Below are 1,150,783 nucleotides of genomic sequence, written 5' to 3' on the forward strand. Positions count from 1 at the left end.
GGGATGAAGTCCGCCACCTCCAAGAAGAGACCTGCATCTCCAGACATCCCGTCGTCGCAGTCCAAGACTCGGAGGTCGTCAACCACCCAACGCAGACTTCGCACCCCCAAGGCAGCGTCCACCACCAAGGGGAAGTCAGCGCAGACTACTAGAACTTTCTCGGCAGAGATTGTTCCCCTCGCAGAACAGGACCTGTATGATGATCATCCGATCATCATCCCAGAGGTTCATCACAAGAAACGACCTGTCTCAGCTACAGTGACTTCAGCGCAGATCCAATCTCAACCCGATGTATCAACGCTGACAACAGATGATCATCCCGTGGGCCCCGTCGCCATCAACGCAGAAAGGGCAGCGCTGGTACCACCGCAGACCTTCGTGGGCGACTTTATGCAGCAGTTCTCCCAGCAGATCATGGAGACAATGAAGGAGCGTTACGGCCTGGAAACGAAGGCTCCAATGCAGACATCATCTCTGAGGGGCCTGCCATCAACGTGACTTCTGCCAGCAGAACTACACTACTGGACCAGCCTGCGCGAAGGCCGACTCAGCCAGCCCCTGCTGAGGACTCGGACGATCAGCGTTCGCGAAGGCGTTCGCGAAGGGCTATACGATCTTCACCTGCTTCGGAATCAGATGATCAATGTTCTCAAAAGCGTTCGCGAAGGAGGAATTGCTCATCCCCGGACTCTGGCTCAGACAACCAGCCTTCGCGAAGGCCTTTGCGAAGGACTAGTCGCCACTCCCCAAGTGCGGACTCAGATGAACCTTCGCAAAGGACGTCAGCTACAGTATCCAAGACATCTTCGTCCCGTAGGTCCCCGCGCAGGTCACCCTACAGGCACAGTTCGGCGGGCCATTCACCACGTCGATCTCCTTGCAGATCTCCACGCAGATCCCCACGCAGGTCTCCACGAAGGTCTCCACGCAGGTCTCCACGCAGGTCACCATGACGTTCGCCCAACAAGTCTCCGCATAGATCGCCACCCAGATTACCACAGTCACGCAGGACTCCACCTCGTTCACCGTCGGAGGAGTATCAACGTCCCTTTCTCAGCACTCCAGTTACTGAGGATGATGGCGGCATCATATTTTCGGACTCTGAAATATGTTACTGGATGGCTAATGGATTGGACTTCACCATCTAAAGACGATAATCCGGCTCACACCTATCTTATGACAGATGATGATGTCGACCGCTCACTCTGCCCCCGATCGATCCCATCGCAGCTCAGGAAATAGACGAGAACTTTAAAGTAATCAGCAATGCCAAGGCCAAGTCCTACAAGATATTGGACCGCAAGCTGGCTCAAGTAGAAACTATGACCAGAAGAATGTTCTTCGGCCTCAACAGATCTCGCACAGTCAACGAAACGCTCATCGCCAAGTTTCAAGATTCCACTGCGGAAGAAGATAGAATGATCTATTCGGCCCTCCTTATGCAGAAGAAGGACCAACAGTTCATGACAGACCACCTTTCGTCCATCTCCTCAGCGCTAACTCTGGCTCGTCGTCAAGGTCTCCTCGCCTCCTGCAGTTGGAGTGAACAGTTTACGACGTCACTCTACACAGCCCCGTGGTCAACTCCTTCCATCTTCGGTGGAGAAATCGACAGGGTTGCTAAGAAAGTCACTAAAGATGCAAGAGAAGTCCTAATGATCAAGTCCATAGACACTCTGGCCAGCGTCATCAGGCAGACAACCCAGCGTTACTCAGGAAGATCCAAGTTTCCTGGAATACAGAGGGCACGCGACAGGAAAGTGGCTCCAGAGGCGGGAAGGACTCTTTTCGCCGCCCATTCGGCAACTACAGGGGAGGATCCGGACGAGGCAGGGCACCCAGACAGAGGCTCCCGGAGTTCTCGACAAATAAAGACGGGTTAAGAACAACTGGAGTCTTCCACACCCAGCCGTTCCTGTACAAACTTCCCAAGTGGGTGGACGTCTACAACTCCACTGGGAAAACTGGGGAATACTACAAGATCCATATGTATCCAACATCCTAAAACACGGATATCGCATCCAACTACAGGCCACGCCACCGCTTACAGTCAACCCTCACAAGTTCGACTTCAAGACACATCAGATAGAGAAGTTACGAGAGGCTGTCTCATCTCTTCTAACCAAGCAGGCCATAGAAATCGTGGATCAAGTCAACATCGAACCAGGTTTCTACTCCCCAGTTTTCCTGGTTCCAAAGAAAAATTCCAAAGAAAAGTTCCGACTCATCTACAATATGAGCACGTTCAACAGGGATTATCTACGCAGACCTCCCAGGTTCCACATGATACATCTACCTCAACTAATCCACCTCGTCCGTCCGATGGACTACATGGCCAGCATTGATCTACTGGATGCCTACCTGCATATCCCGATACATCCCGACTTGAGAAAATACCTCAGATTTACACTGGACGGGCTACATTACCAATGGAAGGTCCTGCCATTTGGAATATCATCGGCCCCCTGGTTGTTTACAAGAGTAACGAAACCCTTAGTCACATATCTACATCATCGAGGGCTACGCAGTGCATTCTACCTTGACGACGGGATTCAAGTAGATCAAGATCCAGTCTGTCTCAAACTACAATTGAATTTCACCATCAATCTACTCACTCAGCTAGGATGGTTAGTGAATCTACTCAAGTCGGACCAAGAACCTACGCAGGACCTACAGTTTCTAGGCATCAGATTTCTCACGACGCAGAATCGTATCGTCGTGCCAGAGGACCGATGGCTCAAGATTCAACAGACCATCCCTCAAGCCTTACTCTCTCCGTGGCTACTACGACAGTGGCAGAGTCTGTTGGGTCTCCTCACGTCCGCACAAGACATGACAGCCAGAGGCAGACTACAGCTACGCCCGTTACAGGTCCTCATCAACGCTCATCTCGACCTCATCTACTATGGTGGACCCGGAGGTCGAATGTTTTCGCGAAGGCATCTATTTAGTAGAGCCGGAGTTCAAGACCCAACTATACGTAGACGCGTCACTCCAAGGTTGGGGAGCACATCTCGACAACCATGTGGCAGCCGGGATATGGAACAAAGAAGAGAAACGTCTGCACATCAACATGCTGGAGATGAAAGCAGCCATCAATGCCATACTCCATTGGAGCACCATTCTACAGAATGCGCATCTCATGGTACACACAGACAACTCAACAGTGGCGTTTGACATAAACAAGCAAGGCTCAACAAGATCATTGAACCTACTAGATCTCTGCTTTCAACTGTTCGACCTAATCGACGATCTGAACATCCACGTAAGAGCATGTCACATTCCAGGAGCCAAGAATGTCCTAGCAGATGTACTACTATCCCGTCCAACTCAACCATCGCCGACGGAATGGATGCTCCATCCAGAGATCTTCACACAGATCATCAAGGAAATAGGAGCTCCGTTAATAGACCTATTTGCCACACGCTTCAACAATCAGCTAACAACATTCGTCTCTCCAGTCCCAGATCCACGAGCGTGGGCAACGGACGCTCTCAGCATATCCTGGGAAGGCCTCAACGCGTACGCGTTTCCTCCGCCAGCGCTATTACCGAGGGTGTTACAGAAAATCAGCCAGACAAGGAACCTCCAACTGATTTTGGTCGCGCCCTACTGGCCAGCGAGAATGTGGTTCCCCATTCTCATACAAGAACTCGGACCACCAATACTGCAACTACCAGAGTGGTCGAATCTACTAGTACATCCTCACACAAAACAAGCGCACGGCAACCCAGGGGCATTCCAACTACGCGTATTGACTGTATCAAGGCATGTTTAAACAAGAGAGGTTACTCAGCCAGAGTGGCGAAAGCAGTCACGCTTGCTTTACGCAATTCTACACGCGCACTTGCAATGCGGCGACAAAGTGAAGCAGTTTAAGAGACCTACGCTGCTAAAAAGGGATTTACAGCTAGAAATGCAACACATCCTCAAGTGGCAGACTATCTTTGTCACCTACGAGAAACCAAACGTCTGAAAGGGTCTACACTCTCAACATACCTAGCGGCATTGAGTTCAGTGATAACTATGAGGACGGGTGCAAAGCTAACCAAAGTACCAGAGTTACTGGCCTTGTTACGCTCTTATAAATTGGAGGACCAAAAACAGAGATTTCACGCTCCGGCATGGGACCTCAATATTGTTCTCAAACATCTCACAAGTGATGTTTACGAACCACTGGAGACGACATCCTTTGAATTCTTGACACAGAAAACGCTGTTCCTGCTAGCCTTAGCAACAGCAGCCAGGATGTCGGAAATTCATGCTCTAGATTACGAGAGAACGAGATTTGATGGAAATCAAAACACAGTGCACATGGGACTGCGATTGGATTTTATCGCTAAGAATCAACTGCCAGGTCAAACGGACAGACAATTCCACGTCCCAGAACTATCCTCCATACTCGGACCACATGATATGCTTGACTTATCCTTGTGCCCAGTAAGAGCATTGAAAGTTTATCTACCTCGATCCAGAATGAGGAGACGCAAGTTTAAACGACTTTCGTCCCGATATCAACAGCGACACAGACGGAAGTCTCCCGCACTACGATATCAATCTGGATAAGAACTGTCATACTACGAGCCTACAAGGCTGCAGGACTCGATCCTCCAAGAGCCTCTAACCCTCACAAAATTAGAGCACTGGCGTCAACACTCGCTCTTCATGGGAATTGCTCGCTTAACACGATCATGGAGGGCTGTTTCTGGAAATCGGACATGGTGTTTGCAAACCACTACTTGAGAGATATCGCCACCGAGGACGTCTCAGGCATTCACCATTTCGGCCCTCTGGTTGTCGCACAGCAGTTGACAGTTCCCCACAGAAGATGAGACGTAGTCTCGCTGTGTTATCAGATGACTTATCAAGCCTACACTCAGCAGAGTTTTGCTTCAATATCTATGCACGTCTCAAGACTAGCCTAAGTGATAAACCCAGTACTTGTAAGCTTACTCGTACAATTGGGTCGCTTCTCCACTTTGGAGTCGCTAAATCCACATTGAAATGTTAACAGAAGTAGGACCAAAGTTAACTATTGTGGTCCCCCCATTAAAAGGCAGCTGAAAGAACACATTTGCTTACAGCAGCAGAATTTAGCAAGTTCCCGTAAGTGGGGTTTATTTTGACGTAAAATTCACTAATTAAATCCTAAAGTGCTTTTTCCCACCACCTTTTCCGTCGGATTCTACAAGCAATTAAGCATGAGTCAGGATAAGGAAAAATATGTAATTTTCTGAATAAAATTGATATTTTATACTTATCCTGACTCATGAGGTAAGCCCTCCCAACCTCCCCACAAGACACTTTGGATTTCCCTGCAAATTCAAGTGTCGGGCTCATATTCAGTAGAGAGTGAAGCAACCTGTTCACTGGGCGAAGAAGGAGAGAGTGAAGCATGTGGGGGAACAGTGGCGCCAGTTCCCGCCAAAACGGAAGGAGGGACAACTCTTGGTGAGTAGTGATTAGTGATTTTACGTACGCTTTATTGAAGGGAGCTTCAATAAGGAGATACAAGTGTTCCACTATGTTCGCAAAAGGAAGAAGACAAGCAATTAAGCATGAGTCAGGATAAGTATAAAATATCAATTTTATTCAGAAAATTGCATTTCCCTTCTAAAAATGAAACGAATATGTGAAAGAAGTTTTTAGCGATAGAATTTGGTCTTTCTTTGCTGTGTACCGAGAATTGAAGCCAGTGAGCTACAACATGCCGACTTGAAACTTTAATACAAATCTACTGTACTAATACTGACACTATTAACAATTATTTGACTCAAAATGAAGTCACAGAATAGGTAACTTATCTTCTACATGTACACTTCTACACTCAACGAATGTAATCAGCTGTTGAAAATAAACCGGGCTCAATCTTAAAAACTAGGCTGTCGCCATATTGGCTACACTAGTCACGTGACGAGCCGAGGCATACGCTAAGGGGCTTTTCGAGGACTACTCCCAGTTATATAGTCTCCCTGATTGTAGTAAGTTTGTAATCAAAATAACTTCGTACGTATGTGTCAAAACACATTTAATTCAACCAAAAACTGGCTTAATTTTGAATTTGTGTTTGATTATCTAGTACGACATTGATATGATTTCGAATGTCTATAGGGATTAAAGGGAAAATGTAGACTTGTACGGCTGCATGAAGATCTAGTAGAAAATCATGGATGAATAATGATTATCGGCGTAACTCTTTCAATCATCATCTATTAATTTTTAAAGGTTATGGATTTACACCATTATCAAGAAACTGGCAAATGTTACAATATTGAAGTTGTTGACAAATGTAGAAATTGAGGCTTGATTTTGAAAAATCATATCCCCAAATAATCACCTGCATGTTATTGTAAATATTATTTAGTTTAATTTTTTAAAGAAAATAATATGAATAGTCTGATCTCTTTTGCAATCAATTATCATGTAAACATTATAATAATAAGTATTATCATTAATATAAAGAATAGTTAATCTGTTTTTTTGTTAGATGTGTACAATTTCAATTGTTTTAAATTGTACATGATTTATAAAGGTTTGATTTTGACAGGTTGATTTTTTTGTGCAGGTTGTTTGTGGAGACCATTTTGAACCAGACTGTTTCGAGTATGATCTCCAAGCAAGAGTTTTAGGGGTAGAGCCACATCTGAAACTGAAAGGAGATGCAGTCCCTACTCTCTTTGTTCATAGAAAGAGACAGGGAGAAGTGAAGAGAGATGAGAGAAGGGATCGCCTGATAGAAAGGAAAAGAAAGCAGGTAACTCAAATAGGCTTAAACACACAGACATTTTTCACTTTAAATTTAATTATTTATAATGATCTACCCCTAAGTTTTTTAAATATAGGTACATATGTGAGTTGACATAAGTATGACTAATATGTTGACCAGAATGTAAGTTTCAAAATATAGCAAGGGTGATTATATCAAGTTCAGTGGAATATATCACAACTTGCTGGGGTTGCATACTTACTTAATTATTTTCTTTTTGAGGTTATCAACAGTGTCATCAGCTCTCCAGCCACCACAAAAAGCAGGAAGTCAAAGGTACTTAAGTTTTTAATGGTTCATTAGTATCATGGAAACCATGCCTTCTTGTTTGCCTTGATAGCATCGTTTATATGGTAACCCCCCCCATTACCCCTACAGCTTATAACACCAAAGTTTACAGTCTGTTGCACTGTTAATCCACTGCCTGTTACCTATTCCACACAATGGACTAATCCACTTAAGAGACATAACAACACACAACTAAAAGGTCGAGAGAATGATTTTAATGAAAAGTGATCATCATTTGTCATCATCAAGATTTTAATAAGAATTAACAATAATTCGTCATCATGATTTTTTGATGGACATTAACAATTAATTGTTAACATTCAATGTTAACATAGTCATTTGTGTCAAGTGTTTCAGTCTATGAACATTCAGTGTTTCAATCTATCCCAGCTTAAGCAGATAGCCGACGGCGTCCAAGAACTGAAGAGGTGATTTCTGTCCAAGCTCAAGCTGCTCGTTGAATCTACACAGGCGATTGTCAATCTCCCTGAAGACTCGCTTTCTGCTTCTTGTCGCAGCACCAAAGTCTATTTGTGAAATCTTCACCCTCTCAGCATGTTCAATTCTCCTAATGACTTCTACAAATCTGTATATGTTCGGATGCCTGTGTGGAATTTCACGGTTCAGTCGGTTGTGAAAACCTTCTAGATTGTTGTTTGTCCTCGGCCTAGTTGTCAGGTTGTGGTTCCACAGGGGAAGTAGAAATCTGGATGTGTCGTCGACCCAGGTTGTCACGATGTAATCGTTGAAGTCGACTGCTCTTGGGACGTCTGGAGTGTCGCCCATGCATGTTGACTGAACACACTTCCAGTGTACACAAGACTGTCTCTCGACATTCTTAGTGTGAAGATAACCGTCAAATAGGACTTGGGGGCTACCTCTCCGTGACAATACAAACTCAACATTACGCAGACCATCCATGTTGATGCCATGTTAGTTTGTTGTCAACAGCTATATACTATACCGAACTATCTCAATTTACTTTCTCGTCTCACCTTCTCATTTCCCTCCACTTCTCAATAATACTGTGTATCTTTTATCATGGCACTAAAACAACTTAATTTCAACATTTAACAACCTACACATTATCCAATTTGTAAAATTGTTCTACTCACTAGAGGTTTAACCTTTTATCATGAAACTAAAACAACTTTTAGCTAATCCCAAATTTCCTTGACACAAAACACTAAAGAACAGTTTAATCCCTCCATTGATCTCATCTGTATACTTGATGCACTAATCTCTCTTTGGGTCAGTTCATTATGCCAGACAGGTAAATGCCGTGTGTTGTTTTAACTAATTGCAGGGGTACTGGGCTGTAGGGGCAGTGGCATGTAGGGGTTATGGGATACAACCGTTTATATATTTCTTTTCCACAAACAAACAGAAATTTGTCTCACTGATAAATATAACACACGTTTAGAGAAGTGCCTCTAAATAAGACCGAGAATGAATTCATTAGTGTCTTATGAGAATTTGTTGTATTTTTTTAATCATCGGAAGTCTTCATACAAAAAAACATATGTAACAAAATTGGAGGTTGAGATTGAAACATTTTTATGGATTTTATCCATACACTAATACTGGATTTTATTACAAGAGCATGAATCTTATTTGTTTTGATCACATTGATTTATATGTATTTTATAAATAACTATTGCATTGCTTCATTTACCAAAGTACAATTAACCCATGTAACAGCTAATCTAACATGCAAAACATACAAGTGTGGGAAGACTGCACACTTTCTGTAAATGCAGTTCCAAACCCTTTATTAGGGATAATCAAGGTAATCTATAATTATTTCCACTCTTATAACATTCATAAACACAGCCCAAACTTCTTACATTAAAAGCCAGTAGTGTATTCCTGTATATGAAAAACATTATGCATAGCAAATAGGTTCTTGACACATGTATTTCAGAAGAAATCATCAGATCATGGCCCCAAGAAGAGAGGCTTGAATTCCAACCATGGAAACATTGAAGTTTGCTCCATTGTAAGTATTTGAACTGGTTAAGCATCTTCTGAATTCAAGGGAAAATGTGAATTTTGTCTAAAATGGTTCATTTTCATTTCCAGTTTAATTTCTTGAATATATAGAGAATCTCGCCAAAGAGTCTTTTGATATGAAATAAATGAACACAATTTTATTAAAGGTACCAATATCCGAGGATATTTTTGCTGTAATCAACGAGTGTTGATATATTTAATATCAGAAGACATGATGGTGAGATTGTATTTACCATCCAAAATCATTCTTAATCAGTTATCATTAAAAAACTGAACATATCTGAACACAAAACTGTCATTAGGCTTCCTGAGCATTAAGGTCATAGCTTTGTCAACTGTGTTCTTAGTGATGTCAAAGTATTGTGAGGTCATTAACTGATGATGTAATAGCATTATGGCAATTGTGATATCTATCGTTGTGATATCTACAACAAAGATATCGCAGCGATATCTACTATGGGAGCCAGTTTTATAATAATAATGAGAATATTTATAACACACCTTTTCCAGGCTAGATATCTTGTTCAAAGCGTATAATCCGATCATTGTTACCCCGGATAACCCAAGCTGCCTGTTAGGCACTAGAAGGTTAATAGCCTCACGACTTATTTCACCAGGTACCCATTTTCTGCTAGGTGAATAGAGGCAAGTTTGAACAAACTCACTTGTCTAAGGTGAGACCACATGCATCACATGTACTTCGTATGTACTGAAGTCCTAGAAACTCTCAGGAGTCATGTTGCTGAACCCATCCAAGTTTTGGATGATAACTTCATATAGTCCCAATTACAACACACAAAATATCCTCTATATTTAACATAATATGGTATGTAATGAAAAGTATAATCATTTGGATTTTGAGAAATTCTAACATGCTTTTAACTATTTTTTTAGAGTATTGGCGTGCAGACCGAAGACTGGTGTGTTGGTTGCGGCCACACAAATCACCACCGCTGCAGTGGTCCTGAGGCATCTCCTTTCACCACCTCGCTGGATCATGCCTACTGTTCACTGTCAGAGCAAAAGGAAGAGGTTTGCCGATATATGTCAGGATTATGAATCATGTGACAGTGTTGTTGATGATTTGAATAAATCAACTGTTCTTAGCGACTCATTTTCTTCACATGTTTCAAGTGTTAGAAGTGAATCATCATTGTGCCAACCATCAAGTGATGCCGAATCGCAAAGTGAAAATGATTCTGAAGCAGACCCTATTTCAAATATCCTCTCTAAATATAAATATATTGTGTTTTCAGATGCATTTGTTCCTTGTAAATCCTGCTCATGTCCTGTTGATGAAATCAAACAAATGTTTTTTGGGTAGCATGATCACAGCAAAATATTTTGTACAGGGGGTCATGAGGTTTTGTATTGGAGGTCGTTGTTCCTTGTAAATCCTGCTCATGTCCTGTTGATGAGATCAAACAAATGTTTTTTGGGTAGCATGATCACAGCAAAATATTTTGTACAGGGGGTCATGAGGTTTTGTATTGGAGGTCGCAGCCACTTTTGAATGATCATGTGTCTGCTGGGAATGTGATGCTATCTGCCAGTATATTGTTCACTGGACAGACATACAAACATGTTGCTGATGTTGCTTCATTGATGAATCTCAAATTGTTGGTAAAAGTACCTTTTATGACACTCAGATTGATTATCTACTGCCAATTATTGAAGATTTTTGGAAGGCAGAACAAACATCCGTGCTGTCAACACTACAAGACTCGACAGTTCAAGTGTCAGGTGATGGGAGATGTGATTCACCGGGTTATAGCACTAGATACTGCAACTACACCATGATGGATCACAGCTCACTCAAAATTGGATTTGAAAGGGTGCTCGACAGGTTGATTGGATGCACAGAGTCTGAGTCAGGAATGCATGTTTCAATATCTGATGTGTCCACTGACCGGCATGTATCTGTAACAAAGCTTATGCGTGAAAAGTATGCTCCTATGCACATTAATCACCAATTTGATGCTTATCACATGGAAAATAGTTTGCGCAAGAAGTTGAAAGATAAATGTCATTACAAAAAGTATTCAGCCCTTGCTCCATGGGTACAGTCAATATGTAATCATCTTTTTTGGTGTGCGGCTTCATGTATGGGAGATGCTGGCCTACTTGTTGCCCGATAGGAATCCCTGCACTACCACATTGTCAATATTCATCAGTGGGGTGGGCCAGGATTGGTAACATCATGTTGTCATGATGTTCTTACAGAAGATCAAGTTGCAAGGAAGAAGTGGCTGACTCTGGACTCTCCTGCCCATCGAGTTCTAGAAGAAATTATGATGAACCGGAAATTTCTGGAGGACATCAGAAGACTAAGCAAATTTTTGCACACAGGTTGTTTAGAGGCGTACCACTCCCTTCTCAACAATTATTGTCCCAAGAGACAGGATTTCGATAAAAAACAGATGACAGGAAGAACCCAGCTGGCCGCCCTCGATCATAACAAACATACCATTGTTGAGGACACGGAGGAAATCTCTTCTGATGCTGTAACATTCATCAATCCAGATGGACTTAGAGTTGCTTACAGTAAGCATTGCAGTGACTGGGTAATCAAACCAATTTCAGAACTGAAGAGTTATTCCTACCTCCAGGACATGATAATAGAAGTTCTGAAGCTTCGCAAGAATCAAGAAAAGGGAGAAGTGAAGGCTAAAGCCAAGGCACATAACATTGCGAAGAAACCAAAGCCAAGTAAGGAAATACTCTTGAAGATACACATATCAAGATTGTGTAAATGCTAAACTATGCTGAATATTGTTGGAGTTGATGAGTGATATTATTGTACTCATTATGAATGAATATGGAAAGACATTTGTTGAAAGTTCGTCTGATATTATTATACCCCCGCTACGAAGTAACGGGGGTATATAGCGTTCATTCTGTCCGTCCGTCCGTCCATCCGTCCATCCGTCCCGAAACTTTGTCCGGAGCATATCTCTTAAAGTTTACATGCTAGGTTCACCAAACTTCACACACATAGTAATCATTACCCATTTATGTGCCTTTTGCTATTTTAATTTTTTTTCAGAATTTAGTTTTTTTGCTGTTTCCATGGAAACACGACTTAGGCTGTGACTATGAGGATGTCATCTTGTCCGGAGCAGATCTTCCAAACTATACATGCTAGCTTCATCAAACTTGGTACACATATCAAGCATGATCCCTAGATGTGCCTTTTGGGGGGTAGATCCAGATATGAATTGTATTTTTTGCTGTTTCCATGGAAACACGACTTAGTGCCAAATATGTTTGATTATTTTGTCCAGAGCATATCTCTTAAAGTTTACATGCTAGGTTCACCAAACTTCACACACATGTTAATCATTACCCATTGATGTGCCTTTTGCTATTTTAAAGTTTTTTCAGAATTTAGTTTTTTTGCTGTTTCCATGGAAACACGACTTAGGCTGTGACTATGAGGATGTCATCTTGTCCGGAGCAGATCTTCCAAACTATACTTCCTAGCTTCATCAAACTTGGTACACATATCAAGCATGATCCCTAGATGTGCCTTTTGGGGTTTACATCCAGATATGAATTGTATTTTTTGCTGTTTCCATGGAAACATGACTTAGTGCCAAATGTGTTTGATTATTTTGTCCAGAGCATATCTCTTAAAGTTTACATGCTAGGTTCATGCTAGGTACATGCAAAATGTATTTGATGGTGACCTGACCACGGCATATCATCGCAACTATACATGCTAGGTTCACCAAACTTAATACACAAGTTAATCATGACCCACAGATATGCCATGTGCTAAAAAATAGCAATCTTCATCTACGTCCATTGTGTGCAACATGACACACTCAAGTTCAATTACATGTCAGGTTTCCACGGAAAACACAAAAAAATCTAGTTTCCATAAATTATTACCGTAATCAGTACATGCCAAAACTATTATCTAACATTTATATAAAGTTTAGTAGAGTCAAAGAGAAAGTCTTGTGAGCTGCTGATCCTTGTCACATTATATATATCAATATCAGTCATTTCCATGTCCCAAAGTGGGAAGCGGGGGTATGTGAGCTTTGCTCACTTCTACACTTGTGGTTTTATGCAAAATGGTCCAAAGCACCAGAATCAGCTGTGCAAATGTGCTTCCTTTGGGAATACCAGAAACATATGTTCTTCAGCTAGAGTTCCTGTTTGCCTCTGTTATGTTCGAATGTGGGTTCAAATCCTGGTTCAACTGGATCTTCTTGGCCGGTCAGCACTATACCCATTGTCCATCTGTTTCAGATGGGTTAGAATGAACCTTCAGTAACCCATGCTTGTTGTACTCATTATGAATGGGTATGGAAAGACATCTGTTGGAAGTTCATCTGATATTATTGTACTCATTATGAATGGGTATGGAAAGACATTTGTTGGAAGTTCATCTGATATTATTGTACTCAGTGTGATGGGTATAGAAAGACATTTGTTGGAAGTTCATCTGATATTATTGTACTTATTATGAATGGGTATGGAAAGACATTTGTTTGAAGTTCATCTGATATTATTGTACTCATTATGAATGAATATGGAAAGACATTTGTTGGAAGTTCATCTGATATTATTGTACTCATTATGAATGAGTATGGAAAGGCATTTGTTGGAAATTCATCTGATATTTTTGTATTCATTATGAATGAGTATGGAAAGACATTTTCTGGAAGTTCATCTGATATTATTGTACTCATTATGAATGAGTATAGAAAGACATTTGTTGAGTGTTCATCTGATATTATTGTACTGATTATGAATGGGTATGGAAAGACATTTGTTGGAATTTCATCTGATATTATTGTACTCATTATGAATGAGTATGGAAAGACATTTGTTGGAAGTTCTTCTGATAATATTGTACTCATTATGAATGGGTATGGAAAGACATTTGTTGGAAGTTCATCTGATATTATTGTACTCATTATGACAGACAGACAGATAGTATATTTGCGTAATATCGGCCTAGTGGCCTATAATACAGTTATACAGTTGTATAAATCGATGTACAGTGGTCAAATGGATCCAGCTCTTGTTTGGAATACATTATGCAGAAATAAAGCAGTGAAATATAATACCTGACTGTTTCTTGATTTGAAAATCGATTCTAAAGTTAGTGGACCTTTATACACTTTTCGAAGTTGTACCAAATATTTTTCTCGCCAACATTCGTAATATTTACAATGAAAAAAGACATGATTCTCGTCTTCAACTTCCAATGCATTACATACAGTGCACAAATAGCCTGTTATGGGGATATCTTTTTTATGGGAAATTGAAATTTGCAGTACGCACGTATTAAGGATTTGTTTTTCAATTCAGTGATGTACGGTTCCAAGTGAAGGTCATATTTAAATTGTGAATAGTGGCTGAGAAACGTTGAGCTGCAAATATCATTATGCCAAGTCTGGTAGGCTACATCTTTTATGCGTTGTTCGAAGGTTAGGATGAATAGGTGCACATCGCCAACACCTTGGTTTAACCATACATGTGAAAATCCGTTTGTGAATAAAATAGATCTTACACTTGACACCCAATTAATTTTGCCCATATCGTCAAACGTTTTAAGCATTTTATAACACTGTATGGGATAACGTTGTTGGTTCATGTATAACAGCTTAAACCAAAACTTAATTACTTTGATCTGGCTGAAAACATACATTGGATAACGTCCAAGTTCACCGAGGATAGCCTTGTTAGAAGCAAATTTTCCAATTTTGAGAAATCTTTTAAAATACGCCATTTGAATCCTTTCAATTGAATCTGAATATTTGTGTCCCCAAATTTCAGCTCCGTAGAGTAGTATTGGTGCTATCTTCCTATCAAAAATAATCCGTGCCGTAGAGTATGTAATTTCCTGGTTTTTCTTAAAGATTCTAAACACAGAAAGACAGGCTTTGTTTGCTTGTTGTGCAAGAGTTTCACACGCCTTTGTCCATATTAATCTTGATGAAAACACGATACCAAGATATTTATAGTAAGTTACAACCTCCATAGGCTGATTACCGAAGAACCATTTCTCCGATTCCGACGGAATTCCACCATTTCGAAATACGATGATATTTGACTTTCTTAAATTCAACTCCAGTCCCCAATTTAAACAGAATGTCTCCAAGAACCTTAGTTGTCGTTGAATACCAATAACATTATAAGACATTTGTTTGAAGTTCATCTGATATTATTGTACTCATTATGAATGAGTATGGAAAGACATTTGTTTGAAGTTCATCTGATATTATTGTACTCCGTCTGATGAGTATGGAAAAACATTAGTTGAATGTTCATCTGATATTATTGTACTCAGGTCTGATAAGTATGGAAAGACATTTGTTGAGTGTTCATCTGATATTATTGTACTTATAATGAATGAGTATGGAAAGACATTTGTTGGAATTTCATCTGATATTATTGTACTCATTATGAATGAATATGGAAAGACATTTGTTGGAAGTTCATCTGATATTATTGTACTCATTATGAATGAGTATGGAAAGACATTTGTTGGAAGTTCATCTGATATTATTGTACTCATTATGAATGAATATGGAAAGACATTTGTTGGAAGTTCATCTGATATTATTGTACTCATTATGAATGAGTATGGGAAGACATTTGTTTGAAGTTCATCTGATGTTATTGGACTCATTATGAATGGGTATGGAAAGACATTTGTTTGAAGTTCATCTGATATTATTGTACTCAGTGTGATGAGTATGGAAAGACATTTGTTGGAAGTTCATCTGATATTATTGTACTCAGTGTGATGACTATGGAAAGACATTGGTTGAATGTTCATCTGATATTATTGTACTCAGGTATGATAAGTATGGAAATGCATTTGTTGGAAGTTCATCTGATACTATTGTACTCATTATGAATGAGTATGGAAAGGCATTTGTTGGAAGTTCATCTGATATTATTGTACTCATTATGATTGAGTATGGAAAGGCATTTGTTGGAAGTTCATCTGATATTATTGTACTCATTCTGATTGAGTATGGAAAGACATTTGTTGGAAGTTCATCTGATATCATTGTACTCCGTCTGATGAGTATGGAAAGACATTTGTTGAGTGTTTATCTGATATTATTGTACTCACTGTGATGAATATGGAAAGACAGTTTTTGAAAGTTCATCTGATATTATTGTACTCATTATGAATGAGTATGGAAAGACATTTGTTTGAATGTTCATCTGATATTATTGTACTCAATGTGATGAATATGGAAAGACATTTGTTTGAAGTTCATCTGATATTATTGTATTCATTATGAATGAGTATGGAAAGACATCTGTGGGAAGTTCATCTCATATTATTGTACTCCGTCTGATGAGTATGGAAAGACATTGGTTGAATGTTCATCTGATATTATTGTACTCATTATGAATGAGTATGGAAAGACATTTGTTTGAAGTTCATCTGATGTTATTGTACTCAGTGTGATGAGTATGGAAAGACAATTTATTTGAATGTTCATCTGATATTATTGTACTCAGGCCTGATAAGTATGGAAAGACATTTGTTTAGTGTTCATCTGATATTATTGTACTCATTATGAATGGGTATGGAAAGGCATTTGTTGAAAGTTCATCTGATATTATTATTGTACTCATTACGAATGAGTATGGAAAGACATTTATTGGAAGTTCATCTGATATTATTGTACTCATTATGAATGAATATGGAAAGACATTTGTTTGAAGTTCATCTGATGTTATTGTACTCAGTGTGATGAGTATGGAAAGACAATTTATTTGAATGTTCATCTGATATTATTATACTCGGTCTAATCAGTATGGAAAGACATTGGTTGAATGTTCATCTGATATTATTGTACTCAATGTGATGAATATGGAAAGACACTTGTTCAGTGTTCATCTGATATTATTGTATTCATTATGAATGAGTATGGAAAGGCATTTGTTGGAAGTTCATCTGATACTATTGTACTCATTATGAATGAATATGGAAAGACATTTGTTGGAAGTTCATCTGATGTTATTGTACTCAGTGTGATGAGTATGGAAAGGCATTTGTTGTAAGTTCATCTGATATTATTGTACTCCTTATGAATGAGTATGGAAATGCATTTGTTGGAAGTTCATCTGATATTATTGTACTCAGTGTGATGAGTATGGAAAGGCATTTGTTGGAAGTTCATCTGATATTATTGTACTCATTATGAATGAGTATGGAAAGGCATTTGTTGGAAGTTCATCTGATATTATTGTACTCATTATGAATGAGTATGGAAAGACATTTGTTGGAAGTTCATCTGATATTATTGTACTCATTATGAATGAGTATGGAAAGACATTTGTTGAGTGTTCATCTGATAGTATTGTACTCATTATGAATGAGTATGGAAAGACATTTGTTGAAAGTTCATCTGATATTATTATTGTACTCATTACGAATGAGTATGGACAGACATTTGTTTGAAGTTCATCTGATATTATTGTACTCAGTGTGATGAGTATGGACAGACTTTAGTTGGAAGTTCATCTGATGTTATTGTACTGAGTTCTGATAAGTATGGAAAGACATTTGTTGGAAGTTCATCTGATATTATTGTACTCATTATGAATGAATATGGAAAGACATTTGTTGGAAGTTCATCTGATATTATTGTACTCAGTGTGATGAGTATGGAAAGACATTTGTTGGAAGTTCATCTGATGTTATTGTACTGAGTTCTGATAAGTATGGAAAGACATTTGTTGGAAGTTCATCTGATATTATTGGACTCATTATGAATGGGTATGGAAGGACATTTGTTGGAAGTTCATCTGATATTATTGTACTCATTATATGAGTATGGAAAGACATTTGTTGGAAGTTCATCTGATATTATTATTGTACTCATTACGAATGAGTATGGAAAGACATTTGTTGGAAGTTCATCTGATATTATTGTACTCAGTGTGATGAGTATGGAAAGACATTTGTTGAAAGTTCATCTGATATTATTGTACTCAGTGTGATGAGTATGGGAAGACATTTGTTGGAAGTTCATCTGATATTATTGTACTCATTATGAATGAGTATGGAAAGACATTTGTTTGAAGTTCATCTGATGTTATTGTACTCAGTGTGATGAGTATGGAAAGACAATTTATTTGAATGTTCATCTGATATTATTGTACTCAGGCCTGATAAGTATGGAAAGACATTTGTTTAGTGTTCATCTGATATTATTGTACTCATTATGAATGGGTATGGAAAGGCATTTGTTGGAAGTTCATCTGATACTATTGTACTCATTATGAATGAGTATGGAAAGGCATTTGTTGAAAGTTCATCTGATATTATTGTACTCATTATGAATGAGTATGGAAAGACATTTGTTGAAAGTTCATCTGATATTATTATTGTACTCATTACGAATGAGTATGGAAAGACATTTATTGGAAATTCATCTGAGATTATTGTACTCATTATGAATGAATATGGAAAGACATTTGTTTGAAGTTCATCTGATGTTATTGTACTCAGTGTGATGAGTATGGAAAGACAATTTATTTGAATGTTCATCTGATATTATTGTACTCGGTCTAATGAGTATGAAAGACATTGGTTGAATGTTCATCTGATATTATTGTACTCAATGTGATGAATATGGAAAGACACTTGTTGAGTGTTCATCTGATATTATTGTATTCATTATGAATGAGTATGGAAAGACAATTTTTGGAAGTTCATCTGATATTATTGTACTCCGTCTGATGAGTATGGAAAGACATTAGTGGAATGTTCATCTGATATTATTGTACTCAGGTCTGATAAGTATGGAAAGGCATTTGTTGGAAGTTCATCTGATACTATTGTACTCATTATGAATGAGTATGGAAAGGCATTTGTTGGAAGTTCATCTGATATTATTGTACTCATTATGAATGAGTATGGAAAGACATTTGTTGAAAGTTCATCTGATATTATTATTGTACTCATTACGAATGAGTATGGAAAGACATTTATTGGAAATTCATCTGAGATTATTGTACTCATTATGAATGAATATGGAAAGACATTTGTTTGAAGTTCATCTGATGTTATTGTACTCAGTGTGATGAGTATGGAAAGACAATTTATTTGAATGTTCATCTGATATTATTGTACTCGGTCTAATGAGTATGGAAAGACATTGGTTGAATGTTCATCTGATATTATTGTACTCAATGTGATGAATATGGAAAGACACTTGTTGAGTGTTCATCTGATATTATTGTATTCATTATGAATGAGTATGGAAAGACATTTGTTGAAAGTTCATCTGATATTATTGTACTCCGTCTGATGAGTATGGAAAGACATTAGTGGAATGTTCATCTGATATTATTGTACTCAGGTCTGATAAGTATGGAAAGACATTTGTTGAGTGTTCATCTGATATTATTGTACTTATAATGAATGAGTATCGAAAGGCATCTGTTGGAAGTTCATCTGATATTATTGTACTCATTATGAATGAGTATGGAAAGACATTTGTTGAAAGTTCATCTGATATTATTATTGTACTCATTACGAATGAGTATGGACAGACATTTGTTGGAAGTTCATCTGATATTATTGTACTCAGTGTGATGAGTATGGACAGACTTTAGTTGGAAGTTCATCTGATGTTATTGTACTGAGTTCTGATAAGTATGGAAAGACATTTGTTGGAAGTTCATCTGATATTATTGTACTCATTATGAATGAATATGGAAAGACATTTGTTGGAAGTTCATCTGATATTATTGTACTCAGTGTGATGAGTATGGAAAGACATTTGTTGGAAGTTCATCTGATGTTATTGTACTGAGTTCTGATAAGTATGGAAAGACATTTGTTGGAAGTTCATCTGATATTATTGGACTCATTATGAATGGGTATGGAAGGACATTTGTTTGAAGTTCATCTGATATTATTGTACTCATTATGAATGAGTATGGAAAGACATTTGTTGAATGTTCATCTGATATTATTGTACTCAGGTCTGATAAGTATGGAAAGACATTTGTTTAGTGTTCATCTGATATTATTGTACTCATTATGAATGAGTATGGAAAGACATTTGTTGAATGTTCATCTGATATTATTGTACTGCGTCTGATGAGTATGGAAAGACATTGGTTGAATGTTCATCTGATATTATTGTACTCAATGTGATGAATATGGAAAGACACTTGTTGAGTGTTCATCTGATATTATTGTATTCATTATGAATGAGTATGGAAAGACATTTGTTTGAAGTTCATCTGATATTATTGTACTCCGTCTGATGAGTATGGAAAGACATTAGTTGAATGTTCATCTGATATTATTGTACTCAGGTCTGATAAGTATGGAAAGACATTTGTTGAGTGTTCATCTGATATTATGGTACTTATAATGAATGAGTATCGAAAGGCATCTGTTGGAAGTTCATCTGATATTATTGTACTCATTATGAATGAGTATGGAAAGACATTTGTTGAAAGTTCATCTGATATTATTATTGTACTCATTACGAATGAGTATGGACAGACATTTGTTGGAAGTTCATCTGATATTATTGTACTCAGTGTGATGAGTATGGACAGACTTTAGTTGGAAGTTCATCTGATGTTATTGTACTGAGTTCTGATAAGTATGGAAAGACATTTGTTGGAAGTTCATCTGATATTATTGTACTCATTATGAATGAATATGGAAAGACATTTGTTGGAAGTTCATCTGATATTATTGTACTCAGTGTGATGAGTATGGAAAGACATTTGTTGGAAGTTCATCTGATGTTATTGTACTGAGTTCTGATAAGTATGGAAAGACATTTGTTGGAAGTTCATCTGATATTATTGGACTCATTATGAATGGGTATGGAAGGACATTTGTTTGAAGTTCATCTGATATTATTGTACTCATTATGAATGAGTATGGAAAGACATTTGTTGAATGTTCATCTGATATTATTGTACTGCGTCTGATGAGTATGGAAAGACATTGGTTGAATGTTCATCTGATATTATTGTACTCAATGTGATGAATATGGAAAGACATTTGTTGAAAGTTCATCTGATATTATTGTTCTCATTATGAATGAATATGGAAAGACATTTGTTGGAAGTTCATCTGATATTATTGTACTCATTATATGAGTATGGAAAGACATTTGTTGAAAGTTCATCTGATATTATTATTGTACTCATTACGAATGAGTATGGAAAGACATTTGTTGGAAGTTCATCTGATATTATTGTACTCAGTGTGATGAGTATGGAAAGACATTTGTTGAAAGTTCATCTGATATTATTGTACTCAGTGTGATGAGTATGGGAAGACATTTGTTGGAAGTTCATCTGATATTATTGTACTCATTATGAATGAGTATGGAAAGACATTTGTTTGAAGTTCATCTGATGTTATTGTACTCAGTGTGATGAGTATGGAAAGACAATTTATTTGAATGTTCATCTGATATTATTGTACTCAGGCCTGATAAGTATGGAAAGACATTTGTTTAGTGTTCATCTGATATTATTGTACTCATTATGAATGGGTATGGAAAGGCATTTGTTGGAAGTTCATCTGATACTATTGTACTCATTATGAATGAATATGGAAAGACATTTGTTGGAAGTTCATCTGATATTATTGTACTCAGTGTGATGAGTATGGAAAGACATTTGTTGGAAGTTCATCTGATATTATTGTACTCATTATGAATGAATATGGAAAGACATTTGTTGGAAGTTCATCTGATATTATTGTACTCAGTGTGATGAGTATGGAAAGACATTTGTTGGAAGTTCATCTGATGTTATTGTACTGAGTTCTGATAAGTATGGAAAGACATTTGTTGGAAGTTCATCTGATATTATTGGACTCATTATGAATGGGTATGGAAGGACATTTGTTTGAAGTTCATCTGATATTATTGTACTCATTATGAATGAGTATGGAAAGACATTTGTTGAATGTTCATCTGATATTATTGTACTGCGTCTGATGAGTATGGAAAGACATTGGTTGAATGTTCATCTGATATTATTGTACTCAATGTGATGAATATGGAAAGACATTTGTTGAAAGTTCATCTGATATTATTGTTCTCATTATGAATGAATATGGAAAGACATTTGTTGGAAGTTCATCTGATATTATTGTACTCATTATATGAGTATGGAAAGACATTTGTTGAAAGTTCATCTGATATTATTATTGTACTCATTACGAATGAGTATGGAAAGACATTTGTTGGAAGTTCATCTGATATTATTGTACTCAGTGTGATGAGTATGGAAAGACATTTGTTGAAAGTTCATCTGATATTATTGTACTCAGTGTGATGAGTATGGGAAGACATTTGTTGGAAGTTCATCTGATATTATTGTACTCATTATGAATGAGTATGGAAAGACATTTGTTTGAAGTTCATCTGATGTTATTGTACTCAGTGTGATGAGTATGGAAAGACAATTTATTTGAATGTTCATCTGATATTATTGTACTCAGGCCTGATAAGTATGGAAAGACATTTGTTTAGTGTTCATCTGATATTATTGTACTCATTATGAATGGGTATGGAAAGGCATTTGTTGGAAGTTCATCTGATACTATTGTACTCATTATAAATGAGTATGGAAAGGCATTTGTTGGAAGTTCATCTGATATTATTGTACTCATTATGAATGAGTATGGAAAGGCATTTGTTGAAAGTTCATCAGATATTATTATTGTACTCATTACGAATGAGTATGGAAAGACATTTATTGGAAGTTCATCTGAGATTATTGTACTCATTATGAATGAATATGGAAAGACATTTGTTTGAAGTTCATCTGATGTTATTGTACTCAGTGTGATGAGTATGGAAAGACAATTTATTTGAATGTTCATCTGATATTATTGTACTCGGTCTAATGAGTATGGAAAGACATTGGTTGAATGTTCATCTGATATTATTGTACTCAATGTGATGAATATGGAAAGACACTTGTTGAGTGTTCATCTGATATTATTGTACTCATTATGAATGAGTATGGAAAGACATTTGTTGAAAGTTCATCTGATATTATTGTACTCCGTCTGATGAGTATGGAAAGACATTAGTTGAATGTTCATCTGATATTATTGTACTCAGGTCTGATAAGTATGGAAAGACATTTGTTGAGTGTTCATCTGATATTATTGTACTTATAATGAATGAGTATCGAAAGGCATCTGTTGGAAGTTCATCTGATATTATTGTAATCATTATGAATGAGTATGGAAAGACATTTGTTGAAAGTTCATCTGATATTATTATTGTACTCCTTACGAATGAGTATGGACAGACATTTGTTGGAAGTTCATCTGATATTATTGTACTCAGTGTGATGAGTATGGACAGACTTTAGTTGGAAGTTCATCTGATGTTATTGTACTGAGTTCTGATAAGTATGGAAAGACATTTGTTGGAAGTTCATCTGATATTATTGTACTCATTATGAATGAATATGGAAAGACATTTGTTGGAAGTTCATCTGATATTATTGTACTCAGTGTGATGACTATGGAAAGACATTTGTTGGAAGTTCATCTGATGTTATTGTACTGAGTTCTGATAAGTATGGAAAGACATTTGTTGGAAGTTCATCTGATATTATTGGACTCATTATGAATGGGTATGGAAGGACATTTGTTTGAAGTTCATCTGATATTATTGTACTCATTATGAATGAGTATGGAAAGACATTTGTTGAATGTTCATCTGATATTATTGTACTCAGGTCTGATAAGTATGGAAAGACATTTGTTGGAAGTTCATCTGATACTATTGTACTCATTATGAATGAGTATGGAAAGGCATCTGTTGGAAGTTCATCTGATATTATTGTACTCAGCGGGATGAGTATGGAAATACATTGGTTGAGTGTTCATCTGATATTATTGTACTCAGGTGTGATAAGTGTGGAAAGACACTTGTCAGTTATCCATTATTTAGTAAATACCATTCATTTACACACACAAAAACGCAACTATCTACTTCAATCAAACCACAATATATTTGGATAAAATCATTGCTCCTGAATGTCAAGAATCAGGAACTCAATATAACTTTCAGATCACTGTGAAGAAGCATGGCTTCATTAACTTCTTTAAAGCCTGTATATTGTTGTCCTGGGAAGTTCTCTCTAATTTTTCTGATGACACAAGCAGGTATCTCCTTCCTCATCCCTTTCCCATGTTTCTGCCCACTATGAGCCCATGACATAAAGTTCCTATATGCCATAAGCTTTGAATGTCTGAAGTAGGTAACAGGTGTGTCTCAGTATTGCTGAAAAGAATTTACTCATTCACCTAGAAATTTAGATTTAGGCCTCTCTCTCTCTTGAAAACATAAATACTTTCCAAAATCTTTCAGTTGTTTATACTTTATACATAATTATGTTCTTTACATTAGCCAAAACTGTTGATTTCCATGTTGTACACGTGTTTATCAGTGCAATTAGGGAATGATTATCATAAACGTTTGTTCCATGTTTTTATATTTAATAAAATGCTTCGCATAATTTTCACAGGAAATATATCATTAAATGACAGCAAATGTTGGTGAAAAGTGATGTTATGAAATGTCCATACTATAGATAGAGAAACATTTCAAATAGTTATGAAGGAGAATGAATTATTTGCATTTCATCAGTATGACTATGTAAGCATCAATAATATTTCAACAGAGAAATACAGATTATTGATGTTCAGTTTTGATTTTGTTTTTCAAACTTTCATTATTCAATTAATATTTGAATATAAATATGAATAATATTGCATGATGTTGATCTAAGGATCTATGTTTGATGTGCTCCATATTGTGAAAAGACAGCACCTTGGGCATGGATTTAGGGATAATTACCCATTAAAAAAAGTTAATATACAAGTACGATTAGGCCAGGGGGAAAACACTATTATTATAAAATTTACTGTCATTTGTGAAAATGTCTACAGAAATTAATAATTTATAAATTCACAATTGGAAAATATAGAAACTTACCAAAGCGTATGTAAGAATATTTGAAAGACAAAACTTTCTATTTCTTTTGAATATATGTTTATGACAAATTCTCAAAACTTCTTTTTAAAATCTCGCAGTGATGCGTGAGGGGATTATCACTGGAAAACATACCGGTTGGTGAGAACATCAGGAGCTCGTCCACCCATTCCCTTGTACATCATGAATTGGATATAGCACGGGTAGTGAAAGACATATGGTGGAAAAATCACAGTGATCGGTAATGCCAGAAATACCGATAATTCTATCATGGAGGTAAGGTATTTCCTGGCAACATCGACACTCCGTTGCCGTTGGCATTGCCTCGCACTTCTCACACTCACACCATGTCGTTTTTCTGGTACGATTATAATCAGCGGAATCGGTCTCAGAATCGCTTTCACTAGATCGATTATCAAGTGTTCTACTTTCTCCCTCCTCAAACTGTGGTTCAAACATATACTGTCGTAAGTTACACTCCATTGCTGCTAGTTCTAGTGCCAATTTAGAGCTGGGTTTCACTTTCAATAAGATAATGTTTTACGTTTAAAAGCGCGCAGCGCAAACATGCCATAAATTCAGTTGAATAATGACAACTCCATCTCACAATGATGTACGGAGATTATCAAACCGGAAGTTATGCAGTTACTTTTTTCCGTTAGTATATAAAATGTGTCAATTAAGTATTTTATCTGTGCAATTATATACTAGGCACAAGAAATAAGGGAACACCCAAGTGGAGTTTATAGTTGAAACAATGCTGCATAAAAGTTGCAAGCTGATTGCATTCGAACCCAGATCAGAAATCACTTACGGCTGACACCACAGTCAGCACCGTATTTATTACCTTCACATGATACACGTGTATCATGCACCACACATGCATTCTAGCCTATTAAACTGACAGTAAGCGTGTCCCACTATCTCTTGTGAAAATGCCACCGCGACAGTACCTGACAAACGTACAGAAATGGCAGGCCATTGGCATGATAGAGGGTGGACAATCTCAGAATAGTGTTGCCCGGTTCTTCAGGAAGTCCAAAAGCGTCATTTCCCGTCTCATCAACCTTTACCGTCAGACAGGGCGCGTTAAAATGAGGATCGGGCAAGGAAGACGCCGTAAAACCACCCCTAAACAAGACAACTTCCTGAGATCTATAGCTCTTAGGGAATAGATTTGTCACAGTCCCGGATTTGAAGATGGAATTCTTCAGAGCCACAGGAACACAGATTTCGAAAGCTACTGTACGAAACAGGCTCCGTAGCAGAGGTCTTAAGTCAAGACGTCCATTCAAAGGCGTGAGGATGACAGCTAACCACAGACGTCTTTGTTATTGATGGGCACCCGTGAAGAGCCACGTGAGCAAGCCAACCAATCAGCGTCAGTCATGCATTCCACAGGCTATAGACGCCATTTTGGAAGGTAGGTTCTTTTAATATTGCGGCATTCAGTGGACTATTTTGGTTAATTAAGTCAACCCCACCACCCAGTATAGATGTAGACAGCCCGGAGGGTAGCATTTCGGGTGAGATGCAGTTCAGATGGGGCTCAGAACAGCAGAAGGTTATTCAAGCCCATCGAGATTACCATTGCAACATGTTAATGTTCATTTAGGATCTTGATCAAAATGGCCCTGGGGGAAAGACCATCCCACAGAAACCGAATGTAGATCTAAAATCAATCCGTGAAATTAATATAAAGCAGTCAAAACCCCTACTAACTATGGTGGCTGATTAGGGCCATCGCTTTCTCGCCTTAAAATTCGGAGGCGAGAAAGCGATATCATGAGACGAGAAAGCGATAACGCGAGACGAGAAAGCGATAGCACGAGACGAGAAAGCGATAGCACGAGACGAGAAAGCGATAACGCGAGACGAGAAAGCGATAACACGAGACGAGAAAGCGATAGCACGAGACGAGAAAGCGATATCATTGCGCGAGAAAGCGATATTACCCACAATTCAGTGCTGTCTTCGCATGATCGACTACCAACGGGAGCTCAGTCGCCATCGTAATTTCTGGATAGTATTAAATGGTTTTCAATAATGTTCTTGCCCACGAATGGCGGTGTATGACTTGACGTTTAGAGAATATCTAATAGAGATGTAGACTTTCCTTTGACATGCAATTTGCACTTATGCAATAGTCATATCGTGAAATAACGGAAACGTTCATTTTGTGATGTGACTTAAGGAATTACATATTTTATGACATGACTGAATTCGAATTGTCTTAACCAACTTAATCACACCAACCAATTGAATTGTTTCTTTGATGGGCATTTTAGAAGTTGAGTTGATGAAATATAATGACAATTATATTGGATATACAACTAATGTCGTTGTCAAGCAAGTGATACATGAGTAACAAATTGAGAGAATATATACAGGAGTTGTTGTTACAGTAGATAGGGAATGAGCTGTTTATACAATAAATGAGGTTGATGTACAACGCTTGTAGAAGAGATTGGGTAAATTGATTGGAAGCCAGAAGGGTAATATACAATGGATGGGGTTGATGTACATAGTTGAATTGAAACAGATAATGTACACAAGAAACATTATTGATTACTTTATCAAGTGATGGTAGGCATTGGGAATGTACTATCCTTCATCTCTGTTGAGGGCGGATCCTATGTTCTTGATGTGTACTGCTTTCAAAAGTTTACGAATTTTGTAGTCTGACTGGTTCTTTTCTATGGTTTTCTTTGAATTATGATGTTGTGTGACAAATGTGTCGGAATTGCCAGATGAAAGGGAGGGACCTATGACAAATAAGGCATTGTGACGAGTATCTTTTCATGGTGATTTCCACCACGAGTGGCCACCACTAAGACAATCAACCACATCCAAACCATCATCCTAAAATTAAATCACTGAGTGAGTGTGTGGATTGAAATATATGTCGCCTAAGAGCACTATTTATATTTTAGGTTCATTGTTGATGGTTTTGTGACGCCATATTGTACGCCATCAGTTCAATTCCTACTTAATGGAATGGTGAGTTACACTTACATTTCAAACAAATTGAAACTTGCGTTTCTTTTGCAGCTCAGTTTATTACATATACATCCCATTCAGAGAGTTTTGAAGTATGTGGCACTATAAATGAGCCGTATGTAGACAATTCTATAATAATTATCAGTTCTCGCTGTTTGGTTATAGGTGAAGGAATTAGAAATGAGGCATGGGAACTTAACCATTTATGTTTATGTCACTTTATTGTATTTCAGGTTGATCCAAATACAGCTGTAGTTTCTTTAAATTAATAAAGACGATGAAATGTATTAACTGAAGATCTTCACCTACATGAACCTAAATCGCTCCTACCCAAAGACGAGGAGACGCATGTGACAGTAAAGCACCTTGGTACATCAATGTAGTAACAGAACCATTCCACAGTCGATGGTGTAATCTAAGCAAATAAAAGGATGCAGTCAAACGTTCGTCTAATCAAAGCTGAAAATAGTACGCAGTTAAACGCTGGTCTAGCCACATATAGTGAACTTCTTTGGGTGGCATTTAGAAGTTGCTGTGCTGAACAACTGGGAAAGTTATATGGATATACAACTTCTTTATTATAATGTAAGCGACATTTTGGTCCGCCAATTTCAAACCCGTTCTGCCATCACAATATCTATCAAAACCCATCTTTTACCCCAAGATTTCTTCTAACAAAAGTGAGATAATAGACATGTTATACCAAGAACTGATTTTCTACAATATATTGTTACACTCCGCCGCCATTTTGACTGTATGTAATAATTGATGTGTGTGATATGTACTCTTATACCACTATTGGTGGTCTATTGAGAATAAAAGTAAAGTAAAGGCTACAGCTGGACGTGGTCGCATAGGTTTTGAAAAGCTGATTAGTGTATCCAGTTAATCTTTCGTAACATTTTCGTTTCCAGAGGAGGACTTGAAACTCGTTCAATATATGGAACTATCTACCTGTATCATCTTGTTTATAACCTGGTCAACTCATGTCAAAACGATTCAAATCGAATGAGAGCAATAGGTGGCATTCACTGGGATGCAGACAAATAAACCCTCCTACACATCTACAAAACATTTATCTTGTACACACTGGAGTGAGTCGCTCCCGTCCTTCTCTATCCCCAACTAAACTCCTTACAATATATTAAAAAAGCCACAGGTGCAAAGACTAGTACCTACTACCTATTAGTTACTAGAAGAAACCAAATGACTCAATAACTACCAGACTGGGTCTTAAAATAAAATATCAGAATATATACAGAATAAACCCTTTAAAACATCCCTATCCAACCACACATTACAGTGTAAACTCGATTATCCAGACTAACTCACAATGTCAAGGCCACACACCACACGTTTCACAACCAAAACATAAACACCGTAGCCTGGCTCCCCAGCCCTACTTTTTAACATTTAACCCCAGTTCATCTATTTAGTAGACTCCTTATTAGCTTATCAGCAACAGTTTAACTGTTCTGCACAATAAGTCACAATATACTTTACACCACTTACTTAGTTGAACTTATACGCAATCAACTTCCCACCTTCTTACGTCCAATTTCTCAACTCCCCATCTTAACTAAATTATTTTCAATATACAGGTGTTTATGATATAGTGCTTTATTCCCCAAGCAATAATTTTATTACGTTTTGGTTAAACACACCTACCACGTCGGTCGATGAATTGTGGCACTGTCTCAAGTCGATAGTTGGGAGTTCGGGGACAGACAGACATATACGTATGTACACAAGCCATTCTTGTAGAAGTATGAGAGATTATAGCACATACATTTAGAACAATACATTTTCCACATAATAGTAGATATATATATGTGTGAAATATGCACACATAAAACGACCAGATGAAAGGCACATCGTGTTTAAAATTCCACCACTGATACAATACAACCCGACGGGGAGTTGGTTTGGTTGGTCTGTTGTTTAACACCGCATTAGGCAATATTACAGCTATATGGCGGCGATCTGTAAATATTCGAGTATGGACAAGACAATACAGTGATCAACATTATGAGCAAAAAACGCTACGGAGTTGGGTTACGATGACATTGTCAACCAACCAAGTCAGCGAGCCTGACCACCCGATTCCTTTAGTCACCTTTTACGACAAGCATGTGTTGCTGAAGACCAATCTAACCCGGATCTTCACGGGTAACATGGGGAGTAGGCAAATGTGTAACTTAGCCCAGTGAAAAACAGAGCTCATAAAACAGGACTCTTAAAATACCTAAAGGTATTTAAGAGAAGTTATGGGCGTAAACTTCTGTATTTGTATAACACGATGCAACGGAGTATTCTTATCCTCCATCGAGTGAATGAAGAGACTAGAAACTAGGAAACAGAAAGCTAAAGACGTACAGTGATAAACAAACAGTAATAAGATAACAAGGGAAGCCAGTACTTAATTAGCGCTAAATTGGTAGGGTGGATGGACAAATGGAAGCCAGGGATTGTTAATCCCGGCATGAATAATGAGATAACAATGGTGGCATTTAACAAGGGAAATGACAATAAAGAAATGCAAGCCAGGAATTAATCCAGACCTAATTAGTGATGTAACAATAAATTAAATGATTGTTATCCTTTTTACAGACTTTTTAAGAGTGCTCACGAAAACACACTCGGTTTCTGGTGTTATTGTTGGATTATTGTTTGGACAAGTCAAAGGATTAATTACAAAAATGCCTCAGAATTTGAAAGCATGTTCATTTTGTTTCTATACGATTAAACCAAATGACAATAAAGCCTCCTGTTGGATTAAATCATAGGCAGGTTAGACGTCATGTGCAGACAGGGCAGAATTATGTGAAATATCGCTTTCTCGCTCTATCGCTTTCTCGCCTTGGTATATCGCTTTCTCGCTCTATCGCTTTCTCGCTCTATCGCTTTCTCGCTCTATCGCTTTCTCGCTATATCGCTTTCTCGCCTTGGTATATCGCTTTCTCGCTTTCTCACCTCCGAATTTTAAGGCGAGAAAGCGATGGCCCTAATCAGCCACCATAACTAACCGGTCAAATCTGCACCTGTATTTGATCAAAAAATTAAGTACAGAGTCTAGTGGACTGCCCTACTGTGCCCCAGGTGGGCGTCTTCACAAGTTTACGTGACGTTTTAGAACGACTCAGATCAGGCTATAAGTTATTGAAAATATGTAATTCAATCTCTCTTGCCGCCTCACTCGATTATGGGGATTGGTTGAACATAGCTTTTGAGCTTTATAATATTAAAAAGCCAACCCGTACCTGGAAAGAATGGCTACATAAGGAAGTTGGGATTAATGATTCATATGCAAGAAAACTGCGTGAAATTTCGAAATTGTTAGGAAACTATACACGTTTTACTCTTTCTCAGAGGTTTATAGTCCTAGAAAACAAATAAAAGGCATGTTGATAACAGACAACAGAGTGGCTCAGTACTGGTGGTAATACCAGTGCTGCATAAAAGCCAGGCAGCAGAGTTATGAAAAACGAATATCACTCAACCATGAAGGCTGGGGTTTTATTTAATGAATTACAATGCTATTCGTAATTTGATATTTATACCCAGTCCACGTTTGGATTTGAGGGTTGAAGGTTTTTGCTCACTGCCTGTTGTTCTGTATCAACAAACTCAATAACCACTGAATGACCGCAAATTAAAAGAACTGTTGTTGACAAACAAGCTCTCCATGCAGGCTTATGTGTGGGGACATTGTCGTTCGTAGCCTGTGTCATAGGCTAACAACTAGTCTCTGAAATGAACATATTTTACTGAAAAAAGTTCATAGTAAAAACAAATATAATATAATGAAAAGGAGCCCTGAGACTTTCTTCATTTTCAGAGGCTGAGGAAATCTAGACTTGCCACATTTTCTAGACTTGCGTGGGCTTTCTTGGATATATTTGCTTCAGGGACTGTACGACAGACTACCTGTGTCAGTAACTGGGCTTCAGCCTCAGCGAAACTAACACTCACACAATTGAGCAGTGCTCCTGATAGGAGCGCTGGTGTGGTCTACAAAACCCCACTGCCTAAAGCAGTAGAGCGCTCATGATATGAGCGCTGGCGTGGCTTACAACATGGGGCTATCTAGACCAGTAGAACGCTCATATTATGAGCGCTGGCTTGACATGAAGTGGAGATTTAACTTGCCTCTCGGACTGTTAAATGAAGCTCATCGGTACATCGAACGATGTCTCACGCTCGGGTGCTGGGAGCGCTGGTGTGGTCTACAAAACCTCACTGCCTAAACCAGTAGAGTGCTCATATTATGAGCCCTGGCGTGGCTTACAACATGGGGCTATCTGGATCACAGTAGAGCGCTCATGACATGAGCGCTGGCGTGACATGAAGTGGAGATTTAACTTGCCTCTCGGACTGTTAAATGAAGCTCGTCGGTACATTGAGCGATGTCTCACGCTCGGGGGACACTGGGTGCTGGGAGCGGAATTAAACCAAAATAAACCCATAGGGTACCCTATAATAGAACCATCATTATAATACTACTCATTGCATCGTGTGTACATGCAGCGTGTGGAAAAGAATAGTAATCCCACCGACTCCTTCGCCTGGTTGAAGTCGTCTGGTCTTAAATGTGAAACTGAGGGCTTCGTTTTTGCTGCTCAGGCCCAGTCACTTCCCACTCGTAATCGCCAAAATGTGATTCTTAAAGAAAATATAAACATGAAATGCCGACTTTGCAATGAATTTACAGAGACTGTCCAACATCTTATCAGGGGATGCCCTTCCTTGGCACAAACAGCATATCTTAAAAGACATTATGGCATGGCTCGCTGCTTTTACTACCGTCTGCGCCATGCCTGTGGCTATGACTCTGAGGTCCATCCATGGTACGACCCTGAACATGTCCAGGGCGTCATGGAAAATGATGCTTTCAAACTTCTGTGGAATAGGCCCATATACAGACTCAGAAGAATTCCAGCTAACAAACCTGATCTTGTCCTTTTTTATAAAGCCAATGAATTTATTTATATCATTGAATTTTCTGTCCCTTTTGACAGCAATGTGACTGGCAAGATTCAGAAAAAGCATGCTAAATATGCGGACCTCGCATTTGAAATGCCTCGCTTGCATCCCAAGTACACTGTCGTCAGGCTCCCCATTGTTCTCGGTGCCCTTGGTTTGGTACCTCCTGAACTCTTGGCGCAGATCAGGAGTCTTCCCGGATCCTCCACCGGGAGCACAGCGCTTCTGACACTCTGGGTAATGCAGAAGGCTACAGTGTTGGGGAGCCTTCATATTCTCCGGAAAGTTCTTGGTGGGTTCGACTAGGCAGCGTTTGCTGAGAGAAGTCCCATTCGCTGTCTGGGCTGCGTTTAGAGGGGGCAAGGGCCCTGAGCTGATGATGAGCCTTACCAGCCTGACTGTGCCAGGATCACCCGAACCCTCCTTGCTGCATTTTGATCTTTAATCTGTAATTATAATATGTGTATTTATACCGCGCTGGATTCCATACAAAAATGTATGCTCAAAGCGCTACATATAAAGGTGATTGGAGTGCTAACAAGACATAAAACATTTGTACATAAAATAGTTTAAGCTTTTGAGGATATTTTTGTTAGTCAGCATAGTATTTTCTCAAGAGAAGGGTTTTTAAGGCACATATGAAGGAATCAAGGGATGTTGTTCGAACGGCAGCTGGTTCCATAGTGTTGATGCTCCATAACTAAAGGAGCGAAAACCAAAGGCTTTTAGTTTACGTCTTGGGATGACCAATAGATGTTGATCAGCTGATCGTAAGGCTCTCGATGGAACATGTTTGGTCACCAACTCATGGAGGTAGTCGGGAGCAGTTTCATGATAGCACTGGTGGGCTAGACTCATGATTTTATACTCCACTCTTGCTCTTATGGGCAACCAGTGTAAAGCTCGTAAATCTGGGGAGATATGTTCTCTTTTGGACACTTTTTTGACAATGCAAACTGCTGAGTTTTGTACTCTTTGTAGTTTTGAGATGAGTTTCCCTGGCAATCCGTAGTAGGCGCTGTTGTAATAATCTAATTTCGATAGCACTAAGGATCTAACAAGTGCATAACCAGCTGGCATTGTTAAGGAACTTCTGATGTTGCTGACATTTCTTAGCTGAAAATAGCAAAATTTGCAGACGGTGTCAATGTGTGACGTTAACGTTAGTTCCAAATCCAGGTGAAGCCCAAGGTCTTTAACACTGTTGGAGAATGGTATGATGGAGCTGCATATTGGGATTGCACTTTCTGTGACCTGAGATTGAAGTTTTGAGCTACCAACAAGCAATGCTTCAGTTTTGTCTTCATTCAATTTCAGCATATGTGAAATCATCCAGTTCTTTATATCCACGGAATATATAGAAATATTGCATTTCGACATCTTAAATTTTTAGGTGGCTAACAGGTTTTATCAAAAGAGCAATCCCCCAAGAGTAAGTGTGCCAATTTTCGTGCTTGCTTCCGGAAGTGAACGATTGTTACAGTTATCTGCTCCACTATTATGCATTTTTGTTACATAATGCCATTTAAACATGAATATATACCACAAATGCACCATACATTTATGAAAAAAATCATAAAAATTATATCTATGCACAAAAACTCTTACAACTTTAGCCCCGGTCGGCCGTCTGTGACTGTGACGTGATACCAGAGAGTTCACTTCGTGTGTTGACCGTTTTTCTATAGTCTATACAATATCAGGTTGAAAGTGATACGAAGCAGTATTTTAAATGAATCCTCTGTTGTTTTGATTACAGATTGGAAACTGACAACTGAGTTTTGATGATTATCCAGCCGTATTGTGTAGCATAGGGGTGTACATCCAATTCCGTTAACAACACGGATGTACATTTCCTGAAAAATTCTATTTGACAAGAAGAAGGGCATACATAGATGGTTTAGAATGCATTAACCCTATTGCATTGATAAATGTTTTCTAAATGTAAAATTCTTTTGTTACACAAGTTTCAAGCGCCTCATCATGTGTATTTCACTGTTTGATGGGTTAGGTCTACACATGCCTACAGGGGAAAATAGCTACAGGGAATAATAGCTACAACGTTTGTTGTGACAGCAATAGGCTTACCTGCACACAAGTAGTCTGTTCCAATTAGTGTGCACTAATGCCTACAATGAGATCAGGGGAGTAAAGAGTAATTGTCCAGTTATGTTTTGAAAACTTACATGCATTTAATTTTGGAAGAACCAGTGTACTTGTTTAAGGACTAGTGTGGTGTGTTCCTTTGGCTGGGTCGTGGCGATCACTCTCGCTGCTATGTTTTGGACTTTCTGCAGACGTTCGATGTTTCCAACTCCGTACAGTAGTGAGTTGCAATAATCCAGCTTGACAAGATTCATTCGAAAATGAACTGGTCGAGCTATATGCAGAGGATGAAGACAAACTCAACGAGGTGAGATACATTTTTTATGATATAGTCAGAGAGACATGTGATAATGTGCCTAATGGATATTTGATGAAGAGGGTGCAAAGAGAAAACTCAAGAAAACGTGTAGCAGAAAAATATGCTTCTGATGTTTTCTATCTTTACGGGTTCATAACAGGATCTGTACACCCAGATGTACTCCTTAAAGAAGTGTTAAACAAGTCAAAGTGGCGAAATCCAAATTATACTAGCTCTGATTCTGTCCCGAGCCAAAAAAAAAGAATCACAGAAAAATACTGACATCACATCACTTATGTTTGCAAAGGTTTTAGAAATGCATGATTGCTAAATGGAACATTCTCAGTCTGTTGACCGCAAAATTGAACATCTGAGTGAGAATTTTGATCTAAACATCAAAACCGTTAATCGATCATTAGAGGAGAAAATTAACGATCTGATAAATGCCAGCAGAGAAATAGAAAAACTTGCAACACTGAACTAAAACTACGCAGTGATATTATGATCTTAGTAAATCAAATGAAGGATAAAGACTCACAGATCAGCCTCCTAAAAGATGAACTAAAAACAACTATTGACACAGTCACTCGCAGAACAAAAGATATAGATGGGAAACTCAATTCAATGAATAACAGAGATAGACAAGTCATTAATATCATTAACAAGTCCCCGTATGCGCACGTCACCCAAAGCTAATGAAACCAGCAGTATGCAGCCTTACACACCCTTAAATCTGCAGACAGAAAATACTTCCGCCAGTGGGGATGGAGTATTTGCAGACGATAGCAGTGACTTAATTCTGAGCTCGTCTCGTGAACCTCAGACTCAGACAAGGGACAAGCAACATGAACATAGTGAACTCTACAAGAGCACAGACAGTGTCCTAACAAGGATAAGTATCGTTCACAAAGAACCATCAAGTTTGACAGTGAATGGGAGAGACCTTCAAGGGTGCTTCACCCAGATTAAACCGAAAAAGACTCGTACTATCAAATGTCAAAGTGGATAGTCCATATGAAGTAGTGCATGGTGCTATTGTGGCATACGCCAAAAGGCACGATGTCCATGTCGGCCTGGTCAGACTCCTGAAACACTGGACCGGTGCTCAACCGACGTATACACTTCGGATCAACATTGATACTCGATTCGCTCATAAAGTTCTTAAAAACGAGCTTTTATGGCCCCAAAATGTGAAGTGCTGTGAATGGGTACCCTACCCGCGGCCCGATGATGGTAGTAGACATAAATATGTTTAGATTGTACCGTTTACTGTTGATGAAAAGCATCGGCACTTGGAATATCAGAGGTGCGCTGTTCACATTGCTGACAAATGTGATGACTTAACTGTTTCTGAACACTGTTTGACGAATAGAACGCAGAGATTTTTCGAGACCCTTGGCTCGTCTTATGACACAGCGGTCAATATTAAAGAAGATCAAAAGGGTCACAGAGGCGAGGGCGGAGTTGCTATCTTAGTGAATAAAGACTCGTTCAGTGATATACGCACCTATGTCCCTGAATATGACTCAGTGATTGCTGTACGATTGTCTAGGCCCAACCTTGTAGACATATCTGTTGTATGTACACATCTCCCTTCTACCAATAGCACTGTGTCTAGCTATCAAGAGCGGCTAAGGGAAACATTTGACATTGTTGATGAACTCTCTGAAACTATCTACAGTACACTATCTTGTGCGGCGACTTTAACACAGACATTATCAATAATCAAACCTAGCATAGATCACATTTAATTACTTCAACAGTATCTATCTGTGCGGAATATGGTACCTTCCTATAGCAGCGGCAAAGTAGTGGGACAAATGATAACATGGAGAAACAAAAGTTACACACAATCCTCCATTATTGACTATATATTTGTGCCCGAACATCTGGAACTCTCGGTCATCAACCCCCTTTCCATGTATCTGATCATTTCCCTGTCCTTGCATCCCTTCATCTCGACAAGCTCACTAGTACTACATGTAAAGCTGGTATGCCATCTACTCCACACAAATGGTCAAAAGCTAGTCAGCTACAACTTGGTATGTTCGAAGCCGAGGTATACAGAATACTAGGTGACATAACGCCAGTCACTGGGGCTTTAGGAGCAAATATGATAGAGAGTTACTTTGACACCATTGTCGGTGCACTAAAGAATTCTGCTGATGAGCACATACCACGTGGACACTATAGGCCGTACCAGAAACCTTACTGGAAACGGTCCAATCTCGATCCCTATCTCTACAGGATGCGCCAAGCAAAGAGAAATTGGTCAGCTGAAGGCAGGCCCAGAGGTGCCGGGAACGACTCGTACACCCTATACAAACAGGCTAAATGTGACTTTCGGCGTTGTAAAAGACAAGCTGAGAGACAGTGGAATAAAGAAAAAGTATGTGGAAATAAACTCAGCATGTGAAGTTACTGTAGATATTGCTGAATTCTACTGGATTGTAAAGAAACAAAGGAAAACTAAGACTGTTAGCACACACCTGAAATATAAGGAACGTTCCTGCAATACACTAGCTGAAGTGTGCAACTTGTGGACTACTATGCATATGTAAGACTTGGGTAATTGCTGTGGTTGCGTAACAATTACGTCTCACGGGAAAAGGGATGGGCAAGTGTTTCTATTGCACGTAGCCCTACAGTCAAAGATGACACAACACAGAAAGACAGTAATAATATGTATTAAACAGAGTTGCAAGTTCCGACTGCACAGTCCAGGTGAAACCTAAAAAACAAGTTGGCTTGTTGTCCCCTCGACAGTGCAGGCAGAAAGAGCCATTGTACAGATACAATTATGAAAATCAACAATAATCCGACTGATATATAGGATGTGACGACAATACTTATTAGGGGAAACAATATTATTAAAGGACAAATAAATACAATATTGGTACAAAAGCATATGTGCATATATGAGCACACAATCCCAAAGAGTATTTACATAAATAACTTTAATTATATAACCCAAAAGAATCGTCACACCCCTCCTATCAGAGGATTTACATAGGACCCCACCTGAGGTGAGGTGAACGTCACATTAACTTTAAGGGCCAATGGGAAATATAAAAATACATATATACAAAGTGGGGCAAAATTTATACCCAACACATTTGGAATATATGAAAACCGGTTTGATTGATATAAACAATAGCCACGACAGGACACCTGGCCTGTACGACACATGTGGCTAAGGGAAATGGGGTATGACTGCCTGTTGGATGATCATACTAGTCAATATGAGGCTAGCTCCAAACAGAATGTCGATACACCCAGTAGGTAAACCATTTGGGGCTACCCAGAATGAACACCTAATTGTAGTAAGTAAATTGATAATATGTAATAAACGGATATTACATGATTTATATTACTACAATTTGTAGGTATATTATTGGCCATATAATATGATATATTATATTATTATTGAATAAACTGTGACTTCACTTTCACATCAAATGGGGAAACATACTAAAACATGATTGAGGTAACAACATGTAGAAATAGTACATTTGATTGCGTAACGCCAGACGCGAAGAGAACGAGAAAATAATCTTGTTCAGAAAATAAACAATATTCAAATGCTGAATATCCTGAAATATTACGTTTGATTGCGTAACGCCAGACCACAGGCCCCCACTGCGGGTCAGAAAATCGATAAACTAGGCCCCGGTTTAGTATCAACACCCCCTACTATATAATACATAAGGGTTCATCACAGAAATACGGTGACATGATCGAAAACCGGACAATTACGCACATGTCAATGAATATATCGTATTTTAAAGGTCTCACGAGTATCAAAAGCTTTTGTCGATATCTCCGATGTATGTAGGAGGCATATACATGCGCTTTCCGTGGGGATGCATTTGATGGGTTTTATTAAATCGCCAAAGACCGAGTTGCTGTGCCGGAAGTATACAAAACTAGCTCGTCAGCGCTTGACTTCACTACCTCCGGCGATCTGATTGGCTAACACATTACACTGAATGAATGTGTTTCTTTAAAAAAATATTTGTACTCGTTTTTAAAATTATTCTTACCAAGATAAAACATGAGATAGTGACATCTTGGATGATAGACGTTTGAGTTTCCCTCTCATTTTCGCACGTGCATTTGTTGTCATTTTATTAACCAATTTGACTGCGCTGACGACCTAGTTTTGTACACTTCCGTACACCTAAAAAACAACGACAGTGCAGGCAGAAAGAGGAAGATTTCAGGCTTGGGGGTCCCACGCTCCCTCTTGCCCCTGTCATGTGACAACATAGCCCCTGGGGATTGGCTAAAAATTGTTGCTATGGAAACCATGGCACCAGTGCCTTGAGCCCCAGAACCCTATCAGATAACTGGTAAAGGGCAGGATATTGGGTTACTTGTGCAAGAGACTAGGACAAAATATCCAGCCTTTACACTCTCCCCCCCTTTCAGGAAATTTTGTAACCCGGATTGATATTGGTAAATACAAATACATGATTAAACAATGCTTCAGCTGAACAATCATTCGTAACCCTCTTGTATCACACATGTATGACCTGACAATACTTCTTCGTAAATGGATCCCAGGAAAAGAACCTAGTGCTTCGTCGCTGGCGCTGGGATCTACGAGGAGCTTCCGGCAAGGTCATGATAACAGTCTCCTCACAGGGGAGAGACGGGAGTGGCCTGTCCGCAGCAACTGGATCACTTATAGCAGAGTCCACAGAGTTCTCAGATAGGTCTGGCTCACCACCAGATGATTCTACCGGATCACAAGGAGCGATGAGCGATGTATCCTCATTGTCCAGATCTTCAGGCAGCCCATCTTCTCTCCCATGTAGTTCTCCTGAGTCCCCACTCTCCATGGGTTCTGATGGAGCAGCTTCAGCTTCCACTGCAACCATTTCCCAGGTGAGGGGTCCTGCAGTGGTTGCCTCATTCTGCATACCGGGAACCACTTGGATAGCAGGGACTTCCTCTACAGTAGGTTGTGTGTATGGCAGCGCCTGCTCTTGTGGTTCAAAGGGTCGAGCCTCAGGGTTCAAGCTGCTAGTGGGTACAGCTTCAATGGTGTCAGGCTGTGGATACCATACATTGACAGTGTGTAGTTCATCTTCAGAGGATTCCAAGGTGTCCTCCGGTTGATGATTTAGGGCTCTGGATCTGGTGACAGGCTGCCTGTGACACTGGTTTCTTTCTGGTTCATCCATATCTAGGGGCAATGAACCAACAGGAAGTAAGAGGTTGCGATGGTAAGTCTTTGAGGGCCCGTCTCCATTTTCTGGTCGAACAACATAGACAGGCAGTTCACCTTGGTGACGTTCGACAATGTAGACTCCCGACTTCCATCTGTCAGCGATCTTATGTTTTCCTTTGACCCCAATGTTGCGGACAAGCACCCGGTCATCTGGTTCCAATGCTGCTGCATGAGCTTTTCGGTCATAGTAGCCCTTGTTGCGAATCGCTGACTTTTTGGCATTCTCCCTGGCCACTTGGAATGCAAACTGGAGTCGGTCCCGCAGATCTTTGACATACTGTTGAGGTCCTTTTGAAGTCCTGCTGTCAGGATCTGTTCCAAACACCATGTCTACTGGTAGGCGTGCATGACGGCCGAACATGAGGTAGTATGGTGAGTAGCCTGTGGTGTCATGTACAATGCAGTTGTACGCATGGGCTAGAGGTCCAACATATTTTCTCCAGTCTTTCTTTTGGCTGTGGTTGAGAGTGCCAAGCATATCCAAGAGTGTACGATTCATCCTTTCGGTTACACCATTGCACCTTGGGTTGTATGGTGACGTTCTTATTTTCTTGATGCCAGCCATATCGCGCAACTTCTAGATAACTTTTGATTCAAAGTCCCATCCTTGATCCGACAATAGGTGCTGAGGGTAACCATAGTGACAGATGAGGTTTTCCCATAAAGCTTTGGCTACAGTGGTAGCTTTCTGATCCTTTGTTGGAACTGCCATTGCGTACTTTGTGAAGTGGTCCGTGATCACCAGTACGTTTTCAAAGCCACCATTGTCTGGTTCGATGGACAGATAGTCAATGCAGACTAGTTCAAGTGGGACAGATGGTAAGATGGCTTCCAGTGGTGCAGTTTCTTTCCTGGCTTTCCTCCTGATGCATCTTTCACAGTTTGAACAATACGTTTGGATGGAGGTAGCCATGAATGGCCAGAAGAATCTCTGGCGGGCAAGGGATAAAGTGCTGTTGCTGCAGGGATGTCCAACTTGATCATGAACTCCATGAATTGCCTCCTTGCGATATTGTTTGGGGATGACCAGCTGTTGTCGTTCTATACCCTTGGCATCAGTGACCATTCTGTAGAGGATGTCATCTTTAATTACAAGCTTCTCCAGTTCTCGCAGGTAGACATGCATGTCAGGATGGATTTTGGATGTCTCTGCTTTGATCCATCCTTTGATTTGATTACTGACATGATTTGACAGATTTCCGAATCCAGGCCTTGCGCTGTTTTCCAATCCACTGACGATGCCCCTCGATCATGGACTGTAGGTGGCATGACCAAACTGTCAGGAACTGCTTTCTTGGAACAGGACAGAGCTTCCACCAAGGCAGTTTCTTCTGTGCTGGAGATTGCAGCATTTTGAGAGTATGCTATGCACTTCTTTTCTTGCCTGCTTGTTTCTTTGAGATTCCCTTGCTGCCTACCCTCTACCTAGGGCGTGGCTGTGAATGCCATGACATTGAAGAATAGCCCAGATTGAGCATGAGGAACACTCCACCACTCCAGATTCTGGAGCATCGAGGGGTGTGCTCCGAGCAATCACCCAGTCTATTCTTTCAGTGTCCTGTTTAAACTCTAGATCTTCTTCTTGAGCTTCCTGTGGCAAGCGGCTTAAAGCATCTGCATCAGTCATCTGCAGTCCTGGTCGATACTTGATGTTAACCATACAGGTAGTCATGGAACTTGTCAGTAACAGCCCACTTCAATGCTAGAAATTCGCGCTTGTGTGCTGGATAATTTGCCTCACTTTTAGAAAGACCTCGGCTTGCATATGCGATGACTTTCAGGCTACCGCATTGTTGTTGGTAAAGGACAGCTCCGAGTCCAGTGCCACTGGCGTCAGTGTGGAGTTCAAAAGGTGCAGACAGGTCAGCATAGCCTAACACAGGAGGAGTGGTTAGTTTTTCCTTGATCTTCTCAAAAGCTGTTTGGCATTCCTCTGTCCACTTATCCCCAAAAGGCGTCTTCAGGGTGAGGTTGTTCTTCCCAGGAGTTCTTCCGAGTTCTAGCATGGTCTTCCTTGGAATGTAGCCGGCTGTCAGTGCATTTAATGGTTTGCAGAGAGGACTGAACCTTCCACAAAGCGACGGTAGTACCCTGCAAACCCAAGGAAGCTTTTCAGTTCACCAATGTTGGTTGGGACAGACCATTCCTTTACAACGTTAATTTTGTTAGGGTCTGGTGATATTCCTTCTTTGGAACACACATGACCAAGGTGGGTCACAGTTGTTTGAAGGAACTTGCACTTCTCAGGGTCCAGCTTGAGGCCAAACTTGCGAAGTCGAGCAAGAGTCTGGAACAGGCGGTCTTCATGTGTGGGGATATCTTCAGCGAAGACAATGAGGTCATCCATGTAAACGACCAGCTCCTTAAGATTCATGTCCCCTACACACCGGTCCATCAGGCGTTGAAACGTCAGAGGGCTGTTCACAAGACCCATGCTCATTCTCTTGTATTCAAACTGTCCAAATGGGCACACAAAGGCAGTGTACTTTGCTGATTCCTCATCCATTGGGACAGCATAGAAGGCCGATTTAACGTCAAGCTGGGTGAACCATGCAGATCCATGTAGTGCTGCGAAGAGATCTTCAACCTTTGGAATAGGATATGAATCCCGAATTGTCCTAGAATTCAACTTACGGTAGTCCACACATAGTCTTAGCTTTCCTGACTTCTTGCGAATGAGGACTATTGGACTAGCAAAGGGACTTGATGAAGGCTGAATGATATCAGCATCTATCGACTGTTGTATGTGGCGGCGACAATCTTCAAAGTCCTGGGGTCGTATTGGGCGAGCTCTCTCCCTGAATGGTGAGTTGTCTGTCAGTTTAATGGCATGAGTGGCCTGCTCTGTCTTCCCAATGTCATAATCATGAGTAGAAAACACATCTAGCATAGCATGAAGCTTCCCGATGATCCTTTGCTTGTCTTCTTTTGGCAAGGTTTTTTCAATGGAATGTTCTTTAAACTCTCGACTGGCAAATGGGACAGATGTTTCTTGTAGAAAGACCAGCAAATGGTAGTCACTTGAGAACCGCTGTCCAGAAGTCCAGTACAAGGTTTTCGTTCGACCCTAAGTCTTGATTCACAAGCGGGGCAGACGAGTGAGCCTATGAGGTCACCAGGTGTTTCACTTTGAAGATCTGATTTGACCCGGGTGTAACACCTAGCCAGCACTTGATCTGATCAAATAGTTAAAGTTTTGTTTCCACAATTTTGTATTTTGACAATGATGCAGCCAGAATTGTCCACTCCTGTTGAAATGATGTCAAGTTTGGGAGGTACTTGATGGGGTTCATGTTTTCGAAGCTCAACTTCCTCCAGGTATGGGGAAATATTCTTGCCCCTGAGCTCCATGGTCCTCTCAGGTGGCAACTCGATCTTGCAATTCTGGCGCAGACATAGAGGTCCAATAGATCTCTTGTGGTCATTGGATGTCTTGGGACGAGTTGGTATCGTCTGGGCCTCTGGTCCCTTTACTGTTTCAGAGGCCCGGTGGAGTTTAAATCACTCTTTTTAGATGAGCGATTGTGTCTCTCTTCGTCTCTTGCCTTCATTCGTTCCCAGACCAAAGCTGGGTTCGCTGGACTTTGGCATCCCTGTCTCTGATGATTATAGATAGTCTCCACAATTGTGACAAAAGCGCCAGACTCTATTTCTCCTACCGCCCTTGGAACGTGTGTCCTTGGGATTTGAGGTTGGAGCATCTAAAGTCTTCGTGCCAGATGTTATGTGGGACTTAGACATCATGGATTGCAATGCCTTGAGTTCAACTTTGAGGCTTTCATATTCTGAGGAGCCCAGAGCAGGCGATGCATTCTGGACATGACTCCGAACCTTATTCGCTGTGAACATAGCATCATCCATTTCGACTTCTTTTACAGCATCAATGAGATCAGGGAGGTCTGGGGATGATCCTTTTGGGAACTTTAGATTCAGGAGTCCATAAACACTTTGGTTGCGGTTGGTAGACCGGAACTGATGAAGGCGTGTGCTGTTGGCATCCTCCCGGCTAACCCCTCCATGGGCCAAAACCTTCTGTAGCTCAAGCTCCAGGCGGATGAGGTATTCTGATGGTCTCTCTGCAGGCCTGGGTGTCATGGCAAAGAACTCTTTCAGTGTGGTCATTCCGTCATTGTATCCTAGATACAGCTTCCCTGAGTAGGTGACGAGGTCCACTACTGTCTTGTCCTCTCCGATTCCTAAAGCCATATCGAAGGCTGGAGACTGGAGGCTGCCAAGGAGTCTCTGTCGCTTCCCGGTCTCTGAGAGGGCCTGATCTTCCATTACAATCTTTGCTTGTTTGGCCCATTCTTCAAAGGCTACCTCTCCGGGTTTTGATGGGTCTTGTACCAGAGAAGGTCTTCAGTCTGAAGAAGCTGGATGAGGGACGATCCCAATTCACCAGCACCTGTTGTGGGTCTGGGCGTACAGTGCTACCGCTACCCACAACCCCAGCACCCGAGCTTGCAACATTAGAGTCGCTAGCGGCTGGGGATTCTGAGTGGGCAGCAGCAACATCGTTAGCCGCCAGAACAGGTGTGGGAGTTGTTGGATTTGGTTTTATGGATCCGGCGCTGGTCGTAGCTGATGGAAGCTGTCGTAATAGCAGTTGGAACTGTTCCAACATCTGCGACTTCATCGCCTCCGTCTTCCTGTCAAGGGCCTGTCAAGGGCCTGATCTACTGCCCTGGCCACGACGTCTGCTAGAGGGGATCCTTCCCGAACCAAGTTCACTTTCATAACTTGATACTCCTCCTCTCTGATGAGTACAGTGTACCCAAGCTTCAGAGGCACTTGAGGGCTCGTGAACTCCACGAGGTGCAGCTGATTAATAGAATCAAGCACCTGGAGAACCAGCACCTTCCCATAGCAAGGAGACAACTCCTCCTCAACCGACTCCGTTTTTGTTTCCTCCGGGAGCCCAATTATTCCAATTGATCGCTTGGGGTCAATTTTCATTGACAACATAGTGTCCAAGAGCTCAGAGTTCGTGAGCGAGGACATGTTGACAATAATCGGAGATGAGGTTGAGGTACTGAGAATTCTTAGTTGACTAAGGCAACTAAGGGTAGGAGTATAGATACAAAATTATGCCTTATGTGCCAATGAGTGTATATCTTTGACCGTTGAGGAGTACTATGAGCGCTTGCGACACTTTGCCCCACGTTGGGCGCCAATGTAAGACTTGGGTAATTGCTGTGGCTGCGTAACAATTACGTCTCACGGGAAAAGGGATGGGCAAGTGTGTCTATTGCGCGAAGTGCTCCAGTCAAAGATGACACAACACAGAAAGACAGTAATAATATGTATTAAAGTAAAAGGTCTTGGTAACAGAGTTGCAAGTTCCGACTGCACAGTCCAGGTGAAACCTAAAAAACAAGTTGGCTTGTTGTCCCCTCGACAGTGCAGGCAGAAAGAGCCATTGTACAGATACAATTATGAAAATCAACAATAATCCGACTGATATATAGGATGTGACGACAATACTTATTAGGGGAAACAATATTATTAAAGGACAAATAAATACAATATTGGTACAAAAGCATATGTGCATATATGAGCACACAATCCCAAAGAGTATTTACATAAATAACTTTAATTATATAACCCAAAAGAATCGTCACACCCCTCCTATCAGAGGATTTACATAGGACCCCACCTGAGGTGTGAGGTGAACGTCACATTAACTTTAAGGGCCAATGGGAAATATAAAAAAATACATATATACAAAGTGGGGCAAAATTTATACCCAACACATTTGGAATATATGAAAACCGGTTTGATTGATATAAACAATAGCCACGACAGGACACCTGGCCTGTACGACACATGTGGCTAAGGGAAATGGGGTATGACTGCCTGTTGGATGATCATACTAGTCAATATGAGGCTAGCTCCAAACAGAATGTCGATACACCCAGTAGGTAAACCATTTGGGGCTACCCAGAATGAACACCTAATTGTAGTAAGTAAATTGATAATATGTAATAAACGGATATTACATGATTTATATTACTACAATTTGTAGGTATATTATTGACCATATAATATAATATATTATATTATTATTGAATAAACTGTGACTTCACTTTCACATCAAATGGGGAACCATACTAAAACATGATTGAGGTAACAACATGTAGAAATAGTACGTTTGATTGCGTAACGCCAGACGCGAAGAGAACGAGAAAATAATCTTGTTCAGAAAATAAACAATATTCAAATGCTGAATATCCTATTAGCCATCAGTAGCACTTTACAGATATACTGGATAAAGTGACATGAGATGATGGTAGGCTTTTGCTATGTTAAGATAAACATGAAGCAGACGATGGACCCTAGTTTTGTTTACATCCGGTGCAGCCATTTTGTAATGAAGCCGGACGGGAGCCGAAGAAAGCCGAGGAGAGCCGAAGACAGCCAAGGTTGTGTGCTGCTCAGTGGAGAGGTCAGCACTGGTCAGTGAGCATGATCGCCACTAATTGCTTCCATATGATACCATGATACTCTAACTGAGCACATGGTTTGGAAACCGGGACAGTGATACAGCCACTTTTTAATTTAGATTAAAATGGCAAAAGATTTCTGTTGTTAACAGCAACAAGTTGTAAATAAATGGAATTTTGAATTTAGCAATGAGCTAGAGACAATTTTGACTGGCAGGTCAAATAAGCAAATTAATGCTAAACACACAAAGTACTTTACTAAAATGAATTTCTAGATGAAAATATATTACAATGAGTACATGTCATTTATTCTTGCCATCGAGTGCACGTTTGGACAGTCACAGATGAGTGACCTTTCGCCAGTTTGGCACAGCAAGAATAATTGATGACAGTGACCCCACACTTGTTTTAGTTGTGATTTATCAAATTAAATAATGCATTAATTTAAAAGCCGCAGATAATTACTAATCCTGCTAACAACATAACTATGCATTGGAATTTAATACAGAAGACCTAGTTGCAAATATGGAAGCAAACTGAGGTTCTTACCTTAAAAACAACGACAGTGCAGACAGAAAGAGGAAGATTTCAGGCTTGGGGGTCCCACGCTCCCTCTTGCCCCTGTCATGTGACAACATAGCCCCTGGGGATTGGCTAAAAACTGTTGCTATGGAAACCATGGCACCAGTGCCTTGAGCCCCAGAACCCTATCAGATAACTGGTAAAGGGCAGGATATTGGGTTACTTGTGCAAGAGACTAGGACAAAATATCCAGCCTTTACACATATCTATTATCACCTCCTGAACGGCCGGAGTTTGATAACGATTTGCGTAATGCAACAGACTCTAGGGTAGACCAGATCTCAAGAATACCACAAGATGATGAGCCTTTACTCAAAACGGACATTGAAATATGTGAACTAAAACGATTGAAACAATGTCTAGAAATGAGAAAATCACCTGGACCGGACCAAATCACAAATGAACACATTTATTTCACTGGCGACGTGTTCCTCAAACATTTAACGAAGTTGTTTAACATGATGACACATACCTGCTATACCCCTGCATTGTTAAGATCTGGAACAATTACACCAATATATAAAGGAAACAATAAGGACAGATCGGATCCTGCCGATTACAGAGGTAAAACCCTTCATCGGGAAACTGTTTGAGAAGATCCTGTCAGAAAGAATTGAGAGGTATGTTAAATATGTGGAACCTGACTTCCCACATAGATTACAGTGTGGATTCCGACCAGAGCATGGTGCAAACATAGCTACCTATATACTCTAAGAAGTGATATCATTTCATACGGAAAGATCCTCCAATGTATACACTGTGTTTCTCGACAATGAGAAAGCGTTCGATCGCATCTGGCACAACGGACTACTACTAAAACTATCTAACCTAGGTGTGCAAGGAAAAGCCTGGCATATAATACGACAGTCGTACCACGAATCAACCGGATGTGTCAGATATGTTGACGAGACAAGTCGGACGTTCAAAATCAGACAAGGTGTAGGACAAGGGCGTGTGTTATCCGCGTGGATGTTCCTTGTGTATATAAATGAGCTTATATGTCACCTTGATCAGTTAAGACAAGGCCTTATCCTTGGAGGTGATCACTATCCAGTAGTCCTACTCGCGGATGACACGACACTCGTAAGACCGACAAGTAGTGGCCTACGTATGTCCTTAGAAACTGTCCATCAATATGCTTGCCAATGGAGGCTGACATATAATGCAAGCAAAAGCTGTGTATTAGTACTTACGGGTGGAAATAAAATTTACCAGTCATCCCCTTTTAGCCTGGGCAATCACATACTGTCCATGAAGTCGAACACAATATATGCAGGTTCCTATTTAAGTTCTCATTTGGAATCCGAAAGGAGTACAAGAGCTTTTTGCTAAAACGAGAAAAACCTTGCACTCACTTAGAGATATTGGAACTTAGAGCTAGTGGTCTAAACCCAGTCTGTTGTGTTAACATTTGGCGTAGAGTAATAATTCCATGTGCCTTCTGCGCAAGTGAGCTGTGGTCAAATATGTGACGCACAGAAATAAATACCATTGAAAATACCCAGCACTACTTTGCACGAACTGTGCAAAATTTTCATCAGAGATCTCCGACCGCTGCAACTATTCAAACTCTACGACTGTGGACTATGACAGCTACTATCGACAAAATGAAGCTGATGTTCCTTGGAAGGTTGTGCTGAAGCAACCACAGATATGCCTTTAAAACGATATTCTATTTCAAGTGTGCTCAGTATATAGCAGTCGGTTACAAATGTGAGTGTGTAACACAAGATCTTCTCAATGTAGCCAAGAAATATGAGTTATGGAATGCAATTGATATATTTACGAAAACTAATAGATTCCATCCAAGGAGGCGTGGAACAAAACTATACGGGCCAAAATAACAGCGCATGAAACTGCTCATTGGCATACATGCCTGCACGATCGCCCTGAATTGGACAGATTCGATAGAATCCACAGTAAACTGGTCCCACATAGACTTTGGAATATGTGTATACTATACAATACCCCAACCAGACATGTGCATGCACTTGTGAAACTAGGAATGCTACCTATAACACCTGGTCAGTGTTTAATTACATTTAGTGATTGACACTAAATGCGGTTATCAAAACCATTCTCTTGCATCCTTCGCATTTGCTTCCGCGTTCTCGTGTTTACTTCCGCATTCTGTTATCTGCCGCCATAGTTACGTCACTTAGTTACCAGTGACGTCATGTATAACGCGTGCCGATTGCTTCACTTTCTGAATGTCATTCGCGCCGATCTTATCGTGCCATCAACACCATTCGGTAAAATCGATCTGTTCTTCATTTCGTCATGCCCGGGAAAAGGAAGGCAGCTATCAACCACTGGCTTTGGAAGGGCCCAAAGCAGCCAAAGAAGACGCCGGCTGTCGCAGTCGTTACAGGCGGTAACATTTCTGAGAATGGTGAGTCCTGCAATAATTATATTAATCCATCGCCCCCCATCTGCATCGGTTGAAATTTCCGATTTCACATCCCCGGCGCCAAGAGCAATTCCCAGTATTTCGGGACAGCTTGAAGCAATTCTAAAATTGCTTTCCAACCAAGGTAATCTTCAGAACCCGGTTGTCTCCCTCCCGTTGTGTCTGACATTTCAGTTCCCTCTTCCGCCCCATCGCCATTAACGTATGACGCTCAGGAAATTGGTGCTCACGTGAAGCAGGCCACCCGTGACAAAATCTACAACGGTGAGTACGTTGATCTTTCAACCTTACTGCCTAATGTGAATTCGGTATCGACAACCAAGCGAAAATGGAACTGATCGCTGATAGAGGCGGTAGTGTCTCTCGTCACCCGCCAGCAATCGCGGGGTAAGCCAATCACTCTTGGTGCATGGACATCGGCATTTCATATTTTTATGTCGATTTACATGTCAAAACATTTTCACCTAGTGTGTTACAGGGAATGTTGTCATACTCTGAATCCATACGCCAATGCTGCCTGGCGCCGGCGGAGATGGATGGAGGGTATATGATCAACAATTCCGTCACAGAATGGCAAGGGATCCCACTCGTCAGTGGGGACGTGTCGACGGTGAGCTCTGGTTGCAGCACATGCTGACACCCCAACAGATCAAGCCACGTACCAATACTGGGGTAAGTGTCTCAAAAAATAATCATCGCGAATTACCATTTAATATTTGTTGGGACTTCAACAAGGGGAACTGTCAACGTCAATCCTGTAAATACCCACACAAGTCGCGGAAACTGTGGAGAGTCTAGTCACAACATCCAGAGCTGTTTTCGTCCCCATGCGTCCGTCGGGCGTCAGCTGCCACCGGTGCAAATACACCCCAGCAGTATAGACGAAATGTCTCGAGCACCAACTCCGGTCAGCGTAAGTAACATGTTGGAGTCTCTTCACTCGTATTCACTGGTTAACCCTTCGGATGCACACTCATTGTATTATGGCTTTCTGTACGGTTTTAAGCTTAAGTTTCAGGGTACCCGCGTCTTCAGAATGTCAAAAAATCTGTCATCAGCGACAGATGCTGTGGGTGCGGAGGTTGTTGTTGAAAAGCTGAACAAAGAGGTCACCCTAGGTAGAATGGCAGGTCCTTTTGATGATCCACCGCTTCCTGCGTTACAAGTATCACCAATCGGACTTGTTCCGAAGAAAATAGACGGTGGGTCGGTCAGTAAGCTCTCTGATAATTTTCGTTTGATTCACCATTTATCATATCCGCAGGGTGACTCTATTAATGATAACATTAACCAACAAGACTGTTCTGTTTCATATTCACGCTTTGACGAAGCTGTGGAGATGATACAACAGTTGGGAGCAGGCGCCCTCCTTGCAAAGTTTGACATCAAATCAGTGTTCCGCATCATACCAGTCCATCCCATGACTTCGAGTTGCTCGGCATTCAGTTTAACGGCAAGTACTATTTCGATAAATGTTTACCATTCGGATGCTCTATTTCATGCGCTATTTTCGAAAGATTCAGCACGTTTTTGCAATGGTGCATTCTCCGCAATCTCCCAAATATGTAGTTAATGCATTACCTGGATGACTTCCTCACAGGGGGCGTTGCCGGTACCAGCGACTGTGATTATAATTTACAATCTTGTATGCATGTACTGAATCACTTCAATGTCCCAGTGGCACCTGAGAAAACTGTTCAACCTACAACAAAAATTACTTTCCTGGGCCTTGAGATAGACACAGTTGCCGGGCACGTTCGAATCCCACAAGACAAAATTGTTCAGACGACAGCGCAGATCAGAGGGTGGCTGAGTGCTGATCGTAGGAAGGTAACCAAACGCGAACTCCAGTCTCTTGTGGGTAAACTCAATTTCATATGTCGTGCCATTCCCATGGGACGGGCATTTTGTCGACGTCTCATCGACGAGATGTGCAAGTTAAAGTCTCCATTTCACAGATGTCGGCTCACAAAGGGCATCAAGGATGACTTGGTATTGTGGTTACAATTTCTAGGACATTTTAATGGCATATCAGTTTTTCAGAGTCCTGCGTGGACGTCAAACACAGTCATTCAGCTCTTTACTGACGCAGCAGGCGGTGCAGGTTTTGGTGCTTACAACCAGGGCAAATGGACATGTGGGCGTTGGCCACAGCAATGGGTGCGGGAGGGCGTGACGAGGGATATGACACTGTTGGAATTGTTCCCTATTGTATTGTCTGTCCAAATTTGGGGCGAGTCGTTGGCCAAGGGACGAATTCTGTTTAATTGCGACAATCAAGCGGTCGTTCATATCATCAATAAGCAGTCTTGTCGCGTCCCTCGTACTATGTCTCTTGTGAGACGCTTCGTTCTATATTGCTTGCAGTACAATATCACATTCAAAGCTGTATACATTAGTACCCATGACAATGTTATAGCTGACTCTCTGTCGAGATTTCAGTGGGACCAGTTCCGCAAATGTGCGCCAGCAGCGGACCGGACACCAACACCCCTACCGGACGGGATCTGGGACCTCTAGATCGGGAGGTCCAGCGACTGCTTCACAAGTCCATGTCGTCGAACGCCTGGTAGACATACCACACGAGCTTGCAGACGTTCCACACCTTCAGACGAGCCCATGAGCTGTCACCACTTTGGCCGGCCCCGATTGATCAGGTTGTGCGTTTCATTTCGTATCTGTCGGTTAACCATTACTCCAGCAGTACAGGTAAAACATACATCTCTGCACTATCATCCTTTCATAAGGACGTGACACATGTAAACCAATAACTGTTGATTTGTTAAAGTTAATAATCCGTAATCTTCCAGCGGTGTGCAGCAACGTATATGAGCAACGTATATGAGCAATGTCTTTTCAAAGCTGTTTTCTGTGCCGCATTCTTTGGATTTTTCAGGGTGGGGGAGCTCGTACAGACCTCGGTTGATCAGCCAGGCATTGCCACCAATGACGTGAAGCTGGACAAATCTGCCGGGCGAGTACAATTTACTTTGAGACGCTCCAAGACTGATAGGCTGAACAAAGGCGTGCTTGTTGCCATTTCCTCCATCCCCTCCAACCCCTTGTGTCCCGTGACAGCTGTCCATTCTTACCTTAACATTCGCCCAAGTGGTCCACAGCAAGCCTTTATCCACTTTGACCACTCCCCTCTCACAAAATACCAGTTCCAGGCCGTGCTTAAAAAAGCATTAGCGCACAGCGATGTAGACACCTCAGCGTTTTCTTCCCATTCTTTTAGGATTGGGGTTGCAACTACGGCTGCAGCAAACGGCGTTAGCCCACACATAATTAAAAAATATGGTAGATGGGGGTCCGATGCATATGAATCCTACATTCGTTTGCCAGTAATCATTTAGCACAATCTGACAGATATATTTCCTTTCACTTGTCTCACTCTTTTCAGTGTGGCTGATTGGGTCATCCTATATGGCCAGAGCTCAACGTTCGTCTGGGGCGCTTCGACGTGGTACGTGGTTCGTTCGAGGGGGGATGAGATGGAGGGAACTGGTCCCAATCATCGAGAGGGAATGCGTCGTTCGACCCCATCCCGTGGTGCTCGTAATCCACCTCGGATCTAATGATATGGTACAGACCAAGACCAGCCTGCTGTACTTCGACATCTTGGAGTCGCTGCTGCGGGTGCAGCTACTGCTGCCCAACACGAGGATCTTGTGGTCCAACATGCTACCCCGTCGCCACTGGAGCGGTGCCGCCTCGTTTTCGGCCATCGAGGGGGGCCCGCAAGACCCTCAACAGGCGGGTTGGGAACCGCGTGAGGGAGCTGGGGGGAGTGCAAATAAGGCATGACATTGAAAGTGCTGACAGTTCCATGTTTTCATGGGACGGCGTCCACCTTTCCCCGCGTGGGCTGCAAGTTTTTGTCGAAAACATTAATTGTGCTGTGCTGGCTGCTGTGAAATCCCCTTAAACACAGGTACCTTGTTAAGGCAAGCTATGGTGGGAAACAACCGGGTGAGTTAATGGTCATTTGTGTGGGCTCGGCACGTGCGTGCTTTGGCGGGATTCTTGGAGGCTTAAACATATTATAACAATGTTCTAAATTTAGGGGGTCCTACTTTTCAGTTGGATCTTATTTTCCCTCCACTTATCAGTGGCGGGGACTATTTTGGCATATAAATAAATTCCTGCTTCTCAGCGGACGTATATCATTACCTATCATTTTGCTGCTGCTGCAACTTCGTTTGCCAATGCTATATCCTGCTGCTGGTGTCTACTCCGTAGTCGCCCGTTTTAACTCCTCTTCCATAGTTATTAAGTTAGGGCCCCTCCAAGAACCGCCACGCTCATGACCATTAACCCACAACAATTTTTATTATTTGTGTTGTATGCGCGACGTCAACGCACATTGGGTTGACGCCGCCGGTCCAACAGAGAATGTGTTTTGATAATTACATTTAGTGATTGACACTAAATGCGGTTATCAAAACCATTCTCTTGCATCCTTCGCATTTGCTTCCGCGTTCTCGTGTTTACTTCCGCATTCTGTTATCTGCCGCCATAGTTACGTCACTTAGTTACCAGTGACGTCATGTATTAAACGCGTGCCGATTGCGTCACTTTCTGAATGTCATTCGCGCCGATCTTATCGTGCCATCAACACCATTCGGTAAAATCCCCGCCCTTCCCACCCTAGCTTGCCTTGTTATATATATTTTGCCATGTGAATTCTTATTTAAATCATTTCAGTCGCGCTGTAAATGCTCCTGAATAAAAATGTTATTGGTGTGGCGGGATTCTTGGAGGCTTAAACATATTATAACAATGTTCTAAATTTAGGGGTCCTACTTTTCAGTTGGATCTTATTTTCCCTCCACTTATCAGTGGTGGGGACTATTTTGGCATATAAATAAATTCCTGCTTCTCAGCGGACGTATATCATTACCTATCATTTTGCTGCTGCTGCAACTTCGTTTGCCAATGCTATATCCTGCTGCTGGTGTCTACTCCGTAGTCGCCCGTTTTAACTCCTCTTCCATAGTTATTAAGTTAGGGCCCCTCCAAGAACCGCCACGCTCATGACCATTAACCCACAACAATTTTTATTATTTGTGTTGTATGCGCGACGTCAACGCACATTGGGTTGACGCCGCCGGTCCAACAGAGAATGTGTTTTGATAATGTGTAATGATATAATAAAACACCAACTTGTATATTGTACAGCTTTAGCTGATGCAAGAAACATTCTTTATGGGCATCTGTGTGACACATTAAGCCTGGAACAGTACATGTGTATCCTTTTTTTCTCTTTATCATATTTCTGTAAGTATGTTGTGTTAACAGAATAACCAACGTTCGTCACTCTCCGAACCTACTGGGGGAAATAAAGATCATTCATTCATTCATTTTGTAAATTGTGTAAAACATTTGATGTTATGACAGTGTGAAAAATGTGTTAAAGTTAAACATTTTCACAATGGTGTGAAATAGACGACAACATTGGTGTACGAAAAATGAATGAAAACCAAAAAATGAACACTAATGAATGACGAATAAATGGTTCATCAACATAGAAAGTCTCACTCTCCTACCCAGAGTTCCATGCGGCAAGCCAGCATAGTACCTCTGCCACAGGCCAGAAAAATGTGACGATTCGTCACATCTTGCAATGTCCATTCAATATAATGTACAGATTTCTTTTACTCTTTTATTTTTGACGAGTCTACACAATCCAACTAAACATCTTTAATAGAATGGTTTAGTTTTACTGAGAAAATATCCAAAACATGTAACACTATTTCGATTTGCGTAGCGATCCTTTGTTTACATAGGTAGTACGGCTCCACGTGCTGTCATCGAAGCTGATGGAGAGCAAACGATGCAGCCAGTTTGATATCTAAATATGTACTGTCATAGACCTTACTGTCGCAGTTGTGGAAGAATATATATGTAACAATGTAAAACATTATGAAGAGAGCGCCGAAAAGCTTTCGTGAGTTCAGTCTCTTCTTATTATGAATATGCACGTTTGATTACAAACAAGAGAAAAGTCCGATCACGTAATATGCAAATTAGCCTGTGGCAGTGATGTTATGTTAAGTCATCGCTGTGCCGGAGTGTGAGAAAGTCTTAGTTCTGTAGGAAAAAGTGCACACTCAAATGGGACATACCACTTTTGTGAAAGGTTGAAAGCAGTAAAATTGAAAACCATTGGTGCGTAAAGTTGTTTATATAAGACTGTAGGCGTTATTCCCTGTACGCATTAGTAGCCTCGTCCAATAAAAGTTCTCGTGGTGACCACGTTGGAAAAAACATGAGTTTTTCTGATCCTGTATGATCCCTTGATGCATAAAAAACGACAAATGATTGGGATCCATGTTGATTTTATGATAATAATTTCTCGTTTAACAAAACACTGATTTTCATACAAAATCATGGCCGTACAAGTATGGCCCTGGAATGTTTAATGTTGAATTTATTGGTGAATGTGAACATTAAAAATGTGATTTGAGTGTTTTACACGATTCAAGGTCAATACCGAGTTTAACCTCCATGTGACTGTATGAAAGCCAGCACTCTCCTCCTCACGCCTCCTTTTGATGGTAACAAACAAGCCCATTTAAATTGAAAAGGAGCCCCATGGAACCCCGAGATTCAGAACCTGAGGAAATCTTGCTTTACTTAGGGCTTTAGCGCTGCTTGGCAGTAGGGAAAATAATGTGGTTCTGGGACTGTGAGACAGACTACCATCCCTTGTGTAAAGCAACTTCCAACTGGGCCAGGTTCTGTACAGGAGGATCCCTTTGTTGAACATGACGACCAATCATGTCCCAGATATGCTCCAAAGGGTTAAGATCGGGGCTCATTCAATGGTGAGATATGTCAGGAGGTGCTTAACCAGGGGGGTATCTGAGCCAATTATTATGTGTAGGCAGGCAAATAGTTTAGAATGGACGCATAGAGAGAGAGAGAGAAAAAAAAAATTGCAATATAATTATTCAGGAGTTTGTTCCCAGCATGTAGATGTAGGAATAAATTAACTGTGCCGTATTTAATGTTATGTCATTTGCGACGGACAGTGGAGGTGTCGATGTACTGTTTGGTGGTGGGAAGTTGTGCAGTGGTGGTGTTCATATATTACGTTCTGTGTGGTGGTGAGGTGTTGTGTAGAGCAGGTGTCGTGAACTGTGTGGTGGTAGGTATCATGCAGTGATGGTGTGGATGTACTGTGTGGTGGTGGGGCATCGTGTAGTGATGGTGTGGATGTACTGTGTGGTGGTGGGGCATCGTGTAGTGATGGTGTGGATGTACTGTGTGGTGGTGGGGCATCGTGTAGTGGTGGTGTTGATGTACTGTGTGGTGGTGGGGCATCGTGTAGTGGTGGTGTTGATGTACCGTGTTGTGGTCAGGCATCATGTAGTGATGGAGTGGATGTACTGTGTGGTGGTGGGGCATCGTGTAGTGGTGGTGTTGCATGTAGTGGTGGTGTTGATGTATGGTGTTGATGTGGTTGGTGGGGCATCGTGTAGTGGTGGTGTTGATGTACTGTGTGGTGGTCAGGCATCGTGTAGTGGTGGTGTTGATGTACTGTGTGGTGGTGGGGCATCGTGTAGTCATGGTGTTGATGTACCGTGTTGTGGTCGGGCATCGTGTAGTGATGATGTTGATGTACTGTGTGGTGGTGGGGCATCGTGTAGTGGTGGTGTTGATGTACTGTGTTGTGGTCGGGCATCGTGTAGTGGTGGTGTTGATGTACTGTTTGGTGGTGGGGCATCGTGTAGTGGTGGTGTTGATGTACTGTGTGGTGGGGGGCATCGTGTAGTGGTGGTGTTGATGTACCGTGTTGTGGTCGGGCATCGTTTAGTGATGGAGTGGATGTACTGTGTCGTGGTCGGGCATCATGTAGTGATGGAGTGGATGTACTGTGTGGTGGTGGGGCATCGTGTAGTGGTGGTGTTGATGTACTGTGTGGTGGTGGGGCATCGTGTAGTGGTGGTGTTGATGTACTGTGTGGTGGTGGGGCATCGTGTAGTGGTGGTGTTGATGTACTGTGTGGTGGTGGGGCATCGTGTAGTGGTGGTGTTGATGTACTGTGTGGTGGTGGGGCATCGTGTAGTGGTGGTGTTGATGTACTGTGTGGTGGTCAGGCATCGTGTAGTGGTGGTGTTGATGTACTGTGTGGTGGTGGGGCATCGTGTAGTGGTGGTGTTGATGTACTCTGTGGTGGTCGGGCATCGTGTAGTGGTGGTGTTGATGTACCGTGTTGTGGTCGGGCATCGTGTAGTCATGGAGTGGATGTATTTGTGGTGGTCGGGCATCATGTAGTGATGGAGTGGATGTACTGTGTGGTGGTCGGGCATCGTGTAGTAATGGTGTTGATGTACCGTGTTGTGGTCGGGCATCGTGTAGTCATGGAGTGGATGTACTGTGTGGTGGTCGGGCATCGTGTAGTGGTGGTGCCGATGCAGTGATGGTGTGGATGTACTGTGTGATGGTGGAGCATCGTGTAGTAATGGTGCCGATGCAGTGATGGTGTGGATGTACTGTGTGGTGGTCGGGCATCGTGTAGTGGTGGTGTTGATGTACTGTTTGGTGGTAGGGCATCGTGTAGTGGTGGTGTTGATGTACTGTGTGGTGGGGGTGCATCGTGTAGTGGTGGTGTTGATGTACCGTGTGGTGGTGGGGCATCGTTTAGTGATGGAGTGGATGTACTGTGTGGTGGTCGGGCATCATGTAGTGATGGAGTGGATGTACTGTGTGGTGGTGGGGCATCGTGTAGTGGTGGTGTTGATGTACTGTGTCGTGGTGGGGCATCGTGTAGTGATGGTGTTGATGTACTGTGTGGTGGTGGGGCATCGTGTAGTGGTGGTGTTGATGTACTGTGTTGTGGTCGGGCATCGTGTAGTGGTGGTGTTGATGTACTGTTTGGTGGTGGGGCATCGTGTAGTGGTGGTGTTGATGTACTGTGTGGTGGGGGCATCGTGTAGTGGTGGTGTTGATGTACCGTGTTGTGGTCGGGCATCGTTTAGTGATGGAGTGGATGTACTGTGTCGTGGTCGGGCATCATGTAGTGATGGAGTGGATGTACTGTGTGGTGGTCGGGAATCGTGTAGTGGTAGTGTTGATGTACTGTGTGGTGGTGGGGCATCGTGTAGTGGTGGTGTTGATGTACTGTGTGGTGGTGGGGCATCGTGTAGTGGTGGTGTTGATGTACTGTGTGGTGGTCAGGCATCGTGTAGTGGTGGTGTTGATGTACTGTGGTGGTGGGGGTGTAGTGGTGGTGTTGATGTACTGTGTCGTGTAGTGGTGGTGTTGATGTACTGTGTGGTGGTCGGGCATCGTGTAGTGGTGGTGTTGATGTACTGTGTGTGGTGGTGGGGCATCGTGTAGTGGTGGTGTTGATGTACTCTGTGGTGGTCGGGCATCGTGTAGTGGTGGTGTTGATGTACCGTGTTGTGGTCGGGCATCGTGTAGTCATGGAGTGGATGTACTGTGTGGTGGTCGGGCATCGTGATGGAGTGGATGTGGTGGTCGGGCATCGTGTAGTAATGGTGTTGATGTACCGTGTTGTGGTCGGGCATCGGATAGTACATGGAGTGGATGTACTGTGTGGTGGGGGCATCGTGTAGTGGTGGTGCCGATGCAGTGATGGTGTGGATGTACTGTGTGGTGAGTCGTGTAGTAATCGTGCAGTGATGGTGTGGATGTACTGTGTGGTGGTCGGGCATCGTGTAGTGGTGGTGTTGATGTACTGTTTGGTGGTGGGCATCGTGTAGTGGTGGTGTTGATGTACGTGGTAGTCGTGTGCAGGTGGTGTTGATGTACTGTGTGGTGGTCGGGCATCGTGTAGTGGTGGTGTTGATGTACCGTGTTGTGGTCGGGCATCATGTAGTCATGGAGTGGATGTACTGTGTGGTGGTCGGGCATCATGTAGTGATGGAGTGGATGTACTGTGTGGTGGTCGGGCATCGTGTAGTAATGGTGTTGATGTACCGTGTTGTGGTCGGGCATCGTGTAGTCATGGAGTGGATGTACTGTGTGGTGGTCGGGCATCGTGTAGTGGTGGTGCCGATGCAGTGATAGTGTGGATGTACTGTGTGGTGGTGGAGCATCGTGTAGTAATGGTGCCGATGCAGTGATGGTGTGGATATACTGTGTGGTGGTGGGGTGGTGTGCAGTGGTAGTGTGGATGTACTGTGTGGTGGTGAGGTGTTGTGCAGTGGTAGTGTTGATGTACTGTGTGGTGGTGAGGTGTCGTGCAGTGTTGGTGTGGATGTACTGTGTGGTGGTCGGGTGTTGTGCAGTGGCGGTCTTGATGTACTGTGTGGTGGTGGGGTGTCGTGGAGTGGTGGTGTTGATGTACTGTGTGGTGGTGGGGTGTCGTGCAGTGTTGGTGTTGATGTACTGTGTGGTGGTGGGGTGTAGTCCAGTGTTGGTGTGGATGTACTGTGTGGTGGGTGTGTGTGCTGTACAGTGGTGGTGTTGATGTACTGTGTGGAGGCGGGGTGTTGTGCAGTGGTAGTGTTGATGTACTGTGTGGTGGTGGGGAGTCGTCCAGTGTTCGTGTGGATGTACTGTGTGGTGGTGGGTCGTCGTGCAGTGTTGGTGTGGATGAACTGTGTGGTGGTGGGGTGTTGTGCAGTGTTGGTGTGGATGTACTGTGTGGTGGTGGGGTGTTGTGCAGTGGTAGTGTTGATGTACTGTGTAGTGGTGGGGTGTCGTGCAGTGGTGGTGTGGATTTACTGTGTGGTGGTGGGGTGTTGTGCAGTGGTGGTGTGGATGTACTGTGTGGTGGTGTGGTGTGGTGCAGTGGTGGTGTGGATGTACTGTGTGGTGGTGGGGTGTCGTCCAGTGTTGGTGTGGATGTACTGTGTGGTGGTGGGGTGTTGTGCAGTGGTAGTGTTGATGTACTGTGTGGTGGTGGGGTGTCGTGCAGTGTTGGTGTGGATGTATGTACTGATGTGGTGGTGGGGTGTTGTGCAGTGGTAGTGTTGATGTACTGTGTGGTGGTGGGGTGTCGATGCAGTGGTGGTGTGGATTACTGTGTGGTGGTGGGATGTTGTGCAGTGGTGGTGTGGATGTACTGTGTGGTGGTGTGGTGTGGTGCAGTGGTGGTGTGGATGTACTGTGTGGTGGTGGGGTGTCGTCCAGTGTTGGTGTGGATGTACTGTGTGGTGGCGGGGTGTCGTGCAGTGGTGGTGTGGATGTACTGTGTGGTGGTGGGGTGTCGTGCAGTGGTGGTGTTGATGTACTGTGTAGTGGTGGGGTGTTGTGCAGTGGTAGTGTAGATGGACTGTGTGGTGGTGGGGTGTTGTGCAGTGGTGGTGTGGATGTACTGTGTGGTGGTGGGGTGTCGTGCAGTCTTAATGTGGATGTACTGTGTGGTGGTGGGGTGTTGTGCAGTGGTAGTGTTGATGTACTGTGTGGTGGTGAGGTGTCGTGTAGTGGTGGTGCATCGTGCAGTGATGGTGTTGATGTACTGTGTGGTGCTGGGGCATTGTGTAGTGGTATTGCATCGTGCAGTGATGGTGTGGATGTACTGTGTGGTGGTGGGGTGTTGTGCAGTGGTAGTGTAGATGTACTGTGTGGTGGTGAGGTGTCGTGCAGTGATGGTGTGGATGTACTGTGTGGTGGCGGGGTGTTGTGCAGTGGCGGTGTTGATGTACTGTGTGGTGGTGGGGCATCGTGTAGTGGTGGCACCGATGCAGTGATGGTGTTGATGTACTGTGTGGTGGAGGGGCATCGTGTAGTGGTGGTGCCGATGCAGTGATGGTGTTGATGTACTGTGTGGTGGTGGGGCATCGTGTAGTGGTGATGCCGATGCAGTAATCGTGTGGATGTACTGTGTGGTGGTGGGGCATCGTGTAGTGGTGGTGTCGATGCAGTGATTGTGTGGATGTACTGTGTGGTGGTGGAGCATCGTGTAGTGGTGGTGCCGATACAGTGATGAATGGATGTAGATGTGTGTGGTGGTGGAGCATCGTGTAGTGGTGAGGTGCCGATGCAGTGATGGTGTGGATGTACTGTGTGGTGGTGGGGTGGTGTGCAGTGGTAGTGTGGATGTACTGTGTGGTGGTGAGGTGTTGTGCAGTGGTAGTGTTGATGTACTGTGTGGTGGTGAAGTGTCGTGCAGTGTTGGTGTTGATGTACTGTGTGGTGGTGGGGTGTTGTACAGTGGCGGTGTTGATGTACTGTGTGGTGGTGGGGTGTCGTACAGTGGTGGTGTTGATGTACTGTGTGGTGGTGGGGTGTTGTGCAGTGGTAGTGTGGATGTACTGTGTGGTGGTGGGGTGTAGTCCAGTGTTGGTGTGGATGTACTGTGTGGTAGTGGGGTGTTGTGCAGTGGTGGTGTTGATGTACTGTGTGACGGTGGGGTGTTGTGCAGTGGTAGTGTTGATGTACTGTGTGGTGGTGGGGTGTCGTCCAGTGTTGGTGTGGATGTACTGTGTGGTGGTGGGGTGTCGTGCTGTGGTGGTGTGGATGTACTGTGTGGTGGTGGGGTGTAGTCCAGTGTTGGTGTGGATGTACTGTGTGTGAAGGGTGGGGTGGGGGTGGGAGTGCTGTGTAGTGGTGGTGTTGATGTACTGTGTGGTGGTGGGGTGTTGTGCAGTGGTAGTGTTGATGTACTGTGTGATGGTGGGGTGTCGTCCAGTGTTCGTGTGGATGTACTGTGTGGTGGTTGGGTGTCGTGCAGTGGTGGTGTAAATATACTGTGTGGTGGTGGGGTGTAGTCCAGTGTTGGTGTGGATGTACTGTGTGGTGGTGGGGTGTCGTGCAGTGGTGGTGTGGATTTACTGTGTGGTGGTGGGGTGTTGTGCAGTGGTGGTGTTGATGTACTGTGTGGTGGTGGGGTGTTGTGCAGTGGTAGTGTTGATGTACTGTGTGGTGGTGGGGTGTCGTCCAGTGTTGGTGTGGATGTACTGTGTGGTGGTGGGGTGTCGTGCAGTGGTGGTGTTGATGTACTGTGTGGTGGTGGGGTGTCGTGCAGTGGTGGTGTTGATGTACTGTGTGGTGGTGGGGTGTCGTGCAGTCTTAATGTGGATGTACTGTGTGGTGGTGGGGCGTCATGTAGTGCATGTGTCGATGTACTGTGTGGTGTTGGGGCATCTTGCAGTGGTGGTGTCGATGTACTGTGTGGTGGTAGGGAGTCATGTAGTGCATGTGTCGATGTACTGTGTGATGGTGGGCTATCATGCAGTGGTGGTATCGATAATACTGTGTGGTGTTAGGGCATCTTACAGTGGTGGTGTGGATGTACTGTGTGGTGGTGGGGTGTCGTGCAGTGGTGGTGTTGATGTACTGTGTGGTGGTGGGGCGTCATGTAGTGCATGTGTGGATGTACTGTGTGGTGGTGGGGTATCTTGCAGTGGTGGTGTCGATGTACTGTGTGGTGTTGGGGCGTCATGTAGTGCATGTGTCGATGTACTGTGTGATGGTGGGCTATCATGCAGTGTTGGTGTCGATGTACTGTGTGGTGTTGAGGCATCTTGCAGTGGTGGTGTCGATGTACTGTGTGGTGGTGGGGTATCTTGCAGTGGTGTTGTCGATGTACTTTGTGGTGGTGGGGCGTCATGTGGTGCATGTGTGGATGTACTGTGTGGTGGTGGGGTATCTTGCAGTGGTGGTGTCGATGTACTGTGTGGTGGTGGGGCGTCATGTGGTGCAGGTGTCGATGTACTGTATGGTGGTGGGGTATCATGCAGTGGTACCCGTGAAGGTCCGGATTCGAATGAACCTTCAGTAACCCATGCTTGTCGTAAGAGGTGACTAACGGGATCGGGTGGTCAGGCTCACTGATTTGGTTGACACATGTCATCGGTTCTCAATTGCGCAGATAGATGCTCATGCTGTTGATCACTGCATTGTCTGGTCCAGACTCGATTATTTACAGACTGCCGCCATAGAGCGGGAAAATTGGTGAGTGCTGCATAAAACTAAACTCACTCACTCGACCACTCATGCAGGGATGGTTTGGATGTATTGTGTGGTGGTGGGGCATCGTGCAGTGATGGTGTCGATGTACTGTGTGGTGGTGGGGCATCGTGCAGTGATGGTGTCGATGTACTGTGTGGTGGTGGGGCATCGTGCAGTGGTGGTTTTGAGGTACTGTGTGGTGGTGGGATGTTGTGCAGTAGTAGTGTTGATGTACTGTGTGGTGGTGGGGTGTTGTGCAGTGGTAATGTGGATGTACTGTGTGGTGGTGGGTCGTCGTGAAGTGGTGGTGTGGATGTACTGTGTGGTGGTGGGTCGTCGTGAAGTGATGGTGTTGATGTACTGTGTGGTGGTTGGTTGTTGTGCAGTGGTGATGTGGATGTACTGTGTGGTGGTGGGTCGTCGTGCAGTGGTGGCTTTAAGGTACTGTGTGGTGGTGGGATGTTGTGCAGTGGTGGTGTGGATGTACTGTGTGGTGGTCGGGTGTTGTGCAGTGGTAGTGTTGATGTACTGTGTGGTGGTGGGGTGTTCTCCAGTGGTAGTGCTGATGTACTGTGTGGTGGTGGGGTGTCGTCCAGTGTTGGTGTGGATGTACTGTGTGGTGGCGGGGTGTCGTGCAGTGATGGTGTGGATGTACTGTGTGGTGGTCGGGTGTTGTGCAGTGGTAGTGTTGATGTACTGTGTGGTTGTGGGGTGTTGTGCAGTGGTAGTGTTGATGTACTGTGTGGTGGTGGGGTGTCGTCCAGTGTTGGTGTGGATGTACTGTGTGGTGGCGGGGTGTCGTGCAGTGATGGTGTGGATGTACTGTCTGGTGGTGGGGTGCCGTGCAGTGGTGGTGTTGATGTACTGTGTAGTGGTGGGGTGTTGTGCAGTGGTAGTTTGGATGAACTGTGTGGTGGTGGGGTGTTGTGCAGTGGTGGTGTGGATGTATTGTGTTGTGGTGGGGTGTTGTGCAGTCTTAATGTGGATGTACTGTGTGGTGGTGGGGTGTTGTGCAGTGGTAGTGTTGATGTACTGTGTGGTGCTGGGATATCATGCATTTGTCGTGTTGATGTACTGTGTGGTGGTGGGGCGTCATGTAGTGCATGTGTCGATGTACTGTGTGATGGTGGGCTAACATGCACTGGTGTAGTCTAGTGTTGGTGTGGATGTACTGTGTGTGGTGGAAGTGTGCAGTGCAGTGGTGGTGTTGATGTACTGTGTGGTGGTCGGGTGTTGTGCAGTGGTGGTGTGGATGTACTGTGTGGTGGTGGGGTGTCGTCCAGTGTTAGTGTGGATGTACTGTGGTGGTGTGGTGTGTCGTACAGTGGTGGTGTGGATGTACTGTGTGGTGGTGGGGTGTCGTGCAGTGTTGGTGTGGATGTACTGTGTGGTGGTGGGATGTTGTGCAGTGGTAGTGTTGATGTACTGTGTGGTGGTGGGGTGTCGTCCAGTGTTGGTGTGGATGCTGTGCAGTGTTGGTGTGGATGTACTGTGTGGTGGTGGGGTGTTGTGCAGTGGTAGTGTTGATGTACTGTGTGGTGGTGGGGTGTTCTGCAGTGGTAGTGCTGATGTACTGTGTGGTGGTGGGGTGTCGTCCAGTGTTGGTGTGGATGTACTGTGTGGTGGCGGGGTGTCGATGCAGTGATGGTGTGGATGTACTGTGTGGTGGTGGGGTGTTGTGCAGTGGTAGTGTTGGATGTACTGTGTGGTGGTGGGGTGTTGTGCAGTGGTAGTGTTGATGTACTGTGTGGTGGTGGGGTGTCGTGCAGTGGTGGTGTGGATGTACTGTGTGGTGGTCGGGGTGTCGTGCAGTGATGGTGTGGATGTACTGTGTGGTGGTGGGGTGTCGTGCAGTGGTGGTGTGGATGTACTGTGTAGTGGTGAGGTGTTGTGCAGTGGTAGTGTTGATGTACTGTGTGGTGGTGGGGTGTCGTGCAGTGGTGGTGTGGATGTACTGTGTGGTGGTGGGGTGTCGTGCAGTTTGTGGTGTGGATGTACTGTGTGGTGGTGGGGTGTTGTGCAGTGGTAGTGTGGATGTACTGTGTGGTGGTGGGGTGTCGTGCAGTGTTGGTGTGGATGTACTGTGTGGTGGTGGGGTGTCGTGCAGTGGTGGTGTGGATGTACTGTGTGGTGGTGGGGTGTCGTGCAGTGGTGGTGTTGATGTACTGTGTAGTGGTGGGGTGTTGTGCAGTGGTAGTGTTGATGTACTGTGTGGTGGTGGGGTGTCGTGCAGTGGTGGTGTGGATGTACTGTGTGGTGGTGGGGTGTCGTGCAGTGTTGGTGTCGATGTACTGTGTGGTGGTGGGGTGTTGTGCAGTGGTAGTGTTGATGTACTGTGTGGTGGTGAGTGTCAGTGTAGTGGTGGTGCATCGTGCAGTGTTGGTGTGGATGTACTGTGTGGTGGTGGGGCATTGTGCAGTAGTAGTGTACATCGTACTGTGTGGTGGTAGGGTGTGTGGTGGTAGAGTGTTGTGCAGTGGTAGTGTAGATATACTGTGTGGTAGTGGGGTGTCATTACAGTAGTGGTGTGATGATACTGTGTGGTGGTGGAAGTGTTGTGCAGTGGTAGTGTTGATGTATACTGTGGTGTGGTGGGGCATCGATAGTAGTGGTATGCAGTAGTAGTGTTGATATACTGTGTGGTGGTAGTAGTGTTATTACCGATGCAGTGATAGTGTTGATATACTGTGTGTGTGGTGGTGTCGTGTAGTGGGGTGATACCGTGCAGTGATAGATGTGGATGTACTGTGTGGTGTGTGGGGCATCGTGTAGTGGTAGGGCATCGATGCAGTGATGGTAATGGATGTACTGTGTGTGGTGTGTAGTGGAGCATCGATGCAGTGATATAGTACTGTGGTGGTGGAGGCATGCAGTGCAGTGATAGTGTCGATGTACTCTGTGGTGGTGGGGTGTTGTGCAGTGGTAGTGTTGATGTACTGTGGTGGTGAGGTGTCGTGTAGTGGTGGTGCATCGTGCAGTGATGGTGTGGATGTACTGTGTGGTGGTGGAGCATCGTGTAGTGGTGGTGCCGATGCAGTGATGAGGTGTGGATGTACTGTGTGGTGTTGGGGTGGTGTGCACTGGTAGTGTGGATGTACTGTGTGGTGGTGAGATGGTGTGCAGTCGTAGTGTTGATGTACTGTGTGGTGGTGAGGTGTCGTGCAGTGTTGGGGTGGATTTACTGTGTGGTGGTCGGGTGTCGTGCAGTGGTGGTGTTGATGAGCTGTGTGGTGGTGGGGTGTTGTGCAGTGGTAGTGTGGATGTACTGTGTGGTGGTGGGGTGTAGTCCAGTGTTGGTGTGGATGTACTGTGTGGTGGTGGGGTGTTGTGCAGTGGTGGTGTGGATGTACTGTGTGGTGGTGGGATGTTGTGCAGTGGTAGTGTTGATGTACTGTTGGTGGTAGGGTATCGTCCAGTGTTGTTGTGGATGTACTGAGTGGTGGTGGGGTGTCGTGCAGTGGTGGTGTGGATGTACTGTGTGGTGGTGGGTGTCGTGCAGTGGTGGTGTTGATGAACTTTGTGGTGGTAGGGTGTTGTGCAGTGGCGGTGTTGATGTACTGTGTGGTGGTGGGGGGTGTGTGGGGTGTGTGCTGTGCAGTGGTGGTGTTGATGTACTGTGTGGTGGTGGGGTGTTGTGCAGTGGTAGTGTTGATGTACTGTGTGGTGGTGGGGTGTCGCCCAGTGTTCGTGTGGATGTACTGTGTGGTGGTGGGGTGTGGTGCAGTGGTGGTGTGGATGTACTGTGTGGTGGTGGGGTGTCGTGCAGTGTTGGTGTGGATGTACTGTGTGGTGGTGGGGTGTTGTACAATGGTAGTGTTGATGTACTGTGTGGTGGTGGTGTGTCGTGCAGTGGTGGTGTGGATTTACTGTGTGGTGGTGGGGTGTTGTGCAGTGGTGGTGTTGATGTACTGTGTGGTGGTGGGGTGTTGTGCAGTGGTGGTGTTGATGTACTGTGTGGTGGTGGGGTGTCGTCCAGTATTGGTGTGGATGTACTGTGTGGTGGTGGGGTTTCGTGCAGTGTTGGTGTGGATGTACTGTGTGGTGGTGGGTTCGCGCAGTGGTGGTGTTGATGTACTGTGTAGTGGTGGGGTGTTGTGCAGTGGTAGTGTGGATGGACTGTGTGGTGGTGGGGTGTTGTGCAGTGGTGGTGTTGATGTACTGTGTGGTGGTGGGATATCATGCATTTGTGGTGTTGATGTACTGTGTGGTGGTGGGGCGTCATGTAGTGCATGTGTCGATGTACTGTGTGATGGTGGGCTATCATGCACTGGTGGTGTTGATGTACTGTGTGGTGGTGAGATATCATGCATTTGTGGTGTCGATGTACTGTGTGGTGGTGGGGCGTCATGTAGTGCATGTGTCGATGTACTACTAATGTGGTGGGAGTAACTTGAAGTGCATGTGTCGATGTACTGTGTGATGGTGGGCTATCATGCACTGGTGGTGTGGATGTACTGTGTGGTGGTGGGGCGTCATGTAGTGCATGTGTCGATGTACTGTGTGGTGTTGAGGCATCTTGCAGTGGAGGTGTCGATGTACTGTGTGGTAATTGGGCGTCATGTAGTGCATGTGTCGATGTACTGTGTGGTGGTGGGGTATCTTGCAGTGGTGGTGTCGATGTACTGTGTGGTGGTGGGGCGTCATGTGGTGCAGGTGTCGATGTACTGTATGGTGGTGGGGTATCATGCAGTGGTACCCGTGAAGGTCCGGGTTCGAATGAACCTTCAGTAACCCATGCTTGTCGTAAGAGGTGACTAACGGGATCGGGTGGTCAGGCTCACTGATTTGGTTGACACATGTCATCGGTTCTCAATTGCGCAGATAGATGCTCATGCTGTTGATCACTGCATTGTCTGGTCCAGACCCGATTATTTACAGACTGCCGCCATACAGCTGGAAAATTGGTGTGTGCGGCATAAAACTAAACTCACTCACTCACCCCTCATGCAGGGATGGTTTGGATGTACTGTGTGGTGGTGGGGGGGCATCGTGCAGTGATGGTGTCGATACTACTGTGTGGTGGTGGGGCATCGTGCAGTGGTGGCTTTAAGGTACTGTGTGGTGGTGGGATGTTGTGCAGTGGTGGTGTGGATGTACTGTGTGGTGGTGGGGTGTTGTGCAGTGGTAGTGTTGATGTACTGTGTAGTGGTGGAGCATCGTGTAGTGATGGTGTCGATGTACTGTGTGGTGGTGGGGCATCGTGCAGTGGTGGCTTTGAGGTACTGTGTGGTAGTGGGATGTTGTGCAGTGGTGGTGTTGATGTACTGTGTGGTGGTGGGGTGTTGTGCAGTGGTAATGTTGATGTACTGTGTGGTGGTGGGATGTTGAGCAGTGGTGGTGTGGATGTACTGTGTGGTGGTGGGTCGTCGTGCAGTGGTGGCTTTGAGGTACTGTGTGGTGGTGGGATGTTGTGCAGTGGTGGTGTGGATGTACTGTGTGGTGGTAGGGTGTTGTGCAGTGGTAGTGTTGATGTACTGTGTGGTGGTGGGTCGTCGTGCAGTGGTGACTTTGAGGTACTGTGTGGTGGTGGGATGTTGTGCAGTGGTAGTGTGGATGTACTGTGTGGTGGTGAGGTGTTGTGCAGTGGTAGTGTTGATGTACTGTGTGGTGGTGGGTCGTCTTGCAGTGGTGGTGTGGATGTACTCTGTGGTGGTGGGGCATCGTGCCGTGATGGTGTTGATGTACTGTGTGGTGGTGGGGTGTTGTTCAGTGGTAGTGTTGATGTAGTGTGTGGTGGTGGGGCATCTTGCAGTGGTGGTGTCGATGTACTGTGTGGTGGTGGGGCGTCATGTAGTGCATGTGTCGATGTACTGTGTGGTGGTGGGGTATCTTGCAGTGGTGGTGTCGATGTACTGTGTGGTGGTGGGGCGTCATGTGGTGCAGGTGTCGATGTACTGTATGGTGGTGGGGTATCATGCAGTGGTACCCGTGTGTTCGAATGAACAACCATGTGGTGGTAGGGTGACTGTACGGGATCGGTGGTGAAGGCTCACTGATGTGGTGGACACATGTCGTGCAGTGGTGGTGTGGATGATAGATGTGTGGTGGTGATCACTGCATTGTGCAGTGGTGGTGTTGATGTACTGTGTGGTGGTGGGGCATGTTGTGCAGTGGTGGTGTTGATGTACTGTGTGGTGGTCGGGGTGTCGTGCAGTGGATGGTGGATGTACTGTGTGGTGGTGGGGCATCGTGCAGTGTTGGTGTCTGATGTACTGTGTGGTGGTATTACCCGCAGTGGTGGTGGGGTGGTCGAGTGTGCAGTGGATGTGGTGTTGTTGATGTACTGTGTAGTGGTGGGGTGTTGTGCAGTGGTAGTGTGGATGGACTGTGTGGTGGTGGGGTGTTGTGCAGTGGTGGTGTTGATGTACTGTGTGGTGGTGGGATATCATGCATTTGTGGTGTTGATGTACTGTGTGGTGGTGGGGCGTCATGTAGTGCATGTGTCGATGTACTGTGTGATGGTGGGCTATCATGCACTGGTGGTGTTGATGTACTGTGTGGTGGTGAGATATCATGCATTTGTGGTGTCGATGTACTGTGTGGTGGTGGGGCGTCATGTAGTGCATGTGTCGATGTACTGTGTGGTGGTGGGGTAACTTGAAGTGCATGTGTCGATGTACTGTGTGATGGTGGGCTATCATGCACTGGTGGTGTGGATGTACTGTGTGGTGGTGGGGCGTCATGTAGTGCATGTGTCGATGTACTGTGTGGTGTTGAGGCATCTTGCAGTGGAGGTGTCGATGTACTGTGTGGTGGTGGGCGTCATGTAGTGCATGTGTCGATGTACTGTGTGGTGGTGGGGTATCTTGCAGTGGTGGTGTCGATGTACTGTGTGGTGGTGGGGCGTCATGTGGTGCAGGTGTCGATGTACTGTATGGTGGTGGGGTATCATGCAGTGGTACCCGTGAAGGTCCGGGTTCGAATGAACCTTCAGTAACCCATGCTTGTCGTAAGAGGTGACTAACGGGATCGGGTGGTCAGGCTCACTGATTTGGTTGACACATGTCATCGGTTCTCAATTGCGCAGATAGATGCTCATGCTGTTGATCACTGCATTGTCTGGTCCAGACCCGATTATTTACAGACTGCCGCCATACAGCTGGAAAATTGGTGTGTGCGGCATAAAACTAAACTCACTCACTCACCCACTCATGCAGGGATGGTTTGGATGTACTGTGTGGTGGTGGGGCATCGTGCAGTGATGGTGTCGATGTACTGTGTGGTGGTGGGGCATCGTGCAGTGGTGGCTTTAAGGTACTGTGTGGTGGTGGGATGTTGTGCAGTGGTGGTGTGGATGTACTGTGTGGTGGTGGGGTGTTGTGCAGTGGTAGTGTTGATGTACTGTGTAGTGGTGGAGCATCGTGCAGTGATGGTGTCGATGTACTGTGTGGTGGTGGGGCATCGTGCAGTGGTGGCTTTGAGGTACTGTGTGGTGGTGGGATGTTGTGCAGTGGTGGTGTTGATGTACTGTGTGGTGGTGGGGTGTTGTGCAGTGGTGGTGTTGATGTACTGTGTGGTGGTGGGATGTTGTGCAGTGGTGGTGTTGATGTACTGTGTGGTGGTGGGTCGTCGTGCAGTGGTGGTGTGGATGTACTGTGTGGTGGTGGTGGGATGTTGTGCAGTGGTGGTGTGGATGTACTGTGTGGTGGTGGGTGTTGTGCAGTGGTAGTGTTGATGTACTGTGTGGTGGTGGGGTCGTCGTGCAGTGGTGACTTTGCGATGTACTGTGTGGTGGTGGGATGTTGTGCAGTGGTAGTGTGGATGTACTGTGTGGTGGTGGGGTGTTGTGCAGTGGTAGTGTTGATGTACTGTGTGGTGGTGGGTCGTCTTGCAGTGGTGGTGTGGATGTACTCTGTGGTGGTGGGGCATCGTGCAGTGATGGTGTTGATGTACTGTGTGGTGGTGGGGTGTTGTTCGGTGGTAGTGTTGATGTAGTGTGTGGTGGTGGGGCATCTTGCAGTGGTGGTGTCGATGTACTGTGTGGTGGTGGGGCGTCATGTAGTGCATGTGTCGATGTACTGTGTGGTGGTGGGGTATCTTGCAGTGGTGGTGTCGATGTACTGTGTGGTGGTGGGGCGTCATGTGGTGCAGGTGTCGATGTACTGTATGGTGGTGGGGTATCATGCAGTGGTACCCGTGAAGGTCCGGGTTCGAATGAACCTTCAGTAACCCATGCTTGTCGTAAGAGGTGACTAACGGGATCGGGTGGTCAGGCTCACTGATTTGGTTGACACATGTCATCGGTTCTCAATTGCGCAGATAGATGCTCATGCTGTTGATCACTGCATCTGTCAGACCCGTCCAGACTGCCGATTATTTACAGACTGCCGCCATACAGCTGGAAATGTGTTGTGTGGTGGTGGTGTGAGTACGTACTGTGCATAAAACTAAACTGGTGTCGATGTACTGTGTGGTGGTGGGGACCACTGCAGTGGTGCAGGGATGGTTTGGATGTATTTGATGTGGTGGTGGGGCATCGTGCAGTGATGGTGTCGATGTACTGTGTGGTGGTGGTGGTGGGGCATCGTGCAGTGGTGGTACTGTGTTTGGGTCGTCGTGTAGTGGTACTGTGTGGTGGTGGTGGGATGTTGTGCAGTGGTAGTGTTGATGTACTCGTGTTTGGGGCATCGTGCAGTGGTGGTGTCGATGTACTGTGTGGTTGTGGTGCAGTGGTGGTGTTGATGTACTGTGTCGTGGTAGGGGCATCGTGCAGTGTGGTGTCGATGTACTGTGTGGTGGTGGGGCATCGTGCAGTGGTGGCTTTAGGTACTGTGGTGGTGGGTCGTCGTGCAGTGGTGGTGTGGATGTACTGGTGTGTGGTGGTGGGGCATCGTGCAGTGATGGTGTTGATGTACTGTGTGTGGTGGTGGGATGTTGTGCAATGGTGGTGTTGATGAAGTGTGTGGTGGTGGGGTGTTGTGCAGTGGTAGTGTTGATGTACTGTGTGGTGGTGGGGTGCCGTGCAGTGTTGGTGTGGATGTACTGTGTGGTGGTGGGGTGTTGTGCAGTGGCGGTGTTGATGTACTGTGTGGTGGTGGGGAGTCGTGCAGTGGTGGTGTCGATGTACTGTGTGGTGGTGGGTTGTCTTGCAGTGGTGCTGTCGATGTACTGTGTGGTGGTGTGGCGTCATGTGGTGCAGGTGTCGATGTACTGTAAAGGTGACACAATTCCAAAGATTCGTAAAAGAATTTATGTCAATTTAACCCCAAATTCACTACTGATGCTAAATGTTTTGATTGCTTATTCCTGTTGATGTGTTAAAAATGAGCATTGCTACTAATATTTTGTAAAATGCATGAACCAAACCTTTTTATGTCAATGCAATACTTCTTAAGCCATATATTTTGCTGATAAAACTAGGTTGTGAATGGCGGCCATAATATAAAATGTTGACTAGATCTGCATCAAGGAATTATTATAACACTAAAATACACAAAACGTGCTCAGTGGTATGTGTGAACTACACATATTAAAGCAATCATTGGTTATAATTTGTATGTACCATACCGTTTTCAGAATGACTCATTTGCCAAATGGCTGCCTTTTGCCTTACACAGTAATATTTCTACAGCTAGAAATCTTTATTGATCACTGAAGTAATTCTGTGCTATAATATCAGTTATTACAGATGTTGTATCTATCCCAACATGTAGATATATCTATAAAAATGAACATAGTTTTTACAATGGGTACCTTGCATTAGACTGCCTCTATTTTTTTATCTACCCTATATAATTTGGGATTACATAGTACTTAGAAAAGTTCAGTAGGCTCTCCTGGATCAAACTGGGTAGTCAGTTCTTTTATGTAGCAGGTGTTGAACAAAACTATTTTTTCCTGGCTTGGCTCCTGTACTATGGATTTAGGCAGACCCATAAAGACATAGCACAGCAAACATTATTTTCAAAGTCAAAGAAGAAGACTCAGTGAATCAAGGAATGACCCAAAACAGTTTGGGAAAGTGTTAAAATCATGTAAGGTTAATCTTTCGCCTACTCCTAGCCTATCTGGAGATAAATGGTTTAAGCATTTCAATGAACTTTTAAACTGTGCTTCCTTTGATGATAATATTGAGGATGTGTGGAGTGATGTGGATACTGACACTGGTATAGAGGATGAACATTTAGCTGTACTAAATTATCGTTTTTCCAAAAGAGGAGGTATTTTTAAGCCTGAAAAATGTAAAAAAGTAATAAAACACCAGGACTGGATGGATTAGTTGGGGATTTCTTTAAAGCTACTAAGAACTATATATCACCTATATTAACTAAGTTGTTTACTGACTGACTGACTGAGTTTGGTTTTACGCCGCTTTTAGCAATATTCCAGCAACATCACGGCCGGGGACACCAGAAATGGGCTTCACACATTGTACCCATGTGGGAATTCGAACCCGGGTCTTCGGCGTGACGAGCCAATGCTTTGACCACTAGGCTACCCCACCGACCCAACTAAGTTGTTTAACAAATTGTATGACAGTTCAGTTTTTCCAAAATGTTGGGGGGAAAAGCATCATTGCATAAATCTGGTGATAAAACAGATCCAGATAATTACACAGGAATTTCATTGATGAACTCCTTGTGCTAGATTCTAGCCTCAATAGTTGATAATAGGTTGAAACAATGCTGTCATGATAATAAAAAATTACAGAGACACAAGCTGGATTCAGACATGATTACGCACCAACGGACCATATTTTCACCCTGCAAGCTATGGTTACTAAATATCTGTCACAGAAAAATGGTAGGTTCTATTGCCTTTTTTATTGACTTTTCCCAAGACATTCGACTCTATCAACCACAAATTACCTTTCGAGAGTTCGACAGATAAGGGTGTTAAGGGAAAATATCTTAAATTTCTTAACAACTTGTATTCTACACTGTGTGCTGGTGTGAGAACTGATTTAGGCTTATCACCCTATTTCAAATGTAATATAGGTACCCGCCAAGGATGCACTCTCAGTTCGCAGATTTTTATTATTTTCATAAATAAACTTGCTCAAATGTTGGAGGAAGAAGGTGGAAGAGGTGTTTTCATATCAACTCATATTCCTGATGTATTCTCTCTATTATTCGCTGATGATGTATGAACTGTATCAGACACTGCTTTTACAGCTTCAAAAGAAAATTTATATTGTTGAAAAGTTTTGTGCAGAGACAGGAATGAAAGTCAATCTGAACAAAGCCAAATTATTGTTTTTAGAAATGGTGGTCCTCTCCATTCCTATGAAAAGTGTTTTGTAAACGGTGAACAAATAGAAGCTGTGAACAGGTACAGATATTTTGGGATTGTGTTCACTCATAAACTGTCATGGACTAAAGCCCAATCATATTTAGCAGTTCAAGCAAGTAAAATTGTATTCTCCATCTATAATAACCAAAAACATTTTGGATGTATTAATCACAAAGACATTATTATAAGATATTTGACTCCATGATTACACCTATTCTGTAATGGATTTGAGATTTGGGGAACCACATATTGCAAACAAATTGACACTGTGCATTTTAAGTTCTGTGAGACTTTTTGAAAGTCGGCAAGTATACCAACAATAACATGGTGCTTGGAGAGTGTGGCAGACTCTCACTACAATATCACTATACCTCTAGAGCAGTAAAGTAGTGGAGCAGACTGATGCAGCATCGACACCATAGACTTCCTTATCAAGCCTAACAAATGCTCAAATCTCTTGATGATGATAATAATAAATCTACCTGGACATCACGCATATAGAACACTAATTCTTTTTCAGTATGGTGTTGGTTTTGTATGCATCTTGCAAGAGATTGGCTGCATTAAAACATTTAGATTGCTTCTAACATTGATTTTATGACTGCTTACTCCAAACTGGTGCTCCTAACTTGACTCTTTATCCAAATGTAAATATTATTCACAATTTAAATCTTTGCTTAATGCTGAACACTATGTGACCAAGTGGGGTGTGTCTACCAACATATCACACAAGAGAGTATCCAGTTCATTTTGTATTCCGTAACTTTCTGTGTGATGAAGTACATGGAGCAGCCTCTCAGTTTAGCTTCTCTCTCTCTGCTCTCCAACCCACACTGTCTTTGTCTTAAACTCTCACGCTCTCTCCCTCTCTCTTATCAGTAGATCTTTCACTCTGGACCAATGCTGGAGCGACCCTAGACTAAGGCTTAGTCTCTGAATATATATAATTTTGATAGTAACAAACAAGCCCATTTATATTGATAAGGAGCCCAAGGGAGACCAGAGATTCAGAACCTGAGGAAATCTAGACTTGCTTTATTTAGGGCTTTAGCACTGCAGAGAGAGCTTGGCAGTAGTGAAATTAATGTGGTTCAGGGACTGTGAGACAGACTAGAGCGACCCTTGTGCCGAGGTGCCTTAAGCTAACCCCAGACGACAAGTATGTATAGCTTTATCCCCAAACACTAGCCCATGTGTCTTAAAGGAATCTCCCCATTACCTTAAAGGAGAATACGAGTGAATTGCAATAATTTGACGGGTGAAAGATAAAGTCATCAGAAACATATTCCCAAATTTTCAATTAAAACTTATGTATAATTATGTTTTAATCGCGAAAACAGTTTCTGTAAATCTCAGCTTCGGCCATTATGCATATTTCGCTGGAACCCACGTGACCTCAACCGACTGAGACAACAACTTGAAAGTGGAAGAAGATCACCTATTCAGCTCCTGGACGCAGCAGGTCACTTATTGAAGCTTCAATAAACTCAGACATCCATGAACTCAAGTACAGTGTACTAGCTAACAGCCAGTGTTATTTTGATTATTGTATTATATTGAACTATGATTTGCTGTGAATAAAAAAACATGAAACCAAAATAGGATTAGGACCCCATCGACTTATGCACGAAACATACCATTTTGACACTGATTTTAAGGGTCAAGTTTGGGGGTCGTCTTATCCATGGGGTCGTCTTATAGACGGTCATATATGGTACGTTGTCCTGACTAGTATTTTATAATTCACCAGTTTTCGGGGAATAACTTATCTGCGTCGCGAATATTATCTCTGCTCGACCAGGCTGGGATCTTGTATCGAGACTTGATAGGTTATTAATGAGAACTAGGATCCTAATTTTTTTCAACAAAATAATTCCAGTGTAATTTTTGAAGCAGATAATTTTTATTTTCCCTCGCCTGAAGCATAATTATTTTGTTTTTAAATCCCAGACACCCTACAGTCACCCATTTGACACAAAATGAACTGTAATCACATTTCTTTTTAAATAATTCTTAGTGACTGGTCATATATTTATAGGGGTGAGTTTGCTGGCTGGAACTGTATGACATTTTGCTGACAAATAGTAATCTTGTTAAATTATATGGTCTATTTTTAAATTTATTTTGACCTCAAGCGGTGCCTCCGTTTCGCTTGATTCTTCTTCTTCATCTTCAGTGGAAGATTGTCTTGCAAGATGTAAAATCGGATCGTATTGATACGGTCTAACATCCATTCAGAAATGACATCAGGAACATCTTTTACTGCTTCAGAATCCACGGACACTGTTAAGTTGTGAGGTAAAATAAAAGAGGAAGCCATCAGTAACAGGCACTTATGACGTCATGTCACGTCATACCCCCTCTGCTCATTAACTGTCGGGTGTTTCCGTAATAGGCGGAAATACAACTACGTTTTTGTGTTTTTTATTGCTATTTTACAAACTTCTTGTTCAATTTTAATCACGGAATGTGACTTTTAGAATATCCTTTACAATATATCAAAAGTTTTGTTTTCGTTCGTATTCTCCTTTAAATATTTAGGGAAAGATAAAACTTAAACACCCTGTCACAACTACTTATCCTGTGACCTCCTGCCATATCAACGGAAAGTTATAACCATGTTCCACTGCAACTAGCAGTGGCAACCGGCTGCCACACAAATACACCCTATGATCAACGTCTCTGCCTTTACTGCCACTCTGTCGGCCTAAACTATGTTGAAGACCAGCTCCGTGCCCTACTTATCTGTGGTAAATATTCTGAAACAAAAAAGAAGTGTTTCAGAACCCATCAGACTTAGCCTCCAATAACTGAAACCTCTTTGTTTTATTACCTGTAGCAACACTAATTAAATTTAAACATTCCCTACCCATCAAATCAAGTTTGACAAATTTGAAATCCTATCAACCAAGAATAAGGACTTCACAAAATAATAACTTTTGGAAGCCATCAAATCCCCCACCACAAACCTTTGATCAACAGAACCCAAGGATACTACATACCATCGGCCTATGAAGAATTAATCAAACTATAGACTCTATAAAAGCACCCAATCAGCTTGTTATTACAAACTTTTTTTATTGGCTTTGTAACCAGTCTCATTTGTTGTCTCTCACTGGCCTCTCCTAATTATGTACCAGTTGTTTTTCAATTACATGTTGTTGTTAATGTTAATCTAGTGTTTGTCGAAACATACTATGTATATATACCTCTCATCATCTGTTTGTATTCACCTTTAGCTTGATAATGATGTAAGAATCTACATCGAAACGTCGCTCAACAACTATGTTGTTGTAGAATATCTATATCTCATATGTCGAATATCTACATATTATATATATAAGGTGTCGAATAAATAAGAAGTTGTCATCCAAAAAGTTGTGTTTCATTTTTGTATATTTTTTTTTACATATTTTATTTCCTCCTTCCCTGTTACAAATGGGATAACTCACACCCAGGGTAATGTGAGTTCCAGCATGCAAAACATGTAATAGTGTATTTCGTGGGTGTTTATAGGATGTACAGAGGAAGAAGGTTTTTCTCCATTAGGACGAACACTCATTCACCTTCTTACACACCTACATTCACACACAACTCGATAGCAATCTCCTGGCCTTGTATCACATGTTGAATATATATTCAATGGTCTTGCTTATTGCTGCTCCAATGATGCAAGAAGTACATGATATAACATCCAAGCCTGATAGAACTTTTGTTTTTGGGGGTTTTTTGTTTTGTTTATTCCATTTCAAGTCTCACATAAAATACATATGGCAAAGAGGACAATAACCAAATATATATGTATATAGCTTCAGTGATGTTTTGCAAGATTCTATATGACATAAAAGACAGTATTGCAAACATATACACACACGCGCACACAAACATATATACATATACATACATATGCACATACATACACGCATGTATACATATATATAAATATAACATCATGAGATTACAACAATTATATAGATACATAAGATGTCATTAAAGTTTCTGTGGAGGGAATATGAAATTGGAGGGGTACGGTTGAATAGTATGGTTGTAGTGAGTAGGGTCTGGAGGTCTCAGCTGATATTATAAGTGGACTTTAATGTTTAGCACATAGTAAGGTATCTAAGTGTTTCCATTTCCTTATAAAGGGATCTAAGCAATTGTTTTTCCTAGCTATATATTTTTCAGTTGTATATATATCTTTTAATAACTTAAGAAATCCCTCAAGGGAAAGTGTTTGTTGTTTTATACTTGAAACATAAATGAATCTTTTGGCAAGAAGTATAATATGGTTTAGTATTTTATTGTTTGAGAACATTCCAAACATGATAGTGAATTTTGTAAATGTGACATCACACTGGAGGTGGGCATTTAGAAATTGTTCTACTTTTCGCCAAAAGTTTTTAAGTAAATCACAGTAAAAAAATACATGCAATATGTCTTCTGAGGTATTTTTACAAAAAGTACAAGTATCATTATCAACTAGCTTCATCTTCAATAGTTCTTTCTTTGTATAGATTATTCTGTAAATAAATCTGTACTGAAAATCTAACAGCTTACAATCATTTGTGCATTTCCTGTAATATCTGAATACATTACTCCACATTATATCCTGCTGAAAGACAGTTTTCCAATACTCTAGTACTTTAGGGTATTGTTGTTCTTAATCAATTTATCATAGAATATCCTTGAACCTTTAATATTTGAGATCATATCTAGGTAAACTCTATTAATGTTTAATTGATTTAAGCAGAGAGTTCTGTTTCCTACAAGTTGTCTCCAGTTCATTGGAATGTTATTAACAAATGATGATAGTCTAGGAAGGTCCCGCTTATTTTGTACCTCTGTTTTACATCTTCAAAACTGAGAAATCCAATTTCATTACAAATATCGCTGACATAATGTATACCGCACTTAAACCAATTTCTTATCATGTATGAAGATTTAAAGAAATGGTTTAACCAGAGTGGCTGAGCTAAGATTTGGTCTAAGTCATCGCTGTCAAAGGTGTGTTTTTTATAAAATATTCTCCATGTAGATAAAACATCTCTCCAATAGGGATTATCTTTGCCAGATAAGCAATCAACCGCATTAGAACCTAGAAAGTACAGTTGACTTAAGGGAAAAATGCAATTAAAATTTGAAGTTTTCTTTAAGTGACATTTCAGTGATGATAATTTCGAAGCATTAATGAAACATTCAATGTCAATCATTCTGAGGCCTCCATCTTCGTAAGTTCTACTGATATTAGACCTTTTAATCTTATCATTTTTATTATTCCATATGAATCTATAGATTATTTTATTGAGTTCATCGATGAATGTTTTTGGCGGGTTAGGAAGTGCTGAGAAAATATGTACTAGAGTAGAAATTGCTAGAGTTTTGATAACAGTGATTTTCCCAATTAGAGTCAGGTTTCTTCTTCGCCAACTAGCAAGTAATCTATTAATATGTTCTAGGTGTTTTCTGGTGTTAATTACCCAAAGGTCTTTAAGAGAAGGATAGAACTTATGTTGATCAGTTTCTAAAAGCTATGTCCTTTTCTATTTTGTATCTAATGTTTTTGATCTGATTGACCACAGCATATTGTTTGACCGACTACAGTTCAGCTATGGCATATCAGGAGGAGCTCCCTCATGGTTAAGATCATACATGTCAGGACGGACTCAGTGCATCACAGTAGGTTCTGGGGTGTCAGAGGAAAAGCTTCTCAGCTTTGGAGTTCCTCAGGGATCTGGTTTAGGCCCGGTCCTATATTGTCTGTCCTCCAAACCACTCAGTGAAATCTGTCTGTGGCATGGCTTACCATATCATGGATATGCAGATGACATGCAAGTCTACAAGGTCATACATCCTCGAGACAAACAGATTGTCACACACAACCTTGAGGAGTGCTTAGAGGACATCGATGCATGGACCTCTGCCAACATGCTGAAATTAAACCAGGACAAAACAGAATTGACTGTTTTCAAATCCAAAAACCAAATTCATGTTCACCGTGTTCTGGAACTCCATGTTGGTGCCCACAACATCCACACCACTGATGAAGTGAAGAACCTTGGTGTTTATTTAGACAAATTCCATACTATGGAAAGACAAGTAAATGCCGTCTCTAAATCATGTTTCTACCAGATCAGAAACATCAGCAAGATTAGAAAATACATTGATGAAGAAATTTGTAAGAAGCTGGTCCATTCTCTGGTTACATTACACCTGGACTATGGGAATGCACTACTTGCAGGAATACCCAAGCCTCTCATGCGCAGACTACAGAGAGTCCAGAATGCCTCTGTGAGACTAATCACCCGTTCCAGGAAATGGGAACACTGGCTACCAGAACACCTCCGTTGTCAGTATAAAATATTAACTTACACCTTCAAGGCCCTGCATGGAACTGCTCCAGCATACCTACAGGAACTCATCACACCATATAATCCGACTCGATCTCTACGGTCTGAGTCAACCTCTCTTCTCACAGTACCTAGAAAACACACAGCTAGGTATGGAGAGAGGTGCTTCCACAAGACAGCAAGTACCCTATGGAATAGTCTCCCAATCGGTCTCCGAACAGAAACATCAATCACCAACTTCAAAAAGAGCATTAAGACCTATCTGTTCAAGTGTGAATAAGCTCAATAGCCACCAATTTGACTGTTAAGCGCCTTCGAGTGATGTAGCTGCACATCAAATAGGGCGCTATATAAATTTTGTACATTATTATTATTATTAATGTTCATTTCCTTTACAAATCTGCTAAAAATAAGTTTTGAAGTTTTGTAATTTGCATTTATAAATAGAGAATTTTGCTAAAAGCAAAATGAAATAAAAAACCTTGTCTTTTATTATGTTTTCTTGAACTCCAAATAGTATAAATTTCGGCACTTAGCTTCATGTTGCATACATGACCACACTGATCTATCCATTTCAGAAATAAATTGATCCCAAAAGTTCTTATAGTAACATCACATTCCCAAAATAAGTGGACGATAGTTTTTTGTCTCTGACAAAAAGAACAAAGATCATTCTGAACATATTTTAGTTTTAATAAAAACGTTGTAAGTAAGTATATTGTGCACAAGCCTATATTGAAACCGGCGAAGTTTCACTTCTTGAGTTGTACTAAACACCTTAGCACAAATCTCATTCCAGGCAAGCTGACCAAATTTTAGTTCCCATTTTTCCTGACCTTTTGTTTTTATTTCTGCTGCTACAAGGGTAAAATAAACATGTTTAAAACCGCAACGCAAAGTAAAGCGATGTTCTTCGACACAGTCTGATGTACTTTTGGTTAACATAAGAGTTGCAAGATAATGTTTAATGCTGTTTATAACACCATAAAATTCCAGGAATGATGAACGAATAAGATATATTTCCCTGAATCCGACAGACTCGGGACAGACTGCCTTGACTGTCGGGTCAGGGTAGCGGGAACGAGTCAAGTAATAGACTGCGCATGCCATGTTTTGCTTAGTCATCGCTTTTGACATGCGAGACAGGGCCCAGCTAACACTGCGCCGGCGTGTGGATCACGACATATGTCGTTATCTAAAGAATTTATTTGTACACATAATCACTTTGTTTCGAGAAATGTTTTTATTAGATGTCAAATTATATCGTGTTCGGACAATCGATACGATCTTTTAATATAAAATATTTCGTTGTTGTCGTAACAATGACACAAGTGGTTAGAAGACATGCGTGGAAACCAGAGCCGCCATCATGTCCTATCTGATGTAGGAAACGTTGACGATGGCATTCATCTCAAGAAGTCGTTCACGGAATCGTCCGATGCTCATAAGGGGTCGGGGAAAGTTCTTCCGGGGACGAGGCAGTGTCGGAAACAGAGGTGAAGGTTTACGCATTACATTGAACAATCGCGCTGATGGTGGTGAGAGTGGAGTTCAACGATCATCGAGAGGCAGAGGTTCGATCCATAAACAAGATAGGCACAGCAGAGATCGTCGAGAAAATCCTGATTACGTTGGAAATGACAGTCGTGATATGCGTGAAAAATCAGCAGAGAGGAAAAGACATGACCACTATGAGTTCAGAAGGGGTGACGTTTCGCCATCGATGCGACGATCACATGACAAAGTATGCACGTAAATATACAATATACATATAAAGTTAAGCATGTATATAGTACACTCAAAGTGTATTGGAATCTGAGAAAACTTGTTAAACAGAACAGGCTGTTTAGTAAGCTGTTTAGTAAGCTGTCAGTGGAAGCACATATTTTTGTGAAGCAATTGCAGGAACATGCAACAAAGTATTTCGTACCTACGTAGAAAGATATTCACAGGGATCAAGAATTCGTAGACACAGTGAAATATATTTAGAAAATTTGATTTATTACATATGCAGATTGAATTACAAAAGAATGGCATGTGACAGACTTATGATCATTTTAGTGATATCAGTATATCATTGGGTCAGATTTTCTGTGGTCACATGTTTTCAGACGTTCTCATGTGTTTCATCACATAGATGTAAATATTTGGATGTTGGCATGTGTTTTTGATAAAGTTGTCAGTAATATACTGAACTGCAAAAGAAACACCACATAGATAAAGTTTTTTTAAGCACTCACTTTAATCCGCACTAATTAACAATCAAAACGGAGGATTGAGTTCAACCTTGACAATTATGGTTAAATTAAAACATTTTTGTGAATCACATTTAGATTTCACACAAACAAAATCACCAGGATACCGCAAAGTCAGTATCGTGTGTGACCTCCATGGGCATGGATGACGGAGTTGCATCGTCTGTAACATGGATTGAATTAACCGGTTGATGAAAGCCATAGGCACTTGGGTTCATACAATGTGAAATGCCTGATCGAGTCCAGCCACAGTTGTCTGCCTTGGTTGGAGATCATTCAGTCATCTTTGTATCTCATCCCAAAGTTGTTCTATTGGACTTAAATCTGGACGAGTGCAGGCCATAGTAGGGTTTGGATGCCATGTTGTCTTAGGAAGTCCAATGTTGCTCTGGCAGTGTGGGCATGAGCGTTGTCATGCTACAAGATGTGGTTTCTGTGACGTCCAAAATGCAGAGATGCGATCCCATACGATTTTATCGTATTTGTTACGAAAAAGCAGCACAAAATATGCGACTTCGATAGCAGTAAAATTATACGATTTTTAGAAAAATCAATTATCAAATAGCATACGTACCAGGCACAATAAATTTCAACCACATTTTATTTAGTATCAAGCTATATTTGGATACTTACTACTGATTTAGGTGAGTACAATGTTAATAACAAGTTCTTAGACTATCTCTCTATGTTTTTAATATGAAAATTCTTTGGAAAAGTTAATACTAATTTTGCCCCCAAAATACTAATGTTTGCATCAGTTTTGGGCCAAAGATACTAATTGGGCTAAATAAGGGTTGGCATCTCTGAAAATGTGATACAACTTGGGGTCTTATGACTTGGTCAATAAAGCTGTCACGCCATTTCCTCATCCTGGACTGAGATTCTGGAAACCACAGGGCCAACTCTCTGGTTCAGACTGATTGCACCCCACACCATGATGCTTGGATGCTCGGCTGTCGCCTTTCGGCTTTCATCAGAAAAAAGCACAGTTCTCCTTTGTCGATAACGCCAATTTCGATGCAGAGTAGCCCATTGCAGTCGGTTTGGGTGGTGAGGATAGGACAACCATATGGTCTGTGACAGGAGAGGTTTCTTCCACACAAACATCAATGGGTCTGTGGTGAGTCCCAATGGTCAAGTGTGCTGTTTCCGTTGCCCTGGTGAACCGATCCTGCAGATGGTTGTGCACAATCTGTCGGTCTTGACATTGTGATTAGGACTGGGACAATACACTATGTCACGATACGATACATATCGCAATATTTTACCTGAGATATTATACATATCACGATACATACACCTTGAAAGAAGGACACGGTATCAAGATTTAAAATGATTTATTTCAAGGTATTTGTGTATTACAATAACACTATTGTAATAAACAAACAAGTAACTCCATCATACTTGCATATTTTCCTCTAAATAAGTACTGTAACATGTTTAAGATAATACTTTTTATTAAAAAGTTGGGTATCGTTTTCTATCGATACACCAGTCCACGATACGATAGCTATATCAAACTTAAATGTATTGTGATGCATCGGTGAATCGTCCCAGCCCTAGTTGTGATGTTACTGAAGGTCATCCATTGCAAGTGTCCCAAGGCTTGGTTCTTCTGATCTCTCTCGTGACCGCCTCTGTGGTGTAGTGGTTAGAGCGGAAGGTCGCTGATTCGATCCCCGACCGCGTCATACCAAAAGACGTTAAAATATGGTACTTGTTGGTCCCTGCCTGGCGCTCGGCATTAATGGGTACAACAAGGACTGGTCGGCTCGGAGTTAGTATACTGTGTCTGAGTGGGGTATTCATGCTTCACTGCGGCATGGTATCTCAGTGAGCTAGCACTATAACTATAGCACCAGCTTCAGTCTGGGCTAGTACAAGCAGCTGCACATACACATACACACGCATGCATCGTCATAAGAGCGAAATATTCTCAAGCACGACATTAAACTCAATTTCACCTCACCTCACCTCTGATCTCTCTCGTAAGTCGTGGTTTGATGATTGTGTCAAAAGCAAGAATGATTTCAGGCGAGTTTGGGACTCTATCGTTGGTAGGGTGGTCAAGATATGCACATCCATTTTCGTTTTCATGAATGTCATATGGAACCTTTTACCACGTCTGCCTTTTTAGGTGCATTTGGTTAACTGTCAATTTGGATTGCAAAACATGTTAACAAACCAGAACAATCACAATAAATACGGCACCTTGTGAGAAAAAGAATTTGCATTAGGTTTTGAAAGGTTGCCTTTCTTTTGCAGTTCAGTATATGTTAGTGACATTACAATTATTTGTGTGATAATCGAGAAAACAAAGGATGTCGAAAACCCATAACACATTGATATGTTTATTAAAAGGAATCAAAATCATCTGAATTTTAGACTCGTCCTCACTGTTTGTGGACATCATCAGGCATGTCCTTGCTCTGTGAAATGAGGCTGGCTGTATTTACAAATGATCCTGGAACAGAATTGTAATGCTTGTTATAAGTTATAATTACCATGCTTTTTATTCAAATTTTTATTTATAAAAGAACCTGCAGATTTAATTGCCTTATATTGTCAATACAAAAAATGTGTTGATTTCACTCCCAGTTTTTCTGTGAATTAACTGTAAACTGTGGCTACGAGTTGGCAATGTCTGCAAATTTATTGGCTCATTATCTAATTATCCAGTACTGGCCTTTGATCATGTTAAATCATTGTGTGATCGGATATTTACAGCAAACTGCTCTTTTGGGTTAAAACCTGCTTGTTTCCATAGACTGGGAAAGGTGAAGGCAATTTAATCTCAATCTCTATCAAAAGTCCGCCAACTTTGTCCGCCTTACTGAAAGTGTAAGTTGAACATTTCCTTTATTAGGTTGAAGCAGATGGGAAAAATTGTTCTCCATAATAAGGCTGTTGCCTTGGATTGCCATGTCCAGAAAGCTCCCTTAAGACAAGTGCTTACTTTGAAGGCATTCAAAGCTCTCCATGTTTGTCCCTAAAAATGATTAGGGAATCTTCCACTGGCATTGGCAGTTACTGCCATTGTGATGGAATCCCTGGAAGTACTGGTTCTTCTCAATGCAGATTTACTCCCTCGATTGGTTACATGGGTTGTGCTCCATTATAATACCTCTTTCATCATAGATCCAGCTTATGCAATGATTGTTTCAAAATTTCAAAGTATTCTTCAATAATAATAATAATAATAATTCTCTTGGTTCTTGGTATGTTCGACTAGGCAGCTTTTCCTGGGGGAAGTCCCATTCGCTGTCTGGGATGCGTGTAGAGGGGCAAGGGCCCTGAGCTGATGATGAGCCTTACCAGCCTGACTGTGCCAGGATCACTCGAACCTTCTCGGCTGCATTTTTCATCATAATCTGTAAAGCATAATAATAATAATGAGCGACACAAACCTTGTGTCATCTTACTGCTCTTCTAATGATATAATTTGCAGAGAGGAGAAAGGGGCGAGAAAGTGATGTTGAGGGTGCAAGGATCAACGTCTTGTACAAAAATGATTTTGGAAGAGGCTAAAACATATCGCCGCAACCTCTCCATGTGCTGGATTGACTACAAACAAGCATCCGACTCTGTCCCTCATGAATAGATTCTGAAGTCTCTTCATTGTATTGACCACCTTGAATGACTACTTGATTTAATGAGTTGCTGGTCGACTCTACTTGAGATGTACCCGCAAGGGCAGGTGCAGACTTCAGAATCTATTCCAGTCAGAAGGGGTATATTTCAGAGGGGGACTCCTTCAGTCCTTTACTTTTTTTGTTTGTCTTTAGTTTTCTGCTCAACAGAGAGGAGTGTTATCATCCCGGACCTCCCCAGCACAGATCCTCAGCACCGCTTACTCATTTTCTTTACATGGATGGCATTGAGCTCATGGCCAAAGGAGATAACAGTTTGAAAGAGCAGGTTCTCCCTGTCGAGTCCGGGACAAATGTAATATTCTTCATTTGAAACGTGGCAAGGTAATTAATGATGGATCGGTCGGGTTACAAAGGGGAGGAAATATTGAGCATCTTGTGGAACATAGGCCTACACCTATCTTGGAATGCAAGTTCGAGACAAGCTCCAGAATGCCCAGATTCAAGACAAACTTCAGGCCGAGTATAAAGCTTGCTTAAAGAAAATCTGGAGCTCAGAACTTAATGCTCGGAACAAGGTCAAAGCCACCAATACTTTTGCTGTGCCAGTCCTTTCCTATTCCTCTGGAGTAGTGTTGGGAATTGGTTGAAATCTCACAATTGATGATTGATTCATTACCAACGAACAATCATCGAAAAAAATCGTGTTTTTTCAGATTTTCCTATCCAGGTTGTTATTGCAGATATGTATAACATGATGCAACTTGCTTCATTTCTTCAAGAAATATTTGGGGCGGTGGGGTAGCCTAGTGGTTAAAGCGTTGGATCGCCACGCCGAAGACCCGGGTTCGATTCCCCACATGGGCACAATGTGTTAAGCCCATTTCTGGTGTCCCCCGCCGTGATATTGCTGGAATATTGCTAAAAGCGGCGTAAAACTAAACTCAGTCAGTCAGTGAGTCAAGAAATATTTAGTCATGGCTTTTCAGTTAGTGAAGTGAGATTTCTAAGAATTAAACACGTTTTCAGGCCCTGACACTTCAACAATATGTTCCATTGTCAAGTATTTTAAAGGCTGAAACAGTAGTTCCAAAATTGTTTATGTTCGATTATTACAAAATATTATCGATTGCTTAGTCGTTTGGTCGCTGCGACCAATCTTCGATTATTTCAAATAATCGGAACACCACTACTCTGGAGTAGTTGATTGGACTAAACAAGACATCTAGAGTCTTGACCGCCTGACCAGAAGGATCATGTCTGATAACGGAGCTCACCACCCTCCTCCCTCTCTCAGTCATTTATATATGCCAATCAATTCTGGAGGTCGGGGTTTGACTAATGTGGAGGCTCTTCATGATAGAATTTTATTGTGTACTTTTGCACATATTTATTTGTCGGATGATCCTCTAGTGGTGCATGACAAGACTCACGATAAAAAGAAGGAATTCCACAGCTATTTTAAGTGTGCCAAGGTTGTTGGACAGAATCTGAAATTTGAGCTTGATTTTGTTGATGGCAATGTACTGCTGGATGGTACACTGATGAGAGTAAGCCAGGTGAGGTTAATCACCAAGACTGCCCAGAGTTGGTTATTCATTTGTGGAGAAGCTTTCTGAGAAACCATTGCATAGTGTGTGCATGCAGTGCGTGGAACAGAATAGCAATCCAACCGCCTCCTTCGCCTGGATGAAGTCGGCGGGTTTTAAGTGTGAAACTGATGGCTTCCTTTTTGCTGCTCAGGACCAGTCACTTCCCACTCGCAATCGCCTAAATGTGATTTTAAAAGAAATATCAATATGAAATGAATTACAATGAATTTACAGAGACTGTGCAACATCTTGTCAGGGGATGCCCTTCTTTGGCACAAACAGCATATCTTAAACGACATGATGGCATGGCTCACTGCTTTTACGTATAGGATAAAGCATGACCTGCAGGCATTACGAAGAAGTAAGGATGTTTTCCCGAGGGCATTCCTCAAGGGAAAACATCCTTACTTCTTCGTAATGCCCTTGGGTCATGCTTTATCCAACTTATAAACCGACTGAAGATATACTTTAGATATAATTTCAATATTTGGTATTTACTGTTGAAAGCAACTGGGATGAGACTGGCAGCCGACGCCTCGCCTTGCACACGCAATACACGTGCTCTGCACGCACTACCCGTCTTTTGAGGAACACACTACATGCCGACAAACAATCTCATTCTTCACAGTGATCCTTCGAAGTCTAGTGGATAAAACTGCCAAGCTTATAAGCGAAGGGTTGCGGGTTCGATACTGGGTGTCGGGACTACATGTTGGAAGATATCGGTAATGTCATATTTTACGATCGCATTCAATGATGGCAAGACAAAGTCGTATCAATCTTCAAAACAAGTAATAATTCAAAGTCAAGGGCTATTCCTCAGAAAATTCCACGAGCAGAGGGATGATATTGAAGTAATGCCCCCGAATCGACGGGGCATCGGGATACGACAAGAAATACTGCCTCGCAAGAACAATAGAGTGACGTCACTGGAGGTTTATAATATCGTCTCCGCCATGCCTGTGGCTGTGACTCCGGGGTCCATCCATGGTACATCCCTGAACATGTCCAGGGCGTCATGGAAAATGATGCTTTCAAACTTCTGTGGAATAGGCCCATATACAGCCTCAGAAGAATTCCTGCCAACAAACTTGATCTTGTCCTATTTGATAAAGCCAATGAATATTTATATCATTGAATTTGTCCCTTTTGACAGCAACGTGATTGGCAAGATTCAGGAAAAGCATGCTAAATATGCGGACCTCCCCTTTGAAATGTCTCGCTTGCATCCCAAGTACACTGTCGTCAGGCTCCCCATTGTTCTCGGTGCTCTTGGTTTGGTACCTGCTGATATCAGGAGAGTGCCCAGGTTCTCCACCGGAAGCACAGCCCTTCTGACACTCTGGGCAATGCAGAAGGCTGCAGTGTTGGGGAGCCTTCATATTCTCCGGAAAGTTCTTGGTGGGTTCGACTAGGCAGCGTTTGCTGAGAGAAGTCCCATTCGCTGTCTGGGCTGCGTGTAGAGGGTGCAAGGGCCCTGAGCTGATGATGAGCCTTACCAGCCTGACTGTGCCAGGATCACCCAAACCCTCTCTGCTGCATACTATCTTTAATCTGTAAATAATAATAATTCATGTATATAGCGCCTAGTATCTATCTGACTAGTTGCTCACTGGATGCTGTAATCAGAATCTGATTATTATTAACCAGGATAACCCAAGCTCTAGTTGGCGCTAGAAGGATATAGTCACATGACTTTATCCAACCGGGTACCCATTTACTGCTGGGTGAATAGAGGCAATTTTGAACAAACTCACTTGCCTAAGGTAAGACCACATATATCACATGTGCTTCGTTGTGGGGCAGGACTGCAGTCCTAGAAACTCTCCGGAATCAAGCTGCCAAACAGGGTCACCCATCCAAGGACTGCCCGATCTCGATGTTGCTTAACTTCAACTGATTCATGACCTGAGCTCTACGCACAGGACCACACACCACCACCAGAATATGACTGTTCTTCCTCCTGACCCAACTCTTGTCTTAGTTTTTTCAGGGCATCTGATACAGTGATAATAAGCTTTGGATGTCTTATTTTGGAAGCTGTTCTGCCAGTCTACACTGGGTGTCAACCAAATTACTGCAACTTAGGCAAATGCATTTATGGCCAAAACTGCAGCTAATTGTTCTAATTGCCATAAAAAAAACATCTCAATTTCCTTATGTTATCATCACAAATTGTTGGTGTTCATTAATTATTTTTGACTGTTTAATACTCTTATCAATTCACAAATGTGTAAGGCTCTTTCTGTAGAAAGTTCATGTTTCCATTGCATTTGATAAAATATCCTGCATAACAAGGGCAGAGTAATCAATCGTAATTTCCACCATATTGCTGACTGTTGCATTAAACAACAACTACAATATTCAATACACAACTTCAATCACTGACCACATGTAATTTGAACTTAACACCTATCAGGCTATAATTGATTTATTGCCCGAGTTCGGTCGCTGTCACATTATGTAATTACACAGACAGGCAGGTGTGATACTTGTACACATGACATGTTATTATGTCTGTTGATTGCAAAATGTTATACACAAAAAATGAGCATGTATTTACAAAACCCAACATCTCTATATATATACACACACAATGAGCCGTGAGGGCATCTGCAAATGAACCAGCCGTTACACTTGAGTGCACACCCACCCGCTCTGACTGGGTTTTGTATCCCGGCTGCGTCGTTTCATGGGAAGTAAACCCAAGTACAAAATATTGCGATTGTACGCTTATAATTTTGTTTATATGTTTTTTCATAACCAGCAATGTATCGAAAATCATGATCGAAAAACTATAAAAACGCTGTGTGCATTTATTTGGTGTTCTTTTTTTATGCCCCCGCCATATAGGGTTGCCCTCCGTCTGTACGTCCGTCCGTACGAAACAGGGAATGTACTCTATCCACTTCTCCACAAAAAACGTTCTGTGGAATTCGATGAAATTTTATACATAGGCTTTCTTGGGACTCTAATGGTGTGCATCTCATATTTTGTTTTTGTATTTTATTGTTTTTTTTGTAAGTTTAGAGACATTTGAACTTAGGTACATTTTGCTGAATTTCTCTATGATGATAGTGTAATAGGGGATGAAGTCTATCCACTTCTCCACAAAAACTGCTCAACAGAATTGAATGAACTTCTACATGTCTTTCGTAGGGACTCTAAAGGTGTGCATTTCGTAATTTTGTATGCAATTTCTTAAATTTGTCACTTTTACAGATGTTTGAACTTAGTTGAAGTTTGTTCTATTCAGCCTGTTCGTTCCATCCAACAGGGGGGTGTACGTTATCCACTTCTCCTCAAAAACTACTTTATGGAATTCATTTAGATTACACATGTGCTTTATAGGGACTCTAAAGGCATGCATCTCATGTTTTTATTTTGTATTTTATTTATTTTTCCAATTTTAATGCCGTTTGAACTTACATAAATTTTGTTGAATTTCTCTCTGAATATAGTGTTATAGGGGGTGAAGTCTATCCACTTCTCCACGAAAGCTCCTCAACAGAATTGATTGAGCTTCAACGTGTGTTTCCTTAGAACTCTAAAGGTGTGCGTCTCATACCTTGTTCATCCAATTTCTTAATTTTGTCACTTCTACAGATGTTTGAACTTAGTTGAATTTGGTTCTATTCATCCTGTTCGTCCCATACAACAGGGGGTGTACTTTATCCACTTCTCCTCAAAAACCACTGCACAAAACTCATTTAGCTTACATATGTCTTTTACAGAGACTCTAAAGGTGTGCATCTCATATTTTGTTTTTGTTTTTTATATATTTTTTGTATGTTTAGAGACATTGGAACTTAGATAAATTTTGTTGAATTTCTCTCTGATGATAGTGAAAAGGGGATTAAGTCTATCTACTTCTCCACAAAAACTGCTCAACAGAATTGATTAAGCTTATACATGTGTTTCATTGGGACTCGAAAGGTGTGCATCTCATAGTTGCAAATATTTTTATTGAACTTGTTCGTGAATTTTGTTCAATTATTGATCTTTATATGTCGTATGAATGTCAGCGGGGGCATCCGTGTCAATGGACACAAATTTTTCTTGTTTAACTTTGATTTAGGTTTGAAAACATCATCTACCTGATAGATTATCTGCATTGCTAACTTCTGTTTAATGCATTTGACCAAATTAAAAGGTGCTGTTAGCAATAAAAAGAAGTTTGTTTGTTTTACATACCTGTTGGCTAAGTAGAATTATTGGTTTTTAAAAAAACCCTCAACTACTACAGAAAATGTAAACAAAGGATTGTGTGTAAATGTTGCTATCAAGGAAAATATTCCCAAAATAAATTGTGTCCCATTACATATTTGAGGATTTTGACTACCGGTATATAAAAATGTGAAATCATGATTATTATTTTCATGTTATATTTAATATTATTTGTGTACAAGAAACAAATACATTCACAGAGAAAACAAACTGCTAAGTTATTATTTTAACATCAGTATTCATGGACTTTGCTTGTTCCCACTAGAAGATCTGGGGCGGTGGTGTAGCCAAGTGGTTAAAGTGTTCGCTCATCATGCAGAAGACCTGGGTTCGATTCCCCACATGTGTACAATGTGTGAATGATCGTTGAATACTTTTGGTCACAAACCTGGGATCGTGAAGGATATTTAATAAGATAGTGCCACAGTTGAGAACTTTCAATCTCATATTAGAAGAGACAAAATAAACTACATGCACAAACCTAGTCTGTCATACAGACATGGACAGATTATACCCAAAACTGCCCATGCAAGTCTGGACTATAGTTTGGCATGAAATGCATGTGGACCCGTTTTTTTGTAAATATCCCTTCATCCAATGATCCAATGGATCTCAAACTGTGCAAGTGGATGTTTTGTCAGACAACCTAATCACATTGTAAATCACCGATTTTATGCATTTGTATTAAAGAATCTGTCTATGTAACTGTCAACAAAATAAACAGCAGAACACAGACTGCTTGCAGAGGGAGGGAGCCAATGACCTGTAACAGCGGCAGTGTTGGGTCATAAAGGTCAACGTTCGTCAATGTAGGTCAGCTATGCACGTGACAGGTATGAAGAGGTGTCACAGGTCGTGAATAGGGTAAGGTGGGTGCCAACTGTTAACCATCATACAGAGTTTGTTTCTCTGAGTTGTTCAACATTAACCACAAAACCCATTAGTGAGAATTATTCTGTAGGTTAAAATATTTAAATTTGTAATGTTTATGTCATATTTTGTTTATGCAGTACCTAAGTGGAAATGCATTTAAAGAACACAGAAAGTGTCTTTACACTAAATCATTAATCGGACCACCTATGGTTAGAACTAACAACTATTAAAGCCCCGTTCCTTCGGACACAAGCACATACAATCATGCACACTCATTGAAGAAAAGATAGAATGAAGACAAAAGTGTTATGTTTTGATGTCGTTCACATTCCAAATTAAGCAATGCATTTCTAATAGCTTTAAGCATATAGATATTTAATATTTACATTTTCATGATAATTTTATGTGAAATGAGTGTTTCATGTTACACTATAAGTCGTTGGAATTAGTCAGTGCTGTCATTGATAAAAGCAGTTATATTTCTTTGAGCATATCTGGCTGGATACTATTATTATCTGTAAATATAATAACAGAATTAAACTTCATCAAGTTCACTCCATTCTTCCAGAGGAGTCATCAGTGTCCAGACGAATGACAACTGGATTAACTGTTTGCTCCTTCAAGCCATCTTTGAGCCAGTACTCTTTCTCCACCTTCTTGACATGTTCAACACATGCATGCCAGCGTGCAATGTCACATATAGCAGTGTTGACAATGTGCTTGACATCATTCAACTTGAATGATTGATTTTTCCGGGCCACTGTACTTTTAAGATCTCCCTAGATAAGTTTGATTTGGTTGAGATCACAGTGGTATGGTGGTAATCTCAAGACCTTATGGCCGTGTTGGCGTAGCATGTTGTCAGTGTTATATAAGGGTGGAGGTTTGTTAGGTTTAATCAAAGAGTACAACTGTGGTTTAGTGGCCTTAATTGAAAATTGTATATTGTTATTTGTATGCCATTGCTGCATATCTGACTTCTTTGTATTGGAAGTTGGGCACCTATTGTTTGGATCTCGAACACTGTGATAGGGAGCATTGTCCATGACAACAAGACTTTTGTAAGGCAGAGCTGGCAACAATTGTTCCTCAACATACTGTGTGAAAACCGTTGAGTTCATTTCTGTATGATAGTCCCTTCCATCTGTGCTCTTTGACCGAAATACCAGATCACACCCAGGTAGGAATCCACGGTGGGAACCAGCATGAAGAACGATTAAACGTTCACCTTTGCCTGTTGGTATTTTCCTACCATCACTGGGATCAGTGGGTAGCCACTGTCGGGCAGCAGTATGGTTTGCATTGACCCAGGTCTCATCCAGATATATAGGTTCGAACCCATCCTCTCTTGCCTGCTTAATTTCTCTCAGATAGTTACATCATATTTTCACAATATCAGATCTCTCACACATTACAAGTTTCTGGTTTGCTACCTTCTTGTACTTGTATCCAAATTTGAGCAGTAGTTTGCTTAGCATAAACCTAGAACCATTAATGTCGTGATCCTCTGCAAGGATGTGTTTTAACTTTCTTGTGGACAGGTGTTCATTTCTAGCAAATAGCCGGGCGAATGACATCTCTGATGACCCTGATGTCAAAAGAATCTAACTTTGGATGCCTACCTTTTTGTACAAGGTTTTTTTTCTTGGTTGTTGGTTTATTTTTCACAATTTTTAGCATGATGTTCTTTTTCATGCCAAGAGCAAAAGTTGTACGTTTCATGTAATCCGACACCTTATAAATCGGTTTGCTACGTTTGCTCTCTTTAAAAAAAAAATTAAACACATTTCTAATAAACGTTTAGCATCATCTGAATAAGCTTTCATGATGACAGCTAGAAGTGGTCAATGTGAATGATCCAAACGGTCTATCACTGTGCAGTGCACAGGTAACTATCATGAACTGCACGTGCATTTACCTTTATGACCCAACACTGCCGCTGTTACAGGTCATTGGCTCCCTCCCTCTGCAAGCAGTCTGCGTTCTGCTGTTTATTTTGTTGACAGTTACATAGACAGATTCTTTAATACAAATGCATAAAATCGGTGATTTACAATGTGATTAGGTTGTCTGACAAAACATCCACTTGCACAGTTTGAGATCCATTGGATCATTGGATGAAGGGATATTTACAAAAAAACGGGTCCACATGCATTTCATGCCAAACTATAGGTGGCTTGTCTAGATTTCCAAAGTTTATGGGTCTGTACAAATCTGCTGATATGTGTGATAAGAAACAAAAATATTACAAAGAAAACATAAGCAAAACCATTACTGAAGCAGCCATCAATAATGATTGTAAAGGGTTTTTGGAAAGTTGTAAAGAAATGTTCATCTTGGTGACCTGATAAGAATGATATTTTACCAGAAACATGGCATACGTGTTTTAAAGATTTATTAAATCCTGTATCACATGCTGACTGTGACCAGGAGTTTGATGCATATATTAGAAACTATATTACTGAACACAGTTATGAACGTTGTACTGATTGTGTAAATGATGAACTGTCTTATGGTATAACAATAGCAGAAATTATACCTGCAATAGACGATGCTAAACTGAATAAGTCACCAGGAGACGACTATTCCAACAGAAAAAAAAGAAAATTTAATTATAATATCATTGCACCCTATCTTGCTTTATTGTTTTCACAAATATTATGTAAAGGTCATTTCCCAGCTGCATGGACTACTGCTATTATGATACCTACATATAAGAAGGGAAGTTATAATGAACCTAGTAAATATTTGGACATATCGTTGTTTTACTTTTTGTGTAAATTATTCACAGTTGTCATAAACAAGAGAATTATTACCTTTGTTGAGAAAACATTCAACAGTTTATAACATATTCATTCTTCAATCTATTGTTCAAAAGCACATACATGTAACTCAAAGAAAAGGCAGGCTCGGCTGTGCTTTCGTGGATTTCAAGAATGCGTTCGATATGTTTAACCGAAATAAAGTATTTTATCTTTTTTAAGAAATGGTATCCATGGAAAAATATTTCGTTTTCTTCAATATCTATATGACAACATGAAGTTTGTTGTAGTTGTCAGCAAAAGGGAGAAAACTATCTGATTATTATCCCTCGCCACACGTTTAGCCTGAAGCGGGGGATATAGTATTAGGCACTGTGCGTCCGGACTTACGAATTAGAATATCTTCGAGATATCTCAAGAAATCTCAAGAACTGCTCACTAGATTTTCTTCATATTCAACACCAAGCTTTATCTAGGGAAGGTGCAGGGCCCAGTCAATTTGGTGATCTTCACTTAATTTTCAAGGTCACAGCAACACTTTGAAGATTTCAGTATGTTCGCCTGCATGTTAAGCTATCTTAAGAACCGTTAACTGGATTTTCTTCATGTTCAACACAAAGCTTTATCTAAGGAAGGCACAGGGCTCAGTCGATTTTAGTGACCTTCACTTAATTTTCAAGGTCACAGAGACACTTTGAAGATTTCAGAATGTTAAATTGCATGTTAAGATAGTCAGCAAGATATCGCAAAACAAGTTCACTGGATTTTTTTCATATTTGACACCAAGTTTCATCTAATGAAGGCGCAGGGCCCTGTCAATTTTGGTGACCTTGACGTAATTTTCAAGGTCACTGCGACACTTTGAAGATTTCAGCATGTTAACCTGAATTCACTGGAATTTCTTCATAGACTTTCAAGACTTCCCTTGAATGTTTTTCAATAAGCAATTTCTTTAGTACCATTTTTGCATATTTCATACACTATGACATTCATTTCAAGGTCAAAGTCAGTCTTTAAAATATTTGTGTGTCTGAACAACTAAAGAGAAGATATCAAGAGAGGTTGACTGGTCATGTTTTTGTTGACATTTAACTTCATCTTAAACTTTCATTACTTTTTATGTTTGATTTGATAATTTGCGGCGGGGGCTTATGTCACCTTAGTGACAATGCTTGTTTTGATTGTTCCACTGGTGTTAGACAAGGACGTACACTTAGTCTTTTGTTGTTCTCCATATTTACCAAAGAGCTTGTCGAATCCATGAGAGTAATTTTAGCAATGGCATCTTTATATCAGATACTATGTATAATATTTTATCTTTACTACCCTTTACTATTTGCAGATGATCTCATTCTACTTGCCGATACCCCAATTAAGTTGCAGAAACAGTTAGACTATCTTCATCAATATTGTCATAAATGGGGTATCGAAATGAATACTGATAAGACAAAAATAATTATTTTTCGAAACAGAGGACCCTTATCGACATTTGAGAAATGGACTTGAAATAAAATTGAAATTGAAGTAGTAGTTAATTTTTACAAATACCTTGGATTAATGACAACATATGTCCAAAAGATGCTTTTAAGATATTTGATTTAAGGACTGTACCTAAACCAATGTATGAAATAAGGTCTCAATTTACAGCTGGCAGCTGGCCAGCTCGATGGTCTGGTAAAATTTTTAGATGACATGTTCCATACATCTGAGTAAAAATTACCAGCACTAATGTCTGATGGGGATTTTGGCTTACTTCATACACTGCCTATACTGTAGTATGGCAGTGAAATATGGGCTTATAAAGAAATGCAACAAATTGAAATTGTACATCGACCATTTTGGAAATTTGTTTTAAATGTTGGTAAATCATTTCCAAATGTTGCAATATATGGAGAATGTGGTACATATCCACTTAATGTTAAACGTTTTACAAACTGTATAAAGTATTGGATAAGACTTATTACAAAGCCTTTATGTTGATATACAAAACAATGTTATTTTATGTTAAATGAAACTTGTATCAATGTCCATTATATAATTGTCTACATATGGAATTAACTATCTCTTTACAATGTAACATTCGTCTGGATAATTTTAAACATTTACTGAATTCAAGTGATACAAGTTCTTTGTTTATATCAGGAAAATACTTATATCATATCTTTAAGATCCATCTACAACAATTGTATGGTGCATATGCATGTCTTTCTGTATATATTTGTATGAATAATATGGCATTTGGCCTGGAAAACAATAAGGAGGATGATGGTAATTATACACCTGAGCTTGGCTTGTCTGTGTAAAACTTGTGATATTTTGACTTGAAAACAACTTCTCATTCTTCAATACTCACTTATTGTTTTTCATTGGGTATTTGTCTTTCTAAATTAGGAAGTGATTTCATATATCTTTAAGTGCATGTAACTTTGTTAATATATAAACTTATTCAATCTCATGTAATGGGTTTTCCCTTGTTCTAGCAACCATGGAGTGAAAACGAGCTAAAACAAAGTTTCCAGCCTCTTTTCATAGCTCACCTGAACACACCCCAGCTCTATCTTTTGTCGTTGGCAGTCACAGCGAGCACATGCAAACCATGCGTCTTGGTTGACCACGTGACACCCAACTAATATTATTATGTTTCTCATCTACACCTGACGACCAGTCATAGATAGAAAGATAATTCTTTTTTTTTACCAATACCATCATTATAAATCTCTACTGATGTTTTAGGATTTTTTTATGTACCTTTAATCACCTCATCGACTCATCAAGGAAGACTAAGGTCTGCTCAGCGTACAAGCAGTCTTTTTCTTCTCATGATCCTCCATCATCTTGCAATGAATGCATGGGAATATATAGCTTTGCCAAGCATTGTGAACCCTGCAGTCTACTGGATGATGACTGATTTGCAGTCAACAGGAAGGTTTGTTCTCATCAGACCAGAGACTACATGATTACAAGGACAAATTTGGCTGGTCTTCAAGCCACAAATCCATGTACAAGGGTCATGTTTGACACTTGACTGAGCAAGATATTCATCCCTCCAAACAGATGGATGCAGATACAGCAGCAAGTTCCAATGGCAAGGTGCCCTCTCGGTCAGTGGCAAGAGCTTCTGGGTCTTTTGACATCAGCTCAGGTGCTTACTTGCAGGGGACAACTGTTGTTCAACCAGTTCAAATAATTCAAGTGTTCCTGTGTCCATTTTTGTACAGATCCACGATCCAAGATTCGTCTACTGTCTTGTCTCTCCATCACCACCTTCAGTGGTGGCTGATAAAGTCCAGTGTTTGCAACAGTCTCTTTGACTCCGTTCCAAGCAAAACACCATATATTGTCGATACATCCCTGAAGGGTTGGTGTGCTCAGCTTCACAATCATATTTGAATAGTATTGTAAGGTGCATGGTGTAACTAAATGACTACTGCTTAGACACCGGACAGATTGTTCACCATTCCGCTGCTGTCTTCCATCCTTGGGCATGATGATGTTCAGGATCTCTCGCTCTGCAATGTCAGGGCTCTAAAGATCTATTTTAGTGTCTTGCAAGACTGTTGTAGACTTACAAATGAACTTTTTATTCTGCTATCCACAACTTCTCCAGAACTACCATTGCCTTTTGGACAAACTCAGTTAATCTCCATGCCTTCACCTTTGCACTATCACCTCTGGTTGCCTTCAGCATCGACACCAGTTCGGACCCTTGTCCTGGCTACCCGTCAATGCATATTGGTTGTATCTACCCACAGGCCACCACCTGTGAATCATTATCATATGTGAACGAACAAAACTATGTTAATCTTGACTGGCTTCTGTATTTTTCATGATGGGCTTACATGTAATCAACCTCTTCAAGTGTTCTACTGATGTGTTGAAGTACAGCCATGACAAAGGCACCTTCACAAGGCTTTGTTATGGCATTAAGATAAGCCATGTATACGGCCACCAGAGGCAAGTAAGGTGATGTATATATTTGCTAGCCTCTACTCTCATGAGCAATCACATGAGTATTGTATTCAAAAAACACTTTGTATGGGGATTTCTAAGCTTTCCTATTTCTAGAAAGATATTCTAGAAAGAAGATTCATTGATGGGAAAGGTTGAGAATGTAAAGAAGAGATTACCAAACTGTTCCTTCTGTTCTGCCATTCATCTGTATGTTTGAAGAACAGTCTGGGACCTGAGGACTGAAAGGTCTTTGGATTCTTTGGCCTGTTAAAATGATACAGCAAGAAACCAAGTTACTCGGGAGTTCATGTGAAGTATCACCAAGGGGTTTCTGAAGCAACCCATCACAGGTTCAAGCAAGAATCTTCAAAGAGAACACCAGGCCAGCCTTCTTGTAAACTTGACATCTCATGGTTGTTGTCTGCCTACAGATTGGTGTAATTGGGATAACTGCATAACATGAGGCAGGATAACTTAAAAAGATTTAACAATAATTTGTATGAAAAGTGAGGTACGAGGTAAGCAGTCAGAGTTACCGCTCTTGGCTGTAGAGGGGGCCCTGTTGGGCCCTGTAGGGGTGGTCTCACAAGACAGAAACGATTTATATGTACCACAAGAAGGACTTTCATCAAAGAGTATATATTTTTAACTATAATTTGTATGTTTATAAATTATTCTATCTCTTATGAATGTACCAGCCCCACTACACAGATTATACAAGTTGGATTTGGCTCCAAGCCAAAAGCTAATTTCAGTTGACTGTCTTGTGGTCAACCAGGGCAAGACGCACACTTTCTATGGGCTTCATTTGACTGCCTACAATAATGTTTGAGTGAGGTGTTGCTAAGCGGTTGGAAATTGTTTGAGATACTTTCCACTCTACAGAGGAAAGAACAAGGGAAAGTGCATAACACGAGATAGGATAAGTATTACTAATATACAGTTAATAGTTAAAATTATCAGTTATCAAAAGGCCAAATATGTTTTAACAACAGATAAAGAAATGGCTCTATCCATCTGTCTATTTTGCATTTGGAACATAATTTGTAAATATTTTTTCACGAATTTTTTATGCACTTCAAAGCTGCTCTTAACTTATGCCCTTTGCCATTTAGGAATTTTGGTATTGAACCAAAATATTTGACATTTTATATACACTCCAGGCATACACTGAATTCATGCCTTTTGCTTTTCAGGCATTCTTAGGATATATTTTTCAGAGCTCCAGATAAGATTTAGCTCATGTGGGTACTGTACCCACTATTTTTTTGGAGTGGGTATTTTGAATGTTGAGTGGGTATTTCATTTTCCGTTACCCACTGCATTGAAATATGTGCATATTTCAGTCATTTTACTTACCTAAGTATTACGTCATTGAGTAAGTATACTAAGCAGGTATGTTCTGCCTTATGTCATACCTAATCAAAACCAACTTAAATATAATGGAAATGATTTCATAAAAAATCACTCATCCTAAACTGACAGTACAGCACTTGTCATATACTAAGTTGTACAACTTGATAGCAATCGATGTCTTTTTCATTACGCAAGCGATTTTTATAAGTATATTCCATACGCATTTGTTTTAAACTTTTTGCGTATGTAACATTTTAAATGCGTAATTGGTACGCAACAATTATTTTTCAATGCGTACGGTAATTGGAAATTTTCTATGCGTATTTTACCCGGATACGCAGCTTATCTGGGCCTGGTTTTTTGTCATTCAAAAACATTTCTTATTGAATCATCAAGTCTGATTCAGAACCCCAAAAGCCAAGCTTATAATCTACATTTTAAAAAATTAGAGCTTATTTTATTGGACAAGTTTAGACAAATAAGATAAATATATTTTTCAATTTTACAGTATGTGCTATACACAGGGACTACTTGATCATGATCAGTGTCGACAATTCTTATATTTCTTGAATTTTTAAAAATATTTTAATATAGAAGTCCAGGATATGGACATTCTATTGTCCCTGACAGTGTTTTGATTGTTATCATTTTTCCATATTTACAAATTTGCATGAACCTGTTCAAGATTGTCACAATATACTAGCACTGTTTGTGGTTAATATGTACTAACATAATGTTTGATTGCCAACCAAAATCAACATAAAAGTAAAGGTATATCATCCACAATAAGATCCCTTTACATGCTTTCTGTAGTGAAGTTTTTCATATTTTTTATGTGATTATTCTTGAGGGTATATTAGAACTAAACCTTTGCAAGTTTTGAGGTAATTTGATAAAGACCTAGGAATGTTTTAGTTCACCTTGACTTCTGATTTGTATATAAGTAGATGTATGTTGGTGATTGAGCAGAAAATGTGCACGGGAGTTATATTCTCTTTCATCATAAGAACCAGGTGAGACAGTAATTTTTTCTGTATGTAATATCAATGTTTATTGTGAATGAACTTTTGAGTTTTGTTCTTGAGACCATTCATGATTAGATCAACTTGTTTTTTAAACATTTGAATTACTTTTACTGATTGAGGGCGTGTGAAAACAGACATGTTACATCTATGTTTTAGATTGATTTGGCAGCAGATGCAGAATCTTTGAGAATCACGGTTGGCAATGAAAAATTCTTCAAAGAAAGAGTTGATGAGTCTCCAAGGAGAGTTACCCCTTTGTCTGAACGCTTGGGACCACCTGTAGATATGACTGAACCATTGGATGGGCCTACCCGGCAAAGAGACTATGGACAAAGAGGAAGGTATTCTAATGACAGGTTTGATTGTGAGAAAGAGAAAACTTACTGGCTGCATGAGGAAACCCAAAGATCAGAAAAGTATAAGAGATGTGATGAGAGACAACTTAATAGATACAGTAAGAGAACCCCAGTTGATGATAGTCCATATGACAAAGCTAGAAAGACAGGCTCAAAGGATCATGATTGGAAAAATAGTCATGATGAATACAGTGACAGTTGCCAGGACCCCCAAAGGGCAAATGTTCGTCATTATCGTTTCGAACAAAGAAACATGGATAGTGATACAGTGCACAGAAGAAGTGGAGACAGATATGAAAAAGACGATTTCCGATGTGGTAAAAGGAAATATGATAGATATAAGGATTACGATGACTCAAGAAAGGTACCCTTTTCCCCAGAGATGAAGAGAGATGATTTCAACAAAAGTTATCAGAGTGATAGAAGACGAGAATCTGTCGATAGTTTTGAAAATTATGACCATGATGTCAATGTTAATGAGTATAAACATGATGTTGAAAGAAAGAAATTTCATATCCATGAAATGAGTAACAGAGTGGCTAGCCACAGGGAAATTGAATCCAGCATGCATTCACCAAATTCAGAGAAGAGATCCCCAAGGATAGAGAGGGAGAAACGAGGAGGCCTGGTAGAACAAATAGATAATGAATTATCATCATCTAGGATAGACAGTGTAATTCAACATCAGAGCGAAGCACCATCTGTTGCCACAAAACCCCTCAAGTCAATCCTCAAAAAAAGAAGTGATTCAGCAAGTGGGTATGACGCAGGCACCCAAGGTGGCGTTGCAGAGCAAGTGTCAGACTTTCTAAAACAGTTTCAAGCACCACTGCCCTCAGATGATCTTGTGAGTGTGGCTTCTGGCAGAGCAAGTTTGGAGATGCAGGTTAATGCCTCATTGCAAAGTAACACAAATGTGCCAGGATGTGTGCAGAATGAGATGAATGTAGATGATGAAGAAAGATTTTTGTATGGAGATGCTGAAATTAATGCTGCTATCACAAAGGCTCATCAATCACAGGCTCTGTTTCCTGTGTTAGACAAAGAGGTAACCAAATCACAGATCATTCAAGAGCACAATTCAGCAAATCCAAAGATGATGTTTGACCCATCTTCATGTATACCATCATGGATGAAGCCTCAACCTTCTATTGAACCAGGAAGTACTGAAGAAAACAAGGGGGAGGATATGGACAAAACTGTACAAAACATCCTTAAGTCGATAGGATTCAATTTTGATTTGTCAAAACGAATGCAGGAGCTTGCAAAACTGAAAAAGCAAAAAGAAGAAGAATCACATTTTTCTATAAATAAAAATGCTTCCTTCCTTGGCGGTGGAATATCCAGCGCTGACATCAGAGCAAAACTATTCAAGAAAGAAGATGCAGGTACTCCTGTTGAAAGTTTCGTGAAAGAGGCAAAAGAAACAGTTAAACATTCTGATAAAGGATATCAAGACTATCCTGTTGATCACCAAAGGAATGAACCACTGGTTGTGACTCATCAGGATCAAAATGAAAAATTTAGGGATATTGATTTGATCCATCAGCCTACTGCACCTGCCAGTCAACAAACAACTCCAGTTTCACATTTTCAGCCTCCTCCAATGCAGTACCCTTCATTTTACAGTGGTATGTATCATTCCGCCTATGGTCAGCAGGCGGGACACCCAAGTTTGGTACCACCAGGAAATCCACATGCACATCTTCCTCCAACATACAGCTATGCATCACCTTATACCTGTGCCCAGCATAGCTATTCAACCCCAGTTTCTCATCTTGCACAATCCTATTCTTCACATATGTCTCCATCTCCAGAAATTGGTTCTTTAAAACCAAGACGACCTGCAAGCAGTGCAAATTTGACAATTGTCCCCATAGCAGATGATGAAAAAAAACCCAAACTAACAGCACCAGAAGTGACCAAGAAAACCATGAAACGAGAACGAGAAAAGTCACCTGAGTATTCTCGAATTGTGATTGCACCAAAATCCAAATCGAAAGATGAAAGAAGTCCTGCTCAGAAAATTTTGAAGGTCAAAAGAGAAAGCACAAAGGATAAATCCAAAAAGCCTAATTCTGACAATAAATTGTCTGATACAATTTTGCATAAAGAAAAAGCTCAACTGAGCAAGCCAATGCTTCAGGAACAAAAGGACGAGGTCAAGCCATCAACACTGTCAACTTCAGAAAAGCAAAGTCTGTTGAAAGAGTGTGAAGACAGAAAAAAGAAGTTACAGGTATTGGAGAAAGAACTTGGTAAGCTAAAAAAGCATCAAAATGAAATCATGAGAAGACGACAGCGACAGAGAGATGGACATAAAGATCCCTTGTTGGTACAAAATAGCAAATTGCAAGAGGAAATAACCATACAAATTCGACATCTGAGAAAAGCTTCCGAGAAGTCTGCCTTTGTCCTCAAACAGGCAGACAAGGAGGACCAAAACAACTTAACTGCTGCAAGAAAAGATGTAGATGATCCCTTCCAAGTTGTGAGTGGCATTTTAGTTATTGTTTTTAACATTAGATGGTATAATGGTACAAAATCAGATTTGCATTGCTGATGTTGTTTTGCATTATTGACTTGAAAAGTATTTGTCTATAGACTCATTTAGAACATGTACCCTGGCCCAGTTGTCAAGCAATGTCAGTGGTGTTTATATAAGAAACTGTAATCTATCACAGCAGTGGAATATCAGATACCTGAAAACATAATTTTTCCATATACAATATTGAAAAAGTGGTTTGCCATATGCTGACTGCCATTTCTGCCTGTTTCATCTTTTGATGATACCATGATGTGTTCCACATAATCAGCTCTAGGCATTTTAGTGTAAAATTTTAGTACTCAGTATTCACGAGGATGATATGAGAATATCTATGCTGTCAACTGCTTTTGTTAATTTGCTGATCACATATCCATATCAGTAACAATGTGGGAACGCTACTCTTTCATGCTATTACTGTGTACATTTATCAAAATATGAATGAGTGAGTTTAGTTTTACGCTGCACTCAGCAATATTTCAGCTGTATGGTGGCGGTTTGTAAATAATCAGTCTGGATCAACATATGAGCATCATTGTAAGCAGTTGGGATGTGATGACATGTGTCAACAAAGTCAGCCTGACCACCCAATCCCGTTAGTCGCCTCTTCGACAAGCATGGGTTACTGAAGACCCAATTCAAACCCGAATCTTCACGGGTCTATGAATGATTGTAAGTGAATCAGATGGTCGTCAGATGAGCAAGATTAGGTATACATTTTGAAAAATTCATGAAATTTATTAAATAGTCTGGCTAAATAATTGTCAGTATCTGTCATCACTGTCAATGTTGTGTTGGGATTAATTCCATTTTCAAACATGAATTTGTCGTTATTTTAAATTCATCATTTAGGTTTTTAATCATTTGAGGTCATTGTGACAAAGTGAAAATTTCTCATATCTTGAAAGATAAGACACATTTAATCAAAGTGTTAAATGGTATGTTTTTATATATATAGTAGCTAGTTCAGGCCATTCTTTCATCTAACCGCAATAGAGCTGGAATATTGCTGAGTGCGGCGTAAAACTAAACTCACTCACTCTTTTATCTAAATTTCTATCCCTGTGTATAATCATTGCTTTGGACACAAAATATGCAGTACTTTTGTTTTGATACATACTTCCAGAAGAAAAGTGTATGTATACAATCATCATGGCAGTGGGAGACGTGCATCATCTGCATCTTCCTTGAACATTATATTGATACAATGTATTTTTGGTGACACACACATTTGTTTACTCCACACAACAGCTTAAGATATTCAGCTGCACTATTTCCCATGTTCACTTATATATTTCCCTAAGTATTATAATGATTATATCCTGTTTCTCTGTAATGTAGGACACAAAAACTGAAAAGAATGTGGGCATCAAATATGAGTTCTACGATCCAGGTGGTCACTGGTGTGGAGTTTGCCATCATGTATCAGCTTCTCTTTTTGACCACTTCACTCATCTGCAGGCAAAGAAACACAAACAGGTATGACAATTTTGTTGGATCTTTATGACATGTCTATTTAGAAATCCCTGATTCATGTCTATAGCTGTAGAACAAGACGTCCCTCCACCAAAGTGTTACACCTACCTCACGGGCAGTCCTTCTATTAAAATATGCTGCGTCCGTCCGTGCACATTCGTCTTTTCCGGAGCAGAACTGTAAAACTGTTCAATATTTCTTATGGTCTGGTCTGATTGGTCTGGTGGAGTACTGGTGCCTTTTGGTAGTTTGGGATTTCTGAATAAAATATGTTTTTTGCGTTTCAACTTTGACTGAATGTGGTGGTAGTGCTCTATTCCGAAGCAGAACTTCAAAACCGGTCATTATTTCTTCACTAAACTTTCCACATAGATAGGTCTTGTGGTGCCTCTTGGTATTTTTGGAATTCTAAATAAAATATTTTTTGTGTGTCCATGGCAACAAGTTCGACTTAGACTGAATTTGGTGGTTGTGCTCTTTTCCAGAGCAGAACTGTAAAACCGTTCAGTATTTCTTCACCAAACTTGGCACATAGGTCGGTCTGGTGGTGTACTGGAGCCTTTTGGTATTTTTGGAATTCTAAGTAAAATATTTTTGTGTGTTTCCATGCTAACAAGTTTGGCTCCAACTGAATTTGGTGGTAGTGCTCCTTTCCAGGGAAAAACTTAAAAACTAGGGCTGTGCAATATTATCGGTAAACCGGTACTGGTTCAGATTCTGCAATATATTGGGTCATCCAGAGTTAGCTCCCTTGAATTATCTGCCCTGGATTACAATAGCAAAAATAGGTGCTCTAAAAGTGCCAAATATACTTTTATATCTGTTGGATATGAAGTATCATTATAATATTCTACCAAATGCTTTGTTTTGTTGGTTTGAATGGTTTCATTTGGAGGAATTTTGTGGCCTCAAATGGACCAATTTTTTATTTGGACTTAATAGTAGAGCCTCTGGCTCTGAGTGACCATTTCACAATTCACAGTACATGTATTTTGTTTGTTTTGGTTGTTTCATAATTGGACATATGATATCAATTTATCATAAAGGTTTAAGTCTTATAAAGTTTGTAGGACTGTATATGCCATTCTTGTCAAGGATGTTAGTTATTAGAGGTCACGTGATTTTAAGCTCAAATAATTCAACTATATCATGTTTATGTTTCATTTTGCAATAGTTCATGTGAACACATGTTATGTTGGAGTTGAATCTGAATGAATCACTGACATACAGAAACAATAATTGCATACTGCATTCTGTTGAAGCAAACAACACTGACCATGAAAATCATGTTATACTATTACCTTTATCATTATGTTCGCAAAACTTTGTTGCAATACTTAAATCAAACATTCTATGTTAAGGCTCTATATCATTTTATTTATCTGTAAATGATTGGCATACAGCCTTACACAATGGGGACGGGGAGCCTGAAAGTATGGTGTAACAGCAACTGAGAAGATATCCCATACAGAGAGCTTTTATGAAATTATGATGTAAGCACATGGCCAGAAACCTTCCAGTCACTATATCACAATATGTATTGAGATATCTCTTAAATTATTAATATATCGCAATACGGAAATCAGGACAATATCCAGCCCTATTAAAAACCTTACAATACCCACCTTCCACTTTGCCATATACACACCAAAACATTTGACATAATCATAAGTGGACATGTTCTTGAAGAGTATTTTGCCATTTCGGGTGATATTGATGACTTTGTCTTCTTGTTTGTTGATAGTTTTAAGATGCTCTCCAGGATGCCTGACTTTAAGCAAAATGAAGGCAACACCTGACAGTAACTGTTCAATGGAAATTCTGTCTATAAATCTTTGAAGGGCATTTACAAGGCATCGAAGGCATAAGAAAGGCAAGATGAAGGAGCAAGCATACACTCCGAAACATCTTGTTACTCACAATAGAGATGCTGACATCCATATATCTTGCTTTTCTTTGTCTACAAGTCCATTCATGATTTTACTGACTTATTATCTGCCTGTCATCTCCTGAAAGGGATCTCACAATGTGTGAAGCCCATTTCTGGTGTCCCCCGCCATGATATTGCTGGAATATTGCTAAAAGAGGCGTAAAACTAAACTCAGTCAGTCAGTCAGCTGAAAGGGATCTGGATGATTACTCAGAGGAAAGAATTCGGCCAGCAGCATTAATTCTCCCACTTCCTCTCTTGATGCATTGGTTGGCTAGTCAACAATGCAAGGTCCTACTGAACTGAATCCCACCATCTGAAGTTGGGCGGTATTTGATACAGCCAAGACTGCATTCTTCTACCTCCAGACCAGTGCCTCCTGCTCGCCTTTTGTCATCACCACTTTTTATCCCACCGGCATGTAATGCGGTGGGATATAGTCGTCGCCTCGTCCGTCTGTCCGTCCGTGATCATTTTGTTTCCGGAGCATAACTCAAAGACCGTTCGATATTTTTCAACCAAAATTGGTAGATATGTCAAACATAACCTAAGGTGGTGCCTTTTGCTATTTACAGATTATTGTCATTTTTATTTTTCTCGGTTTCCATGGAAACGTTTTGGACTTAGTCTTAAAGAAGGGTGGGCTTCGTTTCCAGAGCATAACTCAAGAACCGTTCAGTATTTTTTCTGCAAAACTTGGTAGATAAATATAACAGATCCTAAAGTGGTGCCTTTTGCTATTCACAGATTTTTGGCATTTATATTTTTCCCGGTTTCCATGGAAACGATTCGGACTTAGTCCCAAAAGTGAGGGGTGGGCTTCGTTTCCGGAGCACAACTCAAAAACTTCTCTATATCTTTCAGCAAAACTTGGCAGATATGTGAGGCAGATCTTGAAGTGGTGCCTTTTGCTATTTGCAGATATTTGTGATTTATTATTTTCTCGGTTTCCATGGAAATGATTCGGACTTAGTCTCAAAAAGGAAGGGATGGGTTTCGTTTCCGGAACACAACGCGAAAACTTCTTAATATCTTTCAGCAAAACTTGGCAGATATGTGAGGCAGATGCCAAAGTGGTGCCTTTTTATTCCACCGGCATGTAATGCGGTGGGATATAGTCGTCGCCTCGTCCATCTGTCCGTCCGTCCGTCCGTCCGTAATCATTTTGTTTCCGGAGCATAACTCAAAGACCGTTCGATATTTTTCAACCAAAATTGGTAGATATGTCAAACATAACCTAAGGTGGTGCCTTTTGCTATTTACAGATTATTGTCATTTTTATTTTTCTCGGTTTCCATGGAAATGTTTTGGACTTAGTCTTAAAGAAGGGTGGGCTTTGTTTCCGGAGCATAACTCAAGAACCGTTCAGTATTTTTCAACAAAACTTGGTAGATATATCAAACAGATCCTAAAGTGGTTTACCACTTTTGGTACATTGAATAGCCTCATATTTGAGACTTTCATTCCAGCTATAACTCACTGCTGCAGCTTTTGGTCAGACCTCCCTTACGTAGCTGGCAATCCAGAGCTATGACCTGTGATGGTCATAGCAAAATCTAACCTTTCACCTTTATGTTAAAGGCGCGGTTGGGTAAGCTTGTGGTTAAAGTGTTCATTCATCACGCCGAAAACCTGAAACCCATTTCTGGTGTCCGGCACCGTGATATTGCTGAAATATTGCTGAAAGCAATGTAAAACTAACTCACCCTATGTTAAACAGTGTCATCCCACCCTAGACATTCAGTGCTTATGCTGAAATATCTGAGGTCTATGGCTTATTCAGCAGTTGTTCACCAGTTAGTAGCACTTTATCATAGATTATGTTCATGACAATCTTGTTATGATAAGTTGCCTTCATTCCAGAAATAATGTGCTAATCCCATCATCCCTCCATGGCCCACTTGCACAGAACTATCTTAGCATTACAATTATAGTAAATCCTGAACATCGCGATCTAAAGCTTCGGCTACAATCGCCATCCACTTACGCAAAGCGATTGTAGGCAAAGATCATTGTTAGCTGCAATCGATACTTAAAATTGGTTGAGACCAATCGTAAGTAGCTAAGATCGTTGCAGTCTGTGACAAAATGGCGTTCAAGTCAGGATCTGTTTCACTCAAGCTATCAGCTTTACGTTTGAAGATTGCTATTTTTATTTTGTTTAAACTGCATGACTCAACTCGTCACTTCAACAACACAGAGAATGCACCACTGATTTAATTCGACCTTTTCAATAACAAGCATTCATCAAACGGCCGAGTCTACTAATGTCTACAGGGAATAACGCCTATAGTCTTATATAAACAACTTTTTGCACAAATGGTTTTCAATTTTACTGCTTTCAACCTTTCATTAAAGTGGTATGTCCTAATTTTGCCTACAGTAAATAAAGAACAAAGCAGGGCTCCAGATAAGGGCCATATCAGTGTATGTACAGATAAAATATATGCACGATACGGTAGGAAATAATTTAGAAAACGTAGCAGATACGCACCACAGCAATGTTGTACGGTCTTAGAATCTTATCCCCAGCGCTGTGCGTGTCAAGATCACAATTAGTGTAATATGTTTTATTCTATGTCTGAGGTGTGAGAAATTGGGAGTGAAAAGAGGCTAGCTGGAGCAGTGATGTAAGCGGTGAGCGAGTGCAAATACCTGACCAAAATTGACATTAGCAAAGCTTACTGGCAAATTCCCATGGAGGAAAGGAGCAAAGAATACACTGCCTTTATTACCCCTGATGGGTTGTACCAATGGAAGGTTATGCCTTTTGGGGTTGTGAATGCTCCAGCAGTTTTTTCCCGGTTGATGAGGAAAGTCCTAAAATATATTTCGAATGTTGATAATTATATTGATGACATCTTGGAGGGTACAGAGGACTGGGAGAACCACAAAAGTAGTCTCAGAATGGTATTTGATCATCTTAGGCAGCATCATTTGACAGCACGCCCTTCCAAGGTAAAGAAGATAGGATATACACATTTGGAATTCCTAGGTCACACAGTTGGGGAAGGTCAGTTAGCTCCAAATCCACACAATTTAGACAAGATTCTGAATCTGGCCAGACCAGAGACGAAGAAACAGGTAAGAGCCTTGATAGGACTTACTGGTTATTACCGGAAGTTCATTCCTAACTTTGCGGCAATTGTGGCACCACTCACTGATTTGACATAAAAAGGTAAGTCGAACAAGGTGGGATGGACAAAATCCTTTCCGATTTTACGGCTTCCTGATTTACACAAACCATTCTTAGTTCGCACAGATGCTTCTGATGTAGGGATAGGTGGAATATTATTGCAGGAGCATGAAAATGAGAAATTTCCCATAATGTTTGTGAGTAGAAAGCTACTGAAAAGAGAGAAAGCATACTCCACTATTGAGAAAGAGTGTTTGGCAATAGTGTGAGGTACAGAAGTTGACGAGCTATCTATACGGGAGAGAGTTTGTGTTAGAAACTGATCACCAGCCTCTTGTATGGATGAGCAAAGCAAATTATGATAATGTTATGTTATGTTTCAGTCAGAATATGACTATGAATTGTATATATATTGTTATAACTGTTAAAATAATTGCATTAAAAATTGTAGGTCATCAGACTACCGCAGCCTGACGCTATTATATGATTAGTCGTCGCAAACATTATCGCATGCTGCACGTGCAATGTACAGGTCAGGGAATAAAGGGCGGCAGTCTTGTCGCAGTCGTCACCCAGTTGACGTGTTGTGTGATTTGTGTATGGAACAATCAATGATAATAATTAACGAACCTAACATTTGGCGACGAGGATGGGATATCATGGGGCTGAAGATTTACAGAGATGTTTAAGAAGAACGGTAATGTTCAAGTCTGTTGAATGAACATTTCTGTTGTGAATACGACACTATGGCGAGGTGTGTTGACCACTGCACGGACACTAGCGCACGCGGGTTTGAGTTTAGACATTTGAATTACGTAAGTAGTTTCGCCCGTCATGAAGTAGGAAGCGGCGGTCAAGGTATTGTGTTTCGCTCTTCTGGATTTATTAGTATTTACAGACAATATGGCAACTTCCAATGTGTTACTGGGATTGTCGGAATTTAACCCCGGAAGTCGACTTGGGAAGAGTGGTGCGAGATTCTGTCACATGTTTTCGCCAATCTAAATTGACGCATACACATCAAGAAAAGAAGTATTTTGTTAGTTTCATGTGGAACAGAGACTTATCAGTTAATAAGAGCTTTAGTTCAACGGGCTAAACCTGGTGACAAGTCGTACGATGACCTGGTACAGTTGTTGCAAGAACATTTCACGCCTCGACCTTCAGAAATAGTTCAGAGATTCAAATTTCATTCACGAAATAGGAAGCATGGTGAAAGTGTTTCTGCGTATGTGGCTGAATTGAGAAAACTAACTGATGGATGTAACTCCGGTATTACTCTGCAGTCTATGTTGAGAGACAGGATTGTGTGTGGAATAGGAGATGACAATATTCAGAAGAAACTGTTGTCGGAAACTTCATTAACTTTTGATAATGCATTGAAGATTGCAATGGCTATTGAGACAGCAAATAGGAACTTACAGGATATTCATGGAGATAAACCGGTGAGTCAAGTGAATGTTATGCATAAGACTGAAAGCAAATCTTGTGGATATGTTCAGAAGTCACGTAATGGTCATGGTGAGGGTCAGAAGCCTTGTTTCAGATGTGGTAAAACTAATCATAAGCCAAACTTGTGTTTTTACAAGAATGAGAAATGTCATTACTGTGGCAAGAGAGGACATGTTAAGCAAGTGTGTAGATCAGAGAAATCTTCAACTCAGAAATATACACGAAGTTCTAAACAGAAAGTGAATACTGTAAGGACTGAATCTGGAAACAGTGAGAATCCTGAGGATTTGTTTGAGAATTCTTTATTTCATGTTACCACACAGAACTTTCGGAGTAACTCCAAGTACCCTGAGCCATATTTCATCACTGTTGATGTTGTAAACATTCCAGTAACATTTGAGATTGATACAGGATGTCCAGTGACAATTGTAAATGAAGAAACTGCAAATAAACTTGGACTTATGACATCAGTGTTGCAGGATAACTGTGTACCACTTACAAGTTACACCGGACAGGAAGTATACTTGAAAGGTTTCACAGCTGTGGATGTTACATACCAAGGTCAATCTTACACACTACAAGTGGCCTTATCGCGAGGTACTGGGCCGAATCTGTTAGGCAGAACATGGATATCAGCAATGAACTTTGACTTGAGAGATTCTTCTGTGCGTTTTGTCCAAACTGCTACTTTGTCACTTCAAGATGTGTTAGATAAACATGCTGCTATTTTTGAAGAAGGTCTTGGGACATTGAAAGGGTTTAAAGCTCATATTTATGTGCATCCAGACGCTACCCCTAAGTTTTACAAAGCAAGATCAGTGCCGTGATGCCGTATCGCCAGAAGATAGACGTTGAACTAGATCGCTTACTCCAGGAAGGTATTATTGAGCCAGTGAAATACTCAGAATGGGCCTGTCCTATTGTTCCAGTGCTAAAGCCAGTTTCAACTGTCAGAATCTGTGGGGACTTCAAACTGACAGTGAACCGTGCCTCAAAATTGGAGCAGTACCCGATACCTACCTTGGAAGACTTGTGTACTAGACTATCAGGAGGGCAGAAGTTCTCAAAACTTGATATGAGTCATGCATATCAACAGCTTGTGTTGGATGAGGAGTCTAGGAAGTATGTTGTGGTCAATACACACAGAGGATTATTCAGATATACCAGACTACCCTTTGGATTTTCTTCTGCACCTGCTATATTCCAGCGAATGATTGAAAACCTACTGCAAGGAATAAAACGTTCTGCAGGATACCTTGATGACATTATCAATTCAGGGATGAATGACAATAAACATTTGCAAGTCTTGGATCAAGTGTTGCAGAGATTGTCGGATGCAGGACTGCGCTTGAGAAAGGACAAATGTGTGTTCTTAGCTGATGAGGTGGAATATCTGGGATACAGATTAGACAGTGAAGGCCTTCACCCAGTGGAGAAGAAGATTTCAGCAATTCAGAATGCCAAGAAACCAGAGAATGTGAAAGAACGCAGAGCTTATCTTGGGATACTGAACTATTATAGATTCCTGCCGAATCTACCAGACACACTCTCTCCCTTGTACAAGTTGCTCCAGAAGGATGTCAAGTGGAAATGGGGAAAGCCTGAATGCCAAGCATTTGAGAAGTCCAAGAGACTCCTACAATCATCAGATGTACTCATACACTTCGACAGCAGCAAGCCTCTACTACTACAGTGTGATGCATCGCCCTATGGTGTTGGAGTGGTGTTAGCACACAGATTACCTGATGGTACAGAAAGACCTATCAGTTTTGTTTCTAGGACACTGTCTAAAGCAGAACAGAATTATTCACAGTTGGATAGAGAAGGCTTGAGTGTGATATTTGGACTTCGCAAGTTTCACAAATATGTGTATGGTAGACATTTCCAGATTGTTACAGATCACAAGCCATTGATCTCATTATTCAGTGAACATAACCCTGTGCCTCAGATGGTTTCACCCAGAGTGCAGAGATGGTCTATACTACTGAGAGCGTATGACTACACAATTGTGCATAAGAAAGGTACAGCTCACACCAATGCGGATGCATTGAGTAGGTTACCAGCTCCAGATACAGGTGAACCTAAACCTGAAATGACAGTACTCATGCTTCATCAACTTGAAGAAACACTACCCGTGAGATCTGAAGATATTCGCAAAGAAACGGAAAAGACAAAACATTGTGTCTTGTTCGCGAATATGTGATCCGAGGTTGGCCTGGACGGAAGTAATCTTGAAACCTACTTAGAACAGTACTACAAAGTTAGAACTGAACTGAGCGCCATGGATGGATGCCTATTGAGAGGTTCAAGAGTAGTGATCCCTGCAACTCTCAGACCAGTGATACTGTCTGAACTTCACCAGTCACACCCGGGAATAACCAGAATGAAAGGCCTCGCCCGTAGCTATGTATGGTGGCCTCATCTTGATACGGATGTAGAAAACATTGTCAACAGTTGCGACAGTTGTCAAGAAAACAGAAACTCTCCAAGCAACGCGCCTCTACATCCTTGGGAGTATCCTTCGAAACCCTGGCAAAGAGTGCATATGGACTATGCTGGTCCATTCATGGGACATACGTTCCTGGTGATCATTGACGCATATTCCAAGTGGATTGAATGTGTTCCAGTAACGTCGACTGTTTGCTGCCTACGGATTACCTGAAACAGTTGTAACGGATAATGCTACAGCTTTTGTGGGGGAGGAATTTGCCATGTTCATGTCAAAGAATGGTGTAGAGCACATCACCACTTCGTCGAATCATCCAGCTGGAAACGGGTTAGCTGAGAGAGCAGTGCAGATAGTTAAAGAGGGATTGAAGAAAAGTGAAGGTGACTCAGTTGCTACCAAACTTCACAGAATGTTATTCGCATATAGAATAACACCACAATCTACAACAGGGATATCACAGTCGATGTTGTTCATGGGACGAAGGCTACGTTCTAGATTGGACTTAATGTTTCCAAATCTGGAGCAGAAGGTGAAAAAAAGCCAACGTAAATTGGTGGAACAGTCTTCAAAAGTGAAATGCAGAGAATTTCAAGTTTCTGACCATGTGTGGGTTAGGAATTTCACATCAGGGCCTAAGTGGATAAGTGGGCAGATTGATAGTGTAACCGGTCCATTGTCATACATCGTCAAGTTGACCGATGGTAGAGTGGTTAGGAGGCATGTGGATCATGTGAGAGCTAGAGTGCCACTATCAGATCCTGTTTGTGATGTGTATAGATCTGCAGAGGAGGCAACAATAAAACAAGATAATAATGTTGTTGTTGATGTGCCTAGTGTTGAAACTGCTACAAGTGAAGCACAAGATGTGTCTGTGCTACCAGAGGAGGGGACGGAAGTATCCTTACCTCTCACACCTGTGCTACGACGCTCAACCAGAGTGAGACAACCGCCAGCATATTTCAGAGACTTTGTGTCAAAATAACTTGTTTGTCAGTCAGTGTGACCTAGTGTAGGTCAAAGTGACATTGTCAGTGACATAGTTAAATGATGGACTTTAACTTTTATTTTACTACTTTCAGTATAAACAGAGGACATTTAATTTGAAGCAAGTCTTTATTCCTTTGCTGTTAAACTCATAAGATTTAAGTTTATTATAAGAAATTTTGTTTAAGGACTGCCTACATCCAAAGTAACTTAAATCTTAGAGGAGGCGGATGTTATAACTGTTAAAATAATTGCATTAAAAATTGTAGGTCATCAGACTACCGCAGCCTGACGCTATTATATGATTAGTCGTCACAAACATTATCGCATGCTGCACGTGCAATGTACAGGTCAGGGAATAAAGGGCGGCAGTCTTGTCGCAGTCGTCACCCAGTCGACATGTTGTGTGATTTGTGTATGGAACAATCAATGGTAATAATTAACGAACCTAACATATATATATAGTAAGATTTTTGGTATTTCACCTTAAAGCATGTAACTATAACTTAGGTGAAATATAGGTAATATTATTGCTGTGGTTAGTAATATGATGGAATTGTGATCAGTATGTGACATTTTGAGAATGTCTCTAAGTTAGTATACTGGGGTAATGATGATATTCATTCAGCAGGTCACATGTAATGTATAGTGGTAGTGTTGTGTATCAAGTGACTGTAAAACAGCCCTGTAAACATATCCTGTGTATGTGAAATATATATATGTACTACTGATGTTGAAAAATTATCTGGAGCCCTGAACAAAGACTTTCTATGTTGATGAACCATTTATTTGTGATTCATTAGTGTTCATATTTTTGTTTTCATTCATTTTTCGTACACCGATTTTGTACACCTATTTCACACTATTGTGTCTTTAATGTTTTACACATTTTTATAACATTAATGTTTTACACAATTTACATACATTTACGCTAATTTGATTAAGTGTCCGGCAGCTGACAGGAATTCCAGTGGTGTCTTCACCCCAGATATCATTTGATCCTTGATTCGTGTGAGCCTGTGGTCAAGTTATGTGTACTGCCTCTTGCGGGGTGGGGGGACCATGCGCCATCTGGACCATCTTGTTCCTCTCAGCCTTCTCCATCCTCTGTAACACTTTCACAAAAGAGAAAATGTTCAGGTGTGCTCATTGGACGATCTTGTTGAGGTGTGAATGCCATCACTGGAGATGATTATTCGTCCTCCGGCACGAAATTTGGCATGATCATCAACCCAGGTGCTGGTCATGTAGTCATGGAACTCATCTTTCTGTCGAATGGCAGGGGCATCGTCCATGATCTCAATCCAGACGTCTTTGACCATGGCTACTGGGAGGAGGGGAAGTGCTGCTGCTCTCCTTATCTATCTATGAATCTCCGGATCTTGCTGATAGTGGACATAGCATGCACGGACACCAGAGTTGGGGAAGACAGTCGCAACAGCGCTGATGGCGGTGATTTCAAAGTCTGTCTGGATGATGTCAAGCTGAAGGGGCGATCCTGTTGTCTGCTGCACCTTGCCGTTCAAGAGACATAGTAGACGTTCATAGGTGTGGTGTTTGGCAGTAGACAGAAGACCAGCTGGGTTATCTTCCGTCTCTGCTTGTAGAGTGTGCTCTTCATGGAATGGAAGGCCTTGACTGTTGTGTAGAGACTGATTCCGAACTAACTGCCCGACAGTAGTACACTTGCCGAGGTAGCCACTTCGGACACACTTCCAGTCTGCTGTCATCCTTTCTGTGATATGAAGTATTTAACTTTCTTTGGATTTGACATGATTTCCAACCAAAAGTTTGGTTACAAGCATTTTAACCCCCTGGCTGCCGAGATTTTTTTCAGGCGCACATTTTCATATGCTTTGAAAAGTGAACGTTGTGCGAGAATTGCGCTCGCGTGGTGCTGGATTTACGTACGGCTATAAAATTACACAGAAATGTAGAATATTAAATTTCCTATCCGTTGGTATAAATATAAGTGCAACAACCTCTGCGGTTTGAGAAATAGACCTTTCTAAATGTTGTTCAAATTTTTGTTATGCGTTAAAAAACAGTAAATTTCTCCGCTTTTTATCGCAAGACCGATAAAAGCACTGTGCTACTAATTTTTATTTTGGCATCTTTCCGAAAGAGTGAGCTAAGAAAATACAGCCTGATATCTGAACGACATAAGTGTATATGAATTGGATTTATGTGCTTATGCATAACATTATGCGCTCAACATTAAAAATGACTCGCAATAAATGTCAAAATGGATTTTCTTCTATGACGCCAGACAACGACAGAGAGGCCATACACGATATAAGGATAAGGGAGCATAACTCCGTTATGCTTAATACTAGGTCAATGTAACTCAGTTCACATGGAGAGAATTTGTTGTGGATACGGACGCTATATTTTCGTTATTTTTTGTTCTCGGTGAACCAAACTATTCCAATTCAAAGTTCCCCAATGTGAGCGGATACGCTTTGGTAGTTTCACAGTTTATAAGAAAAGATGACAACGTACTACATGTGAAAGCACGTAATAGCGATTTGAATGGCCCTATCCGATATATAAGTTAGTTCTTAGATTCCAATATTCTCCTGTTTGTGTAGATGTATGTTGACTAATTGTGCATCGTTATTACCAGAATACCAGCCATATCTTCGAATGTAATGAAATTGCTGAAAATAATACAACATTTTAGTTGACGTCATTGCTTGTTTTATGCATTTTGCGACGTCGGAAAAGGACGACATTGGTATGCTGATTAGTATATATCTCACCTAATTTCCATTTACTGTGTGAAAGGACTCGGCTTCTTTGTCAGAATTAACACTCTTTAGACATAACATAAAATGACTGGTTTTTCCAATGAAATAGTGTCCTGAATATATCAACAATTATCTTATCATGAGCAACACGCGCACCTGTTTGGCATCAATTTAACGAAAATGAAAAATAACATTTCACAACACCCGAATATTTTGTTTAGGATAAGAATTTTCTTTATTTATGACTATGTAGCTATTTCTCTTCATAAGTATGCAATGGAAGATGCAAAAAGATAGCTTTTTATATATGGAACTAGTACGTACTAAATATTAGAATATGGATGTAAGATTTGTCCAAATTAATTAAGACATGACATGGTATATATATTTTTAAACAATTTTCGTATAAATATAGTTAGAGTTTGATATCCTGTCATCACAATATTTTTAAATCGAATATGAATTGATTATATATATCGAAAACAATGATAGTGAATCATAAAACGTTTCCGACAAACGCGCACCTGGCCAATCAATATACATCATTGTTTTCTCTAAAAAGCGACACAAGAATGTGTAATGAACAACACAATTCCTTTAAATGTGTGTGCATATACATTTCATATACATACATAAATCATTTTCATTAATTATTATCAGTTTTACATATAAGGTTTAATCAAATCGCCGTTCATTAACCTGCTCATGTGAAACTGCAATAGTAGTTCAAATGCAATGAATATTGTACATCATAGGAACTAAGGTTGGAATTGCAGTTATGGCTACGTTTGATCTTCTAACACTTGAGTAAAGGTTTAGAATATGGTGTACTGCACTAAATGTGTCAATTTCTTATGTAAATATGATTCAATCAATCAAAAACTTTCAAAGAACAAAACACCGTAAATCCTATATGCACGTATGATATGATATTGGACAAGGCTAAATGTAGATACTGAGGTCAGTTTCATAAAAAAGTATCTGAACTATCCGCAAAATATACATCATAATACTGACAGTGTAATCGGAAGGATTGGGCGATTGTGTTTACTCTTGTTCAACCGACCTTCACCTCAAAGAAATTGCCTAATATGTACAACAATGTTGACGTATGACATCACTATCGTTGACCTATTTCTTACAAAATGGCGGCTTTGCTGTCAAGGATACACAGGATTTTGTGAGGACCCTTCCATTGATTCAGGGATCGTTTGTACATAAATGTGACATGTAAGTAATCAGAATGATTCTGACTATCTGTGCATTGTTATATGTTTTTATCGTTTTCACCGTAAGTAAGAGAAGAAGCCAGAAATGCTGATAATTACAGTTGTCGTTCTGCGTGATTTTGCGTCAGTCATGGCGTCACGCTGCACGGAAACTTAATTTAATTGTTATAATTTCAAAATTACCTATTAATCACTCATCACTACAAGGACAAGGTCATGCCGCACAGAAACTTTGACAATTTCTTATGAATTATCAAATCATTGCATTGTATCTATTTATAATTTCCTATTTCTTACTACGATACTCTTTCCATGTATATTCCAAACGTATTGAGCCATTGCAAGCTATGAATAGATGGATGAATGTTGAAAAATTTCAGAAAATGCTATGCAGTGTAAAATCGGAATTTGTCTTTGTTAACATTTCGAACCAGCGCAGTCTTTCGAGCACAGCGTTCGTTTTCACACCCAATATGTTTCGTCTCATTTTATCTGGACAGTTGGTTTTGGTGACAAAGACCAGTTGCAATTTGATTTTAAAATGTATGGGGAATTCAGTGATGCATTTTTCGAAGCTGAATATGAAATATACGTGATGTAATAGACGCCTCAACACCGCCTCGCTAAAACGGATTTTGTAAACACTATCCAATATGGCGGAAAGCTATAACGGCGCTAGTGCAAGTGCATTTTCGAAAATATCCCAACCGATTCTAGATTCATCGGCAACGTTTCAGAATTATAATTAGCGATTTCATGTAAAACTGATATCAGTGATCATGAATATGTTATTTTTGAAATTCAATACTCCCAGTAATTATCCTATTTTCACATTTCAAAATATACAGCAAATAACGCTGTGAATCGCGATTTCGTACTGTGTCAAAAATGGCGACATTTTCGATGAAGCCTATTTTGAAAGGTCATTTTCAGCACTTGAGCTTTGTCTAAAATAATAGTGGATGGTATCAAGAAACAGGAAATTTCCCGCAGAATTCGAAACTGTGAAGTGTATTTGTGTGCGTGGGATATTTTGATATTTATTGGACTTGAAATTGAGGGTTGAAGGGGAAGGACATATATGTCCCTGTGGCATCCAGAGGGTTAAAGCACTACATTTCCTTCTCACTTTGAATAATCTCACTCATTCTACTCTTTAGTCTCCTTCTCATGTGAAAAGGTTCTTCCAAAATTAAATGCATGTAAGTGTTCAAAACATAACTGGACAAGTTCTCTTTACTCCCCTAATCTCATTGTAGGCATTGTGTGCACACTAATTGGAAAAGTCTACAGGGTGTCCTCACTGTGTCCCCTACCTTTGTTTCAAGGTGGGAAGCAGTCACGTGTGGTTAACTAGCTAACAATGGGGGGATTACCAAGGGATTAAGTAAAGCCTGTTGTGAAATTTATTGTACCGATTCGATTCGATTCTTTATTCAGTAAAGACTTAATGTATTTACATAATTTTGCAATACTATCTTTGGATGGGTTTGTTAATAATCGTAGCAAATTGTAACAAATCTAGCAAAAGCAAGCATATTCCTGGGATTGTGCGGTAAGTTTTTTTCGCTGGGTTTGCAGTGGGATGGAGGAAAAACTGGGCTTTCCCAAAATAGGTATGCAGAGGAAAATAGGAACTTCCATATAGACATATGGGAAGTATGGAAAATATATATAGATAGGAAAAATTCAACATGCCTCCGAAAAAAGAGCTGTCAAGACCGAGTCCAAGAAATACGTGCACTTCGAGGTGTGCTGTCGGCAGCCGAGACCAAAAAGCGTTTCAGTATTGGATCGAAAAGACTCTGACATATTGCGAGATCCGATCGAGGAAACCACAACGATGCCGCCAGTCAAGAAGAAGTACCACCACCACCAGAAGTATTGTTGCCGGTCGTCGAACCATTGCCACAAAAGGTGACAAGAGATAGATCGAAAGTACCAATACCCGGTAGTACGTTGTCAACCATCCAGGACTTCTACAACCGCCTGGGGAATATCGAGACTCGTGCGAGGCAAACCACGAATATGTTGGTCGACGTCTTGTCTAGGCTGGACATCAACGACGAAGAACTTCAGAAGGAAAGCCGTCGAGGAGGAACAAGAAGAGACCCATTTCATTATCCAGAAGGTGGTGCAGATGGTGGAACCGACGCAAAGATGGGCCTATATTTCACTAGCTGCCAATTTTCTCTGGAAGGTCGTCCACAAGATCTGGAAGCACAGCACATCAGTCCACGAAGAGAAGAAGAGAGAAACGCCCCAAACATTTTTCACGGTCCACCCCTTCGTGCACCCCTTCCACATGCAGTAGAAAAAATATCTATTGTACATCTGTTCCGAAGAGCAACGTGTGTGTGTTCTCGATAGAAGCTATTCCCGCTTGGTCTCTGGGAGCAGCAACTCGACTTCTCGATCGTCTTTCCTGTTCGATATGGGCGAGTGGCAGATTTTGCCGAGCCTGCAACCATAGGTGTTCTATTCTGCCGGCATCTTTAATCGTTTCTCGTATCTTGTAGCTGTAGACCGGAATCGTTTCTCCGGTCGTTGGCGAATCGAGTAGCAGCAACAGTCGGTTCTTCCCTTCGTATTTCGCTACGGCAAAGTTTTTGTACGTGTACATTCCTTCCGGAACGTCTGCAGCTTTTCGGTTTCCGGTGCACGGAGGGGCTGCTGCCACTTCCATATCCTTGGACCCGCCGTAGTTGGGCAAGGGGGTATGCCGAATATTGCTCCGTCCCCGTGGTGGCTCTGCTTTTCCCGATAGCTGCCGGAAATTGCAAGATTCTTTCTCGCATGGACAATTGTCCGCCAACTTGTCGAGGAGGCGTTGGTATCGCACCACAAGAGGCAGTTGTCGTCGTACAGGTTCTCAATTTTTGAGAGACATTAGGGGATCGTGGTTTCTTCTGGAATCTCGAGTGGGAGTCACTCCTCCTGGGGTGTGTAGTCTATCGCTTTCTTTTTCCAGAGAACGCATTTCTTGCTGCCAACGCATTGGTCGATGGCGCCACACTTGCATGTAGAGTTGTCTCGTTCGAAGTGAGTGGTGAGTTCTGATATGGCAGCGAGGCAGTTGGTGCATCGGTTGTGTCCGTCCTTGGGTTCCGGGCAGCAGTCGACGGCAAGTAAGCTTCGGAGTTTGCCTGCCACGGGTCGAAATTGGTTGGATGGGTAGATGTAAAAGAAATCGACTATTTTGCAGTCTTCTAAGAAATGGCGAAAGCACAGCAAATAGAGTTCGAGAAACTGGCAATGGATCTGGTAGGTGTGTCCCGATTTCTCCAGGATTTGTTTCTCCCGTTCGGAAAGCAACACGTGGGGACACTTCTGCCGTGTCAGGGCCACCTTGGATTCGTGTATATCTGGCTTGCGATATGTGGTACTTCCTCTTCGCTTCCCGAAGGGACAAACGACCTGATCAGATCTCGGCATAGGCTTCGTGCGATAGCTTGGATCCTGGCATTTTGTTGTGTTCTATACCTATGTACCTGTGTATCTCTAATTTGAGTGCACCTTTGCTGGTGGTTTTCCGGGAAGCCCCTGTTTTTTGGAGGTGTAGAAACAACACATGTGGTCCAAACCCCGTCGACATACTGTTGTTGTTTTTCTGTGCTGTCTCTATATATAGTCAAATGCATAGTGCACCTCTCCTTTCCTTCTTATTTTATCATTATTTTTTCCTTTGCGAGCCCGTTCCACCATTCCCTATACTACTTTCAGGATACTGTCAAGGTGACGATGTTTCTGTTTTTTTTTGGTCCTTGAGAACCCACTCTTACCAATCGTTTAATTTACTTACATTATATCAACTCACTCATATACAGTCATCCCTTGCAATAATGCTCTTCGCGATACCGTGGATTCGGTTAAACCGCGGGGTAATCCATGGCTCCATATAAAAGTTGCCCAGTGATCACACATATTCATGTCATCGAAAATAGCACATCAACAAATCCGCTGTTGAGCTCTTGTTAATCACGTTGTAAATTGGTGAAATTCAGTGCAGATTGCAGATTAAAAGTGTTGATTGTACATATCCATGGTTTTTCAGATGCTTAAAAAACCTGCAGAGTTTTTTTCAATAATAATAGCTGAACAGCAAAACGTCGTAATAACTTTATCATAAGGACATGCCATCAGCCGAGTACTTACAACGTTTGCTGTGATGCAACACACCGCGTAATTGCGCGGGTAAACACTGCCATCCGAGAATATATGTTGTCAGAAAACACATGTTATTTGATTAAATTCAGTCCCATTTTCATTCATTAAAACTGTTTACAATAACAACGTAGAAACCATGAGTGAAATGGCATTACCTCATTCCATACAACGTCTGCTTACCACATTCGTGAGGGTCCGTTTTTCGCGCCTACCGCGATAGCACCAATTTCACATTTTTCTCAGTAATCACGAACAGATTACAGCCTTGTCATCCATAACCCCAAGACCCGCGTTAATGACTCATTGAAGTCATATTTGACAATTAATTGCCAACAATTTGTTTTTACAATCAAAGTGGCATGTACCGCGGAAAGTCAGTGGTGACTTGTCAAACTGTCTGCTACGTAAAACCCCACATGGGTACAATGTGTGAAGCCCATTTCTGGTGTCCCCCACCGTGATGTTGCTGTAATATTGCTAAAAGCGGCATAAAACCAAACTCAGTCAGTCAGTCCTACGTAAAATGTATCCAGCCAGGTAACCCAAAGTGCTTAGCAAAGCTAATTATTATGTTAAATATGTTCGTAGAAAACATGCATTATACTTACACGATAGCAATATTAGGTTACCGTGGCAGCTCGTAATATTTTTTCCAGTTGTCACCCTCCTTGGATGGGGACACGGAAACTCGTTTAAGTGTCACTGACCAATGAAGTTTAAGTATTTTCCATGCAGGTAAGATTAAAGGATTTGTAAATGTACATTCGCGTCAGGTGCATCTGTCAAATTATTTACATTCTCATCAAGGTATTACTAACGTTCGCATCAAGATATGTCAGAAAAATGATGTTCGCAAATTTGTTTCCATTTTAAAATGACGCTAGCAACACATTTATTTCAATTCAAGAAGAATCGACTTCGATTGTGGACATGACGGTTCAGAATGCACCATTTTCCAGCATTTAGCAATATCAAGAAACATTTCATAAATGAACATCACGATACATCGATCTTTTGAAAAAGTCGTGTTGTATTGTCAGTTGTTGCGAACGTAACATTTTTTGACAGAGACTATTTTCACAGTTCTCGTCCGATGCCATCGTGTTTGCAGACGATAAAGAGTGACATCTAGCGACAAATAGTGTTTTCGTCGGGAAGGAAAGGACCTCTGACAATCCCATGAATGTTGGTATGACATCGTATTGCTGACATTTGTTTGACGGAAATGACGATCGCTAAACTTACATCAACTTCCACTCTTAAACGACAACAGAGAGAACTTATTTATGATGAAAAATACGAGGGTATAAAAGTACATGTTAAATACAAACCAATCTAAATATTAATATATATCAAGGTTTTGTTTACGTATATATTATACTATATATATTCATGTCGTTGATAACGTCAACATGTTTGACAGAACATAACTCAAATATTTGCATACAAATTAACATTTAATTGTGATATCTCATAAGCATGTTTCGTTTGTTATAAACCTGTTATTTATATTTTTTAATCACATACCATGTAGACAAATAGCAATGGTAACAAGAATAAAATGTTAAAATTAATTACTTGATTCATAATACAAAGTCAGAGGTCAATGAAATATGGAGGATGAATTCCGTCAAACTGACATTAGCACCCACAATAAATCATGGCTACTTTCACAAATAAATGTTGTATTTTATTTTTTTGTGATTTTACAGTTGTTGTTTTTTACAATAACAATCATAAATGAAAAAATAGTTAAAATGTTTTTATTTCATTTTATTTGAAAACATTAAATCGGACAAACAGTATGCACTTTTCAGTGGAAGATGACTAATACTCTACCCCTCCGCTGCAAGTCTCTCAATGTCCAACCCCACCAGCACTGCCCTACACCCACCACGCACTAACCCTCTTTGTGTCACATCCAGTTTGAAAGCATTGCACAGAAAGATGCTACACATACAAAACCTCAAACACAACTGCGATATAAATTACCATACATTTTAGCAGAGTCAGATGTAATGTGAACCTTTTATTTTGCAAAATATTAGGATTTTTGGTTTAATATATGGTACAAGGAAGCCAGTGAATGAGTCCAAGGTTCAAAATTTGGATTCTACATATTAAGAAATGTATGATTTGACACCAAGAGCTTTCAAATATGACAGGTCTCTGCGATTTTATTGCGAAATGCAATATTTCTTTATATTCAATGGCAGCCATCTTGAATTTTTAGGTGGTTAACAGGTTTTATCAAAAGAGTAATCCCCAAGGAGTATGTGAGTCAGTTTTGGTGCTTGTTTCCTGGAAGTGAACGATTCTCTTGAAATTTTCAGTTATCTGCTCAACTATAATGTTTAGTGCGAAGCGGGGGATATAGTATTTGGCTCTGTCCGTACATACGAATCGGAATATCTTAAGAACTGTTCACTTGATTCTTTTGGTACCTAGGTTCATCACAGTATAAGAAAGGTCATTTCAAGGTCACAAGGGGACTTTAACGTTTCACCTTCATGTGAAGCTATCTCAAGAACTCTTCACTGGATTTTCTTCATATTCAATACAAAGCTTTATCTCGGGAAGATGCAGAGCCCAGTCAAATTTGGTGACCTTCACTTAATTTTCAAGGTCACAGGGACACTTTGAAGATTTCAGCATATTAACCTTCATGTTATGCTTGTCAGCAAGATACTTCAAGAACCATTCACTACATTTTCTTCATATTTGACACCAAGCTTCATCAAGGGAAGGCACTGGGCCCAGTCGATTTTGGTGACCTTCACTTAATTGTCCTGGTCACAGAGACACTTTGAAGATTTCAGCATGTTAAATTGCATGTTAAGATAGTCAGCAAGATATCGCAACAAATATTCACTGGATTTTCTTCATATTTGACACCAAGCTATATCTAGGGAAGGCCCAGGGCCCAGTCAATTTTTGTGACCTTGGCATAATTTTCAGGGTCACGACGACACTTTGAAGGTTTCAGCATGTCAACCTGAATTGTCAGCTAGATATTTCAAGAACAGTTCACTGGAGTTTCTTCATAGACTTTCAAGACTTCCTTTGAATGTTTTTCAATAAGCAATTTCTTTAGTACTATTTTTGCATATTTCATACGCTATGACATACATGTCAAGGTCAAAGTCAGTCTTGAATGTGTGTGTTTGAACAACTAAAGAGCAAGATATCAAGAGAGATTGACTGGTCATGTTTTTGTTGACATTTAACTTCATCTTAAACTTTCATTACTTTATAAGTTGGATTTGATAATTTGTAGTGGGGGGGTTATGTCACCTTAGTGACAATGCTTGTTAAAACTCCTTTAACTCATTAAGGCCGAGAGCCGCATATATGGGGCAAATTAATCAGCTCCTCACAGCAAAAGATGCGTTTATGGGGTAGGTAATTGGCAGTTTCTCACAGCGAGAGCCGCTTATATTCAATAGAAGGCACCTCTTGTTCAGCGAGTGATGCACATGTGTGTCATTACTTTATTTAATCGCAATATACCTATTATTTCAACCAATTTAGTAGTACTGAGCAAATACTAGCTTTTCTTACGAGATGCTACCTTTAGTGTCAATCAGAAGAAGTATTTAAAGTGTTTTGATAGCAATTGCTAATCATTATCATAGGCTTATACAGCATTTAGCAAATGAACACATGTCGGCGAGAAAGGGGATTATGATGTTTTTGAGTGTAGGACATTTCCCCATCAGGACAATTCCCCAGATGACATTTCCCCATCTTGACATTTCACCACACTTGTTTTGTAACCAGTAGGACAATTCTTCCTTAATTCGTTGTCAGTTGATCTCGCATATGGGACAGGTGTGGTCATGTTGACACTATTATATATATGTAATCCCACCTCTCTCTCTGATTATTTTAACCGCCTCCGTGGTGTAATGGTTAGAGCGACCACCCGGAGAGCGGAAGGTCGCGGGTTTCGATCGCCGACCGCGTCATACCAAATGACGTTAAAATAGGGTACTTGTTGGTCCCTGCCTGGCACTCAGCATTAATGGGTACAACAAGGACTGGTCGGCTCGGAGTCAGTAAAATCTGTCTGAGTGGGGTATTCATGCTTCACTGCAGCATGGTATCTCAGTGGGCTAGCACTATAAAACCAGCTTCAGTCTGGGCTAGTACAAGCAGCCGCACAGACGCATACACACACAGGCATGTCGTCATATGAGCGAAATATTCTCCAGCACGACATTAAACCCAATTTCACCTCACCTCACCTCACCTGATTCTTTTTGTAAACACGATTCAATTATGGCAGCTAGCTTTGATCATTGCATGTCTATCGGTTGTGAAAACGTTGTGATGGATACCATCACTCATGCGTATGAAATGCGCGAAAAAAACCTGCGCTAACAGGTCTTTTATAAACTTTCCGCGAAAATTGGCCCCCATGAAAATATATAAGATTACAGCATACTAATTGTGGTGACAGAAAAAGTAAACATTTGGTAACTTTACATTATTTTCAGTTATTTTCCTGTCTCAGAGCATAAACTGTCTTGGATGGGCTGTGTTTGGGAGAGATGTTTCTGGAAACATGCATGTACAAGTATAATTCAAATTGTGAATTTATATGTGATATGTATTAACTGTTTGCTGAATAATCAAGGATGATTGATATTTTCACATTCTTATATGTAGAAATGCGACCCATATGATCGTCCTTGGTTGACTGACATCACTCAAAATACTGACAAAAGGCAAGAGAAGGCTGCTACTGTGGAGGTGAAGGCAATGAAAGGTGAGTATTTCACATTCTATACATATGGAAGTTAATTAAGCAACACCTAAATCATAGACCTATAATTCTGTGAATTAAGAAAACAGGTGCCGTTCTTGGGACTAAAGCACATCACTGAAGCAACTTTGATTCCCAGGGCAGTGTTTGCCCCAGGCATAAAAATTTAGGAGGTGTAATGAGAGGGAGTCATGGACATGTTTTTGACAGTCAACTTCAGTTTGGAACTTTCATCGAGACATCAGCTGTGATTGATTAATAACAACAAAAAAACGAGGTAAGGCAGGTCAGGTATTTAATCAGCACTGATCAGTGGCAAACATTTAGTTTTAGAAGTTTAGATTATCTGAACAAAGAGCCCAGTAGCATTGCGTCAACAATGACGCAACCATCTAAGTTCACTGCGTATTTGAAATAATTTGGTGCGTCAAATATGCAGATTTTCTGCATCATGGCAAACACTGCAGGGAGAGCCATAGTCTGTCGTACAGACCCTGAAGCAAATATATCAAAGAAAGCCCACACAAGTCTAGAAAATGTGGCAAGTCTAGATTTCCTCAGCTTCAGGGTCTGTACCAATCTGCTGAATTCACAAGCCAGAATATGGCTTGTAATTATCAGTTAATCTCTAGCTGTCACTAGTGTTTAATATTAACTCTTGGGGAGCCTCACCAACCACTCCCCAAGACCCCACGCTGAGCCAAGACCTCCTGCTTCTGCCTGTCCTCTCACTCCAGACAAACAACGTGTGTGATTACACGAAAGACCTGATGACTTATAAAATCTGAGTATTTGCCTTAACTGTTTTATTTTACACTGGCGAGGAGAGGGGATCATTTCGAAAAGTTTTCCATCTCAGGGTAAACATGAATTGGAACTTTGATGAGGATGAAAGCAAATATACATAGCATTCGTCCAAATCAGAATACAATGATTGAAAAGTACTTAAGTGGTGAAGATGTGTTGTTTTGTTCTCCATCCAGGAGTGGAAAATCACTGACATTCGAAATTCTCCCTATTCAGACAAGTCAGTAGAAAATACAAGCCATGCTACTGTTATTGTTATGTCATCCTTGATTTGCATGATGAAGAGACAAACAGAGAAATATAAATCATTAGGCTCAAAGCAGTGTACCTCAACGATGTAGGCATTTTTGACTTTATCCGTAAACTTTGAAAAGACATTGACACGGGGGAGCTGACGGCATATTGTCATCCCCCGCAACAACGAAGTTGCGGGGAATATAGAAACGACTTCCGTCCGTCCGTCACGCTTTGTCCGAAGCATATCTCCTCAACTATTTGTGATAGCTTGGTACAAATGTCAAGCATGATCCCTAAATGTGCCTTTTGGGGGTTAGACCCAGATATGAATCTTATTTGTTGTTTCCATGGAAACATGACTTAGGCTGTGACTATGAGAATGTCATCTTGTTCGAAGCAAATCTCCTAAATTATACATGCAAGCTTCATCAAACTTGGAACATATGTCAAGTATGATCCATAGATGTGCCTTTCGGGGGTTTAGACCCAGATATGAATTTTATTTTTCCGGTTTCCATGGAAACGTAACTTTCCATGGAGGCTGTGGCTATGAGGATGTCATCTTGTCCAGAACAGAACTTTAAAACTGTTGAATATTTCTTCACCAACCATGGCACATAGATAGGTCTGGTGATATACTGGTGCCTTTTGGTAGTTTTAGATTTCTGAATAAAACATAGTTTGTGTTTCCATGGCAACAAGTTTGACTTTGACTGAAATTGGTGGTAGTGCTCTTTTCCGGAGCAGAACTTAAAAACCTTTCAATACTCTCCATCCACTTTGTAATATAGTCACAGACTTTGTTGACACATATCATTGCATCCCATTTGTGTAGATTGATGCTCATACTGTTGATCACTGGATTTTCTGATCCAGATTCTATTATTTACAGACAGCTGGAATATTGCTGAGTGTGGCATAAAACTAAACTCACTCACTCACTGCTATATACACACCAAAACATTCGACATAGTCATAACTAACTGACATATACATGACGAGTATTTTGCAATTGCGGGGGATATTGATGACTTTTTCTGCTTGTTACATTATATATATGCGACATCAATTAAACTTCCACATATAGTGCAGACACAACCTTTGGATTTTGGAGAATTTAAATAACTTTGGATTTTTTTTGGGTGCGATCCAGTTGTCCAGCCATAGGAATATCAAGAGATGCTACCCTTAACTGGTATCCCTGCTTGCTCTCAAAACAGATTTGGCGACACTTGATACTCATTACCTCAAATCCGGCCCACACCACTGGCAGTAGGACTGGGAGGCAGTGGGGGCAGTAAATATTCCTGTCACACAAAATTAAAGCAGTAGTGGGTGATAAGAATCTTTGCATGTGTTGTGAAATTCCAAGAAATTATCCCTCTGCAGATTTGTTTAGTCTCTGAAAATGAAGAAAGTCTCAGGGCTCCTTTTCATTATATTTTATATATTTTTACTATGAACTTTTTTTCAGTAAAATATGTTTATTTCAGAGACTAGTTGTTAGTCTAGGAGAGCCATTTCCTGCAGGACCATCAGGAATTGTCTGAAAGCAGCAGGATACAAGGGCCAGAAGACCCATCAACCATATAAAATGTCTCCAGCTCACAAAGCAGCACGACTTACCTGGTTTAATCAACAAATTCATTGGAACATTGCATCATGGAGGAGGGTTCACTTTTCTGATGAGAGTCGTTTCTTATTGCATATGTGTCTGGAGACTAAGGTTCTCCTGTCTATGGTTCTCCGCAATATCCAGGAGACGGTTTCCATTAAGGAAGGGTCAAATAGGGTGTGGAGATGCATTTCCTTGGGTTGCAAGATAGACCTCATAACCATTCGTGGTAGCGACAGGTATCGGTATCAACATGAGACCAAAGAGAGTTCTTATAGACTTGCTGACCAATCTTGGAAGTTCCGACCTCCAGCATGCGATCTATCTGTTGTTTTACGTCATCTGGTCTCAGAAGAGTATGAGCCTTTACAAGATAAAGACTTTGAACGCATATCAATCAAGACCTTCTTCATGGTTGCCTTGGCAACCGCCGCTTGTATATCAGAGCTCCATGTACTGGATGTTTGCACTGGGTAAAGTTCGAGCAGAAGGAGCTATACGATTCTTGAAGGCCAAATCTAATGATCCTGTCATGCGAGTGATGTCTCTTGGTGGTAAAGTAATGGATGACATACCCTGTCCCTTCATGCAATAAGATGAAATACCATCTTCTGCTGAAATGCTTCTTGGTGATTTTAATTTTTCCACAATCCATGAGACCGCCTCCGTGGTGTAGTGGTTAGAGCGTCCGCCCAGAGAGCGGAAGGTTGTGGGTTCGATCCCCGACCGCGTCATACCAAAAGACGTTAAAATAGGGTACTTGTTGGTCCCTGCCTGGCGCTCGGCATTAATGGGTACAACAAGGACTGCTCGGCTCGGAGTCAGCATAATGTGTCTGAGTGGGGTATTCATGCTTCACTGCAGCATGGTATCTCAGTGGGCTAGCACTATAAAACCAGCTTCAGTCTGGGCTAGTACAAGCAGCCGCACATACACGTATACACACGCATGCAGGTCGTCATATGAGCGAAATATTCTCAGGTACGACGTTAAACCCAATTTCACCTCACCTCTGGTTCGGTGATATCAAAGCTCCCATCGGATCCAGATATTTCATCTCACGTCGACGTTTTGGAGTAATAGTCGGTACAGCAGCTGTAGGTACTGGTATCTGGATAGGCATCGTAGGTACAAGAGGTACCGTAGTCGCCGGCTGCTGTAAGTCAACAACGCAGTAGTGAATGCTCGCAACATCAACTCAAAATTAGGTTGTTGATTGGAGATGACATTCCCCGTAGTTACCGATGACGTAGGCAAAGTATGTTGCTGAAGTGGTATCTCACTATGACTACCATATTCCTAGGCTAAGGTACAATATTCGCCGAATCCCTGTCAGGATTTAAACCCGCAATCTGAGGTGCTCTTGAAACTGTACGGGAAGATCGTTGGCTGTTCGTCACATGAGCGTTCGCATGGCGTGAGTCCAAATGATATGAATCCGACGAATGGTGATGGCTCGAATCTGAACAAATAGGAGACATTCAACAATCCTCCATAGATGAAAAACCCTTTGAATGCGACCTCGATGATGAGGAACGGTGAGAACTCCTGCCTGATGATAGCGATCGATCTCTCGATGAATGATGGCTAGTCGATTGTCAGTGTCCGCTGGCGGGAACCAACTGTCTTATATTCAGTGAAAGTTTCCTCAGTCAAAGGTTTACAATAGGAACAACGATTATCCCAGGAGCAAAAACCCACACATGATGTATAGGGATCAGCAACAGAAAAGATATATAGTTTTACATTCATCACAAAGTTTCCTCTTTCTAGAGGAAGATGTTTCTTTCTTTCCAATATTCTTGTTTGGAAAAATTTTAGTTCACAAATTAGCGTCTGCACTGATCGGCGACAAGAGGGAGAATAATCACTAAGGAATGGTCATGTGACTAGGTAGTGGAGCGTGACACATGCCTATCGCGAGAGATGTCCAGGAAGGAGGACAACATGGAGGGCCGGTGCTTGGACCGGAGGCCGAGATAAGTTCACAGGTTTTTTCGTTTCCACTCATTCGTCAAATTAAAGAGAGAGAGTACAATACGTGAGATAGGATAAGTATATGAATATACAATTTATGGTTAAAATTTTCAAAATGGCACATGATGATGAATACCCTTTACCCAACAGGATATGTTGTTAGATGTGTTATTCACACAACAGTAAAAAGTTGTTTAAGAAACGATCATGTTGTTCTCTGCACAAATCGACACTTTGAAAGGAGGGGGGCACAGCGGTACAGGTGACAGTGCTAGCACACACTGCACGTCCTTGGTATGCCAATGACTCACAAGATGCGCTACTCAGCTAATGTGAAATCCTTGATTGAAAGTGTATGATTTCTTTGAATATGAAGCACAGAGAGAAAAGCTATTCTATGCCATTAACCATTGGCCTGCTGACTTAATTTCAGCATAAGGCATTGTAAAGAGGGGCTTGATTTCAAGCAGTCGGTGTCATTAAATAAGGGACAACTAAAAAAATATTTGACACATTTATACTAGATAGAAACATGAAATTTGTAGCTAATCCTGCAATACTTACTTCCTGCACTTATTGCTCGAAACTCGAAACATGGTTGTGCCAGACGATTGATGTTGAAAACTTAGACGGTGATCACTTCCGTCTGTGCACGCATCACTGGAAAGTGATGTCAGCCACCTCAGATTATTGCTTTTCCCACACCTCGCAAGACGTGTGGTTTGCCAGCTTGACGTTTTGTATCCTATGAGTTTCTGTTTATTGATAATAAACTGACTTTTGTGTATTTTCATTTGTTCTTCAGAGAGTGTAGGTATTACTCTTCTCTTTCGTTTTTTTGTAGTACTGTTGCAGTGATGGTGTTTGTTATAAACGTGATAGTTTTTCATCACTTATCGGTCACTTCGCCATTCAGAACATGTGGCTTCGAGGTATTCGTTGTGGCTTGTTCTTGGTTCATGCTTATATGTTATGCTATAGTCGTATATTATTATTAAGACTTAATTCTGGTCTCCAGATTTTTGTCAGTATTTTGTGAGACGTTTGTTCTCAATTATGCTGTTATACCCCATTAATATTATAATTTTTCACCATGTGTTCCTCATTACTATTGTAATGTTTTTTCACTGTGTGTTTGCTTGGGGTTTCTGCTATATTGCAGTTTCTATACGGCACACAATGTATAGTTTGTAAAGCCGGGGAATCTCATATGTGTGCCCTCATTCACACTGTTTGCATTGCACTTTTTCGTGTTTTTTCCCTGTCTATGTATGACTGTGCTAGTTGCGCTTACTTAATAATATTCACACCTTCTTTTTCTGTCTATGAAGCACCAGGTCCAACACCGACGTCGCCTGTGACAAACATCCACATACTTGCCACACCACTGATGTCCACTAGCTCTAGAGCGTCTGGCGCTCCGTCTCCATTCTCCAGGTTGCCGTTTCCAGCGTTTCCCTGGCAGACGTCTTACTCCTGACACCTCAGATGCATGTGCTCATCAGTCAATGGATGTTTCGACACCCATTACACTCTTGACCTAGTTAGCAGGGCAGTTTGGTACAGCAGCTGTTCATCACTGCAGTGACTATAGATATGGCGCATGTACTACAATGACTACGACTTCAGACTTCAGCAGTCGGTGCCCTATACAGCTTCTTTACCAGATCCAGCGCCTGTACGGTGCCTGTACGACCATACTTATTCAAAGCGCATGTACAGCATTTCTACCAGATCCAGCGTCTGTATGGTGCTTATAAAACTATACTCATTCACTCCAGCGCTTGTCCGGTGTTTCTACCAGATCCAGATCCTATATGGCGCCTGTACAACCATACTTTATTACTCATTCAAGCACCTGTACAGCGTTTCTACCAGATCCAGCCCCTGTATGGCGCCTATAAAACTATATTCACTCACTCCAGCGTCTTTACGATGTTCTACCAGGTCCAGCATCTGTATGATGCCTCCACTATATTCAGTGCCTCCGGTGTTTAACATACTGTGTCAGCACCTCCTACATCTTAAGGGTTTCGGCAGCTGTTTGTTGCGCCTCTTTCTCCGATGGCCAATACGTCAGCAGACGGACACATCTTACCCAAAACTATTACAGCACCTAAGACCGGGCGTGATGTTTACCCAATCCTTTGTTTTGAATTCATCAATCGGCAGCCCAGGTGGATGAGGAAATTAAGCACGTGACAGTTTTCTTCATCCAGTGCGTCTTCATCCGGTGCGAGACTCAAGGGGTGACGTCCCTTTTGAAACTCGCATGAATGCTTCATCCTATCTCAAACTTGTCTTCGGCTATTAATACTGTCTCTCAAGACCTGACAGAGGTGAATCCGTACAGGATCGATCACCTCTCTTCTGTGATGGCTTGGTAGTGGATGGTCCTCACTTACCTTGGCGAACACTTACAGGCAGATCTCGCCAACGCATGTGTTACGCCAAATAAATAAAATGTTCTGATTACACCTCTTTTAAATTTAGGGTAGGTAGGTAAAGTTCGAACTCATAACACTTTTATCAATGTGTATTTGTTTATTCAATCAAGCTTGCAGCCATCATGCCAACTTTCTCTACCGGAATGACTGATGTCTGTCAGTGCTGGGGAAAAACAATGGTATCTGAAAGCTTATTTTATTCACCAGAATTCAAGGGTCGGTCGGGTAATCGGAACCATAACATTTATTTTTTTTAGGCCTTATTTGAGCTCAAGGATTTCTCTCCCCCTTTCCGGTTGGGATCCAAAGTTCTGAGGAATCTATCTCGTCAACCCTAGTCCTCGACTACCATATTTAATGACAAGATCAAGGACGTCTATTGAACAGTGTGTGACATTACTAAGAGAGAGATAGCGCTGAGGGCCTTCCAGCAAGTCCAACATCCCTCATCACATGAATCCAGTACCTACTAGCCTCGACGCCACACTGTTAGGCGGGCTTGGAATCAGGCTCTGGTCCATGGTAGGAGACGTGGTGACAAGTCTCACATCAACAATGGAGGATATGAACGAAGCTGCATCCCCTTCAAGGGTGACGGAAGCAGGGGCACAGGAAGCTCAAGATCTACACGACTGGACACTCCCTCCTCCAGTAGGCCCTTGTATTATCCAATCACCCGTGCAATGGTGAATAGTGGGTTTCGGATGGCATTGGTTATTCCTTAGGGGTCCATACGTCCCAACATATGGAACATGGGTTCCGGCTCTTCATAGATCTGCCTCTGTGACGTGCCGGGTTCCAAGGTTTACCATCGGCATGGAGTTCCTGCGCTTTTACTTCAACTGCCCCATGGTTATTCACTCATATCATAGCGCAGCAACAGTGATAATTTGGGGATTTCATGTGTGCTCTCCGCCATGTTGCGTAATTTGCATACGGACAGCATCCAGTTTTCACCAAACGTCTTTATACTAGCTGGACTGATTAGCTGGGTTGACTTGTCAACTGGGACATGTCGGCTCTTGTACCATAACACACTCTTGACGTACATTGGAAACCTCTTTCAAGCGGACAAGATCCTCATTCTGATTTCTTTCCACAGCTGGTACAGGTTTTAGACCTTTATCCCAAGTGTGCTGTCTGGACCATGTCCCTCCAGGATTGACAGGCGGACGTTCGTCAACGTGTCAGTGTCCCACCACATTTACCTAAGTTTTTCCGTTTAGTGGACTTGCCCATAGAAGTCAAAGGTGGAGTCACCTTGACTGAGCGAGTTCCGAACTACCTACATTTTCGTAATAATCTCATGGTTTCAGTCAAGAGATCAATAAGCTATTTGGAGCTCAAGGCAGTGTTCGTTGCCATCCGTCACTGGGTGCAATAGCTCTCGGGCAACATGATTGTTGTGTGTTTGACAGGGTTACAAGAGTTTGACTGGGTTACTGTTTTCAAACATTCCGTCTATTTCCAGTAATAGCCAACACCCACATCCATCTGAGAACTCAGCATATTCCTGGGTGCCGGTGTAGCAGGCTATTTCTTCCCAGGGGAAGTTTTGTCCTAGGATATTCTTACCCCGGGGGAAAGTTTGGGCTAGGCCAAAGTTTCCCCCTGTTTTAACTAGCATATTTTGTTCTGTTTCCTATGAAAAGGGGGGAGATTCTGGCGTAGCTAGGCTACTTCTTCCCCACCCTTGCTCTTATATCAAAAGGGGGAGATTCTGGCCTATAGTTTGGCATGAAATGCATGTGGACCCGGTTTTTTGTAAATATCTCTTCATCCAATGATCCAATGGATCTCAAACTGTGCAAGTGGATGTTTTGTCAGACAACCTAATCACATTGTAAATCACCGATTTTATGCATTTGTATTAAAGAATCTGTCTATGTAACTGTCAACAAAATAAACAGCAGAACGCAGACTGCTTGCAGAGGGAGGGAGCCAATGACCTGTAACAGCGGCAGTGTTGGGTCATAAAGGTCAACGTTCGTCAATGTAGGTCAGCTATGCACGTGACGGGTATGAAGAGGTGTCACAGGTCGTGAATAGGGTAAGGTGGGTGCCAACTGTTAACCATCATACGGAGTTTGTTTCTTTGAGTTGTTCAACATTAACCACAAAACCCATTAGTGAGAATTATTCTGTAGGTTAAAATCTTTAAATTTGTAATGTTAATGTCATATTTTGTTTATGCAGTACCTAAGTGGAAATGCATTTAAAGAACACAGAAAGTATATTTACACTAAATCATTAATCGGACCACCTATGGTTAGAACTAACAACTGTTAAAGCCCCGTTCCCTCGGGACACAAGCACACACAATCATGCACACTCATTGAAGAAAAGATAGAATGAAGACAAAAGTGTTATGTTTTGATGTCGTTCACATTCCAAATTAAGCAATGCATTTCTAATAGCTTTAAGCATATAGATATTTAATATTTATATTTTCATGATAACTTGATGTGAAATGAGTGTTTCATGTTACACTATAAGTCGTTGGAATTAGTCAGTGCTGTCATTGATAAAAGCAGTTATATTTCTTTGAGCATATCTGGCTGGATACTATTATTATCTGTAAATATAATAACAGAATTAAACTTCATCAAGTTCACTCCATTCTTCCACAGAGGAGTCATCAGTGTCCAGACGAATGACAACTGGATTAACTGTTTGCTCCTTCAAGCCATCTTTGAGCCAGTACTCTTTCTCCACCTTCTTGACATGTTCAACACATGCATGCCAGCGTGCAATGTCACATATAGCAGTGTTGACAATGTGCTTGACATCATTCAGCTTGAATGATTGATTTTTCCGGGCCACTGTACTTTTAAGGTCTCACCAGATAGGTTCGATTGGTTTGAAATCACAGTGGTATGGTGGTAATCTCAAGACCTTATGGCCGTGTTGGAGTAGCATGTTGTCAATGTTATATGTGGGTGGAGGTTTGTTAGGTTTAATCAAAGAGTACAACTGTGGTTTAGTGGCCTTAATTGAAAATTGTATATTGTTATTTGTTAGCCATTGCTGCATATCTGACTTCTTTGTATTGGAAGTTGGGCACCTATTGTTTGGATCTCGAACTCTGTGATAGGGAGCATTGTCCATGACAACAAGACTTTTGTAAGGCAGAGCTGGCAACAATTGCCCCTCAACATACTGTGTGAAAACCGTTGAGTTCATTTCTGTATGATAGTCCCTACCATCTGTGCTCTTTGACCGAAATACCAGATCACACCCAGGTAGGAATCCACGGTGGGAACCAGCATGAAGAACGATTAAACGTTCACCTTTGCCTGTTGGTATTTTCCTACCATCACTGGGATCAGTGGGTAGCCACTGTCTGGCAGCAGTATGGTTTGCATTGACCCAGGTCTCATCCAGATATATAGGTTCGAACCCATCCTCTCTTGCCTGCGTAATTTTTCTCAGATAGTTACACCTTATTTTCACAATATCAGATCTCTCACACATTACAAGTTTCTGGTTTGCTACCTTCTTGTACTTGTATCCAAATTTGAGCAGTAGTTTGCTTAGCATAAACCTAGAACCATTAATGTCGTGATCCTCTGCAAGGATGTGTTTTAACTTTCTTGTGGACAGGTGTTCATTTCTAGCAAATAGCCGGCGAATGACATCTCTGATGACCCTGATGTCAAAAGAATCTAACTTTGGATGCCTACCTTTTTGTACAAGTTTTTTTTTCTTGGTTGTTGGTTTATTTTTCACAATTTTTAGCACGATGTTCTTTTTCATGCCAAGAGCAAAAGTTGTACGTTTCATGTAATCCGACACCTTATAAATCGGTTTGCTACGTTTGCTCTCTTTAAAAAAAAAATTAAACACATTTCTAATAATTGTTTAGCATCATCTGAATAAGCTTTCATGATGACAGCTAGAAGAGGTCAATGTGAATGATCCAAACGGTCTATCACTGTGCAGTGCACAGGTAACTATCATGAACTGCACGTGCATTTACCTTTATGACCCAACACTGCCGCTGTTACAGGTCATTGGCTCCCTCCCTCTGCAAGCAGTCTGCGTTCTGCTGTTTATTTTGTTGACAGTTACATAGACAGATTCTTTAATACAAATGCATAAAATCGGTGATTTACAATGTGATTAGGTTGTCTGACAAAACATCCACTTGCACAGTTTGAGATCCATTGGATCATTGGATGAAGAGATATTTACAAAAAAACGGGTCCACATGCTTTTCATGCCAAACTATAGTTAGGCTACTTCTTCCCCACCCTTGCTCTTATATCAAAAGGGGGAGATTCTGGCCTAGCTAGGCTACTTCTTCCCCACCCTTGCTCTTATATCAAAAGGAGGAGATTCTGGCCTAGCTAGGCTACTTCTTCCCCACCCTTGTTTTTATATCAAAAGGGGGAGATTCTGGCCTAGCTAGGCTACTTCTTCCCCACCCTTGCTCTTATATCAAAAGGGGGAGATTCTGGCCTAGCTAGGCTACTTCTTCCCCACCCTTGCTCTTATATCAAAGGGGAGATTCTGGCCTAGCTAGGCTACTTCTTCCCCACCCTTGCTCTTATATCAAAAGGGGGAGATTCTGGCCTAGCTAGGCTACTTCTTCCCCACCCTTGCTCTTATATCAAAAGGGGGAGATTCTGGCCTAACTAGGCTACTTCTTCCCCATCCTTGCTGTATATCAAAAGGGGGAGATTCTGGCCTAGCTAGGCTACTTCTTCCCCACCCTTGCTCTTATATCAAAAGGGGGAGATTCTGGCCTAGCTAGGCTACTTCTTCCCCACCCTTGCTCTTATATCCTTAATCCATAATCACTTTTGGTAAATGAAATATGTTTCAGATATCCATGGGTCAAGTATTCCCCTTATCAAACCTTGTCTTTTGAATTTAGAATAAGGCACTTTAGTGGAATGATAGATGATACAGCATTTGATATAGATATTGTGTTGGGTTGTTGTCGTTGTGTAGATGTTTACATCTGCTTCCAACTGTTAAGTTGATGTCGCTGACGTGGATGCCATATTTAAAGCCATGAGTAATGGAATAAAATTTTGAATGGATATGGACATCCACGTAAAACTGGGTATTTAGTTAATGTTTTGAATATAGTAATGATTTTGAGATAAGCCAATTTGGAATAAGTTGGGATAAGTAAATCATTGAAATATAATGAGAGTAATTGAGTTATTATTTATCGTCACATCGGCAATATTTCAGCCATATTGTGACGAGAACAAGTAATGATTATATCATAGATCAAAAAAAATTAGAAATTAAAATACTGTTGAAGAAAAACAGTAAAAGTACTAGTGTATCACAGATATTAATTTAAAACTAGCAATTAAATCTGAAACATTTAAAGTAGAAATGACAAGACAATGTGAAAACAGGCTAAAGAACTGCCAACAACTAAAAGTAGATCACCATACTAGGGACCATGGGGACTTACAGTACATTTGCTTCCTGCATGGACCCTAGCTGCATTTACACCCTTCTTTCAGCTATTAGCAATTGTAGATAATCAAGCCATAATTTAAAAGAATATACTTAAAACTAATAGTAGGTGTAAATTTACCTTGAAAGCTTTGGGACTTGCATATCCTTTAAAAAGATATATAAAAATAGGTAAATGATAATATAAAACAATAGTAATGATATAATATATAATAAAGTAAAGATAAATATGTAATATTAATTATTTTTAATAATTTGGAATTAGGGAATTGTGTTGGGTCTCACGTGATTATTTTTACCAGTGGTTGTTTATATTTTAGTACTCATGTCACAGAGATACACATTGATGCAAAACTATTTTCTTTCAATTCCTGCTAAGCTAAAGGGTCTACTACATACATAACAATCAGGTTGATGTGTTACCCTTCATTGTTTGGTATTGAATTGAAAGAAATCATCCATTTTCCTCACTCTTATTCCTTAAATATATTTCCAGATTTAGTTTCCCATTAATACAGTATTGGCCGTCTCCAATGGCAGTTTTTATCTATTGTTGTGGTTGTTCAATCACTATAGCACTGGATTAAGGAATCACATCACAACTAGAACACAGCAAATGCTAATTGGTATGTTTTTACAGGGTGACAAGATCAAACTTCTCACTAATTATCTCTTTTGAATGGACAATTCTCCATTGCTAATTCTCATACTCAATGTAGTAGAGAAGTTTATTTTACTACTTTTCTTCATGGTAATATATACCCAAGCAAACTGTTGATGGTCCTCCTTGTTCACAATGGAAGACACCCGCTATAGTGAACTTGTTGGTTATCTCTCTACTGGTCAGTACCCATCATCATAAGCTGATGTAGAAAGTCTTGAAGATAGAAAGAAGATCAAGAGACAACTCCGATCTCAAACACTTGAATATCTATGTATTCTCACTTGAATAGCTATGTCTTGTTTTCATTTCTTACTTATTCAAGACGAACATAAACATGAAAAAAAGGTTGGGGAAGAAATAGCCTAGCTAGGCCAGAGTCTCCCCCTTTTGATATAAAAACAAGGGTGGGAAAGAAGTAGCCTTTAAAGTTGATTCAAGGGTGGGGAAAGTTTGGCCTAGACCAAAGTTTCCATGGGGAAGATTAAGCCCGGGGTGGGGGGGAGTTTGGCCTGTTACACCGGTACATCTTAGCTGACGCTTTATCAGGAACTGACAGTGTCACTTTCACAGAATGTATGCCACACAAAGAGATACTGGTTTTATGTGTCTGCGTCTCTGGATGGTCAGCATGGGCAGTGGTTGGCTTAAGCATTCCCTGGGGGAGCTACACGCACAATACGTTTCCTCCGGTCTTGCTTCCAAATATCTTAGACACAATCAAGAAATAACAACCTGACTTTGACTAAATTTAGTCGGGTCCAGATGACCAACCACAGGTTGGTTTCTGATTTTAAGCAGTCTAGTGTCAAGAGCTCCTTTTGAACTAGCCAGATGGGGAAACATCCTTGTGCATCCTGCGCCAGAAAGGTTCAATTAACACACTGCATTTGCAGGCGGCATTATACGCCAACTGATTTTCAGCCAGAGTATTGTTACTGCATTGCTACTGCACATTAGACTCCCATTAGGCACATGTACAACAAGGGGTAGTCGTTCGAGCAGTTGTGTTGCCAAGAAGCAGGGTCCACTGAATGTATCTCTCTCTCTCTCTCTCTCTCTCGGCTGGTCTGGTTTTCCCTACATCTACGTCATCCTCATGTACTTAGTACACTTGCCTCTACTATGGCACTTCACTGTAACTGTACAGTGCCACTGATAATGCAGGAATATTTCTAGCGGTCGGACACAGTCTACGCCAATCATTATCCACACCACACGATGTGGGCAACGCTTTGGACCATTGGTGCCAGGCTAGCAACTCACCAATCCTAGAAGGGTATCATCTCCTACATTGTTGCTCGCCACGAAGCATGCCGATGTCGCATGGGGAAAACAACTTGGATAGACTCAAGTCCATGCTTTTTGCTGCATTCCCTAAAGCCACTAACGCTTTAAAAATCATGTGGTCTTTTCCATTTAAGCCTACATGTATTATCTGCGAATTACCACTGAGAGATAGTCACTGTTTGTTGACTATTCTTCCAGGTGCAACGAAGATACCTTCCACCATGCTTTTTCTTCCCATGAAGCACACCAACGCCGTGTGGGAAGAGAGTTTTTCTGGAATAACTGGGTCTGTCAGTTAAGGAGTAACACTTAGGTTAACTCCAGTCACTGCTTTTTACTGCATTTCCCCTAAAACTAATAACGCTTTAAAAATCGTGTGGTATATTCCATTTAAGACTTCATGTCTTATATGGAATATTAGCCCTGACTGGTCGTCACTCGCTATCCGATCTAGGTGCAATGATGGTTTTCCCCGCGGCGCACTTGATGACATTGACCGAGCTGTCTTTGTTTACTTTGCAAGGCGATCCCCACAGATGACACGCCCTCCATCCTCCCTGTACGATAAATGTGCAGGAAGTAAGTAGTGCAGGATTAGTTAAAAAAATTGTAAAATCTAAATATTTTTTATATTTGTATACTTATCCTGTATTACTTAAGATAAGGGCCCACTCTGCGCTTTCAGCTACCTCCCCTCTTCATCTTCATCTTTGGGATTTTGGCAATAATCAGAGGTGGCTGACGTCACCTTCCGGTGATGCGTGCGCAGATGGATGTTTATCCGAGTCGTAAGCAATAAGTGCAGGAAGTAAGTACTAAAGTAGTGAAGGATAAGTATACAAATATAAAAAATATTTAGATTTTACTAACATTATCATCCCAAAATATCCTGATAATTTCAAACATACAGAAGTGTAACATATGTTTTGGGATTCCACTTTCTCAGTTAAGTACAGATTCCAGTACTTTTGGGGTTGAGTCCCATCCGGGATTCGAACCCACACCCTCAGAGTCAGGCACCTAGACCGCTCAGCCAGCACTTTGTGGAAGTCGTGGTGGCTGAGCGGGTTGGTGGCAATTCCCTTCGTTTTTAGCAGTCCCCACTGTCAGACGCCTAGACCCCTCAGCCAACGCAGCTTCCACAAAATGGAAGTCGGACAACTGGTAGTCTAGTTCATCGTAAACAAATCGTATTTTCGATGTCATCACATATTTTATTCAAATGGCACTATTATACATGCAGGTCCTGTAAACCTTGTTCCTATCAAAATAGCAATATTTTATGTAGGAGTTGGACTGAAGTGCACCATGTTTGTTTTTCGTACGTGTAACACGGTGCAACACTGGTTTTCTGTGGGCTTGTGTTGAAAATAATGAACCATAACACTTGAAATTAGAACTTGTGAATATTGATAAATCATCTATTTTATTCTGCAATTTTCATGACATGACATGATGGAATAAACGTAAGCCCTGGCGAAAGTTGAAGAATTTCTCATTCTACAAGTTTTTAATTTATGATTTTCAGTTTAATATGACCAAAAAAAACGAACGAGAATTAAGATTGCGAAATCTATGTTGTGTTCTGGTAAGTGCAAAGGTCACCGGATGTGATGTCACAGACAGGGGTTGTCTGGTAAAAATCTTTCGCTATTGAATACTAACTTTAAATTTGGAGATATTTCGTCTGGCAAACCCAAATTTAACACAAATCACTATGTAGAATGATTAATCATAGCTTATAAGAAAACAAACTTGTGTTTTTGACTATATAATTGGCATATCACAGAACCAGTTTGACCGTGTATGTAGGAAACAGTAGTCGATCAACACTCCATATGCAAGTATCTTTTATTTGAACATTTCTTGATATAAGACCACCACTTTATTCTACACTGAATATGCAGATAAGAAACATATAATTGTGAGGCTTGTTGATTTCTTTAACTTAGTCCGACGCTGCAGCGTTTACAAACATTGGCCTCAACAACAGGTGCGAGAAAATGGTCGTGACAAATTTGTGTTTCAAAATAACATTCATGCTTTTCTTATTGTGACAAAATATGATGCATGTATTATATTATATACTAGAATATAGTATCAATTATATGTTGCACCCCTGGAAGAGGATGTTGGTCGTTGCCATCAAAATGGCTGAAAACAGACAACAGTGTGATTTAGTTCCTGCGTCAATTAATTCTTCACCCCAATAAGATGGCGTCAATGTGCGACGCTGGTTACAGCAAGTTTAGAGTACAACAGAAATAGATGGATTGTCTCCCTTAGTTCAATAACCTGACATTCTACAGATTAACTACAGGTATACAACCCACACCAAGTTATCTCACTTACCTAGTAGCAAATCATTTACACATACCGGTACCATCCAACTCAGCATTAACCTTTGCATGGATGGTTATTAGTATAATTCTGTTCTTACTCAATAATTACTGAGTAACAATAACTCATATTGGATGAATATATATATGCTACACAGGTATTTCAACATGTACATATAATCTGCATGAAACTATATATTTTAAATGGAGTAATACAGTAACTTGAATTATCATAACTCAACAGTTAACTTCAGTTGAAGACCAATATTGACCGTACAATCTAATTATGATAACATGAATACTTGCATTCAACAAATATATTTCCCTGTTTCAACATATTTCATCCCAGGCGTGCTCGATAGGGGACAGGTCAGGAGAAACAGCTGGCCAGGGGAGTACCAGAATGTTCTGTTACAACATAAACGACATGCATGTGGATGGGCATTATCTTGCTGAAGTGTGAAGTTTCTCTCTGTCCGGCTACACCTGAGGCCCAATGATCTCATCCCTGTATCGCAGACCTGTCACATTGCCATTTACAATGACAAGTTGTGTCCGACCATGAGATGTGATGCCTCCCCATACCATAACGTCAGCATACAGTTTACCTCACCATCTGTACAACCTTGCCCTGCCATCTGAGCTGTGCAGATGAAATCTTGACTCATCAGCGAACAAAACACCATCCCAATCTTGTCTCATGTGCCGTAGATGCTGTCTGCACCAGGCAAGACGTACCTGTTGGTGACACTGGAGCAAAATTGGAAGTATTGCAGGCTGTTGGGGCCAGATGGTGTGCTCCCTCAGTCAGTTCCATACAGTCCTGGACCTGATTGAACGTAAGCCAGAAATGGTCGATTCCTTGGATGGGATAGCCAAATGTGGTTGTCTTGTAGGCGTGATGTCACGCACTGATGGCCGGTCCAAGGCAAATCTCTTGTGTTTCCGACCGCCTCCGTGGTGTAGTGGTTAGAGCGTCCGCCCGGAGAGCGGAAGGTTGCGGGTTCGATCCCCGACCGCGTCATACCAAAAATACGTATAAATATGGTACTTGTTGGTCCCTGCCTGGCGCTCGGCATTAATGGGTACAACAAGGACTGGTCGGCTTGGAGTCAGTATAATGTGTTTGAGTGGGGTATTCATGCTTCACTGCAGCATGGTATCTCAGTGGGCTAGCACTATAAAACCAGCTTAAGTCTGAGCTAGTACAAGCAGCCGCACCTACACATGCATGCACGTCGTCATATGAGCGAAATATTCTCAAGCACGACGTAAAACCCAATTTCACCTCACCTCACCTCTTGAGTTTCCATTTTGTTGAAAACGTCTCAATAGAAATGAGATTGTGTTTTGATGGACACCAGAATGTCTGGCCACTTCATTTTGCACCATTCTGGTCTTGGGACATCAAATTTCATGCAAAGTGCTTTGCCACCTGTTTATTTAGGGTTATTTTTATAACTTTTCAAATAACTTTTATTTTATACAATTTTATGTTTCTTATTCCGTTAGTTTTTTAGTCATCAGTTTAAAGTGGCAAGTTACATATTTTAAGTGAAATTTGCATTTTGTGCAGTTTCTAAATAAATTCAACGAAACAGAACCACATGTTGTTTCTTTGTTTATCTGCAATAATGTGAAAAATATGAAAAATGACACCAACCAATTGGTTTTCGATGATTGATTGGTAGTAATGAACCAATCATTAGTTATGGGATTTGAACCAATTCCCAACAGCAATTCTTTATTCAGGTGAGCTAAGTTGCATTGAGAGTATTTTTGTGTGTTAGTACATGAAAATGGGATACTGTAGAAACAGATCAAACTGACACAGTTTTGCTTAAACATTTTGCAGAGCAGTGTGAAATGCAACAACCTTACTATGATTCTTTAATTTGAAAAAACATGCTTTAAGAAGTTTGTAAAATGCATCATTTTTCTTTGGCTTCTATTTCAGGTGTAGAGTTCATGATGAGCACAGATGCCTTCTACTGCTCTCTGTGTCATATCTTCAGCGGAGATGTAACAAGTGCAGAGTTGCATATCAAAAGTGAAGAACATTTTGCCAAGTATGAGGTAAGAAGTATTGTTATTTATTAGATATCCAGTTCCAGATTTATGGTTTTTATTAGCTTTTAATTTGATGTTTGCCTTTTTTAAATCGATTGTACACATAATATGGCATCTGCAAGGAAATGATAGCATATGGATGAAAAGAATAGTTACTCATCTTGCAAGGCCTTACTCATTTCAAACTTGAATTATCTGTTCCTCATTCTCCTAAAAGCATCTGGGTGTTGTCTTAGTGCAAAGGTGACAGTTTTGTTCAATGGCAAGCAGGTTATTTCCTGAACGAATTGAATATAATGTTAGTTAAATTTCTTTGGAGTGTAAAATCAGGTGAGATTAAAAAAGTTCTTGTAAATGTGGCTGGATTTGGTATTATTTAAGTTTCTTACAGTGTAAATTTGTTAAGCTAACACATAGGAAAAAATTGTTTGATATGACAAATAATCCAAATTGAAATGTTTTGTTGTTTTCTTCTCTGTCACAATCAAGCAGTATTCGTCAATGTTGTCTACAGTCCGTTTGAGTCAGAAACGGACCGATGAATTGCAAATTTGATCATTGTACAAAATTGCCACATAAATATAAATAGTACACATGTTTATCATTTACTAATACCCAACAGCTTTCTTATATTTGAAAATTGTCCAGACTCCACCAAACAAGTTGTTTAAGAAACTATCATCATTGAAAACGCAAAAGTTGTTATCTGTCGCGGCGGGGTAAAACAGCAGAAACAGAACAGCCAGTCATGGCAGGGGACATCTCAAAATCTATTCCGGGAGACCTGTCGGTTCCTCGTCTGTCGTAGTGTCATAGTCACGACTTAAAGGGATGACAAGTGGTGCCACAGTTGCCTGTTGTAAGCCATCCCAAGACCAGTAACCTTGTTCAATGACGTTAGCTACCTTGTTGACACAGTTTTGCCAAGTTTCAGTCCTGATTTTGTTAAGGGATTCCTTAACCAAAACCTCTACGTCACGTAATCTAAAAGTTGTGTTTGATCTGGCAACATCTCCTTTGACAATACCCCATATCATGTCAATGGGGTTAAGGTCACAGTGATAGGGTGGAAGTCGCAGAATATCGTGACCCTTACTTTTTATGTAACTGTCAACTTTTTGTAGAAAGGTTCACCTTTGTGGGTTTTTATGATCTCATATAGCTGAGGCTTCGTTGCCTTTGAAGGCCGTGCGATCTGAAATGTCGAGCCATGATATCATAAACACCTTTTCGACTGTTCGATATCGGGGCTTTACTGTTGGGGTCCTGCACGCTGTGGTATGGGGCATTGTCCATTACGATAAAAGACTTCTCTGGTAGAGCTGGTACCAACTTGTTTTTAACCCAATCGAGGAAAACCGCACCATTCATCTCGGAATGGTAGTCTCTGTTATCTGTGGACTTTGCCCTGAATACCAAGTCGCAGCCTGGGAGAAAGCCTTTGCTGGAGCAACCAGCATGGAGAATGATTAGTCTCTCTCCTTTCCCTAGAGGCAGCTTTCTACGTGACCCCTTATCACCCCCATCGGGTACCCACTGACTGCTAGCAGTGTGCGAGGCATTGACCCAGGTCTCGTCCAAGTACACTGGCTCGAACCCTTCCTCGCGCTTCTTCTTTATAACCCTGAGAAAATTATTTCTCAAGCGAACGATATCAGAGTACTGACCTATTCTCCCCCCAAATTTTCTTATAACGATACCCGGAAGAGTGTAAGAGTCGCCAGAGTGTGTACTTTGAAACTCTGAGGTTGTGTTCTTGCTTCAAATGCTTTTTTAACATTTTCAGCGACTTGTATTTGTTTTCAGAATATAGCTACAGTGGACTCTGTCAATACCGGCCTCTCTTAACACCGGCACTCTGTCTACATCGGCACAAAGTTTCAGTCCCGGCAGAAATGCACGTTATTATCATTAAGAAACTTCTGTAAACATCGGCATCTGTCTATTCAGGATATCGGCATTGTTTTTCAGTCCCAACGAACAAGTTGTTATGAAAACGAATCTGTTAAAACCGGCACATGAAAGACGGCGTAACCCTTTGATGCAATTAGGTCCAAATGATGTAACAACACAATTCGCTGTGACTCCCGAGATTATTCAGAAACGGGAAGTGTTAATCAGTATCCCGTTAATCAGTGAGTGGTATGCGTAACACTTACCCAGAGTAATTAATACATGTAGTGGGCAGTTTGACTGTATAAACAAGCAAGTGTTTACATTTTGTTGATTCGCGGGTATTGACTCGAGATTATTCAGAAACGGAAGTATCAATCAGTTTCTTGTTAATTAGTGAGTGGCACGTGTCACTTACATGGAGGCTTAATCGTTTGATGGCGTGTATGTATCGCTCGAAAAGCTCTGAACATCAACAATATCACTGTACTCTTGCCGAGTATTTTCACATTTGTAAGAAGCGATTTTATTGGATAAAGATTGGTTTCTAACGACGCTTTTCACTACACTTTGCTTATAAGGGTCGTGATTGGTCAAAATCAGACACGTGACCTAGGCAGCCAATCATATTATGGAAATGGATACCGTCCTCGTGAAAGCGAAAAGTTTTAGATTAAGACGAAAGTTTTTGGGTAAAATAATGCTATTCTGAACATATTAAGAAAGACATCGCTACCTATCGTAAATCATGGAACGTATTGGACATATCGCGCTAGGTTATGGCCTATGACAAAATGCTTCACGCATATATTTTCACATTAAGCATCGTGGTGAAAGCCGAGATGTAACTTGTCAGTGACTTGACTTACATTGCATGATCGCCAAAAGAATGGAAATAGTAATTTTATATATACGTTTGACAACTTTTATGAATGTTATTGTTGATTTCAATTTATTTAATGATTTCCTCGATGTTTGAAACATCGTTACTTTGCTCTTTGACAATGCTATTGTGGACCCGCTGCGAAGCATAAACAAGAATCGTTGTTTGCAATAACATTGCAAAAAATAGTTTATAATTTTAATTCTGCCGATAATATATGATCAGTTGAAATTTAATAAGAGATTTCAGACATTTTTATTTGATTTAAACAACATGAATGTGCATTCAGGCACTGCCTTGTTTCTTATTCAAACATCTTGTTAATGCTAAAGTGACAGTACGACAGCGAACTTCCGTGTGCGCAGGCGTCATAAGCGAACCTAGCTAAACCGGCACTCTGTCAAAACCGGCATTTTTACTTGGTCCCGACTGATGCCGGTATTGACAGAGTACACTGTAGTTGATAGACTGCCTTACAAGGTTCTTTTGAAAGTTGTCCAAATGTTTTAATTTGTGTGATTTTGACATGACCCCTACCTAGCTTCGCATCACCCTCACAATGTTTGTGTTCCAGAACATTTGTCGGTACCCTTGCTGATACTCCTATAGCTTTTGCTGCCCACTTACGGAATTTATTAATGGCATAAAATGGTTTGCCCCTTTCGGCTTCAGCACGGAAAAAATCGTACACTTTAATCATCAACTGTTTCACGTCAGCATTCAACTTCATTTTTCATCAGGCAAGTGTATCACGTGCACGACAAGATAGTGGCTGTTCCGTTTCTGCGGTTTCACCCCGCCGCGACAGATAACAACTTTTGCTTTTTCAATGATGATAGTTTCTTAAACAACTTGTTTGGTGGAGTCCGGAAAATTTTCAAATATAAGAAAGCTGTTGGGTATTAGTACAGTCAGCTCTCGTTAATCCGACACTCATTAATCCGACAATCAAGTTAATCCGACAACAATTTAGGGAACCATTTAAAACAGTGATAATTACTCTCGTTAATCCGACATTCTCGCATTCCGACTCCGACACACCAATCTGGCAACTGATTATTGTAAATACATTGTAAAAACATTCGTTAATCCGACAATCAACACAGCCGGTCAGATAATACGACCGTATACAAACAATCACACGTGAGTGGTAATTAGCGTGTGCCTTACTGGCTGCTTGACACCGACATCGGTGAACATCACACTTGTTAATTAGGAAAACAGGATAATTAATCGAGATGATTTAATCAAGAAATAACGGTAGAGCGAGCTGTATAAAATGTTTACAACCGACATGAGTTTTCATCACAAGATGTCTGTCATGAGTACACCACCTGCTAAGTGAGCCCGAGTAGAAGTTACACCATTGATCAAGAAAGAAATCTCCTTTTGAAGAAAGACAAACCCCAGACAACACAACAACAAGTCATCACTTTTGCTGAGCAGAAGTTTGATGTGAAGATTCGACGATCAACCGTATCTGACATCCTGAAGCAGTCTGCTTAGTGGTTGAGCGTCTCTACGACTGATTCCAATGCTTCAAACTATCTGAGGCCAAAACATCGTTGAACACCTTGCAAACATTTCTGACACACCACTTAGACGTGTTTGATGTTAATGACCATCAAAGACTTTTTCAAGTTTTAAATTATAAATGTTATGATAAATGCCCGATTGTTCACTAGGCGTCCACATGTTAGTATGGAATTAGTTGTATGGAAACTGTAACATTTTCAACATCGGGGTCTTAATAGCTGCTGATATGCGGTAAAAACAAACGTGAGTTTTGTGGCAATGTGGTTATGAGATAGATATGAAACTGATTGATTATGTGATTATGTATGTTATGCCATATATGATGTTAATAAATGAGAACAAGGATGTATTGTTATTTTTTTTATTTCTGTGAATATTTTTACACACGATGAAGATAACTAGATATACCATTTCTGATATGCAAGAAACAGTATGACGATCATGACATTTAATAAACATTGATAATTTCACACAAATACATTAATCCGACATTTTCGTTAATCCGACATATTTCTCTGCAACCACAAGTGTCGGATTAATGAGAGTTGACTGTAAATGATAAACGTGTACTATTTATATTTATGTGGCAATTTTGTACAATGATCAAATTTGCAATTCATCGGTCCGTTTCTGACTCAAACAGACTGTAATAATGAACATATTTTTCAGAGAAACAGTCCTAACTTCAGTTGCATGGGCAAGATGAATGCATTATGAATGAGTTAGATAAAATATTAAAATATTTGTCTTTTATTGTCCAAAAGGAAATTTCTATTGAACAGTTTCAGCTCTCCATTCATGAAAAATAATGTAAATACATTTGAAATAACAAAATCAGCATATAACTAGTGTATAACATCATATTATTATCCCACCGGCATGTAATGCGGTGGGATATAGTCGTCGCCTCGTCCGTCTGTACGTCCGTCCGTCTGTCCGTAATCATTTTGTTTCCGGAGCATAACTCAAAGACCGTTCGATATTTTTTAACCAAAATTGGTAGATATGTCAAACATAACCTAAGGTGGTGCCTTTTGCTATTTACAGATTATTGTCATTTTTATTTTTCTCGGTTTCCATGGAAACGTTTTGGACTTAGTCTTAAAGAAGGGTGGGCTTCGTTTCCGGAGCATAACTCAAGAACCGTTCAGTATTTTTCAACAAAATTTGGTAGATATATCAAACAGATCCTAAAGTGGTGCCTTTTGCTATTTACAGATTTTTAGCATTTTTGTTTTTCCCGGTTTCCATGGAAACGATTCAGACTTAGTCCCAAAAGTGAGGGGTGGGCTTCGTTTCCGGAGCATAACTCAAGAACCGTTCAATATTTTTCAACAAAACTTGGTAGATATATGAAACAGAACCTTGAGTGGTGCCTTTTGCTATTTACAGATTTTTGTCATTTTTATTTTTCACGGTTTCCATGGAAACATTTTGGACTTAGTCTAAAAAAGTAAGGATTGCTTTCGTTTCCGGAGCATAACTCAAGAACCGTTCTATATTTTTCAACAAAACTTGGTAGATATATCAAACAGATCCTAAAGTTGTGCCTTTTGCCATTTGCAGATTTTTGGCATTTTTATTTTTCCCGGTTTCCATGGAAACGATTCAGACTTAGTCCCAAAAGTGAGGGGTGGGCTTCGTTTCCGGAGCACAACTCGAAAACTTCTCAATGTCTTTCAGCAAAACTTGGCAGATATGTGAGGCAGATCTTGAAGTGGTGCCTTTTGCTATTTGCAGATATTTGTGATTTATTATTTTTTTGGTTTCCATGGAAATGATTCAGACTTAGTCTCAAAAGGAAGGGGTGGGTTTCGTTTCCGGAGCATAACTCAAGAACCGTTCAATATTTTTCAACAAGACTTAGTAGATATATCAAACAGAACCTTAAGTGGTGCCTTTTGCTATTTACAGATTTTTAGCATTTTTACTTTTCACGGTTTCCATGGAAACGATTCGGACTTAGTTCCAAAAGTGAGAGGTGGGCTTCGTTTCCGGAGCATAACTCAAGAACCGTTCAATATTTTTCAACAAAACTTAGTAGATATATCAAACACATCCTATAGTGGTGCCTTTTGCTATTTACAGATTTTTAGCATTTTTACCTTTTCTGGTTTCCATGGAAACATTTTGGACTTAGTCCCAAAAGTGAGGGGTGGGCTTCATTTCCGGAGCACAACTCAAAAACTTCTCTATATCTTTCAGCAAAACTTGGCAGATATGTGAGGCAGATGCCAAAGTGGTGCCTTTTGCTATTTGCAGATATTTGTGATTTATTATTTTCTCGGTTTCCATGGAAATGATTCAGACTTAGTCTCAAAAAGGAAGGGGTGGGTTTCGTTTCCGGAGCACAAGTGGAAAACTTCTCTATATCTTTCAGCAAAACTTGGCAGATATGTGAGGCAGATGCCAAAGTGGTGCCTTTTGCTATTTGCAGATATTTGTGATTTATTATTTTCTCAGTTTCCATGGAAACAATTTGGACTTAGTCTCAAAAGGGAGGGGTAGGTTTTGTTTCCGGAGCACAACGCGAAAACTTCTTAATATCTTTCAGCAAAATTTGGCAGATATGTGAGGCAGATCCCAAAGTGGTGCCTTTTGCTATTTGCAGATTTTTGTCATTTATTTTTTTCATGATTTCCATGGAAACGATTTGCACTTAGTCTAAAATCAAGCTGGACTTTAAGTAACTGTCAGATGATTTGTTCTTTCAAAGATGTTGGGGCCGGGGGGATATGTCATCTTCTGATGACTCTTGTTATACACAGATACACACACATACATACATGCATGTGATCTGTTGAACAAGAGTGTAAAACATCTTCAGTCTGCTTTATGTACCCAAATGAGATGGTTTCAGTTGTCTGCAGGTTAATTAATATCAACTAGTTAACGCTTATGGGGGTTTTCCTATTTCGATGTTAAACAATTAACCAATTATTTTGGTAGGTTTCTTTCAATCAGTGTTATGCCTATTTAAGAAAAAGTGTCATTATTCCACAATATGCCCTCTGCATTTTCAGCATATTCTGTTTGTTTTAAAGAGCAGCATGTACACTGATGATGCATTTGACCTATAGTTGCCTTTGGCTTATTCCTTACTTACAAAAGTGAAGTTTTCACCACAATTACTATAGTTCTATACCATGTGGATGTTCTACAGTGAGCTAGCAAATGAAGATCTGTTGTACCCCTGATCCTCGTTGACATTGATTTAATAAGAACATTATGTTAAAGCCTTGTATGCATCAGTACAGAAAATAAGTGGGCCAGAGTGTAAATGAATGTTGATGTCGATGTCCAGTTTAAAAAAACATATATATGCCCTTATATCAACACCTCTTCTGTGTATTGCCAGTTCTATCAGTATGCTTAAAGGACAAATAAACTTTGTTGGTTTTTTTTACTCTTTTAACCATTACATATGAAAGATTTGTGGTTAGTCTTATGCGGAACACCAAATTCATTCTTAAAAGACTTGTGGTTCATTAATACAGAGTGATTAAAAGTTGCCAAAAAGTCGCCTGCTTCACTCTCACCCGCCAAAGAAACCACAGACAGGTTACGTAACTCTGTCGCCAGAGCACTGCAGTGATGCCATGTGAGGAAGGATTTTCAGTTAGTTGTATAGAAAGTGTGTAGCAAGCTTGTCATTTTGATGATTTCTCAACATCAACGAAGACATGCCGAATCGTTGCGTTGTCAATTGCTCCTAAGGATCGGGCGATGGTGTCACCATGCACAGATTTCCACAGGACCCCGCAGTTTGTGCTAAATGGGTTATGTTTGTGAGTGCGAAGCGAGTGTTGTGGAAGCCTGTAACGATATGTTATGTGTGTTCAGATCGCTTCACAGAAGTTAGAGAATCAAAACTACTTACTAGTTGTAGTAAAATATGTATATGATTGATAACCATAATTCCATGACACAACTTGTAACTTAACGATTTCTTCCTCGGAAGCGAGGTTGTGGTCGAAGTAACAATATTATTGTAAGTTGTATTATATTGACACCCACCCCGCTTCCACGAGAGAAATTGTTATTATAAGCTATGTCATGCAAAATCCTATTGGACATCAATCAAATACATATTTTACTACCAGTAGACAGTAGTTTTGATTTTGTAACTCGGTGAAAACAAACCTTAATAGCATTTATCCTCAGACTGGCGGATGTTCGCGACAAGGCGCCGCCATTTTTGAAAATCGTGAAGTCAAGGGCTAAAGTCTGTTAGAATTAATGAGATTATGGTTTATTTTCATCAAGTTAGAAAATCAAAACTACTTTCTACACGTAGTTAAATATGTATTTGAATCATGACCAAAAGGATTTTGCATGACACAACTTGTAACATAACGATTTCTTCCACGGAAGAAGCGAGGTGGGGGTCGAAGTGACAATACTGCGATAAATTTCTTGCTACATTCATGTGGTTAACGTCCACTCACCAGTATGTAGATACTAGTCAATGTACGTCTTTATATTTGGTCTTATAATCCTATTTAATTTATTATCATACTTGTATGCATTTTGAAACTGAATGAAAAGCAGGCGATCTGCTGATACTTATAGTGAATTTATAACAGGACTGTAATATCTAGACATTTTATAGTTTGCCAATGTGAATCATAATTCGCACACACGACCTAGTGTCTGTTGTCTGTCTCATTACACTTCACGGCAAAAACAATGATTCTGTTGAATGCTACGACAAATGAATAAAAAACAAAATGCAAATATTAAAATTAAAACAGATTAAATTTATAGGAACAATGTCAGGCTATTACCTTGTTTGAGGAATGTATCAATCAATATCCACAAAAACGAGTGATACTCCAGTATGCCATTCATCTGCAGCTGTTCCAAGAGATGTGTCTTTTAACAGTCTAATATATCTAAGTGGTGTTACCACTAATTATACATGTTATAAATTCATTAACTGACCATAAAGTGAATGATGACAAATAACACGTGTAGGTTTATACCACCTAACACGGGTTACAACAAGGGAGTATTAATTGCTGTGTTGCATGCAATTTTAATTGCATGTGAAAACTTATGGGCCGACACTGTTTTGAGAATACAAACAGAACTTCATTGTTGCATAAGAAATACATATAAGCATTTGCTGTGTGCTAAAACTGTATGTACCTATTTACCTCAGTAAATTTTCAGATTCTTCTAGCAATGGCAAAGTAGGGTTGTTTAGTTTACGGATTCAAATAAATCAAATGTCAATTTTTAATATCATACATAATAGAGGTCATATTTTTACATGACATGATTAAATATTGAGGTAAAGAAAACACAGAAATGGGATCAATTTGGATCAGTCTTACCATCCAAGCATTAGAAAACTTGAAAAAGCCCACACTGCTTTGATACTTTATTACAATGAGACAAGAACTACCTGGGATATTTTCAAATAACTGCATCTGATGGGCATCCACCCTTCTTAATGTCACACTTAATTAACCGTAACCGTGATGAGAGGCTGATCACCGTTTTCACTATCACTAGCGTCTGGCTCAAACAAATAAGGCCTAGCGACACCAAGCGATTTTGACAGAATCGTCTATGAAAACAAGTTGTAACTTGGAAACTAGGCAAAGCAGGTGACAAAATTAAATGACAGTAGATTGTGAGAACATATGGTGGCTTTCATTTTTCACAACGGTTGTCACGATTTCAGGTTTATACAAACCTGTAAACAAGATAATTTACCCTCTGAAATGGACATGAATTCTTCATCGGCCCTCATATCTATTCCTCACATAACGTCACAGGGACGCGTTGCTCTGATTGGTTGAAATTTCGTTCACAGGTGAGAATTGTGCACTGTTGTCAAAAAGGTCAATTTAAGTTAATTAAAGATCAAAATGAGTAGTTTTAATGACAAGGTTTCATTTATAACGATGCCAATTAGTGATTTATGTATTTGTACCCCCCTAGAGTATATGTGATCTTTAACAATAGGGGTGAAACGGTACGCTCTTACCAAGGTGCAGTACAAGGCCTTCGGTTCAGTCCATTTCGGTTTGGTATAGTATGACCAGAAATTATTGAGAATTTTAGGAATATGTTTTATTAGATTTCTAGTAGGGAGGTCAGGCTAATTTTGTACATGCATTTTATTACTCAGAAGTGTACACACACTTTTAGGTCATGCATAAGTGAGTAAAAAGCACTTTTCCTTTTTAATTTATGTCAAAAACTTTTTGAGATATGAATGTTTTATTAGTGTATATAGCCGCCATTTTGTTTTCCAAGATGGACGCCATTCAGTTTGGCCACAATGATGGGATTAAAAAGGGCCAGGGAAAAAAATTGAATAGGTGTTTTTCTATTTAATATGTATTATTCATCTGGAAAAAATGTGTTCAAACAAACCATTCATAATCAACTCCTTGTTTGTATTAAAACTCTTAATTTTATACTGTCAAAACATGGAAAAACAGGAATTTGTACGGCCAAGAATAGACAAAATTGCCCAACTTTGAATGGTCTTATACGTGTGCAATTAACTGACAATCAGTTCAAGATTGCTAATGTGATTAAAACCAACTATTTTATCCCAATAAATGAAGTTAAAAACAATTAATCCTTCATTATCTGTCTAAAATGATCATCCAAATTTTGCTATTTTATCATGTTTCATCTCATAATAGATGTGGCACCATGTTATGGTCCAATGACACGCACAAAAATTAACATAAAATTTCTAATAAAGAAGATATCCTGATGAAATTTAGAAGGCAGGTAGATCTTTCCATTTGCTACATTTGTAGCTACTGCAACACAATATTTACTGCAAGTAATAAGGCCTTATCTCTCATAATAAGAAACAACAAACCAGAAATGTGGTTTTGATATATTTTATTCAGTTTCATTGGCACATATCACCATCTGAAGACTAGTGTTCATTAATGATTTACCGAAGATGACAATGTTCATTGTAAATGCTCAAAACAAAGTACAATGACCATACAGTCATCACCAACACCTAGTTTTTATTCACTATTTGAATCCAAATATTCAAGTGTAAAATAGTGTGAATTAGTGAATAATTACCTTAGTAAACAATCTAAAGTCAATCCATGCTCATATTTCATTCATGATATAAGTCTAGATCATAACACAAGTGCATTTATCATGCTTATGTTTTAAAATAAAAAGAAATGATATATATCATTATATGATAAATAATTAATGTTGCCAAACAGAGATAAACCTTCATCCATAAATAGGATGCGAGATATTTAAATTTGACAGTAAGAACCAGTTGTTTGATGTAAGAGAAGAGCATACCATGTTTCCAGTTTAGATAATAAGATCAGGTTATATCTAAACTGAAAACACAGTAGACTCATCCCTTGTTACCGGTATGAAAGCGGGGAGGGCTCCAACAAAAGACAATGGTTCAGGATAAGGTCAGGATTGGGATACTGAAAGAAGAAATACATCATTTGAAAAATTAATTACTATAGTCTTCATACAATGAATCTAGTTTTTGGTGGTTATTTTCCCCCTCTCATGAAGTATAATTTTCCATTTAGTGAGTTGACATCAAGTCCAGAACAAAATGCATATGTATTTTCAACAATGTTCATAATCTACAGATATATGTGATGATAACTTGATAGTAAATACATGAGTAAAAGTTCCCCTAAAAACTGAAAATATTTGGTAAATATTGTTGTTTTGTAATGGTATATCTCACATATTTTTAGGGTTTAGTGGTTAAAGCCGGTGGGATAGTTCTAAGAACTGCTCAAGGTTTGGTTGCCAAAGAACACCAATCCATGTAAAAAAATTCAAATAAATAAATACATACACCAACCCTCATTTTTTCAAAGGTGTAAAAATACAAAGTAGGAAAGTTCAAATCTGTTATTCATGATATTTCGTTACAATTACGTAATTCATACTGTGAAATTTAATACCATGTTACCATGCTCATGTCAAGTCAAAGCAAACACATTTCACCAATAATTATTTCATTGTGATAATGGTACGAGGGTTAACGAAGCAAACCGGAAGTGAAACTGAGAAATAGTTTTCGGTAGTTTCCATGTGTGTATGATAGAAATTCGGTCGGCAATTTATTGGAAGTTAGTTGTATCTTGTTGACATAATCTCATTTCAAGGTGGGTGTGTTTAATGGGAGCAGACAATGAAAGCACACAAAAATGTCGTCCTCAATTAAGTGTGACGAGGTGTAGCAAAAAACAACAAGGATTAGTCCATAATGATACGAGGACATTCGTTGTCCTGAAAACATCAGTGTACATAAAAAATTAGTTTTAAATGTTGTTGTGGCACAGATAAAATGTTTGTTCCATTTATATTTGTCTACAAGAGGCACAGCCCTTACCTGTCAGGTCAGGGTGTGTCAGCAAGTGCTCCACTTTCTCCCTCGATTTTAGAAACTAGATAGCCTGGAAATGTACGGTGGCTATTCTTTTTCCCGCCATTTTAAATTTTTGAACATTTTGGTAAACTTACCTTTGAATGATTTTGTTGTTCAAATTTCCCGCCTCTAGCTTCAGAACGAAGTCAAAATCATGAAATAGACTCTTCCATCTGTCATGTGATGTAAATATTGTAGTCATGTGAATCCAGGCACACCTCCTATTTTTACCGTAAACCCTGAGGGTACGAATATTAGATGGTGCCATTTTGGCAAATGGGAGCATGCCCTTGTAAACCTAACAAGTTGCATAGGTGAAGAAACATTCAATTCATTATGAAATAAGAAGGAAAACAAAACAACAATAGACATAATGTTTTATTAAGACATTCTTCACAAGCATATATGTTATTTTTATTTGTTTATGAAACTGAAATGTGATGAATTTTGATTAATTTCATTTTCAAAACAATATGGCCGCCGTGCCTGACCTCCCTATTTCTAGTATAAACAACTTTGACCAGCTATCAAGTGCTTGGTTTTATTCAAGAGAGACAACTCCGTTAATCCTTTTTCATTAGTTTGTGAAGAGTTATCCCCCTTTGTTTACTTGCTAGCAGACGACATTTTCAGTGATCCTCAGTATGGAGAAGAGGAAGTTGATGTTAGAGAATTATAACAAGGACATCAGATCAGCTAAAGTGATTTCAAGTAGAACATCCCTTTGTCCACTGTGGCGCAGTTAGGCCCAGAAAATTGACTGTCGGTGACAGGAGCAGTGATAGAAATTAACGCTCGCCCCGAGGCCCGAGGCGAGTAGAAGTTTGTGTGGGCGGATTAAAACCATGCCACTGGTCGCCCGGTGGGCGACAAGGGTATGTGTCATGACTGATTATAAAGATGGAAAGACTTCCGTCCGTATCCCCCTTCTAGTCAAATCATATTACCTGAATAATCTAAAGTAATTTAAGTATAATCTTTGTCCTGATCGTATGTCAGTAAAATTGACAAGTTTCTCTTTTAATATGGCCTGCTACACACGCCCTCTTTACAGACTTGCGTTTCGTTTGTAAACACAGTTATCCGGAAGTTCATACTATAGGAAGTAAGCGACTGCGCATGACTTGTAATGGCGGAAGTATGTGGCGATTTATTGACAACGTTCAGCCACCTGTCAAAAAGTTAGATCGTAGGGCCAAACAGCATGCCTATGAAAGGAATAAACTAAAGGTGATCATCCATAAAGATTTTGTAGTTTCTATTACCTACAACTGATAAAAAACCTCACCATAGTCATTTAAATGTTTTGCCTCACTACAGTTGATTAATATAAAATGAGTTTTTTCTTCATCAGGTTTTTTTTTAACTGGGCCAGTAGAAAACAGCTTGGGCCAGTAAGTTTTTATGTCTACTGGCCCGAAGGGCAAGTCTGAAAATTAGGTTAATTTCTGTCACTGCAGGAGGCGGCTTGGTATTCTTGTTTCTAAAAACAAACGAAGGAGTTTAGAAAACTTAAGGCTGGATATGATTGATAGACGAACTGTGGCTGTCTGTAAGGAGACAATTAGAACTGAGCTGCATGCAATGGGTTGGCAGAAAAGTCGAGGAATTCCATCACCGATCATGAAACCTGAACAAAAGGAGCGAAGGTTGAACTGGTGCTTACAGCATAGAAATTTTAACTGGGACAATGTGATTTTTCTCAGATGAAAGTTCTGTGTGGCTGTTTCCTAATACACTGAAATTCTGGACCAAACAAACTGAAACACCTTTGTATCAGCGCCCAAAGTACAGTCTGAAATTTAACGTGTGGGGTGGCATCTGTGTTAGGGGCAACACCCCTCTGTGTATTTGAAGGGAATATGAACAGTGAGCGGTACAGAGATATTCTCGAGGGACATTTACTTCCATCTGCTGATGTGTTCTATGGAAATGTTTGGATTTTATAGCAGGACAACAACCCAAAACATCGTTCAAAGCATTCACAGGCTTGGTTTCAGACCCAAAATATGACATTATTAGATTGGACAAGCTATAGCCCTGACCTAAATCCAATAGAAAATGTTTGGGGACTTATGAAGGAACGTGTCAATAAGAAAAATCTGACAAATATTGCTAAAATGAAAGAAGAGGTGGTCCAATATTGGGACAGCATGGACCACGACTTTCTAACTTCTTTGATCAGTAGTATGCCCCGCCACATTGAAGCCTGCATTGCTGCCCATGGTGACTTGACAAAATATTAACTGTTCACCTGTCTTTGAATCTGGAGTTATGTTCTGCTAATATTCACATTTAATACGTGAGTAATGAGTGAAAATGTTTTTTAAAAAATTACAATCTTTAAATTCTCAATAATTTCTGGTTGTACTGTATATGAGATATGATCATAATGCAGAAAATTAACAACAAGAGCCTAACCTTACATTATTTGAATGAACCAAACTGTCATTTTATGACTAGATAGAAGAAGTAAAGTATCACTGGAACCTAGGAGCTCACAGCTGTGTGGCAAAATAGCAAGTAGCCAAGTATGATTAGAAGTCACTAACATCACATCAGCATTTACTGCAGTGAAATCACCATTATGTCCCAGAAATGTTCATGTTTTAAAAAAACAGTACACAAATCAGTTCTTGTCGAATGTGACTCAGTTGATGACATCATAAACAAATTCACATAACACAGTAGTCATAAGACAGGTATCTGCAGTTTCTGTCTTGCTGACTTGTAAGTAGAAGACTTGAGGCAATCTCGACCTTACTTCCATGAAAAAAGTGTCCGTCTACCAAAGAAATGCATTGATTTTGACAAAATGACTCGATTTCTAGACATTTTAGAAAAGGTTTAAAAAGGTTAATAAAATTACGGTATGAAAACCGAAAATGCTGAATTTTTGGATTGCATTACGATATACCGAACCAAAGGCAAAATTACTAATACCGCGGTATACCACTTAACAACAGCCTCTGAAACTTATGAAGTTACCAAGCTTTGATTTTCTAAACTTGTCTGTATACCTTTACTTGGTACAGACACGACACTGTGTGTGTTGCCTTCTCTGTTGAAAGGACTGAGAAATATAATATTAATTACCTGCAAAAAATGATAATGTCCACAAAGTTAGAGAAATTTGAATATTTTGTATACTTGAGCTGATGTGATAGAATGTTATTTGCTTCTAAGCTATGATACTGTGAAGACAGAGTGAACAACGAATGCACCTTAGACCATGTTTGTCAGTTCACAGTACAGTGTTCTGCCAAGGAATTTTCAAATTGTGGACAGTGTCCCCACTAATAAAACAAACTTGGGGTCAGTTAACAAACAATAAAGGTCAAGAAAAAAACACATTTAGGTCATGTCTATATAAATACTCAGAAAACATGTTACCATACAGTGTAAAATAAAACTTAAGCCTTCTTGAACATACTTTCTTTCAAATACACTTCCAAAATACTTGTGCTGTAACCATATTACCAGTTACAGATTGAGATAAAATGAATATTTGAAGCACACACTGCCTTCTTATGATCGTTCCCATCAGCATGCTGCTTCAACGTACCCTTGTGTCATGTAAGTTCGATCACTTAAGAACTGTCGCTGAATTTTCAAAGTTATATTCATATAATCTTATTTTCAAATCTCTTACCTCTAAACTTGTATATTTATGTCAAACATTTCCAAAATCCAGGTAATTTTACTGCTTTTCACAATCGCAGCATGGGCGCCCTCTCACTGTCAACACAGGTGACCCAGAAAGCTACGTCACATAAGTTCGATCATATGATTGGCTGGCTTGTCGCGTAAACAGGATGACTTGTAAGGACGATCTCTTGTGTCAAATTCAGAGCTAGAGCAGTCCCAAGTAATTTTATGGTATTTATGTCCATGAAACGTTCATTTTATGTTTCAATACTTCTAAAAACGATGAAAAGTCGTTCGAAAAAATATTCAGCTTATATAGAAGTATTATGCAGGGAATTATTCTTCAGGCTCATCGTGAGAGGCATCAAACCTCAGAATGTCGACAAACACCACGAACTGGCTTGCAGAAACGTAAATGTGTTTTGTGCTGATATGTAGGGTGGGTACATTGTGCCAAGGTTGTATTTATCAATGAGGCAATAGCTCGAACTTCATCAGATACAAATTCACGGAAATTCTCAAAAAGCATTAACTTTTCTATAAGAAATGGCCCTTACTTGTTTCCAAAGTTTTAAATTTTGACAAGGACATCACGTGTCTGGACATGTCACAATTAGACCAGCAACGTAAACAAACAGAAGACAGGGGGTGCTGTCAATTTACAACGTGTGAAATTTATACTGTTTACATTTTATTTGAGCTGATAAAGTTACATTATTGATCTAGGGTTAAAAAATAGTTGTTTGCTGAAAATGAGCTATAACTTACATTTGGTAACTTGACACGAAACATTTTCCAGTCCAAACGAATGAAAGTGGTGTCACCAGAAGATCAAAGCTGCAGATATCGTAAGTTATCGCTACGTATTGCGACAATTACTGTACAAAATGGGCGATCGAAGTTACATGCAATCGAACTTGTGTGACTTGACGATACTTGTTCTGAAAATTGTATTCGGTTCTGTCATCTTATTTCATTGTCCGTGTTTAATACACAAACTTCAAGTCATAGAGTTACTTTCAGAATTATATGAAAGCCATGTATCTCTCAGCCAAGCCTGGTGAAATTGTCTCTGTTTAGCGCTATTTTTCGCCACTTGAACTGTTATTTTCACCAACACGTGGTTTCTGAACTGCTTGCTTCAAGTACACTTTTCGGGCTTTCATTTTGTACATCCGTTTCAGATTTCTTCAGTTTATTTACGAGACTTGTGAGCAACAGAAGCAAATATTATGTTCGAGTCAGGGATAAAAGTATTTTTGTTTAACTTGCTTGGCACTATTTCAAATCACTATAAATTGATTTCGCCTGATGTCCCTTCCATTCTTTTAAAATATGCGAGAATGCTGCAAGGCCGCTGCCTTGGCAGAACACCTACAGTTATTATCACTTGATCTTCCTCTTGCTTCTTCACACCAATTAGATTTCTTGGTTTTTGAGCACCAGACTTGTGCTTGTTGGTTTCACCAAAGTGGTAAATCTTAGACCATCAGATGCAACTGTCTATTCCCGTTGCTGCCGGGTTGTAGAATATCAGAATCTACAATCTGAGTTTTCATTGTACATGATGTGCTACTGATTGCCATTGGTATAACTACTGTTGAAAAAGTGGATACATTTTCCAAACCAAAAGGTCTTTATGCTAGTACAGGTTGTAACTTCATTTTGTGATTCAATGTACTGATCCAGCCACATCCTTCCACATGCTGTTCTTGTACAGGTAGTGTACAACATAGCACATCCAAAAGTATAACTCATTCACTGGTTAATAATGTTAAATTGCAATGTACTTTTCTTTATTATCCCCCTCAACGCGTTTTGCGGGGGGTATTAAAATGGACTCCGTCCGTCCGTCCGTCTATCCGTGCACATTTGTCTTTTCCGGAGCAGAACTCTAAAACCGTTCAATATTTCTTCACCAAACTTGGCACATACATGGATCTGGTGGTGTACTGGTGCCTTTTGGTAGTTTTGGAATTCTGAATTAAATATTTTTGGCGTTTCCATTGCAACAAGTTCGACTTTGACTGAAATTATTGGTAGTGCTCTTTTCCGGAGCAGAACTCTAAAACCGTTCAATATTTCTTCACCAAACGTGGTCCATGGATAGATCTGGTGGTGTACTGGTGCCTTTTGGTAGTTTTGGAATTCTGAATAAAATATTTTTGGCGTTTCCATGGCAACAAGTTCGACTTAGACTGAAATTTGTGGTAGTGCTCCTTTCCGGACCATAACTCTAAAACTGTTCACTATTTCTTCACCAAACTTGGCACATAGATAGATAGATAGAAATTGGTGATAGTGCTGCTTTCTGGAGCAGAACTTTAAAAACCTTTCAATACTCTCCTTCCACTTTTCTATATACACACCTAAATATTTGACATAATCATAACTCGTAGACATAATCATGAAGAGTATTTTGCCATTGCGGGGGATATTGATGACTTTGTCTTCTTGTTTAATTCCACTTCCTCCTCCATTCCTCTAGCTTCCTGTTTATCCTTGTGAGGACAATCTCTTTCCTAATTACATGTTCACTGACAAATCACACAGTCCTGATGTCAAATTGGTTAAATGGATTTGTTCCTGATTCTCTTGTGACATTCCTGTTATTAGTGTAGCTAAAATCAAAAAAGTTTTGTAGTTTGGACTCTAATTACCCAACTACCACTATATTCATAGTTTCTTGTGTAATATGCAGATCCTTGTTATCCCCCGCAACGCGTTTTGTGGGGGTATTAAAATGGACGTCCGTGCGTGCATCCGTACGTCCGGGCACATTTGTATTTTCCGGAGCAGAACTTTAAAACCGTTCACCAAACTTGGCACATGGATAGATCTGGTGGTGTACTGTTGCCTTTTGGTAGTTTTGGTATTCTGAATTAAATATTTTTGGCGTTTCCATGGCAACAAGTTCGACTTAGACTGAAATTGGTGGTAGTGCTCTTTTCCGGAGCTGAACTTTGAAACCGTTCACTATTTCTTCACCAAACTTGGCGCATAGATTGGTCCGGTGGTGTACTGGTGCCTTTTGGTAGTTTTGTTATTATGAATAAAATATTTTGGCGTTTCCATGGCAACAAGTTTGACTTAGACTGAAATTGTGGTACTGCTCCTTTCTGGAGCAGAACTTTTAAAACCTTTCAATACTCTCCTTTCACTTTTCTATATACACACCAAAACATTTGATATAATCATAACCGTAGACATATTCATGAAGAGTATTTGGCCATTGCAGGGGATATTAATGACTTTGTCTTCTTGTTTGATAGTTGCTTAAGTCTGTCACATTTTTCTGTTTTGTTTTCATGTCTCAAAAAAAATATTTAAGGTTGTTGAAGGCAAAACTTTATTATCAGTCATTTTCCTCCCTATTTCCACCACTGTTTTCTAAGTTGCATACATAATTTCATTTGAAAGTATTTGGTTTCTTTACATCCATGTGCTATGTCTGTATGTGTTACAACTAAGCATGCTCTGCTGCCAATAGTAAAACAGCTCTCTCTACTCACAGGCTGCAGATCAACTTCATAGGAATGCCCTTTTCCCTCCACACATAACCACCCCCCAATTTAGAATGAGTGAGTTTCAGAAGCTTTTGGAGCTGTGGTTAAAAATGTAGCTTAATGAAGTATCCATTTGTTGTAACATAAGTATTTCATTTCACATCAGTGTAACTAGCTTAATTCTGACTTGCTCTTATTACTCTTTTAGAATCATCTACAACAGAATGAATTTTACGAGAAACGATACACACTTGAAAAGACTGCCTTTTTATCACAAGTGAAAGAGGAAGAGAAAAAGAATGGTGAAAAGGAAAAAGTTAGAAAATGTAAAAGTCTGCAAGGTGAAATTGATGAAGTACCTCATGTGGTTGAGAACTTACCATCATACAAAAGTAACCTGGATAGCCATGATGAAGAGAGAAAACAAGAGGTAAACGAAACTCCTATTTCTCAGAAACATAAAAGGATTTGTGAAGATAAAGCAAAGCCACAGAAAGAAGAAATCCCTGCAGATTCCAAACAAGAGGACACAACAAAAGGGAAAATAGCAATAAAACTTACTGGGAAAACTGGAATAAAACCTCAACCTCGGATCCTTCCTCCTTGGACACCAGTTACCAAGAAAGAGTTGTTTAGAACCAAGAATAAAGCAGAAGCTCTCCCAGTGAAGAAAGGCATTACAAAATCGGAAAGTGTTCAACCTGCCTCACTTGACATGTTTCTTACAATAGGAGGTCCCACAACTAAGAAGTTGCCTGTGTATAAACTGCGTTCAGGTACAGTAAAGAAGCCTTGCAACATCAGAGCTAAAAGTCCAGATGAAATAAAAAATCAAGAAGGGGAGAAACTGAGTGACATGAAGAGTGACATGAAGTTACTTGGAATAGAAGAAGATATGTCAACACCTATAGCTGCTAAGAAACCACCACCACCAAGATCACAGAATCTCTCACTGCCAAAAGATCCATCTTCTAATTCTTCGTCCTCTGCTGAAGAATTGTACAGTGTTTTCTATCATGATTCTGCTTGCACTGCCCGGGACTGTGCGTCAAATATCAACCTTGATGATATACCTATTCCTCCTCCCCCTCCTCAGCCAAGTATAATAACCCCTGACAGTGAGGAAACCAAAGCAAAAGATACGGAAAAGCCCATTGAAAACAAAGTCATGTCCAGTGACATGATTATCAGAAGCAAAGCTTTAGTGGTTGATACAGAGAATAACTGTACCAATACCGATTTGGTTGAAACTCCACTGGCTCTTACTCATGGGATTAATGTCGCAGAAGGTGGATGTGAACAAGATTGTAAAAATTTGAATACAGCTACCCTCAAAGATGCAGTGAAGATTGACAGCAGCATTGTAGTTGGTGATGATGATAAAGAGCGTCAGGAGAAGATCTTTCTGTCAGTTGAAGTAGAGGGAGTTGCAGGCTGTAAAAATGATATGGAAAAAAGTTCTGACATTTCAGATGAAACAAAAGAAAAACAACATCTAATGGTGAATGAAAACGAAAATGTTTCTGAACTGAGTGTGGCAAGAGGAAATGAAGATGAAAGCACACTTCCTCGAAAAGAAAGCACTCTCAATGAAAAAACAAAGGTTTCTGCAGATCTACAGACAGACTCTGGTATTACTGACAGCCAAGAAGAAACTTCTGGGCAAAGTTGTCATCTTGATGATGTGATCCCAGTTGTTGGACAGGATTTTGAAGAAGAAATGGAAATGGCAGCTGAGGTTCCTACAATTGATTTGATTGACAATTCACATATTTATCCAGTAGATCCTGCAGGGGTGTCGTCCAAAGCACCTGGAAGTAACACTGTTACAGACAATGAAGGTAAAAAGTTCACATTTCCTCTTGCAAATTAAGTACACTTCTTGTTTTGTTGTGATATGTTGTTTATTCTCACCTTGTCTGGCTCTTGATAGCACAGATTTATCCATGTCATTTTATAATGAGAAATCATGACGATCATCAGAAAACTGAGTCGTTAATAATTTCAGTGTGAAAAAATGTTCCGTTTTAATTAATCATTGTAGCACGACAATGTGTGATACTCGATTCTGATTGGCTGAAAGCTCATCAAAAAACATACTTAAATGACAGTTTAAGGACCGCTAATTAAAGTGACCGATTCGCCGCGTATGAATACAACGAACTCGTTGGTCTAGATCTACGTGTGTTGACGTTGACAACACATGTCGGCCCACACGTCCTAACCTGACTGCTTCCGTCCCGGCCGTAATGCCCTTTTCCAGGTCTTTTCCAAATTGGGAATAGTAGGGTGGTTATCAACAATTATTTCCATGAATAAAGTTAGCGGCGACTAAACTTAGCGAGTTCACGGCTTGAATTTGGGGCGAGTCGATTGTCATACAGTAGGGGAGATCAATACTTCGCTTGAGAAAAATCAAATAATTGTACTTGCTCACAGTATAAACTGTATTTTTATGTATTTATGTATGCTACTTGTTCATATACAAACATACTGGTTCCTGAAATATAGCATTTATGTTGTTGAAAATGTCTTATTTTGTTCATTACACAACCTGTCCCTCAACGGGACGATTACAAGTTATTTCCAGGAAAAAGGCCCCTTTGTGCCTTGTGTTCTTGCGCGCCAAACAGTTCGGTTTTAAAACGCTTATCAGTCGTGCTAGAAAGAAGATAAAGCTACTCTGTTTTCAATTTTGCGGACCTTTATCGTTGATTTAAGACCGCTAAACCGTGTGTGAGGCTTTAAATTAAACATTTAGCGGTCTTAAATCAACGATAAAGGACCCCGAAATTGAAAACAGAGTAGCTTTTTCTTCTAATTAGTTAATATGCAGATCAAGAAAAAAATTAAGAACCTCTCTGTCAGTCACCACATGGGAAGAAGCAACATTATGATTAAATCATTAATTTCTATGTTCCAATAATGGTTCCCAGCCTGTTTCATAAGAAAGTGGATGCCGGGGCATTTTTTGGTATACCAGTTACAATTAATCACTTGGAATCATTTGAAATGTGGTTGAATGAACATTTTATAGATATTTTTGAATTTCTGGAATGTAGATGTTTGGGAGTTTCATCATCATATAAACACTATAACTCTTATGAATACATCTCTCTATCACTTGACTGCCTTTACCCTGAAAATTTGAAAACATCTTTTAAGTTATGTTGTCCTTCCTCCTATTGGTCTTCCCAAGAGCTTTCTGAAGGAGTTGTCTCCCCGGAAAACTGCTTGGAAGTTCTTAAAATTTCCTGTGGTTGTCTGCTTGTTTTTCTGTTAAAGTTCTTCTCGATTTCCCAGGTTTAAGTTTCTAAATTTAATTTTAAATTAGGCCAATCTAAAGGATCTAAGTATATCTCTTCTTCACTTTCGGGCATTCAATATTGCTGTAATTGTGGCTAACTTATGTCTCATCATGATCCCCATAATCAATGTGTGTTGAAGCCCCCCTGATCCTTCAGCACTCAATGTGATGTCTGCTCGACCTTATCCACGTCAGCTTTCAGTAGAAGTGTGAGGATAAGAAGCTAGCGAAGAAGCAACCAACAACACCCAATCATTATAACCGCTGATGTCCTGGATAGATTTGTAGAGGCTCTGGCAGACTTGGGGAGCTTGGCAACCATCTTGTTTCGCTGGTTCCAATATCACCTTTATCGCTTACAGCTTACATGCAACGCAAAGCACAACTTTACAGATTCTGAAACCTTTCGGTATGAACCTACAGTAACAAATTATCAAAAATGCAAATTCAACTTATAAAATTGAAAACCCCCGCGATGAAAAAATTTGACAACAGCATTCTCTCATTCATCGTCTTCATCCAGCAGATCACTAAAATGATCTGAGCATAATCGTGAATGCTTGCGAGGTTGCCACCATGAGCGCTTCTCGAGAACAAACTGCATCCATTTTTCTCAGATGACTGGATCAGACAAAAAACCAGTGCAAACTCAAGATTGTCAGTTTCAAGTCCTGCTTTGTACTTGGATGAACGACAGTTTCCAGCCTCACAGTAGTTCAACATCTCAGTATTTGTTGATTGAATCGAACGCAAATGCAGAAAAAATGAGCATGTATTTACAAAACCCAACATCTCTATACACACACAAAGATCCCTGAGTGTATCGGCAAATGAACCAGCCATTAAAAGTCCTCGTTACACTTAAGTGCACGCCCACCCACCCTGACTGGGTTCTGTATCCCGGGTGCTTCGTTTCGAGGGTAGTAAACCCAAATACAAAATATTGCACTTTTGATTTGCGATTGTACGCTTATAATTTTGTTTATTTGATTTTTCATAATCAGCAATGTATATTATATGTCATGAATAAATGATAATTGTGTTTTAATTGTCCCCCCGCCGCAACGCGGAACAGGGGACTATGTATTCAGCGGTGTCCGCATGTACGTTACGTCCCGATTCTTGTTAGCACGATACCTCATGAACTGTTGTACCCAATGTCTTCAAATTTGATGACAGCCTACATTGGGGGATTACCCAGACATCAGTCGATTTGTGTGACCTTGACCTTATTTTCAAGGTCACCACGACACTTTGACCACTTTTCAAACTCTGTTATGGCGATATCTCATGAACTGTTGTACCCAATGTCTTCAAATTTGGCATCAGTCTTTACTGAGCAAAGCATACATATCTGAAAAGGCCCAGTTCTGATAGGTCGTTTGAACTCAGTGCTATTACACCATCCGTTTGAACCCATGGACAAAGCTTCCCTGTCTCACCTTGCTTGGAAAACTGCATTGCCTATGGCTCACAGCTATACCACTGGAATAAAGTAACTGTGTATTATTTGATACCATGCCAATTTTTAAGGGCAAAAAGATAATAACATGATTTGTGGTGTTTTCCTTAATCACTGTTTAACTGTTGACAGGATAATATCGAAATCTGTATGATTTGACACTAAGCATTGTGACACGCCCTTGAAGAAATGTGTGAAAAGTCAGTTCAGTTTCGTGTGTGTCCGCCATTGGTGTTGATGCAGGTTTGAAGACACTAAGCAATTGGAAATAGCTTTGGGAATATTGTACCATGTCATAACCAACTCTTGTCCCAATTCAGCTAATATCAGTGGCTTATTCTGATCTTGACATAGATGTCTCTTCATTTCATCCCATGCGTGCTCGACGGGACAGGTTCGGAGAAACAGCTAGTTAAAATCTGATTTTCAACATTAGCTGTCAGTTGTGAATAGAAACACCAGTTATGACACTTAAGGTCATCAATGTTAGTTGATGTAAGGAGGAAAGGAAAACATTTCTCCTCTATGGTGTGACAAAGTCATTCTATGCAAATACATGGTTGTATCCCAGTACCCCTACATCCCAGTACCCCTACAATTAGTTAAAACAACACACGGCATTTACCTGTCTGGCATAATGAACTTACCCATGGGAGCGATTAAAGTGTTGTGTATACAACTTAGAAAGGATTAAGGTGTTCTTGGTTAGAGAAAGTTTGTTAGGATGAAATGAAGTAAATGTTGAAATTGACACTGAGATGAGACAAGTAATTTGAGATGACTTAGCATAGTATATAAATGTTGGAAACAAACTAACATGACAGTCTTGTGTACACTGGAAGTGTGTCCAGTCAACTTGCAGAGGCAGAGTCACAACAGTCGGAAATGTTTTGAGGAATGCGACGGACCATAATCATCCACCAGAGGATAGCCAGAAGGTCCGGTTTGTCAGCAACCTGAGGAAGAGAGCGAGGGAGGAGTCAGCATCGATGCACACCCTCTACAACGAGATTACGAACTTGGACGATGATAAGATACCATTGATGCCATCCTTCCCGACCATGAGCAGTGCTATGTACCGCCATCGACAGAAGACAATTCCTGTTTTGCCGCAGACGAGATCGGAAGTGAACCTTCAAGATTCCTGGACGCAGACAGCAGATGGTCGACCCTTCCTCCTGTTTTCAGATGGTGATGACGATAAGATCCTGGCATTTGGCACCATGGATAGTCTTCAGGCCTTGCAGTCTTCTGAAATCATCTATATGGATGGAACCTTTACTGCCTGCCCTGGTCTGTGGAATCAAGTGTACATCCTACATGCAAGACGTGGAACCACAACCTATCCCCTCATCTTCACCTTACTCCCCGACCGTCAGACTGAGACCTACTCCAGACTCTTCAGACTCATCAAGAATGAAGTTCAGCAGAGACTTAACCGGCCGCTTGCCCCATCCTGTGTCCAGACAGACTTTGAGCTGGCGTCAATTCATGCTATAGAGAGAGAGTTTCCGACTGCTGAAGTGAAGGGTTGCTTCTTCCACTACTCTCAGTCGATTTGGAGGAAGGTCCAGGATCTGGTACTTGCTGTTGCTTACAGAGAGGATCTGGAAATATCCAGATGGGTAAGAAGAGCGGCTGGACTACCCCTTTTACCCCAGAACATTATCCAGGACACATGGGTAGACGCCATGGACGACGCTCCTGATGTACCAAGAGCGGCCACCTTCAACGATTACATGGTGACTACCTGGGTCGACGACGACGCAAGATTCCGTCTGCCACTGTGGAACAATCACTCAACAACAGGTCCAAGGACAAACAACAACCTAGAGGGATTCCACAACCGCCTGAACCGGGGACTCCCACTCGACACCCCAACATCTACCGATTTGTGGAGGTGATCAGGAAAGTTGAACACGCTGAGAGAGCGAAAATTTCCCAGATAGACTTTGGAGCAGCACAGAGAAGCAGAAAGAGAGTGTACAGAGAGATGGAGCATCGTTTGTGTCGCCTCAAGGAGCATCTCAATCTTGGGCTGAAAACACCAATGCTGTGGGCCATCTCCTCAATTGGGATAGAGACTTGTTTAAAAGACAAAACTTAACATTACAAAGTTACCATGACCTGCTGCTCATATTCATGTCACTACCAGGAAGATATCTGTGTATTATATTCATTTATTTGTGTAATTAAATCCATAAATTAAAACAATTAAATCTTGTGTTCATGTGTTTGGGCTAGTCCATTGTCCAGGTAACAGGTAACAGGAAGGGGATTAGCAGTGCATTGGACAGTGAACTTTGTTGCTATAAGCTGTAGGGGTAATGGGATGTAGGTGTAATGGGAGGATACCAAATACACTTGTATTCACTCTTATCACTAATCATTTAATTAGTTTAAATTGGATTGAAAAGCTAAATCTGCTTTTCTAATGCTGTTACGTAATAAAGATCAGGTTGATAACGAATGATTTGACACCACATTATAGTCCGTTTTGCTCAAAAGCAGACCGATGAATTGCAATCTAACTCGAAAACTAATGAACATAAAATACTCAATGAAATGTTGATCATAATCAAAACATCATACCCACTCTGTGAGGTTTTTGCAGAATTTTTGTCCTAAAAATAAAAAGTTGTTTAACAATCTATCATTAAAATATTGACACAGTTCACTATTTGTTACGAGGGAGGAGTGCAGAGAAAGGTACAGCCAGGTGTTTGAGAATGGATGGAGACAGCACAGCACAGGTTAATGAATAAATAACTTTGTCTGTGAACGTGCTTCTTGAACACCTGGCTGTCCCTTTCTCTGCACTCCTCCCTCGTAACAAACAGTGAACTGTGTCAATATTTTAATGATAGTTTGTTAAACAAAATTTATTATTTTTAGGACAAAAATACTGCAAAAACCTCACAGAGTGGGTATGATGTTTTGATTATGATCAGCGTTTCATTGAGTATGTTATGTTTATTAGTTTTCAAGTTAGACTGCAATTCATCGGTCCGCTTTTGAGCCAAACGGACTGTAGGTTTGTCATCATTAATAAGTAACATTTTTGTGATATATTTTATAATCATAAAATATATGAATAGTATACATGGAACTTTCACTCATAATCATTGACTTGAGTGTTATAATTAGTAATCTCATGCAATGCACTGTCTTTCAAAGGAAAAGAGCTTTCACAATAGCTTACATTTAATATTCTGATTCACAATCAGGTTGCCTTTTCTAATGATTGGTTTTCCATAAAGAAAGCAGATAAATAAGGGTAAATACATGCAAAAGAAATCGGAGACATCCATGTAAATTGAGGGGTGGTGGGGTAGCCCACTGGTTAAAGTGTTCACTCGTCACACCGAAGGCCCGGGTTTGATTCACCACATGGGTACAATGTGTGAAGCCCATTTCTGGTGTCCCCCCGCCGTGCAATTGCTGAACATTGCTAAAAGCGGAGTAAAACCATACTCACTTACTCAATGTAAATTGATGTGCGAATGGGAAAAGAAAAACATGTCTCCTCGCTGTATGGTGTAACATCACACCCTACGTATGTAGCACAAGATATTACTGGAAAGACAATTATGAGGAAGAGTGAGAGAAGAAAAACAGAAATTGAATTAACTCATGGAACAATAAATGTACTTACTTCCAGGGGCGGTGGGGTAGCCTAGTGGTTAAAGCGTTTGCTTGTCACACTGAAGACCCGGGTTCAATTCCCCACATGGGTACAATGTGTGAAGCCCATTTCTCGTGTCCCCCGCCGTGAGATTGCTGGAATATTGCTAAAAGCGGCATAAAACTAACTCTCTCCACTCCAATCCATAAAACTTAACCTCTTGGTGCCTTGTTTTTTTGGATATGTTTACTTTATCATCAAACATAATGTTGCATATTTATGTTCAAATTCAGATTCTGCTTCAGAATTTATTGCTTCTGTAATTTTCTTGCTTATTTCGAACATTGTGTCTTTGTAAATCACATCATGAAACTATATTGTGAGCATACTCCTCATGACAAAAATGCTAGCAATAAAATCTTAGTTTAATTAAATTGATTCATATGCAGATATGCACTAGATGAATCAAAAACTCAAAAAGTTGTAGGATCTAGAAATCTAGAAATGAATATGCATAGTTTAGTGTGAAAAATGATTACTAATAACACCTTAAGCTATCCTGGTTACATAGGTTAACGATAACATAATCATCGTTTTTCTTTGTTTCAGATATTGGAAGCAACGAAAGCTGTGAAAGCATGCACATGGATAGTGACTTTGAGGTACTTGATGAATATGAGGCTGACTAGTGTTGGTTGTCACTGCCCTCTTTTTTTATGAACTTTTCAACATGCTTAGCTTTAATTGTGTTTATCTCTTTATTGCGTAGATGTGGATAGATAGTTAGGTGTGTCAGGAAAATGATAGCATTCTGTTTTTGCAGTGATGGTGAGGGTCAATAAAGGTAAAGATGCTTAAACACCTGAATTATAATTTTTGCTTGTTATGTTTCTATTGGTAACTCAACAAACACAACATACATTGAAGACCCACTGTGTATACATTTCATCCTGTTGTCCATTTGACAGCATTGTTGTTGATGTTTTGTTTTCCAGGACCAAACATCCAAATGGGCTTATTCATCTTCCCATTTGTCATCAGACCATTAACTTTTAACTTGTTGCATTCTTTTTGGTAGAAATATAATAAAATCAGATTTATAAATGTGTTCAAGAATTTTATTTCAAGATAGTAGTTTGAAACATTTTTTTTCAGATGTGAAGAGTGATAATGGCATGGAGTTGTCCATAGAAAAGAAATTGGATTATTAGCTTTGTGTACCAATTTCCTTAAGTTATCACTATTTCAATGATGCACAATGACAAAAACTAGCTGTTTAGATATTGTTGGCAAAAACATTAAGTTGGGTTTCATCAACATAAGGGGATGCTGTTGACAAGAAGCTTCAGACAAAGTTTCACCATCATTGACTTTGTGGCTGAGGAGTGTATTGCAAAACAATTTTTTAGCAGGTCAAAATCATGGATGCTGGCTGACCAGCCAAAATATGGTTAATTTGATCAGTTTGTCAGTTACTCTGATTACATCAAAGACCAAACTCCCATTGCATCAAACATCCAAACAGGATGTACAGCCCACCAAAGAGAAGCCTCTTTGTTTAATAGCAGACAAGAGAAACAGTACATGTCAGAGTCTTGAAGGGAGACTAAAATATGTTCTATGTAATATTGACTAAATATATGGCACATCAGACTGTTTATCCCATGGCTTTGGAATTGTAAACCTTTACATTTCTTCATAGGTTTAATTACAGGGCAGAGTTGCATCCTTTGTGCATACCTGAAACCCAAGAATGTTAGTTTGCATCCTGAATTGCCTTGATAATGCGTCTAATTTTGTCAGCACTTTTCCCATTCTCATGGGTTTCACCATTCTCTTCCCACAGAGGTTACTTGTCATATCTTCCTACAAACCTGTTCTAATACGGCCATATTTCCCGGTTCTCGTAAAATCCCCAAGGGTAAAAAATTGCAACACAAATTATCTCTCTTTTTTCTATCCAATCAGAACACGAGTTACAACGATATCGACTTAGATCCAACTTGACTAATGCAAGCTGATATGGGGCCAAGAATATCCCTCCTCTGCCGGGGACTTGTGTTGGTGTACCACACAAGACATTTAATGGCTAGCTTGTCTGTTGTCAACGAGGGCGATGGAGACACCATTGATCCACCATTACATGGCTGAGTTCTGTCTAGAAGAAACGTTTGCGCATTGCACAGGGGAAGATGTTCTAGTTTTCCTGAAGCATATGGAAATTGGCGAGGCCTTGCCAAATGATCACTTTTGAAACAACGTCTCTGATTGCAGAACTAAATCTGATTGCAACCAATCACGAATCCTGAACACTCGCACCATGAAAGGGCCGTGTTAGAACAGAGGTTCGTTCGTTCGTTCGTAAATGTCATTAAATCTGAATCACTTCAGGCTTCATTCCCACGTCTGGCAGATAACACATGATATGACTTCAAGGTTGTCCCAAGCGGTGTTAGCGCATCTAACTCACTCTTGAATACAAAATTTAGCATTAAGAAATATACAGTTTCGAACTTGACCTCTGTTCAAATGACAAAAAATAATTCTTTCGAATATGTCCCTCTAACACTTGAATTCCATATTTCCTGAAACTTGTTTGTGATCCACAGGTTTAACTTCAAAACCAAATTTTAAGACCATTGTCTTGTGTTGTATTTCTTCCTTGTGGTCTTCCCAAGTACTATCCATAATGACTTTAAATAAATGTATGTGGTTACTTGTTCTCTGTTAAAATATGATAAATTTTCCCAGGTTTGGCTTTTGATATTGATATGGATACATCTAAAGGCATCAACATTATATATATATATTATATATATCCTACCCTTAGGGTACTAAAAAATTAATAAATTGTGGTAAATTGATGTCTCCACAAGATCCCCATGGTCAGTGCTGGGAATGTGTTATCGCACAAGTCACTGACCATGACTTAAGATCTGCAGAAAGAACTTCACCTTCTTCCCAACCTTATAACAGTAGGGAACTGCACTGAATGGTATTGATTGTACGATCAGAAATACCACAAGTTATTCATCATATGAAGCAGGTGGTCATGGACAAGATGCCGTCAAGGAACTGGAACTGATATTGTTGGGTTTATCTATGGAACTATGGAACATTTGGTGGGCTCAGCCAGACATGCCTTTGCCAATAAGTTAGCTGGCCTTGATCTGTTATTTACGTAATCCATGCCCTGACCAAGAAGATTTTACAGTAGAGGGACAAAGGCCAGAAGCTCCCCTTTTCAAGATCAGACAGAAAAAACACAAGCTTCCACAGTCATCTATCTATTTATCTATGGAAAAACGTATATAGTGCTATATCCAGAAATAAACTGCTCTGCAGTGCTTGAGACTGATGGAAAGTTAGTTGTTGTATGCTTCACAGAAGTAATGAGTCTTTAGCTGTGATTTGAATGAGTCCAGGTCGTGGTTAGATCTCAGGTGTTGTGGGAGTTGATTCCACAAGTTTGGTCCGGCAATTTGAAAACAACGGCTGGTGATGCGACTGTTTTTTAGTGCAGGTGGCTGAAGGAGAAACTGGTGAGAGGATCGAAGAGATTTGACAGGTTGATATCTGGTTATCATGCTGGAGAGATACTGAGGGGCTTGATTGTGGAGACACTTGAAGACAAGCAGGAAAACTTTGTATTTGTATTTGATCTGCTGTGGCGGTGTCAGTCCAGAATATTTGAAGACTTAAAGGCATATCAGTATATAAAAAAAGGCCTGTCCGACCACCTGAGATGGGCTAGATTTCTTACACACAGTCTAAATTTATAACTCTCCAGCCCAATTGTCTGGTAAAGAGTTTAGATGTTCCATACATCTGAATAAATTCACCATGTCTTGGTGTCTGGTCTGATTAAATCCATTTTTGGCTGGTAACATTTTGAAGTTACCTTCATGATGTCTGGCTAGGTTTTTGCCTCATTTCATACACTGGGCATAGCCTCTCTCTACTATCCAGCAGGGCAAAGACTCTTATGCATCTGACAACAAAGCTTTACCCTTCAATAAATCACCTTCCCCAAGTAAAGGTTTTGCAGGATTTGTGGTCAAGATATTCCTTCCTATCAAAGTGAAAAGGATCAGATATTTTGAGTCAGTACAGCTGATCAATAATATCCAAGGCCTCAACTAATGATTCATATCACTTGTACTACTGAGGTGGATGCAGCAGAAGATCCATCATGTGTAAAATTGGAGACTGCCAGGAATGCTTCGGAAAACCACTAGGAAGTAAGACAACATAACATATGGATGTTTTATGGCATTTTTTTCAAGGTAAACCTGTGGATCAGGTGTTAAGTAGTATTCGGAGTATTATTATCATTGTTGATACTACTTCTTTTGTGTTTGATGATCATTGATGTTTGTTGACTACACTTCTTGCTAAGTTGCAGGGCCATGGCAACTTGAAAAGTGTTCTAAGTAGCATTTAACCAATCTCACTCAAGCTTTGCCCTGTCTGCATCCATCATTTTGAAATTTGTTGTTTTGACCAAGTAATGGCCCCCTAACCAGTACATAACCCATATGTTCCATCTTGTTAACATAAAAGTTCACCCTGGTTTTTTATAACATTCCAATACCTTAAGGTTCAGGATGCTGAGACTGTATGCGTATGAAACCAGTACAGCATTTCTATGATTGACTTACAGAATTCCAGTCAGTTTTTGAAACATTGACATAATTACAGCTGTTAGTCACGATGGATGTGTAATTTTGCCCTCTTCATAACCATTTACATATGTATTGTGAAATTCAAGTAATATTCAGTGAGGATGTGTTTTGTTGACAGTTGTGTTACTTTAGCACATTGTATTCATTAATCTTGTAAGATGTTTTGGATCCATTAACTCCACTTCACATGGTGTAACTTAACTGAAATTAAGAAGTCTTAAGCTGTTTTGGTTTTGTTTACTTATGATGTCATGATCTGATGAAAACATATTCCAAATAAAAGTTCTTTATTGGATTAAGTTGTTAGATGTTTTTATTAACAAATGTATTGTGTCCTATTTAAAGTTAATTTTCAATTTGAGGAGTATCTGTTGATTTATGGAAGTTGGAAGGCTGCAAGTTTGTTTGACTTTGCTTAGCACATAACACATTGTTGCTATATGGCTGAATAATGCTGAAGTGGATGCATACGTTAAGATTATCTGAAATCAGCTACAATTCCCCACTGAATATTTGTTCACACTGTCGGCCAGGTCCTCTTGGATAGAGTTATTTGACAATGCTATCCCGGCGACATACCAGTGTAATGGCCACCATATTTGGTTGTATTCATGTTAAACAAATGAAAAGTCTACTTCGAAAGAGGTACAGAATTTGAAAGTTCATTTAATGTAAAGCTGTTGTACCTCATACTTCTTACAGACATATTTATTTGTATATGTGGCCCTGAGGCCAATAGTACATGTGTACAATAATAGCAGTGCATTTATGCGCAACCTGTAAATACGCGAGTTATACCAAAAGACGTGGTATATGGTACTTGTTGGTCCCTGCCTGGCGCTCGGCCTTAATGGGTACAACAAGGACTGGTGGGCTTGGAGTCAGTATAATGTGTCTGAGTGGGGTATTCATGCTTCACTGCGGCATGGTATCTCAGTGGGTCTAGCACTATAAAACCAGCTTAAGTCTGGGCTAGTACAAGCAGACGCATATACACATACACACACATGCACGTCGTCATACGAGCGAAATATTCTCAAGCACGATGTTAAACCCAATTTCACCTCACCTTTTAGCCCAGTCATTCATACAACAACATGGGCCTGGACTGACATCTCAACATGACAACACTTCGCCTGATCTGTTCTGATGAACAGCTTTTTACAAAAATTGAACCCGATTGAACACATTTGGAATGACATGGGAAGACAAGTGTGATAGTGTTATGATACACATCAGTATTAATAATGCACACAGTATTTCCTTTGTGGGATTCAGATCAACAGGTGTCAAGTTTTTAATTTGAGTTGAGTTTGATTTCTCCTGAAATTGGTTTTGCCCTATCATTTAGCCATTCTTATGCTTTTGATCATGACCGACACAAAACCCATTCAAGGGTAAGAAAGCAACAAAAGGCTGCTTGTTAGCCATGTCAGTTAATTAGTTATCTCTCTCGCTTATTATCCCCCGCCGCGCGTTTATCGCGAAGCGGGGGATATAGTATTAGGCTCCGTCCGTACATACGTACGTACGAATTGGAATATCTTAAGAACCATTGACTGGATTCTTTTCATATTTGGTACCTAGGTTCAGCACAGTAAAAGAAAGGTCCCAGTCAGGTTTGGTGACCTTGACCTTCATTTCAAGGCCACAAGGGGACTTTAACGTTTTACCCTTGTCAGCGAGATATCTCAAGAACCGTTCACTGGATTTTCTTCATATTCAACACCAAGCTTTATCTAGGGAAGGCGCAGGGCCCAGTCGATTTTGGTGACCTTCACATAATTCTCAAGGTCAGGGCGACACTGAAGATTTCAGCATGTTCAGCTTGTCAGCGAGATACCTCAAGAACCATTCACTGGATTTTCTTCATATTCAACACCAAGCTTTATCTAGGGAAGGCGCAGGGCCCAGTCGATTTTGGTGACCTTCACATAATTCTCAAGGTCATGGCGACACTTAGAAGATTTCAGCATGTTAAGCTGCATGTTAAACTTGTCAGCGAGATATCTCAAGAACAGTTCACTAGATTTTCTTCATAGACTTTCAAGACTTCCCTTGAATGTTTTTCATAAAGCAATTTCTTTATTACTATTTTTTGCATATTTCATACACTAAGACATTCATGTCTTGGTCAAAGTGAGTCTTGAAAAATTTGTGCGTTTGAACAGCTACAGAGCAAGATATCAAGAGAGGTTGACTGGTCATGTTTTTGTTGACATTTAACTTCATCTTAAATTACGACCTTCATTTTCATTACTTTTTAAGTTTGATTTGTTAATTTGCGGCGGGGGGTTATGTCACCTTAGTGACAATGCTTGTTGCATTTCTTCTGCCTGCTTTGATGCACAGTCGAAACGAAACAGACTGTATCCATCTTGCTGACATCATAATAGCCCACCAAAACAGTGAATGACTGAGAGCAACAATTTATGGCTGCAAAGTTACGAAACCTGACCACTAAAATTATTTGGTCAACTCTTAAGACTAGCATTGGTTTTCTAATGGGCTTGTTTGAATGCAAGAACCTCACAAAAGCGACAGTGTTGGTTGTTACCCATGGAAGGTGGGCGTTTGCTTTTTTGTAGGTAGGTAGGCTTATTACGTAGTCAATACTGGTTGATAGGTTTTCCTTCATCCTGCTTTTCGTTTATAATGGAGGTTAAACCGTTCCAAATGTCTGCCTTTTCGTAGATCTAGTCAGTCACTTATGCTGTTAACTTCTCTCAGGGCACCATCCTTTGGGTCAGATTGGATATGCATAAAGGCCTGCATTTCGATCAATTTCCTTTGTAAAAAGTATGATAAAAAAGTGTGAATGATTTGTTTTGTTTTTGCCTTCCAAGAAGGGTCTAAAAAGTGATCCTCCGTGTTGTTTTTGATGTCCTATTCATAAACAATGTTTCCAGTATAAACAAACCTTAACCAAACATAGTTCATTCATTGCTATGATCATCAGTGCAATCCCATGCGACCTGATCAGCTGACCGTCCTGCACAGATTGGAAGATGATTTTCTCTTCCCAAAAACCTGCATGCTGTCTGCTGTAATTGTCATTGCATTCTTCATGTTTCTGAATCAGAGTATTAGTTCTAACAGCATTATGTCAGATCTTCACTCCTTATTAGCCACTGGGAAGGAGCCATGAATTGAACAATTCCTGCCTCATAATTGGGCAGACAGTAGTAATCGAGAGCTCATCAACTACAGGTCTCCTGTCCTATAGACAGGCTTACATCATCATTCATCTTAACTTCATGGTACATGTTATCCTTTGGGGTATCATCGCATGAAAATTGGTTGGTTTTGTTGTTTAACGCTGCACTCGGCAATTTTAATTATATTGTGGCGGTCTGTAAAATATTCAAGTCTGGGACAGACAATCTAGCAATCAACGTCATGAGTAATTGAGATACGATGACATGTGTCAACCAAATCAGCGAGCCTGACCACCCGATCCTGTTGATTGTCTCTGAAGACCAATTCTAACCCGGATCTTCACGGGTCTATAAGGAAGATTCAGCCATAGGAGCCCTGTCAGTTTACATTTGTCAGAGGGGTACACACCGGTGATCTGGACTACCAGTCATCCAACTTCCATTTTTTGTAAAAGCCACGGTGGCTGAGCAGGTTAGATGTCAAACTTTGTGTGCTGGCGATTAAAGGGGCACTGACCCAGAGCGATTAATGTTTCTCGCCAACAGTCTAATTACGAAACCTATCTGCAAGCTGGTCTGTACCTGCTCCCTCGACCGTGACTGACACCGGGACTGGGCTACCCCTGTCCACCTGGGCAGAATTTCTTCAACCTAAACAGTGGGACATTAGGAAGGGTGCGTGCCCATCAGATGCCGTTATATTTGAAAATATCCCCGGTAGTTCTTGTGTGATTGTAATAAAGTATCCCAGCAGTGAGTGGGGCTCAGCCAAACAAATAAAAGGTACTAGAGTCAGTACTTTACTGAGAAAGTGTAATCCCAAATATATAGTTTGACACGTTAATTGATCCACAAACAGCCACATTGATTCTACAAATTGCCACATCAACAGATAAAGAGATGCGTCAATAGATGGAGAGGCTGCCACATCAGATCGACTGATTACTCATAAAACAACAGATCAATATTGTGACACTGAATATAGACAATTTGATAAATGAACTGGTCGATTCAACAGATCAACGCTTATTGAAAGGTAGACGCAAACATTGTTAAACGTACATGAAACAATTCGCATCAACAGATCCACGTGCATGGACTGAACAGCAGATTGAAGTGGTTTGACAGACTGATGCATCTACAATAGCATACTCTTCTCACAGACCGACTTTACACTCGTAATTGTCAAAGGAAACTTTCAGTCACCATTCTCAATCTACGCCTAAATATATGGTACATGCTTGTCGTAAGAGGCAGCTAACGGGATCGGGTGGTCAGGCTCGCTGACTTGGTTGACATGTCATCGGTTCCCAATTGCGCAGATCGATGCTCATGATGTTGATCACTGGATTGTCTGGTCCAGACTCGATTATTTACAGACCGCCGCGATATAGCTGGAATATTGCTGAATGCGGTGTAAAACTTAACTCACTCACTAAATATATGGTAAGAAGGCCCCACAGAGCTAAGAAACAAATAACAGGGCCCTTGTCTCGTCTTCTAAAATTTCCCATCTGTCTTCCATTACATTGCTCTCACTATCTCCCTGCCTCTACATGGACCGCAAGTTGTACACATGATCACGAGAATGCTGTAGCTTCAGTGTCCGCAGAACGCCACCTATTGCAATAGAAGGACCCTTCTCTCTCAGTCTTTTGGATGACCACCCCTCTACTTCCACCTGAAACCTCACAATCAAATATACAAGCATGCTCCTCAGTCGACAGATGGAAGTTGGGAGTGTGTGAATAAAAAATTCTTCCTTTGTAAGAGTGGGACATCGACAGAAGGTGAGAACCTTGAAGTACAGACCCCCCTCTCCCAACAATCATTCTGTGACAGTCTCAAAGGTCAGAAGTATACGGCGCCAAATAAATAAAACTGAAGCTTGTGTGAAGAATATGTATGAATTTCGAGAAAGTTGTCTCCTGTGCTTTACGGAGACATATGGTTGAACGAGACTGTGGACAACACGAGTTTAGAACTCAGTGTATTCGGATCGATAGACATGCGACAAGGACCGGGAAAAGTGTTGGAGGTGTGTGTGCATGTGTTGGAGGTGTGTGTGCATGTGTGTGTCTATGTAAACAGCGCTGGTGCAAGCAGCACGTGATTCGAGAAACGATCTGCAATAAGGACATTGGACTTTTGTCTATTTCACTCAGGCCCTATTATCTTCCTAGAGAATTCGGACAGGCTTTTGTGACCAGTATATATATTCCGCCGGATCACTTGATAACACATTGTATACACAGTATCATTTTAGCAAGATATTCGAGTTGAAATAACATAATAACTATTATTTCCGTGGAGGCCGAGTAGTGTTTGATCAGTACTGGGGATATTTATTGGCAACATTTATTTTATCGCTTTGTTAGTAAGTTACATCTACATTGTTGCCATTAAAACAAAATTAGACGTACAGTTTGCATGCATCACTGCAAACATTGCTTCTCTGCTTCATCATCTCCTTGTGTTATTTGTCTTCACACGTGCACCCCAAGGGTGTTACAATACATAGTTCAGGATACATCTGTGGGTTCAAAATATATATGCCTAGTGGCAGTTAAGATGATAAATATGAGGGTGGTAGAGGTGCCAGGTAAAAGTAACAGTAGGAGCCTATGGATGGAATGTCAAAGTTCATGTATAGTGAAGCGTCAGATTGAATGTCTTATGGAATCTGAATCTGAAATGATTCTGAATGTGAATGAATGTGAATATATTATTGAATCTGAATGTGAATGTGAATCTCTTATTGAATATGACTGTGAATGTGAATCTGAAAGTGAATGACCTAGGCCTAGTAGTAGAATTAGGTGCTTTTGAGGTCGCCTTCGCCTGCTGGCATTTCGGCAGACCTATTCCGCCTCTGGATGCGTGGGTGTGACTGTGGTGTCCCTCCTTGGGGCGCATGGGTGTGGCTGTGGTGTCCCTCCTTGGGGCGCATGGGGCTGGGCCGAGGTGTCCCTCCTTGGGACGCATGACGGACTGACCCTCTTTGGGTCACATGGTTGTATTTTTCTTCCCCGGGGGTAGACACGGCTACTCCCCTGCCTTCACCATGGGGAGTGGAAACGGCTTCACCATGGGGAGTGGACACGGCTACTCCCCTGCCTTTGCCATGGGGAGTGGAAACGGCTTCACCACGGGGAGTGGACACGGCTACTCCCCTGCCTTTGCCATGGGGAGTGGAAACGGCTTCACCATGGGGAGTGGACACGGCTACTCCCCTGCCTTTGCCATGGGGAGTGGACACGCCGCTCCCTCCTGCTCACCACCTTCGCCTTGGAGGGGGAACGGCCGTCCTGCTCACCATGGAGAGTAGACACGGCTGGTCCCCTACCTCCCCGTTGTCCCACTTTGGGATGCATGGTCGGTGACAAGTGGATTGGAGCAGCAACTCCAATAGTTCAGTGGTTTGAGTGGTAGCTCCCCGGTTTCCATTAGTAGGGCCTGGTAGGAGCTCCGGGTCGCCAGCTTATGAGCTTGACATTGTGATCGTATTTATAGACATCATCAGGAGGTCATGTGACCTTTCTCAGCCAATCAGAACACAGGTTTGATGGCGTGCATACAAGAAACACTGCATAGGTAATTGTTTGATCGGCACTTTATGTATGACAACTTCTAGATTATTGCGTTAAGCGACGTTTCGATGTAGATTCTTACATCGTTATCAAGCTAAAAGTGACTACAACCAAATGGTGAGAAACATATATACTTGGAATTTTGTGACAAGCAACGGGTTAACATTAACAACAGCAAGTAATAGAATAACAAGTGGTACATAAATGGGAGAGGCCAGTAGGGAACTAAAACAACAAATAGCACTGGTGATGAAGCCAATAAACAGGGGGATTAAGTAGTAAGAACCAAAGACGTATATACGTCTTTGTAACAACAAATAGACAGGATGCTTTGATAGTCTATTGTTTGATTAGTTCTTCATAGGCGGATGGTATGTAGTATCCTTGGTCTCTGTTGATCAATGGTTTGTGGCAGCGGATTTCGATGGCTTCCAACAGTTTTCAAACTTGATTTGATGGGTAGGGAATTTTTGCTGGTGATCTGAGAGGGCTGATTTGCTGTCTGCCCTGGCTGTAGAGGTTTTATGTTCTTTTATGCGGGTGTGTATAAAATAACATAAAACCTCAACAGCCAAGGCAGACAGCAAATCAGCCCTCTCAGATCACCAGCAAACATTGTTACCCTTGCTTTGGCTGTGACATAAATTCACCCAGCACTCCAATCAGGGCCAATCAGAGCAATCTCATGACCGCCGATGAACATATTTCACAAGATGAAGTGATAATCATACCACTTGCATATCATTTGCTGCAAACTGAATTATAATTGAGTGAACTGCTGGGGGATCTGGAACAGATATACAATAACTGGTGCCGCATCTGGTGCTTGCTGGTCTGATGGATGTGTCTCAGCTAGGTACCAAAATTACTGAAACTGATTCCACACCGTTTTGGATTAAATATTCTTCAAACTACACAAGGATTGATTTCAGGGAATATGTCTAAAATTCTAGTCTATTTTTCAGTGATTATGTATAATCACTGAGTGAATCAGACATTACACATAAACACTGAAAATTTCAGGGATTATGCATAATGCCTGGTTTTACATATTCACTGTAACATATACATATAATTAATAAATAAAGATAAACATTGAGTCAAAAGTAGTTGATATTGTCGTAACTGGCGCTTGGGTGTTAGTAAACCCTACTACCAGTTACCTATTAAGATGGCCGTTCCGCATTGTCAGGGGTGATGTAAGCTCAAGTTACACACTCGCGGATCGCTTGGTCCATGGGAATGTTAAGTCCAGGATTGAGAGGTCAGACGACTGTAACTCCTCAATAACCACATTTCATTCATGGACTGGCACTCTGGCATACAACAATGAATAACTCAACACCAGGTTCTATACTCACATAGGTTTACTCGATCTCTCTCGTCATTACAAGGTGACGCGGTCTGGACAGGATAGGGCAAGCTCTTCACTAGATATGGAACTGATCGATCGCGATGCGAAGGTTCTGCTGACTTTGTAACCCGCACTACTTTCTAGTGCTAACCCATCTTTTTAAGGTGTTCGAGCCTGCTCCACCCTTGTCACATGACCAGATACAATGGTTCTTATTCGTTTAAAGTTACATTATTCCATGGTCTCATGTCGTACCTCGTGATCAGAAATTACATGTGCTTTCAACTCTCATCGATGAATCACCGTTAATTGCTACTTTAAGAGTCTTTTCTGTTCTGTTACTGACATTTATCCTGTTCTTTATCCATTAGTTTATTACCAAGCACTCACAGCATTGATTCTATGACGAAATAACCGTAAGTCTCAATAATAGATTTGTGATACGTTTCTTGTATAACGGATGCAATTTTCACCTTATAACATCCTCAGCCTTTGGACAAGAGCTGCCCACAGCTCGGAATAAGTAAACATGAGAATATGGGGGCGATGTATAGAGATACGACTAAATCTACACAAGAAGCAATACAGGAGCACTTAAATCAATTTGAAAGGTCTTGTGCAAAACGCGAAATTGGCAAACGTGCCTAAGGTACACTAACTTACGTTCGAACAAGGGGAAGAAAATGGCTCCTATGTTACTTCGTAAGACCACAAAGCATGTACACAACACAACAAAATCCTAGTCCGTTAAAGTGCATAAAAATAATAAAGATGATTAAATGTCACTTCGTATGACCACATATGGTCTGATCATTCACAAAAGTTCACTTGTAATCGGTCCCCCAACGAATTCACTGGCACTATCTTGGTCAGGAAAAGTCACAGCATGAGCTGTCCGGTATTGGAACGATCTCCGCAACGAAATGTCAGTGACTAAACTCACAACGATGAGCCAGTGACGTAACACACAGTCTTGCAAGATCCCACAGTACGATATTGGGATGGAGCCTCGCGGTAAGATGAAAAGAGTCCGCTCATTGGTAGAATGTAATGGGCAAACATGTTGGTGCCCGAAGATCAACAGATTCTGTGAACGATGTTGTCAGACGTAGGTGGCGGCTCAACTTCATCTGTACTGCACCATACTGTCTTATGGTGGATGGCGTCTTCCACGGCTGTGCCCGGCGTATAGTGGTTGTCACCAACTGAAGTGTGGAGGCAGAAGGTTGATGGTGGCGGGGGTCCGACGACAGTGGAGGAAGCGCTTAACTTCTGTTCCAACACTTGAGAATAAATGTTAGACCAAAACCAATATATACTCTCCCCAAAAAGAAACGCATCATGAAAATAGCAATTTCATGTAGCAATGATTTAAAACGTGATTCATTTTACAAAAGGTTTTGCTCTGTTTATGAGTCCTATGGTGTTTATGTTTTGAAACATCACAACAAAACGCACCATCCGTAAAATACCCGTATTTAACAGCATGATTTTCAATTTCGGCGTGTAGTGTCACAGAATACACAATTCAAATGCAATGCACGTGAAAGTTGGGGATCAGATAAGGTTGATCGCTGTCTGTCGATTATTCACTGTATTTGGAATATTGTTGACGAACGCAAAATGCCACGTCTAAGTGAAGCCAACGTCATATCGCCATTGGTTTGCTTGAAGCTGGTCAGTCTCAACGTGCAGTTGCCCGACGCATGAATGTTCACCAAAGCACCATTTCACGGCTCTGGGAGAGATATCGCCGGCAGAATGTGGTAGCAGATGCCCCTCGTAGTGGGCGACCTCGAGCGACCACTGCGGCGCAGGATCGCTACATCCGGGCACATCACCTGCGTCATCGAACAGCTACGGCGAGCAGTACCGCTCGACAAATACCCGGATTGAGGAGGCTTTCTGCACAGACCATCAGGAACAGGTTGAGAGAGGCTGGTTTACGTGCCAGAAGACCTTATTTTGGCCCTGTGCTTCGACAACAACATCGTCGACATCGAGTTCAATGGTGCACCAACATTCAGGCCTGGAACCTACCGAATTGGCGTAGAATCTGGTTCAGTGATGAATCACGATGTTATATTCGAAAAGTGTTTGCGAAAGTTTTCCAAAGAATATATCTTAACTGGGAGAAGAGCGTCTTTTGTCCACTTTAAGAGTAATTTCATTGTTGGATTTCTTTATGTACTACCAGAAAGATCTCCACTTTATTTTGACCCAGATTCTAATGGCATTGATGAGCTTGATTAAAAAATCACTACTATTAGAGGAGATTACGGTGATGATATTCCTATAATACTTCTAGGTGATATCATTCTAGGGTGGGCTCAAACTATGATTATTTGTTGGAAGATGATAGTGATTTGAACTTCTTACCACTTGCCGATTTGTATCTGCCCGACAGTTTCAATTAGACTAGAGCAATACAAGACACATGTTTATTTTCTACGCATTTGTACATCGAAAGCATATTGTTTCCTGAATGTGTATAAACAAATTTATATAGTGTACTATAAGCCTGAGGCCTTTTGAATACCGGAATAAAGATTGAAATACAAGACACTTCAGTTAAAATGTATGGCTAATATGTATGGCTCTATGCAAGGCATGGAGTATACATATATTTAACGGTAGGAAAAAAGGGACGAGACTGGGTCTATTACATGTATTACACACAATGGTTCAAGCCTTGTTGATTTTATATTGGTGTTGACTGGTTGTTTTTACACACGAAACACTCCAGTACCCTGGCGGAACAAAGGAGAGACAATAAACTGGCGCTGTACTGCATCTGACGCGTGAAGAGATACATTTGTTTAAAGTCGGGATCATGTTTAAAGTAAGTGTTTTGTATTCGCCGTCCTATGCGATCAACTTCATTAATTCTATCACTGAGTTTTGTCATTCTTATACCCTCTGATCACAATATATGGACTCTCCCATACCCATTTCACCTAATCCTGAGTAATTAACCAGGCATGACACACCCACAGGTAATTAATTTTCCTTACCTAACGGGTAAAAAATAGGTGAAGGACACCGTCTCCCATGCTGCACGTGAAATTGACTTGTGAGTGACAGCTATCGACAATCCATTGTCTTCAGATCATGCACAATGATTTTCAATTTATAGCAATAAATTTTTCTTCGATCTGACAAATATTACTTCAGATATACTCATACTAGTATGGGAATACTATTCATCCCTCAGATTGATCACCTTTTTGTCAGCACGACGTAAAACCGTCCTACCACACCTGACGCATGCGGGTGGCAAGTGGGATTTAACCCCCTTGATGCCGAGTTGTTTTTTTCAGGCGCACATTTTCATAGGGATACGGTGATCCACCGGATTTCCACGTCTACGAATTCACCTACAGCCTTTTCATACCGTTTGAAAAGTGAACGTTGTGCGAGAATTGCGCTCGCGTGGTCCTGAATCTACGAACGGCTAAAAAATTTCCTATCCGTTGGTATAAATATAAGTGCAACTACCTTGGCGGTTTGAGAAATAGACACTGCTAAATGTTGTCCAAAATTTGTTATGCGTTAAAAACAGTAAATTTTTCCGCTATTTATCGCGCACCGATAAAAGCACTGTGCTACGAATGTTTTAATGTGGCATCTTTACGGAAAGTGTGAGCGAAGAAAATACAGCCTGATATCTGAACGACATAAGTGTATATGAATTGGGTTTATGTGATTGTGCATAACGTTATACACTCAACATTAAAAATGACTCGCAATAAATGTCAAAAGTGGATTTTCTTCTATGACGTCAAACGACGACAGAGAGGTCATACACGTATAATGATTAGGGGACATAACTCCGTTATGCTTAACACTAGGTCAATGTAACTCAGATCACACGGAGAGACTTTGTAGTGGATACGGACGCTATATTTTCGTTATTTTATGTTCATGGTGAACCGAACTATTCCAATTCAAAGTTCTCCAATGTGAGCGGATACGCTTTGGTAGTTTCACAATTTGTAAGAAAAGATGACAACGTACTACATGTGAAATCACGTAATAGCGATTTGGATGGCCCTATCCGATACATAAGTTAGTTCTTAGATTCCCATATTCTCCTGTTTGTGTAGATGCATTTTGACGAATTTTGCATCGTTATTACCAGAGTACTAGCCATATCTTGAAATGTTGGTATTGGTGACACAGACCAGTTGCAATTTGATTCTAAAATGTATGGGGAATTCAGTGATGCATTTTAGGGCAGGAAACAAACCCATTTTTGTGGGGGTGATTTGATCAAATTGAGAGGTATACATGATCTATATATCAAATTAAAGCTGATGACCTATAGAATATTATTAGACATGATGTGGAAATATTCGCGAGGACACTTTCTGGTAAAACCGGATTTTGGGTCAAAAACACTAAAAATCATAATTTTCCAAATATCTTTATTAATTTTCAAACTATTGACCCCATTCAAACAACTTGACCATCAAATGAAAGGTTATTTTCTGTACAACAGAAATATAATAGTGATTCCAATATTTAGACATAAAATTGTCATTGCATGCTTGAAAATTTGGGTAAAAAATGTAATTTTCGGTCCACCTCTTAGACAATATTTTCCAGGTATGATACAGTAGAAGAATAATAAATTTAATTGTTATAATTTCAAAATTACCTATTAATCACTCATTACTATCATCATTACAGATAAAGATACATTAATATCTCTAAAATAGAACATCATTAAAGATACTGAATTATAAGTGTAATGTGTTAGGAACCAACAATCCTTCAAACTAGATTCATTTGCTGTTCTTTTAGTAAAGCATTAGTATGTCTGGTGTTAAAGGTTATTGTAATAACAACTAGGAGAAGGAATAAGCTCAAATATGAATTTCAAACAATTACACTGATCAAGCATTCCATACTGGACTCATCCAATTTCAGGTTTAGTTACACATCAGATCAGGTTTAGTTACACATCAGATCAAAGTTTGTTGCTTTCTTCCGTAAGAATTCCTCCATCCCAAATAATATGTATAGTTAATATATCCTAAAATTATGAACAAAACCTAACACAACAATTACTAGAGAACTCACAAAAAAAACTAAAATCCCCAAAATTAATTACAATATATAGGGTCGAACCACGTTGTATGATAAGGGCCCCAGGCAATTGATGTTACAAACAAATATGGGGGGAAACGGAAGGAAGTCTTTTCCCTTTCTTCAGTTTCAAAGTTCTAATTTACAATCTTCATGTCATACATCAAATAGATTTATGATTATTACACAAGTCATTCTTCATTGTCACTGGTTATGTTCACCAAGATCATTCATTGGGTTAGTGCAATTTTGTCCACCTGTCCTTGCTTGCAAGGACACAGTTCAATACAAGGCAGATTGCTCTGTCTACAAATGCACCACACTGAGGAGCATGGGGACTTGCAGCAGGTGCAAACAAGGCAGTCAAGAACTTCCGAAGCAGTTTGATGTTCAAACAATGTGGGGTGAGCAATACATTCACCCTGGTCCAACCAAGATCTTCAAGGTTACCAAACTCTGGTTTACCACAATGAGAACTTGTCCAGATGCTGGTTTGCCACTTCACACCCTTAACGTGCTGTCGAAATCTATCTTTGCATGAAGGAAGTTTGGCAAGCTCAATGTCTCTTAGTCGACGGGGCGGTGGGGTAGCCTAGTGGTTAAAACGTTGGCTCGTCGAGCCGAGACCCGGGTTCGAATCCCCACATGGGTACAATGTGTGAAGCCCATTTCTGGTGTCCTCCGCCGTGATGTTGCTTGAATATTGCTAAAAGCGGCGTAAAACCAAACTCAGTCAGTCTTAGTCGACATAGTCATGTCATTCAAAGAGTGACGTGGTTTAACCTTCTTCCTGGGGTCATACAAGGCTGACGTTAGTTTGCCTGCAGACCTCCACTGCTGCATCAAGGTTTCCTGAAGTTAAAACTTGATCACTTGAAAACAGATCTTTGTCTTTCATCATAGCCTTGTTGACTGTCTTCATGCCAACATGAAAAAAATGCTGATGACATATCTCAGCCAGTAAAGGCATGAATTCCTGGCAAAGCAAATGACATTGATGATCCAAGAAGATGACAGATGTTATGGTCAGGAATGAACCGGTGCTTGTCCGTGACTGCAGAAGACACTCCAGTTTTCACGGACATGCTCCATTTGTGGACAATAGCAGATATATAGTATGAGAGCATCTGTATCAGGGGACTTGATGATGATACGTCCTTTGGTATCACTATCTTCAAACTCACCATTGCGTGGAAGAGCATGCGTGTATCAGCTTCTTCTTGAGAACATTCAAGTTTATCAATGCAAGCATCACCAGTGGGAGGGATCAACTTGGTCACAATTCCATCTTCATATCTTCCTGAGAGATACAATCTTCCTTGTGGTTCTGTTGACATTGTAGCAACTTGGACTTTGGTACACAAAACATTGTTAACTGTGACATGTTCTCAGATACACCAAGAAACTTGTTCCACTGTGGAATATGTCTGCCTGATGACACTTTATACTTCTTGCCGGTATTGAGGTCAGCTCTTCAGGAACGTTCTGCAGACTTAGTGGAGTTGGGATTGTCATACTGGTCGAACATATCTAGGACAGTATCAGCCCTTGTGAAACACTGCTTCATATATCGCATATAACTGTCAGCGACTCTATATAAGGTGGGGGTGATGGTAGGTTTCATACTTCTCAATATTGCCACTGCATCGCGAATGTGGACAGTGTCTTTCTTGTCAAAGACTGGTAAATTGTCAACACTCAACAATTTCTTCTAATTTGTCTGTCAAATTGGCATTGGATGTCTTCCTCCTTGATCCATCTTCATTGAAAAGTAATGTAGGAACTGATACTATGGGATGTGCGAGAACCTTGGCCATTGTGACATCATCCCGACAATCTGTCAGACATAATGGTCTTCTAAAGACGAAGTCGAACAGTCCCATCTTCACTAAGAAACATCTGTGATAAAGCAAATCCTGACCACAAAGATCATTTCCAAACAACTGCACAAGTCTGGTAAAAACATCGTCTTGGCACAATTGGGCAGTGATTGTGATTCTCCAGGTGATAAATTTGTTTGAGCACTAATTATTATGCATTACTCAGCAGATGAATGTTTACTCTTTTGGACTTGGTACCTTTGAGTCCATTTCTCTTTGAAGTTAAACTGAAATAAGAAAAGTTTCATCTAACAGTAAAAGATATTTCATAAAGAGAATAGGTGGTGGGGTAGTACAGTGGTTAAGGCGTTCGCTCATCACGCTGATTCCCCACATGGGTACAATGTGTGAAGCCCATTTCTGGTGTCCCCTGCCATGATATTGCTGAAATATGGCTAAAAGCGGCATAAAACTAAACTCATAAAGAGAATTCCTTTCTTAAACATAAAAGGTCATTATGATTTGGGCTAAGAGCAACATTTAAAGCAAATACTTCTTACAAATAAAGGTAGGATTTTATCAATAAATAAGTCAATGTATGTGTAACTTCCATGTGCACCTAAAATAAGACAATGTTTAAGCATTAAATCTGTTTACATTCGAAATGTATCAATAAAAACAAGAGAAAAGCTATTTCAAAAAGGGAAATGTTTTTTTTAAAAATACAAGCTTTCATTATGATGCTACATGAAAATGATAGCAATATAAAAAAAAAAAATGTACATTGTATTTGAAAAAAATCAAGATATTATTAATAAATAAAAGAATGTATGTGAAACTACTAAGGTAAAACTTTACCAAATAAATAAATCTAGTGCGTAGTTTTGAAAACAACAACTTTGCAATCAATTTTTTTGTTAAATTTTACCCAAAAAATCAAAATTAAAATTAAAAGGTATTTTAGTGAAAATAATTTTTGACAGCATGCACATATTGAATTATATCTATGTTTATAAAAATAATTAAATAATGTCAAATTATAAGTTTGAGTTTATATTTTGGTGAAAAAAAATTATATAAGAATTATGTTTGGGGAAATTATATACGTTAAGGAAGAAATTATAAATATTCATTTATACATTTTTATAATCAACATTTGTTCTTTCAAAATCACTGCAAAACATATTTATTGCTAAAATTAGTGTGTTTTGGTAGTTGAGGTTCACAATCGGGTAATATACTGCGTCAAAAAAGAAACTTCACAAAATGTAATTTGAAAAATAATGAATAATTTTTCTCTGATGATACATCTATGTATCCGAAATGGGATCCCTATCTTTCGACTCTTGAAAAACGTTAGCAAAACCCACTCAAACCCATCCATTCGTCGTGCAAATGACGTTAGTGCCAAATCAGGTTTTGCACGTGCAGTCGATCACGTGATCTTCGCATCGAAGTTTTCTTCATATGCACGTGTTTGCATTGGCCTCAAGAATTGAAAAAACACTTTTAAACCACAGTTCTAACGGTACTTGAAATGCCACGATTGTCAAATGTGCAACGTGAAAGTGCCGTTGGCATGTTGCAAGCGGGAAGATCAGTTATTGACGCCGCAAGAGCAATGGGATGCAGCCGTCGTACTGTGTATGACTTGGCGAGGTCGTCTACAACAAACTGGCACCACTTCTGATCGCCCAAAGGTCGGTCGTCCACGTGTGGCGCCACGAGCAGAAGACCGTCAAATCGTCCTACGCCACCTACATTGACAGATTTCTGCCGGCTACACGAACCAGGGCTGAGATGTTTAGAGGTCGACTGTCCTCACAGACCATTCGAAATCGGTTGCGGGCTGCCAATCTCCATTCTCGGCGTCCATATCGCGGGCCAATATTGACGCCGCGTTTCATCAACGTCAACGTCTGCTGTGGGCCCAACGTCACCTCCGATGGACCCAGAGAGACTGGAATCGAAGTCGTCTTTAGCGATGAATCCAGGTTTACCCTCAGATTCGCGGACGGCAGGCATAGGGTCTGGAGACGACGCCGTGAACGGTATGCCCAATGTTGTGTACAGGAAGTCGACAGATTCGAGGGCGGAAGTTGCATGGTGTGGGGTGCTTTCTGTGGGAACAACCGTTCCGACTTCTGGTCATCCGTGGAAACCTCACAGCTGCTGCTTACCGCGACCAGGTGCTCACCCCTGAACTCGTTCCTTTCATGGCGGCTCATGGCCCAGGTCTACAGTTCCAGCATGATAATGCTCGGCCGCATACCGCGATGTTGACACGAAATTTCCTTCAAAACGCTGGAATGAACGTCATGGACTGGCCATCGAGGTCCCCTGACCTTAATCCAATAGAGCACGTTTGGGATGCGCTTGGGAGAAGGCTTCGTGGTCTTAGGAACCAACCTCAGAATTTGCAGGAACTTGGCGCTGCCTTGCAAGAGCAATGGCGCAGAATCCCCAACCACGTGTTCACAAGCATCAGGCAGTCGATGAGGAGACGGTGTTTGGCAGTGGTGAATGCGTGGGGCAGCCATACACGATGAGAAATTTCGCATTTTTATTCTTGTGACTTGACATTCTGTATACCCATGTTTTGGAACGGCGGTGTAGCCTAATGGAACTGATTATGGCACTGTCAGTTTTTCAAGTACATCAGACAGATCTCAGCAATGACATAATAACAATTTAACCATCTTACCATCTCTTGTTCTTTTATAGTGCCCTGAAGAAAGAATGTGAAGTTTCTTTTTTTGACTCAGTATATTATGTTGTAGGGAAATATTGCTAACATGTTTAGGTCACTAAGCTGGGCCCCATCTCACATATCGCAATATACAAAAGAAAGATAAAGCATAAGATTCTCTGAATAGGATTTGATGAATATTTTCATCCTTAGTATGGCCTCTCAAGGAGTTTCATCAGTTAAAACTTTAGAGTTAGTTATCTTGAAATCTGTCAATGAAACAGTTGACTTTAAACATGTAAAATGCCATGAAAATACCTTAGAATATCAGGTACAATAACAAATTACCTATTTGAAATGCATTTCAAAATTTTATCATCAAACAAGATTAGTGCATAACTAACCAACAGGTAATCTTCTGTAATTTCTATCATTGAAACATAAGGTTCTGTGGAAACGTACACAATTAGAAAACAACTTACCTCAACAATGATATTGAAGAAATCTGAAGACTTGTCAATGCTTCGAATGAAAATCTTTGGAAAAAGATCTAACAAGCTGTCAAGTTCCAAATGTCAACACTGCTAGGACAGGAAGTGGTCTCAGCAGACTGCAGGAAGTACTAGTAGTACTGTTTTCTTCATGACTCATTTTATGGCAGAGTTTCTCTACAGACTTTATTGGTTTGATATAAAAATGTTTTTACAAGAAAATGTCCACATAAATTTCACCACATCATTTTTATCTTAATACTCAGATCACAAGCTTTCATTTTATGTATAGATTGTGTATACCTCTCTCAGATATAAAAAACAAATGGTTTTTGAAGGAATATCAGGTTTGTGTCCTGCCCTATTTTTCTAAGCTGAATATGAAATATACGTGATGTAATAGGCGTCTCAATACCGGCCTTCGCGAAACGTGATTTTGTAAAAATTATCCAATATGGCGGAAAGGGCTCTACGGCGTTCGTGTAAGTGTATTTTCGAAAACATCCCAACCGATTCTAGATTCATCGGCAACGTTTCAGAATTATCATTAGCGATTTCCTGTAAAACTGATATCAGTGATCATGAATATGTTATTTTTTAAATTCAATACTCCCAGTAATTATCCGATTTTCACATTTCGAAACATACAGTTAATAACGCTGTGAATCGCGATTTCGTACTGTGTAAAAAATGGCGACATTTTCGATGAAGCCAAGTTTGAAAGGTCATTTTCAGCTCTTGAGCTTTGTCTAAAATTATAGTGGATGGTATCAAGAAACAGGAAATTTCCCGCAGAATTCGAAACTGTGAAGTGTATTTGTGTGCGTGGGATATTTTGAGTTTTATTGGTCTTGAAATTGAGGGTTGAAGGGGAAGGACATACCCACATATATGTCCCTGTGACATCCAGGGGGTAAAGGGAAAGTTTACTTGCAGACTACCACAGAAACAACCTCTTGATTTGAATAACTATCAAAATCAACGCCCCATATAATTATGAGCGCCATACAATAGACTTGGCAGTACTTCTATCGCATTATTCTCAGTTTTGTATAAGGTTATGATCATTGTCTAAGTACAAACTAATTTAAAATAAGTTCGAAAATACTGTGTAAACCACCTGATCTTTATTTTTAGCATATTCCACAAATATAGTATGACCAGAAATTATTGAGAATTTTAGGAATATGTTTAATTGGATTTCTAGTATAAACAACCTTGACCAGCCATCAAGTGCTTGGTTTCATTCAAGAGAGACAACTCCGTTAATCCTTTTTCATTAGTTTGTGAAGAGTTATCCCCCTTTGTTTGGTCGCGGGTTCGATCCCCGACCGCGTCAACCAAAAGACGTTAAAATATGGTGCTTGTTGGTCCATACCTGGCGCTCGGCCTTACGGGTACAAGGACAGGTCGGCTCGGAGTCAGTATAATGTGTTTGAGTGGGGTATTCATGCTTCACTGCGGCATGGTATCTCAGTGGGCTAGCACTATAAAACCAGCTTAAGTCTGGGCTAGTACAAGCAGCCGCACATACACATACACACGCATGCACGTCGTAATATGAGCGAAATATTCTCAAGCACGACGTAAAACCCAAATTCACCTCACCTCACCTTTGTTTACTTGCTCGCAGAGGACATTTTCAGTAATCCTCAGTATGGATGATTTAGAGAAGAGGAAGTTGATTTTAGAGTATTATAACAAGGACATCAGATCAGCTAAAGTGATTTTAAGTGGAACAGGCATCCCTTTGTCCACTGTTTATCGGGTTTTCTGAAAAAATATTGCAAATGGATATGGCATTGAGCACCAAGGAGGCGCAGGTAGGCCCAGAAAATTGACTGTCTGTGACAGGAGGCGGCTTGGTATTCTTGTTTCTAAAAACAAACGAAGGAGTTTAGAAAACTTAAGGCTGGATATAATTGATAGCGGAACTGTAGCTGTCTGTAAGGAGACAATTAGAACTGAGCTGCATGCAATGGGTTGGCAAAAAGTCGAGAAATTCCATCACCGATCATGAAACCTGAACAAAAGGAGCGAAGGTTGAACTGGTGCTTACAGCATAGAAATCTTAACTGGGACAATGTGATTTTTCTCAGATGAAAGTTCTGTGTGGCTGTTTCCTAATACACTGAAATTCTGGACCAAACAAACTGAAACACCTTTGTATCAGCGCCCAAAGTACAGTCTGAAATTTAACGAGTGGGGTGGCATATCTGTGTTAGGGGCAACTCCCCTCTGTGTATTTGAAGGGAATATGAACAGTGAGCAGTACACAGATATTCTCGAGGGACATTTACTTCCATTTGCTCACGTGTTCTATGGAAATGTTTGGATTTTCCAGCAGGACAACGACCCAAAACATCGTTCAAAGCATTCACAGGCCTGGTTTCGGACCCAAAATATGACATTATTAGATTGGCCAAGCTATAGCCCTGACCTAAATCCAATAGAAAATGTTTGGGGACTTATGAAGGAAAGTGTCAATAAGAAAAATCTCACAAATATTGCTGAATTGAAAGAAGAGGTGGTCCGATATTGGGACAGCATGGACCACTACATTTCTAACTTTTTTTGATCAGTAGTATGACCCGCCCCACTGAAGCCTGCATTGCTGCCCATGATGACTTGACAAAATACTAACTGTTCACCTGTCTTTGAATCCGGAGTTATGTTCTGCTAATATTCACATTTAATACGTGAGTAATGAGTGAAATTTTTTTTTACAATCTTTAAATTCTCAATAATTTCTGGTTGTACTGTATAATGGTGTGTTACCTTTTACACTGGAATAGTAATAATAAATATGATCTGTTCGCCCTTTGTACCTGATAAAAGATCAACAGATAGATGGAAAAATATATTGAACATAGTTATATGAACTAAAAGAACACCCCTCTTATGTTAAAACACTTCAAAATTTTCATCAAACATGTTGCATAATTGGTCGAAATTAGACTTTTATATGGATGAGGTTGACTCCATATCGAACAAGAATATCTATAAAGATAATCATGACGGTCTTCACTGTCACTTTCTGATAACTATTCTATCGACACTTGACACGAACACCTTCTCACATTTTCCTATTTTGGATAGATTTCTGGTTGTATACCCAGATGTTATGATCAGCTTGATGTCAAGGTGAGGTCAAAAGGGACTCGTCCCTCAGCACAGTAGATTTTACTTATTCGTATCTGTAATGCAAAATTCTGATTAAAGCAAGTCTAGATTTGCCTCGGGTTCTGAACGTCCCATCTCACAGGGGTTCGTTTCAACTGAAGGGGAGTAATTTGTTTTCGTCAAAATTATATATTTTAAGAGACTGAGCGTTAAAGCACATATATAGACACCGACATATATTGTGTTTATGTGATGTCGAACGTCTTCCAGGAACAGGTCGGGTACGCGCAAACGCAACTTAGGGAAGGATATCGTACGTGGGAGTGGCGCGTTAACTTGAAAGCAGACCGAACAATGAGTCACTGCCACAGCGTCTGCTAGCTTTAATTGACGGTTGTGGGACACATGAGGTTCTCATGCATAGCCGGTACTTCCTTGAAATTTAGTTGCCGTCATGTCGGACAGGATGGCAGCGATACTTGATCGGTCTCAACCAAGAAGCCATGGTAAGTTGCGCTTCACGGTCAACACTTTAAGAAATCAAGTATCATCTAAAATGTCAGGCTTTTTGTTTTGTGACTAGACTAGTTTTTGTATTCTTTGTTTCTGAAGAGTTAATTTGTTGATATCAATGGTCTGATATATATTCATATTTAAGATTTCTCTCTCATTTTATAATCAGAAAGGCTAGATCTATGAGGAAGTATATAGATCTACTGTATGAATATAAAATTCTGTTAAAGCTTCCATAATTTCTCCAAGAATTATTCTAGGCCTGTGGCATAATATTTTCCAGACTATTTATTGTCATCACATGTGAAATCATCACAGTGTTGAATGGTAAAAGTACAAGCTAATACTCTTTTCAAAGGGCTATGTCATTTGTACATTTGACAGCCCAAAATGTGACTTTTGGAAACTCAAGTAATTTTTTTGGTTTCAAATTCATTGTTTTGAAGTCAGTTTTAGCACCAGTTTTGTGGCATTGAATCTCTGGGTAACATGATTCAGGACTGAAAACACTATGTTCATAGCCTTCACCTTTCGGACTTAAACTGTGTAAAGTGACATGGACAAGAGTTGAATATTTGATCAAAGGTTGCCGATTTATTTCATTGCCTTGCAACAAAAAAGGGAAATGTTACTTTTGTTAGGGTTCTTCTGATTGAAAGTATATGTAATATTTATAGAAAATATTGTGGTCAGGTTGGTCTTTATATTGATGTTTTTGTACATTGAGTTAAAGTTATGTGATAAATCATTTTTATTACCCATATGGTGAAACATAACCAGTGTCATATATATCATATATGTGCACATGGGCACATATCACTTTCGCCTAGCAACCATTTTTTCTGTATTTCGTCCGTGACGTCATTAAGAAATTGAACATGACATCAATAATGAGGGTGTCACACTTGCTTACCGTGTTTTACTGCACAAATGTACATGAATACAACGGATAATAAAGAAATTATTATACTTGAGTAAGTGTGTCATACGACTTGTACAAAACGAGTGTGAAAGTTTTTATTGCCTGAGTTATTTATTATTTAATTGATCACTTGGAGAGAATTTGTTTAGTATACGGACGCTATATTTTCGTTATTTTATGTTCATGGTGAACCAAACTATTCCAATTCAAAGTTCCCCAATGTGAGCGGATGCAGTTTGGTAGTTTCACAATTTGTAAGAAAAGATGACAACGTACTACATGTGAAATCTCGTAATAGCGATTTGGATGGCCCTATCCGATACATAAGTTAGTTCTTAGATTCCCATATTCTCCTGTTTGTGTAGATGCATTTTGACGAATTTTGCATCGTTATTACCAGAGTACTAGCCATATTTTGAAATGTTGGTATTGGTGACACAGACCAGTTGCAATTTGATTCTAAAATGTATGGGGGAATTCAGTGATGCATTTTAGGGCAGGAAACAAACCCATTTTTGGGGGGGTGATTTGATCAAATTGAGAGGTATACATGATCTATATATCAAATTAAAGCTGATGACCTATAGAATATTATTAGACATGATGTGGAAATATTCGTGAGGACACTTTCTGGTAAAACCGGATTTTGGGTCAAACACACTAAAAATCATAATTTTCCAAATATCTTTATTAATTTTCAAACTATTGACCCCATTCAAACAACTTGACCATCAAATGAAAGGTTATTTTCTGTACAACAGAAATATAATAGTGATTCCAATATTTAGACATAAAATTGTCATTGCATGCTTGAAAATTTGGGTAAAAAATGTAATTTTCGGTCCACCTCTTAGACAATATTTTCCAGGTATGATACAGTAGAAGAATAATAAATTTAATTGTTATAATTTCAAAATTACCTATTAATCACTCATCACTACAAGGACAAGGTCATGCCGCACAGAAACTTTGACAATTTCTTATGAATTATCAAATCATTGCATTGTATCTATTTATAATTTCCTATTGCTTGCTACGATACTCTTTCCATGCATATTCCAAAGGTATTGAGCCATTGCAAGCAATGAATAGACGGATGAATGTTGAAAAATTTCAGAAAATGCTACGCAGTGTAAAATCGGAATTTGTCTTTGTTTACATTTCAGACAAGCACAGTCTTTCAAGCACAGCGTTCATTTTCACACCCAATATGTTTCGTCTCATTTTATCTAGACAGTTGGTATTGGTGACACAGACCAGTTGCAGTTTGATTCTAAAATGTGTGGGGAATTCAGTGATGCATTTTTCGAAGCTGAATATGAAATATACGTGATGTAATAGGCGTCTCAATACCGGCCTTCGTGAAACGTGATTTTGTAAAAACTATCCAATATGGCGGAAAGCGCTCTACGGCGTTCGTGTAAGTGCATTTTCGAAAACATCCCAACCGATTCTAGATTCATCAGCAACGTTTCAGAATTATAATGAGCGATTTCCTGTAAAACTGATATCAGTGATCATGAATATGTTATTTTTTAAATTCAATACTCCCAGTAATTATCCGATTTTCACATTTCAAAACATACAGCAAATAACGCTGTGAATCGCGATTTCATACTGTGTCAAAAATGGCAACATTTTTTATGAAGCCTAGTTTGAAAGGTCATTTTCAGCACTTGAGCTTTGTCTAAAATAATAGTGGATGGTATCAAGAAACAGGAAATTTCCCGCAGAATTCGAAACTGTGAAGTGTATTTGTGTGCGTGGGATATTTTAATTTTTATTGGTCTTGAAATTGAGGGTTGAAGGGGAAGGACATATATGTCCCTGTGGCATCCAGGGGGTTAAAGGGAAAGTTTACACAAAAATTAACCATTTTGTCTTGCACTTTTTTGTCATAAAAGGTGTTTGTCAAGTAGTTTTATAGCCAAAACAGTACATGTATCAGAAGTAACTAATTTATTTTTTGTGTTATATCGATTCAAATTTTCCAAATTAACTGAGAGTTCTATGTCCATAATAAACACACCATGGCTTATGTCCCTTGGAAATGACGTCTTTGGTGCCCAACTGATAAACAAATGACGTTGTTAGAACTTATTAGACCCAGTTCATGTGGTGTAGGTATAGGTGTGGTCCTTGTCTCAATGGGCAGGCTACTGTTTTCATCCAGCTGTTGCCTGGTTGTCAGTTGGCTATGTGGCCCATTCCACACTGTGATGACGTAGTTTGAGAAAAGGTATACGTTGTGGAAAAATTGTTACTACGTTACCAAATTGTATAACAATTAAACTGCTTTCCAACAATATTTTTCTTCACAAAGATATAACACTAATATGCACTAAACCAGCTTGCCATCAGTGAATGTGCCGGCATTCTATAGTTTGCTACTTAATTCCTACATAAATCGTACGATATGTTTCCCTCCTCTTCCACCTTCACCTTGTTATCGATACCATATCCCAATACATCATGAAGATAAGTGCAATTTACAGTTTTGAATTGTTTGGAATTCGTTTTTCTATGATATCATCCGCTCATTGTTGATCAAATATACTGAACATTAATGCGTTGTAAATATCACCAGTTTTGACACATTATCTACTAAATCACCATTCACTGCGTTTTGCGTAATATATAGTATATGTCTAAATTCAAATGTTAAATTTTACTAGAAGAATTGAATTTAAAAGAAAAAGACGTATCATTGTGATCAGCGGTAGTTTTGTTCTTGTTGTTTGATCGAATCACTAATGCGCGTTCTGAAACATTGTTGATGAACTGAGAATCGCTGAGAATGTTTTGGAAAATACGCAAACACAATTAAACGTTGGCCATATTACAGAGTGTTTATAAAATCACATCATATGTATGTCGGTCATGTTTCGCCCATAAAATCAATTGTATCTTGTATATTGAATTGTAAAATCAATCTTCCTTACATGAATCCCTGAATTCCTCATACAGTTCAAAATAAACTGACAAGTGGACCTTGTCACCAATTTGAAGTGTTTCAGTGAAATCGAACGAATTATATCAGATGCCGCGCTGGGAAAGGACCACTTGTTTGAAATGTAAACAAAACCAATCTCAGATTTTACACTGTGTATCCGTTCGCCTACTTGTTGCATACACTTGCTCATTTTTTGAACATGAATGGGAAAGGTATAGTAACAAGCAATAGTTAAATATAATTGGTGTAGTCCAATGATTTTCTAGATTCATCACAACATATTATAGTTTCTGAAAGCGTGACGCCATGACTGACGCAAACTCACGCATGTGACGATGGTACTTCTCTTAATTTCTGACTATTTCCCTTGGTCACAATGAAAACAAAAATAAAATAACAACCAGCAGACTGACAGAATTTTCAAACTACTTACACGTCGCATTTACGCATATACGTTGCTTGAAACAACAAAAATTTCCTTCGAAAACTCTGGCGTACTCGTGTCAGCGAACACGCCATTTTGAAAAAGTTGCCTCCTGATAGTGATGTCATATGGACGTCAACATTGTTAAACATGTTTGGTATTTTCATTGGGGGCGGCGGGGTAGCCTAGTGGTTAAAGCGTTGGCTCATCACCCCGAAGACCCGGGTTCAATTCCCCACATGGGCCCAATGTGTGAAGTCCATTTCTGGTGTCCCCCGCCGTGATATTGCTGGAATATTGCTAAAAGCGGCGTAAAACTAAACTCAGTCGGTGGTATTTTCATTGAGGTGATGTTATGAATGAAAGTACAAACGATCAATCTATCCTGCTGCTTACATTTTCTGTTCTTATGCTTCTTTCGTATTTTCACAAACTTTTTTCACGTGATTAATTTCAGTATTATTATCTTTTGATTTGGGACTAGACAGGAGACCAGTTTAAAATCAAGTGGCACCAATTACGTCATAATCAAAGGGCGGTAACTCTGGTCTGTTGAGCTCGGCAAAAAAAGGCCTCATATTGGCATAACATTTCATACATTGGTATTAACTAATTAAAATAGTTCACTTTGATTCACATGAGAATAAATGTGATTGATTCGTGTACACTTCCCCTTTAAGAACCACTTCATAAAATATCTTGGACATCAATGTACAACTTCTAAATGCCACTGAAAGACATCACTTCTTAGAAGGTCGCAAAACCAAGCTACAGTTTCTTAATGCTGCAAGCCACCTCCTCAAGCTCAATACTTAATTAACTATATTTTGTGTAGAGATGATGGATATGAAAAGTGTCTTTAAATAATGCTATGTTTGATGCTATTATTATCATCTTAATAAATGAGCACTCTGAAGGTTGTTCTTTTTATCTGTTACTTAATTTGATCATGCTATGTGAGGTGAGGTGAAATTGGGTTTAACGTCATGCTGGAGAATATTTCGCTCATATGACGTGCATGCGTGGAAGACACATTATACTGACTCCGAGCCGACCAGTCCTTGTACCCATTAATGCCGAGAGCCAGGCAGGGACCAACAAGTACCATATTTTAACGTCTTTTTTTTTGGTGCGTTTCCATTGCAACAAGTTTGGCTTCGACTGAATTTGGTGGTAGTGCTCCTTTCTGGAGCAGAACTTAAAAACCTTTCAATACTCTACTTCCTCTTTGCAATATACTCACCCAAACATTTGACATAATCATAACTAGTATACTAGAAGAGTAGGGTGGTGGGGTAGTCTAGTGGTTAAAGCGTACGCATTACGCTCGTCACGCCGAAGATTCCAGGATTCGATTCCCCACATGGGCACAATGTGTGAAGCTCATTTCTGATTTCCCCCGCCATGATATTGCTGGAATAATGCTAAAAGTGGCGTAAAACTGAACTCACTCACTCACTCATGAAGAGTATTTTGCCATTGCGGGGGATATTGATGACTTTGTCTTCTTGTTGCCGTGTTTTTCCTTTGCATGATATCTCAGAAATCTTAACTGGATCTTGTTCTATGGTGCATCAACTGTAAACGCTTTTGAGAGTATAAGGCATATCTTATAGAGTATTGTTTAGGAGTTAATTGAGAAATGTAGTCATATTTTTGCCCCCTTAATGTTTCAACTGTTTTACAAACTGGCTGCAAAATGTGTAATGTTTAATTATGAAAACAATTCCGAACATTTTGAAGTTAGGGTTATATTGTGATAAATGCCACTTCAATGCTCATTGGAGAAAATATATAAAGAATATATAAACACAACCCCAGTGATATACGATCCCACCTGAAGTCTGAGATAAGGATAGGTCACTTAAATGGGCCAATCAAACACATATTCTATACTCCATAGAAGGTGACTTAGTGGGGAAACATACCAAAATATTGTTCATTTCAGAGTGTTTGAACATGTAGATATATTTCACATTTAGCAAGAAAAGAGTGATTGATGTTTCACAGAATGAATGAATCTATTTGAATGATGGTCATCATTTCATTGCCTTGTTCACATCAGGTACAGCCATTTTGTAATGCAACCGAAAGATGGTCCAAGAATAACTAAAGATATCCAAAACATACATGCTGGACATTGACTAACATCTAGTCTCTGTAATGAACATATGTTACACAGAAACAGGTCTTAAATTAACTTACAAAATATAATATAAACTAGCGAAGAGACTTCACACATTGACTACATGTACTGTACTAATAAATAAGTGAAGTTATGGTGCTATCTGATGGCATTTACAGACTTTTTTTCTATAGAAATATTATTGATTGTTTTGTATACCTTGTATATCAGCACCATTAAATGGGAAATAAAATAAAAAAATAATTAAAAAATACAACATTTCTGCAGTGAGTTAAAAAAAAGGTTCATCTTCCTTACTGTACAGTGCTTACTAGGGCTGCGTAATATAACCGGTTTACCAGTATTTACTGGTTCAGACATGAAAACGATACATATTGCGATACGCTGATCGAAAACGGGTATTTTGACTTGCCATCGGAAAACTTTGTTACACTCGGAAATCTTCGGATATTTCCTTGTTTCATTTCTGCCAAATACAGGGATTTACAGGACGCAAATTCCTGCGTCCTATACGCATAAAAATTGACAATGGACGCAACAAAATTATTAGCGCATCCCCAGGGACGCAGAATAAGTCCAAATACTTTTTGTAAAAATTCCAATCAAGTGACAATAAGTTATCACTGAGTTTGCTACTACCTGGGTTATGGTATTATTTTCAATTTAATTAGGCCTACTGTAACAATGTGATGATGATGATGATACACAATACAATAACAGTATTAATAATAATATTTAAGAGTCTGGGACCCCCATTTTGTTGTCCAGGACCCCTGAAAATTTAGAGTATGAGTCCCAGGAACCCTCAAATACAGGACTCCCATGTAAATCCCTGCAAATATTATTCACATTTTATCATGATTAAAAGTTGTTATTAAAGCTTAATCAAGCATAGTGATTTTGCTGTGTTTTTGCTCTATAAATCAAGCATTAACTCGATTATAATTATTTTTGGGTTGTTGTTTTTTCAAAACTTATTGCAATACATGCTTTCGCATCGCAACATATCGCAATATGAAAATCCTCTGCAATACCCATCCATTGTGCTTACGATGAATGTTTTGGTATATCACTGTAAAAAATGCCCATATCTGCTTCTTGGGAAAGAAAACTCAGAAGCTAACTATTTGTCAAGTAATTTCCCGTAATGTGTGACTTTCAATGACTTTCTAAGCACATTGGAGAGCTATTACTTTGAAACTGCTCATTTCATAAATTAACATAAGTGAATCAAACATATATTTTCTTTCATCCTTTTCTTTAAGATTGACAGATAGAAACTGCCTTAATCTTTCATTATCTGGTTTCTTCAGGTCGTAGAAGTTAAAGGAGATATACAGTAAAAATCTGAAATCAAATCATTCATAAAGCATGTAAAAAGAAATATGTTGATGGAGAATTGTTTTTCTAAAGTCAACATATGTAGCCAAAAACATTAGAATACTACTCATGTTCCGGGAAACTACCAGGAGTTAATGGGTTTGTCATCACGTGACCTGAAGTCATAGTAGGTACCGTATATGACCGTCTATAAGCCGAATTTTGAGGACCAAAAAAAGCAGTCTGTAGAAGGGGGTTTTCTTATCCATGAGTTACACTTTCGTCAAACTTTTTTCCAGGGGTAAGAAAACAACATCGTATCACTTCGTGTGAAAAAACAACAGAAGACAACTTTGCCAGTAGAGACGTCAAATTTGCAATTAAACATCACTAGACAAGATTAATTACCATTTAAGTTATAAGTTGTTTTTGCTGGGCATTGTTTTATTTGCAGGGATTAAGATTACCATGCGTATTTGTCTCGTACACAAAGCCGGAAATAGCAATCAGCTGTGCACACGTTTCCCGGCGAACAAGTTCAAACATGCACAATAATATAACGGGACGAATTCTGATGCAGTCATCAGTAAAATATAATACAGAATACCGTTATTTAACCCAAAGAAATATATCCTAGCATTGTGTAATTTCAGTTACAGTTTTTGCTCTATAAATTAATTAAGATTACCATGCGTATTTGTCTCGTACACAAAGCCGGAAATAGCAATCAGCTGTGCACACGTTTCCCCGCGAACAAGTTCAAACATGCACAATAATATAACGGGATGAATTCTATTGATTGAATACTATTATTTAACCCAAAGAAATATATCCTAGCATTGTGTAATAGTTTTTATGTAAAAAATATATAATCAACACTAAGGTTATAATGGACCATCATGAACGTGGTAAGCACGTGACATGGAACCAGGCGTAATCAGTTTGTGATTGTTGAATGGGGTAAAATAAGCAAGCCAGTTTGTTGCTACAATAAATATGATATTTAGAGAAGCAAAATATATTATGCATTTTCTGTCAACTACACTTCGTTTCGATCCGTGAGTTAACACAATATATATGACAGTGAATTCTTTGAATAATGTGGATCGAACTTACAGTATGAGGAGGACAGTGACACGGAATTTGATGGGTTTACTGACGATGACTTGTGAAAATCTCAGAACTCTCTTGCAGAAATGTCAGTGTTTATTGTTAGTGGACTATTTTTCTTATTGTCATATATATATAGATGAAATATGGACACTTAAATAATATATTTTGAAACAAAAGTTGACTTCAGTTTTATTTACCGATGGTACTTTTTCTCTCCATACTCACCGATTTCACAAAATGGCGCCTCGTTGTTGATGCAAGCAGTGATCGTCGGGATATAAAAAGGAACACAAACACATGTTGCCACAATACGCCGGTAATCTTTATTGTGTAATATTCTCACCAACACTTACGCTGTATATCCACTTTCCAAATGGCGTCTCGTTGTTGATGCAAGCAGTGATCGTTAAAAAAAGGTAAACAAACACCGGTAATCTTTATTATGTAATATTCTCGTAATGGTGTCTCGTCGTTGATGGAACATACTTACCGGGTACTCTGGTCTCTGTTGGCCGCGACCCATCGCGGGGGGTCGGCCTATCCATGAGAGATATGATTTTGACACTGATTTTGAGGGTCAAGTTTGGGGGTCGGCTTATCCATGGGGTCGGCTTATAGACGGTCATATACGGTAGTTAACTCACTGTTCAGTACAGTGTTTATGAGAAACAAGCATTCGCCATGGCACCACCGGACAATAACACCAACATAAATATTGAATTTTCGCACAATGACCTTACACATTCGCACATATTTATATTACCTGAATAGGTTTTATCAGCAGAACAGAAAGCAAAGTACATCTGTCAAGTGAAGACGATCAATCGGATATCACTACGAAAAGACAATAATTTATCCCCCACAACGCGTTTAGCAGGAGCTATTAAAATGCGTCTGTCCGACCATCCATGCATCCGTCTGTACACATTTGTCTTTTCCGGAGCAGATCAGAAAAATTGTTCAATATTTCTTCACCAAACTTGGCACATAGATAGGTCTGGTGGTATACTGGTGCCTTTTGGTAGTTTTAGATTTCTGAATAAAATATTTTTTTGCATTTCCATGGAAACAAATTTGACTTTTACTGAATTTGGTTACAACTTTTCAGTACTCTCCTGTTTTGCTATATATACGCCAAAACATTTGACTTAGTCATAACTAGTTGACATATTCATGAAGTGTATTTTCCCACTTGTTAATATCACTGCAGTGTTGCATCCAGGCTGCACAATTGTGGGATTCCCCTCGCTTGATGAAAAAATGAAAATCGATGCACGACTAATCACGCAATATAAATTACAACGTACCGATCATATTGTGTCAACTCACACACCTGCCTAACATGTGTGGGCCTTGTGGACACATTACATATCGCAAATCAAAATTGTGTTTGGTAAATATATAAATAAGACTGCGAATCGTGTTGATAAACTCTTCCGTTTGTTAAACCAAACCAGTTTCATCATTCTCTTTCTTTTCATGACAAATACCCAAAGCGGTTTCTTGACCTAAATCTGTTTTGCATACATTAATGTATGGTATAGTCTGTAGATTTACTTCAGCCAATCAGGTGCTGCATATTAAGCAGCTCGGCGATGTTTGTAATTTCTTTAGCTTGATGATGGGTCGAAAACATCACGACCTCTTGTCAAACTAAAATAGCCTGGCACACCAATGGTATACTTCAGAATGGGTAACAGCGTGAACAATACACCGAAGTGCTGTCACATAACCTTAGTTATGATTATATATATTTGATGTTGATAGAGCAAAACCTACAATTAGAATTTCACAATGCTAGAATGTATTTCTCTTGATAAAATAACAGTTTCCGATACTATATTTTTCTGATCACTGCATCAGAATTCATCTTGAAACTCAGTGGTAGATCATGAAGGACGTGTGCACAGCTGATTGCAATTTCCGGCTCTGTATACGAGAAAAATACTCTTGGTAATCTTAATCCCTGCATATAATACAATGCAAATCAAAAACAAATTAGAACTGTAAACAATCATGTCTAGTGTTGTTTAATTGCAAATTTACTGTCTTTAGTGATGAAGTCCTCTTCCCTTGTTTGTTTACGCAGAGCGATATGTAATGTTGGTTTCTTACCCCATTACAGCATTACAGTAAATACCTATCTTTAGTCAAAAAGTGATCCCCCCCCTGATTGGCATCAGGTCCCCCTCTTTTGTAACAGTTATGGGGGATGTCCCCCTTAATCTCAAATTCCTGGATGCAACACTGCACGGACTACCTTATATTACACACACAAACTGATCATAAACGAAGAAAGAATACAGAAAATATACAGAAAAACTGTTGAAATGATTGAAATAAAAGCGACAATATAAATCTTAAATATACCTATCACACTCTATTTTATCTAAAGAATGTACACTATATTCATATTGTCTATCCCTATAACAGCTTTGTCGCTTGAAAAACCCTAGATCCACCTTTGACTGATCATTTATGATCAATGATACACATATATCCAGCGAAACAATGTTTATTTAATAGCACTGACACGCACCTTTTCCCTTGTCATTTGTCTGTAAAAAGTAGTTACTGAGGCAAAAACTTACATAACAATATATATCCTCGTCTAACACATCTTTATTTACATGATTTCCTCCTTTTTTAAAGGTGTACAGTATATGTATTGTACCAGGTTGCCAATATTTACCATTATACTATTTATGCTATATCAGAAATTTCCTTTTTGCTAAATTGGTCTTTATGCTTGGGATTTTAAATGGACTGGAACACAGCCACAAAAAATATATACCGTCTCGCGTCTGTCACACACATGGAATAACGGAAAAATCCCTCCGTTATGTAGATGAATGCACTGTAAACAAAGGGAAATGGCAGGCAGCTCACCCCTGTGACGTCACAGCCCGAGCTTTCCCGAGGCTGAGGATTACAATATGCATACGTGCAGGTTGTGGAATTAGAGCTGTTTGGTGCTTTTTAGAAAATAATAAAATCACTTATGATTTTTTCTTGAGTGTAATAACTATACTTAGTCTGTTTAACATATATTAAGAAGTTTTTATTCAATATATCTCCTTTAAGCTGTAAGCCTCTGAAAGAGAACAAGTAACCAACAGAAAGCAATTGTCAGAGATATTCTGCTGCAAAGTACAATAGGATGGCAGGCAGCTTCACACACAGGAAAGGGCAACTTTAGAGATAACACTGTAAGACTTGAAGGCTCATTTGTCTGATTTACTTTCAAATGCAAAAATAAAAATCTTTCTGGCTTCTTTGTTCCTTGTTTTTATCTTGTGTGATGACTTCAGGGTTAGATGTTTGATAGGCATTTAGAAGTTGGTAGGGTAATACAAGACACTTGATATGGATGTGCAACTCCTTTATTATTTACACACGACATTATCTGGGCTAATACTTGCCCCTTCATCAGGTGAAATCATCACTTGGTTAAGGGGCAAGTATTAGCCCAGAAACGTCATGATTTCAGGGTTAACAAGTCAATTGTGAATACAATTGCTGTTGAAATCCCTCATCTCATCGGTTAGAATGAGCACATCTCGCCTGAATGTGCCGTTGTTCCACACAAGCATACTGGATAGGGAGTACTGAAATAAATCCAACTTGCATGTTTGGGCAAGAATACAGAGAGTGATGAGTCGACCAATTTGGTCACATGGTTGCAGTGCATTTAAGAATGACTTGGATACAATACAGTTTCCACGACATGTTGAGAGAATGAGGAGATAAGCAATTAGTATGAGTCAGGAGAAGTATGAATAATATTTTCACTCAGTGATTACATGCATCATCAACAAAAGCTTAACAACAGGCACATTTCCGGATCTGTGAAGAATGCTGTAATTAGACCTCTCATCAAAAACAAAACCATGGATAGTTCACTCTTAAAGAGCTATAGACCGGTCTCAAATCTTAGTTTCTTGTCTAAAGTCATAGAGCAAGCAGTGTCTAAGAGATTAATGGATCACATTTCATCCAACAATATCCTTGACCTAATCCAGTCAGAATACAGACCATTCCACTCTGCTAAGACCATTCTCCTTCGTTTAGTGAATGATCTCAGAATGATCCTGGACAGTGGCAATATGGCGGCGTTAGTTCTACTCGACCTAAGTGCCGCGTTTGACACGGTTGACCACAAGTGCCTGTTACACACATTGGAACATGAACTTGGTGTCAAAAGACTAGCACTCAGCTGGTTCTCCTCATATTTGGACCAGCGAACACAGGTGGTAAAAGTTCAGAATCATATATCTGACAAAGTAGAGTTAACATGTGGCGTGCCCCAGGGCTAGGTTCTTGGTCCAATTCAATTTTTGCTATATGTAAACTCTCTTCCCACGGCTATTGACTCTCATGACTGTGGGCACTACGCCTATGCTGATGACAATCAGGTTACCAGGATTCTTAATCTGCAATCTCCAGTCACTGATCTACAGATCATAGACAGTTGCGTTTCCGACATTAAGACCTGGATGAACACAAGGACACTCCAACTGAAATTCCAAACAGCTGCAGAAAACCTCCATCTGCAATGTGAAGATTTCAACATCCCACATTCAACCTTCCCCTGTCACTAAGGATCTTGGAGTATATCTTGATGCCAGTTTGTCTTTGGAATCACAAGTCAATCTTCTTTATAAGAACTGTCACTATTATCTGCGAACCATCAGCTCCATTAGAAATCTCATCACAACAGAATGTGCTCATTCTTTGGTTCAATCCATTATACTCTCTCGACTATTGCAACAGTCTGCACTTTGGCATCAGTTCAACTCAACTTCAGAAACTTCAAAAATTACAGAACTCAGCAGCTCGCATTGTCTGCCTCAAGTCCAAGAAAGATCATATCACACCTTCACTGATGTCTCTACACTGGTTGCCTGTCAAATTCCCGGATTGACTTCAAAATTCTATGTATCACTTTCAAAGCTCTACATGGACAAACACCTGAATACCTCTCCAGTCTTCTGTGTCAGTACATCCCAACCCGACCATTACGATCCCAGAATCACCAGCTACTAATCATTCCTAAAGCTCGACTCTCATCCTATGGGAAAAGATCATTCCAACATGCAGCCGCCAGTCTGTGGAACAACTTGCCCACTCACATCAAGAATGCTGAATCTTTGGACACTTTTAAATTGTCTTTAAAACCCCACTTTTTTCGTCTTGCCTATTACTAGACTTTCTATGTTCAATTGCCTCTCTGTAAATAGTTTTAACTATTTTTTTTCTCCTATAGTAGTGTAGCGCCATGAACGGGTATTAGTACCTGGATGTAGCGCTATATAAATGCCCACATTATTATTATTATTATTATTATTATTACACTGAAACTATATTAACCTGTGGAGTAGTGGCTGCCATTTATTCATGGAAATTGGTAGTATGGTAAACTTTAGTCACATTAAAGCAAACAAACAATACATGGATACCCTTCAAGAACACATTTTGTGAGGTTCAGTTCTAAACTGCACATGACTACATAGATGTAACAACATCCTTTGTGTGTAATTTCTGCCATAAATGTATTTTCACACATACTATTATCATTATTTGAGGTGCCATCTGACCATGACTGAGATGTAGCTGTCAAATTGATTATTGTCCCCTGCCGCAACACGGAACAGGGGACTATGTATTCAGCAGCGTCCGTACTAAAGTACTGTCTGAAATAGAAAAAAACCTTTTTTCGCATTGATATCTACAATTTATGTAGTTAATATGTGTAAGTGTGAAATATTTGTTAAACTTAGTTCGGCCTAACTAGAATCTCAGTGGTAGGGGGACTGGAAATGTAGAAAAAGGACTTTACTGAGGAGAGATTAGTGCAGAAATGAGAAAGCAACTTATTTGGAACAGACCATGGCTTTATGCAAATTAGTGTGCGACGATATTATATTACAAAGGACAATTTTTAAATGTCCGTTTTGAAATAAAACTTATCTTCATTATAAACGATAGCTGACGTAAAAAATAATATCTTTAATACTGAAACTATGAAGAATGTAGCTAGGGGACATTGCCATGTTAGAGGCAAAGACTTGCTGTGATTTCAAAGCTGACAATTCCTAATTCATGGTAAAATAAAAGTAATGAAAAAGACATTTGGATAATTATTGAACAAAGAAAGGTCCCAATTTTGAAATCAAACCTTGAATTTGAGAGTGAGAAACAAACTTGGTTAACTATCCTTCCAAAACTCATCAAGGACTATCAGACAGTACACTGCTCATGAAAGGCAATCACAATATTTTGAAAATTCAAGTTATTCAAGTTACAAATGTAAACATGACATATTTTGTTATGAAAGGTCATGATCTCCCTATAGATTAGTGTGTTTTCACTGAAGAGCTTCCTGTAAATTTGACAGCTCTAACAGAACTTGTAACTGAATGCAGAGATTGCACACTCTCTGCTGTCTCTTAATTTGAAAACTACACCCTCTTTTATAGAACAAGTATATATGGATGACAACTTCTTTTATTCTAGAGCACGACGTTTCGATACAGGTTCTTGTATCGTTTTCAAGTGAGAATTATTCTAGAGCACGACGTTTCGATACAGGTTCTTGTATCGTTTTCAAGTGAGAATTATTCTAGAGCACGAAGTTGTCATCCATATATACTTGTTCTATCTGACTTCCAACTTCTGAAAATGCCACTCAAAGAAGTACACCTTCTTTAAAAGTTTTTATTATGTTTTCTTCTCAAAAGTATTGCCACACATACCTTCCATATGGTAGTAATATTGTTAGAGAAAGGCCTCTCTTTCCTCAAATATCATTTTTTGAGATGATGCAGCTATTTAATCCAGAGGTGGCGTATCAGAACCAAAGATCTTACAAATTCTTGGATGAATGCAATTATTTTTTAACAATTCATTAATATTTTGTTTTGTGTAACTCTTCTGTACCCAGATTCTAGGGGGTCTCACCAGTGTCGTTTATTTTACAGCATGTGATCAGGATTTCATGGAGCAATCAACATCCTATTTATAACATCAGCTGGATTGTTGTGCCCCATGAAGTGGTCACTTCCTCATGGTAGAAATATAGCCATGTGTCATGATTTCATGAAGCAAATTGTTCATACATTCACCACACATGGAAGTGCGTCCTCATTAGTACCTAAATGCTTTTAGATTTCAACTTCATAGCAGTTGTTGTAAAACTGACTGAAGAATAAATGGTGAGTGAGTGCTTAGAACCAGAGACCCATATGGTGTCTGTTAGAACTTTTGGCTTGGCCTTTTGTGTGTCAACTTATCCAAATGGTGTGTTTCACTGGGCCTTAAAAAAATATGTTGTGGTTCCAATCACCTGACCGACCCTTGAAATCTGGCGCCGACCCTATTTTTTTTAAGCGGTACGAATAAAAATAAGCTTTCCGATACCATTGTTTTTTCCCAGCACCGACAGACATGAGTCATTCTGATAGAAGTCAACATGATGGCCGCAAGTTTGATTGAATATACCATTACACATTGATAAATGTATTATTAGTTTGTAGTTTACCTCTAAATTCAAATGTAAAAAAAAATAAATCCGGGTCCTAGTCAAAAGGGCCGCAAGAGAGCCAAGCGGGCCTCAAACCCCTAGTCAAAAGGGCCCCATATAAAAAAATAATAACATCTTTTTCAAAAGTATTATAGTAAAGGTTATACATCTATACAATTTATATTTTATGCATACTAGTTCTGTTTTTAATAGATATTTTTTTTCAATATTAGAAAGAAAATAATGACAAACAATAGATGAATGTAATGGTTATTTATTTCATTTCAGTATAAAAACACTTGTCATTTATGATTATGACAAATACTTTGGCAGAGAAATGCATTTAACAATAGTACCACAACATACCTGTAAGAAACTAAAATATTACACAAAAACACGTATACCCGGTACACAATATATTCCTTTCATGCCATATTTGTGTTTTGACAATCATGTAAGCTGTCACTAATCCCGAAGATGTCTTGTTTTCTCTGCTCTTCAATGAATACTGTCAGAATATTTTAGAGTATGTTTTCTTTGTTATTTAAATAAACAATCCTACCTACTTACCCAAAATTTTAAAGAGGTGTAATATGATATGATATGATGTTACACTGATAGGTAATTTTATGGCTTCGTAGAAAAAGACTGTACTTCACTGACATCAAGATGATAGGAAAAGGTAATGGGCAATCATGTTACATTGCATTATATTCATTATTGAAAAATGATAAATAGTCCTGCCTCTGAATTTTAAGAATAACAATAATAACTTTGAGAAAAAAGATAATAATTTAAAGGAACTCCCATTTTGCTTGCAGTACATTTACTTTAAAATCTTGGATAAATCGCTGTATTTTTTTTGCTAAAGGCACTTTATTTGGAATCCATGGTAAATGTCCACAGGATTACCTAGAGGTAACAATGTACTTGAAAACAATTTTAACAATGCAGTTGAAGTTAAGCAATGTTGGGTGCTGAGATTCCGTGGATGGGTGACTGTGTTTGGCAGCTTGACTACTGAGAGTTTCTAGGACTTCAGTTCTGCCCCACAACGAGGCACATGTGATACATGTGGTCTCACCTCAGGCAAGTGAGTTTGTTAAAAATTGCCCAACTTACAGGATCCGGTGGTCAGGCTCGCTGACTGGGTTGACACATGTCATCGTATTCCAATTGTGTAGATCAATGCTCATGATGTTGATCCCTGGATTGTCTGGTCCAGACTCTATTATTTACAGACCGCCGCCATATAGCTGGATTATTGCTGAGTGTGGTGTAAAACTCAATCACTCACTCAAAATTTCCTCTGGGTAAAATGGGTACCTGGCGGGATAAATCATTTGACTGTAACATTCTAGCGTCTAACAGGCAGCTTGGGTTATCCGTGGTGATAATGTGCTAGCATTTAGAGCATGCACAAGTGTGTGGAAACAGACGCTTTATAAATGGCCATTATTATTAGTAGTATTTTTTACAGATTAAAGATAGTATGCAGCAGAGAGGGTTCGGGTGATCCTGGCACAGTGAGGCTGGTAAGGTTCATCATCACCTCATTGCCCTTGCCCCCTCCACACGCAGCCCAGATAGCGAATGGGACTTCACCCAGGAAACGCTGCCTCGTCGAAGAATTTTCCGGAGAATATGTAGGCTCCCCAACACTGCAGCCTTCTGCATTACCCAGAGTGTCAGAAGGGCTGTGCTCCTGGTAGAAAACACGGGCACTCTCCTGATCTACACAAGCGAGACATTTCAAAGAGGAGGTCTACATATTTCTCAACTGTACTATAATCAGGAAAACTTAATCGATACAGTATCTGAATTACCCAGTGTATTCTGCTTGCCTTTCTCATCCTTGAAATATTATGCAAATTTTGGTGTTTCCATACTTGTCTGAAGTAGGATATATATATATCCCTTTTCTTGTTAATGCGTTATCTCATGAACTATGGAACCCAATGTCTTCAAATTTGGTGACATCCTACATTGGGGTGTTATGCAGACACCAGGCGATTTGGGTGACCTTGACCTTATCTTCAAGGTCATCACAACACTTTGACCACTTTTCAAACCTACCTAAACGCGATATCTCATAAAACGTTGCAGCCAATGTCAATAAAGTAATTTTTCTTTATTTGATGCGAAAAGAAAATAACATGATTTGTAGTGTTTTCCTTAATCACTGGTTAACTGTTGACAGGATAATACCGAAATCTGTATGTTTCGACACTAGGCATTGTGACACGCCCTTGAAGAGATGTGGTGTCAAAAGTCAGTTCACAAATTCAGTATCATGTGTGTCCACCATTTGCATTGATGCAAGCCTTGACAACGACTCATAGATGATACTAAGCGATTAAAGGAAGCTTGGGGAATGTTGTGCCACGTCTGAACCAATGCTTGTCTCACTTCAGCTAATGTCAGTGGCTGATTCTAGGATTGACGCAAACGTGGCTCCATTTCATCCCAAGCGTGCTTGATAGGGCATAGGTCCAGAAAACAGCCGGCCTGTGGAGTACTGGAATGTTCTGTTGTCTCAGGAAATCTGTCACAACCTGAGGGACACGTGGGCAGGCATTATCTTGCTGAAGTATGAAGTTAGTCTTTCTTTGAATGAACGGCTGCACATGAGGCCCAACGATCTCATCTCTGTATTGCAGACCTGTCAGATGTGTCCGACCATGAGATGTGATGTGATGTCTCCCCCACACCATAACGTCACCATCAAAAACTGTTGACGTTGGACAACACGTGCATCAGCATACTGTTCCCCTCGCTATCTGTACCCCATTCCCCTGCCATCTGAGCTGTCCTCGATGTTGTGCTCCCTCAGTCAGTTCCAAACAGTCCTGGAACTGATTGGACATAAGCCAGGAATGGTCCGAGCAGTCATACTGGCAGTCTGGAATCAATTCCTTAGATGGGTGAGCCAAATATGGTTGTCTTGCTGACGTGTGAGTGGACGGCCTGTCTGAAGCAAATCTCTCGTGTACACATTATGTTGACAATGTCTCCATAGAGATGAGATTGTTTTTCAATGGACCACGAAAATGTGTGGCCACTTCATTTTGGGCCATTCCAGTCTCAGCACACCCATGGCGCGGAGACACTGATTTTTTGTAAGCTGTAGCATGATGTACGTGCAGGTTAGGTTGAAATTAATGTATTTTCCACAACATTCAGAGGTGAAAGAATAATCAACCATTCTTTAATATTCAGTATGAGGTGTGTGAACTTCACGTGTTAGGCGGGATAGGTGACATCATTTAGGGTTATTTTTATAACTTTTCAGATAAGCTTTTTTTAAAACTTTTTTATATGCAATTTTATGTTATGCACAGTTATTTTTTTCTGTTAGTATATATCTTTATAATAATGCAAAACAATATATAAAGTGCACTGAAAGGCTTGCATTTCAGAATAAGTACATTTGTTTATAAACAAGAGAAAAGTCAAGTCACACAAGCCTAAACCTTCCATGTGGTCACTGGACCAGAAATATCTCTTGTGGAATAAGGCAAGCCCAGCTGTGTGAACTTTTGGGTTATAAGCTATTGTTTACAAATGCTGCTTCAGGATGGTTAATTTACCTTGCTAAAAGCAAGTAAGTTTAATCGTCATTTTAACAGAAATCAATTTTTTTCTGCAGACTTTTTAAGAGTCTTGTGCATATTGTGATTGACAGTCTTTTGAAATAAGGAATAGGTCATCTATTTTAACCCACTGAAATCATAATAGCACATTCCTGTCATATCAAGTTCATTTCCCAGGTCAAACTCAAGACGGACTTCCTGCAGGTCAATAAACTTACACATATTTTATCCTTGGCATGTTATGGGTTGACATTTATGAGTGGTCAATGTCACACTGATGGTAACTCATATAGAGTATGTTTCCATTTTCAAGGAAATGTCTCTGAAGCTTAAATTTATTTCTTACCATCAATGGATATTGCAAGTTACATTGTTTGAATACTTACGTATAAAAATTTATGACAATGCCATGATATCAGTGGTAGATACTGGGTCCTTTCAATGAGTAGCACATGTTCTTTCCTTGTGTTCGTATTTAACTTTCTTATTGTGGTAGCTTTTAGCACAGGCCTTTCTGTTTCAGTATTTTACAGCATTGAGCAAATGATTTCCCTAACCCTGGTGATGTCATTAAACTGAAAGTCCATGATAAATATTTATAAATGGATGTGAAATGAAGCATAAATAGCTCTAATGCATCTCATAAGGCCACTCGAGGTCAAATAAGTAAAAAGTGGCTTATGTCATGAAAATAATTATCGGTTCTGAAAAAGTCCAATCACTCGTAATTTACTCTCAATAATTAACTCCAAACATGTCATGTCTTGGTTGTCAAATGTCAGTGTCAATCCTGTGTCATTCTCTACATCTTAGTTTCCATTAAATAATGTTCTAGCAAGTGATTGGATGACATTGAAGGTGAAAGTGTGAAGTAGACATCCCAAAGAGCTATGTATAGTATTTGTTAAGCAGTGGAAGTCTTCAACAATAATTCAATTCCCCACATGGTTACAATCTCTGAAGCCCTTTTCTGGTGTACTTTTCCACTGTACATGACACAAGGGAATGACACTGCTAATTGTGTCATGAAATAATGAGAATTTCCACAAATTAAAAGGAAATTAACACAGTTTTATGCCGAGTTTCCTTGTATCTGACTGAATTATCAGCTCATTATTTGTCGAAATAGGGATATGGAAGATGAAACTGTTGCGATCAAAAGTGTTTCCTCAAACAAACATTTGATGCCTTGACATATATTTTAGCACTTATCTGAAAGTATTTCAATGTGATGGCTCCTGCAAAATATAATGTCAAATTGTTTTCATTGATTTATATGCTCAGGCTATTAATATATTTCAATATGGTATATGTTGAACACATTTTAAAAAACATAAACGTGTAATCATAAGGGGTAGAGCAATTGACTGAATAATTGGTTGCTTGATAAATTCTTTGGTTGTATCTGTTGAAGATCCTTCAGGCATTGTCTACCACATTCAGTGCAAATGTGGTGACTTGTAGGCGATAACCAGCACTAGTAAATAATGACTAAATAATTTGTCAAATATGATATCTGGAATGTCAATATGAAACCTGTGGAGACAAAACCTGGCCAAAGTTGAACTTTTCACACTTTTCACAATTCTTGTTAGTGTCCACACTGAACCTTTTCCACCCTCATGTTGCATAAATATATAATCTAGTTGGGGCCCACTCTGAACCTTTTCCACCCTCATGTTGCGTAAATATATAATCTAGTTGGGGCCCACTCTGAACCTTTTCCACCCTCATGTTGAGTAAATATATAATCTAGTTGGGGCCCACTCTGAACCTTTTCCACCCTCATGTTGCGTAAATATATAATCTAGTTGGGGCCCACTCTGAACCTTTTCCACCCTCATGTTGCGTAAATATATAATCTAGTTGGGGCCCACTCTGAACCTTTTCCACCCTCATGTTGAGTAAATATATAATCTAGTTTGGGCCCACTCTGAACCTTTTCAACACTCATGTTGCGTAAATATATAATCTAGTTGGGGCCCACTCTGAACCTTTTCCACCCTCATGTTGCATAAATATATAATCTAGTTGGGGCCCACTCTGAAACTTTTCCACCCTTATGTTGCGTAAATATATAATCTACAGTCCGTTTGAGTCAGAAACGGACCGATGAATTGCAAATTTGATCATTGTACAAAATTGCCACAGAAATATAAATAGTACGCATGTTTATCATTTACTAATACCCAACAACTTTCTTATATTTGAAAATTTTCCGGACTCCACCAAAAAAGTTGTTTAAGAAACTATCATCATTGAAAACGCAAAAGTTGTTATCTGTCGCAGCAGGGTGAAACCGCAGAAACGGAACAGCCACCATCTCATCGTGCACGGGATACACATGCCAGATGGAAAATGAAGTTGAATGCTGACGTGAAACAGTTGATGATTAAAGTGTACGATTTTGTCCGTGCTGAAGCCAAAAGGGGCAAACCATTTTATGCCATTAATAAATTCCGTAAGCGGGCAGCAAAAGCTTTAGGAGTATCAGCAAGGGTACCGACAAATGTTCTGGAACACAAACATTGTGAGGGTGATGCGAAGCAGGTAGGGGTCGTGTCAAAATCACACAAATTAAAACATTTGGACAACTTTCAAAAGAACCTTGTAAGGCAGTCTATCAACAAGCTCTATTCTGAAAACAAATGCATGTCGCTGAAATTTTTAAAAAGCATTTGAAGCAAGAACACATCCTCAGAGTATCAAATTACACACTCTGGCGACTCTTACACTCTTTCGGGTATCGTTATAAGAACATTTCGGGGGAGAATAGGTCAGTACTCTGTCAACGCCCTGATATCATTCGCTTGAGAAATAATTTTCTCAGGATTACAAAGAAGAAGCTCGAGGAAGGGTTCGAGCCAGTGTACTTGGACGAGACCTGGGTCAATGCCTCGCACACTGCCAGCAGTCAGTGGGTACCCGATGGGGGTGATAAGGGGTCACGTAGAAAGCTGCCTCTAGGGAAAGGAGAGAGACTAATCATTCTCCATGCTGGTTGCTCCAGCAAAGGCTTTCTCCCAGGCTGCGACTTGGTATTCAGGGCAAAGTCCACAGATAACAGAGACTACCATTCCGAGATGAATGGTGCGGTTTTCCTCGATTGGGTTAAAAACAAGTTGGTACCAGCTCTACCAGAGAAGTCTTTTATCATAATGGACAATGCCCCATACCACAGCGTGCAGGACCCAAACAGTAAAACCCCGACATCGAACAGTCGAAAAGGTGATATGATATCATGGCTCGACAAATTTCAGATCGCACGGCCTTCAAAGGCAATGAAGCCTCAGCTATATGAGATCATAAAAACCCACAAAGGTGAACCTTTCTACAAAGTTGACAGTTACATAAAAAGTAAGGGTCATGATATTCTGTGACTTCCACCCTATCACTGTGACCTTAACCCCATTGAAATGATATAGGGTATTGTCAAAGGAGATGTTGCCAGATCAAACACAACCTTTAGATTACGTGACGTAGAGGTTTTGGTTAAGGAATCCCTTAACAACATCACAACTGAAACTTGGCAAAACTGTGTCAACAAGGTAGCTAACGTCATTGAACAAGGTTACTGGTCTCGGGATGGCTTACAACAGGCAACTGTGGCACCACTTGTCATCCCTTTAAGTCGTGACTGACAGTACGACGGACGAGGAACCGACAGGTCTCCCGGAATAGATTTTGAGATGTCCCCCGCCATGACTGGCTGTTCCGTTTCTGCAGTTTCACCCCGCCGCGACAGATAACAACTTTTGCGTTTTCAATGATGATAATTTCTTAAGCAACTTTTTTGGTGGAGTCTGGAAAATTTTCAAATATAAAAAGCTGTTGGGTATTAGTAAATGATAAACGTGTACTATTTATATTTCTGTGGCAATTTTGTAGAATGATCAAATTTGCAATTCATCGGTCCGTTTCTGACTCAAACGGACTGTAGTTGGGGCCCACACTGAACCTTTTCCACCCTCATGTTGCGTAAATATATAATCTAGTTGGGGCCCACACTGAACCTTTTCCACCCTCATGTTGCGTAAATATATAATCTAGTTGGGGCCCACACTGAACCTTTTCCACCCTCATGTTGCGTAAATATATAATCTAGTTGGGGCCCACTCTGAACCTTTTCCACCCTCATGTTGCGTAAATATATAATCTAGTTGGGGCCCACACTGAACCTTTTCCACCCTCATGTTGAGTAAATCTGAAATCCATTTAGGGGAAGATCTGGCCAACACTGAAAGTAGTATAGGGAGTGGGGAGAAAAAAAGGCAGAGGTGCAGCCAATGTTAAAGCAATGGGGTAAAAAAGCCTGTAGTGAACTTATGTCCACGTTTCCGTGTATTTTGAACCACTTTCCGATGTAATTTTTCTCCTCCACACATAGAAGTCACGAAAAGTTTGTCTACTCCTAGAAAATACTGTAGAAAGCAATCTTGTGGCAGATATCGTCAATGTCTCAAGTTTCAGAATTTTTTTGCTATTTTAAAGTTTATCAGGATATCATTTTTTGCACTTCTCTCTCTTGCTTCGACGCTGAGTGGAACGAATGAGAACTTTCCCTGTAGGCCTCTCTTGTCCAAATGCCTGTGTTCCCCACGCTGCTCTCCTTATAGGACAGGTCCCTAGTTCATGCTAAGCGTGCAGCACGTTCCCCTGTCTACCCACGTGACTACCTCAGCGTGATCATTCTTCTTTTTGTCGCACCACTGTGTGGACGTATTGTGAGAGTTCTCAGCTTTCCTTACATGTTAACATGAGAAATATATCATGGGTAGTTGACCCTAAGTAGCGTAATTTTGCGCACACTGTAATAATATTTACTTCCTCGGATCCCACTCGTCATGTGTGGGTTGTATTGACCTGTGTTCCTGGAGCAAACGAGAATGTGCTCCCTTATCAAGGACGTTTTTAGAGCTTATAGACATGCTTGCTCCCGTTGGCTAGCAGACAGAGCTCGTTACACTTCAACAGTTGATCACCCGACAAACCCCCGCTTTGAACAACCAGTATTAACTGCTCGTCGTTCGGAGATTCCCATGTCGGACGGTGATGATTTAATTGGCGCATCATCAGATGTCTACTCGTCGTTCCGCCTCATCAAACCGCTCTGTGTTGCCAGCTGACTCACACAGCCGATGTACATCGTCAAATCGCCGAAACGATTCACCACACTGAATCGGTTCGCCATACCGAATGGATTCAACAGACTGAACTGTTTCGCCACAGCGTATGTGGATTACGACATCGACTCAATTCGCCATGATATTAATGGTTCACATCATTGATTCGATTCACAGCACCGAAATGGCTCGCCTTGCCGTAACGGCTCTCTTCACCGAAACGATTCACCTCGTTGAACCAATTCACCTCAGCCGGGAACATTTCACCTCGCCTCACCGGTTCATCTGATCGTTCTAGATCTCTCCATCAGCTGAGATCATTTAAACGTTTCGGATTACCGAACCGATCCAGATCAGTCACGATCCAGCTCACAACGCCGATCCAGATCACGGACTGATTCAGATCACATCAATGTTCCGGCTCACCACCCTGAACCGATTTACCAGCCCGAGTCGTACCGTTTCACCACGCCGAACCGCTTCCTATTGCCGAACCAGTTCACCTGGCCGTTCAAGATCACTGAATTGTCAGCATTCGTCAATAATCCATTCCTCGGACCTTGCCAGCAATTGAGCTTATTCACGAATTGGGTGATTCACCACTTGAGTTATTTCCAACACGGCTCATCTTACAAGCCTTTCAGAGCCTATAAGAAATGTGTCTGGGATGCCTTCCAAGACACTTAACCCACATCGAACCTCGTCTTTGTTTTCAAGGTTCGGGCTATGCCAGTTGCCTATAAGATGCAGGAATTGTTTGGGTTGATTTGACACACATAATCACATGGTTTGCCGACCACCTACAGCTACCTAGAGCAAGATACCAGATGTTCTATTGATTACATTCAACATGAAGGATCAGGACTTATCAACACTGGTTTTCGTGAACTTGCATCTAGATAGGGCCAAATTTGTCGAACTCTGCTAGTTTTCAACACGATCCTAGTTTTCAGAGCATCTGTGAGGCGTTGAATTCCTCATTGTGAAGTGGCAAGCTCTAAGCACGACAATTTGATTTGTTTATCTGGTTTACCTTACGGCTTGTGTTTTTAGTTACATAACTTATCCCACCTTTTATCCCTTTTTCGGCTGGTTGAACTAAGGTAGTAGCTATGTGCTTCACCATGCCGAATCGATTCACATGTGATGTCAGTAGCGCAGTCATCTAAACATCTCACGCTCAGCACTTGACGGTCTGACGATCCCAATTCGATACTTAATCTACCATCCGATCTTCACCTTTGATGAATGATTCGGATCAACGAATCTACCCTTCGGTGTAGATATCAGTTCTACAACCGCCCGATAGGGCATTACTAGATAAGCTTGCTAGCCAGGAATACTTTACCACGCTTCACTGAGTCTTGTTACTACAGACTACTGGTAACAGTGTGTTTGGGTATCGCTGAGTGCAATTATTGCAGATGGTTCGTCATCTTCAGCTCCCTTTGTTTTACATGATAAGCAAGTTTCTGGACAGTTAAAAGATGGGTTAAGTTTTTGCGCATGGTACCAGCAGTGATGTTTTGTCAAATAGCCAGCATAGCTCAGCCAGGAATTTATGGGTTGCGACTCGCCCGGTTAACCGAAAACCGTGTTGTCCGTTTTTTGTCGCTCGTGTTTAACGTTTGCAAATGGCGGACTACTGTTTATTTACCAGAATTTTGATGATTATAGTGACTATGAAGTGCCTTTGCAGACTTGTCTTGGTCCCCGAAAATCGGATATCAAGTCCAGCCTCTAAATGCTAGTAACAATGAACGATGCCATCCCGGTAAGAGTGATTGTGTCTGGATTTCGTCCGCCAGTCGAGAGAAACTGCTTATCGAGGGTGACAGACAGACTTTTGCTGGGGTTACTCGGTTACTACATTCAGCACTCCGTTAGAACTGACATAGTAGCTTGAGGCAAGAGTTGTTAGACCTCTCATTTCCCTCGACCTGCGCCTACCTTCACATCCCGATAGATCCAGATTATCGGAAGTATCTTCGATTTACTTTCAAGGGGCGTCATTGATACCAATGGAGGGTCCTGCTGTTTGGAATATGTACGGCCCCGTGGCTTTTTACTCAATCCGATAACAAGCTACCTGCATTGTCGAGGCGTGACATTCAAGAACTATATCTGATGACGCTCTGAAACTCCTACATTCTTTACACTGGCTGCCCATTCACTATAGGATTCAATTCAAGCTTCTGTGCCTCACTTTCCGCTGTCTGTCTGGATCTGCCCCTTCTTATCTGGCTCAGTCCCTCACACAGCACCGCCCATGCCGCTCTCTCCATTCACAGGATAAACGTTTCCTCGTTATCCCCACTGTTAGGACTACTACGTATGGTGAAAGGTCCTTTTCGTATGCAGCCTCTACAGCCTGGAATCAACTACCTCAATATCTATGTGACTGTACAGAACTTTCTAATTTTAAATCTTTACTAAAGACGCACTTTTTCAGATTAGCTTATGAGTGTAAACGATAATTCATTGCATTGTTTCCATGTATCTCTCTAAACTTTTATTCTCCCCTATAGTCTGTTTGTATGTACTTCTATGTCTTGCGCTTTGAGCATGTTGTACATGGAAAACAGCGCATTACAAGCATGCTATTATTATTATTATTATTATATCGACAACTGTGTTAAAGCCCAGCAGGATCCAGTCGTCCTTCCTCTGCACAGGCAGTTCATCATCAAGTTGCTCATGAAATTAAGATGGCTGCTGAATTCGGAGAAATCGGAGGTGATTTCTTTTTATTGGGATAATATTCAACACGACAGGTCATGATGTTTGTGCCCTAGGAGAGGTGGGACAAGATTCAGTGCAACGCACCACTAGTGCTGGTCCAACCCACAACTTTTCGCCAGTGGCAGAAGTTACTAGGGTGGTTGACGTTGGCACAAGCGCCTCTTCAGATGTTTCTGTGCCCATACATCCGGGATGACAACCCCAGGGAGTTGATTCGTCTCCCTGCACAACTACATTCAGTCTTTCGTTGGTGACTCAACAAGTGGAATGTTTGCGTTTGAGTCTCTATGGTGCCCTTCATACCGACTCAACACCTGTTCGTCAACGCATCTTTCAAGCTGGGGCGCTCACTTTCTTCATCAAGTGGCCTAGCAGAAAAATGGTCATCAGGAGAAAGGGTCCTTCATATCAACGAATTGGAATTCAGCACTGTCATCCTTGCCGTTCGGCATTAGGCAGTTGAACTACGGTTCACTCATATACTGATTCAGACATTTCGATAGTAAGTTTGTACATAAACCATCAGGGGTCGACAGGATCAGCAGCTCTGCTTCAGTTGATGTTTCGAATTTATCATCTGATCGGTTCACTCAACACAGTGGCCAGAGCCCGACACATTCCCAGGATGACGAATGTCATTGCCGATGCCCTGTCACGTCTCAAACGCCCGTCACTCACGGAATGGAAACAACTGCCTCTGATATTCCAATCAGAGATCTACCTGTTATCACGACCAGAGGTAGACCTGTTCGCCACTCGGGACAACCATCAGCTTCAGCGCAGATGATCATCAGTTGCGATCGTTTCTGCTTTGTGTACAATCTGAATAAAATTCTGAATTTTATTTCTGATTTGTGTCTTCGATTCTTCTGGGACTTCGATTTCTCCTCTCAATTTAATTTGAGACGGAGAGTCGCCACCTCACTTACTGTCGTCTGCTCTGTGGAGTAATTACATCAGTGAAGTGAGTCATTCCCGAAGTGTTACACTTCGTAGCGTTCATGCTCCTAAGTACCTATACACATCTATGTGATCTTACTGTGGTAAGTAGTGGAAGTCATAAGATGATGTTGTGGTACTGAACGTTAAAATTGTGATTTTTCGATTCAATTACCCTTTCCTCCTCCTCGGGACGGTGTCTGTGGGGGTTGTTTCGAAGCAGGGACTGGCCCGATACTAGTCATTAGACTTTTATTACGGGGGGTACCTTTGAAATCGTGGTAATGCAACTGATTACACTCGCTAAGCTGCGTCGTTTCACTTTCGTGAAGGTAGTGACTGAACACCACATTGCTCGGGAGTCCTGGTCCCTGGGAGCAATTGTGCTTAGTAAGTCAATGGGTTCGAACTAACCATCGCACGTAGTGACCTTGGTAGTTATGGGCCTACCTTGTCGTTGGATGTTTAAGTGTTCGACAATCTCACTTGCTGACCTCTACTCCACGGAGCAATCACGTCAGTGTAGTGAGACCTTCCCGATTTCCTTATGGATTTTGTAGCGTGCAAGCTCCTAAGTACCTTAGAAAACCGTTGTGACCTAACTGTGGTAAGTAGTGGAAGTCATGTGGTGTTGTTTTGGTACTGAACGTTAAACTTGTGATTTTTCCGATTCAGTTTCCTTTTCCCCTCTTCGTGATGGGATCTGGGGGCTGTCTTAAAACAGGTGCGGGCCCGATTACTAGTCGTAATTGCGGGGGTACTCTGATAAATAGTGGCGAAGCAAGGTGACTTGTCTAGTTGCGTTTTCTTGTGTATGCGAGGGTTGCTGAACACCACATTGCTCAGGAGCACCCACTCCATGGGAGCGATGGTGCCTAGTAAGCCAAGGGGTTCAGGAGAACCCATCACTAGTATACGTACTATGCTAGTCGGATCCTGCATCCGACAACCACATCGCTCAGGAGAGCCCATTACTAGTATAGGTACTATGCTAGTCTGATCCTGCGGCCCAACACCACATTGCTCAGGAGCACCCACTCCTTGGGAGCAATGATGCCATCACTAATAGAGGTACTATGCTAGTCAGGTCCGCCCTCCCTTGTTCATTGCTATCTACGGTTGTCATTAGCCTATACTGTATATAGTGTCAGTGCCTTTTGACTTAGGTTAATCTGTGACCCGCCATCCAACCGTGGGATATGTGCAAATTGTGAGATAGGATAAGTATATAAATATACAATTTATATTAAAAAAATTAAATTTTTAAACTTATCCTATCTCACGAGATGGATGCCCACCCAGCCTCCCCTCTACTCAGATTTTGACGGTTACCTATTATTGTCATTGGCTCCAAGAAGAGAATGATCACGCTGAGGTAGTCACGTGGGTAGACAGGGGAACGTGCTGCACGCTTAGCATGGGACTAGGGACCTGTCCTATAAGGAGAGCAGCCTGGGGAACACGGGCGTTTGGACAAGAGAGGCCTACAGGAAAAGTTCTCATTCGTTCCACTCAGCGTCGAAGCAAGAGAGAGAAGTGCAAATCGTGAGATAGGATAAGTATATAAATATACAATTTATATTTAAATTTTCAATATCATTCATTTTCGTGTCCCAAAGTGGAAAGTGGAGGTATGTGAGTTGTACTCACTTCTACACTTGCTCAGAATTGAAAGTGTAGGTGTAGGTGTGTAGATAAGCTGAATTTTGAAGACCAAAAAAAGCAGCCTTTAGAAGGAGGTCGGCTTATCTACGGGTAACACTTTTTCTGGTGACCAGTATCATATCGTTTCGTTTTGCGTGAATGAACAAGAGAAAATGACTTTGTCAGTGAAGACGTCAAATTTGAGGAAAAATATAATACCTAAAACTATTATTTTACCAAGAGAAATATAGCCTTGCACTGTGTAATTTTAATTACAGGTTTTGCTCTCCAAATGTAAAATATGTATAAACATTACAAGGGTTATGCAGATCCTCACAAAGATGTTAAACGGAAGTTGTACACTCATGGAATGAGGTGAAATAAGCATGCCATTTCACGCGTTTTCTCCAATGTTACTGTAAACTAGATGACGAGGCGGTAATCAGTTCGTGATTGTTGAGAATAATGTGAAATTGGTGCTATTACAGTTGGAGCAAAAAGCGGACCCTAACGAACATGGTAAGCGGAAGTTGTACGTGCTTGGAATGAGGTGAAATACACATGCCATTTCACACGTTTTCACCAATGTTACTGTAAACTAACATATAAACTAGATGACGAGGCGGTTCCGCTTATGTACGAAACATACCATTTTGATACTCAATTTGATGGTCAAGTTAGGGGACGGCTTATCTATGATGAGATCGGCTTATCTACGGTAATATACTATACCTCCAAAATGACATACTCTACATGCACAACCTCCAGTAGTTGGTTAATGTAGTCGTCAAAAGTTAGGGAATGTCCTACTGGAGTCCTTCAGGTTTCCACAGTAGTTGAATGTTTACACCTTTTAATCTGTATTTTAACATATGTTTTTTTTTATTCATTTCAGGTAGTGTTAACTGTGAGAACAAATAGACAGTAGTGAAATGAAACTGTTCATGATTTTGTGGGTTTTGTAAATAAAGGAAACTAGGAAACAGACTGAACTAATTCCTTCTTAGGCCAAGAGCTGTGTCCTTCCTTGTACTTGGTTTTGAGTTTTAAATAAGCAACACTTCTACAGAATGTCAGTATTTGTTTTGGTTTTGGTTTCATTTTTCAAATCCTTATCTGTTGATTCAAATCATATAAACTACTCCAATTCTGCTTAAGATCACTATTTAAAAAAAGTATGCATCTGGCCCCGGGGTCATGAAAGTGACTTAATTAAGTCTAAAAATTGCTTAAATCTGTCATTTTGATCTTAAGTAAAAAATTGTCTAAAAAGTTAAGACTGAGATCATTTTTGTCTTAAATCCGCAGACTGCTACCTACCAGTCTTGACGTTTTTGATGCGTTTCTTGATTGAGTTTTATTTCAGACGCACATTTTCATAAGGTTTGAAAAGTGAACGTTGTGCGAGATTTGCGCTCGAGTGGTGCTGGATCTGCGTACAGCTATAAAATTACAGAGAAATGTAGAATATTACATTTCCTATCCGTTGGTATAAATATAAATGCAAATACCTCAGCGATTTGAGAAATAGATACTGCTAAATGATGTCCAAAATTTTGTTATGCGTTAAAAAACAGTAAATTTCTCCGCTTTTGATAGTGCACGATAAAAACACTAGAAATGGGGGTATAGTGGCACATTCTGAAAAATGGTTATTCCGTGGCAAAAGTATTAATGTTGTTTCATATTATAAATATTTGGGTCTTCTATTTTCCAGCCGATTAAATTGGTCCATGGCATCTAAAACCCTTGCAGCACAAGCTAAGAAGGCATTATTTCCTATTTTTAAACTGTTTAAGGCTAATAAGTTTATTTCATTTGACTCAGCTTGCTTACTTTTTGACACTAAAATAGCACCAATATTGTTATATGGATCTGAAATTTGGGGAGTAAACTATTTCGAAGCTATAGAAAATGTGCATGCATCATATTTTAAAAGATTTCTTACTGTAGGTAAATTTGCTTCCAACAAAGCCGTACTTGGCGATACAGGCCGCTATAGCATGCATATTGAGAGTCAAATGAGAGCTATCAGATACTGGATTAAACTTATAAGAATGCCTGATTATCGCTACCCCTATCAAAGCTATCAATTATTATTATCCCTAGACAAACGTGGAAAGTATTCTTGGGCTTCTGGTGTCCGAAATGTGTTATTTTCAAGCGGGTTTTCTTATGTTTGGTTTAAGCAAGATGTTGGTGATATAAAAATGTTTTGTTAACTTTTAAGCAACGAATAAAAGATATATATATTCAGAATTGGCACGCGATCAGTAAATTCATCGAAGTTTTCTAAGTCATTATTCACAATGTAAATCGATGTTCGGACCTGAAAAATATATTAGGGTCCTTAATGATAAGTCCCTTTTAAGAAATTTTGTAAATTTAGAATCTCTCTACATGCCTTAAAAATACAGCGTTATAGAAAAGATAAAAATACATTGGAAGATTTATCATGTTCGCATTGCTCTTCTGGTAAAACTGAAGACGAACGTCACTTATTATTAGACTGTGAGGCATTCTCTGCTGGCCGAAAGAAGTATCTAAAATGCTTTAATGATGCCCCACAAACGATATATAAAATACTTAATTCTAATAACGATGACACTATTAAATCAGCTGCCATTTTCATAAAACATTTGATGTCCATCCTTAAATCACATGTAAAACCATAATTTCGTGTCACGTGACCAATATTTGTTAAAATGAAAATTCAACTGTACTATGGGCCACTGTGCCTACATTACTGAATAAAACCTGTCTGTCTGTCTGTCTGTCTGTCTGATAAAAACACTGTGCTACGATTTTTTTATGTTGGCATCTTTACGGAAAGTGTGAGCGAGGAAAATACAGCCTGATATCTGAACGATTTAAGTATATATGTAATGGGTTTATTTGCTTATGCATAACGTTATACGCTCAACATTAAAAATGACTCGCAATAAATGTTGAAAATGGATTTTCTTGTATGACGTCAAACGACAACAGAGATCACTTAGAGAGACTTTGTTGTGGATACGGACGCTATATTTCCGTTATGTTTTGTTCACCACGAACCAAACTATTCCAGTACAAAGTTCCCCAATGTGAGCGGATACGTTTTGGTAGTTTCACAGTTTATAAGAAAAGATGACAATGTACTACATGGGAAAGCACGTAATAGCGATTTGGATGGCCCTATCCCATATGTAAATTAGTTCTTAGATTCACATATTCTCCTGTTTGTGTAGATGTATTTTGACTAATTTTGCATCATTAATAACCGAGTAGTAGCCATATCTTGAAATGTAATGAAATTACTGAAAAGATAACAACATTGTAGTTGACGTCATTGCTTGTTTTATGTATTTTGCGACATCGGAAAAAGATGACATTGGTATGCTGATTAGTATATATCTCACCTAATTTCCATGAATTATTCAAAAGGTTTCTGTTTCTATGTCAGAATTTAACACCCTTTTGACAACTTAAAATGACTGATTTTACCATTTAAATAATGTCCTGAATAGATCCATAATTAGACGGTTTGACTGTGTATCTTAATATGAACAACACATGCACCTGTTTGGCATCAATTTTAACATAAATGAAAAAGAATATTTCACAACACATGAGTATATTTTTTAGGATAAGACTTTTCTTTGTTTATGACTATGTGGCTATTTCTCTTCATAAGTATACAATGAAAAATGCAAAAACAGCTCTTTTTCCAGAATATCATCCCTGAAGCACACATCTTTTATCGTGCCCAACTGTAGGACATGGAGACTGCTTTTTGCCAGCTTTACTTGTCCCACCCCAAATCATGAGTATGCTCCCTTTATATCTGTCATGTTATGCTATGATGGATTCATTACACCACACCCAGGCACATTGATCTGTGAACTCAAGACAGTATCTTGATTCACCAGTGGAAATTGCTGGATTCCAGTCCTGGCCCCGATTTCTCGAAACAAAGTTTTTACTCAAATTTCAAACTGAGTTTGACAAATCGAGACAGCTGAATTTTTTAACTTACCTGCATTTGTAAAATATAAAAGCCAAAACAACTTAAGTAATCTATCCACCAAACTCAAAAAGTTTCAACTATGTTTGAGTGTAGTATCGATTTCAGTTCATATGTGGGAAATCCATTTTCCTGCGCTTTCCTAAAAAAGTAAAAACTCGAACTTAAGTCAAATCTCAGACTTAAGTTTGTTTCGAGAAATCGGGGCCTGGTCTGTCCAGTCTTCAGTCCCATCAGAATGTGTCTGCCTATGATGTTGGGTAAGTGGTATGCATGCTCTGCATGACAGGGAAACCTGTCTCATGGAGATGATCAGGCACTGTCAGAGTTGACCTGTTAACGCCACTGGTGTTCCACAGATCATTTGTGAGTGTGGTGGCAGTCACCAAGTGATAACATCTTGCTACAATCATGAGAAACTTGTCTTGCTGTGGTGTGGAACTCACCTGCTTGCTGCTGAGTAGCTGATCCAAATGTCTGGTGTTGATTCCATCACATGCTGATCACATTGGCTGGCATCAAAGATATGTGCAATGTCATGTTATTTTACCAGTTTCAAGCATGCCATGTCATCAAAAATGCTTTCTTCAGTAAGTGTTGTTGTGCTCTCTGATAATGATGTGCAATAATTCTGTCACCATACATACAAATACAGTTATTCAAGCACTCCTCATTCTATCAAACTCTAAATGTGCTCGAGTTATTTATAATAACTATTTCACTTTCAAGTTAAATATTCCTTTAGTGTGATGCTGTAAGCAATTGGATGTTAGCAAAACAGGAGAAATGAACATATTATTAGTTATTAAGTCCTTACAGGATGATGGGATTACAAATCACGAGGGTATGATTTTTTTTGTCTAACTTACTTTGACCTTCATGATATCAAACAGATTAGTGAACACATGGGATTATCATTTAATTCTTTTACTCAAATGGCTTCCTTCAAGCACATAATATAGCTTATAAGACACAAGATGAACTGGGAGTTCAGTCATCCAAGATGGGGTTACTGACCACAAGTAAGGGACGTTTGAAAGTAGTCTATGAAGGCTACTTGTACACAAAGCATTCCTCAGCAAAGAAGAAAATCGGGTAGAAGTGCACCAAATGATCCAACACCAAATGCAGAGGCAGCTTGATGACCAATCTTGACAGATAGTGCCCCCCTGCTTGGTGTTGCACACAATCATGCACCAGACAAGAGCCAAGTAGCCCTAAACAAAATTCGCAATGCCAGGAGACACTTTCCAACAAAGACGGTGACTCAGACTCCCACACTGTATTGGATGGAACATTCGGCTACATAAAATATGCTCAGACAATTGATGTAGTGCCATTGCAGATGATAGTGTTGTGATCTGTTCATTTTGTAATGTCATGTATTATACTTGTATAAATACATCAAATTTTTACACTTATCCTATCTCACGGTATGCACCTCTCCTCTTCTTCTACGACCATGTGTGGAAACGTGCTGTAGGCTAAGTTGAATCAAATCTTACTGGCCTCTGACCCGCCCTGACCTCTGCCCCCACTCCGACATCAGCACCTGTCAATCATCTCCGTAAGCGTGGAGCTCGCTCAATTGATCATGTGACTAACTGTGCCTGTCATTCTCGTCTTGGAGCTTCCAGTAATCTGTGATGTGGGGCAGGTCGGGTGGGTCATATCGCGTGAGATAGGATAAGTATATAAATATACAATTTATAATAAAATTTTCAAATTTTTAAACTTATCCTATCTCACGGTATACATAATCCAACGGCTGGTAGGCGGGTCGCAGATTACCCCGTTACTACCACCAGGAAAAACGCATAACCCAAGGAGGCCAGGAGAAAGCACCAACTCCCGATATGCAAACTCCAACTTGAGATGGGTTTCTTCACGTAACCCCTTGGCTTACACAGCACAAAAACTCTAGGGAGTGGGCGCTCCTGAATTAATGTGGTTTTCGACCGCATCTTTTGACAAGCAAAAGGACGCAGTTTGGCAGGTGGTCCCACCGCCCCGCGATTTATCAGGTGACCCCAGTGAATTAAAGTCGAGGACCTTAATCTGGCTAGTCCCTGCTTCGAAACTACCTCCCACAGACACACGCTGGAAGGCGGTGAAAGAGGGAATAGTTCGGTTGCTCAACTAGTTTAACGTTCAGTACCAAAGGTGAGAAAGGACTCAGGAGCAGAACGCTTCGAAAACCATGTAGGTAATCGGAAAACAACACTTCACTGACGTAATTCTCAGAGAGTAGAGGTCAGTAAGCGGAGTGTGGAGCCAACCACATTCCGGGGGTGAAGAATGTCATCACATATTCTGTCCCGACCGAGTCGTCCCTCTCCAACGGAATGGAAATTACATCCTCAGGTGTTCCAGACCTTTTGCCTTCCGTTGACGACTCCGACAGTAGATCTGTTCGCTACCCGATTCAACCATCAGCTGCCTCGGTTTGTGTCACCGATTCCGGACCCTCCGACTTGGGACCTCGATGCTCTAAGTACAGCGAAGGGCTATTCTAAACGGGTGTCTACTGCCATTACTACAGCGCATCGTACTTCTACGAGGTCATTCTACGATGACAAATGGAAGAATGTTGAAGCGTGTTGCAGGAAGAAGGGCGTCTCATCCCCCACTACGGCCTCCCCGCAGATGGTGGAAGAGTACCTTCAGCATCTACGAACCTCCAGAAAACTCAAAGGTTCTACACTATCTACCTACCTGGCTGCTCTTAACACCGTTATTGCAGCGGCCTCGGGTGTGAAGGTGTCCACTGTCCCTGAACTCAAGTCTCTCCTCCGGTCTTACAAACTAACTGGCTGACCAGTCTCTGAAGTTCCGGCCTCCAGCTTGGGATCTTTCCGTTGTACTTGCTCATCTCTCGTCAGCTGATTACGAACCTTTGGAGGAGAAAGATTTCAAACATGTCTCCTTTAAGACCTTCTTTCTCTTGGCCTTTGCTACAGCTGCCCGTTTTGCCGAGTTGCATGCTCTTGATGTTTCTCGGGTGCAGTTTGAAAGGTCTAAACATGCGAGAGTTTTCCTTGGTTTGCGGTGGGATTTTCTCGCCAAGAATCAGTTACCAGGACAGCCGGATCGCACATTCACGATTCCGCCGTTGTCCACTATCTTGGGCCCAGATGACACTGAGGATCTGTCCTTATGCCCAGTGCATGTATTGAGGATTTACCTAGCTGCCTCACAGGATCGCCGCAGACTGCGTAAGAGATTGTTCATTCCATTGTCTACTGCCTCCACCTCGGAAGTCTTCTGACTACCTTGGCGTTTTGGATGCGAACTAGGATCCTGCGTGCTTATGCCTTTGCTGACCTACCTCCACCGTCGACGGCGAAGCCTCATGAGACTCGAGCTCTTGCCTCCACCATGGCTCTTCACAGAAATTGTTCCCTGTTGTCCATCATGGAGGGCTGTTTTTGGAGATCCGATACGGTGTTTGCTTCACACTACCTGAGGGACCTATCGGTTACAGATGTGGAAGGTCTACATCAATAGGGCCCGTAAGTCTCGCGAGGCGTTACTTCCGCTACTAGATTTCCGGTGACAAGCGAATACGCAAGAACCAGTTGTAGTGCCAAATTGCGCGACCGCCTAATATGACCTTACTAGACCGGACCAAGTGTACTACCATGCTTGGCTGTCACAGCTGGTGACAGTCGTAATAATTGGATCATTTGGGGACGATAAGATCGAAAAATTATTATTCCTTCAAGGATTATCGGTTCCTTACTGACAACCGACAACCATGAGTCAATTCGAAAACATATGAGTACCTTTCTTTAGCTATAATATATTTTTGACAACCAGTGCAGTTCTATCGCGATAGTATCGCTAAACGTGTTTGTCACAAAACATATTTTTGGAATCAATGACATGGTTAACGTAAAATGCATTTGAGTAATATGTATTTATATTGAATTAATATAACTATTCATTAATATACTGCAATTCATAAAACAGCCATGTGTTACCAACTTTTTCAAGTTAATGTTCTATTCATATTTGGCCACATTGACTGTCATTTCCCTTTTCAATAAAAGTATGTAATTCCAAATTATAATATTTTTGTTTGTTTAATTTGTTATTTATTTTCTAAATACATTTGTTCTGCTTCAGCAATATTTTGTAACTATTCCAAATTAAAAAACTATTTTGTACATATTCAGTATATTTATATTTGTTAGGAACTATTTGAGATCAAACAGTTTCTAACAAATATCAATATTGATATGTACAAAATAGTTTTAAATTTGGAATAGTTACAAAATATTCAACAGAGACAATTGGCTTTATGCAATGTAAAATGCATGTGTATAAATACTTGAGGTACTAATATAAATACTTTGTAAACTAGTTGGTAGGCTTAATAATTTTACTCTTTCCAAGTCCAAGGGATGACTTTATGCCAGTATAGGTGACAGAATGACTCAAAGATACATGAAATAAATTGTTTGTTGTTTTGCAAATGTGAAAGAAAATGCATTATAAATTTTACTTTGGATAGATGACAGGGATCTGCATGTGTCAAATTGTTTCTTTGCCATGCTGTAAATATACTGATAATGATATATTGAATACAGGGATTGGGATGGAGACCTTCGACATTTTCACGATTATTAGCCATTTTCTGAATTTAGAATGGGCCACTGCCCTTGTATCAATAGTAAACTTCAAAATTTTAATGGGGCATTTTTATTCTAATGTGTAAAATGGCCACTGTCTTTCCCAATGCCTGGAATAAATAGCAGTTCTTGTAACATTATAATTTTTTTAATAAATATATGAACTTTCCCATTTATGGTGACGTTTTTATTCACACAAGAAGTCATAGTGTCACAAATCAATCAACAGCTCGACAAAATAACCTTGATGGCATGGTTACAATTATTTCGGTTACTACTGTCAGATATTCAAAACAAAATGTGAAAACCCTCAGCCATATGAATATTCATCATGAAGCAATTATTTATCAAATTATGTAAACATTATTTTAGAGGTGATTTATAAAACTGGTTGTTGCACAATATTTATTACACTTTGTACTGGATGTCTTGGAGTGAGTGTACAATGTACTATGATCTAAAGTACATGAGTGTTACTTAGTTCTTGGTTATGCAGGGGTGAGGTTCTGCTATGCTGTAAGCAAAATATGAAGCAGCACACAGCACCTTCAAGTCACAATTGGCAAAATGCAAGACAAAAATACACTCAAAATTTGGAGTAATCACTCAAAGACATTTCCTGTATTGTAAAATATACTGATCAATACATGGGGAAACTAAATGTGCATATATACTATGTCATGACTGTAGATTCTGCAGACACTGGCTGATAGCAGCATGAGTATGATTACTTGTCATGTAATATAGTGTTTTTCACCCATATTTAGTAACTTACATATTCCAAATATTCTGCCAATGAGGCCAAGGTTGGTAACTGGCATTCCATATTTTCCACTATACAGTTAGACCAATATGTTTTAAAATAATGGAAAAGAATAATGTGTACTGGTTATTGTGCTATGAACCAGTGTTGTAATCTTACAGCAAATAAAAACAAAGAATTTCATATTTCAACAAAATTCCATGTCATGTAGAATCATATGCCTATGCCATTGATTAAGTTTAACTTTTCATTGGAAAGCATGTTTTTTCATGGAAACTGGAGTAGTAGGGTAACCTAGTGGTTAAACTGTTGACACTCGCCACACTGAAGGCCCGAGGTTTGATTCCCCACATGTGTGCAAAGTGTGAAGCCCATTGCTGCTCTCCCCAGCATTATGTTGCTGGAATATTGCTAAAAGCAGTGTAAAACCCAATTCTCTCACTTGGAAACCTTTGCTATCTACACTGAAAATCTAATCTCCTACATCCATCGTTGTATATTTACTGTCAAATCAATATCATGGCTAAAAGCAGAAATCTTCCAAACCATTCAATTTGTGCTTGCTTTATCCACACTTAAAAAACAATAAACAAGTTTTAGAACTATTCTGCAAGTTTATTCCAAAGACATAATTACTCATAACATATCAAACATTCTTTGCATTTTCCAGATGCTAAACCTGAAAAAATACTGTACCAGTATCATCTGGAATACAAATGTTCTTTCATGGTCACTCATCTAAATTCTCACTGAATTATCTGAGAGTCCCAAGATGTCACAAGACTTTCCAAAACACCTTGCTGGTTACAAGCATTTCCTGTTCCAGCAAGTTTCCAAAGGATGATGTGTAGGGCTTTAATATGTTTTATAACTGTACATACAACATTTCAATGACTTGTTGTTTCTTCATTGCAATGTATATTGCTTGACCACCAGATGTTAAAAGAAATCTGAAGATCTGTTTCAGTTTGTGTTGCTCTTGATGTCAATGGTACTTGTGGTGATAATGAAATCTATTCCTCCTTCTTTCTCCTCTTAAAGATGTGCATCTGTTCAAACTGAAAAAAATACATAACACACGTTAGACCAAGTATGATATACTTAATAAAATGTAAACACTAAAACAGTTCCTTACAATGTTGACATCAAGATATTATTGATAAATTAAGCATGTGGATGTTATGTTTAACTGAACATGCTGCACCATAACCAAATGCTAAATGGGGTTGTAATAATATATTAATCAAGCTGATATTACAGAATACATTTGTGAGAGACACCTATTCAGAGCTATTGGTATCAATCAAAGTGTGGGTATAATCATCATTGTTTACGCACTATTAAATTATTATTTAATTCATTACATTTATTTTTTTAGAATTACACCTGGATTTTCATTGCACATAAAGTTATCTTCTAGATAATTCCAACTGCAAGATACTTTATTTATTAACACAGTTTTTTGGGTACACATGCATTATACCGGATACCTGCCTGTCATATTTTATTAGGTCCCCCTCTCCGGGGGACAATAAAATCCCACTGTAAGATATCAAATGCAATCAAACGATTAACTAATCTGCACACATGTCAACTCCACCCTTATTGTGCGTGCCATGCTTAAACAATACCAGCCTTTAAATAAAAAACAAAGAAATCCATGTAACAAACTTACCTCGACTAATGAATGGGCCAGCCTGAAGACGACGCTGTAACAACTCTGCATCTGTTTTGTTTGGCAAATATTCACGTGCTGTTCATGCAACATTGCCTTAGTGCTTTAGCAGTCCATAGTCTGTTACATGGCATAGGTTTATGATTCACACAGCCAGTGTCGAGTATGATTATCCACGGCATACCCCATGTAACAGTGTTATCGCCATTGCCGAAAAACGTTGTTTGTCACCGGAAGTACTAAACAACGTAATCTCTCGCGAAGTGCCGTGACCTACTTACGGGCCCTATTCGGCCCCTTGGTCCTGGCGCAGCAATTGTCATCGGCCCGTGTTCGCAGATAAAGCAATCCTTCCTTGGTCAGTTTTGCTCTGTACCTAATATAAGATATCAATGTTATTCATATCTTGGTACTTTTTTCTCTTGGGCTTAGACCATTCTCACCTATGGGAATAGGGCGTGTCTGCACTGTCGTAAGTTATGACTTGATAGACTGTGAGGCCAGTCTTGTGCTACATGCAGAGATGATCGACACTCCGCTTACTGACCTCTACTCTCTGAGCAATTACATCAGTGAAGTGTTGATTTCTGACATGGTTTTCGAAGCGTTCTGCTCCTGAGTCCTTTCTCACCTTTGGTAAGTTAGGGGAGATTGGTACTGAACGTTAAACTAGTTGAGCAACCGAACTATTCCCTCTTTCACTGCCTTCCAGCGTGTGTCTGTGGGGGGTAGTTTCGAAGCAGGGACTAGCCAGATTAAGGTCCTCGACTTTAATTCACTGGGGTCACCTGATAATTCACGGGGCGGCGGGGCCACTTGCCAAAATGCGTCCTTTTGCTTGTCAAAAGTTGCGGCCGAAAACCACATTAATTCGGGAGCGCCCACTCCCTAGAGATTTTGTGCTGTGTAAGCCAAGGGGTTACGTGAAGAAACCCATCTCAAGTTTGCATATCGGAAGTTGGTGCTTTCTCCTGGCCTCCTTGGGTTATGCGTTTTTTCCTGGTGGTAGTAACGGGGTAATCTGCAACCCGCCTACCAGCCATGGGATTATGCATACCGTGAGATAGGTAAACTTATCCTATCTCCTGCGATATGACCCACCCGACCTGCCCCACATCACAGATTACTGGAAGCTCCAAGACGAGAATGACAGGCACAGTTAGTCACATGATCAATTGAGCGAGCTCCACGCTTACGGAGATGATTGACAGGTGCTGATGTCGGAGTGGGGGCAGAGGTCAGGGCGGGTCAGAGGCCAGTAAGATTTGATTCAACTTAGCCTACAGCACGTTTCCACACATGGTCGTAGAAGAAGAGGAGAGGTGCATACTGTGAGATAGGATAAGTATATAAATATACAATTTATAATAAAATTTTCAATTTTATAAGTTTTATAAGTTCAGATGTGGTTCAGAGAAATATATGTAGTGCTATTGATGATAATATTGTTATGGCTTGTTGAATAAATACATTATTAATACTGACTTTTTTCAGCATGTTAAATCTTTAAACCATAATCACCTTGTGCACAACATGCACATGACTGCATGCCTAAGTCTGTTCTTCAAGAAGTTAAGGTCCTGCGTTGGCTATCCAGCCATTGTGTGTGTATCAGGGGGGCGGTGGGGTAGCCTAATGGTTAAAGCGTTGGCTCGTCACGCCGAGGACCCGGGTTCGATTCCCCACATGGGCACAATGTGTGAAGCCCATTTCTGGTGTCCCCCGCCATGATATTGCTGGAATATTGCTAAAAGCGGCGTAAAACTCAACTCAGTCAGTCAGTCAGTGTGTATCAGGATATGTCATTCTGTACTGGATGATTTGGATGAGTGTCATCATAACTTGATCCTTCGCAAACCTCAGTGATATACCTCAAAGATACATTAATACCAACATCTACTCAAGATTTATTTCAGTGATTATTAATTTGTTCATTTAGGGACCGTTCATAATTTATGGCTAGGGGGTGGTGGTGATGATTTTAAGGGGGGTCACCCATTTTGTTCTGGAGCTGGGTGGTGGGGTGTGTCATCAATTTTGTACACATGCACAAGGGGGGTCAGCAATTTTGTACATAAAAATATTTTAAAATTATGCTTAGAAATTATGAGAAGGGGAGGGAGAGGGGCACTGATTTTGTACATGACATGTGGTGGGGGGTGGGGGGGCACTTATTTTGTACATAAATGTTAGGGCGTCATTCACATTATACATGCTTCTCCATAAAAAATCATCATCACCCCTCTAGCCATAAATTATGAACGGCCCCTTAGTTACAATGGTCAATATATTTGAGATTGGTTTACAGACAAAATGGATGAGTGGTCTTTTGGAAAAGACAGTTAAGGCAAGTTAAGTTCTATAATCAGACATGTGGATTGATGGCTGTGTTGTACTTTGTGGGCGTTTAAAATATTACAAAAACAACAATCTGAAAGTAATCTAAAAGCAGAATGTGAATTAAGTCATAAATCCATGTGCTAAAAAGCATGATAGAGTGAAACAATTCATGTACTGATCTTGAAAGTATTTTCCAACACAATTCCACTTTGCTGTAATTGTCATGTTGCAAAGATAGTTTCCATTGATAGGTGAGAGTTGTGTAATATTTCACTCCTTTTGTGCTGGAATATTCTGAAATAGAATAGATCCCACTGTAACTTTTTGTCAAGGTATAACATGTTCAGTATTATACTTTGATTATGGTATGAGTTGTACATGTATAGCAGCAATGCTTTTAGCAATATCAAGGCAGAGAACATCAGAAATTGTCTTCACAATTTTACCTACGTGGGAAATCATGCCTAAGTCTTCAGTGTGTAATCTTCAATTACATAACATCTACATCATTTTATATAAATGTTTACGTTTTTGTGTGTACTCTCCGTATGTTTGGCTCTGCGTGTTTAATATGACACATTTTGACATTCATATGTTACACACAAAACCACTGTTATCCCCTTCAATGTGTTTTGCGCATGGGGTATTATTTTGGACTCCATCTGTGCAAATTTGTATTTTCGGAGCAGAACAATAAATGTTAAATATTTCTTCACGGAACTAGGGACATAGATAGGTCTGGTGATGAACTGGTGCCTTTTTGTAGTTTTGGATTTCTGAATAAAATATTTTTTGTGTTTCAATGGCAACAGGTTTGACTTCGACTGAAATTGGTGGTAGTGCTCTTTTTCGGAGCAGAACTCTAAAACTGTTCCATGTTTCTTCACCAAACTTGATGACTTTGTCTTCTTGTTGAAATGTTATCAAATACTGACAGAGTGTCGGATGTAAACACTGGCAGACACTGACAGACTAGTGGTACATTCCTGAGAAACCCCCCATCTAATTTTCTGGTATAAACACAAACATAAGTTTTGTTAGTTTCACTGCACAACCAATCTGTTGACTCTACATGTGACCAAAATGATATGGACAGTCCACAGTAGTCTATATATTTGTCTATTAGTCTATTTGACACATTTCTTTTCTCTTATCAGGTGCAAGGCCAGAAGATGGAGTTCCCAACATGACTGTCATCAGTGATATTGATGAAAATGGAATCAATATAAATTTGAAAACAAGATATCAAAAAGACAAGATTTATGTATCCTTTTTAACCACAATGGATCATACTAACATGCAGTGGCAGCCAAATTGAAAATATAATTTTTGCCCCATACTCAGCAATTTCTGCAGATATCATAATGGTATTTGATAGTATAAGTAATGGATGATATGTTTTGATTTTTGATCCAGTTGGGGTTTTCACATTCATGGATCCAGAGGTTTAATTCACCGGATTGAAAGTCAACTAATTTTGGCGTGTTTGTCTGTCATTGTCTGTTGTAAACATTTTCTCAATAGGAAGCACTGGTTGAATGGACCCGAAGTTTCGCATGCTTGTTCCAGCTATCCCTGGATGGTGTGCTATGTTGCTGGAACAAACAAGCAAACAAACGTAGTCTCAGCATCATTTAGTTTTATTATTTTGACCCTCATTTTACCGTTACTCTTCTGACTCTGAAAGTTGAAACTTCACACGAACAAAAGGTCAAGTGAGCTTTTGCAGTAGTCTGTTTGTTGGCCGTCCTTCCTGCATTTGCAATCATCACAAGAACAAAAATGATTTATAAAAATTTACAGTTTGTAAAGTTCATATTTACACATTTTGTAAAGATGGTGTTTACTAAGCTTGTAATTATTTGTAAATGTAATAAGGATTTTACCACTACTTCTTTCAGTTTTTCCATTTCCCAAGGATCCCTTGTTCGAATGTCTCTCCGATGTCAATGTCAGGTGGAGTGTATAGACTTGACTAATTTATTCCCTGCCGTGCGTTAAGCACGAAGTGGGGGATATAGTATTAGGCTCCTTCCGTCCGCATGTATGAATTAGAATATCTTAAGAACCGTTGACTAGATTCTTTTTATATTTTGTACCTAGGTTCATCACAGTATAAGAAAGATCTCAGTCAGGTTTGGTGACCTTGACCTTAATTTCATGGTAACAATTGGACTTTAACGTTTTACTCTTGTCAGCGAGATATCTCAAGAACCGTTCACTAGATTTTCTTCATATTCAACACCAAGCTTTATCTAGGGAAGGTGCAGGGCCCAGTCAAATGGTGACCTTCACATAATTTTCAAGGTCATAAAGACACTTTCAAATTTCAGCATGTTAAATTGTATATTAAGATAGTCAGCAAGATATCGCAAAAATACGTTCACTGGATTTTTTAAATATTTGACACCAAGCTTCATCTAATGAAGGCGCAGGACCCAGTCAATTTTGGTGACCTTCACATAATTTTCAAGGTCACTGCAACACTTTGAAGATTTCAGCATGTTAACCTGAATTCACAGGATTTTCTTCATAGGCTTTCAAGACTTCCGCCCTGTGAAGATCCGGGGAAGAATAAGTCTTCAGCAACCCATGCTTGCCACAAAAGGCGACTATGCTTGTCGTAAGAGGCGACTAACGGGATTGGGTGGTCAGGCTCACTGACTTGGTTGTCACGTCATCGGTTCCCAATTGCGAATATCGATGCTCATGCTGTTGATCACTAGATTGCCTGGTCCAGACTCAATTATTTACAGACCGACGCCATATATCTGGAATATTGCTGGGTGCGGCGTAAAACTAAACTCACTCACTCACTTCAAGACTTCCCTTGAATGTTTTTCAATAAGCAATTTCTTCATGTCAAGGTCACTTTGAAGATTTCAGCATGTTAACCTAAATTCACTAGATTTTCTTCATAGACTTTCAAGACTTCCATTGAAGGTTTTTCAATAAGAAATTTCTTTAGTACCATTTTTGCATATTTCATATACTATGACATTTATGTCAAGGTCAAAGTCAGTCTTTAAAATATTTGTGTGTTTGAACAACCAAAGAGCAAGATATCAAGAGAGGTTGATTGGTCATGTTTTTGTTGACATTTAACTTCATTTTAAACTTTCATTACTTTTTAAGTTTGATGTGATAATTTGCGTCGGGGGATTATGTCACCTTAGTGACAATGCTTGTTATAACGTAAACATTCCCTCTGGATTATGGTAGCCTATATTCCTGTGGTTACATAGATACATATAGAAAATGAAATGAAAATTTAAACAGTAAGTCATAGCTATTCCTAGTGGTATGCGTCATCTGTCTACTGAATTATCTCCCCTGATCCTGACGTCACGGCATTGTTGTTTGAAATCCCTTCATATTGTACTGTATGATCTACACTACAGACGTATGGAAGTGAAGCGAGAATCTTTTCATCTACGACTCTACTTTCTTCATCAAATCTACAGAAAATTGGTCAGTCGCATTAGTCATTACGGCAATCGCATTCCTTTTGCATATCATTTATTGCTGAAAAAATTTACTTGTATAGAACTATAATTTTCCCGCCATTTTCCCTATCAGAGCAACATTCATTATGGATGAATCCCGATCATTATCAAGGAAATATAAATATTCATCGTCTTTGGAATGCTCTAAGCCAAAGAAAGGAAATTCGGCTTCTCCCTCTCCCTCCATTAAATCAGAAACTAAATCTCGATCCAGGTCGAAATCAAAATCTTCAAGTCAGCTTGATTTATCAGCTATATTGGAATTACTATCTTCCTTTAAATCTGACATCCAGGCGTCAATGGATAAGTCCATGCGAGACATGGAAATGTGTAACGAAATCAAAATTAACAAGCTGCACAAACAATTTGAGGAACATTACTCCGCGAAGACAGCAGACAATAGCCGCAATGATTTGACCGATGGCACGAGCCCGGGAGTCAAAGTCATTTCCTACCGATCTCAGGGGTGCTCTGACCAGGAGAGCCGGTCATCATGCCCTGACGTATGTAGGAGGCCGGTCCGCTCAAGGAGAGAAGCTCAGGGCTTCAGGCGACGGGGATGGTGTCGACACCGGGATTGGCTTGTCTGTGGCTAAGGCTACGCATGCCATGACCATGGTCCCCAGGAGCAAGTGGTGCGTGACGGCTCCCAGTCACCCACAGCCTGCCACCTTTCCCCACAGAGGTCTGGCCCGCAGGATAAGCAGGGGATTGATACATTAACCGTGCACGGGAATCCCAGCCTGGCTCGTGCCATACGTCTGTGTCAGGGGCTATAGATACCGATTTACCGGCTCAACAACCCAAGACCCACATGCCTAGCGGTTCTGAAGACATGCCTTCAGACACCCTGGCTTTTATTGACACAGAAAACCACCGATCATTCCGGTAGTATCAGGATTCCAGGGGATTACATGATCAGCCACTTCCATGGTCGGCCATGGACTTCAGGGAATTTGACATGGCAGCTCGTACTTCAATTGACACTCTCTGGTATACAAATTGGTTTGCTGCAGGCGTTACGTGCTCTCTTACCTCACTTGTTCCAGGACTACTCAGGTATTAAGGAAGACAAATTAGTATCAATGTCAGCTCAGGAAGTAGCCTTTGCACATTCCTTCCTAGATGTGGTGTATCAATCCTTAGCAGATACTATGCAATATCAAGTTGGCATTTTGGGCTGCCTCACGGCCTTGGAGACAATTTAGAAACTTCATTCCATCAGGAATCTTCCAGAATCACCACCATTTAGGGGAATCGTTCAGCGGTCATGGATGTTCAAGGACTATCAGTGGGATCCGATCCGTCTCTTCATAAAATCATCAGATCGTTCCAAATTTAGGACATTGTGTCACCCACTATTTTTCCCAAATGGGACCTGACTTTGGTATAGTCATATGAACCGATGCAGGATACATCACTAAAATTCATATCATTTAAAACGTCTTTCCTCCTTGCTTTTGCTACAGCCTCTAGGGTTTCAGAATTACATGCTATAGACTTTAAGTCCATAGTTTCGCAGAAGGATATAAACACATGACATGTAGGACAGTTCCCGAGTTTATCGCAAAGAACCAGGCTTCTACTCAGGGACCTTTTGGGACACAGGACTTGCAGGATTCCAGCACTCTCTACCTCTGCCCTCATGAAATCAGGGCTCTTGCTACATCGTTAGATGCTTGGTCATCAGTTTCTCTACAGTCCGTTTGAGTCAGAAACAGACCGATGAATTGCTAATTTTTTCATTGTACAAAATTGCCACATAAATGTAAATAGTACACATGTTTATCATTTACAAATACCCAACAGCTTTCTTATATCTGAAAATTTTCCGGACTCCACCAAAAAGGTTGTTTAGAACCAGGCTTCTACTCAGGGACCTTTTGGGACACAGGACTTGCAGGATTCCAGCACTCTCTACCTCTGCCCTCATGAAATCAGGGCTCTTGCTACATCGTTAGATGCTTGGTCATCAGTTTCTCTACAGTCCGTTTGAGTCAGAAACAGACCGATGAATTGCTAATTTTTTCATTGTACAAAATTGCCACATAAATATAAATAGTACACATGTTTATCATTTACAAATACCCAACAGCTTTCTTATATCTGAAAATTTTCCGGACTCCACCAAAAAGGTTGTTTAAGAAACTATCATCATTGAAAAAGCAAAAGTTGTTATCTGTCGCGGTTGGGTGAAACCACAGAAACAGAACAACCACTATCTCGTCGTGCACGGGATACACATGCCTGATGAAAAATGAAGTTGAATGCTGACGTGAAACAGTTGATGATTAAAGTGTACAATTTTGTCCGTGCTGAAGCCGAAAGGGGCAAACCATTTTATGCCATAAATATATATTCCGTAAGCGGGCAGCAAAAGCTTTAGGAGTATCAGCAAGGGTACTGACAAATGTTCTGGAACACAAACATTGTGAGGGTGATGCGAAGCAGGTAGGGGTCGTGTCAAAATCACACAAATTAAAACATTTGGACAACTTTCAAAAGAACCTTGAAAGGCAGTCTATCAACAAGCTCTATTCTGAAAACAAATGCATGTCGCTGAAAATTTTTAAAAAGCATTTAAAGCAAGAACACAACCTCAGAGTATCAAAGTACACACTCTGGCGACTCTTACACTCTTTCGGGTATCGTTATAAGAAAATTTCAGGGGAGAATAGGTCAATACTCTGAAGCGCGAGGAAGGGTTCGAGCCAATGTACTTGGACGAGACCTGGGTCAATGCCTCGCACACTGCCAGCAGTCAGTGGGTACCCGATGGGGGTGATAAGGGGTCACGTAGAAAGCTGCCTCTAGGGAAAGGAGAGAGACTAATCATTCTCCATGCTGGTTGCTCCAGCAAAGGCTTTCTCCCAGGCTGCGACTTGGTATTCAGGGCAAAGTCCACAGATAACAGTGACTACCATTCCGAGATGAATGGTGCGGTTTTCCTCGATTGGGTTAAAAACAAGTTGGTACCAGCTCGACCAGAGAAGTCTTTTATCATAATGGACAATGCCCCATACCACAGCGTGCAGGACCCCAACAGTAAAGCCCCGATATCGAACAGTCGAAAAGGTGTTTATGATATCATGGCTCGACAAATTTCAGATGGCACGGCCTTCAAAGGCAATGAAGCCTCAGCTATATGAGATCATAAAACCCCACAAAGGTGAACCTTTCTACAAAGTTGACAGTTACATAAAAAGTAAGGGTCATGATATTCTGTGACTTCCACCCTATCACTGTGACCTTAACCCCATTGAAATGATATAGGGTATTGTCAAAGGAGATGTTGCCAGATCAAACACAACTTTTAGATTACGTGACGTAGAGGTTTTGGTTAAGGAATCCCTTAACAAAATCAGGACTGAAAGGTAGCTAACGTCATTGAACAAGGTTACTGGTCTTGGGATGGCTTACAGCAGGCAACTGTGGCACCACTTGTCATCCCTTTAAGTCGTGACTATGACACGACGACAGACGAGGGACCAACAGGTCTTCGGAATAGATTTTGAGATGTCCCCCGCCATGACTGGCTGTTCCATTTCTGCAGTTTCGCCCTGCCGCGACAGATAACAACTTTTGCGTTTTCAATGATGATAGTTTCTTAAACAACTTTTTTTGGTGGAGTCTGGAAAATTTTCAAATATAAGAAAGCTGTTGGGTATTAGTAAGTGATAAACATGTGTACTATTTATATTTATGTGGCAATTTTCTACAATGATCAAATTTGCAATTCATAGGTCCGTTTCTGACTCAAACAGACTGTAGAGCAGGTGGTTTCCAGCTGTCAGTGGAAATCTCCGAATACGTTCATCAATTTCTGTCTCGGAGACGTTGCGGCTTCCATCGAAGGCCTCCTCTCCTTGGGACCTCTCGTAGCAGCACAACACCTTTCCTCCGCCTGACTGCCCAGTGTGTAAATACCAATTGTCAGCAGTAGTTTGGTTCAGAGTAGAGATTGGAAGCTACTGATCTGGACGTGGCAGATAACAGACAAAGAGGAGTCACTGTTTGAATTAAATCACAGATTGCCGAAGAAGATAAGGTAAGGATCTTATGTGTCCTTAAACCTAACATCTGAGCACCATTGGAAGGGTAAGGGAAGACACTAACTTCTCCCCCCTTAAGGTCGTCAGTATACTGGGCAAATTAAGATATAGGGATGGAATTTATCAAGAACAGGAAGTGAGGTCATAGAACCGGAAGTGATAGTCATAAACCAAGAATAAGTTGAATTAAGCCCAATATTGTCACCATAAATAAGGAAATAGAAGTTAGGGGTTGCTCGGGAACCCTTTGGGATTTTATCCCTCACTACGACTGACCAATATGGAGATAATCTAAGGATATCTCTAACTAAGTCATAGTTATTCGTAGTGGATTAAGGTTCATCTAGAGGTATGTACGGGAACATCTTCAAGGGGACCCTCCATCCTTATGTTGGATTCAGGCTACCATAATCTAGAGGGAATGTTTACGTTATAATTAGGAACAATTACATGTATTGTTAGTAATTGTTTGTAAACTTACCTCTGGATTATGGGATCTATCACCCTCCTGTTCCTCCCTGCGATTGTATCCTAGTAGATGTATAGTGTATCAGTTAGTTCAGAAATTTTTTGAAGGGTTTTCAAACAATAATGACGTCAGGAACAGGGGAGATAATTCAGTAGACAGATTACGCATACCACTAGGAATTATAGGCGTAAACATTCTCTCTGGGTTGTGATAGCCTTTTCCTCCGTCACTTGGTGATGTGTTACAGACTCCCTTAGAAAAAAATAAAAAATTAATAACAAAGGGAGGTAATCCTTACCTAGATAACCCTTGCTCCCTTCGGATTACTTCCCTTGAATGCTCTCCTGCCAGTGACTCTCTACCCATGTCATATTTTCTCTGTACTCACTGAGTGAGCACGTGTTTTCAAGACTTCCTTGGATGCAACTTTTTGTTCAACTTCAACGTTCTACAGTATATTTAGGTTAGTACTGTCGCATTGTGTTAAGGCAATTGTTTTTTTGCTATCTCACTGTATAATTGACTTTAATTTCCAGTGAAAACTTGTCTAAATTTTTGCCGCCATTTTTTTCCGCCACGTGCGTTCTTGAGTTATGTCTCAAAAGAAATGTTTGGGTTGTCAACGTTTGCAACCTGACAAAGATCCTCATTCCTTGTGTTTGGTGTGTTCTACTGATCCTCCATGTACATTAGCTACACGTTGTCTGTTGTGTAAGGACTTATCTGAAATAGACTGGAAATCTATGAACGACGCTAGACTTTGCGCCAAAAAGCGTAAATTGCCGCCATCTGAACCACCAAAGAAATCTAAATGTAGTAAGCCGGCCCAAGTATCAATGCATGAGGGCATCCTCACTGTTCCATCTATGGATTCGCAAGCTACTGATTTTATTCCGGGTTGGGCTTATTCAGTGCCACCACCGTCCACGGCTGTATCCACGGATATTCCAGACGAGCTCGGCTCTTCCGGTTTATTACCTCCTCAGAAAGTCCCTTAGCTTTCATTGCCTCATTCTACGGTAGTACGCTCAGCCTTAGCGTCCTTTAATGAATCTCTCTACAAGACATCTACTGTCTCGTCGTTACCTAAGACGCAACTTCGTCAGTCTTATGCTATTTATGATCGTGTCTTTCCGCCGGGCCTTCCTGAATTAGATAAGGACTTTGCGTCGTTGGACTCGCGCACCTCTCGTTTGTCTTTGTACAAGATTCCAGTCTCTCAGAGGAACTTGAAGGATATGGATCATGGGGCTCGAGCTTCAATAGACATTTTATCCTATATAAATTGGTTCGCCTTAGGAGTTCGCCAACTCCTCCCGCCAGTGTTTGACGACTATTCAGGCATCAAAGCTGATACCATGGTAGCTATGTCCGCGCAGAAAACGGCACTAGCCCACTCTTTCCTGGATGTAAGTTATCAGGCCGTTTCGGATGTATCTTCCACCCAAGTTAACATTATGGGTCGCCTAATGGCCCTAGAGCGTGCCTTCATGTTGTATGGAGTTAAAAACATTCCAGATACCGCCAAGGATGAACTGTTTCAACAACCTATACAAGCTACTTCTCTTTTCAATGGGAAATGTACTGCTGCAGCCTCCTCTCAGGATGCTCAGGTTACCAGGAGCTTAAATCAACAATTGGCATCTGCCTTATTGGCACAGAATCGTCCATCTAGGTCTCTTACCCGTGGTAGAAGAGCTTCATTGCTATCTTGTCCCCCCCCCCACCTCGCTATCAGCGTTCGGCATTCGATAGAGCGACCTCTCAATCTGATACACCTCGTTACATTCATCAACGTGGTACGCCTCAAACTCGGGTACGATCCTCCCGGGGGTTTCGAGCCTCTCGCTCATTCTCCCGTAGACGTTGACTCATTCACTCCCGTCAATCAATTATCAATTCCTGTCGACTCGGAAACGTCCCCGGACTTGAATATGATTATGCGTTTTCAACAAATGATTCCATCATCGCCTGTGGGCGGCCGCCTCTCTCTTGTCTATCAAAATTGGGCTCTGATCACAGACGATCCCTGGATTCTTTCAGTGATACGGAAAGGGTATTATCTACAGTTCGATCGTGTACCTCCACTAACGGTAATTCCCATAGGTCGGCGTTTTTACCTGAAAGGCCCGCGCCTATCAGCCGCTCTCTTGGCCATCCAACAATTGATTGTCAAACAAGCCATTGTGGAGTTACCTCCTCAGGATTGTTCTCCAGGGTTCTATTCTCCGGTTTTCCTGGTACCAAAGAAGGATACACCGGAAATGAGGATGATTATCGATCTCAAAATTCTCAACAAACAGTTCTTACGTCGTCCTCCCAAGTTCCCTTTGGAATCCCTTCGCAATCTTCGCAAGCTTCTTCTTCCAAATTCAAAGTTTACCAGTCTAGACCTAAAAGATGCTTATCGTCACGTGCCTATACATCCTCAGTCACAGAAATACCTCCGGTTTGTGGTCAACGGACGGCGGTTTCAGTTTCGAGTCCTTCCATTCGGTGTATCTATAGCTCCATGGCTTTTCACGATGATCATGAATCCGGTGCTCCACTTCCTTCATATACGGCATGTGGCTATTCACGGTTACCTGGACGACTTTCTGAATCATCACACGTGTACGAGCATACTCCTCAGTCATATCGATTTTGTGATCCATGTGTTTTCTCATCTGGGATTTCTAATCCATCCCGACAAGTCCGAACTTGTTCCAACACCACAAATCAAGTTCTTAGGAGCAATCCTCGATGCCTCGTCTTGCCATATTCTACCCAATCAGAATCGTTGGATTTCGGTCAGAGATCGTATTCTCCATCTCCTCAACAGTTCTGCAGTGTCTCTCAGAACTTGGATGTCACTAGTCGGTTCTCTAACGTCCATGCAGGAGTTCACATGTCGTGGCCGATTGAATCTTCGATTTACTCAGTGTTGGATCAATCAATGCAGGTCCGGACACCTGGATTTGGATGTGTTCCCTCCTGTCAAGCGCGAGTTACTTTGGTGGACAAGGGAACACAATGTTCTTCACGGAGCTCCCTTTCGCATCCCCGATCCAGAGGTAACTATTTATACGGATGCTTCGGCCATGGGTTGGGGTGCACACATGAACGATCTCCAGATACAAGGTTCTTGGAATCTGTTGGACCAGACATACCATATAAACGTGCTAGAACTACTTGCAGTTCTTCGAGTTTGGACAGCTTGGTGGCCTCACCTTCATCACAAGTCGGTAATGATCGCAACGGACAATTCCACTGTGGTAGCTTACATCAACAAGCAGGGAGGTACGCGCTCCTCCACTCCTCTTGAAATTCCTATCGGACGAACCTCTCATTCTTCCACTATGGGACAATCTCTTGACTCATCCGGGCTCGTCACTCCTTCATCCAAACGTGCCTGCTCTCAATCTTTGCATGTGGCGCTTATCCACTCTACCCTCCAGGAACAAGGTTTCGCCTTGGATACTATTAAAGCCATATCAAGCCATACGCCCATCCACATCTGCCCTCTATGATGCCAGGTTGAAATGTTTTACCCGATGGAGATCTGAGCGACAGCTCATCGGCCACACTATCCCCATGATAGTTGATTTTTTGCTCCTTTTACGCACACAAAAGAAACTTAAAGCGGGTATTTAGAAGGTTATCTTTCTGCAATTGCATCGGTTCGCAATCTTCAAGGTCTTCATGTCGGCTCTGCAATTTCCTTACATCGTTTGATTCACTCATTCCAACTTCAGGATATATCGTCTCCATCAATTTTTCCAAAATGGGATCTTTGCATTGTTTTGCGTGCTCTCCTTAAGACACCGTTTGAACCCCTGCAATCTGTGCCGCTCAAATACTTGGCCTTCAAGACAGCCTTCCTATTAGCCTTTGCTACATCAGCCCGTGTATCGGAACTACATGCCATTGACTTTCGATCGCTCCGTTTTACTGAACATTATGCCAGTCTCTCGTGTCGTATGTTCACAGAATTTGTTGCAAAAAAACAGACTACGGCACATGGCCCATTAGGCGCCAGATCCTATACCATTCCGGCTTTACCTATATCGGATCGTTCCAACAAATCTAGATTAGGGCTCTACGATGGTACCTTGATCGTACGGACTCATTTCGCCATAAGCGACGTCGTTTATTTATTCCCTGCAAGCAACATCTTACTACTGAATTGTCCAAGAATACTTTATCAGCCTGGCTTCGCAAAACTTTTGTCATTGCTTATCAGGATTGTGACCCAGATCATCTCCACGTGCGTTTTTCTCCTCATGAGATCAGAGCGCTGACTTCATCTCACTCTGCCTGGACATCTGTTTCCATCGAAAATGTTGTGGCCTCCTGCCAGTGGAAATCTTCCAATACCTTTATTAACACATATCTAAGGGATATTGCACCAGATTTGCATGGTTACATATTTTTGGCATTTCATTTTTCCTGATTTCCATGGAAACAATTTGGACTGGGTTTCAAAAGAATTATAACATAAACATTCCCTCTGGATTATGGTAGCCTTTATTCCTATGGTTCCACAGACACATACAGAAAATCAAATGAAATTTTAAACAGTAAGTCAAAGCTATTCCTAGTGGTATGCCTATCTAATCCTTGAGTTACCGCCCTTGATCCTGACGTCACTCTTTTTTATCTAAAACCCTTCATAATTTTCTGTATGGTCCACACTCAAGACGTGTAGAGAAATCTGAATTATTTTCCATTATTCAAGTCTTCAATTCATAATCATAACAGGTCAGCAAAACTACAATCGCATTACTTTTGAATTTCATTATTATAGTCCTCACAAAAAATTAAGCAACAAGTCTTTTCAGTGTAATATCTTTATAAATTTCGATAGCGATTTTTGCCGACATGTTACTGAAAGGTCAATATTCAAAGAATATATAACCTTTAGTGACTGTCAAATTGATTTATCTGATAACATTGGCAGTATCACCCGAACACAACAACCTCAGAAACAACATGCAAAATGTGTGACATGAATGTGCTCCACTCTTCACACATGCACCCTGATCGGTGTATACCTACATGTAATCATTCCTCTGGCACAACAAGCGGGTCCTAACTTCATTGTTATGGATGATAATGCCCGTCCATGGGTGATAATGCCTGAGAAAGAGTTGTTAACAATGTTCTTTAGATCAACAACATCACGCATATGGACTGGCCTGCAAGGTCACTTGATCTTAATCCCATTGAACATGCTTGTGACATTATTGGAAGTCGTGTTTATGGTCTCCATGTTCACCCCCAGACTCTGAATGACCTTGAACAGGCTTTACAGAGAGAATGGCAGAACATTCCACAACAGCATCTGTAAAGGCTCATTTGGTCAATGCAAAGACGTATAGAAGCTTGCATTTGTGCTCATGGTGGTCATACGCGTTACTGAACACTACTTCACTGTCCAAAACTGACTTGAACCTTAATGTTAACATTTTGCTCCATCCCTTTTTCAAGATCGACTATGGCTCAAAATAAATGTCTCCAATGCCAGAAGTTTATGGCGGACGTCGATCCCCACTCCCTATGTGCTTCTCCTTTTAGGAGCGATGTTTGCTTTGTCAGGAAATGTCTGAAGAATCTTGGCTTATGGAAAAACCCTGTTCTATGTCCAGGCAGTGTAAACACTCCTCATCATCATCACCCCGCCGTGATGTTGCTGGAATATTGCTAAAAGCGGCGTAAAACCAAACTCAGTCAGTCAGTCAGTCATCATCATCAGAATGTTCAAAAACTAAAAAAGTTAATCCTGGATCTCCCACTTCGTCGATTAAATCTGAACCTAAATCCAGGTCTAGATAAAAATCTAAATCTTCAAGCCATTTAGATCTGTCTGCTATCTCGGAGTTATTGGCGGGTTTCAAGTCTGATATTCAGGCGGCCATGGATAAGTCCGTGCAGGATCAGAAATGAGGGTAAGTTTAGTCGGATAACTAAGCATATGGAGGAGTCTTTAATTCCCTCCAAAAGACAGAAGTTAGCCACAATGGTTTGGTGGTCAATGGCATGAGCCGGGAGCCAAAGTCGTTTCCTGCGGAAATCAGGGGTGCTTTGTCCGAGAGAGCCTGTTATCATGCCCTGACGTACACAGGAGGCCGGTCCCCTCAGGGGGAAAAGCCTAGGGCTTCAGGCGACGGGGATGGTGTCGGCTTAGCCGGCACCGGGTCCTGTGTGTTCGTGGCTCAGGCTACACACACCGCAACCTTTGTCCCTGGGAACCAGCCATCCATGGTGGTTCCCTGTTGCTCACAGCCTGCTATCTTTTCCCACGGTGGGACTGGGCCGCAGGATTTTCACGGTTTTTTTATACTGTGCAGGCTGCACGTGATTCCCGTCCCGGTTTGTGCCATACTACCTGGTCAGCGGCTATTGACAATGGTGTCTCAGTCCAGCAACCCGACAATCACGGACCTAGCGGTTCAGAGGATATGGCCAGGCAGACCCATAGGCATATACTGACACAGACAATCCGCCCTTAATCCCGTGTCTAAGTCTGACTTAGCCGATCCAGATGCTTCATTGGTGTAACCCTTTTCACAACCAGAGTTTTCTATGAGAGAGGGTTTATTGACAGTACAACCTATGGATGTTTCGGGGGAAGATTTAAGGAAAAGTTAGAACATTTACATGGACTTTATCCGAATATCCTTCCACCTCCGTCCGAGGAGCAGGAAATTGACATACCTGTGGAGTTGGGTTTATCAGGCTGCTTACCGCTGGAACGGATGCCCAAGCTCTCCTTACCCCATGCGTCTTCACTTAAGAAAGTTTTGGAGAATTATAACTTAGGCCTCTCCAAGGCCACGACTTTGAATAACCTACCTAGGGTTAGTCATAAGCAAGTCTATACCATTCATGATTGACTTATCACGGCCAGCCAGCCTTAGACAAGGACTTTGCCCACTTACAGGAACAGGCTTCTCCGTGTTCCAATAGGGATTTCAAGGAATTGGACATGGCTGCTCGGACTTCCATTGACGTGTTATCCTATTCTAACTGGTTTGCCGCCGGAGTACAGGCCTTGCTTCCTCCAGTTTTCCAGGATTACTCCAGAATTATAAAGGACACATTAGTATCTATGTCAGCTCAGGAGGTGGCGTTGGTGCACTCTTTCCTTGACGTGGTTTATCAGTCTCTATCGGATGCTATGGCAAATCAAGTGAATATTTAAGGTCGTCTTACAGCCATTGAACGGATTCAGAGACTGGATTCAGTAAGGAACCTCCAAAGGAATTTCTTTTCCAACAACATTTGGAATCTGAGAGTACATTTAACGGCCAATGTCAACAAGCCATTGAGGCCTGGGATGCCATGACCTGTAGGAATCTTAATCAGAGATTGGCTTCGGCGCTATTGAACCAAGACAGAGGCAGACCTTCTTCCAGACCTAGACGGGTCCCACATTCATCTACTTCAGCATCTCGCAACACCTCATCTACACCGGCTCGTTCTCATCTGTTTCAGAGATCGGCCTTTGATTGGGCGTCGGAATCTAGATCTCGCTCTTCAGGCAATATGACTTCCAGAGGCTAAACCTCATCTAGATGTAGAGGAGCCCGGTCTTTTCGAGGATCAAGACCCACCTCCAGGAATTCTCGCTGTACAGCTTTCTCCTCCTTGCGAACTGGAGAAACGTCTCTCGATTTGGATTTGGACTTCTAACTCAGTCGCCAGTAGGGGGCAGGTTATCCCAATACGTGGACAATTGGAAGTTGATAACTTCAGACAAGTGGATCCTTTCAGTGGTACAGAGAGGTTTTTGTACTTCCCTGGGGCAATCTACCTCCTGTGACTTGTTTCCCAACGGGCTGTCAGTTTTTCCTACAAGGCCTGCGTCTAGTGGGCACAAACCTAGCGATAGATCAATTACTGGAGAAACGGGCAATTGTAGAACTGCCTCCATCGGACCTAACATGCAGATTTTATTCTCCAGTATTTCTCACCCCCAAGAAGGATCATAGATCTAAAGTTGTTGAACAAAACATTTTTAAGGAAGCCTCCAAAATTCAAGATGGAGTCCCTAGCCAATCTACGCCAGGACTCGAAAGTTCATCAGCATAGATCTCAAGGATGCATATCTTCATATCCCTATTCAACCGCGATTGCAGAAATACCTCATGTTCGCCATGAACGGCCGCAGATTTCAATTCCAAGTACTACCGTTCTGGATTTCACCAGCACCTTGGCTTGTAACGAGTCCAGAAGAAGGGGGAACATATCAACTGCCTAGAAATGTTGGCTCTTCTGAAGGCTTTCCGTGGTTGGGGGTGCCATTTACACAGGAAAAATCTCATGTTGGTGTCGGACAATTCCATGGTGGCTGCTTATGTCAACAAACAAGGCGGTACCAATTCAGCTACTGAGCATCACACAGGACTGCAGATGCTGTAAGATGTTCTATCAGGGCGCGTCACATTCCGGGACGGGTGAATTTGTTAGCAGACTCTCTATCCCGTCAGAACAGAGTGATTGCCATGGAATGGACACTGAATTGGGAAGCATTCAGGCTCATAGGGCAGACTTGGGAGACACCAGGGATAGATCTGTTTGCGACATCCAGGAACAATCGTCTTCAAACCTTAGTAAGTCCGGTTCCGGATCCGTCGCCTTGGGACGGAATGATAGCCTATGCCTTTCCTCCATTCAAGTTCATTCCAGATGTTCTACAAAAGATTCAGCAGCACAATTGTATAGTACCGTATACCTAGTTGCACCAGCGTGGCCAGCCAGACCATGGTAACCATGTCTTCTTCAACTGTTGACAGACAAACCTCTACGTCTCCCACTATGGCACAATCTAATCAGTCAACCCAGTTCAGACAGGTTTCACGAAAATGTCAGCCAACTTGCCTTACACAGAGGGCCGAAGATACCACGGTAGGGAACTTATTATTCATTGGTATCTCCTAACTGAACACATTAAGGACAGAAGCTAATAAACGTTACAACTAGTGGTTGACGACGTCAGAGTTTGATATTATATAATCATATCCTTTATTAGTATTACTTTATTAGTAATCACTCCGTAACCGGAAGTGACGTCATAGAACCGGAAGTGACAACATAGAACCGGGAGTGACGTCACTGGACTGGAAGTGACGTCGCTCAATCGGAACTGAAAGTCATTTTAGTACCGGAAGTGATGTCACGGACCGGAAGTGATTTCCATTGATATTATAATAAGTTATTATTCAGGGGGTAATATTTGGAAATCAGGTTGAATCCTCATCTTGTGTCTAGTGGTATAAGGAAATTTTATTATATTCTTAAGGGTGAAATGCTGTAAATATTGGTGAAAATAGAAATGGTATTTTCACTCAGTAGAATAACATGTTATTTCACTGAGTATAATATCACTTTTGCCCAGAACTCAAGGGCTAGACTGTAGTTGGGTTGCATAATAAAATGCAGTCTTACTCGATGTCTTGATCATTTATAAACAATGATAAAAATATAATAAATAGAATATTTTGTTAATGTTGTCAAATAACATGTATATTTCATCGAGTGGTCTGACAAAGTTGATATGTTCACGAGTGAAGGGTTTTAGATCTACAATACAGTGACTTCAGGATCAAGGGAGGTAACTCAGGGATTAGATAGGCATACCACCAGGAATAGCTATGACTTAGTGTTTTAAATTTCATTTGATTTGCTGTATGTGTCTGTGGAACCACAGGAATAAAGGCTACCATAATCCAGGGGGAATGTTTACTAACAATTACTAACAATATATGCAATTGTTCCTATTTTCCATCCCACCCTGCTACATGTGTTATTCAAGGGCCGACTTGTGACTTTTGTTATGTAGGAATTGTTTTTAAATGAATTTGTTTCGTGTTTCCATGACAGCTAGTTTGATCATGACTCTGTTCATAGTTTTACATTTGTCAGGACCATATCTTGAAATAGTACTATACATTCTTTCATGAAACTGTGCTCAAACAAAAAACCAGGTAGTCAACTTCTGCCTTTTGCTGTAGGGGATATTAAATTTATATTTTGTTTTTTAACTTTGATATTGGCGTGTACTTAACATCGAAGTTTAAAATTACGAATCTCAATTTCATGATATTGTTATAATAGCCCAATGACAACTCTTGTATAAGGACAGACAGATAAGGCAGAAATGTTCTCATCAAGTTTGACTAAGTAACTGTCAGATGATTGTTCTTTCAAATGGGGGGGGGGGGATTTGTCATCTTCTGATGGCTCTTGATTGTTGTAATTAAAATATTTGCATCATTTTTTTCATCCATTTGCTGTAGCACGAAGTCATGGTGTAACCCATTGAAACCCCAGTGCTCACGCAGTGCCAGTTCCATGGATACTGTATTATTATTCTTGATGTGTCACTGGTAGCCCATTACAGTCATCTGGTGTGCCAGAATTTGCTGTGCAGTGTTTGATCCTGTAGTTTTCACAGCACCTTACACTAATGTAAAAACAATAAACTTCTGAGAACTGCATCATTTTGTGTTTTCTTCCCATGCCAAGGGCTTTGACTCTAATGACTTGGAAAAAAAAAATTCACACTCTCACTTGTTTTTCACCTCATCTTCAGATGCTTGATGCTCTATTTATTGCTCTTTTTGACAACTTCCTTGACAAGGTAACAGACATTTACTGGATCTATTCTGGTGTCAGTCAACCCTTACAAAGAAATCAAGATATATGAACAGGTATGTTGTCTGTCACCCTCTTTACTCCTAGTCCACAACAAGTTTTTTAAATCATCAGCTCCCCAGACTGAAAGTCAGATGAGCTTATGTCATGGGGCTCTTGTGCAGCATCTGTCAGCGTCTGTAATTATGGGTTAAAAGTACATGCTATTCAAACCAGTTTTAGGAAAATATCACGTGTTTTAGGAAAAACATAAAGGTGTCAGCAAGACATCCAACAGACGAAAGGTTTCTACAGCTGTAGCACGGTGTTCAAAAATCAGGCTAGTGAATACGAGTACACAATGGCATTTAGAAAGTGGTCAAATGTAACTTAAAACTATTGGGCAAAAGAAAGTTATCGCTTTTAAAGTAATTGTAATTGCTGGTTCAGGTTTGAACCCAAGCAGAAAACATTTGCCAAGTGCAACATGCTCCTGAAAACAACGCAGCCGTCCGAAAAACTTTGTACAGACCTGGATTTTCAAAACGTGAAAAACGTAATTTTGGCAAATTGATAAACTGCTACCAGCAAACTGCCCACACCCAAGACCGCCCAAGAGTACAAGATCAAGAGTCACGACACTGGCCCAAGACTGCTATATCTGGCAGATCCATCTCTGAAACAGATTTGTGATGGTGATGTCAACGGAGGTAACAGTTTTAGGGTATGCCATCAGCAGACAAACAGTCCTATGACGACTTGGAATACTAGCCTACGAGCCTTGACCCATCTACACTGTCAACACAGACTGCAATGGGCGGAAACTGCATATGTCGGTGGCAGCGACGTGACTGGAAGAGAGTAGTGCTCTCTACAGATTAAAGTCGGTCAAAAACGATGGCAGAGTTTGAGGTTTTTTTACATAGAGGAGAGTGACTGGCTCTAAACTGTGTTCAAGAACATTTTCCGTTTAATGGAAGAGCCATCATGACATTTGTGGCCCCGAGAACAACAAGACTGGTTTTCACTCGATGGAAATCTGAATAACCAGCAATACAAGGATGAAGTGCCAAGACCTATTGTGTTTCTCTTTATTTGACGACAGCAAGAGGAGTCATTTTGCAGCACGACAACACAAGGCCTCACACTGCCAGAACGAGAATACTTGCACAACGTTAACGTCAACATATTGCCTTCGCCAGCTCGTTCTCCAGACATGAACTCCATTAAACATATCTGGGATCATCTTGATCGTCAGTTGAGACAGCATGTATAGCCTCCATCAAACCAACAGGAACTTGAACAGACGTTTTTGGAACAGGACTCCTGCTGACGTCATCCACTGACTGATGATTTCAATGAGGAGACGTGTGTTGGCATGTATGGGTGACCAGGATGGTCACATTTGCTATTGATGACATGTCCCCTCACTCCATTTTCATTTTGCACTTTTTGAATGAACTTGTGTAATTTGTAATTTTTGACCCCTTGACTCTTAATGAATTGTGGCACGTGCAAGCCTAGCATTACAATGAATATTCTGTCAAATCATTGGAAAATGATTTCTGTTTGTAAAATATACTGAAAGCCATTAAAAATGCAATTGGTATTTGTTGTCCTGGAACTTACAGAAGTTGTATTGAAGATTTGTTTTTCCTGCCATACAGAGGATGTAGGGATAAAGGGCTGTTATTCTGGCCCATTTTGAGTTAGAGTCCCCAAGCATTCCTCTCACATGAACTTCAATGCTTAAAACTGAACCTTTGACATTTCTCATAAACACAACCTCTTTCATGAAACACCTGCACATGCATTACCTGCACCCAGGCCCTTTAAAAGCACAAGGAATTGTGAAACTCAATCACTTTGAGAAAATGCCACACTTGACTCAAGACGAAAGGAATTAGGCTATCGGTCAGCCAAGGTGCTTCAGATGTGATGATTGCCAGGCACTTTAATGTGCATCCATCTACTGCTGGTAGACTCAGAAACGTTTTCGGGGGCCACCGGAAGTGTTGCTGATCGTCCGCGACCTAGTGCACCACCTGTGACGACAGCTCGTCAGGACTGCAATATCCGAGTTTCACATTTGCGAAATTGGTTCCAAACAGCTGCTGGAGGACGTCATGTCAGCACCCAAACGGTGCGAAGACGCCTTGCTGCCTTCAACACCTGGTGTCGTCGCCCGTACCGTGGTCCAACCTTATTGCATTGCCACAGACTTGCCAGACAGCAATGGGCAGCTAATAGGGCCAATCTTGGCAACAGGCCATGGTGAGATGTCATTTTTTCCGTTGAATCCAGGTTTAACTTATCCTTTGCAGATGGACGTCAATGGATTTATTGACGTCGAGGAGAAAGACTTGAGCCAAACTGTGTCCTTGAACATGATCGTTTTGGAGGGGTGGTGTCATGATCTGGTGTGCTATCAATGCCAACTTCCGATCCCAGATGGTAGTGGTTAGTGGCAATCTGAATGCTCAACATTATGTGGACAATATCTTTTGTCCGGCTGTACTCAAAATGATGGATCAACATGTCGGTCGTAACCATTTTGTGTTTCAGCACATCCCAATGCAGCCAGGGTAACAAGGGACTTTTTGAATAATGAGAATGTTTGTGTGATGGACTGGCCTTCATTGTCCCCAGACATGAACCCAATCGAGCCTCTGTGGGAAGAACTTGGATGGAGAGTTCGAAATCAATTTGTGCCACCAAGGACAGTTGCTCAATTGACACAGGCCCTTCAACATCACTGGCAGACCATCCCACAGCTGTTCTGAGAAATGTGTGTCTTTCAATGCCCTGGAGACTGCGAGCATGTCTTACAGCGCACGATGGACACACATGATATTGACTGCAAGTGACCCCTCTTTTGTTTGATGTTGTTGTTGCGTCACTGATGATGTTGTTGATTGAACATTTTCAGATGAAATTATCCACAGATGTTCACTTAAAACATATCTGCCAGTTACATTTATATATGTTGACATTTGTGTGAGTCAAGAAAGTATGAATGTCAAATTGCTTTTTTAATAGCTGATAAAATGAGTTAAATCTTGATTGAATTTGGTGTACCTGCATTGTCACACCATAACAAAATAAGATTCAAAAGTAATTTTTGTGTGTGTTTATGACAGAAACTACAGCTTTGAGATAAAAGTTGTGTGATTGACACATCAATCCTAGACTGTAACAAAATATAGTTGCCTCAGCAGAGGTAGCCATGAGTGACTCTTAAGTCAAGGTTTTACATAGTGGAGGACAAGACAAAATGTCAGACCTCAACACCAAGCCCCTTGCACATCAGATGATGTAGACATATTGATAGATCAACTAAATGCCACACTGTCAGGACTATTGGACAAACATGTGCGCTTGCCACCCCCCAAGACCAAATTCAAAAAGGTGAAATATGAGCCTCCATGGTACACTGAAGACATTCAGAAGGCCAGGATGTCAAGGCGTTCATCTGAGAGGGGCAGGAGAAAGTCCAGTGTGGACATACATCAGCAAATCTTCAACAAGGAAAGGTGTCATGTCAACTATCTTGTTTTCCAAGCCAAGTCCCAGTATTACAATGACCTCACACATACGCAGACAAACCACCCCAGAGCTTTGTATGCTACTATGTCATCCTTAATGGGTAAATCCACTGAAGTTGTTCTTCCAACCACTGAAGATGGGGACACAGCTCAAGCTGACACCTTTGTGAATTTCATTTTGGACACGATAAAGAACAGATGATTGCTAGGCATTTAGAAATTGGAACGTAACATAACAACGTATGGTATGGATTTACAACTTCTTTATCATTTACAACATGACATTTCTGGGCTACTTCTTGCCCCTTCATTCACCTGATGAAGGGGCAAGAAGTAGCCCAGAAACGTCATGTTGTAAATGATAAATAAAGAAGTTGAAAATCCATGCCATACGTTGTTTAGATCACGAACATCTCCCCTGTGGATAAGGAATTGGAATCTCAGCCAGAAATACAAGTTTCAAATCTTGAACCCTATACAGAAGAAGTACTGAGACTTATCCACAGGGTGGAAGCGCTGTCCATGCAAAACGTGGAGTTGCTCCAAAAGCAACTCTATTTCCTCGCTGGACAGTGAAAAAAGAACATGTGGCGTAAGAGTAATGGTAGGTTTTCCCTCGCATTTTCATTCTTTTGCAAGTATATCAGGTTTTGCCATTTGGCAGAGGGGTCTAGAAATTTACAGATCTTTCTGTAGTAGCTTGACACCCTCTCTATTTATTGCAATTGTGCGTTAAGCAAGGGCACCCTCCTGAGTGTCGAAACAAGATTGCAGAAAATGATCGTTTCAACATGAAATATGACAACCTCATCAGCAGACACGCCTTTTTTTCTTAGAAATAGTTATTTTAGGTCTTCATTCACAGTTTAGGCTTCAATGTGTCAGTATTTGTTCAGTTATCGTTGAAAAATCAAACTGTACATTTTATATGGAGTTGTGTTGAAACTGTCCATTGCGTTGAATGTTTACGTCGAAGTAACTGTCCATGAAGTTGCATGGATCTTAGAGCATGAACTGTTGAAATTCCACAGTTGTTGATACCCTTTTCCACAGACTTGGCAATGGAAACAGTAGTTGTGATGGATCCCCCAAATGCTATGTTCACACTATAACAATTCGCGCCACGATTGAAATCGTGGTCTTAATTGTGGACAAATCCTGGCAATCGATCAAATCTTATCAGATCTTGAGGTCAGTCGTGGCAATCGTGTTGATGATAGAAAAATTTTGGACGGTTCAAAATATTTCTACGATCAACACAATTTTATTATCAATCGTGATCATCGCATCAGATAGTATTGCATCATAACAAAGCACAACATATTGCATCTCATCGTGCTTATAAATTGTAGTGGTTGAAATCAATCGTGGACAAGGCAAACACCACGCTCTGTTGAGATGTTTTGCGATCTGCCATGATCTGTGACGCTCTGTCTGATCCCGCAGTGACTCACGAGTAGATACAAGTAAATGCGAGTAGATACGAGTATTTTTAACGGACGCTCACGATCTGTTCTTGTGCCCATATATGTACTGGAAATCAGAATAACTGCACCTTTAGGAGTTCCCTCTGATCCTTCGCATTTGCTCTGGCTGATGTGGCTGCGAGGTGCATGAGGTTCATCCACATCTAGCCAGTCCACTTGGTCCTCCATGCCCCTGGTATGACATGGTGATTTTCATCCTCATGGCCCACCTATTGTGCTGCAATGCCTGGATGCCTCAGCCTCAATAGGTTGTGCAGAGCCACTGTCGCCTCCACTATATCCTTCACAGTATTGGGCTTCTGCCCTAGAGTCATGAGGAGACACGTGAATCTATTGACCAGGATCCCAACGATTCTCCTCCCAACAATGTCCCTTCCTGGACATCCTTCTGCTGTATGGCTTCATGAGGTAGTTCCTGAGTGCGAAAGATGAAGAAGGGCATGTCTTGGTGGTCATCAGGGCTTGCAGTCAGAGGGCAGGGTGGGGGGACTCTTATAGGGCTTCCTTTTCCATGCCGTTGACCAGCCCCGAGTCTTAGCATCTGACATGCGAAGCTCAATGCACACAAAGTTGTAATCTGCATCCATCAGAGCTACGAGTGGTATCGAAAAGACGCCCTTGTAATTGACTGCATGCTTAAGGTGGCTTCTTGATAGTAATGTGTTTGCCATCCAGGGCCCCAATGGCGTGGGATATATCCGTCTCTGTTCAAACTGGTTAGCTGCGGCTGTCTAGGCTTCAGGGGTCACAGGTAGGCTAAACACAGTTGCCTGTCACACTTCTGGAACCATCTCTGAGATGGACACTCCACACCTGAAGGCATACGCAAGGGACCCATAGTTGTCTCCAGCCTCAAGGTGCCTAAAGTGTGACTGCCAGTTTCAGTCCAGGTGAAAGGGGTTGCCTGAAACTGGTGTCTTCCCTATCGATTGCTGGGGCCACCATCTGCACGACTTCATCGAAGACCTGTGGTGTTAACCTTCTGTAGTTTTGGAACGCTACTGGATCCTCCAGCCTCAAATGGGTGTCTAGGAGGCTGGATAACTGTCCAAACTGTTATCCCCTCTCCTCTATGAGCCATGGCCACACCCTGGAGTGCCTGACTGCAGCTCTCCTGGCCCTTTGTGGTTGGAGTTGTAGCTGGTCTGGATGCTGCTCATCTGTCTGGATTTCTGCTTTAATAACGGCCATTCTCTTGTCCATATCACTGGTGCCAGCGGTTGGAACAAACGAAGTCATTATTGTATTTGATTTCACACATTCAACATTGGTTAGATGTCCCTTGGTTTTCAGATGCTTAGTGATGTGCTTTACCCGAATGCGCAATGCTAATATCTGAATGATAGTATGAACAATGTACATACTTTGGAATAACCTTGGGCCCGTTTCACAAAGCTCTCGTAGCGCTACAACTATCGTAAGTCATTGTTACAGTATATAAGTACAAATGCTACGAGATAAGTTACAAGATTTTAGGCTTACGAGAGCTTTGTGACATGGGGCCCAGGACTTGGTTATTCCTGGGGTAGATATATATTTGTTCTGATCGTACGTGTTTTGTACATTAAATCCCTGCCGAACAAACTGCAATATGGGTGTACAATCGTACTTGATCATACAAAATCGTAATAAATACACCAGGTAGGCAGGTCTACAACAAAACATTCTTCTTCACAACAAATATCTCTAGAATAACGTTTGATGACATGACGGTTAAAACTAGAAACTGTCGACTCCTGGACAGTAAAATCACAACGCAATGGACAGTTTTTTTGCTAAATGTGAGCAACTCCATATGAAATGTACAGTTTGATTTTTCGACGATAACTGAAAAAATACTAACGCATTTAAGCCTATACTGTCAATGAACACCTAAAATAACTATATATATGAATTGACAACAAAAAAAGGCATGTCTGCTGATGAGGTCATTTTCTGCGATCTTGTTTCGACACTCAGGAGGGTGCCCTCGCTTGACGCACAATTGCAATAAATAGAGAGGGTGTCAAGCTACTACAGAAAGATCTGTAACTTTCTAGATCCTTCTGCCAAATGGCAAAACCTGATATACTTGCAAAATAATGAAAATGCGAGGGAAAACCTACCTTTACTCTTGCACCACATGTTCTTTTTTCACTGTCCAGCAAGGAAATGGAGTTGCTTTTGGAGCAACTCCACATTTCGCATGGACAGCGCTTCCCCCCTGTGTTATCAAGACCTCCAAACCCACTTCCTGTCCATTGGATCCTGTACCAACTTAGTTATTTTGAAGGTGATTAAATGTGTCCTTTCCATAGTGACCAAAATAATCCATCTCAGTCTTGAGAGTGCAACAATACCCAGGGCATGGAAACTAGCTGTCATCAAACCTCTCATAAACCTCAAGAACTATAGACCTGTATCAAATCTACTGTTTCTATCCAAGATCCTTGATAATACAGTCAAAGTGAGATTTCTTACTGGTCTTGAGAGACACAATCTCAATGACAAGTATCAGTCAGTGTTCAGGACGGCACTGAGATGACCTTAAACTGTGTTGTTGATCAGCTGCGTAGTAGGGTGGATGATGACCAAATTGCTATTCTGACACTATTGGACTCCTCATTGGAAACTCCAATTCTTCCACCCAGAAGTTGTTTTGTGGTGCTCCACACGGTTCACTCTTAGGACCAGTCTTATTCAGCTTGTTTACCACTCCATTTGGAGGTGTCATATCTCAACATGACACTGCATATCACCTCTATGCAGATGACACACAACTTCAAGATGGTTTCATGACAGATGGAACAGTCCAGCACAATGCCATTACAAAAGTGGAGACCTGCATTGAAGATGTCAAATCATTGATGTGTGAGAACTGTCTTAAGTTAAATGATAAGACCGATGCAATGGACCTCCAAGACAACTTCAGAAAGTGACTGTAGATCATTTACAAGCTGGCAACTCCACCATTTCATTTTCCCCAGCTGTGAAGAAATTGGGTTTTGACCTTAATTCTTCTGTCAACATGGACAGACTGGTCAGTGAAATCATCAAGAAATGTTACTTTCACATCAGATCTATCAGAAGTATCCATCACATGATCATACAGTCTGTAGCAGCATCACTTGTCAGGTCATTCATCTTGTCACGACTCGACTACTGCAACAGCATCCTCATTTGAACGTCAGCAGATAACATCCAGTGCTTGCAGAAGATTCAAAATTCTGCTGTCAGAATTGTAGTTCAAGCAAAGAGGGACTCCCACACATCACCAATACTCAGATAGCTCCACTGGTTACCTGTCAAACAGTGGATTGAGTTTAAAGTGCTAGTATTGACCCACCAGTGTGTGTATGGCAAAGCTCCACAGTACCTGCAAGACCTTGTCTCTGTGTATACCCCTGCAAGGTTGTTGCGGTCCAGCACCCAGCTTCAACTTCAAGTGCCCTCATATAAGCTGAAAACTTTTGGCAACAGATCATTTCACTTTGAAACAGCAATCTTTGGAACTCTCTCCCCACAGAACTCAAACCCAACCTTTTCCCTGACACCTGTTAGCACTTTGAGCATGCAATGCATGGAGTTTAAGTGCAAAACAAGCAGGCTATATCTTTATTATTATCAGTCCTGGGAGTTGTCAACAATCTTTGTTGTGTGTATTCTTCATGCAAATCAAAAAGTGGTTCAAAACAATCTTCTTCATTAAAAGACGGGACTGCGTATTTTTCGTAAACTGCAGGGCAGACCAAGAGAAATAGGGAGCAGAGGTTACAGTTACAGAGTTATCCATTTTTGATTGACTTGAAATCTTGAAGATTAAATCCCTTGCCCTTCAAATACAGTCATCGATCAACCAGTGGTGAAGAATGGCGACATTGTCAGAAAGGGTTACATGCTAGTCTCAATAGTCTCCAGAACAACTATCCAATTCTAGAGGAGAGCAGCTTATGAAGCAGCAAGGATAGATCATCCTCAAGCTTCTAATCCTCACTGAGCCTGAACATCTATGTAAGCTTTGTATGGCAACTGCTCTGTCACATTTATTATGGAAGGCTTTTTCTGACACTGTCTTTGCTAATAACTATCTCAGATATTGCTGGCATTCATCAATTTGGTCTAACAGTTGTAGCCAAACAACTGACAGCTCCAACAAGAAGAAAGTAACTAACCCAACATCATGTAGACATGTAGACATTAATGCTCCAAAACAGACTAAAAATCCATGCCCCCTGTTTTACGAAAACCATAAAATTTACTTCCTTTTTTTTTCTCAAAAAGGAAGGGTGGTACCCAGTACATCTGATAAAAAGAAGATTCACGTTCTCAATGGGGATACCTAAATGTATCATGAATTCAAATTTCAAGCAATGAGTACGAGTCAGGATAAGTATCTCTTGGAAAGAAGAGAGAAACATGATTCAGGACAAGTATAAAATAATATTCGTACCCATATACATTACAAGCATTGAAATGTTTGACCTTGTTTTGGGCATTCAAAATGCCAGAATGAGGATAGTGACCTTTGACATGTATGGTTCCTGGTTTGGTGAAAGCTTTGTTCAAAATCATTGGGAACAGTATATTTATTCTTTCTTATTTAGAAACGTGGAAGTTTAGTTACTTGTTTATTAGTTGTTGATACTTTAGCAAATATTTGAATGTCAGTACCTACAGCATCATTTTCATTACATGGACAGGTGAGCTACAGAGTTGTGACACCATATAGTGTTAGAAAAAATAACTCCTTGTTAATTTGAATATAGTTGCATCGGGTTGGTGTAAGAAATTTGAAGATGTGCCATTTTGTGAATGTTGTGATACTATTTGTTAACAGGAAAACGTCACTCAATACAGTAAGAAGAAGATAAGCCAGGTGGAGCCTCATATTTTTGCAATAGCAGAGGCAGCCATCCAAAACCTTCAAGAAACAGACATCAACCAGTCGTGTATTATCAGTGGGGAAAGTGGTGCTGGCAAGGTGAGTGTTTTGTTGTTATCCTTTTGTTTTGAAATGTACCTTTCCAATAGCAAGAGGCATGAGATTTTCTTTGCTTAGTGCAAAATTCAAATTCTAAACTAAAAATCTACTGAAAAAAAATAACTCAACAAACTACAAATCTACCAAGTCTAAAGATATTGACAGGGTGATAACCGAATTACAAACAGGTAACACAAAATTACATTCCCGTCTATATCAGGCCTCCCACACAAACGGTGAACAAATCCTCAAAACTGAACTCATATACACCAAAACAGAACAAAAATCACCAAAATAGGAAAATAAACTTCCAAAACTGCAACAATATCCTCTAAAACTGAAACAAACGCATCTGCAATGGAAAACTAACCCTTATCATGGAAACTAAACTCGCGTATCAGCTGCAAAAGCGCTCGCAAACGGTCGCCAAGCATACAAAATGGCAGTCATAGCATCCCAAAACAGCAGTCATAGCATCCCAAAATAGCATAAAAATCGTCAAAGATGGCGGCACATGGAGACGAACAGGCTTTGATAAATATTGTTTTTCATCTTTGTGAGTCTAATCTTGAAAATTTGATATCGGGGTGTAGCGCATCAACCCCCTATTGTAGTAACCTTCAAACGTATGTTCATACTTGTCAGTGTCAGGCTCACGATTCTGCACAATGCGGTCCCTAGTTCGACCGAAGAGGGTTTGTACTTTGTTGTCAACATGTCATGCTACTGTTTCTCTTCAGTTTTGTAAATAAAGTATTCATAGCGTCACGTTCAACGTAAATATATTTTGGTCATTTAAAACATTGATCAATCTCTGTGAATTGCATATCTAAGTGGTCATTTTGTCTTTCACCATAAAGTGAATGAGTGCAAACTCAATCCACTTTTTAGGGCAGGGATTTCTGTTTCAAGTCCACAGGAGGCGACTTCTTGAAACTTACAAGAACAAAGACGGACGGATGTTTGTACCTCACTTTAAGCTTTGTTTTCTTAAATGATGTAAAATGTTTGGGATTGCATGGAATAGTTTGAAATACATGGTAATAATACAACTGAAAAATGATACAATCTTCCTGATGTACAATTCACAGTTGAAATTATAAGCAAGTTCATGTTTCCTTCTCTGATAAGAACGCAATGTTGCCTGCTTTTTTAACTTCTTTTTACACAGCATTCACTCAAACGTTGGAATTTTCGGAAGGTATCACACAAATATCTGAAAGAAATATATTAATTTAATGACTTCATAAAAGTAAGATGAAACTAGAGGATCTTCGTCTGAGAACATGACCATACATATGGTGTGAAGGAGTGGCATACAAACATACAAACTAGGAAGAATATGTCTGAGGACACAGATGACGAGAGGACTGACACGTCTGTCTCAGGAATCTGTGAATACAAGTTTGAGACATTACAAAAAGGCAATTTGGAAAGACAAGGTGAAAATGACCACTTAGAGGTGCAATTCACGGAGAATGAACAAAGGTTTTGCCAACTTTTTAAATCACTCAAATATATTAACGTTGAATGTGACGCTTTGTGAATACTTATTTACAAAACTGAAGAGAAACAGTAGCACGACATGTTGACAACAAAGTACAAACCCTCTTTGGTCCAACTAGGGACCACATTGTGCAGAATCGTGAGCCTGACACTGAGAAGTATGAACATACGTTTGAAGCTTACTACAATAGGGGGTTGATGCGCTACATCCCGATATCAAAATGATAATTTATATTTTTGTTTGTGCAAACATAAGACGTCTTAATACCAATCTTCAATCTAGTACTTGTTTCTGGTAACCCCTTTTGGCCCATGATACATTTACCACTTTTATTATCCCCTGCCGCGCATTTAGCACGAAGCGGGGGATATAGTATTGGGCTCCGTCCGTCCGTCCTTCCGTACGAATTGGAATATCTTAAAAACCGTTGACTAGATTCTTTTCATATTTGGTATCTAGATTCATCACAGTATAAGAAAGGTCCAAGTCAGGTTTGGTGATCTTGATCTTCATTTCAAGGTCACAATTGGACTTTAACGTTTTACTCTTGTCAGCTAGATATCTCAAGAACCGCTCACTAGATTTTCTTCATATTCAACACCAAGCTTTATCTAGGGACGGCGCAGGGCCCAGACGACTTTGGTGAACTTCACGTAAATTCAAGGTCATGGCGGCACTTTGAAGATTTCAGCATGTTAACCTGCATTTTAAGCTATCGCAAAATCCATTCACTGGATTTTCTTCATAGACTTTGAAGATTTCTTTACTACCATTTTTGCATATTTCATACACTATGACATTCATGTCAAGGTCAAAGTCAGTCTTGAAAATATTTGTGTGTTTGAACAACTAAAGAGAAGATATCCAGAGAGGTTGACTGGCCATGTTTTTGTTGACATTTAACTTCATCTTAAACTTTCCTTACTATTTAAGTTTGATTTGATAATTTGCGGAGGGGGATTATGTCACCTTAGTGACAATGCTTGTTGCCTTGCTTGTCTGGCATTGTCATCTCCCCTGCTGGTACATTCTATTAAGCGCAACATTCCAATAAGTACATCCGGTCATGCGCACTCCTTGTTTACATCCCACAATTCCCTAACTTCTTTTTTCTCCAAACGTCTGTCGTAAGAACAGCTTTCTCAAAACGATATTCCAAACCCACCCTCCCACCCATTATATTGGTTCGGTGCTCTCTTATTACCCATATTTAACCTAAGATTTTGGGTCTGCAGACCCGCATAAGCCAGAATATCCAGGCAATATCCTTACATATCCTCTCATGTTTCCTATTGTTATCCCCCGCAACGCGTTTTGCAGGGGGTATTAAAATGGACTCCGTCTGTACGTGCACATTTGTCTTTTCCGGAGCAGAACTCTAAAACCGTTCACTATTTCTTCACCAAACTTGGCACATAGATTGGTCCGGTGGTGTACTGGTGCCTTTTGGTAGTTTTGGAATTCTGAATAAAATATTTTTGGCATAGTTTGACATAGACTGAAATTGGTGATAGTGCTCCTATCTGGAGCAGAACTTTAAAAACCTTTCAATACTCTCCTTCCACTTTTCTATATACACACCTAAATATTTGACATAATCATAACTCGTAGACATAATCATGAAGAGTATTTCCCATTGAGGGGGATATTGATGACTTTGTCTTCTTGTTACATTTTCATGTTTTTGTATATTTTATCCATGCCGTAATCTTCATAGTCAACTTAGTTTGTTGTACTTAGGGTCTTCCCACCCTTGGGACTTCCAAAGTCTGCAGACTCCATGGTATCCTAATTACATAACATAAGTACTTATATCTATTTTCCCTTTATGTATGTAATTCTTGTTCATTCACTATTAGCATTTCCCACCCTGAATCCACGGACTTCATGGGATCCTAGTAACCTAGCTTAATTACATTTTTATTCCCCGCAACATGTTTTGCAGGGGGTATTAAAATGGACTCCGTCCGTCCGTGCGTGCGTCCGTCCGTCCGTCCTTCCGTGCACATTTGTCTTTTCCGGAGCAGAACTCTAAAACCGTTCACTATTTCTTCACCAAACTTGGCACATAGATAGATCTGGGGGTGTACTGGTGCCTTTTGGTAGTTTTGGAATTCTGAATAAAATATTTTTGGCATTTCCATGGCAACAAGTTGGACTTAGCCTGAAATTGGTGGTAGTGCACTTTTTCGGAGCAGAACTCTAAAACCGTTTAATGTTTCTTCACCAAACTTGGCACATACATAGATCTGGTAGTGTACTGGTGCCTTTTGGTAGTTTTGGATTTCTGAATAAAATATTTTTGGCATTTCCATGGCAACAAGTTTGACATAGACTGAAAATGGTGATATAACTTTTTGGAGCAGAACTTTAAAAACCTTTCAATACTCTCCTTCCACTTTTCTATTTACACACCTAAATATTTGACATAATCATAACTCGAAGACATAATCATGAAGAGTATTTTGCCATTGAGGGGGATATTGATGACTTTATCTTGTCATCCATTATTTAGCATTGCCATTATGCGAAATTTCTCTTCGTGGAGATTATATGTGTCATTCATTTTATTTCATTATTTGTGTAGCAGCTTTATGGCTTCATCTTGAATGAAGATGACAACATGGCTACGGGTGTGATTCTCTTTATTCGACGACTGGGTATTATTTCATTATTTATTATCACACCCTGAAATACACAATAATCATAATAATAAAAATATAATCAGAGCATGATAATTCATTTGGCTTGCAAACAAAAGAATGGATAACACATACATCATATGCGTCATTAAATGAAGACGGTAGATATAGAATCATTACATGGTGTTATAATACTGGCCTTGCGACACAGTGAAGCATCTGACTACACGGTGCTGACAAGTAAGATACCACCTGAATCAGTTATCCAGATCTTACTGCGTGTAAAACGTCATCAATAGATAGTTCTATATTTTTACATGATGATAATATGCAAACATACCAGAAGTATTGCCTCTAGGTGTAGGTCACATTATGAACGACTACATGGAGAAGGCTACAGTGACTTGACTCCAACAGTACCTACAAATATGGAAATAGTTCAAAACTAACTTCCCTGCACAATGTCCTTACACATGTAGATATTATCATCAAATCAGAATTACTGTTCTGGCAAAGCACACAGTAAAATACCAAACATCCTAATACCATTATAATTACACATACATACACAACACATACATGATGAAAGCTTCATTAACTTATAAATAAAAATACTCATTCAAATACCTGCCTCTCAAGGAGATTTTTCCTTTTACTAAATCTCTCACAAATGTACACATTACCTTATTTAGCATACTTAATATAATGTTTATATAATTTATATATAATTTATTTATGAAATTATATACACATATATGTTTATGTATTTAATTAAACAAACATACCTTGGCAGTAGTGAATTAATTGAAAATACAGTAGAATACCTTTATAATGAACTCCAAGGGACCACGAAAATTAGTTCGTTATATCCGTAGTTCACTATTCACTTTTTCATATGATAATATAAGGTTTATTCGGGACTTTTAAAACAGTTCGTTATAAAAGTATTCTACTGTATTAAACTTGCTGCAGTCTGTTGGTGACTTGTCTGTCCAGTGACTGAGGTGCAAGTGAGGGCTATAGTCCGTTTAGTTCAAAATTGGACCGATGAATTGCAATCTAACTCGAAAACTATCAGAATCAAAACATCAGACCAACTCTGTGATTTTTTGTAGAATTTCTGTCCGAAAAATAAATAAGTTGTTTAACAAACACATTAACAAAGTATCATTAAAATGAGGGAGAAGTGCAAAGAGAGGAACAGCCTGGTGTACGTGAAGCACGCGCACAAGTGCCGACAAAGTAATTGATTCATTTACCTGTGCTGTGCCGGCTCCATCCTTTCTCTCACACCTGGCTGTTCCTCTCTTTGCACTCCTCCCTCGTAACAAATAGTGAACTGTGTCAAAATTTTAATGATGCTTAGTTAAACAACTTTGTTATTTTTATGCCCCCGCCATATATGGCAGGGGCATATAGGGTTACCCTCAGTGTCCGTCCGTCCGTCCATCCGTACGAAACAGGGAATGTATTCTATCCACTTCTCCACCATAACCGCTCTGTGGAATTCAATTAACTTATACATGGGCTTTCTTGGGACTCTAATGGTGTGCATCTCATATTTTGTTTTTTTATTTATTGGTTTTTTTTGTAAGTTTAGAGACATTTGAACTTAGGTACATTTTGCGGAATTCCTCTATGATGATAGTGTTATAGGGGATGTAGTCTATTAACTTCTCCACAAAAGCTGCTCAACAGAATTGGCCTTCTATGTGTCTTTCATTGGGACTCTAAAGGTATCCGTCTCATACCTTGTTCATCCAATTTCTTAATTTTGTCACTTCTACAGATGTTTGAACTTGAATTGGCTCTATTCATCCGGTTCGTCCCATACAACAGGGGGTGTACTTTATCCACTTCTCCTCAAAAACCACTGCACAAAACTCATTTAGCTTACATATGTCTTTTATAGAGACTCTAAAGGTGTGCATTTCATATTTTGTTTTCGTATTTTATAATTTTTTGTATGTATAGAGAATTTTGAACTTAGATAAATTTTCCTGAATTTCTCTCTGATGATAGTGAAATAGGGGATTAAGTCTATCCACTTCTCCACAAAAACTGCTCAACAGAATTGATTAAGCTTATCCATGTGTTTCATTGAGACTCGAAAGGTGTGCATGTCATAGTTGCATAGATGTTTATTGAACTTGTTCGTGAATTTTGTTCAATTATTGATCTTTATATGTCTTATGAATGTCAGCGGGGGCATCCGTGTCCCTGGACACAATTTTTTCTTGTTAGAACATAAATTCTGCCAAAACCTCATAGAGTTGGTCTGATATTTTAATCCTGATCAGTGTTTCATTTAGTATTATATGTATATTAGTTTTCGAGTTAGATTGCAATTCATCGGTCCAATTTTGAACCAAATGGACTATAAAGAGCATGCAAGCTAAGAACAATAGGGTCAGCCACCCACCAGAACATTTGCCCTGGTTTAAACAAAAGGAAGTGACATAACCAAGTTAAAATATGTAAGGTGTAGTATCACCTCTTAATTAAAATCCTTCACCCACATAATGCTAACTAATATCAATAGCTAATAACTAATGCTAATGCCCATACCAATGCTATATACACTATATACTAATAACTGGTACTAATACTAACACTAATACTAATGCCAATACCAATGCTATATATACTAATAACTGGTACTAATACTAACACTAATACTAATGCCAATACCAATATTATATACACTATATACTAATAACTGGTACTAATACTAACACTAATACTAATGCCAATACCAATACTATATACACTATATACTAATAACTGGTACTAATACTAACACTAATACTAATGCCCATACCAATGCTATATACACTATATACTAATAACTGGTACTAATACTAACACTAATGCTAATGCCCATACCAATGCTATATACACTATATACTAATAACTGGTACTAATACTAACACTAATGCTAATGCCCATACCAATGCTATATACACTATATACTAATAACTGGTACTAATACTAACACTAATGCTAATGCCAATACCAATACTATATACACTATATACTAATAACTGGTACTAATACTAACACTAATACTAATGCCCATACCAATGCTATATACACTATATACTAATAACTGGTACTAATACTAACACTAATACTAATGCCCATACCAATGCTATATACACTATATACTAATAACTGGTACTAATACTAACACTAATACTAATGCCCATACCAATGCTATATACACTATATACTAATAACTGGTACTAATACTAACACTAATACTAATGCCCATACCAATGCTATATACACTATATACTAATAACTGGTACTAATACTAACACTAATACTAATGCACTAATACCAATACCAATGCTATATACACTATATACTAATAACTGGTACTAATACTAACACTAATACTAATGCCCATACCAATGCTATATACACTATATACTAATAACTGGTACTAATACTAACACTAATACTAATGCCCATACCAATGCTATATACACTATATACTAATAACTGGTACTAATACTAATACTAATGCCAATGCCAATACTATATACACTCTATACTAATAACTGGTACTAATACTAATGCTAACTTTGAGCACAAGCTCTGCTGCAGATGTCACTTTGGATTGACAATAGTTATAAATTTAGTATGACATAATCTCAGATGTAGAAACTGGACTGCCTAACACCATGTGTATCTAGGCACAGGCAAACTGTAACGCTAATAGGATTGTGCAACAGAGAGAAAAATGATCAGTCTTCCTATATGCGAGCGAAGCGAGCAAAGGTTGGCAACGTACTTCCCTCTCTTCAGTTCGAAAAATATTTTTAATATCAAAATAAAATATCGCCACCATCAAAGGTAGACACCCATTTCCTCACAGGATTGTGCCCTCAGATTTCCAACCTCATATTTAATAATTACTCACGTAAAATATATTTCATTGAATATGTTAAGCCCCACTAGTTGCATATCAAATCGTTCTACGCCTCCATTACCCCTGTCAGCTTCCAATTCTCCAGTTCATATCAACATTTTGGAGATGAAGGCTGTTCTGGCTATTCATCACTGGACACTACACCTACAGAACTCATCCATACTTGTTGCCACAGACCCACCATATAGCTGGAATATTGCTGAGTGCGGCGTAAAACCAAACTCACTTACTGTTGCCACAGACAATTCTACAGTTTTAGCTTGCATCAACTGGCTCGGGGATAACCCCCTCTCAGGACCTCATGGCGATCTTTTGGACACTCTCAAGTGAACCATTACTGCCAGACACAATCAAACAAGTCCTAACCAAGATGAGGAATCATCAGATGACACTGACACTGTACTCTCCTCTCACTGCTGAAAAATCAACCTCTTTGTCTGTCCCTCTGGCCAGCTCTACTCGGACATCTGAAGATGCCATTTACAACCTGGAACAGTACCATGTAGAAATGTGGAAACTATCCAACAACATCTCGCATCAGCAGGTTTTTAACAAGATGTGTCCTCAATGCTCAGTCCAAGCTTCAACATCTGCCTTGTATGACTTAAAATGGAACCGACTCTAGCAGTGAATCTTTTTCACGGCACAAAAGAATGCCTTCTGTCCTCACCAAACACGTGAGTCATACATGACACTTACCAGCATGCTCCTTTCCTTTGAGATCAAGAGTATCCTGAGACAATGCTTATCTCAGAAATGAGGTTTTTGAGTGATCTTATCAGGTTATCATCGTTTTGAACCTTTTCCTATGACATTAGAACTATACATGTGTATGGCCGTGGTCGCCTTTATAATAGATCCATCTTCAGTCGTAAATGGAGCACTCCAAGGGTTCATCGCGAAGAATCCAAAGACATTGATGGGATTTTTGGGACTACGATCTTTCACTATCCCAGCTCTTTCCTCTACGTTGGATTGCGAATTACCGAACAGGGTGCTATGAAAAGTTAAAGTACTTGAATGGCATTTGCCACATTCAGACAATCATATTACCAAGAGCATAGTCACGACTTGGATCAGAAAACATTTACATTTTTCTACATGATTGAGGATCAGCCTTCAGCTGATGATCCTTACGTCAACACAAAATAAGATCCTATGCTCTGACACAAGCATCTCCACAGACTCTTTTGCCGGAACAGATCATGTCAACTTGACGATAAGCATCTTTTATACCTTTTATTTGTGGGAGGTTTATCAGGACCTTCAATGACTATTTAGTTTGGTTTCCCAAGTCCATCCTTTGCCAAGGAAAAAATATCAGTTTTTCCCATGCTTTTAATAGGGGAGTTGACTCCCATGATTAGTATTTGGACGGCCACTAGGAAGATACACATCACAAAACAATTGACTATAAAAATTGTATTCATACTAAACATGTGGAATCAGAAACAAGTTTCAGGATAAAATATTTTTTATGAACCTTTTACTGAACCGTGCCTATCACATTGCTGTCAAAAGGGGAAGAAAGTTCAATAACCTTAATAAATAAATTATTATTATTATTATGCTTTACAGATTAAAGATGAAAATGCAGCAGAGAGGGTTCGGGTGATCCTGGCACAGTCAGGCTGGTAAGGCTCATCATCAGCTCAGGGCCCTTGCCCTCTCTACACGCAGCCCAGACAGCGAATGGGACTCTCCCATGAAACGCTGCCAAGTCGAACCCAGCAAGAACTTTCCGGAGAATATGTAGACTCCCCAACACTGCAGCCTTCTGCATTACCCAAAGTGTCAGAAGGGCTGTGCTCCTGGTGGAAAACACGGGCACTCTTCTGATCTGCACCAAGAGATCAGGAGGTACCAAACCAAGGGCACCGAGGACAATGGGGAGCCTGACGACAGTGTACTTGGGATGCAAGCGAGACATTTCAAAGGCGAGGTCCGCATATTTATCATGCTTTTCCTGAATCTTGCCAATCACATTGCTGTCAAAAGGGACAGAAAATTCAATGATATAAATAAATTCATTGGCTTTATCAAAAAGAACAAGATCAGGTTTGTTGACAGGAATTCTTCTGAGGGTGTACATAGGCCTGTTCCACAGAAGTTTGAAAGCATCATTTTCCATGACGCCTTGGACATGTTCAGGGTCGTACCATGGATGGACCTCGGAGTCAAAGCCACAGACACGGCGGTGACGGAAGTAAAAGCAACGAGCCATGCCATCATGTCGTTTAAGATATGCTGTTTGTGCCAAAGAAGGGCATCCACTGACAAGATGTTGGACAGTCTCTGTAAATTCATTACATAGTCGACATTTCATATTGATATTTTCTTTAAGAATCACATTTTGGCGATTACGAGTGGGAAGTGACTGGTCCTGAGCAGCAAAAAGGAAGCCCTCAGTTTCACATTTAAGACCAGCCGACTTCATCCAGGCGAAGGAGTCGGTGGGATTACTATTCTGTTCCACAAACTGCATGTACACACGATGCAATGGCTTCTCAGAAAGCTTCTTCACAAAAGACCGACTCTGGGCAGACTTAGTGAATAACTTCACCTGGTTTACTCCCATCGCTGTACCATCCAGCAGTACAATGCCATCAGCAAAATCAACCTCAAATTTCAGATTCTGTCCAACAACCTTGGCATGCTTAAAATAGCTGTGGAATTCCTTGCTTTCATCATGAGTCTTGACATGCATCACCAGAGGATCATCCGATAAATAAATATGTGCAAAAGTACATAATAAAATTCTATCATGAAGAGCCTCCACATTAATCAAACCCCGACCTCCAGAATTGATTGGTATATATAAACGGTTAAGAGAGGAACAAGGGTGGTGGGCTCTGTTATCAGACATGATCCTTCTGGTCAGGCGGTCAAGACTCTGGATATCTTGTTTTGTCCAATCAACTACTCCAAAGGAAAGGACTGGCACAGCAAAAGTATTGGCGGCTTTGACTTAGTTCGAGCATTTAGCTCTGAGCCCCAGATTTTCTTTAAGCAAGATTTGTACTCGGCCCGAAGTTTGGCTTGAATTTGGGCACTCTGGAGCTTGTCTCGAACTTGCATTCCAAGATAGGTGTAGGCCTGATCTTCCACAAGATGCTCAATAACTCCTCCCCCCTGTAACTTGACAGATCCACCATTAACTGCCTTGCCACGTTTCAAATGAAGAGTATTACATTTGTCAAGTCCAAATGTCATGCCAATATTATTAGAAAAGGACTCGACAAGGAGAACCTGTTCTTTCAAATTGGTATCTCCTTTGGCAAGGACCTCGATGTCATCCATGTAAAGAAGATAAGTAAGCGGTGTTGGGGATCTGTGCTGAGGAGGTCCGGGATGGTAACCCTCCTCTCTGTTGAGCAGAAAGCTCAAAGGATTTAGAGACAAACAAAAAAAGCAAAGGACTGAAGGAGCCCCCCTGGAAAATTCCCCTTCTGATTGGAATAGATTCCGAAGTCTGCACCTGCCCTTGCGAGTACATCTCAAGTTGAGTCGACCAGCAACTCATTAAAGACTTGAGTAAATCAAGTAGTCGCTCCCGGGAGGTCAATACAATGAAGAGACTTCAGAATCAATTCATGAGGGACAGAGTCATATGCTTTCTTGTAGTCAATCCAGCACATGGAGAGGTTGCGGTGATATGTTTTAGCCTCTTCCAAAATCATTTCTGTACAAGAAGTTGATCCTTGCACCCCCAACATCCCTTTCTTGCTCCCTTCTGCTCTCTGTACATTATTATTATTATTATTATTATTATTATTATTATTATTATTATTATGTTTTACAGATAAAAGATAGTATGCAGCAGAGATGGTTCGGGTTATTATTATCATTATTATTATTATTATTATTATTATCATCATCATCATCATTGTTGTCGTATAAGGTAACAGAGGTAAAGGGAATATATCTGACAATTAGAATTCTTCAAGTGTTTCTGACAGGGTTGCAAGAAATTGTTATGCATTCCGGGGCCTTTTTCAACCATATGTATGCAACTTTTGTGTGTATATTTCTTTAAATGATTATATATACTGATTTCCTGTGTTGCAGACTGAGAGTACCAAGTTCATCCTTCAATATCTGTGTTCTGTGACTAACCACACATCATTCTGGACTGAGCAGCAAATTTTGGAAGCAAACACAGTTTTAGAGGCTTTTGGTAAGATGGTATTTGCTTAGACTGATGGCAATGTATTCAATATTACATTCTTCTAAGGGGTGGTGGGGTAGCCTTGTCGTAAAAGCGTTTGCTTGTCATGCCAAATACCTTGGTCAATCCCCAGATAGGTACAATGTGTAAAGTCCATTTCTGGTGTCCATCGCCATAATATTGCAGGAATATTAATAAAAGCAGCATGAAACTAAACTCGCTCATACACTCTACTGCATCAAAAAAGGTTTATTGAGAGCTTGTAATAAATCTTGGATTAGTAAGGAATAACAGAACGTTTTTTCACAGAAAAGGAACTTTTAGGAAAGTTTTTTAAAACTTATCCTATCTCACGTCTTGTACTCTCTCTCTCGCTCATGATCGATAGCTGAGTGGCATCAAACTGTAAACAAAGTTTCCATCCTCTCTTATACCATTCGCCAGAACACTCCCCATTGCTCCCATTCCTGCACAGCCTTGAAGCCTGTGAAGCATGCAGAATGCAGCATGCTCTCAGGTTGATCAAGTGACTCTTTTGTCTGATCATTCTCTTTCTTGTCACACACCAGTGGAGACATGCAGTTATTGAAGTTACAATTTTACTCAGTCTTATAACGCCATGGCCAAGCAAGATTCTTCATTTTGAAAACAAAAATATTAAAATATATTATTCAATGCAAGAAAAACCTTTCGATTGCGAATCCTCATTCTGCATGCATTGATTGCATCGGTCTTTGCGGCTGGGAGTCGTGAATTCAATTCTGCCACAATCTTTGTTGATTGTATTGGTTCCACGATATGCACCACTTCAGAGGGCCACGGTTCGCCAATACGAACCAGTTCGGAAGGCCACTTTGATTCGGTGAACCGCATCAGTAGGAGGGCCAGTATGGTTCGGTAAACTGCACCAGTTCGGAGGTTGAGTTTGGTTCGGCAACACGAACCAGTTTGGAAGACCACTTCAGTTTGGAGAACCGCACCAGTTTGGCGGGCCAGTTCGGTTCCGCAAATCACACCAGTTTGGCAGGCCAGGCCGGTTTGGTGAATATCACCAGTTCGGGCAACAGTCCAAACAACAATCAGAATACTGACATTCATCATTTTGTTCCAGGAATTCAAACAAATCATCAAAGGCTCTGCTAAGTTTTTCATCTGCAGGTCTACCCTTCCCTCGAATAGAACGTGGTCTGTTAAAGAATTTCGTATAACATGTATGGTGATACCTGGCTTCGGCAGCCACTAAATCTATGACCCTTGATATCTGTTCAATAACAGCTCGACCCCACACATCACCACGATATTCAGCCATGTCAAGAATGGAATCTTTGGAACTAATCGTTCGAACCTCTTGTCTTTAGGTTTTTTAGTCTCTGAAACTATATCACAATTTTCTCCACAGAACAAGCAATTCATTTTGAAACTGAAAGTTGACTGTGATGATCTTAAGGAAACCGTCTTTCGAAGTGAGGGATTTACAGCTGCTAAAGTAGAAGATTCACGAGTGTGATCTTTATGCAGTTTACATGAACTGAAACTGAAGATATTCCAGATAATTTTGCAGCAATTCCATCTTTGCGCCTTATACTACTTTGCAGTAAGGTAGTTAGACCTCTTGTGATGGTGACAATATCACCAGGAGGTAAACTTTTGCTGCATATGATAAAACACTCTGTTGGATCCATCGTGAAACAAAACTTGTCCGTGGAACTAGCAGGTTGAAATGTGGATATGCTTCAGTATGTCATTGCTAGAGACTCTCTCAAAATTATCTTGAAGAGAAAAGTTGGAAGCATGGATAGAAATGTTGTGAGAAGCACATGCAATTGATTTCTCACAAACCATCAAATCAAATTGGTCCATCAAACTAAGAACTTTTGGGATAAATGTTTGAAATGGATAGACCAGTGTGGTCATGTATGCAATATGAAGCTAAGTGCTGGACGTATACTATTTAGAGTTCAAGAAAACATAATAACAGACAAGGTTTTTGATTTCATTTTGCTTTTCGCAATTCTTTTTATTTACAAATGCAAATTTCAAAATTCAAAACTTATTTTTAGTAGATTTGTAAAGGAAATAAACATTAGGTACAAACAGAAAAGGACATAGCTTTTAGAAACATGATAAGTTCTACCAGGCTTGGATGTTGTATCATATACTTTTTGCATCATTGGAGCAGCAATAAGCAAGATCATAGAATTTATATTTAACATGTGATACGAGGCCAGCAGATTTTTATCCAGTTGTGTATGAATGAGGTGTGTGAGTGAGTGTTTGTCCTAATGGACAAAAACACTTCTTCCTCTGTACATCATCTAAAAACCCATGGAACACCAGCGCCTTGAGCATGCACTAGCGCGTGGATATGTGCGCTATATAAATATCCTATAATAAAAAAAAATAATAATAACTCATTATTTACATGTCCATCATGCTGTGGGACTCACATTGCCCTGTGTGTGAGCTATCTCATATGCAACAGGGAAGGAGGAAATAAAATATGTGAAACAAAAAACCCATAGATATCTGTTGTTTGTTTTTTATAAGAAGTCTGATGTGTTGATATGGTACAAGGATTACTGTTCTTCTTTTGCATGAAATTGAAACTCTTTTTAATCCAGTTGTTTGTTCTAACAAGATAACGGCAGATGATATCGTGACGACATTTCTTTCTGTTTCAGGGAATGCAAAAACTGTTAGAAATGACAACTCTAGTCGTTTCGGAAAATTCATGCAGGTGTGTTTTGATCAGCATTGTCAAATAAAAGGGTGCATAGTACAAGATTATCTTTTGGAACAGTCAAGGATCACATTCCAGTCTCTGAATGAGCGCAACTACCATGTCTTCTACCAGTTAGTTGCAGGAGCACAAGCAAGTTCTGAGGTAGCACAGCAGTTCCAGCTTTGCCCACCACAGTCTTATGCATATCTGAACCAGAGTGGATGCTTTACCCTGCCAGGAGTAGATGATTCCACCATGTTTGATAACTTGCGCCTTGCTATGAATGTTCTTAACATTCCAACAAAAATGGTAAATGGGATTTTTTCAGTACTGTCAGCCATTTTACTACTTGGAAATTTATCATTTGAGGATGATGAAGGTGAAAAAACTGTCTTGACTGAAACAGATAACAACATTTTGACCGCTGTTTGCAATCTGTTGGGATTTGAAATGGATGGTTTGAGAGATGCAGCATTATATCGGCAAATCCAAGTCCGTGGCACAGTTACAAGCATACCCTTCAAGTTTCAAGAGGTAATTAATACTGTCTATATTTTTTCAGACTAATTTTTATATAGTGGGTAAATAATTCATAATGTTGTTGCTGGTCAGTTCTACTTTGAATTGCTTCTCAATTTCAGTAAGTTAAAAGTGTCATTGAAGCTGCTCACTACCACTACACATTATTTTGCCTTCTAAGATGCCTAGTGGTTAGAACAATTGAAAAAAACAAACATTATCAGACAATAAAGGTATAGTTTTTTGATGACGTAACAATTGAATGACGTTATCCCGCCACTCGCGCCATTCTAGTGTGCCCCTCAGAATCGAAACCATTTTACATTACGTCACAATGTAAGCGGCGATGCCACGATGCATGTCAGTTGTCATCGCCGCATTGCAGCCTCCTACAGTAAACTACACCGTTGCATCCAGTTTCTTGGTTTGCTGTTGCTTCACGCAGCTAACATCACTGGTGGAAACATTACGTTTATGTTTTACGACGGTTTAAATGTGTCATTTCGACTCACAAGTTTTCAGCGACACGGTAACGTTCGTAATGTTTACATTCCCACAATGCAATTGTGGAATGTCGCTTGACTACTCAACTTCCTCTGGATGTACTGATCTAAACTTAAGCTGGTAGTAGAAATGCAACGTTCATATTGCCCCATATGGTTTACGTTAATGACAGATGTAATTAAAATAATTCAGAGAAGATATTTAAACCGAACGTAAACCGCCATCAAACTGTTATCACTCGTGCTTTAACTATAATAGTTCAGGACAAAAGTGTGTTTTATTACACTATGCATGGTGGTAGAGTTTTAAATGTATTTCTTAATTAAATCCTGATACATATAAAGTAACAAAATATACTTGCAAGTCAGTTTTAAGGAGGTAAACATTCATGGAAGGGAATGTCTTTTAAGAAACTTAATGATAACAACTTTGATAAATAATTATTAATCTGTGCAATTCTCATTTTATACATCTGTACAACAGGAAGATAGTTACAAGGGACAATGTTAGTTGAGCACAATATGGGTAGATTTCAGATCTTTCTTTTTATTTTCCAGGCAATTGAGAACAGACATGCAATGGCAAAAGCATTGTATTCGCGCACATTTGCATGGTTGGTTGATGCAATCAACAAGTGTACAAACCCTGGATCAAGTCAGACACACTTCATTGGGATTTTGGACATATTTGGTTTTGAAAACTTCCAGGTAATTCCACTTATATAGCATGACTTCAATGGAGGCTCCTGCTGATGCTTAGTTTATTCAGAGACCATATACCATATATCGGTATATGGTCTCTGGTTTATTGTTTCCAACCAAGTTCCTAGCTTATAAACTGGTTTCCATGAAACTGAAACTGTTGTGCCGGCCCCTTACCCGCTCCTTCAGAAAAGAGGTTGTGTTTCATGCAACACACATACCAAATCAGGTATTTTATACAATTGCACAATGGTAAAACCGTCAGGATGACAAATAACAGAATAAAATACAAAGTCATGATAGGTTTATTTACATTTAACAATTTACTGATAAACAAATGATATTTGGAATGTTCACATTAATAAAAACTGAATTTTCAAAATGCATAAATAATTAAAAGCAATAAGGGAATAAATAGCAGTGAGTATGGAATGTTTTCCTAAACTCATCAATGTAGATGAATCCATATCATTTGGTTTTCCAATTTGAGAAATGTTAACTCTTTCCCCAAGAGAGGAAGAACTTTCTGCTTCTTCTCCGGCCAGTCAATCGTTGTCAGGACCTTCTTCCTGCTTTCCAGCTTCTGAAAGTTAGAAAACAATAAACAATCAGTACAAACAAGCATCCGACAACAATATCGCTAGCTGGAGAAAGGAAAACTGTCCAATGTTCCTTAAGCTTGAGGAAAAATAAACTGTAACCACTGTCCAATAAGCACGAAGTTCAATAAATCAAAACTGATTATTTGACCTCAAAGTGATAAAAGTTTCAATCGCAGAAGAACTTAGTGAAATTTGTAAGAGTAGAGAGACAAGCGAAAGAAGGACATATTTCCTTAGCTTGGGTTGGACATTTGGTGACTGGCAAAAAAAGATTTTCTTTCACTAAATAACAGTTGTGACTTATAGAAAACATTGACATTGAATTAATAACATCTCTTAGGAATGCACACTAAATTCATACTATCATTGCCTATTTTTCCGAGAAATTCTCAGGTGAAAGCTATAACTCATTTTCTGAATGTTACATACATTATGCTTTGATATTATATGTATAAAACTACGAATTATCCATTATTTTGAAAATAATGTGATAAGAAATTTTTGGGTTTAAAAATAATGTGGGGTCATTCTGGCAGACAAGAAATTGAATGGGGTCATAGGTGGACCTCCATAACTATTATCACATACTGCTATTGACAATGTGTTTGCAGCTACCATTTAGTGGGGTGTTGTTAATAAATTGTTAATTGATGTGTGCAAGGTGAAATATGTCCAGACCAAAACATAATGTACATTGACGCTTTACTATGTACTATTTAAAACTCTTTTAGCTGCATATTTCTAATTATACATTGCACGTATTAAACAGTGTTTATTTTGAAAGTTCTTTGGAATATCAGTGTACATTTTCAAGAAATTACATTAACTTGATTTTTTTTCAAATTAGGTTTTCCTTAAATTTTAACCTGTGTAACATTAGAATTGAGAACGATTAGAATTTACTAACACATGGGAATCTTTTGTTCTTTGCGGACAAAGGCCTCTGCTTTCCCACTTCTAGGTGAACGAACCCTCTTGTTCGTCCAAAACCGCCAAACTGCTTCTGAAAGGAGATGTGTATAAGTGGACAATATTTCCAATTGGAAGTTACGAGAATAGTGGTTGTGTAATTTTTATGTATTTTTCTGATTCATAGGATTTACATTATTTGAATAATTTTATGTACATCATTTACTGAAGGGTTTGGATTACACATACCTGTTGCAGGTCAAGATCAGTTAGTCGTCTTCAGTTTTTCCAACACTGCCCCAATGGAATACTGGAAATGTACAAATTAAGGGGGAAATCAGGAACTTTCTAAGTGATATTGTACTTTTGATAACAATAAGGCATGAAAATAGAAGAATAAATATCGAATTTTTCCGTATCCTGACTCATGCTTATTGCTTGCTTGTCTCCCCTTTCCTTCCGAATGCTAGTGGAACACTTGAATCCCCTTTGAAGCTCCTTCAAAAAAGCGGTGGACGAAAATCACTTACCAGGAGTCACCTCCCTTGCCAGGTTTTGGCGGGAACAGCGCCACCCATCTGCCATGCTCTTCACTCTCTCCTGATTCGCCCGAGTGGGCGGTTGTGAGAGCACCTGGTCCCCTATACGGCTTTATATCCTTTTATTATTTAGGCTTTTCTTCTAAATTAGCTGTATAAGGCTTTAGCTAACATTTACCTACAATATTGTACGGAATTAATTCTCAAATTTCTCCGTTTTTGTCACGTTTTTACATGATTAATCACATTGTTTACAATTGATGTAATCTTGTTCTGATTGTAGGTATCGTTTGTCTGCTGTTGATCCGCATAACCTATGTCTTAATTGCAAGCTTATATATTTATCTGACACTCGTTGTCAGTTGTGTTTTCACCTGTCTGATATTGCATTTTACAAATATTCATATTATCTGTCTAGGCGTGCAAAGGACAGGTCCAGACGAGATTTACACCACTTTACATGTCTAAACCGCTAAGCTTGCAGAGGACCGGCAGTTGGTGTTCGCGCAGATACACCATTCCAGTGGTCTACCGGGTCGTCTACAGAGGAGGTTGCCGCCTTAGACAACGCTGGCTCGAGGAAGAGGTCATCTACATCTGAGACACCCTCTTCGCAGTCTAAGAAGACTAGGGCATCGTTTTCCCAGAGGAAGAAGGCAGCTACAGCTAAGACTTCGGCGAAGTCTCCACACTGGGCAACGCAGAAGACGAGATCTTTTTCAGCTGAGATCGTCCCTCTGGAAGAAATAGATGTCTACGATGAGCCACCCATCCTCATCCCAGAGATCACATCTAAGAAGAAGACGAAGACGTCTTCTACAGTGACCACGCAGGACACCCTATCAACGCAGACATTTGGCACGAAGGTTCTACACCCTTCGGAAGAAGCCTCATCCATCTCAGATGCATCGTCAGTACAACAGACAACGCAGACCTTCAACCCGGGCGCCTTTATGCAGCAATTTACCAAACAGATGTTGGATCTGATGGATCAACGGTTCGCACGGGAGAGAGCTGCAACGAAGACGACGTCTGCGACGAACCCGAGTGAAGGTCATCTGAGCAGCACACCACGTCCGTTGGGAACCAACGTCCTGCAGAGCATACAGGAAGATTCCAGCTCGCTACAGCTGCTCGTTACGCCGTAATACCTGGCAGCCATATCAACGCGGACTCGCACCAACCACGCTCGACGGAAGGACCAGACGTTCGCCGAACCCACGCAGATCTTCATCGACGTCAGATACGGACGTTCGTCACGAACCTGCATGCAACGGTTCGTTACCAAGGAGAAGAGAATCAACATCAGTATGAAGGCATAGAGATTCGTCACAAGACTCCAACCCTCGACAAAGCCGTTCACCAACATGCAGGTTCGCGCGAAGGCACGCACGGTCGTCCCTATCTCCACGCGGGTCCCCACGTAGGATATCACGAACGTATGGTTCGCCACGCAGGTCGCCACGCAGGTCACCACACAGATCTTCTTACAGATCACCTTACAGATCTCCTCGTTCAGACGACAATAGAAGACATCCATCCTCAGAACAGGAAGATGACGGCGGAATTATATTTTCCGACTCAGAAATCAAGTCATAGATGGCCAACGGTTTGGAACTCGCATCACCCTCTAAGGAGACCAACGAAACACTATCATACTTGATGGTGAATGATGATATAGACTCACTCACGATGCCACCTATCGTCCCAGTCTTAGACGTTCCAGACAACCTCAGCACAGCCTTCAAGAAGGCAACTAAATACCAGACTCAGAGTATTCCGTCGTTCAACGCTAAGAAGTTCTCTCTACACCACATGGAACCCTTCATGAAGGCCCCAGAGATAGATGAGAATTATAAGATCATCAACAACACTCGGACTAAAGCTTACAAGATAGAAGATAAAAAACTGGCACAGTTAGACACAGTAACCAGACGAACCTTCTTCGGCCTAGCCAGGTCAAGAGCTGTCAACGAGACTCTCATCTCGAAGTTTAAGAATTCAACTTCAGAGGAAGATAGAATGATTTATTCAGCTCTACTTACACAGAAAAAGGATCATCAGTTCATGTCTGAACACCTATCATCCATTTCTGCAGGCTTAACATTATCAAGAAGGCAAGGACTATTATCTTCCTGTACTTGGAGTGAGAAGTTTACCAAGACACTCTACATGTCCCTTGGTCAGCACCATCCATTTTTGCAGGAGAAATTGATGAAGTCGCCAAGGAAGTCGCTAAAGATTCCCGAGAAGTAATGATGATCAAGTCTATCGATACACTGGCCAGTGTAATACGTCAGACCTCCCAACGTTATTCCGGCAAATCGAAGTTTGCAGGCATCCAAAGAGCAAGGGATAAGAAATCAGGCAACGCTAAAGGAAATAAGGATTCTTTTCGTCACCCATCCGCAGCTCCAAGAGGTAGCTACGGAAGAGGTCGGCCCTTTCCAGACGATGAAAGTTCCATACGATGAAAAACAGGTTCGGAACGACTGGAGTCTTCCACCCCCAGCTGTTCCAGTACACCCCTCACAAGTGGGTGGACATCTGCAACTCAGATTCTACGCACAGGTTACAGGATACAGCTACAAGCAGTACCACCAGTAACAATCAACCCTATGGTTCACAACTACGCTGCAGACCAGAAGGGAAATCTACTAGCAGCCATCACATCTCTACTAGAGAAAGAGGCAATAGAAGAGATAAAACACTGCGTCACACCAGGTTTCTACTCCCCAAATTTTCTGGTACCAAAGAAAAATTCAAAAGAAAAGTTCCGACTCATTTACAACATGAGGAAATTCAACAAAGATTACCTCCTACCACCCGCAAAGTTCAAGATGATACATCTTTCACAGCTACGACAGCTCATACGTCCGCTAGACTATCTCGCCAGCATAGATTTACAGGATGCATACTTACACATCCCGATCCATCAGGAATCAAGGAAATATCTACGATTCCTGTTCAACGGAAGTCATTTCCAATGAAAGGTCCTGCCATTTGGAATATCATCGTGGCCCCCCTGGTTGTTTACCTCAGTGACAAAGCCCATCAATATATATCTACATCGCCGAGGGTCACGAGTGCGCTCTCTACCTAGACGACGGATTCAAGCTCAGCAAGATCCCAGTCAACTCAGACTGCAACTAAACTTCACCATCAGAATTCTCACTCAACTAGGATGGCTAGTAAATCTCCTCAAGTCGGAACTACAGCCTACTCAGGACTTGCAATTCCTAGGAATACGGCTTATAACAACGAAGAATCGCATTCTCGTTCCAGAGGATCGTTGGATCAAGATTCAACAAATGATCTCTCAAGTTCTACTCTCTCCATTACCACTACGAGAATGGCAGGGCCTATTAGGTCTCCTCACATCAGCTCAAGATATGACACGCAGAGGGAGACTACAACTGCATCTACTACAGAGATTTGTGAATGCCCACTTACACAGTCTGGATCCCTTCGAAATACCAGACAGGCTAAAACCATATCTGCTATGGTGGACTCAGAAGTCGAATGTTTGCGACGGAAACTACTCAATAGAGCCGGAGTGCAACGTCCACCTCTACACAGACGCATCACTGCACGGTTGGGGAGCACACCTCAACAACGAGGTGGTTGCCGGAAATTGGTCGAAACAAGAAATGAATCTGCATATCAACATGCTCGAGATGAAAGCAGTAGTAAATGCCCTACTACATTGGTCCAAAGTACTAAGGAACGATAAAATTGATGATCCATACGGACAACTCAACAGTGGCGTTCTACATAAACAAACAAGGATCAACAAGATCTTGCAATCTTCTAGACCTCAGCTTTCAACTATTCAACATAACAGACAATCTCAACATTTATGTGAAAGCATGTCACATTCCGGGAGCCAGGAATGTAATAGCAGATGCTTATCTCGACCACATCAACCATCCCCAACAGAATGGATGTTACATCCACAAGCGCTCAGATGCATCATACAGACGATAGGATCTCCACTCAGACCTATTCGCCACGTTAGATTCAACAATCAACTGGCAACATTCATCTCTCCAATTCCCCGTCCGCCAAGCATGGGCGACTGACGTTCCAAGCATCCGATGGGAAGGGCTAAACGCAGATATGCGTTCCTCCGCCAGCGTTAATACCACAGGTATTACAGAAAATCAGGCAGACAAACAATCTACAACTGATTTTGGTCGCTACTTACTTGGTTAAGAACGCGGCTTCCCGCTCTTTTACAAGAAATGGGAAAACCAACAATACAACTTCCAGTTTGGCCGAACCTACTAATTCATCCTCACACCAAGCAAGTTCACAAGTATCCCAGATTGTTCCACCTACACGTATGGAACGTATCACGAATTGCTTGTCGAAAAGAGGATACTCCGCCAGAGCAGCGAAAGCAGTTACACTAGCTTTACGCAGATCTACTCGTAACTTGTGTGACGACAAGTGGCAAAGCTTTGAGAAATATGCATCGAGGAAAGGTTTCACTGCAGTGAAAGCAACACATCCTCAGGTGGTGGAATATCTTTGTCATCTCAGACAAATTAGGAAATGAAAAGGTTCGACATTATCTACATACCTAGCGGCTCTCAGCTCAGTTATCACTATGAAGAAAGGCATGAAACTGACCAAGGTGCCAGAGTTACTGGCCTTGCTACGCTCATTTTAACTGGAAGACCAACAAATAAAATTTAAAGCGCCGGCTTGGGATCTCAACGTGGTATTACGACATCTCACCAGTGATGTGTACGAACCACTAGAAAGAACTTCTTACGAATTTCTTACACAGAAAACACTATTTCTGATCGCCTTGGCTACAGCGCACGTGATGTCAGAAATACATGCGCTGGACTTTGAACGGATACGCGTTTTGACACACGCCACAACACGGTTCATCTAGGATTGAGGTGGGATTTCATAGCTAAGAATCAACTGCCAGGTCAACCGGACAGACAATTCCACATCCCAGCATTATCTACAATCCTTGGTCCACAGGATATACAAGATTTATCCCTATGTCCAGTCAGAGCGTTGAAAATATATCTACAGAAGTCTAAAACCAGGAGACGAAAATTCAAAAGCCTTTTCATCCCCATATCATCGGAGACACCCACAGAGATCTCACGGACTACGATATCAGTTTGGATGAGAGCAATCATACTACGAGCCTACAAGGCAGCAGGACTTGAGCCTCCTCGAGCCTCCAATCCGCACGAAGTTAGAGCACTGGCATCTACACTCGCTCTACATGGAAACTGCTCAATATCCACGATCATGGAAGGGTGTTTTTTGAAATCAGAGACATTATTTGCTAACCACTACCTCAGAGACTTTGCTACCAAGGATGTCTCTGGTATCCACCAGTTTGGACCTCTGGTTGTAGCTCAACAGCTGAAGGTCCCTCAAAGGTGCTGAGATGTATCTCGCCCTTTTACCGCATGTCATGCAAAGCTCGTACTCCAAGGAATAGAGCTTATAGTCCATGTACACGTCTAGAACAGACTAGCATGAATATTGGACCCTGTACTAGTAAGGAATTACTTGTACATGGATAGGGTCACTACTCCACTTGATACGACCATCAAGAGTTGGAGTTATTTAAATCCACATGTACGGTTACAGAAGAGTTTGATATATTGTGGTCCCCCCAAATTACCAAATTATTTCGACATATGGATCAACAGCAGCAGTGCCATTTAAAGTTCCCATGGGGGTATATAGGACATAAATTCATCACTACGGAATCCAGAGGTGGCTTGACCCACCACCTATACCGTCGGATTCTACAAGCAATAAGCATGAGTCAGGATAAGGAAAAATATGTAATTTTCTGACTAAAATTGATATTTTATACTTATCCTGACTCATGAGGTAAGCCCTCCCAACCTCCCCTCAAGGCACTCTGGATTTCCCAGTAAATCAGTGTGTCGGGTTATAATACGGAGAGAGTGAAGAGCATGGCAGACAGGTGGCGCCGTTCCCGCCAAAACCTGGCAAGGGAGGTGACTCCTGGAAGGTGATTTTACGTCCACTTTTTTGAAGGGAGCTTCAAAAGGGGGTTCAAGTGTTCCACTAGCATTCGGAAGGAAAGGGAGACAAGCAAGCAATAAGCATGAGTCAGGATAAGTATAAAATATCAATTTTAGTTAGAAAATTACATTTTGCAAGGTGTAGATATGCTAATATCAAAAGAAGCAAAATTAACAAGTTCATATAATTTTAGGTTGGCAATGTACATCAATGTATCCCCAACATATCCTTTTAAACGTTCTATATATCCAACTAAGTGTAAAATTGTTTACATCAGATGATTAACTTAAATTACCTCATACATCAGTAATCTATCCTATACTGACTTGAAAACCTTTTATAAAAACAGTTTAAAAAAATATTGTGTTGACAATTTATCCACTCAACAGCATTATAGTATCATGATAAATATCGTCTTAAAAGTTAGCTGAAAAATATTGTCGATTTTTTTGGTCATAGGCCGTCTTGTAACTCTAATAACTAGACAAAGAATTTTGAAACTTCACTCTAACCATGCACCAAAATTAAATCTGGTCAGAGAATTCCTATAAATGCAAAATGACTCACTATCCCCCACTGTATTGTTTTCAGTGGTACAAATATCAAGAGCAATTTTCAATAACAAACTTTAAAATAGAACTTCCAATCATTGGATTTCTTGCAATAATATTCGAATACTTCTAAATACGTTTGGAAGTTATCTTGAGTCGGGACATTGCTGGATATATTTGTGGTTCATATTGTTCTTGCATTATGATAATGAACCTTTTAGTCGTATGTGACCTGATCCAAATCACAATCGAGTTCTTGAGTTGACTAAGTAAAGGAAGCCATATCTCTTGCCAACATTTCGACACGCAAGTCAAAAATTGTAATTTCATATTTATTGTCCTAGCTACTTATGTACATTAAACGTTATACATAGCATGAGCTATTGCTTAATTCAAGAAATTTACACTGTACCTGACATGGTCGTGGAATGTTCCCTTTCTCCCTCCGTGATCGAGGACTGCTCCTGTCTTCAAGTATTCACGTACCCGAGCCTCCAAAGCTTCTAGTGTAACTCGCATTGCCATTTTCTTGATTCAGATAACATGGACAAGCGAAGGAATAATTCATTGTGCTGGGTTCCTTGTTGTGTTAATAACGGGAGACACTTTGGCCCACTTTCAAAACAACTTCTCATGAGAGCAAGTGACAAAATGGCGGCAATTGTGTGTAGGGGCATTGTGGGTAATAACAAATACCTAATCCCTTTCGATTGGCAGGTATGAAAAACATTATCTGACCCAATTTGGTTGTGATTTCAAGACATAAAAGACGAAAATGACCACTTCAGTACATAAAACCATTGCTTTTATAACATGTCACGAGTTCGCGCGTGCCCACGTGCCCACGGATTACCGAATCATTACTTCTACAGCAATTTAATTTTGATAATAGGTGCTCGTTAAGACGAGACAACCCCAAGGAAGCCGACACACAGACCCCGACATACAAATGACATGACACTGATTGTTTGTCAAGTACTTGAACTCACTGTCAAAGCATACTAACTTTAAATGCTTTTAATGGTAAACATTACTCACAACCTCTATTCATAGTACAATTCCCAGATATTCTAGTTATTGAGAAATCCGTAATGTATGTACCGGATTGACAATTGTTTGAATTACATTATACCAAACTTCCTAAATGCTTATACTCTTTCACATTCTAAAGCAAACATAATTAAACCAATTTTCCCCTCAAATTTCACTTTTTGACGTTTAAGATTTTTCATTACTACAGTGAAACTTGTTACTCATCGTAGAATATCATCCATCTATTTAGATTTTCAAAATTTCCCATCATATGAAATGCCAGGATGGTCAACTTCATGCCAAATACTTGCAAATTTTAAGTTACTCAGTTCAAAACAGTGCACAGGAAACCAACATGAAACTACATATTCTGGTTTTATGTTGGTTTCCATTTAATGAAATTGCAAATTCTAGGAATGGAAACCAACAAGAAACCTCTAACCTTAGTTTCTTGTTGGTTTCCATTTACAGAAATGCAAAAATCAAAGAATTCAAAATGGAATCGAGTTGGAAACTCAGTTACTCAGTTTCAGTAAATGGAAACCGACTGGATTCCCAAATTACCCAGTATACGGATGGTTTCCAGGTTTCAGGAAACCAAGTCATTTTTGTAGTGAATGTATTCTATCCGCTTCTCCACCATAACCGCTCTGTGGAATCCAATTAACTTATACATTGGCTTTCTTGGGACTCTAATGGTGTGCATCTCATATTTTGTTTTTTTATTTTATTGTTTTTTTTGTAGGTTTAGAGACATTTGAACTTAGGTACATTTTGCTGAATTCCTCTATGATGATAGTGTAATAGGGGATGAAGTCTATCCACTTCTCCACAAAAACTGCTCAACAGAATTGAATGAACTTCTACATGTCTTTTTTAGGGACTCTAAAGGTGTGCATTTCATAATTTTGTATGCAATTTCTTAATTTTGTCACTTCTACAGATGTTTGAACTTGAATTTTGTTCTATTCAGTCTGTTCGTTCCATTCAACAGGGGGTGTACTTTATCCACTTCTCCTCAAAACCACTGCACAAAACTCATTTAGCTTACATATGTCTTTTATAGAGACTCTAAAGGTGTGCATCTCATATTTTGTTTTCGTATTTTATATAATTTTTGTATGTTTAGAGAATTTTGAACTTAGATAAATTTTCCTGAATTTCTCTCTGATGATAGTGAAATAGGGATTAAGTCTATCCACTTCTCCACAAAACTGCTCAACAGAATTGATTAAGCTTATCCATGTGTTTCATTGAGACTCTAAAGGTGTGCATGTCATAGTTGCATAGATGTTTATTGAACTTGTTCGTGAATTTTGTTCAATTATTGATCTTTATATGTCTTATGAATGTCAGGGGCATCCGTGTCCCTGGACACAATTTTTCTTGTTATATATTGACTTGCCTGTCCAGAATCATTTTGTTTCCAGAGCATAACTCAAAACCATTCAATACTTTCAACAAAATTGGTAGATATATTAAACAGATACTAAAGTGGTGCCTTTTGCTATTTGCAGATTTTTGCCATTTGTATTTGTCTTGGTTTCCATGGAAACGTTTCGGACTTAGTCTAAAAAAATCAAGTTGGACTATTAAGTAACTGTCAGATGATTTGTTCTTTCAAATTTGTGGGGGCTGGGGGGGGGATTTGTCATCTTCTGATGGCTCGTGTTTAGTGCCAGACATTACCTGTGTTGTCATTGTTACCAAAATGTTTGAAATTTCAATTCCAGTTAATGTTAGTGGAAAACACCCGACAATACACGAAACCAAAATAGGACCAAGTGTGAAGCTTTCAGCTGGGCATAACTCTTGCAAAACGATCTAATTATTTCTAATTAACAAACCTGAAACTCCCTTCCAAATAGATCAGGTTCTTGATTTAGGGTCATTAGCTTTGGGTCAGCAAAAAGCATTTTATTTGTCCCAGCATTTGTATTCTCTGGTGTTGCAGGTACATGTACCATGAAGGCATTGTGACATGTGCCTGGGAACATTTTTCTTGCACATGATTTCATTTGATTAACCAGTTCCCTTCATTTGGTAATTTAGAGGAAGAAGGTGTGAACTGATTATTATTACCCATACAGGCTAGGATACACAGGTGATTATTTTTGTGATAATCGCACATGTGCTTTTCAGTGATTCTCAACGTTGATTGGTCAGCTAAGCAGAGATGAAATATGATTAGTTGACGGAACTACTTTTCATGATCCAAGTTCATTGACAACTTTTACCATTTGATTGATGAGTAGAATGTGTTGTTCTCACACATTCAGAGATTTAAAAAAGAAAACATAAAAGTTAAAGAATATGAATACTCTTTGTATTAGACGTTATTATTTTGCAATAAAATTGCATTATAAATAGTTGTCTTTTTAAAATAAATAACCTTAAAAAAACAGCAACAATCGTTTGTAAACAAACATGGCCGCCATTAGGCTACCCCGATCAAGGTCAAGAAGCTAGTTAAAGTTGATGGTGACCTAATAGGAAGAGTGATAAGAATTTTACAGCCCTTGAATTCCAACAACCTGTTTGTTGTTAAAACTGAATTCAGGGAAATAAAAGCAGCAAGATACCGACTAAAGTGTTACCTGAAAGTGTTACTGCTGTACTCTACTGGGACCAATGACGTGACTGTAACACGTCTTCCACAAAACAATATGTTGTTTAATCTTCAAACTTGAGTTTCTTGCCAGAAAACGTTTTCTAGATGTATTCTTGGGATGGTTGTCTTTTAGATTTCCCAACTTTTAACCGTTGACTTTCCCAACAATTGACAGGTTTTTTTTCCAAAGTGTGTTTCAACACTACACTGTCACCCATCGCTAGACACACGTCAGTTGTGAATGAACGATGTTCCGGCTCACTGACTTAATCAAATAACGTTTTAGCTGTTATTAAGTTCAATGATATTGCATTTAAAAGATCATTTTTATCATATTAACAAGTGTTAATACGTTATTCCATATATAACAAATATGTGTTGTATTTTAAAGCGATTTTATGAGGTATTATTTTCCATAGCGTAGTTATGTTATTACCACTGGAGAAATTAGGTTTAATACGCTCATGAATACGAATCAGCTGTTTAAGGTCACAAGTTCTCTCTCCGGGTGGGTTGTATTTCGTGGTTCTTCTTTTTAAATTACATTATGGGTAATAAATAGAATAACCAACTCAGTATGAGTGATTACAGGAAATATGCCATTGTTAAAATAATGTTCAGTGCCGAGTCTTGGCGAGGCACTGTGAACATTTTTTCAACTCGGGCATATTTCCCGTAATCAGTCGTACCTTGTGGTTATTCTCTCTAAGCATTCTTGTTTTGTGATGTAACTTTTTCAAATGAGAAGTATATGTCTATTTTCAAACCCAATTCCTTTATGGGAATCTTTAATTGTATCAGTTTTCAATTTGTTTTATAGACAAATAGTTTTGAACAACTATGCATAAACTACACCAATGAGAAGCTCCACAGATTCTTCAATCACTACGTTTTTGCATTGGAACAAGAAAAGGTATGTATACATGAACAGATATTATGCTTCTATTCTATCTATTCTATTCTATCATTTCCACTGAATGCAGTTTTAAGAAGTTCAGAAGTCTCAAAAACACCTCTAGTCATCATTCTTAAAAACACCTCTATTCATCATTCTTTTTGTAACTCTACCAAGGAACACTACCATGAAAGCTTCCAGATGGCTATTTCCTTCTGCATTAGAGCAGCTGTACTCAGAGATAAGAATGCAGTTGGCATTGATCCTCCATCAACATCTTCATGTCAGAGCTGGAGCATCTACCTTGACTTCAGAAGAGTTAGGATATAATGATAAAATTATTTGATAGAGCATAATAATTGTTTCAGTGCAGATCCATCCATTCCTCGTTTTTTTTTATCGAAGTTCAAAAGTTTCAAGTATTTTTTGCTTGATTTAATAATTCATAATACTCCAGAAAGGAAGTCATCAGATCATACATATCAATGAACTTTTCTTCATGGTCTATAAGCTCTCCAAGTTCATTTACAAGATCACACATTTGTAACACACCTTAATTATGTTGTAAACGTTCCCTCTGCATTATGGTTGCTTTTTTTCCTGTGGGAACCACTGAGACATATGGAAATGGAAATGAAATTTTAACTAAGTCATAGCTATCCCTAGTGGTTGTTATGTTCTCTATGTCGTTGCTTATTACCAGCGAGAGACAACCAAAGGGCACGACCAGCCAACACGACTTTACTGACAGAACTGACTCGTACATCGATAGGCCAGTGCGCATGTCACTTGGCAATAGGGCTAACCGACAACTAATGATACAATCATTGCAACTCCCTTCGAGATAACTGCTTAGCAGTTACTTGATATAGGTAAACTTATACTTAAATTTGTGATCATAGTTAAAGTCTCTCCACAGTGATCACAAAAGCTGATTATTAATTACTTATTATTCCTAACCCTACTTATTGAATATAGGTATACTTTACACTTTAATAGTCCATAGAATAGCATGTCCATAGAAAATGATTATGAAACACACATGTATACACACTATATACACGAAACATCACAGTTCATCAGTTCCCACATAGTCATTGAATCTGCATGGTCTTCGAACAACCCTGCCACTGGACGATCGGATGGGAGATGGCTGACATGAGACAACTGCCTGATCACCACTAACATGGTCATTAGTGCTCTGATCAGTGGCAACTGCTTCCGTGTTGTCTGCTTCGGATATGTGTCTCTGACAATCTGCAATATTATCACCTGAAGTCTTCATGAGGTGACGTCGATTTCTCCTGTAGATTTTCCCATCAAATGTCTGTATCTGATAAGATCGAGGAGTATCTTCTTGTTTAACAACTACTGCTGGATTCCATCTGCTATTCTGTTGTACTCTCACTACATCTCCATCTTCCAATTTTGACAATTCTGAAGAGTTCTTATCAAAATATTTCTTCTGAGTTTTCTGTTTCTTACTGAGCTTATTTTGGATTTGTTCTGGATTAATGATGTGAGGTTTAAGTTGAGATGTACTTGTAGGCAGTGTTGATCTGAGTGTTCTACTCATGAGAATTTGAGCAGGTGAACCAATGTCATCAATAGGTGTATTTCTTAATTCCAATAAACTGAGGTAAGGATCCTTCTTGTCCACCTTCGCTTTCTCCAGCATTCTCTTCACAATCTGGACAGATTTCTCGGCTAGTCCATTGGACTGTGAATGATACGGACTAGTTGTTGCATGCTGAAATCCCCATTCTCTAGCGAATACTTGAAATTCCCTTGATGTAAATTGCGATCCATTGTCACTGCGTACTTCTACTGGTATTCCATGTCTTGAGAAGATTGACTTAATGTGAGTTATGACTGTCTTGCTGAGAGTGTTCTCCAATCGTGCAATTTCGATGTATCTGGAGTAATAATCTGTCACCAACAAGTAGTCTGACCCATTCCACATGAATAAATCTGTACACATCTTCTCCCATGGCCTAGTAGGAATAGTTGTTGGAATCATAGGTTCTTTTTGTTGAGAATTTCTGAGTTCCAAACAAGTAGTACATCTGGACATCATATCTGTTATCTGTGTGTTCATACCTGGTCAAAAGATAATATCTCTCACACGTTGTTTAGACTTCTCAATGCCCATGTGTCCAATGTGTATTTTCTGCAGCATTTCGTGCCTCATTGCTTTTGGGATGACTATTCTTTCACCTCTGAAAATCAGGTTGTCTATCTCTGACAGTTCATCTCTGTATTTCCAGTATTCATGCACTTGACTGGGTACCGATGATTTGTTGTCAGGCCATCCGTTCAAGATGATGGATCAACAGGAACATATGCTCTGGATAACGTGTCAGCCAATACCATTTCTTTGCCTGGTTTGTAGATTAATGAGTATGTATACTTTTGCAGCCTCAGCAACATCCGTTGTAATCTAGGCGGTGCAGATGAGAGTGGTTTCTTGAGAATGGATTCAAGTGGTTTGTGATCTGATTCTACACTTACATCTCTACCATAAGTATACTGATGAAATCTTTCTAGACTGAACACTACAGCCAAGAGTTCCTTCTCAATTTGAGCATATCTCTGTTCGGCTTGCGTCATGGACCTTGAAGCATACGCTATTGGTTGATCATCTTGCAGTAACACTGCTCAGAGCCCGGACTTTGATGCATCACAAGTAACAGTAACTGGTTTTGTGACATCGTAGAACCTGAGTACTGGACCTGGATCTGCAGTAAGATATTCAACAATATTTTCAAAGGCATTTTGTTGTTCATGTGACCAGATGAACTCTACATCCCTTCTGAGAAGTTGTCTCATTGGTTGAGATAGTTCCGAGAGATTTGGGATGAACTTCGCCAAATAGTTTATGAACCCTAACAGTCTTTCCACTCCTTTCTTGTCTTCAGGTGGTGGAATTTTCTTGACGTCTTCAATTTTGCTTGGATCTGGTTTAACACCATGAGTTGTAAGTTTGTGACCTATGGTAACTTCTTCAACAGCAAACTTTCATTTTTCTTTGTTGAGTGTCAAGTTGATCTCCTTGCATCTCTGTACTGCTCTTAGTCGTTCATCATGTTCTTCTGTACTTCTACCCCATATCAGCATGTCATCGATGTCGTTCTCCACGCCTGGAAGATCTTCAAACCTCTGATATATTCTCTTCTGGAACACCTCCTGTGCAGACTTGATCCCAAACGGCATCCTATTGAAGCAGTATCTTCCAAAAGGAGAGTTAAATGTAGTGAGCAGTTGTGATGACTCATCTAACAATACCTACCATTATCCTGCATTTGCATCAATCTTTCAATACAGTTGAGCCCCTGAGAGTTTGGTGGTTATTTCTTCTATTGTAGGAATTTGAAAGTGTTCCCGTTTAAATGCTGCATGCAGATGCGAAGTTTATCAGAGCCTGGCTTTTCTACTATCCCCAAGGAATTGACCCAGTCTGTTGGTTGGTCGACCTTTCTAATGACACCTTGCTTAACTATGCAGTTCAATGAGTCCTTGAGTTTATCTCTGAGTGCAGTAGGCACTTAACGTGGAGGATGTATTACAGGTGGAAATGTTGGATCTATCTCTATTTGGTAAGGTTCATCGAGACACCCAAGTCCTGAGAAGATTTCAGAAAATTCATCTACAATTTCTTCTGTCATGACAGACATCACCTTAATTATGTTAAGTTCTAGTGAAGTTGTACAGCTCAATAAAGGAATTTGTTCAGTGTCCACAATGTGAAACTCCAATTCATTGTCTCCACATGAAAGCTTGCACTTCCCAAACTGTGGTATTATGTCACCACTGTAACTCTTGAGTTTAACAGATGATTTTCGCAGGGGAATTTGTTGGTAATTTTTGATTTGCCTGAATCTGCTTACTGGAATGATGTTCGCTTGCGAGCCTGTGTCAACTTTAAACTTCAACTTTGTACCTTCAACTGGCAAGTTTATGAAAATGTCATTTTCATCCACCTCTGTTTCAGTTACAGTTGATATAAACAAAACATCTTCATTGGTTTCAACTTCTACTGAACCAAGAAAGCTTTCAGATAATTCTGGTGATTATACTGAAATTTCTTCCAGTTCGTGAACTAGTCTACTTCTACAACATTGTTGAAAATGGTGGAGTTTTCTACACGTGGCACAATTTTTCCATAAGCTGGGCATTCACGTTTACCATGAATATTTTCACAATTTCTACATTTAAATGTCATTTTCTGTTTTCCTGACTTCTGAGAGTTACTTTTATCGTAAGTCTTTGGTCTTGCTTCATTATTCTTTGAATATTTTTTCTTCACAAAAGAGACACTGTTTTCATGTTCAAACTGTTTCATCTGTTTCAAGGATTCCTCCTCTGCCTTACAAATAGATATTGCTTGTTCTAGAGTAAGATCATCAACTCTGAACAACCTTTCCTTCACACGTTCTGAATGTGTACCACAGACTATCCTATTTTGAAGTGATCCAAACTTGCAACCTTTAGCAATTTTTCTGAGTTCGTAACATATTCATCAATAGTTTCCTCCTTCCTTTGAGATCTTGTGTTGAATTTATGTCTTTCAATGGTCACGTTGTGTTTTGGAGTGCAATATTCATGAAACTTGGTTACTAAAGGATTAATCTTGTTAACTTCCGACTGTTCAAATGTGAATGTATTATAAATGTCTCTACCGTCTTGTCCTATGATATACAAGAACGCATTGCATTTTTACTCTTCATTTGCCTTTGGCATGCCTAACTTCAAATATAAGTCCATACTTTGTTTCCATATGTTCCAATTTTCTGCTAAATTAGCTGTGTGAAAATCCAGTTCTCATGGTGGCTTTAAATGTTCAATATTGCTATGTTCTACTTAGTAATTTGTGTTTATGTCCGAAATTATCCTTCCATACTCACTGACGAGGTTCGGTCACGCTCGGGTGAACTGGATGGAGGCGGCCATGTTTCCACGTGCGCTGTCGTGTACATCGAAATTCTCAGCTTCGTCGGCTGGTTGGTGAGTTCTGTCAAGTGGACGCTACTTGTATCTTCGTCTACTTCCAATTCTTCGGTGTAAACTTCATGTTGTTTTGTCCTGACACCATGTTATGTTCTCTATGTCGTTGCTTATTACCAGCGAGAGACAACCAATGGGCAGGACCAGCCAACACAACTTTACTGACAGAACTGACTCATACATCGATAGGCCAGTGCGCATGTCATTTGGCGATAGGGCTAACCAACAACTAATGATACAATCATTGGAGTGTTATGCCTATTGAGTACGCAGTTATCAACCTTGTCGGTGACGTCACAACTTTGTTGTTTGAAAACCTTCATAGTTTGTCTGTAAGGGCCACATACAAGATGTGCTCACAGAGTGGAAGTGTTTCGAATTCAAGTTTTCAACGATCTTAGAGACTCAAGGTCAGTAGTGTCGCATTGGTTGCTGTTCAGACAATCTCATTCTATATCTTTGTGTAATTTTTGTGTGTTTAAGCTGTTATAACTCAAACCCTAAATTTTCCTGCCAAATATCAAAATGTCGCAAAGCAAGTGCTTACAATGCCAGAAATTAATGGCTGATTTATGTGCCTTCTCGCTCATGGGACCTCCCTGTTCCCTCCAAAATCAGTGATTGTTATGTCAAGAACTTTCGAAAGAGGAGTGGCTAAAAATGGATGCCACTTGTTCCTTGTCGAAGAGAAGGAAACTTTCTTATCTTGGAACCTGTTTTATGTAAAAAAGACTCATCACATTCGCTTTCTACTTCTGTCAAGTCTGATTCTAAGGCAAAAACTAAGACTAAATCAAGATCCTCTTCCGATCAACTGGATCTCGCCGCCATTACAACCATAATTTTCTCTCTCAAAAAAGGATATTCATACCTCCATGAACCAGTCCTTTCGAGATTTTGAAATTTGCAACAAGACTTTCAAGTCTACAGAGACATATTGAACAATCTGAGTATCATAGCCAGTCGGCCGTGAGCCTTTCAGACTCTAAAGACAATGGCATAGGTCTAGGTCTCGAGTCAGTACCCTTTGGCTGCTGTGATGCAATGCTTGGGGAGAAAAGCCGAGTATCACCCATAGTCGGAAGCTGGTGGACGATCCCCATGGTGCAGTGTTCATTCTAGGCCCGTGCCCTTACGCCATTCGTGCATTGAAAGTTCATATGATGCACTTTAAATGTACTGGCGGGATGTGTTGGCACACTCAAGACATTAACCATAAGTCTGAAATGCATTACAGGTTTGTTTTCACGCATCCACTGAAGCAAAACTCAAAATGCAGGCCTAGTTTAACTGTAACAAAATGCGCTACCTTCCCTCACTGAAGTGAGCTGTTATTGTTTTGAGTACCAAGAACTATTACTTTCAAGCTGTTTAAACGACAGTGTGACGCCTACAAATGGGTGTTATGAGAAGATCTGATCTTTGAGTGATCAAATCTTATTGCATGTAGCTGTCAAATGCCGATGTCAATCGAAAATTCTTTCTTTCTTGGTGAAAAAGGAAAAACCTAGTCTGATGACAATACAGGGAGAACAACAAACCACGACAATGATAACCGAAAAGGGGATGGGTCTGATGAGAAATGCCAGGATGATGTATCGCGTCCACATGTTTTCCAAAATACGTGGTTGCAGCTTTATCATTCGACAAAGAGGCAAATCACGATGTATGGTGTGTATACCCATCACAAAAATAATGTGTTTACTGGAAATGGCACAGACATGTATCGGACCAGTACCCTCAAAAGACATGCCAAATCTTCAGATCACATATCATCAATCGAAGCAGAGAATTTAAGAGGCAGTTTTGAATCGGCAGTGAACAAGGCTTTATTTGAAAAGGAAGAAGCAGTAATTGTAGGCATGAAACCTCCTTTGTGATCTTGGTTGTCCTCATTTGGACAAATTGTAGAAAGGTACTGCAAGCTATACAAGTGAAACCACAGCTAATGACATGTTACAAACTTTAGCATCATCAATAAGAAAGAACCTTCATAACAAACTATTCTCATCCCCAATTGAAAGCCTTCTTACAGATGAAAGTACAGATATTTCTGTACACAAAAAGCTTGTGGTGTATGCAAGTGTAATTGATCCAGTAAAGTTTCAGGCAACAACACATATTGTGGCAAATATAAGGATAGAACATGCTTCTATGGCACTGCAATCATGATAAAACTTTCCAACATATGGCAAGTCAGTTTCATGGAGGTGATTACATGGCAGATTACTAAAATAGATGCTTGGAAATTGGATTTCCAAGTACAAAGAGCACCAATAAATCTTTACATGACACCCAAATACTTCAAGATAATGTCTGATGATGTGCCACAGTATTTGTCAGAAGAGTTGAAGTGATTCACTTCATCATGGGACATTAAATACATGACATCCAGCCTGCACTATCCTCAGAGTAACGATTTTACTTCTAATAGAGAAAGCAGTAGCCAACAAGCAACACAGTGGCTGCCCATTGCATTTCATGCGTACATGTTAATGGGACATTTTTTACATTTTGTGTTGCCAACAACATCTCAACTGAAACCAAGAACTGTTCAGCACAAACAACATATCTAGGGATGAATGAATGGAATGTATGTTATGACAATACAGCTAAACCATTAACAGAACTGTCAAGAAAATATCTAGGTCGAGTATGGCTTCGGCACAAGTCTTTCTGTAAACCAGCTACAGTTGTGTGTGAACCACTTGACAAATACAATAGATCATGTGGTGTGCAAACTGACAATGGTGCAAAATGTGTCAAAATAAGAAATATGTGATGAAGGAAATGAAAACGAAACAAGTGATACTGTCATCATTCCAGTGAAACCATACTCCTGGAACTTAATGAAGCACCCCTATTTTAGAACAGTGATATGAACAGAAAGGTGTCAGGACTTCCGGAAGGCCAGTAATGCCTGCTTATCCAATGGAAGATTGAATAATAGACTTCAGAATAACAAATTGTTTACAATATGTTAATTTGTATGCTCTGTAAGTCAGAAATGCCAACACTGATTTTGTGGAAAAGCAGTTCATGAAATAAGAATTGTCCTGGCATGACACCATGAGAGAGTGCTGGATCTCACTGTCTGTATAGACGCATATTAATAATGCTAATTTTGCGCCTAGAATCCAACGCGATGCTGTTCTCTGGCATTACATTATTACCCTGACAGAATTGTACTTTCAAGCTGCTACTAAGCGACCGTATAGGTCCGTACATCCGCTTTTCAGGTACCCACTTTACACAGCTGGGTGGACTGAGAGCAATGTGGACGAAGTGCCTTGCCCAGGGACACAACACAGTATGAGACCCAGGTCTTTGGCGTGAGAGGCCAGCATGCTAACCACTACACCACTGTGCATAGATGCGCTTGGGCGCATTGACTTCCTGCTTCATAATTTTCTTTATCCTAATGCGGCTATCAAGGATTGTTCAGATAAGAATTTGTATCTGTTAACCAACAGCCTCTGTCAGTATTGGATTGGCGGCAGAATCAACTTGTTCAAATATCAACTTACCTCCAGTGTTGTCTATTGCACATTGGTTTGGCTGGATCAGTGGTTATGGCATCCTTTCTATAAAACCCAGTTGATGTGCAAGCCCTGGTCCAGATTGACTTTTTTTTTTCATTAATCGAATCCCTCACATAGCAACTAAGCCAAGACTTTGGAGAAAAACCAACAGTTACCAACTGGTAACATGGACCATCTTCTTTCATTTGCAGTCTGTTAAAGGAAGTGTTATATCCTAGCCTTACTTAGAAAGGCTGCTCCTTTGCCCACTGCACCAGCCTCCTTGACAGACAATTGACCAAAGATGAAGAAGTATTAGCTGAAGTGACACTCTACAGACATCCAGCCACGAAAGACTTTGAGCTTATCAGCAGGCTTAACTGCCTTGTCGATCGGAATCACAGCTTCAGCCTACTATTCCTGACCATCCCCTGATGCCAGTGACTTTAATTTGTTCAACTATTTTGTTGTTCCAGTACTGTCTGTAAGGTTGAAGAAGGGAAACTTACAGCACTGTGTAACGTCATGAAAGGTCAAACAAATCAATGTTCTACCTTATCCTCTGCTGGACTCATATTCATTGTTTGAATCTGACAATAGATGATGGTGTAACAAATTTAGTGGATTTAACTAAACTGATGCTGTGTATTGTCTGGTAAGTATAATAATTATGCATTATGCCCAAATACTCGCTTGTAGAGTATTCTTATCCTGACTCGTACCCACCCAACCGTCTCAACATTCTCCTCTAAGAAGTGGTTCAGACGTAGGAAAATGGAGATAATAACTTTAGTCAAGCGGTTTGGTTGCATGCTTCAGGTGTATCTGCGCGCAGGGAAAGGTTGTGTTCCAGTAAAGTTTCCACTGCATGTTGGGAGAAATCAAGAGATAAGCAATTAAAGTATTGTCCGAAATAGAAAAAACCTGTTTTTTCGCATCTATACAGTTTAAGTAGTTACCATGTGAAAGTATGAAATATCTGTTAAACTAAATTCGGCCTAACTGCAGTCTCAATGGTAGGGAGATAGGAAATGTAGGAAAGGACTTTAGTGAAGAGAGATTAGTGCAGAAATGAGCAATGCGAGGCTTTTCTAAGTCCAAAGCGCCTTATTTGGAACAGACCATGGCTTTATGCAAATTAGTGTGGGGTGATATTGTATTACAAAGGACAATTTTTTAATTCCCATTTTGAAATTAAACTTAGCTTCATTATACATGATAGCTGACGTACAAAATAATAACTTTAATACTGAAACTATTAAGGATATAGCTACCATGGAGTCTCACTATCACTATAAAAAGAAACAGGTAGAAGCAAAAGCAAAACCAGGACGGGTGTCGCAGACGTTGGTTGTGGTCGGGCTGGGGGATGGAGGTAAGATAATCCATTAGAGGAATTAAACTGTGGAAGAAAACAGCATGTCATAATAATTTGCAAAAAATATCTAGTCCTGTCGATCTTCGGGTGGTCATGCCACCTATATATTTTGAGACATTTAATACGAAGGCTGATTTAAGCTTTTCTATGGGTATCATTCTCTTTTACATATCTCAACATGAACTTTATGAAAGAAAGACATGTAAGATGTTAATCAATAGACATGTTCAACACACATGAAACAGCATAAAATATCTTTGAGATGACCCCTTGTGCCTGTAGGCAGCACGTGCATTTCATGTCAGGTAAGTCGATGGCCCGTCGTAATACCTGGCTGAGCGCTCTAATTGCCATCTATAGTCTTATCTATTGTTTTCAGCAGCTATTTGTAATTTTCTATGTTTTGCCCGATTTTTACATGCTTTTCTGGATATCCTATTACGCATCCCACTGAACGCCCAGTTAGGCCGATGTGGGTTATTTCGATGTATGCTATTTGCAATAGTGTAAATTTTAGGGATGCAGAGTAACAGCCTAAAAACATTTTTTGTCTATTTCCGACAGTACTTTAGTATTAGTCAGGATAAATGCAAATATTTTTTTGCTCTAAAAGATTCTTGTCATTCGTCAGAAAGTAGATACCCACAACTGAGTACAAAAGCTACCCGTGAAGATCCGGGTTAGAATTCAACAACCCATGTTTGTTGTTAGCGTGGACTAACAGCATCAGGTCATTGTATCCCAATTGAGTAGATCCATGGATTGTCTGGTCCAGACTTGATTATTTACAGACTGTCAACCTATAGCTGGAATATTGCTGAGTGATGCTTAAAGCAACAAACAAAAAACAGGAGACGTTAGAAAGTAATAAATCTTTCTTGAGAATTTCACTGTCACTTAATATGTTTTCATTACTTCCAGTATAGAGAAGAAGACATAGAGTTTTCTCACATCACATTCACAGACAACAGCAAATGTGTTGAATTGATTGAAAAGGTTTGTATGGCTTTTCTTTTATTTACATGTAAACATTTAAGTGAATGATGTACTGTTCTGGATAATACAACATTCTCTTGAGTCAGTGGCCATTATTATCCCCTACCATTTATGTCCGCAAAAATAACTAAGAAGTTAGGCAATAAACTTTTATTAATATGGCAAAAAGGGGGGTGCAACGTCTATCATCTATACTGGACGGAAGCTGTAGCTGTTATACATGCTAGCCATTGCACCCCGATGCATGCTAGAGGTTTATAGCATAACATTGTTAACTACTTACATGTACAAAATGAAGTACACACATGAATATTGCGTACCATGGAGTGAGCGCAGTAAGACAGGCCGAGTAACCTGCCCATTACTGGCCCATCCACTAACCCCATAATAAATAAGCCAGGGGGCGATGCCCCCATTACTTATTATACCCCCGCTACGAAGTAACAGGGGTATATAGCGTTCATTCTGTCTGTCCGTCCCGAAACTTTGTCCGGAGCATATCTCTTAAAGTTTACATGCTAGGTTCACCAAACTTCACACACGTTAATCACTACCCATTGATGTGCCTTTTGCTATTGTAAATTTTTTCCAGAATTTTGTTTTATTGCTGTTTCCATGGAAACACGACTTAGTGCCAAATGTGTTTGATGGTTTTGTCCGGAGCATATCTCTTAAAGTTTACTTGCTAGGTTCACCAAACTTCACACACATGTTAATCATTACCCATAGATGTGCCTTTTGCTATGTTAATTATTTTTCAGAATTTTTTAATTTTTTTTGCTGTTTCCATGGAAACACGACTTAGTGCCAAATGTGTTCCCGAAACTTTGTCCGGAGCATATCTCTTAAAGTTTACATGCTAGGTTCACCAAACTTCACACACATGTTAATCACTTTCCATTCATGTGCCTTTTGCTATTTTAAATTATTTTCAGAATTATGTTTTATTAAGTTTAGTAGAGTCAAGGTGAAAGTCTTGTGAGCTGCTGATCCTTGTCACATTATATATATCAATATCAGTCATTTCCATGTCCCAAAGTGGGAAGCGGGGGTATGTGAGCTGAGCTCACTTCTACATATTAAGACCACTACTACAGCTCGTAGACACCAGCACTGATACATGCTATAAAAAACATACTAAAACTGGAGTGAGCGCAGTAAGCCAGGCCGATCTTGACTGCCCATTACTGGCCCCTCCACTAACATGAGAACAAGTAAGCCTGGGGCGATGCCCCCATTACTTGTTGTTAAAAGACTGAAGATTTACACTGCGTTACTGATAATACTAACACTAGTAATGCTGGAGTGAGCGCAGTAAGCCAGACCTACCATACAAATGGTAAACAAATAATCAACTCATATACACCAAAACAGAACAAAAATCACCAAAATAGGAAAATAAAAATCAATACATCTGAAACAGAAATCCCAGCCCTAATCAGTGGATTGAGTTTGCACTCTTAGTAGTATGACACTTAGGCTCTGGCCGCAATTGCCTTGGAAGGTTAATTAGAATGTAATTCCAGCCCAGCAGCTTATGAAAATAATGATGTTTAATGTTTTGTGCGCATGTTGGTTTTCCATCTGTAAGTCTTAATTTTTTGTGGAAAACTGAAGGCTTCTATGATGAACTGGTGTTTATCATGAATAAAAAAATCAGAGTCACGTGAGGGATTCGAACACCAAAACTCATATTCTGAAGTCCCTCATGTTTCCTCTACACCAGCAGACTAGCTCTAATGGTAACGGTGCATTAAGGCTATATATATTACCCAAGCTGATGCAATTGTAAACTACTGCATTGTGGCTTCTAAAACTGTGTACAGCGTCCACCGTCGCGTGAATTGTGTTCAGCGTGTTTCAAACTCTCTGGGAGGATCGTGTTTGTATTTTATTAGACCTTGATTTGAGGTAAAAAGCCTCCCAACGTTTTCGAAGCGAGAACCGGAAGTGGAATTTGTGATAAACTTGTTCCAGACTTCCTCTGCGCTAGACTCTCTTTGCGCTACTGTAGACGGAGCCCAGCTAAGGATGATGATGCAATTCTCAGGATAGACCGTTAAACCGAAATCTTAGCTCTCAGGTCATCTGTGGCTCAGTCGGATGACTGCTGGGTATGATCAAGATGCAGAGTTGTGCAGCTCTGTTACCGAGGTTCGAAGCCTACCATTCACCACTGAAACACTTTGGTACAGAAAAACACACAGGAGCTCTCAAAGGTCAAATAGAGAGCGCAGTCCACCACAACCCCATGGGAAAACACCAGCGCACCAACAAACAATATTTCTCCCTCCGTGGGTTGTGGCCACAGGGGGCCTTTTTGCTATTTTATTTATTTATTTATTTTTTAAATGTAGCCGTAATATCGAGTGATGACTTTATGGATGGGATCTGTCATAAATTCCTCGAAGTAGGCTAAGGAGTAGGTCGAGTACGGGGCGATGCGATCTCGGGTTTCGGGGCTATAATCGACTAAAGTATCCATGAGACGTAACCGTTCGGTACCCACGAGACCTAAACTATCGTACAGGGTGGTGAATTTCCCTCGACTTATTACTCGACGTAGGGCTGAGTAAATATCGAGTCCATTGACGTCCACCCCAACTCACCTGAACAACCATTTCTCGATCAATCTCCGCGTGATATATAAATATACGAAATATACAAATGTTTAATAAGGTGGTAATACCATGTCACGGGGAACAATTGGTAATTCCTCTCGGACGAATCCTCTTGGTGGTCCGTCGTTTAAGTAATAAAAATGTTTTTGATGTCCACTCAGTCGATATAGACCATATGGGGTCCGTGGCACGTTTTGTGCTGCCCATCTTGAGTTCACCCAGCTGATACAAATACCTCACGCTGATCCGACTCGATAGTGTGTTTTCAAGTTTTAACCCTTGGACAGTAGTGATTCAGCCGTGACGGATTTCATTTTAATTGCTTCAACGGGTCTCTTGTCGAGGAGTCTGATGACTTTGTTGTTGATGGCCGCCACCACTCGAGGCAAGCGTTCAATCCATTCGATCGTTCGTTTTTCGGGTGTCACCATTTCTTGGGCGTACTGGTGCCCGAACAAACGCTCGGCCAAGGTGCGGTTGAACCTCTCGACGATGGCTTGGCTACGGTGAGCTCCGGCCACGCCTCGTCGAACTTGGACGTCCTACTTGACCAGCAGCTGTGACACGGCGCCCATAAACTCGCGTCCGGGATCGACTTGTAATTCGGCAGGCTAGGTCAAGCAACTGCGTTTGTCGATAAGTTCCAGTGCCTTGGCCACGAATCTTTGGTCGTCAAGGGCTCGGCCTCCTTGTAGCGATTGGTGACATGTATCGTCTCGGGATGTATCGGGGCGCTGGCAAGTAGATTTGCCAGAGAGCTTGTTTTTCAAGCCAAGCTTTGGAGACTCTCACGGCTTTGGCGCCTTTCCAGTACCCGTGTGGGCAGTAATAGAGTTTTTCCATGATTTTATGTACTTAGGATATTTTTTTTACTTAATTATTACAGTGCCCGTACGAGTAAGTCGTCACCCCATTACGAGCAATCCATTTCGTATCCAGGGGTGACAAGAACATTTTATTCAGGGTGATCCCGTAGATTTTATGTTGGTGACTTCTGAGTATATGCATCTGGTGTTTGAACGTTCGTTTATCGAAGAAAGCCTGTTTAAAGAGGGTGTGTTGGATTTGCCCGTGGCACAACAAATTTTTTCACCCCTTTAGCCTTTCGGATTTCCCCGTCATCGGCTTTCAGGATTGAATACATTTTAGGTCTTGACCCAACGTATTTCGTTGTGGGTCTACCCATTCATCCTTCATTTTGCCTCGGACTTTTTTATTGCCCGTACTGTATAGGGCGTGGTCTGATGGATAATCGCTCGTATCGTACAAATCTATATTTTTTGCCATGTCCTCTAAATGCCCTCGGTACGAATTTGTAAGAGCAACGAGTAGGTGTCGGTATACAACACCTGGCATCGATCGCCGTATTGCGTCTTAAGTTTATTATAATAAAAGTCATGGAGGATGCTCATCCCCACATAAACCAGGCGATTGAGCCTGATGTGGCTTTTTGTTCATATGTAGAGCCGCCAAGTCGTTATCAAATAGCTTGCTTCTGTTGAAGTCCGGGCTGGCTATCAGTTTTCTCAGTTTTTCTTCTTCATTGGATCGCACTAATTTCACATGGATGTCACATCGCTTTGTCAAACACCTAATTATTCATCAATTTATAGAGATTTTTCTCAAATTCGCTCGTGGCTTGTTTTCTCAGCTCGGTGTTCAATGGAATGTAGAGTTCCATCCACGGACTTTGATTAAATTTGAGCACCCGGTGTATTTTTTCAGCTTCATGCCCAGCAATAAGTACAGTTGCAGATTCCTATTTATGGACGATGTACTTGGTTTTATTCATCAAGTTGGGCACAGGTTTTTCCACCTGAACTGGTTTTGTCGAAGTGTCCAACCAGTCCCGCTGATAGTCAGACATCCAGTCTTGGTCCACTTTTAACCGTTCGGGAGCCAGCGGAGAGATGTTGTGAGCAGCGTGGAGTTCCGCGGGATAGTCCAAATCCACTTCGAATCGTAGCCCATCTCAAAGTTTTCGGGATGGTCATAATGTTCTTCGGGTTAAAATAGTTGTTATCCACCCACTCGAACCCCGGTGGGTAGATACTGACACATCGCCCAGCCATACAGGTTGTTGGCCGAGATTGAGGAGATGATTGGTAGGTTTGTTCGAATCGTAGCCTTTCACATATTTATTACTGGCTTTGGCGACCATCACGACCCGGCACGCATCCGCCTTTCTCGATAAACAGATGCATGTCGTAATCCATTAACAATTCCAATTGAACTCCGTTTTTCTTCTAGAGCGCATCCCACCGACAGACCGGGGCTGGTGTAGTACCACGTGGGGTCGAGTTGATACTGTTTCAAACACGTTTTTCTGAAAGTCGCGAACACGTCGGCCAGCAGTAGGACGTCCGTTTTCAAGTAGAGGTCGTTATAATCGCCTAAATGTTGACAGCCCAGTTTCTCCCACACGTGAAGGGCGTGGTCGTAATCCTCCTGCAATATAGGGGACTTGGTCAATTGGCTGTAAAAGCAGTCGATGGGAGGTAATTTCGTTTCCGTGAATCGAGACCAATCGTTCATGTACTCATACTGGTACACACCCTTTCTCAGCAGCAGATGTCGAGTCGCCACGTCGGTGTATCGATCGGTGATGGGGAAGGTGTCGAAGGTATCGTTGTCGAGGGACGACAGGAGAAACTGTATACTATCGATGAATTTCAGACCGTTTAACGAGAAGTAGATGTATTTTTCCATGTTGTTAGGGATGCATTTGATATTGCTATCGATTTTCAAGATGGCCTGCATGATCAGGTGGGCATCGTACCCTCTTAAATTGTGGAAAACCACGGGGATGGGTGTCTTTTGGGGATCGATTTTGAGTTTTAAGTTGCTCACGTTGTAAGCAGCACCTCGGTACCGACCCATGATGTGGCAATGATCTCTCACGGAATCCCCGTTCAGAGGTTGGTTGCACACGTGGCAATGTGTCGACGTTTTGTGCCTGATTTTGTCATCCTCTGTCATTAGCATGGGTATAATGTTGGCTAACATGTCCCTCATTCTTTTCTCTTCGCATTGTAAGGGTGTAAGAAACGTTTCAGCTGCGTCGGGACCTCGGTAGATCACGGGAGCCTCCGTTTGTCCGTCGCATCAGATGACCACATACCCGAACCCACAAGCCTCGTGTTCCTGCGTTTTGTACATGAAACTGTTCGGGCAGGGCGTGGTCGATCTATTTGAGGGCTTCGAAGTAGGCATAGATCACATAAGGCATGGGCATTTGTTTTTTATAATGGTTAAATTGGATCATAGTTTTATTTTTTGGGGGCATGTCTATGCTGATCGAGGTCCGTCCACGCCTCCGCAGTCTTCCTTATGTGCTTCCAGCAGGTCAGCTTGCATCCAGCCGTGCAGACACCGTTCGCAGAAGTGTTTCTTTTCCTTGTGGTTGGATTGATCGTTCAACAGTCTGCTTAAGCTTTTAATCAACGTGTAGTGATACTTACTCTCTTTTTCGACGCGAAATATATTGATCCTGGGTATGTTTTCCGGGGCTGAGCTCAATCTGTGCACGATTGTACCCAGACGTTGATTGCTAAATGGTTTTGTTTTTTCACTCGAGCGATTTGGGGGATGGGTGTGGGTGCGTCTATAGCTTCGAAGTTAAGCCCATCGTCTGTTGGATAGCTGGAAGGTCTATTCGCCACTTTAGAATCAGCGGGGAATAAGGCAGATCTCAGCGCTCATCTTATGCAGTTATCATCATTGTTTTTAACGTTAATGATGGCTTGTTTTTCCTTGTAATACAGAGGCAAGTCTAGGTATGATCTACCTTTAAATGGCCTGTACTTCGCTATATCCAGGTAGATGGTATCGATGGTGTCCACCACCCATCCAGAACCTCTATGGGTAAATTTTTCCAACAATTCTTGTATTTGTTGCAACGAGGTATCGAGGGTCATAGGGATCGAGTCGGATTGATATGACTTCCTGTTTGCCTCGGAAATAAGGTTCGAGGTACTCAGTACTGCCGTCCGTCTGCTGTTTGCTGAGCGACATTTTAAGGGTTAGCTGGTATTTGATACTTTTTAAATCATCTACCTTTTATTGACCTGGGGAAGACATGTAATACTGAGATAGGGTAGGTTCCTCGCCGTGAGGTTCGAGCCGTTTGCCGGTGACGAGATAATACACGTGCATGGCTTCGCCCATGTCCTTAAACGTTCGAACGGTGTGACCTTCTCGCTTGAGTTGGTCGTGGATAAATTCGATTCTCTGCATGTGTTTTTTTGCAGAGTAGGCTTGTGTGGCTTGTAATTTCTCCACGGCTAAATCGGGATGTTTCCGTTCCTCTTCGATTTCGGCCGCGTTCGACGTTTGTAGGTAAGAAAAAAGGTAATTGCTCCCCGAAAAAGCCAGGGCGTTGACTAATGCCCCACTGACCATCATCGCGATTGTGGCCATCTTTAAGTATTACAAAAACATTTTTTATTTCAATATGTTTTCCGGAATGATGCCTTGCTTAACGAGCATCTCTTTGGTGGCCATCGCCAGTCCCAAGTCAAACACGAGCATGCCCATGTCTTGCAGGTTAAAATCGAGTTTGGGTGCTGGTTGTTTGGTGATAATTTTGCTCAATCTGGCGTAGCCTATGGCTAGTCCACTGATGACGGCGGCATGATACGCATCGTTAACGAACGTTTTTCCATCGGGGGTCGACATAAGATGAATAAAATAAAAAAAATTAAAAAATTGGTATGAGGATGTACTTCTAATTGCGGTGCTACCCATGTTGCTGGTGCTGCTGGTGCCAGTTTGAATTTGTACAGCAATGCGGTGACGATGGTGATGCATGCCGCTATGGCGTACGGGGCCCATTGACGACTTTTTTTTTTCTGCTGTTTAGCCAACCAGCCTTTGCGACCGGCGGCTACTTTTTGTGGATTCTTTTGTCTGGTGACGATATTAATCACCAGTTGTTCTGTCTCCTCCTGTGGAATAATCTCCTCCGACATCTTGTATATTATTATTGTTTATATTATTTTTTTCTTTAAATCGGCAATGCTTCGCCGTGATGATCCCCCTGGTCAGAGGAGCGAGTAGCATGTCGCAGTTGACGGAACTCAAGGCGTAGTTCGATGAACGGATCTTTCTCGAGGTCTTTGCACATGTACAGGCGACGTTCTGGTGGAATGGGAAGGAAATACGACGCAATGCCGACGTAGATTTGCGTCATGGCCGATCCTATGGTTTTCGTCATTTCGGCACCGAGTCTGGCTTCGTATCTCGTGTACAGCTTATCGATTTCTTTGACGGGCATTTTTTTTAATTTTGCAGGGCGTGAGGTTCCCACCGAAGTATTGTTTGGCTTTGCCACCAACGGCCAGCGCCACCAGTCTCTCCCGCTTGTCATCTTTTTTATTATTATCCATCATTTGCACTCCATCTTATAATATAGCAAACTATTTTTAAATCTTATAAAATAAAACCCAACACATGCGAAACACAGTGATAGGAAAGTCAAGTGGCACGCCATGAAAATTTTGAACATGCTTAAGCGTCAGCACCCAAGAAGGCCAGGTACGATAGAATGTCTCATTTTTTAACTATTTCCTTGTTGGCGCTGCAGTCGTCTAGGACGAACAGCGTTGACTCCCCTTTAAATTTGTCGTGATAAACTTTTAACCAGTCTTGCAGACGCGTTCCCAGATCCATCTTGTGCACGTCCGGGTCCGTCATCACACGCTCTCTCCATGTACGTCTTGTTCACCTGCAAAGTCGGGCAGAGAATGCGTCCTGATAGTATCCTTCCAGCATGTTCAGCACGAAAGCTGTTTTACCGCACCCCGTCTGACCGCACACAATGGCGCAATGCGGATCGCGAGGCAGATCAATATCAATCTTAATTAGAGTTGTGTATCGTGGCGAGACGATATATATCCTGATACCAGTTTAATGAGGAGAGACGATATATCATGAAAGTATTGGCAGGGAACCTGCGAGACGATTATCATCACGATACAATGGTGGCGATACGATACCTATCCCGATACTTTACAGTTTCTAATAACAGAACAGATATGATAGATAAAATGACTGAAACTGTATTTGTTATACAGCAGAACTTCTGTTCTATTCACACACACTTAAAAAGCTGTTCATCTAATAAAGTTTCAGCATTTAATGCTTAAAGGTCACATGCAACCAAAAAATCAAACATAATTAAAACACAATTATCACTTATTCATGACATATACTAGACATTGCTGGTTACGAAAAATATATAAACAAAATTATAAACGTACAATCGCAAATCGAAAGTGCAAAATTGTGTACTTCGGTTTACTTCCAAAAGAACCGAAGCAGCCGGGAAACCGAAACCCAGTCAGAGCGGGTGGGTGTGCACTCAAGTGTAACGGCTGGTTCATTAGCAGATGCCACCTTCACGGCTCATTGTGTGTGTATATATAGAGATGTTGGGTTTTGTAAATACATGCTCATTTTTTGTGTAAAACATTTTGCAATCAACAGACATCATAACATGTCATGTGCTCAAGTATCACACCTGCCTGTCTGTGTAATTACATAATGTGACAGAGACAGAACTCGGGCCATAAATCATTGCATTTTGTTTATGGTGTATAGCCTGATTGGTGTTAAGTTCAAATTGCATGTGGTCAGTGATAGCAGCTGTGTATTGAATATTGTCATTAGCAGACAGGCAGGCAGACAAACAGGTGTCAATAAAACAAGACATTGAGTTTTGTCTGTGACAACGACATATCTATATCACAGTTAGAAATTCTGTCAACGCTAAATAATGACATTGCTTTTAAGTATCGAACTGAGAAAGTGTCTCGGTAAGAAGAACGTGTGGTGAAATAGACAAATGAAATTATATAAACAGTTAATTTACTGTGATAACATATAAAGAGCTCGCGCCTGTGAGATATAAACAAAACGTTAGAAAAATAGCTCACACCAAAGCCTTCAACGGTATTCAGCGGACAACCCGCTTCCAAGCTGCGCGAACCTATTTACTTGCGCACGTGCTATGAGCGCAGCCCAGCTGTTGAAACCCGTTTTCCCCAGAAAAGTCTGGGGAAAATTAGTGAAACGTTTGAACTCCGATTTCGCGCGTTTTTTTTTCATCGTGTTATTTTTCAACTTTATAAGTTGAATTTGCATTTTTGACGATTTGTTTCCGGTATGTCCATACCGAAAGGTATCAGAATCTGCAAAGTTGTGTTTTACGTTGCATGTGACCTTTAAGAAAGTCCAACATATTCAGTATACCTTGATCTAATATATATAAATCTGAACGTGAAGTTTTCCTTGGGAAGTTGTTTTTCTTCATCAATGCTTTCACAAACAACTCAATGTAATTTATATCAGCATTCAGAATCACTTAAGTCTGCTTTCTAAATTTTATCTTCTCTTTGTTCTCTTCTCTTTGATATTCCACAAAGTATCACTTTTATTCACGACAATCTTCTGATGCCGCAGCATGCGATCGCATAGGGTGGCTGCGTTCCCTAATACTGGTTGCGAATTTGTCGAGCTAAATCCGGACTTTTGACCTTGTCGAACTCCAGCAAAATATTGTCAATGGTATACCTGCCCTCACCGTTCTCTACGAAAACAACCTGGCTATAATCGTTAAACATCAGTTCTTATTCCAGCCTATCGCCCAGCACGGCTTGGTAAAACGGCATGTGACCCTCCAGTAGTTCAAAGTCAAGTGGAATGCAAAATTGGTTCCCGAACGCCTTGGCTATAGCCTTATGTTTCCTCGGTATAGTGGCGAGATCGGCTTCTTCAAAAGTATACCCCACGCGCAACCGAGGCGACAGACAATCGGCTGGACAAATGCCTTGGTATTTCATGTTTTCCTGTTCGCTCGCAGTTCTCCCCTCGCTTTGTCCACGCTGGCCGGTCGCCACGGTGCCCACTTTATCCGCGACAAATTAAATATAGCCGGCTATTGACAGAATATGAGCGGGAAGGTCGACAAGGCTTTATGAGAAGCAGACGCCGAGCCTGATGTCTTGGCAAGTGCAGCCAGTCGAGATGATTTGAGAGACGTGCTGCAATGCACTCAAGAAGCCTCGAACGCCGTGATGTTGCTGGAATATTGCTTAAAGCGGCGTAAAACCAAAACTCAGTCAGTCAGTCAGTCGAACGAAATAGAAAAAATATTGGCCTCTTACTGGAATGAACCCTTGTCAGGTTTCGAATTTACCGTTCGGGAACTGCGAGGGCTAGACAAGGCCTTGAGAATCACTCGTGGAGAACTCGTGAACAACATAGCCAAACTGAAAGAAGTCGATGATCATATCGTTCACGATAAAAGAAAACTAGCCCAGGTACAGGACGACGAAATCCTAAAACACATCGTCGAGAAAAGATTGCGCAACCTGGAAGATGAAAGATTGAGCCGATTGGAAGTGGCGTCCTCCTTCCGAGAAAAGCTTTGAAACCAAATCAACCACATTCGCGAAACCATCGACCGAGTCCTCTACGAAGACACCACGCTTAAAACATTATTCAGAGAACAAGGGATCACCATCGCCAGCATTCTGACAGCTTTGGGCTTCATCATATCGACCCTGGTCGTCTCACTGACAGGCGGCGGTGGAGGTGGAAGCACACCACCACCAACCCTAACCCCAACAGGCGGCCACGTCAGAGACTGGATTTTAAAAAAATTGAAATCGCTCGGCCAAGCCTTGGCTAAACTTGCGGCAAAGCCGCCCAAGCGTAGCCAGGCATTTGGGCAGCATCGTTTCTTGGTTGCTAGGCTTCTTGTCGAAAACGGTCACGTGGTTAGGCCAAAACCTGTGGGCGTTCGTCATCGTCGTGGCCGGTCTGGTGACCATCGCCGCTAAAGAATATTTAACCAAATGAGGCACAGTCCGACTGTGATTCCCCCGACCACGAGCGCTGTTTTACGATCGATGTGTTGCTGATTTTCAGCCACCGCCCGTACAGATGGGTGTGGTGCGGGTTGAACGCTGGGCTCCAGCGATGGTGGTGGCATCATGATCCCCGTTAAACCAGTACTCGTGTATGGTGCGACGTGACTAGCGTTGATATCGGGGTTGACATCCAACTTTTGATCACTGGTCGCGATGAGGATTTCGTTGTTGTAGCCCACAACTTTGCGGATCCTCAGTTGCATGTCATTCGGAGCCATGTACAACCCCACGCCGAACACGTAGTCGATTTTCGACCGGGCATTTTGCAACATGTCTTGGTAACGCTTGATGGCCATCGGCAAATCCAGCGGGTCTGGCAATTGCATCTTCGACGTTGGCCACGAATTGTTTCTGCGTGTTGTAAGCTGTTTCCTTCCTGATGATACCGGAAAGGGTTTGTGCCTGCGCGCCTAGCACAGCCCACACGTATGTTCAAATCGAATCGTTTAACCATATGGTACCAGTGCGAGAAAACCCCCTTCGATGTTTTTGATATCATTTTCATCCAGGCAGTGGCTGCTCCAGGGTCGGTTTGTTTGATGTACAAAACATGAATTTGGTCGTTCGTCGTGGGGCTCGGGTAAACGTATGGTACCCGGGTATGTACTCACCACCCGTATAAGCAATTCTAAATGTTCTGGATTTATAGAAATAAGTGTAGAGTTTACCGAGACCATGGTTCACACCGGGAAGGCGAAAATCTTTATTCGTGGGAATCATAAATTCCCTTTAAATACGTTCATATGCACGCCAATCGTACGGGTTATCATACTCCACGCTGTTTCTTGGGGAAGAGGTGCACCTATTTCCTTCAAAATTCGTCTCGTCTGATAATTAACATGAAACAAGGTGACTGCCTGACTCAGTTTGTCGTGCCATAGGCAATGATCCCGTCGTCGCACACCACACAGCAAAATTGAGTTGGTTTTGCCAAAATTGCATCAGGTATTAATTCCAGTGTACCACCACCTGAGCGTTACTGACGTTCACGATATATTTTTTGAAAATATTGATAAAATTCGTTTTAAAACTCGTTCCATCTGCATCCTCCACAATTTCTATTTTCGTTAGCACATCACTCATATTGAAATTATTATTATTACATATTTATATTTTTTCATGACGCTCCCAGGAATCACGAATGGTGAATCTATTCAACTGCTGCACGCAATCGATAATACGTCAGGACGACTGGAAGTCGCTCTCTGAGATATCACCTATTACCCGCGATGGTCGAATATCACTAAAGATATAGGGAACAACAGGCTATTCATCGATGGAAATCGCCATGAATGATGAAATTTTCAAACCCATGGGAGCTTATCTCAAACTCAATGAGTCAAATGGCACGCTGACGTTAACGATGGTGGAAAATCCCATCCAACTCGGTAGGCCCTTGGCGAGAACTCTCGGATTGTCGTCGAATGACATATGACCCCCGAGACACAGGTTCGAAATTACCGAGCCTCATGGTCTATAATGAACTGTTCGTTTATCTCGATTGGGTAAGCACGACCTATAATATTCAAGGCGAACACCCTTCCATGCTGCTAAGAGCGGTGCCAGTGAAAATGGAAAAGTGCAAAGACGGGCGAACGGAATCGTTTTCGACCTTGGTGTACAAAATGTTAACGCAGGGCATGATCACAGAACTCAAACTATCAGTTTTAGATATAAAATATGATCCCGTACATATAGGATACCTCAGCGTCACACTGTACATAAAGCAATGACTCAAGCTTCTGGGCCAGGAACATCCATGCGTCTGAGAAAATGCACCATGACACACGCGGATTGGACGATCCCGGAATCGACGGTAAACTGTGTGCCTTGCAACTGAAAAACAACATTTATAAACACATCAAAGTGCCCTCCACTGGATCCGGGGGTAGCAGCGCCCTAGGCGATGTCATCGATACCGAAGGAGCGGTCAGCACCATTTGGTACGACCTCATCCGCAATGATGACAACGAATGGGCGATATCCACAGCCTTCGGCGGCAAGCTATTCGACCCGAACGACGTCGAGACAACAGTCGTTGCCCGAAACACACAGTACACTCTCGTCTTTACAGACGACAACAAATGGGTGTTCAAACCATCTCAAATCAACTGGAATCTCAACATCACGCTCGGTTCTCCCTATGTTTTTACGGAAAACAAAGACCACTATCTGACGAAAGTCGTGAATAACAGAATGCTGCTCGTGGCTTATGTCCCGACCGAACCACCGTAAGTGCAGAAAAGAAACGGGTTTTGGGTGGCAAGCTTATATGATTTAGCCTACCCACAAAAGGAGGCTTGCTACAAAATTTTAAAGGGAGAGGCCAGGAAAAAGTTTTGGGGAGCAGGGATAGAGGCTCTAAGCATCAGATATTGAGACATGGCGCGTACAGGTTGGAATTGTTGATTGTCAAATGGCTATCGTGACTCCCTCCTATATGGATCCGTCTTGGAGGATTGGAGGGTGAGCTCCATAAAGGAATTGTCCTCTGCTAATACAACATCATATCTACACAAATTGCTGTCACAGTCAAAACTGCCTCTAACTGTAAATTCCCCGCAGCGAAGGAACCCCAAAAAGGCCAAACAAACAACTGCTAGCATCAGGCCATCAACAAAAGGGGAAAACATCCTTGATGTAGGGATCTGCACATATGATCCAGAATGTCGACTGTGATGGGCAGTTGTTGTCTGGTGGGGTGTGCTTGCTGCCTTTTGATTCCTTTTGGAATGTACTCTAGTGTGGGAAGTGGGACCCCATCTGCTCACAACAGAGGATTGCCCCTACCTGCTCTAATATAGAAGAAGCGTTTCCCTGCTAGTTACATCTTGATTGATGTATAGGCTATACCCAGAACTGAATGGCAATACGTTACAAAGTCTACCAGCACTGTCTCTGTTAATAAAGGATACCGCCATTGCTCCCAGCACAAATTATACACCGCCAAAAACGCTTACAATCCGGATCGGTAGACTTGATATGTGGATTGAGATATGGCTTCTACCCGCAGAGTGTTTACTTGAGCTTGTAGTCCTGGAAGACCTTTGAATGCTGGAATCTTGGATGGGAGCCTGGCTGACCTGGGTGAAAAGTTGTCTGAAGAGCTGGAACTGGAAACGAGACAAGGCGTCAGCAATGCAGTTCTCTCTACCTGGTACAACTTTTGCTAAGATCACACAATTATTCTTCATAGCACAAAGGGTAAGGCATCTCGTGAGCTGATTAAGTAACTTTCAGTGACAGTTTGCCCTTCCGTTTCGAATGATGTGCACGGTAGCCAAGTTATCACAGTTGAACATAACACGCTTCCTATGCCACATATGACCCCACACAATCACACACACCACAATGGGATAGAGCTCAAGTCTGTCTGGTTGCCAAGAGGAACTAAACCACTGACCCTGGTAGTAACCTCAAAACCCCTTGGTGCTTGAGGCCTGTGTAAACAGGTCCATATCTGCTGTCAATGATTCCTCCCGTTCAAAAAAGAGAGACACCCCATTCCATTGGGTAAGAAAAAAAACCCCACATAGACAGGTCAGACCTAGTGTCCTGATTGATGTGCACAAATGGGAGAGCTGCTTGACTGAAGTTGAGAGCAGTATCAAGCGAGACACAAAGGATCGTCCCGGGAGCACCACTCCGAAGCAAACTGCATGTGCACAAGTAACAATAATAATTGCGGCACCCCTAACATGTCGAACACTGTTAACATTGTAGTCATTGTTTTGCTACCATCACAGTTCGGCCCATCAACCACCAGGAAGTCGTCCAGTAAGTGCAGGATGTGCTGCACGCCAAATATGTTATGTGGATAGATAGTTGAAACATTTTGGGCTAGATCGACCTCTGAAGACTAACCGGGTGAAGAAATACATCTTGTTTTCCCACTGCACGCCATGGAGATGCCACAGAGATGGATGTATGGGCACGTGCTTGAACGCATCCTCTATGTCGAATTTGCACATCCAAGAGTTGATACACAATTGCTGTATACAGTGAATGGCATGATCATAGAGAAATAGAGAAAGATTCTGTGTCAGTTAAACTATTTATACTAGTAGCTTCATCATTGTGTGGGGCAGACATATCAACTATGAGCCTTTTGTTTTGTGAGTATTTACTCTTTGCTACGCCTAGAGGGCTGATTCTAAAGGTTGGAAACGGCGATGTGGTGAAAGGCCCGATGACGTAATGTTTGGCGCACTCTGCTTCAAGCAATAGAGTGACACTCTCTGGATCATCTCTAGCTGTCTTGTTGTTACAAACCACGGTTTGAGAAGGAATATTGTTAATGCCTGTCATAAAGCCAAAAGTGAAGCCGTCCACAAGTTGATCAACAAAGTCCTGATCTGGGTGTTTTTGCAGCAACTGGGATAAAACTAAAATGTTTACAGGCGAAGTAACTGTAGTAATTCTCACTCCAGAGGGAGTCATTTTGCTTTGTTGGGATGCTTCATCTTGCAATCAGCCTGAACATGACTATTACGACACACCAAGCACACGTGTGCAAGCAGACACAGGGGACGGGAACAGCCATTGTCTGCATTGAAATTGTTGCAGACTGTTACGTGGTATACAACTTGTATTGTAGTAGGTGTCTGTAAGACACGTAACACAGACCTCCTGTCCACCATCCCGCCGACCTCCCACATCCCTGTCTGAACGTCGTCCTCGTCTGTCGGCCCCAGAGTGGCAACGTGGACAGCTGTCTGCACTATGCAGGGTACTAGAGCAGATGGTGCATACTGACGCCCGCCTACCCTGCAGTGATGAGACGTACAGAGGTATATCAGTGAGAGACCAATCCACCTTGGTACCATACACCCGCCACAGGGTAGCCGCTCTGGATGCGAAAGCCTGGTGGTAGTCATAGAAAACTGTGCCGCCACACAGTGGATGCCATTTCCGCAATGCTTGCTTGATAAGCCTGTTGCTCTGCTCGTCAGTCAGGGTCTGTCTCGCATGTACCGTCCAATGGCAACATGAAATTAATTGTCGGTGATTTCAGCAGCTTGGCAGACTGTGGCCCCACGTCTGCTACTGTCTGAAAATCGTTATATTGGTGAGGGTCGTTTAACAATAGGGCAAGATTAACACAAGTTCCTTCCTGAATCTGTTGCTGAATGGCATCAGAGACACAACTACTCGCGGAATGTCGTGAAATGCAATGCCGAATTGTCGAAGTCGCCTACCTGGACTTTCTCCGTAGCTGTAGGGATGACCACACACTGACGCAGATTCCGCCGTTCTGGCTGACCTTGCATCAACTGTGGGGCTGTTGCTGAGTTAGGTTCCTTGCGTGTCGAGCCTTTCCACTAACGAGGCTACTGTGGCAGCCAAAACTGTAACTTGCTCCTGTAGAGCATGGACACTGCCAGATGGCAACTGTGTATGGACAGCGCCATCTTTTAAACTCCCGGATGTAGGCATTCTCGCCGGATCACGTGTAGCAGACGATTCGGTGTGACTTGACGAAGCTCCGCACCCCGGGGATATCTCTGAGTCTTCCAGCGTTTGTTGCATCCCATCATGAGTGTGATCTTGTGCCTCCTGCGAAGTGACCGTTGCCGAGGGTCGTGACCTTTTATGGACGTGCTGAATCCGCACAAAATTAGCCTTGATAAGTCGCAGCATTTCCTTGCGGGCGAAAGTACCAGGAAGCTGAATGTTGATATCATTCAGCATACGCCTCATAAACTGAGATGTTCGGTCCTCAGGATGCAACGGTGAATTCCCTGACGAAGAAGCTGCCATTGTCTCTGTGGCCCGTGACCTCACTGGACTTCACGATTCGCCCATGCGGACGTGATGGGTATATACTCTCCCAAGAGAGTGAATTCAGCAAATGAGTACCACTGATTGCTGAACTTTATGCAAAAGCATATTTTGAATGTATGTGTCGTCTCATCAAAGCTTTGAAGATGTGATTATTATTGTGGCATACTCATGTCTGCAGGGCACTTTCCATATAAGCAGCCAAGAAGCCCCCATAAATCTGACTTTGACAATTACAATAATTACTGAAATCAGTAAACACATTTCACAGAGAAGAAAAACTGTCAATGTGTTCACTGATTTCAGTAATTGTCAAAGTCAGATTTATGGGGGGCTTCTTGGCTGCTTATATGGAAAGTGTCCTGCAGACATGAGTATGCCACAATAGCGTCTTGCGGACAATGCGGTGATTGATGTGTCCTGCAGACACGTGTGGAATAAAGTGTCCTGCGGACATGAGTATGAATGGTGTACTGATGACAAATGAATTATGGGTTAAGCTGGATACCCTGCGGATGGGATTGGATTACGCTGGAGGCTGCACCCACCAGTGAGATATGGAATTGTTTGGGGGGGGCTACAAACCATGCAATGCAGGAAAGCGATGTAATGGTTTGAATGCCCTGAATGTTACATGGTTTGAATGTCCCAGGAGCCGAGAAGCCCATGGTGGTGAATGTGGATGGATGGAGCGTCAGTTGAAGCTCAGCAGCACAAAAGTGAAGTGACGTGAAAACGAGATTTCCCGTTACTTGCATCAATACATAAACATGTGACGTCACACATATGAGAATAGTGCATCATGGGGGTACAAAAATACTTTGATAAAATTCATGCATGTATAGATGATGTGTGAAAGTTGTTGCAAGCAGTTATATATATATAGAAAGATAGTAGCCATGTGGGAAGGAAACATAAACAATGTTCGAGTTAAAGGCCGGGGTTCAAACCTATACACAGATGGGGTGTGGCCTCCTTGCCTTGTCAAAGCTGTCTTTTTCGATGCAAAGCAATGCAGTATTCAAGTATATTCCATGAAATATCACAAAATTGACCTACCACCGGCTCATGACGAAATTAAGCCATAGTGTAAAGAAGTATGTTGTGAAGGCTCACAGTATAATGTGTGGATGCAGACAGCCTATTTCCCACTGTATCAGTCAGGGGGCCTGAGGAGGGTGGGCAGATAACATCTAAACTGCTGAGGAATAGTCAGTCGGAGACGAATTGGAAACCCATGTTGTTTTTAAGGTTTGCACCCCGACGAGAGAATGACTGAGCTTGAAGAATGAATAATGCTTGAGTAAGAATCATGGAAGGTAATGAGGGAAAGTGAGGTTACTGGAAGTAACTACACTGTGTTATAAGGAAATTAAAAAAGGAAATTATGATAGGACTATCGTTAAACAGGTTATGAGTGCTAATTAATGGATTTAAGAAATGTTACGAGGTATAGTATAAATATGTACATAAATGAATATAAAGTTTGATATGGTGAAAGTGATACAAACCATATGTAAGGAAAAAAACAAGCATGAAAGCCATGAGTGATGTTCGAGATAATGTAATTTCTGCACTAACAAAAATAAATAAATTAACATATTGTCAAAGTCAGAAACCCTAATAAGATCCTGACTGCATGTTCACACCAGGTGATTGACATGATCAAAAATCTCTCCTGTGGCGTGGCAATGATCTCTTACAGAATCACTGTCCAGGGGTTTGTTACACACATGACAACTCTTAGACGTCTTATGAGCCCTCCAGTCATCCTTCATCATACGTATGGGTGTAATTTTCATCAATGTTTCCCTTATTATTTTCTCATCATGTTGTTAGACATGTGACCTCTGTATATCACGAGAGCATCCAATTTCCATCGTATCGGACAACCACGTAGTCAAAGCCGCAAGGTTTGTGTTCTTGTGTTTTGTATGTGAAACTTTGTTCGGTAGTGGAGGGCTTTTATGAGGGCTTCAAAGTCGGTGTAAATGACTTATGGTACAGGCATTTGTTTGAAATAATTATTAAATTTTAGCGTGTTTTTGTTCTCTTTAGGCATGTCAATCCTAACAGCAGTCTGTCCAACACCTTGGCAGCCCTCTTTGTACGGTTTATGATTTAAGAACATCTAGCCTACCGTAACCATGCAGACATCATTCACAGAAGTGGGTTTCTCCATTATGTTTTGATTGGTCTCTTAATAGTCTGCTCAAATTTTTGATCCACTTGTGTGTGCCATCCTCTTCAACCAGGAATAAATTCATGCTGGATATGTTTTCCGGAATAGGGCTTGCCGTATATTACCGTAGGTAAGCCGATCTCATAGATAAGGCAACCCCCAATCTTGACCCATAGAACCAGTATCAAAATGGTATGTTTCGTACATAAGCCAAACCCCTGCGATGGGGTCCTAATAGCATCCAATACAGAACACAGGCAACTGGCAGTTACCGATAATTATAACTTTGGTCCGCATTAATCACAGAATTCACAATCATATTGGGTCTACTCACGCCTCGAAATGAAGTGTAGTTGACGGAAAATGGATAATATATTTTGTTTCGCTAAATATCGTATTTATTGTAGATGGACAATCACATGTCAACAAACTGGCTTGCTTATTTTACCCTATTCTATGTGCGTACAACTTCCGCTTACCATGTTCGTGAGGGTACGTTTTTCACTCCAATAGCACCAATTTCACATCATATTCTCAACAGTCATGAACTGATTACCGCCTCGTTATCTATGGACAGCTTTTACAGTGAAAACATGTGAAATGGCATGCTTATTTCACCTCATTCCATGTGTGTACAACCATGTTCATGAGGGTCCGTATAACTTAATTGTTGATAGTACATATTTTATATTTATAGAGCAAAACCTGTAATTAACATAACACATGCCAGGATATATTTCTTTTGGTTAAATAATAGCTTTTGGTATTATATATTACTGATAACAGCATCAGAATTCATCCTGTTATATTATTGTGTATGTTTTAACTAAATCCACGGTAGATTGCCGGGAAACGTGTGCACAGTTGATTGTTATTTCCGGGTCTATATACCAGACAAATACACACAATAATCTTAATCCCTGCATATAATACAATGCCCAGCAAAAACATGGTAGAACTGAAAAGGTAAATAATCTTGTCTAGTGATGTTTAATTGCAAATTTGACGTCTTCACTAGAGCTATTATAATTTCATTATATACCTCTGATAACGCGTTGACAGGTGCATAAAATCAGGAGTACGCTTACAGGACTGGTTATGAGCATTTCATGATAAATTTAACCCTCAAACGTACACCCTTTTGAACATCATATTCCATACACCATGGGCCTCAAAGGCCCAGTCATACCATACTTCAGGAAAGTTAACATTCTAGTATTCAATATATAGTGTGATGCACTTGTACTTGCGTCTTGAACAAAAGGTTGTGTCAAAAGGGTATGTAACACTATGTTTAATTGTTATTTTGATGTGCAATTTGTCATTGTCATACTTAAAACGAGCGTGTGTGGTAGATGTGTGTGTCGTGAATGATTGTGTATTGTGTATGGTGTTGTGGGTGTGTGTGTCATGTGTGGTGGATGTGTATGTCATGTGTGGTGGATGTGGGTGTATTATGTAGTGGATGTGGATAGACTATATGGTTGTCCTGCCCTGGTATCCAGAGATTGATGTGTTGACACCTCTTCCTTTCTTTGTTCGAAACTCTGGAGGCAAGAAGCGCTTATTCTGACAGACTGTCCCAACACTCTGGCAGACTTGGTGAAGGACTTCACCTGGTTTACTCCCATCGTTGTACCGTCCAGCAGTACATCGCCATCAACAACATCAACCTCAAATTTCAGATTCTGTCCAACGACCTTGCAGTTAAAATAACTGCAAAATTCCTTACTTTCATCATGAGTTTTGACATGCATCACCATAGGATCATCCGACAAATAAATATGTGCATAAGGACGCAATAAAATTCTATCAAGAAGAGCCTCCACAATAATCAAACCCCGACCTCCAGAATTGATTGGCATAAATAAATGTTGAGAGAGGAACAAGGGTGGTGGGCTCTGTTATCAGACATGATCCTTCAGACTCTGGATATCTTGTTTTATTCAATCAACTACTCCAAAGGAATAGGAAAGGACTGGAACTGCAAAAGTGTTGGTGGCTTTGACCTTGTTTCGAGCATTTAGTTCTGAGCTCCTATTATTATTATTATGTATCTACTATACAATGGGGGATTTAAATTCGTTGCTGACCCTCTCACTAATAAAGATGAAAGGAAGTTTCTTTCTCTCCTCCTCAGGATCGATGCTTTAGGTGGATCCCTACACCTGATGGTCACACTGAGAGCAGCAATTCTTCCTCTTTGTGATATGGATCAGGGATAAATTTCAACCTTCCAAGAGATCTTCAGCATAGGATTAATCTACTTCCTTTAAATTGTTGGATCTTGATTTTTACTCCATCGACCTGACAGAGGGTTGCAGACTGCCAAGGGATTGGCACCTCTGACATACTCGGTACTTCGAACCGAATGGGTTTGTTGTTAAACAAGTTATCCCTACAAGGATGGGGAGTGCATCTGCTGAATCTACAAGTGGCTTGATGGCCAATCTCTTTACATCAAGGATTTAGACTTCAAGATTTAGATTTTCTTGATTCAGTCAGACAACGCCAAAGTAGCGTGGTACATCAATCACATGGAAGAGTCGCCAAGGCGATCACATCAGCTTATCACACCTATGCCTGTTCCCTTTATTATCACAAGTGGAAAAGCTTTGAGGCATACTGTATTGTGCAAGGCATTGTTTCTCAACAACTACCACTGAAATACCTTCAGCATCTCCGTATTTCGAGGAAATTGAAGGGTTCTACCTTGTCAACTTACCTTGCCCATTTACTCAGTTGTGGCTAAAGTGACGGGTTCCAGAAGTTCAGTCCCTCTTACTATTTTATAGACTGGCTAACCAATCTAAGAAGTTTCATCTGCTTGTGAAGGAGGGCGTGGAGTCATCCCACAGATGGCATCCTTACCTTGTCAGCCAGATCAGAAGGTCCGTGGTTCAATCCTAGCACGGGACTCGGAAATTTTATGGCCGCTACACTTGCATGGGACTTTTCTGAGGTCCTGAGACATTTGAAATTGGCTGACAATAATCTGCTTGGTGACATGCACTTTAAGTGCATCACAATTAATGGGATTTTATATGGGGTCTCATCACAATGAACCAGTTGCAAGGACAACTTAATAGAATGTTCATTACACTTGGCCTGATTATCTAGAACATCTTTGCTTCTGTCCAATCAGAACATTGAAGATTTATTTAGGGCCTGCAAGTCTTGCGAGGTGCTACTTCCAGTAATAAGCTGGTTCCCGGCTCCCTTTCCGTGCGCCAACTTGCGATATATGAGATGGGGCCCAGCTTACTTCTGGTACCAGATTTCCAGTGACAAGCGTATATTCAAGAACCAGTTCTGGTTCCAAATTGCGTGACTGCCAAATATGACTTCACTAGAACAGACCAAGTGTACAACCATGCTTGGCTGTCACAGCTGTTGACAGTGATAATAGTTGGCTAAGTTGGGGATGGTTATGTTGGAAATTTGTTATTCCTGCAAGGATTATCGGTTCTTTACTGTCAAATGACAACCAAGAGACCTTTCGAAAAGGTATGAAACGTTGTTTGTCTCCGGACATACTCAGGTCTTGCGCAGTGCAGTGACCTACTTACGGGCCCTTTTGCTGCCTTGCATACCTCAGTAGACTATGTAAGCATCCGGAACTGCAGCCTCCACAGAGGTAGTATCTCTATTGCCTTCTGGATGTGTTTGGGGATCCCAAAGGCATTCACCTTTACTGGTTTAGTTCTTCCAACTGCTACCAACCCTCATGCAACAAGGGCATTGGCCTAAACAATGGCGCTCCACAGCAACTGTTCTTTAGCATCAATCATTGAGGTATATTTTTAGAAAACCGAGATGATCTTTTCTTCCCACTTTCTCAGAAAATTGTCAAACTCCCCTGTCCAGGGACCTCGTCTGTTTGAACCCCTGTTTGGACAGCATCTGTCCATGCCCCAACAATGCGGATGGTGTCTCTCCTAAAGAGTTGCAGGATCCATTACTCTTATTTAATTTACAAAAAAAGACAATGTTGATTTTGAATTGACTTGTTTAAATCTTAAAGCAACATTCAAAGACTGACCACACTCGGTGTTCTACTGAAGTGTTGAAGAACAACCATCTGTTGGAAGTGGTTTATCAACTTGAGAGCAAGCCAGCTACAACACCACCAAGGATATCTGCACTTGCTAACCTCTGCTCTCAAGAGATATAATGTTGCTGGAGTATGAATTTCAAGTATTTACCAGCAACAATATGTCATTCAAATACTAAAAATTGCATAATGGTCATCAAGTGAGTTGTCATTGCTGTGGTCAAGAGTTCGACTTGCTCGTGTCTAGCTAGACATCCGCGACTACTGCAGCAAAGGCCGGCACAAGTAAGTAATAAGTAAGGTCAATTGAGGAATCAACTGTCTTCGTAGTTTCAAATATCATATATCTAGGATAATGCTCAAATCAATTTTCAAATCATTTATTATTCCAAACTTTGAATATTGTGCTCAATCTTGGAATAATTGCACTATTGAGCAAAGTAATTGCTTGAGAAATTGCACATTTAGGACCATCTGTGGTGCAGTCTGGGGGAACAAATCAAAAGGTATAGAATGAACCAATTTAAATCACTGTCTTAGAGAAGAAATATCTTCAAGTTAATTATGCATAACTTAACACCAAATTACTAACAAGAACTTATTCTTGAAACCATATTCCTATAATCTAAGAAATTGAGATAATTTGCAACTTATCAACTGCAAGACATTTTATTGTAAGACCTTGCATCCTGATACTTTCAAACTATGGAACTTGTTACTTCATAGAAGCTAGAAATTGCTCAATGTTTTCAGGCTTTAAAAAACTATGAACTCAAAAGTCTAACAAAGTATCTCCTATTTGATATGGAATACATATTTTTAAAGTCAAGCATGCTCACCTCAGGTAATATAAATTGGAAGAAGTTTACTTGACATTTTTACATCACTGTGTCTCTGTAGCCATCAGTTTGAAAATTCTGTCAACTACTTTTATAATTGCCCCCTATATGACAATATCGGACAGAACATGTATTATCTGAAGGGATATGATCTTCACTCCGTCAACATTTAGTACTATTGCTTCCTGCCAACACTGACTATATCTTTGTATTCCTTGACTCCCACAGCATGTAACATGTTAACCATATGATCAGGAGAGGCATTCCAATAAGCCCATAAACCTGGTTTGCCTATCCGGACTTGAGTCTTGAGATAAATGCATTTATACCAAATAGATGGAATATTGCTGATATGAGTGTGGTATTAAACAAGAAACAGACATTTGTTTGATTAGCAAGTAACTTCACAATCTCAACCCTGAATTCTTATGAATTCCTTTATTCCTTAAGAATTGTATTCTGTTTAAAATCAACATACTTATCAATGCTTCTATCATTAACACAAGCCACCGTGATGTTGCTGGAATATTGCTAAAATCGGCGTAAAACCAAACTCAGTCAGGCATTAACACAAGTCATCATGCTCTTCTTTTTCTCCAGAGCAACATTACAGTAACATGACTTTAGTAATTTTCTTTCAAAGTGGCAGGATATGGATGTGAATATTTCCTATACGAATTAAGTTTCAATGTACTCAAATTGTACCAAAATAACCATACATGCTTACTTGAGTCTGTGATTGGATTTCAATTGTTATTGTCTATAAACACCTTGACCAGCTGACATCTATTCAAAATAACAAGAGATTGAAATTCCAAACCTGTTACTCCCTTCTGTCACAACCGGTTTAAATGTATGCAACAACAAACTCTTTAAACTTGTAGTAAGACAAGTGTTCTAAAGAAACTTCTTTTTCCAAGAGAATCATTGACCACTATGTTGAAATAATCGTAGTCCAGAAGGCCTCATGAGTTTTTCTCTGATAACAGATGTAAGAATCAGCCTTACTACTCAATGACTTCAAATTTTTGGACATGCTATTGCTTCAACACAAATCAACATGTATAACCCTGATGCTGTTTTGCTAAAACAAGACATATTGAAAGAAATGACTTAAGTCAAATACAGGAAAAAGACATTCTCTTGTGTTCCTGTGATGATCCGAGCTAGAATTGGTCTTCAGCAATCCATGCTTGTCATATGAGGCGACCAATGGGATCAGGTGGTCAGGCTTGCTGACTTGGTTGACGCATGTCACCGTGTCCCAATTGTGTAGGTAGATGCTCATGATGTTGATCACTGGATTGTCTGTTCCAGACTCGATTATTTACAGACAGATGCCATATAGTTGGAATATTTCTGTGAGCGGTGTCAAACAAACTTACACTTGTGCTAATACTAACCATGAAAGGTGTCCACTAGTCGTTGGCATCACAACAGTTTCTTGTTATGCTGGAGTCCTGTCATCATGTGTTTGAATCACTGGTTTGCCCAAATAATGATTTCTGATTTGATTTGATTACCTGTATTTCCAGGTTCCAAGATATGATTTGACACATTTTCCATATCTGCTTATTTAGGAGTGTTTTCTAAGTGTCATTATCCCTTAAAATGTATGTTATACTTTTAGGCACCAAGATGTGTAATGAAGATTTTGGATGAAGAATGCAGGTTTCCAAAGGTAATGTGTGAAATTATTTAATTTGAACGGACACTGGTAATCATGCATTGGAACCCTGATTATCTGGATACCTCTTTTTGAAGGTTTAACTAAGTATCTATATTGTTTCGTTGGCATTCTAGAAGTTGGTGAGTCAATAATGAAGCATACAACTTCATGTATGACAGCTTATTGTTTATTGCATAGAGGAACGTTGCTGCGAAGATTCTTACACTGGTATCAAACTAAAACTGACTACAACCAAGTGATAAAAAGTATATATACATAGTTTGTTATGACAACAGCAGATTAACACTTAACAACAGCATGTAATTCAATAACAAGTGGCACATAATTGGATGTGCCCAGGTGGGGACATCGGAACCACAAATAGCTCAGGTAATTACTAAAGTAGTTAGTAAAAGCAAGCTTATAGAGTGCTATATGATCCACAGATTTAACTGAATAAAAAAATTAAACATCCATTGAGTTGTGTTGTCCTTCCTCCTTGCGGTCTTCCCAAGCGTTATCTGAAGGAGTTGTCTCCCCTGACTATCTGGTGGACACATGATCACACGTGCTTACTTGTTCTCTGAGGGCGGTGGGGTAGCCTAGTGGTTAAAGCGTTCGCTCGTCACGCCGAAGATCCGGGTTCGAATCCCGACATGGGCACAATGTGTGAATCCCATTTCTGGTGTCCCCCCCCGCCGTGATATTGCTGGAATATTGCTAAAAGCGGTGTAAAACCATACTCACTCACTCACTTGTTCTCTGTTAAGTTTTTTCAACATTTCCCAGGTTCCAGGTTTTCATCTTCCCGGATCCGGAAATACCGACTTAGATAGCGAAAGAGTTTACCCCATAACTGACACCAAGCTAGTTGTAAATGCAAGGGGGGTTTATTACTGTACTATCTATGGATGTGAATTCCCAGGATTATACACCAGGCTGATCTTATCTGGAAAAAAATGGAACTCTATCACCAGGTTAAGCTGTGTAAGGGAATCAAGCAAGATACCATCAGCCCACGTGGTAGCGCTTGCACACTACTTTTTTGGATGTCGTTTACCAGACTGTTTCCGACGCTACTCAGGCTCATGTGAATGTGTTAAGCCGTTTGACAGCTATAGAACAATCTCACCTTTTAAATAATAATAATGGCCCTTTATAAAGCGCCTGTTTCCACACACTTGTGCATGCTCAAAGAGCTAACACATAACTACCCTGGATAACCAAAGCTGCCTTAACAGTCAGTGACCCATTGTCTGCTATGTGAACAGAGGCAATTCTTGAACAAACTTACTTGCCTAAGACCACATGAATCACATGTGCTATGTTGTGGGGCAGGACTGAAGTACTAGAAACTCTCAGGAGTCAAGCTTTTTATAATCCAAGGAAGAATTGTCTCAACAATCCCAGGATACCTTCTATCTTCTAACTGGCAGTGTTAGCAGCCCGTCACTTCCCAGGAGGTTCAAACATCAGAGGCTCCTATCGCTAGGAGGTGCTGACTCCTCAGATCATGTGTCTCTTTTCTCTCATCCGTATGACTCAGACATGCCAAAGAGACAAGAGAATGGATTTTGATTTCAAGCAACCAGTCGTCTCCTCACCTGTGGGGTGCAGAATAAAACAGTTTGTCAGCAATTGGTACCAGGTAACAGACGACCCTTGGATTCTTTCAGTCATAAGTCCGGGGTACTTTCTACAGTTTGACCATGGAATCACTTGTGAACTTGAGCATGGATCTGAAAAACACTCAACTGCATATTGGGAAATATGGGCCCAAGGGCCCCTACATGTATGATTTTAAGGGACACCAGGAATTTAGAAGGTCCTGAAATTTTCAGTAGATGGAAATTTCAAGAGAAAACATAATAAATTCACTGCCATTTAACATATGTAATTATCAACCTTGAAAGGTTGAACCCCCATTTCCCCAAAAACATGTTAATCGCATCTGCTGTTTGGCCGACCTGCTTTCTACCATGCTTGACGACCATGTATAAGCTAAATATATAACAAATTGTTTCATTGGCTGATAAATAGTATGCAACAACATATCTGAGAGCTAATGCATTCAATATGGCGGCATAAACATTGTATTGCTCGTTTATGGAGTATTGCAGATGAAAAATAAGTTTAATCTCGACATGTTAAGTATAGGTTAATCACCCTTACAAGGTAGTTATTTAAATAAAGCCCTCACAGAGATTATTTGAATAACTACCTTAGTCGGGGTGATTAAACAGCTTACACCACGAGGGCATACTTATTTAATATGATTGAAATGTATTAGGCATGATGAAGATTATCAAAATAAGTACAATTTTATAGCTTTTAAATAGAAATAATTGCCCTAGGGCAGTTATTCAGTTATGCTAATAAAACACTTCCAAGAACAATGGACATAACATTCCCTAGTGGTTTAATAAATGATAACTTCCCATGTTGGTAGGTTTCCTGAATTTGTAGCCAAGAATCAGTTTTCCGTTAGTAGCCAGGATCAATGTCCTAAGAATTGGAATTCAATAGCTCTGTGGGTTTTTATGATAACAACTCCAGTTCTGGCATATTATTATCTACAGTGTGTCAGAATCCACAGATAACTCGATGAATTCCAGTCTCCAAAACGTTGATGTAGACAAGGCTTTAGATGACTTACTTTATCTGAAGGATTTCTTTGGAAAATTGGGGTTTCTGGTGCATCCAGAAAAATCTTGAGCTGTGACACAAGAAAGTACAGAAGTAGACCTTCATATATTATCTATCCACCGTTTGAATGCTTAACTAGAATATCCGAGTGCCAAGAATCTCAACACACTGAGGCAATAGATGTCGCTGTTGGGAATGCACACATCTGTGCAAAGTTTCCCATTCAGATTTTGACAACAGACTGGATGCTTCATACAGTCACCTTCAGGCAGATAATGATCAAATGGGAACAACATCACATTGAATTGGTCTCAACATCGCAACAACCAGTTGCCAACCAACGAAACTCTGGTCCAAGATCCTCAAGCTTATGCAGTTAATGCCATTTCAACATCTTGGGAAGGAATGATTGCCTATGAGTTTCCACCACGATATGAGTTTCCACCAAGATATTTCCAAGATCAGGAACCATCACATGACAATGTTCCTGGTGGCACCAGCCTGGCCGACATGATCATGGTTCCCAGACATACTGCCTCTCTCATAGACCTACTGTTTCATCTTCTTCCTCAGTGGCCTACACTTCTCAGACATGCTTTTATGGCCAGTAATAGCTCTAAAGTGGTATCTTGACAAGACAGTTGCTTTTCACCAAGGACTTCGCAATGATTATCTGAAGAGAAATTTCACTTTCATGATTGAGAGAACAGGCATGTGCAACAGGCCTAGCATATTTGTCTTTTGAGAATAAATACCAGGAAACAAAAGAGAACAACCATCAGCAAGGGGGAATCCACATTATGTTCGGACCTGTTGTGTACTTATCCGTAGACCCTTCGATCCTGAACTACTCAGCGATAACAAGAGACAAGATCGGTTGACATCGTTTACTGGTCGCCATCTCACAACAGACAAAAACGCACCGCTTCTGCTCTCCTACTTCCGTGATTAACATCCGGACAGAACTAACTTAACAGCCGGGAACAACCATTACAGACCAATATCCTACATCACCCCCTCTATTTATTTTTTTTACTATTTCCTCCGAGAGGTACAAAAACCAAAAACTAAAATTTTCCCTCTTAAGACCAATAAGTCCTCGGTCACCTTCTCAAATAATGTAATGTCCATGACATCAAAAAGAAATGTGCATCTGCACTTGAGAAATTAGAGTTCAATCTGTAGCACTCATATTTGAACTTAATGCTGTTCACTGGCACAATATCTTGCAGAATACAATGAATGAACACATTCACACTTTTAGCGTTCAATACACGCTTGCATTATTACTAGTCACTGAATCGGGCTGGTCTTCTCCGATCTCTGGGAGGGTTGCGACGGGGTTCTTCAACAGCAGCTGGTGTCGCAGCTGGCTTCCCACATGGTGCAGTCAAACTCTTTCCCTGAACAACTGTTAAAGGTGGTGCTAGGTTGCTCTCTGCCTGCTTTGGCTGGTTGCTAGATAACATGCTCTCTGACCTTCCTCGGGAAATATCTTGGTCCGGATGGTAGCCGGATGGGCAGGTGCAGTTGTGGTGTGTCGTATTTTGTTGCAACGCAAGAATGTTTGGAACTCCTGGCATGTGAATTGGGTTCCGTTGTCAGAAACAATATGGAGTGGCAGTCCAAATGTAGCAAACAATCGGCGAAGATGCTTGATCGTGATCGTAGCAGTGGTAGACCTCATCTGATATATTTCCAACCATTTGGAGTGAGCGTCCACAATTACGAGAAATGAGTGTCCAATGAAAGGACCTGCAAAGTCAATGTGCAGTCTAGTCCAAGGAGATGATGGCCACTTCCAAGGGGTAGGCACGACTGATACTGGATGATTGGCTTCCTCCTGACAATCTAAACATCCCCTGACCAGATTCTCAATATCACAGTCCAAGTAGGGCCACCAGATGATACCTCTTGCAACTGACTTCATACAAACCATTCCCGAATGTTCGTTGTGTAACTCATTCAATAGGGCTTCCCTATAAATAGTAGGAATCAACACTCTTGTTCCCCACATCACAACACCTTGTTCAACTGTCAGCTCCAATCGACGTTGATAGAATGGCTTTAATTCTTGTGATACATGATCAGGCTCCTCAGGCCAACCTTAAAGTGTGAGTTGTCGTACTTGACGAAGCGACTTGTCATTATCTGTTGCCCTGGCAACGGCTTGTGCAGTTATGGGCAAATCCTCATCAACTTGTGATAGGTGTAGAACTAGTTCTGTGTCAGATTCCGTGGAATCTTCCATCAATGGCAAAGGCAATTGTGAAAGCAGATCTGCATTGGCATTTTGTTTTGAAGTCCTATATTCAATATTGTACTGGAATTTAGCAAGTTTCAGAGACCATCTCTTGATCCGAGATGCAGCCATCACAGGAGTTTCTTTGGATGGAGAGAACAGGTGAATCAATGGCTTATGATCCGTAATCAGAGTGAATTGTCTTCCAAGAAGGTATTGTCGGAACTTAGTGACCACGAAGATAAGGGCCAATGCCTCTTTTTCCAGTTGAGAATAGTTTTTCTCTGCGGAATTGAGCTTGCGTGATGCAAAAGCGATAGGTTTTTCCCCTTCCTCCGTTCGGTGCTGAAGTACACATCCTATGCCATAAGGAGATGCATCACATGATACAACTATCTCCTTGTCACTGTCATAGTGTGTGAGAAGACTATCACTTGTGAGATCAGACTTGGAATCTTCAAATGCTTGCTGCTCAACCTGCGTCCATTTCCATGTGGCAGTCTTCTTCAACAGATCATACAATGGTGCACACTTAGTAGCCATGTTCGGCAAGAACTTGGAATAGTGATTTAACATTCCTAAATAGGAACGCAGCTCATTCACCTCTTTAGGTGCTGGAGCATCTTTGATCGCAGAAACCTTGCTAGGTGTAGGGTGAATACCATCCTTATCAACCGTGAAGCCAAGGAATTCAACCTTGCTGAAGAAAAACTTGCACTTGTCCAATCGAAGTTTAAGTCCTGCACTCCTGAGAGCTTTGAGAACTGCTTTCAAGTTCCTCTTGTGTTCAGTCGGTTTCTGCCTGTTATGCATATGTCATCCATGAAAATTACAAGTCCTATCAATCCTTTTAACACCATCTCTATTGTTAGTTGGAGCACTGCAGGTGCTGCACTTACACCATATGGCAATCTGTTGAATTGATACAAACCCTTTGTTGTATTTATGGTTGTCAGCTCTTTTGATGGTTCGTCAAGTTCCAACTGTAGGTACGCATGACGAAGATCTAGCTTCGTAAATTCTTCACCACCACTCAGATTTGCCAACAGTTCATCCACTTTAGGAATCGGGTGAATGTCCGTTTTCGAAAACAGATTCACAGTTGATTTATAATCTCCACAGAGACGAACCTCACCTGATGGTTTAACCACTGAAACCACAGGAGTAGCCAACTGTGAGAACCTAACCTTCCTTATGATGTCTTCGGACTCCATCCTATCAATTTCTGCATGTACCTTCTGGCGTAGAGCTAAAGGTACATTCCTGACCTTACAGAATACCGGAACAGCATTGTCTTGTACTGACAATCTGACTTTAAAGTCCTTCAAATGTCCAAGTCCTTCATCAAAGACTTCCTGATATTCATTCAATATCTCGGTGACATCTTCCTTCTGCGAGGAATTAGCAATACTGTTCGTGAACATGTGTTACCATGACATCATATGCTGTAGCCAGTCTCGACCCAGTAGTGCTGGACCTGTACCATCCACTACAATGAGAGATAACTCCAGTATCTTCCCATTCATGCGCAGTGATTAGGTTCACGCAGCTTGAACCGGGAAGGCGACTCGTAAAAACACAGCAAGTGATGCGTGCAAGGATTATCGCTCTGATCGAAGTTGGAGAACAAAAGATGTTTCTTGCGGTTACAAGCATCTTGGGTCTGCAGTAATAAAAATACACTGGTCCCATACTTTTTCTTATGTTTTCACATCTTGCTTTTGGGGGATTGGCAGATTTGCAAACTAAGTTTTCAAGAAAGTGTAGCTTTAGAAATACAAATTTCATTGTTAAAAATTGCTCAGCTTGAAAACTGAAATGTTTTAATACATGTACAGAAAAATATGTTGATTGTGATAAGCAGTCTCTGTCACAGACAAAACTCAATGTGTCTGCCTGCCTCTCTGCTAAATACAATATGCAATACACAACTTCGATCACTGACCACATGCAATTTGAACTTAGCACCTATCAGGCTATACACCATAAACAAAATACATTGATTTATGGCTAGTGCGCCTGAGTTCTGTCTCTGTCACATTATGTAATTACACAGACAGGCAGGTGTGATATCTGTACATATGACATGTTATTATGTCTGTGGGTTGCAAACAAACTGCATCCATTTTTCTCGGATGACTGGATCGGACGGAAACTGGTGCACACTCAGATTGTCAGTTTCAAGTCCTGCTTTGTACTTGGACGAACGACGTTTCCAGCAACGCAGTAGTTCACCATCTCAGTATTTGTTGATTGGATCTAATGCAAATGCAGAAAAAATGAGCATGTATTTACAAAACCCAACATCTCTATATACACACACAATGAGCCCTTAGCGTATTGGCAAAATGAACCAGCCAATGAAAGTCATCGTTACACTTGAGTGCACACCCAACTGTCTGACTGGGTTCGGTCTCACGGGTGCTTCGTTTCAAAGGAAGTAAACCCAAGTACAAAATATTGCACTTTTGATTTGCGATTGTACGCTTATAAATTTGTTTATTTATTTTTTCATAATCAGCGATGTATATTATATGTCATGAGTAAGTGATAATTGTGTTTTAAGTATGTTTGTTTTTTGGGTTGCATGTGACCTTTAAACCGTATGCATTAATATTACAGAAAGAATTTTTATGCAGTGATCAGAAAAAAAATAATACAGTCATCCTTCCCAATAAAGTGGGTCTTGGTGTCCATGGACGACCCTCCGCGTTATTGCTAATGTGGAACGTAGGTCGGGTGAAAGTCCAGTTAACAAGAACATGTATGTGAATGGTTACGAAACTAGATGGAAAATGGAAATGCGTGTGATGGAGAAAATAAAATAATAAAATTGAACCAATGCAAATCTTTAATGCAAATATGATAAGATATAGTAAGTATGTATACCTACTGCTTGTTTCAATACCACTGTTTATCAATATAGCCATTATTGCGTGTAATTTTGAAGAACATTGATAAAATGGACTCCTGACATGAGTCAAGCCATACAACACTGGCTTCTTGTACATTTAGTATATATACTCATTGATGTATCTCGCTGGTTACAATTCACCTGATGAAGGGGCAAGGAATAGCCCAGAAACGTTGTGATATACCATAAAGAAGAAGTTGTCATCCATAATATTGTGTTTTACTTGAACACCAACTTATAAATGCCTCTCAAGACCCTGAAGGATTTCTAGATATTTTTTGTGCATGGAAGGATCCTGATGAGAAGATGTTGGTGGGTTGATTGTCTGATTGCCTGTACTGGACATACCATTTCAAGGATCAGCTATTAAGCTATGAGATTAGCTTATCTGCAGTCAGATGTGGTTGTGAAAATATCATGCATGGATGCAAATACAACCCTTTTGTATAGTATTTTGTGACAGCATTTCACTCGAATAAGAATGTTTTTCCCTTCATTATCCCCGCAACGCGTTTTGCGGGGGGTATTAAAATGGACTCCGTCCGCGCATCCATCCTACCGTCTGTCCGTCCGTGCACATTTGTCTTTTCCGGAGCAAAACTCTAAAACCGTTCAATATTTCTTAACCAAACTTGGCACATAGATAGATCTGGTGGAGTACTGGTGTCTTTTGGTAGTTTGGAATTCTGAATAAAACATTTTTGGCATTTCCATGGCAACAAGTTCAACTTAGAATGAAATTAGTGGTAGTGCTCTTTTCCGGAGCTGAACTCGAAAACCATTCACTATTTCTTTACCAAACTTGGCACATAGATTGGTCTGGTGGTGTACTGGTGCCTTTTGGTAGTTTTGGAATTCTGAATAAAATATTTTTGGCATTTCCGTGGCAACAAGTTCGACTTAGACTGAAATTGGTGGTAGTGCTCTTTTCCGGAGCAGAACTCTAAAACCGTTCACTATTTCTTCACCAAACTTGGCACATAGATAGATCTGGTGGTGTACTGGTGCCTTTTGGTAGTTTTGGAATTCTGAATAAACTATTTTTCGGCTTTTCCATGGCAACAAGTTTGACTTAGCCTGAAATTGGTGGTAGTGCTCTTTTCCGGAGCAGAACTCTAAAACAGTTCACTATTTCTTCACCAAACTTGGCACATACATAGATCTGGTGGTATACTGGCGCCTTTTGGTAGTTTTGGAATTCTGAATAAACTATTTTTGGCTTTTCCGTGGCAACAAGTTTGACTTAGCCTGAAATTGGTGGTAGTGCTCTTTTCCGGAGCAGAACTTTAAAAACCTTTCAATACTCTCCTTCCACTTTTCTATATACACACCTAAATATTTGACATAATCATAACTCGAAGACATAATCATGAAGAGTATTTTGCCATTGCGGGGGATATTGATGACTTTGTCTTCTTGTAAATTTTACTTCGTTTGCTTATGTTGTGTTAAGCACTTTTTTAATGAATAGCAGGTGAGATAGATTGTCACCAACAAAGATTGTAAATGTCCCAGTTGTTGCACAACTTAGCACAATCCCTTGAAGCGTCATGAGCCCTGTTATGTATTCACCATGACTTTCGTTACACATGGGTGAACTGTGTTTTGCTTGTAATTACAAGACATGCTCTTTTATCTGTGGACAGTTTTACACAACCATACCATGGGCAACAAGGAGAGTTCTATGGATATACAACTTGTTTAATATAATATGAGCGACGTTTCGGTGTAGCTACTGACACCGTTATCAAGCAAGTGGTAACCATACGCAGCCATACCTTTGGCCATTAAGAGAAGAAACTTGTTCATTTAAATGTCTCACAGTGCACAGTCATGAAAATACAACAGAGTAGAATATTGTACACTGGCCAACTAACATGGCCTATGTGACACAAATTGAAACTTTATAAAGTACACATTAAAAGCACATGATGCTTAAATGTCAATGTAAGTTTTATTCTTGTACTAAAATTGAAAATATTTGAAATGTATAGGCCATACTTTAAATATATGCCAAAACTCATGTCAAATATAACTAACAAATGTTATATTTGGAATTACAGTTTCTCTTGCTGTTCTATGTGAAAGTCCCTTTGTGGAGCTACTGTATTGTTGTAAGGGATACTGCTTGTTTCAGAACATTGTGTGTTTTCAATGAATACAGGGCACTGACAAGACCTATCTCAACAAGCAACATCAGGAGCTCGATGACCATGAACACTACATGAAGGGTCAAGACAGGCGGGTTTGGGAACAGGAATTTGGGATCAGGCATTATGCTGGTATCGTCATCTATAATGCCACAGGTTTTCTTGACAAAAACAAAGACACTCAGCAAGACCAACTGTTTGAACTTATGCATAACTCAAACAGTGAATTTGTGAAGGACCTCACCAGATTTCAGGTAGAATATATAATTGAATACAAGTAGATGTACTCTCCATTTGTACAAAATGTGTTTTGACATTCATGTTTAATACATTTTCTCTCAACTGCTCATAGACTAGTAAAAAGCTATTGACGCTGATATACTTATGAACACACTGGTGATGGTTCCTTGTCAATCATTTTATGCTGTGGCCCTTTGAAGACAAGAAAATAAATCTCTTTTGTGACATTCTCAATTATTTGAACCAACATTGACTCCAATTGCCCTGAAATTCACTTTTTGGGCACTGGTAAAACAATGTGGTGAGGTGACCTAAAAATATATATATACATATATATGTACTATTAACCTACTGATACAAAGCAATATCTACATTTTCATCTTGTCACCAGAGTCAAATAAGCAGTTTATTTCAGTTATAACATTGTAAGCACTCAGACGCCAGTGTTCCCATGTTTTAACTACAATAGTTCAAGGTAAAACTATACTTTCCATATTACATGTAGTGGTAGAAAAAAACTTTATTTTCTTAAATGTCATGGGACAAAGATGGACATCCACCAGTATATGTGAGCTGTCATCTGAGTAGGTAGAGATCAAAATTCTATATTTATATTTTACGGAAGCATCTTCCATTTTTTTCTGATTTTGAGGCTACAACAAAAGGATGAGATTTTGTTTGACAGGACCTTCTTGGAGTGAGATTAGAAATTCTTGATGGAAGACAAACAATATCCCGCACTGCTCGTAATAAACCAACGGTTGGCGATACCTTCAAGCATCAGTTATCTGCCCTTGTTGATGTCTTAGCTCTCACTAATCCCTGGTGAGTAGAATATGGTTCATGCATTCATCTATTTTTATTAAGGGACCGTTCATAATTTATGGCTGGGGTGGGGTGTGGGGGTGATGATGATTTAGGGGGTTGTCACCCATTTTGTTCTGGGGAGGTAGGGGGTCATCAATTTTGTACATAAAAATATTTTAAAATTATGCTTTAAAAATATGGAAAGGGGAGTGGGGTTGGGGGTCATTGACTTTGTACATGACATGCAGGGGGGTCACTCACTTTGTACATAAATTTTAGGGGGGGTCATTCACATTGTACATGCTTCTCCATAAAAATCATCATCACCCCCCCTAGCCATAAATTATGAATGGTCCCTAAGATTATTATTATTTTCCTTGTTTGTCATCTTCTCAGTTGATGAATGAATAGGTGAGAGTCCAATACAATGTCATTTCCTTTGTTTGTCTTAGCTTATCTCTGTAGTCTTGCCAGGACTGATTTTCATGGTTCCCATGTCTGAAGGCTATGAATGCACAATGCCATTTACACTCGTCAAAGCAACCTATGTCAACCAAAGTACCTGACTTCCAGTTTTTAGACCTCTATTTTTGTGGAGTGAGTGATTGGGTTGGGTTTTACGCTGCTTTTAGCAATATTCCAGCAATATCACGGCCGGAGACACCAGAAATGGGCTTCACACATTGTATCCATGTGGGAATCGAACTCAGGCCTTCAGCTTGACGAGCGAACACTTTAACCACTAAGCTATCCAACCGCCCCCCCAATTTTGTGAAAAGCAATGGTGGCTGAGTGAGTTACATTCCTAAATTTATGTGCTGGTAGTTAGGTGCTTGAGGGACTCCACTCAACAGTTCTTGAATCTGTACCTTACTGAGAAAGTTTAATCCCAAATCGGCATATCTTGCAGTGTAGTGCATGTTTGGAGGATAAGAAAAAGGCTTTTAAAGCCATTGACTCTTTAAAACAAATTCATGAAGGTACTTTTTGTGCAGGAACTCGAGACTCTTCCCAGTTTAACTGGTAGGGGATATAATTTTGTCATGCATGTCTTTATAATTACATCTGTCATATTGCAGGTATGTGCGCTGCTTGAAACCAAATGCTATGAAAAAGGCAAATGAATTTGTTGATGATGACGTACTGACCCAGCTGCGTTACTCCGGGATGCTTGATATCATCAGAATAAAGAGAGAGGTAAGAAATGTTAAAAACTAAACAATATATCACCGATTATATGGGTGACAAGTTTCTTAATTTTTAAACTTATCCTGTCTCACGGTATGCACTTCTCTTCCTTACTTCGACCATGGCGTGGAAACATGCTGTAGGCAAAGTTGATTAAATCGTCTGGCCTCACTCCCACCCGATTGCTCCCACTGCTCCCATTCCTGGACACATCAGTCATCCCTGTAAAGCTTGCTAAGTGCTCAGGACGGTCACATGACATCACACTACTGTAATTCTCTTACTTGTCGCCGACAGGTGTGGACGTGTGTATAGGCCATGTCTGCCACTTCTTTGTTTCTCATTATGGGAAAAAATAGTCATTCTACTAGGAAGAGGAAATATTGTGACAGGTGTAGAAAGAACTTTTCTGCTGCAGCTCCCCATACATTATGCATGGATTGCATCGGTTGGTGCAATTGGTCTCGTTGTTGCTCGTACTGTTCTACCTTAGATGATGATGCTTTTACTGCTTATCGCAAGGTTGGTAGCAGGCAGGTGGCAGACAGGGATCGTAGGAGACCTTCTGAGGGTCCCTCAGCTTCTAAACAATCTAAGTGGGATCGTCCTTTTATGTCTGCTCTGTTCTTCACCGTCCCCGCAGGAGGATTTTTTAGACAATCTGTCGGATTCTTATCTTTTGGAAAATCTATTATGTTTATTCCGTCCTCATACCTTTAGTCCAGTTGCTAGACATGCTGATTCTCCCACTTGAGTGGTGCTGTTTCATACTTTGCCTTCCCAGTCACGTTCAATGGCTCTCGTGAGGATCTCTCAAGCTCAAGGAACGGCAGTACAGTCATCCCTCGCCATAACACGGATCTTGGGGTCCATGGATGACCCCCCCGCGTTATTAGACACCCGCGTTATAGTAACTATTACATAACGCGGAACAAAGGCCAAGTAAAATCGTATTTGCCATGGACATAACAACACTGCTATTTCGTGTTTTGTGCCCTGTCGAAACTATATCGTATTGTTGGAGGTGAAAAAAAACACTTTGTAAATGAAAATAGATGTATGTACAGGAACCTTGAAATCAAACATCACTAGACATGATAATTCAATTGTTGTTCCATCTATACTACCTGTTATTCAACTAAGCCGGAAATAAGCTGTGCACAGATGTTTTGGTCCAATGTACCGGTGATTCAGTTAAAAATGATCCGATAACATAACATCAAAGAATTTCTATTCCATTATCAGAATAATTTATATCTTAAGCAGTTATCAAAAGATATCAAAAATTGCTATCGTATAAGTATAATGCATGTTTTCTACAAACATTTTACATAATAATTAACATAGGCTAAGCCCTTTGGGTTACCTGGCTGGTAACCCAAAGACAGTTTGACAAGTCACCGCTGACTTCCCGCGGTACGTGCCACTTTGATTGTTAAAACGTGTAGAAATGTGCTGTAGGCTAAGTTGAATCAAAGCTTTCTGGCCTCACCCCCCTGACCTCTGCCCCCACACCAATAGCAGGACCTGTCATAAGCGTGCCGGTTGCTCAGATGATCACGTGATGCTCTGTGCCTGTCATTCTCTTTCTTGTCGCTACACTGAGTGGATGTGTGTTGTTCTCTCAGTTAGACATTATTTGATTGTCAACGTGGGTAATCGAATCGAAGTTCTTCTAAGAAACGCAAATATTGTGATCAATGCAACAGCAACTTTTCTGCTGCTGATCCACACACAAAGCGTGTGGATTGTATAGGCTGTTGTAGTTGGTCACATCAGTGTTCTGTTTCTTCACACTTACCGGTAAATGATGATGATTTTTCTGAATATCAATAGGTTGCATCTAGATGTAGATCGGACAGAGATCGGCGTACAACTGCTGATCCACACTTCAACTTCTAACCGTGTTAAATTGGAACGCCGTTCGAAGAGAGCAGTTCGTCGATCTAAATCACTGTCCCCGGACGAAGATTCTTTCTTTAAAGGTGGTCTCAGACTCCTACTTGAGCGAGTATCTCCACCGTTTCTTTCGTCCTAAAACGTCAAGTCCCATCTCCAGACAAGTTTTATCTCCTCCGCGAGTGGTAGTGCTATCAACCTCTGAAGCAAGTCTCGGCCTTCTACCTTGGTGACGATTTCACAAACTCCTAGTTTGCCTCAGGTGGTTGTTTCCAGTGCGCTGCTTTGGTTGAGTGCTCCATCCCCCTCTGCTATGGTGGGTGCGCTTGGTGAAAGCGTTCAATCTCATACAGCGAGTGCAGTCAGTTTGGCGCTTCAACCTATGCGCCGCTTGCTTCCAATGCGACGCTTTGTTCCAGTTCAGCGCTCTCATATCCTCCTGTGGTGACATCAGACATGACGGCAGTATCCAGTGCGGCGCTGGATCTCAGAATCGTTCCTGCACCATACCAGATCGCAAATCCGACAGTGTTCGCTGAACTGTCAGCATTCGCCGAATCATCTGGTTACCTCTATGCGCATGCTGTCATCATGACTTGTTTACTAGTTCGCACACTATGGTACCTACAGTGATTTTTTTCTACTGCAGTTCTACTTCAACACTTCTTCCAACTTCGGCGTTGATACCTCATTTCTACAGTTTTTACCGGTGCTCAGCTTGGCCTCGGGGTTACACTTCCTGCTTCTACAGTGTCTATGAACAGACAGAGCGTTCACTCCAGTGCATCGCTTTCATTCAGTTAGGCGCTGCAGAGCGCACCTTGGGTTTTGATTAGCTCATCTCTACACACTAACGCTTTGTCCCAATGCGCCGCTTTCATTCACTTCCTGGTTATCTACTAGTGCATCGTTTCGGCTGGTTGTACAGAGGTAGTAGTTATGTCAGTAGTGACGGTGATTGATGATCCCAGATTTTTAAGATTCCTCTGTCATCTACCATCCGATCTTCACCTTTGATGAATGATTCGATTCAACGAATCTACCCTTCGACGTAGATATCAGCTCTACAACCACCCGGTTTGACATATTTGTCGAGAAACTTGACGATGATGTGAATGGAAGGGTGCTTAGGTTGACGAAACAGACCATGATTACACCCAGCAATACACCACAAAGCTGCTACAAGTAGTCTGTATACAGTAACAAGACTCAGTGAAGCGTTGCACAATATTCCTGAATATCAAGCTGGTCTATTTATGCACAGTTTTTGCGTGTGGTATCAGCAGTGATGTTTGGTCAAGTAGCTAGCGTCACTTTACCCAGATTCTATGGGTTGGGACTCGCCTGGTTAATTGATGACTGTGTTGTCCGGTTTTTGTCACTATTGTGGGTGGCATTTGCAATGGCGGACTACTGTTTGTTTACCGGAGACTTTTGATGATACAGTGAGTATGAAGTGCCCTGACAGACTTGTCTTGGTCCCACGAAGTGGATACCTATCCCAGCCTTTAATTGCCAGTGATGATGAATGGTGCCATTCCCGGTAAGAATGATAATGTCGAGTTTCGTCAGTCATCCGAGAGGAACAGTTTACCGAGGGTGTCAGACAGAATCGCCCAAGAACGCTTTCACTTGGCTAGGGTAAGCCCTCAGTTCAGAGGTCACTGCAGCTATGTCCGGACTGTCCGCAAGCATCGATTTTACTGCCTTCGTTTCCTTTACGAACGTTCCTGGGGTCACTGTTCTTTTTACCTCAGCCATTCCATCAACTTTACGAATGTTCCGGTAGATTGACGATCCCATGCCTCACATCTACTAACTTTTCACTCCATCTGGCGGACCAACACTTCATTTGGCGAACCATACGTTCCTGCGATCACTGGTTATACGGCCTGCATCACTATGTGTACAATGTGAACGTACCTGTAGATTGACTGACCGTCTCCATGCCACGAACCTCCTACATTCAGCACTTCCTTCAGTACTGTCATGGTAGTTTGGCTAATCGAACGTATCCTATCTCAGGAGAGATCGCTTCTTCAGTGGCAGTAGTTTCTAGGTCTTCTGATATCAGCTCAAGCCAACATACAGAGGCCATCTCCTACATCGGCCGATACAGCGATTTCTACGCCCTTATCTCGAGGCCGTCAACTGAACCCGAAGGAATTGAGTCGCCTTCCAGAACCACTTCGTCCAGTCCTTCAGTGGTGGCTCGACGAACTGAATGTCTGCGCTGGAATTTCTATGGTACCCCTAGAGCTTTCACAACCCAAGATTCTTCGTCAGTTACAAGTCCTTTCTCTGTTGTGACTCTGAGGGGATAGCTTCAACTACAGCCTCTCCAATATTTTCTGAGTCCGCATATCAGGATTGGCGACCCTCATGCATTGATATCTCTTTCTCCAGTGCTCCATCCCCATCTCCAGTGGTGTTTGGACGTGTTGAATGTTTGCGGCGAAGTCTCTTTAAGGCCGTTTGCTCCAATACATCACCTGTACATAGACACCTCTCTACACGGGTGGGGAGCTCACTGGGCTGTGGTCTCCTGCAGACAGCGCATGTCACATCAACGTTTTGGAGCTCAGGGCAGTGATTCTGGCAATCACTCATTGGCAACACCTGTTACAATCAACCAAGCTATTAATTCGATCGGACTATGCTGCAGTCGTGTGGCACATCAATTGAATGGGATCCACAGGGTCTCCTCAGCTTCTTCAGTGGACACAAAAGTTTTTCCACTTAGTGGACTCTCTCAACATCACGGTCCAGGCCAATCACATCCCAGGGGTGAAGTATGTCATTGCAGATTCTTTGTCCCGTCCGGTTCAACCTTACCCGATGGAGTGGAAACTGCATCTGCAGGTGTCCAGACTTTGTGCCTCCCGATGTCTAACCCGATAGTGGATCTGTTTGCTACCCGCTTCCATCGCCAGCTTCCAATATTTGTGTCCCCAATCCCGGATCCTTTGGCCTGGGAACGTGACATTCTAGCCATCCCCTGGGATAACTTGAACCCGTATGCGTTTCCACCAGTGGCGCTACTTCCATGCATACTGCTCAAGTTACGCACGACGCAGCGGATGACACTGATTTTGGGTCGCACCTTTTTGGCCTGTCAGAAGTTTGTTCCTAGACCTGCAAGACTTGGCCGACCCATTCTAGTACCACTTCCCGATCACGCTGATCTTCTGGTTCATCTTCACTCCGACCAGCTGCATTGGTCTCCACAAACACTTTTAATCTTCATGCCTGGTGCATTTACATGAATCGCTAACTGCAAAGGGATGTTCCAAGCGAGTCTCTACGGTGATTACCAGGCCACTCTGTGATTACTATGGAAGAATTTTGAAGCATACTGCAAGACGATGGGTATTATATCTCCCACTACAGCATCGCTGCAGATGGTGACAGAGTACCTCCAGCATCCTAGAACTTCCAAGGAATTGAAGAGTTCTACCATGTCTACATACCTGGCCATGCGTAACACAGTTATTGCACCGGCTACGGTGGGAAGGTGTCAACTGTCCCTGAGCTCCAGTCTCTCCTCATATCTTACAAAGCTGCTGATCGATCCGGGAAGTTCTGGCCACCAGCCTGGGACCTTTCCGTGGTTCTTAATCATCTCACGCCAGAGTATGAACCTCTGGCAGAGAAGGATTTCAAGCATGTCATGTTTAAGACTTTCTTCCTCCTGGTTCTTGTGACTGCTGCCTGCATCTCCGAGCTTCACGCACTGGATGTCACCCGGTTGCGCTTCGAGACGACCAGACATGCCTTAAGTCCTCCCTGGTTTGAGGTGGGATCTCGTCGCTGAAACCAGTTGCCTGGACAGCCGGACAGACTATTCGCATTCCCGCCGCTGTCTACTATTCTGTGATTTATGTACTGTATATAACATGTAACTTCTCAGAAAAAATATATAATTCGATGAAGCTTCAATACTTTTTCCTGTCCAACATATCTATATGGCACAAGAATATAGAGATTTGCTGCACTGATAGAGCTGTAAGAGTTATATCATGTCAATTTCATCTAAGCTTTTCAAAATGCATTTCTGCATTAATAGAGAAAGTTTTCAAATCATACATATACCATGGGAGTTTACTCTTATTTCTCAAAAGAAGGGGTCATGGGTTAATTCCATGCATGACTGAGGCTGCCTAGAACATATCTACCCAAAATATATTTGAACGACAAAAAATCATGGAATTCAGGCCAGAAATTGGATAGGTTTCACATTAAGCAGCTTTAACATCCTGATATGTGTAAGGCTAGATGATGAACTTTACCAGAATGTATAAAGTGAGATTATGCCTAGCAGTCTGAAACCGACCACAGTACCCTGCCACCTGTTAGTCGATCAAGGCAAATGACCCCTTAAACAGATGAAATCACTTTTAGACCACAGCATGATAGGAACTTACAATTAAATGTACCATATTGATTCATCAAGCTAAGACTTTGAAATACTTCCAGGTAATCAAAATTATTTACTATGTATTGTTTTGAGGCTGTTAGACTTGCCAATTTCATGTATAAGCCAGTTTAGAGGGAACAAAGTGAAAAAATCCACATAACTTTGGAAATTTATTGGTTACTCTGCCCTAAACTGAATATTTCTAATAACAATTAACAGGGTTTGGCAATATCAGCTCAAAACAGTGTTTCTCTGCAATAATTTATGAGTTACTAGGTGACAGAAAGACATAGTGTATTTGGGTAAACAGGGGAGATAATTTAAAGAAATCCAACACTCATATGTCAATAAAATGTACATCTAATCAGCTTCTGGGGTTGATGTACAGCCCTTAATTCATGTCTGGGAAACTGAACTACTGCACAGTGAGGCATTAAGGGAACACTGTCAGAAATTTCTAATGGATGAGGATGACTGAGTGATGGAATTGGATAGTGAGACATTGTGGTGCCATAACTGGACTGGGGCACTTAAATGTACTATATGTACCTACATGTCCAAGAACCGCAACTTCTACTAGGCGTATCGAAGCATATCGAAGCAAACAGAGTATGCTTGATTAGACACTGCCAACAACAGACTTCAGAACGGCTTGTCAAAATACAACTGGACAAAAGGATTGTCCACACAAATGTATTCATTGTACTGATTTATTCACTACTGTTAACCAGACAGGTTATTAGGTTTCAGTTTGTGTACATACGAACAGTTCGCGAAAACACACCTGACAACAACGTACTTCGCGGAAAGCTCGAGCATGCAAAAAGCATGCGTTTTCGCCACGTGTGAAGTTCGAAGTGAAATTGTAGTTAGTTCGTTTCGATATGTTGATAAGGCAGCACGCGCCTTGAGATAGTTCGTTAGTGGTAACCATTTGGGTGTTAGATTGTTTGACAGAGGTTTAGTGTAATAGAAAGTTAGGAATGTAAGATATTGCAACGGTAATAAAAGGTAAATTAAAACAAATATTAGATTCTGGTTTAGTGGTTTTGTTTGATATCACAACTAGTACAGTTCCTGCTGATCAACAACGTTGGATGTGAAGGCTTCTGTTTCTGTTGTATGTGTGAAGATACACCTCCCCATTCACCAACAGGCATTCTACAAGCTGAAAATAGTGTTGTGAATATATAAAATGTCAAATCTTAAAATCCATAACAACAATGAGACAGTTGTTGATAAAACAAAATATAATTTTGAAAGTCATATGAGTGAAAAAAAAGGGTATATTTTTAAAGAAATAAAAGAAAATTAAGTAGATTCATATGCAAAAGTGGTCACACAGAAAGAATTGTTCATATGCTACACTGTTTACATTTAAAACAAGGGTTTGTGACATGTTATGCTGTCTGCAGTGAACATATTTCATGCTATTCTTATCATTTTACTTCAAATTGATCCTCAGGAGATTAACTCAGGCACTCGCATTGTTGTGGCAGTGGTGATTTTAACCTAATTTGTTGTCAAATTCATCAAACCCTACAACACCCACATGTTATCAGAAATGAGCAGGCCACTGTAACTTGATAATGCCCCCAAATTGTTTGACGAAGGGCCATTATCACGCCCATTGTTAGGTGACTTCATATGGAGTTCAGCAGTTAATGTTCAATCACCTATGGCTCGTTTGAACTTGGGGCTCAATATTGATGATATTTCTGGTTCACATTTGTCACATGTACCTTAACAATTGCCGGTGCCAACCTTAACAATTGTACCATAAATTACAACATGCAGCAATGAAAACATCGACTGGAACTTGAGGTTGTTGAGCACGGAAAGAAATGGCGGCTGGTAGTATGGGCAGAAGTCAAAGTCGAATGTCGTCATGCACAACAGTGACCTGAATAGTCATCTGTTTTGTTCTATAACGTTTCAGTATTTGTAAAAAGTGGGTCAGTGACCTCCGTCGTTTGTTGGTAGCAGTCAATGCACCAAAACCGATACCGTTGTTTGTTTTCATTTTATCAATAAATCTATCCCATTTTAGCTATTATAACGGTAACGCTATTTTTCAGGGCATTATCATTTGGAGAAGCCTTCGGTCTTTTCAACTGCACTCCTTTGTCCTCCTCCTCCTAATGTCAGCCCTAGTTTTCTCATCCAGAGTCATCCATCCGACTACGAACGATTCAGTGTTTTTTTTGGATGTTCCTAAGGATCGCCGATCACCAAGCGCTGATCCGTCGACCTTCATCGATTCTTCACCCTGCGTTGATGACTCGACCAAATGAAATGTCTACGAGTTTCCTTGACATATACTGTCTATTCGTAGACACATCATGTCATGGATGGAGATCTATTAGTAGCAGGACTGTGGTCAAGCCACGTACTGACCCTCCACATTAACGAGCTGGAGTTCAAGGCAGTTATCCCAGCTATAACACTTTGGCCTACTTTCGACCGGTCTTCTCATATGATCGGACAACTCGAGTACTTGGTGGTGGTGTGGTACATCTATCATCTGGGTTCTACATTTAGCTACTTCACCAGTTAGGATGGCTCGTCAATCTTAAGAAGTCGAAACTGATCCCGACTCTATGCCTACAGTTTATGGACATGATGTTTTGTTCCCGAGACTGGTTTGTCAAGATACAACGACTTGTTCCCCTTGCACTGACTCAATCCAGAGCTCTTCATCAGTGGCAAGAGCACCTGCTGACATCAGCCCAAGCTCTTACCCTCAGGGGACAACTGCAACTTCGGCCGTTACAACAGTTCCTCTGACCTTATACAGTCGTGCCCCGTTTATCCGAACCTCAGATATCCGGAAAACTCGCCTTCCGAATGAAAATTCATTGAAACGAATTCACAACGTTGTAAAACTACTCACTTAATCGGAAATCCGGTTTCCGTAACCGGATGGTCATTTTCACATACCAAATGCTAAATCATATGCATTTTTTTTCTCGTATATCCGGATGGCTGAGCACCTGTCAGTATGTTTACATACGCATTTTACCGAGTGGCCTTGCGTGCCCTAACATGAAACAAGGGTTACAAGCCGGCATTCTTTGAAGGGTGAGAGGATTAACTGCCCTTAATTAGCAAGGTGACACTGAGTTAATCTTGAGGCCTGTCAATTGTTTTTTGGCAAGGCTAGACGTCCCCGTTGTTTTGGCAGTGATTTCAATCCGGAGGTTTATGTTGGGTACAGGAACAATGCAAAAGCGTGGATGACATCAGTCTTATGTTCCGAATTCTGACGATCTGACGAATTAACTTCTACTGTATATGAAGCTCTTTGTGATTTCAAACAAGCCGGGACCGCCTCTGTGGTGTAGTGGTTAGAGCGTCCGCCCGGAGTGCGGAAGGTCGCGGGTTCGATCCCCGGCCGCGTCATACCAAAAGACGTTAAAATATGGTACTTGTTGGTCCCTGCCTGGCGCTCAGCATTAATGGGTACAACAAGGACTGGTTGGCTCAGAGTCAGTATACTGTGTCTGAGTGGGGTATTCATGCTTCACTGCGGCATGGTATCTCAGTGAGCTAGCACTATAAAACCAACTTAAGTCTGGGCTAGTACAAGCAACCGCACATACACATACACATGCATGCACGTCGTCATATGAGCGAAATATTCTCAAGCACGACGTTAAACCCAATTTCACCTCACCTCACCTCAAACAAGCCGGGTTGTTGTGAATGAGATGATTGAGTGTTAAGTGAATATTCGCTTCATGATGTACTGGTAAATAAAATCTTAATGAATAAATAAAATACTGCTGTATTATTTCTTTCCGAGTCGTTTCATGGTAATCTGTTTTGTATCAAACCATCTGTCATGTGACCAATTTCCATGGCGGGCCACAACACACATTGCTGTTTTCGCTAATTCGGCGATGGGATTTGGCTCATTATTTAATTATATTTTGGGTAATCCATTACAGTATGATTCTTTATGCTACTATCAGTCGTCATTTTAAGATTCCCGTAGATTTCTGTCTTCAAACTTGATGTGTTATGGTAACAACTCAGGGGCGAGCGTGGCTAGACTGAATGACAGTTTTTTTTGCGGTGTATTAATTTTCGCGCTAAAATGTTTTGCGCGAAAAGCGCAAAAATAAAACCTACGCGAAATATAATACGTTTACAGTATTTGTTATTTGTTGATCAATCAATCAATAAAGAATACGTCTGAGGCTTATTATGTTCATTTGTTTGTCTGTCTTTTTCCATATGGTCCTCGGTTCAGATATCCGAAAATCGTTTATCCGAACAATTTCAAGAAAAACACAAGTGTTCGGATAAACGGGGGCACGACTGTATCAGGATCGGCGATCCCCACATGCCGATCCTACTACCTTCAACGCTCCATCCCATCTATGGAGGTGGCTGGTAGAATCAAACGTTTGCGGAGGAGTCTCTTTGAGGCCGTTTGTTCCCTCTCATCACCTCTACGTGGATGCTTCTCTACAAGAGCGGGGAGCTCACCTTCAGGATCTTAAAGTGGCAGGGTTATGGTCTATTACAGACCAGTCCTGTCACATCAACGAACTTGAGTTCAGGGCGGTTATATTGGTAATAGCCCATTGGGCTCAACTTCTACAATCAACCAGTCTACTCGTACAATCGGACAATGCCACTGTGGTGTGGTACATCAACCAGATAGGGTTCACAGGATCACCGCAACTACTTCACTGGGTTCAGCAGTTCTTCCATCTCATCGACTCGCTGGAAATCACAGTCAGAGCTGATCACATACCAGGGGTTAAAAACGTCATTGCCGATTCACTGTCCTCATCAGCTCAGCCATGCCCGACAGAGTGGAAGCTACATCCTCAGATATTCAAGAGTCAATGCTTCCTGATTATGAGCTCAGCGGTGGATCTGTTTGCAACCAGATTCAACACTGAACTACCCAGGTTCGTGTTCCCAGATCCGTTAGCATAGGAACAGCATGCATTAGCAATACCATGGGTGGGCCTCAACACGTGTGTGTTCCTACCACCAGCATTTCTTCCACGAGTTTGACTCAAACTCCGATCGACAGGATTTCACACTGCCTTTTGTCGTGCCTTATTGTCCGTCCAGAAGTTGGTTTGTCGACCTACTAGAATATCAATAGTGTAATAGCTACAGCCTCGGGTGCTAAAGTCTCTACTCTCTCTGAACTCCCGTCTTTATTACGCTCATTTAAACTAGCCGACCAGTCTAAGAAATTCCGGCCACTGACTTGGGACCTCTCGGTCATCCTCAGACACCTTGCCTTAGATGAGTACAAGCCTCTGGAGGAGAAAGATTTCGAGTGGATTACTTTCAAGACCTTCTTCCTAGTGGCCCTTGTGACCGATGCATGCATCTTGGAACTTCTTGCCTTAGATGTCAACTGAGTGCGCTTTAAACGGAAGAGGCATGGCAAAGTTTTTCTTGACCTAAGATGGGACATAATTGCCAAGAATCGGTTACCTGGAACGCCAGACAGACTTTTCGTCATTCCAAGATACTGAGGCCAAACGACACTGAGGATCTCTCACTTTGCTTGGTTTGGGCATAGAGTGTACCTTGCTACATCTTAAGATTGATGTAGGCTACGCAAGAGACTTTTCATCCCATTGTCTCCAGCTTCATCAGCAGAAGTCTTGTGTTCAGCACTTGTGCTTTGGATGCGTTCAACCATCCTACGTGCCAATGCCAGTGATGACCTTTTGCGAACCCTCACGAACCCTGCTACTGCGAACCCTCACCTGAAATGAACTTTGGCTTCAATGATGGCACTACACAGCAACTGTTCTCTTACCGCCATCATGGTGGGTTGTTTCTGGAGGTCAGGAACGGTCTTCGCCTCGCACTTTCTATGAGATCTATCCGTCACTGATGTCGAGGGCTTACACCAGTTGGCCATTTGGCACTAGCGCAACAGCCTTCCTCACAATGGTCCTGCTACCTTGTAGTTCAACAGATGATATTGATGTTTTCATTTCGCCTTGTTCAACTTTTTCCTGGGCATAGATCACCATCACCTGGCGTAGCTGGGGCATTGCAGTACGGTCATACCTATGACTCTATAGATTGTGTGGCCAGTCTTGTACTTCATGCAGAGGGGATCGACATTTCACTTAGTTACCTCTACTGTCTGAGCAATTACGTCTTGTGAAGTGTTGATTTCCGAATACCTACAGGGTTTTCAAAGCGTTCCGTTCTTAAGGTCCTTACTCATCTTAGGATGATTGATGGGTACTGAACGTTAACTGAGTTGAGCACCAGGCTGTCTTCCCTTTCACTGCCTTCCACTGTGTTTCTGTGGGGGATGGTTTCGAAGCAGGGGCTGTCCAGATTAAGGTCATAGACTTTAATGCACTCGGGTCTTCTGAGAAATCGCGGGGATGCGGGGCTTACTTGCCAAACTGCGTCCTTTTGTCTTGAACAAAATTTACAGCTGAAAACCACATAGAAAAAAACCCACTCCCTTGAGGCTTTGTGCTGTGTAAGCCAAGGGATTTATCAATGAGAAGCAACCGATCAAAAGTATTGGAGTATAGCAAGTCGGGAGTTGGTGCTTTCTGTGGCCCACTGTCCAACCTTGAGATAAATGCATGTCATGTGATAGGACAAGTTAAAAAAAATTTGAAAATTTTAACTATAAATTGTATATTTATAATACTTATCCTATCTCACGCGATGGATTCCCACCCGACCTTCCCCACTTCACAGATTACTTCGGGCTCCAAGACGAGAATGACAGTAGTGGGGTGTCATGTGAGCGCTTAGCACGCTTTACAGGGATGATTGACGTGTCCAGGAATGGGAGCGAGGGGAGCAATCAGATGGCAGAGAGTCCAGAAGATTTTATTCAACTTTGTCTGCAGCACGTTTCCACGCCATGGTCTAAGTAAGGAAGAGAAGTGCTTTCACGTCCCAACTCTGAGACATTTCTATGACCTGTCAATGTCCTACAGGCAAGGGAGTTGTTCCCCATATCCAGATATCATATTTGGATTTTGAGAAGGTTGTCAATATTGATGATTGAGCAATAGGTAGTTCAGTTTATTAAGCGCGTCAGTACATCAGTTTTGTCCATACTGTTCAAGATTTGGTTATGATTATATGGAAAATCAACTTCTCGGTGCTTTGCTTTTTGGTTTCTGGGCATTTTCCTGTTTTTGCTAGGATAGGACTTGAACAAGTTTATCAGCTTTAAGACATTTTGGATGACAATCAGTATCATAGAAAAAGAACCAGTAAGAATCCCTGTTGTATGTATTTTCCATTGTTCCATTTGCTGTTTGCATTAGCTCAGTATCCTAGATTATCCATCAGAAGAGTATTGTAGCAAGAATAAATTTGGTAAATTCCAGCAGAAATTGTCAGATTACACCCTACGTGATGCCACAACTGATGGAAATCATGCTCAATGACGATGGTATTTATTAGCATGTGTGACTATTTGGTTACAACGAAAAGTATAATAGTAAATCACAATATGCAGATTGTTGAAATGTTGCTGATTACTTCTGTATAGAACAAACTTTATGGATAACAACTTCTTTTATTTGTGAGTCCGAAGTTTCGATACAGATTCCTGTACCGTTGTCAAGCATAAATGGAACATGAAGAGGAGGGTATATATATCATCATCATCATCATCATGATAACATTTATATAGCGCCAATTCCAGTCCAAATGTACTGCTCAGTAGCGCTCTCCGAACAACTCGAGAATGATATGTTAGACACTGTATATTTTCTTAAAAAGGTATGTCTTCAGTTAAGATTTGAAAATCTTCAGGTTGTTAATTGTCCTTAACTCCAGTGGAAAAAGTTGATTCTATGGAGTGGGTCCTGCCACCTGAAATGATCGATCCCCAAACCTAGTGCTGGACCTAAAGTGTGGGACATCTAGAAGACCAAGATTTTCAGATTGGAGACTTCGGTGGGGCTAATATCTGGTGATCAGGTCAGATAGATACTTTGGAGCTAGGTTATTGAGGCACTTGAAAACAAAAAAGATTGAGTTTGTATTGGATTCTGTCTGATATGGGAAGCCAGTGTAATCTCTGCAGAACAGGAGTTATGTGAGAGTATTTCTGTGATCTGGAGACCAGTCTAGCAGCAAAATTCTGTACGGGTTGGAGCTTTCCTATTGAGGATTGAGGCAGGCCATAGAGCAGACAGTTGCAGTAGTTCATCTGAGATGAAATATGGGCATGGATAAATGAACAGGTTGTCCTCTCATCAAGGTAGCGCCAGATTTGCAAGATGTTCCGTAAGTGGTAGAATGACTTGCTGCATACTGACTAAATATGAGGATCCAGAGATAAGTGAGAGTCAAAAATGACACCAAGGTTTCTAGGCTCAGGACTTGGGACAATGATATGACCATCTATGTGGAGTTCTAGTGGAGGAAGATGTTCAGCAACTCGCTTTGAGGTAATGATGAGAACTTCTGTTTTCTCTCCATTTACAGTACAACCAGAAATTATTGAGAATGTAAAGATTGTAAATTTGTTATTTTTTTCACTCATTACGCACTTATTAAATGTGAATATTAGCAGAACATAACTCCAGATTCACAGACAGGTGAACAGTTAGTATTTTGTCAAGTCACCATGGGCAGCAATACAGGCTTCAATGCGGCGGGGCATACTACTGATCAAAGAAGTTAGAAAGTCGTGGTCCATGCTGTCCCAATATCGGACCACCTCTTCTTTCATTTTATTTTAGTTTGTCAGATTTTTCTTATTGGCACTTTCCTTCATAAGTCCCCAAATATTTTCTATTGGATTTAGGGCAGAGCTATAGCTTTGCCAATCTAATAATGTCATATTTTGGGTCCAAAACCAGGCCTGTGAATGCTTTGAACGATGTTTTGGGTCGTTGTCCTGCTGGAAAATCCCAAAATTTCCATAGAACACGTGAGCAGATGGAAGAAAATGTCCCTCAAGAATATCTGTGTACCGCTCACTGTTCATATTCCCTTCAAATACACAGAGGGGCGTTGCCCCTAACACAGATGGCGTTGCCCCTAACACAGATATGCCACCCCTCACGTTAAATTTCGGACAGTCCTTTGGGCGCTGATACAAAGGTTTTTCAGTTTGTTTGGTCCAAAATTTCAGTGTATTAGGAAACAGCCACACAGAACTTTCATCTGAGAAAATCACATTGTCCCAGTTAAAATTTCTATGCTGTAAACACCAGTTCAACCTTCGCTCTTTTTGTTCAGGTTTCATGATCGGTGATGGAATTCCTCGACTTTTCTGCCAACCCATTGCATGCCGCTCAGTTCTAATTGTCTCCTTACAGACAGCCACAGTTCCTCTATCAATCATATCCAGCCTTAAGTTTTCTAAACTCCTTCGTTTGTTTTTAGAAACAAGAATACCAAGCCGCCTCCTGTCACCGACAGTCAATTTTCTTGGCCTACCTGCGCTTCCCTGGTGCTCAATGCCATATCCATTTGCAATATTTTTCAAAACACGATAAACAGTGGACAAAGGGATGCCTGTTCTACTTGAAATCACTTTAGCTGATCTGATGTCCTTGTTATAATACTCTAAAAGCAACTTCCTATACTCTAAATTATCCATACTGAGGATCACTGAAAATGTCGTCTGCTAGCAAGTAAACAAAGGGGGATAACTCTTCACAAACTAATGAAAAAGGATTGACGGAGTTGTCTCTCTTGAATGAAACCAAGCACTTGATAGCTGGTAAAGGTTGTTTATACTAAAAATCTAATTAAACATGTTCCTAAAATTCTCAATAATTTCTGGTCATACTATAGCTTCAGCCAGTGTGTTGTCATCCAATGTTTGATTGCCTGTCTCAATTTGCGCAAATGCTGTAGTGGATGACAGGCGACAAGTTGGCTTGAACGACAGCTACAACTGTGTGTCATCAGCGTAAAGGTGGAAGGAAAGACTGTAACACCTGGCTATGTCTCCTAAGGGACAGGTGTACACTGTGAATAATAAGGGGCCTAAGACAGATCCCTGCGGAACTTGACAAGCTCCTTGGAGTCAGATGAGTGGTCACAGATTACGACACGTTGGTATCTTTCTGATGGGTATGAACGAATCCACTGAAGCGCTGTCCCATTGATACCTACTCTTTCCTTGAGGGTGCTGATGAGGATGTCATGGTCGATTGTGTCAAACGCTGCCGACAAATCTAGAAGAATTAGAATTGCAGCACCATTCTTGTCAACTCCTTGAAGGAGGTCATTTAGGACTCTCACCAAGGCTGTTTCTGTACTATGGTGTGTACGGTATGCAGACTGCAAAGGCTCCAAACAGTCGTGGACAGTGATGTGCTCTTTCAGTCTGTGTGCTACCACATGCAGGGTTTCAGATTGTCATCGGCCTTCGGTCATAGTCCGATAACATTTTCAAATGACCGACTACTTTCTCACTAATTAGGACACTCGGGCCGATCGATAATTTCGATGTTATTTTCACATATTGGACCTAACAAATTACGAACATTATCATTTACAAATTCATCAAAAACTAGCCACGAAACCTTGATCATGTTTCCGCGGCGTGTTTGTATTTACGCATCCATTTTTATCACACTAAGCTACCAAATGTACAAGTAATGTATTGCGCGATTGGCTGCTATTTTAAGCATTGGACAATCAGAAACGGGCTTTCCCGACCCCACCCGCATGTAACAATGTTTCAAGGAAATCATTAAATAATTTGAATAAACTAATGAATAAAATCAACAATAGCATTCATAAAAGTTGTCAAACGTGTACATATAAAATTACTATTTCCATCTTTTGTGCGATCATGTAATGCAAGTCAAGTCACTGACAAGTGACATCTCGCTTCGCCACCTCAATCTTCACGCTTTGGACACGATGTTTAAAGTTTAAAAATATATGCATGAAGCATTTTGTCACAGGTCATAACCTAGCACGACACGTCCAATAAGTTCCATAATTTACGATACATAGCGATTTCGCGGCTTAATATGTTCAATAGCATTATTTTACCCAAAACTTTCGCCAAAATATAAACGTTTTTACGTTTACGAGGATGGTATCCATTGCCGTAATATGATTGGCTGTCTCATGTCACGTGTCTGATTTTGGCCAATCACGACCCTTATAGCAGACGGTGGCGAAAAAGCGTCATTAGAAACCAATCTTTATCCAATAAAATGGCTTCTTACAACTGTGAAAATACTCTCAGCAAGGGTATAGTGATATTGTTGATGTTCAGAGCTTTCGAACGATACCCGCCATCATACGATTCGCCTCGCATGTTATTCACACGAAGCTTCGAAAACGGAGGTATTTTCCGTTGTTGTGTCATGTTACCGAGCGGAAAGCCACTGATATCGGGAAATAGGCGACCATACATATTATTTAAGAAATCTTTATATAATAACAGAAACCATATAATATTATATGGTCTCTGATCATAATTTTCTGATCACGTAAAAAATGAAAATATAAAAGAAAAAGGTAGGGGATGTTATGACATGTTACAAATGGAAACAAATCGCCATAGTTTTTCCTTCTTTTGTGATATTTCTGGACATTATAAATGCTTGCATTTTAATTTAAAAAATCAATTTATTTAAGTTGTAGTTGTATTATTTGAAAAATATTAGAAAAATATATTTATTTATCAACAGTGGCATTAGATCTTTTAATTTTGCTGCATATCTAGAATCCAAGTTGCAACATTAAATGTCATTAACAATTTAGTTATATGATGGCATTGGGATTTTTAAAATGTCAAAAAGAGCTTTAGGTCAATGGCCTATCGCCAGACACCAACTCAGGACATTTGTCCTACTGATTTTTCTAGGCTTCAAAATCACTGACATGTTCTAAAGGTGGGAGACAAAAGGAAGATTTGACACTGGCCGATAATGTTTTAAAATTTCTGGATCAAGGTTCGGTTTCTTCAGCAGCGGGGGGGGATAACTGCCTCCTTAAGAGACACAGGAACATATCCCTCAGACAGAGATGAGTTGATGATGTGGGTCAGGATAGGGTACAACAGCATGCATACAGTTCTTCAGGAGCCATGTTGGCATCACGTCAAGTTTACAGGATTTGTTGGGAGACTGCTGTATGAATCTTTGAACCTCTTGTTCGATGGCGGGACGAAAAGAATTCAAACTACATTTACTGTCATTGTCGATTTATGATGGACTACAAACGTCATAAGATGCATTTGATTCGACAAAAATTGATCGTATATTGCATAGTGCAGCCCCGGAAAGAGGGGATGGTAACAGTTTCTTGTTCTGTCTGAACAGGAGCATATTGGTGACAGCATAAATCTCCTTTTCTCCCTTGACATTATGCAGAATGTCCTTGAAGTAGCCACGTTTTGTGGTCTCCACCAGTGCACTGACATGATTTCTCTGGGTGCAATGTAATTCCTCATGAATAGCAAGGCCACTGGACCGCATCTGCTTCTCAAGGCAGCGTCGCCTGCGTTTTGCTTGACGGATTTCATCGTTGTACCAGGGAGCCTCTGCATGGACTGTAATTGTACAACATTCCTCTGGTGCATGTTTATCTACAATACTTGTTGTGTTGCCATTGTACATATCATAAGCATCAGAAACAGATAAACCATCATATTCTGACAACTCTGGTATCAAATCAGAATTGAATGTGTCAATGGGAATATCTTTCCACTTTCTGTAGTGTATTGTCTTGCGTTCTCGCTTTGGTGATCTTATGTTTCCTTCGTACAACACAGCAAAGTGATCTGACTTTACAGATTGGTCTAGTCTGATGCTGTCCACAATCACTTCATCCTGGAGTGTGATGACAAGGACCAGGGTGTGGCCCTGGGTGTGTGTAGCCATTGTCACATGCTGAACCATATTATGTGATTGTAGCAGCCCCAGGAATGTCGCACCATCTTTGTCTTGCATTTCATCAACATGATAGTTAAAATCTCCACAGACAAGTATTTTGCCAGGGAGGTTGATTGTTGCATCCAGTAATTCTGAAAATTCATAAAAAAATAGAGGTGTTTTCTTTGGCGGTCTGTATGCTGTAAATATATTGAGAGCCTCTGTATTGGTTGTATACTTAGGAGCCAAAAGTTCATAAGTGGTCTGACTGTTTGGTACTTTTGCTTTAGTACATTTGATACTGTCTCTATGAATAACAGCAACCCCTCCACCTCTTTTACCTTGCCGTACAATCTGGGTAAAGTTAAAGCCACTTGGAGTCAATGTGATCCGTTGGGTCATCTTTTAACCATGTTTCTGTTAAGGCCAAAATATCAAGTTTATTATCCAGAATGAGCTCATTGATAGTTTGTGCCTTGTCATTAGTGTAGATCTATCGTCATATGAGCGAAATATTCTCAAGCATGACGTTAAACCCAATTTCACCTCACCCCAGTTTGGCAGATCTAGCATTCAACAAACACAATTTGAGGTTAGTGGTTTTGTATGTAACGTGCGGCTTAGTGTCCACAGGAGGGATTACTTTCCTGCGTTGGTCTCCTCTGGTTCCCCTTCTTCCTCCCCTTCGTGTTTTCTTGACTCTACATAGTCCAAGTTCTCGTAGCTCCTTGATAGTTGACAAAGGTACCCTGTGATATTTGTTGTTGTTAACATTAAGGAGAAACAGTGGAGACAGAGAAAATATAATGAGAAACAATGCTTGGATAATGGTTGTTAGGTAATCCATTCTCTCTAAAATATCCAATCAATCAGTGCTGTAAACCATCCTGGGTCAGAACAATAGACGTCCACATCAAAGATATATGGTGATAGGTCAGCTTGGGTGGTGAGCCCTTTCAATGCCCTCTTTAAAAATGAAATATATTGATAGCGCTCCAGAGTTGCCTCCCTTGGCTGGTTTAGCGTGTTGACTTCGTCATGTCATGGAGTATTCCACAGATTTCTGAGAGAATAATGATACAGCCTAACTATGCTAGAATGCTCGAGAACTGTGTAAGAGCTATATAAAGGCTGGTTGTTGCATTGTGCAACACGGGACTTGTCACATGACTATATTTATGTACATCTGTCTGCCATCGTCAACATCGTCAAGACCGATCGTTCTTGCCTATTCGTGTACAACAAGGACTGGTCGGCTCGGAGTCAGTATAATGTGTCTGAGTGGGGTATTCATGCTTCACTGCGGCATGGTATCTCAGTGAGCTAGCACTATAAAACCAGCTTAAGTCTGGGCTAGTACAAGCAGCCGCACATACACATACATTTTAGACTTGTCTGTGTTCTATTTTGTTGGTTCAAAGGGCACTCTTAAACCTTTTGTCACGGCAATTTATTAACTTTAACAGTACATAACCAAGAATAGACTACTCCTGCTCATGACCTTATAATCTGGCCATCCCGGTTCAAGACGCGCAAACCAATTCACTGCGCATGCGCTATGTGCGCAGCGCAGCACAGCTGTTGAACTCCGATTTTGTGGGATTTTTTTCACCGCGTTATTTTTCAAATTTATGAGTTGAATTTGCATTTTTGATAATTTGTTACTGTAAGTCCATACTGAAAGGTATCAGAATCTGTTGTGTTTTGCGTTGCATGTAAGCTTTAAGTATGGTTTTATAAGGCATCCCTGTATGTCAAGTGCCCAGTGTGCTTACAACAGCAAATGCAGTATGTTAAATCACACTTAACCAAGACCTGGTGTCCAAGTGTGAATGTGAATACGTCCCTCTAACACTTGATTTGCCTTTTCCCCTGAAACTTGTTTCTGATATCCAGAGGTGTAACTTGAATAAAAAAAATTTAAAACACTTATTGAGTTGTGTTTCTGTCTTATTAGTGGTCTTCCCAAGCACTATCCAAAGGTGTTGTCTCCCCTGATATACACGGGGAAACTTCATACGCCACTTAGCTAGAAACTGATCGTTTATGTATTGTACTTCTCACACCCACAGGACACCGAGTGACCGAGAGAGAGGCGGTCACTCGAGCAAGAGTGAACTAAGGGACGTAACTCTATATGTCTCGACAGATGGATAAAGGGATGTAACTCTGTACGTCTTAACTAACATAACACAATATAGTGCTAATGCACTGGCGTGACTTCCTTTTCTTTTCTTTTTTCTTTTTTTTTTTTTAAAAGAGGTGAAACATATCAAAGGGAACAAAACCTCAATTCATGCGAAAATCATTTAAGCAATCCTAACACAATCAATTTCAGGAACGATAAACTATAATCTTATAACTGTCATCTAGTCCAGATGGGATTATAAGGGCATATGATGATACCAACTGGTATAACTGTAAAGCCCATTGAAATGGGCAAATAAGAGTCATTAACAGAAACCTGAAATGTGAAACAACTTAATGGATTGAACCATCATCAGGTAGACTGCCCTCAGGTTCAAAAGCGATTATTCTGCCCCTGTTTTGCACATTTACACCTCAACACAACATGTTTTACAAGAGGAAATGACAGTCATGAATGACAGGATTATAAAACATGTGCACTAAATAGGTCAACTGGCAGTCAATAATATGAACTTGAACCATGATAAACAATTTGAGTGAATGAAACATCATCAGGAAGACTGCCCTCCGGTTCAAAAGGGATTGTTCTGCCCTTCACTTGCACATTTACACTTAAACACACTTGGTTTGTTGTAGAACTAGAAATCTGTGACATAGTCCGCGAGTCTCAGTGGAGGTCGTCGTTTCAGTTTTCGATGTTCATTAACCTCCGGGGGTATTAACTGGAGACTCATTCATTTTATCAGTCACAAGATCATCAGAAACTGTTCTCTGACTGTCGCTCTGTGGTGAGACAACATCTGGAGAGACCACAGGCGTATGTTTAGCAATTTCCTCAGGGAACTCGAGTGCACACAGTGGGTTGATGTATGCATCTCTTTGAACTGTACTGGAGGTTGGTGTTCCTGGCTCATAGTGTTCTTCGTCATTGCTTATGTCAGCACTCTGGTTGTCAGCAGGCACTAAGGATGAGGGTATTTTGTAACACTCTGATATTTTCATGTGATATGATGTGTTGCGAAACTGGGACCCAACAAACGTTGTCATCCTGATGCTTTGGAAATCTTGCTTGGACCATGGTTAGCGCTTCTACTGTCATGTTGGATGGTAAGTAGCTGGCGGTCTAGCAATGGGAGTTGTTTGTTGGTGAACTGGTCACGTTGCATCAACATTTCTCTTGCAGACATGCCACTGGACCGGATGCGGGTATTTAATCTAGCTATGGCTATAGCTAATGTAGTTGTAGAGACAGGGCCACGAACAGGGTTTTGACGCAGTATCTCACCTTCTAGTTTCTGGATGGCCTTTTCAGCAACCATATTTTTATTGATGTTCTTCACCCTCCCTATCTCAACCGAGATCCTGTTCTTGTGGAGGACTTTGTCATTCTGAATGGAGAGAAAGCCTGGAGCAGGGTCTGTTCGAACAAAAGCAGGGGGACCATCAAGAGGGCAAATCTCAAGGCATAGACTGATAAGTGTGTCTCTGAGGGTTGGACCCTTTTCATGTGTTATACTTGAAGCCATCGTGTAAGAGTTGGCATGTTCTCGTACGACAAGGATCATTTGATGCTCCCTGTGCATGACGTCAGCATAGAACGAATATCCTTCAGGGTGGTCAGAGGTGGTCTGTCAACAGTCCATGGGTCAGTGATCTTGGGACCACAATGCGTTCTTTGATGGGGCATAATGGTTCTGACCGTTGTACACCCAGCAGGCCATCTTTGGCAATAGTCACAGTATTCAGGTATCTCTTCACATCCTTGATGTTTGTGAGTTGTTTTGAGGGTCTCGTCCCTTGAAGAAGATGAGCTCATGTCCTTCTGGGGTCGGCACATTCTTCCTGGGCAGTGCGCCACACTGATCTGTTGGTGAATGGAAGTCTGGAGCTTCTTTGTATGACATCTTGTATGGAAAACTGTCTCACAACACAGTCTTCAGTTTGCTGAATGAATGAGCAAACTTGACATGAATGATTGCTGCACTCAGGAGGGTTGCGACTCACGAAGTCAGTGTATTAGCTACTCTGGCTAAATGCTGTACTGTAGCTTGATAATGGCTGACTGTAGACAAGAATGTAGAGATGCGAGGGCTGGCAGAGAACTCTCCTCGGCACAGTTTTTCAAATGCTTGCACGCATGGACCACTGTCAGTAAGAATACATGCCTTGTGTTTTGACTCAATGATAAAAGGGCTAAAGTGTTTGGTTGCTGTGTCAATCGATAGGGCTTCTACTTCACATGGTAGCCAGTTCACTTGTTGTTTGCGAAGCTTTGCACTAAAGAACTCTGTGATGTGAAGGGTTTTGTCTTGGGTGACATATAAAGTTGGGCCAATGCCTGGTTTCTTGACAGCTCCATCTGTTACGATCCAGAGTTGGTCATTTGGACATGGCAAAACTATATATATGGACCATTTGGTTGTAGCCTGTGATATTGGGGTCAAAGACTTCATCATATTCCCTATTCACAGATTCGAACATGGACTTGAAATTTTCAGGTAAGATGTGGTCAGGGTCAACTGACACTGGTGATGAGTATTGACCACTGACGGAAATCGGAGTGGACTTTGGGACATTGATAGGGTCTGTGTTGGGAGTGATGTCATGTGCTTGAAGTGTGCGAACCTGACAGAAATGTTCATGCTTCTTTAAGGCTTGTGGAATGTCTGTCAAGTTGGGTACCCTGATCCTTCCATTTACACTGGAGATGATGTCTAGTTTTGGCCAGTCAGGTGACAATGTAGAATGATCGGATCTAGTGTCAGTTCACGGTTCAACAGCGAAAGTTCCATCTTCTTTAGAGTAGTCTTCAGGGACACACAATTCTATGAAATCACCTGGCCATATGGTAGTGCTCTGGTTTGGGGCTCGTAAAATACATGTGTGTCTGATGGACGGCTTGTTCAGGATAGAATTGCGCTTTGCTGGGTAGGTATAAATAGTTCCATCAGAAAGAATAATTTGACGTTTTGCTGGTCGTATAGTCACGTCATTGACCTCTATAAAGAGAATACCTGCCTACACTTCGACATCAAGGTCTTCTACAACAAGCCCATTGAAAGAGAAATCTCTACCATCTCGACTGAGGTTTATGTCAACTTCACCGACAAACTTCATTGGTGAAAATACCATCTGCTTGGTGAGCGAACTGTGTGCTGGGTTTGGTGTCCCCGCCAAGGTCAGTTGCTGTAGATAATCGCATCATATTAACTTCTGCACCACTGTCAAGTGTAAGGCATACAGTCTTATAGTCACTGAAGGTATTCATGTATGGAGATTGACATACCTGCACCACTTGGTGGAAAATGATATATTTCCACATGCACTTTCTGTCTCAATGATGGCCTCATCACATCAGTCCTCTACTTATTCTTCGTCAAGTATGTTGGCAATCTGTCTTGCTTTAAACCATGTACTTCTTGTCCTGTTCAGGGAGAAATCTGCAGTGGCTAAGGAAGTGAGCTTTCTCAGGATGACCTGCTGACAAAAAAAGAGGGCACAACTTGTTTCAGTGGCATTTAGAAGTTGGTGTGATGAACGAGGAGGAGAGTTCTATGGATATACAACTTCTTTAATATAATATGAGCGACGTTTCAGTGTAGCTACTAACACCATCATTTGCTTGATAACGGTGTTAGTAGCTACACTGAATTGTTGCTCATATTATATTAAAGAAGTTGTATATCCATAGAACTCTCCTTGTTGTTCAAAGAGGGCACATTTTTTTTGGCTTCTGTCTGTTCACTAGCTGACGTGTAGTTGGTGCAGAGCGCATGATTTTTGCATCCTCCTACGTGCTAATCTCAAGAATGAGTGAGTCAAGGGCTTGAGATATCTCCGGTTTCAAAGAGGAGATGGTTCTTGTGTGAAGATCAGTTGCATATCTTTGCTTTACAAGGTTTGGTAGATCTTGGTGAATAAGTCTCGGCCATGTTAGAATGATAAAAAATTTCCAAGGAAGGGGATAATTCTTCATCTTCATCAGGGAGCTGTCCATGGTGAGTGATGCCACCTTCATGCTTTAACAAATTGTCTTCTGCAGACACCATTAAACGATGGTACAAATCTTCTGGTCTTTCCTCACTCAAGCTTGAAATCGACAAAATCAATGAAATGAGCACCAGTTGACTGGAACCCAAAGTGTAAACATATGGCGTGCCATATAAAGTTCAACGAGGTGCTTGATTTTATTATTGTGTTCAGTGCTAAAGATAACGGGCGTACAGGCGTAATGTATGCCTAAAAATCAATGAAGTACAACATAATATAACATTTCAAGCGTATGGTGTATGCACATAAATACCTTTGTACGTCTAACATTTAATTTCCATGCGTATCGTGCAAATGGAATTCTAGTTCGGATCAATACTTGTTAAGAGTTTCTTTGCGAAACGCGATTTGACACATGAGGAAACCCCGGCAGTGAGAATTCCTTGCGTTGCCATGCAATGATATGCATCACTATTTTTCAATTGGCTAAAAACTACGGTTCCTATTTATATCCAGTCGGACCAGACATTATCAACATGGCATGTCAAAAACAAATAACGAGTTTCTTTGGAAAAAGTGGGTGTAAATCGGAATCAGACACATTTTCGACGACGAAATTAGTGGAAGAATCAATGAACTGTTACATTTGGTTACGCGACCACGAAGCCACAAGGGCGGATACAAGTTACAGACCGCAACTGAAAAGAGCTGGCAGAAATTGTACCCATGGTTGGAAATAGTGATCGATGAATCGTCTGGGCAGAGGAAATTGTTTTGTGCATCGTGTAAAGCACAGAAGAAACAAAATGTTATGGGGACAGTGGAGTCAACCAACGTGCAAATATCAGCGGTGAAAAATCACAGCAATCTCTCAGATCATCAGGCTGCAGAAAGATTGAGTTTGAAGCATGCATCGTCCCAGTCAACCATACCGGCTACAGGAGACACGGGCTTCACTGCTGTCCACCAGCTGCCGTCTGCTGTAGCCACGGGTAGTCCGGCTGATCGGTGGCATGGCATAACGGGATATGTCTCGGATCAGGTTGACACCGACTATGTCGATGAGGTCAACCGATGGCAGCTTATGCCCATGGCACAAGCTGCACGGGGTCCTGCCGTCAGTCCCGGGGGTTCAACTGCTTGCATTTGACCCTACTATCCGTAAGCCCGCTTGGCAGGCAATCGTTTATTTCCACATGGTGGGGTCGGAGTTGCAAAGCCCAATGGCATTGACCGTGGTTGGGGCCGCCCATGGGATCGCCAGCCGTAGTAACTCGTATGACGCCGGCAAGAGCCATAGTTTAGGGTCTATACCCATAGGCAGCCAAGATACATCTTTATTCTATACATGGGTAGTTGAGTATCAACCACAGAGTGAGCTAGTTAAGTTTTCCGCTTCACTCGGCAATATTCCTTCTTTATGAAGGCGGTCTGTAATTAATCGAGTCTGGACCAGACAATCAAGTGTTCAACAACATGAGCATCGATCTACGCAATTGGGATACGATGACTTATTGTGTTAACCAAGTCAGCAAGCCTGACCACCTGTTTCTTTTAGTCGCCCTTTATGTCAAGCAGAAGGACCTCCCATGACATCTCTTCCCCATTCATCACTTGTGAAACGGCATTTAAAATTCTTGCTTATCAACTCTCGGTAGATATCTACCTTCAGGGGGATAGATATAAGGGAGTCAGCAGTGTTTGTCATGACGCAGATAACCTGCGTATTTGACACACAATTATCTCAAATAGGAGTGGATTTAGAAGCTTGCGTCATTGTTGACGAACTGCTACTGGGCCTTAGTTCAGATAATCTAACTTGGTTTCTATGCAATGACTGTTTTTTTTACTGCTCGGCGCTGCTTAAATACCCCACCTGTCTTTTTTTGTCGTTATTAAACAATCAACATTTGATGTCTTGATGAAAGTTCCAAACTGACGTTTACTCACAAAACATGTCCATGACTCCTTCGCATATGACACTAGAGAGTCATTATGACTCCTAATTTTTTATGCCTACGACAAACTCTGAGCCAGGTAGTTGTCGATCTCGTCTCCACTCGACAATCTGTTCCACTTGGCGTGCTACAAAAGGACATACATTTTCGTCATCTGAGCCTATTACTTCGTCTACTACTTCCGCTATTCACCCGTTCCATTGGAATCTACCTACATCCACAGCTTCCAAACAACTCGGTACAGTTGTTTAATGACTCTGTATCACATACAAGAGTCTAAATGACATGGCACCAAAATATCTTATCATACAAGTGAATTGCTAACCCCCTTCAACCACCCAAACAACTCGTTCTGGAAGCAATTATTATTGAATACTCCTTCTCAGTGTTCACGAATAGCGTCTGACCCTCTGACAAATCCGGCAGATTCGCCAACGGTCCAATAGAAATCTACAACCCGCCGGCCCCAGTTTCTGACTGTATATTTCACAATGACTTTGACTGAAGTTGTTATATGTGACATGTGACACTTGTTTGCTGTTTATAAATCTTATGTTGTTAATAATTTCAATGCCAATATAAGAAATATTAAATCTGAAATGTGTGTTTAATTTTATTCTATGGGTCCTGTGAATTTTCAATGGGTCAGGCAGACATCTGAAACTTACAGGACCGAAAGTCCTGTTACTTTGAAACACCGTTCGTGAACACTGCCTTCTTACAGACTGTCTTAGCCTCTTATTGAGAGTGTTCTTTCAGTGGTTGCGTGCCATCACTGTGGAATAGACTGTTCCTCGCTATAAACTGTTTCCATGTTTTATTGCGTTCAGATCACATCTTTCAACGCATCTCTTTCACTGTACTATTAACTCAAACCTCACTTTGTAGCGCTTGAGCATCCACCTTGTGGTTGGATTTCGCGATATATAACTTTTCAGTATTATTATTATTACTTTTACTGAATTAGAAACACCACGGCTATATTCGAGGCCACAGTTCAAATCAATCCGCTGTCCCACGAGGCGATGGCAGTTCAGGTAGCACATGAGTCGGACCAGGTGACGGCCAGGTGAACGAATCTGATAACGGGGATGACACGTGCGTTTTCTTGCCAGAATGCACTGTCACCTGAGCGCTCCATGGGAGGCACAGGCAATATACCGTTAGGTTGGAAACAAGACTGATATCCAGTCACTGAATACAGGCAAGTGAGTTTATTCAAATTGCCTCTATATAACCCAGCAGGGTAAATGGGTACCTGGTGGGATAAATCATTTGGCTATTCAACTTTCTAGCACCTCTTGGCAGCATGGGTTTTTAGGGGTAATAATAGGTAACATGTCAACACCTTGAGCATGTGCCTTGTACATGGAAAAGGCGTGTTATAGGGCACATTTATTGTTCTAACAAGTGCCTATTATCCCTCTGCATTCTGACGGATCTTGGAAGGTGTATTCTGTCATTCGTTTACTTTTTCATCATCCTCATCTCCCTAAACACGCTAATGGCATCTTCCGTTTGGTCTACCTACTTCTACCATGCTTTGCGACCATGTTTTAAGCTGGGCCCCATCTCACTTATCGCAATACATGCAATGTGGCGTAAGTTTGCGAGCGCAAAGGGAGCCGGGAACCAGCTTTGGAACCAGCTTAGACCTTGTGTAAGCTAAAATATAACGAATTATTTCATTGGCTGATAAATAGTATTTACTGCGGACTGAATTAAGCTGATTGGCCGAGAGCTTATACATTGTAAATGGGCGCCATAAACATCGTGTTGTTAGGTTGTAGAGTGTTACGGGCGGACATGAGTTTCATCATGGGTTTAATCAACGGCGCATTGATTAGTGATATATTTTTTTTCCATAAAGGTACGTTTATTTAGAAATATGACGCGCCATTGGAGATGCGCTGTAAGAATTTTATGCACCATGTGGAAAATTATTCCGTGATTTCGTGTCTGCGTTCACTGCACAACGTGGCTGGACAATTCAGTCCCAATATTGCAAATACGAAGGCTTAGCATCCTCGGCTAGGGGTATGAATAGATAAGCCCATGTCAACCTTGATAGGATGGGGTTGTTTTTTCCTCGCCAGAGCTTAAAATTGATAGGGATTTCTCACACCTGTGCTCTAAATTATCCCAAGCTTTCATTCACAAATCACGTTACTCCTAGTCCTAGAGAGTTTTTAGGTTTTAGACCATGCATACTAGATCGATATCTTTTCATACGGCGGTTGCCTTGTCTTGGAAATCGGGTAGCTTCCTCACCCAGGTTTTGAGGATTATATTGCAATTAATCAAGATACCATGGTGTTCCTGTCAGCCCACTCCTCTTTGGACGTCGTTTTTCAGGCAGTTTTCCGATGCCAATCACACTCAAGTGATTGTGATAGACCATTCGGCAGCTATAGAACCATCTCACCTCTTGACTGGAGATAAGAATCCAGTGAGGAAATTGTTTCAACAATCTCTGGATATTTTTCATTGTTATGATATCGATCCTCCATTTTTTATGTTGAGGGGAATTCAGATTCAGGGCTATCTCAACGATTTCTTAGCAGATTTCTACTTTATCTTAGTGACGTTAAGACACTGAAACACAGTACTATGGTGGGCTACAGATCAGCAATCGCTTCTGTTTGAGATATACATGGACTAGCAGTGGTTCTAACAGCTTGCTCTACAAGCCGATTAGATCATTCCCGTCTCTCCAGAACTCTCTCCAAACCTATGCAGGAAATTTCATTGACATTTCTTCTCCTTAAAAGGCGGGTTTTCTACTTGTCATTGCTACAGCTTCCAGTTCCAGAATATCAGAATTTTTGGCCATAGGCTTTAGTCAATTACCTTTACAGGATATAGATGGCTGTCATGTAAAACTTTACCAGCTTTTTCTTGCCAAGAATCAGGCTTCTGCTAGCAGTCTCTTGACCACAGAGTATACCAGATACAAGTATTCCCTACCTCTGCCTCTAGATCAGGGAGAACTAGACTCCTATGACCTATTCGAGCTCTGAGATGGTATATCCAGCATACTCTCAACATCAGACGTAGTTGCTGCTGTCTTTTTATCTCATGCAAGACAATTGTTGATTTGGACTGACTGACTGAGTTTGGTTTTTACGCCGCTTTTAGCAATATTCAAGCAACATCACGGCTGGGGACACCAGAAATGGGCTTCACACATTGTGCCCATGCGGGGATTCGAACCCGGGTCATCGGCGTGACGAGCCAACGCTTTAACCATTAGGCTACCCCACCGCCCCTGTTGATTTGGAGATCTTGATTATATCGTCTTGGCTTAGGAAGACAATCACTTTTGTTTACCAGGACTGTGACCCCAACTTAGTGAACAATAGTTTTCCCTGCATGAGATCAGGGCCTGGATCTCGTCACTTCCAGCATGGGGGTCCATTTCAATAGATCAGATTGTTGCTGGATGCCGGTGGAAAATATCTAATCCCTACACCACTTTGCTTTTGTGAAACATCACTCCATCCTTAGAGAGCCTACAGACAATGGAACCTCTATTGGCAGTGCAGCGCCTCTCCTCCACCTGTTTCCCCTTTCTTTCTTTTTTTGGGGGATGTGCAGATATATCCAAACTGAGTAGTGGTTCACTATTTTGGACTGTGAGGGAGGAAACAGGTTAACAGTAAACGGAAGGATGAGGATCTTTGAAGGACCTTAATCTACTAATATTTATCACCAGTAAGTGGAATTATTATATCCGCTGCAGTTTATTACTCCAGTTAAATAATCCACGAGAAGACTTGAAATCACTTACAGAAAGTGACGTCATGAACCGGAAGTGACGTCATCAAACAGGAAGTGATGTCATCAAACAGGAAGTGACGTCACAGAAACCGGTTAAAATGATAATCAGTCAAATAAACTATTACAGAACCGGATATGACGTCTTGGACCAAACTTCTCCAAACACCAAATATTTCTCCCTCGCGAGTATGATCCTTCCCTTTAGGTAATTGAATACTGGAATATAGGTAATCCATATATATTACATTTCATCACTTAAATCATAGTTATCCTAATTGTTATGTCATAGACTATAATGGGATAATTAGTGGTAGTGCTATATTCATCATCTGCATAAACCCTCCTTCCTATGTGTGATTCTGGCAACCATTATCCAGAGGGAATGTTTACGCCTATAATTAGGAACAATTACATGTATTGTTAGTAATTGTTAGTAAACTTACCTTTGGATTATGGGATCTAGTGCCCACCCTACCTCCCCACAAGGAGATACAGAAGATGTCAGTTTTCTTCAGAAAAATCATGAGAGGTTTTCAACAACTACGTTGGGACATCACAGCTAAGGGAGATAACTGCATAACTCTTTTAAGCATACCACTAGGGATAGCTATGACTTAGTTAAAAAATTTCATTTCCATTCTGTATGTGTCTGTGGAATCCACAGGAATAAGGCAACCATAATCCAGAGGTAAGTTTACTAATAATTACTAACAATACATGTAATTGTTCCTATTTTGTCAAGTCACCATGGGCAGCAATGCAGGCTTCAATGCTACTGATCAAAGAAGTTAGAAAGTCGTGGTCCATGCTGTCCCAATATCGGACCACCTCTTCTTTGATTTCAGCAATATTTGTCAGATTTTTATTATTGACACTTTCCTTTATAGAAGAATAGAATAGAATAGAATAATACTTTTATGCCTTTTCAGGAATTTGTGTTACCTCAGCAGAGCTACTAACACAATAGAGAGATACCAAACATATTTACATAAATTCTTTGATTTAGGCATCTTCACATTTGTTTAAGAGAGATATGGTACTTGGAATAAAGGATGTACGGGCCCTCATAGTTTTCACAATTGGAACTTTGTATCGGCAGCATGAAGGGAGAAGGTTGTATTCCGTAGTGAGTACGGTCAGATATGATTTTGACAGCTTGATTCACGATTTGCCGCTCATATATTGATGATAAACATTCAAATCTGACTCCAGCGATTTTACTTGCAGTGTTAACAATTTTGTCTATTTTAGATTTGAGATGAACTGAGAGAGACCCGTACCAACAATGGAAGGAAAATGTTAAAATACTCTGAATAAATGCTACATAAAAAGATGACATCACAGATGGGTTAACATTAAAAGATCTCAGTTTACGCATGAGATGAAGACGTTGTTGAAACTTTTTGTATAGGGCTTCAGTGTTAGAGTTCCAGTTCAGCTTAGAGTCAATGAAGGTTCCCAGATACTTATAGTCCGACACTGTCTCAACACATTCACTGTGGGTTTACTCCGAAAGTCAGTTATAAGTTCCTTTGTTTTTGTGACATTTAAGAGTAAGTGGTTTTCTGCACACCAAGTCGTAAAATGATTAATGTCCTCTTTATACTGTTCTTCAGAATCAGTGTCGTTCAGTTTGCCGACAATTGCTGCATCATCTGCAAACTTTACAGTTGAACAGGTTGAATTCGAGCTTGCACAATCATTAGTGTAGAGGGTGAAAAGAACAGGAGATATTACACAGCCTTGTGGTGCACCAGTGTTGGTGGTCCGTTTGCTCGATACAGCCCCGTTAACTTTCACGTAGTGCTGTCTGTCCACAAGAAAGTTTTCGATCCACTTGATGAGGTATGAGTTAACGCCCATGTCTAACAGGTTCGGTATCATGATATGTGGCTGGATAGTGTTGAATGCAGATGAAAAGTCAACGAAGAGGATCCTGATGTATGACTTAGGTGTCTCTAGATGTTTATAGACATTATTCAGGAGTGACAGTGTGGCATCAACAACTCCTCTCCTTGACCTGTAGGCGAACTGAAGCGGGTCCAGTATGTCGGCAACTTCCTGACGGAGATGTCTCAACAAGATGCGTTCCAGCGACTTCATTGCTATAGATGTGACAGCAACTGGCCTGTAGTCGTTGAGTTCTTTAGGTTGTGTCTTTTTAGGAACTGGTACAATTTCTGATGTTTTCCAGACCGAAGGAATAATGTGTGCATTCACTGAGAATTGAAACAATCTAGTGAAGTCAAGTGTTATAAGTCCCCAAACATTTTCTATTGGATTTAGGTCAGGGCTATAGTTTGGCCAATCTAATAATGTCATATTTTGGGTCCAAAACCAGGCCTGTGAATGAATGCTTTGAACGATGTTTTGGGTCGTTGTCCTGCTGGAAAATCCCAAAATTTCCATAGAACACGTGAGCAGATGGAAGAAAATGTCCCTCAAGAATATCTGTGTACCGCTCACTGTTCATATTCCCTTCAAATACACAGAGGGGAGTTGCCCCTAACACAGATATGCCACCCCTCACGTTAAATTTCGGACTGTCCTTTGGGCGCTGATACAAAGGTTTTTCAGTTTGTTTGGTCCAGAATTTCAGTGTATTAGGAAACAGCCACACATAACTTTCATCTGAGAAAATCACATTGTTCCAGTTAAAATTTCTATGCTGTAAACACCAGTTCAACCTTCGCTCCTTTTGTTCAGGTTTCATGATCGGTGATGGAATTCCTCGACTTTTCTGCCAACCCATTGCATGTAGCTCAGTTCTAATTGTCTCCTTACAGACAGCCACAGTTCCTCTATCAATCATATCCAGCCTTAAGTTTTCTAAACTCCTTCGTTTGTTTTTAGAAACAAGAATACCAAGCCGCCTCCTGTCACCCACAGTCAATTTTCTGGGCCTACCTGCGCTTCCCTGGTGCTCAATGCCATATCCATTTGCAATATTTTTCAAAACACGATAAACAGTGGACAAAGGGATGCCTGTTCTACTTGAAATCACTTCAGCTGATCTGATGTCCTTGTTATAATACTCTAAAATCAACTTCCTCTTCTCTAAATCATCCATACTGAGGAAGTAGTATATGCAATAGCGGTTCTAGACCACGTCCAGCATAAGCTTCTTTTTATCCAGTAAAGCCTTTGTCAGACCCTTTCTCCTACCCATCATTTCACTGACCACTTTTCGTTTGAACCCCAAATTTACTGGTCACGTGACACCATCGTGTCGTGGGGTATGACTCCTGGTTACTCGGTTATGATGATATCTGCACAACAGTTTATCATGAATCTCCTATGAATTGTTTGGTTTTCGTAAGGAAGGCTTGTCGGACTTGTTGTCAGCCTTGTTCTATGAGCCTTTTTTTCTCATCTTCACTGATGCCAGCGGTCTTCCGAGTCTTGGTTCGAATCTCTCATTTCATTTTGTGGTATTTGGTAATTTCCGACATCACCAAACGAAACTCATCCTCTGAGATTTTACTGTCCAAGAGTGCGGTGGAAATATGATCGGCTATTGTGTTCAACTTCGCTTCGGCTAGAACTCTAATTTCATCGTGTTTCAACGCTTTACGTTGCAGTCTGCGAGATACGTACTTAAGCGTCAATCCCGCTAACCCTACCACTCCTGCCGTTATTTCAATACACAGCACCGCAGGCGCCGCCACGATGGTGGTCAACAACCCGGCACCCGCCGCCCCTAACCCCATACCGGTTGCTACCAGGGCAGTGTCGACGCCCGTCACGAATTGACTTTTAACCCTGTGATATTTTTTTATACAATGCTCTACGCGCATCGCGGTCTTGTTCTAGCTGGCGCTTTATGTCATATAACTGTTTCAACCGAAACCCGTCTACGGTTTCTAGTGTCTTTGCTACTTCTTCCACGACTGGGTACAACCCCATTCTGAGTGTATAATATATATTACAAGATATATTTTAATTGGGTTTCTGTTAAAACTCGATCAACGTATTTCATACTTATAAGGTTTATATTACTGGCCAGGTGAACAGCTAGAATTGGATTATGGGGATTAAAATCTACACGGACCCCCGCAAGGCTTAGTAAGGGTGTCGATCCTATTCGTATGATAATACGACAAAGTTGGTATTTGTGTATGTCATCCCAACCTATTATAACACCAGATAAAAGTGGGAAATCACCGGGAGTTCCGAGATAGACGTCTAAGATGAGTGTGGCGTCTTCTATGGGAAATGTAAAATCCTTTTGGAACCCGGGTAAATGTAACTCTAAATGTGAAGACCCACTGTTTGGAGATAGCATGATGCCCCAGCTACCCGGTATTCGTATAACTTGTACATCGTAATCTGGAATGAAAGACGTGAGAAGTAAACCGTTGTTCTTAATTTCAGAGACGTAACCACTTTCTTTAAAGAAGATGTAAGGTGCGATGAAGGTCATGTTTATCAACCATTTGGGCTCCTTAAAGAACCACGAAACTTTGTTTTTTGTTACTCTTTTAACCATTACATATGAAAGATTTGTGGTTAGTCTTATGCGGAACACCAAATTTATTCTTTAAAAACTTGTGGTTAATTAATACCGAGCGATTAAAAGTGGCCAAAAAGTGGCCTGCTTCCCTCTCGCCCGCCAACGAAACCACAGACAGGTTACGTAACTCTGTCGCCAGAGCACTGCAGTGACGTCATATGAGGAACGATTTTCAGTTACTTGTATAGAAAGTGTGTAGCACGCTCATCATTTTCATGATTTCTCGACATGAACGACGACATGCCGAATCGCTGCTTTGTCGCCAATTGCTCCTAGGGTCGGGTGATGGTGTCACCATGCACAGATTTCCACAGGAACGGTCCCGCAGTTCGTAAGCTAAATGGGTTATGTTTGTGAGAGCGGTTTAGCGTTGTGGAAGCCTGAAACGATATCTTACTTGTGTTCAGATCGCTTCACGGAAGTTAAAGAATCAAAACTACTTACTAGTTATAGTAAAATATGTATATGATTGATGACCATAAAGATTTTCCTTAACACAACTTGTAACATAACGATTTCTTCCTCGGAAGTGAGGTTGTGGTCGAAGTAACAATAATATTGTAAGTAGTATTATATTGACACCCACCTCGCTGCCAGGAGAGAAATTGTTATGTTATACGCTATGTCATGCAAAATTCTATTGGCCATCAATAAAATACTTATTTTACTACCAGTAGAAAGTAGTTTTGATTTTGTAACTCGGTGTAAACAAACCTAAACAGCATTTATCCACAGACTGGCGGATGTTCCCGACAGGGCGTCGCCATTTTTGAAAATCGGAAAGTCTGTTGGAATTAATGAGATTATAGTTTGTTTTCATCAAGTTAGAAAATCAAAACTACTTTCTACTCGTAGTTAAATATGTATTGGAATCATAACCAAGTGGATTTTGCATGACACAACTTATAACATAACGATTTCTTCCACGGAAGCGAGGTGGGGGTCGAAGTCACAATACTGCGCGATAAATTTCTTGCTACATTCACATGGTTAATATCCACTCACCAGTATGTAGATACTAGTCAATGTGCGTCTTTATATTTGGTCTTATAATCCTAATTAGTTTATTATCATACTTTTATGCATTTTGAAACTAAATAAAAAGCTGACGATCTGCTGATACTTATAGTGAATTTATAACAGAACTGTAATATCTAGACATTTTATAGTTTGCCAATGTGAATCATAATTCGCAATACACACCCTAGTGTATGTTGTCTGTCTCATTACACTTCACGGTGAAAACAATGATTCTGTTGAATGCTACGACAAATGAATAAAAAACAAAATGCAAATATTAAAATTAAAACAGATTAAAGTTATAGGAACAATATCAGGCCATTACCTTGTTTGAGGAATGTATCCATCAATATCCACAAAACTGTTCCAAATGATGTGTCTTTTAACAGTTTAATATACCTAAAAAGTGATAAATCTTTTCAGGTATTGGTGTATAGTCTCATTGGTCACCCAAGATAGCACACCTGGCAACTAATTGCATAATGTCCGCCTTTCATTAAAAACAGTAATTTAGTTAGCCAATAATGGGCAATCAATCAATGTATTGCCGGTTAATCCTTTGAAAGAAGGACGTTGTTTTTACGCAGACACCGACACGGCAGAGTGTATTCAGTATAGATTAGTAAATCTACATACATAAACACTACCTTTGACAATTCCGCTGTGTAAGATAAAAGTAATTAATCAATCAGCGTGTTATCGGTTAATCCTTTGATCGATGTTTATAATGTTGAATATTTACTCCAGACACAAGAAATGCCAAATGGGAACCTTTGTCGGTAATCTAAGTGTGTTACCACTAATTATACCTGTTATAAATTCATTAACTGACCATCAAGTGAATGATGACAAATAACATGTGTAGGTTTATACCACCTAACACGGGTTACAACAAGGGAGTATTAATTGCTGTATTGCATGTGAAAACTTATGGGCCGACACTGTTTTGAGAATACAAACAGATTTTACATGACATGATTAAATATCGAGGTAAAAAAACACAGAAATGGGATCAATTTGGATCAGTCATTATACAAATAGGGCCTAACGACACCAATCAATTGTGACAGAAGCGCCTATGAAAACAAGTTGTAACTCGAAACTAGGCAAAGCAGGAGACAAAATTAAATGCCAGTAGATTGTGAGAACATATAGCTTTCATTTTCCACAACAATTGTCACGATTTCAGGTTTATACAAGCCTGTAAACAAGATAATTTTACCCCTAAAATGTAGATGAATTCTGCATCGCCCTCAAAGCTATTCCTCATATGACGCCACAGAGTCGCTACCGCCTGATTGGTTGAAATTTCGCTCATGGGTGAGAATTGTGCACTGTTGTCAAAAAGGTCGATTTAAGTCAATTAAAGGTCGAAATGAGTAGTTTTAATGACGGGTTTCATTTATAACGATGCCAGTTAGTGATTTATGTATTTTACCCCTAGGGTACCCGGCCGCATACCGTTGTCCTAGGTGTCTTCCTTATGTGACCTTTAAACTGTAGGTAACTACCGCTGGAGGGGACTTCAACGCGTTTGTAAATGCTGTTTTTAAGCTGCAAGGCGTATAGTTTACCCTCTACACCGGGGTTGTCGAATCCGCGTGTCCCCGAGGTCAGAGATCCCTACATTGACGCATTTTTTCAACCTCATAGCCGTTCCGGGTCCTTGAGCGCTAGTCATTATCGTATGTGCAGCGTCACGCTGAGGTATCCTATATTCACAGGATTATGTTCTATATCTAAAATTGATATTGCCAACTCCGGGATGGTACCCCGCGTTAACCTCTTGTACTGCCGCGACGAAAACGACTCTGTTCTGCCGTTGTTGTACTTCTCTGTTTTCACCAGTACGGCTCTCAGCAGCATGGAAGGGCCTTCGGCTTGAATGTTGTCCGTCGTGCTCAGCTGATCGAGATGAATGCACAGCTCGCGGTATGGGACTAGGTCTGGTAACTTCGTACCCTTGACGGTGGTTGTGGGTTTTATCTCGTCCGGCGGCAGCCCGAGTATCCTCGCCAATGGTTGGCCGAGCCTCATGGTGTTTATTCCGTTGTTGGTTAACACCACTGTGCCGTTTGGGTCGTTCATCTTGAGCTCGGCTCCCACGGGCTTGAAGACTTCGTCGCTTAGCGAGCACACACTGTAGTAGCCGTTGGTTATGTGGTTGCGGACGACACTGACGAACAGCTTGTTGTTGCTGTCGTCGATGTTAGTCCATCGTGGTAGGTAGGTGATATCGCAGAGTGCAACTTCGAGTTGACTTGACGTGTTATCGATCGCGTGCAGCAGCTGAAGGGCCTCATCGCTCGTTATTCCCGGGAGCGTCATTTACATATCGAGAAGTTTATCATACATTATATAATATTCTACCCCAAGAGCGGGCAACGTAAGTGCATCCGATTTAACGCACATGAAGATCATAGTCGACGTGGCTGGGTTGCATTTCGGAGCCCAGTTCATCGATGTGTTCGAAATATATAGGCTTTCGGTGACGAACGTCAAGGCAGTCCACGCTTGGTTCAACAACCCTATGCAGTTCTGGCAGAATCAACTCAACTTCGCCGTCTGGTGTGTGACGACTGGGTGCGGCTTGACGTTGACCGACACTCGGTGTGATGCGTTGAGTAGATCTGTGTTCATGTTACACATGTACTACCAGGGCAGGCGTATCATCTAGGAGATCAGCGCCCCGCTCCCACAGGACAAGGCGTGGGACGCAGTAAACAACCCGTATGATCAACAGGCCTATGAACGCGTTTGCAACAAATTCGAAATAGACCCGAAGACGGATTGGCGTTTGCCAGGCCCGAACCATGGGTTGGGTCTTCCATATGATGGCGTGCAATCCGTGAAAGAAGTCAGTGATGATTTACTGAAACGAGATTTACTACGTCAGGACTTTGCTGAGTAATGAATGGCGAGATGATTGTATGAACTTTAAAGGTGGTGTTGCTTTCACCGTCCAAAACGTGGAGCAACCCAAAGACTCTGTGGACGATTGGAAAAAGTTCATGCTGGACACGTCGAGAGGGTTCAGTCGTGCCAGCACCGAACGCTTGAACGACTCAATTCGAACATATGTGTGGGCGATGGTGGGTGTGCAGGCGCAAACACGTTCCAGCATCGTGGGTAAAGGGACTGCTTGCGACGCGCAGAAACAGTTCGTGGCCAACGTCGAGGATGCCATCGCCGCCCCGGTCGATTTGCCGAGTGCCACCTGACGCTACCAAGACGTATTGGAATATGCCCGGTCTAAAGTCGACTACATGTTCGGAGTGGGATTGTACATGGCTCCGAGCGACATGCAACTGAGAGTCAACAAAGTGGTGGGCTACAACAACGAAATAGTCATAGCCACGGCCGACCAGAAGTCGGGCATCAACTTGAGTCACGTCCCACCTCCCACGACCGGTGAAACAAGGTGGCTGAAAACAAGGAACACCGAGATCGTAAAATAGCTCTGGTGGTCCGGGGGATCGCGGTCGGCTTGGGTCTCATCTGCTTAAAAATTCCTTAGCGGCTACGTACACCATCCCGGCCACGGCGACGATGAACGCCCACAGGTTTTGGCCGAGCCACGTGACAGTTTTCGAGAGAGTGTTAAGTAACCACGAGACAATGCTACCCAGGATGCCGGGCAGGACTTCGGCGGCCTTACCCACGAGTTTAGCCAGGGCCTCCCCGAGAGATTTCAGGTGTCTTCTCGACCAGTCTCTGACGTCACCACTTGGTGGGGTTGAGGGTGTGGGTGTACCCCCTCCACCCCCTGTCAACGATACGACCAGGGTCGATGTGATGAAGCCCAATGCCGTCAGAACGCTGGCTATGGTGATCCCTTGCTCTCGGAACAAAATTCGGATCCTGTCCGCCAACGTGGTGTCCTGGTAGAGGACTCGGTCGATGGTTTCCCGCAGGCGGCTGATCTGGGAATTTTGTCGCATTTCCAAAGACAAGGTAAAATTACATGTATACCAAAAGACTCGCGACAGATGCTACTTGAAAAATTGGCAACCAATTAGTCTTTTAAATGTAGACTATTAAGTTTTGTCCGCTGCAATTGCTTCACTACTTAAAGAAGTCCTTCCTGATATAATAAGTGAAAAGCAAACAGGTTTTTAACAAAATAGATTTATTGGGGAAAATACTAGAATACTGTATGATCTAATGCATTATTGTGAAGAACATGAAGTATAGTATGACCAGAAATTATTGAGAATTTTAGGAATATGTTTCATTGGATTTCTAGTATAAACAACCTTGACCAGCTATCAAGTGCTTGGTTTCATTCAAGAGAGACCGTTAATCCTTTTTCATTAGTTTGTGAAGAGTTATCCCCCTTTGTTTACTTGCTAGCAGACGACATTTTCAGTGATCCTCAGTATGGATGATTTAGAGAAGAGGAAGTTGATTTTAGAGTATTATAACAAGGACATCAGATCAGCTGAAGTGATTTCAAGTTGAACAGGCATCCTTTTGTCCACTGTTTATTGTGTTTTGAAAAATATTGCAAATGGATATGGCATTGAGCACCAGGGAAGCGTAGGTAGGCCCAGAAAATTGACTGTGGGTGACAGGAGGCGGCTTGGTATTCTTCTAAAAACAAACGAAGGAGTTTAGAAAACTTAAGGCTAGATATGATTGATAGAGGAACTGTGGCTGTCTGTAAGGAGACAATTAGAACTGAGCTGCATGCAATGGGTTGGCAGAAAAGTCGAGGAATTCCATCACCGATCATGAAACCTGAACAAAAAGAGCGAAGGTTGAACTGGTGTTTACAGCATAGAAATTTTAACTGGGACAATGTGATTTTCTCAGATGAAAGTTCTGTGTGGCTGTTTCCTAATACACTGAAATTTTGGACCAAAGAAACTGAAAAACCTTTGTTTCAGCGCCCAAAGGACTGTCCGAAATTTAACGTGAGGGGTGGCATATCTGTGTTAGGGGCAACGCCATCTGTGTTAGGGGCAACGCCCCTCTGTGTATTTGAAGGGAATATGAACAGTGAGCGGTACACAGATATTCTTGAGGGACATTTTCTTCCATCTGCTCACGTGTTCTATGGAAATTTTGGGATTTTCCAGCAGGACAACGACCCAAAACATTGTCAAAGCATTCACAGGCCTGGTTTTGGACCCAAAATATGACATTATTAGATTGGCCAAGCTATAGCCCTGACCTAAATCCAGTAAAAAATATTTGGGGACTTATGAAGGAAAGTGCCAATAAGAAAAATCTGACAAATATTGCTGAAATGAAAGAAGAGGTGGTCCGATATTGGGACAGCATGGACCACGACTTTCTAACTTCTTTGATCAGTAGTATGCCCCGCCGCATTGAACCCTGCATTGCTGCCCATGGTGACTTGACAAAATACTAACTGTTCACCTGTCTGTGAATCAGGAGTTATGTTCTGCTAATATTCACATTTAATACGTGCGTAATGAGTGAAAAAAAATATAAAATAAATACAATCTTTAAATTCTCAATAATTTCTGTGGGACTTCATTGACAAAACGTTGGAAGCCTTTAACTTTGGCCCTGTACTTAGAAATTGGGTTAAACTTTTTCAAAGGAATAGCTGTAGCTCTATTATCAATTCTGGTACATTATCAGACTTTTTCACTTTAGGGTGTGGTTGTCATCAAGGTGACCCAGTCGCCCCGTACATCTTTGTTGCTTGTGTCAAATTACTAGCTATTGCAATTAGAACAAATAAGAACATAAAAGGAGTTAAGATAAAGGGTATGGAATACCTCATCTTTCAGTACGCAGTTGATACCAATTTTACACTTGAAGGATCTGAAAAGGGATTATCTAAACTTAGCTATGTTATTAAAAAATTTGCTACTGTGTCTGGTTTAAACCTCAACTGTGATAAAACCATAGCAATATGGTTTGGTTCCAAGTGAAATTCTAATGAGCAACTCTGTCCACATATACCTCTTTGTTGGTCGAAAGAACCATTCAAAATTCTGGGTATTACTTTTTCAACTAACTTACATGAAATGATTTCACTTAACTTTGAACAACAATTTTCAAAAATCCGAAACATAATATTTTCATGGTCAAACAGATCTTTAACTTTGAGAGGCAGAATTATGATTATCAAATTGCAGATTATCCCCCTTTTTACACACCTTTTCATGGCACCTCTTTATACGTTTGAATACTATCCTTTTCAGGTTTATCTGGGGCAGCAAACATGATAAAATTAAAAGAAATATGTTAATAAATGACTATGAAAAGGGGGGTTTGAAAATGATAGATATCATATCTTTTTGCAACTGTATGAAGATTAAATGGATCAGCAGACTATTCAAAGCAAAGGGATTATGGCAGCACTTAGTATTTCAAACGGCCACCTCCGTGGTGTAGTGGTTAGAGCGTCCTCCCGGAGAGCGGAAGGTCGCGGGTTCAATCCCCGACCGCGTCATACCAAAAGATGTTAAAATATGGAACTTGTTGGTCCCTGCCTGGCGCTTGGCACTAATGGGTACAACAAGGACTGGTCGGCTCGGAGTCAGTATACTGTGTCTGAGTGGGGTACAAGCAGCCGCACATACACATACACACGCATGCACGTCGTCATATGAGCGAAATATTCTCAAGCACGACGTTAAACCCATTTTCACCTCACCTCACCTAGTATTTCAAACACTATCGCCTTTTAGGGACATTGATCTCTTTAACTTTCAAGGAGAAAAACTTTTATCCTACTCCAAATATATTAAAAATCTGTTTTGGAAAGATGTTGTAGTATGCTACACTTTTATCAATAAAACACATACTGAATGCATTAGTGACTTTATATATATATATGTCTACCAATTTTGAATTTTGTACCATATACTGATAAACGTCTGTTCGTTTCATGGTATAAAAAAATGAATGAAAAATATGCTAGATATTATAACACTGGTGAAGTGAAACCTTTTCTAATACTAAAAGAAGAATTTAATCTTCATGAAACATATCTCCTATATTTAAGATTTTTGAAGTACATACCTAAACAATACCTTAATCTTACTAAAGCAACGCCTCATTATGATGATTTAGCCGATACTGACTGTACTATTCTAAAACAAATATTTAACTCAGCTGCATTGGATAATCTTCAACTCAAGTGGGAATCTAAGCTTGATACTGTTTTATCTGATACTTATCTTGCTGACTGTTTTACAATGATTAACGCTGTTACCATAGAGAATAAAGCTAGGAATTTTCAATTTAAAATAATGCACAGAATAGTCTCAATAAAGTCATTTCTTTGTGAAATAGGTATTAATCAGGATGACCTTTGTACTTTATGTGGCAGAGAAATAGAAACACTCGAGCACTTATTCTTTTTATGTGAGAAAACTAAACATCTAATCTCTCAGTTTGCAAACTGGTGACTGGCACTCGCCTCAATATTGATAGCTCAAAGTTTTTACTGGGGGAACCTGAGGCAAGTGTATTAGTGAACCACATTTTTATCATTATCAAGCAATATATCAATAAAACAAGATATACCTCAGTGGAATTAAATTTCGATCAACTTTTTTATTTTATAAAACATAACTACCATTGGGAAAAATATACCTTGGTGACGATCACTCAGATTTCAAAAGAAAATGGTTATGTCTCTTTGAAAATGATTAAACCAACAAATTGACATAGTGAGTTTTTCTAGGCCACACTCTGCACTCTTTCATCTTTTCTTATCTCTCTTTCCTCACCTCTCCTTTCTTTCCCATCTTTATAAAATAAATTTTTACATATGTTGTGTATGTAACGCGAGATAAAAAAGAAAAGAAAACCGCAGAATACAGGCTTCCACCATAAATTTCAAAAAATGTTTGAATCTGGAAAATGTATACTGTAACTCGTGAAATGTGTTTTCTGTAACATTTGACTGAATAAGAAAAAAAAAAGAAGTCTTAACTGTCTGTCTTAAATGACTTGGTCATGTAGAGACTGCTCTGTATCATCATGCCTGATATTTGCATGGACTTTATTACTCACTACTAACTGTCTTTATTCTTAACTTCACACTAGTATATACAGTATAGACTGAGTGATTATGTATTCTTGTAAGTGAAAACTTTGTGAAATAAACAACAAACCAATATTAATTCTCTTTATTTCTTCGTAATATATAAAGTTTAAAAAGTTGTTTAATATTATAAATAACAATCCACATCACAAACTCGTTCACACAAAAACATGTCAGTACTCCTTCAAAATTCTCAGTACACCTCAACTTGCAATATGAGGTGTAAGTACACCCACACCCCCAAAAGTTATCTGGAGCCTTGGTGTTGCGAGAAGTGATGGGACAGAAGTTTGCAATTTGTCCAAGCATTAACTCTAACTGGTCTAGTAGCCTCTTCGACATCATCATTGTCGTCAACAAAGATTAAAAATGGGGCGACGACCAGCCCGTTGCTACCGCTACTGTAAAAACAAGCCATATCCTAAGTCATGGTTTTGCCATGGTGTCCCAGATCCCAAGATCCGAATCTTTAATTTGGGTAGGAAGAAGGCACGTGTTGATGAGTTTCCCATGTCACACCTTGGCGAGGTAAGGAGCAAATTTGGTGTCCAAAGATAAGGTGTATAATAAATTTTGTCGCCAGTTTTCGAAGGATTTTATTGATTCTGTCCTACTGAGTGACCACTGTTTGGGGGCACGCTGTTAGTCATGTTTGTTTGAATTGGAGTGAAACGGTGTTATCCAGATTCAATATGGTGATCTGACCTGTTTGACCTCGAGAGAGATACAACACCAAAAATGATGTTAAAGTTCATTAGATTCGTTAAACAAGGGTTGTAGTCGTCGCTGCCACTAAGGTGGAAATGTCACCTTTTATGTATTGTACTTCTCACACCCACAGGACACCGAATGTCTTCCCAAACGACTTTATTCACAACCGTACACAACGCACACCGCTCGAGAGAGGCGGTCACTCGAGCAAGAGTGAACTAAGGGACGTAACTCTATACGTCTCGACAGATGGATAAAGGGACGTAACTCTGTACGTCTTAACTAACATAATACAATATAGTGCTAATGCACTGGCGATAGTTATACATGTGGTGCACATGATCACACGTGCATACTTCTTCTCTGCTAAATTTCTTAAAAATTTAAATATTATGTACAATGGGTAAATCAAAGGGCACTAAGTATATCTCTTCCTCACATTCAGGCACAAAAAAACTGCAGTAAATGTGGCAAATTGATGTTTCATCATGATATCCCAATGATCAGTGTTTTGAGTGCAGTTTCCCTGGGGAAGGTCTGGCCAGGGGGAAAGTTTGGCCTTTTACACTGGACCCAGATCCTCAAGCTTATGTAGTGAATGCCATGTGAACCTCTTGGGAAGGAATATTCTTGAATGAGAGGATATCCTAAAACAGCAAATAACTAAAAAATGGTATTTATCAGTGGGTTTATCAGTGCTTTTACACCATCCATTCGAACTCATGGACAAAACTTTCATCTTGCTTGGAAGACTGCATTCCTTATGGCCCCGGACAGGCTTCTGCCCACTAAGAGCTCTAAAGTGGTTTCTTGATAAGACAGAGGCTTTTCATCGAAGATGTCGCAGGCTATCGATATCTTGCCATGATCAGTCCAACATAGATTATTATAACCAAAAGTACAGTGGCAGCATAGATCAAGAAAACTATTGTGTAATCTTCCTCCCATGTTTCACTCCAGACCCAAGAGATCAGAACCATTGCATCATCCTGAGCCTCCTTGAAGATGATGTCTATTGAACAGATCATGTCATTCTTGTCAGTTGGCGTTGCCGAACACCTTTTCCACATTATACCCGAGAGATGTGACCCAATACTTGCAAGGATTGCACAAGTTAATGTCCACAAGAAATGCCAGGAAACGGAAGAAAACGGTCATCACCAAAGTTGAGTCCACACTAAGTTGGACCTAAGGCTGATTGTTGTGATCCTGGAAAATCTCTTTTGATGCACATAGTTGAATCTAATGCTTCTAAGACTACGACTAAAGATGGAAGCGGGTTTTATCCAATCAGGGATAACACTTGATCTTCTTGGAGTTGACTAGATATGGACCAGAAGTGATGTAATTGATTCCTTTGATGGGTCAGCCGAATGTGGCTGTCTTGCTGATGTGATGTGTTCTTTTGTGTTCCCATTGGTGCAAAATTGGAAGTATTGCAGGCTATCGGGGCCGGATCTCTTGTGTTCCCATTATGTTGAAAACGTCTCCATAGAGATGAAATCGTGTTTGGATGGACACCAAAATGTCTGGCCACTTCATTCTGGGCCATTCCATTCTCCAGCATACCCTCGGTGCAGAGACACTGATTTTCATCAAGCCTTGGTATGACGTACAGTCAGTTTAGGTTGAAATTAACATGTTTTCGACATCATTCAGAGGCTAGAGAATATCCACCATTCTTCACTTTTCAATACCAGGTGTGTGAACTTCAGGTTCGAAAAGCATGCAAGAAATGAGTATGTTCATTGTGCACAAAGTGCATGTGCCATGTGCAATATGTGAGATTTGCTTTATTAGGGCTCCTTGACACAAGGCAGGAGACCTATTGTTATTGTTCAGGTTTTTATTATTTATTATTCCGCCGTATTTTGCAGTAACTTGATGTGTTGAACAGTTTTTGTTCTTTGGTGCATGTCAAAATGTGAATTGTTTGGATTTCAGCAGATTCTGATTACAATACTTTAAAACCACATAGCTGCTCAGGTTCCGCACACAAAGATGTGAAATTTGGCACTAAGCATCAGCATTGGACGCTTGACATTTTGTGTTCTTACATGCTTTTCAAAATGTGCATCGCTTTGTTGGCCATATTGGATTGAAAAGACCACAAATGCAATATTGACCCCAAAACAGCATAAAACAGCATACATCTCCACTACTATTAACCCAATAACTTCCATATTTCATATGTGGCTTGGTCATGAGATGCCGATCATTTTTGGGTGGGGTAAAATTTGATATTGGTAGCCCTTTGGCCGCCATCTTGGATTGAAGTTTTTTCGTTTTTCAGGGTTGCCATAGCAACAAAAGTTGAAATCCAAATGACTTGATTTTTACAGCATCATAGTGTGGAATGTATAGTCAAGGGAATGTGGTGTGCAAAGGAACAATGGATAGACAGTATTTTCGCGGACGGACATGCAGACAGACGGCGGACATATTTGTCACAAAATCTGACCTGCGCATATGATACATCGGGTCTGGGCAAAGCAGAAACACTAATTCCTGTCAGCGTAGATGCAATAACAATGGAGTCTTAGCTTGCCAGAAAAAGTGTATTTTCTTGTGACGGACCTTGACCCCGTGACCTTAGTGACCTTGACCATTAGAAAGCATTTTGGGCTTACTATCAAGTTCCGGGGTCAAAACCCGGAAAAGTGAAAAATAACGATTTTGTAATTAGGGCTCCTTGCCACAAGGCAGGAGACCTATTATTGTTCGGGGTTTTATTATTTATTATTCCGCAGTATTTTGTTACACACCTACAAAGAGCACCAGTGGACAGAATCGCTTGTAAAAAAATCACCCAGATGCCCACCGAGGCTCTAGGCCCAAGAGCAAAGGGCAGATAATTCAAATTTAATTCAAATATTTCAATTTCCAAAGCAATAATGTCCGAAATTATATGTCCAAAGACTACCAAATTTCTGGGGCAGCTCTGGAATCCGATTAACTTCAATTTCAACTGCAGGAACCATGGGGCTAACAGACACCTTTTGGCCGCTATTTTGGATTGAAGGAAATTTGACGTTTTTGACGGGTAGTTGTTTGTCTTCATCGGATAGCTGAGATCGTGGCGATTCCAGAACACTAGTCGATTTGACTGTGGAAACAGGGACAACGGAGCTACAGCCTGTCAAAGAGGGAACTATTTCTTCTCCAGAACTATTTGGAAGGTACATGACCCCCCGCGAACCGGGCTGTATTTGGAAGGTCCGCTCACATGTCAAAAACCTGTTCTGGCTCTGTTTTGGATGATTTATAGCCCTCAAATACACTTCAAACAACCGTAACTCTGAAACCAACCGTCCGATGTCGACCAAAATGTACCTGTAGAAGTGGGCTATTACTGTCTATATCTACCGATTGCAGTAATGTATCTCCAAAGACAACAGAGGGACAAGTGAAAATATTTTTCCACACTTTAGTTGCTATTTTCATCGGTTCTCTAGAGAGCACAATGAAAGTTAGCAGAATGTATCTCAAGCGTTTGCTGATAATTTTCTGTTCTATGGTGGATGTGAAAAGTACCACCGTTTGGTACATATCTTCTACATGATTGTCAGAGGTAATTAAAATAGCTTATGGAAGCGTTAGTAAAATCTACCAACAACCCCCAATCGCTTGCTTTCTAATGCCAATAGAGCAAATCCATTTTTGGTATCAACTGGATCTTCTGCAGTTTGTTTATGGTTATAAGTGACCTGTTTACAGGTGTTATGGGTACTCCCAGTATATTTGCTTGCTCTGGAGTTCAGAAGTTCATTTGCGACAGCATGATAGTAACAGTGTAATGAATACCTGCACTGACTATAGAAATACCTTACTTGCTGTGGATTCACACGGTCAGTTGTGACATTACACAAACAGTGTAATGGATATTAATATGGGCTATAGAAATACAGCACCCGATCGCCTCGTGTCAACATTTCAACTTTGCAACCTTTGAAATATAAGCTGAAATGGCGCAAGAGTAGTGTCTACTAACAGCTAAATGTTGATCACGACTTATCAGGCACCTCTATCAGCAGACAATGTGATAGAAGGTGGGCATTTCGGCAGTGAAGTGATGTCATGACTATCTCACACCATCGCTTCTCCCAGTAACAGTTGTTCATATTGGCAGTTGACTTCGCACCAGCTATCAAACGGGCAAATAGAATTTCCTCCTTTAACATCTCACTGGCATTTACATTACTTTGTGGAAGGACACTATGAACCAAAATGTATCACTAGATTTAATATTTCTAGCATCTCAAGTATCTTTTGCTGATGAAATAGCTAAATCTTGTCAAAGAAACAGAAGTAGTTGTTACTAATTTTGTTAGTCTTAACTCAAGAAATCGGTTGACCAACATCATTTGGACTGTAGTGTTACGGTAATGAATTTCAGCTGGAACTGGTATGAGAATTTTACGTTGAATTTACACCAGTTGAACCACCAAAGTGAATGCAGTAAATGAATCATACGTGCACTAGCGTCCTATATCTGATTCGACTTTCTGTCCTTTGCAATTTTTGTATTACACCACTGGAAACGTTTGTTTTGTTGTTTGAGATAAGCTTACTCTTTTAGTCATATATTGTGAATCACAGTGAATTTTGCACCAATTTCAGCTATGGCTACCAAATCTTCTGTTTTCTTGTCAAGTTGATCAACGGGTCCTTCAGTCTTGAGATTCCTGTTTTACCCGAGACACCAAATGATATTCTTAGATCAAGATCCTGGAATGCAATTCAAGCTTTGCAATAAACTGATCTAGTTTTACAGAACGTCCAGTTAACTTTTAACTTCCAGTTAAAATGTTTTCAGCCAGCACCATAAGCTTGTCAGAACTGGTGGGCATGTCATTCATTCAGTTAAATCAAATAAATGATTAGCAATTGAACATGCAACCATTATTCTTATTTCTTCGACTTTCTGATAAAGCCAACAACTACTGTTGTTCCAAAGCCATAAGTGCCATTATCCAAACCATACCACACAATCCTTTGTATCAAACCCTCAACCATAAGAATTCAAAGTTAACGACTGAAGCATTTCTCATTACTGACAGTGATATGATCCATATTAACTGTAGCCATTACTATAGTCCGTTTGACTCAAAAGCGGACCGATGAATTGCAATCCAACTCGAAAACTAATAAACATAAAATACTCAATGAAACGCTGATCATAATCAAAACATCCTACCCACTCTGTGAGTTTTTTTGCAGAAGTTTTGTCCTAAAAATAAAAAAGTTGTTTAACAATCTATCATTAAAATATTGACACAATTCACTATTTGTTACGAGGGAGGAGTGCAGAGAAAGGTACAGCCAGGTGTTTGAGAATGGATGGAGAGAGCACAGCACAGGTTAAGGAATAAATAACTTTGTCTGTGAAAGTGCTTCTTGAACACCTAGCTGTCCCTGTCTCTGCACTCCTCCCTTGGAACAAACAGTGAACTGTGTCAATATTTTAATGATAGTTTGTTAAACAACTTTATTATTTTTAGGACAAAAATTCTGCAAAAACCTCACAGAGTGGGTATGATGTTTTGATTATGATCAGCGTTTCATTGAGTATTTATGTTTATTACTTTTCGAGTTAGATTGGGGCGGTGGGGTAGCTTAGTGGTTAAAGCGTTGGCTCGTAACGCCGAAGACCCGGGTTCGAATCCCCACATGGGTACATTGTGTGAAGCCCATTTCTGGTGTCCCCCGCTGTGATGTTGCTGGAATATTGCTAAAAGCAGCGTAAAACCAAACTCAGTCAATCAGTCGAGTTAGATTGCAATTCATCGGTCCGCTTTTTTAGCCAAACGGACTGTACTTTCGACATCTACGTGACAGAAATGGCTAGATTTTATTAAAGCCAAGGAGCTCGACATTGCTGCTCGCAGCTATATTTTAGGATTATTTTTTATAACTTTAAAAATAACTTTTATGTTAGGCACAGTTACTTTTTCCATTAGATATTTGTAAGAATTCTGAAGTATTATCAACAATGATAATAATTCGAAGAATACTACCTCTAACACTTGAGAAAGAGGCCTGCCCATGCTTCTGGAATCGAGGAGTACTTTTTGCTAAAGGTTCCTCCCAAAACTTATCAAGTTTCCCGCACCTAACAGGGTTGACAACTCTGGATATCGCTGGGGAAGACTTCCAGGAAGGAAGACAATACAACTTGCTGGATCAGAAACAAGTTTTAGGGGAAAATGCAAATCGAAAAGAAGTTAGAAAAAAGTATTGAATTATTCCAATAAAGCATATTATGGGGGGGGGAAAAAGTTTGATCCAAATGTTTCTTTTTGCTAAACTTTTTATGTGTTTCTCTTGCAAGGGGTATCCAGTTCATATGAATGTCTCGACATTCCTACAGAAGTATGGGCTGCTGATTGGCACAAGTCCCTTACATCTAGAAGAAGGGGATCCAAGAAGCTATGTGAAAACCATTTTGGAAGAATTGAAGTTGCAAAAAACCGAATGTCAGATTGGCATCACAAAGGTCAGTACTTTTTGTAGAAGAGATATTAAAATATGATTACCGATGAGCAAAAATATATAAAAATATATATGCTTATGAAAAAGGGATGATAAGAATTACCAAAGTAAATTTATTGTAGATGAGTGAGATTTGTATCAGGGACTCGTGGCTTTCATTTAGGACAATTTTCTGTGTCATGAGGGTGGTATTTCCCACCTTAGATGCACTAGATGAGGACAAGAAATCCCCCCTGTCAGTGGAAAACCTTAAAGTGCTCACTTGATTGAGACTTAGTCACATTGACCTGCCTAAATTGGTTCAATAACACTATGGTTGGATGGAAATTTGGACCGAGGTGTGAGTATTCAAACTGATCCAGAAGTGCATTACAGCTTTATTTAGAGGTAATTCCCTTATTTAAGTGAATTTAATTCCTAACCTAACCAGATGCACATTCTTCAAATGAAAGTTTTGTTTTAAATACTTAAATTTGACTTCAGTTTTATTGAAACAAGATGTGTTGTGTTGGCCTAATGGTTAAAGTGTTTGCTCATCACGCTAAAGACCCAGATTCAATTCCCCACATGGGTACAATGTGTGAAGCCCCTGGTCTGTGTCCTCTGCCATGATATTACTGGAATAATGCTAAAAGCAGTGTAAAACTGTAACTAACTAACTCACTCACTCACTCACTCATTGAAACAAAAGTACACTCAAAAATGAATTTTTGATGCAATAGACTGATCCAGTCCCAGCCGATAAGCCCCGCCCACTTCGTTTTTGACGTTAGTGGGGACAACCACTGACTCATCACAATGGCGTCACCGCCGGCGAAATGTACGTGATTGAGAACGTTGTTGATGAATTCTGCTTGTGGTACTTTGATATCTATCATTTGTGAATGAGTGAGTGAGTTTAGTTTTACGCCGCACTCAGCAATATTCCAGCTATATGGCGGCGGTCTGTAAATAATTGAGTCTGGACCAGACAATCCAGTGATCAACAGCATGAGCATCGATCTGCCAGGGGCATAGCTACCATTGTAAAAAAAAGCCTGGGCTTACACATGATTGTTGCCAAAAAGGTTGGGCAAGCCCTCAATATTATCTAAATATATAGCTTTGCAACCTATCAGGCTTACATGAAAAAATTGGCTTGCTACATGCCTGTCTGCGCAATTGGCATTTGTGAATGATATTTAAAGAGGAAAGTTGTACATATTTTATTTTTAATATATTTTAGTCGACATATTGTAATTGGCGAGTGAAAATGAGTTACATGCCCGATGAAAAATCGTCTCGGCCAGCTGCTGAGAGTGGGAAGGGTATTTTCTTTCAAACCAAATAATCTATCTGGCAGTGGGGAACATTCCTCAGTTATCTTTACTGCTTCACCAATAGATGGCGCCAATCACTACGGTCCTAAGTGTACTTCTGGCATAATGATGGCGTTCAAAGTTTGTTGCACGGTCGATTTCAAATGTACACTGCCTGAGACGTGCTGCCGTGCCTAAGGATGCTGCAATAGAGGTTTGACGTGTCCGAGACGTCAAAACTTGCTGAAATGATGGTTGACTTTCATTCGAAGTAGCGACGAATGAAACAAAAGCATGACGAAGTAGCCGTCAGCTCTCGCTGGTCTCACTCTCAGTGTTGTGTGCCATTTCCACTTCTGACCGAGCGATTTCGTTACTGTAACTAATTATGGTAAGTACCACGTATTTATTGTTATTCTCCTTGCCAAATTTAGTTAACGTGCATGCCAAACGAAATTACTAGCAGGGGTTTTGAATCAATTCAGGGGAAAAGAATGTGTTGCTCCAAGAGGGACACATGCTGTACAAAACTTTTCACGCGAAACATTAGGGGCCTCTCACTGTAGTAATCATCAAAACGTACAGTACACAATCTCTTCGCTTTACAAGGGGTGCAGCCCAAGGCGTCACCATCTGTAGAATGCCACTGATGTTATCATCTGAAATCGGCACCCCAGTGAAAATTAGCTATAAACATGATAAAACAGTTTCTGTAGTAGTTAGGCTTTATTCATTGTTAACATTGTTTCAAAATTTTCCACCATACTTGAACACAGCTATTGGATTCTAATTTCAGGTTAATCTATTGAATTTATATTCAATTCTATTTCAATTATATCTTAGCAAAGCATTCATCACTTGAACACACTTCTTTGTATCAGACATATCTCCCTACAGAATAAAAATTAACGAGGAGAGTTACTTGCTTGATAACGGTATTAGCTACACCACAATGTCGCTCATATTATATTAAAGAAATAATTGTATATTCATAGAACTCTCCTTGTTGTTCATCACACCAACTTCTAAATGCCACTCAGAGAAGGAAAAAATGTCAGCATATTTAAATTATGCTTCTCCATAGTTGAAACATTTGTTAAGAATAATGTTTTCCACCTTTGACCTATCCCCGAATGAATATGTTCATTATGTGACATGTCTTTCTCCACAATAGTAACTTAAATCTGATAATGATACATTTTCTCATAACTGGCAGTCATGAGTTTGGATAGTAATACTCCACTGATGTTTTCCAGGATGAACACGTCTGAGGCAACAGAGAAAAACAGATGCTGATAGACCAATTCTTTCCCTGGACTGTATCAACTGACCCACTTAATGCTGGTGGATACTTGTGATGTTGAATGTAACATCAGTGAGGTCGCTGGGGAGAAAACAATCACCGATGATGAAATTGACATACCCGTGGAGTTGGGTTTATCAGGCTGTTTACCGCCGGAACAGATGCCCAAGCTGTCCTTACCCCATGCATCACTTAAGAAAGTTTTGGAGAATTATAACTTAGGCCTCTCCCAGGCCACGACTTTGAATAACCTACCTAGGGTTAGTCATAAGCAAGTCTATACCATTCATGATTGACTTATCACGGCCAGCCAGCCTTAGACAAGGACTTTGCCCACTTACAGGAACAGGCTTCTCTGTGTTCCAATAGGGATTTCAAGGAATTGGACATGGCTGCTCGGACTTCCATCGACGTGTTATTCTATTTTAATGGTTAGCCGCCGGAGTACAGGCCTTGCTTCCTCCAGTTTTCCAGGATTACTCCAGAATTATAAAGGACACATTAGTATCTTTTGGCGCACTCTTTCCTTGACGTGGGATGCTATGGCAAATCAAGTGAATATTTTAGGTCGTCTTACAGCCATTGAACGGATTCAGAGACTGGATTCAGTAAGGAACCTTCCGGATGCATCCAAGGAATTTCTTTCCAACAACCTTTGGCCGTTAAATGTACTCTCAGACTCTAATGTCAACAAGCCATTGGGGCCCGGGATGCCATGACCTGTAGGAATCTTAATCAGAGATTGGCTTCAGCGCTATGGAACCAAAACAGAGGCAGACCTTCTTCCAGACCTAGACAGGTCCCACATTCATCTACTTCAGCATCTCACGGCACCTCATCTACACCGGCTTGTTCTCATCTGTTTCACATATCTGCCTTTGATCGGGCGTTGGAATCTAGATCTCACTTTTCAGGCAATACGACTTCCAGAGGCTCAACCTCATCTAGGGGTAGAGGAGCTAGGTCTTTTCGAGGATCAGGACCCACCCCCAGGAAATATTGACTCAAATCTCACTGTACAGCTTTCTCCTCCTTGCGAACTGGAAACGTCGCTCGATTTGGATTTGGACAAGTTACTCAGTTGCCAGTAGGGGGCAGGTTATCCCAATACGTGGACAATTGGAAGTTGATAACTTCAGACAAGTGGATCCTTTCAGTGGTACAGAGAGGTTTTCTACTTCCCTGGGACAATCTACCTCCTGTGACTTGTTTCCCAACGCCCGTTGTTTTTTTCCTACAAGGCCTGCGTCTAGCGGGCACAAACCTAGCGATAGATCAATTACTGGAGAAACGGGCAATTGTAGAACTGCCTCCATCGGACCTAATATGCAGATTTTATGCTCCAGTATTTCTCACCCCCAAGAAGGATACAGACGAGATGCGCATGATCATAGATCTAAAGTTGTTGAACAAAAAGCTTTTAAGGAAGCCTCCATAATTCAATCCAATCTACGCACTTTAATAAGCCAGGACTCGAAAGTTCATCAGCATAGATCTCAAGGACGCATATCTTCATGTCCCTATTCACCCGCGATAGCAGATATATCTCATGTTGGCGTGAACGGCCGCATATTTCATTTCCAAGTACTACTGTTCGGGATTTCACTAGCACCTTGGCTTTTCACGAAAGTTCTGACTCCAGTCTTAGCTTTCCTTCATCAACGGCGGATATCAATTCATGGTTACCTGGACGATTTCCTGGCGAGACATGTAGTGACCACTATACTCATAAGGCAGATGAAATTCATGATACATGTCTTTGCCCATCTGGGACTAATAGTGCACCCGGTAAAGTTGGAGTAGATACCTTCCACTCGAATCAAGTTTCTGGGAGCCTTCTTGGACTCGAGAACTTGTCACATTTATGCCCCTCAGGATCGTTGGCTGGAGATTTGTGCGAAGATAACCACCACATTAGCAAAGCCAACAGCGTCTATTTGTTCGTGGATGTCCCTTCTAGGATCTCTCACTTCAATCCAGGACTATACTGTAAGGGGGAAGGGTTAGGCTGAGGCTGAGACTCCCTCATATCTGGCTCAACCAGTTTCGGAATCAGGATCTATATTTTCCCATTGTATCACCTGACCGGGTTCGTCGGTAGATTCTTCCGGGGACTGTAGACGGAAATGTGCTGCCAGGGGTTTCGTTACGTCCTCACTTACCCGTCTTGACATTGTACGCAGATGCCTCGAACTCGGGTTGGGGAGCCCACATGGATCATTGGCAGACTCAAGGGTTGTGGAGTCCAGAGGAGGAGAATCTACATATAAACTGCCAAGAAATGTTGTTTCTTCTGAAGGCTTTCCATTGTTGGGCGTGTCATTTGCACAAGAAAAATCTCATGTTGGTATCGAACAATTCCATGGTGGTTGCTTACGTCAACAAACAAGGTGGTACTAAGTCAACGTCAGCTACTAAGCATCACACAGGACTGCGGATGCTGTAAGATGTTCTATCAGGGTGCGGTCACATCCCGGGATGGGTGAATTTGTTAGCGGACTCTCTATCCCGTCAGAACAGAGTGATTGCCACGGAATGGACACTGAATTGGGAAGCGTTCAGGCTCATAGGGCAGACTTGGGAGACACCAGTGATAGATCTGTTTGCAATATCCAGGAACAATCGTCTTCAAACCTTTGTAAGTCCGGTTCCGGATCCTTCGGCCTGGGCAGTCGATGCGCTCTCCATCTCTTGGGACGGAATGATAGCTTACGTCTTTCCTCCGTTCAAGCTCATTCCAGATGTTCTACAAAAGATTCAGCAGCACAATTGTATATTATACCTAGTTGCACAGGCGTGGCCAGCCAGACCATGGTACCCATCTCTTCTTCAACTGTTGACAGACAAACCTCTATGTCTCCCACTATGGCACAATCTGATCAGTCAACCCAGTTCAGACAGGTTTCACGAGAATGTCAGCCAACTTGCCTTACACGTGTGGAGGCTATCTCCAGTTCATTCAAGGAACAGGGTTTCATGGTGGGAGCTAACAAAGCTATATCAGAGTCCATCAGACCTTCCACGGCTGCCTTGTATGTCGCTAAGTGGGGACGATTTATCCAGTAGAGACGAGAGTGAGGAATCTTGGACTCCCCTATCACCATTGCAGTCATAGCAGAGTTTATTATGTATCTAAGAGAACATAAGCACTTAAAGCACAACACGATTGAAGGATATCATTTGGCTATTGCCTCAGTAATGGACATTCAGAGACTTTCAGTCGGATCTGATTCCTCCCTTCACAAGATTATTAGATCTTTTCAGATTAGGGATATATTGTCTCCTACAATATTTCCTAAGTGGGATTTATCATTAGTGCTTCAGTCTCTCCAGAGATCTCAATATGAACCAATGCAGGATGCCTCTCTCAAGTTCCTATCATTTAAGACGGCTTTCCTCCTGGCATTTGCTACGGCCTCCAGAGTCTCAAAATTACATGCTACAGACTTTAAATCTGTTACTTTTTAGGAGGGATTTTAACAGATGACGTGTCAAACTGTACCGGAGTTTGCCACTAAAAACCAGTCTTCAACTCATGGCCCTTTGGGACATAGGATTTACAGGATTCCTCAGCTCCCTACCTCTGCCTCTAGATCTGATAGGACTAGACTTTTATGCCCAATACAAGCATTGTGTTGGTATATTCAGTGTACTTCGACGTTTAGACGCAATCGTCACCGCTTGTCCATTTCATGCAAAATTAATGTTGACTCAGAGATATCTAAGAACACTCTCTACTCCTGGCTTAGGAAAACAATCTCTTATGCATATCGTGATCAAGATCAGTTAATCTTAAGGAAATACAAGATTGGAATAGAAGTTTGGTTCGCAGACTGGAGACTGCTCCCAGACTGCTCGGAGAGAGATGGCCCCCGGGAGGAGGAACATTACAGAGGGCCGAAGATACCGCGGTAGGGAACTTATTATTCATTGGTATCTCCTAACCGAACACATTAAGGACAGAAGCTTCTAACGCTTCCAACTACTGGTTGACCACATCAGAGTTTGATATTATATAATCATATCCTTTATTAGTATCTTTAGACAGTTCATCTATTAGTAATCACTCCGAAAACCGGAAGTGACGTCATCGGACCGGAAGTGACGTCTTTCAATCAGAACTGAAAATCATTTAGTACCGGAAGTTATTTCCTTTGATATTTTAATGAGTTATTATTCAGGGGGTAATATTGGGAAATAAAGTTTTACATCATAAGTCAGGAAGTGATGTCATATGATTAATACTAAGACAATTTACTCTCAAGGCTGTCAACCATAGTTAGAAAGGAACTTTAAAGGCTCACCAATACCAAAGAGTATATTTCTCTCACAACTACTGACCCAATCTAGAGATACGTATAGGATAAAGCATGACCCGCGGGCATTACGAAGAAGTAAGGATGTTTTCCTGTGGGCATTACAAAGAAGTAAAGAAAACATCCTTACTTCCTCAGACATGTACCGCTGGAAAACATCCTTACTTCTTCAGTAATGCCTGTGGGTCATGCTTTATCCTATACGAAAGAAGTAAGGATGTTTTCCCTCGAAGAATGCCCTCGGGAAAACATCCTTACTTCTTTCGTAATGCCCGAGGGTCATGCTTTATCCAACTTATAAACCGACTGAAGATATACTTTAGATATAATTTCAATATTTGGTTTTACTGTTGAAAGCAACTGGGATGAGACTGGCAGCTGACGCCTCGCCTTGAACGCGCTACCCGTGCCCTGCACGTGCGCTACCCGCACTACCCGTCTTGGGAGGAACACAGGGTTCATGCCGACAAACAATCTCTTTCTTCACAGCGATCCATTGTAGCCTAGTGGATAAAACCGCCAAGCTAGCAAGCGAAGGGTTGCGGGTTCTAAACCGGGTGTCGGCACTACATCTTGGAAGTTTTCAATAATGTCATATTTTACGATCGCATTCAGTGATGGCAAGACAAAGTCGTATCAATCTTCAAAACAAGTAATAATTCAAAGTCAAGGGCTATTCCTCAGAAAATCCTCAGGCAGAGGGACGATATTGAAGTAATGCCCCCTAATCGATGGGGCATCGGGATATGACAAGAAATACTGCCTCACTAGAACAATAGAGTGACGTCACTGGAGGTTTTTAACTTCGGTTATATCTCACTAAGCCATAGTTATTCTTGGGTGGTTGAATCCTCATCTTGTGTCTAGTGGTAAAAGGGAATTATCTTCCAAGGGAGACCCTCCTTCCATATGTGGGATTCAGGCTACCATAGTCCAGAGGGAATGTTTACATTAAAATTAATCACAAGTATTTAATCGTTTAAAAAAAGTAATATCTGGGTCTGGAAGGGATGTAAAGAGGTGTGTGAACAGTGGGAGTATTTGTGATTTTTTTATTGTTACTTTTCCTCTTAAAGTTAGCATTCTTGTGGACCATGAAAATAAAAGTTTTCTAGCTTTTTCAAATTGCTTTTCGAAATTTGATTTAGTCATATTTTGAAGATCAACATTGAAAATGATGCCAAGTATTTTAAAGGGTTCTTTTGACCAGCGTAGGGGAATATGTGGGCATAACTTTTCATTACTATTCTTTTTAGATCCAATCATATTAGCATACTTTTATCAATTCTGATAGACTCATCTCCGAGCCACCATGAGTAAAATTTGTGTCGTCTGCATATTGAAAGATACAATATTCCACTCCTTTTACATTAATACCTTTAATTTTTTTATTTTTCTTGATACTAATAGAAAGTAGCTCTGCACATACGATAAAAAGATATGGGGAAACTGGATCGCCTTGCCTACAACCTCTTCCTAGTGTAAAATATTCAGAAATATTACCAGCATTTATGACTGCACTGAGACTATTATGTTGAAAAAGTTTTATCCATTTTCTGAATGAATCGCCAAGATTAAATGTTTCTAGTGCTTTATCGATAAAATCCCATTCAATGGTATCAAACGCTTTCTCGAAGTCAACGGTGACTAATAGAACAAGTTTGACATAGACTTAAATTGGTGATAGTGCTCCTTTCTGGAGCAGAACTTTAAAAACCTTTCAGTACTCTCCTTCCACTTTTCTATATACACACCTAAATATTTGACATAATCATAACTCGTAGACATAATCATGAAGAGTATTTTGCCATTGCAGGGGATATTGAAGACTTTGTCTTCTTGTTAACTTCACAATGATTCTTCAAATCATAAAGTAGTCAGGTATTTTCTGCAATAAACCAGTTTTTGAGAAATCCTGTTTGAGTTTCACTGATAATATCTGGTAAAACTTGCTTCATTCTACAGTCCGTTTGAGTCAGAAACGGACCGATGAATTGCAAATTTTATCATTGTACAAAATTGCCACATAAATATAAATAGTACACATGTTTATCATTTACTAATACCCAACAGCTTTCTTATATTTGAAAATTTTCCGGACCTCACCCAAAAAGTTGTTTAAGAAACTATCATCATTGAAAACGCAAAAGTTGTTATCTGTTGCGGCGGGGTGAAACCGCAGAAACGGAACAGCCAGTCATGGCGGACATCTCAAAATCTTTTCCGGGAGACCTGTCGGTTCCTCGTCTGTCGTAGTGTCATAGTCACGACTTAAAGGGATGACAAGTGGTGCCACAGTTGCCTGTTGTAAGCCATCGCGAGACCAGTAACCTTGTTCAATGACGTTAGCTACCTTGTTGACACAGTTTTGCCAAGTTTCAGTCGTGATTTTGTTAAGGGATTCCTTAACCAAAACCTCTACGTCACGTGATCTAAAAGTTGTGTTTGATCTGGCAACATCTCCTTTGACAATACCCCATATCATTTCAATGGGGTTAAGGTCACAGTGATAGGGTGGAAGTCGCAGAATATCGTGACCCTTACTTTTTATGTAACTGTCAACTTTGTAGAAAGGTTCACCTTTGTGGGTTTTTATGATCTCATATAGCTGAGGCTTCGTTGCCTTTGAAGGCCGTGCGATCTGAAATTTGTCGAGCCTTGATATCATATCACCTTTTCGACTGTTCGATGTCGGGGCTTTACTGTTGGGGTCCTGCACGCTGTGGTATGGGGCATTGTCCATTACGATAAAAGATTTCTCTGGTAGAGCTAGTACCAACTTGTTTTTAACCCAATCGAGGAAAACCGCACCATTCATCTCGGAATGGTAGTCTCTGTTATCTGAGGACTTTGCCCTGAATACCAAGTTGCAGCCTGGGAGAAAGCCTTTGTTGGAGCAACCAGCATGGAGAATGATTAGTCTCTCTCCTTTCCCTAGAGGCAGCTTTCTACGTGACCCCTTATCACCCCCATCCGGTACCCACTGACTGCTGGCAGTGTGCGAGGCATTGACCCAGGTCTCGTCCAAGTACACTGGCTCGAACCCTTCCTCGCGCTTCTTCTTTATAACCCTGAGAAAATTATTTCTCAAGCGAACGATATCAGGGCGTTCTTATAACGATACCCGAAAGAGTGTGTACTTTGATACTCTGAGGTTGTGTTCTTGCTTCAAATGCTTTTTAAAAAATTTCAGCAACATGTATTTGTTTTCAGAATAGAGCTTGTTGATAGACTGCCTTTCAAGGTTCTTTTGAAAGTTGTCCAAATGTTTTAATTTGTGTGATTTTGATACGACCCCTACCTGCTTCTCATCACAACATCGTTTGTGTTCCAAAACATTTGTCAGTACCCTTGGTGATACTCCTAAAACTTTTTGCTGCTCGCTTACGGAATTTATTAATGGCATAAATAGTTTGCCCCTTTCGGCTTCAGCATGGAAAAAATTGTACACTTTAATCATCAACTGTTTCACGTCAGCATTCAACTTCATTTTTCATCAGGCATGTGTATCCCGTGCACGACAAGATAGTGGCTGTTCCGTTTCTGCGGTTTCACCCCGCTGCAACAGATAACAACTTTTGGGTTTTCGATGATGATAGTTTCTTAAACAACTTTTTGGGTGGAGTCCGGAAAATTTTCAAATATAAGAAAGCTGTTGGGTATTAGTAAATGATAAACATGTGTACTATTTATATTTATGTGGCAATTTTGTACAATGAAAAAAATTTGCAATTCATCGGTCCGTTTCTGACTCGAACTGACTGTAAGCTTGGAGATATCTGAATGGACACCAGAAGCATCCTCTAAAGGACAAGAATTTCAGAGGAGAGTCTTTTGTGGTTTTCATTAGCTTTGTTTGCCAGTTTTGATATATGCTTATTCCATTGATATTAGTTTCATGCTGGTCATATGTCATTCCCATCACAGGTTTCCTTGGCAGTTATCTCCCTTACTGAATTTTCCTGGTTTCGTTATCTAGGTGTTCCAGGTTGTGCTTGTTTCTTGTTTGCTAATAAAACCAATGAGGAGGAATTCTCTTGTGTCTTTTCACAAGTCATACAGTACCTTCTACTTAAAACTGTCAAGATTTAAACTGTAATTTTGCTGACTGAAAAGGATCTTATTGCTTTGCCAGTATACTTTTAGCCTTTAAATGCATATAAACTTTTGTCTGCACAATCATCATCAATCTGTTTTAATTTAATTCTCTCTTTTTTAAATAGAATAGAAGTCAGATATATGTTAGAAATATCAGTGATGAAGCGGAAAGGTGAAATAGATAATTCCTTATCGTGATGCAAAAATATAATATTTTAGGCATGAGAAACTTGTGTGGTTTTACCTTATCCAATGTTTTTGCTTTACAGTGCCATTTTTAAAAATGTGGTGTTGGTCAGCATCATGGGATTATTAAAATGAGATCTGCCCTCACACCTATCACACCTTATTTTACAGCAAATGGCATATTACATTACCATATAACATTTAGATCCTGTGTAACAGTCATAAAAACCTAACTTTCCACTCATTAAAAACAAACCAAGTGAGCTACAGTGCCTTAATATATGGATGAATTAAAAAGAATAGTGTGGATGAACTACAGACCTCTAAGCTTCCACTAATGAATAATGTTTTTCTTCAGGTATTCATGAGAAACAGTGTTTTGGAACCTTTGGAGGATCTTCGTTTCCAGTTCTTAACAATCAAAGTGATATGCATTCAGAAACACTGGCGTGGATTCTGGCTCAGGAAAGGTTAGATTTGCTCTCAACACAATATGTAGTAAATGATTCACTATTTCAACCTCATATTTCATTTGGAACTAATTTCATGACGTTATCTTTATTTTTTTGTCTTGGAACAAAGACATTTTCTACCTTACCAGGTCCAAAAGTTCATGGTATGGCACTCTGTCATTTGGTGTCTGTCTTCAGTCCATGCCTCTATATTTGATTTCAGACAGGATGAATCTGAAACTTAATAGAATGTCAAAAGAGTGAGTGAGCGAGTGAGTGAGCTTAACTCCGCTTTTAGCAATATTCCAGCAATATCATGACAGGGGACAGCACAAATGGGCTTCACACATTGTACCCATATGAGAAATTGAACCCAGGTCTTCAACGTGGCGAGAGTACACTTAAACCCCTGAGCTTCCCCACCGCTTCGAATGTCAAAAGTAATATAAACAACTTGTATACTCAGAAAGCACAAGACCAAAACAAGATGAAAACCTTGTTCATGTTACTTCAGGGTGTTTCCCTTTCAATATCACACACTAAGCAATATAAAATGGTGATGCTTAGATGGATTCATACATTTGTAAATATATTATCTGTATACTTAAATTAAGTTATAGTTGTAGATCAGTTTCTTTCCATCTTGTCATACAAAAAAATGAATCAAATTAATGAATCACAGGTTGTGCACAAATGTGAAGAAAAAATACCGAGGTGTGATTGCTATTTACAGAGAACATATGAGAAAAGCACACAATACAATAATGATATCACTGTACAATAGAAAATACTAACCATATTGGGAAATACTATTAAAATCTCCTTTCAGTTGCCTCTTCCATCAAATTGAACCTGTCAAGTATATGGTTATAATAACTACTGGGGTTCTTATTACAGTAAATGTGGTATATGCTTTATCTATCCCTTTCTGTTTCAGGGTTTTTGGAAAAAAAACATGCTGTATTGATTCTGCAATTCAACTTTCGTTGCTTTCGTAGCCGACTGGCATTTTTGAGGAAGAGGAAAGCTGCTGTCACCATTCAGGTATCCAGCTCTTATTTTTCACAGCCTGGAAATCTGCATCTCCACACATTTTGCATGTGAAAAAACCCCATTATTTATCCTATCTCATGATATGCAAATCCTCTTCTATTTTCGACAGTGGAGTGGAAACAACCTGGAACAAAGTTTTCAGCCTCTTTGAATATTTTGCCCGAACACACCCCTGCTCCAGTTGCTGATAAGGTCCTGCAAAGCATGCAACCTGCCCAGGCTGATCATGTGACCGTCAGTTGTAGTCATTCTCTTTCTTGCCACACTGGTGTGCAGATGTCCTGCATTTTATAGAGATTCTCTGTTTTATTATATATCTCTTTATCACATCAGAAATTGGGATTTTGTTTCATCTTCATCAAAAGAAAAAGACTTAAGAATAAAGTAAATAACCAAGAGGTACAATAAGACTTTATTGGAAGATAAAGGCATAATAAAGAATTGCTTTAGGATATGGGATCATGCAAAAGGATAGATTGTGCTGGATGTGACAGATGTTTAGTCGCACGACCTTCACTCATCTTCCATTGAAAGTATATTATCTGCAGTTGGGATAAACCATTGCAATGCCTGTAATGGTACTGAATTGCCAGTTGGCGGGTTATAGTAAGGCCAGCTCTCTGAGGAAGGAGGACTGAGACTATGTACTGTTCAGGAGATGTCAGCAAGTCATCGAGAAGGAAACATACACACTTTGAAAATGGCTCAACAATCCTTACTTTCGCCGATCCCCACCGATGATGCAATCGAGTATACTTCAAGAAGAAAAAAAAGTTTGGGGGGGGGGGGGGCACTTTAGCCTAGCACAAACTTTCCCTTGGGTAAGAATATCCTAGGACAAAACCTCCCCGTGGAAAGTTTGGGCTAGGACCGATTCTCCCCGGGGAAAGTTTAAGTTTCGACCGGGGAAGAAATGGCCTGCTCCACTGGAAATGAACAGCTAACCCAAGCAGCTTAATATTGAGATTCCCCGGTAAGTACTGGGGTCAGTAGTTATATAATGGGGGTTCTGGATCACTTCCTCTTATAGGCTTATTTCTGCGTAATTCCACTCCCAGCGCCTAGTATAAAATAGTGGTTTTCGAGCAGAGACATCATTCGATGTACAGCTGAGCTCGCCATCCTAGACCCATTTTCGCTAGGGCAACCCATTTTTTATCAGCAACCACTGACTAGACCTCGACATGCCGAGTGGAGTTTCCTTTATTGGGTGTCTTAGAAACTCCCAGCACATTGAGGTCTAATCAGTGGTTTATGCGCGTGTGTCCGTACTCGTAAGTCGTGACGCCTCGACGGCGATCCACCGTTTGGTATCCATGGGCGACAGCGACGTCTTGTTGAGAGTGATGCCATAGATGGTGTGTTTATCGCTTCTCAACGCATTCATTCGGTGTTTGAATGTTTTATTCTTGAACAGAGCTTGTTTGAAGAGGGCGTGTTTGATGTGTTGTCACCCACGTATTTCTTGACCCCTTTCGCCTTTCGAATCTCGCCATTGTCGGCTTTCAGGATGGAATACATCTTGGGTCTCAATCCGACGTATTTGGCGATGGGTGTGCCCGCGCATTCGTCCTTCATCTTGCCAAGGACCTTTTTATTGGTTGTTCTGTGTAGGTCGTGGTCTGGGGGGTAATCGCTGGTGTCGTACAAATCGATGTGTTTTGCCATGTCCTCGTACACGTCCTCGGTACAACAACAACATTCAACAACAAGGAATCCGTGTCCGTGTACAGCAGCTCGCATCGATCGCCATATTGCTCCTTGAGTCGGTTGTAGTAGAAATCGTACATAAGATGTTTGGATAAGTCGAGGATGCTCATCCCCACGTAGAGACGGGCCGGTTGAGCTTGATGTGGCTTTTATTCATGTGCAGCGCCGCCAAGTGGTTATCTAATAGCTTGCTTCGGTTGAAGGCCGGGCTGGCAATGAGTTTTCTGAGTTTTTTCCTCCTGGTGTGCTCGAACGAGATTCACGTTAACCCTTTTTCTTAAGTTTTCCATGGTTTTGCCGAGTACCGAATTGTTCATGAGTTTGTAGAGGTTTTTCTTGAAGTCGCTCGTGGCTCGTTTTCTCAATTCGGTGTTCAACCGAGTGTAAGGTTCCATCCAGGGTTTTTGATCGAATTTGAGCACTTGGTGTATTTTGGTCAGCTTCATACCCAGCGACAGGTACAGCTGCAGGTTGCGATAGTGCACGACGTACTTGGTCTTGTGCATCAAGTTCGGGACGAGTTTTTCCACGTTGGCCAGTGTGCTCTCTCCCAACAAGTCCCGCTGATCCAGTCTCGATCGACCATTAACCGTTCAGGAGCCAGCAGATAACTGTTTTTGTGCGATTCGTGCAGTGCTTCGGGGTACTCCAAATCCACTTCGAACAGGTAGCCTATCTCGAAGTTGTCGGGGATGGCCATAATGTTCTTCAGATTAAAATGCTCGCTATCCATCCACTCGAATCTGCCCGTAGGTAGAGACTGACTCATAGCCCAACCGTACAGGTTGTTGGCATCGAGATAGAGGAGATGATTGGTGGGCTTGTTCGAGTCGTAGTTTTTCACGTATGGGTTGTTGGCTTTCGCGTACCGTTTGGAGACCATGGAAATCCCGGCCCGCATGCCTTTCTCGACGAACAGGTGCATGTCGTAATCGGTTAGGAGTTCTAGTTTGACTCCGGTTTTCTTCAGCAGCGCATCCCAAGAAAGACCGGGTCTGGTGTAGTACCACGCTGGGTCGAGTTGATGCTGTTTCAAACACGTTTTTCTGAACGTCTCGAACATGTCGGCCATGTCGGCCAGCAGCAGCACGTCCGTTTTCAAGTACAGGTCGTGGTAGTCTCCCAGATTCTTGCATCCCAGTTTTTCCCACACGTTCTGGGCATGGTCATAATCGTCCTGGGAGATATTGGATTCGATTAGGTTGCTGTAAATCGATTGATGGGAGGTAGTTGGGTCTCGTCAAACTTAGACCAATCGTCCATGTACTTGTACGGGTACACGCCCTTTTTGAGCAGCAGAGGCCGAGTCACTTCATCTGTGTATCGATGGGTGATGGTGAAGGTATTGTTGGCCTTAACCAAACTGTCAAGAGACGACAGGAGGAACTGCGTGCTATCGATAAATCTCAGACCGTTGAGCGAGAACGAGATGTTGTTGGGGATACACTTAATATCGCCGCCAACCTTTTGAGATGGCCTGCATAATCAGGTGGGCATCGTTCCCTCTCAAATTGTGGAAGACCACGGGATGTTGATTTTTTGAGGTTCGATTTTAAGTTTTAAGTTACACGCGTTGTAAACGGCGCCTCGGTATTGACCAGTGACGTGACAATGATCTCTCACTGAATCACCGTTCAGGGGTCCCCAGCATACGTGGCAATTCTTAGCCTTCTTATGAGCGAGGTCATCCTTCGACGTCATGCGCATGAGAGCAGGATCCGACAACTCTTCCCTGATTTTTCTCTCTTCGCGTTGTAACGTAAGAAACGTTTCAACCGCACCAGGACCTCGGTAGATTACAGGAGCGTTTGTTCGTCCGTCGCATCAGACGAGGTTGCGCCGCGGCCAAACGATTTCTCACGTGTTTGCAAAACGAAAAGAAAACCATCAGAAAACAGTTCTACACCATCATCCCCATGTGTATGACCCAAGACGACTGGCGAACTCATAAGAAAGCTAAGACTTGCCGCGTGTGCGACGAACCCCTGAACGGGGATGTCGTGAGAGATCACTGCCACATCACGAGCAAGTACAGAGGTGACGCTCACGCGTGCAGCTTGAAGCTCAAAATAAATCCCAAGAATCAAAATCCCCGTCATGTTTCACAATCTTCGCGGTACGATTCTCACCTGAACATCCATGCCATCGCGAAGGTCAACGGCAACATAACGTGCATCCCCAACAACATGGAAAAATACATCTTGTTAGACGGTCTGAGATTTATTGATAGCGTACAGTTCCTGCTGTCGTCTCTAGACAGTCTGGTGAATGCCAACGACACGGACAACTACTAAATCACCAATCGATACATCGACGCCGAGACTTGACCTCTGCTGCTGAGGAAGGGCGTCTACCCCTATGAGTACATTTACGATTGGTGTAAGTTCGACGAGACACGATTACCTCCCATCGACCAATTTTACAGCAACTTGACCGATTCCAGTATCTCTCAAGACGATTACGCGCACGCGATTAACGTGTGGGACAAACTGGCCTGCAATAATTTGGGCGATTACCACGACCTGTACTTGAAAACGAACGTGCTGCTGCTGGCCGACGTGTTCGAGATATTCAGAAAAACGTGCTCGAAACAGTACGACATGGACCCCGCGTGGTATTTCTCATCCTCCAGTCTCTCTTGGGACGCCTTGTTGAAAAAGACCGGCGTGGAGCTGAAACTACTGATGGATTACGACATGCACCTGTTCGTGGAAAAAGGCTTGCGAGGCAGGATTTCCATGACCTCCAAACGATACGCCAAATCCAACAACAAGTACGTTCCCGGTCACGACTCTGGCAAACCAACCAAACACATACTCTATCTCGACGCCAACAACCTGTATGGCTGGGCTATGAGTCAGTATCTCCCCACCGGGGGATTCTAATGGGTCTCCTCGCCCGAGATGATTGACGTGAATAGCATCGCGCCGGATTCGAAAAAAGGCTACATGCTCGAAGTGGACTTCGACTATCCCTCAGAACTACACGAATCGCACAACAGCTATCCGCTAGCTCCTGAACGATTGGCGGTGAACCCTGACTGGATGTTCGAATATCAACGAAACTTGCTGGGAGACAACAAGCTGGCTAACGTCGAAAAACTCATGCCTAACTTGATGAACAAGTCAAAATGCGTCGTTCACTATCACAATCTGCAGCTGTACTTGTCGCTGGGAATGAAACTCACGAAAATACACAGGGTGCTCCAGTTAGATCAAAGTCCACGGTTGGAACCTTACATTCGGTTGAACACGAATCTGCGAAAACAAGCCATAAGAGCATGAACAAGTCGGTGTTTCGGCAAGACGATGGAGAACTTAAAAAAATTCGTTAACGTGAAATTATACAGAGATAGCGAGGAAGAAAAACTCATAGCCAGCCCGGCGTTCAACCGAAGCAAGATATTCAACGATGACTTGGCAGCGCTGCACATGAACAAAAGCCCCATCAAATTCAACCGGTCCGTTTACGTGGGGATGAGCATCCTCGATTTATCCAAACACTTTGTTTTATTTCTACTACAACGAGCTGAAAAAGCAGTACGGCGACAGGTGTGAAGTGCTGTACACGGACACAGATTCGCTGCCGATGGAAATTCACACCGAGGACTTGTACGAGGACATAAAGAAACACATGCACCTGTACGACACCAGCGACTACCCTAAAGATCACCCTATGCACAGCCAAGTCAACAAAAAAGTGCTCGGCAAGATAAAAGAAGGAATGCGCGGCGCACGCCGATCGCCGAGTACGTTGGCTTGAGACCCAAGAAAGCTGACGACGATGAAATCCGAAAGGCAAAAGGCATGAAAAAAACACAGCAAACACGCCAGATTCAAGGAAGCCCTGTTCAAGAATAAAACGTTCAAACACCAAATGAACATGCTGAGAGCGACGGACAAAGGATATACGGACTGAGAATCAACAAGACCTTGCTGTCTCCCATGGACACAAAACGATGGATTGCCATCGACGGAGTCACCACTTACACGTACGGGCACAAACGCGTATCGAATAATTGAACACTTATGCACGAACACTTATCATGGAGAAAATTTATTACAGCCCACGCGGGTACTGGAATAAAAGCCACTCGAGTCTCGGAAGACTTTGCCAAAGCTTGGCTTAAAAAAACAAGCCATCTGGCAAGTCTACCTGCCGGCGCCTCGATACATCCCGAGAAGAAAATTCGACATTTCAACGCCAAATCACGTCCACCAAGCCGACCTCCTGTTTCTCCCTCACGACAAGGTGAGGCGTAAAACCTACAAGTACGCCCTGACAGTCGTCGACGTCACCAGTCGCTACAAGGAGGCCGAACTGTTGATGACCAAAGATTCGAACGAAGTCGCCAAAACCTTAGAACGCATATACAAACGCAGTCGCTTGACATGACCTGCCGTATTGCAAAATCGATCCTGGATGTGAGTTCATGGGAGCCATGTCATAGCTGCTGGCCAAGCACAAAGTCCAAGTTAGACGAGTTGTGGCAGGAGCTCACCGTAGCCAAGCCATAGTCGAGAGATTCAATCGCACCTTAGCCGAACGTCTGTTCTCGCACCAATACTCGCAGGATTTAATGGATCCCGGAAACAGAAACACGGAATGGGTTGTACGCTTACCGCGAGTGGTGGATGTCATCAACAACGAAGTCACCAGACTCGTGGGCAAGAGACCCGTTGAAGCCATCAAAATGAAATCTGTCGAATTGTCGTCTGCAGCAGCATGTCGCGATAAAACAGAAAACATTACCGGACCGGGTCAGCGTTAGGTACTTGTACCAGCCAGGAGAATACGAGGGAGACAGCAGAAAACGCGCCACCGATCTGGTATGGTCCATGAAAACGTACAACATAGACCTTGTCGACATCAAAGACGGCGAACCGAACTTGTACTTCTTGAAAGACGGACCACCGAGAGCATTCGTCAGAGAGAAGTTGATGATCGTACCTCACGACACAGTCCCTTACACATCACTCACCGTGGGATGATAGTTTCTCGCCATGATTTTTTTATCAGTCTTGCATGCCTATTTTTCTGCTTAACTCTTTCAACACCAGTCAACCAGAGGCATTTGCTGCCATGACACAGAGTTCCCAGAGACTCTAAGGTCACAGATGAAGCCTATGTTTATGAAGGAAATTATAAGCTTGTAAAACGTTATTGCTACTTCATCTCATACACCATTTATAAGATCTAATACCACTGTTGATAAATATGAAATTTATTTTTATAATGTTATTCAAATAATACAACTACAACTTAAATAGATTTATTTTTGTAATGAAAATGCAAGCTTACATTTATAATGTCCATATAAACCACGAAAGAAGCAAAAGCTATGGCGATTTTTTTCCATTTTTGACATGTCATAACATGCCCGTGCCTTTTTCGTTTATATTTTCATTTTTACGTAATCAGAAAATTATTATAAAAAGATTTCTTAAATAATATGTATGGTCGCCTATTTCCCGATATCAGTGGCTTTCCGCTCGGGAACATGACACAACGGAAAATACCTCCGTTTTCGAAGCTTCGTATGAATAACATGGGAGGCGAATCGTTTGATGTCGGGTATCGTTCGAAAGGTATGGTCGCCTATTTCCCGATATCAGTGGCTTTCCGCTCGGGAACATGACACAACGGAAAATACCTCCGTTTTCGAAGCTTCGTATGAATAACATGGGAGGCGAATCGTTTGATGTCGGGTATCGTTCGAAAGCTCTGAACATCAACAACATCATTGTTCCCTTGCCGAGAGTATTTTCACAGTTTTAAGAAGCGATTTTTGGGGGATAAAGATTGGTTTCTAATGACGCTTTTTGCCACAGTCTGCTATAAGGGTCGTTATTGGTGAAAATCAGACACGTGACCTAAGGCAGCCAATCATATTACGGCAATGGATACCATCCTCTTAAACGAAAACTGTCAGATTTAGAAGAAAGTTATGGGTAAAATAATGCTATTTTGAACATATTAAGCAAGAAATCGCTACCTATACGTAAATTATTGAACTTATTGGACATATCGTGCTAGGTTATGACCTGGGACAAAAATGCTTCATGCATATATGTTCGCATTAAACATCGTGTCCAAGCGTGAAGATTGAGGCGGCGAGAGCCGTGATGTCACTTGTCAGTGACTTGACTTACATTACATGATCGCACAAAAAGATGGAAATGGTAATTTTATATGTACGTTTTGACATCTTTTATGAATGTTGTTGATTTTATTCATTAGTTTATTCTTTTTATTTAATGATTTCCTCGAAACATCGTTACTTTGCTCTTTGACAATGTTATTGTGGACCCACTGCCGAAGCATGTGTCTGAGAATTGTTTTTTTCAATAACATTGCAAAAAATAGTTTATAATTCTAATCCTGTCGATAATATATGGTCATTTGAAACTTAATAAGTGTTTTCAGACATTGTGAAAAGTGATAGATTTGATAAAAGAATCATATGTTAGTTAGGTTCCTAAAATTATATATTAATTTGATGCGACTACTGCCTGGCCGGTTTAGCGGCCTACGGTGTCTGGGGACTCGTGACCTCTTAGCCGGTTTTCCGGGCTACGGTGTTGAATGGGTTAATGTAGCCTGACACCCGTGCACCAAGCTGAGAGATACACACGCAGACGCATACGCACTGCGACTCGTCCGCCATCGGAACCACCCCCGAGGCGACCCGAGCCTTTTTCCCGACCGACCCCCATGCTCACTTAAAAGTCAAATATTTCAGAAACTATTTGACCGATTTTCATCAAATTTTGCATGCACCTCAGTAGTAGTATACACAATGGGGCTACGGGATTAGGGACTCAATTATTATTATTATTTTTTAAATTGAGCTCTTGGGAGGGACCTGGTCCCGCAGCCCCATTGTGTATACTACTGAAGTAGCCTAGGTAGGCCAGAATCTCCCCCTTTTGATATAAGAGCAAGGGTGGGGAAGAAGTAGCCTAGCTAGGCCAGAATCTCCCCCTTTTGATATAAAAACAAGGGTGGAGAAGAAGTAGCCTAGGTGGGCCAGAATCTCCCCCTTTTGATATGAGAACAAGGGTGGGGAAGAAGTGGCCTAGCTAGGCCAGAATCTCCCCACTTTTCATAGTAAACAGAACAAAATATCCTAGTTTAAACAGAGGGGAAGTTTTTTTTTGGGGGGGACTTTAGCCTTGCCCAAACTTTCCCCGGGGTAAGAATATCCTAGGACAAAACCTCCCCTGGGAAAGTTTAGACCGGGGAAGAAATGGACTGCTACACCGGGTTGACACTGACTGGGGTAACAATCTGTGGCGACTGCGGTGTTGTGTCCATACAACCCTAGATTGGGGTTTACAGTCTGTTGTGGGTAGCCTTGGTAGAGCTCCATGATTTTTAGTTGTTCTAGCGATATTTCTTTACCATCTATATCACACCTTTTTTCGGCAATGTAACATCTGTTGGTGAGGTATCTGACGTTTTTTTCTCTTTAGCTGTCTCTCTTTCTTTTTTTGAGTTCTTCATATCATGACTTCTGTAACGCTAATCTGTGCTCATGGTCAAGCAAGCCAAGCCAAGCTAAATGAGAGCGCCATGGAACACGTCTGGTAACCTCGAAGGTCTAGATATTTCCCTGAAGAGTAAGAGGTTGTTGAGAGTGAAGGAAGTCTAGAATGTGGTGTCTATATAAGCATATTGCTTCAGGAGTCTGTTGATGTGGTGTGAAGTCAATATAGGGGATGGAGATTTTTTAGGGCTTTCTCTTCAAGGTCGGTCATGAATATTTCAGTGAGAATAAGTGATAGTGATAAACCCATGGACAGTCCATATATTTGTTCAATGAGGTTAGGCTGATTATGGAGTCAATGGTGGGGTTGGTATCAAAGGGTTCATCAAGGTCGTTGAGTTGTTGTCGCAAGGCAAGGAGGGCTTCTCATGGTACCTTTGTGAACAGGTCTATAACATCATAACTGATAGTTATTCTCCTCATTAAGAACTGCCAACAACACACTTGATGCCTCTACTAAGACTCATTGAAGAGAAACCCTCTGCCACCAATAAGTGAACCTAAGTAAGAAGCAGTTTACCTCATAAACCAGTGTCCCCCAAGATCAATGCAGATCTGTTCATCACCAACATTGATAAGGGGCTGCAGCAACTGGCCCTTTGGGGCAAAGTTGACTACCATATAATACTATCTATAGATAAGCCGACCCCCAAGCTTGACCCTTAAAGTCAGTGTCAAAATGGTATGTTTCGTACATAAGCTGATCCCCCGCGATGGGGTCCTAATCCTGGCAAACACAGACAACTGGCACTTACCTATAATTATAACTTTGGTCCACATTATTCAAAGAATTCACAATCATATTGCGTCTACTACTCACGCATCGAAATGAAGTGTAGTTGACAGAAAATGGATAATATATTTTGTGTTGCTAAATACCATACTTATTGCAGCTGGTCGATCACATGTCAACAAACTGGCTTGCTTATTTTACCCCATTCCACGTACTTACAACTTCCGCTTACCACGTTCGTGAGGGTACGTTTCTCGCTCCAACCACGATAGCCAATTTCACATATTATCAACAATCACGAACTGATTACCGCCTTGTTTTCCATGGACTGCTAGTTTACAGTAACATCGGTAAAAATTTGTGAATTGATCTGACTTGCTTATTATCCCCCGCCGCACGTTTAGCACGAAGTGGGGGATATAGTATTAGGCTCCGTCCGTCCGTACTAATTGGAAGGTCTTAAGAACCGTTGACTGGATGATTCTTTTCATATTTGGTACCTAAGTTCATCACAGTAAAAGAAAGATCCCAGTCAGGTTTGGTGACCTTGACCTTCATTTCAAGGTCACAAGGGGACTTTAACGTTTTACCCTTGTCAGCAAGATATCTAAAGAACCGTTCACCGGATTTTCTTCATATTCAACACCAAGCTTCATCAAGGGAAGGCGCAGGGCCCAGTCGATTTTAGTGACCTTCACTTAATTTTCAAGGTCACGACGACACTTTGAAGACTTCAGCATGTTAACCTGCATGTAAAGATTCTCAGCGCGATATCTCAAAAACCATTCACTGGATTTTCTTCATAGACTTTCAAGACTTCACTTGAATGTTTTTCCAGGGTATAGTGGAGGTTTATTGGAACGTATACCCTGGAGTTATCGAGGATGAGGTGTACATTGATAATGTGAAGGGTGACCTGTATCGGGGAACATTGATTTGATTTGTATTTGGTTAGTAAGATTTCTATTTATTTACCAAGCAACACTGAACAGTCTCTTTGTTTTCACTTTCAACCCATATTGTTTATATTTGAATGTTTTCTACAAAACAAATTATTCATTTCCTTTCATTATTGCCAACAGACTTTTCATTTGGGGTATACTTCTAAATAAAGTACACATTATAAAAATCTCTCTTCTCCTCCTTCCTCCCTCTTCCCATTAGTGTTTGTTTTATTGTCAGCAATCATTGGTCAAATTGTCATGAAAACAAGCATAACTAGTTTATTTTGATTATTGCCTCAGTTTTTCATGTGTAGCATACATTTCTCTTTTGTAGCATACGAAATCCTTATTTGAAAGAAGAAACTTCATGTAAAAGTAAAATATAAAGGATCATGCTCTATAATTTCACTTATGTGATTGTCGTACATTTGGACTGATAACTATTCAGTTATTCAGTTCTACAAAGTGAATAACCTACAAAGTTAATCACTCATTGATCTGTAGTTGCAGATATGCTAATTTCTTGCTTTTGCAACTTTTTACCCCAGAGCTATATGCGTGGTGTTCTGGCAAGGCACACAGCACAGATGTTGCTAGAAGAGAAAAGACTGGAAGAAAAGAGAAGACGTGAAGAAGAACAACAGCTTCTGAGAGTGCAAAAAGTTCAAGCAGATGAGTGCTCCATTCAGAAAACAATCAGGCAAGCATGATTGTCTTTAAATGCAGATGTTTTCTGATGCAAGTTTTCAATACTACAGATGTAGCAGACAAATCTCCTAGTCAAATCTACAATTTGGGTAAATTGGTCATATTTGCTAGTTTTGTCTATTTCCTTTGAGAAACCGTTTACACTAATTTAAGACCAGGGTGCCTAATTCTCGAAAGTGTGCAATGAAAGACAGATCCTAACTAGTTAGGACAGGAGTTAGGACATCCTACCTTTAGGATAAGACCCATTCTCGAAACAATCCTATTCCTGTCCTAACTTGAGCTACCAATCCTAGCTAGGATAGCGAGCTCTTCAGTATGCGAGATAGAAAAATCCCCTAAATATTACCAATGGTTCATTGCATGGAAAACACATATATAAGGGCAACTATATTCTCGTTTACAAGATAAATGGAAAGACTAGAAATCTAAGTAAAGAGCTTGGAAGCGATGAAATTCAGCTTTGGATGGACTTAGTATATCTAGAAGAAATTATGTCAACATTCTGAAACTATTTGACCCATCTTCACCAAATTTGCTATACTGCCTCTCCATATCATGTTGATGTGCCTTTTGGGAGTTTGAGGTATTTTTTCAATTTCATTTGTTTCTGTTTCACTTATTGATCATATTTATGAGAGAGATACAGCATACTGAAGATCTGGGCCCCTATTCTCGAAAGTGTCCCAGCTAAGACAGATCCTAAGTAGTTAAGACAGAAGTTAGGACATCCTACCGTTATGATAAGACCCATTCTTGAAACGATCCTATCCCAGTCCTAACTTGTGCTGCCTATCCTAGCTAGGATAGCGAGCTCTTCAGTAGGTGAGATAGAAAAACCCTCTTTAAGTTGGGGATTCCCCTAAATATTACCCATGATTCATTTAATAAAAAACACATAATATGAGGAAATTCAGCTTTTGATGGACTTAGTAGATCTAGAAGAAATTATTCGATATTTTCATCACAATATATAGTAGTTTTGAAGTTCTTGAAAATTCATTTTTGACAAGGGCGATAACATTTCTACTTCAGAGTTTGAAAGTCTGCCAAAAACAATAAGGATATTAAAGATATGTGCAAAAATATTTTCATTGTATTTGTTTTTATGAAAATCATCATTTGAACTCTCATTATGCATCATCTCACAAACTGAAAAATTCACCTAGGAAATAAACTGGTTCGGAGTTACTTCCCTATCAATTTAGCCTTGACATTGACATTTCACTGGCAACGTGACTGGAAAGAGCAATGTTGTGATTAAAAGGGCCGAGAATAGGTAAGAACTGAACAAATCTCTTTTTAGATCTAAAGAATATGTGCATCGCAACAAGTGTGTCTATTCATTACCGATAAATTGATAATATAAGCTAAAAACTCTTCGTAACACATCAAAACTGTGTGCTCTTGTAAATTCAAATGTAATTTAGGCGAGTATATTTTGTTTGACAACATCAAACTTGGTGAACAAACAAGAACCACACCATGTTGATTTCCACTAAGATAGACTTAGGACAAGTCAGAACATATCCTAGTATTTGTCCTAAGTTAGGATATCCTAGCGCTAGGATACTTTTCGAGAATAAGGTAGGACACCTATCCTAGACCCTAGGATCAAAGTTAGGATATCCTAGGGCTAGGATCCTTTCGAGAATAGGGGCCCTGGTGTTGTTCCATGCAACTACAGTTTTCATGATATCACCTGTCTTGTTCTTGATTAGATTCCAGTGAAAAAGTTACATCCATAACTGAATGTGATAAAATTTGATTTTGATTTTAGCATTTGTTGAAATTTTTATTGACAAGAGACAACTCTTTAACTGAAAAACAACAGATTTATTGATGCATTTCAAAATAGAATCATTTACAAATCTGAATGTTTTGTAAAATATAGCTGTGGAGTTGTTGATAAGCAATTAAGTTCAAGCGAATATATAAATATGAAATGAAGACTTTGCTAACATAATAACATACTGTAAATAATATGTATTTTTATACTTAGAGATTTTGAAATTGATGGAATGAAATTAATTGTTTGAGGTCTCAACGTTGAATTTGGGGAAGGGGGGAGATATCTGTTTTTACTTGTAAAAACACTTTCAAGTTATAATTAATTATAGTTTGAATTAAATTAGATATCTTGTATACAGAAAAATAGAGTGAACTCATACTCAAATAGGTCTAAAATATTTAATGAGATGTTTTAATATGGATTTGTTTGAATTACCATTCTTCCAGAACAACAAAAAATGTTACAATATATTCGATATTTTCATCACTTCATAATAGTTAATGAAGTATTTGAAAATTCATTTATGCAGCAAAGAGATAATTTTTTTGAGAGTTTGAAAGTTTGCCATAAATGCAATAAGATATGTGTAAAAAAATATTTTCATTGTATTTGTTTTGTTTGTTTATGAAAATCATGACTTGAACTCCCATCATGCATCATCTCACAAAGTGAAACTTCACCTATTAAATAAACAGGAGTTACTTCCCTTATCAAGTTGGCCTCGACATAGACATTTCACAGCAATGTGCAATGTTGTGAATAAAAAGAGGGATATATCACTGCATTCTTATAGGCATTCCAATCAAACCTTTTCATATACAGGAATATCGTATTTCTTGAAGTTTCCCTGGTTAATCTCTCCTCATTCTGTAGATATTCCTGAAACTTCTCAGCTGCATCAGGGCCTCTTTATATCATGGGGACAGTTGTTTTTCCACCATGTGGGACAACCACATAACCAAAACCACAAGCTCTGTTATGTTTCTGAATTTCTTACGTAAAACTTTGTTCAGTAGTATGTTACGTATTTCAATCCGTTTTACCAATTCTTAAGGGCTTCATAGTCAGTGTAAATTATGTATGGCACTGGCATTTGTAAGGAATAATTATAAAATTTTAGCATATTCTCATTCTTTGGGGGCATATAAAAAACCTTATAACAGTTTGCCCAACACCTCGGCAGTCTTCTTTGTGAGCTTCTAAAAGATTTTGCCCTCTGTAAGCATGCAGATATATTTTACAGAAATGTTTCTTGTCCTAAAGAGTTGTGTTATAGTATAAATAGTCTGCATAAACCCTTTACCCATGTACAATGAAATTGTCCATTTTTTTAACCAGGAATAAATTTATCATGGGCATGTTTTCTGGAGCAGCGCTTAGTCTGTGCACAACTGTCCATTTAAAATGTCTGATAACATTTTCAGCTAAATTGTGTTGCTTTTCCACCATAGTAATTTTTTAGATTATTGTTGGTGCAAGTATACCTTCAAAGTAGTGTCCATCATTTATGGGATAGCAAGAAGGCCTATTTGCAATTTTAGAATCAAATGGAAATATGGCAGATCTTAATGCCCATCTTCAGTTGTCAATATTTTAACGTTAACTCTGGCATGTTTTTTCTTATAATACAAAGGCAAATCTATGCAAGATCTACCTTTCAAAGGCATTTAATTTGCTATATCCAAATATAAAGCATCAAGTCTACATACCCAGCCTCTATAGGTACGATATCAGCAGATAATGTAATCATTTCAGCTTGTCTCATTCATGAATAACCTCTCAGTCCACTATATCTTGCCTGAGCTTTGAGATCTCTGACAGTAGTCATGTTTTTAACCACATGTGAACAAATCTTGAATTGGTTGTTATAATCAAGTGTAAAGGAATCTCTAAATAGGTTTAAGTTTGAACAGAAAAATAGATAAATAAAATATATTATGAAAATAATTACTGGGCGGTGGGTAAACTTTAATTTTGAGTAATGTTCATCGTTCGTGTACATAATCTATGTTCCTTTCATAAATAAGTTGGCTTCTGACTACATCAGTTGTGTGGGCTTAACATAAACAATTATGGACTTTAACCCTGATGCCACATAGAACATGTAAAGTTAACATGTCCTTTTCTCATTGACCTTGCTACAATATTCACCCATACAACTCGTATTTCAAGTCATGGATTGTCCTTTAAGTACAAATTTACAACAGGCCTTTTCAAACACCTTTGCAATACACATAGATCATTATTAGTCGAAATGGTTGATTAAGTGTTGTCACCCCAATTCGGCTCCTACACCCCTGGCATAAAAAAAACAAACACTATAAATTATGGGGTTGTTGTCATCAATATAGAATGGGAACCAGCTTGTAATGAAAGTATTGTCTTTTCTTTTTATTCATTTGCAGCCATAATTATGATAGAACCATTAAACTCTTTTTCTACTTTCTTTATTCATTGACCTAAGATCCAAAATGTAATATCTTCCAGAATAATACATAAACAATTGATCACTTTTTTTTAATGGTTTGGCTCAATACATATACAAACCTACCAGAATTCTCGCCATTTAATAGTTTAGAGGGGACATGTAATGTCTTATTTTGTTTCCATTGTCATGCACTAAAGTAAACATCAGTCTGAATGGTTTTATAAATATCAAGTAAACAATTTATTATTAATCTGTTACCAGTTCTTTTGTTTTGGCATGGAATAATTGTTGTCTCCCCTGTTCTATGAATTTTTGTCTCATCTTCATTAATGCTACTGAATCTCGTGTTTCCTTATATTGCATTGGTTGAGTTTTGACAACACTATATAAACTTGAAGGGTGCTTCTCAGTGTTCTCACTATATATTAGACATGTCTTCTTTTCCCGGAATAACTGCATTTGAGGTCTTTGTTTGCTCCCCGGTTTTACTTTTGTAAGTAAGACCTCTTCCCAGGTTTTACTTTTTCCTAACTCTATATTAACATCAACATTCAAATTCAGATGATGTGTGAGTGTTTGAAATCAATTGAAAAATATCGTCAAAGATCAACTTTAATGTGCAAATATTTTCCCTAGCAGGAATGGAACCACATCTATCAGGTTGTTAAGCGAACACTCTACCTCACGGCCACCAAGCTGACAAAGAAACCAGGGTTGAATTATCTATTTATAGTTAGGCCTACTGTCATTAAATTGATTTTACTAGCTCTTCAGTTACTGTTATGTAGCTTCATTACATGATCATCTAATTATCCATCATTGACAGTTTATATGTATAATAAAGCGCTCCTCCTCGGTTATGGTTGTCGTGCTTTATCCTACACAAACAAACCTCTTCCACAGATATCTTACTATCATCGACTGCTGCTGAGACATGATCCTCAATGCTGTCTAACTTTGTTCGTCCAGACCACTAATACTATCGTGTTTTAATGCTTTCTTTTGATTCCAGTGAGAAACAAACTTTAGAGCTATTCGTACTGTTCCAGAGATTCCCTATTTCCCTACCAAGTATGATAGGTGCCGAATTTTGTATTTTTTCGCATGATTCAAATAGCATAGGAGCAGATATTTACACATTTGATACTGGAGTTCTGTGAAATGAAGACTGGCTTCTACCCCTAGTACTTCATTATGGCAATCTTTTGGGATGCATGATAAAAATTGAGCATGACAACAGCAAATTTACACTGCAAATGATGCAATGTGTAAACAACTATGGTCACATGCCTGATTTGAATGTATTTAGCTGTAATAATTAATAGGAACCATGGTGAGGTCAAGCCTGATGTAAAGGAAATAAATTACAAACCCTTAATTCCATGCTTTGGTATTGTCTTTTCACTGTATAACTTTGAGGAGTGAGGAGTTTACTCTGACAAAATGCAAAGCTCTCCATCTAACAGCATTCATTTAATGACCCTATTAAGTCTTTGTTTTCTTGCAGGGAATCTCAGGTGGAATTAGAATCCTTGACAACCTTGATTGAGTCCATGTGGACCCACCATCAGCCTGCAGTTACTCCTCACAGTCTTGACCTTGACAGCATGTTTGAATTCCTGCAAGAGGAAAAGGCAGAGCGAAAAGCTGCTGCTGTGGACAAGGAGGAGGCACTACATGAGATTAATGAAGAATTTGATGTGCTGGGTTCTCTCCTTACTGATGCTGAAGTATGGTTGCCTTTATATTCATATGCAGTTGTCAACAATAGTGACCAAATAATTCTTGCAAAACCTGTGTATTTGTATGTTGTGTATTTGTGGCTGTTGTCGCACTAAAACTAAACTTAAAATTTTCAACAGAAGTCCTCTTCACTGTCACCTAAACTTCACTTCTTTGCAAATGTCCATCATTCAGAGACAGGGGAATGAGAAGGAGGGTGTGACCAAGATACTATTACTTGTGCACAGCTAGCTGCAGATAGTTGACAGTAAAGTGGGTTCCTTTTGGAAAATCTAAAGATAAGGTGGATTTATTTGTCATTTGCCTCCACAACAAACAAGCTGTGTCCTTCATTTAAATTAAAGATCCACTAGCTTAGCTCTAACATCAGGAATAATCCCACCAACCTCTACTACAATCTGCAGCTAGATTGTTTGAAAGAAGTATGGTTTACTGCATGAACTCAGACTGTGCCAGAATTCTGCAGATTTTTTGTGGTTTGATGAAATAGAGGTTATGTTTCCTTTTTTGATGGGCATTATCATCATTCTTCAGATTCACCTCTTGGGATTGATGACTGGTTTGAGATTTTTTATGAAAGTGACAAGATCAACGTTGAAAATCTTTAATGAATCTTCTCAGTAACCACGATATGAAGAGAACTGAAGCTGTTTAGGACCAAAATATACTAGCCACTTAAAGAAACTGTGCATTGTCAAAATATTATCCCAGTTGATAAGTACGATAACAGTGTCAAAGGTACATATAAACTTTAATGGAGGGATCATGAGACCATAACAAGTCGGGAGAATTTCAATTGAAAAGTCAATCACAATGATGTCACGAGTCCACAAGCGGGACAGGGGTCAAACGACCATGTCACAAGCTCAATAACGAGTATGTCCACCATCGGCATTGAGAACAGCAGTGCATCGACGACGCATAGAGCCTATCAAACGTGCAAGGAAGGCTTGTGGGATGTCACGCCAGATTCTCTCAAGGTCTGTTGCAAGGTCAAGGACGTTATCTGTCGATCCATCTCGTCCCAAACATGCTCTATCGGGGAGACATCCGGTGAATTTGCAGGCCAAGGCAGTAAGTCAACGTTGTGGTGTTGCAAGAAGTCCATAGCAACCCGTGCCGTATGAGGGCGGGCATTGTCCTGTTGGAATGTTAACCCAGGGCCATGACGTTGCAGAAAAGGAATTGCCACAGGTCGAAGAATCTGATCCCTGTAGCCAACACCAGTTAAGTTGCCCTGAACAATCACCAAAGGAGTTCTTTGGCGTGCTGTTATTCCATCCCAAATCATCCCGGAACCACCACATAAGCGATTCCACTCCAAGACACAGGCCTGTGCATAACGTTCTCCCACGCGTCCATAGGCATGTTGACGTCCATCACTATGGGAAATGTTAAACCTGGACTCATCTGTAAAAACAACATTTCTCCACCAAAACAAGGGTCTGCGGGCATGATTTCGGCATCACATTCGGCGAGCTTGTCCTGGGATGGTTCGGGCAGTCATCACTGCAGTCTGAAACCTGTGGCGAAGATGGGTCACCCTTATCCATCTGTCCTGTCTTGACGTTGTTACATGTGGACGTCCAGAATGTGGCCGATCGATGACGTCATTTGTGTTCTGGTAGCGTCTCACCAGTGCAGAAATGGTGATCCGGTGGCAGTGGAAATGTGCAGCCACTTGTCGTTGAGACATTCCCCCATGGACCATCCCAATGGCCTCATGACGTTGTGCAGACGTGAGCCTTGGCATGCTATGCGTTTCAATAGCCGTTTAATTTTTTGAACGATCGCAAGGGCAGGGGTTGAGCTTTCCAAAGTGACAGTACTGTGTGGCATTCATTTGCTCTGTTTCTCTTTCCCGGAATGCACGTGCAACAACGTATTGCACGTCTCAAGGACGAACCCACTGACGTCACGGAACGTGGCACGTGCATGCATGTTGGATACATGACACTAATCTCTGAGTTTAAATCCTTATGTGTCTACACAGGTTTGATAAATTTAAATTTTAAATTTTTGTATGCACAGTTTCTTTATGTGCCTAGTATATTACATTTTTCCTTATCCTGACTCATGCTTATTGCTTATTCCCCTTCTCCTTTCAACGGTTACGTGGAAACTTGAATCCCTTTCAATTCCCTGAATTGATCGTAATATCACTCACCCACGAGCAGCCTTCCTTTCCCGCCAAAATGGTCCCATGTGACCTGAATCTAGCTCTCATCACCAGAGATAAATCCAGGGAGCGCAATCGCGGGATACATGCAATAGAAAATGGGTTCCCGCACTTCACAAATTTATAGGGGGGAGTGGTTAAGCGAAACAAATGATTGTCCCGCATATTGTGATGTCTTGTGCGCGATGTTTTGTTTACAAATTGGAAAAAATCTAGTCTTGCTTTCCTGTAAACATCCAGTCGTGTCATAGTGCATAAGGGGAGCCAGTGAAATGCATGCTATGTGCCTTTTAACATCGTTATCCAATCACACTTCTTGTTTCAAAATAAAAATCTCGTTTTCTGTTTATGGGGTACAGAAATAAATTATTCAAAACACTTGAGCATGCGTGATTATTACCTTTCTCCATCCTGTTATCGATCGCGTAGCAGACGACCCATGTGGTTTGTTAATGTTAGTCGGTGTCAAGTAAGTTGCAATAGCGGAAAAGAGGAAATCAGTGCGAATTACGGACTTTTTTGTGTGTGTAGCGGTGCAAGTAAGCTGTCGTCAATGAGAATTCACTCTTGGTAGAAAATGAAGAAACTGACAACGAAGAACGCACCGGGATGCCTCTGTCAGAAAGAAAATGGCGATGCCACTGATCATGATTGTGCTACGAAGGAATGAAAGCTTGAACTGAATGATAATTCTGAAATGTTATGTGAACTTTGTGTCAAGTCGTGCAAGAATAATCCTTTCGCTTCTGGGTGTAAAAATTTCAGAACATCGACACTCACACTTCACATTGAATCAAATGACCATGTTCAGTCATTGAAAGATCATGTTCTACGTGCCTGTTTTGAACAAACATCCAACAATGTTGTCAGTAAAATTGCAGAGAAAGAAGCTGCCCTTGTTTGTGCAATGAGAACTATGTTTTACATTGTGAAAGGAAATATTGCATTATGCAATTACCTTAGCATGCTTGCAATGCAAGAAGAAAATGGTGTGGATCTGGATGACTTGAAAGTCGGAGGTAATGCCACATATTGTCGATGGCAACTGCAATGGATTTTGTGGATATATTTGTTGATGTAATTTCCACCAAAATTGATGAAACAATTGGTGCAAGTCATTTTGGAACCATACTCACATACGAAAGTAAAGACATTTGTGTTGAGAAACATATTGGTCATTTATTGCAAAACTGTGGATAAAGAACTCAGCATGAGAACATTCTTTCTAGGTAATCTGAAATTAAATGTGTCAGTGTGACAGCAGAAGTTTTGTTCATTGAACTGACCTACTTTCTGCAGACCAGAGGAATATCATGGTCAAAAGTAATTGGCTTTGGATCTGATGGAGCTTCAATCATGATATGGAAAAAGTCAGGTGTAGCAACACGAATAAAGGCAGTCAACCCTTCTGCATATCTGTACATTGCATTGCCCACAGGCTAAACTTCTGTACTTCCAAAGCTGCTGATGATGTGAAGTACATGAAGGAAACTTTCCAGAAAACCAGATGTTTGATAGGCATTTATAACTCATCAGTGCAGTGTACATGTCACTTAGGACACTCATCACTTATTGCAAGAAACACAGAAAGGACAGTTCCAGTCTGAAGTTGACAGACTTCACCGTCATAGTGACCTCTACATGATGATGGACATCATTCCACAACTAGCAGAACTCAGCTTGGTGTTCCAAAAGGAAGACCTGGATATTGCAGCAATGCATCCAGTCATTGATGGTGTTTATTTAGTTATTGAAACAGCAAAGTTGGGCAAGAGTTACTACCAACAGCTTCTTAATATGTCTCACACTAAGGTGAAGGATGGGAAAATGACAGTGAATGTGTCAAACAGCACTGAAGGGAAAACTGTTAAGGCTGCCAAAGAAGAGTTTGTAAAGAGCAGAGATGATTTTCTGTGGAAGTTGGTTGAACAGTTAAAAAAGAGGTTTCCACAACAGACTGACTGACTGAGTTTAGTTTTACGCCGCTTTTAGCAATATTCCAGCAATATCACGACGGGGGACACCAGAAATGGGCTTAACACATTGTGCCCATGTGGGGAATCGAACCCGGGTCTTCGGCGTGACGAGCCAACGCTTTAACCACTAGGCTACCCCACCGCCCCTCCACAACAGAGCAGCCATGTTGCAACATCATTCGATATTCTTGGCCTCATATCCATCACTTTTCTTTCTCAAGAAGAATTACAGTCCTATGGCCTGAAAGAACTTGACATACTTCTTTATCACTTTGGCAAGACCAAGGAGGAACTTCAACAGATGTCTGCAGACAGTCAGCTGATCCCATTACAATGTGTTGATTCAGAAAACACCAGGGCAGAGTGGGCCATTGTGAAAGGGAGTGTTATCCAGAACAGATATCCAAGAGACAAAACAGTTATGTTGTGGAAGATTATCAAAGAGAATCATGGTGACCTGTTTCCAAATTTGATAAAGTTGGTACAGTTATCACTGCATATGCCACTACAGACAGCTGACTGCGAAAGAGGCTTTAGTTGTCTCAACCACATTCATACAAACATCAGAAATAAACTTGATTGTTACTAGTGTTACAGTTTGACTATGCCCTCACTCTTACAGAGACGGCAACTCAATCAACTTCCAAGAGGAAGTGGGGCGGTGGGGTAGCCTAGTGGTTAAAGCTTTCGCTCGTCACACTGAAGACCCGAGCTTCTAGATTGTCCCAGAAATCGTCATCAGCGAGTTCTACGTCATCTACACATTCTACTAGATCAGAGAGGCCTATGAATGCACATACATCGTTCGGGAATGCCTATCATATCTAGACAGTTCACCACCGGTTCTCGAACCGCAGATCAGCTTGACAATTTCATAGAAAATGTCTTCACAGAACACTAGTACCCCTGCAGGGTGCGCGAACCCCAGTTTGCAGAAGCATTCATCCAAGAAGTCGTCATCTAAGAGAAAACATTCGTCTCATCGCAGATCTACGATGTCAGGGTCCAAGAACCCTTCTAGTGACAATCAGCACACTTTGCCGCAGGCTACTTGCTCCACTGTTGTGTCTACACAGTTCACAAATGTGTCCGCAAACAATCTACTTTGGCTCTACTGTCGCTGAGAGAATTAACATCTGAAGAAGAGTTCATGAACTCTCATAAACGGAGATCATCATCTCATTGTCGTCATCAGCGAAGTATGTCGACTACATCGCAGTCTTGCGAGAACCCATCGAAATCGACGAACCCGTCTATGGACCAGGATCTTGTGGCTAGTGTCACACGACAAGTAGTCTTAGCTATGCAACAACTACATTCAGCAGAGGATCAACAGTCGACTCCTACTGCATCTATCAGAGATTCCCGCCCATGATGAAGCACAAGCTTCAGATACAAGAGTCCATGAACTAGACGACTCAACTATCTACCCGGACTCTGATATTTTGTCTTGGATAGCGGATGGCATACCAATATCTTCGCCAACACATAACTCGAACTCGGCTGAGACATTGTCGCATAGTGGACAAGGATTTAGACATGCTGACAATCCCACCAATAAAGCTGATATCTCAAGTTTCGTCGAACCTCAAGTCAGCATTCAGGAATGCTACTAGACATCAAGATCAACATATACCAGCGTTTAACGCAAGGAAATTTCCTCTACATAGTATGGACCCTTTCTTCAGAGCGCCAGAGATTGACAATGATTTTGATACCATCAGCAACTTCAAGTCTCATAGCTATAAGGTGGAGGATGGGAAGTTGGCTAACCTAGACACTACTACTAGACGTTACGTTCTTTGGACTAACTAGATCTCAAACTATCAACAAAGCTTTAATCAACAACTTCCAGAATCCGAAAACGGAGACAGAGAGGATGATATTGTCAACACTCATCACGCAAAAGAAAGATCAGGAGTTTATGTCCAATCACCTGGCATCTACATCGGCATGCTTGACCTTATTTCGTTGACAAGGTCTCCTTTCATCTTGCAACTGGCCAGACTATCATATTATGTCTCTATTACATCAACCTTGGGCAGCACCTTCACTATTTGATGGCAGCATAAGACCAGTGTCTCGAGAAGTATGCCAGGACAACAGAGATCAGATGCTCATCAGATCCATGCAGATCATGAACAACATGTATGGTAATCGTCACGTCAAGGACAATTCCATTCGATATTCCCAGGCATACAGAAAGCCAAGGATAAGAAGGCTTCAGGCTTTCAAGGAGGCAAATCAGGGAATTTTTGTCGACCATACAACAACTCAAGAGGATGCTCCGGGAGAGGCCGTTCTTCAGGAGGCTCCAGCTCCTCTCGTCTGTGAAAATCATGTTCGGACTGACTGGGTAAGGAGACATATAGTCTACTACTGGGAAAATTGGAGAATCCTACAAAACGAATATGTTCTAGAGGTGTTACGCAAAGGCTATGAGATACAGCTCAAGGCGACACCACCTCTCACTGTCACAGCACTAGTGCATCATTACCCAGAGCTTCAACGCATCAAACTGAAGGAAGCCATCGAATCACTACTTGTAAAGAATGCCGTAGAGATCTAGATCAACGCAGTCTCACACCAGGATTCTACTCTCGAATTTTCCTAGTACCGAAAAAGAACTCCAAGGAGAAGTGCTGCCTCGTTTACAACATGAAGTGCTTCAACCTAGACTATCTACTAAAACCAGACAAATTCAAGATTCTCCATCTACCACAGTTGCGACATCTAATCAGACCCAACGATTATCTAGCCAGCAGGGATCTTCAAGAGGCCTATCTGCACATCCCTATACATCCGGACTCGAGGGAATATCTTCGATTCCTATACCAAGGACAACATTACCAGTGGAGGGTACTCCCCTTTGGAATTTTCTCGGCCCCGTGGCTATTTACATGTGTAACAATACCTATAGTGGTGTTTCAACATCAGAGAGGATTTCGCAGTGCCTTCTACCTAGACAACGGCATACAGGCACATCAACTAGCAGAGCAACTCACACGTCAGCTAGATTTTACGATCCAATTGCTAACACAACTGGGATGGTTAGTCAATCGGATGAAATCGGAACTACAACCATCGCAGGAACTGCAATTCCTCGGAATCAAGTTTCTCACCACAAAGAACCATCGTAGTTCCAGAGGAACGGTGGGAGAACATACAGACTTGTCTTCACACAGCCTTGAACGAACCTCTACCGATAAGAGATTAGCAGAAACTGTTGGGTCTCCTCATGTTGGCGCAGTCCCTAACACAGGGGAAGGCTACAATTATGTCCGATTCAACGCTAACATCTCATCTAGACAGCTGATACCCATTCCTCAGCATCTGAAGGAATATCTACTTTGGTGGACAAACAAGTCAAAGAGGTTGCATCAGGAGTTTGGTCACCAAACGAAAGGAGTCTGTACATAAATCAACTAGAATTCAAGGCAGTTATCGAGGCACTTCAACATTGGGCACATGTACTGAGAAATCAAGTCCTCATGATCCACAAAGACAACTCGACAGTAGCGTTTTACATAAACCTACAAGGCTCAACAAGATCAGCGCCTCTACTGCAACAGACTTTTCAACTATTCAACCTAGTGGACCACCAAACTTACGGATAAAAGCTTGCCACATTCCGGGAGTGAAAAACGTCTTAGCAGACGCCTTATCCAGACCATTCTGACCATCTCCTATGGAATGAATGTTACATCCGGAAGCATTCCAACTGATAATGAGAATTCAAGGTCATAGATCTGTTTGCGTCACGCTTCAGTCATCATATTGCAACGTTTGTCTCACCAGTACCAGATCCACAAGCTTGGGCGCTTGACGCTCTCACCATGTCATGGCAAAGACTAAATGCTTACGCATTTCCACCACCGATACTACTAAGTCAGGTACTGCACAAGATCGCCCAGACCAAAGTCCTACAAGTGTCTTTGGTGACGCCCGATCGGCCAGCGAGAACATGGTTTCTAGACCTCATACAACTCATAGGAGAGTCTACCAGATTGGCAGAATTTACTGATCCGTTCTCACACAAAACAACCTCACAGCAACCCAACAGGACTCCGGCTACATGCATGGCGCGTATTACGCACAGTCTCGGGAAAAGGGGATATTCTACCGGAGCTGCGAAGGCAGTTACATTGATCTTGAGACGTTCTTCTCTGAACCTCTATGATGATAAATGGAAAAACTTTGATCAGTTTGCTACATGCAAGAGATTTTCGGCTTTGAAAGCTATACATCCTCAAGTAGCAGAATATCTATGTCATCTGAAATCAACTAAACGCTTGAGAGGATCTACACTTTCAACATTATTGGCGGCGATCAGCTAAGTTATCACAGGCGTTAAACTCACCAAAGTACTTGAACTCGTTGCTCTAATGAGATCATTTAAACTAGAGGATCAACAGCAGAAATTTAGAGCCCCAGCATGGAATCTCAACATAGCGCTACAACATCTCACCAGCGATGACTACAAACCTCTAAGAAAGACAACTTTTGAGTGATTTACTCAGAAAATGATATTTCTCCTCGCCTTAGCTACAGCAGCATGGATGTCTGAAATACATGCTCTCGACTTTGGGCAAACGAGATTCGACACAGAACATGCTGCAGTCCACCTGGGACTAAGATGGGACTTTATAGCTAAGAATCAACTACCTGGTCAACCAGATCATCAATTTCACGTACCAGCATTGTCATCAGTCCTCGGACATTGAGGCACAGAGGATTTGTCCCTATGCCCAGTTAGAGCTTTAAAAACCTGCTTAGAATAGACTGCTACAAGAAGGACAAAACTTAAACGTCTTTTCATTCCACTCTCCGCCACGATCTCATTCTGGATCAGAGCTGTCATTCTACGAGCTTACAAAGCAGCAGGACTGGCTCTACCTAGAGCATCTAACCCACTTGAAGTTAGAGCATTAGTGTCAACACTCACACTACATGGGAATTACTCATTATCATCTATCATGGAAAGCTGCTTTTGGAAATCTGACTGTGTTTGCTAACCACTATCTTCAAGACATTGCTACAAAGGACATATCAAGCATTCACCAGTTCGGTCCACTTGTAGTGGCACAACAACTCACGATTCCAGCCAGACATTGAGAAACTCACCCTGATCATGCTGACTCCTTGACACTAGGCAACTGACCCATTGCCACCAGCAGGGAGTCCATGTTCCCCTGTCTTACTTGATAAGTCAGCACATGAATGATATAAACCCAGATGAGTAATAGTCCTTACTTAACTTATGGGTTGCGATTCAGTTTCGGTAATAGTCCTTATCTTAACATATGAATCGTTCTAAGATAACTAGACGTTGAAGAGTACTAGATTATCTAAAATCCACAAAATCTATAAGTTTTACTTCTTTTAATGAGTTAAGAAAAGGTGGTCCCCCAAATACGACATTTAGACAACTAGGAATCCTCAAGAAGAGTTCCCAGAGGGTATGCGATCAGACTGTATCAATTGACAGCCACAGTGAATTCCTTTAGGTGGCTGACGCACCACTTATTTTGTCAGATTTGGTAAGCAATAAGTATGAGTCAGGATAAGGAAAAATATGTAAGTTTTATGATAAAATTGATATTTTATACTTATTTTGACTCATGATCTAAAGCCCTCCCAACTGTCCCCTCTCAGCATTACGGGCTTCACTGTGAGGTGTAATGTGGGCTTATTTCAGAGAGAGTGATGAGAGCTTGACTCACATCATGTGGGACCGTTTTAGTAGGAAAAGGGGGGCTACTCGAGTGATATAACGATCGCTTCAGGGAATTGAAAAGGATTCAAGTTTCCACTTATCCGTCGAAGGGAGAAGGGGAGATAGGCAATAAGCATGAGTCAGGATAAGTATAAAATATCAATTGTATCATAAAAATTACATTTTAATTTCTTCTTGGCTGGGATTTTAAATATTGAGTGTGAAAAACAAAATTGTGAAGGATCTTTAAATGTAACATCAAATCTCAGACTTCAAGTCAGTAAAATGATAAAAAAAGTTGACTAAAAATAAAAACCACTTTGAAAATCTTACAGTAACTTCTCTTCAGAACCACTAGTCACCTAGAGCTGAAGCTTTTTGAAGATGTGTGGGACCATGATATGAGCATGAATGCTGGAATTAGGAAAGCGAGTTCAAATTTTTCAGGCATTATATAACCAGGGAGCTAATCTTTTGGAATCAGCTTCACCCAATTCAGTGATGATTTTTATGTTTCTGAGATTATGTTTTCCTCTTATATCAGACTGACCACATATACAACTACTAATTTGGTTTCACTGCAATCAACATTCACCCAATAAAACGCAAATATTATGGATGACAACTCGTCTGTATATTATGGATTACTACTCACTCCATTGACTGGCAACAATCAACCATATTAACCACTAATGTGCAATGATTGGCGCAATCGCAAACTATTAGAGTCTTTAACGATAAGACAGTTACAACCGCAGCTGAACAGAGATCAAGGAGTGTACCTCCCCAGTGTCTGGAAAGTCAGTTAGCTCATTATTGGCTTCTACCCACATCTGCTAATCACTTGTATAAACTCTTCTCTTGTATAAACAATGCCCATCATCTGTACATCTCACACTTTCATCTCCCATTTCTTATCCAATTTATTGTATATACATGCAACACTGGCTTCTTGTACATTTAGTATATATACTCATTGATGTATCTCGCTGGTTACAATTCACCTGACGAAGGGGCAAGGAATAGCCCAGAAACGTTGTGATATACCATAAAGAAGAAGTTGTCATCCATAATATTTGCGTTTTTACTTGAACACCAACTTCTAAATGCCTCTCAAGAACCTCAACATTCACCCAATCTCAGAAATTTTAGCTCTTCTACTCCAATATGATACTCCTTATTGTTTTGCATTTGAAATCCATCGGTTATATTCATTTTTTAGATGATAGGGTCAAGCGATGCTTGTTTGAATATGCTGAGCTGAATACTCATACTGAGAAGTTAGATGCCACAGTTCAGAGTAGAAAGCTCATATGACAAGCTGTCCTCAGTTACACATGCAGATATATACATTGGCTCTATTTAAAGTAATTTATCTGATTTTATGGGGATTAAACATTTGACGTACTTTAAATGTACCTTATGACTGACAGTGCAATTTTTTAGTGTTTTCATAAGGCACAAACTTTGCTGATTATTCATGGATGGAGGGGTAGCCCCGTGGTTATAGCGTTCGCTAGTCAAGCTGAAAGCGGCGTAAAATCCAACTGACTCACTTCACTGATTATACTTTATTTAGAATGTAATAAATCTAAACACTGTAGCTGATGAAAAGGCATCGTTAAAGTATTTTGTTTCATGTTTCCCATTATTCTCTATTTCATACTGAAAATTGATACTGATAACATGTATTCTAAATAACTGTCACTTTAGTTTAAAAGACTAGTACTGTTATTTTTGCATACCAAGCAGAACCTGGATGCCATCTGTCTTATAACCATGAGTAATATTTTCTTTGAACTTCTATTTTGCAGGAGTCATCAGAGAAGTTACTACATGACCATGAAATCCAACAAGCACTGGCTGAGGTGGATAAATCTATTGCTGAATTTGATGACAGCAGATCACCACATGAGAAAAAAGGATTATGTGTTGAGAGATGACAGAAATGAATTGCCACCTTTGCCACCTCCACCACCAACTCTACCGTGTACAAATGAAGAAACAGCCTCCTTTACATGTCCTTCAGTGTGCATGCCCCCACCCCATCAATACCCCCACCCCCAGCTCCACCCCTACCTCCACCTTCAATTTCTGAGGATCACAGACTTCAACAGCTACCAGCTCCACCACAATCATGTTATCAAACAGATGAGCTGCTCCTTGCCCAAACTGATGGAAATGAAAGTGGTTGGAAGACAGATATAGATGGGTCAAGTGTTTATCAAGAAATCGGTCATGGTGACTCAGGTCAGCTTAGTTTATCGAATCCACCACCACCACCACCACCACCACCTCCTCGAAGAGGATCAACATTGACGTCAGTTTCCCCGACACATGAAACAGAAGAAATGACTTTGTCGTTTCAAATGAATTTTACTGAGTATGAATCTCATGGTAATGAAGTAACTGAACTTTCTCCTGATACAGAAGAAAAACTTTCTCAGCTTATGGAACAACATTCTGTAGACACCAGTAGCCCACAGACCACTGATACTTTAGACAAACACAACTCGAGTGCAGAGATTGACACTATTCATGATATTTTGGAGTTTGCTGGGAAGTACTTCAATTCACACATAAAAGATAGTGGGGGAACACTTATGAAGAGTTTGAAGAAACGAAGACAGTCAGATGCAGTAAGTATGTCATATCTACTAAGGACATTTTTAACTCACTTGACACCTATGTTATCAGGCCCTAGAAAAACATTTATTTCTTCTATGACAAAAATACTTCTGAAATGTTTTGTCTCATTTGCTAAATGAAGAAACCTGTTCAGGCATATTCTGTGGAAAGGACGACTGTTCTTTTTTGTAATGCTGTTTATTTGCAGATAATGCACATATGGTAATCATTGTCTTTGACATGAATTGCCGAGTGTCCATCTGGTAATATTCAATCTGAAAAGGACCATATCTATTTTTAAAGCAAATAATGATTTCGAATCTCTTTAAAAAATGCTTAATATGTATTTACAGCGAAAATGAAACTTGGCAACAAACAGATAAATAATAAGATGTTTGATTGGGATTTTAGGAGATGCTATTTGAGGTCTTCTGGGTTTCATCTTCTTTTTATTGTTTGGTACAACGTTTCAGGGGCCGTATTTATAATAATTCTAGGAATTAAAAGTTACTCCTAAGTGTAGACAATACTGAGAATTTTGTGAGAGTATCTCTTAAGTTTGGGAATATTCTGAAGACCTAGTTATAAAGCCTCTTTACTCCTAAGAGTACTCTCAGAGTGAGCAAATGTTAGGAGTCCTTAAGTCGACCTAAGAAATTTCTTAACTCAACAAAATGGCGGCCCCTAGACACCGCAGCCGTCACCTCAGACTTTCTCAAGAACGTAGGACGTTTTAACTTTTTACAATGACAATGAGTTGGTCAAAAGATTCAGTTTAGATCGAGGGGGAATCATATTTTTGACAGATTTAGTGAGAGAATCTTAGCATTCACCCACGGAAAGAAACTACGCTATAGCACTTGAACTGAAAATTGACATCACCTTATGCTATTTAGCAACAGGTAGAAAGCAAATGTGCAATGGAGATGACTTGGGACTGTCGGTCTACTATCAGCTGTGTCATCAATGATACATTGAATGCCTTGACATCGCCATCTATCGTGAAGCAGTTCATAAAATTCCCAGTTTATGTACGTGAAATAAAAAGAAAACAAACAGCGTTCATGAACATAGCAGGTTTCCTAGGCGTCATTGGTGTCATTGACGGTACACACCGTGAGATCATAAGGCAGAATACGTGAACCGAAAACACTATCACAGCATCAACACACAAAATGCTGATTATTACATTTTGGATGTGATCGCGAAGTGGCCTGGTTCTACCCATGACGCATATTAAATGAGAGTGGTCTGAAAGTGCTGTTTGAGAAGAACTACATGCCCACAAGTTGACATCTACTCGGAGACAGTGGCTACCCCTGCAAACGCTGGTTACTAACACCATATTTGAGACCTCTACCTGGCCCCCAGACAGATTACAACAGGTATGATATGTTTCCTTGTTTTGTTTACCTCGTGATCTACAAACGATAGATAAGTGTGCTCAAAACAACCATTATGACGAATTTGCACACATATAAACTACATTTTATCTACCCACAGAGAGTTTTGACGGATATGCACACATATTCAGCCTGTCAAAACAAGGGCACAGTCTACAACATCCCCTTTAACTTAATTGGTTAGAGTAATTTCCCTTTAATTGTGGGTTTCTACTAAAATCATGCAGGACAATCCCAGAAATAAGATCATTATTCCTTGCATGTTAATCAAATTGTAACACAAGTTGTTATCACTTCACCCTGTATCATCACAAAAGTATACATGACTTCACTGCCATGCAGTTATGAACAAATCTTCCTCCTTTTTTTGAAATATATGACTTCACTGGAATCCAGTAATCAATATGTATATTTTTAAATACAAACCTTTACTCCCATCGGGTTGTCTCCCATTAGTTACACAGTTTGAAATTGCCAATTGTTACACAGTCAGATTAGAACAATACTCTCGGCCTTAATAGACTTTTCCATACTGATGAGCTGAAGGAATACCACCCAAGCCAACTCCCTTCATACAATTAACATGTTACTCCACTCAATGCGAGATTGTCTCTTTCATTACCTTTAGATACAAATTACATACAACACAAAACTCTTTACTCTTTACAATTTTTCCATGCTCCAATATCACAATATATATTTATACTGTGTGCAGAGATACTAGCAAATATGATCAGAAGTAGTGTAAATATACATGGTATACAAATGGGAAAAAATCTATCTCTTCTCGCCCAATAGACCGATCCAGTCCTGGCCGATAAGCCCCGCCCACTTCGTTTTTGACGTTATTGGGGGACAACCACAGACTAATCACAATGGTGTCACCGCCAGCGAAACGTATGTGATTGCGAATGTGGTTGATGAATTCTGTTTGTTGTACTGTGGTATCCGTCATTTGTGAATGATATTTAAAAAGGAAAGTTATACGTATTTTGTTTTCAATATATTTTAGTTGACAGGTTGAATAATTGGCGAGTTAATTGTATACATGTAGTTAGATCTACATGCCTGATGAAAAATCGTCTCAGCCAGCTGCTGAGATTGGGAAGCGTATCTATCCGGAAATTCACGTTCGTCTAAGATATTAGCAGGGGAAAGGTAACTGAATTATGTTGTTTGTTGTTTATTCTCAAAAATTCCCATCGTAATATTATAAAAACCGTGAACACAACCACATGTTCAAGTTGCAGATTGTTTCGGTATCTATAAATAGATTGTCAAAACTGCGCATGCCACCTTTATTTATTTATCCGTTGTTCAAAGTTAGTTAAATTAGTAGTTTGTGAAAACACGGGTTTCTACCTTTCAAGGAACAAAGCAGGAAAACAGTATCCCGTCGACTACTTCGTCCACCTTGTTTGTCTGTATATATAATCTGGAAAACGTTACTGGACCTGTTGACACAGTATGTTTCCATGGATGTATCTGGACATACCCTTGTTTGTCTGTATATATAATCTGGAAAACGTTACTGGACCTGTTGACACAGTATGTTTCCATGGATGTATCTGGACATACCCAGAAGCAAATACTCAGCAGCTATTCTCAGTAAAATTTCTCTCTTCAAAATCTGTACACCATCCTAAAATGACACTGAATATAAGGAAATCCATTTTTTTAATAATCCTTTCCAATTTATTTTTCTATGTGTACTTTGTTGTGGAATCCTAATCTGCAAACCTCCACTTATATAATGGACTTCATGAACTGCCAGCATTTATCTACAGGTATGTCACACCACCATAAACACAAAGAATCCAAGATACAGTCTGCACCTGTACACTGACACATCTTCCATAAATAGGAGACGTGTGATGCAAAATATTTGAACAGAGGATCCACAGTTATCCGAACAATTAACTAGCATTGAAATAGAATGTTAAACAACATACAAATATACTGCTTTTTCTTCAGATATATTTAACTGCTAACTACTAATGTAAATAAGAGGCAAAGAATATATTCAAAGTTTAAAGCTTTTTGTCTATAAATTACATCGCTTCGGAGGCATCGTTTGACCCCGGAAATAAGTCTGACTAATCCACACAGCGCGCCCGGACTGCTGATTGGCCAAAATTGACGCATGCGCCAGTTTTGATTGACAGACTGGATCGGTCTATTGCAGATGATACTACACTAACTCAAGAAGGGTCAGAAAAAAAGCTTCTACGCAACAATGAACATTTGATCTTCTTTTGCAATATTTTCTGGATTAAAAATTAATGCTGAAAAAACAAAACTTATTTGGATGGGGTCAAAAAAGAGAACAATATATAAGCTCTGTAAAGAGTGGAAAATGGACTGGTCAGACTCAGTTTAAACTACTTGGTATAGAATTTGATGTTGGTTTACATAATATGACAAAATTGAATTATAACAAAAAAGTTTTAGAAACTTGAAAAAGAAATGGCAGTGTGGACGAAAAGAACCCAAACACCCTTGGAAGGATAAAACTGATAAAATAGATTTGAATGTACTTTATTTAGCAGATTCCATTTATATTATAGAAGATTACTCCTCGCATTCATAATAGGTTTTGGAAGGAGGTACTCTCCTCATGGTCAGCATACTTGTACTGCTGTGATAACGGTGAAAACAGAAGTGATGAAGAGATAATGTTAAAATCTATTTGGTACAACAATGCTATTAGAATTTGGAGTGAAACTATTTATATACAGCAATGTATGCAGAATATACAAAGTATGCAAGAAAGTGACAGGGAATATACGCGATGATTACTGAAAACTAGAACATATACATTTGATAAATGTAGATAGGTGTTTGTTTAAGGTTTGTACTTGATATCAATTTTTTTTCATATGTATAGAGGTTAGAGAAGGAACAAGAGCTATCTTCCAGGTGAGAGATGCGTTGTTGGCTAAAATATGAACATCTAAAGATATAATGGAATTCATCCCCAGTTAACTACGAGTTACAAAGGTTACATACTCTTTCGTTTCATGCAAGATTCGTCAATCTCCCACTTTCCATTGGCAATTTGTGGTTAGATGTTTTAAAATATAGAATAGGTTTCCAAACATTTTCAGATAACAGTAAGTATTTGTCGAGTGAAAGTGAGTTTTTAAAAAATCTTATAATATTGTCCTTTAGATGAATTATTCATTTCACTGGTCCACGGTTGTGAAAACTGGTCTTTCAGGATTGATTCAGATTTTGATATGGTCCAGGATTGAGTATAATGAAAGGGGTTTACAAATACAGCCGCATTTACAAACTCTATATGTTTCACATGATTTAGCCAGGGAGCATCATCCATAATATAATCTAGAATTAAAGCTGCTATTTTGTTGTTTGGATGAGAAAATTTCAATTTGCACAAATAAGTAATTAATCGTTTAGAGATTTGGAGCTGAATATGTTGTCTTCCAAGTTCTCCATAAACCATTAAGTTCGGGGTTTTATATCTAAGACCGGTAGCTAATTTAAGGAATTTAAAATGAACATGTTCAATGACATCACAATACCAGAAAGAGACTGTCCCTAGATTAAGATTAATCTAACTGAATAATCTTACAATAACCTAAAAGGATGGCACAATAAGGTAAAGAGACTTGTCCATTTACGAGATAGTAAAGCTATTTCAGCGTGAGCAGTCTCTCACAGAGGTTGCTGTCCTGAGACTTTCTGACCAGTGAAGGGCGTGTAACTAATGGCACGTGTAACTAATGGGAGGATACCCTCCCATCAAGTTATAGACGAAATGATATTTTGTAAATACACAACATCTCTGCCATCCAGTTATCAGAACATTTTTTTTTATAATACATCACTTCACTGCCATCCAGTTAGCAAAAAAATATATTTAGCAAAGACATGACTTCACTGCCATCAAATGCCTAAAATTTTAAAATGCCAATTATTTGAAGTAAATATATTTTAGAAATTATTTTTCAATTGAAAAGACTTTATGCAAATAGTCCAGACCAATCATATTTCAGTTTTTACATTATTTTAATGACAAGTAAAATATTATATTGAATACATTCTGTGTGTATGATATTTGTGGAAAGGAACCAAGAATAGATGCAATGATTCATGATATTGATTATATGGTAGAAAAATGACACCTGCATTTAATGAATAAATAACCTACTAAATATACAAGATGCTTTTAGCTTTTAGGTGAAAAAAAACAGACTTTCCATGTTATATCCATTATTACATATGTCGTGTATATATTATGTTTGGGAAAATATTTTATGACAAGACACTACACAAGGTAAGTTCCAACTTCTCTAACATAATGAGATATGTTCACATTTCATGTTTCTTCTAAGGGCTAGAAATATACTGTCAATAGCAAATGAAAAGTATTGTTTTGATTTTATTTCAGAGCACACAAGACCTGTTTCAGAAAGGGGGATTGGTCAGCTAAAGAGAAGGTTTCATGTTTTGCATGGTGAGGTGAGGGTATGCCCATAGAAAGCATGTAGGACAGTCATTGCTTGTGCCATACTGCACAACATATGCAAGCAGCTAGAGGAATCTTCATATACCTCCTGATGAAGACACTGGTGATGAGGATGGGAGCAGTGATGATGGTGGAGATAGTGATGATGGTAGCCTTCCTCCACAACAAACTTCCACCATTGATGGACAGTGATACAGACAGCACTTCACAAATGTTCACTTGTGTAGCAACATTTATTTAGAAAATGTATGCAAATCAATACAATAATTATTTTTAAACAGTACCTTCAATATCTCTACTGTAGCCATGTTACCCCTATACAGCTTGTTCAGCTTGACCTGATCAAGTGAATACTAATGCATTGCTTGGCCGTGTCACAACTGGTTGGGTCTATTATTGTGAAGGGGTGCACCTTTGTCAGTTGATTGTCGTAATGTCCGAACAGCCGAGACAAGGTCGCAGTTTGACATCTCAGTGTCGAGAAATTGTCAGCAATGTCCTAACTTTCTTTAAAAAGAAGCTACAGATGGTTTAAAGGTCACATGCAACGTAAAAAAACACAACTCTGCAGATTCTGATACCTTTCGGTATGGACTTACCGAAACAAATCATCAAAAATGCAAATTCAACTAATAAAGTTGGAAAATAACGTGATCATAACGTGCGAAAAACGTGCGAAATCAGAGTTCAAACAATTCACTAATTTTTCCCCAGCACTTGGGGGGAAAAGTGGTTTCAACAGCTGGGCTGCGCTCATAGAATCCAGGACAAAATCCACCCGGACAAAATCCACCCCAAAATTGCAACCTAGGACAAAATCCACCCGGACAAAATCCACCCCTAATAAATTCCACCCTAAGAAAAAAAAAATAATGACATGTTTAGTCACAGAAATGAATTTTATTCATATCAGTCATTCATAATCGATAACGATTACGTAATGATCAAAGTGTGAGACTACTTAATGATACATGAAAGAGGATTAAGTAATGATCAAAATGTGACAAATGGAGAAACCTTTAATGTTTGAAACAACATCTAGGAACAACAGCCAATTAGGAAAACGAAAATGCTATCAAAAAAATGCTTGCAATGCTGGAGCAAAACAACTTGATCAAAGATCAGGACACACTAAAACTTTTAACAATAGCAATTGAGAAGGGTGGATTTTGTCCATTTTTTTGTTAAGAAGAGGTGGATTTTGTCCGGGGTGGCAATTTTGGGGTGGATTTTGTCCGGTCACCGTCCATAGCACATGCGCAGTGAAATAGGTTTGCGCAGCTTGGAAGCGTGTTGTCCGCGGTGAATACTTGGTGAAGGCTTTGGTGTGAGCTATTTTTCTAATGTTTTGTTGATATTTCACTGGCGCAAGCTTTTTATATGTTATGACAGTAGATTACCGATTTAACTGTTTATTTAATTTCATTTGTCTATTTCACCACACATTCTTCTTACCAAGTCACTTTCTCAGTTCGATAAAAGCAATGTCATTATTTAGCGTTGACAGAATTTCTAACTGTGATATAGATATGTCGTTGTCACAGACAAAACTCAATGTCTGTTTTATTGACACCTATGTGTCTGCCTGCCTGTGTGCTAATGACAATATTCAATACACAACTTCGATCACTGACCACATGCAATTTGAAATTAACACCTATCAGGCTATACACCATAAACAAAACACATTGATTTATGGCCCAAGTTCGGTCTCTGTCACATTATGTAATTACACAGACAGGCAGGTGTGATACTTGTACACATGACATGTTATGATGTCTGTTGATTGCAAAATGTTATACATACAAAAATTTACAAAACCGAACATCTCTATGGGAGCAGGACAAAAGCCACCCGGACAAATGCCACCTAGGACTAAAGCCACCCAGTTATTTTACCATTACAGAGAGGTCAATTACACCCTTCTTGATGTTAATGTTGATTTTGTTGTAAAATTATGTAGACTTCGATGAATAATTTGGTTTCTTAAAAAAAATATTCACTTTGATAAAAAAGTTGATTTTGATGTAAAATTTTGATTTCATATTAATGTTGACTTTTTAAAAATGTTAACATAAATGGATGTAAAATTTGATTTAGAAATGGTTTGACCTTGAATTTGGTGAGAAGCCTGTTACAATAGCATTGTTTTGAAAGTAAGGCTAACTTAGCACATGGGGAGATAAATAGAATAAATCCTTTGGTTAGCAAACCGACTTAGCCTGTTGGAGTAGCAGTAAGAGGAGATGTTATGATAAGATGAAAGCAAGAAGGATTAATTTTAACGATTGTAGGAAAATAACATATACAGAAGAATACTATACCACCAAAATAAAAACAACCAAGAATATGTTTTATCGCAGAAAGGAGTATGAAAGCAATATACATCTGGGAAACATGATATTGTGTTGGTGGTTTTTATTTTTATTTGGGTGGCATTTGACCTAGGTGGCTATTGTCCGGGTGGCATTTGTCCTAGACCCCATCTCTATATATACACACACAATGAGCCGTGAGGGCATCTGCAAATGAACCAGCCATTACACTTGAGTGCACACCCACTCGCTCTGACTGGGTTTGGTATCCCGGGTGCTTCGTTTCTTGGGAAGTAACTGACTTACTGAGTTTGGTTTTACGCCGCTTTTAGCAATATTCCAGCAACATCACGGCGGGGGACACCAGAAATGGGCTTCACACAGTGTACCCATGTGGGGATTCGAACCCGGGTCTTCGGGGTGACGAGCCAAGGCTTTAACCACTAGGCTACCCCACCGCCCCCTTGGGAAGTAAACCCAAGTACAAAATATTGCACTTTTGATTTGCGATTGTACGCTTATAATTTTCATAATCAGCAATGTATATTCTATGTCATGAATAAGTGATAATTGTGTTTTGATTATGTTTGATTTTTTGGTTGCATGTGACCTTTAATGTTTCTGAATCATGAAACAGAAAAAGTGATAATTGAACTGGGTGTAGAGTGTGATAGCCACAGTGAATGGGATTGTGAAAGTAATTGTCGTCTGTACTTTGTAAAGTTAGTAAACCAAACTAGATAGCAAATGACTGTATAAACAATTCGAACTAAAACATGAAATGATTGGGTTTTTTCAGAAGTGTTGTTTTCTGGGATAAGTTCTGCAACGAATCCATATGTATGCATGTTTCGCACGAACGCAGCATTAATAACATTCTCTGCTCCCCTATTTAATTAAGTTAAAGGAGAATACGAACGAAAACAAAACTTTTGATATATTGTAAAGGGTATTCTAAAAGTCACCTTCCGTGATTAAAATTGAACAAAAAGTTTGTAAAATAGCAATAAAAACACAAAAAACTTACTCGTATTTCCGCCTATTACGGAAACACCCGACAGTTAATGAGCAGAGGGGGTATCATGTGACATGACGTCATATGTGCCTGTTGCTGATGGCTGCCTCTTTGATTTGACCTCACAACTTAACAGTGTCCATGGATTCTGAAGCAGTAAAAGGTGTTCCTGATGTCATTTCTGAAATGGATGTTAGGCCGTGTCAATACAATCCGATTTTACATCTTGCAAGACAATCTTCCAGTGAAGATGAAGAAGAATCAAACGAAACGGAGACACCGCTTGAGGTCAAAATAAATTTAAAAATAGACCATACTATTTAACAAGAATACTATTTGTCAGCAAAATAAATATATGACCTATAAATATATGACCAGTCCCTAAGAATTATATTTTTTTGCAATGTGATTGCAGTTCCTTTTGTGTCAAATGGGTGACTGTAGGGTGTCTGGGATTTAAAAACACAATAATTATGCTACAGACGGTGGGAAATAGAAATAATCTGCTTCAAAAATTACACTGGAGATATTTTGTTGAAAAAAATTAGGATCATAGTTCTCGTAGCAAGTCTCCACACAAAATCCCAGCCTGGTCGAGTATAGATAATATTCGCGACGCAGATAAGTTATTCCCCCCAAAACTGGTGAATTATAAAATACTAGTCAAGACAATGTATGTTTCCCCAGTGTTTGGTTATGGAATAGTGATGGTACTTGGCCATAGCCTTAGAATGACATCTTGTCAGCCAATGTGAATACAGAACAACTTTCACGGCACACACTACTGACAAATAGCGAGTCTGATGCCGACGTGCGTAATTGGACAAGATGGAAAACAATGAAAGCAACAAGTAGTTCATGATTTGCCGTTGTATTCGGCAATGTTTTGGGTCGACTGCAGCATTTAGGGCTCCGAACCGAAAAGAACGTCATAGCGAAACATTTTCAAGCTCATGTGAAATCTCTTACTGATTTTGATAATATATATCTCATGGGTACCAGTCGAACTGCCCCAGCTACAAAATGCCCCAGCAAATTTGGCCATTCATTCTAATTTGGTCAAATTTATTTGAAATGATTAAATATATGCCATAAATGCATAGTTTTTGTCAACTTTTTGAAATTATGCTCTTCAAATAAAAGTTATTAGGAAATAATAGTTCTGATAAATGTTCCGTTAGTAAACTCATAATATAAGTCATCACATCGTGTCGAGGGAAATACGGGGTTTTGTCAGTCCCTTGTAAGGTTGTATTCCCCGAGCCTCCGGCTGATAAAACCCCGTATTTCTCTCGACACGATGTGATAACACATTTATCTAGCCGAATGTTTTAATTAAATCAAAAGAAAACAATACGCATCGAATCAACTTGTGTTTATTTATGTGAGATGCCATGTTGACAACAGCTGATCGATTGACCTCAATGCAGCGCACGTTACTAAAGGCTTGGCGATGCACACTTTTCTCACTTTTGCGTGGTCACTGAGGCGTGGCAGGATAATATGACTTTTGTATCCCTGCTCACGGATCGTGACAGGTGTACGTGGTATTTTATCAGAGTCACGTGAACGAATCAAAACTCGACATTCTTACATTAGGCTGGATAACTATGTACTTACTTTTATATGAAGAACATTTTATCAAAGTTGACAAAACTATGCATTTATGGCCTATATTTAATCATTTTAATTAAATTGGGGCAGTTTGACTACCCCCTTGGGGCAATTTAACCAAAACTCTGTGGCAATTTGCTTTGGCAATTTGCAGCGGGGGCAATTCGACTGGCAATCGGACTTAATTTAATTTATGTTAAAAGTACCACTGACAGTAAGTTGTAACAGGGAATGATGGAGTATAAATGAATCTCGTGGGTACTTCTTCCTTCTTCAGCCTAGCTTTGGGATTTGTATACCCCATGTGTGCTTGTCTCTTTCATATGCGTCCGACTCAGAATGATTGGAGCATTTCTCCTGCCTAAATCTGTCTCTTTACTTGGAAAACGGAAGAAATGGTGGCTCTTTCCATTGTTCGATGATTCCGTGCATCCCCAGGCAACGGAATACGCCATCATACCATTTAAAAAAACGACAGAAACAACACGATTTGTATTACCGTAGCAGTTGTTCTTTGGAAATATGGCAGATGCTAGACACATATGACATCACTAGCGGAAAGGTCACACGAGTTCCAGCGGAATATGCATAATGGCTGAAGCTCAGATAACAGAAACTGTTACCGAGATAAAAGCATAATAAACAATATTTTTGAAATAAAAATTGGGGTACATGTTTCTGATGACTTTATCTTTCACCCAGCAAATTATTGCAGTTGTCTAGTATTCTCCTTTATATCAACCTGCTGTTTGTGCCATTTGACCTCCCAGGTCATGCATATGTAGAGTAGCTCAGGTCAAGTTGAACAAGCTGTAGTAATTAAAAAAATTATGATATTGGTAAGCATGTACAGACATGGTTCTTGCATTTACATATCAAATTGATCTGTCTTCATCTTTTCCAATTTAAGCATTAACAGTTCTTTCTGGAGCTGAAGCACGTCAGTCTGTAACAATGTTTTTTTCCTTGAAAGTTCTTTGTCACTGAGGTGTCCATTGCTTGTGCAGAGTGGAATTGGAGTGGTGAATGCTGCACAGCTGGGCTTGGATGAGGCTAGCACATCCAGGGGCAAGTAGGCTTCAGTTTCAACAACAGCAGATTCCTGAATTCTGAAAAGAAATATTTTAAATGAATGTTTGAATGTAAAACTTAATGTGAATATTAAAAAAAGTGTTATAAACCAAAAGGAAAGATTGTTTACCTTTTCCCAGCCAAATTTAAATTAATTAACCACTTACTCTTGTTATGTAAAAGGCATGTATTCTTAAGTAGTCTTAAAATGACAACCCTTTCAGTTGATACAGTGATAACAAATCTTTGAACAGATATATTCTCTTGAAAAATTCATTGCCCACAAGAATAATAAATGGGCTGCGTTTGAAAAAAACTTTGCTTCCTCTGTCAGATATTTATGAAGAAGTCACTTGACTTCATGTTTTTCAAAAACACTGTACATGTGTATCTCGGTTTGATTATTTATACATAAGCTTTGCGTCTATATGCTCTCGCTGTCTAGTTATTAACAATTTGATCTAACTTACTTTCAATGGTTTATGTGTCCTTCGCATTGTACATTTTTGCCATAACCTTGTAATATTATTCATATACTTTGACACTATTTCTAAGGCCTACTATGTCAAAACTATTTGTATGAGAATACTGTCATTGATTGTTTCTCTGTATCTGAGAACTATTGCTTATACACTACTCATTTGTAACCATTGTCTTTGAATGCAACCATGCTTGTAACCTGATTTGCTGGAATAAAAAAAAATATAAAAAAATGTTTACCTGTTTGATATGTCTATGACCTGCAAAAGGGTTGAATCGAAGCTCCCCTCAATTCCACTTATACTGACATTGGGCTGGCCAAGAACATCATATACTGCTTCAGAAACAGCACTCAACTTGCTTGGACCAGGTCCTCCTTCTGCAATCATTTCAAACTTTTGAATGCTTATATTCTTGATGCATTTAATAACCGAGAGCCAATAAATGGGGATAAAGAAAGAAGTTGGGTAATTATGTCGTAAACGTTCCCTCTGGATTATGGTTGCCAGTTTCCTGTGGGTACCACAGATACATACAGAATGAAAGACATTAAAAAATTTTCTAAGTCATAGCTATCCCTAGTGGTATGCCTAAATAGATACATGGTTAACTCCCTTAGCTGTGATGTCACAGCATTGTTCTTTGAACACCTTCATCATTTTTTCTGTATGGTCACGCACAGATGTGTTCAGAGTGGAAAGAATTTTTTTGAAGTTTAGGTCTTCAGATTCTTCAAGTGCACGGTCAGTAGAGATCGCATTTTGTCACTATAGAAATTGCATTGTGACTTTATTACATATTGTGAAAATTTTGACTTTTTGTAAAGCTTGAATTTTCCCGCCTTTTGGACTGAGCTGTGTCACAGAATAAATGCATCCAGTGCCAAAAGTTTATGGCTGAATTGGATCAAGATTCCTTATGTGCATCATGTTTTGTGGGAGCCCAATGCACAGTAGAAAATCGCTGTTTGCTATGTTCTGCTTTATCTATGGAGAAATGGGTTGACATGGATATAGCCAGTAATCAGGCAAGGAAAAGGAAATAATTATAGACGTAAACATTCCCTCTGGATTATGGTTACCTTATTCCTGTGGATTCCACAGACACTTACAGAATGGAAAAGAAAATTTTAACTAAGTCATAGCTATCCCTAGTGGTATGCTTAAAAGAGTTATGCAGTTATCTCCCTTAGCTGTGACGTCACAATGTAGTTGTTGAAAATGTCTCATAATTTTTCTGTATGGACAACTCAGAAGACGTGTTTACAGAGTGGAAGTGTTTTAAATTTTTCTTAAAATTTTCAACAACTACAAGACTCCAGGTCAGTAGTGTCGCATTGGTTGATGTTTCTGACAATCGCATTCTATATTTTGTGCATATTGCTTGCTGTTCGTGAGAGAACTTGAGAGACACGGTAACATTCTTACCGGTTAATGTCGCTTGTCGCTTTACAGCAGCTGAGCTTCTCGCTCCAGTTCATAAAAACGTGCTCAAGGGGAAGGGAGATAACTCTATATATAGTACTTTACGTTAGAAGCAAAAGAAAAAAGTGGGGGTAGCGTTATTCGAACAGAAAATAGAATTTCATACATACCCGCCCCCCTGACAGAGTCAAAAGAGTGACTACATATGATTACTTGTTAAGAGAAAATTTACTTATTACTTGAAATGTCTTTGTGATAACTTTGAAAACACTTTTAGAGTCATTTATCACAAACTGATGCAGCTTCTTCCAGGAGACACACTTTGGAAGCTGGCCTGGTGTACTCTCCGTGAGAGGTCTTTACTCTCACCGACCGGACACGCTCATCGTCTCCAGGGTAGATCTTCAGGACACGCGCCATGTCCCATTGGCCGCGTGTTTTGTTCAGCTCCATCAGCATGACGAGATCACCTTCAGCGATGTTTGGAGATTCTCTTTTCCATTTTTGTCGAATCGTCAACATTGGCAGGTATTCTCTCCTCCAACGTTTAACAACATGGTCTGCGATGATCTGACTTTGTCGCCATTTCCTGGGGCTACAAAGATCAGCTTTGTCAAAGCTTCTGACTTGCTGTCCAGGTTTAGCTCCTCCAAAGAGGAAGTGATTCGGGGTCAACAGCGTGAAATCATCAGGGTCAGTGCTGTTATAGGTCAAAGGTCTACTATTTAGTACTGCTTCTATCTCAATCAGAGTTGTCCTTAGCACTGATTTTGTAACACACTTGTCTTACAGAACAGCTTTCAGTGCTGTCTTGATGGAGCGGATGAGACGCTCCCAGACACCTCCAAACGTGGACTGTAGGGTGGAGTAAAGTGCCACTGAGTTGACTTGGTTGTAAGGAAATTGGAGATTTCTATTTGATTGAGATTTCTGATGCTTTCAGAGATTTCATTATTAGCACCGTGGAAGTTTGTCCCATTGTCACTGTAAATGTGGCCTGGGTTTCCACGACGACCAATGAAGTTCCTCAGGATGAGAATGAAATCGTCTGTTTTTAACAAATCAGCAAGCTCAATATGTACAGCTCTAGTTACAAGGCAAGTGAAAATACATCCCCATTTCTTCAGCCTGCTTCTTCTGTGTTTAACCAACATGGGACCAAAGTAGTCAATTCCTGTGTGAGTAAAGAGAGCTTCAAAGTTTGTTCGGCAAACCGGCAAGTCAGCCATTTTGGGGACACTGGGCAATACTTGCCGCTTATGGCAATCTCTACACTTCCTGATGACCGCCTTCACTTGGTGTCTCAAGTTCAAGGGCAAGTACTTTTGCCGAACACTGGCAATGACATGTTCAACTCTTTTGTGTGCTGCATTCTTGTGAACATCTTCGAGTATGAGCATAGTCACTGGGTGTCCGGTGGGTAAAATAAGCTGGTGTTTGGCTTCGATTGGAATATCAGCCTTCCGAAGTCGACCTCCAACTCTCAGATGGCTTCCGTCAAAGATGGGTGAGAAACATAGTAGCTGAGAATTTGTGTTTACCTCCTTGTCATTCTTCAAACTGTCAATTTCAGTCTTGAAGTTCTCATTTTGTGCTTGCTGTATCCAATACATTGAGGCGTCGTTGCATTCTTGAACTGTGAGAGTAGCTTCATTGATGGGCTCAATTGATTCGCTGAATATTTTGGACTTAAAGTTGAGTACTGCGCTTCTGATCAATGCTGATAATCTGCAGAGCTTTCGCCATGATGAGAAGTCTGAGGGGTTCAAGATTTCCGACAATTCATGCTGTGATTGGTATGTCTCTTGTGTACATTTGTCTGAGCTGGCTGTGAATACATGCTTGGTCTTGATTTCAGGATCATCATCTAGTGTAGATGGCTTGAGTTGAGATGACGGCCAAGTGTCTTCACTGTTGTGAAGAAAATCAGGTGCACTGAACCATGAACTGCCCCCAGTCAGGTGTGCTATAGCCACAGTAGTATATACAATGACAGTCCGAGATCAATTCCAAGAAAAGTCGCTGTAAAGCTTTATTTATGAAATAAAGCTTTTGTCAGGCCCTTAGATCTCACCACCATTGTATATACTACTTCTGAATCCCCAGTTAACTTCCTGGTCACTATGACCGCAAACCAACACTTTCCTGATCATGTGATGGCTCTATGTCGTGTTGACCTCGAGGAAACAGTTTAATGTGAATCACTCGACAAGGTAAGTGTTAAATATTTTGCTTGGGTGGCAACATTGTGCCGTATGGTATGACTAATAATTCCTCTCTGATGAAACTTCTCCCTGGCCCATCTTTCAAGTAGTACAAGTTCGGCTCGTCAGCTTTGATGTCCACTTTATCTATGTTGTAAGTTTTGACTGACCATATCGGATCGGTGGCTCGTTTCTGAGTGTCCCCTTCATGTTCCCCCGGCTGGTAGAGGTACCTCACGAGGGCCCTATCGGGTATATGTTTCTCCTTCCCACGCGATGGTGCAGCCGGTTCGGCTATCACTGATTTCAATTTGATAGCGTCGGCTGGTTTCTTGCCGGTGAGATGGGTGGTTTCGTGGTTGATAGCTGACACCACCTGAGGTAACCGCACTACCCATTCCGTCGATCGTTTTTCTGGGTTGACCATCTCTCTCGCATACTGGTGCCCCGAATAAGGGTTCGACCAAAGTCCGATTGAATCTCTCTACCATGGCTTGGCTGCGATGGGCTCCGACCGCGACACGCCTGACCTTGGTATCGTGTTTGGCTAGCAGTTGTGACATGACACCCATGAACTCCCGTCCGGAATCGACTTGCAGTTCGGTGGGCCATGTCAGCGGGCTGCGCTTATATATGCGTTCGAATCCTGCGGGCTACCTGGGCCGAGTCTATCGCGGTTAAGGGTTCGGCTTCTTTGTCGCGGCTTGCCACATCCACGACGGTTAGGGCATACTTGTACCTCTTGTTGTGGGGTAGGAACAGGAGGTCGGCCTGGTGGACGCTATTGGGTACGGCAATGCCGAACTTTCTTCGGGGCACGTAGCATGGTGCCAGTAGGTAGATCTGCCACAGGGCTTGTTTTTCAAGCCACGTTTTGGCCTCGTCCGGGGGTACTCGCGCCATTTTGGCCAGCTTATGTACGGCGCTAGCTCCTTTCCAGTGCCCACGCGGGCTGTAGTAAATAGCCTCAAACTGAGTGAAGCCCGTTTCTGGTGTCCCCTGCCGGGATGTTGCTGGAATATTGCTAAAAGCGGCGTAAAACCAAACTCAGTCAGTCAGTCAGTCGTTGTAGTAAAAGTCGTACATCAGGTGTTTGGATAAATCAAGGATGCTCATCCCCACGTAAACAGGCCGGTTGAATTTGATGTGGCTTTTCTTCATGTGTAGGGCCACCAGGTTGTCGGTGAATATCTTGCTCCGGTTGAATGCCGGGCTGGCTATCAGTTTTCTGAGCTTGTCTTCCTCTTTCGACCGGACTAGCTTCACAGTCCTGCGTTTCCTCAGGTTCTCCATCATCTTACCGAACACTGAGTTGTTCATGAGCTTGTAGAGGTTTTTCTCGAAGTCACTGGTGGCCAGCTTTCCCAGGTCTGTGTTCATTCTGATGTAGGGCTCCATCCAGGGGCTTTGGTTGAACTTGAGCACCCTATGAATTTTAGTCAGCCTCATGCCCAACGACAGGTACAGCTGTAGGTTGCGATAGTGCACGATGTACTTGGTCTTATTCATTAAGTTGGGCACAAGTTTTTCAACGTCTGCCACCCGCCCACCTAGCAAGTTATGTTGGTACTCGGACATCCAGTCCGGGTTAACCCTCAAACGTTCGGGGGCCAGCGGGTAGCTGTTGTGCGATGTGTGCAATGCCTTGGGGTATTCCAAGTCCACTTCGAGGATATAGCGTTTCTTTGAATCAGGCGCGATGCTCATAACATCGTTCTCGGGTGATGCCCATTCGAATCCCCCCTGTGGGTAGATATTGGCTCATGGCCCAGCCGTACAGGTTGTTGGCGTCGAGGTAGAGGATGTGAGTGGTTGGCTTGCTCGAGTCGTAGCCCTTCACGTACTCATTGTTGGCTTTTGCGTAGCGTTTGGCAGCCATGGAGATCCCACCTCGCAAGCCTTTCTCAATGAACAAGTGCATGTCGTAATCGGTGAGCAATTCCAGCTTAACTCCAGTTTTCTTCAGCAAGGCATCCCAAAAGAGACCTGGGCTGGTGTAGTACCATGCGGGGTCGAGTTGATACTGCTTGAAACACGTCCTCCTAAACGTCTCAAACACATCGGCTAGCAGGAGTACGTCTGTTCTCAAGTACAGGTCGTGGTAGTCACCCAGAGTCTTGCAGCCCAGTTTATACCATACGTTAATCGCGTGCGAGTGATCATCTTGGGTGATTGTCGAGTCGGTCAGGTTGCTGTAAAATCGGTTGATGGGGGGTAGTCGGGTCTTGGCGAACTTGGCCCAGCCATCCATGTACTCATAGGGGTACACACCCTTCCTCATCAGCAGGGGTCGAGTCTCGGCGTTGGTGTATCGATCAGTGATTGGGAAGGTATCGTTGGCCTTGACCAGACTGTCGAGTGACGACAGGAGGAACTGAACCGAGTCCATGATCCACAGGCCGTTCAGGGAGAAGGAGATGTATCTCTCCATGTTGTTGGGGATGCATGTCAGGTTGCCGTCGACCCTCGCGATGGCCTGCATGATCAAGTGAGAGTCGTACCCTCTCAAGTTGTGGAAGACCACGGGGATGTTGATTGTCTTGGGGTTGATTCTGAGCTTGAGGTTGCACGCACTGTGAGCGGCGCCTCTATACTTACCAGTGACATGGCAGTGATCTCTCACCGAATCGCCGTTCAGCGGTCCATCACACACATGACAGTGAGTGCTGCAGCTGTGAGCTCACCGGTCGGCTTGAGTCATACGCATGGGAGCGACTGTGTTGGGGGTCGGCCCGATGTCAACGTTTTTGATCAAGGCTTCGAAGTCGGCGTAGATGACATAAGGCACGGGCATCTGATTCTTGTGGTTGGCGAATTTTAGGACATTGTCGCCTTCCTTGGGCATGTCAATTCGTGTGGCCGTCTGCCCCACACCTTGGCAGTCCTCCCGGTGCGCTTGCAGCAGGTCGGCCCTGGTGAAGCCGTGCAGGCATCGCTCACAGAAGTGTTTTTTCTCTCTGTGCGTCGACTGGTCGTACAGCAGCCTGCTGAGGTTTTTGACCCAGGCGTAGTGATACTTACCACCTCGCCTGATCATGAATATATTGATCGTCTTGCTCCCCTGGGCTGACCCTGTGCACGATCGTCTATAGTCTCGGCATGAGTCACGACTTCTTGTTTACCCCGAAAGTAAGGCTGAACGTACTCAATGGCCCCATTCTGCTGTTTATCGAGTGACATTTTCACTGTGATTTGAAACTTTATACTCCCCAAATCGTTCAGTTCTTCATTAACTTTGTCAGCGATTAGAGGCTTGATGTCGGCGATGTCTATGTTCTTATCAACATGCATGCGCCAGACTCTCAGATAGTTACCGACAACACGTTCAGTGTGCACGAACTCTAGATCAACAGCTCTATACTGACGCAATAGTTCGACTAGCTCGGGCTTCCTCATACGGGAATAACCTACTAACCCCAGCTCTCGGGCTTCCTGTTTGAGTTGTTTCACAGTGTGGGTCTTTACTACGGGGTCGTTCAGCCGTTCGATTAAGCCGGCTTTCCTCATACGAGAATAACCCGTCAGCCCCAGCTCTTTCGCTCGGAGTTTTAGTTGTTTTACCGTGGGAGGGGGTTGTATGTCGAGTAATCTCAACAACTCTGGTTTCCTCATTCGGGAGTAACCCACTACGCCTTGTTCTCTTGCAATCTGTCTGAGCTCTCGAGTAGTAGACATTGTGTACACACCTAAGTATATCAATCTCTAATTGGGCCGGCGGAAGGGAGGTAACTCTTCCAACCTTGATAAAAAATAAAGGTGGCGGCCTTAATATATATCTAGATAGACCTTATCGATTACCCACCCGGAACATGCGCGTAGTAGGGTTTCTTGTATTATTTGCAACGAGTTGTCGACAAACTCCTCTATATCCCCGCGTTGATACAAATCTCCTTTCCCACCATCAAAGTAATTCCAAGTGTGCCCTTCTGGTACTTTCACCATGATTGAAAGCCCTCCAGGTCTTCCAGTGCCTCATAGAGTTCACCAACAATCATAGGTTTGAGGATACTGATATCTATACTTTTACCCACATCCATGTGCCAGCGGCAACGACTTTCCACGAAACTATTCATTATTATGCCCAGGTGTGCACCAATATTTAATTGGACTTACACCTCTATCCTGAGGAGGCGCCTACGTTCTTTTATGTAGTCCTTTTTATTCTCGTAGATAATATGGTGCCTTAGTACGTTTGCTCGGTGAGCTTTGCATAGGCAGTAGTGCCCTTTCACTCCGATACCACACACAGAACACGTGTAGTTCGTGAAGCCTTTTTTGATACTTCTCATATGAAAACAGCAGTACCCCTCAGTCCTACATCTCCTACCGCCGGGCTCGGTCTTCCCTATAAGTATGTATTCGCATCGGTACGGGGCGGGTCTCATCTTTGGTATACTCATATGAGTACTTAGTCTAATTGCTTTACAACCAACGCAGTCGCTGCTAGACCCAGCGCGATGAAGATCAATTCCCGGTCCTTTTGCCCCGGGGATGGTGTGTAGTACTGAGCGAGTGTGGGCTTATGGAGTGGTTCTAGCTGTTTACCGGTTAGCAGGTATAATTCTCTCGCTGCGTCTTCAACGTTCTCGAATGTTTTAACGGCATGGTTCTCATGCTGGAGTCGTTCGTTAATGTAATCGAGCCTCTGCATACATTTCTTCGCGTACTCGGCTTGCGCGGCTTGCAGTTTCTCCACGGCTATATCGTGTTGTTTTCGTTCCGCCTCTATCTCGGCCGCGTTCGACTCGCCCCGCCGACCATCATGGCGATCGTAGCCATCCTATATATGTTTCTATTTATTTTAAAATATTTTCCGGTATGATCCCTTGTTTTACGAGGATGTCCTTGGTGGCCATCGCCATACCCAGGTTAATTATGAGCATTCCCATATCCTGCAGGTTGAAATCTAGCTTGATAGTCGGTTGTTTGAGCACCATTTTGGTCAAACGAGCGTACCCCTACGGCTAGACTGGTGACCACGGTGGCGTGGTATGCATCGTTGACGAACGTTTTCCCCTCAGACATTATGTATATGATATAAAAATATATATTTATAACATGATATGTGGGTTGACCTCTAATTGTGGTTGTGGTGCTGGGGGTGGAGTTGGTTTGGGTTGTTTATTGTATAACATGAATAATGAGAGAGCCGCGGTAGCAGTTGCGCCTGCAATCCACAGGAGTGGAGGGCTCCACGTGTAGTTACTCTTGTGATGCTTGGTTAAACCACCTTTTCTACCGGCGGCGACTCTCTTAGGGTTCTTCTTCCTGGTGACTGTAGGATGCTGAAACTATTAAGGATGTAGCTACCATGGAGTCTCACTGTCACCATAAAAAGAAACAGATAGGAGGGTTTGTCTCAAAAGCAAAACCTGGACGGGTGTCGCAGACGATCGTTGGGGTCGTGCTTGGGGATGGAGATATCAGCTAAGATAAGATAATCCTTAAGGGTAATTATACTGGGGAAGTACACGGCATGCCCAACATGCTTTTGTGGATATTCTATTACGCATCCCACTGAATGCCAAGTTAGGCCGAAGTGGGTTATTTCGACATTTGCTATTTGCAGTTGTGTAAATTTTAGGGATACAGAGTAACAGCCTAAAAACAGTTTTTTTCTATTTCCAACAGTACTTTAGTCGCTCATGTCTATTGTCTTATGGTTCATATTACTCAATTATGTAGCTAAATATCTATCATGTTTCAGGTTACAAGTTGTTATGATAAAACATACTCTGGAATACATTTAATTACAACTAATATGTTTTATTTTTTTACTTTCACACATAACTGCCTCCGTGGTGTAGTGGTTAGAGCGTCCGCCCGGAGAACGGAAGGTCGCGGGTTGGATTCCCGACCGCGTCATACCAAAAGATGTTAAAATATAGTACTTGTTGGTCCCTGCCTGGCGCTCGGCATTAATGGGTACATCAAGGACTGGTCGGCTTGGAATCCGTATAACGTGTCTGAGTTGGGTATTCATGCTTCACTGCGGCATGGTATCTCAGTGGGCTAGCACTATAAAATCAGTTTCAGTCTGGGCTAGTACAAGCAGCCGCACATACACATATACGCGCATGCACGTCGTCATATGAGCGAAATATTCTCAAGCACGACGTTAAACCCAATTTCACCTCACCTCACCTCACTTTCACACATATGTATTTATCTTCTAGGAATATACCCATGTAGATATTTTGTATAAATGAGAACACATCTCGCAAGTAGAAATACAACATATGTATCAAGCAATGTTTTTCAGTTCATAGACTGGCCAATATATCAACATAACTATATTCTATCAACATTGCTCTTTCTCATATAGATCTACACATGTGAGTTGATATCTCCTATATATCTGTATCTAACTCTAACTTTGTTTACAAGGAATTTGTGTATTTCATGAAATAATTGAGGCTTTAGCAGTGTACATAACAATTTGAATTATTTTTCAAGATATCTGTGATCAAAAGACTCAGAAATGTAATTACTTACCAGTGCCACTGAGCTGTCTCTTGAAGTCAGATATTTCCTGCCTTGACTTGGACTGGATGTTGTACCATCTTTTCTCGCAGTCATCGCTTGACCTAACAGCGTTAGAAAATGCAGTGTTCATATTGGCTGCCACCTCTCTCACACACACACACACACACACACACACACACACACACACACACACACACACACACACACACACACACACACACACACACACACACACGACGCCGTCGTCGCATTTTTTATTCAAGATGTTACTTTGCTTGCGTTTCATCGAAACACTGTGTGATGAATCCATCAAGTTTTGACAGATGTCAGATTCACAGCTGCTTGTTTACATCATGTAACAGTCATGTGGTATAAAGTTTTGCCTCCAAAACGGAAGAGTGCTTTAAATTCTAAATATAGCACAGGGAATCCCCTGGCTGCGACCAATGTCAGCTTGCCCTCAGAGTTTCCTTTTGCTCTTAGCTAAGAGTTACTCTCAGAGCCATTATAACTACACTTTTAAGTGTAACTCTTAGCTAAGAATTTTCTTAGCGACTTAAGAATATTCTAGAGAAATTTCTGAGAATTTTTATAAATAAGTCCCAAGGGCTTGTTCTGGCCCTATCATCAGGTAGAACCAAAGAACAGTATAAGGGTAATGATAATTTTTGAGGGCATTATCATTTGCAGAAGCCCTAGGTCTTCCATTAACTGCCCGACGAAGGAGTGCTGTTGAAAAAGACCGAGGGCTTCTTCAAATGATAATGCCCTCAAAAATAGCATTGCCGTTATTGCTAAAATACATGAAAATTGTGTTAAACAGAAGGAGGAAACAATGAAAGAATTTGACTGTAATTTTACTCAAAACCAACTTCTGACGGGGTTGACTGACCGAATGCAATTATGTCATCGAACAATTCAAGTGAAGTCACAACAGAACGTGACGATATTCGACCTTGGCCTTTGACAAGACCATAGCCTGCAACATGTCAAACTATGTCAGACACAACGTCAGTTTTTAATGTTCGGTTTGGTCCAACAACAACGTTAATAGTGCAATTGTTAAAGAACAAATAAACTTTGTTGTTTTTTTAACTCTTTTAACTATTACATATGAAAGATTTGTGGTTAGTCTTATGCGGAACACCAAATTCATTCTTAAAAAAACTTGTGGTTAATTAATACCGAGCGATTAAAAGTTGCCAAAAAGTCACCTGCTTCACTCTCGCCCGCCAATGAAACCACAGACAGGTTACGTAACTCTGTCGCCAGAGCACTGCAGTGACGTAATATGAGGAAGGATTTTCAGTTAGTTGTATAGAAAGTGTGTAGCTAGCTCGTCATTTTGATTTCTCGACATCAACGAAGACATACCGAATCGTTGATTTGTCATTAATTGCTCCTAGGGATCAGGCGATGGTGTCACCATGCACAGATTTCCACAGGACCCCACAGTTCGTGCTAAATGGGTTATGTTTGTGAGTGCGAAGCATGCATTGTGGAAGCTTGAAAGGATATCTTACTTGTGTTCAGATCGCTTCACGGAAGTTAAAGAATCAAAACTACTTACTAGTTGTAGTAACATATGTATATGATTGATGACTATAAAGTTTTTCCATGACACAACTTGTAACATAACGATTTCTTCCTTGGAAGCGAGGTTGTGGTCGAATTAACAAAAATACTGTAAGTAGTTATATATTGACACCCACCTCGCTTCCACGAGAGAATTGTTATGTTATAAGCTATGTCATGCAAAGTCCTATTGGCCATCAATCAAATACCTATTTTACTACCAGTAGAAAGTAGTTTTGATTTTGTAACTCGGTGAAAACAAACCTAAATAACATTTATCCTCAGACTGGCGGATGTTCGCGACAGAGTGCCGCCATTTTTGAAAATCGTAAAGTCACGGGCTAAATTCTGTTAGAATTAATGAGATTATGGTTTGTTTTCATCAAGTAAGAAAATCAAAACTACTTTGTACTCGTAGTTAAATATGTATTTGGAATCACGACCAAAAGGATTTTGCATGACACAACTTATAACATAACGATGTCTTCCACGGAAGCAAGGTGGGGGTCGAAGTGACAATACTGCGCGATAAATTTCTTGCTACATTCATGTGGTTAACGTCCACTCACCAGTATGTAGATACTAGTCAATGTACATTTTTATATTTGGTCATAATCCTAATTAGTTTATTATCATACTTGTATGCATTTTGAAACTGAATAAAAAGCAGGCGATCTGCTGATACTTATAGTGAATTTATAACAGGACTGTAATATCTAGACATTTTATAGTTTGCCAATGTGAATCATAATTTGCACACACGCCCTAGTGTATGTTGTCTGTCTCATTACACTTCACGGCGAAAACAATGATTCTGTTGAATGCTGCGACAAATGAATAAAAACAAATTGCAAATATTAAAATTAAAACAGATTAAAGTTATAGGAACAATGTCAGGCTATTACCTTGTTCGAGGAATGTATCCATCAATATCCACAAAAACGAGTGATATGTCATTCATCTGCAGCTGTTCGAAGTGATGTGTCTTTTAACAGTCTAATATACGAAAAAGTGATATATCGTTTCAGGTATTTCACATTGGTGTATAGTCTCATTGGTCACCCAAGATAGCACACCTGACAACTAATTGCATAATGTCCGCCATTCTTTAAAAAAAGTAATTTAGTTAGCCAATAAAGAGCAATCAGTCAATGTATTGGCGGCTAATCCTTTGAAAGAAGGACGTTGTTTTTACACAGACACAGACACTACAGAGTGTATTCAGTATAGATTAGTAAATCTACATGCATAAACACTACCTTTTGACAAAACCGCTGTGCAAGATAAAAGTAATTAATCAGTCAGCGTGTTATCGGTTGATCCTTGATCGATGTTTATAATGTTGAGTATTTACTCCAGACACAAGAAATGCCAAATGGGAACCTTTGTCGGGTAATCTAAGTGGTGTTGCCACTAATTATACCTGTTATAATTTCATTAACTGACCATCAAGTGAATGATAACAAATAACGTGTAGGTTTATACCACCTAACACGGATTACAACAAGGGAGTATTAATTGCTGTATTGCATGCAATTCTAATTGCATGTGAAAGCTTATGGGCTGACACTGTTTTGAGAATACGAACAGAACTTCATTGTTGCATAAGAAATACATATAAGCATTTGCTGTGTGCTAAAACTGTATGTACCTATTTACCTAAGTAAATTTTCAGATTCTTCTAGCAATGGCAAAGTGGGGTTGTTTAGTTTACGGATTCAAATAAATCAAATGTAAATTTTTAATATACGTAATAGACGTAATAGACGACATAATTAAATATCGATGTGATAAAACCCACAGAAATGGGATCAATTTGGATCAGTCATTATACCATCCAGGCATTAGAAAACCTGAAAAAGCCCACACTTCTTTGATTCTTTATTACAATCAGACAAGAACTACCTGGGATATTTTCAAATAACTGCTTCTGATGGGCATCCACCCTTCTTAATGTTGCACTGTTTAGGTTGAACAAATTAACGGTAACCGTGATGTGCGAGGCTGATCATCGTTTTCACTATCACAAGCATCTGGCATCTGGCAAATAAGGCCTAGCGACACCAAGCGATTTTGACAGAATTGTCTATGAAAACAAGTTGTAACTTGGAAACTAGGCAAAGCAGGAGACAAAATTAAATGACAGTAGATGGTGAGAACATAAAGCATTCATTTTTCACAACAGTTGTCACTATTTCAGGTTTTTACAAACCTGTAAACAAGATAATTTACCCCCTGAAATGTACATGAATTCTGCATTGGCCTTCATGTCTATTCCTCATATGACGTCACAGAGACGCGACGCTCTGATTGGTTGAAATTTCGTTCACGGGTGAGAATTGTGCACTGTTGTCTAAAAGGTCGATTTAAGTTAATTAAAGATCGAAATGAGTAGTTTTAATGACGGGGTTTCATTTATAACGATGCCAATTAGTGATTTATGTATTTGTGACCCCCTAGAGTATATGTGACCTTTAAGGGACAGAATGTGTATCCATAGACAACAAATAAAGGGCCCCAAAACAAGGTGCATCCCCTTAATCGCTCACATTGATAAATGCCCAAAAAGAATGGAAATAAAATTCAAGATATTTCCTTTTTTCAAAGTAAATACAGCTAATGCAATGTAGTGTAAACCTAAGGACAACTACTTCATTAAAAGGTTGTGTCCATCTTTGAATAATTAAACATGTATTGGAACATTGTATTTACCATTGTCATTGTAAGCTGCTAATGTGACATCATGGCAATGCCACATCACAGTGTTTATGAACATTACATTGTGACATTATTATAATGTCTATAATTTGTAACTCTAATCCCTCTCAGAAGATAAAGTTGAAATTCGTAGGAGGGAAATTCATGTTGTCATTATTTTATGGATTTCTATATATTTTTATAAAGATCAGTTGAGAAATATGAAATGAATCAAGATGTTCTTGTCATCTTAATAGTGAATGAACTTCTTTCTTCTAGGATCGTCTTACAAAAGGGGAAATGCTTACATTTTGTAAGTCAGGTCTCATTCCAACTTCACTGGTTCATTTACATGACTGTGAAAATGTCACTATGGCCTGCAATGTATTCAAGGTATGTACATGTGTAAATTACTGTCATAAAATTGGAAATTTAAGCTGTTGTTACCCTGGTTAAGGAAGATCGATAACCATCTTGTAAGGTGATGTAGACTATGGTACCGTGTGGTTTTGAAAACCTTTAAAATGGTGTGCTGGTTGTTGTGTGAATTAGACAGCAAGAGCGTGCTGGTTGTTGTGGAAATTAGACAGCAAGAGCGTGCTGGTTCTGGTGTGAATTAGACAGCAAGAGCGTGCTGGTTGTTGTGTGAGCAAGCTATTGCCTCTCATCTCTCACATAACATCTTACGTTACCAGAAGACCAGCATTGCGTATGATGATCAGTATAGTATATTGCCAGGCCAAGTTGCAATTTAGATTACTGTTACTGAGAGTTAAATATTATTATCTTTGTCTTTTTTGTTACAATCACTGCTCTTGTATTATATTACCTCTGAATTTGTACTGCCATGATTTCTTGGTACTGAAATACCTGTGAAGATTCGGGTTAGAATTGATCTTCAGTAACCCATGCTTGTCATAAAAGGCGACTAATGAGATCGGGTGGTCAGGCTCGCTGACTTGGCTGACACATGTCATTGTGTAGATCGATACTCATGCTGTTGATCCCTGGATTGTCTGGTCCAGACTCAATTATTTACAGGCTGTCCCCATATAGCTGGAATACTGCTGGGTGTGGCTAAAACTAAACTCACTCACTCACTCCTGTTCAGAATGTCTGCAAGATACCGATGCTTTGGACCATCACCTCCCATTGATCCTTCACTTTGAATGTTAAATACCACCATGTTAGGTGTAAATGCTTACATTTGTTCTGTTTCTTTGCAGGAATTGACAAAGGTCATGCGAGATGAAATGACGGATGACTCTTCCATGCAAATTATGCAGATGATAGTGAAAATTGGAATAGAACGTATTGCACTGCGTGATGAAATATTCTGCCAGTTGATAAAGCAAACTAATGGCAATCCTGAGGCTGACAGTTTGGTTATCGCATGGATCATCTTTTGTCTGTGTACTGCAGCATTTTCACCAAGTAAAAGCTTACACAAGGTATGACCTTATCTGTTAAATATCATGTTCTCCCTAGTTATAGACCAGAAAGATATTGCTTTGATATTGCTTTGATATTGATAGAGCTTCTTCAAATTAGAGCTATTGGCAGTTATTGCTCGAAGGATTGCTTTATGTATTTCCTGAAGCTCTGCAACCACCACCACGTTTGATATTCTCAACCAGTTGTTAATGACAGATGTCAGAGACTTCATATCTGGGTGAAACGCATACAGCATGTATCAGAGATACATATATAAAGATCTGGGCCTAGATTTTCGAATCTCTCTTATCGCTAAGATAGTCGTAAGTGACATACATTAACATTTACTTACAACTATCTTAGCGCTAAGAGAGCTTGGAAAATCTAGGCCCAGGTTACAGGCCCCAAACAGTCAGGAGCAATAAACAGCTCACAGGCATAACATGTAGGTAGCCTTGAAACTTAATGTCTTCCTAAAAGAATACTTGTGGCAATCACATTTCAAACTTGTGATGGTTATTATGGTAAATCCCACATAATCCCTGGTAGTTCACATGGTGATCCTAAGGCAGTAGTTGTCCCTGGTAGTTCACATGGTGATCCTAAGGCAGTAGTTGTCCCTGGTAGTTCACATGGTGATCCTAAGGCAGTAGTTGTCCCTGGTTGTTCACATGGTGATCCTAAGGCAGTAGTTGTCCCTGGTAGTTCACATGGTGATCCTAAGGCAGTAGTTGTCCCTGGTAGTTCACATGGTGATCCTAAGGCAGTAGTTGTCCCTGGTAGTTCACATGGTGATCCTAAGGCAGTAGTTGTCCCTGGTAGTTCACATGATGATCCTAAGGCAGTAGTTGTCCCTGGTAGTTCACATGGTGATCCTAAGGCAGTAGTTGTCCCTGGTAGTTCACATGGTGATCCTAAGGCAGTAGTTGTCCCTGGTAGTTCACATGGTGATCCTAAGGCAGTAATTGTCCCTGGTAGTTCACATGGTGATCCTAAGGCAGTAGTTGTCCCAGGTAGTTCACATGGTGATCCTTAGGCAGTAATTGTCCGTGATAGTTCACATGGTGATCCTAAGGCAGTAGTTGTCCCTGGTAGTTCACATGGTGATCCTAAGACAGTAGTTGTCCCAGGTAGTTCACATGGTGATCCTAAGGCAGTAGTTGTCCCTGGTAGTTCACATGGTGATCCTAAGGCAGTAGTTGTCCCTGGTAGTTCACATGGTGATCCTAAGGCAGTAGTTGTCCCTGGTAGTTCACATGGTGATCCTAAGGCAGTAGTTGTCCCTGGTAGTTCACATGGTGATCCTAAGGCAGTAGTTGTCCCTGGTAGTTCACATGGTGATCCTAAGGCAGTAGTTGTCCCTGGTAGTTCACATGGTGATCCTAAGGCAGTAGTTGTCCCTGGTAGTTCACATGGTGATCCTAAGGCAGTAGTTGTCCCTGGTTGTTCACATGGTGATCCTAAGGCAGTAGTTGTCCCTGGTAGTTCACATGGTGATCCTAAGGCAGTAGTTGTCCCTGGTAGTTCACATGGTGATCCTAAGGCAGTAGTTGTCCGTGATAATTCACATGGTGATCCTAAGGCAGTAGTTGTCCCTGGTAGTTCACATGGTGATCCTAAGGCAGTAGTTGTCCCTGGTAGTTCACATGGTGATCCTAAGGCAGTAGTTGTCCCTGTGTAGTTCACATGGTGATCCTAAGGCAGTAGTTGTCCCTGGTAGTTCACATGGTGATCCTAAGGCAGTAGTTGTCCCTGGTAGTTCACATGGTGATCCTAAGGCAGTAGTTGTCCCTGGTAGTTCACATGGTGATCCTAAGGCAGTAGTTGTCCCTGGTAGTTCACATGGTGATCCTAAGGCAGTAGTTGTCCCTGGTTGTTCACATGGTGATCCTAAGGCAGTAGTTGTCCCTGGTAGTTCACATGGTGATCCTAAGGCAGTAGTTGTCCCTGGTAGTTCACATGGTGATCCTAAGGCAGTAGTTGTCCCTGGTAGTTCACATGGTGATCCTAAGGCAGTAGTTGTCCCTGGTAGTTCACATGGTGATCCTAAGGCAGTAGTTGTCCCTGGTAGTTCACATGGTGATCCTAAGGCAGTAGTTGTCCCTGGTAGTTCACATGGTGATCCTAAGGCAGTAGTTGTCCCTGGTAGTTCACATGGTGATCCTTAGGCAGTTATTGTCCCTGGTAGTTCACATGGTGATCCTAAGGCAGTAGTTGTCCCTGGTAGTTCACATGGTGATCCTAAGGCAGTAATTGTCCCTGGTAGTTCACATGGTGATCCTAAGGCAGTAGTTGTCCCTGGTAGTTCACATGGTGATCCTAAGGCAGTTATTGTCCCTGGTAGTTCACATGGTGATCCTAAGGCAGTAGTTGTCCCTGGTAGTTCACATGGTGATCCTAAGGCAGTAATTGTCCCTGGTAGTTCACATGGTGATCCTAAGGCAGTAGTTGTCCCTGGTTGTTCACATTGTGATCCTAAGGCAGTAGTTGTCCCTGGTAGTTCACATGGTGATCCTAAGGCAGTAGTTGTCCCTGGTAGTTCACATGGTGATCCTAAGGCAGTAGTTGTCCCTGGTTGTTCACATGGTGATCCTAAGGCAGTAGTTGTCCCTGGTAGTTCACATGGTGATCCTAAGGCAGTAGTTGTCCCTGGTAGTTCACATGGTGATCCTAAGGCAGTAGTTGTCCCTGGTAGTTCACATGGTGATCCTAAGGCAGTAGTTGTCCCTGGTAGTTCACATGGTGATCCTAAGGCAGTAGTTGTCCCTGGTAGTTCACATGGTGATCCTAAGGCAGTAGTTGTCCCTGGTAGTTCACATGGTGATCCTTAGGCAGTAGTTGTCCCTGGTAGTTCACATGGTGATCCTAAGGCAGTAGTTGTCCCTGGTAGTTCACATGGTGATCCTAAGGCAGTAGTTGTCCCTGGTAGTTCACATGGTGATCCTTAGGCAGTAGTTGTCCCTGGTAGTTCACATGGTGATCCTAAGGCAGTAGTTGTCCCTGGTTGTTCACATGGTGATCCTAAGGCAGTAGTTGTCCCTGGTAGTTCACATGGTGATCCTTAGGCAGTAATTGTCCGTGGTAGTTCACATGGTGATCCTTAGGCAGTTATTGTCCGTGATAGTTCACATGGTGATCCTAAGGCAGTAGTTGTCCCTGGTAGTTCACATGGTGATCCTTAGGCAGTAATTGTCCGTGGTAGTTCACATGGTGATCCTTAGGCAGTTATTGTCCGTGATAGTTCACATGGTGATCCTAAGGCAGTAGTTGTCCCTGGTAGTTCACATGGTGATCCTAAGGCAGTAGTTGTCCCTGGTAGTTCACATGGTGATCCTAAGGCAGTAGTTGTCCCTGGTAGTTCACATGGTGATCCTAAGGCAGTAGTTGTCCCTGGTAGTTCACATGGTGATCCTAAGGCAGTAGTTGTCCCTGGTAGTTCACATGGTGATCCTAAGGCAGTAGTTGTCCCTGGTTAGTTCACATGGTGATCCTAAGGCAGTAGTTGTCCCTGGTAGTTCACATGGTGATCCTAAGGCAGTAGTTGTCCCTGGTAGTTCACATGGTGATCCTAAGGCAGTAGTTGTCCCTGGTAGTTCACATGGTGATCCTAAGGCAGTAGTTGTCCCTGGTAGTTCACATGGTGATCCTAAGGCAGTAGTTGTCCCTGGTAGTTCACATGGTGATCCTAAGGCAGTAGTTGTCCCTGGTAGTTCACATGGTGATCCTAAGGCAGTAGTTGTCCCTGGTAGTTCACATGGTGATCCTAAGGCAGTAGTTGTCCCTGGTTGTTCACATGGTGATCCTAAGGCAGTAGTTGTCCCTGGTAGTTCACATGGTGATCCTAAGGCAGTAGTTGTCCCTGGTTGTTCACATGGTGATCCTAAGGCAGTAGTTGTCCCTGGTTGTTCACATGGTGATAACAACAGTTCCTCACTGGGGGCTCCAAAATTGCAAAGGCACTGGGTCCCCAAAACATAACTCTATAGATTAAGTGCACCATTCAGATATCTATTTCATTATATAAATACTGTTCATGTCATTGCACTTTGTTATTTACCAAAATACATTACATTATTGCCACTAAAAGATCGAACTAAATGACACCAAGTGTCACAAAATGTAATAACATTTTTCATTTACATCATTAAAATCCTTTGGAAAGCGCTCAAGGAATACATGTAGCATCATTCAGAACTGCCATATATGTTAATGTGTCATACCGTCTATGGAGTAACTTACAACTGACTTGCCACATATTGTCATGCATCCAAAAACACATTGGACCTATATCAAAATATGTATGCCTTAATTAGCATGGCAATGCTAATTATAACCAGTGAATTAAATGTACAATCTGTCTGAACTTAAATTGAAAACTTCAGTACTGAACAACACTAATTGACTGTTCTTTACCTAATTAGTCAATAGTGTGCCCGGACTTTGGAGTTGAACACTTAGAACATCCCTCAGAGTTTGGTATTCACACTTCGCTGACGTAATTGCTCTTTAGAGTAGAGGTCAGTAAGCATGAGTATCGATCGCCTCTGCATTCAAGTATGAAACTGCTCATCTGAGTCTATGATGGAGTCGCTCACTGGCGGCTATACTGTCCAGGGGAGGTCGATCTAAGCCCAAAAGAATAACAAGAAATGAAATAAAACAAATTTATGTTTATTCCACAACTCCAAGGTAGCATTGATACCATGAACGGATGATGAACTTTATCTGCGTTGTCAAGCCGAGGATAGCTGCTGCGCCAGTACCAAGGGACCAAACTGATGCAATCCCTCCACATCAGTTACTGATAGGTCACGTAAGTAGTGGGACGCGAAGACCGGGTAAAGAGAGAGATCTTCTTTGTCATCTGGCCAGAGAATGATAGACAACGGCAGGATCGTGAAGAGCCTATCCAGATGCCCTGGCAGTTGGTTCTTCGCAATAAAGTCCCATCGGAGTCCCAGAAAAACCCTGCCATGTTTCTTCCGTTTGAACTGAATTCGGTTCACATTAAGAGCATGGAGTTCTGACATACGAGCTGCAGTAGCTAATGCTACAAGGAAGAAAGTTTAAGGTAATGCGCTCAAAACTCCTATCACTTAGAGGCTCGTAGTCACTCAAGACAAGATGCTGAAGCACGATGGAGAGATCCCAAGCAGGAGCCTGAAACTTCTTGGATTTATCAGCCAGCATATAGGAGCGCAGTAGAGACTGGAGTTCAGGCACAGTCAATATCTTGGTACCTATAGCCATAGCTATGACAGTGTTGATAGCTGCCTAATAGGTAGCCAAAGTAGATTCATTCAATTTCTTAGACATTCATAAATGTTGCAAATTCTCGGCAACCATCTGTGCAAAAACTGTAGTAGGGGACTGGATACCCTTCCTTCTGCAATAATTCTGAAAATACTTCCATTTGTCGTCACAAAGTGAGCTTGTAGATGAACAATGAGCCGAGGTAGTTGCCATAGTCACTCTCTTAGCAATCAAGGACCAAATGTACAGACATAATGTCTGCAGGGACCTGTGACGATGATCTGAGTGTGGATGGACCAGTGCGTCATCTCGATTGGGTTGAGCCACTGGATCTGGATTGGCAAACTTTAGAAGACCGACGAACCAACTCCGACCCGGCCAGTAAGGCCTGGTCGCCTTCTGCAATACTCTAGGTTGTAGAGCTCGAGATCACTAGAGCGTCTTGGTCCCATGCCAGAGAGTCTGGGATTGGGTACACAAACCTGAGTAGCTGTTTGTTGAACTTGGTCATAAATAGATCTACCTGAGGGTAGGTGATCGGGAGACAAATGGATTGGAAGATCTGTGGAATTAGCTTCCACTCGGTCATGGATGGTCTGTCTGATTGCGACAGGGCATTGGCGATGACGTTCTTTACCCATGGTATGTGTCTGGCTCTCACTGATGTGTCGAGAGAGTCCATCAACCGGAAGAATCAAATTACCAAACCAAGAAGGTTTGACGAACCTGTTGACCCAGATGGTTGATGTACCACACTACTGTCAAGTTGTCTGACTGTATGAGAAGACCTGTCGATTGAAGGTCCTGTTCCCAGTGAGATATAGCTACAATGACTGCCTTGAACTCCAGTTCGTTTATGTGCAGGGACTGTTCGTCTGATGACCACAGCCCTGCCACCTGAAGATCATGAAGATGAGCTCTCCAGCCTCGAAGTGATGCGTAAACGAACAGATGATGAGTGGGGTTGTATGGCGTCAAAGACACTCCTGCGCTAACGTTCCATTCATCAAACCATCACCAAATATACGGATGGAGCGACGAAGGTACATGGATCACTGCATGGGGATTGTCAATCTTCAGAAACAGACGTAGAACAGAACTGTTCCGTAGGGGTGAAACGGTACACTCTTACCAGTATGGTACGTATTGCGGTACAAGGCCTTCGGTTCGGTATATGAGATATAATCATAATGCAAAAAAATGGACAAAAAGAGCTAAACCTTACATTGCTTAATGACACGGAAATAATCATAATCTTTGCTATTTAAAATGAGCAAAACTTTCATTTTATGACTAGATAGAAGAAGTAAAGTATCACTGTAACATTTGAGCTCACAGCTGTGTGACAAAATAGCAATTAGCCAAGTATGATTAAAATTCACTAACATCACATCAACATTTACTGCAATGAAATCACCACTTTGTTCTAGAAATGTTCATGTTTTAGGAACACGATACACAAATCAGATGTTGTCGAATATGACTAATTGATGACATATCACAGATAAATAAATTAAAGAAATTAACACAATACAGTTGTCATAAGACAGTGACTGTCTGTATGACTGATCATTGTCATTGTTCTAAATCATTGTCTTTCTCTTGTTTCAGTATGTTAAACATTTAGAGACTGTCCACAGTCCTTGGGAAGTACTGATACACAATCTTGGCACATTCCAGAGTCTTGTTTTATTCAATTTTCAGATTCAATCAAAATATCTTTCAAAGTTCACTCAAAAGTATAATTTTCCTTTTTTGAAACAAATATGTTTTGTCTGCTTTCTCTCTTTATTGGTTGTTAAATGTTCATTGTCCTGATACTGCTTGTGATGAGATCAGTTCAGATATTTGTGTTGTGGTAGCAACAACAAACAAACATAAGACTTAGAACTGTGATGGAAAAGCCACCAGATCCATACCCATAATTGCAGTCATCCCTTGCCTCTCTCATTATACATAACACGGAATAAAGGCCAAGTAAAATCGTATTTTCCATGGACATAACAGAAGTGCTATTTCGTGTATTGTGCCGAGTCAAAACTATCTCGTATCGTCAGAGGTTAAGAAACAAACTTTGCAAATGAAAATAGATATAGGAATAGGAAACCTGCAATCAAACATCACAATACGTGATAATTCAGTTTTCCGTCTCGTTATGCTACCTGTTATTCATCTAAGCCGGAAATAGCAATCAGTTGTGTACAAATGTTTTGCTCCAGTGATTCAGTTAAAAACGAACTGAAAATATAACACCAAAGAATTTATTCAATTACCATAATAATTTATATCTCAAGCAGTTATTTTAATAGAGATAATATAATATGCTATCGAATAAGCATTATGCACGTTTTCTACGAACATGTTTAAAATAATAATTAACATAGGCTCAGCACTTATGTGGCTGGAAACATTTTACGTATGAGACAGTTTGACAGTCACCATTGACTTCCCACGGAGCATGGCACTTTCATTGTAAAAACAAAATGTTGGCAATTAATTGAGAAAACATGACTTCAGTGAGTCAATAACACGGGTCTAGTATATATGGATGATGAGGCAGTGATCAGTTCGTGATTGCTGATAATAATGTGAAATTGGTGCTATCACTGGAGGCGTGAATAGCGGACCCTCATGAACATGGTAAGCAGAAGTGGTATGCGTATAGAATGAGGTGATGCCATTTCACACACATTTTCTCCAATGTTACTGTAAACAGTGTTTTTTTCTGAATGAAAATGGGATTAAATTTAATCAAATTAGTTTTATTATGAGTTTTTACATCATACATTTTCGGATGGCATGTATACTCGCGCTATATAACACGGTGTGTTGCGTCACACGGTAAGTACTCGGCTGATGGTGTGTATTTATGATAAAGTTGTCTTTTATAAGTTATTACGATGTTCGTCTGATTTGAAATAACTGAAAAAGAAACAGAACCCAGCTACTGATCTGGTATCTGCATTTGCTGTGACTTTGTAAGTAGACGACTTGAAGCGATCTTGCACTTACTTCCAGGAAAATAGCGGCCGTCCAGCAAAGAAATGCATATATTTAGATGAAATGATTCATTTCATGACGGCAAAATATCGCGGTTCAACTAATACCGTGGTATACCGTTTCACCCCTACTGTTCCGTAAATATTGATTTGTTGAACTACCACTGTATGTACTGATGGAATGACGTAGTAGTAGGATCTGCTCATAGGAGCAATTATTGTGCTAAAGCGCAATCGCTGTCATGCTATAACGCTGCCTGGCTTGCACTTCACTGCTCTCTTCGTTATTTCGAAGAATGCAGTAGTCCCATGTTGATGTTATAGATCCAGTGTGCAGGCATTGCATTCAGTCTAATATGTAGTCGCAACTTCACAAACACATATTTCTCCAGTTTAAAATACAGTCAAACTGTATAGTTGCCAGCGTGGTTGTCTACTGAGTTTCAAAGAACTACTGGTGTATCTCCAGTCAACTTCCTATGTGACGTCACCGGTGCATTATCAGGTAAACCTCCATAATATTTGGTGCACGCATATGAAGTTGATATCAGCTCTAACTTCTTGATGTTGAAAATCCACCCTAGCTGGTAGTGAATTGTAGATGTTGTAGGAGGATGAGCCGATCTCTTTGAGCTTTGGCGATGCAGAACTGAGTAATGTGCTTCGTGATGTAGATTAATAGCCACGGGTCGTAGTGGTTAGTGGAGCTGGTATCTGCACTGAGGGGTAGGTTTACTGAACCAAATTGCTTGCCAACAGTGGAGATACTATGATCAGTAATTTGTAGCCCAATCTGAGTGTAAATAAGATGAAGGGGTGTCCCAAAAGGGTCCAGTTGCGAGCATAATATTATGTACCAAGTTTCCTGTCAAAAGGTAATCATCGATTGGGACGACTGGGGTCGAAGATCGCATGAACGTCTCTGACGGTCATAAATTATTAGTGTTCGCCAAATGTGAGTGAAATAGTCCACAGGTTCTTTCTTCCTCTTTAGGTTCCTGAAGGCCACGTCTAAGAACCAGGCCTACTGAGTTATGCAGAGATGATGAAGTAGTGTAATCATGGAACAGTCTCCCTGTTTCATGGTGAAAGTAGATAGCAGATAGTCTGGGGTCTTGTTTTAGACAATTGTAGCTTGTTTGCTATCCATGCTAGCATGTATCTTCAAGTTCGATGTTACCCTCAGGAGTAGACAGGAGAGGGGTTCGTTGAACATTGACTGGTGAGATTGGCGAACTCAGAGGTAGGACCTGACAACTATGATTCTGAAGCGTATCTGGTTGCTGTACTTGCTTCAAAGACATTGCCATGGCTCACACCATCAAGTCAAAGTCCATGTTAATGTGAGGTAGTGTATTTTGGGAATGATCTCAAGAGACAGGTAGGTTCAGCTGTGTCGCTCTAGTAGCCGGCGACAAAAAGTTAGAGATGAGTGGGATTGTCAAATTTGAAGGCTGAGATGCAGTGGCCAAGACAAAACGGTTCGTTGAACGTAGATTGGAGGATAGTTCATTCACCAAAGGTAAGTCCCACTCCTTCATATAAAAGGTGGACAGCAAATCATCGGGCAACTAGAACCAACCGCGTTAAAGCCGCGGTCTGTGACCCAGGTATTTTACCACTGAAGGGACATGTTGAACCGAACCGAATTGAGTGAACTACCGAACTGCCATGGTTCGCCTAACAATGCAATATCAACAAACAAACTGGCCCTCTGAACTGGTGCAGTTCGCCGAACCAAACTGACTCGCCAAACTGGTGGGTAACGCCGAACCGAACTGGCCTTTATTATGTCATCAATATGCATGGTCTATCGTCAGGTGAAATAAGCACCTGAGCAGACGCTCGGGTGAGGGGTCATCTCAATAGATTTGTCTTCATAATGTTGAATATGTACGTATAGGTTAAGTAAGGGATCATGTGACATCCACAATAGGATAATCCATTTCACACACGAACAACACCTATAGATATACTAGGCATCATTAATAAAGGGTCAAATGACATATAGCACATGTAAGGAAAAAATTCTCAGAAATAATAGAACTAAGAGTGTCATCGTAATGTTTAATCGTGACATACAGACAAAAAGTTCAAACAGCACTAGCAAACATCAGTTGTATAGAACCAAAACACACACACACACACACACACACACACACACACCAAATGAAAATGACAAACATGAAGCACTCGGTTATTCAATATCTTGTGCACCCTCCTCTTGCATCCAAGTCACCAGTTCACCTGGTTCTCATGCTCCTTATCAAGTTCATAAAGAAAGCTTGTGGAATAGCATTCCATTCCTCTACTAGAGCTCTGCAGAGTCCTGGAAGATCCATTGCTGCTGGGTGATGTGTGTACAAACAAGAGACAAACAAAGGAGACGAACAATCTTGCTGTGCCAATCTTACATGTGGAGTAAGTTCTGGGTCCGTTACTCTTTGTGATATATACGCATCAACTTGGTGGGATCATAAAACGGCATGATCTCGGTCACCAATCATATGCTGATGATACTCAAGTCCAGGATAGTTTTGAAGTTTCACAAGTTGCTGAATACCTTCAGAAAACAAGTGTATGTGCATCAGAGATAAAATCTTGGATGACATGTAGCAAACTGAAACTTAATGATGGAAAAACTGAGGCTATGTTGGTAGGCTCTAAGCAACAGCTTCAGATGTCAACTGACAAGAACTTAAACTTGTGATGGGCAACTCTGTTGTAGACTTCTCATCCCGGGTAAAAAACCTTGGTGTCTATTTTGACTCCAAGTTGTCCATGGATTATCAAGTTGACAAATTGTGCAAGACCTGTTTTTATCATCTCAGATGTATCAGCCAAATCCTCGTCTGATATCACTTGATGCAGCCAAGACATTAGTACAGTGTTTGGTATTCTCGAGGTTGGACTATGCAAACAGTTTGCTTCTAGGCATCAGTAAAGAATCTCTGAGGAGACTTCAAAAAGTCCAAAATGTAGCGGCAAGAATTGTTACACATGCCCAAAAGTACTCTCACATTACGCCGATACTGAAGTCATTACACTGGCTTCCGGTTGAGGCGAGGATAGTGTTTAAAGTACTCTGTATCACATTCAAAAGTCTAAAAGGCATGTCACCAGAATATCTAAGTGAACTGCTAACCCCCTACAAACCATCCAGACAACTGCGATCTGAAAGCAGATTCTTTTTGAAAACTCCTTCTTATAGACTGGCCTCTTATGGAAAGTGTTCTCTCAGTGTTTGTGCTCCATTGCTGTGGAATGAACTGCCCATCGCCTTAAAACTGTCCCCATCTTTTACTGCGTTCAAATCACATCTTAAAACGCATCTCTTTTCACTGCAGTATTAACTCTATTCAAACATTATTATTATTTTGTAGTGCTTTGAGCACCCACTTAGTGGTTGGATTTAGCGCTATATAAATTTCCATTATTATTATTATTACACTTTTCGACCGAGTTCATCCCAGGCATGCTCAATTGTGTTGAGGTCTGGCAAGCATGCTGGCCACACCATCCACTCTACACCCTGCTGCCTAAGGAATTCCGTGACAATCGTCGCCCTAAGAGACCTAGCGTTGTTGTCTTGCAGTAAAGAGGGTCGACCATAAAAGCCATACATAGCTAGCAGAAATGATTCTGCTATAGGAGCCAGAATCCAGTCCCGATAACTCTGTCCGGTAAGATTACCATCGACTACGTGCAGTGGAGTACATCCAGAAGAAGTTATCCCTACCCAAACCATGACTGACCCCCCACCAAATCAATTATATGTGGCCACAGTTGCATCTGTTTTTCCCTCTCCATTGTGACGACAAATCCTCTGCCTCTCATGGAAGGAAAAACTGAATCTGCTTTCATCTGTGAAGAGCAAACGAGACCACTGATGTTGAATCCAGTGGCCATGATGTCTACTCCATCTCAAACACTCCTGTCTGTGATCTGGTGTTAGTGGTGGGCGAAGTGCAGGTCGTCTACAGCAGAGTCCGGCTGTCTTTAAACGTTGAACGGTGCTCCTGGATATCCATTGTTAACATTGAAGTGTTCTGTCTGCAGATACGCGTTGACTCATTAAGCCCGAGAGCCACTTCACTACTCAACACCTGGAACCCCTCGCTGATTGCCCAACTCGTGTGCCGAGACTAATTAGTGCTAATCACACCTGATTTCCCTGGCAGGTTTCTGGGATGACAGGAAACTGTCTAGTCGTGCAAACAAGCTCTGATTGTTCAAATGTGTCGTAAAGATATACATGTATGTTGAAAGAAAGCAGGTGTGAATACATATCATGTATTGCAACGTTTTATGTAATTTTATTGCAAGTTTCTCTTGTAGACCTTTGGCGGCTGGTACATTTATATTTTATCAACATATGCATGTATTCTTTGCATATAAGAGATGAGACACACATAAACAAATTCTCTCTCTCATATCATTGTGTGAGGTTTAATTTTACAAAACATCTATGGCAATGACATACTGTAAAGAAGAATTTACTTACATACTTTATAATCTCTACGAAATTAGCATTTTTGACAATACATTTCTAGTGTATACGGATTATTTTAAGGAAAATCTGATTACGCTAGTCTGTGACTAACATAGAGCACATTCATAGCTTGGCACTTTGTTTCATCTAGATTCAATGCAGAAAACATACGTGATCATATGAACATACATATGAAAAATGTATACTACATATACCTTGCATAAACAAAGAGTCGCATGATAGGGCGTCATCAAATTTCCCGAATAGAACGTTCGGTATCTCAACTGTTCAATATAGTGGCTGGTCATATGTTATCTGTGACCAATCGTATGATGAGATACCTGTCACAGAGAAAAGGAAAGGTGATGGGGCGTGGGCGAAATTTCTGAAGAGCACGTTTGGTCACTCAACAGCTTGGATACAGATTCATTTTTAGCTTTCTTGTTGACCAGTCGATATGCTTGGTTTCGGCTTTATCAACTCAAGCTATCATGTAACAGTTTGTGTATTGTAAACATACACACTGGTAACGATGCATGAAATATAAACATAAGACAAAGAGGAGTAGATAGACACTTTGGCGAGTTTATTTGTCCTCAGAGATCGAAAACACATTTTATTGTGTTTCTATAAATCAAAGCTATTGAAATCCAACCATTGAGTAGAGAAAGTATTTATTTTCATGTACATTTTACGCACACAACTAGTACATAAAACATAATGGTTTGCTGTACATGTAAATATAATCTTCTCCTTGATACGAATGAATATCCAAACTAAAGTACACATATTACAGAATTCACGAAGTGACACTATACTGAATTATTATATTGTATAAACTCGCAGTTGAATCCCCCCCAAAATTTATGAAGAAGGGTGTGCCATAAATTTATACTGAATGCAAACGAGGTTCATAAGATTACAGATGTGCATATATGCACGTTACAGAGAGGGGCGTGACTCCATAAAGCAATCTGTCCAATGATATAATAGCGCATATGTTTATTTTACACCTGTCACGGGACAAGCCTTTCAACAAGGGCTTAACTACATATGCTTTCTACCGGGGGCTGTTATTTCAAGGTCGAAAGAGGTGTTCAATTATCTCATTACTGTAATCTGATTGAATGAAATTCTAGGCGTAAACATTCCATCTGGATTATGGTTGCCTTATTCCTGTGGATTCCACAGACACATACAGAATGGAAACGACATTTTTTAACTAAGTCATAGCTATCCCTAGTGGTATGCTTAAAAGAGTTATGCAGTTATTTCCCTTGGCTGTGACGTCACAACATAGTTGTTGAAAACCTCTCATAATTTTTCTGTATGGACAACACAGAAGACGTGTTTACAGAGTGGAAGTGTTTTCAAAATTTTCAATGAACTACAAGACTCCCGGTCAGTAGTGTCGCATTGGTAATGTTTCTGACCATCGCATTCTATATTTTGTACATATTGCTTGCGTTTTATTCTACTTTATTGAACTCTACTTTTCCCGCTAAAAGCACATGTCACAAGCGCATATCTGCACGTGTTTTGTCTGTGCCTCGTGCTTCACGGGTACTCCCTCAAAATTTTCAAAGAACTACAAGACTCCCGGTCAGTAGTGTCCCATTGGTTGATGTTTATGACCATCGCATTCTATATTTTGTACATATTGCTTGCGTTTATGTTTCTTTATTGAACTCTACTTTTCCCGCCAAAACGCATATGTCACATCTGCGTATCTGCACGTGTTTTGTCTGTGCCTCGTGCTTCACTGGTCCTCCCTGTTCTGTTTATAAGATGTTCATTGTGTCTATAACTTTCCATGTAGTCCGTGTTCCCCATGTCGTTTCGACCCATGGCCACGGCTACTCAGTCTGTTGATCTGTCGGCGTCCACGGGACAAACACAGACACAGCTGGCTATCCATCTCTCCCTACTTTTTTTTATTACGATGTTCATTGTGTCTTTGACTTTCCATGTAGTCCGTGTTCCCCATGGCTTTTCGACCCATGGCCACGGCTACTCAATCTGTTGATCTGTCGGCATCCATGGGACAAACACAGACACAGCTGACTATCCATACAACCGTCCCAGACGAGACCACGGGTCGAGGTCTGTCGGACTGGTTCATATTGACGTCGGGTATGGTTCCATGGCTTCGGACCTTCCCGTCCTGCCACCTGCTGGCATCTCGGGATACGTCCCGGATCAGCCTGACACGGATGTCGACAAAGTAGACGGACGACAATCGTTTTTTGCCTGCATGGTGGGGTTGTAGCCGCAACAGCTCAATGGCAGCGGCAGTGGTTGGGGCACGCCCCCGGGGTCGTAAGCCGTACAACTCGTATAACGCCGGCAAGAGCCATAGTCTAGAGTCTATTTTTTTGTAGACAGTTGGGATGCTTTATAGTCTGTACCCGGGTAGTCGAGTATCAACCATGGAGTGAGCGTATTAAATTTTCACGCCTCACTGAGCAATATTCCAGTTTATGGCGGCGACCTGTAATTCATCAAGTCTGGACCAAACATTCCAGTGATCAACTTGAGCTTCGATCTGTGCACTTGGTGAGGTGTGGTGACATTGGGTTTCACGTCATCCTTGAGAATATTTCGCTCATATGACGACGTGCATGCGTGGGTATGTGTATGTGCGGCTGCTTGTACTAGCCCAGACTTCAGCTGGGTTTATAGTGCAAGCCCACTGAGATACCATACTGCAGTGAAGCATGAATACCCAACTCGGACACATTATACTGACTCCGAGGCGCACAGTCCTTGTTGTACCCATTAATGCCGAGAGCTAGGCAGGAACCAACAAGTACCATATTTTAACGTCTTTTGGTATGACACGGTCTGGGATCGAACCCGCGACCTTCCGAGCTCCGGGCGGATGCTCTAACCACTACATTCTGGAGGTGGTTTCTACACACTTGGGATACGGTGACACATTATGTTACCCACGTCAGCAAGCCTCACCACCCGATCCCATTAGTCACCTTTTACGACAAGTCGACGGGTCTCACGTGCCATCTCTTTGCCATCCTTCTCTGGTTAATGGCATTTGCAATTCTCACCTTAACTCCTGGTATAAGGGACTCGGGGGGTTGTCGATCTCGTCTCCCCTCGACAATCTGTTACGCTTGGCATTGTATAAGGTAGCTATATATTTTTTCATCATCTGAGCCTATTACTTTGTCTACTACTTTGGGTATTCACCCGTTCCATTGGAATCGACCTCCGGCCACGGCTTCCAAACAACCCAGTACAGTTGTTTTAAGTACTCTGTATCACATACAAGAGTCTAAATGGCATAGCACCAGAATTTCTAATTGTTTCAGTGAATTGCCCCATCAACCACCCAGACAACTGCGATCTGGAAGCAATTCTTATTGAATACTCCTTCTTACAGACTGCCATGGCCTCTTATTGAGAATGCTCTTTCAGTGGTTGAGCGCCATCACTGTGGAATAGTCTGTTCCTCGCTATAAACTGTTTCCATGTTTTAATTGCGTTCAGATCACATCTTTCAACGCATCTCTTTCACTTTGTAGCGCTTGAGCATCCACTTTGTGGTTGGATTTCGCGATATGTAACTTTCATTATTATTATATTATTATTATTACTGAATTAGCAACATAACGGCTATATTCGAGGCCAGGGTTCAAAATCAATCCCCTGTCCCACGAGGCGATGGCAGTTCAGGTCGCACATGCGTCGACCAGGTGACGGCCAGGTGAATGAATCAGATAACGGGGATGACACGTGCGTTTTCTTGCCAGAATGCACTGTCAGCTGAGCACTCCACGGGAGGCACGGGCGATATACCATTAGGTTGGAAACAAGCCTGATATCCAGTCACTGAATACAGGCAAGTGTGTTTATTCATTTGCCTCTATATATCCAGCAGGGTACATGGGTACCTGGTGGGATAAATCATGTGGCTATTCAATTTTCTCGCGTCTCTTGGCAGCCTGGGTTATCAGGGGTAATAACAGGTAACATGTCAACACCTTGAGCATGTGCCTTGTACCTGGAAAAGGCGTGTTATAGGGCACATTTATTGTTCTAACAAGTGCCTATTATCCCTCTACATTCTGACGGATCTTGGAAGGTGTATTCTGTCGTTCGTTTACTTTTTCATCATTCTCATCTCCCTAAACACGCTAATGGCATCTTCCGTTTGGTCTACCTACTTCTACCATGCTTTGCGACCATGTTTTAAGCTGGGCCCCATCTCACTTATCGCAATATACGCAATGTGGCGCAAGCTCGCGAGCGCAACGCAAGCCGGGAACCAGCTTGGGAACCAGCTTAGACCTTGTGTAAGCTACAATATAACGAATTATTTCATTGGCTGATAAATAGTATTTACTGCGGACTGAATGACGCTGATTGGCCGAGAGATCATACATTGTAAATGGGCGCCGTACACATCGTGTTGTTAGGTTGTCGAGTGTTACGGGCGGAAATGAGTTTAATCATGGGTTTAATCAACAGCGCATTGATTAGTGCTATCCTTTTCTTTGAGGTACGTTTCTTTAGACATATGACGCGCCATTGGAGATGCGCTGTAAGAATTTTATGCACCATGTGGGACATTATTCTGTGATGTCGTGTCTGCGTTCACTGTACAACGTGGCTGGACAATTCAGTCACAATATTGTAAATACGAAGGCTTAGCATCCTCGGCTAGGGGTATGGATAGACAAGCCCATGTTAACCTTGTTAAGATGGGGTTGTTTTTCCTCGCCAGTGCTTCAAATTGATAGGGATTTCTCACATCTGTTCTCGAAATTATCCCAAACTTTCGTTCACATTTAAATCACGTTCCTCCTAGTCCAAGGGAGTTTTAGGTTTTAGCCCATGCATACTAGATCGATATCTTTTCATACGGCGGTTGCCTTGTCTTGGGAATCGGGTACCTTCCTCACCCAGGTATTGAGGATTATTTGGCAATTAATCAAGATACCGTGGTGGTCATGTCAGCCCACGAGGGATGCTTGCCCGCTCCTCTTTGGATGTCGGTTTTTCAGGCAGTTTTCCGATGCCAATCACACTTGAGTGTTTGTGTTAGACCATTCGGCAGCACTAGTACCATCTTGCCTCTTGACTGGAGAAGAATCTTCCAGAACAATCCAATGAGAAAATTGTTTCACCAATCTCTGGATATTTTTCATTGTTCTGATATCGATCCTCCATTTTTTATGTTGAGGGGAATTCAGATTTCTTAGCGGGTTTCTATCTTTATCTTAGTGAAACACAGTCCTATGGTGGACTACAGATCAGCAATCGTTTCTGTTTAGGATATACCAGGACTAGCAGTGGTTGTAACAGCTTGCTCTACAAGCCGATTAGATCATTCCAGTTACGACTTTATTTATTAAATTATTATTTTATTTTTCAGCTCCTAGTCCTACAATCTTCCACAGTTGGCTTTATGTCTCATTCTGTAGTCCCTCCAGAAGTCTTCCAAACCTATGTAGGAAATTCCTTGACATTTCTTCTCCTTAACAGGTGGGTTTTCTCCTTGTCATTGCTACAGCTTCCAGTTCCAGAATACCAGAATTTTTTGCCGTAGACTTTAGTCAATCACCTTTCCAGGAGGCTCTGGATGGCTGTCATGTAGCACTTTACCAGTTTTTGTCTTGCCAAGGATCGGGCATCTGCTAGCAGTCTCTCATCCACAGAGTCTCCCAGATTCAAGTATTCCCTACCTCTGCCTCTAGATCAGACAGAACTAGAGTCCTGTGACCTATTCGAGCTCTGAGGTGATATCTCCAGCGTACTCTCAATATCAGACGTATTTGCCGCTGTCTTTTTATCTCATGCAAGACAATTGTTGATTTGGAGATCTTGATTGTATATTATATTGTCTTGGCTTAGGAAGACAATCACTTTTGTTTACCAGGACTGTGACCCCAACTTAGTGAACAATAGTTTTCCCTGCATGAGACCAGGGCCTGGATGTCGTCACTTGCAGCTTGGGGGTCCATTTCCATAGATCAGATTGTTGCTGCATGCCGGTGGAAAGTATCTAATCCCTACACCAATTTGCTTTTGCGAAACGTCATTCCATCCTTAGAGAGCCTACAGACAGCGCCTCTCCTCCACCTGTTTTTTCCCTTGAGGGGCAAAAAGAAGAGGGGGGGTGGGGGTGCAGATATATTCAAATTCAGCAGTGGTTCACTGTTTTGGACTGTGAGGGAGGAAACAGGTTAACAGTAAACGGAAGGATGAGGATCTTTGAAGAACCTTATCTACTAATATTTATCACCAGTAAGTGGAATTATTATATCCGCTGCAGTTTATTACTCCAGTTAAATAATCTACGAGAAGACTTGACATCACTTACCGGAAGTGACGTCATGAACAGGAAGTGACGTCACAGAAACTGGTTAAAATGAGAATCGGTGAAATAGACTATTACAGAACCGGATATGAGGTCTTGGACCGGAAGTGACGTCACAGTCTTCTCCAAACACCAAATATTTCTCCATCACGAGTATGATCCTTCCCTTTAGGTAATTGAATACTAGAATATCCAGGGAATGATCTAGGTAATCCATATAATCATTTCATCACGTGTCATAGTTATCCTAATTGTTATGTCATAGACTATAACGGGATAATTAGTGGTATGTGTGATTCTGGCAACCATAATCCAGAGGGAATGTTTACGCCTATAATTAGGAACAATTACATGTATTGTTAGTAATTATTAGTAAACTTACCTCTGGATAATGGGATCTAGTACCCGCACCAACCTCCCCACGAGGAGATGCAGAATATGTTAGTTTTTCTTCCAAAAAATCATGAGAGGTTTTCAACAACTATGTTGTGACGTCACAGCCAAGGGAGATAACTGCATAACTCTTTTAAGCATACCACTAGGGATAGCTATGACTTAGTTAAAAAAATTCATTTCCATTCTGTATGTGTCTGTGGAATCCACAGGAATAAGGCAACCATAATCCAGAGGTAAGTTTACTAATAATTACTAACAATACATATAATTGTTCCTTTATACGCATGTGTATCGATACCGTAACTGATATGCTATACAGCTTTTATTGACGATGGATCAATAGAGACTGAGTTCATTGATACACGTGATAATTACACCGGATTTGATAATTGCAGAGATCAAATACAAATGTTTTACACAATGCTCATGTAAATTGCATAGAAAGCTGACAATCCAAATCAACATGAAACTGTCAACAGCTTGAACAAAAATGCTTGAAATACCTTTGTATGGTTTACATGTATTATATTATTTATGATATTACTTCTGACTATGCCTAAGAATTTTTTTAATTACCAACTGACTGTGTTTCGTAACAAACGTAGTAAAAGATTTCATTGTTGTAATAACACTGACATGTATATATATTCGATGCAAAGGCGCGACTTATCACTTTATATTCGATTAGGTAACATTATCAGCTTTAGTTTATGGAAAATAACCAGTTACAATTCAGTAAGCTTTAAATTGGTAAGTTAATTTATGTCTAATCTATTCGCGCTTGGATGTATAATTATTTGTGTTTATACTTTATATTTCATTATATGAAACATGACAAGTAATAATACCGAAAAAGTAGATTCAAACTATTCTATTGTGTTTGAATTCTTTCTATATCCTTGAAATTTCGTATATTGTTTCCTATGTATTATGAAGTTGAAGAAAATATAATCTTCAGTAACCGCTAAACCATTACATCTAATTCAATCAATGTGCATACGAAGTATTTTAGTATCAATTCCCAATGAAGACTACCAGACACTTACCTCTGTAAAAACATCATAATGTGTTCATTTGCCAAACGCTGTATAAGCCTATGATAATGATTAGCAATTGCTATCAAAACACTTTCAATACTTCTTCTGATTGACACTAAAGGTAGCATCTCTCACAAGAAAAGCTAATATTTGCTCAGTACTACTAAATTGGTTGAAATAATAGGTACAATGCGATTTTTAAAAGTACGACACACATGTGCATCTTGCTGAATAAGAGGTGTTTTTCGTTGTTGCACATGTGCATCTCTCACTGAATAAGAGGTGGTTTCTGTTGTTGCACATGTGTGTCTCTCGCTGTGAGGAGTTCATTAATTTGTCACACATGTGCGTCTCTCGGCCTTAAGGAGTTAAGGAATCTGTTACGTAACGCAGTGTTAATCATGTGCCTATCATCTCGGACTGTTGTGACTCTGGGGTGACCGAAAATCTCTGCCACAGTCTACCAATAGCACTCTGACTCACATTAAAGCGGACAGCAACCTGGCGCTGAGTTCAACCCGATTCCACTCCTTTCAGCAAGTGTAAAAAACATCTATTTTTAAGCTACATTCAATAAGGCTGTAATGATGCATCATACTATCGATGCATTGCAATTGTTGAGTCTCCGATAGCAATTAATCGATGGTAGAAACGAAAAACTATTAATGCATCGATAGTATGTGTGACTATCAATAGTTTAGTAATTGACTTCCGTTGATAAATCCGCAGCGCAAAATACAGGATGTTTGGGTGCAGACTTGCAGCTTCACTGAGTTTATGTGTTAACTGTTTACTTGATCTGGGTTTCAAGTTTCTTGTCACTCATTAAAAGAGTGAACTACTTGTTTTTATTTCATATAAACTATACATTCTTTTGGGAAATGACTTCAAATGAGACAATTCAAGGAGAGAGAAAACTATTGCAATAGTATTGTAATAGTGGGTCGCAATAGGCTGTCGCTATGGTAGTAGTATGTTGCAATAGACTATCACTATCGCCATAGTTGTTTCTCCCTGAATAGTCACCCCTAGATTTCAAACAGGTACCTGAACAAAAACGTGAAAAAGCATCAATGCATGTGTATTGTCTTCAACTTTCATGGATAGAGCGACTTGCACGTGCAAATCATTGACATTAAGTGGCATTCGGATTTCCATACTGACTATTTGAATAAAAAAAATTGCCATTTGGAACAGAATGTATCGGAGGTTAAAGAATGTAAAAATGACATTTCAACGGTCTGATGTGTTTTTCCATACAGTTAAGACAATTTGTAAAACATGCAGTTGTATATATTTATATATTTCAAACAAAAACGAAGATTTTACAACTTTAAAAAACTAGTGTTACCAATAGCTTGACCCTTCATTAATGACACCGAGTATAGATCCCATCACTTGTGTTATTTTATCCATTGATTGTAGCAATGTGCAACATTTTGATAAATGTTTTCCATGTCAGTAGTATGTTTCATTGCAAATATAGATGTAATGTTGTCAATTCAATCTAGTTGTGAATATTGGCCAATGATTAACCAAGTCACTGGTACAACTGGTGTGTAACGCTGAACCAAACAGGCCTTCCGAACTGGTGCGTATCGCCGAACTGAACTGGGATGAATCATCGAACTGGTACGGTTTGTTGGTAATCGGTTCAGGAGACATGGATGTAGTGTTTCTGCTTAGTCCGGTATGGTCTGGTATGTGTTGTATTTTCCAGCTATGAAAATTGCAGCAGAAATGTATTTGCGCATGAGCAGACAGAATGTTGTTGTTTATTCAACATTAGTATTAGAATGAGCCCTGAATGATAACACACTTAGTGGTAACATCACTGGACCATCAATATTTGGTAAACTGACTTTTCTGATTTGACTCATGATTTGTCTGAGATTCATTGTTCATCTATCAAATTGGGACATTGCTTACATAAGGGATTCCATTGTGACAATGCCCTCCAGAGGATGGCTTTATATCATTGCTCTTGATGATAGATATGGCACTGGCTCAACTGATTGCGTTCTGAACACTCAATACCATCTTGCTAATAATTATCACTGAAGGTAACTGTTAGCAGTGAGTCGGTTAGTAGTGCATTCAGTTGCCCTTGATTGTACCACATGCAGAAAAAAAATACCAGACATAATAAAATCAGCTGATGTCATCACCATTAAGTGTCAGACTGCATGTCGAACAGCACACAAAGTCAGACGCTTAACCTATTCAGCCACTGCGGCTTCCACAATAATGGAAGTCAGAAGCTGGAAATCTAGATTAGCCTGATGCTGGCAATTAAAGGGGCAATGATCGAGAGCAATTTCCGTGGACTGGTTGTTGCTTTTGTTATTGTTTTTCTCCCGTGAGTACCCGGATGATATCCCATAATTCATGACCGGTTCGTTACCTCTGCTGCGTTACCCGCATGCGCAATTGATAGTATAAGTATAGATTGATCAACAATGAGGAAATATTTTTTACTCGATAATATTTCCATCTTCATTAATTTGATAACAAATGAAGTTGAACCATTTGCCAGTGGTGAAAAATGTTAGTACTGAAAAATAACGAAGTCAATGTACGTCTTTATATTTTGTCTTATAATCCTAATTAGTTTATTATCATATTTGTATGCATTTTGAAACCTAATAAAAAGCACACAATCTGCTTGTACTCATTGTGAATTTATAACATGACTGTAAAATCTAAACATTTTATAGATTGCCAACGTCGATTATGTATTATTTCACACACCAAGTACGACCTAGTGTATGTTGTCTGTCTCATTACACTTCACGGCGAAAAAAATGATTCTGTATAATGCTACAACAAATGAATAAAAACAAAAAGCAAATATTTAAATTAAAACAGACTAAACAATGTCAGGCTATCCTACCTTGTTCGAGGAATGTATCCATCAATACTAAAGGAACGACGTGCCATTCACTTTCAGCTGACAAGGAATCCTGCTCCATGTCATGTGTCTTGTAACAGTCTAATTTGCGAAAAAGTGATATATTGTTTCAGGTTTTTCACATTGGTGTAGAGTCTGATTTGTCACCCAAGATAGCACACCTGGCAACTAATTGCATGCTGTCCGCCATTCTTTAGCAAAGTAATTTAGTTAGCCAATAATGACTCTTAATGAGCAATCAATCAATGTATTGTGGTTAATCCTTTGAAGGGAAGAAGTTGTTTTTACACAGGCACTTTACGACAGGGTGTATTCAGTATAGATTAGTGAATCTACATACTTAAACACTACCTTTTGACAAATCCGCTGTGCAGGATAAAAGCAATTAATCAATCAGCGTGTTATCAGTTAATCCTTTGATCGATGTTTGTTTTTGTAACTCAGCTGATAACCCCTCTTACTACACTTCCATGCACATATTACATAAGATGTAATACATTTGGCCCCATCAGACCTTAATTTATAATGTTGAGTATTTACTCCAGACACGAGAAATGCTAAATGGGAACCTTTGTCGGGTAATCTGAGTAATTATACCTGTTATAAATTCATTAACTGACCAAGTGAATGATCACAAATAACGTGTAGGTTTACCACCAAACACGGGTTACAGAAAGGGAGTAATAATCGCTGTATTGCATGCAATTTTGATTGCCTGGCAAAAACTTATAGACCGACACTGTTTTGAGGATACGAACGGAACTGCATTGTTGCGTAAGAAATACATATATGCATTTGCTGTATTTGTGTGTCAGTAGCTCTGCTGATGTAACACAAATTCCTGAAAAGGCATTAAAGTATTATTCTATTCTATTCTATTCTACCTATTTACCTAAGTAAATTTTCAGATTTTTCTAGCAATGGCAAGGTGGGGTTGTTTAGTTTACGGATTCAAATACATCAAATGTGTGTTTTTAATATCATAGCATAGGTAATAAACATCATATTGTTACATGACATGGTTGAATATCAAGGTAAAAAACACAGAATTAGAATCAAATTGGATCAGTCATACCATCCAGGCATTAGAAAATCTGAAAATGTTTACACTGCTGGGATTCTTTATTACAGTCAAACAAGAACTACAAGGGATATTTTCAAATAACAGGAATCCACCCTTCCTAATGCGCCACTGTTTAGGTTGAAGAAAATCTGCCAAGGTGGACAGTAGCCAAGTCCCCGTGCCCATCACGGTCAAGTGAGCAGGTACCGACCAGCCTGCAGCTTGGTTTCGTAATTAGGCTGTTGGCGAGAAACATTAATCGCTCTGGATCAGTGGCCCTTTAAGTACCTGACTCTGAGGGTGTGGGTTCGAATCCTGGATAGGACTCAACCCAACAAAAAGTACTGGAATTTGTACTTTACTAAGAAAGTGTAATCCCAAATATAGCTTATGTTACGTTTGTCCACTTTCTGTATTGTGTATTCACAGGGGACTTGTTAGTCAGCACAAACTAACAGGATGTTGATCTCTATGTCCCTACACATGCTGGTATCCTAAGATGCCTCCATTTGACAATCCATGGAAGAAAACACTAATGTCATGTTCTCCCTTTCATCATGAAGGTTGGACCCATGGTTTGTCACTCAGTTAATTCCAGTCACCAGGGTCATCAGATAACTGGAACTCTCTTCCGCAATATGGAAGGGGGGAACAATGAGACTTGGCAATGCATCTGTACGTATGTCCCGATTCTTGGTAACATAATATCTCATGAACTGTTGTACCCAATGTCTTCAAATTTGGTTACAGCCTACATTTGGGGGATGACGCAGACACCAGTCGATTTAAGAGTTCGAAAAGTGGTCAAAGTGTAGTGGTGCCGTTGAAAAAAATGTCAAGGTCACCACGACACATTGACCACTTTTCAAACTCTTGTTAACGCGATATTTCTTGCACTGTTGTACCCAACGTGTTCAAATTTGGTGACAGCGTACATTTGCGGATTATGCAGACACCAGTTGATTTGGGCAACCTTGATCTTCAAGATCACCATGACACTTTGACCACTTTTCTAACTTATGCGATATCTCATAAAACGTTGCACGCAATATCTTCAATTATGTTGACAGCCTATCATATATTACTGGAGATAAGCCGAATTTTGAGGACGCAGTCTGTCGAAGGGGGTCGCCTTATCTCTTGGGTTACACTTTCGTCAAACATTTTTTCAGGGGTAAGAAAAGGACATTGTATCGCTTTACGTGAACAAGAGAAGACGACTTTGTCAGTAAAGACGTCAAATTTGCAATTAAACGTCACCAGACAAGATTATTTACTTTTTCGGTTCTAATTTGTTTTTGCTAGGCATTGTCTTATGTACAGAGATTAAGATTACCGTGTGTATTTGTCTCATATACAGAGCTGAAAATAGCAATTAACTGTGCGCACGTTTCCCCGATCTACTGGTGATTTAGTTAAAACATACCCAACAATATAACGAGATGAATTCTGATGCCGTGATCAGAACAATATAGTATCTGAAACTATTATTTTATAAAGAGAAATATATTCTAGCATTGCATCATTTCAATTGCAGGTTTTTCCCTATGAATGTAAAATATTTATAACCATAACTAAGGTCCTATGACAGCACTTGTTATGATATAAAAAAGAAAACAAATTCCCACGTTAGGGGTCAGTAAAATCTTAATTAGAACATACTTACGTTTTACATCCAAGACGGTAACTGCGAGGTGTCTTGTCTGAGTTGGCCGCGATTAGGACCCCATTTTGATATTGATTTTAAGGATCAAGTTAGGGGATCGGCTTATCTATGAGATCGGCTTATCTACGGTTATATACGTTAAATTGGGTGATTACTCAGACACCAGTTATTTGGGGGGTGACCTTGACCTTATTTTCAAGGTCACATGACTGGATAGAACAGTATCATTATCATGCACACTGATAGTGACAGTGGATTGGACAGTATCATGATCATGCACATTAATAGTAACACTGGATTGAACAGTATCAAGATCATGCACACTAATAGTCATAGTGGAACAATCATGCATGCGAATAGTGACACGAACAGTAATTAAGTGAGGTGAAATTGGGTTTAACGTCGTGCTTGAGAATATTTCGCTCCTATGACGACATGCATGCGTATGTGCGGCTGCTTGTACTAGCCCAGACTGAAGCTGGTTTTATAATGCTAGCTCACTGAGATACCATGCCGCAGTGAAGCATGAATACCCCACTCAGACACATTATACTGACTCCGAACCGCCCATTCCTTGTTGTACCCATTAATTCCGAGCGCCAGGCAGGAACCAACAAGTACCATATTTTAACGTCTTTTGGTATGACGCGGTCGGGGATTGAACCCGCGACCTTCCGCTCTCCGGGCGAACACTATAACCACTACACCACGGAGGCGGTCAACACTGATTAGAATGCCATCAGTAATCATAAACTCTTACTAGTGTGACGGTGGAGGGCAGATGGTGACAGTAAAGGTATTTTGTTCTTCATACACACAAGGACTGGGATGGGTAACCCGGATACCCGGGACGGGTGGGTAATGAATTGAACTCGGGTACCCGTCTCAATACCCGGACCCTTTATGATCATGTGACTAATAGATGAAACAATGTAATATGAGTAAAAGGTTGTATTGTCTTTGAAAATTTAGACATAATTTACAGTCACATGTTTTGAATATAATACATGGTTAAGATACTGAAATTTTTGCATATGAGCTGAAGAATATAGGGCAAATTTGACGTATAGGAATTAACATAATGTGTATCAGGGTAGTGTAGGGTAATAGGGGGTGGGATACCCAGGTAGAAAATTTGGACCCATCCAGGCCTAATACACACTGATACTGACAGTCTGTGTGCATCTGTATCTGAGTCATTCTCAAACTTCGTGCACATTTCATGTGGGCAAAAATTGTAAATTTTGTTTTCTTGTTTTACTTTGAAATGTTGTTGATTACGTTCATAGTATTCGGAATATACAAAACATAAATTATGCAGGCTTAACGATGTTTCATATTTCATATTTATCCCCTTTTATTAGAAATTTCATGAAATTGTGTCACTACCGTTACAAAATTTGTAACGTCATTTGGAAAAGAACAAATCCAAACATGATATTTATTTAATGTACATATATAGCAAACTATCTAGATTTACAATATAACATGGCTAATGAGTTTTGAAATTTTATATTTATTGCTTAAAAGGGGCCAACAAGCCATGAAAATTCTTTCATTTCTGATTTGCAAATGTAAAGTAATATGTAACGAAAAAATTCAAAATGAGAACATTAATTATATTATGCTTACTTGATGCTCTACTACCAAACATAGTTGCACTACAAATTCCAGACATAAACAGATAAATCAATTTTAATTGAATAAGGAAAATGATATTGTTATGGCATGGACATAGGAATTAATTGTTACGGTAGTGACACAATAACAGTAGTGACATTTTTAATAATAGCCAGTTTTATATGTTTACTTTAAAAGATAATTTGATGAAATTAGTCAATCAGATATTTAAGAATGTTTGAAGAATATGTAATAGGCAAAAGATTTACTTATGGATGTCCCTGTCATGTAAATAAACAGCTAAAGACTGCATGTTACGGCAGTGACATTGTGATGGTATGTAATGTCACTACCGTAACGGCCCTATCACAGCCATTTTCTTCTTTGTCACAGATGTTACACTTCCCTGTCCTTACATGCTTACATGCTTATTATTCATTTGATACAATTTTTTTATGTTAAATAAGATTCCAAAACATTTGAAATCTTTGAATTGAAAATTTAGATACAAACAACATTAAACTAGAAAAATGTCACTGCCGTCACAAAATCTGTCCTTACCATAACAAAATCTATGGTAATGACAGTGACCGTAACGGTAGTGACAGCCACTAATAATATCAGTTTTATAACAATAACTGGTCCCCAAAGTTTACTGAGCACATGGTTTCAAATGATTTCCCCCTACTGTCTAAGGTATTTGGCATTGTTTGGCTTCACAAAATTAATTGGTTTCAGCGGTAGCCACCGTAACTGTTAGTACATGCAAAAATCTCAGATATCCTTTTGTACACACCTTTTTTGCGATAAAATTCAGAAAAGTGATTTTTTTGTGTCAGTATTTGACCGTCATGTTTCCTCACTGCCATTGCTTGCAAACATGAAGTAGAAGAAGAAGATAGTACAGGGAGTAATCATTATTGCAATTTTTTGGATGATGTTACGGTAGTGACATCAAACCTTGTGACAAAGTTTGACCTATTTTTACAAAATGTTTTTCAATACAGAAAAGGCCAAACAACGCCAAGCATGTAGTTGTAGCATCAATAATTATGATATGTTAAAAAATTTCCTTTGGAAAACATGAAAAAGACCAAAAAAATCGAATTGCACATCAGCCACTGGAGTTGTGACACATTAAAATTTAGTAAAATTGGGTGGCTTTGGGGGTTCAAAATTTATTTTTTAATTTTGACTTAAGTTTGTCGGATACAAACATATAACATAAATATGCACAAATTTTGAGAATGACTCATCTACATTCAAATCTACTATATTCCTGAAATATGGAGAAGATTCTGAAAAGTGATCATGACCAAAAACTATATCACACAAAAGGTAATCTTCTGTATGACTAAAAGATAAAAACTTGTAAATATGTTAAATTTCATTCTTCTTTAGCAGCAGGGTACATTCCCATGTTAGTGGCAAACACTTGTTCCGTCTGGAAGCACCATATAGGCATGTTCATAAGGCATCTGTTTTGCAAGCTTCTGTGACTACTGCCTTTCGCTTTCTTTTGCAAAAACAGCTTGATTCCCTTTGACTACTCTCTCACTCGCATGTGCATGCACGCACTGGAATGAAATAGGTTTACTCTGAGGGCTCTCTCTGAATTAATCGTCAAAAATCACACCATGGCAAGAATCCTCTTAGGTCACTGGCAATACTCAATCCCTTTTAGGTTACACACCACCAAATCTTTTCCCATAGACTTCTATAGTAACCTTATATATTTTTTTTAAATATCCAGGCTATCAACAGCCATTCCATGTACACATGGGTACACTCTGGCCTTTAAACTACCATAAAACAAAATATCAGGCCAACTTGTCCGGCTCGTTTGCGAGCACAGGAAGCGGAACACATCAACCCCAGTTCCGCACCAAATGTCATCTACTGGAAAATATCTGTACACACAATAAGTATAAGTGATGGTGATACAAATGACAGCACTAAATACTTAAAATTGTGGTCAGTTTTAATTACTGGTTGGATGTGCTTTTAAAAAACAAACATCTTACACTATTTCATCCAATCACAGCTGTCACATGTCTCTGTCTCTCCTTACTTGTTTACATACGGGTCTCGCGCAGGGAGCATGTGATACTGATTTAGTGTAGTAGAACCTATAGGAAAATTTAGAAACATTTGCCCTAGGCAAATCTGTGATTTATGTACTGTATATACATGTAACTTCTCAGAAAAAATATAAAATTGCATGAAGCTTCAATACTTTTTCCTGTCCAACATATCTATATGGCACAAGAATATAGTGATTTGCTGCACTGAAAGAGCTGTAAGAGTTATATCATGTCTATTTCACCAAAGCTATACAAAATGCACTTCTGCATTAATAGAGAAAGTTTTCAAATCATACATATACCATGGGAGTTTACTCTTATTTCACAAAAGAAGGGGGGCCATGGGTTAATTCCATGCATGACTGTGACTGCCTTGATCATATCAATCCAAAATATATTTTGAACGACAAAAATCATGGAATTCAGGCATGAAATTGGACAGGTTTAACATTAAGCAGCATTAACATCCTGACATATGTAAGGCTGGATGATGAACTTTGCCAGAATGTAATAAGTGAGGGGTTGGATAATGCCTAGCAGTCTGAAACACTGACCACAGTACCCTGCCGCCTGTCAAGGCAAATGACCCCTTAAACAGATGAAATCACTTTTAGACCACAGCATGATAAGAACTTACACTTGAATATATTGATTCATCAAGCTAAGACTTTGAAATACTTCCAGAAATTCAATATTATTTACTGTGTATTGTTTGAGGCTGTTAGACTTGCCAATTTCATGTATTAGCCAGTTTAGAGGGAACAAAGTGAAAAAATCCACATAATTTTGGAAATTTATTGGTTACTCTGCCCTAAACTGAATATTTTTAATTACAATTAACCGTGTTTGGCAATATCAGGTAAAAACCGAGCTTCTCTGCAGTAATTTATGGGTTACTGGGTTAGAGAAAGACACGATGTATCTGGGTAAACAGGGGAGATAATTTTAAGATATCGAACACTCTCATGTCAATAAAATGAATTCAGACCCATAATATTACATACCACAAGGGTCAGTTGTTATTATTTACATCTAAGCAGCTTCTGGGGTTGATGTACAGCCCTTATTTCATGTCTGGGAAACTGAAATACTACACAGTGAGGCATTAAGGGGACACTGTCAGAAATTTCTAATGAGTGAGGATGACCGAGTGATGGAATTTGGTAGTGAGACATTGTGGTGCCTTAACTGGACTGGGGGCACTTAAATGTACTATATGTACCTACATGTCCAAGTACTGCAACTTCTACAAGGCGGGGGGCGGTGGGGTAGCCTAATGATTAAAGTGTTGTCTCGTCACGACGAAGACCCGGGTTCGAGTCCCCACATGGGCACAATGTGTGAAGCCCATTTCTGGTGTCCCCCGCCGTGATGTTGCTAGAATATTGCTAAAAGCGGCGTAAAACCAAACTCAGTCAGTCAGTCAGTCTACAAGGCTGTAAAGCATATCGAAGCAAAGGGAGTATGCTTGATTAGACACTGCCAACAACAGACTTCGGACCGGCTTGTCGAAATACCACATTGGATGTGAAGGCTTCTTTTTCTGCTGTATTTGTGAAGATACACCTCCCCATTCTCCAACAGGCATTCTACAAGCTGAAAATAGTGTTGAGAATACATTAAATGTCAAGTCATAAAATCCATAACAGCAATGAGACAGTTGTTAATAAAACAGAAATTCATTTTGAAAGTCCTATGGGTGAAAAAAGGGGTATATTTCTAAAAAAGGAAAAGAAAAATAGGTCGTTGCATATGCAAAAGGGGACAGACAGAAAGAATTGATCATATGCTACACTGTTTGCATTTAAAACAAGGGTTTGTGACATGTTCTGCTGTCAGCAGTGAACATATTTCATGATATTCTTATCATTTGATTTCAAACTGACCCTCAGGAGATTAACTTAGACACTCACATTGTTGTGGCAGTGGTGATTTTAACCTAATTTGTTGTCAAATTCATCAGTTCCAAAATATTTAGAAGCCAGGGAACCACTACTTGATGGTAAGACTCACCTTGAGGGTCTCTGACCACTGTTCGACCACAAAACAAAGCAACGTTCATATTCTGGACACTAAAACAATCTATTCCACTCAAAACAGCCCTATCTTAACTCCCAGTACCTTTAAATTTGCCTCTACATTAATACTAACATGTTTCCATGGTCAAATAAACACAGGAAATCATGTAAAGTATGAATTACTTAAAAGTGCTCGAACCCTACAAGGTGGCAGTGTGGACCTCTGAACCTTTTGCCCAGTGCTAACATAGTATTGCCTTGCAGTGATACATGTTGGTGAAAACCCACTCTTTCCAAAAGCAACCAATGTGAAGAGCTCTCTACCTGTATCAGAAGTGACTGGAAGGCTCATGATATAAGAGCATTATCACTGCACTTTCCTTTTTGGGCCAACCAGTGGAGGTTCTGATATATGTTAAACTTCTACATACATGATATATGACGGACGTAGGAGGGCTGTACTTCTTAGGGTCTTTTGGAGTTGCCCAAGCTGTAATTGTCCAGTAAGTGTTCACTCTTTCTCTTGTTTGAAAGAAGGGGTTGAGAAATCCAACAGTGCAATGTAATAAGGTAAGTTGACTTGATCATAACCTGCTCTACATTTTTGTACCTACATCTTGAGGTAAGCTTTGGTTCAACAGAAGTGAAGACAGTATGAGGTGTCATTAGCACCAGATATAATGTCTGTGCAACGGAAATGGTCTCATAAAAGGTAGGTAACATCAATTTACTGGAAGCATAGATTTCAGAAACAACATCTTGGCACAAATGCAGATTATTTTGGTTTCAGAACTAACTAGGATGATTGTTATATCCCAACTAGTAATAACATCTATTTTGTTGAAGAGCATATCAGTCTCAAGACAGTCAATGTCATTTTGAGGCAGTGACCAGGTGATAGCCTGGATCTATCCAGATCTTTTATCAATCTTGGTACTGACTGAGGTTGAATTCACCCCTTGTAGACAATAGGAAGATTTTCAGTCAACCACTTATGAGCCATGACATTACATTGGTTGGGAAATACAGGACTTAAGAAAAAAACATATGTTGTGGCAACACAGTGTTTACAACACTGTCAATTACTGCATACACCTGTATTGAAGGAAGAATATTTCAAGTTGGTCAGATTGTCTCACATGAACCAACAGTCATGCTGTGACTTGTTTGAAGTGTCCAACATGGGAGTTCCTGCAGACACACACTTACAAGGTTGGACTTGTGCTTGGGCAGCTCAGCTGAACATTGTCACAGAGACAACACCTGCTGTATTTTAATTTCAGAGTCCTTTCAGGTCAGATCAGGTGCTAATGGGAAAACAGTTACGGAGTTTGACTTGTTGAACAAAGTTGTTTAGAATATTATAATTGGTTTCATTATTCCATATCAACCTGCATGGATCTCTCTCTTGCAAAGAAGCCTCACATGGATCCAGCCAGTGATTTATCTTTTTTGGGGGGCCATGGAAGGAGGTTTATTCCATCAGGTAAAGCTTCACACAAAACTACAAAGCAGGGATTTACAAGGAGATCTCATGTTCAGACTTCAGAGGGAGGGAAAGGTACATTAGTTATAGTACATTTGATAGAGTAATGGCTCCAATATACTTTCATTTTAGTTCAGGATATTGATTGCATCTTGACAGTTCAGTTGGATAAGAGCACAAGTTCACAAACACTGAGTAAAATTTTAGGGATACATTGTCAATTTTGATTTATCAGCTCATCAGGAGGACCATTAGATTTGCATAATAGGTTCTTTTGCAACCAACTTGAGTCACATCTAGGTTTTCTTGCCCTTCCTTTTGAACTGGAAAATAGTCCTGGTGCACAAAATTGTTTACATATGAGTAGGATTACCTTTTTCACAGTGGACTAATAGTCACTTAAGTGACAGATTGGCCCACCCACATCTTCTGTTGTGGATGTGGCTTCTTTGCAATCTAATGTCACCAATGGGAGTGACTTACCTGGGGAGGCCTTTGCTTCATCCTTTCCAGACATGGGTGAAGTCAGTAAGGTCAGAGATTCTGGACTAACTGGTAATGTTAGCACATATGCTATGGTATCTTTGAATTATTACTATTATTAACTATTTTTTCACTGTTTGTACAGGCAATATTTGAATGATGGAGCTGATAACTTTTGTTTATAATTCAAGTTGTGTCATGACAAATCCAGTTGAGTTACAAAGCTGTGGGTCTACTTTTGTGTGTATTCCTGTTATTTGTTTCTCAAGTGTAGTGTTGAAAATGTTCCAGAACATTTCAGGTGGACTACAAATCTATGTGGATCTAATTATTTTTCAGTACCTGCTCTCCTATGTGAAGATGAATTGCTCGGATGCTCTTGTTGGAAAGTATGCGCTGATGTGTCACAAACACTTGACAGTTCCCCGTGTATCCTCAAGAAAATTGCCTCCATCAGCAATTGAAATTATGGTAAGTAATGAAGCAACACCAGGTAAATTTGTATGCTTTATGCTTTTAACAGACACTGCAAAATATACTTTTGAAAATACTTTGTGTTTTGTTGCTTGATGGCATTTAACGCTCCAGTGGAGATACCTTGTTTCCAGAACTGATTTACCTGGGCCTTGATAGAGACTGAATTTTGCTTCAGATATCAGTAAGAATTCCCAAATTTGAAGAAACCATTCCCCTATTCATGCAGTTTACAGTTATAACTTATATTATGTCTTTGTGGAGGTGACTTGTATTACTTATATAGCAGTATTATACATACACACATATATATATATATATATATATATATATATATATACATACATACACACACACATTGCATTACATACCATACATACAGAGATACATATATACACAAACACACATGCATACACACACATTACATATATACATACCATAGATACATAAATACAAACACATACATACATAGATACACACATACATACATATATACATACACACAAACACACATAGATACACACACTCACACATGTTACATTACATACCATACATACATAGATACATACATACATACACACAAACACACATAGATACCATACATACATAGATACACACATACATATATACACACATAGATACACACATTACATACCATAGATACACACACACATAGATACACACATTACATTACATACCATACATACATAGATACATACATACATATATACATACATACTCACAAACACTCAGATACACACAAACATTACATTACATACATAGATACACACATACATACATGCATATATACATACACACAAACATACATACACATATGTACACACATTACACCTACGTACATACATACACACAAACACACATAGATACCATACATACATAGATACACACATATACACAAACACACATAGATACACACATTACATACCATACATACATAGATACACACACACAAACACACATAGATACACACATTACATACCATACATACATAGATACACACATACATATATACATACATACTCACAAACACTCAGATATACAAACACATTACATTACATACATAGATACACACATACATACATGCATATATACATACATACACACACATATGTACACACATTACACCTACATACGTATGTAGGTGTAATGTGTGTACGTACGTACATACATACATACACACACACAAACACACATAGATACCATACATACACACATACAAATATACAAACACACATAGATACACACACATTACATACATACATACATACACAAAAACACATAGATACCATAGATACACACATACATATATACATACACACAAACACACACATAGATACACACACAAACACACATAGATACACACATTACATTACATACCATACATAGATACACACATACATATATACATACATACTCACAAACACTCAGATACACACACACATTACATTACATACATAGATACACACATACATACATGCATATATACATACACACAAACATACATACACACACATACGTACACATATTACACGTACGTACGTACATACATACATACATACAGCTACATACATATGTACAGCTACATACATACATTCATAGGCATGTACAGTGAAGCCCTGTTAGTCCGGACCCTGTTAATCCGGAAATTCGGTTTCTTGAACCGGTTGGTAAGTAGCTGTAACCAATCAGTAAAATAAACAGTAAATTGCTTCACAGTCCGGACGCTGTAAGTCGTGTTCACGAACCATAACAACACCTCCCAGCGATGTTTACTTAACTGGCCTCAAACAATAAACACTCGGTCATGGAGTTGACAAGATGAACTCTTGTTAACTTTTGAGAAATGTCAATTAAGGGTTGTTGTTTTAATTAGACATTAAAAGCTCCCGACAGAAGATGCTGTACATTTACAGTTTGATTGACACCACAATACAAAGGCGTGGATGACAAAGTGAGCTGTTTTGTGATTGGTTAATGTACTTTGACAGACAGATGCAGTCTATTTTTGCCACCAAATACCACGTCTCATATTCAACCAATGGATGCAGGAATAATTCGGACATTCAAGGCATACTACAAAATATCGCTTGTTAGACATTACCTCACCTGTGCTGAGGAAGGACGTGATCAGACACGTCGGATGTTGTGAGTGCTGAAAACAACTATGATAGACTTTTTGCTATGACTATAATTTATTGTTGTGCTTGCTATTCATCGTTTTATAAGCTTTACATTAAATGTTTATTTGTTTTATCCAGAGTCGTGTCATTTTTGTAATAGAAAGGGAAGCAACTCTTGCTTGAACTTGGGTCTTGATTCAGTAGTCCTGATGATTCGTAATCCGGACAAATTTGTTGAAAAACGCAACCGTCCAGATTAACGAGGCTTCACTATATCTACCTCCCAAAGGGAGGTGAGGTAGCCTGGAGGTTGAAGTGTTCGTTCTTCGTGGTTCGATTCCCCACATGGGTACAATGTGTGAAGCCCACTTCTCGTGTCCCCTGCCGTGATGTTGCTGGAATATTGCTAAAAGTGGCGTAACTCCATACTCACTCACTCTACCTCTATATCATTGGGGGCTCTCGGTTGTTACCTCATTTAGGCCAGTTTATTTCATCATATATCCCCCAATTCTTATAAATCAATTCTTCCATCTTCACCCTGTGCAGGCTGGCTACTGCCTCTACACATTAAGCTTTGTCAGGCCGGCTTGACCCCTGCAATTGCTTCCATCTCGGTTTGTACAGGCCGGCTACTGCCCCTGCAACCAATCTTATAAAATATTTAGTAAGTAGCAACTGAGCCAGCTCCCAAATTGTGCCAAATTATTCTGTGAGTATATAAATAATCATGTATAATAAATCTAATTTTTAACTTACCTTACCTCATGGTAATGTGCATATTACCTTTGCTCATCCGATACAAAGATTGGAAATGTGATCGATAAGTATCCTTGTTGAATGCCATCATGAAACTAGTGACGTGTTGATCTCGTCCGGCGAGTTGGACGTGTACCGAAGTGTATAGGATATTTCTGATTTAGTTTCTTACTGTATTCTTTGTGTTTTGCTACGGTAAGGTTTTCTTATTGTATCCTTCAACCATGATGTAACAGAAAATTCTACTCACCGTTGGCTGTTTTTTCTTACTGTACAGTCTTCGCGGTGTCTTGTTTGCTTTGTGTTCACCTCGCGTAGTTCTTCCAGCTTCGCTTCTGCAGAATTAGGTACGTCCTTGGTCAGGCTGGGTTGTTTTTGTCCTTGCTTGATCATTGTATGTATCTTGTTCTCTCTTTTTGTGTTATATTTTCTGCGTTTCCCCTCGTTGAGTTTTTCACGTTTTTGGCAGTAATGGCGTCTGCCGCTAGGCGTGGCACATACATGCAGAGCTACAAGTGTGTGCTCACAGTTGTCGTTTAGTTTCATATTCCGTTTTCTCTTCACTGTCGCGTTAAGCTGTCGGCGTTTATTTTTTTTATTGGTAAACGTGCGTATACCACAGTTTATGTGTTTCTGCACGTGAGCCTTCTCTTGCCATATGAGGCTTATATTTGCATTATCATAACTGTTTGTTATGCTATAATTTCTTATTTGTAATGTTACATTTACTTAACATGCGTTCAACAGTAGTTGTTTTTCTGTTGTCACAGTTTGCAGTGGTTAGTTCATGCCACGTGTTTACTGCAATGGGTGCAAGTCTCAGAAGTCGGCTAAAGACCCCCACCCTGCCTACCCAGACTGTCTGGTCGACTCAGCGTGTACTTGGACCTCTCAGTGTTCATTTTGCCGGGACCTACCTTCCACCGACTTTAAAGCGTTCCTAGCTGCTCGGAACAAACGCTTTACTCAACGCAAGCGCCTCATGTCTTCTAACGACGCCTGTGAGACTACTCAGGTTTCCTCGATGCCTATAACTCAGCTTGGGAATGCCCCTACGACTTCAGTAGAACGGCGATCTTCGACTTCGCCTCCCCGCCAGTTCTCATCTCCAGAACGCTCCAGAGCGAGCCCCCTCACACAAGCCCAGATCGACAATGCAGTGAATCCAGGCGCTCCATCTATTCTTCAGGATCCCCAGCTCATGGATCTCCTGGTCTCCAGGAGAAGGAGGATCGACAGCATCAGGATGGTCACTGTAAGGAACGCCAGCGCTCCTCTGACCATCGTTCACCTTCCGGAGATGATAAGTGCTTGTCTAGGGATCGTCAATGCTCCCCTCAACTTTCTCCAAGGCATTCACCTATGCAGGACGTTCAGCGCTCTCCCAAACGTGCACAAGAGCGTGACACTCGGCGCTTTTCTCCTAGATGTTTGCATTGGCGTTCCCCTCGGCTCTCTTCTGTTCTCCCAGGCGCTCTCCTGTACGGGACGTCCGGCGCTGCTCGCCTCGGCGTTCCCCATGGCGCTCACCTAGGCGCTCACCTCGGAGACAACTTTCACCTCTTCATCAGTGTTCCCGATCCCCTTTGTTTAGGTCGCGGGATTCCTCATCTCTTTTGTCGGAGGTGCAGTTTGTTCCAGATTATGAGGAAGACGACAACCAGGGTCTGACGCACTTGGGCATGGAGAGTGTTTACGCCTGGATAGCTGACAGACTTATCAGTTGCCCGTCTCCAGGGTCGGATGTTCCTTGTGCTACTTCCATTTGGGATGAACCTCTGCCACCGCACCCCATGGTTGCTGATGCCATTGCTTCACTTGACGAGGATTTCCAAAAGTTATCTCTCAATCCCTCCATCAAGCCTGCTAAACACCGCCGTCAGGATTACAAGGTGCATTCTTTTGACTTTGTGCATTCTTTTGACTCCGTGCTTGCTTCGGACACGTCTCAAGATCTCTCGGAGGCTAACCCTTCCCGTTTAGATTATCTTACCACTATGTTCAGGTGGCAGGCAAGAGTACTGGATCACGTGCGTTCTGCCTTAGCTACCACCACTGTGACTAGGAGAACTGGGTTACTCGCTCCCTGTACCTGGCAGGAAGAATTCAAGAAAAGAATGATGTGTGCCCCATTGTGGCTCCCACCTTATTCGCAGAATAAGATCCCAGATGTTTTCTCAGAGCATGCCTCCTTAACCCAAACTGGGATTGTGCTCCGATCTTTTTGTCACTTCGCCACGTTGTCAGCGCCAGCTACCAGCACCACCAACCTCTACCAGTCCAGGAGGACGTCGGTTCGTTGAGCCTTTAGAGGGCGTGGTAGAGGACATCCCAAAGACTTCCATCGTCGTCCCGCCGGTAAACAAAAGGAATTGGGCAAGACGGTAAGCCCAAGTACAAGCGCCACTGATGTTTTGGGCGGTCACGACTGGGACCAATCTCCTCAAGACAGGCTACAAGCTGCCAATAGCCAAGTCGCTGCCTCTGACCACTTTGCCTCGGTCTCGCAAATATTCCATCGTTCAACACCAGCACCTGTTGACCAACATCCAGTCATTGCTGGACAAGAAAGCCATAGAACAAGTGCTAGAACCCAGCAACTCCCCAGGGTTTTACTCTCCCATCTTCTTAGTATCCAAAAAGAATTCTCAGAAGATGAGGATGATACACAATATGGCCACGAACTGTACCTTCCGGAGCCACCACATTTTCAGATGATATCTCTGGTCCAGCTATGAACCAAACTGTCCCCCAAGGATTGGTTGCTCAGTCTGGATCTTCAAGATGCCTATTTACACGTTCCCATCTACGAACCTCACCGGAAGTTCCTCAGGTTCATTTTCGACGGTCACCATTACCAGTGGAAGGTCCTGCCGTTTGGCATTACTATGGCCCCGTGGCTTTTCACTCGGATTACAGCATCGATTTCCCGGTATCTTCATCTTCTGGGGATAGAGCTCTCATGAGCCACAAGGAGTGCCTGCTGCTACGCAGACAGAGGGATTTTACACTCAATCTCTTCTAACAACTCGGTTGGATTGTCAACCTCGAAAAATCCCACCTAGAGCCATCTCAACAGTTGACATTCATAGGGGATTTGTTCCTTACAGACCAAGAGCTTCTGTGGGTTCCACCGGACCGATGGCAAAGGATCCTTAGATATATAAATACTTACCTTACCTCGCTGGATGAGATTGACACGTCACTAGTTTCATGATAGCCTTCAATAAGGATACTTATTGATCACGTTTCCAATCTTTGTATCGCATGAGCAAAGGTAATAGGCACATTACCATGAGGTAAGGTTAGTATTTAAATATCTAAAACATTAAGATTTTAATAATTCTAATTCATTCTTGCTTATGTTGTTTCTGCACAAACATGCATACATGCATGCTTCATTCTTAAAGGATGTTATCTGCTATTTTCAATAGACAATCTTTATTGCATGCATATTATAACAAGGTGATGCTTTAAAAAACAAATTAATTTGTGCATAGTTGCTGCAGCAGGGACTAGTTTCTAGAAATCTCCTGAAGTTTTATGAATGAAACTTCAAAGGCTTATCTGAGAGATACATGTTTTTAAATTGAAAATTGTTGTTGCAAATATTATTTTTCCAGCATTACATTCCTTCTTTCAGAGTTTAGGCTGTTACTCCAGGTTTTTCAATATGAACTTGATATTATTCACTAACAAATGAACATAAAACAATGTCCTAAGGTAGGAACTAGTGATAATGCAGTTCTCTTCTTCCTATTTCATTCAACTGAGCTAAAATATGTCAATTATTTAGGCTAAAATATTAAAGGCTCTATTTTTATGTTTGTTTACTTCCAGAGTGTAAGAGCATTGAGCCCAATTATCTGTAAGGTGTATTTCATGGATGGGAAGACAAAAGCTGTAACAGTCCTACCTTGTGACACAAGTACAGAGCTTTTGGAAAGACTAGCAGAAAAGATTGGCCTTGGAAGTGTGGAAGGATGGGCAATTTATGAGGTAACTGACTAAAATATGTTTTCAAATTACCACATACATACATTCATCTTCAAATTCTTATAATTTTATGTGTGAGATTATGTATGCTTATATTTATCCGTCATAACCTCATTATCTCCCCCGGTTTGAAAAAATAGTGCTATGGCGACCAGCATTTTTGTCCGTCTGTCTGCCATCTGTTTTCAATTTGCAGAAAAGAACTCCAAAACCATTGAATATTTTCTGTTGAAGCATGCTATACATCGGTGACTTTTGAGGGATTCTGCAAATTTTGAGATGCAAACAGATTCTTCTTCAATCAAGTCATAGTGGATCCATTTGTGCCAATTTTCAAACAATACCACATTGATGGCAAACATCCAGACACAGGGAGCACCCGGTATGAATGGAATGATGCATGAGACAACGTTTGTTTGCCTTGGTAGACACAATTAGCTGTGGTGTAGAAGCCAACCATATTCATTGGAAACTCAGCAAATTTCCACAATGGGGAAGAAGAGTAAATTCAGAGTGGATCCACATGGGATTTATCTGTATTGACATCAAGAAATATCAGACGCACATTTGTTCAGCTCTGACTAGGTCTATTAGATTTAAGTATTAATAAAGGTAGACGATTGTCTATAGAAAGAAATATGAGAATATGTCCATTATGCACTTCATCTATTGAAGATGAAATTCATTTTATATTTGTATGTCCATATTATAATGATCTTAGAAGAAAATATATTTCAAGTAATTATCTATCAAAATGTCCAACAATAGCCTTTGTCTCGATTCTCACTTCCAGAAATGAAACTGTTATCCGTAACCTTTTTCTATTTGTAAAACATGCTGTTGTGTTGAGAAATGATAGGTTATCCAAGTAATTTCATGATTGCCATTGTATTATGTATTATAGTTATGTATATGTATGTAACTCCTTGTATATTGGCCGGAGGCCTTGAATACAATAAACTTGACTTGACTTGACGTGATAGGTATGGACCAGGTTTCTCCTTCATCTTTTTGAAAGATGCCAAGTAACTTCTCATCTGAGGCTCAACAATACTTAAGTCTAGATCTCCCCTCTCAAACATCTTTGTAAATCCTGACAGGAGTGAACAAACGTCACACAGAAGCAATCAAACTTCTGGTAGAACATCAGTTGTTTGTACAGACCTTCAGCAGTCACACTCTGTTTGTCACCAGCCCGCTTGTCATTCCCCACACTAACTGCATTCTCAAGGTCAGCAAGGATAGCAGGATAGGTTCTCTTGACAGCATGAACAGCTTTTTCATGACTCAGCCAACGAGTGTGGACAACCTTTTTGATTGTCACATTACACGTGTCTGTGTCATCTGCAGTGTTTTCCATTCTCTGGTCAATGTCTGCATCTGTTCAAAGGCTCTTGGATCTTACAGTACTGTATTGATAGTACTTAAAAAGTCCCATTAACATTTCATCAACAGACTAGATTTCAGTCACTGATTTGAAAGCTGAACTAACAGCCAGTTGCAGTCTATGATTCACACAGTGGACATCAATCAATCTCTCTCTTCAGTTGTGCAACTATGCCATTCCTTTTGCCTGTCATAGCAGCTGGACCATCACTTGCAAAACAGGTCATTTTATTCTGGTCCAGGTCAGTCTCATGTAAATAGTCCTTGACATCCTCCACAATAATGTCTGCAGTTCCATTAGGAATTTCAGCATCTTGGAGAAATGCAAGTTTCGACTTTCCATTTCCCATGAATACAAGGTGATTTCTGGTGGACACATCTGTATATTCGCCAAGCATCAAGCCAAATGAATTGCTCTCTCATCTTCTGTAGGACTTGCTCTTCTACTACCTCAGCCTGACATTCAAGAAATTTCTGAACTGTTCTATGTCCAGTGTACGTGGCATTCTTTCCATGGTTCAGTTTGGCTATATTAAGAGCACCAAGTTCAGCACACATGTCTATGAGAGGTCCAAACATTGTTGTATGCGGCAAATTGTGCTTGATCAAAAGAACAAAACTTTCTGTGCATCTACCAGTGATGAAGTTTCCTGCTCGGAATAACTATGAAATATGTCATTTGCAGACTTCTCGTGCAGAGTAATTTTGTCCAGTCTTACTGTCTGACATCCAACTTGTGTCCAAACCATGGATCCATTTTGTCCTTGCACATTCCAGTTAGTGCAAAGAGAACAAAACATCATGCAGCTTCTTTCACCCTCCTCATTTGCATCCTCAACATATTTTAGCCAGTGACGATCTTGTTTCCACTTGGTATCGAAGACAAGCTTGTTACCTGACTGGATGACAAACGCTTCTCATAGCAAACAAGTTCTGAATCTTCCACATCGGGTCTGAAATACACATACAAGTCAGTTTTAGTTTCAGCCAAAATTTATTGTATTATGTAATTTGGTAATAAGAAAACATCATTTGAATATTAAGAAAATAATAATAGGAAAAATACCTTGTCATAATGAAAATACTTTTTCATTAATATTCATGATAGAAACAAAATGTTACAATAAATATGGCGAAGAACGATTTGTTATGCCACGAGTGGTGCTTAAAATGTTGAATGAAATATATTTTACGTGAGTAATTATTAAATATGAGCTTGGAAATCAGAGAGCACAACCCTGTGAGGAAATGAGTGTCTACCTTTGATGGTGGCGATATTTTATTTTGATGTTACAAATATTTTTCGAACCTAAGTGAGGGAACCTAAGTTCGCTCGCATATAGGAAGACTGATCATTTTCTCCTTGTTGCGCAACCCTTTTTGAGCTACAGTTTGCCTATGCTTTAACGTTATGATAGTTTGGACGCAAACGTCCTCATGCTTAAACTATAATAGTTCAAGGCGAAACTGTGCTTTATTACACTATACATGGTGGTAGAGCGAACTGTATTTCTTTTCTAAGATGCCAAATTGAATACTTTCTAAGGATAATTACGATTAATCTAAGGCAGAAAACAAATGACGGTGTCGGTGACCTAAATTAAGAATCCTCGCACAGGATGGCCCACTAGCAAAGGCCAGTAGGAGCGCTGTTTTAAATGATAGTAGCTTGGATGGATTCAAAAGAAACTCTTTTAAGGCACTGCAGAACTAGGCATAAGTCACACTTCAGAAAGATAGAAGGAGTTGTACGTCCTTGAGCTGGAAGGATCTGATTAATGTATGAAGTGATGAATTAGTTCCCACTGAAATACCGCAATGTCATAGACTGATGCAATTGCCGATATATAACCCTTTATGGTGTTATGTTTCAGTTTCCTAACTTCTCTCAAGAACAGGAGGAAATCCTCAATCAAGGGGATAGACACTGGAGATTCCAAGAGTCCTATGTCTCTTCTCCACTTGACAAATCGATTTCATTTGAGGCTTATAAGGCCTACGTGCTCGTATAGGCGAATAGTGGAAAGGTCAATAGGTAACTCTTGTTCTATACTAATTATATGGTTGCTTATTAAGGGGGGCAGCAACCCCAGTGAGGGGTCCGAGCTTCGTCGTATGACGATACGACAATGGCGGTCCCTAAATGGATATGAATGTGGCCATCTTATTTCCACCTCAGGTAAAAAGCGCCAGGGGGGGACCCAACCCCTGATCAATATTGTCTCTGAAAAAGAATTCTATGATGAATGTGGAGCCTGGGGGCATAACCATAGAATATAGTAGGCCAGCGTATAATTGAAATATTAAATGTGTATCCATGGGTGCATTTAACATGTAGCCCGGGCGATTTGGTGTTTGGGAAACTCTTATACTCTGAAAGTTTGGGGGGGGTGAAACGCCCGAGCAAGATACCGTTGTTCTTAATTTCGGTGATATGACTAGTGATAGGGCCACCCCTGGGAAAAGAGACGTAAGGTGTGGTGAGGGTCATGTTGATCAACCATTTGGGCTCTCTAAAGTCCCCAAGTGTGATGTTGGGTCGATGATCGGGCATTGCCGCCCGCCTATACACGTTGTCTTTCAAGTGTAGGACGTACAAGGCGTCTTCCTCGCCGGGCAGATCGAATCCCTCCGTGTCTCCTAGGTTGTTAAGCGTGGCGTTGGGTCGATGACGATTGGACATTGCTATAATACTATTACAAGATAGTTTCCAATTGTCTTTCTGATAGTAGTTCAGGGGTGCACCTCACCCCCATGAGGTGTATGTTGTCGGGTAGGAAGATCTTGGTGAGGGATATCGTGTCTTCCACGGTCACGGTGACCCCCTGCAGACTGGTGTGGGAGTCGACACCCACCCGCACGTAAACTGTGCAAACGTGATACTGGTGTCGTTTGCGCCACCAGAGTTTGATTCCCTTCACGACTTCGACTTCATCCTGCGATGGTTCCCCTAGGTAGACTTGGATGGCCAGCGTGGAATTTGCTGGTAGACCTTCCAGGATTTTGACACCGGCGAATTCAGACACCACCTGCAATGCCACGTTTTGCACTCCCGGTTTACTCGATAGCATGTGGGCTGCCATACTTGAGAGTGGGCTGATGGGCTGATGATTACACTACGTCTCTGCGCCGGGACGTAAGCCACGAGCAGGGTTCCGTTGTTCACAACTTTGTTAAGGTAGTTGTCTTTGTTCTCCGTGAACACGTAGGGGGAGCCGAGACTAATGTTGAGAAACCAGTCGACTTGAGCGGGTAACAACTCCCACTTGTCGTCGTCAGTGAAGACGAGGGTATACTGCTTGTTTCTAACAACGGCCGTTCTCTCAACATCTTCTAAGTCGAACAGTTTACCTCCGAACGATGGGTATACCGCCCATCTATCATCACCGATGCGGACTAGGTCGAACCGAGTGTTGAGGGCCGCTCCTGAGGTATCTACTATATCACCTAGGGTTCTACCGATGGAGGGGACTTCAACGCATTTGTAAATACTGTTTTTAAGCTGCAAGGCGTATAGTTTACCATCTACTCTGGGGTCATAGAATCCGCGTGTGTCCCCGAGGTCGGAGATCCCCCACATTGATGCATTGTTCCAACTTCATTCCGGGACCTTGTGCGCTAGTCATTTTATGTGCAGCGTTATGCTGAGGTATCCTATATTCACAGGATTATGCTTTATATCTAAAACCGATATTACCAACTCAGGGATGGTGCCCCTAGTTAACCTCTTGTACTCTTGTACTCTTGTACTCGTATTTCTCCGTTTTCACCGGTACGGCTCTCAGTATCGTGGAACGGTGGCCACCTTGAATGTTGTCCGTTGTGCTCAACTGACCGAGATGAATGCACAGCTCTCGGTACGGTACTAGGTCGGGCAACTTCGTGCCTGTGACGGTAGTTGTGGGTTTTATCTCATCCGGCGACATCCCGAGTGTCCTCGCCAATGGTCGGCCGAGCCTCAAGGGGTTTATTCCGTTGTTGGTTAACACCACTGTGCCGTTTGAGTCGTTCATCTTGAGTTCGGCTCCCAAGGGTTTGAAGACCTCATCACTTAGCGAGCACACGCTGTAGTAGCCGTCAATTATCTGGTTGCGGGTGCCACTGATGAACAGCTTATTGTTGCTGGCGTTGATGTTGGTCCATCGCGGCAGGTAGGTGATATCGCAGAGTGCGACTTCGAGTTGGCCCGACGTGTTATCGATCGCGTGCATCAGCTGAACGGACTCACCGCTCGTTATTCCTGGAAGTGTTACGTACATGTTAGAGTATATATACCCATTATATAATACTTTAAAAATGTACAAACCGGGAGTGTTTTACCCTAAACTGGACATAGATTTCCCGCACATGAAGATCGTGGTCGACGTGGTCGGGTTGCACTTCGGAGCCCAGTTCATAGATGTGTTTGACCGGTATAAGCTTTCGGTGACTAACGTCAAGGCAGTCCACGCCTGGTTCAACACCCCTATGCAGTTCTGGCAGAATCAACTCAACTTCGCCGTCTGGTGTGCGACAACTGGGTGTGGCTTGACATTGACCGACACTCGGCGGGGACCGCTGAGTCAGTCTGTGTTCACGTTTCACGTGTACTACCAGGTCAGGCGTATCCTCAAAGAGATCAGCGCTCCGCTCCCACAGGACAAAGCATGGGACGCAGTAAACAACCCGTACGATAGACGGGCCTACGAACGCGTTTGCAATGAATTCGAACTAGACCCGAAGACGGATTGGCCTTTGTCGGGCCCGAACCACGGGTTGGGTATCCCCATCGTTCACAACATGCCCCTCGTGGAAGCCAGCGAAAAGATGAAAGAATGGGGGTACAAGTCGTATCATCACATCACAACAAACGAGTGGGATGACCGTTACATGGCTTTCGATGACAGCAAGGATTACCGAGTCTGGAGGTTCGAGCAGCCAGCCGCGGATGACTGGAAAAAAGTTCATGCTGGACACGTCGAGAGGGTTCACTCGTGCCGGTGTAACCAGATTGAACGACTCGATTCGAACGTACGTGTGGGCGCTGTTGGGTGCGCAGACGCAAACGCTTTCCAACATCCTCGGTAAGGGGACTGCTTACGACGCTCAGAAACAGTTCGTTGTTAACGTCGAGGATGCTATCAATGCTCCAGTTGATCTACCGAGTGCTATCGACGCTACCAAGACGTGTTGGAATACGCCCGGTCGAAAGTCGACTACGTGTTCGACGTGGGATTGTACATGGCTCCGAGCGATATGCAACTGAGAGTAAAAAAAGTGGTGGGTTACAACAACGAAATAGTCATAGCCACGGCCGACCAGAAGTTGGGTGTCAATGCAGGCATCAACGTGAGTCACGTCCCACCTCCCATGGGTGAAACGGGTATAGTCGTACCACCCCCGAAGCCCAGGGTTCAACCCACACCACCACAGCCCCTGCCACCACACCGGGTGGCTGAAAACAAGGAACACATCGATCGTAAAACAGCGCTGGTGGTTGGCGGGATCGCGGTCGGTCTCATTTGGTTAAAAATTCCTTAGCCGCTACGTACACCAGCCCAGCCACGGCGACGATGGCTGCCCACAGGTTTTGACCGAGCCACGTGACTGTTTTCGACAGCGTGCTCAGCAGCCACGAGACGATGCTACCCAGGATGCCGGGCAGGGCTTTGGCGGCCTTACCCGCGAGTTTAGCCAGGGCTTCTCCGAGTGATTTCAGATGTTTTTTTATCCAGTCTCTGACGTCACCACCATTTGATGGGGTGGGTGTACCACCACCTGGTAGACCCCCACTCAGCGATACGACCAGGGTTGATATGATGAAGCCCAATGCAGTCAGAATGCTGGCGATGGTGATCCCTTGCTCTCGGAAGAGGATTCGGATCCTGTCAGCCAACGTTGTGTCCTCATTCAGGACTAGATCGATGGTTTCCCACACGCGGTTGATCTGAGATCGAAGCTGGTCCCGGTTCGAGGAAGCGGATTCCAATCGAGTCCGCCTCTCGTCTTGTAAGTCACGCAACCGTTTTTCGATGATGGGTTTCAGAGACTCGTCAGCCTGACTGAGTTTTATTTTCTCGCGAGCGATGTGCTCATCGATTTCGTTCAGTTTCCCCATATTGTTCACGAGTTCTCCACGAATGGTTCGCAATGCCCTGTCTAGCCCTCGCAGTTTTCGAACAGGAAATTCGAAACCCGGCAAGGGTTTGTCATTGTACGTGGCCAATATTTTTTCGAGACTGTCTGATGTTTCTTTAGCACGTTGCGGTATATCACCTTCACCGCTGAGTTTGGCCCTGGCTGCTTGCAGATCTTGGACGACCTTCGGGGAAAGCTTAGGCCGTGCGCCACCGTAATCTCTGAAGCCTAGTTCATCACGGATCAGTTGCCTCCCACCAGGGCGATTGCCTAGCGTAGACAAGGCAAGCGGTTTTCTCGTGTGTTTGTTCATGAGATCGATCCCCGGATGAGCTTTCAATCGCAGTGTGCCCTTCTTGTCGATGGTAAACTTGGAAAAGTCTCGTCCCCACGGATTGACGTAGTTTCTATCTGACTTCAACGCGTCGTAGTAGTCGTTGACGGTCGATTTTAAAAGTTTGTTGCTAACGGTGTCGCCCATGAATGAGGTGTCATCGTAATCCCCATCATCGAGCGCACCAGCACCCATATCATCCATCGGGATGTCCTCATGACCGCCTTCAGCCATTAATTATATTAAACTTTTATATTTTATATATATAACAATGTACGGTAGGAAACTAGATCCTTTCCGAAGATCAAGAGAGCCTCTAGGCGTCAGAGCCGTGCGCCAGTCGGTGACCATCACCAACAATCCCAGCAAGATAGACCAGAACCAAACGCTGCTGGTTCGATTCCCCAACCTGGGTGAGAATGACCTCATCGTACCAGGCACGGTTCGACTGACGTTCAACCTCACGTTGACCTCCGCCAACGACAAACGCGAGCTCGTGCGGAACGTAGGTCGAGCCATCATCAAGAAAACCACCATCAAGATCAGCGGCAACGAGGTGCTGAGCATCGACGACAGCGACGTGTTTCACTGCTACGGGGACCTCTGGAAAAGCGAGGGAGAACGCGTCAATGACGTGTACCAAGGTATCAGCAAATCGACTCGGTTGCGCGTGGGGTACGGCTTCACGCAAGACCAGCTAGACAAGATCTCAGCGGGTGAAAAGGCCATCGCCCAAGCGTACGGGAGCCGGTTCTGCGTGCCGCTCGACTTCGAGTTGCTCACGGGACACGCGCCGTTTTACCAGGCCGCGCTGGGTGATAGGCTTGAATACGAGCTCACGTTTAACGACTACAGCAAAGTCGTGCGTACGCCGAACGGTGATGAGGCCAGTTATGCCATCGACAACATCTCTCTGAGTTCGACATGGTCACTAGCCCGGAGCTGGCCAGGCAGGTTCGAAACCAGTACTCGGGGAAGGTGGCCATCCTCTACGATAGGGTCCTGCAGCATAGAGCGATCATACAGGATAAGAGCGACACTGTGGAACATCAACCTAAACGTGCCGGCGCGATCGATGAAAGGTATCCTGATCGTCCCCGTGGAGGATTACGAGCCCTTCCAAAGGGACAGCGAGAAGTTTTTCAACCCCGAGATTGAAAAGGTGGAAGTGACCATCGAGGGCGTGCCCAACCAGCTGTTCAGCGCCGGTATGAGGGCACACCAGCAGTGGGATGAGATAACGAAGCTACCGACCCGACACCAACACGTCATCAAGGACCTGGACCTATCCTCCGTGCAGATCGGTGAATACCTGACCACCAAGTACGCGCTATGGTTGGACATGCGATCCACGGACGATGATCAATTACATGGCAGCGGTCGCCGCATCGACAACGGCAGCGAGGGGATAACCATCCAGATTACCAAGAAGGCTCAACCCGCGGGCAAGTTGAAATTATATCTGTACGTGATTATGGACGCGCAACTTAATATAGAGAATGGGAGATTCGTGCAAGCCATCTATTGATCTACCCCGCGACCCGCACTGCGCCATAGTGTGCGGGCAGACGGGCTGTGGGAAGACCGTTTTCGTGTTGGATATGCTGGAGGGGTACTACCAGGATGTGTTCGATAATATCGTTATCATGTGCCCTACTTTGCACATGAATAGAACGTACACGGAAAGACCTTTGGTGATGACGGACCCGGACGTACACAGAGTCGACCCGGGAACACGTCTGCAGGACTGGTTGAAGGCTTATCACGGGAAATTTAAAGGGGAGTCGACGCTGTTTATCCTGGACGACTGCAGCGCTAATAAAGAGATAACAAAAAAGAGAGACATGCTATCGTACCTGGCCTTCTCCGGCCGGCACGCAAAGCACAGCGTCTGGGTGCTAACGCAGAAGTTCAACTCGGTGTTGAAAGACCTCAGGGAGCAGACGCGATGGGTGGCCTTATTCCACTGCAAGGACAGGGATTCGTTCGAGGAGTGCTTGAGAGAGAACGATGTGATGAGCAAACTAGAACGGGAACGGGTGAAGAGGCAGCTAGCCGAGACGAAGCATGTTAAGCTCGTGCTCAAGACCGACCAACCCGTGGACTATCGGGTGTTTTAACTTAGCAATGCAAAGCAAATGCTAAGCAAATGCTAAACAATGCTAAGCAATGTCTTAGTAATTAAAAGTTACTATTCTATATGGCTTGTGAAGTGCTCATCGTGTGCAATTTAACCTTCATCTCGCTGTGTTTCGCCTGTATCGGTTATTATATCATAAGAATTAAGAATCGCTTGTTACATTATAGGATGGATTGCAACGACCTGCTCGAACAACTGTTGATGGAGGGGGATAAGCGAGTGATGCCTGATGATGACAAGCAAGAGAAACTAATGGCGCTGGCGGTCGGTGGCAAGGCTAAACAATACTTTGGGGACTATGCTTCAGATAAAATCAAGAAACTACCCGCTGATGAGGTTGATAAGCTGTACGCGAGATACGAGTCCCGGCTCGGGGCCGAGATGACGAAGACTATAGGCTCGACAGTGGCGCAGATCTACACCGGCATAGCGTCGTATGTCCTCCCCATTCCCCCCAGAACGCCGGCTTTACCTGTGGGAGGACCTCGAGAAGGACCCCTTTATCCAACACGCTTTGAGCGCCGTCAGCTGCCTGCTGTACCATAAATACGGTATGTTCTTAGCCCCGGTGACAGCGGCGATCATCACGGCGAAGCATTGTCAATTTAAAGAGGGGAATAATAATCATAATAGTATACAAGATGGATGCTCCAGTGACGATAGAGGAAACACCGACAGGGGGGAACCCCCTACAGGAGGCCCCAATAGGGGGGAACCCTCTACAAGTCACCAAGCAGAAGAACCCTAAAAGGGTCGCCGCCGGTAGAAAAGGTGGTCTAGCCAAGCAACATAAGAGTAACTATATATGGATTGTAGCAACTGCTGCGGTTGCCGCGGTTTTCATGCTTTATAATAGGCCACAAGCACCACCCCACAGGCACAAGTAGAGGTAAACCCCGTAGGATATAAATATATATTTCTATATCATATACATCATGTCTGAGGGGAAAACGTTCGTTAACGAAGCATACCACGCCACCGTGGTCGCCGGAAGCGCCGGTTGACCAAGATGGGACTATCAAGCTCGACTTCGACCTGGGATATGGGCATTTTCATCAGAATTAAATATAGACATGGATATCCTCGTGAAGCAAGGGATCATACTGACAGGGAATATTTTGATGACATATATAGGATGGCTACGTGCTATGATGGTCGGCGGGGCTTTAGTCAACGCCCTGGCATTTTCCGGGAGTAATTACCTGTTCTCGAAATTACGGGAGTCGAACGCGGCCGAGGTAGAAGCGGAACGAAAACGGCACAACATAGCCGTGGAGAAACTGCAAGCTGCGCAAGCTGAGTACGCGAAGAAACGTATGCAGAGGCTCGATTACATTAACGAACGACTCCAGCGTGAGAACCATGCCGTTAAAACGTTCCATGACGTCGACGACGCAGCGAGAGAATACTACCTACTAACCGGCAAACAGCTCGAACCACTCCATGAGCCCACACTTGCTCAGTACTACACACCATCCCCGGGGCAAAAGGACCGAGAACTGACCTTCGTCGTGCTGGGTCTAGCAGCGACTGCGTTGATCGTAAAGCAATTAAACTAGGTCCCCATATGAGTATACCAAAGATGAGACCTGCCCCGTACCGATGCCAGTACATACTTATGGGGAAGACCGAGACCTGCGGTAGGAGATGTAGGACTGAGGGGTACTGCTGTTTTCATAGGAGGTGTTTCGCGAACTACACGTGTTCCGTGTGCGGTATTGGAGTGAAATGTCACTACTGTTTATGTAAAGCCCACGGGGCAAACGTAGTCAGGCACCAGCTTATCTACGAGAAGAAAAAGGACTACATAAACGAATGTAGGTGCCTCCTTAGTATGGAGATCTGAGGGGAGTTACCTCCCTTCCCTAGACTGTGACCTAATTAGAGACTGTGTACACCTAGGTATAATGATGAATAGTCTACAGTTCGTGGAAGTTGAACTCAGGGAATGCCTGAGAAGCTGGCAGATGGATTTAGGCAGAAGTATAGAGGTTGGTGCCCTCAAACCAGTAATTGTTGGCGAACTCCATAAGCTGGGGTGCTGCTCATTTGCAATCATGGTGAAAATAGGGTTTGATGTACCGTGGGAGGATGGGCACACTTGGAATTACTTTGATGGTGGACGAGCAGATGTATATCATCACGGGGAGATAGATATGCTTGTCGACAACTCGTTGCAAATAATACAAAACACCCTACTATGCTGCGCATGTTCCGGGTGGGTCGATGAGGTCTATCTAGATATTTACTAAGGATTTTACTAAGGATTTTTGATTAAGGTTGGAGGAGTTACCTATGGTTGGCGGCCCAATTAGAGATTGTATACACCTGGGTATAACAATGCCTACTGTCCGAGAGCTCAAGCAGATTGCGAGAGAACGAGGTGTAGTGGGTTACTCCCGAATGAGGAGACCCCAACTGTTTAGATTACTCGACATACAACCCCCTCCCACGGTGAAAACAAAACTCAGAGAGCTGGGGTTGACTGGTTATTCCCGTATGAGGAAAGCCGGGCTAGTCGCACTGTTATGTGAAACAACTCAAATGAGGAAGCCCGAGAGCTGTTAGTAGGTTATTCCCGTATGTGAGCTCATCATCAGCACAGAGTCGTTGATCTAGAGTTCGTGCTCACTGAACACGCTGTAGGTAACTATCTGAGAGGCTGGCGCATGCATGTGGATAAGAACATAGACATCGGCGACGTCAAGCCGCTGATCTCTGACAAAGTTAATGAGGAACTGAACGATTTGGGAAGTCTAAAGTTTCAAATAACGGCAAAAATGTTGCTCGATAAACAGCAGAATGGTGCCATTGAGTACGTTCAGCCTTACTTCCGGGGTAAACAAGAAGTCGTGACTCATGCCGAGACTATAGACGAGTCCATCGATACCAGTCTTCAACAAATACGGGAATATTTGGAACGCTTCACGCACAGGGGTTCCGGGTGGGCCGTGGATAAAATCGATAAACTCTATCTAGACATAGCTAACTACGTACCGTTCAGAGGCGGATCGTACCTAGACTTGCCCCCCTACTACAAGAAAAAACAGGCCATGGTCAACATCAAAAACAGAGGGGACGATTGCATGAGGTTAGCGATCAGGTCAGCCTTGTTTCCAGCCGACGTTAATTCGAACAGGCCTTCTAGCTATCCCCAAGATGATGGGCTCAACTGGGCTGGTATAGACGAACCCACCCCCATATCCCAGGTCACCAAAATCGAGAAACAGAATGATATAGCCGTCAACGTCTTTGGGCACGAAGGCAACAAAACGATCGTGCACAGGATCAGCCCAATGGAGGGTCGCCGCGTGATCAATATATTCATGATCCAGCGAGGTGATAAGTATCACTACGCGTGGATAAAACACTTCAGCAGGCTGTTGTACGACCAATCGGCACACAGAGAAAAGAGTCACTTCTGCGAACGGTGCCTGCACGGCTTCACCCGACCCGACCTGCTGGAATCACACCGGGAGGATTGCCTAGGCGTGGGGCAGACGGCCATACGAATCGACATGCCCAAGGAAGGCGACAATGCCCTAAAATTCGGCAACCACAAGAATCAGATGCCAGTGCCTTATGTCATCTACGCCGACTTCGAAGCCTTGATCAAAAGCGTTGACATCGGGCCGACCCCCAACACGCACAAAACGCAGGAGCACGAGGCCTGTGGGTTCGGATACGTGGTCGTCCGATGTGATGGGGAAACGAAAGCTCCCGTAGTGTACAGGGGTCCCGACGCGGCTGAAAAGTTTCTAAAGTGCTTGCAATGGGAAGAGAAAGCCATCAGGAAGAAATTGTACAATGTCGTCCCCATGCGTATGACCCAAGCCGACCGGCGAGCCCACGGCTGCAGCACTCACTGCCATGTGTGCGATGGCCCGCTGAACGGCGATTCGGTGAGAGATCACTGCCATGTCACCGGTGAGTACAGAGGCGCCGCTCACAGCGCGTGCAACCTCAAGCTCAGAATCAACCCCAAAACGATCAACATCCCCGTGGTCTTCCACAACTTGAGAGGGTACGACTCTCACTTGATCATGCAGGCCATCGCGAGGGTCGACGGCAACCTGACGTGCATCCCCAACAACATGGAGAGATACATCTCCTTCAGCCTGAACGGCCTGAGGTTCATCGATTCAGTTCAGTTCCTGCTGTCGTCTCTTGACAGTTTGGTCAAGGCCAACGATACCTTCCCCATCACTGATCGATACACCGACGCCGAGACTCGGCCCCTGCTGATGAGGAAGGGTGTTTACCCCTACGAGTACATGGATGGCTGGGCCAAGTTCGCCGAGACCCGACTACCCCCCATCGACCGGTTTTACAGCAACCTGACCGACTCGACAATCACCCAAGACGATTACTCGCACGCGATTAACGTATGGAATAAACTGGACTGCAAGAATCTGGGCGATTACCACGACCTGTACTTGAGAACGGACGTGCTCCTGCTGGCTGACGTGTTCGAGACGTTTAGGAGGACGTGTTTCAAGCAGTATCAACTCGACCCCGCATGGTACTACACCAGCCCCGGCTCTCTTGGGATGCCTTGCTGAAGAAAACCGGAGTTAAGCTGGAATTGCTCACCGATTACGACATGCACCTGTTCATCGAGAAAGGATTGCGAGGTGGGATCTCCATGGCTGCCAAACGCTACGCGAAAGCCAACAATGAGTACGTGAAGGGCTACGACTCTAGCAAGCCCACCACCCACATCCTCTACCTCGACGCCAACAACCTGTACGGCTGGGCCATGAGCCAGTATCTACCCACCGGGGGATTCGAGTGGGTGCCTGAGGTAGACGTCATGAGCATACCGCCGGATTCGGAGAAGGGTTACATACTCGAAGTGGACTTGGAGTATCCAACAGCATTACACAAGTCACACAACAGCTACCCCCTGGCTCCAGAACGTTTGACGGTAGACCCGGACTGGATGTCTGACTACCAACGGAACCTGCTGGGTGGACGGGTGGCCAACGTTGAAAAACTCGTACCCAACTTGATGACCAAAACCAAGTACATCGTTCACTACCGCAACCTGCAGCTGTACCTGTCGCTGGGTATGAGGCTGACTAAAATTCATAGGGTGCTCAAGTTCAACCAAAGCCCCTGGATGGAGCCCTACATCAGAATGAACACAGACCTGCGAAAGCTGGCCACCAGTGACTTCGAGAAGAACCTCTACAAGCTCATGAACAACTCAGTGTTCGGTAAGACGATGGAGAATTTACGAAAACGCGTGACCGTGAAGCTGGTTCGGTCGAAAGAGGAAGACAAGCTCAGGAAACTGATAGCCAGCCCGACATTCAACCGGAGCAAGATATTCACCAACGATCTGGTGGCCCTGCACATGAGGAAAAGCCACATCAAATTCAACCGGCCCGTCTACGTGGGGATGAGCATCCTCGACCTCTCCAAGCACCTGATGTACGACTTTTACTACAACGAGCTCAAGAAGCAGTACGGAGACAGGTGTGAAGTGCTGTACACGGACACGGACTCCCTGCTGATGGAGATTCGAACCGAAGACGTGTACGAGGACATGGCAAAACACATCCATTTATACGACACCAGTGACTACCCCAAGGACCATGCCATGCACAGCACGGTTAACAAAAAGGTCCTCGGTAAGATGAAGGACGAGTGTGCCGGCACGCCGATCGCCGAGTACATAGGCTTGAGACCTAAGATGTACTCTATCCTGAAGGCCGACAATGGTGAGATCCGAAAGGCAAAGGGTGTCAAGAAGTATGTGGTGAAACAACACATCAAACACGCCAGGTTCAAGGAAGCCCTGTTCAAGACCCACACCTTCAGGCATAAGATGAACACGCTGAGAAGCGATGGACACAAGATATACGGACTGACAATAAACAAGACGTTCCTATCACCGATGGACACGAAGCATTGGATAGCCATCGACGGGATCAACACGTACGCGTACGGGCATGAGAAAATTGAACCAAGAACATAGGTGTATATATACGATGTCACGGAACCAAAGAAAGTTTGAGGCTATTTACTACAGCCCGCGTGGGTACTGGAAAGGAGCTAGCGCCATACACAAGCTTGCCAAAATGGCGAGAGTACCCCCAGACGAGGCCAAAGCGTGGCTTGAAAAACAAGCCCTGTGGCAGATCTATTTACCGGCACCACGCTACGTGCCTCGAAGAAAGTTCGGCATTGCCGTACCCAATAGCGTCCACCAGGCCGACCTCCTGTTCCTACCCCACGACAGGAGGTACAAGTATGCCCTAACCGTCGTTGACGTTGCCAGCCGCTACAAGGAAGCCGAGCCCTTAACCGCGAAAGATGCGGCCCAAGTAGCCCGCGGATTCGAGCGCATATACAAACGCAGTCCGCTGACATGGCCCACAGAGCTGCAAGTCGACCCCGGGCGGGAGTTCATGGGTGCCGTGTCACAACTGCTAGCCCAGCACGACGTCCAAGTCAGGCGTGGCGCTGCCGGGGCTCATCGCAGCCAAGCCATAGTCGAGAGATTCAATCGGACTTTGGCCGAGCGCTTATTCGGACACCAGTATGCGAGAGAGATGGTCAACCCCAGAAAAACGATCGACGGAATGGGTAGCGCGGCTACCTCAGGTGGTGTCGGCTATCAACCACGAAACCACCCGTCTCACCGGCAAGAAACCGGCCGACGCTATCAAACTGAAATCAGTGATAGCCGAACCGGCTGCACCATCGCGTGGGAAGGAGAAACAGATACCCGATAGGGCCCTCGTGAGGTACCTCTACCAGCCGGGGGAACACGAAGGGGACACTCAGAAACGAGCCACCGATCCGACATGGTCAGTCAAAACTTACAACATAGATAAAGTGGACATCAAAGCCGACGAGCCGAACTTGTACTACTTGAAAGATGGGCCAGAGAGAGGTTTCGTCAGAGAGGAATTATTGATCATACCATACGGCACAATGTTACCCCCCAAGCAAAATATTTAACACTTACCTTGTCGAGTGATCCCAATAGTATCCTGTCACATTCAACTGTTTCCTCGAGGTCAACACGACATAGAGCTATCATAGTGTCACGTGATCAGGAAAGTGTTGGTTCGCGGTCATAGTGACCAGGAAGTTAACTGGGGGTTCAAACCTGGTATATACAATAGCGGAGAGAGATAAGGGCCTGACAAAAGCTTTATTTCATAAATGAAGCTTTACAGAGATCTTTGTTGGACTTGATCTCTGTAGTACATGCTGCTCTTCCTGTGAAGTAACTCCAGTGAGAATGAGCCCCAAATGTGTATAGACATGCACTATGAACTTGGTATGCCTTATAAACCTGTTGTGATTGTGTTCATGGCTAGAAAGTCGTCCAGATATCCGTGAATGGCTATGCGTCTGTGGTGAAGAAATGCTAGGATGGGAGTTATTACTGCCGTGAACAGCCAAGGAGCAAGGGATATTCCGAATGGTAGGACTCTGAACTGATACCTGTGACTATTGACAGCGAATCTTAGGTATCTCTGTGACCGAGGATGTATTGGTACATGAAGATAGGCATCCTTGATGTCCAGGCTTACAAACTTGGCTTCCGTTTGGATAAGATTGCACAAGCTGGCTAATGACTCCATCTTGAACTTTGGTGGCTTCTGAAGAAAGTTCTTGTTGAGAATCTTTAGATCTATAATCATGCTCATCTCTTCCATATCCTTTTGGGATATGCGGAGACAGTTCTGCTATAGGTTCTGTGGTGTACTGGGTTCACAGACTTGAAGATGGTGAAGATTCATAAGGTTTATTCACATTAACCTTTAACATGCCGTGTCGGCCATTACAGACCATCCCAAGATGCTTGGGGACAGGGAGCGTTCCTTTACATCCGCTCTGGGGACCATTAATTAACAAAAGTGTATTTTCACATTAAGTCACTGTTACGTGAACACAACATTCCTCCCCTTTTAAGCTTGTTGCTCATAATTATGCAAAACATGAAACATAAACTGGAAATGCCTTTGAGGAATTAATACTGATAAAGTGAAGTCTGTGCTTGGCTTGCTCAGTGCCATTTAAACTGTACTAGAATATAACACTCAAATAACATCACAACGGGATGAAGCAGTTATTGCTTCAGTTACTGTTCATTCACTGATTTCACAGATCCAGTCTCACTGGTGGTTTGACACTGCGGGCTGATCGTCTCAACACGGGTTGAGGAATGTCCTTGATTGCACATGGAGGTTGCAATGACCTATGTACAGATGGTGAAGGCATGTCAACTTTATCGCTGCTGATTGACACACTAGTATTAGGGATCAGCATGTCAGGCAAGTCAACTGGATGTGAAACAGTCTCTTCTGCATAATCGTTTGACGTGATCCAAGTGACGTCTCATTAAACATCCATCTGACAGTCTCACTTCACACAATGAGTCAGATGACTTCGTCATCACAATACCAGGGATCCAAGGTGAACCTCATCCAAAGTTATTAATGTAGACAGCATCGCCAACTGATATAGGTTTGTTCTTGTGCTGACCATCGTGGTGAAGTTTCTGTTTCTGCTGTGCCTTGTTCACACGTGTACGTTCGTCAGGATGGCACAGGTCTAGGTGAGTTCGCATTTTCCTTGAGAACTTGATTTCAGCAGGTGATTTACCTGTAGTGGTATGCGGAGTCGACCTGTAGCGGAACAAAAACTTCGAGACCTTGGCCTCGACAGATATAGGTAGATCGTTCATCTTTCTCATGACTTCTTTGAACGTTTGTACACATCGTTCCGCCATACCATTTGAACCTGGATGATAAGGTGGTGTGAACACATGCTCTATCCCATGTTTGGATACAAACTGACTGAATTCACTGCTTGTGAATGCTGTGCCATTGTCTGACACAATGGTAACTGGCAGTCCATGTGTTGCGAAAGTTCGTTCCAGCATCTCAATGGTGACCTGGGAAGTCGACGAGTTGCATACATGCACATCTAACCACTTTGAATGTGCGTCAACTATGAGTAGAAACATCTTGTTCTGAAAAGGGCCTGCATAGTCAATGTGAATCCTTGTCCAAGGATTCTGTGGATACTCCCATGGATGCATAGGCACCGAAGCTCTGGCTTTGGCATTAACCTGACAGTGCTCACACTCACGCACTTTGGACTCGATTTCAAAGTCCAACTTTGGCCACCACACGTAGCTTCTGGAGAGCATTTTCATGCGAACAATTCCCAGATGCCCGTCGTGTAGCATATTGAGTACTTTCTGCTGACCTTGTGGATGATTCCTCCCTGTACGCTAAGTTCAGTCTGTCTGATCATATATGGTTGTAACTCTGGTTCCTTAGAATGTGTCCAACCATGTGTAATGAAACGTCTGACTCGGGAGAGGGTAGGATCCTTCTGGGTCCATCTTTCGATGTCAGCAGCCGTGACTGGAGTCACGTCGAGGAAGTTTACAGCAGCTATAGTCTCATGAGGTATGGGCACAGAAGCTGGCTGGTCTGGTAGCGGTAACCTGCTCATAGCGTCGGCATGATTCATCTTATTACCTGGTGTGTAACGAAATGAATAGTTATATGCTGAGAGTGTCAGCGCCCATCTCTGGATCCGACCTGAAGCAGTTGTAGAAACACCTTTCTTCTCGCTGAAGAGTGTTTCCAGAGGTTTGTGATCATTGCTGATATGAAAATGACGCCCATATATATATATGAGTGGAATCTTTTGATTCCGAAGATCACAGATAAGGCCTCCTTCTCAATCTGAGAATAGTTACGCTCGGCAGGGTTGAGCGTTCGAGATGCAAAGGAGATCGGTCTGTGTGTACCATCTTCCATCACATGAGACAGGATGGCTCCTAAGCCATATTGAGAGGCATCAGTTGCTAATATTAAGTCCTTATTAGCATCATAGTGAACAAGCAGCTGTGATGAGTTCAAGAGTTCTTTTGATTCACAAAAAGCTCGCTTTTGTTCATGACCCCATGTCCATTTCACATCTTTTCGCAGAAGTTTGTGCAAGGGTGCCAACACACTAGACAGATTTGGGAGAAATTTCCCATAATAATTGAGAAGCCCGAGGTAGGACTTAAGTTCGGACACATTTGTCGGAGAAGGTGCCTCAATATATAGCCTCAACTTTGCTGAGTACTGGGTGGAGCCCCTCTGCACTAATTCGATGACCCAAGTAGGTCACTTCGTTGGCTTGGCAAACACACTTTTCCTTGTTAGCGTGAATTCCTGCAGCTGACAGTTTTCCTAGAACTGTATCGACGTTCTGCACATGTCAGGGTCATCTTTCCCTGATATGATAATGTCATCCTGGTAACCACATGACATGGGAGCACCTTTCAAAAGGTTGTCGACATATCTCTGGAATATGCCAGGTGAAGAAGAGATGCCAAACGGTAGTCTGTTATACCAGAATAGTCCACGGTGAGTGTTAATAGTGGTATACTGTTTTGATGTTTCATCTAGCGGAAGCGGAAGATATGCGCTGGCAAGGTCAATCTTCGTGAACGTCTTGCCCTCTGAAATTTCCGCAAAGAGATCTTCTATTTTCGGAATTGGATATTGATCCAACATAGAGACTTGGTTTACAATGTCGTTCCAATCGAGTTTTAGTTGGTTGAGGAGGTCTCTTCCGAGTAAACTTGGTCTTTTTTCGTCCACAATAAGAACGGATGATTGTACGGATTGATCATTGTATCTTATATCCACATCAATGATACCAACCATCTTCAACTTCTCTCCTGTGTACGATCGAAGGACCCGTGAAGTCTCCTTAATGACTGGAGGGTTGGATGACCAAGTCTTGTCGTACGTTGACTTAGTGATAAGGGTGAAAGTTGCGCCCGTATTAATCTGCAGTTGTACTGATGCATTATTTATTTCTACACTGACACAATATGGTGGGACAGATGTGTCATGCTCACCAGCATGATAAAGTTCATATTCTGTTGTGCAAAAGTCAATGGAATCTTCATCAACAATGTTAGTCAGATGTCTAGAACGATTTCGTCTGCGACACATTTTGAGAATATGTCCTTTCAAGTGACAATATCTACAAGTTTCATCACGAAACTTACACTTCTCTGGTACATGCTCACTACTGCCACATCTGTAGCATGGTTTATTACCTGTTTTGTTGTCATTGCTGGCACTACTAGTCTCTGATTTTTGTGGACATACTTTCCCTCCTTTGGGAAATTTCTGAAAGTTCTGAGGTTTCCTGCGTCCCTGAAAACTGTTTGACACATGATGTACATTTTCCCCTTTTTGTATCCGTGAAGTCTGTTGAATGTCGAAGATGTTCCGAGAGGCAGATTCGATGCCCTGAACTAGTTCCAGCGCTTTCTTGTAATTCAGATCAGGCTCGGACAAAAGTCGTCTTTGAATGCAATCATCAGACACACCACACACCAATCTGTCACGAAGCATATTTTCAATTTGAGTTCCATAGCCACAGTGTTCAGCAATAGAGCGAAGTTCAGCAACATAGGTAGCTATCGACTGATCGGAGCGCCTCGTGCACGTGTTGAATTTGAGGCGTTGTATTATCGCTGATGGCTTCAGTTCAAAATGGTTTTCCAGCACTGTGATTAAATCATCAAAAGACTTATCTGTTGGTTTATCAGGCGAAACCAAACTTCTGAGAAGTCCATATGTCTTTGATCCGATTAAACTTATAAGAGTAGCCCTCTTCTGATCACCATCCGTGATTTTGTTCACGGCAAAGTATGCAGACAGCCTCTCGCTGTACGCGACCCAAGATTCAGCATCGCTGTTAAAATCAGTGATTTTACCGTATGCAGCCATGTCTGAATAAGTCCTTTAGACCCTTGTCGCCAATTATGTGGTGTTTTGGGTTCACAGACTTGAAGATGGTGAAGATTCATAAGGTTTATTCACATTAACCTTTAACATGCCGTGTCGGCCATTACAGACCATCCCAAGATGCTTGGGGACAGGGAGCGTTCCTTTACATCCGCTCTGGGGACCATTAATTAACAAAAGTGTATTTTCACATTAAGTCACTGTTACGTGAACACAACAGGTTCCTTCTCCAACAATTGCTGTATTGCCTTGTCGGACACTGCTAGACGATGGCTCTGAATAAAAAACCTGCGACCCTTCGGATGGCAAGTGACTGGTGGTCGTACATCCCAAGGCTGTATGTGATCAACTCCCAATTCTTGTGATACAGTGCTAGACAACCCCCTACTGAAGAGGAGGCATAGAATTTGCTATTAGAACGGAGTCAGAATTTCCTAGCCCTTGACGGGCAAAAGGGCCTAAACCCCCTACCTCTACCCCTAGAGAGGGGCGGTGGGGTAGCCTAGTGGTTAAGGCATCCGCTCATCATGCCAAAGACACAGGTTCGATTCCCCATATGGATACAATGTGTGAAGCCCATTTCTGGTTTCCCCTGCCGTGATATTGCTGGAATATCGCTAAAAGCAGCGTAAAGCAGTACTAACTCACTCACTCACTCACTCACCGGCTAGATGGTGTAGAAGTACGCGGCCTAGCATCCATGGCTCTGTCAAAAGCCGAGGGTTGCATCGGAGGCTGACAGTTCAGTGATTGAGAGTGGGTACCCGAGGTTGATTGTATTCCATCTCTCCTACCCTTAGGAGTATCTCTGTACCTATTCTGGGCCAGTTGGGCTGAAGCTAGCTGTTGATTTAAATTCCTGGTTGTGATAGCATCCTGCACCCCGCCTGTTGACACTGGCTGTTGAAAGTCTCCACAGAATTTAATGAGTGTTGAAACATCAGTTGATTCCGGTAAATTCCTGACTGAATTTAAAGGCCGGGGTTCAAACCTATACACAGAGGGGGTGTGGCCTCCTTGCCTTGTCAAAGCTGTCTTTTGATGCAAAGCAATGCAGTATTCAAGTAAATTCCATGAAATATCACAAAACTGACTCACCGGTTCAGGCTGATATTAAGACATAGTATGAAGAAGTATGTTATGAAGACTCACAGCAAAAAGTATGGATGCAGAGAGTCTACAAAACATACATTTTGAAAATATATTTCTCATTTTTAAATCCAGATTTGAATTTCCCACTGTGTCAGTCAGTACAGGTGAGGTTTCATATTTCAGGCAGACTGGGAAATTGCCATCTTCCCCCACGCCCCCTGACACCATGGTGTGCAGGGCTTGAGTTGTACACTTATCTGTTGCTGACATCTCTTTGCTGAAGATTGTATATTCAGAATATAAGTAAAATTTGATGTTTCATAATATATGCTAATCTAATTAATCTCTTTAGTCATCAAAATATGTGGTGAAAGGGTTGTTGGACATTTACTATAAGGCACATGTTTATTCTAGTAGTAAACTCCAAGCTTAACCTTTGACATCAAAGGCTCTTGCCAGGCACCCATAGCCGTTAGAGTCTTGTCACTCACGGGCTGATAACATCTTCACTGCTGAGGAGTAGCAAATGGGAGACTATTTGGAAACCCACAGGGTTTTGGATGTTTGCGCCCTGGCCTTTAATTTGTGTATCCTATCCATAGCTATAAGCCTGCCCAGGGAATATACTTGATTCTGAGTAGCATCTGATACAGCATGATACAACACATCTAGGAAGGAATTGGCCAATGCAATCTCGTGCACCGGAGGAAGCAGATCACGGACACCCGTCGCAAACCAATTTATGTACAACAGGCTGTCAATGGAGGATCGGGCAGCTACATCCAGTTCTTTAAATTCTCTAGGAGGGCATGGCAAGGCACTGTCTCTCTGATTCCTGGCTTCCAATAGACTAAAGTCCTTGTCTAGTGTGGCAGGTTAGCTGATAGAGCACAACTATGGATAGCATATGCTGTTCCGTATTCTCGGTAGGTGGAGGTAAAGTATTGGGATAAAGTCCATGTAAAAGTTCCATTTTCTCCTTCAACGACCACCCAGGGGCATGATACTCCGCGGCGGTATCCATGGATGGAACGGTAATAAAACCCTCCTTCATGACCAATAACAGAATAACTGGAGGATTGTCCGTATCGATCAGCTCCTGACTAGCCGTAGTTATAACCGTAGAAGCCTGTGCACCTTCAGCTGCACTCCCCGTAGGGCAAGCCACCCTCTGCTTAGATTCAGCTGTGAAGCCTCTGTCAATTAACGGCTGATAAGGACCCATGCCGGCCGCTCCAGCCTGGTTAACGGATTCCTGCCCAAGTTGTATAGCGACTCTGAACCACCCGAGCATGAAACGATAGCCAGCTCGGCAGGCAGACTGGCTTGGGTATAACCCCTAAGGGTTGACTGCCCGGGACCATGTCCCTTCCGCTCGAAACCTTAGCGTCTTCTGCCATGGGGATCGGCGACCCAGCTTCAGGACAGTGGTGATACTGGACCGAACTGAGTAGAGCACCTCGCCACCCTACGTGGAAGGAAGGTGCCTTTTGAGCCCGAGAAATCTATTTGCCTCTGTTGATCTGAGATTTTCTCCTCATTACGTAATTCAAAATCTTGAAATGACTACCACATGGACACTTCTATCTCTGATTTGACAAAAGGGCCGTAATAACTGACATATCAACATGGCTAGATGAACTCTTGATTTAGATTTAGATTTTGGATACAGAAGTAGTTGAGGGTTGAGAGGCAGATTTCTTACTCTCAGTAGAATCTGATGAGACCGATACATTTCTTCTTCCTAGCATGATTACAGGCTTTATCCATATTAATCCATTCATTCTTAGCTAAGGCCGAGCAAAGTAAGCAGCGATTTTCTATCGAACAAGGGGATCCCACAAAGCATGAGTAAACTCGCTCACTCAAGGAATGTGATATACATGTTAATATTTCTATTAGACTAATGGTTGTGTTTTAGACTAAAATAAACAACAATAGAAAAAACACCACACCAAAACAAAAACTGATACACATTTTATGTTGGGATGTTGCTTTTGAATTTATGCGAGATGTCCTCTGCAGGTTGCTATCTTGAATTTGACACCCTTCAAACATAAGTTCAGCTGTGGGCAATATAGATTGATTTGGTGTTGTTATATATATTTATAGTGTATATTTATACATGTATATCCTATATTGCAGGTCACTGGAGATACTGAAAGATTTGTAAGGAGATATGAATATGTGAGTGACATTCTGGCGCAGTGGGAACAGTACGTATGTTTTGCATACCTTTCATTTGTTAAAAATAGAATTGTACATACAATATTCCACTTATATTAGTTATCCCCCAACACACAAAAAAGTTTGCATTTCCATCTAAGATTTCGAAAGCGAAGATGCCCCCTATGACCTTGAGGGTCAAATTTGACCTTGTTCCACCACTGATATTTTCCTAGACTTTTTATGTTATAAAGGAATGGCTCAGGATCTTAAAACAGTTGAAACCATTTCTGTTGCAATTTGTGGTGGGGTATGTCAGAATCTTGCCAGGATGCCAGGACTACTTATTTACCAGTTGTTGCCATTGCTCAACCAGATTGACATCTGTTATCTATGTTATTTGTCTGTTGATATTGTGATTGTAGTCTGCTATTTTACTGACTGTGCCACCATGTTCTGTCATGTTCCAACCTGATCTGGCGTGTAGTAATTGCTATGATGTCGCATGTGAAAGAATGTTTAATTGAGTTTAAAACAATATCAGAACAAATTTCAGTCTGGCTTTTAATACTGAAATATACAGCAACACACTGATACCTAAAAAAGACTTGCACAAAATTCATAATATGTTGTGAATGGAATCATCATTTCTAAATCGCTATACAATCATACAACTTGGTTCACAAACAAAATCACCCAAAAATGGAATATCCCCAACTCTTTTTTAAAATGGTATAAATCATGGTATAAATACAATTATTTTGCTTAAGCATTAAGTCAGGATATTGTGGAAACATTGCTGATGTAACTTCAAATTCAAATTCAAATTCAACTTATTCATCCATTCATCACATATGTTTAATGGTGGAGGTTGTTCTCCAAGGATAAGGGTAATTAATCTGTCAGTAGTTACATGAAGCCCTGTATGATAGCTGGCTAAGCTGGTGTGGAACCTGTTTCTGCGATGTTTTTAATTTGAGCTTTGCAAGCATGACCATGCTTCTAACTCTCTCAAAAATATCTTCTTATCTATAGACAAATTATATCACACAAAACCACAAAATCAGTGAAACAGACTTCATGCTTGTAATGAAACTATTTACATTTACTTTGGTGATTTTTCAATTCTCTGGTACACCTGTCCATTTTCGGCAAACTTTGCATATGATATCTGATGCACGTAATTTTGCATTGATCCACATTCACACCCATATAAATAGGCCATTAGTAATTTGGGTCATTTTGCTGTGTGAAAACAGTTTTCAGAACCCAGTTTTCTTGTTTGTTAAGTATATTTCATTAAAAGCTGTTTATTAAGATGTTGAAATGTACATGCTAGATATGAACAGTTTAGCGAGAGCTGACTCTCTAAAGATCGACAGCTAGGTGGAAACGAACTGTAAAAGAAGTCTCTTTCTTGTCGCACTGCAGTGCAGGCGTGGTGTAATTTGAAGCTATTCACTTTGAATCCCAAGTACAGTCATCCCTCGCAATACCTTGCAACGCTCTCCGCAATACTGCAGATTCGGTAAAACTGTGGGGTAAGCCATGGCTCTCATTAAGAAAGTTGCCCAGTGATCACACATCCTCTTTCACATCATTGCAAATAGCACATCAACAAATTCACTGTTGAGCTCAGGTTAATCATGTTGTAAACTAGCGAAATTCAGTGCGGATTGCAATGACCAGTGTTCATCGTACATATCCGTGTTTTTCAGATGCTTAAAACATTCAGGATTTTCTTAAATAATCAGACGAACAGTGGAACATCGCAATAACTTATAAAAGACAACTTTATCATAAAGACATGCCATCAGCCGAGAACTTATGATATTTGCTGTGTGTGATGCAACACACCGTTATAGCTGCGGATAAACACTGCCATCTGAAAACACATAAAAGCGATATTACTTTCGATTTCATTTTATTTGATTAAATTCAATCCCATTTTCATTCATTAAAACTATTTACAGTAACAACGGAGAAAAGCGTGTGTGAAATGGCATTACCTCATTCTATACTCATACAACTTCCACTTACCATATTCGTGAGGGTCCGCTTTTTGTTCCTATCATGACAGCATCATTTTCACATTATTCTCAGCAATCACAAACTGATTACCACTTTGTCATCCAAGGACCCCCAGCCTATGTTAATTATTACGTTAAATATGTTTGCAGAAAACATGCATTATACTAATGCGATAGCCATATATAGTATCTCTGTTAAAATAACTGCTTGAGATATAAATTATTTTGATTTTACTTGGCCTTTATTCCGTGTTAGGTACATGTATAAGTTACTATAACGCGGGTGTCTATTGACGCTGGGGGTCATGCATGGACCCTAAGACCAGCGTTATAGCGAGTGATGACTGTATCACCATGGGCAAAGAAGATTTTTCTTCGTGGAAGCAAAACTTATGCCAGCAGTGCAAGAAGACTTTTTGTTCATCTGACCCTCATTCTGCGTGTATTGACTGCATTAGGTTGTGTGTCTTGGACTCAAGATGCAGCCTTTGCCGGGGTCTGAATGATGATAAGTTTGCTGAATATAGGAAGGTGGGACTCAAGGCTTAGATCTAAAGAAGAAACATAAAAAAAGGACAGACCTGTGAAGAAGGCATGTAAATTTACACCATTGCCCGTGGAGCAGGAAGACTTTCTGGAGGCATCTTCAGACACCTACCTCAGCAAAAATCTGAGACGTCTGTTTCACTCCGCGAACTCAGGCACACTGCAGAACACTATACCAGCTGTTGCGTCGTGAGTGGTGGTCATACAACGTTTGCCGAACCAGCAGGAACCTTCAACGAACCCTTCTGATGTGGCAATCTCTTCAGCAATTCTGCCGGACATCTCTCAGCCTTACATTCGACGATCCCATCTCCGGTGAACGCTCCAGACCAGCCTGCTTTCATGGTGACTTTCATCTCCGTCTGTATCCAGATCATATGATCCTTCATCGGTGAACCTTCTGTCCTCAGACCTTCGTCTAATGTATGTGATTGACTCAGTGCCTCTGTTGTCTCTCCTGAACTGACCGTTAGGTCAGTTTCATCGACCCCCTCAAGTTCGGTGATCCTTTCAGATTTGGTGTATCCATTCAGTGCTACGGATTTGAGGGACAGACTACCTGCGTCTCAGACTACCAGTTCGTCAAATTCAACTTTTCCTGTGTCATGGGATCCTTCCCAGGACACCAAGCCCCAAAGGCAGATGCTACGATCTGAACAGGGACCTGATCAGCGATCTGTGAAGACCTCAAATGTTCGGCGTCACAAGCTACCCGGTTATAGGACCTTTGCACATGACCATCGATCCAGTTCGTCGAACCTACCCTGCGGCACATGTATCAGCTATTCAAACCACTCAAGGTACATTGTTGGAGAAGCTGGCACCTGACACCACAGGTTTCTACTCGCCGATCTTTCTTGTCCTCTGAAGATCGATAATCCCTATGCGCAGATCCATCTACCTTCGTCACTCCATCCATACCTTTGATGGTGGCTCGACGAATCGAATGTTTGCGTAGGAGTTTGTTTGAGACCGTTCAACCCAACTCATGACCTATTTGTACATAAGTAGCTCCGAGAATGGGGAGCTCATCTTCACGATCATTAAGTGGCAGGGCTGTGGTCTCTTCACATAAAAGTACTGGAGTTCAAGGCAGTCATTCTAGCCATAACGCATTGGGCCCAGGACCTTCAGTCGTCCAATCTGCTCATACAGTCAGACAACTCGACTTATGGTACATCAATCATCTGGGCTCAACAGGTTCATCACACCTCCTCGGTAGGGAGTTCTTCCAACTTACCTTTGGCCTAAACAAGGAACTAAACATGACAACTATTATCAGTGAGAAAGCTATGGATGATTTACAAGGAACTAAACATGATTCTCTTAAGTGATTCTAAATGAAGAAAATGAAGTTGGAATGAAACTACTAAATACTCTCTAGGCCAGCATTAGCATACTGTCAAAGGTCCCCTGTTAATTATTCAGGACATTGAACGACACTTGTGTATTACCAGGCACAACAGAGTTCATATGCTACATCATTGATGTAAGTATGTGTACTAGCATTATCGAGGAATGCGTTCAGTCATTCTGCGACTACCATTCTTAAGAACGACAGGAATTGTCCTAAGAGCAAGATAATGTGATTCCTTTTTAGAAGTTGACAAAGGGTGATTGTCTCTGATCTACTTTCGTGAGACTTTCTTGTGGTTGTATCATTAACCTCTGAAGTACAACTGTCAGCCGTATTGTTCCTGGCCACTTTACTGTTGTCATGAAGTTACCTGTTATGATTTGCCTTACAGCCATCAAGCCCACATTTCACAATTCTACTGCATGATTTACCCCGATGACCGATGTCAAGGCAGCGAAAGCATTAACCTAACTGTTTTACCTTATCGCACCGTTCAGGTAGACCAAGAGATTTGTACTGTGCACAGTCCCAAGTGTCATGATCTGTTTCATGACAAACATGACATTGTCTTGCCTTATCTCTGTTATGTGTGCTTGCGAATGTTCCTTTCTTGTATCTCTCTTTTATCTGTTGTCTTTGATTTGTTAACTAATCCATGTTTTACCTCTGAAGCTATTGTCTGGAACTCTGCCTCTTGCAGTACCCAAGTGTCTCAACATCCATCTGTGAAACTGCGTTATCATAGCCTCATTCATTTTTTTAACCAGTAGTGAATACAAACACCCACTCCCCAGCTACTCGATCTTATCAGATTCCCTCAAACTGACCACAGCTACATCAAGCATGTCAGCGAAATTGCCTAAATCTTTAGCACTCCCTGGTCTTATTGGCCTGAAATTATAAATTTCTTCCAGTTTCAGTGCTATCTGACGTCGTTTGCCGCCATACTTTCTATCCAATCTTTCTAAGGCCACATCATAGACTGAGGCACTGTGACCTAACTTAACTACAAGTTGTGCTGCTTCACCAGAAATGTAGACAGGTTCAATGATAACACATGTTTACAGCTTTATCACTGTTTATTTGTTGAACTTGAACAAGGTTAGGTAAGGGTAAGGGCGGCAGCACGCAGACTGTTTGACCCCTGAGTCGCTACATGTACATGATAGTTGTGGCCAATAACTCTCAATATACATCTAAAGCTGCTAATTCCCAGAGATTTTACGTAATGACAATGTTAAATTACTTTCTAGTTCAACATTCAGTCACTAAAATGCTTGTTGTTACTACAAACATCCAAATCTCAAATAGCATGCAACATGGCTTGTGACCTACAGTACCATGCACTACATTTACCAGCAACACTGCAGTAGGACTGACACAGTCAAATCCAGCTTTGTCTACGTTACACATATTGACTAGACATGAAATAATATCCATACTGTAACACCTGACTGACTACAATTGCCATCATCAACCAAACTTAGATATTCCAAACGCTAGGCCAACAAAGCCGTGTAGCAAATTCACATTCACAATTTGAACACTCAAACTGGTAAAATACATAATTAAGACTCCTCCTAGCAAAGGCCAGTGGTGGACCAAATATACATGCATCTATTATTAATGACATAATGTGCTAACTATATTTTAAGCATCAATAATTCTTACTTGATCTTTTGATTAACTGCTTTGAACGTCTGCCACTCAACAGCAACTTGCGATGGATAATACCAAAACTCGCATAGGTAAATAAAAGCGAAATGAAATGAATATTAAACAAAACGGAAATATAAAAAGTTTAACTGCCAAACTTGGATTTCCTCTATGAAAATATAATTACATTATGCACTTGTCCACAGAAAGATACTGTTTAAGTTGCAGAAGCTTATACTCATTAGTGGCAGGAGCTTTATCAACACACGCCATGAAAGCAGCTTTCCAGCCTTCATATTCTCTAATGTCACTATAAAATACTGGAATGGATACTCGCTTCAATTGTTTCCACATGTCTTCACCTTGCTGCCTAGATAACATAGTGGAACCTTGATTGTTTGGAAGTTATGACCTACCCTAATTGACTCATGCTCTTTTGCTTGTCTTCCTTCAATGTAAAATCACTAATTAGTACTCAATGTAAAACCACTAATTAGTACTACCGAGTTACCCCTTCCACAAGCGGGAACGAGGGCGCCACCTCTACCCATGTGCCTCACTCTCCTTCTTCAGCCCAGTGAGCTGGACGTGAGAGCTTCTGTGTCTCCCGACACACTATATCCTTTGATTATATTTAGTTAGTTACCCTCGTGATAGACATCTATAGAGGTTTAGCTAGTATCCTTCAACAATTATATATTGATATTTAGTCGGTTTCTACTGTTTATTCACGGGACGCCATGTTTGTTCTGTGGATTACGTTGATGAAAGTTCTGTACTGTTGCAGATTACGTTTTTTATTCTGCTGCTGATCCGCATTTAATATGCCCTAGCTGTACTGCGCCATGTTCATTTTATTCACGTGGCAGTTGCGGTACTAATTTATCCAATTCTGCCTTTAATAAATAATTACTTTATGTTTGAGACGCGCAGCAGATAGGTCGCGTATGCAGAGTCTAGCCATGACTGATACACCTGAACCCCTCGCCAGTCTACTGCTGTTGGTCGACCCCCCTCCCGTCTGGTGTTCCGCTAGAGTGGTGGAGAGGCATGGGACGAGTCCGCCGCTTCCAAGAAGCGCCCTGCTTCCCCAGACATCCCATCGCCGCAGCCGAAGACTAGAGGGCTTCTACTGCATCTCAACGCAGACTTTCATACCCCAGGGCAGCGCCGACCTCTGAGGGGAAATCAACGAAGTCTACTAGAACTTTCTCAGCCGAGATTGTTCCCGTCGCAGATTTGGGCCTGTATGATGATCAGCCGATCATCATACCTGATGTACATCAAAAGAATGACCGATGTCGGCAACAGTGATGTCAGCGCAGATCAACATGCAGCCTGATGTACCAACGCTGATATTCGATGATCTTCCTGAGGGTCCCGTCGCTACCAACACTCAACGCAGACTTCGCACCCCCAGGGCAGCGTCGACCTCTGAGGGGAAATCAACGAAGTCTACTAGGACTTTCTCAACCCAGATTGTTCCAGCCGCTGAACTGGGCCTCTACGATGATCAGCCGATCATCATCCCCGGCGTACGCCACAAGAAGCGACCAGTGACATCAGCAGAGATCGCCATGCAGCCTGATGTCTCTACACTGATGTCAGACGACTTCCCTGAGGGCCCCGCCGCTAACATCGCAGAGAGGGCACCGACTACTTCGTCGCAGACCATCCCAGATGAACTGTTGCGGCAAATCATGATCATGATGGAGGGCCACTACAGACTGGAGAAGCAGCCAGCCCAGGGCCTGAGCCTTCGCGAAGGTTCCAACGCAGACGACACCCCAGAGGCACCCCCGTCAGCGTAGCAGCCACGACGAAGCCACCTTCGTGAAGGAAGTCGCAGACCACCTTGACGAAGGACCCAGATGTACAGCCTTCGCGAAGGCGGGATAGATCATCACCTTCCTCGGCTTCATCCTTAGATGCGGACTCAGACCACAGATCGTCATCGTCCAGAAGGACTTCGAGGGACTACACAAGAGCTTCGCGAAGCTATCAACATTCTCCTCACAGGTCTCCGAGAAGGTCAACCCATAGACGCAGATCACCAAGACGATCTCCTCGCCGTTCACCACGCCGATCTCCTCGTACATCACCACGTCGATCACCTCACAGGTCACCACACAAGTCTGCACACAAGTCTACAGTCAGGTCTCCCCGAGCGTCACCCGACATAGAGATAGAAACACACAGTCCACCATCAGAAGAGCATCAACCTCTCATCAGCGATGCTGGGATAGAAGATGATGGAGGCATCATTTTCTCAGACGCTGAGATATGATATTGGATGGTAAACAACCAAGAGTGGCAACTCGGCGCAGACATACCTGATGAAGGAAGACGATGCAGACGCCATCACCTTACCTCCGATCGACCCGATTGCTGCGGTGCCACAGAATGTGGACACAACCTACCATAAAGCCATGAAAGTTCAAACGCCAGAGGCGTATGTTCTTTGGCCTTAATAGATCTAGAACGATCAATGAGATTCTTATCACCAGATTTCGTGACACGACTTCTGAAGATGATAGGATGATCTACTCGGCTCTACTTATGCAGAACCAGCAAGAACCACACCCTGTATGAAGCTAACGCTCATATATTGTTCGGACTCTAGACACTTCGCTAAGGAAGTCCCAGGCCGCCTCCACGAAGGAACTAGAGCCTCACCAGTTACAAGGGACGTCACGGAGGAGTAGCGCTTCGCCGACCCCACATCCTGTTGAACACAGAGGTCGTTCGCCGAAGCAAGCATGAGTCAGGATAAGTATAAAATATCAATTTTACTCTAAAAATTACATATATATATATACTGATCGGGCTCTGACTCGATACCTTCGCGAAGGTCGCGAAGGCTAAGTGGCTCCAAGTCTACTTCACCCAGAAGATCTAGAAGGGATACTTCGAGAGCTTCGTGAAGTCTCCGGCGTTCACCGAGGAAGTATCCTCCAAGGTCTCCATATACTAGCCACTTGTCATATATAGCTACTCGTCAGTCCGTTCAAGACATCGCATAAGTTGTCTATCAGCTGTATGCCATATGCCGTCTATAAGCCTACGCGAAGACAATTGCACAGGCTATTTACAACACAAAACGTCGCTATATTAATTAGTCAACGACGTTTCATAGATCTTCACAGAAATCAACTTTCCGTATAGATTGCTAGAATATGCAATCCCGGACTACGATACGATTATCTACATGCGTGACCATTACGCAGATCTGCAGACAATTCAATATCGAAATTAACAGCAGCCTTGTTACAGCGAGTAAAACTCTTTATCGTCAACGTTTTCTGAGAAGTAATATGTACAACAAGTTCAGCTTTAATTCTACAATTATGACGATACATTCATGTATACAGTCTACAAGCTGACAACTTGCAAGTTTATTGTACCTTTATATAAGGAAGTCGGAATTATATTCAAAACTGAAGTTACTTTCACGACAGCCAGGAAAATAACCTACCCAGCATTAATATTACAGAGCGAGGTATTTCATACCGGAGGTTTCGCTAGGCGTTTACCATTAACCCTCAAACACGTGGTCACTCGGGTAACTTCGAAGCTACGGTGAAGACCGACGATTATGCTAATATCAACGACGGCAAGATTTTATACAAGGTTTTTCCTGCTACACCGGTGACATCACAGCTGGTATTCTACAGAATCAAAATGCCTTGTTCTGATTGGACCATGATGGACAACGACTCCACGCAGAGGTCGATCTTAGTTCACAGTTCAACACTTACGCTACAAGTGACAACTATATATCAGTGAACGAGCAAGCCTCCTTACAGTCCAGTTAATCTGAACCTTCATGATTGGGCTGCTTTCTTCAGGTTAGAGACCTCCCCGTCAAGTTAGGACGAGGGCACGGCAGTCAGGCGACTTTACATAGTTCAACGAGGACAGACACACCTGGTTGTGTACCTACATCGTCAAGGACTTCGCAGCGAATTTACCTAGACGACGGGATGCAAGTGGATCTAAATCCACAGCGTCTCAGACTACAGCTGAATTTCATCATCAAGCTACTAACACAACTAGATGGTTAGTAAACCTACTTAAACTTTCTGATTGGAGAATTAAAACGGAAGTTTCACGCTCCAACTTGGGGATCTGAATTAGTACTCCAACACCTCACAAGTGAGGTTTATGAACACGCCTGGATGACATACTTGGACTTCATGATACGATGATTCTATCACGATGGCCAGCAAGAGCACTGTAAATTTATCTCCACCGAACCAAACAGGAGGGAAAAATGCATCAGATTATTTCCTCTATCATCAAATTACGCAGACTGAAGTCTCATGTACTTCCATCTCCTTTTGGATCAGAACTGTCATACTACGTGCCTACAAGACTGATGGACCCGATCCGACCCTCCATGAGCTTCTAATACTCATGATATTAGAGCGTTTACTTCTACAATTGATCTACACAAATGTTATTTGAAATAATGGAGGGGTTATTTCTGGAGATCCGATATGGTGGTTGCCAACCATTATCTGAGAGATATCACCGCCGAAGACGTCTCAGGTATCCACCAATTCGGTCCCATGGTCCTCGCACAACAGTGGACAGTTCCTCGGACAAGATAAGTCAATCTTACAGATTTCTACTTATCTTATAACAGTACTAAATAGCTACATGCTATATATAATTTGCATAAGTTCTTTTTTATCATCACAGTACTATGATTATTACATCATACAATATATAAGTTAACAACTCTACAGAGTTTGTTATTATATATTTACCTTAAGTTAATCATATCTTAAGCGTAGTACTATGGTTACATTATAAATGCATTAGCTAACAAACTCTACAGAGTTTTTGGCTATTATATACGTAGCTTAAGTTAATTATATCTTAAGCATAGTACTATACTCATATTGTAAAAATATATTAGCTTACAAACTCTACAGAGTTTTTGCTATTATATAGGTAGCTTAAGCTTATTCATATCTTAAGCTCAGTACTATGTTTATATCATATAAGTATATTAGCTAACAAACTCAAAAGAGTTTTTTGCTATTTGGCTTAAGTTTCATCATATTTTAAGCTTTATGGTTACATTATAACATGTATTAGCTAACAAACTCTACGGAGTTTTTGCTATTATATATGTAGCTTAAGGTTTCCTTCATATCTTAAGCTCAATACTATGTTTATATCATATAAGTATATTAGCTAACAAAACTCTAAAAGGTTTTTTGCTATTATATATTTAGCTTAAGGTTTTCCTTCATATCTTAAGCTCAATACTAGGTTTATATCATATAAGTATTCTAGCTAACAAACTCTAAAGGTGTTTTTGCTATTATATAATTAGCTTAAGTTCATCATATCTTAAGCAGTATGGTTACATTATAAAATGTATAAGCTAACAAACTCCACGGAGTTTTGCTTTTATATACAGTCAGGCCGCGGTAATCCGGTCCTCGTTAATCCGAATCCACCGACTTCCGAACGCTACTCACCGGGCACCAAATCATCTCCCTATATATTGTATATAATTGACACCTCGTTAGTCCGATGATTCAGTTTCCGCCTCCGAACGCTGGTCAGTCGGAACGGATTGGACTAATTAAGTTGTAAACAGCTGCGTTAATCCGAACGATTGAAGTTGACCGCGCTGCTGACTTGTCCACTCAAAGTGACACGTTGTTTGTTTAGCGACGTAGCGACTCATCCCTTTGATCCCTTTATCATAAGTGATAGGGAAATTTCGACGAACACACTGTTTTGGGAAAGACTTCAATCCAGAAATATATGCTCGGTACCGAATTAAAATTATAAACTATTTTTCGCAATGTTATTGAAAACAACGATTCTCGGACACATGCTTCGCAGCTGGTCCACAGTAACATTGTCAAAGAGCAAAGTAACGATGTAAATTGAATAAACTAATAGGTAGCTGCATTTCTTGCTTAATATGTTCAAAATAGCATTATTTTACCCAAAACTTTCGCCTAAATCTAAAAGTTTTTGTTTTACGAGGGACGATATCCATTGCCGTGATATGATTGGCTGCCTTAGGTCACGTGGTCTGATTTTGACCAATCACGACCCTTATAGCAGACTGTAGCGAAAAGCGCCATTAGAAACCAATTTTTATCCAATAAAATCGCTTCTTACAACTGTGAAAATACTCTCGGCAAGGGTTCAGTGATGTTGTTGATCTTCAGAGCTTTCGAACTATACCCGACATCAAACGATTCGCCTCCCATGCTATTCATACGACGCTTCGAAAACGGAGGTATTTTCCGTTGTTATGTCATGTTACCGAGCGGAAAGCCACTGATATCGGGAAATAGGCAACCATACATATTATTTAAGAAATCTTTTTATAATAATTTTCTGATGACGTAAAAATGAAAATATAAAAGAAAAAGGCACTGGCATGTTATGACATGTCACAAATGGAAAAAAATCGCCATAGTTTTTGAATAACATTATAAAAATAAACTTCATATTTATCAACAGTAGGATTATAATTTCCTTCATAAACATAGGCTTCATCTATGACCTCAGAGTCTCGATAGTAAGGAAAGATATCAAGGGGAAGTAACTCGGTGCATATACTGTGGTTTCAGCAGTACGAACGTTTCACTATCCGAACGTTTTTTTTAAAAAACCAAAGTGTTCGTATTAACGAGGTCTGACTGTATATAGCTTAAGTTTAATCATATCTTAAGCTCAGTACTATGTTTATAACATAAAAAGTATATTAGTTAATAAACTCTAAGGAGTTTTTTTGCTATATACATTTAGCTTAAGTCTAATCATATCTTAAGCTTAGTGCTATGGTTACATTATAAGTCTATTAGCTAATAAACTCTACAGAGTTTTGGCTATTGTTTATGTAGCTTAAGTTAATTATATCTTAAGCACACTACTATACTCATATTGTAAAAATATATTAGCTAACAAACTCTACAGAGTTTGCTATTATATATGTAGCTAAAGCTTATTCATATCTTAAGCTCAGCACTATGTCTATATCATATAAGTATATTAGCTAACAAACTCTAAAGAGTTTTGCTATTATATAATTAGCTTAAGTTTAATCATATCTTAAGCTTAGTACTATGTTATATCTTAAAGTATTTTAGCTAACAAACTCTAAGGAGTTTATACTAGCATATTAACAAGCTTAAGTCTATTAGTCTTAAGCATTGTATTAATGTTATATATACTTTATCATAATAAGTACATTGTAATAACCTTTATATGGCAGCTGATAAGTTAGCAGCAGGAATTCATCAGTTCAGTGCCTTTATGAAGTTCCCATAGGGTTATTACAATCATCACAGTTCAAATCACTAATTATTAAAATCCAAAGTATTATATATTCCCACCTCCTTTTCCATAGGATTCTACAAGCAAAAAAGAGCATGAGTCAGGATAAGGAAAAATATGTAATTTTTAGAGTAAAATTGATATTTTATACTTATCCTGACTCATGCTCTTTTTGCTTGTCTTCTTCTTCTTGCGAACATAGTGGAACACTTGTATCTCCCTAATTGAAGCTCCCTTCAATGTAAAATCACTAATTAGTACTCACCACGAGTTACCTCCCTTCCACAAGCGCGGGAACGAGGGCGCCACCTCTACCCATGTGCCTCACTCTCTCCTCATACACTGAGCCCAACATTTGAATTTACAGGGAAATCCAAAGTGTTATGTCGGGAGGATGGGAGGGCTTACCTCATGAGTCAGGATAAGTATAAAATATCAATTTTACTCTAAAAATTACATTTTTGTGGAACACAGCCTATGTTGGGTGAAGGAGGTTTGTCACCTTGAGTAACACAGGAACCATTTCGTAGAGGAAATCCCTTTACAGTTCTCATGCGAATGACTTACGTCAGAATGAAATAACCTTGATATTCCAGACTTAATGCTATTTGCATCTGAACTAACAGGTGCATTGGTTCTAAGAAACCCTTCAGCATTATCAATGGCCAGTTGAATCTCATCTTCAACAGTTCCAATTTCCTTACTAGTTTCCTGAACTTTGTCAGAGTCACCAATCAAGTTGTAAGCCTCTAATTACTCAACTATGATACCTATAGCCTTGCTCTGCAGGGAACTAACCTGGTCTATGGCATTCCTGATTGTTTTTACGATCTGGAGTCTCAATCTCAACTAAATTCAACAATTTGTTCTTTGCTTTAGTTAAAGCTGACTTTGATACAGTCTTCTGATGCTTAAGTTTGGCTATTCTCGGTTCTATGTCGCCGGGAGCAACCTCTACCATAGCCCCAGCAGTTTGCTTGGAATCTGACATAGTGAATAGTTATTTCACAGTAACTATTTCTATGTCTTAAACTAATCTAACTGAACTAAATGCTAATACAAACTAACTGAATATTCTAACCAGAGAAAGCACGCTCTGCTACCAAATGTTGAGCAGTTGAAATAAACAATGTTGCAGAGCTATGCTATGTAACTGAAAACCTAATCGACTAAAATTTTGAACTTACCTTTGGCCTTAACAAGGAACTAAACGTGACAACTATTACCAGTGAGAAAACTATGGATGATTTACAAGTAACTAAACGTGATTCTCTTAAGTGATTCTGAATGAAGAAAATGAAATTGGAATGAAACTACTAATAGTCCATGGGCTGATATAGGTGACCCTCCCCCCCTGGGAGAATTTTGAAGACTATATTTTTTTGAAAGCTTATCATATGTACATTCAAATTCCAGGTGTTTGCAGGCTGGTTGCAGGGAATTTTTCCTGCAGTGACCCCCAAACGGGGTCAGGGTGGAAAAAATTTGGGAAAATTAGTTTTTGCTTTTTTTGACAAAATGCATTCTAATAACTGCTTTCTATCAGGAACTATAAAAATATTTAAGGTTTATTGATATGTTATAGGTACAGGAAGACATTTACTTTGAAAAATGCATTGCGTCTAAGGGAAAAATTAAACTTTATAGCTGTTTTTGTACACTTTCTAGTGGGCAATTGTTTTAAGAAGGTATTCTTGTTTCAATAGCTCTAAAATGATCAAAACTAATGTTAAAGCTATACTTAAAGCATGAAAAGACTTTGTGATGGTTTATTGTAGTCTGGGTGCTGGGGATTTTTCATGCCCTGACCCCCCAAGAGGGGGGCCAGGGGTAAAAATTTGGAAAAATGAGTTTTTTTCTTTTTCACAAAATACATTCTAATAACTGCCCTTTATTAGGAACAATGAAAATATCTAACATTTATTATTTAGTTAGAGGCACAGGAAGACTTTAAATTTGAAAAATGCATTGTGTCTAAGGGGGAAATCAGACTTGAATGCTGTTTTTCTACACTGTCTAGTTGGCTGTTGGTTAAAGAACCTATTATTTCTTCAATTGCTCTAAAATGATCAAAATTAATGTTACAGCTATACTTAAAGCATGGTGGTTTATTCTCACTTTGGCTTTTTAGATGGCGAATCAGTATCTGTCACTCCAGAGAATGCTTTGTGTTCATCACATTAAGAAGCAGAAACTAGAATCATTCTTCACGTTTTGCATGTTGATGCTCAGCATCCTTCTGCTGCACAAGTTGTGATATGATCAGATGATACAGATGTGTTGATTCTGCTTCTGAAGGTTGTTCAAATGGTGAAAACTTCTGTTCTATTTGACAAAGGCACTGGTGACAAACGATGACTTCTGGATGTACAAAGTATCATCTATCTGATAGGGTCCACTCTGTGTAATGTCCAGCCAGCCCTTCATGCATTTACAGGACGTGATACCACCAGTGCCTTTGTCAAATGCGGCAAAGTTCTCCCCATTGAGCTTCTCGAATCTCACCCTGAATTTGTGAATGCTTTATCCAAGATAGGACTTTCTGATGAGATAGTTACTGACTTGTTGAGGTCTTTGGACTCATTTGTCTGTCATATGTATGGTCAAGTCACAAACGATGTAAATGAGGCTCGCTACCAAATCTTCATGAAGAAGTTAAAACCCAAGGGAGGACAGACTATGACAAGCTATGATGATGTAGACATGAGACTCCTTCCACCTTGCGGAGACTCCCTACACATGCACATGCAGCGTGCGATCACCTGGCCTTGATCTTGGTCAGTGCAGACAAGAATCACCCTAGTGTTGCTCACCCTGTGCGCTATGGGTGGCTGAAAGGGGGAGTAAATGCTCTGAAATGTCAATGGACCATAGGCAACATCCTTCCACAAGAGTTGACAGGCAAAATATCCAGCAAGATCTTAGATTTGAGTAGAACGGAGGATTCAGACGAAGTTGAGATTGAGAGTCTTCTGGACACAATCTGATGATTCGGCATAAAGGTACATAAATATAAGTAATGGTAACTCAATGTTATAAAAAGCCAAAGTGAGAATAAACCACCATGCTTTAAGTATAGCTGTAACATTAATTTTGATCATTTTGAAGCAATTGAAGAAATAGTACGTTCTTTAACCAACAGCCAACTAGACAGTGTAGAAAAACAGCATTCAAGTCTGATTTCCCCCTTAGACACAATGCATTTTTCAAATTTAAAGTCTTCCTGTGCCTCTAACTAAATAATAAATGTTAGATATTTTCATTGTTCCTGATGAAGGGCAGTTATTAGAATGTATTTTGTGAAAAAAAGAAAAAAACTCATTTATCCAAATTTTTACCCCTGGCCCCCCCTCTTGGGGGGTCAGGGCATGATAAATCCCCAGCACCCAGACTACAATAAACCATCTCAAAGTCTTTTCATGCTTTAAGTATAGCTGTAACATTAATTTTGATCATTTTAGAGCTATTACAACAAGAATACCTCCTTAAAACAATTGCCCACTAGAAAGTGTAGAAAAACAGCTATAAAGTTTAATTTTTCCCTTAGACGCAATGCATTTTTCAAAGTAAATGTCTTCCTGTACCTGTAACTAATCAATAAACCTTAAATATTTTATAGTTCCTGATAGAAAGCAGTTATTAGAATGTATTTTGTGAAAAAAAGCAAAAACTAATTTTCCCAAATTTTTCCCACCCTGACCCCCTTTGGGGGGTCACTGCGGGAAAAATCCCCTGCACCCAGCCTGCAAACACCTGGAATTTGAATGTACATATGATAAGCTTTCAAAAAAATATAGTCTTCAAAATTCCCCTGGTGGGGGGAGGGTCACCTATATCAGCCCATGGACTATAAATACTGCTAATTGTCTACCTCTAGACACTACTATTCTAACAACAATGTAACGCTCAAAAGCTACATAACGCCACAAGAGCAAATGAACTTACAATTCTAACAATGCCTAAAACCGAATGGCACGAACGGACGAACGGGGAAATAGCAACGAATGGGCCGGTGTATCGTTGACCACCGTCTTATATATGCAAACCTACTTCGTATTTCACTTGCACTCATTTCCCGGGTGTATTCAGGTGATACGACCAGTTTGCACTGGGTGTGATTGAGCGAGCAGTTTAAATGAAAACCTAAATGTCTTCAGAACAACATCAGTGAAGTATAAATACTGAATTCCAGTGGATTTGGATGTGTTGTCAGACACATCCTTGAGCGAGGGTCATTCAATGTCGTTTGGAACTGGGCGTTAAAACAGTTGAATTAATCGAGCCGGTTTCCCTTTCATCTGCATGGTGACTGTGAGATGGTTTCCAAGCAGGGACTGGCCAGATTAGAGTCGCAAGACTTTAATTTACTGGGGCTCTCTGGAAATCAGGGCTGTAGGGATGTGTTCGGGCGAATGGTACAAGAGAGGCCAAAAACGTTGTTTACAGTTCATTCGTCGATAATTACGATTAATTTAAGGCAGAAAACAAACGACGGTGACCTAAATTACGAATCCTCGCACAGGGCTAACTGGCGCGCTGTTCTATTGATGTGTCTGCCCCCCTACGTTAAGATGAACGTTGCCAGAAAAAAAGAAATTATAACAGTTGGATGATGGTTTACGTTCGGATTAAATATCTTCTCTGAATTATTTTAATTACATCTGTCATTAATGTAAACCATATGGGGCAATATGAACGTCGCATTTCTACTACCAACGTAAGTACAGTACGTCCAAATGAAGCTGAGTAGTCAAGCGACATTCCACGATTGCATTGTGGGAATGTAAACATTGCGAACGTTACCGTGTCGCTGAAACCTTGTGAGTCGAATTGACACATTTTAACCGTCGTCAAACATAAATGTAATGTTTCCACCAGTGATGTTAGCTGCGTGAAGCAACAGCAAACCAAGAAACTGGATGCAACGGTGTAGTTTACTGTAGGAGGCCGTATGAGGCGATGACAACTGACATGCATCGTGACATCGCTTACATTGTGACGTAATGTAAAATGGTTCGATTACGAGGGGGCACACTAGAATGGCGCAGTGACGGGATAACGTCATTCAATTGTTACGTCATCAAAAAACTATACCTTTATTGTCTGATAATGTATTATTATTTTTTTGATTGTTCTAACCGCTAGGCATCTTAGAATTATTGTTTTGTTTAGAACGAGCTGAACAGATTATCAATAAAAATGCTAAACTTCTTGGATGCTTGTTATTTTCACACAGAGAATTTTGTGTGTGTCATGTTGATGGCAATTGGTCAGATGTCCTTCATCTTTATCAAAGCGTCTGTGGATTGTGTTCTGAGTTTTGTGACTGGATTTTCTGCACAATGTGTCATATTCAGTATCGAGATAGGTTTTAAGTTATGTTGTTGAAAACAGATGATTAAAATTTGTTTTATGTTGCAGGTTGTGAGGGTAATTGAAATGTAGTTGGATTTTATATTTTTGAATGAGTCCTTTTCCTTTGTCTATGCAGAACTGACTGCAACAGTAATGTATTACGATAACTGTGGTTATGATAACTATGTTTCATCTGTGCGTAATTTATTGTTTTCATATAGATTTGGGTATGTTTGGTTATTTCAAGGTGTTGGTAATGAATCCTAGTTTCTTCAAATGTTTAAACAAGTTGCAGTTGACATGTTTATATAGTCATGGAATAGTACAATTGAAGAAAGTTCAAGGTATAAGCTGTACAGACTATTTAAAAGCCTTTTAGAGCCAGAAAAATATTTAACTATGTTAAGAAATAAGAAACACAGAAATATTCTTACTAGGATCAGAGCGGGCATTTTAAAATTAAAGGTTAATGAGGGAATGTGGTTGGGAGTTGATTTTAATCAACATATTTGCCCCATATGTAATAAAGGAATAGAAGATGAATTTCACTTTATACTTATATGTGAATGCTATAATAACTGAAGAAATTGCTATTTACCACAAATGTACAACGACAATCTGTCTACCTATAAATTTAATCAATTATTATCTTCTACATCACTGAGTTATTAAATAATCTTTGTAAATATTTATGTTTGAGCTTTGAGCTACGACAGCGGCTGGTTAATGGATAATATATTTGTATTTCATCATGACTCTTATGTTAAATTTAGCATGTTTATAGTGTACCCATGGAGCATTCATCATTGTAATAACTTTTTGTATATGGGCCGAAGGCCTTCATACAAAATAAAAGACTTGACTTGTCTTGACTGCAACAGAAACTTAGTGTTAAGCTGCAATGCCATGGACCAATTTTACACATTTCCATGAAAAGAAGTTACTATGTCTGAATGGGTTTTTATATTTTTTTTATGGGTAATACTTTTATCAGTTCTCTCTTTCCTCATGCAACCTTTTATGTATTTTAGACTTCATACCCAACATCAAATTACCCTGTGGTGAGAGTACTTAATTAGTGACCTATGCCCGGGCAAATTTGAACAGTGATAAGGATCCAATGAACAGGATGCAGATTGCGTGGATGCTGCTCATTATATCAATCATTGATTTATCAGATAGATAGAGACTCAGATATATCACACCCTGTAATACGCACCAACGATAAGACGTTTGCTTGTGGCCGTTATGGTTTGCTGTGTACAAAGTAACAGCTCACTACGGCTGAATAACATTGGTTGCGTCACAGTGACAGGTACATTTTAACACATTTATACACTACATTGTAAAAATCTTGTCAATCATAGCCAGTATTGAGATGAAGTATTTGAAAATGAGAATGTAGTTGTTTTAAATGTGAATTTACGAATTTTTGACCCTTTGATTCCAAACAGTGTTGATGCTTTCGATTTTGTTTGGTTATTGTTATCCAAATTTGTCGTAAAGAGAAATTCAACTTGTATATCTATTTTCACGAAGCATTGCCATAACATGATTGTTGACCGTAATATGTCGGGAAAGGCTGATATGACATAATATTCACAACATTTGATAAATTTAATGCTTCGGTCACTAATGGTAAGCCATGTGCAAAAATACAGTTTGCTATGGTGTCTGTTACTGGTTGCTAATGGTCACCACAATAGTGAAATCAATACATTAACATTTAGTACATTCAGCTGTCAAAATAACGGTATATTCAACAAACACATTCAACCCGGTTCCATTTGACTTGCATTCTCTCGCGATTGTCACCGAAGCCAATCACTTAATGCTGGAATCTGGTATTCCTGTCTTTCAGACCTTAACACAAGTGAGCATATTGTGAGAATCAAGTATACAAAACTGTGGATCTGTACTTTTTGGTTGACATTTCGGTTTTGAATACTAAAACCTTGGAATATCTGAATCACCAACTTTTACATCATTTCTGAAGAGAGATGTGGATTGCCATTCTGCATATCGGGTAGCATACATCTCATGAGCCCAGATAATGTTCAGAGTGGTCTTTTGGAACTTGGACACTACGTTCTTGCACAACACTTTCAATGGTTGAGGAGACTTAGTTTTTCTTGCTTTTGTGGTTGGTTCAAATTTGTTATTAACCACATCATACAACTTTTGACTTAACACACTCTTCAAGCGATGGGTCTTTCCTAAGATGGTTACCATCAAATATTGTAAACAAAGCTGCATTTCTTTCTTGTTTAATATCTGACACAGGCATTTGGGGGAACTGAATACCTCTACAAATTGCAGGTCACTGATACCGAGATGATTCTTCCTTGTAGGCTTGCGGTTCTCATTCCGATACTTCTGAAGTGACAAATATATCAGATTGACCTACTCTTCTGCCTTCCTGTGTGTGGTCTTGACTTCAGAGACCACTGCCCTCAAAGATTCACTTTCCTGATCCTCAGTGGTATCAGAACGATCTAGCGTGACAAGGTCCTCATGCCCATCCTCACCTGATGTCATACGGTTACATAGCTCTGTTCCTCTCCTGCATCACGCAAATCCTTCAAAGTTTTGTCATCAGGCACACTCAAGACATTGTTTGGGAGAATGTCAATGCTCATATTTACACCTTCTTTGTCACTGAAATCATCATCCCCTTATATATTATCATCTATGCTATTCCCGGTGTCAGGAACTTTCTTCTGCAATAAATCTTTTGCCATTACAAAAGGTTTCTTTGAACTCTGTAAACCATGTACAGTGATACAGCGGTATTACATGTCTCTATTTACTTTCTGTAGCGGTTCTTCGTAATTTGATACCAGAAAGACATTTCACATGTTGATTTCTTTTAGAATTGTTGGTTTCTTTGTACTTTTGGAGTCTTCAAAAACATCCTTCTGTAATTGCAATAGGATCAGTGGCTTGTCATCATGACTTCTAACCACGAATCTACTCCACTGGCCATCAAAACAGCAAACTGGTGTATGAATATTTCACTTTTCACACTCTTCTAAGACAAACCTTATGAACCAAAACAATTTGCCACTAGCAAACGTGTCTCCACGTGTAGCAAGCTGTAGCCTCTCAAATTAGAAATGCGTCTGTAACTTCACTATTTACCGGTAATTGAAATAATCCACACCCAATTGCACACATACATATCGTAATACTTGTCACCTGGTATTACATTGGTTTGTGAAATGTATGTTGTTTTGACAATTAAAACCAGACATTATTTTCCATTTGATGCCCAAACACACCAAATAACATCTAATCTTTACACAGTTCATGTAAAATTTGGTCAGATTTTTAGATCAGGTTATTACATTATTATTATGCTATCAAAATCCGATACATTTGCCTTCAAAAAGCATAACGTTTGGCTTGATCATGACTTACTCAATTTGTGTGGCTAGATCACATGGTTAAAAGTAGTTTTAGCCGTAGCGAGCCATTACTCTGTACATACCAAACTGTAACGGCCACTAGCAAACATCTTATCGCTGGTGCGTTTTACAGGGTGTATGTACAGGCAGCAATCATGTGTCTAAAATAAACAAACAAATTGTTGCATGCCAATTAGGAATTGTTTAGGTGAGGTGGGAATATTTCGCTCATGTGACGACATGCATGCGTATGTGTGACTGCTTGTACTAGCCCAGACTTTAGCTGGTTTTATAGTGCCAGCTCACTGAGATACCATGCCACAGTTAAGCATGAATAGCCCACTCAGACACATTATACTGACTCCGAGCTGACCTGTCCTTGTTGTACCCAGTAATGCCGAGCACCGGGCAGGGACCAACAAGTACCATATTTTAACGTCTTTTGGTATGACGCGGTCGGGGATCAAACCCGCTACCTTCTGCTCTCCGGGCGGACGCTCTAACCACTACACCACGGAAGCAGTCAGGAATTGTTAATGGTACTGGTATTCTCATGATGGCAATCACTGGGTTGTCTATTCCAAACTGATCCGTGAAGATCCGGGGTAGAATAGGTCTTCAGCAACCCATGCTTGCCACAAAAGGCGACTACGCTTGTCGTAAGAGGCGACTAATGGGATCGGGTGGTCAGGCTCGCTGACTTGGTTGACACATGTCATCGGTTCCCATTTGCACAGATCGATGCTCATGCTGTTGATCACTGGATTGTCTGGTCCAGACTTGATTATTTACAGACCGCCGCCATATAGCTGGAATATTGCTGGGTGCGGCGTAAAACTAAACACACTCACTCACTCTATTCCAACTCAGTTATTTACAGACTGCTGTCATGCAGCTGAAATATTGCTGAGTGTCGCATTAAACAACAAACAAAATAGGATTGTTCAGAAGAAAAATCATTTAAACAGTAAGTGAGTCTTTGTAGGGTGTGTCAGCTTGATGTGGGAGCAAAGTCTGGAGTAATGTAAGTCTCTGAGTCACATGAGCATAGGGTATGGTGTTGAAATATCTGAACTGGAAACTGGGGATAACTGGGATTTGAACCCACTTCTTAGATGACTGGGCCACCCAAATAGAAGGCATTCTACAAGTGTCAGTCGAAAGAACGCCAGGACTTCCCAGTGGTTTGATATGATATATCCCATACATGTATTTCAGTTTGTGATATTCACAAACAGGCATATCAGTGCCTTTGTCTTCTTGTTTAGCTTTTGTCTTTAAACTTTGATTTTATTTGTTTAGCTTGGATAGACTGTCAGCACAACCAAGCAAATATGAAACAGTGAACAAGAAGGGCCCAAAATTAGCATTAGGAGGAAGTGATGCAAAACTGGTGTTCAAGAAAAGAGTGTACCGGCATGTTCACGATATTCCAAATGACCCTGTGGAATACCATCTTTTGTATGCTGAAGCTGTGAACAAAGTTGTGAAGGTAAGCTTGTTGCAGTTTGAACTTGATTTGAAGCTGATTAGGAAAGACTGGCTGATGCTTTCTCATATTTCTTATCAACTTGTCCCCATTTTCTGCAAAGGATCCATCATCTTGATCCCTTAAACACTACACAAGCTTTCCAGATGAAAATGACATCTTCCAATGTTAGCAATTATTGGTCTCATATCAGCTGAACAAGTACCTCAGCCTCTGGTCTGTAAGAATGTCTGAAATGAAATTACTGGTGGTTTGCTGTGAGGATTTGTCTGAATTTAACAACCACCATACTTTGTTTTTGAAACCACTTCAATATACCTGACACTTGGACATCTCAGGGGGATATTATGTATATCTCTTTGTAACAGATGAAAATTATTTTGACACATTGACCAGTCATGTCCGTGGTCAAGGTGATCCTTCAGATCATAACCTGAGGAAATATTTGAGGAAATATGAAGAAGGGCTACATGTACCAAATGACCAGTGTGTAAGTTCACAATCACAGTTAACATGATTTGAAAAGTAATTTTGGCATTTTCACTAAATGCTTTTTTGTTCTGTTATTTTTTTAAAGTCTTTTTCATATCATGTATCACTGTAAGAATAAATTCAAGGATGAGTGATGAAAATGTGATGATATCTATTGTACTGTTACCTACTCTAAAAACGTTACATGTTTGTGACAACTCCAATGTCCATATGTTGTAACAAGATGAAATTTGGCACAAAGAGTGCCAAAGTTTGGGACATTGGTAAAGGGCTTTGGTGCAACCTGCAAAGGAGCCTCTTTATCGGAGCTGAATGCAAGACTCCACTGTTCCAAGCATTATGTGATCATCTGGAAGATCAGACTGTCTCGAGTTGTGGTCAGATGATCAACACAGTTAGCACATCAGCAATTTAAGAGTTAAAGGCTCAGAATATAACAATGATTCATGGACAGGAAGTTTGTAGGATGTGCAACTCATTATTTCCTCAGTCTACAAAACAGTGGTGGGCAGAATCAGTGAACAACTCATTTCATTATACTTTAACTGAGCAGAATCTCGAACTGCACCTATTTCAAGGGATGAAGCACTCATCTGGAAGACTGGTCTGTGGATGGATGAGCCCCACAGCTGTCACATCAACAGAATTAAAGACTCGGGCCTTCTGGCCCTAATCGACCTTTTGAGACCTTCATGCTCTGCCTCCATGCTGCCCTCAGTGACCTCTCTTGATTATGAGAGTTCAGTTGCTGAGGAGCGTAAGGAGGTAGACATGGAGGATGAGGAGGAGGGTTTAGAGGGGGAGGTCTTGTACTTCTTCGGGTCGTCCCTGAGGCAGGTCTGCGAACGCATAGCTGAAGAAGTTCTGATTCAGGTCACTGTCCCTTTGCAAGAGCCTGACCCCACAGAATTCCATCTCCCGGGGGAAGCCTTTGTCCCTGTAGGGTCGCTGAGGCAAGGCTGCAGATTCTTCCATCGCTGGTGAGCGAGGTGGTTAATCCCCTCCTATCTAGTATGCACATTCCCGCTTTGACCTTCCGGAGCTTAGCAAACGTTGCCAGTTGGGTACCAACGACTCTTCAGTTTGAGTTAAGTTTGCCGTGGTATTTTCCGTGAAAGACCGACGGTTATCAGTTACAAGTGGTTCCTGAGAAGATTGAGATTCCATTTTTTAAGCAACAATAGAACATTTTAACTCCTTTATTTTGGAAAAACTCCTATTTTCCAGATCGTTTAAAGCCGAACCAGAAGAGGAATTAATGTCCTCCCTAAATGACACCAACATAGCCGAAAGGGAATTATAATCCAGCACAGGTGGGGGAGGAGCACAATCCGGAGTAGCTGGATTTTTTTGGTTGTTCAGATGGCGGCAATTTACGTTTTTTGTCGCGAAGTCTAGCGTCGTTCATAGATTTCCAGTCTATTTCAGATAAGTCCTTACACAACAGACAACGCGTAGCTAATGCACATGGAGGATCAGTAGAACACACCAAACACAAGGAATGAGGATCTTTGTCAGGTTGCAAACGTTGACAACCCAAACATTTCTTTTGAGACATAACTCAAGAACGCACGTGGCCTAACAAAATGGCGGCAAAAATTTAGACAAGTTTTCACTGGAAATTAAAGTCAATTATACAGTGAGATAGCAAAAAAACAATTGCCTTAACACAATGCGACAGTACTAACCTAAATATACTGTAGAACATTGAAGTTGAACAAAAAGTTGCATCCAAGGAAGTCTTGAAAACACGTGCTCACTCAGTGAGTACAGAGGAAAATATGACATGGGTAGAGAGTCACTGGCAGGAGAGCATTCAAGGGAAGTAATCCGAAGGGAGCAAGGGTTATCTAGGTAAGGATTACCTCCCTTTGTTATTAATTTTTTATTTTTATCTAAGGGAGTCTGTAACACATCACCAAGTGACGGAGGAAAAGGCTATCACAACCAAGAGGGAATGTTTACGCCTATAATTGCCTGGGTTGTTGTTCTTGCTACCGGCGGCAGTTCAATGCGTTTGTAAATGTTGTTTTTCAGTTGCAAGGCGTACAGTTCGCCATCAACTCCAGGTTTGTCGAATGCGCGCGTGTCCCCGAGGTCGGAGATCGCTATGTTGGCGCATTTTAGAATGTGTGTTCCTGGACCTTGAGACTCTGTCATTGTCGTATGTGCAGCGTCGCACTGAGATATCCAATACTTATGGGATCGTGTTTAATGTCCAAAGCTGATATTTTCAATTCCGTGATGGTGCCTCTGGTTAATTTCTTGTACTGCCGCGACGAAAATGATTCGGTTCTGCCGTCATTGTACTTTTCTGTTTTCACCGCACGGCTCTAAGCAGTGTGGAAGGTCTTTCGCCTTGAACGTTGTCGGTCGTGCTCTGCTGATTGAGATGAATTCACAGTTTGTGATATGGAATAAGATAGGTAATTTTGTGCCAGTCATGGTGGTTTTCGGTGGTATGTCGTTTGACATAAACCCGAGCGTTCTAGCAAACAGACGAGTGAGTCATAAGTCGTTTTTTCCGTTGTTGACTAACACGACCATGCCGTTTGAGTCATTCATTTTAAGTTTGGCACCCACGGGTTTGAAGATTTCTTCGTTCAGCGAGCACATGCTGTAATAGCCGTCCGTTATTTGGTTGTGTTTGTCGTTGACGAACAGCTTGTTGTTGCTGCCGCTGATGTTGATCCATCACGAGTAGTAGGTGATATGGCAGAGCACGACTTCGAGCTGACTCGACATATTATCGATGGCGTGAAGCAGTTGAACGGACAAGCCGCTCGTTACTCCTGGAAGCATTACGTACATATTGAAAGTAGATATGTATACTAAAATTAATATAACAAACCCGGAGTGTTTTATACTAAAAGTGATAATATAAGTTCTACCGATCTCCCGCAATTTTTTTTTACGGGTTTTCATTCACGAAGGTGAAAACGGTACACGCTTGGTTTAACAACCCGATGCAGTTCTGGCAGAATCAATTCAATTTCGCCGTGTGGTGCACGACCACCCGGTGCGACGTGACTTTGAGTCGGTCTTTATTCTCGTTTCACGTGTACTACCAGATCAGACGTATCCTGAAAGAAATCAGCACCCCGATTCCGCAGGCCAGGCGTGGAATGCCGTAAACAATCCGTATGATCGACGTGCGTACGAACGCTTTTGCGGTGAATTCGAACTATATCCGAAAACAGTCGATTGGCGTTTGCCAGGTCGAAACCACGGTTTGGGGGCATTCCCATCATTCACAACATGTGTCTCGTGGAAGCCAGAAAACAGCTGGTGAAAGATTGGGGGTTACAAGTCGTATCATTATGTCATGACAAATGAGTGGAACGACAATTACATGGCTTTCGACAACAGCAAGGATTACCGCGTTTGGAGTTTTGAGCGCGGACAATTTGGAAAATGTTCATGCTGGACACTTCGAAAGGGTTTACTCGTGTCGGTGTCGTCAGTACGTGTGGGCCGTGCTGGGCGCTCAGATGCAAACACGTTCCAGCATCATGGGTGAAGGGACAGCTTACGACGCGCAGACACAGTTTGTGGCTAACGTTGAGGACGACGAAAGACTACAGGTTTTTTATCCAGTCTCTGACGTTGCCTGATGATGGGCTTTTTGGTGTTGGGCTTGGTGGTGTGCCGCCCGTCAGCGATACCACCAGGGATCGATATGATGAAACCCAAGCCGTCAGAACGCTGGCGATGGTGATCCCTTGTTCCCGGAACAGAGTTCGGATCCTGTCGGCCAACGTGGTGTCCTCATTCAAGACTCTGTCGATGGTTTCGCGCACGCAGCTGATTTACGATCGGAGGGCTTCCCGGTTGGAGGAAGTGGCTTCCAATCAGGTCCATCTCTCGTCTTCCAGGTCGCGCAATCTTTTCTCGATGTTTTTCGTGGCCTTGTCGCCCAGTTTTCTTTCTTTTTCTTTTTTTCTCACGAGCGATGTGCTCGTCAATTTCGTTCAGTTTACCCATGTTGTTCACGAGTTCTTCGCGCATGTTTTTCAAGGTTTCATCTAGACCATGAAGTTCCTTAAGGGGAAATTCTAAACCGGGCAAGGGGTCGTCCCAGTATTGGTTCAATAATTTTTCGGGGGCGGTGGGGTAGCCTAGTGGTTAAGGCTTTCGCTCGTCACGCCGAAGACCTGGGTTGGATTCCCCACATGGGCACAATGTGTTAAGTCCATTTCTGGTGTCCCCCGCCGTGATATTGCTGGAATATTGTTAAAAGCGGTGTAAAACTTAACTCACTCACTCACTCAATAATTTTTCAATTTGTCCGACGCTTCTTTGGCATGCTTGGGCATTTCTCTCGGATCGGTGCCAGCACCGAGTTCGGGTCTTACGTTTTGCAGATCTCGGACGACCTTCGGCGGAAGTTTGAGTCGCCGTAATCTCCCAGGTTTAATTCGTTGCGGATCAGTTGACTACCGCCACGGCGACTGGCTAGTGTAGGCAGGGCTAATGGTTTTCTTGTGTGTTTATTCATGAGATCGACCTCCGGATGGGCTTTCAATCGCAGCGTCCCTTTGTTGTCGATTTTGAACTTCAGATAGGCGCGACCCAATGGTTCGACGTAATTTTTATCCCGCTTTAAGGCATCGTTATATTCGTCCACGGCCTACATTAAAAGTTCGTTTCCCACAGTGTCGCCCATGAACGAGGTATCCTCTGCTGCTGTGTCGTCTAAATCTAGGGTAGATCCTTTCCGATGATCGAGAGAGCCGCTCGGTGTCAAAGCCCAATCACAATCAAAGCCAAACGCTGCTGGTTCGATTCCCAAACCTGGGTGCGAACAACGTCATCGTCCCCGGCACTGCTCGACTGGCTTTTCACATCACTTTGAAGTCCACAAATGACAAACGCACGATTGTGCACGACCTGGGTCGAGCCATCATCAAGATAACCACCATCAAAATCAGCGGGAACGAGGTGCTGAGCATCGACGACAGCAACGTGTTTTACTGTTACACGGACCTCTGGATAACCATCGACGAACGCAATAACATGTTGTATCAAGGACTTTGTTGGGCTACCTGCAAATCCAATGACATCCGTGTGGGAAGAGCTTTCACGCAAGACAAGCTCAATGGGATGCCGGCAGGGGACAAAGCCGTCACCGAGGCGTACGGGAACCAGTTTTGCATACCGCTCGGTCACACTGGGCGACCGGCTGGAATATGAATTCACGTTCAACGACTACGGCAAAGTTATAATCACGCCGGACGGCACCGAGGCCAGCTACGTCATCGACAACATCTCTCTGGCCTTCACGGGTTGGCACACGAAGCACAGCGTTTGGGTTCTGAGTCAGAAATTCAACTTGGTGCTGAAAGATTTGCAGAAACAGACGCGATGAGTCGCCCTGTTTCACTGCGAGGACAGGGATTCGTTCGAGGACTGCTTGCGAGAAAACGACGTGATCCCGACCAAACAAGAACGAGAACGAGTGAAGAAACAGCTCGCCGAAACGAAACACGCCAAACTCCTGTTGAAAACCGACCAACCAGTAACGTATAAAGTCTGCTTGGTTAAGCAAAATATTCTCACAAAATTCTAGCAAAATTCTAGCATAACTCAAGCGAATGAATGTTCAAAACTCTCGTTGTGTGCAACTTGACTTTCATCTCGCTGTGTTTCGCGTGCATCAGATTTGATTTTATTAGACTTAAAAATCGTTTGTTACATTATAAGATTTTTTCAACAAAATAATTCCAGTGTAATTTTTGAAGCAGATAATTTTATTTTCCCTTGTCTGAAGCATAATTATTTTGTTTTTAAATCCCAGACACCCTACAGTCACCCATTTGACGTAAAATGAACTGTAATCACATATTTTTTCTAAATAATTCTTAGTGACTGGTCATATATTTATAGGGGTGAGTTTGCTGGCTGGAACTGTATGAAATTTTGCTGTCAAATAGTATTCTTGTTAAATGATATGGTCTATTGTTAAATTTATTTTGACCTCAAGCGGTGCCTCTGTTTCGCTTGATTCTTCTTCTTCATCTTCAGTGGAAGATTGTCTTGCAAGATGTAAGATCGGATCGTATTGATACGGTCTAACATCCATTTCAGAAATGACATCAGGAACATCTTTTACTGCTTCAGCATCCACGGACACTGTTAAGTTGTAAGGTAAAATCAAAGAGGAAGCCATCAGCAACAGGCACTTATGACGTCAAGTCACGTGATACGCCCTCTGCTCATTAACTCTTGGGTGTTTCCGTAATAGGCGGAAATACGAGTACGTTTTTGTGTTTTTATTGCTATTTTACAAACTTTTTGTTCAATTTTAATCACAGAATGTGACTTTTAGAATATCCTTTACAATATATCAAAAGTTTTGTTTTCGTTCATATTCTCCTTTAAGTATGGGCTAGTACAAGCAGCCGCACATACACATACACACACATGCACGTCGTCATATGAGCGAAATATTCTCAAGCATGACGTTAAACCCAATTTCACCTCACCTCACCTCACCTCTGTAAAAACATCATAATCCCCTTTCTCGACGACATGTGTTCATTTGACAAACGCTGTACAAGCCTATGATAATGCTTAGCAATTGCTTTCAAAACACTTTAAATACTTCTTCTGATTGACACTAAAGGTAGCATCTCTAGTAAGAAAAGCTAATATTTGCTCAGTACTACTAAATTGGTTGAAATAATAGGTACAGTGCGATTTTTAAAAGTACAACACACATGTTCGTCCCTCGCTGAATAAGAGGTGCTTTCTGTTGACGAATATATGTGGCTCTCGCTGTGAGATCTTTTGCGATCGAGTTGCGGTAGTTGTAACTCTATGCGACTCAAGTAGGACAATGAGGACCTATTCAGGACCATTGACATCAACGACTACACCTTGGCATTAATCAGAGAACGTAATAAAAGAAGAGGAAGAAGACATGAGGTTTGGGTCCGAAACTGGCTCACACCTGTGCAGAGACAAGAGTACTATCAGTACTACCACCTTGTTCAGAGGTTGAAGCAGGGGAATCCATCTCAGTTCCGGAACTACATGGAGCTCTTTGATGAAATTTTAGAGAGAATAGGGCCCATCATCACATGAGAAGGAACCAATTACAGACCCTCTTTGGAAGCAGGGTTGAAACTCTCACTGGCATTGAGACACTAAGCCACTGGTGACCAGTTTCCAAGCATGACCTACATCTGCAGGGTGAGCAAGTCATCAATACACTGCATGGTACCCCAAGTTTGCCGGTCTATCGTGGAGGCCTACAGAGATGAGGTATTCAAGACTCCAACTACACCATAAGAGTGGAAGGAAATAGCCAGACAATTCAAACTTCGATGGCAAGTGCCTCATGCCATAGGGGCCTTAGATGGAAAGCACATCAAAATCCTGCACAGAGTGGAAACATCTACTGGTGTGTCTACAAAAGTTGCTTCTCCTGGCGCTTGTGGCCCACAACTACAAATTCTTGTGGGTGGATACTGGAGGTCTTGGACACCAGTCAGATGCCCAAATCTTTAATGCATCTGATCTGAAACATCGCTTGGACACTTGTACACTTGGTATCCCCCCCCTTCTGAGCCTATTGAGCAAGCTGGGCCTGACGAAGACTTTGAACCAAAGAACCTGCCATACTTCATATTGGCCGATGATGCTTTTGCCCTAAGAACATATCTAATGAAACCATGGGCCAAAAGGAACATGACCAGGGAGGAATTGATGTACAACTACCGCATATCCAGAGGAAGACGTGTAGTCGAGAATGCTTTCGGTATCCTGGCTAACAGATGGAGTTGTCTGATGACTGTGTTGTATCAAGCCTCCGAAATTGTCCACACCATGACAGAGTGTTGTATAGTACTTCACAACCTCCTGAGGTCATTGTCCACACCATGACAGAGTGCTGTATAGTACTTCACAACCTCCTGAGGTCGAGGTACCCAGGCATCATGAACGGGTGACCATGAGGATGAAAATCACAGACTCATCTCAGGTTGAATGGAGACGAGGGGTACAACTGGATGAAGACAACGCTCCTCCTGAGCCTCAAAACCGTGACCATAAAGCTGTGAGGTCTACTTTCACTGTTATTGATAAACATGTCAGACTTTTTATGTTTGTTATTCTTTTACTTACGCCTGCACTAAGTGGGTCAAGTTGGGTTTGGCAACGTGGTTTGGGGTTCCTAACCCCAAGTAATCTACTAAGAGAAAGAAGTAAAGGAACATAATCCTTGTATATACTAGCCCAATCCAAAGTACAGTAACAATAACACACTTGTAAAGATGACCGCAAATAAAGGAGGATTATGTTTCCTTACTTGTTTCTCTCAGTATATCAGTGTCCCTGGTATATGTTGTTAGGTATTTCTTCAACCACGTATAAACAACGTCTCAACAACACATGGTTAGGGTTTGCTTACCCCAATTAATATACTGAGAGAAAGAAATAAAGGAACGTATCAGTTGACTACCGAAATACCAGTTAGACTTGTGAAGCATTCTCTTCCCACAGAGGTTACTTGTCATATCTTCCTACGTAACCTCTGTTCTAATACGGCCATATTTCCGGGTTCTCGTAAAATCACCTAGCGGCAAAAGATCGCAACACGAATTATCTCCCTTCTTTCTATCCAATCAGAACACGTGTTACATCGACTTAGATTCAACTTGACTAACACAAGCAAATGTGAGGCCACAAATATCCCCCATCTGGCGGGGACTTGTGTTGATGTTACACACAAGACGTTTAACGGCTAGCTTGTCCGTTGTCAACGAGGGCGATGGAGACGCCACTGATCCACCATAACATGACTGAGTTCTGTCTAGAAGAAACGTTTGCGCATCGCGCAGGGGAATAGGTTTAGTTTTCTCGAAGTATACGGAAATTACCGAGGCCTTACGAATGATCACTTTTGAAACAACGTCGCTGATTGCACAACTAAATCTGATTACCTCCAATCACGAGTCTTGAACGCTCACACCATGAAAGGGACGTATTAGAACAGAGGTTACGTAGGAAGATATGACAGGAGTAACCTCTGTGGGAAGAGAATGCTTGTGAAGATGCCCGGAAACATTTAAAAATAATATCATTAGTCAAGGAATATGTTCCATTATGTTTTTCGCAATAGGTTGCTTAATTAGTCTCACAGCGCTCGTGATTGGTCACGCTCAAACGCAGATCTAAATGCACTGTTCAACCAATAACTTGAAAATCTGTGCAGTGCAAAGTTTGGTTCTGATTTTATAAATTTCACTGAACAAAATAGTTTATGCTACAAAAGTGGCAGCATGAAGCTGTCGTAAACACTTCTACTTTCATGTATTCCCTCCTTTGTTTCTTTCAGGCATCGGCCATTGTAATTGGTTATTCCTGGTAATTAAGCTTTTAATTCCAAGTTTTCAGAGCAACATCTGAAGACAAAATGTCCATACCCTTCTTCTGCAGCTCTTCATCTTTCACAGTAAGATAGCTTTCGGAAGATTTCAGCCTGTTCAGAATTTTCGTTTCACTATTATATATTGAAAATTTATGTTATGCATCTTTTATCAGAGACCATATAATAGATTACACACAAAATTAACACTTGTTTTAATGGGATTTTTAGGAACTTGTATAGCAAATATTATGAGTTACTTATGTACTTATTTTTTGTATTTTTCAGTTGGATGAATTCTCTGTGTCTGAAAAAGTTGCCTTACAGTTGGCTGGTTTGCAGGCGCAAGTGATTTGGGGCGAGTATGAGGAGGACAAACCATTTAGGTAATTGTTTTGGTTTCACATCTGCAGATGCTTTTGTGTACGAATATTCTTTTTTCTTTTCATTATAATTTTTCTGTTTCACCTGACTGAAAATGCTTGTCATGACGAAGACCCGGGTTCCATTCACCACATGGGTACAATGTGTAAAGCCCATTTCTAGTGTCCCCTGCCGTGATGTTGCTGGAATATTGCTAAAAGCGACATAAAGCTATACTCACTCACTCATTCACTCACTCACCTGACTGAAAGTCAAGTCAGTTCATGTCCTGGCCTGGAGCTGCTTGTCTGCCTGTAAATCAAGTGACCTAATATGTCTTAGCCTGCTGGTATGCCTGTTGTTTGCTTTGTAAGCATCTATTCAGAACCCACTGCAACACGCTATACAAACAAACAAACTTTGGCTTCATAAACAAAGCAAACATTACAACATAATAAAATACTTTTTTACCAGATAAATTTCATATGTTTTTTCACACGAACTGACAAGATTGCGTACCAAACAATCTGTAAACAAAGAGATGATAAATGCATTGCTCTTTTTTCTTTTCAGTGTCAGTAAAAACTTTGAGAAGTGCTATAGTGTAAATAAAATAAATAATACCACCCGCATAATTCATATGAATAGAGCGGTAGCGGCAGTGTCCGGACACGGGCAGTACTCGGACACTCGTTAAACATATATTTATAGCTAATTAGGTTAAGCGTTAATGCGCAACATATACGCGCATAAATATTCCTCTTCCGCCCTGCGTCACAAAAAAATCGTCTGCTAGAGGTAACACTCATGTGCAAAGCATCCAATATCTACCTTCCTACTTGATTGCCACGCCCCCTGATAGTCTTACATTTCCGCTAAGCAACACCGTTTCCGGTTTTAAGATCATGTACTACTTACAACTTGTTTTAGATGAAATCTAACTGACATAAGAACTCTAGTGAATGCATGCAGCCGGCTTCGAAGTGCTATGGCGCCAAATTCTAAATATGGCCCATTTTGTGCCATGTCCAGCTACTGCCCCAGTGCATGACAGTAGAAAGGCAGTACTCGGACACATTTAAACTGACACATTTGAAATAACAATCTCATCCCCATTTCAATAAACAAATAAATTTACATCAATCCAACTAATTTATAAATAAAATCAAATTTAACATTAAACATAATAACATTATATTATCTTATATGAAGAAAATAATACGTTTTACATAAATCTTTTGCACTATTCCTTATTTATGTTCTAACGAATTGTAGGTTCTGCAACAAAATGAACATAAAAGACATTTAAACACACACTGATTATTATTTGTTATGTTTAAACAGATGGACTATCCGTTCGAAGTGCTGTTCAATCAACTTCATGCCTACAGTGGGCCACCGGGAATGGGAATAAATACGAATGCCCTTGAATACACACTCAGTACAAAACAGTTGCTGTATTTTCATGTATAACCGGGTAATTGGATTTGAAAAGCATTATCAATGACACGTTTAATATCACTGTGTATCTTCAATATAAAATCAAATCATAGTTAACACTTAAGACAAACATGTAAAATTTACAGCTATTGACAAAACAAAAGCTATAGACATAAAATATCGTACTAGTAGCAAGGAGACGTATGTATGTTACGTGTTTATCCTGTCTGCACAAAATTAACTTTTCTCCTACTTTATTATAGGTACCACATTTTTCATGTGAAACCCCTGCCATTCATGGCCTTGAAGATGGATCTTGAACCTGACAACAGGTTCGATAGCAATGCAATAAAAATCACTGTACCAGAAGCATATGAGATACCAAGCATATTCTTAGATGCTGAGGTTCGGCCAGGGCCAAATAGACAGCTTGTACGCGATATCGCTGGAGCCCTTGTCGGGCGCGTACCACAGCAGTTGACATCCGTATTTGGTCCACTGTTTAGGGACAATAAAATATTAAGTATAACACCCTTTTATACGGGTAGAATGTCACACGGTGGCCCAATCAGAGGTGGAGGCCCAAAGCTTAATTGTTTTTATTTAATTCGTGTTTTGCCGGAAAGGCGTATCTTGCAAGATGTTATTGAAAGTTTAAAGAATGCAGGAATTGATGGGGACAGTGTTTGGTGTTAATTACTACTGACTAGAATGTATTGCTAGATCTTCTGCGTGTAAATTGCATGTTTGTTTTTTTAAAATGTTGAGTGTCCGGGTACTGTCGTACAACTGTCCGGATTAAGCCGATAGTGTCCGGTTACTACCGAATCAGTCGTTAAACAAGTAGTATGAATCTCAGTCAGACTAAGGCGTTTACAGAGTTTACGTAGATTTCATTATACACAGCAGTTGTCTCCCTTCACATCTTATAAGTCTAGTCCAAATCGATGGTTATCGCTGTGAGTTGTTCAGTTTTCACTGTTATGTGTCCGGCTACTGCCGCTAACGCTCTACATCAACAGGTTTAGGTTAAATAAAAATTGTAAAGTCTAAGGTTTTGTGGTGTCTTTCCTCTTAATGCCCTCCAAGCTCTATCTACAGGAGCTATCTCCCCTAACAGAAGCACAGAAAATCTCATAATTTTTACTGTGGCTCACATGCAAGCTTGTGTTTATTTGTTCTCTGAAACATTTCCTCTTCTTTTGTAAATATGTGTAAATATAAGGGCACTTAGTGCATCTCTTCCTTCACCTTTGGGTAAGAAAATTGTCAAGCATGTGGAAAGTTAATGTCCCTTCAGGATCCACATGTTTACTGTTGGGAGTACATTAATACTCTATGCTCTTTTGTCTCCCACTGCCAGCCATGTCAACCTCTGTCACCAACAGCTTTTGAAAAATATGCTTTAGTCATCAAGAAAGTTTGTGAAATTTAGATGGGTAATAAATTACGTCCAGTTAAGGTGCCAACAGAAGCAGAGATCATCTATAACTCAGGACAACCCTTGTCCTATTTGATCTAGACGCGATCCAATCCGTCTCGCCTGAAGCTGTTGAGACTAGATTCATAACAGAGGAGGCGTTGAAGCCTTTTGGAGATCTCATCAAGGGTCTTGCTGATCAGATCTCCGCATTATCACAAGACAGACTCAACGAGCATGATCTACTGCCTTCTCAGAAAAGAGCGAGGGTGAAGCCTCAGACACCGCCCGCACTATCATCTACTGTTACTTCACCTGAGGTCTATTTACCTAGAATATTAAAACACATTTGATTATTGTAATCTGAACGTCACATTGCTAGAAAAATCTAAAAATTTACTTAGGTAAATAGGTATATATACAGTTTTAAACTTTAGTACACCGCAAATGCTTATATGTATTTTAATGCAACAATGAAGTTCATATCCTGGAAACAGCATTGACCCCACAGTTTTTTAGGGAATAAAAATTGCAACGATTACTACTCCCTTGCTGTAACCCATGTTTGGTGGTATAAAGCTACACCTGTTTTTTTTGTCATCATTCACTTGATGGTAAGTTAATGAATTTATGACAGGTATAACTAGTGGTAACACCGCTCAGATTACCCAACAAAGGTTCCCATTTAGCATTTCTCGTGTCTGGAGTAAATACTAAAAATTATTAATTAAGGTCTGATGTGGCAAAAAGTATTACATGCTATGTAATATGTGCATGGAAGTGTAGCAAGCCAAATTATCGGCTGAGTTAAAAAGAAAAACACAGATCAAAGGATTAACCGATAACAAGTTGATTTATTAATTACTAAATTAATTAATCTTGCACAGCGGATTTGTCAAAAGGTAGTGTTTATATCTGTAAATATACTGAATACACACACATTCTGTTGTAAAGTGCCTGTGTAAAAACATCGTATTTTCTTCAAAGGATTAACTGCTAATACGTTGATTGATTGCTCATTGTTGTCCAACTAAATTATTTTTTAAAGAATGGCGGACATCATGTAAATAGTTGTCTGGTGACCAATGAGACTATAAACCACTGTGAAAACGCTGCAATCAAGTCACGTAACCGGTTGACAAACTACCACTATAGTTTGGCATGAAATGCATGTGGACCCGGTTTTTTTGTAAATATCTCTTCATCCAATGACCCAATCGATCTCAAACTTGCAGAGGGAGGGAGCCAATGACCTGTAACAGCGGTAGTGTTGGGTCATAAAGGTAAATGCACGTGCAGTTCATGATAGTTACCTGTGCACTGCACAGTGATGGACCGTTTGGATCATTCACATTGACTACTTCTAGCTGTCATCATGAAAGCTTATTCAGATGATGCTAAACGTTTAATTAGAAATGTGTTGAATTTTTTTTTAAAAGAGAGCAAACGTAGCAAACCGATTTATAAGGTGTCGGATTACATGAAACGTACAACTTTTGCTCTTGGCATGAAAAAGAACATTGTGCTAACAATTGTGAAAAATAAACCAACAACCAATAAACAAAACCTTGTACAAAAAGGTAGGCATCCAAAGTTAGATTCTTTTGACATCAGGGTCATCAGCAAAGCTGACCTACATTGACGAACGTTGACTTTTATGACCCAACTGTGCCACTGTTACAGGTCATTGGCTCCCTCCGTCTGCAAGCCTTCTGCGTTCTGCTGTTTATTTTGTTGACAGTTACATAGACAGATTCTTTAATACAAATGCATAAAATCGGTGATTTACAATGTGATTAGGTTGTCTGACAAAACATCCACTTGCACAGTTTGAGATCGATTGGGTCATTGGATGAAGAGATATTTACAAAAAAAACGGGTCCACATGCATTTCATGCCAAACTATAGTTATAGCGTTATATACAGACATGGAAAATGTTTATTTTTCCTTATCCTGACTCATGCTTATTGCTTGTCTCCTTCCTCTTGCGAACTTAGTGGAACACTTGTATCTCCTATTGAAGCTCCCTTCAATAAAACAGACGTAAAATCACTACTCACCAGAGTTGTCTCTATTTCTGTTTTTGGGGAAACCGTGGCGCCACCGTTCTCCCATGCTTCACTCTCTCCTTCTTCACCCTGTGAGCAGGTTGTGAGAGCGCCTGTGTCTCTTATACGGCACTACATCTTTTTATTACTTAGTTATTATCCTCTATTCTACTTTTATAGAGGTTTAGTTAGTATTCTACTACAATATGGTTTGAAATTTAGTCGTATTTAGCACTGTTTATTCACGGTTTTGTCCGTGTTTATTCAGTTGTTTACCTTTCATGAAAACCTGTTTCAATTGTAGATTTCGATTCTCTGCTGCTGACCCTCATCAACCGTGCCCTAGCTGCACTGAGCCATGTTCTTCCAGCTCTCGCTGCATTCATTGCCAGCATTTAAATAGTTTTGCATTTAATAAATACCTTTTTAGCGTCCTTAGACGTGCTGCAGATAGGTTGAGACGGGTTTGTCAGGTCATGGATAAACCAGCTGAGTCCCTCACGAGTCAACTGATGTCAGACGACCCTCTTCCGTCTGGTGCTACGCCGGAGACTTCCTCGGGGGACGGGCGTGGGACGGTGTCCGCCACCTCCAAGAAGAGGCCTGCTACTCCAGACGTCCCATCATCTCAGCCTAAGAGTAAGAAGTCGTCATCTACCCAGAGACAGCTACGCACCCCCAGGGCGACGACCACCTCTACGGGGAAATCAGCGCAGACTACACGGACTTTCTCGGCTGAGATTGTCCCATTGATGGAACAGGGACTCTACGATGAGCATCCGCTCGTCATCCCAGAGATACGCCACAAGAAGAGGCCAGTCTCAGCAACGGTGACTTCAGCGCAGATTTCTCCGCAGCCCGAGGTATCTATGCTGACGGCGGATGAGCGATCCTTGGACCATATCGCTACCACCGCAGAAAGGGCAGCTCATCTATCACCGCAGACATTCAACCCGGGGGCCTTCATGCAGCAGTTTTCCCAACACATCATGGAAATGATGGACAAGCGCTTCGCACTGGAGAGGGCATCGCACGATCAACACCCAGCCCGCAGAGAGGACCCAAGCCTTCGCGAAGGTTCCAACGCAGACAACGCTTCAGAGAGGCCCTCCGCCAACCCGACGTCTGGGAACAGATCTACGCCTCAGAACCAGCCTGCGCGAAGGACGGCTCAACCATCCCCTGCTGCGGACTCGGACGATCAGCATTCACGAAGGCACTCGCGAAGGACGGCTCTCCCATCCCCAGAGAAGGAAACGGACGATCAGCATTCGCGAAATCGCGAATCGCGAAGGCACGCGCGAAGGACCAATCGCCTATCCCCAGATGCGGACTCTGATGATCAGCATTCGCGAAGGCACTCGCGAAGGACTTCGGATACAGTTTCTAAAACTTCTTCCACATCACGCAGATCGTCGAGGAATTCGCCGAGGCATTCGCGAACCAAGAGTCGCTCATCTCCGTGCAGGTCACCCTACAGACGCTGTTCACTGGGCTCCTCTCCACGCAGGTCCCCGCAGTCGCGAAGGTCACCGCCGGAGGAGGAACAAGATCCCTTGCTCAATCCACCTGTCACAGAGGACGACGGCGGGATCATTTTCTCGGACTCAGAAATACGCTACTGGATGGCCAATGGTCTTGACTTGGCGTCACCCTCTAAGGAAGTGAATGCAGCTCATACCTATCTAATGCAGGATGATGACGTCGACACGATCACTCTCCCACCGATTGATCCCATCGCAGCGGTCCCAGAGAACTTGGACGCAGCCTTCAAGAAAGCCACGAAAGCCCAGGCGCCGCTTCTGCCACAGTTCAATGCCAAAAAGTTTTCATCCCACAACATGGATCCGTTCCTGAAGGCACAGGACATCGACGAGAACTACAAAGTCATCAGCGATGCCAAGACCAAGTCTTATAAGATCGAAGACAAGAAGTTGGCGCAAGTCGAAACGATGACCAGGCGAATGTTCTTCGGCCTCAACAGATCAAGGGCAGTCAACGAAACGCTCATCGCTAAGTTCAGGGACTCTACTGCGGAAGAAGACAGGATGATATACTCTGCACTCCTTATGCAGAAGAAGGACCAGCAATTTATGATGGACCATCTCTCATCCATCTCCGCAGCACTGACGCTAGCAAGACGACAAGGTCTCCTCGCCTCCTGCAGCTGGAGTGACCGCTTCACCAAGTCACTCTACAGCGCCCCATGATAAACTCCATCCATCTTCGCTGGAGAAATTGACAACGTTGCCAAGGAAGTCACCAAAGAATCCAGAGAGGTCCTCATGATCAAGTGAATTGATACACTGGCCAGCGTCATCAGGCAGACATCCCAGCACTACTCGGGCAGGTCGAAGTTCGCCGGGATCCAGAAGGCAAGGGACAAGAAAATGAGTACCTCCAGAGCCGGAAAAGATTCTTTTCGTCGCCCAACCGGCAACTATAGAGGACGACCCGGACGAGGCAGGGCACCCAGAGGCACCAGGGATCATCGACGATGAAAGAGGGGTTCGGAACGACTGGAGTCTTCCACCCCCAGCCGTTCCCGTACAACCTTCACAAGTGGGTGGACGTCTTCAACCGTACTGGGAAAACTGGGGACTAATACAAGATCCGTTTGTATCCAGGATCCTAAGAAACGGATATCGTATACAACTAAAAGCAGCTCCACCGCTTACAGTCGACCCTCACAAGTTTGGCTTCAAGACCCATCTGACAGAGATGTTACGAGAGGCGGTCACATCTTTGCTAGAGAAGCAAGCCATAGAAGTCGTGGATCCAGCCCACATGACACCAGGGTTCTACTCCCCAGTTTACCTAGTGCCCAAGAAAAACTCCAAAGAAAAGTTCCGACTTATCTTCAATATGAGGGCGTTCAACAGAGACTATCTACGCAGTCCTCCCAAGTTCCGCGCATGATACATCTACCTCAATTACTCCACCTCATCCGTCCGATGGACTACATGGCCAGCATAGATCTACAGGACGCCTACCTGCATATTCCTGTACATCCGGCCTCGAGGAAGTACCTCAGGTTTACACTGGACGGTCTACATTACCAATGGAAGGTCCTGCCATTTGGAATATCATCGGCCCCCTGGTTGTTTACAAGGGTGACGAAGCCCATAGTCACATATCTACATCATCGAGGTCTACGCAGTGCATTCTACCTCGACGACGGGATTCAAGTACATCAAGATCCCAAGCATCTCAGACTACAGCTGGACTTCACCATCAGACTGCTTACACAACTGGGGTGGCTAGTGAATCTACTCAAGTTGGACCTAGAACCTACACAGGACCTGCAGTTCCTAGGCATCAGATTTCCTCACGACGCAGAACCGCATCGTCGTACCAGAGGACCGCTGGCTCAAGATTCAACAGACAATCTCACAAGCTCTGCTCTCTCCGTGGCCACTACGACAATGGCAGAGTCTGTTGGGTCTCCTCACGTCAGCACAAGACATGACAGCCAGAGGTCGGTTACAACTACGCCCGTTACAGGTCTTCATCAATGCTCATCTCGACGACCCGGACCCCTTCGGTCTCCCGGACTACCTAAGACCACATCTACTATGGTGGACCCAGAGATCAAATGTCTGCGAAGGCACCTACTTAGCAGAGCCAGAGTGCAAGACTCATCTGTACGTGGACGCGTCACTCCAAGGTTGGGAAGCACACCTTGACAACGAAGTGGCGGCCGGGAGATGGAACAACGAGGAGGAAAATCTGCACATCAACATGCTGGAAATGAAAGCAGTCGTCAACGCCATACTCCACTGGGCCAACATTCTACAGAATGCTCATCTAATGGTGCACACGGACAACTCCACAGTGGCGTTTTACATAAACAAGCAAGGATCAACATGATCATCGAACCTGCTGGACCTCTGCTTTCAACTGTTCGACCTAACTGACGATCTGAACATCCACATGCAAGCATGCCACATTCCAGGAACCATGAATGTGATAGCAGATGCCCTCTCCCGTCCAACTCAACCGTCTCCAACGGAATGGATGCTACATCCAGAGATCTTCAAACAGATCATCAAGGAGATGGGAACCCCACTAATAGACCTCTTCGCCATAAGCTTCAACAGTCAGCTAACAACATTCGTCTCACCAATACCAGATCCACGAGCATGGGCAACGGACGCTCTCAGCATATCCTGGGAAGGACTAAATGCGTACGCGTTTCCACCGCCAGCTCTAATACCGAGGGTGTGGCAGAAAATCAACCAGACCACGGACCTACAACTGATTTTGGTCGCCCCCTACTGGCCAGCGAGAGTGTGGTGCCCCATTCTCATACAAGAACTAGGACCACCGCAACTGCAACTACCAGAGTGGACGAATCTACTAGTACATCCTCACACAAAGCAGGCACATGGCAACCCAGGGGCGTTCCGACTACACGTGTGGATTGTATCAAGGCGTGCTTGAACAAGAGAGGGTACTCCGCCAGAGCAGCGAAAGCAGTGACACTAGCTCTACGCAAGTCTACACGCAACTTGTACGACGACAAGTGGTGAAGTTTTGAGACATACGCTGCAAGGAACGTTTTTTCAGCTAGAAAGGCGACGCACCCTCAAGTGGTGGACTACATTTGCCACTTACGGCAAACAAAACGGTTAAAAGGGTCTACACTCTCAACATACCTAGCGGCATTGAGCTCAGTCATCACTATGAGGACAGGTGCCAAGCTAACGAAAGTACCAGAGTTACTGGCCTTGCTACGCTCTTATAAATTGGAGGACCAACAACAGAGATTCAAATCTCCGGCGGGCGTGGGACCTCAACGTTGTTCTATGACATCTCACCAGTGACGTCTACGAACCATTAGACAGGACATCCTTCGAATTCTTGACACAAAAGAAGCTGTTCCTGCTAGCCCTAGCAACAGCAGCCAGGATGTCGGAAATACATGCTCTGGACTACAAGAGAACACGCTTTGATGAAAATCAAAACACAGTGCATATGGGACTACGATGGGATTTCATCGCAAAGAATCAACTGCCAGGTCAACCGGACAGACAATTCCACGTCCCAGCATTATCCTCCGTCCTTGGACCACAAGATACGCACGACCTATCCTTGTGCCCAGTGAGAGCATTAAAAGTATATCTACAACGATCCAGAATCAGGAGACGCAAGTTCAAACGACTTTTCGTCCCGATATCAACAGCGACACAGACGGAGGTCTCCCGCACTACGATATCAATCTGGATCAGAACTGTCATACTACGGGCCTACAAAGCAGCAGGACTAGATCCTCCAAAAGCCTCCAACCCACACGAAGTTAGAGCTCTGGCGTCAACACTCGCTCTAAATGGGAATTGCTCGCTCAAGACGATAATGGAGGGCTGCTTTTGGAAATCAGACATGGTGTTTGCAAACCACTACCTGAGGGACATCGCCACCGAGGACGTCTCTGGCATTCACCATTTCGGGCCACTGGTTGTAGCACAACAGTTGACAGTCCCGCAAAGGCGTTGAGACGAAGTCTCGCCCTTTTATCACATGACTTACAAAGCCTACACTCAGCAGAGTTCTGCTTAAGTCTCAATGCACATCTAACGACTAGCATAAGTGATATGACCCAGTACTTGTAAGGATACTCGTACAGAAAAGAGTCGCTTCTCCACTTGGTGCTTGCATCAAGAAATGGAGTCGCAAAAATCCACATAAAATGTTAACAGAAGAAAGGACCAAAAGTAAATGATTGTGGTCCCCCCATCAAAAGGCAGCTGGAAGGACAAGGTCGCAGCAGCAGCAGAGATTAGCAGTTACATACAGTGCCAATACGAAGTTCCCATAGGGGGGTATAGATGACGTAAATCACTACATGACATCCAAAGTAACAGCCTGCCGCCAATCCGTCGGATTCTACAAGCAATAAGCATGAGTCAGGATAAGGAAAAATATGTAATTTTCTGAGTAAAATTGATATTTTATACTTATCCTGACTCATGAGGTAAGCCCTCCCATCCTCCCCACATAACACTTTGGATTTCCCTGTAAATTCAAATGTTGGGCTCATAATCAGGAGAGAGTGAAGCATGGGAGAACGGTGGCGCCACGGTTTCCCGCCAAAGCGGAAAAAGAGACAACTCTGGTGAGTAGTGTTTTACGTCTGTTTAATTGAAGGGAGCTTCAATAGGAGATACAAGTGTTCCACTATAAAGTTCGCAAGAGGAAGGAGACAAGCAATAAGCATGAGTCAGGATTAGTATAAAATATCAATTTTACTCAGAAAATTACATCTTCGTCAAATGGACGGTATATTATTGCTATAGCCAGTTTTAATTTTGATATTTGTATTTTGTTTTTATTCATTTGTCAAAATCATTCCACTTCGCTTTCTTCTTCGATGTGAGAGAACATGCACCAGGACCCACTTTCGTGTGTGTGAAATATGATTCACTTAGGCAATCTATAAAATGACTTAATATTACAGTTATATTATAAATTCACTGAAAACAGATTGTGTACTTTGTTATGAAGTTCCAAAGTGCATAAAAATATAGTCATAAATAAATTATGCTAGGATTATTAGGCAAAAATACAAAACGTACATAGACTTCGTTTTCTTTCAGTCCTAACATTTTTTACCACTAGCAGATAAAGTTAAACTTCAAAATGGTTTCATTTGTTATCATGATAATGAAGATGGAAATGTTAATGGTTATGAAAGATGACTACATTTTCCAATGAATTCCAAGATGAAATTTTATTTCAACCTTGGTGATCAATGTAAGGATACGCCCTTATGCTACCAAATGCTCTTGCGGGTGGCGCAGCTGATTGATTAATTGCTTTTATCCTGCACAGTGGATTTGTCAAAAGGTAGTGTTTAAGTATGTAGATTCACTAATCTATACTGAATACACCCTGTCGAAAATTTTCTTTGTAAAAACAACGTCCTTCCTTCAAAGGAATAACCGCCAAAACCTTGATTGGTAGCTCATTATGGGCTAACTAATGGCGGACATCATGAAATTACTTGCCAGGTGTGCTATCTTGGGTGACCAATGGGATACACCAATGTGAAAAAACCTGAAACGATAGATCACTTTTTCGCATATTAGACTTTAGTCTGTTTTAATTTTAATATTTGCATTTTGTTTTAATCTATTTGTTATGGCATTCAACAGAATCAATTTTTTACCGTGAAAGGTAATGAGACAGACAACATACACTAGATCGCACTTAGGGCGTGTGTGTGAAATATGATACATGTCTAGATATTACAGTCATGTTATAAATGTAACAGAGGTATTCGTATACACTGTATGTTGGTTCAATGAAGACGAACACTTGTGTGGGTTTTCAGGGATTTATTCAGCGCTGGTGACGTGGGATAAGGAGATCCCCAGTTGACTGAACAGTAACACAAAACGCCCTGAATAATAAAATATCCATCAATTAATACATGTCTCTTGTAATGAAAACCTAAATAAACAAAGTATTGCCTTATATTGCTAGTATATACAGATATACATCATAAATGGCATTAGCGTACACATAAATAGATATTTACCCTAATACATACATAAATATGCATATAGAAACTAAACCTTATAATAAACATGCATGATACACATTACTGTATCATGCCAATCATGAAATAGCTAATACATATACTTATACATACTACATATGCATGGTAAAAATTACAGCATCATGGTAGTATAAAATACCCTACTGTTCAAATAAGCTCACGCCAGTATACTAGTGTACTGGTACACAATACATCATATATTTGTCTAAAATACTAAGCATGGATATATTTATAGACAAACACCTTACATACACTAAATATGATAAAACACTATTCCTTAAAACATGTAATCTAATGCACTAAATCCTAATAGCCCTACTATACATGTAATACTAAAAGATCTAACTTAACTTACCCCATAATGTGCTGGTGCTGTGCAGGTATTGTGGTCTCAAGGAGAAAAATGTATACTACCACAAATGAAAGGCAGTAGAAAGCTTTAAATATGACGAGAAAGTGAAATCTATGAAACAATAGGAACCTTGACAACACGCCAATGCAGGGATTGAACCTGACACAGATCACTTACCCTTAGCAATAGACCCCAAGCTAGCTTACCAGTGAATTGATTAAACATTGCAAGTGTTAGTGTTAACACATGCTAGTTTGATAATGATGAAGTTTTATACCTAAGTATAAAATAATGAAGTTTAACACATTAAAATGACATTTATTTACACACTGTTACATTCTCCTCTCCCAAGGAAAATATTGTCTTGATATTTACAGTCAGTCCGTGGAGCCAGTCACAAGATCTAGCATGGCTCTGTATGCATCTTTCGGCAGGTTCTGCAGGAGTCCATCTTCTGCCAAGTTCTTCAAAAGAAATAGCTCTCTGTTGCCAGTCATCTCCTGCTGATGTTGTTGGAACTCTCCGCTGGTCTGCCAAGATGGAGGCTGATGCCGTCTTCCTGAACGTCTAAGCGGTGGAGTTGGTAGAACTCTCCTGGGACGTCGACGTGGGGCGATGTTCTGTTCCTCTTGTTCTTCATGTTCCTCAATCGCTGGTTGGGAACTTTCATCAGCTGTGTGCTCACCTCCTGTTCCCCCCTCCTGAACCATGGTATCAGTGGAATCTTCTGATTCTTCTGGTCCATTGGGAACTTCATTTTCAGGCGGTGGATCAGCATCTGTTGGAACACTGGTCACTGAAGATTCTTTGGTGAGTTCAACAGGCTGCACCTTGGCCTCAATAGAATAGACCTTGGGCTTACTGTCAGGCTCAGATAAGGTTGACTCATCAGGTTGCTCAGCTATCCGATCTTCCTTCTGTTTCTTCTCTGGTGGTGGAACAGTTGGAACAGCATTTAGCTTGTCCGGTGTGGGTAGTAGTGAGCCAACTGGCAGTAACAGATTCCTATGTAGTGTCCTGGAACGGCCTTGTCCATCTTTCTCTGAACACAGTACACAGGGATTTCAGGATTCAGTTGATCCAGCACTACATAGACATCTTCCTCCCATTTATCTGCCAGTTTGTGCTTCCCATCAAAAGCAAGCTGCTTTACTAAAACCCTGTCGCCAACACTGAGAGTAGCTCCTCTAACCTTGATGTCATACTTACCCTTTTGTCTGCTTCTTGCCTTGTCAGCTGCTTCCGTTGCCAACTTGTAGGAATCTGCCAGATGTTGGCCGACTCCTTGATGTAAGCTGTTTTGGATTGCTGTCCAGCTGGGGCACCTATTCCAAAGCTACGTCAACAGGTAAGCGGGGTTGTCTTCCAAACATCAAGAAAAAGGGACTCTCCTTGGTGGAATCATGTCTTAGACAGTGGCGTTGTAAGCGTGGACCAATGGTGCTACATGGGACTTCCAATTGGTCTTCTGGGATGACTTCAGGGAACCGAGCATGCTGATAAGGGTACGATTAAAGCGTTCACACATCCCATTCCCTTGGGGGTGATATGGTGTGGTTCTACTTTTCTCGATCCCTGCTAACTTGAACAATTCCTTGATCATGTTGCTTTCAAAGTTAGCTCCTTGATCTGAGTGTAACCTGAGAGGAAAACCATAGTGGACGAAGAAATTGTTGAATAGGACTTCTGCGGTGGTCTTAGCAGTCATGTTCCTTGTCGGGTAGGCCTGGGCATATCTCGTGAAGTGGTCTGTCAGAACAAGAACATGCTGGTATCCCCCTCTCGAAATCTCCAAGGTCAGGAAGTCGATGCACACAAGCTCAAGCGGCTGGTAAGTTGCGATGGATTCTAGTGGGGCTTTGCATTCTGTTGTTGTTACTTCCGAGACATCTGTCACAGTTCTTTATCCACTTGTCCACATCTTTAGCCATCCCTGGCCAGTAGAATCTCTCCCTGCAGAGTGTAAGCGTCCTGTCTCTACCAAGATGGCCAATATCGTAATGAAGTCCACTGAGAGCTCGTTCGATGAAATCCTTCGGTAGCACCAGCTTCTTCTTCTCTTCACCATCAGATGTTGTTATCCGGTAGAGCACTCCTTGTTGTAGCTGCAGGTGTTGTAATTCTCTGGCCAGACCTATGGGAATGTTCTCTGATCTTTCCATGATGAAGGCTTGTGATGACTCTATATAACACTGGATCTCGATTCTGGGCCTTCCTCCAATCTCTCAGTGTCATACTGGTAAGATTTCCTCTGGGTCTGCTGGCATCTGTATGCAGTTCAAAGGGTAGGGCATAATCTGCATATCCGAGAACAGGTGGTGACGACAGTATATCTTTCAGTTGTTGGAATGCTGATGACTGTTCTTGACCCCAAGTCCACTTTGTCTTTGGTTCTGTAGTCTTCTTGTATCGACCTTTCTTTTTCACTGTAGGAGGCAACAAATCAGATAGAGGGTGGGCGATGCAAGAGAAGTTCTGGACATACTTCCTGTAGTATCCAGCAAATCCAAGAGATTGACGCAGATCTTCAGGATTCTTTGGTGTTGGCCAGTTCACAATCTTCTCTATCTTGGCAGGATTGGTCTGGATTCCTTCAGCAGAGACAATGTGTCCAACGAACTTGGCCTTTTCTTGAAAGAAATCCCATTTCTTGGCAGCTAACTTCAACCCACTCTCCCCGAGGCGTTGAAAAATCCTCTCCAGACGACACAGATGCTCCTCAAACGTGTCAGAAAATACAATAAGGTCGTCCAGATAAATCATACATATTTCCAGGTGAAGTTCTCCCAGCATATGTTCCATCTGTCGTTGGTACGTAGCTGGTGCATTTACAAGTCCAAATGGCAAACGATTGAACTCATAAACCCCAGTGGGCCGACTGTGAATGCTGTTCTTGCCTTGTGGTCTTCCTTGACGTCAATCTGATGATATCCGGACTTCATATCCAGCACGGTGAAGAATTTGGAACCTGCAAGTCGATCAAAGATTTCTTCAACGCGAGGCAGAGCATAAGCATCTTTAATAGTTCGCCGATTTCATGATCTAAAGTCCACACACATCCGTAAAGATCCATTTTTCTTGCGAACAAGAACAACATTCGAGGCCCAGGGACTGTAAGAGCGTCTTATAATACCACAAGCTAAGAGTTGATGTAAATGGTCTTTCACTTCCTGGAACATAGATGGTTGTATGCGTCGGTGTCGCTCTTTAAATTGTGTGGTGTCTGTCAACTGTATTCTGTGCTTCACCTCGGTGTAGTGGCCAATGTCCAAGTCTCCGGTGGAAAATACATCACTGTACTGTAAGAGTAGTTCTTCACCCCTCTTCTTTTGTTCCTCAGTGACTTTGGGAGATATCTTTACCTTGTCCAGTGGATGTTGTTTCTCTTCAGCAGCTACTTGCTCCAAGTCAATAGGGACTATCTTCTCTATCTGAACAGGCTGTATCTCACAAATGATGGCTCTTGGGGAGACAACCACAGTCTGATTTGTGAGATTAGACACTTGCATGGGAACTTCTATCATCCTCTTGTGTTGATAGCGGAATAAAGCAGGAGCTATCTCCAGTCCAGGTGGTATAGCAGACTTCTTACTTGGCTGGAGCATGACACATGTATCTCTATAGGGTAGTTGCTTGTATAGAGAGCACTTGACAGTCACAGTCCTGTTAGGTGGCACAACTAGCTTTGATGCTTCACAGCTCCTGACGAATCCAAGTTTCCCTTCATTCTGTGAAAGTTCCTTATCTTGCAACACAATGCTCCTGAAAGCAAGATACCAGGGTGTATGAATCTTGCTAACCTGGAGAAAGTTTGGTCCAGCTGCCTCCCTACAGCACTCAAGCACAGGTATAAGACTATCTGGGACAACCAAAAACAAACAAGTGGTCGCATGACCAGGTGACAAACCACAAGTTTCCACAGAAACTTCAACATAACCCTGATATTTCAAACTCTCACCATCAGCACACTCAATATGGATAAAATCAGCGAGAGGCTTAATCTCTAGTGACGACAAACACTCTTTGTAGAAGCTCTCTGGGATGGTTGAAACGGAAGAACCTGTATCCAAAAGTGCTTTTTGTGAAACACTGTTGATGAACACAGTAGTCTCAGTTGCTGTCCCTATCAAACCAGCCGGTATGGTAGAACGCACTTCAGTGGGGCTTTGTCTGAAGGATCATAACGTCTGCCCCTTGACATAGGTCCTCTCCCATTTAAATGACCTTGCCTCAAATGATCCACTCTGACCCGACACCCTAGTTGAATGTGACCGTATTGCCCACACCTATAACACTGAACTCCAGATTCCAATGCCGCATCCTCATAGTTCTGTGACGAGTTCCCATGCTGAAGTTCCTGTGGGTGTGGTTGTGATTGGGGCATCTGTTGGGGTGGCATCTGGTTCATCCGTTGCTCCATGCGATCAATCTTTGCTGATAGCTTGTTGATGACTCCCAAAAGATTAGAAACATCAGATGCAGGCTGAGATGGAGCAGACATCTTGGCTGGGACGGGTTTCTTCTGCAACTCTAGCTTCCTCTGTTCATGGTCATACTCCAGTCTTCGTATGGCAACTCACAGCTGATCAAAGTCCTGTATGGTGTCGAATTTGTGACCTAGCGAGTCCTTAAGCTCTTGACGTAATCCTGACCAAAACACAGTCCTAAGAACTGAAGTAGCCCTATCTTGCTGAATCTGACCCTGCATTACAAGTCTATCAAGCATATCCTCAAGGCGACAGCCCCATGTTGTGGCATCCTCCTGAATTCCTTGACGAGCACTATAGAGCTGAGCCATGAGGGCTTCTCCTTGCTCAGTGATAGAAGAACTATACACGCTCTTGAGTTTAGCTAATATAGTAGTTAGTGAAGCAGAGTGACCTAACCGCATAACAATGCGAGCTGCATCGCCTCTCAAGGCTTTCCCAAGTGCTTCCTTAATCTCTTCTTCAGAATGTGAATGAGAATCAATTAAACCTTCGATCTCAAAACACCAAACATCAAAAGGTGACTCGGATTTGGCATTAGGATCACCAGAAAAAAGAAGAAAACCTTGGAGGTTGTTTCAGATTAACTGAACTAAACAGCCCTTGGGCTGGCGGACCTGCTACATGACCGGAATCATTAGATTCATTGGATTGAGGGTTGGCCGCTGCTCCCTGAGATTCCTGAATGGAAACCATAGCTGTTACCCATTCATGTAACATATCTTCAGTTTTACACTTAGGTTTAACACCTAACTTTTCAAAACTTGCAAGAAAAGCGGTCAACTCTTCAGCAGAAAGTTTAGACATGATTAAGTGTGGTATAAAGCAAACATATGCACGATAATATTTAGCAAGTGCAGATGCTGCGCTCCAAAGTCATAATTCTTGAAAATGGGAGATGGGTTGCATGTATGCAGGTAACTAAACTTGAAATGTTGTTTAGATTTATATATTAAATGCTGAATGTTTAAATTACATTTAATTATGTTTAATGGATAGATATTAGGAACTAACTTGGTGCTATAATAAATGAGTTAGTAACCTAATACCCAAACTTACCAGGATACCTCGACCAAAATGACAAATAATTCCAACCAATGACACACAAGATCAAAGGCAGATAGGACAGGAATGCTAAGTGGTGCAGTGTTAACCCAATACTTACCTGCCTGATTTAAACTAAAGTAGGGCTTAACTAAACATACGAACCAATTAGCTAAACAACTTATGCATTCTAATTTATAGATAAATTAAAGACACAAATTGTAACTTGCCAATATACTCTTTTACGGTATATGCCAAGTTACAGCTCAACCATATACACTTTTATAGCATATGTCAAGCTACATAACTAATCCTTAATCACTTTACTAACCAAATAATTATGTATTCAAGATCTAATTAAGTAACTAACTTGCTAGCTAGCAAACTAAACTAACTAAACTCAGCTATCATACATAACAGGATGTAACATATCCAGTTGCAAACTGGCACAGTCTTCCATACTGATGACGCATTTATACTAATGCAGAACAAATACAAATCTGTTACACAGCACAGATAATATCGGAAATGGTGCCATAATATAGTCCATGAATTCACACATGATGAGATGTCGAATGTATCAGCTGGCAGGGGGGATCCAACAGTCTGTATACATGGTTATCACATGGTCATATGAGTCACATAGATACAAAGTGTCACTTTTCACTTGAGGCAATTATCAATGGGGTACTTATAGGGTTCCAACGTAGGGTGATGTTATTCCCGAGATGTCCTCATACCAGTCCGAAATCCTATTCCACCAGGGATGCCATTGTAACAGAGGTATTCGTACAGATACACTGTATGTTGGTTCAATGAAGACGAACACTTGTGTGGGTTTTCAGGGATTTATTCAGCGCTGGTGACGTGGGATAAGGAGATCCCCAGTTGACTGAACAGTAACACAAAACGCCCTGAATAATAAAATATCCATCAATTAATACATGTCTCTTGTAATGAAATACGTATCATGTTATACATTCAATATGGTTACCACTATACTATTAATACATCTGATAACTGTCAATCATCCAGATTTAAGCAAAGACATGTTCTCTGATTATCACTCACATATATAACAATTATAATTACTAATATTTACAATCACATTCTGAAAACAATACCTCACCTGGTCTCGGGCACGCAGGCAGAATAGTCCAACAGCTAATTAAACATCTGATTCTCAGTGAACCTAAATAAACAAAGTATTGCCTTATATTGCTAGTATATACAGATATACATCATAAATGGCATTAGCGTACACATAAATAGATATTTACCCTAATACATACATAAATATGCATATAGAAACTAAACCTTATAATAAACATGCATGATACACATTACTGTATCATGCCAATCATGAAATAGCTAATACATATACTTATACATACTACATATGCATGGTACAAATTACAGCATCATGGTAGTATAATATACCCTACTGTTCAAATAAGCTCACGCCAGTATACTAGTGTACTGGTACACAATACATCATATATTTGTCTAAAATACTAAGCATGCATATATTTATAGACAAACACCTTACATACACTAAATATGATAAAACACTATTCCTTAAAACATGTTATCTAATACACAAAATCCTAATAGCCCTACTATACATGTAATACTAAAAGATCTAACTTAACTTACCCCATAATGTGCTGGTGCTGTGCAGGTATTGTGGTCTCAAGGAGAAAAATGTATACTGCCACAAATGAAAGGCAGTAGAAAGCTTTAAATATGACGAGAAAGTGAAATCTATGAAACAATAGGAACCTTGACAACAGGCCAATGCAGAGATTGAACCTGACACAGATCACTTACCCTTAACAATAGACCCCAAGCTAGCTTATCAGTGAATTGATTAAACAGTGCAAGTGTTAGTGTTAACACATGCTAGTTTGATAATGATGAAGTTTTATACCTAAGTTATAAATAATGAAGTTTAACACATTAAAATGACATTTATTTACACACTGTTACATAAATTCACTAAGTATAAGCAGATCGTGTGCATTTTATTAAGTTTCAAAATGCATTTGGAGGGAGAGAAATTATGATGTAAAGAAATACACATGGTGGAAAAGAAACCCTAAACAACAGTCCAGACTTGATTTCTTTTTAGTTTCTCAAGATTTAGCAACCATTGGCCGTATGCACATGTCGGGCGTAGCTTACGTCAGGCGTAACACGCTACGTCGGGCTTAGCAGCGCCCTCCTCTTACACGTCATGCACAACGTCGGTTAAGCCTAGGCGTTACTACGCCCGACTTAACGGATTTACGTCGAGGCGCGGTGTGCTATTTTTAGATTTTCGAACGTTTTTAAACCACCGGTAAAAGGCGCGAAACAACTTTGCGGTACATCCCTTTCAGACGTAATCATGGAAAGCCAAAGAAAACCGAGAAATCCCAACTTTACCAATGGATCCTGGTGGGGAAATAACATGGACTTTCAAAAAAGGCTTCATCAGAAATGTCGCCATTTTTGACACATTACAAAATCACGATTCACAGCGTTATTTGGTGTATGTTTTGAAATGTTCAAATTGGACAATTACTATTCAGAAGTATTGAATTTCAAAAATAGCGTATTAATGATCACTGATATCAGGTTTTCATGAAATCACTAATGATAATTCTGAAAATACACTTACACCTAACGCCGGCGCTTTCCTTCATAGAATCTATAGTGTTTACAAAATCACGTTTAGCGAAGGCCGAATTGAGACGCCAATTACATCCCGTAATCTATATATCATATTCAGCTGTGACAAATGCATCACTGGATTCCCCATACACTTTAGAATCAAATTACAAATGGTCTTTGTCACCAATATCAACAGTCGTGATAAAATGAAACGAAAGATTTTGGGTGTGAAAAGTCCAAACTAACGCTGTGCTCGAAGGCTGCGCTTGTAAAGAAAGAAAAATTCAGATTTTACACTCACGTAGCATTTTTGTGAAATTTTCCGACTTTCAGCCGTCTATTCATTGCTTGCAATTGCTCAATATCTTTAGAATATGCATGGAAAGAGTATCGTGAGCAAGAAATGGGAAATTAAAACAGATACAGTGCAATGATTTGATATTTCATAAGAAATTGTAAAAGTTTTCGTGCAGCGTGACGCCATGACTGACGCAAAATCACGCAGAACGACAAAGGTAATTATCAGCATTTCTGGCTTCTTCTCTTACTTACAATGACAACGATAAAACATATAAAATACACATATAGTCAGAATCATTCTGATTACTTACATATCATATTTATGTACAAACGATCCCTGAATCAAGGGAAAGGTCCTCGCAAAATCCTGTGTACCCTTGTGAGCGAGGCCGCCATTTTATAAGAAATCGGTTGGCGGTAGTGATGTCATACGTCAACATTGTTGTACATGTTAGGCAATTTCTTTGAGGTGAAGGTCGGTTGAACAAGAGTAAACACAATCGCCCTATCCTTCTGAATACACTTTCAGTATTATGATATACGGTACATTTTGCATATCGTTCAGATATTTTTTCATCAAACTAATTTCAGTATATACATTTAGCCTTGTTCAATACCATATTATACGTGGATATAGGGTAGGTGTTTTTATTTTTTTGAAAGTTTTTGATTGTTTGAATAATATTTACATAAGAAATTGACACATTTAGTGTAGTACACAATATGTTAAACCTTTACACAAGTATTAGAAGATCACACATAGCCATAACTGCAAAATATTTGGGCGTTGTGAAATATTATTTTTCATTTACGTTAAATTGGTGCCAAACAGGTGCGCGTGTTGCTCACAATAAGATACGCAGTCAAACCGTCCAAGTGTTGATATATTCAGGACACTATTTAATTGGTAAAATCATTCATGTAATGTTTTGCTAAAGAGAGAGTTTAATTATGACATAGAAGCCGAGACCTTTAATACAATTAATGGAATTTAGGTAAGATATATACTAATCAGCAAACCAATGTCGTCTTTTTCCGATGTCGCAAAATGCATAAAACAAGTCATGACGTCAACTAAAATGTTGTATTATTATCAGTAATTTCAGTACATTTGAAGATATGGCTAGTACTCCGTTTATAATGATGCAAAATTAGTCAAACTACATCTACACAAACAGGAGAATATGGGAATCTAAGAACTAACTTAGGATAGGGCCATCCAAATCGCTATTCTGCTTTCTCAAGTAATTCATTGCAATCTTTTCTTATAGATTGTGAAACATTGTGATCCGCTCACATTGGGGAACTTTGTAATGGAATATGTTGGTTCACCGTGAACACAGCATAACGACAATTTAGCGTCCGTATCCACAACAACTTTTCTCCAAGTGATCTGAGTTACATTGACCTAGTATTAAACATAGCGGAGTTATATGCCCCCTTATCTTCATACGTGTATGACCTCTCTGTCGTCGGTTGACGTCATAGAAGAAAATCCATTTTGGACACTTATTGCAAGTCATTTTTAATGTTGAGCGTGAAACGTTATGCATTAGCACATAAACCCAATTCATATACACTTATGTCGTTCAGATATCAGGCTGTATTTTCTTCACTCACACTTTCTGTAAAGATGCCAAATTAAAAAAATCGTAGCAGAGTGCTTTTATCGGTGCACGACAAAAAGCTGAGAAATTGACAGTTTTTTACCGCGTAACAACCAACGAATAGGAAATTAAATATTCTACATTTCTGTGTACTTGTATAGCCGTACGCAGATCCAGGACCACAAGAGCGCAATTCTCGCACTACGTTCACTTTTCAAACCTTTTTAAAATGTGCGGCTGAAAAAAACCCTTGGCATACAGTGCCTCCACTACAGGGCTACGCCTGGCTTACGCCTGCTGGGTAGGTGGCGTAAATATAGAGCGCTATGACTGGCGTAACTTTAACTACGTCTAATATGTGCATACCGGTTTACGTTACGTCCGGGCGCACATTTTACTTACGCCCGGACTACATTTTACACCGACATATGCATACGGCCACATGACAACTGACTGTTCAATACTTCCAGGATATAAATCTGATCATTCAGCAATTACCATGTCTTTTTCTAATCAACTTAATAAGGAACAGGGTGGAGGATACTGGAAACTAAATACATCATTACTTTATAACCAAGAATATGTAAATATAGTCAAGGATATGCTTTTTGAAACAAAATTAGAATACTGTAACTGCACTGAGGATGAACTAGGTGATATTGAAGATTCTAAACTACAACTTAATATAAGCGACACTTTGTTCTTAGAAACATTTTTAATGAAAGTAAGGGGGAAAACAATATCATTCTCTTCCTACTTTAAACAAATCAAAATTGAAAAAAGCAAAAATTTAGAAGCAAAAATTTTGGCAATGGAAGAAGAAATCAGAGAAAAGTTCCAAACCATATGTGAAACTAAACTTTCTGAACTGTCCAAATGTAAATTAGAGTTTGAAAAATTAAAGAAGATGAAATAAGTGGTATACAGATAAGAAATAGAATTCAGTGGTATGAGGAAGGAGAAAAACCAAACAACTATTTCTGTCATCTGGAAAATAGAAATTATACCAGTAAGCTTATGAATAGTGTTATCAATGACAAAGGGGAAGTAATATCAGATGGTAAGGCTATATTAAATGAACAAAGACAATTTTATGAAAATCTATACTCATCAGGTGGTAAAATAACATAAATATATTAATATATTTGATGATATTATTACACCCAAACTGCACACTGTACAGGCTGAAAATCTTGAGGGTGATATTACTATAGATGAAATAACACGAGCCGTTAAATCAATTAAAAATAACAAAATCCCAGGAGCAGATGGTTTCCCAATAGAATTTTTTTAATTTTTCTGGAAAGATCTTCATATTTGGGTTTGTAGATATATATCAGAAACATTCAGGCAAAATATGTTAAGTCCAACAATAAACAGAGGCGTCATCACATGTATTCCAAAAGCTAACAAAAATAGACAGTTGTTAAAAAACTGGTGCCCAATTTCCAACTGAATTCTTTGTATAAAATACTCAGCACATGTATAGCCAATAGAATTTAAAAAAACATTGAATACTCTTATTCACGAAACTCAGACAGGTTTTATACCTGGAAGGTGTATTAGTGAGAACATTAGATTATTATACAACATTCTGTTTGAAGCAAAAGTACAAGATAAAAAGGGACTCTTGTTACTTATTGACTTTGAAAAAGCTTTTGACACTGTCTCTAAAGAATTTATAATTTTAACAATTGGAAAGTTTGGCTTTGGACCCAATAAGGAAAAATGGATCAAAATATTAATCAATAATGCTACATCATGTGTTATACAGAATGGTCATTTATCACAATTTTTTGACAATGAAAGGGGCTGTAGACAAGGGGACACAGTATGCAGATGATACTGAATTATTTCTTGATGTGCGTGAAGAAAGTTTAAGGGCAGCAACTGACACTCTCAATAATTTCTACAAAATGTCTGGTTTAAGAATAAATATAGATAAAACGAAAGCAGTGTGGATAGGCTCAATGGCAGGTAATAGCATGATTTTATGCCAGGATCTTAAGCTTGATTGGCATAATGGGGATTTTGATATTCTAGGAATAAGACTTAATCCTAATTTAAATAACCTTTGGGTAATTAATACAAGAAAAAGACTAGAAATTATTAATAGAACTCTAGGGAATTGGAGGAAAAGAAAGTTGACATTAATAGGGAAAATAACTGTTATTAAAACTTTAGCACTTTCATTGTTGGTGCATATATTCACTTCACTCCCAAATCCTCCAAAGGAATTCATTGACAAATTAAACAATATATTTTATAAATTCATCTGGAATGATAAGCGGGATAAGATAAAGCAAACGACACTTATTAGAAAATATGAAGAGGGGGGACTCAGAATGGTTAATGTACAGGTATTCATAAACTCTTTAAAACTGTCAGTTTTACATAAATATCTTCAAAATAATAGCAGTTCTAGCCCTGATATCTTTCCATTTAAAGATATATTTCTGCTTGGAGCCAATATTGAAAATTATGTCAGTATTATGAATCCCTATTGGAAAGATGTATTGGCTGCATGGGGAATATTCTATAAAACACATCAAACTGATTTTACAGATATTGATCAAATCTTATCCCAACCCCTTTGGTTCAATCACCAATTCCAAAATAGTAATTTCATTATAAGACATTGGCATTTCAAAGGTATTCACTCTATAAGAGACTTGTGAAATGATCAAGGTATTTTGCCATTTAGTGAACTTAAGAAAACTTACAAAATTAAAGGCACAATTCTTGACTATTATCAGGTTCTTTCAAATATACAAAAAAAATGGAAAGATACTATAAGAAAGAATTTATTGATTGTTCATAATCATTATCTTAACACATCACTGATAGATTTACTTTCAGCACCAAAGAGATACAGATATTTCTATGATAAACTTATAACTACTGAAAACCCACCTTCAACATGTGAAAAATGGCAAAATATCTTTGATATTGCAATTCCATGGCAAGATATTTTTAGAAAATATAGAAGATGTACAAAAGATACTAAATTGATTGACTTCCAGTTTAAATTTATCCACAATATTGTCTACACAAAGAAAGAATTATTGAGAATGAAATTAGTAGATGATGAACTTTGCTCATTTTGTAATTTAATGTCAGAAAATTTGATACATGTTTATTGGGAATGTGAGTGTGTGAAAACTTTTTGGTTGAAACTGAAAGAATATATTGAAGATAAATCATCAGAAAATTTTACCCTGACAAAATATACAGTCTTAATTGTCGGAAATAATAACGACCTTATGAATCACATACATCTTGCCAGTAAAAAATATATCCATATATCAAGTATTAAAAAAATTAAGTTATCACTGGATACATTTGTAAAAATATTGAGTGATATTTTCAAGACTGAAAAGTTTATTGCCAGTAAGAATCAAAACATATTACAATTTGACAGAAAATGGTCATCTCTACTGCACACATTCCCAGCTTAATGAAGATTCCAATATGTGTAATGCCAACCAATAAGAATTTCTGTTTTACGTTGTACAAGTGTTCTTGCATCATGTACTCTGTATATTTGTATCTACTGATTTTGAATGAATAAAAAAAAAGGAAAAAAAAGTGTCAAAATGCATACAAATATGATAATAAACTAATTAGGATTATAAGACAAAATATAAAGACGTACATTGACTTTGTTATTTCAGTCCTAACATTTGTTACCACTGGCATATGGTTAAGCTTAAAATGTTTTCATTTGTTATCAAAATAATGCCATTTAATACAACATTAAGATTGACTTGTAGTGAACCCAAGCTCACTACTCTCCCCAAGACTCCCCATGTACATGTACTTAGTTACTCTTACTTTCAAAACCACGCTATTGTATCAGGCTTCTAACCAAATTCAAGGTCAAACTATTTCTTAAATCAAATTCTACATCCATTTACGTTAACATTTTTATAAAGTCAACATTACTATGAAATCAACATTTTACATCAAAATCAGCATTTTTATCAAATTGAATATTTTGTTTATAAGAAACCAAATTATTCATCACAGTCTACATAATTTTACAACAACATCAAGATTATCGAGTTAAAAAGATTTCATCTTTGTTGATCAGTCTATATGTTTTCTATCAATTGTGCATGGTGGTGGCGCAGCAGAGGTAACGAACCAGTCATGAATTCTGGCATATCATCCGGGTACTCACTAGAGAAAAACAATAACAAAAGCAACAACCAGTCCACGGAAATTGCTCTGCATCAGTGGCCCTTTAAGTAACTGTCAGATGATTTGTTCTTTCAAATTTGTTGGGGCTGGGGGGATTTGTCATTTTCTGATCTTCAATTTCAACAATTGAAATTCCAACTTGACTGAGTTTTTCTAAAACACATTTTTATTGTATCCAGTATGTCCTTATTGGTGCTTGCTTGCAATTGTCATTTGTAATGAAGAATTATTGTAAGGTTATTGTTGTAGATACAGTGAAGCTGAGCAGTACTTAACCGGTCGAATACTTGCCTCTTCTGGTCGTAATTGGTCGATGGAAGTTTCAAGAGCACACAAGGTATGAATTATTAGTTTCTGCTGGCAGTCCATTCTCTTCCCACAGAGGTTACTCCTGTCATATCTTCCTACATAACCTCTGTTCTAATACGACCCTTTCTTGGTGTCAGCGTTCAAGGCTCGTGATTGGAGACAAGCCGATTTAGTTGTGCAATCAGCGACGTTGTTTCAAAAGTGATCATTCGCAAGGCCTCGGTAATTTCCGTATGCTTCGGGAAAACTAGAACCTCTTCCCGAGCGCGATGCGTAAACGTTTCTTCTAGACAGAACTCAGTCATGTAATGGCGTATCAATGGCGTCTCCATCGCCCTCGTTGACAACGGACAAGCTAGCCATTAAACGTCTTGTGTGTAACATCAACACAATTCCCCGGCAGATGGGGGATATTTGTGGCCCCGCATTTGCTTGTGTTAGTCAAATTGAATCTAAGTCGATGTAACACGTGTTCTGATTGGATAGAAAGAAGGGAGATAATTCGTGTTGCGATCTTTTGCTGCTAGGGGATTTTACGAGGACCGGGAAATATGGCCGTATTAGAACAGAGGTTATGTAGGAAGATATGACAGGAGTAACCTCTGTGGGAAGAGAATGCTGGCGGTCGTGCCAACTATTCTTTCAACAGTGCATAGCACTTTTAAGCAGATCAGTCTAGTGGAGAACTACTGCCTTTTGAAGACTTTGGATATTTATTTTTATGATTGTTATCATGATAAACTCACAGACTGCTGTTCAACATAAATATGCCTGTTGATGTCTCACAGATATGGAAATGTACCAATTGCATGTGTAACTGCCAGTATACACACACATTATTATAACAGATTTAGTGAAAAGGGGCATAAGTTAATCTTCATATAAGTGATATTAGTTCACAGCATTTATCACCACAGGCATTAGTCACATTTGGAAGATTTATTTTTCAAGAGAGATCTGCCTCCAGGCAACTTTGCTTGTCCCAGCGACTTGGTTGATTGCCCCTCGTCTGTGTGGGTCATTTCTAATTATATCAATCCTTAATTTGTGTGGACTTAGTCATTACAAGGCTGTCATTATACTGCAGGCATCTAACAAGAAGCAAAAATGCTTTCAATCATACTATTGTAATTCATTGATACAATGCAGCCATATTATAACATCTTTTTATGGTTATCACTGAGCCATTTTCCCAGAGAATGTATTGAAATCTGATGTGTAGCTAGTTGTGATACTCAATATATATATTCTGTTATTAAATTTTGACCTTGTTAACAATGTGGCAGCTGCTGTGGCCATATATATCTTTTTTAAAGTCAGTATTTGTCTATATGTAGTTAATTATTTATATCATATTTGTGCAGCAGAGAAATACACTCAACTATCAACCTCCATATCTCAGAATTTACTTGCTTGTTTTGACCATGTCTATAGTATTGTAATATGATGCCGTACGTTAAAACTCAGTTTGAATGATACTGTAGTATAGTGTATTTTGAGCATTGTACATATACATGTATAGTTTATCTTTACAGAATGCATCTTCCTCCAAAATATCCAAAATCAGCTTTGTTAAAATGCATTGAGATCATGGCACTGGTTTTATTTGTGGAAAAAACATGACTATGTTTTAATTTGTGAACATCTTTTGTCATTACCACTTTGCATAAGCATTTGGGCTCCTTTTTCATTGCAGCATTTTGGAAGTGGAAAAACAGAACTTGCAGCAAAAGTATGGTATCTGACATGTGTGAAACAGTTTCCTTTGTATGGATGTACACTATTTCCGATTGTACACAGAGGACTGTGGTCTCATACCAGTGATGCTCTTTTGGCTGTGAACATGGATGGCATCAAATTTGTTAGAGCTAAAGACAAATCTGTCATAACTGACTTTTTCTTCTCAGATATTGAATCCGTATCTATGGATCCCAATGACAATTACATTACTTTAGAATTGAAGAACCAAATCCAGACAGAAAGTCCACAACAGACATATATGTTTGAGACAAGCTTCAAAGAAGATGTTGGCCTACTGATTGCAAGCTACTCACCCTCTCATGCCTCATGGATACGAATGGACTTTGAGAGTATGAAAAAGGTCAGACGTTGTTTTAATTATGGATACATGTTTGCTTTAATATGTTTTCAGGATTTGATGCCATCATTATCCCCCGCAACGCGTTTTGCGGGGGGTATTAAAATGGACTCCGTCCGTGCGTGCGTGCGTCCGTGCACATTTTTCTTTTCCGGAGCAGAACTCTAAAACCGTTCTCTATTTCTTCACCAAACTTAGCACATAGATAGATCTGGTGGTGTACTGGTGCCTTTTGGTAGTTTGGGAATTCTGAATAAAATATTTTTGGCGTTTTCGTGGCAACAAGTTTTGACTTAGCCTGAAATTGGTTGTTGTACACTTTTCCGGAGCTGGACTCTAAAACCGTTCACTATTTCTTTACCAAACCTGGCACATAGATAGATCTGGTGGTGTACTGGTGTCTTTTGGTAGTTTTTGGAATTCTGAATAAAATATTTTTGGTATTTCCATGGCAACAAGTTTAACTTAGCCTAAAATTGGTGGTTGTGCTCTTTTCCAGATCTGAACTCTAAAACCGTTCACTATTTCTTCACCAAACTTGGCACATAGATTGATTTGGTGGTGAACTGGTGCCTTTTGGTAGTTTTGGAATTGTGAATAAAATATTTTTGGCATTTCCATGGCAACAAGTTTAACTTAGCCTAAAATTGGTGGTTGTGCTCTTTTCCGGATCTGAACTCTAAAACCGTTCACTATTTCTTCACCAAACGTGGCACATAGATTGATTTGGTGGTGTACTGGTGCCTTTTGGTAGTTTTGGAATTCTGAATAAAATATTTTTGGCGTTTCCATGGCAACAAGTTTGACTAAAACCAAAATTAGTGGTAGTGCACTTTTCCGGATCAGAACTCTCAAACCGTTCAATGTTTCTTCACCAAACGTGGCACATACATAGATCTGGTGGTGTACTGGTGCCTTTTGTTAGTTTGGGATTTCTGAATAAAATATTTTTGGCATTTCCATGGCAACAAGTTTGACATAGACTGAAATAGGTGATAGTGCTCCTTTCTGGATCAAAACTTTAAAAACCTTTCAATACTCTCCTTCCACTTTTCTATATACACACCTAAATATTTGAATAATCATAACTCATAGACATAATCCTAAAGAGTATTTTGCCATTGCGGGGGATATTGATGACTTTGTCTTCTTGTTATATTTTGTTTTGTTAACCATGCTGTGCTTGGAGCAGAACTAAACTGTCCAAATTGTCTTGTTGAAACTTGTTCATTAGCTAACTGAAAGAAGCTAATATCATGGTCGCCCATGACATCTTCAACATCCTTATTTAAGTAGCCCTTGACATCCTCTTCAACAAGCACCACACCAGAATTGACTTTGACTGTGCCACTATCCATCCAGCTCACTACCATGTCCATCACACGAAGTAGTGTTGGCCACCACCACCATCATAACCTTTATTCACCCAAAGAAGGAGTAAGAATATAATCCAAAATGTGTACCTCAGAGAAGTAGACATACTCAAACCTTCCCTCTTTATGTGATAGTAACTTTACAGATAGACAGACAGATAATTTATTTGAGTCTCACCTCAACATCACACATATAATAATAATAATAATAACTAGGATTGCCTCCTGGGCAATACTGACGGTCTTCAGACTTCCCCATACACTCCCCGTGGCTGCCTTTACTTGTACCGTTTCTTTGAACGCCAGCTTGAGCGTCCATTTTAACTCTTGGAGTTACAGGTGTTTGAAGTGTACCTTAGGGCTAGAAAGCCTCCAAAATACTTTGCAGTGGTAGTCTCTTTATAGGAGATATCTGTTCTCTCGCGTGAACAACCTGAGGGAAGTTTATCTGCATCATAAATTGTAACTGTGTAATGTGACTAACAAATTGCCTGCTTTAAAATTTAGTGCTATGACTTTTTCTGTTTTTAAATGACAACGTAATGAATCGATGTTTTTTAAATAAAACTCATTTTGACTCTGTACTTACAATGTCTATTAATGCAGACTTGTTCTCGTCACTATATGGCTGGAATAATGCCGATGTGACGTAAAGCCCAACTCAACTCAACCATTCAAAAATTACTGTGGTGCGGTTAAAGGCCAGCGTTCAAACCTATACACAGATAGGGTGGGGCCTCCATGCCTTGATAAAGCTGTCTTTTGATGCAAAGCAATGCAGTATTCAAAAACATTCCATGAAATATCACAAAATTGACTTACCGGTTCAGGCTGATATTAAGTCATAGTATAAAGAAATATGTTATAAAGGCTCACAGCAAACTGTATGGGTGCAGGGAGTCTACAAAACATACATTTTGAAAATATACATCTTCTCTGCTGAGGAGTAGCCAATTGGTAACTATTTGGAAACCCACGGGGTGTGTGTGTGAAGTTTTATTCTGTTTTAAATGTATAAAATATTGTGCAGTTATGTGCTGGATTCCTGCAATCATGATGATGTAGCAGAAAGGGTTTGCACGATCCTGGCACAGTCAGGGTGATAAACAAACTGCTGGAGTCCCAGAAGTTACTTAAAGCGCATTGCTCTTTGGGCATTGGAAAACCAGGAAGTGGTGATTGTTGCTAGATTTTATGGCGCTTCCTTCAGTTATGCGAAAATCCTAATGTCCCTCCCTGTTTGTGGCATAATTATCGACTTTTACATAATAATAATGTGAAGCAGAAATGTTCCACCTTTCATTATCTACAGTTTGTTACCTTGAAAAATGAAATCCATTGTGTTTTTGCAGAGCTCTGAACCCTATAAAAATGCGTTTTGCCAAAATTGACCAACTTCCAAGGGCAATAACTCTGACACTATTCAAGATATTGACATGCCTTGAACAAACTAAGTAGTCTGGAGTGTGGGCTTTAAAACGATATATAGAACACTATTGTATCCCAACACGAGCTGAATTCGACGTTCTGGTGATTTCGACGATTGCATTGCACGCTATATCGGGGGAGTACGTGTGCGATCGGAGTGCACAAACAGTTTCACTGGTAGGGCGGGTGCCAAGTCGCTGTCATGAGAAGTTTTATTGACAATGGAAATCGGGAAGTAAAGTTATATAAAAAGCAAACAAACATATCATTTACCCGAGATCGTTAATACCACTTACAAAGCAAAATCAGTTCCCATTATAACAAAAAAAAAATAGCCAGCGAAAATTCAGTTAGATCAGTCGTCTGCTGGTGACAGGCAATATATAAATAGGAAGCCACGTGATCACAACACTCCCTCGCAGTGCGGAGCAAAAAGTATTGCTCATCGTCGAAAACCCATACAAAATACCCGGATGTTACGAGTGGCCACTGTTTCGCCGATACGATGTCATCAACGCTATTTTTGTAGGAAACGCTTGATATTTTTGTGTGAAATAGATGAATATATCCTTGATCACTCAAGGTTAGTAAATTACAAACTTTAAATGATATTACAGATAAAAAAATTGCCGTTCTGGAGAAGAAGATTGTTAAACACAGGCACCATCAAAACGTGCGGAAATGTGAAAAATTTGTGTTTGTGTCATAATTGTGACGTAATTACTGATTTTTTACATAATCATAATGTGAAGCCAAAAAGTTTCCCATTCAATTATCTACAGTTTGATATCTTGAAAAATGAAATCCATTGCTTTTTCGCAGAGCTGTGACATTTATATTAACACTATGAAAATGCGTCTTTGAAAAATTGACCAAATTCCAAGGGCAGTAACTCCAAAACAGTTCAAGATATCAACATGCCTTGAACAAATTAAGGTGTCCAGAGTATGGGCCTTCTAACGGCATATCGAACACGATTGTACTATATGCCTTTCTGGAGAAGAAGATTTTCAAACACCGGCACCATCAAAACGTGAAAATTGGCAAAAATTTCAGTTTTGTCAAAATTGTGGAAAATTTGACCTACCGGCCAACATTTGCTATGTGTTGAATCGTTGGATAATGGTGTTGTCTACATTGAGTGAAAATTTGGTCCATTTATCTCTTATAGTTTTAGAGATAATGAGGTGTAAAGATTTCGACATTTTGGGTTATCTGCCCTTACCGGAAGCAGGAAATCAGGATTTTTTCAACATTGTATCAATTTCAGCCCACAGGCTATCATCCCTGAAAGTTTCATGAAAATCGGCCATGAGGTTACTTCAGGGGAGCAGGTACAAAATCCGTACAAATAATAATAATAATAAGAAGAAGAAGAATATTCGGATAATAACAGTAGGTCTTCCAGACTTTCGTCTGAAGACCTAATAATGTATTTATAAAGAGCCTAATATCCACCATAGAGATGCTCAGTGGCGCTGTGACTATATTGGTGAAGGAAAAACTTCATATAACTTTACAGAAAGGAAGCAGTTAATAGATAGGTGTTTAGCAGAGATTTAAAAGTTTCTTTCGATGAAGTGTTCCTGATTTCCTTTGGAAGACAGTTCCACAGTTAGGGCTGGCACAGGAGAAGGCTCGGTCAGACAGTTAGTTTGGAGATCTGTGTTGGGTTAGGAGAGAGCCAGAGGAGGATCGGAGACTTTCCTGAGGTACATACACAGAGATGAGATGTTTGAGATAGTCAGGAAAGTTATCATTGTAGAGGCAGTCATGAGTCAGAATGAGGATTTTGGAGGTAATTCTTGCAGAGATGGGGAGCCAGTGTAGAGACTGTAGTAGTGGGGTGATATGGTCATGACGATGAGTGTGGGTGATACATCTGGCAGCAGAATTTTGGATTCTTTGAAGTTTCTGGAGGGATTTATTTGAGAGGTTGGCATATAGTGAATTACAGTAGTCGAGTTTGGAAGTGACAAGACAGTGCGTCAGAAGTTTACAAGTGTCAGTATCATGGTAGTGGCGGACTTTGCTGATGTTATGGATGTTGTAGTAGCAGGCATATGTACATAGAACAAAATAATAAAATGTTGACCCAATCGTTACTATTATATATATAGCATATAAAATACAAAACTAAACGGAAATAGGATATATAATACATATTTACAGTACCAGGTTAAGAGTATAAAAGGGCATGTCGCCGCGGTAAGACAAGAAAGCAGATTTTGTCTGTATTAAAAGACACTTGTGGATTGGAAGGTAAAAATCTAATATTATCAAGGTCACTAAATGACATGAAACTAACAGTAAGCTGCTCACATTTACTATAAAGGACATGTCTTTCAAAAGAATACAGTGGACAGTGCAGTAAAACATGACATTCATCTTCAATAAAATCTTTTCAGTAAAAACATGTTCTTTCCTTTAGAGGAGTACAAATAAAGCGTCCAGTTTCAACTACATTGTATTAGAGAAGCAACACCACATCTAAAAAGTTCTAAAGCACGCCTATAAGAGCGAGGCATGTGGCTAAATAAAGAAAATTCAGGATGATATTCATCTTTTAAGGTAGCATAAGTTCTTAACTTATGACCTCCATTGCTCGTTGTACCATTTACATTTGAAATAGAATTAATCCAAGAAGAGTTAAAATGATCAAATAATTACATGTCACTTCCCGAAACAACAAAGGGAATATGATAATTTACTTTTATGTTACTAAAATGTTTGCGATCAGGATCAGAAAATTTAACATGCACTCTAAAATTCCAATTCTGTTTCTTTATAACAGTAGATACATTACTCCAAACAAAAACTTTACTTGTTGTACGGAATGGGTCTAAATTACATAAACATCTACATAATTTAGATACATCCTGATGTCACGGCATTGTTGTTTGAAAACCCTTCATAATTTTTTTTTTATGGTCTATATGCAAGATGTATAGAAGTGAAAGTGAAATACTCTTTAATTCAAGTCTTCCCTTCTTCAACAAGCTACATTCAATTGGTCAGTCAAATTTCGTCTATAAGACAATCGCATTTTTCTTTGATACGTACATGTATTTTGCTTGTGATTTGGGGCTGTTTTAGGACTCTAACTTTTCCTGCCCTTTTTTCACAATTTCAACATCATGTCCAAGAACAAATGTTTGCAATGTCAGAAATTTATGGCAGACACATCCAGGCTTCTATGGATAAGTCTGTGCGAGACATGGAAATTCATAATGAGGTAAAAATAAACAGGTTGCATGAGCAATTTGAGGAGTGTTATTCCGGCAAGACGGCAGATATTAGCCGCAATGACTTGGTGGTCGATGGCAAGAGCCGGGAGCCAAAGTAGTTTCCAACCGATCTCAGGGGTGCTCTGTGGGGAGAACCGATCATCAGACCCTGACGTACGTAGGAAGCTGGTCTCCTCAAGGGGAGAAGCTAAGGGAGTAGTACAGGGAATAGCGGTTCTATTTCAGGCCCCCTATAAACATTATTTTGTCAATAACAAAAATAGGTGTGCATGATGGCAGGCAATCATTTGACGTCCATACAAAATTTCATGAAAATCGGTCAAATAGTTTCAGAAATATTCACTTTTTTAGTGAGCATGAAGTTCAGGCTAACTATCCAATGTATAGGCGACTATGCTTGTTAACGGGGTTTGGCATCGCCGACCTTCAGGCAGTCGTTCCTTGTGCTATGTGTACATCTTGAGGCAAAGACCTCGGAGTCCTATCATTGATGAGCAATCCTCCTGCCCTGTAATACACAGCTGTGGCTGTCTCGCTCGCCTGGTGTACGGCTCGGGTAAAGACCTCGGAGTCCGATCAGCGACTGCTCGGTAATACACGGCCGGCTGTCACACTTGCCAGGTGTGTGTGATGGCTCGGGACTCAGATCAGCCACTGTCTGGTCATACACAGTCTCTCTCACTCACGGTGATCGATAAGTGACTCGCTGAGCTTGGTAGAACCGTGTCATGAGGCACGACTTGTAATTCTTCTCTGACAAATGCTCGGACTAGTCCATCTCTGAGATAATACAGATTGGGTTCACCATCTCGGATATCAACTCGGTCGATGCTGTAGGTTTTCAGCAACCATATAAGATCCGTAGCACGTTTTCTGCTATCTCCCTCGTGTTCACCTGGCTGGTACAAATACCTCACGCTGACCCAGGTCCAGTAGCTGTTTCTCTCTCTTTTGAGCGTGAGGTGGTGCGGAGTATTCGGCTGTGACGGATTTCATTTTGATGGCTTCGACTGGTCTCTTGCCCACGAGTCTGGTGACAAACTTGCAACCCATTCAGTCGATTGTTTTTCGGGGTTGATAAAATCTTGGGAGTACTGTTGGCGGAAATTACCCATGAATGCCTGGGTTAGAATATTGATCTTCAGTAACCCATGTTTGTCGTAAGAGGCGACTAACGGGATCGGTGGTCAGGCTCGCTGACTTGGTTGACACACGTCATCAGTTCCCAATTGCTCAGATCGATGCTCATGCTGTTGATCCCTTGATTGTCTGGTCCAGATTCGATTATTTACAGCCCGCAGCCATATAGCTGGAATATTGCTCAATGCGGCGTAAAACTAACCCCACTCCCCACTGGTGGCAGAATAGCCGATCGGCCAAGGTGCGATTAAATCTCTCGACGATGGCTTGGCAAGATGCACTCCTGCTGTACGCATCTGACTTTGACCTTGTGCTTGGCTAGCAGTTGTGATATGGCTCCCATGAACTTGTGTCCTGGGGGGGGACTTATAGCCCGGCAGGCCAGGTTAAGCGACTGCGTTTGTATGCGAGTTCGAGTGCTTTGGCGACTTCAGTCGTATATTTCGTCGTCAGCAGTTCGGCCTCTTTGTAGCCACTGGCGACATCCATGACGGTCAGGGCGTACTTGTACGTTTTGCGTCTCACCCTGTCGTGCGGTAGAAACAAGAGGTCGGCTTGATGCACTCGATTGGGTATCAAAATATCGAATTTTCGTCTCAGGATGTTCTGGGGCGCCGGCAGGCAGATTTTCCAGAGAGCCTGTGTTTTAAGCCAAGCTTTAGCAACATCTGCTGAGGTTTCGGGATAGCATCGCGTGGGCTGTAGTAAATTTTCTCCATTTTTGATTATTGTTTTATTGTTTTAATATGTGTGTGTGTCTGTACGTGTAAGTCATGACGCCGTCGTCAGCAATCCATCTCTTGGTTTCCATGGGCGACAGCGACGTCTTGTCGATTCTCAGACCATATATCGTGTGCTTGTCGCTTCTCAGCATGTTCATTTGGTGTTTGAAGGTCCGTTTCTCGAACAGGACCTCTTTGAATCAATCTTGTCCGATGTGTTTTTATCCCACCGACATATAATGCGGTGGGATATAGTTGTCGCCTCTTGTCCGTCTGTCCGTCCGTCCGCCCGTCCGTCCGTAATCATTTTGTTTCCGGACCATAACTCAAAGACCGTTCGATATTTTTTAACAAAAATTGGTAGATATGTCAAACATAACCTAAGGTGGTGCCTTTTGCTATTTACAGATAATTGTCATTTTTAATTTTCTCGGTTTCCATGGAAACGTTTTGGACTTAGTCTTAAAGAAGGGTGGGCTTCGTTTCCGGAGCATAACTCAAGAACCGTTCACTATTTTTCAACAAAACTTGGTAGATGTATGAAACAGAACCTTAAGTGGTGCCTTTTGCTATTTGCCGATTTTTGACATTTTTATTTTTCCCGGTTTCCATGGAAACATTTTGAACTTAGTCTCAAAAAGTAAGGATTGCTTTCGTTTCGAGCATAACTCAAGAACCATTCAATATTTTTCAACAAAACTTGGTAGATATATCAAACAGATCCTAAAGTTGTGCCTTTTGCTATTTGCAGATTTTTGGCATTTTATTTTTCCCGGTTTCCATGGAAGCGATTCGGACTTAGTCCCAAAAGTGAGGGTGGGCTTCGTTTCCAGAGCATAACTCAAGAACCGTTCAATATTTTTCAACAAGACTTGGTAGATATATCAAACAGATCCTAAAGTTGTGCCTTTTGTTATTTGCAGATTTTGGCATTTTATTTTTCCGGTTTCCATGGAAACGATTCAGACTTAGTCCCAAAAAGTGAGGGTGGGCTTCGTTTCGAGCATAACTCAAGAACCGTTCACTATTTTTCAACAAAACTTGGTAGATGTATGAAACAGAACCTTAAGTGGTGCCTTTTGCTATTTGCCGATTTTTGACATTTTTATTTTTCCCGGTTTCCATGGAAACATTTTGAACTTAGTCTCAAAAAGTAAGGATTGCTTTCGTTTCCGGAGCATAACTCAAGAACCATTCAATATTTTTCAACAAAACTTGGTAGATATATCAAACAGATCCTAAAGTGGTGCCTTTTGCTATTTGCAGATTTTTGGCATTTTTATTTTTCCCGGTTTCCATGGAAACGATTCGGACTTAGTCTCAAAAAGTAAGGATTGCTTTCGTTTCCGGAGCATAACTCAAGAACCGTTCAATATTTTTCAACAAGACTTGGTAGATATATCAAACAGAACCTTAAAGAACCACTAAACTTTGTTTTTTGTTACTCTTTTAACCATTACATATGACAGATTTGTAGTTAGTCTTATGCGGAACACCAAATTTATTCTTTAAAAACTTGTGGTTAATTAATACCGAGCGATTAAAAGTGGCCAAAAAGTCGCCTGCTTCCCTCTCGCCCGCCAACGAAACCACAGACAGGTTACGTAACTCAGTCGCCAGAGCACTGCAGTGACGTCATATGAGGAACGATTTTCAGTTAGTTGTATAGAAAATGTGTAGCAGCTCATCATTTTGATGATTTCGACATCAACGGCGACATGCCGAATCGTTGCTTTGTCGTCAATTGCTCTAGAAGGGTCGGGCGATGGTGTCACCATGCACAGATTTCCACAGGACCCGCAGTTCGTGCTAAATGGGTTATGTTTGTGAGTGCGAAGCGGCGTTGTGGAAGCCTGAAGCGATATCTTACTTGTGTTCAGATCGCTTCCACGGAAGTTAAAGAATCAAAACTACTTACTAGTTGTAGTAAAATATGTATATGATTGATGACCATAAAGATTTTCCATGACACAACTTGTAACATAACGATTTCTTCCTCGAAGTGAGGTTGTGGTCGAAGTAACAATAATATTGTAAGTAGTATTATATTGACACCCACCTCGCTGCCACGAGAGAAATTGTTATGATATCGCTATGTCATGCAAAATCCTATTATTATCAATAAAATACATATTTTACTACCAGTAGAAAGTAGTTTTGATTTTTGTAACTCGGTGAAAACAAACCTAAATACCATTTATCCTCAGACTGGCGGATGTTACCGACAGAGCGCCATCATTTTAAAATAAAAATCTGTTAGAATTAATGAGATTATAGTTTGTTTTCATCAAGTTAGAAAATCAAGACTACTTTCTACTCGTTGTTAAATATGTATTGGAATCATAACCAAACGGATTTTGCATGACACAACTTATAACATAACGATTTCTTCCACGGAAGCGAGGTGGGGGTCGAAGTCACAATACTGCGCGATAAATTTCTTGCTACATTCCCATGGTTAATGTCCACTCACCAGTATGTAGATACTAGTCAATGTGCGTCTTTATATTTGGTCTTATAATCCTAATTAGTTTATTATCACACTTGTATGCATTTTTAACAAAAATTGGTAGATATGTCAAACATAACCTAAGGTGGTGCCTTTTGCTATTTACAGATAATTGTCATTTTTATTTTTCTCGGTTTCCATGGAAACGTTTTGGACTTAGTCTTAAAGAAGGGTGGGCTTCGTTTCCGGAGCATAACTCAAGAACCGTTCACTATTTTTCAACAAAACTTGGTAGATGTATGAAACAGAACCTTAAGTGGTGCCTTTTGCTATTTGCCGATTTTTGACATTTTTATTTTTCCCGGTTTCCATGGAAACATTTTGAACTTAGTCTCAAAAAGTAAGGATTGCTTTCGTTTCCGGAGCATAACTCAAGAACCATTCAATATTTTTCAACAAAACTTGGTAGATATATCAAACAGATCCTAAAGTTGTGCCTTTTGCTATTTGCAGATTTTTGGCATTTTTATTTTTCCCGGTTTCCATGGAAACGATTCGGACTTAGTCCCAAAAGTGAGGGGTGGGCTTCGTTTCCAGAGCATAACTCAAGAACCGTTCAATATTTTTCAACAAGACTTGGTAGATATATCAAACAGATCCTAAAGTTGTGCCTTTTGTTATTTGCAGATTTTTGGCATTTTTATTTTTCCCGGTTTCCATGGAAACGATTCAGACTTAGTCCCAAAAGTGAGGGGTGGGCTTCGTTTCCGGAGCATAACTCAAGAACCGTTCACTATTTTTCAACAAAACTTGGTAGATGTATGAAACAGAACCTTAAGTGGTGCCTTTTGCTATTTGCCGATTTTTGACATTTTTATTTTTCCCGGTTTCCATGGAAACATTTTGAACTTAGTCTCAAAAAGTAAGGATTGCTTTCGTTTCCGGAGCATAACTCAAGAACCATTCAATATTTTTCAACAAAACTTGGTAGATATATCAAACAGATCCTAAAGTGGTGCCTTTTGCTATTTGCAGATTTTTGGCATTTTTATTTTTCCCGGTTTCCATGGAAACGATTCGGACTTAGTCTCAAAAAGTAAGGATTGCTTTCGCGTTTCCGAGCATAACTCAAGAACCGTTCAATATTTTTCAACAAGACTTGGTAGATATATCAAACAGAACCTTAAAGAACCACTAAACTTTGTTTTTTGTTACTCTTTTAACCATTACATATGACAGATTTGTAGTTAGTCTTATGCGGAACACCAAATTTATTCTTTAAAACTTGTGGTTAATTAATACCGGCGATTAAAAGTGGCCAAAAGTTAAGCCTGCTTCCCCTCTCGCCCGCCAACGAAACCACAGACGGGTTACGTAACTCAGTCGCCAGAGCACTGCAGTGACGTCATATGAGGAACGATTTTCAGTTAGTTGTATAGAAAATGTGTAGCACGCTCATCATTTTGATGATTTCTCGACATCAACGACGACATGCCGAATCGTTGCTTTGTCGTCAATTGCTCCTAGGGTCGGGCGATGGTGTCACCATGCACAGATTTCCACAGGACCCGCAGTTAGGTGCTAAATGGGTTATGTTTGTGAGTGCGGTTTAGCGGCGTTGTGGAAGCCTGAAACGATATCTTACTTGTGTTCAGATCGCTTCACGGAAGTTAAAGAATCAAAACTACTTACTAGTTGTAGTAAAATATGCATATGATTGATGACCATAAAGATTTTCCATGACACAACTTGTAACATAACGATTTCTTCCTCGGAAGTGAGGTTGTGGTCGAAGTAACAATAATATTGTAAGTAGTATTATATTGACACCCACCTCGCTGCCACGAGAAATTGTTATGATATACGCTATGTCATGCAAAATCCTATTGGCCATCAATAAAATACATATTTTACTACCAGTAGAAAAGTAGTTTTGATTTTTAACTCTTTCGGTGAAAACAAACCTAAATACCATTTATCCTCAGACTGGCGGATGTTCCCGACAGAGCGCCGCCATTTTAAAATAAAAAATCTGTTAGAATTAATGAGATTATAGTTTGTTTTCATCAAGTTAGAAAATCAAGACTACTTTCTACTCGTTGTTAAATATGTATTGGAATCATAACCAAACGGATTTTGCATGACACAACTTATAACATAACGATTTCTTCCACGAAGCGCGAGGTGGGGGTCGAAGTCACAATACTAGCGATAAATTTCTTGCTACATTCCCATGGTTAATGTCCACTCACCAGTATGTAGATACTAGTCAATGTGCGTCTTTATATTTGGTCTTATAATCCTAATTAGTTTATTATCACACTTGTATGCATTTTGAAACTAAATAAAAGCAGACGATCTGCTGATACTTATAGTGAATTTATAACAGAACTGTAATATCTAGACATTTTTAAAGTTTGCCAATGTGAATCATAATTGCACACACACCCTTGTGCATGTTGTCTGTCTCATTACACTTCACGGCGAAAACAATGATTCTGTTGAATGCTCACGACAAATGAATAAAAACAAAATGCAAATATTAAAATTAAAACAGATTAAAGTTATAGGAACAATATCAGGCCATTACCTTGTTCGAGGAATGTATCCATCAATATCCACAAAACTGTTCCAAATGATGTGTCTTTTAACAGTTTAATATACGAAAAAGTGATAAATCTTTTCAGGTATTGGTGTATAGTCTCATTGGTCACCCAAGATAGCACACCTGGCAACTAATTGCATAATGTCCGCCTTTCTTTAAAAACAGTAATTTAGTTAGCCAATAATGGACAATCAATCAATGTATTGCCGGTTAATCCTTTGAAAGAAGGACGTTGTTTTTTACGCAGACACCGACACGACAGAGTGTATTCAGTATAGATTAGTAAATCTACATACATAAACACTACCTTTTGACAATTCCGCTGTGTAAGATAAAAGTAATTAATCAATCAGCGTGTTATCGGTTAATCCTTTGATCGATGTTTATAATGTTGAATATTTACTCCAGACACAAGAAATGCGAAATGGGAACCTTTGTCGGGTAATCTAAGTGTGTTACCACTAATTATACCTGTTTTAAATTCATTAACTGACCATCAAGTGAATGATGACAAATAACATGTGTAGGTTTATACCACCTAACACGGGTTACAACGAGGGAGTATTAATTGCTGTATTGCATGTGAAAACTTATGGGCCGACACTGTTTTGAGAATACAAACAGATTTTTACATGACATGATTAAATATCGAGGTAAAACAACACAGAAATGGGATCAATTTGGATCAGTCATTATACAAATAGGGCCTAACGACACCAAGCGATTTTGACAGAATCGTCTATGAAAACAAGTTGTAACTCGGAAACTAGGCAAAGCAGGAGACAAAGTTAAATGACAGTAGATTGTGAGAACATATAGCTTTCATTTTCCACAACAATTGTCACGATTCAGGTTTATACAAGCCTGTGAACACGATAATTTACCCCCTAAAATGTAGATGAATTCTGCATCGGCTCTCAAAGCTATTCCTCATATGACGTCACAGAGGCGCGCCGCTCTGATTGGTTGAAATTTCGTTCGGGGGTGAGAATTGTGCACTGTTGTCAAAAAGGTCGATTTAAGTCAATTAAAGGTCGAAATGAGTAGTTTTAATGACGGGGTTTCATTTATAACGATGCCAGTTAGTGATTTATGTATTTGTACCCCCTAGGGTTTATGTGACCTTTAAGTGGTGCCTTTTGCTATTTGGCAGATTTTTGGCATTTTTATTTTTCCCGGTTTCCATGGAAACGATTCGGACTTAGTCCCAAAAGTGAGGGCGGGCTTCGTTTCCGGAGCATAACTCAAGAACCGTTCAATATTTTTCAACAAAACTTGGTAGATGTATGAAACAGAACCTTAAATGGTGCCTTTTGTTATTTGCCGATTTTTGGCATTTTTATTTTTCTTGGTTTCCATGGAAACATTTTGGACTTAGTCTCAAAAAGTAAGGATTGCTTTCGTTTCCGGAGCACAACTCAAAAACCGTATAATATTTTTCAACAAAACTTGATAGATATATCAAACAGATCCTAAAGTTGTGCCTTTTGCTATTTGCAGATTTTTGGCATTTTTATTTTTCCCGGTTTCCATGGAAACGATTCGGACTTAATCCCAAAAGGGAAGGGTGGGCTTCGTTTCCGGAGCACAACTCAAAAACCTCTCTATATCTTTCAGCAAAACTTGGCAGATATGTGAGGCAGATATTGAAGTGATGCCTTTTGCTATTTGCAGATATTTGTGATTTATTATTTTCTCAGTTTCCATGGAAATGATTCGAACTTAGTCTCAAAAAGGAAGGGATGGGTTTTGTTTCCGGAGCACAACGCGAAAACTTCTTAATATCTTTCAGCAAAACTTGGCAGATCCCAAAGTGGTTCCTTTTGCTATTTGCAGATTTTTGTCATTTATTTTTTTCATGATTTCCAAGGAAACGATTTGCACTTTGTCTAAAATCAAGCTGGACTTTAAGTAACTGTCAGATGATTTGTTCTTTCAAAGATGTGGGGGCCGGGGGGATATGTCATCTTCTGATGACTCTTGTTTCACATCTTTTTCCACGCCTTTCGCCTTTCTGATTTTGGCTGCGGCGGCTTTCTTGATCAAATACATTTTGGGTCTCAGGCCAACATATTCAGCGATCTTTCCGAGCACCTTTTTGTTGACTTAGCTGTTCAGCGGATGGTCTGTGGGATAATCGCTCGTGTCGTACAGGTGCATGTGTTCGCCATGTCCTGCTACACGGTGTGGATTTCCATTAGCAGCGACCCCGTGTCCGTGTACAGCACGATCGCGGTACTGGGTTTTGAGTTTGTCGTAATAAAAGTCATTCATCAAGTGCTTGGACAAGTCCAGGATGCTCATCCCCTAGTAAACGGGCCCGGTTGAATTTGATGGGGCTTTTGTTCATGTGCAGCGCCGCCAAGTCGCTGGGGAATATCTTGCTTCGGTTGAATGCCGGGCTGGCTATCAGCTTCCTGAGTTTTTCTTCCTCGTGAGTTTGCACCAGCTTCACGTTGACTCCATGGGTTTGCCGAACACCGAGTTGTTCATGAGTTTGTATAGATTTCGAAATCTCTGGTGGACAGTTTCGCAGATCCATGTTGATTCGGAAGTTACGGCTCCATCCATGGCCATTGATTGAATCGTAGGGCTCGGTGTATTTTCATCAGGTTCATTCCTAACGACGTGTACAGCAGACAGGTTTCTGTAGTGCACGATGTACTTTTTCTTGTTCATCAAGTTGGGCACAAGTTTTTGTATGGCGGCAAGTTTGCCTTTTTCGCCCAGCAAGTGTCGCTGGTAGTTGGACAGCGAGTCTCGGTTCACCGCCAACCTCTCGGGAGACAGCGGGTAGCTGTTGTGTTGCCAATGAAACTCGGCGGGATAGTCCAAGTCTGTGTAGTTTGGTTGTCAGTGAATTGGTGATGTGCTGTGTTCAACTCGTCGAATCAATTCATAGGACCAACTCTCTTGTGAACTGAGCAATATTTGGTAAAACAGAATTGAGCTTGCATTTGTATAAATAATATTTTGCCAATAATATGAACAAGTCAAAAACAGAGTCAGTAAAAACATTTTTCTTACAGCCAAACATTATCAGTTCCATAGTGAGATTGAGATCATGGATGTGGTCACAACCTTCTGTTAACCACGATAAAAATTTTGACCAAAAGGTTTGCACAAATTCACATTCCCATAACAAGTGACAAATAGATTCCGTTTCTTCATTACAGAATGAACATAAGTCAGAATCTTTTATTTCAACATTTAAAAAAAATGTATTGGTGGTTAAAATTCTATGGAGTATCCTGTACTGGAACCATCTCAATTTGGTGTCTTGTGTTGATTTAAACAATTTTAGGAAAATACAGTTCCAGTCAAGACCACACTGAAAATCCTCTTGCCACTTAAACTGTGCTCTTGGTGTATTTCCTGCACATTGTCCAGTGTTTTCTTTCACAATTGACAATCCAGCAAAATATTTTCTTATAGAGCAAATGACACCATAGTATTCTAAAAAAGATACATTCAATTGATACCTTTAATTAAAATCAACCAGAGACAGATAACTGCCATTTTCATCAACAAGATCACAAAATTGAGAGATACCCCTTTGAAACCACCCTTCATAAAAAATAGTTTTCTTATCAATAACAATAGTGCTATTATAAAATATATGATCAGACAAGAAATCTTCAAAATTATCAGGTTTAATTTTACTTGAAAAATCATAAAAAGCATTGAAATAATCAATCCAGAAGGGATTTTCCAGACTTCTGACAATTTTTTTCAAAAATCCTTTGCCATGCTTATCAAATGCACTACATTTACAATAACTAGCATTTAAAATATATTTCCACTTGGGATCTTTAGTAACTAGTTTTCTCATCCAAGTGACTTTCAAAGCTTTGACATATTCAAATATATTAATCATACCCAATCCACCCTTCTAAACTGGTCTACATATTGTTTCTCTATTTATCCCAGGTTTTTTATTCCATACAAAATTAAATAACATTTTGTCACGTTCCTTAAGAAAAACACCAGGAGGATAAGGTAGAGTTAGAAAAAGATAATTAAATTTAGAAATAAGTAATGATTTGATCAAAGCAATCTTTCCAAGTGGGGTTAAGATTCTGTTTATCGTCTTATTCATCAGCTGTTTTAATTCAAAACGTTTTGAGCTAAAATTGACCTGAACAATATCTGAAATATTTGTGCTAAGAGTAACACCTAAAACCTTGAATGTTGAGGGGGTTCCATTGGAGTTTTAAATGAGATAAATATCTTTTTGTACTGTTTTTCATACTGCCAATCCATATCACCTGGGATTTATCATAATTAATCTTCAAACCTGACATGCTTGCAAAGATATCCAGCGATTCAACAACAGCTTCAAGGGAACGTTTGCTCCCGTCAAGAAGAAAATCAGTATCATCTGCATACTGTGAAATTAAATACTCTGTATCGCTTACATGTATGCCTTTTATATCCTTGTTTTTACGCACCATACCTGCCAATATTTACACACACAGCAAAAATATATATGGTGACAAGGGGTCTCCCTGCCTACAGCCCCTTAGAACTTCAAAGGAGGAGGACATTTTGCCATTTATAGTAATACAAGATTTAATATCCTTATAAAAAACTTCAATCAATCTTCTTATGACAGGTCCAAAACCACAAAAAGATAACGTTTTCTGTATAAATGTATGAGACAGAATCAAATGCTTTAGCAAAATCAACTCTTAATAACATACCTGGAATATTTTGCGATTCTGTAAAAACTAAAGTGTCATAAACAATTCTTATGTTATCACCAATATATCTATTGGACATAAAGCCAGTTTGGTCATTATTAATTAGAATTGGGAGGACCTTTTTAAGCCTTTCTGCAATACAAGAAGAAGCCATTTAGTAAACTACATTAAGCAAGGAAATGGGCCTCCAGTTTGTAAGAAAACGCTTAGGTTTATCACCCTTAGGAATACAAGTAATGACACCTAACTTTTGTGTAATGGATAACTCGCCAATGTCGATAGCACTATTGATTGACCGCAACACAAAATAACCCAAATCAATCCAAAACATTTTGAAGAATTCTGCAGTAAAACCATCTGTACCGGGACTTTTGTTGTTTTTCATACTTGTCAGTGACTTCAATAATTCGTCGTAAGTAATGTAACCTAGAGAATCCAAGACAGGCAAATCCTCACTTAACACATCACAAATGTCTAAATTAGACTGAGAGTCCTTGTTGCATGAATAAAGATTCTCACAAAAAGACTTTGTTTCTTCAAGAATATCAATAGATTCATGTATAACAGATCCATCAGGTCTTTCAATTTCATTTGGCCCTTGATCTAACAAATATCCCTTCCATTTTTGTTATACGCAGACATTCCAATTCTCTTTTCTGGAGTTTTTTTTTTTTTACGTATGAAGAGTAGGATATTGTTTTCCCCCCTATTTCCATTAAGAGAGTTTCTAAAAACAGTTGATCACTTATTCTAATTGAATATCACAGGTAGGTACTTCATTTAAGTTATCAAAACTGTAAACAAGTGCAGCATATTGCTTATACACATTTGATATATCTTCTTTTATAATCAAAATATAATCCTTATCTTTCAGAAGAGAAGAGTTAAATTTCCAATACAAACTTGTTTTCCCTTGATCATTAAAACTAAACTGGACGTCTATAAGTGAATGTTCTGTTCTGTAGCCAGCATTGATACCCATTGACTGAATATAAGGGAACAGAGATTCAGACACTAGAAAGAAATCTAGACGAGCTTGTTTAAGAGGATTTTTCCTATGCCAAGTGAATTGCATGGAATCTGGATTGTGATCTCGCCATACATCAATTAGATTAAGCTCACCAATCAACTTTAACACTTGCTCCCAAGCATTTGGATTATTCACATTAATATAATTATAAACATCAACGTCGGGGTTTAAAACAAGATTCCAGTCACCACTAAAGATGAAGTGTTCATTGTTAAAAGACAAAGCTTGTTGAAGTATGGAAATATAAAAATTTGGACAGCCCTCGTTAGGCCCATAGAGATTTATTAGCAACGTTATTCTTTTTTCACATATTGTTATATCAACAATCAGAAAATTCCCCTTGTCACCTTTAATTACCCTATGAATCTTGTAAGAAAAGTTGTTGTTGATTAAAATTGCAACACCTCGGGATTGGCTATTATTACAATTAAGGATACAATCGAAACCCCATTCTGCTCAAACTTACAACTCTAACTTACTGTCAAAATTGGTATTTTGGAGCAAGTAAATTGAGTGTTTCTTAGCACTAAGCAAATTGAAAACATCCTTTCTTTTTTTTGGATCTCCTAAGCCTCGACAGTTTTGAGAACAACAGCTAAATTTGTGATCCATGTTACAGACTGTTGTCTAGGATGAGGTATTGGTGTGAAAATGTTACAAAATATTGACATAACTGCATAGTATTATGAATGTGGTGCCCTTCAAGAAAAGCTATGACTGAAACGAAAAAACACGACCATCTTGAGGATTTATGAAACAAAACAATATTAACCACTATTTCGCTCACACACACACAGAACAAGTATAACAAGAAAAACATAAGCATAATCCTTCAGATATACACTCCGTAGCAAGTGCTCTATTGTCTCGCAATAGTGTCTCTGAGAAATAAACCGATAATATAAAGCGAGTTCACAAGTACAGGGAGATAAATGTGTTACATTTATTCAGCTACTGTTGGCCCAACAACTACTCTACAAGAATATGATGGACGGAATTAATATTATATAAATGCATAAAGATTCTCCAGATACTAAGACAATCAGGTGGGTATTATTCTGCAGAAAGTTTTATAGCGACTTTTCAAGATGATTGTGCATACCATTTCGTTTCCATTGTCTTTCGTGGTTGGCAAATAGTATCTCCACGTGTGAGTAGATCAAGTCCTTCACAAAGCAGAATCTGAGCGACCATATTTCAACATTTTAACATGAAACTTCTTTGGCTGAATATTCCAAGAATTCACAAGATTAACACAAGATTTTTCTTCTTTTTTTTTTCAAAATAAATCACACAAGGAAAAAAACACATGGACCGAATTCCCATCATAAAGTTCTGCGACACTTGGGAAAATTGCAGATTTGTCTCCAATCGCTAATGTTCGAATTTAGTCCACTTGTCCTTAGGAGACTTTTTTGTGACGATGTAGATGTCAAAGTTAGATTCCTGGACACGAGCAAACATGCCAGTTTGTCGCAGTTCCTTGACTTTTGTCAGTAGCATGGCTCTTTTTTTTTAGGATACCAGGTAAATCTGTCACCACGCTTTGCTTGGAATTTCTCAGTTTGTTTCGGGCAGCGAATAGCACTCTGTTCCTGTCGCACATCGAAACAAACTTCACAATGATAGGGGTAGGACCCTGCATGATGTGTCCGTCAGGACGAAGCATCCTCGGTAATCTGTGAGCATTGATGAACAGCATAGAATCGGCTGCATCTTCAGGTAACATCAAGGAAGTCTTCAGGAAATCTGAATTTTTTCACTGGAGGACTCAATTATACCGTAGATCAGTAAGTTTCTTCGGCGTGAATAGCATGAAGTTTCTAGCCATCTTTGATTGCACATGGCTATCTCCTCTCTAAGAGCCTTTTCCACCTCCTTCATGCTTGTTTTCAGATTGTTTGTCCTTCTCATGGGATTGGAGGCCTTCCTCAATATCGTCTACTCGGTCTGACACTTTCTTTGTCTCCATAGTTAATTTTTCACATATTTTTTCCGTCTGTATATCCAAAAACTCTTCAATTTTTTCGAAGTTGGCTGCCATGATGGCGGGGGTCGAATCATGATGTACAGAGTTAGATTGGTCATCACGATTGTCACCGGTCAAAAACGGCTCTTTATCACCCTCCCTGGCGACTTGACCACCCCCTTTACCTTTTTTGTTACTTGATTTTCTCGAGGGGGCATTCATTATTGAAGATTGATAAGGATTTTCAAGAGCACCACGATGCTAGCGTTTTTACCCGTCAGTGCGCATACCAGAAGTCCAAGACATCCAAACTTTGTGTGGTAAGTGGACTAATTCTCCCTTCCTCATTGAAGACCGGGAGCTTGTGCATTTGGACACTGCAGTGCTTTGCACCTTACCATCCATTCACTGTGTTATCTCCGCAGAGGATGCTATCACCGCTGCTCTGGAACATGCTTATTCGGATCAGGATGCCTACATTAGAGGATGTATGACCCTCATACTTGATCAGTTCCAGATGTTTTTGGAACAACTATCCCACTGTTTTTATATATACGCTCACTGTCCTTCGTCGTTGGCCTCGTTACTTGTCATCTTTGGATGAACGGTTCAAGGCAAAATTATTTCTGCAACCCTGGTCGTCTGACTCTCTTTTCAATGACATCAAGAAAGTGATCGCTGATGCCCTGTCCTGCTCCAATCGCCCATCCCTGACATAATGGAAACTGCTGCCTCAAGACTTCAGTCGATGATTTACCCGTATCTCGGCCATAAATAGACCTGTTTGCCACAAGATTCAACCACTTCCGATTCAACTTCCGAAGTTCATGTCTCCCATTCCATACTCCCTGGCATGGGATCTTGACGCGCTGGCAGTACCTTGGGAGGGCCCCAACACATATGCGTTTTCCCCTCCAGCTCTTCTACCCAAGGTAATTCAGAAGCTGTTGGTGACCAGCAAGATTCATCTGCTTTTGGTTGCGCCCTTCTGGCTGGTGAGATGTTGGTTCGTTGACCTAAGAAGCCTGACAGAGCCAAACCCAGTACCGCTTCCCGACCGGGACGACCTACTCCTTCATCCTCACTCACACCTGCATTACGGGTCACTTCAGACCTTTCATCTGCACGTTTGATGCATCTTTAAAGGTCACTCATAACTAAGGGGTATTCTAGACGAGTAGCTTAAGCTATCACATCGGCTCATCGTATGTCGACTCGTTCGCTTTATGATCACAAGTGGAAGAGGTTTGAAGATTATTGTAAAGCTAGGGGCATTCCATCGCCCACCTCTGCCTCTGCTCAGGTCATTGCTGAGTTTCTGCAACTTCTGCCACGGGCTACCAATAAACTCTTGGGTCCTACTTTAGCCACCTATTTGGTTGCTATCAATTCGGTTTTGGCTACTACTACAGATACTAAGATCTCCACTGTTCCCAAACTCCAGTACCTGTTACGTTCTTACAAGCCTTTGGAGGACAAGGACTCTGAACAAGTGACTTTCAAAACTTTCTTCCTAGTAGCCTTGGCTACTGCTGCTTGATGCATCAGGTTCGAGTGGAAGAAACATGGCAGGGTTTTCCTGGGTCTCCACTGGGACTTCTTCCCACAAAAAAAACAGCTGCCAGGGTAACCAGACCAAATGTTTACCATTCCCCTGTTGTCCCCTGTTAGGGCACTACACATCTTTCTGGCTGCCTCCAAGGATCGTTGTCGGCTACGGAAGCACCTTGTCAGCTGCTTCAAGTGCTGAAGTTTCCCAGACAACTCTGTCCTGGATGCATGCCACGATCTTGCGTGCCTACACCTTCACAGGATTGCCCCTCCAGCTGCTTCTAATCCTCATGAGACTTGTGCGCTAGCCTCGATGATGACTCTCCATAGCAATAGTTCCTTAACCTCGATCATGGAAGGTTGCTTTTGGCATCTTCTCTTCACATTATCTGCGAGACCTGCCTGTCATGGATGTCCAAGGGCTAAACCAGTTTGCACCCCTCGTACTGGCTCAGCAGCTGACGTCAGCCCACCAACACAGATGAGGGATGGTACCACATACGGTTTACTGCTTCCTTTTATTTACTGAATGTAAGTTTGTTCTCTGTTTTATAGGTTTAGTAATACTACACTTGGTATTATTACTAACGCATTTGGATAGTGTCACCAAGTTGTGACTTGATAGACTTAGAGGCATATTCTTTCACGCGATGTGGAAGTGTTCATTGTTCACGCTTATTGACCTCTACTCCACAGAGTAATTATGTCAGTAAAGTGTGTCATTCCCGAATTCAAGTGGATTTCGTTGCGTTAGGGCTCCTGAGTTGCCGAGCACATCCTTTGACTAAGCTTACGAAGAGGAGTGAGGGTCAATTTGATGATGTTTCGGAACTGAACGTTGAAACCTTTGAGCTTTCTGATTCAATCTTCTTCTCACCCTCTACGTGATGGTGTTTGTGGGGACTGTTTTGAAGCAAGGGCTGGCTCGAATATGGGAGTACCTTGTAATCATGGCGAAGTGAGGTTACTTACTAAGTTGTGTCCTTTTGTCATTAGTACAAAGTTTCTTTGAGAGGCATTTTAGAAGTTGTATAGATGAAGGAAAACCAAGTTCTATGGACCATTATCAAGCAAGTGATGACAGTGTTAGTACCTACACCGAAACGTCACACTCATTGCAATAAAGAAGTTGACTATCCATAGAACTTGGTTTTCCTTCATTAGTACGAAGGTTGCGGCCGAACACCACAGGAGCACGCATCTCCCTGGGAGACATTGTGCTTAGTAAGCCAAGGGGTTCAGGAGAAATCTTCACAAGTACAGAAGTTGCTTGTGTCGTAACAGGTCTCCCTTGTGCATCGTTATCTACTGTTATCTTCAGTCTACACAGTTTGTCTGTTTGGGCTGTCTAGACACACGGTAATCTGCATCCTGCCGTCCAACTGTGGGATAAGTGCAAGTCGTGAAAATTTAACTATAAATTGTTTATTTATATACTTATCCTGCCACATGCGGTGGATGCCTGCGTAGTCTCCCCACTACTCAGGTTATGATGTTGGCTCCAAGAACAAGAATGATCACTCAGAGGTAGTCACGTGGGCAAGTAGTGAAGCATGTTGCATGCTTCATTGGGACTAGGGAAGCTGTCTTATAAGGAGAGCAGCCAGGAGTGTACGGGCGAATGGACAATGAGGCCTATGGAAAAAGTTACTATCGTTCCACTCAGTGTAGAAGCAAGAGAGAGAAGTGCAAGTCGTGAGATAGGATGAGTGTATAAATATACAATTTATCATTAATATTTCCATTATCTGTCATACTTTATGGTGTTTGCAGTGTGTTTTACATACCTGTACTAAACACAAAAGAATGTGAAATATTGTATGCTGTTGTGGATGTTTTTTGTGAACAAATTAGCATGTAGCATGCTCAAAGTGAGCAAGTGTGCCTACCCCCCAAATTCTGTTCCTCTTCGTTGTACAAAATTGGTTAGGAATCAGGTGGGTTTTGGTGTAATAATAATTGCCTTTTTCTCATTTGTTAATCCCCTAGGAATTGTAAACTGACTATCAATCATCCTTAACAAGAAGTGCGACTATGTCACTTCGCATTTTAAGTTTTGTTTGCATTCATGATTCAGATAACCATGAAAGTTTGGTCAACAGATAGAAGACAGGTATGTCTCTTTCTAAGCCTTGTTCTATTTTTTTGCTTCAGATAAAGATGACTGATGAGGAAAAGCTGAAAGTCTATGAGGAAATAGTTCGTTGTCGGAGGGCTCTTTCAGAATCACGCTTGCTTCAACGTCCACTGCAAGACAGCAGTTCCAGTTTCCTAAGAAACACCCTTCGAAGGTATGTTATAAACTTGCTTGGCATAAACATTTTCTTCTAAGGGTCGGGGTTTTTTGGTTTAGTTTCCGTCGGTATTGGCGTCGGTGTGTCCACTGTTTCCAGAACATAACTCTGAAACTACTTGAACAATCTTCACCAAATTTGGTATAGTGCCTCTCCATATCAGGGTTTAATTTTTTTTCAAATTTTATTTATTTTATTTGCTGTTTTCATGGCAACAATTTGGACTCTGTCTTTTTGAAAGGTAAAGTTTGTTTCCGGGGCAAAATTCTGAAACTATTTGACCCATCTTCACCAAATTTGCTATACTGCCCCTCCATATCATGCAGATGTGCCTTTTGGGGATTTGAGGTTATTTTTTCAATTTTACTTTTTTCTGTTTTCATGGCAACAAGTTGGACTTTGTCTTTTTTAAGGTAGAGATTTTGAAATTGAAGGAATCAAATGAATTGTTTGAGGTCTCAACGTTGAATTGGGGGAAGGCGGAGACATCTGCTTTTACGAGTAAAAGCACTTTCTAGTTGATATTGTGAGCAAAAATAAACGTAACATGTTCTAGACTTGGCGTGATTAATGAAGGGTCAAGTTTATCGATAACACTATTTCTTAAAAGTTGCACAATCTTCATTTTTGTTTGAAATATATACAACTGACTGTGTTACAAACTTTCTTAACAGTAAGGAAAATAAGGCTGCAACGATTCACCCAGACCTCAATTTGATTTTCGATATTGGACCCTCGATCTGATCCTTTTCGATTCGTTTCTTCATACAATTAAAATCATCAGATTTCATTTAACTCTCAGAGTCTGCTTTTTTAACCTGAAATCCATCATCAACTTGGCGATGTCTGCTAACAACAATTCTCATTTGATAATTAGCCCAGCGTCAACCAATCATGTTTTGCCTTATTTCAGCGCTCGAAAATGCTCTAGTTGGGAGTCAAAATTACGTTCTGGCTGTATTTTAAATAGGTATTCAAATATTGAATCAAAATAGCGATGACAATAGTGGCTGATCGAACACCTCCCGATAATACCCTTCCAGCATATCCAATACAAAAACGGTCTTCCCACACCCCGTCTGACCGCACACGATGGCACAATGCGGCTCTAGGGGTAGCTCAATATCAAACTTAATAGATGGCTTGCACCAATCTTCCATCTTGTATTTTGAGTTGCGCATCCATAATCACTTACAAATATAGGTTTAATTCACCACCAGTTTGAGCCTTCTTGGTAATTTGGATGGTGATCCCCTCGCTGCCTCGATGTGACGCCCGCTCCCATGTTGCCGATCGTCGTCTGTGGATCGCATGTCCAACCACAACTCGTACTTGGTCGTTAGGTATTGTCTGAGCGTTACGTAGGCGAGATCCTTAACGATCGCGTTGATTTCCGGTGGGCGCTTGATCGCTGGTAATTTTTTAATCTTGTCCCGCTGCTGGTAGGCTCGCATGCCTTGGCTAAACAGTTGATTGGGCATGCCCTCGACAGTCACTTCTACTTTCGTAATCTCGGGTTTCAAATATTTTTCGTTGACTCTTTGAAACTGTGAAAATTCTTCTACCAGAATGATCGAAATACCCTTCATCAATCAAGCGGCCAATTCAGATTGATATTCCACAACGTATTGCATTTATTCGCGACCATCTTCCGATGGCGTAGCACACGGTCGTACTAGATGGACAGCTTTCCCGAATTTGTCGAGCCAATTCTGGATTCGTGACCTTGTCGAAATGATTTGAGAGACGTTCCACAACTCGCTAAAGAAGCATCGAATGACATCGAAAAAATATTGTCTATGTACTGGAACGAACCCTTGCCAGGTTTCGAATTTACCATTCAAGAACTGCGAGGGCTAGACATGGCCATGCAAACCATTCGTGGATCGCTCGTTGACAACAAATTTTTTTAAAGCCATACTGGATGCGCTCGACGACCATATCACTCGTAAAAAAAACAACTCGACCAAGCAGAGGACGAGTTCAGCCGACCGAACACGTAGTCGACTTTCGACCGGGCATCTTGCAACGTGTCTTGGTAACGCTTAATGGCTGTCGTTAAATCCACAGGAGACGCGATGGAATCCTCGACATTCTCAACGAGAACACGGACTGACTCAGCGGATCACGACGAGTGTAGGTCACACCGCACCCCGTTGTCGCGCACCACACGGCGAAATTGAATTGATTTTGCCAGAATTGCATCGGGTTCGAAAACCAAGAGTGTACCGTTTTCACACTCGTGACGGGAAACCTATACTGTTTAAATACATTGATAAATCGAGCTCGAAGGATGGAGCCATCAGCATCCACCACAATCTTCGGTTGCGTGAGATCGGTAGCACTTATATTATCACTTTTAGGATAAAACACTCCATGGTGTAGACATGTTGAAAGTATAATTTAGTACCTTGTATATATTTAACTTGTTCGTCACACTCCCTGAAATCATGAATGCTGAACCCATTTTACTGCTTCGCGCAATCATTATGAGCTGACTGTTAAGGAAACCTGAGTGCGCCAACACAATAAATGAAGATAGAAAGCCAGTGTGGAATGCAAATGGGCGCGCAGTGTGGATGGCAAGGACGGGAAACCGCACTAAAGCATTGAAAGCCCACACGGGCTAGCGAAGCATTTGCAGACCCGCATGGGTTTGCACAAGTTGGTCCGCCGTGGCATGGCAGCCCAACTGCTGGGAAAACTCAACACTCCCCCCATGGAAGCAGCAGGTGGGAGCTTTGGGCTGCCGCTGTAACAGCGTGTACCGAGTATCCAGGTAAAGCAAGCAAGCAAGCAGTAATGTAGAGGTGCGGAGTCCCGCCGGTACCACACTGCACCAGTTTATTTACAACAGTGAAAAGTTACAAAGAAACCGACCTAACAAGATCTTACCACGCTAAGTCTTACTGGGTGGATACAGCCTGATTTGGGTGAGGGGTACCGACTGCAAGCAAAGCAAATTAAGAAAAAATGAAAGCAACATAGTCTGCCATTAAATTAACTGAGCTGATATAGAATTTTCATCGCATTCGCACTGTTTCATCCATATTGCGATCAAACAAGTGAAAACGGGTAAGACAAAAAATATAAATGATAACATAAATCATTGTGGAAGCTCGGTGAAAGGGAATGGGACGGGAGGGTGGGAAACGGACTTTCATACAGCAGTTAGCCGGAGCATGTAAAGTGCTATTAAAAAACGTGACGTAATGCCGGCGGATATTACGTGGCTCTAAGCTTAGCTGCACATGAGACAAGTTGTTGATGTAAGCGGAAGTGAATTCAGCGGAAGTGAATTCAAGCGTGGGAATTAGATGTTGGACGAAATGAAAACAATGGAGAGGTTAGAAATTGGAACGAAACGGTAACGCAGCCCATAACACCATTTAGCTAAATATTGCTAAATGTCATTATGAGCTGACTGTTAAGGAAACATGAGTGCGCCAACACAATTAATGAAGACAGAAAGCCAGTGTTGAATTCAAACAGGCGCAATGTGGATGGCGAGGACGGGAAACCGCACCGAAGCATGGAAAGCCCACACGGGCTAGCGAAGCATTTGCAGACCCGAACGGGTGTGCACAAGTTGGTCGCCGTGGCATGGCAGCCCAACTGCTGGGAAAACTCATCAATCGGATAGTAGGTGGGAGCTTTGGGCTCCTGCTGTAACAGCGGGTACCGAGTATCCAGGTAGAGCGAGCAAGCAAGCTGTATGTAGAGGTGCCAGTACCGTGCCAAACAGCCCCGCGCCACGGATGGGTGAGGGCTGCAGAGGCGCGTGGCTGCCATCCACACCGCTTAATCTGCTTAGTGTGTGTGTGTGTGTGTGTGTGTGTGTGTGTGTGTGTGTGTGTGTGTGTGTGTGCAGGGGGAGGGAGGGAGAGTGAGGGAAGGAGGGGTGGTGGTGTTGGGAAGAGACAAAGGAAGAGAGACAATGCGCATTACCAACAATTGTTTATGAAATTTCTGAATGAGACAAGTTCTCTGCCACACTCAGACATATTCCAGCTATGTGGCGGATATCTGCAAATAATGAGTGAGTGAGTTTAGTCTTACACTCAGTGATATTCCAGCTATATGGTGGCAGTCTGTAAGTAATGGACCAGACAATCCCGTGATCCGAAGCATGAGCATCCATGTGGGAACCAATGGCATGGCTCATCCAAGTCAGCGAGCCTGATCCACCGATCCTGTTAGTTGCCACTTACGACAAGCACGGGTTACTGAAGGCACATTCTAATCCGGATCTTCATGGGTACTGCAAAGTAATGAAGTGCGGGGACCAGACAATCCCTCTGAACAACAGTGCAAACCATGATCTACACAATTGGCCTACAATGACGTGTACCGGGCAAGTGAGTGAATGTAACCACCCAAACCTGGTACTGGTAGTCGCCTCTAACAACAAGCATCGGTTACTGCATACAAACCAAACCTGGGTCTTAGTTAAAGAAATAATTTTGTTAGCACCTCGCTCAGCAATATTGCAGCTAACCTGAGGCGGTCCGTGAACAAGAAGTACGGACCAGCGCCGCTATATGGCATACAACCTGTTATCGCTGATGATGGCAAGCACAGGCTAATGCAGGCTACTACTGTAACTGGCCTGCGTCACGTAGGCGAGCTGAAATGAGATGACACAGAAATGATCATTTTAGGTTAATGCCTGCACCGCGTGACGGGACTCGTACACCACGGGGAATTTAGGCGATAATCACATGGACAATTACGCCATTAAGGCTCGAGTTAGGGAGTGGAAGAACACTTGTATGCCCTGCCTGTTCAGGTGAACTTTGTCTCTGGCACTGATGTGGGCGTCGGTGATATCGGGGTGCAGAGTCACTTTCCCTCCCAGTTCCCGCACAACATTGGCAACGCGCCTGTTAAGTTTGCGCCGCTTGATATCTATGGCCCGTGGGTTCTGCGCCCCCCTCCATGCTAGCCTGGGCAGCATGCATGACTATTTGATTGTGGATTTTGGACACGTAAGATGCAGGAAGAGTAAATCAAGATATATATTATCAAAGAGCAGTTTAGCTGGTGTAGCACAGAGGTCATTTGAGCCTTAGTGGATAACCATGACTTTTGGCTGTGCCTCCTGAGTGATAAGCCTATCGATGAAGGTACGGAACTGGGCCCATCGCATCCCCCCTTTGACCAGCCACTTGCCGCTGATTGCAAATCGCTGTCATGCCTCCGTATGATGTAGCAGCTGGGCCAAGTGGCTGGACCCGATGAACCAGGCTGCATCTGAAACTCGTGGAGATAGTTTTAGGATTTTGCATAACATTTCGCCCTAACACATGTAAAGATCATAAGATGGTATGCGGATGTATGTCCGGTAAGCAGCCGACTTCCAACGCACCAGTTCCTGGATCTGTTGTGAACTGACGCCTTGTAATGCTGCTGTGGTGGCGGCCCCTATGCGAAATGAATGTGACGAGTACAAACTAGGGTTGATGGGCTCCGGGATTGACGCCAAGGCCTTTTTGAGCACTGCCTGAAATTGTAATTTTGATAGTGGGGAGCTACCGGTAGGTCTGATGCAGCGGAAACGCTGCACTGCTGCGACAGGACATAATGGGGAGTTCGGCAATGCCTGAATAGTGATGTATGCTCCCCTGACCATCCTGATCTGTTTTGGAGCTCCGCAAATGTACCTGTATGGCTGATAAGTCACCTGCGATGGTTATATCTGAAAACAGGCAAGCTCTGTTAGTGGTGTCTTTGCTGAGACTGCTACCAGCTGACCGACTCTGAAAAACCCAAAGAAAGTCAACAAATATGCAGCAGCAAACAGCGCTACCTCGTTGGACTGGCTACAGACCAAAGGCAAGGCACGAATGATCTCTGCAAGCAGGTGAGTTGTTATTGGTTGTCGAGTATCCTGTCGATGAGACAATCTAGACATACATGAAAGAGCTTTCTGAACAAGGAAGTGGTGCAACACATCACAGATATTGTGCAATTTGTGGAGTGCTGCCAGCGCAGATACATATGACCTGGCTGTGGCAGGCGACCTACCTGACACCGATAAATAAGCAATGAACTGCAGCCATTGGTCCAGCGGTATAGGCCAAAGAGATGGTAAACCAAATGCAGTGCAGAATTGTTCAAATGCTGTTTTGCCCGCCTGATAAGTGCGCCATGTACTTGGTGCCAATGATGTGATGAGTCGGTTAACCTCAGACATCAGATGTCCAACATGTCGTCGGGAGTGGGGGTTGGTATCTTGTCCGCATGAGGCGCTGCTGACCTGAATCATGCCCACTGAAATCTTGAAAGAGAATCTGCTATAACGTTAGCGTGGGTGTCAATATATTTTGCTTTTGACAGAATGTTGTGTCTGAGACATAAAAACACCAACCATCTAAGAAGTGACATGACCCGTGGAGGCTTCGCTGTCTCACGGTTTATTATGTGGACCACAGCCTGATTATCACAAAAGAACATTATCCGTCTGTTTGACAGAACAGAGCCCCACAACTTGATGGCAAGAACGATAGGGAATAGTTCAAGCATGGTTAAATCCTTCAGTCATCCCTTTTCATGCCACTGTGCTGGCCAGCGACCATTAGTCCAATGGCCCTGGAAGTAAGCACCGAATCCCTGGCTGCTGGCTGCATCTGTAAAGAGTTGTGCCTCCTGCAAGTTTGACCATTGAGGGTGCAAGAATAAAGTGGTGCCATTATGACTAGCAAGAAATTGGAGCCATACTTTTAAATGTGTGTAATTCTGATTCTATGGTGCGGCTGAGAACACCCTTTTTGAGCATCGATGAGGTGCCGAATAAATGGTTGTCCCATGGGTATAGCCTTACAAACGAAGTTGAGTTTACCGACAATTGATTGTAAATTGCGCAATGTCACTTTTTTGTTGTGTGCTGTCAACATGTGATCGAGCTGTTGTGTCAGCTGTTCTACCTTATCCCGTGGCTGCCTGATTTCACCTTTAACTGTATCAATGGTTAAGCCCAAATATGTTAAGCATATTGTAGGGTGGACTGTTTTGTCCGGGGTGACTGGGACGTCCAAGTGATTGAATAGCTGCAATGATGATGTGAGCAAATGCTCACAATTTATGCTGGTTTGGTCAGCCAGGATGAAATCATCAAGGTAGTGGCTAACATTGTTGCTGCTGGTGTCTTTCCTAATAGCCCATTCCAAAAAGGTACTAAATTTTTCAAAAAGAGCACAAGAAATTGCACAACCGAAAGGGAGACATTTGTCAATGTAGAATTTGTGTTGAAAGTGCATGCCAAGGAGAAAGAATTGACTAGGTGATACAGGTAGAAGCCGAAAGGCTGATTTTATGTCAAATTTTGCCATGTATGCATTTTTCCCTAAGGATTGTACCATGGCGACTGCCTGGTCGAAGCTGTTATACTGTACTGTGCAGAATTCTTGTGGAATGAAATCATTGACTGACAGGCCTGATGGATAAGATAGGTGATGAATGAGGCGGAAGGCAGCCCCTGTGTTTGATGTGGATTGTGTTTTCTTAGGAACCAGGCCAAACTATTCTTGGGAACCAGGAAACTATAAGGGTCTGTAGAGGGGATGACGAGAATGGTCCAGCAATACGACCTTCTATTTCCTTCGTCAGCTTATGCAAGATGATATGTGGATTAACGTTAGCAGATGATAAATTTTTGCATCCCGTGGACCTGTATATTGTAAACTGAAGCCTTGGTTAAAACCTTCCTGAAGTTTAGTACTGTCATTTGAATTAATGTGGTGATAAGAAATTAGCCATGGGGTGAGGTTGCAGACTTTGATTGGTGAGGGTGCTAGTTCAAGATTGGCAGGTGTTGCTGATGGTGTTCTTGTTGGCATGCGCTGGAAATGTGCCGTGTTTGGGCCTGGAGCCTTTATTCTGAAAGCAGATACTGGCTCCGTGCCCTCTGCTGTCGCATGACTGGCACTTGTGCACATAGTTGCAGTTCTGCCTTCTACAACCCTACTTGTTGAAATCCCAACATACGGGTGCAACAGTGCAGGCACGCTAGTTATGGTTATTGCTAGGGAGTCTGTTGGCAGATTGCAGGGATTGTCGCTGGTTGGGGAGCATTAACTCAAGCCACAGCTGACCGTCAATGGTGCCCCAAGGCTGTGTAGGGTTATGCTCCATACGTTGTCTGAATTGAATGTCATACTGTTTCTCTCTCTCTCTCCCCCTCCCCAGCGTGCGGTGCCCTTCCCCCTCCTCTCTTTCTTCTTTCTCTCTTTCCCCCCTTTCTCATGAACTAGGAGGGTCGGACTTTCGTGGAGCAGTGAAAAACGGACTTTCATACAGCAGTTAGCCGGAGCATGTGAAGTGCTATTAAACAACATGACATAATGCCGGTGGATATTATGTGGCTTTAAGCTTAGCTGCACGTGAGGCAAGTTGGTGACGTAAGCGGAAGTGAATTCAAGCGCGGGAATTAGATGTTGGAAGAAATGAAAACAATGGAGAGGTTAGAAATTGGAACGAAACAGTAACGCAGCCCATAACACCATTTAGCTAAATATTGCTAAATGTCAGTAACACATCGGGACAACTTGATGTCGCTCTAAGCGATCTCATGTATTACCAGCGATGGTCGAATATCAATCAATATAAAGGTAACAACAGGCTATTAATCACCACGATTTGTCCGACGGTTATTACAGCATTTGTATGCTGAACGATGAAATTTTCAAACCCATTGGAGCCAATCTCAAACTAAATGATTCGAATGGAACACTGACGTTAACGACTGGGGAAAAATATCATCAGACTTGGTAAAGCCTTGTCGAGAACTCTCCCCAATTCACCGTAACGGGCTCGAAATTACCTAGCCTCGTTGTCTATCATGAGTTGTTCATTCATCTCGATCGGGTAAGCACGCCCGATAATATTCAAGGCGAACGCTGAGAGCTGTGGCTGTGAAACACGAAAAGTGCAATGACGGTAGAACGGAATTGTTCCCGTTCTTACAGTACAAGAAGTTAACGCAGGGCATGATCGCGGAACTCAAAATATACGAGTTTTAGATATAAAACATAATCCGGTGTATATGGGATATCTAAGCGTGACGCTGCACATCAAATAATGAATGCTTCTGGTCCTGGAATGCAGCGCCCGAGAAAATGCCCTGTCATCGCAATCTCCGATCTCAGGGACACGGGAGGATTCAATGAACTCGGTGTCGAGGCAAGTTATACGCCTTAGAATTAAGAAACAATACTTACAGGCGAACAGAAGTGAGCGGTGGTGGTAACCTAGGAGATTTAGACAATGTCGAGACCAGAGGTCTCTTAAAAAACATACAGTACAATCTCGTCAAAAACGACAATAACAAATGGGTGATGGTCCCGACAATCTAGGCGATTTAGACAATGTCAAGACCAAAGGTCTCTTAAAAAACATGTTGTACCGCTCATCCTTACCGATGATAACCAATGGACGTTGATCTCCCAAAAAATCGACTGGCTACTCAATATCACCCTCGTTTCTCCCTATGTGTTTGCAGAGACGAAGGATCATTATTTAACGAAAGTCCTCAATAATGGGATTCTAATCGCAGATTACGTCCCCTAGCAAAGAAGGAGTGTGCTCGTGAACCTCACCCCGAGAAAAGCAGGTCTTTTGCTAGCGAGGTGACCAGATAGCCAAAATACGAGTTTACAGTTGGTGCTTGAATTGGAAGACGTGTCACATGTCTTACAAGGGATTCCACCCAATTCTATGCTTTATATCAAAGTCTTTCTCGGGGAGGCATCACCCTACCAAGATGTTGAAATTATACCGGGAGTAAAACTCCATTGGCCTCGAAAACATGGACATCATGTTTGTGCGATTTATATACAGAAAGACGTAAATGCTTTCTCATCAGCTTAAAGTTTACGCACAAGAAACTGTCGGAGAACCAATTGAAGGCTATTGCATAATATGAGTATAACCATGAGTGACGTTTCAAACCTGAGTCGAAGCGCTACCATCGCATTCTCCGATCTCGAGGATCGATCAACCCGGTACGGAAAACGCCTTTTACCTATTGCACTTACAAAACAATGTGTACCAACGACTTGAAGTGATAATCGAATCTCAATTGAACTGGATCATCAATCTTATCCTTACCTACCCCTATCTTGCCATGGATGATATTGGTAATGTCATTGAACTAAAAAATAATGGGGTTCTACTGGGGAGTTTTGAGGCTGCAGAAAAGGGGACGTATGTAACAACATTACCAGATGAAACAGGTAATATATTAGTCGCCCATCCGGACCCCTGAAAAAAAATCTTTAATTTTTAAAACAAATGCTGGAAAACCAGCTACGTGGGTCCGAGTTATGCATGATTCTATACTTATTATTGATGCCTTTCTCGGAGATGTCCCCGCAGAAGATGTGAAACTTCTGGATGGGTTAAATATACGCTGGCATGATCGCCATCAAAATAAACGTTGTCTTATTTATATACGACCAGGAAGAGTCCCCTCGGCAAACCTCGAGGGGGGCATTATTTTTCAAAAGTCTACCATTGGACTCGAGACCATTTATTTATCCGAGCATATGTACCTCATTAGCTTTAAGTATATTCATCAAAGATTGATGGAGGACCAATTGAAGTTTATTTCCTAAACTTAATATTATATTCGAGATGGGCTTGTATCCGTCCATGGACAAAGTGGCCCAAACGCTCGAAACCGTGGATAGATTTCGTTTTGCGACAAATCAGCGAGATCCGACGCCAACTGGAACGAGAACGCGATGTGTGGATCGGATAACACAAAAAATACCATAGGTCAACGAATGTCCTCAACGGGATATTCTCAGCTCAGCTATGATGCATCCAACGATGGTCACACAGCCAACACAACCATTTTTTACCATCGATGGGAGTGGATTCAGACACAAATAACCCTAACAACACAATCTGCGGCAGGAATCCCATCATACTAAAACTCCTAGTTAGACGACTGCACAGTTATGCTGTGTAGTAAATTTTATCCATTATTTATCAATAATGACCTTTTTCATGCCAATGTTGCCAAGGGAACATGTCATAAAATGCTTTGTAACTTTTTTATGCGTGAAGATAAATTAATGCTTTTGGACCATATTGATCTTAAGGTAATTGCAAATGTTCGACCATTTCAAAATCATACTTTGAAATTTTTTTAAAGGATCGACCAGAGTTCAAAAATGCCCCCAAAATGTTTTTTTTTTCAACCGAAAATGTTCTATTAAAAAATTGACAAATACATTTGCATTATTTTAAAACTTTATTCACACGTCTTTACAAACATATGATGTAGGTATAAAATGGCAAAAGAAATTTTATCATGGTAGCAAGAACTAAGGTCAAAATTTTGAATAGAAGATAAATGTTATCATCGTTAAAATCAATGTATTAACATATACTACATTAACAGATAAGAAAAACAAGGTATTATCAGTTCAATTCTTAATATAAAATGATATATCTTCCTTCTTGATAAAACCAATGAATTTATTTATGTTATTGAATTTTCTGTCCCTTTTGACAGCACTGTGATTGGCAAGATTCACGAAAAGCATACTAAATATGCGGATATCGACTTTGTAATGCCTCCCTTCATCCCAAGTATACTGTCATCAGCTTCCCCATTATTCTCGGTGCCCTTGGTTTGGTACCTCCTGATCTCTTGGCACAGATCAGGAGAATGCCGGGTTCTCAACCGGGATCGGGGAGTCTACATATTCTCCAGAAAGTTCTTGGTGGGTTCGACTAGCTAGGTAGCGTTTCCTGGGAGAAGTCCCTTTCGCTGTCTGGGCTGCATGTAGAATGGGCAAGGGCCCTGAGCTGATGATGAACCTTACCAGTCTGACTGTGCCAGGATCACAAGAACCCTCTTTGCTACATACTATTTTCAATCTGAAAAACATAATAATAATATATTTCTATAGCGCCTAACTTCCTCCATCCATACAGGTTGCTCAGTGGTAATTTGTACAGGAGATATAAGAAAAAGTCCTTCAGAATAGCTAGTCAAAGGCTTGCTTGAAGAGGTGTGTCTTTAAGAGACAGTCCTTATAGGAAGAGGTGGATCGTTCCACAGTAGAGGAGCGGAGGCAGAGAAAGCTCTATCACCCATTGATGATTTCATGATTGGGACTGATAGGCGAGGATGGTCTAGAGAACAGGTTGGTTGGTATATCCTGACAAGGCTTCTGAGATAGTGACACAATGATTGATCATAGACACAGTTTTGGGCTAGAAGAAAGATCTTGTACTGAATAATAAAATTCACAGGCAGCCATAGGAGGGCCTTTGGGATAGGAGATATATGCTCAGTTTGCGGCGTGCGCATTGCAACCCTTGCTGCTGTATTCTGGATTCGCTGTAACTTTGTGATCAGGGATAAAGGAATGTGGAAGAAAAGGGAGTTACAATAATCCAGTCGTGATGTGATGAGAGTCTGCATAAGACGTTTTGTCGTTTCATGGTCAAGACGATGGCTGATTTTACTAATGTTGTGAATGTGGAAGAAGCACGTTTGAAGAAGTTCTTGACTTTTTCAAGGGACATGCTGGATTGAAATCTGATTCCAAGGTTTCTTGCAGATGGAGTGGTTCCGACATTGCTGTAGCCAATGTTAAGCAACAGACCTGCAGGCACTTTCAAAAACTTCTGTTTAGAACCAAGTAGTAGAAATTCCATTTTACTGTCATTTAATTTGAGAAAATTCACAGTCCTCCATGATCTGTTTCCTGATTATATGACCTATTGGAAGGATATATATGCTGAAAACCAAAGGCCCCAGAACTGAACCCAGCGGGACACCAACGTTAACTGCTGTCGGAAGTGAGGTAACCTCGCCAATCTTGACAACCTGTTCTGGCAGACAGATAGGATTTGATCCAAGATAGAGCCTTTCCTGTAACACTGAGTCTTTCCTCCAAGTGAGAAAGCAGTAGGGTGTGGTCTAGGGTGTGTAAGTCTGATGATAAATCAGGAATTGGTCCATTTCCCTCATGATGTCGTTATGGACATGAACATGAGCAGTCTCTGTGCTATGTTTTGATTTGTAAGCACTGCGTTCTTCCAAGCATTGGTGAAACAATTTTCTCAAAATATTTTGAATTGAGAGACCGATTAGATACTGGCTGGGAGTTTTTTAAACTCATCCGGATTTAAATTGGCCTTTTTAATGAGAAGAGCGACGACTGACTGTTTGAAAACTTTGGGAACCGTGGCATCCCTTAATTGGATAATGGACTGATGGGAGAATCCAAGCTTATTTTAAATAGCCATGTTGGTATGGCTTCCAGGCTAGAAGCTGCTTTAGCATTGGATATAACCTATGTAATTTCTTTCGGATAAGTTAAGAAGAGTTCAGACAAATATGTAATACAAAATACAAAATACACAAAACATAACACCTCAGTACCCCGTAATACAAATAAATATGAGCGTATTAGTGAAAAAAGAAAAATGTTTCAAACTGGTGCTTGCAAAATATTGCGCATTTGCCGGTATACAACTACTGGAAACTCTCAACATCGTTGGGCTTATGCAATGACATAGCTCGTAGAGATGAAACACCAGTGAGCGGAGCTTATACGCACTCGCTGAGCCAGACAACCGTGTTGCCATGCAGGCGTCATAGGGCATTGTTTCGAGAACGTGCTTTTGAACAAAATCACATTACATTACGTAAAAGGGTATTATGACATATTTTTAAAGTTTGTGGTGCTGTATTCTAAAGGTAGGCCAAGATGTGTTACCAAAATATTGTTTTCTTTCATTTTCACGATGATCCTGGCAATGTTCCCAAATGGGAACATACCTGTATCTCTGGAACCATTCAAGATATCAGTATGAAATCATAGGCATAAACATTCCCTCTGGATTATAGTTGCCTTATTCCTGTGGATTCCACAGACACATACAGAATGGAAATGAATTTTTTTAACTGAGTCATAGCTATCCCTAGTGGTATGCTTAAAAGAGTTATGCAGTTATCTCCCTTGGCTGTGACGTCACAACATAGTTGTTGAAAACCTTTCATAATTTTTCTGTATGGACAACACAGAAGACGTGTTTACAGAGTGGAAGTGTTTTCAAAATTTTCAAAGAACTACAAGACTCCCGGTCAGTAGTGTCGCATTGGTTGATGTTTCTGACCATCGCATTCTATATTTTGTACATATTACTTTTGTTTTATTCTACTTTATTGAACTCTACTTTTCCCGCCAAAAAGCACATGTCACAAGCGTGTATCTGCACGTGTTTTGTCTGCGCATCGTGCTTCACGGGTCCTCCCTCAAAATTTTCAAAGAACTACAAGACTCCCGGTCAGTAGTGTCGCATTGGTTGATGTTTCTGACCATCGCATTCTATATTTTGTACATATTGCTTGTGTTTTATGTTACTTTATTGAACTCTGCCAAAAAGCATATGTCACAAGAGCGTATCTGCACGTGTTTTGTCTGTGCCTCGTGCTTCACGGGTCCTCCTAGTCTCTCATACATACCCTGAAGCAAATATATCCAAGAAAGCCCACGCAAGTCTAGAAAATGTGGCAAGTCTAGATTTCCTCAGCTTCAGATAATGAAGAAAGTCTCAGGGCTCCTTTTCATTATATATATATTTTTTTACTATGAATGTTGTTGTTTTTCAGTAAAATATGTTCATTTCAGAGACTAGTTATTAGTCTAGGGTCCTCCCTGTTCTGTTTATAAGATGTTCATTGTGTCTATAATTTTCCATGTAGTCCAGTGATCAACTTGAGCTTCGATCTACGCGCTTGGTGAGGTGTGGTGACATTGGGTTTCATGTCGTCCTTGAGAATATTTCGCTCATATGACGACGTGCATGCGTGTGTATGTGTATGTGCGGCTGGGTTTATAGTGCATGTCCACTGAGATACCATACTGCAGTGAAGCATGACTACCCCACTCGGACACATTATACTGACTCCGAGGCGCACAGTCCTTGTTGGACCCGTTAACGCCAGGCAGGGACAAACAAGTACCATATTTTAACGTCTTTTGGTATGACGCGATCTGGGATCGAACCCGCAACCTTCCGCTCTCCGGGCGGACGCTCTAACCACAACACTCTGGAGGTGGTTTCTACGCACTTGGGATACGGTGACACATTATGTTACCCACGTCAGCAAGCCTCACCACCCGATCCCATTACTCACCTTTTACGACAAGTCGACGGGTCTCACATACCATCCTTCTCTGGTTAATGGCATTTGCAATTCTCACCTTAACTCCTGGTATAAGGGACTCGGGGGTTGTCGATCTCGTCTCCCCTCGACAATCTGTTACGCTTGGCATTGTATAAGGTAGCTATATATTTTTTTCATCATCTGAGCCTATTACTTTGTCTACTACTTTGGGTATTCACCCGTTCCATTGGAATCTACCTCCGGCCACGGCTTCCAAACAACCCGGTACAGTTGTTTAAAGTACTCTGTATCACATACAAGAGTCTAAATGGCATAGCACCAGAATTTCTAATCGTTTCAGTGAATTGCCCCTTCAACCACCCAGACAACTGCGATCTGGAAGCAATTCTTACTGAATACTCCTTCTTACAGACTGCCATGGCCTCTTATTGAGAATGCTCTTTCAGTGGTTGCACGCCATCACTGTTGAATAGTCTGTTCCTCGTTATAAACTGTTTCCATGTTTTAATTGCGTTCAGATCACATCTTTCAACGCATCTCTTTCACTGTACTATTAACTCAAACCTCACTTTGTAGCGTTTGAGCATCCACTTGTGGTTGGATTTCGCTATATGTAACTGTCATTATTATTATTACTGAATTAGCAACACCACGGCTATATTCGAGGCCAGGGTTCAAAATCAATCCGCTGTCCCACGATGCGACGGCAGTTCAGGTAGCACATGCGTCGGGCCAGGTGAATGTATCAGATAACGGGGATGACACGTGTGTTTTCTTGCCAGAATGCACTGTCAGCTGAGCGTTCCACGGGAGACACGGGCGATATACCATTAGGTTGGAAACAAGCCTGATATCCAGTCACTGAATACAGGCAAGTGTGTTTATTCATTTGCCTCTATATAACCAGCAGGGTACATGGGTACCTGGTGGGATAAATCATGTGGCTATTCAATTTTCTCGCGCCTCTTGGCAGCCGGGGTTATCAGGGGTAATAACAGGTAACATGTCAACACCTTGAGCATGTGCCTTGTACCTGGAAAAGGCGTGTTATAGGGCACATTTATTGTTCTAACAAGTGCCTATTATCCCTCTGCATTCTGACGGATCTTGGAAGGTGTATTCTGTCGTTCGTTTACTTTTTCATCATTCTCATCTCCCTAAACACGCTCATGGCATCTTCCGTTGGTCTACCTACTTCTGCCATGCTTTGCGACCTTGTGTTAAGCTGGGCCCAGTCTCGCTTATAGCAATATACGCTATATGGCGCAAGTTCGAGAGCGCAACGGGAGCCGGGAACCAGCTTAGCAACCAGCTTAGACCTTGTGTAAGCTACAATATAACAAATTATTTCATTGGCTGATGAATAGTATTTACTGCGGACTGAATGACGCTGATTGGCCGAGAGCTCATACATTGTAAATGGCCGCCGTAAACATCGTGTTGTAGGTTGTAGGTTGTAGAGTGTTACGGGCGGACATGAGTTTAATCATGGGTTTAATCAACAGCGCATTGATAAGTGATCTCTTTTTCTATGAAGGTATGTTTGTTTAGACATATAACACGCCATTGGAGATGCGCTGTAAGAATTTTATGCACCATGTGGGACATTATTCTGTGATCTCGTGTCTGCGTTCACTGTACAACGTGGATGGACAACTCAGTCACAATATTGTAAATACGAAGGCTTAGCATCCTCGGCTAGGGGTATGGATAGACAAGCCCATGTCAACCTTGTTAAGATGGGGTTGTTTTTTCCTCGCCAGTGCTATAAATTGATACAGAATTCTCACATCTGTCCTCGAAATTATCCCAAACTTTCGTTCACATTTAAATCACATTCCTCCTAGTTTTAGGTTTTAGCCCATGCGTACTAGATCCGTATCTTTTCATACGGAGGTTGCCTTGTCTTGGGAATCGGGTAGCTTCCTCACCCAGGTTTTGAGGATTATTTGGCAATTAATCAAGATACCGTGGTGGTCATGTCAGCCCACGAGGGATGCTTGCCCACTCCTCTTTGGATGTCGTTTTTCAGGCAGTTTTTTCCGATGCCAATCACACATGAGTGTTTGTGTTAGACCATTCATCAGCACTAGTACCATCTTGCCTCTTGACTGGAGAAGAATCTTCCAGAACAATCCAACGAGGAAATTGTTTCACCAATCTCTGGATATTTTTTCATTGTTCTGATATCGACCCTCCATTTTTTATGTTGAGGGGAATTCAGATTTCATAGCGGATTTCTATCTTTATCTTCGTGACGTTAAGACACTGAAACACAGTCCTATGGTGGACTACAGATCAGCAATCGTTTCTGTTTAGGATATACCAGGACTAGCAGTGGTTCTAACAGCTTGCTCTACAAGCCGATTAGATCATTCCAGTTACGACTTTATTTATTAAATTATTATTTTATTTTTCAGCTCCTAGTCCTACAATCTTCCACAGTTGGCTTTATGTCTCATTCTGTAGTCCCTCCAGAAGTCTTCCAAACCTATGTAGGAAATTCCTTGACATTTCTTCTCCTTAACAGGTGGGTTTTCTCCTTGTCATTGCTACAGCTTCCAGTTCCAGAATACCAGAATTTTTTGCCGTAGACTTTAGTCAATCACCTTTCCAGGAGGCTATGGATGGCTGTCATGTAGCACTTTACCAGTTTTTGTCTTGCCAAGGATCGGGCATCTGCTAGCGGTCTCTCATCCACAGAGTATCCCAGATTCAAGTATTCCCTACCTCTGCCTCTAGATCAGACAGAACTAGAGTCCTATGAACTATTCGAGCTCTGAGGTGATATCTCCAGCGTACTCTCAATATCAGACGTATTTGCCGCTGTCTTTTTATCTCATGCAAGACAAATGTTGATTTGGAGATCTTGATTGCATACTATATCATCTTGGCTTAGGAGGACCATCACTTTTGTTTCCCAGGACTGTGACCCCAACTTAGTGCACAATAGTTTTCCCTGCATGAGACCAAGGCCTGGATGTCGTCACTTGCAGCTTGGGGGTCCATTTCCATAGATCAGATTGTTGCTGCATGCTGGTGGAAAATATCTTTTGTGAAACGTCATTCCATCCTTAGAGAGCCTACAGACAGCGCCTCTCCTCCACCTGTTTTCCCTTGAGGGGGAAAAAGAAGGGGTGTGTGTTTGTGTGTTTTGCAGATATATCCAAACTCAGCAGTGGTTCACTGTTTTGGACTGTGAGGGAGGAAACAGGTTAACAGTAAACGGAAGGATGAGGATCTTTGAAGAACCTTATCTATTAATATTTATCACCTTTAAGTGGAATTATTATATCCGCTGTAGTTTATTACTCCAGTTAAGTAATCTACGAGAAGACTTGAAATCACTTACCGGAAGTGACATCATGAACCGGAAGTGACTTCATGAAATCAAAGTGACGCCATGAACCGGAAGTGACGTCATCAAACAGGAAGTGACGTCACAGAAACCGGTTAAAATGAGAATCGGTGAAATAGACTATTACAGAACCGAATATGAGGTCTTGGACCGGAAGTGACGTCACAGTCTTCTCCAAACACCAAATATTTTTCCCTCACGAGTATGATCCTTCCCTTTAGGTAATTGAATACTAGAATATCCAGGGAATGATCTAGGTAATCAATATAATTGCATTTCATCACCTAAGTCATAGTTATCCTAATTGTTATGTCATAGACTATAACGGGATAATTAGTGGTATTGCTGTATTCATCATCTGCATAAACCCTCCTTCCTTATGTGTGATTCTGGCAACCATAATCCAGAGGGAATGTTTACGCCTATAATTAGGAACAATTACATGTATTGTTAGTAATTATTAGTAAACTTACCTCTGGATTATGGGATCTAGTGCCCGCACCAACTTCCCCACGAGGAGCTGCAGAAGATGTTGGGGTTTTTTTTCAGAAAAATCATGAGAGGTTTTCAACAACTATGTTGTGACATCACAGCCAAGGGAGATAACTGCATAACGCTTTTAAGCATACCACTAGGGATAGCTATGACTTAGTTTAAAAAATTCATTTCCATTCTGTATGTGTCTGTGGAATCCACAGGAATAAGGCAACCATAATCCAGAGGTAAGTTTACTAATAATTACTAACAATACATGTAATTTCCAAGATATTTTTATGGATTAAACTTCTTTTTAATTTAATTCTTCTAAATGCCACTGAAAGACATAATACATGTAATTGTTCCTAATTTTGGTTTTTGTCTTAGTTACACAATATGAGACTCCCCTGTATATTTGGAGTGTTTCTGACAATGAGATCTAGTACCGGTATGATAAAGGTTAAAACATCCTTGTTGTTTATTGGAAATTGGTCAATTTAGCAGACCATCCTTTGGTGTCCCATTAAGTTTGACCTGTTTTTGTGGGGACTGGTAGCAGAATTGAGATGAAAGGGCTTGATAAAAGGGAGTGATCCCGTTCTGTCATCGTGTATGCTACTACACTTACTAACATCACAATGAAAGAAATCTTCAACAACACCAATGGATCATGGGAAAGTTTGCTGAACATTGTTAAAGATAGAGGGAGAGGATTCATGCAAGGGCCACAGCTGCCAGATGCATGTCACCACACCTGTAACCAGTAAACAGTATTATGACCATTTTCAATGATCTTAAGTGATGAAATAATAAGTGTGAAAGGATATGATTAACTGTCTCCCTTGTGTTCTGGAGCGTATTGAGGTGATTATGGTTTTTAAACTTTAGAGTCCTTAGGTGGGTTATAAGTTGGTATTTAACAGGCCTTACCTAGTTTGCATTCAAATGTTCCTTCTTTGTTAAAGAAACATGGCTGGTGCTTATAGATGTATGAGCTAATATTTTGTTAGCACTAAAGGGGTTCCAGGCAATTCTTCAAGTTCCAGTTAAGCAGGTTCCCCAGATGATGTGATGAACATAGTATAAATGTTTGGGTTCTGTGCCTCACACACAGCTGTAACCATTGCCTTTCTCAACAGAAATATTTACTTCCTTTATGTTGATGTTTGATATATGAAGCGTTATAAGGTAGTCTCCATTGGATATGTCCATCGATATGTCAAATGCACAATTGTCCCTGAGAATTCCTTCCATATTTATCATTATTTAAATTCACGTCTATCAAACTGGAAATGAGAAATTCCTGCCTATCTTGTACTCCTTTTTAGAGTCCCAAGTAGGGCTGTGTATTGCCCCAAATTTTGTATTGCGATATATTGTGATACACTCTTCTGTATCATGTGATACGTATTGCAATATATTGTGAAAGAACAGTTATTGAGATCTGTCCACTTGGTAATATTCTTTTACCTTCAAATTGAATCACAGGATATATGAGTAACCATTGTGCATTGTATAGCTTCTTTCAAAGTAAAAAAAAAGAAAATCCAGAACATTCTTCTGTTTATATTTCTATTTTAAAACAGCAGGGATCGACACTCACTAAAAATGTTAACTGGCCCTCCGGGCTAGTGGATTTTGTATGTCACTAGTCTTTTCCAAAAATTACTAGCCCTACGCTTTACTATGAAAGAAAATTTCAACAAGTATTTCTTTTAATTGTAACTGCTGAATGTCATATAATTTAAAGAGTTATAGAACTTACTGTACACATCTGTATTACTCCAGAAAAATTTAATTGAAGTCACAATCATGTGACATGATCTTGAAGTGCACATTCTAATCAAAACGATGATTTATGCACCTTTGTCTTTGAATAAAAGTATTATTAACATTACCTATTTCATGAATGACGTTTGGTACACATTCACATAAAGAAATGATTTAACAAAACACTCACGATGGGCAAAAGTCACTCTGCATCAGGTAAAGTACACTTTCTTTAGACTAAATAGAACAATGTAAAATAATATGAGAAACATAACCTTATAATAAGATAGAAGCCTAAGTTTATCAAGGAAAATATCAGCTCGTGAAACATTATTCCTATGTCATACACCTTTTAAATTGTTTAGGTCTAATCCAACTGTTGATAAATACCAAAGGTATGTTTATCATATAACTCAAATAATACAACTTCAACTTAAATAAATGTATTTCTAATAGTAATACAAATTTACACACTTAAAATAATAAACCACGAAGGAGACGTAAACTCCATTTGTAATCCATTTGTAAGATGCCATAATAATCTCTTACCTATTTCTTTTATATTTTCATTTTTACGTAATCAGAAAATTATTATATAAAGATTAATTAAATAATATGTGTGGTCGCCTATTTCCCGATAACCATGGCTTTTCACCCGGTAGCATGACACAACATTGGGAAATGCCTCCATTTTCGAAGCTCCGTATGAACAACACTGTAGAAGATTCTATTGTTCGAAAGCTCTAATCATCAATAATATCACAGTAACCTTGCCAGGAGTATTTTCGCATTTGTAAGAAGCGATTTTATGGGATAAAGATTGGTTTCTAATGACGCTTTTTCGCTACAGTCTACTATACTGAGTCAAAAAAGAAACTTCACAAAATGTAATTTGAAAAATAATGAATAATTTTTCTCTGATGATACCTATGTATCCGAAATGGGATCCCTATCTTTCGACTCTAGAAAAACGTTAGCAAAACCCACTCAAACTCATCCATTCGTCGTGCAAATGACGTTAGTGCCAAATCAGGTTTTGCATGTGCAGTCGATCACGTGATCTTCGCATCGAAGTTTTCTTCATATGCACGTGTTTGCATTGGCCTCAAGAATTGAAAAAAACACTTTTAAACCACAGTTCTAACGGTACTTGAAATGCCACGATGGTCAAATGTGCAACGTGAACGTGCCGTTGGCATGTTGCAAGCGGGAAGATCAGTTATTGACGTCACAAGAGCAATGGGATGCAGCCGTTGTACTGTGTATGACTTGCGGAGGTCGTCTACAACAAACTGGCACCACTTCTGATCGCTTCAAGGTCGGATTCGCCCCCGGTGACGCCACGAGCAGCAGAAGACCGCCAATCGTCCCACGCCACCTACGTGACAGATTTCTGCCGGCTACACCTAACCAGGGCTGAGATGTTCAGAGGTCGACTGTCCTCACAGACCATTCAAATCGGTTAAGCGGGCTGCCAAACTCCATTCTCGACGTCCATATCGGGGCCAACATTGACGCCGTTTCATCAACGCCAACGCCTGCTGTGGGACCAACGTCACCTCCAATGGACCCAGAGAGACTGGAATCGAGTCGTCTTTAGCGATGAATCCAGGTTTACCCTCAGATTCGCGGACGGCAGGCATAGAGTCTGGAGACGACGTCGTGAACGGTATTACAGGAAGTCGACAGATTCGGGGGCGGAAGTTGCATGGTGTGGGGTGCTTTCTGTGGGAACAACCGTTCCCGACTTCTGGTCATCCGTGGAAACCTCACAGCTGCTGCTTACCATGACCAGGTGCTCACCCCGGAACTCGTTCCTTTCATGGCGGCTCATGGCCCAGGTCTACAGTTCCAGCATGATAATGCTCGGCCGCGATACCGCAATATTGACTAAATTTCCTTCAAAACACTGGAATCAACATCATGGACTGGCCATCGAGGTCCCCTGACCTTAATCCAATAGAGCACGCGTTTGGGATGCACTTGGGAGAAGGCTTCGTGGTCTTAGGAACCAACCTCAGAATTTGCAGGAACTTGGCTTGCCTTGCAAGCTGCCTTGCAAGAGCAATGGCGTAGAATCCCCAACCACGTGTTCACAAGCATCAGGAAGTCGATGAGGAGACAGTGTTTGGCAGTGGTGAATGCGCGGGGCGGCCATACACGATATTGAACTGAGAAATTTCGCATATTTATTCTTGTGACTTGACATTCTGTATACCCATGTTTTGCAACGGCGGTGTAGCCTAATGGAACTGATTATGGCACTGTCAGTGTATCGAGTACATCACACAGATCTCAGCAATGAAATAATAACAATTTAACCATCTACCATCTCTTGTTCTTTTATAGTGCCCTGAAGAAAGAATGTGAAGTTTCTTTTTTGACTCAGTATATAAGGTTCGTGATTGGTAAAAATCATGCACGTAAGCCAATCATATTACAGCATTGGAAAGTGTCCTCATAAACGAAAACTTTTAGACAAAAGTTTTGGGTACAATAATGCTATTCTGAACATGTTAAGCAACAAATCGCCATATAAACGTAAATTATGAAACTTATTGGATGTATCGTGCTAGGTGGCGACCTGCAAAATGTTTTCTCATTAAACATCGTGTACGAGCATGAAGATTGAGGTGACGAAAGCTGAGATGTCACTTGACTCATATAACATGATCACACGAGAAGATGGAAATAGTAACTTAGATGTACGTTTGACTTTTATGAAAACTGTTGACTTTATTCATTAGTTTATTCAATTTTAATGATTTCCTCGAAACATCCATACTTTGCTCTTTGACAATTTTTAAGTGGACCCGTGGCCAATCATTTGCTAATCCCACCCACCACCTCCACCCATATTACCTGAATATATATACTCAGCAGCAAAAAAAACATCAGTATGAATTCAAAATTAGATAGGCACTGTAATCAAATCATTACAGAAATGGACATAATAAGCTGATCAAAAACATTTTTTGTGTACAATATCTTGACACATCAATGAATAACTCAGCACAATTTCAAGACATTGTGTGAACGTTTGCAGTCCATACAGACTCTTGACTTCAGTATCTAGTGTGACCACCACAACGGCAATAAATGCAGCACAGCGTCTATGCATGGAGTGCACCAATCGATTGGCACCTGGAACCACACTCTGAGAAAGGCCTTGCGCAATAAATCGGCTGTGTTCGGCCTTGGTATGACATTATTCAGTCTCCTCTGAAATTCATCCCAAAGATGTTCAATTGGGTTTAAATCAGGACTAAGGGCTGGCCACTGCATAATGTTGACACCGTTCTGTAGTAGGAAGTCCCGTGTAGCTCTGGCAGTATGGGCCCGGGGCGTTATCATGCTGTAATATGTTGTTGTGACGTGCGAAATGTGGTATGACGTGGGGTCTGAGAGCTTGGTCGATGTAGCGCACTGCTGTGATGCCGCCTCCTCTCCCTAGACCAAGGTTCTGGAACACCACAGGACCCACTCTCTGGTACAGGCCTATTCCACCCCATACCATGATGCTTGCACCTCTCCATGAGTCTCTTTCCATAACACATTGGTCTGAGTAACGCTGGCCACGTCGTCGCCATATTCTTGTTCTGCCATCTGCAGTTGATACGCAGTACCGACTCTCACCTGTGAACAGAACAGTTCTCCATTGCCTGTATCGCCAGTTTGGGTGTTGTAGGGCAAACTGTAGACGTTCATGATGATGACGAAGGGTGAGGATAGACCCACAGTAAGGTCCATGGAAAAATGGAGGTTCCCCGCTGTTAAGACGTCGGCGTACTGTATCAGTACTGATTAGTCTTCCTTGTGTTCCCACTGTCTGGCATGCTGTTTCAGATGCCTGCATGAAGGGATTCTGTACATGCTGTCGCACAACATGGCGGTCTTGTCGTCTTGTGGTCGACCTTGGTCTGCCAGTACAGGGGCGATCATTTGTGGTGTTTGTGGCCCGGAAACGTTTCTGCAGCCTGTAGATGGTCCGAACGTTGACCTGGAATTGATTGGCAACGGCTTGTGCAGTGTTGCCAGCCTCAAGTCTTCCTAGCGCCTGGTTCCTCTGAGCTGTCTTGAGTCCTGGCATCCTGCTGACGTTGTAATGTGAATGTTTCAACCAGGTTTGGGGGTGCATTATATATGGCTGGTCCTTGTGAACAGCACGTGTAGCATGAGTTGCATGAAAAACATGGAGAACACTGTATCATCTCCGATATCCGGTTGCATATTTGAGACCATTTCCTGGGTTCCATTCTGAGTTTTTAAAGTTGGAGATGTTGTCAAAGATATACAATCTAAACATTAAATGAGTTACAGTTATCCGTTTCTGTGACGGAAAATTCCAAACTGACGTTTCTTTTGCTGCTTAGTATATATATATCTTTTTCCTCACCATTAAAATTTAGGGGGTATACGGGCGGAAGTCTTATGTGCGGTGTTGAATGGGTTAAAATTGAACAAACTAATTTTTGGCAGTATACCGGTACGTCCTAAATGTATCGCGATACGTAATTGTTACAATTTCGTATTTGCGGTTTACCGGTATACTGGTAATACCGTGCAGTCCTAGTCCCAAGTTGATGCTTTTAAGCACAGAATTGCCCTTATCACTGACATTTCAACAGAAAAAAGTGGGTCCTTTTTGCTATTTACAGATTTTTTTCATTTCCATGGAAACAATTTCGAATTGGTTTCAAAAGGAAGGGGTAGATTTTGTTTCCGGAGTAAAGTTAGACTTTCAGTAACTTTCAATAATTCTTTCAAATTTGTTGGAGCCGGGGGGATTTGTCATCATCTGATTACTCTTGTTTTCAATTGTAAACTGAATCCATATTCATAGCTGATATGACCATTATGTCTCTTTACCCTTATTATAATAGTGATTTTTTTTAAACAGTTATCAGGTGATATTCAAGTTTTGGGTTTTCATAATGATGTACATGTATACTGAATATATATGACTGGATGAATAAATTATTTAAGACAATATTACATATTACATGTTTCATATTTGTTACAGAATTTGTGCAGCATCAACCTCTTTTGCTGTAAATTCCAAATGATCTTAAATAACATTTTGCTCATGGTCTTCTATGTCTTTCAGATTGACAAAGACAAAACTTGAAAGACTCCGAACATATGCAACATCTTCGTCAGAAAGTGGCCAGTTTAATGTTAACTACTGGTCATACAGCAAAAGTCCACTCCGTCAAGCCCTCACAGTGATCCATGACCCATCAGTGGAGGAAGTAGCAGTCAAAATGTTTAACTCCATTTTAGTCTATGCAGGGATTGAAGATTCAAGTATGTGAATACTTTTTTGACCATTAAACATGGCAATGTTGTATTAGCTCACATGGTATGAAAGGCCATATGAACTTATGTCATCCATCAGCATTGGTGTCATCACCCTCAAACCTTTTACATTTTTATACCCCCAGCATATAATGTAGTGGGACATAGTCTGTAATCATTTCGTTTCTGGAGCATATAAAAAAAAAATTCAATATTTTTCAACAAAAATTGCTATACTGTTCGGTATATAAGTATTGAGAATCCCATGCTTTCTAAAAAGCAAATGAGTGAAATCTGAAATTACTAAGTAATTAGTAATTTCTTAATTTACTTTAACAAATCGTTCTTCACCTCCATTACCCCTGTCAGCTTCCAGTTCAACAGAATGAAGGAACAGGGGAGTTAAATCTAAATATACTTGTTGAATCACATGTCCGCCATATGGAATACTTGCGGAGTTACGTCCTTTGCTTCTTTCATCCACTACGTCCAAAGCGTTTATTGTAGAATAAATGTTACGAAAATTCAAACAATAACGATGGCAGATAAGAAAAGTAATCTCCAACAGTTCAATGGTGAAATTAGGCAATATGATATTTCTTTTTTAATTTCTGCTTATTCTTGTTCCTTCACTCTGTTGAACCGGAAGCCGGCAGGGATAATGGAGGTGAAGAACAATTTGACATGCCACGAGTGGAGCTTAAAATGTGGAATTAAATATATTGTACATGACTAATTACTAATTATCAGGTTGGAAATCTGAGAGCACAATCCTTTTATGAAATGGGTGTCTACCTTTGATGGTGGCGATATTGTATTTTGATGTTAAAAATATTTTTCAAACTAAAGCGAGGGAAGTACGTTGCCAACCTTGGTCGCTTCGCTCGCATATAAACAGACTGGTAATATTTCTCTCTGTTGCGCAGCCCTATTTGCGCTACAGTTTGCCTGTGCTCTAATCTGACATGTCTAGTAAGGCAAAAAGAGTTGCCTCCCTTGGACTGATAGCAAAATTTCATCATCAGTGTAGCTCATGAATAAATGAGTTCAAACCGACATGAAAAATTCTTAATAATTATGAACCGAACTATATGTATCAAACAGAACCTAAAGTAGGTGCCTTTTGCTATTTACCGATTTTTTGCATTTCCATGGAAACAATTTTGACTTGGTTTCAAAAGGAAGGGGTTGTTTGTCCCTAAAACCCTTTAGCCAAACTGAGTACATGTATCAACCAAGGGCTTAAATGGTGCCCTTTGCAATTAAGGAATTTTAGGGTACTCTTTCATGAAACTCTGCACAAACAAAAAAACAGGTGATCAACTGATGCCTTTTTGCTATTAGTATTGCAATTTGTATTTTTCCCTTTGACTTTGACGTTGGTGTTTACCTGACATAGCAGTACAAGTTTACAAATCCCAATTGGATGTTCTAAGATGCTTCACTAAAAGATAATAGGCACTGACAGTACTTTATCAGGCGAGAAAGTACACATTTTTTGGCATTGTGCCACACTGTATTGACGTCAAAACTCCATTCTCCTCTGCCTGCTCATAATGAAACGTACACATGGTAACTGATGTCACGATACATGTCAGTTGTCATTGCCTTGTACAGTTTCCTGCAGTATACTGGTGTGAAGCACCCAGTTTCTTGGTTTGCAGTTGTTTCACTTGGATTTACTGTTCTAAACTTCCATTGGTAGTATGTGATGTACACATTGGCCAATGGGGGTCGAGTGAGCTGTATTTCTTGATTATTGTCTGATAGCTCAATAACTACTCATGTAGCAGGGTAAGGGGTGGTTCTGTTCAATGAAGACCAACGCCTGCTGGGGTGTGAGTTGTGACTTGTGCCACTACTTTATTTCTCAGATATATAGTTTGTTTTGTTTTCACCCTGTAACATAATAACAATCATCAATAAAACAGTCGTATCACATATGTACTAATAATGTAGATTAGACATAAAAGTTACAATTACTGATAATAATCATATATACCTATACCAATATATTCATTGTAATGCAAATTACTTGAACTGCATCAATTCCAAGAAAGTAATAATTATAAGTAATAAACACATGCAGTTCACAAAAAGGTATTATATGGATTAATTGCAGCATTAATATCAAGGGAACACATATCTGTGGTAATGATATATACATAAATATAAACACATTAAAAGGATAAAATACCTACCAAATATATGGTACTCAGGTGATATTACATTGTCCACCTTAGTGAAACAACATGTCCATCTATAAGTGATATAACACACAATTAAGTATATTATGCTAACCTATTATTATATCACAATGAAACATATATCACTATTTAAAACAAACCTACATAATAAACATATACATATACCTTACAGCACAACATTATGTGTACTGTGATATTCTTATAAATATATACAATGAACAATGTTAAAATAATATGGCATCTCAAGTGGCACAGACATTACATGTACATGTACCATTAAGTAGACAACATGGCCGACAAAGATGGCTGCTAAGCAGGCACACATGCTTGTGTGTCACCTGACCTCATAAAAGATTACAATTATTACGTATAAACTTATAATGAAAATGCTGATGCAGTAAACATGAAAACCATGCCAATAAACACACCATATTTGACTTCCACTATATTCTTAAAACACATTCAGGCCTTCACATCACACAATATTAAAACCTAAGCAAAAATAATGTTTATAATATAACTATACTTAACAGATATTACATCCTACATAATATGTTTATAATTAAGTTAACTAACCTTAGACAGAGTGAAGTTGTAGACCAAAGAGAAGAAATTAGACCTCTGTCAAAAATATCACGTACGTCATATGTAAGATGCTTCTCGTGCGGCTGTATGTGGAAGACTGACTAAAATGTGCTGATGTTAGAAAAGAAGAAATCATACAACATAAAACTGACCAATCAGAGATCAAGGAATAGCTTGCCCTCTGAGTTAAGAACAAAATAACACCCTGCTCTCCCATAATAATACAATAGGAGCCCAAGGTCCAGCAATCAAGCTAGGGACAAATACCATACATACTCTAATAAAAACCTAATCCAATAAAACTACCACAACCAAACTGTTTAAAGATGATACCGTATTTACACAAATAAAATAAATAAAATGTAAAATATGACACTGCCACACTCATGTATATGGACAGACAAATTAGACTGAAATTCACACATCAAGATGGGCTTTAAGTAAATGTCAGATGATTTGCTCTTTCAAATTCTTTCATGGGTCCATTTGTCTTGGGATTGGCGAAACTACTGTTTCTCCAATTGACAGCGTTCGTAATCTTGGGAGTCATTCTTGATTCAGGAATGTCTATGGACACTCACATCCCCCTCATAAGTAGAACTAACGGGATCGGGTGGTCAGTTTCGCTGACTTGGTTGACACATGTCATCGGTTCCCAATTGAGCAGATCGATGCTCATGCTGTTGATCACTGGATTGTCTGGTCCAGACTCGATTATTTACAGACCGCCACCATATAGCTGGAATATTGCTGAGTGCGGCGTAAAACTAAACTCACTCACTCACTCACTCATAAGTAGAGCATTTTCATCGCATTTATAACATCGGGAAAGTTCGCCATCTCCTGGATACTCCAACAGCTAAATTGTTGATGCAGTGCCTTGTGTCTTTCAGGCTTGATTATTGCAATGCTCTCTATGAAAATCTTACTTATAAAGCCATAACCAAGTTACAGAGAATTCAGAATTCTGCAGCAAGATGCATCACAAAGATTCCTAGAACTGAACACATCGCTCCTGCTCTCGATACCTTCTCCCCTCGAATCATCTTCAATATCTGTATTATCACCTGTGACTGCCTTAAAATGATATCTGTCAGTACCTTAAAGACTTGATCTCCCTGTATTCTCCTGAATGTGCATTCAGTGGGGCTCTATGCCAGCAGAGGCCTCTTATGTTAACTAGTTGTGTTGAAAGTGTGTTTTGCCTCGACCGCTCCGGTCGCCATTGTTGTTGCATCTACACGCGACGTGTGGTGTGTATAGTTGATTAAAGGGTTTGAGCGTCTAAGAAGACTTTGTCACTGGTCGCAGTCTCACTCTGGCGTGGTGGCAGCTGTATTCTCGATTCTCAATCATTTGTATCACCATAAATCTGGCAAGTTGACTTTTCACACATAATTGTGATCGATCAGACATTCAAATATTGGGAGAATACTGACGAGTCTTCAAAATCCATCACCATGGCGCAAACACATCGTGCTCCTAAACAGCGGTGTTTATCCAAAACAGAAACAGTTACCTCATTTGACAACTGGCGACAAAACCTCATATACACGTTATCGCTGGATCCAAACTTTGCTCCATACCTAGTTGACGGAGTCACATGGTTGAAACGCTCACAAAGTAACCCTTTACGAGGCTTTACTGATGGTGAACCTATTCCACAACGACAATGACGCACTGCCGAACAGAAAGTGAATATGCTGGAACTGTTGTTGGGCCAGATTGCCAACTATTGCCCTATCATTTCAAGGAACACCATAGTTAAAAACAGCACGTCTATTCCAGATACATGGCAAGTTATCAGGCTTCACTTCGGATTTCAATCAAAAGGAGGCCATTTTCTGGACTTGTGTGACATCCACCTCCAAGCGGATGAACGCCCAGAAGATTTATATCAAAGGCTATCTGCTTTCATCGACGACCACTTGCATGTAAATGGAAACATATCCCATCATGGGGAAAAAATAGAAGTGGATGAGGATCTGACCCCTACACTGGAGAACGTCACTGTCCTACTGTGGTTGCAGCTTATACATCAGGACCTGCCAAAGCTAGTCAAGCTGAGGTATGGACCTGAACTTCGTTCAAAAACGTTAGCATCGATCGAGCCGGAAATCTCGCAAGCGTTATCGTCTCTTCTCAACAAAATACATGCCTCTGAGGAAGTTCGGGTAATGCGCACAGCAGCCACAAGTGTGGATCGTGTTCATGGACAGAATCCCAAACAATATAGCAGAAATATTGCAAGGAAGACTTGTCCCTTATGCAAGGCTGCAGGACGGAACTTTAACCACTTCCTGAGTGTGTGCACCTACTTACCATAATCGGATCGCAAATATATGGCCAAAGCAAGACAGATTGTTGCTATCATGGATGAAGATGATGCTCATGGGGACAATACTGACTCTACAGACCCTGTAGTCACTAACAATTCAAACAGCGACTCACCAAGCGTATCTACCCTTCGCATACAGGTCAGACAGTCACCTCACATGACAGCATTCTATGGCCATAAAGTACTGAACGTAACTCTGGATAGTGTGGCTACAGGCAATGTTACGTGTCTCCACCGCCAAACAGATGGGCATAGACATAACCTAGAGCAACGAATCAGCTCGCCAAGCAGATGGTACATCCCCTCTGACAGTTGTAGGAGAAACCCACTTTTACCTAACAAGAGATAATCAGAGATCCATAACAAAGGTCTAGTCGTAGAAAATCTTGATGTTGACATACTTGCAGGTATTCCCTTTATGGAGTCTAATGACATCACGATTAGACCAGCCAAGCACGCTATCATACTTGGTGATGGTACCAACTACTCATATGCTGCAGCTCCTTCCAAGTCCTCACAACACATGGTGCGCAGAGCTCATGTTCTGAGAGCTCCCAGGTCTCCATCGACGGTATGGCCCGGGAATTTCATTGAAGTGACATTACCGGATCACCTCACACCAGACCAAGAGTTTGCCCTGGAACCTCGTCGTGAGACTGTATCGAACTCAAACGATGCCTGGCCTGTCCTGACCATGATACAGAGTGTTGCGGGAAAACTAAGGATACCAAACCTCACTGCAGAGCCACAATACCTGAAAAGCCTGGAACACCACGTAGCTGTAGCTCCGGACTTTCACATAGCTGATGTAACTGTCAACAGAGTTTTGTCTCCACCTACTACCCCCCACTCACAAGGTGTACATGTGGATCCAGACAATGTGTTCCCAGACGAGTTCAAGAACAAATTCAAGTCTCTGCTACTTAAACGCGACAGCGTATTTTCTTCGAGAATCAGCGGTTACAATGGTGCGTCTGGGCCGTTCAAAGTGACAGTAAACATGGGACCGGTGCAACCACCTCAAACAAAAGTTTGACGAGTTGGAACTAAATGGATTATTTGTCCGCCCTGAAGATGCTAGGGTTACTGTTGAGTATCTCAACCCATCATTCCTAGTTAAATAGCCCAGTGGAGGTCTTCGACTTGTTACAGCCTTTGCAGAAGTAGGGCAGTACAGTAAACCCGTACCATCATCGATGCCGAATGTTGACTCCACTGTGCGGAAGATAGCCTCTTGGAAGTACATTGTTATTACAGATCTGACCAAGGCTTATCACCAGCTTCCCCTGGATGTGAAATCTATGAAATATTGTGGTGTTGTGACTCCTTACAAAGGTGTGCAGGCATATGCAAGATGCGCTATGGGCATGCCAAGATCAGAAACAGCTCTTGAGGAGCTTATGTGTCGAGTTTTGGGAGACCAGTTACAAGCCGGTTTTGTGGCTAAGCTTGCAGATGACCTATATATCAGCAGGGATGACTTAGACAGTCTGTACTCAAACTTTTTGAAAGTCTTGGAAGCTCTGAGTAAGAACAATCTCAATCTCTCACCATCCAAGATGATCATTGGCCCTATGTCAGCTACAATTCTGGGATGGATTTGGAAACAGGGGACCATTCAGGCAGACCCACACAGAGTATCAGCATTGGCATCATGTCCGCTGCCAGAAACAGTGCAAGGACTTAGATTATTCGTCAGAGCTTACAAGGTGTTAGCCCGTGTCATACCACACTGTTCTTCCTTATTGTCGCCACTCGACGATGTTACCGGTGGAAATGCTTCAAAGGATAGGATCTCTTGGACGGATGAGCTCATACTCTCTTTCCATAAAGCCCAGCAGGCGCTTGGATCAAGAAAAGTGATCGCACTCCCTAGACCAAATGATCAGCTTTGGATCGTAACGGATGGATCCATGAAACTTCAAGGGCCTTGGAGCGACCCATTATGTCATGAGAGATCACCATTTACACTTAGCAAGTTTCTTCAGTGCCAAACTGCTTTGGAGACAACCCACCTGGATTCCTTGCGAAATTGAAGCCCTCTCTATTGCAGTGGCCACGAGACATTTCAGCCCTTACATCATTCAATCTACATACAGAGTCTGCATACTGACAGATAGTAAACCATGCGTCGAGGGTTACAATAAACTGTCGTGGGGAATTCTCCAACAGACCGAGGGTATCAACTTTTCTATCAACGGTTTGTAGATACCCAGCTTCGGTCCGTCACCTCAAAGGACCAGCTAATGTCCCATCCGACTTTGCAAGTCGTAATGCGGCAGAGTGCGAGGAACCATCATGCCAGATTTGTTCTTTCATCAATCAGATGGAAGATGCCACTGTGTTGAACATTAGTATCGGAGATGTAATTCAAGGGTCTACCAAGTTACCATACACAAGCCGCAATACTTGGCGCACCCTTCAATCTGAATGTTCAGACCTACGATGCACCCAAGTGTGATCCTCTATCACAGTCCAGAGAGTGTATTATTGTACCATGAGACTTCTTAGACGGTTTGCTTACAGCACTTCACATACAATTGGATCATCCCTCCAAAAACCAGCTCAGACTAGTCACTAAATGACATTTTTATGCCTTGGACATGAACAAAGCACTAGACCGCATAACTAATGGTTGTCATCATTGTGCTGCAATCTCAAAGCTTCCGAAGACCATCACACCTCAGTGCACTAAGAGTCAACTTGGTACAGTTGGATCATCCTTAGCAGCAGTTGTGATGAGACGAGAACGGCAGTTTGTACTGGTGGTAAGGGAAACGGTTACATCATTCACGAATGCTTGTTTCATTGAGAATGAAAGGCATGACACCTTGCAAACTGCTCTTATTGAACTCTGCTTACCAATGGTCCCTCTTGATGGTCCTAAAACTGTCATTCGTGTTGACCCAGCACCCAGGTTCCAGTCTTTGGTCAACGACGCCCTCTGGGCCAAATACAACATAGTGTTGGAGTTAGGGCGAGTGAAATGTAAACAAAAATCCAGTAGCAGAGAAAGCAATCCAGGAACTCGAGGTACAGATCCTACGACAGGATCCCTTGGGACGAGCAGTGTCTTCCCTTACGCTCGCAACTGCTGTATCCAGATTGAACTGCAAGGATTCGCTCTTCCGGCCTTTCTGCACGAGAAATGTGGACCCAACGGGATCAGTTTTCAAATACTCAAACCCCACTGTCAGACTTCTGCTTGATAGGGGACCAATACACCAGACGATGTGCTAACCATACTCACAGTGAACACGCAAAATGCCCAAGTGGACGAACTCTACCTAAGTCATCACTAACTGTGGGAGACATTGTTTATCTTTATTCTGATGGTTCCAAGTAGAGAAGCCGTTGCAGATACCTGGTCGTATCACTTGACCGCCCATGGTGCCACATTCGCAAATTTGTTGGGTCCCAGTTTGCAGGAATGTCTTACCAAGTAAAATTCTCAGAGTGTCACAAAATACCTGACCAATCACCAAACCCACGTATGTATCCTGATGAACTCGTTGACCTGCCGATAATAACCGGGTATTGCTTGCCCTGAAGCAGCAGCGTACCTAATCCACCAACTATACCTGAGCTTCTCTCCGAGCCACACAGACCCATCCTGACGCTGAAGAGACCTGCAATCTTAGAGATTCGTGGGAAGTCTTACCGAGCACTGTGCAACCCTTGTTTCTTACAGAGACTCTAAGCCCACAGTCTCTATCTGACAACCCACCATCCCGCCAGTGCCAAGATTCATCACCTCGCCGTTCCTCCCCGTCTATGCAGAACTCTGTCCAGATTCAAGGATTATTGTTAAGACTTTGAATAGTTTGACTTTTTAATTTCTAATTTTATCAAGTTTCTAACCGTTATCTTCTTTGGAAAAAAAAGAAAAGAAGAAGAAGTTGCGCCAGCAGAGGCCTCTTATGTTAACTAGTTGTGTTGAAAGTGTGTTTGCCTCGACCGCTTCCGGTCGCCATTGTTGTTACAACTACATGCGTCGTGTAGTCGCTCAGGGAGGTCAATAAAATGAAGAGACTTCAGAATCCATTCAAAGTGGACAGAGTCATATGCTTTTTTGTAGTCAATCAAGGAGAGGTTGCGGTGATATGTTTTAGCCTCTTCCAAAATCATTTTTTGTACGAGAAGGTTGATCCTTGCACCCCAAACATCCCTTTCTGCCCCCTTCTGCTCTCTATAAACTATATCATTGGAAGAGCAGTAAGATGACACGAGGTTTGTCAAACACCCTGTGAATATTTTATGTTGTGTATTCAAACGTGATAGGGTGGAAGGTTTTGGGATCAGTCATGTCTCCTTTTTTGGGAAGGAGTATCTTGCGACCGTTGCAGAAGCATGGAGGAATACCGCTTGTGTCCACAAGAAAATTGAAACAGTGAAGTAATGGTGTTTGGACACAGGAGAACAGTTTCCATTACTAGTTTCGAATGCCATCAGGCCCTGGAGCAGTATTAGATTTTGACTTTTTGATAACACTTTTCAGGCAATCTGGTGAGATGTAACAAACGACCCAGGTTGTTTTTCAGGCACTGCATGATCGAAAGCATGAACCCATGGTGGCTCAAGGTTACAGTCACCGGGTACAGACCTGTTTCCAGAACCTTTCATGGGAGACAGCTTTTCATGTTCACCATCACCCATTGTTTTGAGTTGCCTGTAAAATGCTTTTCATTATTTCTACAGAGTTTATTTTGTTTTATAAATTTGTTCTTTTCCCATTTTTTCTTTCTTTCAGTCCAAATCTTTATTTTTGCCTTAAGGGAATCAACAATTTGGAGAAGAACCTTTTCTTTAGTCGTCTTAAGTTATAATTTTATTTTTCTCCAAATTGATTTTTGCCTTTTAGACATTGGGTTCCCTGACGATCTTATTTTAAAGCACAGCTCATTCCAGGAAACATTTCTTCTGGTTTCATGAAGTTTTACAAGAAACCGTTTTTTTCTTTGGTCTTTTGTTATTAGAGGGACGGTGGGGTAGCCTAGTGGTTAAAGCGTTCGCTTGTCGCGCCGAAGACCCGGGTTCGATTCCCCACATGGGTACAATGTGTGAAGCCCAATTCTGGTGTCCTCCGCCGTGATATTGCTAAAAGTGGCATCAAATGAAATTCACTCACTATAACCATTAGATGTTTTTACTTTGGAAACTGAAGTTCAAGCAGCAGCATAGACACAGCAATTAACTTCATGTTATGAACAGTCCGCAGAAAGTTTTAAGAAATAGCTTCATTAAGTAAATCAATTTAATTTTGGGGAAAAGATCATTTAGTGGTTTAATTTGCCTCCGTTTGTTTTTGTGAATTTGAAAATGCCGGAGTTGGTCTCGGAGATTTTGTTCTGTCAGGTAAACATACATTGGCACGGAATTTTCTCAATGCAGCTTAAGCGACTTGCTGTTTATTTGTGGATTGTCATGCTATCCCGTTGCTTTTGCACACTCAAGTAGTGTGTTTTTTAGATAGTTGGACCAAGATATTCTTGGCCGGGTTCTGTGCCTTCCCCATCTCCAGTATGGTTGATTTCATAACTGGATGAAGGCTGACTGGGCTGCGGAAGTGAAAGAAAATTTTCCTCTTGGCTGTCAGTAACCCAGTGAAAAACCAGCTTCGGGGGTTCAGCCCTAACTGGGTGATGTACGTTTAGTTCAGGGAATATAATTCCCCTATCTAGGCCCACCACGGAGAAGCATACATCATGAGGCCCTTAGGTAAATCTGATGATGTGAAAGTCTGACGAGGCAGTCACTGTGATAACTCTTGTTACAGTTGGTCTATATTCCCGCTGTCAATATCTTGCTTCACTGTCCAGTATAATGTAAGACATATTTAGATAAATGTAGTTTTCAAAAATACATATGAGAATTTGTGCATGTTTTTTTGAAGTTTGATAACAGGTTTGTGAGAGAGATACCCATTTCCAGACAACTATTTGGTCTGCATTTTGCTGAATTCATAGACGTCAGGAAATATGAGTTCATCATCATTATCCTTTTGTCAACATGTGCAACAAAATATGAGTTTTCACATATCATTTAGAGAACACCCAATGAAGAATTTAGTTGTGTGTATCTCTTTACTTTTTCACATCCTCTGGCCTAAGTAATCAACTAAACATGAGCTTCTGTTGCACATGTACTCTAGGATGTTAAGTTTAAGCCAGTTGTCATCGAAAGTCTGTCTGAAAAGTTTGTAGTTGTTCCCACATGAAAATGCCTAAAATAACATTACCATTATATATACTCATGGAAACGAATGGAACACATGAAAGTACAAGTGTTCCATTATTCTTTTCCAGGTTTCTTCACAAGGTATGTATTGCACTGTGGGTGAAATTCTGGATATGAATAAAGGAACACTTGTACTTTCATGTGTTCCCTTATTCGTTACCATGAGTGTAGAAACATCATTAGCGGTACTTAAATTGTTTAACAAAGAGCTTGGTACATGTGACATTTTGAATAATGCCACATATAAGGCCAGTTTGTTAACTGATGAAGAAATCTGCTCAAACCATCCATCGGTGCTATCAACATTTGTCTTGACCAAAAAACAAACAAACTAAAAACATGTCCATTCGTCTTTTGTACTGATTACAAAATTGCATAAAAATCTATACAAAGAGAGATGTACTGCTGGGTCACCAAAACACAGTCTCAAAGATTAACCATAATCCTTTATACTGTCAGGGAAGGGCTTTCTCTATATTCACAAAAAAGTATTTGAGACAAGCGGAATAAATACCATGTGAATTCTTAAAAACTCGAAGGATTTGCTTGAATTTTTATAATCTCAGAAACAAACCAAGTTCAGTTCTGTCAAAACATTTGATATTTCAATGTTGTACACCACTCTCACACATGACAAACTTAAAGAATAACTTCATTCCTTGATCCATGGGGCATTTGTAAATTTACATTTTGTCAAAAATGAAAGCCAATGTCATTTGAAGATTACTGAGAAAACAATATGTAAAATGCAGGACCTCATCATTGATCACATCTTTGTCAAATTTGGGGGTAAAACACATAGACAAGAAGGCACCATTTATACTCCCCTCCTCGTGGATCTGTTATGCATATTTCAGAATTTCTGTTCAGTTTGGCAAAATGAAAACAAGGTAATTTGGCCAAGACGTTTAACTTAAGCTTCAGGTATATCAATGATCTAAAATCATTCAATTACCTTTAATTAGCCAATTCCCTTCAACTGATATGCCCGCCACAATTAAGGAGACAAGTGAGCCTGCCTCAACTGTTTCATATTTAGATCTATGCATAAAATCCTGTGACAAAAACTCTTCACAAGGCTGTATGACAAAAGGAATGATTTCAACTTTTCTTCAGTCAACTTTTATTTCGAGCAATATTCCAACAGCTCCAGCCTTTAGTGTTTACATTTGGCAACTTTTGAGGTACAATCAAGGATGCGCTTTCCTTTGCCCTTTCCTCAAAGAGCATCATACGACTCTTCCTCAGAAGTTGTTCGATTGAGGATACAACATTCGAAAAATTTGATGGTAGACATGAGGATTAAGTATTAAAATTTGATGCATCAGTGACAAAACTGATGTCCAGTCCAGTTCTCTATTTTGACTTGTATCATACGTTCCTGCAGGTTTTTTTCAGGTGAACAGTTGACAATCTTTTGCATATGTTTGACAGGTGCGTAATAGCATCAAACAAACACATTCTCACGATATAGTCACAATTGTACGATCGACTCTGCTTTTAGCAGAGATTTCTTATGAAAGTGGAAAGGGTTTTGTTGTCTCTATTTAATGTCCACGCAGAAATTCTAACAAACTTGTTCTAATTCTTCTTGATATCAATTTCTTTTGTTTTAAACTTTTAGCGTTTTCTAAAAATGCCCTAACATGTGTTTTTGTATGAATTTTAATATATATAGATATTAAGAGGTCAGAAATACAATAGATCTTATAAACTACATGATCTTTCATATGAAACATTATTTCAAACAATGAACTTGAAATCAGAAGATCATGACTGCAATACTTTTCAGGTGCAGGTGATTCACATGACAACACTGGAATGATACAGAACTTGATGCTAAAGTGCCTTGAGAATGACCACCTTTGTAATGAGTTCTACATGCAACTGATTAAGCAAACAACAGATCACCCTGGTAAGAGCTCATTCTATATGAAACTTACAAAATCTCTTTCAGTGTATTATTTCTGTCTATTTTTTGTCAATAGCTTTCTTTTTAGTCTTTACAACTTTACCACTCACTATTCCTATGTACATGTATATGTTAGGTTTCTTATCCCCCACATGTAACATCTTGACTGAACTCAACTCAGCCCAATCTATTGGTGTAGGTAGTCACTGGAAGCTCATGCAAGACATGTGGCTTGGTCTGGTTGACCATGTAACCCCCAACTGAGTGATACATTATTATCACAAGTTTGCAATATAATCCTTTGGTCCAAGCTTGTTTCCAGTCTAGCTGGTTTCAAGGGGCTAAGTAAATCACTTAGCGAATGAAGTGAATTTGCTCCATTCATCTGTTGAAATCAAATTCATTTTTTACTTTCAGCAGCCTTTCTTTTGCTTTACGCTTATTGGTATTTTTATAATTGTAAGAGTTAAACTGGATTATTATTATTATTATTGGGACCATATATGGTAATGATTGATAATTTGTATTTATTCATCTTTACATCTGTGAGAAGTATGTTATCGTTTGGATCATTTTGTTTTCACTCTATTGTAAAACCCAGGCTTTGGGCTTATAAGATAGCTACATCCTTTCTGTTACGGTACTTTTAAATGAACTAAAGTAACAGTTATTTGAGCCCCATTCTTCCTGGATAGATTGTTGAATATCTTTTATAAAGTGTACATCTTGTAAACAATAAAGGTGTTTTTGTTTGAAGTAAGTAAACCTATTTCTTCACTTGTACTTATCACAAATGACTCTGCTGTTTTGTGAAATAGTTCTAGTTTTATCAACCATCATCTGTCCAGTATTTAGTCTTCAGTTTGATAGACAAGGAATGTGTATAAGATACGAAAACTGACATGATTTTATTATATTTTGTAAACAGAAGTAAAATTAATTTCATGCAACAAGGTAAATGTTTGAAATATAGTTTCATTGGAAACCTTTATGAATCCTTTCTTTATCCGAAGAAATAGTCAGACCACATGATCTTTAACATGAAGATTTTCATTGCTGGTTATCTGGAGATGCCTCGGCACTTCCGGATGTTTTCCATTGCTCTCCAAGACAAATATATCTTCATGTACCTATCTTCCCACATAATTATAAGTTTCTTCAGTTTGTCTTCCAGGAAATATAGTACCAATTACCAAGGAAGGTCCTCTGAATTGGTATTTCAACAACCCTGTTGTTATTTACACGTAAACTTATGCTTTTGGTCACACTCTTTTGGCTAGCAAGTAGCTGGTTTGTCAACTTAGCAAGTCTCGCAAACCAGAACCTGCTTGCTCTACCTCCAAAAGATGACATGCTAATCCACCCACACTCCAACCATATGCCTTGGTCTCCTCATTTTGCGATGTTCAGGGGTTTCATCTGCTTGCATCCTTGATTTTGCCACAGCAACCTCCTATGGCTTGAGAAGTTCTGAATTGTCAGCCACATAGTCCAGAGACTCTTGAAATTACAGGCTAACATAGATGTAGTCCTCGAAAGGAACAACAGCATCCTAAATACCATCAAAGCAACTGGCAAATCACCAACCAGAAACAACAACCGCAGAAAACAGTCTACCAAGTCTGATGCAATTGTGGACAGGCTTATGTAGGCGAAACATCTAGACCCCCTCACAACCCGAATCAAAGAGCATCAGACTTCATTATCAAAGCTTGACTCCAGCCCTATCAGACCACATCCGAGATAATCATGACCACAGCATCCAGTGGGATAGAGTCAAAACCCTAACGACCAACCTCAAAGACTTTAAAATCAGGAAACTCCAAGAAGCTATCTACATCAAAAGACTGAAACCGTCAATCAACCGTGACCAAGGCTATTACATATCTCCTGCATACTACCATCTGTCATAATTCCTTTGTGTATACTACAGGCTTCACTATCCTGTTTCTTATACTGCAGACTGCAGGCTTCACATGTTAACCTAGGCAATGTGTTGTAATTGTTACTGGCTTCCCTATGTTATTGCAGACCTTATCCCCCCTTTTTACTGTACAAACATCTTCTCACACTGGTATATATATGCTTCTCCAGTGACTTCCTACTTGTCCAGCAGGGTGTATTCCCGGTATATCGGCAGGAGAAATGTGCCGATCATTCCGAGTCGGACGCATATGAAAGAGACATGCACGCATGGGGTATGGAAATCCCCAAGCTAGGCTGAAGAAGGAAAAAGTACCCACGAGATTCATTTATACTCCATCATTCCCTGTAACAACTTACTGTCAGTGGTATTTTTAACATACATTAAATCAAGTCTGATTGCCAGTCGAATTGCCCCCGCTACAAAATGACCCAGCAAATTTGGTCAAATTGCCCCAGTGGGGTAGTCAAAATGCCCCAATTTATTAAAAATTAATAAATATAGGCCATAAATGCATAGTTTTGTCATCTTTGATATTATGTTCTTCATGTATAAGTATATACATAGTTATGAGTTTACTGATGAAACATTTATCAGAAACTTTTTATGTGAAGAACATAATATCATAATAAATTGACAAAAACTATGCATTTACGGCATATATTCAGTCATTATAAATAAATTTGAACAAATTAGAATGAATGATCAAATATGCTGGGGCAATTTGTAGCTGGGGCAGTTCGACTGGTACACATGAGATATATATTATCAAAATCAGTAAGAGATTTCACATGAGCTTGAAAATGTTTTGCTATAACGTTCTTGTCGGTTTGGAGCCCTAAATGATGCAGTCAACTCGAAACATTGCCGAATACAACGGCAAATCATGAAGTACTTGTTGCTTTCATTGTTTTCCATTTTGTCCAATTACGCACGTTGGCATCAGACTCGCTATTTGTCAGTAGTGTGTGCCGTGAAAGTTGTTCTGTATTCTCATTGGCTGACGGGCTGTGGGGTAGCCTAGTGGTTAAAGCGTTCACTCGTCACGCCGAAGACCCGGGTTCGATTCCCTACATGGGTACAATATGTGAAGCCCATTTCTGGTGTCCCCCGCCATGATATTGCTGGAATATTGCTAAAAGCGGCATAAAACTAAACTCACTCACTCACTCACTCATTCACTCATTGGCTGACAGGATGTCATTCTAAGGCTATGACCGAGTACCACAACTACTTCCATAACCAAACAATGGGGAAACATACGTTGTCCTGGGCCCCGTTCCTCAAAGCGATTGTAGAGCTACAACAGTCGTAAGTCTATGTTAAAGTATGGGAGTTACGATCATCGTAGCGCTACGATCGTTTTGAGGAACGGGACCCTGACTAGTATTTTACAATTCACCAGTTTTCGGGGAATAACTTATCTGCGTCGCGAATATTTTCTCTGCTCGACCAGGCATGGATCTTGTATCGAGACTTGATACGTTATTAATGAGAACTAGGATCCTAACTTTTTCCACAAAATAATTCCAGTGTAATTTTTGAAGCAGATAATTTTTGTTTTCCCTCGTCTGAAGCATAATTATTTTGTTTTTAAATCCCAGACACACTACAGTCACCCATTTGACACAAAATGAACTGTAATCATTTTTTAAAAAACTAATTCTTAGTGACTGGTCATATATTTATAGGGGTGAGTTTGCTGGCTGGAACTGTATGACATTTTGCTGACAAATGGTAATCTTGTTAAATGATATGATCTGTTTTTAAATTTATTTTGACCTCAAGCGGTGCCTCTGTTTCGCTTGATTCTTCTTCTTCATCTTCAGTGGAAGATTGTCTTGCAAGATGTAAAATCGGATCGTATTGATACGGTCTAACATCTATTTCAGAAATGACATCAGGAACATCTTTTACTGCTTCAGAATCCACGGACACTGTTAAGTTGTGAGGTAAAATCAAAGAGGAAGCCATCAGCAAGAGGCACTTATGACGTCATGTCACGTGATACCCCCTCTGTTCATTAACTGTCAGGTGTTTCCTTAAGAGGCGGAAATACGAGTACGTTTTTGTGTTTTTATTGCTATTTTACAAACTTTTTATTCAATTTTAATCACGGAATGTGACTTTTAGAATAACCTTTACAATATATCAAAAGTTTTGTTTTCGTTCGTATTCTCCTTTAAGTGCTCACGGGCCACTCTGGGATGGTTTGTTAACAAGGCGTGAAAACTCAGGGGCCACTGTGGGAAGGGCCGCTCTGGGCATAAATCATCCAGCAGCTGGCAAACCATTAACCCCTACCATGTTTGTTTAGTAGCAGGAAGAAGAAGAATAAAATGTTTTTATTTGTGTGTCACATTTTATATATAAAACATACATAGACACTTTAAAACACTCAATAAAATATAACATCCAGCCATACAGCCTATGAGACACAAAACACAACATTATTCCTAAAAGAGATAGTTGTGAATAAAATATCACAGCTTTATAAGCAACAGTGAAGTGTGGTATATTTAATTACTAGGACTACAAAGTGAGTTTACGTCTATTAAACATTTTAGTAACCAATACAGCTAAGGGTTTTATTAATTTAACATTACCAAGCATAAATGCAGCCTGGTCAGTAGGCGACAAGAGAGAGAGAGAAAAAAGGGTTAATATTTAATACATTTTCCCACAAGTGATATTGTAAGTCCGAATATAGTGGACAGCTGACCAAAAAGTGAACTTTGTCCTCAATCATATTGCCATCACAATGTTTACAAATTCTATCATCTAAAGGTGTTTTAGGGCATGTAAATCTACTGACCTCTATTTCCAGAGGTAGGATACCACATCGTAACTTACTAAGTAGAATAGAATAGAATAATACTTTAATGCCTTTTCAGGAATTTGTGTTACATCAGCAGAGCTACTGACACATTAGAGAGATACCAAACATATTTACATAAATTCTTTGATTTAGGTATCTTCACATTTGTTTAAGAGAGATATGGTACTTGGAATAAAGGATGTACAGGCTCTCTTAGTTTTCACAATTGGAACTTTGTAGCGGCCACCTGAAGGGAGGAGGTTGTATTCCGAATTTAAGAAGTGAGTACGGTCAGATATAATTTTGACAGCTTGATTCACGATTTGCCACTCATATATTGATGATAAACATTCAAATCTGACTCCAGCGATTTTACTTGCAGTGTTAACAGTTTTGTCTATTTTAGATTTGAGATGAACTGAGAGAGATCCGTACCAACAATGGAAGGAAAATGTTAAAATACTCTGAATAAATGCTACATAAAAAGATGATATCACAGATGGGTTAACATAAAAGATCTCAGTTTACGCATGAGATGAAGACGTTGTTGACACTTTTTGTATAGGGCTTCAGTGTTAGAGTTCCAGTTCAGCTTAGAGTCAATGAAGGTTCCCAGATACTTATACTCCGACACTGTCTCAACACATTCACCGTTGATTATCACTGGAAGCATTTCAGTGGGTTTACTCTGGAAAGTCAATTATCAGTTCCTTTGTTTTTGTGACATTTAAGAGTAAGTGGTTTTCTGCACACCAAGTCGTAAAATGATTAATGTCCTCTTTATACAGTTCTTCAGAATCAGTGTCATTCAGTTTGCCGACAATTGCTGCATCATCTGCGAACTTTACAGTTGAACAGGTTGAATTCGAGCTTGCACAATCATTAGTGTAGAGGGTGAAAAGAACAGGAGATATTACACAGCCTTATGGTACACCAGTGTTGGTGGTCTGTTTACTCGATACAGCCCTGTTAACTTTCACTTACTGCTGTCTGTCCACAAGAAAGTTTTCGATCCACTTGATGAGGTATGAGTTAAAGCCCATGTCTAACAGATTCTTCATCATAATATGTGGCTGGATAGTGTTGAACGCAGATGAAAAGTCATCGAAGAGGATCCTGATGTATGACTTAGGTGTCTCTTGATTTTTTAAGACATTATTAAGGAGTGACAGTGTGGCATCAACAACTCCTCTCCTTGACCTGTCGGCGAACTGAAGCGGGTCCAGTATGTCGGCAACTTCCTGTCGGAGATGTCTCAACAAGATGCGTTCCAGCGACTTCATTGCTATAGATGTGAGAGCAACTGGCCTGTAGTCGTTGAGTTCTTTAGGTTGTGTCTTTTTAGGAACTGGTACAATTTCTGATGTTTTCCAGACCGAAGGAATAACGTGTGTATTCACTGAGAATTGAAACAATCTAGTGAAAACTGTACACAGTAGAAGTCTGCACTCCTTCAACACAATGCCGTCAAGGTTGTCAGGTCCTTTTGCTTTTCTGATGTTAATTCTGGAGAAGCTTTGAATGACGTCAGCTTCTAATATATGGATACGACTTTCACTATCCTGTACGGCTTCACTAACTTGAGCTCTCTCATTGGTAAAGTCGTGACAATCAAAGCAGCTGTAGAAAGTGTTGAGGTCCTCAGCAAAGCTTTTATTATCCCCATCGTTGTTTGTCTGTCGTCGCCTGCTGTATACTGTGATGAGATCTAGGCAGAATTTCAGTGACATATTGCTCAGCTGTTAATAATTTCTTTAACTTTCTATATGGTTTAAACATATTTTTATTCATGAAAGAATCTGGTTTGGTAAACAAGCAAAGCTTTGCTTTTGTGAATACCTCACCAGTACAAATAGAACACACAACAGGAACTAGACAAAAGAGACAGAATGAAAAAGACAAATTAAATCAAATCAAATCGTAACATTGTATGTGCATTGAAAATTCTAATTAACAACCCACTTGCAGTAACGTTTCATTATTTTGTTAAGGTAATTGTTATTTATTGTTTGGGTTAGACTGTTTTATCGAATCAATTAGTCTTGCAAATGAATTGGTGGAGGGACTCTATAATATGCTTATTTTCATTATTGGTAGTTGTCGGTGTTCCGTATAACACAGTTTGGAGGCTGTGGCCATTTACATTTCTAATGGCAGTATATAATTTACATGTAAAGAGAAAATGCCGTTGTATTCGGCAATGTTTCGGGTAGACGGCAGCATTTAGGGCTCCAAACCGAAAAGAACGTTATAGTGAAACATTTTCAAGCTCATGTGAAATCTCTTACTGATTTTGATAATATATATCTCATGGGTACCAGTCGAACTGCCCCAGCTACAAAATCCGCAGCAAATTTAGTCATTCATTTTAATTTAGTCAAATGTATTTAAAATGATTGAATATATGCCTAGAATGCACAGTTTTTGTCAACTTTGATATTATCTTCTTCATATAAAAGTTATTAGGAAGTAATATTTCTGATAAGTGTTCCATTAGTAAAATCATATCTATGCATATATACTTTTATATGAAGGACATAATATCAAAGTTAACAAACTATGCATTTATGGCCTATATTTATTAATTTTAAATAAATTGGGGCATTTTGACTATCCCCTGGGGCAATTTGACCAAAACTTCAGGGCACTTTGACTAAATTTGCTGGGGCAATTTGTAGCGGGGGCAGTTCGACTGGCAATCATACTTTAATCTAATTTATGTTAAAAATACCACTGACCGTAAGTTGCACTGGAAAAAAAATCCATCTTTCCAAGCTTGGAAATGTCTTGGAAAGATGATGTTTCCAAGACATTTCCAATTTTGGAAAGATGATGTTTCCAAGACTTTCTAATTTTGGAAAGATGATGTTTCCAAAAATTTCCAATCTTGGAAATATCCACAAGGGGAGATAACTGGTGGGTGATGGTAAATTATTGTTCTGCATGGGCTAATTGCAATAGTGGCATGGGGCGGCATGAGTGTTTCATGGGGTCGTTAAGGCTGACTGGCGGTAGTCTTTGATGTTTGGTGTTGTTTTAGTAATGATTGTTTAAGGGGTTAACGAAAGGATTATCGACTTGACTAGTCGAATTGCAGTGAACACATTTTAAGTGTTCAATGTTGTGGGTGAAAAGTGAATTTGTCACGTTGAGTTTAAATATGTATCATCATAAGCTTATATCTAGTCAGTGAGAGTTAATTTCGCACAAGGGCCACCGACCCGTTTTACAATTATAAAGATGAAAATACAATCCAGCCATATATAATATTAAGCTGTATGCTAACGTGTACAATGTCTCATTTAATCTTATACTCTATATTCAAAAACTTCGCTCTTTTTGTCAATGTTTCACATGGATTATTTTTGTAGTATTGTGGGAGAAGGCTGTTTCTCAGATCACAGTAAAATGAACATTCAATAAAGAATTGGTACTCTGATTCAATTGTAAGTACAATACACAGAGGGTAGAATCACTCGTGTTGTTTTATATTTACTTTTCGCCCTTATTCCAACATTAAAGGATGGTCTGAACAACAAAACTTACTCAAAGCAAAACGAATCGTTGCGTTGCTGTCAATCGCTATGCGTTGCCATCCTGGGGGTCGAGTGATGGTGTCACCATGCACTAATTTCCACCGGAACCCGCAGTTCGTGCTAAATCATTTAGTAAATGGGTTAAGTTTGTGAGTGTGAAGCGAGCGTTGTGGAAGCTTGGAACGATATCTTAAATGTGTTCAGATCGCTTCGCGGAAGTTAAAGAATCAAACTACTTACTAGTTGTAGTACAATATATATATGATTGATGACCAAAAATATTTTCCATGACACAACTTGAAGCATAAAGATTTCTTTCTCGGCAGCGAGGTCGTGGTGGAAGTGACAATAATATTGTAAGTAGTGTTATATTGACACCCACCTCGCTTCCTCGAGAGAAATTGTTATGGTATAAGATATGTCACGCAAAATCCTATTGGACATCAATCAAATACATATTTTAGTACCAGTAGAAAGTAGTTTTGATTTTGTAACTCGGTGAAAACAAACCTAAATAGCATTTATTCTCAGACTGGCGGATGTTCGCGACAGGGCGCTGCCATTTTTAATAATCGTAACATGACGGGCTAAAGTCTGTTAAAGAATTAATGAGATTATGGTTTGTTTTCATGAAGTTAGAAAAGCAAAACTACTTTCTACTCAGTAGTTAAATATGTATTGGAATCATGGCCAACAGGATTTGGCATGACACAACTTATAACATAACGATTTCTTCCCGGAAGCCGAGGTGGGAAATAAGTGACATACTACTTAATAAATATCCTGCTACATTCCCATGGTTAATGTCCACTCACCAGTATGTAGATACTAGTCAACGTCGTCTTTCTATTTGGTCTTATAATCCTAATTAGTTTATTATCATACTTATGTGCATTTTGAAGCTAAATAAAAATCAGGCGATCTGCCTTTACTTATAACTTGAATATCTAGACATTGTAAATCATAATTCGCATTAATACGCCCTAGTGTATGTTGTCTGTCTCATTACTTCACGCATCGAAATCATGGATTCTGTGGAATGCTGCGACAAATGAATAAAAACAAAATGCAATTATTAAAACTAAAACAGGTAATTATAATGATGTCAGGCTATTATTTTGTTCGAGGAATGTATCCATCAATATCCACAAAACGAGGCATTATGCCATTCACCTGCAGCTGTTCCAAATGATGTGTCTTTAAAAGTCTAATACATGTTCACGAAAAGTGATATATCGTTTCAGGTATTTTACATAGGTATATAGTCTCATTGGTCACCCAAGATAGCACACCTGGCAACTAATTGCATAATGTCAAGCCATTCTTTACAAAAAGTAATTTAGTTAGCCAATAATGAGCAATCAATCAATGTCTTGGCGGTTAATCCTTCAAAGAAGGAAGTTGTTTTACGCAGACACAGACACGACAGAGTGTATTCAGTATTGATTAGTTAATCTACATACATAAACAATACCTTTTGACAAATCCGCTGTGTAAGATAAAAGTAATTAATCAATCAGCGTGTTATCCGTTAATCCTTTGATCGATGTATATTATATTGAGTATTTACTCCAGACACAAGAAATGCAAAATGGGAACCTTTGTCGGGTTATCTAAGTGGTGTTACCTGTTTTAAATTCATTAACTGACCATCAAGTGAATGATGACAAATAACATGTGTAGGTTTATACCACCTAACACGGGTTAAAACATGGGAGTATTAATTGCTGTATTGCATGTGTAAACCTATGGGCCGACACTATTTTGAGAATACGGACAGAACTTCATTGTTGCATAAGAAATACATATAAGCATTTGCTGTGTGCTATAACTGTATGTACCTATTTACCTAAGTAAATTTTCAGAGCCTTTTAGCAATGGCAAAGTGGGGTTGTTTAGTTTACGGATTCGAATGGATCAAATGTCATTTTTTAATATTATACGTCATATTGTTACATGACGTGAATAAATATCGAGGTAAAAAACCCACAGAAATGGGATCAATTATGATGAGTCAATATACCATCCACGCATTAGAAAACCTGCAAAAGCCCACTCTGCTTTGATACTTTAATACAATCAGACAAGAACTACCGGGGGAAATGTTCAAATAACGGCATCTGATGGGCATCCACCCTTCCTACTGTCGCACTGTTTAGGTTGAAAAAATTAACCGTAACCGAGATGAGCAAGGCTGATCATAGTTTTCACTATCACTAGCGACTGGTCTCGAACAAATAAGGCCCAGCGACACCAGGCAATTACAACAGAATCGTTTATGAAAACAAGTTGTAACTCGGAAAGGGAGCAGGACAAAAGCCACCCAGTTATTTTACAGAGAGGACAATTACCACCCATATTGATTTTAATGTATACTTTGATGAATAATTTGGTTTCTTAAAAAATGTATTCACTTTGATAAACATACAGCTTTTATTTTTCACAACAATTGTCACGATTTCTGTTCCTGATGAGCTGTAGGCTCGTTCGATATCTCGCGATGTCATTATCGCGATAATGCACCGAGGAGATTATCAAAGGAGTGGATTGCTTAAGCGGTGCAACTTGTATTGTGTTGGATTTAGTTGATTGTGTGAATAAGGAAGTTATCATAATATAACACTGAAATCAAGTTGATGTTAGCTTGATAGTGTTCCATGGTCAACATAGCAATGTTGATGAAAATGGTATTGTATTATACGCAATTTATTTTAATACTCCCGACTTTCATGCAAATGAAAGGATCCAAAAACAAACGGATAGTGTCATACTTAAAATTGATGTTTATTTATATTCGGAAAAGAATTTTCAGATTGCACATGTTGCCAAGAAGACAGAGAAAGATTAAATTTCGTAAAAACATACCATGTACAAATTTACAAAAATATGTTACACAAATTTACATCTTCTTCAAAGCATACCGAGACGGTTGGGGTAGGGTACATGTATAATTGTCAATTACTATTTATGCTACAGACTCAATGTATTTACCAACAAAACAATTACTTGATAATTACCGGAGAAATTATCTCTAATCACTGCAGCAAGCTTTTATAAACATGACTGTAGTTCAAAGTTGAAACAAATGGTTTGGGTAGCCTAGTGGTTAAGGCGTTGGCTCGATACTCCACAAAGACCCGGTTCGATTCCCCACAAATATGGGTACAATGGGTGGAGCCCATTTCTGGTTTCCGCATCGATCGTGATATTGCTGGAATATTGGAAGCGGCGAGAACTATCCTCACTCTAAAGCATTCCATATTCGCAGGTTGACCCATGAAAGATCCTTCTTCATGACCGGTAATTCTGATTTAGATGGCGGACCATGACGGCGCCTGGTCTTTGGGATGGCTCCTTGTCCTTCTAATGTTCGAAAACTTGCATCTGCAAGCCTCTTTGCTGTCATTAGTTCCTTGATTCCACCTTCGGTCTTACTATGAAGAATTTGGCGCCATCGCCGTTCATGTCACTTTCCTCTGATGACATCAATTGCGTCTTCTTTAGGGCTTGTTCATATTTGGCTCTCTTGTATTCTCTTGTATAATATTTAACATATCTTATTAATGACCTTCAGCTGTAAACAATTAAATATGTCCTTCTTTCAAAGGGTTAACTGCCAATAGATTGATTGCTCTTTTTTGGCAAGGGTGTTTTCTATTATCTACATAATAAATGATACAAATATATAAAACATAATATATACAAACTTATAAGAAGTTTATAGCACTAACACAAGCAAAGTTGTTTTGAACGTTCTTGATAAATCATATTGTTAAAGGTCACATGCAACCAAAAAATCAAACATAATTAAAACACAATTATCACTTATTCATGACATAATATACATTGCTGATTATGAAAAACATATAAACAAAATTATAAGCGTACAATCGTAAAATCAAAAGTGCAATATTTTGTACTTGGGTTTACTTCCCAAGAAACGAAGCAGCCGGGATACCGAACCCAGTCAGAGCGAGTGGGTGTGCACTCAAGTGTAACGGCTGGTTCATTTGCAGACGCCCCTCACGGTTCATTATGTGTGTATATACCGAGATGTTAGATTTTGTAAATACATGCTCATTTTTTGTGTATAACATTTTGCAATCAACAGACATCATAACATGTCATGTGTACAAGTATCACACCTGCCTGTCTGTGTAATTACACAATGTGACAGAGACCGAACGCCATTAATCAATACGTTTTGTTTATGGTGTATAGCCTGATAGGTGTTAAGTTCAAATTGCATGTGGTCAGTGATCGAAGCTGTGTATTGTCATTAGCAGAAAGGCAGGCAGACACATAGGCGTCAATAAAACAGACACTTGTCTGCGACAACGACATATCTGTGTCACAGTTAGCTATTCTGTCAACGCTAAATAATGACATTGCTTTTAAGTATCGAACTGAGAAAGTGACTCGGTAAGAAGAACGTGGTGAAATAGACAAATGAAATTATATAAACAGTTAAATTGGTTATATACTGTCATAACATTAAAAGCTCGCGCCTGTGAAATATAAATGAAACATTTAAAAAAATAGCTCACACCAAAGCCTTCACCGAGTATTCACCGGACAACCCGCTGCGCGAACCTATCGTTTTTGTCATCGCATTATTTTTCAACTTTATAAGTTGAATTTGCATTTTGATGATTTGTTTCGGTAAATCCATACCGAAAGGTATCAGAATCTGCAAAGTTGTGTTTTACGTTGCATGTGACCTTTAACATAACGCTAGGAACACTACTTACATTTAAAAAAAAATGTGTTATTTTTGTGACAATCTATTTGAGATTTGATTTTCCTTGACTTCGTTGTAGAGATTATGTCGTTCAATGTTGAGACTGTTGCTCTGCATGCGCAGTCTTTCTGACTCCATCTCCATGAGATCCATTCTCTCCTATCTCTTGTTCAGAATGAACATATACCGGTAACCGTTTACACATAGATATCGTCAACCACGAAAAGTAGGAAGAAACTTCACCTAACTGTGCATTTAGCACAACTGAATTTGTGGAAATAATGGTGAAAACTGTCATTTCCAAATTTCTTATAGCAAGTTTCTGCAATAAAATGAATACCTCACAACTTGAGTGAACTAATTTATAAATCAAAGTGACTGTGTGAACTCACTAACATGGATTCAATCTCATACTGGTAGTCTGGTATACATGTCTTATTTCTTTCCTTGAGTGAACACGTTTTTTCATCTTGTAGAATCCCTTAAAACAACACCGTAGTCAAAACATCAAACCTTTTTACCTTGACCCAAATGTCTAACGTACCATTAACCTCGATAATGATACAAGAATGAATATGGGAACCCTTACTCTATGCATCGACAAGAATACCTGTCAAACAAGCATGGAGTTGCTATTGGCGTGGCGTGGTGTTCTCATTGCAGGTTTTAACATTTTCAAACGTATATAATTGTCACCACAGCGACAAACCTATTTTACAGTTGAGTAGAATGCATCCAACCTGACCTCACAATGAGCGGTGTGATAATTCAAGACATAGATAATCACAAGCATCTAGACTTGACCCTTCAAAATAACTGTAACTGGGATATTAACATAAATTCCATTGGCTGGCTTATTATGAAATTAATCTCTTGTATAAACTGGAATCTTTCAAATGTATATTTGTCTCTGGAATCATATCTTGTGGGCTTGTGGGCTGATTACCTTGATCTAAAATGAATGTTTTATTAAAATTTATTATTAACGTTTCGCTTGTAAATGATCACATTAATCTAGATAGACTTATGATTCAGTAAAAAGGGAATTCATTTGAGTATCTGCTTCAATCCGCACATGTTTGGACAACACAACCAATTTTCTATTGACAAGTTAAAGAGATTTTCGTGAATACGCCCATTGCATAACACCGTTATTGAGCACAAACTCAAATGGCCTCTCCCTTGTGACAAGTGTTAATTGGAGAATGTATTCTACTACGATTAGTTCCCATGAAGTAGACTTGTAAATATATAGAGTGATTACCTCCAAGACCTGGTGATCTCGAACAAAGGCCAGTTAATGTTTTAACAGGCACAAGGTTGATACAAAAGTTGAAGGGGTAAAGAAATGAAATAAGCCTAAACTGAATTTGACATTTTCATGACATAATATATTTGGTGTTGCCACAATTAATCATCGGAAGATGAAACATATCATGTGAAATATATCTCAACTATCATTTGGAGGGCCTTTAGCGATCTTCTTAAATCTGCCATGCCAACACCCCAAGTAATAATAAGATACATAATTTTCAAATCATGTATGACCTATTTCAACTTATTACTGACCCCTACGAAGGTCACCCAAAACTCTAGCACTTTGTTAGATATTAGTAGATTAATCAATAACTCTCATGAGACGAGAGCGTATCATCCCGTGAGACGTTGAGTGAACACATGAATCAGTATCATTATAATCTCAGTGAGCTAAACTCAGTAAATTCGATCACATTTCAAAACAAGTTCAGATTTTTATAGCACCCAGTCTCTTATTCCCGTTATAACAACACCGACGCTAACATGAACGAGATTATACTGTAATAACAAAATCCTACTTCACGGGAATACCCCATTACGCCATGGCACGGGTTCACTTTCATGGCATGTAATCTATCAGTCAGTCACTGTCATATAGTCCATATAGCTTAGGTGTATGGAATTTGTATTCATACGAACATTGAAAGGGCTGGGGTGGATGAGTTGAAATTAAACATATTTGCGCGTTTGTGGATAACAACTAAAACATACACTTGAAACTGACTTTTGAAAATGCTCGCCATACTAGCGGTAAATAGAACAGTCAACATCAATTTTGACACATAGAACAAGAAGAATGCAGATGGGTGAAGTTAAACTAATATATAGAATTGGTTCCTAGTTGGTCGTGATAGGGACGCTGAATAGTAAACACCTACTCTATATCCCAACTTTAAAAAATTATCACTTCAATGCGTGAAACACAGTTGCATTGATATCAAGCACAAAGGGATAATATGAATATATGGCGTATTCCTGCAGTTTTCATGAATAAATATGTCACATGCAAGATACATTATCAACAATAAGAACTCTAACAGATCAAAAGATTCGATCAAATAGTTCAGTCTATACACTCATAGAACATGTGTTATATTTGGGATTACAGTTTCTTAGTAAAGTACAAATTCTAGTACTTTTTGAGTTGAGCACCATCCGGGATACTTAACTCACACCCTCAGTCAGGCACCCTATCGCCAGCACACAAAATCAGCCTCCTAACCAACTCAGCTACCGCGACTTCCACAAAAATGGAAGTCGGACAACTGGTAATCTAGACTGCGGGCTTTGTGTACCCCTCTGATAAGTGTTAATTGGCACGGCTCCCACGGCCGAAAGCTATGATTACACAATGCCATACACTCATGGGCCGGGGATCCTTGGGGAAAAGGAGAAATTGAAAGAAGTAGTGGTAAAATCCTTCCTAAATTTCCAAAAATTTCCAAGCCTTGGAAACATCATCTTTCCAATTTTGGAAATTTTTGGAAATACGATCTTTCCAAATTGGAAATTTTTGGAAATCACCATTTTTTTTCTTGTGTTGTAACAGGGAATGAATGAGTATAAATGAATCTCGTGGGTACTTCTTCCTTCTTCAGCCTAGCTTTGGGTTGTTCAGGGATTGGGATCGAGAACTTTGACAATGGGCCATCTTCAGGATTATTAGCCTTTTTCTGAATTTAGAATGGGCCACTGCCCTTGTATCAATAGTAAACTTCAAAACTTTAATGGGCCCTTTTTTATTCTAATGTGCAAAATGGCCTCATTGGCCCCTGCCTTTCCCAATGCCTGGATTTTTATACCCCATGTGTGCATGTCTCTTTGATATGCGTCCGACTCGGAATGATCGTAGCATTTCCCCTGCCTAAATATGTCTCTTTACTTGGGAAACCGAAGAAATTGTGTCTCTTTCCATTGTTCGATGATTCCGTGCATCCCCAGGCTACGGAATACACCATCATGCCATTTACAAAACGACAGAAACAACACGATTTGTATTTCTGTAGCGCTTGTTCTTTTCCAATATGGGGTACATGTTTCTGATGACTTTATCTTTCACCCAGCAAATTATTGCAATTGTCTAGTATTCTCCTTTAAAATCACTATTAAGCACAATTTTGTCAGTTCCCCCTTTTAATTCATTTTTTGAGTCAATTACTCTTCTCAAAAAGGTCCTACCACCTTGAACCACGTTACAGGCCCAATTCAATTTTCCAATTAAACTTTCCAACTGTCTTTTGCTAGCACGTTTCCTCACAGCAAACTCATCTAATACAGGCTTAAGTTCTGACAGCTTTTCCAGGTAGCCAGAGTGTGGTCTTGAGCATGTCTGTTTGCTCTCCAAGAAAAGTTAACTCCTGAGAAGGTCCCTCCACCTTCTTCCAGTTTATGTTAAAACCCAGCTTCCTCAACACCCGAATAAGCTGGTTCAGGGCCAAGCCACATTCTTCTGCAGTGTCCGCTATAATTAAGAAGTCATCTATATAAGCTATGACCGTCCAGCCATACTTGACCTTCATTATCCTACATACCGCTGCACTCAAATATTTTCGGGCTCTTGCTTGCTTCAAAAGGAAGTATGTGACATCATTATCACCCTTAAATTTCCAATACAAACCAATGAGGTCATAGTTGGACGGATGCAAATGCACCGAGCGGTATGCATTCTGAAGGTCTACCTTAGCAAGATAACTGCCAGTCTTAATATACCGCATAGCATGTCTCAGGTCCATGTAACTACACTGTTACTCCTCCATGTAACTGTTCATACCCCTTGACAGAGGAAGGCTTCCATCATGAATCAATCTTACTTTGGAGCTTGACTTAGGAATTGTCCCCAAAGCACTTACAAGCTTTGGTTTCTTATCTGTGATAATATATTTGCCTAGTGTCACTTCTTCGATAATCTGCTTTTCTGTAAGGTTTCTGTCTTGGAAACAAGATCTGTGATTTGGCACTAAAACCTCCTCAATAGACCCAACAGTATCTACTGATTTGAAGCCTTCCTTTACGCCATCTAAAATGTAGTCCCTGTCTACATTGTCTGGGGGTAACAGTTCACTCCACGCCTCATGACTTAGTAGTGTGGTTGTTGAGTCAAGTTTTTTTATTCAAGCCGGTCCTGAGCTCTTGGTACATATGGTTGGGTTTGTGTAGGAGGCTGGGTTTGGATGTATGGCTGGGACAGTGAGTGATGGGTCATACCATGTCCCCGTTTCCCACAAACACATGAGCCATATGACACTGCAAACAGTTACCATAGTTAAATCTCCGACATATTTCTACGCCCTCTGAAGTGAATGGGCCCCTGGAGCGATTCTTTCTGTCACGCCTGCCATAACCGGCTCCTTGCGAATATGTAGAGTTGTCAATTTGTCTGAGAGCTTTAGACGTGGTAGAGTATGGTTTAGCAATCAACTGGAATTCATGGATGTCTTGTAATTGGGTACCTCATCTGAAATTCTCTTGAGCAATTTTGTTTCGGTTCTCTTGGTCATAAAGAAGAACACTGCCCTAGATGTACTTGGAGGACAGGTGACAAACATCCTGCTCATATTTCAGGTAATCCATCACACACCCCATATCTACCCCTGACAAAGAGGTCATGACACGTAGTATGCCGATGCTGGCTAAACCCACATTTTCCAGAGTGACCCTGCCTAATTTCCCGGCACCCTTCGAGTTAGAGTTACCAAGGTCCAATGTATAGTATGACCAGAAATTATTGAGAATTTTAGGAATACAGTGGAAACCTGATAAGTAAAATGTCAAGGGACTCGCCAAAAATTGTTTACTTATCAGGTATTTTACTTATCCAAACTTATAAAAACCTGCAAATGACAACCATATGCATGTATATGTATGCATATGTAACAATGAACAACTTATCAGGGATGGCCTCCAATTGTCAGTGTATTGTCAACTGCTTGACGCCAGCGAGCTGTAAACAGGATGTTTGTTTGACTGGAGACTGACACGACTGCCCCTCATGTCAAATTATGTGGTGATCGCTAATTTAGTTATCCAGTCTCTTTTGTTAAGTAATTTACTTCCAGGGACCGTGAGAAGACGTTTAGTTAAGCGGTATTGTTTACTTATCCGAGTTTAGTTAACCGGACTCTAATAGTGATAATTAATGAAGAAAGTTGCCGGGACCAAAGAAAAGTGTTTACTTATCAGGTCTGTTTAGTTAAGCGGTCTTTACTTAGGCGGTTTCCACTGTATGTTTAATTGGATTTCTAGTATAAATAACCTTGACCAGCTATCAAGTGCTTGGTTTCATTCAAGAGAGACAACTCTGTTAATCCTTTTTCATTAGTTTGTGAAGAGTTATCCCCCTTTGTTTACTTGCTAGCAGACGACAGTTTCAGTGATCCTCAATATGGATGATTTAGAGAAGAGGAAGTTGATTTTAGAGTATTATAACAAGGACATCAGATCAGCTAAAGTGATTTCAAGTAGAACAGGCATCCCTTTGTCCATTGTTTATTGTGTTTTGAAAAATATTGCAAATGGATATGGCATTGAGCACCAGGGATGCGCAGGCAGGCCTAGAAAATTGACTGTCGCTGACAGGAGGCGGCTTGGTATTCTTGTTTCTAAAAACAAACGAAGGAGTTTAGAAAACTTAAGGCTAGATATGATTGATAGAGGAACTGTGGCTGTCTGTAAGAAGACAATCAGAACTGAGCTGTATGCAATGGGTTGGCAGAAAAGTGGAGGAATTCCATCACCGATCATGAAACCTTAACAAAAGGAGCGAAGGTTGAACTGGTGCTTACAGCATACAATTTTAACTGGGACAATGTGATTTTCTCAAATGGAAGTTCTGTGTGGCTGTTTCCTAATACACTGAAATTTTGGACCAAACAAACTGAAAAACCTTTCTATCAGCGCCCAACGTACAGTCCGAAATTTAACGTGTGGGGTGGCATATCTGTGTTAGGGGCAACTCCCCTCTGTGTATTTGAAGGGAATATGAACAGTGAGCAGTACACAGATATTCTCGAGGGACATTTACTTCCATCCGCTCACGTGTTCTATGGAAATTTTGTGATTTTCCAGCAGGACAACGACCCAAAACATCATTCAAAGCATTCACAGGCCTGGTTTTGGACCCAACATATGACATTATTAGATTGGCCAAGCTATAGCCCTGACCTAAATCCAGTAGAAAATGTTTGGGGACTTATGAAGGAAAGTGTCAATAAGAAAAATCTGACAAATATTGCTGAAATGAAAGAAGAGGTGGTCCGATATTGGGACAGCATGGACCACGACTTTCTAACTTCTTTGATCAGTAGTATGCCCCGCCGCATTGAAGCCTGCATTGCTGCCCATGGTGACTTGACAAAATACTAACTGTTCACCTGTCTTTGAATCTGGAGTTATGTTCTGCTAATATTCACATTTAAAAATGTTAGTAATGAGTGAAAAAAATAAAAAAAATTACAATCTTTAAATTCTCAATAATTTCTGGTTGTACTGTAATACCATCACCTAAGTCGATAGTTTAAGGCTCAACATCTAACGATTCTAGCCAGATGTTTCGCTTTTTGCCAGTAGAAGTTTTACCACTGGTCCGCTGATGTTGACCTTAACTCTTGCTGCCATCTTCCCGAGCGCCCCCAAGCTGTTGTTTCAAGCCCTCAATCTCATCCACTAATTTCTTGCGCTTGGCTTCAAGTCGAAGTAGTTTCGTCAACTCAGCCTCCAGAACTTCACATTCGCTCTGTAAAGTGGTCGTATCGATAACAGGGGACCTGACTGTCCATGAAACGCACTTGGCGAATCGGTTGACCATGTCGGCTTGGTTGACGTGTGTCTGTCAGGAGACAAAGAGATTCCCTGTGGGTCTGACTTGCGTAGCGCCTCCATGATGATTGGCATACGTTATCCTGCACCCTTATGTTTAGGTTTCACCCCTTTGCTATCATCCACCATGTTCAGAAACATGAAAACTTCTTGTCGTTTTCATAAAACCTTGTGTGCGACAGCAGTCGCCATGCTAGCAGTAAGCCCGGTGTTACGTAATGCCTTCAAATACCAAGGAAGATATCTCTTCACATCACAGTCAAATGCCTAAGTCATGGGTTGGTGAAAGGGAGGCAACCTTTTATGTACTGTTAAAATCAGGTTTACTCTAACCTAAGACTATACATTTAAACAAAATTACCTGTGTTGAAATTTACAAAGGTTCATCCTTCATTATGTAAGAAATTGGAGTATGCAGAGAAAATGAAGACCTATGCTAAATATTGAGAAACGTCATATGAAACATCATACATTTGATGTGGGCGATATTGTGTACAAACATTGTGAGTGTAAAATGAGAACCAACATTCAACAATTTGAGATGTGTTATCTTGCATAAGAAACAGAGAGACTGTTTCCAGATTGTTAATTGCAACACTGGAGTGATCACTGTCAGAAATGTGAAGTATCTTGGACACGTCCCATGTATGGAAGGTTATTCAGAGATATTAAAAGAAACCATCAAAGAACTGGTGCCTCGAGCTTCGAATATATATGTGACACAACCTGCTCCAAGGCAACCTAAAGCTGCTGACACTGGACATGGATAGACAGAACATTCAGATGTTGATCAAGACGAACCAATATCGAACAACCTTCAGGTTAGAGAACCACAACGTTCGCAGAGAATCAGAAAACAACCTGAACGATTTCAGGACTATGTCTTGAAATGAACTTTGAACTGTCATCGAATATAACTGAATGATTGAAAGAATGGAGAACGAGTTTATTCTTAAACTTTCTGTAATACAGTCGATCACCGTTGTCTCGATATTCATGGGACCAAGAAAAAATATCTAGTTACCCGAACTTTGAGACATACGATATATCATCACATATCACTATGAAAAAAACAAAACGCTTCTCAGTATGTTTTGATGCGAAACTATAATCGTTATGTTTAGTAGTGTTTAGTTGTAACAGTGAGTACTTCCTAATTGATTCCTTCTTAATTAATCCTAATTAAACAACAAACCAGTGACACCTTCAACTCAATTAGCTCTAATTCGTTTACACAACCACATCCCTTTGATTCATGCCGCACTGTGTGCAATCGTTTGGAAACAACCTCAGTTCACAGGGATACTTGCCCATGAAAGGTAGATGAATATCAAGTTTCTTTGCAAATATCAAGTTAAAAGGGTAATTTTGCTTGAAATTATATCGAGACATCCGTAATATCGAGACATCTGTATACGAGTTAAAAGAGCTTGAATAATGATAAATTATTATTTATTTATTTTTAAATGTTTTTATTTCCCATCAGAATGTTGTACAATCACATCCAGAGTCGAATACAGTTTTTGCGTTACACACCACTTTTGAGCAGTATACATATCACATGTTACAGTATTGATTTATAATATTTTCAGTTTTATAGACACAGTAGTATGTGTAGTAATAGATCTGCGTAGTTGCAGTAATCATGAAACTTATTCGCTGCTTAGCTAATACATAATAGGGACACTGTTCCGTATACATACATACACTTCATCTATATATACCTTAGGTGCATGTACATATGCATTCTTATATACAGTCAACTCTCGTTAATCCGACACTTGTGGTTGCAGAGAAATATGTCGGATTAACGAAAATATCGGATTAATGAAAATGTCGGATTAATGTATTTGTGTGAAAATATCAATGTTTACTAAATGTCATGATCGTCATACTGTTGCATGCATATCAGAAATGGTAGATCTAGTTATCTTCATCATATGTAAAAATATTCACAGAAATAAAAAATACTGACAATACATACTTGTTTTCATTTATTAACATTCATAGATGGCATAACATACATATACAATCACATAAGCGAACAGTTTCATATCTATTTTATGACCACATTGGCACAAAACTCACGTTTGTTTTTAACGCATATCAGCTGCCATTATGACCCGGATCTTTCAGTTTCCATACAACTAATTCCTTAATAACATGTGGATGTCTAATGTACACTTAGGCGTGTATAATAACATATATAATTTATAACTTGAAAAAATCTTTGATGGTCATTAACATCAAACACATCTAAGTGGTGTGTCAGAAATGTTTGCCAAGTGTTCAACGATGTTTTGGCCTCAGATAGCTTGAAGCATTGGAATCAGTCACAGAGACGCTCAACCACTAAGCAGACTGCTTCAGGATGTCAGATACGGTTGATCGTCGAATCTTCACATCAAACTTCTGCTCAGCAAAAGTGAAGACTTCTTGTTGTGTTGTCTGGGGTTTGTCTTTCTTCAAAAGGAGATTTCTTTCTTGATCAATGGCGTAACTTCTACAAGGGGTCGCTTAGCAGGTGGTGTACTCGTGACCAATATCTTGTGATGAAAACTCATGTCGCTCCACTGTTATTTCTTGATTAAATCGTCTCAATTAATTATCCTGTGTTCCTAATTAACAAGTTTGATGTTCACTGACGCCGCTGTCAAGCAGCCAGTAAGGCACACGCTAATTATCACTCACGTGTGATTGTTTGTATACGGTCGGATATACGGTCGGATCATCCGACCGGCTGTGTTGATTGTCGGATTAACGAATGTTTTTACACTGTATTTACAATAATCAGCTGCTAGATTGGTGTGTCGGAGTCGGAATGCGAGAATGTCGGATTAACGAGAGTAATTATCACTGTTTTAAATGGTTCCCTAATTTTATATCGAATTAACGTGATTGTCAGATTAATGAGTGTCGGATTAACGAGAGCTGACTGTACTTCTACACACATACATATGTTCATCTGCAGACACATCCATACACATGCACATACTCATGCTTACACATATACATATGTATATACACATACACATTATATGCTTATACCCGCATGTATATACTGCGATTGTTATAAAGATACATCATGAGTACTGATATTCGAAAATAGTGTATGGAAGGAGGACCAGAATGTAAAAAACTGTGTTTGCCTTGCGTTGGAAAAGGCAATGTATTTGGTGGATTTATAATAGGTTAATATTTCCCGCTGCAAATATTGAAAGTTTGGCTTCATATTTTTCAAACTCATCATATATAGTGTATATTTCACAATAAGAAAGACCACGTTTAGTGGATTATTATTTTTGCCCTTCCAGCCAAACAATATATTTTCATGAGAGAGGTTTATACTTCCTTCGGATAATATATCAAGCCATCTGGATACCTCCTTCCATATTTTTACAGTATACGGACATTCACATAATAGATGTATTATCGTTTCAGGTGTGGATTCGCAGAAAGAGCACATGGGCGAATCAGTATATTTCATTAAATGTAACCTGTACTTTGTCATTAAGATATTATGAGTGATCTTAAAGTGAAACCATCTTAACTGTACGCTCTCTGTGCATCTGTTTGCCATTAAATAAATATTAGTCCACTCTTCTTTGTTATAATGTTGCTTCAGGATATCCTCCCATTTATTTTGACCACTGGGATTGACTTGACTTTGTGGCAAGAGAGTATTATAAAACACTTTACTCCTTTGTTTTTTTCCACATATACAAGAGATATTAAACGGTAATACTGGGTTTTGAAATTCTGGACTAGTTTTTCCTGTAACAGTTATATGTTTAGACCTGCAGTATGTCAATACAGCACTTTTTATACCCTCTAGATGCAAAAAGTTTATCTTGGGTATTCCATATTTTTTTTCTATCTCAGCTTTTTGTAGAAAAATCCCATTATAGTCAAAAATATCTTTAAGAAGATGTATTCCCTTTTTGGCCATATATTCATAATAAACAAATTTTCCCTCTATCTGTATATTATTATTGAACCATAGAGACTGGCGGAGAATTTCTGAAATCTCTTTTACCTCTGAATAACAGTTTCTTAGGTAGTAACACCATGCCAATAATGCATCTTTCCAAAAAGGATTTGTAACATTTGGCATAATATAGTGGCATACATAATCTGTATCAGCATAACATAGCTTAATCCTATCAAGTATACATACATTGGCAATAGAGATACACTTTGAATTTTCGGTAATGAGCCTCTTTATCCACATTAGTTTCTGCGCATATATAGTATTTTGTATATCTGGTACGCTAATGCCTCCATTTTGGGGTTTTTGAAACATGGTTTCTCGTTTTACCTTATACTTTTTTCCTTGCCACACAAACATGAAGCATTTTTTCTGAAAGTTTTGTTTTATATCTTCCGGTGGGCTTGGAATTGAAGAAAAGAGATGATTTAATTTTGGTAATAGCAAAGATTTTAAAATAGTGTTTCTACCCATTGGTGTCATATATCTCAAGGACCAGAGGTTCATTTCTTTGTAGATTTTTTCAAGTTTGTCTTTATAGTTGTGGTCTATCATAGCGTCAAACTCGACATCAAAGTCTATTCCTAATAGCCTAAAGTTTGACTGCGTCCAGTCTAGATTCCATTCTTTGCACATCTTATACCTAGATTTTTTTTTCTGATCCTATCCATATCAGCCTAGTTTTGTCTGTATTTACTTTTAGCCCTGAAAATCTTGCAAAGAAAGCCAATGTGTTTAAAACTGCGTAGAGACTTGATTCTGATCCATCCAAGGTTACTGTAGTGTCATCAGCAAACTGGGCAAGTAAACTTTGGATATTTCCTATTTTTATTCCCTTAATTTTTTTATTTTTCCTGATTAATAAAGCTAGCACTTCGGCACATAGAATAAAGATATACAGTGATATTGGATCTCCCTGGCGACATCCCCTGGTTATCTTGAAAAATTCGCTTGCAAATCCGTTTACTAGTACGCTAGATTCAATATCATTTGAGAAAATATTTATCCATTTCTGTATGCTTGGCCCAAAGTTAAAAAAACTTTAGAACATTCTGCATGAAATTTCTGTCAACTGAGTCGAAGGTCTTTTCGAAATCGATAAGTAGTAGTAATCCTGGAATTTGGTATGATTCTGTATAATCCATAATGTCATATATTTGTCTTGTGACTTCCCCTATATACCTTCCAGGAACGAAACCTTTCTGGTCTTCATTGATAATATTCGGAAGTATTGTTTTTATCCTATTTGCAATTACGGCCGATGCTAATTTGTATGAGGTATTTAGTAATGATATCGGTCTCTTTAGGAATTTTTTGCTTTTGTTACCCTTTGGCAAGCATGTGATATGTCCTTGTTTTTGTGATACAGACAGCGAAGCATTTTCATAAGCAGAATTCAACGAATTTATGAGGTATATATTTAGATCATTCCAGAAAAATTTAAGAAATTCACTTGAAAATCCATCTGGGCCTGGGCTTTTTTCATTTTTCATTTTCTTTAAAGCAGATAGTGTTTCATGGTAAGTTAGTTTCCCTTCCAGGGAAGATGCTACATTTTCAGACAGTTTTGGTATTTCATCACCTGTAAATAATTCTTGTAGATTTATCTGTGTACATTCCTCACTTGAATACAATTTTTTATAAAATAATTTAGTCTCCCTAAGTATTTCTGTTTGGTCTTTTATCACTGAACCGTCATTTTTTTCCAATTCCCTTATTGATTTATTAAGGAAGTTTCTTTTTTCAAGTTGTAAGAAATATTTAGTTGGTTTCTCCCCTTGTTTGATCCATTTTGCTTTGGATCTTATATATAACCCTTTCGTCTTTTGGCTTGTGATATCATCTAGATCGTGGTTTAATTCATTTATTTCTTTCATTATCTCTGTCTTTTTATCCTCTGACATCGTATCTAGTTTAATTTCTAATTCCTTTAATTTATTTTCTAGAACTTTCTCTCTATTCAATGTTTTTTGGGTAGATGAGTAGTATATGGTCATACCTCTTATTTCAAGCAATAACATTTCCCATAATAATTGGTCGTTTATGGTATATTTCTTTTCATTTCCTTTTTCTTTTTTTTCCTCGTATTGCTGTAAAGTATTTTTAATAGTGTTTTTTACATGTTCCACATATTTTTCATCGTAAAGTAATGAGTTATTAAATTTCCAAAAACCTTTTCCTCGTGGTGTGTCTCCCAAAGAAAGTGTTAGTGAAATTATTGAATGATCTGATTTGATACTTGGGGATATGTCTGTTTGTATGATAGATTGCATAAGGTTATGTGAGACTAGAAAGAAGTCAAGTCTAGATTGTTTGAGTGGTGTTGGTTGTCGCCAGGTGAAGCGTGTTTCGTATGGATTTGATTCTCTCCATAGATCTTTCAGATCCAATAAATTTATTATGTTCAGTAATTCTTTTCTAGCTTTGGGATTATTTACATGCTTGTAATTATATACATCAAGGTTGCTATCTAATGCTATATTCCAGTCTCCACATATTATATATCTATTACTATCTTCAGACTCTAGCATGTCTTTGATATTTTGAATAAAATCAGGACAATCTTGGTTTGGCCCATATATATTAATTATTGTATAATCATTATTGTTTATCTTTGCTCTCAGCAAGATGTTGTTTCCATTTGCTTTATCAATTTGTTGGTGTATTACTTTGAATTCAAAATTATTATTAAAGAACCACTAAACTTTGTTTTTTGTTACTCTTTTAACCATTACATATGAAAGATTTGTGGTTAGTCTTATGCGGAACACCAAATTTATTCTTTAAAAACTTGTGGTTAATTAATACTGAGCGATTAAAAGTGGCCAAAAAGTCGCCTGCTTCTCTCTCGCCCGCCAACGAAACCACAGACAGGTTACGTAACTCTGTCGCCAGATCACTGCAGTGACGTCATATGAGGAACGATTTTCAGTTAGTTGTATAGAAAGTGTGTAGCATGCTCATCATTTTGATGATTTCTCGACATCAACGACGACATGTCGAATCGTTGCTTTTGTCGCCAATTGCTCCTAGGGGTCGGGCGATGGTGTCACCATGCACAGATTTCCACAGGACCCTGCAGTTCGTGCTAAATGGGTTATGTTTGTGAGTGCGGCGGCGTTGTGGAAGCCTGAAACAATATCTTACTTGTGTTCAGATCGCTTCACGGAAGTTAAAGAATCAAAACTACTTACTAGTTGTAGTAAAATATGTATATGATTGATGACCATAAAGATTTTCCATGACACAACTTGTAAGATAACGATTTCTTCCTCGGAAGTGAGGTTGTGGTCGAAGTAACAATAATATTGTAAGTAGTATTATATTGACCCCCACCTCGCTGCCACGAGAGAAATTGTTATGTTATACGCTATGTCATGCAAAATCCTATTGGCCATCAATAAAATAAATATTTTACTACCAGTAGAAAGTAGTTTTGATTTTGTAACTCGGTGAAAACAAATCTAAATAGCATTTATCCTCAGACTGGCGGATGTTCGACGACAGGGCCGCCATTTTTGAAAATTGTAAAGTCTGTTAGAATTAATGAGATTATGGTTTGTTTTCATCAAGTTAGAAAATCAAAACTACTTTCTACTCGTAGTTAAATATGTATTGGAATCATAACCAAACGGATTTGGCATGACACAACTTATAACATAACGATTTCTTCCACGAAAGCGAGGTGGGGGTCGAAGTTACAATACTGCGCGATAAATTTCTTGCTACATTCACATGGTTAATGTCCACTCACCAGTATGTAGATACTAGTCAATGTGCGTCTTTATATTTGGTCTTATAATCCTAATTAGTTTGTGATCATTCTTGTATGCATTTTGAAACTGAATAAAAAGCAGACGATCTGCTGATACTTATAGTGAATTTATAACAGAACTGTAATATCTAGACATTTTATAGTTTGCCAATGTGAATCATAATCCGCACACACACCCTAGTGTATGTTGTCTGTCTCATTACACTTCACGGCGAAAACAATGATTCTGTTGAATGCTACGACAAATGAATAAAAACAAAATGCAAATATTAAAATTAAAACAGATTAAAGTTATAGGAACAATATCAGGCCATTACCTTGTTCGAGGAACGTATCCATCAATATCCACAAAACTGTTCCAAATGATGTGTCTTTTAACAGTTTAATATACGAAAAAGTGATCAATCTTTTCAGGTATTGGTGTATAGTCTCATTGGTCACCCAAGATAGCACACCTGGCAACTAATTGCATAATGTCCGCCTTTCTTTAAAAACAGTAATTTAGTTAGCCAATAATGGGCAATCAATCAATGTATTGCCGGTTAATCCTTTGAACGAACGCGTTGTTTTACGCATGAACACCGACACGACAGAGTGTATTCAGTATAGATTAGTAAATCTACATACATAAACACTACTTTTTGACAATTCCGCTGTGTAAGATAAAAATAATTAATCAATCAGCGTGTTATCGGTTAATCCTTTGATCGATGTTTATAATGTTGAATATTTACTCCAGACACAAGAAATGCGAAATGGGAACCTTTGTCGGGTAATCTAAGTGTGTTACCACTAATTATACCTGTTATAAATTCATTAACTGACCATCAAGTGAATGATGACAAATAACATGTGTAGGTTTATACCACCTAACACGGGTTACAACAAGGGAGTATTAATTGCTGTATTGCATGTGAAAACTTATGGGCCGACACTGTTTTGAGAATACAAACAGATTTTTACATGACATGATTAAATATCGAGGTAAAAAAACACAGAAATGGGATCAATTTAGATCAGTCATTATACAAATAGGGCCTAACGACACCAATCGATTTTGACAGAATCGTCATGAAAACAAGTTGTAACTCAGAAACTAGGCAAAGCAGGAGACAAAATTAAATGAAAGTAGATTGTGAGAACATATAGCTTTCATTTTCCACAACAATTGTCACGATTTCAGGTTTATACAAGCCTGTAAACAAGATAATTTACCCCCTAAAATGTAGATGAATTCTGCATCGGCCCTCAAAGCTATTCCTCATATGACGTCACAGAGACGCGCCGCTCTGATTGGTTGAAATTTCGTTCGCGGGTGAGAATTGTGCACTGTTGTCAAAAAGGTCGATTTAAGTCAATTAAAGGTCGAAATGAGTAGTTTTAATGACGGGGTTTCATTTATAACGATGCCAGTTAGTGGTTTATGTATTTGTACCCCCTAGGGTTTATGTGACCTTTAAAAAGAATAGCAGTTCCTCTTGCATTACTCTTGTAATGACTAAAATAGCATTCATTGTATCCCCACTGTTGTCTAATTAATTGTTCTTGCTCGTTAGTAAAGTGAACATCCTGAAGACAAAATATATTTGCCCTTTTTTGCTTCAAAAATCGAAATATCTGTTTTCTTTTAAATGCACTGTTTAGGCCCCTGCAGTTTAGGGACACTACTTTCAATTTTTCTTTGTTTACATCGTGATTCATCGTCCTACATATAAATAATGATATATTTAGTTTTTTTAAATTTTTTAAGGTTTTGTGGGGTAACTTTATGACAGTTCTTTTGTGACAACAATACATTTGGGAATATTTTTGGTACAACAATAGAGAAAAATACAGAAATAAAAAGCGTGTTTGCACGTACATTTTTGACTTCCATATGAGGAGGTGGCAACGAATATTCACAGAACGTGAGATGTTTTCCGTCTGTGGTAAATTAATTAACAAGGGTATTTAATATCTAATATTCTATATGTATATTAATGGTAGCCACCTGATAAATATAATGATAAATTATGAAGGATTTTGCCGGGACTGAAATGTTATATGGAGCCACCCGAGATATCGAGTTATCAGAGTTTGACTCAACAGTGCTCGACTGTATATGTATTATATCAGGAAATCAATTCTTTGATATTGGGCTAGTGTTCGTAAATATCTTGTCATTGGTGAATTGAATGTTTGGTGTTGTTTGATATTGCATTATTTCGTAAATATCTTGTCATTGGTGAATTGAAAGAAAGTATGTTCACTGTATCAGGTAATTAGTAAGAGTAAACACCTAAATATCTTTATACAAGATTTATTGATAAGCTCTACAAATGTTATATTTTTCATGTTAACATTTTACCGTTGTTGAGAGAATGATCTGAACCAACTTGTTTGTTAAGCATGTGAATGATTAAACATGGGAGGAGAGTAGCGTAGTAATATATTATACATCATGTGATGTAATGTGATGTAGTGTGCATGTGTGTAGTGTGTAAAAGGCGTATTGTAAACACTTAGTTGTGTCGTCTCTCCTGGGAACAACTAGTCATGCAGTGCACTTGATAACAGTAATTCACTTTCTGGGAAAGTGACATTGCCTCATCCTCAGACACCTGCCTCTATGTTAGCATGGAAAGTGGCCATTGTGACACTACTGGACCTCCCAACTGGTTTGTCAATCTCTTTTTGGGCTTGGTCGAACCGTACAATGAACAACCCCTCCACTTAGTTTGTTGATCCTTCTAGCAAATTTGTTGTCCCTCCCAATAGTTTGTCGATCCTGTCTACTTCTACACTTGCTTCATTGATTCCTGTTGCTACTACATCCCTGTTCCTCGACCACCACTGATACAAACATAACTTTTATCAATGATCTTACTGCCAACATTACCTCCTAAATTGCCGGTCCCTCCTGGATTACCTTCGCCCATCCTTTCTTCCTCATATCTTGAGTCAAGACTCTCCTTTGATGATCCTGTCTCAACCTGTCTGGAGCAGAAGTTTAAAGTTGTTTATTATTTCTTCACCAAACTTGGCACGTAGATAGGTCTGGATGTGAACTGATGCCCTTTTTGGTAGTTTGGATTTCTGAATAAAATGTTTTTGGCATTTCCATGGCAACAAGTTTGACTTCCAATGAAATAGGTGGTAGTGCTCTTTTCCGGAGCAGACCTTTGAAACCATTCAATGTTTTTCCTCCAAATTTGGCACATAGATAAGTCTGGTGGTGAACTGTTTTGTTTGTTTGGATAGTTTTGGATTTCTTAATAAAATAAATTTTTCCTTATCCTGACTCATGCTCTTTTGCTTGTCTTCTTCTTCTTGCGAACATAGTGGAACACTTGTATCTCCCTAATTGAAGCTCCCTTCAATGTAAAATCACTAATTAGTACTCACCAAGAGGCGCCACCTCTTCCCTCATGCTTTACTCTCTCCTTCTTCGCCCAGTGAGCAGGATGTGAGAGCGCCTGTGTCTCCCTACACACTATATCCTTTGATTATTCTTAGTTAGTTACCTCTTGTAGTCATCTATAGAGGTTTAGCTAGTATCCTTCAACAATTATGTATTGATATTTATTCGTATTTCTGCTGTTTATTCACGGGACGCCGTGATTGTTCAGCAGTTTGCGTTGATGAAAATCTGTACTGTTTGTAGGTTACGTTTTTCTGCAGCCGATCCGCATTTAATATGCCCTAGCTGTACTGCACCATGTGCATTTTCTTCACGTTGCAGTTACTGTAATAATTTGTCTAACTCTGCATTTAACAAATATTATCTTTGCGTCTTGAGACGCGCAGCAGATAGGTCACGTAAAGAGAGCCTAGCCATGGCCGATACTTCGGAACCCCTAGCCAGTCAACTGCTGTTGGACGACCCCCTCCCGTCTGGTGTTCCGTTAGAGTTACCCTCGGAGGAGAGGGGGACGCGAGTCCGCCATCTCCAAGAAGCGTCCTGCATCCCCAGACATCCCGCCGCCGCGAGCCGAAGACTAAGAGGGCTTCCGCTTCGTGCCACAACGCAGACTCCGTACCCCCAGGGCAGCGTCTACCTCCCAGGGGAAACCAGCGAAGTCTACTAGGACTCTCTCAGCCGAGATTGTTCCTGCCGCAGAACTAGGTCTGTATGATGATCAGCCTATCATCATACCCGATGTACGCCACAAGAAACGACCGGTGTCGGCAACAGTGACGTCAGCGCAGATCTACAAGCAGCCTGATGTACCAACGCTGATGTCTGACGATCTTCCTGAGGGTCCCGTCGCTACCAACGCAGATAGGGCACCAACTACATCTTCGCAGACCGTCCCAGACGACCTGGTTCTACACATTATGAAGATGATGGAAGACCGCTATGGCCTGGAGAGACAACCAGCCCAGAGGCCGAACCTTTGCGAAGGCTCCAACGTAGACGTCACCCCAGAGGGACCCCCGTCAACGAAGCAGCCGCTATCAAGTCATCGCTCGGGAACCCACCTGCGCGAAGGACGTCACAGCCCACCTCTGCGAAGGACCCAGATGTACAGCCTTCGCGAAGGACAGCTAGATCGTCACCTGCCTCGGACTCCAATGATCAACACTCACGAAGAGGTTCGCGAAGGAAGATCCTCTCATCCCCGGACTCTGACTCGGACCCCCCAGCCTTCGTGAAGGTCAAGTCGTCACTCCCCAGGACCGGACTCAGATGAAGCTTCACGAAGGTCTTCGCGAAGGGCACCAATCACAGGCTCCAAGTCATCTTCGTCTACAAGGTCATCGAGGGATTCCCCAAGAGCTTCGCAAAGCTATCAACGTTCACCACATAGATTTCCGCGAAGGTCACCATATCGACGCAGCTCACCAGGCCGTTCTCCATGACGATCTCCTCGCCGATCTCCACGTCGATCACCTCGTCGTTCACCACGTCGATCTCCACGCAGGTCATCACACCGTTCGCCTCACAAGTCTTCACGGAAGTCCCCAGACAGGTCTCCGTTGACGTCACCCTGCACAGCTGTAGAAGTATACAGGTCTCCATCTCAGTCACCATCGGAAGAGCATCAACCTCTTATTTGCGATCCTGTTACAGAAGATGATGGAGGCATCATATTCTCCGACGCAGAAATACGCTACTGGATGGTTAACAACCTGGACCTAGCTTCACCTTCCAAGAACGGTAACCCAGCCCACACTTATCTCATGAGGGAGGACCATGCAGACACCATCACCCTACCTCCGATCGACCCGATAGCAACAGTCTCTCAGAATCTGGACACAGCCTTCCATAAAGCCACTAAAGCCCAGGCGCCGCACTTACCACAGTTCAACGCCAAAAAGTTCTCAACCCATAATATGGACCCATTTTTCAAGGCACAAGATATCGACGATAACTTCAAAGTAATCAACGATGCCAAGAATAAGACCTACAAGATAGACAACCGCAAGCTGGTGCAGATCGAAACCATGACAAGGAGAATGTTCTTCGGCCTTAACAGATCAAGAACGATTAATGAAACTCTCATCACCAGATTTCGAGATTCTACATCAGAAGATGACAGAATGATTTACTCGGCCCTCCTTATGCAGAAGAAGGACCAGCAGTTCTTAACGGATCATCTTACATCAGTCTCCGCAGCGCTAACTCTGGCTCGTCGTCAAGGTCTCCTCGCTTCCTGTAGTTGGGGTGAACAGTTTACATCTCCACTCTACACAGCCCTGTGGTCTTCGCCATCTATCTTCGATGGAGGAATAGATAAAGTCTCTAAAGAAGTCACCAAGGATTCAAGGGAAGTCCTAATGATAAAGTCGATGGACACGCTATCCAGCGTCATCAGGCAGGCATCACAGAGATATTCAGGAAGATCTAAGTTTACTGGCTTACAGAAAGCACGGGACAGGAAGATGGCCACCTCAAGAGGAAAAGATTCTTTTCATCGCCCATACGGCAACTACAGAGGAGGATCTGGAAGAGGCAGGGCACCCAGAGGTTCCCGCAACTATAAACAATGAAAGATGGGTTCAGAACGACTGGAGCCTTCCACCCCAGCCGTTCCAGTACAACCATCACAAGTGGGTGGACGTCTTCAACTGCACTGGGAGAACTGGGGAATTCTACAAGACCCTTATGTCTCCAACATCCTACATCACGGATATCGAATCCAACTACAGGCCACGCTTCTGTTTACAGTCAACCCTCACAAGTTCGACTTTCAGGCGCAACAACTACCAAAGTTACGAGAAGCTGTTGCATCGCTACTAACCAAGCAGGCCATAGAAGTACTGGATCAAGTAAACATCGAACCAGGCTTCTACTCCCCAGTTTTCCTAGTGCCCAAGAAGAACTCTAAGGAAAAGTTCAGACTCATCTACAACATGAGCACGTTCAACAGAGATTATCTACGCAAACCGCTAACGTTTCACATGATACATCTACCTCAACTCCGGCACCTAGTTCGTCCCATGGACTACATGGCCAGTATAGACCTGCAGGATGCGTATCTACATATCCCCATACATCCTGAATCCAGGAAATACCTACGGTTTACACTAGACGGGCTGCATTATCAATGGAGAGTACTCCCATTTGGAATATCATCGGCCCCCTGGTTATTCACAAGAGTAACGAAACCCATCATCACTTACCTACATCATCTAGGGCTACGCTGTGCGTTCTACCTCGAAGACGGGATTCAAGTAGATCAAGATCCACAGCGTCTCAAACTACAGTTAAACTTCATCATCAAGCTACTAACATAGCTAGGATGGTTAGTAAATCTACTCAAGTCGGACCTAGAACCTACGCAAGATCTGCAATTTCTTGGCATTCGATTTATCACGACACAGACCCGTATCGTCGTACCAGAGGACCGATGGCTCAAGATCCAACAGACCATCCCACAAGCCTTACTCTCTCCGCTACCACTACGACAATGGCAGAGTCTGTTGGGTCTCCTCACGTCAGCCCAAGACATGACAGTCAGAGGCAGACTACAGTTACGTCCGTTACAGGTCCTCATCAACGCTCATCTCGACGACCTACAACCATTCAGTCTACCGAAGCACATCAGACCTCATCTACTATGGTGGACCAGGAGGTCGAATGTCTGTGAAGGCATCTATTTAACAGAGCCGGAATTCAAAACCCATCTCTATGTAGACGCGTCGCTCTTAGGTTGGGGAGCTCATCTCGCCAACCGGACGGCATCAGGGTTATGGAACCAGCAAGAGAGCAAGCTGCACATAAACATGCTAGAAATGAAAGCAGTAATCAACGCCCTACTACATTGGAGCACTATTCTACAGAATGCGCATCTGATGATTCAAACCGACAACTCAACAGTGGCGTTTTATGTAAACAAACAAGGCTCAACGAGATCATTGAACCTATTGACTCTATGCTTTCAACTGTTCGATCTAATCGACGATCTCAACATACATGTCAGAGCATGCCTCATTCCGGGAGCCAAGAATGTACTAGCAGACGTACTCTTTCGGCCACATCTACCGTCACCGACAGAATGGATGCTTCATACAGAAATCTTTGCACAGATTATCAAGGAAATAGGAGCTCCGCTAGTAGACCTATTCGCCACTCGCTTCAACAATCAGCTAACAACATTCGTATCACCAGTCCCGGATCCACAAGCGTGGGCAACAGACGCACTTAGCATATCCTGGGAAGGCCTCAACGTGTACGCATTTCCGCCACCAGTGCTAATTCCACAGGTATTACAGAAAATCAGACAAATGCAGAGCCTCCAACTGATTTTGGTCGTGCTCTACTGGCCAGCGAGAACGTGGTTTCCCATTCTAATTCAAGAAATCGGACAACCAACACTAGAGATACCAAAGCGCTCGAATCTACTAATACATCCTCACACCAAACAAGCACACGGAAACCCAGAAGCATTCTAACTTCACGTATGGACTGTATTAAAGTGTGTCTAAACAAGAGAGGTTATTCAGCCAGAGCGGCGAAAGCAGTCACGCTTGCTTTACGCAATTCTACGCGCAACTTGTATGACGACAAGTGGCACAGTTTTGAAACATACGCTACTAAAAAGGGATTTACAGTGAGAAATGCTACACATCCACAAGTGGCTGACTATCTGTGTTACCTACGACAAAATAAACATTGAAAAGGCTCGACATTGTCAACATATCTCGCAGCTCTAAGTTCTGTGATAACTATGAGAACTGGTGTCAAGCTAAGGAAAACGCCAGAGTTACTGGCCTTACTACGTTCATTCTGATTGGAGGATCAGAAACAGAGATTTCGCGCTCCAGCATGGGATCTCACAAGTGAGGCCTATGAACCACTGGAATCAACAACCTTTGAATTTCTGTCACAGAAAACATTGTTCCTGTTATCCCTAGCAACGGCTGCCAGGATGTCAGAAATTCACGCTCTAGATTATGAGAGAATACGTTTTGACGACAATCAAAACATAGTGCATATGGGACTGCGATGGGATTTTATCGCCAAGAATCAATTGCCAGGTCAACCAGACAGATTATTCCATGTTCCTGCACTCTCCTCGATTCTCGGACCTCAAGATACGCTTGACCTATCTCTATGTCCAGTCAGAGCACTCAAAATCTATCTACAACAATCCAAAACGAGGCGACGACAACTCAAGCGGTTATTCATCCCTCTATCGACAGCGACTCAGACTGAAGTCTCTCGTACCACCATATCGATATGGATCAGAACTGTCATTGTTTGTGCCTACAAGGCTGCAGGACTCGACCCTCCAAGAGCATCTAATCCCCATGAAATCAGAGCACTGGCTTCCACACTCGCTCTACACGGAAATTGCTCGTTGAATACCATTATGGAGGGATGCTTTTGGAAATCCGACATGGTGTTTGCTAACCACTATCTGAGAGATATCACCACTGAGGACGTCTCAGGTATTCACCATTTCGGTCCCATGGTCCTCGCACAGCAGTTGACAGTCCCTCGTAGACGATGATTAGTCTCACGAGATTATTATGTATATATCATACCAGTATCATCTAGCTTATAACTCTACGGAGTTTTGTGCTATTGTATACATATCTTAAGTCTATAGTAGTCTTAAGCCCAGTACTGATGTTTTATGTACGTTGGGTCGCTTCTCCACTTTGGAGTCGCGTTATACCATTATTACTATTTTTTCATAGTATCTATATATTGTAGTACCCCTCATCTATGGCAGCTAGTAGAACTTATGTTTTATAGCAGGAATTAGCTTAATTACAGTGCCATTATGAAGTTCCCGTAGGGGGTTATTACTTATACAGAAATCACTAATTATTTAAATCCAAAGTATTCTGTTTTCCCACCTCCGTTTCCGTAGGATTCTACAAGCAAAAGAGCATGAGTCAGGATAAGGAAAAATATGTAATTTTCTGAATAAAATTGATATTTTATACTTATCCTCACTCATGAGGTAAGCCCTCCCATCCTCCCCACATAACACTTTGGATTTCCCTGTAAATTCAAGTGTTGGGCTCGCTATATCAGGAGAGAGTGAAGCATGAGAGAAGAGGTGGCGCCTCCTTTCCCGCGCATTTGGAAGAGGGAGGCAACTCTTGGTGAGTACTAATTAGTGATTTTACATTGAAGGGAGCTTCAATTAGGGAGATACAAGTGTTCCACTATGTTCGCAAGAAGAAGAAGACAAACAAAAGAGTGTGAGTCAGGATAAGTATAAAACATCAATTTTATTCAGAAAATTACATTTTTTGACATTTCCATGGCAACAAGTTTTCCTTTGACTGAAATTGGTGGTAGTGCTCCTTTCCAGAGCAGAACTTAAAAACTGTTCAATACTCTCCTTCCACTTTATGGGTATCCAAGAACCTAATGACATTGACCAATACCACTCTATTCCCAATATCAACATTACTGAGGTACATCAAACTGTACATTTGACATTGTTATCCCACCGGCATGTAATGCAGTGGGATATAGTCGTCGCCTCGTCCGTCTGTCCGTCCGTCCGTAATCATTTTGTTTCCGGAGCATAACTCAAAGACCGTTCCATATTTTTCAACAAAAATTGGTAGATATGTCAAACATAACCTAAGGTGGTGCCTTTTGCTATTTACAGATTATTGTCATTCTTATTTTTCTCGGTTTCCATGGAAACGTTTTGGACTTAGTCTTAAAGAAGGGTGGGCTTCGTTTCCCGGAGCATAACTCAAGAACCGTTCAATATTTTTCAACAAAACTTGGTAGATGTATGAAACAGAACCTTAAGTGGTGCCTTTTGCTATTTACAGATTTTGGTCATTTTTATTTTTCTCGGTTTCCATGGAACTATTTTGGACTTAGTCTCAAAAAGCAAGGATTGCTTTCGTTTCCGGAGCACAACTCAAAAACCGTATAATATTTTTCAACAAAACTGGGTAGATATATCAAACACATCCTAAAGTTGTGCCTTTTGCTATTTGCCGATTTTTGGCATTTTTATTTTTCCCGGTTTCCATGGAAACTATTCGGACATAGTCCCAAAAGTGAGGGGTGGGCTTCGTTTTCGGAGCACAACTGGAAAACTTCTTAATATCTTTCAGCAAAACTTGGCAGATATGTGAGGCAGATCCCAAAGTGGTGCCTTTTGCTATTTGGCAGAATTTTGGCATATTTATTTTTCCTGATTTTCATGGAATTGATTCGGTCTTAATCCCAAAAGGGAGGGTGGGTTTCGTTTCCGGAGCACAACTCGAAAACTTCTTAATATCTTTCAGCAAAACTTGGCAGATATGTGAGTCAGATCTTGAAGTGGTGCCTTTTGCTATTTGCAGATTTTTGTCATTTATTTTTTTCATGATTTCCATGGAAACGATTTGCACTTAGTCTAAAATCAAGCTGGACTTGAAGTAACTGTCAGATGATTTGTTCTTTCAAAGATGTGGGGGCCGGGGGGATATGTCATCTTCTGATGACTCTTGTTATAAAAAGTTGACATATTCAAGAAGAGTGTTTTACTATTGCAGGAGATATTGATGACTTTGTCTCCTTAGTTACTACTCAAAACCAACAAGGAAAATGTAGGAAAACTTTTTGTATTGGGGAATAGTCACAATTAACAGGTTAATTTGTCTCTATTTCAATGTATTTCAGATCCTAACAGTCAAGTTAATGGTAGATGCTGGCAGCTCATGTGTGTGGCAGCTGGGGTGATGGCACCGGCAAATACAAGAGTGCTGAAATACTTGCAGGTGCATCTTAAGAAGTGTTCTCTTGACACCACGACAGAAGAAGGCAAATTTGCAAGATTCTGCTTTAAGGTTTGAGTCCATTTTGATTATATTTTCTACAAAAAGGAGGAGGTTTATCTCTTTATTGCTGCATAGTACTGTACACCATTGTCCATCTTTCATGTCTCTTTTGCACAGCTCATATGGCTATCATCATAACCATGCTGTGGGTAACATTAGTTCATGTGGACAGTTAATTTACATGGACTAGGGATCCTCTGTACAAAGCTATCATCCTGTATACTGTTTTATTGTACCCTGTACATTCAGTCTACTGTTAACCCCTGTGGAGACCTATGGTAGAATGTGTCCCCCCCAGCACCCCATTGCTTGTTATCCCCTGCCACGCCTTTAGCGCTAAGCAAAGGATATAGTATTAGGCTCCATCCGAACGTATGTCCCGAAAGTACGTACGAACGTACATATGTACGAATTGGAATATCTTAAGAACTGTTGACTAGATTCTTTTCATATCTGGTAACTAGGTTCATCACAATATGAAAAAGGTCCCAGTCAGGTTTGGTGACCTTGACCTTCATTTCAAAGTCACAAGGGGATTTAAATGTTTTATCCTTGTTAGTGATATATCTCAAGAAATGTTCTCTGGATTTTCTTCATGTTCGACATCAAGCTTTATCTAGGGAAGTCGCAGGGCCCAGTCGATTTTGGTGACCTTCACTTAATTTTCAAGGTCACGGCAACCCTTCAAAGATTTCAGCATGTTAACTTTCATGTTAAGCTTGTCAGCGAGATATCTCAAGAACCGTTCACAGGATTTTCTTCATATTTGACACCAAGCTTCATCTAGGAAAGGCTATGGCCCAATCAAGGTCACGGCGACACTTTGAAGATTTCAGCATGTTAAATTGCATGTTAAGATTGTCAGCAAGATATCTCAAGAACGGTTCACTGGATTTTCTTCATAGATTTTCAAGGCTTCTCAAGCAATTTCTTTATTACTATTTTGCATATTTCATACACCATGACATTCATATCAAGGTCAAAGTGAGTTTTGAAAATATTTGCGTGTTTGAACAACTACAGAGCAAGATATCAAGAGAGGTTGACTGGTCATGTTTTTGTTGACATTTAACTTCATCTTAAACTACGACCTTCACTTTCATTACTTTTTAAGTTTGATTTGATGATTTGCGGCGGAGGATTATGTCACCTTAGTGACAATGCTTGTTATAAGAGACAACTAAATTGGACAACCTGTTTGGCATTGGTTCCATCACTGTGTCAGTAAAGGAAGATAGCCTGGTAGTTGATTGCACTGATCCCAGGAGCATGGTTTCTTTGCACAGCATACTTCTTTGACCTTGACCTTGACAGATGGTAGATCCTATCAATCTGCTGGTCAAGCCCTGAGAACTTATGCTTTAATTGCTGTATCACTTTTGGCCTGGCTTTTTGAGTGCTTGTTGAATTGATTATAGTTATATCGATATACATGGATTCACACTTTACTTTTTAAAGCTCAAACATTGGCTTGATGGGCTCATATGCCAAATTGCTGGAATCTTCTGCTAGTGTATATAAACTCTATATCCCTTGTGCCTGTCTGTCAGATATCCACAGACATTATGAATCTGCCAGTGCAGGCACTCAGTGGCAGGTGGAATGATGAAATTCTACCACTAACAAAGGATTGCAAGCAACCCCTAAAACGTAACATGTTATATTCTGTATTACACTTGATCAGTAAAGTACAGATTCTAATACTTTTGTTGGGTTGAGTCCCATCCGGGATTTGAACTCATACTGTCAGAGTCATATAAGATCATAAGACATAGGTCAACATGGACACAAGGAGGGATTTGATAATAGCTATCTTGCCCAGAGAGGTTATTACTCTTTTCATCCATTTATTTCTAATTTGTTATCCCACCGGCATATAATGCGGTGGGATATAGTCGTCGCCTCGTCAGTCCGTCTGTCCGTCCGTCCGTCCGTAATCATTTTGTTTCCGGACCATAACTCAAAGACCGTTCGATATTTTTTAACCAAAATTGGTAGATATGTCAAAAATAACCTAAGGTGGTGCCTTTTGCTATTTACAGATAATTGTCATTTTTATTTTTCTCGGTTTCCATGGAAACGTTTTGGACTTAGTCTTAAAGAAGGGTGGGCTTCGTTTCCGGAGCATAACTCAAGAACCGTTCAATATTTTTCAACAAAACTTGGTAGATATATCAAACAGATCCTAAAGTGGTGCCATTTACAGATAATTGTCATTTTTATTTTTCTCGGTTTCCATGGAAACGTTTTGGACTTAGTCTTAAAGAAGGGTGGGCTTCGTTTCCGGAGCATAACTCAAGAACCGTTCAATATTTTTCAACAAAACTTGGTAGATATATCAAACAGATCCTAAAGTGGTGCCTTTTGCATTTCACAGATTTTTGGCATTTTTATTTTTCCCGGTTTCCATGGAAACGATTCGGACTTAGTCCCAAAAGTGAGGAGTGGGCTTCGTTTCCGGAGCATAACTCAAGAACCGTTCAATATTTTTCAACAAAACTTGGTAGATGTATGAAACAGATCCTAAAGTTGTGCCTTTTGCTATTTGCCGATTTTTGGCATTTTTATTTTTCCCGGTTTCCATGGAAACATTTTGAACTTAGTCTCAAAAAGTAAGGATTGCTTTCGTTTCCGGAGCATAACTCAAGAACCATTCAATATTTTTCAACAAGACTTGGTAGATATATCAAACAGAACCTTAAGTGGTGCCTTTTGCTATTTGCCGATTTTTGGCATTTTTATTTTTCCCGGTTTCCATGGAAACGATTCGGACTTAGTCCCAAAAGTGAGGGGTGGGCTTCGTTTCCAGAGCATAACTCAAGAACCGTTCAATATTTTTCAACAAGACTTGGTAGATATATCAAACAGAACCTTAAGTGGTGCCTTTTGCTATTTGCCGATTTTTGGCATTTTTATTTTTCCCGGTTTCCATGGAAACGATTCAGACTTAGTCCCAAAAGTGAGGGGTGGGCTTCGTTTCCAGAGCACAACTCAAGAACCGTTCAATATTTTTCAACAAGACTTGGTAGATATATCAAACAGAACCTTAAGTGGTGCCTTTTGCTATTTGCAGATTTTTGGCATTTTTATTTTTCCCAGTTTCCATGGAAACGATTCGGACTTAGTCCCAAAAGTGAGGGGTGGGCTTCGTTTCCGGAGCATAACTCAAGAACCGTTCAATATTTTTCAACAAAACTTGGTAGATGTATGAAACAGAACCTTAAGTGGTGCCTTTTGCTATTTGCCGATTTATGGCATTTTTATTTTTCTTGGTTTCCATGGAAACATTTTGGACTTAGTCTCAAAAAGTAAGGATTGCTTTCGTTTCCGGAGCACAACTCAAAAACCGTATAATATTTTTCAACAAAACTTGATAGATATATCAAACAGATCCTAAAGTTGTGCCTTTTGCTATTTGCCGATTTTTGGCATTTTTATTTTTCCCGGTTTCCATGGAAACGATTCGGACTTAATCCCAAAAGTGAGGGGTGGGCTTCGTTTCCAGAGCACAACTCAAGAACCGTTCAATATTTTTCAACAAGACTTGGTAGATATATCAAACAGAACCTTAAGTGGTGCCTTTTGCTATTTGCAGATTTTTGGCATTTTTATTTTTCCCAGTTTCCATGGAAACGATTCGGACTTATTCCCAAAAGTGAGGGGTGGGCTTCGTTTCCGGAGCATAACTCAAGAACCGTTCAACATTTTTCAACAAAACTTGGTAGATGTATGAAACAGAACCTTAAGTGGTGCCTTTTGCTATTTGCAGATTTTTGGCATTTTTATTTTTCCCGGTTTCCATGGAAACGATTCGGACTTAATCCCAAAAGTGAGGGGTGGGCTTCGTTTCCGGAGCACAACTCAAAAACCTCTCTATATCTTTCAGCAAAACTTGGCAGATATGTGAGGCAGATATTGAAGTGATGCCTTTTGCTATTTGGCAGATATTTGTGATTTATTATTTTCTCGGTTTCCATGGAAATGATTCGAACTTAGTCTCAAAAAGGAAGGGATGGGTTTTGTTTCCGGAGCACAACGCGAAAACTTCTTAATATCTTTCAGCAAAACTTGGCAGATATGTGAGGCAGATCCCAAAGTGGTGCCTTTTGCTATTTGCAGATTTTTGTCATTTATTTTTTTCATGATTTCCATGGAAACGATTTGCACTTAGTCTAAAATCAAGCTGGACTTTAAGTAACTGTCAGATGATTTGTTCTTTCAAAGATGTGGGGGCCGGGGGGATATGTCATCTTCTGATGACTCTTGTTTAATTTCATAAAGTTCAGATATAAAGTTCAGAATAGTTCAGAAGTTCCATTTCAGACAAAGTTGTTGAACATATAATACCTATTACTCTAGACGTGTTGGAATTCCGTCTTAAGTTAAGGTCAAGTCAGTATTTAACATTACTATATATTTTAACCAATCCAGAATAGTTTGACTTTTCATGACTTATTTTCGTGAGTAGTATTATAGTGGGGGTACAGGACCACTTCCTCCTATGGGTGTTATTTCCATGTAATTCCACTTCCAACACCCAGTAAAAATGATGATTTTCAAGTGGAGACATCATTCGATATCCCGATAAGCTCGCACTGTGACTATCAGCCGTCCCGACATTGTGATGGTAGAGCGTTGGACTGACAATACTTATAGGAGCCTTAAAATCTGTAGGGCACCATGAGTTTTGGCAACCCCAATGCAATGGAACCAAAAAGTCCAACATTTCGAGATTTTCCATTTAGACATTTGGTGCCCAAGCATGTATACAGCAACCTATTTGTATTTCCAGAAAAATGACAGTCGAAGCAACATACGAAGATACCGTGGGAAGCAATCTTCTACCGGACATTTCCCGTGTAGACAATCTCGATGGAGTAGTATACACAATAGCGGAATGGGACCAGGTGCTTCCAAAAGCTTAATTTGGAAAATTAAGCCTTTGTTAAGTCCCTAATCCTGTTCTGCTATTGTGTATACTACTTGCGGATGTACATGCAAAATGTCACGAAAATCGGTGTAATAGTTTAGGAAATATTCACTTTTAAATGAGCATGGGGTCTGTCTGGCGAAAGGCTAACTATCCAACGTATTGCTGTATTTGTTCATTGTGACGAGGCGACTGAGAGCATGAAAAATGTTTTTTAGCAAAATGTCCTCTGCGGTCACAACCCCACAAGGGAAAGAAATAGATAGATGCGATGCGCAAGGCTTCCTCCCTCGTGGGATTGCATCCAGCTGCGGGCTCTCAACGAGAGCCACCCCGTTCTAGATAACCTTACCAAAAGTTTGGAAAGTTGCAAGGAAATCATAGAGGCCAGACGGGATATGAACTCACAATCGCCCAGTTGCGCATCTGCACGAAAGCAAGCTGACCCCAGCAGCTTAGCGGACTGAGCCACCACGGCTCCCGTTTGACTCGGCATTCAATTTTCCTAGTCTATGTTGAGCAAGCGAGCGGTGTGTCAGAGTTGACAGGTCCCAGTTGACAGGTCGAAGTTCACAATTGTTTTCCTAGTCTAGAGTTGAGCGAGGGCTGTGGGCAAGTCGCAGTGTGTGTGTGTCTGTCTGTCTCTCTGCTCTGCTATACACCTACAGCTCGCTGAGCTGGTTGGCTGGCAACGTTATTTAATGAAAGTTTTGGACCAGGTGCCTCATATCTATTGCTCCTGCGGGAGTAAAAATATGGTTAATGATGGTGGACCGTCTCTCTCTATCGCCAGGTGTACAGCTCGGATTGATAAGTAGCTCTCATTTGCTGAGCACTATCAGTGGCCTCCATAGTGGCCTCCAGGAGCTGAGACACGGCTCCCATGAACTTGTGTCCGGGATTGATTTGCAATACAGCAGGCCAAGCGACTGCGTTTGTATAAGGCTTTGGCGACTTCTTTCGAATCTTTCGTCGTCAACAGTTCGGCTTCCTTGTAGCGACTGGCGACATCGACGATTTTCAGGGCGTACTTACAGGTTTTACGCCTCACCCTGTCGTGAGGTAGAAACAGGAGGTCGGCTTGATGCACGCGATTCAGCATTGAAATGTTGAATTTTCTTCTCAGGTTGTTCCGAGACGCCGGAAGGTAAACTTGCCAGATAGCTTGTTTTTTAAGCCAAGCTTTGGCGACGTCTTCCGAGACTCTAGCGGATTTGACGAGTTTCTGGATGGCGTCCGCGCCTTTCCAGTATCCGTGTGGGCTGTATTAAATTTTCTCCATTATGTATGTATTGTGTGCATTTTAATTTTATCTAATATGTGCGTGTGTCAGTACGCGTAGGTGGTGACTCCGTCGATGGCAATCCATCGTTTCGTGTCCATCGGCAACAGCGATGTCTTGTTGATTCTCAGTCCGTATATCCTGTGTCCGTCGCTTCTCAGCATGTTCATTTGGTGTTTGAACATTTTATTCTTGAACACGGCTTCCTTGAATCTGGCGTGCTTGGTGTGTTTTTTCACCACATGTTTTTTCACGCCTTTCGCCTTTCTGATTTTGTTGTCGTCTGCTTTTTTGATGGAATACATCTTGGGTCTCAAGCCGATGTATTCCGCGATCGGCGTGCACCCGCATTCATCCTTCATCTTGCCGAGCACTTTTTTGTTGAAGGTGTTGTGTAAAGGATGGTCTTTCGGGTAGTCGTACAAATGGCTATTATCAGCCATGGCCTCGTACATGTCCTCGGTGCGAATTTCCATCAGCAGCGAATCCGTGTCTGTGTACAGCACTTTGCACTTGTCGCCGTACTGCTTCTTCAACTCGTTGTAGTAAAAGTCGTACATCAAGTGTTTGGATAAGTCGAGGATGCTCATCCCCACGTAAACGGGCCGGTTGAATTTGATGTGACTTTTGTTCATGTGTAGTGCTGGCTATCAGTTTCCTGAGTTTTTCTTCCTCGCTGGATCTGACCAGCGTTTTCACAAATTCTCCATCGTCTTGCCGAACATGGAATTGTTCATGAGCTTGTACAAGTTTTTCTCGAAATCGCTGGTGGCAAGCTTTCGTAAACCTGTGTTCATTCTGATGTAGGGCTCCATCCATGGACTTTGATCGAACTGGAGCGCCCTGTGAACTTTCGTGAGTTCCATTCCCAGCGACAAGTACAGCTGAAGGGTTGCGATAGTGAACGATGTAAATTTTTAAACTTATCCTATCTCACGGTATGCACCTCTCCTCTTCTTCTACGACCATGTGTGGAAACGTGCTGTAGGCTAAGTTGAATCAAATCTTACTGGCCTCTGACCCGCCCTGACCTCTGACCCCACTCCGACATCAGCACCTGTCAATCATCTCCGCAAGCGTGGAGCTCGCTCAGATGATCATGTGACTACCTGTGCCTGTCATTCTCTTTCTTGTCGCTACACCGAGTGGACGTGTGTTGTTCTCTCAGTTAGACATTTTTTTATTGTCAAGATGGGAAATAAATGGAATCAAAGTTCTTCTAAGAAACGATCACAGGATCACAGGATCAGTGCAACAGCAACATTTCCGCTGCTGATCCACACGCTTTGTGTGTGGATTGTATAGGCTGTTGTAGTTGGTCAAATCAGTGTTCTGTTTGTTCACGCTTCAATGATGATGTTTTTTCTGAATATCAACGGGTTGCATCTAGACGTAGATTTTTTATAGGTGACCTCAAGACTCCTACTTGAGCAAGTATCTCCGTCGTCTGTTTCGTCATCAAACGTCTAGTCCCGTCTCCAGACAAGTTTTATCTGCTCCGAGAGTGGTACCTAGTGCTTACAACCTCTGTAGCACAGTCTCGGCCTTTTACCTTGGCAGGTGGTTGTTTCCAGTGCACCGCTTTGGTTGAGTGCTCCACCCCCGTCAGCTATGGTGGGTTCGATTGGTGAAAGCGTTCACTCTCATGTGGCGAGTCCAGTCAGTTCGGCGCTTGCAACCACAGGGATCAGTTCGGCGCTTCCAATGCGGCTTTTGTTCCAGTTCGGCGCTCTCATATCTTTCTGTGGTGACATCATCCATGACGGTAGCATCCAGTGCGGTGCTTTCAACACCTTTCCCGTATCTTGCAGGCGCATTCGATTGGATCAACACTTCAGCCCAGAGTGCCTTTTCGATTAGATCAACGCTTCAGACCAGTGTTCCGTTTTCGATTAGAACAATGATTCAACTTAGTGAACTGTTGTTTGGTTGGAACACCTTTCAGTCCAGTACACCTTTACTGTATGGTACGACGTTTAAGACGAATGCACCGGTCCTGATGGCTTTTGAACCTGATCACTTGACACAACTGGATCACAGTACCGAACCAGATCACCTAATCGATCCTGATCGCTACACCATACCAGATACCCGTTCCAACAGTATTCGCCGATCCGACAGTGTTCGCTCGACTGTCAGCTTTCGCTGAATCATCTGGTTCCCTCTATGCGCATACTGTCATCATGGTTTGTTTACTAGTTCGCACACTACGGTACCTACAGTGACTTTGTCTACTGCAGTTCTACTTCGGCGTTGATGCCTCATTTCTACAGTTTTTACCGGTGCTCAGCTTGGCTTCGGGGTTACGCTTCCTGCTTCTACAGTGTTTGTGAACAGACAGAGCGTTCACACCAGTACGCCGCTCTCTTATGTATCAACGCTTCCATCCAGTGCGACACTTTCTTATGTATCAGCGCTTCCATCCAGAGCGCTGCTTCACTCTAGTGCGCTGCTCTCTTATGTATCAAGGGGGGGTAGCCTAGTGGTTAAAGCGTTGGCCCGTAGCGCCGAAGACCCGGGTTCGAATCCCCATATGGGTACAATGTGTGAAGCCCATTTCTGGTGTCCCCCGCCTGATGTTGCTGGAATATTGCTAAAAGCGGCGTAAAACCAAAGTCACCCACTCCTATGTATCAACGCTTCCATCCAGTGTGACACTTTCTTAGGTATCAACGCTTCCATCCAGAGCGCCGCTTCACTCCAAGCGCCACTTTCTTCTGTATCAACGCTTTCATCCAGTACGGCGCTTCCAGTTAGTGCATCGTTTCGTTGGTTGCACAGAGGTAGTAGTTATGTCAGTAGCGCAGGCCTCTACATTTCGGCGGTGATTGATGATCTCGGATTCTTAAGATTCCTCCGTCATCTACCATCCGATCTTCACCTTTCATGAATGATTCGATTCACCGAATCTATCTACCCTTAGACGTAGATATCAGCTCTACAACCACCCGGTTTGACATGTTTGTCCAGAAACTTGACGATGATGTGAAAGGAAGGGTGCTGAGGCTTGCGAAACAGACCACGATTACACCCAGTGATACACCACACAGCTGCTACGAGTAGTCTGTATATAGTAACAAGACTCAGTGAAGCGTCGTACAATATTCCTGAATATCAAACTGGTCTATTTATGCACAGTTTCTGCGTGTGGTACCAGCAGTGTCACTTTAGCCTGCTAGTGTCACTTTAGCCTGATTTTATGGGTTGGGACTCACCTGGTTGATTGACATCCGTGTTGTCCGTTTTTTTTCGTTATTGCATTGTTGGTAGCATTTGCAATGGCGGACTACTGTTTGTTTACCAGAGACTTTTGATGATACATCGATTAGGAAGTACCTGACAGACTTGTCTTGGTCCCACGAAGCGGATACCTATCCCAGCCTTTAATTGCTAGTGATGATGAAGGGTGCCATTCCCGGTAGGAGTGATTATGTCGAGTTTGTCAGTCAGCCGGGAGATACAGTTTACCGAGGGTGCCAGACGGAATCGCCGAGACGCTTTCACTTTGACTGGGTTTACTCGTCTTTTTGGCTGAAGGCCTTAGTTCAGAGGTCACTGCAGCTATGTCCGGACTGTCCGTAGGCATCGATGCTACTACCTTCACCTCTTTATCGAATGTGTCTGGAGTCATTGGTCTTTTTTACCTCTGCCATTCCATCAACTTTACCAATGTTCCGGTAGACTGACGATCCCATGCATCGTATCTACTAACTTTCTCACTCCATCTGGCGGACCAACACTTTAATTGGCGAACTATACGTTCCTACAATCACTGTTTATATGGCCTTCATCACTCTGTGTACAATGTGTACGTTCCTGACATCTCCATGCCACGAACCTCCTACATTCAGTACTTCTTCAGTGTTGTCATGGTAGCTTGGCTACTCGAATGTATCCTATCTCAGACAGCTGTTCTACGCTCCACAATCGACACTCTCCTTCAGAAACTTGCGATCGACCCCTGGGCCTGGCTCCAACCGACCCGGGGTTCTATTTGCCAATCTTCTATTTGCCAATCTTTCTGGTGCCAAAGAAAGAATCGGACAAGTTGAGACTAATTTTCAACATGAAGGTTTTCCATAAAATGTTTCTACAACCTCCGCCTCACTTTCGTATGGTGTCGGTGGCTCTTCTCAACAATCATCAAGCCGGGAGACTACATGGTCAGTCTCGATCTCCAGGATGAGTACCTTCACATCCCGATTTTTCCAGCTCTTCGCAAGTTCCTTCGGTTTGTCTTCGAGGGCACCCACTATCAGTGGCATGTCCTCCCGTTTGGAATTTCTTCGGCCCCGTGGCTGTTTACACGGGTAACGAAGCCTATCACCAGTTTCCTTCACTGCAAGGGAATAGTGTTCGAGGTTTACATCAACGACTGCATTCAGGGCGCAGACTGATCATGCCCTTCTGCTTCGTCACATGCAGTTTGCGATACAGCTTCTTTGCCAATTAGGCTGGTTAATCAAACTGCAGGAATCGGAACTAGTCCCTACCTGCCGTCTTCAATTTATTGGAGCAGTGTTCGACACTCTTTGTCCCGAGGGATCATTTCTGCAAGATACAGCGATTGGTCTCTCTGGCACTGGCACACCCCAGGACGCTTTGTCAGTGGAAGGAGCTCCTGGGCCTCTTGACGTCGGCTCAGGCGTTGACCCTCAGGGGTCAACTACAACTGCGTCCCTTGCAGTCTCCCTCTCAGAGTGGGAGATCCCGTTGCCTTGATCACTCTACCTCTGCAGCTCAATCCCCATCTCCTGTGGTGGAAGGAAGAATTGAATGTTTGCGGCAGAGTTTGTTTAGGGCCATTTGTTCCGTCTTACCACCTGTATGTGGACGCGTCTCTACACAGGTGGGGAGCTCATCTTCTCAATCAACAAGTGGCAGGGCAGTGGTTTCCCGTCAATTGCGCCTGTCACATCAACGTTCTGGAGTTCAGGGCGGTGATGCTTGCAATCAGTCACTGGCAGGATGTCCTACGAGCAACTTCCCTCATGATCCGGTCGGACAACGCAGCGGTGGTTTGGCGTATCAACAGGATTGGGTCCACGGGGTCTACTCAACTGCTGCAGTGGACCCAACGGTTCTTCGATCTGGTGGACTCTCTCGTCATCTCGGTACAAGCCAACCACATTCCAGGGGTGAAGAATGTCATCGTCGATTCTCTGTCCCGACCGAGTCGTCCCTCTCCAACAGAATGGAAATTACATCCTCAGGTGTTCCAGACCTTTTGCCTTCCGTTGACGACTCCGACAGTAGATCTCTTCGCCGCCCGATTCAACCATCAGCTGTCTCGGTTTTTGTCACCGATTCTGGACCCTCTGGCTTGGGACCTCGAGCTCTAGCCATTCCGTGGGAGGACCTGAACGTTTCCGCGTTTCCGCCAGTGGCCCTTCTTCCTCGCATATTAGTGAAACTGTGCGCAACTCAGGGGATGACTCTGCTTTTGGTCGCGCCCTATTGACCGGCTAGAAGTTCCTTCCGGCTAGTAAACCTTCAAGACCTATACGAACCAGATCCCGTGCCACTTCCCGTTTGACCCGATCTCCTGGTACATCCGCACTCCGACCAGCTACATTGGTCCTCGTTGACGCTCCATCTGCACGCTTGGCGCATCTACATCAGTCGTTAAAGGCGAAGGGTTATTCTAAACGGGTGGCTACTGCCTATACTACAGGGCATCGTACTTTCAGAGGTCACTCTACGATGACAAATGGAAGAATGTTGAAGCGTATTGCAGCAAGAAGGGCGTCTCATCCCCCATTACGGCCTCCCCGCAGATGGTGGCAGAGTACCTTCAGCATCTATGAACCTCCAGAAAACTCAAAGGTTCTACACTATCTACCTGCCTGGCTGCTCTTAACACCGTTATTGCAGCGGCCTCGGGTGTGAAGGTGTCCACTGTCCCTGAACTCCAGTCTCTCCTCCGGTCTTACAAACTAACTGGCTGACCAATCTCTGAAGTTCCGGCCTCCAGCTTGGGATCTTTCCGTTGTACTTGCTCATCTCTCGTCAGTTGATTACGAACCTTTGGAGGAGAAAGATTTCGAACATGTCTCCTTCTTTCTCTTGGCCTTTGCTACAGCTGCCCGTTTTTCCGAGTTGCATGCTCTTGGATGTTTCTCGGGTGTGGTTTGAAAGGTCTAGACATGCGAGAGTTTTCCTTGGTTTGCGGTGGGATTTTCTCGCCAAGAATCAGTTACCAGGACAGCCGGATCGCACATTCACTTTTCCGCCGTTGTCCACTATCTTGGGCCCAGATGACACTGAGGATCTGTCCTTATGCCCAGTGCATGTATTAAGGATTTACCTAGCTGCCTCACAGGATCGCCGCAGACTGCGTAAGAGATTGTTCATTCCATTGTCTACTGCCTCCACCTCGGAAGTCTCCCGTACTACCTTGGCGTTTTGGATGCGAACTACAATCCTGTGTGCTTATGCCTTTGCTGACCTACCTCCACCTTTGACGGCGAAGCCTCATGAGACTCGAGCTCTTGCCTCCACCATGGCTCTTCACAGAAATTGTTCCCTGCAGTCCATCATGGAGGGCTGTTTTTGGAGATCCGATACGGTGTTTGCTTCACACTACCTGAGGGACCTATCGGTTACAGCCGTGGAAGGTCTACATCAATTCGGCCCCTTGGTCCTGGCGCAGCAATTGTCATCAGCCCGTGTTCGCAGATAATGCAATCCTTCCTTGGTCGGTTTTGCTCTGTACCTAATATAAGATATCGATGTAATCCATATCTTGGTACTTTTTTCTCTTGGGCTTAGATCATTCTCACCTATGGGAATAGGGCGTGTCTGAACTGTCATAAGTTATGACTTGATAGACTGTGAGGCCAGTCTTGTGCTACATGCAGAGATGATCGACACTCCGCTAACTGACCTCTACTCTCTGAGCAATTACTGTCAGTGAAGTGTTGAATTCCGTTTGTCTGTGGGGGGTAGTTTCGAAGCAGGGACTGGCCAGATTAAGGTGCTGTGTAAGCCAAGGGGTTACGTGAAGAAACCCATCTCAAGTTGGAGTTTGCATATCGGGAGTTGGTGCTTTCTCCTGGCCTCCTTGGGTTATGCGTTTTTTCCTGGTGGTAGTAACGGGGTAATCTGCGACCCGCCTACCAGCCGTGGGATTATGCATACCGTGACATAGGATAAGTTTAAAAATTTGAAAATTTTATTATAAATTGTATATTATATACTTATCCTATCTCACGCGATAGATCCCACCCGACCTGCCCCACATCACATATTACTGGAAGCTCCAAGACGAGAATGACAGGCACAGGTAGTCACATGATCATCTGAGCGAGCTCCAAGCTTGCGGAGATGATTGACAGGTGCTGATGTTGGAGTGGGGTCAGAGGTCAGGGCGGGTCAGAGGCCAGTAAGATTTGATTCAAATTAGCCTACAGCACGTTTCCACACATGGTCGTAGAAGAAGAGGAGAGGTGCATACCGTGAGATAGGATAAGTATATAAAATACAGTCATCCCTCACAATAACGCGGGTCTCGGGGTACACGGACGACCCCCCGCGTTATTAGAAACCCGCGTTATTGCTAACGTGGAATGTAGACCGCCGGGTGAAAGACTAATAAACATGTACGTGTGTATACACAAAAAACGTATGACTATCTGTGAATGGTTACAAAACTAGCGAAACTACGAAAATAAATTTGTACCAAGTATTTGTGTGTTTTCTTTTAGTAAGATTGATCTTTAAAATGCAAATATGCTAAGATATGGTGAGTGTTACACTGCTTGTTTCACTATCAAACTCGATCGCGACTGATTGTTCAGCCATTTTTCTAAACAAAGCAATGTCACGCATTTCGCCAATAAAGAGTTCACTGCAGGCTTGCTTCCATAATTTAACAGTATGGGTGTTAATTATCGTTCAGATGTTTATTTACATGCCGGATCGATGTAAATAAGGACTTATTCTTTTCAAATGCCGATGTCAACTCACCTACACAAACACATGGCGAGGCGGCGACATGCGAGCTGCTTAGCCAATCAAATAAATCGTACCAGTTTGTTTACAAAAAGGGAGGCAGTGATTGGATGATCGCTTTAAAATCCGGAGAAAGTCCACCCTGTCTCAAGAATGAAGAGAAACACGAAGTGAGCTTTAAAAAACGTTTAATTTGTTTAATGACATGAATGTGTGTAATAAAAAATACAAATATTGATCAAAGTATATTTACATGTATTTACATGTTTATTGTCCTGCATAAAAAAAAAATGCAGAGAGTGCTCAAGGTAGATAATTAACAATTCTTTTTAATTACTGCTTTTTCTGGGTTTCACGTCATTTTCGTCGATACATATCAAGCCTTTTTATCCCACCGGCATATAATGCGGTGGGATATAGTCGTCGCCTCGTCTGTCTGTCCGTCCGTCCGTCCGTCCGTAATCATTTTGTTTCCGGACCATAACTCAAAGACCGTTCGATATTTTTTAACCAAAATTGGTAGATATGTCAAAAATAACCTAAGGTGGTGCCTTTTGCTATTTACAGATAATTGTCATTTTTATTTTTCTCGGTTTCCATGGAAACGTTTTGGACTTAGTCTTAAAGAAGGGTGGGCTTCGTTTCCGGAGCATAACTCAAGAACCGTTCAATATTTTTCAAACAAAACTTGGTAGATATATCAAACAGATCCTAAAGTGGTGCCTTTTGCATTTCACAGATTTTTGGCATTTTATTTTTCCGGTTTCCATGGAAACGATTTGGACTTAGTCTCAAAAAGTAAGGATTGCTTCGTTTCGGAGCATAACTCAAGAACCATTCAATATTTTTCAACAAGACTTGGTAGATATATCAAACAGATCCTAAAGTTGTGCCTTTTGCTATTTGCAGATTTTTGGCATTTTTATTTTTCCCGGTTTCCATGGAAACGATTCGGACTTAATCCCAAAAGTGAGGGGTGGGCTTCGTTTCCGGAGCATAACTCAAGAACCGTTCAATATTTTTCAACAAGACTTGGTAGATATATCAAACAGAACCTTAAGTGGTGCCTTTTGCTATTTGCCGATTTTTGGCATTTTTATTTTTCCCGGTTTCCATGGAAACAATTCGGACTTAGTCCCAAAAGTGAGGGGTGGGCTTCGTTTCCAGAGCATAACTCAAGAACCGTTCAATATTTTTCAACAAGACTTGGTAGATATATCAAACAGAACCTTAAGTGGTGCCTTTTGCTATTTGCCGATTTTTGGCATTTTTATTTTTCCCGGTTTCCATGGAAACGATTTGGACTTAGTCCCAAAAGTGAGGGGTGGGCTTCGTTTCCGGAGCATAACTCTAGAACCGTATAATATTTTTCAACAAGACTTGGGAGATATATCAAACAGAACCTTAAGTGGTGCCTTTTGCTATTTGCCGATTTTTGGCATTTTTATTTTTCCCGGTTTCCATGGAAACGATTTGGACTTAGTCCCAAAAGTGAGGGGTGGGCTTCGTTTCCGGAGCATAACTCAAGAACCGTTCAATATTTTTCAACAAAACTTGGTAGATGTATGAAACAGAACCTTAAGTGGTGCCTTTTGCTATTTGCCGATTTTTGGCATTTTTATTTTTCTTGGTTTCCATGGAAACATTTTGAACTTAGTCTCAAAAAGTAAGGATTGCTTTCGTTTCCGGAGCACAACTCAAAAACCATATAATATTTTTCAACAAAACTTGATAGATATATCAAACAGATCCTAAAGTTGTGCCTTTTGCTATTTGCAGATTTTTGGCATTTTTATTTTTCCCGGTTTCCATGGAAACAATTCGGACTTAATCCCAAAAGTGAGGGGTGGGCTTCGTTTCCGGAGCACAACTCAAAAACCTCTCTATATCTTTCAGCAAAACTTGGCAGATATGTGAGGCAGATATTGAAGTGATGCCTTTTGCTATTTGCAGATATTTGTGATTTATTATTTTCTCGGTTTCCATGGAAACGATTTGCACTTAGTCTAAAATCAAGCTGGACTTTAAGTAACTGTCAGATGATTTGTTCTTTCAAAGATGTGGGGGCCGGGGGGATATGTCATCTTCTGATGACTCTTGTTGATATAGTCACATAAGCTTGTCTGCTTTTTCACATTTTGTGCTTGTCCTTTCAATTTGTCAACAATGTTCTGCATTTGCATAAGAGACAGTTCAGTAAAGTCAGCTGATCGTTCCATATGTTTGAAAACAATATTGGCACATAATAAAACCTCTGAAACTGGTGTACTGCATTCTTTTTCTGGTTTGATGACATCGTTATCATCTTCCACTTCTGTATTTGCTGATGTCATTGCATCCTCAACTATTTCTTCATCCCCCTGGCTTCCAAACACAGGAAGATCATTGTCAATTGCATTGTACAAGTCCACAGTTTCGGGGCTGGTGATGAGGGCGTTCTCGGCTGCATATGCCTCATACTTTGTGAGTGCATCCGTCACATCTTCTGGGTAAAATCCAAGGAAGTCGTCGTCGTCAGTGATGGCGAAAGCTTCACCGAGACCCTTGTTCCAACAGTTTTCGATCGTTTTCTGTGATACGCTTTGCCATGCCATGTGGGAGGTGGTTATTGCATCTTTGACTGTGACGGTCCTTAGGAAATCAACGGGAGTGAGTCCCGATTCAATGGCTCTATCCACAAGTCCTCTTCGGTAGTGCGACTTGTACGCTTGGATGATGCCTTGATCCATCTGTTGAAGGAGAGAGGTGGTGTTCTTTGGGAGAAGCACTGCTCTAATCTTCCCGTCATGCGATATCAGCGTGGTCGTAGGTGGGTGGGCGGGGCAATTGTCCATCAACAGAATAGCCTTTTCCTCAAGTCTTAAAGATTGTAGATATTCTCTGACTGCAGGAATAAACTTATGGAAAAACCATTCTTCAAAGATAGCTGCTGTCATCCAGGCATTCTTAGTGGCGGCGTAGACAGCAGGTAAAGTTGATCGGTTGACATGGTGGAGACAGCGTGGATTCTCGACGTTCCTATGATGAGGGGCTTCAGCTTATGCTTTCCCGTTTTATTACTTGTCAGCAAAACTGTGACGCGTTGTTTGGCCTTCTTGAACCCAGCTGGGCGTTTTTCTTCTGGCATGGATAAAGTTCTGTCCGGCAACATCTTATAGTATAGCCCAGTTTCGTCACAGTTGTATATTTGATCCGGCTCCAGGCCTTCGGACTCGATCAGCTGCCGTAGTTCAGTCGGATAATGACTAGCTGCTTCCTGGTCGCCATAACCATCCAGAGCTGGCCTTGAAAGTGTCCTCGGATCCATGAATCTGTCTGGAAAACTTTTGAGCTTGAATTTTCACAATCTCCCCAGATATTGGTGTTCCGTCATGTCTCGACTGTGTAAACCATGTAAAAAGGGCTTTGTCCAGCATCGTGTCGTATGCTGTCTTAGCCTTCTTTAAGCCAAGACCTCCGATATCTTCCGTCTCCATCACGAATCCCTTCAACTTCTCCTCATCTTTTAACCAGCCCCTGAGGGTGCCTGACGGGACTCCAGTGCTGCGACTCACGCTGGCCTGTGACTCTCCATTCCTAACTCTCTTGATAAGGGCCAATTTCTCTGCAACTGTGTAAGCTTGACATTTGTTCTTTGTAGATGCCATGGTGAAATTCACATATGGTACAGAACAACTGCGACCTGAACTTTTATACTGAAAATGATTTCAGCACTCACTTCTATTTTGAATATGATTACAGCGTAATGTGATTACAGCTTAATTGAAACTGTTACAAAGTGCTTTGTTTCAGGTTCTCTGTACTGAGAATGTTTTCTTTTTCATATTTGAGGTGATTCTTATTTTTTTCCGGTTATTGTCCGGATTCCACTCCGGTTGACACTGAGCAGGCATCCACCATGTTGTAACTCCAACGACCACACGCGGCATGTTTGATGTTCAAATTAGTTTAGACAGTTCAAACAGCTGATCTCATTAATTTACTCAAGCAACAGATAATGCAACAACATATGAGGTAGATGTTTATTTAACAATCAAGGATCAATTGACGATCCCAGTTAGATATGGAGAACACGTGTTGTTATGGACGGATTATACGGTCAGTGCTTTGCTCTTGTTACGCAACGTGTATTCACATGAACTTTTTGGGAGCCATGCTTTACCCCGCGGTTTAACCGAATCCGCGGTATCGCGAAGCGCGTTATCGCGAGGGATGACTGTATACAATTTATAATAAAATTTTCAATTTTTCTTGTTGATCAAGTTTGGTACAAGTTTTTCGACGTTAGCCAAATACGGCTTATTTTTTCCCAGCAGGTTCCGTTGATATTCAGACATCCAGTCCGGGTCCACCATCAATCGTTCGGGAGCTAGTGGATAGCTGTTGTGCGATTCGTGTAGTTCTGCGGGATAGTCGAAGTCCACTTCCAGTACGTAGCCTTTGTTCGAATCAGGCGCGATACTATCGACGTCTATATGAGATGAGACCCATTCGAATACCCTGGTGGGTAGATAGTGACTCATGGCCCAGCTTACAGGTTGTTGGCGTCGAGATAGAGGATGTGTTTGGTCGGATTGCTCGGTCGTGACCTGGAACGTATTTGTTGTTGGCTTTGGAGTAGCGTTTGGAGGTCATGGAAAACCCGCCTCGCAGACCTTTCTCTACGAACAGGTGCATGTCGTAATCCGTCAGTAGTTTCAGTTCCACGCCGGTCTTTTTCAACAAGGCGTCCCAAGAGAGACCGGGGGATGAGAAATACCACACGGGGTCTAGGCCGTACTGTTTCAAGCACGTTTTTCTGAATATCTCAAACACGTCAGCCAGCAGCAGCACGTCGGTTTTCAAGTACAGGTCATGGTAGTCGCCCAAATTCTTGCAGCCCAGTTTGTCCCACATGTTGAGGGCATGCCCGTAATCGTCCAGGGTGATGGTCGGTTCGGTCAAGTTGCTGTAAAAGACGTCGATGGGAGGTAATTGCGTCTCGTCGAACTTAGACCAATCGTCCATGTATTCATAGGGGTAGACGCCCTTCCTCAGCAGCAGAGGTCGAGTATCGGCGTCGGTGTATCTATTGGTGATGTCGAAGTCGTCCGGGTCGTTGGCGTTCACCAGACTGTCTAGAGACGACAGCAGGAACTGAACGCTGTTGATAAATTTCAGACCGTCTAACGAGAACGAGATGTATTTTTCCATGTTGTTGGGGATGCACGTTATGTTGCCGTCGACCTTCGCGATGGCCTGCATGATCAGGTGAGAATCGTTACTGCGAGGATTGTGAAACACGACAGGGATTTTGATGGTTTTGGGATTGATTTTGAGCTTCAAGTTGCACGTGTTGTGAGAGGCACCTCTGTACTTACCGGTGACGTGGCAATGATCTCTCACGGATGCGCCGCACAGAGGTTCGGCGCACACGTCGCATTCTTAGCCTTCTAATGAGTTCGCTGGTCATCCTTCGTCATGCGCATTTGATGATTGTGGTTGACGAATTTCAAGATGTTGTCGTTTTCGTCGGGCATGTCGATTCGGACGGACGTCTCACCCACGCCTTGGCAATCCTCCCAGTGCGCTTCCAGCAGGTCAGCTCACGTGAAGCTGTGCAGGCACTGTTCGCAGAAGTGTTTTTTCCCGTTGTATTGTGATTGATCGTACAACAGTATGCTGAAACTTTTTATCCACTCGTAGTGATACTTGTCGCCTCGCTGGATCATGAATAAATTTATCGTCTTGCGTCCGTTCGGTAGGGGGCTGATCCTGTGCACGATCGTTGTGTTCACTTCGTGTCCGAAGACGTTGATGGCTATGTGTTTATTCTGTTTTTCGAGTTTGGTGATCTTGAAGATGGGAGTGGGTACGTCTATGCCGTCCCAGTTGAACCCGTCGTCTTCGGGATAGTTCGAAGGTCTGTCCGAATATGCAATCGTCGCCTTTGTTTTTGACGTTGACCATGGCTTGTTTTTTCATGTAGTATGGTAGCATGTCCCGGTACGATCCCCCTTTGAGTTCGCTACGTCCAGATAGACCGTGTCGATGCTTCCCACGACCCAACCCGAACCCATGTGCGTGTAGCATTCCAGGGATTCTCATATTTTTTGCAACGAGGTGTCGATAGACGCGTCGATGAATTCAGGTTGTGTTGCGACTTCTTGCTTGCCTCTGAAATAAGGCTGAACGTGCTCGGTGCTACCGTTGGCCTGCTGTTTTTCCAGAGACATTTTCACCGTGATTTGAAATTTGAGGCTTCCCAGATCGTTCAGTTCCTCGATGACTTTGTCGTCGACCAGCGATTTGATCGACGTCCATGTTTTGTCGACGTCCAGCCTCCAGCCTCTCAGATACTTACCTATGGCGTGCTTTGTCCGTGGGAAGCGTAGTTTGACGGGTTTGTGTTCCTCCAGCAGTTCGACGAGCTCGGCTTTCCTCATGCGTGAATAACCTCTGAGCCGAGGTTCCTACGCTTGGAGTTTGAGCTGTTTCACCGTGGGAGTGGGAGGTTGTTCGTTGACTTTTTTCTAAATGGAAAATAATTATATCCAGATGCGAAGTCAAATCTCTAATAGAGTTTTTCACTATGTTCAGATGCGAAGTCAAATCTCTAATAGGTTGCATTTTTGCTGTATTCAGATGCGAAATCTCGCTATTAAATGTTAGCCACCCCGTCAATACGTTGGATAGTTAGCCTTTCACCGGACTTAAGAATTAAAATTGATTATTTCCTAAAATATTACCCAGATTGTCACGAACAGTTTGCATGTACCTCTGTATGGACATCATGTGTATGCCAATATTCGGTGGTGCATTTCCTGCTGCAGGTTTCGGTTTTTCCTAGCAGCACGTACTGGCAATTATACGGTGCACGTTTCATCTTTATATATACACATAAATATATTTTTAGTCTAATTGTTTGGCAATCAACACGATTGCCGCTAGACCCAGCGCCACGAAAATCAGTTCCTGGTCTTTCTGGTCCGGGGAAGGCGTGTAATACTGAGAGAGGGTGGGTTTGTCGCCGTATTTGTATTCTCTCATGGCGTCATCGACGTTCTTGAACGTTTGAACGGCGTGGTTTTCGCGAGTGAGTTGGTCGTTGATGAAATCTCTGCATGCGTTTTTGGGAGTACTCAGCTTGAGCGGCTTGCTGTTTCTCCACGGCCAAATCGTGACGTTTACGTTCCGCTTCCATTTCGGTCGCGTTCGGTTCGACGTTCGTTATTTGGAGAAGAGATAATTGCTGCCGGAAAATGCCAGGGCGTTGACTAATGCACCACCGACCATCATGGCGATCGTAGCCATTCTTTTATGTTATGTGGTTCTTTTAATATTGCTTTAAAATATTTTCCGGTATAATTCCTTGTTTCACGAAAATGTCCTTGCTGGCCATCGCCATCCCTAAGTCCATGACAGGCATGCCCATGTTGTGCACGTTGAAATCGAGTTTGATCGTCGGCTGTTTGAGAACCATTTTCGTAACCTACGGTTAGTCCGGTGACCACGGCGGCGTGATATGCATTGTTGACAAATGTTTTTCCTTCGAACAACATCGTGTGTATATAAAATATATATATTTTTAAAAAAAAATTATAACATAACATGCGGATTTATTTCTAATTGTGATTGCGTCGTCTGCTGTTGCATTGTGGATGGCAAGACGGCATTCATGATGGACATGCTGGCAGGATACTATCGTGACCTGTTTGACCACATCCTCATTATCTGCCCCACTATACGGGTGAACAAGACGTACACGGAGAGGGGAATCTACGCTGTTCATCCTGGACAACTGCAGCGCAGTCGAAGTCAAGCTGTATGCAAAACCGGTTCCCATACACCTCAGCGACGGCTTTGTCCCCTGCCGATATCCCATCGAAGCTTAACTTGCGTGAAAACTTTTCCCATACGTATGTCATTCGATTTGCAGGTAGCCCAACGAAGTCCTTGATACAACATGTTATTACATTCGTTCTCGGTTCTCCAGAGTTCCATATAAGTGAAAAATATGTCGCTGTCGTCAATGCTCAGCACCTTGTTCCCACTGATTTTGATGGCGGTTTTCTTGACGATGGGGCGACCCAGGATCCGCACGATCGTGCGTTTGTTGTTCGTGGACTCCAAAGTGATGTGGAAAGCCAGTCTAGCCGTTCCAGGGAATCGAACCAGCAGCGTTTGGTTTTGATCGATCATGCTCAGATTGTTGGGGATGGTCACCGACTGAGGCACGGCTTTGACACCGAGCGGCTCTCTCTATCTTTGGAAAGGATCTAGCTTTCGGCCGTATTGCGACATTGTTTATACTGAAACTATATCATAAGTTTAATATAAAAAATAATAATGGCTGACGATATTCAGATGGACGATTCAGACAACGACGACGAAGCAGAGGACACTTTGTTCATGGGCGACACCGTGGGAAACGAACTTTTAAAGCAGACCATAGAACATTATTACAATGCCCTAAAGCGCGATAAAAATTACGTCGAACCATTGGGACGCGACTGTCCCAGTTCAAAATCGACAACGAAGGGACACCGTGATTGAAAGCCCAGCCGGAGGTCGATCTCATGAACAAACACAAGAGAAAACTGCTCGCCCTGTCTACACTAGCCAGTCGCCGTGGCGGTAGTCAACTGATCCGCGACGAATTAAAGCTGCGAGATTACTTCTGCTGAAGTTCGTACGAGATCTGCAAAACGTAAGAACCGAACTTGGTGCCGGCGCCGATCCGAGAGAAGTGCTCCAGCGTGCCAAAGAAGCGTTGGACGAAATCGAAAAATTATTGAACCAGTACTGGGACAAACCCTTGCCCGGTTTCGAACTTCCCCTTAGGGAACTTTGTAGCCTAGACAAAGCCTTGAAAAATGTGCACAGAGTAAACTGAATGAAATCGACGAGCACATCGCTTGCGAGAAAAGAAAACTCAGGATCGTGGACCACGAGGCCATGAAAAAGAGATTGCGCGACCTGGAAGACGAGAGACGGACCCGATTGGAAGCCACTTCCTCTAACCGGGAAGACCTCCGATCGCAGATCAGCCGCGTGCGCGAAACCATCGACCGAGTCTTGAATGAAGATACCACATTGGCTGACAGGATCCGAACTCTGTTCCGGGAACAAGGGATCACCATCGCCAGCATTCTGACGGCTTTGGGCTTCATCATATCGACCCTGGTCGTATCGCTGATGGGCGGCTCACCACCAAGCCCATCATCATCATCCTCATAAGGCGACTGGATCAAAACACATTTGAAATCTCTCGGCAAGGCCCTGCCTAAACTGGCCGGCATAACTGCCGAAGAACTGCCTGGCATCTTGGGCAGCATCGTTTCCTGGTTGTTAGGCTTCTTGTCAAAAATGGTCACGTGGGGCTCGGTCAAAACCTGTGGGCTTTCGTAGTCGCCCCTGCGGGTCTGGTGTACGTCGCAGCTAAGGAAGTTTTAACCATATGAGGCACAGTCTGACCGTGATCCCGCCGACCACCAGCACCGTTTTGCGATCGACGTGCCGCTGGTTGTTTGCCTGCATGTACAGGGGCAGCTGCTGCTGTTGTTGTTTTTGTGGTGGTTCTACTTCTGGTGTCAGTGCCACGATGCCTCGTTTCGTACTACGGCACGACTTGAGTTGCGTTATTGATGTCCGGGTTCAAGCCCAAGCGATGATGATTTCGTTGTTGTAGCCCACCACTCTGTTCACCCTCAGTTGCATATCGCTCGGAGCCATGTACATCCCGTGATGAACACACGTAGTCAACTTTCGAACAGGCGTATTCCAGTGCGTTTTGATAGCGTTTGATGGCACTCGGTAGAACGACCGGTCTAGCAATGGCATCCTCAACGTTAACCACGAACTGTTTCTGCTCGTTGTAAGCCGTCCCTTCACCCACGATGCTGGAACACGTTTGCGTCTGAGCGCCCAGCACAGCCAACACTTACGTTCGAATAGAATCGTTCAATCTGACGACACCGGCACTAGTAAACCCTTTCGAAGTGTCCAGCATGAACATTTTCCAATCGTCTGCGGGTCCCTGCTCAAACCTCCAAACACGGTAATCCTTGCTGACGTTGAAAGCCATGTAATTGTCGTTCCACTCGGTTGTCGTGACGTAATGATACTACTTGTAACCCCAATCTTTCACCAGCTGTTTGCTGGCTTCCACGAGAGACATGTTGTGAATGATGGGAATGCCCAAACCGTGGCTTTGACCCAGCAAACGCAAACATGTTCGTACGTACATCGTTCGTATGGATTGTTTACGGCATTCCACACCTTGTCCTGCGGAATCGGGGCGCTGATTTCTTTCAGGATACGTCTTATCTGGTAGTACATGTGAAACGAGAATACAGACCGACTCTGCGCATCACGACGAGTGTCGTTCAACGTCCTGCCGCACCTGGTCGTCTCGCACCACACGGCGAAATTGAATTGATTCTGCCAGAACTGCATCGGGTTGTTAAACCAAGCGTGTACCGTTTTCACATTCGTGACAGAAAACACGTAATATTTAAACACATCGATGAACCGAACTATGAAATGTAAACCATCCTTTGCATCGACCAGAATACTCGGTTGCGTTAGATCAGTAGCACTTATATTGTCACTTTTAGAATGAAACACTCCAGGTTTGTACATATTGAATTGTTACATTAATTCTAGTATGCATATCTACTTTCAATATGTACGTAACGCTTATGGAAAAAACGTCCGTTCACCTGCTGCACGCCATCGATAATATGTCGGGTCAGCTCGAAGTCGCACTCTGCGATATCGCCTACTACCCGCGATGGATCAACATCAGAGGCAGCAACAACAGGCTGATCATAACGACAAACGCAACCAAATAACGGATGGCTACTACAGCATGTGCTCCCTCAACGACGAAATCTTCAAACCCGCAGGAGCCGAACTCAAAATGAATGACTCAAACGGCACGGTTGTGTTAACCAACAACGGAAAAAAACGACTTGAGACTCAGTCGGCCGTTGGCTGGAACGCTCAGGTTGATGTCGAACAACATACCACCGAAAACCACCGTGACCGGCACGAAATTACCCAATCTCGTTCCGTATCGCGGACTGTGCATTCATCTCGATCAGCTGAGAACGACCGACAACGTTCAAGACGAACGACCTTCGACCCTGCTTAGAGCCGTGCCGGTGAAAACGGAAAAGTACAACGACGGCAGAACCGAATCGTTTTCGTCGCGGCAGTACAAGAAATTAATCCCAGGCAACATCATGGACTTGAAAATATCAGTTTTAGACATTAAACACGATCCCGTAAGTATAGGATATCTCAGTACGACGCTGCACATACGACAATGACGGAGTCTCATGGTTCAGGAACACGCATTATAAAATGCACCAACAAAGCAATCTCCGTCCAGGACATGCGCGGATTCGAAGAACCCAGAGTCAACGGAAAACTGTACGCCTTGCAACTGAAAAACAACATTTACAAACACGTCGAACTGACGCCCTCTACTGCCGCCGGTGGTTGCAAGAACAACAACCTAGGCGATTTCGTCGATACCGAAGGAGCAGTCAACAAATCTCGGTACGACCTGATCCGCAACGACGAGGAAGAATGGACAATAACCCCAGCCTTCCGTGACAGCCTGTTCCATCTGGACGACATCGCGACCACGGCCGTCTCCAGAAACACGCACTACACTCTCATCTTCAACGACGACAACAAATGGGTATTAGTGCCATCCCAAATTGACTGGAATCTCAACATCACGCTCGGCTCTCCCCATGTTTTCACAGACAACAAAAATCACTACCTGACGAAAGTCATGAAGAACGGAACGCTGCTCGTGGCTTACGTCCCTACGCAAAGACTCAGCGTGATCGTCAGCACAGCACGTTGAGGCAAAGAGTAGCCCACATGCTGTCGAGCAAACCCGGGACGCAAAACGTGGGATTGCAGATGGTATCGGAATTCGACAGTGTGGTAAACATCCTGGAAAATCTGCCGGCGAAATCCACGCTTTACATCCAAGTCTATCTCAGCGAAATCGTGAAAGGGATCAAACTCCGCTGGGCCAAACAACAACAATACCAAGTTAGCTCCATTTTTGTGCGGGTGAACGTTAACACCTACACCAGTCTGCAGGGAGTCACCGTGACCGTGGAAGACACAATATCGCTCACCAATATTTTCCTACTCGAGAACATACATCTCATGGGTTTGAAGTGCACGTCCGAGGAATTATCCGATAACCAATTGAAAACCAATATATATTCTCTATATTTGCTGCAAGATACTCAGTTTGTTTCTGAAAATGAATCATTACTGAGGTCTGAATGGGGTTACAATTGTGTCTTTAATTGTCATACTTCCCAGTCACAAGGTGTTGTGGTTTTTATTGAATAATAATTTTGAATATGAATTACATGATACATATAAAGATGATAATGGTAATTACTTGCTTATAGATATTTCAGTGTTTACATGTCTAAATGGATGACTTAAATATATCTATTTGTTCCGTCAACTGTAGGGGCCTTAATGATTATGCTAAAAGAAAGGATGTTTTGAATTTTATGAGAGCTAAAAACTATCATATCTATTTTTTGCAAGATACAGTGGACTCTGTCAATACCGGCCTCTCTTAACACCGGCAATCTGTCTACATCGGCACAAAGTTTCAGTCCCGGCAGAAATGCACGTTATTATCATTTAGAAACCTCTGTAAACATCGGCATCTGTCTATTCAGGATATCGGCATTGTTTTTCAGTCCCAACGAACAAGTTGTTATGAAAACGAATCTGTAAAAACCGGCACATGAAAGACGGCGTAACCCTTTGATGCAATTAGGTCCAAATGATGTAACAACACAATTCGCTGTGACTCCCGAGATTATTCAGAAACGGGAAGTGTTAATCAGTATCTTGTTAATCAGTGAGTGGTACGTAACACTTACATAGAGTAATCAATACATGTAGTGGGCAGTTTGACTGTATAAACAAGCAAGTGTTTACATTTTGTTGATTCGCGGGTATCGACTCCCGTGATTATTCAGAAACGGGAAGTGTCAATCAGTTTCTTGTTAATTAGTGAGTGACACGTGTCACTTACATAGAGGCGAATCGTTTGATGGCGTGTATCGTTCGAAAGCTCTGAACATCAACAATATCACTGTACTCTTGCCGAGAGTATTTTCACATTTGTAAGAAGCGATTTTATTGGATAAAGATTGGTTTCTAACGACGCTTTTCACTACACTCTGCTTATAAGGGTCGTGGATTGGTCAAAATCAGACACACGTGACCTAAGCAGCCAATCATATCATGGAAATGGATACCGTCCTCGTAAACGAAAAGTTTTAGATTCAGACGAAAGGTTTTGGGTAAAATAATGCTATTCTGAACATATTAAGAAAGACATCGCTACCTATACGTAAATCATGGAACGTATTGGACATATCGTGCTAGGTTATGGCCTATGACAAAAATGCTTCGCATATATTTTCACATTAAGCATCGTGGTGAAAGCCGAGATGTAACTTGTCAGTGACTTGACTTACATTGCATGATCGCCAAAAGAATGGAAATAGTAATTTTATATGTACGTTTGACAACTTTTATGAATGTTATTGTTGATTTCAATTTATTTAATGATTTCCTCGATGTTTGAAACATCGTTACTTTGCTCTTTGACAATGCTATTGTAGACCCGCTGCGAAGCATAAACAAGAATCGTTGTTTGCAATAACATTGCGAAACATAGTTTATAATTTTAATTCTGCCGATAATATATGATCAGTTGAAATTTAATAAGAGATTTCAGACATTTTTATTTGATTTAAACAACATGAATGTGCATTCAGACACTGCCTTGTTTCTTATTCAAACATCTTGTTAATGCTAAAGTGACAGTACGACAGCGAACTTCCGTGTGCGCAGGCGTCATAAGCGAACCTAGCTAAACCGGCACTCTGTCAAAACCGGCATTTTTACTTGGTCCCGACTGATGCCGGTATTGACAGAGTACACTGTACTCACTTTTTGAAAGAAAAGGAACCTTTTATTAGAAGTGAATGGGGCTCTGATGTACTATTTAATAGTAATAACGGGCAGTCAAGAGGAGTTGCCATCATGTTTTCTAATAATATCGATTACAAGATACGTGATTCTTTTAGGGATGACATGGGCAATCTTTTGATGTTGAGTATTATTATATGTGAGAAAAAGATGACTCTAGTCAATATATATGGTCCAAATGTGGATGAACCTGAATTTTATGCCAGGGTGATGGATAGAATCAAAGCCTTTGGAAACTCTCATTGCATTATAGCCGGGGATTTTAATTTGTGTCTACAACAGTCTTTGGATACTTTTTATTATCAACATATAAACAACCCTAATTCTAGAAAGCAAGTGATTGAGATGATTGGGCATCTTGACCTTGTAGATGTTTTGAGAGACCATAACCCAGAAGTACACAGCTATACATGGAGGCGTCCTAATCCTATTAGACAAGCAAGGCTAGATTTCTTCCTGGTGTCTCAGAATTTACATTCATTTATTTGTCAGTCCTCTATAAATGCTGGATACAGAACAGACCATTCGCTTATTGACATTCAAATGAAATTCTCTGAAATGATGATCATGAAAGTACATATTGGAAATTCAATAATTCACTATTAAGGAATTCTAAATATGTTTTATCTGTTAAAGAAACCATTAGTAATGTTGTCAGACAATATGCTCCTTCATTGGATCATGATAGTGATATTAGTGAGGTCAACTTGGGTGAAATTGATTTTTCTGTTAATGATCAGTTGTTTTTGGAAACTCTTCTAATGGAAATCCGGGGTAAGTCTATTTCATATTCTTCATTTTTTTTAAAAACTAAATCCAAAAAAGAACAAGATTTATTAGATGACATAAAATGTTGAGAAACCAACTTATCAGATTGTAAGGAACAGGAGGAAAAAAGGACAGAATTAGAGGAGATTCGCAAAGCTAAGATGGAGGGCATTTTTATTCGCTCAAAAGCTAAGTGGATAGACGAAGGGGAGAAGGTTAGTTGTTATTTTTGAATCTAGAAAACAGGAATTTTGTAAATAAGGGTATGTCTCAGTTGGAGCTGGAAGATGGGTCTATTCTAGAGAGTACAAGCGATATAGTCCTTGAAGCAAAGTCTTTTTATGAACGATTGTACTCTTCCAAGGACCATGTCTTGGAAGATTGTAACCTTGCTGAATTTTTTTCAGAGGAAGATTTGTGTAGGCTCAATAAAGAAGAATCGAACTCATTAGAAGGTCCAATAACTTATGATGAACTTCTAAAATGTCTGAAGAAGGCCAAAAATAATAAAAGTCCAGGTTCGGATGGGTTCACATATGAGTTTTATATAAAAAAAAATGGAAAGATTTATCCCCTTTCTTGTTAAGGTCTTTTAATTATAGCTTTGCTAATGGTTACCTGCCAGTCACTCAGAGACAAGGTATCATTACCTGTATTCCAAAAGGAGATAAGCCCAAGCGGGTTTTTTTAAACTGGAGACATGTTACACTTCTCAGTACTGCCTATAAACTTCTTTCATCTGTTATTGCTGAGAGGTTCAAGCGCGTTCTCCCAAAATTGATCAGCCCTGATCAAACAGGATTCATGTCTAACAGATATATTGGTGATAACATAAGATTGATATATGATTTGATGAATTACACAGAATCTAATGATATTCCTGGAATGTTATTTTTAATAGATTTTGAAAAGGCATTGGATTCTGTCTCCTGGTCATTTATTAATAAGACATTATAAATTTTTTTGGAATTGGAGAGGACATTATCAAGTTTTAATATTCTTTATAATGATGCCAGATCTTGTTTGATTATAAATGGTACATTGTCTCCTTGGTTTGATGTTGAACGAGGCTGTAGACAAGGCGATCCTCTTTCCCCGTATATCTTCATCCTTTGTGTCGAGATCCTGGCTGGTCTTATAAGAAAGAATAATGATATTAAAGGAATTACAGTTAATGAGGAGGAGTATCTGTTGACACAATATGCAGATGATACAGAGTTTATTCTAGATGGTTCTCAGAAATCTTTTGAAGCTACAGTTGACACTTTAAACTTCTTTGCTGAATATCTCAGGTCTTAAGATTAACTATGATAAGTCTCAGGTAATATGGATAGGGGCAAGAAAGAACCGTTCAATCAGATACTTACCTTGTTTCAACATACAATGGAATCCAGAATATTTTAAGCTCCTGGGTGTAATATTTTCAACAGATTTAAATGTTATGGATCGAAAGAATTTTGAAAATAAATTATTTGAGATACAGTTAATTATCAACAGGTGGATGAAAAGAATAATTACACCACTTGGTAGTATTGCTATTATAAAATCATTACTGATTTCAAAATTGAATTATCTCTTTCTGACCCTCCCAAACCCCCCAGGAAACTTCCTGCATGAATTAAATAAAGTACTATTTCAATTTCTCTGGAGTGGTAAACCTGATAAGATCAAAAGAGTGGTTGCTTGTAAGCCTGTTAAAGAGGGTGGACTTGGTATGGTTGATGGACTTGGTATGGTTGAAGCTTCTTCTTATGTTAGTTCTTTAAAATTGTCTTAGATGAGAAAGTTGTTGGATATTGGCTATGATTCCAAATGGAAATGTTTGTGCTATGCTTCCACCCCCAAAATGGAAAATTTAGCTGTATTTGGTGATTCTTTTCCAGGTACACTCTCCAAAGATATTAAGAATGAATTTTGGCTTGATTGTATTTCTGCTTTTGACAAGTTTGCTCATAAGATTCAACCATGTTCATTTGATGAATTCATCACAGAACCAATCTATTATAACAAGCACTTAAAAATTGGTAAAGAAGTTATTTTTTGTTCTGCTTGGTTTGAGAGAGGTGTTAGTCAGATTCGTGATTTTATCAATTTAGACGGAACATATCATGCTCTTGAGGAAATTCAGAACTCTTTTGAACTTGACATAAGTTTTCTCCCTTATAATGGTCTTATTTATCATTGCTATTAAAAGTTATCAAACTAAGTTAAAGATAATGAAACCTACTTCTTTTGAGCAGTTAGATGGTAATATACTTAATCGAAAACTGATGTCTGTTAAGAGGGGAACCAAGTGTTATTACTATGTTTTGACTGCATCTGATGTAAACTTAAATTCATGAATGAGTGGGCGGATTGTATGCTTGCTGGGAAAAAATATTTTGAAAACCATTAAAGACTACAAGGGATACTAAACTTCAATGGTTTCAGTTCAGGATTATACATGGTATTCTATCAACTAATTCATTCATTTCTATTTAAGATCAAATAAGCTGATAGTAACTTATGTACCTTTTGTCAATATGGGGTTGTAACAATCCCCCACTTGTTTTGGTATTGTGAACATGTGCAAGCTGGAAATGTTTGTTAGAATTATTGAATGATAAATGGGAGCACCTTTAGAATACGGCACCACAACTTCTCATGAGGACGATCTCTGCCGTAGGTCACGTGTCATTAAGACAAGCAACCAGTTTGTGAGAACCTGACAGACGCGAACCCGCGACCTTTGGATTGTTAGCTTGACAGCTAACCAACTGAGCTACGTCCACACTGTTGCACAATGTGCAAATTTATCAAGTCATTCCTGTGACGTCACGGAAATGAACGGAAAGAGTCGAATAGGTCACAGACAATTACGAATGCTACGGGTAGACTTGGTGTCTCGTGATTTTATTCTCTGGACAATTGCCGAATGGATCCGATGCCATTTGGCACACTCGTCCAATTCCGTAATCTACAAATTAACATGTGACGTGGAATGAGTCGATATGCCTCAAACTGAAAAGGGTTGTTGACGTCAGGCGTCAGACGTAGATTTCACGGTGCATGTGTAATAGGCATGGTTCTCAGTAGACTACCATCGCCCAGTGACAGCTGAGTTAAGTTAAGTAGTGTGTAGGAACATGATGTTTAATCAACCTTGTTTGGGCTTTGCGTTGTGTACTTTTATTTTATAGGTGTGCGTTCGGGTTGATCTGTTCTCTATCTACTCAAAACTCAGTGACCAGTTCGTGAATCGGGCATAAAGCCTATTGGGAAATAACAGACACAAGATAACACTGATAAAAAATTATTACAAAAGACAAACAAAAACTTAACGGTCTGTAAACTACACTTCTCTCTCACTCACATAATTAAGTTTAAGAAAACCAGCTTCGTGAGGAAAAACACCAAACCCCTATAACCTCTTCAAAATAGAACCTCCCGAAACCAACCCCATCTAATTGGACATTACCCAAAGTCTATAACCTAATTCCTATTCCGTTTCCTACTCCTAATTCTCCCCCACCCCAACCTAACACTAGTTTAACAGGAACCTAACTTCCCCATTTTAACAATCCATATAGAAACTTCTTCTGAAAAGCCACCCCAAACCAACCTTGTCTAACTGGACATTACCCAAAGTCTAAAGCTTAATACCTATTCCGTTTCCTACTTCTACTTTTCCCTCAACCCGACCTAACACGAATATACAGAACTTAGCATCCCCCTACATAAAACCTAACATTCCACTCTGCGAACGGGGAGGGAATGATCCTGAAACAGGACCTCGGGACAGAGATATTACCTGATGCTCGGATGACCGAAAGCTAGACACTGAATCCAGAGAGCCAGGTCACTTATATAGTGCTCTAGAACGACCTCTGACATGGGTCAAAGTTCACCTACTTTTTTGGACGTCTCCGCCAATCAGAGCCTACCCAACATATTTAGCACCAACCAAATGGCCTACCCAATGTATCTAGCGCTACGATGAATGGTAACCCCGGTCAAGAAGTTGTCCCGTAGTAGAGCAAGTGAAACAATGTGCTACAAGACTATCTGGTACACAGTTATTCTATATGTGGTACGTATAGTTTGAATATCCCGTTATGAAGCCCCTGCCCCCATGCTTACGCTATAATTTAACCCAGTTTTCCTACACATGCATGAATGACGCGCTTTTGTATAAATCGGTGATTTTGCAACAGAAAAGTGATGTAGGGAACACTGTAAGGATAATGTGGATCGCACTAAGGAACGAGGGAGACATGAGCATGTGTAGTGACGGCACGAGGGTGAGTTAGCCTTCGAATCATTACTTTACAAAATTTATGTTGCGTATGAATGAGGCTTGAGTGCAAATTCCAGGCCAATTTCCATTAGCACAAAATTTCTACATTAACCCATTTCTTAATGTACTTTCAACGTTTTTGGTTTCCCGTTTTTGTGTGAAAAAAAAGTATTAAAATGCAAAAAGGAAAAACAACAAATGGTACTCGCGTATTACACCGGACATGTACCTACTATATTGGATTAGGTTCCTAACCCTAACCCTAACCCTAAACCCTCAGCCCTCAGCCCTAACCCTAACCCCTTGAAATAATCCTAATAAATAGAATGCATTGACCGAACCACAGGACATGTACCTACTATATTGCATTAGGTCCCCAACCCCAACCCTAACCCTAACCCCAACCCCAACCCCAACCCCAACCCCAACCCCAACCCCAACCCTAAGCTCTAAGCTCTAAGCCTAACCCTATTCCTAGTCCTAGTCCTAGCCCTAGCCCTAGCCCCTTGAATTAATCCTAATTAAATAGAATGCATTGACCGTACCGGCACCGCTTCGAAAAATAAAATACTAATAAAACACTTTTCTATGTAATGGTGCAAATTACTGAATGACAAAAATATATATGTAAATTAAAAAAATTACGAAATACAAAATACACAAAACATAACACCTCAGCAGCCCATAATACAAATAAATATGAGCGTATTAGAGAAAAAAGAAAAATATTTCAAACTGGTGCTTGTAAAATATTGCGCATCCGCCGGTATACAACTACTGGAAACTTTCAACATCATTGGGCTTATGCAATGACATAGCTCGTAGAGATGAAACACCCGTGAGCGGAGCTTATACGCACTCGCTGAGCCAGACAACCGTGTTGCCATGCAGGCATCATAGGGCATTGTTTCGAGAACGTGCTTTTGAACAAAATCACATTACATTACGTAAAAGGGTATTATGATGTATTTTTAAAGTTTGTGGTGCTGTATTCTAAAGGTAGGCCAATAAATGTCAACATGTTCACAACATGAAATTGGACCTGCAACTTATTGTGTTTGGAATGAGAACTAATGTATATACCGATGATGTGTTTGATTTATTATTGTTGTTAGCTAAATTCTTCATATATAAATGTAAGGTTTTAAAAACTACTCTTAGTTTTAAACATTTTAGACATTATTTACAAGATAGGTATTTTATTGAAAAGAATATATCCTTCACTAAAAGTGAACAAGATAAGTTTTATAAAAAGTGGATGTTATATCATGATTTTGCAAATTTTAAATGATTTTCCGAATTCTTTCTTCTTGTTCCCTAATGAAAAATATAGGCTGAATGAACTTGAACTTGAATAAATAGGATTCCAAACTGAAAAATGTTTTTTTGACCCTCCAAATTGAAAAACAAAATGGCCACGATAGTCACCTCAAGTAGTGGTAGGTGTGCATGGCATATTACCATCTGTGACTGTATATCTATTTTCAAATGTTTTGAAACTTGACTCTTTTTGACATTTAAAGGTTGCTGAAAAATGGATACCAACTGAAAAATTGTTTATGAACCTCAAAAAAGAAAAAGAAAATGGCCACCAAATGCAATGGTTTATTGAGTAAGAAAGAATTTAGTGTTAAGCGCACATATAGCCCAGGTATCTTCAATGAGGTTCTTGCTAAAATTTCAGAATCTTTCAGTGGCATTGCTTTAAAACTTTGCATAGATGGGGAGAAAATCGACGTAGTCTCCAAATGCCTACAGTGTAGAATAAACAAAGTAATGCACCAGTGATTTCAAGCAGCCGTATCTTCTCCCCATTACATAAATGGAACATTCCAACAGACAAGGTGGACAAATGCCTGGGGTTTTTCCTATATTTGTGAAATGGAACAATAATTGAATTCATATCTTTACATCTGACAGGGTCAAATATCTTTACATCATCTTATGCATATTTTGACTGGCAAAAAAGTCTGAGAATTTGTTTTACTCCATCTTCACTAGTCGACCAACAGCACTGAGAAAGTCCAAGGGTGCCTTCACACCAGCTCGTAGCTGATCCTTTAGTCTATCAAGCCTGCTGTCAATCTCCTTGTACACACGACGTCGTGGCGATGGTTTAGCTCCATGGATGAACTGAACAAGCTTGTACCGTTCAGTCTTCTCCAGCTTCTGAAGAACCTTCACCAACTCAAAGGTGTTTGGATGAGCTCTCATGACGACCTTGTTCAGATGGGAATGCCACTCCTCGAGATGGTTATTCGTGCGAGGTCCTAGGTTGTCATGCTGGTTCCAGATTCTGACTCTGTAGAAGGCATGGTCGTCAACCCAGGTGTTGGTGATGTAGTCCTGCCACTGGACCTTCTGTGGAATCTCGGGAGCATCTTCCATGATCTCTACCCAGGCATCCTGAACCTGCCTCACAGGCAGAAAGGGTAGAGCTGCAGCACGCCTAATCCATGTATACACCTCAGGATCCTGGAGATAGACATCAGTGAACTTAAGTTCTTGCACCTTCCTCCACAGAGCTTGTGAATAGTGAAAGTAGCACTGCTTCTGTGGCTCTGATGGCGGCGATTTCAAAGTTGGCTGAAGTGGATGTCCAGTGGTTTGTTGTACTTTCTCACTCAAGAGTCTGAACAGACGTTCATACGTGCGGCGTTGTCGGTTTGGCAATAGACACTAACTGAGTCATCTTAGTGTCAGTGAGGTCATGGATAACATACAGCTGGTCCCAGAGTGCAGGGCAGGAGTAAAAAGTTCCATCCATGTAAAGTGGGGGATGGTTGCCCGTGTCAATGACATGCTCGTGCATGCCAGTTTTTCCTAAATCTGCAAGGCTTGTTGAAACCATGTCTCTATTTTGTCCTAAGAATCTGAGTAGTCTTTGTTGTTGGTCTGGCGTCAGTTGTGTCTTGGTCAAGTCAAATCCTAAATCTTGAGCAATTTTGACGTAATCCCTAGTGTCATTGTCGGTCTTCTTATTGGCAGTGTTAACTGTACTTACAAATGGCTGGTCACAGTCAATTTCAAAGATAGAGTGGCTGTCAATGTAACTAAATTTTCCTACAACTGTACCCTTGTCAAGTACAGGGTTGTTGAAAGCTTTGTTTAGAAAAGCAGACGAAATGCAGCAAATGGATGCCCCTGTATCTATTAAACAAGTTGTTGTTTCAGTGCCAAATGTTACCTGATTTACACTTTTGGCAAGGGGTGTACCTAAGGACACAGTTGGAATTTCACTTCCAAAGTTACTTTCCATACCAGACTCCATATTGGCCATGACACCTTATAGTATGTACCGTACTATAATTAAGAAAAGACAAGAAATCAACAATGTAAAGTAGTACTTACAATTTTTGAAGACTTTTTCTTCCTTGGTTGGTGTCTTTACAGGAGTTTGTGTTCCTTAATCCAGTGCTGAGATCAGAGGTGGATGCAGTCGCTTGTTCTTCCATGTGTTCTTGTAGCTGGTTGTAGTTAGTTCCTGGGCTCCGAGGTTCCGAAAATCGTTGATTCTCCGCCAACTATTATGATAAGGGTCTTGGGTCCAAGTGATGGTTCCGGTGAAACCCCTTTATCTAACTGGTGTGCTGGTCTGCTTGGGGGAATTGACTCAGCAAAGAGTCCGAAGTCACAAGAAGCTAATCACAATTTTATTTACAAAAACGGAATAACATGGGGTGGCGACAGAGAGTCGGTACAACCCTCTGGGCTGAGGGCTAGAGCTGACCTGTGTTGGGAGTCTAAACCCTACTGCCAAACGAATGGAGATCGTGACTATTTATCTAAAATTGAAACAAGGAAGAGATTATGATTCGTTGACTGATAAAAAAATGGGTGTAACCTACAATAACCAATGAAATACAGAATATAACAAAATGGGGTGTGTCCTACAAAAACAACTGCATTGACCAGACAGCGGGAGTACTTAATCCTGCTAATCCTATTTCAACTGGCACTAATCTCGTTGGCACTTTTACTGGATGCTTGGATGCTTACCCTGGGCTAGATCTTAATGAGCCTAAGTTGATGTGTCAATTATATATAGGTGCTTGGATTACAATAGATGTGTTTCCTCTGGGCCATGTCTTAATGACCCTAAATTGGTGTTTACTTAATGTTATTGTAATATGGGCAATGACATGTTTTCTTTATCAAAGCAGTTTATTAAAACGTCTAGACATAACTTTGTGTTACTAACAGCTTGAGTCCTTGATACCTTAGGCTAGGATTTTATCTTGAACATCTTTAAAATTGTACAGCTGTAATTTACAACTTTTTCAATACTATGTCTTTCTCTAAGCTATTACTGATGCATGATGAAACTAATATTCTATATATATTGCTTGTAGTGGTACTAATTAATAATGAATTTTGTATGAATAATTATTCCATGATATAACTCTGATAAGGCAACTGATAGCTGATGTCCATATTTGGTTGTAAAAAGCTTCGTGCATGATTCACATTTTAGATTCTGATGGGTTTTTTAATGGGTGTGATTGTTGTCAGGCTGCTTGTGTCAAATGAGATACTGTAAACGTACTTATTTTCGCGTGGTGCAATTTTCGCGGAATTGACAGTTTAGACTACATCGGGCGGTCAATTATTCGCGCAATCAGTAATTGCCGGAACTGCCAGCTGTCTCTTTGGCTGCCACTAATAGCAGTGAAAACAAACAGAGTGGCTTTACCTGTCAGGCGGCGTTTATTGCTTACTCACAGGAAATCCCTATCTGTGCGATATACTAGTACACAGTAATCCGTTTACTCACGGAAGAGATGAAAAACACATCAGTCTTATGTTCCGAATTCTGACGATCTGACGAATTAACTTCTACTGTATATGAAGCTCTTTGTGATTTCAAACAAGCCGGGTTGTTGTGAATGAGATGATTGAGTGTTAAGTGATTATTCGCTTCATGATGTACTGGTAAATAAAATCTTAATGAATAAATAAAATTCTGCTGTATTATTTCTTTCCGAGTCGTTTCATGGTAATCTGTTTTGTATCAAACCATCTGTCATGTGACCAATTTCCATGGCGGCCACAACACACATTGCTGTTTTCGCTAATTCGGCGATGGGATTTGGCTCATTATTTAATTATGTTTTGGGAAATACATTACAGCGACAGTTAAGTATGATTCTTTATGCTACTATCAGTCGTCAGTTTAAGATTCCCGTAGATTTCTGTCTTCAAACTTGATGTGTTATGGTAACAACTCAGGGGCTAGACTGAATGAATGACAGGTTTATTGGCGGTGTATAAATTTTCGCGCTAAAATGTTTTGCGCGTAAAAAGCGCGAAAATAAAACCTGCGTGAAATATAATACGTTTACAGTACATGATTCGTCAATTGCTTCAACGTCCTTTATTCTGTAAGGTAAAGAATGAGGTAAAAATGTACTGTAATGTTCTACATACAGTGTAGGTATATCAAAGAAGCTTTGATAAAATATTCCCGCTGCCATATAGCTGGAATATTGTTGAGGGCGGCGTAAAACTAAACTCACTCACTCACTCACTTGATAAAATAGTCATTTAAAAAAAATATATTTTGAAGATTTCAGTAGATTAAAGATGGAAAAACAACAACATTTGACCAAATATATGTCAATCAATGCACAGTGGCATGCTTCAAACCAAGGTCCTACCTCCAGTTGATAAATAACACGAAACCAACTACCCGTACAGTACCATGTCAACAACCCGTATATTAATACTTAAGTAATGAAGTATAGTTTATGGAAACCCTTAAGAAAGAATAGGCCGGCCTTATGTCAGAGTTTGCATGTTCATGTTTTCATATTTTCAAGTGCAATATGTGTTTTTCTTACCATTGGTCAGATCTATGTTAATAAGCATTATCTTTCTTATTATTACATGTATCAGGGTAGAGTTGCATTGTACATCATATATCAGTGCAATATGTGTTTTCTTACCTTTTCCTTTATCTATGTTAATAATCATGATGTTCTTATTATTACATGTATCAGGGTAGAGTTGCAATGTACATCATATCAATAGCTATTTATGCTCAATTCTACCCTCTTCGGGTCCCAACTTCCCAACCATTTTCATTTCATTTACTACTTTACATGTTGTCATCCCTCAACATATAACCATGCAATCGTGTCTAAATCCCAATTCGTTTATGATTCCCTCTTTTGGTGTTACCCAGTAAACATTGGAACTGCGCATGCGTAATATTTTCTTTGTTTGCACACGCTGTGCCATTACGCACATGGTTTACATCCGAGTTTTCCGAAATTGATCGCAGTTTCGCTTTATGATTGTCAATCCTGTCCTTTGATCCGCTCAGCTGTTAGGCTGAAGTTGCTGCACGTCATAGTCTGCAGCACAGTTTTGTCATGACGAGTCGTGCCAGTCATCGACAATCGACTAGATCAGAGTCAAGCGGAGCCTGCCAGGGGGATGAGGCCGACTTAGGCAGTGCTAGGAGGCGTCGTAGTACCAGTGCCAGAACCAGATACACCAGACGTGTCCCAACAACAACACAGACGACACCAAGTCGCAAAATTGGTCTATCACAACCGTGCGTAGACGGATGCGGCAGGATTTGGGAATATCGAAGATGCCAGGAATGACCAAACTCCATCAGCTTATCCAATTTTACACGGACAACATGAATCCCGATAATGAGACAAGTACTCCAGTCACTGATAGGGAAGAGACTACTCTTAACGTCTTCAGTTCCAACAAAAGACCTAACAACAGAAACTGATCATCTACCAGTTATACTACTAGACTTCCCTCAACAGCCAGCTCAGCTTCATTAGTTCCCCACGCTTCCGAAATGGACTACCATTCGTTAGTGCAGACAGTTTGGAATCTACCGGACTCTACCAATTTGATCACTAACTCGCTCCTACCATTGCATAACCAGCCAAACTCAAACCACACTGTCTCACCAGTAACACATTCCACAGGTTCATGTACCGTCCAGCAGGCCGCTTCCACATCAGTTTGTGCATACTAGTCGGAATAGACCAACAGCTGGAAATTTCACACTGTTCACAGCTCTACCACTATCGGATCATCTTTCCCAATGCAAAGATAATTCTAATTCCTTCACTTATACCTAGTTAATGGATGTACATGTTGTGTCAGCATGAACTACATTTAAAATCCCCACTTGACCCCAGACTCCAACATATTCTGACGATATTGGCATTCACCAATTTAACCAAATATCATGATCCTAGTGTGTCCTGGCCATAAGGATAGCCTAGACAAGTATCAAAGATTGTTAGTTGAAATGCATGCCAGATTTGGTGGGACCCTGTTCTACCAATATCACAAGACCTTTCCTGCCAAGGCGGCTGCAGCTTTAGCGCAAACAAGCACTGTACCTGCATGGGACAAGCATTATGAAAATATATATTTCATTATTGTTGCTTGACCCTGTGTGAACACCTGTGAACTGTGCTTCATGTCCGACCACAACACCGATTTTTGCCCTTTGGTGAGCAGCCGCAGGCCATCAACTCAGAGGGTTATAAGCACGGCACGGACAAGCACTCCATGGACAAGCTCTCCACAATCCATGCTTATGAAAGCAAATCCCCAAGTTGATTCTTCAGGTAGACTTATCCATTGTTTTCAATGGTCAGGCTTTATGCAACAATTTCAACGAGGACAAATGCACAAATGCACTGATCCATCATTCCTGCATGTGCGTACTCTCTGCAAGAAGCTTCACCCAAGTCACAAGTGTGAGGAAACGACCGATAGGTCAGTGGCCACAAAGACCAAGAAACAGTGACTAGGTCAGAAGAACTCACATATAAATGTGTCGTTATTACATAGCATACTTCGACACCATCCAGATCGACAGTTTGTTGATCAGCTAACTTCAGGCCTCGAGTTCGGCTTTCACACAGGAATCCAGTTGCACCCCTCAAAATCTAAGGAATGCAGGAATCTATGCTCAGCTGCTAAAGATCCTCGAACCGCAATGGAGCTTGTAATAAGTGAGCTGCAGAAAACTTACGTGGTTGGCCCCTTTCAAATACCTCTATTTCCAGGTCGTCAGAATCAACCCCATTGGTATGGTACAAGGAAAGTATTCCAAAAAGCTCAGACTGATTGTGGACTTATCAGCCCCTCATCAGGACAACCCCAGTTTAAACTCCCTCATCGACAAGGCAGACTTCTCTCTTTCTTATGTTAGAACAGACGATGCCATAACAATGATCAAAGCATTGGGTCCTGGTACATACATGTGCAAAACTGACATTGCTGAAGTTGATCCCCATCCACCCAGATCTTTGGCATCTCCATGGCATCAAATGGCAGAACAAATACTACTTCTACACCCGCTTAGTATTTGGCTCACGATCCAGTCCCAAATTTTTTGATCTCATATCACATGCTATTTTCTGGTTAGGTTCTAATCATTATGGCAGACATTTTACACCTCCTAGACAATTTTATCTGTTTTGAAAACGATCCTTTCAAAGCACAAAGAGCCATGTCAGCGTTGCTACAACTATTCCTGGACCTTAACATTCCATTGTCGGCTAAAAAGACGATAGGCCAATCTCAATGTGTGGAATACCTAGGTATTATATTGGACACCATCAAACGGAATCAGGTCTTCCTCAGGAGAAAATTGTCAGACTGCCTCAAGTCATGGATTCCATTGAAGGGGAAGGCAAAGTGTCAAAAGGCAACTCCTGGTAGTGTTGGGTCATATGAACTATGCAATGCAGTCAATCCACCCAGGCAGATCATTTATGAACTATCTGTTGAGGAAAGCACATTCTGTGAACCAGCTACATCACCATGTGTCTCTAAACAATCAATGTGTACTAGATTTGAACACATGGTGTTTCTTTCTACAGAATTTGAATGGTTTTACCATGTTCCTGGACAATATCATCAGTGCCCCAGATCTTAGCCTATTTACAGAAGCTTCCAGTACGATAGGCTTTGGAGGGTGTTTTTTCAAGGACGCTGCAGTGCTTTGGGGTCATCTGTTAGGGAAGAAATCTATCAGATTTCTTTGTGACAATACTGCCACTGTAGAGATCATCAACAAAGGAAGGTCTAAATGTCCCTTGATCATGCAGTTTATGCGTAGACGCACCTTCACAGCCGTTACTTGTAACTTTGTTTTCTCCGCTCGTCATATACCTGGTGTGACCAATGCAATAGCTGACGCCTTATCTCGGTTGCAGATGGAAAGATTCAGGGACCTGGCCCATACAGCAGACAGGCTACCAACACCCTGCCCTCCCCTGGCACAGCTATTGTACCCATGAAGGCCAACCTGGAGGACCTTTGGCAGAGGGCGTGTTCTTCCAGAAAATATACTGTGTACCAAGCTGGATGCAATGCTTTTTAGAGTTCCTGAGAGCCTGTGGGATTGCCCGTTCATCGACCGATCTCCCAAATCTCTCCGAAGACACATTACTATATTTTGTGACTTACTGCCACTAAGCACTCAAGCTGCGTTACACCACCATTAAGGTAATAGTACCGGTGTGGGATTAGATTCATGTGCCTGAAGTATAATGTGATGAACCCATGGATTCATGGCTCTACTGCTCGGCTAGATACTATCATTCAGGCCCTCAAGAAGCTCCAAGGTAACTACATGGCTAAACGCCTGCCAATCTCTATCAACGTACTTACAGACTTTTGTCGAAAGTGCAGCCTGCGTTGACTTACTTTTGAAGGTACCATGCTGTAAAGCTTTCTTTGCCTTTTTAAGATGTGGCAAATTCACTTGTGAGTAGTACAACCCCGAGCTACACTTTTGTTTGAACTCTGTGTCATTCAACCCTGATTTATCAACTGTTTCACTTCGACTTAAAGCTTCCAAGACTGACCCCTTCTGAAAAGGTGTCATCATCACTCTACACCGACTGCCCAACACATCAGTGTGCTGCCCAGTTAGGACGCTTCTCCAATATCTTGAGCAATGCAACCAATGGCCGTCATACCCTACAGACCCACTGTTTCTAATGCCCAGTGCTGTAGCAATGGATAGGAAATTCTTCATCGACCATCTCAAGCAACTGTTAAGTGTGATTGGGTACCATCACACTGCATACAATGGCCATTCCTTTAGAATCTGTGCTGCAACCACGGCAGCTACAGCAGGCATCCCAGATCATATGATCAAGACCCTGGGACGCTCGTCTTCTGACTGCAACACCCAATATATACACCTGTGCATTAATTAAGCACCACCCTATTTTTAAAATAGGATGTGATGCTACAGAAAAGTTAGGGTATAGCCATCAATTTAATCAACCTGTAGTTAAAGAAGCTTTATCCACTGACAGTTTTACAAATACCATAACCATATTCTTTATGAAAGAACATGTTGATGAAAATGTGGTGGGACTGAATAACCATAAATAACTATTCATTTCCCGCTCAAACTACACAATTAAATTAAGTTTTGACTAAAAATAACAATTCTGTTATATACCAAGATGACATTTACACATCAAGTAAGCTTTAATTATGCATAATCAGGAAGAACCCGAATGTCAAAGATTCAGACCTTTTTCCAACAATTCAGATTGCTAATTGACAAAAACTGAAAAAGGCCACATTAATAAGATTTTGGAATAATTTTTTTATAATTTTAAGTTTATTGTAATGAATAAACACTTCTCCTTGCCAGATACTGATAATTAAAGCTCAAATCTGTTTGTTTTGTTTGTAAAGCAACTTTTATTGCATTTAAAGTTTTCTTCTTTTTTTTAGTTTCACTGTAACATTTCCTAAATCTTAGTTTGCAAACTTTCATCCATTCACAATAAATAACGAATTTATAGGCCACACAACAATCAATTATGACTTTCACTTTTAAAAATAAGGTAACTTGTTTTAGGACAGAAAAATACCTGTTTGAAATATAGGTAAGTATCCTAATTAAAATACATGGTAATTTCAATGATGTTTTCGTTTTTGAAATGTTAAATGCTTGCTCTATCAAATTATAGAGGTTATTTTTTGGAAAGAGTTTAGAATTTCATTTCATTAATTGGTAAAAATATAGGGTGGTGCTTAATTTATGCACAGATGTATTTATGTACAGATCAACATAGCATTCGTCAAGCACATGTGGCTAGGGCAGAAGTCCCCCTTATGCACGAGATGTGGTGCAAATTCAGCTTGTTCTGTGTGATACCAAGTAGTCCAGTCAAAATGTGACAAAACCTCCAAATAATTGGTACAGAACTGGTTTGAGTGTTTTCAACATGTTTAAGTTATAAGTAATGAGTATTAAAAAGTCCTCCCTTGAAATATGACGCTAAGTCCTATTTGGGGGGGTTAAAAGTTTAATAACTGAAATCTTCAGTATATAATTTTTAAAATCTCATTTTGAGACACAAATTTACCTTTTTATATATATATTCAAAGAGTACACAAGGTACTATCAATAGATGAATTAGAAAAGTCAAATAATGTTATCCAAAGCCATATTTTGGGGTAAAAAGTTAAATAATTGAAATTTTCAGAGAATATTTTTAAAATCTCATACTGAGACCCAATTGTACTTTTATATGCATATTTTCAAAGAGGACATATGAAACTACTAATACATAGACTGGAAAAGTCATAATTTGAATAAAACCATAGATAAAAGACTTTTCAGAGCATATATTTTCTATTTTCAAGGGTAAAATAAACACAACTTCAAGAACATGCAATTTAGTTCCTCTTTTTGCCTCTTTGTAAGTTATGATTAATCTGAAAGGGAACTATCCTCTATCAATATGGAGAAGCTGTTATATCTCTAAAATTAACACATATTTATTCATAAACTTTGAACAGAAAGAGAGATCAAGTTATGAACTTGAGCCCTGTGCTATTTTAAGATGTTGAAATGTGTATTTATTGTTTCCTTGGCAATACATTTGACTTTGTCTATGGTAGTATACTTGCAACGGCTGTATCCAAAGCCAATAGGAGTTCAATTAAGAAACTAAGTGGTGCCTTTGCTCTCCAGGTACTGTAAACGTACTTATTTTCGCGTGGTGCAATTTTCGAGGAAATTGACAGTTTAGACTACATCGCGCAGTCAATTATTCGCGCAATCAGTAATTGCCGGAACTGCCAGCTGTCTCTTTGGCCGCCACTAATAGCAGTGAAAATAAACAGAGTGGCTTAACTTGTCAGGCGGTGTTTATTGCTTACTCACAGGTAGTATTAAGTGCTTAGGAAGTGAGATATCGTGATGCAAGTACTAGTATATAAAGAGATGAAAAACACATCAGTCTTATGTTCCGAATTCTGACGATCTGACGATCTGATCTGATGGCATTGCGAATGTGGTTAAAGAAAGCACCTACCCCCAAGACACCTGGACTTCCAGATCCAAATGACTGTAAAGATGACACTGAGGTCGAAGTTGTAATCGCTGCAAATGCTGCAGTAGATCTACTCGAGTCGTTTCATGGTAATCTGTTTTGTATCAAACCATCTGTCACTACGATTGGTCGAAATAGTACATGTGACCAATTTCCATGGTGGCCACAACACACATTGCTATTTTCGCTAATTCGACGATGGGATTTGGCTCATTATTTAATTATGTTTTGGGAAATACATTACAGCGACAGTTAAGTATGATTCTTTATGCTACTATCAGTCGTCATTTTAAGATTCACGTAGATTTCTGTCTTCAAACTTGATGTGTTATGGTAACAACTCAGGGGAGAGCGTGGCTAGACTGAATGAATGACAGGTTTATTCGCGGTGTATAAATTTTCGCCGCTAAAATGTTTTGCGTGAAAAGCGCGAAAATAAAACCTGGTCGAAATATAATACGTTTACAGTATTTGTCCATGACACTAGGTTTAGGTTTACTAAAAGAAGAGTGTATTTATTGCTAAAGACTGAAATCCACATCAATATTTATCTGCTGTAACCTCATGGAACCGATTGAAATACAGGGGACCAGATCATGCATGATGGAACTTCCATGTCAACATACACAAGAAAAAAAATGGTAATTTCCAATTTGGAAATATCATATTTCCAAAAAATTCCAAAATTAGAAAGATGATGTTTCCAAGGCTTGGAAATTTTTGGAAATTTAGGAAGGATTTTGCCACTACTTCTTTCAATTTTTCTTTTTTCCCAAGGATCCCCGGCCCATGAGTGTATAGACTGAACTATTTCACAATTCTTTTGATCTGTTAGAGTTCTTATTGCTGATATACATAATGTATCTTGCATGTGACATATCTATTCATGAAAACTGCAGGAATAAGCCATATTTTCATATTATCCCTTTGTGCTTGATATCAATGCAATTGCATCTCACGCTTGAAGTGATACATTTTTTAAAGTTGGGATTATGTTTAGAGTAAGTGTTTACTATTCGGCGTCCTCCTATGCGACCAACTAGGAACCAATTCTATATATTAGTTTAACTTCACTCATCTGCATTCTTCTTGTTCTATGTGTCAAAACTTGATATTGACTGTTCTATTTACCGCTAGTATGGCGAGCATTTTCAAAAGTCAGTTTCAAGTGTAGTTTTAGTTGTTATCCACAAAAGCGCAAATATGTTTAATTTTTCCCCCCTCTCAATGTTCGTATGAATACAAATTCCATACACCTACACTATATGGACTATATAACAGTGCACCAGACATACTGACTGACTGAGCGTATTACATGCCATAAAAGTGAACCCGTGCCATGGCGTAATGGGGTATTCCCGTGAAGTAGGATTTTGTTATTACAGTATAATCTCATTCATGTTGCGTCGGTGTTGTTATACGGGATTAAGATACTGGGTGCTATAAAATTCTGAACTTGTTTTAAAACATGATCGAATTTACTGAGTTAATTTACTGAGTTTAGCTCACTGAGATTATAATGATACTGATTCATGTGTTCACTCAACGTCTACGGGGATGATACGTTCTACGTCTCGCCAAAGTTATTGATTAATCTACTAATCTACTAATATCTAACAATGTGCTAGAGTTTTGGGTGACCTTCGTAGGGTCAGTAATAAGTTGAAATAGGTCATACATGATTTGAAAATTATGTATCTTATTATTACTTGGGGTGTTGGCATGGCAGATTTAAGAAGATCGTTGAAAAGGCCCTCCAAATGATAGTTGAGATATATTTTACATGATATGTTTCATCTTGTGATGATTAATTGTGGCAACACCAAATATATTATGTCATGAAAATGTCAAATATCAGTTTAGGCTTATTCATTTCTTTACCCCTTCAAATTTTCGTATCAACCTTGTGCCTGTTAAAACATTAACTGACCTTTGTTCGAGATCACCAGGTCTTGGAGGTAATCACCTTATGTTTTTACAATTCTGCTTCATAGGAACTAACCGTAGTAGAATACATTCTCCAATTAACACCTGTCACAAGGGAGAGGCCATTTGAGTTTGTGCTCAATAACGGTGTTATGCAATTGGCGTATTCACGAAAATCTCATGAACGTGTCAATAGAAATTGGTTGTGTTGTCCAAACATGTGCGGATTGAAGCGATTATACTCAAATGAATTCCCTTTTTACTGAATCATAAGTGTATCTAGATTAATTTAATCATTTACAAGAAGTACGATCATTATAGATCAAGAGAAGTCAGCCCACAAGCTCACAGATGATTCCAGAGACAAATATACATTTGAAAGATTCCAGTTTAGACAAGACATTAATTTCATAATAAGCCAGCCAATAGACTTTATGTTAATTTCCCAGTTACAGTTATTTTGAAGGGTCAAGTCTAGATGCTTGTGATTATTTATGTCTTGAATTATCACATCGCTCATTGTAAGGTCAGGTTGGATGCTTCTGTTAGGTTTTCTACTAAACTGTAAAATAGGTTTGTCGCTGTGGTGACAATTATATACGTTTGAAAATGTTAAAACCTGCAATGAGAACACAAGCATGCGCCAATAGCAACTCCATGCTTGTTTGATAGGTATTCTTGTCGATGCATAGAGAAGGGTTCCCATATTCATTCTTGTATCATTATCGAGATAAAGGGTAGGTTAGACATTTGGGTCAAGGTAAAAATCGTTTGATGTTTGATGTTTTGACAACGGTGTTGTTTTAAGGGATTCTACAAGATGAAAAAACGTGTTCACTCAAGGAAAGAAATAAGACATGTATACCAGACTACCAGTATGAGATTGAATCCATGTTAGTGAGTTCACACGGTCACTTTGATTTATAAATTAGTTCACTTGATTCATAAGTTGTGAGTTATTCATTTTCTTGCAGAAACTTGCTATAAGAATTTTGGAAATGACAGTTTTCACCATTATTTCCACAAATTCACAGTTAGACTAGAACTTTCTTCCTACTTTTCGTGGTTGAATATATCTATGTGTAAATGGTTACCGGTATATGTTCATTCTGAACAAAAGAGAAGGAGAGAATGGATCTCATGGAGATGCAGTCAGAATGACTGCAGAGCAACAGTCTCAACATTGAACGACATAATGTCTAAAATTCCTGGAGACCACAACCACGGGCCAGTACACAACGAAGTCAAGGAAAATCAAATCTCAAATAGATTGTAACAAAAATAACGAATATTTAAAAAAAATGGTAAGAAGTATTCCTAACGTTATGTTAAAGGTCACATGCAACGTAAAACACTACTTTGCAGATTCTGATACCTTTCGGTATAGACATACCGAAACAAATCATCAAAATGCAAATTCAACTTATAAAGTTGAAAAATAACGCAATGAAAAATCCCGAGCGAAGTCGGAGTTCAAACGATTCACTAATTTTCCCCCATCGCTTGGGGGAAAAGTGGTTTCAACAGCTGGGCTGCGCTCATAGCACATGCGCAGTGAAATAGGTTCAATGAGCTGGTTGTCAGTGAATACTCGGTGAAGGCTTTGGTGTGAGCTAATTTTTTTTAATGTTTTGTTGATATTTCACAGGTGCGAGCTTTTTATGTTATTACAGTAGATTACCGATTTAACTGTTAAAATAATTTCATTTGTCTATTTCACCACACGTTCTTCTTACCGAGTCACTTTCTAAGTTCGATACTTAAAAGCAATGTCATTATTTAGCGTTGACAGAATATCTAACTGTGACACAGATATGTCGTTGTCACAGACAAAGCTCAGTGTCTGTTTTATTGGCACCTATGTGTCTGCCTGTCTGCTAATGACAATATTCAATACACAACTTCGATCACTAACCACATGCACTCCCTGGTTGTAACCCGTGTTAGGTGGTATAAACCTATATTTGTCATCATTCACTTGATGGGAAGTTAATGAATTTAAAACAGGTATAATTAGTGGTAACTTAGATAACCCGACAAAGGTTCCCATTTTGCATTTCTTGTGTCTGGAGTAAATACTCAACATTATAAACATCGATCAATGGATTAACCGATAACACGCTGATTGATTAATTACTTTTATCTTACACAGCGGATTTGTCAAAAAGTAGTGTTTATGTGTGTAGATTTACTAATCTATACTGAATACACTCTGTCATGTCTGTGTCTGTGTAAAACAACTTCCTTCTTTCAAAGGATTATCCGCCAAGACATTGATTGATTGCTCATTATTGGCTAACTAAATTACTTTTTTGTAAAGAATGGCGGACATTATGCAATTAGTTCCCAGGTATGCTATCTTGGGTGACCAGTGAGACTATATACCAATGTGAAATACCTGAAACGATATATCACTTTTCGTAAACATGTATTAGACTGTTAAAAGACACATCATTTGGAACAGCTGCAGGTGAATGGCATATCACTCGTTTTTGTGGATATTGATTCCTCGAACAAAGTAATAGCCTGACATTGTTCTTATAACTCTAATCTGTTTTAATTTTAATAATTGCATTTTGTTTTTATTCATTTGTCGTAGCATTCCACAGAATCATTGTTTTCGTGGTGAAGTAATGAGACAGACAACATACACTAGGGCGTGTGTGCGAATTATGATTGACATTGGCAAACTATAAAATTTCTAGATATTCAAGTTATAAGTATAGGCAGATCGCCTGATTTTATTTAGTTTCAAAATGCATACAAGTATGATAATAAACTAATTAGGATTATAAGACCAAATATAAAGACGCACGTTGACTAGTATCTACATACTGGTGAGTTGACGTTTAACCACGTGAATGTAGCAAGAAATTAAGCGCAGTATTGTCACTTCGACCCCCACCTCGCCTCCGAGGAAGAAATCCTTATGTTACAAGTTGTGTCATGCCAAATCCTGTTGACCATGATTCAAATACATATTTAACTACGAGTAGAAAGTAGTTTTGATTTTCTAACTTCATGAAAACAAACCATAATCTCATTAATTCTTTAACAGACTTTAGCCCGTGATGTTACGATTATTAAAAATGGTGTTTCTGTGCGAACATCCGCCAGTCTGAGAATAAATGCTATTTAGGTTTGTTTTCACCGAGCTACAAAATCAAAACTACTTTCTACTGGTAGTAAAATATGTATTTGATTGATGTCCAATAGGATTTTGCATGACATATTCTTATAACATAACAATTTCTCTCGTGGAAGCGAGGTGGGTGTCAATATAACACTACTTACAATATTATTGTCACTTCCACCACAACCTCGCTTCCGAGAAAGAAATCGTTATGCTTCAAGTTGTGTCATGGAAAATCTTTTTGGTCATCAATTATATATATATTGTACTACAACTAGTAAGTAGTTTTGATTCTTTAACTTCCGCGAAGCGATCTGAACACATTGAAGATATCGTTCCAAGCTTCCACAACGCTCACTTCACACTCACAAACATAACTCATTTAGCACAAACTACGGGGTCCGGTGGAAATTAGTGCATGGTGACACCATCACTCGACCTCCTGGGAGGGCAACGCAACGATTGACGGCAATGCAACTATTCGTTTTGCTTTGAGTAAGTTTCGTTGTTCAGACCATCCTTTAATGTTGGAATATGGGCGAAAAGTACGGTAAATATAAAACAACATGAGCGATTCTGCCCTCTGTGTATTGTACTTACCATTGAATCAGAGTACTCATTCTTTATTGAATGCTCATTTTAATGTGATTGAGAAACAGCCTGCTCCCACAATACTACATAAATAATTCATGTGAAACTAAATTTATCAACTTATTATTGTCTTGCCATTCTACAACTGTTACAATCCTGCTAAGTTTATATTTCTTGCATTGACAAAAAGAGCGAAGTTTTTGAATATAGAGTATAAGATTAAATGACACATTGTACATGTTAGCATACAGCTTAATATTATATATGGCGCTGGATTGTATTGTCATCTTTATAATTGTATAACGGGTCGGTGGCACTTGTACGAAATTAACTCTCACTCACTAGAGATAAGCTTACGATGACACATACTTAAACTAAACTTGACAAAATTCACATTTCACCCAAAACATTGAACATTTAAAATGTGTACACCACTGCAATTTCGTGTCTGCACAGGACGTCGACCCTTGAGTGAAATATCACAGTTCAGTTAAGGAAAAAGGTCGATATCCTGTCCATTTGACCTTATACCAATTAACAGGGGATTAGAAAAGACAAAGAAATAATCCAGTGTTTTCACAAGGCGATAATCCGGATTATGCGATTGAGAGCACAGACAACAGGAGAAAAGTACTATATTTCGTCCATTTAATTTCGTATACGAAATCATCCAACATGAAGTAGGTGAGATGCACCATTTGCAAACTGTCTGGTTCATCTGAAAGATAATAAAAGTAGATTTATTATTTCTTTTTACACATTCTTTTACACGGACCACGTTACACCACTCTACTGCTATATATAAATTGTTAGAATTGTTAACAAAATCTATTAAACGATATGCAAAACATGGTCACGTACAGTATTCAGATCTCATATATCTATGTATTTTCCTTAGTAACATATTGATATCAGGCATTGACAAGATGCTTACCTTTATGCCTACATGTACATGAGGATGAGCGTGGTCACCTTTCACCATCGTCACAATGTCATTGACAGTTGACGCAGTGAAATGACACTTCTTTTCTGTGCACTTCCAGGATATCCAGTTTCGCTTCACTCATAAATCCACCACGAGATGTAACTGTGCATTTGCCATTTCGAAATTGAATGCAGTCTACTGCGAGTTCCTTTCCTAAATATGTTCATCATTGTGAAATTCACTGTCATATGTATGATAACATTGATGACATTTTGAGTGAACTATGTTCACGCCTTACTCGATGCTCCGGTTATGGAAAATCTTAAAACAACACCTACTAGCGGTTTAGAGTGACTCTAGCAACACCTTCAACATCAAAGTTTACTGCGGGTCGACTTCGTGTTCATAGCGAAATTTCAAAAGGTCGACTTCTTGTCCATTAACCGCAATTTCGACTAGTCAAGTGGATAATCCTTTCGTTAATCCCTTAAACAATCATTACTAAAACAACACCAAACATCAAAGACTACCGCCAGTCGCCTTAACGCCCCCATGAAACATTCATGCCGCCCCCATGCCTCTATAGCAATTAGCCCATGCAGAACAATCATTTACCATCACCCACCAGTTATCTCCTCTTGCGGATATTTCCAAAATTGGAAATGTCTTGGAAACATCATCTTTCCAAAATTGGAAATGTCTTGGAAACATCATCTTTCCAAAATTGGAAATGTCTTAGAAACATCATCTTTCCAAGACATTTCCAAGCTTGTAAATGCGGATTTTTTTCCAGTGATATGGGTGACACATTCTCACAGTAAATCCATTACAGTGTCCTTTGTGAGATATTATCTGTCTGATACAACCAGCTGACTTCCACGTGAATATGAATCTGTGTAGATTAATGCACTCTGGTTAACCTAATATATGTGGCTTGTCGAAATGTTTACCGACATTGTACGTCTTTGTCTTGACCGCTCACAAACACGTAAGTTGAGCCAATACAGCTTAGAGTCTGGGATTCAGGTTGATCATAGGCACGAAGGTAACATAACTCAATACTGAGAATGATACAATCTAGTGATTCATTTTGTATTTTACATGAATTGTTCAAGACAATTTGATTCAGCATCTCCGTGACATATGAACCCAGCACATATGAACCCATCCCTTTTAGCGCATCAACACCTCAGCATTCTTGTCACCTAATTGGCAAAAACGTCATCGATATGCGTTAATCCATGTTCTCAGATTGATCTACATTATCTGTTGCAAATTGAATGAACTGACCCTGTGTACACCCATGTTCGGAAGCGTTGCACTTAGCTCCTTCTTCTGTAACTAGAGATTGTAATAATGAACAAGATATTTATTAACATATCTGTTTGCTTGAACTATAGTGATGGTGACCGTGAACACCAAGGGCTTGATAGAGATACCCTTGGTCTCATAGTCTGTATATTTTAATTAATTTTGAGTATCATGCTTGGTGACAATGCTATTCCAAGCAAAACTTAACAGTAACAGAATATATTCTGAGTAAAGAACGTCCAATAATTTGAAGGGTTGTGTTCAGGTTAACTTGAATATTTGAGATGTGGTTGGGTGAGGTGATTTGATTCAACAGTACATGTAATACCATGGGATATATAGTCATCCCTCTGTCAGTCAGAGATATTTTCGTTTCCTTTGCAAAATTTAAAGATGGTTGATAAACAAGCATGCACCACCTACAATTTAAGTATTTGAAATACGTAAAGTTTTTGTCCATTAGTTATTTCAGTTTCAAAAATACTAATATTATTAATTTTTTTACTAGCAGTAAAAAGGACAATACTGGTTGTGCTTTCAAAACCTTTCTAGAGCTTTGATCAAGGAGCCCAGCACCTGTGAAGATCCAGTTTAGAATTGATCTTCAGTAACCCATGCTTGTCGTAAGAGGCCACTAATGGGATCAGGTAGTCAGGCTCGCTGACTTGGTTGACACGTGCAATCGTATCCCATTTGCGTAGGTCGATGCTCATGCTGTTGATCACTGGATTGTCTGGTCCAGAATTGATTATTTACAGACCGCCATCATAGCTGGCATATTGCTGAGTGCGGCGTAAAACTAAACTCACTCACTACAAGGAGCCTAAGTTAATGATTTTTCCAGTTTTAAGAAAAAGATGTTTTTCAGTAAAAATGTGTTTTATATCTAATTTATGTGAATGAGTTTCAAGTTTTTTCATGAAGATTTCAGTCCATTTTTCAAATGATTTCAAATCAGATAAAAAAAAATACCAGTTATACTTTAAATGTTTGCAAGGGTTCACTCAATTCTGCTCACATAAGAGGGGCGGTGGGGTAGCCTAATGGTTAAAATGTTCGCTCGTCATGGCCGAAGACTAGGGTTCGATTCCCCACATGGGTACAATGTGTGAATCCCATTTCTATTGTCCCCCGCCGTGATAATGCTGGAATTTTGCTAAAAGCTGCGTAAAAACATACTCACTCACTCATTCTGCTCACATAATAATATGTAGTTGCCAGTTAAAGTTAAAGAGAACCAACTTATCCTGCAATCACCTTTTGAAATTGTTTTTAAATTAATAGCATAGAAATTATAAATGGTATCATATTTTCCTGATCTATCATTCTGGGATATGTTCAGACTTATGTAGTATACTGAACAGCAAAAGAAACGCAAGTCTGGCTTTTTGTCAAGTTTGTGAATAGAAGACAACCAAAATCATGTCCCATCATTTATTCTATAGACCACACTGTCAACTTAACAGCTGAAAGTTGATGTTGACATTGAATTGCAATAAGGTCAAATTGATCACCGTCCGTCAGATGGAGATACCCCTGAACGCGAAAAGTGACAGTCTCTTTAGTCGCGTGTATGGTCACCTTGAGCTTGCACACAGGCTGTGCAACGTGGCCTCATTGAGTTCATTAGAGTCTGAAAGAATGCCTGCGGCAATTGGTCCGCTCAAACACCAATCTCTATTCCAATTGTGCAAGTGTGAGTGGCTGTCTACCTGTACCAATCCTCCGTCCAATTTCGTCACAGAATGTTCAATGGGAGCCATATACGGGGAAAGAGACGGCCATGGAAAAACGTTAAAGTTGTTTTGAGCCAGATAATCCATCGACACCCCTGCTGTGGGAGGGCTGCAAACGTTGTTGGCGTGTCAAAATTGGCCCCACATATGGCCTTCGGCAGTGGATTCCAGCAGCCCGAAGATGACGCCTAATCGTATCGCAGGACACTGGTCCCCTTGACCCATGAACTAAGGCTGCTGTTACTGTTGGTGCTTGAGTTCGGTTCCTTAGATGAGTGACCCGGATGAACCGATTTTGTGCATGAGATGTCACTCGTTGCCGTCCGGTCAGCAGCAACCCCGGTGTGCTGATGACATTGAGCAAGTCGTGTAATGGTGGTAAGATGACAGCCCAATTGTCTAGCTACAGTGGTTGCAGAGCTACCTCCGTGCAACTTTCCAATGGTCATTCCTCTCTGCTCAGTCGTTAGTCTAGGCATCGTTTGTGTGGCGTGTACATCTCCTAGTGTCAATACTGAACTGTTTTTTGACACAAACCTTTATAAAGGATACCTCAGAGTGAAATATATATGCATGCTTTTCATCCAGAACTGTGGATGCATGTGCTAAGATTATGGTTTTGCTGCACTGTTGGTGTGTTTGTGCGAATTGGTCGTATGGACGTCAAATTGCATGACATCATCTCATCTTGGATCATTACGTCACTTTACCATGAACGTTCCATAGACATGAACGCTTACCATCATGAGATTTCATATCTTCAAAACTTGCGTTTCTTTTGCTGTTCAGTATATGTTCTTTACTATGGCCACATGATGTTGTGTATAGTTTGTGATAATGTTAGCTTCCCCAACTCCTAGCTCGGTTCTTATTCTCATGTCAATGTAGTACATCGTATCACTGTTTTACTTATTCAGTCTTGATATTTTGGGGTTGTAGTTAGATCATAACTGTTCATAATGGCTAATGGAGATTCTCAGTTACATCATAGCTCCATTTTGGGCAGTTTTCACCCCAAAATAATCAGTCAGGGGTAAGTTCACAGTCGCATGGCAGACACCTTCAGAATGCTGCACCCGTTGGGGTAAGCTCATCAACTACATTGTCATCTGTAGCTAGCTCACAACCGTCGGGCTATTGGTTGTCAGCTACAAGGTAATCTGAAGCTAGTTCAAATCCGTTGGGGTATTGGTTGTCAGCTACATGGTAATCTGTAGCTAGTTCATGCCCGTCGGGGTATTGGTTTTCAGCTATACGGTAATTCATACCCGTCGGTTGGCAGCTACTCAGTCATCTGTAGATAGTCCGTCGTTCAGACTTTCCATCCGACTGAAGGCGTAACGCCAATTATTGCGTAACACAGTCTAGGTTTCCTCACTGGAGGTTCGTTATCAGCAGTTACTTGGCAACATAGTGCTACGCTCAACGAAAATCCCCATTAAAGCCAAAGCAATATCTCAGTATGTATGTATTGACAGAAGCAAAAATCTGGACACAGCGGCTACATAACCTTATTTAGCCTAAAAATGCACAATATGTGGAAATGAATTCAATTGATTATGTTGTAAAGACATTGAAAGTGGACGATTTCTTGGCTTTTCTGATTCGCGCCGAAAGACGAGTCAAGAAATGCTTCAACTGTAAATAAAATATCATGTGTAATGACCAAACAATATAGGGGTTATAATCCATGACCATTCAGCTTATATGGCAAGTTGATTTCATAAACATTTACTACTTGGAAATATAAAAATTTTACAAAGTTTGGGACTCACTCGCTTCCTGATTATACTGTCTATCGGGGAAATTGTAGTTGATGACGGCCAACTTCTAGTTGAGCATGGACAGGGCTTACCCCTGTAAAAAAATACTTTATTGCAAATATTGACCCCAAAAAATACCCAAATGACAATAACTGATGTTTTTTTGGTCCCATCTCCTTTGGTCACAAAAAATATTTTTGTGAGGTTCAAAAGAACCTATATACGATTCACCGATCTGCAAACATGTCAACTCCTGGCTTACTGTACATGCCATGATTCAACTATACCAGCCTGTTAAAAAGAAAAAAAAAGAAAAAGATGTAAAACTTACCTTGACTAAAGAATGGACCAGCCTGCTGAAGACGACGCCTTGACACCTTTACGGCTGATTTGACAGTTATACACGTGCTAATCATGCAACCTAGTCCAAGTGATTTTGTAGTCTGTTACATATCACAGTTTTATTAGTCACACAGAATGTGTTGAGTATGATTATCCAGGGCATGTCCCTTGTAACAGTGCTATCGCCATTGCTGCAACATGTTGTTTGTCACCGGAAGTACTAAACAACGTAAGGTCTCGCAAAGTGTCGTGACCTACTTACGGGCCCTATTTGCTAAATATGGCTTGCCTGAGACTGTGATCAGTGACAGTGGATCTCAATACAGCAGTGCGGAATTTAGACAGTTTGCCAAGGACTATAATTTCAGTTATGTAACCTCAAGCCTGAGGTTTCCTCAATCCAATGGTCAGGCAGTTAGGACTGTGCAGACTTTGAAGTCTTTTCTGAAGAAGGCTACAGATCCATACAAGGGATCTTGAAGGGATAGGAAAGTCACCTGCTCAATTGTTTTTGGGAGAAGGTTGCGTTCTTCTGTGTCAGTTGCTCCACCCCTTCTCAGATCTGAAAATTCAGTGAGAGACAAACAGTCATTGATGAATAGACAGGCTACTCAGCAGACAAGTCATACTGGTCAGAAAGACTTGACTCAATTAGAGTCTGGAAGTAGTGTCATGATGAAAGAGGACAGTATTTGGATCCCAGCAGAAGTAGTGAATAAACATACTACTCCAAATTGGACAGTGTGAAGATGCAGACAGGTTGCACTTACAGAAGAAATCAACGTGACCAGAAAGTGTTTCATGGTATCAAAGCTCACAGCAAAGCTCTCCAAGCTACAAAGATGCTGATGCTGTGTTTTCCAGAAGAGCACATTATAGTGCTCGCATTGTGCCAATTCCAAAGACTCCACAAGCAGATACAAGTGTGACTGGTACAAGTAAACCAGAGGCTGTCACAACGACAGTCAAGCTAACAACAGAGCAACAAGTAGAAGTAGTAGAGTTGTTGTGAGGATGAACAATTTTTACGATGGCATAAACTTTATTCCTGTCCGTGATAATGCGTAAAAGACCAGCAAAAAGTTCCAGTCAGAACACAATCTAGAAACATTTTCATAAAATGCAAGCTAAAAGCATACCTCATAATGCAGAAATAAACAGTGTATCGACTGCATAACTGAGTGTAGGAAATTTCCCCATCAGGACAATTCCCCACATGGCATTTCCCCATCTTGACATTTCCCCACACCTGTTTTGTAACCAGTAGGCCAATTCACCACTCATAAAATTGTGTGGGTGTGGGGAATTGTCCTGATGGGGGAAATGTCCGTACACCTGCATAACTACAGTGAAGCGCTGGCGTGTCTGATATCTTGAGATTTTACATGCGCTGAAGGCTATGTGTACACTCATTTCTGACAATAATTAACACTTGAAAATATCACTATTTACGCTACACAAGAATATGCTAACACTAGAAATAAATATATAATGCCATTTATAATACTAACTTACTCTGAACAGAGCTCAAACATACTGTAAAGTAATTGGAATTGCCATGGATTGAAAACAGATGCGAGTGCACATCTTGACACATAAACACACCTTATGGAAAGTGACATGTGAAAAAACTGTGTAGGTAATGTTATAAATCATATGCATCATATGCATGCACTTTGTTTACTGTTTGTGGGATGGAATCCCGGTCCTGTTATATGTTTGCCATTGCGGCCTGTTTCCATGTTCGTTTACTAAGGGTGGGAACTCTGCGACTCGGTTAGTGAATTGCAAAATTAAGAAATAACGAAACGGAACACCACAACATCCATATTAAATGACTATGAATGACTGTATTGAGTGACAGTGCAGTTAAATGATGTGATTTGCAATTTTTTTTGAAATACTTACCATGTGAAATATTATTAAATGAACATGTTGAAGAAATCAACCTGAACTTTAATTATGGATTTTGTGTTCAGCGAAATATGTGGCTGATATGCTTATAGTATTTGTGGGAAATGAGAACCGTGTTATTTCTGTACCAAGAGATTTTAATCAATAACATGGTTGTTTCAAAGAATTTTGAAGTTTTATGTTTTAAAGAATTTAATGTCATGATTATGATATGGGTTTATTGTTAGACGTTTGTAAAATTGTTGCTTTAACTCATTAAGCCCGAGAGCTACTTCACTGCTCAACATCCTGGAACCACTCGCTGATTGTCCGGCTCGCTGTGCCGAGACTAATTAGTGCTATTCACACCTGATTTCCCTGGCAAGTTTTGGGGATGACAGGAAACTGTCTAGTCATGCAAACAAGTCCTGATTGTATAATTGTGTCATAAAGATCTACGTGGAAAGAAAACAGGTGTGAATTCATATCATATATTGCAACATTTTATGTAATTTTTTTTGCAAGTTTATCTTGTAGATCTTTAGCGGCTTGTACATTTATATTTTATCAACATATGTATGTATTCTTTGCATGTAAGAGATGACACATACATAAACAAATTCTCTCTATCATATCATTGTGTGAGGTTTAAGTTTACAAAATATCTATAACAATGACAGACTGCAAAGAAGAATTTAATTACATGCTTTATAATCTCCTTCGAAAGTAGCGTTTTTGCCGATACAATGCTAGTGTATACTGAATATTTTAAGGAAAGTACTAATACCCTAGTCTGCGACTAACATAGGGCATATAACATAGAGCAGATTCATATTTTATCACTTTGTTTCATCTAGATTTAATGCAGAAAACATGCGTTATCATACGAACATACATATATTGTATAATACATATTCCTTGCATAGACATGAAACATAGAGTCACATGATGGCACGTGATCAAATTTGGTATCTCAACTGTTCAACATAGTGGCTGATCATTTGTTATTATTGACCAATCGTATCATGAGATACCTGTCACAGAGGAAGGGACAGGTGATGGGGCATGGGCTAAATTTCTGAAGAGCACGTTTGGTCACTCAACAAATTTGACAGAGATTGATTATTTGCTATATCATTGACCAATCGATATGCTGGGTTCCGGTTGTATCAACTCGTGCTATCATGTAACAGTTTGTGTATTGTAGACATACATAATCGTAACGATGTATGAAATATTCTCATTAGACAAACAGGAGTAGATAGACACTATGGCGTGTTTATTTGTCCTCAGAGCTCGAACACACATTTGTTAGTGTTTTTCGATAAGTAAAATGATAACGATTGAAATCCAAGCATTGAGTATAGATAGTAATTATTTTCATATACATTTAGGCACACAACTAGTACATAAAACATAATGGTTTGCTTTACATGTAAATATAATCTGCACCTTGATATGAATGAATATCCAAATTAAAGTACATGTATTATAGAATTCAAAAAGTGACACGATACTACTGTTGAATCCCCCCAAATATCTATGAAGATGGGCGTGCCTATATTTATACTGAATGCAAACGAGGTTCATAAGATTACAGATGTTGTAATAACACTGACATGTATATATATTGTGTGTCGATGCAAAGGCACGAGTTATCACTATATATTCGATTAGGTAACATTATCAACTTTAGGTTATGAAAAATAAATAGTTACAATTCAGTAAGCTTTAAATTAGTAACTTAATTTATGTGTATCTATTCGAGCTTGGATTTATTATTATATGTGTATACGATTCATCATATGAAATATGGCAACGTAATAATACCTAAAATGTGAATTCAAACTATTCTATTGTGTTTGAATTCTTCGTATGTCCTTGAAATTTCGTATATATTTCGTATTTATTAGGTAGTTGAAGAAAATATATTCTTCAGTAACCTCTGAACCATTACATCCAATTCAATCAATGTGCGTGTAAAGTATTTAAGCATCCACTCCCAATGAAGAGTACCAGGCACTTACCTCTGTAAAAAACATCTCATAATCCCATTTCTCGCAGACATGTGTTCATTTACCAAACGCTGTATAAGCCTATGATAGTGATTAGCAATGGCTATCTAAACTTTTGGAATACTTCTTCTGATTAACACTAAAGGTAGCATCTCTCGTGAGAAAAGCTAATCTTTGCTCAGTACTACCAAATTGGTTGAAATAATAGTACAGTGCGATTTTAAAAAGTAAGACACACATGTGCGTCCCTCGCTGAATAAGAGGTGCTTTCTGTTGATGCACATACGCGTCACTCACTGTGAGGAGCTAAATAATTTGTCGCACATATGCGTCTCTCAGCCTTAATGAGTTAAAGGAAAAGCAATGTTATGTATGAGTCATCCATACATATATGTCCATGCGTATATATATATACTTCCTACATCGCCATGCTTGTTGTCAGTTGCCAGATCTAACAACTCACTCAAAATGTGATGTAATAATTTATTAGAGGAATTAATTTGTTCGGCTGTATTTGTCACAATTTCCATAAATTATTACCCATATAATGATTATGATTTCCTGAAAATGACTTGATTAAGTCCATGCACTGCAAATATAATACAGGTTGCAATGAAACCAAACATATGTCCTGGATGGTGTGTTGTGTGAATTTTTATCCCACCGGCATGTAATGCGGTGGGATATAGTCGTCGCCTCGTCCATCTATCCGTCCGTCCGTCTGTCCGTCCGTAATCATTTTGTTTCCGGAGCATAACTCAAAGACCGTTTGATATTTTTTAACCAAAATTGGTAGATATGTCAAACATAACCTAAGGTGGTGCCTTTTGCTATTTACAGATTATTGTCATTTTTATTTTTCTCGGTTTCCATGGAAACGTTTTGGACTTAGTTTTAAAGAAGGGTGGGCTTCGTTTCCGGAGCATAACTCAAGAACCGTTCAATATTTTTTAACAAAACTTGGTAGATATATCAAACAGATCCTAAAGTGGTGCCTTTTGCTATTTGCAGATTTTTGGCATTTTTATATTTCTTGGTTTCCATGGAAACAATTCGGACTTAGTCCCAAAAGTGAGGGGTGGGCTTCGTTTCCGGAGCATAACTCAAGAACCGTTCAATATTTTTCAACAAAACTTGGTAGATATATGAAACAGAACCTTGAGTGGTGCCTTTTGCTATTTACAGATTTTTGTCATTTTTATTCTTCCCGGTTTCCATGGAAACATTTTGGACTTAGTCCCAAAAGTGAGGGGTGGGCTTCGTTTCCGGAGCATAACTCAAGAACCATTCAATATTTTTCAACAAGACTTTGTAGATATATCAAACACAACCTTAAGTGGTGCCTTTTGCTATTTACAGATTTTTAGCATTTTTACTTTTCCCGGTTTCCATGGAAAAGATTCGGACTTAGTTGCAAAAGTGAGGGGTGGGTTCGTTTCCGGAGCATAACTCAAGAACCGTTCAATATTTTTCAACAAAACTTGGTAGATGTATGCAACAGAACCTTAAGTGGTGCCTTTTGCTATTTGCAGATTTTTGGCATTTTTATTTTTCTTGGTTTCCATGGAAACATTTTGGACTTAGTCTCAAAAAGTAAGGATTGCTTTCGTTTCCGGAACACAACTCAAAAACCATATAATATTTTTCAACAAAACTGGGTAGATATATCAAACACATCCTAAAGTTGTGCCTTTTGCTATTTGCAGATTTTTGTCATTTTTATTTTTCCCGGTTTCCATGGACATTATTCGGACTTAGTCTCAAAAAGTGAGGGGTGGGCTTCGTTTCCGGAGCACAACGTGAAAACTTCTTAATATCTTTCAGCAAAACTTGGCAGATATGTGAGGCAGATCCCAAAGTGGTGCCTTTTGCGATTTGCAGATTTTTGTCATTTATTTTTTTCATGATTTCCATGGAAACGATTTGCACTCAGTCTAAAATCAAGCTGGACTTTAAGTAACTGTCAGATGATTTGTTCTTTCAAAGATGTGGAGGCCGGGGGGATATGTCATCTTCTGATGACTCTTGTTATATTTGTCACCTGAAACCCAATGGAGACATGTTTTCTGATGCTTGATGTTCTTGAATATAAAGAGAACAATATCTCTATTGTATGGCTCCAGACTGTACATGTACTTCATTACAACTAATGCAAAAACAAAACTTTTAAAATATATGATAACAAATGGGAAACATTTTCTTCAGTAATCTAGTATGCAAGTTATTCACTTATTGAAAGACTTGTTAAGATGCAGACTATTTGCAGTATGCTATAGTGACATTTGTGACACCATGTAGGCTTCCAGTTTGGAGACTAGAATGAAGATCAAGGTTGTCAAAAGACTTGTTATTGTTGAGTTAAGCTGTCACCTGATTTGGTGAAGTTGGTTCAAGATATTTATTGAAGTAGAGGTGAGAGGAGAGGACTACTTCATTTTTAGGCATGTAACCATTTTGAGTACTATTCTTTTGCTATGCTGTGTTGTTTGCAGATATTTTGTATGTTTGATTTACTCATAATATCAGTCAGCAAACAAAGGTTTTATGTTTTGACTGCCACTGCTCTATTTCCAGTTTTAACTGTCTCTTTGCAGACTCTTTCCAGAACCACAGATGCAAAGAGAAGAACTTTCCCACCATCCAAACAAGAAATTAACTGCACCATTCAAAGGTGAGGAACTTACAATATATGCACTGAAGATAAACAACGATTCACAAGAGCATTAATCAAGCACCACCCACTTTTCTTGATATGATAGTATGAAAAGTTGTTGTATATGCTTTCTGCAAAATAGAATGGTTACTAGAACATATTTTAATCTGATTAAAACTGAAACCAAGCTGGAATTGATATTTGGTACCAATTTACTTTTAATCTGGAGGAATACACAATATAAAAGTGAATAGCAGCAATGTTGGAAAGCATGGTCACCATGACTTCACCACCCATCTGATTGTCACACAGTTCTTAGATAATGATTGTTGTGATTGTATGAGCCACAACTGACGACCATATCTGTACTTGGTGTAGCCACTCCTCGCACAACGCCATCTGCCAGTCTCCTCCTCATACTGGCAATGAAGCATCAAATTCTCAGCCTCAGAAACCTGCAGATTTTGAAAAGGACGGTCCTTAGACAGTATTTTTTTTAAAAGGATATAACAAGTGATAGGTGTATGATGATGATTAACAAATTGAAAACACATAACAAATAGTAGTGATGTGTGACAGTAGATGTCATCATATAATGACTGCCAAGACTCTTGAAGGATGATAGAACTAAGATGGGAAATTTAAATGCAGATGTCTTTTGATCAACCATTTGTCATATGTTCACTTTATGAACCTCAAATAACAATTAGTGGGAGTCTGTCCCACTCATCTTTCAGCACCTGTTCAAATTCAGCCAGTGTTGTTGGCAGCCTTATGACTTGACGCTCTGTGTTCAGTGAGGTGAGAGATTTTAAGGAGGTTGTGCTGCTGGAGGTGAGCACTGACAATTTGGTGAACACAGCTGTTATCTTCTAGACACACAAACTGTCGACACAAGTGCATTGATAATGGAACAACTAAGCGTGTCAGTCAGTATGTGACATACTGTAAATTGTTATTCTGACCACATTTTCTCATGGCTGGTGTGTTGCTCTACGAAAGAGTTGTCTCCCTTTGTGTTTCTTGTCTCCATCAAAATGATGTGCTTTCCATCCAGGGCCCCTATGGCATGAGGCACTTGCCATCTAAGTTCGAATTGTCTGGTATAGTTTGAGTCTTGAATACCTCGTCTCAGCAGGCCTCCACGATAGCCCGGCCATCTTGGGATGACTTGCTCACCCTGCAGATGTAAGCCATGCTTGGATACTAGTCACCAATGGCTAGGTGTCTTAATGTCAGTGACAGTTTCAACCCTGCTTCCAAAGAGGGTCTGTAATTGTTGCCTTTTCCTGTGATGTTGGGCCCTATTCCCTCCAAAATTTCACCAAAGAGCTCCATGGGCATCCTCATGTAGTTCTTGAACTGATTTGGATTGTCCTCCTTCAACCTCTGGACATGGTTTTAGTGCTGACAGTGTTCCTGTCTCGCCATAGAGGTCAGCCAGTTTTGGACCCACATCTGACAGTGTTGCCTTCTTCATTCACATTGTCTGATCATTGCCAAGGTGTAGTTAATAACATCTTTCAATTGTGCTGCGGCTTCAGTCTGCAGGACAAGGGCCAAGACAATATACCAAGAGTCAATATCCGTCTTTTTTCAGAGTGTTTCCACTGATTGTCAGGCAACAAATGATGAGATCGCAGTGTCAATTATTATGTGGTGGTTTTGCTTTTTATCCCCTCGGCATGTAATGCGGGGGGATATAGTCGACGCATCGTCCATCCGTCTGTCCGTAATCATTTTGTTTCCAGAGCATAACTCAAGAACCGTTCAATATTTTCAACAAAACTTGGTAGATATATCAAACAGAACCTTAAGTGGTGCCTCTTGCTATTTGCAGATTTTTTGCATTTTTATTTTCCCGGTTTCCATGGAAACGATTCGGAGTTAGTCCCAAAAGGGAGGGGTGGGCTTCGTTTCCGGAGCACAACTCGAAAACTTCTTAATATCTTTCAACAAAACTTGGCAGATATGTGAGGCAGATCCCAAAATGGTGCCTTTTGCTATTTGCAGATTTTTGTGATTTATTATTTTCTCGGTTTCCATGGAAACGATGCAGACTTAGTCTCAATATGGAGGGGTTGGTTTTGTTTCCGGAGCACAACTCGAAAACTTCTAAATATCTTTCAGCAAAACTTTGCAGATATGTGAGGCAGATGCCAAAGTGGTGCCTTTTGCTATTTGGTATAGTTTTGGCATATTTATTTTTCCCGGTTTCCATGGAAACGATTAGGACTTAGTCCCAAAAGGGAGGGGTGGGCTTCATTTCCGGTGCACAACTCGAAAAGCGTTCAGTATCTTTCAACAGAACTTGGCAGATATATTAGGCAAATTTTGAAATGGTGCCTTTTGCTTTTTGCAGATTTTTGGCATTTATATTTCTCATGATTTCCATGGAAACGATTTGGACTTAGTTTAAAAAAAGTCAAGCTGGACTGTAAGATGATTTGTTCTTTCAAATATGTGGGGGCTGGGGGGATATGTCATCTTCTGATGACTCTTGTTTAGGAACTGGGACAATCTTAGAGGTTTTCCAAAGGGTGGGAACAGTTTGTGTACTTACTGAATTATGACAGCCAATTGTTCTTTGCATTCTTTCAGTACAATTCTGCACAAATTATCTGGACCACAAGATTTATGTATGTTGATTTGGGAAAATGAATTGATGACATCATCAATAGAAATATTTATATCATCTAAATGCTTATATTATAATTCTAAAATTTTCTTTCTCCTAAGAAATCTGCAAAATCAAATCCTGAATAAAAAGTATTTAATTCGTTTCAGGAGAAGTCATCATTACATTCAATTTCTTGAGGCTTTTTCACAGATGACATCATAATTTTTAGTCCACTCCATACACTACATATGTTACTGTGTTTTTGTTCCCCCGCTGCAATGCTATGTATTCAGCAATGTCCATACATACATACATCCGGCCGTACCTCCCTGATTCTTGTTAACGTGATATCTCATGAACTGTTGTACGCAATGTCTTCAAATTTGGTGACAGCCTACATTGGGTGATTATGCAGATACCAGTTGATTTGGTGACCTTGACCTTATTTTCAAGGTCACCACAACACATTGACCACTTTTCAAACTCTTGTTAACGGATATCTCATGAATTGTTGTACCCAATATGTTCTAATTTGGTGACAGCCTACATTGGGGGATTATGCAGACACCAGTTGATTTGGTGACCTTGACCTTATTTTCAAGGTCACCACAACACATTGACCACTTTTCAAACTCTTGTTAACGGGATATCTCATGAATTGTTGTACCCAATATGTTCTAATTTGGTGACAGCCTACATTGGGGGATTATGCAGACACCAGTTGATTTGGGTGTCCTTGACCTTATCTCCAAGGTCACCACGATACTTGACCACTTTTCGAACTTATGTAAACGTGTTATCTTATAAAACATTGCACCCAGTGTCTTCAATTATGTTGACAGCCTACATTGGGTGATAATGCAGACACCAGTCATTTCATGCATGTTGAATGTGACCAGAAAATAGAAAGTAGGAAATATGTTATGAATATTTCATTCTTCTTTAGCTGGAGGGTACGTTAAAATATGGTACTTGTTGGTCCCTGCCTGGCACTCTGCATTAATGGGTACAACAAGGACTGGTCGGCTCGGAGTCAGTATAATGTGTCTGAGTGGGGTATTCATGCTTCACTGCGGCATGGTATCTCAGTGTGCTAGCACTATAAAACCAGCTTCAGCCTGGGTTAGTACAAGCAGCTGCACCTACACATACACACGCATGCATGTCGTCATATGAGCGAAATATTCTCCAGCGTGACGTTAAACCCAATTTCACCTCACCTTACCTTTAGTTTAACTTCATTCCCTTCATGTTTAAGTTATCCTATTCTTTGCATTTAACACAAACTTAAATTGCTTTAGGGCTGTAACGATGCATCAAACTATCAATGAATAACAATTATTGAGTCTATGATAGCGATTAATCGATCGTTGAAACAAAAACTATCGTTGCACCAAATGTGTGACTATCAATAGTTTTTGTAATTGACTTCCATTGATAAATGTGCAGAGCCAAATACAGGAATTACCAGATTGGTTCACTTTGATTTACAGTTATCCGCCCCTGTTACCTCTTAAACTTTATCTGGCTTTCAAGTTTCTTGTCAGTTATTAAAAGAGACTGAAACTACTTCAGCTTGTTTTTATTTCATATAAACTATGCATTCATTTGGGAAATGGCTTCAAATGAGACAATTCTAGGAGAGAAAAAACTATTACAATAGTTGGTCGCAATAGTATGTGGCAATTATTATTATGTTTTACAGATTAAAGATAATGTGCAGCAGAGAGGGTTTGGGTGATCTAGGCACAGTGAGGCTGGTAAGGCTCATCATCAGCTCAGGGCCCTTGCCCCCTCTACACGCAGCCCAGACAGCGAATGGGACTTCTCCCAGGAAACGCTGCCTAGTCGAACCCACCAAGAACTTTCCGGAGAATATGAAGGCTCCCCAACACTGTAGCCTTCTGCATTACCCAGAGTGTCAGAAGGGCTGTACTCCCAGTGGAGAACCGGGCACTCTTATGATCAGGAGCTACCATTCCAGGGGCACCAAGAACAATGGGGAGCCTGACAACAGTATACTTGGGATACAAAGGCGAGGTCCGCATACTTATCATGCTTTTCCTGAAGCTTGCCAATCACATTGCTGTCAAAAGGGACAGAAATTCAATGATATCAATAAATTCATTGGCTTTATCAAAAAGGACAGGATCAGGTTTGTTGGCTGGAATTCTTCTGAAGCTGTATATGGGCCTGTTCCACAAAAGTTTGAAAGCATCAGTTTCCATGGCGCCCTGGACATGTTCAGGGTCGTACCATGGATGGACCTGGTAGTCAAAGCCACAGGCATGGCGGAGACGGTAGTCAAGGCAACGAGCCATGCCATCATGTCGTTCAAGATATGCTGTTTGTGCACTGACAAGCATCCACTGACAAGGTGTTGGACAGTCTCTGTAAATTCATTACACAGTCGGCATTTCATGTTAATATTTTCTTTAAGAATCACATTAAGACGATTGCGAGTGGGAAGTTACTGGTCCTGAGCAGCAAAAAGAAAGCCCTCAGTTTCACATTGCAGTGCGTGGAACATCCTTTGCCTGGATGAAGTCGGTTGGATTGCTATTCTGTTCCACACACTGCATGTACACATGATGCAATGGTTTCTCAGAAAACTTCTCCACAAATGACCGACTCTGGGCAGACTTGGTGAAGGACTTCACCTGGTTTTCTCCCATCGCTGTACCGTCCAGCAGTACATCGACATCAGCAAAGTCAACCTCAAATTTCACATTCTGTCCAACAACCTTGGCACGCTTAAAATAGCTGTGGAATTCCTTGCTTTCATCATGCATCACCAGGGATCATCCCATAAATAAAATACATGCAAAAGTACACAATAAAATTCTTTAAGAGCCTCCACATTAATCAAACCCCGACCTCCAAAATTGATTGGCATGTATAAACGGTTAAGAGAGGAACGAGGGTGGTGGGCTCTGTTATCAGACATGATCCTTCTGATCAGGTGGTCAAGACTCTGAATGTCTTGTTTTGTCCAATCAACTACTCCAAAGGAATAGGAAAGGACTGGCACAGCAAAAGTATTGGTGGCTTTGACCTTGTTTCCAGCGTTAAGCTCTGAGCTCCAGATTTTCTTTAAAGGTCACATGCAACGTAAAACACAACTTTGCAGACAAAGCGTTAAAAATGCAAATTCAACTTATAAAGTTGAAAAATAACGCGATGAAAAAAAACGCGCGAAATCGAAGTTCAAACGTTTCACTAATTTTCCCCAGACTTTTCTGGGGAATACGGGTTTCAACAGCTGGGCTGCGCTCATAGCACTTGCGCAGTGAAATAGGTTTGCGCAACTTGGAAGCGGGCTGTCTTGTGAATACTCGGTGAAGGCTTTGGTGTGAGCTATTTTCATAATGTTTTGTTGATATCTTACAGGCGCGAGCTTTTTGTATGTTATGACAGTAAATAAACTGTTTATATAATTTCATTTGTCTATTTCACCACACGTTCTTCTTACCGAGTCACTTTCTCAGTTCGATACTTAAAAGCAATGTCATTATTTAGAGTTGACACAATTTCTAACTGTGATGTAGATATGTCGCTGTCACAGACAAAACTCAATGTCTTGTTTTATTGACGCCTGTGTGTCTGCCTGCCTGTCTGCTAATGACAATATTCAATACACAACTTCGATCACTGACCACATGCAATTTGAACTTAACACCAATCAGGCTATACACCTACAAAACGCATTGATTTATGGCCCGAGTTCGGTCTCTGTCACATTATGTAATTACACAGACAGGCAGGTGTGATACTTGAACACATGACATGTTATGATGTCTGTTGATCGCAAAATGTTATACACAAAAAATGAGCATGTATTTACAAAACCCAACTTTCTATATATATACACACAATGAGCCATGAAGGCGGCATCTGCTAATGAACCAGCCGTTACACTTGAGTGCACACCCACCCGCTCTAACTGGGTTCGGTATCCCGGCTGCTTCGTTTCGAGGGAGGTAAACCCAAGTACAAAATATTGCACTTTTGATTTGCGATTATACGCTTACAATTTTGTTTATTTGTTTTTTCATAATCAGCAATGCATATTATATGTCATGAAGAAGTGATAATTGTGTCTTAATTGTGTTTGATTTTTTTGGTTGCATGTGACCTTTAAGCGAGATTTGTACTGGGACCGAAGTTTGTCATGAATTTGGGCACTCTGGAGGTTGTCTCGAACTTGCATTCCAAGATAGGTGTAGGCCTGATGATCTTCCACAAGATGCTCAATAACTCCTCCCTTCCCCCCCTAACTTGCAATTGACCGATCCACCATTAACTACCTTGCCACGTTTCAAATGAAGAGTATTACATTTGTTAAGTCCAAATGCTATGCCAGTATCATTAGAAAAGGACTCGACAAGGAGAACCTGTTCTTTCAAATTGGTTTCTCCTTTGGCAAGGAGCTCGATGTCATCCATGTAAAGGAGATGAGTAAGTGGTGTCGGGGATCTGTGCTGAGTCCCGGATGGTAACCCTCCTCCCTATTGAGCAAAAAGCTCAAAGGATTTAGAGACAAACAAAAAAGCAAAAAGGAGTCCCCCTGGAAATTTCCCCTTCTGATTGGAATAGATTCCGCAGTCTATACCTGCCCTTTGGAGTACATCTCAAGTTAAGTTGGCCTGCAACTCATTAAAGACTTGAGTAAATTAAGTAGTCGCTCCGGGAGGTCAATACAATGAAGAGACTTCAGAATCCATTCATGAGGGACAGAGTCGTATGCTTTTTTGTAGTCAATCCAGCACATGGAGAGGTTGCAGTGATATGTTTTAGCCTCTTCCAAAATCATTTTCTGTACAAGAGGTTGATCCTTGCACCCCCAACATCCTTTTCTTGCTCCCTTCTGCTCTCTGTAAATTATATCATTAGCAGAGCAGTATGATGACACGAGGTTTGTCAAACACCCTGTGAATAATTTGTATTGTGTATTCAAACATGTGATAGGGCGGAAGTTTTGGGATCAGTCAAGAGAGACCATATAATAGAGGGACGGCCCTCCCCAACAGTTTATCACTAACCATCAGCGCTACGGCCTGGCATGTAACTGATACACATCGACACCCTGCTGCTAACTTCCCTCTACCGGTACACATGCGCAACAGATGCGCAGACATTCGCAAATGAGCACTCTGGTAACCACGTAAACAATATTGCGTAATATCCGGGCCGAGAGTTAATTCCCTTAGCGGGATTTCACCGGCTGCGTTTGACAGTTAAACATTACATGGACAGCTCCAATAAACTGATTACAATAATCTTAATTTTTATCTTATCTCTCATTTGCACATGTCAACTGACAACATCGCAGAACATGTATCATTCGCGAAATGCGTGTCGTCATAAGCCTGGAATATTTGTTTCAACATTCGGCATGGCCATGGACGACTTAATTCATTCACTGGGATGATTCCGACTTGGACCTCGATACTTACTTGGAGAATTTACAGACTACGAAAGGACACAGAATATAAACCCAAAATACAAAAATCAAACTAACCCAGTCAAGTAAAGGCAGTTTTAACATTACAGTTGTCAATATCCCCGATGCTCGCTAAACGTATCATCACATGGCTAATCTCAAGATTTACTTGCAAGTATTCGTTGACGCAAAACGAGGGTGTGGTCAAGCAGTCGATGAAAGTAAAAATTCCCGCGAATTTATAAAGAATGTGCAGATTTGCAAGCGTTGTCCAATCAGAGGACTTGCTTCGACCACACCCCTGTTGTGTGCGGACATGTCATCCATTTGTGTCAAGATCGTTTAGTTGAGAGTCAAAATCAGTTTTCAATCGACTTGCAGAAATAACAATAAAGAACTGGTAGGTGTCGTGAGTGTTGCTCGATAGGCCAATCATCCATGATTATGTTTACATAAAGTTTTAATCGATTGCATGTGATGGTAGCGTAGCGATCGGCAACGCAGTCGGGCAGGGTGCACCCTAGAAGTGTCCGGCCTTGTCATTATGTATTGTACTGTGAAGCATTTCGAGTCGGGGGTGTCATCTCAAAAACAATATTTTTAAAATCATGAACCTCGGAAAGACGCGAGGGCCTGTGACTGGCTGCATGGTGTTTCACTAAATGACGCTATTATAGTCTCTGATTCTAATTTTATATTAATTCGCATAATTTCATATTATAAAGTTTATAGTCCCAACGAAACACGATTTCACATTATCCAAGAGCGTTAATGTTTTTATAATGCCAGTTTGGGGCTAGCAGTGATTATGCTTTGGGCCGTATGGAGACATATGTTGTTTTCTTCAAAGGGAAGCCACTAAATACTAAAGTCACTTTCCTCCGGGCCCATGAAAAATGGGCTGTAGTACATTACCCTATCAATTAAAAACTTTCAGCAAAGTGTCAACTTGAACTTGGCAGGAACATGCAACCAATAACATTAAAACACAACATCACACGTTCTTATATGTACAAAGTATTTATTGTAGAATAGGACCATATATCTATATGTACAATCATGTATTACTAAATTCAACCATTTAGATATTCTTTCATTAAAAACACAGTAAATGTGAATTTCAACTGTTGCAAATAAACTCTAAACTGAATTTGAAAATAGAATTATGCAATATTTGGTTGCCAATGTTCTTTCAAACAAGGTATATCTACTTAATCAAGATGGGAATATTGTACTTAATAGTAGGCTCTTTGAGTAGCCGTTCCAATAAGTGCCGATGCAAACTTTCTTTTTTGCCTGGGCATCTACAAAACAAATCATATTTTTATGATATAAATATAATGTTGAATAATGAGTTCATTTTTCATTTTGTTGTTGCAGAATAATAATAGGAAGAATAATAATAACAGAAAAATATATTAATTGTAGTCATGATAAAATAAGGGAAGATGATAACTTATAAACTTCTTGCAACACAACCTGCTTAGAGTATGTTGTCCATTTTGGACTGATTGTGATTGTGAATGTAAAACATAAAATCATACAAATCTGTACACAATCTTAATATAACTTCATTAACAGATATTTTAGATATCCATGAAGTGAACTGTACATTGGATTTTAATTTCCATAATTTCTACTCATGTACTTTATTACATGTTAAATTATTAGGCAGATATTGTTGAAATAGCTCCTTCACTTATGCCTGCACCAACTGGAATCAAGTCTGCAAATCTGTCTTCATAATTGCCGACGCAAACATGGTATGTAGACAGTTTTGATAAAAGTTTCTTCATATCTGTTAGAGTGGAGAAAAATGCAGGTAAACCAATCCAGAATTCATGATTTGGGCCAAAGTCACGTCGATGTGCATATATTGCTGATGTAAAGGATGGCTTGATGACTACTGAAAGCTGGACTGAGCCTACGTCAGTCATAAAACTGCACAATAGTAATGTTTTCACGCTTGTTTCTTGCAATTGTAAAATTGCCTAGCTCATCTACATGCTGAAACAGCTCCTGTTTTAATGTTAAATATTGCTGGTATCGCAGGATGCCATCAACAAATTCATCTACATTGTTGTCCGGGTGATACAATTCATCAGCCGAACAACCATCAGAATCTGTCGCTTCTTCCAGGCATGGGGTATCAGTGGGTTCATTGGTGAGGTCAATGAAGAATGACTTCCATGCTTTGTCTCACAGTGCATCTCTTGAACTAAAAAAAAGATACACAATATTAATATTAATAAAAAAAAAAATGAAGTGTTCTAAATGGTTGGTAAAATTATGCAATAGTTGGTTGCCAATGCTCGTTCAAACAAGGTCCAGTTACTTACTCAAGATGGGAATATTGTACTTAATAATTTACAATATACCGTTGTTTTTACAGAAGAAAAGAAACAATATTAATATTTGATTATACAATTGCTTTGATATTTTAAACTCATTTCTGCAGGTACCAGATATACAAATACCAATAAAATAAATAAATACCAATAACTACAAAATATCAACACAAAATTACTCATTTTTTTTCAAAGACATCATTTGTGAATTTCTTACTTCCATTATTACTTACCTGCAATCGTCAAGAACAGTTGATTGAACTGATGAATAAGAATGTCAGAGAGAGAGGAAGAACTGACACCTTGTTGTCTCGGACCCCTCTTTGAGTAGCCCTTCTGGCGACTGCTGATGAAAACTTTTTTTTCCTGGGCATCTGCCAAACAAATGATAATATATTATATAAATAGTGTAATGATATAAATAAAGTGTTGATTCATTGTTGCATAAAGTCAGGCTGCTGGTACTGTATAATAATATATAGCAATATAACTTCAGTAGGAAGAATAATGATAACAGAAAAATATATGAATTGTTACATGATAAATAAGGACCTTTTCCACAAATATAATCATCAAATTGAACAATAATGGAAATATGTACTTTTTTTCAAACGATTAGGTGAATAAGACTTTTGTAGAATGATTTTAGATATATATTCGCGTTATATTAACGAACAAAATGAATGTTATGTCGTCTGCTACATGATAATTGAAATGTTCAGTATACAACGCAAATATGGGTTTACGCCAAAAATCATAAAAAATAAAATACCGATCGTAGCCATATGAAAAGTGTACCACGCAAAAGAGGAAATCGCCGTGAATGTTCACGTGTTTATTTCAAACATGCTAGTAATAAGCTGTTCTTGTGAAAGCGTGCGAAAATCAAGTGTTGTGGAGTAAATATTTCGAAAAACATCATATTTCGTCGCATTGCACGAGCCAAAATAAGCAATGACGCGACCACCACAGACTTATAAATGCCCCTATACCAATCTTTATCTTATTTTCTTTCATTACATCCCGGTAACTAAGGATTTGTATTGAGAATTAGTATCCGTTACTGAAAATCAAAATCGGGACTTTCGCCGATTTTACACCTCCGCCATTGTTCTCACAGAACGACGAGCACACATGACAGTATTCATCAAATACAAAGACAAATATATGCTTTAGCACCCCTAATACACCTCTAATGCACTGTTGCAAATGTAAGTATATGCATGAGAATACATGAAAAAAATCAAATCTTACCTTTGCAATGAAAATACGCGAAATCGATGACTGAAGTCAACACGCGTTTTTGCCAGCTTCCGGATAGGCTGCGCAGTACAAGCCGTAGCGCTGATGGTTTTGCGCACTGGCTAGAGGGCCATCCCTCTATTATATGGTCTCTGGTATCATGAGATACTGATGAGATGCCATTTTTTTTAGATAACAATAGTATGGTATGCAAACAGTGCAATCAGATGCCGTGCACTTCTCTCTCTTAGTTTGACCATGGAGTGAAAACATGCTGTAAGCAGAGTTGAACAAATCTTCTGGCCTCTCTCCCACCCGATGACTCCCCACTACTCCCATTTTCGGACAACTCAGCGGTCCGTGGAAAGCATGCAGGCCACTCAGGCCATTCACATGAAACCCCTCTCTTGTCATTCTCTTTCTTGTCACACACGAATGTGGACGTGTATGAGCACTGTCTCTGTCTGCTACTCTGCTTTGCTACATTATGGAAAAAGTAATCGTTCATCAAGGAAGAAGAAATATTGTAATAGATGCAAGAAAACTTTGTACTAAGTTGCGCAATAGGACGGAACCCAGTCAGCAGGAAACAAGACTGCTGTGTAATCAATGTTTTGACTTGTCAGGGAGCGGCACTCTCGGCTCCTATTGGTGATCTCCCATCTCCCTTTTTCTGTGGGTTCGGCTTCCATAGGTTCAGTGATTCCTCTGGTTTCAGCATTCCCTCCTGTGTCGGTGATCTCTCAACCAACTTCAGCGTTTCCGTGGGGTTCATCTCTTCAGCGATTCACTCGCTTATTGTTACTGCCCCTTCTTCTGTGATCACTTATGGCAGTGCTGATTTATGTAAGACTGCTTTGGTGACTTACCCTCGGTGAACTGAGCATTCACTGATCTACTTTACACAACCCCCTTTTGTCTCAGCCATTGTGTCTCAGCCTTCGAACTTGACATTAGGTTCGGCGAACCTGTCTGCTTCCGCAATCCCGTTCATTTCCACCTATTCGTAGCAAGCTAATTCTTGGGCGATGCAGCCGAACCTACCTGTGTCTTGAGATTATTCCCAAGATACACAACTTCTCATGGACTTTGACTTGATGGTGCAAGTCATGGCAACGGCTTTGAAGCAAGTACGGCAACTAGATGCATTTCCAGATCAGTGTCGTCAAGTCCTACCTCTGAGTTTGCCAATCTCACCAGTCAGTGTTTGATGAGTCCCCTCTCTTTCCTTCACGTGGAGACCCCTCTATTTCCTTCATGTGGAGACCCCTTCACTCAGCTGCGACCACAAACTACCGATTATAATTACCGCTAATGAGCGATATGTTCGGCGAATCTACCTTTAGTGCTGTCTAGCTCTACAGGCCACTACTAATGGGGATCCTTTTATTTGACATTTCTACGACTGGCTTTTAACCAACATTATGATACACATCACTCAGTTTCTGCTTCGCCGAGGCATCGTGTTTGACGCTTACATTGATGACTGTCTACTAGCTCAAGAGCAGGACACATTCTCTTACAACTTCTACATTTCACTACCAGCTCTCATATACTATTCACAAAAAGTTTAGCAACACAAATTATTAGTCTCATTACATTTTCATTTTTTGAAATAGCAAATCATGGAATGATGCAATAGAAAGGTGAAACATGTACACACGATTAACAAAATGAAATGGTATTGAGCAATATTAGACTTACAAATCATCAAAAGCATGTACCCGTGAAACAGTCGTGCAAATTGTGCTGCATTGATGGAGCAAAATGTTAACATTCAGGTTCAAGTCAGTTTTGGACAGTGAAGCAGTGTTCAGTAATGCGTATAACCACCACAGGCACAAATGCAAGCTTCTACACGTCTTGGCATTGATCAAATGAGCCTTTACAGTTACTGTTGTGGAATGTTCTGCCATTCTCTCTGTAACGCCTGCTCAAGGTCATCCAGTGTCTGGGGGTGAACATGGAGACCGTAAACACGACTTCCAATAATGTCCCAAGCATGTTCAATGGGATTAAGATCAAGTGACCTTGCAGGCCAGTCCATATGTGTGATGTTGTTGATCTAAACAACATCGTTATCAGGGTGCATGTGTGAAGAGTGGAGCACATTCATGCCACACATTTGCATGTTGTTTCTGAGGGTGGTTGTGTTCAGGTGATGTTGTCAATGTTATCAGATAAATCAGTTTGACAGTCACTAAAGGTTATGTATTCTTTGAATATTTACCTTTCAGTAACATGTCGGCAGAAATCGCTATCAAGATTGATAAAGATATTACACTGAAAATATACCGTACTTGTTGCTTAATTGTTTGTGAGGAGTATAGATTCTCTGCTTGTGAAATTAGAGCTGTTCTCAACTTCATATGCATGCTCTGAGTCTACCATCTTTGCATCAGATATCATGGAGGTCAGCGTAACAATGCACCGGTGACATCATACAGGGAGTTGACTGGAGGTACACCGGTTGTTATTCAGAACTCGATAGATGACTATGTTGGTTACTATACAGTTTCACTGTATTATCACATGGGGAATATTCATGTGTGTGCAGTTTCAACTACATATTCGACCGAATGCAATGACTGCACACCGGATTTATACCATCCACAGGATATTACTGAGCCAGGCAGCATTATAACGAGATAGCTCGGTAGACGGCCACGTTGGCTTCTGTACAGTTTTCCACTGTATATCACATGGAGTATCTGTGTGTATTTTGACAACATATTCCACTGTATGCTATGCCTGTGCACCGCATCTACAGGGGACTACTACATTCTGCAAAACAATGAATAGCAGGGAAGCACGAGACAGGCAGCATAATAGCGAAACAGTGAGCTTGTTTTAGTGCTGCATTCATTTCCCAGTACATTCAGCGTTGGCTCGCCGAATCAATGCATCCCTCCTCTAGTAATTACTGTTATAACGGCCAGATTTGCTGGGTTTACTCATGTCAGCCCAAGCTTTCATGTCCAGAGTTTTACCACAACGACGGACGATCCATAGGTTTCTTCGTCTGTTCCTAAGGATCGCTGATCCTTCTATCTCGTTCAATTCTTCACCCTGCATTGAGGGGTGGTGGGGTAGCCTAGTGGTTAAAGCATTCGCTCGTCATGCCGAAGACCTGGGTTCGATTCCCCCACATGGGTACAATGTGTGAAGCCCATTTCTGGTGCCTAACACAGTGATATTGATGGAATATTGCTAAAAGTGGTGTAAAACCATACTCACTCACTCACTCACCCTCGATGAATCGAATGTCTGCAGGGGGAGTTTACTTGACACATACTGCCCATTCGTAGACACATCACTTGAAGGATGGCGAAGTTCATGTTCACGATCTACTAGCAGCAGGACTGTGGTCACCCGATGTACTGACCCTCCACATTAATGAGGGGCGGTGGGGTAGCCTAGTGGTTAAAGCGTTGGCTCGTCACGCCGAAGACCCGGGTTCGAATCCCCACATGGGTAAAATGCGTGAAGCCCATTTCTGGTGTCCCCTGCCGTGATGTTGCTGGAATATTGCTAAAAGCGGCATAAAACCAAACTCAGTCAGTCAGTCAGTCAGTCAGTCAGTCAGTCAGTCAGTCCACATTAACGAGCTGGAGTTCAAGGCAGTTATCCAAGCTATAACACTCTGGCCTACTTTTGACCGGTCTCCTCATATGATCAGGCAACTCGAGTACTGGGTGGTGGTGTGGTACATCAATCATCTGGGTTCTACATCTAGCTTCTTCACCAGTTAGAATGGCTCGTCAATTTTAAAAAGTCAGAATTGATCCTGACTCTATGCCTCCAGTTTATCAACACCAGGCTCGGCAAGAAGTTTGTTCCCCGAGACCGGTTTGTCAGGATTCAACGACTTGTTCCCCTTGCACTGACACAACCCATAACTCTTCATCAGTGGCAAGAGCTCCTCGGTCTGATGATGTCAGCCCAAGCTCTCACCCTCAGGGGACAACTGCAACTTCGGCCGTTACAACAGTTCCTCCGACCTTATATCAGGATTGGCGATCCACACATGCCAATCCTACTACCTTCAACACTCCATCCCATCTATGGAGGTTGCTGGTAGAATCAAATGTTTGCGGAGGAGTCTCTTTGAGGCCGTTTGTTCCCTCTCATCACCTCTACGTGGACGCTTCTCTACAAGAGCGGGGAGCTCACCTTCAGGATCTTCAAGTGGCAGGGTTATGGTCTCTCACAGACCAGTCCTGTCACATCAACAAACTAGAGTTCAGGTCGGTTATATTGGCGATAGCCCATTGGGCTCAATATCTACAATCAACCAGTCTACTCGTACAATCGGACAATGCCACTGTGGTGTGGTGCATCAACCAGATAGGGTTCACAGGATCACCGCAACTACTTCACTTGGTTCAGCAGTTCTTCCATCTCATGGACTCGCTGGACATCACAGTCAGAGCTGATCACATACCAGGGGTTAAAAACATCATTGCCGATTCACTGTCCCGATCAGCTCGACCATGACCGACAGAGTGGAAGCTACATCCTCAGATATTCAAGACTCATTGCTTCCCGAAGACCGCCTCCGTGGTGTAGTGGTTAGAGTGTTCGCCCGGAGAACGGAAGGTCGAGGGTTTGATCCCGGCCGGCCACGTCATACCAAAAGATGTTATAATATGGTACTTGTTGGTCCCTCCAAGGGGTCGGCATTAATGGGTACAACAAGGACTGGTTGGCTCGGAGTCAGTATAATGTGTCAGAATGGGGTATTCATGCTTAGCTGCGGCATGGTATCTCAGTGAGCTAGCACTATAAAACCAGCTTAAGTCTGGGCTAGTACAAGCAGCCACACATACACATGCATGCACATCGTCATATGAACGAAATATTCTTAAGTGCGATGTTAAACCCCATTTCACATCACCCATTGCTTCCCGATTATGAGCTCAACAATGGACCTGTTTGCAACCAGATTCAACACTCAGCTACCCTGGTTCACGTTTCCCGATCCCAGATCTGCTGAGTTAGCAATACCTTGGGAGGGCCTCTAAGCATATGAGTTCCCACCACCGGCATTACTTCAACGAGTTCTACTCAAACTACGTTCGACACAGGATTTAACACTACTTTTTGTTACGCCTTATTGTCCATCCAGAAGTTGGTTTGTCAACCTGCCAGAACTTGCAGATCCAAACCTAGTACTGCTTCCCGACCACGCTGACGTACTGATCCACCCTCACTCAGAACAGCTACATTGGTCCCCACAGACGCTCCATCTACACGTATGGCGCATCTGTATTAATCTTTGATCACTAAAGGGTTACTAGAAGCGAGTGGCTACAGCTATTCCTACAGCTCACCGTACCTCTACACAAGCCCTCTACGATGACAAATGGAAGAATTTTGGGACTTATTGCAAGACGAAGTAACTTTCTCTATCACAGCATCACCTCAGATAGTTGCTGAGTATCTGCAGCACTTACGTACTTCCAAGAAATTAAAGGGCTTCACATTGGCTACGTATCTGGCAGCCATCAATATTGTAATAGCCACAGCCACTGGTGCTAAAGTCTCTACTGTCCCTGAACTTTGAACGGAAGAGGGATGGCAAATCTTTCTTGGCCAAAGATGGGACTTCATTGCCAAGAATCAGTTACCCAGACAGCCAGACAGACTATTCATTATTCCGAGATACTGGGGCCCAAGGACTCTGAGGATCTTTCACTCTGCCTGGTTAGGGCATTACAAGTGTACCTTGCTGCATCTCAAGACCGACATCGGCCACGCAAGAGACTTCTCATCCCATTGTCTACAGCTTCATCAGCAGAAGTCTCGCGTACAACCCTTGCGTTTTGGATGTATTCAACCGTCCTACCCGCCTACGATGACATTTCGCCACCTGCTACTGCGAACCCTCTTGAGACATGAGCTTAAACAATGGCGCAACAGAGCAACTTTTCTCTTAACGCCATCATGGAGGGTTGTTTCTGGAGGTCAGAAACGGTCTTTGTCTCACACTATCTACAAGATCTATCCATCACTGATGTGGAGGGCTTACACCCGTTCGGCCATTTGGCACACGGCAGCAACTTTCATCAGCCCGTCAACTGTGAGATATGACAAGTTTTACAAAATGTGAAAATTTTACTATAAATTGTATATTTATGATACTTATCCTATCTCACACGATTGATTCCCAACTGACCTTCCCAAATTCGCAGATTACTATGGTGCTCCAAGACTAGAATGACAAGAGAGGGGTGTCATGTGACCAGCCTGAGTGCCCTGCATGCTTTCCAGGGACACCAGAAGTGTCCGGGAATGGGAGCAGTGGGTAGTGATTGGGCGGGAGAGAGGCCAGAAGATTTTTTCAACTCTGCTTACAGCATGTTTCCACTTCATGGTCAAAGTAAGAGGGAGAAGTGCACACTGTGAGATAGGATAAGTATTATAAATATACAATTTATAGTAAACTTTTCAAACTTATTTAAGTTGAAGTTGTATTATTTGGATAATATGATAAAAATAAGTTTGATATTTATCAACAGTAATATTAGACCTTTCAAATGGTGTATGACATGTAATAGCAATAATGTTTTACAAGCTGACATTGACCTTCATAAATGTAGGTTTCATCTATCACATCAGAGCCTCTGGGAAGTCAGTGTCATGGCAGTAAAAGCTTCTGGTTGACTGGTGTTGAAAGAGTTAATTGTGTCATAATAATATCATGTCAACTGACGTATAATAATACACACATTTGATATATTTGAAGCTGTACACTAAATCAACCCCTTTTTGCCATTGCTATAATTTAAAAATCCACTCAGATAAATATGTATATGCAATTGTTAACTTGATTATACACGAAATATGTATACATGTTATTCATACAACAATGTTCCATTTGCATGCTCAGAAACAACCCTTCAGTTTATAAGAAATGTCTTTACAAAACTTGGGACACGCATGCACTATTTAATTCAAACCCAACTTCAATCCAACCACCCCTGACAAATTTATATTGTAACATTTGACATACATTTCAACTTGGTTGATCTACGACATGTTGTGACGTAAATTCTGTTGACCAGTTTAATAATCTGGCAAATCAGTCGACACTGCAACAAATGAAGCTGTTAAAAGGAAAGCATCCATAGGATGTAAATTAATCAACAGATTTTGAGGAGCAAGTGTGTTCATTATACCTTACCTGTACCATGTACCTTATTCAGGTATTTAAGCAGTAATGGTTAGGGCTGTAACTATAATTAGGTCCTGGGACATACAACGAACAATCATTTACCATCACCCACCAGTTATCTCCCCTTGTGGACATATCCAAGCTTGTAAATGTGGTCTATTTTTCCAGTGATACCTGCTTGTGTTACAATGCTACAGACTACAAATCATGACAGGAGATCCCATGCAGTAGTTCATGTATTCAACCTCTTGTACAATCAAACTACCGGGTAGTTAATATTTACAATTTCATTTTTCTTTGCACATCAGTCTCTTCAAGATCAAACAATGTTTTTTTCTGCTTCATCATGCAGATGGAACATACTGCTTGTGTAGACATCATATATAGTGATTGGGCACATACCAAACACAATATTTCAGAAAGAATCTGTGACAGAATCCATAGTGACACTTCTTCCAGCTATGGTAAGTACACTGCAAACCCTGATAAAATGCTATAAAATTTGGTTTCATTAGCTCTCTTGTATTTTTTGCAGACGGCCTATAACTGAGCATATCTACTTCCTGAATGGTGAACATCGCATCATTGAGTTTGATTCTGCAGCAGTATGTGGAGAAGTAAGTTTTACTCAAGTATTCTTCGGAAGTTTTAGTTCACCTGGACAAACAACAGTGTGAGAAACTAATAATTGTCAGTAAATAGCTGTATAAATATTTTATGTCTTTTAAGAGTGCTTATGGCATTGTTACTTGGCACTGAAAATGGAATCCCTTCTTCTTAGAAATTATTCAACACGTTTGTCAAGATGCCACTGTCTACAATATTATACTTTTTGTTTTGAAAAAGAAATATAACCACCACAGCTGAGAATTATTCTGATAAAATCATGTATTTTGTCGGTCATCAGATATGCGATGATGTCGCATTGGCCATACTAGATACACTCATGAATATTTGCTCAAAGGTGAAGATCCTCCGTTTTGCATCCCTTGTGATGAGATAATCACAGTCAAGCATGTCTTGCTTGACTGCATCGATTTTTCCATCACAAGGGATAAATATTTTGATGTCAAAGCAATTAAGGATCTTTTTTATAGTGTTAATCATCATTTAATAATTGATGTTTTAAAGGAAATAGAATTATTAGATAAATTTTGAATAATATACTGGACAAAATAAGTTGGGGATATTGGTATTTTTATGATTGATATTTTATCAGTGTGTAAATGAATAAATAGATCAGTATTCATAATTTCAAAATTTACATATATCCCTAACTATTTTTGTCCAGTATATGTTTTGTAAATAGAAAAATGACATTTTAAACATGGTAGAATAATTTAGCAACTGAGATTATTAGTGGCTGTATCCTCAAATGGGGTTGAAGTATTGTAAAATTATTGTCCTCCTGAGAGGATACATAAGTCCAAAAACTTTCAATGTTAAATTTAAACTTACCAGATTTTTAAAGGCAGTATTTCTGTTATTTTAAACTGTTGGCTAAACTTGTCCTACAATCGCCAGAAACTGAAGGGATGGTGTAAATCCAACTAGAGTCCATGCAGATAGCAAAGGTACTGTAAGTCTCCAAGGTCCCTAGTATGGTGATCTACCTTCAGTTGTTGGTGATCAATAGCTTGTTTTTATATTGTATTGTCCAAAAAGTGCTATCAGCTTTAACTTTCCACACTAGTTTTAGTTGTAATAACCCGTGAGGTCCGGGTTAGAATGAACCTTCAGTAACCCATGCTTGTCGTAAGAGGCGACTAACGGGATCGGGTGGTCAGGCTCGCTGGCTTGGTTGGCACATGTCATCGGTTCCCAATTGCGCAGATTGATGCTCATGCTGTTGATCACTGGATTGTCTGGTCCCGACTCGATTAATTACAGACCGCCGCCATATAGCTGGAACATTGCTAAGTGCGGCGTAAAACTAAACTCACTCACTCATTTAGTTGTAATTGTGATATTCTAGGTGTTTTACTGTCCTTCGTCGACAGGTTTTTATAATGTACATATATTCCATTTCAATGTCAAATATGTTCTCGTCACGATATGGCTGAAATATTGCCGATGTGACGTTAAATATTAACTCACTTGGTCATCAGAATAGAAAATCATATACGATTTTCAACATAAGTCTTCTTTACCATTACTATCCACAATAATATTTAAACTGATCCTATCCCTCGTTATACACTTACTCTTTTGCTTCCTTCCATGGAGTGGAAACAGTGAAACAAAGTTTTTGGATTCTTCAAACACATCACCCAAGTACACCGCTGTTAGATCTACTGTTGACAGTCTCTGAAAGCTCAAGCTCATGTCTTGCCCATGTGACTCCCAACTGATGTCATTCTCTTTCTTGTCGTTCATGGGTGCAGACAACTTGTCATGTGGAGATCCTTTCTTTTTGGAAAAAGCCTCATTAATCTCCTTAAATTGGGGCATTGGTTTCAACATTAATAACTTGGAAGTTTGGAAGATAGGTAAATGATGGGTAAAGTCAATGAGGCATCATACTCGAGGAAAGTGTGTGCTAGGTGTAGAAGAACTTTTTACATCATATAATTAGGAGATAATCCTATTGTGTTTACATTTTGGAAGCGATTATAGTTGGTTGAACGCTGCTAAATGTCATTTAAAACCGAACCGGCTCTCAGAAGTGGTTATTGAAAAATTTTCACTTCTAATTTTTTAGTAACAGCCAATAAAAAACGAACATACTTAAATGTCATGGTAGAATCCTTATTATCCCCCACAACAACTTTTGTGGGGTGGGCTCCATCTGTCCATCTGTGCAAATTCGTCTTTTCCGGAGCAGAACATAAAAAAAGCTTCTTCACCAAACTTTTACTGATCCCTCGCCATTGTTTGTTCATCCCCCTATTATTGGAACTTGTCTTCAGTCAGGGGTCCCTCATGTTTCATCTACACTTGAACAACAGCTGATCCCATCTTCTTTGTTGTTCCCTCCAATGTCTACTCTGGGATCTTAGGCTGTGTTGTCCTACCCTTCTTAAACCTTGCCTCCCTGTTTGTTGATAACTCCTGGATCTTAAATCCCATTTCACTTGGTGATCACTCCTTTCTACCAGTTGGCATGTGCTCTACCTGGTTCATCTCTGCTGTCTACAATGAATAGGTCAGAGTCTTACTCTTCAGATCATTCATCTACTCGAGTTTCCAGTTTGTCAGTTTTTCCTCAGCCAACTATACCTGTCTTTTGAGATGACCATACCTGGTATCCTCAAGTAGTGTATCAGTCTTTGGATTTTTCAAGGCATCATCCAGGCCATGTTGCTTGCTCTGCAAAATTGCCCAACAGACTGACTGACTGCATTGCTTTGTCAAGTTCACCACCATCTCCTCAGGCAGACCATCTCCATGGGGGAACTCTAATCTTCATAGGTTTACAGGATGCCTATCTGCATGTTCCCATCCAATCAGCATGGGAGAGATATCTATGCTTTGCAGAGAATGGGAGACTCTTCCAGTTCAGGGTTCTTCCTTTTAGGAAAACCATCATCCCCTAGCTATTCACTGTCATCACGACTTCAGTGCTAGCCTATCTCTATCTTCAATGCATCCAGATTCACAGATAGCTGGAAGATTTCCTTTGCCCACTGCACAATGACGTAAGTCCCAAAGCATTCAAAGTAAATTTAAACTTACCAGTGTTTTAATTGTAGAATATGTGTCCTTTTAATGTATGGCTAGATATTGTCTTAATTGCTAACACCTGAAAGGATTACGTAAATTTAGCTTGGGTCCATGCAGGAAGCAAAAGTCCCTATAATCCCTAGTATGGCAACCTACCTTCAATTGTTGGCAATCTATAGCCTGTTTTTATATTGTACTGTCATCTATATTTAAAGTGTTTTGCGTTCATTACTAGTTATGAATTTATATCTGTAATAAACTAGTTGTTTTACTGTCCTTTGTTGACAGCTTTTTATGAATTACCTTTTATTATTATGAATCTATAACTTGATATAGTCACGTTATGGATGAAATACTGCCGTGGTGGCTTAAAATATTAACTCACTCACTCAGTGCACAATATCCTGTATATGCTCTCACAATAATTATTGTCACCTTTGCAGTCAAATAGCTGACAAAGTTTCATGTTTTTGACCTCCTGTATAACTTAAATACCTTCTACATTTTTGTTTACATGCTAACACAGATGGCTCATTATCTTGACAGAACAGTATGAAATTGTACTATTGACTCTCAGATTTTACAATTGTTCGTCTTTGTTAAATGAATGTGCTGCTTGCTTCACTTAAAATCAGAGGCCATTGCCTTAGAATGACAATTTCATTTGATGACGGTTTTGTCCAGTATAGTGAGTACAGTGAGTAACAACCTTTGAACAACAGTATTTCTCTTCCAGGGTTGTTTTGCATTTTGTGGGTAGCATGTTTCTCTTTAAGTAATGGGGGATAGAGGTGATCCAGTCATATGAGGCACTGCAGTGTGCTGTGCAGAGCTGCGTCCTTTGGGCATGTCAGAAACCTGTGACTCAGGGTTCAAATTCTGGGTCACCCCATTTATGTTTCTAGGTTTGTCAACACCATACTTGTGTTCTTTGGTTTAACCAAACAGGTTAACTCCAGAGATCTGCATCACTTTCGGCTTTCCTACCATATTTAGCTAAAATGCCGTTATGTAATTTCAGTGCTGTTCGCAGTGTTAAACACAACTCGCTCGGTCTTCCATTCCGAAATAGGGGTGTACATTTAGTTTGTTATATCTGATACCATGAAGTGCCCCTCTTTTATCTGCAAATGTGAACAGATCTCCTAGCAATTAACATAAGATGAATTGGGCCGGTGGGGTAGGCCAGTGCTTAAATTGTACGCTCATCACATCCAAGACCCGGGTTCAATTCCCCACATGGGTACAATGTGTGAAAAAGCAGCATAAAACCAAACTCACTCACTCAATTAATATTAAATCTCAATGGTTACATGCATTATATCCATATAAGCAATTGCATATTGCTCAGTAAATAAATAAAAGTACAAGTATGCTATTTAGCCTGTTACCATTCCTCATAGCAGAAGATGTACTTTTGAAATGTGCGATTAAGTCATTTATGAAGCAATGAGACTTTCATTTGTCAATATCACAAGCAAAATAATTTAATTGATGCATATTCCAGAAAATACCAACAGCTGTCATCTGAAAGAAGAAGCTTCAAGAGCCTATTTATACCTCTATGTCCAAACATGTTTGGATGAGAACAGCAATTCTCGGAGCTGATGGAGCAGCAGGATTAGATCTTCCTTCTGCTTCTAATTCTTGTAAAGTCAAGGCCATGGCTTCCTCAATTGTTCTTCATGGCAACTGTTCCATCCCATCAATTAGGGAAGCCATCTGGAGTAACTTCTTATTTTACCAGAAACAAGGTGGTGACCCATATATCAGAAGGAATATAAGAGAAAAAGAAGAACTCACATTCCCAAGGGGAATCAGAACTGATATAGAGATTACTAACGAGTGTCTGTAAGATGACATTTATCTTACAAAGAGTTGTTTCAAAACGTATTTAACGAGTGAAAACAAGTGAAAGCAAGTTGAATACATTTTGAAACAACGAGTTGTAAGATAAATGGTATCTGACAGACACGAGTACAGTAATCTGTTTCACACCATTTTATGGTCGAATAGATTCAAATTTCATATTTTCTCATCATAGCTGCACAATGATACACAACACAACGTTTATGAATGAGTGATGTCACTTGGCTTCCTAATCACTTCTCATCCCCAAGGTGACCCTCCACAAAAAAGTTTCTGCCACATCTTCACGTCATCAAGGCAATAGTGATAATGCAACCTAGATAAGATCACAGAAAATTAATTAAAATGATGATATTACCATGTAAATGTGTATGATTATAATTCTTGCAAGCATAGAATATTTGAGCGTGTGACGTTATTGTGTCGTTTGGTGGTTGTCATCATCGGTAGATTGTTTTGTCTTGTGTACCAGTTTAGGTTCAATGTTCTCCCATCGACTGGAGACAAAACTATTGAATGTGTGTAACCCGTGTGTTTGAATGTGACATTGCTGAGGTTACGTTCACTATCAATGGGGGACTACTATTCTTTGCCACAGCCTTCTTGTTTTCACGAGCCAGATATTGCCATTTGGACTGTAACAGAATTTATGGAGTTGTCAGTATTAAATGTGAGTTGATTACATCCTGTATGTTATGAAGACATAAACTTTGCATTATCATGCGTCGGAGGAATAATATCTTAAGCAATGACTTACATGTATGTGTAGATCAAACGTTTCTCTACATTTTCGATTGAACAGAAAGGACGTGTGTCGCCATTTGCACCCATGAACCCTTGCAAACGTTCCATGTTGTACATTGTTTCAACAAGTGTGTTTTGGTTCTGATTGTCATGTGTGATTTGATAACATTGGAATCACATAGTAGCTCGGAACTGGAAATGGGTCTTCATCATGTTTATCAGTGAAAAATGTCATCTTCATCAATTCAGCAAAGAAACAATGAGGCAAATCAATCTCACAGTGGACAGGCACTGATATTATCATGTCAGGTATTTTTGCAAGATGAAACATGACACTTGTCACATCTCTCCAGTAAAAGTAACAATGTTGTACATTTTGAATATTCGCAGGGAATCCCAGTGTAGCAGGCCATTCTTTCCCGGTCTGAACTTTCACCGGGGAGAATTTGTCCCAGGCCAAACTTTCCCTGGGGAAGTTTTGTCCCAGGATATTCTTACCCCGGGGAAAGTTTGGGCTAGGCTAAAGTTTTCCCCCATAGGCCAAAGTTTCCCCCCTGTTTAAACTAGCATATTTTGTTCTGTTTTCTATGAAAAGGGGAGAGATAGATGGCACTGCTCTGCTGACGACAGACATCAACAGAGCTCCCATTGTTTTTATATTTACACAAGTCAGTAAGTTTTGAGGAACCGTATCTTTGTGCTTAACAACCCTGCAAGTATGGGTGGATTCCACTGGTGTGTGATTTTAGCGATGACGCTAAGTATATTTGTCCTCTGCATGTCATCGTCTTGGAGGCCGTTAGTGGACTCCGTAACGGCGAACCAAGATGGATGTCATTGGCACCAGTATGGACGTGAAGAGCTGCAGGAAGCCGCGTTGGAATTGAAAGGACTTAGAGACTTGTCCCCGGAATGTGCATCAGACAAGAATAATTCAAATTCAAATTCAGGATCAAAAGTTACTAGGAAACGAGGTAAGCGGGGAGGAGTCCGCCGACTGGTCCGGGTGCGCAAATCAAGACTACCTCTTCCAACTTTTGTCTTATCAAAAGTGAGGTCTCTTAAGAATAAACTGGACAAACTTGCCGCATGCACTAAATATTTGTACGAATTCAGAGACAGTTGCATTCTATGTTTCACGGAGACATGGCTATCACCCTCTGTGGACAGTAACACCCTCTATTTGGAAGGATTTGGTACTCCAGTTCGATCTGACAGAGATTCAGATGCAACAGGGAAATCTATTGGAGGAGGTGTATGTATGTATATAAATGAAAAGTGGTGTCGTAACTATCTTGTGAGAGAAAGGATATGTTAACCAAACATCGAACTTCTATCAGTGTCTATGCGGCCTACTTATCTACCACGTGAATTCGGTCAGATCTTTGCTGTGAGTGTCTACATACCACCCAGTGCCAATAACAAACAAGCTGCTGATGTAATTCATAATCATGTTCAAACCCTAGAGCTGATTTGTCCTGATGCACCGAAATTCATACTTGGAGATTTTAATGGATGTACCCTGAAGTCTGTATGTAACATGTTGTACACGGAAAGACAAGATCCTTGACTTGTGTTATGGTAACATCAAGAACGCCTACAAATGATATAGTAAACCACCCCTAGGAGCTTCGGACCATAATTCTGTAGATTGCTGCCCACATATCGTCAAAAGTTAAAAACAGAGAAGGCTATTGTTAAGATTGTCAAATCATGGAACAAAGAATCTATTGATACCCTACAAGGATGTTTTGCGTGTACGGATTGGGACATGTTCTATGATGCAGAACAAACATTAGAAGGAATGTGTGACGGCATTACTGATTATATTAATTTTTGTGTCAACAACATAATACCAGAAAATGAAATCAGAATTTTCCCAAACAAGCCCTGGATCACAAAAGAAATGAAATCTTTATCAAACGAAAAGAAACGAGCGTACATGAAGAAAGATAGAATAAAATTCAAATGCATACAGAAGGACATCAATCTTAAAGCTCGTGAGTGTAAACTAGCGTACAAAGAGAAAGTTGAGAGACAGTTTCAGCAAAGCAATCTGCAACAAGCCTGGCAAGGCGTGAACACGATGATTGGTAAGAGCAGGCGACGACAGACAACCAACGCCGGGGACAATAAGACCTTTGCCGAGGACCTTAACACTTTCTACAGCCGCTTTAATTGTCACGATTTTACCAATGAGAGAGCTCAAGTTAGTGAAGCCGTACAGGATAGTGAAAGCCGTATCCATATATCAGAAGCTGACGTCATTCAAAGCTTCTCCAGAATTAACATCAGAAAAGCAAAAGGACCTGACAACCTTGACGGCATTGTGATGAAGGAGTGCAGACTTCTACTGTGTACAGTTTTCACTAGATTGTTTCAATTCTCTGTGAATACACACGTTATTCCTTCGGTCTGGAAAACATCAGAAATTGTACCAGTTCCTAAAAAGACACAACCTAAAGAACTCAACGACTACAGGCCAGTTGCTCTCACATCTATAGCAATGAAGTCGCTGGAACGCATCTTGTTGAGACATCTCCGACAGGAAGTTGCCGACATACTGGACCCGCTTTAGTTCGCCTACAGGTCAAGGAGAGGAGTTGTTGATGCCACACTGTCACTCCTAAATAATGTCTATAAACATCTAGAGACACCTAAGTCATACATCAGGATCCTCTTCGTTGACTTTTCATCTGCGTTCAACACCATCCAGCCACATATTATGATACAGAAACTGTTAGACATGGGCGTTAAGTCATACCTCATCAAGTGGATCGAAAACTTTCTTGTGGACAGACAGCAGTACATGAAAGTTAACGGGGCTGTATCGAGTAAACAGACCACCAACACTGGTGCACCACAAGATTGTGTAATATCTCCTGTTCTTTTCACCCTCTACACTAATGATTGTGCAAGCTCGAATTCAACCTGTTCAACTGTAAAGTTCGCAGATGATGCAGCAATTGTCGGCAAACTAAATGACACTGATTCTGAAGAACTGAAAAAAAGAGGACATTAATCATTTCACGACTTGGTATGCAGAAGACCACTTTCTCTTTAATGTCACAAAAACAAAGGAACTTACTTTCGGAGTAAGCCCACAGAAATGCTTCCAGTGATAATCAACGGTGAATGTGTTGAGACAGTGTTGGAGTATAAGTATCTGGGAACCTTCAATGACTCTAAGCTGAACTGGAACTCTAACACTGAAGCTGTATACAAAAAGTGTCAACAACGTCTTCATCTCATGCGTAAACTGAGATCTTTTAATGTTAACCCATCTGTGATGTCATCTTTTTATGTAGCATTTATTCAGAGTATTTTAACATTTTTCTTCCATTGTTGATACGGGTCTCTCTCAGTTCATTTCAAATCTAAAATAGACAAAATTGTTAACTCTGGAAGTAAAATCGCTGGAGTCAGATTTGAATGTTTTTCATCAATATATGAGTGGCAAATCGTGAATAAAGCTGTCAAAATTATATCTGACCATACTCACTACTTAAATTCGGAATACAACCTCCTCCCTTCAGGCCGCCGCAACAAAGTTCCAACACAAATTCCTGAAAAGGCATTAAAGTATTATTCTGTTCTGTTCTGTTCTGTTCTGTTCTGTTCTGTTCTGTTCTGTTCTGTTCTGTTCTGTTCTGTTCTGTTCTGTTCTGTTCTGTTCTGTTCTGTTCTGTTCTATTCTATTCTATTTCTTCCCAACCCTTGCTCTTATAGAAAAAGGGTGAGATTCTGGCCTAGCTTGGCCACTTCTTCCCCACCCTTTTTTTTATATCAAAAAGGGGAGATTCTGAACAAGCTTGGCTATTTCTTCCCCACCATTGCCCTCATATCAAAAGGGGGAGAACAAGTTATTACACACATCAAGCCGACAGTAGTTTTTACTTTAAATTTGGTACACATGTTTGCCAAATAGTCCATTCTCGCCTCTGACTTGAATCTCTAAATCCACCCTGCTCCTGCCACCATTCTTATGAAGACACATTGCATTAGTTCTTCATCTGTCCAAATCATGTCACCGTAAGATGTAAACATTCAATCGCACATTTGATGGGTAAATAAGATGTAATATACACAGGTTGCTTGCTCTCTTATGCTGTTTATTATCTAATATTTGTTGTATTTATGTGTAAATGTAATGGAACATTATTCACATAAGCTTGTTTACTAATCCATATCCCAGGAATTTTGAAACAAGTTCTAGGTCTTGATTATTTGATCATTATTGATATATAGGAAGATAAATGATGCAAACGATTCATACTTTGTTTCATGAAAACATCTGCATCATGAACTGTATATACATGCTCTTACATACTTTTGATACTTTGCTTTTATGCTTGCTTTTCTTTTTAATCGCACCTTATATAAGGATATCGAAACAAAATGTGAACCATGCAATGTTATATATGAAGATGAAGATGACCTGTAAATTGTTAATGGAACTTGACATCAACATGAATCTTTTATCAATGTGTTCACGTGAATAGCTATGTCTTGTACAGTGGAGCACAGTGGTGTAGTGGTTAGCATGCTGGCCTCTCACGCCAAAGGCCCGGGTTCGAATCGCGGTGGAGACACCAAAATTTGTGACCTGGGTCTCATGCTGTGTTGTGTCCTTGGGCAAGGCACTTCGTCCAAATTGCACTAAGTCCACCCAGCTGTTCAGATGGGTACCTGAGAAGCGGATGTACGGACCTATATGGTCGCGCGAAGCGCTTAGTAGCTGCTTTGAAAGTACAATTCCGTCAGGGTAATAATGTAACGCCAGAGAGCAGCATCGTGTTGGATTCTAGGCGCAAAAATTAGCTTTATTATTATTTGTTTCTGACTTTTTCAAGACAAACATAAACATGAAAACAACAGGCCTACCATACAAACGGTGAACAAATCCTCAAAATTGAACTCATATACACCAAAACAGAAGAAAAATCACCAAAATAGGAAAATAAACTTCCAAAACATTACTTACCAAAGCCTGTTCGTCTCCCCTCACCGCCATTACTGCCGATTTTTATGCCGTTTTGGGACGCAGTGACTGCCGTTTTGGGATGCTATGACTGCCGTTTTGTATGCTCGGCGACAGTTCTTGGGCTCTTTTGTAGCTGATATGCGAGTTTTGTTTCCATTTCAAACGATTGGTTTTCCATCACAGATGCATTTGTTTTGATTTTAGAGAAAATTGTTGCAGTTTTGGAAGTTTATTTTCCTATTTTGGTGATTTTTGTTCTGTTTTGGTGGATATGAGTTCAATTTTGAGGATTTGTTCACCATTTGTATGCTAGGCCTGAACAAGGTTGGGGAAGAAATAGCCTAGCTTGGCCAGAATCTCCCCCTTTTGATGTAAGAACAAGGGTGGGAAAGAAGTACCGTATATTACCGTAGATAAGCCAAATTTTGAGGATAAAACAAAGCAGTCTGTTGTAGGGGGTCGGCTTATCTATAGGTTACACTTTCATCAAACTTTTTTCCAGGGGTAAGAAAACAACATCGTATCACTTCGCGTGAACAAACAACAGAAGACGACTTTGTCAGTAAAGACGTCAAAGTTCTAAGTTGTTTTTGCTGGGCATTGTATTACTTGCAGGGATTAAGATTACCGTGTGTATTTGAGCCGGAAATAGCAATCAGCTGTGCACATTTGGAAGATTAAGCCAAAGGGGGGAAAGTTTGTCCAAGGCCAAAGTTTCCCCGTGGAAGGTTTGGCCAGGGGGAAAGTTTGGCCTGTTATACCAGGCTTTATCTCTAACGGCGCTTAATGGGGTATATTCTATCTGCCAAATCCTCTGGACCACAGATGTTACCTGTTTTGAGTCACCTGCATATATTTTGGTCACCCAGATGTCACTTGTCAACAAGGTTCTATCAGTTGTAAATTGTCTGCTCCTAAAGTTTCATCATCTGCTCAACTTCGACACCTGACATCTAACACCTGACAGGAATGCCAGGTTCTCTTGATCCTGGACAAGCATCAATATCCTGCTCATCAAAGGTGCTCTGCAGAAATTAATCCAGGCCATGGTTGTATCCCTGAATATATCTGACTAAGTTCAACCAGAGGAGAATTTGTCTCTTGCACAGCTTCTTATCTCGTGTGCCCGGCAAATTACATACAGTATGGACTGCCTCCATGGTGTAGTGGTAAGAGCGTCTGCCCGTTAAAATATGGTACTTGTTGGCCCCTGCTTTGCGCTCGGCATTAATGGGTACAAGAAGGACTGGTCGGCTCGGAGTCAGTATAATGTGTCTGAGTTGGGTATTCATGCTTAACTGCAGCATGGTATCTCAGTGAGCTAGCACTATAAAACCAGCTTCAGTCTGGGCTAGTACAAGCAGCCGCACATACGCATGCATGTCGTCATATGAGCGAAATATTCCCAAGTACGACGTTAAACCCCATTTCACCTCACCTCACCTCACATACAGGATGCCCATGTGCACATTCTAATTCATCTTTCTTTTGTCATATACTTGTGGTTCATCTTCCCTGGACAACTGTTTTCGTGGATAATTCTTCTTTTGGAATATTGCCCAGTTCCTTGGTCTACAAGAGGCTACAAGACACTTCACCAGGCCTCATGCCCCCTCCCTCCTCCAATTTTGAGATTATGCAGAATGTAAAAACAGGCTAAGGTAGATAGGTTGCTGACCATTGGTGAGCTTACAGGGGTTGAAAACTAGTAGTTGTTTTCAGCCCACTAAGAAAATCATGCATCTGCGTATGAGAAAAGAAAAATACAGCAACAGGGTTTCACCAATAAGTCATCATTTTATATGCACATCACAAATATAATAGGCGTTTGAGGAAGGGATGACCTTGAACAACCATCTCAATGTGGAGTGATAAATCTTAATTATAAGGACAGAATGGGATGTTATCAACATCTCTACTCACCTTCAACCTTTCTGAATGGTGTTTTACATTTGTTGTTTATTTTTACATCTCAGGTGCTACTTTACCAAATGAGGTAATATTTAACTTGCATGTGTTTTGTCATGATATTCTGTTCTAATTAGAGCCAGTTAACAATCAAACTTTCCTCACTACAAATTTGAATTCACTTTGAGAGAGCACACTTGGGGCTTTTTACATTTTTGAATGGTGACATATTTCAACAGTCAGTATTACCCATTATTTATTGTAGCAAACACATTTGCATATACTGTTGAAAGTGACACACTTATTGAAATGTTAAGATTAGAACTTTGTCTTGGAAGCATTCAAGTGGCAACCCACTTGTGACTCCTAATGCTAGTTGTTTTGCAGTCAGAAATTTCCAGCTATGTGGTGTTTCCTGTAACTAATCCAATGTGCATCAGATAAGCCTGTGAGTGATCATCAAGTCAATGAATCTGACCATTATGTCTTCTTTGAACATATACAGATGTTGACTAATTCGACTTCAAAGGTCAGATATATTAAGGTCTTTGAATGGCATTTAGAAGTGATACACATAAGGAAGAGTTTATGGATGTCAACTTCTTTATTACAAGGAACACAATGTTTCTGAGTGTATCCTTACTCCTGTTGAACCCCAGTTAATTGTTGGTTACCATTGTTTAGCCCCCATCTTTGGTGTCTTATTACTTTTGTTGTTGTTACATGTACATACATATGCTATCTGCCTCATAACATTCATTCTCCTGTTGAAGGAGTAAGGATATACTCCGAAAACTTTCATGACATATCACATGCCATAGTAACTCATTGTTAATCAAAATTCTTGCGATTACTTCCCTCTAACACTTGAATGCATTATTTCCTAAAACTTGTTTCTGATCCACAGGTTTAAGGGGAATAGAATTTTTAAACATCCATCATCTTGTGTTGTCTTCTTTCCAAGTGGTCTTCCCAAGTGCTGTCCCTTTGAGTTATCTCCCCCTGACAAGAGCAGGTGTTTACATGTTTTCTGTTAAAATTTGCTCAAATATTCTCTGGTTTATAACTTCTGATTCTATTTAAAGATGGGTAAATCTGAAGTCAGCAAGTACATTTCACCTTCCCGCACGGATGCTCACAAGTACTAAATTGTGGAAAATGTATGTCCCCTCACAAATTTCGGCCATCATTCAGATGGCGTTCTCCCCGTCCATGCTTATCTGACAACATCTCAACCAACTATCCCTGAGCTGAAGTATATTACAGAAGTAGCTTTATCAACACTTCGGAGACCTTATTAATATTTATGAGATCAAAGCACGGACTTTGCGTCTGTTGACCCCTATCTACATGTCTGAGCAGCTGTCAGCACAAGTCATGGCTCATGACTTTCTCCCCTTGCATGCTGATCTAGACAAAGTCCAAGGTATGGATTTCACAGAAGGCTGCACCAGCTGCTACTCTACTGATTACTCTAACAGATCTAGCTGTCCGACAAGTGCTGTTACCATGGACCGCACGGATTGCACCAGCCACAAAGACCGCACGGATGGCTCCAACCACATATACCTCAGGGGCCTTGCAGAACGTAGGAAATCTGCTGGTTCAGTGAGGCAGCAACCTGTTACTATCTGCCACACAGACACACACAACTTATGGATAGCAGGGGCACTCATATCAGCTCAGACCAAAGAGATTGTTCTCACCATAATGCAGTAACCAGCACAAGATGCAGGCATAGCCCTGTCTCATACTGCTACATTGTCTTAAAGGCCAGGGTTCAAACCTATACACAGATGGGATGTAGCCTCCTTGCCTTGTCAAAGCTGTCTTTTGATGCAAAGCAATGCAGTATTCAAGTACATTCCATGGAATATCACAAAATTGATTTTCCGGCTCATGATGAAATTTAGCCATAGTGTAAAGAAGTATGCTATGAAGGCTAACGGTAAAATGTATGGATGCAGACAGCCTACAAAACATACATTTTGAAAATGTTTCTCTTTTAAAATCCAGATTTGAATTTCCCACTGTGTCAGCCATGGGGCCTGAGGAGGTGTATTTCTTTAGAAACAAGCCTGTAAGAGGGGGCGAAAGTTTCATTCAGGGTTTCATATTTCAGGCAGGCTGTGAAAATGACAAACAGACACATGCATGCACGCACGCACGCACGCACGCCCTATGCTGTGCAGGATTAGGGCTGTACACTTATTTGATGCTGACATCACCATGTTTGAAGATTTTATTGTCAGATAAAAAGTAAAATTTGAGTTGAAAATAAAACTATTTTATTTGATATTAAAACTGACAGCTTAACCTACTTAGGCTTGATTTGCAGGTAAAGGGACATAACTCTTGGGAACTTAATTTCCCCAGCCTTCACCTCTGGTCCAAGGGAGATAACCCTTTTTATTAAGGTGCTAAGGGCCTTGTTTATGTTTGTTAATGAGCTAAGGGGCATGACAGTTTCAAGGTCACCTTGGAACCATAGCAGACGAAATTTCTTAAATGCTAATCAAATTAATCTCTTTAGTCATCAAAATATGTAGTGATTTGTTTGTCGGACGTCGGCACATTTTATTCAAGTAGTAAATTTCAAGGTTAACTTTGAAATCGCCAGGCTCTTGCCAGGCACCCATAACCTTTACAGTCCTGTCACTCATTGGCAGATACCATCTACACTGCTGAGGAGTAGCCAGTGGGAGACTTATTGGATACCCATGGGTTTTGGGTTTTGTTTGCACCCTGGCCTTTAAGATAAAGCTCATCATACTGCATTAGAAAAAAACAGGGCTGGTGTCATTAGGCAGATCACTCAACTCAGGCAGATATACTTTTGATGATGAGTTTTGATTCCTGACTCCATGCCACCAATGTCATTTTGCAGCGGAAATTAAACCTGACCTGACAGAACTGTAAACTACCACAGCCTTTGTTTCAAATCAAGATACTTAAGGACTTGAATCAAGGTATCAACTTTTTTAGGTATCTGGATCATCTAGGACGCTCAGCATTACAGGGTAAAGACTCAAGTACAGCTGACAACAGAGATTTACCCTTTAAATCACCCTCACTGGACAAGGTTTCCCAGGACAAGGGACGTAAAAGTCCCAGACTACCTGACAATCCAGGAGAAGATATCACTCAATGGCAAGTGTGAGGAAGTGCTTGAGGTACTTTACTCAGAAGACTATAGGAAGTTTCATGGAGCATCATCTTCAGTTTCAGGCTTCAGGCTTATGACAATAATCAGCTCTATGTCAGTGTCAAGTCAGCCAATGTTGACATTGGGCGAGAAAGTATTGAACACTTCTTTCATGATATTCGTTGACGGATGTCAAGTCCCTGAAACACCCATCGCCATAAGAAACTCAAATGTCTTCCCCTCTGATTGTGTTTTGGAGTCATGTTTGACAAACCCTGAAACCCAAGCACTGGCAGTAGCTGGAACTGCTAACATCCATATCAGGAACATTGGTAAGATCTGTGGGTTTTTGGATGTCGAAACTAGACTTCTGATGCACAGTTATGTTTTGTCATGATTAAACTACTGCAATGCCCTTCTTAGCTGTACAGGGTCAACAAACCATCTACAGAGGGTGCAGAGTACTGCTGCACGCATTGTAACAAGAACCCGTAAATATGGAGATATCACTCCTATTTTGGTAAGCTTGCACTAACTCATTAGGGAAAGAATGCAGTTCAAAATTCTTACGACCCGAGAAGATTTGGGGTAGAATAATAATAATAATAATGTATTTATAATTTTTAATATTTATAAGCGCCTAATATCCACCATAGAGATGCTCAGTGGCGCTGTGACAATATTGGTGAAGGAAATAGTTCATATAACTTTACAGAAAGGCAGCAGTTAATAGATGGGTCTTTAGCAGAGATGTTAAAGTTTCTTTCGATGAAGTGTTCCTGATTTCCTTTGGAAGACAGTTCCACAGTTTAGGGCTGGCACAGGAGAAAGCTCGGTCAGACAGTTGGTTTGGAGATCTGTGTTGGGTTAGGAGAGAGCCAGAGGAGGATCGGAGACTTTGCTGAGGTACATACACAGAGATGAGATGTTTGAGATAGTCAGGAATGTTATCATTGTAGAGGTATTTAGCAACCCATGCTTGCCACAAAAGTTGACTATGCTTGTCGTAAGATGCGACTAATGGGATCGGGTGGTCAGGCTCGCTGACTTGGTTGACACATGTCATCGGTTCCCAATTGCGCAGATCGATGCTCATGCTGTTGATCACTGGATTATCTGGTCCAGACTCGATTATTTACAGACAGCCGCCATATAGCTGGAATATTGCTGAGTGCGGCGTAAAACTAAACTCACTCACTCAAAATTCTTACATTGACTTACACTGTTCTCAATCATTCTGATGCACCTCAATATCTGAAGTCTCTACTCTGCCCATACCAGCCAAGTCGACAACTGAGATCAACAAACAGCACGGAAATATTTCATTTGAAACCTCCGGCTGACGCCATCGGTTCCAAATGAATTCCCGTTCTTCAAATACTCAATAACACCCGGAAATTGGCCAACACATGATGTTTATCTCCTAAATAGACCCCTCTTGATGGTATGCCCAGTGGGACATCACTATCAGCTTCAGGATCCCAAGTTTTCAGTGGCAATGACAGCGATAGACAAACTCTTAGACAAGGAAGGTGTTATTGAGGAATCCGGGCAAGGGATCTTCTCTCTGGTATATCTTGTTCCCAAGAAGGATCCAACAAAACTTGGAATGATCATCGATCTGAAGATCCTCAACTGGAAATACCTGAGATGACGACCCAAGTTTTGGATGAAGTCCATATGGAATCCATAGATCTACAGGACCCATATCTACACATACTTATCCATCCTATTCCAGTTCTGATCTACAGGACCCATATCTACACATACTTATCCATCCTATTCCAGTTCTGAGTTCTGTTATTTGTAATATCAGTAGCTCCATGGCTATTTAAGATGATAACAGCCATGGTTCTGGTGTATCTCTATCTACAGCACGTCAGGATTCACAGATTTCTCGACGATTTTATGTCTCCATATGTAGATGTAGAGAGACAACTCATTTTATCTGAGAGATTTCTTCTAAAAATTAGGAGTTTCCTAGTGCATCCAGAAATATCAGAACTTCAGCCAAGGAAAGTATAGAGTATAGGAAGGAAAGTAAAGGGTATAGGTAAGAAAGTACATAGGGGCCATATTCAACACTCATCAAGGTGTCGTTTATCAACGATATCAGGTTGTCACAACCAGGATTTCAACATTCCAGAAATTTCTGCTCACTCTGCCGCAGTAGATGTTGCTATTGGGAGTGCTCACATCTATGCATGATCTAACATTCAGAGGCTGTCTACATCTCAGATTCCTTTAGAATTCAATCAGTCTACATTGAGGGAAACAAGTAGACTCTGTCATAACACCTTCAGAACTAGTGTTCAAGGATGAACCCTGACAATGTCATACACTGGACTTCAATCAGTGTGCCGTCATCAGATCATCACCTCTTCACTCACAGGCAGGAAGCTCATCTAGAAGATGAGGGCATCAGGTCACTGGGATTTATATTCAAGAAAACAATCATGGTTCCCAGACCTACTGTCTCTACTGATAATCTGCCGTCTGAACTGATATCCTACCGTTACGTCTTCATCAGTAGCCTCCACTTCTCAGACAGTAATATCTGTTCTTAACAAGCAGGAAAGGATCCAGTTCTTACCAGCATATTACAGTCATTTAAACTAGAGGATATCCTAAAACAACAAATAACTACGAAATAGGATTTGTCTTTGGTTTTATTGGATCTATTACATCATTGGTTTGGATCATATGGATAAAGTCAAACTGTCTCATCTTTCTTGGGAGACTGCATTCCTTATAGCATCAATGACTTCAGAACTGCATGCCCTGGACGTTAGGTTGGTTGCATTCTTGAAAAATCAATCAAGGGTCATGATCAGAGTATTACTTGCCGATTCCTGGCCAAGAATCAACAGTCTGTAATGGGACCTCTAGGACAATGGATTTTCACCATCCCTTCCCTGGCTCCTGCACCAGATTATGGTCTACCAGACTCAGTAAGAGCTCTTAAGTGGTATTTACGTGACTGTGGAGATTTCATGTGAGATAAAGAAAAAACAATAGCTTGCCTATTCCATTGTGGAAGTGCAACCACCTACTTATGGGTGAAAAATATTACTCTAAAATGATTGAGATATCATGCTTGTGCAATAACAGGCCAAACATGTATATCACTTTGAGAAGAAATGCAAGCGAAGTTAATAAGCACAATCATCATTAAGGGTGAGGCAACATTAAACTTTGACCAGAGGTTGATTGTTGTGATCCTGGAAAACCTTTCTTGATGCCTCAAATGTTAGACTATGACTTATAACAAAGTTCCCATGCACTTAAAAGGGAGATAACTCCCAACAGGTGGCACTTACAAAGACCACTAGGAAGAAAGACAACACAAGTTGATGGGCTTTAAAATTTGTATTCAAGTTAATCCTGTGGATCAGAAACAAGTTTCAGGAAATAAGGCAATCAAGTGTCAGAGGCAGTATTCCAGGAATTATTATCATTGATGATAATACTTCAATTTCAACAAATTTGTTTCAGCTCACTAAAATGGTGAAGGTGAAAATTGGAATGCGATCAGATGCTGAAGGATTTGCTATGTATGAAGTTATGAGTGGTTCAGGTATCTGCATTTTACTTCAACTAACATTTTAACTAATAACTAACTAATATTTAGTTACCATAATGACAAATCGCTTGACAATCTGTTTTTACGGAAAAAAACGAGATTGAACTTTCTGTGTCAATTATAAAGACAAGATGCGAGTTATAAATTTCTGTTATTTTTAAATTCATGTGTCTCATTGAACTGTGGAATTAAACATCACCATGTAATTTTTAAAACCATCTCCTGGCAAAAGCAACATCAACGAAACCTCCTCTGTTACATTTCATGTTTATAACATTTTAAGCTCAGGATAGTTTTCATCCTCCCAAAAATGAAAATGAACTAATAGCCAAATCCTTTTTTGAAAAACTGAAACCAAACAGGTGCAGATGAAGGTAAGTTAATTGAAAAATATGCCCTTCAACTCATTGATTTGAATAGTGAAGATAACTGACCAATATTCGTTTTGATATCATAGAAAATATTGCAATGTCACTCTGCATTTTGCATAAACATATACTGTGGAACATGAAAGAACAAATAATAATGTGTATTCCATAGAGAGATGCATGGCAGTAGATGAAAGGCTGTCTGACACGCTGAGCAAGTGGGAAAGACTGTCACGAAGTGGAGCTGTTAAGGACCTGAAGCTTATTTTCAAGGTAGGAATGAATAGAGTGCAGCCAGTGTTTATATGTGTCTATTTAGATTCCAGACGTCATATTGTTATCATCATATAATTGTCATAGCTTCAGAAACTAAAAGCCTCTGAAGATACTTATTCTGTTTATAGTGCTGATTGACACAAAAATATTCAAACCTAATATATGGAGATAACAGCTGTGATTGTTTATATTAACATTGAATAAGTTATGCAATCAGGACATAATCAGCACATAATTGTTGAATGACAAAGCCATCATAATTAACAGAGCACATTCGAATTGTAAATCTGTCATGATTTCTTGTATGACATACTTCCTTGTCAAATAAATGTTGTTATCATCATCCCTCTCCTTCCTCCCTCTCCTCCCCTCCTTTTCTTCCTCTTCCCCCCTCTCCCATCCGGGATTCGAACCCACACACCTAGACTGAGCTAAGCGGTCTAGGCTTCTGACTTTGTGTGCTGGCGATTAGGTGCCTGACTCTGAGGGTGTGGGTTCGAATCCCGGATGGGACTCAACCCAAAAAGTTCTAGAATCTGTACTTTACTAAGAAAGTGCAATCCCAAATATAACGTATGTTACATTTGATCACTTCCTAAAATGGCATTGTGTATTTCATAGCTTTCGGCCGTGGGAGCTGTGCCAATTAACACTTATCAGAGGGGTACACAAAGTCCGCAGTCTAGACTACCAGTTGTCCGACTTCCATTTTTGTGGAAGCCGCAGTGGCTAGGCGGTCTAGGCGTCTGACTTTTGTGTGCTGGCGATTAGGTGCCTGACTTTGAGGGTGTGGGTTCGAATCCCGGATGGGACTCAACCCAAAAAATACTAGAATCTGTACTTTGCTAAGAAAGTGCAATCCCAAATATAAGTATGTTACATAACTGAAAGGTGGTTCAATATATCTCAACAAAAAATGGTAGTTCAAACAGAACCTAAAGTGGTGCCTTTTGCTATTTACCAATTTGGGGCATTTTTATTCTTCTCGATTTTTATGGAAACAATTTAGACTCAGAAAAGACAGGGGTGCATTTCGTTACTAGAGCATAGCTCAAAAACGGCCCAATATCTATCAACAAAACTGGGCATGTAAATCGAACAGATCCTGAAGTAGTGAGTTTGCTATTTGCAGATTGTTTGCATCTTGATTTTCAGTTTGGACATTATAATTGGTTTCAAAAGATGTGGGTGGTTTTCGTTTCTGGAGCACTACTTGAAAAACATGAAAGATTTTTCATCCAAATCTTGTACATGTATTAACGAAGGGCTGAAGTGGTGCCATTTGCTATTTAGTAATTTTTCAAAATTTGATATTTTCCGTAAGTTAGACTTAGTGGAAATGGAAGTCATGTCGTTTCTGAAGTACAACTTAAAAACTGTTCAATATCTTTCCACAAAACTTGGCAGGTATATCAAACAGATCCCAAACTGGTGCCTTTTGCTACTTGGGGTTTGTTTTGCAATTTTATTATTCTTGATATCCATTGGAACTATTTTGATTTAGTCTCAGGGTGGGGGTAGGATTTTGTTCCAGCATGACCAGTCTAATATTTCGACGACTTTTCATCCCAGCCTGCTACATGTATTAACCAAACACTGAAGGGGTGTCTTTTGCTATTTATGAATTTTAAGAAAATTAATTTGTTTCCTGTTTCCATGGCAGCAAGTTTGATTTGACTCTGTTCATAGTGGTGTGTTTGTCTGGACCATATCTCAAAAGAATACTTAGTATCCCAGGTTGTTTGGAAAGGATAACTGTGTCTTCAAATACAGAAGTCCATCAGTGGGTCCACAACACTTTATTCTGGATTCAATATGTATACATACATGAAGTTACAACAATGACTAGGTGGCATGTCGGAGGCGATGGTCAGCCAACCTGCCTACGATATTAGTATTCTTTCATGAAACTGTGCGCAAACAGAGACCATATAATAGAGGGACGGCCCTCCCCAACAGTTTATCACTAACCATCAGTGCTATGGCCTGGCATGTAACTGATACACATCGACACCCTGCTGCTAACTTCCCTCTACTGGTACACATGTGCAACAGATGCGCAGATATTCGCAAATGAGCACTCTTGTAACCATAAACAATATTGCGTAATATCCAGGCTGAGAGTTAATTCCCTTAGCGGGATTTCGCCGGCTGCATTTGACAGTTAAACATTACATGGACAGCTCTGATAAACTGATTACAATAATCTTAATTTTTATCTTATCTCTCATTTGCACATGTCAACTGACAACATCGCAGAACATGTATCATTCGTGAAATGTGTGTCGTCATAAGCCTGGAATATTTGTTTCAACATTCGGCATGGCCATGGACGACTTAATTTATTCACTGGGATGATTCTGACTTGGACCTCGATACTTTACTTGGAGAATTTACAGACTACGACAGGACACAGAATATAAACCCAAAATACAAAAATCAAACTAACCCAGTCAGGTAAAGGCAGTTTTAACATTACAGTTGTCAATATCCCCGATGCTCGCTAAACGTATCATCACATGGCTAATCTCAAGATTTACTTGCAAGTATTCGTTGGCGCAAAACGAGGGTGTGGTCAAAGCAAGCCCTCTGGTTGGTTGATGTTTGTTAAGGAGACATTTACAACTCATTCGTTCTTTTGAGAAGCCATTGCTGGAAAAAGAATTCTTACATTTTAAGTCAAGCAGTCGATGAAAGTAAAAATTCCCGTGACTTTATGAAGAATGTGCAGATTTGCAAGCGTTGGCCAATCAGAGGACTTGCTACAACCACACCCCTGTTATGTGCGTACATATCGTCATCCATTTGTGTCAAGATCGTTTAGTGGAGAGTCAAAATCAGTTTTCAATCGACTTGCAGAAATAACAATAAAGAATTGGTAGGTGTCATGAGTGTTGCTCTAAAGGCCAATCATCCATGATTATGTTTACATTAAGTTTTAATCGATTGCATGCGATGGTAGCGTAGCGATCGGCAACGCAGTCGGGTAGGGTGCACCCTAGAAGTGTCCGGCCTTGTCATTATGTATTGTACTGTGAAGCATTTCAAGTCGGGGTGTCATCTTAAAAACAATATTTTTAAATCATTAATCCTCGGAAAGACACGAGAGCCTGTGACTGGCTGGTGTTTCACTAAATGACGCTATTAGTCTCTGATTCTAATTTTATATTAATTCGCATAATTTTATATTATAAAGTTGATAGTCCCAACGAAACATGATTTCACATTATCCAAGAGCGTTAATGTTTTTATAATGCCAGTTTTGGCGAGCAGTGATTATGCTTTGGGATGTACGGAGACATTTCTTTTCCTTTTTTCAAAGGGAAGCCATTTAATACTAAAGTCACTTTCCTCTGAGCCCATGAAATATTCGTGTTATGGGCTGTACTTCATAACCCTATCAATTTAAGAATTTCGGCAAAGTGTCAACTTTAACTTGGCAGGAAAATGCAACCAATAACATTAAAACACAACGTCACATGTTCTTATATGTACAATGTATTTATTCTAGAATAGGACCATAGATCTATATGTACAATCATGTATTACTAAATTCAACCATTTAGATATTTTTTCATTAAAAACACAGTAAATATGAATTTCAACTGTTGCAAATAAACTCTGAAATGAATTTGAAATTGAGACTTAAGACTAAAGAATATACTAATTCATTAAAATATTCAAACATGATAACTTATAAACTTGGTGCAACACAAACTGCACAGTTATGTTGTCCATTTAGGATTTAGATTGTGAATGAAAAACATGAAATCATACAAATCTGTACACAATCTAAAATAAATTCATAAACTGATATTTTAAATATCCATGAAGTGAATTATACATTGGATTTTACTACATTCGGACATTTTCCAGATGGATATTTGTGGCTTCTTCCGGGCACAGGGTATCTGTGGGTTCATCTCTAGAACTGAAAAAAAGGAGATACACGATATTATTATTAAAGGAAAAATAATATGAAGTGTTCTAAATACTTGTTAAAATTATGCAATAGTTGGTTGCCAATGCTCTTTCAAACAAGGTCTATCTACTTATTGTACTTAATAGTAGGCTCTTTGAGTAGCCCTACCGATGAGTGCCGATGAAAACTTTCTTTTTCCTGGGCATCTACAAAACATGATAAATTTATGATATAAATATAATTTTAAATAATGAGTTCATTTTTCATTTTTATTGTTGCATAAGACAGGCTGTTGGTACTGTCTAAGCCCAGGTAAACTCATAATCAAACTTCATTAGGAGGAATAATGATAACAGAAAAATATATTAATTGTAGTCATGATAAAATAAGGACCTTTTCTACAAACATAATCATCACAATGAACAATAATGGAAAAAAGTACATTTATTTTCAACTGATTAGGTGAATGAGATTTTTGTAGAATGATTTAAATATATATTTGGGTCATATTAACAAACAAAAGGAATGTTATGTCGTCTGCTACAAGGTAATTGAAATGTTCAGTATACAGCGCAAATATGGGTTTACGTCAAAAAGCATAAAAATAAAGTACTGATCGTAGCCATATAAATTTGGTACCAAACAAAAGAGGAAATCGCCGTGAATGTTGACATATTTATTTTTAAAATGCTAGTAGTGAACTATTCTTGTGAAAGTGTGCGAAAATCAAGTGTTGTGGAGTAAATATTTCGAAAAACATCATATTTCGTCGCATTGCAGGAGTCAAAATAAGGAATTACGCGACCGCCACAGACTTATAAATGCCACTAAAGCAATCTTTATCTCATCTGCTTTTATTACACCCCGGTAAAAAAGATTTATATTGAGAATTAGTAGCCGTTATTGAAAATCAAAATCGGGACTTTCGACGATTTTACACCTCCGCCATTGTTCTCACAGAACAACAAGCACACATGACAGTATTCATCAAATACAAAGACAAATATATGCTTTAGATTAATTGGAAAAAAAATACATCTTACCTTTGCAATGAAAATACACGAAATCGATGACTGAAGTGAACACACGTTTTCGCCACCAGCTTCGGTATAGGCGCTGGTACAAGCCGTAGCGCTGATGGTTTTGCGCATTGGCGAGGGCCGTCCCTCTATTATATGGTCTCTGGCGCAAACAAAAACCAGGTTGACTTTGGTATTGGTGTGTGGAACCTCTGCCTGCAATTGCATGACCCCTATTTCACTACCATTCTGATTGATAGGGTATAATAAACTACTGATGGATTTGCTGCCACTGATTCCGATCCTACACATCATTCGTGCCCTCGGCACAGATGTCACTGCTTTGGCAGACTTTAGGTACATTATTTCATAAGTCAGGGACATAATCGTTAGTCCCTCACCCCAATAAAGATTCTGACAAGCTCCAAACATCAAGATTTTCCACACCTTACCTACAGCCTCTTCAACACTTCTGGTCTTAGTAGCGCTTTTTTGAGCAGTCATTCAGATGGGAGATTACATGATCAGTCTAGGTCTCCAAGATTCATATGTTTATATTCTGACTTACATAGACCATCACATGTTACTTTGATTCGTCTTTCAGCGAGTTCAAAATGGCCACCATTGTCCTTAAAATAATCAAAATAATCTCATGAAAATATTTCGTTTTAATTAACCATACCTTGTGATATATTATAAGGAAGCCCTTCTCACAAGGAATCTAAATATATTACTTTTAACACCACATATACATAAGAAAATTATTTATGGCATGATAACCACACATTTGGTGCTTGTGCTTTTGGTACCAGGCGTCAAAATGGCTACTCATGGTTGGTTAATCAAGACATCTGTGGTCACCAAATTGATGGTAAATCACTTGTACAATTATCAATATCATCATTTTAAGTTAGTAACTTTTGAAACTCACTGTAATCTTCAGTCTTTGATTGATGTATCATAAGGTCTTTTTGTCAATCACAACATCTCATTCTTCAATACTGAGTACATTTTGGCAGGTTGGCAATCCTTGACATCCTGTGCAAAGCAATGTGCACTCAATTCCTGCTCTTCGACAACTGCACCGTCTCCTGCACTCAAACTTGCATCCACAAGATATCATCTTCAAGACTTTCTCTGGAGCAATTGCTCTATCTGTCTCAATAGGAACAAGGACCCCATCTTTGAATTGCCATCCCCACTCTGATGATGAAAGCTTATTCCCTTGCAATTGCTGAGCCGTATGGTACACTCGGTAGCTGTGGAATTTAGCGGCTGCTGAAGTTGGGGGAAGTGATTCCAGTTTGAAACCTGAAGAGGACACAGAGGCTTGATGAATGGACTTGAAGTACATGTTGTAGCGATGTTCGTCCAGTGATGTTGAGTCCACAGCTCCATAGAGTTGAAGCATGAACATCTCTCCAACTTGTGCAATGTCTTCATTTGAACTGCCAGATTGAAGGAAAACATCCAAGCAATCCCAATTAGACCTCTCCTGGAATAGAGCAAGAGCTTTCTTTTGCCCCTGATTGTAGATGGCTGATGCTGCATCACAGCCAGTTATTGGATGAACGAACATCAGATGCTGTCTGATATTGGGCATGGTTTTCTGTATTTCGGAAATGCTGTACATCTGCACGGGGGCCCTTCCAAATAACATGTGATGATCCATGTCATTTGTGGCTTGTGCAATCAACAGGTCTGTGTCGTTCCCCACGACAACGACAGGTGACTGGTTGTCTCTGGCCTTGTTCATTACAGTTGAAGCAATCAACCAGTCAACATCAGCAGGGCTCTGTTGCACTGCTAAACCTTCTCTGGCAAGTCTTCCCTACAATAATGTTATGAAGCGACCTTTGTTCTTCTTGTTGCTCAGAAAAGGTTTTGATGAAGTTGTTGCTTTCATGTTTGGCTCAAAAATGATTTCAGATGATATGTTCAGCTGAGCCCGTCGACTCTGTTCAGCAGATTTTGTGGAACACGCACTGCCATATCCATCAAACACCACTGAAGATGCTGAACGATAATATTAAAGCACAAAGGACATATTGCTGTCACATATCTGGCTGTATGCAGCATCCGTGGGCCAAAGCAAACTTTGGATGGACTTGTGATTTCAGTTAATTAGCCAAAATACTCTTCATATTCTTTTGCATCATGCCTTTGTCAAACAAGGCCGGTGGTTGCCTGGGAAATTCATGAAGTAGGTACAACTTCATCTCTGACTTATCCTCTATCACACAGGTGACTCGCATGAATAGCAGTCTACTTGGACTGGCTCCCTTCTGATTTTGATTTGATTCTTTTCCTCACTGATGCTTATCACCCTATCTTTGCGCTTCAACTTTATGTCAGCAAACATCTGACCTGTCACTGCTGAAGCTGCCTTCATTCCTATAGAAACTGATTTGTCTGCGTTTACTGATTTGCCAGCTGCAACATCACATGCTATGCAGATGTGCGACTCATGCTCTTCATATGAGAAAGGAGAATGATCTTTCAGCCAATGAATGTTTCATAGTCCTTGTTGTCTCTCACGATGTTACATAAATGGAGGTCAACATGTTGCTCAGATGTTTGGCTGTGCACTCCTGTGAACCTCCCTGAAGCATCACATATTGGTATGCACTGAGGCATTGCATGGACCCATTTGGCGAGTGTGCTGTCAGTTATACCACGACCATGAGCCATGCCACCAGAGATCTTCAGGAGTCGAATCAAATCTTGCTCGATCACTTGGTCTGTGAAGTTGCCACTCCAGAATTTGTCAGTTCTACGGATGGTGAAGTACCCTTGTTCTGTGTAGGCCTTGAACTGATCTGGTGACATGCCCTTCAGGTATTTCATTTCTTCCAGATACAGACGTGCAGATTTGGCATAGGCAAGATGACCAGCAGCATGGAATATGGAAATCATCTTGCTGACAGACAGCAGATGTAGATTCCAGTCTCCTGTACGCTCCACGCAAATGAACTGCTGAATCAATGACACTTGTTCCAAATATTCTATCCAAAGTCTACCTGTCTTGCTTTTTATCCCCACGGCATGTAATGCGGGGGGTATAGTCGTCGCCTCGTCCGTCGGTAATCATTTTGTTTCCGGAGCATAACTCAAAGACCGTTCGATATTTTTCAACAAAAATTGGTAGATATGTCAGACATAACCTAAGGTGGTGCCTTTTGCTATTTACAGATTATTGTCATTTTTATTTTTCTCGGTTTCCATGGAAACATTTTGGACTTAGTCTTAAAGAGGGATGGGCTTTGTTTCCGAAGCATAACTCAAGAACCGTTCAATATTGTTCAACAAGACTTGGTAGATATATCAAATAGAACCTTAAGTGGTGCCTTTTGTTTTTCCAGATTTATGACATTTTTATTTTTCCCGGTTTTCATGGAAACGATTCGGACTTAGTCTCAAAAGTGAGGGGTGGGCTTCGTTTCCGGAGCACAACTCAAGAACCGTTAAATATTGTTCAACAAAACTTGGTAGATATATCAAACAGAACCTTAAGTGGTGCCTTTTGTTTTTCCAGATTTATGGCATTTTTATTTTTCCCGGTTTTCATGGAAACGATTCGGACTTAGTCTCAAAAGTGAGGGGTGGGCTTCGTTTCCGTTTTTGTTCAACAAAACTTGGTAGATATATCAAACAGAACCTTAAGTGGTGCCTTTTGCTATTTCCAGATTTTTGGCATTTTTATTTTTCCCGGTTTCCATGGAAACAAATTGTACTTAGTCCCAAAAGTGAGGGGTGGGCTTCGTTTCAGGAGCACAACTCGAAAACTTCTTAATATCTTTCAGTAAAACTTTGCAGATATGTGAGGAAGATCCCAAAGTGGTACCTTTTGCTATTTGCAGACTTTTATGATTATTATTTTCTCGGTTTCCATGGAAACGATTTGGACTTAGTCTCAAAAGGGAGGGGTGGGCTTCGTTTCCAGAGCACAACTCAAAAACTTCTTAATATCTTTCAGCAAAACTTGGTAGATATATCAAACAGAACCTTAAGTATAGCGTTTTGCTATTTGCAAATTTTTGGCATTTTTATTTTTCCCGGTTTCCATGGAAACGATTTGGACTTAGTCTCAAAAGGGAGGGGTGGGCTTCGTTTCCAGAGCACAACTCAAAAACTTCTTAATATCTTTCAGCAAAACTTGGTAGATATATCAAACAGAACCTTAAGTATAGCGTTTTGCTATTTGCAAATTTTTGGCATTTTTATTTTTCCCGGTTTGCATGGAAACGATTCGGACTTAGTCTCAAAAGGAAGGGGTGGGCTTCATTTCCAGAGCACAACTCGAAAACTTCTCGATATTTTTCAGCAAAACTTTGCAGATATGTGAGGCAGATCCCAAAGTGGTGCCTTTTGCTATTTGCAGATATTTGTCATTTTTATTTTTCTCGGTTTCCATGGAAACGATTTGCACTTAGTCTAAAATCAAGCTGGACTTTAAGTAACTGTCAGATGATTTGTTCTTTCAAAGATGTGGGGGCTGATGACTCTTGTTTTCATGATTTAAAGTAACTGTCAGATGATTTGTTTATTATCCCACCGGCATATAATGCGGTGGGATATAGTCGTCGCCTCGTCCGTCTGTCCGTCCGTCCGTCCGTAATCATTTTGTTTCCGGACCATAACTCAAAGACCGTTCGATATTTTTTAACCAAAATTGGTAGATATGTCAAAAATAACCTAAGGTGGTGCCTTTTGCTATTTACAGATAATTGTCATTTTTAATTTTCTCGGTTTCCATGGAAACGTTTTGGACTTAGTCTTAAAGAAGGGTGGGCTTCGTTTCCGGAGCATAACTCAAGAACCGTTCAATATTTTTCAACAAAACTTGGTAGATATATCAAACAGATCCTAAAGTGGTGCCTTTTGCATTTCACAGATTTTTGGCATTATTATTTTTCCCGGTTTCCATGGAAACGATTCGGACTTAGTCCCAAAAGTGAGGGGTGGGCTTCGTTTCCAGAGCATAACTCAAGAACCGTTCAATATTTTTCAACAAAACTTGGTAGATGTATGAAACAGAACCTTAAGTGGTGCCTTTTGCTATTTGCCGATTTTTGGCATTTTTATTTTTCCCGGTTTCCATGGAAACATTTTGAACTTAGTCTCAAAAAGTAAGGATTGCTTTCGTTTCCGGAGCATAACTCAAGAACCATTCAATATTTTTCAACAAAACTTGATAGATATATCAAACAGATCCTAAAGTGGTGCCTTTTGCTATTTGCCGATTTTTGGCATTTTTAATTTTCCCGGTTTCCATGGAAACGATTCGGACTTAGTCCCAAAAGTGAGGGGTGGGCTTCGTTTCCGGAGCATAACTCAAGAACCGTTCAATATTTTTCAACAAGACTTGGTAGATATATCAAACAGAACCTTAAGTGTTGCCTTTTGCTATTTGCCGATTTTTTTCATTTTTATTTTTCCCGGTTTCCATGGAAACGATTTGGACTTAGTCCCAAAAGTGAGGGGTGGGCTTCGTTTCCGGAGCGTAACTCAAGAACCTTTCAATATTTTTCAACAAAACTTGGTAGATATATGAAACAGAACCTTAAGTGGTGCCTTTTGCTATTTGCAGATATTTGTGATTTATTATTTTCTCGGTTTCCATGGAAATGATTCGAACTTAGTCTCAAAAAGGAAGGGATGGGTTTTGTTTCCGGAGCACAACGCTAAAACTTCTTAATATCTTTCAGCAAAACTTTGCAGATATGTGAGGCAGATCCCAAAGTGGTGCCTTTTGCTATTTGCAGATTTTTGTCATTTACTTTTTTCATGATTTCCATGGAAACGATTTGCACTTAGTCTAAAATCAAGCTGGACTTTAAGTAACTGTCAGATGATTTGTTCTTTCAAAGATGTGGGGGCCGGGGGGATATGTCATCTTCTGATGACTCTTGTTAAAATTTGTTGGGGCCAAGGGGATTTGTCATCTTCTGATGACTCTTGTATTATGTGGCTATCTGTTATGTGGCTATCTCTTGTATGTATCTTCCTATGTATAAAGGGTGAGCTACAGCACTGTATCAATATATTTGCTAATTTTATTATTATACAAATCTATCATAAAATCAATCTATGCTTGCAGAAACGATTGTTTATCAAGCCTTACATTAACTCTGGAGACCCAGTTGAGTGTGATCTTGTGTTTCACCAGCTGCTTGAAGATGTGTTTGAAAAACGGAAGCCAATTTCCACTCAAGATGCGGTAAGTTAGCCTACTTAATTTAAAGTGAGTGTCTTCCCCATAAGGCTGAAATCTCAGATGCTTGATGTTACTGTCAAACCAACTGTTTTATTTTTACAACCTTTGTGTGGAAGAACATTTGATTCCAAAGGCTAATTATCTTGTAACCATGGCATGTCTATGTGCAATTTAATTCCTATTACTATTTTTAATCCCCATTGAACATACATCAACTGACAACAAATATATACAACCTATTTAACTATGTCAATTCCCATTATTATACCCCAAACATAAAAGGTTGAGTGTGTGTATAGTCGAATTCCATCTGTCCAAAGACATTTTTATCCACCTGGCATGTAATGCGGGGGGATATAGTCGACACCTTGTCTGTCACAAGAAAAAAAATGGTGATTTCCCAAAATTTCCAATTTGGAAATATCATATTTCCAAAAATTTCCAAAATTGGAAAGATGATGTTTCCAAGGCTTGGAAATTTTTGGAAATTTAGGAAGGATTTTACCACTACTTCTTTCAATTTCTCTTTTTTCCAAAGGATCCCCGGCCCATGAGTGTATAGGCTGAACTATTTCACGAATCTTTTGATCTGTTAGAGTTCTTATTGTTGATATACATAATGTATCTTGCATGTGACATATTTATTCATGAAAACTGCAGGAATAAGCCATATTTTCATATTATCCCTTTGTGCTTGATATCAATGCTACTCGTCTCCTCAGCGTGAAGTGATACATTTTTAAAGTTGGGATTATGTTTAGGGTAAGTGTTTACTATTAAGCCGACTTATGCGACCAACTAGGAACCAATTCTATATATTTGTTTAACTTCACTCATCTGCATTCTTCTTGTTCTATGTGTCAACAATTGATATTGACTGTTCTATTTACCGCTAGTATTTTCAAAAGTCAGTTTCAAGTGTATGTTTTAGTTGTTATCCACAAAGCGCAAATATGTTTAATTTTTCCCCCTCTCAATGTTAGGTAGATGAATACAAATTCCATACACCTACGCTATATGGACTATATAACAGTGTACAAGATATACTGACTGACTGAGTGTATTACATGCCATAAAAGTGAACCCGTGCCATGGCGTAATTGGGTATTCCCGTGAAGTAGGATTTTGTTATTACAGTATAATCTCGTTCATGTTGCGTCGGTGTTGTTATACGGGATTAAGACACTGGGTGCTATAAAATTCTGAACTTGTTTTGAAATATGATCGAATTTACTGAGTTAATTTACTGAGTTTAGCTCACTGAGATTATAATGATACTGATTCATGTGTTCACTCAACGTCTACTGGAATGATACGTTTTCGGTCTCGCCAAAGTTATTGATTAATCTACTAATCTACCAATATCTAACAAAGTGCTAGAGTTTTGGGTGACCTTCGTAGGGCCAGTAATAAGTTGAAATAGGTCATACATGATTTGAAAATTATGTATCTTATTATTACTTGGGGTGTTGGCATGGCAGATTTAAGAAGATCGTTGAAAAGGCCCTCCAAATGATAGTTGAGATATATTTTACATGATATGTTTCATCTTGTGATGATTAATTGTGGCAACACCAAATATATTATGTCATGAAAATGTCAAATATCACTTTAGGCTTATTTCATTTCTTTACCCCTTCAACTTTTCATTATCAACCTTGTGCCTGTTAAAACATTAACTGGCCTTTGTTCGAGATCACCAGGTCTTGGAGGTAATCACCCTATGTTTTTACAATTCTGCTTCATAGGAACTGACCGTAGTAGAATACATTCTCCAATTAACACCTGTCACAAGGGAGAGGCCATTTGAGTTTGTGCTCAATAACGGTATATGCAATTGGCGTATTCACGAAAATCTCATGAACGTGTCAATAGAAAATTGGTTGTGTTGTCCAAACATGTGCGGATTGAAGCAAAAACTCAAATGAATTCCCTTTTTACTGAATCATTAGTGTATCTAGATTAATTTGATCATTTACAAGAAGTACATTACAGAATGTTTTAATAAAACATTCATTATAGATCAAGAGAAATCAGCCCACAAGCTCACAGATGATTCCAGAGACAAATATTCAGTTGAAAGATTCCAGTTTAGACAAGACATTAATTTCATAATAAGCCAGCCAATAGACTTTATGTTAATATCCCAGTTACAGTTATTTTGAAGGGTCAAGTCTAGATGCTTGTGATTATTTATGTCTTGAATTATCACACCGCTCATTGTAAGGTCAGGTTGGATGCTTCTGTTAGGTTTTCTACTAAACTGTAAAATAGGTTTGTCGCTGTGGTGACAATTATATACGTTTGAAAATGTTAAAACCTGCAATGAGAACCTAGCATGCGCCAATAGCAACTCCATGCTTGTTTGATAGGTATTCTTGTCGATGCATAGAGAAGGGTTCCCATATTCATTCTTGTATCATTATCGAGCTAAAGGGTAGGTTAGGCATTTGGGTCAAGGTAAAAATCGTTTGATGTTGATGTTTTGACAACGGTGTTGTTTTAAGGGATTCTACAAGATGAAAAAACGTGTTCACTCAAGGAAAGAAATAAGACATGTATACCAGACTACCAGTATGAGATTGAATCCATGTTAGTGAGTTCACACAGTCACTTTGATTTATAAATTAGTTCACTCAATTCATAAGTTGTGAGTTATTCATTTTCTTGCAGAAACTTGCTATAAGAAATTTGGAAATGACTGTTTTCACCATTATTTCCCTAAATTCAGTTATGGTAAATGCACAGTTAGACTAGAAGTTTCTTCCTACTTTTCGTGGTTGAAGATATCTATGTGTAAATGGTTACCGGTATATGTTCATTCTGAACAAGAGAGAAGGAGAGAATGGATCTCATGGAGATGCAGTCAGAAAGACTGCAGAGCAACAGTCTCAACATTGAACGACATAATGTCTACAATTCCTGGAGACCACAACCACGGACCAGTACACAGCGAAGTCAAGGAAAATCAAATCTCAAATAGATTGTAACAAAAATAACGAATATTTTTAAAAAAGATGGTAAGAAGTATTCCTAACGTTATGTTAAAGGTCACATGCAACGTAAAGCACAATTTTGCAGATTCTGATAGCTTTCGGTATGGACTTACCGAAACAAATCATCAAAAATGCAAATTCAACTTATAAAGTTGAAAAATAACGCGATAAAAAACACCCCGCGAAATCGGAGTTTCAACAGCTGGGCTGCGCTCATAGCACATGCGCAGTGAAATAGGTTCGCGCAGCGGGTTGTCCGGTGAATACTCTGTGAAGGCTTTGGTGTGAGCTAATTGTTTTTAATGTTTTGTTGATATTTCACAGGCGTGAGCTTTTTATATGTTATACCAGTAGATTATCGATTTAACTGTTTGTATAATTTCATTTGTCTATTTCACCACACGTTCTTCTTACCGAGTCACTTTCTCAGTTCGATACTTGGGGCGGTGGGGTAGCCTAATGGTTAAAGCGTTGGCTCGTCACGCCGAAGACCCGGGTTCGAATCCCCACATGGGCACAATGTGTTAAGCCCATTTCTGGTGTCCCCCGCCGTGATGTTGCTGGAAAATTGCTAAAAGCGGCGTAAAACCAAACTCAGTCAGTCAGTCAGTCAGTTCGATACTTAAAAGCAATGTCATTATTTAGTGTTGACAGAATATCTAACTGTGACACAGATATGTCATTGTCACAGACAAAACTCAGTGTCTGTTTTATTGACACCTATGTGTCTGCCTGCCTGTCTGCTAATGACAATATTCAATACACAACTGCGATCACTGACCACATGCAATTTGAACTTAACACCTATCAGGCTATACACCATAAACAAAACGCATTGATTTATGGCCCGAGTTCGGTCTCTGTTACATTCTGTAATTACACAGACAGGCAGGTGTGATACTTGTACACATGACATATTATGATGTCTGTTGATTGCAAATTGTTATACACAAGAAAATGAGCATGTATTTACGGTTCATTGCCGGCAAGGCTAAAATCGTGACGCTTCTCGGTTCAATGGGCATAGCCTTCGCGGTACTTGCAATGCAATGTTATGGTTAAATGAACACGGGGCGCCTCACTTGGAGGCTCTGACAAATTACATGTTTTCATTTTCAGTATACTTTTTTTTGAGTTTGACATTAAATTGTCATTATCCATAGCAAATTACATTTCTGTCAATCTACGTCGAGCTTAAGACAATTTGAGAAGTTCAGACACGTGGTCTGTGTAAGCGATGTCCCCGATGATGTTGTTGGCCACAAGGCCCTTCAGGAATAAGTTAACTCTAACCTGGGCACCTGCCATCACGAATATGTGTATGATAGTTCGGTGTCAGTTTGCAACTTAAATATTATAGCTATGTTTTTCGAATTAAATACATCTGAAATAAAAACGCCACTTAAACAGGTCTAAACAAGCGAAGAAGATAAAGATGCCTGCTACATATTGAAGTTGGAAGATGCCATAATGTACCAAGGGAAGAAATAATATGTGTCCATTGTTTATCTTTAAATCTTAATCGAATAGAAGACTGGTTCAAGTCTTAATAAAGTCTATGTTCTATTCTGTTCTGATAAATACTCTATTATAACAATGTTTTGAAAAGAAATGTATCTACTCCCGTCATGGATTATGCTTCCCGGCACCGTTTCTTTAGCTTTGGCGGTACTCCCCTAATTAGCTCTCCCAAGAAATCCGAAATATACATTTTACCCTTCCCGGGACATCTGAAAAATAAATTTTAGCCTTCCCAAAATATTGCACTTTTGATTTGCGATTGTACGCTTTTAATTTTGTTTATATGTTTTTTCATAATCAGCAATGTATATTATATGTCATAAATAAGTGATAACTGTGTTGTAATTATTTTGGTTGCATGTGACCTTTAAGCAATCCACTCCTTTGATGATCTCCTCGGTGCATTATCGCAATAATGACATCGCGAGATATCGAACGAGCCTACAGCTCAGCAGGAACAGAAATCGTTGTGAAAAATGAAAGCTATATGTTCTCACATTCTGCTGTCATTTAATGTTGTCACCTGCTTTGCCTAGCCTCCGAGTGGGCCTAGGACAAATGCCACCCGGACAAAAGCCACCTGGACAAATGCCACCAAAATAAAAATAAAAACCACCAACACAATAACATTTTTAAAAAGTCAACATTACTATGAAATCAAAATTTTACATGAAAATCAACTTTTTTATCAAAGGGAATATATTTTTTTAAGAAACCAAATTATTCATCAAAGTCTACATAATTTTACAACAAAATCAACATTAAAATCAGTATGGGTGGTAATTGTCCTCTCTGTAATGGCAAAATAACTGGGTGGCATTTGTCCGGGTGGTTTTTGTCCGGGTGGCTTTTGTCCTGCTCCCCTTCCGAGTTACAACTTGTTTTCATGGACGATTCTGTCGTAATTGCCTAGTGTCGCTGGGCCTTTATTTGTTCGAGCCAGCCGCTAGTGATAGTGAAAACTATGATCAGCCTCGCTCATCTCGGTTACGGTTAATTTCTTCAACCTAAACAGTGCGACATTAGGAAGGGTGGATGCCCATCAGATTTGATAAATTTGAAAATTTCCCCGGTAGTTCTTGTCTGATTGTATTAAAGTATCAAAGCAGTGTGGGCTTTTGCAGGTTTTCTAATGCCTGGATGGTATAATGACTGATCATAATTGATTAATTTGTCAAAAGGTAGTGTTTATGTATGTAGATTTACTAATCTATACTGAATACACTGTGTCGGGTCTGTGTCTGCGTAAAACAACCTCCTTCTTTGAAAGGATTAACCGCCAAGACGTTGATTGATTGCTCATTATTGGCTAACTAAATTACTTTAGTAAAGAATGGCGGACATTATGCAATTAGTTCCCAGGTATGCTATCTTGGGTGACCAATGAGACTATATACCAATGTGAAATACCTGAAATGATATATCACTTTTCGTAAACATGTATTAGACTGTTGAAAGACTCATCATTTGGAACAGCTGCAGGTGAATGGCATATCACTCGTTTTTGTGGATATTGATGGATACATTCCTCGAACAAAGTAATAGCCTGACATTGTTCTTATAACTCTAATCAGTTTTAATTTTAATAATTGCATTTTGTTTTTATTCATTTGTCGTAGCATTCAACAGAATCATTGTTTCATCGTGAAGTAATGAGACAGACAACATACACTAGAGGTGCAGCGTAATTATGATTTACATTGGCAAACTATAAAATTTCTAGATATTCAAGTTATAAGTATAGGCAGATCGCCTGATTTTTATTTAGTTTCAAAATGCATACAAGTATGATAATAAACTAATTAGGATTATAAGACCAAATATAAAGACGCACGTTGACTAGTATCTACATACTGGTGAGTGGACGTTAACCACGTGAATGTAGCAAGAAATTCATCGCGCAGTATGTCACTTCGACCCCCATCTCGCTTCCGAGGACGAAATCGTTATGTTACAAGTTGTGTCATGCCAAATCCTGTTGGCCATGACTCAAATACATATTTAACTACGAGTAGAAAGTAGTTTTGATTTTCTAACTTGATGAAAACAAACCATATTCTCATTAATTCTTTAACAGACTTGAGCCCGTGATGTTACAATTATGAGAAATGGCAGCGCCCTGTCGCGAACATCCGCCAGTCTGAGAATAAATGCTATTTAGGTTTGTTTTCACCGAGTTACAAAATCAAAACTACTTTCTACTGGTACTAAAATATGTATTTGATTGATGTCCAATAGGATTTTGCATGACATATATTATAACAAAACAATTTCTCTCGTGGAAGCGAGGTGAGTGTCAATATAACACTACTTACAATATTATTGTCACTTCCACCACAACCTCGCTTCTGAGAAAGAAATCGTTATGCTTCAAGTTGTGTCATGGAAAATCTTTTTGGTCATCAATCATATATATATTGTACTACAACTAGTAAGTAGTTTTGATTCTTTAACTTCCGCGAAGCGATCTGAACACATTTAAGATATCATTCCAAGCTTCCACAACGCTCGCTTCACACTCACAAACATAACCCATTTAGCACGAACTACGGGGTCCGGTGGAAATTAGTGCATGGTGACACTATCACTCGACCCCCTAGGAGGGCAACGCAACGATTCGTTTTGCTTTCAGTAAGTTTCGTTGTTCAGACCATCCTTTAATGTTAGAATATGGGCGAAAAGTAAATATAAAACAACATGAGCGATTCTGCCCTCTGTGTATTGTACTTACCATTGAATCAGAGTACCAATTCTTTATTGAATGTTCATTTTACTGTGATCTGAGAAACAGCCTGCTCCCACAATACTACATAAATAATCCATGTGAAACTAAATTTATCGACTTATTATTGTCTTGCAATTCTACAACTGTTAACAACCTTGCTAAGTTTATATTTCTTGCATTGACAAAAAGAGCGAAGTTTTTGAATATAGAGTATAAGATTAAATGACACATTGTACATGTTAGCATACAGCTTAATATTATATATGGCGCTGGATTGTATTGTCATCTTTATAATTGTATAACAGGTCGGTGGCCCTTGTACGAAATTAACTCTCACTCAATAGATATAAGCTTACGATGACACATACTTAAACTAAACTTGACAAAATTCACTTTTCACCCAAAACATTGAACATTTAAAATGTGTTCACCACTGCAATTTCAACTAGTCAAGTCGATAATCCTTTCGTTAATCCCTTAAACAATCATTACTAAAACAACACCAAACATCAAAGACTACCGCCAATCTCATATTTCCAAAATTGGAAATTTTTGGAAACATCATCTTTCCAAAATTGGAAATGTCTTGGAAACATCATCTTTCCAAGACATTTCCAAGCTTGTAAATGTGGATTTTTTTTCCAGTGTGTCTGTCCGTCCGTTCGATACTTTTCAACGAAAATTGGTAGATATATCAAACAGAACCTAAAGTGGTGCCTTTTGCTATTTACATATTTTTTTCTCAGTTTCAATGGAAATGATTTGGAGAAAAGGGAAGAGTGGGTTTCATTTCCGGACCACAACTCGAAAACCGTTCCAATATCTTTCAACAGAATTTCGCTGATATATGAGGCAGATCCTGAAGTGGTTCCTTTTGCTATGTACAGATTTTTTGTCAATTATGTCATAAACGTTCCCTCTGGATTATGGTTGCCAGTTTCCTGTGGTATCACAGAGACATACAGAAATGAAAGAGAATAAAATTTCTCTTTAAAAAAACGAAGTCCTAGCTATCCCTAGTGGTATGCCTAAAGAGTACGCAGTTATCTCCCCCAGCTGTGATGTCACAGCATTGTTCTCCCCTAGCCCTCATAATTTTTTCTGTATGGGATCACGTTCAGATGTTTTCATAGAAGTGGAAGACATTTGTCATTGAAAAGTCTTCACAAGTGATCATTTTCAACGGAATTGGATAGTGGAATCGCATTGGTTGTTGTTTGACCATCGCATTCATTATTGAAGTGTTTTTGTGAAAATTAGATTTTTTGGGGAGACTTTGAAAATTCCTGCCATTACACTCATCATGTTGCAGAATAAGTGCCTACAATGCCAGAGATTCATGGCGGATTCGGACCCTCATTCTCTATGTGCATTGTGTTTTGTGGGATCTCCTTGTTCCTGGGGAAAATGTTGCCTACTTTGTTCAGGGTTATCGAAAGAAGAGTGGTTCGTTATGGAATAATCCTGGGAAGAGAAAATTATTGGGTTCATCTGATTCATCTAAGAATAAGAAATCTGTCTCTCAACCTCAGCCAGCGTCGGTTAAATCAGAGCCCAGACCTAGGTCATAAAACTAAATCTTCTTCATCTAGTCAAGTGGACATGTCGGCCGTTACGGCTCTCTTGTCATCTTTTAAATCAGAGATTCTGGCGTCTATGCAACATCTTGTTGCAACAATGAGAGAATATCAGACTTTCAGAGGCAGATGGATTTTTCTGAATCTTTAACTCCAAGGGCTCCTTCTATGAATGACTATAATGACGATGGGCGTTCCAGGTCCCTAGGGGGCGGTGGGGTAGCCTAGTGGTTAAAGCGTTGGCTCGTCACGCCGAAGACCCGGGTTCAATTCCCCACATGGGCACAATGTGTTAAGCCCATCTCTGGTGTCCCCCGCCATGATATTGCTGGAATATTGCTAAAAGCGGCGTAAAACTAAACTCAGTCCGTCAGTCCAGGTCCCTAGGTCAACAGTCATTCCCCCCGTACTGCGGCGTGGTGCTCTACTCGGTTTGGTTGAGTATCACCACTGTCCTGAAGCTGGGTTGCCAATCCCCACGACGGGAGACACTAAGGCTTCGTGTGGGAGGGACACTGTCCCATGCAGTGTATCCTTGGGGACTAGTACCCAATCCGAATTGCCCGCAGAGCCGGCTATCGTTTCACGCTCTGGTGGGTCAGTGTCACCCGTGCGGCTTGGGGTTGATTCCGTTAACCGGGCTCAGGATACCGGCATGGACCCTCACCAACCACTAGATAGCACAGGCTTCACGGCTGACTCTCAGCGGAGGGCTGCTTGCCTTGCAGGGAATGCAGCGGGAGTCGGAGCTACGGCTAGCTGGGACCAAATAGACACAGACAATCCACTGATTTGCCATTATTCCCGGACTTGTCGGACTCGGATGGGCATACGGCCTACCCTGTATCTAACCCGGAGCTGGTTATGAAGGAAGGATTTATCAGTGTACTATCCATAGACACAGCTGCAGAAGATTATGCTCTGGGATGGACATTAAAGGAGAAAATGGAATTTTTATATGGACTATATCCGAGTACCTTGCCTCCGCCGTCAGTGAATACGGAAATTGAGATACCCATTGAATTGGGTTCTTTCGGTTGTTTACCTCTGGAGCATACCCCAAACTGTCCTTACCTCATTCATCAGTAGTGAAATTAGCCTTGGATAATTATAATGAGTTATTGGCTAAATCAACTTCCTTGGGGAATCTTCCTAAGGTTCCTCAGAGGGCGGCTTACACCATTCATAATATTGACTTGCCAGCTAGTTCACCATATCTGGATAAGGACTTTAGTCTGCTTGACACCAGGAATCCGAAAGACAATCTGTTACCATGTATCCCCGGGGAGTTTAAGGAGTTGGACACGGCTGCACAGTCATCCATTGACATCTTCTCTTACGCTAATTGGTTCGCGGTAGTAGTACGGGCTCTGCTTCCTCCGGTGTTTAAGGATGATATGGACATTAAGAAGGATACTCTGGCTGTCTACCTAGAATCAAGTTTTTTCCTTGGGCAGACTCACAGCCATGGATAGAATGCACAAGTTGAACTCTGTTAGGAATTTACCTGAATCCACTAAGGAACTGATGTTTCAACAACCTTTGAGTTCAGAGGCGACTTACAACAGTCAGTGTCAGCAGGCAGTTGAGGCTAAGGATGCCACTACTACTAGGAATCGGAATCAGTGTCTGGCTTCGGCCCTCCTGGCTCAAAATCGGAGCAGAAGTTCTCCTAGGGGCAGGAGAGACGGGATGCAAGCTTCTTCTGGATCAATCCTTGAATTGGAAGGCTCCGCTACCACGCTCGGCTTTTGATAGAGCCTTGGACTCTAGACCTCGTTTGGCCGCTCCTTCTAGCAGGGGGTCCTCTGCTAACTCTAGAGGTAGGGGTAGGGGGGCTAGGTCAGAGGGGTTCTACTCTCCCGTTTTTCTAGTCCCCAAGAGAGACACGGAAGAGATGTGTATGATAATCGATCTAAAGATTCTCAACAAGAACTTTCTCCAGAAATCACCCAAGTAGAGGACGGAATCGTTAGCCAATCTGAACAGCCACATTCAACCAGACGCCAAATTTGTAAGTCTAGACTTGAAGGACGCTTGCCTGCATGTGCGTATAATCTGCAATCGCAGAGATACCTGAGGTTCGAAGTCAACGGTCGCAGATATTAGTTCAGAGTTCTAACGTTAGGGATATCTCTTGCGCCCTGGCTGTTCACCACGATAGTTACTCCCATCCTAGCTTTTCTTAATCACAGATGCATAGCCATTCACTGATATCTGGATGATTTTTTAGCCATGAATGTAATCACCAACAAGCTTGTAGGACAGACCAAGTTCATGGTGCACGTATTCACTCATTTGAGACTCATTGTTCACCCAGAGAAATCGGAATTGATTCCATCGCCTCGTATAAAATTCCTGGTAGCGGTTCTGGATGCGAGAACATGTCATATATTTCCTCTGCAGGATTGCTGGGAGAAATTACAGAACAGGATCTATCAGGCCATAAAAGTATAGCAGGTGTCAGTCAGGAGTTGGATGTCTCTGTTAGGTACCTTGACATCTATCCAAGATTTCACTCTGCGGGGCAGGATCCATCTGCGAGAGACCCAGGTCTGGCATATCGTAGATTTGAGGATTGTTTGCCTGGACCACGTAAAGACAGAACTTCTTTGGTGGACTCGGGAATCAAATGTTCTTACGGGAGCTCCGTTTCAGCCACCTCCTCAGGATCTGATGATTTAGGAAGGGGGAGCACACATGGATCAATTTCAAGTCCAGGACAATTGGACGTTAGAGGAGAGCACATATCACATCAATGTTCTGGAGATGTTGGCATTAGTAAAGGCATTATCTCATTGGAGTTCGATTCTTCACAGGAAGAGCATAATGTTGGCCACAGACAATTCTACTGTTGTAACTTATGTAAACAAGCAGGGAGGAACCAGGTAATGACATCTCTTACAGACCATTCAGCAGCTGTTTGTGATCGCCGATCTCACGAAATGCTATCTAGGGGCACATAATATTCCAGGACGTTTCAACATACTGGCGGATTCTTTGTCAAGGGAGGACAGGGTCATTTCCACAGAATGGACTCTACACAAGGAGGCCTTCAGGGTGATCGGACAGAGATGGGAGTCCCTGGCTATACATCTATGTGCGATGTGCAGGAACAATTGCCTCCCCACTTCTGTCAGTCTGGTTCCAGATCCGCTAGCGTGGGCAGTGGACGCCATGTCTATCCCTTGGGACAATATGATCGCGTACGTGTTCCCGCCATTCAAGATGTTACAGGAAGTTCTATCCAAGATAATTATTCACAGTTACGTAGTCTACCTAGTGGCTCCTCCCTGGCCTGCGCGAGCTTGGTTCCTCACTCTTCTTCAGCTCCTCAAGCATGCACCTCTGCGTCTGCTGGAATGGGACAATCTCCTGTATCAACCAGGATCCACTCAAGTTTACAAGAATCTTCAGAGTCTGTCTCTTTACGTGTGGAGGTTATCTGCAAAACACTCAGACAGCAGGGATTTGATGAAAAATCTTCATTGGCAATCACACATGCAATTAGACCATCTACAGCTTCCCTTTACAAGGCCAAGTGGAATCGATTTGTCCAGTGGAGAAGAGACAGAGGACTCTTTGAATCTCCAGTATCTATCCCCATCATACCAGATTTGCTCCTGCATCCGAGAGATGTTAAGAATCTGAAACATAATACTATAGAGGGTTTTAGATCGTCTATTGCATCAGTTTGTGATATTCAGGGATTGACAGTAGGAACCAATTCATCTCTCCATAAATTGATCAGATCTTTTCAACTCAAGGATGTAACAAGACCTATATTTCCAAAATGGGACTTATGCCTAGTTCTGCAGTGCCTCCAGAGGGCTCCTTTCGAACCTATGCAATCCACGTTGTTGAAATTCTTATCATTTAAGACACAGTTTCTACTATAGTCTGTTTGGCTCAAAAGCGGACCGATGAATTGCGATCTAACTAGAAAACTAATAAACATATAATACCCAATTAAACACTGATTTTAATCAAAACATCAGACCAACTCTGTGATTTTTTTTCAGAATTTATGTCCTAAAAATAAGAAAGTTGTTCAACAAACTATCATTAAAATTTTGACACAGTTCACTATTTGTTATGAGGGAGGACTGCAAAGAGAGAAACAGTAGATTTTAAATCGGTAACTTTCGCGGAAGGCTATCATTTCAGGACTTGCAGAACTTTACCAGAATTTGTGGCTAAGAATCAGTCATCTTCTTGTGGACCATTAGGGCCTAAAAGGTACAAGATTCCTGCCTTGCCTACCCCTTCCTCTAGATCCAACAGACCAAGATTGCTGTGTCCAATTTGTGCCTTGTACATTCAACAGACTCTGCAATTCAGGTGTAATCATCGTCGGCTTTTCCTTCCCTGCAAGCAAAACATTGGGTACATGGGTACAGGAGTTAGAAGTGAGCCTTCCACAGGGATCAGAGCTGCATACGTCCAGACTTCGGAGTACATGGGACTTGATCAATCAGCGAGGGGAGATTCACAGTGGCACTACACGAAGACCTTTGAACAGTGAGGGTTTAGATGAACCTCTCTACTAACTATGAGCACTAAGTTAGTGGGATTGGTATCCCCGTGCTAGGTGATGGGGTTCACAAGGTCACGTGATTGTAGGAGTGACGCTAGATCCATCATTAGGGCGTTTATGGGAGTTGTGTATTTACGCCTTTCTAAAAGCACGATATTATGATTAAGGAGATTGTGCAAAGACCGGAAGTGACATCGTGTAACCGGAAGTGACGTCATCAGCCGGAAGCGACGTCATAATACCGGAAGTGATGTCAAGAAACCGGTGGTGATAGTTAAGTACTTGATAAGATAATAACGTCATGGAACCGGAAGTGACGTCATTTGATTCAGGGAAGATGGATCAGAGGTCTTTGCATATTTATTCTCCTTAAGAAAAGGGGGATCTACCAGACTCTCCTAGTGAGTTAGGAATTCTCCCTCACATTAACTTCCTGTCCTTAGTTCAAGACTTACAATTAACCATCTGTTAGGATTATGGTGGTGGGCATCATGGGACATGAAGTTATCTAAGTCATAGTTATCCTAGTAGGGAAGTATTCCAATAAGTTAATGGTATCCCTGATCTCCTTTCATCCACAGGAATCTCCTTCCATATGTGGGATTCTGGCAACCATAATCCAGAGGGAACGTTTACGACATAATTAGGAACAATTACATGTTTTGTTAGTAATTGTCAGTAAACTTACATCTGGATTATGGGATATAGGTCCCTCCTGTATCCGCGAAGTGTATGAGGAGAGTTTTTTTGTGAAAAAATTATGAGGGCTTCGGGAGATCAATGCTGTGATATCACAGCTAGGGGAAATAACTGCATACTCTTTAGGCATACCACTAGGGATAGCTATGACTTAGTTTTTTTAAAGGGAAATTTTGTTCTCTTTCATTTCTGTATGTCTCTGTGATACCACAGGAAACTGGCACCCATAATCCAGAGGTAAGTTTATTAACAATTACTAACAATACATGTACTTGTTCCTACTTTTACTTTTTCTGGTTTCCATGGAAATGATTCGGACTAGCTCCAGAGGATGGATGGGTTTCGTTTCCGGAGCACAACTCGAAAACTGTTCAATATCTTTCTTCAAGACTTGGTAGATATATTGAACAGATCTTGAAGTGATGCCTTTTGCAATTTACAGATTTTTGGCATTTATGTTTTTCATGATTCCCATGGAAATGAAATTGGACTTTAAGAAACTGTGAGATGACTTGTTCTTTCAGATATGTGGGGGCTGGGGGGATTTGTCATCTTCTGATGACTCTTGTTTGTTCAACTAACAGTTCAACTAACTGGGTATAGCCAGGGTATGGCTCCGAGTATGCACACCATGCCTGCAACAAAAAACTGAAGAACTCTACATACCCTACTCATAATAGTTTAAACTTCAACGCATGGGTCTGCCTGTTGCCGGAGGACTATAAAGACAGGCAATATATTTTGAATGGGGTAAAAGAGGGTTTCTATTTAGTTGAGCAGGATATTGTTGGTACAGTTGAAACTGTGTTCTGCTAAAATCACAGATCTGCGATTGTCAACATCTCTCTTGTCGAAGAGCAGCTAAAAATTGAACTGTTGGCAGGTCACTATAAATTGGTTTTGCATCGCCCCAAAATTGTGAGTGCCCTCCGTGCGGTGCCTAAGGACGTGAACAAAATTAGTCATACATGATGCAAGCCTTCCAGAGGGTAAGGAACTAAATGTGTATATGACAGAGTGTGAGTGTTCATATATGGATTTGCATGTGGCAAAGCAGCATATACAGCGGGCTTGACTTTCTTGCACAGATAGACCTTAAAAATGCATACAGATCTGTAGCAGTTCATCCTTCAAATTATGATTTGACTGGTGTGAGTTGGACTTTTGAAGGAGAGACATGTGCGTCTTATATGGTAGATACACGCCATCCAGTATTTTCCAGTGCTTGTCCAGAGCTGTGTGTGCAATTATGTGGTGTCGGTTCAGTATATGTGTAATTGCATACCTTGATGATTTGTTCATCATTTCCAGAAACAAGGGGCAGTGTGTTAAGGCTATTCATGTGTTAGTGGATGTGCTACGTTACTTGGGCTTCGACATCAACTGGGGTTAAGTTGACGGTCCCAGTCAAAGTATAGTGTTCTTGGGAATAGAAATCAACAAATTGCTGCTGATGTTTTCACTACCTGGAAGGAAATGTGAAGAGTTTTTGACAAAACTGCGCGAGTTTCAAGTAAAGACTAGAGTCAGCAGAAGACAACTGGAAACACTCGTCAGCAAGCTGTGCTGGGCAGCACATATTTGCACATATTATGTGCGCTTTTAATGGAACTGTTAGTTTTGCCCCAGTTACACCCTCTATGCATCTATATACTGACGCGGTGTGACACCGTTGCAGGTGCTTACGTGGAAGGAGACTTTGCTTATTGGAACTGGAACATGGATGTGCCTAAGGTGGTTGACGAGCATATTAACGTGAAAGAACTTGTTGCAGTGGTACTAGCCCTTGAACGCTGGCGGCTCCCGTTTCAGAACAGGAAAATTGTGGTCCGTACAGACAACGTTACATGCATGTCTGCTGTGAATAACGGTACTGTCCATAGTCAGGCCGCCATGAAATATGTGCAAGAGTAATTTTGGATAAGAGCATTGAATAACATTGAATGGGTGGCAGTTCACTTCAGGGGGGCTCTAATACAGTTGCTGACACAGTGTCCAGACTGGGGGAACCCTGACGTTTGTCTTTATTGTATGATTTGTTGCCACATTTATCTGTCACACCTTTCTCTAGGTTCAACCTGCTTAATCACATGTCTTTTGCATTTATCACTTGCAGGTGGGGCATCACGTGCTCTACGTAGTAGCTTGCAAGGAACTGTACTTAGACTCAAATCTCAGACTTTGACAGAATCAACACTAAGAACGTACAATTGCCAGCTAAAATCCTACTTAAATTTCTGTGATAAATTAGATGTTCCTCCATTGCCCACCTCCACAGAGACTATTGCTCTCTACATCGCATACCTCGTCGATGTGAAGGGTTTTAGCAGCTACAAGTCGGTTCGAGGATATCTGGTACTATATCCAACCTTCAGAAGGACAGTGGATTTGATGATGTGATAAGTGATAACTGGCATCTCTCATGTGTACTGCGTGAAGTGAAACATGAATTTGGAGATGCGGAAGATCCTGCCGTGCCCATGTCTCCTCAGCTGTTGTTAACTCTAAAGTCTAGATTAGACATGTCAAACTTAACACATATTAGTGTTTGGGCTGCTTGCCTTACAGCCTTTTATGGTGTGCTGAGACCAGGTACTTTTGTGGCTGATGAGCTCTTTAATCCACAGAAAGATCTGCGTCTCTCGGATCTCTTTGTTTGTGAAGGTGGGTACTCCCTGAACATGAAAGTGACAAAAACATTGCAGTTTAGAGAGCGGCAGTTGAAGGTTCTGCTGCCCAGAGTTGAAGGTAAAGCACTGTGCCCTGCAGCAGCTCTGAATAATTTGCTGTAGAGTGAAAGAAACCATGACCCAGAGCAACCACTCTTCTGTACAGGGACAGGGACAGTATTAACTAAGACTGTTTTCATCTCAACTATTCGTCAACTGTTGCGTGATCAGAATGTGCTCAATTGAGATACATGGACATATCGCCTAGAACAAAGTTGAGAGCCTTAGCACAGTTTGTTCAATCGCTGTCAGAGTTTTCAAGTTAGTTTAATATCTCCAGCTTTTCCCCAAATACCTTACTCCTTCTTTCTCTGGGGTTAATAAAGCAATCACGGCTTTGTAAAGCCATGCATGAGGCTATTTGTTTCGCATTCAGTTTTGCCAATTCTCCTTTGTCTTATTATTGTTATTGCAGAAGTGTTATCCCATGCAATATATATGAACGTTTAAAATAGGAATTTTACAGGTTAAATTCGGTTTTAATTTAGTGGTAGGAATATTGTATTTCGTATGGTGAGCAGAGTTGCTTCCCCTGGATTACGTCACTAACATTGGCAAGCATGGTGGCATGGCGTGCACATCGAAAATTTAACCACTGCCTCCCACCCAGTAGTATTACTGGCATGGCATTCTTGGTTAATTTTCTGCTTCATATACAAGTTAGCACCAGCTCCTTACATTAATAAAGTTATACTAAGCAGCAAAAGAAATGTCAGTTTGGAATTTTCCTTCGCAGAAACAGATAACTGTAAACTCATTTAATGTTTGATTGTATATTTTTGACAACATCTCTAACGTTACCTGAGCAAAGACATTCCTTCCCAAACTGAGAATAGAACCCAGGGAATGGTCTCAAAAACGCAACCTGATCTTGGAGATGGTACTGTGTTCTCCATGTTTTTTATGCAACTCATACTGCATGTGCTGTTCACAAGGACCAGCCCTATAAAATGCACCCCAAAACCTGGTTGAAACATTCACATTACAACGTCTGCAGGATGCCCCTTTTCACGACAGCTCAGAGGAACCAGGCACTAGGAAGACTTGAAGCTAGCCACACTGCACAAGCCGTTGCCAATCACTTCCAGTCAACGTTCGGACCATCTACAGGCTGCAGCAACGTTTCTGGGCCACTAACACCACAAATGATTGCCCCCATACTGGCAGACCAAGGGTGACCACAAGACGACAAGACCGCCATGTTGTGCGACAGCACGTACAGAATCCCTTCATGCAGACATCCGAAACAACTGCAGATGGCAGAACAAGAATATGGCGACGACGTGGCCAGCATTACTCAGACCAATGTGTTATGGAAAGAGACTCATGGGGAGGTGCAAGCATCATGGTATGGGGTGGAATAGGCCTGAACCAGAGAGTGGGTCCTGTGGTGTTCCAGAACTTTGGTCCAGGGAGAGGAGGTGGCATCACAGCGGTGCGCTACATTGACCAAGCTCTCAGACCCCACGTCATACCACATTATGCACTGTCACCAGAACAACATAATTGAGGCGTAAACATTCCCTCTGGATTATGGTTGCCTTATTCTGTGGTTTCCACAGACACATACAGAATGAAGTGAAAATTTTAACACTAAGTCATAGCTATCCCTTGTGGTATGCCCTTCCAACTGACAGAGTTACCTCCCCCTGACCTAGATGTCACTGTATAGTAGTTTGAAAATCCTCACAAATTTTCTGTATGGTATACACTGTACACGTGTATAGAGTGGAGTGAGAAATTGACTTTATCAGCTTGTTTTCTACACTGATCCATCCCTATATAGGTTAGTGTTGTCGACATTAGTCCTTTGGACATCGTATTTTATATTATTTTTACGTTTGTACTTGATATATATTTTCCGGCCCTTTTTCCTTTGTCTAACTTTAAGCTATGGCTAAGAATAAGTGCGTGCAATGTCAGAAGTTCATGTCGGATTTAGACCCCCATTCTCTCTGCATTTCTTGTTTTACTGGTAACCATTGTACCCTGCAAGATCGCTGCCTTCTGTGTTCAGAGTTATCAGAGGTTGAGTGGTTAAGTATGGATTCTGCAAGATCTCAGACTAAGAAGCGTAAATGCTCTCCCCGTCGTCGGAGGCTAGCAAAAGTAAAAAATCCGGCAGGGATCCCCGCCATCTTCACAGAGATCTGAATCAAAATCCAAATCTAGATCTAGATCTAAATCGGATGCATCCCATTTGGACATTTCTGCTATCTCGGATTTATTTGCATCGTTTAAATCAGAGTTGCAAGCCTCAGTTAGTCAGTCCATGTATGATATGGAAATGAGAAATGAGACCAAGATGAATTCATTACAAAATCTGTTTCATGATGGCATTATATGCGGCAAGGCGACCGGTGGTGGCGCACTGACTGGGTTGGCGATGGCAAGAGCCGGGGCAAGAGTCAGTTTCTGTGAAACTTCGGGGTGCTCTACCTGGGAAAGCCGGGTATCACCTTACGACCCGGATCAGAAGGCCGTTCCCCACAGGGGGAGAAGCCACGGGCTTCATGTGACAGGGACGGGGTCAACCTGGCTGACCCCAGGCAGGCTTTAATTGCGCTCCAGGCAAAACAAGCCGTGTCCCTTGTCCCTGGGAGAAAGGAGGTCACTCTTGAACCCAGTCACTCAAAGCCTGCTACCTTATCCCACGCGGGGAATGTGCTGCAGTCATATCCTAGCGGGACTGACTCCATGCCCTCGGCTTGCGTCTCCCACCTTGGGTTTAATCAACGAGCCACGGCTGCCACGGGGGTTAGCGGTATCCAGGACCAGCAGTCCAGTAGCCACGTGCCAAGCGGGATTTCCAGGGGAGCCATGGATAATTTTGACATTGATAAGCCACCGTTTTTAACGGACCTCTCGGATTCTGAAGCTACTTCTATTTATCCTCTCTCTCAACCAGAATTCGTTATGAAGGAGGGATTATTGACAGTCCAGCCTATGGATACTTCGGCCGAAGATTTTGTTCCTGGATGGTCTCTTAGGGAAAAGGTTGAATTAATCCATGGACTTTATCCAAGCACAGTCCCGCCACAGCCTGAGGAGCCGGAATGGGAGTTACCAGTGGAGCTGGGATCGTCAGGATGTCTGCCGCCGGAAAGGGTTCCCAAGCTATCTCTTCCTCATTCATCGGCACTTAAGTTGGCGTTGGATTCTTACAATTTGAACCTCTCCAAGGCGACTTCACTTAATGCATTACCCAAGATTATTCAAAAGCCAGTGTATGCTATTCACAATAGACTGATTCCACTTTATGCTCCGCATATGGACAAGGATTTTGCACAGCTACAGGATGCTAGAGCTGCCAGGGATTTTCCATTTTCCTGTTCATCCAAGGATCTCAAGGACATGGATGGGGCCGCCCGTTCATCCTTGGACATACTATCCTATACCAACTGGTTTGCTCGCGGGAGTCGGGCATTATTACCACCATTATTCCAAGATTATGAAGGAGTAAAGAAGGACACATTAGTATCCATGTCAGCCGAAGAAGTAGCCATGGCACTCATTCCTAGATGTGGTATATCAATCTATAGCCCGGACGCAACTCACAATCAGCTGTGTACACTTGGGCGTTTAACAGCCATGGAGAGACTTCACAAGTTAGATTCAATTAGAAGTCTACCAGAGACAGCTAAAGATGTTTTATTTCAACAGCCCTTGGACTCAGAATCTCTTTTTCATGGACAATGTGGTCAGGCTATTCAAGTTAAGGATGCTTTTACATCATGTAAACTGAATCAGAGATTGGCTTCAGCTTTACTGTCACAAAGCAGGAATAAACCTCAGTCCAGACCGAGGAGGGATGTATCTGCTACTATTTCCCGCCAACCTTCTCACAGGCGTCAGGAGCCACTGCAGCGTTCAGCATTTGACAGGGCAGGAGACTCTAGGTGGCGTAATTTCTCCTCGTCAGCACCATCTTCAACTTCGGGGCTACTCATCCTCTAGGGGCAGGGGTAGAGGCACCAGGTTTTTCGTGGCACCAAGCGGGATCTAGGAAGTTTTGACTCTAATCAAATAGTTCAGTTTACTCAGCCTTACGATTTGGAAATGCCCTCGATTTGGAAACAGACTTGAATTTATTCTACCGGTATCCCAATCTCCCGTAGAGGGGGGTCGGCTAGCACAATATGTGGAGAATTGGACACAGATCACCTCGGACAGCTGGATTCTATCAGTCATAGAGAAAGGTTACATGCTACCATGGGAGAGTCTACCTCCAGTAACCTACCAGCCCGGTAGGGAGGCGTTTTCCTGCAAGGGGATCGTCTAGCGGGAGCAGTAGCGGCCATTCAACAACTGGTAGACAAGCAGGCCATAGTGGAGATTCCACCATCAGACCAGTCATGCGGGTTCTACTCCCCGGTATTTCTAGTTCCCGAGAAAGACACGGAGGAGATGAGGATGATCATAGACTTGAAAGTGTTAAACAAGGAATATTTAAGGAAACCTCCCAAATTCAAGATGGAATCCCTGACCAATTTGAGAACTCTTATCCAACCAAATTCCAAATTCATCAGCATAGACCTGAAGGACGCTTATCTTCATGTACCAATACATCCTCGGTCTCAGAAGTACTTTCGTTTCGCGGTAAACGGACGGAGATTTCAATTCCGTGTTCTACCTTTTGGAATTTCTCTAGCTCCTTGGCTGTTCACGGTGATCATCATTTTAGCGTTCCTACATCATCGTCAGATAGCTATCCACGGTTACTTGGACGATTTCCTGGCACGGAATATAATTACTCAGACTCTTTTAAAACAGACCAAGTTTATACTCCACGTGTTCACACATCTAGGCCTTGTTGTACACCCGGTCAAGTCAGAACTAGTCCCCACATCAAAAATCAAGTATCTGGGAGCCATCCTAGATGCCAAAACGGCACGAAATTTTTACACCTCAGGATCGTTGGTACAAGATCCGGACCAAGATTTTTAATCTGTTAGCAAGCAAGGCCGCGTCAATTCGGACATGGATGTCCCTGCTGGGATCTCTTACGTCTATCCAAGATTTCACGATGAGGGGCAGGATTCATCTTCGCGAACCGCAAATATGGATCAATGGGTTCAGGGATCTGGACTTAGAAACTATGGTATCTCCTCCCTTCATGATTAAGTCAGGAATTTTTTGTGGTGGTGGTGGACAGCAACGTGCTTCCAGGAGTACATTTTCGTCTTCCTCCTCCATACTCTATATGCGGGACGCCTCAAACTCGGGATGGGGCGCTCATGTCAACGAACATCAAGTTCAGGGGCTGTGGTCTCAACAGGAAAGCAATCTCCATATCAACTGTCTGGAGATGTTAGGCTGGTAAAAGCTCTGTCTCATTGGTCTTGGAACCTGCATCAGAAGAACATTATGTTAGTGACAGACAACGGCACAGTAGTAGCCTATATAAACAAACAGGGGGAACCAAATCTCATCGTCTACTACAGATTACGAAGGAACTTTTCAAAATAGCAGATTCCATGAAAAGTCATATAAAAGCTCGTCACATCCGGGAAAGGTGAATATTTTGGCAGACTCTCTCCAGACAGGACAGAGTGATATCAACAGAATGGACTTTGAATATGGAGGCTTTCAAACTCATCAAGGAGAAATGGGAAACACCATCCATAGATCTCTTCGCGACAGCAAGGAACAATCGTCTACCTACATTTGTGAGTCCTGTTCGGATCCAACAGCCTGGGCAGTGGATGCCCTGTCAATCTCATGGGAAAATCTGATAGCATATGCTTTTCCTCCGTTCAAATTGATACCGGAAGTACTAGCCAAGATCGCCCAACACAACTGTGTAGTTTATCTGGTAGCTCCAGCATGGTCGACCAGAACATGGTTCACGGACCTTCTTCAATTATTGACGGACAAACCCTTACGACTGCCTTGTTGGGAAAATCTTCTCAGTCAGCCCAAGTCGGACAGATACCACAAAAATGTAAACCTACTAGCTCTTCACGTATGGAGACTATCTATAGTTCCCTCAAGGAGCAGGGTTTCAATGAACAAGCAATTTCGGCTATCTCCGAGTCTATCAGACCTTCAACGGCAGCACTGTATGACACCAAGTGGAATGTCTTCATCCAGTGGAGAAGAGAACAACGACTACTCAATATTCCAGTCACCATACCTGTCATAGCAGATTTTCTTATATATCTCAGGATGGTTAAAAAATTAAAACACAATACTATTGAAGGCTATAGATCAGCGATTGCTTCAGTCATGGACTTACAGGGACTATCTGTAGGATCTGATCATTCTTTACACAGGATTATTAGATCTTTCCAGATCAAGGATGTGTCATCGCCCGTCATTATTTCCTAAGTGGGATCTATGTTTGGTACTACAGGCTCTACAGAAGTCTCCGTTTGAACCTATGCAAGACACTTCCTTAAAATACTTGAGTTTTAAAACTGCTTTTCTACTGGCTTTTGCTCACGGCTTCAAGAGTGTCAGAACTGCACGCTATTGACTTTAAATCTATTGCATTCTCGGAAGGGTATAAGATGATGACTTGTAGGGCCGGTGCCTGAATTTACAGCCAAGAATCAGTCGGCGTCTCATGGTTTGTTAGGACACAGAGTCTACAGAATACCAGCTCTGCCTGCCCCTGCCTCTAGATCTGACAGATCAAGACTACTTTGTCCGATCCGAGCTCTCAGATGGTATATACACCGCACATCTAGTTTTAGGCGGAATCGTCGTCATCTCTTCCTCTCCTGTAAAACAAATGTTAATACGGACATATCTAAGAATACAATTTCTTCATGGCTCAGGAAGACAATCAGCCTATGCTTACGGAGACTTGGATCAAGAATCAGTTAATGTTAGATTCTCGCCACATGAGATTAGGGCATTAGCATCAACAGTAGCGGCATGGGGTTCAGTTTCAGTTGAGCAGTGGTGGCTAGTTGTCAATGGAAGTCGTCAAACACATTTATAAATTTTTATTTAAGAGATGTAGCCTCTTCAATGGAAGGCCTTAAGTCCCTGGGTCCGTTAGTAGCGGCACAACACCTTTCCTCCGCCTAGTACCTATTAAAGGGGGTGGGGGTGGGGGTGTAGCAGGGATTGGATCATGTGTCAAGCATGTTACACACCTGGATTATACGATGATGGAGAGAAGATATAGAGACAGAAGTATTATCAGGTAGGTCACAGTTACGATTATCCCTATTATAGATACTAACCGAACTCAGGTGGTGGTTGAGTATTGAAAGGGAGTAGTCTCTAATTATTACGGAATTAATCTTAAGGATTGGGAGAATCAACCGGAAGTGACGTCATAAACCGGAAGTGACGTCATAGACCGGAAGTGGCGCCATAGACCCGAATATTGACCGGAAGTGGCGTCATAAATGGGAAGTTACGTCATGAGATGACAGAATTAGGGAAGTTGTCAATTGGAAATTATCAATATTAATTCATCTGAAGAGTAGTATAATTCGATTGATAATTAGAGACTACTCAACATTTGGAATGAAGTCCAGTGGACAATGATCAATATTATATTTCACCAGTGAATTATTTACTACTAAGTCATAGTTATCCTTAGAGGATTTTGATCATGGAGAATAACTCACTAGTGGTATGGTATGCTTCAGGACTATTCTTCTAGGGATAGCCCTTCATCCGTATGTGGGATTCAGGCAACCATAATCCAGAGGGAATGTTTACGCCTCAATTAGGAACAATTACATTTATTGTTAGTAATTGTTAGTAAACTACCTCTGGATTATGAAGGTATAGTCGACCCTTCCTCCCCTCCTTTCCTCTAGAAGATAAGTGTTTTGTAAACTGTATTCATAAAATTTGTGAGGATTTTCAAACTACTATACAGTGACATCTAGGTCAGGGGGAGGTAACTCTGTCAGTTGGAAGGGCATACCACAAGGGATAGCTATGACTTAGTGTTAAAATTTTCACTTCATTCTGTATGTGTCTGTGGAAACCACAGAATAAGGCAACCATAATCCAGAGGTAAGTTTACTAACAATTACTAACAATAAATGTAATTGTTCCTTTTCCAGCAGGATAAAGCCCGGGCCCAATCTTTGGGATTAAATTCAGAGGAGACAGAATAATGTCATACCAGGCCTTTCTCAGAGTGTGGTTCAAGGTGCCAATGGCCTTCATCAATTGATTGGTGCAGTCCATGCATAGATGCTGTGCTGCAGTTATTGCCGCTCGTTGTGGTCACACTAGATACTGAAGTCAAGAGTCAGAATGGACTGCAAATGTTCACGTAATGTCTTGGAATTGTGCTGAGTTGTTCATTGATGTGTCAAGATATTGTGCACAACAAAAATTTTGATCTGCTGATTATGTCCATTTCTGTAATGATTTGATTACAGTGCGTATCTAATTTTGAATTCTTACTGATGGTTTTGTTTGCTGCTGAGTATATATTCTTTGTACATTATTGTCTCAAGTTTGCAGGATTCAAGGGGAGTGATTTTGACCGGTGTGCAGTCCGTCAATTTGTACAAAGTTTATGTGAAGTACAAAAGCAACTTCCTACTCTAGATATGATATATGGCAAGGGTTTTCGAAAGAATCTGAAAGACATGGGGTTTAGGTGGCGAAAAATGCAGTCAAATCGTAAGGTTTTAATGGAACGAAAAGACATCGTTGCAAAGCGCATGCAATACTTACATGCAATAAAAATATGTCGAAATGAAACATGGTTGCATGTACACCACATTGTCCCAAAATGTTGGCAGGTTGATGGTGAGGTTGTGATAAATGGGGTTCAGCCTCTGTCCCGTACCGGACCTCGGCTTATTGTTGTTCATGCAGGGTCCAAAAACGGTTTTGTACCAAATACTTTACTTGTATTTGACTCAAAGCTCAAATCAGCAGATTATCATGACGAGATGAGTTTTGATAATTTTTCAAAATGGCTGCAGGAAAAATTGATCCCACACATTCCACCCCACTCCATCATTGTTATAGATAATGCGCCATACCACAGCAAGCAAGTGGACAAATGTTCAACAATGGCTAACAGAAAAGATGATATCAAAGCTTGGTTACAAAGGCACAATATTGCATTTGACGATAAAATGCTCAAAGCTGAGTTGTTGTGTCTGGCAAAATCCAACAAACTGGGCCCTGTCTATAGAGTAGACACTATGTTGAAACAACATGGCCATGATGTACTACGTCTTCCTCCTTACCACTCAGAATTGAACCCAGTTGAGTTGATTTGGGCCAATGTCAAAACTTATGCTGCTGAACAAGACTTGCAGTTCACAAAAACTTTGCTAAGAGTTGCCATAAACGAGAGAATGTCTGCAATCATAATGTCTGCAAAAGGAATGGTCCGAATCTTGTAAACAAGTATCCCAACTGTGTAAATTGAAGCTCGAGATGATGATCACTGGATTGTCTGGTCAAGACTGATTATTTAGAGAAGCAGCCATGTAGATGGAATATTGCTGAGTGTGGCGTTAAACAAGAAGCAAACAAACAAACAAATCTTGATCTTTAGACCGAAGTCTGTGAAGTGTGCAATGTTTGCCTGTTTTACCAAGAGGGGAAATTATTTTGGTGAGGTGCTGGGTTGTGTTGTACATAGGAACAAGTAACCTGGCCTTGATAGGGTAATGCGGGGGGGGGATATAGTCGACGCCTCGTCCGTGACTCTTGTGTTTATAACGTGGGCAATAGACGGAGTAGTATATGTAATGGGGGATTTTGGACCAAGTCTGACATTAGCTTCTTTTACCCAGTGAAGCCTTTGTCGGACCCTTATCATCTCCCTCCACGTGGCTATTATGGGCCCCTGGAATGTTGACTTTACCTGTGAAGGGCCTCGAGAAAGATATTGTGTTGTGGGGCATGATCAATACCTCTGGTTTCTTCAGCCACTGTCACTCGGTTATGTTGATCTCAGCAAACAGTTTATCGTGGATCTTCTATGATTTCTTTGGTTTTCGTGATGAAGGCTTGTCGGGCCTGTTGTACCCCCTGTTCTATGTACTTTTTTTTCTCGTCTTCACTGATGGTGGTGCTTTTATGAGACTTGGACCGGATCTCCTGTTTCATGTGGTTGTATTTAGCAATTTCCGACATCACCAAACAAAACTCGTCCTTTGATATTTTACTGTCCTTGAGTGCGGTGGAAATATGATCATCTATTGTGTTCAACTTCGCTTCGGCTAGAACTCTAATTACATCGCATTTCAACGCTTTACGTTGCAGTCTGCGAGATATGTACTTAAGCGTCAATCCCGCTAACCCTACTACTCCTGCCGTTATCTCAATACACAGCACCGCAGGCTCTGCCACGATGGTGGTCAACAACCCGGCACCAGCCGCGCCTTACCCCATACCGGTTGCTACCAGGGCAGTGTCGACGCCGTCCATGTAATTGACGACCCTGTGATATTTTTTATACAATGCTCTAGGCGCATCGCGGTCTTGTTCTAGTTGTCGTTTGATGTCATATAACTGTTTCAACCGAAACCCGTCTATGGTTTCCAGTGTCTTTGCTACTTCTTCCATGACTGGGTACAGCCCCATCCTGATCGTATAATATATATTACCAGATATATCTTAATTGGGTTTCTGATAAAGGTCGATCAACGTATTTTATACATATAAGGTTTATATTACTGGTCAGGTAAAAAGTCGAAATTGAAACAGAGGAAATAAGTTCTATATTAACTCCCTCGAGGCTTACTAAGGGTGTCGATCCATTTCGTATGATAATACGACAACGTTGGTATTCGTGTCTGTCTTCCCAACTTATTCTAACAGTAGTTGTAAGTGGGACATAATCAGGAGCTCCGAGATAGACGTCTAAGATGAGTGTGGAGTCTTCTATGGCAAATTCAAAATCTGTTTGGAACCTGGGTAATGTTAAATTTAAAGCTGAACTACTACCGTTTGGGGCCAACATGATGCCCGAGCTACCCGGTATTCGTATAACTTGCACATCATTATCCGGAATGAAAGACGTGAGAAGTAAACCGTTGTTCTTAATTTTGGAGACGTAACCAGTTTCTTTAAAGAAAATGTAAGGTGCAGTGAGGGTCATGTTTATCAACCATTTGGGCTCCTTAAAGTCTGCCAGCGACACCCGCTCGTACACATTGTCTTTCAAGTGTAGGACGTACAAGGTGTCTTCCTCACCAGGCAGATCGAACCCCTCCGTGTCTCCTAGATCACCAAGCATGACGTTGTGACGATGGCTGGCCATTGCTGTACTACCGTTAGAAGAAAATAGTTTCCAATTGTTTTTCTGATAGTTTCGCGTACGTACACTTCAAGCCTGTAAAATGTAGGTTGTTGGGTAAGAAGATTTTGGTGAGTGATATCGTGTCTTCCACGGTCATGGTGACCCCCTGCAGACTGGTGTGGGAGTCGACACCCACCCGCATGTAAACAGAGCAAACGTGATACTGATGTTGTTTGGCCCACTGGAGTTTGATCCCTTTCACGATCTCGACTTTGCGCGGCCCAGACGACGGTGGTTCACCGAGGTAGACTTGAATGACCAGAGTGGAATTAGCAGGCACGTTTTCCATGATGTCATCCAACTCGGCGAATTCCGAGACCACCTGCAAGCTCACGTTGGGCACACCGGGCTTTCCAGACAGTGTGTGGAATATCCTATTCCTCGTCAATGCGCTGATGATTACACTGCATCTCTGAGTCGGGACATAAGCCACGAGCAGGGTTCCGTTGTTCACGACTTTGCTTATGTAGTGGTCTTTGTTTTCCGTGAACGCGTAGGGGGAGCCGAGCGTGATGTTGATGATCCAATCGACTCGAGATGGTTACAGCACCCACTTGTCATAGTCGGTGAAGACGAGGCTGTACGGTGAGTTTTGAGCGACGACCGTGGGCTCGACGTTGTCCAAGTCGAACAGCTTACCACTGAACGCTGGGCTTATCGTCCATTCGTCAGCACCTCTGCGGGCTAGTCCATACCGAGTGTTGAGGGCCGCTCCTGAGGTATTGACTATATCACCTAGGTTACCACCACTGATGGAGGGGACTTCGACGCGTTTGTAAATGCTGTTTTTAGGCTGCAAGGCGTACAGTTTACCCTCTACTCGGGGGTCGTTAAACCCGCGTGTGTCCCCGAGGTCGGAGATCCCTAAATTGATGCATTTTTTCAACCTCATAGCCGTTCCGGGTCCTTGAGCGCTAGTCATTATCGTATGTGCAGTGTCACGCTGAGGTATCCTATATTCACAGGATTATGTTCTATATCTAAAATTGATATTGTCAACTCCGGGAGGGTACCCCGCGTTAACCTCTTGTACTGCTGCGACTAAAACGACTCGGTTCTGCTGTCGTTGTACTTCTCCGTTTTCACCGGTACGGCTCTCAGCAGCGTTGAAGGGCGGTCGACCTGAATGTTGTCCGTCGTGCTCACCTGATCGAGATGAATGCACAGCTCTCGGTACGGGACTAGGTCGGGTAACTTCGTACCCGTGACGGTGATTGTGGGTTTTATCTCATCCGGCGGCAGCCCGAGCATCCTCGCCAATGGTCGGCCGAGCCTCAGGGTGTTTATTCCGTTGTTGGTTAACACCACTGTGCTGTTTGAGTCGTTCATCTTGAGTTTGGCTCCCAGGGGCTTGAAGACTTCGTCGCTTAGCGAGCACACGCTGTAGTAGCCGTTGGTAATGTGGTTGCGGACGTCACTGACGAACAGCTTGTTGTTGCTGTCGTTGGTAGGTAGGTGATATCTCAGAGTGCAACTTCGAGTTGTCCGAATGTGTTATCGATCGCGTGCAGCAGCTGAACAGCCTCGCCGCTCGTTATTCCCGGGAGCGTTACGTACATATCGAGAAGTATATCATACGTTATATAATATTTCAAACATGTACAAACCGGGAGTGTTTTATTCTAAAAGCGACAACGTAAGTGCCTCCAATCTCACGAACATGAAGAAAGTGGCCGACGTGGCTCGGTTGTATTTCGGAGCCCAGTTTATAGATGTGTTTGAAAAGTATAGGCTTTCGGTGAAGCATGACAACACAGTCCACGATTGGTTCAACAACCCTATGCAGTTCTGGCTGTATCAACTCAACTTTGCCGTCTGGTGCGTGACGACTGGGTGCGGCTTGACGTTGACCAACACTAGGCGTGATGCGCTGAGTAGGTCTGTGTTCACGTTCCACGTATACTACCAGGTCAGGCGTATCCTCAAAGACATCAGCGCCCCGCTCCAACAGGACACAGGGTCAGACGCATTAAACAACCCGTACGATCGACGGGCCAACGAAAACGTTAGCAACGAATTCAAAATAGACCCGAAGACGGATTGGGGTTTGCCGGGCCTGAACTATGGGTTTTGTATCCCCATCGTTCACAAAATGCCCCTCGTGGAAGGTTGAAAGAATGGGGTGGTAACATTTATGCGGGTTTTTACGTCACGACGAACAAGTGGAACGATAAATTCATGTCTTTCGACACCAACAAGGATTACCGGATCATGGGGTTCAAGAAGGGACCCGCGGATGACTGGAAAAAGTTCATGCTCGACACGTCAAGAGGGTTCACTCATGCCGGCATCGAACGTACGTGTGGGTGTGCAGGCGCAAACGCTTTCCGGCATCATCGGTAATGGGACTGCTTTAGACGCACAGAAACAGTTCTTTGCCAACGTCGAGGATGCCAGCACCGCCCCGGTCGATCTACCGGGTGCCATCAAACGCTATCAAGACGTGTTGGAATATGCCCAGTCTAAAGTCGACTACGTGTTCGACGTGGGCCTGTACATGGCTCCGGGCGACATGCAACTGAGAATCAACAAAGTGGTGGGCTACAACACCAAAGTCTCATTTGGCAGGGCTTCGGCGGCCTTACCAGCGAGTTTAGCCAGGGCTTCCCCGAGTGATTTCAGATGTTTTTTATCCAGTCTCTGACATCACCACTTGGTTGGGTTGGAGGCGTACCTCCACCCCCTCCATCCCCAGTCAGTGATACGACCAGGGTTGATATGATGAAGCCTGGTGCCGTCAGAATACTTTTTTTTTTATAATTGATAATTTTTATTTCTTGCTTCCCCTGTTACAGATAAGGCCGAAGAGCTAGGGAACTCTAAGGTCCTTTGCAAGAAGGTTCATTGATCACAGGAAAAACAGGATTTTTTTCTAACAAAGCACAAAAAAACAACACCAGACACCACAACACATTCACTCACCAATCACACTTACAAGCTTCAAATATTTACAGTAAGTTTAAGTTCAAGTCCATTTAGCCTATATTTTTCATTAGGGAACAAGAAGAAAGAATTCAGAAAATCATTTAAAATTTGCAAAATCATGATATAACATCCACTTTTTATAAAACTTATCTTGTTCACTTTTACTGAAGGATATATTCTTTTCAATAAAATACCTATCTTGTAAATAATGTCTAAAATGTTTAAAACTAAGAGTAGTTTTTAATACCTTACATTTATATATGAAGAATTTAGCTAACAACAATATTAAATCAAACACATCATCAGTATATACATTTGTTCTCATTCCAAACACAATAAGTTGCAGGTCCAATTTCATGTTGTGAACATGTTGACATTTATCATTCAATAATTCTAGAAAACATTTCCAAAAAGTTTGCACATGTTCACAATACCAAAACAAGTGGGAGATTGTTTCAACCTCACATTGACAAAAGGTACAAAAGTTGCTTTCAGCTAAGTTGATCTTAAATAGAAATGAATTAGTTGAGAGAATGCCATATATAATCCTGAACTGAAACTATTGAAGTTTAGTATCCCTTGTAGTCTTTAAAGGTTTTAAAAATATTTTTTCCCATTCAAGTTCAGCAAGCATACAATCCTCCCACTCATTCATGAATTTTAAGTTTACATCAGATGCAGTCAAAACATAGTAGTAACACTTGGCTCCCTTCTTAACAGACATCAATTTTCGATTAACTGTATTACCATCTAACTGCTCAAAAGAAGTAGGTTTCATTATCTTTAACTTAGTTTGATAAGTTTTAATAGCCATGATAAGACCATTATAAGGGAGAAAATGTATGTCACGTTCAAAAGTGTTCTGAAATTCCTCGAGAGTACGATATGTTCCCGTCTAAATTGATAAAATCACGAATCTGACTAACACCTCTCTCAAACCAAGCAGAACAAAAAAAAAACTTGTTTACCAATTTTTAAGTGCTTGTCAAGGTTACAATCTTTCAAGACATGCTCCTTGGAAGAGTACAAATGTTCATAAAAGGACTTTGCTTCAAGGACTATATCGCTTGTACTCTCTAGAATAGACCCATCTTCCAGCGCCAACTGAGACATACCCTTATTTACAAAATTCCTGTTTTCTAGATTGCAAAAATAACGACTAACCCTCTCCCCCTTCGTCTATCCACTTAGCTCTTGAGCGAATAATAATGCCCTCAATTTCACCCAAGTTGACCTCACTAATATCACTATCATGATCCAATGAAGGAGCATATTGTCTGACAACATTACTAATAGTTTCTTTAACAGATAAAACATATTTAGAATCCCTTAATAGTGAATTATTGAATTTCCAATATGTACTTTTATGATCATCATTTTCAGAGAATTTCATTTTAATGTCAATAAGCGAATGGTCTGTTCTGTATCCAACATTTATAGAGGACTGACAAATAAATGAATATACATTCTGAGACACCAGGAAAAAATCTAGCCTTGCTTGTCTAATAGGATTAGGACGCCTCCATGTATAGCTGTGTACTTCTGGGTTATGGTCTCTCCAAACATCTACAAGGTCAAGATCCCCAATCATCTCAATCACTTGCTTTCTAGCATTAGGGTTGTTTATATGTTGATAATTAAAAGTATCCAAAGACGGTTGTAGGCACAAATTAAAATCCCCAGCTATAATGCAATGAGAGTTTCCAAAGGCTTTGATTCTATCCATCACCCTGGCATAAAATTCAGGTTCATCCACATTTGGACCATATATATTGACTAGAGTCATCTTTTTCTCACATATAGTAATACTCAATATCAAAAGATTGCCCATGCCATTACTAAAAGAATCATGTATTTTGTAATCAATATTATTAGAAAACATGATGGCAACTCCTCTTGACTGCCTGTTATTACTATTAAATAGCACATCAGAGCCCCATTCACTTCTAATAAAAGGTTCCTTTTCTTTCAAAAAGTGAGTATCTTGCAAAAAATAGATATGATAGTTTTTAGCTCTCAAAATCTTTTAGCATAATCATTAAGGCCCCTACAGTTGATGGAACAAATAGATATATTTAAGTCATCCATTTAGACATGTAAACACTGAAATATCTATAAGCAAGTATTACCATATCTTCTTTAAATGAATAATGTAATTCATATTCAAAATTATTATTCAATAAAATCGCAACACCTCCTGACTGGGAAGTATGACAATTAAAGACACTATTGTAACCCCATTCAGACCTCAGTAATGATTCATTTTCAGAAACAAAATGAGTATCTTGCAGCAAATATAGAGAATACTTCATCGATTTGAGAAAATTGAAATCATCTTTTCTTTTTCTGTAATCTCCAAGACCCCAGCAGCTAAAAGAACTACAAACAAATCTGTATTCATTGTAGTATTCAAAATATATCATTGTTTCACTACACCGAAGTCCAAAGAGCATAGCCACGATAACGGAAACAGACATCTTGTCGGTGAAGAAATGGAGATGAAGATAAGCTGGACATGGAATACCTGCTTGAAACAGTCTCACTATATCAAACACACACAAACACAAACACTCACACATGAAAACAATCGTCAACAAAGTAACAAATCGAAATGAAAACCGGTTAGGCATCTCACCTCAATACCAGTAAACCCAATCCCCAGTAATTGAAGATTTGATCTAAGTATTGATCTAACATCATACCATAATAGATCTAATTTGAAGACAAAAAGAAAGGAAAAAAATAATGAAAAAATTAAAAGTCTTGAGGGAATGGGATGGAGATATATGGAACCTCTGTTTAACTGTAAATCTTTGAGTAAGAAGATAAACACCCTGTATCTTGACTTCTACTTCCGGACCTACAGAGTAGCCATATTTGTTTACATCGTTACTGTGGAGTACACGTGATCTCAGATGGCCAATCAAATGACAGACATTTTACACATTGTGTCCGGCCACGTGGTCTAGTGTGTCCAATCAAATGATTATATATAAAATAACTAAAAATATACCCACGTGACCAGGAGACGTGTAGTTTTTTCATATATACGACACACTGTTCTTGTACCAATCACAGGGTATTTCAGTCAAACATACCATGATATAGAATCCATATAGATCCATGTAGCAGATCTATATATCGGTTCCAATACAACTTAATCGAATACACATCCTATTCGCCACACCCATAGTACAAGGTGTCTCAATATCCCATAACACAAATGTTTAGGCTTGTCCATCACACAAACAAAAAACTTAGGTCTCGAATGACGAGTAAAGCGTGATTTTAGAGCTGAAGTTCTTTGTCAAGCCCAATGCTTTTCCATGGTTTTTTCGAGTCGAGTCGATACTGCAAACTTACAGAAGTCCCTTTTACGCTGACACAGGTTTGAAGGCCTCTATGGGTCATTCGCAAACTGTACGCTTTGACTTCTTACAAGCTTGAGGGCGGGCAGCAGATCCGTTCTGATGCGTAGTTTTTTCTTTATCAAGAGGGGTATATTTCTTCAGGCCACTTGTAGCACACTATCCCGATCTAGCATAGGCACAAATTTGATGATCACTGGAACAGATGCGTCTCTTTCACCTCCACTTGCAGAGTTAGGCATCCTTGGTAGTTGACAAAGCACATGTTTTCGACGAACGAATCATCCAACTGTAGCGTAGATTTCAATATGGCTCTTATTTCCCCCAATAGGTCCTCTTTTTTGTTAGGTATCCCATATAGGAGTAGATTCTGCTTTCTGGTGTACATTTGGCTGTGGAGAAGTTGCTGTTTTAGTTCCTCTATTTCTCGTTTCATCCTGTCTTCAGTATTCTTGATTTCCCCCGCCTATTGTTTATCTTGCTTGAGTTAAAATCTACCATCTTCAAACGTTTTCTTCAGTTGTGAAACTTCTGATGTAACGAAATCTATTCTCTTGCAAATTTCGTCGGTATGAGATTTCAACGAATCCTTCAGGAACTGTTTCGATATCCCGTCTGTAAGTGTAACGTCAACTGCCGACGACGCCATGTTTTCGGAGGGGGATTCAGGGCCGTCACTTGAAACGTCGGTAGGAGTAGTTTCTTTCATCAGGAAATCCGAAATAGTCTTAGTGAACTGGATACCCCTTTTTGATGTTGTCAGTTTGTTTTTTTGTTATTGGACATATGGGGTTGAGATCAGTGGGGATGATGGGCGAGAACAAACTCAGAAGCGTCCTCCTGGTCTCGTAGCCATACCGGAAGTCGTGCTGTCAGAATACTGGCTATGGTGATCCCTTGTTCCCGGATCCTGTCAGCCAACGTGGTGTCTTCGTTAAGGAGTCGATCGATGGTTTCCCGGACGCGACTGATCTGAGATCTAAGCTGTTCTCGATTCGAGGAAGCTGATTCCGTCTTCCAGGTCGCGCAATTGTTTTTCGATGATGGTTTTCAGGGACTCGTCATCTTGGACCTGCCTGAGTTTTACTTTCTCTCGAGCGATGTGGGCGTCGAGTCTGTTCAGTTTCCCCATGTTGTTCACGAGTTCTCCACGAACGGTTCGCATTGCTCTGTCCAGCCCCCGCAGTTCTCGAACAGGGAATTCAAACCCAGGCAAGGGTTTGTTATGGTATGTTTCCAACAGTTTTTTGATGGCACGTTGGAGCGCATCGCCTTCACTGCTGAGTTCGGCCCTGGTAGCTTGCAGATCACGAACTACTTTGGGTTGTTTGGGACGTGCGCCGACGTTGACCTCCGACAACGACAAACGCGAGCTGGTGCGGAACGTCGGCCGTGCTATCGTCAAGAAGACCACCATCAAAATCAGCGGCAACAAGGTGTTGAGCGTCGACGACAGCAAAGTGTTTCACTGCTACGGTGACCTCTGGACAAGCGAGGGCGAATGCGTTAACAACGTGTACCAAGGTATCAGTAAGTCGACTAGGTTGCGTGTTGGGTACAGCTTCACGCAAGACCAGCTCGACAAGCTCCCGGTGGGTGAAAAGGCCATTGACGAAGCGTACGGGAACAGGTTCTGCGTGCCGCTCGACTTCGAGTTGCTCACGGGGCACGCGCCGTTTTACCAGGCCACGCTGGGTAATAGGTTGGAATACGAGCTCACGTTTAATGACTACAGCAAAGTCGTGCGTACACCGAACGACGATGAGGCCAGTTACACCATCTACAACATCTCTCTGGAGTTGGACATGGTCACCAGTACTCGGGGAAGGTGGCCATCCTGTACGACCGAGTCCTGCGGCATAGAATGATAGTACGGGATAAGAGCGACACAGTGTGGAATATCAACCTGAACCTGCCGGCGTGATTGATGAAAGGCATCCTGATCGTCCCCGTGGAGGATTACGAGCTGTTCCGAAGGGAAAGTGAGAAGTTTTTCAACCCCGAGATCACAAAGGTGGAAGTAACCATCGAGGGAGTGCCCAACCAGCTGTTCAGCCATGGTATGAGGGCACACCAGCAGTGGGACGAGATAACAAAGCTACCAGCCATCAAACAACACCCACACGTAGCCAAGGACCTGGATCTATCCTCCGTGCAGATCGGTGAATACCTGACCACCAAGTACGCGCTATGGTTGGACATGTGATCCACGGACGACGACAGTCTACATGGCAGCGGGCGCCGCATCGACAATGGCAGCGAGGGGATAACCGTCCAGTTAAATATTGAAATTATACTTGTACGTGATTATGGATACGCAGCTTAATATAGATAATGGGAGATTTGTGCAGGCAATCTATTGATCTACCCCGCGACCCGCACTGCAGCATAGTGTGCGGGCAGACGGGCTGTGGGAAGACCGTTTTCATGCTGGACATGCTGGAGGGGGTACTACAGGGATGTGTTCGATAACATTGTTAACATGTGCCCTACTCTGCACATAAACAAGACGTACACGGAGAGGCCTTGGGTTATGACGGACCCGGACGAGTCGACCCGGGAACATGCCTGCAGGCTTACCACAAGAAATTCAAGGGTGAGCCTACGCTGTTCATCCTGGACGACTGCAGCACTAACAAGGAGATAACAAAAAAGAGAGACATGTTATTGTACCTAGCCTTCTCAGGCTGACACGCAAAGCACAGCGTCTGGGTGCTGACGCAGAAATTCAACTCGGTACTAACAGACCTCAGGGAACAGACGCGATGGGTGGCCTTATTCCACTGCAAGGACAGGGATTCGTTCGAGGAGTGCTTGAGGGAGAACGATGTGATGAGCAAATTAGAACAGGAACGGGTTAAAAAAAAGCTAGCCGAAACTAAGCATGCCAAGCTAGTGCTCAAGACCGACCGACCCGTGGCTTACCAAGTGCCTGGCAATGCTTAGCAAATGCCTAGCATTTTTATTTTTTTGGGTGGCAACATTGTGCCATGGGGTATTATCATCAACTCCTCCCTGACGAATGCTCTCGGCGGCCCATTCTTTAAATAATACAAAATCGGCTAGTCGGCCTTGATGTCCACTTTATCTATGCTGTAAGTCTTGACCGACCATGTAGGGTCAGTAGCTCGTTTACGAGAGTCTCCTTCGTGTTCCCCCGGCTGGTAGAGGTACCTCACTAGGACCCTGTCGGGTATCTGTTTTTCTTGACCTTCCCGTATTGGTTCAGCCGACTCAGCGACCACTGATTTCCGATTGATGGCGTCGGCCGGTTTCTTGTCGGTGAGGCGAGTGGTTTCGTGGTCGATCGTGGCCCATTCAGTCGATCGTTTCTCCATGGTCATCTCTCTTGCATACTGGTACCCGAATAAGCGCTCGGTCAAAGTCCGGTTGAATCTCTCGACTATGGCTTGGCTGCGATGAGCCCCGGCCACGTCACACCTGACCTTGGTATCGTGTTTGGCTAGCAGTTGTGTCACGGCACCCATGAACTCCCGTCCGGGGTCGACTTGCAGCTCTGTGGGCCATGTCAGCGGACTGCGCTTGTATATGCGTTCGAATCCGCGTGCTACTTGGGCCGAGTCTTTCGTGGTTAAGGGCTCGGCTTCCTTGTAGCGGCTGGCCACGTCAACGATGGTTAGGGCGTACTTGTACCTCCTGTTGTGGGGTAGGAACATGAGGTCAGCCTGGTGGACGCTATTGGGTACGTCAATGCCGAACTTTCGTCTAGGCACGTAGCGTGGTGCCGGTAGGTAGATCTGCCACAGGGCTTGTTTTTCCAACCACGCTTTGACCTCGTCTGGTGGTACCCTTGCCATTTTGGCAAGCTTGTGTATGGCGCTAGCTCCTTTCCAGTACCCACGCGGGCTGTAGTAAATAGCCTCAAACTTTCTCTGGTTCCGGGACATTATAATCTTAGTGAAATATATATACAATGTCAAAAAGATAGAAAGATAGAAAGTTTTAAAAAAGTCGCAAAACGTCCCCGGCAGCCACAATTCCCCAAGGGTGAAATTGAACTGACTGACTGACTGACTGAGTTTGGTTTTACGCCGCTTTTAGCAATATTCCAGCAATATCACGGCGGGGGACACCAGAAATGGGCTTCACACATTGTACCCAGGTGAAATTGAAAGATGTTAGTTGCACTTCTCCCAAGGGGAATTGCGTCGGCTGCCTCTATCTCGCCATGAGAGTGCCCCGCTCAGCTAGGCCCTTTCCAGAGACCCAACTGATATGATCCTGATTCCTTACCGAAACACCTCACATCACCGAAAATTGCAAGGAATCCACTGAGGCAACGGCGGGATACGAACTCATATGTATAGCCGCGCAAACTAAACATGATAAGCCGCACCACTCAACCGAGTGCGCTACCAAGGACGTAGTAGCATAATCTCGGTTTAACGGGTCTATCCTGAGATTGCATCATCCTCCAAAGCTGGGCTCTGTCTATAATAGCGCAAAGGAAGTTTGGAACCATTTTTTTCATTCTTAACTCGGCCCCGTCTATACTTGCTACAGTAGCGCAAAGTTTTAAAACCGGTCACTGTAAACGGGATATATACAATGCCGACTTTTGAAATTCTCATAGTGTGTAACTTAACTTTTATCTTGCTATGTTTCGTGTGTATCGTGTGTATTGTTAGAATTAAGTGTCGTACCTGCTCCCCATTCCCCCGGAGAGTCGACTTTACCTGTGGGAGAAAGACCCGTTTATTGAACACGCCTTGAGCTCTGTCAGCTGTGTGCTATACCACAAATACGGCATGTTTTTAACCCCGGTGACGGCGGCGATTATCACGGCGAAGCAATGCCGATTTAAGGAGGTAAAAAATAATAGTAATGGTATACAAGATGGATCAGGAAGTGACCCAGACTCCGACCCCAGAGGAGGAGGAAACCCCGACACCGGTACAAGTCACCAAGAAGAAGAACCCTAAGAAAGTCGCTGCTGGTAGAAAAGGTGGTCTGGCCAAGCACCATAAGAGTAACTACACCCTATGGGTAGCTGTAGGCACAACTGCTGCTGCTGCTCTCTCATTATCCATGTTAAGGAAACCCCGACACCGATACAAATCACCAAGAAGAAGAACCCTAAGAAAGTCGCCGCTGGTAGAAAAGGTGGTCTGGCCAAGCACCATAAGAGTAACTACACCCTATGGGTAGCTGTAGGCACAACTGCTGCTGCTGCTCTCTCATTTTCCATGTTATATAATAAATCCCCAAAGCCAACCCCACCCCCAGCCCTAGCCCCACAGAAACAAGTAGAGGTAAACCCCCATATTATGTTATAATTAAAAATATATCTTCATATCATATACATAATGTCTGAGGGGAAAACGTTCGTTAACGATGCATACCACGCCACCGTGGTTGCCAGTCTAGCTGTAGGATACGCTCGTTTAACAAAAATGGTACTTAAGCAACCGACTATCAAACTCGACTTCGACCTGCAGGATATGGGTATGCTTATTATGAACCTGGGTATGGCGATGGCCACCAAGGGCGTTCTCGTAAAACAAGGGATTATACCTGAAAATATTTTGAAGTAAATATAGTAATATATAGGATGGCTACGATAGCTATGATGATCGGTGGGGCTTTAGTGAATGCCCTAGCATTTTCCGGGAGCAATTACCTGTTCTCGGAACTACGGGAGTCGAACGCTGCCGAGGTAGAAGCGGAACAGAACCGTCACAATATAGCCACGGAGAAACTACAAGCTGCGCAAGCTGAGAACGTGAAGAAACATACGCAGAGAATCGATTTCATTAACGACCAACTCGAGCGTGAGAAGCATGCCATTCAAACGTCCAATGACGTAGATGACGCTAGGCAGCAATACTACATACTGACCGGTAAACAGCTCGAACCCCTCGGTGACCCCCACACACTCTCTCAGTACTACGCGCTTTCCCCGGAACAAAAAAATCGAGAACTGGCCTTCGTGGCACTGGGTCTAGCAGCGACAGTGTTAATCGCAAGGCAATTAAACTAGGTTCCCATATTGGTATACCAAAGATGAGACCCGCTCCGTATGGTTATCAATATGTGCTTATGGGGAAAACCGAGACCTGTGGTAGGAGATGTAGGACTGAGGGATATTGTTGTTTTCATATGAGGAGTATCAAAAACGGTTTCAAGAACTACACGTGTTCCGTGTGTGGTATTGGAGTGAAATGTCATTACTGTTTATGTAGAGCCCACGGGACGAACGTGGTCTGAAACCAACTTATTTACGACAAGAAAAAAGATTATTTGAACGAACGTAAGCGTCTCCTCAGAATGAAAATTTAAAAAGGCTTCATTTTTTGCCTGGCAGATAAGGCTGACGGAGTTACCTCCCTTACATAATGGTGGCACAATTAGAGATTGGCTTGCACCTAGGTATAACAATGACTACTATTCAATTTGCAGAAGATCCACTACAATTCATTCGAATTCCACCTCGGAATCTTTTGGCCTGAGAAGCTGGTTGATGTTTCCAGGTAAACACAGTATTAGCAACACAACATTAGCAAACTCGAAGAGGAAATAAACGAATTGGGGCACATCAACTTTCAAATGACGGTTGTTACTACAAAGCTGGATGTCTTCAGAGAACAATTCTTGACTGAATCAGCCAATATATGTACATGTATCCCCGACGATCTGGAAATAATAAAACGGGAAAGCTATCCTGAGCCCAGAATCGATACTGTTATTCTGAAAATAGCGCTGGGCGGGGGACTAGATTCGTGGTGAAACAAAATATGTGCGCTTCATTTTTTTACTCGATACCGAACACCCAATTAGAGATTGACTTTGCAATTATGTATAACAATGGCTACTGTCTGAGCGTTTAAACAGATTGCACGAGAGCGAGGTGTAGTCGGTTACTCCCGATTAAGGAAACCTCAGCTGATTACTCAACATACAATGCCCGCCCACTATGAAACAACTCAAACTCCAAGCGAAAGAGCTAGGGCTGACGGGTTATTCCCGCCTGAGGAAAGCCGGGCTAGTCGAACTATTGCACGACCCCGTACAACCTCCTCCCACGGTGAAACAACTCAAATTTCAAGCGAAAGAGCTGGGGCTGGTAGTTTATTCCCGTATGAGGAAACCCGAGCTCGGTGAACTGTTGCATCAGCACAGTCGTCATCTACAGTTCGTGCACACTGAACATGCTATAGGTAACTATCTGAGAGGCTGGCGGATGAATGTAGACAAAAACATAGACATTGACGACGTCAAACCTCTGATCGCTGACAAAGTCAAAGAGGAATTGAACGACCTGGGAAGCCTCAAATTTCAAATTACAGTGAAAATGTCGCTCAATAAACAGCAGACGGACGGTGCCGTTGAAAACGTTCAGCCTTACTTCAGGGGCAAACAAGAAGTCGCGACTCAACCAGAGACGGTAGATGCCTCCATCGACACCTCGTTGCAAACAATACAAGAATACCTGGAACGATTCACGCACAGGGGTTCCGGGTGTGACCGTGGACAAAATCGATAAACTCTATCTAGACGTAGCTAACTACATGCCGTTCAAAGGCAGATCGTACCTAGACTTTCCCCCCTACTACAAGAAAAAACAAGCCATGGTCAACATCAAAAACAGAGGTAATAATTGTTTGAGGTTAGCGATCAGATCTGCATTGTTTCCGGCCGACGTTAATTCGAACAGACCTTCGAGCTACCCCGAAGAAAATATAGGGACAGTATAGACGAACCTACCCCCATATCTCAGATCACCAAGATCGAAAAACAGAACCACATAGCCATCAACATCTTTGGACACGAAGGCAACGAAACGATCGTGCACAGGATCTGCCCAGTGACCGAGGGCCACGTGATCAATATATTCATGATCCAGCGAGGTGACAAGTACCACTATGCATGGATAAAACACTTCAGTAGGCTGTTGTACGACCAATCGAAATACAGAGAGAGAAAACACTTCTGCGAACGGTGCCTGCTCAGCTTCACGCGAGCTGATTTATTAGAATCCCACCGGGAGGATTGCCTAGGCGTGGGACAGACGGCCGTACGAATCGACATGCCCAAGGAAGGTGACAACATCTTAAAATTCACCAACCACAAAAATCAAATGCCCGTACCTTACATCATCTATGCCGACTTCGAAGCCTTAATTAAACACGTTTACAGCGGGACGTCCATGGACAAAAACACGTATAATACGCAGGAGCACGAGGCCTGTGGGTTCGGGTACGTGGTCGTCCGATGCGATGGGAAAACAAACGCTACCGTGGTGTACAGAGGTCCCGACGCGGCTGGAAAGTTTCTCATGTGTTTGCAACGGGAAGAAAAAATCATCAGGAAACAATTGTACACTGTCGTTCCCATGCGCATGACTCAAGCCGACCAGTGAGCTCACGATAGCAGTCACGTATGCCATGTGTGCAATGAACCGCTGAACGTCGATTCGGTGAGAGATCACTGTCACATCACCGGCGAGTACAGAGGCGCAGCCCACAGCGCGTGCAACCTCCAACTCAAACTCAATCCAAAAAACCATCCAAATCCCTGCCGTGTTTCACAATTTGAGATTGTATGACTCTCACTTGATCATGCAGGCCATCGCGAAGGTCGACGGCAACCTGACGTGCATCCCCAACAACATGGAAAAATACATCTCCTTCTCATTAAATAATCTGAGATTCATCGACAGAGTTCAATTCCTGCTGTCGTCTCTCGATAGTTTGGTCAAGGCCAACAACCCGAAATGACTTCAATACACCAATCGATACACCGACGCCGAGACTCGACCTCTGTTAATCAGGAAGGGTGTTTACCCCTAAGAATACATGGACAGCTGGGCCAAGTTCAACGAGACACGACTGCCTCCCATCAACCGATTTTACAGCAACTTGACCGAATCGACCATCACCCAGGACGACATTACTCGCACGCGATTAACGTATGGAATAAACTGGGCTGCAAGAATCTGGGTGATTACCACACCGTCCGTCCGTCTGCTGTTTATTGAGCGACATTTTCACTGTAATTTGAAATTTGAGGCTTCCCAGGTCGTTCAATTCCTCTTTGGCCGACATGTTCGAGATATTCAGAAAAATGTGCTCGAAACAGTACGACCTGGACCCCGCGTGGTATTTCTCCTCTCCGGGTCTCTCTTGGGATGCCTTGTTGAAAAAGACTGGTGTGAAACTCAAACTATTGACGGATTACGACATGTACCTGTTCATCGAAAAAGGCTTGCGAGGTGGGATTTCCATGGCTTCCAAACGCTACGCGAAAGCCAACAACAAGTACGTGAACTATAATCCGAATCAACCCATATCCTCTATCTCGACACCAACAACCTGTACGGCTGGGCCATGAGCCAGTATCTACCCACCGGGGAATTGAGTGGACATCCGAGATTGATGTCATGAACATCGTGTCAGATTCGAAAAAAGGCTACATACTCGAAGTGGACTTGGAATATCGCGTGGAATTACACAAATCAAACAACAGCTATCCACTCGCTCCCGAACGATTGATGGTTAACCCAGATTGGATGTCCGGCTACCAACGAAACTTGCTGGGGAAAAATATACCGGCTAATGTCAAAAAACTCTTACCCAACTTGATGAACAAGAAAAAATCTATCGTTCACTATCGCAACCTGCAACTGTACCTGTCGCTGGGAATGAAACTCACGAAAATTCATAGGGTGCTCAAGTTCGACCAGAGTCCGTTGATGGAGCCCTACATTAGAATGAACACGGACTTGCGAAAGCGGGCCAACAGTGATTTAGAGAAAAACCTGTACAAGCTCATGAACAACTCGGTGTTCGGTAAGACGATGGAGAACTTGAGAAAACGCGTGACCGTGAAGCTAATCCGGTCGAAAGAGGAAGATAAGCTCAGGAAACTGATAGCCAGCCCGGCATACAACCAGAGCAAGATATTCACAAACGATCTGGTGGCCCTGCACATGAGGAAAAGCCACATCAAATTCAACCGGCCGGTTTACGTGGGGATCAGCATCCTCGACTTATCCAAACACCTGATGTACGACATTTACTACAACGAACTGAAGAAACAGTACGGCGAATGGTGTGAAGTGCTGTACACGGACACGGACTCCCTGCTGATGGAGATTCGAACCGAGGACGTGTACGAGGACATGAAGAAACACATCGATTTGTACAACACCAGCGACTACCCCAAGGACCACCCGATGCATGACACTATCAATAAAAGAGTGCTCGGCAAGATGAAGGACGAATGTGCCGGAACACCGATCGCTGAATACATCGGCTTGAGACCCAAAATGTATTCCAGACGATAATGAAATCAGAAAAGCGAAAGGCGTGAAAAAATATGTGGTGAAAAAACAAATCAAACACGCCAGATTCAAGGAAGCCCTGTTCAAGACTCGCACTTTCAAACATCAAATGAAAACACTGAGAAGCGACGGACACAGGATATACGGACTGACGATAAACAAAACGTCCCTGTCGCCGATGGACATGAAACGTTGGATCGCCATCGATGGAATGAACACATACGCGTACGGACACGAAAAATTGAACTAAACGAATAATTATATATATATATAATGTCACGACATCAAAAAAACATTTATTACATCCCACGTTTGTACTGAAAAGGTGCGAGCGCCATACACAAGCTTGCCGAAATAGCAAGAGTATTACAAAACAAAGCCAAAGCGTGGTTGGAAAAACAAGCCCTGTGGCAAATCTACCTACCGGCACGGCGCTACGTACCTAGACGTGTCGACGCCCAATCGAGTTCACCAAGCCGACCTCCTGTTTCTACCCCACGACAAAAAATACAAGTACGCCCTAACTATTGTTGAAGCCGAACCCTTAACCGCGAAAGACTCGACCCAGGTAGCCCGCGGATTCAAACGCATATATAAGCGCAGTCTGCTGACATGGCCCACCATGTTGCAAGTCGATCCCGGACTGGAGTTCATGGGTGCCGTGTCACAACTGCTAGCCAAGCACAGCGTCCAAGTCAGGCGCAGAGCGGCCGGAGCTCATCGCAATCAAGCCATAGTCGAGAGATTCAATAGGACTTTGGGCGAGAGCTTATTGGGGCATCAGTACGCGCAGGAAATAAGTCTAAATAAACCCAACACTGAATGGGGTGCGTGACTACCTCAAGTGGTATCGGCTATCAATCACGAAATCACTCGTCTCACCGATAAAAAACCAGCCAAGGCTATTAAAATGAAATCAGTGAACGCTGAATCAGCTGCACCGTCGCGTGGGAAAGAGAAACAAATACCCGACCAGGCTCTCGTGAGGTACCTATATCAGCCAATCCTACATGTTGGGTCAAAACTTACAACGTCTTTAAAGTGGACATCAAAGACGAAGAACCGAACTTGTGCTATTTGAAAGATGGGCCACCGAGAGCTTTCGTCAGAGAGGAATTATTGATCATACCTCACGACACAATGTTACCACCCAAAAAATAAAATTGCTAAGCATTGCTACTAATTTGATAAGAATTTGATAAGCATTTGCTAAAGTAAAACACTCGATAAGCCACTGGTTGGTAGGTTTTCAGCACGTGTTTCATTTTGGCGAGTTTCTTTATTGTTCCTGTTCTAGTTTGCTCATCACGTCGTTTTCTCTCAAACATTCCTCGAACAAATCCCTGTCCTTACAGTGAAATAAGGCAACCCATCACGTCTGTTCCCTGAGGTCTTTCAACACCGAGTTGAATTTCTGCGTTAGCACCCAAACGCTGTGCTTTGCGTGTCGGCCAGAAAGCGCTAAATACGATAGCATGTCTCTCTTTTTTGTTTTCTCTTCATCGTCGAAGATAAACAGCGTCGACTCCTCTTTAAATTTGTTGTGATAAGCTTTCAACCAATCCTGCAGACGTGTTCCCAGGTCGACTTTGTGCACGTCCGGGTCCGTCACCACCCAAGATCTTTCCGTGTACGTTTTGTTGATGTGCAGAGTAGGGCACATGATAACGATGTTATCAAAGGTATCCGGTAGTATCCCTCCAGCATGTTCAGCACGAAAACGGTCTTCCAACAGCCCTCCTGCCCGCACACTATGGCGAAGTGCGGATCGCGAGGTAGATCAATAAACTGCCTGCACGAATCTTCCATTGTCTATATTAAGTTGCGCATCCATAATCACGTACAAATATAATTTTAATTTGCCTGCGGTTTGAGCCTTCTTGGTGATCTGGATGGTGATCCCCTCGCTGCCATTGTCGACGCCGCATCCGCTGCCGTGTAGCCTGTCGTCATCCGTGGATCGCATGTCCAACCACAGCCCGTACTTGGTGGCCAGGTATTCCCCGATATGCACGGAGGATAGATCCAGGTCCTTGGTGATGTTGACTTCTGGTGGGTGTCGTGGTAGCTTTTTTATCTCGTCCCATTGCTGGTATGCCCTCATGCCTTGGCTGAACAGTTGGTTGGGCACGCCCTCGATGGACGATCACTTCCACTTTCGTGATTTCGGGGTTGAAAAACTTTTCGCCGGCACGTTCAAGTTGATGTTCCACAACGTGTCGCTCTTGTCCCATACTATCCCCTTATGCCGCAGTATGCGATCGTACAGGATGGACAGCTTCCCCGAGTACTGATTTCGAATCTGCCGGGCCAGCTCCGGACTCGTGACCATGTCATACTCCAGCGAGATGTTGCAGATGGTGTAACTGGCCTCATCACCGTTCGGCGTACGCACAACTTTGCTGTAGTCGTTAAACGTGAGTTTGTATTCCATCCGATCGCCCAGCCCGGCCTGGTAAAACGGCGTGTGTCCCGTGAGCAACTCGAAGTCAAGCGGCACGCAAAACCGGTTCCCGTACGCTTCAGCGATGGCTTTTTCACCAGCAGGGATCTGGTTTTCCAGAGATCCATGTAACAGTAAAACACGTCACTATCGTCTATACTCAACACCTTGTTGCCGCTGATTTTGATGGTGGTTTTCTTGACGATGGCATGACCAATGTTCCGCACGAGCTCGCGTTTGTCGTTTTCGGAAGTCAATGCGATGTTAAACCCCAGTCGAACCATGCCGGGATGATAAGGTCATTCTCGCCCAGGTTGGGGAATCGAACCAACAGCGTTTGGTTTTGATCTACCTTGCTCAGATTATTGGTGATGGTCACCGACTGACGCACGGCTTTGACGCCGAGAGGCCCTCTTAATCTTCGGAAAGGATCTTACTTTCTCCCGTATGACATTGTTATATACATGAAATATACAAGTTTAATATTATTCATATAATGGACATTCCGATGAATGATTTGGGTGGTGCGCTCGATGATGGGGATTACGTTGAAGACACCTCATTCATGGGCGACACCGTTAGCAACGAACTTTTAAAGCAGACCGTAGACGAATATTACAACACATTGAGGCGAGATAAAAATTACGTCGAACCTTTGGGACGAGACTATTCCAAGTTCAAAATTGACAACGAAGGGACGCTGCGATTGAAAGCTCATCCAGAGATCGATCTCATAAGCAAACACACGAGAAAACCGCTTGCCTTGTCTACACTAGCCAGTCGTCATGGGGGGCAACTGATCCGCAATGAATTAAACATGCGAGATTACGTTGGTGCACGACCCAAACAACTTACACCCAAAGTAGTTCGTGATCTGCAAAATGTCAGGGAGCTCAGCAATGCCGGAGACGCCAAAGAAACGTCGGACAGCATCGAAAAACTGTTAGACACGTACTGGAACGAGCCTTTGCCAGGTTTCGAATTTCCTGTTCAAGAACTGCGAGGGCTAGACAAGGCCTTGCGAACCATTCGTTGACAACTCTTGAACAATATGGGGAAACTGAACGAAATCGATGAGCACCTCGCTCGCGAGAAAATAAAACTGAGTCAGGTCCAAGACAACGAGTCTCTGAAAACCATCATCGAAAAACGGATGCGTGACTTACAAGACAAAAGACGGACTCAATTGGAATCCGCTTCCTCGAATCGAGAACGACTCCAATCTCAGATCAGCCGCGTGCGGGAAACCATCGATCTAGTCCTGAACGAAGATACCACATTGGCCGACAGGATCCGAATTTTGTTCCGAGAGCAAGGGATCACCATCGCCAGCATTCTTACGGCATTGGGCATCATCATATCAACCCTGGTCGTATCGCTGACTGGCAGAAGTGGCATACCAACACCAACATCATCACCAAGCGGTGGTGTCAGAGACTGGATAAAAAAACTCGGGGAAGCCCTGGCTAAACTAACCGGTAAAGCCGCCGAAGCGCTCCCGGGAATCTTGGGTAGCATCGTCTCGTGGTTGCTGAGCACGCTGTCGAAAACGGTCATGTGGCTCGGTCAAAACCTGTGGGCGTTAAGGAATTTTTAACCAAATAAGGCAAAGTCCAACCGCGATTCCGCCAACCACTAGTGCTGTTTTATGATCGAGGTGTTCTTTATTTTCAGCCACCTTGTGTGGTGGAAGGGGCTGTGGGGTTGCGGGTCGAACCCTCGGCTCCGGGGATGACGCCACTATACCCCTTTCACCCGAACTGTTTCTGCGATTCGTAAGCCGTCCCTTTACCCACGATGTCGGAATGCGTTTGCGCCTGCGCTCCCAGCAGCGCCCACACGTACGTTTGAATCGAATCGTTCAAGCCTTCGGTGCCGGCTCGACGTGTCCAGCATGAACATTTTCCAAACGTCCACAGAGCCTTTGGGCTGCTCCACTTTCTGGACGGTGAAAGCAACACCACCTTTAAAGTTCATACGATCATCTCACCATTCATTACTCGACAAAGCAAAGTCCTGACGTAGTAAATCTCGTTTCAGTAAATCATCACTTACTTCTTTCAAGGATCGCACCCCATCATATGGAATACCCAACCCGAGGTTCGGACCCGGCAAACGCCAATCCGTCTTCGGATCGATTTCGAATTCGTTGCAAATTCTTTTGTATGCCCATCGATCGTACGGGTTGTTTACAGCATCCCATGCTTTGTCCTGTGGAAGTGGAGCGCTGATTTCTTTGAGGATACGCCTGATCTGGTAGTACACGTGAAACGTGAACACAGCCCGACTCGGCGGGCCACGCCGAGTGTCGCTCAACGTCACACCGCACCCCATTGTAGCGCATCACGAGGCAAAGTTAAATTGATTCTGCCAGAACTGCATCGGGTTGTTAAACCAAGGGTGAACCATCTTAACGTTCGTCACCGAAAATCTGTAATTTTTAAACACATCGATAAATGGTGCTTTGAAATGCAACCCATCTGCAACCACGATCTTCATGTGTGTGAAATTGGAAGTATCGCTTTTAGAATAAAACACTCCCGGTTTGTACATGTTGAATTGTCATATAATATATAATATTTACTTCCAATATGTACGTGACGCTTCGAACGACATTCCATCATAAACCGCTGTGACTGGCACGAAATTACCTGATCTCGTTCCGTACCGTGAACTATGCATTCATCTCAATCAGCTGAGCACGACAGACAACGTTCAAGGTGAACACCCTTCCACGCTGTTGAGAGCCATACCGGTGAAAACGGAAAAGTATAATGATGGCAGAACCGAATCGTTTTCATCACGACAGTACAAGAATTTAACCCGAGGCACCATCTCGGAATTAAAAGTATCTGTTTTAGATATAAAACATAATCCTGTGAATATAGGATACCTCAGCGTCACGCTGCACATAATATAGCGGTCGCCGACCTGCGGGGACACATGCTGATTCGACGAACCAGGAATAGACGGTAAACTGTACGCCTTGCAACTGAAAAACAATATTTACAAACGCATCAAAGTCCCCGCCGTCAGTGGATCTGGCAATAACTTAGACGATATCGTCGATACATCAAGAGCTGTCAGCAACACTCGGTACGACCTAGTCCGCAATGGCGAGGATAAATGGATGATATACCCAGCGTTCGGCGGCAAGCTGTTCGACTTAAACGACGTAGAGACAACGGTCGTCGATCGAAACAAGCAGTATGCCCTCGTCTTCACCGACGACAACAAATGGATTTTAACACAATCTCGAGTCTACGTGTTCACGGAAAACAAAGACCACTACCTAAACAAAGTCGTGAACAACAGAACCGTGCTCGTGGCTTACGTCCCGACGCATAGGCACAGTGTAATCATCAGCGCAGTCTCAAGTATGGCAGCACACATGCTATCGAGTAAACCCGGGGAGCAAAACTTGGGGTTGCAAATGGTGTCTGAATTCGACGGCGTCAACATCCTGGAAAATCGACCGGATAATTCCACGCTGGTCATCCAGGTCTATCTCGGTGAACCATCATCACCAGTCGAAATCGTGAAAGGAATCAAACTCCGGTGGACCAAACAACAACAATACCACGTTTGCTCTGTTTATGTTCGGGTGATCATCGATTCCAAACCAGTCTGCAGGGAGTCACCGTTACCGTGGAAGACACCAAATCACTCACCAAAATTGTCCTACCCGACAACATACATCTCATGGGGTTGAAGTGCACACCTGAGAAATTATCAGAAAAACAATTGGAAACTATTTTATAACATTTTATATAGACAATGAATCATCATCTCAACGTCACGCTTAGCGATCTAGGAGACACGGAGGGGTTCGATCAGGGCGGCGATTAAAACGCCTTGTACGTCCTGCATTTAAAAGACAACGTGTACGAGCGGGTGTCGTTAGCAGACTTTAAAGAGCCCGAATGGTTGATCAACATGACCCTCACAGCACCTTACATCTCTTTAAACAAAAATAGGTATGTCTCCGAAATTAGGAACAACGGTATCTTGCTCACGTCTTTCATTCCGAATTCTGATGAGGTAAACGTTCTACGAACACTGGATATGGGCAACGTGTTAGTTTCAAACGGGGATTCATATTTAAGGTCCGACTTACCCAATTACCAATCGCATTTTATTACTGTGAAACCAAACTCCACACTCGTAATAAAAATTCTCTCGGAGAGGTTCGTTATGGTTCAGAACGACAACTTTTACCTGGGTTGACAATACACTGGGAAAGTAAACACTATTACCAACGTTGCCATATCGTCATAGAATGGGGACCGGAACCCTCACTAATATCACCACCCTTAGTAAACCTCTTTGGGGTTCGTGTAGACCAAGATTTACCTATTATAGTCTCACCTATTTATGTGTACAATAATCTAAACTTTAGAAGCCTCAAATACATTAATAAGAAATTAACGAAAAACCAATCAAAAAATATCTTATAAAATATATTATACACACAGGATGGGGCTGTACCCAGTCGTAGAAGAAGTAGCAAAAACAATGGAAAACATAGATGGGTTTCGGTTGAGGCAGTTATGTGACGTAAAACGCTAACTAGAACAAGATCGCGATTAAGTAAGAAATACCATAAAGCTTTCAATTTCGTGGATGGGGCTGATACCACCCTTATGGCAACCAGCATGGGATTAGGAGCAGTAGGTGTCGGTCTGTTGACCACCATCGTAGCCACACCCATAGTGCTGGGCATTGAAATAACAGCTGGGGTGTCAGGGTTGGTTTTTAAGTTTGCATCCCGCAGATTACATCGTAAAGCATTGAAACACGACGAAATCAGAATTCTGGCCGAAGAAAAGTTAAACACAATAAACGACCATATTTCCACCGCACTCACTGACAATAAAATCTCAGAGGAAGAATTTCGTTTGGTCCTCTCTGAACTCGCAAAATATCACAGAATGAAACAAGAGATTCGGTCCAAGTCTCGTAAAAGCACTGCCATCAGTGAAGACGAGAAAAAAAAGTACATAGAACAAGGGATACAACAAGCCCAACAAGCTTTCATTACGAAAACCAAAGAAATCATAGGAGATTCACATTAAATTGTTTCACTGAGATCAACATTGTATAGTTTATTGATGTGAAAATTTATTGCTACACTTACCTCCCTGTCGGCTGATCACAATAGTGCAGGAAGTGTTGGCTTGAGTCATAGGCCGCGTGACCAGGAAAGTGCCGATTCGCGGTCATAGTGACCAGGAAGTTGGCTGGGTAGCAGAGAGAGCAGAGAGAGATAAGGGCCTGACAAAAGCTTTATTTATGAAATAAAGCTTTACAGAGTCTTTTGTTGGAAGTGATTTCGTACCCCTGTTGTGTATACTACTACTCAGTGTTTGGTAAGACAATGGAGAATTTGCGAAAACGCGTGACCGTGAAGCTTGTCCGGTCGAAAGAAGAAGACAAGCTCAGGAAACTGATAGCCAGCCCGGCATTCAACCGGAGCAAGATATTCACCGACGATCTGGTGGCCCTGCACATGAGGAAAAACCACATCAAATTCAACCGCCGTCTACGTGGGGATGAGCATCCTCTACCTCTCCAAGCACCTGATGTACGACTTCTACTACAACGAGCTCAAAAAGCAGTACGGGCGAACGGTGCGAGGTGCTGTACACGGACACAGACTCTCTGCTGATGGAGATTTAAACCGAGGGGACGGTAATCGAGGATATGAAGAAACACATGCACCTGTACGACACCAGCGACTACCCCAAGGACCACCCCATGCACAGCCAAGTCAACAAAAGGTTCTCGGTAAGATGAAGGACAAGTGTGCCGGTACGCCGATCGCCGAATACATAGGTTTGAGGCCCAAGATGTCCTCAAATCCAACAACGGTGAGATCCGAAAGGCGAAGGGGGTCAAGAAGTACGTGGTGAAACAACACATCAGACACGCCAGGTTCAAGGAGGCCCTGTTCAGGACTTGCACCTTCAGGCATCAGATGAACACGTTGAGAAGCGACGGACACAGGATATACGGACTGACGATAAACAAGACGTCCTTGTTGCCGATGGACACGAAACGTTGGATAGCCATCGACGGGATCAACACGTACGCGTACGGACACGAAAATATTGATCCAAAAAATAGATGTATATATTTCAGTAAGATTAACATAACCGAGTGACAGTTGCCGAAGAAGCCAGAGGTATTGATCATGCCCCTCAACAACAATATCTTTCTCAAGGCCCTCCACAGGTAAAGTCAACATTCCAGGGTCCCATACTAGCCACGTGGAGGGAAGTGATAAGGGTCCGACAAAGGCTTCACTGGGTAAAAGAAGCTAATGTCAGGCTTGGTCCGGGACTTGGCCCATTACATATACTACTGACGGTATGTAAACACAATGTTGTACAAGAACTACAGTTAGGCAATTCAAATGGAACATATTGTTTTAATTCTGTCACAACAATAACTCGGTGAAATGTCACCATAACTGTGAGGCATTAACAATAACAGTTCACAATATTGAACTGCAAGAGAATCACAGAAAAGAACATCTCACAAAAGTTTGTACCTTGTGACCTCTAAAACAGCTGATCGAATAGCTGATGAAGCGAAAGAATGTGCCCAACTCATGTCACAGGGAGAAGTCATTTTCTGACACTGACGTTTACATTCTGAATGTTGCAATTTTGAAAAAGTAATGTTTAGCTTGTCATCCTAAAAGTGGATTGCTTGTTCAGGATCGAAAAATCGCAAAATAAGTCATCAAGGTCAAGTTTGCTCAGTTCTGCAAGTTTGTTGCCTTCTAGCTGTTGTTGGACAGCAGGCAAAACTTTTTGGTGTTGGCCCATATTTGACTGACGATGAAGCTGTTAGACTTTGTCGATGTAAAAGTGGTGTTTGACATGGGAGAGGAGAAGGATGCATAGGGTTGGAAATAGGATGGCTCATATGTATCTTTTCCTTGTTTGATACCTGCTGGTAGACAGCAAGGGAACTGACACCCTTATGACCGATGACACTCATGATTTGGGCACTCGCAAATTTACCGCGAGTGAGGATCAGTGGCACGGATACAGTGGTGTAAACCTGCGACAAACCACACCGCTTGCTGAAATGAGACATGAAGGTAGCAAGTGCAATCTTCCTGACAGGCTTGTTGTTATACCAGGTAGAATCATTGTCGCAGAAACAATCTCTTGGATACTGCCACTTGTTGATTGCAATCAGGATGCACCTTATCAAGGTGGGCAATGTATGATGTCACTGGGCAGAAAGGTGAATTATGCTGCTCCATCATCAAACCCAATGACTATGCATAACTTGCTTATGAGTTTATGCAACAAGGACATTTCATACCATCATAGCTAGACTTTTCCATTTAAACATTTGTATAACATGCTTGTACCATGCTTGGTTGCACATGTTTCTATTGTTTGTTTATACTCTCTTACCATGGTCTTTGATGCCTCCCTACCCCAGTTACACAGGTGCGGTGAAACACTTCATGTTCGTTACTATAATCATTAACATAGGTTTCCTTTGCATATATATTATCACTTTGCATAACAAAGTACTTCAATTTATATATAAATATTAAAGTAATCTACATTATTTTATTATACAATCCTTCCCAGGTACTTTGCCAAGCTACCCACAGTGCTTTCGGTTCCGGTTTTTATGTGTTCACCATGCTGAAAAGGACTTCAACTAAGTACTTTTGTTTACCCACCCACCTCCCTTCAAACAAGCATCATACTTATCGTCAAGTCACACAAGTTCAATAGACATGTAACTTCGATCGCCCATTTTGAATGGTAATTGTCGCGATACGTAGCGATAACTTACGATATCTGCAGCTTTGATCTTCTGGTGACACCACTTTCGTTCGTTTGGACCGGAAAATGTTTCGTGTCAAGTTACCAAACTTAAGTTATAGCTTATATTCAGCAATCAACTATGTTTTAACCCTAGATCAATAATGTAACTTTATCAGCTAAAATAAAAAATATAAACAGTATTTATTTCACACGTAAATTGACAGCACACCTGTCTTCTGTTTGTTTACGTTGCTGGTCTAATTGTGACATGACCAGACACATGATATACTTGTCAAAACTTAATAATTAAATTTTTATTGTGTTCATTAAAATTCTGGCAATCTGATTGGTTAACTGGGAACATTTCTTTTGATTTCATTTCCCAATGAATCTAAAAAAATAAGCCACGCCCACCGAACCGGACTACTTTCGGACCTGAGGAATGTCGGGGAATACCTTTACACAGCGAGGGAATTCCCTTGCACTCGGGTACCTTAATGAACTTTGGATAAACATTGAAGTGATACATTGTGGTTAACATAAACAAACAACTCAAAATCATCCGTGAACGTTAATAAAGTGTTTATTTAATAAAAAAGTGTTTGTCATAATACATTATTTGACTGGTTACTGTGGTTACCACGCAGTCAGCTTAACAGTCGTCTGCAACTTGTCTTGTTTACATTCCAACAAGATGGCCGATTCCAAGGCACGGAAGTTTTGATCTGGGGAATTTTGAGTCGATTTTCAAGATCAATCTACCGAAACGTTGCAACTCTTAGCACGGATAACATTGATTTTCCGGATGATTTAGACCTGGAAGAAATTGAAAGTTTGTTAGAGATAACAGCATCAACCAGATCTACAAAAACATCGGCAAATCCGCGAGATGACGTGGTGCAATGCAAGTCGATGATAAGCCATCCCAAACACATCGTTTCAAACGCTTATCAAATAATGATTTACTTCGAATGGACGACTACAGACAATCAACATCCACAAAAGAAACACAAAATGGGGTGTTAAACTATTCCAAGGTAGATATACACAATTCATATAAATATTATTTTCAAATTCCATCCCACGATATTTTCTCAAAGCGAAACACAGTTCATCAGCACAAAGTTGTATTTTTAAAAATGGAACAATTATCAGAATGAGATTAAATTATGTAGATCTAACCGAGAAAAATGATTTGCTATAAAGTTACCTAGTTCAAAGTTTACATAGTTGGGTCTGTCATAGTCAGGTTTCTAGATATTGTTTTCGTTCTGTTTATTTAGATTGGTCGTTCGAGAGCGAGGAGAGGACTGTGGATTTTTCAACAATTACACCATAGGAACTTAACACAAAGTTGAGATTTTTCTACACTAAGGCACAGCCTAAAAACCAGGAAACAAGATGTGAAAATATGCCGGCTGCACATGCTGCCGAGTATCACAAGAACACTTTAAAAAATGTTCGTTCTGCCCTGAAAGGACACTTAAATGATATCGGGAGAGATATTGACATTGTAAGAGATAAGCAGTTTAAGTCTGCAAATGATATGCTTGATGCTAAATTAAAGTACAATGTACAACATGGCTTGTCACTTCCCACACAACATAAATCAATCATTGAAACAAGTGATCTGATGAAAATTAGCACTTATCTGCATTCGACATCCAATCCTGTTATCCTCCGGTACAAAGTATGGTACGACTTGGCCATCCATTTTGTAAGTCGTGGTCTTGAATTTCACCAGCAGCTTACGCCCACATCCTTTGAATTTGCGGTAGATGATAGCAATGTTGAATATGTCCCACTGTCCCACCTAAAGCGAAACAAAAACATCCAGGGTGGTCTCAGCAGCGATGAAGCGCAAAGCGACAAACGAATGTACGCGAATGAATGATATAAACCAATGTCCGGTCAATGCACCGCCAGCTCCTTGACAAAGTGACCCAAATGCCGGATAACTTTTTCGCGACTGTAATAAAGATGCACTTAGTTCTCCAGACGCACACAACATTTGGTATACAGCAACCCCAGTCAAAAATACCAGTTCACTCGTTTCATGTCTGACATATGTCGCAATGCCCAATGTAGTCAGTCATACACTGCTCATTGCCTTCGCGCCACAGCAATCCAAGCCATGAGTGACGCTGGCTTTGAACTTCGTCACATAATATTAATGAGTGGCCATAGGAATGAAAGTTCGTCGCGTGAGTTATAGTCGCCACAATAACGACTACTCAAAAACTAAGAATTAGCGAGACGCTTTCCGCCATTGTAACGCCGACAAGAGCATGCGACGCGTTGGAACATCAGTTCATGGCATCGCAATCCCAGTCACATCACAGCCCCTTTCCACTTGCGCAAATACTGCTGCCACTAACAATCTCAGTTCCACTAACTTCATGTCATCGGGCTTCATTTCCAATTCTGACTTTTCAAACTGTGTCTTTCAGTTCGCTGGTAATAATTCAAATGTTTGAACTTGAAACTTTGTCGTTATCGAACGCAGCGCCACGTTGTGTTGTTCGCTTCTGATTCGCAACCCGATGTTAGCTTGGTTGATTGACAGCTGTTTGGGGTGCTCTATGCTGATTGGCTAATGGTTTGGTAGGCGTGTCATTTTACGTAAATGAGTCACCTGAGTCATGTCACGCCATTACCGAATTCTTACACCGAAAATGTTAATCGGTGGTAACAAAGATATGTTTCGATTAATTTGATTGTTTAAATAAAATATTGTTGAAAGCCTATAGTATTTGTTGTTGAATTTAATTATAAGGATTGACTGTGTATTTCTTTCGTTGCATTGAGGTATGAAACTAAAAACCAATGTGCAAACTTTTGTAAGAATCCGCTATGCGGATTCATACAGTTTGCACATTGGTTTTTAGTTTCATACCTCAATGCAACGAAAGAAATACACAGTCAATCCTTAAATACTTTGGAAACAAGAAAGGGCCATTTCTTATAGAAAACTTAATGCTTTTTATCCCCACGGCATGTAATCCGGGGGGATATAGTCGTCGCCTTTGCCGTCTGTCCGTCCGTCCGTAATCATTTTGTTTCCGGAGCATAACTCAAAGACCGTTCGATATTTTTCAACAAAAAATGGTACATGTGTCAAACATAATCTAAGGTGGTGCCTTTTGCTATTTACAGATTATTGTAATTTTTATTTTTCTCGGTTTCCATGGAAACGTTTTGGACTTAGTCTTAAAGAGGGATGGGCTTCGTTTCCGGAGCATAACTCAAGAACCGTTCAATATTTTTCAACAAGACTTGGTAGATATATCAAACAGAACCTTAAGTGGTGCATTTTGCTATTTGCAGATTTTTGTCATTTTTTTTTTTCCCGGTTTCCATGGAAACAAATGGAACTTAGTCTCAAAAGTGAGGGGTGGGCTTCGTTTCCGGAGCACAACTCAAGAACCGTTAAATATTTTTCAACAAAACTTGGTAGATATATCAAACAGAACCTTAAGTGGTGCCTTTTGCTATTTACAGATTTTTGTCATTTTTATTTTTCCCCGATTTCCATGGAAACAATTCGGACTTAGTCTCAAAAGGGAGGGGTAGGTTTCGTTTCCGGAGCACAACTCAAAAACTTCTTAATATCTTTCAGCAAAACTTGGCAGATATGTGAGGCAGATCTTGAAGTGGTGCCTTTTGCTATTTACAGATTTTTGTCTTTTTTATTTTTCTAGGTTTCCATGGAAACGATTTAGACTTAGTCTCAAAAGGGAGGGGTGGGTTTCGTTTCAAAAACTTCTTTATATCTTTCAGTAAAACTTGGCAGCTATGTGAGTCAGATCTTGAAGTGGTGCCTTTTGCTATTTGCAGATTTTTGTCATTTATGTTTTTCATCATTTCCATGGAAACGATTTGCACTTAGTGTAAAATCAAGCTGGACTTTAAGTAACTGTCCGATGATTTGTTCTTTCAAAGATGTGGGGGCCGGGGGGATATGTCATCTTCTGATGACTCTTGTTGAGAATGTCCATCAATTTGTACCTAATGAGGTTCGACCTATTGCCTCATTGATGAATACAACCTGGGCACAATGTACCCACCCTACATGTCAGTACAGAACACATTTACGTTTCTGCAAGCCAGTTCGTGGTGTTTGTCGACATTTTGAGGTTTGGTGCCCGTCAAACCAGCCAATCATATGATCGAACTTGTGTGACGTAGCTTTCTGGGTCACTTGTGTTGACAGTGAGAGGGCGGGCATGCCGCGATTGTGAAAAGCATTAAAAATACCTGGATTTTGGAAATGTTTGACATAAATAAACAAGTTTAAAGATAAGAGATTTGAAAATAAGATTATATTAATATAACTTTGAAAATGCAGCGACAGTTCTTAAGTGATCGAACTTACATGACACAAGGGTATATCATGTATTACGTTTATTCACACCAGTTATTATTAATACCATTGGGGACTGATTGCTGACTGGGTCTCAAAACATTATCCCACAGCAGAAACTGTTTTGGTCCCCCCAAAAGAGTAAGTACCCGCTATGCTAAGGGTAGCCCTGGGACACATACATAGAGAATACTACACGAGGTCTCATTACATACGAATTATACGAAACGAGTGTCCTTCCTATGGTATCTGACCGAGCGAAAGCGAGGTGAGATAACATAGGAAGGTCACGAGTTTCGTATAATTCGTATGTAATGAGACCGAGCGTGGTATTTTATTTATTACCCACGTCTTACATGCATTAAATTGACAAAATAGCGTATTTTTGTTATGTTTTGGGTTTCAAACTGATACCGGTTTCATAAAGAGGTTTTGTACTGTAGTACAATATTTTCATGACGTCACACTGTAATGACGTCACTGCCATGGTAACCGACGTACGATGCATGTCTGTTGTCATCGCCTCGTACAGCCTCCAACAGTAAACTACTCCGTAGCACCTCGTTTCTTGGCTTCCAGTTGCTTCATTCGGCTAACACCACTGGTGGAAACATTGCGTTTATGTTTTTTGTTTAATATGATTCAGTTCGACTCACAATTAAACAGCCACAAGGCAACGTTCGCAATGTTTACATTCCCACAATGCTTTTAAGTTGTAAAATGAATGAATTCACGTGTTTGTTATGAATGAAAAAATAAATACATCAGAATGTGACCTAACTGAGAGGTCATCGGTTTTCCAATCAAATCGTTAGAATCTCAGGTCAAGTCGTTACGACACAGGTCAACACGATACGACACTCGTGTGACGTACGAGATAAGTATGCAACTACCAATACCTTGACCTCGTGGGTAATAAAGCATGTTACCACTTAGCCCAAGAGTCATTGGCAATCAGCCCCCCCTAATTGCCCAATCTTGTATTGCAATCAAAAATGTTTCATGTATTCTTTGTCATGGCTTTATTTGTATAAATCCTTATCATCCCTGTGGTTTGGTCAGTGCTCCAACATTTCTCTGTACGTAACAGAGACCAGTATCAGAATCAGTGTTTGCTATGAATGTTGTATTCATCATTTTTTCCATGATTTCAAAACCTTGCCAAAAACGGTAGAGTCTGATGTCAAACTGGACCTTGTTAGCCAATCCATATGGTGTCTGAGTGTTCAAGTGCACAGACGAATAAAGTTTCACTTGATCAGAACCAGAGATCACTTCTTTGTGTTTTGTCTCACCTTTACCAGCAGCCTTCAGCTCGAGCATTGCTGTTTTAAAAGACTCGTTGACATTGTTGAATCGATCATCCTTTATTATGTCAAAGTCTCTATTATATGGCGGAGATTTCAAGTATCTGTTGAGACTGTGCCGAATAGTCTCCAAAATTGATGTCTTGTATTGGTCACTGGTTTGAGTTCTGATATGTAGAAATGACTAAGCATCTCGGCTTAAGCCATGGCATCCAATATTTCCAAATTTATGCATGTTCCTTTTCTGCCACATATTGTTTAAAAAGTTTTCCTGACTCATTATTTGCTTTCTTGATGTTTTCTGTGATTAGTTTGGAACTTTTGGCTGATATGTCTTCTTCTGAATGCGAAGCAAAGCATTTGGTGGCCATTGTTTCCAGGTAACCTACAGCAGACGCTTATTTTTTACTTCTTAACTCATAACTGTATAAACCTATGTTTCCCTTAACTGATGCGAACCCTATAACCCAGTGAGAAGTAATCTCATACCCGAGTTAGGCAAATACACTGCTGTCAGGGCATATATTTTCCAGTTATACAGATTTTTGTAAAATCTGCATTGTCCAATCAGATTACAGTGTTTACATGAAAGGTAAGATAATAGCATTTATTAATGTGCATGACTTGTGCAACCGCTGCAGCGGATTGTCCACGATAGCACTTTGCTGATTGTGACTTGTAGCATACTTGTTTTTTATCCTTACGGCATATAATGCGGGGGGATATAGTCAACACCTTCCATCTGTCTGTCCATCCATCTGTAAATAACAGAAACGGAAACTAAAATGGTGCCTATTGCTATTTACACATTTTTGGCATTTTTATTTTTCTCGATTTCCATGGAAATAATTTGGTCTTAGTCTCAAAAGGGAGAGGTGGGCTTCATTCCTGGAGTGTAACACATGAACTGGTCAATATGTATCAACAAAACATGGCATATATTATATTTTTCAGTCTTGCCATGTTTGATAATCCATCCACTGATGGCTTGTTGTCAGTTGTATTCCTCTCCTTATCATTACCTACCCAAACCACTGTGATAGTCGTTGATGGTCATAAAGAAGTGAGAAAGCATTTGCAGACTTGTCTCCCTTTGTGTCCCAGATCATATTGCAGACCAGGTATGCATGATTTAAGAGCTTGCTGTGTTTCCACTACAACAATGGTCACCATGGCAACAGATAGTTTGTGTTTGGATGAAGTGTATTTTTTAATGTAAAATGACAATATTTTAGCGATTGGAATGCAAGACAAGGGCTGTTGATGTGAGAATTACTGTGGTAAAACATATCCATGCACATACTGTGTTATGTCAGCCTTCATTGCAGTCAGCACAAAATAAAGAAACTGTGTTGCATGGGTGGCATCTGTCTTGACTTGCTGCAGTACCTACCAATGCCTAGTTTGACACAAGTGATTAGAAATCTTGACAAGAATAATGACAACTCACTTGATGTCCATTATGCAATTTCTAGTGTTTGAATGACATATTGCTACTGGCATATAGACAGACAGACAGACAGACAGACAGACAGAGTTTATTTCCAGTAAAAGGCTGTAGGCCCAAAATACATTCAAAAGGAAATTCCAGTGTAGTCAGGGGCACAATGATCATTCAAGTGTGTTTGTAATAATCCTTTTAGCATAAAATAGATACAAGGCAACAGATTTTATAGTGTCTACATTAGTATTCTTGAAAAGATTTGCTAAAGAATATACAGTATAAGGTTTTTTAACACATTTTGTAATAAACCTCTCTCTTAGTTAATTTTTATTGTACAAAGTGAATTACCCCCCTAAAATTTATGTACAAATAAGTGACCCCCCTGCATGTCATGTACAAAATCAATGAACCCCCCTTCCCTACCCATAATTTCTAAGCATAATTTTAAACATATTTCTATGAACAAAATTGATGACCCCCACACACACACACACACACACACACACACCAGTACGTTTGTACAAAATTGATGACCCCCCTAGCTCGCCAGAACAAAATGGGTGACCCCCCTTAAAATCATCATTTTCTTCCCTTGATTTGCAGTAACCCATGCTTGTCGGAAGAGGCGACAAACGGGATCACGTGGTCAGGCTATCTGACTTGGTAGACACATGCCATCATATCCCAATTGCGTTGATCGATGCTCGTGCTGGATTGTCTGGTACAGATTTGATTATTTACAGACTGCAGCCATATAGCTGGAATATTGCTGAGTGTGGCTTAAAACTAAACACACTCACTCACCTTTATCAAATACTACAATGTTAAATGTCAATTGCATGTATGTCTTGTTCCTCTAAGCAACCATTCTTGAACATATTAGCGTTTGCATTTTCTTAGTTTGATTGTTAATAAATGTTCCTTAAATTTTGTTTTAGATTCACCTGTGTGCATTGAAAGTGCAGTCAGAGATAGAAGACATGAGGAGTGGAGAGATTGACTACAGGTAGGGCCAGTGTAGTCGAGCAGCATTTAATGTTGTTATCTCACACCCAAACAAACCATTAAATATTTCTTTGTGAGACTATAGGAAACCATTCACACATGAGATAAACTGGTGTCTTTTTATTATTATTCAGGAAATGAAGAAATTTGATGTGAGTTTCCAAGGTTCTTGAGCACATTCCCTTATGAAAGTCACATTTAAGTGATGGAAATAGTGCTTTATTTGTGTCCCATGGCACAGTATATAGTGAAATGGGACACAGGAAATATTTCTCAATGCCATGGCGGCACACCTTAAATTATACAAATAATATTCAACAGGATTCCTTTAATGGGAAGTGCGATAAATTTAACTCATTCAATTTATTCAAAACCTGTGTTTTTTGCACCCCATCAAACTAATTATTGATGGCAATCTCAGTGTCATAGTTTAACATGGGCGGAGCAATTTTGAATATTAGTGCACATGATAGGAAATCCTGTTCTGGATAACATAGTTTCTGGGTTAGATTATTGAACCAGGACAAATGAAGCATAACTATTCTTGCAGTCTTATAGGATTCAGGAAATCATGCACTCCAGTTTAATTGATTAACTCATTAAGGCCGAGAGCCGCATATATGACGCAATTAATCAGCTCCTCACAGCGAGTGACGTGTTTATGGGGCAGGTAATTGGCAGTTTCTCACAGCGAGAGCCACATATATTCGTCAACAGATAGCACCTCTTATTCAGTGAGAGACGCACATGTGTGTTGTACTTTTAGAAATCGAACTGTACCTATTATTTCAACCAATTTAGTAGTACTGAGCAAATATTAGCTTTTCTTACGAGAGATGCTACCTTTAGTGTCAATCAGAAGAAGTATTTAAAGTGTTTTGATAGCAATTGCTAATCATCACCATAGAAAGGGGATTATGATGTTTTTACAGAGGTAAGTGTCTGGTACTCTTCATTGGGAATTGATACTAAAATACTTCGTATGCACATTGATTGATTTAGATGTAATGGTTTAGAGGTTACTGAAGATTATATTTTCTTCAACTTCTTAATAAATAGGAAACAATATACGAAATTTCAAGGACATACAAAGAATTCAAACACAATAGAATAGTTTGAATTGACTTTTTAGGTATTATTATGTATGTAATGAAACATAATGTATAAACACAAATAATTATACATCCAAGCTCGAATAGATTAGACATAAATTAACTTACTAATTTGAAGCTTACTAAATTGTAACTAGTTATTTTCCATAATCTAAAGTTGATAATGTTACCTAATCGAGTATAAAGTGATAAGTCGCGCCTTTGCATTGAATATATATATGTCAGTGTTATTACAACAATGAAATATTTTACTACGTTTGTTACAAAACACAGTAAGTTGGTAATTCAAAACTTTCTCACACATAGACAGAAGTAATATCATAAGTTATTACATGTAAATCATACAAAGGTATTTCAAGCATTTTTGTTCAAGCTTTTGAAAGTTTCATTTGATTTGAATTGTCAGTTTTCTATGCAATTTACATGAGCATTGTGTAAAACATTTGTATTTGATCTCTGTTATTATCAAATCCGGTGTAATTATCACGTGTATCAATGAACTCAGTCTCTATTGATCCATCGTCAATAAAAGCTGGATAGCATATCAGCTACGGTATCGATACACATGCGTATAATCATTCAATCAGATTACAGTAATGAGATAATTGAACACGTCTTGCGACCTTGAAATAACAGCCTCCGGTAGAATGCATATGTAGTTACGTCCTTGTTGAAAGGTTTGTCCAGTGACAGGTGTAAATTAACAGGTGCACTGTTATATCATTGGACAACTTGCTTTATGGAGTCACGCCCCTCTTTCTAATGTTTATGCATGCATGCACATCTGTAATCTTATGAACCTCGTTTGCATTCAGTATACACAAGAAAAAAAATGGTGAATTCCCAAAATTTCCAATTTGGAAATATCATATTTCCAAAAATTTCCAAAATTGGAAAGATGATGTTTCCAAGGCTTGGAATTTTTTTGGAAATTTAGGAAGGATTTTACCACTACTTCTTTCAATTTCTCTTTTTTCCCAAGGATCCCTGGCCCATGAGTGTATAGACTGAACTATTTCACGAATCTTTTGATCTGTTAGAGTTCTTATTGTTGAAATACATAATGTATCTTGCATGTGACATATTTATTCATGAAAACTGCAGGAATAAGCCATATTTTCATATTATCCCTTTGTGCTTGATATCAATGCAACTGCGTCTCACGCGTGAAATGAAGATACATTTTTTAAAGTTGGGATTATGTTTAGAGTAAGTGTTTACTATTCGGCGTCCTATGCGACCAACTAGGAACCAATTCTATATATTAGTTTAACTTCACTCATCTGCATTCTTCTTGTTCTATGTGTCAACAATTGATATTGACTGTTCTATTTAGTATGTTTTAGTTGTTATCCACAAAAGTGCAAATATGTTTAATTTTCCCCCCATTCTCAATATTCGTATGAATACAAATTCCATACACCTACGCTATATGGAATATATAACAGTGTACCAGATATACTGACTGACTGAGTGTATTACATGCCATAAAAGTGAACCCGTGCCATGGCGTAATGGGGTATTCCCGTGAAGTAGGATTTTGTTATTACAGTATAATCTCGTTCATGTTGCGTCGGTGTTGTTATACGGGATTAAGACACTGGGTGCTATAAAATTCTGAACTTGTTTTGAAATATGATCGAATTTACTGAGTTAATTTACTGAGTTTAGCTCACTGAGATTATAATGATACTGATTCATGTGTTCACTCAACGTCTACGGGGATGATAACGTTCTACGTCTCGCCAAAGTTATTGATTAATCTACTAATCTACTAATATCTAACAAAGTGCTAGAGTTTTGGGTGACCTTCGAGGGTCAGTAATAAGTTGAAATAGGTCATACATGATTTGAAAATTATGTATCTTATTATTACTTGGGGTGTTGGCATGGCAGATTTAAGAAGATCGTTGAAAAGGCCCTCCAAATGATAGTTGAGATATATTTCACATGATATGTTTCATCTTGTGATGATTAATTGTGGCAACACCAAATATATTATGTCATGAAAATGTCAAATATCACTTTAGGCTTATTTCATTTCTTTACCCCTTCAACTTTTCGTATCAACCTTGTGCCTGTTAAAACATTAACTGGCCTTTGTTCGAGATCACCAGGTCTTGGAGGTAATCACCCTATGTTTTTACAATTCTGCTTCATGGGAACTAACCGTAGTAGAATACATTCTCCAATTAACACCTGTCACAAGGGAGAGGCCATTTGAGTTTGTGCTCAATAACGGTGTTATGCAATTGGCGTATTCACGAAAATCTCATGAACTTGTCAATAGAAAATTGGTTGTGTTGTCCAACATGCGGATTGAAGCAAATACTCAAATGAATTCCCTTTCTACTGAATCATACTGTATCTAGATTAATTTAATCATTTACAAGAAGTACGATCATTATAGATCAAGAGAAATCAGCCCACAAGCTCACAGATGATTCCAGAGACAAATATACATTTGAAAGATTCCAGTTTAGACAAGACATTAATTTCATAATAAGCCAGCCAATAGACTTTATGTTAATATCCCAGTTACAGTTATTTTGAAGGGTCAAGGCTAGATGCTTGTGATTATCTATGTCTTGAATTATCACACCGCTCATTGTAAGGTCAGGTTGGATGCTTCTGTTAAGTTTTCTACTAAACTGTAAAATAGGTTTGTCGCTGTGGTGACAATTATATACGTTTGAAAATGTTAAAACCTGCAATGAGAACACAACGCCACGCCAATAGCAACTCCATGCTTGTTTGACAGGTATTCTTGTCGATGCATAGAGAAGGGTTCCCATATTCATTCTTGTATCATTATCGAGATAAAGGGTAGGTTAGACATTTGGGTCAAGGTAAAAATCGTTTGATGTTTGATGTTTTGACAATGGTGTTGTTTTAAGGGATTCTACAAGATGAAAAAACGTGTTCACTCAAGGAAAGAAATAAGACATGTATACCAGACTACCAGTATGAGATTGAATCCATGTTAGTGAGTTCACACGGTCACTTTGATTTATAAATTAGTTCACTTGATTCATAAGTTGTGAGTTATTCATTTTCTTGCAGAAACTTGCTATAAGAATTTTGGAAATGACAGTTTTCACCATTATTTCCACAAATTCAGTTATGGTAAATGCACAGTTAGACTAGAAGTTTCTTCCTACTTTTCGTGGTTGAAGATATCTATGTGTAAATGGTTACCGGTATATGTTCATTCTGAACAAAAGAGAAGGAGAGAATGGATCTCATGGAGATGCAGTCAGAAAGACTGCAGAGCAACAGTCTCAACATTAAACGACATAATGTCTACAATTCCTGGAGACCACAACCACGGACCAGTACACAACGAAGTCAAGGAAAATCAAATCTCAAATAGATTGTAACAAAAATAACGAATATTTTTTAAAAAGATGGTAAGAAGTATTCCTAACGTTATGTTAAAGGTCACATGCAACGTAAAACACAACTTTGCAGATTCTGATACCTTTCGGTATGGACTTAACGAAACAAATCATTAAAAATGCAAATTCAGCTTATAAAGTTGAAAAATAATGCGATGAAAAAAAACCCGCGAAATCGGAGTTCAAACGATTCACTAATTTTCCCCCAGCGCTTGGGGGAAAAGTGGTTTCAACAGCTGGGCTGCACTCATAGCACATACGCAGTGAAATAGGTTCGCGCAGCGTGTTGTCCGGTGAATATACGTTGATGGCTTTGGTGTGAGCTAATTTTTTTTAATGTTTTGTTGATATTTCACAGGCGCGAGCTTTTTATGTTATTACAGTAGATTACCGATTTAACTGTTAAAATAATTTCATTTGTCTATTTCACTACACGTTCTTCTTACCGAGTCACTTTCTCAGTTCGATACTTAAAAGCAATGTCATTATTTAGCGTTGACAGAATATCTAACTGTGACACAGATATGTCGTTGTCACAGACAAAACTCAATGTCTGTTTTAGTGACACCTATGTGTCTGCCTGCCTGTCTGCTAATGACAATATTCAGTACACAACTTCGATCACTGTCCACATGCAATTTGAACTTAACACCTATCAGGCCATACACCATAAACAAAACGCATAGATTTATGGCCCGAGTTCGGTCTCTGTCACATTATGTAATTACACAGACAGGCAGGTGTGATACTTGTACACATGACATGTTATGATGTCTGTTGATTGCAAATTGTTATACACATGAAAATGAGCATGTATTTACGGTTCATTGCCGGGAAGGCTAAAATCGTGATGCTTCTCGGTTCAATGATCGTAGCCTTCCCGGTACTTGCAATGCAATGTTATGGTTAAATGAACACGGGGCCCCTCACTCGGAGGCTCTGACAAATTACAAAGAAAACAGGATTAACGTGGATGCTCTTTAATTTGGGCACATACAAAAATATTAATACAGCTATACATTTTCATTTTCAGTATACATTTTCTTGAATTCGACATTTAATTGTCATTATCCATAGTAAATCACATTTCTGTCAATCTACGTCGAGCTTAAGACAATTTGAGAAGTTCAGACACGTGGTCTGTGTAAGCAATGTCCCCGATGATGTTGTTCACAAGGCCCTATAGGATTAAGTTAACTCTAACCTGCGCCCCTGCCATCACGAATATGTGTATGATAGTTCGGTGTCAGTTTGCAACTTAAATATTATAGCAATGTTTTTCGAATTAAATACATCTGAAATAAAAACGCCACTTAAATACAGGTCTAATCAAGCGAAGAAGATAAAGATGCCTGCTACATATTGAAGTTGGAAGATACCATAATGTACCTAGGGAAGAAATAATATGTGTCCATTGTTTATCTTTAAATCTTAATCGAATAGAAGACTGGTTCAAGTCTTAATAAAGTCTATGTTCTTTTCTGTTCTGATAAATACTCTATTATAACAATGTTTTGAAAAGAAATGTATCTACTCCCGTCATGGATTATGCTTCCCGGCACCGTATCTTTAGCTTTGGCGGTACTCCCCTAATTAGAAATCCGAAATATACATTTTAGCCTTCCCGGGACATATGAAAAATAAATTTTAGCCTTCCCGGTACGACTCCGTATTTACAAAACTAACATCTCTATATATACACACACAATGAGCCGCAAATGAACCAGCCGTTACACTTGAGTGCACACCCACCCGCTCTGACTGGGTTCGGTATCCCGGCTGCTTCGTTTCTAGGGAAGTAAACCCAAGTACAAAATATTGCACTTTTGATTTGCGATTGTACGCTTTTAATTTTGTTTATATGTTTTTTCATAATCAGCAATGTATATTATATGTCATAAATAAGTGATAACTGTGTTGTAATTATTTTGGTTGCATGTGACCTTTAAGCAATCCACTCCTTTGATGATCTCCTCGGTGCATTATCGCAATAATGACATCGCGAGATATCGAACGAGCCTACAGCTCAGCAGGAACAGAAATCGTGACAATTGTTGTGAAGAATGTAAGCTATATGTTCTCACAATCTGCTGTCATTTAATGTTGTCACCTGCTTTGCCTAGCCTCCGAGTGGGCCTAGGACAAATGCCACCCGGACAAATGCCACCTAGGACAAATGCCACCCAAATAAAAATAAAAACCACCAACATAATAACATTTTTAAAAAGTCAACATTACTATGAAATCAAAATTTTACAAGAAAATCAACTTTTTTATCAAAGTGAATATATTTTTTTAAGAAACCAAATTATTCATCAAAGTCTACATAATTTTAAAACAAAATCAACATTAAATCAATATGGGTGGTAATTGTCCTCTCTGTAATGGTAAAATAACTGGGTGGCATTTGTCCGGGTGGCTTTTGTCCTGCTCCCCTTCCGAGTTACAACTTGTTTTCATGGACGATTCTGTCGTAATTGCCTAGTGTCGCTGGGCCTTTATTTGTTCGAGCCAGCCGCTAGTGATAGTGAAAACTATGATCAGCCTCGCTCATCTCGGTTACGGTTACGCAGTATTGTCACTTCGACCCCCACCTCGCTTCCGAGGAAGAAATCGTTATGTTACAATTTGTGTCATGCCAAATCCTGTTGACCATGATTCAAATACATATTTAACTACTAGTAGAAAGTAGTTTTGATTTTCTAACTTGATGAAAACAAACCATAATCTCATTAATTCTTAAACAGACTTTAGCCCGTGATGTTACGATTATTAAAAATGGCGGCGCCCTGTCGCGAACATCCGCCAGTCTGAGAATAAATGCTATTTAGGTTTGTTTTCACCAAGTGACAAAATCAAAACTACTTTCTACTGGTAGTAAAATATGTATTTGATAGATGTCCAATAGGATTTTGCATGGCATATCTTATAACATAACAATTTCTCTCGTGGAAGCGAGGTGGGTGTCAATATAAAACTACTTACAATATTATTGTCACTTCCACCACAACCATTTTTCCCGAGAAAGAAGTCGTTATGCTTCAAGTTGTGTCATGGAAAATCTTTTTGGTCATCAATCATATATATATTGTACTACAACTAGTAAGTAGTTTTGATTCTTTAACTTCCGCGAAGCGATCTGAACACATTTAAGATATCGTTCCAAGCTTCCACAACGCTCGCTTCGCACTCACAAACATAACCCATTTAGCACGAACTACGGGGTCCGGTGGAAATTAGTGGATGGTGACACCATCACTCGACCCCCTAGGAGGGCAATGCAACGATTGACGGCAACGGAACGATTCGTTTTGCTTTGAGTAAGTTTAGTTGTTCAGACCATCCTTTAATGTTGGAATATGGGCGAAAAGTAAATATAAAACAACATGAGCGATTCTGCCCTCTGTGTATTGTACTTACCATTGAATCAGAGTACCAATTCTTTATTGAATGTTTATTTTACTGTGATCTGAGAAACAGCCTGCTCCCACAATACTACATAAATAATCCATGTGAAACTAAATTTATCAACTTATTATTGTCTTGCAATTCTACAACTGTTAACAATCTTGCTAAGTTTATATTTCTTGCATTGACAAAAAGAGCGAAGTTTTTGAATATAGAGTATAAGATTAAATGAGACATTGTACATGTTAGCATACAGCTTAATGTTATATATGGCGCAGGATTGTATTGTCATCTTTATAATTGTATAACGGGTCAGTGGCCCTTGTTCGACATTAACTCTCACTTACTAGATATAAGCTTACGATGACACATACTTAAACTAAACGTGACAAAATTCATTTTTCATCCAAAACATTGAACATTTAGAATGTGTTCACCACTGCAATTTCAACTAATCAAGTCGATAATCCTTTCGTTAATCCCTTAAACAATCATTACTAAAACAACACCAAACATCAAAGACTACCGCCAGTCGCCTTAACGCCCCCATGAAACACTCATGCCGCCCCCATGCCACTATAGCAATTAGCCCATGCAGAACAATCATTTACCATCACCCACCAGCTATCTCCCCTTGCGGATATTTCCAAAATTGGAAATTTTTGGAAACATCATCTTTCCAAATTTGGAAATGTCTTGGAAACATCATCTTTCCAAAATTGGAAATGTCTTAGAAACATCATCTTTCCAAGACATTTCCAAGCTTGTAAATGTGGATTTTTTTTCCAGTGATAAATATAGGCATGCCCACCTTCATAAATATTTGGGGGTGGGGATTCAACTGCAAGTAATACTGCTGATGCGATGTAAAATTTTAACTCACTCACTCAACTGCAAGTTTATACACTATAATAATTCAACATAGAATCACTTCGTGAATTCTGTAATACGTGTACTTTAGTTTGGATATTCATTCGTATCAAGGGGAAGATTATATCTACATGTACAGAAACCATTATCTTTTACTAGTTGTGTGCGTATGTATATGAAAATACTATCTCTACTCAATGGTTGGATTTCAATCGCTTTGTTTTTACTTATCGAAAAACACTAAAATGAGGACAAATAAACTCGCCAAAGTGTCTATCTACTCCTATTTGTCATGTGTATATTTCATACATCGTTACCAGTGTGTATGTTTACAAGACACAAACTGTTACATGATAGCTTGAGTTGATAAAGCCGAAACCCAGCATATTGACTGGTCAACGATATAGCCAATAATCAATCTCTATCCAAGATGTTGAGTGACCAAACGTGCTCTTCAGAAATTTTGCCCACGCCCACCTGTCCTTTTCTCTGTGACAGGTATCTCATGATACGATTGGTCACAGATAACATATGACCAGCCACTATATTGAACAGTTGAGATACCTAACGTTCTATTCAGGAAATTTGATAACGACCTATCACGTTACTCTTTGTTTTATGTCTATGCAAGGAATATGTAGTATACACTTTTTATATGTCTGTTTGTATGGTCATGTATGTTTTCTGCATTAAATCTAGATGAAACAAAGTGCCAAGCTATGAATGTGCTCTATGTTAGTTACAGACTAGCGTAATGTAATAGTACTTTCATTAAAATAATTCGTATACACTAGAAATGTTTCGTCAGAGATTATAAAGTATGTAGGTAAATTCTTCTTTACATGTCATTGTCATAGATGTTTTGTAAAATTAAAAATCACACAATGATATGAGAGAGAGAATTTGTATATGTGTGTCTCATCTCTTACATACAAAGAATACATGCATATTGTGATAAAATATAAATGTACAAGCCGCTAAAGGTCTACAAGAGAAACTTGCAATAAAATTACATAAAACTTTGCAATACACGATATGTATTCACACCTGCTTTCTTTCAACACATATCTTTATGACACAATTAAACAATCAGGACATGTTTGTACGACTAGACAGTTTCCTGTCATCCCCGAAACCTGCCAGGGAAATCAGGTGTGATTAGCACTAATTAGTCTCGGCACAGCGAGTGGGCAATCAGCGAGGGGTTCCAGGTGTTCAGTAGTGAGGTGGCTCTCGGGCTTAATGTGTTAAAATTATCTGCCTTATCTACTTATGGCACCCTTAAAGGGGCACTGATCCAGAGCAATTTCCCTGGACTGGTTGTTGCTTTTGTTGTTTTTTCTCCTATGAGTACCCGGATGATATCCCAGAATTCTTGACTGGTTCATGACCTCTGCTGTGCCACCCACATGCGTAATTGATAGTATAAGTATAGATTGATCAACAAAGATGAAATCTATTTTACTCGATAATATTTCCATCTTCATTATTATAATATTGAATGAAAACATTTTGAAGTTTAACCATCTACCAGTGGTAAAAAATGTTGGGACTGAAAAATAATGAAGTCAATGTACGTCTTCATATTTTGTCTTATAATCCCAATAAGTTTATTATCATATGTGTATGCATTTTGAAACTTGATAAAAAGCACATGATCTGCTTATACTTATAGTGAATTTATAACATGACTGTAATATCTAGATATTTTATAGATTGCCAACGTGAATCATATTTCACACAAAGTGCGACCTAGTGTATGTTGTCTGTCTCATTACACTTCACGGCGAATTTTTTTTTATTCTGTTGAATGCTACAACAAATGAATAAAAGCAAAATGCAAATATTAAAATCAAAACAGACTAAAGTTATAGCAACAATGTCAGGCTATTACCTTGTTCGAGAAATGTATCCATCAATATCCACATGAAGGAACGATATGCCATTCATCTACAGCTAACAAAGAATCTTGTTCCATGTCGTGTGTCTTTTAATAGTCTAATATGTGTAAAAGTATTATTTTGTTTCATGTTCTTCACATGGGTGTATATAGTCTCATTGGTCACCCAAGATAGCACACCTGGCAACTAATTGCATGATGTCTGCCATTCTTTTAAAAAGTAATTTATTTAGCCAATAATGAGCAATCAATGAACGTATTGGCGGTTAATCCTTTGAAGGAAGGACATTTTTTTTACACAGGCACTTTACGACAGGGTGTATTAGTAAATCTACATACACAAACACTACCTTTTGACAAATCTGCTGTGCAGGATAAAAGTGATGAATCAATCAGCGTCTTATCAGTTTATCCTTTGATCGATGTTTGTTTTTGTAACTCAGCTGATAATTCCTCTTGCTGCACTTCCATGCGTAATAATACATAACATGTAATACATTTGCCACATCAAACCTTAATGTTGAGTATTTACAGATGCGAGAAATGCCAAATGGGAACCTTTGTTGGGTGTTACCACTAATTATAACTGTTATAAATTCATTAACTGACCATCAAGTGAATGATGCCAACTAACATGTGTAGGTTTATACCATCAAACACGGGTTACAGCAATGGAGTAGTAATCGCTATATTGCATGCAATTTTAATTGCGTGAAAAAACTTATGGGCCGACACTGTTTTGAGGATAAGAACGGAACTTCTTTCTTGCATAAGAATACATATAAGCATTTGCTGTGTACTAAAGTTAAAAACTGTATACAGTCAGGCCGCGGTAATCCGGTCCTCGTTAATCCGAATCCACCGACTTCCGAACGCTACTCACTGGGCACCAAATCATCTCCCTATATACCGTATTTTCTGCACCATTACCCGCTCCTGAATATTACCTGCACCCCAGTTTTGGAGTTACTCTCAGCACCACAGTCTACACATAACCCGCACCTTACTATTACCCGCAACCTTTTGTGCGATTCAGTGTAAAATTAAAAGTAAGACGCGGACTATCTTTCAGTAGCCAGGATCTAGCGTACCTTTATTGGGAGTTGCCTTCAAGAAGTTTTCAAAATCATTATAATTTGTTATCCTTCTTCTTTGTTATATCTTTTTTTCCATATTATTTGTAGTAATAAATTGTCACTATTAGTGTCGTTGACCGATTGAACATCGTGTGGCTTTACGGATCGTCGGCGTCGCCATTTTAGAAGTAGACCGCACTGAATGGACAACATTGTAGTAAATTCGTGTTTCAGATAACTTTAATAATCTTTGGGATAAATCATCATGATTTCTTCTGAATAATAAAATAATCCATTGTCGTTATTACAAAATAAATGATAAACTTCGCATACCGAGTGTGTACTGCGACCTACCACGTGCCAATCAGTCAGGGTTTCCCGCCATGAATTTGGTATAGACAAGTGATTGGCTGAAAATACCACACCCACACAAATTAAGCCAGTAGAAACAATACCTGCCACACCCACCAACATGTCGCGACAAGTTCATGGTGACCTGATGAATATTCATACAAGAAACCAACACCTCCATGGCAAAATGTCGATTGCTATTTTTATACGTTTTAGAAATGAAATAATCACGGAAGTAAATTCACAGTACCATTTATAAACTTTTGCAGTCAATAAAGTATGTATTAGCATTGCTGATTCACGTAATTAACGACAAAAAGTTTTCCCTTTTGCACACGTCCGACATTATGGCGAGCGTCCCAGCCAGTGTTGCGATTGATGTGTTGAAGCGTGCGGAATTACCGGACGGCATTGTATGCTCTTTGAACATTTTCACAACAGTTACAAGCAGGATTGTTTTATTCATAAATCAAATCTACTGTCATATTATTGATACACCGCTCGATTTGTCCATACCTGAAATTGAAAGTCACGTTATAAATAGCACATACAACGACTACATTCTCAGGGTATTTTATACACTTCCTTAAAAACTCTTGTTTTCTCCGTGTAAAATCCACACATAACCCGCTCTGGATTATAACCCGCACTGCCGCATAACCCGCAGTTTTAGAGGGAAAAAGATGCGGGTAATAGTGCAGAAAATACGGTATTGTATATAATTGACACCTCGGTAGTCCAATGAATTCAGTTTCCGCCTCCGAACGCTGGTCAGTCGGAACGGATTGGACTAATTAAGTTGTAAACAGCTGCGTTAATCCGAACGATTGAAGTTGACCGCGCTGCTGACTTGTCCACCCAAAGTGACACGTTGTTTGTTTAGTGACTTAGCGACTCATCCCTTTGATCCCTTTATCATAAGTGATAGGGAAATTTCGACGACCACGCTGTTTTGGGAAAGACTTCAATCCAGAAATATATGCTCGGTACCGTTTCAACACGAATTAAACTTATAAACTATTTTTCGCAATGTTATTGAAAACAACAATTCTCGGACACATGCTTCGGCAGCGGGTCCACAATAACATTGTCAAAGAGCATAGTAACGATGTTTCGAGGAATTCATTAAATAAATTGAATAAACTAATGAATAAAATCAACAAAATATATACATGAAGCATTTTTGTCACAGGTCATAACCTAGCACGATATGTCCAATAAGTTCCATGTTTTACGTATGGGTAGCGATTTCTTGCTTAATATGTTCAAAATAGCATTATTTTACCCAAAACTTTCGTCTAAATCTAGAAGTTTTCGTTTACGAGGACGGTATCCATTGCCGTAATATGATTGGCTGCCTTAGGTCACGTGTCTGATTTTGACCAATCACGACCCTTATAGCAGACTGTGGCGAAAAAGCGTCATTAGAAACCAATTTTTATCCAATAAAATCGCTTCTTACAACTGTGAACATACTCTCGGCAAGGGTTCAGTGATGTTGTTGATGTTCAGAGCTTTCGAACGATACCCGACATCAAACGATTCGCCTCCCATGTTATTCATACGACGCTTCGAAAACAGAGGTATTTTCTGTTGTTATGTCATGTTACCGAGCGGAAAGCCACAGATATCGGGAAATAGGCAACCATACATATTATTTAAGAAATCTTTTTATAATAATTTTCTGATGACGTAAAAATGAAAATGTAAAAGAAAAAGGCACGGGCATGTTATGACATGTCACAAATGTAAAAAAATCGCCATAGTTTTTGCTTCTTTCGTGGTTTATCTGGACGTTATAATTTCCTTCATAAACATAGGCTTCATCTATGACCTCAGAGTCTCGATAGTAAGGAAAGATATCAAGGGGAAGTAACTCGGTGCATATACTGTGGTTTCAGCAGTCCGAACTTTTCACTATCTGAACGTTTTTTTTAAAAACCAAAGTGTTCGTATTAACGAGGTCTGAGTGATTGAAACACCTATTTATTAAAGTAAATTTTCAGATTTTTCTAGCAATGGCAAAGTGGGGTTGTTTAGTTTACAGATTCAAATAAATCAAATGTGTGTTTTTAATATCATAGGTAATAGACATCATTGTTTTACATGACATGATTAAATATCGAGGTAAAAAACACAGAAATAGGATCAAATTGGATCAGTCACTATACCATCCAGGCATTAGAAAATCCGAAAAGCCTATTTATACACTGCTGGGATGCTTTTTTTACAATCAGACAAGCAATACTGATGATATTTTCAAATAATGGGATGGGCATCCACCCTTCGTAACTGTTTAGGTTGAAGAAATTCTGCTAAGGTGGACAGTAGCCCAGTCCTTGTGTCCGTCACGGTCAAGGGAGCAGGTACTGACAAGCTTGCAGCTAGGTTTCGTAAATTAGGCTGTTGGTGAGAACCATTAATCGCTCTGGATCAGTGCCACTTTAAAAATTGCATTCTATCCCTGCGTTTACACATTAGGAAAGATTTAAACGTTGTATGCCCATAAAGCTTCATAATCATTTGTCAGTTAAGAAATTTATTTTCGCTCACCAGATTGAAAGTCAGTGGAGCTTCTTTCATGGCATGTTTGTCATGGTTACCAATTGCCCATAATGTGCCTTAATCTAGCATGTGTCATAGATACTCCTAAGAAACGATTGAACCATTAAAGGGGCACTGATCAGAGCGATTAACTCATTCAGCCTGAGAGACACTTCACTACTCAACACCTCTAAACCCTTGCTGATTGCTCGGCTCACTGTTGCGAGGCTAATTAGTGCTGTACACACGGTTAGGTCCCATACTGCCTACAGTTCCAAACTGCCTACATCCCAAACTGCCAACAAAAATATTGTAGACAGCGTGGGAAATGATTTTTTGCCCTGTAGAATAAACAGCCCAATTATTAATGATGAAGGGGTGTGTCATTTGGAGTAAGGTAGTAGTAGTTATTTGCTTTATTTAATGTCACAAGCACAACTAAGGTATTTCGGCGATGGGGTAGTACACTTACTAAGAAATGAGGGGAACAAAAAATTGAAATTTTGAAAGAGTGGTTTTACTACCCCCAAAAAACACCCAACAACTGAGTGTTAAGGGAATTTGAATGGGATGCCGAATTAAAAATGTAAAAAAAAATATGAAATAGGTAAAGAGTATTAGAGATTTTGAATTTAATATAGATGTGGTGTAGTAAATGGTTATTGTTATTGTATATTTTAACCAACCCATGTTTAAAACCATATTATTTTTCCTTATCCTGACTCATGCTTAATGCTTGTCTCCTTCCTCTTGCGAACGTTAGTGGAACACTTGTATCTCCTATTGAAGCTCCCTTCAATAAAGAACAGACCTAAAATCACTCCTCCCAAGAGTTATCTCTCCAGCTGTAAAGGCGGGAAACTGTGGCGCCACCGTCCTCACATGCCGCACTCTCTCCTTCTTCGCCCTGTGGGCAGGTTGTGAGAGCGCCTGTGTCTCCTATACGGCACTATATCCTTTAATTACTTAGTTATTCTCCTCTATTCTACTTTTATAGAGGTTTAGTTAGTATTCTTCAACAATATGGTTTGATATTTAATCGTATTTAGCACTGTTTATTCACGGAATTGTCCGTGTTTGTTCAGTTGTTTACATTTCATGGAAACCTATTTTCGTTGTAGGTTTAGGTTCGCTGCTGCAAACCCGCATTGACTGTGCCCTAGCTGCACAACAACATGTACTTCCAGCTATAGCTGTAATCTTTATCAGCATTTAATAGAAATTCAATATAATAAATAATTTTTCTCTGTACTTAGATGTACTACCGACAAATCCAGGTGACTTTCCAAGTCATGGATAAACTGGCTGAGTCCCTCACGAGCTGTCTACTGCTGTTAGACGACTTACTACCATCAAGTGACCTGCCGGAGGTGTCCTCGGAGGATGGGCGTGGGATGTTGTCCGCCATTACTTCGAAGACGTTGGCTTCTACATCGGACAACCCCTCAACGCAGACGTAGAAGAAGAAGCCATCCTCTACGCAGAATGAAGCCTCACAGACATCATCCCGATGGCAGTGAGATGACTTCATGATGAGTCGCTGCTGATCATCCAGTGATACAGCACGCAGTCCGAGGGCAACAGATGAGCGATCCCTGGACCATATCGCTATCAACGCAGAGAGGGCAGTTCTACAATCATCGCAGACGATGAATAGAAGCCATCCTCTACCCAGAGAAGGCTACACACCCCGCAGATGACGACCAACTCTACGGGGACGTCTGCGCAGACTACAAGGACTTTCTCTGCCGAGATTGTCCCGATGACGGAACAGGGACTCTCCGATGATCAACCGATCATCATCCCAGAGGTTCATCCCAAGAAACGACCGGTCTCAGCTACGGTGACGTCAGCGCAGATCTCTACTCAACCGGAGGTATCAACGTTGACAACAGATGACCGTCCAGTGGGCCCCGTCGCTATCACCGCAGAAAGGGCAGCGCCAGTACAACCGCAGACCTTCAACCCGGGCGACTTCATGCAGCAGTTCTCCCAACAGATCATGGAGATGATGGAGCAGCGTTACGGCCTGGAAAAGAAGTACAGCCAGCCCAGGTACCGAGCCTTCGCGAAGGCTCCAATGCAGACGTCATCTCTGAAGGGCCCTCCATCAACGTGACTTCTGCCAGCAGAACTACACTCCCGGACCAGCCTGCGCGAAGGTCGACTCAACCATCCCCTGTGGCGGACTCGGACGATCATCGGACGATCAGCATTCGCGATGGCGTTCGCGAAGGAGGAATCGCCCATCCCCGGATACAGAATCAGACGACCAGCGTTCGCGAAGGACCAATCGCCATTCCCCAGATGCGGAATCAGATTTCAGCGTTTGCGAAGGCATTCGGGAAGGAGGAATCACCCATCCCCGGATACAGAATCGGACGACCAGCGTTCGCGAAGGACCAGTCGCCATTCCCCCAGATGCGGAATCAGATGATCAGCGTTCGCAAAAGCATTCGTGAAGGACTTCAGATACAGTATCCAAGACAGCTTCCGCATCATGCAGATCGTCGAGGGATTCGCCGAGACATTTGCGCTCATCTCCGCGCAGGTCACCCTACACACGCAGTTCGCCGGGCCACTCCTCACGCCGATCTCCACGCAGGTCTCCACGAAGGTCTTCACGCAGGTCTCCACGCAGGTCATCACGCAGGTCTCCACGCAGATCCCCAGCGAAGCAGAGACATCGCAGTACTTAGTCTCTCAACTGAACGCTACATGCCGTCAACAAGCCTGCGCGAAGGCATTTGCGCAGGCCATCTACAACGTAGAGACGCCGCAGTACTTAGATTCTCAACAGAATGCTGCATGCCATCACCGAGCCTGCGCGAAGGCATTCGCAGTCACAGAGTCGGACATCGCTTCATTTCCCTTACGGACACGGCAAGGGTTTCAAGATCGTAGGATATAGATACAAGTCCTTGTATCTCAAGCACTACTTTCTCCGTTATTACTACGAAGTGGCAGAGTCTGTTGGTTCCTCTCACGTCAGCACAAGACATGACACGCAGAGGGAGTCTACAACTACGCCCACTACAGGTCTTCGTGAATGTACAACTGGACGCTGCATGCCATCACCGAGCCTGCGCGAAGGCATTCCCTCAGGCCATCTACAAGGCAGAGACGTCGCAGTACTTAGCTTCTTAACAGAACGCTAAATGTCGTCTACAACTTGCGCGAAGGATGGCGCTATCTTCAGAGACTGTCAACAGATGATGAACCTAATAAAGGATCTTCAGGCCGACTACCTACATCAAGGGCATCAATGACGCCTCGCAGATCATCACGGGAATCACCATTTCGGAATATATTGCCAGGAAGGCAATCCCGGACTACAAGACGATTACCTACACGCAAGGAGCCATACAGTCACACCACGCCGACCACCACGCAGATCGCTACGCAGATCTTCAAGGTTATTCAACCAGGACACGAGGTATTGTCACCCTAGAAGGGAAAGATCTTCGTCGGTACACAGACTGAAGGACATGTAACACAGTTCAAGAGAGGAACTCTTGTCCGACTTCATCACCGGCACGGATCTTCAGACTGAATCCAGGACGGGATTCACTTAGATTGATATATCTACATTAGAAGACTCATGGCCATATAGAAGATCTTCACTTTCGTACAGATCTGCAGATATTCTCACTGGCGTGGTTCAACAGCAGCCTTGCTATGGCTAGGAAAATACATACTCGTCAACGATTCCCTGAGTAGAATTTACAACAAAGTTCAGCATTAATTATACAATTACGACGCTTCATTGATGTATGCAGTATACAAGCTGACAATGTGAAGATTTCAGTTGATCATCTGTATAAAGGGCGACGGCATTATCTTCAGGACTGAAGTAACAGTCACAGCAGCCAGGAAAACAGCCTACCCACATCGGTATTACGCGGCGAAATATTTCGTGCATTTACCATTCAACCCTCGATACACGTGGTCACTCGTGTAACTTCGGAAGGCTACGGACAAGACCGACAATTGATCAGATATCAACGGCGGCACTAAATTCTACAAGGATCTTTTTCCTTTTTTACGCGACGAAATATTTCGCGCGTTTACCATTCAACCCTCGATACACGTGGTCGACGGCATTATCTTCAGGACTGAAGTAACAGTCACAGCAGCCAGGAAAACAGCCTACCCACATCGGTATTACGCGGCGAAATATTTCGTGCATTTACCATTCAACCCTCGATACACGTGGTCACTCGTGTAACTTCGGAAGGCTACGGACAAGACCGACAATTGATCAGATATCAACGGCGGCACTAAATTCTACAAGGACCTTTTTCCTGCTACACCGGTGACGTCACAGCGCGGCAAGCCAAAGGAATCAAAATGCTTGATTTTGATTGGACCACGAGAGACAACGCCCTGCGCAGAGGTCGGACGTAGTTCACAGGTCAAGAAATGGGTTACAAGTGACAACAACATGTCAGCGAAGGCGAGGAAGGCCTCAATTACAGTCCAGTTAGACGGGACCTACATGATTTGGCTGCCTTCATGAGGTTACAGACCTTCCCTGTCATCATTGAAGACGATTCTTCAGACGACTTGCAGCTACATAAGTTGGTCGGACTAAGGTGGCGGCAGCCAGACGACTTTATATAGACTTCCCAACGATAGCAGTCACAGAGTCGGACATCGCTTCATTTCCCTTACGGACACGGCAAGGGTTTCAAGATCGTAGGATATAGATACAAGTCCTTGTATCTCAAGCACTACTTTCTCCGTTATTACTACGAAGTGGCAGAGTCTGTTGGTTCTTCTAACGTCAGCACAAGACATGACACGCAGAGGGAGTCTACAACTACGCCCACTACAGGTCTTCGTGAATGTACAACTGGACGATCTGGACCCCTTCGGACTCCTGGACAGATTAAATCCATATTTAATATTGTGGACTCAGAGATAGGAGGGTCGCAGACACACCTATTTAGCAGAGCCGGAGTACAAGACGCATCTCTATGTGGACGCATCTCTCCAAGATTGGGGAGCACACCTCGACAACGATGTGTCAGCTGGGATATGGACCATAGCAGAGAAGATCTGCACTTCCACATGCTGGAAATGAAAGCAGTGATAAACGCCATACTCCACTGGACCAGCATTTTGAAGAATGCTCATCTGACGGTACATACAGTCACCTCCACAGTGGCGTTCTACATCCACAGAAGGATCAACAAAGTCGGTGAACCTTCTGGACTCCGCTTTCAACTGGTCAGCATAACAGTCAACCTGAATGTCCACATCAGAGTATGCCACATTCCAAGAGCCAAGAATGTGATAGCAGATACACTATCCTGTCCAACGCAGCCATTCTCAACAGACTGGATGCTACATTCAGAGATCTTCAAGCAGATCATACAAGAGATGGGAGCACCATTAATAGACCTCTTCGCCACAAGGGTCAACTGATAACATTCGTCTCACCAATACCAGATCCACGGGCATGGGCAACGGACACGCTAAGCATCTCCTGGCTAGGACTAAACGCTTACGCGTTTCCACCACCAGCTCTAATACCGAGGGTGTTGCAGAAAATCAGTCAGGCGAGAGACCCACAACTACTTGGGGCGCGCCTTATTGGCCAGCGAGAATATGGTTCCCTATTCTCATACAAAATCTAGGACTGCCTCAACTGCAACTACCAGATTGGACGAATCTACTAGTACATCCTCACACAAAGCAGGCGCACGGCAACCCAGAGGTGTTCCGGCTACACGTGTGGACTGTATCAAGGCATGCTTGAACAAGAGAGGATATTCCGCCAAGGCAGCGAAAGCAGTAACACTAGCTTTACGCAAGTCTTCACGCAACTTGTCCGACGACAAGTGGTGAAGCTTCGAGACAAAAGATACTTTTCGAGGATCGGCTTCATAGCCATGAAAGTGACATATCCTCAAGTGGCGGACTACCTTTGTCACCTAGACAAAGGAAGCGGTTAAAATGGTCAACTCTCTCAACATACCTAGCGGCATTGAGCTCAGTTATTGCCATGAGGATGAGTGCAACTGACAAAAGTACCAGAGTACTGGCCTCACTACACCCTTTTAATTGGAGGACCAACATCAGAGATTTAAAGCTCCGGGCGTGGGACCTCAACGTAGTTCTACGACATCTCACTAGCGAGATCTACGAACCATTACAGAGAACATCATTCGAGTTCTTGACGCAGAAGACGCTGTTCCTGATAACCTTAGTAACAGCAGCAAGGATGTCGGAAATACATGCTCTGGACTTCGAGAGAACACGATTTGATGCAAATCAAAACATCGTGCTTATGGGACTGAGATGGGACTTCATAGCAAAGAATCAACTGCCAGGTCATCCAGACAGACAGTTCCACATCCCAACACTATCATCAGTCCTTGGACCACAGGATACGCAGGTCTTATCCTTGTGCCCAGTGAGAGCGTTGAAAGTCTACCTACAACGATCCAGGTCCATGAGACGGAAATTCAAGTGTCTGTTCGTCTCGATATCAACAGCGACACAGACGGAGGTCTTCCGCACTAAGATATCAAGCTGGATCAGTACTGTCATACTACGGGCCTACAAAGCAGCAGGACTGGATCCTCCAAGAGCCTCCAACCCACATGAAGTTAGAGCTCTGGCGTCAACGCTCACTCTACATGGGAATCGCTCTATCAGGGCGATAATGGAGGGCTGCTTCTGGAAATGGGACATGGTGTTTGCCAACCACTACCTGAGGGACATCGCCACTGAGGACGGCTCTGACATTCACCATTTCGGCCCACTTGTTGTAGCAGAACAATTGACAGTCCCACAAAGGGAGCTGAGACGGAGTCTCGCCCTTTTATCACGTGACTTACAAAGCCTACACTCCGGAGAGTTTTGCTTGAAGTCTAAATGCACGTCTAGGACAGACTAGCATAAGTGATATGACCCAGTACTTGTAAGGATACTTGTACAGGAATGGGTCGCTTCTCCACTTGGTGCTTGTATCAAGAGATGGAGTTGCAAAATCCACATAAAATGTTAACAGAAGAAAGGACCAAAAGTTAACGATTGTGGTCCCCCCATCTAAAGGCAGCTGGAAGGACAGAGTCGCAGCAGCAGCAGAGATTAGCAGTTATATACAGTGCCAACACGAAGTTCCCATAGGGGGGTATAGAGGACGTAAATCACTACATGAAATCCAAAGTAACTTGCCCGCCGCCAATTAAGCATTAAGCATGAGTCAGGATAAGGAAAAATATGTAATTTTCTGAATAAAATTGTTCTTTTTATACTTATCCTGACTCATGAGGTAAATCCACCCAGCCTCCCCACTAGACACTTTGGATTTCCCTGCAAATTCAAGTGTTGGGCTCATAATCAGGAGAGAGTGAGGCATGTGGGGACGCCGGTGCCACAGTTTCCCGCCTATACAGCTGGAGAGATAACTCTTGGGAGGAGTGATTTTAGGTCTGTTCTTTATTGAAGGGAGCTTCAATAGGAGATACAAGTGTTCCACTAACATTCGCAAGAGGAAGGAGACAAGCATTAAGCATGAGTCAGGATAAGTATAAAAATAACAATTTTATTCAGAAAATTACATTATTAAGTGAATAATGATAAATATATAAAAAGTTAAAAACTTGATAAAAAGAGAGAACTGATTTAAAAAGTTGAAAGAACATATATACATATTTATAACAATTTTTAAAATGGTAAAAATTGGTATTATTGTTTTTGTTGCTAGATTGTTTGGTTTAATTTTGTGTGAATGAGATAATTAGTGAGTGGTTTAATTAATTTGGAATTTGTTAGAATGTGCTTGAAATCAGAAGCGTACTACTGGTTTTGGTATCTACATACCCCCAAAAAGCCTTAACAAAACCATCTGCATTTTTACGGATTCCTTAAAGGAGAATACAAGTGAATTGCAATAATTTGATGGGTGAAAGATAAAGTCATCAGAAACATATTCCCAAATTTTCAATTAAAAATTATGTATAATTATGTTTTAATCGTGAAAACAGTTTCTGTAAATCTCAGCTTTGGCCATTATGCTGGAACCCCCGTGACCTTTCCGCTCGTGACGTCAAATGTGCCTGGAGTCCGCCATATTGTCAAAGACCAAGCGCTACAGTAGTACAAATGGTGTTGTTTCTGTCATTTTTTTAAATGGTACGATGGTGTATTGCGTTGCCTGGGGATGCACGGCATTATCGAACATGGGAAAGAACCACCATTTCTTCCGTTTTCCAAGTGAAATGACAGATTTCGGCAGGAGAAATGCGCCGATCATTCCGAGTCGGACGCATATGAAAGAGACATGCACGCATGGGGTATGGAAATCCCCAATCTAGGCTAAAGAAGGAAAAAGTACCCACGAGATTCATTAATTATACTCCATCATTCCCTGTAACAACTTACTGTCAGTGGTATTTTTAACATAAATTAATGCAGTTCGATTGCCAGTCGAATTGTCCCCGCTACAAAATGACCCAGCAAATTTGGTCAAATTGCCCCAGTGGGGTAGTCAAAATGCCCCAATTTATTCAAAATGAATATATATAGGCCATAAATGCATAGATTTGTCAACTTTGATATTATGTTCTTCATATATAAGTATATACACAGTTATGAGTTTACTGATGAAACATTTATCAGAAATATTACATCCTAATATCTTTTATATGAAGAACATAATATCATAATAAGTTGACAAAAACTATGCATTTACGGCATATATTCAATCATTATAAATAAATTTGAACAAATTAGAATGAATGACCAAATTTGCTGGGACATTTTGTAGCTGGGGCAGTTCGACTGGTACACATGAGATATATATTATCAAAATCAGTAAGAGATTTCATATCAGCTTGAAAATGTTTCGCTATAATGTTCTTTTCGGTTTGGAGCCCTAAATGATGCAGTCAACTCAAAACATTGCCGAATACAACGGCAAATCATGAAGTACTTGTTGCTTTCATTGTTTTCCATTTTGTCCAATTAGGCATGTCGGCATCAGACTCGCCATTTGTCAGTAGTGTGTGCCGTGAAAGTTGTTCTGTATTCTCATTGGCTGACAGGATGTCATTCTAAGGCTATGACCGAGTACCATAACTATTTCCATAACCAAACAATGGGGAAACATGCCGTATATGACCGTCTATAAGCCGAATTTTGAGGACCAAAAAAAGCAGTCTGTAGAAGGGGGTCGTCTTATCCATGGGTTACGCTTTCGTCAAACTTTTTTCCAGGGGTAAGAAAACAACATTGTATCACTTCGCGTGAACAAACAACAGAGGACGACTTTGTCAGTAGAGACGTCAAATTTGCAATTAAACATCACTAGACAAGATTATTTACCTTTTAAGTTCTAAGTTGTTTTTGCTGGGCATTGTATTATTTGCAGGGAATAAGATTACCGTGTATATCTCATGAGCCTGAAATAGCAATCAGCTGTGCACATGTTTCCAGGCGATCAAGTTCAAACATGCACAGATAATATAACGGGACGAATTCTGACGCAGTCATCAGTAAAATATAATACAGAATACTATTATTTAACCCACAGAAATATATCCTAGCATTGTGTAATTTGAGTTACAGTTTTTTGCTCCATAAATTAATTAAGATTAAGATTACCGTGTGTATTTGAGCCGGAAATAGCTACCAGCTGTGCACACGTTTCCCGGCGATCAAGTTCAAACATGCACAAATATATAACGGGACGCAGTCGTCAGTAAAATATAATACAGAGTACTATTATATAACCCAAAGAAATATAATCTAGCATTGTGTAAATTTAATTAGTTTTTATGTAAAATATATATAATCAACACTAAGGTTATACGGACCCTCATGAACGTGGTAAGCAGAAGTTGTACGCACATGGAATGGGGTAAAATACGGAAGCCATTTAAATTCACACATTTTTACCGATGTTACTGTAAACTAGCAGTCAATGGAAAACGAGGCGGTAATCAGTTCGTGATTGTTGAATGGGGTAAAATAAGCAAGCCAGTTTGCTGCTACAATAAATATTTAGAGAAGCCGCAAAATATATTATGCATTTTCTGTCAACTACACTTCGTTTCGATCTGTGAGTAGACACAATATATTTGATTGTGAATTCTTTGAATAATGTGGACCAAAGTTATAATTATTTGGTAACTGCCAGTTGTCTGTGTTTGCCACGATTAGGACCCCATCGCGGGGGATCGAAACATACCATTTTGACACTGATTTTAAGGGTCAAGTTTGGGGGTCGTCTTATCCATGGGGTCGTCTTATAGACGGTCATATACGGTACGTTGTCCTGACTAGTATTTTATAATTCACCAGTTTTCGGTGAATAACTTATCTGTGTCGCGAATATTATCTCTGCTCGACCAGGCTGGGATCTTGTATCGAGACTTGATAGGTTATTAATGAGAACTGGGATCCTAATGTTTTTTCAACAAAATAATTCCAGTGTAATTTTTGAAGCAGATAATTTTTATTTTCCCTCGCCTGAACATAATTATTTTGTTTTTAAATCCCATACACCCTACAGTCACCCATTTGACACAAAATGAACTGTAATCACATTTTTTTTAAAATAATTCTTAGTGACTGGTCATATATTTATAGGGGTGAGTTTGCTGGCTGGAACTGTATGACATTTTGCTGACAAATAGTAATCTTGTGAAATGATATGGTCTATTATTAAATTTATTTTGACCTCAAGCGGTGCCTCCGTTTCGCTTGATTCTTCTTCTTCATCTTCAGTGGAAGATTGTCTTGCAAGATGTAAAATCGGATCGTATTGATACGGTCTAACATCCATTCAGAAATGACATCAGGAACATCTTTTACTGCTTCAGAATCGCACGGACACTGTTAAGTTGTGAGGTAAAATCAAAGAGGAAGCCATCAGCAACAGGCACATATGACGTCATGTCATGTGATACCCCCTCTGCTCATTAACTGTCGGGTGTTTCCGTAATAGGCGGAAATACGAGTAAGTTTTTGTGTTTTTATTGCTATTTTACTAACTTTTTGTTCAATTGTAATCACGGAATGTGACTTTTAGAATATCTTTTACAATATATCAAAAGTTTTGTTTTCATTCGTATTCTCCTTTTAGCTTCATACAAGCTCTCAAAAATTACTCTACAACAAAACGACCAGATCTAATAAATAACATATACAGAAGAATACTATACCCCAAAACAAAAATAATCAAATACATTTTATCTGGGTCCCGTCACATATCAGATTCCATGGCAACGAAATGGACATCCTTGTCAGTTGTGTGTAATTGTGAAACCAGTAAAAGTTACCATTCATTAACCAAGTAACTGGTCAAGTTCATTTTAGCAAGGGTAGAACAGGTCAGATCGGTGTATTCCCCTTAACTTCACTTCCCGATCACTGGACCATATCATGTTGTTTTAACCTGTAGGCAGTTTGGAACTGTAGGCTGTATGGGAATACATCGTTCACATCTGATTTTCCTGGCAGGTTTCGGGGATGACAGGAAACTGTCTAGTCGTACAATCAAGCTCTGATTGTTTAATTGTGTCGTAAAGATGTAAGTTAAAAAAAAGCAGGTGTGAATACATATCATTAATTGCAATGTTTTATGTAATTTTATTGCAAGTTTCTCTTGTAGACCTTTGGCGGCTTGTACATTTATATTTTATCAACATATGTATGTGTAACAGCGGTACTCATGTTATCTCAAGAAACAAGAGAGTACTTGTAGTGGTTCGAGGGATTTATTCAACAAATGGAGTTGTAAAAGGAGGTCCAATTCTGCCCTAAAACATACATAATTCAATCGTAAACATTGAGAACATAGGCAGTACATAGACACAAAAGTAGTATACCCGTATTTTCTGCACTCTTACCCGCTCCTGAATATTACCCGCACCCCAGTTTTGGAGTTGATCTCAACAACACAGTCTACACATAACTCGCACCTTACTATTACCCTCAACCTTTTGTGCGATTCAGTGTAAAACTAAAAGTAAGATGCGAAATATCTTTCAGTAGCCAGGATCTAGCATACCTTTATTGGGAGTTGCCTTCAAGAAGTTTTCAAAATCGTTATAATTTGTTATCCTTCTTCTTTGTTATATCCTTTCTTCCATATTATTTGTAGTAATAAATTGTCACTATTAGTATCGTTGACCGATTGAACATCGTGTGGCTGACAGATGTGTCGCATCGCCATTTTAGAAGTAGACTGCACCGAATGGACAATCTTGTAGTAAATTCATGTTTCAGATAACTTTAATAATCTTTCGGGATAAATCATCATGATTTCTTCTGAATAATAAATATAATCCATTGTTGTTTTTACAAAATAAATGATTAAAACTGATGGGTCGTTCTAACTTCTTTGTCTGGCTGCACTGCGACCACTCTCCTACCCAGAGTTCCATGCGGGCAGCCTCTGCCACAGGCCAGAAAGATGCGACGTTTTTAACACAGTCCATTCAATATAATGAACATATTTCTTAACTTTTGTTATGTTTGATGAGTCTACACATCTAATTGAAAATCGTTGCTAAAATGGTTTAGTTTCACTGAGAAAACATCCTGAAACGTGTACCATCATTTCGATTTGTTTACATGGGTTGTACGGCCCCACTTGCTGTCATCGAAGCTTTATGGAGAGCAAACAATGCAGCCAGTTTGAAATATAATATGTATTGTCATAATATTTACTTAACAGTGTAAAACTGATATTAGATGTTATGCTGAGTCATCGCTGCGCCGGAGTGTGTACTGCGACCTACCACGTGCCAATCAGTCGGGGTTTCCCGGCATGAATTTAGTATGGACAAGTGATTGGCTGAAAATACCACACCCACACAAATTAAGCCAGTAGAAACACTTCAAATTCATATCGCAATAGCAATATACTCATATGGTTAAAATTAACATGAAACACATAAGAATATAAAAAAATACTAGTAACATGCAGAATCTCAAGAGCTAGAATTATTTATTTTGACAAATGATTATTTTGATTAAATATGTATTCTGCCAAAATGGGAATGAAAGCATTTCAGTTCATTTCGTCTTCACTGATGGACATTTCACAGCTCAGACCTTTGAATCTCAGTACATACAACTAAGCTGTTCAAATATTTATTTTACATAAAATGACTGTGAACACATACGCAGGTGGGAGGAGAGCAACTAACAATACTGATTTTCTTAATTGTTGTGACAACACTACATCGAGCAAAATCTCATTGTAATCGAACGAATTGCATTAGGATTGTGTTGACAGTATTGTATTCTTAATTTTGTTTCTTTATAAACAGTATATTATCTTGTAGCAAAATACATTAACAACTCTTAACTAATCTCGTGGCCCTCCCCCATTAATTATCAACAAGACTAATTACGAAAAGCATCGATGTAAATACTTGCCACGCCCACCCACATGTCGCGACAAGTTCATGGTGACCTGATTCATAGAAGAACCCGACACCTCCATGGCAAAATGTTGATTGCTATTTTTATACGTTTTAGAAATGAAATAATCACGGAAGTAAATTCACAGTACCATTTATAAACTTTTGCAGTCAATAAAGTATGTATTAGCATTGCTGATTCACGTAATTAGCGACAAAAAGTTTTCCCTTTTGCACACATCCGACATTTTGGCGAGCGTCCCAGCCAGTGTTGCGATCGATGTGTTGAAGCGTGCGGAATTACCGGACGGCATTGTATTCTCTTTGAACATTTTCGTAACAGTTACAAGCAGGATTGTTTTATTCATAAATCAAATCTACTGTCATATTATTGATACACCGCTCGATTTGTCCATACCTGAAATTGAAAGTCTCGTTTTAAATAGCACATACAATGACTACATTCTCAGGGTATTTTATAACACTTCCTTAAAAAACTCTTGTTTTCTCCGTGTAAAATCCACTCATAAGCTGCTCTGGATTATAACCCGCACTGCCATATAGCCCGCAGTTTTAGAGGGAAAAAGATGCAGGTAATAGTGCAGAAAATATGGTAAGTAATATTGTATTCTTAAGATTTACAGTTTATTTCTATATATACTTTAACAAATCCCTTTAGATAAATTATATAGACACTTTATATAGAGATCATGCATATGCATTTAAACATAAATATATTACCTCGTCTCAGGGACGCAGGCTGTAATGAGTCCCAAATGTACAGTGATATAAGCCCCTATGTGTACTTGTGCAAAGAAAGTGCTCACAGCAGAAAGAAACATACTGACTGATCAGCAAAAGGTTGAATCCGTGACTGCACATGACTGAAACGATCATGTGAACCCAGAGAACAATAAGACTAATCACAGGCCAAGCCTGTGACTGACCAAGTGACAATACCCATGAACCTATGTACAATGAAAAGGCTGAACTATCCAAGTTTACCTTTGAGTTAGTAGATTTGTGCAAGTGCTGAAGTTAACACAAGTATTTAAGGAAAATATATGTTAAATATTTAGGTTTAGGTTATTCATTCTAATTCAACTTAGTATGTAACACGAGTTCTGATTGGTCAATGCTATAAATTTCCGACCGTATAATCAGCATATACGGTTGCAATTTGAAAACCGATTCACCGAAACCTTTGAATGTATCCCTACACTATTGGGTTAACGCTGTTTCGCAGGACATTGTCATTTGCAGAAGCCATTAGTCAATTAACTCCCCTATCCAGCTAAAATGGGTGGAATTTTTGTTAAAAAAGACAAAACAGTATCATAAATTTAATTTTAAGTTCAAACAACTTACTCGCAACCGGCTGTTGACCAAACACTGTTAGATCATCAAACAAGGTTTATGACGTCATTATGGAGCGTGACGTCACCTGCTATGACGTCATTTGACAACAGAACTGATAATGGCCCGTAGTTGTGGAATCAGCGGGCTGCTCATTTCTGTAACTAGAGGGCGGTTTCATCATAATACCGTCCATTTTATCTATAATACTATGATCTATTCATCATTGTCAAATTTAGTCTGCATTGATCTCAGGTCCATCTTCTTCAGCTTGTGGGGCAGCATTCAACGGAACACTAACCACTGAAGATACATCAGTGACATCCACAGGTTGTGATACAACCAGTACTATAGGATCATCATCAGAATCACTGTCTGATACTTGTTGGTTTTTCACCACAGATCCCATGTACTTCCTTCTAGGCTTTGGAACGGGAACAGTCCTCGTTATCTCCGTGCTGATGTCTAGTGAACCAACTGGTAGCCACAAGTTTCGATGAAGGGTCCTTAGCCGTCCATCTCCGTCTTCCTTTGTACACAGTACACTGGGATTTCTGGGTTGGGCTGGTCCATCACAACATAGATGTCTTCTTCCCACTTGTCTGCCAGTTTGTGTTTTCCCTCAAATGCAAGCTGCTTCACTAAGACTCTGTCTCCAATGCTCAGAATAGCTCCTCTGACCTTGATGTCATATCGACTCTTCTGTCACACCCTGGCTTTATGTGCTGCAGCTGTTGCAAACTTGTAGGAGTCATGGAATTGTTGGGGCAGATCTTTGATGTAGGTGGTCTTAGGTTGTCTACCTTGTGGAGAACCAATTCCAAATGCAATGTCGACAGGTAATCGTGGCTGTCTGCCAAACATTAGGAAAAAGGGACTTTCTCCAGTCAATTCATGTCGTGTTGCATTGTAGGCATGGACATATGACTTCCAGTTGGTCTTCTGGGATGGTTGCAAAGAACCTAACATACTTATCAGGGTCCAGTTTGATCTTTCTGTCATTCCATTTCCCTGTGGGTGGTAAGGTGTAGTCCTGCTTTTTTCTGTTCCGGACAGCTTCCTTGATCTCAAAGTTTGCACCATGGTCTGCATGAAGTCTGTGTGGAAAGCCATAGTGTACAAAGAAATTGTTGACAGGGACTTCTGCAGTTGTCTTCGCAGTCATGTTCCTAGTCGGGTAGGCCTGAGCATATTGTGTAAAATGATCAGTCAGAACAAGAATATGTTGATCTCCACCCTTTGACATCTCCAGTGTAAGGAAGTCGACACACACTTACTCAAGAGGCTGGCTGGTAGTGATGGAGAAAAGAGGGGCTCTGCCTTCTGCTGGTGTTCTTCTGAAGCATCTGTTACAGTTTTTGATTGACTGATCAACATCTTTAGCCATGCCAGGCCAGTAGAATCTATCCCTGCAGAGAGATAGAGTCTGATCGCGGCCGGGGTGTCCAATCTCATCATGTAGTCCACTTAATGCTCTCTTGATAAATTCTGCAGGGAGAACTATTTGCTTCTCCTCTTTTCCATCCATGCTAGTAATTCTATATAACACTCCCTGTTGTATCTGAAGGTGACTGAATTCTCGGACAAGACCCATAGGGATATCTGCTGGTATCTTTCAGTGAGATATTCTGGCAATGACTTTGTTGAGTACTGGATCCCTGTCTTGTGCTTTCCTCCAATCCCGTAGAGTGAAACTAGCTATGTTGTTCCGGTGTTCAACGTCATCAACTTCAGCTGTACAGCATAAACTCTCAATGGAGTTGGGTGTCTGACAACTATTGCAGATGGTCTTTACAGATGTAGCAGCTATCGTATCTGTCTCCTCATCTTGTGGCAACCTTGAAAGCGCATCAGCATCTGTGTTTCCTTTTCCTGGATGGTACTTGATATCAAAGTTGAATGATGAAAGGGCTGCAATCCATCTGTGTCCAGTAGCATCCAGTTTGGCAGTAGTCAAAACATATGTATGAGGGTTGTTGTCCGTCATTACAGTGAACTGATTTTCATAGAGGTAGTCGAAGAATTTCTCTGTTACTGCCCATTTCAAAGCCAGGAACTCCAACTTGTGTGCCGGGTAATTCTTCTCTGCTTTATTTAGTCCTCGGCTGGCATAAGCTATGATCCTCTTTTGTCCTTCTTGTTCCTGGTAGAGGATTGCACCTAATCCGTGTGAACTTGCATCAGTATGAACCTCAAAAGGAAGACCATAATTTGCATACCCAAGAACAAATGGCTTTGACAAAGCATCCTTCAGTTGCTTGAAGGCTGATTCCTGATCTTGACCCCAAGTCCATTTAACCTTCTGATCGTTTGTCTTCTTGTAGCGATTTTTCTTCTTCACGGTGGGAGGAAACAATTGTGAGAGAGGCCAAGCGATATTAGAAAAGTTCTTAACATATTTCCAGTAATATCCGGCAAATCCAAGGAATTGACAGATTTCCTCTGAACTCTTAGGAGTTGGCCATTTCAGTATCTTCTCAATTTTTGCTGGGTCAGTCCGAACTCTATCTGCTGATACAATATGGCCAACAAACTTAGCTTGTTCTTGAAAGAAGTTACACTTCTTGGGTGCCAACTTGATTCCACTTTGTCTCTTTGTTGGAAAATCCTCTCTAATCGAATGAGATGCTCTTCAAAAGTATCAGAAAATACGATGACATCATCAAGGTAAATCATGCAGATTTCTAAATGAAGATCTCCTTACATGTGTTCAATCTGGCGTTGATATGTAGCAGGAGCATTTACAAGTCCAAAATGCTAGCGATTATACTCATAGAACCCAAGAGGTCCAACTGTAAAGGCGGTTCTTGCTTTGTGGTCTTCCTCTATTTCTATTTGATGGTAGCCAGACTTAATGTCCATAACTGTGAAAAATTTGGATCCTGCCAGTCTATCAAAGATTTCTTCTACACGTAGTAAAGCATAGGCGTCTTTAACAGTACTACGGTTCAGCGATCGGAAGTCTATACATAGGCGTAAAGATTTGTCAACCTTGCATACAAGGACTACATTAGATGCCCATGGACTATGACAACGTCTTATGATTCCACACGCAAGTAAGTGTTGGAGATGGTCCTTCACTTCCTGAAACATTGATGGTGGTATGCGCCGATGTCTTTTCTTGAATGGTGTAGGGTCTGTCAATTCAATCCGATGTTTCACATCAGTGTAGTGGCCAACATCTAAATCTCCTGTAGAAAACACATCACTGTATTTCTGAATTAGCTCTTCACCAAGCTTCCTCTGTTCCTCAGTAACCTTTGGAGATATATTCACCTTGTCCAGTGGGTGCTGTTTTACTTCAATAGCAATCTCTTCCAAGTTAATGGGTGCAACTTTCTCAATCTGGACAGCCTGTATCTCGCAGATGATTGCCCTAGGCGAAACGACTATAGTCTGGTTGGTAAGGTTTGACAACTGAACAGGAACTTGTACTGGGGACGAAACAGTGCAGGGGTTATCTCGAGCCCTGATGATAAAGATGGCTTCTTGGCTGGATGAAGCATAATACAAGTTTGTCATAACACAAGTGAGGTAGTTCCTTGTAGAGGGAACACTTGATTGTTACGGTTCTGTTGGGAGGTACAACTACTTTCGATGCTTCACAACTACGCATAAGTCCTAGGGTCCCATCCTTCCTTCTAAGTTCCTTGTCCTGCAATATGATACTCCTCAATGCAAGATACCAAGGTGTGTGCATTTTGCTTACTTGAAGAAAGTTAGGTCCAGTTGCCTCCCTGCAACTCTCGAGAGCAGGTAAAGGTAATTAGTCCCCAGTAAAACAGGTACACTCCTGTTAGGTTACAGAAAGGGACTAGTAGTTACGAATGAGAAAACCTCATCATCTACTCTTTATAATAGACTGGATAAGTTCTTCCAGTGGAGAAGGCATGAGGTGAAATAAGACACAATTCTCTTCTCAACAACAAGTGGCCCCTCATTTTGCTAGAAGATGTTTGCATTCCCGAGATTATTCCCTAAATGGATGCCCTAAATATCTAGTCTATCAACCTTCAAAGCAGAACCATTGAAAGCCTTGGCAAAGGCAACACTACTCAATAAATCTAAGGCAGCTGCATTTCTATTAGCCATGGCAAAAGCAGCTAGAGTCTATGAACTATGTGTTTGCTCACATTTTCTGTACGAGGTTAAACCCCATTTCATTTCACAGTTTCTGTAAAGCTGTTATGCACAGTACTTACTCCAATAATGAAAATAAATTTGCTTTAAAACAAATTGCCCAACAAAAACATGGACAAAATTAACAAGTTTACAGAGATGCCAACCCATATGTATTCGTTACGAAGAAACAACACAAAATATGTGACTACGATTGAAGCTATATGTGGATACTTACTACTGATTTAGGTAAGTACAATGTTAATAACAAGTTCTTAGAATATCTCTATATTGTATTAAATATATACTAATTTTTGCATCAGTTTTTGGCCTAAATACTAATTGGGCAAAATTATGGTTGGCATCTCTGAGTTTATTTCTCAAATTAGTTTAATATTTGCAGCTCAATTAACACAATTATAAACTGGGAGGATGTCCAAACTTGCATAGGTAACAACTCCTGCATACAGGAGTGTTCAAGAGGTGCCTTCACTCTGGCATATTGTGGAAAAGATTACATACATTACAGTCCGTTTGAGACAGAAACGGACCGATGAATTGGAAATTTTATCATTGTACAAAATTGCCACATAAATATAAATAGTACACATGTTTATCATTTACTAATACCCAACAGCTTTCTTATATTTGAAAATTTTCCGGAAAAGTTGTTTAAGAAACTATCATCATTGAAAATGCAAAAGTTGTTATCTGTCGCGGCGGGGTTAAACCACAGAAACGAAACAACCAGTCATGGCTGGGGACATCTCAAAATCTATTCCGGGAGACCTGTTGGTTCCTTGTCCGTCGTAGTGTCATAGTCACGACTTAAAGGGATGACAAGTGGTCCCACAGTTGCCTGTTGTAAGCCATCCCGAGACCAGTAACCTTGTTCAATGACGTTAGCTACCTTGTTGACACAGTTTTGCCAAGTTTCAGTCGTGATTTTGTTAAGGGATTCCTTAACCAAAACCTCTACGTCACGTAATCTGAAAGTTGTGTTTGATCTGGCAACATCTCCTTTGACAATACCCGATAACATTTCAATGGGGTTAAGGTCACAGTGATAGGGTGGAAGTCGCAGAATATCGTGACCCTTACTTTTTATGTAACTGTCAACTTTGTAGAAAGGTTCACCTTTGTGGGTTTTTATGATCTCATATAGCTGAGGCTTCGTTGCCTTTGAAGGCCATGCGATCTGAAATTTGTCGAGCCATGATATCATATCACCTTTTCGACTGTTCGATGTTGGGGCTTTACTGTCGGGGTCCTGCACGCTGTGGTATGGGGCATTGTCCATTACGATAAAAGACTTCTCTGGTAGAGCTGGTACGAACTTGTTTTTAACCCAATCGAGGAAAAACGCACCATTCATCTCGGAATGGTAGTCTCTGTTATCTGTGGACTTTGCCCTGAATACCAAGTCGCAGCCTGGGAGAAAACCTTTGCTGGAGCAACCAGCATGGAGAATGATTAGTCTCTCTCCTTTCCCTAGAGGCAGCTTTCTACGTGACCCCTTATCACCCCCATCGGGTACCCACCGACTACTGGCAGTGTGCGAGGCATTGACCCAGGTCTTGTCCAAGTACACTGGCTCGAACCCTTCGTCGCGCTTCTTCTTTTTAACCCTGAGAAAATTATTTCTCAAGCGAACGATATCAGGGTGTTCACAGAGTACTGACCTATTCTCCCCCCAAATTTTCTTATAACGATACCCGAAAGAGTGTAAGAGTCGCCAGAGTGTGTACTTTGATATTCTGAGGTTGTGTTCTTGCTTCAAATGCTTTTTAACATTTTCAGTGACATGTATTTGTTTTCAGAATAGAGCTTGTTGATAGACTGCCTTACAAGGTTCTTTTGAAAGTTGTCCAAATGTTTTAATTTGTGTGATTTTGACACGACCCCTACCTGCTTCGCATCACCCTCACAATGTTTGTGTTCCAGAACATTTGTCAGTACCCTTGCTGATACTCCTAAAGCTTTTGCAACGATTCGACTTAGTCCCAAAAGTGAGCGGTAGGCTTCCGTTTCCGGAGCACAACTCAAAAAAACTTCTTAATATCTTTCAGTAAAACTTGGCAGATATGTGAGGCCGATCTTGAAGTGGTGCCTTTTGCTATTTGCAGATTTTTGTCATTTATGTTTTTCATGATTTCCATGGAAACGATTTGCACTTAATCGAAAATCAAGCTTGACTTTAAGTAACTGTCAGATGATTTGTTCTTTCAAAGATGTGGGGTCCGGGGGGATATGTCATCTTCTGATGACTCTTGTTATTTTTCCCGGGTTTCCATGGAAATGATTCAGACTTAGTCTCAAAGGGGAGGGGTGGGCTTCGTCCCCGAGCACAACTCGAAAACTTCTTAATATATTTCAGCAAAACTTGGCAGATATGTGAGGCAGATCCGAAAGTGGTGCCTTTTGCTATTTGCATATTTTTGTTATTTTTCATTTTATTGGTTTCCATGGAAATGTTTCGGACCTAATCTCAAAAGAGAGGGGTGAGCTTCGTTTCCGGAAACTCGGAAACCGTTCAATATCTTTCTGCAAGACTTGGTAGATATATCAAACAGAACCTAAAGTGGTTCCTTTGGCTGTTTGCAGGTATTTGTCATTTTTATTTTTATTTGTTTCCATGGAAACGATTTGGACTTAATCCCAAAAGGGAGGGATGGGCTTCGTTTCCGGAGCACAACTCGAAAATTCCTTAATATCTTTCAACAAAACTTGGCACATATATCAGACAGATCTTGAAGTGGTGCCTTTTGCTATTTACAGATTTTTGTCATTTATAAATTTGTTTGTTTCCATGGAAAGTCTTAAAAGGGAGGGATGGGTTTCGTTTCCGGATCACAACTCGAAAACTGTTAAATATCTTTCTACAAGACTTGACAGATATATCAAACAGATCTTGAAGTATTGCCTTTTGCTATTTGCAGATTTTTGGCATTTTTAATTTTTATGATTTCCATGGAATCAATTTGGACTTAGTCCAAAGAAAAAATGAAGGACTTTAAGTAACTGTTAGTTGATTTGTTCTTTCAAATTTATGGGGACCGGTGGGATTTGTCGTCTTCTGATGACTCTTATTATTATATCAGAAGTACTTCCACCTATTCTGTCTCGGTGGAGTAATGAATCCAAGGAGTGAGGTGTTCCCATCTTTGTGCACAGAAGTTTTGCAAGTAGATTATACAAGTGCAGGAACAACTAGTGGTGGAAAGTTGACAGTGCAAAAGACTTTTGTTGAAAATATGAAGTGAATTTTTAGTATCCTTACAGCCACAGATACAGGATTTATCTCTATGATGTTATAATTGTAATATTATTAGAATTATTAACAATGATAACTGTTGTTCAATTTAGCTGGATATAGCTGAATGCTAATATTTGTTCTAATCAATAGTTCAGTATTTACCGGTATGAAAATAGTTGAATATGATTACCATCATCATTTGATAGGGGGCCATCACATATGACACTTTAAATTGTATACTACATGTAGGTACAAAGAGTTGAAGATTTGCTCAAGCACATTTTAGCTCACCTGGCCTGGAATGTGTATGGCATTTGCAAGTTGTCTGACATTCATATTAAATTTGAAAAGGTTTGGAAATTTTTGTGTGGTTGTTCAAATCATGGTGGCCATATTAGCATCACTTTCAATGACCATTACTTAGTCACTTCTCCTCCTCTAAATGTTATGTTACGCTCTTCATTTATTTCAAAATGCATTATTGATTCTCTAAAAATCTTTTCCTGTAAAAGGTTTTACTTATGATGACATCATATTTTGTTGAGATCAGAGGGATTTTAGTGTGTGTTTTTCCCACTGAAACATTTGGAAAAGTTGTATGGCATTAGAAAACATATTTCCCTTTGAAAGTATATCAGGCACAGAGTTAAAATTTGGTATGAAGAGCAATTTCCTACAATAGTCCATTCTTTAAGGTTTGGAAACATTGTGGGTAGTTGCTTGTTTCATATTGTTAGTACTTCGATTTTATGTTCCTTTGTTAATGTCTCATGGTGCTTTTCATCTACTTACAGTTCTGTGGTCAGGATACTACCAAGGGATTTGAGGATGACAATAAGACTTGAAGACATCTCCACAACTCACAAAACTGTGCTTGATATGAGTCCTCAGAATGCTGTGTTATCATTTATTCAGGTCCTCATGGCTTGGCAACTATTTGGAGCAACAGTCTTTGAAGTTGGGGTAAATATTTATAGAGTGACTATTGGTTGTTGCACCTGAACTTAGATGATAATTGCTGTCAATGATACAAATAGCAATGAAACCAATCTAAAGAAACTATTGTTCCAAGCTCTTCTTTTTGAATTCAAATACGGTATCTTCTGTTGATTTATACATAAACCTGAAACAATGGAACCACATTCTTGATGACCAAGATAATTAGAATTAAAGCACTATTGGGTCAGATGATGACTCTGCATCAAATATTGACTTACATCTACTACATTACCAAAATATACTTGCTAAATAACAGCAAAGGCTATAAAATTTAAGTGTCTTTTTAATGACTGAAAGTTTTGGTCAGGGAATTCTTCAATGAAGGAAATATAGATGCTTTACAGAAAAAGAGAATTTTTTCATGTCTTAAATTTTAGTAACATTCTGAGACATAAATCATTTTCCCAAAATGCGCCAAAATATTTCAGATTTCAGGAAATACCATACTATCCTTGTCCAATATGAACACAATTTCATCCAGGTTGTTCAATTATAGGAACGTGTTGCAGAAAGTGTACTTGGCAGATCACGATGTAAAATCTGCCTCATTTGCCTGCCAATACTCATTGTTTTTCTACACAGCTTTGGGACATGCCGTCACTGGGACTTTTTGTTCACAATAGCAACCTTCACCAACTATTCAAATAAGGGCCTAAATATCAGGAACAGCCTCTTTACCAGTTTGGATTACGACTTTAAAATCATTAGGGATGTTGTCGAGGAATATGCCAAAAATGGGTCTGAAGAGAAGAGTAACCAATAGGATGTTTTTGCTTGGGTTGAGTCAGTGCATGATCACATCATTGATAGAAAGCACAAACTGAAAAAGAGGAACAGAATTGGAATAAACCCATTCTGTCCCAGCCAGATGTCATCCAAAGTCAGTCTGCACTGTATTAACAGTTTGTATATGTTCATACTGACAAGGTCTCAAATAACATAATCATTTTATGTAAACATCATTGCTTAAATTGTTTGATTAAAGAACATTTGTATACGTGACATATCAAACAAGAAAAGCCCTTAAAAAGGCAACATTGGAGCGGCTGAGTAACATAAGAAATTTAGTGAGAAGGACGTGAGATGATTTGAGGGGTGAAGTTTATTTCAAGAGCGTCACAATGACCATACCTCCATCTATTAGAGACTTGCTTCTGTTAGAGATCAATATGGTACTCTCCTCTCCAGTTTATGACATTTCATATCAAAGGTCTTTGTCATGTCTAACCATGTCTGGAAATGAAGTACTAAAGTAAGGCCGGAAATCCTTGGAAAAATGCTTTTTGGCAATTATTTGATAATGGTTGATATTTCAGATTCAAAACTCATGTATATACATACCACCTTAACCTAATATGGCATATGAGTAATCACGTTGTACCATTCCCTAGTCATAATGATTACTCGTAAAATATCGAAAAACTTAGAAAGAATTCCATGGTAGAAACACTTCAAAGAAACAAACTATACTGTGACCCACCTGGCAGGCAGACAGGTTGACAGCGTTATGTAATGCACAGGCAGTGCATGTCAGGTACCGTCTCAAAATATCAAGTGTCAGTATCACTGCTGGTCGAGGACTCTAGTGGAATTACAACAGGTGCAATTCGTCTGATGTTAATGCCGTCCCGCAGAACTATCTGGCCTTGTTTTGCAGCTAGTTCGTCAGTGATGTACTGGATTGGCTTTTTTTGCTGCCGGATTTTTTCCGTGAGCTGGGGCTTTGTTTCTGATTGCCTGTAAGTCACATTACAGGAAGTGAGAAAATCCTACAACTTAGCCTTGAGATTACTCATGGTGGGTGTGAAGGTACCAGGGACACACAGGTTATGGTAACTGGCGTTATCCTAAATGATAACGATTGGTTTGTCCAGCTGCGGTAAAAGCTAATGTTAGAACCAGTCCAAAAATACCTGCCCATTCATTTCGCTATGGTAATCACCATCAGATTTCTTGGCCTCAAAAACAAAGTCACAACCCCCAATCAGTCCCTTGCTACGGGTACCAGCATGCAAGATGATCAGGCGTCTACCTTTGCCTGATGGTAACACTGGTGCCTTAGAACAATCTGAAGGAAGCCACATCCAATCGGTTGAGTGATTTTTATTACACCAGGTTTCATCAAAGTATATAATTTGAAACCCCAAATTGCGGTATTCTTCAACTGTTCTGGAATAAGCTGATCGCATGGACAGGATTGAGTACTTTTCTTTAAACACAGCTCTGTCATCTCCCCATTTGGTGTACCTGAACCCCATTTCTACCAGAGCTATAAAAAGTGTTGTTTTCGGGACATTTATTGTATCTTTGATCTCATCTTGTATTTTAGCACATGTCGGTGGGATTTTGCGTTCATACAGTTTATAAACTGCACGGCGTATGACACCCTTATCAAAGCTATCCAGTTTGTGTTTCCTACCTGGTTTTGATTTTGACACAACCCCTGAGGTAACTGATTTGTTTACAACTTTGTAAACCTGACTATATGTCAGATTAAGGGCTTGGATGCAACCTAGAGCAATACGTCCACAAAGTTCCATATTTTATGTATAGGTAGCAATTTCTTGCATAATTATGTATATGGATCAAGCATTCTTGTGGAAACTGATGACAAGCCTCTCGTTCCAATATTAGTCAAAGGGTTGAATGAATGTCCACCCAGAATACAAAGATTTCGCCTAAGACTGCAGAAGTATGATTTTAAAGTCATGTACACTCCAGGTAAAGAAATGTATGCAACTGATGAGTTATCAAGAAAATTTGCTACTCAAGAACCAGTAAATACAATGGAAGACAACATTGAAGCTTTCGTCGATGGAATTATGACCAGTCTACCAATGTCAGCAGATCGCTTTGGAGAAATAAAAGAAGAAACAGAGAAAGATCCCATCAAGTACCGACTCTACACCACAATTCTAGCTGGCTGGCCAAATGAAAGAGCAAACTGCCCGAAAGACCTACTTAAATTACTGGAACCAGCAAGATGAACTCTCAGTAATTGATGGACTCATCTTCAAGTCTTGTTGAGTTGTAATTCCAAAGAATCTCAGAAGCATGATGCTAGAAAAGATACACACTGGTCACTAAGGAGAAGAAAAATGCAAGCTTCACGCCAGAGAACTACTGTATTGACCAGGATTGAATAGGGACATTGAGAATTTGGTACGAAGGTGTCATACCTGCATAACTTTCAAGCCAAAACAGAGTACAGAGCCAATGATTACCCACCAGCGAGCTACTGAACCATGGCAATTGGTCGCCACTGACTTGTTTGAGATTGAAAAGAAAAACTATGTTGTGGTAGTTGATTACTATTACAACTATCCAGAGGTGATCTCTATAAACAGCCAAACAAGCACAGCAGTGATCACAACATTGAAGTCTATATTTTCACGACATGGAATTCCAGACAGATTGGTTAGTGACTGTGGACAATGGGCTGTTCTGTGCAACTGCAGAATTCTACCAGTTCACCCGAGACTGCGCATTACTCACATCACATCAAGTCCCAGATGCCCTCAATCCAATGGCTTAGTGGAGAGAACAGTCCAGACAGTGAAAAACATCCTGAAGAAAAGCAAACGTAGTGGAGAAGACCCTCGCCTAGGATCACTTGCATACAGAAGTACTCCTCTATCTCATGGACAGTCACCAGATTAATTACTCTTTGGACATCGGATCCAGTCAAACTTACCTGCAATGATGAAGGAGTTAAAACATAAAACGCCATCACGCGAAAACATCCAACAACAGAAAGACATCCTGAAAGAAAATCAGAAAACATACCACGACAGAAGAGCAAGGAAGAAAGAGCGGCCACAGCTACAACCCGGAACACCAGTGTGAATCCAAGATAGTGACAACTGGAGACTGCAAAGATGTGTGCTTGAGGAAGTCGCATCAAGATCGTACCTCATCAAAACTGACAATGGTACAGTGGAAGAAGAAATCGATGTGATCTGATCTCAACACCAGTGGAGTCATTATCATCCACACTGCAGACAAAACTGCAGACAACAACACAGACAACACCAGACAGTAGGCCCTGCATCAACAAGCCAGAAATGCCATTCCTGCCAAAAACTGATAACATGCACAGTAAAACAGTCACAAGAAGTGGTCGTTCAGTGATGCCACCTGAGAGACTCATTGAGGAATACTAATGACATTATTTAACACAATTCTCAGTTCTAGTCAAACCAGTTCTAGTTACATGTTCATAAAAGTTGATTCCTAACTGGACACTTCGATTCAGTTTATTAATATTGAGTCAAAGACATTGACAGTTCTTTTATTAAAGAACAAATAAACTTTGTTTTTTTGTACTCTTTTAACTATAACATATGAAAGATTTGTGGTTTGTCTTATGCGGAACACCAAATTCATTCATAAAAAACTTGTGGTTAATTAATACAGAGCGATTAAAAGTTGCATAACTCTGTCGCCAGAGCACTGCAGTGACGTCATATGAAGAAGGATTTTTCAGTTAGTTGTATATAAAGTGTGTAGCAAGCTCGTCATTTTGATGATTTCTCGACATCATCGAAGACATGCTAAATGGGTTATGTTTGTGAGTTCGAAGCGAGCGTTGTGGAAGCCTGAAACGATATCTTACTTGTGTTCAGATCGCTTCACGGAAGTTAAAGAATCAAAACTACTTACTAGTTGTAGTAAAATATGTACATGATTGATAACCATAATTCCATGACACAACTTGTAACATAACGATTTCTTCCTCGGAAGCGAGGTTGTGGTCGAAGTAACAATAATACTGTAAGTAGTATTATATTGACACCCACCTCGCTTCCACGAGAGAAATTGTTATGTTATAAGCTATGCCATGCAAAATCCTATTGGCCATCAATCAAATACATATTTTACTACCAGTAGAAAGTAGTTTTGATTTTGTAACTCGGTGAAACCAAACTTAAATAGCATTTATCCTCAGACTGGCAGATGTTCGCGACAAGGAGCCACCATTTTTGAAAATCATAGGGTACCGGGCTAAGGTCTATTAGAGTTAATGAGATTATGGTTTGTTTTCATGAAGTTAGAAAATCAAAACTACTTTCTTCTTGTAGTTAAATATATATTTGAATCAGGACCAAAAGGATTTGGCATGACACAACTTGTAACATAACGATTTCTTCCTCGGAAGCGAGGTGGGGGTTGAAGTGACAATACTGCGCGATAAATTTCTTGCTACATTCACGTGGTTAACGTCCACTCACCAGTATGTAGATACTAGTCAATGTACGTCTTTATATTTGGTCTTATATTCCTAATTAGATTATTATTATACTTGTATGCATTTTGAAACTAAATATAAAGCAGACGATCTGCTGATACTTATAGTGAATTTATAACAGGACTGTAATATCTTGACATTTTATAGTTTGCCAATGTGAATCATAATTCGCACACACACCCTAGTGTATGTTGTCTGTCTCATTACACTTCACGACGAAAACAATGATTCTGTTGAATGCTATGACAAATGAATAAAAACAAAATGCAAATATTAAAATTAAAACAGATTAAAGTTATAGTAACAATGTCAGGCTATTACATTGTTCGGGGAATGTATCCATCAATATCCACAAAAACGAGTGATATGCCATTCATCTGCAGCTGTTCCAAGTGATGTGTCTTTTAACAGTCTAATATACGAAAAAGTGATGTATCGTTTCAGGTATTTCACATTGGTGTATAGTCTCATTGGTCACCCAAGATAGCACACCTGGCAACTAATTGCATAATGTCTGCCATTCTTTCAAAAAAAGTAATTTAGTTAGCCAATAATGAGTAATCAATCAATGTCTTGGCGGTTAATCCTTTGAAAGAAGGATGTTGTTTTTACACAGACACGACAAAGTGTATTCAGTTTAGCTTAGTAAATCTACATACATAAACACTACCTTTTGACAAATCCGCTGTGCAAGATAAAAGTAATTAATCAATCAGTGTGTTATCGGTTAATCCTTTGATCGATGTTTATAATGTTGAGTATTTACTCCAGACACAAGAAATGCCAAATGGGAACCTTTGTCGAGTAATCTAAGTGGTGTTACCGCTAATTATACCTGTTATAAATTCATTAACTGACCATCAAGTGAATGATGACAAATAACATGTGTAGGTTTATACCACCTAACACAGGTTACAGCAATGGAGTAGTAATCGCTATATTGCATCCAATTTTAATTGCGTGAAAATATTTATGGGCCAATACTGTTTTGAGGATAAGAACGGAACTTCTTTCTTGCATAAGAAATACATAAAAGCATTTGCTGTGTGCTAAAACTGTATGTACCTATTTACCTAAGTAAATTTTCAGATTCTTCTAGCAATGGCAAAGTAGGGTTGTTTAGTTTACGAATTCAAATAAATCAAATGTCAATTTTTAATATCATACGTAATAGACATCATATTTTTACATGACATGATTAAATATCGAGGTAAAAAAACACAGAAATGGGATCAATTATGATCAGTCATTATACCATCCAGGCATTAGAAAACCTGAAAAAGCCCACACTGCTTTGATACTTTATTACAATCAGACAAGAACTACCAGGCATATTTTCAAATAACTGCATCTGATGGGGGCATCCACCCTTCTTAATGTCGCACTGTTTAGGTTGAAGAAATTAACCGTAACCGTGATGAGCGAGGCTGATCATCGTTTTCACTTTCACTAGCATCTGGCTCGAACAAGTAAGGCCTAGCAACACCAAGCGACGGGGAATCACTCCCATCTGACTAGCATGACAGTTCCTAGTAAAGCTTTCTAACACGAAGCTGAACCTTGTAACTTCGTTACACGGAGTAATGATAATCGGATTGCTTGTGCACTGTGCTATTGCTATTGCCCCAAGCAATGAAGTGGTATAAAACAATGGTAAGCCAGTACACTTTTACCTCAAGCAGATGGACAAAATCCCACCCAGTCAAAATACCACAGGACAAAATTTCTTTGGACAAAATCCCACACCAAAATGACCAACATAGGACAAAATCCCATTTTTATGTGTTATTGCTACCTTCTTTCACCAGTTGTATGTAACATATCGATTAGCATGTTTTCATAACAGAGTCCAGTGGCTGCATTGATAAATTGTGTAAATGTGTCTGCGATGATGACAGTTTTTATCAGTGTTATCAGGCAGTACTGAAGAGCAATAAGGTAGGAGTTAAAATAGCATCAGATGGATTTTTGTACACTAAGAAGGTTACAAATAAGAGTAGTATTAGGTGGGAATGTTCAAGAAAAATTGTCATGGGTCTATGAAGACATTATTGACAATGGAGAATCCGGCTCTTGTTACAACTCATAGTCATCCATTCATACATCAATTAAATTGTACAAAGATGCTGATGTTCTAGATGATTACATGTACCATGAAAATAAACCAGGAGTATGCATTATGTTATATATATATCAGTACAACCAGAAATTATTGAGAATTTAAGATTGTAAGTTTTGGTTTTTTTCACTCATTACTCAGGTATTAAACGTGAATAATAGCAGAACATAACTCCAGATTCAAAGACAGGTGAACAGTTAGTATTTTTCAAGTCACCATGGGCAGCAATGCAGGCTTCAATGCGGCGGGGCATACTACTGATCAAAGGAGTTAGAAAGTCGTGGTCCATGCTGTCCCAATATTGGACCACCTTTTCTTTCATTTCAGCAATATTTGTCAGATTTTTCTTATTGACACTTTCCTTCATAAGTCCCCAAACATTTTCTATTGGATTAAGGTCAGGGCTATAGCTTGGCCAATCTAGTAATGTCATATTTTGGGTCTGAAACCAGGCCTGTGAATGCTTTGAACAATGTTTTGGGTCGTTGTCCTGCTTGAAAATCCAAAAATTTCCATAGAACACGTGAGCAGATGGAAGTAAATGTCCCTCGAGAATATCTATGTACTGCTCACTGTTCATATTCCCTTCAAATACACAGAGTGGTGTTGCCCCTAACACAGATATGCCACCCTACATGTTAAATTTCGGACTGTACTTTGGGCGCTGATAGATACAAAGGTTTTTCAGTTTGTTTGGTCCAGAATTTCAGTGTATTAGGAAACAGCCACACAGAACTTTCATCTGAGAAAATCACATTGACCCAGTTAAAATTTCTATGCTGTAAGCACCAATTCAACTTTCGCTCCTTTTGTTCAGGGGTCATGATCGGTGATGGAATTCCTTGACTTTTCTGCCAACCCATTGCATGCAGCTCAGTTCTAATTGTCTCCTTACAGACAGCCACAGTTCCTCTATCAATCATATCCAGCCTTAAGTTTTCTAAACTCCTTCGTTTGTTTTTAGAAACAAGGATACCAAGCTGCCTCCTGTCACCGACAGTCAAATTTCTGGGCCTACCTGCGCCTCCCTGGTGCTCAATGCTATATCCATTTGCAACTTTTTTCAAAACACGATAAACAGTGGACAAAGGGATGCCTGTTCTACTTGAAATCACTTTAGCTGATCTGATGTCCTTGTTATAATACTCTAAAATCAACTTCCTCTTCTCTAAATCATCCACACTGAGGATCACTGAAAATGGTGCTTGCTAGTCGTGTAAACAAAGGGGGATAACTCTTCACAAACTAATGAAAAAGGATTAACGGAGTTGTCTCTCTTGAATGAAACCAAGCACTTGATAGCAGGTCAAGGTTGTTTATACTAAAAATCCAATTAAACATATTCCTAAAATTCTCAATAATTTCTGGTCATACTATATATATATTCAATATGTTAACTAAAAGAGTACTTTTCTGATATCTATTCTCAAGAGCATGTCACTTTACAATTTTTAACCGTCATGTTTCGATGTCATGGAGTTCTGTCTAAGTTAAGTTATGTCTAATTGACACTTAATTTTCTCTTGGTTAAATATTAAGATAGATTTTCATCTCTTTCAGTCAATCTGCATTTGTATGCTGTGTTTGTAAAGAAAATACCAGAATAAAGTATACACCTGGACAAAAGTTGAGCAACACCAAATTCATATTTCATTATTTTGTTAGTATGACAGATTTTTTTGCAAGAATATATGATTTTGGCAACAATAGTCTTTCGTAGATTTTTTTTTTATTGCAAGGTAGAGATGATCAAGCATGGAAAATGTGCATTTGCTGAACTTCATTCACTGACACTCGTGAAAAGTGAAAAATCCACTTTAAAGTCGTGAACTTCAAGCGCAGTGTATTCGGTGATCTTAGCTTAGAAGTAACTGAAACTTTGTCATGGCAAGACGACGCCTGTCTACTGCCGAAAGATGGCAGATTATTGGACTTAGAGATAGCGGAATGTCTCTGAGAGCTATTCGTAGAAGAACAGGTCGTCACCACTCTGTAATAAGCCGTTTAATTGACAAACATTGACAAACTAATGATGTGAGGGATCGCCTAAGATCTGGCAGACCGAAAATAACATCTGTAAGAGAGGACAGGCGGCTTTTGAGGATCGTTGGACGAAACCCCTTTGCAAATTCGACACAATTGAGAGACCAGTGGTACACTAATCAGAGACTCTCTACAAGGACTGTTAGACGGCGCCTCATAGCAGCAGGTTTCTATGCCAGAAGACCAATAAAACGGCCTCAACTAACTTGTCAGCACATGCGTGAACGATTGACATGGTGTCGTGTCAGATCCAACTGGAATTTGGTTCACTGGAGACAGATCCATTGGTCAGATGAGTGCAGGGTGCTTTTGCGGATGGTAGGTGGTAGAGTGCATGTCTGTGAGACAACAAAACATGAGATTTGGCGCTAAAAACATCCAGACAACTCTAGCATGTGGAGGGGGATCAGTCATGTTCTGGTGTTGTGATTCCTATGACGACTGCACATTGCCTCTTGTGACAGTAAAGGGAACCTTAATGGTCAACAATATCAGGATGCCATCTTACGTCCAGTTGTTATCTCTCATTTTGATAACCACCCTCCACGCACAAGACCTGTGTACATGGACGACAATGCAAGGCCACACAGAGCCAGAGCAGTAACCGAGTTATTGTGACAAGAAGCCATCACCACCCTGCCTTGGCCAGCTTGTAGTCCGGATCTGAACCAGATCAACAATATTTGGGAAAATTTGGGTAGGACAATCAGGAACTGTGACCCCCCAGTGCAGAATCTGGCTCAGCTGGAGTTATACCATGGCAATTTTTCTGTGAAAATGTACCATTCAGCAAAGTATCATTTTTTCAGTGTACACACTTAAAATGAATAAAAGTGAGTTTGTCATAGTTTGCTTTTGTCATTTGCTATCAAACAGCACGTTTCTTTTTTGTTTATAAAACTAATGAAAATTTCCCACAATCTCAAAAGTGATCACACAGAAAAATATGGGTTGTTGCTTAACTTTTGTCCAGGCTTATGTTAAGAACAAGTAACTTGGTTATTACAAATACAGTGGAAGTGTCGGTATAGAGGGCATGCTGGTTTAGAGAACTTTGTCTTTTTCAACCTGGGAATGATATTCCGTGAGCTGTAAAATACGACTGAACAACATGTTGATAGTCATCATATTCTTTATTCATCAATAAAGGTAACAAGCACAACTTGAAGGGACAGCTAAGGTCAGGGGGGTCGACATCTTCTTCGTCAGACGATTGGTTGGCTCCTGGGGTTGTAGGCGTTGCCCTGGCTTGAATCTCCGCCTCCCATTCACTGTTTTCTGCATTCAAGAGTTAATTCAAATCTAGCCATCTTGGTATGGTGAGCGACTGACAAATTGTGACACGACAATCAATTTATAATACAAGTGACACATGTCACTCACCAATTTACGTCACCTACTTAGGCATAATCCTTATCAATACTCCTTTTATCAGGCTTCATCAATGAGCTTAATGCCAATGGTAGTACACTGTGTTGTTAATACACGTGCAGCTAATCAGACATCAACAGGAGAAACCAGGTACCGGATGCCGGTTTAGAGAGTGTTAATTACTGTACAAACAGTCAATTGGGTGGTCTTTGTTGTGCCGAAATGCAGAATAGATTAGAGGGTGTGTAAATGATCATAAATTAACTAGCTTCTGCCAGGACTAAATTCTAGTCCCAATATTGAGAGTATGCCAGATTGGAGGGCTGCCAGTTTTGTGAGCTTCCACTGTACCATGACGATTCTCAAAAACTCGAAGGATTTGCTTTAATTTTTACAATTTCAGAAATGGACCAATTTCTGTTCTGTCCAAACGTTTGAGTTTTATCCCCCTGGCATGTAATATGTCAAATCACATATCTGCCAAGTTGAAAGATATTAAGAAGTTTTCGAGTTTGGTCATAGTGACCAACAACAGACTCATGAAATGTTTGGAACATTTAATTAAAATAATAGCCCTAGTCCTGACAATGTACACTCCATATATGACATGGCTATAGAAGCTCATATTGCATGTATACAATGTCAATAACAATAGGGAAAATAACTCAGAACAAGACTGACGTAAGCGATGTATGACATCGCTTTCAACATGACGTCATTAGGTTGGTCACATGACTACACTTTTGGGAAACCTACGTCATAGTGACCAACAACAGGCTCATGAAATGTTTGGAACATTTAATTAAAATAATAGCCCTTTCTAAAGAGTAACCAACAATGATGATCTATGAAACTGTGGGGAACAATGGCTTTCTCATAAACACCCTAATGACTAATGAGAAAGCTCAAAACAGATATCCAAACAGTACACAATGATAATGACGAAATAGTAGTCGCTGTCTTAGGAGCAAGAAAAATTGCAAAAAACCCAACCACATCACTGATGCTGATAATTGAACTTTTAACACTGAAGATTGTCAGTGAAATCAAAGGGGGTTCGGGAGTGAACATAATGTTTTTTAAAAAACATCAGTGCTTTTCCAGCGGCCCATTTTCTGAACAATGTGTGGATCCGTCCCAGTGTCAATGGCGTGTGTAGCACCAGTGGGTCGAAAAGACTTCGCAGTGGAACCTTTTCCAGCCAGTCTTGCTTTACTGATGCTGTCCTCGAGTATACGACTCACACACGAAGAGTCAAGAGCCTTAAAAGGCTTCTTTAATGTCACAAACACTGCTCCGTTTGGAGGAGGGAAATATAGTCCTTAACAGTAAACACAGGGTCAAGTTTCCTGTTGGTGTGAGGAGGAAGAAGAACCTCAAAACCATTGCGGTTGGTATCATTCTTGATCCCAAAGAAAGTAATTTTCGCAGTCCCATCTTCCTGAAAATGATATAGAACAAACTTTATGGATAACAACTTCTTTTTATTCGTGAGTGCGACGTTTCGATACAGATTCTTGTACTGTTGTCAAGCATAATGGGACATGAAGAAGGGGGTGTATATATACTGGATGTAACAAAGAAAACAACATAATTAACATAATTGGCTAGGCAGAAGGCTGATGAAGCCAGAGAGTAGACAAAGGACCGGCGTAGAGGCCAATGATGTACAAATGATAATGACATGTTTATACAGCAGTGAGTTTATACAGTAGATTGGGCTTGGTGGATGAGTGCATCATAGGCGGATGGAATGAAGTATCCTTGGTCTCGGTTGATGGTGGGCTTTTGGCGTTTGATGTGGATGGCTTCGGTGAGCTTGCGTTTAGTGAAGTCTGTTTGTTTGTTAGAGAGAATGGTGATGTCAGACCACTCTATTTGATGATTGGGGCTTGCTTTGATGTGATGTGAACATCAGACCTCTGTTACCAATTCCGACAGCAAATCAGCCATTTCCGACCACATCAAAGCAAGCCCCAATCATCAAATAGAGTGGTCTGACATCACCATTCTCTCTAACTAACAAACAAACAGACTTCTCTAAACGCAAGCTCACCGAGGCCATCCACATCAAACGCCAAAAGCCCACCATCAACCGAGACCAAGGATACTTCATTCCATCCGCCTATGATGCACTCATCCACCAAGCCCAATCTACTGTATAAACTCACTGCTGTATAAACATGTCATTATCATTTGTACATCATTGGCCTCTACGCCTGTCCTTTGTCTACTCTCTGGCTTCATCAGCCTTCTGCCTAGCCAATTATGTTAATTATGTTGTTTTCTTTGTTACATTGTTACATCCAGTATATATACACCCCCTTCTTCATGTCCCATTATGCTTGACAACAGTACAAGAATCTGTATCGAAACGTCGCACTCACGAATAAAAAGAAGTTATTATCCATAAAGTTTGTTCTATATTGTACTTCCCAACTTCTAAAATGCCTCTCAAAGAAGTTTCCTGAAAATGGATCTGATCAACGGAGAAAACCTGATGTGTACAACCATGTGTAGCGTGGTCATACAAAGTGGATTTAGGGGCAATATCCGATAGTCGGAGCATTAAACTTACAGACAGTAGGCATATTGCTTTTTGTCGAAGATCCTTATTCGTCAAGTCATTGTTGTCTGGCCATGTCTGGAACAGGTCCGTGAAACTTTGCACAGGCATCACCTTAGAGTATGTCATACTATGATGCGTCCCCTCTACGAATTGGTGAATGCACAGCAAATAGAGTTCGAGAAACTGTCGAGTGATCTGGTATCGCTCGTAGAAGGTGTGTCCTGATCGCTCCAAGATTTGTTTCTCTTTGTCAGAAAGCAAGACATGGGGACACTTCTCTAGCAAGGTCTCGAAGAACTCTGCCATGTCGGAAGTTGTCTGTATGTATGTCTCGGATCTGCCCCGGATTCGCGTATATCTGGCTTGCGATATGTGGTACTTCCTCTTCGCCTCCCAAAGGGACAAACCACCTGATCGGATCTCGGCATAGGCTTCACACGATAGCTTGGTTCCTGGCATTGTTGTGTTCTATACCTATGTACCTGTATATCTCTAATTGGAGTGCACATTCACTGGTGGTTTTCCATGGGGGAAGTCCCTGTTTGGGGGAGGTGTAGAAACAACACAATGTAGGGAAGTGGTCCAAACCCCCATCGACATACTGTTTTTGTTTTGTGTGTTGGACTCCATTTTGTTTTCCGCATACCTGTCTTGGTGTTGGGTCGACTATTGCAGAAAGGAGAACAAGGAAGACAAAAAGTGTCTCTATATACTCAAATGCACGAATGCAACTCTTCTTTTTCTTCCTTCTTATTGTATCATTATTTTTCCTTTGCCCGATCGTACCTCCATCATCTATACTATTTCATTTGTTATCAAAATAATGAAGATGGAAATATTATCGAGTAAAATAGATTTCATCTTTGTTGATCAGTCTATACTTGTACTATCAATTGCGCATGCGGGTGGGGCAGCAGAGGTAACGAACCAGTCAAGAATTTGGGGATATCATCCAGGTACTCATGGGAGAAAAACAATAACAAAAGCAACAACCAGTCCACAGAAATTGCTCTGGATCAGTGCCCCTTTAAGGTCACGATATGGCTGAAACATTGATGCGACTAAAATCGAAACACACTTATGATAATATATCTATTCAATTATGTTACATTGGAGTACAGAAGGTTGAATCAGTAAAATAGTCGTAAACTGGACATTTATTCTTGGCTCAACTTCTAGTTTAATTGTGAATACTGACTATAGTCTGTCAACCTAACTTTTGGAACACGTTTTTTTGCAAGTTACGTTTAAACAACAAAAGGTATCCAACTTTTATTCGCTCAGTTAATAATGATATCTGACAACCTAATTAGGTGTTGAATTGCTAAAATTTATTATTAACTGAGCGAATAAAAGTTGGATACCTTTTGTTGTTTAAACGTAACTTGCAAAAAAATGTGTTCCAAAAGTTAGGTTGACAGACCATAGATGTCTTCTGTTGATATGTAAGGAGTTACACCTAATGTAATATAAAATTATTTTTTTGTAAATGAACTTCATGTTTGTGACAAGAATTTACAGAATATGAACTTGTTTTCAGCAAACATATACATCTGCTCTTCCCAAAACACTACTGTTGGCCGTTGACAAAGATGGAATACATCTTCTGGAGAGCAAGACCTTTGTAAGTAATGCTTACCCCAACAGGAGAGTAGCATATAAATACAAATACATTGGACAAAGAGACTTTTATTGAATAGTGTTAAGTTTGCCTTATCAAGCCATAAAGCCACAAATATTTATGGAGTGAATCTGGAAGTATAATTCTTCAAGGAAATTATCTTACACTATTTGTTATCTTTGCTGATTTTCACAAACACACAAAATGATTTTTGTTTGAACAGACTACTTGCAGATTTGTTTCTCTAACCCCAATGTACTTTTTACCTGCATAGCCATGAACCTAGTGTAACTTGAAGCAACAGGACTTACCTTTTTTGAAGATGTACTGCCAGAGCTTCAGATAAGCTTTTCGCAATCTGGGTGTTTTACCCATGGTGTCTGTTACATATGGGTACTTCAGTGGGTACTCAAATTTACTGATACCCACACTTTTTTAAAATGTGGGTATTTTCTCTGTCAGTAATTTAAAAATGTGAAAAAGATAACTATAGCCAATTGTTTGTACTTCAGATTTCATTGTTTAAATTGAAATACAAAAATGTCGGCATGAATGTCATTTTAAACCGGTTCTGTTAGCTGTTTGAACTATCACAATAATGTCGTATTGAATAAATGGAAATATGCAAGGCTAACTTGATGGATTACTTACTAATAGTCATTCAGTGTCACACGTTTTAGCCACTTTAGGGGGTATGGGCTTGTAATCACAGATGAGAACTTTTCTTTGCCGACTGACAATGCGTGCAGCATAGTCTCATTTCATCAGATTGTTTATTGAAAGATAACCCTGGAAACTTAATTTTCTATGCATCCTCAGTTTGTTTTTTCTAAAGTCTATTGCCGTCATGTTTCCTAGCCAGTGCGTGAGTGACAGAGGTAAGCAAATTTGTCAATATTCTATCGATAACAGCCTCCAATTAAAAACAGTTTTCAATAAGTTCATCAATAATTTCTTTTGCAATGACAGAATTTTCAAAACATCAATTTCGAACAGTGACAAATGACAAAATCTTACTTTGAGATGATGTTTTAGAAGACGAATGCACATGCAATTTCTGTGAGGCAATCTCTTTGGATAAACAATGTATGTCTTGACTTTCTAACAAGATGAGAGATTTCATTTGATGATAATTATAATGAGTGTTGCAAATACAACTAGCTGCGTTTGGGCGATTGTTCATAAAGTGAACAGTTACATAGTGAAATTCAATCGATAATCTACCTGATCCACTCATAACATTTAACAGTTAGCAACTTTCTGTTACACATTTGTTTTTCACTGGTAAGTTAGTGTAGGCAAGTCAACAACTAACCAAAGCGTTTCTGTAATTTCTTTTGTGTATTTGGGATGCTGCAGATATATTTCAGTGCATATTTTGGAAATTCCAATGCGTATTTCATGCAGATATGCAGCTTATCTAGACTTCTGGTACTGCTGTTCTATATATTTTCACAAACTGGCAGTGATGTGTTGAAATTAGAAAACATATATTTTTAAACTCATCCTATCTCACGATTTGCACCTCTCTCTCTCGCTTCGACTTTTAGTGGAACGACTGTAAACTTTTACCCATAGACCTCCTTGTCCCTAATGAAGCTTGCAGCATGCTCCACTAATTGCTAATTGCCTCTGAATGATCATTCTCTTTCTTATTGCACGACTGCGTGGACGTGCTGTATTATAGGGACATTATTTCACCCTAACATCATGGAGAAATCAGATAATCAGTCAAAAAGTTTTGTGTGCAATGCAAGACAAATTATTCGTCCCTCAATCCTCACTCGTCTTGCAGTGACTGTATTGGATAGTGTAACTGGACTAAACAATATGGCAAGTGTAATTCACTAGAAGATGATGATTTTAAGGCCTACCTTTGTGTCTGTTTGTGAAGAATTGACAGGAAAACAACAGAATCTGATCCCACTCCCACCAAGCCTACTTTTATGCAAGAGAGCAACATCTTTGGATCAAGAGGATTTTATGGATGCTTCCAACCTATCTGAGGACATTCGGCACCTGTTACGTGTGCATCAATCACCTCCTTCCAAGGCATCAGATCACTTGATCGGTAATTCGTTGCTGCCTGTCGCATCTACAGTATCAGGGGACCTTAGATCAACACTACCATCATCAAGATGATTGATACATCCTCCTTCGACTGTCTCAGTCTGTTTGGAGCCTGGCCAACCACGTTCGGCAAGCCGACTGTCCCCTCACAGTTCATTGAACCAGACAGAGCAGGCTCCAACTGTGTCATTGGGGGATGTTCATCATGAATCTGCACTTCGGTTTTCATCACCACATCGTTCTAGATCACCACAACGATCCAGATTACTTTCCCAATCCAGATCACTGTCACGATTCAGATTACCTGGTCCAGCCAAATCACCATCCCGTTCTATATCACTAACTTGATTACCTGAGCGTACCAGCTCACTGCTTCCATCCAGATCACCAGATTGCTCCAGATCACCGGACCGAATGCGCTCACTGAACCGTTCCAAGTTCACAAACCCGATCCAGATCACCGAATGGATATAGATCACATTTTCGACTACCACAGTCATGATCCAGATCACAACTACAATCCACATCACCTGACCAATCCAGATCACCTAACTGATCCAGATCACGGAACGAATCCAGATCACAACTTTGAATCAGATCACCAGACCGATCCAGATCACCGGACCAACTGCAAATCAGATCTCCTTATTGATCCAGATCACCTTAGCAACCCAGGTCACCTAACCGATCTAGGTCACCTTACAGAGCCATTGACCAGCCTGGATCACAGTACAGATCCACACCTCATAGTCGTTCCCATTCAGATGGTCGAACCAGAGCTCCAGTCTGAATCAGATCACCAACTAGAACTACATCGACCCCGGATTAGTTCTTTATATCATACCGGATCACCTAGTCATAACAGATCATCTAGGAGATCCAGATCACTGACTAACTTCGGAACTTGCTATGTCAAGGTCTTGACAGTTCTTCTGACTGTTGTTCAGGAGATCATTGTTACGATACCACTCATAGGCCTATAGTCTCTTACGACATTCCGCCTACACGCTCTGCGGATCCTTCAACCCACTCCAGGATCATTGCTAAGTTATGGGAATTTGATCACAATCCCACTCCTACCCCGACTCCGGATCTAAATATGATGATCAGGGCCATCACCTCAGCCTGGAACCAAATGCAGCCTTCTACTCCAGCTCATCTAGCTTCCGTAGCACCTGGCTCTTCATCTGGTCCACCTCCCGAGATTGATCCAGTCCAACAAGTCATACCTGAATCTCCCATTCAATCTGAGATATCTACCCCTGGGGGTAGCTTTGCGGCAGTAGAAACAGCTCGGGTACTCGTTTGGATTGTTTAGAAGCTCCAACTGAGTCCTTCAGCAGATGACCTGGATCACTCGAAAACTCGGAGGACCAGTTCCAAATTATCTTGGATCAGTTATCTCACTTTTTGGGCTACGCCCTTGCTGTGCGCCAATGTGGACCCCTTAACATCTCATATTGGGAGGAGTGATTCAAGACAGAACTGTTTCGCCAGCCATGGTTCACTGACCCCCCTGTTCAACATCAGCATCCAAGAGGTGTCTACTAAGGTTGATAAAGAAACCCATTTCCAAGTCTCGATTGAATTGTTGAAACTACAGAAATTACATCTCCAGGACTCATTAAGACAGCATCGAACTGCACAGTTCACCCCTACCAATCTGGACTTACGCAATCTTTTTCATGGCGTATCCCCTCAAGGCCGTGGCAGAGGAAAGAAGTCTGGCCATGGTGGTTCCTTCTGTTGCATTCCCCCTCCCCCCCAAAGACAAACTCTGGCCCAGACTTGGGACCTCACGCCCCCAACCGCTCCGATTTTCAACACTCCGGCAGGTGGGAGATTACAGATCTATGCCCCAAATTGGACCATCCTCAACGATCCGTACGTCACCAACCTGCTACTTCATGTCTACCAGCTACCCATTATCGGCAGTCCACCTCTGACATCACATCCAGCTCATTGCTCCTATCCTGGGGACCAGCTCCAGACTCCTAGGTCCATCGCTCGTCACTCTAGGCTTCTACTCTCCCATATTTTTTGGTTCCAAAGAAGAATTCTAACAGCTCTGGCTCATCTTCAACTTGAAGTTGTTCAATGTCCAATTTCTGCTTCCACCTCCTCACTTCAGGATGGTGTCGATCAACCTATTATGCACCATCTTGAAGAAGGGAGACTTCCTCATCAGCCTTGATCTTCAGGACGCTTGCCTTTACACTCTGATAGATCCAGAGAACCGGAGGTACCTTCGCTTCGTGTTCAACAGGAATCATTACTAATGGAAGGACCTACCATTTGGAATTTCCCTTGGCATTTTACCTGAATTATCAAGCCGATCACAAGCTCAAGGGATCACCTTTGAAAGCTACAGAGGCGCTACAGAGATTGCTTCCAGGCTCAACAGGAACTGATTGTACTGCTTTGCCAACTACAGTTCACCACCACACTGCTCCAGCAGTTAGGGTGGCTGTTGAACATCATGAAATCAGAACTAATACTGACTCAAGAGACTCCAATTCATCAGAGCGCTGGTCGATACTTGTCAGGGGATGATGTTCGTCCCTCACGACAGGTTGATAAAGATTCAGCGATGCATTCCTCCAGCACTGTCTCAGGCGAGAACCTTACATCAGTGGCAGGAGCTACGGGGCCTTCTGACATCAGCTGAAGCCCTAACGTAAAGAGGTCAGCTCCAACTTCGGCCGATACAGCGATTTCTACGCCTGTATCTTCAGGCCGACAACCCCAAGGGAATGGGCTGTGGCCAGGTTGTGGTCATCTGGCGAACAGGTACTTCCCATAAACGAGCTGAAATTCAAGGTGGTACACATTGGGCAACAGAGCTTTGATCAAAAGGTTTGCTGATCCAATCAGACAACTCAACCATGGTTTGGTACATAAACCATCTAGGCTCGACAGGCTCGGCGAATCTGCTACAGTGATCGATCAGGTTCTTCCATCTCATCAACTCAGTAAACATCATAGCTATAGCCAGACACATTCCCAGGGTAAAAAATGTGATCGCCGATGCCTTGTCCCAATCCAATCGTCCGTCCCCGACAGAGTGGAAGCTACTGCCCCAGATCTTCCAGTCGATGATCTACCCTTTATCACAGACCCAAATAGACCTGTTCAACACAAAGTTCAACAACCAACTTCCTAACTTCATATCACCAATCCCAGACCCCTTGGCTTGGGACCTTGACGCGCTGGCAATATCATGGGAGGGTCTCAACGCCTACGCATTTCCCCCTCCAGCTCTGCTACAAAGAGTAATACAGAAAGTATTGGCCACCAGCAAAATACTACTGCTTTTGGTTGCGCCCTTCTGGCCTGCGAGAAGTTTGTTTGTCAACCTAAGAAGCCTGGCCAGTACCGCTTCTCAACCGGGACGACCTGCTTCTTCACCTTCACTCAGAACTATGCCACGGGGGATCCTCAGACCCTCAATCTTCATGTTTGGTGGATCTCCAGAGATCACTCATAGCTAAGGGCAACTCTCACTGAGTGGCCACAGTTATTACTTCCACAGCTCATCGTACTTCGACCCGTTCCTTGTACGACTATAAATGGAAGAACTGTGAAGACTATTGCAAGGTTAGGGGAATTGCATATCCCACATGTGCCTCTGCTCAGGTCATTGCTGAGTTTCTCCAGCATCTCCACACTACTAAGAAACTCAAAGGTACTATTTTAGCTACCTACTTGAAGTAGGCTGCTATGAACTAGCTTTGGCTACTACCAGGGGCACGATGATGTCCACTGTTCCCGAGTTGCAGAGTCTACTATGCTCCTATAGACTCACTAACCAAGTCCAGGAAGTTCAGACCTCCGTCCAGGGATCTGTCCATCGTCCTTCGTCATATGATTTCTACAGACTATGAACCTTTAGAAGACAAGGACTGGAACAAGTGACATTCAAGACATTCTTCCTGGTAGCTTTAGCTACCGCTGCTTGTATATCTGAACTCCATGATGTCAGTCGGGTGCGGTTCGAGTGGAAGAAGCACCGCAACGCTTTCCTGGGTCTCCACTGGGACTTCATTGCGAACCGGGCCAGATGTTTTCCATTCCCCCGTTGTCCACCATCTTTAGGCCGGATGATACTGAAGACTCGACACTCTGCCCTGTTAGGGCTCAATACGTTTACCTTCCTGCCGCCAAGGATCGTCGACAGCTACGAAGGCGCCTCTTCATATCCTTGTCTATCGCTTCAAGAACTGAGGTTTCCGGACCACGTTGACCTTCTGAATGCGTGCCATGATCCTGCAAACCTACACCTTTGCAGGGTTGCCTCCTCCAGCCGCTTCCAATCCTCATGAGATTCGTGCACTAGCCTCGATGATGGCCCTCCATAGCAACTGTTCCTTGACCACTATCATGGAAGGTTGCTTCTGGTGTTTTGATACAGTCTTCTCTACACATTACCTGCGAGACCTGTCTGTCACAGATGTCCAGGGACTACACAAGTCCGGACCTCATGTACTGGCTCAGCAGCTTAGATCGGCCCACCAACGCAGATGAGGGACGGTTCCACGTTCACATCACTGCTTCCTTGTATAAACTGAACAAAAGTTGAACTGAATCTCAACCTTTTGTACTCATTTTAGAGAAACTAGATGCAGAGATGTTTGGCATTCACGCTTACTGACCTCTACTCTACAGAGCAATTATGTCAGTGAAGTGTGACACTCCCGAATTCTGCCTCCTAAGTTGCCAGGCACATCTTTTGACTAACCTTAGGCAAAGGATTGAATGAATTTGATGCCATCCCAGAACTGAATGTTAAAACTTGGAGTTGCTGTGTTGTGCTTCTCTTTCACCCGCCTCTGTCGGTGTCTGGGGGGGCTATCATGGAATAATAATTCACATGGGCGGATCCAGGAATTTTGAAAGGGGGGGTTCAGGGGTTTCAAGAACTGAGCTTTCCCAGACCACGTTGACCAGGTAAGAAAATAAATCTTCAATGTGGTTTTAAGGCATTTTCAAAAGGGGGGGGGGGTTCGAACCCTCTGGATCCACCAATGATTCATACAAAATTCATTCTTCATTATTACCACTACAAGCAATATATTAGGATTCAGATATTAGGAAAACATAATATAGAATATTAGTTTCATCATGATCAGTAATAGCTTAGGGTAAAGACTCCAGTCAAAAGTAATAAAACTCATCTCACAGACATACTATTGAAAAAGGTATAAGTTACGACTGCACAGTTTCACAGATGTCTCCAGATAAATCCTAGCCTGAGGTATTAAGGACTCAACTGTTAGTCACACTGTTGAATAACTGCTTTGATATATTTATATTACATAGTAAACATGTCATCACCTATAATTGACACCTCAAATTAGGCTCGTTAAAATCTAGCCCAGGGTAAGCTTACAAGCATCCAGTAAATGTGCCAGCAGTGCCAGTTGAAATGGGATGAGCACGATTAAATATTCCCCTCTGTCTGGTCATTTCAATGATTACTATAGGACACACCCCATTTTGTTATATTCTGTATTTCATTGGTTATTGTAGGTCACACCCATTTTTGTATCAGTCAATGAATCGTAATGTCTTTATTGTTTCAATTTTAGATAAATAGTCACCAATTCTCATTGTTAGTCAGTAGGGTTTAGACTATCCCAACACAGGTTAGCTCTAGCCCTCAGCCCAAACAGTTGTACCGACTCTTTGTGGCCACCCCATGTTATTCTTGAAAATAAAATTGTGATTAGCTTCTAGTGACTTTGGACTCTTTGCTGAGTTTATTCCCCCATAAGCAGACCAGCACGCCAGTTAGAAAAGGGGTTTCACCAGAGCCCTCACTGGGATCCAAGACCTATATCATAATAGGGCCTGCTCGAAGCAGGGGCTGGCCCGATTCTAGTCATAAGACTTTAATTACGGGGGTAACAGGCGTCCCTTGCACATCGCTATCTATGGTTGTCATCAGTCCACACAGCTCCTGTACCAGCTGTTGGCACTGTCCAAACAGAAGGGTAACTTGTGGCCTGCCGCCCAACAGTGGGATAAGTGCAAGTCGTGAGATGGGATAAGTTTAAAAATTACAATGTTGGCTCCAAGACAAGAATGATCATTCAGAGGTAGTTACATGGGTAATTAGTGGGGCATGCTGTAAGCTTCATTAGGGACTTGGAAGCTAATTAAGGAGAGCAGCAAGGAGTGCATGAGCGAATGGACAAGGAGGCCTATGGAAAAAAGTTTACAGTCGTTCCACCAAAATTTGAAGGAGGTGAAAGTCGTGAGATAGGATAAGTATATAGATATACAATTTATATTAAAAATTTCAAATTTCTGTTATTACACTTGTGAAGATCTGGGTTAGAATTGGTCTTCAGCTACCCATGCTTGTTGTAAGAAGCGACAAACGGGATCAAGTGGTCAGCTTCACTGACTTGGTTGACACATCATTGTATCCTCATTGGATAGATTGATGCTCATGCTGTTGATCACTGGATTGTCTTGTCAAGATCCGATTATTTACAGACATCCGCAATTTGGCTGGAATATTGCTAAGTGCAGCGTTAAACAAGAAACAATGAAACTTTTTGTTGATAGATAGCATGTCAATAGCACTGTCGACTGAGTTTCAAAAAGGAAATATATATCTCAAATACCAAATGCATAATGCTGCCTTACTGAAGGCAATGATACTTTACAATTATGTTTGTTACATAACTAGGCTCTTAAATGTTTCCTTACTTCATGAAGATTTCTCAACATAAAACATTCAACTCAAATTGAGTGAACCTGAAGGGCAGCAGTCCCGTACCACTATTTTTATGTAGTGTTTGTATGTCTAACTAATGTTACAGAAATCTGTCTAAATCAGCTGTGTCATATTATTGACAAAAATATTTTCCTTCAATATAAATATTAACAATATTGTATATCATCTGTTTTGAATATTTATGTGTAGCCTGAGCGATTTAAAAAAGCAAACACTGGTGCATGTCTGCTTTCAAGTGATTTTGTTTAATATAGGACAAATGAAAAGTTGATTCTCACTTTCATTGAATTATAGTAGGAATCATATCAATCAAATGTAGCAATATGACAACTGACACTGTTGATTATTTTTTAGAGAGAGCTTGCTGCATACAGTTATTCAGAGATTGTTCACTCCAGTCCTGCCATCAAAAGCATCATGATAGTCATTGGACATGTTGCCAAGGGAACAAAGTTTATGTTTAATACGAACCAGGTGAGTTTTCGAATTAACAACCAGCACACCACTAGAAACCAAACTGGTACTACACACACACAGCCATAACACATTTTAACAATGTTGATAGTCACATCTTTGTGTATTGCTCAGAGACTGCTTGTAATTGTTACTAAATTTAAATTTCGGGACCCATGAAGATCTGGGTTAGAATTGGTCTTCAGTAACTCATGTCATAAGAGGCGACTGTGGGATCAAGTGGTCAGCTTCACTGACTTGGTTGACACATCATTGTATCCCAATTGCGTAGATTGATGCTCATGCTGTTGATCACAGGATTTTCTCATCCAGACTCAATTATTTACAGACCGCCACCATATGATATAGCTGGAATATTGTTGAGTGCGGCTTAAAACTAAACTCACTCACTCAGTTAAATTTTGGGGTGTTGTTTTTTGGGGTCAGATTAGATTTTGCATAGTCAACTTTTTAATTAGAATAATTTAGTATTCAAACCATATATACTCTACAAATCATGGCACACATGAAACAGTTGAATGTCAAGGTGTATATCCGCAAAAATTGTTTGGATATTTCCGGTTTTTCTAGTTTATAACAATATATGGTGTTTTCATACTTTGATGCAAGTGGATGGTGTTGATTACTGGGCATGGGAACCAAACTAATTTTTGTATATGAACAAGACATAGAAATTGTCCATGTACAGTTCTCAAATATGAAAAGGCTTAATTCTTACAAATACATCACACTGACACTTGACCTTTTTCCTGAAGATTGTTTCTGAATCTGCAGGTTGACAATAATGAAAGTCTGACAATAGTGTTGTCTTTCTTCCTGGTGATCGACCAAACACTATCTGCAATAGTTATCTCCAAATTTTTCATCATAATGTTGACATGTGCCTACTTGTCCAGTGAAAGAAAATTCCACTTTCTTCTAAGGTTTGGCAATATTTTGCTTATACTGTGAGAAAAATCTGAAGGTATTATTTGAAGGAATTTATTTCTGCATCCCTGTCAGGCACAAAGAATGTCTCTGCTTGCCAAGTGATGTCCCCCACAGTTGTTAATCCATGTTGATTTGCCTCAAGACAGGCTTGTAAACATTTATTACCTGTGCCCATGTTATTTAGATGGGACATTAACTCTTTCCAAGATATAACATTACAGGTGTTGGGGATACAATGTCAATTTTATTACGATTGACACATAAAAAATGACAAACTGTTCGTAAAATACATAAAATCCTCCCTTCTAAATAACAGTTTAAAAACTATCGAGATAAAAGGTATACCCAGGGAGGTGGGTGGGTGTCCGTACATGCCGGCTGCAGCCGTGGGACTGACTTCTCTGTCCCGTAGAAAGATGAGTGCGCACGCACGCTCGTTCCGCACTTCAGTGCTTTGAAGAAGGAGCTATAGGTTAGACCACTGATCTTTCCATCACACATGAAAGAAAACAGATGATTTGTAGGCGGTATCTTGCCCTGGATATCACGAAGTGACCTGAGCGCTGTAACAGGACACAAAGGAGAACTCTGCAGACTGGCTAGTGGCAGTTGTAACACCCTCTGTCCGAACTGAATGGTCTTGGAGTGTCGGATGGTCACATAAACTGTAACATCATTAACATCGCGAATACACAATTGGCGATCAGGAGATTTACTTTGTTTACCAGGTAGCAGTGTAGACTTCCTCATAAAGGTAAAGAAAGCCACCAAACATGCACTCCAAAATGCGATGTTAAAAGGGATAGATAAGTCGAGTTTAAATCTGATTTGTCGCAGAATGGTTGGCGTGATAGGCAATTTCTGTGCTGGTGGCTTGCCTTTAACATGCATGACACCCCTTTTAACTAGACTTAGCGTCCATGCTGTGAGGGGGGTTGTCGAAGCCAGAGTTGAGATGTGGTAGTCTGATGACGTTGAGGTATCGGGGTATACTGTTAGCGTTGAGAGAGTGCGCTAGGAAGGCTATGTAACGAGCTATGGTCAGAGTAGAAGCTGGAAGTGGTGTAAGACTGAAATATAGGCAGAACCTGAGATAACATCGGATCATCGCAGAGTAGGTTTTCTTAGTCGTGTATGCATAGGCCGCCTGTTTGTATGACGTCACCTTGGTGTTTATCTGACGCAGGTCTGCTCCCACTGGGTCTGTTAAAGCGTCATAGAACTGAGATACATATGGTTCAACAAGTTCATGTCATATCCAGCATTATGTAACCATGACATATTGTCTTTAACGTGGAGCTGAGAGATTTTGTCACTGATTGGGTTACTCACACCCGGAATGTGTCTAGAAATTAAGTGAAAGCCGTAAAATGCAGATAGCCAAAATAAGTCTCTTAAAATCTTCATTGCTGCTGGATTGAGTGAGGTGCCTTTATTGATGGTTGCCGAGTTATCGGTATAAATGATCACGTGTTTCCCGCTCCATGCCGCCGCCCATCGCCTCACCGCCACGCCAACAATCGCTAGTTCCTTGATGTTTATATGTTCATTACACAAACCTACCACGTCAGAACGCCACACTATGTAAACCCAATCACCACTGTAAATCCCGGCGCCGCCGATGTCGCACGCATCTGTCACAAACTCCTCGTAGGATATTGGATCACCTTGGATTGCAAAAGTAGTACTATTAAATATTGACATGAAATCAAACCACCACTTGATATCTGCTCTAGCAGAGGCATTAAGTGCAATGAAGTGATGTTTATATCGGACGCTGTTACACACGTCAATCAAATGCCTGAGAAATGTACGGACTGCACGTGCTGCCCAACTTAGCTTGTCGATCAGTTTCTGCACTTGATGTCCATACACGCCGGCTGCAGCCGAGGGACTGAAAGATGAGTGCGCACGCAAGCTCGTTCCGCACATGCATGCTTGCGCGGTAGAGTGCTGTCTCCCGGTAGAGCACCTGTCTGTCCATGGCCTGTGGGAGTTAAACTTTAATAATATAGATTATTACCCCAAAAATAATTGCTCAAGAAACATCACACTAATCCTCCTGCAAAGATCGCTTTGGGGCCTATCAAGATCTCAGATATACAGTCTGACTCAGTTTTGAATTTACCTATAAGTCCTTCAGTGGAGTAAGTTCCATTGCCTAAGGATGTAATGGAGAAGGCCCTCTCTGCAGCTCTGAAGCCTTTCGTTAATCATACCAAGGGACTGGCAGACAGGATATCTGTCCTTTTCTAAGGGAGAGACAAGGTTCAGCCCTGCCGAAAAAATATAGGGGTAGACATTATCCACTGCCCAGAATGAGGGGCGGTGGGGTAACCCAGTGGTTAAAGCTTTCGCTCGTCATGCTAAAGACCCGGGTTCGATTCCCCACTTGGGTACAATGTGTGAAGCCCATTTCTGGTGTGATATTGCTGGAATATTGCTAAAAGCAGCGTAAAACTAAACTCACACACTCTGATGCCATGAGCAGCATGCTCAGTAGGTACTGCTTGGGTCACACAGACCGAGATTATGTTATCATTACTTCAGAGCACAAGGATAACAGGATGGATGGTCAGTTGATCAAGAGGATTAATCTTTACATGGATTGGATCTCTAAGTGGACGCATCGAACCACAACTCAACTAGATATACTTTTGCTCATAAACTAGTGGCGCACGAAGTGTTCTATGACTCCTTGCCTCGAGGACAAGGGAACAGTACTTATAATACCAATAATAAGGATCTGCTGGATAAATAACCTTTCCCAGAAAAGGAGTTCCAAGATTTTACAGTCAAGGTACTAGAACATTTGTCTATCAAGGTAAAGATCCTTCACTTAGATGAAAGGATCAGACTGAAAGGAAATCATCAATACTTCAATCTCAACAAGAAATGAAACATGCCATTGTTACTCGTTCATAAAAAAAAACCTGGATTGGATCCTAATGTTTTGAAGAACTATCGTCCCGTGTCAAATTTGTCCGTTGTATCTAAGTGTATGGAGAGGATAGTAGCATCACAATTACAGTGTCATCTAAAAGAAAACAATCTTGCTGATTCATTTCAATCTGCCTACAAACCCTGCCATAGCACCGAGACTGCTCTTGCAAAGGTCCACAATGATATCTTGTCCTCCATGGGTAATCAAAATGTTACTCTTGTGCTACCTGGATTTGTCATCTGCTTTTGATTCTATTGACCATGCCATATTGATCCGCAGATTAGTTGAATGCCTTGGTGTCCATGGAACTGCACTTCAGTGGATTAAATCATATCTATCTGATCGTTCAATGTCTGTGAAAATTCAAGATGTGCTCTCTGATAAGCAAATAAATCGGGTGTGCCTCAGGGTTTGGTTCTTGGCCCTCCTCTTGTAAGCTGTGTACATTTTCCCATTATAAGGTGACATTATAAGGAAACACTCAATGGGATTTTATCTGTATGCTGATGACAACCAGGTTTATATCTCATTCCAAACGGCTGACTTCTCGTTCAACCTTACAAGATTAGAGCATTGCATTGACAACATACGGTGCTGGATGAGTTCCAATTACTTGAAACTTAATGAAGAAAAAACAGAGTTCTTGATCCTGGGTTCAAGACGGCAACAAAGACAAATCCATCCTGATTTTGTTAGCATTTGAATCGGAAATACTGCAGTGTTTCCAACCGGCAGTGCTTGTAATCTGGGAGCTTGTTTTCACATCATTTATAACATCGGCAAAGTGCATTACCTATTGAATACACCTTCTGCCATGCTGTTGATGCAGTGTCTTGTGTCTTCCAAGATTGCTAACTGTAATGCCCTGTATCCAAATCTTCCAAACAAAGCCATCTTCAAGCTACAAAGGATTCAAAACTCAGCAGCTAGTTGTATGTCCAAAATCTCTAAATCACAGCATATAACACCAGTTCTCAAAGCCTTGCAATTGGCTCCCTGTCTCCTCTCGCATTGTCTACAAGATTGTCTGCATGACTCATGAGTGTCTTCAATGACAGTTATCCTTCATATCTAAAGGACCCGTGAAGGTCCGGGTTAGAATGTGCCTTCAGTAACCCATGCTTGTCGTAAGAGGCGACTAACGAGATTGGGTGGTCAGGCTCGCTGGCTTGGTTGACACATGTCATTGGTTCCCAATTGCGCAAATCGATGCTCATGCTGTTGATCACTGGATTGTCTGGTCCAGACTCGATTATTTACAGACCGCTGCCATATAGCTGGAATATTGCTAAGTGCGGCATAAAACTAAACTCACTCACTCACTCCAGACCACTCAACATACACATCAAAGAACATAAGACATCCACAAACAATGCAGACACCAAATCAGTCATTTCAGAACACATCACCAAATTTTCTCAACACAACATCAACTGGGACACTGTCATAACACTTACAAACAACAAACATGACTACACTCAGCACAAATTCGCCGAGGCATTGTAAATACGCCGTTTTAATCCCTCTATAATAGGAATCATGGCTATTTCATCCCAACAGCTTACTACCACCTAATCCACAAATAACTCAACCAACTCTGGCTTCTCATTAACCTGGTTCGGCTTTGATGGTATCTGGTTTTCTTGCTGGATGGAGGGTGGTGCTGATGATTTTGTCAACTAGCTTGGGTGGGTAGTGGTTAAACTGGGTGAAGAAATGGCGGAGGTGCTTGATTTCTGCAGTGAAGTCGGTAGAGCAAAGGTTGATGGCGCGTCTGGTGAGGAAAAACCGGACACCATCAAAGCCGAACCAGCACCCATCCGTATCATACCATCCCCTTCATAGGAAAGACCTCCCACCACATCAGCCGTCTCCTCAAACAACAAGCTGACATCGAAACTCATTTCACCAGCTCCATCCCACTGAAAACTCTACTCCAAGCCAATGGCAGGAACACCTCCAAACAACAAAAACCCAAAGGAGCTGTCTACAAGATCAGCTGTGACTGTGGTTAGGCCTATGATGGGCAAACCTCCCGTCCCATAAACCTAAGAATTAAAGAACACCTAGCATCAACCAAAAACTCAGACCGTAAATCAGCTATCTCGGAACGCATAATCAACTGTCCTAATCACAACATCGAATGGGACAATGTGGAAATATTATCAAAAAATGTCCAGGACTTTACCAAAAGAAAACTGGCAGAAGCAATTCAAATCCGCCGACACAAGCCCTCAATCAACAGAGACCAAGGATACCCCATTCCTTCCGCCTACAATGAACTGATAAAAACAATGGAACAGAGCACTCCAGCCATCATTGCTAATTAATCCCATCTGCTATGTATATCTTCTTCCGCCTCCTCAACATTGGCTTCCTCCCATTGTTATTGTATTATTACCTATTTGATTGTTGTTGTTAATCCCTTTGATGTACTCCCCCAGGTTGTCTTACTTAATCCCTATTATATGTATATAAGTCGATATAAGAAGCTATACCGAAACATCGCATCATAATAAATAAAGAAGTTGTCATCCATAAAGTATTATACTTTTCTATTATCCATCAACTTCTAAAATGCCAATCAAACAGATTATTTATATATATATATATATATACACGCACAAAATGTCCAAAGTAGTACAGGTGTTCAGTCATAAATATTGCATAGATAAATAAAAACAGAATGCCTTTTTCTCCAACATGTTTCGTTCTTTACTCTTCAGGGAGATTGTAGCGGTTACAGTATGACGTCATTACATATATATTGTATTCGATGCACAGGCTGTAATGAACAGTATATTGGTCAATCAGAAAATTTAAGAGCCGGGTTCGTGTCCACAAACAACAAATAAAGTGTCCTGAAACCCGATGTATCCCACTGAGTGAACATCTAGATGTCTGTGCGAAAGGAAACGATGTTAAATTTACAACATTTCCTTTTTATCAAGTTCAAAATTCGGACAAAGTAAAACAAATTTTAAAAGAACACTACTTCATAGACAAGTACAAACCAATGTTAAACCATTGCGAGCTGTGACCTTGTCGCTCTAGAATGTTGTCCCTATTATGACGTCACAATATATATGTAATGACGTCATACTGTAACCGCTACAATCTCCCTGAAGAGTAAACAACGAAACATGTTGGAGAAAATGGCATTCTGTTTTTATTTATCTGTGCAATATTTATGACTGAACACCTGTACTACTTTGGACATTTTGTGCGTATATATATATATATATATATATATAAATAAAATATATATATATATATTTTAAAAATATAATTCAAGACAACCTTTTGACTCAGAAACTAGTTTCAGGGGGAGAGGCAATCAAGTGTTAGAGGTAGTATTCTTAGAAATATTGTCATTGTTGATAATGTTCAGTTATACGATTCATAAGTTTGTTGTCACTGATAACACTTGTTGCAGTCCATGGTAATATTATTCTTTTGCCCAATTTTCAGGCATCTCAGATTGAGCACCTGATGAAAGACTATGTTGATGAATTACAAGTACAGGGTCTACTGCTGCCAACAGAGGGCACCCAACGCATGTCAAGACTTGTTGACATAGATGAGTTTGAAAGGCAGAGAAACAGTTCACAAAACACTGTGATCCTTGCACAAAGGCAGGAGTAGACACCCCAAAAAAGTGCTCACATTTTTGGGGAGTTTGGATGGATTTTGAAACCATAAAATCCTCATGAAGTCACCTAAACACTTTATATTTTAATTTTCTGATGTAATGGATTATAATTCATTACTAGATAGATACTTCCTGAACAAGATATATCAGAATAAATTTTGTAATATTCTATCAGATTCGCTTGTCTTTACACCTTTTGTAAACTGCTTAGCAATATATGTTGCATTCCTTTCCTCCTTCCAGTCATTCATACCTTATCAATATTGAAGACAATGACATATTGTGTGTGAACATCAAATTTGGGTAAATATTGTATTTCAGAAAAATGTACATGTGATTTTTTTATGCCATACATCAGACAAGACTCTCTATATATGAAGAAAGTTACAATTAGTAATTTACTTTTTGGAGACGATATGAAATATACCATTCACTGTGATCTGTCAAAGTAATATCAGAATAAACCTGTGTTTTCATTCAGCAGAAGAAATGATATTTTTGAAAGACACATGATCCATGTGTAACATGTATTTTTCAATGCATGCAGCAGTTTTTTAAATAAAGATGATATTTAGGTCTGGGGTATCTTAATATTTAACATTTATGACATCAATCCTTTGGCATTCCTGCTAAATATCAAACCCTGCATGCAATCATAAAGATTATCAAAGGCTGCTTTCCTAGTTGCTATCAGAAGACATTCTACTGCCAGAGCAAGTGATTTTGATAATCAAATATATTTAATTTAAATACAAGATATTCATAGTGATGACTCATAGTGATTGCTTCCCTCTCCTTCCACGCAAGATATGGTGGAAATTCTCTGTGTTCTGTTTCTTAAGAACAGAAAATAATGTCTCCCTCGAAAATACCCCTCTACTGTACATACACACTTGACCAATGTGACCAAGCCAGTGACTTTTCACTTTCTCCATTTTGTCGAAAGGGATGTTTGGGAAAATATTTCTTGTGTTTATGTGGAAGACTGACATCTTTTTGTAAAAAGTCTAAAAGACACTTTTGTATCGAAGATTTTCAGGAAGGGTCACAGCCACCTCCTGTAGCAGTAAATCCTCTGATAATAAACAAACATATCAATCAACCAATGACAGTTGATGTCAGGACTCTTCACATCAGCACAAGTGCTGGCAATTCAAGACTGGCACCTGCATTCAATTCCTGACATGGAGACAGCATATAAATTGTCTTTTTGCCTTCATTCGAAGTGGTGTTGTAGGAATATTGTGGAAGAGGCGTAAAATCATACTCATACACTCACTCACCCAAAAATATTGCCTCTTACAGACCAGATTAAAACAGAGATACAGCTAGTACTTAGATGACAAGGATGTCACAAGTGAACAGTTCAACAATGTTGTTAGTACAAAGATGTTTTGACAGTCTAGTTGGGCATCATTGAACCTACTTCACGGATGCATCATATGCATCAATTGAACTTTTATAAAAACTAGAATACTGTTTTGGGTGACTGTAGCTTGCATCAGTACATGGCATTCAGTTCATATAATGATGCTATGAAAGTATTCTTGCCAGGTACTCACCAAAATACTTGTAACCAACAGAGAAATCCATGCCCCTGTGTTACTGATTAATTCAGAGCATGAGTGACCGTTCAGTTAAGTGTGCAACACATCCTTAACGTATTGATCGTTTTAAAGACTGGTAAGAACACAGTTTTGTCCTTAACGTATTGATCGTTTTAAAGACTGGTAAGAACACAGTTTAGTCTTACAAATCCACAAAAAAATAAGATTTTTTTTTTCCAAAAAAAGAACATGAAACCCCATATGAAGAAATAAGAAGAATAGCACACAAGGTGTTATATGAACAGATCATCCAGGTGGCTGCCCACCACCCTCATGAAGGTGATGAATTCAAGCAATCAATATGAGTCAGGATAAGAAAAAAAAAAATGTGTTGTTGTTTTTTTTGAGAAAAAATTACTTTATACCTACCCTGACTCCTACACTATCTCCTCTCCTTCTTTGCCTCCTCCTTCTCCTCCCCCCCTCTCTCTCTCTCTCTCTGACAGAGAAGCAATCAGTACGAGTCAGGAATCACTTTGCATAAGGAGCTCTTTGGTACAGCTGATATTTTATGTGTGGAAGTACTTGTCCTTGTCGAAGTTCCTGCACTATTGATCAGAAAAACATTATGATGACACCTTATCATTAAACTGCAACAAATATCAAATAAAAAGTCAATGTATGGCATTTACAATCAATACATCCATTCTCTGTCAACAAAAGTTCCTTTCAAGGCATTACTAGTGGTATCTGACAAGGGTTGCTGTAAAAATCAGTGAGTTGGTACACTGCCAATAACTTCACGCACTCTTTCGCTGAATTTAATGTAAACAATATTGAATGAAATTACAAATAAAATTAATATAAAAAAAGATAAGTCCAGATATATAATGAACACTTTTGATAGCAGCCAGTGTAATTATATGATTAAATTGTGTATTTACTTTCAGATTTGTTGACATGTTATTTCCAGCCTGACTTGCTCAAGGTATTGGGATAAAACTATATATACTGAACTGCAAAAGAAACATGACACCAATAGACGTTTCTTAAAGCACACACTTTAATTCGCTCTGATTAACAATCAAAACGGATGATTGAGTTCAAACTTCATTCAAACTAAATCACCAAAAAAAGTACCATTAAGATACCTGAAAGTCAGTATCGTGTGTGACCTCCATGAGCATCGATGGCGGTGTTGCATCATCTGTACATAGAATGAATTAGCTGATTGATGAAGGCCATAGGCACATGGGTCAATACTCGGCGAAATGCCTGATCGAGTCCAGCCGCAGTAGGTGTCTTCTTTGAATCTCGGCCCAAAGGTGTTCTATTGGACTTAAATCAGGACTAAGTGCAGGCCATTGTAGGATTTGGATGCCATGTTGTCTTAGGAAGTCCAATGTTACCCTGGCAGTGTGGCACAAGCATTGTTGTGCTGGAAGGTATGATTTCTGTGACGTCCAAAATGTGGTACAACGTGGGGTCTTATGATTTGGTCAATATAGCGAGCAGCCAAGGGGCCAGCTCTCTGGTTCAGACCGATTGCACCCCATACCATAATGCTTGGACCACCCAACAAGTATCTTTCAACAATACACTTATTGGAAAACAGTTCCCCACGACTTCGCCATACTCTCACTCTGCCATCGGCTGTCAAAACACAATATTGGCTTTCATCCAAAAAGAAAGCACACTTCTCCATTGTTGATAACCCCAGTTTCGATGCTGAGTTGCCCATTGCAGTCGGTTGTGGAGGTGACGAGCGGTGAGGACAGGACCACAATATGGTCCTTGACAGCAGAGGTTTATTCCACGCCAATGTTGACGCATTGTATCGTCACTAATGGTCTCCTGTGTTGTTTCCGTTGCTCTTGTGAAGCAATCCTGATGGTTGCACACAATCTGTCGGTCTTGACGCTGTGATGTTACTGAAGGTAGTCTTCCACTACGTGGATGGTCCTGGATGCTGTTAGTGGACTGATACCGCTCCTGCAGTTGGTAGATTGTCCTTACATGAACATTAAAATACCCTCCGTGGAGTCTGGCCAACTTGCAATAGTCCCAAGGCTTGGTTCCTCTGATATCTCATAAGCAGTGTTTGCCATGACACAGAAAATGACCGCCTCCGTGGTGTAGTGGTTAGAGCGGAAGGTCCCGGGTTCGACCCCCAACCGCGTCATACCAAAAGACGTTAAAATATGCTACTTGTTGGTCCCTGCCTGGTGCTCGGCATTAATGGGTACAACAAGGACTGGTCGGCTCGGAGTCAGTATAATATGTCTGAGTGCGGTATTCATGCTTCACTGCGGCATGGTATCTCAGTGGGCTAGCACTATAAAACCAGCTTAAGTCTGGGCTAGTACAAGCAGCGGCACATACACATATCTTCCCACTGAGAAGCAAGTAAGGCAGATAAGCAAGAAAGTCTCCAGGCTCATAGTGAGTAGAAAGTCTGTTAATTTGTTGATAGCACAGCTAGTCCTGAAAAGACGTACAAATATTGAATAATATAGATAATCAGCAGGCCAACTGCCCCAGGAATGTCTATAAGCTCAATGTATGAATTGATAACCTGAAAATGATAAGTAGGAACGGTGATTAGCATACTGTTACTGTACAGTTTTGTAATAAAGTCACATAGCATTTAAAGAAAATATTGTAGTATCAATTCTCTCCAAAAAAATTGTTTTGTGTCTTAGTTTTTTAAACTGGTGGCTGGACCTTGTGGCTGAACCCTTGTGCTTGGAACCCTTAGAATGTTTCCAGTTTCAGAACACCTCACAAAAATGCACAACAAAAAAATACAACAGAACTGAAGTATTGAGAAGGACACAAGTCCAATACAAACTTTAATATGACATACATTCACAGTGCAATTTTTACAGATTATCACCTCCAAATTAATTCATATAATATAAAGGTTATTTTCAATCATTGTGACATCACAGCTGTAAAACAAAAATTATTCATTGCTGTACTAGTGGATTCAGCTTTGTATTTGAGTAAATCATTTTGTAACTACTGGCATATATATATATACATACTATGTTTTTGTGATTATTTTATGAAAACTACATTCATTTTGCACTGTGTAAATGGGATAGTGGAGCCGAAGGCCTGGGTTCGATTCCCACATGGGTAGAATGTGTGAAGCCCATTTCTGGTGTCCTCTCTTCCCCCCCCCCTCCCCTCCCTCTATGTGTTATGGCTGAAATATTCTTAAAAGCCACGTAAAACCCAACTCACTCACTGGGTAACTTGAATGTCCTTTACATGATTTCTGAATAAAAATTATGTATGACATTGGAATAAGATTTTGTTTTTGTTTTTTTCTGTAACATTCAGTAAAACTTCCAATATTCAATGATCCCTTATACAAGGCAAAGAGTGCTTCCAGTCATGCCTAATGCCATTTCCTACACAAGAGGGTGCCAGGTGCCATCTGCACCAAGGGACAAACTAGCTTTAACACTGATTCACTGGAACAGATACAAAAATAGCTCTTTCAAGTTTCAAGCTGATGTGCCAATTGGTTAACTGATGATAGTGTGAAACATAATTCTTACAAATACTTCCCTCTAACACATGACTGCCGTATTTTCTTAAACTTGTTTCTGATCTACAGATTTAACTTCAATAAACATTTTATAGACTGTGATCTTTCTTCCAAGTGGTCTTTCCAAGTGCTGTCCATATCCCACACTCCGGCCCAGCGATGACTAACAGAACTCTGGGTAGGAGAGTGTCCATATCCCTGATGTAAGCGGTGGAACCACATAATTTTTCCTGTGGCACACATGAACGCATGTGTTTACTTGCTCCCTACAGTCTGTTTAGGTATAAATGATACCGGTGAATCACAATCTAAACCCAAATCGGTTCATGATCAAACATTCATTTCAACGCAGAATGTATTGAAAACATCAGACCAACTCTGGAAAAAGTTTGCCTCCAAAATAAAAAAGCTACTTGACAAACTATCATCATTTTCTGAGTGAAGTTTTACGAGGGTAAAGTAACAGTAGTAGTGTTGCAGGAACAGCCTCAAGGGCGGGAAGCACGTGCAGCTTGGATGTCAACATTTTAGGGGTTGTATCAAAACTCTTCCAGACTGGAATCTGAGGAAAATCCTAATTCACTTTCACTACTCTCAGATTGTACACTTATGATGACTGGTTGAATGGTGGCATAATCTAAACCACTCTTTATCCAGTACTGATTCTCTATTTCATTTTCAACTCACTGTACACAGTTTTGCCAGATTGCTGGTGTTACTTTACTGACGGCTTTGTGTACTTCGTTTTGAACGTGCTAATGTTTGAATGTGGCATTGTTGCGACCCACATCAGATTTTATGATACTCCAGATAGCTGCTGTTGGTTAGGCAGTAAATGTAAAGTTTCATGGCTATGAGTTTTGAGATATTGATCTACCTATAAATTGGTGTTGTGTTGTTGCGCTTTTTAATGTCATAGTTGCTTTTGATGGAAACGGAATATCTTTTTATTTTCTAGCCATGCTACCATATCACTTTTCCTGCTGTTGGATGTGGATGTTTTTCATCTGGATCCTGCACGCTATGATATGGTGCGTTGTCCAAAACAATTAAACATTTCTGAGGAAGTGCTGTTACCAGCTGTTTTTCACCGAATTGAAGAAAACTTCCCCATTCATTTCATTGTGGTAATGTCTGTTGTCTTTGGATTTCGTCTTGAACAGGAGGGCACAATCAGGCAGAAACCCCACACTTTTACAATCTGCGTGTAACACAATCAGTTGCTCACTCTTGCCCAATGGCAGTCTCCTGTTACATGGTTCTGTAGAATAGCCATCTACCCATTGTGTGCTTGTTGTGTGGCTGGCATTCACCCATTTCTCATCCCAAAACACTGGTTTGAATCCTTCTTGGCTTTTTTGTCTGATTGTGTGTAAGTATGTATTGCGTAATCGCATCATGTCAGCTCTTTCACCTGCCTGTTTTCCTTACTTCGCTTTTTGTAACGAAAGCCAAAGTTATGGAAAGGTTTCTATAACTGAAATTTGGATATAATCAACAAATGTTCTGTATCCATCTGTTTTTGCAAAATGCGTAAGGAAAGGAATTTATTTTTGCCATAGAGTCTTCTGATAGCATTTCTTACCAACTCTTTCTGAAAACAGGCAAATTTGTCAACTTGATTTTGATACGACCCCCTTGGTTGTGAGTGACTCGGTTGCATGTTCTCTCAATAAAGTTTTCAATTGTCTGTCAGACAACCCAACTGCACATGCAGTGCGTTTAACTAATTTACTCAGGGCGACCCCTTTCACTTTACAGACAACCCAACTGTACATGCAGTGCATTTAACAAATTTACCCAGAGCAACCCCTTTCACTTTTGCCTTTAAAAAAATCATAAACTTTCAAAATAATGGACTTGACATGAGAGGTGAATTTCATTGTCCCATGTACCATATCAATAAATGGATCGGCTATGCTTGATGTGATGTGACAATTGCACACGCTTCCCGCCCTTTTGGCTGTTCCTACAATAGTACTACGGTTACTTTACCTTCGTAAAACTTCACACGGAAAATCAAAACAAAATGATGATAGTTTGTTAAGTAACTTGAGACAAACGTTATGAAACTTATTTCCAGATTTGGTCTAATGTTTTCATTTTATGAAATGAATGTTTGATCATGAACTGATTTTGAGTTAGATTGTGATTCAGCGGTATCATTTTGACCAAAACAGACTATAAGTCCAGTTGACTATTCATAAATCTCCTAGACAGCTAAAGCGAGGACTCTACACAATGATAATCGAAAACAGATACCAGCATTCCCTTTGAAGGCATTACAGGGTCTAGTGGGTCGCCATTTGTCAGCTTTTATAGAGAATTGGAAGATCAAGGTCATCAAAGGGGATTTCTGTTTGCCAAGAGGCCTTCTTTGATGACACATCCAATATATCATCACTATCAGCTTAGGGATCCCAAGTTTTCAGCGGCGATGAAAGCTCTTGGACGCGAAAGCTGTCAGTGGGTTAAACCCTTTTCAGCACAGGCTAGGGCTATTCTCTTTGGTAGCAAAAATCGAGTCAGGCCAGTAAATCCCTGGCCCGACTGGCTCGGGAATTTTCAGGGGGTCATTTTGAAAATAAACTCTTAAAAAAAAGAAACGCAAAGGCAAAATTTAAGACAAATTGTGAACAAGTTTATTCCGGGTAGTTCTGTATGACATTTGTGAAACTTTGCACATGCACAGAAGAACATCCAAAATCTGCAAAGGTGAAGTCCACGGTCACTAGGTGAAGTTTAATGTCCCTCAACGTCAATAACGAGTATGCCCCCTGTGAGCATCAATAACTGATTGGTATCTCCTGCCCATGGAAGCGATCAGATGACGAATCACATTCTGTGGAATGGCTGTCCACTCAGCCTGCAAAGCTGCTGCAAGCTGAGGTAGAGTCTGCGGTTGAGGTTGTTGCAGTCGCAGAAGTCGGTCCAACTCGTCTCAAAGATGTTTAATGGGGTTTAAATCTAGTATTCTGGAGGGCCAGGGAAGAACGTTGATGTTGTGGTTTCTCAAGAAGGCAGTGGTGAGTCTGGCTGTGTGAGGACGGGCATTGTCCTGCTAAAAAAACGTGGTTGACATTCACCATGATGGGTTGCACATGGGGCCTAAGAATCTTGTCGACGTATCGTTGAGCTGTAAGATTCCCTCGAATGTGCACAAGTTCTGTTCTGGCATTGTAGGCGATGGCAGCCCACATCATGACACTACTACCACCAAATTTGTCAACTTCCTGCACAGTTTGCTGCAAAACGTTCACCTCGCCGACGGTAAACACGGGGTCCTGCCATCCTGCCTACGAAGCATAAAACGTGATTCATCGCTGAACCAAACTTGCCTCCATCGTAGATGAGGCCATACCTGATGTGCCCGAGACCACTGCAGCCATGCTTGACAATGTTGCTGGGTGAGGATGACGCCTCTGACTAGGCGTCGAGGTCGGATTCCTGCATCTCGTAGACAGTTGCGTACGGTATGATTGGAAATCCTACACAGCCCTGGTATGGTTGAGGCAGTAGACATCGCAGTGGTGGTCCTATCCCGAAGCGATCTTGTGCGGGTGTGGTCACACGAGGTCTGCCGGATCTGGGACGGTCACGAGTTGATCCATGTTGTTGGTGACGATTCCATAGCCTTGTGATGGTGCTTGGGTGGACATTCACAGCTCTGGCAACATCTGATCGAGATTCACCTGCTTCCAAGTGACCAATGGCGTTGTTGCGTTGTGCTTCATTCAGTCTGGGTATGACTGTATTGCGTGTCGGTGGCTTAACATTGAGCTATGGAAACCGAAAACCCGTCACTTTTATAGGGATTTTGCTCATGTTGCACATGCAGAACATGAAGATCTCTCAAACAAATTTATCGGACACGAATGCGTTTTGGTGAAATATAAATATGCTTATCATATTAACAGCTTAATGATGACTTATTTAAGTTTATGAATATAACCAAAATATTTTTAAAATTCAGACATGTGTTTTCTTATTTGTTTTTGATGATATTTGACCTTATTGTAATCTTTTGCTTAGTTTCTACATTCAAATTTCGGGCTTGTAAAGTATTTTGTGGGCTAGTAACTTTCAGGCATAGCTAGCCCGACTGGCTTGCAAAAGTTTGAAATTATTTCGCACACAGACGATTTCCATATGATCTGCATGCATCTGCAGAATGCAAATATTCACACCCTTATCCATCCAGACTCTATACTTTCCTGTCAATGGGAGAATATTACAGTAGTAGTATACTTTTAAGAGCTTCAGAACCACTCATGTGGCTCTATGATGTCATCAACCCACGTGACCAATTCATCGAGAGGCTGTCTAACGTCATCATTATGAGGCTGCATGATTAAAAATGCAGAATAACTCATTAATATGTAAATATATGCATGACGTCTAGGGTCAACAAGGTGAGGTCACAAGTGATTAACCTTATGCACTTATGCAATTAAGGGCCCATGCATTCATTAACAGAAAACAAGGCATAGTAATTAGCGTAGTGCCATTCCCATATATGAAAACTGCTCGTGCTCATAAACCTATAACCTAATTTCGAAAAACTGGCGCGCTAAGTGCTGATTGGTCCGTTTTCACACATGGTTCCCCTTTTTCCCCCACACACACACACTCGTTCATGGAACCATCTGTGCACACAGTCGGATGCACCTAATGAGCTCTCGTATCATTGATATGCATGATATGGATGATGTCATAGGTCATCTATGATTAAACACAATGACTTAATTAGTTGCAATGAAGCCATTCACTGTGTGATTGTTAATTAAGTAAAAAAAGACATAGTAACGACATCCATATATTGTATTTCTACTACGACTAGGGCGGCAGTGTTTTGATGAGTCATGGTGAATGGAATGTCTGGAGTGTGAAGAGGGGAAGAGAGTTTGTTTTCTAAATAAATAGACATGAGTCTGAGCAGGAGAAATGGGATGCATGCTGGCTTTAATTTCTGGAGAAGACGAAAATATTTTAAATTATTTGTCACAGCAGGTTTAATATTTTGATATTTCACCTGATCTGCTCATGTTAAAAACCTTTGATATCATTTAATAAATATAGTTATTTAGTAGTCTGTGTCACCATGTGAACATTATGTTTACACACACTTCCAATAACACCTAACGTTTTCCATATGTGACCCCTTCCCTTGCTATAAGACGTCCAGTATGAGTTTAAGGGGCTTTAGGCAGAAACCTCGCCTCTGTGCGTTACAATGAAGTCAAGTGGGAATCATAACAATTCTGTCATTGCATAATGCTAAATACATTTAATATTTACATTATAAATGGAATTTTTAAACTGTCTTATAACACTAATGAAGTAATCTTTCCCTCATAGCATGTAAACATATGGATAGAACCTAGCTGTGTTTGTTTATGGTATGTCGGGGAAAGGTGATACATGCCTCATTAAGAGGTAAATTACAATAATGATTGAACCCAGAGCCTTCAAACCCTGCCTCATATTAAAAAACAAACAAACAAACAAAAAACCCAACTTCATCTGTTATTTCATTGTTGTAAATTAAACATTATTATTAGGAGTCTTGGGAGGGGGTCACGGTGACCTGACCGAGAAGGTGGGACGAGTTCATTCATTGAGCCATTCATTTCTTTTGTGTGTGTGTGTGTGTGTGTGTTTCTGATAACTTAGTAGTTTTATGGTCATGACGTGTATTCATTCTAGATGGAGATAGATAGAATGGGTTTATCAATTAATCATATTGCGTCAGAATTTTTGTTGTTGTTAGAATACGCCCGACTTTATGTTTGCAACTGTATGATACTCAAACACTAGCAACTACTACCTGTTGCCCCTTTTTTCATGGATAATAGATTGAGCGGGTTTCTCAATTACTTTGAGCCAAGGTATCTATACATATAAGAAGAATAAGTTTCCAATAAATGTAATTCCCGGATTAGATATTTGACACCATGCAATGGTAAAATATAAAGCAGTAAACCATGGGTCATGGTTTCTAAAGAATGGAAGACACACCGTAGAGGCACAGCCTCTCGATAGGACTAGCTCTATAGAGTCCTGGAGACTATTTGGAAGAAGCTTCGCGAAGACAGAAACTGTATTTTTTTCTCAAATGTTTATTATCTATACTAGCCACATAAAGAAACTTGTCATTGTCAAAATATTATCCCAGTTGATCAGTACGATAACAATGTCAAAGGTACATATAAACTTTAATGGAGGGATCATGAGACCATAACAAGTCAGGAGAATTTCAATTGAAAAGTCAATCACAATGACGTCACGAGTCCACAAGCGGGACAGGGGTCAAACGACCATGTCACAAGCTCAATAACGGGTATGTCCACCGTCGGCATTGAGAACAGCAGTGCATCGACGACGCATAGAGCCTATCAAACGTGCAAGGAAGGCTTGTGGGATGTCACGCCAGATTCTCTCAAGTTCTGTTGCAAGGTCAAGGACGTTATCTGGCGGATGAGGAAGACGGCGTAGACGTTGATCCATCTCGTCCCAAACATGCTCTATCGGGGAGAGATCCGGTGAATTTGCAGGCCAAGGCAGTAAGTCAACGTTGTGGTGTTGCAAGAAATCCATAGCAACCCTTGCCGTATGAGGGCGGGCATTGTCCTGTTGGAATGTTAACCCAGGGCCATGACGTTGCAGAATAGGAATTGCCACAGGTCGAAGAACCTGATCCCTGTAGCCCACACCAGTTAAGTTGCCCTGAACAATCACCAAAAGAGTTCTTTGGCGTGCTGTTATTCCACCCCATATCATCACTGAACCACCACCAAAGCGATTCCTCTCCAAAACACAGGCGGGTGCATAACGTTCTCCCACCTGTCTATAGGCACGTTGACGTCCATCACTATGGGAAAAGTTAACCTGGACTCATCTGTAAAAACAACATTTCTCCACAAAAACAAGAGTCTGCGGACATGATTTCGGCACCACATTCGGCGAGCTTGTCGATGACGTTGTGTCAGGATAGGCCGTATGGCGGGACGTCGTGGTCTGATCCCGTGATGACGTCAACGTTGTCGAACTGTGTTGGGGTGGATACGGCAAAGTCCTGGGATGGTTCGGGCAGTCATCACTGCAGTCTGAAACCTGTGGCCAAGATGGGTCACCCTTATCCATATGTCCTGTCTTGGCGTTGTTACACGTGGACATCCAGAATGTGGCCGATCGATGACGTCATTTGTGTTCTGGCAGCGTCTCACCAGTGCAGAAATGGTGTTCCGGTGGCAGTGGAAATGTGCAGCCATTTGTCGTTGAGACATTCCCCCCACGGACCATCCCAATGGCCTCATGACGTTGTGCAGACGTGAGCCTTGGCATGCCATGCGTTTCAATAGCTGTTTAATTTTTTGAACGATCGCAAGGGCGGGGGTTGAGCTTTCCAAAGTGACAGTACTGTGTGGTATTCATTTGCTCTGTTTCTCTTTCCTGGACTGCACGTGCAACAAAGTATTGCACGTCTCAAGGACGAACCCACTGACGTCACGGAACTTGGCACGTGCATGCATGTTGGATACATGTCACTAATCCCTGAGTTTAAATCCTTATGTGTCTACACAGGTTTGATAAATTTAGATTTTAAATTTTTGTATGCACAGTTTCTTTATGTGCCTAGTATATATCGTTGTGATTACTTGCATTGTTAACTTATCCTTGGATAAAGGAAACTCAAATTTATTGACAGCATTGTTGAGTAGCAGCTTGGGGTATCTAATTCCTAACCCTAAAATCAAGTCACGATCAGTGTGAAATATAGCTCAACCACTCTCATGGCTTGCCTATTTACTTTTGAAATAAACCAATCAGAGGAGGTCACTGTTCATGAAAATGAGAAGATCCAGTCGGCGGAAGACGGTCTTTCAGCTCTCGCATCTTGTGTACGAGTCAACACATACTGGACAGATAGCATGGGAACAAGAAGCACAGAACGGTTCGTATTCTTTTACACCAAACTATGATCACTTAGTTAACATTATCCTGTTAGAACTGAAGAAAAAATGATAAAAAATTGGGAAACTGATGAAGGAAGGTATTCATGGTGGGGGAGAGGGTATTTTTTGCTCATGAACTAATTTCTCAGCATCAGTGAATGGGATTATTATTATTTTTTTATCAACAGGACGTCAGACCACAGCAACCTTCTACACCTGGAAGCAAGTGATGAGAGAGCCACACAGTATGAAAGGCTCCATCATTACGCAATCCGATGAAAGGTTCCAAGACCGAGATGAATGTGTGAAAGATGCCAAGAGAAAATTTCAGGATGAACACAAAGCTACCCAACGAGTGATCATCAAAAAGTCCAGGAGAGTGCAGACGAAGTAGCCATGGTGAATCAACTAAAACATGCCGAGGGACTTCTGGCTTTGTGTTACAGTTTCGAAGTCACTAAAATCGTGAGACGACTTTCGTGGGAACTGTGTTTTGGTTGTATGTTTGATGAAGAACAAGTTTATACTTGTAGTGACCTGTCAGAACTGGAGCAAGTGGACAAATACTTTAACGCCGTCATGACCGAGGTGAACAATGATCGCGTGATTGACAGATGGATGAACTTGTTGACTGATGAGTCATCCTTGAACGCAGTAACTGCTTTCAGTTTGGTTCCCTATCAGTGCAAAGATTATCGTGCCTTACAATTTAAAACCATGGAATGGGTTCATGATTTGAAATCATGTGTGCTTAACTCTTTCAACACCAGTCAACCAGAGGCATTTACTGCCATGACACCGAGTTCCCAGGGACTCTTAGGCCATAGATGAAGCCTAAGTTTATGAAGGAAATTATAAGCTTGTAAAACATTATTACTACTACATCTCATACACCATTTAAAAGATCTAATCCCACTGTTGATAAGTTTATTTTTATAATATAATTCAAATAATACAACTACCACTTAGATAAAAAATTTAATGAAAATGCAAGTTTACATTTATAATGTCCAGATAAACCACGAAAGAAGCAAAACTATGGCGATTTTTTTCCATTTGTGACATGTCATAACATGGCTTTTTCTTTTATGTTTTCATTTTTACGTAATCAGAAAATTATTATAAAAAGATTTCTTAAATAATATGTATGGTCGCTTATTTCCCGATATCAGTGGCTTTCCGCTCAGTAACATGACACATCAACGAAAAATACCTCCGTTTTCGAAGCTTCGTATGAATAACATGCGAGGCGAATCGTTTGATGTCGGGTATCGTTCGAAAGCCCTGAACATCAACTGTACCCTTGCCAAGAGTATTTTCACAGTTGTAAGAAGCGATTTTATTGATAAAGATTGGTTTCTAATGACGCTTTTTCGCCACAGTCTGCTATAAGGTCGTGATTGGTCAAAACAAGACACGTGACCTAAGGCAGCCAATCGTATTACAGCAATGGATACCGGCCTTGTAAACGAATACTTTTAGATTTAGACGAAAGTTTTGGGTAAAATAATGCTATTCTGAACATATTAAGCAAGAAATCGCTACCTATACGTAAATTATAGGTCTTATTGTATGTATCGTGCTAGGTTATGACATGTGACAAAAATGCTTCATGCATATATTTTCGCATTAAACATCGTGTCCGAGCGTGAAGATTGAGGCGGCGAGAGCCGAGATGTCACTTGTCAGTGACTTGACTTGCATTACATGATCGCACAAAAAGATGGAAATAGTAATTTTATATGTACGTTTGACAACTTTTATGTTGAATTGCTGTTGTTGATTTTATTCATTAGTTTATTCAATTTATTTAATGATTTCCTCGAAACATCGTTACTTTGCTCTTTGACAATGTTATTGTGGACCCGCTGCCGAAGCATGTGTCCGAGAATCGTTGTTTTCAATAACATTGCGAAAAATAGTTTATATTTTTAATTCTGCTGATAATATATGATCAATTGAAATTTAATAAGTGTTTTCAGACATTGTGAAATGTGATGGATTTAATATATGAATCATAAGTCAGGTAAGTTCCTAAAATTATGTCTCATTTTGACGTGACAACTGCCTGGCCGATTAATCGGCCTCCGGTGTCTGGGGACTCATAACGTTGTGGACGATTATTATTCGGCCTGCTGTGTTGAATGGGTTAAGATGTAATTTTTGGAAAATAGATTTAAAACAGACAAATGTTGATACAAAAGAAACTTCCTATGTGTAAAGACTTTCAAAATGACGTGTGTCTTCTGTGTAGCAATAGACTGCTTAAGAGTCAATAAATTACATATGTATAGTCTTTGCTGTTGTGTTATATATGATTATATATGTTCATATATGTTTAGCCATTTGCCAAGTCTTGTCGACGTACATCATGAGTTCTCAACAGAGGAACAAGACATCTTTAAAGAAGCATGAGAAAGCATTATCAGAGTATTATTTTAACCCCACCAAACCGGGGGCTTATTATGGACCCTCCAAACTGCGTGATGAGTTAAAAGCGAATAGACCACCTAACGTTAAACTCAGGAAGGTGAAGTGGTTTGTCAAGAACCAAGATGCTTACAGTTTACACAAACCAGTCAGACATAAATTCCAACCCATGAGAGTGAGGGTTAATTCTGTCAATGAGATGTTTGACTTAGACCATGCTGATCTTTTACGTTACAGCAAAGAGAATCAGGGTATACGTTATTTGCTTGTGACTAATGACATACTAAGTAGGATTGCATTTGTTTTTCCTCTGTCAAACAAAAAGCCTGAATCTGTCTTGAGAGCTTTCAAACAAATCCTCAAGCAACGATGTCCTAGGAAAGTACGAGTGGATGGTGGAAGTGAATTTAAGGGTGTATTCAAGGAGTTTTTACAAAAACAAAACATAAAACTCACCATAGCTCGCAATGAAAACATAAAAAGTAATTATGTGGAACGTTTTAACAGAACACTGAAATCACTGATCACGCGGTACATGACCCATACTAACACCAAACATTATCTGGATGCTCTACCAGGCTTAGTGTACAACTATAATCATACCCTGCATTTGTCTTTACCCCAACTCTCTCTGGCACGATTCAATAAAACCAATGAAGTGGAAGTATGGAACCATACTTACCTGGAACCTTTGAGAAAAGTCAGGAAATACGTATTTAACCTTTAGCCTGCTGAATTAATTTCAGCATATGGCGTTGTAAAGAGGGTGGGTGATTTCAAACAGTCGGTGTGTCATTAATTAAGGGACAACTGGAAAATATTTGGCACATTAATACTACATAGGATATTTTTAGATAATAATGTTCATTTTTCTAATAATGACAAGGCAAACATACATAGTGTAACTTTTCCTGAAATTACCTGGATTATTTGATTGACAGTGCAATGCGTTTCATATAAGGAACCTGAATAAATCGTTAAATTAGCGCAAACCGATTTCAGTATTCATATTTCCGATAACTCATAATTATCTGACTTCAAAGTCGTATATTTGTATCGGCAATTATCTGCACAACGACAAATTAAAAGAAAATTCTGAAAAAAATTAATCGAAAACGTTCGTCGTAATCAAATCGTATTTTTGATGTCATCACATATTTTATTCAAATGGCACTATAACGTTTATTCCAACGTGTCATGTCATGAAAATTGCAGAATAAAATACATGTCTTATCAATATTCACGAGTCCTAATTTCAAGTGTTATGGTTCTTTATTTTCGACACAAGCCCACAGAAAACCAGTGTTGCATCGTGTTACACGTTCGAAAAACAAACATGGTGCGCTTCGTCCAACCCCTATATAAAATTTATATTGCTATTTTGGTAAGAACAAAGCTTACAGGACTTACATGTATAAGCCCCGGCGAAAGTTAAAGCATTTCTCAATCTACAAGTGTTTCATTTATTATTATCAGTTTAATATGACCAGAGAGAAACGAAAATTAAGATCGTGAAATCTAACTTGTATTCTGGTAAGTGCAAATGTCACCGGATGTGATGTCACAAACAAATTTAGCACAAATCACTATTTAGAATGATTAATCATAGCTCATAGGAAAAAACATTGTGTTTTTTTGACTATATAGTATGCAAAACTCTGTTGGTTTTCATGGCAATTGTCTCCCCTTTTCAAAGGTCGAAAGCTCAACGTCCACAGCATACAAAAAAATAACATAAGTCCATTTCTATCTCTTATTTTCTGTAAATATTCTTTCCACAAAGGGAAGGTAATACCATGTCGTCATCTAAAGTCGTCAAATTGAATCTTGTAACTGAGGTTGAATTAATTAAGACGACATAAGGTTTACAAGACACCTCGGTCGGGAAAATGCCATATGATATAAGTGCCTCGGAGTAATATTTTGCTCCCATGTACACCAAATGAACCCAAATGTAGACACGTTTGTGGTTTTGAACAAGGCATTAGTGTGGTAGCACACTTCCTTCAATATTTCAAAAGAATATTGTTTAATCTTGACTCTCGAAAACTCTCAGTTGGTTTTCATGGCAATTGTCTCCCCTTTTCAAAGGTCGAAAGCTCAACGTCCACAGCATACAAAAAAATAACATAAGTCCATTTCTATCTCTAATTTTCTGTAAATATTCTTTCCACAAAGGGAAGGTAATACCATGTCGTCATCTAAAGTCGTCAAATTGAATCTTGTAACTGTGGTTGAATTAATTAAGACGACATAAGGTTTTACAAGACACCTCGGTCGGGAGAAATGCCATATGATATAAGTGCCTCGGAGTAATATTTTGCTCCCATGTACACCAAATGAACCCAAATGTAGACACGTTTGCGGTTTTGAACAAGGCATTAGTGTGGTAGCACACTTCCTTCAATATTTCAAAGAATATTGTTTAATCTTGACTCTCGAAAACTCTCAGTTGGTTTTCATGGCAATTGTCTCCCCTTTTCAAAGGTCGAAAGCTCAACGTCCACAGCATACAAAAATAACATAAGTCCATTTCTATCTCTAATTTTCTGTAAATATTCTTTCCACAAAGGGAAGGTAATACCATGTCGTCATCTAAAGTCGTCAAATTGAATCTTGTAACTGTGGTTGAATTAATTAAGACGACATAAGGTTTACAAGACACCTCGGTCGGGAGAAATGCCATATGATATAAGTGCCTCGGAGTAATATTTTGCTCCCATGTACACCAAATGAACCCAAATGTAGACACGTTTGCGGTTTTGAACAAGGCATTAGTGTGGTAGCACACTTCCTTCAATATTTCAAAGAATATTGTTTAATCTTGACTCTCGAAAACTCTCAGTTGGTTTTCATGGCAATTGTCTCCCCTTTTCAAAGGTCGAAAGCTCAACGTCCACAGCATACAAAAAATAACATAAGTCCATTTCTATCTCTAATTTTCTGTAAATATTCTTTCCACAAAGGGAAGGTAATACCATGTCGTCATCTAAAGTCGTCAAATTGAATCTTGTAACTGTGGTTGAATTAATTAAGACGACATAAGGTTTACAAGACACCTCGGTCGGGAGAAATGCCATATGATATAAGTGCCTCGGAGTAATATTTTGCTCCCATGTACACCAAATGAACCCAAATGTAGACACGTTTGCGGTTTTGAACAAGGCATTAGTGTGGTAGCACACTTCCTTCAATATTTCAAAGAATATTGTTTAATCTTGACTCTCGAAAACTCTCAGTTGGTTTTCATGGCAATTGTCTCCCCTTTTCAAAGGTCGAAAGCTCAACGTCCACAGCATACAAAAAATAACATAAGTCCATTTCTATCTCTAATTTTCTGTAAATATTCTTTCCACAAAGGGAAGGTAATACCATGTCGTCATCTAAAGTCGTCAAATTGAATCTTGTAACTGTGGTTGAATTAATTAAGACGACATAAGGTTTACAAGACACCTCGGTCGGGAGAAATGCCATATGATATAAGTGCCTCGGAGTAATATTTTGCTCCCATGTACACCAAATGAACCCAAATGTAGACACGTTTGCGGTTTTGAACAAGGCATTAGTGTGGTAGCACACTTCCTTCAATATTTCAAAGAATATTGTTTAATCTTGACTCTCGAAAACTCTCAGTTGGTTTTCATGGCAATTGTCTCCCCTTTTCAAAGGTCGAAAGCTCAACGTCCACAGCATACAAAAAAATAACATAAGTCCATTTCTATCTCTAATTTTCTGTAAATATTCTTTCCACAAAGGGAAGGTAATACCATGTCGTCATCTAAAGTCGTCAAATTGAATCTTGTAACTGTGGTTGAATTAATTAAGACGACATAAGGTTTACAAGACACCTCGGTCGGGGAGAAATGCCATATGATATAAGTGCCTCGGAGTAATATTTTGCTCCCATGTACACCAAATGAACCCAAATGTAGACACGTTTGCGGTTTTGAACAAGGCATTAGTGTGGTAGCACACTTCCTTCAATATTTCAAAGAATATTGTTTAATTTTGACTCTCGAAAACTCTCAGTTGGTTTTCATGGCAATTGTCTCCCCTTTTCAAAGGTCGAAAGCTCAACGTCCACAGCATACAAAAAATAACATAAGTCCATTTCTATCTCTAATTTTCTGTAAATATTCTTTCCACAAAGGGAAGGTAATACCATGTCGTCATCTAAAGTCGTCAAATTGAATCTTGTAACTGTGGTTGAATTAATTAAGACGACATAAGGTTTACAAGACACCCAGTCGGGAGAAATGCCATATGATATAAGTGCCTCGGAGTAATATTTTGCTCCCATGTACACCAAATGAACCCAAATGTAGACACGTTTGCGGTTTTGAACAAGGCATTAGTGTGGTAGCACACTTCCTTCAATATTTCAAAGAATATTGTTTAATCTTGACTCTCGAAAACTCTCAGTTGGTTTTCATGGCAATTGTCTCCCCTTTTCAAAGGTCGAAAGCTCAACGTCCACAGCATACAAAAAAATAACATAAGTCCATTTCTATCTCTAATTTTCTGTAAATATTCTTTCCACAAAGGGAAGGTAATACCATGTCGTCATCTAAAGTCGTCAAATTGAATCTTGTAACTGTGGTTGAATTAATTAAGACGACATAAGGTTTACAAGACACCTCGGTCGGGAGAAATGCCATATGATATAAGTGCCTCGGAGTAATATTTTGCTCCCATGTACACCAAATGAACCCAAATGTAGACACGTTTGCGGTTTTGAACAAGGCATTAGTGTGGTAGCACACTTCCTTCAATATTTCAAAGAATATTGTTTAATCTTGACTCTCGAAAACTCTCAGTTGGTTTTCATGGCAATTGTCTCCCCTTTTCAAAGGTCGAAAGCTCAACGTCCACAGCATACAAAAAATAACATAAGTCCATTTCTATCTCTAATTTTCTGTAAATATTCTTTCCACAAAGGGAAGGTAATACCATGTCGTCATCTAAAGTCGTCAAATTGAATCTTGTAACTGTGGTTGAATTAATTAAGACGACATAAGGTTTACAAGACACCTCGGTCGGGAGAAATGCCATATGATATAAGTGCCTCGGAGTAATATTTTGCTCCCATGTACACCAAATGAACCCAAATGTAGACACGTTTGCGGTTTTGAACAAGGCATTAGTGTGGTAGCACACTTCCTTCAATATTTCAAAGAATATTGTTTAATTTTGACTCTCGAAAACTCTCAGTTGGTTTTCATGGCAATTGTCTCTCCCTTTTCAAAGGTCGAAAGCTCAACGTCCACAGCATACAAAAAAAATAACATAAGTCCATTTCTATCTCTAATTTTCTGTAAATATTGTTTCCACAAAGGGAAGGTAATACCATGTCGTCATCTAAAGTCGTCAAATTGAATCTTGTAACTGTGGTTGAATTAATTAAGACGACATAAGGTTTACAAGACACCTCGGTCGGGAGAAATGCCATATGATATAAGTGCCTCGGAGTAATATTTTGCTCCCATGTACACCAAATGAACCCAAATGTAGACACGTTTGCGGTTTTGAACAAGGCATTAGTGTGGTAGCACACTTCCTTCAATATTTCAAAGAATATTGTTTAATCTTGACTCTCGAAAACTCTCAGTTGGTTTTCATGGCAATTGTCTCCCCTTTTCAAAGGTCGAAAGCTCAACGTCCACAGCATACAAAAAATAACATAAGTCCATTTCTATCTCTAATTTTCTGTAAATATTCTTTCCACAAAGGGAAGGTAATACCATGTCGTCATCTAAAGTCGTCAAATTGAATCTTGTAACTGTGGTTGAATTAATTAAGACGACATAAGGTTTACAAGACACCTCGGTCGGGAGAAATGCCATATGATATAAGTGCCTCGGAGTAATATTTTGCTCCCATGTACACCAAATGAACCCAAATGTAGACACGTTTGCGGTTTAGAAGAAGGGGTTAGTGTGGTAGCACACTTCCTTCAATATTTCAAAGAATATTGTTTAATCTTGACTCTCGAAAACTCTCAGTTGGTTTTCATGGCAATTGTCTCCCCTTTTCAAAGGTCGAAAGCTCAACGTCCACAGCATACAAAAAATAACATAAGTCCATTTCTATCTCTAATTTTCTGTAAATATTCTTTCCACAAAGGGAAGGTAATACCATGTCGTCATCTAAAGTCGTCAAATTGAATCTTGTAACTGTGGTTGAATTAATTAAGACGACATAAGGTTTACAAGACACCTCGGTCGGGAAAAATGCCATATGATATAAGTGCCTCGGAGTAATATTTTGCTCCCATGTACACCAAATGAACCCAAATGTAGACACATTTGCGGTTTTGAACAAGGGATTAGTGTGGTAGCACACTTCCTTCAATATTTCAAAGAATATTGTTTAATTTTGACTCTCGAAAACTCTCAGTTGGTTTTCATGGCAATTGTCTCCCCTTTTCAATGGTCGAAAGCTCAACGTCCACAGCATACAAAAAATAACATAAGTCCATTTCTATCTCTAATTTTCTGTAAATATTGTTTCCACAAAGGGAAGGTAATACCATGTCGTCATCTAAAGTCGTCAAATTGAATCTTGTAACTGTGGTTGAATTAATTAAGACGACATAAGGTTTACAAGACACCTCGGTCGGGAGAAATGCCATATGATATAAGTGCCTCGGAGTAATATTTTGCTCCCATGTACACCAAATGAACCCAAATGTAGACACGTTTGTGGTTTTGAACAAGGCATTAGTGTGGTAGCACACTTCCTTCAATATTTCAAAGAATATTGTTTAATTTTGACTCTCGAAAACTCTCAGTTGGTTTTCATGGCAATTGTCTCCCCTTTTCAAAGGTCGAAAGCTCAACGTCCACAGCATAAAAAATAACATAAGTCCATTTCTATCTCTAATTTTCTGTAAATATTCTTTCCACAAAGGGAAGGTAATACCATGTCGTCATCTAAAGTCGTCAAATTGAATCTTGTAACTGTGGTTGAATTAATTAAGACGACATAAAGGTTTACAAGACACCTCGGTCGGGAGAAATGCCATATGATATAAGTGCCTCGGAGTAATATTTTGCTCCCATGTACACCAAATGAACCCAAATGTAGACACGTTTGCGGTTTAGAAGAAGGGGTTAGTGTGGTAGCACACTTCCTTCAATATTTCAAAGAATATTGTTTAATCTTGACTCTCGAAAACTCTCAGTTGGTTTTCATGGCAATTGTCTCCCCTTTTCAAAGGTCGAAAGCTCAACGTCCACAGCATACAAAAAATAACATAAGTCCATTTCTATCTCTAATTTTCTGTAAATATTCTTTCCACAAAGGGAAGGTAATACCATGTCGTCATCTAAAGTCGTCAAATTGAATCTTGTAACTGTGGTTGAATTAATTAAGACGACATAAGGTTTACAAGACACCTCGGTCGGGAGAAATGCCATATGATATAAGTGCCTCGGAGTAATATTTTGCTCCCATGTACACCAAATGAACCCAAATGTAGACACGTTTGTGGTTTTGAACAAGGGATTAGTGTGGTAGCACACTTCCTTCAATATTTCAAAGAATATTGTTTAATCTTGACTCTCGAAAAAACTCTCAGTTGGTTTTCATGGCAATTGTCTCCCCTTTTCAAAGGTCGAAAGCTCAACGTCCACAGCATACAAAAAATAACATAAGTCCATTTCTATCTCTAATTTTCTGTAAATAATGTTTCCACAAAGGGAAGGTAATACCATGTCGTCATCTAAAGTCGTCAAATTGAATCTTGTAACTGTGGTTGAATTAATTAAGACGACATAAGGTTTACAAGACACCTCGGTCGGGAGAAATGCCATATGATATAAGTGCCTCGGAGTAATATTTTGCTCCCATGTACACCAAATGAACCCAAATGTAGACACGTTTGCGGTTTTGAAGAAGGGGTTAGTGTGGTAGCACACTTCCTTCAATATTTCAAAGAATATTGTTTAATCTTGACTCTCGAAAACTCTCAGTTGGTTTTCATGGCAATTGTCTCCCCTTTTCAAAGGTCGAAAGCTCAACGTCCACAGCATACAAAAAATAACATAAGTCCATTTCTATCTCTAATTTTCTGTAAATATTCTTTCCACAAAGGGAAGGTAATACCATGTCGTCATCTAAAGTCGTCAAATTGAATCTTGTAACTGTGGTTGAATTAATTAAGACGACATAAGGTTTACAAGACACCTCGGTCGGGAGAAATGCCATATGATATAAGTGCCTCGGAGTAATATTTTGCTCCCATGTACACCAAATGAACCCAAATGTAGACACGTTTGCGGTTTTGAACAAGGCATTAGTGTGGTAGCACACTTCCTTCAATATTTCAAAGAATATTGTTTAATCTTGACTCTCGAAAACTCTCAGTTGGTTTTCATGGCAATTGTCTCCCCTTTTCAAAGGTCGAAAGCTCAACGTCCACAGCATACAAAAATAACATAAGTCCATTTCTATCTCTTATTTTCTGTAAATAATGTTTCCACAAAGGGAAGGTAATACCATGTCGTCATCTAAAGTCGTCAAATTGAATCTTGGAACTGTGGTTGAATTAATTAAGACGACATAAGGTTTACAAGACACCTCGGTCGGGAAAAATGCCATATGATATAAGTGCCTCGAGTAATATTTTGCTCCCATGTACACCAAATGAACCCAAATGTAGACACATTTGTGGTTTTGAACAAGGGATTAGTGTGGTAGCACACTTCCTTCAATATTTCAAAGAATATTGTTTAATTTTGACTCTCGAAAACTCTCAGTTGGTTTTCATGGCAATTGTCTCCCCTTTTCAAAGGTCGAAAGCTCAACGTCCACAGCATACAAAAAATAACATAAGTCCATTTCTATCTCTTATTTTCTGTAAATATTGTTTCCACAAAGGGAAGGTAATACCATGTCGTCATCTAAAGTCGTCAAATTGAATCTTGTAACTGAGGTTGAATTAATTAAGACGACATAAGGTTTACAAGACACCTCGGTCGGGAAAAATGCCATATGATATAAGTGCCTCGGAGTAATATTTTGCTCCCATGTACACCAAATGAACCCAAATGTAGACACATTTGCGGTTTTGAACAAGGGATTAGTGTGGTAGCACACTTCCTTCAATATTTCAAAGAATATTGTTTAATCTTGACTCTCGAAAACTCTCAGTTGGTTTTTATGGTAATTGTCTCCCCTTTTCAAAGGTCGAAAGCTCAACGTCCACAGCATACGGAAAACAACAAAATTCCATTTCTATCTCTTATTTCCTGTAAATAATGTTTCCACAAAGGGAAGGTAATACCATGTCGTCATCTAAAGTCGTCAAATTGAATCTTGGAACTGAGGTTGAATTAATTAAGACGACATAAGGTTTACAAGACACCTCGGTCGGGAAAAATGCCATATGATATAAGTGCCTCGGAGTAATACTTTGCTCCCATGTACACCAAATGAACCCAAATGTAGACACATTCGCGGTTTTGAACAAGGGATTAGTGTGGTAGCACACTTCCTTCAATATTTCAAAGAATATTGTTTAATCTTGACTCTCGAAAACTCTCAGTTGGTTTTCATGGCAATTGTCTCCCCTTTTCAAAGGTCGAAAGCTCAACGTCCACAGCATACAAAAATAACATAAGTCCATTTCTATCTCTTATTTTCGCTAAATAATGTTTCCACAAAGGGAAAGTAATTCCATGTCTTTATCTAATGTCGTCAAATTGAATCTTGAAACTGAGGTTGAATTAATTAAGACGACATAAGGTTTACAAGACACCTCGGTCGGGAAAAATGCCATATGATATAAGTGCCTCGGAGTAATAACTTGCCCCCATGTACACCAAATGAACCCAAATGTAGACACATTCGCGATTTTGAACAAGGGATTAGTGTGCTAGCACACTTCCTTCAATATTTCAAAGAATATTGTTTAATTTTGTAAGCCGAAAACCCTCAGTTGGTTTTTATGGCAATTGTCTCCCCTTTTCAAAGGTCGAAAGCTCAACGTCCACAGCATACAAAAAATAACATAAGTCCATTTCTATCTCTTATTTTCGGTAAATAATGTTTCCACAAAGGGAAAGTAATACCATGTCGTCATCTAAAGTCGTCAAATTGAATCTTGGAACTGAGGTTGAATTAATTAAGACGACATAAGGTTTACAAGACACCTCGGTCGGGAAAAATGCCATATGATATAAGTGCCTCGGAGTAATAACTTGCCCCCATGTACACCAAATGAACCCAAATGTAGACACATTCGCGATTTTGAACAAGGGATTAGTGTGCTAGCACACTTCCTTCAATATTTCAAAGAATATTGTTTAATTTTGACTCTCGAAAACTCTCAGTTGGTTTTCATGGCAATTGTCTCCCCTTTCAAAGGTCGAAAGCTCAACGTCCACAGCATACAAAAAATAACATAAGTCCATTTCTATCTCTTATTTTCTGTAAATAATGTTTCCACAAAGGGAAGGTAATACCATGTCGTCATCTAAAGTCGTCAAATTGAATCTTGTAACTGAGGTTGAATTAATTAAGACGACATAAGGTTTACAAGACACCTCGGTCGGGAAAAATGCCATATGATATAAGTGCCTCGGAGTAATACTTTGCTCCCATGTACACCAAATGAACCCAAATGTAGACACATTCGCGGTTTTGAACAAGGGATTAGTGTGGTAGCACACTTCCTTCACTATTTCAAAGAATATTGTTTAATCTTGACTCTCGAAAACCCTCAGTTGGTTTTCATGGCAATTGTCTCCCCTTTCAAAGGTCGAAAGCTCAACGTCCACAGCATACAAAAATAACAAAAGTCCATTTCTATCTCTTATTTTCTGTAAATAATGTTTCCACAAAGGAAAGGTAATACCATGTCGTCATCTAAAGTCGTCAAATTGAATCTTGAAACTGAGGTTGAATTAATTAAGACGACATAAGGTTTACAAAACACCTCGGTCGGGAAAAATGCCATATGATATAAGTGCCTCGGAGTAATAACTTGCCCCCATGTACACCAAATGAACCCAAATGTAGACACATTCGCGATTTTGAACAAGGGATTAGTGTGGTAGCACACTTCCTTCAATATTTCAAAGAATATTGTTTAATTTTGTAAGCCGAAAACCCTCAGTTGGTTTTTATGGCAATTGTCTCCCCTTTTCAAAGGTCGAAAGCTCAACTTCCACAGCATACAAAATATAGCATTAGTGCATTTCTATCTCTTATTTTCGGTAAATAATGTTTCCACAAAGGGAAAGTAATACCATGTCGTCATCTAAAGTCGTCAAATTGAATCTTGGAACTGAGGTTGAATTAATTAAGACGACATAAGGTTTACAAGACACCTCGGTCGGGAAAAATGCCATATGATATAAGTGCCTCGGAGTAATATTTTGCTCCCATGTACACCAAATGAACCCAAATGTAGACACGTTTCGCGGTTTTGAACAAGGGATTAGTGTGGTAGCACACTTCCTTCACTATTTCAAAGAATATTGTTTAATTTTGACTCTCGAAAACCCTCAGTTGGTTTTCATGGCAATTGTCTCCCCTTTTCAAAGGTCGAAAGCTCAACGTCCACAGCATACAAAAAAAATAACATAAGTCCATTTCTATCTCTTATTTTCGGTAAATAATGTTTCCACAAAGGGAAAGTAATACCATGTCGTCATCTAAAGTCGTCAAATTGAATCTTGGAACTGAGGTTGAATTAATTAAGACGACATAAGGTTTACAAGACACCTCGGTCGGGAAAAATGCCATATGATATAAGTGCCTCGGAGTAATATTTTGCTCCCATGTACACCAAATGAACCCAAATGTAGACACATTCGTGGTTTTGAACAAGGGATTAGTGTGGTAGCACTCTTCCTTCACTATTTCAAAGAATATTGTTTAATTTTGACTCTCGAAAACTCTCAGTTGGTTTTTATGGCAATTGTCTCCCCTTTTCAAAGGTCGAAAGCTCAACGTCCACAGCATACAAAAATAACATAAGTCCATTTCTATCTCTCTAATTTTCTGTAAATAATGTTTCCACAAAGGAAGGTAATACCATGTCGTCATCTAAAGTCGTCAAATTGAATCTTGGAACTGAGGTTGAATTAATTAAGACGACATAAGGTTTACAAGACACCTCGGTCGGGAAAAATGCCATATGATATAAGTGCCTCGGAGTAATATTTTGCTCCCATGTACACCAAATGAACCCAAATGTAGACACATTCGTGGTTTTGAACAAGGGATTAGTGTGGTAGCACACTTCCTTCACTATTTCAAAGAATATTGTTTAATTTTGAAAGTCGAAAACCCTCAGTTGTTTTATGGCAATTGTCTCCCCTTTTCAAAGGTCGAAAGCTCAACGTCCACAGCATACGAAAAACAACAAAATTCCATTTCTATCTCTTATTTTCTGTAAATAATGTTTCCACAAAGGGAAAGTAATACCATGTCGTCATCTAAAGTCGTCAAATTGAATCTTGGAACTGAGGTTGAATTAATTAAGACGACATAAGGTTTACAAGACACCTCGGTCGGGAAAAATGCCATATGATATAAGTGCCTCGGAGTAATATTTTGCTCCCATGTACACCAAATGAACCCAAATGTAGACACATTCGTGGTTTTGAACAAGGGATTAGTGTGGTAGCACACTTCCTTCACTATTTCAAAGAATATTGTTTAATTTTGAAAATCGAAAACCCCTCAGTTGGTTTTTATGGCAATTGTCTCCCCTTTTCAAAGGTCGAAAGCTCAACGTCCACAGCATACAAAAAATAACATAAGTCCATTTCTATCTCTTATTTTCTGTAAATAATGTTTCCACAAAGGGAAAGTAATTCCATGTCGTCATCTAAAGTCGTCAAATTGAATCTTGAAACTGAGGTTGAATTAATTAAGACGACATAAGGTTTACAAGACACCTCGGTCGGGAAAAATGCCATATGATATAAGTGCCTCGGAGTAATATTTTGCTCCCATGTACACCAAATGAACCCAAATGTAGACACATTCGCGGTTTTGAACAAGGGATTAGTGTGGTAGCACACTTCCTTCACTATTTCAAAGAATATTGTTTAATTTTGTAAGCCGAAAACCCTCAGTTGGTTTTTATGGCAATTGTCTCCCCTTTTCAAAGGTCGAAAGCTCAACGTCCACAGCATACAAAAATAACATAAGTCCATTTCTATCTCTTATTTTCTGTAAATAATGTTTCCACAAAGGGAAGGTAATACCATGTCGTCATCTAAAGTCGTCAAATTGAATCTTGGAACTGAGGTTGAATTAATTAAGACGACATAAGGTTTACAAGACACCTCGGTCGGGAAAAATGCCATATGATATAAGTGCCTCGGAGTAATATTTTGCTCCCATGTACACCAAATGAACCCAAATGTAGACACATTCGCGGTTTTGAACAAGGGATTAGTGTGGTAAGCACACTTCCTTCACTATTTCAAAGAATATTGTTTAATTTGACTCTCGAAAACCCTCAGTTGGTTTTCATGGCAATTGTCTCCCCTTTTCAAAGGTCGAAAGCTCAACGTCCACAGCATACAAAAAATAACATAAGTCCATTTCTATCTCTAATTTTCTGTAAATAATGTTTCCACAAAGGGAAGGTAATACCATGTCGTCATCTAAAGTCGTCAAATTGAATCTTGGAACTGTGGTTGAATTAATTAAGACGACATAAGGTTTACAAGACACCTCGGTCGGGAAAATGCCATATGATATAAGTGCCTCGAGTAATATTTTGCTCCCATGTACACCAAATGAACCCAAATGTAGACACATTCGCGGTTTTGAACAAGGGATTAGTGTGGTAGCACACTTCCTTCAATATTTCAAAGAATATTGTTTAATTTTGAACTCGAAAACCCTCAGTTGGTTTTCATGGCAATTGTCTCCCCTTTTCAAAGGTCGAAAGCTCAACGTCCACAGCATACGGAAAACAACAAAATTCCATTTCTATCTCCTATTTTTTTGTAAATAATGTTTCCACAAAGGGAAAGTAATACCATGTCGTCATCTAAAGTCGTCAAATTGAATCTTGTAACTGTGGTTGAATTAATTAAGACGACATAAGGTTTACAAGACACCTCGGTCGGGAGAAATGCCATATGATATAAGTGCCTCGGAGTAATATTTTGCTCCCATGTACACCAAATGAACCCAAATGTAGACACGTTTGCGGTTTTGAACAAGGGATTAGTGTGGTAGCACACTTCCTTCAATATTTCAAAGAATATTGTTTAATTTTGACTCTCGAAAACTCTCAGTTGGTTTTCATGGCAATTGTCTCCCCTTTTCAAAGGTCGAAAGCTCAACGTCCACAGCATAAAAAATAACATAAGTCCATTTCTATCTCTTATTTTCTGTAAATATTGTTTCCACAAAGGGAAGGTAATACCATGTCGTCATCTAAAGTCGTCAAATTGAATCTTGTAACTGTGGTTGAATTAATTAAGACGACATAAGGTTTACAAGACACCTCGGTCGGGGAGAAATGCCATATGATATAAGTGCCTCGGAGTAATATTTTGCTCCCATGTACACCAAATGAACCCAAATGTAGACACGTTTGCGGTTTTGAACAAGGGCATTAGTGTGGTAGCACACTTCCTTCAATATTTCAAAGAATATTGTTTAATCTTGACTCTCGAAAACTCTCAGTTGGTTTTCATGGCAATTGTCTCCCCTTTTCAAAGGTCGAAAGCTCAACGTCCACAGCATACAAAAATAACATAAGTCCATTTCTATCTCTTATTTTCTGTAAATATTCTTTCCACAAAGGGAAGGTAATACCATGTCGTCATCTAAAGTCGTCAAATTGAATCTTGTAACTGTGGTTGAATTAATTAAGACGACATAAGGTTTACAAGACACCTCGGTCGGGAGAAATGCCATATGATATAAGTGCCTCGGAGTAATATTTTGCTCCCATGTACACCAAATGAACCCAAATGTAGACACGTTTGCGGTTTTGAACAAAGGGATTAGTGTGGTAGCACACTTCCTTCAATATTTCAAAGAATATTGTTTAATCTTGACTCTCGAAAACTCTCAGTTGGTTTTCATGGCAATTGTCTCCCCTTTTCAAAGGTCGAAAGCTCAACGTCCACAGCATACAAAAAATAACATAAGTCCATTTCTATCTCTAATTTTCTGTAAATATTGTTTCCACAAAGGGAAAGGTAATACCATGTCGTCATCTAAAGTCGTCAAATTGAATCTTGTAACTGTGGTTGAATTAATTAAGACGACATAAGGTTTACAAGACACCTCGGTCGGGAGAAATGCCATATGATATAAGTGCCTCGGAGTAATATTTTGCTCCCATGTACACCAAATGAACCCAAATGTAGACACATTTGCGGTTTTGAACAAGGGATTAGTGTGGTAGCACACTTCCTTCAATATTTCAAAGAATATTGTTTAATCTTGACTCTCGAAAACCCCTCAGTTGGTTTTCATGGCAATTGTCTCCCCTTTTCAAAGGTCGAAAGCTCAACGTCCACAGCATACAAAAAATAACATAAGTCCATTTCTATCTCTAATTTTCTGTAAATATTCTTTCCACAAAGGGAAGGTAATACCATGTCGTCATCTAAAGTCGTCAAATTGAATCTTGTAACTGTGGTTGAATTAATTAAGACGACATAAAGGTTTACAAGACACCTCGGTCGGGAGAAATGCCATATGATATAAGTGCCTCGGAGTAATATTTTGCTCCCATGTACACCAAATGAACCCAAATGTAGACACATTTGCGGTTTAGAAGAAGGGGTTAGTGTGGTAGTCCACTTCCTTCAATATTTCAAAGAATATTGTTTAATCTTGACTCTCGAAAACTCTCAGTTGGTTTTCATGGCAATTGTCTCCCCTTTTCAAAGGTCGAAAGCTCAACGTCCACAGCATACAAAAATAACATAAGTCCATTTCTATCTCTTATTTTCTGTAAATATTCTTTCCACAAAGGGAAAGTAATACCATGTCGTCATCTAAAGTCGTCAAATTGAATCTTGTAACTGTGGTTGAATTAATTAAGACGACATAAGGTTTACAAGACACCTCGGTCGGGAGAAATGCCATATGATATAAGTGCCTCGGAGTAATATTTTGCTCCCATGTACACCAAATGAACCCAAATGTAGACACATTTGCGGTTTTGAACAAAGGGATTAGTGTGGTAGCACACTTCCTTCAATATTTCAAAGAATATTGTTTAATTTTGACTCTCGAAAACCCCTCAGTTGGTTTTCATGGCAATTGTCTCCCCTTTCAAAGGTCGAAAGCTCAACGTCCACAGCATACAAAAAATAACATAAGTCCATTTCTATCTCTTATTTTCTGTAAATAATGTTTCCACAAAGGGAAGGTAATACCATGTCGTCATCTAAAGTCGTCAAATTGAATCTTGTAACTGAGGTTGAATTAATTAAGACGACATAAGGTTTACAAGACACCTCGGTCGGGAGAAATGCCATATGATATAAGTGCCTCGGAGTAATATTTTGCTCCCATGTACACCAAATGAACCCAAATGTAGACACGTTTGCGGTTTAGAAGAAGGGGTTAGTGTGGTAGCACACTTCCTTCAATATTTCAAAGAATATTGTTTAATCTTGACTCTCGAAAACTCTCAGTTGGTTTTCATGGCAATTGTCTCCCCTTTTCAAAGGTCGAAAGCTCAACGTCCACAGCATACAAAAAATAACATAAGTCCATTTCTATCTCTAATTTTCTGTAAATATTGTTTCCACAAAGGGAAGGTAATACCATGTCGTCATCTAAAGTCGTCAAATTGAATCTTGTAACTGAGGTTGAATTAATTAAGACGACATAAGGTTTACAAGACACCTCGGTCGGGAGAAATGCCATATGATATAAGTGCCTCGGAGTAATATTTTGCTCCCATGTACACCAAATGAACCCAAATGTAGACACATTCGCGGTTTTGAACAAGGGATTAGTGTGGTAGCACACTTCCTTCAATATTTCAAAGAATATTGTTTAATCTTGACTCTCGAAAACTCTCAGTTGGTTTTCATGGCAATTGTCCCCTTTTCAAAGGTCGAAAGCTCAAAAGCTCAACGTCCACAGCATAAAAAAAATAACAAAAGTCCATTTCTATCTCTAATTTTCTGTAAATATTGTTTCCACAAAGGGAAGGTAATACCATGTCGTCATCTAAAGTCGTCAAATTGAATCTTGTAACTGTGGTTGAATTAATTAAGACGACATAAGGTTTACAAGACACCTCGGTCGGGGAGAAATGCCATATGATATAAGTGCCTCGGAGTAATATTTTGCTCCCATGTACACCAAATGAACCCAAATGTAGACACATTTTGTGGTTTTGAACAAGGGATTAGTGTGGTAGCACACTTCCTTCAATATTTCAAAGAATATTGTTTAATCTTGACTCTCGAAAACTCTCAGTTGGTTTTCATGGCAATTGTCTCCCCTTTTCAAAGGTCGAAAGCTCAACGTCCACAGCATACAAAAAATAACAAAAGTCCATTTCTATCTCTAATTTTCTGTAAATATTCTTTCCACAAAGGAAGGTAATACCATGTCGTCATCTAAAGTCGTCAAATTGAATCTTGTAACTGTGGTTGAATTAATTAAGACGACATAAGGTTTACAAGACACCTCGGTCGGGAGAAATGCCATATGATATAAGTGCCTCGGAGTAATATTTTGCTCCCATGTACACCAAATGAACCCAAATGTAGACACATTTGCGGTTTTGAACAAGGGATTAGTGTGGTAGCACACTTCCTTCAATATTTCAAAGAATATAGTTTAATTTGACTCTCGAAAACTCTCAGTTGGTTTTCATGGCAATTGTCTCCCCTTTTCAAAGGTCGAAAGCTCAACGTCCACAGCATACAAAAAAAAATAACAAAAGTCCATTTCTATCTCTTATTTTCTGTAAATATTCTTTCCACAAAGGGAAGGTAATACCATGTCGTCATCTAAAGTCGTCAAATTGAATCTTGTAACTGTGGTTGAATTAATTAAGACGACATAAGGTTTACAAGACACCTCGGTCGGGAGAAATGCCATATGATATAAGTGCCTCGGAGTAATATTTTGCTCCCATGTACACCAAATGAACCCAAATGTAGACACATTTGTGGTTTTTGAACAAGGGATTAGTGTGGTAGCACACTTCCTTCAATATTTCAAAGAATATTGTTTAATCTTGACTCTCGAAAACCTCTCAGTTGGTTTTCATGGCAATTGTCTCCCCTTTTCAAAGGTCGAAAGCTCAACGTCCACAGCATACAAAAAAAATAACATAAGTCCATTTCTATCTCTAATTTTCTGTAAATAATGTTTCCACAAAGGGAAGGTAATACCATGTCGTCATCTAAAGTCGTCAAATTGAATCTTGTAACTGAGGTTGAATTAATTAAGACGACATAAGGTTTACAAGACACCTCGGTCGGGAGAAATGCCATATGATATAAGTGCCTCGGAGTAATATTTTGCTCCCATGTACACCAAATGAACCCAAATGTAGACACATTTGCGGTTTTGAACAAGGGATTAGTGTGGTAGCACACTTCCTTCAATATTTCAAAGAATATTGTTTAATTTTGACTCTCGAAAACCTCTCAGTTGGTTTTCATGGCAATTGTCTCCCCTTTCAAAGGTCGAAAGCTCAACGTCCACAGCATACAAAAAATAACATAAGTCCATTTCTATCTCTAATTTTCTGTAAATAATGTTTCCACAAAGGGAAGGTAATACCATGTCGTCATCTAAAGTCGTCAAATTGAATCTTGGAACTGTGGTTGAATTAATTAAGACGACATAAGGTTTACAAGACACCTCGGTCGGGAGAAATGCCATATGATATAAGTGCCTCGGAGTAATATTTTGCTCCCATGTACACCAAATGAACCCAAATGTAGACACATTCGCGGTTTTGAACAAGGGATTAGTGTGGTAGCACACTTCCTTCAATATTTCAAAGAATATTGTTTAATTTTGACTCTCGAAAACTCTCAGTTGGTTTTCATGGCAATTGTCTCCCCTTTTCAAAGGTCGAAAGCTCAACGTCCACAGCATACAAAAAACATAAGTCCATTTCTATCTCTAATTTTCTGTAAATAATGTTTCCACAAAGGGAAGGTAATACCATGTCGTCATCTAAAGTCGTCAAATTGAATCTTGTAACTGTGGTTGAATTAATTAAGACGACATAAGGTTTACAAGACACCTCGGTCGGGAGAAATGCCATATGATATAAGTGCCTCGGAGTAATATTTTGCTCCCATGTACTTCCTTCCATTCCTTCCTTCCTTCCTTGTTTCCTTCATTCCATTCCGTTTCCGGCTCCCCTTCCATTCCTTCCTTCATTCCATCCTTCCATTCCATTCTTCCATTTCCTTCCTTCCTTCCTTTCATTCCTTCCTTCCACTCCTCCATTCCTTCCTTCCTTTCCATTTCCTGTCCTTCCTTCCTTCCATTCCATTCCTTTCCTTCCTTCCACTCTTTTCCAGTTTTGCTTCCTTCCAGATCGGATCCCGTGGATCGATCCGGATCGTCGGCCGCGCACACAAAGTCAGACGCCGAACCGCTCAGCCTCCGCAGCTTCCACAAAATGAAGTCGGACAACTGTGGTCAGGCAGGATTCTTTAAAAAAGTATAATCCCAAATATAGCATATGTTACATTAGTGTTCTCTCTCTCGCTCTCTCTCTCTCTCTCTCTGTCGCTGTCTCTCTCACTGTGTCTCTCTCTCTGATTCTTGTGTCTTTGTCTCTCTGTCCCTCTCTCTCTCTGAGTCTGTCTCTCTTTCTCTCCAACTCTCTCTGTCCCACTCTCTCTCTTTGTCGGTCTTTTTTCTCTCTGTCTCTGTCTCTCTGTCTCTCAATCTGTCTCTCTGTCTTGTCTCTCACACTCGCTCTGTGTCTCTCTCTGTGTCTATCTCTCTCTCCACACTCTCCCTCTGTCTCTCTCGCTCTCTTTCACTCTCTAACAGTCTCCCTCGCTCTATCTCTCTTTCTGTCTCTGTCTCTCCCTCTTTCTCTCAGTCTCTTTGTGAATCTCTGTCTCTCTCACTCTCTTTCACTCTCTCTCTCGCTGTCTCTGTTTCTCTTTCTCTATTTGTCTCTCTCTCTCTCTCCCTGTCTGTCTCTCTCCCTGTCTCTTTGTCTCTTTCACTCTCACACACTCTCTCTGTCCCGTTCACACTCTCTCTCTCTGTCTCCCTTAGTCTCCCAGTCTCTTTGTCTATCTCTGTCTCTCTCACTCTCTTTCACTCTCTGCTTCTCTCTTTGCCTCTCTCACACTATCTCTGTGTGTGTTCCTCTCTCTCTCTGTCTCTGTCTCTCCCTGTCTGTCTCTCTCCCCGTCTCTTTGTCTCTCTCTGTCTCTCTCTCTCTCTTTCACTCTCTCAGTCTCTCTCTGTCTCTCTCTCTCTCTCTGTCGCTGTCTCTCTCTCACACTCACACTCTCTCTGTGTCTCGCTCATACTCTCTCAGAGTTGCACTGTGACTGTGTCTCTGTCTCTCTTTCTTTCTCTCTCTCTCTGTGTCTCCCTCTCCGTTCTTCTGTCTCTGTCATTCTCTGTCTCCCAGTCTCTCCCTGTCTCTCTCTCTCCCTGTCTCTTTGTCTCTCTCTGTCTCTCTCTCTGTCTCTTTGTCTCTCTCTGTCTCTCTCTCTCTCTCCCTCTTCTCTCTCTCAGTTCTTCTGTCTCTGTCATTCTCTGTCTCCCAGTCTCTCTCTCTGTCTCTCATTCTCTCTAACAGTCTCCCTCGCTCTATCTCTTATTCTGTCTCTGTCTCTCCCTCTGTCTCTCAGTCTCTTTGTCCATCTCTGTCTCTCTCACTCTCTTTCTCTCTCTCGCTGTCTCTGTCTCTCTCTCTTCTGTCTCTCTCTCTCTCTCCTCTCTCCTCTCTCTGTGTCCTGTCTCTTGTAAACCTTATGTCGTCTTAATTGATTCAACCTCAGTTCCAAGATTCAACTTGACGACTTAAGATGACGACATGGTATTACCTTCCCTTTGTGGAAACATTATTTACAGGAAATAAGAGATAGAAATGGACTTATGTTATTTTTTGTATGCTGTGGACGTTGAGCTTTCAACCTTTGAAAAGGGGAGACAATTGCCATAAAACCAAGAGAACTTTTCGACTTTCAAAATTAAACAATATTCTTTGAAATATTGAAGGAAGTGTGCTACCACACTAATCCCTTGTTCAAAACCGCGAATGTGTCTACATTTGGGTTCATTTGGTGTATTACTCCGAGGCACTTATTCCATATGGCATTTTTCCCGACCGAGGTGTCTTGTAAACCTAATTTCGTCTTAATTGATTCAACCTCAGTTCTAAGATTGAATTTGACGACTTTAGATGACAACATGGTATTACCTTCCCTTTGTGGAAACATTATTTACAGGAAATAAGAGATAGAAATGGAATTTTGTTGTTTTCCGTATGCTGTGGACGTTGAGCTTTCGACCTTTGAAAAGGGGAGACAATTGCCATAAAAACCAACAGGGTTTTTCGACTTTCAAACTAAACAATATTCTTTGAAATAGTGAAGGAAGTATGCTACCTGTTCAAAACCGAAACCGAGTCCACATTTCAGTTCACTTGGTGTATTACTCAGAGGCATTTCAGCCGGCCGAGTTCATTCAACGTCAGTTCCGAGATTCAATTAGGGGACTTTAGATGACGATATTGTATTACTTTCACTTTATGGAAAGGGAGAAGGGGAGACAATTTTGTTCTCCCAAATACATCTTTCGTCACAGATCTTCTTGAGTTGATTGTTTACATGCTGTATTCATTGAAAGTCAGCAGGTTCGTAAGGGCACTATGTCATCATTTAAAGGGAACACAACTTTTAATCATCCTGTTTGTGTGTGTGTGTGTGTGCGTGGTTTACTTCTGTTCCAAAGCTTGGTCTGCTGCCACAATTGAGAAATTACTGATTTCTGTAACTGCTTTAAAGATATCTATTATTGCATTGAAGACATTTTGATTTGAATTGGAGGTATTCTGAAATGAATTAAATATACTAGCCGAATAAACAAACAGGTATGTCCACCATCGGCATTGAGAACAGCAGTGCATTGACGACGCATAGAGCCTATCAAACGTGCAAGGAAGGCTTGTGGGATGTCACGTTGTGGTGTTGCAAGAAATCCATAGCAACCGTTGCTGTATGTTGGAATGTTAACCCAGGGCCATGACGTTGCAGAAAAGGAATTGCCACAGGTCGAAGAATCTGATCCCTGTAGCCCACACCAGTTAAGTTGCCCTGAACAATCCCCAACGGAGTTCTTTTGCGCGCTGTTATTCCACCCCAAATCGTCACGGGACCACCACCAAAGCGATTCCTCTCCAAGACACAGGCCTGTGCATAACGTTTTCCCATGCGTCTATAGGCACGTTGACGTCCATCACTATGGGAAATGTTAAACCTGGACTCATCTGTAAAAACAACATTTCTGCACCAAAACATGGGTCTGCGGACATGATTTCGGCACCACATTTGGCGAGCTTGTCGATGACGTTGTGTCAGGATAGGCCGTATGGCGGGACATCGTGGTCTGATCCCGTGATGACGTAAACGGTGTCGAACTGTGTTGGGGTGGATACGGCAAAGTCCTGGAATGGTTCGGGCAGTCATCACTGCAGTCTGAAACCTGTGGCCAAGATGGGTCACCCTTATCCATATGTCCTGTCTTGGCGTTGTTACATGTGGACGTCCAGAACGAGGCCGATCGATGACGTCATTTGTTCTGGTAGCGTCTCACCAGTGCAGAAATGGTGTTCCGGTGGCAGTGGAAATGTGCAGCCACTTGTCGTTGAGACATTCCCCCCACGGACCATCCCAATGGCCTCATGACGTTGTGCAGACGTGAGCCTTGGCATGCCATGCGTTTCAAATGGCCGTATAATTTTTTGAACGATCCCAAGGGCAGGGGTTGAGCTTTCCAAAGTGACAGTATTGTGTGGCATTCATTTGCTGTGTTTCTCTTTCCCAGGAAGCACGTGCAACAACGTATTGCACGTCTCAAGGACGAACCCACCGACGTCACGGGACGTGGCACGTGCATGGATGTTGGATACATGTCACTAATCTCTGAGTTTCAATCCTTATGTCTCTACACAGGTTTGATAAATTTAGATTTTAAATTTTTGTACAGTTTCTTTGTGTGCCTAGTATATTTCAAAAAGAGATATTCTTTCCATTCTTAACTGGTATCTGTATCAATAATTATTTTAGAGATTTTAGACATTTTAGAGATTTTAGATGTCAGTAACGACCAGAATTTAAGATATCTACAATCTGCGTATAAGATATCTCTAATTGATGTAATGTGTTTATGAAAATGTATAATTGTTTTCATGATATCTTGACTTGAATTGCAGATATCTTGAATTCATTTCTAAATCAATTATGTACACAATGATTCTAATTGTTTTATTGATATCGTAACCACATTTAGAGACATTATGAAATGTCTTAAAACATTATTGATTTCTTTAAATAGAATACAGATATATTTTAAACAATTAAAGATATCTTTAATTTCTTAATAAATGTGAAAACAGCTTGCCACATGGACAAAAGCTATGAATACACAATACCATTCAGAAAGTGGTCAAATGTAACATATGTTATACTTGGTATTACACTTTCTCAGTAAAGTACAGATTCTAGTACTATTTTTTTGGTTGAGTCCCATCTGGGATTTGAACCCACATTCTCATAGTCAGGTATCTAATCACCAGCACACAATGTCAGTTATCCCCACCCACTGTGGCTTACATAAACAAGAGTCATCAGAAGATGACATATCCCCCCGGCCCCCACATCTTTGAAAGAACAAATCATCTGACAGTTACTTCAAGTCCAGCTTGATTTTAGACTAAGTGCAAATCGTTTCCATGGAAATCATGAAAAACATAAATGACAAAAATCTGCAAATAGCAAAAGGCCCCACTTTGGGATCTGCCTAACATATCTGCCAAGTTTTGTTGAAAAATATTAAGAAGTTTTTGCGTTGTGCTCCAGAAACGAAACCTACCCCTGCCTTTTGAAACTAAGTCTGAATCGTTTCCATGGAAACCGAGAAAAATAAATATGACAAAAATCTGCAAATAGCAAAAGGCACCACTTCAAGATCTGTCTCATATATCTGCCAGGTTCTGTAGAAAGATATGGAACGGTTTTCAAGTTGTGCTCCGGAAACGAAACCCACCCCTCCTTTTTCAGAGACTAAGTCCAAAACGTTTCCATGGAAACCGAGAAAAATAAAAATGACAAAAATCTGTAAATAGTAAAAGGCACCACCTTAGGTTCTGTTTGCTATATACTGACACACATTGAAAACGCAAAACCCATTTTGGCAATTTCTAACAAAGTTTTGTGAAGCAATTTCATTTACCTTACGAAAATATCGTGATGTGAGGTTGCCGAATAAAACCATATGCACATCTGGGTTCGAACCCTTTACCTGTTTCTGGCATGGGTACAGTTCATGAAAACACAACTCTGGCATATTCCTTGGACCTGTTGGGGTGCATGATGATCATGACATACACATGCAAAGCCAGGTATTGGACGCAAAAAGGCACTATGGTTCAACTGTTTCACTAGCAGTCACAAAATGCCACGGCTCAGTGAACAGCAGAGGGAACAAGCTATCGGGATGCTGTTGGTGGGAACATCACAAAATGAGGTCACCCACCACTTCGGAGTGAGCCAATCCACCATCAACAGACTCCAAAATCGTCATCAGCAAACTGATAATGTCCGTGACTGTCCCTTACCAGGACAAACTCCGGTCACGACGGCACGTCCAGACCGGCACATCCGACGAGTTCACCAAAGAAACCGCTTTCAGACAGCAGCAAACTCACCTCGAAAGACCGTAGGACGTAAAGGACGCCACATCAGTGCCATGACAGTCATTTGACGTCTGCAGGCTGTGGCACTAAGGGGCCATATCGGGAAACGTCATTACGCAACGTCATCGAGTCAACAGACTCCTGTTTGCACAGCAAAATAGCCTCCAACCACCATGAATCTCCAACCAGTGGGTGTTTTTCAATGGGTCCAGGTTCTGTGTGTCATTTGCAGATGGCAGACAACGCGTCTACAGGCAGTAACATGAACATGAGCTTGGTCGCCGGATTCATCAATGTCAACGTCAACGTAAGCCAAACAACGTCGCTGAGTTGACCCTGGGATTACAACAGGAGTGGCAGAACATCCCCCAAGCACCTGTTCGACGTTTGTGCGAATCCATGCCATGTCGACTCTGTGCATGTGTACAGGCTCAGGGAGATCACACTCCCTACTGACGGACGTAAGGGGGTCTGTGTGTGACGCTTGACGTGTCAGTCATATTGGCAGAACTCTTGCAATCATTTTTTATGAAAATGAAGCACAATGAAATTCTCAACATAACTGTAGAACAATTTCCATCCAAGTATTATTGTTTGTTAAGTTTTCCTCATTTGAATTTGGTTTTGCGTTTTCAATGTGTGTCAGTATATCTACCAATTTTTGTTGAAAAATATCGAACGGTCTTGGAGTAAATGCTCCGGAAACAAAATGATTACGGACGGACACGGACGAGGCGATGACTACATCCCCCCGCATTACATGCCGGGGGGATTAAAATGAAGTTGGTCAACTGGTAGTCTATACTTAACACTTTGTGTACCCCTTCAACAAGAATAAATGGCCTGGCTCTCAACGCTGAAAGGTATGAATACACAAAGAAGCGAGAATTTGGAAAATTTCTAATATCATATCTAAGGACAGTTATCATCCATCTTAACCCATCATCACCCATTTGTACAAATTAGATTGAATGTAAACAAGAAAACAAAGTCATCAATATCCCCCGCAATGGCAAATTACTCTTCATGATTATGTCTACGAGTTATGATTATGTCAAATATTTAGGTGTGTATATAGAAAAGTGGAAGGAGAGTATTGAAAGGTTTTAAAAGTTCTGCTCCAGAAAGGAGCACTATCACCAATTTCAGTCTAAGTCAAACTTGTTGCCATGGAAAAGCCAAAAATATTTTATTCAGAATTCCAAAACTACCAAAAGGCACCAGTACACCACCAGACCAATCTATGTGCCAAGTTTGGTGAAGAAATAGTGAACGGTTTTAGAGTTCAGCCCCGGAAAAGAGCACAACCACCAATTTCAGGCTAAGTCAAACTTGTTGCCATGGAAACGCCAAAAATGTTTTATTCAGAATTCCAAAACTATCAAAAGGCACCAGTACACCACCAGATCTATCTATGTGCCAAGTTTGGTGAAGAAATATTGAACGGTTTTAGAGTTCTGCTCCGGAAAAGACAAATGTGCACGGAGACCATTTTAATACCCCCTGTAAAACGCGTTGTGGGGGATAATAAAAGCTCTAACTCAAACTACATGTTTCATTATTTGGTGGTCATATATTGCACAACCCAAATCAAGTAACCTTATAATATTGTGTATCATATTTCATTTTAATTTTATACTATTATACTGTGAAAAATACATTTATAACCACCAGTATAAATGCTCGCATGGTTAGAATCTTGCCTGTGCCTTTAGGATAAAAGAGGCTAATTTATGTGTTGGCAGCACAATCACATCTCCAACTGGAAGAATTTAGATACTGTTATAATATTGTATTATTCTGTGACAGTAGTCAAATATTTGTGAAATATTTGAATATTTGATGGACATATGAACAAGGAACACGTGGACCAAAATAAAGGCTGTAAGCATTTGTTAAAATGCATTTCCAGTCCAGTATTTTCTTTTGTTGAAAACTGAAAGAAATACAAGGTAGTTAATGCCAACAACAGTTTCACTCAGCAAATCACTGTACTTAATAAAAAAATATGGTGAACACAATTTTATTGTTTTGCAGCTGAAACAGGAAGTACAAATATCCAAGTTTCAAATAATAGGGAGTGTTACAAAATTGTCAACCCAAATATTTCAAGTGGCTTAAAATATTTAATACTTAAGTCATTCATAGGTGCTTCTGCAGTCTCATTCAGAACAAATTTAATATAAAAGGAATCATAGGGTATAAAAAGTTTTTCAAGCAAATATAGCTTGATGGCAAGACAGCCAATAAATAATGCAGAAATACAAAATAATAACGCATGGAACCATGGAACCAGACTTCCATTTCTTTCATTTATGTATCCACTTCAGGTCGGAAGACTTGTGATAATTTTCTTGTGTGGAGTTTGGCTGAAACACATGCATAGCTGCGGATGTCACACAAGTCGGATTCAATTTGTTGCCACTCATTTCTACACATGTCCAGTTTACACACAACATTGTAACGATATATGCGAAAAGGAGATCTTTGGTATTCCGTTGTACCACAAGCATAGAGAGCTCCATTTACCTGCATTAAGGACACATTGTACATTTCCTCTGGCAGATCTGGTCCTTGTCTCCATTTATTTTCTGGAATGTTGTATATTTCTACTGACTTCAATGCTTCTCTGTTTATTGTAAGAGTCAGATGGGAGTATATTTGACCTCCTGCTACAAAAATGTCATCATCGACTACATGTGCTCCAAAGTTAAACCTTGGAGTTGGCATGCCTGCAAGTGAAGTCCAGTCAAAGCGTCTTGGGTCAAATTTCATTACCACATTGTGAGCTCCTACACCAGTTCTTCCGCCCAACAAGAAGATTTCACCTCTGTATGCAACAGCACACAAATCTACTAGAGTTGTTGGCATCATTCCAACATAGTTCCATCTATTTTTCACAATATCATAACATTCCACTATTTCAGTTGGGTGTTGGTTGACTGTAAGCCCACCAAAACTATAAATCTTTCCATCAAGATATACAAGAGAAAAGTTTGATTTCGGAAACAGCATTGGTGCTTTGGCAATCCATTTGTTATGGTCATTATCATACTGATAGAAGTCTTTTCTTACTGATTCTTCATCATCAAAATCATCAAAGGAGTCATCTGAAGGTGTTTCTCCATAGTTTTCATGATAAATGTAATTGCCACCAGCAGCATAGTTGATATTGTCTTCTGTCACACAAACAGCTGGATCTTCAACACAGTAATAACCACTGCGATCATCCGTCTCTGGGAATGTTTCCATCAGGAATGCTTCACGAGTTAATGGATTGTAGCAGTTAATTGATGGTTTACTTTGATCAATACCACCAATAAAGAGAATGCAGTGTTCTGGTTGAATCATTCCTGATCTCAGGCACAACCCAAAGTTGTATTCACCATCATATGTTTCGGGACATTGTTCAAAGTCTTTGAGGTCATCCAACAGTTCTGCACATTTTTTTGACTGTTTTACCAATATATTTGCGGCAATGTTTTCTTGGATATATTTCACTGTAAGAAGCCCTAACCTGACTAAGGGCAGCATGTCTCCAAGGTACTCTTTTCTACTTTCTATTTCATGATAGATCCACAATATTAGAGCTTCATAAACAATTTCTTCCTTCTCTACATTCAGTTCATCGGATGATATGATTTCTGAGACTTTTTCATGAGACAGTGAAAGGAATTCTTCAGTTTTATATACATCACAGAAATTCTTCTCAATAAACTCTCTGGCCTTTACTCTAAGCTCCTCACAGCTATGAATGTGGGCAAAGTAGTATATTCCAACACAGTTATTCACATCTAATTGAAGTTCCATAAATTTGGCACATGCTTTTTGTACAGGCAAAATTTGAAACAGAGATGCAGTGGCAAGAAGATTTTGTGCATTTCCACGTGTAATTTCAAGATTTCCAGTATATGCATAGTTGATGATTTGTGACACAGACTTTGGGTCAACTTCATGAAGAAGTATCTGTCTTTGTCGGCTTTCAGTCAAGTTGGTAGTGAACATGGCTTTGAAATAAGGGCTTGTTGCAGCAAGAACATTTCTGTGAGCTGGGATGCGTGCATCTTGAACACATATTACTACATCAATAAGCTGTCTGTCATCAAACATACTTTTCATCTCTTCAAGGACAGAACCATGATGAGCATCATTTTCATAACTCATAGATTCCATTGTGTCTTTCAGTGAAACCTGCAGCCAAGTTGTGATTCTTTTTTTACATTTCTGAAACAAAGATAAAAACATTGATGTACTATTAGCCAATTTGTTGCCTTTGCCAAGAGAATTTTTTTTTGCTGAGAAATATGTCCAGTTTGGACAATGACACAGCTTCTAGTTATTATCATATCTCTATGTGTTCCTGTGGTCATGGGGTGCCTTGGAAATTTACTTGATTCCATATTCACCTCAGCATTATCTCAGCATTGGTCTTACAATTTTATGTGTATAAGAATCTTGACACTCCATGTTTACCTCATGTTTGAATACATGATGCCTTTAAGAAAGGTAAAAATGTAACAATTTTTTATTTTATTATTGCACAGATTCCAGTATGTTTTGAGGCTGACTCCCATCTCAGCCCCACAACATTGGAAAGAAGCACCTAATCGCAAGAACACGAAACCCACCCCATTCTGCCACCATAAGCAGAAGATCATCAGAAGATGACAAATACCCCTCTATTAGTACCTATTTGTTTCAGAATTTCAGACCAGAGTCAAACCTGTTGCAGTGGAAATGGGAAATAGCGAAAGGTACCAACAAACAATCTACATGTGTGCAAAGTTTCATGAAAGAATACCAATTACATTTAGAGATATGGTACAGATAAACTGAATACAAATGGATACACAAACAAGTTGATGACTGGTTCACTGGGTATTACATACCTGGATGATAAAAATATTGTTGAGCATAGAAATGAACAGTATTGGGATAAACATCATCATATCAAGACAACCAAATTCGGTTGGTGTATCGATGGAATGGATACCAAACTGCCACATTAAGACCCAGGACAATTTCTGGGCTAAGACCATTGGCAGAACCATCTCCAACTGGTTGAGGGAACAGCAGCACAATCATGCTTACTTCTAACTGTCTGCCACGCCAGGGTCAGATGACAACATAAATCTAGGTTTCATCTCAACAGGTCTGATAGTAGGGCAGAGTCTACCAGGGAATGTTTTAGCATCAATTTTGGGGCAGAATTTAATGAATTGTTACTGGCAATTTGAATGGCATACACTACCTGGACAACATTGGTTCTACCCTATGCACAAATGCAGGGGCATAACGTGAGGATGCAGCAAATGCATGCCAAGATATTGCACATGTTGCAACAGAACATTTGAGGCAGCAAAAACACTACTGTACTGCCAGGGTCAACAGTTTCTTCATCTGTGCTGGTGTGTGGTCCTGTGCGCAGAGCTCAGGTCACGAAATCAGTTGAAGTTAAGCAACGTCGAACTCAGACAGTCCTTGTATGAATGACTGTGTTTGGCAGCTTGACTCCTGAGAGCGTCTAGGACTTCAGTCCTGCCCCACAACGAAGCACATGTGACACATGTGGTCTCACCTTAGGCAAGTGAGTTTGTTCAAAAGTGCCTCTGTTCACCCAGCAGAAAATGGGTACCCAGTCATGTGACTATTACCTTCTTGCTCCTTACAGGCAGCTTGGGTTATCCGGGGTAATAATAGTCAGATTCTGATTACAGCGTCCAGTGAACAACTAGTCAGAAATAAATGCATTATTATTATTATCTCTCATCTATATAACATGTTTTCAATGCACACTCACTGCCTCACCTTTATCCTGACCTGTGGTCACACACATTGTTGACACTATTACATCACCTGTTTACTAGGGCATCTCCTGTTACAATAAACAACATTAGAGGTCATCCTCATTGATTAGGATATTTATATGATTATTTTAACTCTTGACATGACTTATTACCAAATTTGAAAAAAATCTGTAGATTCACATTGTACCCTTGTGGGGAAATCGAATCAGGGTCTTCAGTGTACACTCTAACCACTAGACTCCCAAATCTCTACACACATTTGAACGATATCAACAATGATAACTACTGATTGATAAATCTTATGAATCCTCTGCCTGTATGACATCACTGCCACCGAACTCCAGAGGGAAACAGGTGGCTTCTGGCAAACTAGTGGAGTAGCTGACAACAGTAAATCTTATGGATTCCTCCTAAGAATCATTGAAACTTTGTGCACAAAAACAGATACATAGTCTCTTCTTTACATGAACAATAATATTTGATATTTGTGCTGTAAATCTCTTAAGAAACCACTAATTATCTCTCAAATAATAATCAGTGTGACATCATTTCTGGTTCATCATAATTCACTTTCTCTCAAATAACATGACATCTCTGGCTCTGACGTCACTTCCAGTTATTTTTTCCTTCCAATGGTCAATTCTGCCACTTTTGCATCTTAAAATACTGGGGATGTTAACCTTCCTGGAAGGGAAAGTAAATACCAAGAAATACATTACATTGTTTTGTAACAGAGACGCCGTAGTGAGGGACTGATCTATGTAGCTGGGCTGTTCCACACCCCCTTTACACAGGACGGCAACCATTCTGCCATGGTGGCAGCGACTATATTGTACATGTTCAAAACAAACGCAGAGCGGTCGCACAGGAGTTTGGTTGCACAAAGGATGCTTGAACAAGGCTGAAAGGAGGCAGAAGCATCACCGTGGTCGCAGAATGAACGTACAGCGGTCGATGAAAGGACGCCATGTAATAGCTCTGTCAACCGGGATGATGCCGCTGCCTTCTTTGTGCCATTCTTATGCGTTCTTTGCGCAACTAATAGCATGTGTTGAGCAATCACTGTGCCTTCATTCGGCGACAGTGGCATCCCTTGAGCGACTACCTATTCAGACTACCTATAAACAGGCCTGGTGCTGCTGATTTTTCACTGCCGTCTCACCATGCCGCCAAAGAAGTACTCAACTTGACGAAGGGCCAAAACCCACAAAGGTGCCTCTAAAACTACTCAAAAACAAATATCAACAGGAAAATGTTTCTGCTGATCATAATGATGAACAGGCTACAGCTTCAGAAGAGCTGCCCTCTAATATTGGTCATGGAATTGTACATGAATCAAACACTGATTCAGAGATATCTCAAACTGTTCCCAGGAATAAAAGGAAAAATAGAGAAAAGATTGCAACAATTTCACCATTGAAGAAGAGGAGAGCATAGGTGAATGGCTTAGAGAGCGAAATCCCGAAATGTATGATAAAGGATGGCCCAATATAACAATAAACATAAAGGAATCCCTGTGGAAGATGAAATCTGATGTGATGGTTTCGCTTTGCCTGCTTGAATACAACTGAGGACAGAATGACATAACCACTCAGGAGATACAGGATGCTGAACAGTTGCCACAGATCGCTGAAAGAATGCACAAGTAATGCCAAAGATTGCTGAAAGAATGCTCAAGGGTCGTGGAGAAGGCAGAATGAACGCCGTTGGTTGAGTATGGTCGTACAGGGGAGGCAGATGGAAGGCAAAAGGAAAGCAGAAGTGTCACCCAAAGGAGCACAGGTTGCTCGAAGATCGCCCTGAAAATGCCAGAAATGAGTAGTATGGTTGTACAAGGAAGGCAGAAGGATCGCTGGAGCAGTTACACAGAAACATGTTTTTCTTGAAGTTTGGCGACCATTGAGCGTCCTTGTCATTTTCAGAAGGCAGAACAGTCGCAGCTCAGTGTAAAGGGGGGCCTAATTTATGGCTCAGTGATAGTGTGTTATTATGTTTCTTTGACTGCAAGTTCATCTCATTACAGTACCTGGGACACGCACTAGCCAATGTTATCAACATATCTATCAGCACCTAATCAGCTTGTTTTTCTACTGGTTTTACTACTTAATCAATCCTGCTTATTGGCTTGATGGGCCATCCTAATTGTTGTTCTTAATTCCCTCCTGGCCTCAACCAATTATGTACTACTTGCTATTGTATTACATGCAATTCTTAATGCCAATCAAACATGGAAATGATGCTTGGCCATAGGGGAGCAATCACAATCTGTCATCTCTATCTTCCTGTCCAGACAAAACCATGAAGGCAATGCATAGGCACACAGGCCAGTCCAATCCATAGATAGCACATCTACCCGAAGGGCCATTGGATATGGAACTGTACTGACATAAAACAGAAGGAGTTCTGGGTTTGGGGCATCTCATCATGATGCCATCCAGTTGAAAACTTCTGAGTTCAGTGACCATCACATCATCATTACTGGCGAGAAAGGCTATCTGTTAAGATATCTAGTCTCCCAGGGAAATGTCTCACTTCCATTTGGTTGATAATTTTGATGGAGTCTGCCAAGGAAAACAATTCTGAAGTCTCCATCATAAGTGAACTAGGTTCCAGTATCCTGACACTGTTGTGTTGTCTGTGACAAGTAGATTCCTCCAGTTCTTGAAAGTGTAAGAGACTGCTCTCATCTTGAGACAGTTGATGTGGAGGTTCTTCACAGATCTCTTCTGTAGACCCTGAAACTTGAGACTGTCCATATCAGCTCCCCTACAAATATTTGATACAATTGTTAATAGTTGATGTTTGGATTAGAGGAATGCCTTTCATGATGTGATCTCTGTGATTCCTCAAAAGAGCATTCTGTATCAGATCTAATGGTATCTGTATGAGGGTATCCAAAGTTTATGAACATTGATCCATTTCTAGATAGGATGTAGTGTCAAGCTCCCTTTGAAAGTCATGTCTTGTAGTGATGTGAGGCTCCCCAAAAAAAGATATCCGAAAAAAAGAGGCATCATCTTAGCTTTGATAAAACAAACCTCTGGAGGGCTAAGACTTCCCAAATGATGTTGGAATCTTTCCCCAATATCAGCTATGTCTTGAGTCAGGATGGTCTCTGATTTCATTGGAGCTATGAGGATCTTTTTACATTGTAAATGGAATCTGTTTTGATGTGATGCGAACAATGATAAATTACTTTGTGGACAAACTAGCTGTAGATTAACTAAGTTGATAAGTGTGTACTAGAAAAGGAACAATTACATGTATTGTTAGTAATTGTTAGTAAACTTACCTCTGGATTATTGTAGCCTTATTCCTGTGGATACACAGATTACATACAGACAATCAAAAGAAATTTTAACACTAAGTCATAGCTATTCCTAGTGGTATACCTAGTCTACCCCTGAGTTATCTCCCTTGATCCTGATGTCACTGTATTGTTCTTCTAGAACCCTTCATAATTTTTCTAAAAAAACACACATCTATGACATCTTCTCAGGATAAATTCGCGGGGAGGACACAGGGTGGAAACTCACTACCCATAATCCAGAAGTAAGTTTACTAACAATTACTAACAATACATGTAATTGTTCCTAATTATAACATAAACATTCCCTCTGGATTATGGTAGCCTGAATCCCAAGTAAGGAAGGAGGGTTACCCTTGGAAGATACTACCCTCTATACCACTAGCTGAGAGTTGATTACTCAACCTCCTAAGAATAACTATGACTTAGTCAGAGATAAAAAATTATCTCCAGATTTGTCAGTAGCAGTGAGGGAATACATTCCCAGAGATGGAGAGTCTTCTAACTTCCTGCAGTTATGGTTGATATGAGAGATATCATGATAATCCTAATCCGTAATAGTAGGGATTATATAATTCCTGACACCATAAATCTGGATTACGATAGATTCCTATGAATATATTGATTCTATCCCAATCCCGAATTATGTCATTAAACCTTATATCCCTAAATTATGACGTCACTTCCGGTAATTATGACGTCACTTCCTGTTTGATGACGTCACTTCCGGTCTAATGACCGCACTTCCGGACCCTAGAAACAATCTCTATGATATAATAATAAATAACTTAGATTCTACTTTATGACATCACTTCAGGTTCTATGACGTCACTTCCGGATCTAAGACGTCACTTCCCGGTTAACTGTGATGAGACTATAAATGTACCTAACTCAAACCTTAAGGTAACCACCTTGAGCTAGTAAATCATGTTTTAACCTGAAGCCATCAACCATAGCTCAGGAGTTAGAAACTCTGTCCATACTGTGGTCGGTTAGTTGATACACCTAGATGTACCATGTCAACTTGTCTTGCTACATGCTGTTACTTGACCAGTATCCATCATCCCTCCGAGTCGTCCCTCAGATAGTCTTTGGCACCATCTCCAACTGCGTCATCCTTCCTGAAGATGCCAAGGGGCAGTCAGGCTGAGGCGAGGTGCTGAGCCGCTACTAAAGGTCCTAATGAATGTAAGCCTTCAATAGTGGGAGCAACATCCCAGAGGAAAAAAATGGATAAAGGTATTAGGAGATTTTCATTGACAACTAGACACAACTTGTTCTAACGGAACTGACGACCAAGCCGCTAAGGATGAAGCTAGAGCTCTAATTTCATGGGGGGAGAATTTAAGATCAATTAAGTCTTGATTCAGATCCCTATAAGCAAAAGATATAGTCTTTCTGAGCCATGAAGATATGGTATTCTTGGATATCTCAGAGTCCACATTTGTCTTACATGAAATAAACAGTCTGTCATGATTACGTCTAAACGTCGAAGTACGCTGAATGTACCAGCGTAAGGCACGTATGGGACACAAAAGTCTAGTCCTATCCGATCTAGAGGTAGAGGTAGGAAGCTGAGGTATACGGTATATCCTATGTCCCAACGGACCACAAGCAGAAGTCTGATTCTTGGCAATGAATTCCAGCACAGTTCTAAAATTATCTGTTTATATCTTTCCTAAAAAGTGATGGATTCAAAGTCTATCGCATGTAATTCCCGAAACTCTGGAAGCCGTTGCAAATGCCAAGAGAAATGCCGTCTTAAATGCCAGATACTTTAGAGAAACGTCCTGCATAGGCTCATAAGATTTCTGAAGAGATTTTAGTACTTACATTAAATCCCACTTAGGAAATATCGTTGGAGACGATATATCCTTAATCTGAAAGGATCTGATTATTTTGTGAAGCAATATATCTGAGCTCACAGATAAACCTTGAAAATCCATGACTGAAGCAATAGCCGATCGATATCCCTCAATAGAATTATGCTTCAAATGTTTCTGTTCCCTTAGGAACAAGATAAAATCCGCTATCACTGGAATGGTGACAGGCAAATCAAAGATTCCACATTCTCGTCTCCACTGGATGAATCGTCGCCACTTAGCGTCGTACAAGGCAGCTGTGGAAGGTCTAACAGATTCTGAAATAGCTCTGGTAACCCAACCGTAAATTCCTGTTTTCTGAGTGAGCTTGAGATAGCTTCCATACGTGTAGCACAAGTTGACGTAGAGGTTTGTCCACCAATAGCTGCAGTGGAGTGGGAAACCAAGGTCTGGCAGGCCACGCTGGGTGCCACTAGATAAACAAGACAGCTGTGTTGTTGAATTTTTAACAGAACCTCTGGGATTAGTTTCAATAGAGGAAATGCATAGGCTATCATCCCCTCCCACGATATGGATAGGGCGTCGACTGCCCATGCAAATGGGTCCGGTACTGGGCTCACAAAAGTTGGAATCCGAAAGTTCCTGGAAGTCGCAAACAGACCTATGTTTGGAATTTCCCACGTCTGTCCTATCAAATGGAATGTCTCTTCCTTGGGAGTCCATTCAGTTGAGATCACCCTGTCCTGTCGAGATATTCTTCCGACCTGGAATGTGGCGCGCCCTGATTAAACAATTTATAGTGTCAACTGTTTGATACAGATCCTGAGTGATCCTGAGGAACTGTTGAGATTTGGTACCTCCCTGTTTGTTGATGTAAGCCACTACTGTAGAATTGTCCGACACTAACATGAGATTCTTCCCGTACAAGTGATTCCCCCAGCAACGGATCGCTTTTAACAGTGCTAACATTTCCCGACAGTTTCACCTCTGACGGATTCCACACTCCTAGAGTCTGCCAAATGTCCATGTGTGCACCCCAACCCGTGTTCAACGCATCCGCATAAAGCGTCAGATCCGGTAAACGAGGACGTAATGAAACTCCTGGCAACACATTCACATTCACAGTCCACCATAATATCTCCCTTCACACTCTGTCTGGAAAAGGTATGAGATGTTCCAAGTCCTCCATCCGACACTGGTTGAGCCATATCTGCGGGATGCAACTGGCCTCTGTAACATGTTGGTTATCTTGGTTGATCTTCGCAACCAACAATCCTGACGAGTGTAAATACGGCATGCTCTTGAATCTAAGATTTGTCCCCAGAAACTTGATCCTCGTGGAAGGGACCAGTTCTGACTTGGTAGGATTAACTATTAGACCCTGATGCATAAACACGTGAATGACAAAGTTGGTTTGCTTCATGAGAACCACAGTCACCACATTCCTTGCCAAGAAATCGTCCAGATAACCGTGTATCGCAATCCTTCGTTGATGGAGAAAAGCTAGAATCGGGGAGATTAATTTCGTGAACAGCCACGGCGCTAGTGATATTCCGAACGGCAGCACCCTGAACTGAAACCTGCGACCCTTCATCGCAAATCAGAGATATTTGCAAGATCTCGGATGAATAGGGATATGAAGATACGCATCCTTTAGATCTTTCCTTAAAGCTTGGAATCCTGACAAATCAAGGTACGTAGGTTTGCAATTGATTCCATCCTGAACTTTGGAGGTTTCCTCAAAAATAGCTTGTTCAACACTTTAAGGTTTATTATCATGCGCATTTCATCCGAATCTTTCTTGGAGACTAGGAATACCGGTGAATAAAATCCGCATGTCTGATCCCCTGGAGGAAGTTCTATGATTGTCAGTTTCTCCAGTAACTGGTCTATTGCTAAGTTTGCTCCTGCTAAACGTTGAAGAACAAACCGATGACCCTCTGGAAAGCAAGTCACTGGAGGCTGCTTGTGCCAAGGAAGAATAAACCTCCTGCTCACGACAGACAGGACCCACTTGTCTGATGTTATTAGTTTCCAATTGTCCAAGTATTGGGCCAACCTGCCCCCTACTGGAGATTGTGTCACCGGACATACAAAGTCCAAATTCAATATCATGTCGAGGAATGTTTCTGATTCGTAAGGAGGAGAGTGATGAACAGTGAGACTTGAGTCAATATTTCTTGGAAGTTGATCTTGATCCACGAAAAGATCTACCTCCCCTACCTCTACCCCTAGATGAGGATGAGCCTCTAGTAAAAGCCACATTTGTTGAACGCGCTCTTGAATCCGAGGCACGTCCAAATGCAGACCTCTGAAAATTCTGACTATGCCGTGATGAAGATTGAGCAGAGTGAGACGTAACACTGGATCCCCTTCTAGATCTAGAGTCAGCCCTTCCTTTATTTTGGAATAAAAGAGCCGACGCCAACCGTTGATTCAAGTTCCTCGACGTCAAAGCATCTCTAGCCTCAATAGCCTGTTGACATTGTCCATTAAAGGTGCTATCCGATTCCAGGGCTGATGAAACAGAAAATCCCTTGAAAAATCCGTTAAATTCCTCACTGAATCTAGCCGCTGTATCCGCTCAATAGCTGTAAGTCGGCCCAATATATTCACCTGAGACACCATCGCATCGGCTAAGGACTGATACACTACATCCAGAAATAAATGCGCTGAGGCCACCTCTTGAGCTGTCATGGAAATCAAAGTGTCTTTCTTAACTCACGTATAATCTTGAAACACAGGTGGGAGCAAGGCACGAATGCCCGCAGAAAACCAGTTTGAATAAGACAGGGTATCAATTGCCGAGCGGGCTGCCGTATCCAATTCCCTACAGTCCTTGAAAGTACAGACCTCTGCATAGTAACGAGAGCCTCTAGCATCCTGTAACTGTTTAAAGTCCTTGTCTAAACTTGGTTGATTGGCTGGGATAACACGATCATGGATGGAATAAATGGGTTTATGAGAAACCCTAGGCAAAGAACTCAAGTTCGTAGCCTTGGAGAGGCCTAAGTTGTAATTCTCCAACACTTTCTTAAGCGATGATGAATGTGGTAACGACAGCCTGGGCATCCGTTCCAGGGGAAGACAACCTGATAATCCGAGTTCCACGGGAATACCTATCTCCTGCTCATCCGACGGAGGTGGTAGAGTATTAGGATAAAGTCTGTGCAAAAGTCCCAGCTTTTCCTTAAGTGACCAGCCCGGCATAAAATTCTTTGCTGACATGTCCATAGGTTGTACCGTCAACAACCCTTCTCTCATGGAAAACTCCGGTTGTGAAAAAGGATAAACTGATAAATCCTCCCGATCCGTCACATCAGACACTAACAGGATTAAAGGCGGATTGTTTGTGTCAAATTAACCTTGCAGGTCCATAGGTGTGTCCTCTGAACTGCTAGGTCCGTGCAAATCAGACTGCTGGGTTGATACACCGTTATCGACCCAGTGGTCTGGCTAAAGCCAGGGCGGGAATCACGTGCCGTCTGGACAGAGTCAGACCCATGAAACGCTTGCAGCCCGGTCTCCCCGTGGGAGAAGGTAGCAGGCTGTATGCGACAGGGAGCAGCCACAGATGACTGGCTGCCGGGGACAAAGGACATGGAGTGTGTAGCCTGAGCCACGGTCACCCGGACACGAAGCCGTCTGGGCCGACTCCATCCCTGTCGCTTGAAGCCCTAGGCTTCTCCCCCTGAGGGGACCGGCCTCCTACGTATGCCAGGGCATGGTAACCGGCTTTCCCGGTCATAGCACCCCTGGTTTCCGTAGGAAGTGACTTTGGCCCCCGGTTCTTGCCATCGACCACCAAGTCACTGCGGCTATCTGCCGTCTTGCCGGATAAAACAGATTCTTCCAGATGTTTAGACAGGTGATTAAATTTTTCGTCATTCCTTATCTCCATATCCCATACAGATTTACCCATGGCCGCCTGGATATCGGACTTAAATCCCGCCAAACTTCTGAGAACGAAGAAATATCCAACTGGGGAGAGGATTTAGATTTTGATCTAAAAGGAGACTTCGGTTCAGATTTAATAGATAAGGGCGGAGATCCCTGAACTTTCTTTGACTTAGAACATTCTGATGACGATGAATGTTTCTTCAGACATTTCCTGACACAATAAGCATCGATCCGAAATTGAGCAAGGTAAGCCTTTATAACAGGAAGCACACAGAGAGTGGGGATCAACATCCGCCATGAATTTCTGACATTGGAGACATTTGCTCTGCGCCATACTTGTCAATCAAAAAGGGCGGGAAAACTTCAAACCCTAAATACGTTGAAAATATAAATGCAAAACAGCAATGCGACTGAATATTCAATGGAATGTGATTTGTAACTGACCTGTATATGAAGAATTGAAGTATTGATTTGAAATGAAATTTCACTCAATTCTCTGCAAGTCATGCGTGTGGACCATACAGAAAAATTATGAAGGGTTCTAGGAGAACAATACAGTGATGTCAGGATCAAGGGAGACTCAGGGGTAAGCCATTAAAAACGCAATTGGTATTTGTTGTCCTGAAACTTACAAAAGTTCTATTGAAGATTTTTTCCTGCGATACAGAGGATGTAGGGATAAAAGGCTGTTATTCTGGCCCATTTCGAGTTCGAGTCCCGGAGCATTCCTCTCACATGAACTTTGATACTTAAAACTGAACCTTTGACATTTCTCGTAAACACAACCACATTCATGAAACACGTTGTGCACATGCATTACCTGCACCCAGGCCCTGTAAAAGCACAAGGAATTGTGGAACTCAATCACTTTGAGAAAATGCCACACTTGACACAAGACAAAAGGAATCAGGTTATCGGTATGGTCAGCCAAGGTGCTTCAGATGTGATGATTGCCAGGCACTTTAATGTGCATCCATCCACTGTAAGTCGACTCAGACAACGTTTTCGGGCTACCGGAAGTGTTGCTGATCGTCCGCGACCTGGTGCACCACCTGTGATAACAGCTCGACAAAACCGCAATATCCGAGTTTCACACTTGCGAAATCGGTTCCAAACAGCTGATGATTAGGCAAGGAGGACAATTGGGACAAGTCAACGTCATTTCAGCGCCCAAAAGGTGCAAGGACGCCTTGCTGCCTTCAACATCCGGTGTCGTCACCCGTACCGTGGTCCAACCTTATTGCATCGCCACAGACTTGCCAGACAGCGATGGGCAGCAAATGGGGCCAATCTTGGCAACAGGACATGGCCAGATGTCATTTTTTCAGATGAATCCAGGTTTAACTTATCCTTTGCAGATGGACGTCAACAGATTTATCGACGTAAAGGAGAAAGACTTGCGCCAAACTGTGTCCTTGAACATGATCGTTTTGGAGGGGGTGGTGTCATGATCAGACCACAGACCATCAGAGGCTGCAGACCATCCAACAGCTGTTCCTGAGAAATGTGTGTCTTTCAATGCCCCAAAGACTGCGAGCATGTCTTGCAGCGCACGGTGGACACACACGATATTGACTGCAAGTGACCCCTCCTTTGTTTGATGTCGTTGTTGCGTCACTGATGTTGTTGTTGACTGGACATTTTCAGATGAAATTATTCACAGATGTTCACTTAAAACATATCTGCCAGTTAGGTTTATATATGTTGAAATTAGTGTGAGTAAAGAAAGTATGAATGTCAAATTGCAATTTTTAATGGGGTACTAGTATTACGAAGGAAAATGAAAGACAAATAGATGTGACAATTAAAGCAATGGACATACAGTGGAAGCTGTCAAAACCAGCAGCTGTCCAATCCGGCAAGTTGTCAACACCGGCACAAAATCTCAGTCCTGTCCATGGCTAGTACATGTATCATCATTTAAAAGCTCTGCAATCCGGCAGCTGTCAATTATGGATCTCGGCATGAAATGAGCCGCCTGAATATGTGTTTATATAGTAATCAGCGCTGTCTAATATGGCGCATGGCGAAGAGTCGGCTGGATGTGTATTGTCACCAATTAATCCTTCGCTGAAACTACATGGTTGCCAACAGAGATAGTTTAATCTTAGTTCAGTATGGGTAAACTTGTACATGTAATTAGTGAAAATTGTCACTCATTAGGGATGTTAAATAAGTGAATATGAGCAGAAATCTTTGTCTTTTATTGTCAGTGTGTGCAGTAATTGAGATAACCATGTGATACAGCAATGTATATGAGAGTGACAAAACTGGTTCAGTTCTAGTCGTAGGTAACCGTTTCAGCTCTACAATCCGGCACTCTGTCTAAACCGGATTATTTCTTCAGTCCCAACGAGTGCCGGTTTAGAGAGCTTCCACTGTATATCATTCATTAATAGTTGGAACACCAAAGGATATCGTTACGAAATTTACACAGCTAAGGCAGTAACATTTACAACACACATAATACACTTCTACAGGCCCACATAATGGGATACAAGTTGGGGACCGACTGTCTATTGGGGAAATGGTAGCTGATGACAACCAACTTCCGGCTGAGCATGGACTGGGCTTGCCCCCTTTGATTCTGGGAGAATGAGAATCAGCATTGATAGATCACTAAACTTCGTTGTTGGCAACTTAGCCGAGGGTCAGAACGAAAATGTGGAGAGGAAGGTCAATGCCATGATTAAGGAGGGATTGAAGTTAAGTCACATTAAAGTCACATCTGCGGTTAGCAAAAGAATCCCAGTATCGTCGCTATCCCTGGTGATTGCTACATGTAGAAGTGACACAGACAAGAAGAACATAATGAAGGCAAAGTAAAAACTCAAAGAATCGCGAGTTTACTAAGACATTGACATTATCTCCAGAAGAGAGGGCAAATGTGGCCAACTTCTGTACGTTAGTATCAGAGGAATGACCTCATCACAGTAACTGTGAGATTCCCCTGAATGTAAACAAGATCTGTCTTACCACTGTATAAAATGCCTGCCCACACCATAACACTAAGCCCCGCCAAATCTGTCGACTTCCTGAACACAGTTTGCAGGAAAAATGTTCATGACATCATCTATACGTGATCTTCCGTCTGGACGTCTCAGTAGAAACTGTGACTCGTCACTAAAAATGACAGTTCTCCATCTCTGCATAGGCCATGGCCGATGGTTGACACACCATTGCTGTTGTAGCTGACGATGTTGTTGTGTGAGGATGACTCCTCGTGCTGGTCTTCTGGGATGAATACTGCCGTCATGTAGACAATTCCTAACTGTCTGGTCTGAGATCCTCTGAAGCCCAGGCAATGAGGTTGTGGTAGAGGATGCCGTAAGGATTCTGTCACATAAGTGCCGTAAACGGATGAATCTGTCTTGGGCAGGCATGGTGATGTGTGGTCTTCCGGAGTGCGCTCAATCCCGTGTGGTCCCATGCTGTTGAAAATGATGCCACAGTCTTCCTATTGTGTTCTGGGACACCAGCCCTGTTTCTACCTTCATACAACTAAGACAGGGATATACAGGTTATATACGCTTTGATAAACACAAATCTCTAAATATATTGTCAACAATCACAACATTGCCTTTGTTTACTTATCCGCTGCTCAAATTCAGTTGAAGCAATTATATGAATGTATGTGGTGACTGTTTTTTAATGAAAAAAAAGAATAGTAAAGAAATACAGAAAAATATTTCCCATGTCTGCTACATTGTCCACCTTTTTGATATAATTTGGGAATCTGGAATTTAAGAAATCATTCTTATCCTACTTTGTTTTAATGAACTGCCAGTATTTTGGGATATTAATGTAAGAAAGAAAGAAAGAAAGAGAGAGAGAGAGAGACAGAGAGAGAGGAGACAGAGAGACTGCCTAGTTCTGGTTTAAATTAATACTAATCTGATATATCAATTATTGAATATTTGATTGGATTAAATTATTCATATCTTGATTAGATTATAATTTTGTTTTATCAGCTAATTACTTCCTGAAGGACACTATGGTGCCCCTAACACATTATTATTAAAAAATATCTTACTATCATTTCCAGTGAATTAACACTTTTATTTCACTCTGTCCAATTTCAGTAACTTCTTTTCATTCTAACATTGTGATATTTCGATCAACCCTAAAAGAAATCAGAACGCGGTCAGATTTGCTGTCATGTCTCTCTTGCCTGTGTCATTTCAGCATTGGTATCAAATTTCTGAAAATGAATTCAACTCAATAAGCAGTTCCCTTATCTGAAGTTTTTAATTTATCATTAAAGCTGATATCTGGACAGAAGCATCTGTTGTTCCTATACACACAAAAAGCAGTATAAATGAATGCTCTAACTACCAACCAGTAGCACTAACATTAGTAACAAGTTGTGTAGCAAAGATTTTCGCAAAATGCATCTTTAAACATGTATTTAATTCATTTAATTACTTTAGGGATAATAAAATACTCACAAACTTACAATCCGGTTTTATGCGAGGCATTTAACGGTAAATCAATTAAAGTTACTGTATGACTATATAACGGGCGCATTAGATAGCGGTAAGAAAATTAGACCTGTATATTGTGATGTAGGTAAGTCCTTTGACAAGGTTTGGCATAAAGGTATTATACAGTACAACCAGAAATTATTGAGAATTTAAAGATTGTAAATTTTTGATTTTTTTCACTCAATTCTCACATATTAAATGTGAATATTAGCAGAACATAACTCCAGATTCAAAGACAGGTGAACAGTTAGTATTTTGTCAAGTCACCATGGGCAGCAATGCAGACTTCAATGTGGCAGGGCATACTACTGATCAAAGAAGTTATAAAGTCGTGGTCCACGCTGTCCCAATATCGGACCACCTCTTCTTTCATTTCAGCAATATTTGTCAGATGTTTCTTATTGACACTTTCCTTCACAAGTCCCCAAACATTTTCTATTGGATTTAGGTCAGGGCTATAGCTTGGCCAATCTAATAATGTCATATTTTGGGTCCGAAACCAGACCTGTGAATGCTTTGAACGATGTTTTGGGTCGTTGTCCTGCTGGAAAATCAAAAATTTCCATAGAACAAGTGAGCAGATGGAAGTAAATGTCCCTCGAGAATATCTGTGTACCGCTCACTGTTCATATTCCCTTCAAATACACAGAGGGGCGTTGCCCCTAACACATTATTATTAAAAAATATCTTACTATCATTTCCAGTGAATAAACACTTTTATTTCACTCTGTCCAATTTCAGTAACTTCTTTTCATTCTAACATTGTGATATTTCGATCAACCCTAAAAGAAATCAGAACGCGGTCAGATTTGCTGTCATGTCTCTCTTGCCTGTGTCATTTCAGCATTGGTATCAACCCACATGTTAAATTTCGTACTGTACTTTGGGCGCTGATACAAAGGTTTTTCAGTTTGTTTGGTCCAGAATTTCAGTGTATTAGGAAACAGCCACACAGAACTTTCATCTGAGAAAATCGCATTGTTAAAAAATTTATGCTGTAAGCACCAGTTCAACTTTCGCTCCTTTTGTTCAGGTTTCATGATCGGTGATGGAATTCCTCGACTTTTCTGCCAACCCATTGCATGCAGCTCAGTTCTAATTGTCTCCTTACAGACAGCCACAGTTCCTATATCAATCATGTCCGGCCTTAAGATTTCTAAACTCCTTCGTTTGTTTTTAGAAACAAGAATACCAAGCCGCCTCCTGTCACCGACAGTCAATTTTCTGGGCCTACCTGCACCTCCCTGGTGCTCAATGCCATATCCATTTGCAATATTTTTCAAAACACAATAAACAGTGGACAAAGGGATGCCTGTTCTACGTGAAATCACTTTAGCTGATCTGATGTCCTTGTTATAATACTCTAAAATCAACTTCCTCTTCTCTAAATTATCCATACTGTCGTCTGCTAGCAAGTAAAAAAAGGGGGATAACTCTTCACAAACTAATGAAAAAGGATTACCGGAGTTATCTTTCTTGAATGAAAACAAGCACTTGATAGCTGGTCAAGGTTGTTTAAACTAGAAATCCAATTAAACATATTCCTAAAATTCTCAATAATTTCGGGTCATACTATACATAAGCCAAGAGGTAACTTGTTAAAATGGTTTGAGAGTTATCTATCTTAGCTGGGGTTCCCCAAGGCTCTGTCTTAGGACCTTTATTGTAAATAGTATATATCAACGACATCGTTGAAGGAATTAACAGTAATATTTGTCTCTTCGCAGGTGACACATCACTTTTTATTACCCATACAGGTGGGGAAATCCTGTGTAATATCTTTTTGACATTTGCACACTGTGCAATTTAGTGATTCTTGATGTTGATTGGTAAATTGTATATTTTTACATTTTCATTGGATGCCGGTACTACTTTCACACCACTATGTTCATTCATATTTTTTGTAATCGATTCATTGATCGTGCTGTAATTGCACTGATTCGAGATTTTGAAATAAAACAAAAAAAACATACAGGATTTCGATTTTGATGCGTATTTAATGCTTATTTCATACTTCAGTAATGATATGGCGTTGATTACTTAACAACACGTTTCGTAATAAAAAATTCTCTAATCGTATCTTGTAAACAGGCTACCCAGTTAACTGCAATCAACGTCAATGACTTGGTCAAGGTGGACGGATACATTACTAGACGGGTAACGAGAATAATACAACCACTAAATTCCTTTTTGCTAGAATGTGATAAAGTCACAAAGTATAGACTGAAAATGTTGCCGGAAATGATAGTGATACCGAGCATCACGCCACAAGTCCCCACTTACCAGAGAGTGTCATAAATGACTTACTGCTAGATGATTTTGGACATGCACGCACGCACACACATCCCAATTGAAAACAAAACTTTTGACAGGTTTGTTCCAGTTTTTGACCATGACATTGAAAACTTTTTGGTTGCGAATGAATACTGTTGTCGACTCGGACTCGGACTAAATTTAGAGTAATCGTTCCTGACATGGACACTTACGCGAGCCAAAACAATGTCACAGTCCCTTTCAGCAAAATGTTGACAAACATTCATAATTGTGTATCGTCTTCATGAAAAAAAGGTTCAGCATTCCTACGTTTTATTGTTCCCTTGCAGATTTTCAATGTTTCATAAGTTAACGTTAAAAAAATTTGACAGGTTTTTGCTGTTTTGTATCCATGAACAGTCACCCACCTTCTGACACGAGTAGGCTAGATCGACACATTTTCGATCTACGACTAAATATTGAATATGTGATTATAATTGTTGAAAATAAACTTAAACTTTACAAGGGGGAGTGGTTAATAAAATCGCCATCAAATGAATTTTGAAACTGTTTAATTGCGTTATTTTTCATACCGTTTTCTACAGTACTGCATTGTGGTTCGAATGCGATTCCATTAAGCTTGAGCAGTTTGGTGTCATCTGCACATTAATACAGATCAGCTGATTTAGTTGAAAACACTTACATAAGAAGATGTGGCTTTGAGTTAACAAATACTGGTTTCTTGGTTTAATTACAGAATGAGTAATAAATAGAATAACCCACGAGGTACAAGTGATTATGAGAAATACATCCTTCATGAAATTAATGTTCAACTCACTCGCTAAAGCTCAGGACAGTGAGCATTAATTTCACTTGAGACATATTTCCCATAATCACTCGTACCTCGTGGGTTATTTTCTAAATCTTATAATGATATACGTAAAATTTCTGATTGGGCTGACAAATGGTAAGTTACATTTAATCCTAATAAACAGATTCAATACAATTTTCTCGTTAAGTACAGCGTAGGCCAAAGCCACATTTAAAGGTAAGTGCTGAAATGTTATGCCATTATGAGGCCTTTGTTTGCCGAGCTAAACAGGCCAGAGTTACCGCCCTTTGATTATGACGTAATTGGTGCCACTTGATTTTAGACTGGTCTCCTGTTTTGTCACAGATCAAAAGATAATAATACTGAAATTAATCATGTGAAAAAAGTTTGTGAAAATACAAAAGAAGCACAAGAACTGAAAATTTAAGCCGCATGACAGATTGATCGTGTGTATTTTCATTCATAACCTCACCTCAATGAAAATACCAAATATGTATAACAATGTTGACGTATTTATGACATCACTATCGGGAAGCGATTTTCTCAAAATGGCGTGTTCACTGATATAAGTACGTCAGATTTTTTAAAGGAAACTTTCGTTGTTTCAAGCAACGTATATGCATAATTAATGTGACGTGTAAGTAGTCTGAAACATTCTGACAATCTGCTGGTTATTTTCTTTTTGTTTTCATTGTGACCAAGGGAAATAGTCAGAAATGAGGAGAAATACCATCATCGGTGTGCGTGAGTTTGCGTCAGTCATGGCATCCTGCTTTTAGAAACTATAATATGTTGTGAGGGATCTAGGAAACTATTGGAATACTCCTATCTTATTTAACTATTGCTTGCTATGATCTTTCCCATGCCTGGTCTAAAACAAATGAGCAAAGGTATGCAACAAAAGTAGGCGAACTGATACACAATTCAAACAAGTGGTCCATTCCCAAAGCGGCATCTGATATATTTCATTAAATATCACTGAAACACTTACTTCTGGTGACAAAGACCATTTGTCTATAGTTTGAATTGTATGAGGAATTCAGGGATTCGCGTAAGGAAGATGGTGTTGAATTATACAATTGATTTTATGGGCGAAACAAAACCCACATACCTGTGACATGATTTTATAAACACTCTGTTATATGGCTGAAAATTCACTTTGACGTTAACTGTGTTTGCATATTTTCCAAAACATTCTGAGCGATTATCGGTTCATCGATAATATTTCAGAATGAGCATTGGTGATTTGATCAAAGAACAATGAAAATACCGCTGATCACAAGTGATACATTTTTTTCTTTCTTTTAAATTCAATTCTTGCAGTAAAATTTGACATTTAAATAACGATATACTATAAATTGCACAAAACACAGTGAATGGTGATTTCGTAATGTGTCAAAACTGGCCAGATTTACGATGCATGTAATTTTCAGTATAATCTGCCTTACAATGAGCTGATGATATCATTGAAAAACGAATTTCAAACAGAATTAAAAACTCCCAATTGCATTTATCTTGGTGATGTATTTCGATATGGTATCGATATCAAAGTGAAGGTGGAAGAGGAGGGACATGTATCGTACGATTTATGTAGGAATTAAGTAACACACATAGAATGCCGGAGTAGCAAGCCATTTCTTTCCCGGTCAAAACATTCCCCTGGGAGAATCTGGCCTAGGCCAAACTTTCCACAGGGAAGTTTTGACCTAGGATAAAGGTTTCCCGGGTAAAGTTTGGGCTAGGCAAAAGTTTCCCACCTGTTTAAACTAGGATATTTTGTTCTGATTCTGGCCTAGCTAGGCCACTTCTTCCCCACCCTTGTTCTTATATCAAAAGGGGGAGATTCTGGCCTTGCTAGGTTACTTCTTCCCCACTCTTGTTCTTAAACTGACAGTAGTTTTGACTTAAATTTTGGTACACATTTTTGCTAAATAGTCAATTCTTGCCTCTGACCTGGGTGTAGTGATTTGAATGCATACATGTTCAAACAGCATATATCTTTAAATCCATCCTGCTCCTGTCGCCATTCCTATGAAGACACATTGCATTAGTTCTTCACCTGTCCAAATCATGTCACCATAAGATGCAAACATTCAATCGCACATTTGATGGGTAAATAAGATGCAATATACACGGGTTGCTTGCTCTCTTATTATGCTGTTTATTATCTAATATTTGTAGCATTTATGTATAAATGTAATGGAACATCATTTACATAAGCTTGATTACTAATCCATAATCACTTTTGGTGAATGAAATAGGTTTCAGATATCCATGGGCCAAGTATACACCTTGTCAAACCTTATCTTTTGAATTTAGAATAATGCACATAGTGGAATGATAGATGATACAGCATTTGATATAGATATTGTGTTGGGTTGTTGTTGAGAGAGGGAAGAAGGGAAAGACAGTTAGGCCAAAGTTTCCCCGTGGAATGTTTGGCCAGGAGGAAAGTTTGGCCTGTTACACCGGCACATTCACCGATGGCAAGCTATATGTTTTAGTTTTTGTGAAAGAACATACTGTTTGAAAGACGACAGACTCAGGTTGAATGTTATACAATTTGGTTATGTGGTAACACTTTTTTTACAATGTATACGTTTTTTCAAACTGCAATGACACTACAGTGTGGAACTGACCACATAGCCAACTGACAGCCAGGCAACAGGTGGATTAAAACAGTAGCCTGCGCATCGAGACACAAGAACCATACCTATACCTGCACCACGTGAAATGGTTCTAATAAGGTCTAACAACGTCATTCGTTTATCAGTTGTGCACCGGAAAAGTGCAAGACAAAATGATTAATTTTCATGTAAATTTGCCCTTTAATAATGAAGGATAGTAATGTTAATGATGTTTATAATCATAAACATTTGGGACTTACTTTACAGCATGATTGTTCCTGGACTGATCATGTTAGTTGTATCACTAAAAAGGCTGCACCCATGGTAAACTGTCTTACAGGTTTTAAATATCGTTTCTCATGTAAAACCATACAGTGTACAAACAATTTATTTTGCCTAATTTCGATTATTGTTGTCACATTTGGGACAATTGTACCAAACAGCAAGCACTAACAAATGAAAAACTTCATCTTGATGCACTTACAACCCGGTCGTCGGGCAATGGCATTGTTCAACCAACCCCTGATTACTATACGGCCACAATAATGGATCTACTAAAGATAATCTTGAAATACTAGTATCTATCCATTCTTTCCTTGTATTGTCAGGCAGATTTGCGTTGTATGTAGTTCAAACAAAATTGCACTGACTTTCCAACACTAATTGCAATACTGTTAAAAGCAGAAAACTATTGTTTATTTGTTACATGTTTTTTCCTCATGATTGTTATATTTATACCACATTTGTATCCCGAGTGGTATTCAGATAAGCAACATACTGCTTGTTGACCAATCTGGTTCCACTTTTGGAAATTAATGGGGCACTGATCCAGAGTGATTAATGTTTCTCGCCAACAGTAAAATTACGAAGCCAAGCTGCACGCTGGTCGGTCTACTCCCATTTGGGACACAGAATATTCATACATATTAAAACATTGAACAAAGTCCAGTTTGGAAACGCCAAAAATATTTCATTCAGACTTCCAGAACTACCAAAAGGCACCAGTACACCACCAGATCAATGTATGTGCCAAGTTTGGTGAAGAAATAGTGAACGGTTTTAGAGTTCTGCTCCGGAAAAGAGCACTACCACAAAATTCAGTCAAAGTCAATCTTTTGCCATGGAAACGCCAAAAATATTTTATTCAGAATTCCAAAACTACCAATAGGCATAAGTACACCACCAGACCTATCTATTTGCCAAGTTTGGTGAAGAAATAGTAAACGGTTTTAGAGTTAAGCCCCGGAAAAGAGCACTACCACCAATTTCAGTCTAAGTCAGACTTGTTGCCATGGAAACGCCAAAAATATTTTATTCAGAATTCCAGAATTCCCAAACTACCAAAAGGCACCAGAACACCACCAAAATATTGAACGGTTTTAGAGTTCTGCTCCGGAAAAGACAAATGTGCACAGATGGACGGACGGATGGAAGGACGGAATCCATTTTAATAGTAATAATACCCCCCGCAAAACGCGTTGCGGGGGATAATAAATGTATTTATTAACCTTTGTCTGCTCTTTTCGATCAGCAAGTACCGATGTTGACCTACCTGCTTCATATCTTTGATAATCTATTTCATTATTTCTGTATCTATCGATGTTTTTATTGAAAACAATAAATGCTCTTTAACCTTTAACGGACAATGTCTTCTGTGTTAATTAACTCATTAATGAACCATGTCTCCTGTGGGTACTATTCAACAACAGGGTTGTTCTCACTTTCCTTGTAGGGATGTGGAAACACTACCCAGGTGCACTCAACCATTAATTAATGTGTCTCACAACTGGGAGGACACCGGCTGGTCAGCACATGCTCCCTCGACCATGACAGACACGTGGGACTGGGCTACTGTCCACCTTTGCAGTATTTCTTCAACATAAACATTGGGGCATTAGGAAGGGTGGATGCAATAAAGTATCCCAGCAGTGTAAATTTTTTCAGATTTTCTAATGCCTGGATGGTACAATGACTGACCCAATTTGCTATATTTGAATCCGTAAACTAAACAACTCCACTTTGCCATTGCTAGGAAATTCTGAAAATTTACTTAGGTAAATAGGTATTTATACAGTTTTTAACTAAAGTACACAGCAAATGCGTATATGTATTTCTTATGAGTGAGTGAGTTAATATTTAACGTCACATCGGCAATATTTCAGCCATATCGTGACTTTCTTATGCAACAACGAAGTTCTGTTTGTATCCTCAAAACAATGTCGGCCCATAAGTTTTTTTCAGGCAATCAAAATTGCATGCAATATAGCAATCACTACTCCCTTGCTGTAACCTGTGTTTAGTGGTAAACCTACATGTTATTTGTCATCATTCACTTGATGGTCAGTTAATGAATTTATAACAGTATAATTAGTGGCAACACCACTCAGATTACCTGACAAAGGTTTCCATTTGGAATTTCTTGTGTCTGGACTAAATACTCAACATTACACATTAGGGTCTGATGTGGCAAATGTATTACATGTTATGTAATATGCGCATGGAAGTGCAACAATTGGAATTATCTGCTGAGTTACAAAAACAAACATCGATCAAAGGATTTACCGATAACACGCTGATTGATTAACCCTTATCCCACCAAGCTTTCTTCATATCCATTACCGCCAAGTGGGCCTGTGAGGCCTGGTCACCCCCTTTTGATTTATATCAAAGGACATGACAGGATATTACGTTCTTCTTCACTATTAGAGCAGTCACTGCTGTCACTAACACTTTCTTCGAAGGGAGGTTCGAACTCAGAATCTGATCCACTGTCAGAAGGTACTGCATCAGCACCACTACCATCATCATCTGCAGCAGCAGGTTGGAGCAAAACATCGCGAAAATTGCTTCTCAAACTTCCTTAAGTGGCATTTAGAAGCTGGTATGATGAAGAGGAACACTTTTTATGGATAGGCAACTTCTTTATTGCAGTGGATGTGACGTTTTGGTGTAGATCCTAGCAGCGTTATCTAGCAAATGATACACAGCATCTGCACAAGGAGAAAATGGTACACAGCATCTGCACAAGGAGAATATACATGACAGGTATTTGGGTTTATACAATAGAAGAGGTTGATGTGTGTTGACATGAGGCTTGTTGTGATAAGAAATGATTGAAGCCAGTATATAAAGGGTGGGTTAGTTGATGGTAAGCTGTAGGGACGTTGATTGTCGGGTCAAGCCGTTTGATGTTGCTTGCCTCTAAGAGTTCTCTTATCCCATGGCCTACCTATGGGATCACATCTCTCCCCCATCATCAGCGAGATCTACATGACAGAACTCGAAGACAAGGCCCCCCTCACCTCACCCGTCACACTAATATGCTGTTTCCGGAAAGTAGATGACACAGAAAGACCCCACCACCTTGCTTCCACGAGACCACAAAACCCTCCTGTAAGAACCTAGGGACAAAATGAGATAGGTCCGACTCTACACAAGCAGCTCACAGTTCCCCATCCTAGACTACCCTACGCCCGAGGTCCACAAAGACCCCATCAAAGCCTGTCTCCTTGTCTGTTCCAGAAACACAGTCCATTACAATACCACTAAGCATCTTGACCACCTTCTCGACCCTCTAGGAAAATTAGCTAAATCCTTTATCTCGGACGCCAACGAATTCTGCAACAAAATCAGCACCATCACCCAACCAGGCAAAATAATGAGTTATGATGTGGTTGACCTATTCACCAATGTACCAAGAGACGAAGCCCCAGCCATCATTAGAAGAAAAGTTGAAGACATCTGCGCTAAACCTAAACACCCATTTCACAGTAGAAAGCATCATCCGCCTCATCCATTCCTGTATAGGTTCAACATACTACACCCGGTCTGATAAAATCTACCAACAAACCCACGGTCTACCTATGGGATCACCTCTCTCCCCCATCATCACAGAGATCTACATGACATAACCCAAAGACAAGACCCACCTCACCTTACCCGCCATACCAATATGCTGGTTCAGGAAAGAAGATGACACTTTTGTCATAATCGACCCCACCGATGATCCCATCTGCCTTAATGCCCAACATCCACGCATAAAATTTGACGTCCAAGTAGAAAAAGACAACAACAAACTCCAAACAACTGTCTACAGGAAACCAACCTGCACAGACCAATATCTTCACTTCTCATCTAATCACCCACTGCAAGTCAAGAGAGGTATAATCGCCACCCTAGCCAGAAGAGCAAAGAACATCAGCTCCACAACCCAAGGCCTTGAAGTCGAGTTAGAACACCTTCGCCATGTCTTCATAAACCTTAATCAGTACCCAGCTAATCTAGTCAACAGAACCATCAAGACCACCCTCAACCCAAAAGACAAACTACCAAGTCAACAATCATCGCCGTTCGTCACCAGTATACCATATGTCGATACAACCAGCCACCATATCCGCAGATTACTAAAGAAGCAAGCCAACATAGATGCTGTGTTCCAGAGAGGAACATCAATTCAGCATATCCTACAAGCCAACAGTAAACCAGCTACAAGCAACAAAGAAGACCCTTCAGGCGTTGTCTACTACCTTCAATGCAAATGTGGAGACTCGTACATATAAACCCAAATACCCTTCATGTATCTATTTCTCCTTGTGCATATGTTGTGTATCATTTGCTTGATAACGGTGTTAGGATCTACACAGAAACATCGCATCCACTGCAGTAAAGAATTTGTCTATTGTGTTCCTCTTCCCAAACTTGCTAACGATTCATCTTTGACTGGCAGTTACTATGCAATGTATTCATAAGGAAGCTTTATCAAGTGGCGTTGACTGGAAGCTGCAGGGGGTGACCGGGCCTCAGAGGCCCGGCAAAGCAGTTAATGCAATAATATTTGCTTTTTAAAATTAATGGTTATTATTTCAAAATAATTAAACTGAAACTTTAATCAGTATTGTAATTTTCAGGAATACATTGAATACTGAACATTTATATAAAGAAATGAAGTTTTGGCATACCATCAAAGTGCACTTCGGGCCTCAAATCACCCACTTGGTGGGATTAAGGTTAATTGCTTTAACTTGCACAGTGGATTTGTCAAATGGTAGTGTTTATGTATGTAGATTGACTTATCTATACTGAATATACACTGTCGTAAAGTGCCCCGTGTAAAAACAATGTCCTTCCTTCAAAGGATTAACCGACAATACATTGATAGATTGCTCATTATTGGCTATCTAAATTAATTTTGTAAAGAATAGCAGACATCATGCAATTAGTTGCCTTGTGAGCTATTTTGGGTGACCAATGAGACTATACACCAGTGTGAAAAACCTGAAACGATATATCACTTTTTCGTATATTAGAATAGTAAAAGACACATGGAGCAGGATTCTGTGTCAGCTGCAGGTGAATGGCATGTCGTTCCTTTATGTGGATATTGATGGATACATTCCTCGAACAAGGTAATAGCCTGACACTGATGCTATAACTTTAGTCTGTTTTAATTTTATTATTTGCATTTTGTTTTTATTCATTTGTTGTAGCATTATACAGAATCATTGTTTTTTTCGCCGTGAAGTGCAATGAGACAGACAACATACACTAGGTCGCACTTAGTTGGCTAGCTATAAAATGTCTAGATATTACAGTCATGTCATAAAATCACTATACGTATAAGCAGATTATGTGCATTTTATTAAGTTTCAAAATGCATACAAATATGATAATAAACTAATTAGGATTATAAGACAAAATATAAAGACGTACATTGACTTCATTATTTTTCAGTCCTATCCTAATTCTGGGATATCATCTGGGTCCTCACAGGAGAAAAACAATAACAAAAGCAACAACCAGTCCACGGAAATTGCTCTGGATCAGTGTCCCTTTAATATGTTTAAACCATTTTAGTATTATATTTATAACCTACAGTACTAAAGAAAGGCCAGAAATGCTTGGAAAATGCTTTTTGGTAATTATTTGATAATGGTTGATACTTCAGATTCAAAACTCATATATAATCATTCATACCACCTCGACCGTATATGGCATATGAGTAATCATGATGTACCATTCCCTAATCATAATGATTACTCGTAAAATATCGAAAAACTTAGAAAAAATTCCATGGTAGAAACACTTCAAAGAAACACACTATGCTGTGACCCACCTGGCAGGCAGACAGGGTGACAGCGTTATGTAACGCACGGGCAGGGCATGTCAGGGACCGTCACAAAATATGTCAGTATCACTGCTGGTCGAGGACTCTAGCGGAATTACAACAGGTGCAACTCGGCTGACGTTAACGCCGTGCCGCAGATGGTATTCGTCCTCGATTTTGAGGACACGGTCTTCAGCCTTTTGCCACACTTCTGGGGTAATTCTCGCAAAAGAAGCATACACAAGCTCTTTAACGTCTGAAAGCGTGAATGTGGTATTATTGCGAGCAATAAAATTCTTACAGTTACCCCAGATCAGCTCAATGGTATTGAGCTCACAGTGCCGTACTGGTGTACGCACTACGCAGAACTATGTGGCCTTGTTTTGCAGCTAGTTCGTCATTGATGTACTGGATTGGCTTTTTGTGATGCCGGATTTTTTCCATGAGCTGGGGCTTTGTTTCTGACTGCCTGAGAAAATCCTGCAACTGAGCCTTGAGATGGTGGGTGTGGGTGAGATAAGCTGATTGCATGGACAGGATTGAGTACTTTTCTCTAAACACAGCTCTGTCATCTCCCCTTTTGGTGTACCTGAACCCCATTTCTACCAGAGCTACAATAAGTGTTGATTTCGAGACATTTATTGTATCTTTGATCTCATCTTGTATTTTAGCACACGTCAGTGGGATTTTGTGTTCATACAGTTTATAAACTGCACAGCGTATGACACCCTTATCAAAGCTATCCAGTTTGTGTTTCCCACCTGGTTTTGATTTTGACACGACCCCTGAGGTAACTGATTTGTTTACATCCTTGTAAACCTGACTATATGTCAAATTAAGGGCTTTATACATTCTACAGTAAACCCTGTCATAGCTGACGAGAGGTTTCCCCCTTTGTTTCTTCAGTATGAAATACTGGTATAAATTTAAAATTAATTGTTCTGCAGAGATATCAAGTCGCATGTTGCCAGTTCAATGCTCATTCACGAAGTGAAACTTCTATGGGTGAACAAGATTATCTATGTGATTTCAATGAAGACTTTTTTATGTAATTATTTTGAATATAACTACTACAAGAGTTCCATCTTTTTCACATATAGATGTTAAAAAAAACAAAACTTTTTACAATCATTTATGTAATCTAATTAGTTGAGGCTATATGAATGTTTATAGTATTTCAAAACTACAGTTTGTACTTAGAATATTTACCAATGTTGTTAAAATGTCAAAATTTCCTCCTATGAAGTCACCCCTCAAGTGCAGATTTTCATCTGAGCTTTAATATCCAACTTGGTAGTGTCGTACACGTATCATATATGTGCTTTTATCTTGTGTCAAATTCATCATATTGATATTGAAGCAAAAAAGCATTTTCCAAGCATTTCTGGACTTACTTTAAATACCTGCTACTAAAAACTTGCTTTTTGTTGTCATCTACTGATAATGAATACAGCGGGTAAGGGTATTCCTGATCACGGGTATTCCGGATCACTTCCAGGTACATTAACACCTAGAAACCGTAAACCTCAATGGATTTATACACTCAATGTGTTATTTTAAAGCCGTGACAGTGTTCTTCATGATGATATATTTTGTTTCACTTGATCTGAACCGGAAGTTTACTTGTGTGCCCTGTAACGAGGACACCTATCATCCCGTCATCTGTCGTTGGCACGTCAGGAAAAGGTCACTCATTCTGGACGGCCCGTGTGAAATAACAACAGAATCAAGCTGCTAAATGTTAACAATACATTGCATACATATACATTTCACCTTTATAAAACAACAAAAATATTACTTACATCTGCCATATTTTTAGAGAAATAAGCAATTTATGGGACCACGTGGTTAAGTCAGTTCCGGATCACCAGAATATAGGGATCATCTCAAAACTTTCAACTGCCGACAAATGTTAATAACTGTTGAAATAAAGTAATTATTTTTACGATGTTACATCGGTTCCTTTTATTTAAAACATATACTTACTTTAGGGTCTGTGGAGGATGTAATTTGCATAAAGCAGATACATAACATTTGTTAATCTTCATTTCACCTGTTTTGCAATTTGCTGTACAGAAGAGTATGCAAGGTAACGGGTTATCAACATTGGAAAATAACCAACTTCATAACGCTTAGGTGTTGAAAAGATTGTTCTTTCCAACTCATATAATTCTTTTGTTTTAATAACTTCATGTATTTTTGTATGGTACAAACATAGCTACAGTATACATATACAGTACAGATACAGTATAGTTCAATGTGCAACAGCCACTAAACTAGCATAATTTTTACAATTCAAAATATAATTATTTGAGCGTTCAACAGGAAAGAATGAAAACTTTTGCAATTGTTTACTTGAATAGGCAGTGACATATTGACCAGTATTTAATGATTTTAGAATAGTCACATTTTAAACATGATGTATTAATCTATATGATACGTTTTGGTGAAGTCGTAGTTTTTGTAACGTTCGTTTTGGGTCAAGGGCTTACCTCTAACTTTTAATGGCTAAAAGGTAAATCAGCAAACAAACATTTTAAGTCTCCGTGAGTAAATACTGATATGGGCTAACGTTTGGATTTTGGAGGGAACGACAGTACCTAGTTGATAAGTCATGCATGAAGACTATCAGTATCCGACATGCAACCTCAGCCACTGCGGACATATCTGGACTGGAATTCCTTGCTGCGTCGCTACACCGTTTGATATGACTGAGGATGATGATGGAGAGTCGTCCTTTGAAGTTGATACGTTGTCGGTATCCCCACTCCTGCAAGAATCTCTTGTACTGCCACACATCAAGCACGTTTCTCTGTGTAAAAGAACCCATGTTCTTGATAATATGGCAGACAATGTAACGTCAGATGAATGCATCAGGGGCATGAGTTTAAAGTGTCTTCAGAAAGTTAGACAGTTTGTCGAAGGAGAGAAAAGTGCAAAGGTTAGGTTTATGTTGCAAGGAGGCGCGCTCCTTCCAAGGGAAAGTCAGTGAGAAAGAAGAAGGCTTCATTCAGAGTTAACCAGTGGCTACTCCAGCTGTGAGTGAAGCAGAGGAGGAGGATGTCATCTGTATGGGTTGTCACATGTCGTGGACTGAGGATCAGGAACTTGAATGTGGTCACGTTTGGGTGGAATGTTTCTTGCAAGGGATGGATACATTCACACTGCTCAACTCATCCCAATGTTTCAGCTGATGATCCATTCATGAGTCCTTCGTGTGAGAATCGTACTAAACACTAGGTATATCACATTGACACCATATTAAATCCTTTACAAAGAGAAACATGACATAACTTCTCACTAATACGTATTTCTATGAGAAACGGATTGTGCATTATGTTTTTTTCTGACTAGAAGTGGGCCTTGTATTATTTACAACGCTTTGAGTACATTTTACCTTGACATTCAAACCTATTTCATAAATGTAAGTATCGTCATAACATGTTGTCAAAGTAGGTTTTGCAAGTAATTTACATCACCCAGAGACTGCATGTTTGAAACGTATCTCACGTTCTCATGACAAGGCATTTAAACAAGACAAGTGTGCCTAAACGCATTAATTTTACATTTCTCTCCTTTGATCTTAGTCAAGCAATATTCCTTTGTGTCCAGTTTACTCCTGTGGGGTCTTCATCACAACCATTAAGACAAGACTGTGCTGCAGTACCTGTCCGTCTATTACTGTCTCAATTACTAAGACCGGCAGCATCTTGTCATGCACCTTCAAGGCAGCCAATCAGACTTGAAAACAGTGTGATCAAGGGCTATCATAAGTTTAAAATTAGACCCCCGTTAACAGATCCCGTGACTTCTCTCGCAGTGGACAGGGAATAGACAAATATTCATGACCTAAATGCTTGTCTGGTCTGGATACCGTCAATTGAAACCTTTCCAGTAGATATGCATAATTTGGTTACAGATGTGAAGCGTAATCTTGTACTTAAGGATGTAGCTGGTCTACCCATTGGTCATGTGCTGAGAGGTCTTGCAGGGTCATTCAGGCGAATTCTTGGTGGGGGGTGGCAGTGTGTTCGCTGAGCAGATGGAGAACCTGTTCCAAGTTCTCCCCCTTGGCTTGCACCAGCAGAGAAAGGACGAGGAGTGGTCATGCTTGTCATTACGTGATTAACCACGGCAACAGAGACTTGGCTTTATGATAATTAAAAATGCCCTGTTACTTATGCCAGAGGTGGAATCAATGAGGCTGGAATAGACACTAGTTTGTTTCTTTTTTGGACATATGAACATACACACACATAAAGAGTTCAAATATGTTAGTATTAATTTATTATTTTCGTTAGCTTTACTCTCAGTGACTAACGACAATAAATGGCTCATATTAACTGAATAAAAGCGTTACAGTTTGTGAAAGAAAATGGATTATTTTGTGTTGATAGTTGTGATTTACAAGTTAAAGTCGCATGTCAAAGCCACATCAAAATATTAAAATAGTACATTAGATACACAACAGATCTGCGTCTAGTGAATTTTACCTAATTCATCAGCCACAAACACCACGACCTCTTAGTATGATTAACTTCTGAATATGACTAAATTTCGATATAGAAGATATCATTACCTTAAACCATGTATGTATAAACCCCAAGAGAATATTTTTAGCTCACGTTGGTACCTGGAATCCTGATACTGGAATATGTGTGTGTGTTGTAATGAGCAGCAAGTGTTAAAACTATCTACCTAGCAAATGCTGTTATCAACTGCAGCGTTTGTTATTCGTAAATGAGACACCATTATCAATATTGTTCATGCATCTGTTCAATTAAACACGCGTTACTGTTTGACACAGCCCCATGTTGCCCCAAACGTGCACCAATAACCAAACACTGCCTCGTTTTGTCACATGATCCGGAATACCCTGAAATGATTCGCAACTGCCGTAATGGCGCAACATTTCTTTTGCCATTTTTCTATAATAAATCAGGATCGTATCGATTTCATATTTTGGTGTGAGTAACATGAAACATTGCTAAGACAGCAATTGCCCTTAGGCGTTTAAGACATCTTTTCGCATAGGCGCATGCAGTCGTTGTTTCGTTAGTGATCCGAACTGCCTTACGCATAGTATGTATGTGTGCACGTTTGAGCAGACGTAGGTTTGGTGAAAGATGGTGCCGACATTTTACTGACCTGAGGCCTATTTGTGCTCCTTGACCCACCTTAAATCTTATGCATTGACCATATGGGTTTTGTTAAAGATATACGTCAAATTCTAGCAATAAGGAATGAATATTACAAGGGAGAAAGGTAGAATAGATACGCACATCGTACGTTTACGACTGTAATAGAAAACAAACCTCATTAACTCACTTGTTATCTCACAGAGATAATGTACAGAGAGGAGGAACTGAGTACAGGTGATAGTTTATGGTCAGAATATACCAACAAGTCCACTGGCAGAACAACATCCCAACAGAAGTATGGCGAGTCAGATTCTTACCCAAAACTGTAAGTGCACTGTCTGCTTTCGCCTAGAAAAAATACAAAAGATTTCGTATTTCTAAAATTCATTTTCGATTTTGTATTACATGAGTTATGAAAATAAATACCCTAAACGTTGACTTTCTGGACATGCTCAGTGAAATAATACACAGAATGAACCTTTGCTATTAGTATCTCAGCAGACAGTCCGAGACGGAATGAGTCATTCGCTGATTATGTGGATCAACTAAAATGTCACAGACAGTATTTGTTTGCTTTGGATGAAACTCTATTGTAACCTAAAGGTGTAAGAACAGAAGTCATACGGATTGATAAAATTTAAAATCTCGAGATAAATTAAAAATGGTTACAGAAAACGTCTTACATACCTAATTAATAAAGAAGAGGCTTGGGAGGCCAAGTGAACAGACACACAGCGACATCTGTTGAACATAAACAAAGGGGGATAACTCCTTCCCCGAGCGACGACCTCCTGCACTGTCACACATTCGTTACCTTTCGTCCTTCCGTAACCTGCAAGAGCCAGAGCCACCCACGAGTGTGCATAAATGGATTAGGCAAGTCCAATGAAAGGACCTGTTAATGCACCATTCAGAATATTGTCAGTCCCGGTTTCCCGACAACGTAACTATGTCCACTCTGGTGCAGGTGTATTTGAGCACCCACTTAGTGGTTGGATTTGGCGCTATATAAATTCCAGTATTATTATTATTATTATTATTATTATTTCACCAGGGATAATCTATAGTCTCCCTGATTTCAAAGACAAGGTTAACAGTTGAGTTGAGTTGGGTTTTACGTTGCATCGGCATTATTTCAGCCATGTAGCGACGAGATCAAGTATTAATTCATAAGCATTCCATATAATTTGATTACATTATTATTTAAAAACCAAAAGTCATACCAAATTTAGAAGCGAGCAATTCGCCATTCACATTACATTGTTACAATTTATTTATGATACAAGGTTAACATTTAAGACGCCTCCATTAGCTATAGTTTGGATTTGGGTTTTATGTAGCTTTTGGTGGAGATATTCGATTGCAGGTTGGATTAGTAGGCACAAAAGAATAGGAGGCCGAATAGGAATATATTGAGTTACAAAAGTACAGTAAAGGTGCTTTCTGTGGTATGATCTCAGAATTTATTAGGTGTAAACTAATGTCCCAAAGAAACGATGGTAAGATTACAGAATACCGGATACCTTCCGCCATCTTTAAAAGCACGCGAGTTTACTTTTGGTTAGGGTTAGGGTATGGTTTAGGGTTAGGGTAAGGGTAAGGTTTAGGAAATGAAGTTTGCTCTACCCCAATGTGTTTTGTAATGAAGTATAGTTTTGCCCTGAACTATTATAACATCAAAGCACTCGGACTATGTTATAATAGTTAAGGGCAAAACTATACTTTATTACAAAACACATTGGGGTAGAGCGAACTTTACATCTTTTCTAAGATGCTAAATTTAATACTTTCTAAGGATAATTACGATTAATTTAAGGCAGAAAACAAACGACGGTGTCGCTGACCTAAATTAAGAATCCTCGCACAGGGCTAACTGGCGCGCTGTTCTATTGATGTGTCTGCCCCCCCTACGTTAAGACGAACGTTACCAGAAAAAAACAAACGATAACAGTTTGATGACGGTTTACGTTCGGATTAAATATCTTCTCTGAATTATCTTAATTACATCTGTCATTAACGTAAACCATATGGGGCAATATGAACGTCGCATTTCTACTGCCAACGTAAGTTTAGATCAGTACATCCCGATGAAGCTGAGTAGTCAAGCGACATTCCACGATTGCATTGTGGGAATGTAAACATTGCGAACGTTACCGTGTCGCTGAAAACTTGTGAGTCGAATTGAGACATTTTAACCGCCGTAAAACATAAACGTAATGTTTCCACCAGTTATGTTAGCTGCGTGAAGCAACTGCAAACCAAGAAACGGGATGCAACGGAGTAGTTTACTGTAGGAGGCCGTACGAGGCGATGACAACTGACATGCATCGTGACGTCGCTTACATTGTGACGTAATGTAAAATGGTTCGATTACGAGGGGGCACACTAGAATGGCGTAGTGACGGGATAACGTTATTCAATTGTTACGTCATCAAAAAACTATACCTTTATTGTCTGATAATGTATTTTTTTTCGATTGTTCTAACCGCTAGGCATCTTAGAATTAGGGTTAGGGTTAGGGTGACGTGACACTAAACAATATGGCTAGTAGGTATCCGGTATTCTGTAAGTGTACCGAAACGATATCAAACATTTTTCAATATATTTTGTAATTAAGTATTCCTTTTTGTATGAAAACATACTTGAGCGTTTCCCATGTTCCAAACCAAACGTATTCGAATGATCAATAGGGCCCGTAAGTAGGTCACGGCACTTCACGAGACATTATGTTGTTTAGTACTTCCGGTGACAAACGTTTTTCGGCACTGGCGATAACACTGTTACATGGGGCATGCCATGGATAATCATGCTCGACACTCGCTGTGTGACTCAGAAAACTATGTCATGTTACAGATTATGCTCAGACTATAAACGCACCAAGGCAATGTTGCATGAATGCATGAATAAGCACGTGGATACCTGCCAAACAGCTGCAGAGTTGTCACAGCGTCGTCTTCAGGCTGGCCCATTCATTAGTCGAGGTAAGTTTATTTGTTACATGGATTTCTCTGTTTTCATTTAAAGGCTGGTATAGTTTAAGCATGGTACCCACAGTAAGGGTGGAGTTGACATGTGTGCAGATTGTTGAATCGTTTGATTGCATTTGATATCTTACAGTGGGATTTTATTGCCCCCCTGAGAGGGTATGTATGACGACGTCTTTGAACTCTTTCATCGTACGTTTAATCAGAAACCATATCTTATATGGTCTCTGGTTTAATCTCACCACATTTTTAATCATAGTATACGTGTTCATTTAAATTAATGTCTGAACTGTCAACAGCTGAGGGGATGATGTAAATCCAGCTAGGGTCCATGCAGGTAGCAAAAATACTGTAAGTTCCCGTCCCCATCTACCTTCTGTTGTTCAACTTGTTGGCAACCTATATAGTCAAGGAGGTTATGGGATTCCGTGAAAGTTTTTTGATGAAAGCAAATCATATATTCTTTTGTGTTTATATGTTAAAGGAGTTTAAAAAAATGTTTGGTTCCAATCTGAATATTGATGCCAAAACTACTTTTAGCTAAAAATCCAAGATGGCCACCAAAATTTAACCGGGAACTGAAAAAGTTGCAAAAATTCAGAACAAAACAATGGTTTTAATATCAAATACCATGCATATTTGGTTACGGAATATATTTCTCATATGCTGTAAGTCACCAGGGATCTTTATAGTTTAATTTTAGTCTTAAATTTACATTAAAGAGTCATTTTTAGGGTCCAAAAGTTACAATGATGAATAAAAACCCCATTTCTTCACAAGGCATATATTTTGTATAGAACTAGTACAATATGAAAAAGGAATATACTTTTTACCCTGTTTATCAACTATAGAAGAGGTCTTTACATGAAACTGCGACCCAGAAATATACTCTTCCAAAAAAGAAACGCACAAGCCATTTTTGAGAAGAATTTCTTGCATTAGTTTAAGAGCTATTATTTCATGTAATCCCAATGGTAAAAGGTGAAAATTCAAACGTCTATAGACAAAAGCCTTTACTGTTGTGTTTCTCTTTGCTTGAATCCACAAGATGGCGTCAAAGTCAGTTCTTTGTATGGACACCATTGGCAGCAATTACTGCTCGGCACCGTCTCGGCACACACTGGATAAGTTGACGAAGTAGCTCTTATCATTGTAGGCGACTTAAATTTACATTTTGACAACAAGGATAACCATGACACTAAACAAATAATTAATCTCAATGACTGAGGCAAGTGTCTGAGGCAAGCCACAGAGGTGGACACACTCTGGACTGGATAGTTACCCGTGCTTCAGATGCTTGTGTCAGTTGTGTACCTATATAGGATCTACAGCTCTCTGACCATTTCCATATCTTTGTGAGCTTGGACCTCTCAATACCCAGTCCAAATGTGAAGATTACTCGCTGTAGGAACATGCGCTCCCTGGATATGAATACTATTAATGACAATTTGCTAAACTCATACCTTATACTTGAGCCACCATCTGATGCTGAGAGTCTCGTTCTGCTATACAATAGAGTTCTATCTGAGCTGCTATATAGACAAACTTGCACCAGTGAAGGACATAGTCATACCAGTCACTAAAACATCTGCTTGGGACTTCACACCTGAAGTTCGACAAGCGAAAAAAGACAAGAGCAAAGCAGAACGCAGATGAAATACAATCTTTCCTGGAGATTCATCGCCAAATGTATATTTCAGCCAAAAATCACTCAACAACGGTCATCAGACAAATCAACATCTCAATTCTAAGATTGAAGCCAACGAGTCATGTCCAAAGTTGCTGTTCAAACTTTTGCTCAGTATATTGAGTAAACACTTTGAATCGACACTTCCGACATCTGATGACAATGAAGTAATAGCACAGACATTTTCGGATTATTTCTACGAAAAGATCCAAGAACATTCATAACAAGATTTCGTCTTCTGCGGCTGTGGATGAAGCTGATATTCCTCCAAAAATGTTTGATGGCACGCATCTAACTCATATTGATAGTTTCACTGATATTTACCAACATTAGTGCTGATTATTAACTCTTCTTAGCCAAAAGGGCTCAAAATACTACTATAATGTTTTATTAGACGAGTTCTACTTCATCTGGTTTTGTCCCAAGTGTATTCAAGTCAGCTCTAGTTAGGCCACATCTGCAGAAATCAAGCCTTGATTAGGAGGATAAAAAAAACAGGCCTGTTTCAAACTTAGCATTTACATCCAAACTCATTGAACGTGCAGTCTCCAGTCGTCTCATGGGCCACCTTTCCTGGCATAACCTCTATGAGGTGTTCCTATCAGCCTGCAGAGCACACCACAGCACAGAGACGGCTCTGCTGAATACCACAGGACAAGTGACCCTGCACACATTACTTGGCCTAAGCAGTGCCTTTGACACGATTAATCACCAGAGACTCCTCAAAAGACTTGATACAGAACTTGGATTCAGCTTTATCCTGGCTGGCATCTTATCTACAGGACAGGACTCTAACCGTTGTTGTTGGTGAGTCTGTGTCAACCGCATCTAGGTTTGAGTGCGGAGTCTCTCAAGGATCCGTGCTTGGTCCGATCCTCTTCACCCTCTACACTGTTCCACTTGACTCTGTTGTAGCAATCCTTAATCTTGACCACTTCTACGCAGATGACACGCAGCTGTGGAAGTTATTTCAACCAAACACAGAGTCAGCTATGGAGCGTCTCTCTGTCAGACATCAGACTGTTGCCACAATATATTTATGGATGTCATCAAATGCCTTGAAATTAAATTAAGAGAAAAGAGTCCATTCTTCTGGGACAGGCTGGAAAACGCAAGCAGTGTGATATTACTAGTGTGTGTGTCTGTAGAGCAACCATTCCTCTTTCTTCCACTGTCAAGGATCTGGGTGTTGTCATCAATCAAGATCTAAGTATGACAGAACATGTCTAGTATGTTACTAAAACTTGCTACTTCCATCTCCACAATATCAGCAAGGCCAGACCGTTCTTACCAAAGATGCCTCCAAAACTCTCCGCCTCAGCCTAGTCACATCTCGTATAGACTACTGTAACAACCTTTTGGCCGGATCTCCATCTTGTGTCACTGACCAACTCCAATGCATACAGAATTTAGCTGCTCGCAATACCTTCCAGATCACCAGAAAAAGCACATCACACCAACTCTAAAGGACCTTCATTGGCTGCCCATGAAACACAGAATCTCCTTCAAACTATTCTGTCTCGCATACCAGTGCATGACTAACACGGCTCCAGTCTAACTTTCAGGTCTTCTTCAGGCTTATGCACCATCTAGATCTCTCAGATCAGGGAATCAACACCTTCTTGTTATCCCCAAAGTCAATCAAGCTAAATATGGACACCGTGTCTTCTCCTATTCTGCTGATAAAAAATATTCTCCCTACATTTATTTGTATATCTTTTTTTTCAAAGATTATAACCATTTTAGAAAGTTATTCGCTCTGAAAATTATTTCAAGGGATTTAATTGAGAGAGTGTGAAGCAGAAAATAGTGTTTTCTCCACATCATTTCATTATATTCTTATCTATTTTCAAAGAACTCTGCTTTTAGAAGAAAAACTTCAAGCGTAATAATAAGAAATTGATAAATCATAATCTGATATTGACATACTACATTTTGAAATAAGGACTGCTCCCTTACTGACAGCCTCACCAAACAAACATAAACGTCTCTTTTTTGTTTCATACATAGCTGTTCTTTAATAACTTGATTTACATTGAGTTGATGAAATGAAGCAATTATATACTTACAAAATGCACAAAACCTACATCTGCTTAAAATCGTCTGCTACCTGCCATTTTGAGAGAGGGAGTGTTCATTATATTTATTTTTTTTAATTTAAAAAAATATATTTTATGGTTTTCTTGTAATAAAATATTTCATGAAATAGAGAAACACACTTGGATAAAGTTAATAACCTCAAACTTTAAATGTTCAACTTTCCCATTATGACCTTCTGACCTATTAGCAACCTTTTCCACAACCACTTTGTACAGTGCTCAAAAGTACTATTTGCACCATATTTTAACTTGGAACCAAGCTTTTTATTTAACTAACATGTCTGATGAATACAAAAAACACAATGTCTTGCTTTCATCACAAAACTTCGATGGGACTTTAATGCTGTACCCATCCTACCAGACTAATAGCCAAGTTTTATATTGTATTGTTCTATTTAATAATATCGTTTTATGATAGCGTGCTAATTTTACTTTAATACATGTGATATACTAGCAGTTTTACTGTTCTTCGACTTTTAATTTATATTTGTATTGATCTATAATAAATTGTTCTTGTCACGATATAACTGAAATATTGCCAATGTGACAATAAATATTAACTCACCCACTCACTACAGTTGGATTTTGCAGTTGTTACATATAATATAACTTACGTAATTCATCATGGCAAATATCAGTTAAGTTTATCCATAACATTAACAATGTAAAGTTATTTTGGAATATCACCAAAATATTTTTTTGGGTCAATATTTGTAAAGTTGTGCATAAAACATTTTATCGGGAACTGTGTTAATGAATAAAGTATCTTGCAGTTGGAATTATCCAGGAGATAACTTTATGCGTAATAAAAATTCCAGGTGTAATTCTAAACAAATAAATGTAATGACTTAATAAATTAATAGCGTGTAAACAATCATGATTATATCCACACTATGATTGATGCCAATAGCTCTGAATAGGTGTCTCTCACACATGTATTCTGTAATATGAGCTTGAATATTACAAACCCATTTAGCATTTGTTTATGGTGCAGCATGTTCAAGTAAACATAACATCCACATGCTTAACTTATCAATAATATCTTGATGTCAACACTGTAAGGAACTGTTTACATTTTTTAAGTATATCATACTTAGTCTCACATGTGTTATGTATTTTTATCCCCCGCAAGCAATATTTCTTCACCAAACTTGGCACATAGATAGATCTGGTGGTGTACTGGTGCCTTTTGGTAGTTTTGGAATTCTGAATAAAACATTTTTGGCATTTCCATGGCAACAAGTTTGACTTTGAATGAAATTAGTGGTAGTGCTCTTTTCCGGAGCAGAACTCTAAAACGGTTCAAAATGTCTTCACCAAACTTGGCACATAGATGTCTTCACCAAACTTGGCACATAGATAGATCTGGTGGTGTACTGGTGCCTTTTGGTAGTTTTGGATTTCTGAATAAAATATTTTTGCCATTTCCATGGCAACAAGTTTGACATAGACTGAAATTGGTGATAGTGCTCCTTTCTGGAGCAGAACTTTAAAAACCTTTCAATACTCTCCTTCCACTTTTTTATATACACACCTAAATATTTGACATAATCATAACTCGTAGATATAATCATGAAGAGTATTTTGCCATTGCGGGGGATATTGATGACTTTGTCTTCTTGTTTTCAGTTGCAACAGATGCACATCTTTAAGAGGAGAAAGATGGAAGAATAGATCACCACAATTACCATTGACATCAAGAACAGCACAAACTGAAACAGATCTTCAGATTTCTTTTAACATCTGGTGTTCAAGAAATATATTGCCAATGAAGAAAGAAGTCATTGAAGTGTTGTATATACAGTTATAAAACATATTAAAGCCCTACACATCATCCTTTGGACACTTGCTTGAACATAAAATGCTTGTCATCAGCAAGGTGTTGTGGAATTTCTTGTGACATCTTGGTCCTCAGATAATTCAGTGAGAATTTAGATGAGTGACCATGAAAATATTCCAGTTCATACTGTTACAGTATTTTTTCAGGTTTAGCATCTGGGAAATGCAAAGAATGTTTGATATGTTATGAGTAATTATGTCTTTGGAATAAAATTGCAGAATAGTTCTTAAACTTGTTTATTGTTTTTTAAGTGTGGATAAAGCAAGCACAAATTGAATGGTTTGAAGGATTTCTGCTTTTAGCCATGATATTGATTTGACATTAAATATATAATGATGAATGTATGAGATTAGATTTTCAGTGTATATAGCAAAGGTTTCCAAGTGAGAGAGTTGGGTTTTACGCCGCTTTTAGCAATATTCCAGCAACATCATGCTGGGGAGAGCAGAAATGGGCTTCACACTTTGCACCCGTGTGGGGAATCGAACCCAGGCCTTCAGTGTGACAAACCTTGTGGCTTGTCTTTTCTTGACTTTCTTGTGTATCGGTAACACTGTCTGGCCTCATGACCACTTTTACTGCACAACTGGCATACTGTTGTTGATACGGCAGCTATGGAGGGTGGTTTGTCTAGGGACAGAGTCTTCAATTGATCTTTCAAAGCTGACACCTCTGATGTCAATGCATCTATGGCAAATTTCTCTGGGAATGCTTGGGTATGACTGGGTTGTGTCAATACCTGACTCTCATGTACCAATCGAGCATGTTGGATTGCATTTATGAGCGTTGCAGGTCTGTGTTGCATAACCGGACCACGCAGGATAGGTTTCAACCCTCTGATAAAGACAGAGAGTTTATCATGTTCAGTCTTATTTAAACGCGAGCATTTTTGTTTAACGTCTGCTATGTAAGATTCAAGCGGTTCTCCATCAAGCATCGTGCGATCCCACAACAGTTGTTCCAACAGCCATGTACTCTGACCTTGGACAAAGTGTTCATTAAAGTGGTAAAAAAGTCTTTACTTTGTTTTACATGATCAGGCAAATCCAGAAACCATTGCAAAGCAGCGTCCTCCAGACACAACAACATAACTGATCCATATTGATCATCACGATACCTCTGAATTGCCACCCATGCTTCAAATTTCCGTAGCCAAGTAGCGCCATCTTTGTTTGGCAATCCGCAGTAATGTTCAAGTTTAATTTGGCTCATATTCGGATCGTTTTGGCATCTCCACCACGTGTGCACTTGTGTGCACTTGATCCTTTTATTCCAGAAACCATTACAACCTTCAAACGTCCTTCACAAAACCCTCGAGAGTTATTCCCCTTTTCCGGCGGCATGCTCACCTTGCATACCGCTAAAGAAAATGGAGTTATCTCCCTTACAACAATGTTTAACGAAACATATTTTGTACCTTATTACCATATTTCACAGTACGACCCTGAACATGTACAGGGCATCATGGAAAATGATGCTTTCAAACTACTGTGGAATAGGCCCATATACAGCCTCAGAAGAACTCCAGCCAACAAACCTGATCTTGTCCTTTTTGATAAGCCAATGGATATATTTATGAAATACAAAATGCCATTTAGAAAGTGGGACTCAACCCTACAAAAGTACTAGAATCTGTACTTTACTAAGAAAGTGTAATCCCAAATATAACATATGTTGAATATACACTGGCCAAAAAAGGAAACGCATAACCAAAATATCAGTTTACCTTTACATGTTTTATAAAATCAGATTACACAATAAATAAAGAATGCACAACAACCAAATTTTACACAGGGTTAGGCATACGTTTCCTCCACTAAAATGCTCTAGGGGACATCTGTGTCTGTGACGGCACTGTGACAAAGTCAGTACCTGGTGTGACCACCACGAGCATCGATCACTGCTCTGCACCGCCTGGGCATGGACTGAATGAATTATCGAATCTGGCATTGTGGAATCCTTCTCCACTCATCCTGCAATGCATGGCTCCGTTGTTGTAGCGTCTGTGGTTGAGGTTGTCGGCATCGTACACGTCTGTCTAGAAGATCCCACAAATGTTCAATGGGGTTAAGATCCGGCAATTTGGATGGCAATGGCAGCACATTGACATTGTTGTTGGCAAGATAATCCATGGTAACACGTGAAGTATGCTCTATGGCGTTGTGCTGGAAAATCTCTCTTCTGAAGTCAATGGCAGGAATAAGGTGACGTTGGAGGATTTCATCACGGTAGCGTACAGCAGTTAAATTTCCCTGCACGAGCACCAGATCTGTCCTACCATTAAAGGATATGCCTGCCCACATCATGACACTTTCACTGCCGTACGTATCTATTGACTTCACGAATACAGTGTCGAGTGTAGCGTTCATTTCTCTGTCAGTAGTATATACAATGATGGTACTGGACCAGCCCCCAGCCCCAGCCTAAAGGGCTCAATTTAAAAGATTGAACCCTTGAGGAGTCCCTAATCTCGAACACCATTGCTTATACTACTTCTGAGTTGCATGCAACATTTCATGAAAATCGGTCGGATAGTTTAGGAGATGCTGACTTTTGAGCGAGTTGTATGTACAGCTCGTATAGATAAGTAGCTCTCACTCGCTCATCACTATCAGTGGTCCTCGTGGTGTGAAGGTAACGGAGCTGAATTGATAATACTGAGGTCCCGAGTTCGAAACACAGTAGCAGCTGAAACTTTGCGACTTGGATGTGATAGTGACAGGAGAGTATGTCGGCCAGACGTTCGTACAAGAGCAATTGACACACTTAGATGCCCTATTTCAGACTATATATAGACACCACGGTTCACACTTTGTGTTTACAGTACCGGTTGGTTGGCTGCCTACATTATGTTGATTTCCGCGAAACAGTTTATCGTGAATCTCCTATGAGTTCTCTGGTCTTCGTGATGATTTGTTGTCGACCCTGTTCTATGAAATTATTTTTCTCGTTTTCGCTGAATTCGGTGACTTTACGAGACTTGGTCCGAATCTCTTGTTTCATGTGATGGTATTTTGCGAGTTCAGAGAGAACCAAACGAAGCTCTTGCTCAGAGATTTTACTGTCCGTGAGTGCGGTGGAAATATGATCGTCTATCGTGTTTAACTTCCGCTTCAGATAGAATTCTAATTTCGTCGTGTTTCAATGATTTACGATGTAACTTGCGAGATACCAACTTAAGGGCCAACCCTACCAACCCTGCCACTCCGGCTGTTATTTCGATACCTAACACCACGGGTGCGGCTACGATGGTGGTCAACAACCCGACACCTACCGCACCTAATCCCATACTGGCTGCCATAAGGGAGGTATCAACCCCATCCACGAAATTGAAAGCTCTATGGTATTTCTTACATAATGCTTTCCGTATGTCGCGATCTTGTTCTAGTTACGTTTTATGTCTCATAATTGTCTCAAACGAAACCCGTCTACGGTTTCCAGTGCTTTTGTTACTTCTTCTACGACTGGGTACAGCCCCATCCTGTGTACATATATATATTTTATAAGATATTTTTTAATTGTGTTTTATTTAATGGTCGATCAATGTATTTGAGGCTTATAAGGTTTAGATTCTCGTACAGGAAAATATGGGAAAGTCTAATAGGTAACTTTTGGTATATACGAAACCCATAGAGGGTTACTACGGGGGGTATAAATCTCAGTAAGGGTTCCGATCCCGGTTGTATGGTGATACAACAACGGGTGCTACCATGTATGTCTTCCCAATGTATTGTCAACCCAGGTAAAAGTTTTCGGCTTGAACCCCTAATAGCTTCTCCGAGAAAGACTTCTATGATGAGTGTGGTGTCTGGTTTCATAGTCATAAGATCTGATAGGTAATCGGGGAAGTCGAACCATAAATTTGAATCCATGTTTGAAACTAACATGTTGCTCGTGTGATGTGGTATTCGGGAAACTCTTATACCATCAGAATTCGGAATGAAAGAAGCGAGAACGACGCCGTTGTTCCAAATTTCGGAGACAGAAGAGATGTAAGGTGCGGTGAGGGTCACGTTGATCAACCACTCGGGCTCTTTAAAGTCGGCCAGCGACACCCGCTCGTACACATTGTCATGCAGGACGTACAAGGCATCTTCCTCGCCGTACCGGTCGAATCCCTCTGTGTCCCCTAGATCCCCGAGTGTGACGTTGGGAAGATGATTGTTCATCGTCTATTAAAAAAGGTATAAAATAGTTTCCAGTTGTTTTTCAGATAATTTCTCAGGTGTGCACTTCAAACCCATGAAATGTATGTTGTCTGGTAGGATAATTTTGGTGAGTGATATCGTGTCTTCCACGGTCACGGTGACTCCCTGCAGACTGGTGTGGGAATCGATGTTCACCCGCACGTAAACAGAGCAAACGTTGTATTGTTGTTGTTTGGTCCACCGGAGTTTGATTCCTTTCACGATTTCGACTGGTGATGATGGTTCACCGAGGTAGACTTGGATGACCAGCTTGGAATTATCCGGTAGATTTTCCAGGATGTTGACAACGCCCTCGAATTCAGACACTATTTGCAACCCCACGTCGTCGTCGGTGAAGACGAGGGCATACTGTTTGTTTCGAGCGACGACTGTGGCCTCGACGTCGTCTAGGTCGAACAGTTTGCCACCGAACGCTGGGTATATCATCCATTTATCCCCACCGCTGCGTACTAGGACATACCGAGTGTTGCTGTTCGCTCCTGCGGTATCAACGATATCACTTAAGTTACTGTCGGACCCCCCGGCGGGGACTTCAACGCGTTTGTAAATGTTAATTTTAAGTTGCAAGGCGTACAGTTTACCGTCTATTCCTGGGGCGTCAAATCCACGAGTGTCCCCGAGGTCGGAGATCGCTAGCTTGGAACATTTTCTTAATCACATTCCTGGGGCGTGGGCGTTAGTCATTATCGTATGTGCAGCGTTATGCTGAGGTACCCTTATCAATAGGATGGTTTTTTATATCTAAAATACATACTTTCAATTCCGAGATGGTACCTCGCGTTAATTTCTTGTACTGCCATGACGAAAAGGATTCGGTTCTGCCATCGTTGTATGCGGTAGTTACGCCATCGACAACATCTCGCTGGAGTTTGACATGGTCACGAGCCCGGAGTTGGCCCAACAGGTTTGAAACCAGTACTCAGGAAAGCTGTCCACATCAACTTGAACGTGCCGTCGCGATTGATGAAAGGCATCTTGATCGTCCCTGTGGAGGATTACGAACCGTTTCGAAGAGACAGCGAACTCTCTTGGAATCCCGAAATCACGAAAGTGGAAGTAACCATCAAGGGCGTGCTCGACCAACTGTTCAGCCAAGGTATGAGGGCATACCAGCAGTGGGACGAGATTACAAAGCTACAGACCATCAATCAATACCCACCGGAAGTCAACGACGTCGCCAAAGAACTGGATCTATCCTCCGTTCAGATCGGAGATTACCTGACTACCAAGTACGCGCTGTGGCTGGACATGCGATCCACGGATGATGATTGGTTGCACAGCAGCGGCCGCCGCGTCGACAACAGAAGCGAGGGGTAACCATCCAAATCACCAAGAAAGCTCAAAATCCGGGCGGTAAATTAAAATTAAATTTGTACGTGATTATGGACGCGCAACTTAATATAGACAATGGAAGATTCGTGCAAGCCATCTATTGATTTGCCACAAGACCCACACTGCGCTATCGTGTGGGAAGACCGTTTTTGTGTTGAACATGCTGGAAGGATACTACCGGGACGTGTTCGATAACATCGTTATCATGTGCCCTACTCTGCACATAAACAAAACGTACACGGAAAGATCTTGGGTGGTGACGAACCTGGACGTGCACAAAGTCAATCCGGGAACACGTCTGCAGGATTGGTTGAAAGCTTATCACGGGAAATTTAAAGGGGAGTCGACGCTGTATATCCTGGACAACTGCAGCGCTAATAAAGAGATAACAAAGAAGAGAGACATGCTGTCATACTTAGCGTTCTCTGGCCGGCACGCAAAGCACAGCGTTTGGGTGCTGACGCAGAAATTCAACTCGGTGTTGAAACACCTCAGGGAACAGAGGCGATGGGTAGCCTTATTCCACTGCAAGGATAGAGATTCGTTTGAGGAATGTTTAAGGGAAAACGACGTCATTCCCACCAAACCCGAGCGAGAACGCGTGAAAAAACAGCTCGACGAAACAAAACACGCCAAACTCGTGCTGAAAACCGACCAACCCGTGGCTTATGCGGTGTGCTAGCTTAGCAAATGCTAAGCAAATTCTAGTAAATGCTTAGCAATGCTTAGCAAATTCTAGCAAATGCTTAGCAAATTCTAGCAAATGAAAGTTTATAGTTTTATATTAAATGTCGACTTTCGAAATTTTCATCGTGTGTAACTTAACTTTCATCTCGTTATGTTTCTCGTGCATTGGATATTATTTTATTAGAATTAAAAATCGTTTGTTACATTATAAAATGTAGCGCAACGAACTGAACGAACAACTGTTGGTGACGGATGATAAAAGCGATGACAAGCGAGATAGACTGGTGGCGCTGGCGGTCGGCGGCAAAGCCAAACAATACTTTGGTGACCACACTCCAGATAAAATTCAGAAAATGCCCACCGATGAGATCGATAAGCTGTACGCGAGATACGAAACCCGGCTCGGGGCCGAGATGACAAAAACTATAGGGTCGACCATGACACAGATCTACACCGGTTTAGCGTCGTACTTCCTTCACATTCCCCCGACTTTACCTGTGGGAAGATCTCGAGAAAGATCTGTTCATCGAACACACTTTGGGCGCTGTCAGCTGCGTGTTGTACCACAAATACGGTATGTTTTTAGCCCCAAGTAACCGCGGCGATCATCACAGCAAAGCATTGTCAATTTAAAGAGGAAAAAAATAATACTAATAGTATACAAGATGGAACATGAAATGACCCCGACTCCAACACAGGAACCGACACAAGTCACCAAGAAGAAGAATCCTAAAAGAGTCGGCGCTGGTAGAAAAGGTGGTTTAGCTAAGCACCCCGAATAAAATTATACTCTGTGGGTTGCAGGCGCGGCGGCCGTGGCAACATTATTCATGTTATATAATAAACCACAACCAGCTCCAACCCCCACACCGCAACCACAATTAGAGGTCAACCCCCATATTATGTTATAATTAGAAATATTATTTTTTTATTATATACATAATGTCTGAAGGAAAAACGTTTGTTAACGACGCATACCATGCCACCGTGGTCGCTGGTCTAGCCTTAGCATACGCTCGTTTAACAAAAATTGTTCTCAAACAACCGACGATCAAGCTCGATTTCGACCTGCAGGATATGGGCTTGTTAATTATGAATTTGGGTATGGCGATGGCCACCAAGGACGTTCTCGTAAAACAAGGAATCATACCAGAAAATATTTTAAAGTAATATAAACATATATAGAATGGCTATGATCACAATGATGGTCGGCGGGGCTTTAGTCAACGCCCTGGCATTTTCCGGGAGTAATAATATCTTCTCCAAATTACGAACGTCGAACGCGGCCGAGATAGAAGTGGAACATAAACGTTACGATATAGCCGTGGAGAAACTGCAGGCCGCTCAAGCCGAGTACGCGATGAAACGCATGCATAGACTCGATTTCATGCACGGCCAACTCAGGCGTGAAAACCATGCCGTTCGAACGTTTAAGGATGTCGACACCGCCGCGAAAGAATACTACCTGCTAACCGGCAAACGACTCGAACCTCTCGCCGACGAACCCCCTACCCTCTCACAGTACCTGGACTTACCCCCCTACTACAAGAAAAATCATGCCATGGTCAACATCAAAAACAGAGGTGATGACTGTTTACCCGGTGGCGATCATAGCCGACTTTGCATCCGGCTACCTCACATACAGACAGACTTCCAGCTATCCCTCCATCGAGGAATCCGGCCTCGACTTTACGTGGATAGAGATGCCTACTCCCATCTCACAAATCGCTCGAGTGGAAAAACAAAACCACCTGGCTATTAACGTCTTCGGACACGAAGGGAACACAACTATTGTGCACAGGATAAGCCCCACCTAGATAAAACCGTGCGAAGGACCAATTTATTTCTGATCGAAAAAAAGGACAAGTATCACTACCCAACGATTAAAAGTTTCAGCAGACTGTTGTACGATCAATCGAAGCACGCCAGGAAAAAACACTTTTGCGAACGATGCTGGCACAGCTTCACCCGGGCCGACCTGCTGGAATCACACCGGGAGGATAGCCTAGGCGTGGGACAGACGGCCATACGAATCGACATGCCCAAGGAAGGCGACATCATCTAAAAATTCTCCAACCACAAAAATCAAATGCCCGTGCCTTACATCATCTATGCCGACTTCGAAGCCCTCATCAAAAACGTCGACACCATCGCTCCGTCGTCCCCGGACAAAAGTTTCACACACAAAACACAGGAGCACGAGGCCTGCGGGTTCGGTTACGTGGTCATTCAATGCGACGGACAAATGAACACTCCTGTGGTGTACAGAGGTCCCGACGTGGCTGAAAAGTTTCTCACGTTCTTGCAACAGGAAGAGAAAACCATCAGGAAAAGGCTGTATACCACCGCCCCCATGCCGACCGGCGAGCTCACGGCTGCAGCACTCACTGCCACGTGTGCGACTGTGCGACGAACCGCTGAACGGCGATTCGGTGAGAGATCAGTGCCACGTCACCGGCGAGTACAGAGGCGCCGCTCACAACGCATGTAACCTCAAACTCAAAATCAATCCCCAAACCATCCAAATCCCCTTCGTGTTTCACAATTTGAGAGGGTACGACTCTCACTTGATCATGCAGGCCATCGCGAAGGTCGACGGCAACCTGACATGCATCCCCAACAACATGGAAAAATGTGTTCGAGATATTTAGAAAAACAGCCTCGAAACAGTACGTCCTAGACCCTGCGTGGTATTTCTCCTCCCCGGGTCTCTCTTGGGATGCCTTGTTGAAAAAGACTGGTGTGAAACTCAAACTATTGACGGATTACGATATGCACCTGTTCATCTAAGAACCATGGCCTCCAAACGCTACGCAAAAGCCAACAACAAGTATGTGAAGGGCTATAATCCGAATCAACCTACCACCCATATCCTCTATCTCGACGCCAACAACCTGTACGGCTGGGCCATGAGCCAGTATCTACCCACCGGGGGATTCAAATGGACATCCGAGATGATCGACGTCATGCGCATCGTGTCAGATTTGAAAAAAGGCTACATACTCGAAGTGGACTTGGAATATCGCGTGGAATTACACAAATCACACAACAGCTATCCACTCGCGCCCGAACGTTTGACAGTTAACCCAGATTGCATGTCCGAATATCAACAAACTTTGCTGGGGAAAAATAAGCCGGCCAACGTCGAAAAACTCGTACCCAACTTGATGAACAAGAAAAAATATATCGTTCACTATCGCAACCTGCAGCTGTACCTGTCGCTGGGAATGAGGCTTACGAAAATTCATAGGGTGCTTTAGTTCGACCAAAGTCCGTGGTTGGAACCCTACATTAGCATGAACACGGACCTGCGAAAGCTGGTCACCAGTGATTTCGAGAAAAACCTGTACAAGCTCATGAACAACTTCGGTGTTCGGTAAGACGATGGAGAATTTGAGAAAACGCGTGATCGTGAATGCTAGTCCGATCGAAAGAGGAAGAAAAACTCAGGAAACTGATAGCCAGCCCAGCATTCAACCGGAGCAAAATATTCAGCGACGATCTGGTAGCGTTGCACATGAGAAAAAGTCAAATCAAATTCAACCGGCCTGTTTACGTGGGGATGAGCATCCTCGACTTATCCAAACACCTGATGTACGACTTTTATTACAACAAACTGAAGAAACAGTACGGCGACAGGTGTGAAGTGCTGTACACGGACACAGATTCCCTGCTGATGGAAATTCGAACGTGTACGAGGACATGAAGGAAAAAATACACCTGTACGACTCCAGCGACTACCCCAAGGGCCACCCGATGCACAGCCAAGTCAACAAAAAAAGTGCTCAGCAAGATGAAGGACGAATGCGCCGGCACGCCGATCGCGGAATTGAGACCCAAATGTATTCCATCCTGAAAGCAGACGATAATGAAATCAGAAAAGCGAAGGGGGTCAAGAAATACGTGGTGAAACAACACATCAAACACGCCAGCTTCAAAGAAGCCCTGTTCAACACCAAATGAACATGCTGAGAAGCGACGGACACAGGATATACGGACTGAGAATCAACAAGACCTCGCTGTCTCCCATGGACACGAAACGATGGATGGGCACATCGAATAATTGAACGCTCACACACATACGTACATACATCATGGAGAAAATTTATTACAGCCCACGTGGGTACTGGAAAGGCGCGGATGCCATCCCGAAACTCGCAAAAGCCGCTTGAGTCTCGGAAGACATTGCCAAAGCTTGGCTTAAAAAACAAGCCATCTGGCAAGTCTAAATGCCGGTGCCTCGAAATCCCAAGAAGAAAATTTGACATTTCAACGCCAAATCGCGTTCACCAAGCCGACCTTCTGTTTCTCCCTCACGACAGGGTGAGGCACAAAACCTACAAGTACACACTGACCGTTGTCGAACGAAGTCGCCAAAGCCTTTGAACGCATCTACAAATGCAGTTGTTTGACCTGGCCTACCATATTGCAAGTCGATCCCGGACGCGAGTTCATGGGAGCCGTGTCGCAGCTGCTGGCCAAGCACAAAGTCCAAGTGAAACGAGGTATAGCGGGAGCTCACCGAAGCCAAGCCATAGTCGAGAGATTCAATCGCACCTTAGCCGAACGCCTGTTCTCGAACCAGTGCTCGCGGGATTTAATGGATCCCAAAAACGGAAACACGGAATGGGTCGTACGCTTACCTCAAGTGGTGGATGCCATCAACAACGAAGTCACCAGACTCGTGGGCAAGAGACCCGTCGAAACCATCAAAATGAAATCTGTCGAATCATCGTCAGCGACACGTCACAATAAAACGAAGAAAACATTACCGGACCGGGTCAGCGTTAGGTACTTGTACCAGCTGGGAGAATACGAGGGAGACAGCAGAAAACGCACCACCGATCCGATATGGTCCATGAAAACGTACAATGTCGACCTGGTCGACATCAAAGACGCGAACCGAACTTCTACTACTTGAAAGACGGTCCACCGAGAGCATTCGTCAGAGAGGAGTTGATGATCGTACCTCACGACACAGTCCCTTTTCGATCGCCCACTGTATAATAATTGTCATCATTGTGCGTGTGTGTGAATCAAAGGCCTTGATTTTTCCCGATGCTCACTTAAAAGTCAGCATCTCCTAAACTATCCGACCGATTTTCGTGAAATGTTGCATGCAACTCAGAAGTAGTATAAGCAATGGTGTTCGAGATTAGGGACTCCTCAAGGGTTAAATCTTTTAAATTGAGCCCTTGGGGGGGGGGGGGCTGGGGGCTGGTCCAGTACCATCATTGTATATACTACTCCGTCTGTAGACACGCTTCCTACCATCATGGTGATACAGCAAGAACCGTGACTCATCACTGAACCAGATCTTCCTCCAGTGCACTAGGGTTCAAGGTCGAACGTTTCTGCTCCATTGCAGACGTGTGCATGAAGATAATGATGCACTGGTCGTATCCCATGCTGTCGTAGGCGATATCTGATGGTTTGTGCTGATACTCTACGAAGCCCAGGAACATTGTTGGTTTGTCCGGTTGCGCAGATGCAACACCCAGATGAAGTAGTCTGTAGCGCTGCCACAGCGGGGAGATGATTTGAGTGAATCGCAACGGGACTGTCAGATTATTATACCCACCGGTATGAAGTTTTAGTACCCGTATTTGCACGTGCAACATGCTTACAGTTTTTTCTCCATGCAATTTCTACCAGTTTTATTTCAAGGTGCTGTATTTTGGCGACAGTTCACCAAATGTTGCGTTCGTGTGCCAGGATCCCCCGAACCCTCTCTGCTGCATACTGTCTTTAATTTGTACAACATAATATTTAGAAGCTGTTTTTTCACTGGGTTACTAACAGCCAAGAAGAGTACAGTCAAGTCGCGTTAATCCGACATCGTCCGTTGCACAGCAAATTGTCGGATTATCGAGGATGTCGGATTATCGAATTCGGAGGACAGATCACGTCCATGATCGAAAACAGGACAATCGTGATTCATATTCCCGAGGTTACTGTAAATAATACTAAAACGAAAATTAATTCAGAGTTCATATATTTTATTATCACATAACATAAAAATGCACAACATTTATAAACCTCATTTGTAATATCAACCACATGTATAAATTTTACGAATAAAACCATTTACTCACATGTTTCACATTCATGTACACGCTTCCGTAAACCTATGACGGAGCCTGTATGATACATGTACAGTACACTGTTTTCCTAACAAAAAAGTCTTTGATGCTTTTCTGACATTCAGCCTTGCTCGTGAGTTTCCTGAGAGTTTGTTGAATATTTTCAAGCGCATCAAGATCAGCCACGCTGAACGTGTCCAGATGGTTCTGAACAAAGCATGCAATCTCGGTCAAATGAGATTTGACAGTAGAAGCCTTTGGAATGGTGGGTTCTTCACTGTCATCACTCTCATCCTCAGTGGGTTCACTGTTTTCGGTCTTCCGCACCATGTCAATGATCGATTCATCAGATTATGATTCTTCACATGGAAGATCGCTGTCTACATTGATGAAATCTCCAGTTGACTTGTTTGGTCCATACACTTTAATCACAGCTGTTGAAATTTCGGCAATCGTCTCCTCTACATCGATGACAAGATCCGTGGTCACTGGTTCAGTTGACGGCAGAATTTGTGTGTGGCGCCAGCAGTTGATAACGGTCTGTTGTTTGACTTCGTTCCAGGCTGTTCGGATAAAGAGCAGGGCTCGCTTCACACCCAGAGATTGCGGAGTTTCATTTTGAGAATTGTCCAAATAGAGTTTCATTTGTTGTTTCTTGTACATGAGTTTGAAATTTTTTATGATCCCAGCATCGATAGGTTGGATGTGTGAAGTGGTATTAGGCGGCAGAAAATGACATGTGACATAAGTTAACTGGCAAGTAGCATGGGAGGGGGCATTGTCCAACAGCAGGATCACGTGACATCTCTGCATGCGCATTTGTCGGTCAAAGTTCACCAGCAAATCCTGGAAAATTAAGGATGTCATCCATGCTCTCTTATTTATGTACCAGTGGCAAACAGACGTGGGGTCAAATGTTCTTCCAAAACATCTCGGCCGATTGAATTTATGAATCACTAGTGGTTTCAGTTTTTCCGTGCCAATTGCATTTACTGTCAGCATTACTGTCAAACGATCTTTAGACTGTTTCTTGCCAGAAACCGGAGCAGTGCACAATGTTGAATTTGGCTCAATCTTGTAAAATAAGCCTGTCTCATCACAGTTGAAAATGTCACAAGGATTGAAATCAGCGAGGACTACCTGAATAGATTGCCTGCCTTCTCTAACTGTTTCTAAAGAAACAGAAGCAGATTCACCATGACCTTTGTGATTTCTTATCCCATGCCTCTGTTTAAAACGATTCAGCCAGCCAGTACTGTATGAAAAATCGAGTACACCTAACCGATCGCCCAACTCTTTCGCCTGTGTTTTCAACAGTTCATCATTCAGCATCACATCTCTTGATCTTACATCCGTAAACCACAGAAACAAGGCATTCTCCAGCTCCTCTTGTTTTGGTTTTCTGTTTCTTGATGTGGACGTGACGCTTGATGGAACAGCCAACCATTTTGTTGAATCTTTCAGCATATCTGATACCGTCGATCTGCCGATCTTCAACCCGAACTTCTCAACTGCATAAGTGATTACTTCACCTTGTGTCACTTTAGGTTTACTTTGCTTGAAGAGGCAAATGTCCTTCTTGGTCTGTGGCGTTAACTCTACTCTCGCACGCTTACTTGGTGTTGAACAAGACATTTTGCCGCCTGTGTTAGGTAAGTCATTTTCATTATCTTTATGCATGTACATGTACTTACCTTGAGCATTGTGTAACTCACTTTCGTTATCTTGAGTGACACGTGTCAGTGTATTCATGGTTAATTGATCACACAGTGTCGGATTAACGGGACCAATTACTGTATGATTACGACAGTCGGTTGTTAATTGGGTCTGTCGGAGTCGGACACGGGACTCCCGGATTAACGAGACTAAATAGCGTTGATTCAATTTGTTACCGACAAAAGAGTCGGATAAAGCCGATTGTCAGATAAACGGAGGTCGGATTAACGCGACTTGACTGTACAATCTTTCACTTCCGCAGCCCAGTCAGCCTTCCTCCAGTAGTCAAACCAACCTTACTGGAGATGGGACTTGCCCAAGGGGAAGGCACAGAACCCAACCAAGAATATCTTGGTCAAACCATCTAAAATCAACACTACTTGAGTGTGCGAAAGCGACAGGATGACCTGATAATCGATGAATAAAAGCAAATGACATGATGGCATGGGCCTTTGCTTTTACTATTGTCTTCGCCATGCATGTGGCTTTGACTCCGAGGTCCACCCATGGTACGACCCTGAACATATCTAGGGCCTCATGAAAAATGATGCTTTCGAACTTCTGTGGAATAGGCCAATATACAGCCTCAGAAGAATTCCAGCCAACAAACCTGATCTTGTCATTTTTGATAAAACTAATGAATTTATTTATATCATTGAATTTACTGTCCCTTTTTGACAGCAGCGTGATTGGCAAGATTCAGGAAAAGCATGATAAACATGCAGACCTGGCCTTTGAAATGTCTCGCTTGCATCCCAAGTACACTATCGTCAGACTCCCCATAGTCCTCGGTGCCCTTGGTTTGGTACCTCCTGATCTCTTGGCGCAAGATCAGGTGAGTGCCCGGGTTCTCCAAGGGGAGCACAGCCCTTCTGACACTCTGGGTAATGCAGAAGGCTGCAGTGTTGGGGAGTCTTCATATTCTCCGGACAGTGCTCGGTGGGTTCGACTAGGCAGTGTTTCCTGGGAGAAGTCCCATTCGCTGTCTTGACTGCGTGTAGAGGGGGCAAGGGCCCTGAGCTGATGATGAGACTTACCAGCCTGACTGTGCCAGGATCACTCAAACCCTCTCTGCTGCATATTATCTTTAATCTGTAAAACATAATAATGTATTTATAGTGAGTGAGTGATTGAGTGTGGTTTTACGCCACTTTTAGCAATATTCCAGCAATATCACGGCACGGGGACACCAGAAATAAGCTTCACACATTGAACCCATGTGGGGAATCGAACCCGTCTTTGGCGTGATGAGCCAACGCTTTAACCACCGCCCCCTAATGTATTTATAAAACGCCTAATGTCCACCATAGAGATGCTTAGTGGCGCTGTGACAATATTGGGGAAAGAAATAGTTTATATTACACATACAGAAAGGCAGCAGTGAATAGATGGGTCTTTAGCAGAGATTTAAAAGTTTCTTTCGATGAAGTGTTCCTGATTTCCTTTGGAAGAGAGTTCCACAGTTTAGGGCTGGCAAAGGAGAAGGCTCGGTCAGACAGTTAGTTTGGAGATCTGTGTTGGGTGAGGAGAGAGTCAGAGGAGGATCGGAGACTTCGCTGAGGTACATACACGGAGATGAGATGTTTGAGAAAGTCGGGAAAGTTATCATTGTAGAGGCAGTCATGAGTCAGAATGAGGGCTTTGAGGGTAATTCTTGCAGAGATGGGGAGCCAGTGTAGAGACTGTAGTAGTGAGGTGATATGGTCATGACGATGAGTGTGGGTGATACATCTGGCAGCACAATTTTGGATTCTTTGTAGTTTCTGGAGTGATTTAGTAGAGAGGTTGGCATATAGTGAATTACAGTAGTCGAGTTTGGAAGTGACAAGACAGTGCATCAGAAGTTTACAGGTGTCAGTATCTAGGTAGTGGCGGACTTTGCCGATATTATAGATGTTGTTGTAGCAGGCTCTACTGATGGAGGTGATGTGTGCATCAACATGGACATGTTGGAATCGAGGATGACACCAAGATTCCTGGCACTTTTTGATGGTAGGATGTCTGCGTCACCAATACAAAGTAAAGGTGATAGCAAAGCTGTCTACAACTTATAACAATGGTAGCTGGATGTAGTTTTAGCATATCGATGCGTGCGTGTGCACGAGCGTGTGTGTGTGTGTGTGAGTGAGTCATGGGCAATGCATAACGTTAGTATCATCATGCACATGACGTTACAATACAGGGAGACATAAAACATAATCTCAGGTGACAGAGACATTGTTTCTGACATCATCATGTATTTGACATCATTGTGTTAGGCGTAAATACAGTATGGTTTCAGTGCACTAATACATTCTGAGCCACATTGGGAAGGTTAAAACTTATACTTTTGGATTAAGCTTAGGCTTTAAAGTTGTATGAACATTTGTTCTGTATTTCCATCTGTAGCTGTTTATCATTGTTACACAATTTATTAAATGGAAAGACAGTAAGCTATATTTGCTGCCATTAGTACATAGCACATTTGGACCTCGAATGTGCTGTGCGTGTACAGTGAAACAGTCTTTTAGCTACATACCAGTTTCTCTAACACATCACATCCTACACATGTTAAAACATATTACATCTTTGCTGCGGCAGTTCATGTTGTTTTTGACAGTAAATAGATTGTCTTTAAAAAACTTACCATTGCAGTCTTCAGTTATAATTGAGCAAGTTCCACATTGAGGTGTGTGGCATATTGTAATGCTGAAAGGATTTGTGTCTTTTGAATATATTTAGCTGTACAAAGGATTTGTTTTACATTTTAGGCTGCCTAGTGCTGTGCATAAGTTTACTTTTAGATAACCATTTTCATGGTATCACTTGTATGCAAATTTGCAAGATTTGCTCTTGTAATGGGCATAATTGTACAATTAGTAGGATTGTAGGTGTAAACAAATGTAAGAATGTCTGTCTCTGTATGTGTTTCTTTTGTTTTTATAAGTGTTTCTCTAGGGACTTATATTGCTTTATGTATAGCATCTTCAACGACTCGACATGGATATACTTGTAGTTGTGTTCAATTCTTCTAATCTTAGTGCACACCTGAAACAACAGTACACAATTTTCTTTCCATTGCAGTTAGTGAAATATAGAAGATGTGGATCCTTTACATATTAAGAATTTTGATAAATTTCTCTAAATGTAGAATTTAATTCAAACATATTACTTATTTACTTCTGGTTATCAATATCCTTCTTCACTTTCAGCCATGCAGTTAATTGTGTAATCAGCTTGGTGCTTTTGAGGTGAAAGTTAGAGAGTCTGAAGAAATTCAAGTCTTTGCTGAATTTTTCTGCTTAATGTAAGTTTTTCAATATATTCATATATTGACGGGGAAACCCAAAACATCTTCACAATTTCTTGTGTCTATCTTTCTTATTTGAATTTTTGTTAAATTTCTTTACATGTAGAATTTACCTTTTTAAAACCTGACTTGGTATTTCATTATTTTAAACTGAGCTGCTTAACAATTGTTTTCTTTACTTTCAGTCATGCAGTTACAGACATGACTTGCATCATCTGTTGAAGAGGTGCTGGTTAGGTGTAACTGGGAGAGAGGAGATTTAACATTTTGGCTCAAAGTTCTGCTGAAAGTAAGTCAGCCAATATATTCACATGTCTATAGGGAAACAAAGATCTACTTTAATTTTAAAAATTTAATGTGAAAAAAAAATAGTTCTATATTTCTGATGACTTACATTCCAATGATAAGAAATCTGATCATTTTATTAAAATATTAACTTGGTATTTATTTCTTTTCTGCTTTTCTTAACAATTTTTCTCCTTACTTTCAGCCATGCAGTTACAGACATGAGTTGTGTGATCTGTCAAGGAAGTGCTGGTGAGGTGAAACTGGGAGACAAGGGGTTCAACTCTTTCCTAAAAGTTTCAGCACAACGCAATGATTCGCTATTTGTAACGCTTGGATCAGAAGACAGCAAATATGTTCATGAAAAATGCCGCAAGGCCTACACCTCAGCATTTAATGTACTAATGGCCCAGATGAGCAACACAGATAATATACAGCTGTGTGTTCTGAGGTCTGTCAGATCTGATGGAACTGATTTTGATTTTAAGACTCATTGCATCATTTGTACCAATAAGATTGACTTTGATGATCTACAAAAACATAGAAGCAGACATTCCGGCATAAGCCATGTTGAGATTATTGGTTCTGAAAAGAAAAGCTTACTACAGGAAACACTTCTGTCTATTTGTATTGAAAGAACTGATGACCAGGCAGCTGATATTAAAGCCCGCATCATTGTCGCAGGAGACATCCGAGCAGCTGAGGCAACATATCACAGACATTGTATGCAGTCCTTCATGTCTCAGCACGATAGGAAGATGAACATCACCTCTCAGGAGTCAGGTAGGAATGAATATCCAGGACAAGACTTTCAAGTCATGGTGTGAGGAGCTCCCAGTAATGATGGAGCATGGGAAACAGTCTATGGTTCAAGACCTACTAGATCAGTATGCAAGTCACCTTCCACCAGTGTTAAACACTTCAAGCGAAAACTTATAAAAGAACTTGGAACTGATGTTACTATCGCAGAAGTTGATGGAAGACCAGATATTGTTACACTTAAACATCAGGCAAGTTCAATATTGTCTGAGTCATACCATGATGCATTTCATACATTAGCTGACCAAGACATTAAGACAGCAAAGGATCTGGGAAGAACAATTAAGGATCTAATAAAAAATGTAACGACTGACTCTGAAAGGTATCCTGAGCCATCTGAAGTTGACATCGATACTCTTGAACACCAAATTCCTCAAGTCCTCCATGAGTTTATGCAAAGCATCTTTGACAAACCTCGTACAGCATCAGCATCTCTCAAACAACGGATACTGATAGCATCTGTGTGCCATATCCTCATGCAAGCCTCGCATCAGTCATTTACATCACCACTTCTTCTGTTGACTGAACTATTCATTCACCAGACTACAAGATCAAGAGTTGCTCTCAATGTCCTGTCATCACTGGGAGAAAGTGTGCTTATGACCAGGTTATGGATTTTCAGAAGGCTGCAAGTCAGGCCAACATCAATTCAACTGAATCACCATCCAGAGATGTTACCAGCCATGGGTTCTCTCAGTGGGTGGCCGATAACTCTGACCACAATGAAGACACGCTGCCCATTAGCAGTCAACTCATGTGATGGGTATTGTCACCTGCCAGACTCCAGCGCAACATTGTTTTGTGAACATACCTAGGAGAAAAGATTCATCATCAGATGTACTTACAGAGGGCAACTTTGGAAATATTGTTCGTCCATATAAACAGCCTCTCAGAAGTCTTATGTCTGACATGAAATTCAAGCAAATGCCAAAAGTCACCATTTCTTTGCAGAACTTTCTTGAGCTAGATACACTATGGCTGCTGTCTAGTATTTACCTGAACTCAACACCAAATTGGCTAGGTTTTATGTCAGAGATTACCAGTGGCCATTGCATATGCACTTCTGTGACCTATAATCCATTGATACCACTGAATCCACAGACCAATGAAGCAGTATATAGCACAATGAAATTTGTTGACTCCCAGAGAAGACAACGAGAACAGTGTTGTGCCCAACTCACTTTTGACCAGCCACTTTATGCCAAAGCATACAAGATAAAGAGTGACAATCAAGATGAGTTTTCTCATATTCAGTTGCGTCTTGGAGGCTTTCATCAACTCATGTCATATCTAGGTGCAGACTGCAAAATTAAGGAGGACAGCGGCTTAGAAGAACTGTGGGCAAATGTCCATGCATGTAAAAGTCTCCCCAAAATGGTAGATGGAAAATCTTACACCAAGACTCTCCGTGCTTGTCTGTTGACTGATGCTGCACTCCATGCTGTACTTACTGAGTCTGTCAAACCATCACTTGACAATGAAGGGAGAGATAATGAATCTATGTTCTCGTCCAGTGAACTATTTCTCTCAGAAGAAGCAAAAGGTAACCTTGCCACACTGCAACAAAAGCTATTTCAAAGAAATGATGAAGTTTCTAGCTCAGAAGAAACACTCAAGGAGATTCACCTGAAACTGTTGAACCTGAAAGAGGAAAAAAGAAAAACGAAGACAAGTAAACTTTGGCTGATGTTTATGGACTTTGTTTCAAATGTGAGAATGTTCATCCGAGCTGAAAAATCTGGTAACTGGTTGTTGCATCTCAAGGCCACTGAAGATATGCTTCCCCTATTTGCTGCCTCAGGTCACAACAATTATGCCAAGTTCTGTCGCTTATATTTGCAAGACTGCCAAGATCTGTGTCAATGTCTGCGTGGTCCCATGGAGAGAGGATTGTTCACAGTCAGAAGGAATCCCAAGAGATTTTGGAGTGGAACCTGGAGCGATATGACCATTGAACACGGAAAACACAAGGAGGGTTAATCAATATCACCCATAAGGACTCTGCCAGAACAAAATGGTTGTTATCAGCTCACATTGTTGCACAATACACTGATGCACTGCGACTGATGACTGGCACGACAACAGAGGTTACAGATCATCAAAGAGATGTCAACCCAGGCAGGATAAAGCAAGATCTGGCTGATTTGCAAACTTTCATCACTTTTCTCAGAGCACACAACCCTTTTGACACACCTCATCAAGATCAGCTGAGAAATATTGCTACTGGTGTGGTTGCAATCGACAAGGTTAATGCTCATGATGTAGCTGAGATTGGTCGCAAGATTCAAGCAAATCTGACTGGAAAGAGATTTGGAGATGTTGTCATGAAGAAATCTGATCAAGTGGTCACATTTCCTGTCATGAAGAAATCAGTACGCCTGTCTGATGAAGAAGAACTGCGAATGTCATCAACAGAGCTCTACCAACAACTGTTGGCAATGACTCTCGTCAATGGTCCTCCATCATCAAGTATCTTCTCCTATGAGCTAGCAGCAGTTTCGCCTGCTCTGTTTAACGATGACGGGTCAATGAGGAAATGTCAAAAGTCCACACAGGCCAATTTCATACTTGATAACCACTACAAGGAAATAGTGCATGCTGCTGAAGCAGAAACAGTGATCGACGGATGTGCACTTCTTCAACAAGTACAGTGGCCAAAGATTGGATGCATTGTTGAACTTTGTCAAATCTTCATTGACAATGTTAAGCACAGAACATTGAGGCATCACCCATTATGTGTTGTATTTGACAGCTACCTAACATCAACCACCAAGGAACCAGTGCAGAAAAGAAGAAAGCTCATGAAGGCATCATCACCTGACATTGTAGTTTCAGCTACAACACCAGTTCCTCAAGACAAGTCTGCATTTTTGTCAAACAAGCACAACAAACAAGCTCTGATCAACCTCATTGGAGAAAAGCTTCAAGAGGATGGCATTACTGTCAAACCTGCAGGCAAGGAAGGTGATGCTGATGTTGTTGTTGTCAGAAAAGCACTGGAAATGGCTGAGGCCTCTGCTGAAGTTGTTGTTTTGGCTGATGACACAGACATCCTTGTCTTACTCCTTCACCACAGCAAACCGCACACCAACATTTTCATGAAGACCAAGAAACAACTAGTCTCTGTCAATCAGTGCAAACAAGGTTTGGGAAATGATGTATGTCGTTTGCTCCCTTTTGTACATGCCATGTCAGGATGACAGATGACATATACAGGTTAGATGATTTGAGATATCTCTTTGCTGTCTCAACAAAATTCACATCTGTTGAAAGAATGCCACCAACAAGCAGAGCATGTGCATTCCATTCCCTACAAGTGCAACACCAGGTGTGTACATGGATCCATCTCAAGACTGTGCTGGACAACATGAACATGGCTTTCAAACTATCTGCAACACTGTTACACCTATAATAACTGATATGTGTGGTGCCCCAGCCAACCTATTGAAGGAAATCCGGTGTTCATGTATAGCTGGTACACAATTGTGTAAATAACTGTACATGTTCAAAGAAGAGTTCCTTGTAGTATCCACTACAAGTGTAGGGGAACGTGTTCAAATCCATCTTCTATTGTTGGAGCTATCTCAGAAGAATGACTGGACTTGGCCCAGCATGAACTGCACCTCAGGGAATACAAAGGGACATATATATGGTCTGACAGTTCCATACACTATTTCAGAACAATGTGACTAATTGTGTATTGGATACAGTGATGAATGTTACTTCAAAGTTAAATGTGAACAGAAGTTGTTCAGAATTATGTCTGGGACAGTCATATAACAGTGACAGTGATAACTTGTGATACCATTTTCTGCTGGAATGAAACATTTATTCAGATGGTTTTCACAGCACCAGAGTAATATTGGTGAGTGGTTCTGTATGTAACAGCTTTTAAAATAATACATTATTTAGGAAAATATAAACTTTTCCTGAAATCCTATTTGATTAAGAGTTTGTAAATAACCTTTATAGAGACATAGAAATTGTCTGAAAAATGGAATAGAACATTGAAGCACATGACTTTATGATTTTCAGCCTTTTCAAAACTAATTAATATGCAGGTATCAGAGAAAATGTTTGTATCTTTTAACATTTTTAATTTTCTGAATGTTTCAATAGTGATTTTCAACTTTTGAATTTGTTATATCTGCTATTACATCAAAATACTATGTACATACTGGAAGTAAATTTGCAGGATCTTTGAATGTTGAGAGAACGGCCATCTTGAATCCAAGATGGCCACCATGGTATATAGGTCATGTGATTAAAATACACATTTTATTTTTTTAATACAGTTTTAACTTTGCCCTGCAATTGCTAAATGTGAGTGAGGTGGAAAATTAAAAAATAACAATTGTTTTAGAAATACACAAGACTAGCAAGTGCGAATGGTATACATTTTCAGAAAAAATCATTTTTTTCTCTTGTTACAAAAGACTGAAAAAAATAAATTTCCCCAGTCTTGATTTTTCTTGTGTTTTTGGGGGGTGAATCAGTAAACTTTAAAGCATGAAAAAACCCAAAAATTTGCCTGTTATCAGAAATGTCTAGGTTCAGTGCAGTTTCTACTGGCCTATAAGGAGTATTTGCTTTCGTGTGCCGCGGGTGACACGAACTGAATTGCAGGTATTGGTGCATGTCTGTCGGCTTATAAGTTTTCAAGGGAAATTGGTCTCCTTACTTTATAATGTTTACGTCCAAAAATGAGATCTCACAATTCTTCTCATCACTAGAGTAGCGTATATAGGTGCTACTTTTGTTCCCATTCTCATTCCGTTCATTTGCTTACAAAATTGTTGTTGAAATAAAAGGTATTGTTCTCCAGTACACATTTTCAAAGATTCTATGATACATGTATTTGTGAAATTGCAGTTCGGATGATTATTTAGCCAATACTGCACCGCTTCAAGACCTATACCAGCTATTAACTCTTCAGTATCAGACGATGTACCAAAAGACAGATAGTTTGCAAGCTGTAGTCTGCAAAGCCACTCTGGTTATTCATTGTTTATACAATAACATTTCAGTTTATATATAAGCACAGTATTCCATACTCTATTAAATGCTTTTGAAATATCACAAAACACAAGAGAAAAAATGATGATTTCCAAAAATTTCCAATTTGGTAATATCATATTTGCAAAATATTCCAAAATTGTAAAGATGATATTTCCAAGGCTTGGAATTTTTTGGAAATTAGGAATGATTTTACTACTACTTCTTTTAGTTTCTCCTTTACCCAAGGATCCCTATGAGTGTACAGACGCATTTCACGCATCTTTTGTTCTGTTAGAGTTCTAACTGTTGATATACATAATGCATCTTGCATGTGACATATTTATTCATGAGAACTGCAAGAATAAGCCATATTTTGATATCCATTTGTGCTTTATATTAATGTAACTGCATCTGACACGAGATACATTTTTGAAAGTTGGGATCATGTTTAAAGTAAGTGTTTTCTATTCGTCGTTATATGCGATCAACTAGGAACAAATTCTATATGTTAGTATAACTTCACTCATCTGCATCCTTCTTGATCTAAGTGTCAGAAATTGATATTGACTGTTATAGTTGCCCCTAGTGTGGCTAGCATGTTCCAAATACCACTTGAAGTGTATGTTTTACTTGTTATCCACAGAAGCGTAAATATTTTTCCCCTGTCACGGTTTGTATAAACACATATTACATAGACCTATGTTACATCATGGATTAAATAAAAGTTTACCGGACCCACCCACTGACTGACTGATACCGACTGACTGGACAGGGTTTATTAGCTGTCATAAAAGTGAACCCTTGCTTATTGTAGTAGAATACATTCTCTAATTGGTACCCTCTAATTAACACCTGCCACAAGGGATGGACCATTGGGTGGTTTGTCATTGCGTAATCAACAGTCCATGAAATGTTGTTTTAAGACTAGGCGAATTGGGAGGTAGGCGAATAGAGAACAACCCATTTGGGTTTGGGTTTGTGGTCAGAGACGGTGCCATGCAATTGGTGTATTCACGAAATATCATGAACTTGTTAATAGATAATTGGTTATATCGTCCACACACGGGCAGATTGAGGCAAAAACAACCCAAACCCTTCTTAAAAACTTCATAGTGTAACTAATTAATTTGGTCATTTACAATAAAAGGTGACTAAATATTTAATACATTATTCACTTTAGATCACGTTAAATAATTTCTAGAGAAATCAGTTAACAAGTTCATATCACAGATGATTCCTGAGACAAATAGCTTATGAGATTCTAGTTTATGAAAAGCATAAATTCCAAATTAAGCAAGCCAATCTGATCTCTAATGCTCAGGAATTATTACCACTTATATGACAATTGTTTGAAAAGGAGTCAGCTCAGGAAGCCGACCTTTCGATTTTTATAAGGCTCAGGACGTCGACAAGCGATATGCTTTGTTATTTTAGCACATGGCTAATCTCATGTCACATGTTATTACAAGGCTGGTGGTTGATGGAAGTGAACACATCGCACACGGAAGCCGACCATGTCAAAATATGATCCAAACAATCATAATGATGAACACATTCAACTGGGCACTGACCCAGAGCAATTTCCGTGGACTGGTTGTTGCTTTTGTTATTGTTTTTCTCCCGTGAGTACCCGGATGATATCCCAGTATTCTCGACTGGTTCGTGACCTCTGCTGCGCCCAGGTATAGATTGATCAACAAAAATGAAATCATTTTTACTCGATAATATTTCCATCTTCATTTTTATGCTAACAAATGAGAACACTTTGAAGTTTAACCATCTGCCAGAGGTAAAATAAGTTAGGACTGAAAAATAACGAAGTCAATGTATGTCCTTATCTTTTTTCTTATAATCCTAATTAGTTTATTGTCATATTTTTGTGCATTTTGAAACTTAATAAAAAGCGTACAATCTGTTTATACTTATAGTGAATTTATATCATGACTGTAATATCTAGACATTTTATAACTTGCCAACGTGAATCATATTTCACACACGCCCTAAATACGACCTAGTGTATGTTGTCTGTCTCATTACACTTCACGGCGAAAACAAAATGATTTTGTTGAATGCTACCACAAATGAATAAAAACAAAATGTAAATATTAGAAATAAAACAGACTAGTCTGCAACAATGTCAGGCTATTACCTTGTTCAAGGTATATATCCATCAATATCCACATAAAGTAATGATATGCCATTCATCTGCAGCTGACAAAGAATTCTGTTCCATGTCAAGTGTGTTTTAACAGTCTAATATGCGAAAAAGGGATATATCGTTTCAGTTTTTTTCACATTGGTGTATAGTTCCATTGGTCACCCAAGATAGCACACCTGGCAACTACCTAATTATAAAAAGTAATTTAGTTAGCCAATAATGAGCAATCAATCAATGTATTGGTGGTTAATCCTTTGAAGGAAGGGTGTTGTTTTTACACAGACACTTTACGACAGGGTGTATTCAGTATAGATTAGTAAATCTACATACATAAACACTACCCTTTGACAAATCCGCTGTGCAGGATAAAAGCAATAATTCAATCAGCGTGTTATCGGTTAATCCTTTGATGAGGTTTGTTTTTGTAACTCAGCTGATAATTCCTCTTGCTGCACTTTCATGCGCATATTACGTAAGATGTAATACATTTGCCACATCAAACCTCAATTTACAATGATGAGTATTTACTCCAGACACAAGAAATGCCAAATGGGAACCTTTGTCGGATAATCTGAATGGTGTTACCACTAATTATACCTGTTATAAATTCATTACCTGACTATCAAGTGAATGATGACAAATAACATGTGTAGGTTTACCACCAAACAATGGTTACAGCAAGAGAGTAGTAATCGTTGTATTGCATGCACGTTTGATTGCCTGAAAAAAACTGTTTTGAGGATACGACCGGAACTTCATTGTTGCATAAGAAGTTACAAGGCATAATCTACAGCATCTTCTATTCTCCCTGGAAATAAACTAGCGTCCAAAAGAAACGCCACCAAACAGTTTTCTTCACTAAAACACAACAAAAGCAAATTATGGTAACAAGAAGTGTTGTATTGTAAAACACAATCATTCAGCAACAGTTCTTGAAACTTTTCAGTTAGAAAAACGAAACAATTCGTGTTCTGAAGGCACATGGATAACACAGGGGTGCAGTGTCCAGTATTCGATCGCCAATGCTGATTTGTCCTTAAGGTCTTAAACTGTCCTGAACAACACAGATGATTCAGTATCGTGTGTGGCCACCCCTAGCAGTGATGCAGGCTCTAACGCGGCGTCGAACTGAGTATGTGAGCCTTCTGACATCATCATTAGGGATTCGGCGCCATTCCTCTTGCAGGGCAACTGCCAAAGCATCCCTAGTCAATGGCAGCTGTTGCGTTGGCCCAGTTGGTCCCAGAGGTGTTCGATTGGAGACAGATCAGGTGATCTCGCTGGCCACTGTAGCAGGTTGACGTTGTTAGTGTTCTGGAAGTCACTAGTGATCCGAGCTGTGTGAGGTGTGGCGTTGTCCTGTTGAAACAGAGTCCTTGGGTGACATTGCAGGTAAGGCAGCACCACTGGCCGTAAAAGCCTGTCGATGTAACGACGTGCGGTGAGATTACCGTTGATGATGCTGAGATATGTCTTCTGGTCCCCACAAATTCCGCCCCAGACCATAACGCTTCCACTTCCGTAATGCTCCACTTCTTGGATGCAAGTAGGTGCCATCCGTTCGCCCCGATGTCGGTAGATTCGAACATGACCATCAGATTTGAAGAGCTGGAACCTGCTCTCGTCACTGAAGAACACTCTTCGCCAGTTTCGCTGCTGCCACTGCATTACGGTCCTGGCCCACCTCAATCTGGCACGTCGGTGTCGGAGCGTTAACGTCATGCCTTTGAAAGGTTGATAGGCACGAATACCATGCTGATGGAGTCTTCCTTGCTCCGGTCTGTCTGCTGACTGCACGTCCAAGGCTATTCGCGCTTGATGACGTCACAGTGAGGTAGCGGTTTCTCAGATGAAGCACCCGATCTTCCTGTGGGGTCGCAACCTTGGGTCTGCCACTCCTGTGTCTGTCAGCAGTACTGCCAGTCTGTCTGTGACGTGTGACAAGTCTGTCGATGGTGGACTTGCAGCATCCCATGATCCTGGTCACAGGCTCCTGTGTTGCGCCCATCTGAAGCATACCATTTGCTCTTTCCTACTGTTCGAGGCATGTTGGCTGCTTTCAATCATGTCACATGATGAGAGAGAACAAATCTAGTCAGGTTTTGTACCCTCACGTCATACGGGTAACTTTGTGCACAATTTCCATTGTTTCTGTGCGAATTCATTTAACTCACCAATCATCAAAATCTCGTGCACTTGTTCACTGGAAATAGACAGGTTGTGTCCAAGGCATGTGTTTTCAGCAGGTTGGCAATTATTTTGACAATTTATGATAATTTTTATTTTGGTTGCGTTTCTTTTGCACGCTAGTTTACACTTAAGCATTTGCTGTGTACTTAGTTAAAAACTGTATATACCTGTGTAATTAAGTAAAATTTCTGATTTTTTTAGCAATGGCAAAGTGGGGTTGTTTAGTTTACAGATTCAAATACATCAAATGTGTATTTTTGATATCTAAGCATAGGTAAAAGACATCATATTTTACATGATTAAATATCGAGGTAAAAATCACAGAAATAGGATCAAATTGGATCAGTCACTATACCATCAAAGTATTTGAAAATCTGAAAAAGGAACAATTACATGTATTGTTAGTAATTGTTAGTAAACTTACCTCTGGATTATGGTTGCCTTAATTCTGTGGTTCCCACAGTCACATACAGAAAATAAAATGAAAAAATTTAAACCCTAAGTCATAGCTATCCCTATTGGTATGCTTACTCTCTTAACCCCAAGAGTTACCTCCCCTTGACATGACGTCATCCTATTGTCTGTTTAAAAACCTCACAATTTTTCCCAAATATATAACTTCTAAAGGATAAGGTGGGGAAGGTCGGGCGGGACATAAATCCCATAATCCAGAGGTAAGTTTACTAACAATTACTAACAATACATGTAATTGTTCCTAATTATAGCGTAAACCTTCCCTCTGGATTATGGTTGCCTGAATCCCACATAAGGATGGTGGGCTATCCCTAGAAGTATAAACCTCTACATACCACTAATATATATTCCTGAGAACATCCCAGACCTTCTAGGATAACTATGACTTAGGAATATCTATACCCTATTAACTCGTAGAGTTGTATTAATTGTGAAGGAAGGTCAATCTCAATCATTAGGTGAGCAGGTTCTTTCCTTTTTGACTAAGTATTTACCATCAATAATTCATCCAATATTGGCCTTACAACTTCTTGAAGACCTATCGTTACCCTTTACATCACTTCCGGATATCTGACATCATTTCTGGTCCAAATCTGGAACCCGCTTCCGGTCTATGACGTCACTTCCGGTTTAGGGTCTCTTCCAGTTCTATGACATCACTTCCGGTCTATGATGTCATTTCCGGTCTATGACGTCATTTCCGTTTTCCTAGTTGACTCCCAAAACTGATAATTCCTTCTCATGGACGTCATTTCCGGTTCTGAGACACTTCTGGATGATTATTTGACCAAATCTACATAATAGCGGAAAGAAAGAAAGAGACTACTCCCTAAATAACTGAACCCAGAATAGTGCTCGGTTAGTTATAAGAAGGGATATACAAATCGTTCCCTACCTGATTCTTCTCATTATTCATCTTCCGTCCTTGATGTGAGTCACACTTGAAGATCGGGTGCCCGACACTTTGTCCCTCAACCCAATAAACTACAGGACACCCCCCCTCCCCAAACAAAAATAGGGGGCACTAGACGGAGGAGAGGTGCTGTGCCACTACTAAGGGACCCAGGGACTTAAGGCCCTCCAAAGAAGAGGCTACATCTCTTAGATAAAAATTAATAAAAGTATTCTGAGATTTCCATTGACAGCTCATGACAACTTTCTCAACTGAAACTGAGCCCCATGCTGCTAATGAAGAAGCTAAAGCCCTAATCTCATGAGGGGAAAACTTAGTGGAAACTGTCTCTTGATCCAACCCCTGATAGGCAAAGGCAATAGTCTTTCTGAGCCAGGAAGCAAAAGTGTTCTTGGAGATTTCTGATCTACATTCATTTTGCAAGATAGGAAAAGACGACGACAACTCCGTCCAAAACTAGATGTGTGTTGTAGGTACCATCTAAGAGCCTGAATTGGACATAGTAATCTTGATCTGTCAGATCTTGAAGCAGTGGCTGGTAGAGCTGGTATTCACATAAGATCTGTGTCCCAGTGGACCTGATGCAGCGGTCTGGTTCTTAGCCGCGAACTCCAGTACTGTCCTACAAGACATTGACTTATATCCTTCCGCAAAGACAATGGATTTCACGTCAATCGCATGCAGTTCCGACACTCTTGACGCCGCTGCAAAAGCCAATAGGAATGCCGTCTTGAAGCTCAAATATTTCAAAGTGGTACCTTGCATAGGCTCGAACGGATATCTCTGTAGAGCTTGTAAAACTAGACAAAGGTCCCATTTAAGAAATCTTGATGGGGAAGTATGAGATGCTTCAGTTTGTGAATGACCAATATTTTGAAGTTGATTTAAGGTCTACTTTAGTAAACTGCTACCTAACAAATTGATCTCAGCTTAAAACATCTCATTCCATATTCGTGTAATCCTATTTCAGGTAATAAGAAATACTGAATTTTTGCATATTAGATATAAATCTATCGATACCAGTTTGACGTGTCTGGTCATGAGTTACCTAACATAGTGATTATATATTTTTTACCATTACATGTGTCATTACATCGTCATTTATGCCATTATAATGTTCTCTGATTCATTTTATCATACAGCATTTATTTTATTCAGTGTTTTGAAGCTCATATGACAACATGAAAAATGTTATGGTTCCAGTTCATTTTGAAGTGTGAAATTATTTTCGTCCTTCTAGTGTTCCAACCAATATAGTCATTATGGTTACAAACAGCCTGATTTTGGATGTTATATATAAGTGTATGCACCCACACCCACACAAAATATCCGTAATTTGTGAATTCTGTTTGGACGAAAAAGAAATATCTAATTTGATAAGAATCACTATATAAATTATCTTCCCTCACTCTGAGACAAGCATGGCATTATTCGTTCATTTTTTAATAATTTTATCTGCATAAAAGAAGGGATTATCAAAAATATGCAAACCTGGTAACACATGCCCTTTGCTAGGTGCATATCCATATATACACATTGTCTCAAAGGTTAGTCCAAGCTTAGGGTACCTTAAAAGGTAGGCACTCTGGCATTATAGTTCTTTATTTTGGTACAGTGGTGTGGGCCATCAGCCCTGTGTACAACTTGGTCCATATACAGTGATACATAATCTTACAAAGTTCTTATTCAAGGGCCTTAAGACAGAGATTTGAGGCATGGAAGATATAACAGTCCCTATACAGTGATACATAATCTTACAAAGTACTTATACAAATGCTTCAAGGCGGAGATTTGAGGCATGGAAGACATAACAGTCTATATACAGTGATACATAATCTTATAAAGTACTTACACTGGAAAAAAGTCCACATTTACACGCTTGGAAATGTCTTGGAAAGATGAGGTTTCCGGTACAATTTTTGAAATATCCACAGGGGAGATAACTAGTGGGTGATGGTAAATGAATGTTCTTTGTATGCCCCAAGACCTAATCCCTTGTTAATTGATGAGTGAGTCAAGGCAGACAAGATTCACCAATTAACAAGGCCTACTGACTACTGCCTTGTTAATTGATGAGTGAGTTAAGATGGTTCACTCTCACTTAGCCAGAGTCTAACCAAAAGGGTCTTGTTAAGACAACATTGCACTATGGCTAGGTGAGAGATGCGAGCCAGGTAATTAGCATTAGCCACTGAAGCATGAGCCTTTGTTTAAGGGCTATAGTCTATCTACAACGCGACACATGTGTCCTCCCATTTGTGAGAACTCCCAGTTGTGAGACACATTAATTAATGGTTCAGTGCACACAGGTGGTACTTCCCCCATCCCTACAATGAAAGTGGGAACATTCCTGTTGCTGAAGAGTACCCGCAGGAGACATAGTTCATTAATGAGTTAATTAACACAGAAGACATTGTTCGTTGAAGAGCATTTATTGTTTTCAATAAAGAACAAGTTAGATACTGAAATACTGAACACGATTATCATTTTATTTACACAGAAGAAATAGTTCATTAAATATTTCATTATGATTTATGATTCACACATTTCACACAGGTCGAGTTGGCTTAGCTTGGTTTTCTCTTCCTTCTCTATTTTCCTGATGATTTCCATAAACCTGAAGATGTTTGGATGGCGATGACTGAGTGAAGCATTCAATCTACTGTGAAACCCCTCAATGTTGTTGTTAGTCCTGGGGCCGAATGTGTCATGATGGTTCCATATGGGCAAGGGAAAGCAAGCGTCGTCGTCCACCCAGGTTGTAGTGATGTAGTCGTTGAATGTCTGGGATCCGGGGACGTCAGGGGAGGAGTTCATGGTGTCAAGCCAAGCGTCCTGAACTTGCCGAAGAGGCAGAAGTGGGAGAGCAGCAGCTCATCACACCCAACCTTCTAAAAGAGGATCTTCTCTGTACATGACAGAGAGTCCGAGTTCTTGCGTCTTCCTCCAGATGGCCTGCGTATAGTGAAAAAAGCACCCCTTAACCTCAGCGGCTGGAAACTCAAGCTCAACAGCTCGAATAGCAGCCATCTCTAAGTCCACTTGAAACTTGTCAGGGTTGAGAGGCTGGTTGAGAAGTTGCTGAACGTGGATCTTAAGGTTGCTGAAAAGGCGCTGCTATGTAGCTTGACGACGGTCTGGGAGCTGGGCGTATACCAAGTGGAAGGTCGTTGACCCTTTCCTGACATGGAAGATGTACAGCTGGTTCCAGAGGTCGGGACATGCTGTGAACGTTCCGTCCATGTAGATAACTGTTACGGATCAAAGCACTCGCAGCTGTTCATCTGTTGAGAAGACGAGCATCTTGTCATCTTCACCATCGCTGAACAGCAGAAATCTGTTGCTGTCACCTGTGTCCGTCCATGGAGCAGTGAGGTTGACATCGGTTCTGGTCTGAGGAAGCTTAGGGGTGGTGTGGCTTCTATGTCGATAGAGAGCACTCTCGACAGAAGGGAAGGAGGGAAGAGTTCCAACAGCAGCTGCATCAAGTTGTGTCACCTCGTCGTTGTAGATGCTCGGCATAGTTGATGTTGGTTCATCTCGTGCTTGCTTTCTCAGGCTGCTCACAAAACGGAGGCTCTGGACATCTTCTGGAGGATGATCATAATCAGTCACATTCTGAACATAGTCGCCGACTGTAGTGCATTTGCCGTTGCACATTGTTTTTGTACATCTCCAATAGGTACAAGTCTGGCGCTGCTTGTTCTTGTAATACAGGTAACCTGAAAGAGCACCTGAATACTGCCTCTTGAACTGGTGATATATTCTACTTATTGAAGGCCTGCCATAATGGTGATCGGAAAGAGCAGTCAAAGGTTAATAAATACATTTCGATTAATTATAGTTACAACAGTTATTGCCAGATTTTTCAACACATAAATCTGAGTAGGTAGCTGATTGAATGTGGATTGATTCCATAACTTGGACAATGGAGTGGATTTCGACTTTGTCATACTGAAGTTGATTTGTTGATGTTACTCTCCTACTCTCAAGTAGCGGTTTACTCCCACTGTGCCCACTTTTGGAAATGATCAGTGTTAAAACAACAGATGGATTAGCGTATAGTCTGTATCAGGCTAGTGGTCAGTGGTATACAGCATAGTCTACTTAACTCTTTGGGCAGTCATAAACTACATACTTGATTCTTAAACTAGTATGTAGCTGGCATTAACATAAGTGTAATAAGCTTGAAATAATAATGTATTAACATACAAGTGATATGCATCTTAAGAAACATCAGTATGAGTAACATCAATAACATGTTATCAATATACCTGGCACCACCAGTCTCTTTTTCAGCTTTTTATTTGTTCATTTTCTGACACGACCATTAATTGTCAATTCAAAATGCTGTTAAATGAGGGACACAATCAAGGTATTGCAGAACCGATTTTCTTCCACGCTGAAAATCATCCTTCCGGGTGAGAAATCTACTGTTAATGTCTCTATACTTCTTCCTTCATATTCAGTGTTCCTCGGCAGTCTTTGACACAGCATCTCCAGTACACACTATTATTCTTTCTGTTCTTAACCCTAAACTTATATACTAGGCACATAAAGAAACTGTGCATACAAAAATTTAAAATCTAAATTTATCAAACCTGTTTAGACACATAAAGATTTAAACTCAGAGATTAGTGACATGTATCCAACATGCATGCACGTGCCACGTTCCGTGACGTCAGTGACGTCAGTCCTTGAGACGTGCAATACGTTGTTGCACGTGCATTCCGGGAAAGAGAAACAGAGCAAATGAATGCCACACAATACTGTCACTTTGGAAAGCTCAACCCCTGCCCTTGGGATCGTTCAAAAAATTAAACAGCTATTGAAACGCATAGCATGCCAAGGCTCACGTCTGCACAACGTCATGAGGCCATTGGGATGGTCCGTGGGGGAATGTCTCAACGACAAGTGGCTGCACATTTCCACTGCCACCGGAACACCATTTCTGCACTGGTGAGACGCTACCAGAACACAAATGACGTCATCGATCGGCCTCGTTCTGGACGTCCACGTGTAACAACGCCAAGACAGGACAGATGGATAAGGGTGACCCAGCTGCGCCACAGGTTTCAGACTGCAGTGATGACTGCCCGAACCATCCCAGGACAACGTTTACGTCATCACGGGATCAGACCACGACGTCCCGCCATACGGCCTATCCTGACACAACGCCATCGACAAGCTTGCCAAATGTGGTGCCGAAATCATGTCCGCAGACCCTTGTTTTGGTGGAGAAATGTTGTTTTTACAGATGAGTCCAGGTTTAACATTTCCCATAGTGATGGACGTCAACGTGCCTATAGACGCGTAGGAGAACGTTATGCACAGGCCTGTGTCTTGGAGAGGAATCGCTTTGGTGGTGGTCCCGTGATGATTTGGGGTGGAATAACAGCACGCCAAAGAACTCCTTTGGTGATTGTTCAGGGCAACTTAACTGGTGTTGGCTACAGGGATCAGATTTTTCGACCTGTGGCAATTCCTTTTCTGCAACGTCATGGCCCTGGGTTAACATTCCAACAGGACAATGCCCGCCCTCATACGGCAAGGGTTGCTATGGATTTCTTGCAACACCACAACCTTGACTTACTGCCTTGGCCTGCAAATTCATCGGATCTCTCCCCGATAGAGCATGTTTGAGACGGGTTGGATCGACGTCTACGCCGTCTTCCTCATCCGCCAGATAACGTCCTTGACCTTGCAACAGAACTTGAGAGAATCTGGCGTGACATCCCACAAGCCTTCCTTGCACGTTTGATAGGCTCTATGCGTCGTCGATGCACTGCTGTTCTCAATGCCGACGGTGGACATACCCGTTATTGAGCTTGTGACATGGTCGTTTGACCCCTGTCCCACTTGTGGACTCGTGACGTCATTGTGATTGACTTTTCAATTGAAATTCTCCAGACTTGTTATGGTCTCATGATCCCTCCATTAAAGTTTATATGTACCTTTGACATTGTTAATGTACTTATCAACTTGGATAATATTTTGACAATGCACAGTTTCTTTATGTGGCTAGTATAGTTGCCATATAAATCAAATTTGGTCCATCCTGTGCATTATCAATGTACTGAATGTCAACATGAGTATTAGCCATGATGATGAATGATGAAGTGAGGGTTCGTTTTATTATACATATACATGACTGTGACATTTGTTAGTGAAATGTGCTCACCAATTTTTATTCAGACTTTGGTCACGATGTCACCAGACTTACCTTGAAACAGACTATAACTAATCCCCCTATTGTTCTACGGGTGGCTGCATTTTGTTGTTTTAATAAAAGTGGGCGCAGTGGGGGACCATCCAAGTACCACATGGTTGGGTGGGGCATCCAACCATGTGCTACTTGCTAAATTACCTGTTGTTGTTAATTTGCTGCTTGTCACTATGCATATATACTTCTATTCACCTGGTTGTAGTAACTTTTATCTTGATAACGGTGTGAGAATAAACATGGAAACTCCCCTCTATTCATCAACAAGAAATCAGCATCTGTAAAGTCGTACTTTAAGAATGCCAATCAAACAAGCATCGGATTACGATTGGCGTTGTGTTCTCAATGCAGGTTTTAACATTTTTTAAACAAATAAAAGTTCCTTCGTCGCGGGTGTCACTACAGAGACATATTTTATATCAATACATAAAAAGATGAACATGCAGATGTCGCTTCAAGCCTTGTAAGAGCAGGCGACTGCAGATTTCAACACTCTTCTCAAAATGTTAGGGCTCCTGATTATCTGAACGATATTGTACCAGGTAGAGTATTTGAACAAAGCAACTATACTCCTCACAAAAAATTAAGCAACAAGTATTTTCAGTGTAATATTCTTATCAATCTCGATAGCGATTTTTGCCGACATGTTACTGAAAGGTAAATATTGAAAGAATACATAACATTAAGTGACTGTCAAATTGTTTTATCTCATAACATTGACAACATCACTCGAACACAACCACCCTCAGAAACAACATGCAAAATGTATGGCATGAATGTGCTCCCCTCTTCGCACATGCACCCTGATTGGTGTAAACCTACCTGTAATCATTCCTCTGGCACAACAAGCGGGTCCTAACTTCATTTTTATGGATGAAAATGCCCGTCTATGGATGATAATGCCCGAGAAAGAGTTGTTAACGATGTTGTTTAGATCAACAACATCACACATATGGACTGGCCTGCAAGGTCACTTGATCTGAATCCAATTGAACATGCTTGGGACATTATTGGTAGTCGTGTTTACGGTCTCCATGTTCACCCTCAGACTCTGGATGACCTTGAGCAGGCGTTACAGAGAGAATGGCAGAACATTCCACAACAGCAACTTTAAAGGCTCATTTGGTCAATGCAAAGACCTGTGGAGGCTTGCATTTGTGCTCATGGTAGTCATACTCGTTACTGAACACTGCTTCACTGTCCAAAGCTGACTTGAACCTTAATGTTAACATTTTGCTCCATCAATGCAGCACATTTTGCACGACTGTTTCGCGGGTACATGCTTTTGATGATTTGTAAGTCTATTATTGCTCAAAACTATTTCATTTCATTTTGCTAATCGTGTGTACATAGGTTTCACCTTTCTATTGCATCATTCAGTGATTTGCAATTTCAATAAATGAAATTGTAATGAGACTACAAATTTGTGTTGCTTAACATTTTGTGAGGAGTATATAATCTTAGAAATAGTTCTTCCATTCAAAGTATAAATTGTAGAACGCAAAGATATTCTCAATCATTTTTACTGAGCAAGATTACATGTATGTTGTGGAATTTATTGCCCGATGGAGCTGTTAATGCTATTTCCCTGAATCAATTTAGAACCATGAGAGACACAACAGAAACTCACAATTACTTTGATTTAAACTTTGGGACTAGATTTTGTCAAATCAAAATCATTGTCCCCTCAAGCTTGGCTGTAGTTATCTAAATGCAGACAGATATAATTGACATATATCGGAAACACCCAGGTATTCATGTGGTCATTATAATGAAGACGTTATTCACTACCTTTTTGCATGTCGGAACTATCAAAATTTAAGAACTGTGTATTTTTATGTTCAAGGATAACTACTTTATACGGTAACGGCGCATTGAATAACTCAACTAATACTCATTACACCAGTTCATTTCTAAAAGTAACCGCTTCCAGTGATTAGCACCTCAACATATATATTCAGTGTAAGACAAGTTTTATATAACTTGATTTTCTGCGGCAGCTCATTTCGTTGTGAGGGATAACCAATACCATAACGAACATATTCATTACTCAATCATTATATCTGTTATTGTGTCTCAGTATTATTCTTTAGTTGTCAAATTATTTCATTTATGTATCCAGCTATTGGAACAATGTACTGGAGCGGCATTAATATAAGCCACTAGGCTTGTTCGCCTATCCAGGTTTCTGCTTTGGCAAAATAAAAATATGTTTAAACCAAACTGTTAGGGCTGAGGACGTCGACCTTTGGTCCAAACCTCACGGATGAGTGAAGAAAAAAGGTCGACGTCCTGTCCATTTCGATAATTTAGCACTTAACATTGGATTATAGAGACAATGATGAGTCTACATGTTGTTAGAAGAGGATGATCTGGATTATGCGGATGAGAGTACACCAAATGTGAAAACGAGCAAAATATATGTATAAAGATTGTGTTTTATTTCAGTCTCAGTTCACTTAATATATATACATGAAAATATAAAACACATAAAATACACAGAAGGTGTAACCCACAAATAGTAATGGGAGACTATATAAATGTAGACAGATTTTATTTAACCATGTTACAACATGCTACATTTTACAGGAATTATTTATAGTTTTATTACATAATATTACGAAATGTTACAAAATAATACGAAATGTTACAAAATTTTAAATATACATACACATTTATACAAGTACATTATAAATTTATTAAAGATGTAAAAGAAGAGAAACTGTTAACATTCCATTTTGAAACTGGTGTCTCAGTTCTTAAAGATGACGTTCCAGGTATCAGTATTTCTTCTTCGTAGGTTGTCTTTGGCCTCCGGCATATTGCACCAATGAGAAGTAGGAATAAACTTATGTTGAAGTTGAGCATTAGACATTTTTAGCCAAATGTACACTTTCAAGCTTCTCATTATATATCCCCATGTAGTTAAATGTGTTCATCATTATTATTGATTTGATCATGTTTTGACACGGTTGGTTTCCGTGTGCAATGTGTTCACTTCCATCAACCACCAGCCTTGTAATAACACGTCACATGAGATTAGCCATGTGCTAAAATAACACCTAAACTTCAAAGCGTACAGCTTGTCAACGTCCTGAGGCTTCCTGAGCCGACACCTCAAACTATTGTAATATAAGTAGTAATAATTCCTGAGCATTTGAGATCAGATTGGCTTGCTTATTTTGAAATTAATGCTTTTCATAAACTAGAATCTCATAAACTATTTGTCTCTGGAATCATCTGTGAAATGAACTTGTTTACTGATTTCTCTAGAAATTATTTAACATGATCTAAAATGAATAATGTATTAAACATTTAGTCACCTTTTATTGTAAATGACCAAATTAATTAGTTACACTATGATTATTTAATAAGGCATTCATTTCGGTTGTTTTTGCCTCAGTTCGCCTGTGTGTGGACAACATAACCAAATTATCTATTAACAAGTCCATGATATTTCGTGAATACACCAATTGCATAACACCGTCCCTGACCACAAACCCAAACAGCCCATCCCTTGTGGGAGGTGTTAATTAGAGGGTACCAATTACAGAATGTATTCTACAACAAAATAGGCCTATTATTCCCTGGCAAGGGTTCACGTTTATGACATGTAATAATCCCTGTCCAGTCAGTCAGTGGGTCCAGTAAGCTTTTATTTAATCCATGATGTAACGTAGGTCTGTGTAATTTGTGTGTACACAAACAGTGACAGGGGAAAAATTATTTGCGCTTCTGTGGATAACAAGTAAAACATACACTTAAAAGGGTATTTTGGCAAATGCTAGCCATTCTAGGGGCAACTATAACACTCAATATCAATTTTTGACACTTATAACAAGAAGGATGCAGATGAGTGAAGTTATACTAACATATAGAATTTGTTCCTAGTGGATTGCATAGGACGACAAATAGAAAACACTTACTTTAAACATGATCCCAACTTTCAAAAATGTATCTCTTCATACGTAAGATGATGTAACATTACTATAAAGCACAATTCGATAATATCAAAATATGGCTTATTCCTGCAGTTGTCATGAATAAATATGTCACATGCAAGATGCATTATGTATATCAACAATAAGAACTCTAACAGAACAAAAGATGCGTGAAATAGTTAAGTCTATACACTCATGGGGATCTTTGGGTAAAGGAGAAATTGAAAGAAGTGGTGGTAAAATCCTTCCTAAATTTCCCAAAAATTCCAAGCCTTGTAAATATCATTTTTACAATTTTTACAATTTTTGAAAATATGATATTTCCAAATTGGAAATTTTTGGAAATCGTCATTTTATTTTCAAGTGTTATACAAGGGCCTTAAGGCGGAGATTTGAGGCATGGAAGATATAACGGTCCATATACAGTGATACATAATTCTACAATGTACTTATACAAGCGCTTCAAGGCGGAGATTTGAAGCATGGAAGATATAACAGGCTAGGTTTCTAATGACAGATTCTTGTTGAGAAGACATAAGACATAAGTGAGGTGAGGTGAAATTGGGTTTAACATTGTGCCTGAGAACATTTCGCTCATATGACGACGTGCATGCGTGTGTATGTGTATGTGCGGCTGCTTGTACTAGCCCAGACTTAAGCTGGTTTTATAGTGCTAGCTCACTGAGATACCATGCCGCAGTGAAGCATGAATACCCCACTCAGACACATTATACTGACACCGAGCCGACCAGTCCTTGTTGTACCCATTAATGCCGAGCGCCAGGCAGGGACCAACAAGTACCATATTTTAACGTCTTTTGGTATGACGCGGTCGGGGATCGACGGGGGGCGGACATTCTAACCACTACACCACGGAGGCGGTCTAAGACGTAAGTACATTAAACTTATCCAGTGTTGGAAATTCCAAATATTTCAACAGGATATATCTCTGGCGGAGATTAAATAGAAATAATGATGTACGCCTCTCCCTGGTGGTCCTAGATAGGGGAATTATATTCCCTGAACTAAACGCACATCACCCAGTTAGGGCTGACCTCCCGAAGCTGGGAAATTACTGGGTTACAAATCGTCAAGAAGAATTAAATCTTCCAACTCCGCATCACAGTCAGCCTTCCTCCGGTAATGAAACCAATCATACTGGAGATGGGACTTGCACAGAATATCTTGGTCAAACTACCTAAAAATCACACTACCAGAGTGTGGGAAAGCGACAGGATGGCCTGGCAATCAACAATTAAATGGCAAGTCGCTTAAGCTGCATTGGGACAAGGCCATGCCAATGTATGCTTACCTAATCGAGCAAACTCTCTGAGACCAATTCCGGCAGCTAAAAAATCTCATGCCCCGTGAGCCAGTTGAACCCACAACTGGTGCCCGTCAGGAACCTTTGCATGAGCAGAATGCTTCAGTGGCAACAGACCCAAAACGTCTGATGGACGTGAGCGTGAACCTCTATTTTCTTCCCAAAACAAACTCTTCTGACATAGAGCAAATTGGCCCCCAAAATTTCTGCTCCTCATTCTTCTTCTTCCTCAGTTGCAGATCTTTCTGAGAACCTTGTTTATATTCTGTTTAACTCTATTTATGAGGAAATTTGTGATTTACCTTTGGAAAAAATGGAGGCCAATTAAACAACTAAACGTTTCTTTCCCCCAAAATGAAGTTGATTTATTAAATGAAGCTATTTCTTTGAAACTTTCTGCGGGCAGTTTGTTACATGAAGTAAATTGCTGTGTCTATGCTGCCGCTCGAACTTTGGAGGAACTTCACTCAGTTTCCAAGGAAAAGACACCCAATGCTAAGAACAAGACACCAAAGAAAAACCAGTTTCTTGTAAAACTGAATGAAACTAGAAGAAGCATTTTCTGGATAGAGCTGTGCCTTGAAATAAGAACATCAGGGAATCCCATGAATAAATGACAAAAGTCAATTTGGAGAAAATTAAAATTACAGTATAAGACAACAAAAGAAAAGATACTTTACCAAATAGTCAATTCCCTTAAAGGTCACATGCAACCAAAAAATCAAACATAATTAAAACACAATTATCATTCATTATTCATGACATATAATATACATTGCTGGTTATGAAAAAACATATAAACAAAATTATAAGCATACAATCGCAAATCAAAAGTGCAATATTGTGTACTTGGGTTTACTTCCCAAGAAACGAAGCAGCCGGGATACCGAACCCAGTCAGAGCGGGTGGGTGTGCACTCAAGTGTAACGGCTGGTTCATTTGCAGATGCCCGCACGGCTCATTGTGTGTGTATATATAAAGATGTTGGGTTTTGTAAATACATGCTCATTTTTTGTGTATAACATTTTGCTATCAACAGACATCATAACATGTCATGTGTTCAAGTATCACACCTGCCTGGCTGTGTAATTACATAACGTGACAGAGACCGAACTCGGGCCATAAATCAATGCATTTTGTTTATGGTGTAAAGTCTGATTGGTGTTAAGTTCAAATTGCATGTGGTCAGTGATAGCAGCTGTGTATTGAATATTGTCATTAGCAGACACACAGGTGTCAATAAAACAAGACATTGAGTTTTGTCTGTGACTATATCACAGTTCGAAATTCTGTCAACGCTAAATAATGACATTGCTGTTAAGTATCGAACTGAAAAAGTGACTCGGTAAGAAGAACGTGTGGTGAAATAGACAAATGAAATTATATAAACAGTTAATTTACTGTCATAACATATAAAAAGCTCGCGCCTGTGAGATATCAACAAAACATTAGAAAAATAGCTCACACCAAAGCCTTCACAGAGTATTCACCAGACAACCCGCTTCCAAGCTGCGCGAACATATTTCACTGTGCACGTGCTATGAGCGCAGCCCAGCTGTTGAAACCAGTTTTCCCCTGAAAAGTTGGGGGAAATTAGTGAAACGTTTGAACTCCGATTTCGCGCGGGTTTTTTCATCGCGTTATTTTTCAACTTTATAAGTTGAATTCGCATTTTTGACGATTTGTTTTGGTAAGTCCATACCGAAAGGTATCAGAATCTGCAAAGTTGTGTTTTACGTTGCATGTGACCTTTAAGGCAAAAATATAGGTTTGGACTGAAAGAAAGAAAAAATGGGAAAAGAAGAACAAATTCATCAAACAGAATAAACTTGTTAGAAATAATGAAAAACACTTCTACAGGCAACTGAAAACAAATGGTGATGGTGAGCATGATAACCGGCCTCCCATGGATGCCAATGAAAAGTTCTGGAAACCGTTGTGGTCTGTACTCGGCGACTGTAACCTTGAGGCACCATGGGTCAGTGATTACGATCACGCAATGCATGAAAAAATAACTCAATAACTTTGTCTGTTACATCTCACCAGACTGCCTGAAAAGTGTTATCAAAAAGTCCAAATCTAATACAGCTCCAGGGCCTGATGGCATTCGAAACCGGTACTGAAAACTGTTCCTGTGTCCAAACACCATTACTTCACTGTTTCAACTCTCTTGTGGACATGGGTGATGTTCCTCCATGGTTCTGCAAAGGTCGCACAATACTCATTCCCCAAAAAGGAGACTTGACTGATCCCAACAATTTCCGCCCTATCACACGTTTGAATACACAATATAAAATCTTCACAGGGTGTTTGACAAACCTCATGTCATCATATTGCTCTTCTAATGATATACTTTATAGAGAGCAGAAGGGGCCAAGAAAGGGATGTTGGGGGTGCAAGGATCAACTTCTTGTACAGAATATGATTTTGGAAGAGGCTAAAACTTATCACCGCAACCTGTCCATGTGCTGGATTGACTACAAAAAGTCATATGACTCTGTCCCTCATGAATGGATTCTGAAGTCTCTACGTTGTATTGACCTCCCTGAGTGACTACTTGATTTACTCAAGTCTTTAATAAGTTGCTGGTTGACTCAACTTGAGATGTACTCGCAAGGGCAGGTGCAGACTTCGGAATCTATTCCAATCAGAAGGGGAATTTTCCAGGGGGACTCCTTCAGTCCTTTGCTTTTTTGTTTGTCTCTAAATCCTTTGAGCTTTCTCCTCAACAGAGAGGAGGGTTACCATCCCAGACCTCCTCAGCACAGATCCCCAACACCGCTTACTCATCTCCTTTAGCTTGATGACATCGAGCTCCTTGCCAAAGGTGATACCAATTTGAAATAACAAGTTCTCCTTGTCAAGTCCTTTTCTAATGATATTGGCATGGCATTTGGACTTGACAAATGTAATACTCTTCATTTAAAGCGTGGCAAGGATCAGCCAAGTTACAGTGGGAAGGAGTTATTGAGCATCTAGTGGAAGATTAGGCCTACACATGTCTTGGAATGCAAGTTTGAGACAAGCTCCAGAATGTCCAGATTCAAGAAAAACTTCGGCCGAGTATAAATCTCGCTTAAAGAAAATCTGGAGCTCAGAGCTAAATGCTCCAAACAAGGTCAAAGCCACCAATACGTTTGCTGTGCCAGTCCTTTCCTATTCCTTTGGAGTAGTTGATTGGACAAAACATGACATCCAGATTCTTGACTGCCTGACCAGAAGGATCATGTCTGATAACAGAGTTTGCCAACCTCATTCCTCTGTTAATCGTTTATATATGCCAATCAGTTCGGGACGTTGGGGTTTGATTAATGAAGAGGCTCTTCGTGAAAGAATTTTATTGTGTACTTTTGCACATATTTATTTATCTGATGATCCTCTGGTGATGCATGTCAAAACTCATGATGAAAGCAAGGAATTCCACAGCTATTTTAAGCGTGCCAAGGTTGTTGGACAGAATCTGAAATTTGAAGTTGATTTTGTTGATGGCAATGTACTGCTGGATGGTACTGCGATGGGAGTAAACCAGGTGAAGTTATTCACCAAGTCTGCCCAGAGTCGGTCATTTGTGGAGAAGCTTTCTGAGAAGCCATTGCATCGTGCATGTGTACATGCAGTGTGCAGAACAAAAAAGCAATCCCACCAACTCGTTCGCCTGGATGAAGTCGTCTGGTCTTAAATGTGAAACTGAGGGGTTCCTTTTTGCTGCTCAGGACAAGTCACTTCCCACTTGTAATTGCTAAAATATGATTCTTAAAGAATATATCAATATGAAATGTCAGTGGATGCCCTTCCTTGGCACAAACAGCATATCTTAAACGACATGATGGCATGGCTCGTAGCTTCTACTATCGTCTTCGTCATGCCTGTGGCTTTGACACCGAGGTCCATCCATGGTACAACCCTGAACATGTCCAGGGCGTCATGGAAAATGATTCTTTCAAACGTGTTAAATAGGCCCATGTACAGCCTCAAATGAATTCTAGCCAACAAACCTCATCTCGTCCTTTTTGGTAAAGCCAATGAAATTATTTATATAATTGAATTTTCTGTTCCTATTGACAGTAATGTGATTGGCAAGATTCAGGAAAAGCATGCTAAATATATGGACCTCGCCTTTGAAATCTCTCACTTGCATCTCAAGTACACTGTCGTCAGACTCCCCATTGTTCTCGGTGCCGTTGGTTTCGTACCTCCTGATCTCTTGGCGCAGATTAGGAGAGTGCCTGGGTTCTTCACCGGGAGCACAGCCCTTCTGACACTCTGGGTAATGCAGAAGGCTGCAGAGCCTTCATATTCTCCGGAAAGTTCTTGGTGGGTTCGACTTGGCAGTGTTTCCTGGGAGAAGTCCCATTCGCTGTCTGGGCTGCGTGTAGAGGGGGCAAGGGCCCTGAGCTGATGATGAGCCTTACTAGCCTGACTGTGCCAGGATCCCTTGAACCCTCTCTGCTGCATACTATTTTTAATCTGTAAAACATAATAATAACAGAATAGTTTACTACTGTGTCATATATGCATATAACAACCAGGCCTCATAAGGCCTAAAAGACACCAAATTTATAACATTACTATACATACAGGAAATTAAAAAAAATTATCACACACACAACTCTCTCGGACAAACATACAGACACATTCAAACCATATTCGGACAGGCACACCAACTCCCTCAGTCAAACACACCATTCACTCTAACGGACATACCATCTCAGTTGGTCACACACTCAAACTAATTCGAACAGACCCATCAACTCCCTCGGACATACATACAGACTCATTCAGACAGACACATAGATTCACTAGGACAGGCACACCAACTCCCTCGGTCAGACACTGGTTCACTCGAACAGACACACAGACTCACTTAAACAGACATAGCGACTCACTCGGACAGACACATCGACTCACTTGGACAGACACACCGACTCACTCGGACAGACACATCGACTCACTCGAACAGACACACCAACTCCCTCGAAACAAACACATCGACTCACTCGAACAGACACAAATACTCACTTGGACAGGCACACCAACTCCCTCGAACAAACACACCTCACTTGTAATAAATTTCACAGGTCAGCATTTTAATCTATGAGAAAACTCAGTAATATTGGAAGAAACACAGTCTACTTGTTGTCTTTCCAAAAAGTAGCCAAAACCATCATTATAGAGTAGATATCTTATTTGAGACCCCCAGGTTGTCTTCCCATTAATTGCCAATTGTAAAAGCATATCATAACTCTTTTTAAGATAACTGTATTCTGGCATACTGATAAGTTTTAACCAATATCTAATACAACAATAGCACTGGCTCCTTGGGTGTGATAACAAACGAACTGAGTTTCACTGTGTCCATCGATGATGATTGATTTGTCCAGTCCTGGATGTACCTGAGGGACGGACAGCCTGTTTGATCCTGCACGGAAGTAAGGTCACCAAACAGAGATATCCAATCCCTGAGCATATGAGTGTTCTGATAATCCATAATCAGAGCCTGTATACCCCTATATCGCTCCTCCAGTGGATAAATGAGTCCCAATTTTGTATCAAGCATGGCCCTGAGGTATTTCTGAATAAAGACAGCACTGAAGTACCCATTTTTCTGGTTGTACTTGGAAGCCTAAACTGACGAAGAAAACTGGAAGATAGCGTGTGTCTCCCAAACTTCCTTCCTCATCTGCACTTGGACAGACAAAGTTGTCCAGATATCCAGATGTGTTGCAATTGGAGAACACAACAGTTGAAGAGTTTCCAGATCACAACAAATCAGAGATATCTCTGAAATGCTCGATGGATAAGATTGTGCAGGTTGTCATCCTGAAGGTCTATCCATCTGAAACTTGAGGTTGTCTCAGGTATTCATTGGTCAAGATCCTGATCATCTTGAGATCTGTCTAGTCCTTCTTGGAATCCATTAAAACTGAACTATAAAAGCCTGCCCTAGGATCTTGTATATGTCTGTCATCGTTGCTGCATGACTCTGAGGATCCACTGGTTGGTCTTAATGATCTTTCAGTGGTCCACATAAGCTGACAGACGTCCGTCAACTAGACCCAGCGCTATTGGAGTAGGAACATCTGCCTTTGTTAAAGCAAGATTGTTGAGCATAGCATAAGTAATGGTCCATAAAGCTAGTTGTGAAGTCTGCTTCTGTCCTCCTTTTTCATTGTATCCCTTTCCATAGTTCTTGCTGTATGGCTTGGTACTGTTGCAGTAATGATCAATGCCTCAGAACTTCTGTGGATCTTGCCAAGTCTGGTTCTTGTGGGGTCCTGGCTGATAGGGATGAGGTGGCTGAATCTCAAGCTGAGGCAGAGGTTAGGGTGTGTTGCAAATTCCTATCCCCTTCTGATTTGAGGACCTCCAATGGTTCTTCACATCTCCCATTGAACAGTTTGTCCAATAATGAATGGCTGAGCATAGAGCATGTTCCTAGATTGCAAAGAAATCAATGATCTCAGTTGATGGGGATAATGATCCCTGTGTAAGAGATTAAATGAGGAATAGCCATGCTGTAGAGATATCCATGCAAAATCTGAACTGTATCCCCGAAATCTCCATCTTGACTGTAGAAGGATCCTCAGCAACATCCGTATCCAATCCACAAACCAATAGTGAAGTACATGTATGTTGTTAATGAGGCGAACTCTCAGATCAGGCCTGTTGTGGCACCTTGTTTGGCATAGATTACAGCCCAGCTGCTCAAGGTACTTTTATGATGACAGGCCAGCCTTTAGGTCCTTATGAAGTTTTGGAGGAGGACTATGTTGCTCTCTACTTGGTTCTAATATGAAACAGCAGGGCTTCTGGCCATTGAATTTAGCATGTTCAGTTATGATGCGATGAATTGCTCCTAAGGTCTTGTCTCCTCTGAATCCTCAAGATAATTGCCCATAAAGTGCTCCATAGCACCTGCAGCCCTATCTCTACAGTCTGTGTTAACTGAAACTGTATCCTGGTCCATACATGCAATCCCTGCCGTAGGTGCTATCTGTGCCTTCACTATTACCCCCACAGTATCTGTCGTGATAGACATCCCTACGACTCCTGCAGCCCATGCTCTCCCTGCCATGACTTGCTCTCCCTGTGATGACTTGCTAAAGTTGAATGACCTGATAAAGTTGGTACCATCTACACCAAAACGTCGCATCCATTGCAATAAAGCAGCTATCAATCCACATAACTTGTTCTTCTTCATCATACCAACTCCTACAGTGCCACTTCAAAAAAATGTTATAGTGGCTATATGGGGTGGACTATAATACCGGTTAACCGGTATATTGCAATTCGAACTTCACATTATGATATATTGCGGTACATTTTTCGAGAACCGATTCAGCCAAAACGATCGGCAATTTCAATGATAATGTTTATTGGTCATATAATTGCATTTGTGTGACTTTTAAACCATATAAATAAAACAAAATAGAATTGGTACCGGCACTAGTTGTAGGGATAAACAAACCAAAATGGCGGATGCCACTGCAGATGCTTTTTCTCGAGCTGTAAAGCGAAGTCTTCAATTTGGAAACATTTTCAATTGATCTCTTGTACAATCACATCTGAGTTCTGAGAGTGGCCAGTGGCATGATAATGATAATGTCCATTCATATGGCGCGCTAAACTCCACTGGGGCGTGGTAACAGCGCATAAAAGAGTCAAGGAAAAGAAGTAAAAACAGATTGTGAATGCACTGATATGCCAGGGTGAGCATTTTAAAGTCCACTCTCGCCGCTACTGGGAGCCAGTGTAGCGCCTTAAACACCGGTGTTATGTGCATTCTTGAGGGAGATCTGGTGACTATCCTCGCCACTCGATTTTGCACTTTTTGAAGCTTACTGAGGAGTGTTGCCGGTATATTTGCAAGCAGACTATTGCAGTAGTCACTGCGTCTAAGAATCAGGCATCAATGAGCGTTGCAGCTGAATCCTCAGTTATGAGATGACGGATTTTCCCCAAGTTTCTCAGTTGAAAGTAACAACTTTTTACATATGTTGTTCACTTGCTGTTCCATTGATAATCCAGCATCAATTAGGACGCCTAGATTCTTCTCAACAGGAGACATATCGATGCTTGTCTGGTTAATGTGTAGTTTGTCTTGACACAACTTGGAAAGCTTGGTCTTAGGCCCAATAACAGCAGCTTCTGTCTTCTCATCTAGCTGAAGCATATTCAGAGTCATCCATTCTTTAACATCAGAGATGGAATGTTCCATCTTTGCCCATGCCTTGTGCTGTTCCTCCTGCTCTATTGCAAACGAGTCATACATCTGGGTGCTAGGACTCTGACGGCTAGCAAAAATCAGACCGAGTACCCGGGGAATAAAACCCGCCCCCGGACTCGAGTACCCGAAACTTATAGTATAAATTTTAGTGAGAGCTATGTGTTTGTTTTCAGGTAGTTTTCAATGGAATTTCACGCAAGTATGCAGCACTTCTAAGTTATAACTTCTGTATTACATTGAAATCTTACACGAAATCTTTCCTTAAAACACGTGGTTATCAATTTGACGAAACACAAACTTAAACTCATGATTTGACTAGCATCGGTCAATGCAGGGCCACATTACTCAACTGAGCACTGGCGCAACCAGCCCACAGCAGAAACCGGTTCATGTGAGGTATAGCGTCAAGTGTCGCAACACGTGGTTATGAATACACAAAAATCAAGGGTTTGAAAAGCTTTGAGACTGGGGTAACAATGAGGTTCAACCCACAATGCAGGGAACAAAATTCAGAAAAAAACAAGCCATTGTCAAAATCAGAACATTTATTAAAGCACATTTCATTTAACCAATATCAAATGTGAATTTCTTTGAAAAGATTGCACATTGTAACAAAGTGCATCATGGACGATTGCCCATGCGTCTAATGGTAAGAATGCATGATTTAAGATATTTAAGATATTACTTCATAAGGTAATCATGGAGGGTCTTTTGGCATGTTACTATACTCAGCAGCAAAACAAACGTCAGTACGAATTCAAAATTAGATAGGCACTGTAATCAAATAACAGAATTTGACATAAGCGGATCAAAAATATTTTTGTGTACAATATCTTGACACATCAATGAATTTCAAGACATTACATGAACGTTTGCAGTCCATACAGACCTTTGACTTCAGTATCTAGTGTGACCACCATGAGCGGCAATAACTGCAGAACAGCGTCTATGCATGGAGTGCACCAATCGATTGATGATGGCCATTGGTACTTGGAACCACACTCTGAGAAAGGCCTGGCGCAACAAATCGGCTGTGTTCGGCCTTGGAATGGCATTATTCAGTCTACTCTGAATTTCATCCCAAAGATGTTCAATTGGGTTTAAATCAGGACTAAGGGCTGGCCACTGCATAACGTTGACACCGTTCTGCTGTGGGAAGTCCCATGTAGCTCTGGCAGTATGGGCCCGGGCGTTATCATGCTGGAAAATGTTGTTCTGGTGACGTGCGAAATGTGGTATAGCTTGGTCGATGTAGCTCACCGCTGTGATGCTGCTTCCTCTCCCTGGACCAAGGTTCTGGAACACCACCGGACCTCTGGTTCAGGCCTATTCCACCCCATACCATGATGCTTGCACCTCCCCATGAGTCTCTTTCACACGCATTGGTCTGAGTAACGCTGGCCACGTCGTCGCCATATTCTTGTTCTGCCATCTGCAGTTGATACGCAGTACCGACTCTCATCTGTGAACAGAACAGTACTCCATTGCCTGTATCGCCGGTTTTGATGTTGTAGGGCAAGCTGTAGACGTTCACGCCGATGACGAGGGGTGAGGATAGCTCCACGGTAAGGTCTATGGCAATGGAGGTTCCCGCTGTTAAGACGTCGGCGTACTGTATCAGTACTGATTGTTCTTCCGTGTGTTCCCACTGTCTGGCGTGCTGTTTCGGATGCCTGCATGAAGGAATTCTGTACATGCTGTCGCACAACATGGCGGTTGTCGCCTTGTGGACAGCCTTGGTCTGCCAGTATGGGGGCGATCATTTGTGGTGTTGGTGGCCTGGAAACATTGTTGCAGCCTGGAGATGGTCCGAACATTGACCTGGAAGTGATTGGCAACGGCTTGTGCAGTGTGGCCAGCTTCAAGTCTTCCTAGCGCCTGGTTCCTCTGAGCTGTCGTGAGTCGCGGCATCCTGCTGACGTTGTAATGTGAATGTTTCAACCAGGTTTGGGGGGTGCATTTTATAGGGCTGGTCCCTGTGAACAGCACGTGCAGCATGAGTTCCATCAAAACCATGGAGAACACCGTACCATCTCCGAGATGAGGTTACGTTTTTGAGACCATTACCTGGGTTCCATTCTGAGTTTGAGAAGGAATGTCTTTGCTCAGGTATAGTTGGTGATGTTGTCAAAAATATACAATCAAAACATTAAATGAGTTTGCGAAGGACAATTCCAAACTGACGTTTCTTTTGCTGCTTGGTATATATAACTGGGACTCAGTGTGACAAAAATCACGAAAATCTTGATCTTTGAAAAAGGTCTGAGGTCTCTAAAGCACATCATCATGGCCTTGCGTGTGATTGTCTCATATGTTTTTAAGTCAAGTTTTTTTCGGTTGTAACCCCCCAAATATCCCTGCATCAGCGTGGATTGCTTTTTGACTGGATTTTGGGAAGAATCGTCAACACTGACGAACCTGTGTTTTCATGTTAAGATGTTTTCTCATTGAGCTTGTTGAGCTCCCTGCATAACTCAGCATAATGCCACAAAGGCGACACTTGGTTTTATGTTTTAAAGTGTCAAGATCAAAATGGGCCCATACATTCGACCTTTTCTGATCCATCACTGCACACGTTGTCACGTTTAGTTTAGAGTTATCTCCCTTTGTCGGGTACTCGGGTCCTGGAAATTGGACTCGAGTCCTGTCGTACCTGACCCGTTGACAGGTACTCGAGTACCCGTCAGAGCCCTACGGGTGCAGGTCAGCGTACAAGTGATTGTTCATTTTCTCTTCTACAAGGGGCTGACGCAACTGCTTCATGTAGAGGGTGAACAAGATGGGCCCCAGGACAGACCCCTGGGGTACGCCACAGGATAGGGGAACTCTTTGTGAGTGGACGGTCTTCACAACAACTGACTGGCTCCTGTCTGACAGATATGAGGCAAACCATGCCAGAGCTGTGTCATGCACTCCAAAATCAGTCTTTAGCCTGGATAACAACTTCTGGTGGTCAATCGTGTCAAAGGCTGACGATAAATCCAGCAACACTACGAGAGATACTTTTCCAGAATCCGCTGCTATGCACAGATCATTTACCACTCGGACAAGAGCTGTCTCGGTGCTATGCCTCTGTCTGTATGCTGATTGGAATTCATATAACAACTGTTCCTGTTCTAAATGCTCTGAAAGACGGATCTTCACCGCCTTCTCCAGAACCTTGGACAGAAATGGCAGATTGGAGACTGGCCTGTAATGACGCAGGGTGTTGGCGTCAAGAGACGGCTTCTTAAGAAGTGGTTTTGTCAGAGCAGTTTTAAACTGAGATGGAACTGTTCCTGTTTGGAGGCTAGAGTTGATAATCCGAGTGAATATTGGACAGAGTACATCCATAAACTCCAGAAGAAACTTTGTAGGAGCAGGATCTAACTCATATTCTGTTGGTTTACAGTCAAACACAAGTTTGAGAATCTCTTGCTCAGAGAAAGGTTTGAATGTTTGTAGCACAGTTCCACCATACTCTGGAAACACATTCAGAGATGGAGCAGCAGCAGTAGCAGTTTTGCCGAAAAGGTTGCTGCGAATGTTTCAAATGTGGCATTGTTGCGAATGTGGTATTGTTTCAAAAGAAAGGAAACAGTTACCTTAAACCATGTGTTACACTTTAACAATATATTGCAATACATATTGAATACGCCAACACATATCACAATATATCGCAATACAACAATTTTGGCAATACCCAACCCTAGTGGCTAACAGTGTCCTAGCCTGTGACTTGGAATCCATCCAGATCTCTTGGCTGAACGTGTAAAATCCTGGTCCACATGCCTATCCAATTGAACAATTACAGAATTCTAGTGTGAATTTTCTTCTGTATCTTCTTCTCCTGACTGTTCATAATAACCAGAACATATTTCTCAAAGAAGGGGACATAGGTTGATAGCTTCACACCGGATGACAAAAGTGCATGGCATCTCCACACACTCCCAGCAATCATCAGGAGGATTTTTAGGACACATAAATTTCCTGCTAACAGCCCACATTTTGGGAAGGGTCAAATAATTTTGATCTTTAAAATTTACCCATGATGATAATTTAAAAGAATTGTCAAACCTTTGAATTTAATAGATAATAATTCAGAAACAAGTTTTGTTTGTTTATTTGATGGTTGTTTAACGCCACACTCAGCAATATTACAGCTACATGTATATGATGACTGTAAATAATATAGTCTGAACCAGACAATCCAGTGATCACTAGCATGAGTGAGTGAGTTTAGTTTTACGCCACACTCAGCAATATTCCAGGTATATGGCGGTGGTCTGTAAATAATTGAGTCTGGACCAGACAATCCAGTGATCAATAACATGAGCATTGATCTACGCAATCAGATACTTTGAATCAGATACACATAGAATCCCTTTCTACATGTCTGGTATTGTGCTGATATGGACCTGAGTGTAGTTTCTATTTCCATGCTGGCTGCGATGAGAAGTCTGTGACCCATATGCATGATGAGGTGTCTGCACATGACACAGACCTCAAGGTTTCAAACTATACACATGAGGCAGACTTTTTTCCCTTTGATGTTCGCCGATCTGGTCTTGCAACTAAAGTACTGTCAAAAATGCTAGAAAAATGCTTTTTGACTTACATTTAAAATCCAAAGGTATTACAATTAGTTAAATAACAAATATCACTTTAAGAAACATCTACCTAAAATAAATGTTGAGACATGCCCTAAAATGTGTTTTTACATATGAATATATAAAAAACAGAAAAATAAGGGGTAGTGGGCCGTTATTTGATACAAACATTAACTGCCTGTGCTACGTCATCAGCATGCACAGTATCTACAGGTGAAATTGACACCTGAGCACACGCTCGGGCGAGGGGTCATCTCAAAAGATGTTTTCTTCAAAATGTTGAATACGTGTACGTATAGTATATGTATTGGTTATGTAAGGGATCATTTGTGTATGTGTGTTTGTTTTGACATAAACATACGAATCACTGTAAATTGGAAAGAATCCTATCACTTGTGTTATCCTAACGACTGATTGTAGAAATGTGCAACGTTTTAATAAATGTTTTGCATGTCAACAGTATATGTCATTGCAAAAATATGGATGTAATTCGGTCAGTTTAATCTAGTTGTGAACATTGGCCAAAGATTTAACAAAGTCACTGGTGTAGCTTCTTTAGAATATATATATTCTTCTTCTCATAATGTTTGTAGACCGCCCGTCTAATGACTCCCTTGTCAAAGTTGTCAAGGATGGTTTTACGTTCTGGTTATGCTTTTGAGATGGTCCCTGACTTGTCTGATTTGTTTACAATATTGTAAACTTGTTGGTAAGACATACCAACAGCTCTACAAGTTCTGTAATAAACCCTTTCTAAACTAATGAAAGGTTTACCTCGGTCTTTTTCAGGCACAAAACAACTTATAAACCTTTGCAACAATCGACTGCAAATAGTTGGCCATACTGGATGCTGTGATAAAGAACGTGCATGCATGATGGGAAACTTCTTTATCAAGACTTAACATTTATATTAATATTTCTTCAATAAAGTAACGATAATTAAGTAAAGTAACACAAACATTCAACATTTATTTGTTTAAAAAAAACTTTAATTCACATTTTTACACCCCCTGTATTATTAGCATAAATGTAAAGACTATTTCAGATTTCTGTTGTTGAACTCTCAAAAAATCTTACGTTGTTGTTTTGGTACCAAATTCTCTCCTGTAAAGTGCCCTTTAAAGCATGGGAATGTTAAATCAGTTTAAATAAAAATTAGGTACACTATAGGTGAGTTGATATATTGACAACGTAGTACATTTATCACCTTTCTAAAGATATTAAGGCTAAAAAGCATTTTTCTAGCATTTCCAACAGTACTTTAACTGGTGTTTGTTTAGTGGCTTAATGATGAGGTGTCTTGGTTTACTCCCATTTGTCATACGTCCCATTTGTACTACAGTAGGTTGGTAGGAGAAATTAGGTGCACCCTTACAGGTCTAGTGGTACAGTCCACTGAGTCCAGTGGCGTGAAAGCTAAACCACCCAGTGGCTTATATACATAATGTGTCAGATAGTAACAATATTTTAATACATTCCTCCTTCCATATACATGTATGCATGAATCAGTCCGTTAAAAGGCTAGGTCAACTGTTTAATAGTATATCAGGGTGTTCAGGGCCAAACTGTCATGATTAGTATCAGGGAATTCAGGGTGGTACTATTGTATCAGGGTGTTCAGGGCCACACTGTTATGATTATTATCAGGGAATTCAGGGTGGAACTGTTGTATCAGGGTGTTCAGGGCCACACTGTTATGATTATTATCAGGGAATTCAGGGTGGAACTGTTGTATCAGGGTGTTCAGGGCCACACTGTCATGATGAGTATTAGGATATTCAGGGTGGTACTATCATAAAAATAATAATTCCTACAAAAATTCATTATTAATTATAACCACTACAAGCGATATATTCGGATTCAGACATTAGGAAAATATAAATATAGAATATTAGTTTCATCATGTATCAGTAACAGCTTAGAGAAAGACTCCAGTCAAAAGTAGTAAAACTCATCGCACAGACATACTATAGCAAAAGATATAAGTAACGACTGCACAATTTCACAGATGTGCAAAATAAATCCTAGCCTAAGGTATCAAGGACTCAACTGTTGTCTAGATGGTTTAATAAACCTGCTTTGATAAAGAAAACATGTCATCACCCCAATTTCAATAACATTAGGCAAACACCAATTTAGGGTCATTAAGATATAGCCCAGGGTAAGCGCATCTATTGTAATCCAAGCATCCAGTAAATGTGCCAACAAGATTAGTGCCAGTTAGCATGATTAGCAGGATTAAGTACTCCCCCTGTCTGGTCATTACAATAGTTACTGTAGGACACATCCCATTCTGTATTTCATTGGTTGTTGTAGGGCACACCCATTTTTGTATCAGTCAACCAATCATAATCTCTTTATTGTTTCAATTTTAGATATGGCCAGACCAATTTTATTTCTTGTTTTACGGATCCGCCGGTCACATTTTTTCAAGAATAAGAAAACAAATATAAGTTAATTTTGTCCGCTCCAAAAATATAATCCTAATGTTTTATTGGTCAAAAATGTAAATTTACAAGAAAAGGTTTTTTTTAGATTGTGTTTTGCCCCATATACACTTAATAAATTGCCCAAAGTAAAATACTTTCAGTATTTATTTATAGAAATATTTCCTGCCTTTAGGTTTTCTGACAAAAATATCCGTAAAACGAGAAATAAAATAGTAGTATACACAATGGGGCTACAGGACCAGGTCCCCCCAAAGGCTCAATTAAAAAAAAATGAGCCCTTGAGGAGTCCCTAATCCCGTAGCCCCATTGTGCATACTACTACTGAGGTGCATTCAAAATTTGATTAAAATCGGACGAATAGTTTCTGAAATATTGACTTTTAAGTGAGCATGGGGTCGGTCGGGAAAAGGCAAAATGTCCCACTTTTTGTCGTAATTATGTCTTAATTAATCTAATGAAGTCATCGAGAGTGTTCCAAATGCTGTTTTGCTATAGCGTAACCATCTGCCGAGATGCATGCAAAATTTCACAAAAATCGGTCAAATAGTTTAGGAAATAATCACTTTTTTAGTGAGCATGGGGTCGGTCTGGCGAAAGGCTAACAATCCAACCTATTGTCGTACTTGTTATATATTATCGAGGCGAGAGGTGTTTTTAGCTGAATGAAACGCAGGCCTCGGCAGTCATCACCTCGCTACCGTCTCGGGGGGTTGCTTTGAGTGAGCGCCATGGACGAGTATAAGTGTGTGCACGTGTGTGTTTCGGCTCGGCTATGATGATGATGCACAGTCGGCTGACTAGCGAGGCTACAGATGTCTGAAAATGAATGAAACGCATCTCTCGGCAGTTCCTCCCCGGGTCGTCGTCTCAGTATCACCGAGCGAGCGCTGTGGGTGAGTCGCAGTGTGTGGCTCGGCTCAGCTTGTACAGCCGACTGGCTGGCTGGCTGGCAACGTTATGTTGATTTCCACTAAATCTTACCGCATCTCTCGGCAGTTCCCCCGGGTCGACTCGCTGCCGTCTCGGTGGCATGGAGCGCTGTGGGCAAGTCGCAGTGTGTATGTCTCAGCTTGGCTATTTACCTACAGCTCGCTGAGATGGCTGGCTACGTTATGTTGATGTCCGCGAAACAGTTTATTGTGAATCTCCTATGATTGGTTTGGTTTTCGTAATGAAGGCTTGTTGGGCCTGTTGCTTCCCATGTTCTATGAAGTTTTTTTTCTCGTCTTTGCAAATGACGGCGTTTTTACGAGACTTGGTCCGAATCTCTTGTTTCATTCTGTGATATTTTGCGATTTCTGATAGCCCCAAACGAAGCTGTTCTTCGGAGATTTTAGAGTCGGTGAGCGCGGTGGAAATATGATCGTCTATCGCATTTAACTTCGCTTCAGCTAGAATTCTAATTTCGTTGTGTTTCAATGCTTTACATTGCAGTCTGCAAGACACGTACTTAAGGGTCAATCCAATCAACCCTGCCACTCCGGCTGTTATTTCGATGCCTAGCACCATGGGTGCGGCCACGATGCTGGATAATAACCCGATACCTGCTACGCCTAATCCCATGCTGACTGAAACCAGATCGCTGTCAACACCGTCCACGGAATTGACGGCCCTGTGATATTTTTTCTGTAATGCTGACTGCGTATCGCGTTCACGTTCTAGTTGTTGTTTGATCTCGCATATCTGTCGCAAACGAAACCCGTTCTACGGTTTCCAGTGTTTTCGCCACTTCATCCACGACCAGGTACAGTCCCATTCTGTATATATACTCTTTTTTTTATATAATAGTATTTAATTGGTCCTCAGTCAATGTCTGATGTATATACTTTAAGCTAAAGAGGTACAAGTTTTCTTATATATAAATGGTCTGGAGTTCAATAAAATCCTTTTGAAATATCATAATATCTAGGTTTGTAGGTGGGGGTTCTTCCTGGTTGTATACAAATATGACAACGTTTTTGTTGATGCCGATCACACCAGCGTATTTTTAACCCATGCAGAAGGTTTATATCTACTCCAGGGGCATCTCCAAGAAATACTTCGATAATAAGAGTAGAACCTTGTATCATACTGATCCACGAGTCTGGCACATAAGTATATTTTAGTAAAAATAACGCTGCTTTTTTCTCATTGGGGACTAACATGTTAGCCGTTTGATCTGGTAATGGCGCTATGCTCATCCACGTCAGGATCAAAACTCCCCAGCAGTATCCCGTTATATTTTAGCGAGACGCCACCATCATTATTATCCATGATAAGATAGGGGTAGGTCAGGACCAGGTTAATAATCCAGTTCAACTGAGTTTGTACACGTTATCTTGTAAGCGCATGGCGTACAAGGCGTTTTCCTCATCGGTGACTCCCTGCAGACTGGTGTAGGCGTTAACGTTCACCCGCACGTAAATGGAGCAAACTTGGTATTGTTGTTGTGACGTTGAACGACACTCGTCGTGATGCGCTGAGTCATTCTGTATTCTCGTTTCACGTGTACTACCAGATTAGACGTATCCTGAAAGAAATCAGCACCCCGATTCCGCAGGACAAGGCGTGGAATGCCGTAAACAATCCATACGATCGACGTGCGTATGAACACGTTTGCGTTGAATTCGAACTAGATCCGAAGACGGTCGATTGGCGTTTGCCATGGTCCGAACCAAGGTTTGGGCATTCCCATCGTTCACAACATGTCTCTCGTGGAAGCCAGCAAACAGCTTGTGAAAGCTTGGGGTTACAAGTCGTATCATTACGTCATGACAAACGAGTGAAATGACGATTACATGGCTTTCAACGACAGCAAGGATTACCACGTTTGGAGGTTTCAGCAGGGACCAGTTGACGGTTGGAAAATGTTCGCAAACGCGTTCCAGCATCGTGGGAACAGTTCGTGGCTAATGTCGAGGATGCCATTGCTAGACCGGTTGATCTACTGAGTGCCATCGAACGCTATCAAAACGCGTTAGAATACGCCCGGTCGAAAGTCAACCACGTGTTTGGCGCGAGACTGTACATGGCTCCGAGCGTCATGCGACTGAGGGTGAACAGAGGGGTGGGCTACAACAAAGAAATCGTTATCGCCACCGGCGATCAAAAGTTGGGTTTGAACCACGACGTCAATAACGCGAGTCGAGTCGTGTCGCAGTACGAAACGGGCATCGTGGCACCAACACCGAAAGTAGAAGTAGCACCACCACGCCAACAACAGCAGCAGCTGCCCCAGCACGTGCAGGCAAACAATCAGCGGCATGTCACTCTGGAGAATCGAGAATGAACGCATTGACATGATGTATCAAGGACTTTGTTGGGCTAACTGCCGTGCGAACGACATGCGTGTGGGAAGAGCTTTCACGCAAGACAAGCTTGATGGGATAGTGGCAGGGGACAAAGCCATCGCTGAGGCGTACGGGAACCGGTTTTGCATACCACTTGACTTCGAGCTGCTGGAGGGGCACATGCCATTTTACCAGGCCGCACTGGGCGACCGGTTGGAATACGAACTTTTGTCATTTTTCAACAACTACGGCAAAGTTATATACACGCCAGACGGCATCGATGCCGGCTACGTCGTAGACAACATCTGTCTGGAATTTGACATGGTCACGAGCTCGGAACTGGCCCGGCAGATTCGCACCCAGTACTCGGGAAAGCTGTCCATCCTTTACGATCGCCTGCTGCGGCACCCGACAATCGTCAAGATCAAGAGCGACATGTTGTGGAACATCAACCTGAACGTGCCGGCTCAATCAATGAAAAGCATCTTGATCATTCCTGTGGCGCAATACGAAGAGACAGCGAACTCACTTGGAATCCCGAGATCACGAAAGTGGAAGTGACCGTCGTGGGCGTTCCCAACCAGCTGTTCAACCAAAGCAAGCGAGCTTACCAGGAATGGGATGAGATAAGAAAACTACCGGGCCATCAAGCGACACTCGCCGGAAGTCAACAACGTCATCAAAGACCTGAGTTTATCCTACATGAGGATTGATGGTTACCTGGATAAACATTATGCGCTGTGGCTGGACATGCGATCCACGGACGACGACAGACTACACGGCAGCGGACGTCGCATCGACAATGGCTGCGAGGGGATCACCATCCAAATCACAAAAAAAACTCAAAATCCGTCCGGCAAGTTAATTTATATTTGTACGTGATTATGGACACGCAACTCAATATAGACAATGGAAGATTCGTGCAAGCCATTTATTGATTTACCTAGCGATCCCCACTGCGCCATCGTGTGCTGTCAGACGGGATTCGGCAAGACGGCATTCGTGCTGGACGTGCTGGAAGGATACTATCGTGACCACATCGTCATTTTCTGTCCCACTTTACAGATGAACAAGACGTACACGGAGGGACCGTGGGTGATGACGGACCCGGACGAGCACAAAATCGATCCTGGAATTCGTCAGCAGGCTGCATACCACGACAAGCTGAAAGGAGAATTGACGCTGTTCATCCTGGGCGACTGCAGCGCGAACAAGGAGATGGTGAAAAAAAAAGACGCGCTGTCATACCTGGCCTTCTTGGGCTGACACACGAAACACAGCATTTGGGTTTTGACGCAGAAATTCAACTTGGTGCTGAAAGATTTACGGGAACAGACGCGGTGGAAAAGACGCCAAACTCCTGTTGAAAACCGACCAACCCATTGCGAATAGAGTCTGCTAGCTTTTAAGCAAAATTCGAGCATAACTCAAGCAAAAACGATGTTCGAAACTATCTCGAAACTTCGAAACTTTCATCTCACTGTGTTTCGCGTACATCGCATTTTATTTTATTAGGCTTAAAAATCGTTTGTTACATTATAAGATGGAGTGCGACGAACTGCTCAAACAAATGTTGGATGTTGATAATAATAAAAACGACAAGCGAGAAAGACTGGTGGTGCTCGCGGTCAGCCTCAAAGCCAAACAATACTTGGGTGGGGGCGACCACACTCATGATAAAATTCACAAAATGCCAGCTGAAGTAATCGACAAGCTGTAAGCCAGACTCGGTGCTGAAATGATGAAAACCATAGGGTCTGGTTTACACCGGCATAGCTGCGTACTTCCTTCCCATTCCGCTGGAACGGGAACTTTACCTGTGGGAAGATCTCGAGAAAGATCCTTTCATTGACCACGCTTTGAGCGCTGTCAGCTGCCTGCTGTACCACAGATACTGCATGTTTTTAGCTCCGATGACCGAGGCGATCATCACGGCAAAGCATTGTCAATATAAAGAAGAAAAAAATAATAAAGATAATAATATACAACATGGATGCGCAACAGGAGGAGGAAACGCCGACAGAGGAGGAAGCAACGACACCGATACGACTAGTCACCACCACCAAGAATCCTAAAAAAGTCGCCGCCGGTAGAAAAGGTGGTTTAGCCAAGCATCACAACAATAATAATACCAATTAGCTATATAATAATAACAAGCAACAACCACCAACACCGCAACAGCAGACGACGCAAATCCGCATGTTATGTTATAATTTTTCTTTAAAAAAAAATGTCGTCCGAAGGAAAAACATTCGTCAATGATGCATATCACGCTGCCGTGGTCGCCGGACTAACCGTAGGTTACGCTCGCTTAACGAAAATGGTTCTCAAACAGCCTACGATCAAACTTGATTTCAATGTGCCAGACATGGGCATGCTCATCATGGACTTAGGGATTGCGATGTCCACCAAGGTCAATCTCGTGAATCAAGGAATTATACTGAAAAGTAATAATAAAAAAAACACATAATATAAAAAAAAGAAATGGCTACGATCGCCATGATGGTCGGTGGTGCATTAGTCAATACCCTCGCATTTTCCGGCAGCAATTATCTCTTCTCCAAATTACGAACGTCAAACGCGGCCGAAATGGAAGCGGAACGTAAATGTCACGATTTGGCCTTGGAGAAACTGCAAGCCGTTCAAGCCGAGTACACCAGAGAATACAGTTCATCAACGACCAACTCTCGCGCAAGAACCATGCCGTTCAAACGTTCAAGGACGTCGATGCTGCCATGCGAGAATACTACCTGCTCACCGGCAAACGACTCGAAGCTCTCAGCGACGAACCCACCCTCTCTCAGTCTTACATGCCTTCCCCCGAACAAAAAGACCGGGAACTAATTTTCATGGTGCTGGGTCTACCGTGTTGATCACCAAACAATTCGACTAAAATATATTTATGTGTGTATATACATAAAGATGGGAAGGCGTGCACCGTATAACTGCAAGTACTTGCTGCTAGGAAAAACCGACACCAGCGGCAGGAAATGCACCACCAAATATTGCGGCATACACATGATGTCCATACGAAAGGGTTTCGTGAATTACACCTGCAAAGTGTGTGGCATGGGCGTGAAATGCCATTATCGTCGTTGCAAAGCCCACGGAGAGGACATGGTACGAGGCCATCTCATCTACTTGATGAAAAGAGACTATCTCAACGAAGGCAAAATAAAAATCTAACGTGCATCACGAAAATCGCTCTGTTTCTAAAGTCGGTTGAAAGTTTAACTATCCAACATATTGACGGGGTTGCTAACATTTAACAGCGAGACACACCAACAAACTACTAGAGATTTTGACTCGCAGCCGAACATAGCGATGAAAATCCTATTAGAGATTTGACTTCACGCCTGACTATAGCGAACAACCTATTAGAGATTTGATTTTGCATCTGACTATAGTGAACAACCTATTAGAGATTTGACTTCACATCTGAAAATAATTATTTTTCATTTAGAAAGGGTTTTCACACATTGATATAGCAACGATGATTACCATTCGAGAACTGAAAAGGATTGCCAAAAAAGGCGGAGTGATCGGTTACTCCCGTTTGAGGAAACCTCAGCTGTTGAAATTGCTCGGCATCATCGACGAACCTCCTCAACCCACGGTGAAACAGCTCAAACTCCAAGCGAAGGAGCGTGGGCTCAGAGGTTATTCGCGCATGAGGAAAGCCGAGCCTGTCGAACTGCTGGAGGAACACAAACCCATCGAACTACGGTTCGCGTGGACGAAGCACGCCGTAGGTAAGTATCTGAGAGGCTGGAGGATGGACGTCGACAAAAACATTGGGGTCGACGATATCAAACCCCTGATCACCGACAAAGTCAATGAGGAACTGAACGATCTGGGAAGCCTCAAATTTCAACTCACGGTGAGAATGTCGCTGGACAAACAGCAGACGGACGGCACCACCGAGCACATCCAGCCTTACTTCAGAGGCAAGCAAGCAGTCGCGTCTCAACCTGAATCCATCGACGAATCCCGGCTCGGGCTGGGTCGTGGACACGGTCTACCTGGACGTAGTGAACTACGTGCCGTTCAAAGGAGGGTCGTACCTAGACCGTACTACAAGAAAAAGCAAGCCATGGTCAACGTCAGAAACAAAGACGATGATTGCATGAGGGTTGGCGATCAGATCCGCGAAGTTTCTGGCCAAAGCACATTCAGACAGACTTTCGAGCTATCCCGAAGACGATGGGATCAACTGGGACAGCATAGACGAACCCACCCCCATTTCCCAGGTCACCAAAATCGAAAAACAGAACAATGACATAGCCATCAATATCTTCGGACATGAAGGAAATAAAACGATCATGCACAGGATCAGCTCCCTCATAAACGAACACCGCAAGACGATCAATATATTCATGTTCAAGTATCACTACACGTGGATAAAATATTTCAACAGACTGTTGTACAATCAATCGAAGCATAAGGAAAAGAAACACTTCTGCGAAAGGTGCCTGCACGGCTTCACGCGAGCCGAACTGCTGGAATCCCACCGGGAGGATTGCCGAGGCGTGGGAGAGAGGGCCATCCGAATGGACATGCCCGACGAAAAGAAAAACACGCTAAAATTCTTCAACCACAAACATCAAAAGCCCGTGCCCTACGTCATCTACGCCGACTTCGAACCCCTCATCAAAACTGTCGACACTGTCGCGCCATCATCCCCGGAAAAAGGTTTCACACATAAAACGCAAGAACACAAAGCCTGCGGGTTCGGTAAAGTGGTCGTTTGATCCGACAGGAAAACGAACGCTCCCATGGTCTACCGAGGTCCCGACGAGGCCGAATGATTTCTCACGTGTTTGCAAAACAAAAGGGAAACAGTTGTACACCATCATCCCCATGCGCATGACCCAAGACGACTGCGAACTCATAAGAAAGCTAAGAATTGCCACGTGTGCGACGAACCCCTGGACGGGGATGTCGTGAGAGATCACTGCCACATCACCGTTAAGTACAGAGGTGTCGCTCACAATGTGTGCAACTTGAAGCTCAAAATCGATCCCAAAACCATGAAAATCCCTGTCGTGTTTCACAATCTTCGCGGTTACGATTCTCACCTGATCATGCAGGCTATCGCGAAGGTCGATGGCAACATAACGTGCATCCCCATCAACATGGGAAAATACATCTCGTTCTCGTTAGACGGTCTTAGATTTAACGATAGCGTTCAGTTCCTGCTGTCGTCCCTAGACAGTCTGGTGAACGCCAACGACCCGAACGACTTCGACATCACCAATCGATACACCGACGCCGAGACTCGACCCCTGCTGCTGAGGAAGGGCGTCTACCCCTACGAGTACCTGCACGATTGGATTATGTTCGACGAGATGCGATTACCTCCCATCGACTGCTTTTACAGCAACTTGACCGATTCCAATATCTCTCAAGACGATTACGCGCACGCGATTAACGTGTGGGACAAACTGGGCTGCAAGAATTTGGGCGATCACCATGACCTGTACTTGAAAACGGACGTGCTGCTGCTGGCCGACGTTTTCGAGATATTCAGAAAAACGTGCTCGAAACTGTACGGCTTGGACCCCGCGTGGTATTTCTCATCCCCCGGTCTCACTTGGGACGCCTTGTTGAAAAAGACTGGCGTGGAGCTGAAACTACTGACGGATTACGACATGCACCTGTTCGTGGAGAAAGGCTGCGAGGTGGGATTTCCATGGCCTCCAAACGATACGCCAAAGCCAACAAGTCCGTTCCCGGTCACGACCCCAGCAAACCGACCAAACACATACTCTATCTCAACGCCAACAATCTGTACGGCTGGGCCATGAGTCAGTATCTCCCCACCGGGGGATTCGAATGGGTCTCCTCACCCGAGATGATTGACGTGAATAGCATCGCGCTGGATTCGAACAGAGGTTACGTGCTCGAAGTGGACTTGGACTATCCCGCCGAACTACACGAATCGCACAACAGCTATCCGCTAGCTCCTGAACGATTGATGGTGAACCCGGACTGGATGTCCAAATATTATCGAAACTTGCTGGGCAACAATAAGCCAGCTAACACTGAAAAACTCTTGCCGAACTTGATGAACAATATGTCGTTCACTATCGCAATCTGCAGCTGTACTTGTCGCTGGGAATGAAGCTCATGAAAATACACAGGGCGCTCGAGTTCGATCAAAGTCTGTGGATGGAGCATTACATCAGAATGAACACATCAAGAATAAAACGTTCAAACACCAGATGAACATGCTGAGAAGTGACGGACACAGGATATATGGACTGAGAATCAACAAGACGTCGCTGTCTCCTATGGACACGAAACGATGGATCAGCATTGACGGAGTCACCACTTACGCATACGGACACACGCACATATTAAATAATTAAAACGCACACAATACATACATCATGGAGAAAATTTATTACAGCCCACGCGGGTACTGGAAAGGAAAGGATGCCATCCCGTCTCAGAAGACGTTGCCAAAGCTTGGCTTAAAAAACAAGCCATCTGGCAAGTCTATCTGCCGGCGCATCGTTACATCCCGAGAAGAAAATTCGACATTTCAACGCCGAATCGCGTCCACCAAGCCGACCTCCTGTTTCTCCCTCACGACAGGGTGAGGTGTAAAACCTACAAGTATGCCCTGACAGTCGTCGACTTCACCAGTTGCTTCAAGGAAGCCAAACCATTGACAACAAAAGATTCGATCGAAGTCGCCAAAGCCTTAGAGTGCATATACAAACGCTGTCGCTTGACCTGCCGTAGTGCAAATCGATCCCGGAAGCGAGTTCATGGGAGCCGTGTCACAACTGCTGGCCGTTGTGACGGACGTCCAGGTGAGATGAGGTGTGGCGGGATATCACCGAAGCCAAGCCATAGTCGAGAGATTCAATCGCACCTTAGCCGAATGTCTGTTCTCACATCAGTACTCGCAGGATTTAATGGATCCCCAAAACAGAAACAAGGAATGGGTCGTACGCCTACTGCGAGTGGTGGATGCCATCAACAACGAAGTCACTAGACTCGTGGGCAAGACACCCATCGAATGAAATCTGTCGAATCGGCGGCGGCAGCAGCACGTTGCGCTAAAACAGAGAAAACATTACCGGACCGGGTCAGCATTAGGTTCTTGTACCAGCCGGGAGAATACGAGGGAGACAGCAGAAAATGCGCCACCGATCCGATATGGTCCATGAAAACGTAAAACGTAGACCTCGTCGACATCAAAGACGGCGAACTGAACTTGTACTACTTGAAAGACGGACCGCCGAGAGCATTCGCCAGAGAGGAGTTGATGATCGTACCTCACAACACAGTCCCTTTTAGATGGCCCACTGCATGATAATTCTCATGATTATTTATGTGTGCTATTTGGTTGTGGTATGCTATGTGGCCAGCCAGCTCTACAGCGAGCTGCACATGGTAAATAATAGCTGAGCCGAGACACACACACTGCGACTCACCCACAGCGCTTGCTCGGTGATACAGAGACGACGACCCGGGGAGGAACTGCCGAGAGATGCGTTTCATTCATTTTCAGAAATATGTAGCCTCGCTAGTCAGCCGGCCGTGTATCATCATCATAGCCGAGCCGAAACACACACGCGCACACACTTATACTCGTCCACGGCGCTCGTTCAAAGCAACCCCCCGAGACGGTAGCGAGGTGATGACTGCCGAGACCTGTGTTTCATTCAGCTAAAAACACCTCTCGCCTCAATAATATATAACAAGTACGACAATACGTAGATTGTTTGCCTTTCGCCAGACCGACCCCATGCTCACTAAAAAGTGATTATTTCCTAAACTATTTGACCGATTTTTGTGAAATTTTGCATGCATCTCGGCAGATGGTTACGCTATAGCAAAACAGCATTTGGAACACTCTCGATGACTTCATTAGATTAATTAAGACGTAATTAGTGAGAGAGAGAGAGAGAGAGACCTGGTCCCGTAGCCCCATTGTGTATACTACTAAACTTGGTCTGGCCTAAATAGTCACCAACTCCAATTATTTGTCAGTAGGGTTTAGACTCCCAGGTCAGCTCTAGCCGTCAGCTCTAGCCCTCAGCCCAGAGAGTTGTACAGACTCTCTGTGGCCACCCCATGTTATTCTGTTTCTTGTTAATAAAATTGTAATTAGCTTCTTGGGACTTCGGACTCTTTGCTGAGCTAATTCCCCCCAAGCAGATCAGCACGTTAGTTAGAAAAGGGGTTTCACCAAAACCGTCACTGGGGTTATCTCCCAAAACTTAGACAGTCATATCTCAGACAGACATAACTTAGACACTAATGAAGGGGATTAATTAAGACAACACTCATGGCTAAAATGGAACAGTGTTCCCTGCTGAGTAGACCTAGCTTCTAAATAAATGTGTAAACTCAAATCTTTGAAGGACATTTAGAAGTGGAATGCATAAGAAAAGCAAGATTTATAGATGTAAACCTCATTATTGTGAATAACACGATGTTTTTCGGGCGGGCTGGGGAGTTGGGGAGTTGGGGTAGTGTATGCTTACTCCTTCATCACCTGGACTCTCACCTGATGATTTTGTGTACAAAAGATTATTCTCAAGCAAAGTATTCAAAATGTAATGACTGTTATATAATTCTACATTGTGAACATTATATGTACAACAGGAATCAGTTCTTTTCCAAACTTTTAGATCTTTTTCATGTCAATGTATCTTTTCTGGAGGTGAAATACCGGTTACTGAACACATAGATGAAATGTCATGGAGATGTCATGGCGATGATGATTGTTCAGGGAATTCAGGGTGGAACTATTATATCAGGGTGTTCAGGGCCACACTGTCATGATTAGTATCAGGGAATTCAGGGTGGTACTATTATATCAGGGTGTTCAGGGCCACACTGTTATGATTAGTATCAGGGAATTCAGGGTGGTAATATTATATATCAGGGTGTTCAGGGCCACACTGTCATGATTAGTATCGAGGAATTCAGGGTGGTACTATTATATCAGGGTGTTCAGGGCCACACTGTCATGATTAGTATCGAGGAATTCAGGGTGGTACTATTATATCAGGGTGTTCAGGGCCACACTGTCATGATTAGTATCAGGGAATTCAGGGTGGTACTATTATATCAGGGTGTTCAGGGCCAAACTGTCATGATTATTATCAGGGAATTCAGGGTGGAACTATTATATCAGGGTTTTCAGGGCCAAACTGTCATGATTATTATCAGGGAATTCAGAGTGGTACTATTATATCAGGGTGTTCAGGGCCACACTGTCATCATTAGTATCATGGAAATCAGGGTGGTAATATTATATATCAGGGTGTTCAAGGCCACACTGTCATGGATGAGTATACCTCAGGGAATTCAGGTTGGTACTATAATATATCTGGGTGTTCAGGGCCACACTGTCATCATTAGTATCAGGGAATTCAGGGTGGTAATATTATATATCAGGGTGTTCAAAGCCACACTGTTATGATTAGTATCAGGAAATTCAGGGTGGTACTATTATATCAGGGTGTTCAGGGCCAAACTGTTATGATTAGTATCAGGGAATTCTGGGTGGTACTATTATATCAGGGTGTTCAGGGCCAAACTGTTATGATTAGTATCAGGGAATTCTGGGTGGTACTATTATATCAGGGTGTTCAGGGTCACACTGTTATGATTAGTATACGGGAATTCAGGGTGGTACTATTATATCAGGGTGTCCAGGGCCACACTGTCATCATTAGTATTGAGGAATTCAGGGTGGTACTATTATATCAGGGTGTTCAGGGCCACACTGTCATCATTAGTATCAGGGAATTCAGGGTGGTACTATTATATCAGGGTGTTCAGGGCCACACTGTCATGATTAGTATCGGGGAATTCAGGGTGGTACTATTATATCAGGGTGTTCAGGGCCAAACTGTCATCATTATTATCAGTGAATTTAGGGTGGAACTGTTGTATCAGGGTGTTCAGGGCCAAACTGTCATGATTATTATCAGGGAATTCAGGGTGGTAATATTATATCAGGGTGTTCAGGGCCAAACTGTTATGATCAGTATCAGGGAATTTAGGGTGGTACTATTATATCAGGGTGTTCAGGGCCACACTGTTATGACTAGTATCGAGGAATTAAGGGTGGTACTATTATATCAGGGTGTTCAGGGCCAAACTGTTATGATTAGTATCAGGGAATTCTGGGTGGTACTATTATATCAGGGTGTTCAGGGTCACACTGTTATGATTAGTATACGGGAATTCAGGGTGGTACTATTATATCAGGGTGTCCAGGGCCACACTGTCATCATTAGTATTGAGGAATTCAGGGTGGTACTATTATATCAGGGTGTTCAGGGCCACACTGTCATCATTAGTATCAGGGAATTCAGGGTGGTACTATTATATCAGGGTGTTCAGGGCCACACTGTCATGATTAGTATCGGGGAATTCAGGGTGGTACTATTATATCAGGGTGTTCAGGGCCAAACTGTCATGATTAGTATCAGGGAATTCAGGGTGGAACTATTATATCAGGGTGTTCAGGGCCAAACTGTCATGATTATTATCAGGGAATTCAGGGTGGTACTATTATATCAGGGTTTCCAGGTCCACACAGTCATCATTAGTAAAGGGGAATTCAGGGTGTTCAGGGCCACACTGTCATCATTAGTATCATGGAAATCAGGCTGGTAATATTATATATCAGGGTGTTCAAGGCCACACTGTCATGGATGAGTATACCTCAGGAAATTCAGGGTGGTACTATAATATATCAGGGTGTTCAGGGCCACACTGTCATGATTATTATTAGGGAATTTAGGGTGGTACTATTATATCAGGGTGTTCAGGGCCACACTGTCATCATTATTATCAGGGAATTTAGGGTGGAACTATGATATCAGGGTGTTCAGGCCCAGACTGTCATGATTAGTATCGAGGAATTCAGGGTGGTACTATTATATCAGGGTGTTCAGGGCCAAACTGTCATGATTATTATCAGGGAATTCAGGGTGGTACTATTATATCAGGGTTTCCAGGTCCACACAGTCATCATTAGTAAAGGGGAATTCAGGGTGTTCAGGGCCACACTGTCATGATTAGTATAGGGGAATTCAGGGTGGTACTATTATATCAGGGTGTTCAGGGCTAAACTGTCATGATTAGAATCAGGGAATTCAGGGTGGTACTATTATATCAGGGTTTCCAGGTCCACACAGTCATCATTAGTAAAGGGGAATTCAGGGTGTTCAGGGCCACACTGTCATGATTAGTATCGGGGAATTCAGGGTGGTACTATTATATCAGGGTGTTCAGGGCTAAACTGTCATGATTAGAATCGGGGAATTCAGGGTGGTACTATTATATAAGGGTGTTCAGGGCCAAACTGTCATCATTATTATCAGGGAATTCAGGGTGGAACTATTATATCAGGGTGTTCAGGGCCAAACTGTCATGATGATTATCAGGGAATTCAGAGTGGTACTATTATATCAGGGTGTTCAGGGCCACACTGTCATCATTAGTATCAGGGAGTTCAGGGTGGAACTGTTGTATCAGGGTGTTCAGGGCCACACTGTCATCATTAGTATCGAGGAATTCAGTCTGGTACTATTATGTCAGGATGTTCAGGGCCACACTGTCATGATTATTATCAGGGAATTTAGGGTGGTACTATTATATCAGGGTGTTCAGGGCCAATTTCAGGGTGGTACTGGTACTATTATATCAGGGTGTTCAGGGCCACACTGTCATCATTATTATTAGGGAATTTAGGGTGGTACCATTATATCAGGTGGAACTATGATATCAGGGTGTTCAGGGTGGACTGTCATGATTAGTATCAGGGAATTCAGGCCCAGACTGTCATGATTATTATATCAGGGTGGTGTTCAGGGTTCAGGGCCAAACTGTCATGATTATTATCAGGAATTCAGGGTGGTACTATTATTATATCAGGGTTTCCAGGTCCACACAGTCATCATTAGTAAAGGGGAATTCAGGGTGTTCAGGGCCACACTGTCATTATTAGTATCATGGAAATCAGGCTGGTAATATTATATATCAGGGTGTTCAAGGCCACACTGTCATGGATGAGTATACCTCAGGGAATTCAGGGTGGTACTATAATATATCAGGGTGTTCAGGGCCACACTGTCATCATTAGTATCAGGGAATTCAGGGTGGTAATATTATATCAGGGTGTTCAGGGCTGTACTGTCATTATTATCAGTGAATTTAGTGTGGAACTGTTGTATCAGGGTGTTCAGGGCCAAACTGTCATGATTATTATCAGGGAATTCAGGGTGGTACTATAATATCAGGGTGTTCAGGGCCAAACTGTTATGATTATTTTCAGGGAATTTAGGGTGGTACTATAATATCAGGGTGTTCAGGGCCACACTGTTATGATTAGAATAAGGGAATTCAGGGTGGTACTATTATATCAGGGTGTCCAGGGCCACACTGTTATGATTAGTATCGAGGAATTCAGGGTGGTACTATTATATCAGGGAGTTCAGGGCCACACTGTCATCATTAGTATCAGGGAATTCAGGGTGGTACTATTATATCAGAGTGTTCAGGGCCACACTGTTACGATTAGTCTCGAGGAATTCAGGGTGGTAATATTATATCAGGGTGTTCAGGGCCACACTGTCATGATTATTATCAGGAATTCAGGGTGGTACTATTATATCAGGGTTTCCAGGTCCACACAGTCATCATTAGTAAAGGGGAATTCAGGGTGTTCAGGGCCACACTGTCATGATTAGTATAGGGGAATTCAGGGTGGTACTATTATATCAGGGTGTTCAGGGCCACACTGTTATGATTAGAATAAGGGAATTCAGGGTGGTACTATTATATCAGGGTGTCCAGGGCCACACTGTTATGATTAGTATCGAGGAATTCAGGGTGGTACTATTATATCAGGGAGTTCAGGGCCACACTGTCATCATTAGTATCAGGGAATTCAGGGTGGTACTATTATATCAGAGTGTTCAGGGCCACACTGTTACGATTAGTCTCGAGGAATTCAGGGTGGTAATATTATATCAGGGTGTTCAGGGCCACACTGTCACCATTATTATCAGGCAATTCAGGGTGGTTCTATTATATCAGGGTGTTCAGGGCCACACTTTCATGACTAGTATCGGGGAATTCAGGGTGGTACTATTATATCAGGGTGTTCAGGGCCAAACTGTCATGATTATTATCAGGGAATTCAGGGTGGAACTATTATATCAGGGTGTTCAGGGCCAAACCATTATGATTATTATCAGGAAATCAGGGTGGTACTATTATATCAGGGTTTCCAGGTCCACACAGTCATCATTCGAAAAGGGGAATTCAGGGTGTTCAGGGCCAGACTGTCATCATTAGTATCATGGAAATCAGGCTGGTAATATTATATATCAGGGTGTTCAAGGCCACACTGTCATGGATGAGTATACCTCAGGGAATTCAGGGTGGTACTATAATATATCAGGGTGTTCAGGGCCACACTGTCATCATTAATATCAGGGAATTCAGGGTGGTAATATTATATATCAGGGTGTTCAAAGCCACAATGTTATGATTAGTATCAGGGAATTCAGGGAGGTACTATTATATCAGGGTGTTCAGGGCCACACTGTCATGACTAGTATCGAGGAATTTAGGGTGGTACTATTATATCAGGGTGTTCAGGGCTGTACTGCCATCATTATTATCAGGGAATTTAGGGTGGAACTGTTGTATCAGGGTGTCCAGGGCCAAACTGTCATGATTATTATCAGGGAATTCAGGGTGGTACTATTATATCAGGGTGTTCAGGGCCAAACTGTTATGATTAGTATCAGGGAATTTAGGGTGGTACTATTATATCAGGGTGTTCAGGGCCACACTGTCATGACTAGTATCGAGGAATTTAGGGTGGTACTATTATATCAGGGTGTTCAGGGCGACACTGTCATGATTAGTATCATAGTATCAGGCAATTCAGGGTGGTACTATTATATCAGGGTGTTCAGGGCCAAACCGTCATGATTAGTATCGAGGAATTCAGTCTGGTACTATTATGTCAGGATGTTCAGGGCCAAACTGTCATGATTATTATCAGGGAATTTAGGGTGGTACTATTATATCAGGGTGTTCAGGGCCAAACTGTCATCATTATTATCAGGGAATTCAGGGTGGAACTATTATATCAGGGTGTTCAGGGCCACACTGTCATCATTAGTATCAGGGAATTCAGGGTGGTACTATTATATCAGGGTGTTCAGGGCCACACTGTTACGATTAGTATCGAGGAATTCAGGGTGGTAATATTATATCAGGGTGTTCAGGGCCACACTGTCATCATTATTATCAGGCAATTCAGGGTGGTACTATTATATCAGGGTGTTCAGGGCCACACTTTCATGATTAGTATCAGGGAATTCAGGGTGGTACTATTATATCAGGGTGTTCAGGGCCAAACTGTCATGATTATTATAAGGGAATTCAGGGTGGAACTATTATATCAGGGTGTTCAGGGCCAAACCATTATGATTATTATCAGGAAATCAGGGTGGTACTATTATATCAGGGTTTCCAGGTCCACACAGTCATCATTAGTAAAGGGGAATTCAGGGTGTTCAGGGCCACACTGTCATCATTAGTATCATGGAAATCAGGCTGGTAATATATATCAGGGTGTTCAAGGCCACACTGTCATGGATGAGTATACCTCAGGGAATTCAGGGTGGTACTATAATATATCAGGGTGTTCAGGGCCACACAGTCATCATTAGTATCAGGGAATTCAGGGTGGTAATATCATATATCAGGGTGTTCAAAGCCACACTGTTATGATTAGTATCAGGGAATTCAGGGAGGTACTAGTATATGAGGGTGTTCAGGGCCAAACTGTTATGATTATTATCAGGGAATTTAGGGTGGTACTATTATATCAGGGTGTTCAGGGCCACACTGTCATGATTAGTATAAGGGAATTCAGAGTTGTACTATTATATCAGGGTGTTCAGGGCGAAATCTGTTAAGATTATATCATCAGGACCACATGTCATGACTAGTATGGTGGTACTATTCAGGGCCACACTGTATCAGGAGTTCAGGGTGTTCAGTGTGAGGGCCAAACTGTCATCAGGGAATTCAGAGTGGTCAGGGTGTTCAGGGACTGTCATCATTAGTATCAGGGAATTCAGAGTGAACTGTTGTATACAGGGCCACACTGTCATTATATCAGGGTGTTCAGGGTACCATTATGTCAGGATTAGTATCAGGGATTATTTCAGAATTTAGGGTGGTACTATTATATCAGGGTGTTCAGGGCCACACCGTCATCATTAGTATCGAGGAATTCAGTCTGGTACTATTATGTCAGGATGTTCAGGGCCACACTGTCATGATTATTATTAGGGAATTTAGGGTGGTACTATTATATCAGGGTGTTCAGGGCCACACTGTCATCATTATTATCAGGGAATTTAGGGTGGAACTATGATATCAGGGTGTTCAGGCCCAGACTGTCATGATTAGTATCGAGGAATTCAGGGTGGTACTATTATATCAGGGTGTTCAGGGCCAAACTGTCATGATTATTATCAGGGAATTCAGGGTGGTACTATTATATCAGGGTTTCCAGGTCCACACAGTCATCATTAGTAAAGGGGAATTCAGGGTGTTCAGGGCCACACTGTCATGATTAGTATAGGGGAATTCAGGGTGGTGGTACTATTATATCAGGGTGTTCAGGGCTAAACTGTCATGATTAGAATCGGGGAATTCAGGGTGGTACTATTATATCAGGGTTTCCAGGTCCACACAGTCATCATTAGTAAAGGGGAATTCAGGGTGTTCAGGGCCACACTGTCATGATTAGTATCGGGGAATTCAGGGTGGTACTATTATATCAGGGTGTTCAGGGCTAAACTGTCATGATTAGAATCGGGGAATTCAGGGTGGTACTATTATATAAGGGTGTTCAGGGCCAAACTGTCATCATTATTATCAGGGAATTCAGGGTGGAACTATTATATCAGGGTGTTCAGGGCCACACTGTCATGATGATTATCAGGGAATTCAGAGTGGTACTATTATATCTGGGTGTTCAGGGCCACACTGTCATCATTAGTATCAGGGAGTTCAGGGTGGTACTATTATATCAGGGTGTTCATGGCCAAACTGCCATGATTTTTATCAGGGAATTCAGGGTGGTACTGTTGTATGAGGGTGTTCAGGGCCAAACTGCCATGATTATTATCAGGGAATTCAGAGTGGTACTATTATATCAGGGTGTTCAGGGCCAAACTGTCATCATTAGTATCAGGGAATTCAGGGTGGAACTATTATATCAGGGTGTTCAGGGCCAAACTGCCATGATTATTATCAGGGAGTTCAGGGTGGTACTGTTGTATCAGGGTGTTCAGGGCCAAACTGCCATGGATGAGTATCAGGGAATTCAGGGTGGTACTATTGTATCAGGGTTTTCAGGTCCACACAGTCATCATTAGTATAGGGGAATTCAGGGTGGTACAATTGCATTAGGGTGTTCAGGGCCACACTGTCATCATTAGTATCATGGAAATCAGGGTGGTAATATTATATCAGGGTGTTCAGGGCCACACTGTCATGATTATTATCAGGAAATTCAGGGTGGTACTGTTGTATCAGGGCCACACTGTTATTATTAGTATCAGGGAATTCAGGGTGGTACTGTTGTATCAGGGTGTTCAGGGCCACACTGTCATGATTAGTATCAGGGAATTCAGTGTGGTACTGTTGTATCAGGGTGTTCAGGGCCACACTGTCATGATTAGTATCAGGGAATTCAGGGTGGTACTATTTTACTGGAACTCTCTATTTTAGCGGCACGTGAAAACATCGGGAAAGCAGAACACCAGAGCCCCTTATCGGTTGTTTACATATGCAAATAACGTAAATAAATTCATCACTTTTGAAAAAGTCATTATTTCATTGGAATGTTATGTTTAATCTTAGAAATTATTTAAGTATTCATCTTTTCAGTAAGTTCTGGAACATTTTGAAACTAGTATGACCCCTACTGTCATTACATCTAGCATGAATCAAAACTTACTTTGTCCAGAGTAATCCTGCGACAACTCTAAGGTCATTTGCATATTTTCTGTCTTAAAAATATAACAGGAAGTGATGTATTAAGCAACTTCACCCTGCACTTGGCAGCAAATTGTATGTTACGTTATTGTTACCTTGTATTCAGATGAACAGAAGTTTCAGATGTTTTGGTTCAAAACATGCTATTACTAATCTGAATGAAATTCCTAAATAATTTTAATAATAAAACTGTTTAGATTCGTTAGTTGTCTCAGTAAATGTTTCACAGTGTCATTTGCTTGTATTGAGTGCCATAGTAAGAAAATAGCAATACCGCGATAATAGAGACTTGCTTCAATTTCCGGGTCAAATGTGATAATCGGGATTGCTGCGATCATATTGGACGAGTGCCATATTATTTGAGACAGAAAAGAAGATTAAACATCAGTCAACTGAAAATATATATAAAATGCCAAATGTCAGTAGGCCTTCATAATCCTGATGGCAACAAAATTAACTACTGCGATAACAGAGGGTCACATGATAAACAATATGATATCTATAAATATTGTTATTGATATTCTTAAACATGCTTTGAAAAAAATATCTTATGTGATAATTACACTATAAAAAAAATACTGAAAACTGTCTAAATGTATATGTTGATTTTTTTGACAGTTTGTCATCCTAGGAAAGTTTCAGTTGAATATATCCAGAGTGATCAATTTGTTTAAAGATCACATATACTCTTGGGGGGTACAAATACATAAATCATTTATTTGCATCGCTATAAATTAAACCCCATCATTAAAACTACTCATTTCGACATTTGATGAACTTAAATTTACCTTTTTGACAACAGTGCACGATTCTCTCCCGCGAACGAAATTTCAACCAATCAGAGCGGCGTGTCAGAGGGTAGATTATCTTGCTTACAGGTTTGTCTAAACCTAAAATCATGACAACTGTTGTGAAAAATGAAACATTTATGTTTTCACAATCTACTGTCATTTAATCTTGTCACCTGCTTTGCCTAGCTTCCGAGTTACAACTTGTTTTCATAGATGATTCTGTCAAAATCGAAGTGGGACATTAGGAAGGGTGGATGACCATCAGATGCCGTTATTTGAAAATATCCCCAGTACTTGTTGTCTGATTGTAATAAAGTATCCCAACAGTGTAGGATTTTTCAGATTTTCTAATGCTTGGATGGTATAATGGCTGATCCAATTTGATCCTATTTCTGTGTGTTACTTGGGTAAACAGGTAATAACAATTTTTAACTAAGTACACAGCAAATGCTTATGCAATAATGAAGTTCAGTTCGTATCCTCAAAACGGTGTCTGCCCATGTGTTTTTTTCCAGGCAATCAAACTTGCATGCAATACAGCGATTACTACTCTCTTGCTGTAACCCTTGTTTGGTGGTAAACCTACACATGTTATTTGTCATCATTCACTTGATGGTCAGTTAATCAATTTATAACAGGTGTAATTAGTAGCAACACCACTCAGATTACCTGACAAAGGTTCCCATTTGACATTTCTCATGTCTGGAGTAAATACTCATCATGATGAATTAAGGTTTAATGTGGCAAATGTATTACATCTTATGTAATATGCGCATGGAAGTGCAGCAAGAGGAATTATCAGCTGAGTTACAAAAGCAAACATCGATCAAAGGATTAACCGATAACATGCTGATTGATTAATTGCTTTTATCTTGCACAGCATTTGTCAAAAGGTAATGTTTATGCATGTGGATTTACTAATCTATACTGGATACACCCTGTCATAAAGTGTCTGTGTAAAAACGTCCTTCTTTCAAAGGTTTACTCCCAAAAGTTAGATGTCCCAAAAGTCATACATCCCAGACAAATCAACCAGGCGTGACTGTGAATACAACCTAGTCTTACCTACTGATATAATGAACCTGTCCCATAAACTAATGAGATGGTTTTCACATTTGTACAGGTGAGGTGAGGTGAGGTGAAATTGGGTTTAATGTTGTACTTGAGAACATTTCGCTCAAATGACGACGTGCATGCGTGTGTTTGTGCGGCTGCTTGTACTAGCGCAGACTTAAACTGATTTTATAGTGCTAGCCCACTGAGATACCATGCCGCAGTGAAGCATGAATACCCCTCAGACACATTATACTGACTCCGAGCCGACCAGCCCTTGTTGTACCCATTAATGCCGAGAGCCAGGCAGGGACTAACAAGTACCATATTTTAACGTCTTTTGGTATGACGCGGTCGGGGATCGAACCTGCGGCCTTCAGTTCTCCAGGCGGACGCTCTAACCACTACACCACGGAGGCGGTCACATTTGTACAGAAATACTTTGATCAGAATACTAATGTTGACTGTCTTACTCAATCACTGGGTTCTCCAAATGTGTTTTCACAATGTTCGATTTTATCATAACAGGATAATAGATTTTGCATACTTGTTTTCACAACGTTCACTTTAATCAAAACAAGATTAGAGATTTTGCATGCTTGTTTTTACAACACAAAAGGTTACAAAAACAAACAAAACACCCCCGAAGTTGATAAAAAGAGTTCAAACTTCAGTTTTTAAAGGATTTTTAAAAAAGGTCACTTCACATTATTTAGTTTCGCTCTTAATGAACCCTTGAGTATATATAATATCCACAAAATACAGTTAAAAACGGTAATATTTCATTATACAGCTTGTATTAGGAATCTAAAACGCACCTCCCTCGAAAACATTTCGCAATTACGCAAGATAATGAGGTAGATGGTCACATGGTCGCATGACGTCATACCCGAAAGTCGCTACATGAACACACGGAAAATACAGTTGTACCGAGCCTGTTCGCATACTGAGGTCTGCTTCTAGTTTAGCAAATAAATCAATCCACGAAGTCAAACCTGGATTTGGATGGCATACTAGATACAGATAATACCACATACATACAACGTTTTCAATTTGAAAGTATTTCTAGCGGCAATACCGACAGGAATATTGACGACGATTTCACGAGTTGACAACATACAGCCGTGGGACAATCCCGACTATGTTTGAATAGACCTACTGCAGACTGGTATGCAAGTCACTTGCCTATCAAATGTTCATGGAAAACTGATTAGATACTGAATTTATTCTCCACGGTAAAATTTGAAATCATGATAACGGCAATGTTCGATCAATGTGTTGAGCCTGTCTTCCGGTATCGGTATGGGAAGGTAAACACTGAAATAGTTACGTTCGAGGTTCATGATTTTATGAAGGTTTTTAAGGAACTTTCAGCTTTATTTCATAAAAAAGCGTCTTCTGCTAAATTTATCAGTAAAGATTTAGTATGGTGATAATCTTTTCTATGAAATACGTACCATTACGGAAGTCGATAAGTTCAATCTCACTACTGTATTGTAGAGAAGTACCCTAAATTCGTTAGTGTATGTTTTCGGAGAAGTCGGTGTATCCATAGGCGGATCCAGAGGGGGGTGGTGGTCCACCCCCACCCCCACGTGCTGAAGGTTTGTTAAATGACCTTTGAAACTCGGGTGGAAATGAAGTGTGCACCCCTCCTTTTCTCAGTAGTGTGCACCCCCCCACCCCTTCTCAAAAAGCTGTAGCCGCCCCCAGGTATCGTCTCTGATATGGTGCATCAAACATCAGTTTTATTACATTTTCAATTTCCATACACATGAAATGTAAAATGATAGAGACCTGTAACCTCCTTAACAGCTGATAATAGATATAATAAATAAATATACATACATGCAAAAAATAGAACTGACAAATCCTTATCTTTCTCTTTAACTGTCAGCTAGTGAAACAGAAAATTCTTCATTGTGTTCTAGTAGTAATGTGTAAAGTGTGATCAGTCCCAAAGAAAGACCATTGATCAAATTCAGAAACCAGCACACAAAAATAAAAGCAAATAATATATTTTGCATACAAACTGTTTATGACAAAATAATGAATACAATGTGTACACCAACATCATGAAGGCAAAGGCTTGCGTGTAAATTAACTGGATGGACTGGTAAAAGCCTAAGAAAACAAGACTGCTCTCCAATAAGACCATGTGACACAGTGGTGACTGCAATTTGGAAACATTTACCATCTGAACAAGTCCCAGAATTCAAACAGGCGAATACAATAGACCTTAAGACATCAGGGACAACTGGTTTCAGTTCACACCCTAGACACATATACATGATTTCATTTTATATCTTGATGTCAGTGAATTCACCAGTTCCTGTTTACTAGTTATAAATGAAAGTGTCTGGCAGAATATCCTGGAAAAATAGGCTGTTGTGTCCTGCAAGTCTGTAGGAAGGAAACATGTTTCTTCTCTAGAGAATGGCCCTGAGTGGGAATTCCACATACCCTGTGAATACATTTTACATTGAATTAGAGACATTTGGTAACACAATTTTGGAAATTTTAACTATAAATCGTATATTTATATACTTATCCTATCTCATGACTTACACCCGCTCTCTCTTCGTTCGACCATGAGTGGAAACGAATTAAACTTTGCTCAGGCCTTCCTTGTCCCTGTCCCCGTGCTGTGCATGCCTTCCTGCCTTAGCCATGCTCACTAGGCCGTGACAGCACGTGGCATGCGCAGTCCTCACCCACGTGATCACCTTCCATACTCATTCTCGATCTTGGAGCCATAAAAGGACAAAACCGGAACAGTGGTAATCTAAGTAGTTGGGAGGTAGGGTGGGAGTTTATCGCGTGAGATAGGATAAGTATATATATATACAATTTATAGTTAAAATTTCCAAATTTTTAAACTTATCCTATCTCACAACTTGCACTTATCCCACAGTAGGAAGGTGGGTCATAGATTACCCGAAGTTCAAAGCGATAACAGCTAAGCATTATGCCAAAACAACCGTTGGAAGCAACTACAAGGCAGGCCAATAACTACCAAAGTTACTACGTGTGAGGGTTAGTTCAAACCCATTGACTTACTAAGCACAAGTGCTCCCAGGGACCGGGATTCCCGAGCAATGTGGTGTTCAGTCACTACCTTCACAAAGTGAAAGGATGCAGCTTAGCGAGTGTAATCAGTCGCGTCGCCACTATTTTCAAGGTACTCCCTTAATAAAAGTATAACGACCAGTATCGGGCCAGCCCCTGCTCCGAAACAACCCCCACAGACACCGTCCCGTGGAGGGTGAAAGGGTAATTGAATCGGAAAACTCACAAGTCCCAGAAGAATCGAAGACACAAATCAGAAATAAAATTCAGAATTTTATTCAGATTGTACACAAAGCAGAAACGATCGCAACTGGTGATCATCTGCGCTGAAGCTCATGGTTGTCCCGAGTGCCAAACAGGTCTACATCTGGTCTACAACAGGTAGATCTTTGATTGGAAGATCAGAGGCAGTTGTTTCCAATCCGTGAGTGACAGGGCATCGGCAATGACATTCCTCATCCTGGGAATGTGTCGGGCTCTGGCCACTGTGTGGAGTGAATCGATCAGATGATAAATTCGAAACATCAACTGAAGCAGAGCTGCTGATCCTGTCGACCCCTGATGGTTTATGTACAAAATTACCATCGAAATGTCTGATTGAATCAGTATATGAGTGAACCGTAGTTCAACTGCCCAATGCCGAACGGCGAGAATGACAGTGCTGAATTCCAGTTCGTTGTAATGAAGGGCCCTTTCTGCTGATGGCCACTGCTAGGCCACTTGATGGAGAAAGTGAGCGCCCCAGCTTGAAAGATGTGTCAACGAACAGGTGTTGAGTAGGTATGAAGGGCACCATAGAGACTCCAACACAAACATTCCACTTGTTGAGCCACCAACGAAAGACTGAATGTAGTTGTGCGGGAAGACGAGTCAACTCCCTGGGGTTGTCGTCCCCGATGTATGGGCACAGAAACATCTGAAGATGGCGAAGCTGCAGCTGGCCCCTGTAAGTCAGCGCTTGTGCCGACGTCAACCACCCTAGTAACTTCTGCCACTGGCGAAAAGTTGTAGGTTGGACCAGCACAAATGGTGCGTTGCACTGAATCTTGTCCCACCTCTCCTGGGGCACAAACATCAGGACCTGTCGTGTTGAATATTGTCCCAATAAAAAGAAATCAACGGGTCGGCGTTACCTCCGATTTCTCCGAATTTAGCAGCCATCCTAATTGCGTGAGCAACTTCATGATGAACTGCCTGTGGAGAGGAAGGACGACTGGATCCAGCAGGACCCTCCATTGGTATCAATGACGCCCCTTGAAAGTAAATCAAAGATACTTCCGATAGTCTGGATGTATCTGGATGTGAAGGGAGGCGTCTCGCAGGTTGAGGGACTGACTGACTGACTGACTGACTGACTGAGTTTTGTTTTACGCCGCTTTTAGCAATAATCCAGCAACATCACGGCGGGGGACACCAGAAATGGGCTTAACACATTGTGCCCATGTGGGGAATCGAACCCAGGTCTTCAGCGTGACGAGCCAACGCTTTAACCACTAGGCTACCCCACGGCCCTCGCAGGTTGAGGGAAATGAGAGGTCTAACCACTCTTGCCTCTGGCAAAAATATATCTCCTGACATAAGAACGTTCAATAAGTCGAGCAACTATGTCAGTTGTGACAGATTGCTCAATGTAGTATGTTCGGCGCATGGAGATTGTCAGTCAACCTACAGGAACATTCACATTGTAAACGAATTGAAGAAATTCGTACGATCGGTGACCTCAGGAATGTTTCGGTTGGCCGAACAAAATGATGGTTCGCCAGGTGGAGTGATAAAGGTAGTAGATCGCTGCCTGGTGACAGTCCTTGCATAACTGCAGTGACCTCTGAACTCAGTGCTTGAGCTAGTCAAACCGTTCACGGGTGTTTCTGTCTGTCACACTCAATAAGCAGTCTCTCTCGACTGGCTGTCGAAATCCCGACACAATCACTCTTACCGGGAATGGCAGCGTTCATTGTTACTAGCATTAAAAGGCTGGACTTGGTATCCGATTCGTGGGACCAAGACAAGTCTGCAAAGGCACTTTATAGTCACTCTAATCATCAAATTTCCTGTAAACAAACAGTAGTCCGCCATTTGCAAACGTTACACACGAGTGACAAAAAAACGGACAACACAGTCTTCGGTTAACCGGGCGAGTCGCAACCCATAAATTCCAGGCTGAGCTATGCTGGTACCATGCGTAAAAACTTCACCCATCTGTTATCTGTCCAGAAACTTGCTTATCATGTAAAACAAAGGGAGCTGAAGATGACTAACCATCTGCAACAATTGCACCCAGCGACACACACACACGCTGTTACCAGTAGTCTGTAGTAACAAGAATCAGTGGATCGTCGTAAAGTATTCCTGGCTAGCAAGCGTATGTAGTAATGCCATATTGGGTGGTTGTAGAACTGATATCTACACCGAAGGTGAAGATTGGATGGTAGATTAAATCTGGAATGAGATGAGCCCCGGTCACGGAGGACTCTTGAGAACTGGGATCGTCAGACCGTCAAGTGACGAGCGTGATATCTCTAGATGACTGCGCTACTGACATCACATGTAAATCAATTCGGCATGGTGAAGCACATAGCTACTACCTCTGTACAACCATCCGAAAAACGGGTACAAGGTGGGATAAGTTATGTGACTAAAAACATTAAGCACCTCACAAGCCGTAAGGTAAACCGGATAAACAAATCAAATTGTCGAGCTTAGAGCTTGCCACTTCGTAATGAGGAATTCAGCGCCTCACAGATGCCCTGAAAACTATATGATCGTGTTGAAAACTAGCAGAGTTCGATAAATTTGGCCCTATCTAGATGCAAGTTCACGAACCTCGTTGAGGATGTGGAAAACCAGTGTTGACAAATCCCGATCTTTCATGTTGAATGTAATAGAACATCTGGTATCTTGCTCTAGGTAGCTGTAGGTGGTCGGCAAAACCATGGGATCATGTGTGTCGAATCAACCAAAACCATTCCTACATCTTATAGGCGACTGGCGTAGCCCCAACCATGAAAACAAAGACGAGGTTCGATGTGGGTTAAGTGTCTTGGGAGGCAGTGATCTTGAACGGCCAGGTGAACTGGTTCGACGATAGGGAGCTTTTCACCCTGGTGAAACGGTACGAGTCAGGCTGGTAAATCGGTTCAGGGTGGTGAGCCGGAATGTTGACGTGATCTGGATCGGTGTTGTGATCTGGATCGGTGTTGTGATCTGGATCGTGACTGTGATCTGGATCGGTTCTGGATCGGTTCGGTAATCCGAAACATTTAAATGATCTCAGCTGATGGAGAGATCTAGAACGCTCAAATGAACCGGTGAGGTGAGGTGAAATGTTCCGGCCGAGATGAATCGGTTCGGGGCTGTGAATTGAATCGATGATGTGAACCGTTTCGGCGATAAGAAACAGTCTTAATATTATGGCGAACTGAGTCGATGTCGTAATCCACATACGCCGTGGCGAAGGTCTGGTAAATCCATTCGGTATGGCGAAATGATTCGGTGTGGTGAATCGGTTCGGCGATTTGATGATGTAGATCGGCTGTGTGAGTCAGCTGGCAACACTGAGCAGTTTGATAAGGCGGAACGACGAGAAGACATCTGATGATGCGCCAATAAAATTATCACCGTCCGACATGGGAATCTCCGGACGACGAGCAGTTAATACCGGTCGTTAAAAGCTGGGGTTTGTCAGGTGATCAACTGTTGAAGTGTAATGAGCTCTGTCTGCCAGCCAACGGGAGCAAGCATGTCTACATGCTCTAAAAACGTCCCTGATAAGGGAGCACATTCCCGACAACGTTTGCTCCAGGAACACAGGTCAATACAACCCACACATGACGAGTAGGGATCCGAGGAAGTAAATATTGTTACAGTGTGAACCAAAATTACGCTACTTAGGGTCAACAGCAAGAAGCATAGTGTCCAAACCCGGCGCTGGAGAGGGATCAAGCGCAGGATTTCAAGACTCAGCAATAACCTATGACCGAGGCAAAGTAGAAGTGGCATGGCGTGAAGGTGAACGCCGATCCACTGAACCATAACGCAGCCTAGCAGGTGAAACCACCCGCACAGAACGATGTTAATGAGGGGAACTATTACGTAATGGTGCTGACCGCAAGTGCTCACTAGCTCTAGACTGACAAGATGGGATATCCTGATTCACCTGAGGTGAATGAGACCGACTACGAGAATCACTCTGACGAAAACACACCGTACGGCTTGGTGAAGCGGATCGAAATGGCGAACCACTTCGACTAGGTGAGACTGAACGACTACGTGAATCAAAATGCTGTGGTGAATTGATTCAACTATGAGATGGTGAGTCGAACTGAAACCTATGTTGAGGTGAACTGAGTCGGGAATGTGAACCGGTTCATCCTGGTGAATCCATTCGAGTTCGGTCTGGTGAGCCGGCTCGGCTGAGTGAACTAGTTCGACCCTTGGCAATGACACGGCTAGGTGAATGGTTCCGTTCTAGTGAACCAACAGTGGCATTAGACCCAATTCTGATTGGTGAAATGAATCGAGGTGGTGAATCGGTTCGGACTGGTACATTGGAAGGACGACGAGAGCTCGAGCATGAACGAGATCTAGAACGACACTTCCCAGCAGTAGAAGAACGAATTCGAACCTCCGAACCAGATGGTGACTCAACTCGTGTGGGTGAATTGTTTCGGTGGGATGAAACCGTACGAAGAGGAGAACGGTTATGTTCCAACCACGCCGATCCACGCTTCGATAATGAATGCTTGGACTTCGAGGACTTGAACGGTCCGAAGAAACGGATCTACGAGATGAAGTAGATCGCAGGTCTTGTGTAGAGGAAATATCAGTCATTACCACCCTTGCATGCCCATGAGAACTTGAGCTAGGTGAGGAAAGCGTCCCAAACGCCTTTTAACATTCTCAGACAAATAGAAATCAGACGAAGCGTCCATAAAATCTTCGTTAGGAGAGACGGGGAGATCTTGAACGGCGAGCAGGTAGGGTGGGGCGATGTAAACATTGTTTTTAGCGGGAGATGAACGAGATCCCACATAAGCATTCCTGGCCCTATCTGCCAAACGTCTGGCACAAGCACGTTTGTAAGCTTTAAAATCCTCATTAGACAGTCCTGAACACTTAGGACAACGTTTGTCCCAATCACAACAACCCACATAAGCAACACACGATATGTGTGGGTCCCAAGCTGAAAAAACAGGCTTACCCATGTTGAGCAATTATCAGACGAAAAAAATTCACGTCCACTCTGTTGAGCGACAAGAAAGAGAATGAGTATGGAAGGTGATCACGTGGGTGAGGACTGCGCATGCCACGTGCTGTCACAGCCTAGTGAGCATGGCTAAAGCAGGAAGGCATGCACAGCACCGGGGACAGGGACAAAGAAGGACTGGAGCAAAGTTTAATTCGTTTCCACTCATGGTCGAATGAAGAGAGAGAGGTGCAAGTCGTGAGATAGGATAAGTTTAAAAATTCAGTATATTTTGTTTTGGCAACCATAATAATAATTTTCTTTGAAATCTGCACTTAAAAAGTAAGTACTTTTGTCTTAACCTGCTGAGAGGGAAAATAGATATGAGGATTAAATACCAGTGTCTTTGCAAACAAGACTTAGTGTTGACTCATTAGTTAGGGAAAAATATGCAGTAATAGGAACAGTGCACCAGTTCAACAAAAGATTATTGATTGTCTGAATTATATTTACCACGTGTTGGTTTCTTGTTCACTGACTTGGCCTCTTGGTTTAGGCCTATGGGGTAGCTGATTGCCCACTTGGGTTCTCCAGTCTTCGTCATTTCTAGGGTATTTAGGCTGTTTTCATTGATGAAAAAAAAAATAGCATTAAAGTAGCATTTTTACATTTGCCAAAAACAAAACATCTTAATGAACATATTTCCCTGTTTTCCCCATTTTTGAAAGTGGGTTAAAAGTTACCTATATATACAGCTGCCATGATGTTTTTACAAGGGATCCATACATACCTAAGTTTTATGTCAGTGCAGAGCAGTCATTTTCATTTTATTTATTGTACATCCCCTTAAAGAGAGAAAGAGTGAGAGTCAACATTTTAATCATGCCCTAACACACACAAGCACATGCGCATGCACGCACACACACAATTCACATACCATTTTAACATAGTAGGGGACCAGTCCCTGGTGGATAATTATCTGATACGAATTATTTTTAATTATGTTTTAATAATTATGTGCTCTCTCTCACCACCGCACCCATATGTTGTAAGTTCTCATTTGTCCATGCACACCCCCATCCTAATCCCTCCACACACACTCACACCGCAACACACCCCTCTCGGGAAATAGATGACTTGGCCCTACTGAGTAACAGTGACAGTGGCTGTGAAAATATATCTCTGATCGAAAATAGGACATGAAGCGGAAATTATGACGTACTTGTTCATCAACTATTGCTTTATATAGCTAGCTACTGGAGTGTTTATGTTGCTCCAAAACAACTACATCTTAAAACTCACCTGCAACCAACGTCGCTTCCGGAATGGAACTCTCTGGGTCTCAGTCCCAAGTTGACATTTCGGCCTCTGTGTTTGTTTGGAATGTCGAAAGGAATACCCAATATATAGCATCCTTATAAAGTTTAAGTTTTGCCTATTCGTATCCATATTTCGCCAGAGGTTAGGTCTCTTTCATAGCAATTCTTCGAAAAGTGTAACGAACACAGATGACTGTGCATGGAGCGGTTCACAAAATCCGCATGACAGTAAACAATCTATGCCCTTCCTCTTGTCAAATAGAATTTCTCAGGAAATGTATCGATACATCCGTGTTGTTTACGCAGTTGGATGATCATCAAAACTCGAAGTGCAGTTGTCAGTTTCCAATACATAATCACAACAACTCTTCATTCAAAATATTGCGCTTTGTGTCACTTTCAACTCAATGGCGTATACACTACTGAAATGTCAACACACTGACTCTCTGGTATGACGTCACCCACAGACAGCAAACCGCTAAAAATAAAAATATGCCTACAAGTGGGCGGGGCTAAAGTGGTTTTAGTTTTGGTGCATATTTTTAATTTTTATGACTATTTTTCGTAAATGGATGGTGCAGATGTGGTATATATTCATGTTTGAATGGCATTATGTAATAAAAATGCATAGTGTTTAACCTTTTTAAAAATCTTTTAATCTTTTATATGTTCAGCATTATTTACTCAATGAATATGTTTTTAAATAATAACAATAACTATAACCATTTATTACACTGCATATATATTAAATTCCAAATCTCTATTACTCTTTACCTATTTCATAATTTTTACCTATCTATTTCGGCCTCCCATTTAAAGTTCCCTTAATAGTCAGTTGTTTTTTGTTGTTGTTGCTTTTGGGTTTTTTTGTTCACTCTTTCAAAATTTATATTTTCTCTTCCCCCTCATTTCATAATAAGTTTACTACCCCGTCGCCGAAATAGCTTAGTTGTGTGTGCGACGTTAAATAAAACAAATAACTAACTAACAAGGGTTAACAACAAACGATGGCTGGTCTTCAGAGAGTAGAATACGTGAAGTCACCATCCTACCATCTACCGATTGGTAGAGATCATCCAGAATATTGAGATCGCAGAGAGAGCCAAACTCCAGCAGATCAACGTTAGTGCTGCTCCCCAAAGAGGAAGAGGGTCTACAGGGAAACTGAGAACAGGCTGATGCGTCTGCAAGAGAGACTGCGTGCAGGAGGGATGACAAACAATGAGTTTCTCGATGCAGTTGGACATTTGCTCAGACTTGGTTGATATTGCCTGTATTGTGAATGATGTGAAAGATGTGAAATCTTAAATCTTGAATGATTTTATTGACCATTTAAATTATCTTGTTAAATTAACTTATTTTGTTTTATGTCAAATAAAGTCATTGTCATTATCCATAATCTCTTCTCTTTGTGTTTGGATTAGTACATTGGTCCATTAATTGATGAAGGTAACAGTGTTGTGAACCTCAGTGCAACCAACCATAACCTTTGTTGTTTTAACGCGTCTAACTTTTGGGACGACTAACTTTTGGGAGGACACCTTTCAAAGGATTAATCGCCAATAGATTGATTGATTGCTCATTATTGGCTCACTAAATTACCTTTTTAAAGAATGGCGGACATCATGCAATTAGTGGCCAGGTGTGCTATCTTCGGTGACCAATGGGTGACCAATGGGTGACCAATGGGAATAAACACCAATGTGAAAAACCTGAAATGATAAATCACTTTTCCGTATATTAGACTGTTAAAAGACACGACATGAAATAGGATTATTTGTCAGCTGCAGATGAATGGCCAATCGTTCCTTTATGTGGATATTGATGGATAGTGTCACTTCGACCCCCACCTCGCTTCCGTGGAAGAAATCGTTATGTTACAAGTTGTGTCATGCAAAATCCTTTTGGCGATGATTCAAATACATATTTAAGTATGAGTAGAAAGTAGTTTTGATTTTCTAACTTGATGAAAACAAACCATTATTTCATTGATTCTCAAACAGACTTTAGCCCGTGATGTCACAATTTAAAAAAATGGTGGCATCCTGTCGCGAACATCTGCCAGTCTGAGAATAAATGCTATTTAGGTTTGTTTTCACCGAGTTACAAAATCAAAACTACTTTCTACTGGTAGTATCTGATTGATGACCAATAGGACTTTGCATGACATACCTTATAACATAACAATTTCTCTCTTTGAAGCGAGGTGGGTGTCAATATATTACTACTTACAATATTAATGGGACTTCGACCACAACCTCGCTTCCGAGGAAGAAATCATTATGTTACAAGTTGTGTCATGCAATGTCCTGTTGGTCATCAATCATATACATATTTTACTACAACTAGTACATAGTTTTGATTTTTGTAACTTCCGTGAAGTGATCTGAACACAAGTAAGATATCGTTCCAGGCTTCAACAACGCTCGCTTCACACTCATAAACATAACCCATTTAGTGCAAACTGCAGGGTCCAGTGGAAATCTGTGCATGGTGACACCATCACTTGACCTCACCATCCTTCCTCACATGACGTCAGTCCCGGTTTGCTGCAGACGACTTTTTGGCAACTTTTTATCGCTCGGTATTAATTAAGAATGAATTTGGTGTTCCGCTTAAGACAAACCACACATCTTTCATAGGTAATAGTTAAAAGAGTACAAGAAAACAAAAGTTTATTCGTTCTTTAAGCTTATATTTGCATTCAATATAAATGACGTATTGATAATGCAGTTGCATGTTAATTTAACTTAAAGGTCACATGCAACCAAAAAATCAAACATAATTATATACATTGCTGGTTATGAAAAAATATATAAACAAAATTATAAGCGTACAATCGCAAATCAAAAGTGCAATATTGTGTACTTGGGTTTACTTCCCAAGAAACGAAGCAGCCGGGATACTGAACCCAGTCAGAGCGGGTGGGTGTGCACTCAAGTGTAACGGCTGGTTCATTTACAGATTCCCCCACGGCTCATTGTGTGTGTATATATAGAGATGTTGGGTTTTGTAAATACATGCTCATTTTTTGTGTATAACATTTTGCTATCAACAGACATCATAACGTGTCATGTGTTCAAGTATCACACCTGCCTGTCAGTGTAATTACATAATGTGACAGAGACCGAACTCGGGCCATAAATCAGTGCATTTTGTTTATGGTGTATAGCCTGATTGGTGTTAAGTTCAAATTGCATGTGGTCAGTGATAGCAGCTGTGTATTGAATATTGTCATTAGCAGACAGGCAGGCAGACACACAGGTGTCAATAAAACAAAACATTGAGTTTTGTCTGTGACAACGACATATCTATATCACAGTTAGAAATTCTGTCAAGGCTAAATAATGACATTGCTTTTAAAGGAGAATACGAACGAAAACAAAACTTTTAATATATTTTAAATGATATTCTAAAAATCACATTCCGTGATTAAAATTGAACAAAAAGTTTGTAATATAGCAATAAAAAACACAAAAACGTACTCGTATTTCCGCCTATTACGGAAACACCCGCCAGTTAATGAGCAGAGGGGGTATCACGTGACATGACGTCATAAGTGCCTGTTGCTGATGGCTTCCTCTTTGATTTTACCTTACAACTTAACAGTGTCCATGGATTCTGAAGCAGTGAAAGATGTTCCTGATGTCATTTCTGAATAGATGTTAGACCGTATCAATACGATCCGATTTTACATCTTGCAAGACCATCTTCCACTGAAGATGAAGAAGAAGAATCAAGCGAAACGGAGGCACCGCTTGAGGTCAAAATAATTGTAAAAATATACCATATCATTTAACAAGATTACTAGTTGTCAGCAAAATGTCATACAGTTCCAGCCAGCAAACTCACCCCTATAAATATATGACCAGTCACTAAGAATTATTTAAAAACAAATGTGATTACAGTTCATTTTGTGTCAAATGGGTGACTGTAGGGTGACTGGGATTTAGAAACAAAATAATTATGCTTCAGACGAGGGAAAATAAAAATTATCTGCTTCAAAAATTACACTGGAATTATTTTGTTGAAAAGAATTAGGATCCTAGTTCTCATTAATAACGTATCAAGTCTCGATACAAGATCCCAGCCTGGTCGAGCAGAGATAATATTCGCGACGCAGATAAGTTATTCCCGGAAACTGGTGAATTATAAAATACTAGTCAGGACAACGTATGTTTCCTCATTGTTTGGTTATGGAAATAGTTATGGTACTCGGTCATAGCCTTAGAATGACATCTTGTCAGCCAATGAGAATACAGAACAACTTTCACGGCACACACTACTGACAAATAGCGAGTCTGATGCCGATGTGCGTAATTGGACAAAATGGAAAACAATGAAAGCAACAAGTACTTCATGATTTGCCGTTGTATTCAGCAATGTTTTGAGTTGACTGCATTATTTAGGGCTCCAAACCGAAAAGAACATTATAGCGAAACGTTTTCAAGCTCATGTGAAATCTCTTACTGATTTTGATAATATATATCTCATGTGTACCAGTCGAACTGCCCCAGCTACAAAATGCCCCAGCAATTTTGGTCATTCATTCTAATTTGTTCAAATTTATTTAGAATGATTGAATATATGCCATAAATGCATAGTTTTTGTCAACTTATTATGATATTATGTTCTTCATATAAAAGTGATTAGGAAGTAATATTTCTGATAAATGTTTCATCAGTAAACTCATAACTATGTATATACTTTTATATGAAGAACATAATATCAATGTTGACAAAACTATGCATTTATGGCCTATATTTATTCATTTTAAATAAATTGGGGCATTTTGACTACCCCACTAGGGCAATTTGACCAAATTTGCTGGGTCATTTTGTAGCGGGGGCAATTCGACTGGCAATCGGACTTGATTTAATTTATGTTAAAAATACCACTGACAGTAAGTTGTTACAGGGAATGATGGAGTATAATTAATGAATCTCGTGGGTACTTTTTCCTTCATCAGCCTAGCTTCGGGATTTCCATACCCCATGCGTGCATGTCTCTTTCATATGCGTCCGACTCGGAATGATCGGCGCATTTCTCATGCCGAAATCTGTCATTTCACTTGGAAAACGGAAGAAACGGTGGTTCTTTCCCATGTTCGATGATGCCGTGCATCCCCAGCTAACGCAATGCACCATCGTACCATTTACAAGAACGACAGAAACAACACGATTTGTACTACTGTAGTGCTTGGTCTTTGGCAATATGGCGGACTCCAGGCACATTTGACGTCACGAGCGGAAAGGTCACGTGGGTTCCAGCGAAATATGCATAATGGCCGAAGCTGAGATTTACAGAAACTGTTTTCGCGATTAAAACATAATTATACATAATTTTTAATTGAGAACTTGGGAATATGTTTCTGATGACTATCTTTCACCCATCAAATTATTGCAATTCACTCGTATTCTCATTTAAGTATCGAACTGAGAAAGTGACTCGGTAAGAAGAACGTGTGGTGAAATAGACAAAGCGAAATTATATAAACAGTTAATTTACTGTCATAACATATAAAAAGCTCGCGCCTGTGAGATATCAACAAAACATCAGAAAAATAGCTCACACCAAAGCCTTCACCGAGTATTCAGCGGACAACCCGCTTCCAAGCTGCGCGAACCTATTTCACTGCGCACGTCCTATGAGCGCAGCCCAGCTGTTGAAACCACTTGAATTCCCCCCCAAACGCTGGGGGAAAATTAGTGAATCGTTTGAACTACGATTTCGCACGTTTTTTTTCATTGCATTATTTTTCAACTTTATAAGTTGAATTTGCATTTTTGACGATTTGTTTCGGTAAGTCCATACCGAAAGGTATCAGAATCTGCAAAGTTGTGTTTTACGTTGCATGTGACCTTTAAAGTAAAGGATAAGGATATTGCTTAAAAAAACCATTATGTTTAGTATATGCTGTGAATGAAGACACTGTATATTTTAGTATAATAAGATTCTGCAAATTATTCTGAAGCCAGCCTTAATACAAATTAGCCAAAACAAACAAACACGTGCCATATAGAGATCTTTGTGCCAACATGAGAGCACATGTGGTGGGACTATATGGATTATATAGTATGACCAGAAATTATTGAGAATTTTAGGAATATGTTTAATTAGATTTCTAGTATAAACAACCTTGACCAGCTATCAAGTGCTTGGTTTCATTCAAGAGAGCCAACTCCAATAATCCTTTTTCATTAGTTTGTGAAGAGTTATCCCCCTTTGTTTACATTTTCAGTAATCCTCAGTATGGATGATTTAGAGAAGAGGAAGTTGATTTTAGAGTACTGTAAATCAACAAACTAATGCGTGTATTAAATAATGCGAGTGCAAACCTCAAAACGAAAATGCGTGCATTTATTAATGCGAGGAGGCAAATCAGGAAATGGTTGATCAGAATGACTATACTCACTAATGACTACACTCACAACTTTGGGAAATACTATACTAGTATTTAATCCGACTCTAGTGTAAACATCTTAATTCCCCGAACACATGGGCGTTTGGATCAAAGACGGCTGTCCTTTCAGCTGTTAGTATTAGTAATTGACAGTAGACAGGCTGATCTCAGTTTGTAATCTCAAGACAAAAGACGATGACAAACGTGTTGATTTGAGGATTAGCGTCATGAAACCTGTCCATGCTCGCTGGATGCAGAGAGCAATTGAAAAGGTAGGCAGAAATCGTGAGGTAATCTTACATGGATGGCAGTTGGCAGGTCTGCTAGACGTGGTCCAGTGAGTTCAAACCTTGTAAACTAGACTGTTTATTCAAAGACTGTACATGTAATACAACTTAAATGATTAGTACTCAATGTTTCTTCCCCCAGAATGTATTTTACTTGTTGATATAATATAATGTCGATGTTATTGTGTCAAGAAAGGACTTTTTGTGAATCAGTCGTTCGTCTTTGTTCACTGGGTTATCGTGACCAAAATACTAATAATAACGATATCGAGTGCAAAAGGCAATATAATAATGCGAGATTTATTAATGCGCTTCAGATATAGTCGCATTTTGCGCATTAATAAGTAGCTCGCATTATTTTATTGATTTACAGTATTATAACAAGGACATCAGATCAGCTAAAGTGATTTCAATTAGAACAGGCATCCCTTTGTCCACTGTTTATCGTGGTTTGAAACATATTGCAAATGGATATGGCATTGAGCACCAGGGAGGCGCAGGTAGGCCCAGAAAATTGACTGTCTGTGACAGGAGGCGGCAGGTATTCTTGTTTCTAAAAACGAGCAAAGGAGTTTAGAAAACTTAAGGCTGGATATGATTGATATAGGAACTGTGGCTGTCTGTAAGGAGACAATTAAAACTGAGCTGCATGCAATGGGTTGGCAGAAAAGTCGGAATTCCATCACCGATCATGAAACCTGAACAAAAGGAGCAAAGGTTGAACTGGTGCTTACAGCATAGAAATTTTAACTGGGACAATGTGATTTTCTCAGATGAAAGTTCTGTGCTGCACGTGGCTGTTTCCTAATACACTGAAATTCTGGAGCAAACAAACTGAAAAACCTTTGTATCAGCGCCCAAAGTACAGTCCGAAATTTAACTTGTGGGGTGGCATATCTCTGTTAGGGGCAACGCCCCCCTCTGTGTATTTGAAGGGAATATGAACAGTGAGCGGTACACAGATATTCTCGAGGGACATTTACTTCCATCTGCTCACCTGTTCTATGGAAATTTTTGATTTTCCAGCAGGACAACGACCCAAAACATCGTTCACAGCATTCACAGGCCTGGTTTCGTTCCTAAAATATGACATTATTAGATTGGCCAAGCTATAGCCCTGACCTAAATCCAATAGAAAATGTTTGGGGACTTGTGAAGGAAAGTGTCAATAAGAAACATCTGACAAATATTGCTGAAATCAAAGAAGAGGTGGTCCGATATTAGGACAGCATGGACCATGACTTTCTAACTTCTTTGATCAGTAGTATGCCCTGCCGCATTGAAGCCTGCATTGCTGCCCATGGTGACTTGACAAAATACTAACTGTTCACCTGTCTTTGAATCTGGAGTTATGTTCTGCTAATATTCACATTTAATACTAAGTAATGAGTGAAATTTAAAAAAAAAATTACAATCTTAGATTCTCAATAATTTCTAGTTGTACTGTATAAGTATAAAATGACTATTATTCACTAGTTGGTCAGAGTCATGGCTGGACTAAGACAAGTGGAATATGTGACATCATCAAGAGGGACACAGCAAGCACCATTTGATGGATACCTCTCCATTAGGAACTCAACAAGAATGAATGCACAACACTGGCGCTATGTCATTAAGACCTACAAGGGAAAATGCACCACTGGAGACTACGGTATGTGAGAAATGTGTTATAGCACACTCATTCTTAAGAAGATGCCGATCATCTCATTTGTCAGCACAATGAGGAAGAAAACTTGTGGAGGATCAACACTGATGAAGCTGGTGTATGACCGACAGATGGCAACTGAAGACCAACCCGAGTCACTCCCAGCATTCAGCAGCATGTGCAGTTCCCTATACTGACATCGCCATAAGATCATACCATCACTGCTACAGATGAGGAGAGGTAAACCTGGATGACAACTCGACCACAACTTGCTGTCTACAAACAGACATGATGACAAAATCCTGGCCTTTGCTACCGACATCCACTTCAAGCCCTTCAGTCAGCAGACACCTTCACCTCCTAACCTGCTCTCTGGAACCAAGTGTACATTCTCCATGTGAAAGATGGATCCATGACATATCCTGTTGTTTTTTGCCATGCTTCCAGATCGACAAACATCAACATACCAAAGAAGCTTCAACCTCCTCAAGATCCACACACGAGAGGGTTGTGTCTGCAGACAGACTTTGAAATGGCTGAAATTCGTGCTATCCAGTCCAAGTTTTGTGGAGCTGAGGTCAAGGGCTGCTTCTTCCACTACAGTCAATCCATATGGAGGAAGACTCAAGAGCTTGGTTTGGATGCCAAGTATAAGGGAGTACCAGCAGTAAACATTTGGATAAGATGAGCTGCAGCACTTCCCTTACTCCCTATCCCGGGGAAGTACAGAACGCCTGGATGGATGTGATAGAGGAATTTAATGACTACATGGTGACCAACTGGGTGGATGACAATGCCAGATTCACCCTTTCACATCTGGAATCACCATGAGACAGTCGGCCCGAGGACCAACAACAATCTGGAAGCCTTTCACAACCGATTAAACAGATCACTGCCACATCACCCAGGTACCAAGACGAAAACGTTTATACTGCAGGCTAGACAATCGTATCCAGCGCCTGAATGAGCAACTACAATTGGGACACAAGTCTCCACTACAGTTCTTGGATGCCATTGGACATCTTCTTAAACTCGGAGTGATCATGTAATGTTTTATTCTGAAAATCATGTGACCCACAACAAATTTGTTATTGAATTTGACCATGACATGCTCCAGTGTATGTACAATGTTTATGTGTGAAGTCATGTATGAAAATAAAAGATGAATCATGTAAACATTATTACTGTCTGTATTTCTAGGATCAGTCCATATGTACATCCATGGGGAGACAGTGTGCGATTAGTCAACCATGACCAGTGTTGTTATAAGGTGGCGTACAACTGGGATGTATGACAAATGGGAAGATACCCGTGTCTTGATTGACTAATCAACTGCGTGAATAGTGATCAATCAGGATAAATTATATTCACCTATATGAGTAGGTATTCACCTACATTGAACAGTGTTCAAAATGACACTTTTCACTAAATAATAATTTGAAAAGTGTTCATTGGAATACTACTTAAGGAAATGGTAATTTGGCAATGGCATCAATCCCAGCAATGGCAGAGGTACAGCTACATCACAAGTTTATACCAACTGCAAGATGTGGTAGATATTAATGTGTAGGGGGATTTAAGTACAGACTGAACAAGAGGAAATAAGATTGGATTTTCTGGCACTGCCTTGATTAGAGCTGTGAATCAACAGCTTCTCCATCATGCAAGAAGATCCATCCTGCCCAAACTTCCAACAAGCAAACAAGATCTTGTCATACCAGCAAAATTCCAGACAACAGAGATTGTTCGCCGGAACAAGATCATAAGAAAGGCTCATCCTGACATCTTCGAGGCCATCACATTCCTCAAGTCAATTCAAATGTCAACTGAATTGAGACTGAAACAGTATGCAGCCGGGAGGAAATATGTCTGGTTGGATGAGACACCAGATGGCAAATGCACAAGTAGATGTTACTTTCATGCCAAATGGTCGCGGTGGTCAGAGTTTAGTGTATGGAGGAGATGTATAGACATTGTCACAACCATTGGCCCAACAATGAGAAGATTGCTGTGAACAAGTTCCTTGTCAACCTTGCCAGATTTCAAGATTTTCAGTGCAAGCCGGGATCGGGACGTCCTCATAAACTCGGTGGAAATGACAGGAAACGACTCGCACAACTGGCGGCGGTGCATCCAAACTGGTCGGCAAAACAACTGGGTGAGCGTGCCACAGCTTTAGGACTGACTGACTGAGTTTGGTTTTACGCCGCTTTTAGCAATATTCCAGCAACATCACGGCGGGGGACACAAGAAATGGGCTTCACACATTGTACCCAACAACTTTAGGAAGTACTAGAGTATCTGAATGGACTGTAGGCGGAGTTTAAAAGAACCAGGAATCATGAAGAAAGTGCCAACAAAGGTTCCGTTGATGACGCAAGAGCGTAATAGGTGTGAGAGTAATAGGGACTTTTCAAACTGGTCATTTACAGACGAATCGAAGTTCCAATTTTTCCGAATTACAAGGAAAAGGTGGCGTCGAAAGGGAAAATGCGAAAAAATGTGCCCAAAGTTCTTGCCTTCTGTGATGGGGTGGGGTGGGATTGGAAATTTGGCTTAATGCTGCTTCTGGAAATTACAGGCCGCATTGATTCAAGGAAGTCATGTGAGCTGAGGGACTGCTAGATTCAAATATCGGGCAGAGTGGAATTCCCTATGTAAAGCAACAAGATAATGCCTGCGTACACACGTCCGCCTACACCGAAGCCTGGTTTCATCGGAACAACATTCAGGTAGTGCAGTTTCCAGCCCGCTTCACCAGACCTGAACCCCATCGAAAATGTCTGGCAAATCATCAAGGACAAAGTGGAAAAGTTGGAACCGAAAGACATTGCAGATTGGAAACGAGTGATTCATGAAACGTGATACGAGCTATCTGAGGAACTGATGAACAATCTTGTAAATTCCATGCCTCGGTGGATTGAACAGTGTTTGGAGCGAAATGGTGGACTGACTGACTATTGACTTATTGTGAACGATTTAACAATGCATTGTCTACATGTGTGCCAATTTTCATAAATTTATGTCAATTATTAAATCAAGACGTTGAATCAAAACATGTCTCATTTTTTTTGCTCGATACTGTACATATTGAAAATTTTAATATAAATTGTATATTTATATACTTATCCTATCTCACGGTATGCACTTCTCTCTCTTGATTTGACACTGAGTGGAACGATGTACACTTTTTTCCTTAGGCCTCTCTTGTCCATCCGTCCATGCACTCCATGCTACCCTCATTATAAGACAGCTTCCTAGCTCTCATGCAAAGCATGCGGAATGCACCACTAGCTGCCCACGTGACTATCTCCGAATCATCATTCTCATTCTTGGAGCCACTGGATAATATCCGTCTTGGAGAATCTGCATAGGAGGGGTGGATGGGCAGGAATCTGTCGCGGGAGAAAGGATAAGTATATTTATATTTATATTAAAATTTTCAAATTTTTAAACTTATCCTATCTCACGGTATGCACTTATCCCATGGTCGGACAGCGGGACGCAGATACCCGGTGTCTTGACAGTGCGAACAGCAGGAACTGTGTAGACTGGAAACGACCGTAGGCAGCGATGCACAAGGGAGGCCTGTTACGCATGCACGCAACTCCTATGCTTGTGCTGAGTTCTTTTGAACTCCTTGGCTTACTAAGCACAACGTCTCCCTGGGAGATGGGTGCTCCCGAGCGATGTGGTGTTCGGCCGCAACCTCCGAAGAAGGACGCAGCTCAGCGAGAAAGGATGTCACTTCGCCACGATTTTCAAGGTACCCCCGTAAATTAAAGTCGATTGACAATAATCGGGCCAGCCCCTGCTTCGAGAAGACCCCCACAGACACCGACCAGGGGCGGGTGAAAGAGAAGCACAATTCGGGAACTCCAAGTTTTAACGTTCAGTTCCGGGACAGCATCAAATTGACCTCACTCTTTTGCATAAGCTTAGTCAAAGGATGTGCCCGGCAACTTCGGAGTCGGAATGCAACGAAATCCACTGGAATTCGGGAGTGTCACACTTCACTGACGTAATACCTCCGTAGAGTAGAGGACAGTAAGCGTGAATGTCGAACACCTCTGCATCGCCATATTCCGATGCCTTGGTATGGAAGCCAAGTGAAGTAGTTCTTAAATCCATAACTTGAGAACAATGATTGAGATCCTGTTCAACTTTGTTCTGTATGTAGAAAGAAGCAGTAACACAAAGCAGAACTGTCCCTCAACTGCGTTGGTGGGCTGATGTAAACTGCTGAGGTCCGAACTAGTGTAGTTCCAGGACATCTGTGACAGACAGGTCTCGCAGTTAATGTGAAGTGAAGACTATATCTGAATGCCAGAAGCAACCTTCCATGAGAGCGGTCAAGGAGCAGTTGCTATTGTCAAGGCTAATGCAAGAGTCTCATGAGGATTGGTGGCGGAAGCCCTGCAAAGTGGAGGCTCACATGATCGCGCCATGCATTCAGAAAGCCAATGTGGCTTGGGAAACCTCAGCTCTGGAAGCGGCCGACAAGGGTATGAAGAGGCGCTTTCATAGCCATCGATGATCCTTGGAGGCAGCAAGGTAAAGGCATAGAGCCCTAACTGGGCAGAGTGTCAAGTCTTCAGTATCATCAGGCCCAAAGATGGACAATGGGGGAATGGTAAACATCCGGTCCGGTTGCCCTGGCAGTTTTCACGATGAAGTCCCAGTGGAGACCCAGGAAAAAACCTCGCCATGCTTCTTCCGCTCGAACCCCACACAATTGACAACAAGTGTGTGAAGCTCAGATATACGAGCAGCAGTAGCCATGCTACCAGGAAGAAGAATGTCACTTCACTCAAAGTCCCTGTCTTCTAAAGGTGTGTAGTCTGTAGAATCACATGACAAAGGACAAAGGACAGTTCCCAGGCCAGAAGTCTGAACTTCCTGGACTGGTCGGTGAGTTGTAGTGAGTTGGAAGAGTGGAGATCTTCGTACCCGTGTTAGTAGCCAAAACCGAGTTGTTAGCAGCCAGTTAGGTAGCAAACGTAGTACCCTTGAGTTCCTAGTAGCACGGAGATGCTGCAGGAATGCAGAAACGACCTGAGTAGAGGCAGATTGGGAGATGAATTTCCCCAATGTTACAACAGCCTTCAAACTTCTTCCACTATCGTCGTAGAAAGAGCGGATCGAAATATGATGAACTGAAGTGATAGCTGTGGCAACTTGACGAGAGAGTAGCCTGAGCTATGAGTAATCTCTGGAGATGCACCAAGTGTAGATTAAGGGTCCGAGAGGACCAGTGGCGAAGTTCCGGGTGAGGGTGAAAAAGCAGGATGCCCCGGTCGGGAAGTGGTACTGGGTTTGGCTCTGCCAGGTTTCTTAGGTCAACAAACTAACTTCTCGCTGGTCAGGACTTAGTGCATGACCAAAAGCAGTAGAATCTTGCTGGTGGTCAACAGCTTCTGTATCACAGATGAACACCAGAAATGGGCTTCACACATTATACCCATGTGGGGATTCGAACCTGGGTCTTCGACGTGACGGGTTCGGGAAGATGAATCAGTTCCTTGGGATTGTCTGCATAAAGATACGGGCACAAAAAAACCTGTAACGGCTGAAGCTGAATTCTGTATGTTAGGGCTTGATCTGATGTCAGAAAGCCTAGTAGCTCCTGCCACTGAGACAGCACTGGAGCAACACATCGCTAGATCTTTATCCACCTGGCTCGAAGGGCAAACATCATCCCTCGACTGGTGTCAAACAATGGATCGATGAAGTGGGGTCTCTGGATCGATGTTAGTTTCGATTCCACAATGTCCAATAGCCACCCTAACTGTCGGAGCAGCATGGTGGTGAACTGAAGGCTAGTGCTGAGGTAAGGAGACCTAGCATCTCTTGTCACTGATATAGGGATATCTCTCCTGAGATAGGAACGTTAAATAGTGAAGCTACCACGGCAACACTGACCGAGTACTGAATGTAGTAGAGTCGGCGCATAGAAATTGTCAATCAATCTACAGGAACGTTCACACTGTGCACGGAGTGATGAAGGTCGTAAAATCGGTGATCTCAGGAACGTTGGTTCGCTAAATGAAGTATTGTTCCGTCAGATGGAGTGATAAAGTTAGTAGATTCGACGCATGGAGATCGTCGATCTACCAAAACAGTCGTAAAATCGCTGTAATGACGAAGGTAAAAAAAAGCCTGGCGACGTCAGGGAAGGTTCGTCTGGGAGACGAGGGCAGTAAAATATGTGCCTGGGGACCATGCGAGCAGAACTGCAATGACCTCTGAACTGAGGGCTTGGGCTAAAGTTGAAAGCCGAGTAACTCTCGGTGAACTGTCTCTCTCGGCTGGCTGACGAATCCCGACATAATCATTCTTACCGGGAATGGCACTGTTCATCGTCACTGGCAATAAAAGGCTGTGATTGTTATCCGCTTGCAGGACCTAGACAGAGCTGTCAGTGTACTTCATAGTGACTCTAAATATCATAATTCTCCGGTAAACAAGGGGTAGTCTGCCATTTGCAAATGGTACCCACAATGCAACAGTGACAAACATCCGGACAACACGGTTCGGTGAACCGTGTGAGGCACAACTCCGTAACATCCCGGCAAAGGGACGATAGCTACTTGACAAGACATCAGTACTGGTACCATGCGCAGAAACTTGACCCATCTGTCCAGAGGCTTGCTGATGTTAGAGGGAAGGGTGATGAAGATGACAAAGCAGGCCATGATTTCACCAAAACGCTGTTACGAGTAGGTTGTAGTAACAGGACTCAGTTAAGCGTCGGAAAAATTCCTGGATAGCAAGCCTGTCTAGTAACGCACAGATGAGTGGTTGTGGAGCTGATATCTACGCCGAAGGGTAGATTTCTAAACCAAATCATTCATCAAGGTGAAGATCGGAAGGTAGATAAATCCGGAATGATATGAGCTCTGGTCACGTAGTCAAAGTCTGGGTGATCGGGGATCGTCAGAGCGTCAAGTGCCGGCGTAATCTAAATGTCTGCGCTAGTGACATAGCTACTTCATCTGTTTAATCAGCAGAAAGGGGGTACCAGGTGGAATAGTCATGTGACTAAAATCTTCTAGCGCCTCACATGCCATAGGGTGATCCGGAGCACCAAGTCGAATGGTCATGCTGAGAGCATGCTACTCCGTGGTGAGGAAATCAGCGTATCACAAATGCCATGAATGTTAACATCGTGTTGAAAGCTGGTAGAATATAATTAACAGCTGGTATAATTGACCGTATCTAGATGCATGGTCATGATCCTCGATGAGCATGTAAAAAAACAGTGTTGACAAGTTCCGATCCGTCAAGTTGAATGTAGTAAGTAGTTCATCTGGTATCTTGCTCAAGATAGTTGTAGATGAGTGAGTGAGTGAGTATAATCTTATGCCGGATAGCTGTAGCTGATCAAGTGACCATGTGTGTCGACTGAACCAACATTATTGCTGTAACTTAAAGGTGGAATGGTTCGGCAATGCTGGCAATTCAGTGAATACTGATGGTTCAGCGAACGCTGTCGGGGCGGCAAACGCTGTTGGATCTGCGATCTGGCACGGTTCGATGACCAGTATCGGTTAAGTTTTCGGTGAAAACCGTATCCGTGCTGAGGAGACATGAGTGTAGGATCCAGCAGAGTTCGGGAAAGTGCACAGATCATCCGGAGAAGGGCGTTTCGTTAAATAACGCTTGGAAGAAAGCCGTATCGGCGAAAGTCGGTTCATCACATGTCGCTCCAGTGAAGTCTGTTGAGAAGACGATCGATCCGGAGAACGCTGAAGCGTAGACTGACCTTTCGATGAAGACAGGTTCGGCGAAAGCTGTTTCGTAGAGAGCCGGTCTAATTCTGGGGAAGGTGGACAATCTGGCGAAAGTTGATGTGGAGGGGAGCGGACAGGCGAAGCGTGATCCGGCGAACTGTGATTCGATCTGGCAGTCTTCGGCGAAGCAGAAGATCGAGGTAGCTGGACGCAAGACACACTTCTTTCCGCCGAATGGGAAGAAGACGGCGAAATAACCACTGACAAGCGTTGAGGCGAGGTAGACTGGTTCCTCTCACTAATGGATGAAAGTCAAGAGCGAGAGCGGCCTCTGCGCAGTCAGGTGTAGCGATCAGCTGATTCTTGTCCAGGTTGATAAGCCAGGTCGCCAAGATAACTGGTCTGGTGAACGAGAGACAGAGAACGTGGTTCGAAGGTCCCGATGTGTAGAGGTCTCCTGAGGGGTGGTGGCGGTCTACCCAAGACGTGGTCGAAGATGAAGTGACTCGGGCTGGAATGTTGAGAGCTCAGCCGAATGCCTTCCAATAAGTAAGAATCTGACGACGCTCTCATTAAATCCTCTTCATTCAGTGAGGGGACTGTGACCGCCGAGCAGACAAAGTAGGACGCTAAAACTTTCCTTCTTGGAGGGACTGGGTCCGTCAAGTGAAGCGGCATAACGAGCCCTGTCAGCAACACGGCAAGCGCAAACCCGAGTGTAGTCACCAAGTAAGAACCTTGCAACGAGAGTCCCATTTACAGTGTCCCATATAGTCAATACAATATCCATGAGGATCACACGCGGAGAACGCTTATTACACCAGGAGCATTTTCCCTCTTCTATGGCTGGTCAACTTTCCCCATGTTGTAGACTAAGTTGAAACGTTGAGCAAAGTAACATATGTCCACACTCATGTGCGACAAGAAAGAGAATGATGATTCGGAGATAGTCACGTGGGCAGCTAGTGGTGCATGCCGCATGCTTTGCATGAGAGCTAGGAAGCTGTCTTATAATGAGGGTAGCATGGAGTGCATGGGCGGATGGAAAAGAGAGGCCTAAGGAAAAAGTTTACATCGTTCCACTCAGTGTCGAATCAAGAGAGAAGTGCATACCGTGAGATAGAATAAGTTTAAAAATTTATGTTTTACAGATTAAAGATAGTATGCAGCAGAAAGGGATCAGGTGATCCTGGCACAGTCAGGCTGGTAAGGCTCATCATCAGCTCAGGGCCCTCACCCCCTCTACACGCAGCCTAGACAGCGAATAGGACTTCTCCCAGGAAACACTGCCTAGTCGAACCCACCAAGAACTTTCCGGAGAATATGAAGACTCCCCAACACTGCAGCCTTCTGCATTACCCAGAGTGTCAGAAGGGCTGTACTCCCGGTGGAGAACCCGGGCACTCTCCTGATCTGCGCCAAGAAATCAGGAGGTACCAAACCAAGGGCACCAAGAACAATTGGGAGCCTGACGACATTGTACTTGGGATGCAAGCGAGACATTTCAAAGGCGAGGTCCACATATTTATCATGCTTTTCCTGAATCTTGCCATTCACATTGCTGTCAAAAGGGACAGAAAATTCAATTATATAAATAAATTCATTGGCTTTATCAAAAAGGACAAGATCAGGTTTGTTGGCAGGAATTCTTCTGAGGCTGTATATGGGTCTATTCCAAAGAAGTTTGAAAGCATAATTTTCCATGACGCCCTGGACATGTCCAGGGTCATACCATGGATGGACCTCGGAGTCAAAGCCACAGACATGGCAGAGACGGTAGTAAAAGCAGCGAGCCATGCCATCATGTCGTTTAAGATATGCTGTTTGTGCCAAAGAAGGGCATCCACTGACAAGATGTTGGACAGTCTCTGTAAATTCATTACATAGTCGACATTTCATATTGATATTTTCTTTAAGAATCACATTTGGGCGATTACGAGTGGGAAGTGACTGGTCCTGAGCAGCAAAAAGGAACCCCTCAGTTTCACATTTAAGACCAGCCGACTTCAACCAGGCGAAGGCGTCAGTTGGATTGCTATTCTGTTCCACACACTGCATGTACACACGATGCAATGGCTTCTCAGAAAGCTTCTCCACAAAAGACCGACTCTGGGCAGACTTGGTGAAGGACATCACCTGGTTTACTCCCATTGCTGTACCGTCCAGCAGCACAATGCCATCAACAAAATCAACCTCAAATTTCAGATTCTGTCCAACAACCTTGGCACGCTTAAAGTAACTGTGGAATTCCTTGCTTTCATCATGAGTCTTCACCTGCATCACCAGAGGATCATCAGATAAATAGATATGTGCAAAGTACACAATAAAATTCTATCATGAAGAGCCTCCACATTAATCAAACCCCGACCTCCAGAATTGATTGGCATATATAAACGGTTAAGAGAGGAACGAGGGTGGTGGGCTCTGTTATCAGACATGATCCTTCTGGTCAGGCGGTCAAGACTCTGGATGTCTTGTTTTGTCCAATCAACTACTCCAAACGAATAGGAAAGGACTGGCACAGCAAAAAAGGTATTGGTGGCTTTGACCTTGTTTGGAGCATTTAGCTCTAAGCTCCAGATTTTCTTTAAGCGAGATTTGTACTCGGCCTGAAGTTTGTCTTGAATTTGGGCACTCTGGAGCTTGTCTCGAACTTGCATTCCAAGATAGGTGTAGGCCTGATCTTCCACAAGATGCTCAATAACTCCTCCCCCCTGTAACTTGACCGATCCACCATTAACTACCTTGTCACGTTTCAAATGAAGAGTATTACATTTGTCGAGTCCAAATGTCATGCCAATATCATTCGAAAAGGACTCGACAAGGAGAACCTGTTCTTTCAAATTGGTATCTCCTTTGGCAAGGAGCTCGATATCATCCATGTAAAGAAGATGAGTAAGAGGTGTTGGGGATCTGTGCTGAGGAGGTCCGGGATGGTAACCCTCCTCTTTATTGAGCAGAAAGCTCAAAGGATTTAAAGACAGACAAAAAAGCAAAGGACTAAAGGAATCCCCCTGAAATATTCCCCTTCTGATTGGAATAGATTCCGAAGTCTGCACCTGCCCCAGCGAGTACATCTCAAGTTGAGTCGACCAGCAACTCATTAAAGACTTGAGTAAATCAAGTAGTCGCTCAGGGAGGTCAATACAATGAAGAGACTTCAGAATCCATTCGTGAGGGACAGAGTCATATGCTTTTTTTGTAGTCAATCCAGCACATGGAAAGGTTGCGGTGATATGTTTTAGCCTCTTCCAAAATCATTTTCTGTACAAGAAGTTGATCCTTGCACCCCCAACATCCCTTTCTTGCTCCCTTCCGCTCTCTGTAAATTATATCATTGGAAGAGCAGTAAGATGATACGAGGTTTGTCAAACACCCTGTGAATATTTTGTATTGTGTATTCAAACATGTGATAGGGCGGAAGTTTTTGGGATCAGTCAAGTCTCCTTTCTTGGGGAGAAGTATTGTGCGACCTTTGCAGAACCATGGAGGAACATCACCTGTGTCCACAAGAGTATTGAAACAGTGTAGTAATGGTGTTTGGACACAGGGGAACAGTTTCCAATACCGATTTCGAATGCCATCAGGCCCTGGAGCTGTATTTGATTTGGACTTTTTTATAACACTTTTCAGGCAATCTGGTGAGATGTGACAGACAAACGACCTAGTTACCTTCTCATGCATTGCATGGTCATTATCACGGACCCATGGTGCCTCAAGGTTACAGTTGCCGGGTACAGACCACAACTGTTTCCAGAACCTTTCATTGGCATCCATGGGGGGGCCGTTTGTCATGTTCACCATCACCCTTTGCTTTCAGTTGCCTGTAGAAGTGCTTTTCATTGTTTCTAAAAACTTTATTTTGTTTAATGAATTTATTTTTCTTTTCCCATTTTTTCTTTCTTTCAGTCCAAACCTTTATTTTTGCCTTAAGGGAATCGACAATTTGGAGAAGTATTATTATTATTACTATTATTATTATTATTGGATATTTATATAGCACATATCCATGCACAAGTGCATGCCCAAGGCGCTGGTACTTTACATAATGGTATACATACATAATACTTAACATTTGCTTCTTCTGTTCTCAGAGCTACAACATGACGAGGCCTACATGCAGCATATTCCCTTCATGTGCATAAACGAATGAAAAGGGGATCTCCGAGAGCACAAAGGGAGTGCTT

The 1,150,783-nt window shown here is 40.8% G+C and overlaps 5 protein-coding genes and 7 long non-coding RNA genes across 16 annotated transcripts; 7 read left to right on the forward strand and 5 right to left on the reverse strand.

The window, feature by feature from the left end:
* The first annotated feature begins 6,544 nt into the window (after positions 1 to 6,544).
* On the forward strand, positions 6,545 to 10,186 carry LOC124279512. Of its 2 annotated transcripts, XR_006899395.1 has the most exons (4): positions 6,545 to 6,754; positions 6,989 to 7,042; positions 8,979 to 9,053; positions 9,962 to 10,186. It is a non-coding gene; the product is annotated as an uncharacterized LOC124279512 (long non-coding RNA). The 2 variants fall into 2 exon arrangements; XR_006899394.1 differs by having other exon boundaries at positions 6,545 to 7,042.
* Positions 10,187 to 39,972: 29,786 nt separating this feature from the next.
* LOC124279514 lies at positions 39,973 to 41,253 on the reverse strand. Its single transcript, XM_046715340.1, has one exon. The coding sequence runs from the start codon at positions 41,251 to 41,253 to the stop codon at positions 39,973 to 39,975; it is 1,281 nt and encodes a 426-aa protein (XP_046571296.1).
* A 41,676-nt stretch (positions 41,254 to 82,929) lies between these two features.
* Positions 82,930 to 181,463, forward strand: LOC124279517 (zinc finger protein 318-like). 2 transcript variants are annotated; one of them, XM_046715344.1, is made up of 8 exons: positions 82,930 to 83,318; positions 103,362 to 106,052; positions 107,448 to 107,585; positions 130,351 to 130,450; positions 149,220 to 149,338; positions 169,417 to 171,049; positions 178,212 to 178,264; positions 181,126 to 181,463. In XM_046715344.1, the coding sequence occupies exons 1-8, from the start codon at positions 82,974 to 82,976 to the stop codon at positions 181,165 to 181,167; spliced, it is 5,121 nt and encodes a 1,706-aa protein (XP_046571300.1). In that variant the 5' UTR covers positions 82,930 to 82,973; the 3' UTR covers positions 181,168 to 181,463. The 2 variants fall into 2 exon arrangements, with proteins under 2 accessions (XP_046571300.1, XP_046571301.1); XM_046715345.1 differs by lacking the exon at positions 181,126 to 181,463 and having other exon boundaries at positions 178,212 to 178,706.
* A 22,473-nt stretch (positions 181,464 to 203,936) lies between these two features.
* Positions 203,937 to 958,085, forward strand: LOC124279515 (unconventional myosin-VIIa-like). Its single transcript, XM_046715341.1, has 43 exons — positions 203,937 to 204,109; positions 249,133 to 249,239; positions 266,634 to 266,696; positions 276,468 to 276,611; positions 288,766 to 288,874; positions 291,547 to 292,121; positions 293,168 to 293,317; positions 306,412 to 306,504; positions 317,311 to 317,385; positions 343,426 to 343,476; positions 353,431 to 353,670; positions 354,342 to 354,481; positions 355,543 to 355,660; positions 407,287 to 407,451; positions 419,007 to 419,118; positions 420,038 to 420,144; positions 431,638 to 431,789; positions 437,525 to 437,747; positions 441,497 to 441,858; positions 449,634 to 450,270; positions 477,315 to 477,428; positions 478,262 to 478,486; positions 512,657 to 512,788; positions 519,532 to 519,690; positions 544,700 to 544,770; positions 567,691 to 567,880; positions 578,028 to 578,125; positions 605,470 to 605,557; positions 607,226 to 607,630; positions 632,000 to 632,136; positions 658,009 to 658,208; positions 671,359 to 671,481; positions 710,466 to 710,632; positions 774,461 to 774,537; positions 793,885 to 793,966; positions 813,158 to 813,239; positions 813,786 to 813,886; positions 824,931 to 825,050; positions 887,976 to 888,043; positions 925,615 to 925,783; positions 940,710 to 940,793; positions 949,960 to 950,079; positions 957,425 to 958,085. Exons 1-43 carry the CDS (start codon positions 204,058 to 204,060, stop codon positions 957,596 to 957,598), a joined length of 6,861 nt encoding a protein of 2,286 aa, XP_046571297.1. The 5' UTR covers positions 203,937 to 204,057; the 3' UTR covers positions 957,599 to 958,085.
* LOC124279519 lies at positions 411,148 to 417,313 on the forward strand. The gene is made up of 3 exons (XR_006899398.1): positions 411,148 to 411,273; positions 411,381 to 411,393; positions 417,303 to 417,313. It is a non-coding gene; the product is annotated as an uncharacterized LOC124279519 (long non-coding RNA).
* On the forward strand, positions 632,936 to 653,079 carry LOC124279520. The gene is made up of 3 exons (XR_006899399.1): positions 632,936 to 633,096; positions 649,827 to 649,830; positions 653,069 to 653,079. It is a non-coding gene; the product is annotated as an uncharacterized LOC124279520 (long non-coding RNA).
* LOC124279518 lies at positions 783,696 to 785,402 on the reverse strand. The gene is made up of 3 exons (XR_006899397.1): positions 785,164 to 785,402; positions 784,697 to 784,800; positions 783,696 to 783,886 (listed from the first exon to the last, which is right to left on the reverse strand). It is a non-coding gene; the product is annotated as an uncharacterized LOC124279518 (long non-coding RNA).
* On the forward strand, positions 832,508 to 851,291 carry LOC124279521. Its single transcript, XR_006899400.1, has 3 exons — positions 832,508 to 832,521; positions 835,956 to 835,961; positions 851,181 to 851,291. It is a non-coding gene; the product is annotated as an uncharacterized LOC124279521 (long non-coding RNA).
* A 41,895-nt stretch (positions 958,086 to 999,980) lies between the features above and the next one.
* On the reverse strand, positions 999,981 to 1,036,972 carry LOC124279523 (kelch-like protein 28). 3 transcript variants are annotated; one of them, XM_046715346.1, is made up of 4 exons: positions 1,036,893 to 1,036,972; positions 1,034,938 to 1,035,082; positions 1,034,568 to 1,034,598; positions 999,981 to 1,002,197 (listed from the first exon to the last, which is right to left on the reverse strand). In XM_046715346.1, the coding sequence occupies exons 2-4, from the start codon at positions 1,035,000 to 1,035,002 to the stop codon at positions 1,000,287 to 1,000,289; spliced, it is 2,007 nt and encodes a 668-aa protein (XP_046571302.1). In that variant the 5' UTR covers positions 1,035,003 to 1,035,082; positions 1,036,893 to 1,036,972; the 3' UTR covers positions 999,981 to 1,000,286. The 3 variants fall into 3 exon arrangements, with proteins under 3 accessions (XP_046571302.1, XP_046571304.1, XP_046571303.1); XM_046715348.1 differs by having other exon boundaries at positions 1,034,938 to 1,034,991; positions 1,036,893 to 1,036,929; XM_046715347.1 differs by lacking the exons at positions 1,034,568 to 1,034,598; positions 1,034,938 to 1,035,082; positions 1,036,893 to 1,036,972 and adding an exon at positions 1,034,438 to 1,034,561.
* On the forward strand, positions 1,003,939 to 1,019,562 carry LOC124279524. Its single transcript, XR_006899401.1, has 3 exons — positions 1,003,939 to 1,003,950; positions 1,007,165 to 1,007,166; positions 1,019,386 to 1,019,562. It is a non-coding gene; the product is annotated as an uncharacterized LOC124279524 (long non-coding RNA).
* Positions 1,036,973 to 1,055,521: 18,549 nt separating the features above from the next.
* LOC124279516 (tigger transposable element-derived protein 6-like) lies at positions 1,055,522 to 1,056,805 on the reverse strand. The gene has a single exon (XM_046715342.1). It carries the CDS (start codon positions 1,056,803 to 1,056,805, stop codon positions 1,055,522 to 1,055,524), a length of 1,284 nt encoding a protein of 427 aa, XP_046571298.1.
* Positions 1,056,806 to 1,123,315: 66,510 nt separating this feature from the next.
* Positions 1,123,316 to 1,130,120, reverse strand: LOC124279513. Its single transcript, XR_006899396.1, has 3 exons — positions 1,130,000 to 1,130,120; positions 1,129,723 to 1,129,829; positions 1,123,316 to 1,123,419 (listed from the first exon to the last, which is right to left on the reverse strand). It is a non-coding gene; the product is annotated as an uncharacterized LOC124279513 (long non-coding RNA).
* Positions 1,130,121 to 1,150,783: the final 20,663 nt, after the last annotated feature.

Source organism: Haliotis rubra, unplaced genomic scaffold (genome assembly GCF_003918875.1).
Source record: "Haliotis rubra isolate DU_JTF1 unplaced genomic scaffold, ASM391887v1 Scf251, whole genome shotgun sequence".
NCBI classification, from domain to species: Eukaryota; Metazoa; Mollusca; class Gastropoda; order Lepetellida; family Haliotidae; genus Haliotis; species Haliotis rubra.

What these genes read in the sequence shown, in the direction of transcription:
- LOC124279523 (XM_046715346.1), bottom strand. Translation starts at nt 1,035,002, where the DNA reads ATGTTCAACAGATGTCGCTGTGTGTCTGTTCACTTGGCCTCCCAAGCC. An exon ending in GCCTCTTCTTTATTAATTAG is followed by an intron (nt 1,034,599 to 1,034,937) that starts GTATGTAAGACG and finishes TATTTTTTCTAG; the next exon opens with GCGAAAGCAGACAGTGCACT. An exon ending in CAGTGCACTTACAGTTTTGG is followed by an intron (nt 1,002,198 to 1,034,567) that starts GTAAGAATCTGA and finishes TCTTTGTTTCAG; the next exon opens with AAATGTAAAAAAAGAATCAC.
- LOC124279515 (XM_046715341.1), top strand. Translation starts at nt 204,058, where the DNA reads ATGTCGGACAGGATGGCAGCGATACTTGATCGGTCTCAACCAAGAAGC. An exon ending in TACCCTTCAAGTTTCAAGAG is followed by an intron (nt 292,122 to 293,167) that starts GTAATTAATACT and finishes TTTATTTTCCAG; the next exon opens with GCAATTGAGAACAGACATGC. An exon ending in AAGCTGCTGTCACCATTCAG is followed by an intron (nt 420,145 to 431,637) that starts GTATCCAGCTCT and finishes TTTTTACCCCAG; the next exon opens with AGCTATATGCGTGGTGTTCT.
- LOC124279517 (XM_046715344.1), top strand. Translation starts at nt 82,974, where the DNA reads ATGGCATTCATCTCAAGAAGTCGTTCACGGAATCGTCCGATGCTCATA. An exon ending in AGGCAAAGAAACACAAACAG is followed by an intron (nt 107,586 to 130,350) that starts GTATGACAATTT and finishes TCTTATATGTAG; the next exon opens with AAATGCGACCCATATGATCG. An exon ending in CACTGTTACAGACAATGAAG is followed by an intron (nt 171,050 to 178,211) that starts GTAAAAAGTTCA and finishes TCTTTGTTTCAG; the next exon opens with ATATTGGAAGCAACGAAAGC.
- LOC124279516 (XM_046715342.1), bottom strand. Translation starts at nt 1,056,805, where the DNA reads ATGTCTTGTTCAACACCAAGTAAGCGTGCGAGAGTAGAGTTAACGCCA.
- LOC124279514 (XM_046715340.1), bottom strand. Translation starts at nt 41,253, where the DNA reads ATGGCTGGCATCAAGAAAATAAGAACGTCACCATACAACCCAAGGTGC.